We start from the raw sequence: 1,153,433 nt of genomic DNA, 5'->3' as shown, positions 1-1,153,433 counted from the left end.
CTGTCCAAGGGACCCTCAAGAGTCTTCTCCAACACCACAGTTCAAAAGCATCAATTCTTTAGCACTGAGCTTTCCTTATAGTCCAACTCTCACATCCATAAACGACTACTGGAAAAACCATAGTTTTGATTAGATGGACCTTTGTTGACAAAGTTCAGTTCAGTTCAGTCCAGCTCAGTCATGCCCGACTCTTTGCCACCCCATGAATCAAAGCATGCCAGGCTTCCCTGTCCATCACCAACTCCCTGAGTTTACTCAAACTCATGCCCATCGAGTCGGTGATGCCATCCAGCCATCTCATCCTCTGTCGTCCCCTTCTCCTCCTGCCCCCAATCCCTCCCAGCATCAGGGTCTTTTCCAACAAATCAACGCTTTGCATGAGGTGGCCAAAGTACTGGAGTTTCAGCTTCAGCATCAGTCCTTCCAATGAACACCCAGGACTGATCTCCTTCAGGATGGACTGGTTGGATCTCCTTGCAGTCCAAGGGACTCTCAAGAGTCTTTTCCAACACCATAGTTCAAAAGCATCAGTTTTTCGGTGCTCAGCTTTCTTCACAGTCCAACTCTCACATCCATACATGACCACTGGAAAAACCATGGACCTTTGTTGGCAAAGTAATGTCTCTGCTTTTTAATGTGCTATCTAGGTTGGTCATAACTTTCCTTCCAAGCAGTAAGCGTCTTTTAATTTCATGACTGCAGTCACCATCTGCAGTGATTTTGGAGCCCCCCAAAATAAAGCCTGACACTGTTTCCACTGTCTCCCCATCTATTTCCCATGAGGTGATGGGACCAGATGCCATGATCTTAGTTTTCTGAATGGTAAGCTTTAAGCCAAATTTTTCACTGTCCTCTTTCACTTTCATCAAGAGGCTTTTTAGTTCCTCTTCACTTTCTGCCATAAGGGTGGTGTCATCTGCATATCTGAGGTTATTGATATTTCTCCCGGCAATCCTGATTCCGGCTTGTGCTTCTTCCAGCACAGCGTTTCTCATGATGTACTCTGTATATAAGTTAAATAAGCAGGGTGACAATATACAGCTTTGACGTACTATTTGGAACCAGTCTGTTGATCCATGTCCAGTTCTAACTGTTGCTTCCTGACCTGCATACAGGTTTCTCAAGAGGCAGGTCAGGTGGTCTGGTATTCCCATCTCCTTCAGAATTTTCCACAGTTTATTGTGATCCACACAGTCGAAGGCTTTGGCATAGTCTACAAAGCAGAAATATATGGTTTTCTGGAACTCTCTTGCTTTTTCAATGATCCAGCTGATGTTGGCAATTTGATCTCTGGTTCCTCTGCCTTTTGTAAAACCAGCTTGAACATCTGGAAGTTCTTGATTCACGTATTGCTGAAGCCTGGCTTGGAGAATTTTGAGCATTACCTTACTAGCGTGTGAGGTGAGTGCAATTGTGAGGTAGTTTGAGTATTCTTTGGGATTGTCTTTCTTAGGGATTGGAATGAAAACTGACCTTTTCCAGTGCTGTGGCCACTGCTGAGTTTTCCAAATTTGCTGGCATATTGAGTGCAGCACTTTCACAGCATCATCTTTCAGGATTTGAAATAGCTCAACTGGAATTCCATCACCTCCACTAGCTTTGTTCGTAGTGATGCTTCCTAAGGTCCACTTGACTTCACATTCCAGAATGTCTGGCTCTAGGTGAGTGATCACACCATTGTGATTATCTGGGTCATGAAGATCTTTTTGTACAGTTCTTCTGTGTAGTCTTGCCACCTCTTCTTAATATCTTCTGCTTCTGTTAGGTCCCTACCATTTCTGTCTTTTATTGAGCCCATTTTTGCATGAAATATTCCCTTGGTATCTCAAAGTTATGTCTCTACTTTTTAACATGCTGTCTACGTTGGTCATAGCTTTTCTTCTGAGGAGCAAGCGTCTTTTAATTTCATGGCTGCAGTCACCATCTGCAGTGATTTTGGAGCCCTCAAAAATAAAGTCTGTCACTGTTTCCATTGTTTCCCCATCTATTTGCCATGAAATGCCATGATCTTAGTCTTCTGAATGTTGAATTTTAAGCCAACATTTTTCTCTCTCCTCTTTCACTTTCATCAAGAGGCTCTTTAATTCTTCTTGGCTTTCTGGCATAGGGGTGGTGTCATCTGCATATCTGAGTTTATTGGTATTTCTCCCAGCATTCTGGATCCAAGCTTGTGCTTTATCCAGCCCAGCATTTCACATGATGTACTCTGCATATAAGTTAAATAAACAGGATGACAATACACAGATTTGAGGTACTCCTTTCCCGATTTGGAACGAGTCTGCTGTTCCATGTCCAGTTCTAACTGTTGCTTCTTGACTTGCATACAGATTTCTCAGAAGGCAGATCGGGTGGTCTGGTATTGCTATCTCTTGAAGAATTTTCCACAGTTTGTTGTGACCCACACAGTCAAAGGCTTTGGTGTAGTCAATAAAGCAGAAGTAGATATTTTTCTGGAACTCTGTTTTTTTTGGATGATCCAACAGATGTTGAAAATTTGATCTCTGGTTCTTCTGTCTTTTCTAAATCCAGCTTGAGCATCTGGCAGTTAACGGTTCACAAACTGTTGAATCCTGGCTTGGAGAATCTTGAGCATTACTTTGCTAGCGTATGAGATGAGTACAATTGTCCAGTAGTTGAACATTCTTTGGCATTGCCTTTCTTTGAGATTGAATGAAATCTGACCTTTTCCAGTGCTGTGGCCACTGCTGACTTTTCAAAATATGCTGGCATATTGAGTGCAGCACTTTCACAACATCATCTTTCAGGATTTGAAATAGCTCAACTGGAATTCCATCACCTCCACTAGCTTTGTTCTTGTGATGCTTCCTAAGGCCCACTTGACTTCACATTCCAGGATGTCTGGCTCAAGGTGAGTGATCACACCATCGTGGTTATCTGGGTCATGAAGACATACAGTTCTTCTGTGTATTCTTGCCACCTCTTCTTAATATCTTCTGCTTCTGTTAGGTCCATACCATTTCTGTCCTTTATTGTGCCCATCTTTGCATGAAAAGTTCCCTTGGTATCTAATTTTCTTGAAGAGATCTCTAGTCTTTCCATTTCTATTGTTTTCCTCTATGTATTTGCATTGATCACTGAGGAAGGCTTTCTTATCTCTCCTTGCTATTCTTTCGAACTCTGCATTCCAAAGGGTATATCTTTCCTTTTCTCCTCTCCCTTTCACTTCTCTTCTTTTCTCAGCTATTTGTAAGGCCTCCTCAGACAACCATTTTGCCTTTTTGCATTTCTTTTTCTTGGGGATGGTCTTGATCACTGCCTCCTGTACCATGTCATGAACCTCTGTTCATAGTTCTTCAGGCACTCTAGCAGATCTAATCCCTTGAATCTATTTGTCACTTCCACTGTATAATCATAAGGTATGATTTATATCATATACCTGAATGGTCTAGTGGTTTTCCCTACTTACTTCAATTTCAGTCTGAATTTGGCAATAAGGAGTTCACGGTCTGAGCCACAGTCAGCTTCCGGTCTTGTTTTTGCTGACTGTATAGAGTTTCTCGGTCTTTGGCCCAAAGAATGTAATCAATCTGATTTCAGTATTGACCATCTGGTGATGTCCATGTGTAGAATCTTTTCTTGTGTTGTTGGAATAGGGTGTTTGCTATGACAAAATTTTGCTAAGGCAAAATTCTATTAGCCTTTGCCCTGCTTCATTTTGTACTCCAAGGCTAAAGTTGCCTGTTACTCCAGGTGTTTCTTGATTTCCTACTTTTGCATTCCAGTCCCCTATAATGAAAAGGACATCTTTCTTGGGTGTTAGTTCTAGAAGGTTTGTAGGTCTTCTTAGAACCATTAAACTTCAGCTTCTTCATCATTACTGGTTAGGGCATAGACTTGGATTACTGTGATAGTGTATGGTTTGCCTTGGAAATGAACAGAGATCATTCTGTCATTTCTGAGATTGCATCCAAGGACTGCATTTCAGACTCTTTTGTTGACTATGAGGGCTACTCCATTTCTTCTAAGAGATTCTTACCCACAGTAGTCAATATAATGGTCATCTGAGTTAAATTCACCCATATCAGTCCATTTTAGTTTGCTGATTCCTAAAATGTCAATGTTCACTCTTGCCATCACTCGTTTGACCACTTTCAATTTGCCTTGATTCATGGACCTAACATTCCAGGTTCCTATGCAATATTATTCTTTACAGCATCAGACTTTACTTCCATCACCAGTCATATCCACAACTGGGTGTTGTTTTTGCTTTGGCTCTGTCTCTTCATTCTTTCTGAAGTTATTTCTCCACTGTTCTCCAGTAGCATATTGGGCACCTACTGACCTGGGGAGTTCATCTTTCAGTGTCCTATTTTTTTGCCTTTTCATACTGTTCATGGGGTTCTCAAGGCAAGAATACTGAAGTGGTTTGCCATTCCCTTCTCCAGTGGACCACTATTTGTCAGAACTCTCCTCCATGACCCATCTGTCTTGGGTGGCCCTATATGGAATGGCTCCTAGTTTCATTGAGTTAGACAAGGCTGTGGTTCATGTGATCAGATTGGTTAGTTTTCTGTGATTGTGATTTTCATTCTGTCTGACCGCTAATGGATAAGGGTAAGAGGCTTGTAGAAGCTTCCTGATGGCAGAAACTGACTGAGGGAGACACTGGGTCTTTTTGTGATGGGCAGGGCCATGCTTGTAAATCTTTAATCCAATTTTCTGTTGATGGCTGTGTTCCCTCCCTGTTGTCTGACCTGAGGCCACACTATGGTGGAGGTAATGAAGATAATGACGACCTCCTTCAAAAGGTCCCTGGCACACTGCCTCACTCAGTGCCCCTGACCCTGCAGCCGGCCACTGCCAACTGACACCTCTGCCAGAGGCTCCTGGACACTCATGGGCAAATCTGGGTCAGTCTCTTGTGGGGTCACTGCTCCTTTCTCCTGGTCCTGGTGTGCACAAAGTTTTGTTTGTGCCAAGAGTCTGTTTCCCCAGTCCTGTGTAAGTTCTGGTGGCTTTATGGTGGGGTTAATAGCTACCTCCTTCAAGAGGGCTTATGTCACACACAGGTCTGCTGCACCCAGAGCCCCTGCCACTGTGGCATGCCCCTGCTGATCCGTAGCTTTGCAGGAGACACTCAAACACTCACGGGCAGGTCTGGCCTAGTCTTTATGGCATCTACTTGTGCCCACATTGTTTTGTTTGAGCCCACAGTGTCTCTGGTGGGTATGGGGTTTGATTCTAAACTTGATTTTTCCCCTCCTACCATCTTCCTGGGGCTTCTCCTTTGCCCTTGGATGTGGGGTACCTTTTTTTGGTGGGTTCCAACATTCTCCTGTCAATGGTTTTTCAGCAGTGAGTTGTAATTTTGGAGTTCTCATAGGAGAAGATGATCGAATGTCCTCCTACTCCACCATTTTCAGTATGGATTGGAATGTAATAGCTGTTCACATAGTGTTTACAGACTCAGTTAATGAGTAAATGCTAATACATTTGTGCCTCTTCCTACTGAAGAGCCAGGGAGAAGGTTTTATTCCATGCATTCCCAATAGGTAACCTGGTACGTGGCATGTAAAATCAATAAACTTGTCTTTCTGTATAGCTTCACTCTCTCTCTGAGTTCCAAGATTCCACTTCTCCCCTGTGCTCTTCTTGAGACCTTGCATCCACCCTGCCATGCCATAGCCCACATTGCTGCATGTGAATTTTCAGCCTGTAGAAAAAATTCTGGCCAGCTGCTGCTCGACAGCTGGAAAAACAGAGCCACGCTGGAGGCAAACAGTTTTGTATCTCAGGGCAGCAGGGAGGAGAACCTCCTGTCTCCTGTGGGCATTTGGGTGGAGAGCTGAGTCACTGAGTTCTTTGAATTCCTTGGAAAAAGATAACTCAGAGGAATATTACATAACACAGAGAAATAGGAGAGAATTAGCAGAGATATAAAAGGACTTAAATGTTGAAAAATATCTCCAAGGCTAAAAAAGAGTTGCAATCAGATTTGGAGAGAAGTAAGCTAGGGTCTGTGTTCCAGTGCCCTGAGCGGCCGTGCAGACCCAAACTCCAATTGAAGGCTGTTGAGCAGATGTTCCTAGGTGTCACAGAGAAGAGTGTGCAGTGGGCTAGACTGACCTTTGTGAGGCTGAGATATGGGGAAAGGGACAACTAGGGGAATGACAGATGGAGCTTCTGCAAACATTATACAAGAACACCCTGGGATATCCTGAGTGCTCTGGGATCCCACTCAGCTGGAAGGTAGGTGACAAGTAAAGATGGTGTTTCCTGGGTTGTTATTTAGTTGCTAAGTCTTGTCCAGCTCTTTGCAACTCCATGGACTGTAGCCTGCCAGGATCCTCTGTCCATGGGATTTCTCAGGCAAGAATACTGGAGTGGATTGCGATTTCCTTCTCTAGGGGATTTTCCCAACCCAGGGATCAAACTCATGTCTCCTGCATGGAAGGTAGATTCTTTACCACTGAGCCACCAGGGAAACCCTTATTTCCTGGGTAGTAGGTGTATTTTTGGGCTTCCCTGGTAGCTCAGACTGTAAAGCGTCTGCCTACAGTGCGGGAGACCTGGGTTCGATTCCTGGGTTGGGAAGAGCCCCTGGAGAAGGAAATGGCAACTCACTCCAGTATTCTTGCCTGGGAAATCCCACGGACGGAGGAGCCTGGTAGACTACAGTCCATGGGATTGCAAAGAGTTGGACATGACTGAGCAACTTCACTTCCAGTATTCATGCCTGGAAAATCCCATGGACCGAGGAGCCTGGTTGGCCAAAGCCCATGGGGTTGCAAAGAGTCGGACACGACTGAGCCACTTCAATTCACTTCAGGTGTATTTTACATTTTTTCCCCTAAATGCCAATTGATTTTTAAAAATGTGTTGCAGAATTTTTCTAGAAACTTTTAAAACTGGATGGAATGAGGGTGGTGAACCAGTCAGACTTTCATAGTCATGCCACCAAAAAAATCCAACAATTTTAAAGTCTTAATCTCTGGCTCATTTCATAGTTATTACATGGGAGACATGTTGATATAGTGAGAGAAAGGGCAAGGAGTTACTCAAGCTATACCTCTTTGTTTTTTTTGAGCAGCACTTTGGTGCCTTAGATAGTAAAAGAATCTGCCTGCAGTACAGAAGACCCAGGTTCAATCCCTGGGTCAGGAAGATCCCTGGAGAAGGGAAAAGCTACCTATACCAGTATTCTTGCCTGGAGAATTCCATGGACAGAGTAGCCTGGCAGGCTACAGTCAATGGGTGGCAAAGAGTCAGACATGACTGAGTAACTAACATACCTGCAACCTGTATTGTAAGCCTGATGTAAGAAAATACAGAAGATACGAAAAGGCAAGTAGGCTCCAATGAGAGTGAGTTTATCATTAGTGCTTTTTGCTAGCATTATTTTCTTAATTGTCCATCTAAGATTTTTGAGGTATTGCCTCATGAGGAAAGCTGACTGAGGTAGATCCCAAAGTCAGTGGAACTTACGATTAGTATGAAGACACTGCATTGGTTTCCCAGATGGGCTCACTGGCTAAAAAGGGATTGTGAGAAGTGTTTTATCCAAGTTTGCTCCACAGCCGGTGTTTGAGCTCTTGAGAAGGGAGGTGGTATAAGTGTAACTGAAATATTTAATGTCCTAAGAGACGAGGGGAATTGTAAGAGAAGATATATTCTCTAATTCTTTTGTGTATAGTTCATCTTTTCTGCCCGAGAAGAATGCACACCCTTTATAAGCAGAGACCATGTCTTCACATTTGTTTTTATAACCTTTCTTTTTCTTTCTCTTAGTTTTCAGGAACTAAGAAGGCACATATGGATAAAACAGACCCAGAAATTCAAGTTACTTGTGTTGCTAAACATGTGTAGAGTTTCATATAAATACAATTCATAAAATTATATTTGGCAAGAATTTGATACAATTGTCAAGAGTTTCTATCCAATGACTTTGTGCAGCACCTGGTATATCACACATAGTGGCAAAATATAGCAACCCTTAACCCTGCAGGGACCTCCACTTAGCACATGGAATCTCCTTCCTGGATCTCCGACACTCAGAGGCATGGGGTACCTCTTGCTCTAGCTGTGATGATCTGCTGTCCTCTCCAGATCCAGTTTTTTTTGACAGAGTGACCTCGGCATTCTTATTTTTGAAAGGAGTGAAATAAAGCAGCCTGGACAAACCAGGTTCTCTGATTAAAGTTCATGTTTTCCCAAGAAGAGCCTCTGTTTTCCCTACACTACTCTATGAAGTCATTGCTGGTAGACAGTTTTCAGTAGCTTTCTCTTCTCTATGTTTTGAAAGGTGTAATTGCTAAGAGATCATTTATGTGTAGCAACTACCCTTTGAAGTTTCAGCCAAACACAGAATTTACTGTAAAACAAGTCAGTCTTCATTGTTTTAGTCTAAATCATAAACTTAACTCAAACATATACAAAATCAGATTTCTGAACCTCTCATCCACTGAGTTTTTCTTATGAGTAGTTGATTTTTAAGTATGGGTGAGCTATTATATTTTTAACTATTGATTAATGAGCTATATGTTATATGAACAGTACTTCCTTTAAGCATTCATTTAATGACTGGGTAAAGGACTTCCCTGGTGATTCAGTGATAACGAATCTGCCTGCAATGCAGGAGACACGAGTTCAATTCCTGGGCTTGGAAGATCCCCTGGAAAAGGAAACGGCAACCCACTCCAGTGTTCTTGCCTGGGAAATCTCATGGACAGGGGAGCCTGGAGGGCTACAGTCCATGGGGTTGCAAAAGAGTCAGACAGGACTTAGCAACTGAACAATAGCAAAACCATTGCTAATTCCTCCTGATAATGAAAATGGATGAGAAAATCTGTATGAGAAGATTTGATTTGAACCATATGATATTGACCTTGACCATTTTTGATCTATGTAATTATGATTTCACATAGTATAACTTGATATGTCCAGAGTTTATTCCTAAAATAATTCATTCTATACTATACTCATATAAAACTGATGTTCTGATAGTAACACAGTACACTTCAAAATTTTTTTTAAATCTCCAAAATTCAAAAATTGCTTTAAGTATAGTTGCAAAATAGGAATATGATACCATAATTCCATAAGATAATAAATCAGTAGCTGATGATAGAAGATCCAATTATGTTATTTTATACCCAGTAATTAAATATGAGCCTTATAATTATAAAAAATATATTGGTTTACTGTTAGCTAGCCCTGAAGTCAATAACATTTTGTGAAGCAACTTGTTATTGTGTTCTTTGAGTCAGAGGTGAATGGTGTTGAGGAGGTTTGGGAAATCTCCCTTTAGCTCACTAAAGACTATGTATTAAAAAAAAAAAAAAGCTTCATTTTTTAAAACTACTTTGTACTGAATACACTGTGCTAATATACAGCATTAATCAAATATAAAAATTAATAATTTAAATGAAATAAAATGGGAATGTCAAGAAATAGATGAAGCATTTTGGGGTTGAAAGTTCTGACTAATGTTCAAAAGTAAACTCCCTCGCTTATATTTTAGTCCCTGTACAGTGAGAATTCACAACTCTAAATTATTCAAAAGAGCTAATGTTCTTCTTCAGTTTGTGTGCGTCCAATAGACGGTCTTAATGAAGGAGATAATGAGCATCTGATGGTATGGTGCAGCATAAACGTAAGGCGCAAGCTAAAAGGCTCATTAATTGTGGAGTAAATCTTTTTATGTGGAAAACAACAAAATGCTCCACAGTTATAGAATGACTGCACCTTGACTAGAGAGGAAAGAATTGCTCCTGTCCTATTACAGGAAGTTAGATTAAGACCTCTAGCCCCTTCAAAGATAAACACCTTAGAAGACTTGAGTCCTTCTTTATTAGAGATATTCCCTCTGGATGCTGCAGTTTAAGATTTTTAAAAGAGGAGTTATACTTTAGAGCTTCTGAGAAGTCTCCACTTTCATCCACTGGGAGTTTTCATTAATACTTGTTTCCTGTGAAGTTCTCTGTGATAGGATATCACCTGCATTAATTGTTTTAGTTTTCTTGGGCTTCCGTTGTGGCTCAGCTAGTAAAGAATCCGCCTGCAATGTGGGAGACCCGGGTTTGATCCCTGGGTTGGGAAGATGCCCAGGAGAAGGGAAAGGCTACCCACTCCAGTATTCTGGCCTAGAGAATTCCATGGACTGTATAGTCAGTCCACAGGGTCACAAAGAGTCAGACACAACTAAGCGACTTTCACTTTCACTTTCCTCTCAATTGTCCTGAGAAATTTAACAAAACTTCCTGGACAGCTCACAGGGTGCTCTCCCTCCCTCCCCAAGAGTCCGTGTTCCCAGTTCCCAGGGCCAATCAGAGCACAGGCCACCACCCCTTCTCTTAGTGGTCCCCGACTCCAGGCTCCCTGCCCTCCCCATCTGCCTCTCCTTCTTTAGTTCTCTGAACTCAGCTCAGGGAAGTGAAAGTGAAAGTCGCTCAGTCCTGTCCGACTCTTTGCGACCCTGTGGACTATACAGTCCATGGAATTCTCCAGGCTGGAATACTGGAGTAGGTAGCCTTTCCCTTCTCCAGGGGATCTTCCCAACCCAGGGATCGAACCCAGGTCTCCTGCATTGCAAGCGAATTCTTTGCCAGCAGAACCACCAGGGAAACCCAGCTCAGCGAGATTATATTCAAATGCAACACTGATCCTTTCATTTCCAATCCTTTGAACATGTCTATACACTTCTTTGTAACCTGCTTCCCTTCCCCTTCTTTCCTGCCACCTTCTCAATGTGGTCCTATTCTTCATTCCCAACCTCTGGTTATTCAGTACTGTTTTCTGGGAGCTCTCTCCCCAGCAGAATCCCCCATGTCCTGCATTACCGGAAGTTAGATTAAGACCACTAGCCCCTTCAAAGATTAAATACCTTACAATGCTTGATAACCTGGGTTAGCCCTCTTTGTTCGTCCAGTTCAGTTCAGTTCAGTCATTCAGTTGTGTCCAACTCTTTGCTACTCCATGGACTGCAGCACGCCAGGCCTCCCTGTCCCATCACCAACTCCCAGAGTTTACTCAAACTCATGTCCATTGAGTCGGTGATGCCATCCAATCATCTCATCCTCTGTTGTCCCCTTCTCTTGCCTTCAATCCTTCCCAGCATTAGGTTCTTTTCCAATGAGTCAGCTCTTCGCATCAGGTGGCCAAAGTATTGGAGTTTCAGCTTCAGTTTGAAACTCCTTGTTTGTGTCTGTGCTTAAATGCTGCTTTCTCTAAGTTGCCTTCCCAGATTCCCCAAATGTGAAACCCCCTTGCATGTCTGTTCCCCTCTGCCTGTAGCAGTGACCTCTCTATATTACCACTGCCTTTCTGCTTTTCTGAACTTTTCGTAGTCTGCCAGCTCCTTAAGGACAGGACCCCTTGTCTGTCTTGTTCATCATTGTATGCCCAGGGCCTAGGACAGTACCTGGCTCAGAGTAGACACTGACTGTATACTTATGGAATAAATGGATGAAACAGATGGACAGTCAGATTCACAATGGTGCTTTGGGTAGAGCTCCTGTCATTGAGGAGCTTGTAGTAAGTAGTACTTCCTGTACATTGAAAGAGGATGTGGAATGACAAAAAAACCCCACACTTTTTAGAGAGATCTGGATTCATATCCCAGCATTATTATTTACCAGTCCTGTGAATTTGGGCAATTTATCCAACCTTATTGAGATTTAACATTTGAATCAGTATAGCAATAAATTACAACTACTTCATTGGGTTCTTGTAAGTAACAAAATAAGAGACGTTAAACAAGTACCATAATAGACACAGGATAATGTTGGCTTCCTTTTCCTCTCAACATATAGCCCAGCTCCCATTTAACATAAATCTCTGCTCAACTTTCCATGGACTCAAGATGATCTTCCCTCATGTGTATGATCACAAGTTCACATGATTAAAAAAAAATTATATTGAGTAAAGGTAAGAGAATTTATATTTATTAAAAATATTCATAAGTATAACACATTAAGAGAATATATATATATAAAGAGTTTATAAATGTTTAAAGCACTATGTGTTAAACATCCTATCCCAATGTACAGGATAAGTAAATTTAATATTAGATTTTGATGGGTAGAGCTCAGTTTTTTTTTAAAATATTGTTTGTAACAGAATAAACTCCAAAAACAAAATTTTAAGTGTAAGTTAAAAAATGTGATGGCATTATGTTTTTATACTTGTAATGATGACATAAATTTTAGATAAAAATTTTTTGTAAATAATAATAGTAATTATTCACTTTACTTGACTGTGTAATGATTTAAGAGATATGCAGAGAAAAGATTTTTAATTCCTTCATTGTTATTATTTTTTCAGTGAAAGCATATTATACTCGAAACTAGTTCACAGCAGAAAGTACTGAGATAGCCTTATTTCCACAAAATTTACAACCCAAGGGCTACTTTTGTATGTTTTCTTCTTTGGTTGGATTGTAGCTGATCATGGCCAAGTGTTTTGATGCTGTTGGTATGGCTCTTAAATGAAACTGGATCCTGACAACAAAGTTCAAGAATTATTGTCGGCTTCTCTGCATAACTTAGAAGCATCTCTAAAGGCATATGTACTATTGCCCTGGCAGACATATATACACGAGTACAGTGTAACACCTCCAGCCTCCATGCTTGGCAAGTTAATGTGGATGTTCATTTTTATAGCCGCTAACTTATTAGCTGTGGATTACATTGTCACTCTGTGTGTTACATTTCCAAGCATAAGAAGTGTGAGTGAGTTCTAAGACATGTGAAATGAAGGATCAACTTGCAAAAGCTGGTCTTGAAGGCATCAGAGAGTAGGGATAAAGATTTCATCATGCCGTTCATAGAGCTTGCCAATTCCTTGATTGACAGCTCTCTGTATGGCAAGTCTTGAGGGACTGGGTATTTAAATCTTAATTACAAAAAAGTGTTATAGAATACTAAAAATCATTCAAGGAAACTGGAAAGCTTATAACGCAGCATCCCTCTATTAATCTCTTATACAGAATAAATTTGATTGACAAGATCCATACAAATAGTGTAAAGGAATTTAGGAAATCAGTACAAAACTGAAGGGAAAATTTTAAACTATGTGCCATAAATGTGTCCTAGTTTATAAATTAAAATTGTCCCACAATCATATACACAAAAATAAAGCAGATTAAAATGAGCTTTATTATAAGATACCATTCTAACTGGCTTAAAGAACTAAAATCTCACTAACAAGATTCAAACAAACAAAAATACAAATAGCTGCTTTACTCAGGAAAAAAAATCACAAACTTATTTCAGGAAAAAATGGATTTCAAAAAATAGAAATAAAATAATAACTAGAGAAAAAAATTTTAAAATAACAATTGGGGAATATTCAAGAATACAAGTAATATTCTTGGTATTTTCATCCATGTCATTTTCTTATTAATTCATCAGTTCAATAAACGCTTATTAAAAGATTGTTGTTGTTTAATCACTAAGACGTGTCCATCTCTTTGTGATCCCATGTACTTGTAGCCCGCTAGGCTCCTCTATCCATGGGATTTCCCAGGCAAGAATAATGGAGTGGGTTTCTATTTCCTTCTCCAAGGGATCAAACCCAGGTCTCCTACTTTGCAGGCAGACTCTTTACTGTTTGATCTACTAGGGAAGTCCTAGTAGCTTTTGCCAAGCAAAGAGCATATGGAGATATTAATGACAGGGTGAGTCCCAAAGGAAAGCAATCATGAAAAAGGTCATAGCATAGAATGTCATTCAAGAATAAATAAAAAAACCTGGATAGCTTCTGTTCCCTTGCCCCAATATTTAATCTCCACCTTGCACTTTTCTCTGGGGAGGCTGATCTGAGTGGGCTATATCAATGGGTTTTTTGCCCTTTGGCTTCTGGTTAGGCTCAGCCAATGGGGACCCGGGCAGCAGATTAGAGGAAGGGATAGCTGAGGTGAGATATCGAATCCCCCTTCTCCTTCCACGTGGGGCTGCCTGCATCTGTCAGCCAGTCATAGCTGCTTTCAGGAAATGTCCTCAAATGATTCTTTTGACTGTGCTGTCTGTTTCCTGCCAGACCCTACTGAAACACTGTGGGAACACAGAGGAGAGAATTCTTTGGGGAGTCCAGAAAGACTTTCACAGAAGTGGCACTGAGGATGGGTCTTTTAGGGAGAGGGGGAATTCCTAAAGAGATGGGGGAGAACTTCAAGGTGGCTAGAACATAAAACAAATGGATAAAGGGAAGAGAGAAATCAGGATACTTTAGGAGTGGGTACTTGTGTTTCCTATAGAGGTGTTTGGACTCAATCCAAAGGCAACAGGTTAATGGTGGGTTATTAAGCAGAAGACAGTATTTCCCAAATCTGATGATTCCATGCATCCTTTTAATAGAAATCTTTTTTGAAGACTTTTTTAGGATTGACATGTATTTTTATTATGATAGATATCCTATATGTATAAGCTTTGGCTAATTACATATAAATTCTTTTTGCTTATAATTTTTATACAACTAAAGAACCAAAATTGATTGATACAATAAAAACAAAACCATATGAATTCTAAAGTTCACATTCTCATTAACATGAAGGAGTATGTTTTGCTAAAATTAATTCAGGAAAAAAAATTAATGTCTTTAATCATGAGATCTCAGCATGCCTATAATACCTCATGTTTTAAGATAATTCAATTCTTCCACTTCTTTCTGTTGCTCAAACTATTGCACATCTTTCATCTGTATCACATGCTGTGAAGTCATTTGACCTCCATTTGCTATAAGTTTCCCTCAAAACTTAGCTGCTTAAATAGTCATTTTATTATGCTGATAGATTCTATGAGTCACGAATTCAGATTGAGCTGGGAATGGCTTCTCTTTTCTCCAGGATACCTGGGGCTTAGCTGAGAAGACTTAGGGGCTGGCGATAACTCAACATCTTTACTCTGGTGAATGATGCTACCTCTGGGCTGGGACCTCAGCTGGGCAGTTGATTGGAGCTTCAGTACGTGCCTTTGTGGGTGGACTCAGCTTCTGCAATGCGTGGAACACAGGGTAGTCATATCATTGGCAGAACTCAGTGGTAGCTCCCATTTCTTACATGGCGGCTCAGAGCTCCCAAGTGTCCCAGCTCACAAAATAGAGCTTGCTTCACATTTTCTGTTCTGGCTTCAGCAGTCACACAAGGTAATTTCCTCTGTATTCTACTGGTTACAGTGAGACCACAAGTCTATATAGATTCAGGGAGTGGAGGCATAGACCCCATGTCACAATGGGAGGAGCGTTGAAGAATTTTCAACCACATTTGAAAACTACCACAGCTATGAGACTAACACAAGAAACAAATATGGAACATTAAAAAGGCATCTTTATATGGTAGTCATCTGGATAATCCAGAATATGCTTATTCATAGAATAATAACTAAGCCTTTTTCCTTAGGCTCTAAAATTAGCAATTAAGTTCCAAAGTTGAGGACAAATAGGTGGTATCTCTCATTTTGGAGTGCTTACTATTAGGCATTAGATTCACCAATTAGGACTAAAGAAACGGCCAAAGGCTTTGTTTTCTCCTTTCTCATGGAACACACAGTGTCATGAGGTCCCCATGGAAAAACACATAGCACTTGTTACTCTGCCACTATTAGTGCTCAGCACAGCCGAGGTGGCGCTCTGCTGTCTGTACATGTGCTTGTCTGTTTCACCAGCCAGATGCAGACTACCCATCCTTGACAAAGTGCCAATATTGAGCACCTTTCACATTTTTATAGGAAATATCAATATCAGATTTGCTAAGGGAAGAAATGCCATTTAAATTAGTTTCTAATTTCAGCTCTTGGAAATGTTTGATTAGTGGCAGATAAATGAATTAAGTTTTTCTGTTGTCAGATCTCAAGAATCTGAAGAGATAATCATTTCAAAGTCTTATTCAGAACTAAGCAGGAGTGAAGAAGACTAGGGGATGACTGCTTATGAATATGGGGTTTCTTTGTGGGCTGATGAAAATGTTTTAAACTTTTAGATTGTGGTTATGGCTTCACAGTTTATCTATATGTTAAAAGCCATCAAATTACATAATTTAGATGATTAAATTATATGGCAATGTGAGTGATATCTCAATAAAGATGTTATTCAGGCATCAATCACCTATGAGGTTAGAAGTCAGATAAGATTTTCCTCTATTTTATTATGCTGATAGATTCTGTGTCAGGAATTCCAACTGAGTTGAGAACGGCTTCTCTTTTCTGCTGCAAGTGACTAGGAGGAATCACAAGGTAGACCCTGATGTTGGATTTTTGTCTGACTTTTGGCAGCATGGATGTTGCACTGTATGGAAATCTTTCAGGCATTCTTCTGTATATATATCATACTTTAATAAATTTTACCTTCAAAAAATCATAGAAAGGGGATCTCCTGGTGGCTCAGTGGTAAAGAATCCGCTTGTCAATGCAGGAGACACGAGTTTAAGCCCTGGTCCGGGAAGATCCCACATGCCGAGGAACAACTAAACCCATATACCACAACTATTAAGCATGTGCTCTAGAGGCTGGGAGCCACAAGTACTGAGCCCACATGCCCATGTGTCACAGCTACTGAAGTCCGTGTGTGCTAGAGCCCATGTTCTTCAACAAGAGAAGCCCCTACAATGAGAAGCCCGTGCATGGCAACTGGAGAGCAGCCCCTGCTCACTGCAACTAGAGAACAGCCCACACAGCAACAAAGACCCAGCACAGCCACAAACAAATAAAGCAGCCGCCATGGCTGTTATTCAGCTTACCAAGAGATTAACATCCTGACCACAAAATTTCTAAAAATTTAACAGTTGGCCAGTATGAGCTGGTTGCAGCAGATAATGGGATAAAGAGATGGGAATAAGTCTAGCTGGATCAGATCTCCTATCCTCAGAATCAATTGGTGATGTGGGCCCTCCAACAAGAACACCCTGTCCCCAAAGTGAACTTCACTCTGTCCCCCGAAAGAGGCATCAGTTGGATTCCTGCTGTACTGAGGGAGTGAATAAGTAACCAGTGTAGCCAAGACAGAACTGCAACAGCATCCTCAAGTAGCCCCCAGTCATCCCTTTCCATAACTCTTTTTCCCCCACCCACCTACACTTCCCAGAGAAGAGGCAATAATCAGGGCACTCTTGTGCCCTACAGATTTCAAGCCATAAAAGGTCAAGCAGCATGAGCTAGGCATGGGAGGGAAGGAGCTCTATGAGAATAAAATTCTAGCGGGATTAAAATGAACTAGATTAGAAATTATCTGAAAGTAACTGAAAGAAAGGTTTGTGTGCATGCATGCTAAGCCACTTCAGTTGGTCCAACTCTTTTAGTCTCTGTGGGCTGTAGCCCACCAGGCTCCTCTGTCCATGAGATTATCCAGGCAAGAACACTGGAGTGGGTTGCTGTACCCTCCTCTAGGGGATCTTCCCAACCCAGGGATCGAACCAGCATCTCTTATGTCTCCTGCATTGGCAGGTGGGTTTTTTACCATTAACGCCACCTGGGAAACCTGAAAGGAAGGTTTATCCTAGTACAAATGAATGTAGCCATTGGAGAAATAAATAAAACTGTTTCAAGTACAAATTTGTGTCAGGTTTAAGCTATTTGATAAGTCAATTATGCTCATTAAATAATTTGAAATTTATCATTAAAATAAAAACTAAAAAAGTTAATATTCTGTATAACTCACAGAAAGATACTTTATGAATAGACTAAAATAGAAGGATGAGTTAGGAAATTATTAAATGTTAGAATTCAAAGTTGATGATCTGATCTAAGGATGATCTGAACTTGGATGAAGACTGAGGCCAGATTCAAGAGGCAGTTACCTGATTGGGTAGCCAGTTTTTTATGGTGGGCAAGAAACAAAAGATGTCAAGATTGATTCTTGTTTTCGGCTTAGAGGTCTAAATATAGTTTCATGGTTTTCGAACTAAGAGTTTTTAAAACTGGCATGAATTTAGAAAACATTATTTTTGCATGTATGTATGTTGAAGTTGGAAGAGTCCTCTTTGAATTATAAACTAAAATAAAAATGATGAATATATCATAGTGCTAACATTTATTAAGATTCATGCTAATAATTTTGTTTTGCTTGTTTTAGAGCTTTATATAAATGGTATCATATTCAGTTTGGTCTTCTGGGACTTAATTATTCTACTCATTATGTTTCTAAGATTTCTCCACGCTCATTGTGTATTGCTATAGTTCATTCATTTCCACCAAATGAATATTCTCTGTGGGGAATATTTTGTAATTCACTTATCTATTCTTTGTTTGATGGGTATTTCTGTTGCTTTCAGTTTTTTTGTATTGTGATTATGTGTGCTATCATGTACATTCTCCTGGCGCACATATCAGGGATACAATGAGAAAGAGGACAGAGTATTCAAAATGTTTCAATTCTTAAGTTGTGGTGAACTTTTATTAACATGATTTGTCATTTACATGTATATGTATATCCTTTTGTATGCATTAAATATTACACTTTAAAAGAGTAAAATAGGACTATGGATAATATAAGTAGAAATAGGGAATAAGGAATGTTGGTTTAGAGAGGAAAGAACTGCAATTTTATCTATTTATTTTTGACTGGACTGAGTCTTCACTGATGAGTGGGCTTTTCTTTAGTTGTGGTAAGTGGAGGTGACTCTCTAGTTGTGTCTGGGCTTCTCATTGTGGCTTCTCTCGCTGTGGGACACGGGCCCTAGGGTGTTTGGGCCTCAGTGGTTGCAGTGCATAGGTGCAGTAGTTGTGGTTCCCAGACTCAGCACAGGCTCAGTAGCTGCGGGGCATGGGCTTAGCTGCTCCTCGGCATGTGGGATCTTCCTGGACCAGGAAGCGAACCTGTATCTCCTGCATTGGCGGGTGGATTCTTTACCACTGAGCCACCAGGGAAGCTTAGAGCTGTAATTTTGAATGGGGAGGTCGGAGAAGGCTCACTTGAAGGGGCCATCTGGGCAAAACCTGAGGGAGGTGAGAAAGCGGCCGTGAGGAGATCGGGGGAAAGAGTGTTAAAATATAGAACTCATGTCAAAAAGTGAAAAAGAACACTAACAGCTGTTAAAGGAATCTTCAGAGAGAAGTGAGGGGCATAGTATCAGTTATAATGGCTGTTTCCATCTTGCCTTTTGCATTTCTCCCCCGGCTGTCCAGTTACAGCAGCTGCTGCTACAGGATTTTACAGCATATAGAAACAGATTTCTTCAGCTAGCTTTGCCACAGTGAGGAAAATCCCCTTTCTTCTTAGTTTTTGGCAAACACACACACACATACACACACACGGCTTTGTCGGAACACTTAAACATAGAAGCATCCAGTTACAAAACACAGTCAAGTTGTCCTGTAGCAAGTAAAATATTACCTTACCTGGCTTCGGTATCCGTTTCATACTGCACGTCAAACCTGTTTGGCAAACTGCACAATTTACTCCTTTGAATCTTTGAGTTGTCTCCTGTTCCAATTTCTAATCCTCTTCCTTTGCCTTCAGACTTCACTCTCTTCAGGACTGGGTCAAACAGCTAAAGTGTGGGCCCCCTGCTTGGATAAACAGGTTCTTAGTAAGTTTACAGAGACCCTTCAAAGAAAGGTATCTTTGCCACAAAAACATCAGAAATGTATCCGGGGTTTTTCTCCACATCTCCTCATATCACTTGCCCTGGTAAAGATGTTTTTCCATTCAGTTCACTATACTTTTGGGTTTTCAGTAAGCCTTAGAGGAAATGAGTTTTTTTAAAATAAACTTTAAAGGAGTTGCTAAAATCCATAATGGCTCCAAAAAACTAAAAGTCAAACAGTAATTTCCATAAAACTGAAAGTGAGGCAGTTTTGTTTCCTTATCGATGTTGAAAATGTCCTCATTATTCTCTTATACCAATAAATGGTGGTTCTACTGATAGTAAGAGGTGGGAACCCTCATGCAGCTCAAAGGCATCATGAGTAGCCCATGTATTTGTTGGTGGTGGAAAAATATTTTTAGCAACAAAGCACCTGCTATGGCAGATACAATCAGTGTATTAAGTGAATAAACAATAAACTGTATATAATGTTTTTCAGGCCACAACAGCCTTGGAGAGGATGACCAAGTTGTGTCCTACCCAGCAGGATTTCTGTGACCCTTAAGCTCCTGTCCCCCAGCTCTCAAGCTGATTCTTAACTTTGCCGTGAAATCTGGGCATCTTGGGTCTTCCTTGGCAGCCATGGCAGCCACAGTTGAGGTGCTGGTACAGTTCACGACAACAAAAGATTTAGAATATTACACAAACCTATTATACTACTTGGTAAAGTAGCAGTAGGATTTGAGAAGATTGACTCTTATTTTGAAAGAAGTTCTACTGTGAGCAAAATGCTATCGAACAGGATTGCATGCTTCAGAGAAATTCTTTGTAAAAGGAAAAGACAATCAATGAGGCAATGTTCATTGCTGTCTTATTTTTAGAAATTGGCGCAGCCACCCTAACCTTTAGCAACCACCACCTTGGTCAGTCAGCAGCCATCAACATCGAAGCAAGACCCTCCACCAACAAAAGGCTTACAACTCACTGAAGGCTCAGATGATGGTTATTATTTTTTAGCAACAAAGTAATTTTTAACCAAAGCATTACATTGTTTTATTAGCCATAGTGCTGTTGAATACTTAATAGACCACAGTCTAAGGTAAAGATAACTCATATGCACTGGGAAACCAAAAAAACGCACATGGGATATTCTCTCTACTGCAATGGTCTGGAACCAAACTTGCATTATCTCTGAGATCTAAGTAGACTGGAGAACTTTCAAACATGAGAGAAGGGGGATGAGATTGGGAGTGGATAGTTGCCTCTCACTCCTTCTGCTCTTTGGGTCCTGCTGGAATGTCTGGAGGTGCTAATCAAATGCTGCCTTAAATGGGATGATCTTTCAGCCCCAGGGTTTTTACTCACTCACTTTGTACATTGATTACCTTAGTCTAAATTATATGACAGGAACAAATGACCCACAAATAAACATGGTGTTATTTCTTGCTCAGGATACATGTGCATTGTGCATCGTCTGGGGCTCAACTCTGTGTATTTGATCAATGACCCAGCAGTTACCTGGGGCACACAGGTCTATGCCAGGAAAAAGAGGGTGGAAGAAGTGCTTTAAAGCTTGTGTTGGGAATTGGCACCTGGCCCGGATTTCCCAGGTGGCACAGTGGTGAAGAATCCTCCTGCCAATGCAGGGGGAGCAAGAGATGCAAGTTTGATCCCTGGGTTGGGAAGATCCCCTGGAGTAGGAAATGGCAACCCACTCCACTGTTCTTGCAAGGAGTATCCCATCGACAGAGGAGCCTGGTGGGCTATAGCCCATGAAGTCACAAAGAATGGAACACAACTAACACAACTGTTTTAGTCAACACTTTTACTACTTTCCTCTACTTACGTTTCACTGGCCCAAGCAGATCATCACAGCATTAAGCCTGATGTCAAAGATGTGACAAGCGGTGCCGGGCAGCCACTATTGGAGAACAAAAAATACAACTTGATATATTACACGAACTTGAGCAAGACATTGTTACTCTCTGAGCCTCAACTTTGTCTTGTGTATAGGGGATGGTAATAATATTCACCCCTCAGGGTTGTTTAGAGGTAAGATGAAGTAATGCATTCAAATGGCATGTAAATGTGAGAGTGGAAAGGATTTAATTGCTGCCCCAAGCATGCTCTTTCTCAGATATCATCTCAAAAAAGTTACGCAATTTTTCCCTCTTCAATTTTTCATTTCAAAAAGAAAATAAAAATTACATGTTTCAATAAAGTTATCTGCACATGTAAAAAGGTGTCTTGTTAACAATGACATTTTTCTTTCATTGTTTTACTTTGAAAATAGTGGTGTGCTTTAGCAATTAAAGTATGAATCTTCCTACAGCTTTTAACTCCTTATCCCCTTCCTCCTAAAGAGAGGTTAGGCTGTGCCTACCAGGCATGTGGAATGTGGGTTGCTGAATTTGAGAATAAGGACAGGCAGCTAGAGCCTAGGGGTCTGGAGGAAAGGAGGGGGCGGAGTGATTAGAGGCTTCCCTCTAATCATCAGACATTCCTTTCATCAGAAAGGGGAGATATTTCTCTCTTGGAGCTGGCATTCTGGAGACTGCATGTAGGGACGTGTTTCTCTCAGGGATTTTAGGAAAGGAAAATGTGGAATGTACAGATTTAACTTTAAATTGGTTAAGATTATGTTTGGCTGCAAGCAAGAAAAACTTCTGAACAGTAATAGCTTACATAAGATAGAAGATTGTTCCTCGATCACTTACAAAGTCCAAATGTAGGTAGTTTTTCACCGTCCTGGAAGTTCTATGACCATGAAGGACTTGGGATCCTTTTCCTGCTCCATTATTCTTAGCGTGCTCTCCCATGGTCCAAAATAGATGTTTCAGTTTCAGTCAAATTGTCTGTATTATTGCCAGCATAAAGGAAGAAGGGACACAGGGGGCCTGCCGACATACTTTAAGGAAATTGCTTAGTCACTTGACCACACCTGGGAATCATCTGATTTTATTCTAGGTGTACACTTCTGATGAAGGAAAGGAAAACGCACATTGGAGGGGAGGAATAGCAGACATCCCATACAGAAAGGGAAGATAATTTTAAGGTGGTGCTGTGGACTGGGTAGCTCAATGTTTTTAACAGTCCTTGAGATGTAAAGTGAAGAATCTGAGTTATTTTGAAATAAAACCTCGGTTTCTGTACTAAATGTCATTGTCTATGACCTAGATTTGAGGCTGAGCCACATGAGCTGTGGCTCAGTGCTCATCTGGCCACCACATTCACCACTAAGTCTGTGATTCTGGTCACCATGCATGGGCTCCTGCCACTGAAATGCCATCCTATTCCCATCTATATAACCATCTGAGACAGGGAAGCATTTCTTCACCATCAATATTTCAATTTATTGGAATCTTCAAAGGGTGGACTTGATCTCTTGCTCTCACACACTGTGGAGTCATACTGTATTTAATTATATTTACTCTTTCCCCTTCTTTTATTCTTACAGTCCTTTTTGGAAACTTGGGACAAAGTCTCTTGGAATTAGTTCAAATGGTATCACATAAGCACCATGGCCAAAACACTTCTCTCTTGAGAACTTCAGTGTTCCAGGACAAATCCAAGCCTTTGACTCTCTCCTTTGTCAAAATGTGGTTTCTGCCTTTAAGAGAATTTAGGAAATACCCTGTTGTTTTACTCCTCTTTCATAAGACTATTGACCCTGAAGTCCTGTGAGGTACACTCCTGGCCACCTTGTAGTCTTCATTTTTGCCGAACATCGCACTAGTATTCTATGATAATTTATCATCCTCTGTGGTGATTTTAGAAAGCCCAAGTTCCAGAAATAAGTATAAGGATGAGCTGTTCACTTTCCTTTTCTCTCAGCATGTTATAAATATAGTATACTTTTTGTTGTTGAAGCAATACATGTTCATTATAGAAAATTTGGATAAGTATCACTTCAGTTCAGTCACTCACTTCTGTCCCACTGTTTGTGACCCCATGAACTGCAGCATGCCAGGCCTCCCTGTCTATCACCAACTCCTGGAGTCCACCCAAACTCATGTCCATTGAGTCGGTGATGCCATCCAACCATCTCATCTTCTGTCGTCCCCTTCACCTCCTGCCTTCAATCTTTCCCAGCATCAGGGTCTTTTCCAATGAGTCAATTCTTTGCATCAGGTAGCCAAAGTATTGGAGTTTCAGCTTCAGCATCAGTCCTTCCAATGAATATTCAGGGCTGATTTCCTTCAGGATTGACTAGTTTGATCTTTTTGCTGTCCATAGGACTCTCAAGAGTCTTCTCCAGCGTAACAGTTTGAAAGCAACAATTCTTCCACAATAGTATGACAAAACCAAAATTAGTAGTTAACATTACAACTCTTATTTCAGAGAGTATTTAATTCCTATAAGCTTCTAGAGGTTAGGGACCATGCTTGTTTACCTTGGTTAGTTTCTAAAGACGACCCCCAACAAACCATGTCTCCCTACATTCAGGATCTTGGGTAGTTATCTCCCACAGTGAATCCAGTCTTGTCCTATGTAGCCAATACAATTCAGTGGAATTGAGTCTGCATAACTTCTGAGGCTAGGTCACAAGAAACCTTGCAGCGTTTGCCTTGGTCTTTTGGTGCTCTGGAGGAAATTGATAACTCTGGTTACCTGGCACTGCCTGGCTGTAAGGAAGCCTAACTTGGCTACGAGCATAGACCAGATGGTGAGAGAGCGATTTTGAGAGAGAGAGAGAGAGCAGGCAGGCAAATTTGGCTAGCTCCAGCTGTTCCAGCCATCCAGGTTGCAAGCAAACACCTTGTGCTAGTCCGGTACATCCAGACCAGTCAAGCCTTCATGTGACTTCAGCCTCAACCAGTATCTGATTGTAACTACATGAAAGACCTATGTGACCACTGCCCAGCTGAGCCTAGTCAACCTACTGAACTATGAAAGATCATAATGAATTATAGTAGTAAGGTTAAAATTACATTTTGGGGTGGTTTATTATACAGCAATAAATAATCACAACACCGTTCTATTAAATACTCTATCTTCAGCCCCTAGCATGAGTTGGCAAACTTGGTATACTGTAGATTGAAATATATTTGCTAAATGAGTAAATAAACTTACAAGATTACTTGTACACAAATACACATACACACATGATTGTGTTTAATTGTGAAAATTCCTTAGAAAGCTAAAAAAACAAGTCTTTTTATTTTGTTGGGTTTTGTTTTTGAGTCTCATTTCTCACTGGACTGGATCAGTGATGATTGATTTGGTTTTTGTAAAACAGAGTAAAGTCAAATGTCATAAATGGTTTATTGGGAAACTTCCTGTAAGAATCACTTGTTTTAAAAAAAAGAATCACTTGTTTATGTAGTTTGGAAAACTCGTTTTTTTAAAAAAGTTCAATTTGGTTTTGCTTTGAAATTCCAAAACTAAAAAAGAATTAAAACGAACTGAGCATCCACAAAGTATGGAGATGGTGCTGTGTCCTCACTCGTGTTTCTATCACAGTGCAGAGAGCACTGATCAGGTGTGACGGCGGAGGACCCATGGAGACAGAGCATCTATGGCAGGTGCTTAGGTAGGGATGCTAAATACGAGAAAAGTGATTTTTCATGGTTTGTGGAACTTGGAATAAAGAGGAGAGAACTAGCATTGTTTCAAACATTCTTTGCCCAAATCCACTCTTTACTCTCTTGTGGTCAAAGATGGGTTTTAGAAAAAGAGCCAAGAAAATAAGGGTGGAGGAAGAGAGATGTAGAAAGAGGAGGAACATGACCTTCTCTGCAACTTGTGCTTTCTTCAAGGAAGAAAGCTTCACAAGCATCACATGGAAAGCCAAGCATTGTTTTCTCAATTCCTCTTTTCTCCCACTCCTCCCCTCTGTGTGAAGTTCAGTAGAATAAGATAGCATATTAGCCTTCCCATGAACCGTAGAAAAGAACCAGGACTCTGAATGAGGGACAGAAGTGTGTTCCTGCTCTGCCCGGAGTCAGGTGCCATAGGGACAAGTTTGCAGGCATCAGCGACGAGGGTTTTATACTTCTGAATCAGAAAGTCCTGCTTCTCTGCCAAGATAGGAAATAATTAATGTGAAGAGGCTAGAACAGAGCAAATACTCAACAAATTTTTGTCACTATTCAGACTGCAGCAAACAGGAGCCTTGGGGCAAATGTCCAGTGTTCAAGGAGGTGACTCACAAGTATGAAGTATCATCTGAAATAAGGAGGGTTCTGTGCTAAGGGCTATCAAAGCCTCTTTAGATGTTGGAATGGGCCCTGTCTTGTTGTCGAGGGCATCCCTTCCACCTCGAACTTGTGCTATCTTGCTTCAAACACTTAAAAACGTGACAAGCGTAAACAAACCTTAGAACTCCTACAATGTATTCCCAGGACTGCCAATTTTATCCTGAGGGAAAGCTTTAGAAGGGATTACCAGCACCCATTTGAGACTTCTATATGTATTTTGAATATATATTGTATATGTATTATGAAATATATTAAAGAAGTGGACCTACAGAGGTTGCTGCCAAATTTCTAATTCACAAAGGGGTGTGTTTTCTCGAGATTTTAGTGGAGGTCTGGCTGCTGCTGTGCACAATTGGAGATAAGTGGAGAGGTTTCTTCTCACTTCAAATTTTTTCTAACTAATCTAATTCTGACTTCCACTTCAACAGTCCTCTGCTCAGATTATCTACTTTAAACAGACAACCCGCCTGACTCTTCTCTGTTCTCCAGGGAAATATGGGGGCTGAGTGGTATTCTGTGGTGTGTGCTACTTGACCTCACCCTGGTACATAGATGATTTTGCCTCCTGAGGCTCCAAAAAGCTTCTTTGATAAGATGATTTCTCTTTCTTAAATAGTTAACAATCCATCCTACTATCACTTCTGGCTTGATTTTTAAATAAATTATTTTCTAACCACACCCACTAAATTCATCCAAAGAATGTCCAGTTTCACCTTAAGCAAATAAGAAAAGCTACCCAGAGTATTAGCTCCAGGAAGGCTGAGAATTGTGGTCAGATGCAGTGATACCACACCTGTTCTGGGGTGTGCCTTCATCCCACCAGGTCAGAGGAGTCAGCTGTGAGCCCATCTGTGGGGTCTTATGGCATAAATGAGTCAATTCATGTTGGGCTAGTTCTGAATGATCAAATTCAGCAGCTTCATTGGTGAAACAGTGGGCCAACTTTATTTACAGTGAATGAAATGCTAGGTCAGACCACAGGGTAACTGCTGCTAATTGGGATATTCCATCATCCACAGGATATGTACTGATATTAAGCCAAACATTAGTGTTCCTTTGAACAAAGCTTGAGAAGTGCCGAGTTAGACAATATGTGGATTAAAACAGTTTCACTAGATTCTCTCTATTCAGGGTTCAGCAATGTATTGCCTCTTCCAGGGAGCCCTGAGTGCCTCCACAAGCCGGTTCCTGTATTGCACCACTCAGTCTGGAAGGCAGTGGTCAAGTTCCCCAACTGTTTCCATAGAGAGTATGTGCTCTTCATACGTACTGACCACAAGTTTGGCTTTGAAGAGTAAGTGAATGAGCAGATGGGTGGATGAGTGCAGTGTCTGATTGACTGTCAAGAGTGTTGTACACAGCCAGTAGCTCTTGAACACAGGACTTCTTTCCAGTAATGGTGGATAGTATTACTCACCTTGAGAGGTTGTAGAGAGGAAAAAAATGAGATAAGCAAGATGACTTTATTTAGCAAGCTTATAACAGTGAGTTAATTTGGAGCTAAATACTATGAAAACATTCCCAGTCCTTAATCAAATGATACTGTTTCCATTTATATCATGACAGAATTTGGTTGGGCAGTCACACTCATCATTCATATACCCGTAGGCAGGGCAGATTTTCATTGTTCTTGAACATCCTGTTTTTGGATTTCCCAGGAAGGAGTTCACATTTCCTCATAGTTTACTGCTATTTCTACTTGGTAGTGCTACAGTGATATGGATGGTCCCTTAGAGAATCTGGACTGTGAGTATATTTTTTTTTTTTTGGATTGTGAGTATTTTGATATCTCATTTATGATCCTAATTTATGATCAATTTGGATTGGTCCAGGAAAAAGAAAAAAGAAAACAGAAAAAAGAAATTCACAGATTTATTTTTTAATAATGAAATTTAATCCCTTAAGGATACAGTGCCATTTTATTTTAATTTTTATTTTTATTATGCTTGGTGTGTCCTAAATAATTACATTTTCAGTACAGAAAGCAAGTTTGATAAAATCTGAATTTATGTTTGTTTGGCAACTGGATACCAAATAGACATGTAAGAAATCTTATCTTTTTTAAAAATTCATTTTTTGACTGCTCTGTCTTTATTGCTGCCTGTGGGCTTCAGTAATTGTGGCGCACGGGCTTAGTTGACCTACGGCATGTGAAATCTTCCCGAGCCAGGATGGAACACATGTCCTCTACATCGGCAGGTGGATTCTTAACCACGGGACCACCAGAGAAGCCCAAGAAATCTTTTCAAGGTTGGAGATTATTTAGATTTTTTTACAGTGTGTATTTATCTAAGTTAGTGTTTACATGGCGTTGAAATGGTACATGCACTAATATATGACTGACAGGAAAAGTCAGGGGATAAAAGACATCTTCACTTAAGAATGACTAAATTTGGGAATTATTAAGAGTAGAGCAGATAGATACTTCAGTGACTTGTTGCACCGAATAACTTACTATGGTAAAAACAACATTTACTTTGAGAACATTCCTATATTTTTTCAAAATAACTCATGACATCATTTTGTATAATAGATGAGCTTCTTTCTGTGGTCATGGTTTCATAATTTGTAAAACCTAAAAAATGTCTAAACTTCTTAGTTGGAATCTCTGTTTTTGTAGTTCTTTTCTAGAGTGCAATAACATTAAATTGCTTTGGGTTGAGTGTTTTAAATTCTGAGAGATATGACTTCCAAAGTCACTAAACAAACAGGCGGAAAGACGAAGTCAATGGCCTCCAACAGCTGTTTAAGTCAAATAATGGATTGTACGTGATTACAGACCGGATTGCTGTTTTTAACTAATGAAAAGGTAGACCCTCATGTTCCTAGAAACCCTGATATAAATATAAATAAAAATCCCTGATCTAAGTTCTAAAGCCACTCCTTTGGGCCAGTTTAATATACATGGTCCCTGGAACGGTAACCCCAAAACTACAGTCGGGTAGCTTGTCCCATTGGTGAGTGTACCTGAAAGGCTGCCTGTGGAATCAGGGCTGGATGTTCTGAGTGGCCCTCCTGTCTTGAGGTTGAAATCCTGTAAAGGGAGCTTTAATGTGAAAGGTGATTAAGCTTTTTTTTGGCCACTCCGTGCAGCATGTGGGATCTTAATTCCCTGACCAGGGATTGAACCCATGCCTCCTGCATTGTAAGTGCAGTCTTAACCGCTGGACAGGAAGTCCAAGGACGATTACACTTTGAAGCTGGCAAAGGTGCTAAAAGGAAGGAGCTGCTCTAGGAAGAGGGGAGACTTGCACTTGTTCTATCACCATGCTGTTGTGGTGGTTGTAGCTTTTTCAGCAGAACACAGGAGGACTCGTGTCTGAGGAGACAGGTTGTGTGCAGATGCTTGAAGAGCAGAGAAAGCACAGGTGTGACTGGGCTGCAAGTCTTTCATGTCTTGTGTCTGTAAATCAGGTTGTTGTACTTACCATGGCTGTGTAACAATCTCAAAATATAGTGGCATTAAAAAAAAATCTATAGTTATATTAACAATGAAGCCAGCTTGTTTTTATTAGGTCTGGAGTTTCATCCAGAAGATTAGAGGCCTGGTGGCTGGAATTGTCTGAATGCCCCTTTACTCACATGTCAGGTGGTCGATGTGGCTATTGGCTGAGGGTCTTTCTAGGGCTGTCCGCTAGAAAGGTACGCATGACGACTCTGTTTAGCCTAGACTTTCTCTCCACGTGGTGGCTGGTTGTCAAGGATAAGCATCTTCAGACAATCTGGCTGGTGACCTGTGCCTCACACAGGGCCCCACACTCATCTCAGCCTTGGTGTAGTGTTCTCTGGTGGTTGTCTTGAAATTTTTAAGTGTTGCAAAAGGGGCTGCTCATTTTCATTTTGTATTGGGTCCCACCAATTATGTAGCTGGCCTTGACTGAGAGCCAGAGAAAGAGAAGTTGCCAGAGGCTATATGGCCCTTTCTGACCTCATCTAGGAAGTCAGGCTCCCATGACATTGTATTTTTTAGAAGTGAGTCACTGAGGTTTCCCATATTTGGAGAGAGGATAGATTCCACTGCTTGACGGAAGGATGTCAAGGTTATATGAGAACATAAATATTGCTATCGCATTTGGTGGAAAATACAATCTGCTACAAATATTCTGCACATATTTCTGCAGGTGCCACTTACTGGGTACAGTTTTCATTTTGGATAATCTTGTATACTAGAATGCTCAAATTAAAGTTAGAGAATGAGACTCCAATATATAGACTTGAGATAATATTCTGTAGCCAGATCACAATGTGAAAAGTTTACATCTCGTGTCTGAAACTCCTCAATCACTTTCATATGGAAAGAGCTGATATGGAGGAGAATTTTGAAATGATTTCTTTGGGAAGAGAAATTGCTCCATTATAGGAGATGGTGAAAGTGAAAGTGTTACTCAGTCTAGCCTGATGCTTTGCAATCCTATGGACTGTAGCCCACCAGGATCCTCTCTCCACGGAGTCCTCCAGGCAAGAATACTGGGATGGGTAGCCATCCCCTTCTCCAGGGGATCTTCCCAATCCAGGGATCAAACACAGGTCTCCTGCATTTCAGGCAGATTCTTTACCGTCTGAGCCATCTTTATTTCCTTTACTGCAACTTAAGTAAGAAGAGATGTCAATGTGTCTGTTTCGAGAGTTTTAAACCATATTTCACACCATTGCGATTCTCAGTAGACTAGTGCCCAATTCTCAGAAGACTTAGAGTAATGGCAACAAGATAAAGTGTTTTTTTTTAATTACAAATCCTATTATATTAAAATTTGGTATTGGTTATTATTATTTTGCTTAAAATAACATTTTATTTTATTTATTATTTTACTAAAATTACTACTATTTTTAAAAGGTGGCAGTAATTAAAGTTTTTATTATTTCACCATAGAGTAAGCAAGGTAGGTAGCTCCAGGGTAGGGTTATTTATGGGCTCACCATACGTATCATAAGGGTTATATACAGACATGACCAACATCTGTGAGGAACGTGTATCTTCTTGAGAAGCCCAAACCCAACACCCACTGACGCTTCTTGGCCATCACCAAACCCTCCTAGAGGCCATGGGAAGGAGTCTGTTCCAATGGGCCCAAGACATACTTAATTCCTCTCAGGAAAGGGAGGGGAAGTACAAGAAGCTGCTTTTGCAGATGACCACTGCAAATATCTGGATTCAGGTAGGATGGAGGGTTTATACCTCTAGATTTCAAAACAGCCAAAGAATATTTTCTGTGGACCAGAGATGTGAATCACTAGTGTGGGTGAATCAATGTATGATTATCATTGGTTTTATCTAATAAGGCCCTAAAGGAGCAAAGGACCAGAAGCCAGCAGTTGGAGTTGCTATCAGATTAATGAAGGGCTACAGGGCACCTATGACTAGAATGATCCACCATTCTTGTTTTTCCAGGACTGAAGGATTTCCTAGAACTTGGGACTGTAAATGCTGAAACAGGGATACTACCAAACAAACTAGAATGGTTGGTCACCCTTCGTTTGACAATCCATAATAGGACGCATGTGCCTGTCTGAGACAAGGGAATCTCGGGGGACCCATTCAGGAGAGATCCTACTGGAGACCTATGAAAGTGTCCATGAAAGAAAAACTCACTTGTGAACATTTTGGTAATCATGAATTTAGATTGATGTCATCAGTGGCTTTTTCTCTAGGCATGTTCAACCAGGAGGGTGTAGGCATAGAGTAGGCAGACGTTGTATTTAACCAGAATAGGGTTTTAATCCTAGAAAGTGGGATGAAGCAAGAGCAAGGCAAAGAAATTGGGAGCAAATTTACAGGAGTGATTATAATAAGTGACCATGGAATTTAAACTGGATAATGGGAAAGTGAGTGAGGATACAAGGAGAACCAGTGAAAATTTTGTAGGCTCAATGGATTGGAAGTGTTTGTGGAGTTGAGAGATTATTGAAACTGGGGTATAGGAAGTGAACTGGAGGGAAAAAAACAGAAACAAAAACAGTAGCTATTGGCCAGAAACTAGGTTATTTAAAGTTGAGATTGTGGAGAGTTTGCAGTTATTCAAGGGTATATTCATGGGAATGAGTAGCCAGGGTGAAGGGGAGGGCAACATCAATGAAAGAAGGGAGAGCAAGGAATTGAGAGGACAGACATGGAAAGCATCACTTTTATGATCATGAACTCATCGAGAAGTATAAGAGGAGTAGAATTAAAAAGAGTGAATCTTAAACTATCTTCCAAGAGGAACAAGGAGTAACCAAGTAGTGATGAGAGCAGGGGTGGATTTAGAGGGTAGGAGATGACTTCAACAAATCCAGTCACCTCTAGAGTGACACACAGGTCTAGCTTAAAAATAGTCCCATGGTTGTTCCATGTAATCAAGTGGACAATGAGAGACCAGATTTTATGTTAGTGTTTTTACCCTCATCATCATTATTTTTCAGTTTCAGCTGAGTACCTGAGTTTTATAACAGAGAGAGGAAAGAATTTGATGCTTGTTTTAATCCAACTAAGTAATGAATTTCAAAGTATAGATTGGGGTTGGGGAGGAGCCCTGGAATTCCTCCAGAACTTTATCAAGTCCTAACTTTATGCTTAAGGATACTAAGATATCACTAGCCAATTTTTCCTTTTGTCTTGTGACTCTACAGTGGAGTTTTCCAGAGGCTATGTGATGTTTGAGAGCACAACAGATTGAGTTCAGCAGCAGACATGAGAATCCAGCTGGTTTATATTAAACTAGAAATGAAATAAATTTCAAAACATGGAAAATGACACCATTTGGGGAACTACATTTTTGTTGTTTTGGAAAATAAAGGATTTTTTCCCCCATAAAAAATTTGTTATTTATGTTAACTTGCAATGGGTTTAATTTAAAAATTTTATTTATTTATTTAAAGTTTCTCCCTTTTATTAAGTAAATTTGCTGATTGTCTACTGCATAATACATGTTGAAGATTCTGAGATAGTTAGTTTTCTGTTGTTGTTATTGCTTAAAAATATTTACTTATTTGTCAGGTTGCTTTGGGTCTCAGTTGCCGCAGGATCTCTATAGTGTCATGTGGAATCTTTTGTTGTGGCATATGGACTTCTATCTAGCTGTGGCATGTAGGCTTGGTTGCCTCATGGGATCTGGGATCTGAATTTCCCCACCAGGGATCAAACCTGTGTTCCCTGATTGGAAGGTGTTTTCTTAACCACTGGACCACCAGGGATATGCTGATTCTGAGCTATCCTGTACAGAGCATCAGATGATAGAGAAAATAGACACAGAAGCAAAATTCAAAGGTATAATGCCATGATAATATGGTCTCTCTGTAGGTATAACTACATTTCTTATTTTCTGTTCCTTCTTTTCAGAATGCTCCTAACCTCTGTCTTCTCATGGCTGGTTCCTTATTATCTGGAGTCTTAGGGAAAATATCCTCTTTTCAGGACGACTTTGCCTCATTCTATCAGATAAATTATTTGATGTATCCTACAGCCAGGATTCTCCATATACACATCTGAGACACTAACCAACTATGCCAAACGTGATTGGGAATAGGTGATTTGCGATTCTCTAACATAAGCTCTACATGAACCGTGCACTTCCAGATGTTCAAGCTGGTTTCAGAAAAGGCAGAGGAACCAGAGATCAAATTGCCAACATCCGCTGGATCATCCAAAAAGCAAGAGAGTTCCAGAAAAACATCTATTTCTGCTTTATTGACTATGCCAAAGCCTTTGACTGTGTGGATCACAATAAACTGTGGAAAATTCTTCAAGAGATGGGAATACCAGACCACCTGACCTGCCTCTTGAGAAACCTGTATGCAGGTCAGGAAGCAACAGTTAGAACTGGACATGGAACAACAGACTGGTTCCCAATAGGAAAAGGAGTATGTCAAGGCTCTATATTGTCACCCTGCTTATTTAACTTATATGCAGAGTACATCATGAGAAACGCTGCACTGGAAGAAGCACAAGCTGGAATCAAGATTGCCAGGAGAAATATCAATAATCTCAGATATGCAGATGACACCACCCTATGGCAGAAAGTGAAGAAGAACTAAAGAGCCTCTTGATGAAAGTGAAAGAGGAGAGTGAAAAAGTTGGCTTAAAGCTTAACATTCAGAAAACTAAGATCATGGCATCCAGTCCCATCACTTCATGGCAAATAGATGGGGAAACAGTGGCTGACTTTATTTTTCTAGGCTCCAAAATCACTGCAGATGGTGATTGCAGCAATGAAATTAAAAGACACTTACTCCTTGGAAGGAAAGTTATGACCAACCCAGACAGCATATTAAAAAGCAGAGACATTACTCTGCCAACAAAGGTCTGTCTAGTCAAGGTTACGGTTTTTCCAGTGGTCATGTATGGATGTGAGAGTTGGATTATAAAGAAAGCTGAATGCCGAAGAATTGATGCTTTTGAACTGTGGTGTTGGAGAAGACTCTTGAGAGTCCCTTGGACTGAAAGGAGATCCAACCAGTCCCTCCTAAAGGAGATCAGTCCTGGGTGTTCATTGGAAGGACTGATGTTGAAGCTGAAACTCCAATACTTTGGCCACCTGTTGCAAAGAGCTGACTCATTGGAAAAGACCCTGATGCTGGGAAAGATTGCAGGCAGAAGAAGAAGGGGACGACAGAGGGTGAGATGGTTGGATGGCATCACCGACTCAATGGACATGGGTTTGGGTGGACTCTAGGAGTTGGTGATGGACAGGGAGGCCTGGCATGCTGCGGTTCATGGGGTTGCAAAGAGTCGGACAAGACTGAGCGACTGAACTGAACTGATACATAAGCTCATTTTGCTGGAGGTGCTCAATCTCTCCTTTGATGGCTTTGAGGAAGCAAGTGGCCATTTGGGGAACCCCATGTGTCAAGGAACTATAGATGCCTCAAGGAGCTGAGGGTGGCCCCAAACCCACAGCCAGCAAGAAACTGAGTTCTGCCAACAACTGGAAGCATATCCTTCCCCAACAGAACTTCAGATGAGGCTAAAGTCTCACTCACAATCTTTTTTTGTTCGACTTTCTTATGGTATAATTAACAAATAAAATGGTAAGTCTACAATGTGGATATTTGATACATGTATACATTGTAAAAGGATTCCCTCATCAAGTTATCATATTCATAAATTCACATGTTTACCTTTTTTTGGTGAGAATATTTAAACTATACAATCACAGTGTTATCAACTATATTCACCAAGTTATACATTAGATTCTCAGATCTTATTCATCTTTTATTCATTTTATAACTGAAACTTTGTTCCTTTTTACCAATCTCTCCTTATTCTGGTCACACCCCAGCCCATGCAACCATTTCTCTACTTTCTGTTTCTATGACTTTGTGCTTTTTTTTTTTTGACTTTGTGCTTTTTAAAAAATTCCACATGTAAGTGATAACATGCAGTGTTTGTCTTTCTGCGCCTGGTTTATTTCACATAATGTCCTTCAGGTTCATACATGTCACAAACCACAAGATACATACACACATGCACATATGCATTTTCTTGATTAATTCATCCCTTCCCAGACATTTAGATATGTCCATATCTTGGCTATTGCGACTAATGCTTCAGTGAACTTGGGAGTACATGTATCTCTTTGAGATATGGTTTTGTTTACTTTGGATGTATATCCAGAAGTGGAATTTTTTTTGTCACATGGTATTTCTATTTTTCATTTTTTTGAGGGAACTTTATAGCATTTTCCATAGTAGTTTGTATTCCTACCAAGAGTGTAAAAATATTTCCTTTTCTTCACAACCTTGACAACATTTGTGATTTCTATTTAATAAAAGTCATCCTAACAGGTGTGAGGTGACAGCTCATTGTGATTTTGATATGCATTTCCCTGATGATTAGTGATATTGAATGTCTCTTCATGTACCCTGTTGGCTATTTGTGTGTATTCTTTGGAAAAGTACCAGTAAGGTCCTTTGCCCATTTTTATATTGGGTTATTTGTTTTTTTTGTGATCGAGTTGTATGAGTTCCAATCTACTTTGGATATTAGCCCCTTACTGAATATGCAATTTGCAAGTATTTTCATTTTGTTGATGGTTTACCTTGCTGAGCAAAAACTTCTTAGTTTGGTGTAGCTTCACTTGTTATTTTTGCTTTGATTGTTAAACCCCAAAAGTTATGATCAGGACCAATGTCAAGAAGCTTGCCCTCTGTATTTTCTTACAGGAATTTCACTGTTTCAGATCTTACATTCAAGTCTTCAATCCATTTTGAGTTGGTTTTTGTTCATGGTCTAAGACAGGGATCCAGTTTCACTCTTTCCATGTGACAATTCAGTTTTGCTAACATCATTTATAGCAGAGACTGTTCTTTATCCATTGTATGCTTTTGGCATCTTGGTGAAAAAGTAATTGAACATATATGTATGTGTTTATTTCTGGGCTCGGTATTCTGTTCCATATTGATTTATGAGTCTGTTTTTGTTTCAGCACCATACTTTTTTCATTACTATAAATTTGTAATGTAACTTAAAATTAAGAATGTGATGTCTCCAGCTTTATTCTTCTTTCTCAAAATTGCCTTAGCTATTTGAGATCTTTTGTGACTCCATAGAAATTTTAGAATTGCTTTTTTTTCTTTTCTGTGAAAAATGCCATTGTTATTTTTAGAGGGGTTACACTGAATCTGTACATCACATTGTATCATATAGACAGTTTAACTTATCAATTCTTCTGAACTATGAACACAGAATATCTTTCAATTTATTTGTGTTTTCTTCAATTTTGCTCATGGACATCTTAAAGTTTTAGGTTATAGAACTTTTACCTCCTTGTTAAATTATTCTTAAATATTTCACTCTTTTTCATGCTATAGTAAATGAGATTGTTTCTTAATTTTATTTCTGTTGCTTGTTGTTAGTGTATAGAAATGCAGCTGATTTTGTATATTTAGTTTCATGTCCTGCAATTTTACTAAATTTGTTTTTTTAGTTCTAATATTTTTTTGGTTAAGTCTTTAGGATTTTCTATATGCAGTATTATGTCATCTGCAAATAGAGATGCTTTTATTTTTCTTTTCAGTTTGAATGACTTCAATTTCTTTTTCTTGAATAACTGCCTTGATCATTACCTCCAAAACTATGTTGAATAAAAGTGGTAAGAGTATGCATCCTCTGGCGACAATTGCAACCAGCCCCTAGATGTATGTTATATTAGAAGCCTGACCTTCAAGCAGCAACTTTCAAAGTCTGCAGATGGACCCCTTTTACAAAAAGACTGGGAAATGGGCATTTTTTCCTTGCTCCTTATGTGCTGACCCCTGGTGAGGTAGCTGCAGTGAGTGATTGCCTGTCCCTTAAGAACTGTTTGTTAGCTGTAGTCTCAAGGATCTCAAGAATACAAGCCTCATTGGCCTTCAGAGCTCAGTTTTGGGAGGCCCATCTCTCAAGTGAGAATCTTAAAAGTTGGAGCACTAGGTGTGGGGTCCAAACTCTTCACTTTTCAGAGAGAAGTTGGGAGTTGGGTGTTCCCTCAGGATTGTATGCACTGTACCAAGGGTGAGGTTTTTTGGCAAGCATTTGTCTCAGCATTTCCCACCCAATCCAATGTAGGTATTTGCTAATTCACTTGATGTGTAGGGCTTTTGAATTTCTTTCAGAGATGATTTCTCTGTGTGCGGCTATACATTCTTCATGTTCATGGGAGCAGGGGCATTCAGGAGCCCCCAATGTCATCATCTTGGTCAACCTGCTCCTTATTTTTTTTTATTTAAATGAATTAAAATAAATATATAGAAATTTCTGTTTCAATTTGGAATATGTTAAATATTAATAAATATAATCTAAATTAAAAAAAAAGAACCTCTTTGGCATAGTCAATAATTTTTAAAAATATAAAGAGGTCTTGAGACCAGAAAGTTTGAGATCCACTGATTTCTACTGCTTGCTGGAAGGTGAAGACCTGATCTCAGGGAATGGTTGAAAGGTCAGACCTGTGCAAAGAAATCGAAGTGGAGGGACTTTCTGGAGACAGTGACCTACAACTTGAGATTATGTCTCTAAGGGGATGGCAGGGGAACATATGGGAAAAATTAACAGAAAGTAACTTTTTGAGCTATGGGAAATTTCCTGACTTTGAATAACACTGAGTATTTTTACTAAAAACTGGTCAATAAATCAATCTGTATATAGACATAAAAGAAAATAATATACCTTTGAAAACTCCATGAAATCTATTTGCTTTAAAGATTTAGAAGGTTTCTTTTTCTGATTATGAAATCAATACAGGTTCACTATAGGAAATACAGAAAAGTCTGGAAAGTGTTAAGAAAATATGAATTAGTTGCAATTCTACCTCCTAGATGCGATGAGTTAGCATGGATTCTATTTCCTTCTGTCTCTATTTTTAAATTGTTGTATGTATAATTTCACATCTACTATATTTACTTAACCTTTTATTATGAGCATTTTCTCATTTGACAATCATTTGAAATCACTATATGTGGTAGAGCAAAGTATTCCATTGAGATTATACAGTAATTTATTTAGCCCATCTGCTACAGTTGGACATGAGGAGTTATTTTTCTCCTTTTAAAAAGAATATTTGAATGTGTCCCTCTCTATTTAATCATTTATTCTGTACACATACACACACTCTCACACATATGCCAAGAACTCTGCGTATGTTCTTATCTACATTTCTGGTTCAGAGGCATTTATTTACACGTAAAGGAATAAATACTACAAGGATGTAACCTCCTCAAAAATTAACCTATAAATTTATTGTCAAATTATTGTCAATTCCAATAAAAATGCTAGTAAATTTTTTAAGGGAATGAAATCATTCCAAATTTCATGTAGATAAATTAATGGATTAAAAAGATTTTGAAGTTGAAGACAGAGTTGAGGAGTAATGGTGGTGATAAAAGATGTTAAAATGCATTGTAAAACTAAAGTAATTAAAACAGCATGGTGTAGTAATAAGAATTGACAGAGAAAATAATAAAATTGCCTGGAAACGTGTAGCGTATATAGAAATTTAGAATATGATTAAAGACAGTATTACAAATATATAGTGACATTAATGAACACTCAATAAATGATGCAATAATTCTATTAACTCTGAAAAACAACAGGCAAAAACAAAAGCAAATCCTTTTTCTAAAAAGCTAGTTTGAGATCAAATTAGAAGGAAAGATGTATGATGCCATCTAGTGGTAAAATAGGTAACTGCACATATATTGCTTAATGTAACATATTGACAGAAATTGAAAACAAATGGAAACATGAGGGAGGTAAATTAATAAAAAGGTTTATAGCTCATACTTCACAAATTTAAGGAAAGTTTTGTCAGTATTGACAATATTATTTTACTGTTTCAGAGAATATTATAAATGGTAGCCTATATAGTGATCATAAGTTGAGTCGTAAGAAATTACAGTTGCAGACATTCATGAACAAGCATGCCAACCTGTCATACTTTTTTTTAGTAACACGATGAAACAAAAGAACAATGTGAGTAAAAGCATGCTGGTTAGAAATTCACATATGAGAGTAGAACCTGCCAGTAGTTATATCTTTGAATAAGAACACATTCCCAGAAACCTGTTCTTTGGGTTGTGGAGCTTGATGGAGGTCCCGAGCTTGCTCTGGGCTTGTGGTTTGTGTGGCTATGTAGTTCCTGGAGTTAATGGAGGCTTCAGCTCTCCTCATAGATCGTAGATATAGGCTCCACCTTGTATGCAAGGATATGTATGTAACCAAGTCCATGTCGGCTGTGCCTCCAGGCTTTCCATTAATCCATCTAAGTTGCAGCAAAGCAACTCAGATAAATCTGCAAAGCAGCACTTACATATCTAGGAGCAAGCCCTCCTTCGCCATCCAAGTGGCTGAAGCACAGGTGCCTTGTCGTGCAACTCTGCTAGTTCTCTGGTCAAGAGGTGAGCTCCTAAATTAAAGATGAGCCTGGCAGTCCCCTCCATTGACAAGTAGGATTTATACTAGAAAGAACTGGTTCAGTCTGAAAGCTTACAAGTTAGGAGATTTTGGTGACCATTAACAGAACTGGAGGAACAGAAAGAGCGTTTGGAAGGGACAAAGCTCCAAGAAGCAACAACAGGAGAAGAATGAAGTACCACGTTGCTCCCACACCAGGCTGTGTGGCTCCCAGCTAACCTCTCTGCCCTACACTCAGCTTGGACATTCGGTTCCTACCTGGATTCCTTGTATTCCCAATATTCTTCCGAGAAACTCTTCCTATTGCTAAAACAAATGTCACTGTTTTCCTGTCCTTGGATTCAAAGCTGTACCATAATATATCTTTTGAAAGGACAAACTTGATCTATACCTTTTAATGGCAGCTTATTACTTTTATGTAAAAGTCCCAATTCTTTAGCATGGTTATGAGAGTTCTCATGATCTCTCAAGCTTCATTGCTGACTTTCTCTTGCTGTCTCCTTCCTCCCATTCACTTTTAACCTTCCCTTTACGCTCCAAGCTCCAGCCATATGCTAAGACACTCAATTCCCATACCATGGCACTACCAGCCTCTCAGCCAGGCTGTTCCCTTTCCATGAAATGTGCTTCCACCACCTTCTTCCCTAGTAACTCCCATTCATCCATCAGATCCCAGCTTAGGCTTCATTTTCTCCAGAAATCTTCTTGCATGCTAAGTTGATTCAGTTGTGTATGACTCTTTGCAATCCCATGGACTGTAGTACACCAGGCTTTTCTGTCTATGGGATTCTCCAAGCAAGAATACTGGAGTGGGTTACTGTGCCCTTCTCCAGGGGATCTTCCTGACTCAGGGATTGAACCTGTGTCTCCTGAAATGCCTGCATTGCAGGTAGATTCTTCACCGCTGAGCCATTGGAGAAGCCCAGAAATCCTCTTCAGTTCAGTTCAGTTCAATCGCTCCAACTCAACTCAGTGTCCAGCTCTTTTTGACCCCATGATGCAGCACACCAAGCTTCCCTGTCCATCACCAACTCCCAGAGTTTACTCAAACTCATGTATGTTGAGTTGGTGGTGCCATCCAACCATCTCATCCTAAGGGACCTAAGGGTCCCCTCAAAGTTTTATAGCTGCAGCAAAATGGGCTGTTTATTTGTTTCTCCCAGGAGACCTGAAGCTCCATGAGGGAAGGAGTCTGCCTCACTGTTGCATTCTAATGTTTTGTACATAACCTAGAACGCAGTCAGCACTCAGATATTTGTTGAACGAACACATAAACATATACAGAGAACTGTATCTGTTACTTAAGTGACAAACACTGAGGTCCAAGTGAGTCATGAGTCTTTTCAGAGCAAAATGTCCAATTGGTCTAATTTCTGCTCAAATGGGGGTCTGTAAATCTTTCACAACGTTTTCAAGAGCTATTGCTTCAGATTTTAAAATCAGACAAATACTTCTAACATATGCAATTTTCTCTTATGCTAAATGAAAGCTAAATGCACATGAATCAATATAAGGATTATCTGTATTTTGTGGACATGGGTGGTCCAGACACCCATGAGGAGATAAATAAATGTTTGAGGTGGGTCCTTCAATGATTTTTACAACCAATGCCAATTTGGCAAGCTTGACCGGGCCCTACCAGTACAAGGAACCATGATTTTGGTATGATGTTGGGGAATTTGTGGCTTCCATCTGCTGGTTATCTCACAAAATGTGGAGCTGAGAAAAATCACATACTGATTAAATCATAGAATCCCACACTTGGAAGGGACTTCATGAGATGATCTGGGCCCGCCTCCTGAAGGTCAATGCATAAATCATCTTGTGCAGATGGCTGTTTATACTATTTTTAAAGCTCTTTAAGGATGGAGATTACACAGCTTCCCTTGGTAGTCTGATCTTCATGGTCAAGAACTTCCTTTTTTAAAAGCTCAGCTTCTCATTGCAGTTTGGCCCATTTCCTTTTTCTCAGTTCTCTGTGAGTGTGGAGAGTACATGATCAACCTTTCCTGTTAATTATCTCTGGCCGACACTCCTACTTTCACAATTAATTATTAAGATGTATGCTGTACCTCCCCCCTCCCCCACAAGCTACAACGGTTGAAATTCACTTATTTTTCAGAAGACATTTTTCCCCTCAATATACGATGATTTTTGTAATTAAGAATTTTTCTCCTTGGAGTATATGCTATACTTTGCTATATAAAACTGGTAATGGCATTTCTTCTTAAGTCCAAATCAGCTGTAAATAAACAGTATAGTTTTCTTCTTATCTTACCCCAGTATCATGTTTGCTGTTTAAATTACAGCATTTCCTTTCTGTTTCTGGCACATATTATGTTCCACAATAAATCCCAAGCCTTTTACTGTCAAACTGCTATTTTCTATATGTCATATCTGTGTAATTTGTCTTGGGTCTTGCTGTAGGCTGATGAATGGCCCCCTCAAAAATGTCACATCCCAATCCCCAGAACCAGCGACTATATTACCTTACATGGAAAAGGGGACTTTGCAGATGATATTGAATTAAAGATCTTGAAAGGCAGAAGTTATCTGGATTATCTAGGTGGGCCCAATGTAATCAAGGAGATCCAACCAGTCCATCCTAAAGGAGATCAGTCCTGGGTGTTCATTGGAGGGACTGATTTTGAAGCTGAAACTCCAATACTTTGGCCACCTGTTGCAAAGAGCTGACTCATTTGAAAAGACCCTGATGCTGGGAGGGATTGGGGGCAGGAGGAGAAGGGGATGACAGAGGATGAGATGGTTGGATGGCATCACTGACTCAATGGACATGAGTTTGGGTGGACTCCAGGAGTTGGTGATGGACAGGGAGGCCTGGCGTGCTGTGGTTCATGGGGTCTCAAAGAGTAGGACACAACTGAGTGACTGAACTGAACTGAATGTAATCACAAGTGTGCTTACAAAAAGGAGATAGGAAATTAAGGCTCAGCAGCAAAAGAGATATGATGACAAGAGTAGAGATTGGAGAGAGTCACTTGGAAGATGGAGAAAGAGGCAGGAATGCAGAGGAATGAAGACAGTCACTAAGAAATTGGAAGAAGGAGGGAACCAAAATTTCTCTAGGGCCCCTGGAAAGAGTGTGGTGCTGCCAATACTTTGGGCTCTGACCTGTAGGAGTGTAAGATAATAAATTTATATTGTAATAAGCAATGAACTCTGTGGTAATTTGTTATAGCGGGAATAAGAAACTAGCACAGCTTTACTTATGAGAATGTCTGTGCTTGTCTTGAACTTCATGATTTTATTTAATAGACCACTTTTGGATTTATCAAGGTTGTTTAGTATTATGTTCTCACCATCCAAAGCCACAACAATACCAGCGGGTATTTACTATACTCAGTTCAGTTCAGTCGCTCAGTCGTGTCCAACTCTTTGCGACCCCATGTATCGCAGCATGTCAGGTCAGAAGATATTAAGAAGAGGTGGCAAGAAAACACAGAAGATCTGTACAAAAAAGATCTTCACGACCCAGATAATCACAATGGTGTGATCACTCACCTAGAGCCAGACATCCTGGAATGTGAAGTCAAGTGGGCCTTAGAAAGCATCACTATGAACAAAGCTAGTGGAGGTGATGGAATTCCAGCTGAGCTATTTCAAATCCTGAAAGATGATGCTGTGAAAGTGCTGCACTCAATAAGCCAGCAAATTTGGAAAACTCAGCAGTGGCCACAGGACTGGAAAGGTCAGTTTTCATTCCAACCCCAAAGAAAGGCAATCCCAAAGAATGCTCAAACTACTGCACAATTGCACTCATCTCACACGTTAGTAAAGTAATGCTCAAAATTCTCCAAGTCAGGCTTCAGCAATATGTAAACTGTGAACTTCCAGATGTTCAAGCTGGTTTTAGAAAAGGCAGAGGAACCAGAGATCAAATTTACTATACTATTGGTAACTTTAACTTCTTATCAACTGTTTTGAAATAATTTAAGTAATAGAAGATTCCATTATTGGGAAGGAGATCCAACCAGTCCATCCTAAAGGAAATCAATCCTGAATATTTATAGGAAGGACTGATGCTGAAGCTGAAACTCCAATACTTTGGCCACCTGATGTGACGAACCAACTCATTGGAAAAGACCCTGATGCTGGGAAAGATTGAAGGCAGGAGGAGAAGGGGATGACAGAGGATGAGATTGTTGGATGGTGTCACCAAAGTGATGGACATGAGTTTGAGTAGGCTCTGGGAGTTGGTGATGGACAGGGAAGCCTGGCGTGCTGCAGTCCATGGGGTTGCAGAGAGTGGGACACGACTGAGCAACTGAACTGAACTGAACTATGTGCCAGGGACAGCACCATGCGCTTGGAATGTGCTATCTCAGTTAAATGCCAAGACATAACCATGAAGTAGGGGTTATTAAACCATTTTATGCACCAACAGAGGTGTCATGAAAGTCCCAGTCTGCCTGATTTTAAAGCTCATCTCCTTTCAACTTGACCTGCCACTGCTCTCTGCTCTATTTCTCTCACTGGGATATAAAAATGTTAAGAATGTGAAGCACATGAATTTTCAAGGAAGATGTGTTACTCTAAATGTAACTTTTTTTGGAAAAAAAAAAAAAAAAGGAAAAGTTAGTTTCCTAGAAATGCCACTCATTTGTTCCAGATGTCAGATAGAAATGATTTCAAACATCAAAATGCAATGATAATTGTTGGAAAAGTGAGAGAGATCATTCAAAAACATTAGGGGGAAAGTGAGAACTCTGCCTTGGCAAGAACTTGTGATTTCCTAGGGGAAACAGCATTTCTAAACAGCAAAACTTTAGAATTAGTTTCCAGAAAATTTATTGTTTAAACTTATGTTCTGCTCTGTGAAAATAAGTCTCTGAACTCATGTTGTTCATTCTTCAGTCGTTTTTTGGTTACCTGTATAATTTGACCAGTTAGGTTAAGAAGGGTGGTATTTTATCTCTGTGTCTGCTTCCTTCTCTCACTTCTCTCTGTTTAAAAGAGAAGAGAGTGCATCTATATTTGAATACCAACCTTTCCCAATTCTGCTTTCCATTTGGTCTGCACAGGCTGGGAGGGAGGAGATACAAATTTGCTCTGAAGTCATCTCCTCTTAACAAACCAATCAACAAATATTCAATCAACAAACAATTCAATGGACAGGAGTTTGAGCAAACTCTGGGAGACAGTGAACGACAACCACTCCTTGGTTCTACTAATTAGCCATCTCCTTCCTCCTACCATCTGAACAATTAGTAAATTTTCTCTGCTCTCTGGGGCTTCTCAGGTGGCTCAATGGTAAAAGAATCTGCCTGCCCATGCAGGGGACACAAGAGACGCTGGTTCGATCTCTGGGGGACGTTTCCTTGGAGGAGGAAATGGCAACCAACTCCAGTATTCTTGCCTGAAGAATCTCATGGACAGAAGAGCCCACTGGGCTACATTCATAGGATCCCAAAGAGTCAAATACAACTGAATAACTAAGAATGCATGCGTGTTCCATTCTGTATAAAACACTATACAAAGATAGCATAATCAAGCGTTTCCTCATTATCCCCCTCCCACCCCTTGATGATGAGCCAGTAAACACTTACCAACACATTACTGTTCAACTCAGAAGTGGCAATTTCGGGTGTGGAGGTGGAGGTATTGCCGAAAGTGGGGGGAGGGAATAATGGGGGAGCAAGGTCTCTCATGGATACCTCAGGAGGGGAGAAAGGCGGTAATCTATTGCTAGGACACTGAGCAGGAACAGAGTACCCAGAAGTTCCTGACTCTGGGCGCCAAGCAGGTCAAGCTAGAGGTGTTTTGAGGAAGAGCCTTGTTATGGCTAGCATGATTTCAAATACACTGTCTGGCTTGCCATTGCTAACTTAAAACACACAAGGTGAGAGCTGCAAGTTAAGCTTTATTTGGGGCAAAATGAGCGCTACAGCTTGTTAGAGAGCACTTCAGAGTTCTGGGAAAACTTCTCCAAAGAGGCAGGGAGGAGGTTTAGTCCATAAGTGATTTTGGTGAAGGGGGAGTACAGGCAATCAAGCACACATTTTTGCAGAACGTTTCTGCTAGTCATGAGGAGCAGATGTCACCAAGAAGGAATGTAGTGTTTTTCTAGATATGCAGAGATGTAAGAATTCGGCGCATAAAATCAGCTCCTAAAAAATACCTGTCTGAAGACCTGTTCTGCCAGTTTTTCCCAGAGCACAGAGGGCCTCATTTCTGCACTCCACCCTGAGCTCCTTTCAAGGGGTGTTGAGGGTCAAAAGCTGTAGCGGCACATGATTTAATCCTTGTAGAAGTAGATGGCAAGTGCCAAATCGTGGCTGACAACACTGAGGTGAACAATGTCTAGTGCAGCCAGGCAGTTGGCGGGGAACTTAGGTTTTGCAAATGTTTTGATAGAGGCATGGTTTTTGAGGCAAGCAGATAGATATTTTAGAAAATATCTATGTCTTCTGAGCTGACAGTGCATGTTGTCACCTGAGTCGTGTTTGGCTCTTTGCAACCCTATGGACTATTGTCTGCCAGTCTCCTCTGTCCATTGGATTCTCCAGGCAAAAATGCTGGAGTGTGTTGCTATACCCTTCTCCAGGGGATTTTCCCCACCCAGGGATCAAACCCGCATCTTCTGACGCTCCTGCATTGCAAGTAGATTCTGTACCACTGAGCCACTGGGGAAGGCTGTCTGATCTGAGCTGACCAGCTGGAGGTGTTTTTGCAATTCATCCTCCAGGCTGATAGTCACCACAGCCATCTCCCACCTGGCGGGGAGGATGCAAGAAGGGGGGCATCCAAATGTCTAGCGAAGTTGAGGTGTGTTGGCTGAGGTGCTGGTGTCTCCAATAGCAAGCTCCTGGGCTGGGGCTATGTCCTCTGAGGCTCTGGTGTCTTGGGGATGGTGGAGGCCAGCTCCAGGGAAGGTGACCTCCCTGGGGAGAGATTCATGGAGTGGCTGGCTGGTGTCATGTTCCAAGTGTGTATGTTAGAGGCCTGTCTCAGGGCGAAATCACAAGTGCAGAATTTACTGCTAGTTGAACACATCTCAGGGAGCTCTGTAGGATCATCAGGGGCACCTTGCAAAGGAGAGTGTGATATCTGTGACTCAGCTCTGTGGGGAGTCCTTCCATAATGTTTAGCTTCTGGGCACAGTGATGGGTTAATTGTAGGAACGTTTTGTGGATGGCAGCTTCACAATCCAGAGAGTGTCCAACTGAGATTATATATATAGTAGGATCATTAGGACACAAACCTGCCAGCCAGATGGGTCTCGTTTGATTACACTGGGAGGCCATTCTGCCTGGAATATGATCTGAGGCATGGTATAAGGAGGGAACTGGCTTCCCAGGTGGCTCAGTGGTAAAGAATCTGCCTGCCAATCCAGGAGATAGGGGTTCAGTCCCTGGGTTGGGAAGATCCCCTGGAGAAGGAAATGGCAATCTGCTTCCAGTATTCCTGCCTGAGAAATCCCATAGATAAAAGAGCCTGGTGGACTACAGTCCATGGGGTCACCAGAGAGTTGGACACCACTGAACGACTGAACAGCAGCAACAATCAGGAGGGAACAGCTCCTTACGTGTCACTTCCATTGGCGCCGTTTCATGTAGAGGGAGGTGAGCTCTGGGTCAGAATCCACACCTGCTAGCGTGCTGGCTGAAACTCTTTTCACAGGGCTTGGTGCTCACCCATCCTGCCTGCAGTTGTTTACCTGGCTGACTTCCGCAGGTCTCAGGGGTCTACTAACTATAGGGATGCTATCATACCGGCTTGTACAATTGAGAGCAATAACCGTAACAAAGGGAGAGTATTTGCATTGGCCTAGCTTGCTGGGCCGGAGAAGGCAGTGGCGCCCTTCTCCAGTACTCTTGCCTGGAAAATCCCATGGACGGAGGAGCCTGGTGGGCTGCAGTCCATGGGGTCGTGAAGAGTCAGACTCAACTGAGCGACTTCACTTTCACTTTTCCCTTTCAGGAATTGGAGAAGGAAATGGCAACCCACTCCAGTGTTCTTGCCTGGAGAATCCCAGGGACGGGGGAGCCTGGTGGGCTGCCGTCTATGGCGTCGCACAGAGTCGGACACAATTGAAGCGATTTAGCAGCAGTAGCAGCAGCTTGCTGGGGCCTCCTTCAGGGCGAGCAGTCCGGATACCATCAAAGATAGAGCTGCTTTGGACCAGCAGGTTGTTTCCTCAACCCCCAAGATGTCTTAGGATCCTGGATTCCTGGGTTCTAATGTGGATTTCACTTCCTAATGGGACTGACACCCACAAGGCAGAGGGCCTGTGTTCCTCTCTCTGAGATCCACACAGTTTTCCCCTAGTGGCTTCTGAAGCAAAAATTTCCACTTGTAAGATTTTTGATGAATTTTGTTTAATTAATCAGCCTGAACAGTGAGGCGGGATCAGTGGCCTGAGCTTGGTGGCTTGTCCTTCGCCATCATGTGGGCCAACGATATCTGCATAATCATGATTTCTAAGCAATTTCCTTCCCTTAGTTTTTGTGTTCTTACAGAGTCATACTGCACCATCCGCCCTCAGTAGGGTTGCCAGTATGCGGAAGATGGCGAGATTATTGTGAAGTCAAACTGTTAAGGGGAGCATTTATCTGTGACTGGACATGACTGACATCCTCTCTAAGATGAAGGAGGTGAATGTTCCCTGGAGGTACTGTCAGGGAAGTCTTTGGAGAAGACTGTTGGTGATGTGAGGGGTTTAGAGAACAGGAGTGACTAACTGACTGGCCAGGAATTAAGCAGTATTAGAACTTGGGTTAGAACAGTATTAGAATTAAAATTTTTGTCCTTTAGGGAAATCACTTATTGTTTAAAAGCTTGAGGAACATGTCTCTGGGTAAGCCACCTCTCTATACGTCTGGCCACTTGGGGTCAGTAAGCTAGGTGGAAATTCCGTAAGATTCCACGTTCTGGATGGATGTTGGCTAGAAGTAGGATATGACTGAGCAGCTTGGGAAGCAAAATGGTACCTTGATCTGACCCTGCAATGGCCAAAGAGAATGAGCACATCCCTGCTGAAGAGGGAGATTATATGATGGGAAGCAGTGTTTCTGGAGGGAGATGCTGGTGGGAGTCCAGTGAAATTACCCACCAAAGTGGTTTCGTACCGACTAGTTCCAGGAAAGGGCAGTGGCCCTGTGATAAAAATCTCTTGCCAAAGCAGTAAGGTTCTGTCCCCCCAGGGCATGTGTCCCCACCTGGCAGCCTTCCAGAGTTTTGTTTGGGAGCAAAGGGGACAATTATCTGCCACCATTTTGTCTAGAAGCAGGGTGAGGGAAGATGCTGTGCCTGCTTGCCCCACCAGTCACTCCCCAAAGGCCTAATATGATGTGGGCTAACTCTACTAGTGAGTGTCTTGTCTCTGGAGGAATAGTTGTTTCTGAGGCTGTGTCTGATGCTCTGAGATGTGGCTCATGGGGACTTGGAACAAGCATGCAATTTGGATAAAGAGTCTGCAATGTTGTTACAGTGTTATGGTATCTTTTTGGTGTTAGTTTGTGTGTGTGCATGTGTGTGTGTGTGTGTGTGCAGAGGCATGTAAGTGACCATCATCAATATATGTGACCTGGTTATCTCTAAATGGAGGCATCCCAGAGAGGCTTTCCCTGAATCATGAAATAACGGTTTTGCCATTGTCCAGACCAGGTTCCGAGTCTGCTGACAATAGCCCAGGAGTCAATAAAGATGCATTCCCTTAAAGAGTCTCTCTCCTAGCAGTCTCAAAATTATTATATAAGGATTCAGAGTAGGACTCCCCAACATGTGCTACTTTAGCATGTGGGTTATTTTGAGCTTAAAGGCAATAGAGACCCTTCAAGAGAAACTATTGTCCCTTCCTTAACTAGCCAGAAGAATTTAGATTGGAGATTTTCTCCAGTAAAAGAATTATTACCAAGAATCTCTCATGTATGTGGGAGTCTCTGACCCTCTTATATATGTGGGGTTCCTGAATGTATCATTTGATTTTCTCCTGTTAATCCTGTTAATTTAATTGTGCTATGCTACACTTTGCCACCCCATGCAACCCACCAGGTTCCTCTGACCATGGGATTTCCCAGGCAAGAATAATGGAGTGGGTTGCCATTTCCTTCTCCAGGGGATCTTCCCGACCTGTGGATCAAGCTTGCATGTTCTACATTGGCAGGCGGATCCTTTACCACTGAGCCACATGGAAAGCCTGTAGACCTGGGAAGCCAGAAGAACTTAGAAGGGTATAGGGTAGCATTTTTCCTCCCCAACAATTACACTAATACTTCTGGAAACAAATCATGCTTATGAATTGAAAATTTTTTTCTTTTTTAATGGCAGTACAGTTCCATTTCGTGGGTGTATCTTGATTCATTCAAAGGGTGTTTTGTGGGTATTCAGGTTGTTTTTAATTTTTTACAGTGGATAATCAGTAATAACAAAAAATAATCTTGTACATAGGTAGATTTTTATTTTAAATATGTATCATTAGGGTAAATTTCTAGAACTGGGGCTGCTGAAGAAAAGCGTAAATGCCTAAGTATTTTTGAACATATTGTTAAATACTCCTGCAGAAGGGGTAATAACATTTTGTATGCTCATATGCAGTGTTTGGAAGGTTCTATGTACCCACATCCTCGTCAACAGACTGTATTGTTAAGCTTTCAAATTAGAAATAATATCTCAGTACAGTTTTATTTTGTTTTATTCACATAGATATTTGCAGTTTTAAATTTATTTATCAAGGTATAATTTATATACACATGCACAGATCTTGAGTGCACATTTTGCTGATATCTGATAAATGTTCACATTGATGTAACCCACATGTTAATCATGAAATAGAGCATTTCCATCATTCTAGGAAGCTCTCCAGTGTCCATTCAACTCAGAACTCCACACTTCCCTCCCCAGAGGCACTTACTAAGCACCCTCATTTTTTAGTTTGTGCTGTTCTTAACCTTCATAAAATAGAATCAAGTAGTATGGTCTATTTTGTATCTGGATAATTTTGTATAACATATCATTTGCAAGGTTTGTTCATATTGTTGCCAGCATTATAATAATTTGTCCTTTTATTGCTGTATAACATTTTATTGGAAGAAATGCCAGTTTTCTGTCCATTCTTCTGTTTATGGACATTTGGATTTCCAATATTTTGGCTAGAACAACCTTGTTCAAATCATACACACACACACACACATTTTTCAATGGCTATGCAAACAGTTTGTCCATTTGTTGAAGCAACTTGATTCATTCAACCAGTATCCTACAGATGGATGAGTATTTAGGTTGTTTATAAGAATCTGTTTCTTTAGGTAATATATATAACATGCGTATATTAAATTTATAACAAATTGCCAGTTTTCCCACGTGACCATCTCATTTTTACTATCACTCAGAATATATGAGACTTCCAGTGCCATAGCTTTGCCACCATTTAGGCTGCTGACTTTTACAAATTTGTTATAAACCGGTAATGCATTAAGTGAAAGTGGTAGTCGCCCAATAGTGTCCAACTCTTTGCAACCCCATGGACTAAAGCCCACCAGGTTCCTCTGTCCATGGAATGAATTCTCCAGGCAAGAATACTGGAGTGGGTTGCCATTTCCTTCTCCAGGGAATCTTCTTGACTCAGGGATTGAACCCAGGTTTCCTGCTTTGCAGGCGGATTTTTCATTGTCTGAGCCACCAGGGAAGCTCAACACTTTAATTCTATATTATTATATTTTTATATGCAGCCTGTGTGGAGATAATGATAAACTTTTTCTTTTTAAATCTCTTAATATGGTATATTACAATAATTGGTTTTCTAATATGGAACCACCCTGGATAATTTTGGAATAAACTAAATTTAAACATAGTATATTATTTTTTAAATTTATTTTTAATTGGAGAATAATTCCTTTACAATGTGTTGGTTGCTGTACAGCTATCTAATATTTTTAATATGCTGTTGCATTCTATTTTCTGGGATTTTTAGGATTTTAAAATCAGCCTCATATGTGAAATTAGCTTATAATTTTCTGTTTTTTTTCTTCTATCTTTATCAAGTTTAGGTATCAATTTTATGCTCTCTTTATAAAAAGACTTAGAAAATTCTTTTTCTTCTTTTCTCCCCCTAGCCTCTGGAATAACTTATGAAGTATTGTGACTACCAGCTTCTTTGGAAGTTTGATAAAATTTCCATGCAAAACCATCTGGACCTGGTGACATTTTATGAGATAGTTCTTTGATTTCTTTGTCCATTTCTTCTATGAAAATTGGTTTATTTAAGCTCTTGTATCTGTGTTAGTGTCATTTTTTACAGATTACATTTTCTTTTCAATTTTATCTATCTTTTCTAGGTTTTCAAATATATTTTGTGTTAATATATCATAGACATTCTCAACAGTCTAACATTTGTTTCAGTTTCATCTGTTTCAATGGTTGTTTCCCAATTCATTTTTATATATTGCTGTTTTCTCTTATTTCTTATTTGTTTGTAGTAATTTCTAATTTGTTGTAGTAATTCTTGTATATATTGCTAGATTTGATTCATCAATGTTTTGTATAGAATTTTATTTACCTATGTCCATGAGTCAGATTGATCTGTTGTGTTCTGTTTCTATAAAATCTTCATCGAATTTTTCATCAAGGTTATCCTGGTCTCATAAAGTGACCTGGAAAATATTTTTTATTTGCTACTTATTTTGAAGAACTTAGGTAATATTGGTGTTTTTCTTCCTTAAATGTTTAGAAGAATTCACCTGTTAAGCCATCTGGGCCTGGAGTTCTTTTCTGGAAAACTTTTTAAAATAACAGATTCAATTTCCATCCATAACAGAGGACAATTAAGATTTTCTTCCGATTTATGTCTATTTAAGCAACATTTTTCAAAGGAATTTGTTCATTTTATCCAATTGTCAAATTTACCAGGCATATAACTTTTATGTACCATATACTTATTATTCTTTTATTGTTTGAGAGCTCTTTAGAGAGGCCTGCTTTCATTATAGATATTTGTAATTTTTCCTCCTTTTTTTTCCTTGCCTAGTCTTGCTAGGGGTTTATTAATTTTATTAATCTAGTCAAAGAACTAAGTTTGGCTTTGCTAATTTTTAGTGCCAAATTTTCTCCATTTTATTATTTTCTCTTACATTTTTTAAAATAATTCTTTTACATTTTGAAATTTGCTGTCCTTTTTTCCTTCAACTTTTTGAGGTTAAAAACTTAGGCTACTGATTTTCAAAAAAAAAAAAACCTTAGGCTATTGATTTTCAAATTTTCTTCTTTTCTAACAAATACATTTAAAGCTATATTTTATTCCTAAATACTGTTTTATTTATATCAATTATTTGCATTTATTGTGTTTTCATTATAATAGAATGCAAAAGTGTTTTTTTATTTTTTTTATGATGTCTTTGATCCATGGTTTATTTAGAAGTGATTGCCCAGTTTCAAGTGGTTATAAATTTTTAAGCTATCTTTTGTTTTTGATTTCTAGCTTAATTCCACTATGATCTGAATGATTCCAAACTTAGAAATTTGTACAATTATTTGTATAACTAAGGTTTTCTTTGTGGCCAACTATATGGTCAATTTTTGTGAATTTTTCATTGCATTTTGGAGAATGTGTATCCTCTTTCATCAGAATTTATAGTTCAGTTAGGCCTATGAGATCTATCTTATTGATTATGCTATTTAGGTCTCTGTTGTTTTCCTGACTCTATCTTGTGTTAAGGGAAAAGAGTTTAGATTTCCTTTTATCAGTTTATCTCTATTGCTTCTTGAATCTCATGTAGCTTCTGCTTTATGAAAGTGGTTGGTGTGTTATTGGCTGTATAAATATTAACAGCTGTTATAGGTCTTCATTATGATTCAGAACACTTAGCATTTTAAAGTGTCTTTCTTTTCCTTAGTAACTTTTTGCTTGAGTTTTAACTTTTGGTGTCAAGAGTGCAACCGCATCAGATTGACAAGTTGTTCACCATAAACATACACAATGTTTTGTGATTATTATCTCTTTGTAATACAAGAGAGAAAGAGAGTTGGCAACATTGTCTGTATACAGAAAAAAATACCCCTAACATGGCAATGAGCACCAGACTGGCCCAAAATACTGGACATTGTAGGACAGGGAGATAAAAGTACAAGGTATGATAGACAAACTTAAATGTCTGCAGGTGCCAGACAAATAAGATATAAAAATAAAGTGGGCCAGGGAAAGTGGCTACTTATGCATATTACCTGAATGTAAATGTGTAACATACACAGATCTGTGTGTGTGGGGTATGTGTGTGTGTGTGTGTGTGTATGGGGGCACAATAGTGAGTTGAAAATCATGTGACCTTTCAGAAGGAGGCAACTGGTACACATCTTTAGAAGAGATTTGGTTTGTGGGTCTAATATTGCCTGATGACTTAATTTTTTAAGAAATATGAGAACTCAACATTTTAATATAAAATACCTTGGTTTTTTGCTGTTGGCTGAAAACATTAAAGTACTGTGCAGCAATTTAAACCATGAAACCATATCTGTGCATCAGATTTGGAGTATGGCTTACCAATTTAGGAAGCAGGGGTATTTGGAAAGAGTGGGACCCTAAAGAAGAGAGAATACAGACATTGATGAAGAAGCTTGAAATTTTTATTTAGTCTATTTTTTTATATACTGAAAGTTGAGCATTTTTATGACAAAAGTTTCAAGAAGAAAATTCTCTCTCCCATTTCACAACTGTGGCTACCAGTCCTTCTCCTTAACTTATTATAATGCAAATATGTTATGATTGGAGTGATTTATATATACAAATTATATCACAGAAAAATAACTTCATTGCTAAGCAGGTTAGCAGAAGAAAAGAAAGAGAATTCTGAATTATCATATTTTAAAGCTGATATTTTAGCATTATTTTGACAATGGTGTATTCGATTTATAATCTTTTGGTTATACAATATTAAAAGAAAATTTATTTATTTGCATGCAAGCAATATGGCTTTAGAATACAGCTGTTAAATTTACAGAACTTAAAATTTCAAACATCCCACATGGCTGGCAGGTGATATTGTGAAGATGATCTTGAGTAATGAATGACACACTTATTTCCTAGAAATTAAAAAAAAAGAGAGATACGATTATTTAACATAGTATAATACATAGATGATAGTTAATTTAGCCAGAAAATGTTTCAATGATTTATTTTGATAAAGGCTGTTCATCTTCTCATTTTATGCATCCGTTTGTGTTTTGAACTCTTCAAATATTTACCTTCAAAGATGGCTTATCCTAACTTGGCCCTAGCGAGAAATATAAAGTATACAGATAATTATAAAAAGTAATTAAACCAAGCTATTACATGCCTGTTAATCTTGGCATTTAAATTTTACTGCTATGCTTATTGCATTAAGTATTTAAATATCACATATACTGGTATTTTACTTTGTGCTAAAATTTCAACATACACAGAAATTTGCAATATTATTAATACATGACCAGCTTAACATCTCCATACCTGTATTCCTAATGACTTGTCCCTTACCAACATTCAGGAAAAGTGTTTGGAATCAATGAGTGAAAGGATAAAATTGTAATGATCAAAAACAAATATAATAATATACTCTTGAATGATTCATAATTTTGATTGTATACCAAAAGAGTAAAGACTCTCTCCTTCACATAGCAACAACCTACAGCAGTATGATAATATTTATGAAAGTTTTGAAGGTTTCAGGGATGAACTAAAATATAGTCACCTGTCAGTAATTTTCGTCTGAAGCAACCAGTTTATAAAGTCTCGGGTGGCAAGACTATCGAGAACGGTGCTCATCTCATCAGAGAAAGAGCCATCTGCGTGTCTGCGGCGGAGTTCTTCAACGAGGTTGACTTCTTCTGGGAAGCTGAGAAATGGAGGGGTAAAATCAGCATTTGGTTAAACGTTTCAAAGAAATGCTTATTGGTTGCCTGTCACTGGTAACCTGTGTAAGGGTCAGTGAGAAAACCATATGTTTCTATTTACAGAGGGCTTACTACAAAAAGCCTCATAGAAACTTGAATGACAGGTAGGGAATTAGGTAGCCAAGTGCAGAGCCAGGACCTGAAACAAAGCCCTTTTCTGTATTCCAGCTGCTTCTAAGAGTTTAGTGTATTGTCAACACAGAACTTATTATTGAAACTATTGATTTGTCCATATTCAGAATGTGGACAAGGAAATGGCACCCCACTCCAGTACTCTTGCCTGGAAAATCCCATGGACGGAGGAGCCTGGTAGGCTACAGTCCATGCGGTCACGAAGAGTCGGATTTACGACTAAGTGACTTCACCTTCACTTTTCACTTTCATGCATTGGAGAAGGAAATGGCAACCCACTCCAGCGTTCTTGCCTGGAGAATCCCAGGGACGGGGGAGCCTGGTGGGCTGCCGTCTATGGGGTCGCACAGAGTCGGACACGACTGAAGTGACTTAGCAGCAGCAGCAGCAGTTGCATATTCAGAAAAATATAGTATATCCTATAAAACTAATGATGAGCAAAACAGCCTTGCCAAGTACAGTCTTAAGGGATTAAACCTTAGATATTTTCTCTGACTGGTTTATTTAACACAATTTTTGGTATCTCTTTAAAACACTGTAAAATAATCTTGTGTGACTATTTTCGGATTGATTTTATAAATTTTATTGCTGCTGTTTTAAAAATCAGTGACAATACTAGTTCCCTTTTGTCTTGAGAGTTCCTTAAAGTCTCAATACGCTTATTGAAAATCTCACTAAAGACATCCCTGATGGTCCAGTGGTTAATACTCTGTGATTCCAACTGCAGGGGCCCTGGGTTGATCCATGGTTGATCCACATGCCATAAGGTACGGCAGAAAAACCCAAAAAACAAAAATCAAACAACTAAAGATAAAAATAGAGTGGAACATGAATTTCTTGATTTTCATAAATCAAAGTCAATCAAAATGGTCACAAGAAAATGAGACGGTCTCTTTGGTTGGCGGGTCTGTTTGGTTGTGATAAGATGCAAGGAAGTACTTAAAGGTCTCAGGCTCATTTTCAACCATAATAATTTAATGATTATCTCTATTGTAGTCTCATAAAAAATGGATACATCGTTAAATAGATGAATGTTTCCACACATCTTTGTTTTGAATGTCATTTCATTAAACATCTTTCGTTCCTTCCTGTCTTCATCACATTTTTACCTGAATACTTACTAACACATAAACTATGTAAATATTTAAAATGAAACTAAGTTTTCAGCATTATTTCTTCTCTTCCCTTATCCCTAGTTTTCCGGGACAGTCCTAGTTTAAGCTTATTTTCCTGGTGTAGTTATCAGAAACACTCTGTTTATCTTCAAAAGTATCCTGGACTAGCAAATTAATACCTTTTAATACAACTAATACTGGGGGATAAATAGTAACCTGTGTGACGCTATCATTAATACTTGCTCTGAAAGATAGAACAGATGAAACTTTTGTAAACTGTCTCCCACCAACAGGAGTTATTTCCTTACTTTGTGAGACTATATTAATGGCTTCATAATGCAGATCCATTTATGGATAACTGTAATCTAAGTTTTCAGCATCAAGCAAAAAAAAAAAAAAAAAAAATTAAATAAGAATATACAGACTTACTCTCTCCTTCCTCGGCCTTTCACCAGCCAAGCAATGAATTCCTTGGCAGCTTGGCCTTCCAAATAAGAACTTACATCACTGGTAAAGGTCCCTTCAGCATGTCTCTCAAATTCATCATGACGTTTGGCAATGTTATTCCTGAAAGAAATGTGAAAGTTAAATTGAAGATCTGTCTCTTTAGCAATATGGTTCTCACCTATAAGCAATGGCAGCTTCGGGTTCTGGATTCTGTGTGGAGGGGGCTTAGAGGGAGATTTGGGGAGATGAGGTTGTGTAGCGGACTCATCAGAAAGCTGCATTAATTATTAGGAGTGAAGGTTGATGGGGGCAGTCTAATGACAATTAAGGGAGGCTAAGCTCCCTCACTCCACCCAGTGACCCATTTTCACCTCCTCTGCTTGTCTGTGTCATTAATTCTTAAAGCTGCCCTTACTTCAGTCCAAAAGCATGAGGGCTAGCTACTGTGCCATGCCACTTGCAAACAAAGCAGCAGCTTGTCATTTGTACACATGGGGTCGTGTGTGCATGCTCGGTCGCTCACTTTGTGACCCCATGGAATGTAGCCTGCCAGGCTCCACTGTCCATGGAATTTTCCAGGCAGGAATACTGGAGTGGGTTTCTATTTCCTACTCTGACACATGGGGTCAGAATTAGTTTATTGAATCAAAGGAAAGCAAAGGAGTGTCACAAAATGTCATTGAAAGGACCACAGGATAATGGATTAAAGGAAATGTGTAATGGGCTAGCAGTGAGGAAAGCTAAGAAAATGACCCTACATCACCCTCAGGTGTGTACAGAATGCCCCATGGAAGGGTTGACCAGAAAGATGGTCAGTTGCTCCATCACATATAAGCCCTGGAAGGTTTTATCTTAAACACAACAGAAACTGCCTGGGAGCTAGGATTATTTTACATTCATTTGTCAAGTTGTGGCATTGTCTCTCTAGAAATGAAGACAGTTTGCATTTTTTCAAATTTGTTATTTCTCCTGTTTCACCAATGCAGGCTTAGTAACTCGGTCATGTCTGACTCTTTGTGACCCCATGGACTGTAACCCACCAGGGTCCTCTGTTCATGGAATTTTCCAGGCAAGAATACTAGAGTGGGTTGCCATTTCCTCCTCCAGGGGACCTGCCTGACCTAGGGACGGATCCTGCATCTCTTATGTCTCCTGCATTGGTAGGCGGATTCAATACGATTGAGCCACCTGGGAAGCCCCATCTGTAATCCTTAGCAAGAACTTCTAGTGTCTTCTTTGACCATGATCACCATCTTTCCTGTACTCTCCACTTTAAGAATTTTTGGTCAACAATCCTCTTTAATTCTTCTTGCTGGTTTCTCTCTTTCTCTCTACCCTTCTCCATTCTATCCGGACAAATATATTCCTTTTCCTGATTTTTAGATTCCTTCAGCTACTTTGCATGCATAACTCCCTCCCTTTATGGGCCACCCTCCAAAGAAATTGTGAAATTCCACCATCCCTGTGAAACCCTTGTGGCTGATTTCCTCCAGTAGCCTCATGTAGCAAATACCCCAACACTGTCAAAGAAATTCAGCATTAAAATGTATGCCTTACGATAGGCTTGTGTTCCTATGTGCCTTCTTCTCTCTTTATGCTGTGCTGCTAGGCTGTAATTTTAATGTGTATCTTGGATTGTATTCTACAAGAAAAAGACTGCATCTGTTTCCATTCCTTACCGTGATGAACTTGGCTAGAGGATACTTTGAATGTGATCATAGTCATAAGTTTGAACCCTACAAGAGAATGAATTTGATCTTGTCTTTTGGTCAGGAATTAAATTCCTAACCTTGCAGTTTCATAAAAGTCAGCTTTCAGTTTTAAAGTAAAATGGGCAACAGAGTAAATATTGCTAAGACCAAAGTTGAGAAAATTATTTAAAGTCTATGTCCCATTTGAGGGTAGATAAGAGTTTTGAAGGGGTGACATGTGGGACATGCAAAGGCATAATGTGGAGGTTACCACCACCAAGCTTAAAAATCATCAGAATCAAGTGAGTTTATGAGCATTATTTGATATGTATGATAACTTAAGTAAGTCAGGAAGAATTTTAGACATATTTAGGTAATACATTTGAGTGTACATTTCTGATCAGGTTCAAATTCTTACTTGTTTCTCTTGGTATTCATCAACCACTGCACGAAATCCTGGGCACGCCTGGAGTCCAGGTACTTGCTGTAGTCACTGGTGAATGTGCCCTGCGAGTGGCGCTTGTCTTCATTGATCTGATCTGGATCGCTGAGCAAGTCGGTCTGGGGAGCTGGGAATGAACTGTGAAGAACAGTGATTGGTGCAACTATATCTCTCCTCAAGAGTAGATTCACTTGAGAAGCAGCTTCTCTACAAAATATAGAACCACATGAAGCTGGAAGGCAGGTTCCCTGAACATTTTAGTTGGCAGTTCAGAAAGACCTTAATTTGCCATGGGAATCCCATGGTTTTACCAGAGTTGAATACACTCTGATTTGGAATTCTAGCAACTGATTTTTCAACTGGCTTCTCTTTTTCTGAAATAGGATTAAATAAAGCTTTTTTTCAACAAATTCATTTGCTCATTATGTTAATAATGCCAGAAGAGAGCAACACGCTTTGAATATTTTAAAAGAGTGAAGCGTCCCAAATCATTTTTATTTGGGCAGCAGATTTATATTCCAAATTCTGTTTTGCATATATTATTATAAAAAAGTAGCTCCATCACCTGGTTATGTGGCAGCTAATGGAAAGACAATTAAAAGTTCAGAGAAAGAAAAGAAAAAGCCCACTTGCTAATTTGAAACTATGTAGTGGATAATCCACATGCCAATAATCAACAGTTGGTTGGCATGGCTATGTAGGGAAATATTCAATATGATTAAGACTCAAAATAGAAATGAGATACTATTTTTACCTGTCAAATTAGCAAGGATTAAATACCGGGGAGGATATTGTGAGAGGAATATTTCTATAATGCCAGTGGGAATGTGCATGTGTATTAGTTTTCTGGAAAGCAAGTTGGCAAGATATTATAAAAAATTTAAACTCATTCAAATCCTTTGACATAATTATTTTACCACTAGAAATAAATCCTCAGAAAATAGTAAGAAATGTAGGAAAAATGTTATTGGCAGGCTTTTTGTAGGAAAATTTGAAGAACTCTTAAGTATTCAAAAGAGGAGGGGCAGCTAAATAAATATTGTACATTTATCAGATGAAATAATATGTAGTAATTAAATATCACACATTTAATAGATATTTGTAATGTTATAAAAATAATCTAACAATACAATTCTTAGAGAAAAAATACAATACAAAGCTGTAAATGACCTGGGATGTATTTATATATAGTACAAGCATATTGTCTATCATGAATGTGCATGTAAAATTTCTTACTAATTTTACAATTAATAGGAAACAATGTTATTTTTTAAAATAAATAAAAAGAAAAAGTTGGTATGAATAATTAAAATGATCTACCAGGCAGTGTGAGTGATGAATGGACAGATAGGATCAGCCAAAGATTTTGAAGAGCTATAATTTCCCATGTATCATATTTTTCAACATTCTCCACTCCTTTGGTTAGGAAATAACATACTCCTATCTATACTCTGGAAAAGCCTTTATCACATTGATACTTTAAACATTTGAAAACTGTGCAGGGCATTTATTCCAAATTGCTGAGACCTCCTTACTAGTCACAGTTATCTTGGGCTGTATTATAAGCATAGTGCTATGTTAGTTCAAATCTAAAGATTTAATACCTGGATTTCTCCTCTGTGTCCTGAAGGGAACGTTGCCAGCTGCCTTGTACCAGCATCACAAACAATCCGGCCACAAAGTAAAGGCTTTTCATTTTTGCTGCCTGTTTAAACACAGAGTCAGGGGAGACATAAAGACACTCAGCCATATTTAAAAGTGTCAGGTGAATTAGTTGAGTTTTGACTAAGTAAATATTGAGAGTAGAAAGAAAAAACTAGTCATCAGTTTTATTTTGATTATATTTCTAGCTTAATTTAAAATATTATAATATGTTTTTCTTGCAGGGTTTTTTTTTTTTTTTTTTGTGGCTAAAAAGAATACAAAAGATGTGTAGCACTATGGAGCTTTTTCATTAGTGTAGGATACTTCTGTTAATAATTGGAAGGCTCATTTCCAGACTTGAAATTAAAAATGTCCATGATAAACATTGAAAATACCCACTGTAGATGATATGCTACATATGGTTAGCTTGAATGGCACCTTATCCATGATCCCACCCTCTTCACTATCAGTCTGGCTTTCAATTAATAGTCCTTCACTTCCAAGCGTTTACATTATACTGCATTTCAACCATCTTAAAGCAGCCTCAGGCTACAACTTGGCATACCAGCTGTCGGTTCAGATGTATTATTCATTTATATTTTAAATAGTGTAACTTGGTCTAGACTCTGTAATTATAAAGCGGCCAACAGATTTGAGGTATTTTAGGGTGCTTTGACCTGTTCTAAATTAAAGGAAAAAAATCATTTTAAAGACAAGCAATTTGCAACAAGAACTAATGCTTCTGGCAACTTGAACAATCACAACTAAGAAACTAAGAGATCACTGTCATAAAGAAAATTAATGCTTGCTTCTGAAGTCTTGGAAGTCCCCAGGTTGTTTTATAATTGGACTGAGTCCAGGATGTGTCATTCACTGCTAGTGACACCCTAGACCATGTTGCAAGATACCTTGCATCATAAGCAGATGCCCCGTGAGGGCATAGGATGCCAAGGACATGATGATGTACTGTGGATGGGGTGGGGTGGAACCAGCATGAGTGTGGGGCAGAATGACCCCACAGGACAAGCATCTCTACTTTCTGAATGAAAACCTCAAGTCCAGTGTTTGTTGTAAACTTCTCTCTGCTTCTTTCAAGCCCGACCATATTTACTTTGAGAAGTGGGGATTTCAATCCAAGTTTGATTATGCTTATTTGTTAAAAATTTGACTGAGTATTTTTAGCAAATGGCATTTGGTTTGAAATGAGTATTTTACAAATATTATCATTTTAAACTATCAACCTTGTCTTTAACATCTTGGCCATACTTCCTATCTTTCTTTGGCATTAAAACATGAGGGCTGTAAATACCTGCAGTGGTATTTTTATTTTTCCTTTGAAATGTTGCCTTTTAGATTCAATGATCAATCAGATAAAGCAACACAATAGGCATTACATGTTCATCCTTTATTCACCAATATTCAATTACTAATTTGGTGTGCTTCTGTGCTACAGTTGGCAAACTTTGGAAACCTTGCCAAATATATAGGCAGGGTCTTTGATTGCAATTTTTAATTATAAATTCATATTTTCAGAAACATAAAAAATTAAAGCAAACATTCCTCTTTAGGATTACATCATTGTTGGAAAGTCAACTGAAAACTATAATTGCTTTCATGTAATGTCCTTAAAGGCTTTACAATATCTTCTATTATATTCTCTGGAGGCAGATATGGAGCAGGTAGTTTCTGGGAGAGCTGGTATAAGAAACAACAATATAGAAGTCAGTGTTTGAAGTCCTCCCGAGGCAGTAGAATATTTCTATTCAAATAAGTAACTGATTTTTGAAACTTTATTTATTCACTGTGTAAAAGTCAACAGAATTGTGAAACATTTAAGAATAAGGATTTTTGAATACTGCTACTTGAGAAAGCAAACATTTGCATCATTTTGGTATCAAAATCTCATTCAGTAAGGAGAGACTTTCCAATTACTCTCCCACCCCTGCTTTAGCCTACAGAGAGAGTCTGCAGTTATAAATAAAACCTATATATTTCCACTCAAATTTAAAAGGAGATGTGGTACCAATCTTATTTCCTAAATAGGAAGTCTTTGGCAAAGATTAATCTTTGATCTAGGCAAGGTGACATATATTATATAGTATATCCCTAAGTATACTGGTGCCATAGGCCAAATAAATTCTTTTAAAACTGGCTAGATAATTTCTTCTCACAGGTATTAATTAGGATGTGTGGAAGAACACACACCACATGGAAATTCCCTGGTGGTCCAGTGGTTAAGACACTATGCTCCCAATACAGGGGCCATAGGTTTGATCCCTGGTCAGGAAACTAAGATCCTGAATCTGATGGGGAGAGGTGAAAACCAACAAACACAAAAAACACCATGAAATCATTTTCTCACTGAAGATCTTTGTAAAGTTGTTCCTTGTCCTTAAGAGCTTAAATAGGTACTTTAGAACATCTGATTTTTTTTCTTAAGGTATTTACTAAAATTTCATTTTGAAATGTAAACATTTTAGATAGTTTATTTATTACTATTGGTCCCCAAAACATAGTAATTATTAATCTGTGCTTTTACTCAGCTCCATCCACAGAATTCCCAATAACTGATGACATTTCTTCTCTGCCCTAAATACGCTATGTCTTATCTACAAAGAACTGATTTTATGGACTTTGATTTCTTGATAGCCTTATCAGAAATTTGAATATTTGAATGATGCTGTTGATTCTGCTCTTCTGGAAAACCATACGTTTTCATTGGTAAGAATCAATTACTATTATAACCTCTCTAATGGGCACATTTCTGCTGTTTAAAAGGCGCCTTCTGTTCAAAACAATATACACATTTATCGAATCCAAAGAAAAATATTTGTTTTTCAAAATGTCACCACTGATTTTTAAAATGCAATTTTCATTAGTTAAATTTTGTAATAAGTGTCTTGATTTGAATCTTTGTTTTTCTTTCTATCTCATATCTTTTCATTGAATTATTTCTTTGACTCGCTTCATTTCAATTCTGCCCCGCGTATTATAATAACAAAGTATAAGTTGAAAAAACAGCACTTTAATTCATAATACTTTGCCCCCTTACGAACACTTCACTGTACCCTAAACAGAATGTACAATCTTACAATCACTCATTATTACTCTTACCTTCTGACACCAGGAGGTGGAAGAGAGCAGGTGGAGAGAGATTGAGCCCTCGTCTGGGTGTGCAGTGGCCTGAGTTCTGTAGTTGTGCACCAAAGCTCACTGCCTTTATATACTCTCCAGCAGTGTTGAGCCTTGCAGATATTATGCTGACAATATAAATTTTTCATCTGTGAATAATGGGTTTTTGTTACAAACGATTTCACTCACCCACTCACTTTGCTCATCTGCATGATAAGCCTATATTGGGTGGGAACTCGGAGACCAGGAAACTTTTTATTTACTCTTGCTTTTTTTTTTTGGTTGAGAATGGAAAGGGAAGTTTGGAAATTCACCTTCACTCTTGATCAGGAATGAAAATCACTTAAGTACTCTGATGTGAATTTTTATGTTGCAGACAAAAGAATGTGAAATTATATAGTCCATGGCCTTTAAGCATAGCCTTATTTGAGGGTCTTATAAGCCCTTCTTTGCTATTTAGTTATAATGAATTTATCTTAATAGAATAATCAATTCGTTCTTTCATCTATCCAAATAATAAATCACTCACTCAAAACATTAGGGATCTTCTCATCAACACTATATGAAATTAATTTGTATTATTTTGGTGAGAAATTTTAAAGAATATCAATTAAGAATTTTCAATTAAAAATACCAATTAAGACTGTTGTTTAAAATGGGATTCAGGAAGAAAAGATAAAGCAAAGTGAGGATTAGACATCCTAGATGGGTGATGCTAATATGACAAGGTCTAATATTTCTTTTTTCTTCCAATGCATATTTAAAGGCTAACTATTGATAAGAGAGCTGGACACTAATTTTCAAAAGAATGAGTTACTACATATCTGTCATATTACTGAGCTTTGTGATCTGCCACTTAAGACTTCAATGATCTATGGGATTTAGCAGATACGAGTCTGATCACCTTAGAGAAATGGGAAAATAGGAAACGTCTGGACAGACAGCATGAGCCAGTGTTAGTGTAATCAGATTTTAGTCTGGCTGCTATCAATAAGCTGTGTGGCCTCAGTCAAGTCACATACTCTGTTTATGCTTCTGCTTCCTGTTCAGAAATGAGAGTGTTGTTGATTAAATCAATCTTCTAAACTAAAAATTTGCTTTCATTCAAAAAAAAGCCTTGCAACCTTTGCTAACTAGATTCCGACACTCTAACATAATCAACTGCATAATGAAACTTGCACAGCGGTAAATCAGAGACAATTATAGAAATATTCCCAACGAACTTAAACAGTTCCCTTTGTGGATTGGACCCACCGTTGGATGTAGAGCTGTTTAAACACCATAAGAGATCAGTTCTTTGTGAAATTAGGTAACCTCAGGAAGGGGTATTCGTCCTGGTAAATTTCTGGTGGTATATCATTAATGTTAGCTTTGCCATCAGAAGTGTGGTCCAAGCACCAGTATAACCTGGGAGTTTGCCAGAAATGCAGACTCTCAGGCCCAAGCCCAGACTTACCGAGTAATTTGTATTTTACCAAGCTTCCCAGGCGATTCATATGCCTGTTAAAGTTTGAGAAGCACGACTGTATAAAATACCTATCTCATTTCCTTCACCTTCTCCCCGGGCTTGCTGGAGTTTTGACCTGAGGACTCCTTTCACCAGCAGATGGGGTGAAAGAGCAGAGAACTGCGGCACACCTCAGGGCCGGCTGGATCCTCACGGATACATGCTGTAATGACTTGAAAATGTGGATTAGTTTGACATAGGAGCAAATTGTTCTTCCCTCTGGCCTCAATCCTCATGTGTGTATCGGCCATATTTGTCTTAAATTGCTTGACATTCAGTTTTATTTTTTTCCCTTTGCCTCTTTGAATAGAGGTTTCTTACCCTCTTTCTGTCTCTGTCAGTCTGTCTGTCTCTCTTTCCTTTGCAGATGCTATTTGTTTGTGGGAGCAGCCCTAGGAAGACGGCCCTATGATGCTGTGCATAAGGGCCTTAACATGGCATCTGGCATCTCAGTAAATTCCCTCTCCCAATAGTTCACCACAAAACTCCTTTTGAGCCCTCCACTCTACTTGCTTTCTCTTATTTCAGAAGTGATTATGCTCACTTCTTTCAGGAAATTTCCTCTAGTGTCATCTATCTCTAGCCCAACACCACTGATTCCTGGGGGTCCTAATACCATTAACAACAAGCATTCTGAGAGGATAGAAGCACTAAGAGTCCCACTGAATACGGCACCTCTCTCCCTCCTTGGAAGGAGAACTCAGGCTCCCTCATGGACATTGTATGGTCAGAAATTAAGACAAACATCAGGTGCCAGTTGGACTAGTGGATCTTCTTCCAATGACTGTCCCAATATCAACCTCCACTTGGTATTCAGTTCCTATCATTGCAGTTATTCAGGCAGGAAAAGTGGTGACCCTATATTTCTGTAACTAGTATTAAAAATCTTGTCTGGGAGCAGGAAAGTCCTGGCAGATGTCATCTAGAGTTCTCCCATCAGGCTGTGTGGGGAGTACCTGGATATGGCCACAGGATAGCTACAATATGCCTTTCTGAAACATCCTTTAACTTGAAATGGGTTTGGGTGGACTCCGGGAGTTGGTGATGGACAGGGAGGCCTGGCGTGCTGCGGTTCATGGGGTCGCAAAGAGTCGGACACGACTGAATGACTGAACTGAACTGAACTGAAGTCATTTAAAATTTGAGTATTGTATGGAGCAGTGTGCAAAAACATACATCAAGTTTTCAGGTAAAGTAAATGTCTACTCAAAGATCTCTTGTTTTCTTTATGATGTTTAAGGTTCTCAGCCTGGGCCGTTGCATGGAGCCACACACTTGGCTTAACGTTCTACTCATACCATCTTGAAATTCTTAATAATTTTTGAAAAAAGATTCCACATTTTTGTTTTTCAGTTGACGCCACAAATTAAGTAGCAAATTCCTCTTAGGATCTCACCTCACAAAATCATAGGGTGCAGGGGTTTTGCATATTTAGTTTCATCAGTTGCCCATGAAACTTGGGTTGAAATGTTTGCGAATGGCAAAGATCCAGGTTCACTGTGCACTCTGGTAGATAGCTGATGAACCAGGGGAATGAATGCTCATGCATTGCTGATGGGAGTAAAACATGTCACAGTATGCTTGGGGCACTAGTAAACAAAAGCACAAATACCTATCACCCTTCTGCCCAATAAAGCTGAAGCACTATTCTGGAAATTTATCCCATCTATATTCCTACATATATATGCAATGATGTAGGTACAAAGTTCTTTTTTTTTTTTGCCATATAATAGAAGAATGATTTATTAGAATAAATTCCATGACAAATCATACAATATAACCATTTTTTGAAAGATATCCATAAGACCTCCTGAGGACAAATGCACACAGGTGCCTCCAAGAATCCAGACAAATAAGATACCGACCCCCCAAGGTGAAGGCTGAAGGGGAGAGGAGCACGAATTTGTGAATAAAAAAGTTGTACAGTGATCACCATGGGGTGCGGGGGACAGGTGGTGGTGAGGGGGGTGTGGACCCAGGTGAGGTGAATGGACTGGTCACTGCTTGTTTCCAGGGGACAGCTGTGGGGGGCGTATGGGAGGGGGCACCAGGATAGCATCTTCTCCTTGTGGACTCAGCAGACTCGCGGGTGGGACAGGGCACAGGCCCCACTGACACACACATAGGCATCGGGGAGGGGCACAGTGCCTGGGCATTGGGCTCCACATCCGTTAGAGGTAGACACAGACATAGGGCATCACCCACCAGTGGCCCAGACTTGCACCCACTGGCCTCTGGTCCAGCCTCGGTGACCCCACGCTCAGCAGTCGGTCCCTTCTCTCAATCAACATTCCTGCAGATGCCAGGCGGGGTGGGAGCACTCCCAGCCCAAGATGGTCTAGGTGGGGCGGCCCCACCCCCATCAGCCACAGCCAATGGGCTCTTTGGCTTAGAGGCTCCAGAAATATCAGCACCACCCCCATCCCCAGGAGGGAGCGGGCCATGCTCTGCTCCCTGGCTCTTTCTCAGCTGAGAGAATCCTGAGAAATGAAACTGTTCCCGGGGGTCTGTCCCCACCCCCACACCACCCCCACAAGACTGGGGCGCAGAAGCCTGAGGTGCACCCAGTTAATGCCCCCAGAGACCAGAGGACTGGGGAGGGTGCACTGTCCAGGGAGCTTCTGGAGGCCCGCGTTTTGCCCACTTTGGTCAACCGTTCACCTCCCCCGGTGGTTCCCCAGAACCACAGGGTCCAGGTGCAGGGCTGCATCCCTCCCCGGACGCGCCTGCGGTGGAGCTGTGCCTGGGCTCGCCCTGAGCACAGACGTGTGCCTGGCACGTGTCTGCGTGCATGGTCGCCTGGCCCATACGCTCAATGAGCTTGGCAGTTGTGTTGCCACCAAAGGCTCGGAGGGGTGGAGTTCCTGCCCCAAACATCTCCACAGATTGCACCCCTGCCCAGGTCACTGGACTCAGCCCAGCCCAGCCCGCCCTCTGCCAACCTCGAGTCCTGGGGCATCACGAGGTGTCCCCCGACCCCCGGATCTGTGTTTGGCATGAAAGACTGCACCGCCCAGCCCCTCTCCCCCAGTGTGGTCCGGGCCAGCACAGGGGCAGCAGGCACGTGTCCCCCCCAGCCATGAGGGAGAGCGGGGCCCTTCCAGGCCCAGGGAGCTGCTGCAATGACACAAAGAACGCTTTCCTCGAAACTAAAGACAAAATGACAGGGATGGAGGGGCACCGACATGCTGGCGCTGGGCTTCAGCCACACCTGGAGCTGGGCTAGGAGGCCAGCGGGGTGGGGGTGGGGGCGTACAGTGTTCTGTATTGTGGCAAATGGATAGTAGAAACAGGTTGGAAGTACTATAAGGGGCCATTAATAGAGCAGTTTCTAGAAAAAAAATGAGGAAGCCATTTATTATTAAAGTGACGTTGCTCAGTCGTGTCCGACTCTTTGCGACCCCATGGACTATAGCCTACCAGGCTTCTCCGTTCATGGGATTTTCCAGGCAAGAGTATTGGAGTGGGTTGCCATTTCCTTCTCCAGGGGATCTTCTCGACCCAGGGATCGAACCCAAGTCTCCCGCATTGCAGGCAGACGCTTTACCCTCTGAGCCACCAGGGAAGACCCATTTGTTATTAATGTTTAGTCAATATGGAAAGACTCTAAGATATGTTGTTAGGTGAAAATAGGACGGTTTATGGATATATAGTAGGTTACCTTTTTGTGTGTGTTAGAAGAGAGAAAGGGACAAATAGATGTTTATTTTCTCATCATTGTGATTTTAAAAATTGTAAGGATGCAAAAGAAATTAATAAAAGTGCTTACCTGTAGGAGGCAGTGTGGAGCAGTGGGCGAGACAAGACCAGAGTACAAATAATACTTCTAAATACTGATTTTCCCACTTTTGGAAAAGGTTACACTTTAAAGCTAAATGTACAGCTACGCTTTGACCTAGTAATCCTACTTCTAAGTGTTTTGCCCAAAAGAAATGAAAAAATATAAGCACAAAAAGACTTGTACAAAAATATTCACAACAGATTTATTTAAAACAGTTAAAAGCTGGAAAGAACCAAATTATCCATCAGCAAAAGGAAAAATGGACAAATTGTGGTACTGAACAATAACTGATATTGTCTGCAATATGGATGAATTTCATAGCTATGATGCTGAGTGAAAGAAGCTGGACTCAAAACACTACATACAGTATGAATCCATTCATAGAAGTTCAGAAGCAAAACTAAAGTTAAATAAAATGCAGAAGTGTGGTTTTCTCTCAGAAGAGGAGAATCATCTGGGGGTAACTTTCTGGGGAGGTGGAAGTATTCCATGTTGTGAAAGGGGAATGCTTTAGCAAGGATGCCCAGTTGTCAAAATAGTGCAGCCAAGAGTTGTGATTTCAATTTATGAAAATTCTATCTAAGAAAAAGATGGCAAAATTTAAAAGGAGCATGATATGTGGGTGGAGAGCATGGCAGAATGTCGATAATTTTTGAAATTGATGATTTATTACTGTGAAGTTTTATTATGTGATTGTATTTGTACATGATTGGAATTTTCCAAGATAAAAAGTTAAATATAATAATAAAATCAAAACTATAATGAAATAAATGTGAAGGGGTGGGCCATTAGCACCAGTTACTCTGGTCTTCCCCGATGGCTCAGTGGGTAAAGAATTCATTTGCAATGGAGGAGACACAGGAGATGCCGATTGGATCCCTGGGTCAAGAAGATCCCCTAGAGGAGAAAATGGAAACCCACTCCAGTATTCTGGCTGGAAAATCCTATGGACAGAGAAGCCTGGTGGGCTGCAATTTATGGGGTCACAAAGAGCCGGACATGACTGAGCAGAGCACAGTGGGAGCAATCAGTTACTCTGGAAGTAAAAGAGTTTGACTCTTCGTTACCAAACATGAGCTGGGTAAAGTAAATGAAGTTCAGGCACTCATGGTGGCCTCAAACTTGAAAGTAAAATGGTAGCACAGGCCCGGGTCTTGGTAACAGAAAAACCACTGCAATGAAGGCAGGACGTGAGAAGCACCATTCAGAGGTAATGGAATAGTGCTCCCAGCTCCTTTCTACCATTTTTAAGGCCTGTCGTGAGAGTATGCCTCTGTCCTGTCACGAAAGACTTAATAGTGACCACTAACACTTTCCCGATGAGGAAAATTTTGGTTTGAGGTCCATTTTGGTTTCTCAGAGGTAATCCTCTCAATATGCATGCTATCGTCTTCTCCATAAGAAGGGTCTTTTGAAAATAGTCTGTGAGCCTGTAAAAAATCACTCTCCCCTATCCCCCAAAATTGCATGTGAAAGGAAACTTTACATTAACTCAGATTTTTTTTTTAACTTTGAAGAAAAAAATGTAGCCATTTAACAAAAGCCTTTGAAACTTTTGAAATTAAGTATATAGCCTGTAATGATCAGATGCTTTTCAAGTCTCCTGAGTGTCTTGAGGAGTTCAGGGGTCCAGGGGCAATAAAAGAAGAACACTGCGGAGTGTGGGAGGGTGTTGTTGCCAAAGGATGTGAGATATATTGTTACTGAGAGATATTTAAGAAACAGCCAGTGACCCATTCATCTGGAGTGATTCTGAGGAAGCCTGCTGGGTGGGGGAAAATTCTGTAATAAGACCAGCAGATAGTTCCTCAATACCTGACCCCCACCACCCACTGCAACCTCAAGGCTCTGAGACCCTGTAGACAGCCTAGCTCACAAGTTGGAGGAGGGGACCAAGCAACATCATGGCTTTGCATACATTGATTTTATCTTTCGTTAGATCCCGGGTATAATGAGATGTTTAAAATTGTTCTAAGTTTCAGTTGTTATTTTTATTCATAAAGGGAACAAGAAAGAGAAAAACAAAATCACACTGATACAAAATAATCATCTCATAATTTATATCAGAATATATATTTATATGTATAAATACATATATATCATTGAATACATGTGTTATGCTTCTATTTTTTGCATATTGTAGCTATAAAAAACAAACCATATGTCATTACATTTATCCAACCTCTTGCTCATCTGGAAAGACTCTTTTCCCTCAAGCTTCTAAGAGTGTTTAATGTGAACCAATTAAAACATTGCAATTTTTCAAAGGCTTCTGTAAAAGGAAGTAACTTCAGTCATTAAAATATTTAAAATTTGAAATCTCTATACTAAAAAATGCAGAAAATGCAAAATGGAGTTATAAACACTTTTTCTTATTCATGATGTCTTGTAATCATTCTTGCCCCCCGCCTGAAATTTGCTCAGTGCTGGTGCTGCCAACTCATATTTTATCAGATATATTGTAAAGATATGCCCAGTTTTTTTTGGTGATATTGAAATGTTATAATCATAGACTGAAGGCTAATTTATAAAGTCCTCTAGGCTATTTTCCTATTTTTAAGTAGAATTTTATCTAATTTAGAAGAATTCATTGTTTAACTATTTTATTCTTCAAATATACAGAATATCTACAATTTAATTTTGTAATAATTACCCCCCAAATTTGTCTTTGCTCTCAAACAGTTCTATGGCCTCAGTACTGTGTTCTCATCCTAACTCTTTCTGGCTGAAAAGTAAATTGTTTCTTTGTTGCCATATTGTCAGAGGAAAGGAAGTAAACACTGATTTCTCACTTCCATTTTAATTAATTTTTTTAATCTTTATAGAGCACACCAGAGTATTAACTGTGAACCCCTTTCTAATGTTGAAGAAAGATAGATTCTCCCTTACTTTCTCATAAATCTAGTCCATGATCACCAGCATCCTCTTTCATAAACATTGATCAGCTAACTCTAGAAGTCAAAGTCTGGATCTTATACCTTTTTCTCCACCACTTTCTCTCAACACTAGGCATAATACATCACAAAAAAGGTAACTCGCTGACTATCTTAACTTTTGCTTTGATTTATTAAGCACCAACTTGATTCAATGTTTTTCTGGACAATTATCCTACATAAATGTATCCTTTAGGACAGTTGACATTAATGAAAATAATCATGTACAAACTATGATTTCAGGGCAATGTTTGATTTCACACCTGGATGAAACTGTAATAGGCATTCATTTCGATGGGTTACCAACCACCTGATTAGGTGATTGCTTTTTTTTTCATTTTCACTCGAAATTCATATATAGGCTTAATTATAGGCAACAGATTTAGAAAATAATGATAATTTGAAAAGATTTCTATTGTTTAAGGACAGATTGTTTTTAATATTTAAGAGATGAGGAACAAGTCCTCTAAGATAATAGAGATAGCTACCATGTATGAATGTCTACTAAAAGCAAAAATCTCTGAATATATCACTGTCTAATCTTTGCAACCCCAAGGACTGTAGCCTACCAGGCTCCTCTATCCATGGGATTTTCCAGGCAATAGAACTGGAGTGGGTTGCCATTTCCTTCTCCAGGGGATCTTCCCAACCCAGGATTAAACCCGGGTCTCCTGCATTGTAGACAGATGCTTTACCTTCTGAGCCACTAGGGAAGTCCATAATACACAGTAAGTTAAATATTTCTGCCTCTATATTACAAGTAATGATTCAGGGGCTTAGAATAGGCAGCTAAGTTGCTTAAAACCACTTGCTATGAATTCAGATCATATGGCCTTTCTAGAGGAAGACTGCAAAGCAGTGGTGGGAGTCCAGGCAAGATCTCCTAACCCCCTCAGAATCTCCCTTGGCTTCTGTCTGAATCCATTTACAGCCACCAGATGCCCAAGACAGAAAGAGGTCTAAAAAATAAACAATTGGCAATTCCGGGTACTTTATAGTTTAGCTTTTATTTCAAAACCATATGATTCACTGGTTTTTGGTTTATTCACTGTGTTGTATAACCATTGCCACTGTCTACCTCCAGAACATTTTCATTACTCTCAAAATAATCCCTGTACCCTTAGCAGTTGTTCCCCATTGCCCCTTTCCCAGCCCTTGACAACCACTCATCTACTTTCTCTCTGTATATTTGCCTATTCTGTGAACATCTCATATAAATAGAACCACTCAATACATGGACTTTTGCATCTGATTTCTTTTACTTAGCATAGTATTTTCAAAGTTCATACATGCTGCAGCATGTGTCAGTATATCATTGCTTTTTATGGTTGCATAATATTCCATTATGTGTTTATAACACTTTTTGTTTAACTCTTCATCAACTGATGAACATTGGGTTGTTTCCACTTTGGGGCTATTATGAATAATGCTGCTATAAATATTTGAGTGCAAGTTTTTGTTTTGTTCTGTTTTTAATTCTCTCAGGCAAAGTAGAATTCTAGAATTCTAAAGAAGTCTAGAAGTAGAATTGATGGGTTGTGTTTAACTTACTGAGAGACTGCCAAATTGCTTTCCAAAGTGACTGTGGAGGTTTCATTTTTGAAGAATCAGATCCATGAGTTTTGGAGATGTCACCCAATTGACTTTTCACCCTTTTCAACAGCTACAGATTTCACTTTCTGGTGAAGAAGCTGGAACATTGAAAGAGCATAGGATTGAGAGCAGAGTATGGAAATGGGACAGGTCTTGGCAAAGAGAGCTTGTTCTTATAGTTTTCTGTAGATTGATGTGAAAACAGAATGGGAGGAGCAAAGTAGGAGGCGGCTTGAGGTTGGCTATTTGAAAAAGTCATTTTGGAAGAACTGCTATGCTGAGTGCAGTTGAGCAGGAAGTTGGAAGAACAGAATTTAAGATGCAGAGAAGCGAATATCTGGTATTTGGAAAGTCTAAGTGTTTTGAATGCTCATAAGGTGTAAGGTATGACTGAAGGGAGTGAATTCTATGGGTTCCTCTCTTCTTTGTCAAGAGGTATGGAGGTGTGAATGACAACCAGTTAAATAAGTATAACAAATTTTAATTTTTTAAATTGAGATTAGGAATATTTCTTTTATCAGCAATGAGGATGAATCAAAACAAATATTTATAAAGTACCCAAGAGCCTAATCTGAAATGTACTCTTCTCTTTGATGAAAAACTTGAGTCTATTGATTCTAGAAAAGATGTCATAATTATTATGTCATCTATGCTGAAAATCTTTACAAATGGAGTTTCTTAAACTAGATTTTTGAAACACTTATTGAAATTAAATTGTATGACAAAATCAAACTGTTTAAAGTGAACGATTCAGTGGCATTTAGTACATTCACAATGTTGCGCAACCATCAACTCCACCTAGTACCAAAACATTTCAATCACTCCAAGAGAAAATACTCCTTATTCATTAAGCAGTTTCTTCTCATCCTCAGGCAACTACTAATTTGCATTCTGTCTTGTGGACTTACCTATTCTGAATATTTCATAAAAATGGAATCATAGAGTAGCCTTTTGCGTCTGGGCTTCTTTCACGTAGCTTGTTTTCGAGGTTCATTCACATTGTAGCATGTATCAGTACTTCATTTCTTTCTATGGCTGAATAATATTCATTATGTGTATATAGGACAATTCATTTGTCTGTTCATCTATTGATGGATATTTGGGCTGTTTCCATCCTTTGACTATTGTGAATCAGTGCTGCTAAGAATATGCCTATACATGCATTTGTCTGAGAACCTGTTTTCAATTCTTTTGACTATACATCTACAAGTGGAATTGCAGGTTATACAGTAATTCTATGTTTAACTTTTAGGAGAGCTACTAAACTGTTTTCCATAGCAGCTGAACCATTTTACACTCCTGCCAGCAATATATTAGGGTTCCAATTTATCCATATCTTTGCTGACACTTTTCTCTTCTTTAATAGCCAACTTTGTAAGTATAAAGTGGTATTTCATTGTGGTTTTGATCTACATTTCCCTAATGACTAAGGATATGGAACATTTTTTCATGTGCTTGTTGATCATTTGTATAACTTCTTTGGAGAAATGTCTATTCAAGTCCTTTGCTCATTTTTAAATTGTGTTGTTGAATTTGCAAGTGTTCCTTATATATTCTAGATACTGAACCTTAAAAATATAGATATGTATGTATATACATATACATATGTACTTATGTATATTTAAATATGTATATTATACATATAAATATATAAACAAACTATGTATATGGTATATGAAGTTCTTTTTAAAAAATGAATAAAATTTCAATGAAAAGATTATGCATTTCAATAAATTACACATATTAACAGCTGAAGACATAGTTCCATGACTTTACTTATTTTCTGGGAGCTATGACACAGGAATATGTGGATATTGAATATCTAAGATATAAGGTTTACCACACATCTTTAACACTTTGATGATAAGTTACTAATACTTGTTAAGAGGAAACACCATGCAAAAGATTCTATGTCAAGGAAATGATACTAGGGTAGCAGGTTTCACTGGGCACGGCTTTTCCACCAAAGATTATGTAAACAATGTTTTATGGCTCCTGATGCTGTAACTTGAGAAAGTAAATAACAAAAGTACTCCGGATATGTTGAAGGTGCTTTGGCAACCTGGAGGCCCATGTGATTTTTTTTTTTTAAACATACACTGATAGCCACTAACTAAAAACAAAAGAGAGATACAAAATGCTTATTTTCATGGAATTTTGAAGTTTCCACATTTTTTTTTCTAAAAACCTAATCTGAAGGAATAAAACCTCAGGTTTAGACTTCCATTGTTTATTTTTGGAGCCTCTGCTTTGGCAGTCTGAGTGCTGTTGGCAAGATACACCCGATTCCAATTTGGGGCCCATTCTTGTGTGATCTCTTCGGAGCGTCCCCCTTATTCTGCCCCCTTCTGCGGCTCCATGGCCATAGTGTGGGAGCTGGTAGGACATGTGTGGGAAGGTACAAGGCAGGGGTAACGGCAGAGAGAAAACATCCAGAAGAAATACTGATGAGTGGAGGAGAGGTGATGGGGAGATTGGAATGCTAACGACACTGTGAGTCCAGTCACGAATTGTATTTACATATTGGATGGCTTTCCTCTACATACACAAAATTTTGCTGGAGCCAGAAACAAGATGCACACACAGTAGAAATCATCGAATTATAGAGAGGGGCATCATACTCCATTTTCCAAGCCACCCTACCAATGTTTATTTAAGCAGTCACTTAATGGCTACTCCATTAACTGTACTTAAATTCTAATAGTGACTGAGGGCCTGCCACTAGGGTTGTTTATTGATAATCTATATTGAACATTGATTGATGGCAGTAATATGTAACAAAGCCACCTGAAAAGGCATTCAGCTTGCTCCTCTGGAATACCTGATAAATGGCACTGTCCTTGTTCCATGGAGTTGTAGGAAGACCATGGTCCAGCAGATTTGAATTTAGTAATCTTCAGTGGACTCTGTACTTTGATTTAATTTTCCTAATAAGAAATACACATATTTTAATTTTTTAAATTTAAAATTATAACTTTACAGTTTGGAGAATTAAGTGGAATAATGTATATGGAGTACTTGATATGTAATTGACATTCAAAAATAAGCAATTAAATTATTACTTAAAATAGAAATTAATACCCATAGACCAAATCTGGCACACAGATGAATTTTCTTTACTCATAAATTAGTTATCAGGGGTTCAAAATTGAGAGAGAGTTTACATTTAACAGGTCAGTTTTCAGGCTTCTCTTGACAAAAATCAAGCTGGGAAATAATAGGCCCATATTGTCACTTGCAACAGTTTGAGTCAGTACTGGTTATCCTTTTAGAAACACTTACCAGCTTGTTTGAGTCCCATCCTTAGGTTACTGAGACCCTACTGACTCCCTCTTTGGTTTGCTTCATTTATTCTGATTGCCTAGCTGACCTCAGCAGTTACTTGACATGCAGAACTCTACTCCAAGGCATCTGTTGCACTTGTCCAAGATTCTCAACTAGTGACTTAATTCATATAAACCTGTCTCACTAAGGAAGATGGTGAGTGGTGATGGCAATTCCTTTGTGAATATTGCCATGTTGTTGTTGCTGTTGTTCAGTTGCTAAGTTGTGTCTGACGATTTGTGACCCCTTGACTGCAGCATGCCGGCTCCTCTATCCTTCACTGTCTCTCAAAGTTTGCTCAACTTCATGTCCCTTGAGTCAGTGATGCTACCTAACCATCTCATCCTCTGCTGCACCCTTCTCCTCCTGCCTTCAATTTTTCCCAGCATCAGGGTCTTTTCCAATGGGTCAGCTCTTTGCATCAGGTGGCCAAACTCTTGGAGCTTCAACTTCACTTTCAGCATGAGTCCTTCCAATGAATATTCAGAGTGATTTCCTTTAGGATTAACTGGTTTCATTTCCTTGTAGTCTAAGGGACTCTCAAGAGTGTTCTCCAGCACCACAATTTGAAAGCATCAATTCTTCAGTGCTCAGCCTTCTTTATGGTCCAACGCTCACACCCATACATGACTACTGGAAAAACTTTAACTCTACAGACCTTTGTCTGCGAAATCATGTCTCTGCTTTTTTAACACACCGTCTAGGTTTGTCATAGCTATCCTTCCAAGGAGTAAGTGTCTTATAATTTCATGACTTCAGTCACTGTCCACAGAGATTTTGGAACCCAAGAAAATAAAATCTGTCACTGGTTCTACTTTTCCCCATTCTATTTGCATGAAGTGATGGGACTAGATGCCCTGATCTTAGTTTTTGAATGTTGAGTTTTAAGTCACCTTTTTCACTCTTCTCTTTCACCCTCATTAAGAGGCTCTTTAACTCTGCCATTACTGTATTAGCACCAATCAAAGTGCCGTGGTGGGTCATTGACTTCACTTTCATCATCCAAGTCAGGCAGAACAGTTCAATCTCAGTGTTTCTAGGGGATATGAGATTGTTCGTCAAAAACAGAAAAGGACACCCCTGGCAGTCAAGTGGTTAAGATTCTGTGCTTCCAGTGCTGGGGACATGGGTTCAACCCCTGTTTGGGAAAGTGAGATCCCACGTGCCATGTGGCCAAAAATAATAAAGCATCATTATCTCACCCCACCTCTACAAATAGAGCCTGAAAAGAGACCATGAGAGCTCTATATTGAGAGGAAACAGAAATCCTAAATGTAACCACTGTAATCCCAGAAGATGATAAGATCCAGGGGAGGGAAGAGTGAATTAAAACACAAGATTGATTCCAGTTGTCCAATTTATGGGTCTCAGTTTTAGGAATATGATTTAGCACTTAGCAATTACCTTGTACTATCACCTAGTGGAATACAGACTAATTCTTAGGACTTACAAACCATGGATTTAGCCCAGTAACTGTGGCACACAGAGAGAAATGAAACTCAGGAAAAGAAAGAGCTTGTCCAAATCATAAGAATTAGAATTCAGTTGTCTTGATTCTGTTTGGCAGCTTTGCAGATACACAAGGCCATACTCTGCTGTATCGATAGGACCCTGGAAAGTTCAATTCACCCATGTTGAATGATCAACTAGAAAAATACGATCTTTAATTTACAACTTTTGAAAGATATATTTCACTGGCTTAATTTTGATAACTCCAAGTTTATAATTTGAATTTTAAAGAACCAACAAGTCAAACATTCTGGATTTGAACTTACGATTTATCTGATCAGGAGGAAGAAACAGTGTAAAGCATGCTTGTTTTATAATGTGAAAGAAACCACTAGTGCTTAAAATATATTTATTAAGTAATATATATTTTTAGAAATACTTAAAAAAAAAGTGAAAGATGCTAAAATAGTTGGTAGCATTCCAGAGATTTCTATGACTTTTTCAGTATGAACAATTTGTGCTAAACTTGGTCTGTGGTGTCATCTAGGGGCAGTGAGAATTAAAGGTAGGACAGTGCACTGGGCTGGTTTCTATTTCCTAAGCCAATTAATTTTTGTTTCAAAGGCCAACTCTTTAGATCTCTGGCTAAGATTCATGTCCTCCCTAACTGCATTCTCCTGACTGTGAATCACCTGCGACTCAGGGATTTTTCTTTTTTTTCCCTTCGCTTTGAAGGGGAAAAGACAAGTTTCTATTACACACTCATTTCCAGAAAGGGTGAGATCTGTTTCCACTGTGAGATCACACATAAGGATTCTAGTTTCATAGGCCTTTCTATCTGCAAAATGTGGAAATACATTCAGCAACTATTTATCAAGTTCCTTCCACCTTATTCCAAAGGCTATCAAGTTCCTGGGTACAGAGAGGTGAAAAGACAGATAAGGTCACTGTTAACTGAGAGCTTATATTTGAGTAGGAGAACTAGGTTCCAAACATATATCTAAATAAATTCCTGATGGTTATATGTGCGATCAAACAAACAAAGTTAGATATTGTGATTGGAAGTCTGGCTGTGGAAGAAGCAACATTAAATCCAGTGACTGTTGAATCCAGAGAAGTTCTCTCTAAGGTTGTGATACTTGGCCTGAGACCTCGATGGCAAGGACACAGCCAAATGAAAGATTCAAAAAAATCCACATTCGAGGCCCTGAAACAGGAATGAACTTGGACTGCATTAAAAAAAAGGAAAGGAGACTTAGTGTGTGCCTGGAGTTTGGAGGGCAGCAGGTAAACTTAGAAGCAGAATGGAAGGAATGGCGTGGTGTTTTGTGGTTGTGTGTGAAGCTGGCTGAGGGAACTGTCCGTGTCCTTCAAGCACACTTTTCCTTGGTGGTCTGCTTTCCCCAAAGGTGTTTTCATTACTACTGTCAAATATTGACAATGTTACTATTGTCAAATGATGCATTAGGGTCCATGAGTTTCCTCATCATATTGGTTTTTTTTAAAGGGCCATATTGATTCAGAAAAAGACAGAGATTCATTTTTAACTGATGGATGGTTCTAGTATTTCTACTAAACTCAATAATACCGGGAAGAAATTATTGGTTTCTGATTAAACTATTAATTTATTGAGAATTAATTTACTGAAGAAGCCGACTAAAAAGTGGTTTACTTTATGTATCTAGGCAGAATCCTACCAAATACTTACAATATGCCAGACACTATGAACCATATTAATAGCAAGTAAATTAAACCTTCAAAATGCTGTGGGGTAGGAAGTATTATTATCCCCCATTTCATGTGTAAGGAAGATGAAGCAGAAAGAAGGTATGAAAGCTGACCGCAGTTACGCAGCTGGTATGTGAGTGAACTGGGATTCAAACCAGGTAATCTAACTCTAATATTTGTGCCCTAATCTGTTACAGTCAATTACCTCTAAAATAAGTTACAATGAATGTATTATCTTTAAAAGAATTGGCATGTGAACCAATTCATTTGAAAGGAAGGCAATATTGCAAAGCGAGCAGCATTGTCTCCTGTTGGTATAAAAAGCACTTGCATATAGTAAAACATTGTCCCTTAAAGCTGGAAATTCAGCAAAATGTCAGTGTGATAAAAGCAAATTTTTTGACCTATATAAGTTTTCTATTATGTCTTTTATCAGAAAGGATGTTTCCATAACAAATTGAATCATGAGTGAATAGATAGTAGCTTTTTAGCAAAGAAATAACTTTTATATCCTTTTACATATTTCATTAAGACATTTCTTTCAACAATTTCCTTTCTATAACATAGAGAAAAATGCCTAACCCTATTAATTCATGGTTAGCAAAGATGTTCCTGTCTTTGCTGGTCTATAAACAGTAATTATGAAAGAAGGAAGATGAGCTGTCAAACCATGGTGGCGTTATCTTGGCTTGATTACCCCTCCCTCTTATGCACATAATATGGACTCTATAACTACAGAGCAAAAGATGTAATGCCACACCAAAGAATATTTGCAAATCATGGTATCTCAGCTGGTAAAGAATCCACCTGCAAAGCAGGAGACCCCAGTTCGATTCCTGGGTTTGGAAGATCCCCTGGAGAAGGGATAGGCTACCCACTCCGGTATACTTGGGCTTCCCTCGTGGCTCAGATGGTAAAGAATCCACCTGCAGTGAGGGGGATCTGGGTTCGACCCCTGGGTTGGAAAGATCCCCTGGAGGAGGGCATGGCAACCCACTCCACTATTCTTGTCTGGAGAATCCCCAAGGACAGAAGAGCCTGGCAGGCTCTAGTCCATGGGGTTGCAAAGACAAACACGACTGAGCAACTTTCACTTCACTCACATATTGTCAAGCCATTTTTCAAGTGGGTGGGGTAAGTAATGGAGTATTAATTAGAAGCTAATAGAATGAAATCATACTGCTCTAGCTTGCCAACGATATTACCTGTGTGTCAAAGAGAAGTGTCTGTGACCAGCATGCTAGTACTGCATGCCAGTAATCTGAGCAGGTGGTCAGTAGCGACGATCACTAGGAGCCAGATCTATTCCCCTGTGAATAGCTTGGTAAGGTCCAGGCACTAATGTCTCCCTGAATTAGAAATTATTTCACTTCAGATTGCCAGGATACCTGTTCCTAAAGCCAAGGAAGTGTTTTAGCAGTTCTTTCAGAAGGTGGAGATGACTGCCTGTGTTCAGAATTTTTTAATCTGTTTTATTAGATAAACTCAAAATATCTACTTTATGGGATACATTTAAAATATCTGTTAGGTGCCATCTTTCTTCTTTACAAACAGGATAATTGAAAGCATTGTTTTCGTAGAATCTTCTCAGAAGACCACATAATCACCATTTAAATTAGCCTTACTTCATTTCACATTTACTTATTTTACTGTTAAGTTTCCCAGAACTGTATTTTTTTTTTTACAATTAGAACATCTGAATTTTAATTACATTACCATCAAGAAGCTCATTAAAGTCACTTAATTGGCAACATTTCAAAGAAAACCTTAGCTGGGTTTAATATATTTTAAAGAGTTACTGTCAAAGTATAATTTCACCATTACAAACAGCTTGGCAACAACATTTGCATAAAGATCTGTCAGTTTCTGAAAAATGCTCAAATGTTGGGAAAATCAGATTCGTTAAGTCGCCTTCACTGAAACAGCCTAGAAATTGAGAACTTGTCACAAAAATTCATCTTTGTAACCCCTGTAGGACACAGAATACTGTCGTGCACAGCATAGATACTCAAAAAATGTTTATTGAAGGAAATAAATCATACATGTCATACTTTGGAGAAGATATGAAAAAAAATTAAGCCTCAATAAATGTTCCCTCATTTGTATCAATTTTAGCAAGATACCCATTTTCTTACTGCTTCTTTCTCAATCATGCCAACAAATATACGATGGTCAGTCAGAATTTTGAAACCTTTTGAAATACCTCTAAGGCCAGCATGGCAGGATTAAAATTTGAGATTATTTTGAAATGGCATCATTTTTTTTATCGTTTTCCTCTAACACATGCAAGAATCCCAACCCCAGAGTCCTGATCTCATTTAAACTTGCACTGTAGTTACATTCATTTCTTATCTTTACAGACTTTAAGCTCTGCCTAAAGATATGCATACATATCTTTTTTGGGGAGAGGGTTACCTATAGTACCTAAATCAGGGACTTACAATTACATTTGTTGAATGAATGCAGGAAAATCTCAAGTTTGCAATATATGAAAGATTATTATACCCTGCAGGGTGAATAAATATGGTGGGACATCCTCCTTCCCAAATCTCATATGCAAGAATAAAGTGTGGCAAAGGATAGTTATTATTCTAATTCACTTCCTGCAAATAGAACCGATAAGATGTTTAATCATCCCTTTTAGTTTGGTATTTTCTACTAAAACCTTTGTACTTTATGTATCTCTTATTTTCCAAGCCAAAATGAAAATCTGGTAAATCTGTACAAAATGTGAATGTTAAAGAAAAAATTACAAAATAACCCTGTCACTCTCATTGCTTCCTTGCTCTGCACTACGTCCTCAAAGCCTTGCATAGTGTCAGGTATATAGACAAACTGGACAAACGTTTTTTGAATGGATAGATAAGTAGATAAACACACACAGTCCCAAGGAGCCGCTGGATAGTTCTGCCTGAGGAGTTAGGGAAGGTTGCATTAACAGTGATGTAGAAAGCCTGAGTCTCCTATGAACACAGAGTTGAGCTGTTCAATCATTCACCAGTTGGAGAGCCTATGCAATACGCTATGTTCCAAGATATAGTCTGTGAAGATTCCTCTAGGATAGCACCACTGAATAGCACTTTCTGTGATGATGACAATGTTCCACTTTGAATATCCACAATATTATTTTACAGACCACAGAGAATCCTTAGAGATTTCTACTTGGAGAAAATGGCAATCTGTCTTATGGAAGTTACCTCTACAGTAGTGGGAGCCAAGGCTTGAGACTGGAGATGACTTTTTGCACATTGATATTACATGCCAGCTTCACATATTTCACAAAGACAGAAAATAAGTGAGGGTAACAAGACTTCCTTATTATTTGTAATTACCCTGGTATCTCCTTTGATAGAGTGTCAGGCAATGACTGTTGGCTAGTCTTCATTTCCTAGTTGTAGAGAGCGAATGGGGAGTAAATTATGCAGAAATGTCTTGGGTTTGCTTTGCAGACTGCTCCCTGTGGAAGAGAAAATGATAGCAGTAGCTTCCCTCTGACTCTCAGAGCATCAACTGTTGCATAGATGTGTAGAGGGCGATGGCCAGTCCTGAATCTGTAGGAGTGTTGCCTGGGCTCCCTGACATCCACAACGTGCCCTTCCTGACAGGTGAGGTGGGACTCTGAGACCTGAATGGGAACATGATTTCAGAAAGTCATAGGAGAAAGAGGTCTGGACTGAGAAAGATGACCTTTGAACCCCCTTGCTGCTGTAAGTTTCCATGCCTCTTCTGGTTATAGAGCATGACAGAGGTTGAGGGTCTCCTATCTACCACTGGGAAGGATCAAGCCAAGGGTGGGGAGAAATCATCCAGGGTAATCCAATGCTGGGAACCATGTCAATGGAAATTCCCCTCAGCGGTGACTTCGTGGATACTTTAAATATTCGTATAAGAGATACCTTATGGTGACCTGGTGTGGACCTTTTTAATTCTATGGTCATCACAGAGATAGCACACTGTCTGTGTTTCTAATTGACAGGGACAGTTACTGGCAGAGCGTTGCCTTTGGGATTGCAGGCATTATGGCACTTCTGGTATATTTTTCTTTTTCAAATAAACTTATAGAACAAAAACCCCAGAATAATCCCCTAGATGTAACATTTTCCTTCTCTAGCTATTGATGTCCATTTTGTTTAATTTTTTGTTTTATTTAGTTTGGTGTGGCGTAGCAATCTGAAAACAGTTACCATTACTCATTCTAAAAAGGGATCTAAAATAGGAACGTTTCCAAATTTGAAGCATTTCTTAAAAGGAGCCTGGATTCAAAATTCTGACTTTATCTTTATCAAATGCTTTTGACAATAAGAAATCTTCTGGAAGAAATTTAATAAACATTTCTTGGAGGGACAGCACAGAGAGCAAACGTCAGGGTGCCTCTACAAAATGTATCACCAACCTGATTTCTGAACAATGCTTTTGCACACTCAGAGCTATTTTTTACCAGCATTTGGAACTCTATTTACAAAAATCCAAACTGCTTCTAGATTCTTCTCCTCCATGACCACCCTATTGTTCAAACATTTGCCTAGTGCAAGCATTTCTTTCTCTGATAGAAACTGTAACCTGAAATGAAGGAACACAGAGAAAATAATAGCATTTTAACTTCTGATTTTATTCTTTTCCCCTCAAATGAACAGGTAATAAAACACTGTTTGTGTCCAAAGCAAAAGGCAGGGCCTCCTTTCCCCTTCTTTCACAGAGTGCCAGAAACTGTAAACAATATTTAGGTTGAACTTCTGAGTCCTCTGAATCTTCTGTCAGCCTTCAGAACAACATTCGTGTGTTTGTTTATACCAACATTTAACAGCATAAAGAGTGAAACGAGCAAACGGTCTGAGGCGTTTATAGGAAGTGTTCAGATTATGATACAGTCTTGTATCTGTATCACTTTAGTCTGATAAAGAAAAACACTGCTTTAGGAAGTGGGTCATGTGGGTGTATAAGTGCTTCGTAGATAGGCCGGATATGCCATGGTTCTGGTCCGAGTACCACTGAAACACAAGGGGAAGAAACTTATTTTATTGCTGCGACCACACAGTGCCTCTGGCTTTGACTATTTTGTGCTCTCAGAACCTGGTAATTTTTCTAGTATTACCATTGAAATACCTAAGAATACTTGTATAAATAAAATAGTTTACATCTATACATGAAGAACAAGAAGATTGAAAGCCCTTTTACTTTCACCATTGTTTCATATTTTTTAAACCTATATGTAAGATCACATCGGGGTGGTTGAGCTTTCACAGTGGCCAGCACCCTGGGATTCCGAGCCCAGGTTCCAGAGCTGGGGTGCTGGGTTGGTTACTTTGAATTTCCAGAGCTTGCTTTCCTCATTTGAAAAAATGAGGGGGTTGGATTTCACTTCCTCTAAGGCACCTTCTAGCTAAAAAATTCCATGAAGCTTTTAGCCTCTGAATCTAATTCCTCTCTATTGTAGAAAATTCACAATACGTATAACCATAAACATCTTTCACAGGAGTTAAAAATAGTATTATTTAAAAAAAAAAACAGGGAGATGGTATTATGGATTTAAATTTTATTGCTGGAGAGATGCCAGTAAGATGATTTTCACTGAATAAAGTTGGCTAGTGGTTATTGATGTAATACTATATTCTTGTGAGTTGAATGCACTTTAAGAGTCACAATTTAAAAAATGGTAAAGGGGATAAAAAAAGACCAGAAAAGTCTCACCTCACCCTCTGTAAATTATTTTAAGAAGCCAAATTTCTGAAAGAAGGAGGGTTTCCTTTTCTGGGTTCTTGTGCAACATAAGCAAGAGAGGGAGAATTGGAGAAGGGGGACGGAACCTCCAAGGATTGTCTCCCTTGACTTGGGTTTTGCCTTATTTTCCTCTCTGTCTCCATTTCCCATTCCTCAAGCAACTGGATTTCACAGCTAGCTCATTTATTCATTCAGTCAGTGAAAATATGAGCTTCTGTGATGGGACAAGCACATGTCAGGCCCTGAAAACACAGAGGTGGAAGGATTCTCTAGCTCTGAGTGGAACTGCATGATTTCTGGGAGCCTCTGAGGTTTCTGACAGCCTTTTGTGATGGCTTCTTTCCGAATAAACAGAATCATCTGGCTGCTTTGAGTTTACAGGGATTTGAAGCAGATAGCTACACTCAGTATGTAGGACCATAGAACTGCTGGATGTTTGAGCTAGAAGAGCCTCTAATCTTGTGGATGCCTTTATTTAATATATGACTGGACTGGGGTCAGCAGAGGTGACATCATTTGCCTAGTGGCCCTCAGGGAGTTCATGGAAGATCCAAGAGTCATTTGCTAATGTTCTGCCTACTCTATTGAATAGCCTTCTTGTCAGGTTTTAGCAAAAAAAAAAAAAAAAGAAAAAAGAAGAAGAAGAGTCCTCCTTTTAGCTTAGGGGTCTAAGGCCATCAACCTGAATAAAATGAAATCATGTACCATCGCCTGGAAATCCACTTGTGCATTAACCAAAGCTTTAGCAATCTGCGCTGAGTTTTGAAAGTGCACATTATCTGCAACAAAGAGAGAGAGTTAAAGTGCTGTTAAATACCAGAAAGCAGAGTGACAATGTACTGCCTGGAAATGAACACCAACAATTATCTAGTCATGCAGTTGACATTGTCAGCAGTGAGTAATCACACTCGCTTATGGAAATGTCCCTGACTCTTAGGTACTGACCCTGAGCACAGGCATAGAAGGATGCTTAATGTTTCTTAAACAAAGTGATGCTGGCTCAGTATTTTTATGTGTAAGAGTCTTGCTTAAACCTCACCATCTGCTGTTCCGTGGATGAGAAGATAGTCTACATTTCTGAAATATTCTGCTCTTGCCATCACAGTTGAATTCTGGAAAAGGGGAAAAATTAACATTTTAGTTGCTGCAAGTTCTAATAGAAAACTAGCTAAATCATTGTGCAATGGACTTAGCACCAATACTGAAATTATGTATTGCTTTGGTTGATAAATATTTAAGAGTCAGAGCAACACATTTTCATCATCATTTGCATTACTTCCATCTGATTCTTAGTTTGAAAAACTGAAAGTTTATGTGTCATATGTTACATATGAGTGAGACCTTAGGCATAAACGATGCCCGCTCAAGCTGTGTAGGGGTTGGGGGTGGGGAGGAGGATGAGGAAAGAAAAAGTAGAATCCAAAGGGAGTTAATTCCTTTCTAGTAAGGTGTTTTACAGCTGACAAAAGATCATCATATTTGCTTGTGGACCCAGCAGAAGTGTAAAGTCTGAATGACTGCTTTCCAATTATTTAGCACATATGAGATAAATTAATGACCTAAATAAAACAGAAAATGCTTACTTTATAGTGCTTGAGATTATCATCCTTTGTTGGGAGGCCCATGAATCGCTCTGTGTAGATAGATGCTGTAAAATATGTAAGAGCATGAGGTTTGCACGTGATAACTCAGGCTGGAGAGTGAATGTATTAGTCTCTCAGTCATGTCTGATTTCTTGCATCCCTGATAGGTTCCTCTGTCAATGGAATTCTCCTGGCAAGAATACTGGAGTGGGTAGCCATTCCCTTCTCTAGGGGATCCTCCCAATACAGGTATTGAAACTCTGATCTCCATTGCAGGTAGATTCTTTACTGTCTGAGCCAGCTCCTCAATCTCCCAGCAGGAGCTGCTGAGGAAAGGTCTTGCTTTCCTTTCTGTAATGCTCCACCCTAGTCATTTGCTCTGCTAGTTGTCTCAACAAGCCTGGAGAAGAGATGCAGGAGAAGATTACAGAAACAGGAGCACCTAACAATAGCAAGGGCAGCTCTTCAGTTTTTTCACTTCTACCCAAAGTTCTTTGATGGGGGAAATGTTGAGCTAGGAATGACATCATTACATTTTAACAGAAATCACAAATGCAGCCAACTTTAGTACTCTCATTGGTCTCTTAATTAATTTGGGATAGAAATATGTCCCCCAATTCCTCCTCACCCTCCAACACACTTTTTCCTCTGAATAAAGATTCCCAAGTCACAACTGTCTCACTTTCACCTCAACACAGGGAAGAGGATGTAATGAAAGCTAATTTTTGTGCGTTTATTATAATTAATTCCAAATAGTCATCCTGCATTGATGTTCATCATAAAAATATGCACACATGGAAGGTATACTTCTCGAACAAATTTTTTGTTTCTTTGACTTCTGGAGTAACGTAACAGGCAGCTGCAAACTGGTTGTGTGGTGGTGAATTACTTGGCTTGGCCTGATTTTCCTTAAGAACTGCTTAAAAGCCAGTTTGGCTGCACCTGTGTGTCTGCACAAACAGAGTTAGCTCTGATTTTTAAAGATTTGGTTCATCAGGGGTCACAAGGTTTCTAGGAGAGAATAACATTCGTTGGGTTTTGGAAGAATCCTTTCTTGTCTTAAGATTTCTTTGATTGTTGCAGCATGATTATAATGAATCATATAAACAACCTCATTTATAGATTATATTTTTCCCAGTGATGCTGGGGTGAATTTTACTGCATAATTTGTTTTCCTAGCAACCTTAAATATAGAGTAATTATGTGTTAAATGTTTTTGCAGCAACATTTATGAAATGTTTCCATACCGTAATATTCCCAGCTGGAGACCGGAGCCACTGCTATCCCACATTTGAAAAGACCAGTTCCTGAAGCAAGGGCCAGCGATGAAACATAACCTCCATAGGACTGTAGAGACATTGTTAGGAGTCAGTCCCAGATTCACTCTCATAAACTCTCGAACATATTTGTATAATGATTCTACTCACAATACGTGCTGATGGGAGCTGGGGAATATGGATTGGGTAGATTAAATGTCTATCTTGCACTCTTGGCAGCAAGTTGCAACAATTTCATCCTAGTCAATTACAAACACTTGGTGTGCTGATCGGAACATGGAGGGGGCAGTTTAAGAGATAGATACAACTGCAATTTTTCTGCAGAAATTTCTTTGCCCATGCCTCTATGTTTTTACTACCAGGACCTTGCTATGGCAAAGGCAGAATTTTACTCTAAAAAAAGTGCACACAAAAAAAAGATCATTTCCAAACGTAAAAGCAAGATACATTCCACAATGTACAACAGTAATGTGAGGCAGAACTTATATCTGTGTATTTACTTAATCTGTTTTCAAACGAGAACATCAAGAGAAGGACACAGAACCTTTTGAGTAGTTTAAGAGATGGTCAGAGTTTGTATATACGTATTCTGTTTTGCGAATTTCTGGCATAGCAGCTCAAAGGAGGAAAAGCCATTGGTGCCTTAACAAATCTTACCTGCCCCTACTACCTCAACTTAATGGGAAAACGAACACAAAAGGAGATATAAATTGCAGGGTCTGAAGCGGGTTTAGCACTCATCACTTTTCTTTACCAGGGAATCGGTAGGTGATTCAGAAAGTGACCCTGATAACAGAAGGAGATGTGTGTCTGTGTCACTTGGAAATTTGAACCTTTTCCTGAAAATGAAGAAATGAACAGAGAACTTCATAATTAAGCTGCATCTTCCCCCAGAAAGCAAATTTTGTCTACTTGTTGGGAGAGAGATGCTTCCTCCGGGCACATGGATTAAGCAGTGTCCTGGTCATACTCCCACCCTCACCCTCACCAATGTCTGTGCTAGATTAGGATGTGATTATTCTTGCCCCAACACAGGAACATCCCTACAAATCAAAAGAGGACAATATGGCTCTCTAACGAAGGGTGTGCCTTGTTATTACCACAAACTTCTGGGAATGATCTGCCCTAAGGTCAGGAGAGCTCATATCATCTTTTGCCACAGAAATGTCAGTCTTAAGAGAGAGTAAGGGAGAGACAGAAGACAGACATGGTGAAATCAGGCAGCAGGTCAGTGGCCGGCGTCTAGTCTTAATCCATGAAATACATGGCCTGCAGGGATCAGCTAAACCCTCTTGCTGAATTCAATTGTTAGAGAAAGAATGCTCTAACTAGTTTACAGTTTTATGTTTCCATCTCCAGGGAATCTTACTGAGGACCCTTGGCTACAAAACACAGGCTAAAAGAGGCAGCTCCAATTATACCATGGCCTCCTTTCATTATACTTGGAGGAGAACTAAAACGTATTTTAATAGAGGAAAAATATATTTTAAAAACAGAAGGAAAATGTGGGTTTTAAAGTCATTTTGATAAGTGAAAATTCTCATCAGGATCAAACTTTTACTTATAAAAATAATCTGTTTGGATTAGTAGGTTAGCAACAACTATTACTGAAATGAATGATTTCTTCGTTCTTAATTTTAGATTTAAATGCATGTAGAGTAAGCCTGGGAGAAGGAAATGGCAACCCACTCCAGTGTTCTTGCCTGGAGAATCCCAGGGATGGGGTCACAGAGTCGGAGTCGGACACAACTGAAGTGACTTAGCAGCAGCAGCAGCTGAATAAGCCTGAGTTTCCCTAGTGGCTCAGATGGTAAAGTGTCTGCCTACAATGTGGGAGACCTGGGTTCAATCCCTGGGTCGGGAAGATCTCCTGGAGAAAAAAAATGGCAACCCACTCCAGTATTTTCGCCTGGAAAATCCCATGGAAAGAGGAACCTGGTAGGCTACAGTCCATGGGGTTGCAAAGAGTCGGATACGACTGAGCGACTTCACTTTCACTTTCAGAGTAAACCTGAGTCCTTTAGAAATTTGATTGTTTATGGTTTTATTGGAAAAGTATGTTCACTGAAAATTATAATACTGGGTTCTGCTTTTCCTCTTGTATGCCCTATAACACAAAATAGCACAGAATGATATTTGAAATTAGAGCATTTGCATATAGTAAAAAGGGTTTTGAATATCTCTGTCCCAAATCCTAGAAATTATAAAAATATTAATCTGTATTTGTTCACTGATTAGATAAGAGTGTGGTATCTGAATAAAATGTTCACGTTTTCGATATGAACACATTGTCTCCCGAAATTTGTAAAAGCAAAACTAGCATAGCAGCAGCACAACAAAAGAAGGTGTACTTTAAATTCTCAGGCAGCTTAGAAAAGCTGTTTCTATTGTAGAAATAAAGAGAAAAAAAAAAAACCACCCGAGTTGACTTTTTTCTGCTCTCCCATGGGTGGGGCTCCAAGGCAGAGTGGGTGGATGCAGTAAGAAAAGAACCCACGGAGCAGATTGGCCATGAGAATTCTAGAATTTTGTCCTTTGCACTTAGATGCCTTGCCATTTTGTTTAAATGAAGGATATCTTTAAAAACTTTCTTAGAAGGGCACAGAATTTTGAGGGATTTATGGAATAGTATTCTGATGGGAGCTATAAATCGGACTGGACTATTTTGCCTACAGACAATAGCAATAACTAGTTAACATTTGTAGGGCTAAGGTCATTGCAACAGTCTTTGTGGTCCTACAGGCTCTGTCTCCTTTCTCCCCCATCCCACTTCTCTTTGCTCACTGGCTCTCTTAATATTCTTTGAACTCTCTAAGCATGATCTAGCCTCAGGACTTCTGCAAATGCCACCAGCCCCTGCTTGGAATTTTCTTGTCTCCACAATTGGCATGGCTAAATTCCTTCCTTTTTCAAGTCTTAACTCAAAAAAAAAAAAAAAAAAAAGTCTCACCTGTCCTTCTAATCTAAAACTGCATCAATCTTGTATGATGCTCCTTACTCCTTTCTTGTTTTGCTTTCCTCCATTGGACCAACCATTGTTTAACAATCCTATCTGTGCTATTTATTTTTCTTGCTTATTGCCTTTCTCCCCAACCATTCCCAACTTGATAAAGATGGAGATTTTTGTCCGTCTTGTTAATGAATGTCCCCCCTAGCACTAACGATGTGATCTGAAACACATCAGGAATAGAATCAATATTTGTTTAATATATGACTTTCCTATTAACTCATCTAACTCTCACAGTGACTTGGTGGGGAAATTATTGTTGCATTTCATGATGAGGAAACTGAGGCTCAGAATAAATTTAGAGTAAGTGGTGGAGCTGAGACTCAACTGCAGGATATCTGACAACAAGCCAGTTCCTCTATATCCCTACATTAGGGCAACCTTTTTTGGCAAGTTTTAAGTTCAGAGTCTAATATAGTCTCATTAGAGGTGCATTTGTCCTACTTTTACATCGTTGATCACACATAGCAATTCAAATTGCTTATAATTAGTCACTGGAAGAGAAAGGAACTAAGATTAAATCACGAACTAATGCTTATTCAACACCACCTGGCTAGGTCTATATTAACAAAGCAAAGCCCATAAATGAGGTTGTTATTCTAATAATTTAGCAAAACCCCTGCTGCTCTTCAATTGTCAGAATAATTGCTTTAATTTTTCTTCATATAAATCAAGGTTTTTCAGCCTTGGCACTATTGACATTGGGGGCTGGATAATTCTCTTCTGTTGGATGCTGTCTTGTGCATTGTGGGATATTTGACAGCATCTCTGGCCTCTACTCACTAGATGCTCTAGCACTCCCCCAGTTCTGACAACCAATGACTCCAGACTTTGCCAAACATCCCCGAGTGGCAAAACTGCCCAGGTCAGAACCACTGTCATAACAGACACTTCCTAATCATAGGGCTGAGTACATAGTACATATCTATTAAGTAGCTAAAAACCAGGCTACTAGATGTTAGTTTGTGTGCCAGAAAAATGAAAGGGTACAATGAAAATGCCTTCCTTCTCTCCCCTTCTTAATCTGCATGATGGAGGGAAATGGTTGATTTGTAACTTACTGACCAACTGGCCAAAGAAAAAATTGTGTAGTCAGCTTTAGTGTATTTCTCAGTTTAGCAAGGTGTCTAATACTTTGTGGAAACAGATACTTACAGAACACAGTAAGAGGTAAACAAACCCAAATGGTCATTCTCAACATCTTTCTCTTTCCCTTCTCCAATTTCCCCTAGGTCTCTGCTTATTGTATTATAAAAGAACACAAAAAACTATGACCTATTTTTACCCCTTTCTTCACTGCCTAAATTCAGGCCCTTGGTATTTGTTGCCAATACTACATCCCTCCTTGTCCTTTGAACCACTCCCTCTCCCAACATCAGGCCATTCTTCACTCTGCAGCCAAGAATATCTTTCTAAGACTCCAATTTCACTCCCTATTGACTTCAAGACCACTTCTCAAAGAGGTACCCATGGAATCAAATACTTTTTGGTAATGCTATATTAAAAAAAAATTAACAGGTTTCTTCACTGTTCTTCATGGAATCTATATGCACTATTATATAGACTTCATAATTTACCAAAGTATTAGACCAGAGAACGTTTGCCCCCAAATTTCGTGGTATTAATACGACACATTGGAGGAACGTTAACTTACAGGATTAAATTCAGCTTAAACAGCCTCATATGTATGTGAGATGGCCAATATTGCGCTAAGCATTTGAGAAACAAAGTTGAAAGACAAAGTCCATTCCGCTGATGAGCTTACATTCTTGTGAGAGAAAACAATGCACAAACAAGATAAATGGTAATTCCTATAAGAGCAGTAATAAAGAGCTACTGGAGCATACAAAGGTTATATCTGAGTTGGGTCTTAAAAGAATAAGCAGAAATTTTGCATTTTGGAGAGAGGAAGACATGGGGCATGGAAGAAGAGGATGGGCACTGAGGTGCAGAGAACAGGAGTGATTGACTCATGGCACAGACAAATCAAATTATTCATAAGGTGTGGGGAGAAGTAGAGGGAGATGAGACTGAAAAATTAGGTTGCAATCAGATTGCCAAGGGCCTTGCAGTCCTGTCTGATCAGTAGGCATTTGAAATGTGGCACTCAGAAGAGAGAGGTGGGGACTAAAGGCAGGCATCTGGCAGCTGGCCTTGTCTTTGAAACCATGTGGATTTCCCCAAGAAAGTGAAGAACAGTGAGAATCAAGACCAGATCCAGAAAACTACCAACATATAAAGGATGAATAGAGTATAATGATCACAGAAACAGAAAACTAAGAGGAGAAACATGTTACAGAATCATGGATAAAGCCCACTCTCCTTCATGTGATGAGGGGGTTTCTTAAATCATCTACATACGTGGTTCTCTACTAAAGTACTTCAACCTAAAATGTTCTAGAAATGAAATTAAAAGTTCACTTTATGGCTATTTCAAAGCCTGAAGTAAAAGCAAAGTGAAAATCTGAGAGACATGTTTATGATTATATGTAAGTCTTCAGTTCAAAATGTGAATCTTTCAAGAATTTACTTTAGGAAATTTTATAAAAATGGACGGTAAGAAAGGTCTTATCTGAAATGTTTCACTATAAAATATTTCATTTATTTCCACCCATTTGAATTCCATTCTGTTTTGATACTTAACATTTGATAGTTTTAAGAAGGACCAAATGGCTCGAAGTAACAACTTTCCACAAATTCATAACAGCTCTTCATCTGGTCACTGAGCTGAGAGGAATCCTGCAGATTCCCTTCAATATTGGGTTTCATTCCCTCCATCTTGTGCAGGCCGCTCTCAGAAAACAGCCAAGAAAAACAACCCAAGCACAAATGGCTACAAATTGACTTGCAAATGTACAAATTCAGACCAAAAAGTGAAACAGGAACTCTTCTCTGAAGGGTGATTATCATAATTTATAATAGGCAATTCTAAACTCTTTCCCATAGTTCTCTGAACTTTCCAGTGACTTTATTGCCCAAGACTGGTAAATGTCGCCACTTTCTTTCAGTATGTATTTAGAAAACCAGTATAGTCTCTCAAACTTGAGAAATGATCTCCACAACCTATAACTGGTAATTAATTATCTCTTCCCAATTAGCAGAAATTAACATTAGTTCTGGGAAAAAATCTGATTACAAAAATAAGAATCAAATAGTCAAGATATGACTAGGATAGACTGGGTCCTAGGGAATTTATACTTTGAAATTTCCTGTAATTTTCAACTTTATCTTAGCTTTTCATTAAAATGAAATGAAGTATAAAATGAAGTATAAAAGAAATATGTTAACTCTAAAATAACAAAGGGGATTAAACCTCTGATGAATATGGTTCAGTTCTATATACTCTAATAGCAGAAATTAAGTGAAAGAGTATTAATTATGAGTTAATTTTCTATATAAGGGAGAAACAAAATGATTTTTAAAAAAGGAATAAACACTTAAAGCCACCACTTTGAAGCCCAGATTATCCAAATTGACTGTTTCCATTGACAGATCAAATTATGTTGCAACATTAACATTTCATGAGAAATCTTATAAGCGAACACTTTAGAAAATGATGATTGCTGAACCAAATAACAGGCATAAAACATATAAAACAACTCACCCAGCCCCATATGGCTATTCTTTTTTCATCAATGAAACCCATTTCTATGAATTTTCTAAAGTAAAAGAAACAAATTTTTAGAATTTTAAGTGTGTACACATGACATTTACTTCATTACACAAGCATATTTAATCCAAAGATTTAATAGAAACGCTACGTTTTCTTTGTTTAAACACATGCATAATAAGGTTGCATTTACAAATAATTAAAATAATATTATCGTGTTTTCTGCAAAGGATAAAAGGAGCTGTTAAACTCTATGGTACATCTATTGAGTAGTACTCTCACGGCTGTAAGGCCTCCTACCCTAACTGGCTGGTGAGTTACTTGGGGCTCAGATGAAGAAGCTCATATTCAGCAAATGAGTATTGACCGAAAGGGGAAATAATTTTTTAGTGCACTGAACAGGTAAATGGTTAGTTCAGACTATAGCTACCTGTTTTTGAATTTAATATTAAATGTAGTTAAGTTATTTATAAGTAAAAAAAAGAGAGAGACAGGCTCAGAGTAACACCAGAAGTAATACCATCTTGAGTGGGACCAAATTTCCAAAACTGCAGGTTTTGGGGGAAAAAAAAGGTTTTGTTGTTCCTGTTTTACATTTTATTAATTTCTTATGATTTTGTTTGCTTATGTATTAATGTGAAAGAATTTCAGTCTAAAATGGGACTGAAAAATATAAATGAAAAATCGCACACAGGTGCCCTCAGGACTGAGAGACTGATTTCCATATATGCCTGATGTGCAGAAAACTGATATTACTGAAATTTTCTTAAATGATAGGGAGTTGGCCTCATATCATCCTTGGAAAGTTTTGCTTATGGTTTCCAGAGACCAGAAAAAGAAATGACCCAAGTCAGGTTAGTTCCTCAAAATACATTTAACTGAGCTTTGTTTGTATGATGGGACCGGTTTTATCTGCCCAGGTAGTAGTCAAAGTTGGTCTCTGTTTTTGATTTTAACAGACTCTCACTGAACTCTTCCCCTCTTTATATTCCCTGCCTATAATACAGCCTATCCCAAACCCTCAATGAACTGCCCTATAACTTGCTATAGTTTGTGAGTCCAGAACTGCAATTCCTCTGCTATACCTGAATAAACTCATTTTTAAACAATTTTGAGTTTGCCTCATTTTAACCTTTTATTTAAGTTGACATGCATTATAATTGGAGAAGGGCAGGGCAACCCACTCTAATATTCTTGCCTGGAGCATCCCATGGACAGAGGAGCCTGGCAGGCTACAGTCCATAGGGAAGCAAAGAGGTGGACATGACTGAAGCGACTTAGTCACACGCACACATTATAATCACTGCCTCATTTTTGGTCGCATCCGTCCGTGGAAAAATATCTATCCCTCTCTCATTTCATATTTAGATACCCTCTGTTTATCATGGTTTGGACAACTATATGTATCTTTTAGAATATGAACATGATTCATTCAAGCTCCATCACAAAAGAGCCTCCATTTGAAATCAAATTTGAAGACAAATCTCTCCTTAGGAGCAAAGGGCCACACTTAATGGTGACCTTCAGAAAGTCCTGGGAAACCCTCAGAAATCTAAGTGCATTGCTGGTACAAAGCAAGAGTGTTTTGGGCTAATTTACTCCATGCTTACCTGAGGGCTGGTGTTCGAGAGTCATTGTGATTTATTTAGGGAATGTTTTGATAGAAGAAACTCTCAAAGAAACAGAAGCAGTGGAAGGAAAAAGCAAAGTGAATGAGCAATTACAGAGGCCTGGATGGGACAGTGAAGGAAAAGAAGGGCATGAGTCCAAAGTGACACTCATGACCAGAAAAACTCCTTTTTTTATTTTTGGTTGCCTTAAGTGACATTAATGTCCTTCCTCGTTCTTCTCTGGAACTAGGATGGAGTGATTTGAGTTAGTTGAATAATGGAATTTCTTAAAGGGATTTCACAGCAACCATTTTGCTCGTTGCATGGATTCAAAATGCACGTTTCTGCTGCACAGAGGAGTTGGGCAGATGCCCGGGACAAACAGATGGGAAGAAGCCCCGTCAGTCACAGCTTACTCGACACTAATTCTGAAGGACACTGAGGCGTCTTCAGGGGAGAAATGCGGTAGCAAATGGAGAGTTGCTACCTGTGTGGATGCTTGTTCACAGTAGGTAGAGAAAACGGGCTGTCAACTGTGGTATTTTGGCAATTCGCCCACAAACTTCAAAAGCCAAATGAAAGAAAAGAAGGTTCACTCTCTTTGTCAAAAAAAAAAACAAAACCCAAACAAAGCAATCTTGCTGCTAGTGCTTGAAGCCAGTTCGAAGCCATAAAATCAATCATGATTTTATGATCTCCCAGAAGCTAGCAATCATATTGCTTTGCATCTGGGGTAAAAGCAAATAACAGGTGATACATGGGAACAGGAAATTCTTAACAGCTCCCTTCCTAGGTTTATTCCAAAAGGATGACATTTACAGGAAATGATAGCGCAATAGTTAACATGGAAATGAAACATTAACACTTAATGTGGCAAGACTAGGTTAAAGGTTAGCTAGATAATCTGAGCACTTTGAGACCAACCAGGCTTTATAAAATTTACCTCCAAAATTCTGAAGAGCTTTCAGGAGGGTTATCAGAAATACTGCCAATAATGTAGTTAAATCAACAAAATGTTAATAACAGGGGAAAAAGCATGCTTTTCTAATTTTGGAGACTGGTCTGGACTTTACAAATTTTCTCTCTTAAAAATAACCCTAGACTAAAGATCAGTTTGAACCCTCTTGATTGATTATTATTCTAGTTTGGAAATGTCTTTATTGATATCATGTATAACAGTATATTGTTTCTCATATAATTCTGTCTTACCACTATCCCTGAAGTTATATAAAATTTCAAAATTGTGGGAATGTCTAAAGTGCTGAACTTACCCCAAATGAGCAGATTTGACCCTGTAACTACTGAAACTTTAAGGGACTCACATGTGTACCACTTGCAAAGGAGCCTGAAGAACGTCGGTCTCAGTTTTACTTAAGTTTTGACCTCAAACATATTTCCTTTGGGGCATTCAAAATTTGTGCAGCTGTAGGGCTTTTTTTCCCCTGCTTTGCTTCGTTGAATTTATTTCTCAACCTTGACTAGTATTTACTAGTATTTTCAAATATGTACATATTTGTACGTATGTACATATGATTTTTTTGGTATGTAAAAAATTTAGCCTGATTGCATTTCCTAAGAGATTCAAGGAAACAAATTTCATTCTTTCTTTCTTTCTTTTTTTTTTTTTTGCAGGAAGAGGTAATTTGAGGACCATGGACAGAGAAGCCTGGTGGACTATGGTCTGTGGCGCTGCAGAGTCAGACACAGTTTAGCGACTGAACGACAGCAACAAGAGTTGGAGGACTACCATAGAGGGATTACAATCCCAAGTCCTCAGGTCAGACATTCAGGGTCTGATTCCTAAAACATTTCTCTGGAAAATATGTGATTGAATTCTTTCCAGAATTATCACTATAAATCTATCCTCTAGCTTTTGTCTTCTCAAAACATTGGGTTTCAAGGCCTCCCTTATACTTTTGCAGAATAATGGCTTCAAGCAAGGCAAAGGCCAACCCCAGTTGGCATCTCTACTGCTGTAGATGCACTTTGCATGGGCCGCACAGACACCCCTGTTCACTGAGGTAAATACAGAAAGTTCCATCTAACAACCATGCTGTCTGTTGAGTGTATGTGGTTTATTCACTCTTCAGAAACTGTAAGTGCACTGAAAGTTGAGATTGTAAATTGCATGATTTTATACAGAGTATTGTAATTGCATATACTACTTCACCTGCTCTTGAATGGCTGAGTCAATGAGTGAACATATGTCTGATCTACAGTACAAAAACTTTCTTCAGGTTCCATCCAAAAATGGCTCAGAGGAGGCAAAGGTGGCCAGTTACAGCCTCTGGTCCATCTTCATTTCAGTTCTAAGCGTCATTTATGTTATTGTGAAAAATCAATAGAATTTGTGGCTTCCTGTTCCATGTGTTGAACAGAAATAACAATTATGTTAAGGTCAGTGCATGGATATCAGATTTAAATTTTCAATTCATCCAAATAAAAACATTAAGAAGTTATCTGTTCTATCTCTTCTGTTTCTTGAGGTATTCCTCTTAAATTTGAATGCCACATTTTTGGTGATAAATAAATGCACAAACATATAATGATGTATGATGGTAATGATTGTTTTTAATCAACACCATACAAATCACTTTTTAGCTCTACCAACTTTGGAAAGTTGAATTATAAACCACAGTTTACATCTCTGTCCTTTGATATTGTCCCAGAATTACATGTCCCTGGTGTTTTATTGCATGGTTTAATACAAGCAAGTGTGACACACAGCCAAAAAAGAATTACGTCTATAATGCTAATAGCTGTGTTAATATTCTTAAGGCATACCATAGTCTTATATGAGACATTGTATCTTGGAATTTTTCTTTGAATTACCTTTCCTATGACTCTCTGTCACACAGAAGTATCTCTCAAAAAAGTTGAAATAGTGGAAAGGCCAAAAATCTGGGTGAGTAGGAAAGATGGCGCCTCCTAGAAGTTAAGTGTGAATAATGCCTACATATTGTGTAGCGTTATTTAATAATTTACTTATTAGTTTGTTAGATTTTATCCAAATAGACTTTGCTTTTAATTGGCTGTTTTGTGTGTGTGTGTGTAATTAGTGTTCACAGAATGAAAATTTAAAAGCATATGATTACTTTTCTATTTAAAAAAAAATCGCTTGTGAGTCTAAACCCTTCTGCTTTGATTAGAGACAAAAATATACAGAAAAGTGTTGTCTGGACCTGGCTCCTATGTGTTAAATACAGTCTGTGCTAGGCATGCTACACTGAAATCAATAACCATTAGTGATATTAAGATGATAAAAGAAACATACTAATTAATTTTCTAAATTGCTCTTTTCTGTGAAGCATTGTTTGACCTTTAGCTGTCATGCATGCACGTATACCCATGACTAAGAGTGCAATCAGGCTGTGTTAGTTTTTACATTTACAAACTACTATTCTCTAATGTCACCTACTCATACCATAATAAGAAAAACCTGACAACTATAAGAAATATCCAGATTAATCCTGCACAGTGCTTCCAAATTAGGAACAATTTTGGTGACTCTTTTCTTTTTGTTTCAGGAAGAAATGATTGAGTCATAAATTGTGGTTGAGAATATAGTTGGGAAGAAGTCAGATTATAAATCTATATTTCCTCTAAATGTTTTCATAATGTAATTTCTATTACATAAAATATTTTTTTTGTCAAATGAAAGTAGGAAAACACTTTCTTGCTAATATGATCGTTTAATTACAAATGAATGTCTGATATCTGTAAGTACACAGTGCCGATGAAATCTTGAGCCATTTCTGAATTTATGAGGCAGAATCCACAAGGCTTGAGCACTCAGATGTCTGATTTTCTACAGACTATTCCTAGAGTTATACAAATTTTTCTGTTAATTGTGAGCCATGTTAATGAAAGGCTATTAGAATGCCTAAAACATGGAAAGAGAGTATTAACCATCTTTCACTGCAAATTATTTTTCTACTCTTTTCCGTGAATAATTTTTTTCTCATATTGGGTAAAAATATCCCTTGATGATTAATGATAGCTTTAGATGACGTTAGGAAAATAGACAAAAAGAATTAAGGCATGAAGGATGGAGAAACCCAGAAGTTATTGCATAACTGTTGCTGACATCAGTTTCTGTTTGAATGAGAAGGCGCTCACCTTACAGCTGTGATCTGGTCCTCGACTTCATAAACACCCAGCTTTCGATACACCGCATACAGGAGTTTGTCACCTTGGAAAGCTGTTCCTCGACCATCCACCAAGGCAATGACTATCCCTTCCTTACTTGCAAGATAAGATATCCAACTAATAGAGAATATAGATCTTACACTCTGACTGCAGGGACCACCATACCTAAAGGGAAAAAAGAAAGAGAATCTCTGATGTTTTTGTGAAACTCAACTTCCCATCGGGGCCAAGAATTGCCTTTAGTATTTCCCAGTACATTTGTATGATAAAATTTCAATATCAGCGGCATTAAAACTGGCTCAGAATCAAGAGAGGACCAGGCTTTTCCCAGAGGTTTGCTACAAGGAAGTTGTTCTGGGACACAGCCCCTCCTATTCCCCAAAACGGATACATCTAGGGTTGGCATTTCAAGGAATATGTGTGGGTTTTTCGTCATTTCTGCCACCTGCCACTTGCTAAAAGCAGGCATAAGATATACTAAAAAAAATGCATGGTGTTTTAAGCAAATTGTGTGTAGGTCAGCACTGATTTGGGGTGTGATTCCACAAAATGTATTCCATTCCCTTATTTCATTTCTAACTCAATTACATAAGACGTGAAGATGATTTACAATATTTTTTTGGCTGCAATTGCTCTATCTCAAAGGTATTCTGACACATTAGGCAATTTGCCACACAAAGGAAATTCAAAACAGCAAATGCAAGGAAGTCCATCTAAAAATCTCAAAACTTTCTCAAGCTATTTTAAATAGCCATATTTTATTTACTCTGATTAGTTGGGGAATATATAAAAACAGCATCAATAGGAACTGTTACCGAGGAGAATGGTTCATTCTATCTCACAAATGTGTATTTAATACAGCATACTTTCAATAAATAGTTTTTAAACCAAAGAAAATATTACATACACTTGAATTAGCAAGGGATACTTCTTTGATTTGTCAAACTGAGGAGGAAGAATCATCTTGTACCACAATGCTTGAAAAACAAAAACAGAAAAATCTTCATTCCACAATGCTCAGCATTATTTATTTTCTTTAATAATAATATATAACATAAAATCAACTTATAATTAGTAAATTGTGAAGAATCAAGACTGTATTTTTATTTTTATTATGTATTTTGTCTAATTTACAAGTTACTAGAAATATCAAACTATTGTTTTTGTAGAAGCACACATTCTAAAATTAAAATTAGATAAACTTTAAAAAAATCAGCGTTGAAATGGAGCTATAGAAAAATATCAACCTTATTCACAAACATATGAGAGATATTTCATAAAACCTTATTGCTACAGTAAGATTTTTAAATTAAGATCCCATAATATTATAGGGTTGTACTATAATATTTACCCTACAATTTTGTTTTTAAAAAGCAAGATAAGTGCTCAGCTTCATATTTATTCATGAGAAGTTTTTAAAGATCTTACTAATATTATCCACTTTAAGTTTCTTAATTTCTTCTTTAGGCAGCTGAATATTTTTCAAAGCATTTTCCAATTCCTTGTTGTCTTCCAGGATTTTAATTTCTTAAAAAAAAAGTTCATTTTTAATTAATAGAAGTTCTATAAAAAATTTCTTTCTTAAAATGTCTTTGAATTTACTATGGATGAAACTCAAATGGTATATGGATTGTTTAAGGATTTTCATATTGACAAGCAGATTTTTAATACAGGCTTTACAGCAGGGATGAGCTTGTAAGAGACATCAATCATTGTCTCCTAAACTGACCCTGATGGCATCAAAACTCATTTTGAGCAGAATCACAGAAGTAACAGAAGTAATAGCAGAATCACAGTAGTCAGCCACATTTTCCTGTGTCAAACTTTTTTTAATAAGTGCCCTGAGTAAGTAGCATTTTGGAAAAAGATAGTTTTAGTAAACAAAAATAGTTTTAGTAAACAAAATAGTTTTAGTAAACAAAAGTGGTAGAAATAAAATCTATATTGCTGATACTTCATATTTAAAGCAATTAAGTATATAGCTATAAAGTTTGTTTTAAAATCTTCAGTGCACAAGATCAAATATTAAGTCTGTGATTTTTTTCACATCTATTTCTTTCTTAAACTCTTCCTGCTGTACTTGCTTAATATAGGATATTCTTTTTTTTTTTGTAATTGAATTACTGTGCATTCAATTCCTTCAAATCCTTTCTTTCAAGGTAGTTATATATCTTAGTAGGACAACCATATAAACACACTATGATCTTTGTCTTTCATCGTAAAGTGTTAGTCACTCAGTCATGTCTGACTCTTTGTGACCCCATGGATTGTAGCACTCCAGGCTCCTCTGTCCATGGAATTCTGCAGGCAAGAATACTATAGTGAGTTCACATTTCCTTCTCCAAAGGATCTTCCCAACCCAGGGATTGAACCTGGTTCTCCTGCATTGCAGGCAGATTCTTTACCATCAGAGCCAACCCAAGACTCCTAAAGAGAACTCTCAAAGGGGGCACCTGGAAAAGATCTCCTAAAAAACTGTTGTTTAACTGAACAAATCCATTGATCTCCTGAGAAAAGTTAGGTTTTTGAATAATAAGTGACGTTTGTAGCTTTATTTTTAAAAAGAGTGTCTGGATGACTTCTGAAATGCAGCAGGCCTGTGGATTCTTTGTTTTTGTGCTTTTTTAAAAAAGTGGTCCTTGAAGATGGGGAGCTGGGGGAGTACTTGTAACTACACTAAGTTTGCCAAACCACTTCTCTTGTAACTCTCAGTTTTCATGTACTCATGGCATTTTGCGTCAACGTGTTACATTTAATCTTAGAACAAGGATAGATGTTTTGGTATGAGTTGTATAAGATACATAATACATTTCATTTTAACTTTGGATAATCCATCAGGAAAGAGATAGTTGTGGCAATTTAAAAGTTAAAACAAAAAAAGGGAATAACAGGAGACGGGGAGAGATAAATTAGGAGGTTGGGATTTACATATATGTACTACTGTGTATAAATAGATAAACAACAAGGACCTTCTGTATAGAACAGGGAACTATCAATACATTCAGTATCTTGTAACACCTTATAATGAAAAAGAATCTGAAAGAGACTATGCTACTGCTAAGTCACTTCAGTCGTGTCTGACTCTGTGCGACCCCATCCCTGGGATTCTCCAGGCAAGAACACTGGAGTGGGTTGCCATTTCCTTCTCCAATGCGTAAAAGTGAAAAGTGAAAGTGAAGTTGCTCAGTCGTGTCTGACTCTTCATGACCCCATGGACTGAAGCCTACCAGGCTCCTCCGTCCATGGGATTTTCCAGGCAAGAGTACTGGAGTGGGGTGCCATTGCCTTCTCTGGAAAGAGACTATACACACACACACACACACACACACACACACACATATATGTGTATATATATATATACATACACATATAAATGAACTTCCCTGGTGACTCAGAAGGTAAAGAATCTTCCTGCAATGCGGGAGACCTAAATTTGATCCCTGGATTCCGGAAAATCCCTGGAGAAGGGAATGGGCCCCTACTCTAGTATACTTGCCTGGAGAATTCCATGGACAGAGAACCCAGGCAGGCTACAGTCCTTGGGGTCACAAAGACTCAGACAGAACTGAGTGACTTTGACTTTGACTTTCACTTTAAGGACTTTTCAGGTGGTGCTAGGGGTAAAGAATGCTCCTGCCAAAGCAGGTGATGTAAGAGGTGTGGATTGATCCTTGGGTTGGGAAGATCCCCTGGAGGAGAAAATGGCAACCCACTCCAGTACTCTTGCCTGGAGAATCCCATGCACAGAGGAACCTGGCAGGCTATAGTCCATGAGGTCGAAAAGAGCTGGGCACAACTGAAGTGACTTAGCATGCATGCATAACTGAATCACTTTGCTATACACCTGAAACTAACACAGCATTGTAGATTAACTATATTTCAATTAAAAACTCAAAACTAAAAAAGATAAGTTAAATGAATACTCAGTTCTAAGTACAATGAAGCCAGTCCTTCATTCTGTGTATGGGTTCTGACTGCGGAACTGTCAAGGATAAAGGGAATCTATGTGGAGCAAGCACACAGAGGGGCTGTCATATTTACTTGACCATGTTTATCGTTTTGCCAACAGATGCTGGAAGTCTGAGACAATACATGGATGTTGCCTGATTGGATTGACCTTGATTCCTTCTCTAATCTGTTCCCAGATAAGGACTTACTGAAATGACAAGTTGAATAGAAAAGCTTATTAATACTTCTACAGTCCAGAGTTGCATCTTTATGGATAGTAAATGAGTAATTTTCCTACCTCTTGGAGCAAAATAGAATTTCATAGGGCTGTGAAGAGAGGGAGGGGTTGCAATTGGACTTCTCTATGTGGCTTTGCCTTAGAAGTGTATAATGTGGCAAGGATTGCTACAGCCCAGACTATACCTTTTATCTTCTTTTACTCATCATTGTATACTCGATGCCCAGCATGCTCAGTACCAAGTACATGATATGTCATTGTGCTCTCCATATGTTTGGAGACTCTTCATTATGATGAAATCAAGGTGTAAGAATGATAGATCACATCTGATTTATTTGTTAAAATCATATTAACTATGATATATTATTCATTAATTAAATTATGTGAAGACTCTTCAGGAAACCTGATAAATAAAGCTAATCAGTTGATCAATTTTAATGAAAATCTGCTGTGTCTGAAGTACCTATGCCTCAAATGGGTCCTCCATGTCAAGTGTCAACTCTTCTATGTTTTTATAGCATCTGGGTCAAGTGCTATCTGTTATTGTCCAATGACTTTACTTCACTTTGCAGAGAAAATATAGCCATTGCACTGTTTTCTACAAAATATTGCAGGTGGATTCTTTACCCACTGAACTATCAGGGAAGCCTTGTTTTCTACAAACTTTCATAGAAATACACCAAAAATGTCCTCATTCTCTCTTATCAAAGGCCAGAGATTAATTTCCTCACCTGTCTCTGGACTCCACTTTACCCAGAGTGGAGGGACATCCACTCCTTTATGTCTTCAACCATGGTCTCCACATTTCTTCCATTAGCATTCAACCATTCTCAAATGTTTATCAGCTTTCAAAAGCTAATTTAAACCTCTATCAATCTCTTCCAGGATTATCCACCTCTTTCCTCCACTCATCAGTCAAACCTATTGAAAATAGTCTCTTTTTATTTACTTACCTCCTGTGCAAACCTAAATTTACTTCAGTCTTGCTTCTACCACCACCACTCCACTGAAACTGTTCTGACTAAGCTAATGCTCATCCTTGCTTTGCTAAGCTCATTGATTTAGGGAAGGTCTTGTTTTACTCTGAAGTGCTTGACACAGACGAGCACTCCCTTTTCTTGAGATCCTCTCCTCCTCTGCGTGCCATGAGTCCATACTCTCAAGGGTGTCCTTCTCCTTCTGTCCGCCCTTGGTCTCCTTTACAGGTTCATTTTCTCTTTCCATTTCTCATGTTGGCGTTCTGCCCAATTTTACTCTAGGCTCATTCTTTACTCCCCTTGCCCACCCTCACTTTCCCCACACTGCTCTCTCATCCATTTCCACAAACTTAGTAACCACGTATTCCATAAATGAATAACTTCCTGATGATTATCTTCAACTCAAACTAGTCCTCCAACATCCAGGTCCAAAAGTTTGTCACTCCAGGACAGCTCCTCTTGGATATATGTCATCAGTACCTCAAACTAAATATTCAAAACAAAATTCATCACCTCTCCAAAAACATTCTCTCCACTGTGGGTCCCATCTTTCAATAAAAAGCATCAGTATGAATCCATTTGACCAAGTTAAACATCCAAACAGCATCAATCTCTCCCTTATATTTATGAGTCTTAAGGTTGATGTAGTCATCATTAGGAAACATTTCTTAACCCCCTATTCCAGAAGAGGAGCCCTGCTAATATGCTTTCATGAATCTCTATTTTCCCTATCTTAATACTTTATCCCACTGTGTTGTAACTGTCTGTTTACAAGTTTGCATTCCCCACTGACCTGTAATCTCCTGAGAACAGTACCATCTCTAATGCAATATCTCTTCATTTTTAGGATGTATTTTCTAGCAAAGTGCCTGGTTTAATGTAATAGGTGCTTAATAAATATGTACTGGATGAAACTTTTTGGCACCAAATGCAAAGAGAAACTAAATAAATAGAAGACATAGCATCTGCTCTGAAAAGCTACTCCAAAGCTTATCTGGTAATAGATTGAAAGTACAGATTCCCTAGCCCAATATAAGACTTATTAAAGTGGAATTTTGGAGGAGGGCCTGAGAACCTGTATTTATAATAAACTTCTCTGAATAATTTCATCATGGGGCAAGTTTGCAGAACTGCACTATAAAAGAATTTTCATTGGTTTTGAGAGTTAAAAGCATGTAAATACATATAACATATATAGACACATGAACATTGTACCTATTTTGTAAGTACTGAGTGAAGTGATAAAGTTTTGTAAGCAGTACAAAAATTGGTATCTAGCAGGAATATGAGAAGGATAGTAACAGAGTGGAAATTTGTTAAAAAAGAGAAACTGACCTTTATTTTGCAGTCATGCAATTATTTTCCCCTGATTCAAATGGCTAAAAGTTATCAAGATTATTTTATGCAAATCAGAGATTGTGTTCTCTTTTGAGAACAAATGAGAATTACACATTTATGGTGATTTCCATTAAAACAAAGACTTACAGATTTGAAACTAGTCCTGCTTTAAAATTTCCCTCACTGAAGGTTGAAATGAGCCAAACTCAGACATACAATCTGTTATTCTTTAAAGTATTTCATTATTAGACACAAGGTTAAAACAACAATAAAAACCCCCAAAACTTCAAAACGAAACTAAATTTGCAGTTTCATTATTACAATGCTTGTCCTGTCCTGAGCTCCTGAATGGATTCTGATTTTCCCCATTGCCTTATTTTCACCTGTATGTAGGCCATTGAACTGGCAGCCAAACTAATTCCAAAGCAGTCAGTCTCCTAACTTGTCACCAAAGCTGTCCAAGGACAATCACAGGTTTGAGTGCTAAAGTCCCTTTTTGTCCTTAGATTCCATCAACTTCAACCCCACAACGTTTCATAGTAAATCAAAAGGTAACAGAGAACCGCAGGAAGAGTCTCAGGGCAATTATACACTTGGGTATCTCCCTCGAGATTAAAAATGGTCATCTTTGAGCTGTGAACTATTTTTGAACCAATATCACGAATACAGGATGGAGGAGATCTGCCTTGATAGCAGTTGAAAATGGAAAGAGCCTCCAAATTTCAGGGCTCTCATACGTGGCAACAGTGTGATGTAGCTGTTAAAACAAAAAAGCTAGCATGATAGTCACCCTCTGCTTTGAACTGGAGTTATATCCGGAACTCATCTCCAGTTCGGGATGTTAAAAAAAAAAAAAAAAAACAGGCCTTCTTATTCCGGAGGGAGAGTGTACTAAAAATCTTCAGTTTCCTTCCAATTTTAAGCTTCTGTGTTTTTATAAGGGTGATTGGGGAAGACAGGATTAATTCGTCTTATATAACTCCTCTGCTTTATGCCAGGTTCTTACTGCAAATAATAATTAACTTTCATATGATCAGGCTTGACAAAGAATAGGTTGATTAATATAATCATAAGCTATGCAATAAGCTATATATCACTGTTCCCCTTGCTGGTGTGGGGAAGCTGTCTTGCTTCCTCTAGTTTCACAAGAGTCCAGGATTTCTTAAGACAACAGCATGTGGAGACAGTACCTTGGTCGGTGCGGCCATCATGAAGGGTGGAAATGGGGAGGCCTGGGCCTGTGCACGGGATGAAAACAAAAATGTGGCTTAGTTTTAAAATAACATTTAGCTTTCAGTAAGAATTGCTAGTCGTATTTATGATTACTGTCAAGCTCAATCACCTCTTTTACTTATACAACTACTTTTTTTTCTCCCATAAAGAAGTAAACATCCCCTTTTAAGTTACATTCAAACAATACATGAGACCAGAGCCCAGTCAAAGAATAGACATAAGAGAAGAGTTGCCTGTATATATTTCCAAGAATGATCCTAAAGAGTCAGTATTTAATTACACAAATGGGCCCCAGAAGCTGCAGTGATAAATGGCCTTCTGGGAAGATACGCTGTATGGGCCAGTTTCAGCTGTGTCTTTAACTTCACCAGTACTCAGACTGTATTTTCAATCTTGCGTCTTAGTTCAATGTTCAGTTTATTTTGGTAGGTAGAACTCAGCAACTTTTTTTCTTTCACTTAATTGCTATCAGTTCAGTTCAGTTCGGTTCAGTCTCTCAGTTGTGTCCGGCTCTTTGAGACCCCAGGAATCTCAGCACGCCAGGCCTCCTTGTCCATCACTAACTCCTGGAGTTTGCTCGCTATAGGCAGAAATAAATTTACATAGAAAACATTTCCCGTTCAATATGCTGTGACAGGACACATTCCCTACAAAACAGACCTAGAAGGAGTTTTGTGCACCAAAAGCTCTTCTGGGGTGCTGTATTAGGATCCCAGCTAATGTGGGGGAAGAGAAAAAAAGGTGGGGGGCTAAGGGAAAGTGGGGCGGGGTGCAGTCACAACAGAGACCTCAGCCAACCTCACTGGGAACTCTGGAGCTGGCTGGCCTTCAGAGTTGTCTTGAATGGAGCCAACTAGTTTGCCTTTTATCTCCCAGAATGGAGTGATTCTTGATTTTGGCCTGAGAGAAGAGTGCTCTCTGGCTTGGGTGCAGGCGGCCCAGCTGTAAGCTTTTAGCCACCAGCTCTCTCAGCAGCTGGAGAAATGAGGACCCAGTCCTGAAGGTAGGAGGTCTGAGTGGCAAACCAGTGTCCACCATATATTTCGACATGGAATTCAGGTTCTCTGTGCAGAAATTGGCCTTTTTTTTTTTTTTATCTTAATTCCCCAACAGGGATCTAATTTTTGCTCTCCTGCAGTGAGGTAGAAGCATGGAGTCCTAGTCACTGGACCACCAGGGAAGTCCAAAAAGTGGTCATTTTAACAATATCTGTAAATATTAAAAAAAACTATTATTTCCTTGAAATATAGAATAAATAATACCTGGAGATATGTTTGTAAAGTTATTAGAAACCCTGGATGTGAGTAGTTCCTTCTTCTGCCTTGTTCCTGACATCTTTCGGCCTTCAGAGAACGTGATTCTGACTTACGTCTCAGTGTGGTGTGCTATAAGTGTTAAAAGTGGCAGGCCCCATGGGCGAAGCCGGAGGCTGTCTAGTTACACCCATATTTGTATGGGTAATTGTGATTCTGGGGTCTTAGTCCCATCTTCCAGGTAAACTTTATAGGCAATAAAGCTAATAGTTTGATTTCCTGCCTGACTCCTCAATCTGACCTGAGAGCGAGGAGAAAAGATATCATTTATTAGGCTCCCTCAAAACCCAGCAGTACTTATTGTGTGGAGTCTAAATTTTATAGAATTTAATCTCAGAGATTTTAATTTTGATTCGATTTTCTTCAACATTATTAAAAGGTACAAATGCATATTGTATGTAAGGCGTACATGTATGCATATAGCATGCAAGGCAATGAGACATGAATCTGAATTTCTAAACTTCAGTTAAACAGCACCCACCTTATGGAATGTTCCTAGGTGTGCAGTTCCAGTAGGGATAACTAGCATATATCTTTTGCCCAAACTATGAGACAAACTAATGGCAGACTGCCCTTGACACAAGTGGCCTGAGGGTGTGATCCTAGTGGCAGAAGTATTCTTTGCACTGCTTTTGTTCTGTTAGCATCATCAATATGATTTTACCTACTTCAATCCTATTATCTGGGATTTACTCACCATCTCTCTCAGAGAGTTTGAAGTTACATAATGAAGCTTTACTCTGAGTCCTAAAGGGGAAGATTTCAAGGTTTTTCCTATGATGGTGCAGTGACTCATTTTACTGGAGCTTCAAAAACACCAGACGATGTGATGCTTCCCACACAGTATATTTTTTGCTAAATGGGAAATTACCATACTGCCGAGGAAGAGTGAGTGTGGAAAAGTCAGGCGATTCAAGTTCCAGAAAGGAGTCTTTCACCAACTTTTCATGAGAGATTAGTATTTGATTCCTTACTCTTCAGGGGGCACTTAGGCTCAAGCAGATCTTAGGAAGACACTAAAAAGTTGTATAGTGCTTTCAAAAAGCATTAAAGCACTGTACAAATGCAGAATACATAAACTATAAATGTGTTTATATGAGTAGGGTCACTGATGTCTTTATCAGTAAATGTATCAGCATAAAGGGCTTCCCTGGTGGCTCAGAAATAAAGAATCTGTCTGTCAATGCAGGAGATGCAGGTTCAATCCCTGGGTCGGGAAGATCACATGAAGGGGGAATTGGCAACCCACTCTAGTATTCTTGTCTGGAAAACCCATGGACAGAGGAGCCTGGTGTGCTGTAGTCCATGGGTTGCATAGAGACAGACACAACTTAGCAACTGAACAACAACAACAACAAATATCAGCATAAAAATGAGGTTTGGGGTACGCTTTGCAAAAGGCAGCAATGTTTTGATCTTCCCTAGTTACCTATGTTCATTCCACAAACATTCTACGTCTATCATGCACTAACCATTCTTTTTTGGCCTTATGAATATAAAGATGAAAGGAAAGTTTATTCTGCCTCCAGGAGAGAAAATAGACAACCAGATGATTCAGGACAGTTATTTCAATGATACCCTGTGCCTGGCATGTAAGCTTCAATATATGCTGCACGAATACGTAGTTTGGGATGAAAAATGTTGCACATAAATTGAGAGGGACATTTAACGTATACCTTGAAATGCTGTAACCACTCTCAGCACATAGGGTTATGAACAACAATCTTTTGACTTTACAGAGATGCCACAGATGAAACCTTTTGTGAAAGTGTTATATTAAAGTGGTATCTTGTGCCATCTTAAAGGGGGCATTTGAATTAAAATGCTTACTCATTTTCACATAGTCAAAGAGCTGAGGTGAGGTTCTGGGTCCAGATGATTGGACTGAAGAAGCGGTGTGTCAGGTAACCTTTCTTTTGGCAAGTAAAGGAAACCTCAGGGTCCTCTACACTGAGCAGGGATAGAAATCAGTCAGAGATTCTGTTTATATTCTGAGCTGCCCACCCAAATACAGGCAGTTGACACCAGAAACAGAAGAATGGCATATGTTTTGTAACAACTCCCTTTTGTTTTCTGTCCACCCTCAACTCACAGGGAAACTCAGGGATTAATAGTGGTGGGGGGAGGGGTGTCAGAACAGAGAATGGAGGGGCAGGTATGTTTCAGATCAGTTTTCCAAAATCCCCATAATGACTAGCAAAGACCTAACATATCTCAATGATTTACTGGTTGCCTAACCCAGCTTTACTATGCGTTCAAGATACAGATGACAGGTTATGCATAAAATAAAATAATATGGATAGAAATTATTTGTTAAATGGACATATAACCTAAACAACCAGGAAACATCTAGTATATTTTATGAGCTGTTTTTTTTTTTCAATACTTGAATGAATTACTTATCATGCTTCTCAAATTTAGGAAGGACATACTAGGTGACAAAAGCTTATTTTCTATACCCATAGAAGCTATAGTTCAAAGAATTGCTGGCCTCCAAGACAAAGAGCTCACATTTCTTTCCCTGACTATAGGAGACTGTCATTTCTCCAAGCAACTGGGGCTGAAGTCCAGGAACCATTTTATCAGAGGATGCTTCTTTTTATGATATTGCCCTCACAATACAACGTCATGGTGCCGTGGCACATGGTGGGTATAAGGTTGGGATTTATAGCCAAGGAACTTTTACTCCCATCTGGCTCTGATGCTCACCAGCAGTGTGAACCTTTTACAAAAGGTCTGTTTCCTCAACTGCAAAAAATGGAGATAATAATACCTTCCTATCCTCCTTACATTTTTTTCCCGTAAGCATTAGATAAGATAAGGCAGATAAGGTCCTCACATATAACAGGTGCTCGATAACCTGTAGCTAAGGACTGATCAGATAATGGTGACGAGGACAAGGAAAGGGGCAGAGAAGGGTAGAGCGTGTGTTGGGTCCGTTACCTACCGTAGCAGACGAGTGCGTAGTACTTGGCATAGTCGCTGAAACTTGCTGTGTAATATTGGCACCTTTGTTTCCTTAGATGGCAAGTAATGCACTTCTTGCTTGGAGAATGGCTTCCAATGCTAATTCTAGAGGGAAATGAAAATAAAACTAAAAGCTGAAATTTTGAGATTGTATTTATCAAAATGTACTACTCTGTGCAAAATGACTGATTTACATACTAACATCAAGCTCACTATTTTTCTGTTGCCAATATCATTTAAAGTAAGGGAGAATCACAGTATTTTGCTTTATCTGATCTTCAATCCATCTTTGCCTGAATAGGCACAGACGTTGAGGGAGAAGCCCTCGGCGGTTTTCTGGCGGTGGGAAAAATATCTAGCACCTCAAATGGGAGCGAGGTAGTCACTTCTCATAGCTATCAATCTCTTACTTTACAAAGTGGTTGAGAATGCATAGTTCTTTCACGTCCCATGTACCATCTCTCTCCCATCTGCTCAAAGCAAGTCATGTTAAAAGAAATCACACATTATAGGAATAAATACAATGCCTGGTATACAGTACTAACTTAATGAATGTGTATTACATGAATTTTCTCAATTACTTCCTATAATGTGTGCTCCCATGGCAAAACAGACAATAAAGATTTGACAGTATCACCAAGAAAGGGGTCTCTTGTCCTTATCATATATCTAGAAGGGGAAATTAGCAATAGGCCATTTGGGAAAAAAGCCAAACAAACATGGTTCTCAGTAGATCTCATGCCTTTCATTTTATTTGGCAGGAAACCTGGGTTCCTGGAACCTCTTCTCGGAAATGCCCCCTCCAAAGGGCCTTAACAAGCCAACCTGTACCTACCACGCTGGGCCAACTCTCTGGGTAATTGACTTTAACATACAACTTCCCAGACCTTACCCCAAACCCTCAGAGTCTCATTTGGGGAGAACCAGGTGGTTTTATGTCAGGATGCAACCAGAGGTGGAGTCTTGATGTGGCTGGTAAGTTTACCTGTGGCCACTGCAGTGTTCCTTCTACTGCTGCCCCTGACTTTGCCTTGAGCATAGTAGAGGGTGATCAGAGTCATTGCTATCATCAGAAGGGGATTCTTCTCAACATATGAAAAGCTATGATCCAGAAGGGAACAGAGGAATGCAGCAGAAGGAAAAATTTATTTTCTCAGTGCAGTTAGTAGTATTCACATTTATATTTTGGTGTGATCTTGGAAAACATTAGGTAGGCAGTTAACAATAAGGGGTCAAGTTCAGCATACCCAGGTATAAATCCTGGCCCAACAACATCATTGACTGCATAGAGTTGTTGTTGTGATTAAATGAAATTACATATATAAAGCAGATAAAAATGTGCAAGGCCTATAGCAGACCACTAACCCATGGAAGCTATTGTTTTCACTTCCACATCCAGAAGGGACTGTTAAGGGCACCATTCCAATCACCAAGGGGGCCATAAACTAAAACACTAATATATGAAGAGAGATGAATTCCTTCTAATCATAATAGTCTCAAAGCAAGTCATGTTAAAAGAAATCACACATTACAGGAATAAACACAATGCATGGTATACAGTAGTAACTTGATAAATGTGTGTTACATGAATTTTCTCAATTACCTCTAAATTTAGTTAAAATGTTTAATGCCATGTTTATATCAGTATTAAAATTTCTTAATTTTTCTTTTTGAAAACATTTGGTTAGCTGGTATGTTAGGGGGCATATATTCTTATAGTGATATACACATTCTCTGAATATTTTAATTCATAAATTAATTCTATTACATTTCAGCCTTTAAAAAATATTTTATGTATTCTGAGAACTCTGATTGATTTTTATTCAAATTTCAACATATAAAAATATTAGAGTGAATTGACATAAATTACCTATAGATATTTCTTCTTCCAGGGTAGCCTTCAAATTCATTGCTAGAATAAAACCTGAAAATATATTCAGAAGTTATCAGATAATTATTGATGGCTAAATGGTGATAGAATTGTTAATATAGTATTAATATAGTAAACAATATAGTCCAACTTTAATGGAATAAAGCAATTAATTGGCATTTATGTACACAAATTGCTGCTGTTCATACTTCTGCTTTTTATGTATATGCATAAAATGCATATACATATGCATATGTATACTCTGACTTATACATATATAAAATATATTTGCACAAATGTATTTATAAATTATAGGAGAAATATTAAATTATGTTGAGTACCCTTTTTTGGTTAAGCTAAGATGTTTGATTAATATCACCTCTCTCCTTTCCATAATTAACAGTTTACTGATTTCTTTGTGCTATACTATTTAATTTTGTCTATGATTTTGAACACGTTTAGAATTTATTTTACAGAAGCACTGACAGTAGATCACTTTTTTAAAAATCAGGAAACTCATCTACCCAAGGATACCACACAAAGGGGCATGTTAATTTACCCAGAAGCAAAACAGGTCACAAGAGAGCATGCTTGTTACTTAAGTATCTCGGTCCCAGTTCTAACCTGTCTTAACAAAGTGGGAAATCCAATTTAATGGGCATGATTTTCTCCTCTGTGAGTTCATCTGAATATAACTAAATAACTGACATTTAATTTTTAGGAAGAGCACAATAAAGTGTTAAAAGTTTTAGGTTTGGTTTCTTATTTTTAATTCTCAGAACTTTTAATTCACCCAAGTACTTGTATATCCTCACTGAAATAATGACCTTGTTATTCCCAGTAAAAGGCCCCAGCGTACATGTTCATTGCGTCTGAATCGTTGGGACCCCATGGACTGTAGCTGCCGGGCTCTCTGTCCATGGGATTTTCTAGGTGAGCATACTGAAGTGGGTTGCTATTTTCTCTTCCAGGGGATTTTCCCAGCCCATGGATAGAACTTGTGTCTTCTGAATTGGCAGGTCGATTCTTTACCACTGAGACACCTGGGAAAACCCCCAGTAAAAGGAAAAGGCAACAGAATACACCTGATTCCTACTATTAACTTTACCTTCAAAACCAGCATCCTTCTAAATGTCTTTACTGACTTCACATGACTCCAAACATCACTATACTTGCTTTTCCCACATCATCTCAAACTACCTGTGAATAAACTACTCAGATTTTTCCAATCTGCCTCCTACAGTTTTTTTGTTGTTATGTCAAAAGTTTCACAATTGTCTTTGTCTCTAACACTTAGAACAGAGTCCACATTCCCTCTTTCCCTTCCCTTTTCCCTCACAGCCACTGACTTACCTTTTCAGCCTCTGTCTCTCTTCACTGTCTGTCTACCTGTCCTCTCATTCATTTAACTATTTTGTTCCAGTCACTATCTCATGTTCCAAAGATGCAAAAAAAAAAGGAGATATAGTTCTCTCTCAGAGTCTGCATTTCATTGCCACTATTCTAGTTCAGGCTTCTGTCACCTCAGGCCTAGATTATGACCATACCAGGGTCTTCCTGCCTTCAGTTTCCCCTACCTCCTAAATATATTATTCCTGAAATCTCCCATTAGGTTTTATCTTGTCACTCATCTTACACGGGCAGTTTTAATGGCTGCTCCATGTAATGGCTAAACTCCTTTGCTGACAGTTCACAGAATTCCATGGATTGGCAATAGGTTTCTAAAAAAATTTCATCCAGTGAAGCTGGATTAATTATCTTCTTCTCTTGCTCTTAGAATTCAAGCTAATGGCAGGGTAGTTACAAGAGAGTGCTCTAGATTTGGACTTTATTAGAAGTAAAGGGGGAAAAAAACTACACATTCTTGAGTAGAGGTGTTTAATCAAAAATGCTCATTTTAAGATGGTTTATTTAGATAATGCACAGGATGGACTGAAAAGGAAAGACCTAGAAGAAAGAAGCCCCATGTTGAGGTTAATAATAAGAATCTGAGATTTGATATATTTTAGGTTTAAATCCTAGTTCTACCACTAACTATGTAGCCTTGCCCAAGTTAATTAAATTTCTAAGTATCAGCTTTCTCATCTGTAAAACTGGGATTATCATTTCTACTTTATATTATGTGGTACACAGCAATCACTTAATAAATAATAGCTATTACAGATAACATTCTCAAACTTATACAACAGTGAATCACTTCAAGAATGTTTCTTATCAAGGGGCTGCCCTCATGGACTTCTGAATCTAGCTTACTGCTTCAAGTGCTAGACGGAAAATTTGCTTTTAGGACCAGTTACTATTCTAAAACTTTTATACTTTTAATGTAATTATATACCAACTATCAGAAGAGAAATAACCACCTACTAAATGTTCTTTCCAAAATAAGAAATTGTGTTGACTAGTTATTAAAGAATGTGTAATTTTAATGAAACCACAACTGTCTGAACTACATTTTAGAATAAGTAATAAAAATGCTCTTAACTGAAAGCAGTGGTGCTGTAGATTTCATCCGTCCATCAGTGCCAATTAAAACCTGAATGGTGCATCAAGCTTCATGCAATACTTACAGTGAATCCTGTGTTACTCTGAATATATTTATGGCCTCCCACTTGCCACTTGTAATTTGAATAGCATTTTCCTATAAAAAGACAAACATTATGTTGTGTGAAGCTGAGCGTTATTTGAGCAACCTCAAGTGAATGATCTTTCAGGAGATAAATCTTGGAAGGAACATACCACAGTGTCTTTGATATAGTGAATATGTTTGTAGCCATCCTTGTCGCTAAATATTTTGTAGTATGAAATGGTATCATGGCTGAAGACTGGTGTTGAAACAAAGAACTGAAAGAAATGAACAGAGGTTATGTTCAGGAGACAAACCAAACTAAAATGATTGATTTTTTAAAAGCCATGTGTAGTTACAATTATCAGGACCAGAAAGTCTTGCCTCCCCTACCTTCCGGCACTCACACCCTAGATCCCATCCTTTCAAATGGACAGCTTTTCTGGTGCTTCTAACAGACACTTATACATTCCAACTACTGCATAATTGCTACTACATATCCTTGGGTTCATATTGCTTAGTTTGAATTTCTGTATTCTGAGATTACGTGGTTTGACATAGTTAAAAAAATTCACAAATGAATGTTGATGTTTAACCAAGTCAAACTTCAAAATGTTATATTTGACCAAAATGTGACTCTTCTGAAGGTCGATAGCCTCTTTTATTTCTTGATTTGTTTGATGTCAAGCACCTGATGCTGATGATGCAATAAAGGCATTTTAGAGATTAAAATATCACGAACTGCTAGTCACAGCTTTTAATGGCAGAAAGGGACTTCTGGACTTGAGAGAAAAATGCAACCAATGATAAGACAATGAAAGGTGTACTCCTTGAGCTTAGGGAGCAGACCAAACATCACTGTTCACCTCTGACCTCTTCCCAGGGCCCATGTTCACCACCTGTAGGGAACTGCTTAAGGACCTGAGGAGTTTCTGCCACAGGTCTAGTGTGTCCTGAACAGAGCAAGTTATAACTCAGCATCCTGAAAGGTACAGATAATTAAAGTCCTGCAAATGTCCTGACATCAGATTTTAAGCTAGTAGTTTCTCCCATCAGAAAAAGAGACTCATTGTACATTTGTTGACTTCCTTTTTTATCCTGGTCATTGGGTGGAGGAAGGATGGTAATGTGGTGAAGGGGCTCCATGAGGAAAGAGCTATTCTACATCATACAGAGTAGATATTCCTGCAAGTTATTCCAAACTAGATTTCTTAGCAGGAGTGCCTCCGCATGACAGTGTTAAAACATTCAGATCCTTTACAATTGTCCAAGCAACAACAATCAAAAGACTACCAGTATCTTTCAGCTACAGACACCTAACTTGCTGACACTCACATTGTCAGGACACACTTTACAGCAAAATGAGAACAAGGGAAGTAGTTGTAGGTATTTTTAATGATGGTCCTATGTGTAATTTGACATGATGTTTTTAAATAAAAGTCATGATTATGATTGAATGATATTAAAGTGTAACTTTTTGATGTGGTATCTGTGGGGTCTAACTAGTGTCCCCCAAATTCTTTTCCACCTAACCCAGAAGATAACTGTTATGGACTGAATGTTTCTGTTCCCCCAAATTCATATATTGAAACTCAACCCCTATTAAGACGGTATTTGGTATCAAGAGGTGGGGGCCTTGGGAGGTAACTAGGATTCGATGAGGTCATAAGGGTACAGCTCCCACGAATGGGATCAGCCCACTTAACGAGAATCACCAGAGTGTCTTCCTGCTGCTCTGCTCTCCACCATGGAGGATACAACAACAAGTTGACAGAAGAGAGCTCTCACCAGAACCTGACTATGCTGGCATCCTCACCTCAGACTTCCAGCCTCTAGAACTGTGAGAAATGACTTTCTGTTGTTTATAAGCCACTCAGTGTAGGATACATTGTTATAACAGCTCAAACAGAGTAGGATAATGACCTATTTGAAAAATAGCATTTTCACAGGTGTAATGAGGTTAAGAACTGAGATGTGATCATAGTGGATCCAAGTTGGCCCTAGAGCCAATGACTGGTGTCCTCATGAGAAGAGATGAGGCTGCAAAGAGACGCAGGGGAGTAGGTCATGTGAAGATGAAATCAGGGGTTGGAGCTGGTGGAGCTCCAGCCAAGAAAGTCCAAGGATTGCCAGGAGACCAGAAGCTGGAAGAAGTCAGAAAGGATTTTTCCCTGGAGACATCTAAGTATGGCCCCACCAACCCCTTTACATTGGACTTCCAGCCTCCAGAATGATGAAAGAATGAATTTTTGTAGTCTTAAGCCAAGTTTGTGGTAATTTTTTACAGACACCCTAGGAAACTAATATGGTGTGCTTATCTCTTTGTCATAAAATTGATGTTTTTAATAAAATAAAAAATGGAATAATGAGAAACTGCTGTCTCCTTACATGATCCTCTTATTAGGTCCACTAATCATAAGACCAGTCAGTCCTGGTAGGATTCTGTGTACAGACTCAGTGAGATTGAAAGCCAGAAGGCCCCTGAATAGGAAATTCTGATTTGCAATTTTGTGGAAGGAATTTCATTAGTAGTGGCCTGAAAAGTCATTCTTTCATTTTAGAATGAGGCTTCACCTTCTCAGCCAAGTGATTCCTTATTAGTAAACACTTTACAGTGTCCCCCTCTCCCCATCAAGATGAAAGATACAAATTGGCTCCACATTGTCTCAATCATTGTAACGGAACTGGGGTCACAAATACTCTAAGGAACCTTAGTGAAAAAAATACTCTCTTTACATCTGCAGCAAGTTAAGGAACTCTAAAAACGGTTTAGTTCCAGATTAAAATAGGAAATTTCATTTTTATTGAAAATAGAAAGTAAGAGGGCAGAACATTATGTTTCAAGATATTAGAATCAGGCAAACAGGAAGAATATTTTTGTTAGGCAAAGACTGTTATCTTCTCCCCTTTAATTGCACACATCCAAGACAGATGCTTTAGATGAACAGGTAACTTGGGTGAGGTAAAGAGAGTGTAAAATATTTCCGCATTCACTCTGCCAGAGTGAGATCCATAATGCATCCTGAGTTAAGTGCTCTGGCAGCAAGTCACGCCTGGGCCCTAGATAACCACATGTCACTAGGTGGTCCTCAGTTTAACAAGACATCCTCACAGCTCCCTTTATCATGCTTAGATGTGCTGATAAACTCCTCATCTCTACTTACAAAGTCATTTAAAATATTTTTCGTGGAAGGTAAGATGATTTAACACCAGTTAATTTTTTGCCACAGATGGTAAATAACCTGCTTATGGAAGGCTGATGCCTAAACTGAGTCCACATTTAGTCAAAGGCACAGACTTCCAAGCATCAAGTAGAGCATCCATTTATCTGAGACATAGGATTTCACCAACCACTCAAATGTGAGTGGTGTATGGCTTAATTATTTTTAAGTGATTTAAATGTGGCTTTGTAGTCTAAGCATTATGTGTTTAGTATTTGTTCTTCACATTTTAGTGATTAAATACTATTAATAGAGTCTTTGATAAAATCTTCTTATTTTGTCTGCTCTCCACAGGACAAAAAAAAAAAAATATTATTTGAAGTGAATTTGTTGTTATTTTTCTGATAAAATACCAAAGAAGAAATTAGAGAATTTCCCCCAAATTAAGACACAATATCTCATGCAGAAGAAAAGGAAGTGACAAAGTTCTCAAGGAAGTATTTGCTAGTTCTCTGCCTGAATTAATAGGTTAACTGCCATTTAGTCTCTTTTCTAGTCCATAGGTGATCTCTGAAGGCCTTTTTCATTTTAAACCTCTTGGACAAATATTAAAGGAAAAACTGGTCTAAAATTGCTCTTTAAATTTATATTAATATGACTAGCCTATACACTTTATCTAAAACCCTCATAAATATTATTTGAACAGATGTCCGAAAGACAAATACTTCTAGGTTATTTCTGGGTAATGTTATTAAGCCACTGGTTTGATTATGGGTCAAAGGAAGCTATGCAGCACATTATGACATATGAGTTTTGACTATATAAAGTCACGACTCCAAAAGGTTTGTCAGGACTTATAAAATCTAATGAATGGCCCCCTTGAAAATAGTTGCCTTGGGGAAGTGTGAACTTACTCTTGAAAACTGTCACTTCAAAAAATTTTCTGCAATTCTTTAAATATTCAGAAAATTAATGACTATTGGATACATTTGGAGGGATTGAGATTAGTACACAGGAAAACTAATTTTTCCCAAAAGAATTCTAAAGCTATAAATACTATAATGATCTAGTGTAAAATCATATTTTGCAGATACATATTTCATTTATCCACTAGATTTATTTTCGCATGATTTTGATTTAATGTAGAGACCTCATTCTCCCTCAAAGGGCATGTATATGCTTTTACTAAGGGTATTTAAAACAATGTTCTAAAACTTTAGAAGGCAATTCATTAATTCATTCAGCTATTGTTTGCTGGGATTACAAGATTGGTGCTATACAGACTATAAAAATTTCCAAGATACAATTGTCCTCAACATGCTTATAAACAGATTTCAAAAGATGTATTTTAAAGTATTTCAGAGTGTTCTGAATGGTTCCAGTATTTTCAGAATAAATGTGTATGGATTCCTAAGATCACATCTTTGATAAGATTGCTTATCTTGGTTGCGTATCATGGTTTATCTATTTGTAAAATCACATCATTCATATTACTTTATAGAAACTAGATAAATCAATATCATGGAGAACACAACTAAAGACATTTTCAAGTATTCTTTCTTCTCTCATTCTTTACAGGAAATCTCTATAATGACAGTGAACTCGTAAATTAAATTTTTCCCTTTTCTCAAGTTTTCAAATGCTGATCTAGGAATTATCTTTCTGGAAGGCAAGCTTCTGGTTGACCTAGAATCCAAAAAATTTAGAAAATCCTGTTCTTTCACTGACTTCTTCCCTTTTTTCCTGTTACTTATACAATGTTAAACAGTGAAATAAAATAGGATTTTCTTTTTCTTTTCCCCTGAATTACACACTTATCCTTGTTACCTTGTTAGGTGGTGCTAGTGGTAAAGAACTTGCCTGCCAATGCAGAAGACATAAGAGATGCTGATTTGATCCCTGGGTTGGAAGGATCCCCTGGAGGAGGGCAGGGCAACCCACTCCAGCATTCTTGCCTGTAAAATTCCATGGGCAGAGGAGCCTGGTGGGCTACAGTCCATAGGGTCACAAAGAGTTGGACTTAACTGAAGCGACTTAGCCTGCACCCATGTACATTTACTTGCATAAAAAAATGAAGTAATAACTATTCTCTATTTAGGGGCTTCCCTGGTGGCACAGACAGTAAGAATCTGCCTGCAATGTGGGAGACTGGGGTTCAATTCCTGGGTCAGGAGGATCCCCTGGAGAAGGAAATGTCTCCACTCCAGTATTCTTGCCTGGAGAAGTCCATGGACAGAGGAGCCTGATGGGCTACAGTCCACGGGGTTGCAACAAGTCGGACAAGACTGAGCGACTAACACAACAAAATTCTCTAGTTATTGAATAGAACTGAAGTACCTTTAACTGAAGATAGAAAGTAAATATAAGTAAGCTAAAATTACTGGGTCCAGGAAAGTATACAAAAAATAATTTTCAATACCTGAAGATGTTTACTTCACTCTCCATCTTAATTTAAATTTTGCAAGACTTATGATCTCAGAATTTACTTTTGACTTCTTTATTGTCCCTTGTCTTGGGTTAATGTATTAAACTAGTTAAGAGTTTCTTTTTTCTTTGCATGTGTCCAAATCTCAGAAGTAGCTTTTCTTTTTTGTACCCAAATGTTAGTTGAATTCAACCACATATTTGTGGTAAATGGTAGCATCCATACAATATTCGCTTATTATTTGTCTTAGTTTGTATTCTTCATATAAGATATAAGATACAATTGATGTTTTCCTAAAACATGATTTAGTTTTACACAAAAATCCTTATAAATCATTGAACAAATCTATCCAAAATAATCCAGATATATATGATTACAAACTGTAACAAAACATACACTCCCCTAACTGATACCACTTTACCTAAAAACTAGAATAAGTATGGGTATGTATGAAATTAATCTACTCATTTATTTATACAAAATATATTGAGAAGTAGGTTGTCTCTAAACCAAGGATACCAAATGTAATTATTTTCCCTGGATTCAAATGGCTAAAAGTTATCAAGATTATTTTAAGCAATTCAGGGATTGTGTTCCCTTTTGAAAAATGATATTTATTACATTTTTAAAGAAGCAATATTAATTATACATATCAAAGAATTGGTTGAAAAAGTTAAGAACAGACATGAGGTATATGATTGATTCTCAATAGAATTCTAGATATGGACATTAAAATTGTCTGGCACAAAATTGCTGAAGGGATCACTACCGTTGTGTTTTTTACCTTGTTATTTTTCTATAAAATGCCAGTTTGGATACATTTCAAATAGTCCTTTAATAGCTGAGAATTTCATTAAAAGATAAGGAAAAGATAGCAATCATACTCCACCAGCCCATCCAGTTCTGCTTTCTTCTATATGCTCCTGAGTCTAAGAGAAAAAAAAAAAGATCAAATGAAACATAGTATTAAGAGGACAGTTTTTCCTAAATATAATCTGGACATTTGAACAAGTTAAGCTGCCTGGTCAGAGTGAACTACTGTTAGTCAACCAACTACACACTTGAGTTGAAGATGACTATATTCAAGATATTATACAACATCACTATTGCCTACATACGGATGATCTGAGAGCTGCATCTTATTGCAAATCATTCATAATTCTGGTTAAATTTTCCATAAGTCAGTGACTGGAATTAAGAAAATATCTGTGGAGACCTACCACAAACCAAACTGTTGTCATGTAGGTAAAAAGGTATTTCCCAGTGGAGTTTAGGTTAATTTTTTTTTCTTTTCTCAATCTTATAAAGTACCTAGAAATCTTAAAATTTGCACTGAATCTTATTTTTGGTATGTAGTTGAGGATAGTACAATAAATCCTTTATTGAACAAATAATAAGCCTAAAAATGAATAAATTTTATAAACAGTTAAATGAAAAATATTCTAGATGGAATAAATAGCATAGAGATGAGGCTAGCTTAGAAAACCACAGGTGGCTTAGTATGGCTGAGTGGGGGCTGGCTGTGGGAAAGAATTAGAAAATAAGGGAGAATGTAGGGGCATCAGCAAAATCTTGGAGAAAACTTTATGCCACAACCAGGAAATTTGGATTTTTCCTGTGGATGATAAATCCTTTGAAAGTTTTCAAATCACAATTTGAAAAATATAATTGTGAATATGATACAGAGAATAGATAAGAAGTGGGTAACATAGTGGGAGGCTTCCCTGGAGGCTCAGCAGTAAAAAATCTGCCTGCAATGCAGGAGATGTAGATTTGATCCCTGGGTCAGTAAGATCCCCTGGAGAAGGAAATGGCAACCCGCTCCAGTGTTCTTGCCTGGAGAATCCTATGGACAGATGAGCCTGGCGGGTTACAGTCTTTGGAATCGCAAAAAAATTCAGACATGACTTAGTGACTAAATAACGACATTGTAATGTTTGGAAAAAAGATGCTGAAGACCCATATCTAGGTAGTGGTAGTGATGGTGGAGTAGAGCAGATGTAGCCAGAGATACACAAAAGTTCAAATCCTCAGAATGAATTTGTGGGGCAAGTGGTAATTGAAACTTTCCTGTATTAGATAAAAATCACCTAGGAGAGTAACACAGTGTTGGGATAGAGACTGGGATAATTAGCAATCATTTATTTCCTGGTTTTGCTAGGACTTGAGGTAGGCTACATTTCCCAGGCCCCCATCCACCTGGATGTGGTCATGTGTAAGTTCTAACCCATAGCTTTTGAGCAAAAGTAACTTGTGCTACTTCTATATCAAACCTATAAAACCCTTTCATACATATCCTCCATTCTATTTTCACTCCATAGCTAGATGTTGATGACCAGGTTTGAATAACCTTGGAGTATCCTTAGAAGTTACTGGATGAAGACAGTAGAGATGTTATCAAACTGGGTTCCTGAATGACCCTGTGGAGCAGAGCACCCATCCCTCACCCTCACTGTTTCCCACTTACCCGGACTCACTACTAGATTGTTACATGAATGTGCAAGCCTATTGTATTAACCCGCTGAACTTTTGGAAGGGTTTTACTGTTGTTATTGTTACAGCAGATAGCCTATCTTGCAAATGCATTAACTTGGAGAATAATAAGATTTCTAGAAAAGTCAGAAGAGGAAGAGCTAGAAAGAAACAGTAAACTAGAAAGAGAACCATGAGAGAGTATATAGTCATAAAAAGCAAAGGAATAATAAATTTTAAAAGCATAGTTTGGATTTTCTCTTATAGGGATAGGCTGGTGTTTCAGAAAAAAACAAGATAAGACTTAATAGAGTGAAATGTTTTTATTCATGATTTCTAGCTATTATATAAAATTAACTTTAATTCTCTTGCAGAGAATAACATTATGAAGGATGTTCCTCCTCCAAACTACAAATTTATTAATACAGTTATATTACAAGTAATTATTGCCAGTTTCCTTTGCTTCTTTATTTTGGGTATGACTCCCAACATGAATAAAGTATTGCCAAGTCTCTTAACCTTAAATGTTGTTTGTTTTCAAAACTAAACACACACACACACATCAGTCATAAGTGTGGTTACTGGAAAAATTCATCTCTGTTGTTCTTAAATCTGAAAAATATGTTCCATGTACTTACCAGACTATTTCGAAACTGCAGTTGTTTTGAAATTTTAAGGTTATTCAAACCTGGTATTCTAAACTTAATCACTGATTTTGGCCATAAAACTAAAGTTTATATTCCAGGGAATTCCACGTCTCATTGAATGAGCATCCTATACGTTCTGTCAGTTTGGATTAAGTTGTCTCAGATTTGATAAATTAGAAATTCAAATTCCAAAGCAATTATAGTTTTAAATGCCTAGTTTTAAAAGCTAAAAATTTTATCTAAGTGACCAGTCTTATAAACTAATATAATTAAATCAATAATTCCTAGTATTGAGATTCAGTGAAGACATTAACAATATATTCACCCAATTGTTTCTATTTAACTAGAAAAATTAAATTTATTCTATCTTTTCTTTTTGCCTATGACACTGCATTAATGCCAAAAATCTTCCTGCTTTGTATATCAAAACATAAATAAGATAAAAATAAACTTCTAGCATATTCCATCAAAATTAGTCAAGCTTCTTACAGACACAGTAGTGATTTAAAAATATTTTTAGTCTGAGTAATGTTGACTATTATAGTCCTGATATATTTCCAAACAGATTCATATGACTTTTTTCTTGCAAAACATAATGTCCTAATTTCTAGATGGAATTTAGTGTTTAACTTTGATTGCTCTGTGCTTTTTTTCTTACTTTATAAAATAGGTTTATTCTATATTTGGTTTAATGAAACATTTCTTCATAATTAGATGTCTCATGAAATGTACCCATCAAATTTCCTATTTAAAGAAAACATTTTGTGTTTCTTAGTCTCTAATATGAGTACTTATGAACAGGCCTATTTTGAAGCTTTCTGATTGGAGAAGTAGCTTTCTGACTCATTAATTCAACAGATTATGTTTGGATTTGAGCAATAAAAACAATTAAAACTCAACAATAAATCTGTGCCTAGTTTTTTAAGTTTTTTCTCCCTAAAATTAGCACAGTATTGAGCACTCTGCAAAGATAACAGGATAGCAGGATAATTAAATCTGTTTCATATCATTCTCAGTTACCTACTTTGGATTTTCAAATAGAAGCATTTGGCTTTCCTTTGATAATATTTGTTTACTTTGGAATTCTTATTTTTCAATTTCGACATTGAATAGAACGTTTGCATTTTGCAAAAGCAAACATCACCGTTTGCATTTTTTCTAATTCTTTTAAGTAGAACATATCTACTTCTTTAATGGATCCATCTTATGTTTTCATCATCATTATTTTGCTTTTCTGGACTGACAATTTTATAATCTCAAAAGGATGGACTTCCATCCTAATTTAAAACCAGATACCTGATTTTCCCAGCATGGCATTGTCATTTAATCTTTTTCTCTATTCAGTTTCAATGCTAAAGTCATTCGAGAAAACAAAAACAATCTTACTTGTTTAATAAAAATAATGAACCTTCAAATAGTGTTTTTTGCAAAGCAATCAGGAGTTAAATGCAGTAATTCTATATATATGTATATATACACATCTTTGTTAGCTATAGATAAGTCCCCACTCTTGTACTTTTATCTTCAGAAATACACCTCTGTGGTTTTAATACAACATACCTTTGGACAGTTCCATGTCTGCCAGTCTTCCCTGAAATCACATGTAGACAAGACTGAAACATTTTGGATTCGTTTTAGCCACTGCAAACATATTCGATCATCAGTAACCCATGTGAGCCAACTGAAATAATAATCACTGCAAACAAATCGAAACAGAAAGTCACAACTATAAATCAATATCACATTCAAATAATTTCTTAATTTGTGTTTTCTAAAGGACATATTTTATTATTCTGAAACACTTAGGCTACAGGTAAGGAAGGCAAAATATTCTTTTAAACATTAAAAAAATTTGAATATACCTGCTGACTTTTAGAGAATATACAAGAGTTCACTGATCTAATAGAATTATTTTATAATTGAGTTTTCTCCCCAGTTGGGATTTTAATATCTTAGGAAAAAAATTAAGACACAAAGCCAAAGTTACTGGCCAACCTAGAGGACAAAAAGCATTAAATTGCCTATTTTTCCATAGCTGAACTCATGTTTTCACTTTTTAACTAATTAAAAGAGAGTTGAGTGGGTAAAAGACCATCTTTCTTTCCAGGCAGGTTTGTGTTGGAAGCTGAGTTTTAGCTGCAGGTCAGGGGTTGAAATTTGGGTTAGTATAATAATCAGAGATAGTGTATGCAAAGTAACTCAAACAGCGCTTGGCACAAAGTGGATATCAGTGAAAGGAAGCAATGATTACTTGGCTCTGAGGGTGAACGTGTAGAGAACAACAATGTAAATGAACCACAAAATGTTGGACCTTGTTGTAAAAGGAATCACAGAGCTACAAGGGATCTCTGGTTCAGAGTCTGGCTTTATCTCCTACTAGTTATACCACCTTGACTAACATGTCTGTGCCTCTGTTTCTATATAATATGGGAATAATAACATTACCAGTATGAAAGGTTGCTGTGAAGATTTACTAAGAATGCTTAAAGTGCTTACAAACTATACATACAACAGAGTGAGTGCTCAAAAAATGTTAGATATTATTACTGTATTATTAGTGTATTACAGATGCTCAAATGATGCTTTCTTTCATTCTGCTTGCCTCTTGAAGAGAATGATACATAAAAAATCAGATATATTTAGTCCAGTTTTCATCAACTAGATTAGGTGGGGAATAATGGATAATTGAAAAATAAAAAAGAATTTTTTATTATCCGAGAGCACGTTCACCTTGGCAAAGTCCGGCAGAGGCCTCTGATGAGGTGTTTTTTCCTATTAATCAATCATCTGGCCCTGGCTGACCTTCCTTCCTGAGGCAGGAGAAGAGGAGTCAAGCCTTGTTCTGAGAGGATGTGGGAAGGAGTAAGGAGGCCAGCCAGGCAGGGCTTATGGACCCTTCCCCTTTTTCCATATCAACCAGAATGACCAGGATTAATCAGACAAGATCTCAATGGGTACCATGCTGGTACCTTTCACAGAAATGAAAATGCTTCTGTCCAGGTCTGCCTGTAGTTCATCCACAAACAGATAATGCTACAACCAGATCAATTCAAATAGACTGCATCCTAGTGAAAAACACAATATTTGGAGGGATTTGGCTTATCTTCTCCTGTTTGCCATGCACATATAATAAGCATGATCCGCAAATGCTGGGAAAAAGTAGGCCAAACTTGAAGGAAGCCAGGTTGAGAGCATGCATGAATTTTACTATCTCCTTGTTTGTCCCTAGCTTACACTCACACATTCAAGGGAAGCAGCATTTAGACTGAGTACTCTGGTCATTTTTGTATGTGTAAAAAGGGTTAGTATGTTCACATCAATTTAAAAAACTTATTTGTGAATTTTAATTTTGCTATGTATTTAGCTTGGAATGCTAATTTATTTATTTATTTTTGTTGTAGCATAGTCATTGCAAACTCACTAGAAAAGAAATATAAACCCTGATGAAGAAATTTCAGTGCTAAAATTCAGTTTGAAAGGTGGGGAGCATCAGAGATGAATATACCTTGAGGCTATCATTGCTGGTACTGGCACTTCTCTGGGACCTACATGCTCAGGGTAAGTGGCGTCAATGATAAAGATCCGAACAAAGGGATTCTTAGCTCCAGCCTGTGAAGAAAGCGGAGATAGATAAACTCACAAAATTCTCATTATCACCAACATTTTAGAGACACTTTTGGAATTTAGGCATATTTTTATAAGCTAATAATTGTTAGATATATTACTGTTGAAAACATTCTAATTATAATGTTTACAAATTTCATTGCAGTGTAATTACAAATATTGTGCAACCAGAGTGAAAATACATACTCTTAGTGATTAGCGGGAGCTTTAATTCATAGGGAAAACTATTAGGGATTTAAAAATGCAGTTCCATAATCGATACTCTCTTCTCTGACTTTTAATACAGATAGTTTGCACTATTATTATTGTTATTAGGATAATTGTAATAATATTTCTCCATGTGCCAAGGGGAGTGCAGAGGGAGCTTGATGTGGGGAAGGGAATATAAAGAATAAATAATGAAAGATACATTTTGCTTTTACCTTGTAATTTGATCTAGGACAATTACCAAACAGTCTACTAGCTGCTTAAATTATTACTGCTTTCAATGCCCCCAAATTAGGGAAATTCCACCTCAAAATAAAATGTCATGTGATTTACACTGTTCTTGCTTTGTGCTCTTTGCCTTAGTATATGCCCTAGGTTTACACGACAGTGTAGTTCATGCTCATATATCTTCTTAGAGTTCTCTTATTTTAGCACAGAAAAAGAGAATCTTAAAATTGTCAAATAATTTAAATCCACAAAAATTAGGCATATAGGCTATATATATAGTTGCCTCACTTCTTAGTCCAGTGTCAGATGTTCAGCAGCTTCAGCTTCAAAGAAACAGGAGAATTTGGGTCCTGACTTCTCTGTCAGTGTGAATTACTCCTCACTTCTGGGTTTCTTCATCTCTTCCTGCTCCATACAGCCTTCTAAATATCCAAGTTCTTTTCCATCTTTTGGGTTCCAAGGATCACACCTCTCACTTCCAAATACCTCCAGCTTTCGGACTTAATACACAACCTTTGAAGGATCTTCTACCTAAACAGACAACCTCCCCCATACTCATTTCCTTTTTCATATGATTTTTAAAATAAATTTTAGACTATTTGGAATTTCTATTTCTCTCACTATGGCCACTTTGACTTGCTTCAGAATCCACTTGTGTCTATGTGTCCTTCCCATCTTTGTCACATATAGGGACCTCTATAACAGGGTTCCCTTTGGCAAGGAAAAACAATAGTGACTTAAGAACAAAGAATTACATTCTGAAATCACTTCTACTCCTTGTGCCAGAGGAGAATTTGTGATTTGATCTTTCAGATTTCTTTTCTAAATTAACTCAGAATATGACATTTCTCCACCGTGACATGGCCATTCTGGTGGAATCTATTTTCATGAAACCTCTTATTTTCAGGAGGCCTCTCTTGAGACATGGGACTGCATGTGAAGTACATAAGCTAAGAATTTTAGAATGTTTATGTAAGAAACATTGGTTCACAGCATGTCTAATTCCCTCAAAGAAGAACCTAGGCTCATAAACTTAAACTACCATAAATGTCCAAAAAAGACCATAACTCCTACTTGCTTTGACCTGACAGGAACATCACATTCAAAGTCTTAATTTCCCATTCTAGTTTGCATTTAAATCAGAATTCAAAAGGAATTGCAAAACAGAACTTTACCCTGAATTTGGAGCATGAAGTAAGAAAAAAATTAAAATTAAGTTAAGCTTGTTTTTCCTCCATGATCTAGACCATATGTTTTTCAAAGACTGCAATGGATTTTGCAAAGACTACTTCATCCAGCACAACCAGATGTCCAAAGCAACAGATGTCCACATAAATAATAGAGCACAGTACAATGTTTGCCTTACAATGCACAAGGATAAGCAGCTCTCCAAACTTGTTGATTCCACCTCTATTCACGGTATTGGTTGCTCATTTTGACAGCAGGGAAATGGAAGTATCTGCTAAAAGTATCCCACATACCTTTGGGTATGGAATATTTATTGTTCTAGGATATTGTTCATCACCATAATAGGAATAGGCAATAACTGGTATCTCTGTGTCATTAAATTCTGCATATGCCAAAAATTTTCCATTAGGAGACCACCAGAGAGCATATTTTGTAGCAAGCATTTCCTCTGAAAAATAAATACTAGCATATTATTATTAGTTACTAAGATGGCTTACTCAAAATAATTGTAAATACTTCAAAATACATTGTATATAGCCATTTATTAACTGAAATAATTTCTTTAATGTGGATGTGGTATATACCATGCTTTGGTTACCAACAGATGAATTAATCTGGGTATAGATGAGTAGTTTAACCTTATACCCCATATCAAACATCAATTAATCTACTGGGGAATTGACATTAATCAGGAATGTATTTTTTAAAATAAAATCTCAACAATAATTAATTTTCCCGTTGGGGGGAGCTTCTTTACAGTCATCTACAGTAGCCAAGACAAGGAAAACCATGCTTATACTACAAAGCAACATAAATTTGATAGTTAACTTTCTGTTCTGGGAATTAAAAAAAAAAATGGTTAATTTAGTTATATACATATATTTTTTAAAAGGCAAGGACTAGAAGAACTTTTAAAGTCCAGTTGAGTCCTGGATCCTACATGAGCTAAGAAAGAGGACAAAATTAATGACAGCATTAAGAACTAAGAGTATCTTCCTGCACAATAATATAGACAGCTGTTTAGTTTTGGATAAAAGGTTTATTTTGCAAGAAAAAATAAACCTGAGAAAATATACTCACACAGCATCTAAGGACCGTATACTTCTTAGAATATAAATTATTGCTACTGCTTTGTAATGCTCATGAAAATAAATTCCACCAGTCTGATAACAAGATTTTGTTCTTTCAGAGTATGCACGTCCTGTTCATAACCTGATAACAGCTTTCAGAAATGCCACCCTCATCACAGTAACATACCACTCATCTAAATGTTACTAAATGCGTGTGATTATTTTCAATTAAAAGCCTAACAGCAGCAGAAGAAAAAGAATACAACGTACCTTCATAAACCCAGTCTGGGATTCCATTAAATATTTTATTTTCTTTTCCATTATATGTTATTTGAAAAGGTGGGTCTTCTGGTCTTTGTTTCAGATAGATATTGTTTTGATAGACATATGCCTGGAAGTGGTGGTAAGTTAGTTAATAAGGAGAAATTTCATAAGAAACACAATAAAGTTTGCATATTTATGTTAATTATTCAGCTAATACTTTTAAAAAGAGTGATAATCCAGATATGAAAAGACTCACAACTAAGATACCATTTTAACAGGTCAAAAAATACCAAACAACTCACATTAACATTATGATTTTTAACATATAAAAGTTATGATTTTAAAGTCTATATATTAAATAAAGTTTGCTATTATATTAGTTGCTTTTATTACCTAAGTAAATAATTGTGTATATTAACAGAAAGTCAAATAAATCTCTGAATATTAATAGCTAGCCAGATCTAATCTTTATTTAGAGTCCTTAAATAAGAGCTTGGACAAAATTTCATGTTGTCTGAAGCTAGTCTGGGAAACTTGTGAAAACCATATTTTTCCTGAGCTTTCTGGCACAACGCATTCTGGCTGAGTATGAGGATAAAGTTTTTGACTGCGATATTTAAAGAAGTCTATCCATGAGCTTGAGATTTTGCGGAATTCTCAGATGGGTTTCAATTTATCTAAACTCTTCCCATTTTTAACCACTTAAAATAGTCATAAATGTATTTTTTTTCAGGCAGGGAAATTTAACAAAGGCCAAAATCAAATGGCTCCTCTTTTATTTAAATGATTAAACACTTCTATAATTTAAACACTTACTAATTTACTCCCAACAGGCGACCAGCATAAATACTGAATTGGACGAGGAAGCTCATTTCTTCTTATAAACTCCCTAGAAGAAAAGAAAGAAAGAAAATAAACAAATAAATGAACTTTGCAGTTCAGGGCAAATAATAGGTATAAAAATTAAAAAAATTAAAAAAAATAAAAATAATGCATCATCATCTGTGCTTCTGCAAATCTAATAGAAAGAATGTGATATAACATGAGACAGAAGACATGGGATGGTAGTTGCAGGTCTTCACTAGTTCACAGGTCATTTAATGTCTCTGGATCTCAGTTTTCTGACCTTTTATTGTGAGGTGAATGGATTAAATGTTTATAGACTAAGTGGAAATACCTCTAGAAATTATCTAATTGAATGTCCCTAGTCTTGTGCAAATAAACTTGAGATTAGAGAAATGATAGGACTTTTAAAAAATAATATTGCTAGTTCTTGGCAGACCCCTCATTAAACTCAAGTCTCTTAACCCTCAGAACTGTAAAATTTGTACACACCAGGCTGAAATGGTCGCTAAAGATACTTCCAGCTCTGAAATTCTATAATTGTGCTAAAGTTTAATATGTACTCTTCCACATTTTCATTCACAACCCCCATCCCTGTGAATGCATATGCATTTCAAATTTTTGAAAATAAGATGCCATTTGACAATCTCCCCCGGGATCTGACTTGAAATCAGAAAAGGAAAGGAACATCTGATCTCAAGCTAAACTGAAAAACAGATCATATACTGGGCAGTATGCCTTAAGCTTGAAAGTCCTCCACCCATGGGGAAATTTCAAATATGCATGCTTGTGTGCTAAGTCGCTTTAGTCATGTCTGATTCTTTGTGACCCTATGGACTGTAGCCTGCCAGCCTCCATCTGTCCATGGGATTCTCCAGGCAAGAATACTGGAGTGGGTTTCCATGCTGTCCTTCAGGGGATGTTCTCAACCCAAGGATCAAACCCGAATCTCTTATGTCTCCGGCATTGGCAGGCGGGTTCTTTCCCACTAGCGCCACCTGGGAAGCCCAATTTCAAATATACTATTGGCCAAAAATCTCACTTTGATGCTTCATGTCACCCTGCAAATACTCAATTGACTGACTTGCACCGTGGAGATTTTGTAGTTCTTCAGTAAGAATGTGTTCAGACTTTTATAAGTGTTAAAGAGTCATAGCATGTCTTATTTAAATTTTGACTATTATCTTCTTGAAGATGAAATGAATAGTTTCATCAAGAATGCTTGTGTGGAGATGCAAAACAAGACCTGCCTCCAAGGCATAATGTGAGGCACCTGAAGGAAAACTCCTTGTTTGCCCCCTCCAAAAACATCTCTCCAACCTGACATAGGCTTGCTATTTCTATTTCTCCCATCATTTTAAAGTTTGGACACTTGTGAACACTTATAACACATGTAACCTTGATTTAACTTATTACATCACAAAGTATGATGCAGCCTAGCAAACATAAAGTTATGTTGCGGCCTAGCAAACAATGAGGGAACATGGCACTCGACAGATCAACTTTGATTGTAGAAAAAGTGATGGCCACAGAGGAAGAATGTTGGTGTTGCAGTGGGAAACCTGATCGTAGAAGGCATTTTATGAGCACCAGGCCACTAGAATGTTCAGAACAGATCAACATAGGAGGGCAGAGGAAAAAGAATGTCCCAGAAGAGAAGACATTCACCCCAATTTACTGCTGTGTCTCAAATCAGTGTCCATATTACCTTGACATTGTAACATTGCTTTAGGTTTCCATATCCCATGGAATCATCTATGCAATCATGCAGACAAGCTGAAAATCTCAGCCCACAGTCTCTTCATGGCTGGCAAGCCATCACAGCTGCCATTATCTGTTTTACCGTATGATAGAAAATGGAGCAGGGTTCTTTACAAAGGCTTTCATCTCCTCAGTTACCCTTCCCTTGCTGGAAACCAGAACTATCCTCATCTTCTCTAAGGTAGATTTTTTTAAATAAAATTTTCAGAGGCACATAGAAGCCTTGGAATGAGTGATATTCAGTCTTGCCTTGAATTGCAACAAATTTGTCATTCTTCACTCCTTAAATTATGGTGTATTTACCTGACCAAAAAACAATCTGGCAAATTAGATAGTTGTGCAGGAAAACAAACAAAAAATTGGTTTGATTAAATTCACTGCACAAAAGCTAAATATTTAAAATGCTTCTAGTTCATGAAGTTTATAGAAACCATGATTAAAAAACTAGTATTGTCATCTTCTTTTGGAATGTTATTTAATTTGGTGAACCTCCACAGAGATAGGACTTGGAGAATTTAAAAATGATTAAAAGAAAAACAAGGAAATGATTAAAGCCTTGAGAAATTCTACTGAAAGGGTAAGGTTTCCACTTCAGTAGTCTAAAGATTTTGAGAATAGGGTTGCCACCTCAGACTCATTTGTGTCTCCCCATCATATGTCTGTCTGTGCTTGAGCTCACTTGCATCTGATCCTTTACAACCCTTTGAACTGTAGCTCACCAGACTCCTCTGTCCATAGGATTTTCCAGGCAAGAATACTGGAGTGGGTTACCATTCCCTTACCCAGGGGATCTTCCCCACCCAGGGACTGACTCCTCTGTCTCCCGCATTGTAGGCAGATTCTTTACCTACTGAATCATTGGGGAAGCCCACATAAGAGCTGCTCAATAAACATTTCTTGACTTTGGTAACAATGTGGATACAGGGGAAAAGACTCAGAGTGTATTGGATGGATTTAGAGTCTACATTATACAGCAGATCCTATTTCTTAACTTGACAGTTTAAGAAGATCAGAGTTATTCTTTTCTGAAAGAAGTAGAAAGAATTTAAAAGAAGTAGAAATATAGTTGTCTTTAAATTTTTGTGCTTTTACTGGACAAAAGGGGAAATAGACTGTAAGATTTTTAATACCTTTTCAAGCCACATAATTATCTTCCTTTTTATATAACAGCAAATAGGATATCACATTAAGATGAGTAACTAAACCAATTCATTGTCCATATTTAGAGTGATTTTTCTTAAGTGCAAATCTGATCATGTCATTTCCCATTTAAAACCATTCAGTGATTCCCTATTGTCATCAGGATGAGAACTAAACTCTTCTTAATAGTTTCCTTATTATTATTTGGCGCGTGATTTCTGGCCTCAATTCCTTCCCAACCTTACACCACCTCCTATTAGTAAGCATGCCCTCCTCCAATTTCAACTCAACTGACCTACTTTGAATTTCCTGAACACTCTGTGCTCTCCCTTCCTTTTTAGGTCTTTCATGTTGTTGCTTCTGTCAGAAATTCTCTCCCTCAGCCCTCTGCCTACCTACTCATTCTTTTAATTTTTTTTAAGCTGTAAATATTTCAAAAAATTAAACACAGAGATACAGAAAATAATATAATAGATGATAACTTAGTCATCTAAATTAAAAATATTAACATTTTACATTTAAAAACAATTAGCATAATATTAATTAAATTTAGATTAAATGCTACATTTCCCTCCCTTCTGCTTCCTTCCATTAAAGGAGCCCCTCTCCCCAACACTGTGCATCATTCCCATGCATTTTTGGTACTTTTACAGATATGTTTACTTTCATAAATTAAAAATTTATAATTAGGTGTTCAAAAGTAGGAAAAACAAAGCTATGTTTTGTATAAAAACTATGTTTTGTATAAAAATGTAAGATATCAGTTGAATAAAAACAGATGAATATTCCAAGGAGGTATTTCTTTGAATTTCTTAAGTTGCATGGGTATATGTTTATTATAAAAACGTAAGAAACTAAGATTAGAAATAAGATAACACAGTCGATCTCAAATTAGAGTCTGGAGGCTCTATATGAGATTGAAGTTGTGTTGATAAAAAGACACGACATTTTACCCGTTTGTAAGGTCGTAGATGTGATATGTTGCTGTGTAAGAGTATCTCCAAAGCTGTCAGGAAGAAAAGAGGCAAAGACAAATTATGATTCACAAGAGGCTCAGGTCAATAAGGTAGAATCATAGATCACTCAGTTCAACGTTCAGAATTATAAAAGAACTGTTTTCACAAAGCACTAGGAAAGTGATGTTTCAATTCCAAATGAGTGTCATTTAACGAGTTTTACTGTGGACTTCTGTGCTGTTCATCCAAATTCCAGAACTAATCTCAGCAGTGATTCAACCCTTACTCCATAAAAAGTATATCCAAAGACATTTCTTAATATAAAAAGCTTTTCTCTAACACACTCTATTCTAAAAATTGTTCCCTTTCTACTTAACCTTGATTGAAGTAAAATCACTACAATTTCCAAGTCCTGTAAGGATTACCCTGTACCTGAGTAATTATTATAATATCCTATAAAACTGGATAAAGCTAATTTTATCCATCATGTAGTTTTCTTGTAAAATGCTTGTTTTTTTTGAGCATAGTTTTTTTGTTTTAAATAATAGATATTGAAAAAATAAATAAGAGATATACAGCTTGTAATTCCTCCAGAAAAAAAAAAAAAACTGCTCTTTTTTTCATTGTTTATCTGTACTGTTCAGTTCAGTTCAGTTGCTCAGTCATGTCTGACTCTTTGTGACCCCATGGACTGCTGTGGGGGCCAGGCCTCCCTGGCCACCACCAACTCGCGGAGTTTACTCAAACTCATGTCCATTGAATCAGTGATGCCATCCAACCATCTCATCCTCTGTCATCCCCTTCTCCTCCTGCCTTCAATCTTTCCCAGCATCAGGGTCCTTTCAAATGAGTCAGTTCTTCACATCAGGTGGCCAAAGTATTGGAGTTTCAGCTTCAGCATCAGTCCTTTCTATGAATATTCAGGGCTGATCTCCTTTAAGAATGATTGGTTGGATCTCCTTGTAGTCCAAGGAACTCTCAAGGGTCTTCTCCAACATCACAGTAAAAGCATCAATTTTTCGGCACTCAGCTTTCTTTATGGTTCAACTCTCACATCCTTACATGACTACTGGAAAAACCATAGCTTTGACTAGATGGACCTCTGTTGGCAAAATAATGTCTCTGCTTTTTAATATGCTATCTAGGTTGGTCATAACTTTTCTTCCAAGGAGCAAATTAATTTCATGGCTGCATTCACCATCTGCAGTGATTCTGGAGTCCATAAATATAAAGTCTGTCGCTGTTTCCATTGTTTCCCCACCTGTTTGCCATGAAGTGATGGGACCAGATGCCATGAGTTTAGTTTTCTGAATGTTGAGTTTTAAGCCAACTTTTTCACTCTCCTCTTTCACTTTCATCAAGAGGCTCTTTAGTTCTTCGCTTTCTGCCATAAGGGTGGTATCATCTGCATATCTGAGGTTATTGATATTTCTTCCAGCAATCTTGATTCCAGCTTGTGCTTCATCTAGCCCAGCATTTCTCATGATGTATTCTGCATATAAGTTAAATAAGCAGGGTGACAATATACAGCCTTGATGTATTCCTTTCCCTATTTGAAACCAGTGTGTTGTTCCATGTCCAGTTTTAACTGTTGCTTCCTGACATGCATCTGTACTGTAGTTAAGTGAAGAAATCAAGTATTATTTTGGATTTTATTTCTTAAAGGGCTTTCAAACTTTTGGCAAAGAAACTCCAGCATGTCGAAACATATCCTTCTGAAGATTGCAGGTGACCAAGACCGGTCCATGGAAAATAACCAGCTGTCTGAACAATGGGGAGGGGCAAGCTTGACTTTTCATTCTCTGCATTGAGGGAGTTTTGCATCTCAACTAAATATGAAAAATGGCAGTTAAAACAAAAGGTTCTTGATCTCAAAGTAATTATTAGAAGCTGAATTTGATATAAATTCTTTTGCCAGTATAAGTAGAAAAAAATAAGGTGATTATCTTCCCTCACAGCCTCATTCAGGAAGGAGAAATTAAGTAAGGCTAAACAGTCCAACAATGGATCCTGCTATACTACACTAGGCTTTCAAAGACACTGATTAAACCATTGTCTAGCCACTAACTATATATTATTGTGCTTGAGCAAGTGAGTTAAATAAGCTACATTGTGATAGTTCCATTTTCAATAATAATAAATATCAAAAGTTTAAAATTTGTGAGAATTAACTAATGATTTATGATACCAAATAACATTTTTATGATGAATATCGGTGCCCCCAAAGTAAGTTTTTCCCTCAGGATGAAAGTAATTTTTAATACTTTATGATAGCCAGACAAGAATGCCAAATTCTGAATTATTTGTATGTTACTGTTATGCTTTGGGGATTGAACTAGAATTGAACTAATTTCTCAAATATTTAGAGATAAAGAAACTCTTGTTTCCTCTTTTATAAACCAGTCTATGGGTTAATAGGAGATACAATCAGACAAATCCAAATTAAATCATCAATACCTTTGAATAATCACTTTCTAGATATGCAAATTGCCGATCAGGTGATAAACCATAATTTGAAGCATTCACACTTTTCTGAAATCATGAAGAAGTTGATTAGAAAACAGAAAAAATAACAGAGCCATATACATTTATAGTTCTAAGAGAATATCATATCATTGATATACTCCCATATATACATTAAAAGTAATTTTTTAAAAGTTTAGGTAATACCTACCATATACAAAGAAATTTACTACACTTTAAGGGATGACAGTATGGTAAATAAGATACACTTTGTGATTTCAAGATGCTTATAATATTAAACTTGTAAATAAATGACATTATAATTTAGACAGTTTTATAAGAGAGAGGTAAATAACAGCACTGCAAAAATTTTGAGGAAGAAGTGATTAAATGCAAATGAGAGGATCATTTGTTGCACAGAGAAGGAGAAATATCAGCCAAGCTTGACTCTAAAAGATTGCTAGACTATTAAGGGTAGAGAAAGTAGGAGGTCCAAGGGCCTAGGACAGAACAACATGTGCGTATGTACCATAGGACTAGTCACTGAGCATTTACTGAGCACTGTTCTAAGCACTTTCAAATGTTATTGTATTTAATTCTTATACTAACCCAAAGTGGTATTTTATTATTCCTACTCTACAGAAGAATCTGAGGCACAATGAGGATGGTAGAATGTGGAACCTCACGCACAGCCCCATAACTAGTAAACGAGAGCAAAGATCTGAACTCAGTTTGCCTGGCCAGAAGAACTGAGTTTGTACCTCTTACCTCATGGGATACCAGTTCCACAGAGGAAGAAAAATGCTAGTAATTGAGGAGGCAAGGATAGTAACCTAATGTGACTAGAAGAGAGAATCGGAGGATAACTATGGTGGGAGACAGCTGAAAAGGCAAGTTGGGTCCAGATCAGGGGCTCCAAGTTTGAACTCTGTTCCTTGGTCAGTGAAGAGCTGGCAGAGGTTTTTGAGGAGGAAGATGATGGTGGATACATACCATGGTGGTATTACTCAAAATGGTATATGATTCTCCTGTTTCAATATTATAAAATACTACATTATTATCAGTAGATTGATGAAGATATTCTTGTCCTTTAAACAAGAAGGAAAACAAAACTTGAAATGATCTCCCTTAGCAAGAAATACATTTATAACAAAGAAACACCTCTCTTATTTTATAGACAGGCTTTTTTTTCCCCTTTCTGTCCAGTACACATTGCTTTGTTAAATTTAAAATAAGTTGGAAAAAAAAACAATAAGTTGATGGTGGAAGAGAGGAAAGGATGCTTTCCTCTACTTTATACAAAAATGCTGTATTTGTCAGTAGAAGCCTTATTTTACCAGTTCAGGGTGATTAGGAATAAACTTGGATTTTCTCTGCTTTACAAGGAGAATAAACTAGTTTAAACAGCATGTTTCTTTTGCAAATATATGTATACACACACACACACACACACACACACACACACGCATTCCATTTAGGCTGTTTTTGACTTAGTTTAAAACCTATTTATATGCATGTTATTTTCTAGAGAGAAAACAAAAATATTCAATTTTTAGTGGCATTTTAGATATAAATTATAATGTATGCAATTTAGTTTCTTTTACCATTTGTTTGATTAGACTCATTTAACAACTCATTATTTTGAAAAACTATATGCAAATATCAATTTTATGGCCCTTAAAGGATTTGTCTTCAGGGTAGGATTTGTTCATTTCTTAGATTATCTAGATTAACAATGGAATTTCTCTTTGTAAAATTCTCATGACCTCTTTTAAATAGGTGCTTGTTTCCTGTTCTGAAAAGCTATAGCCTATGCTCAGCTTATTCTAACAATGCATTCTCAGATTTTACTGTTCTGCTAAAACTACTACTGGCATCATTATTATTGAGCAAATCCTGTCCAAGTAGTTCTGTCAAAAATGCTTTGGTGGCCACTTGACTTATCTAAATAATTGCTCTTCTAATCCATTTCAACTAAGGTGGCTTATGTTACAATAGAGATGTGCTGGCACTAAAAACACTAAAATCACACATTTAAAAAAAATGCAAAAAATAATTCACTTACCTGAAATCCAATTTGGAAAAAATGTTTTATAAGAAAATGTCCCATTTAAAATATCCTTCAGTGTGAGTGCTCGTGTTGTACTCTCTTCAGAGTTGTGAACTTTGGGAAAGGAGGAAACACATCATTACTTAAAAGAAGATGAATAACTCAGATATCTCTCAGATACCATATAAAGAAAAGATCTGCCGTTGCTAAACCCTTGTTTTTTGTGTGTGTGCTCAGATGCTCAATTGTGTCCTACTCTTTGTGACCCTATGGACTGCAGCCCACTAGGCTTCTCTGTCCATGGGATTCTCCTGACAAGAATGCTGGAGTAGGTTGCCATTTCTTCCTTCAGGGGATCTTCCTGACCCGGGGATTGAACCCACACCTCATGTATCCTGCACTGGCACACAGATTCTTTACCACCAGCCCCATTAACTCTTGTCCTAATGACTATGAGTGTTATTTCCTTTTTTATAGAGAGGCTGATGAGGCTTAGAGAAGTAGCTTGATGCCCGAAAGGAACACGTTGTGGGAAAAACTTGAGATGTCTGAAGGAGACCACGCTGAGCAGCAGGGACATTATTCTTCAGGCAGTGAAGAACTTTCAGAGGTTTTTAAGAAGGAAGATGAGATGAGGCTCCAACAACTCTAGGTCTTATAAAACTGAGCTTGCAGACCATGCATGCTTAGTTGCTTCAGTCATGTCCCACTCTTTGGAGACCCCATGGACTGTAGCCAACCAGTCTCCTCTGTCATGGAGTTCTCCAAGCAAAAATACTGGGTAGGGTTGCATTTCCTCCTCCAGGGTATCTTCTCAAACCGGGGGTTGGCTCCACATCTCCTGCAGCTCCTCGTGGATTTTTCACCACTGAGCCACAGGGGAAGCCCATGTACATTTGACTAAAAACTCAGCCTTTTAAGCAGTTCTTTGCAGTTCCTCACACGTGCTTGGCTTAAATTTCTATCAACTTATAAATGATATATTTTAGCATCCCAATTGGTCAGATAACATCAACCAGAATCCTTACCTTCAGACATCTCAAGAGAGACATTAATGAATGCATATAATTTCTTATCCAAGGTAGGGGTTTTTATAAAGACAAAGTAGACCAGAAGAAAGGAAAATCACATCATCTATACAATTGACTTTGGAAATTCCAAGAGTAGAGGTTTTCCATGTAAAAACTAACCTAAAGTAGTTCACAAACCACAAACAAAACTCAGGTGTATTTGAACCCTCCAAGACAATTATGTGTTTCAAATGTGATTTCCATTCTCAGACCAAATTCATTGTAGAGCCTGACAAATGGTCTGCTACACGAGAAACTATGGTTACCAACCTCCAGTCCTTCTTCACATCCATATTCCTGTTCTCCATTTCTCCTACCTTACCCCTTCTCCAGACCATTACTTAGAGAACCAAAACAGGAAACTGTCCTACACCCTGAATAGGATATACGAATCTGGTATTTGCTCATATAAAAATAAAACGGTCAAAGATGAGCTTTAACTTTATCTTCCTACTAAACCCTTCCACAAATTTCTAAGACTCTCAAGATAAAGAAGAAAACCATTAGCCTGGATGATAGGCCCTAGTTGATCTGGGATGATCTATCTCTCCAGCCCTTTCTTACCCTTCTCTCACTACTTCTAGATTCTAAACATGCTGGACTTTCTGTTCCTCAAATACTTACTTCTTTCTCCAGAGCCATTGCACCTTTTTTCACCCTCTCCCTTCTCCTTATAACTTATTTTCAGCCCTTTGTGCTTAACATAAGAGCCACTTCCTCCAGCAAGCCCTTCCTGACCCCCCGGTTTAGGTCTGGCTCCCTTGTTATACAGTACCATAGGCCAGGTTCCCTTTTCAAAGAACATTTGTCGTCTTGGTTTGTTATCTTGTATGCATTTGAGTGATTATTTTTTTCACATTTCGTTACCTCCCACTGTATTCTCAAAAGAGTCATGTAAGGCCAGGGACCATTGTCTAGTTTTGATCACCACCACATCCCTAAGGTCTAGAACATAATAGGCATTTAGTAAATACTTGTTGAATGAATGAATACATGAAATGAAGGATTGATGGGTGGATGGATGAAATTTGTGCCCTCTTCTTTACAGAATGTTTCTACTACCAATTTCCTATATTGGGTAAGTCAATTTCTGGTATCACAGCTTGCTCACCTATAATGTAAAGGACTGGACTAGTAAATGTTGATAATACCTTCCAGGTCTACCACTTTAAATTTTGGAATTTGAGAAAAAAATATGCCTCTATTAACCATACAATCACATAAGTGAAGTGCCATACAATAAGGTCCAAGGGACCAACTGGATAATAGCATTTTTGGAGGTTTTAACTGATTCACACTGACCTAAGTATGCTCCAACTTTTTATTAGGACCATGAGTTATCTTCTTAATTTACTAAACATTATCCTGGTAGCTAGAAGAACATAAGTGACTAATGAACCCCTTTGCAACCAGACACTAAATTCTTAATGAATGAAATTAGCTTATTCTAATAATCACATTTGTACAGGTACTTTGCATCCTAAGTTCTACATGCTATACAATTATTTGTAATGAAAGTGCTTCTAATTAATTAAATGATCTTGTACAAAATTCATACCATTGATTTGGTAATTCCCATTCAATGAATAAAATATCATTTTACTACAATAGCATTAGTATAATTGCTAAGTATTTTAATTTGATTTTATTTAACTTTCAAGAGCAAATTGCAATCTGTTTCTAAATAGTCAAGGGAAAATTCTAGTACTATTTACAGTGGAAATTATTTTCTTTTGAGATATATTTAATTTGTGTCTTCATAATACTGAACTTATAGATGAAAAAAAATTTAGTTTAGTGAATCCCTGTATTATGAATACCAAAAAAACTTAAATAATTGTTTTTAAAAGCATTTTTAGTTACTAATTCAATAAATTAATATAATCTTGGTGACATCTTTTTTGTCTAGCATGAATAATGCTTTGATTATGGCTAATGACTTATATAATAGATTTTCCTATTTAAGTATCCTTGAATATAATTTTCCTTTCTTGCAATTATGTTTAATTGAGAGTTCTTAGCCATAATTAGTCTTCATTTTTATAGAAGGTTAAATTAAGTGAGCTAATTCAAGTGTAACATTTAACTCTATGCTTGGCAGTCAACAAATGTTTGTTATTGTCATAGCTCATCATATTCTTGAAATAAATATTTTTGATCTGTGTTTCCCAAACTAATTTGGCCACTGAGATTTTTTACAATATCTACTAAAATCACAGTGAGGAGGGCATGGTAATCCACTCCAGTATTCTTGCCTGGAGAATCCCCATGGACAGAGGAGCCCAGTGGGCTACATACAGTCCCCGGGGTTGCAAAGAATCAAGTGCAACTGAGCAACTAAGCACAAACACACAAAATCACAATATAGGAAATGCAGTTTCAGATTACGCTATTATTATATAAAGGTCAATTTTTATTCTAATATAATGGAGTTCATCAGTTATACTTGGAACATCTTGGTCATCCTAGGGCTCCATAACTGAAATAGTCCAGTCATGATCATAGTACAGTTAGTACTAATATCACACGTGGGATAGATAAAATTAATTAAAAAACAAAATTTCAAATTATTTTTAAATTCCTACTCATTTTCCTTTGTTTGACATTAACAATCACGCTGATTCTTATCAGATTTCTCAAGAAGATTTCAAGGATTAGTTATTTACTCTTTGTAACCTCTAATTTAGATTATCCAGGAAAGTTATGTGAGAGTAAGGGTATATGTCATATTACTTCTCAGCCAGTCATTTATTTTAAATGGGTGCATAGTAGCTATGCAACTGTGGTATTGGAAAAGGCTCTTGAGAGTCCCTTGGACTGCAAGGAGATCCAATCAGTCATTCCTAAAGGAAATCAGTCCTGAATATTCATTGGAAGGACTGATGCTGAAGCTGAAATTCCAATACTTTGGCCACCTGATGTGAAGAACTGACTCATTGGAAAAGAGCCTGATGCTGGGAAAGATTGAAGGTGGGAGGAGAAGGGGATGACAGAGGATGAGATGGTTGGATGGCATCACTGACTCAATGGACATGAGTTTGAATAAGCTCCGGGAGTTGGTGATGGACAGGGAGGCCTGGCGTGCTGCAGTCCATGGGGTCACAAAGAGTCAGACATGACTGAGCGACTGAACTGAACTGATAGTAGCTATAAATGCTAATGATCTAGAGAACTTAACATATGTCACATTGACTCAATATCTGTGAAACAATTTAATTATGCATTAATTATACTGCTAATTATCATAATGATAATAAGCCCCACCAGCACCCAGGAAGTGATAAGGTGTTATACTGAACACATCAAGAGGAGCCAGCTCTATTTATCTGGAAATAGGGTTTGTGGCACAGCTTTGGGATAGGTGACTACTCCTAACATTGCATGGGGTGTAACCAGGGGTCAAAAGGTGTGATTATCCTGGAGTCAGGCTGGGCTCAGAGTGTTACTGAATCAGATGGAGGAAAATTTACATTAGGCATTCTTTTCTTCCTGCTGAAAATGACCACACATTCATAATAGAATAATGTACCTGCTCTAAAATGCTGGATTAAGTCACATATTAAGAGTTATAAAACATGTACTTAGAATTTCCAATCCAATTGCTGGTTCTTTGTACCAGCTAGGACCATGCTCGGCATATAGTAGAAGAATAATAAATATTTGTTGAATGAAAAAATAAATCAACTGGACAGATTTTATTTTAGGTGTTTTTTTTTTTTTTCTAATCCTCCCCTAAAGATACACCTACCCTTACTCTTTACCATCCTGTCCATGTTGTAAATTTCATATATAAACTCTTCTACCTGGACATCATTTAAAAATGTATCAAAATTTTGTCCTTGGAGTTAGCAGGAGCACTTGTTTGAAAAACAGATTCCTAGTTCTTATCTCAAATCTACTCATTCAGAATTGGGGATAAAGCCCTGATTTTCATTTTTGTTCAAGCCCCACTGGTGAGTTTTCTTCAAAGAATCCAAATTTTGTGATTTTACTGAATCTACTTGGTTCAGTGTTCTCCTATGCCTATCAGTTGAATTTCTAACTGCCTATGAACTCCTCGTAGGTGGATAGGTCTGGCCTGCATAGAAATTTACATCTCAGGGACAGACTCCCCACAGCTAATGTTGATCATGGCTTTCAAGGAATGTTCAAAGTCTCTTGTAATGTTTATGTCTCTATTCCGTCCTCTTGCTCGTTATCAGATGGATTCTTCTTTAGGTACATTCCCTCTGCTGACTCTTAAGGAATTGAGAAAGGGCAAGGGGACTGATCCTGCCATAGCTTATGTTTAAACAAGATAACAGGGAAAGCAATGATAGGGGAAGGAGCCATTGTTTTCTAGTGTTTTGAATATGTGTGTGTGTGTGAGTGTTTGTATGTGTAAATCAGTATAAAATGCATCACAATGGCATCAATCACACTAAACAAGTTCTAGTCACCTAAAAAATTGAATGCGTGGATTTTCATTACTTTTTCTAAATAATGGTTTAATATTGAATTATAATCTCCTGATTATTTTGAAAGTTTAGTTTTGCCATCTGAAAATTTTAAACTCAAAGTAGTTGAGCAGAAGTAGAAATGAATCCTGAGAGCATATCTTTCTTCCACTGGTAACAGACACTTGCTTAACACTTAACTCCTGATAGCACCCTTAGAGTCAATTTGGCTCATCTTTACAGTCACTCATACACTGCTTAAACACTCTAATTAACAATAATTATTTGCATTTTCAACTTATTAAAACAAAGATGGGAATTATTTCAATTATGAATCCAAGAAATTACAATTCACAGAAATAATTTTAAAAAAAAAGAAATAATTCACAAGTAATGATTCACTATTCTCCTAATTTTTCTTAAAATTTTGTATTTATTCTTTATTAGGATTCTAGTTCTGTCATTTAATTTTCTAGTCTTGGAAAAACTGTCAGAGCAGAGACATCAGATGTCAATTCTAATGTTCATCACAAACTAAATGAGAAAACATGATTTATTAAGTGGGCTCATGAATGGTTGGTAGGTCTTTTTGTTCTCACTTTCATACTGATTTTGAAACTGAAGCTTATGAGGCCATCTCAGCAGAGTGACATGGACTTCCAGACATATCGCATCTGTCTCTCTGCTTACTCTACAATGATACTGTTCTCAATAGGAAATATGTCCAGCCATCGCATCAGGTCATGTTTATTTCTGGAGTGAGCAGCACAGGAGTAAATGCTGGAAATAAAAGGGTGGGGAACAATTTATTTAAAACTAATGTTATATTTGGGCAAAGGCTGACAACTTTGAAGAAATGGGACTGTGGTAGCTTTAGACCAGTAACAAAAAGTGTTATACTAAGTTCTAAGTATGGGGCACTCTACATGTATAGTCCCATGAAACACTCACAGCAACTCTCTGATATATAAGTACTATTACCAACACCATTTTGAAGATTAGGAAATGGAAATTAGTTAAAATAACTTGCTAATATATAACTGAGCTGGGGTTTAAATCCAGCTCCATCTGATTTTAGAGACTGGGTGCTTTACCAATACCTTCTGATTTAAAGTGAATGCACACAGTAATAAAACAACAACAAAACAAACACAAAAATCAAACAATGCACAAGGGGAGGTAGGATAATTATACCTCGAAATGAACATTGAGAGAAAACGAGACAATTTGATCTTCGCCAAATATAGCAAAGAGGTTGCTATAAAGCTTTTAATGTCTCACTGAAGAATGTAGTAGCTCTTGATTTTGAAAGAATTTTGCAAGGTTCTCTCTGTAGATAACACTAAACAATATAGTTTGAATAAAGTTATTCAAAGGAATTGTCAGGTTTTTAAAAGTTCATTTCGTGTATTACGTTATGGCTGTGCTATGTTAAACGGGGCTTTTTCTCGCCCCCTGATCTCTAAAGCAGTAAGGGGCTTCCCAAGTGGCTCAGTGGTAAAGAATCCACCTACCAGTGCAGGAGATATAAGCGATGCAGGTCCAATCCCTTGGTCAGGAACCTCTCCTGGAGAAGGGCATGGTAACCCACTCTAGTATTCTTGCGTAGAGAATCCCATGGACAGAGGAACCTGGCAGGTCACAGTCCATGGGGTCACAGAGTTGGACACAAGTGAAGTGACTGAGAACATATGCATGCACCGTGTTCTTACGCTTTATGTGGACCATACCCTGTGATCTTTACTGCTTTGCATGCGTGCTGAGTCACCTCAGTCGTGGGAGACTCTTTGCAGTGCTATGGACTGTGGCTCACCAGGCTCCTCTCTCCGTGGGATTCTCTGGGCATAAGTACTGGAGTGGCTTGCCCTGCCATCCTAAAGGGGATCTTCCCAACCCAGGAACTGAATCTTCGTCTCTTAAGTCTCCTCCATTGACAGGTGAGTTCTTTATCACTAGCACTGCATGGTGTTAAATGACAAATGTTTTGGTGACCCTGAAGATGAAAGTAAACCTGGTCTATATTTGAAGGCCCACTCAGTCTCCTTTGCCAGTTCATCTTCCTCTAATCTCTGTTTTAAATTGTGATGTAACTTTTATTGGATTTACTTGGATTTCTTCTTTGAATCCCAGATGATATTTCCACTTGTGTGTTTCACAAGCACTTCAAAGTCAGTAAGTCTAAAGCTCAGAAAACAGGACTTCCATCCTGCTGCTCCAGATTTCTCCAAGTCAACGGCACTATCCTCCACTTCGTTGCTCAATTCAAATACCTGTGAGTTATTTTGACCTCCCTCTTTGCTTGCCGCCTTTGTCTAGCACCCAGGTCTCACAATTCTATGTCCAAAATCTCTCTCTACCCTCTCTATTTCTACTACAACCTCCAAGGCCAAGCTATGTCTCACTAGGTAGGCTGTAATGGATATCTGTTTGCTACACCTGCAATTTCATTTCTAGTATTTCATTGAAAGTTTTTTTTTTTTTTTTGGCCACATCACTTGGCACCCAAGATCTTAATTCCCTGGGATCAAACCCGGCCCCCTGCAGTGAAAGCCCACATTCCTAATCACTGGATCACCAGGGAAATCCCTTCATTGTGAATTTGATTTACATTTTCCTAATGACTAATGATGTTGAGTCTCTTTTCATAAGCTTATTGGTCACTTTCATATCTTCTTTCCAGTAGTTATGTATGGATGTAAGAGTAGGACCATAAGGAAAGTTGAGCACTGAAGAATTGATGATTTTGAACTGTGATGCTGGAGAAGACTCTTGAGAGTCCCTTGGACAGCAAGGAGGTCAAACCAGTCAATTGTAAAGGAAATCAACTATGAATATTCATGGGAAGGACTGATCCTGAAGCTGAAGCTCCAATACTTTGGCCACCTGATGGGAAGAGCCAACTCATTGGAAAAGACCCTGACACTGGAAAAGAAAGAGGGCAGGAGAAGAAGAGGGTGACAGAGAATGAGATAGTTGGATAGCTCACTGACTCAATGAACATGAGTTTGAACAAACTCCAGAAGATGGTGAAGGACAGGGAAGCCTGGCATGCTGAGTCCATGGGGTCACAAAGAGACATGGCTTAGTGACTCAGCAACAACCATGATATCTTCTTTAGGGGATATGTCTGTCCTTTGGCTTCCCGGATGCTGTGGGCTTCCCTAATGACCCAGTGGGTAAAGAATCTGTCTGCAGTGCAGACAGATTCATTCTTCCATTTCAGGATAACTATTCTGGATTCCCTGTATTTCCATGTGAATTTTGGAATCACTTTGTACATTTCTGCAACAAGTATCATCTGGGATTTAGATAGGGGTCACATTTAGTTTGCAGACATATTTAGAGAATATTGCCATCTTTAAAATGCTGTTTTGTGATCTGTAAGTATAGGATTTATTTTCATTTTTTTATATATTTTTGTATTGTTTATTGCTAATGTATAGGAAAACAATTGATTTTTATATATTAATCTTGTGTTTTGCAAATTTATTCAACTTGCTTGTTAATTCCATTATTTTTTAGTGAATTCCTTAGGATATTCCATAAACAAGATCATGTCATCTGTAAATAGAGATAGTTTTACTTCTTCCTTCCCAATCTGGATACTTTTTCTTTCTTTCTTTATCTAATTGCCCTGGATACAACTGCCAGAAAGTGGAAGTGAAAGTCTCTCAGTCATGTCCGACTCTTTGCGACCCCATGGACTATACAGTCCATGGAATTCTCCAGGCCAGAGTACTGGAATGGGTAGCCTTTCCCTTCTCTAGGGATCTTCCCAACCCAGGGGTCAAAGCCAGGTCTCCCACATTGCAAGTGGATTCTTTACCAGTTGAGCCACAAGGGAAGCCCATACAACTGAGAATAAAACATTTACTAAAAATAAGAACTAACTTGCTATCTTATTCTTGATCTTAGGGGAAGAGCACTGACTTTCACCAGTGTGATATTAACTCTGATTTTTTTTTTTTGTAGATACCCTTTATCAGATAGAGGAAATTCCTCCTATTTCTAGTCAGCTGAGTGTTTTTATAATGAAAGGGGGCTGTATTTTGTTAAATCATTTTTCTGTATCTATTGAAATCACCATTTTTTTTTGTCTCTTTTTCTATTAATATAACTCATTATAGTAATTGATTTTTGGATGTTAAACCTTATATTCTTGGGATAAATCTTACTTGATCTTGGTGAATAATCCTTTTTATACATTACTGGATTTGGCTTGCTAGTAGTATGATGAGGCTATTTCCATTTATATTCATAATAAATATTGCTGTAACTACTATTGGTCTGTAACTTCTTCACTTGTAACATAAAGAAGTATGGTTTTGGTATCACAGCATCTGGCCTTAAAGATGAATTGATAAGTGTCCTATTTTATATTTTGAAAGAGTTTATGAAGGGTTGGTAATAATTCTTCTTAAAATGTTCTCTAGAGTTTACCAGTGAAGTCAGCTGGGCTTGGGGTTTTCTTTGTGGGAAGTTTTAAAATCATTAAAACAATTTTCTCAGTTGTTATAGTTCTATTCAGGTTTACTGTTTACTATTGAGTGAATTGTGGTAGTTTTTACCTGTGGTTCTTTTCATCTAAGTTGTCTGATTTTTTCTTTTTTTTTTTTTGACATAGTCTTTCTAACCTGTCCCTTTAAGGAGTACTACCCCATCAGTTTTTCTACCACATATAAAAATCATAATATGTTGGAGAAAATTTTAATTTAGATATGAAGTAATTCTATTTTTTTTTATTATTCACAGGGATAAAGGTTAATAAGGATTGTAAGCTATTCCATTTTTACTACATAATTTTTGTTAATTTGCAAGGATACTGAAATAAAAAGTAAGTTCTTTGCTTTACATAAAATAAGCAACAAGTAAATAAAAGACTCATTAGTATTGATTATCCCATGGAAATATTATTTTAATTTAGCCTAGCATGTTCCTAGATTTTAAGGCTCAGTCTGACTGTCTCTGGTTCTTAAAAACCTTTAGCCTTGATTCCATATCCCCAGTTAGAGCTTTAGAACCTGGTTTTTTCAAGGTGTATGTGTGACTATATATTCTTGTGTAAAACAATTCACTTTGGAAATCAGAGACAGGTAAACTCCTCTGCAATATGGGAATCATCCGAAAACTTGGATTGTTTTCAAATTATTTAGAATTTGGCAAAACTCAAAAAGAATCTAAGAAGATTCATCCTCTGTGATTTTAAAATCCAAGAGCAAAGTAGAGAAATATAATCTGCAAGGCTGATATATTTATACTCAACTCAAAAGCTCTTTTAGGTCCATGGACTTTCTGAATCTTTTCCTCAGCCCTTTAGACTTCCCCATATTTCCTCCAAAAGAACAGTGAATAAATAAGCTTAAAACTCTTAAGATGTTTGCGGGAGTCTGTTTCACAGTTCTTAATGTTGATACTGGGAAAATTTTAAGCCTTAAAAACAAATTCACATCTCCTTTGATGATAATTTGGTCTCACATATATCTTACTTTACAAAAAATGATGAGATTTTAGTACTATAATAGTTGCAATAATAGTAATAATAACTATGGATTTCTGCCAAAAATACAGGCATTCTAAATGATACTTGTCTTTATAAAATATTGATCTACATTCTGTCTAAATCATCTGTGAATTCAGATTATCTTCTGAAATAATTATATAAGGTTATTACTCATCTAAGTAAGCAATCACTATAAATTTTATAAATGTGTATGTATATTCATAAGTCTATATGTATATACACATACATATAGACTGTGCTCATTGGTTACATAATTTTGGCCGCACAGGTTGAACTTCCCAGATACTTGCCTACGTCAGAGCCTTTGTATCTGCATTTCCCTCTGCAGTGAGGATCTAGCCTCCAGTTTGCATCCTTCCTGTCCTTTAGGTCTTGGCTCAGATATCATCTCAGAGAAGCCTTCCCTAGCCACTTTTGTTATGAACTGAATTTTGTCCCTCCAAAATACATAAATTGAAGCTCCAATCCTCAGTGGAACTGTATTTGGAAATAAGTGCTTTAACAAAATAATTACGATTAACAAGAACATATAGTGGAACACTAATCTGATGAAGCTAGTGGTGTCTTTACAGAAAGAGGAGGAAGATACCAGGAGGGCACATGCACAGAGAAAAAGCCATGTGAGGACAAAGCAATAAGGCATCTATCTACAAGCCAAGGAGAGAAGCCCCCGAGAAAAACTAAACCCAGTTAACCTTGATCTGGGACTTCCAGTCTCCAGAACTGTGAGAATAGAAATTTCTGTTATTTAAGCCACCCAGGCTTTATTTTGCTTTTTATTATTATCACCCAGGTGATATTTTGTTATGGCAGCCCTGGATGTCTAACACAGCCCCACTCCATTTGTCTTCTGTAGCACTTTTACAAATTTAAAATATTCTATTAATTCACTTATTTACTTGTTTATTGTCAGACTGTCCTTTTGTAAGGCTAGAGAACTTGTCATTCATGCCTTATACCTATGCCTGGTATCTGGAAGGTACTCAATAAATAACTGTTGAACAAATAACCAAAGTATCCAAAAGCCACAGTGGACTGGGCATTGTGGATAATGGATAACTATGGGATGCTAATTTCTGTGGGTTTTTTTTTTTTTTTTAATTCAGTAGATTGTTATTTTTAATCCCAAGAAGAACACTATAACTTCTTCTCCTCAAGAGTTAAAAATCCAAGTGTTTCATGAATGATGGGGTTATTGTGATTGTATTTACCCTTCCTTTGTAAGCCTCAAGGGATTTGGGGTGGTGGGTTTGGACACGTACACATGGGGTATAAAAGATTTTCACAAATGCTGGTCGGGGCCCTTGGCTAAGAGGAGACTCTGCCTTGGGCCCGCCGGTGTAATAAACTGCACTCCACTAAAAAAAAAAAAAAAAAAAAAAAATCCAAGTGTTTATAGGAGTCAAGTAGATGTTGTAAGTGAATATGTTACTTTATGCAAATAAAACTGAAAGGTTTTCTCCATTTTCTATTTTATATTGGGGTACACAGCAAAGTGGAGACTGCATTGCCAACCTAAAGACTACAGCTGCTTCTGACTCAACTATTCCCATGAGCCCAGTGTTGTCAGATCTAATATTTAAAAAGAAGTCAAAAATCTACATTTTTATGTGAAATCTTATGATTTTAAAAAAATGACAACTACTGAAAATTTGTATAAAATACTGCAGGCCAAAACCAACAACAAAAAAATAATAAAACGAAAAGTATGCAGAGGTAGACAAGAGGACTTCAAGGAGATCTGAAGCTACTCTAGCTAATGATGGCTCTCCTTTCACGGCAGGTACTGGAGGCCCTGCCCAGAAGAACCCGACTTCTCCACACTATATAATCTCTCTTTTCTTTTTCCCTCACTCAGCCTTAGTCTCTACTCCTACGCACCTCAGCTTCCTTTTCCTTTCTTCTTCATTTCTTCTCTCCTGCTTTTGCCTTACAGCTGCCAATATCTTTGCCTTGCAACCAAAATTCCTGAAAAAATTCATTTCTGATCCAAAGAGGTGGGGGATAGGGACACAGGTGCTACTCAGAGATAATTACTTCCTACTCTCAGACTTAAGAAGAGCATTGTTGAGGGAAAAAAAAAAAAACCATCACACAGAGGGAGCTGTCATCTTTGTGTACTAGGATGGAGAACACAATAAAATGCTTGCTACCATTTATTAAGCTGCCACAAAATGTTAGCAATTTTGGAAAAAAATTAGTTAATGTTTATTGAGTGTTTGCTCATGTAGTGAACTCTATACTCAATTGAAATCAAGAAAAGTGCAGATAGCTCCCATAAGTCCTTTCACAAAGGTTCAGGAATTCAGAAACTATAAATCATGAAGCAAGGCCATATTGAATTTACTTGTGAAATTCTGGAGCCTCTGTTACTTTCCAATTCTAGTTTCTGCTTGTCTGGCTTTTATTTTGTCACTTCTCTTAAACCAAAAATTTGTCCTCAGGGTGGGTGAATATGAGGGAAAGATGAAAAGCTTAGTTTCCACTCTTGGTGTGGTTGTATTTTCACATAGGAAGAGGAATGATGCTTGGAAAGAAGAACCTCAAGAGAAAATGTAGAGACAGGAGAAAAAAAAGGGAATTGGTTGGAGGGGGGTAGGCTGAGACCAATGAGGACAGCTTGGGTCTAAGGTGTGGGAACTCAGATGTGTTTCCTATTGAGTAAAATTAAAAATGGGAAAATTAGGAAGTCCCCAAATAGTTATCTGTTATTTTTGTTATTATGTGAGTGAGCTAAATGGATCTTTCTCATTTCACTACCCCATTGCCCTATTTGTTTCTAAAATCCTGCCTAATTCCCTCAAAGCTCTTTTAATTCTCAGATGATGTTCCTGGGACCTACCCTCTCCTTGTAAAAGCCCTTTCCTCTTCATTTTTCACTTAGACCTAGTGATTTAAGTGACCTAGTGGTCTAAGTGAATGTCTGATCCCATATTGGTGGTAATGACTGAGCATCCATACTGCGTTCTTAATTGTGCTTTCAGGTGGAAGTCTAAATGCAGTACCCTTATTCCCCCAATTAGCTCAATGATGGGCAGAAGTGAAACTCAATTAACTGAGTGGGACTAATTAGTGGGACTTCACTTATTAATATATAACAATGATGAAGCTGAAGCTCCAACACTTTGGCCACCTGATACAAAGAGCTGACTCATTGGAAAAGCCCCTGATGCTGGGAAAGATTGAAGGCAGGAGAAGGGGATGACAGTGGATGACATAGTTGGATGGCATCACTGACTCAATGGACAAGAGTTTGAGCAAGCTCCAGAAGATGGTGAAGGACAGGGAAACCTGGCATGCTGCAGTCCATAGGATCACGAGGAGCCGGACACGACTGAGTGACTAAACAACAAACAAATGAGCGAGTGTTTTGTAAGTGGGTCTTTAAGTTTCTCAAAATGTTCTTACTTTTATATACTATAACTGTCATATATTTCTTATTGGAAATTATGACTCAAATTCCAAAGTGCAAATGCAACTCACCCTTGCCTCTAGACATGGAGGCAGGTTTACCATAAAATCCACATACTTTTCCTTGACTTTTTTTTTAAGCCACCCTGAGCAGCACACGGGATCTTAGTTCCCCTAAAATCCACACACTTGTGTTCCCTGCACATTTGTTTCTGATGGAGCAAAATGTCCATTTCAAGTATTGGGGGGTTTCCTTTAAAAATTAGGAGTTATTTTTGCATGTATTAGCATTCAAGGAATCAATAGGATAGGACCTAATCCACTACCTGACAACTGCTGCTCTGAGGAGAATATGGCCTCAAAATGAGGTGAGACACTGATCTGAAAACAATTTTAACTTGACAAAGTACAAAAAATACGGACTCACACAATCTCTTTCAATCAACAGCCTCAGAATAATCTTGTGCTAGCAGAGAGGAATGAGTATTGAAGATCTACACTGAAGAAACATTACCTTTATCTTATTGGTTAACCTTCTCACTTTGTAATTCTGTGAAAATCTCATGAGCACTTTTAATTTTTCAAAGTATTTTCCTATATTTCATTTTTAAAGCAATAAATAATTCAGAACTCATACTTTCTTCGGCTAAAGGCTTGTTACTGTTCTTCCATTATTGTCAGTTAGCTTTTAACCAGGGGTATTTCCCACTTCAGCTATCATAAGCTATCACAAGCTTTTAATGTTGGTGCAAACATTTTTCCTTTCCCTAGACTCCAAAGCTAGACATGTTATTATTGTACATTTTTCCTGTTTTAGATCTTAATCTTCTTTACATAGTTTCATAAAAACCTATGTCCCTAATATCACAGAAAGGTTTATAAACAGTCTTAATTTAAATCCAAACTAGCCCCAACATCAGTCTCCTGAATTTCAGCAAAGTGAAATCAATGTTATCTAAGACTGTTTAAAAAGAATCAATTAAAAAACTAAACATAATGCTTGCTTAATAATATTTAGTCTTCTAATTTGATTTTCTTGGCTTTTGCATCTAGAACAACAATTTCACTTTTTCTATGTAGCTATTCCTGAGATCTCTATTCTTGACTGCCTCCCTAAATTTTTGGAAAGACTCATAATAAAAATTTCCATAGGTTCTGTTTTAACTTTTCCATTCTTACTCATCTTTACTTTCCATGAGGCAATCCAATAATGAAAAGCAATGTTAGTTAAAAATATTGTCTCTAAAGGCCTGTCAAAGCTTGGAATTTAGCATGTATTTTGGAGAGACACTGGGGTGTTACAGAAGAGTGCTCAGGTTTTTCTATTGCAGAAGTAATGCTGGAAACCTCTTCCTACCTTGAATTCCTCAGTGATTCTGGTTGCTCAACAACATACCTGGGAGTTTATATGTCTTCTTAGAAATAACAGAGTTACTTTGGAAAATAAGCACTTAGGAAAGGCTCAATCTCTTGTGACCATGCACTAGTGCTTTTTCCAAACTGTTCTAGGCAGACCAAGCAAAATAGAGAAAATTCTTACCTCTTGAAGGACGTAAGACAATACACATCACCAATAAAGCAAGCACAGCAGAGGTGGCAACTCCAAATACAATTTTTAACCATGTCTACATAAAATAAAGAAAATTAGAAATATAAATGGTTTCTGCTAAATAGTAGAAATGGCAAGATTTTGTTTACACCTAAATCCGCTTTCTCCCTCCCCATAAAGCTTTTGATTGTCTTCCACTGATCTGGCTATAATTGCTGGAATTCTTCCAGCTCTGCAAGGAGAAATGTTTCCACAGTATATTTAGAACAATTTCCCAATCCTAACCCACTCCAGGAAGTACATACTTATGTACAAATCCTCACCTTCTAAACAATAGAAAACTCTGATTGTGCTCAATTCAGCCAGCCCCCATCCTTTAGCAGTATCTGTGGCTGCGTATACTAACCTTCATTTTTCCAGCTGCTTTTGAAAGTTAGCTAATTCTGACTTCAGAGCGTGGGTCACCAGATCTGTGAAAACCGTTGAAAGAAGGTCTGTCTTCGTAGTTGGAAGTAGAAGCTAGGGCAAGTTTTTTTTTTTTTTTTCTTTCCACAGACTTTCGAAAACCGTGCCAAATTTCAAAAGATTTCTGTAAAATTAGAAACAGATTTTGGGGGCGTTCTTGGCCTTGAAATGAACTGTGAGTGGCTCAAGGGAGATTTTATAGCCTTCTTAACCTTGTAAATTCTACACCAACATCTGCTTATGCTGACATACAGAGGTTTTTAAAAATATTTTTTAAACAAGTTTAGGTTTATGTTTCATTTTCTTCTAGAAATCACTTATGAATCATATTGGAAAGTCATGGGGTTTTGGATAACCTTTCTATTTGCAACCAAAAGAATTTAAAATATAACTTTAAGGTGTGTATAGTACATATATATCTAACTTTTAGCAGAGGAAGAAAATTAAAGCCACATAAGATTTTGTAAGAAAGACTCCATGTTACTGCAATTTTTCTTTCTCTGGGAGATTATGAGGTACTGCAGACAGAAATGTTTTTCTTTCAGCACAATTTCTTTGTCCATATAGCACCATATGCACTTTCAGTAAATACAGAAGTTTAAAAATTCAACTGTCTAAACCCACGACTGCTTTACTTTAAAGAAATAAAATGCCATCTGGTGAAATTTAGTATGGGTTAGGTGTGTATGCACAGGCCAGAAAGATGGAAAGATCAGTAAGAATAATTTACCAGCAGACCTTTGAAAGAATGAACATGGCTTTGCAAAAGTGATATTTTTGCTTCCCTCTCAGAATATATTCTGAGAGAGAACAGTTAGTAATTATAAAGCCTTTAAAATAAATAAAAAGCATTTGAAAAAAGAAGTAAGTCATATGTACAATTTCATTTTGGCCAAATTTGCATAAATTCCAAGCCATCCGTTAACCTGACATCATCTGACATCGGTCTGAATTAAAACACACACACACCCACATGCACACACACATACCAGTTTATTAGTGTATGTTGGCTGGTTCAATGTAACTCCCTTGGATAGAGTCTGTTGTTTCTCATAAATACAGTTGTTAACCTACTATTTCCCACCCCGCCCCAGCTCACGGGTCTCCTGACTAAAACAAAACTTCATGGTGAACTTTCATGGATTTTTCATGAACAATAATGAGGAAATGTTTCTGAAATCTTTTGCTGTTAGCTTTAGTCAATTGGTCTGACTACCATGGAAGGTTTTCTTCAGCAAAGTGCAGGACAGTGGCTTGTGAACTTCCTTTCAGACATTCTCCAGACATCCCTCCCTGAATTCCAGCCTTATGAAAATTCTGTTGAGGAAAATGAGTCATGAAGCACTTACTGGCAGAGAGATGTAGCCACCCCAGGTTGGAGAGGCGCCCCTCCCTCCTTTGCAGTTGATGGGGCCAGCTCTTTGCAAACTGGAGCAATCATTGAGATAAACATCCAAGTTGTGCTATATACTTGTAGGCATCTCCGTGTGCTTGTGAAATCCTCAAATCCAAGATAAAAGCCACCAGCCAGGTTCCAAATGAACTGCTGCTACCATGTGGGTCCTCTCACATGTATTGCCTTCTTTGGAAAGTTCACACAGCGCATTCTCAGAAGTTCTGTTCCAGCTGCCAAGGCTCCAAAGTCTCCAAGTGCTTTTTAGTGAGTTATTTCCACGACTTTACATCCTGAAGAGAAACTGACTGTAGTAAATGATTAGGGCATAATTAAAAGGGTTACTCTTGGCTTTAGCAATTAAAAATGCCCTGACATGTGACTGGCCTGGGTACCACTTAGGACTGCAGTCAAGTGTGGGTGTCTATAAGAAACCCATTTGACAGAATCTAAGAAGAAATCTGAGTGCTTTAAGAAGGAAAAGTTTTGACTGAAACTTTTAGTGAGAAGGGAAAATATGAGGCTAAAACATGTTTCTTTAGTTTTGTTTGTTTTTTCCTTGGATGGTTGGGTAATTCAAACTGCAAATTTTGGAAGATTCTGACTGGTTTGAAAGGTTTCAAGAAAAATGAGACTGACTACAGAAATAAAGGTGAGTTAGGGATACATTGCTTATAACAGAACTACACATATCCATCCCTTTGAGATCATTTGTAAGTGTTCAATTTTCATCCAAATAAGTACTCCCACAAAAATAACTTACATTCTTTTAATATTATAGCATCTTTACTGACTTTTTCTCCTTTTAGAGTCAAATGCAAATGCCTATGCTAACATTTTTTAAACATTAAGGAAACTCAATATATCCTTGTTTTATATAGTTAGTTAACATCCAGTTAACATTTTTTTGGGGGGAAATAATTATGAATAAGCCAGGGGGTGGAAATAATTATGAATAAGCCAGGGGGTGGAAATAATTATGAATAAGCTATGGTCTGTGTCTTCAGGAAACTTACATTCTTCTACAAGCCTGGCAACTGTGTGTATGTGTATGTGTGTGTGTGAACGCTTACTCATGTCCAACTCTTTATGACCCCCTGGACTATATAGCCCATCAGGCTCCTCTGTCTATAGAATTTTCCAGGCAAGAATACTGGAGTGGGTGGCCATTTCCTCCTCCAAGGGACTCTTCCAAGCCCAGGGATTGAACCAGTGTTTCTTGCCTCTCCTGCATTGGCGAGTGTATTCTTTACCAATGCGCCACCTGGCAAGTGAGTCCTTACATATTCGTTTCTTTTCCTTTCCTGGAGCCCTTGCTGAGAATGACCCTGAAGCTGGCTTTGCGTTTCATAGAAAAAAGCCCAAGAGTGCCCTGGTGGGTTTGTTGATTGCTACATGGACCCAGGAGGAGAGACAGAAAGTAAACATGGCACATGTTTGTGATCCTTAATTCAAGTCTAAGTCTTATTTTTATTGAGACTGAGACTTTCCTCATTTAGCAATTCTAGACCCATTCATTGCTGATAAAATGGAAAGTATGACTTTGGCCTATAAACAATTAAGAGCAAGTATTAGGATACTAGAGACTAAAGTGAGCTTTTTCCAGAGATGGAACTTATATGTTTTCATTTAAAATATGACTGCATTTTAGTAAGCCCACTGGATAAGTTAACTATAACATAAATCCTTAGCTTGCTATTTAGTAGCAATAGAACTATTTAGTAATAGCTACTGTGTCTGCCAAAAATGATTTTGATTTAGATGTTTTCCCAGAAAACACATTCAGCTGTATATTCCTTGAGTGTGAAGGTTAAGACAATGTTAAAAGCATAAGTAAGGATTTTGTCTTTTTAATTTGGGTAGGGAGATAAAGAGAGATGCTTTCATTAATAAAAGTTAAAACATATTATTAAGGTTGAGTAATAACTCTAAAATAAAAATTTGCTCCCAAGAAGGCTGTGCCTGTCCATTTGATTTCTCACATTCAGTAAAAATTTCCTGTCAACTGTTTTGTACAAAGTGCATTAATACATTTCCTTTAACTCATACAAAACCCATTTTAATGATTAGGAAATGGAGCCCTGAAAAATTAGGTAACTTGCCCGAGATTCCAGCAGGAACCATTGTTACTATGGTATATTGATTCTTTCTGATAAGTCCTGAAGTTGATTCCAAAGCTTATTTATTTTTTTAATTTTTAAAAATATATTGGTTCCAAAGTAATAAATATATTTTTAAGATTAAAAAAATAAATAAGTAAAATTTTAAATTAATATCTCACTGAGTTTTCTGTTGAAAGGTATCCAAGTATGATGGTAGAATAATTAGAGCTAAACTACGTGTAGTCCTCACATCTTCAGAGAACATTGTTACACATGACTTCAAAGATCTCAGTCTTACTCTATAGGGTCTGCGTTCAAAATATCAGCTTGGTTAGAGTATTGTTAGAATTGAGGTCTAGTAATCAGAGCAACAGTTACACAATGCCTAGGATCAGAAAGTATCCCTCCAGGGATCTGTTTAAATTAAGGGATTCATCAGAATATCCATCATCAAAGATATGAGATCTAAGCTAAGAAGAGCTAATATCGTCAAAACTCAGAGCAACTGTCACATAATTATAGATGTGGAAGATGTGATGTAACAGCATCGATGACAAATGATACAGCTTAAATTAATTCTGAATCTGATCTATTTTCTAAAACTCCGGTTGTTACATGAGGGAGAATATGAAGCAACATGCCTCCTGGTTTGTAATTGATACCTACTTTCTTAATAAATGTTATAATTAGATGCCAGTGTTTATTATCCTCTAATAATTAGGGCAAGGTCTCCTTGGTGGCCCAGAGAGTTAACAATAAAGTTGGATTAGGAAATAAACAGTAGAGAAACAACCTATTTCTTTGGGTGTTTAGATGCAGGTTAAAAATGCAAATATTGCATTTTCCTAGAAGTAATAATCAGTAGGTTTGATTAGATTAAGTAGTTTAAATTAAGTGTGTGTTTTGTACACTTTGATAAAACTTACTAAAGACTGCTATTTCACTAGTATTTTTACAGTAGAGAATATTACTATTAATAGGTAATGCTTATTGAATACATGTTAATCCTGACATTTTTCTAAGCACTTTACTTGTACTTTCTCATTCCACCTTCAGAACATGAGTACCATTATATTCTTCATTTGAAACACAAGGGCATGGATGCAAAGAAGATTTAAGTAACTCCCTCAAGGTTACATAGCTTATGATTATGTGTTCATGAGCTATGTGGGTGGTAGAGACACGACATGAACCCAAACAGTCTTACCCTATAACTCAATTTGATTGGTCCATGTTAAGCTACGAGGGTATATATATATATATGTGTGTGTGTGTGTGTGTGTGTGTGTGTGTGTGTGTATGTAGTGATGGGGTGTGTAATCAAGACTGGATCTAGGAGAAGGTGAAACAGAAGGAAGAAATTAGATGGTCTAATAAGCTGGATATCTTGATGAGACCAGTGATAGAATAGGACATAAAGAAGTTGTTATCAGAAATGAGCAGGTTTCAGTTTAAGATTTCAGTGCAGGGCGCTGACAAGGGTGTGGGTGTGGATACAGAAGTAGGTGGCTAAGGTAGAGGAAAGAGGTGAAGGTACCTATACTATAGTTGCCAAACACTGAGAGGTGAGGGAATCATTTGGAATGTATATGGGAGTTTAACTGATTCCATAGTATCGCAATAATTGAGGCGGGGGAAGAAATACATTGAGTCACATTCTAAACTGTTTATAAAAGAATTATAGAGATTCTCAGATCACTTCATTTTACATCAGGTCAAAATGGTAAAATGAACATATATATCAATTTCTTTGCTTTCTAAGACACCGTTAAACTGATTGGAAAAGGAAGAAAAGGATAAGACATATAACAATGGAGAGATGGAGAGAGCATGGGATAGCAGAGCAGAAATAGCAACTGTCTGGGACACATCTAGAAAGGGACTTGCATGGAATGGTTCCAGAATTGAAATGACATTTCCCACTGAGGGTAGGAAAAAGAAATGGCACTGGGGAAAAAGGGAGACTAGTTAGATATGCATGTATGGATTCTTCACCTCTGGATGCAAAACAATCTGCAGCTGAGCATTTATTCTAGGCAAAAAAAAAAAAAAAAGATTTAAGAGATATTAAACTATTTGTGGGGAATGTGAGAGGAACTTGCCGGGAGTCAGTGCAACAAAGTAAATTCAGTTCTTCAATTCATTCTTCAATTCAATGGATTCCTGACTGCTTATCCTTAAACAAAACCCACCAGCCAACAAGCCCCACCTGCATACCAAGTTCTCTCTGATTGTCCCTCATTCTTATATCTACTATGAAAATCAAGAATAAGTAGAGAAGAATAATATTTTTTTAAAAAAAGGAAGACTCAAAAATCTTAAAATGTTAAAGAAAATGTAAAGACACTGACAAAGAAGTAAGAAAAAAAAAAAAAAAAACTCAAGAAAAATAGGGAAAAACAACCACAAAGATAATTATGAGAACAAAAGTGAAGTGAAGTGAAGTCTCTCAGTCGTGTCCGGCTGTTTGCGACACCATGGACTGTAGCCTACCAGGATCCTCAGTCCATGGGATTTTTCAGGCAAGAATACTGGAGTGGGTTGCCATTTCCTTCTCCAGAAGACAACCATTAAAACTTGAATTCAGTAATCCTTCTTCTGGTTCATGTCCAAAGGAAGTGAAGATAGGATATCAAAGAGGTATCTTCATTCCCATGTTCATTGCAACACTATTCACAATAGCCAAGATATAGAAACCACCTAAGTGTCACATCAACAGATGAATGGGTAAGGAATTATGGGTGTACATATACAGTGGGCTTCCCTGGAGGCTCAGATGGTAAAGAATCTGCCTGCAATGCAGGAGAACTGGGTTCAGTTCCTGGGTTGGGAAGATCCCCTGGAGGAGGGCGTGGCAACCCACTCCAGTATTCTTGGCTGGAGAATCCCCATGGACAGAGGAGCCTGGCAGGCTACTATCCATGGGGCGTCGCAAAGAGTTGGACATGACTGAATGACTAAGCGCACAACATAGACAATGGAACATTATTCATTCATGAGAAAACAGGGATCCTGCCATTTTACAGTTAACAATGTGGATGGATCTGAGGAGCATTATGCAAAGTGAAATAACCTCAATAAAGAAAGACATATATGTCGTGTTTTCATTTATATATGAAATCTTTTTAAAAAAAAGTCAGACTCAGAAATAGAGTAGAAAAGTGGTTGCTGGGTGAAACAGGGAGAGCTTGGTAAAGGATACAAACTTTCAGCTATAAGCTGAATAAGATTGAGGTGACATTTGTGCTTCCCATCTTTTGTTCCTCTTTCAGAACATTTACTCTGCAGCACAATAGGGAAAAGTGGATAAATGGTAAAACAAAACAAAACAAAACAAAGCAGTTTACTCAGACAAATTCACAAGTGATAAAAATATAAACATGATGCTAAATTTGCTAGAAATCAAAGAAATGCAAAATAACATAATCAAATTGGATATTTTTTATTTATTGTATTTGAGTCTGACTCTTTGCAACCCCATGGACTGTAGCCTGCCAGGCTCTTCTATCCATGGGATTCTCCAGGCAAGAATACTGGAGTGGGTTGCCATTTCCTTCTCCAGGGCATCTTTCCAACTCAGGGATCTAACCTGAGTCTCCTGAATTGACAGGCAGATTCTTTTCCACTAGTGTCACCTGGGAAGCATTTATTGGATTAGCAGAGATCAAAAAATGGTAGCAAGGTCACAGAGAAACAGGCACTCTCACGATCAGCTGCTGGCAGAGAAAAATACCACTACAGACTTTCTGGAGGGCAGTCTAGGAACAAACACCAAAATTACACACTTCCTCCAGGACAGCAATTCTACCCCTGGGAGTATACTTTAAAGATGACATTGGATAAAATGCAAATACAAGAGTATTGTTGAAACTCACTTTACAATATCCAGAAACTGAAAAGCATCTAAAAGCCCATCTAGAGGGAATTGGACAAATCCATTATGGAAGATGAGAAAGTGAATGTGGTAGGTCTAAATGTGTTGACATGAAAAATGTCCACAATCAATCGCTCAGTTTGTATGGTATGATTTTCTTTTTTGTGAAAAGAAGAGAGAAAATGTTTATGTAGGGATATATATAGTAGAAACTCTGGAAATACATGTGTCAGAGCACTGGTTACCAAGTGGGGGCACAGAGGATGTACTTTTCCCTGGAAGCAGAAAAAAGGGAATGCATATCTATAACATATTTACAAACAACAAAACCTATTAAATCAATCTGCTTTTTCTTACCACTATACCCAGCAGTTCTAAACAATTTTAGTAATAAATTTTCCTTTCTCTTAAAGCAGATCATCTCACTCTCACCATATCCCACTCTTGTTATGCCATTCCATCAAAAGTTAAAAAGTGGGGACTTCCTTGGTGGTCCAGTGGTTAAGATTCAGAGCTTCCACTGCAGAGGGCACAGGTTCAATCCTAGGTTGGGTGACTAAGATCGCTCAGGCTGCACAGTGCAGCCAAAAAATAAATAAATAAATAAAAAAATTTGTATCCCAGTGAGAAAATAAAGTTACATCAGAGGGCCAACTGGTCAAGAAAATTGTGTGAAAGCATATGTCTTTGCAAGAACAAAAAATATATCCTGTGTGTTTACTATGCGAAGTCTATGACGTCAAGTTTAAGACCTTATCATCCTTGTTCTGGTCTATATCCGTACTCTCTACTTTTCTACCATACCTATCACTGACAATTCAGCCCCTGGTCTATTTGGGAGACTCTCTGTCTGCACACCTGCTAGTCCATGCCACAGACACAAACTTTCCCTTTCACGAATATAGGTTTTTTTCTTGAGTCTTATTCCCATGACAAATTTGAATTTCAAAAGAGAAGAGATAATTATGCTGTGCTTTAATATAATGAATATCTTAATGGTAGTGAACATAGGCGGTTTGGCTGACTGACGGGGAAATCACATAATTTCTTTAGGAAGTAGATTTTAAAACAGGAAAGGAACTGGGAGACAAAACAGGACTTTGGGGAGCACATCTTAGGCCACACCATCTATGAACTTACCAACTGCTGCTATGAGTAAGGCCAGGTCTCCTAGGTTTTCAAGAGATAAATCATATGTTATTATTAAAGAAAAAAAAAAAAAAACCCAACTGGCCTAGACCTGAAGTCCATGTAGTCTTAAACCTTTATTTTTCTCATTTCTAATAGATAGCATCAGGAAAGATTTATAATAGAAAGTAAGATTTCTGGATGAGAAAATAGGAAAGATATTGCCAACGTGAGCTCAAGTTTTTGCTCAAATGTCACCATCTCAATGAGGCTGAATCACTCATTTAAAATTGATTTCTCTTAGCCTCCAGTTTTTCTTAGTTACTCTTCTTTTTTTTCCATGGATTTTACCACTTCCAAATATCCTGAAATATGTGGTATGTATGTATATATTATTTTTATTGCTTATTCCCCTTGATCTCATATCTTATCCCTAATTTTGGCTTGTTTCACTCATATAGCCAAAGGACATAGAAACAATGTTTGGTGGATAGTAAGTGCTGAATAAATATTGCTATCTGAATGAATGAATGAATAAGAATATAGAATATCAGGAGCTCACCAGCTCTCCCTGTGGGCCTGAGATAGACACCACTCAAGGGGAACACCTCTACATGTGATCAGTAAAGAGAAAACTGGAACCTTTCTTCTTCCAGCTAAACTCTGCACAGTCTTCACAGCCCATGAGAGTTCTCCCTTGTGGTCACCCAATTTTACTTAACTGATGTCTGTTTATTAATCCTGTTTATTAATTTTTTACACCAGGAACTTTTAGTTTAAAATACATATATATAACACACTAATTGTAAAGAACCTGCTTGCCAATTCAGGAAACATAGATGTGTGGGTTTGATCCCTGGGTGGGGAAGATCCCCTGGAAGAGGGCATGGCAAACCCACTCCAGTTTTCTTGTTTGGAGAATCCCACAGACAGAGCCTGGTGGGCTATAGTCCACAGGATCACAGAGTCAGACACGATGAGGCAATTTAGCACCCATGCACAATTTCATGGGTATCAAATATTATCCTCAATTTTAAAGCCATCATTAGATTAATACCTAGAGATCTAGAAAAAAATCTTTGTGAGGTTCATGGGCCAGATTTATGAGACTTTTTTGATGTATTATTGTTTTACAATATTATACATTTCAGGTGATTCACTGTCTAAAATGAAAGTATCCCCTCCAGTGACAACTAGCCACATGTGTCAACTGAGTCTTTGAATGGTCAAGTTCAAGTTGAGATGGACTAGAAATGTAAAACACAGACAACATTTTGGAAACTTAGTAGGAAAGAAAATTATTGTGAAGTATCTTATAATTTTATCTTGGTAACATCAGTATACTATTTTTGCTACATTGAATTTAATAAGTTATTACGTGGTCTGCAGTCCATGGAGTCGCAAAGAGTCGGACACAACCGAGCGACTGAACTGAACTAAACTGAAAATTAATCTCATCTGCTATTGGCAGCATAGCTATTGACAAATTTTAGATTAACTGTGTGCATCACGGAAGTCTAACCAAGGTGTCGTGATCTCAAGCCATAGCCTCAGACTGAGCAGCACTTGAAAGGGCTGCAGAATAGAATACAGAACGATCTCCTCCACATTATCAGAAATTCATTTCCCTGTCCTCAGTAAAATGGGAGGTGCCCCAAAGCACCTTATTTAGCTTTTAAGAGACCAAGATAGCATGTGGGTCATATAGCCAGCGAGCCCCCATTGGTAGAGTGGGAATGGATGGAGGAAGTAACGAAGATGCTTTGTGCTGTCCTCCATGGTAACCAGAGCCTCAGGGAAAGAAAAAGTTTGCTTTATTCACACATCAAGAGATTCTGACTCATTTCAAACCTTTTCCTCAGGACAAAGGAATTGCATCCACCACAGCTCAGTGATCCGTGTGGGTGGACCAGGAACAGCTGGAGCCCAGTGAGCAAGTTCTTGGATGCAATGAAACAATTGTTCCATATGCCAGGAACATGACCACACGTGGCACTAGATGATGGCCAAACAGAATTATGAGTCATATTGAGAACAAAAATAAGGTAATGTAAATAAATGACTTGTATTTCTTTCTGTCACCAACTGTGTTGTCCTTTTGTATTTCTTTGCTGATTGCCATGCCAGCCATGTTTTCCTCAGCTCGTGATGTTATTTCAGCAGCATCTAGAACCAGTCATTTCTCTCACTCTCCCCGCCAAAGATCAAGTACAGATTTTCATCACCTCACCCCGAATGACTGCAGCCGGCTCCTTCCTTCATCTTTCTCCTTCCAGTTTTTACTTCTTCAATGTGATTTAGCTTAACTCCCTGAGTTACTCCACTGTTCAAAATACTAGAATGACTTCATTTGTACTGGTTACCCAGTCAAGCCCAGACTCAGCCTGGCTTTACAATAGATGTGCAAAACATATTCATTTTTCTTCTCCCTTCTTCCTCATTACCTCCATTTAGAACCTATGTCCTACTCCTTCCCTTTTAAAATTATTTTAAAGAACTATGAACATCTATTCTACACAAGGCATTATTCAAATTCCTTATTACTCTAATTCAGAAGTTTTTTCTCAATCCCTGACTTTTCAGAAGTCTAGAATACCTATAGTTTGTATACCACACAGTGGTTGTATACCCATATTTTTTCTGAAAATTTTGTACCTATAGTCACTGAACTCTCAACCAATTTGTTAACTCGCTAAGGTCAGAGATTACACCTTATATTAATACTTCAAGTCAGGAAAGGAAATTAATATTTACTGAATGCCTGCTTAGTGTCAGTCACTGTAAAATATGTTCAACATTTGTAATCCAGAATTTCTCTGTATCCACTTTTCTTTGTGTGTGTGCTCTCCCTTCATTGTTTCCATATTTCCCTGCCAGACCGCCTTGATGTCTGATGCCAAATAACACCAACTCAAATATGTAATAAGCAGATTTACTGGTGTTTTGGGACAATGATAGTTGAATTTCCATTGGTGATTTCAACTCAGGCTGCAGACTCCTGCCTTGCCTCTGGGATCCCCTCTTTCTTCAATTTTTTTCCTTTCCTCTTTAGCTCCTACTAAACTGATTCTGTTTAATGCAAAACATTTAAACTATTTCTTTGACTCATTACCAATGCCCTAAGAAGCTCTCATCTTCAAAACTTAAGCAAATATATTAGCGAGGGTTCTACAAAAGTAGTTTTTTCTCTGTCTCTCTCTGAGAGTTATTTTGGTGAGTTTCAAGTATTTAAAAAATATGTCATACACACATTTTCTCATTATATCCTCTCCACAACTCATTTCATGGTCTTTCATGTAAGATAGGGATTTGCAGTTCAGTTATTGGTATTATAAAATGGATAGTTTAGATTCACAAAATGAAATTATCTAGTTATAAAATGCATTCTGTCCTGTTTCTAAATTTTTGGTTAGAGAATTGGACAGATGCATTTGATTAATTTCCAATGTGAAATTCAATGATTAAACTTAAGAGAACATAACTGGATGTTTGAAAATGATTACTTCTTATGAACTATTTCTGATATTCCTTTACATATTGTTATGTGAGTCTGAGTTCAGTCTGCTGGGAGAAAAACCACAGAGTAATTTGAACTTATAAATTTTAATATAGATAATGATTTACTACAATGGGTTTGGAGTAACAGAGAATTAGCTAAGAAGAAGTATAAAGAATCCTAAAGAATATAGAAATAGTAGACCAAACCAGTCAGTCTGAAAGGAAATCAACCCTGAAGATCTATTGGAAAGACTGATGCTGAAGCTAAAGTTCCAGTACTTTGGCCACCTGATGTGAAGAACCAACTTATTGGAAAAGAAAGACCCTGATGCTGGGAAAGATTGAAGGCAGGAGGAGAAGGGGATGACAGAGGATGAGATGATTGGATGGCATCACCAACTCAATGGACATGAGTTTGAGCAAATTCTGGGAGGTGGTGAAGGACAGGAAAGCCTGGCGTGTTGCAGTCCATGGGGTCACAAAGAGTCAGACATGACTTAGCAACTCAACAACAGAGGCCTCTGAAGCAGCTGCTTCTCCTGTGGTGGAGATAGAGCACCCAAGGTTGATTCAGACTTTATTGGAGAGGGCAATTGGAGGTTCGGAAAGCAAGGACGTTGCCATGGTGCCATCAGAACTTACCAGTCATCTGCTTGTTGGAGCTTGCTGGAATTGTGCTCTCTGGGGACCAGGGAAAGCTGTTCAAGGGGACGTGTCTTATTGGAGGTACTCTAAACAAAACTGCCTGGGAATATGCAGTTGCTGGCCACGGAGGACTGCTGGCTGCCATGCAACACACTATACTGGAGAAAGTCACAGGCCCTGCAGTAACTGGCCACTGGAGAAACTACTCAGATTGCAGAAGCCTGTCATATAAGCACACCATGAAACCTTTATTCCTGTACTGCCTCTCCAGCATCCTCTCCAGGCAAACTTTAATGTCACGGCAGCAGGCAAATCTAAAATATTCAAAGGACCCAGACGTATATTTAGGGAGCAGATAGAGAGGTTGAATTTGGAGCTAAAACGCAATAAATTGATAATTGTCACTGTTCCTTTCAGATATTCTGGGACTGTTGATTTATATTAAAAGGAAGAGACTGGGAGAAGGAATAGGTGAGATAAAAAAGTAATACAGGATGATTTAGGGAGATAATTTTGAGGAGTTTGGAAAGAGGAAAAGACGTTGTGGAGCAGTTCTGATGTATAATGTATAATTCTGAGGGAAACACCAAGTTTAAAAGGTTTGAAGGTATTTTTATAATGTACAGTTTCCATTTGGATTTTTTGGGGGATGCCAAAAAATATTAAATTAATTTTTAACTAGTCTGGATATTGATGTTAGGTTTCTTGTAATATAATTTCATGCTACAAACAGAACCAGCTTTGTGTTACACTGACCAAAACATTTTAACGTTTTCAAATCCATCAAAGTTTTAAACATCCAGATTTTTTTCCTCTTAATACCACAGAATAAATATAACAGAACTTAGTCTAATATCCTGCACATAATTATTTATTAAATTATTATTTCTACATTTATTATTTCCAATTCAGTTACTGAATGACCATCTTCTTCTTGGTTTCTAATTATTTATTTTGCCTTCATTAAAGCATGTTTGAAAATCCCTTCTATTTAATGTCCCCATGCCCATCCTTAAATTCCAAACCCAACTCAGCAGATAGCTTGATGATTGATGTCAGAGAATATTTCCATCAACCTCCTCCTTCTGTGCTAAGCTGTATCTTTTATACTCTTTTACTCTAAGTTGTATATTTTATTCATATTTACTTTTCCCCTCTTCTTCTGCCAACCTTTGTCTTTCCTGTGCTCTTGGTTTCATCCTTTTCCTTCTTCCTAGGCTTTTGCTTCAACAATTACACTCTCATTTCTCCCTCTTGAGTCTCAAATCTCTCCTTGTTTCTTGACTCTTACTCCTTGTCCTGTAAACAGGCTTGAAACTTTAGATTCCCTTTCAAAATTTTCTTCCCATCTCTTTCCCTCTTTTTGCAATTTTTTTAAAACAATTCTTATTTCGAGATCATCTATACTCATTACATCCATTTTTTCGCCTCTGCAAATTCACTCTCTGTTGAAGAGTATCTACTAGGTTCACTTGTTATAGGTCAGTTTTCCTTCAGCCAAACACATAATTAAATCAAATTGAGCACTCATCAAAAAGCATTTTAAAGAACATTTTTAACCCATCCCAATCACTGGATATTGTAAACAAAGATGTATGTGGCATTAGCTGTCCATCCCTTCATCCACCATCATAGTCCCAGAGCAAGCTATGATTGTCTGGGGATTCTTTTCCTCAGAATGGTTATGAGGTGATGACCTTACCTGGGCCAGAAGATGACTCTGCTGGTCCAGTTGCTAAGACCTTTTTCTAGGAGAATGCTGGAAAAGTAGGACTGCATCTCGAGGCATCTTTTGAACAGGATGGATATGATCGGAACACAGGCATCTTACAATTCTCCTCTCAATTCTCCCTTCAGAGAAGTCCTGACCTCTCCCCATAACTGCTATACCAACAGTTGGCATCCTCTTAAATCAGTTCAGTTCCATTTCACACCTTTATAGAGGCACTGAATCTTTTGAAACAATTCAGCTATTTTATAATTGCTTTGATAAAGCTTAATGCTTTAAAATTAAATACTATGTTATCTATAAAAACTCTCTCAAACTTATTATACATTTTAAGGCAAAAATATTTTTTTTTTTTTTTCTGAACAGAACAGCTTTTCCTTTTCTAATGGGAGGTTACCTAACCATAATTGATAGTAAAATTCTCTTTCCTAAATTGTTACATATTCTCCTTTTATCTTATGTCTGCCCTGCACACCCTCCCCGAGGTAGGATAATCCCCAAAAAGACTTTGAAAAACCTGCTGGACACTCCACAGTTCAGTGAAACCTGTTGGAAGTATCTCTCTTTTATGGCATTGATCACTGTGTTTCATATAGTATTGATATTTATGAATAAGTCTAATTTATGAATTTGTGAATGTGGCAAGTGAATCTTAAAAACAAAATTCTTATTTTACTCATTATGGAGTAAAAAATTCTCTCTATTGGGTAAAAGATCTTTTGGGCAGGATCCTTATTTTACTCACTGTTCTCTGTGCCTAAAATATAATACCTTACGAATAATAGGCTCTTCAGTTGCTTTTTTCTTTCTGCCATTAGAGTGGTATCATGAGCATATCTGAAGTTGTTGATTCCACCTTCTGATTCATCCAGCCAGGCGTTTTGCATAATGAAGTTTCAGTTCAGTTCAGTTCTGTCGCTCAGTCGTGTCTGACACTTTGTGACCCCATGGACTGCAGCACGCCAGGCCTCCCTGTCCATCACCAACTGCCGGAGCTTATTCACACTGATGTCCATCGAGTCAGTGATGCCATCCAACCATCTCATCTTCTGTCATCCCATTCTCCTTCCACCTTCAATCTGTCTCAGCATCAGGGGCTTCTCCAATCAGTCAGTTCATTGCATCAGGACGCCAAACTATTGGAGTTTCATCTTCAACATCAGTCCTTCCAATGAATATTCAGGACTGATCTCCTTTAGGATGGATTGGTTGGATGTCCTTGCAGTCCAAGGGACTCTCAAGAGTCTTCTCCAACACCACAGTTCAACAGCATCAATTCTTTTGCGCTCAGCTTTCTTCATAGTCCAACTCTCACATCCATACATGACTACTGGAAGAACCATAGTTTTAACTAGATGGACCTTTGTTGGCAAAGTAATGCCTCTGCTTTTTAATATGCTGTCTAGGTTGATCATAGTTTTTTTTTCCAAGGAGCAAGCATCTTTTAATTTCATGGCTGCAGTCACCACCTGCAGTGATTTTGGAGCCCCCAAAAATAAAGTCTCTCACTGGTTTCATTGTTTCCCCATCTGTGTGCCATGAAATGATGGGAGTGGATGCCATGATCTTAGTTTTCTGAATGTTGAGCTTTAAGCCAACTTTTTCATTCTCCTTTTTCACTTTCAAGAAGCTCTTTAGTTCTTCTTCACTTTCTGTCATCGGGGTGGTGTCATCTGCCTATCTGAGGTTATTGATATTTCTCCCAGCAATCTTGATTCAAGCCTATGCTTCATCCAACCCGGCATTTCACATGATGTACTCTGCATATAGGTTTAATAAGCAGGGTGACAATATATGGCCTTGACATACTCCTTTCCTGATCTGGAGCCAGTCTGTTGTTCCATGTCCAGTTCTAACTGTTGCTTCTTGACCTGCATACAGATTTCTCAAGAGGCAGGTCAGGTGGTCTGGTATTCCCATCTCTTGAAGAATTTCGCACAGTTTATTGTGATCCACACAGTCAAAAGCTTTGACATAGTCAGTAAAGCAGAAGTAGATGTTTTTCTGGAAGTCTCTTGCTTTTTTGATGATCCAAAAAAGCAATATGATCTCTTGTTCCTCTGCCTTTTCTAAATCCACCTTGAACATCTGGAAATTCACAATTCACATACTGTTGAAGCCTGGCTTGGAGAATTTTGAGCATTACTTTACTAGTGTGTGAGATGAGTGCAATTGTGCAGCAGTTTGAACATTCTTTGGCATTGCTTTTCCTTGGGATTGGAACGAAAATTGACCTTTTCTAGTCCTGTGGCCACTGCTAAGTTTTCCAAATTTGCTGGTATATTGAGTGCAGCACTTTCACAGCATCATCTTTTAGGATTTGAAATAGCTCAACTGGAATTCCATCACCTCCACTAGTTTTGTTCTTAGTGATGCTTCCTAAGGTCCACTTGACTTCGCATTCCAGGATATCTGGCTCTAGGTGAGTGATCACACCATTGTGGTTATCTAGGTCATGAAAATCTTTTTTGTATAGTTCTTCTGTGTATTCTTGCCATCTGTTCTTAATATCTTCTGCTTGTGTTAGGTCCATACCATTTCTGTCCTTTATTGTGCCCATCTTTGCATGAAATATTCCCTTGGTATCTCTAATTTTCTTGAAGAGATCTCTAGTCTTCCCATTCTATTGTTTTCCTCTATTTCTTTGCATTGATCACTGAGGAAGGCTTTCTAATCTCTCCTTGCTATTCTTTGGAACTTTGCATTTAAATGGGTATGTCTTTCCTTTTATCTTTGCCTTTAGCTTCTCTTCTTTTCTCAGCTATTTGTAAGGCCTCCTCAGACAACCATTTTGCCTTTTTGCATTTCTTTTTTTGGAGATGGGCTTGATCACTGCCTCTTGTACAATGTCACAAACCTCTGTCCATAGTTCCTCAGGCACTCTGTCTATCAGATCTAATCCCTTTAATCTATTTGTTACTTCCCCTGTATAATCATAAGGCATTTGATTTAGGTCTAGTGGTTTTCCCTATTTTCTTCAATTTCAGTCTGAATTTGGCAATAAGGAGTTCATGATCTGAGCCACAGTCAGCTACTGGTCTTCTTTTTGCTGACTGTATAGTGCTTTGGCTGCCAAAAATATGATCAGTCTGATTTCAGTATTGACCATCTGGTGATGTCCATGTGTAGAGTCTTCTCTTATGTTGTTGGAAGAGGGTGTTTGCTATGACCAGTGTGTTCTCCTGGCCAAACTCTGTTAATCTTTGCCCTGCTTTGTTTTGTACTCCAAGGCCAAACTTGCCTATTACTCCAGTTATCTCTTGACTTCCTACTTTTGCATTCCACTCCCCTCCAATGAAAAGGACATCTTTTTTGGGTGTTAGTTCTAGAAGATCTTATAGGTCTTCATAGAACCATTCAACTTTAGCTTGTTCTGCATTACTGTTCAGGGCACAGACTTGGATTATTGTGATATTGAGTGGTTTGCCTTGGAAAGGAACAGAGATTATTCTGTTGTCTTTGAGATTGCATCCAAGTACTGCATTTCAGACTCTTTTGTTGAATATGAGGGCTACTCCATTTCTTCTAAGGGATTCTTGCCCACAGTAGTAGATATGATGGTCATCTGAGTTAAATTCACCCATCCCAGTCCATTTTAGTTCACTGATTCCTAAAATGTTGATGTTCACTCTTGCCATCTCCTGTTTGACCACTTCCAGTTTGCCTTGATTCATGGCCCTAACATTCCGGGTTCCTATGCAATATTGCTGTTTACAGCATCAGACTTTACTTCCATCACCAGTCACATCCACAGCTGGGTGTTGCTTTTGCTTTGGCTTCATCTCTTCGTTCTTTCTGGAGTTATTTCTCCACTGATCTGCTGTAGTATATTGGGCATCTATTGACCTGGGGAGTTCATATTTCAGTGTCCTATCTTTTTGCCTTTTCATACTGTTCATGGGGTTCTCAAGGCAAGAATACTGAGGTAGTTTGCCATTCCCTTCTCCAGTGGACCACATTTTGTCCGAACTCTCCACCATGATCCATCCATCTTGGATGGCCCTACATGGCATGGCTCATGATGTACTTTGCATATAAGTTAAATAAGGAAGGTGACAACATATAGCTTTGGCATACTTCTTTCCCTATTTGGAACCAGTTAGTTGTTTCACATCTGGATCTAACTGTTGCTCTTGACCCACATACAGGTTTCTCAGGAGACAGGTAAGGTGGTCTGGTACTACAATCTTCTTAAGAATTCCCTACATTTTTTGTGATCCATACATTCAAAGGCTTTACTGTAGTCAATGAAAGAGAAGTAGGTGTTTTTCTGGAATTCCTTTGCTTTATCCATGATCAAATGAATGTTGGCAATTTGATCTCTAGTTCCTCTGCCTCTTCTAAACCCAGTTTGTACATCTGGAAGTTCTTGGTTCACATACTGCTGATGCCTAACTTGAAGGATTTTGAGCCGAACCTTGCTAGCATGTGAAATAAGTACAACTGTACAGTAGTTTGAACATCCATTAGCATTGCCTTTCTTTGGAATTGGAATGAAAACTGATCTTTTCCAGTCCTGTGGCCACTGCTGAGTTTTCTAAACTTGCTGTGTATTGAGTGCAGCACTTTAACAGCATCATCTTTTAGAATTTTAAATAATTCACCTGGAATTCCATCAGCTCCATTAGCTTTGTTCATAGTATTTCTTCCTAAGGCCCACCTGACTTCATACTCCAAGATGTCCAGTTCTAGGTGAGTGCCTACACCATCATGGTTATCTGGGTCATTAGGACCTTTCTTGAATCATTCTTCTGTGTATTCTTGCCATCTTTTCTTCATCTCTTCTGCTTCTGTTAAGTCTTTACCATTTCTGTCCTTTATCATGTCCATTCTTACAAGAAATGTTCCCTTGAGATCTCCAGTTTTGTTGAAGAGATCTCTAGTCTTTTTCATTCTATTGTTTTCCTCTATGTCTTTGCCTTGTTCATTTAAGAAGCCCTTAATCTCGTCTTGCTATTCTCTAAAACTCTGCATTCAGTTGGATATATCTTTCCCTTGCTCCCTTGCCTTTCATTTCTCTTCTTCCCTTAGCTATTTGTAAAGGCTCTTCAGACAACCACTTTGCTTTCTTGCATTTCTTTTTCTTTGAGGTGTTTTTGGTCACTGCTTCCGGTACAAAGTTACAAACCTCCATCCATAGTTCTTCAGTCACTCTGTCTACCAGATCTAATCCCCTGAATCTATTCATCACCTCCAATGTATAATCATATGGGATTTGATTTAGGTCATAGCTGAATGGCCTACTGGTTTTCCCTACTTTTTCAGGGAACTAAAGAGCCTCTTAATGAGGGTGAAAGAGGAGACTGAAAAAGCTGGCTTGAAGCTCAAAAGAGAGAGAGAGAAAAAAAAAAAAAAACAACCAGCTAAGATCATGGCATCTATTTCCACCACTTCATGGAAAATAGAAGGGGGAAAATGGAAGCAGTGACAGCTTTCACTTTCTTGGGCTCCAAAATCACTGCAGACAGTGACTGCACCCGTGAAAGTCAAAGACACTTGCTCCTGTAAAGGAAAGCTATGACAAACCTAAACAACATATTAAAAAGCAGAGACATCACTTTACTGACAAAGGTCTGTATAGCCAAAGCTGCAGTTTTTCTAGTGGTCATGTACAGATGTGAGAGTTGGGCCATAAAGAAGGCTGAGCGCCAAAGAACTAATGTTTCTGAATTGTGGTGCTGGAGAAGACTCTTGAGAGTCCTTTGGACTGCAGGGAGATCAAACCAGTCAGTCCTAAAGGAAATTAACCAGAAAATTCATTGGAAGGACTGATGCTTAAGCTGAAGCTCCAATACTTTGGCTACCTGATGCAAAGAACTGACTCATTGATGCTGGGAAAGACTGAAGGCAAAAAGAGAAGAGAGCAACAAAGGATGAGATAATTAGATAGCATCACTGACTCAAGGACATGAATTTGAGCAAAATCTGGGAGATATTGGAGGAGAGATGAACCTGGAGTGCTGCATTCCATGGGGTCACAAAGAGTAGGACATGACTTAGCAACTGAACAACAACAAAACAAATAGTAGGACTTAAAAATATTTGATTAGTAGATGAAAACAATAATTGGCCATTTATTAAAGCTACACCTATCTCGTGGTAAATTCATTTTTGCTTCTTCCTTTTTCATTCCTTTGTCTATGTGTTGTAGTGTGGAGGTCTTTTTATCCTCTTTGCTTCTGTCTCTATTGTTTCATTCATTTAGTTTCTACTCCATTTTTACCTTCATTTTCTCTTCTTTTTAATCTCCTGCTTGTAACACACCATTTTCCTAGGAATGAAACATTATTTTTGTTTATTTCTTGCAGTTATTTGAGTTCTACACTTTATCTCTAAACAAGTGATAGAATAAAATACTAAACTAAGTTGTTTATTACAAAATTTGGAGAACCTTAAAGGATCTTTCCCCAAGATGTTAGTGGCTTTCAAAAGAAGACAAACCATTTAGTCTAATTAAACACAAGAAACATCAGTGTTTTAGAGAAAGATTTGGGATTAATTTGTCAAATAAATGTTTTGAAAGTCATATAAAGTTGCAATTTTGAACTTAACAGGTTATTTAGGCATGAATTGTACAAAGTCAAGTCCTGAAATTATAAATCTGGATCAAATGCTAAGGAAAAAAGTAAATTTAGTAGTAGACACCTCAGTATGGTACTGAATTGATGTGAATCTCAGGTGGGCAACACTAACTCAGTTGTTCTGGTCATTTTAGTGTTACACAAATCCTTGTAGCTTATTGAATTAAAATCATTTTCATGCTCATTAAGAGATTAAGAATGAAAGAACTAATCATCCAGCAGTCCATTCATCCTGTGTATGTAAAATAAAATATAAGGCTCATTAAAAACAGCAAAAGGCAGAGTTTGAAGGATATATTTAAGTTGAAAAAAGGCTCATCTTTGGTTCCTTATTAGTTTACATATAACTGAATCAAACATTTAAATTTCTTTCATATGTGTCTTAATGTCCAGTTTTGAAATTAGTATGCAAAACCTAGTATATTTCATTAAGTATATTCAAGTTAAATAGTGGTTTAAATATATTCTAACAACTGCATAGTTAAATATTACTTCCTATGAACAGTCTGTTCCTCTTCTCACCTAGAATGTAGCCTTTAATTTGGATTTTAAATTATAAATTAATAGAGCTCAGCACTATCTGATGTCATCCTCAAACAAGATGCTTATGGAATGACTAATTTCCTATATAGAGAAACTTGGTAATACTCTGTGTAGAAAATATCTAAAAATTATATGTTTATACATGTATATAATATACAATGCTTTCCATATATATTTTATATTTTATGACCTGAAAAAAATGTTTAGAGAACCACCCCCTCAAAAAAAAAATTACAATTTGTGCTGGACAAAAATTACTGTTCACTTGCTACAACAAAAATCCTTCTCTAGCTTGCTTTCATTTTTTCATGCAATTGCTGGCCTGCTTAGTTTCAAATTATATTATTATTTTTAAATGTATATTCAGTTTTAAAGGTCACTTTCCACTTACCGTAATTACAAAGTATTGGCTAATATTCTTGTGTTGTACCATATATCCTTGAGCCTATCTTAACAACCAAAAGTTTGTACCTTCCACTCTCCAACCTGTATATACTGCTCCCCTCTCCCCACTGCTGATAGACCCTAGTTTGTTCTCTACAGCATGACTCTGATTCTTTTTTGTTGTATGCACTTGTTTGTTGTATTTTTTATATTCCGCATAAAAGGGATATTATATAGTATATGTCATCCTCTGGTCTGACTTATTTTACTTAGTATAATGCCCTCTAAGTCCATCCATGTTGCTGCAAATGACAATATTTCATTCTTTTTTATGGTTGAGTAGTATTCCATTATGTGTGTGTATACGTACATACACACACACACACACACATATAAATGTATGTATGTATAGTATGTTTATATATTAGGTTGCTTCCATTATTATAGTCTTCTTGAAGATGAAGACAGGCTCTAATTATAATTGTTATCTATATGCTAGACCTACTTAACTCCTATAGTTGCTTTAAAAAGTGTTGATCTTTATACTTTTCTATCTTTGTGATTGATACCTATCTTTGTGTTGCATCTATAGAAGATTTGACCATTAAATCCTTCCTCAAACTACACTGAATAGCATATTCATAGCAATCATGTTTCATTACAACTAATACTTGTTTAGTTACTACATACTGTCCAACTCTTTCATGATCCCATAGACTGTATCCTGCCAGTCTCCTCTGTCCATGGGATTTTCCAGGGAGGAATACTGGATTGGGTTGCCATTTCCTTATCCAGGGGATCTTCCCAACCCAGGGTTCAAACCAGCATCTCCTGCATTAGCAGGTGGATTCTTTACCACTGAGCCCCTTACTTCTTGAGAAAAGCCCTCTAGATAAATATTGAATGTTTATAATACTCATAATCAAACATAGGTCTCAAATTTACTCATTATGCTATATCCACAGCTGTGCTTCTACCACTGCTTCTGCTTTTCTGAAAACTCTTACTAATATATTCTATACATATATTTGGAAATTATAAAAGAAACCAAATGCATTTAGCACCCAGTAAGGAAATGGCAACCCACTCCAGTATTCTTACCTGGAGAATTCCAGGGACAGAGGAGCCTGGTGGGCTGCCATCTATGGGGTCGCACAGAGTCGGACACAACTGAAGCGACTTAGCAGCAGCAGCAGCAGGTATGTTTTATGCAATATCTGAATTCTCCTGACAGCTCCTCAAGATTGGTTTTAATTTCCTATAGTCTCAGAGATATTAAGTGACTTGCTCAAGTCACAAAGCTAGTGAGGATCCACACCCGTTTGTCTCACTCCGTACTCTCCTAATAAAAACAAAGATGTAAAATTGTATGTCTAGTAGAACTAATTAAGGATAAATTCACAAACAGCAAACTACAAACTTACAGTCACTTCAAATTAACTTCCTAACCCTTAGAAGAAAATAAAATAATTTTCTTGTTTTTTCTTTGTTGCTATGACTCATGTAATTGTTTACCAGATTTTGGAAATGAGCACTTTGTTTTGCTCAGGGTGCATGAATGTTACTTTCCCTGGGTGTGCTCTCCATTCTAATTCTGAAAACATGAATTGTGCTAGATACTGGGAAGTGACACACAGATTTTGTCTTTGAAAAATGTGAAGGATGTCTGCTGAAGAGATGGCAAGGAAGGGCTTCTGCCTGCCTGCCTGTTAAGTCACTTCAGTTGTGTCCGACTCTTTGGGATCCCATAGACTATAGCCTGCCAGGCTCCTCGGTCCATGGGATTTTTCAGGCAAAGACACTGGAGCTGGTTGCCATTTCCACCTCCGGAAGGGCTTCTACTTTTGTGCAAAGGCATCAGGGTGACTAGAAAATTCTGTACCAAGAACATTTTGTAGAATATATTATTAATACCCAATAAACATTTACTTTTGGGCAGAACATTGTTAATTTTCTCACTTCCTCTTGTCCTTTTCTATTAGCACACAAATGTGTTCAAGACTCTTACATCTTAAAAGCAACAACAATGAGAAGCACTGAATCCTCTTTGCCTTTAGGTTCAAACATTTGAAAATAATGTCAGAAGCCTTCCTTTCCCTAAGACACAACACTCTGATATAGAGACTATTAAATTGCAAAGAGGAAAGTATTCACCTCTCATAGAATTTTTTATTTTCAACAATTGCTTGTGACATGCACTAATCATCCTGTGGAAAACTATTTCTCATCCATTTATGTGTTGCCTCAATGTCTTACACTCAATGCCATACAAAAAATACCTATATAAACCAAAAGTTACTGTATCTTAATTTCTTGGGATTTCACTGAAATGATCTCAAACTTTTGGTAGTAAGCCTTTACATTTCTTATCCCCAACATTGGCCAATGATCTATTGGCTTGGAAAAGCTGGTTGTTCTAAAATTTCTGGACCCTTTCAGACCTTTCAACCCTGCCTTGAGATGCATGACTCCAGCCTGTGAACCTGTTTAGTGAGACCTCTGCAATGCCATTCAGCAAACAGGAGCTACCTTCAAAAGTGTAGTGTATGCAGTAGATATTTAGCCCACAGTTGTTAAAGTGTTAATCGCTCAGTTGTATTTCACTCTTTGCAATCCCATGGACTATATAGCCCACCAGGTTCCTCTGTCCATGGAATTCTCCAGGCAAAAATACTGGAGTGGGTTGTCATTCCTTTCTCCATGGTATCTTCCCGACCGAGGGGTAAAAATCTGGGTCTCCTACATTGCAGGCAGATTCTTCACCATCTGAGCCTACCAAGGAAGCCCAAGTCCATGGTTGGTAATATCACAAATCACTAAACAAGGTCTCCATATGAGAGCAGCCAGGGAGCCAGAAGCATGAACAATGAGAATGCTAGAGTTGTAAGGAAACTTTGATACCACTTAATATAACCTCTGATTTTTTAAGAAAGCAAACGCAAGCTTTGTGAGATGAGGTTGCTCAGTTACCCAAGTAATTGAAGACTATATGGGGACTGAAACTCAGGCATCTGACATATCTACCTGTCATGAAGATATTCTGTAAATGACCTTAAAATATTAAACTGTTCATTAACAATTAAAGTGTTACAACGATTTCAATGATTTTTGAATGCCTCAGGGTTTGAGTTCAGGTAGAGTTCATATTAAGTTTTATGTTACTTGAAACATGTATTTTAAAACTTTGCGGTAAAAATAATATCTCTTTATTGAAAACATACTGGAAAACATAGATGAGAAAACCTAGTATTTGCTGATACTTCATAAACAGTCTACATATGTTGTGGTAGTATGTTTAGCTATTCTATGCATTCAATCAGCTGGAGTTTTAAAAAATATCTTGAGAAAATCACAGCCTTCTTTTGTCCTCTTGTATTCTGAAGGGCTCTGATTGGTTAATATTCATATTTGCTCAGGTCTAATCAAAAGATTCAAAGATATTGTTAGATAGAATTTAATTAATCCCCAAACCACAGAATTTACTTTTTTACTCCCTCCATCATTTTGTTTCTCCTTAGTCATAGGAGGTAACTTTCTGTGAAGCAGACCATCTGTGAGACCGGGTAAGTGTGGGTTAAAATGGTCTGTTGTGGTTCTGTCTCTATCATGTGGTTCTTCCTTGACAAAAGAGGCTACTCTTCTACTGGGAGAATGTTCTGTTGTGCTGGGCCCTGTGTCTATCTCCTAACGATCACATTTAGCTCAGGAACACTGAACATGTCCCAGACACAGAGAGGTTACTCTTCAGCTTAGGACTAGGGAATAGTGCAGGTTGCTGCTGCTGCTAGTCGCTTCGGTAGTGTCTGACTGTGTGACCCCATAGACGGCAGCCCACCAGGCTCCTCTGTCCCTGGGATTCTCCAGGCAAGAACACTGGAGTGCGTTGCCATTTCCTTCTTCAGTGCATGAAAGTGAAAAGTAAAAGTGAAGTCGCTCAGTTGTGTCCGACTCTTTGTGACCCCATGGACTGTGCCTACCAGGCTCCTCTATCCATGGGATTTCCCAGGCAAGAGTACTGGAATGGGATGACATTGCCTTCTCTGGTGGTGCAGGTAAACACTTTCTATTTATTTTTAATGACATCTAGCACCTGTTGCCTGTTCGACACTGTGTGAACCCTGGACATCTCCACTGACATAGGTAATCTCATATATATTAATAACTAGTCTGAAGTTAACCTCCTTTCTTTTAAGGTAATTACTGAGCATAGTGTTATGTTCATGAAGGGAAAATTGTGGAAGTAAGCCTTAACCTACCTGATTTTTTTTTAAAAATACTGTTCGGTTCAATTCAGTCGCTCAGTCCTGTCTGACTCTTTGCGACCCCATGAATCGCAGCACACCAGGCCTCCCTGTCCATCCCCAACTCCCGGAGTTTACTCAAACTCATGTCCATCGAGTCGGTGATGCCATCCAGCCATCTCATCCTCTGTCGTCCCCTCCTCCTCCTGCCCCCAATCCCTCCCAGCATCAGGGTCTTTTCCAATGAGTCAACTCTTCGCATGAGGTGGTCAAAGTACTGGAGTTTCAGCTTCAGCACCAGTCCTTCCAATGAACACCCAGGACTGATCTCCTTTAGGATGGACTGGTTGGATCTCCTTGCAGTCCAAGGGACTCTCAAGAGTCTTCTCCAACACCACAGTTCAAAAGCATCAATTCTTTGGTGCTCAGCTTCTTCACAGTTCAACTCTCACATCCATACAAGACCACTGGAAAAACCATAGCCTTGACCAGACGGACCTTTGTTGGCAAAGTAATGTCTCTGCTTTTTAATACACTATTAGGTAGTTAGAATAAGAAAAGGAGTCCAGAATGGTGATGGCTAAAAGAAAAGGAAGGGAAAAGCCAGAACAAAGGAAGATCCGAGGACCCGGAGTGACGACCTCAGGTGGAACAAACAGCACTCCTGGCTAGCCCAATTTACATAGGACAGGCCCAGGGGGAGGGAAAAACATATAAAAAGAGGAAAACATATAAAAAGAGGAGCCAAAAGGCCGGGGGTCTCTCTCTCTTCTCTTTGCGTCTTTTGGGTAGGCATACCCTCATGCCTCGAGGATGCATTTTCCTTCATTTTCTAAATAAAACTGATCTGTCCAAGAACTATAACACGGACTGTCCAAGAGTTGTGATGCACCGAGGGCTTTAACATCTGTCGCTTCAAACCTTTGTTGTGACGAGACAGAACTGAGGAGATTACACTCCCCTGACAATACCTTGCCTTTCATGGTACTTCATATTTTTCAAAGTACTTTCGTACATACGTATATATTGTTGCTGTCGTTCAGCTGCTCAGTTCTGTCTGACTCTTTGCTACCCCAGGGACTGCCGCACACCAGGCTTCCCTGCCCTTCACTAGCTCCCAGAGTTTGTTCAAACTCATGTCGAACACATATATTACTTAATCATGAACACTGGGCAAGAGATGTGGGAAGTAGAATTCTAAGAAGGCTTCCAAGATCTCTGCCGGTGTGTATATATTCCCTAAAAATTCCCCCGACCTTGAATATGGGTAGGATTTGTGAATAGGATGGGATTACAGTTAAAAATTCCCATGATTACCGTTAAAACTGTCTTAGCACACTTGAGAGAGTCTCCTGCTGGCTGTGAAAAAACAAATAGCTGGGAAAGGCCCCATGAGCAGGCCAGGTGATAAGGGTGACACTTGGGGCTTAGAGTGATCCCCAGTAGACAGCTAACGAGAAAATAGCAACCCCATTCTTCAGCTGCAAGGAAATGACAGCCAACAACCTGGAAAGATTGAAAGTGATTCTTCTTCCAGAGTATCTAGGTGAAAACATCACCTGACACCTTGACTTTCAGACTTTTGAGACGCTGAGCAACCTCTGGGCTACAGAATATGTGCAATAATAAATGGGTGTTGTTTTAAGCCACTTGTTGTTTAGTTGCTGTCATGTCCTACAGTTTTGTGACCCGTGGACTGAAGCCTGTCAGGCTCCTCTATTCGTGGAATTTTCCAAGCAAGAACACTGGAGTGGGTTACCATTTCCTTTTGCAGGGGATCTTCCTAACCCAGGGATCAAACCACAGTGTCCTGCATTGGCAGGCAGATTCTTTACCCCTGAGCCACCAGGGAAGCCCTATGAAGCAATAGAAAGCTAATAAAAGCAAAAGCAGATAGTACCATTACCATTTCACCAAAAAGGAGACTGGCTCAGAAAGATGAACTGGTTTGCTTAATTTTATTCTGAAATTTAGTGACAGGACTGAGATTAGTACTTCAGATCCTTATTTATACTTGAACATCCTTCCCATAGTAATATACTGCTCCATACTAAAGGGTTTTACTGGAAGCTTTTTATTTTTAACCTCTGCCCACAAACAAGGTAGAAATTGAAAGCATAATATATTGTCTTCTTTCATATAGCTCAATACAGAGTAAAGCACTGACTTTTATTAATGTTCACATAAGTTCTGTAGTATGATGAAAAACAATCAAAATCATGTAAATGTCAAGTTGATAATATTTTTAAAAGAAATCTTGAATCAAATGTCAGTCCTCATCACTAAACAAACAATATTCCGAATAGTTAAGATCAGGAAATGTGATTGGTAATTCTACCCACTTTTTGTATTGTTTCTTTGGTGAATTATTTTGGAAAACCACTACAAAATTCTTTATTTTGAGACACGGCAAATCTAAGCCTTTGTGCACCATCATTGTTCCCCAAGCCTGGAAAACAAAAGAGAGAGGGAGAGGAAAGGTTAATTGCACATTCAACTAAGAATTCCTTTTGGCCAAAATAAAATTAAGCCCACAGCGCTTTCCTTACTTGGCCACATTTATTGCAGATTATCTCTCCATTTGTTTGATACTCAGCACACATCGTTTGCAGAGCTTTGTTTCCTCTCACAAAGTACAGTTTCCTAAAATTATCAAGGAGTCAGAATCATCCCTGAGAATTCACACAGGACCAGTACACAGCCCATGGTACACATGGGCTTGCCAGTCATCCACATGCATACACCATTCTGTGCTTCATCCCGCTGGCCAAATCACTGGGCACACACCTCTCAGGGTATGTTGCTTTTTATGGCTTCTTTCAGGTCTGTTGATTGTTTTAACTAGACGTACGTTGCTCAAGAAGTTGAAAACAAATATGTGCATTCACAAACCGATCTGATTTCGATGAAAAGGGCTTTGGGTCTTAAACTTCTCCTTTCCTGCCCTTGTGTATATAGTTGAAAAATGGACACTTGAAATAAGATTCATAATTTGGGGGCTAAGAAGGGGAAGTTCTGAAAAAATAATGAATCTCATGTGTACTATTTTGTTAGACCATTTACAATACAAACTGCCTCATCCCTTATAAAGAAACAAAAATAAGGTTTCTCTTGAACTTACTTGAACTCTGGTGTCATATTGACATGATGCATCTTCTCAATTACGTAGATATCTTCTCCAGAGCAGGCTGGCACACTACAGTTTTTACACAGAAAATTTATTAATGATGGCTTGTTCTTGAACTGCTTTGCAATACTTCTCTTGGTTTTCATTTTCTTTTCCATTATACTTTGCATCTGTAATTCCAAAATCTGCAAAACAATATTCAATGTGATTTTTTTCCCATAGTTTCAATGAAGTAAATTGCCTGGAATTCAGAGATCTTAGATAGTTATGAAAATATACACTTGACTTAAAGTATAAGAATAAAAGTGATGAGGTGATGGCCCCCAAAGAGTTTAGTATAGAATCTTCTCCTGTGATCATGGAAATGTGGAATCCCTAACTGTTCAAAACATACCCCATTCCATTTTTTAAAATGTTCTACTGTGAGAAAATGTTTGCAATATTTAATAAAGACAAAGCAAACAAAGAGACAAAAACAAAGAAACTCCTTCTAATCCACATCTCCATAGGTTTTAATTTTATCTCATAAAATAAGTCTACTCTTTCTTCCATATGAAGCCTCTTTAAGGAACTAAACATTCTTACTTCATCGCCCTTAGTCGTTTCTTATCCATGAGAAGCCTCCAGTTTCTTTCACGTCTCTTCATATATTGTAACTTCCAGACTCTTCACTATTTTATCTCCTCTATACATTTGTGACAGAAAATACTAGTTTCCCACCCAGGATCCATTCTTCGTAGTAACAGAACTATAATTTTATTCTGAGTGGAAATACACCACCAAATGAGTTCATTTACAAGTCAGTGGCCTTTAAGACATGTCTATAAGATGTTGAACGAAATTTCCAGTAAGGATCATTAAGTATTAGGTATGGGCACTGTTGCCTTTTCCATCTTTCTCCTCCTTCCTTCATAGAGTGAACATGCAGCAGTTGAAATTCTAAAAGCTTCGACCTTGAGAATGGAAGCCAAATAGTAAAAAGGCAGAGAAGAGAAAGGAATCTTGGCATCCTGATGACATCATGGAACTATTGTGTATGTCTAGATTGCCCACAGTCTTCATATGAGAGAATAAAATCTTTAAATTTTTATATTTCCAGTTCTGTGTCTAATGGAGAAACTTATTCATAACAGAAATAATATAGTTTATGAAAGATATAAAACTTGAGATAGAGACTGGCCGGTCTCACACCTATACAACTTCACAGTAGACAATTCTAGTTTTTAAATAATTTACCTCCAAACTAAACCTCTCAAAGATGACAAATTGATATTAAGTTGTGGAGGAAGCCATTGTTTTCCCTAAAATCAAAGGAAAGTTTTCAGGATAAGTAAACTATCAGTGCTGATGAACAAAACTGAATAGCCCAGTTCTCTGGCTCTCCCCTCTGTTTTAGACTTTGACTCGAGGCAGCCATAGTTAGCACCGAAAAGAGAACAAACCTTGCAAGTGAACCTGTGGGCTATCATATGATTTAATCAGATAAGTATGAAGACAAATTTCCTATGGAAATTATAACAATATAATGAAGTATTCTGTTCTTTAAAAGTTTAATTAGGCTGTTCTTGCAGGATATTTACAGTTCAGTGAGCTGGTGAAAAGATGATTTGGCATAGGAACAGATACATATGGGCAATTAAGAAATAACTATGAATGCAACAGAAAAAAAAGCAAACAAAACCAAGGTCAGTGTTTGGATATATAACCAGGACACCAGAAACCAAAAGAATAACTCTAAGCTAGTAAAGGATATGAAACAATTAGAAGGGCCAGAAAAGAAAAGAAATCATAACAAATATATGGGAGGCATAGCTATAATCAGTCTGTGTGCATGCTCAGTCGTGCCCAACTCTTTGCAATCTCATGGACTGCAGTGTAGCACACTAGTCTCCTCCATGGAATTTTGCAGGCAAGAATACTAGAGTGGGATGCCACTTCCTCCTCTAATAATAATCAGTCTAATTCCAATTAAAATGTAATGTGGCAAATGTTGGGTCAAGGCCAGGGACAATGTTTAGTATCTTCAAATTACTCCTAGAAGTCTGATTTGATTGAAGAAGCTTGGGGTTATGTATAAACTCAGTATATAACACAGAAAATAGACCTCCCCTTATCTGTCAACTCAAACTGTTCATTAGTGGTTGCCCCAATGTTATGTTGAGAAGGGTTCTTAAATCAGTAGAAAGAAGTGTTTTGACCTGGTGGCAATGTGTGATGGGGCTTTAAACAGAGTAGTGGTGACATGTACCCCATGTCATTGCCATCCCTTCTCTGGGTTTGTCTACCTGGAGCAGTTTTAAGAGAGTAGAGTAGAGTAGGTCTCTTAGCCAAAGAAGACCTAAAAAAGATAGCTCATGGGGCCCCCAAAGGGACTGTGTCTTTTCTAGAGATTATCTGGAAAAGTGCGACTCACAAACTCCAGAGATGGTTCTAGAGTTTATACAAAACACTGGTCTTGAAACATTAATCTTTGAAAAACATCCCACGTGATTTATTCATTTAGTACTTTAAATGTAAAGTGCTAACTTTCCAGTGGTATTACATGGCTACAAATGTTTGATTTGACACCACAAAATGTTTGGTTTGCCTTATATTTAAAGGGGTTTTAAAATATAAATTCGTGTAGAAACCTGGCCAGGAAACCTTGGAGTTGGTTATAGCAATGCACACCAATTTGAAAGCATCCCTTCCGTGAAACTCTATTTAGGGTAGAGCCAATTCCAATGTTAAGAAACTAACATTCACACCCATATGCAAGGGTGTGAATTTTCTTCTAAATGGATTGTTTGCTATTATAGTAGTTACAGTCTTTAATTCAGTGGTATGGGGGATTTCCTGAAATATTGTAGAAATACATTCTTCCTTTGCTGCATTCCTCTCACAACTCAAATGATTCTATGTTAGTAAACTGAAATGCAGCAAGATGGTATATGATTTATTTTCTTAACATTCAGGGCTAGCCTCACTGTCTCTCCCTCTTAGAGGCCTTTCCCAAACACCTAACCTAAAGTGCCCAACTGGATGTTTGTTTCACATTGTCTTGATCTAATGCTTCAGCTCTCCTCTCCATTCATGTATAACTTGCGTTATTTCTCTTTATTGTTTCTCCTCCTCAAATCTCACCATGTACTCACTCAAATATAAGTTTCATGCAGGGGGGATCTACCTGCATTGCTTGCAGCTACATTCACTATTTTTTATAATGTTGCCTAACACGATTAGGCACTTCACAAATATTTCTAAAATGAAAAAAATGCCTGTACAGATTAGATGGGACCAAAATGACCAGGTTGAATTGAACAAGTGAGTTGCACTAGTCTTTCTGGATCAGGGAAAATCTAAATTTATATTATCAAACTTTATAGAACGGCTCCCTGATGATTTCTGCCCACCACGGATCTTGAGTCTTTGCATGTGAATCTGGTCTCAGAACAGTTCTTCAAACTGGAACTTATAATTCAGCACAATTTCTGTCTAGATGTTTAACCACAAAGAGATATCATGGCAACCACAGGCAGCCATTTAAAAGTGAAAACTAAATTCAGAGTTGGCCCAAAACAATACCTTATGAGCATACTCCTCTGGTTTCATATTTTGAACACGGTCTATAGCTTTATACATCATTTTCTCTCGGAAATCATTAACTGTCTCACGTTCCACAACCCCTGAGCCACTTTGGGCAACCAGGACATAGGTGCTCTCATCAGCTCTGGCTCGACCACGGGCCTGAGAACAGAAAGAAATCAAGTCAATGAAGTCAATGAAGGGCTGTGCTTTGCTGCAAATGCTCCTGTTTTTGTTCTGGAATGATATTCACTGCTCAGTATCCCACCATCAAAAGATACCTGTAGTCTCTGTAAAGTCAGTTATTATCCATTTTCTTGATAAGTTGGCTATTTGAAACTCAAAATGCACTTCAGTGAAAAACAATGTTGTAGGATGATGATGGTTAGGTTCCCACATGCATGCGTGCTATGTCGCTGCAGTCATGTCCGAGTTTTTGTGACCCCATGAACTGTAGCCTGCCAGGCTCCTCTGTCCATGGGATCCTCCAGGCAAGAATACTAGAGAGGGTTGCCATGCCCTTCTTCAAGGGATCTTCCTGATCCAGGAATCGAACCCGTGTCTCTTATATCTCTTACATTGGCAGGTGAGTTCTTCACCACTGAGCCACCACGGAAGCCCACACCGGCCCTCAAAAGCCTCAACAACACAAGGCCATCCTGTCTTGCCCTTCTTTTCCCCAAGTATCCCTCTCAAACCCTGCAAACCATCATCAGTGATTTGGGCTGGGGGAGCCCCGTTGCCCCCTTCCTGGTAGGGAGGACAGATGGGGAGAAGGGCCTCTCTGACTTTGACACCAGAGCTGAGGGGAGCGCCATTCTGTTTCTGGCATCTGCCTTCAATGTCCCAAGAAAACACACTCAGTGTGGTGGTACACTGTGCTGTGCTTAGTCGTTCAGTCATGTCCGACTCTTTGTGGCCCCATGGACTGTAGCCCTCCAGTCTCCTCTGTCCATAGGGATTCTCCAGGCAAGAATATCGGAGTGGGTTGCCATGCCCTCCTCCAGGGGATCTTCCTAACCAAGGGGTCGAACCCAGGTCTCCTGCATTGCAGGTGGATTCTTTACCCAGCTGAGCTACCAGGGAAGCCCAATACATTTCTTCACTTTTGTATAAAGAGTTAATACTAAGGCACATTTTGAGTAACAAAAAATGTTATCGCCTTGGCCAGGAACCTCACCATCAACGCTATCATCCTCATGAAAAATTCATTCTGAGTAGTGAGGCACTGAATAACACATCAACTCCTGAAATTCAAGTATTTCTTAATTTGGTGGCTTTCTGATTATCTGGTTGATTTCTCTTTTTGTAGGAAAACAAGATATATTTTTTAAACTATGTGTGCTGTTCTACTAGAAGAAACCAACACACACATAAAAAGGGCTTCCCCTGTGGCTCAGCTGGTAAAGAATCCTCCTGGAATGCGGGAGACCTGGGTTTGATCCCTAAATTGGAAGATCCCTGAAGAAGGGAAAGACTACCCACTCCAGTATTCTGGCCTGGAGAATTCCATGGACTGTTTAGTCCATGGGGTCGCAGAGAGTCAGACACAAGTGAGCAACTTTCACTTTCCATTACTGTTTTACTAAACAGTAATGTTTTACTAAAAGAAAACAAAACAAGAACACAAAATAAGAAATTAACATATTTGAGGTATCTGAATGTACCTGGACCATGGCTATTTCGTTAGTGACGAGACCATAACGGATAACGATGTTACATTCTTTAATATCCAGACCTTCTTCTGCCACTGTGGTAGCGATAAGCAGATTTATTTTTCCCGTGCGAAATTTACTAATGACTTCTTTTTGTTCATTCTGTAGAAACATTTTAGTAAATTAAATGTTGTAATGCTAAACACATTAAAATCTTCTAATTAGGAAAAGAAACACTAAATTGCAACTGGTCAGTGTAAATGAAAGGATTAGATCATACACGGATTTGCTGCCATCTGTTTTTGGCATTGAACAAAGACATGATGGTGAGGCAGCATTTGATGTCCAATCTGGGATTACCGCACAGCAACAAAAATATTTCCATCCTCCAGTCTGGAGGTGGGAAGGCCATCATGCGTGCCAAGGAAACAAACTTATGGGTGACTTAGGAGGAAGAAAGGAGGAGATGCTTTCAGTTGAGAAGAGGATACAGCAATGAGACACTAAAATAGGCTTTGCTTTTTACTACATTAACTTCAGAATCTTTTAACAGTCAGAGAATAAGATGCGATGACACTTTTAAAGACAGTCAAATTTTGAGTCAGAGAGAAAATATACACTGTATTTTGCATTTGGTCACTTTAAGAGTCATTCAAGCAAAGAAACACGAAGCATTCCTGGCAGAAACTGAAAGCATTGGTTGCCTCCAGGGAGAGGAGCTGGGAGACTGAGGGACACTGGTGTGCCCTGTACCTTATTAATTTTTAAAGAGGTAAACATATTATCTGTTCAAAAGGATGACATCAATAAAAATGAAAGAATAGGTTATTAAAAACATAATTAAACAGTTATATTAAATTTTAAAAAATCTGAATTTTGAAAGTTAACATAGGTAAAGGAATCAAATACTCACTTTGGCGCTTGCATAGGAGGAACTGGTGAGCATAATCCTAGCTTGATGTAGCCAGTGGAGTTTTATTTTCATAACTACTCTTATCAAAGCTGTTGATCCAGTGGCCTTTGGTGTATATTTACCCTATCTTTTGCCTCCATACATTAAACAAAAATACACCTGTCAGACAGATTGTATGTTCTCCTATTCCCATCCAATTCTTTTCAGAGGCAGGATGACATATGTCTTTCTTTTTGACTTCTAACTGCTGGAGAATCCTGCAGAAAGATCCCTTTCCAGTCTTCTCTGATGATTTCTCCTTCTTGCACTCATGCCCTCTATTGATATAAACTTGACAGATCCTTGGATTTTAGCAGAAGTTTGTGCCTTCATTCAAAGGAGTAACTTTAATAGTGAGAATTTCAGACTCAGTGTCAGACCCTCACATCATATTACAGAGATGCCTAACTCCTCTTCCAATGAGTAAGTTCAAGTCAGTCTACAGGTGAGGATGTGGGGAGTGAGGAAGGGGGTGTGTTCTATATTTTGGCATTCAGCCACCTAGTCAAAACTGGATAAGCAAAAAGTAGCTTGAATGGATACTTTGCCATTTTTAACCCATCTCTTTTCAAAGAGGAGCCAAGGCTACATAAAATCAAAGTTTTAACACTAAAGCTAATAGAATAAAAACTAAAAAATGGGACCAAAATTGAAAAAGTATAGGTGTATCGCTTGTAGGAATTAAAACAGAAGCTGAGAGAATGAACTTCAGTTTTGCTATAAGCTTCCTGGCAGCTAGGGCAAACAGCAAAACATCAAGTAAAGTAGTTCTCATCATGAACTCCTTACCTAAAGAAAACAGTGCTTTCTTTGGCATAAACTTTAGAAGCAACTCCAATATAAGTAGAGAGTATACCAAGTGTTTTGGTGCACAATTTGAAGAACAACTTCTTTTCAACCAATGTTAAAACAAATTCAGTTTGTTCCAATGGAAAAAATGATGATGACCATAATGGAACTAAAGTGTCCCTTTGTTCAGAAAAACTCAGGACAAATAGGGCTTCAGAAGACATTTTACACTAACAAGCCATTTCTGTTTCACCCATATTTATAATCTCTATAAGTGTCTTTTTTTCCTTCTTCCAAGTGTTTTTTACTGTGCACATAAGTAGTATAATAGATTAAAAGCAAAACAAAACAAAACTCGAAAAGAAAATCTCTCATAGTCCCAAATTGCTATCATATGTCTTAATGTCTTATGTCTTAATCAAATGTCTTAATTTTTCCAAGTTCCCTTAAAGATCTCATCCTATGCAAACATATTTTACATAGTTCTAATTATAATGCACATATTTCTGTGGGAGTTTGATTTTTCCATTTGATATTATATTGTGACTGTTTTCCCATTTTGTTACTAAGTTTAAGTGTTAAGCATTTTTGCAAAAGAAACCTAAGATAGAAAGTTCCTCCAAGAACATGGAGAAAGTGATTCCTAGAACAAAGCTTAGCCTATCAAATGCCACAGATTGATGGATATTAAACTCACATTGTGGGTTGATGAGAAGATTGATGAAAAAAGACTACAAGTGAAGAGAAATGACAGCATAAGAAAAAAAATCCAAAAGGATGTTTTCACCTGGGTCATGGGCTTGAACTCACTGCTGTGTCCAGCGCCAATAAGATGGTGGGCTTTGACTCCTACTTCTGAAAATTTTTCGTTTTCAATAATCCACTGGGAAAGGGCATATGCACTCTGTCGTGTTTTTGTGAAAATTATTCCTCGCGCTGATCCTTCAGTCCTTGAATATTGTTCCATTATGGTGTTTCTCAATTTGATGAGCTTTTCATTTTCATGTTCTGGGTTTTGGGCTAGCTTTTTCAACTTTTTCTTATTTCCTTTAAGAAATAATTCATTTATTTCCTTTTTTTAACTCAAGTATACTCGATTTACAATGTTTTGTCAGTTTCAGATATACAGCAGAGTATACAGTAATATATATGCATTTAAAAAAAATTCTTTTACATTATGGTTTATTCCAAAATATTGAATACAGTTCCCTGGGCTATACAGTAGGACCTTGCTGTTTATCTGTTTTGTGTATATTGATTATAGTTTGTATCTGCTAATCCCATACTCCTAATTTATCCCTCTCCCTCTGCCTTTCCCCTTTGGTAACCATAAGTTTCCTATCTATGTCTGTGAGTCTGTTTCTGTTTTATAAATAAGTTTGTATCATATTTGATTTTCCACATATAAGTGATATCAGATAATTATTTGTCTTTCTCTGAATGGCTTACTTCATTTAGTATGATAATCTCCAGGTTCACCCATGTAGCTACAAATGGCATTATTTCTTTCTTCTTTTATAGCTGTGTAGTATCTTTCATTGTGTGTGGACAGGTATAGCTACAGATATAGATGATATAAATATAGATATAGATATAGATGTATAGCATCTTTATTATCCCTTCATCTATTGATGTACTAGGTGGCATCCATGTCTTGGCTATTGTGAATAGTGCTGCTATGAACATTTGGATGCATCCATCTTTCCAAATTAGAGTGCTCTCTGGATATATGCCCAGGAATAGGATTGCTGGATCATATAGTAACTCTGTTTTTAGTTTTTTAAGGAGCCTCCATACTGTTCTCAACAGTGCCTCCACAAATTTACATTTCCATCAGCAGTGCAGCAGGGCTCACTTTTCTCCACACTCTTTCTAGCACTTGCTATTTGTAGATGGCCATTCTGACTGTGTGAGGTGACATCTTATTAAAGTTTTGATTTGCAAGAAATAATTAGCTTAAATTCATAAAATATGTGAGCAACTAACTGGAAGACTTCATATAATGAAGTACTAAGAAGTTCAACTATAGTTAATCTTGTGCCATACCCAATAATCAGGCTAGTTTTTAAAATAAATTTGTTGTGGTCAACTTGATAATAAAACCAGATGACCAAATGATAAACTAAGATAATACAGCTCATCACTAGTTGATCCCGTCAATTAGAAATATCTCCAATATGAATGGATTTTCTTCTTTCAAAATGAGATTTTAAGAGAACTTTTTGGAGAGTTCTTAAGAAGCAGTGGGTTCATGCCAGAGATAAACGCATGAGTTCATGCAAAAATGTTACACTGATTCTTACCCAAAAATAGAGATATGAGAAAGTCATCTGTCTCGTGCAGCTTCAAAGGTGTTTTTCCATCACCCACATCTTCATCATCACCATCGTCATCACTCTCATCTCCTAGGAGGACCGCAAACTTCTTCTCTTTCTCATCATTGTAGAAAGTTTCAAGGTGATTATATGCATCAATCATACGGATTGTATCATTAATTTGTAGGGCCTCATTGTACTTCCTCAGATGTTCTGCACAAACACGATCTTTGCGATTTCCTTCTTTTGCAGCTATGAAAAATATGTTATGTACAATGAAATAATGATAGAATACTCCCCCAAGCTTCTGTGGACTTGAATATGCTAATATGTTTATGATACTGACTTGAAAACAGGCTTCACTTTGGTTTTGAAGTGAGCATATTAAGGCTCAAAATGTGCCATGAGCAGAAAAAGGGGGCAAGTTTTCTGACTCCTAGACTTGCTACTTCTATTTTGCATCAGCAAAAAAAAAAAAAAAAAGAAAGAAAACACTTGATTCATGCTGACTCTGAGGAATGGCATGAAAAACACATTAGTTAAGTTTGCATGTGGAAACAGAGATGCTAATATTTATCTTAATACTTTAAATATTTAATAAGTGAAAGACTGGAGATTAACAGAAAATGGATGAATTGGTGCCTCTTTCCTTAGATAAGGAGTTAGGACATTTTATCCTTGTCCTACTTGAACACAGAAATTCCATTTGCTATTATATTTGCTTTCAGTTTGCTTGGGAACATGTGACCTGGAATCTTGGTATAAACATGAGATAAAGCAAATGCTATGTTAAAACCCAAATTACCTTTTTTTTCCATTTGAATGAGCCATTGTTCATAGGGTTGAGTTCCAAAATCTGACATTGGACTAATTTGACAAAAAATTTGAATCTTTGTCATTATTTCTAGCAGCTTATCTTTAAATGGATCCTAAAAATAAATGATACACTTATTCTTACATGTTCATATTGTTGAATTAATAACATTATCATTATTAAAATAATTTATATGTTATACAAATTTGATTCAGACTCATTGTCTAGACAAAGTAACAAGTTAATCTGATCACCTGTTTATACATTAAATTTTTTTTTTTTAATCAGCTTCTATTTTACCTCCACCCTCAAACCACACCACACCAATACCAGGTATCCATGCTGGAATTTCCCATTTAAAAGTTAAAAAATAAAATTAATGAATGTTATACACCTTGAATGCTAATAGCTATTTTAAAAATACATATTAAAGTAATATCCCAAATATTTAAAAAGTTTGAACTTAGTTTAAAAAAACATTCCTTAGTGAAGAACTGGTTTCAGTACCAAAATAAAATTTTAAAAGGTAGAGTTTTGAGAAAAGCCAGACATAGAAGAATATATACTATGGGGATTTCATTTTTCATTTTTGGCCACACTGCTTAGCATGTGGGATCTTAGTTCCCTGACCAGGGATCAAACCCATGCTTCCTGCACTGGAAGGATGGAGTCTTAACCACTGGACTGCAAGGGAAGTCCCTTGATCTGGATTTTGGTTATACAAGTGTTTTCAGTTTATGAAGATTCAGCAATCTGCACACTTATGAACTTGACCTTTCTGTATGCGTGTTATATTAACACTTCAATAAAAAGTATGTGAAGTGAAAGTCACTCAGTCATGCCCATCTCTTTTTGACCCTATGGACTATACAGTCCACGGAATTCTCCAGGCCAGAACACTGGGGTGGGTAGCCATTCCCTTCTCCAGGGAATCTTCCCCACCCAGGGAGCGAACCCAGGTCTCTGGCACTGCAGGTAGATTCTTTACCAGCTGAGCCACTAGGGAAACCCAATAAAAAGTATATCCAAAGTTAATTAAATTGGAGGAACCTGGAGGAGGACATGGCAACCCACTCCAGTATTCTTGCCTGGAGAATCCCATGGACAGAGGAGCCTGGTGGGCTATAGTCCATGGGGTCGCAAAGAATCAGACACGACTGAACGACTAGGCACAGCATAAGTTAATTAAGTTAAAAGATAAGGTAGCAAATTCTTTGAGGATACTGAGAATTAATTTTAATAATTATGATTAGAAACATGCATTTAAACTTATTCAGTAAAACTGAATGAAAAAAGTGAAGAAAAATCAAGTACACTCAAATGTGCTAGTTCAGGGGGAACTGACAGTTCTATTTTTCAAAATTTTCAGAAAAGAATGACCTATGGAGATTGGTTGCTAACATTAGTTTGGTGCCTATATTTCAAACACAATATTATCTATTATGTATATTTCATAACTCAACATACTTATAAGGTAGATTTGCAAAGATTGTACTTACTATCAAGGACACACAGCTAAAATTTATGGTGCTTTTTACATTTTACAAAAGAAAGTACTGGCATAATGTTCTAGTCACAATCTTCAAACTGACTCAGGTTGATTTGTATAAGATATTCATCACAAAAACACTGTTAAAGTAAATATTTCACTTCTTTACCGTTAAGTATTTTCCTAAGAAACTAAATATGTTGATTAGGTGGGATACCTGTTATCATTGCCAACTGAAATCTGGTAGTCAAAAATGGCTCTGTTCAATGTTGGGAAAATCAATTCAGAAAAGTAAAACAAATAAAAGAAACTATGGTAATCCCTCTGGTTTAGCTTTACAACCTTCCCCACCCTTACCCTTTCTCTCCCACCACAACTGATACTTAGTAAACAAAATACTAAGCTACTCTTTGTATAAACTAGAAAATGAAAAGATTAAGAATTCACCACAGTGCTTTGCTGCCTAATATCAATAAAAAAGAATAAAACTAACTTTTCTACAAAAATTCAAAATAATATTATTCAGAGTGTCAGTGTAATATAATCTTTGTATCTTTCAGGTGAATATGGTATCATCAATCAAATAAACATAAAAATTTAAGCACATACTTTTTTGGTGTCATCTGCAATTACAAACTTTTTGCATGGCTCCTTTATTTGCTCTTTAAGTAGATTAATATTTTGTTTCACGGTTTTAATGGTAACTGCATCAAGATTGGCACATATCTGAAAAAGAGAAACTTCAATATTCAAATACTATCCCTTTTCAATTGATTCAATGTAGAATTTTTTCTTGTGTGAGAAATATGTAGCATGATTTGCTAAACGCAGCATTTTAGTATTGCTTCACTGTGGGTCCAAACAGTAACATTCATCCTGATAGAGTAAAAAAAGAACTTCTAAATCAAGTTGGTAGAAAATTCCAGAAAAAGTATTTCTTTTCATTTCTTAAATTCCATTTTTCCAGATGGAAAAAGTAACATGGAGAGAGTACAGAAAATTGCAGAGATGAGAAGAGAATGTTTATAAGCTAACCGTATTACACAAGGCATTTATGGGTAATCTTGACATCCATAATCATATTACCACTTTCTTCTACACATAAAAGAGGACAGGACAAAGATAGGAGCAGACAAAGCCCATGTACCTGGATTTGGATTGGAGCTAGTCCTTAATTCTAGTAATAAATAATATGTTGGAAAAAATAATTGTGCTTTTGTCTACTCTATATGATCTTTACCAACTTCAACTTAAAAATAAGGGACTTAAAATGTAAATACAATGCCTTTGTGTCAACGTCTTATGTGAATTACTCTGAATTCTTTCAGTGCTTGAGATCAACAATAGTACTATATGTGTTGTTACCATTTTGGGGCAGTGGACAAGAAATATGTTTTTAATTAAAGATTCTCATATCTCCATTTCCCTCATTTCTCTCATATCTCCATTAATTTGAATTACCTGGAACCTGAGTATCACACAGAAAAACAACAAAAAAAAGGCACAGAAGAAACTATGCAATTTTGAAATGCATAGAGTGTGTATGAAAATTAGAAACCTTCATAGTTCATTCATACTTCTATGAATAGATCATTAAGTTTGACAATTAGGGATAGATATTTAAAGGCAGGTATTTAATTTGTCCCAATTTTTCACTGTTTGCTCTCCATAATTTTTTTGATATTGTTCTGTGTCCCAGTAATTTATTAAGGCACTTATGGCTTTGTACAAGACTGAGTCTATTCACTTCAAAGCATATAGATTTCTTTTAACTGATGAGCATGGAATACCATCCTTCATGCATTCCACAGCACTTGGACTTAATCTTAACCAAGAAGCACTGGCATTTGCTATAACTTTGGTTTTTTGACTCATGCATAAAGTTAATGACTTACTTTTAAAATGTGTTCTTCTGCTTTGGCTTGCTTTTTGGCTCCTCCAACACCTGGTGAGGCTGTTAGCCCCACTATCTGAGGTAAGGGAATCACTGGTTTGTTTTCTTTCTTAAGTTTATTGTTTTTCAACTTCTGTTTCAAATAACGCCTCATGATGTTGTTATAGACCGCTTCTTTGTTGGTGTGATGGCATTCATCAATAATGATGAGAGAAAAGTCTTGAAAGGAAATTAAAATGGTTTATTTGTCCATACTGGCAAGACATAGTGAAAAAGTACCTTTAAGTTAGTAAACTTAGTAGCCAAGTACCTCTCACTTTTTAAAGGAAAATGTAAGTATCCTAGTCACCTGTATATACAGATGTTTGTGCATATTAATCATGAAACTATCCCTGTTATCATCCCCATTTAATAGGTGAGTTTTGGAAAATTTATAGATCTAAAAAGTGTTATGGGATGGATCAAATCCTGACTTATTCCCCAAAACTCTCAGAATTACATTTTTGTTCTTTAATAAAATATTTAAAGTTGGCGAATTTTATCTTCATTCTATTAAATGAAAAATATTATTTAAAAAGGAATAAGTTTACTTTATTTCAACATGGCATTAAATTATTATGATTTTATATACTTCCTTCCCCACCTTGCTCCTACCTTTTCTTCCCATCCCCCACAAAATAGAAAGGACTGTATTTATTCTACAGGGAAGAGGGCATATCTAACAGGATCCACTAAAACTTAAAACGAACTTGTTGGTACTTAGAGATACTGATTTGGAAGTCCAGTAACTGTTTGATTTAATAATGATATACTGATGCAGAATAAAGTGACATACTTAAAAACTTATCCCACTTTTTGTTTACTTCCCCAAGGAAGAAGGTTTTTAATGAAAACTTGAGCAATGGAAGACAATCTAAATCAAAATTATGGAGTGGGAGATTGGGGTTAGCAGATGTAAGCTTTTACATATAGAATGGATAAACAAAAAGGTTGTAGAAGAGAATTATATTCAATATCCTATGATAAACAATGGAAATGAATATTAAAAAATATATATATGTATAAATGAATCATTTTGCGATACAGGATAAATCAATACAACATTGTAAATCAACTACACTTCAATTAAAAATTAATAAAACATAAAAATAATAAACATTTAAATATTTAATCAACCTTTAAAAACTTATTTAATGAATACAGCCCCTGTTACTACTATCAATATTCATACTATTTTACAAAAATAAACATTTCAACCAACCTGACAACTCTACACCATCATCTTCACCTTTTTCTGAGTTTAAAAGGGAGTTTTCAAGGATTTGAGCTGTACTGATAATAACATCATGAGACTTGACAACTTCTGGAAATGTTATTTTCAATTGGGTATCACCACTTAATCTAGTAACATGATACCATTTCTTCAAAAATGGTTCAAACTCTTTGCGGAAGAGCTGTTCAACTAACGGTACCTTTAAAAATGCCAAAGTTAAAAAGAAAGAGAAAGCATTGTCAGACAAAAAGAGTATTGACCAAAGGCCTACTATGTTTGCCAAGCATTATCAGAAATGTTTGCATTATAAGTTAATTAGATGTAACAGCCTATCCATCATTTCATTCATTCACACATTGGTAAGCATTTAGTCAACGTCTTTCATTAGGTGTAGGCATTGTGTCTGAAAGATGTCCTTAAACAAAGATGTTTAAGGTATAGCTGACAACTCTCAGGAACTCTTTCTAGCCAAGCACATGGACCAAGACTCAAGAAAACAAAACAAATGATCACAACACAATGTGACAATTCTTCCACGGAAACAAAGAAAGTGACAGCAAAATGGAAGAAGCAACTTCCATTTTGGAAGGGTTTAGAAAAAATTTTAATCTTGTAAACTGTGGGTTAGTGAAGAGATAAATCGAAATTAAGCCTGAATAAGAAACAAAATTTGAATTTTTAAAACAAAGTCAAGCTATAAAGGGCTATGAACACCAAGAGTATTTTAAATTCAATATAACAGTTCACGGGACCCTTATGGGCTGTAGAGTTGTCTGGGGATCAAGCCAGAGGCAACCTGCCTAAGGAATTGGAGGATGCAGAAAACCAAAGGTAAGAAGGTAAGATATTGCCTAGGAGAACAGGTGGAGGTGAAGGGATGGACTGCTAGACCAGCTCTGGTGGCTGAAAAAGAACAAAATAGCAAGTTCCTTAAAAAAAATAAAAATTTAGTTACTAATGATTCAACAATCCTACTCCTGGGCATATATCCAGAAAAGATGAAAACCCTAATTTGAAAAGATACATGAATCTCAGTGTTCAGAGCAGCACAATTTACAATAGACAAGACATGGAAGCAACCTAAATGTCCATCAACATATGAATGCATAAAAAAGATGTTTTATATATATATATATATGTGTGTGTGTGTGTATATATATATATATATGTATATATATATATAAAATATTACTCAGTCACAAAAAGAAAGCAATAATGCCACATGAAACAACATGGATGGACATAGAGATTATCTTACTAAGTGAACTAAGTCAAAAAGAAAAAGAAAAATATCATATGATATAACTTATACATGTAATCTCTCCTTGGAAGAAAAACTATGACAAAACTTGACAGCATATTAAAAATCTGAGACATCACTTTCCTGAGAGAGGTCTGTTTAGTCAAAGCTACGGTTTTTCCAGTAGTCATGTACAGATGTGAGAGTAGGACCATAAATAAGGTTGAGTGCTGAAGAACTGATGCTTTCAAATTGTGATGCTGAAGAAGATTCTTGAGAGTCTGTTAGACTGCAAGGAGATCAAATCAGTCAATCCTAAAGGAAATCAACCCTGAATATTCATTGGAAGGACTGATGATGAAGCTGAAGCTCCAATACTTTGGCCACCCGATGTACATACTCATTGGAAAAGACCCTGATGCTGGGAAAGACCGAGGGCAGGAGGAGAAGGGGACGTCAGAGGATGAGATGATCAGACAGCATCACTGACTCAATGGACATGAGTGTGAACAAACTCCAGAATACAGTGGAGGACAGAGGAGCATGGCATTGAGGTTGGACATGACTTAGTGACTGAACAACAATACATGAGTAAACTAAGAAAAATACAAATGAACCAAATGTAATCTAATGTAATCAAAAATACAAATGAACTTACTTACACAGTAGAAACAGACTCACAGACACAGAAAACAAACTTATGGGAGTTCCCAGGTAACCTAACGATTAGGATTCTGGCTTTCACTGCCATGGCCCAGGTTCAATCCCGTGTCTGAGAACTGAGACCTGCAAGTCTGGAAATGTTTTGCCCTGAGCCTAGTGCTGAACTGGAGGTGTGCTGTCAATTCTTCAGTCCTGCATTCACAATGCCCAGTGATGTCATTACTCTGCATTCTACCTCAATTTACATTTAGAAATGTCTAGCCTCAGTAACAGCTGAACCTGGTCAAAGTGTTAAGGTTTTGTTGCTCAGTAAAGAACAAAGGAGTTGAGTCTTTGTATGTTGTAGTGACCACTGAAGGTGACTGAGTTGACACCTCAAGGCTCTCACATCACCAGTCATTTAGAACAGCTCGATTACTAGGGAAAGGAATAACTGGGCCCCTGTTGTTTAGTTGTTAAGTTGTATCTATCTCTTAGCAAACTCACAGACTGTGGCCCTCCAGGCCCCTCTGTCCATGGGGTTTCCAAGGCAAGAATACTGGAGTGGATTGCCATTTCCTTCTCCAAGGGATCTTCCCAAACCATGCCATCTTGAAGGTTATATCCTAGGAGAAACTGTACAGTGGAAGCCCAGGAATGTACAGCATGGCAAATAAAGTTGGCAGAAAGAGTTTCAAGGGCAAACATCAAAGAATGAACATTACATTTCTCCTCATGCAATTACCTGATAATGTGGTCAGTGATTACCTTACAGTGGTCTGTAAGATATGTGCTATTCATTTTTTAAAATTTGAGATGAACTCTATGTGGAAAATAAGGGCAGACTGACCCTCTTAGTTGAAGAGAACCAAGGAAGAACACTTCTTTGTATTATTATTTAGTAGAAATGGTGAGGGCTTCTAAGAGTGAATGTAGGAGGGGAAAGGGGGCTAAATGGAGCCCATGAATTCCAAGGAAACAGAGTGAATAAATAACAAAGTTTGGTAAGTGCAAGAATATAACACAGGATTGAAAGAGAAAACTTCATTTAGTTGTTTTTCTCCCTCCAAAGTGAGATCTCTTGTCTGCCTATCTGTCACAAAATCAATTGAGAGATTTGGAGAATGCAGCCCCACTCAAGAACTATTGAATCTAGAGACAGACCATATTTAGGACAGAGTCTTGAAGCCTGCACTTTATGAAGCTTCCAATATGACATTTAAGTCTTTTCAAAAATTTTTAAAAAGAGAACCACAGCTCTTCTTTTTCTTCTACAAAGTCATTTCTGATTCACTTTTATAGGACTATTCTTTTCATTCTACTTATACAAGACAGCGGAAATAATCTAAGAAGGAAGTCAGCAAAAAAGATTCTGAGGAAGTAAAGGAAGATTAAATGTAGTGGAGATTGCATGCTTCAGAGGAGAGAAAGTGAGCTCTGAAAACAAAGACTCCAGCTACTTGCTTATTGTGTGACTTTGGACAAGTCACCTAATCATCTCTATCTCCAATGAACAAAGTCAGGAAAATATCAACCTGTGGTGGAAGTGTTATGAAAAATAAATGAAATAGAGGCTGACATAGTGCCAGTACTCAGAAAACTTCCCTGGTATTTCACCATCTTTTTATCCTAGTAGTAGAGAATGATAGAAGGGAGGACAAGTTCCCTTCAGAAGAAAAGGGTTCAAGTCTCGGCTCTGCTGCAGATGAGTCCTGACAGGCCAATTAAAGCCCAAAGCCTCGGTTTCCTGATTGCTAAAATGGTGATATTTATGGTTACTAAAAACAAGAGCTGTGTGATTTTAATGAGAGATTGTGAAGTGCAACACAACAGTCATTATTATATTAATACACAGCTCTCATTTCCTAGACCATAGATTCCCTGAGGGCAGGCTCCGCATTTGATTTGTCTTTAAATACGCTCATGCTGCTGAATCATTTAAGAATCTCTATACGATGGAGCAGAGAAGGAAATAACAACCCACTCCAGTATTCTTGCCTGGAAAATCCCATGGACAGAGAGCCTGGTAGGCTACAGTCCATGCGGTTGCAAGAGTCAGACATGACTTAGAGACTAAACCACCACCACCATGGTCCGGAGTGGCATAGAAACCTGAGGTTTGGCCCATAAAGGATGGGCTGAGATATTCCAAAGAAGCAGCATATTTTGGTCTACAGAATAAAAAGACATTGTCACAGGAGGTGGCAGGTGTTGGAAATCCTGAGACTCACTTTGGGTGGCACTGACTTCCTCCTGAAGGACACAGAGCCAGATGCAAGCCTGACATGGCTAATTGGGAGGTGTGTGGTCCTGTTGGAGCCTTTTCCTGAGATGTGACAGAGTGCCTGCCAAGACTAATCAAACCCAAATGCTACCCACTTCTGCTGAATCATATGGGGCTGCATTATAGCATCTAGGAACCTGGGATTTCTCTCTCATGATGTTGAAGTCCTAGATAGGAAATAGAAAGTCTGGGAACACAGGTGGTGTTTTCATTTCTCCCTGCATCTGAAGGCGATAACTTTGGAAAGGATAGAGAAAGGGAGACAAAAGTAAACGGTATTAGGAAACAGGATTTCTCCTTTCTAGATGAAGGGTTATAATATTAAAGCCTTGCCATTGGGCCAAATATAGAAAGTAGGTTATGTTGACTTACTGGGTCAGAGATTATCTGATTCAATCGAAAGAATTAAATTACTTTAGAATTCAAAGCAATGGGATAATAAATTAAACAATTATTAGGGAAGATCTAGCAGAGAGATTTCCAGTAATTCCTAGGGAAAAACAAGAGGGAAGCAGATCAGAAATTGGACCCATGACCTTAAATGTCTACAGAGCAATGCAATGGATATGAATAATTAATGAGGATAATTTCACTTTTAAACACGGGTGCAAATGTGAATTCATAAGTATCACCTTGCTCCAATGGGATGAAAGAGTCACAGCCAGAATATAGCACTGAGAGGATGAGGAGTTATACAAAAAGGAAGGTACATGAGATACACACAAAAATATGAGACTTGAAAAGATCAGTCAAGATTAATAACATGAAAAACATAGGTATAAACCTAAGTATTTTCATGTAGGCTCAAAATTAACCTTCAAAAATAACTTGAGAGGTCTAGTTTAACAGATCTTCAAATGAAAACAAGCTGAGACTTCTTAGGTTACGGAAAACTTCAGATGAGTCAGTGGGTGCCAGCATTGGTAACAAAAGGCAAACCCGGCCATGGATCACACGTCACATCTCATCTTTCCTCTACTACCTACAGTATTTTGTCCAACCCTAAACACTGTGTTTTAACAGGGTCTTAGTTAATGTCTGAAAAAATATGAGCTCTTAGGAAGATGAAAAGTCTGGAAACTACATTATATGAAGAACATATAAGAGCACTGGAAGTATTTATCACAGCAAACTAAAAGAAAAATCCCTCTGGAGTCATTTGATGCTTGATGTCTTTTCTTTGTGAAGGGCTATCATAAGGCAGCAAAATTAAGATTCAGCTTACTCTGTATATTACAGAGGAAAGAATGCTAAACAATAAGTGTGGATTACGGAGAAATGGATTTTGATGAATGCAGGTATGTCTTTCTAACAGTGTCAGTTGTTCAAAGAATGGATTGAGCTCTCTCTTGTTAGAAGGAGGACCTTCTTGATATTAGAAGTTACTCAGTGCTTTGGAGGAGGTAATATAACCAAGAGAGAGACAGACAAGGGAAGGAGAGATCTTTGGGAGAGTAAATGAAGGGAATGAGTTTGAGGAAATGCAAGAATGTAAAGACGGTATCAAGAGCATCAGTTTAAGTCGTTTCAAATCCAATTAATTTTGTTCTTTTTTCTGGACCTGGCACTTAAGACGTTATTCATTGGTTAAGGAACTGCAATTTATTAGTTGTTAAGGTGAGGAGGAAGGAAGGGAGAAGGAACTGATATTCACTGAGTCACTCTTAGATTTTAAATAGATTATCTCATTTAAACTTCCAACCCTGTATAGAGTAGTATTATTTTACTCACTTTACAGATGAGGAAATTAAAGTGAGAGAAGTTCATAATTTGCCCAAGATCAAATTACTGGTAGGTAGAAATAGTATTCACACCTAGATTTGTTTTATTCCAAAAGATAATATCCTTAATAAGGAAAATATATGAAAAGCCATGGGAAAAAAATTTTAATGTATCACCATCACCACACACACACACACACACAAACTGCTCTAACAGAGGGCATCTAAGCATGAAGGAACCGTATTTAGGCTTGGGGTGTATATACAAAATGCTTTTGGAGTTACATGATAGAAATCATTAAGATTATGGATTCTGAGTACATTTCTCTAATACTAAAAAGCAGACTACAATTAAAACTTTCAGCATGATAGAAATCCAAAAAATAGAGGAAAGTTACACATATAGTCTATAATTATATTTTCTGTAAAGGAGCAAATGAGAATCTAGTCACCAATGTAATGGGAAAAAGATTGTTTTTGGTCATGGAAACTGTACTCAATTTTACTCCATAAAATGGTAAATATCAATAGCCCCAAGTTACAAACTTATAAATTAATAAACTCTGATATATCTGAATAAAGTTCAACTAGACTTTAAAATGGAGACTTATACCTGTTTATGAAGATAGACTTTAAAAATCCTAAGATAAAAATATTAAAGCAAAACCTCAGTTGCATTGAATGATATACGTGTGTATATATATATATTTTTTTACATATATATAAACTATTTGAAAATTATTTCTCTATTAAACTTGATATAAATCATTCAAATATTCACTTAATTTTCTCTTCATTTTCAAACCAAATTATATATATTCTGAATAAAGAGCACTTGCCACTTTTGACTGAGGGTCAGTGGTTAAAAAGGGCTTCCTAGGTGGTAGCCCAGGTGATGCTAGTGGTAAAAACCCGCCTGCCAATGCAGAAGACACAAGAGACACAGGTTCAACACGACTGAAGTGACTTAGCATGCACACACTCATGTACGGTGGTTAAAGAGACTCTAGAACACAGTGTTTAAGCCTAGATTTCAGTGATATTTTGAGGTCATTTAAGTCCATATGCAATGATAAGTCAGTACTAGTTCACCATAAAGAAAATCTGAGTAAATACATTCTTTATACATCAGTATAAATTAGAGACATTATTAAAAACAGCGACATTACTCTGCCTACAAAGGTCTCTATAGTCAAAGCTATGGTTTTTCCAGTAGTCATGTACAGATGTGAGAGCTAGACAATAAAAATGGCTGAATGCCAAAGAACTGATACTTTTGAACTGTGGTGTTAGAGAAGACTCTTGGACAACAAGGAGATCAAACCAGTCAATCCTAAAGGAAGTCAACACTGAATATTCATTGGAAGGACTGATGCTGAAGTTGAAGCTCCAATCCTTTGGCCACCTGATGCAAAGAGCTGCCTCATTGGAAAAGATCTTGATGCTGGGAAAGATAGAAAGCAGGAGGAGGAGGGGATGACAGAGGACAAGATGGCATCACTGGCTCAATGGACATGAATTTGAGCCACCTCTGGAAGTTGGTGATGAACAGGGAAGCCTGGCGTGCTGCAGTCCATAGGGTTGCAAAGAATCAGACATGACTGAGCAACTGAGCAACAGTACATCAGTTGCAGCTCTTTGATTTAATGTTCTGGTTTAATAAGACAAAAAAATCTACTTTAATGGTTAATAATTTGGATAATAGAGAGAACTGAAAAAAAAGGTTTAAAATAAATTACTCATTCTGACATTTTTCCTAATTAAAACCGTGTGACCCATTGTTACAAACATCACTATACAAATGCTTCAGAAAAAATAATATGAAAATAAACATGTTCTATTTATGCGCTGTCTGAATACCTTATTGACGAGGACCATAACTTTTCCAGGTTCAGATGCTTTTTTCTTCTTGTCCAAGTGATCCTTGGCAATGTAAACGGCCACTCTGGTTTTCCCACTCCCTGTAGGGAGGCATATAATGATGTTCTTCCCCTCCAGGGCAGGCTGGGCCACTTCCAGCTGGTAAGGCCTGAGATTCAGCTCTGGCTCGGGGGATGCTCTTTGAGCCACATTCTCATCATCTGAAGGAGGTTACAAGGAAGAAAACTAAGGAAACAGACAACAAAATAACTAAGGCTAGGAAGCCTGAAATGGAACATGGGCCCCTTGCAGCTTAAATCTCCTTTCATAAGGGGTCCAAACCAATCCATTTTCTGTTTTCTGTACCAAATGGGTGTCAGCTCTTTGTGTTTGCAGGACACAGCCCAAGCACTCTGGAAGTGGCCTAGGACATGGGAATGGAGAGGGAAGGGATTAACAGGATGGAGGACTAGGAGGGGGCAACACAGAGAAGTCTTTTCAGAGAGTGGGCAAAGCCAAGTGGAAATGACTGTGGTGCAGGCTTGGCAGTTGATGATTCTTAATGCCTCAGACTTGCCATTTCTTTGTGGAACCATTCCACCCCACCCAGTTCTCTCACTGGCAAATCAAGAGGGACTGGGAAAGTAGGACTCCTTGTTCTATATTCCCCCTCACTTTTTATTGTGAAGAAATACTAAAGCTGATGCCACTTTCCTTCATGTGAAAAACTTTACCTGACAAACCAAATACCAAAAAGCATATCTATCTGTCTATCTATCTTCTATCTGTAGATCTTCTATCTCAAATACCTAAAACTGGTTCCCCCAATCTAAGTTTTGCCATTTAAGGCAATCAGATTAAACAGAAGCTGTATTTAGGGAAAAGGTGCTAGTCTTTTCCATGCTAGCCTTCACTCTGTAAGTGTGCAGTGAAAGATGAAAAATAATTTTGTTGGTTCATAACTGGATTGCGACTAATTTTGCTATTTAGCTTCGAATGTGATTTTTATCACTTTCTTATAGGTATGTCTCCACATATTCATGTTTTCTTGAAACTCAAAGCATAATACATTAAAAATATTTTCAGCTAGCGTAGATCTCTACATTTAAAATACTGATAAAATACATACTAACATACATTAATTTTATAAACATTAGAATAAAATCATTATAATATATCTTGGTTTAAGTATATGTTTTTTAGAAGTGACCGAGTTTATCTACATTAGTCAGGGGAAAAGATCTAAAAATGTATAACTTATCATGTGGAATGCAGTAAAACAAATATTGTATCAATTTAAAAGCCCATCTTTTGCTTTATGTAATCACAAGAAAAAAACGAAATGACAGCACTTATCAGTATTTCATTACACATGAGGTAAGCATTCTCTTTCTTATCAATGAGTGCAATAAAATTAAACTAACAAAATCCCATTAACTTCAAAAAAAGTTGCTGATTGTTCCATTTCAGCAACTGGATGATTCTGTTTAACTGGGTTTTAACTTGCTGTGATAGCACTATCTGAACAGGTAGGAAAATTCACACCAAATACCACTTAGGAAGAGTCATCTACTAACCTGGCAGGAAATTTGCCTTCTGTATGGATGAGTAAACATATACGCAATACATTTACGTTATCATTGGCTCATCTGCTGATTCATTTATTAGGATTGTCAGGAAGAACTCATTCAAGATCAGCAGCTTTTAAAAACACACATTGACAAGCTTTCTCACCTCGCTTGTCTTTGAGCTCTATAGCAATTATAATAACCCATCCTCTATTATATTTACAGAAGATTCAAGCTGACTTAAGAATATCACGGTGCTGTGCTCAGTCGTGTCTGACTCTGCGACCCCATGGACTGTAGACCGCCAGGATCCTCTGCCCATGGAATTTTCCAGGCAAAAATACTGGAGTGGGTTGTCACTTCCTACTCCAGACGACCTTCCTGACTAAGGGATCTAAACCACGTCTCTTGTGACTTCTGCATTGGCAGGGGGGCTCTTTACCACTAGCGCCACCTGGGAAGCCCAGATAGCTCAATATCATCCATATTTTTTTGAGTCAAGTCTAGGAAACTTGATTGGTAGCCTCAAGTTTAAAAGAGAGGCACAGAGTGAATATGGAAAAAAAAAATCAGAGTTGGATTCATTGTGAGGATAGCATCCAAAGAAAAAGAGCTGGGTGAGTGCTAAATATTCAGCCTGATTCTTGCCTTATCACATCCTCTGACACAGGAATGGAAGAATACATCCACATACGCAATGAAAAGAGAATTTTCTCTTCTCTGTCACCAGAAGGAGAGAATTGGGCTGGTGTCAGGGAGCCAGGAGCCAATTTCCTTTATATAAAAAAAATGTTTGGGTTTTGTTTGTTTGTTGTGTGCTTCTTTTTGGCTCTCTTCAAAAAAGCAAAATTAATTAAATGCAATAACAAAAGTGGTATTTAAAATATGCACAGGCTTTGAATAATATTGTGCCCATCCTCTACAATAAGTATTTATCGAAGACCTTAAAATTATACTATACCATACAAATGGTCAAAAAAATGAAATCAAATAAGGTTTAAATAATAACATTCTATTGAAACTACACCATGTGGCAAATTTCATTCTCACATTGATTTTTGACAGCTGAGTTATTCTTGGAGAGAAAAGGTCTGTCACTGCATGTGTTTGAAAATGACAAAGTATTCCTTTACCTATAGTATGTAACCTCAGAAAAATATACCATTCCAGCTGGACAAATATTAATAGATATTACCTCAAAATAGTAAGGAAACACTTTCTACATATCAGGCCAATGTGCATTGCCAAAAACATTGCCACTTTGTAAGAAGCAGTATATCTCTCTGAGAATGGGGAACAGAAAAACAAAAAAGCCTCTCACGGTATAATTAAAATATTTAAACTTCAAAAGTACCACTAATTATGCTTTACTATGGCATAATAATACTATGAAGGAACATAATGTCACATCCACGATTCTTATGCCTCATAATGTAACCTCTAAATGTGGACAAAGGGCGTGTGGAATAGGGTCCCTTTGATGTCAACCTCAGAAATTAAAACATAATCCCAAACACTGCAATGCTTTCAGTGAATCAATGCATGTTTAACAATTTGCAGTTTACATAAACCTATCTTAAACTGATTTGTATGTCAACTTATAGCATGCACATGAAAGAAAGGAATTTCATAATTTTATGATTTCAGAATTTTGCCATCTACTATGCAATCTTCCACTAGGCTTTATTCCTAAGCACTAACCATCCAGAACTCCAATGAGTTGCCCTTTAAAAATATGTTTGTCTTCAAATGTATTTGCCTTTGGAAATGTATTTGCTTTTTAAAAGTAGGTTGCATTAGATTTATCATGACTTTCATGCCATGTTGAAGACTGAAAATCAGTAAATAGTTGCATTTGCTAACAGTGCTAAGCAGACAAAATGCCCTGCACATAGAGGATATCTATTAGATGGTTATTAAGTGAATGAATATTGTAGAAAAGCCCTTACTCAGGCAAACAAAAATTAGGAGAAGGTCCAGAAGCTTAAAGCAATCATAAAGATGTTAAATATTAGCTAGAGTGTATTTTGAGTTCTAGTATCAATAGCATTTAATAAAAATGTTAATTATTAAATTTAACAGTTGTATAACAAGCACAGAAAAAACAAATAAAAGCCACAGAAGTATGCACATGCCAAGAACTTAATATTAACACTGACTAAATTGAATGGAAAATTAATTAACCCTTTTTAATTAACATTAAAGTTATGACTGACATTTGGTGAATTGAGTTTCCTCAAATCAACTTGTTCTAAGTTATTTGGGGGCTATTAAGAGACAAGAGCATTTAAATAAAAGAGGTGGTACGTTTCCTTTGGGAAAGCTTTTAGGGCAGATGGCTATCTTTATGTAAACTATTTTGCCCTTTTAGGCCTATTGTAGATGTAAATTTCTATAATCCTTCAGACAATGCAGGGTAATATGAAGTACACAATATTTTCTAAGTGTTTTCTATAACTCAGTCACAGAACGAATGAAGAATAGTTTCTTAATTTGCTATTTTGCTGCTGCTTCTTTGCTGGCCATATTGCAAAACACTGATTTTTGTTTGCACTAATTTGTTCATTTTAATTATAAAATATTTCAAACACACAAATATTAGAAAGACATGAAAGGGCCCATCACCCATTCTTAATGTTAACATTTCACCTCAGTAGTAAAAATGGAAATGTACATTCAAAGGACAGAAAGAAAAGATATGAAATGGATCAGACTGACCAAAGTTAGGGTGTCTGATAACAGGAAGTCTTGCTAAAGACTTTGGAGATTGGGAAGAGGCCCTCTTATTTACTGTGTGTGTGTGCTCAGTTGCTAATTGTGTCTGACTCTTTGTGACTCTATGGACTGTAAGCCTTCCAGGCTCCTCTGTCCATGGGATTTTCCAGGCAAGAATACAGGAGTAGGTTGCCATTTCCTTCTCCAGGAGATATTCCTGACCCAGGGGTTGAACCCACATCTCTTGCTTGGCAGGTGGACTCTACCACTGCACTACCTGGGAAGTGGGTGGGATATTAAACTGATACAAAGAACAATTTGGGAAATATCTAGTAAATTTCTCATTTAGTGATGAAAATATTTTGCAAACTCAATTAAAGGATGTTTATAAATATTGAAATTCTTTTAACTATATGTGTATATTCTAATGCTTAAGAGGGACTCATTAAATGCCATTAACTATAGTCATACTCATCTCAATATTACTTTTATTTATAATGTATTTTAATTTTTTAAATGCAGGGGTCAGAAATAAATGTATAAAATTGAGTATATAATTTAAAAGCAGTCAAATTAATCAAAACAGATCACATAAATAAAATAGATTACATGGTTCTATGCCAGACCAAAAAGCTATGTACTGGATCAAAATTAGAGACCTTGAGTTTAAGACTTGTAAGTTGTACTTTTCAAGAAAGTGAATGGCAAAGTTCCAAAACTATTTCAACTGTAGAAAAGAATTGCTTTAATTGCATAAATACATTAGGGAGGGTATGAACAGCCCCCATGCGTTCCACTATATGGTGTCTTATTTCACACTTTTTAAGGTTTACACAACAGTTAGGCAGTACCTGAATCACTTCCCATGGTGCCTGAATCACTGCCCATGTTGCTGTTATGTCCAAGACTTTCATCTAAGCAGCTGACACTTCCTTCTGCCAAACTTGTGTCTGATTCTGCAAAGGAAAACATTTTAAAATATTTTAAAAATATTTCTGAGAATAAACGTATTTTAACTGCACACCTCTACAGCACACAGTACATACAGTTCAATGCAAGTGGAAAAGGTACATCTAGACAATCACAAATAAAAGGTAAGAGTTTCTGGCAAGCAATGTTTAAAAACTCCACTATGAATGAGCAGCTGTCGGGGACTGAATCAAATACATGTATTTACCTACTTAAAGTACCATACATCCAATATGAGGGCTCGTGTAAATTTGTAAGGAGTAACGACTTTTGTTGTCCCCCTTTGTGTAAATTTTGTCCAAAAAAATATCTGAGCCTGATATTATCACTTAAACATAAGCACTATGTTTAAACCATTGAGTCATCTGCATGTAAAATGGTAGAGAATTAATGTTATAGAAAAATTAATGAATTAATGAAGAACATGGTTCTACTGATAAGTTATGAAAACAGCAACTGGGTGATACACATAACTAAAATCTCACAAAGAATTTACTCAGACTATCAGGAAAGCCTGACATTGCAGGGGCACTAGAAGCTTACATGAGGTTGGAAATTACTTTTTTCTTTCTTATAATTAAACTAAGCTTCCATCAAGGATGACAATAAATACAAGTGGCAAGGGCACATTTCACTTACTAATCCTGATTGTTTCTTTTTTTCTTTTCAATACTCAGCATCAATTCATTTTGAAAAACCTCCCTTCCCACAATGGAAGGCTTCCCTCCTTACAGTTCATTTCCAAGGATTTATGCAATCCCATCCGCAAGGATCAGAACTATTGCTAAACTGGTAAAAATAAATGAAAGATGGTTACAGATGTTGGTTTTGGAATTAAAAGACTTGTGAAATTTGCTGTTGGCAATGCTATGAGCCTAACTTCCTTCCCCTTGTTTAAAATTGGGCTAGTAGAGGTACAAGCTATTATGTATAAAATAAGCTACAAGAATATATTGTAGAACACAAGAAATATAGCCAATATTTTATAGTAACTATAAATGGAGTATAACCTTTAAAAATTGTGTACACCTGTAACCTATATAAGGTTGGTGGCCATAGTGGTAAAGAACTGCCTGCCAATGCAGGAGATGCAGGTTTGGTCCTTGGGTCAGGAAGATCCCCTGGAGGAGGGCATGACAACCCACTCCAGTTTTCTTGCTTAGAGAATCCCCATGAGCAGAGGAGCCTGGTGGGCTATAGACCACAGGGTTGTAAAGAGTCGGACACAACTGAAGCGACTTAGCACACATGTAACCCATATAAATATTGTACATCAACTATACTTCAATAAAATAAAAAATAAAATGAAGCCAGCACAATTTACTTCACAGTATTTGACAACCATGTAGTAATGTTAGGTACAACAAGTTCTTTGCATATACTTGTTGGTGATTGAAAAATGAAATAAAATTCAAGTAGTTGGTGGATTACTAAGGCAAGAGCATCATTTAAAAATATTTGGGGAATTCCCTGGTGGTCCAGTGTGTAGGACTCAGCGCTTTCACTGCCAGGGCCTGGGATTCAATCCCTAGTCAGGGAACTATCAAGCCAGGCAGTGTGGTCTAAAATGAATAAATAAACAATAAATAATAAACCATCTTTAAAATTAATATTTCATAATATTTATACTTGTGAGATTATTATTTTATGCTAGAGATCTCACATGCACTAATTAAATTATATTAAAGTAAGATTACACTAAGTAAGGGCTTCCTAGGTGGTGCTTGTGGTAAAGAACCTGCCTGCAAATGCAGGAGACACAAGAGATGTGGGTTTGATCCCCTTATGCGGGTCGGGAAGATCCCCTGGTGGAAGGAATGGCAACCCACTCCAGTATTCTTGCCCGGAGAATCCCATAGACAGAGGAGCCTGGCGGGCTATAGTCCATAGCATTGCAAAGAGTCAGACAAGACTGAGCATGAATGCACCACGAAGCTAAGTAAAACTAGCCTGAATGTCACATACTTAAACTGGAATTAGAAGCAGGTGATAAAGAGACATGGTATGTTATCAATAAAACATGTCTAAACATGGACAATATATAACTCCTCAAAACTACAGTATCTTCTTTTTCTTTAACCAGTTATTTCTTTTTTTAAGTCTGGTGTGTTGAAGTATAATTTCCATCCTGTAAAAATCACTCTTTTTAGGTGGTAAGTTTGATGAGTTTAACCTCAAAATTTGTCCTCAAACCCCTTCATTGTCACTTCCCTGCTGCTGTCCCCTAGCAATCACTGAGTTGGTTTGTCCCTGTGTTTTGTCTTTTTCAGAATGTCATATTAATGAATTGAGGCAGTAGGTAGCCTTTATGTTTGGCTTCATTAATTTAGAATAAGACCTTCAAGATGCATTGCATTCACATTGTTATTTATATCAGCAATTTGTTCCTTTTTATTGCCGACTACTATTCCATTGAGCATCTGTGAAGTGTGGCTGTGACATCTCCCTTCCAACTTGGATAAGCCTAGTGAGCTTGGGAAACGTAATGGAATTACAGCCAATACCAATTAAATATATGAGATAGCTTTCTTAAAAGTTAGAAGAAAGCAGATAAGAAATTTATAAAAAAAAATTCTCAGTGGACTTGCATACTGTTTAAGTATATTAGCACAACACAAATATACTCATGTGAAAATACTGTGCTTATCAGTTGTCATAGATTAGCTCTGAAACTCAGATTTGAGGAATCCCTTATGATCACACGGGAAAACCTGTATATCTCACTGAGAGATTTTAAATATGGCACTTTGCAATTCCCAGAGGTATGCCTTGTTAGGAGCTCAGAGGCGAGTGTGGGATAGAACTGTCAAGTAGAAGAGCGTTTTGGGCAGATGTACTGATGAAAGAGAATATGAGTTGTAAGGAAAAGGCAAGGTGTAAAATGAGGTGGGGAAAATGTCATCGCAAGGATAATTCTAGATCTAGAAAGATAAATCAAGATTTTTAAGGCAAAAAAAGTGAATTTTGACATGCATTTTACTTGTTTTAAATTTGGTATAGAGAACTGAAGACAATGCCAAAAACACTGAAAAATACTAACAAATATTATCTAAAATGAAACACTGTATCTTTAAGTTTTTCACTAAGTATAATCTAGATAAAAATTATACTTGATTTTCATTTCATTTTCTAATCACTAGCAGTTAAACCATTATCTTAAACTTACTCCATGTATATGTAAAGTCAGGATTTTCCCCAAGCTTTGTTGTAGCATATATAAGGTTTGAGAGAGCTGCTTAATGCAACATGCACAAATAATGTACGACTATTAAAGAAAAATACTACTAAAATAGGATATTATTAATTAAGTTCATTACCTGGATTATTTTGGTTCAGCAAACAAACCCACAATGTGTCAGAGGACACTGAACTCAGTGCTTATACAGACGTAAATGGTATTTTAAGCTCTCAGCATCCTCTGTGGTAGATACCTATTATCACCTCAGTTTCATAGGTGAGAAACCAAGTCTCAGAGAGGTTAAATGATTTATCTACATCACACAGCTAGAATGGAACAGAGCTGGGAATCTCATTTTTTGAATCCAAGTCTAATATTCCAGTGTTTTTTGCCCAATGCCAAGCATGCCAATGATCTGTTAAAAACTTTGTAAACAAGTGAACAATACTATATCCATAGAGTTAACTGGAAAAAAAAATTTTTTTAAGCATACAAACATTTGCATTATAATGTCAATTTTTCTAACAATCTTGAAGTAGCTTATCTTGCCAGGGAAAAAAGTTAGAGATTATTTTATTGTGCTAACTAACATTTCTGATTTCATCCACAAACTTTCATTTACTTTACTTTTAAACATCCACACTGTCTTTTTAAAAAATTTTATATAGGAGTACAGGTGATTAAACATCCACACTAAATTCTAAATATTCTCTGCACACAAATAAAAGAGGAACATTTCTATACTTCTTGGAGAAAATTAATTGCGGTAATTCTGCTAGACATCACAATTAAAATGAAAGTGAACACAGAGAGGTCTTTATCTTTGTCATTTTAAGGATATATAAATCTCCAGTTTTTCAACACAAAAATAATTTTGTTTCCTCAGCAGCAATTTCTTATGCATTTGATATATTTTTTCTTTCATAGAAACAGAAGTACTAAAGGAAATAACTCTAATAATTAAAGAAAATATTTTGTTCCTTGATAACATTGAGAATGCTTTCTCCAGAGATTTTCTTCATGCATTTACCTAAAAAAATCATATAACACACACATACGCACACCAAAAAGTCAGATCAAAAAAGTGTTATATAATGAAAAAATTAAACCAACCTATTGAATTTATAAACCAAGAGTTCCTGCAGTTGATTATATAGGATTATCATGTGTCATTCTTTGTACTTTTCACAGTATCAATCTGGATTTATGTCCTAATGACTAAAGTCATGTGTCTATGATTTTAAAATAGCTCAGATAAATAGTCAATTGGAGACTGGGCGTTCCCATGAAAAGAACATGTGCTGTGGAGTCAAACAAATTAGTCTCCAGATCTGAGCTCAGCCACTGCGAACAAGTAACTTACCCTTTTTACCTTTTTAAAATATAGACAGCAATTTCTACTTTCTCCTTTATTGTGAGAATGATTCTGTTAGATCAAATAAATAAATCTTTAAGGGAAAGAAATCTTAAATTCTCATGAAGGGGCTGTTTACATGAGCTTTGAATATTACAGTTAGATTATATAACAAGTTTAATTAATTTTTAGATAGGTGTCATTTCCTTTAGGAAAAATATCAAAGGCAGCTATGAAATGGATTAGAATATGTTGGTAATTTCTGTTTAAAGAAAAGCAGTTATTCCTATGAAACTGCTGAAATGAAGAAAAACAATATTCTGTTAAAAGATAGGGTTTTCGATAATAATTTTGTAAACAACACAATAAAGAACAGCTTTTCTTATAATAATATTGTCTAAGACCAGTCTATAAAACATGGGAGAAAAAAAAAAAACAAACTGTCTCATTTTACAATCACATCTTGAATAGTTTACTAATAAGGCAGAAATACTAACCTGAATCTGAGAAATTATATATTTAATATCCTACGGAACTTTAAATACTTTAAAATATTTTTATACCATTTAGAAGCCAAAAAAAATTTTTTTTTAAATATCAAATGAAAAAAAAGCCTCCTCCTTGAAGGCCTTTTTAGATCTATTTCAATGTAAAGTATGCCCTCTGCTGGAAAAATGCTATATTAACAATGAGCTGATAAATACATTGTTTATTCAACCTAAGAACTGAGCTTTATTAGGTAAAACACCAATTGGTGCTTACTTCCATCCCTACCAGGTGGCGTTCCTCCTAATTTCAGCTTAAAATGCGTTTATAACTTCATAGAAGATTCCTCCTTTCTTACCCCTTGCCTCAGCCTTTCCTTCTCTTTGCTGGAAAGTGGTTTTTGCATCGCATTAGGAAGGGGGCCAGAGCCTCAGAGCTACTGAGAAAGGGCACCAGCAAAACCTACGGTTCTCCTGAGAGGCAGTGCTTATAAAGTATGCAAATAGTCTGATTTCACTTGCTGGGTAATGGTATATCTATTCTAGTTCTGACCTCTCGATGCATATTAGTTTCACTTCTTCAACTATCCCCTCCTTCCCTCTAGTTGCATAATCCCCAAAGTCTGGAACAGCAAAGATCATCCCAAAGCTTCACACGCATGTGTATGTATGTGCGCTCACGCAGGACTCAGGCTCGTTACTAGTGCGCTTACTGTCATACTACTAATAATACCAATCTCCTTTTCTTTTGAAATAACTATCTTTTCTGAAAGGAGATAGATGACTTTTATTTTCAGCTCTATGTATATGGATTTGTGCGTGCGTGTGCGCGCACACACACACACGCTTACATTTTGGTCTGTCAGATTCTGCTCTCTGTGCCAGGGAACATGTGTTCCCGCAGAATGGAGAGAAGCCACCTCCACCCACCTTGCATATTCTCTCCTGGATCCAAGCTTCTAGGAAATGAGTTCCCCAAAGGAAAAAAAAAAAATCTCCTAGAGCCACAGGCCCACATGGCTATCCACTGAGCGCCTCTGCTCCTGTTTATAGAATTCACTCTGCTGAAATGTTTCAGCCAGAATTAAATTAGAATTGTGTATATTGATGTTGGCTTAAATTGTGTCATCTGTGCCCTTTAGCCTCTGGACTTGAGCCTTAAAGAGAAAGATAGTGATTCAAGTACAGGGTTGTAGGGATAGTCATACCCACGAGAGTGCCCCATTCATTCACTGCTTGTCAGTAACAGGTAAAAAGTCTGAGAGCAGACTCCGTTATGAGTGATAAGCATAATGACCACATGGGAAGTAAGCCTTGGCAATGTAGAGTGTAGGAATGCATGCAAGATAGATGAGAAGTGGAAACCTCTTTGGTTGGTAGGTACCCTTCAGGAAAAGTTATTCAAGTTACGTGGATCTGAGGAGTATGGAGAGAAGTGCATTTAAAGGTATCCTGGTAGGGACTTTCCTGGAGGTCCAGTGGTTAAGATGTTGCCTTCTAATGCAGGGGGTGAGGGTTTGATCCCTGGTTGGGGAGCTAAGATTCCACCTGCCTCGTGGCCAAAAAAACCAAAAACATAAAACATAAGCAATACTATAACAAATTCAATAAAGACTTTAAAGATGGTTCACATAAAAAAAAATTCTTTAAAATGATAAATAAAGGTAAATCCTGGTAAATATTCAGTAGTAGCTTTTGGGGAAGAAAAAAAAAAGGGACAATTTAAAAGTGCTTGCCACATTGATTTGACGACTTGATTTGTAAGTTCTATTTGATCTAATTTAATAAGACAAAGATCTAGTTCAAAAATAAAATAAAAGTGCTTGCCAACATTGATGGTGTTCATATTCCCCACCATGGCTGATTTCAAGCTACCAGCATGATGTCACCCAGTGGAGCTGGGAAGAGATGTACACGCTGGGCTCCTGCAAGCCAGAAGGAACCCGTTCCAGCACCCTGATGGATAAATCCTTGTAACAAAACACTCTCCTACAAACACCATCTGAAATCATCACACATGCTTTGGGCTAATATTCCATAACTGTCCAAATGATAAACATTTAAGAGGGTTTTTTTTTTTTTTTGCCTCAGGACAAATCTTTGTAAAAATCATAGTAAAAGAAACCTGTTAACTTTCATTGATCCTAGAAATCTTACCACCCAGCCCCTCCTTCATAAATGCTCCTCTGGAATCCAACTGTTTCCCTACCCACATTTTTCACAGAATTTTGCTATGTTTATTATTAATACAATTTAATTTCCTTGTGTTTAATGTGTGGGAGCGTGCTCAGCCACTCGGTCATGGCCGATTCTCTGCGACCCCATGGACTGTATAACCCACTGGACTCTTCTGCCCATGTGTTAATTATACCTGGATGAATTTTTATAGACTTTGTTTTTTTTAGCAGCTTTAGGTGTGTAGCAAAATTGAGTAGAAGGTAGAGAGATTAGGTATAACCTCCTCCACTATGAATACCCCCTAAAGCACATTTTGAGCTTGCTTTATACGTGCACTTTTGCTTATGCTATCCATACAATGGAAAGTGTCGGCTGCCACTTCTGTTTACAAATCCAACACAGGACCTTCAAAGCGCAGATGAACTGCCTTCCATTCCTCCTCTGTGGTAAGTCTTCCCAGGCTTTTCCTCTTATCCTTAACATATTCTCTTTTCCTAAAGACAGATTACTGTCTGTGTTTAGGGGCATGAAACTTGTTTTCTTGAACTGGATTATAAACTCCCTAAGGGTGAGGACAGTACCCTAGTGCTTGGCCAGAACATATTCTCAGCTTCTAGTCCTATTCAAATAGAGAAGATAACGTCTAAAGATCAAATTAAAATCACCACATTTGTTGAAACTTTGCTGAAAAAACTTTAAGCTTGTAGCCATATAAAAATCATGAAAATAAATCCAACATGTATTAGCTGCACACAGAGAGGTTTCTTTCCATCAAAATACTTACATTCTCACTCCTGAGATACGAACAGTATTCCTCCTAGAACTATTATGCGATTGGGGGTCGTATAACTAACCTAGATGTCTCTCGGTGGGTTTCAAATAAAACACAATCCTAGATTTTCTTTTAACAAACATAAAATAGCACTTGTAACAAACTCTCTCTAAGTCAAAATAATATTTGCCTCTTGGATTTCTGTACTAGTATTTCTAGTTCTCAATAATTAATATAACTAAATTTAGAAGAGGTAGAGATGTAAAGGAGAGCTATCTAAATTCAGAGCAATTCCATAATAGTATGGGTGATCTCTCACAGTATTATTGAAGACTGCTGTATCAATTATCTTTCCCACTAAGCTCTCAAGTGCTATGTGGTATGTATTTCTAGAGATTCTAAAAATCTCTAAATTTCTAGAGGTTAGTACTATAGAACATTATTCTGGTCCGCAAGTGCAAGGATAAATTTTGTGGCATTTTTACAGAGATTACTATAGATCAAGTCTAAGATTGGACTTTGGTCTATAAAAAGGCAAAACAAAACAACAACAAAAAGAATGCTCTAACAGATTGGGCCAGAAAGAAGGAGGCTGTTTTATAAAGGTCAATTTTTAAACCCCTCCTACAGAACATGATCTATGCAAAATATATCCACAATATATTCCAAAGCATAATGTCACCGGATAAACCTAAGGAGTGGAACATATGGGGGAATATGAAAAAGAAGGTATTAAAGTCTGAAAACAAGCAGGTTGGTAAGCTCATTAGCTGGGGTGGAATTTTAAAATCCTCACGTGAACGAATATATAAATCAAAATATACACATGCACTCACAGTCATGCGCACCGTGTATTCACACATGGCACACTCATCCTGTTACATTATAATCTTCCACCCGGGAACAGTGACATTCTGCTCTCTTTATAAATGTCAAAGCGCCCTCTGCTGTCCAATTTGCAGAACTTGCATTTTCTAGTTTTGTAACAGGGAAATCCAGCAAATGGTAAAAGAAGTTCGGGGGATTCTCTGCGGAACTCTGCAGAAAAGTGAGTTCATCCCAAACACAATAAATTTTATTATTTAATTTTAAATCTCATTTGCTTTGTTTTTATCTAATTATAGGGCACTAATTTATAAAATATTGTATTAAAAAGGTCAAATAAGTAAAATAACCACTTGTTTGTTTTAACAAAGTTAACAGTAGAAATTAAAAATGACTGCATAACCAATTTTACCATAAGCCTATAAAATTAACATATACCAGATAACTGTATATTTTCTATAGTTAAATTATTTTTAATAGAAGAAAATGAATGTGGGCTTTGTGTCCCTCTGATATTTTCTAGGGACATGTGGTCCAGAGAAACATCAAAGTTTTCCAATAGTTTCTTGTTAGAAAATGACCAGTGACTTCAGAAAGCAGAACCATTACATCCAGCATTAAAATTTTATGAATAGTCTGAGAACTATTCAAATATCCTTTAGAAATTATTTTACTAGTGTGGGAAAAAAACAGATTATTGTATTAGTGTGGGTCTATCTTAATTATTAACCACTTTTTAAGGGGAAGCAGTTGAAAGGAGAAAGGAAGAAGAAATGCCAACCCCCGATGCAGAGGCATGACAAAAATGACTGTCCAGGACTGCCCACTAGGGAATTCTGATCTATCACCCCCAGGTTGAAAGAGAGATGTGATTAAAATCAGTTTCACGGTGGGCCACTCTTACTAATGCTAGTGCGTATTACCTGACAGGAGTGTTAAGGAGTAAAAAAGGTTAAAAACAATATATAAAGAATCTTTGTCTTAAAACTATAAATATTTATCATTTGTATCCACAAAAAATATTGTGCACTGAAAAAAATTATTTTAGAAATTGATTTGGAAATAAAACTTAGAGAAGTCTAATTTAAAATTAGAAATAATTCAAGCCACATTTTTTTCTTTTTGCATATGAAATTTCATATTTATAGAATGTGTGTAGCTTAAGTAATAAGTTTCTTTCAATGCTACCTTGGTAACTGTACTTGGAATCTTAACCTGATGTACTGAACTTCAAACTAAAGATTACACATTATCAATATCAGTAAGATGCACAAAATTGTGTAAATTGATATTATTGAATATTTTCAATATTGAATACTTTCATATTTATCCTGATTGTTAAGCTTGCCAAATAATAACAACGTAGGCAAAATCCTTCTACAGTTAATTTTGCAACAAAAACTTCTGTCAAAAGAATTCCAATAACTTCTTTGTGGGTAATGATTCTTTAAAAGTCATTTACATCAGTAATTCTTAGTTCTGAAGAACAACAAGAAAAGAAACAAGTAACTGGGATGATCTACATCTCTCAGGAGCAGGGTCAAGGCCTGAAGCGAAGGCATTATACTTTTGTTACCCATTCTTACTGTTCTGGAAAGGGTCAGCATGGATTGGATGAACCTGTTCCCAAGTCCACATAAGAAGTTCAGACCGCACAAGAACCTCAGAGCCTAGTAGCTGTTAAAGTCTTGAATGGCTGGAGTCCTCAGATTTGGTACAGCATGTTGTACATGTCCTCAGACTAGTATACACCTTAGCAGCCTGTACTTTTCTTCCACTGCACTTTGTGTAGCTACAGAGTGACTACTGCCTGGCTGACATGCCCATCATTGAAAGCTCCACTGGGGCAGAAGCCACTTCTGTTCCGTTTCATCACAATATTTACAGTGTTGAACTGAACAGCGCATGCCTGGCACACAATAGGAGTTTAATAAAGATTTGTTAAAAGGAAGAAGTGAAAGAAAGGGAAGTGAAAGAAAGGGAGGGAGGGGACCCCAAGAAGGAAAACAAACCCTTTCCTGTCCCTCAAGACCATTATTTTAAAATCCAGATTTTGTCACATGATGCGAATTTATGTTTTATATTAAATAGTAAGAAAACAGATTTTTTTCTTTTTTTGTAAGATGTACCTTGCATGGCTGTGGAATCCTTGATCCCTGACTAGGGATTGAACTCATGCCCCGCTGAAGTGGACTCTTGGAGTCCTAACCATGGGATCATCAGGGAAGTCCCAGAAAACAGATTAAAAAAAAAAGTTTTGCATTTAATTTTGTCCTTTCTGAGAGTCTGAATGTTTCACAGATACTGCAGGCTGACAAGATGCATTAGGCTGGCAAGTCTGATGCAAACCCTTCATTTGAGATGAAGATCGACTACCAGCCTCAGTCCTGGCTTTAATTCTTTCTAGTGTGAATTTAGAAAATAGCCAGTAACCCACAGAGATGTCAGGTAGCCTAACAAGGAAGTTTATTAAAATGTGAAAAATCCACATTCAGGTAGTAATTTTGGCATTCCCATACAATCATGATTTTTGAAAGAAAGCAGAGCTGCTGAAATTAAAAAAAAAAAAAAAGATCCTCTAGAATTCACGTGTGCTATTCTGTCCATTAAATTGTGGTCCAAGATCAGCAGTAGCAGCATCACCTGGGAGCAAGTGAAAAGGACAGAATCTGCATTTCAATAAGACCCCCCCCCCCTTCCCGGTGACTCATAAGCACATTAATGCTTCAGAAGTATCCCACTAAAAATACCCAACACCTTAAACAAACAAGGCTAAATTACAGGCAAGCTATAAAAAAACCTCGGTACTATTTATGACAAAGGATTGCTACCCTATACATTTAGCTAATTCACCTAAACCAGCAAGAAGAATATAAATGCCCTGAAAGGAAGGTAGGCAATTAGCAACAGCAACAACAAAAAGAATGAACTTGTAAAGACGTTTTTCATTGGAAATGAACAACTCAAATTCAGGTGTTAACATAGCAAATTGGTAAAGTTTAAAAACAGCATTGCCCACTCTTGTACAAGAGACTTCAGGACAGTAAGTATTCCCCTACACTGTTTGATACAATTTCCTGGAGTAAAATATGGCATTAAATATGAAATGCCTTAAAACTGTAGAAATCATTTGATCCAGAAATTTCAATTATGTAATATGTCTTTAAGAACTAAACTGCGTAGGGAGATATGTGAATTGAGAGTTTGGTGTTAGCAGACACAAACTATTACACAGAGAATGGATGAACAACGAGGCCCCACTCTACAGCACAAAGAACTACAGTCAGTACCCTGTAATAAACAAACCATAAAGGAAAAGAATATGAAAAAGAATGTATATATATACATATATAACTGGATTACTTTGCTGTAAGCAGTTATTGAGACAACACTGTAAATCAATCATACTTCAATAAAGTAAATTTTAAAGAATAAAACATAAATTTAAAAAGAATTAAACTGAGATATAAATACAAAGAGAGTTATTGCAGCATTATTCATGATGTAGAAATTTGGAAACATCCTAAATGTTCAAAAGGTGGTTAATTAATTAAAAAGCATTCAATAGATGGACTTGTTATTCAATTGTTAAAAATCGTGCTGTAGAAGAATATCTAATAAATATAGGAGAAATGCCATTGTATATAGACATCCAGGTATGTAAAAAAAATGAGAAGAACAAATACCCAAATATGAAGAGTAATGTATTTTATTGGGAAAGGAGGAGTGGTTTTTTTCTTTGTTCTCTGTTTTCCAAATTTCCTACCACACAGCTATATTACTTTTCTGAGCTGAAACAGCATATTTTGCAGTAGTGTGATACAGTCAGCTTATACTGGCCCACAGGAACAACTGTTAAATTTTCTGGAATTTTGTGGAATTTTATTAATGTTAAGCACAAGCATCTTTACAAATTAAATGATATGGACTTACTAACTAAATTATATTAAAACAAAGGTAATGAATACTTAAAACTCATCACTTTCTAATCATTTTTGTAGATTTTACAATCATCAGTGATGCTGAGGCTATTTAAGTCTATTGTCTCCATGTAATAAATGGCAAATAATGTACTGCACATCTATTCCCAACTTACTGTTCAGTGACATTATGTGGACGCTTGAAAGTAGCCATGGTGCGAGTATTTACACCATGAAGATGGCATATCCTGAACATCAGGGCTTTTTCTTTTCCCTACAGGGCCACTTGGTAAGCATTTACTAGTATACCACAGACTTCCAGCAACTATTTCTAGTGAAAAATGAACGTGGCCATTTGAGGGACAGAGGGGAAGGAGTGAAGGCGTCTCCTATTATGAGAAAAGTAGGGAGGGGAAACAGCTAAACTTGTTTCATTCTTCCAGGCCTGTTTCATATCAAAAGAGGTGGATATGGTAGTATCTAGTACCCAACACCAATTAGTTACTGAAATTCAAGCAAACTCCTGTTTAGCACCCTTTCATCTTCCTTTCTACAACCTTGGTTTTGGTTTCTACAACCCAGCCTAACCTTTCTGTGACACCCTAATCTGTGAAAAAGGGAAAAGGTAATACCTTCATTTAATTCTCAGAACTTCGGATGAGTCAAACTGATTCATGTATTTGAAAGTACTTTGAAAATCATGGGATGCACTTGTGATATTTATCACATGACAAGAGCCATGGACATCTTTATAAAATAAAATTGGAACTCAGTGTGTTCATATTCATAACATATTAATATTGCATTAGCTTTAAAAGATTTTTAGCCACAAAGAGCAATAATTTTCATTTAATCTCCTCCAGAAATATTATCTAAGTACAAATACAAAACCCCAAAGTCCAAATTTCCTCCCTCTGTTTAATAGATCCTAATGTTATCAATGCAACAATTCATTTTTCCGGAAGTAGTTAATTAGTGCATGTAAAGTATGTGTGTGCGCCAGGTACCTGAAACTATAGAAGAATCTGCAAAAGACGATTCCAATGAACTATTCTCTATGTCCCAGACCTCCAAAGCTGGCTGCTCCGTGGCTAAAAGGAGTGGCTCTTTGACTTCAAGACCATCTTCTTGTGATAAATTCTCAGACTCTGTGAACAAAAGTATTAGAAAGTAAATAATAGTGCCATGCAAGCTTTTATACAGTATACATAACTGTCATTGGTGTTTTGAAAACAAATAGGGGTTCCTAATAGAGATTAACCTGAATATACTTACATACTTTGAAATTCTAAACAGAATGCAGACTGCAATGAAATGCAAGTTTTTATACAACATAAAGGGCTGCTATTTTTATTTTGAAAACCAAGTGGGGTCTCTAGTAGAGATATGCCTAAATACACTTCAATGGTTTGACATTTTGAAAGGTTTGGAACATGTTTTTACATTCTGACACAGTATTTTTATTTTTAATATGAACACAGTGAGTAATTCTTTCGTCATGACTAAATTTTATCTAAAAAGCCGATACAATATTAAGTATTATGCTAATCATAAGTGTGATGATTTCCTGACCATCATCTTTAGGAAGTAAGCCACTTATTCAGTGATACAAAGTCACACATAAGACTGCATTAGTGAAAATGCAAATTTGGTGGTAGTTTTTCTTTAACTTGTGATCTTGCCATTTTTTTCTCTCACTGTGCATTCTACATGAGATGTACATATGCTTTAATGTCAGCCTACATTCATGTATTTTGAATTTCTGGAGATTTTTTAGAAATTTAATAAAATATTCTGATCATTCTTTTCTTTTTCCCTCTATTTCTTTCATCTGACCATTTTCCCCTTCAACCAACATGCACTGAGTGGTTTTTTTCAAATGCTTTTGTGGGTTACGAAGAAAAATAAGAGTTTTGCCCTTCTGAAGTACAATCTGTCGGAGACTGATGCCATAAAGAAAATTTCCTAAAAGTATTATTTTTGATTAACCTATCTTAAAGAATAAGGAGAAAATATGTGCTGTGTATGGAGAATTTCCTGAAGACAACTGTTCTGACTTTGGAGTTTGTCTTTAGATGAGAAGATTTGATAATATTCATAGGTATATATTAAGCATATTTGGGGTTTATAATAATAATAGGCAATTTATTTTGTGCTTTACTAATGTTAAATCATTTAATCCTAAAAATAATCCCAATGGTAAGTAATGTTACTATCCCCATTTCACAGAGGAGTAAATTGAGGCATAGAGTGGGCAGGTACTTGGTGAAAGTCACACATCCAGAGACATGAAGGAGCCAGAATTCAGTAAGTGTCAGGCTCCAGAGCCCAGTCTCCTGTATTAATCGGTGCAGGCCAGCTTGACAAAGCACCGTAGACCGAGTGGCTAAAGTAAAAAAAAAGTATTTTATCATATTTCTAGAAATTCGAAGTCTATGATCAATGTGCCAGCATTTGGTCTCTGGTGAGAGTTTATTTCTGAGATTGCTTAGCGTGACCTCCTCATGCATGGTGTCCTCACATGGTGGGGAAAGAGAGAGACAGAGACCTCATTTTTCTTCTTCTTCTAAGGCCTTGGGCCCATCAGACTGGGGCCTGCTCTGCTGACCTCATTTAACCTTGATTACCTCCTAAAGACAGACCTCCAGGTACAGTCACATAGGTGGCGGGGGCTTCAACCTCTGAATTTATGGGTTGAGGAGGGCACAATTTTGCCCACAGCAGCCCCTACCACATGAATAATCACAGCTAACTCTGTTCTGGGCACCAGGATTAGACTCCCCTAATAAGATGTACAGATCAGCAAACAATATTTAAATTCCTGAATCCCTGATTGGATTTTCCGAGGACATGAGAAGAAAGCCCTACTTGTTTGGAATGAGTTTGTCAGGAGTACCCTGACTGCTGGTAGGGGTAGTGAAAATGTAAGAATGCTGAATCCCAGATGGAGATTGTAAGTTCTATCCAACTTTTCAAAGAAGCATAGAGAACTTCCCTGGTTAAGTGGTTAAGAACCCGTGCTAATGCATGGGACATGGATTTGATTTCTGGGTCAGAAAGATCCCCTGAAGAAGGAACTGGCAGCTCACTCCAGTATTCTTGCCTGGAAAACCCAATGGAAAGAGGAGCCTGGCAGGCTACAGTCCATGAGGCCAAAAAGAGGCAGACACATAGCGACTCAGCCGGAGCCAGGAAGATTCCACGTGCTACTGGGCAATCAAGCCTGCATACTGCAACTACTTGAGTCCAGGAGCCCTGGAGCCCGTGCTCTGCAACAAAAGAAGCCACTGCAACGAGAAGCCCCCACTATACGCAACTAGAGAAAGTCCAGGCACAGCAACAAAGACCCAGTGCAGCCAAAAATAAATTAATTAATTTAAAAACTTAAAAAAAAACAGCTTAGAAACCCTAACCCTGCTCCCTGCCTTTGTAAGAGCCCATATATCTGGGGCAACATCTATCATCATCCACTTTGGTTGAAAGAAGGAAAGCCCCAAATTTAAGGGGATCCTGTCAGGACACCAGGGAGGGTGAAAAGAATGATAGACAATTAATTGATTCCATGGGCCTTTATTCCTTTTATAAAGTGCTTGACCTCCGCCAGCCAATGTAAGTCCACAGGCAGGAGGAATTTGGATAAACTAGTCCCTAAGCCATTCTGAAATACACACTTAAAGACAATCATAGTCATGACATATAATAAGGAAAGTAAAGAGGAAGTTTTGTGAATATTAGACAGATGTACGTGATAAGGTGCATTATTACCCAGCTATTACACATGCAATCTTCACCTAGGATTGCTATTGTTCAAAGAATTAGAATTTGAAAAATCAAATAAGACTTCTAAAAAGGCACCAAAATATCTTAGAAAGAAATATGTTGTATGTAACTTGTTGCTCTGCCCCAACAACCACCCCTCCAAAAAAAGAAAGCAATGTAGCCAGACAATATGATACTTTTGAGCCAATCTTCTAGTTTTTTTCCCAAACTAGTACACAGCTGTAAGATGCGTAGTTACCCTCTACTTTGGAAGATGGATGTAACAAGGTCTTTTGTGATCTGCAAGGCTGCTCTTTCAAATATCCCTTGATACACTGAGACCAAAATTTCCCAGGGAACAAAAAAATCAAGACTGTAGCCATTTCAAAATTCAAGTCTAGAATGTCGTCATGGATGGAAATGGTCCCATGTGGTCTTGAAAGGGAACTCATCATAAGGTGTGATCTGCACTGGAGTCTGGCTCATCCTTGAGGGATAAGGGAGACATTTGGCCCCATCATTGTTTGTAAATTTGACCTGAAGTCTCTTTAGAAGTAGCAGATTGGGGCTACTAGAGTTATGCTATAGAAATAATAGCTGGGTCATAATAAATAAATGCAAAAAAAAGAGAACACAACTATAATCTTGATATTGCAAGCAAGTAGTACCATTGAGCTCCCTCCAGAGTACTAAAGCAAACTCAAGATGCTTCCTATTGACAGGGAATTTTCCTTATACAATTAAACTTTGCTATGGAAATCGAAAAAATGACAGTAGGAACTGAGGGAATTGCTAGTGAACAAATCATGGAATTACTCCTGGCTTTTGAAAGCTGGATTGACCATCTTTGGCTGAATGAATCCCTTCAAATCCCTAAATGATTTCAGAGAGAAGGGGGAGTCTCTTGAGCTTTTCACTTTGTGGCCATTTCAAATTTATGACACCACACAGCATTTGTTTTGGGGTGAAACAAAAAGACTTGCAACAAACATGGATGGCACTTTACTTCCCATGGTTCACTTACACACAAGTTTATTAACATTAATTTTGTGATTCTTTAGGGCTTTTTAGTATCACACAGTAAAAATATTTGTCTATATATACACATAAATATGTAAACATTATTTTATACATATATATGCACACTATATATATATATACACACAGATATATATGTGCATATATATAGTGTATATTTCTAACTACTGAGAAAAATTAAGCTATTTCATAAATAATACAACATAAAATCATAATATACTCTTTGGTCTAATAATTTGGTAATTATCTGTTTTTTCTTTTGTATAAGTAACTTAGAACACTGTTTCTTATTCCATTAGGAAGTATGGTGTATGGAAACAGGGACTGCATATGTCTCATTTAAGTCCATATCCCCAGCACCTGGAGCAGTGTCTGCTATATTGTTGGTACTCGTTACACGTTGATTGAACGCCTAACTGAATAAAAGAAGTGAAGTAAGCTGGAAGAAGCACAAGCTGGAATCAAGGTTGCTGGGAGAAATATCAATAACCTCAGATATGCAGATGACACCACCCTTATGACAGAAAGTGAAGAGGAACTAAAAAGCCTCTTGATGAAAGTGAAAGAGGAGAGTGAAAAAGTTGGCTTAAAGCTCAACATTCAGAAAACTAAGATCATGGCATCTGGTCCCATAACCTCATGGGAAATAGATGGGGAGACAGTGGAAACCGTGTCAGACTTTATTTTTTGGGCTCCAAAAAGACTGCAGATGGTGACTGCAGCCATGAAATTAAAAGACGCCTACTCCTTGGAAGGAAAGTTATGACCAACCTAGAGAGCATATTAAAAAGCAGAGACTTTACTTTGCCAACAAAGGTCCGTCTGGTCAAGGCTATGGTTTTTCCAGTGGTCATGTATGGATGTGAGAGTTGGACTGTGAGGAAAGCTGAGCACCAAAAAATTGATGCTTTTGAACTATGGTGTTGGAGAAGACTCTTGAGAGTCCCTTGGACTGCAGGGAGATCCACCATCCTAAAGATCAGTCCTGGGTGCTCATTGGAAGGACTGATGCTGAAGCTGAAACTCCAATACTTTGGCCACCTCATGTGAAGAGCTGACTTATTGGAAAAGACCCTGATGCTGGGAGGGATTGGGGGCAGGAGGAGAAGGGGACGACAGAGGATGAGATGGCTAGATGGCACCATTGACTCGATGGGCATGAGTTTGAGTAAACTCTGGGAGTTGGTGATGGACAGGGAGGCCTGGCGTGCTGTGATTCATGGGGTCACAAAGAGTCGGACACGACTGAGTGACTGAACTGAACTGACTGAAGCTTGAAATGATTACAATCCATTTAAATTATATATAATTGTGTACAAATTATAACAACTATATATTGGTAACCATTCATTGCCAACTAAATTTTAATTTGTCTTTCATTTGATACTTCTTTAAAATATAGGATACATACTCTGTAAAAAAAAATAAGGTGGCAGTTAATACTATATTTACAAATAACATGTGAAAGAGCTATGCTATTTGTATTATTATAATTGAACACTTTCAAAAACTCACAGAAAATAATATTGTGATAATTAGCAATTATAGACCTTTTATCAAATGTTTAATAAATTCCTCAAAGTATTATATGAATGTCCTGAAGACTCTGCAGCATAATTGTAATAACCACTAAAATATTTTCTTCCAATTTATTTGTCTAAGCAATGTTAAAAGGATCTTGATAAAAATCTCAGACAATCCCTTTGTTTCCAAAATAAGATGGAAAATGGAAAACATGTTGGACGAGGAGTCAGCTGCCAATATTCTAGCCCAGCTGGTTGAGTGTTGTGGTCTTTGGGAGGTTCATCTTTTCCCAGGCAGCAGTTTCCTCATTTGTAAAGAGAAGAAAACAGATCTGAAATTCTGATTCTAAGTATCCTTTTTTTTGGCACCATATCTATAGGCTTCATTAAACTCTCAATCACTAGGCAAAACAACAAAGCTGTCCTTTGCAGAATTAGCAATACCTGTATTGCCTTCATAGCAATCGGTGCCTGTTAACTCCCGGGCGAGCTCATCATTTCCCGTCTGCCTCAGAATAGTCAGAAATGTAGAAAACCAGTTTTCTTTCTGCACAATCCTTTTCAGTAGCTCTCTTACCCCTGCTTCATTTCCATTATTTTCTGCAGTAGAAACCTGTTTTAAGAGAAAAGTAGAATTAAAGAAGTCAAACATCTTATGAATAAATTTAAACAGAAACTAACCATTAGAAAAATTGAACCGTATGTGTAAAGGTTCATAATAAAACAAAGAAAACATCAATGCCACTTGCAGAAGTTCTGGATTCTAGAGGGAGGAAATTTGCTGGGCCAATCCCCCTTTTAAATGTCCACCATTTTTTAAAGCTTTTGAGATATTCAAACCTGACATAGGAAACAGATGTTTTACCTCTATCATTCTGAATAAGGGGTGCAAAAGAATGTGTCTTTAATCTCTACCTACATTATGTCTATTTGCATCAATTTCCTTCTGTATATCTAGGACTTGCTATTTCTTTTCAACTCACGGAATCTATAAATAGGAAATCAAACATTTGTTATTCAACCTCTCTTTCTTGACTCTTACCATTATGGAGTAAGTAATCACCATCACAGCTTTATATTCTTTAATATTTGTGCTATTTATCATTACTATGATATTTTTTCTTAAATTTGTGTTTACTTACTACTATAAGAAATGTATTTCTATATATCTATTTTAAAAATAGGGAAGAATTATTTGTATATCCATTCATTCCTATCTTAAGCCTTCATTTAATTTCTTTTATAGATTAATCTAGCAAATCTTTTAAAATGTGAATCATTTGTGTAATCATTATTATAATGAATCCCCCCAATTCTTAATATAGAGCCAAACATTTAGAGAAAAGATCACATTTAGACCAGAAAGAAATTAGGTAGAACACAATCAGTTTGCTGTGCCATTAGGCAAACCACTTCACCTCTCCAGACTTCAGTTTCTATATGTGTAAAATTAAGCAATGGAAATGAAATTTCAGGGTTCGTCTGTCCTAGTTGCAGGTTAGAATCACCTGAGAACTTTAGAAAATACTGATATCTGAGACCTGCCCCCAGAGATTCTCATTTGTCCATGTTGGGAAACCAGAAATTTTTTTCAAAAGCATCTCTTGATTCCAGCCAGCAGCTTAGCTAAGAAATAGTGACTTACATACCCTCAAAGGTCCATCTCAACATTTATCCATCTTCTAGTATAATATGGACCTTTTGACTAGATTGTTTCCTGCAAATGTCCTATAAACATTCCCATAACCATCTAATATCAGGAATTTGCATTTTGGAACAATGCTTGGTACAAATTCAGTGTTAATTATTATTATAGGTAACCAGGAAAATTATCTATCTTTATAAATGTTTCACCAGCAGATACTACTCAGTACAAGATTATACTGCATATTTCTACCCAGTGGATATGTTCATTTCATTAGCTAATAGTTAATTATAAAGGTTTTGCATATATCGGCCCAACAACTCTGAAGAAGATACCGACATTAACCCATTTTACAGATCAGAAATCCAGGGCTCAGAGAAGTCCAATTACCTCCCTAACATCATAAAGCTAGTAAATGGCAGAGGTAGAATTTGATCTCAGGCAACTGGCTTCAGAAGTTGAATGCTGCCTTCCTGAATTATAGCTGGTAATTGTCTCTAATTTTAAATTCATTTTTTGACAAGAAGTGGTTAAAATGACAATAAAATTTAAGCAATTTCTGCCTCATAGCATTTCTAAGCAGATTCTCGCTCATTTCCTACTTTTCTCTAATTTAATTAACTTTCTAGTGGAAATTCTTTGCCTTCTCGGGTGTTTGTAACATTTTTATTATTATCTACTAATTTAAGCAGTAGTCACTAAAGGTGCTAAATGAGACTGGCTTGAGTAACTTCTTTTAACTCAACTATTCCATTTTTAATTATTTCAGCCTTTAATCAGCTTTGAACTCATTCCACAGAAGTAATCAGGAAGCATTTCTCTAAAATGAACAAGAGACGCACTGTAATAAATAGTTATATTTTTAAAAGCTAATATATCCACTAAATTTTCTTTGACTATTAATTAGTTATTTCTTTGAGTATACAGTGATTCATATTTGTCAAGTTTGCTTTGTCCTTACTCAGTTCAGGAATTTGAGAAGTATTTTGCCATTATTTCCTACAAGTATTTTTATTATTTTAATGTGGAACTACATAAAATACCTGTGCAAGTTCTGAATTTTTAAGAAATCTTCCTAGTTTGGATGCTGGAAGGTATATAAATTTCCTTTAAAGCAACCATTAAATTTTTTAAAATTAATCTGTTCTCCTAAAACATAGGAAAAAATAAGCTCCCAATACATACACTTGATCATTAAAATTCTTGGGAAGTGAATATTTACACTTGAGACTGAAACAGGATATATATAATGATTCCCACTCATACATCTTCCCCACTTAACGTATTCTCTTGACTATGCAGTTAAAAATGTCTATGGATACATTATTAACTGATATATGGAGTGAAAATAAATATGAATTTGTGGGTAACACAGTTCAGTGATTTCTGAATTCTTTGATCTAGTTTTTTGTAACATACAATAGTAGGGAAAACAATGATATTTCTTTTAAACCTTGGATAGCCAACACAGTTGTAAAGTTCAATAAAAATGGTTTTTCTCCCTCAGAATAACCTCAGATATCTATTTAAAAGTAATGGTGACTTTTTAACATAGCAGAACTAACCCTCAGTACCAGTAAATCAGGAAACAAACTCACATTAAAAGCAAAGAATTTTAAAGAACAAGTTCTCTCCAAAAGCTAATGTCTTTCTGAATGAATAAGCACTGTCACACAGACATAACTAACTTCTTATTAGTACTTTTTATTACTAAAAAAAATCTTATCCATCCTAACTTAGGTGGCAATACAATGAGCTGGAAGGAGACTGACCCCAATACTCAACTTCATGTAAATAGAACTGGGTGGTTTCTAGCTGGACTGGTGATGCTATCTCTGATTCTTTGTATAAATGAAAGGTGTATAAAGTCTTCCAGGACTATAGATGTTTAATGCTTTGAACTGGACGGGGCTGAAATATGCAGTTTACCTAAGCTGTTAAGACACTACAGAAATGTTTATATGATCCAGAGTTCATGGCTGTCTAAGTCATGGATGTACTAAGGTGCCACTTAGCAGCCTAAATAGAAGCAGGTCAGTACAGGGGCAGCCCCTTACTGTTAGGGATCATTCTATTATAATGTTCTATAAAGTCATTCTTGTATTTATTAATGAGTCTCCAGCATTTACAATGAAGGCAATGGCAACCCACTCCGGTACTCTTGCCTGGAAAATCCCATGGAAGGAGGAGTCTGGTGGGCTGCCATCTATGGGGTCGGACACGACTGAAGCGATTTAGCAGCAGCAGCAGCCAGCATTTACAATAGTACCTCACATATACTAGACATTTTTTACCTATTTGTTAGAAGAATGAACACAGATAAACACTGCATCATAAACTCCATGAAAGCACAGGCAGTATCTGTATTATTCTCCAATCTTTTCAGCACTAACTTGGTGTCTGGTGCAACATGCCACTCCATATTTTCAAATGGAATGAATGAATAATTAATCAATTAAATCAATTTATTTGGGTATCTGCTGGTCACAAAACTAAATCTAGGATCACTTTTAGAAGCACTTGTGTAAGAGGGACAGGGATTGGGTGGTGGAGGTGGAAATCCTAAACTAAAATACAGACCAAGTAGAAAATGTCAACTGGAAAACAGGAAAAGAAAAAAATAAAATATTTTGGGAATTCCCTGGTGGTCCAGTGGTTGGGACTCAGTGCTCTTATTTCTGGGGCCCTGGGTTTAATCCTTGGTTAGCAAACTAAGATTCCACAAGTCATGTGGTGAAGCAAAAATATTAATTAATTAATTATTTTTGGAAGTCCTAATTTCTTAGTTAAATGCTATTTTAAGATGTCAAAAAAGCAAACTTGGAGATCTTATATTCATTATCCAACCATTCCTCCTCCCCGCCCCCTTGATGCCTGGCAAAGCAATTCATTACACCAAGCATTTTCATTTTTCATTCTGGACAACTTCTTGGAAATTAATCCAATCAATTAATACTTATTAAGCACCAATATCATACTTAATTCTAACTAGGGCCTGGTTTCATCCTTAGATGAAAAACAGTTTCTTCCTCAACTCACAGTTGAATCCATGGAATTTAGGAGGCAGATCTCAATTTCAACACAAGACATTTACCTTAGTCCTTGAAACTTTAAATTCACAAGAAAATATAACCAAATAAATAATAGAAGTCATCATCATATCAAAACAGCTCTTTCTTATTAATAAAGCTTTTTCATAAACACTGTATCTCACTCATGTTCACTAAATACTGTGAATGAGAGAGGAAATTACTATTATACCCATTTTCATAGTACATTTAGAGTCAGGAAACTTAAATAATTTGGCCCAAAAGAATAGAGATGGTAAGAAACCTAGATGTCAAAATCCAGGTCTTGCCATTCCAAATTCCCATGCTTTCCTCACTACACTTTTCTGTAATACGATAAACATTCCTCAAGGAACCCATATCAACATGCTATGGATTCTCCTAAACCTAGTGTTTCCTTCCCATCATCCGCCATTGCTTCCTTTTGAGACAGATGGTATCTTTAAGAATGATGTGCCAGGATATCACACAGACACTACTGCTCCTTAGAAAGTCTCCATATATTGCTCCTCCATTCTCCCTTATAAGAGAGAAATTGGGTTGCTTTGGCCTTAACTGCTACCAGTACACAAATGTCCTTTTACTGTATATCTTCTTTGTATCAAATCCCTTGCATTCCTGCTAGCTGCCTCCAAGCTTGCCAGAATCAAGAACTTGGATAAAATCTAGCTGGCGGAAATTCAATCCAGGCAAGACAAAAGTGATGCTGATAGGCAGACGTATTTAGAGTAAATAAGGAGAAGTGCTGTTTCACTGGCAATCGGGACATCATACCCACCAAACATAAACAGCTTTGTGGTGTTACTGGACTCTGTTGCTTCTGGACTTCCTAACAGCTACTGTGGCTGGAAATGCCATCTTCCATCTCCAGCTGGCTTGAAGGCTGCATACTGTCTTCCAAATTAAGATTCTGCCACAGTGATGTACACATTTGTCATATCCAGCTGGACTACTATAATGCGTTCTAGCTGGTTCTCAATATACAAAACTACGTAAACCTTACTGACAACAGTGTAAAGTTATTTACTTGTTGGGAAAACCAGTCATCAAAATTAGATACACACTTAGGTCTTTGGACAGGCCCTATGGCTGTCGAGTTGACAAAGGAACATTAGTTTTAGTCACTAAAGATCAAGTCACATCATATGCTGATAGGAGTCCTGTGCCCAGAACTTTGTAATGAGGATACATACAATTGATGAACTAAAAAGAAAAAAAGAAAGAAAATGTCAAAAATCACAGCATGGTAGACTTTGACCCCCCAAAATGGGTTTATTTGCCTACATGCCTTTCAAAATAAAACTTTCACTGTAAACTCTAAGTCAGATTCAAATAGGACAGAGTTTCTATATGCCACAGTACTTCCTTATTCACTGAAAAACAATGAACAATAAAACGCTAAGTGTAATCTCCTGTAAAATTCTTCCTGTCAAAATGGCACCTAAAAAATCCATTATTTTTCTATTAAAGTGGAAAATTACTACTGGCTACATATTTTTTCAATTAATTATCTCCAATTTTTTATTCCCAAAGAATGCTGAAACTTTGATTAAAGAAAAAAAAAAAGTGTGTGTGTGTGTTTGTGTGTATGTAGTATGTAAATTCCCCATTTGGACCAAAATTGAATGGCATAGTGCATAGTATAGGCCAGAGATTGGAAAACTTTTTGTTTAAAGCCCAGATAATGAATATTTTAGGATTTGTGGGCTATATGACTCTATGTTCAAATGCTCTTAATGCGCAGGAGCAATCACAGCATGTCAATGAATGAGCATAGCTGTTTCCAATAAAACTTTCTTTATGAACTGAAAATTTTAAAATTTAAACATCATTCTTAGCTTTCGGTTGGATTTAGCATGGGTCATGGTTTGCTTATCTCCGTTCTATGCAACTACATATAATACGACATAAAATTTCACACCATCAGGAACTAAATCCCTACCTCTACCACTGTCTTCCACTTTGGGCAGGTTATTTAAACTGCCTCAGTCTACTCATCTGTAAAATGGCACAGTTAATAATACTAGATTATTAACTAATAACTCAATAGATTATTGTGAGCATGAACTCTAATAGGTTTTGCAAATGAATCTAATTGCACAGTAAGTGTTAAATAAATGCTGTCTATTAGCATACATTATTTTCTAGAGTTCTTTCTTCTTTAGCTCATTTCAGTTAAAGAATTAGAAAAAATAGCTGCTTTGTGTTTAAATTTGCAAAATTATGTTTTTAAAAGCCTAGACATTCTCAAGGAAGGAGGGAACCAAATTTACCCAAAGATGTCGAAAAGCATTTGGAACGGGGCAAATGGAGGAACAACACCAAGTAGCAATATCTGCCTTTAAGTCCAGCTCCATTTGAACTGACACCTACCCGATTTCTGTCTTCAATAGTCAACAGGTTCTCCGCCACACATTTATCCAAGACATCCGCAACCAGAAGCTTGTCCACCAGTGTGGGCTGAAGCAGGTTCAGCAGTTGGAGACACTCATCGTGAGCGTTCTCAGATGATGGAGAAGGCAAGTCCGTGAGCTCTGGGTTCACATAGCGGGCGGCTAAAGGGTTGCCTGCTTGCCGGAGGGCCTCTACGAACATCCTAGCCCAGCCGAGCGGCCAGCTCCCCCTCTCCAAGGTGTTCAGAAGCAGATCAGCTGCCTGAATGTCCCCATTGGTTGCGGCCGTCCTCTGAATATGCTCTTTCACTTCTGGAGATAGAAAAGTCAGGTAGTCCAGCACTGGTTCCACCTGGATGTACCTTTTCACTCTGGCCCTGAAACATGAGATGAGATAGCAGAAATTCTTGTCTGCGAAACTCCCTTCCGACGACATCCTTCTTCCTCAGAGGTGGGAAAAGATTCTTCCGGGTAGACGGAAAAGTTGTTCTCACTCAACTCAGCGGATGATTAAGTGTCTTCGCTGCTGCTTCGGAGCCGCAGGGCCTGCAGCGACGCGCCTGACGACAGGGTTGCCTGCAGGACCCCCAGGCGGGCGCGCGGGGGCGCGGTGGCACCTGGGCAGGTGGGCAGGTGGGCAGGTGCGCGGGACACGGCGGCGGCGGCGGGCGCTCGCGTGAGCCGGGGACCAGGACGCCGGCTCTGCTCACTCGGGTAGGAGTTTCGAGGCCAGCCTTCCGCCAGGCAGTTATATAGTTTGCCTGACTTCGGTTTCTGTTTCGATTCTCTTCTTCAGGACTTTCCACACGTAATCCGCTGGGCTGGGAGCGTCTGTTTGGTCGGGGAGGAGCCACCTTTTGGTCGGTTCTGGTAAGGACAGTCCTCTGGCCCTGTGGGAAACAGAAACGGAAAGCGAATTCTCTCTTCCACGGAGTAAGACAGTAGCGCTTCAGCATTGCCAGCGGGTATTTTGTCGACTTTGCAGGGTTCGGCCTGAAAATTCAGGCTTCTCGCCCCGCGACTGTCTCGCACCAGCCCTTGTCAGCTAAGATCTGCAAGCGTGATTGGAGACTTCCCAGCCCAGAGGTGGAGAGAGAGAGACGGCCGCAGACCCTGATGTCAACAGGAAGTGATTAGGCTTGACTGGCGAATGCAGGCAGCCCCCAGCCCCGCCCGAGCGTGAGATTACGGGGACAAGCAGAGAGATGATACTAAGAAGACATCTTTTTGGAGAGATGTAGCCCCCCAGGGTGAAGTGCGCTCTTTCCAGGATAAACCTGCCCTCCTGTGGGTCCCCAAGAAGTAACTCTTTCCTCTGGGAATTTGTGGGTGGGTATGAAAAAGAGCAAGTAATGATAAACAGTTAATTAACTTTATTACCTCACGCGTAGATTGTACTGTTTATTTGGCTTTGACCAAGGCCTGGTGACAGACGCGGAAGGACTTCAACTACCAACTCAGCTTAGAAGGAAGCCAAGACTGAAAGGTTTCTCTCTCCCAGTATGTAAGTTCCCCATATTCTTTAATAGACAACTTTCCTTTAATAAAACAAAACAAAATCCCCAACAACTTATTTTTGATGTAGCTGCCATTCTTTTCTTGGATTCAATACAGCAAGTTTTGGCTGAAGCAGCCAGGAACTTAATTAGCAACTAATGTACCAACTTGTAGTAAACATCAACATTTGTCTATGTCATGAGGAAAAAAAAAGACACCCACACTGAAAAATGGCAGCTTTGGTTCAGTACAGAAGCCACATAAATGTGAGTCCTTTGGGTTGCTACTCACCCTGTCTGCAGCCCTGGGTGACTATGGGTGGTAGTTTTATCTGCTTCATAATGAGAACCTCATGGTCCAGAATTATATGGAGGTGGAAGGGGTCATTTAGACCACTGAAAAGATATATTTAGGCAAAGTAATCAGTTGGTGGGCTTCCCAGGTGGTTCAGTGGTAAAGAATCCACCTGCCAATGCAGGAGATGCAAGAGACACTGGGTCGGGAAGATCCCTGGGTCGGGAAGATCCCCTGAGAAGGAAATTTGCACCCACTCCGGGATTCTTACCTGGAGAATCCCGTGGACATGGGTTAACAATGCACTTTCAATGAAGTTTGGATAGGCCAGAGAAGTTTGGTGGTGTTTTGCACTGGGTAAGAGAAATACAGAATCTTTGTTTACTGGAGGCATAGAAAATATCCAATTCAATACGTTATAGCTGTTGTCTTATTTTATTTGCTATGGAGGTATATTATTTGCTATATTATGTAGCTAGTAATAGCTTTTTTCTCCCTGGGAATTGTAATATGCTTAAAGAAAAGACATTTTTACACAGGACCAGTACAATATTCTGCATATATGTAGGCCCTTGCTGATTTTCCACCTGAATGGGAATTTTATTGCCTTAACTCTAGCAACTGGCTTAATGTCAACACACATAGTGAAAGTTGCTGAAGTGAAATAAAACGTTGAGCTTGCAAGTGAGCCTGGTTTATGCTTTTCTTTGCTATCTCTTCATAAAATAATACCATATCTTTATTTACTTTGGGAAGTTTATCTTGTAGGTAGAAGATAAACACATTATATGCTTAGTTACATGTATACAGAATTATCTGTTAAGGTCCACCTCTCCCTCCCCCCTTTAGTTGCTTGCAGGTTGTATTCAGTATTTCAAAGCCAAAACAAACAAACAAACCAAAAAACATTGTGTCCCATGATACTCATCTTTAGTCCTTTAGTTTCAAACATTGGGGAATAAAAAGAGGTTGCTGATTAAATGTAGAGAAATAATGTCATCTTCTTAATGCCACGAAATTGCTGTCCTGGTGAAAGATGATCAAAAGTGGAGGTTTTAAGTGTTTGGTATTTAGATTATGTCATTCATTCATTCAATCACTTAAAAAAATATTCAGAACCTACTCTGTGACCAGTGTTGCACTAGGGTCAGTTTATAAAACTTAATAACGTTCCTATTTTTATGGATGTCGCATTCTAATAGGAGGAGGAAGACAGGAAACAAATAATAACCAGAAAATATACAGGGTGCCAGGGGAGGATAAGTGCATGAGGACTTTCGTAACATCTAAATAATAATGCACATTGCAGTTTCACGGGTGCTTTTGCATATAGATGCCCTCTTCTGACCCTCACCGTTAGCATCATATAATACCCATCAATAATAATACATGTTTACTCCAGGTAAGAGTCACCTTGCTGGATGAAGATTGAGTGAGGAGAACTGATTTTGAGGGAAAATAGAAAGAAACCTCTATTTTTAGGAATCTGCCATAGTCTTGATTGGGCCATTGCTGAAGGAAAGAAGTTGGGGTACAAGGAATCTAATCTCTCAAAATGTATCCTTTTTCTTCTGTATTTTCACAGCATGGTTTCATTTATTTTCTCCTTTTTATTTTAATAGAGATTTTCTCTGTCAAGTTTATTCAAATAGTTTTCATTTATCATCCTCCTCATTGCTTCTTAATGTAAGTTTCTGTTTCCTTTCTCCTTTGAGCTAGGAAATCATACTGACCTATATCTTTTCCTTTTTTCTTGAGCTGCCCTTTCTTTTTAAACCCCAAATAAATAAAAAACCCAAAAGAAATATTTCCATCTCTATCAGTTTTAAAAGTCACCTTTTAGCATTTTGTTTTTTAAATAGTCACTCAGGAAGATACTAGATAACAGGTTCTTGCTGTTAACCACCTTACCAATTGAGTTTTCTACTATTAAGAAGTAAGAAAAGTCAAAACTGCCATGTCTTCAACAAACTAGAACTGCAATTTAATGGCCACACATGGCAGTCATGCCTTTTCCAAAGAAAATGATAATAATTTAATTTGATGGGAAAATACTTCTAGAATTGTCATTCTGTTTTTTTTCACTTGTTTACTAAATTGTATCAAGAAAGACCCTACTCTGTGTAATTTAAAGTTAGATGCCCTTCCACTGGCAGAATAGGGTTGTGATTAGGCTTAGAGACTGTGAGCTCAGGATATCAGGCTTTACATCTCAGCACTGCCTCTTTATTGCTCTGTCATCTCAGGAAAATAACCTCAAATTTCTCAGTTGTAAAATGAGAATAATGATGATATTTGTACTATGTTAAAAGGTTGTTGTAAGCACTTAGCCCTAATGCCTGGCACGTTACACTTACCCTTTACTTGGCTGCCAGCAATTTCTTTGGACAAATAATGAGTAAGAGATAGTACTAGCACTCAAATAATACACAATTTATAGAGGAAATAACTTAGTTATATGCATAAACATTATATAATAACTGGCCATCTAACTTGAGTTTTTACACAGTATCCCTTTCTGCAAGAAGCAGAAGCTGATAGGTTGATGCAGCAGAAAAGTTTGAAAGGATACTGTTTGTATTTCAAAAATATAAATAAGTCAAAATAGAAAAAAATAACAAAGTTTACTAGGTCGTGATAACCATTTCCCAACTATTTTCAAAAATTCAGTTTTAAAGTTTTAGTTTTAAGTGTGCACTTTTGAAAGCTTTTCAACACAAATATTTGGGCAAAAATATCAGGTGTCAGTGATATATTTTCCAAACATCCATTTTTTCTAAATGCTTCCTCCATAGCTTAAGTCCTTTTAAAATTTTACTTGCATATTTGCACATCTTTAAAACAACACCTTTGCCTCAAAAGCATAGATTGACTGGGCTTCTTTTATTTTACAATAAATGTTCAAGAGCAAGCTACAGTCAAATGTTGGTAGAGTGCCTTGTCTTTTCCTTGAAATCCTGGTTGGCATTTAGCTGATGGGCACTGTGGGGTTAGCAGTCTCAGCCTGGGTCCATTCTGATTGAAGAGTGGCTGTTCTAATTGGTTACTACCCATGCCATATAGCTAGTTAAATATTTTTATTTCTCTTCTGCTCTTATACAGCTGACAGAGTCTTCAAGTAGGGACAGAGACATGAGTTATTGCTGTAGAATGAATTATTGAAGTCAAATATTGAGATAAATCCAACCAGACTTCTGAATTGCTAAATAAGAGAGTTACACTAAGATTTAAAAAATAAAGCATTGTCAATTACAAGTTATTTTTATTATTAATGCACTAGATTATATCAATTACTTTTAAAAATCTTGTTTCATCTTTATCTCATCCCTTACTTTTAAGTTTTTGTTTGTATTTTATGGTATGTCATAATTGTACATGTAAAGAAAATGTATATTTATATATATATTAGGGGGTTCATGTTCAAAGCTTTTAGCTGATAGGGATCAAGAATAAAGTACTTGACCTCAACTCTAGAGAGCTTCCTAAGGGCTAGTTCAGTTCAGTCACTCAGTCGTGTCCGATTCTTTGCGACCTCATGGACTACAGCACACCAGGCTTTCCTGTCCATCACAAACTCCTGGAGCTTACTCAAACTCATGTCCATCGAGTCGGTGATGCCGTTCAACCATCTTATTCTCTGATATCCCCTTCTCCTCCTGCCTTCAATCTTTCCCAGCATCAGGGTTTTTTCTAGTGAGTCAGTTCTTCACATCAGGTAGCCAAAGTATTGAAGTTTCAGCTTCAGCATCAGTCCTTTCAATGAACATTCAGGACTGATTTCCTTTAGGACGGACTGATTGGATCTCTTTGCAGTCCAAAGGACTCTCAAGAGTCTTCTCCAACACCACAGGTCAAAAGCATCAAAGCGCTCAGCTTTCTTTATAGTCCAACTCTCACATCCATACATGACTACTGGAAAAACCATAGCTTTGATTATATGGACCTTTGTTGGCAAAGTAATGCCTCTGTTTTTTAATATGCTGTCTAGATTGGTCATAATTTTTCTTCCAAGGAGCAAGCATCTTTTAATTTCATGGCTGAAAACACTATCTGCAGTGATTTTGGAAACCCCCAAAATAAAGTCTCTCACTGTTTCCATTGTTTCCCCATCTGTTTGCCATGAAGTGATGGGACCAGACGCCATGATCTTAGTTTTCTGAATGTTGAGTTATAAGCCAACTTTTTCACTCTTCTCTTTCACCTTCATCAAGAGGCTCTTTAGTTCTTCTCTGATTTCTGCCATAAGGGTGGTGTCATCTGCATATCTGAAGTTCTTGATATTTCTCCTGGCAATCTTGATTCCAGCTTGTGCTTCATCCAGCCCAGCGTTTCTCATGATGTACTCTGCATATAAGTTAAATCAGCAGGGTGACAATATACAGCCTTGACGTACTCCTTTCCCGATTTGGAAGCAGTCTTTTGTTCCATGTCCAGTTCTAACTCTTGCTTCTTGACCTGCATTCTCAGGAGTCAGGTAAGGTGGTCTGGTATTCCCATTTCTCTAAGAATTTTCCACTGTTTGTTGTGATCCACACAGTCAAAAGCTTTGGCATAGTCAATAAAGGGCTAGAGATGTGATACATTTGAAGAGGAGTACTAACATGAATGAAGTTGTGGAGGTGAAATGGGAGAGGGCTCCAGGAGGAAAATGGAATGCAGCTTTTAGATTTTGGAAGTCAAACTTTCAAATTACTAGTGCTATTATTGCTTTGTGACAAATGTCAGTATATTAACACATGGAACCTGAATATATTTCAGAGCCTATTGCCAGACATGTGCTGTCCAGATGATTTGCTCCTGAATTGAATATTTTAATAAAATTAATTTTTATTTAAAAATAGTTTATATTTGCTGTAGAAATTTCAGGGGGAAAATCACATCATATTGAAGAATATTATATGAATTATTTATAATTCCATCTCCAAGAGATAGGCATTATTAATATATTTCCTGCCATTTTTTATTGCATAAATGTATGTGTAAATGCATATGTGTGCATTTACACACATTCAACATCTGTTCATTAGAGGGTGAACTGAGATGGTCTTCGCTGGAAGGAAGAGATCTCCAAGGAAGAGATTGTATTGACATTCCAAAGGGAGAATCTGAGAGAGATTCCTGATGGCAGAGATGGCCAGAATATGACGAGTTCATTCCTGTGTTTCATTTGCTGTACTGACTCTTAGTAGTCCCAGGTCTGGGCTTCCCTGGTGGCTCAGATGGTAAAGAATTACCTGCAATGTGGGAGACCTGGACTTGATCCCTGGGTTGGGAAGATCCCCTGGAGGAGGGCATGGCAACCCACTCCAGTATTCTTGCCTGGAGAATCCCCATGGACAGAGGAGCCTGGAGGGCTACAGACCCAGATCTCCCATGAAAGTCTGCCTATACAGGTCTTCCACATGTACTGGTTTATATTGTGTTGCTTTGGTTAATTAAGGAGAGGTAGTGGCCCCATGTGGTGGAGCAGAGCTACATAGAAAAGTGTACCTGTAGAAAGTGAGAGAGGGAGCATAGATTGAGAATTCCATGCAGGGAGACAATGAGAGCATAAGCCCTATAGAATTTGTCAAATATCTTATGAATTGTGCCAGACTTCACCATGCTCTGCAGGATAGGAGGACCATTTCAGTAGGCATGCTTCCAGCTGCAAGGTAAAGATGACGCTGAGTAAGTGTGGCCCAGCAACAGGGAATTGACTTTTCACACTTAACAGGAAGAGCCAGTAATTCATTGAGGTCAGAACCGTGGGGTGTGCCCTATAATTTTCCTGTCTTCTCATTGTAGCAAAATGACTGCTACAGCTCCCCACATCATTTCTTCCTACAACTCCAGTTCAAAGCAGGTTGTAACAAGATAAAACATAGAGTTTCTCCCACTTGCGTTTTCTCAATAGTGAAGAGAAAAGTGTCCCACAAGTCTCACGCAGAATTTTTTAAATATATCTCATTGGCTAGAACTTAGCTGTGTCCACCTCCCCTAAAATAAAGTGATACCTGCTCAAAACACTTAAAAATTCTGATTTTTAAGGCATTGTTTTTTTAAAGGAGCTCAAGCCATTTTATTTCAAAAATAACCGAAGGCTGGCTAGAAGAATTTGTCTTTTAGATGCTTTCCTTATCCGAGCACATACCTTGCCCTCCCAGAGCATCCCCAAGAGGAAGTACCAGAGCAGCCACTCAGTTCCTTGTTGTGTGGCAAAGTGAGCTAGAAAGTTTCTCTCAAGCCTCGCTGTATATTTGACTCACAGGCAGACATATATACAACTATCCATTGCATCAGAATCTCCACGACTGGAACTTTATTGTCAGTTATTTTTCCTTTCAATTGCACTTGTGATAGTAGTCTCCAGCCAGACTTGAGAACTAAGGATTAGGGCCTCTACTAGCATAGCACCAATGGAGAGTACAATGAAGTCTCATCGTCCGCTATAAAGTCACATTGAATTCACGAATACTGAGCCACTGCCCCTGGGGAAGTGTGGACTTAGGTTCCTGAGGTCATAATATTTCTAAAACCAATTAATGCATAACCTTGTTTTCTGTGTGTCTCTCTTTAAAGACCCCTTATTTAATATATGTTGTTAATTCACTAACATTATACTCGGGGTCAACAATACTGTAACTCATACCTGAATAAAGCATATCTAACACATATTTCTCTTTGGGGCACATCACAGCCTTCCAGCGCTTGGATACGCCAGATAACACTTCAGGACTATGTTTGGGGTCATTTCAAACAGTGAAATCACCAACAAAAAGTGCAAAACTATGACACATTAATGCTGAACATGTGTTGAAAAGGATGCTGGTTTCTACTGAAACAAGAAGCAGAGCATCCCTTTTTTAAGCATCAGCTGGGAAAATTAAATTTCATAACATTTTAAATGGAATAGTTTCTGATTACATGTACAAGAAGTTAGTTTTTCTCCTCTGAATTCCTAATGAGAATGGATGTATCCGAGTCCTGCATTTGTGTGTCTATTTGCACATTTGTGTTGAGGATGTAAAGATCCAACAGTTCTAGGGGTCTTGCATGGTCTTTCCCACCCCTGAGAACTGGTACACAATCTTAGAACTTAATCAGAGGGTTCCATTTCATTGATTCTTTTCTCTCTCAAATGCAGTAAAAATCACAAGAGGGATATATTGCAGTATGTGGAAGATTTTTAAAATTTTAATGATAGAGTAGTCCAAATTATTTTGTTACTACAAATGATATATTTCAAATACTTAAAGAATTTATGATTTTAATAGATAGATTAATATCAATAAAGATGCAAACATGGACTATGAGTGTTAACTAATTTTCTACATCTCAGAAATGTTTTGTTTTTCAGGAATAGACTGCTTACATGCACATGAATGTGCTGTGTGTCATTAATTAGGAATTAAGAATAGTATTTTCATTTAGTACTTGTGGAACACCACAGTGAACTGTAGAAAAAACCTGAACTGCCTCACAAAATGAAATTCTAAAAGCTGATCCAGGGTCTTAGATGAGGCCAAACACTGCCTTTGGCCTATTAAGTTTCCTGGAAACTCAGTGGCCCAGCGTCTCCTATGTGGAGCCGACAGACTCAAAGCAGCATCGAATCCTAGATGTTCAGCTATAGGCTTATCTTCCCTTGAATGTAGGCATTCACTTCCCCTGCTTCCTTCTTTACGCTCTTCTGTACAGCTACTGGCTGCTGATGGTGATGCCTCTGCTGCCACCTTGTGGGCATTTTACTATCAAATCTTAATTGCATCACAACTGATTTGGCTGGTATTAAGTAAAAAAAAAAACTATAACTAGGTACAATTATAGATTTTTTGCCAGATAAAAGAAAAGGGAAATTATCTATATTTCCTAATGGGAAGATAATTTAGTATAAAGTATTATATTTTATAAAAACAGAGAAAACAGTAAGAGGACTAATTTTTCTAGTAGTAGAGAATTTCACTATTTTGCAAAAGTAGACTGAGATTCATAGAAGTTGTATTATTCTGCCCAGTGTCACACAGCCAGTAAATGAACTTGGAGTCAATGATCCGTCTGAAATATTTACTGCACAGTTCCTTCAAGAGTTAAAACAGACAATAATGACTAGAACCAATTGTTTTAAAATGTAGGTTTTATTGTTATTCCACTAGGATGAGCGCAACAGATCAGGAGATGATTGCCAAGTCGGTTACAGTTTCTAATAGGAGGGGAACACCAGACCATGCATAGGGAAGCACCAGGGTCAGTCAGGAGGTATAAAGAGCCAAGGAAAAGGATGGGTGGAGCCTGCATTTTGGTTTCCATGGGAAAGGCCAGGCAAGGCAGGGTAAGCAGGGTTAGAATTGGCTAGTTTGAATAATTTCAGCAGGCTCTGGGTCAGAGAGGCTATTTCTTCCAGTTGCCTGGTATCTGGTCCCAGGGAGGTTAGTGCAGAGGATTCTGCCTCTTGACAAGACACATCCAGAGAGAGGTGGTAGCCAGAGCTCAGGCTCTAGATTACGTAGTTTGCCTACAAAAAATCGCGTTGCTTTTTGCTGTCTTTAATAATTGGTTAGCCCCCGGGAAGGGCTTCCCTGGCATCAGTGGTGAAGAATCTGCCTGCAATGCAGGAGATGCAAGTTCAGTCCCTGGGTGGGGGAGAGCCACTGGAGAAGGAGGTGGCACCCCACTCCAGTATTCTTGCCTGGAGAATCCCATGGACAGAGGAGCCTGGCAGGATGCAGTCTGTCCATATGGTCACAAAGAGTCAGATATGACTGAGTGACTAAACATATGTACATAATTCCCTTTGGTAGGTTCTGGGCTTCCTTGATAGCTCAGTGGTAATGAATCCACCTGCAATGCAGGAGACACAGGTTTGATCCCTGGGTCAGGAAGATCCCCTGGAGAAGGAAACTGCAACCCTCTCCAGTATTCTTGCCTGGGAAATCTCATGGACAGAGGAGCCTGGCTGGCTACAGTCTGTGGGGTCACAAAAGAGTCAGATCAACTTAGTGACTAAACAAGTCCTGGGAGGGGCAGTTAGTCTGGCCCCAGATCCCAGAACTTCAAAAATTTAGAAAATAAGAAAATGTAGTTAGTGTACCAATTAGCATATTCTCTTGAAATCAGAATGTATATGTGAATGAATGAAATCAGTGGAGTTAATAAAGGGAAATTGTCCCAATTCTGTTATAGCTATTAATTTGTTATCTGCATGATGTGGTTAGCTAATAGTGTTCTACATGAACATTTCTCAAATATCAATCAGAAGGAAATATCAATTTTGATCTAAATATCAACTGTTTGGGGGGACTTCCACAGTGGTCCAGTGATTAAGAATCTGCCTTGCAATGAAGGGATGTGGGTTTGATCCCTGGTCCGGGGACTAAGCTCCCACATGTCTTGGAGCAACTAAGTCTGTACTCTACAATTAGAAAGTTCGTGCACCACAGAAGATCCTGAGTGTGGCAACTAAGACCTGATACAGCCAAATAAATAGACACATTAAAAAAAAATGAACTACTTTTTTCATTCTTGAGTAACTATGATAAAGTCATAATAAGCTTGAAGATACATGTTTGCTTAGTTAATACTTAAGGTTGAGATTATAACCATTTAATTTTTCAAATTTATACTGAAAAAGCTCTATCTTAGGCACATGCTTTTCTAATAGAAATCAGTTTTTTATTTCCTTCTAAACAGTTTTTACTTTATGTGTACACTTATTTAAAATAATATACAGAAAAACATTTTGTACAGGAATTTTAACTTTAATAAATATTTGATCTTTCTTACCTACATACATAAATATTTGCTTTATCCCCACTTACCCCTTTTTGGTATACTTTCTCTTGATTTAATTATGTTTTCTGATATCACTAACTACCATTTTGACAATTATGAGCAAACTGCGGCCTAAAGATTCTGTTGCTAGGTTACATCCTCCTTTCTCCCCCCACCCCCTTTCTTCTGAGCTGGTTGCCATAGTGCCTCTTGTAATGGGTGGATCAAGTCAGTAATGGAATCATGGTGGCTGAATAAAAACCTAGGTTTTCTTTCATTCTCCCTGTCTCATCTCCATAGCCTAATTGCTCAGTCAAGCATTTGGTTTTAATGAAAGAGAAATTCGCTATTCAATATAATTTTTCTATAAATACTAACTTTAAGCAATTTATCTGGATTTTTGCCTTACAGAAAAATTACATAAATTGAGCCTCTAATTGAAGAGCTGTTAAATTTTGGCAGGATTATAAATGTATGTTATGGAATTTGTTTCTCTTCACCATTTTTTATCTTTTCCACTTGCCTCTGAAGATTGATGCTACACTGTCCCCTATGCTGAACTATTCCCCGGGTGGCTGTTGTGTCCCTAAACTCCCCTTTTCTCTGGCTTTTGATGGAGATCAGTCATTGGAATTTCTGAAAGGAGATTGGAGACAGGGAAGAAGGCTGTTGTACCCGCAGCTCCCTTCTATCCAGTGCATCTTACATACCTCCACTGAAGGTCATGGCAGGTGGTCCTCTCCAGACAGCTGTTCTTTCCAGGTTTTAGCAGCTGCCTCCTAGCCTTGCGCCCACAGCCTAAGTGTGGCAATTGATTCTGAGTATGCCATCTGCATTTTTAATAAATGTACCAACAACTAGTGGGCTTCCCTAGTTGGCTCAGCTGGTAAAGAATCCTCCTGCCAATGCAAGAGATGCAAAAGACATGGGTTCGATCCTTGGGTAGGGAAGATCCCCTGGAGAAGGAAATGACAACCAGCTCTAGTATACTTGCCTGAAAACTCCATGGACAGAGGAGCCTGACAATCTACAGTCCATGGGGTCATAAAGAGTCAGACACAACTGAGCACTCATGCACAGCAACAAGTGAGTTTTATGGGTAGAGGCCAGAAAACAAAGCAACAGTTTGAGATAGACTAAGTTGAGCAGATCTTGGATGGTGCATTAATTGAGTTTCTTATATCCACTATGGTGGTTTTTGCACCATCACTGATCGTGGATTGCTGAGGTCCAGCCCTGGCAGGACCAGGAATACCCAAGGGATGAGTGGCGTTGGCGAGGAAGAAGACAGACAGACACACACACAGACAGTTGCGTAGAAGAGGTAGCTTTTTTTTTTATTTTTAGGATAGCTCAGTTTTTATAGAATGAATGTTACCTCCCCCTTAAGTCACCACATATTACATCAGATATTGGTTTGTGCTTCCGTCAATATTTTTTTCCCCATGTTTTCCCCCTAAGCATTCATCTAGAATGTTTCCGATTACAGGGTTTATACTTAAATGTCCCGTACATAGTCTTCTTGCCTCAATGGCCTAACATTCTTACTGTAACAAAAACAATGTTCCACAAGTCTCAGGTATAATGTAAATTCTTTGGACAATAAAACAATACATGGGAAGGGTCACAGTAACATGTTTGACATTTCTGAAAATAGTACCATGAGAAAAACCTGATATTTTTCCTTACCTGAAACCACAAAATCTCAATTTACAATGATTAACTATTAAACAGCAAAAACACCGCTAAAGCAGCAAAACACCTCTATTAATAATAAGATAATGGCAGTAAAGCTGGTTAATATAAATCTTCTATTAAAATCCAGTATACCCCATTTTCTAATTTTACAAAAATACCCATAATGTCCCATGTTGTTTAAAGAAAGGGAAACAATGAACAAATAGCAGCAAGGAAATAGCAATAGTGAAAACACTTTCAACCAAGGAGCAAGTAAACTAAAGCAGTATATCTACTTCTAAATCTAAACACCTCTACTCTTTTTCTATTCTAGAACATTATAATCTTTTAAGCAAGCAGCCAAACTATACCTGTGGCCTTTTCTTTTATGACTTGATGTTTATGGTCGTGTCCTGAGCCAGAGCAATCTTGAGCATTTCCAAAAAGGCTTGGACTTTTCCAGCAAGGCCTTATTACTATATATTATCATTTCCAAAAATTAATAGAAAGCCCAACAACAGTAAGACAGAAGGAAGAAAGGGACATACTGAGCCCCTGGGACAACCTCGAGGGGAAGAGCTGCCTTGCAGTTTCCTTTCTTGTCCTGGCGGCTCCAGAGGGGACATATTGGGCCCTGGGGCAGCCCCATGTGAGGAAGAGTTGCCTTGCAGGTTCCTCTCTCGTCCCATGACCTTGTCACGGACTGGGTGCATCCCAGCGGCTCCCGATAATGGATCCTCATCTATGTTAGTATATGTCATAATTCCTAGCCTCTGGGACCTTACAAGGGGTGTACTAAACTTTTTCCTTTACTTAATTTGGGAGAACTCAATAAAGTGCTTTATAGCTTAATTCTTAGCTTTTAAACAATTTAGAAAGCTTAAGCCGGGAACTTCATTCATTTATTCAAAACTACAGGAGCATTTTGGGTTATCATTTTCCAAAGATGAAAATCAATTAGGTTATGTTTTGTTTTAAAAATATTTTGCAACTGTGTTTTGATCTGTGCCTGCATTCACGATGCATCTTATTACTATCTTAGCTTCCTCTTAAAATTTATTGAATAACTGCTATTTATTTCTCAAGGTTGTTGTGAATATCCGATATAATGTTCTGGAAAATAACCGTGAAAAGTATCATGTGCTATATAAATACATAGATCGTAGGGGATTCCCTGGTGGTCCAGTGCTTAGGACTCTGTGCTTTCCCTGTTGAGGGCCTGGTTCCATCGGTTCAATCTCTGATCTGGGAACTACGATCTCAGAAGCTGCACAGTGTGACCAGATTCATAACTATATAAACGACAAACATTTATGGAAAACAAGATTCTAATCTTTTCATTCTTTTTTTTTAATTTTTTTATTTTTTATTTTTTTATTTTTTCATTTATTTTTATTAGTTGGAGGCTAATTACTTTACAATAATTTAGTGGTTTTTGTCATACATTGACTTGAATTAGCCATGGATTTACATGTATTTCCCCATCCCGATCCCCCCTCCCACCTCCCTCTCTACCCAATCCCTCTGGGTCTTCCCAGTGCACCAGGCCCGAGCACTTGTCTCATGCATCCAACCTGGGCTGGTGATCTGTTTCACCCTAGATAACATACATGTTTTGATGCTGTTCTCTTGAAACATCCCACCCTCGAGTTCTCCCACAGAGTCCCAAGTCTGTTCTGTACATCTGTGTCTCTTTTTCTGTTTTGCATATACGGTTATCATTACCATCTTTCTAAATTCCATATATATGTGTTAGTATACTGTAATGGTCTTTATCTTTCTGGCTTACTTCACTCTGTATAATGGGCTCCAGTTTCATCCATCTCATTAGAACTGATTCAAATGAATTCTTTTTAACGGCTGAGTAATATTCCATGGTGTATATGTACCACAAATTCCTTATCCATTCGTCTGCTGATGGGCATCTAGGTTGCTTCCATGTCCTGGCTATTATAAACAGTGCTGCGATGAACATTGGAATGCATGTGTCTCTTTCAGATCTGGTTTCCTCAGTGTGTATGCCCAGAAGTGGGATTGCTGGGTCATTCTTATTACCAGGTCTTATTTCTACCAGCAATCTTATCTTCACACATGCATGTGTGGAAATGAGATGATCTCAGCTTTTAGGCAGTGCATGATCTATTTAAGAATTGGACCACTTTTATAGTTTTGATCAAATTATTTTAGTTTTTGGTAACTCAAACTCACATAATATATAATTAAGTTACTGACTGAAGGGATAATCACCAACCCAAAGTATCAATCAATGTTATTTCATTTCTATCTTTCTAGAAAGTCAGTGTTGTGAGTGTATGATCTCATGTTAATATGGGGTCTGATATTCACAAGCCTGAAACCTGTATTTAAAATTTAAGACAGGACTTCCCTGGTGGTCAGTTATTAAGAATCTGCCTTTCAGTGCAGGGGATGGGGGGTGGGGTTACACCCCTCGTTGGGGAACCAAGATCCCACTTGTGGTGAAGCAACTAAGCCGCCCATGCACCACAACTAAGTTTGCATGCCACAACCAGAGAGTCTGTGTGTCACAGTGGAAGATCCTGCGTGACGCAATGAAGACTCTGTGTGCTGCAACTAAGACCCAATCCAACCAAATAAATAAACATTTAAAAATAAAATGTAAGGCAGGCATTTTTCCAATATTACCTGAATCACAGATAACTTCACCAAGGCTATTAATTATCGTGTTGGTGCTTTTATTGAGCATTAGTGGTGGACACACAGTGTGATTAACGTTACACATAGCATTTCTAAAGAAGCTTGTGTTGAATCCAGATTGCCTAATAGAGCTTTAGCAATCCAAGTGTATTTTTTGCTATATATATATATATTCAGAAGCTACCATTCTTCACCTTTCTGAAGAGTCCTGTTGACACTTTTCATATATGCATTACTGTTTATTAAATTGCTTTAGAGTTTGTGCTTCTGCCAATAGAGTACTTAATATTACCAGAATCAGAAACAGAAAACTGTTGTTGACAGCCTAGCTGAATAAGGTCAATTTGTCAACTGGCTGGTTTCAATAATAAATGGTAAGTAATATTTAGGTTTTTCTTATTTAGGAAACTTTTAGCTCTCTGCCCTCACTAGCGGGAAGAACCCTTAGGCAGTTGCTGAAAGAAACTGAACCTTTGGACTTTTAATGAAATTATTACCAGATAACTTCACTTTGTACTGTCATATTTTTATACTTTGTGAAATTAACACATATAAATCCTTCATTATTTCATGTTGAAAACACAATGAATAATTTCTGGAGAAAGTATGATAATTTTTCCTGTCTATCAATTAAAGCAATGGCATGAAATCTATGTGAATATATTTTAGCATGAAATAAATAAATTCTAGGGTGGAACCAAGGTGACAACACAGCAGACACTTATGACTGTGTCTCCTCTTCCTCACCTTTTAGATGATATATGTTATAGATAACTATGTTCCCCTAAAATTCATTTATTGAAGCCTAACAGTGTGATGGTATTTGGAGATAGTGTCATTGAATGGTAATAAGGTTTAGATGAGGTTATGAAGGTGTGCCCCTCAGAGTGAAACTTTTAGTGCCCTTATAAGAAACACCGGAGAATTCACTTCTCTGTCTCCTTCTGGCTAAAGACCATGTGTGGAAACAGTGAGAAGGCAGCCATGTGCAACTCAAGGTGTCTCACCAATCCTCTGGCACCTTGATCTTGAGCTTTCAGTCTCTAGAACTGGGAGAAATAAATTCCCATTGTTTAAGCAGTCCTGTCTATGGTATTTTTGTTAAGGCAGCACGAGCTGTCCAAGACATTGGGTGTGCATAATTTCTTAAACTATGTGGATTTAAAGGTTGCCAGAATCACTTTGCATTTATAATAAGCTTCACCTTTAATTCACTAGGTCATAATCTGTTTCTATCATTCACTAATTCTATGGAAAACAATGTCAAAGAGGCATTAATTTCTTGGGCCCTCTCACTTTCACTGCCAATAGGAATAATTTCCATTTTAAGGTCATTTTTGGAGAAATATCTCTTACAGAATTCTTCACTACTTCTTAACAGTTGCAACGTATCAGGTGGGAAATAGAAAGGTTCCGTAAGAAGCAAATGCTGGGTGGTTGGTAGGCACTGTTCCCTCCAACCAGCCTCTTAGATCAACAACCTACTTAACATTGTCACTTAGTCTCCTAGGCGTCTCAGATCTAACATGTTCAATATTGATTTTTGATTTGGCCATCCCAAACAGTTCTTCCTCCAGTTGCCACCATTGGCAATGATACATAAAACTGGACACTAGTTAAAGTAGTAAGGGTAATTTAAATTGGTCATAGACTATTAATAATAGGGAAATTATAGGGAAAAGAATCTGATGTGAACTGAACTCAACTTTGATTTATAGATAGGTGACTGTGTGTTTTAAAGAGAAGATGAGGAAATAAGGGGTGGGGGTAAGTGAGGGCCCTATAGAATCTGGAAAGCAAGAAAAAAATTACAAAGAGCAGGAAGAGGAGTCTAGCCCAAGCAAAATCCTTCAGGGTTTGCCAAGTGGCTCTTATCAAAGGAGGCTCCTCCCCTCTCTTGGAGACTGGGAGATGGGACCCTATCTTCAGGTGCTGACTGGAACAAGCCAGCCAGCAACAGCAAATTCTTTTGGAAGCTTTGAGTCTTCTCATATGGGCACTTTAAGGGGACTAGGGTCATTCTAGGGATGCAGCCTCGAGCTGTTAGAAACTAAGTCTTTGTTCAAGTTTGTAGGGGCCAGGGTTAAGAAGATCGCTCAGAAGAGCCTGACTAGAGTTTGGCCAAGGAGAGAAACTTTGTCACCAAGCCATCAATGGTCAAATCCAAAGCATCAGTAAATCAAAAAGGCTATACCTTAAAAATGGAAAATGACCTGACCACTTCTCATCATCTCAGCTGCTACTCCATGGTAAGTCACCGTTATCTCTAACTTGCCAACAGATTGCTGATAGATCTCCTTGCTTCTCTACTAATCCACTTTAGTCTATTGTCAGCACAGCTGAAAGAGTGATGCTTTAAAACACAAGTTACATCATGTCCAGCTAAGGCTCCAACCCCTTAGGTGGCTGTTATCTCACCCAGAGGATGAAAGAATGTGCTTGCAGAGGTATGTAAAGTCCTGATGTGATCTTCCCCAATGTTCCTGCTCTGTAACCATTCTATGACTCACCTCTGGCTCAATCCACACCAAACTCACTGGCCCCTTTGCTTTAAACAGGTCATCAGATTTCTGGATTATAGCTCTAGTTCTGCTCGGAATATACTGCCTACAGAGATTTTCATGTCTAACTTGCTCATGTCCTTTAATCCTTTGCACAAACATCCTTTGCTTTACAAGGCTCCTTTGGGCACCCCATTCTATACTGCCACCTACTTAGTCACCTCCCTACCCCTACCTCTGTTTCCATGTTCCTTTATTCCACAGCATTTATCATCTCCTAACATACTATATATTAATTTACTTATTCATTATCTTTAGTTATCATTGCTTATTCTTCATGCTAGAATATAAGGTCCACAAGGGCAAGGACATCCTCCCCACTTCCACTGATGTATATTTTTTTCCATCTAAACTAGTACTACAATATAGATGTTAAATAAGCATTTATTGACTAAAATGAATTAGGCTATCTATGTGAAATTTCTTAGTGCTATAAAATAAGCTGCATTCATGCTGTTTTTCATTAGCTGGTATATCTTAGTATTTGGCATATAAACGATTCCTGAGAGGGGCAGATTCTGGCTCTGAATTTTGCTGAGGAGCAGTAAATATTTACTGTCTCTGTTTTCCATCTGTGAAGAGGGGGAGAAAGAAAAAATTCATTTAGAGGGAAAGTCAGATGGGCACAGATAGGAAAGGGAACCATTGTTATTTCAGTGTTTATATTGTACTAGTAAATGTACTGGTTAATTGAATATCTAAACTCACCCTAAGGTCAAAGACCACCAAGATTTGGAAGAAATACTATAAGTAGACACAGTCATGAAAACTTTACACTTGTCAGAAAACATGTATTTCCTGTGTAAGAGAACAAATTTTTGGCTCATCTTAGTCAAAACCATGAATTTTCTTGTTTATTTCTCTAGTTATTGGTGTGCCATTTTTTCTGCTCTTTAAGCCCTCTTCACTTATGGTGTAAATAATTTTTGTTTACTTTTAAAATACTATGTGGGTAGAGAGAGAGTAAATGGGTTCTCTCCTTTAAAGCAAGGAGCCCAATGAGTCTGGTGTGGATTGAGCCAGAGGTGAGTCATGGAGTGGTTACAGAGCAGTGGCATTGGGGAAGATCACATCAGGACTTTACAGGCCATAGCAAGCATATTCTTTCATCCTCTGGGTGAGATAAGGGCCACTTATGGGATTGGTGGAGAAGGCAATGGCACCCTACTCTAGTACTCTTGCCTGGAAAATCCCATGGATGGAGGAGCCTGGTGGGCTGCAGTCCATGGGGTCACTAAGGGTCGGACACAACTGAGCGACTTCACTTTCATTTTCTACTTTCATGCATTGGAGAGGGAAATGGCAATCCACTCCAGTATTCTTGCCTGGAGAATCCCAGGGACGGGGGAGCCTGGTGGGCTGCTGTCTGTGGGGTCGCACAGAATCGGACACGACTGAAGTGACTTAGCAGCAGCAGCAGCAGTATGGGACTGGAGCCTCAGCTGGACATGATGTAACATTTTTTTTAAAGCATTGCTCTTTCAGCTGTGCTGACAATAGACTGAAGTAGGTTAGTGGAGAAGCAAGAAGATCTATCAGTGAAGTACAGAATTTTGTATTTTAAAATACGAAACAAACAAATGTATTGTTTAAGAGACCACATTCTGCAGCTAAACTTCCTGGGTTCTAACCTCAGCTTTGCTATGCTAACACTGCAATTATAGATAAGTGATATACAACTCTCCACCTTACTTTTTACATTTATAAAACAATAATTGTCTCTACCTGATGGAGTTCTTTAGAGGAATAACACTTCACAAAACAGTGCCTGTTACATACTATTTATTATTGTTGTTGTTTAGTCGCTAAGTCGTGTCTGGCTCTTTGTGACCCTATGGACTGTAGCCCGCCAGGCTCCTCTGTCCATGGCAAGAAAACTGGAGTGGGTAGCCATCACCTCCCCCAGGGGATCTTTCAGATCCAACCATTGTCTCCCGCATTGGCAGGGAGATTCTTTGCCCCTGAGCCACCAGAAAAGTCCATTTACTCTATAAGCTATTTTTTTTTAAATGAAATAACAGAGTAATTTATAAAAAAACATGTACAATTTAAAATGTTTTTTATACATTCTATTTTCATAAAATGATACTGTTCATACCATAGTCACTGAATCTTGGAGCAAATTGTCATAACTGTTACTATTGAGCTGCACTATGCAGGCCTGCAAGCCTGTGCTTAACCAGCCTTAAGTCCAAAGAAATGTCTTTGATGTCTGCAACAGAGACATCAAAGGTTTAAGGGATGGGGGAACTTGCACGTCTGACACAATATCCTTGAGAAATATCCTATCATGTGTGGGGGACTGCGGGCAGGACACGGGGCAGTCTTTGCTCTAGGGGCCGGGAGTTACAAATTATAGGGGGAATTGACATCAAGTTGACTTACTGGTTACCAGGGGAACCAGCAGAAGGCATGTCCCTCACTGCCCCTTTTGATAAGCTATCATGGTGGCTAAAATAACAGTTATTAGTCAGGGCCTGGGGCAAGTATGTGAGTAGGTGTAGGTGAAGCAGGCACTTACTAGTCAAGCAGGGGATATACAGAGACGAAGAGAATAGCCATCTTGGGTTGCTGTATCATACTTTTTTAAAAAAAAATACTCCTATTGACTCATTTGAAATTTCAGTTCCTATACTGGAAAATTTATTATATGAAATAATGGGTTTAGAGAGAGATACAGTAGACTATAGTGTTGAAAATCTTCTCTGCATCTCAAATGATAGTGTAAGGGTGGTAAAATAACTTTCCGTTTACCCTTCTGAGTTCTTGGCAGAGATCCCCATAATAAAAAACAGATGAGCAAGTGAAAAAAAGCCCAGAGGTTTACTAACGCATATCCTCATGTATATGTTGTTATATGTGTGTGCGTGCTTGTTGTTTCCAACTTGTTGCTGAGAGTCATTTCCAACTTAGTCATTTCCAACTCTCAGACCCCACAGACTGTAGCCCACCAGGCTCCTCTGTCCGTGGGCTTTCCCAGGCAAGAATACTGAAGTAAGTTTCCATTTCCTTCTCCAGGGAATCTTCTTGACCCAGGGATCAAACCTGCATCTCCTGCAGGTCTCCTACACTGCAGGCAGATTTTTTACTGCTGAGCCACCAGGGAAGATGACATGGGAGATAATCAGAGAAAAATGAATAATTCTCAGAGGTGGCTTAGAACTTCGGCTTAAATGCCATCTTCAGCTAAAGAGAAAAGGAAGGTATGAGTAAACTACCTCTGGGGTAGTTACCAGGAAAAGAAGGATAAACAAGCATAAGATTTGTTATATAGATTTAAGTCCCTGCCTTCATTATGGTAAGGGTCCACACTTGTCTCAGAGTACTCATTTCTGTCCTTCCTGGTAGAGAGTGGAGGAGTGTCACTTTGGTCCTGCTATTAGACAAATGGAGAATAGAGAACTTTCCTTGTATCTGCTTCTTCTCACTTGCCTTCAGAATAATCCTTGTGCCAAAGTGAAATATTTTGGGGTGGGATATTCTGCTACCCTTCAGTAGGAGTTTCCCTGGGTAGTTCTTTCTCTAAGAAAGAAACACACTACCTAGAACTTCAAAGGGTCTGATATTTTATCCTATTTACCAGCTAACAAGTAGCCTGCCACAATTTCACAGAAGTTGACAGGAGGACAGAAGAGGTTTCTCTGTCAGAGACAAAGGACTTTGTTACTCACAGCACAATAGGCTGTGGATTCCTCAGCCAGAAGGAATCCTCATGGATTCCTTTTGCTCCCAAGTTCCACTGAGTGAAATGAAGCTGCTAGATGGGTAATACAGAAGCAATGGGTTTGAATCACCAAGGAGGAACTCTAAGTTTAGGAAAATTCTGCTAGCATACATAAGCAAACTTTGCCCTGGAAGGAGAGTTTGTCTTTGCTATCCTGCAGCCAAGCTTCTCTCTGCCCTTGAAGAAAATAGTATCTCTATCTTGAATTATGGGTTTCCTAGGTGGCAATAGTGGTAAAGAGCTTGCCTGCCAATGCAGGAGACATTAGAAATGTGGGTGGGGAAGACCCCCTGGAGAAGGGCATGGCAACCCACTCCAGTATTCTTGACTGGAGAATCCCATGGACAGAGGAGCCTGGTGGGCTACAGTCAGACGTGACTGAAGCGACTTAGCACATCTTGAAATTATATAGGTAGAAATGCAAGGGGCCCATGGAGTGTTGACACAAATGCAATGCATTGATAAAGCTAGTACGATGAAAAGAAGATGCACAAAAATTCTGACCAGAGATTTAGACTAAAATTGTAAATGTAAAACACTTGGTCCTTTCTGAGCATTTCTTTGAATATGTAGTTAATCAATTAGAATAAAACTTTGCAATGATTTTGATAGGGACAGAATGGACAAAGTAAGTGTTTAAATAGTGAATCACACTGCTGCTGCTGCTGCTAAGTTGCTTCAGTCGTGTCCGACTCTGTGAGACCCCATAGGTGGCAGCCCATCAGGCTCCACCATCCCTGGGATTCTCCAGGCAAGAACACTGGAGTGGGTTGCCATTTCCTTCTCCAAGTGAATCACACTAGGGGATTGTAAATAGAAAAATATGGGAGACTCCTGTAAATTAAGAGGTTTGCTTAACCACAAAACCAAGCAGGCTTGCTTAACAAAACCATGCAACAGAAGGATGGGACACGCCTCCAAACAATAAAACAATGGTGGTATGAGACGCACATCCTGTCTTGTGAGCTCAGTAAATTTATGATTCCTAGGACATGCTCTCTGCACACATAAAAAACAATTTGTGGACCTAGTTTGATCACACAGGGACAAGAAAACGACCCTGTTCAACCTGGAAGAGGAGCTAATGATGGAAGCATTACATCTACTCAAGAAAGACAAAGAAGGTCTTTTCTCCCTCCCCACTTTCCCTTTGATTATGAAATTGTAGTCCACAAAATTCTTGGGCACGACATTTGTCACCCACCCTCTTGTAAGTCTCACAGGCATCCTATTCTAATAAATCACTTTTTATTTACCTCTTTGCTCTGGCTGAATTCTTCTCTGCACTGAGCCAATAAAGGATTATGATACCAGAGCTCTTTGGAGCCCCCGTGAAATGATATCAATTGGTTTCAATTTGTTTTGCTTTGTAATGCTTTATCACTTGATGCTTTAATGAGTCAAATGTTCTTTCCTCTTATCAAAAAGTTTTTAGCATCCCCCTTTATCTATTTATGCCAATTTAACCTCATTGGCCAAAGTATTTCTTATTGCATTAGCGGAACCAAGGCACAGTTTCTCAAGGGTGCTTTGTACCTTAGCAATCTTCCTTTTTGTCTCTTTCTGAGAAAATTAGGTTTTACAAAGTTGAACAAGTTCCTCCTCTGTAGGGCAGCTGAACAAGTTCCTCCTCTATAGTTACTCAGCTTTGCAAGGCTAATTTCCCCTGCCAATAGCTAACACTTTCTTCCACATCTTTACTTTTTTAATTAACATCCTTATTTTTAAGAAACATTTTAGCAGTTGTCTTATTCTTCAGCGGTAACTCAAAATAATATCACCATGGTCTTTTTGTTTCTAAACTAAATTTACAGCTGTCCTTCCCATGTGTGTTTCCTTTTTCAGGCTGAAGCTGCAAAATTCACTTGAGCTCCAGAGACAAGCAGAACTGTTCAATGACTATTACTTAATAAATCAAAGTAATTAAGCATTTAACTTTTCACTGAGTGATTAAAAAACAAGCTGCTCCTTTCGATGGATATTATTAGGAGGCACAACTCAAGAGTTAAGAATTTGCCCAAATGTTGAGTCATCTACTGGGTTGCTAGATAATATATAGAATGCCTTGTATATTATCAGCGTATAAACAGCAAATCATTTTTTAGTACAAGTGCATGTCTCATTCAACTTTTGGTACGTACTCTTATTTTTTTAAAAATTCATTGTTTATTTGAAAATAAAATTTAACTGAACATCCTGTATTTTTATTTGCTAAATCTGGCAACTCTTATCACCATTTATCTACCAAACAAGCTATAATAACCTTTTCGTAAAATTTGGTGTCAAGAGCGTTTTAGCTTAGACGCACTACCTTTGGAGTAGAAGTCAAAGTTTCATAATTTTGGTGCTACGGTAAAAGAGATGTAAGTAACTCTGCAAGTTTTGAAATTCATAGATACACATTTCGAAGTCCATCTTTAAAAAAGTGGACGAATAGGTAAAAAGAAGTCATGGGAGGGCTGGTCTGGGATTTCTAAGGTGAAAAGAAACCAGCTTCGAGAGCCTTTCCAGAGTGTGGAAGTCACTGCAACAAAGGTTTCTTTGCAGTTTAGGAAGGCTAGAGCGCGAGTCCTACGCTAGTCAATAGGGGCGGAGTAGGAAAAGGCTGGGCGCGTGAAGCCAATCAGAGACGAGATGGGTGGGACTAGACGTGGGGAAGGGGCGGGCCTAGGCCGGATAGGCTGCGAAGGGCAGGTCTCAGCCAATCCGAACCGAGCAGGGCGGGGCTGGACTCAGAAAAGGTTGGTCTGGAGGACGGGAAAGGCGCTGCAAGTGCGTCTCTCACCCTCACCCGCGCCGGCACCTGCACCTAGACCTCCACTCTTGTCCCAAACGGGCGGTCGCCGACTCTACGGCTGACGCTCCCAAGATTGTTATGGCCTACCCGGGATACGGAGGAGGGGTGAGTCCTGGCCGCTTCGGCGCGGCCTCCATCCCCGCGGGATGTGACGCCCCTGCGGGCGGGGGCCACGTGCCGGGTTCACCCTCTGTCAGTCCTTGCTTACTGCTGCTTCTGGTACTCGGCGGCGCCAGGACTTTGCGCACTGTCGGAAGCCGGGGCTGGGGCCAAACGGAAAGCCACAGGTGTTCTGGCGCCTGATGGCCCCTTAGGCGAATCCTTGTGGAACCATGGGTGTGGAGTGTTTTTAGAAATTTCTTTCTTGGAATAGAGGAGCAAAGCATCCTTGTTTCAGTATCTTTTTTGGTCTACCCTCCCTTCAGCACTCCTCCCCCGGCCCCATTCCCCAGTTTTGCTAGACATCCTTTCCCTGAATTTTTTTGACCACTTCTTTTCAGTTCTTTATGTGGCTTATGAGTAAATTAAGGTATGCTAAATGCCTTCTAATGGTTATTACTCTACCAAGGGCGGTCTGTTCTAAACATTGGGGGGCTGGGTTGTGGGGGAGAAGATTATACTTTCTTGCCTAATTGTTTATCCTGTATCACCTTTGGGAGTTGATAAACAGCATATACAACAAAATTTATACGTATTTTTAAGGTAGTATTACAGTGTGGTCAGAATTTTCAAGCATAAGGATATATGTTAAGCATAGAAAACTTGTACAGATGAGCTATTCATGGAAGAAATAGAATGAAGAATACTTTCCACGAGTAAAAGAAAAAGGGTAAACTTTCTAAGGGCTTCTCTGATAGCTCAGTTGGTAAAGAATCTGCCTGCAATGCAGGAGACCCCGGTTTGATTCCTGGGTCAGGAAGATCCTCTGGAGAAGAGATAGGCTACCCACTCCAGTATTCTTGGACTTCCCTGGTGGCTCAGCTGGTAAAGAATCCGCCTGCAATGCAGGAGACTTGGGTTCTATCCTTGTGTTAGGAAGATCCCCTGGAGAAGGGAAAGGCTACCCACTCTAGTATTATGGCTTGGAGAATTCCATGGACTATATAGTCCATGGGGTCCCAAAGAGTCGGACACTACTGAGGGACTTTCACTTTCACTTTCGATCATTTATAAATAAATCTTCCAGAAAAGCCTTTTCATCTTTCTTAAAAAAAAAAAAAAAAAAAGTTAGGAACAAGTATCAGATCATTATACTATTTAGATAGCAAAGGATACCTACCAAAGAAAGGTGTAAAACTTTGAGATGCTACAGTAGAGGGTCTAGGTTCACTAAGGCTCAGGGGTAAAGAATCCACTTACCAGTGCAGGAGACATAGGTTCAATCCCTGGTATGGGAAGATGTCCTGGAGCAGGAAATGTATCCCACTCCAGTATTCTTGTGGGGATATCCCAAGGATAGGGAAGCCTGGCTGGCTATCATTGATGAGGTCTCAAAAGTCGGACACAATTTAGCAACTAAACAACAACAATATGCTTATACTTGGTTTGGCCTCTCTTCTTAGAAAAAAATGTTCTTTCAGTTTTTCTTCCTTCTGTGAACCTTAAGGTGGTGAGGGTCTCCAGTAAGCCTTAAATTCATGGATATGCCCCAGGCCTTGATTGCCCTCCATGTCCTTGAAGGCCTTGGAACCAAAAGTCTAGGTGTTTGTTATTGCCTCAGAGCGAAAGTTGCTTTGGGAATTTTGCTAATCCTTTTACCTCTGGGTCAAGACTTGTCCCCCAATACTGGCCTGAAACTTTCCCTGGATCAGTGAGGTAACTCAAAAAATAATATTTTATGCAGTTTTTAAATTTAAAGTTGATCATTATATCATAGTTACCCTTATTAGAAATAGGATTTTTTTCCTTCAGTATATTTTTGTAATTTATAGAATTTAAATACTTTTAGAAGGTCCATTTTATTTACATTTTCAAATGTGTTGGTAAAAAGGTGTTCATAAGCATTTGTTTATATATATATACATATATATATATATTTTAAGTTCTCTTTGTGGTTATGTACACTTCTCTTTTTTTTTTCTGGAAACTGGCCTGTCCATCTTTTCAAAGAAGTAACTTTTATTTTTATTTATTTATTTTAAAAGATTGTATTTACTTATTTGACTGTGCTGGATCTTCATTACCGCCTGCAGGCTTTCTCTAGTTGCAGCAATCGGGCTTCTCTCTAGTTGCACTGTGTGGGCTTCTCATTGCAGTGGCTTCTCTTGCTAAGCGTGGGCTCAGGAGCTCAGGCTCAGTAGTTGTGCCTTGGTCTTAGTAGCCCTGTGGCATGTCAGGTCTTCCCGGACCAGGGATTGAACCCATGTCCCCTGCTTTAACAGGTAGATTCTTAACCACTGACTAGCAGGGGAGTCCCAAAGAAGTAACTCTTACACAGTCACTTTTTAAAAAATTCATTATATTATTTTAACGTTTATTGTTTCCTGTCTTGTATTTATTGCTCTCTAATCTAGTTTTTGGTTGCATCCCTGAGCACATTTCCTGGAGTTCCCATATGTCATTTGTTTTGCCATTAGGGTATCCCAAACTGCAGCTTTTCAAACGGCTACAAAAGGCTCCTTTCTGCTCCACTCCCCGCAACCAATACTTATAATTCTTTTCTCTTTTTGACTTCCATCAATCTCTGCTCATTCTTCAAAAGTAGTCAAGATATTTCTTCATCCTCCAGACTCATTAAAAACACTGAAAAAAATGCCTCTCTGGACTTTCCAGTGGTTCAGGGGTAAAGAATTCAACTGCAACGCAGGAGATGTGGGTTCAATCCCTGGGTCAGGAAGATCCCCTGGAGGAGGAAATGGTAACCCACTCCAGTATTCTTGCTGGGAAAATTCCATGGACAGACGAGCCTGACAGGCTCCAGTCCGTGGGGTCGCAGTGAGTCACAGATGACAGAGCAACAAGCAAGCAAAATGCCTCTCTAAGATATAAAAGAAGGCATACCAAGTTCCAGAGTAAAAAGAAAACAATGACCAGAGCCAAAGCAGGAAACAAACAGTATGTAAGCTCTGAGGTCAGACTACCTGTATTTGAATCATGGTTTACCTGATACTAGCCATTTTACTTTAACTAATTCGGGAAACTGCTCGATGTTTTATGACCTCAACTGAAAAAAGGGCATAGTACTTTCCGACTTGTTGGGAAATCACAGGGTAGGGAGAAAGTAGTTAGAACAGTGCTTAAGATACAACAAGCTCTCAATAAAGATTTGCTATTACTATTGTTGCTATTCTTGTTATTCTTATTTTCAAGAGGACCATGGTTTGAATTACCACCTTATTGTTTTCTTCATTGGTGTCTTGCTTTTTAAAACAATACATGTTTTTTGGTGGACAGGATGTTTCAGCCCTATGCACTTTCCCATGATTTGGTCATGGTCGCAATTTCATTTTATTTACTATGTATTCTTCTTCTATGTATGTATCTTTAGGTTTTCTACTTTTTCATTTTACTATAGGTGAAATTTTCTTATATTTTTTAACTTTTTGCTTCGGTGATGATGATAAATACTTTTTTAATGTGTGCCTCATTCTTAGAGGCTAGAGACTTCTTTTTTCTTTAACACTTTAAAGAACATTGGATAATATTTGTTAGTGAGATGAATTAAGTAATACAGGGCAACCAACAGTTTGTAGCAAACAGCTTTTGTGATAATTTGGGAAGTTTCAGTAACTCAATTTTTACTTTTCAACGGACTTCTCATAAATATTTTCTTTTAAACCAAATTTAGTGTTTAATGGCTAATATTTATGTTAATAACCTCATCCCTTTTCACTCTTTTAGTTTGGAAATTTTGGCAATCCAATGGGACAGCCAGGATACCCTGGACACCCGGCTTATCCAGGCAGTATTTCAACAGGAGACCCCATGTGGAAATGCTTCCTTGCTATTGCTGGCCAGGTAAAATGTTAAATATACAGCACAAATACCAGTTTTAAAAAAATTATTGCAATCTAAAACAAATGTCAAGCTCTTTTATTTAGTGTATCATTTAAAATGTATATGAAATTTGTATTTTAAAATTATCCAGTTTTTCTCCTGAGATCAGAAATTAGGGTGGTCATAATTATCTGATTAAAAAGTCTGTTAGTTTGGTGTCTAACATGTTAGGAGAAACCAGGGTGGTACATGGAGACTGAGCCAGATAGGATCTGGGAAGAAGTGATCTCTAAGTAAATCTTCTTGAGGAAGCTGTGACAGAGGATCACAGAGACTTGTGAACTGTGGATGTTTCTGGGAGAGCCTTGATGGTAAAGCAGATCAGGAAAAGGTAAAAGAAATGGGGTGGAATGAAGGTGCAAATACCAATCTAATGAGCAGAGACAGAGATTCACTCTTGAGTCTTGACACAGACCATGTCTCTTCCCTTTTACAGTAGTCAAGAAGATTTATTGAGTGGTTAGAATTTCAGAGAAGTTTAATAACATTTTCCATTCATTATTCATTCATTTAAATGTTCACTAGGTCCCGTATGTCTTTCTAGAAATATATATACACAGAATTATTATATGTTGCAAACATTTTGTTTTGGCTACCCAAATTTCATTCAAAATGTCCTTTTCCCTTTTCATGTGTATTAGAGGTTGGAAAACCCTAATCCTGTCTCAGACACCTTTGTATAAAGGTAGCTATGTGCGATAATACTGGCCATTGAGATGTAGGTGCAATTTCTTTAGGATGCTTTCCTTTTCCAAATGAGGAAAGCTCAGCTGAAACTAGTGTTAGCCCTTTTTCTTCTTGTGGAAAGGGGACTACTTGCCTGGAAAGGGGACTTGAAGTATGGAGCGGCTGTAGCCATCTTGTGATCTTAAGGCCAGAAGCTTGGGATAAAGGCCCATGGATGGGGGATTTGGAAATATGAAAAAAGATTGATGGCCTTGTTAAGTTACCACAGAGTCTTGATCTGCCTAGCCTCAATAAACATTTATTTGTTTAAACCCTTTTGATAATATTTTCTACTATTTGCAGCTAAATGCAATCCTGTTGCCTTATACCACTCTTATCTTCAAGGAACTCTTAAGTAGTATAATACTGGGAAAAAGTATGTAATCTATAGCTGACTATATAATAAACTCATTTTATAAAACTACAACTTAAAATATAAGAACCAGACATGTATATTTAGAGACCTTTATTTGATTTACAAACTATTTCATTGTAACAGTTGTCAACAATGATTTGCTATGATTGTACTATTTGACACTTTCCTTAACTTTTTGTTCTACCAAATACTTGGGTTTATTTCCCCAAAACAAGCAGATTAAAATGCAATAAATAAACTGGTATATACTTAAATATCTCAGAAATTTAAGACCATCAGGTAAATCTAACAGGCTTGATAGACCTCAACAGGGTCAATATCAAGAGAGACAAATGAGGTGAATGGTGCAAACATAGGGTCAGAGCCTTTATTTAAAAACTGGATATTTTTTCACAGATTTTTTTGCATTAGTTTTTTTTTTCAATATTGCATTAAAACATAATTTATTATAACTACTGAGTTTTTTTAAACTTCCTCAAATTTAAAAGTTAGTCTCTCACTTGCCTGATAATGTTTATAATACTCCTTAGAAGTGTTTATAATGCTCCTTAGACGTGTTTATAATACTTCTTAGAATTAGTTTGTGAAAGTTTTGTTTGTTTATTTTTTAGATTCTTTTTTTTTTTTTTTGGCTTTTTATTTTTTATTATTTTTTTTTAATTTTTTTTTTATTATTATTATTATTTTTTTCCAGTGGGTTTTGTCATACATTGATATGAATCAGCCATGGATTTACATGTATTCCCAATCCCGATCCCCCCTCCCACCTCCCTCTCCACCCGATTCCTCTGGGTCTTCCCAGTGCACCAGGCCGGAGCACTTGTCTCGTGCATCCCACCTGGGCTGGTGATCTGTTTCACCATAGATAGTATACATGCTGTTCTTTTGAAATATCCCACCCTCACATTCTCCCACAAAGTTCAAAAGTCTGTTCTGTATTTCTGTGTCTCTTTTTCTGTTCTGCATATAGGGTTATCGTTATCACCTTTCTAAATTCCATATACATGTGTCAGTATGCTGTAATGTTCTTTATCTTTCTGGCTTACTTCACTCTGTATAATGGGCTCCAGCTTCATCCATCTCATTAGGACTGGTTCAAATGAATTCTTTTTAATGGCTGAGTAATATTCCATGGTGTATATGTACCACAGCTTCCTTATCCATTCATCTGCTGATGGGCATCTAGGTTGCTTCCATGTCCTGGCTATTATAAACAGTGCTGCGATGAACATTGGGGTGCACGTGTCTCTTTCAGATCTGGTTTCCTCAGTGTGTATGCCCAGAAGTGGGATTGCTGGGTCATATGGCAGTTCTATGTCCAGTTTTTTAAGAAATCTCCACACTGTTTTCCATAGCGGCTGTACTAGTTTGCATTCCCACCAACAGTGTAAGAGGGTTCCCTTTTCTCCACACCCTCTCCAGCATTTATTGCTTGTAGACTTTTGGATAGCAGCCATCCTGGCTGGCGTGTAATGGTACCTCATTGAGGTTTTGATTTGCATTTCTCTAATAATGAGTGATGTTGAGCATCTTTTCATGTGTTTGTTAGCCATCTGTATGTCTTCTTTGGAGAACTGTCTGTTTAGTTCTTTGGCCCATTTTTTGATTGGGTCATTTATTTTTCTGGAATTGAGCTGCAGGAGTTGCTTGTATATTTTTGAGATTAATCCTTTGTCTGTTTCTTCATTTGCTATTATTTTCTCCCAATCTGAGGGCTGTCTTTTCACCTTACTTATCAGGAACAAGACAAGGGTGCCCACTCTCACCACTACTATTCAACATAGTGTTGGAAGTGCTGGCCACAGCAATCAGAGCAGAAAAAGAAGTAAAAGGAATCCAGATAGGAAAAGAAGAAGTAAAACTCTCACTGTTTGCAGATGACATGATCCTCTACATAGAAAACCCTATAGTTTCTACCAGAAAATTACTAGAGCTAATCAATGAATATAGTAAAGTTGCAGGATATAAAATTAACACACAGAAATCCCTTGCATTCCTATATACTAACAATGAAAAAACAGACAGAGAAATTAAGGAAACAATACCATTCACCATTGCAACAAAAAGAATAAAATACTTAGGAGTATATCTACCTAAAGAAACAAAGGACCTATACATAGAAAACTATAAAACACTGATGAAAGAAATCAAAGAGGACACAAACAGATGGAGAAACATACCGTGTTCATGGATTGGAAGAATTAATATTGTCAAAATGGCTATTCTACCCAAAGCAGTCTATAGATTCAATGCAATCCCTAGCAAGCTACCAACGGTATTTTTCACAGAACTAGACCAAAGAATTTCACAATTTGTATGGAAATACAAAAAACCTCGAATAGCCAAAGTAATCTTGAGAAAGAAGAATGGAACTGGAGGAATCAACCTGCCTGACTTCAGACTCTACTACAAAGCCACAGTCATCAAGACAGTATGGTACTGGCACAAAGACAGAAATATAGATCAATGGAACAGAATAGAAAGCCCAGAGATAAATCCACGAACCTATGGACACCTTATCTTTGACAAAGGAGGCAAGGATATACAATGGAAAAAAGACAACCTCTTTAACAAGTGGTGCTGGGAAAACTGGTCAACCACTTGTAAAAGAATGAAACTAGAACACTTTCTAACACCATACACAAAAATAAACTCAAAATGGATTAAAGATCTAAATGTAAGACCAGAAACTATAAAACTCCTAGAGGAGAACATAGGCAAAACACTCTCTGACATAAATCAAAGCAAGATCCTCTATGACCCACCTCCCAGAATATTGGAAATAAAAGCAAAACTAAACAAATGGGACCTAATGAAACTTAAAAGCTATTTTTTAGATTCTTATAAATTACATGCTTTAAATTTGCCTCCTTAATCCTTTTCCAGAGCTGTTGTTTTGAATTCATGACCATGTATGAGATGCTTCCAAGTAAATTATTCTACTCTTTATTTTTGTAGAAAATAGGATGAGGTACTGAAACATAATGAGAGTATTTAATCTGTTCCACTTTGACTGTGAGTTCTTATTTGTGATAAAAGATTTTTTTTCCCATAAGAATGGCAAAGAATATTTGGACAGAACTCAGAAGAATAACACCAAAATGTAGGGGCACTCTCAAGCTGAGAGTAAAGATGTAGAGGAAAATGATATTTTCTCTTCCCAGTTAAAGATTCAGTATCCTTTAGAAATAAGCTCCCCTCAAAAGAAGCATGAAAGAAAATTTTTGAGACTTCTCTGAACACAATTTAGGCATTTTTCTAACTTTTTATAGTAGAAGTATAACGATTCTCATAAGATTTTACTTTGCATTATTATAGGACAAAGTGATTATGCTGTTTTTCAGAAGTAGGGAATATAAATTATATGTGAAATGCCTGCATAATTTAATAGAATAAAATTTGATTGTGAAAAAGTATTCATGTTGTGTGATGTTCTTTCATGTGTCTTTGTCGTCAGTAATTTTCTCTATATAATTTTGTAGTTGATAATAGAGTAATATTATGATGACTGCATATTTATTCATTGGCCTTGAGCAGCTAGTTAGCATTTTAGTTTGCTTTTACACAACTTCTTTTATTAATCAGGGTATAATTATTTTTTAACAGGATGGTGAAGTGGGTGCTGAAGACCTTCAGAAGTGTTTAACACAGTCTGGAATTAGTGGAACTTATTCTCGTGAGATCTTTTTTTTCTTCTTTCTGTCGAAATTGCACTAGGAAATTCATTTTCTAACTTTTTTGTTTCCATACTTGAAATATTTTTTAAAACTTTTTTATCACATACACTCACACACATAATGCAGAGTCAAATAATGCTACAAATCTTGTTAAGTAAATACTGTTCAGTGTGCGTTCCCCTCCCCGACGTTAACCACTTGTAGAAAAATTCCCTTTCAACTTCTTTCAGCTAATTCTTTTGAAATTTGCCTCCATATCTCAAATAGCATGCTTTTATTGCTGTTGGTTTTCAGTTTAGATGATGATCAATGATTATGTCCTGCTGTGGACAGTGAGGATGTAACCCTTTCACCCGTGTCCCTGCCCTATGCACAGGAGCCCTTCCCTTCCTCTCCAACCAGTATTGCTGTTAAGTAATTTTCATTAGGTCAGTAATCAGCATTTGCCTTATTGTTACTATCTAAATGCTCTTCCTGAGTCTTAGAATAATATATGATTAATTTTCCTTTTTCTATAACTGTTTGCTTTTTCTGAAATTAATCCCCATCCTGGAGCTTTCTGTTGTGCCTCGTTTTTCTGTGCATAGCTGTCATGATGCACTCATCTGGAGCCCTTTCCTCTCTCTCTTGAGTTGGGTCTCCATTCCATCGCTTGTTCTCATCTTAAATTTGATAAAATGCATTATAATTAGCTTCTTAATAAAAGTACATGGGAAACAAATCTTTTGAGACTTTCTGTGAAAATGCTTTCATTGTGTCCTCAGAATGAAGTGACTAGCCAGGTATAGAACTCCAGATTACAAAACATTTTGACTTAGAGTTTTAAGCTCCATTGTTTCCAGCTTCCATTATTGTTTGATCTTTTTGTTTTCTGCCTATATGTCATTTGTTTTTAGTGTGTAGGGGCTTGTGAGAGCTTCTCTTTGCCCTTGGTCTGAAATGTCACAGTGCTGTTCCTTGGTGTGTGGGGGATACAGAAGGAGTTTCCAATCGAGACTCATTTGCTTTCATTCTGAACAGTTTTCTTCAGTGTCCTTTTCTCCATTTTCTCTTTGTGGAATGTCTGCCATTTGGATTGGGTCATTTTTCTTTTTCTCTCCTGCCTCTTGGTTTCTTCTACTTTTGGAGAAATCCTGGGTGGCTTAGTGATAAAGAACCTGCCAGCAATGCGGGAGACACAGGTTTGATCCCTGGGTCAGGAGGATCTCCTGGAGAAGGAAATGACAACCCACTCCAGTATTCTTGCCTGGAAAATCCCATGAACAGAGGAACCTGGCAGGCTACAGAGAGTAAACAACAACCTCAACTTTCTTTCTTTTTTTTTTTTTTATTACTTCGGGAACTTGAGTGTCATCCTTGTGCAAAGGCCATGCTAATTGTCTCTGTACTATTCCAATTTTAGTATATGTTCTCCTGAAGTTCTATTGAGGCTTTCATTTCTCCTATCATGTTTTTAAAATCCAAAAGCAGTTGTTCTTTTTTTTCATGAGTGTGATGTCTTTCCTTATCTCTCTGAGATTTTTAATGTTTTTTTTTTTTTCCCCAAGTTTTTTTCCTCCTACATAACCTACTTCTTCAATGTTTTTTCCCTGGTTTGTTCATTTGACTGTCTTTCATGTTAGCTGCCTTTCTCAGATGTCTGATGATGCTTGGTTGCTCATGTTTAACTAAAATACTGGTTAGAAGCCCTGAGAGCTGGGCTGGGTGTTGACGCTAGACTTCAGAGCCTGGTGGTTCAGCTGGGCGGTTTGTCCTGCAACACTGGGCGTCAGGATCTTTAGGGATTTCTTTTGGGACTGGTTGTCCAGTTGATCTGCTCTCTGGAGCCAAGGAGGGAGGACTCAGCAGGGTTCTCAGTCTTTTGTAAATTGTCATTTTATTTCCTTGTTTTAATAGATAGCCCTGTCTTCAACAGTGCCTGGTTTCCTGCAGTGCATAGACCCCTCCAGAAAATGTAACCCCAGATGTCTGCTGGCTTGGGAGTAGACAGGGCAGCCATCTGGCTGAAGCAAGAAGATTTGGGGCTTCAAAGGCTCCTTAAATAAGCATTCAACCAGTCCTTGCGTTTTTGTCTCTTCATTCACACCCATTTTCAGATGTACTGCCAATTTGTGAAAGTTTGGGGTCTCCTCCAGGATAATGAGGCTGCTTCTCAGCTTTTCTTATTGCAAGGTCAGGAAGCCACTTTCTCAGATGGAAGTTGTCAACTTATGTCCACCTACTTTTCAACTTGAAAAGTTTTGTTCCTTGGTTTCCTCTCTTCTTCTCTAAAGGATTACAAATTGTAAAAATGCAGTTTAATTCTGTCCTTTCTAATGTGGTGTGGGGAGACAGTGAAAATTTGTCAACTCGCCTAAAACTTCTCTTCATCTATTCTTTGTCAAGGTTATTTACTTTGACATTTGCTTGGTTCTATTTTGAGACTGATTGAAGAGCTGATTATTTGATGACTGAATTTTTGTCATTTATTATCATCCATTCAGATTCTTCTACTTAAAGAATGTGTGCTATGTTAATTTTAAGGCAAAATAGATCTAATTTACTGGACAAAATGATGGAATGCCATTCCAGAGATTTCTGCCTGTCCCTGCCTGAGAAGTTTTTGTGTGAAAGAGCACTGGTCCCCAATCCTCTCTCTTCCACCTGTTAGCTCTTTGAACTTCGGATACTTTATCTTTCTGGGCCACAGTTGCTTTATTTGTAAAACTGGGACTATTATAGGTTAGGCATGTTTATGTTAAATCACAGAACACGCACTGCTGGTTCATAATAACTATTCATTCAGTGTCAGTTGAATTGCCGTTCTGAAAATACCGTAACCATTATTCTACCATTGATAACATGTGAAACATTAAAGAAAGTTTCTTTTAATTTGTGGGTTGTTTTATAATTTTCTTTAATGGGTCTAAAATTTAGCTGAAATAGTTCTTTTCTTTATAAAAATTTCAAAATATTTTATCAAATAGCATAAATAATTTTAAGCATTTTTGCTTATTCATTTGTTTATCTTAAGGAACTACTAGTAAGAACTTTGTAAACTTCACTGAACTGTACTTGACATAATATCTCCTTCATTAGGACTATATATAATTAGTCTTGAGATAAATCAGCATGCTAATTGAATGTATGATAAGGATGAGAAAAAATTAAATTTTGCCCAATAAGTCCTCATTCATAGTTCTTTAAATATGGAAGTGTTAATATTTCTGATTTAAGATAGCAAACTATCTTATTATCTATATTTCTTCTTCCTTTCTTTCCTCCTCCCCCCAGGAAAAAGCAGTTACTTTCAGTTCTGAAACTCATCTTTTTCTTATTTGGTTGAGTGCAGTAAACTTCCAAATGATTTACCTACATCCAGATTCATCATACTTTACTCTCTGTGTAGTCTTTCTTTGTCAACTACTATTTTTGAAATGGAAATTTTAGAATTGCTCCTATATTCCTTAAAATCCTTTGCTGTTGATTAGTCACTAAGCCCTGTCCAATTCTTTGCGACCCCATGTACTGTAGCCCGCCAGGCTCCTCTGTCCATGGGATTCCTCAGGCCAGAATACTGGAGTGGATTGCCATTTCCTTCTCCAATCCTTTAGTAACCTCCATTGGTCTGAACCTTTAGGGTGGCATTCAAGACGTATGATCTGGTCCTCATCTGAAGTCATTATATGCCTCTCATTCCCATATGCCCTAAGCTTTAACCAAATCTCTAACACTTTCAAGTTTTGTGATGCCAGTATGTGAGAACTACTTAAGCTGACTTGTCATTTGTGTTAGGAAGACTAAAACCCTCTTTTCCCCTTGTTTAGTTTTCAGTATTTTATAATTGCTTATTTGATTACCCAAATTCCTTTAGTAAATGTGAGTAGTATGAAGGTAGTAATTTTTGTCTTTTTTTTTTTCTTTCACTATGCCGGCCTAACAATCAGAGTTTGTTCACTGAGTGATGTATAGTTTTGGCAGTTGGTAAATGTTTTGTTTTAAAAACAGAAAATGTTGTAATTTTACATAAATAGGGCAGAATTTAATTCAAATAATAAATATGTTTTATAGCCTTCAGTTTGGAAACCTGCAGAATTATGATTGCCATGTTGGATGTATCCTTGAGTAAAAACAAAAAATACTAGAATATGGAATAATTACCCTTAAGGCAGTTGTTAGGTATAAATGATTATAGTAAACTAGAGTGTTTAAAAATACTTTGTAACATCCTATTTGAATTCCATTCTTTTCCATTTTTACACAAATCTATTTATATGCTAAATTGGCTAACTCTTGCAGAAGTGAGCTCACAATTTTTTAGTCAGTTCTTTGGAATTTTGATTCCAGGTTAAATTCTCTTTGGTATCAGAATTTATTTTCATTAATAAAACTATCAGAGAGATTACACAGGAAAAATGGGATTTAATGAATTCAAAGAACTTTGGGCAGCTCTTAACTCCTGGAAGCAAAACTTCGTAACTGTTGATAAAGACGGAAGTGGCTCAGTAGAGCATCATGAACTGAATCAAGCCATTGCTGCTATGGGTAAGCATATTAAAATTCTTTAAATAAATCCAGGTCATCTTTGTTCTTTGATCAGATGAATCTTAATTGTTTAAACTTCTAAGTAATAAAAGGGTTTATTATTTCAGCAGCTATTGTCCAGTTTGAGTTCAAGGTTATAGGTACATTCTGATTAAATGTCTTTAACAAAACCATTTTATTTGTGAGCTTTTCAAAGAATAATCTTTCATGCATTCTGGTTGATAAAACAGTTTCTGAATTTCCTATGTTGAATATACTTAAATTTATTCTAATTGTTTGTACTCATCATTTATATTATATACTTCTGTAACTTGGTAAGATCTCTAATTTGATGGCAAAAGCTTATCTCAATAACAGGTCTCCATACATAGTCTAGTTGTTCTTCTTTTTTATGTAGTGTAGAACACACAGTAGACACCCAAAAAACAGAAAACCTCAAAATGAGAAGTCTGCATTTTAGAGTATCTCAAAAGACTGTAACTTTATTTTTATCATATCTCTGATAAGCTAAAGTTCTCAGTCTGTTTTCTTTCAAAAAATGACAATATGAATGGTGTGTAACTTGCTCAGGGCTTCCGTCATAGCTCAGTTGGTAAAGAATCTGCCAGCAATGCAGGAGACCCCAGCTCAATACCAGGAAGACCCTCTGGAGAAGGGATAGGCTACCCGTCCAGTATTCTTGGGCTTTCCTTGTGGCTCAACTGGTTAAATAATCCGCCTGCAATGTGGGAGACCTGGGTTCAATCCCTGAGTTAGGAAGATCCCCTGGAGAAGGGAAAGGCTACCCACTTCAATATTCTGGCCTGGAGAATTCCATGGACTACATACAGTCCATTTAACTTGCTTACAGTAACATAGTTTTAAGTAGTTTTCTTGATTGTATTTATGCTTGTGATTTTATTTACATTCATTTCTAAACAAAATGCTTTTGTAACAAAACTAACTTTTGAAAGATTGTACTTTTCAGAAATCTGAACAAGTGTAAATTATCTCAAATTTCAGTTTAAAGTCAAAACCATGATTTTGTTTTATAAATAGACATTTTAATAAATTGTCATTTTAGGGATAGTCCTGTCCATATAAACTTCTATAGTTTAATTATAGAGTCTTAATTCCTAATGAATTAAACTTGGTTCTTAATTCAGCACAATGTTGGAAAATTAATATAGCCATTTGGAAAAAAGAAAACCACCAAAGAATTCACATAGGCAGTTGAATTTAAGTAACAAAGAGGCATTCTGTATTATTCAAATTTTAGGTCTTCAGATATATTTTGAAATATTCAATTTGTTTTTGCTGAGAATGCTATGGAAAATCTTGTGAATTTTATCAGTCCCACATCCACCCGGATCATAACTCTCTAGTAGGAAGCTGGGTTTATTTGCATGTAATAACATTCACTTGCATATTTGACTTCTATTAATTTATGTCTTTCCTTTCAGTTACTTTTAGTAAGTTTCCTGGATTGCATTTCATTATAGCTATTTGTAGAATTATCTTCTGTTGCATTTATTTTCATTATTTTTCCCTTTGACTGGATGAATGTCTTTTGTCTATATCTAATCCAGTAATATACAAAGACAGCATTTCTAGGGCAGCATTCTTCACAGTAAAATATACACATCTCATTAAATACATAGGACCATCACTAGGGGGGAGCAACAAGTAAAATAATTTATATTTCTAATTACTTTTATCCCATTTTAAATTTTAGTTTTTTGTATATTTTAAAATTTAAATAAATAGTAATACTTATATAGAATTTAAGACTAAATAATATACATATAATGGGAGTGAATGATCCAAAACTTTTTACTCGAAGTATGCATTCAAAAAGTCTTGGAGTCCACTGGGCTAGATAGAAAAGAACTAAGGAAAGAGTAAAAAGACTGGTTAAGATGAAAAATCTATGAAGAAACATAATAAGGGTTATAGGCCAGAATGGAATAACATTTCCCTATTTCTTCCCCCTCTAAGTAACCATGTTGAATCTTAAATTTTCTTTGACTCTAAGACAATACAGTCAATGGGAAATACAGGTTTGAATGATATCAAAGATCACTAATAATCTTTGCTTTGATGTTTTTAAAGAACTATAAAATTACAGGGTTTAAAAACTGATGAATTAAAAAACCTATGACTACATTAGACATTATTTCAAAATGAAAATATATTTTACAAGCACAAAAAGATAATTGTTTTCTTTTTCCTAGCTTTGACTTTTTATAGAGTTGGAATTGTGAAATTTATGTACCACTTTTGCCATTAGTAATAAAACCTTTCCCGATCAATTTCAATAGGAATGTGTTTTGTTTCTGATATATATTTTTATTTGGTGAATTCTGAAAGTTAATTTGTTTTATAACTTTATTAACAAGAATACATTGTTGGTTAATGGTGTTCTTATGATGTGTAGTTTTAGAAGTTTTAATCTAGCAATCCCTTTTTCTAGGTTATAGGTTGAGTCCTCAAACAGTAACTACCATTGTCAAACGTTACGGCAAGAATGGCAGAATCTTCTTTGATGATTATGTTGCCTGCTGTGTGAAGCTTCGAGCATTGACAGGTATGGACCATTTATGGGCACAGCATTATGGGACTTTTTTCCCCAAATGATGTCCCTCATTTTCTTCAACAAAGTGATAGTATTACGTGTCTTCCCCTCATTATTCATTGTTAAATCTTATCAGAGTTCTAAGGCTTTAAAACTTTAGGAATATAAATAGTGAAAAAATGTTATAGCTCAGTTTTGGAAAATTTTCTTCATATCTCAGTGACCTGGGACATAAAAAAATCACAAGATTTACTAGAGTGTAAAATTATTCTTTTTGTAATACCTGGGGGCACCAGTTATTTAAAACTAGATTTTAAACTATAACACAGAAAATAATTTCTTGTTTAAAGATTTCTTTAGGAGAAGAGACCACTTGCAACAAGGGGTTGTGAGTTTCGTATATGACGATGTGAGTATCCTGTATTACACTTTGGATATTTATACTGTGTTCTATGTGTGTTCATAGTGATCAGAGAATGTAAATGATCTCTGGTTTCAGTAGTGGAGATAATATATTTTAAAAACCATATTCTTTTTCTATAGTTTTCAGTGTAACTCAAATATAAAATTCACTAGTGGTATAAGTAACCAATTTGACTTGATATTAAACATAAAAATACTTTAAACTTTTATGACAGTGATTTTGGCAGTTTATGTTCCAAATCATTTTTAAGGGCAAATTTATAAAGAGTATGTTACTCGTGATGATCTTTCTTCTGAAAGAAATAGGAGATGTTCATCTATGTAGGTAATGGAACTATTCATTTCTCATTTCAGTTGTTGCTATTAAGCCGAGTCCATGTTTTGTTTTTTTTTAATTGAAGCTACAGGAAAGGTTATATTTCACATATTCTTAAGGGTTTCAGGGTTTTGTTTGTGTTATGTGGAAATTATAAGGTCAACTTTATCCTACTAGTATAATACACTGGTTTGAGTTACAAGCCTTAGACAGTAAAAATTTCTCCTCTTGAGAAAATGCTTCTGTGGAATATAATTAGAGACAAAACATTAAAGACAAAAACCATGTGGTTGTTACCAAATGATGATTTTGCCTGTTATTAGTTTTTGCAGGGCACAATGGCAATTTGAATGTCTAGAATTTGAAGGCTGAAGAAATACTGTGAGTTTCTCTGCTTAGAAGAAATGAACTGGACTCCTTAGAATTAAAGCTTCTAAGGCTATTCCATATTCCATATATTGAATCTCTTCTCTGAGTTTTTACTTTAGCTCACAGTGTAAAGCAATAAAAGAGATGTTTTTGTATTTGGAATATTATTGCTTTTAGTAAGGTTATAACTTTAGAGATCTCTGCATAATCAACATAGGTGTATAATTAAGTGATATAAATACCTCTTAACTTTAATTTTCTTTCTTAATTACAAGATAGATATTATATTTTGAAAAGATAGATTGTATAAGAAGCTAAATGATGAAAGCCTAAATAAAACTAATTTATACTTACCTGAAGGTTACAAATTATATTTTGAAAAAATTTGTTTGCAGTTGTTGGTATTTGAAGGTGAGCCAGAAAGGGAAGCCTAGATTTTGTGCCATCTTTATAGTAGGGCTTTTTATTTGCTCACATAATCAGAAAACAGAAACTTGTCACTCTTTGCCTGTGAAGAAAATTGTAGTTCCTAAAATTTTATCCTGAGTCACATTTGATTCAGTTCAGTTCAGTCGCTCAGTTGTGTCCGACTCTTTGTGACCCCATGAATCGCAGCACGTCAGGCACATTAGGTGGACCATAAATTAATCTATGGTGAAATAAAATTCCAGGAGGCATTGTTTTTCCTTTTTTGATTTTTTGCAGTATATGTTTTTCTTCAGTGTGTTTTTTTGTCTTCTGTGGAACAAAATTCTTAATGAACATAACTTCTTTCTCTGTCTAGATAACCTAAAATGGCATCTTTGTTTAAATTTAGGTTTTCTGCAAATGACATATTTTTAATGAAATGTCAATATTTAAGTTTGTTATTTTAAACTAAATTGTTTATACATACTGCTATTAGCTATTTATAAAATTTTTAAAAAATCAAGTAACCTACCACTTTGTTTGAATGTTTAGAAATCATAGGTTTGACTTTCTTGACAGCATTAGTCTGTGATTTTGACATTAGTAAACCCATAAGTCTTTCTCAGTAAGTGTAATGTGGGTCCTGAGCATGGTAGACAGCATTTCTGAGTGGCATTACTATGAAAATTGAAAGTGGAATCACCAGGTTCTTAGCATTTTAAGATTACTGATATAAGTTGTTGTAGTTAATCAGTCCCTTTCTTGGCAAACACACCTCAGTCTTTCTAAATGAAGAGTTAGTAAACCACATACATTTATTACACTTTAACTGAATATCTTCTAGCTTAAAGGTGAATACAAATTAACATAATTTTAATATGGCTTGTGATCAAATTAATAATATAGTTTTACATGGAAGTTTCATAAAAATGGAGGATGAATGGTAGTCTCTTGAAAAGAAAAAAACCTTTTATAAAGATACAGAATTGTCGATCAACTTTCACTTTAAAAAAACCTGGAAAGGAAATAATGTATACCCTTGTTGATATTGATAATTTTACATAATTAGCTGTCAAATTCATTTGGCCAGATTTATAAAAATGTGTGAATAAATAATTCATGTAATTTTGTCCTCTGGCTGTTAATTTTTTTCATGAACATATATTTGATAATGTAAGAGCATGTTAACTGAGCCATAAAAGATACAGAATTCTAATTAGCAGTGTTGTAGGAACGAGATCATATAAACAGACTGTGTATCATTCATGTTGAATAAGGGTGATACCATGACTCAGCAGCGTGGAATCTTAACATCCACTTTGTACAGTTGGTTGAGTTATTGTACTATTCTGAGGTCAGTTATAATTTTCCTTATTTGGATGCTCAGAGTTGAGGTCAAACTTTTAAAATGGTATGACATGAGTCATATGAGTTTTGTCAAGTGACACTCTGAGTTAGAACTTTTACATGCTTCTCTTTGACTCATCCTTTACCAAAGGTCTTCCTATGACTTTTGGTCATAGGAGGTCTGAAGAAGTTCCCAGGACCAAATGTATTTAGGAAAGCCTCATCTTCCTCAGAAAGCTTAATAAAACCTAAGGTACAGAAAATCTCAATTTTATTTGACTCAATTTTTTCTGAAATTTTTTAACCTCAGAACCCTTCCTCTTAACAAAACTGATATTCTATACCAATCCAAGCTGGTTGTCAGACAGTTGTTTTGTACTTCACATTAGATAATCCTTTTTTTTTTAATCCATAGAATTTTATTTGCATTTAGCCCCTTTTCAAATTTTGCTTATGCTAATGAGGAGAACATAAATCTAGAAATAAGATTTGTGAAATCATCACTTTCCTTCCAAATTCCCAAATTAACATTATTTCAAATACTAGGGTCATTTTGGCCTTCAGGACAATTACATATTTTTCTAGTGCTCAGTTTTCTAATCTGTACACATTAGAAAATCTTACATAAACATTAGCCATAGAGAATACATTACCAGGATTTTTCTGCTAGAAGGCAATTCACATTTTTAATGCTTTTAAAATAGTGTAAACAGAATCTATTACTAAGGTAAAAATTAAATCATTTTATAATGAACATGAATGTGAATATAGTGTGGTAGTTTGTACAAATTAACTTATGCCCCAGTTTTCTTATGATGATGTAAATTATTAAATCATGTACACTCTCAATGTGTAAGTGCTTTTATTTATACAATAAACATGTTTTCATGTCATTTTGAGAATTTTTTTAATAAACATTCAAATAGCTTGCTGTAAAGTTTTGCATCATACAAAATCTGTAACATATATATTAAGAGATTCTTCAGTTCAAATAACAGTGCAGTAATTCACCTATGCTTAAAAGACTGCCAAATGATTAAATGTCAGGTATTGCACTTCTATTTTGAGTGGCGGTTTACACATTTTAAATTACATTACAGGGGGTAATCAATACTATTGGAATCTTAATTTGGTCCACTTTCAAGTGTAATTTCAAGGACTCTGTTCATTTGATCTATCAAGCATGCATTCAGAAACAAAATGTAATAGAAAGATGTCAAGTGATATGTTTATTTCCAGAGAAGGCATTTACCCTGGAAGAGAGTAAAGTTTATTAATGTAGTAAAATCTGTGTAATTGAAAATATAAATTGTGATTTCTTTAAGTAAAATATATAAATCAAGGTCACTGTTATGGCATTACAAAACTGAACAAACAAATACTATATGTCAGAAGTGTGCTTTTCTTTGTCCTTTTATGTTTGACAGACATAAATGATATGTTTTTTTTTGTAGCAGTTTTCTGGGAAATTAATAGGAGTAAATTTGTTAAAATCTGTTATATCTAGTGAGTAACATTCAATACATTTTTCAGGTTAGTATATTCTTCTTTTCTCTTAAACTTTAAAATGCAACCACGGGTGTTTTATTACTTTGAAACATATTACAGTATCACATTTTTGTTGGTCACAAATCATTTTCATGGCAAATTGAGCATTTTAAAATAAGTGTATAATACTAAGGTATCATCTAAGAGTCTGTCTTGATTTCATAATACTAGATGATACAAAGAAAAATATTTAGAACTTGTGTTATAGTGATGAATACAGGCAGGGCTTTTAGAGGAATACTGTTCAAATAAGTTATAGTCTAGAATAAGGTCATAAAATTACATATGTCTTTATTGAATTCAAATTGTCCTGTAATGTGGAGTTCTGAGCACAAAACTACTTTGCAGAAAACTGGGAAAGTTAAGAAAAATTTCTCTGTCTTCACTATCAGATCATTATTTGAATCCTGGGAAACTTGCCCTTTTGTTTTTTTGCCATGTCTACTTATTTTAAAAAGCATAGTAAAGAAAAGAACCTTAGATTACTTAACATTCCTTTTACCCATGTAGCTTGGTAATATACAGCGTTGTGTATTACTTTTTGAGCATTCACATTTCAGATATGCTTCTTCATCTGTATACACAGTACGTAGACGTTGGCGGCAAGTCTGCATTGCTATGATGTGCCTACTGGGGGGGGAGCGGTAGGCTCCTTGCCTGTGTGCTGCTTGGGTCTTAGGTGTGCCCCTTCTGCACCGCCAGAGATGGTGGCAGTTTGGAAATCTTACAGGGGGTGAGAAGAATTGGTCTAGGTCATATTAAATAGCTATATTCAGAGACAAGTATGCCAGGAATTAGCACCCCTTCTTCTGATACAGTGTATGTGTATGTGTCTATGTGTGTGCCCTTGCATGGGGGGGAGACAGAACCTTTTCCCAGAAGCATGAAAATACAAATATGTACTTTAGAGATACAGTTATTTGCATTTTAGTTGACTGTATTTAGTCACATTTTATATTGTCATGATTACTGAAATTGCAAAGGATAACCTGAACATTGCTAGTATGGATATTCCAGAAACATACTAATTAAAGATCCATATTCTTTTGAAAATTATAGGCCACTTTAAAAAGACTTTAGGGTTAACTGAACTTGTGAATATGTATTTAATTTCCCAAAGCTATCTAAATGCATTGCCCCTACATTTATCTTAAGGCAAGAGAATCTTTTAAAAGATATTTTGTTTTTTCATACTTTGATTCTTATTTTTTAATCAGCTTCACTTCTAGATAGTACAGTGCTTTCTGCTACTCTGTATTTGGTTTGGTTTTTTATTTATCAAATAGGGCAATGTTCTCTTGGTTTTTTAAACCTTAAAAGTGGATAGTGGGTAATTTCAACCCTAAACAGACAAACAGCCCTTAGCTAAGAACATTACATGTTATGATCAATCAATTTTATTTAAAAGTTTTCTTTAAAGATAATTTGATTAAAAAAAAATAATAGGTAAATGATTCCAGGTGAAGAATTAAAAATGTATGAAACATAGGCAAATGAAAATTGTATCCCAATATTTTCATTCTAGATGAAAAATATGTATCAAGCATACATTATAAAAAAATTTATCTCATGCAAGTTAAAGCCTGACTAGTCATTGGAAATTTTAAATAAATAGTAAGTGTTTTAGTAAATTACTATTGTGTTCTTGAGGGGCAAAAAGTGAAGGGTTGTCGTTTGTTTATTTTGAAATTTAATGCTTTTTACCACTCAGTCCAGCTTACTAGCGTCCCAGTGGAACTCGGTAAAATTGTAGCACTGTTAACAATTATGTGATTTTGTGAAATATATCAGCACCACCATGCCTGTATCTATCTCTGTATCTAGTAAAATGTTGGAAAGAGTTGGCTTCCCTAATAAAAGTATCCTAAGTAGCTAATGAGATTTACTTTCTTTTTCCCCAAAATAATATCTTTTACAAATTCTTGAATTTTCATGTATAAATAGATCAGAAATTATATGCTTCATTCTTAAATTATGTATATATACTATATTTTCAATACAACTTGTACACTTTTAGCTACCAAAATTTTGCAACCATTTTTACATGAAATTTACAGTTTTCTTATTTACAGTTATTTGTGGAAGGTTATTGCAAAACTAGTTGTGCAAGTAAATTACATTGTCAATATCACATACCAATCTGAAGAAAATATTTGCTAAAAAATAAATATTTCTGCACAGAGTATTTCAAAAGCATCATGATTTCATGCTACATTATGTGCATAAAGACTAGGAAATATACGTGTTTTGGTAGATTGTTTCATTATGTTTAAAGCATTCCAAGGTACTTACTACTTAACCGATGTGAGCAAGCTTCTTTGTATCAGATGACTGACATTTTCCAGTAATTACACACATTACTGTTTGAAATGTATTATTATTTAACCAGCAAACATTCTCATACACAAATTCCTATCAAAATTATAGAACATAAATTTCAGCTAAAAATAGGTAATTTGCCTTTAAAGTTGGCAGGTGCCCAGATTAAGAACGAGGGATTCCCCAGTATTTTTATCTATTTCCTTAGTATTTGTTAGAAGAGTACCATATTATTTCAATGCTATTGTAACTATAGGGCCATTTTAATGAAACTATGTAAAGCAGTATTATAAGATTACAGATCTTTGAATTGTACTCCTGAATAACACAAAAATAATGGGATTATGTGAGATTTTCTCAAATACTCAAACAATATATTATCAGTATTTAAAAATACAGGTTAAATGCTAGCAGTTGTAATTATTTGATTATTTTCAACTCAAAAACAGCATTAAAATACAGACAGTGGAAGTAGAATACAGATTAAACATATAGTGCTTTATAACCACAGTTGTGCTAAATTATTTTTTGTCTCTTAAAACAAATTAATTAAGTCGCAGATGTTATGACTGCAATTCAGGAATTCATCTGGGTTTTGATATTATAATTAACTTTTCAAGAGTAACCACATTACTATTGCCATTTCTCAAAAATATTTTGTTGGGAGCATTTCTGTAGTAATTCTTGGTGTTCTCATTTGAAAGTTGAGTGATGATTAGTAGAACAATGAAACTGGTCAATTGTTCTTAACATTGCATTTCTATAGATATGATATTCTAGTCATAGTAATAATGTGTTACTTTTAAATAACTTGGCATCTCTCTTAACCTCCATTTAGTAGTTTGTATAAATAAGTCATAATAATTTCTTTTTCATGCTGTCAATTATTAAGAATTCATATGGGCCAGAAGCTTAGTGTTGTGACTGGTTTAAAAAAAAATAAATAAAGGATCTTGACGTTAAAAAAAAAAAAGAATTCATGTCTTCCTGTGGATATTGCATATTCTTACAGTGTATTTGTACCACAAAAGCATGTAATGAATTGTTCTAAGCTTGAGCACTGATCAATCACAATACCTAATACTGTATAAAGCATTTAAAAAGGCTCCCCTTTTAGTTTTTAAAAGGTTGACATCATTTCACAATAAGTTAATGAGAACCACAAGAAAACAACTTAACAGGAGGACACGTAAGTGAGAGGGACAAGGGGAAGCTATCACATACCTAAAAAACAACTGAATGTAGATATATTAATAATTTCATGGATCTTGGACAAAAGTAATATTGGACAAGTATTGGGGTACACATGCACGCATTGGGGTGTTATGGCAGAGGAAGCTTCCTAATGCTGGCTTTCTCCTTTTCTGAGGAGATAGATCTTTGCGAATTGTGTGAGAATCTATAGATTCTCTAGATCTATAGGTTCTTCCTTATAGATTTTTGTCATGAGGTTAAATACAGGTAGTGTCAGGCAAGGGAAAGAGCACTAGAAGGTTTTTAGAAGACATAAGCAGTGCTGCGGCACTAGTACCCTAACACCACCATCTTTGTGATGATGCATCAAGTCTTATAGTTTTATTGTACCTTGCAGTTTACAAAGCACTTCCACAAATATATTTCAGACTCCTTAACACCCCTTTGAGATACTTAAGTTATTATCTCATTTTTATAGTTTTGGATACTGGAGCTCACTGAAGACTTTGCCTTGACAGTGAGTAGAGGAGGTAGGATTTGAGTTCAGATTGACCACACTGAGTCTCTAGCCATCACTACTATTCCACACTAGAGTTTAGCAGGCTCGTTCTGTACAATGTATCTGTGCCATGAGGGAATGGGCCTTGATGTCTGAAAAGAACCATTAAGACCGTGAGCTTCTATTTTCTGAAAAAACATACATTCTTTCAAAATTGTATTTTGAAAATTATTTTAAAATAACCATTAGGGAATTATATGATGGATCGAAAGAGGCTTCATTAGGGAGCCAGTCTTCATGGAATACATACTAGTTGTACTGAATTCAACAGACCATTTTTGCACACTTTGCATTTAACATCCATTCAAAGTAGATATGTTTGTAACCATGAGATTCATACTCTCACAATTATTACTGTAAATAGTATCATTTTAAAGCTATAAACCTAACAGTGCAAACTACAATTAGGAGAGAGAAAACAATAGCTACACTTGGCATTTTTCTGAAACAAAAGCTTTAGTCTTGGTTCCAGCCATTTAGTTGGAGACGTTGCACATTGTGCAAAAGCTAAATTGTGGAAAATTGTTTATTTTCCTGATTGCTTTTAATGTTATGTTCCTGGATGAGAGCCAAAGAATCTAGCATTTTTGAGCATCTACTATGTGCCAGGCACTCTCCTACATATTATCTCATTTCCTCCTCAGGTATTTTCAGGGCGGGTACCATTATCTCTGGAAAAAGACTCAAAAAGGTTAATTAATTTGGTTAGGGTCACACAGCTATTAATGAAAGAACTCGTGCTGAGACCCAATTTGGTCTAACTGCAGAGCACTACATGAGTGATTCTCAAAGTTTTCATACGCATCAGGATCATATGGAGGAGGGCTTGTTATAACATAACTGTTGGCCTCACTCCCCACCAAAGTTTCTGATTTAATAGAATGGGTATGGTCCAAGAAAAGGAATTCTTAACAGGTTCCCAGGTGGTTGGAGCTAGTGCTGCTAATTCAAGGGCCACCCCCGACAACATCATCATCTTGTCTTCTAGGTGCCTCTTTGAACTCACTTGATAGACACATTGGTTGTACAGCAAAAAATATTACTTGAAATCTAGTAACATTTAAAATTTTTGTAATTTAAATGAATTTTGATTTACAATTAGAAATGTACTCAAACAACTGCTCTACTTTGGGGTTTTTAACCATGGATAAGCATTTGAAAAACTCCAATTCACTTTTAGTAACTAGTTCTACCAGATTTCCTTTTTGACCATAAAAAGCATTCAGAGTAAATATACTATTGTTAATAATTCCTATTTTAGATAGGCATTTCAGGTGATAAATTTTATCCTTAGATAACATTTAATAGGATTTTACAATAACATTTGGATAAGGACCTTGTTCTTTTAGGCATTTAAGAACCATTGGTAAGGATCAACCTCCAGAAGGACCCTGACAGCAGCAGTCAGAAAGAAAAGAAAGTGAAGTCGCTCAGTCGTGTCTGACTCTTTGTGATCCTGTGGACTGTAGCCTACCAGGCTCCTCAGTCCATGGAAATTTTCCAGGCAAGAGTACTACAGTGGGTTGCCATTTCCTTCTCCAGGGGATCTTCCTGACCCAGGGGATGAACCCGTGTTTCCCGCGTTGCAGGCAGACGCTTTACCATCTGAGCCACCAGGGAAGCCCTATACATGTTAAACCTGACACCAAATGCTATTCCACCCTTAGTTTCCTTATCTTACTCTAAGAGTCAGTAAGGTCATCAGAGTCAGCTCTGATGACCAACCTATTATAATGGACTTAAGAAGCTATGCTGTCCCAAATGTAACCCTTCCTTCCATATATGTTGAATGAGTGATTATTTTAAAACCCTGCAAGAACATGCCTTCAGCATTTTTCATTCCTGGTTTTCTTCTCAACTAATTAAGAGTATGGGACTCTCCTACAGGGTAAACAGGTAAGTCTTTCAAATTGATGCTCAGCAATTAATAACATCAGAACACATCTAACTCAGATAAATTTTAGATTAAGATGCCATTTTATTTTGACCTGGAGACCAGGTAATATTATTTTTAGGTGGAAGCCAAAAGGTGTTATGTTAATACTTCTAATCACCTAGAAGGAGAGCAGTTGCTATACTGCTGTTATTGGCTACAGTAGTTAACCTGGCCTTCAGCAGGATCCCACGATGGAGGGATCAGACTGTGACTGGGGAAAGTGACAGTGACTTTAGGGATTAGATATTTGGCTAGGACAAGAGGATGAATTTTGTAAATTAAGACAACTGCTTTGGTTTAAGTCAGTGTTAAGTCTTCTGATGTCTATACGTGACTCACCATATCTTTATATTGCTTGGGCTAAAAAGCTAATATCCTGTAGGAATGCACCTTCCTAATCCTGTCCCACCCTCTGAGACTTGGATTTTAATATCAAGAAATTCTTTTATGTTGAGGAATTACAAAGAAAAAAATGTTCATGTTATATTAGAATTTAAACAAGCTGGATGCTTGCACACCACTTTCCATGTTCCTATTCCTTCATGCTTAGTTTTTATAAAGAAGTATAGAAGCTTTATGTGGGAGGCTGAATTTTATGTATGTCATACCAAATGTTGAAGCTGAAGCATTCACTAATCAAACAATCAGATCTGAATTCCTCACCTGCCAGATATTCTCTCTCTATAAATGAACATTCTCTGGTGAATTCATTCTGAATTTCCCTGGAGCTTGGACTGACAATCCTTCTGAAATTTGTTGCAGCTGCAAAAATCTGCCTACATACAGAAACAAAATCCCTAAGTTGTCCACTGGATCAGTTAGCCATTTCTCTTTCTCCTCTGCTAGACACCCATAAAAGTTTGTTGAGTGAGGAAAGGAAATCATCAGCCCCTAAATTTCTATCTGCATAACACCAAACAATTTGGAAAGCTGGCTAAAATTATCATCCTTTTATTGAATTGACTGGTCTGTGTACACACTCTGTCATGTGTATTTGATTGCTTATGTTTTTATTTTCAAAAATTAAGCAGGGACAAAACATGCCTAGGTCTACAGATTGCCTTCCACACAGATTATCAATTTATGTGACCATTAAACAATATATAAGGAGCAATTTAAGGTCACTTTAATTATATTTTAAATAGTGCAAAGTTTTTGTAAATTTAAATAAGTTGCTTGTATTTGAAACTAATATACTAGTCAATGGTAAAAATAAGTCAATAGATTATATATTTCTATCCTAGAGGGACAGAAATAAATCCATTTAATAACATACACAGATACAGTGTTTCTTTAAAAATATATATAAGTGTAAAACTTAGTAAAAGATGAAGAAACTTTCAAAAGTTTTGACATTTTGTTCAGAAGGAAAGGGTACAATGAACCAGTCCATAATAAATTTAAAGTTGTACTCAAATCAATTAAAAAATAAAAGGTCTTACCTGGAATTTGGCTAATCAGAATCTTAAATTAACTTGCAACTTATCTGTATGCTGATTTTACGAGAGGCATATGTCACCACTCTCCCAAAATAATCTAATAGTTGAATATATTAAAATATATTCCATCATATATTCTGATATTTTGAGTCAATATATATTCAGCCCAATTCACATATCATAGATTTTCAGTTACTCTTTGATTAGTAAATGTGTTTGAATAACCAAATAAAATTGAAAATTTTTTTCTGCTGGTTTGTCTATTTTCTTTATAGATAGGTAAATGCATACTGTTTTTCTATAGCTGGAATTAGAAAGTCACAGAACAGCATACCCTTAATGGAAGCTAGTTTTGCCACATAAATCCACTAAAATTGCACAGGTTTTGGAAAGAAAACAATGTGTGCTAATTTGATCAAAAGTCTTACTGATCAAATTCAGTATTGCCCTAAAATGTGAGTCAGAAGAAAGCTGTGGATACTAGTTTGTGTCTGTAGCACTTCAGCAGTTCTTAAGATGACTCCCTTCCAACACCACCCACCAACAAAAAAGAAAATAAAAATTAGAGAAACTTGTTTCTAAGCATTTAAGGAAATGTGCCAATGGAAAATATTTTAGGGAGTTTGTGAATACAGTTGTGAATACAGTTAGAGAAAGAATTTTAAATAGAAAGGCCTTTTGGTCCTCATAAAGCTGGCCTATATTCATGTATTTGGAAATGGTTTCCTATACTGTCAGAAATTTATAACTCTAAAACTGTATTTTTTTTCCGGTGTGCTAGAATGAATGTAATTATCTATAAACATCTCAATCCAGAAAGATATCTGTTCTCAAAAGTGACCAGGTTCCCTTTCGCCTGCCTCCTTGAACTGCCATGAGTTGAGGATCATCTGAGTTGCATCCATGAACAATTTTATCTTCTGCTTTCCTGCTTGGAAGGCATTTTCATAGCAAAGTACTGGTTTAGTAAAAGCAATAAATAGGAGTCTCCATGCAAGAGAAACTGGAGTTTCCTAACATGCACATGATTCAAAAAATAAAAAGTAAGGTGCCTTGAGATGCTGGCAGTTTTAACATTTGGAACAGAAGAGTTCATACATATATTTACATCCTAACTGCTCAATATTACCTTACAAGCGTCAATTTAGGAAAATATACAGTACTTTTGCATATAATGGTAACTTGTGAGCCCCTGAGTCAAGTAGAGAGTATTTAAATACAAAAAGGAAAACAGCCATTAAAAGCACTTACATTGTATGTGGAATAAACAGTACAAAATGATTATTTCCCCGGAAGACCAGGATCAGAAACATGCCTATGAAGACCCAAGACTCCTACAGTGCTTAGGGATGAATCTGTCAAAGAGGGATGCCTAATTGGATGAAGGCAAGTTTTCCTTTGCCTTGGGGGGTGAAGCTCTAAAGAGATATCACTGTCTTGTTTTAAAAGTGAAGTCAAGTTGTCTTCCGAAGCGGTGTTCAGATGCACTCCACTTGAGAGGGATTCTTTGGATTTAAGTTTAGATTTTTCAAGGTCTAGAAATTCAGGACACTGATGAAAGAAAAGAGAAGAAAACACATTTTTATAATTCATTTGGACATATTTCTAAATGACACCACGAAATCTAAACATGCTTACTTCTCCCATAAATCTGTATTTGATTAGTGGTCTTAACCAATCTTTCCCTCTCAAAGATGGGTCAAGACATTGGCGGTCAGACGTCAGTTTAGATAATCTTACCCAACCATTCCAAGATTTTTAATTTTACTCTGAAGCCATATCAGATTATTATTATTTTAAACATAATATTTCACACTGAGTTTTCCAGATGAGTTTTAACTCAAAATTCCCAACGTAACTGGGATCAGAAAGGTGGGTCATTTGGTGAGTACATTTGGAGAACGCAGAGAAAGAAAAAGAAAGGACGGAAAATCAACCATCCCTTGGCAGAAAATGTCATGTAAGTCAACTGAAAACAAAAAACAAGCTGCATGGTTTCACATGTTTCCCAGTTATTCAAAACCAGTTAGAGAAAAATCAATCTCTACCTTCATACTTCAGAGAGATTGTATTATTTTCCTTCAGGCACATTACTCTGTGCTATTAAAATAGTTTCATTCCCCAGAGCATTTTTCCACTCAATCCCCAAACTTCTAAAAAAGTTTTTACAAGATTGTTCTGTGAAATCTTATTTAAATCGCTGTTCTTAAGTCCAGTTTGGCCACAGTATTTAAGTGATTAAGAAAGGTTCCCAAAATGGAATTCCAAAGGAATTACACTTTCCACATTAACAAAATCAGAGGGCTTCCTAACAGGACTTCAGAGGAAAAATAAAGGACACTAACATTTCTCCTACCATCATCAAGGTGAGAAACTTTTAGAGCTCCTTAGTGATGGGTAGGCACAGATGTGGTTATTATCTGATTACTCCTGGTCTCAGGTCTTGTCTGGCTGGCTGCTACGTCTTGCCCCTTCCTTCCCCAGATCCTGTTCAAGAGTGTCTCTAGAGCAAATTACAAACTTTATCTAAACGTTTTTTGGACCCAGGGGTAGTCTTTAGTTTTCAATGTTTTACCATTTATAAACTTAAGTAGATTAACTCTTGAAAAAAGCTTTTTCTTAAAAAAAAAAATACTCGTGTTTTAAGATCACTCTTCTGGGTCCATTGTTCTCAAGCTTTAAATGAGCAAAAGAATTGGGCAGAAAGGGTGGGATGGAGGGAAGCTTGTTTAAGACAGAGATTACAGGGTTCATTCCCAGACGTTCTAATTGAGTAGAGACAGAGATGGACATGAGAGTATGCATTTTCTACAGCAGCCCAAGGTATTTGATTCTGATTCAGATGGTCCCTGGAAACACATCTTGAGAGACGCTCTTTGTTATACACTACCTATACTCGCCTGTGAGGAAGGACTGAAACTTCGATCAGTCTTGATGGACGCTACCGGATGACTGGTTCTCATCAGGCGGATGGTGGGTCTCTGATACTCTCCTCCTGCAGTTACCATACTATAGGCTGGTGGGACCACAGTGGCTTGTTTCTGCAGCAGCTGTAAGATGGTCTGGATGTCTGCAGTCATTTGGGATTCAAGTCTGCAGGACAAACAGAAATGGGAAGACAGTCCTAAAATAGTTCAGGATTGAAAAACATTTGAAAAAAATTGCAGCAGCACCACCAAACAGAATTGTGGCCTTGCTTTAAACAAGAAGGACAGGAGAGGGAGCACGGAGACGCTTACTTGCTATATCACACTAATGGCTCTGATCATGATCATTGCTCCTGTTCCTTTAATAAGATCTTAACAGAAAAACATCAGAATGAAAAGACTACATTTTCACAGTGTACACTGTATTACATTACAGTTAAGCTTTATTGATTTCAAAATGGAAAACACATTGAGAATCTATTTTTAATCAGTCATTCTCTTTGCTTTTAAGTCAGGTTTTGGTCAGTTTCTCATGGACATTTTATTTACTCTTTAAAAAAGAGATATTATAGCACATTTCTTTCATAATTGCAACAATTGGATGATTTATTATGTGTTTCAAATTTATATTATCAATATTTTATGTTACCTATCTCCTACTCACATCAAGTATTGTATATTATTCACTACATTCTTTCCTTAATGTTAAGTACTGTCAAATGCTAAATTCCTTTCCCATCTATAGTTCAGGGCCTTTGGTATTTAGAAACAGACCAAATATAAAAGTTCACTTGCTTCTATAGCCCATCTGGCTTGTAAAATACCAGCCTGATCATTTTCCCCCCAAAGTTCACAAGTAGCCAAATGGCCTGTTAATTTCATTCTCATTTTAAATTAAAATTCAAGAGAAAAAACAACAGAATACAATGGGTCTGATTCTTCTCCTTTGCATGTGTTAACAGTATTAAAAAAGAATTTTGTGGGTATAAAACAGAAAATTTAGACCATATGCCTCTTGAGAAAACTTTTAACTCTTTACTTGTTTGTGCTTACTATTCTGTTTCAATGGAAAATGCAAGAAAAAGGTAAATTGTACCCAAAATGTTAAAAGCATAGACTAATTTTGCTCAGTTATATACATGCTATATTTGTGAAGTTCACAATGGAGAGAACTTAACCTTTGATTTGAGAGAGAACAGAATAAACCTGGACAACACGAAAAAAGATCATTCTTCTTCTAGTTTTTAGAACTGACTAGAAATTTTCCTTCTGAGAATCATGGTAACTTGTATATTATTTGTACAGGTTTTCTATATTTGGTATATTTGGTATGTATAGCCATGTAGCTTAGTGTTTTCTAAACAAATAGCTATAAATTATACATGACTATGCCTTACAAGTGTCAAAACCACACAACAAAAATTTGAATTATCAACTAGTTTATTATCTACTTGTTACTCATTGTTCTAATATTTTTATGGTGCTAACTCAACAGAGAAGACTCATTATTTTATTAAGCATCAATGCTTTCTTTCATGCTTCAAAGTACGGCACAAATTTTATCTGCACACCCAAATCTTACCTTAATCAGAATTAATTTCTCTCTCCTCTGAGTCCCCAAAGAAAATTCCATATTCACTGTGAATATTTCTGTATGAATTTATCCTATCATGAACAGCATTTAATATTTAGGGAGTAGCTTACACATTACATGTAGAAGGATTTGGGGGTGGACAGTGGAATAATAAAAACTTCATCAACAAATGAGATTAAAGACCCAGCAGAGAGTCAAACATTATGATAATGATTTTGATTCCTTACAAAACTTTCTTTGTCAAACAGCAGTCATCTTCAAGAAACAGGATCTCTATATCACAGATTCTGTCTAGGTGGATAGTGTCTCAGAAGGAAAAAACCTATTGGAAGTGTGTCTTCAGTAACAGTAGCATGTGGCCCATTAGTGGGACCATCACATGCAGATGGGGCAGTTGTTGCAGGCTTAGAACGAGACTTAGTTGCTTGTTTCAGGAAAACTTTGCCTGAGAAAAATAAGTCTAAGGGAATAAAGAACGTTCCTCCCTCAGGAAAATTCTGCAGATTAACTCACTGGAGACAGCAAACTGATCTTGAGAGCAAATAACTTGCTTAATCAAATTTTATTTATTCATACTTGCTTTAAGATCCTCATGTCACTGTGTCCATCAATCCTGGACTATCATGTTATGAACTTAGCCCAAATCCCTCAGTTTTTCGACTTGAAAGGCCCAAGCTCCAAAGTCATATAAATACCCCACTTTTTCCTTTCCTTTCTGAGATAATACTTAAGACTCTGTCTAGGTCAAGGTCTTCCTGCAGTGATTATGAATACTTAGTTTAGTTGTATTAACAGTAGTCTGATATTTTGCAATGGATTGAATGTTTATGTTGAAATGCTAATGGTGAAATCCTAACCACAATGTGATGATAGTAAGAGGTATGGCCTTTGGGATGTAATTAAGTCATAAAGGTAGATGCTTCATGAATGGTATTAATGCCTCAAAAGCCAGGGCCCCAAAGAGCTCGCTTCCTCCTATCATGTGAGGACACAGTGAGAAGACAGCCATCTATGAACCAGGAAACTTGCTCTCATTAGATATAGAATCTCCCAGCACTTTGATCTTGGACTTGCCAGTCTCCAGAACTGAGAAATATCTGTTGTTTATAAACCACCCAGTCTACTGTATTTTTGTTACAGCAGCCCCCAGAGACTAAAACATTCAAGAAGAAGAATTTTAGTAAAGAATTTCTCTGTTATGCATGGGTTGTATTTTCATGTTTTATGATTAGGGTCTATCAGTTTAATTGGAATGGACTCTTCTGATGACACTAAATAATCTATTCTACTCTGGAAGAATGAGAGAGAATTTTGAAAAATTCTAGCTTGGTCTTTGAAACAGAAAAGCTGAATTTTATAACTTTTTCTTTTGCCAGTGAAGGGTAGCAGCAGATGCCACCCCAAAATAAGCCACTTTGGCATATTGATTCTTTTGAGCTGTAGGCACTTGGAGAACAGCAAGTGTGGGGAGAGGCTTTCTCTGAACTTCTCTTATCTGCCTAAAGGCAGATATTCCAAAAGAAACTCAATTGTCGTAAATCCCTTCCCTGGGAGTTTCAACAACCAGGGAAGATTGAATTTTGTTACAGAAGAGGCATCACACCAAGACAAACTTTGTCACAAACTATCATACCCATATTAACATATCATATATTAATGATAACATGTCATTCTTTCAAGGGATCATTCATCTATCTTAAAAATCATTTACTCTCTTCTAAGGGACCTAAATCCCCAGCCCCTTTCCCTATTAAGATGGTATTTAATCCTGAATTCTAAGGCACCTCAGGGAGTAACTCATTTTCCTCTGAGTACCTCCCATGTGTATATGACGTATACATGTTAATACATTTATGTTCTTTTTTATTTTTCTTAATCTTTTATTATAGGAGGTCTCAGCCAGAAACTCAGAAAGGTAGAGGGAAATTTATTTTTCTTCCTCTACGTCAGCATAGCTAAACAGCTGTGTAAAATGAATGTTTTCATTCACTTACTATCAAAGACCAACAGTGTACCAGGCACAGTATTCTGTAAGGGATGGAGTCAGCACTGAAAGCTTTTATATCCTCTCGGGCTTCCCTATACAAAGTGTGGTCAAATTTGGGAGCTTGTTAGAATGTGGATTCTAGACCTAGACTTAGAATATACATTTTAACAAGATCCCCAGGTGATTCGAAAACATTAAAGTTTGAGAAGCATGGCTTTGGGATCAAGCGTTAGTGATTTTCCCTAAATATGTATATCCGTAGGCATAATATATAAGTATGTAAGAACATTTCTTATGTAAACCTTTAACCCCATATAGAGTTTAATTGGCCATTAAAGCAAAAAGCAGCAACTGCCAGGATGACTCAAGATAGACTATTTATATTTGTTTTTATTGCACTGTGTACTTAATATGTGTATTTGGATGGAACAAATGGGGTAGAAATTTACAGTTCTACTACATTTGAACAGAATGCTGAAGCTAAACAGAGTAGATCCAACTTAAGAAAGTATACCAGGATTCTCACCCTGCAAAGCTGAAGTTTAAATCGAGCTGCCTTCTTCAAACTTTTGCCTTCTAAAGTGGAGGAAACAGGTTCTTGGAGATGTCTGTGCAGTAAAAATGCAATATATTGGATTTTAAATCCAGTGAGGTTGAGTCAGGCAATAAAATGTTTTTGAGAGCTTGCTAGAATTTAGTAAAAGAAAGTAAATATATTCAAAAACATACAGATGCTAGGACATGTCAAAAAGATTTAGTTGCAGTTTGGCTGTGAAAAAAAGTATTGTATAAAAGTAATTTTAAAACTAACATAATAAAATAATAACAGCTATTAGTAGTAACAATATGTTAGTTGTTCAGTCATGCCTGACTCTTTGCAACCCCATGGACTGCAGCTCCTTTGTCCATGGGATTTTCCAGGCAAGGATACTGGAATGGTTTGCCATTTCCTTCTCCAGTGTATCTTCCTGATCCAGGGATCGAACCTGGGTCCTGCAGGCAGATTCTATACCAACTGAATTACCAGGGAAGCCCATTAGTATTAGTATTAACAGGTGGTTGCAAACAAAATGGAAACTAGGTGTACATGCCCTTAAAATTTATAGTTTCAGTTCTAGGACACATTAAAGGCAAGTTTTTTCAGTGATCTTTGATTTACACCAGCAGTAACGATTGGCATCCATGACAAGGCAACAAGGGAAAATTAAAATCTCAAATTTCACCTTCAAGAAAGATCCATATTAGATAACACAGAAATATATGCAGAGTAGAAGAATATGCTCTAACAAGCATCAATAATAGAAATGAAGTTAAGTTCATTGTTAATTATATTTTGTCTAACCACAACTCTTTGTATTTTATAGCATATCTACTCCCCACATGTATTACATTAGTCTTCACAATAATATTGCAGGTCAGAAGAGGTCAAAAAAGGAAACTGAGGCTGGAGAAATTTAGATGACTTGACCTAGTAATTCTGTTAGTAGTTAAGTAAGAGGGTTATAATTTTAGGCTGAACAATTGTTAAGTGCTGTGCAAGTATTGTGCTGAAGAAATCACTGTCCCTGTCATTCATCCATTCATTCAGTCATTTTTTTTTTTCATTTACTCCAGGAATTGAATGCATACTACATGGTGACGCAGTGGTAAAGAATCTGCCCGCAATGCAGAAGATGAAAGAGACGTGGGTTCTATCTCTGGGTTGGGAAGATCCCTTGAAATAGAAAATGGCAATCAGTTCCAGTATTCTTGCCTGGAAAATTCCATGGAAAGAGGAGCCTGGTGGGCTACAGTCCATGGGGTTGCAAAGAGTAGTACATGACTGAGCCAATGAGCCACACACACACACACACACACACACACACACACACACACGCCAAACACACAAAGAAATATGTAAGAAGAGAGGAAGGTCAAGTTCAGAAATCACACTTTAATCTATCAGTTCTATGTGCACAGTATGTATTTTGATATATATTATGGCTAAAAGATCAATGTAGCTTGGCATAAGTAGAAGAGAGAGATAGGAAATGTAGTAATTAACTAAATATGCTTCTCTGAGCAATAATAAGTATGATCATGTCAAGTTCTTATACCTTAAATAGGAATTACTGACTCTAAGTAAGTGATAATCTGTTTTAATTTTCTCAGATATGTTTCAATTTTACAAGACTGATATTTGACAATTGAGAGTGGGATATAGATCTCAGTTTTTTAACTTTCAAAGTTTGATTAAATTGCATGAAAAAATACAAAACATATCATTAGTTCATGCAGTATTGTCATGCTTTTCTTTGAAATTAAGGCATACGAATTTATTTAAATTTACAAATTAGTTGATTTTCTAATTCCTTTTGTCTATTTTAATTGCTAATTCATCTTTCATGATAATGTATATTTGTGTAGATACACATTTTTACTGTATTATTTGACACTGCTCAATTCTGGCATAAAGATTTTTTTTTAAAAAAACCAATAAAACAACAAGCAACATCAGCAAAACACAAGAAAAAGTAAGGACAGTAGCTAGTTTATGTGTATAAGCAAAATACATAGAATGTGGTAAGCACAGATAATGAGTAAGCAAGTAGTTTGTTAGACATGGGCAGACTTCATAAGATGCATTAAATACAAATAGCATGCTAGCAACCTGCAAGACGTTCCAAAGATAGAACAGAAACATGATGTAACAAACCAGAGGATGGCTTATACTGTGGCCAAGGGTACTTGACCCTTCCTCTCAGTGATGGAGTAAGTGTGTGTCATTGGTGTTGGGCAGTTTTTATCTGTGGACCTGTTTTGTGGAAATCTCGATTCTCATTCTCAGAACCACACCATCAGCAGGGAAGGCTGATGAGATATATATATATATATATATATATATATATATATATATATATATATAAATGTCATGTAAATCAGGATTCGGGTTGTGCGATTCTTTTACCAGGATTGTACGTATTAGAAATGTGTTAATTACCCCATCTGGCTCTCCTCACTCACTGTGTGTTTTAAGTTGATTTGAGCATCTTAGTTTAATCCATGCAGTTTTTCATATGTGACTATTGGAATACCTTGCCCAGTGGTATCCTGGAAAATACCTTGAATCAAGGTCACTTTCCACATGTAACACAACTAAAACAGTATCATACATCTATTTGTCTTAAATCTGATTGATCAGTTTAATTTTAAGGAACCCATGTAGATTTGGGTTAAGGGGTTCTATCCTTTCTAAAACCAAAATTTATTCCTTATCTTAAAAGGTCATAGGTCAAAGATGGAGGGAAATGGAGAGGATCTGGGCTTCAACTCAATCACATTTTTGACAAATTGGCTGAAAAAATAAATGTTTAAATAATTTTGTCAATATTTTTTAAAATGCCATAAGATATAACTAAGTTACCAGGAGTCAACACAAAGTGTAAAAGGAGGATTGAAAGAGGAAGGGTGTTAGTCAACAAACTAAATGTGAATTATTTTGGGGGATTAAAAAAGGAAGTTTCTTAGGCAAGCAATGCTGATGAGATACTGATTTTATGACAAGTAAAGAAAAAATAGGATTTGTGCTGTCAAAAGTGTGAAGTGTTCTAAATAAATGCTCCTTGTAAGACATTAATAATTCTGTCAACTTCTAGTCGTATTTAAAATGAGAAAGTGTATAAGGAAGGCGTATGTGAGGTCTATGGCAGGATGAATTTGCTATTTACAAAGCGTAAAGCCAGACCCTACTAACGGCTTGGATTACGTTATTCCCTTGCCTGGAATTGCTTATACCTGTTAAGCTGTTCCTGAAGCAAATCTAATCTTTGTTCCACTTCTCCATAGGTGAGGTCGCTTTCGGTTTCAGAGACTCCCCAGGCAGCTCGCTGAAGTGCTGAGGGACTAGACTCATCAGCCTGAGTCCCAGCATTTTCTCTTTCCCAGCCTCTTGTGTCAGTGATATCTGTGGGAAACAGCAAAATGGGTGTCAGCTTCTTTGGGTGCCCATTTATAGCTACAGAGACATCCACAATACAAGCAGGAAGGGATCTGGAAATTTAGCTGGAAGACAGAACCAAAGGGACTCAGGGACCTGTCGAGCAACTACAACCAATAGGTAGCTGACTCCCATCCACCCTGATCCTGACTGCCACCTTCCCCACCTATTTCCACACAGCTGGTTATGAGTCTTCAGTACAATTTCCCTTTCTATTTTGTGCTAAGGGGAAACATGGACGGCCCACCCTATACTCTAGTAAGAGAACGAAGACTTTGAGCTTTTACATTTGGGTACAAACAGCACCATATGTAGGTACTGGTTCACCTCAGATTGAAGATTTTAGGGCTCTTTCCCACAGAGTAATTTGCATACTTAATGATTCAGAGTGGGTTTGAGAAGAGAGAGTCATGGGGAAGTGATGATCTCCAGAAGGATTCCTTTAGACCAACTAAACTCAAAGTAGACCCAAAGAACGATGAGCAGTTAAAGATGGGAAGAGGCCTAAAGTCTCTTTGTCCTAATGTCCCATGACATTCTTTCATGATTTTACGTTTTCTTGTAGCTCCTTCTGCACTGTCCTTTAATCTATGCACATTAAAGTTCAATATTTTTCCTTGGAGCTCTTTCATGTAAAATATTTTTATGTTACTATACTTTAAAACATATCACTTATCTGTTCAAGTCCACTTTTCAGATGATCTGCATGTCTGTTATGTGCCAGACACTTCTCTCATTGTAGAAGAGTTAGAGATGAAGACATAGGCCCTGCCCTTGAGGAATTCAGTCTAACAAGGTTTTAATCATTTTTCTTACAGAGGTTCATTTTCTGAACCTCATTTAATTTACTGTTTCTCTAACAATCTGTATTTGCAAGTTGTCAATATTTGAGGGCAAATATAATATCTTATTTTCCCTCTCATTTCTGTAATATGCTTTTGATGACTTCTGCTATGCTTTCTTACCCTCTGCATTTCATGTATCTAAGAAGTACTTAAAACAATTGAAAGTTTGGGAAGCAAAACCCATGAAAAAATACTAGTTGGGGCTTCCCCGGTGGCTCAGCAGGTAAAGAATACACCTGCAATGCAGGAGACACATGAGAGGCTGACTCAATCTCTGGGTCAGGAAGAGCACTTGGAGGAGGAAATGGCAACCCACTCCAGTATTCTTGCCTAGAAAATCTCATGGACAGAGGAGCCTGGAAGCCTATAGTCCACAGGGTCTCAAAGAGTTGGACATGACTGAGCGCATGGCACGGCAATCCAGTACTAGTGGAACTGGGAGTTTATTTCAGAGAGAAAGAAGGAGTATGTTTTCCTCACTCAGAGGACTGGTAGGAGAAAAAGACTGACTTCATTTTCACATGGAAATAGACTTAAATAACAAAAAGTGATTTTGCTTTGATGGAAAGACTTTTGTTTTTTCTTTTGGACAAGTATTTATGACTAAACAGTGAGGAAAGTTATGTAAAGTTATGGAATTTATATTTTTGGCTATTTTAAAAATTGGATAGAAAGTAACCAATTTGGAGAGAATTAGCTATGATTCTAGAAACAAGGAACAGGATTTGTAGGGTTTCTTGAAATCCCTTCCTTTCCTACAGTTTCTTCAAAAGTACCCCCTATCCACAGGTAGCAGACACAATGTCTGTACCTTTTCTTCATGCTTTTTCTATCACCACACTTTTATCATTGAATGCATACAATCTTTAATGAGGTACCAACAATTTCTGCTTCACTTGGGTGAAGCTCTAACAAAGGGATTAGCACATCCAAAGATGGTATTAGGAAAACATAAGGTCAGGGTTCCCTATACTATTGAAATGGTTAACAGACCTCAGAGGAAATTAAAGCCTTCCTTATTATGGAAGGGGCTTCTTAGTAGCTCAGTTGGTAAAGAATCTGCCAGCAATGCAGGAGACCTGGGTTTGATCCCTGGGTCAGGAAGATCCCCTGGAGGAGGAAATGGCAACCCACTCCATTACTCTCGCCTGGAGAATTCCATGGAGAGAGGAGCCTGGTGGGCTACAGGCCATGGGATCCCAGAGTCGGGCACAACTGATGTTTTGTTTTCTGAAGTGACAATATGTAATTTCCTATGAAATTGAACATCAAAAATGTACTGAACTTTTAAGTAATATATCAGCAGATTTTCACTGAAAAGTATGATTTCTTATTCACACACATGTGACTTTAAAATGCAAAACAATAATATAATGTTTTAGTACACTAGGTTTTCAATTTTGAGAAGTAATGCCAAACAAATAGTCAGAACACTATATAAATGGCTGGGTGATGCCAGTGTTTCTCCCTGTCTAGCCTCTTGCTAGACAATAAAACAAAAACAATAAAACTGACAGGATGGAAGTTACATATTATACTCAGAAGTTTTGTGCTGAGAAAACTTACAGTATTTCCACTTATGCCTAATAGCGCTCTCATTCTCAAATCATATATATCGATTTTTAAATAACAGTGGTGAATCACATGCAATAAATTATGTAGGATTTTATTTTTTCTTCAGCGCTCAAGAAAAAAACTGATAATCTTTTAGCAAAAAAGAATACTTGTAAACTATTGGGTAAAGTCTTCCTTGATTATAATTTACTCTTTTATTAAAATCTGGATATGTGTGATTAGCTTAACAGCAATATAGAAAAAAAAGAGTTCAGTGGGGAGATCCTGCTTAGTGGTCTTAATCAAAATGAACATCCTTTCAGATACATTCTAAATATAGCTCAGAAAGAATCTGCACTCGGTTGCCTTGGAAAATGTTGCTATAGTTGCAAGACACATTTCTGGAAATGGATGAACAGAAAGTAAACTTTCATTTGGTTCTGGGTACACAATTTTCCTAGAGTCAACTTTTGACCTCAATCTAAGTAGGATCAGAGTGCATTTAGTTTGATTTTTTTCTTTTCAGTTCTGTCTAAAGGTGCTTCTCTGTTGGATTCAGCATGACAAATGCTAGAGATGTAAGTGGCATTTCCTATTGAGGATAAAACTAAAATCTGTGGGGGTTTAGTAGTTTGAATCACAACAGTTACAGTTATACTCTACATATTATTCAAATTCTTGAAAATCACACAGTATTTCACCTTAAAAAATTATTAGAGAAAGAAATTTGCATTGAATAAAGTTTTAGAACTCTCCACTGGTTAGTCGTATTATCTAGTTAACCATGTGTCACACTGATTAACTCTATGCTGTATCAATTATGCCTATTCAATTGACATGAATATTTAACTATGAGTTTTAAAGGCAACTGTTTATTTGAACAGAGGTGTCATTATGAATTTTTGAAAATTAAAATTTGTAGATATTAATTTAGATTTTATAGAATACTTTTATTGTGCATGTAAAATAGCTAATTAAAATAATTGGAAGAAGTGGCAAAGAAAAACATAAGATGAAGGGCATGAGAATTCATTGTTAGTGAGAGTCATCATAAAGTTGAATAAAATCCCCCAAATATATCTTTAATAACTTGTCACTTGAGACTTTAAAACTCAAGAGGAAAACAACAAAAAGTATTTTGAAAAAAATCAGGCCCACTCAGTTATACTCTTTTGAAGACAGTAGGATGGTTCAGCAAGTTCTTCAGAACTTCTGACTTCCATGATGCAACCTTTCATTATTTTTAGCACTTCCCAGAATCCGTTTTCATAAATAACTAAAATGGGACATTTAGTAATCACATCTAATATTCCATTCTTCCATTGTGATAAATGAGGTACTATTTTCATTCACTTCATCAAGATTTTAGATTGTCCAGAGAACATTTGCATATATTCTTAGCTTACTTCAACTTGGGGTCATGGCAAAAGCTGATTTGATAAAATAGGGAAAGTAACTCTGGACAACTGTAAAGCCTAAACATCCTAGGTTCAATAAAACTTTTGTTAGCAGATACAGTCACTTTGAAAAATGGTGACAATGATATGTAATATTTACTTACACTGTGCCATAATTTTGTATCCTGCCAGTTCAAGAACATCCTATTTTGCCCTCATTTTTGTTATAGTTTCTTTATTTTTTTTGCTATACTTTCTTCATCTAGGAATATAGTCAATGATTAAAGTGTTAGAAAATAAAAACTGAGAAAATACTAAACAGAGTTGGGGATTTTATTTCAGAGAAAGTAATTTATGCAATTATCTTGTTTGATAGTCACAACAGACTAGTTGGTTAGAACATATTATTCCAATTTTGAAGATGTTCAAACTGAGCTTAGTAGGATCTGTCAAGACATGAAGAGAGCATGTCACAGACTTGGACCTGGAACCCAGGCAGTCTGCCCATGCCTGTTCTTACATATTCTTAGTGAGATAATAAGATCTGTAGATCTAGCTTCTGTTATGCTAAGTTAAGTGTTCTTTCATGTAGTAGTCCTCAAGTTTTTCTGAGTTTTCCATCCTTTAGCATCAAATCTGGATATACTTATTAAGTGCAGTTACACAGCTCATGCATATTGTCTAAAACATAACCCATATATATGGGTATTCCTTACAAACAAATGTGTTCCAATGAGTTGAATCAAAAGGACATTTTATTTCGGGTCATTTATCTCCATTTTCTCATAATTCCCAGTAAACTGAAGCTCTTTTTAAAAATATTTATTGTATTTTGATTGAACTGGCCTTTCAGTCTATAAAAACAGCTTTGGGGGTGGGAATGGATACAGAGGGCTTCCTTAGTGGTTCAGATGGTAAAGAATCTGCCTACAATGCAGGAGACCCAGGTTCAATCTCTGGGTCAGGAAGATCCTTTGGAGAAGGGAATGGCTACCCACTCCAGTATTCTTGCCTGGAGAATTCCATGGACAGAGGAGCCTGGTGGGCTACAATCTACAGAGTCACAGAATCAGACATGACTGGGCGACTAATGCTTTCATTTTCATGGATACAGAAGATACATATAAGAATCAATGAGTTAGAATTCTTCAAATACTCATTGATCCCCTCTCCCATGGAATCACTACAAAAGACATTCCTACAACGTTTTATGTGGCATCGTGTTAGGCCTGACAGACTATACAGAACCTCTTTTGCTATAATTGGGAATAATGACCACTATCCCAGAATCCTGCAGACACTTTGTAGATGATCTAAGATTTGATCTTTGCAAATACATCATGAAATTGCAGATTCAGTTAACATGTGGCATGGCTTTTCATTTGTACAAAGTCAGCATTTTGTGATTAGCACTGACATGAGACAAACTGATTCCTGAGAAACTTGTTACCTTTGCAAGAGTGACTTCTTTTATCTATGCGAATTCTTCCTGAGGTGGGCACTGTTTCAAGATCAAGTCCAGTTGCTTTCCCTATTCCTGGAGGAGAATCAACAAGTCCTGAGAAGAGAGGCTTTTGTTCATCATCAATGGAGGAGATAAAAGATGAAGATCTGCTTTTTTTCTCTTCGAAGTGCTTTTTGGAACTCTGGTAATGTCTTATGGTATCTACAGAGTCTTCAGGGTCATTTGTAGTGCTTTCTTTCCCAAAATCTATCAAAGAAAAGTTATTTTATAGAAGATAATCAAATATGAGACTCTATGCACACTACACTAACTACATAAACTAGCTTTTTCGTAGTGTGTTTTTTGAATAACTTTAACACAGAATTTTTTTAAACTTCCAGAAATGTTGTTCTTTCTTTTTTTTATCCTACTGAAAATGTAGCTATTTAAGAAGATTTTTTAACCTTAATTCACAGGGCATTAGATTACTGTCATGAAATACATTATTCATTTCAAAATAAAAGAATACCTGTGACAGTAATCACATTTATATCTCAGAAAAAAAACTATAGGGTAATTTAAACTTTATTTATATACACTCAACAGTCATTTGTATTCTTAAATCTGGTGCACTATCTCTTTAAGGAAATGAAACAGTGAAGAAAAACATGTCCCAACTCTAAAATATCACCACTATGCAGCTTATTGTTCGTTTATTTTTAACCTTCATGCCCTCTCATCTGTTGTGGTCATCTACTCATTGTGAAGGTCAAATCCAGAAGCCCCCTTATGGTAAAGGCTGGCAGGCTGAATTTCAGCCTTAGTTCAATCTGTATAATGGCCTTGACATACCATGCGGTTTGGTTGTGCAGCATTTGCAAATAATATAAAACTTGAAAATAGTAATTAAGGTAGGTTTAACTAATTACATTAAAGCCAGTAGTACACATTGGCTGTTTGATACTAAAATGTCAGGATAATTTCAGCCCTGAACATTGTGTTAGAACATATTTCAGCAGGAGAAACTCTAAGAGACAAATCTCGGAACTTGTTTCCATTAGTGTCCTGGGGAGACAGAATAATTCTCCATCTGGTTACCACTAATAACAAACCAACATATTCCAGAAGGTATATCATTTTCTAGAGAAATGTTTAAGAGAGTGTCTCCATCTACTCTCTGCCTGATTATACTTACTTTGTTATTTATAGAAGGCCAAATGAAATGATTTAAGGCCACTCCAGAGAAACTTCCAACTGTTTTTTAAAATTCCCATATGGCACAAAATTAAACAGAAATCTTTTTCTTTTATTTTTAAAAAATCATAATTTAAAATTTGAGAAGCCAGAAAGCAGCCCAAGGTACAAATGGATAAAGTTCAAAAACCAGCTTCATGTGACATGGCTATTAAGGAGTTAGTTGTTTATATCCTGCCAATTAAAGTTAAATGCAATGAAAGCAGATTGCTTAATTTATTTTCTTTAAGATTTCTCACTTGTGCAGTGATTTCATCATTACTGAGAAGACTACGGACTTTTCTAGTCTCAAGCACTGTAGACATCTTGATTGCTCAGTGTCCCTTATATTTCTCTTCAGTGCTCAACCACTAATCTAGTTGGTTGTAAATTCAAGTCTTCTTACACAAGCCATCTATCTCCAGTGTCATTGACACAGCCCTCCTTCATTCTTGTCATCTCCTTCTGTTTTCTTTGATTTTAATTTCTTCCCACCTGAAAATTTGATCATTTCTCCCACTTTATGAACATACCATTTCATTCTTCAAAACATAATAGTTTCCAACTTTATGCAAGTAAATGTTAAAAACAGCAAATGCTTCATTTCTCTAAATTGTCCTCATACCTGCTTAGTGGACTGGGTCAATTTGTTGCTTCTAAGTAAACCTTTGTACAGTTTGGGCACCAGGAGGATTGAATCAGCAAAGGCTTCTCATTTCCCCTGAAATGCTTTTCTTTTAAACACTTTCATGGAATCTTTTCCAGCAGAATCAAATGCAAACTAAATTATCATTTAATTCATAATTCTAATCTAAGTAAGGATAATGCTAAGGTGGACACTTGTAATGAATGCACACCACAAGTTATTAAATCACATGTTTTTTTTTTTTCAGCTTGGGCAGTCTTAGGAGTCCTCTGTAGATTTGTAAATCCTCATACATAGCAAAATGTTCTGTCCCACATACCACATGGGCCTTGGTCTTAGTTTACTAACTTATGGCTTGATTTTGGATGCTTAGGTAAAAATTCATCAGTTAACATATATTGTTAAATTGAATTAGAACTTGCTGATTTCAACTTGGGATGTGCTCACAATGTGGTGATGGGGAATTATTATTTAATTCTTGTGAAATGGGACAAATTGTTCTATATACATGATATCTAAATCCTTTAACAAAAATCTCCAGTAAAAGCAGGATCATGAAAGAAGAAAAGTTTTATATACTTGATTTTTTTCAAGTATATAGGGGAAATTACTCCATATTTTTTCTGTGTTCTTTGCGACTGAATGATCAGCCAGATGCTTTTTGGAACTCAGGCCACATGAACAATTTCTCTGACACAGCCCAACTGCAACAACATTTTTCTATTCCATACTAGATAAAACAAAGCTTCAAATTTGATCATTTAAAATGACAGCTGAAATGACAATCTATTTGTCGATTAACAATGGAAACCGCTCAGTCTTAGGCTGGAGGTTGGCTAATGGAATACATGAAATTGGACTGAAATGCTTTATAATTAGCCTCCAGTTACTTCTAGATTTTTATGGCATATTCCATTTCTGCCTTTTTCTAGTTAAACTGACTTTTTTAAAAATTTTTTTGCAGGGGGGCAGGGCACTCCAGCTAGCATGTGGGAATCTCATTTCCCCAACTAGGGAGGAACCTGTGCCCTCCTGCAGTGGAAGCATGGAGTATTAACCACTGGATCTCCTTGGAAGTCCCTAAACTGGATTACTTAATAGACATTAAATAGCTTTAGGTATTATTTTTTCTTAATGTTATTCTTAGTGCTATTTTATTATTATTATTTCTTAAAGTTGCTTTCTTGAATACTATGTAGAAATAGTATTCTAAATAGCAATCAGAAGAAGTTTTTTAACCTTTTCCCCTTTGCTAGAAATGAGACTGCATAATCATTCCTGTTACAATCATTGTACAAAGGAAAAAGCTGGCCTGTTTCATTAAGCTTGGAATTTTTCTGACTTAGATGACTGAAAACTCTTACAAAAAACAAACAAAAACCTTGTTTCTGTATGTCGACAGTCTATCTACCCACCTTTTCTCACAGGATACAATTCTAAAACATTTATGAATTGTCTTGTGGGTATCTCTCTGGGTTCTGGATGGGTTGAAGAGCGTAGAGTGAATGTCCTGATGGAGAGGTGGACCCATCCATCTTAAGGATGATTACAGAAAACTTTTACATTTCAAACAATCTGGGAACAAATGCCTGTGCTCTCTCCATCATTTATGGAGTTTTTCCTCTCAATTATTTATCATTTTTATTTGTCAGACCTAACAGGTGGACCCAACTTTAGGTTAAAGAGAGGCATTTAATGTGCTCTCTTATCATTTAAGATTTCCCACTGGTAACAATTTTGAGATAAGTTGAGCATTTTCCAGTCAAGTGCATTAAAAATGTTATTTCATTGGAACACTGGGATCTAAAATAAATGTCTTCATTTGATTTCAAGTACTTTAGTTCCTCTCTAGCATCAAAGAAAGTTGAAAACAGATTAGCATCACTTTTCTACATAAACACAGATAAAAATCTACCTTAAAACTTAAAATAAAGATATATTTATATATTACTGAAATGGATAACAAAAACTAATCATTCTTTATTATTGGAGAAGATGTTCCTAAGAGGTGCCAGATTATAACAACAATATTGTTAAAGGATTGACTTCATAAAATTAGAATTTGACCCATTCCTATTTTGTAAAAACAAGTTTAACAATGCATATATTTATTCTTAACTTCAATAACTTTCATAGAAATTATTTTGGAGAAACACTTGCTAGACTTTACTGACTTTTGTATGACAATGTGAAATCACTAAACCAGTATTAGAAAAAGATAATGTTTATTGCTATTCTTTGAAACATAGGCGTATGAGTTAAAGATCTCTTTCCATTCTTATTTTCTGGAACATTAGATTTTTGCAGTTGAATATATACAGAATTTAATAAAAAAAAACACATGAGTGGGGAAGTAAGAAAATTGCTCTTAGAATATATATATATCTCTTAAAATGGGTTCTTTTTTTATGATGTGTGACAATCATCTAAATTCAATGTAAAGAGGATGTTGAACATTTAACACAGTTCAATTTTCTTTTTTGGGGGTGGGCCTATTAATTGCTGCTCTCATTGAATCAGTGTCTCTCAAAGGGTAACTGACTCCTTAAATTAGCTTTCAGTGTTTAATAGCTACTTTGATATTCTATTTTCTGTTCATAGAAAAAGCTGAGCAGAATATTCCAAACATTCAGTCACAAAAGAGCTATTGCTAAAAATACATATATGTTTGTGTGTATGTATCTCATGGGCCATTATACATGCTATTGTTCTAAAATTATGAGTATTATAAAATATACACAATATAAAATTTTATTCTATTTATTATTATTTTTTGGCCACACCATGCAGCAACATAAAATTCCTAAAAATTTCACAACATAAAATTTTAAAATAAATATTCTCATATTCAATAGACTATACTGGCACACTCTGAAGTAAGTACAATCCAACTTTGAAGAGTATTTAGACTATTTTCAACATGTTCTAAATGGTTAAAGCTCATTTATTTCTGTTCTGTCCAACTATCTTTTCAATGCTTGTGATCACTAAGGAAGTCATTGAAGATACACTTTTATTCTTCACAGTCTGTAACAGTAACATTCTACTTTCATCTCAGAAACTGTAACACCTCCCCCTACAATAACCACAGTCAAGTTGGGAAGATCCTGGGTACCTCTATGTCATAACTTTACCAAGGAAAGAGAACTTCTTGAAAATATCCTCAAAATGTATATATATAAAGTGTCCTCAAATTTGGACTTGAACTGACAACTCTTTCTATTCAAGAACTGAGTTTATTTCCTCAGAAGTACAGAGCCTATGAGGACAAACCACTTTCACCTACAAATGTATTTTAGGAGAGAAGAGGTCCAATATGTTAAGCTTCTATTTAGTTCAAGTCAACCTGCAAAGTTTCTATATATATCTTTTCATTTTTAATATTTCTTTTTGAATGCAAACTCCTTAGCTCCACATGGTAGACATGGTGGGAGGGAGGTATAAGTGGGGACTGAAACCTGAAGAGTTCTGGTGTTTTGTTGGGTAGGTTGTGGGCAGTAATTGTGAGATTCAATGTGTCTGTCACCAGTGGCCAATGATGTGTTCTTCCCTCTGGTTCTTGATGCCTCTGCCAATTAATTCACAGTCATCATTACTCTTGAATATATGCCCTCAAGGTATTGTTTCAACTGAGCAGTAAACTAACTCTAAAGTAATCAATACGTTTCATGGGCAGTTTTTCATTTATGTCACCTTCATATCATTTGGGATCAATTATCTTCTGAGCTTTCTTTATTCTTTATAATTGCTTATATGCATTTTTTCCCTCCCAGATATTGATTCTATATCAAGAAGTAAAGAATGGATGGCCATTCAGATCTTTAGATTGGGGTGATTGGGACTAAATTGCTTTCAGCAAATTTTAAACCTGCCCATAGCACCATAGAAACCTGAAGATTGGAATAGGCTCTCAGGCTCTGGATGGTGGTTTAGTCACTAAGTTCTGTATGACTCTTGCTACCCCATGTACTATAGCCTGCAAGGTTCCTCTGTTCATTGGATTCTCCTGGCAAGAATACTGGAGTGGGTTGCCATTTCCTTCTCCAGGGGATCTTTCTGACCCAGGAATTGAACCTGGGTCTTCTGCATTGCAGGCCGGTTCTTCACCAATTGAGCTACACTTTAGACTGGAGCTAACTGTGTTTTCATATTGACTTACTCACTGATACACCAGGAAACTTCAAAAAGTCACAGGCAGGCAAATGCCTTATCATCAATATTTTATATAAAACAGGTCTTATACACTAAGCCTGAGATTAAAGGAAAAGTCTTCAGAATCAATAGAAATGTCTAGTAGCATTAGCACAATATAAATTGTGACATGCTCTTAGGGCTTTATCTGGAGATAAAAACGTTTGATTATTTAGCTTGAGAATGAGGAAACTAAACAAGCTTGAAAGGAGATTTAATAAATCTTCAACTATATGGGTGACATTATTATACAGACAGTATTGTTAAGCTGTGTTTTATTTTTAGTGAGATCAAAATATGAGATTAACTTCAGGATAAGGGATTTAGATTAAGTCGATAGAACAGCTTGACTGTTATGGTTCTGGTTTTTTTTTTTTTTTTTTTTTTTTGGTTCTGGTTTTAGAAAAAGTCACCAGGAGAATAATTAAGGACATTGCAGAAATATATTATCACCTAGTTGTGAGTGGTTTATTGTTCTTCAATCAGCCAGAGGATTAAAAAATTAGCCTAATTCAACAGATATTTATTCACCATGCTTTGCTAAAGGAGTCTACTCTTTGATAGAGAAAAAAACATAAATATACCAATAACCACTGCACAGGGCATATTTAAAAATAAAGATCTTCCTTGAGTTACTCTGGGGTTATAGTACAATAAACCCACTGTAAGTTGAAAATCATAAGTTGAAAATACATTTAATCTACTGAACATGATAGCTTAACCTAGTCTAAACATGCTCAGAACATTTACATTATGCTATGTTGGGCAAAATCACTTAACAAAAGCCTATTCTACAATAAAGTGTTGAGTATCTCATGTAATTTATTGAATACTGCATTGAAAGTAGAAAACAAAATGGTTGTAAGTATATTTGGCTATTTCCCTTGTGATCATGTGGCTGGCTGAGAGCTGCCACTGTCCAGCATCACAAGAAATTACATTGTGAGATATCACTAGCTGGGAAAAGATAAAAATTCAAATTTGAAATATAATTTCTACTAAATGTGTATCATTTTGCACTACTGTAAAGTCAAAAAATCACAAGTTAAACCATTGTAAGTTAAGAACCACCTATATAACAAGATAACAAGAGGGAAGTGTCTTAGGAATTCATAAAAAAAGAAAATCTGTATTTTTGAGAAAATCAAGAAAGAGTTCACATTGAATATCACTGAAGTTTAACCTTGAAAAAAGTAATTTAATTTATTAAAAAGTGGTGCGGTATAGCTTTGTTTGTATGTGTGCACATATGTGTGTTTGAAGACAGGGAGGTAAATTCTGACTAAGGAAAGCATATAATCAAAAACACAAAAGTGATGTACATGGAAGAAAGGGCAGCCAAGTTACCTTGGAATATAGAGCAAGTTAAAGCTAAGAGATGAGCTCCCCTTGGGAGAGGATTCAGAAGAAAGAGGACCAAGAAAAGAACTGATTAAAAAGGCAAAATGAGGAAAAGAATCACATGGAAGATGCTCAAGTGCATCATTAATTCATTCATTCTTTCAACAAATATTTGTTGAACAACTGCTGAGGCAAGCACTGAAGCTTTAGGTGACCAAATATTTCCCACGAGGTTTATGATCTACAGGCAGACATCATTGATTAAATAATGATGCCAATCATACAGAAGTGCAACTGGAATAAATGTTGCAAAAGAGAGGAGCTGGTAAGGGAAGGATGTTATGAGATAAGACTGAAAAGGTTGGCATAGACTCACCCTATGAAGAATTTAGGGAATGGGAAGTCCTTAGAGGACTGTAAATATATGGGTGGCATAAACCAAACTGGATTTAGAAAAAATAATTACCAGTGGTCCAGTGTAAACAACAGATGAAACAGGGGCAAGTTGGCAAGGTGAGTTGAAACACGTTTCACTGACCCAAAGTCGTGGTTATGAAGATGGAGAAGAGTGCACCAAAAAAGACCTAGTCTGAAGAGTAAATGGCTGTGTTGAAGGTACTAATAATAAAACTTGTTGACAAGGCTGATGGAGAGGTTGAGAGAAAACTGGTTCCTAGAGAGACTATCTAGTCTGTGCAATGTGTTGAACGGTGGTGCCATTTACAGACATGGCAACTGATGGAGAGAGAGGTTTCCAGGGCACGAATGATTTCAATTTTAAGAAGTTTGAGTCGCTGTTGTAATTTCATGTAGATGGTTTAATAGGCATTTGGATATAGGAGGCTGAAGTTCAGATGTTCTGGTATGTGCACGCTAAGTGGCTTCAGTTGTGTCTGACTCGATGCAACCCTATGTCCTGCAGCCTGCCAGGCTCCTCTGTCCATGGGATTTTCCAGACAAGAATACTGGAATGGGTTGTCATGCCCTATTCCAGGGTATCTCCCCTACCCAGGGATCGAGCACGCGTCTCTTACGTCTACCTGCATTGGCAGGTGGATTCTTTACCACTAGTGCCACCAGGGAAGTCCCTAGATATTCTGATGTTAAGATGTAAATATGTACTTCTCCAGAGCTTCTGTGGTAGCTCAGATAGTAAAGAATCTGCCTGCAGTGCAGCCGACCTGGGTTCGATCCCTGGGTCAGGAAGATCCCCTGAAGAAGGGAATAGCTTCCCACTCCAATATTCTTGTCTGGAGAATCCCACGGACAGAGGAGACTGGTGGGCTACAGCCCATGAAGTCACAAGGAGTTGGACATAAACTGAATGACCTAACACTTTCACACTTTCACTTTCATGCATATTGCCTATGTGAAAATACTATAGGGCTTCCTAGGTGGCACTAGCGGTAAAGAACCTGCCTGCCAATGCAGAAGACAATGCAGGAGACGTGGGTTTGATCCCTGGGTTGGGAAGGAGGAGGGTTCGATTCCTGGGGGAGGGCATGGCAATCCATTCCAGTATTTTTGTCTGGAGAGTTCCATGGACAGAGCAACCTACAGTCCATAGGATCACAAAGAGGCAGACACAACTGAATCGACTTAGCACACACATGTATGCAAAAATATAATTAAACTATGGGTATAAATAAAATTACCTAGGGGAAGAGTATGATAGAACAAGAAGAGAAGAAGAGGGCCTAGGATCGGCTCTTGAGAAACACTGTTGGGAGTTATCAATCAGAAAACACATCATTAGCTACTGAAAAAAGCAAAGGATTTGCCTTCCTAAAATCTGAATTAAGTTTACCCTTGACATAAGAAGTACAATGAGCATTTAAATAAGCAAGACTAATATTCACATGCTCCACATTTAAACTTTAGAAAAGAATGAATTACCTTTGTCTCCTTCACTATCAAATGACAATCTCCTTCGCAGTTTACAGTTGTCTGCTTCAGAATCATTCATGGACTGTGATCGTAGTAAGAGATCAGCCTTTGTTAATGGAACGTGAAGATAAAGTGGAAGATTATTCAGTCTGAATATAGTGTATCATCAGTAAACTCTACTATTTCATATCATTTCAACCACTTTAAGACTTAATTAATAGATTGCAGGCAAATAACTACAACACTTTGCTTAATGATTTTCTCTAAATTATAAAATAGCCTGAGAATAATTCTAGTAGTTTAACCAGGGAAATCATAGTTGTAGAAGTTATTTATCAGGAATGTTTGGGGATGATGTCAAAACTTGCAGACAACATATATTCCTTCCTGTGTAATATATTTTATGTAACTTGGAAAAGTTAAAATAAAAATAGCAATAATTTAAAAAATGGAAAAATCTGTATCATTGCAGAAAAACATGTGTAAACTAATTATAATTAGCTATGACATTTAAATTACATGGTAAAGATTGCAAGGTTAAATTTCACAACAATAAATAGAAGGTCGAAATCAATAAACACTATGCTCTGAACCCTATTTTGTTCCCCATTCTTCCTTCCTCCCTTTCTCATAAACAAAACTGGACGTTTCCAAATAAATAAAACAAATGGAAGCTTCTGTTTTGTTTATTTGGTTGCTGCCTAAAATTTTTACAAATAAGTTATCTGAGGTAGATGCTTATTTTTTGAAGCAAAATAAGAATGAGGTCAGTCACATTAAACTGCAACTTGATAAAATTTTGAATTAAAATCATTATAAAAAGCATATACTCTGGGTAACTTGAACCTCTTACCACCTGATTTTTCAACTTTCAGTATTTTGAAAAGAAGCAATTTTCTGAGCTGGTGCTTTGGGTTATCAAATGGTACTCTGGTGACCTTAAATTCTTTAAGTCTCTCACAGTATCCTGGGAATGACTATAACTCCAGGGAAAATGAAATCTACCATGTTTTACCTAACTATTGACTTGAGAATCTTACTTTCCAGAGACTTTATTAGTTAACATTAAAATACACTTGCAAATGTCAAAACATTTGGTTTCTGGCAAAAAAATGTATTTAGAGTTGGAGTTAGGATTATGAGTTTGGTGGGGAGGGGGAGGAGATAGAGAATAATCTAGTAATAAATTGTGGGCTGCAACATAAAATCTACTCTTAGAATACTCGCGGGTGATAAGGACATATTTTCATAGTGGAGGGTGAGTGAGGGCCTTAAGGGCTACACTCTCAAAATTGATCCTATGTTAAATCACATGCAACATTATTTAAGATACTATTTCTACTAGAGTATATGTTATTCATTCTGCATCAATAATTTTGACTTAGGTATAGGCCTGATTAATTTATACTTCTACAATTTAGAAATTGTGTTAAATATGTACCTAAACTTTAAGAATTTAACTTCTTCATGATTATTGAAAAGATACTGCTAACCAATATACAGTGTAAATAGTATCTGAGAGAATATTTTAACCTCTGTATAAGATAAACTCTTTTTAGGTGATTTTCAATAGCCTAGAATCACCCATTTATAACAAATAAATGTCACATTCAATATAAAAAAAAGGCTATTATAGATCAAGTATATCTCCTAAAAGTTTCTAAAAGGTCAAATTGAATTGAACTACTAAAGTTATTCAACATACTTGAGTGCAATTAGACCTAATTCTTTCTTTATAATTGAGAAATTCTAATATTAAGTTGGCTTTTCTTTTCAAATATTCACAATTGTTTAACCGTTTACACTATTTCACTTGATCTTTCAGAGGTCCTTGGGCAATCTAAGGATAAAATAAAACGTCAGAGTCCACAAATGAGCAGGTAACATATACCTTTGCACTCTCATGCCTCAGGTTGAAAGTCAACTCTAGGTTTGTGAGAAAGTGATCAGAAAACTCAGGATACATGTCCAAAACCTCTAGCAAGTCCTCTCTCTGAATCTTATGCAAGTCACAGTATGTGAGCGCTCTTACATCTGCGTTAGACTTTCCAGGTTTGGCATAAAGATGGACCATTTCTCCAAATATATCATTTTTTCCTAAAAGATCGAAAAGGGGAAGAAAAAAAAAGGATGAAGGAAATCTGAACTTAATGTTTTACTTTTAAAAGTTGAAGGGGATCACTGACCTATCCCTGAACCAAAAATTTCACATTAAGACCCAACAGCCAACAGACACTTGGGTAGCACAATCCTAGGGCCACGTACTCACTGCCCCGGTCGTCTTTGTTTGCTGACCAGAATTTTACCTTTTAGAGCACTGGTCCTGGTATAATCCCCACTATTTCCTAGTTTTGATTCTTTGGCTAAGCATCTGGAATGCCGCAGACACGGCTTTGGTTTGCTATGTTTTTGGCAAGAGTCTAGTATGGTCTAATTCTGTCACTCTAGGAATAAGGGAAAGGCTGTGGTGAGTCACAAACTTTCTATCTCAGAATGGTCTCGGAAGGTGATGCCAAGCATGGGGTTATGGTAGATCTCTTTTAACTTAGAGGACTGGGGGTACAATTTGCATATACCTGGTTTCCTTTAGTAACTACTTTTGGAACTGCACTTAATAATACATCTAGTTATATTTTTTCAACAAATACAGTCATGTTTTTAAACTGTATGGCCTTTATTCCAAAAGTGTGTCCTTCCTGCTTTTTTGCCAAGCCTGGGGTTATTTTAGTGTCTGTTTTCTGATGGGCCCTTCCCATCCCCTCTGCCTAGCCACATGTCACTTCTTTCCTAGGTCTCCTTCAACTACGAGGATGATAATGACAGGAACAACAAATGCTTATTGAAGACTAAGTAGGTGTCAGGCTCTGCATCAAATGCTTAGGTGTATTATCTCACTTGATCCCCAAAATAACCTAATGAAAAAATTACTAATTATTATCCAAATATTATGAAAATGAAAGAGGATTAAAGAGTATAAACAGATTAAGTCAAGGTCACCTTCTTAGTTGGGTGAAATAAAGGTAGAAAGAGAGCAGCCATAACTACATCCCACGCATTCTGACTCCAGTTAAAATCTTTGCACACTTGATATATCTCATCTCCTCCCATTATTTTCCCTGAATGTCATGGCCACTTAGATCTTTCTGTCTCTAAAGCCAAGATACTTAAAAATTGTACCTATGAAATACATGTGCAGTAACTACTGATGGAGTATTGGTTATGTAACTTTTAAAGGTAGTAGATGGCAGTGTAAAATGTACCTTTACATATATACGTATATCCTAAAGCTACTTTTCAGATTTAGAAAAACCTCAGTGGATCTGTTACTTATCTTTTTGGTAAACAAGATCATATATAACCCAACTATGGAAACTACCAAAGACTTTTAAACAAAAAAATTCGAGGTAAAAGAAAAACTCTGTGATGTTCTTATTTTAAATGTGAATGTAATGGGGAGAAATCAGATGCCATATCTTTATAAGAAAAATTGATGTTGGAGAGAATACTTCAACTTTAATTTAAATAAATAGCTTAAAAAATGAATGAGGACTCATAATTTCTGAGACTTTTAAGTACAGATTTACATGGAAATGGAGACAGGAAAGGAGAATCTCTTGAAATTCTTTATAGTTTTGATATGTTAGTATCGATATTATCAGAGAAAAGCTCTGAACTAAATTCAGCATGAGCTTTGTATTTGTATTTTACATGATTGTAAGTGAGCAAAGAGTAAGCCAGTCACCATGTACAGCTTAACTACATTCTAAAATTACTATTTTATAAAGCAAGACAGCTTGTTACCTTCCTGTAGAAGTTAAGGCTGGCTGATTTGAAGATCAGGAATGCAACGATGCATGCTTCTTCCCTGGCAACAGACTAGAACTGTCAAGGCCAAATCAAGTGAAAATCTCACTTTACTCTGTAGCTGCTAAGTGATTTAAGATATATTTTTATTCTTGGTCTGCTTATTGGATTATAAACCAAATTGTACCTCTGATCAGGTTTGAAATTTTTTTAAAAAAAATTTCTCATCATAATATAATGATCAAGATATATAAATTTCTCAAACATCTTCATTCATTTATTGGGTTCTGTGTTATGCCCATTGGTTCTATACAACAGTGAAGAAAACACAATATCCTCATCCTTTGGATGTTAACATCAAGAGTCAAGTAAAAGGAAATCATTGAATTAGGTGCTTTTTATTTAAATAGAACCAGATTTAATCCATGGGGAAAAAATGAGCGCACATGTTCCCAAACATTGGGAGTGGGTGCTCCCAGGGAGACACAGCCTTAAACTTACTGGCTAGGGGATAGGAGAGAACAAAAACTGATCTCATTTCTCTCCGCTCCCTTGTGCTTTCCCATTGTTCTAATATTCTAAAGAAATCCTACCAGTTCACACTGAATAAATTTATTTTTGAAGAGGCAGATTGGAGAGATGGACTTTCTTTTGCACCCAAACCAGTTTAACTCATGAATTTTTATCTCAACACCTTGATCCCTGTGTGTTGTTTATAGCCCTATATTACTGATAACCTAGGTAAGGACTCATATAATTCTGTTTGATGGGACACAGTATAAAGTGTACAGCCAATAGACGAATTCATAAACATACAAACCCAGGTCATGACAGGCATTGGCACATGCTAGCAAGTATGCTTACTACATATACATTTTATTTAAGGTGATAAGGACTCAGCATGAGTCCACGATCCTGTAACACAAAAAGGAAAATGCTATTTTCATATATTTGGCCTCAAAGGCTTAAGTGGCTGCCAAGAATGGAAGCATTTATACATCAGAGAACAAGTAAGAGAGTCAAGAAAATGTATTTTCTGCAAGGTTAATTTGATTTGAATTGAATTTTAAGTAAAGCTTTAAAATTATTCGTCAGTCTTAAACAGTACTCATAAATAAATAAGAAAGTCCTGTCTTCTGTCATTTTAAACTATGCATTACACTGGCTAAAAGCTGAATTTGTGACTATCCAATTTTAAAACACTCACCCAGAATAGCTACCACAATGTCATCTTTGAGGATTTCAATGGAGCCTCTGGATAAGAAATAAAGCGCAGTGAGCACATCCCCACAGTGAACCAGGGTGTCTCCTGGGGGTGCATGGGTGGTCTTGAACTTCATTGCCAAAGCTCTAAGGCAACCTTTACTTGCCCCCCGAAAGGCTTTGCAGTTTTGCAGCAAAGTCTGGTTGAGATGTAGACAAATGTCAGCTTGTAAACATTCTGGGAAACCCTTTAGGACCTGAAGAAAAAAAGAGACAGAGTTTCATACTACCAGCACACAGAGGACCTCCACCTGAAATAAAGTATATTTCTTGTTCATAGCACCTCAGGTGTAGTAACTGTCACACAGGAGTTCTTATAGTGCTTCCACTTCACCTAACTTAATGAATATTTGGTTTGCTAAACATGTCAGAATCTGAACTCAAATACGTGTTCTCTGAATTAACTGCAGGCATTCAGACTCAACACAAATGCTGCCTCATTAAAATATAATGCCTACAACATTTCACACTGCTTCTCATTGCCTGCATTATGTTATGCAGCACCATTTGTGCACAGATATAATGCAATGTGACAATTAATAAGACATAATTAATGAAAGGCGGTACAACTAGAAAGATAACCTTCTGAAGGGATCTCAAGTCAATTTGGACTGCTATCTCTGGTATACATCTCAGTTATTATTGATATAAATAATGATCCTGAAATAGCCATGGTATTTGTAAATGTCATATACCAGAGAGGGCTCTTAGCTAACAATACATGAGTATTTACATTTCATAAGCACATTATTTTGCACTAAATATTTTGATAAGTACTGAAAATAGAGAAAGGAAAGGAGAAGAGCAAAAATACTTTAAAAGTGCAGTTAAAAAAAAAAAGGTGCAGTTCAGTTTTCAGAAATGGAAATTGTGCCAGAATTTATGATGCATACATAAAGCTTCTAAGAGCTCTACTGTCTTAACAACCTATTCAGTGACTAAATAAAAATTTGTAAAAAATGATTAAACAAAATCTTGTGACAAGTGCTGCTCACTTTAAACTGAGTAAAATTTTATGTTATTAAAAAAAAAAATGTCCCGTATGCAATGGGTCAAAGATACTCAACTCTTGCTTCTCTGTATGTTTCTTAGCTATTTTGGGTGGCATATAGAGATTTAAATTCTCAGGTTGACTTTCCTCTGTCAGTAAAAATAAATTCATTTAAATATTCTTTGCAGTAGGGGGAGGAGGCATTATAAGTGCCTGATAATGTAATTTTAGGATTTCCGACCTTTTTGGGTCAATCTTATTATTGCTGTCCACTATAGCTAAATGTAATAATAAATAATTTGTGTATGTAATTTTAATACATGTGCCCCACAGAAGAGCTTCAAATTAAATCATATTTTAGTTAACTTATACATATGAAAGCAGCCACGAGGATCCTGCATCTGCAGGACTACTGTGTGATGTAATTGGTCAGACTGGCTGTGACATGATACAAAAGAATCATTGAAAGACCTGAAACACTACAGCCACTGTCTCCCATCTTGCTTCCTTCATTGTAGTCACTCAGAGAAATAGCTCAAGAGTGTTTTAGAAGAAAAGCCATATACTATGTGTTCTGGTCATGAATTTGCCACAGGTTGATGCTTGTGCAAGTCACTTTATCCATCTGTGATTCTTTGACAGAGAATAAGAGCCTTTGCAATACTCAAATTTGTCGTTAAGTTACCAATATATTGTGTGCCAATTGCAAGACACTGTTTACCCAGCTCCACACAGCTGCATAAACTCAGACTTTTATCCTGAAGTTTCTGTAGGACCTAGCTCAGACCCAAAGAATGAGCTCTCTCTCCCCTTAAACTGTAACCTTCAGGCTTCACCTCCATGATTGGACTCCTGTCACATTTCCTACTTAGACCAGAGATCTCTCCAGAATGATAACTCTGTCCATTTCTGCCTTTGGGGTCGGAGACCTTTTTCCTACTCTTTATTGGGATTATAAGCAGCCCAGCTCCTCTCATGAAAGTAGTCCTCTAGTTTGCTGATCCTTCTACCAGTTTAAACTAATCACATTGGCTTTGGCAAGTGATGTTAGACTAAAGATAAGTAGGTTTGGATACTGTCTTCTGCTATGGTAGGAACAGACTCCAGTTCACTGGCTTCTTTGCTTATGATTTTATTTTCCTGGCTGAAGCCCACTACTGTGATCTCAGCCTAACTCTCAGGTATCCTTATACAAATAAAAACATAAGGAATATTATTCCAAGAGACAAATTGGATATGCCTATTTTTCCCTTAGGATTTATCTATAGTATGGTACAAAAAGGCATTTTATATTTCACACAAATTGTGGAGCTACTGGGTTTCTCCCGTGGCTTGAAGAATCTGCCTGCAATGCAGGAGACTCTGGAGATGTGGGTTCAATCCCTGGGTCAGGGAGATTCCCTGGAGAAGGAAATGGCAACCCACTCCAGTATTCTTGCCTGGAGAATCCCATGGACAGAAGTGTCTGGGAGGCTACAGTCCATGGGTTGCAGAGTCGGATACAACTGAAGCCACTGACCACCACCAGTGGAGATACTGCTACCGTTATAGTAGTCAGAATGAGGATGTTGAACTTACAGCTGCTAGCTTTCTATTTTTCCTGAGGTTTCTAAGATATATTTCCTGAGTATAACCTGGTTATAGAATAAAAAATTGTGCATGAACACATGTGTGTGTGTGTGTGTGTGTGTGTGTGTGTGTGTGTATGTGTATGCGTGCTTTGAGCTGGAGATGCAGATGAGATCAAGGTAGGGGTTACATACTTACTGGGTGTGATATGAGCTATGGAATCAGATAGGCATGAGTTGAAGTTTTAGTTCCATCCCTTACTAGCTGTGACTTTTATCAAGTCAATTAACTTTTCTGGAGATTCATTTTCTTTTACAGTAAAAATAATATCTACCTCACAGGGTAGATATTAATTAATTATCACAATTAAATGTGATAATGAATGTAAATCATCCCGCGCATTGTAGACATTCAATAGAAAGTTGACTTCTGACTTTTCCTGTGGATTTTTTTCACACATATTTATTGTTCCTAAAGAACTGTTACATTCTCTTTGCTAGAAATTGAGAGATACAGTGCCCAATGTATTTTTATTGGTCTCATTTGGTGACTAGGAAATTCACCACTAAATTTTGTGTTCCATTGCCTCAAGAGAGTTTTAATTATTTTTCCTTTCGTCTCTCTAACTTTTGTTTCCTCTTTATGACTTGTGTTAAATATTTTGGCTTGTCATTTTGCACTCAAGTTTTCACTGTGAGTTGTCTTAAATCCTTTTTGAAAGTAGTCAGTTACTAAATCAATTTAGAAAGATGTTTCTGGAATTCCAGTATTCTTGGAGTCACCCATGAAGACTTAAGGGCATTTGGGAAAGTTTTTCAATATCTTTCTCTTCTCAAGTGTCTTTCTCATGTGTTGTCAGCTCCTAACACTCATCCTAATAGAAGTGACAATCACTGGAGAAAATAACCTCTAGTAGGAGGTACCATGGGGCTTCCCCGGTGGCTCAGTGGCCTAAAGAATCCACCTGCCAATGCAGGAGACACGGGAGACAGAGGTTTGTTCAATACCTGGATTGGGAAGATTGCCTGAAGGAGGAAATGGCAACCCACTCCAGTATTATCCTAGGGCCGCAGGAGCCTGATGGGCTACAGTTCATGGCTACAGTCCATCACAAAAAATTGGACATGACTTAGTGACTAAACAACAACAAAAGAGGTACTACAGAATTCTGAGGAGAGGCCTTTGTTTGTATGTAGTGGGGGTAAGATTCACAGATCTTGGCATGAAGGACTTGTCTAGATTAAGGAATCCTCCTATGATGTTAGCCCTTAACTGACATTCCTAATTTTCTTAAGTCAATTATATAGAACTCAGTAGAAGCTAAGATTTATTCATTGAATCTCTTCCTAGCCCAGAGATTTGGAAGTCCTAAGTAAGTTAGCAGCATTGGAATCTGGATTATACCTATGTAAAGGGATTTTATAATGGGAGTTGTAAGAGAGGGAGCTGTATTGAAACAGAGCTAGAGGCACATTGAAAGGGTGGGAAGAAAGGGTTGGGTTTAAGTGGATATTCATCCAAGGCACCCCTTCCATTGGTCCCAGCCATGTTGCCTTTCTTGCTTCCAACGGAGTTCCTTTTCTGGGCAGGTGGTTCCTCTGCTAAACTACCTGACTTGGAACTTCCTTATTTAGCATTCGAATAGTGGCATTTATTGAGCCTTAGCAGATAAAAGCGTTAGCATTTTATTGAGCCTTTAGCCTGGCTAAAAGAGAATCTGTTTCAAATACATAAGTACAAACCGGGACACAGGTTGGTTTAATGATTATTGCAGTCATGCTGCTACGCTCTACACAAGCTTCTTGTTCGTCAGCCTCTAAAGCTGTTATGAGGGTACATAGCATCTTTAGCTGTGCAGATGGAGCCATTGTTTTACTGAGTTAGCCTGATGTCAGACTAAGGCTATTGCTCAGTTTCATGGCCTGCAGCTTGGAAAAACATTCTTCATTCTTTTAACAAATATTTATTAAGTATCTACTGCTCATAACAAGTATCTATTGTTAGGAGAGCATAACAATGAATAAAACATTCTGAAAATATCCCTGGTCCTCAAGCCTCTAAATGCCCTGATTAGAAAAAAACAGATATAAGGTTACTCAGAATTTCCCACATTTTCATGCCAAATTAGACTTTTATAATGCAAGTTTACAATACTAATGGCTGTTCAAAGGAACTATCAAGGTAATAGCTAATTTAAGGTGAGTAAAAAGTTCCTGAAAGTTCCAGAGCATTTTTTTCAAGGCTGATAAAAATTCCATATCTTAATTATGATATAAAGTCACTTGAATATTTTATAAATGCAAAATTAACTTCCTTTTACTTGAGTGTAGGTAGATAAAACTCTATGAAACTCTCAAATTATATAAGACAAATGAGACATTTGTTCTTTTAAGTGAGTAAGAAGTGCTTTCTGTGACTGTTAAATCAATCCCATAACTTAGTACTAGAGAAATCAAATTTTAGGGACATTCAAACAAGAACCACCCAACAACCACAAAACAAGATAGAAGTATTAAATCAAAGTCAGACTGAAGAAATGACAAATGGAGACAGCAAAAATGGAAAAAACTACTCCATATTAACCATCTATCAAACTCTATTATTCCTTCCTCAGATTTAAGATACAAGGTTCAATGTTTGCTGTTTCTTAGCCTGGATTGCAAAACACTCTCTTTCTGTGGTGTGTACACTGTCTAGGTTCTGTTGGAAGAATGTCAACAATTGAGTTTTTGCCAAAAAAATAACCAAAACCAAAACCCTCCTTCCACAGTGTTTTGAACTCTAGTATTTTATTTTGAAAAAAAAAAAAAATTATCTAATAGAGGTCCCCTATTTAGACAGCATTGGAACACTGACCTATGCTGTAATAAATGGCTTTTGGTTTGTTTCACTTAGCAGGGCGGCAGAGAGGGCCATTCCTAAAAGCAGCCTGAAGAGGGCACATGGAGAAAGACAGTCTGAAGGTGGCAAATGGTTCCCCTGAACAGCAAATTAATCATAGAAACAACTTTGGTAACTGTGATAACTAACAGTAGGAAATTTCCTTGGGTCCTTAAATATACTCAAATCTTGACAAACTAGTATTAATCAAAACAAATTAACACTCACTAATGAAACATTAAAACTCAAGTGTGATTATCAAATAGATTATGCAAGAAATATATCAAATCTTAAATCTCTGCCCTAAATCACAGCCTTAATATTCTATAACATTTTTAAATGTCTAATATAATTATTACATACTATTTGGACATTCTAGATTTGATAACATCTTTAAAAGATACTAAACCTCACTTTTCACTGTTTCTAGAAGATAATGTTGTTCCTTCATGGATTTCACAATTTTGAGGTCATCCCAGATTATATTATTTCTATGATTATGGTTTATCATCAAGGGATAGGGAGAACACATCTTTCATCTTTCCTTGGTGATTACATGTTTATCCACTAATCAAGTCAGGTACATTCTTTTAGTAGTTTTAAACATACAAATATATATAACCTTAGTCTGAAATCTCAAACTGCTTTTTCATCTACTTTCTTATTTTACTCTCATGTGGCTAATGAGAAGAAGGAATTGTTTTAATGCATAGCACTATCACATCTGGCTAGATTGCTGGCAAAGCAGGGTATTGTAGAATCCATGACTAAGGGCTTTTATAAGTCTTAAGAAAATTAACTAATTTTCTGCATGCAACTTTTCAACATATATCATACAGTTATATCATTTAGGCAAAAAACATGAGCAGAACAAAATGCTGCTGCACACATAGACATGGAAAACAGTGTCATAAATCCTGAACCCGCTGTGCTACAAGTAAAGTTTCCCTGAAAAATGAAAAGCGTCCTCCCTCCTGCATCTTTCCCTTCTCCCTTCCTTGTCTTGCAGTTCCCATCCCCAGTTAACAGCTCAATTGTGAGATGCTCCTTTGCTTTCGGAAGGACACTCAAACTTTAACCTGATCCCAGTTAAGTCAGGGCCTAGGATGAGCTGCAGTGTGAGCGATGATGTGTAAGCAGAGGGGATTTACTACTTTTACATACATATTCTTGCTACTCCAACTCTGGAGCCCTTCTGCTAAATCAGCAAAGGCCTGACTTAAGAGGGTACATTAGGATTTTCGAAGTAAGGTCTCAGGGGAAACCCTGGAACTGACTAAAGTTTCTAAAGGCAACAGAAGGGATCTGCATCTTGAAAAGCAATTTCAGGACCTTCCCCTCAACCTCCCAATTGTTTGAGAGAGGGAGTGAAGGAAGGGATGAAAGAATACTTCACAAATACTTTTTTTACAAAAGGACTGATTGTAGATGAGCTGAGCTTGCCTACAAAGTAAGGAAAAGGGAGGTGCAGTCTGCCATGTAATGAAAAAGTGATTTAAGTACCACTTCACATTTGATATACTATTTTGAACTTGAATATAGTTTTATGTTTCAGAAAATTTCCTCATGTGTAATATGTTACAATCATGCTTTGATTTATCAACTTTATATAAGGAATATAGAAGGGTGATTTCCCCATTTTTTTTCACATGAAAACTAAAGAATAAGTGCATTAAGGGTTCCCCTGGTGGTTTGGTGGTAAAGAATCCATCTGCCAATGCAGGAGATGCAGGTTCAGTCCCTGGGTTGGGAAGATCCCCTGGAGAAGGAAATGGCAACCCACCCCAGTATTCTTGTCTAGGAAATCCCAGTGACAGAGAAGCCTGGCGGGCTACAGTCCCTGGGGTCACAAAGAGTCGAACATGACTGAGTGCGTAAACAACAATAAAAAAGTGCATTAAGGGATTTTATTTGTGGAAGAATTAAGACTCTAAACTTAGTCCAGGATTCTTTCAACCTTTGTGACTTGCCATAGCTGTTCATCAGAGTGGATGTCTGAAGTTGCTACTAGTATGGTGAAGTACAAAATGTTTTCCATTCATTCATCAGTTTTATCAATAAGCAACAAAGACTAGAAATGTGGCATAAATGCTATTTTCTTTTTGTACTGGTTAGGGTATTCGTTTCCCAGAAAGATTAAAACTATACAACAATTGTTTTCTAGGGAAAGTGATGGCTCTATTGACAATTTTATAACTTTTTTCAAAATAGCAGAAGCTCTCAAAATAGCAGAGGCTCTCTTCCTCCATCTATTAGATTCCCCTTTTGTAAAATGTGTTTAGTCTTGTTATCCAACGCTCCAAATGTTCCATATTGTTATACAAATTGAGTTTCAAACCAGCTGTGTAAGTTCCAAAGCATATGTATATCAGCTGTACTTGTTCATGAAATCACATAATTCAGTCGTATTGCACATAAAAGAATGAAGTAAGTATGACTAAAGAAAGAAAGCAGGGTTCCCCCATCCCCATGAAAATAAAACATGTTTTGGAAAAACTTTATAAAAGTGAGTCATTGTAAATAAATGCAGTCATAGATTGGTTTTGTATTAGGTGTGGGTACTTAAACATTTATAAAACTGGAAATGTTATATGGTCCATTAACTCTAGAAAAAATAATTAAAAAGTGACTGAAAATCAGAAGTACATGAAAATTAAGAACCACACTCTATGATAACCTTTGGACCAAAAAATACATACACAGAATGCAGTAGAAAAATTCATATCAAAATCCATGGAGCCACAGAAAAATTTACATTGAAAGAAAAATACATCTTAATGTCTTAGTTATTTCAGAAAGAAAGACTCAAAAAAAACTTAAATGGTAAAAATAATAGAACAAAACAAAGGAATAAAAAAGAGGGTAATGAAGGCAAATGCTGAAAATGAAAAGAATAGTAGCAATAATAAATTAATCCAAAGGCTAGTTCCCTGAAAAAAAAACACAGTGAAATAAATGAATCTTTCAAAGGGCTGCTAAAGGAAGGAAAAAAGAACCAAAATATGCAAATTTAGCAATGATAAGGCAGATGTAGCTACTGATATGGAAAAGACTGAATAAATGAGTTAAAAGAGAATCTGTAAAGCAATTTTGTAACAACTTTGAAAGCCTAGATATATTGGATGAATTTTTCCCAAAATAGGAATTATCAATATTGACCAAGAAAGAAACAGAATAAATAATTACCATAGTGGAGACTGAATGGTGGTTAAAGAACTATTATTAAAACCACCACGACCACATAGTTTAACAGATGATTTCTTTCTAATATTTAAAAAGCTTGTAACTATAGAAAAATACCACTATAAAATAGATGCACAGTTCTGAATAACTTACTGGCTAATACAATCAACAAAATATCAAAAATATCTGTGACCAAGTAGGATTTATTTCAGAAATGCAAGGATTTTTTTAAAGTATTAGTTTTAATGGTAAAGTTATTTTCAAAAAGTCAGCTACTACTATTTAAAACTGTTTTGGAGAATCTAGTGAATTCATATGGAAAATAAATAGTATTTTTTAAAAAGAGGATGGATGTATCTCTTTTTGTTGCTGATATGATACTGAGAACATCCAAGAGTAAATCCTTAGGGACCTCTCCTCCTGCCCAAACAAAGCCAACCCAAATCAGACTAAAACAAACTAAAGAAAAAGTCCAATACAAGTGAGGCAGATAGGGAATTCCCTGACAGTCCAATGGTTAGGACTCTGCACCTTCACTTCCCTGGGGGTGGGGTTCAATCTCTGGTCAGGGAACTAAGATCCCACAAATCGTGTGGTATGGCAAAAAGAACAAATGAAAAACAATTAAGCAGATAATATGTTAATGTGGCTATAAGGAAGATAAATAGCAGGTAAAAATGGAAATGTATAATGTATTTCATTTGGTTGACTAAGCTATGTAAATTTAAGGATGAATTTAATAACAAAGGTAAGAATTTCTAAGAGCATTAGAAAAATCTTACTGAAGGAGACATTTTAGGCTCTAAATCAGTGGCTCTCAATCCTGGACACATGTTAGAATAGACATAAAAATACTGATGCTCTGACATAGCTATAAGCAATTCTGGTTTCACTGTTGCAGGGTAGGTCTGAAGCACTAACATTTATATATTCAGATGATTTTAATGTGCAGTGAGGAACTTTATATTGAAATTTCAAAATCATGTAAAAATTAATATAAAATTCATAGAAAGGAAAGGGTTAGCAACAGGTATTTGATTCATTCTCTCTCTTTGAGTTATACCTGGAAAGAAAAGTGACTCGATAATGACAAAGATTAATGACCTGCTCTTCACAAACACACTAAAATTGGAGGGCAGTCTCATCTATGGAGTGGCATTCATCTGTGGCAGGGTGTGTCTAGTTTCAATTGCTTACAGTAAATAAATATTTCATTGATTTATAGGATATTACTTTCTGGAAAATGTCTTGTAAGCTGTGTAACTTCCAGACTCTAAAATGTGTATGTCTGATGACCAGAAGAGCTTCATTCTGCTTAAGTGTTATGTCATCACACACATGGTCTAGGGTCCTCCTATGTTAAATCTGACTTAACTTTTATGTAGGGTACATCAAGCGAAATACTTGGCTGGATGAATCACAAGCTGGAATCAAGATGGCCAGGAGAAATACCAACAACCTCAGGTATGCAGATGATACCACTCTAACTGCAGAAAGTGGAAAGGAACTAAAGAGCTTCTTGATGAGGATGAAAGAAAAGAGTGAAAAAGTGGCTTGAAACTCAACATTCAAAAAACTAAGATCATGGCATCTGGTCCCATCCCTTCGTGGCAAATAGAAGGGGAAAAAGTGGAAACAATGACAGATTTTATTTTCTTGGATTCCAAAATCACTGAGGGCTGTGACTTCAGCCATGAACTTAGGATGTGGGCTTCATGGAAGAAAAGCTATGACAAACCTAGATTAAAAAGCAGAGATATCACTTTGCTGACAAAGATCAGTAGAGTTAAATTGATTTTTCTAGTAGTCATGTATGGATGTGAGAGTTGGATGAGCGAGGCTGAGCATCAAAGGATTGATGCTTTCAAATTGTGGTGCAGGAGAAGACTCTTGAGTGTCCCTTGGATAGCAAGGAGATCAAACCAATCAATCCGAAAGGAAATCAATCCTGAATATTCATTGGAAGGATTGTTGCTGAAGCTGAAGCTCCAATAGTTTGGCCACCTGATGCTATGAGCTGACCCTTTGGGAAAGACCCAGATGCTGGGAAAGGTAGAGGGCAAAATGAGAAGGAGATAGCAGAAGATGAGATGGTTAAATATCATCACTGACTCAATGGACATGAATTTGAGCAAACTCTGAGAGATAGTGGAAGTCAGAGGAACCTAGCGCACTATAGTCCATGGGGTTGCAAAGAATCAAACATGACTTAGTGACTGAGCAACAACAATGTTAAAACTTAGAACACATACTAGAAGAAGGATCTCCATGCCTTGATTTGCCTTATGATTGCATATATTCTTGAATAAACTTTGATATTGGTTACAAGTTCTGATTTTTGTGTGCCAGAAATAACAATCTGGTCTCTGGGTTATCTCAAAAGCTCAAATGGAATTTGTCATAATTGAATTGAGATAGTCATGTATTTTATATGGAATAATAAAATATTCTTATATGCCACCCAAAATAAGAAAAGCAAGATTAGTAAGAGTTGACTTGCCTTGTCAGATACCAAAGTATGATATAAAGCTATTAAGCATAAATCAGACTTTATATCGCCATAGGAAGGGACAAACAGAGCCAATTTGGGAGTAAAGATACTTGGGCTGAGCTGCATCTGACTCTTTGAGACCCCATAAACTATAGCCTGCCAGGCTCCCTGTCCATGGGATTCTCTACGCAAGAAAGCTGGAGTGGGTAGTTATTTCCTTCTCTAGGGAATCTTCCCCACCCAGGGATTGAACCTGGGCTGCCTGCATTGCAGGAGGATTCTTTACCATCAGAGCCATTAGGGAATATATATTCCAATTATACCTAATGATTTAATGTGTAAATCAGGTGGTATTTAAAACCAAAAGAAAAAGTCCTATCTTCCAACTATGTGAAGAAAATTATAAAACTACATTTCAAACAGATTCAGAATCTTCTTCCTTAAACATATAACAAAACTCAAAGCCTAGAAAACTACTTGTGTAATCCACAGGTTTAGTGGGACCTTTGTGAAACAGGACGGGATCTCTGAAGTATACAGGAAAAGTTGACTAATTGGATGGTACTAAAAAACAAAAAAATTAAAATCCAGACAATATCCTAAACAGATTCAGGATATTGGAAAGAGACTAGGAATAAATTGCAATCTAGGTGAGAGATAGAGCATCAATGTCTATAAATTACAAAGAATTCTTTAAAAATGACAAGAAAAGGGTAACCAAAATCTATACAAAAATGTTATGAATAAGTAATTCATAGGAGTGACATCTCAATTAACCATTCTTGCTTTATTATAATAAAGCACTCTGAACTCAGTTCTAGTGTTGCCTACTCCATCACAGCTCATACATAAGGCAGGTAAAATTAGAGTTAGAATCTGGGCCAATGTTCCCATCTTAGAAAACATGACTAAGGCCCTGTTTTCCTAGTGTCCACACGCTGACTCACAGATAAAACTAGGTACTGGCTAGATGTGAACATCTATGATTCAAGTACAATAATTATACTTGTGTGAGTGAGTCTTTGGTTTTCCTTCCCACTACAGTGGGTGTTTCTAACTACTGACATGTTTCAGTTCTGTGTGAATTGTAGAGCATTCTGAGTTAAGAAGATGGCCAGGAGAGTGAGGAAAATGATTTAGCATCGCTCCAGAAGTGTTAAAACACACTGTACAAGGTACTGGACCCAAAGTGAGGAAGATTCTTACCAGATGATCGCTAAACTGAGTGTAGAGTTCTTGGGGTAGCACACCTGACTAACAGCAGCCCAAGATGCAAACTAAAAGATTCTTTTGGAATATCTGGCATGAAAGAGGCATGATTATATGTGTTTTTTTCCATTCACACTCATCTCCATGGATAGTAACATGTCTAAACCATGAAAAATAATTAAATGCAATTCTCCTGAATCTGCTGCCTTAAGGCTATGTGGTCAATTGGCTAAGATGAACTACTTGTGCTTATTTTTGCCTTTAAAAAATGACTTTAAAATATCTGGTCTAGTGGGTGGAAATTTACATATCCATTTTCAATATAAATTCTCAAGCTATTGGTAATGTCTCGGGAAATTCTTTAACTAAAAGCTGGACTTTTATTTTGGGATAAATTGTGGATGGTTTGATTCCATTAAGTTTGATAAGTGCCAAGTTCCTCTAATATTTGAATTTAATGCACCTAAATTCATGTTTCCAAAGAATATTTTAAATGTGAACATTGATGTCTTTATTTTCTATTATTGGCTCACCTGTACTGATTATTAATTGATCCTAAACTGAATTGAGCTTGAATTATTCCTGTGTTCCAAAGAAAGCATATAGAAACATAGATCACTCTTCAGCATAAGAGACTGCACTTGAATCCTGTTTGAATAGTATCATAAATTTTGGAAGCTGAAAAATAACTTGAAACATCATTTCCACCTTCCTACTACCATAGGAAGAACATTAACAAAGGGAGAAACGGAAGCATAGAAGTGTGTTCACTGCCTCAGTGTGGTATTTCTGCAATGACTATTTTTCACGTGTAATGTCCCAGACCATGCTGTTATTATTTCTCTTGATTCAGGAGTGGCTCAGGATCAGATCCCACTGTTGAACTTGATTTGCTTAAAGCAGCTTGGTGCTTGATGTAAACATGTCTTTCTTAATAATGGTTGGAGACCAGGCTGAAGTGACTGTCATCATTTGTGAACCATGATCTAACATATACCATTTGTAATCTGAAAATACCAGATGCTTGTCTTAAGCTTGATATTGTTCATGTCAGGGGGCTCCAGATGGTATAATTATTGTGCTATGTGGCATTTTTGAGACTTTAGGATAAATAGCCTGGAGGAAAAATAGGAAGGACATGACTTGCCCTCTCTTAAACACCTGAAGTTCAGGTGCTAAATACAATTGTCAAGTATGTGTGTTAATAGGAGATTTCTTGCAAGTGGAAAATTTCACATATCCAGTTTCTGCTGATTCAGGCAATTCCTATCAACTAATCAGCATGATGATGAAAATATCTTTTAAGGTTCATTGTACACAGCCATTACTTTAATTCCACTCTTAAGCAGCAACTATTTCTTTCAAGAAAACTAAAAGATGTCACCAATTATCAGGGTCATTATCATTTAGATGCAGTTTTTTTTTTTTTTTTTTGCCAATCCCCATGCTCCCTTTTTAAATGTGTGGATTTATACTTTTCTATCTAAATGTAGAGAAGAGCATATGTCTTTCATATTAGGAGACATTTGTAATGCTCCCTGTACCTTGATTGCTAATTTTGAACTGATGCTTTTTTTTGTTAAACTATTACTGGTCAAATAAAAATATCAATCTAAATTGTAGGCGCACCTATGCAAGAATTGTATTATGCTGCTTATATCTTTAAACATGAGTGTTTTTATTTCCTGAAGACTTCTTGGTAACAGGGTCTCTGCCCATTGGATGGTTAGTCAGACTTGAAAGGCATCATATTTGTAGTCATTTTACTGTAGCCTTATAATGAACTAGTCCAAGGTTTTTCACTGATTATATCAACCTTGGTATATAAAGTATCATTAGAAAAAAGTAAAGGGTAATAAAAATATTATGGTAGAGACAAGATATGCTATTCTATAAATTTTGCTTTATTTCCTATGTGGCTTAACATCACAAGGATTATTTTATCTGAGTTGCTGAATTAGACATTGAAAGAGCTCAAAATTACATTTCACTATGGTGTATTAAAATAGGACATTAGTGGAGTATATTTGAAAGTGACAGTCTGGCACAGATGAAGTTATTTAAATAAATATAGGGAATGGGTGCAACAATAGTTTTGATGGAATGCAGTTAGATTGTAGATGCAGGTTAGTGTTAGTAGTTGCTAGTTAAATAGATGGTAGTTAGTAGTAGCAGCAAGCAGTTAGTAGTAGTAGTCTGTAGTCAGAGTTATCAGAAAACAGAGGAGCAGGAAAAGAGTCATGGAAAGAAATGAAATCAGACTTTTATTAAAATGTCCTTAGAAAGCACATCAGCCCCAAGAAGTAGGAATTTCTATTAAACAGTATGTCATTCTTCATTATTTTCTTTTCTCTTTTCATTGGCTTTGCTCATTCGGTCCATTATAAGTGTATGTTTTGTCACTCAAGAGTCCCACTGTGGGACTTCCCAGGTAGCTTAGTGGTAAAGAATCTGCCTGGCAAGAGTGCCACTGTGATTCTAAGCAATTTTAGCCTACCAGGTTGATTCTTGATTGAAATCTCTAAATATTCTCCCTTGTTCAACTCTTCTCTGACCCTATACCTTCTTCTTTCTGAGGAATTAGTCTCTGCTTGACCAAAGGGGCTGGACCATGTGGTACGTATGAGTGCCACTGAGTCACCTTCTTTATTCCTCAAAACCATCATTTTTCTTTCTTCTCCTACCTCTCTTTCAGGAAACTTTATCTCTCTGGCTGCTAAAGAATTTCTTCTTCTTTTTTAGGTTCTTATTCCAACTCCTTTCTATATCTGTTTCTCTAATTTTTCTCCACCAACACCCCAGACTAAAATACTCAAGTGTTCTCCCTTTTTTTTTTCCTCCCTTCTTAAAGTAAATTAAATGAAATTGTTTTTAGATTATCTGCCTTAATTCTGCCTTGGATGTCTCAAAACAGGGCCTCTATTCCTGTCCTTGTCTTTACCTGAAATGGTCTCCTTGGTTTCTCTGCCACCCACGTTACCATTCACTTACTTCAGTGGTTTTTTGAATAATACTCAACACAGAAACAAATGTTCCACAAAGGAGACTCAGAGGGAGCAAGAGAGTGTGCAGCAGATAGGTTAGACTCTACATCCTCAAGCAGAAAAACTCCCATAATAATTGCGTCACAGATTTAGCAAGGGCAGTTTTGGTGCTTTAGAACTATTTGAAAATGACATGTTCAATGAAATTACAGAGAGGTTAAGTGACTTGTCCAAGATTAGTGGCATATTGATTGCTAGTATTTGGGTCTTCTTAATTTTTATTCTATACATATTTTCTCTATTATTCAGGCATTATTAGAGGGCCATTTTTAGGTAAGGAGTAACAGTTTTCACTGAATGTTCAAAAAGGCTTTTCTTCCATGCAAATATAATTTTAAATTATGGAGTGGTTTCTGTCATTAATGATTTATTTCTCTCCAACCAGAATGATGGATAGATCATGGTTATCGGTGTCCTTATTCATTCAAGCCATGTTCCTTCATGTGCATGGCTTGATTCTACAATGACATGGAAGGTGATTTTCAGTTTTTGGCAGTGTTGTAACTAAAATCAATGTTAGATAATGTCTGAAAGTTTCAGATTGGGTTAAAAGACAGCTTTGATTTTTGGGGGGAAATCCATTGAGGAACCTTCAGTCCTAATCTGAAAAAGTATTGCAGAAAGAAAAGTATTTTCCAGACTTGACCTATGGACATTTCTGAGCTAATTTTTACTAATCCTAAACTTGACATAATCTGCAAAAGGACATCTTCCTTTCACTAGCTTCATTATTCTGACCGCTTTCCTTTTGCAATCTGAACCATTTGGCTCAACTGAGAGGAAGCCCATAAATATTCCCAGGATGCTTTTGGTTCTGGAACATTCTGGCAATAGATGTTCCACTAAAAGCAAAAATACAGGGAATAAGGAATATGGTTCCATGTTTTAGGTAAATTCTTTGTAATGTTTTGTGATTTATCAAGCAATCAAATGTTTGGGGTTATGAAAAAGAATTTTCAGTCAATTAATAGAGTGTGAATAAACATCTTGTACTTCATCTGGACATGGTTAAACAGCAAAAATGGCCTGAAATGTTTCATGATAAATTATATTTAAGGTTATACTTAAATGAAATAATATGGAATGCTGATGTAAAATACAACAGTTTGATGTATTTTTATGTATTACCGTACATAAAGTTAAGTCGCATTAAATTGTTATTAAATCACAATTTAGTTAACAATAAAACTAATAAGACACAGGGATTTAACAATGTGGTGTTAGAGGTAAAAAAAAAAAGTTTTTTTTTTTAACCTCTCAATAGTCTAAAAGTAGGGTTGCTTTTTTCTAATCAACTTTCTTTTGCACATTGCACTTAATTAGCAAGCATCTTCCATTTGCTGAGCTTTCAGAGTTATGTTGCACTTAGGTCTTTTACTCACATTGCAGTCACAAGATGAGAAATGTAGACACTGTACAAACAAGAAGTTCGTGCAAAGTCAAGCTCTCAAAACCACATGCAAGACTCAGTGGCACATGGTTTAGAGCTCACACAACTCCTGGATCATGTAATACAGGCATGCAGATGAGAGGAAAGAAAAGCACCTACATCATGAAAATAGAGGATGATGAAAGAGAATGACATTTTCTTTATGACAATTATCTAATGCAAACCGTATACCCATAATCTTTACTAGAGCGGAGGAAGGGGTAGATAAGTGACTTTTTGTGGGTGGGTTGAGGGGGGGAAAACTCTATATAAATATTATTAGAGGTCAAGTTGTTGTTCAAGTTAAGAATTTCTATTCTCTACTTGGCCTCTTCCAGGTTATCTCCTCCAGCTTCTTGCTTTGTATTTCCTCTGCTACACCATGCAAAAAAGATCAGAACTAACATTGGAAATCATTTAACAAGCTCTAAACCTGACAGACCACAAGGGTGTTCTCCACAATTTACACGAGAATTAAATTGGATATAAATACCTCCTGTTCTTACCGGTGGGTGTTGTGATTCCATGTATTAAGGTGTGAAGCAGACAGGAAAGAGATAAATCTTTCATAAGTACATTGTAAATAGGCAAGTGGTATATAAACCAAATTCATAGGTAATAGAGTCAAACAATGAAAGGTAAATAGTTTTTACAAAATAGACTTTATCACACAAAAAATGGTCATGAAACTAGAGTAATATGGAGAGGGGAAGTAAAATAAATAAATGTTTAACTATTGTTATTGAAATAATCTGGCAGAATGGAACAACAAAATTGAGTGACATGTGTTTTGATTAAAGATTCTTGACACTGCTTCAGCCAACCCAGCATTAGAGAATCCCCTGTAGTTTCTGAATGTTGATATCTTCATTAAACAATAATATGAATGGAAATAAACAAAAGTGACCAATTTGTAGGTACTTTCTTAAGAGATTAAAGTGTTACCCTGGTGAGATCAACTTTGCAAATGAATTTTCACAAGTAAATACGGGATAATTAGAAATAACTCATGGGATTCAGTTATGGTTTTGTATGAAATGTGCTGATTGATTAGTTCCTCAAATTAAAAATATATAATGGCATGCCATTAGTTCTCAATCAAATAAATCATGCACAGCTATGATAAACTTATCATATGTAAATATATATTTCAAACTGGGCAGTATTTGTAATGCTTTCTGTACCTTAACTGCTAATTTTGGACCTTTATTTTTTTTGTTAGGCTATTGCTGATCAAATAAAAAAATGTCAATCTCAATTGAATAAGTTGTATGCAAAAGTTGTATCATACTGTTGCTGTCACTAACTTTGAAAGACATCATTTTCTAAAGATCTCTTAGAAACAAGATCCTTGCCCAGTGGAGGAATAGCTAGATGGGAGGGTATCATAATTCTAATCCTTTTTTAATAGGCCTATAATATGCTATTGAATTTGTATTTATCATGTAATTTACCTTTAGTAATCAATCTCTATAGCCAAATAGCTAGGTCAAAAAGATATATGTAATTTTCCTAATAATAAAAGGAGCTCTTTAGATCAATTAATTTTATTAGTTGTATTGATTTTTAAGCATTGATAGAGGAGGGAAGGTTATGAAAAGTTGATGTTGAATTTGTTTAAGAGTTATGAAGGAATCCATATTTCCCCCTTGAAAGGAAAGATGCGTTAAACCAGATACAGTAAAAGGGCACATATTTAACTGATTAAAATATAGAAAAATTGTCCTTAACAGAAACATGAAACTTTCTATTATAAAATGTTTATGGTATACTTAAGTTCCTTAACCTCTCCCACATATCCTTAAAATGTCATATTTAAAAAAATATTTCTGTTTGGAGGCATTATAGTTATTATTCTTTATATTGTAATATCTTAATGCCCATGGATCCATCTATTTTGCGGGCTCTGGCAGCTAGGCCATGTGGTGAAAGCCCAAGTCCTAACTTAGTAATTCTCTCTCTGACCAGAAGTGGGCGCTCTACTACACACAGTTATATCAGTTTGCATCATGTTATGCCTTTGCCACACAGTATAACTAGATATAGCACCATGCAATGCCATGAGTTGAGGATGAAAGACTATCTCCAGGGGAGAAAATAAACATCCGAGAAAGGAAAACAAAAGCAAGGGGTTCAAAGCTGGTGAAACTGTTGTTGTTGTTTTTTTTTTTTTTTACATTTTGGCTGTAGCTATAATGCCTGAGGGGCTCCAGTTTTGGAAAACAGTAATACATACCATGTTCATGTCAATGCCATTGGTGTAAGTCCATGCGTGCTGGAAATATTCTTCAAGCCGTTGCCTCAGAGGGTTGGGGATTTGGTGAAAGCGAATGAACTCTTTTACTCGCAGCATCTGCATGTGGTACCTGGCAGTTCCCGAGTATAGTCTTTGGATAATTGCAGATACATTCCCAAAAATGCTTGCATACATTAGTGCTGGATTGGATAAAAAAGAAAGTTATGGGGGAAAGACTGCACTTGGGGATATTATATCTTGTCAGAATCTCAAAATGCAGACTTTTTTTTTTTTTTAATCTCAATCCATTTGTGAGGGTTTATCACTGGCCCGTGGGGAATAAAGTAGTTAAGTCAATACTGTTGTAAAGTTTATAATTTTGATGGTAAATCTGGAGAGGAAAAATACCCCAATTCATCATGGATTCTGTATTAAAGTAAAAACTCAGACCATTTACAATATCAACCTGTAACCAGTCTAGACTATTGACTAGAGATAAGACATGTTTAGAATCAACATTTTATTTGTAATGTAATGAGAAGGTACGTAATGGGGTTACTACACATCTGTATTCTGGAAATGGAGTAAAAGTTTTAAAATTGTGACAACTCTACCTCAGCCTCAGGCCTAGCCTTGTAATATTAAAAATTTGCTATAAAATTTAAGATTAGTTAGACTATTTTGGATTTGCTAAGGAATAATATTATTTTAATTATTTACTCATTTATTTGGCTGTGCCAGATCTTCGTTGTGGTATGTGGGATCTTTGTGGCCTGTGGGATCTAGTTCCCTGACCAGTGATCAAACCCAGGACCCCTGCACTGGGAACCCCGAGTTTTAGCCACTGGACCACCAGGGGAGTCCCCATAAATTGTTTCAAGGAAATCACAGTTTCCTTAGAGTGCGTCTTTGTATGTAATTTTTAATCTATTAAAATTCATTTTTATACTTTCTATATGAGAAATATATCTTTGGTTTAGACTATGGGAATATAATTTTATTTTTGCAGAGAAAAATAGAATACTTTTTTGTTCTTTCACCTATGGAAAGAAAGAAAACTAACATTCATTACTTAACATTCATTCTAAAGCTTCCTGGGCAAAATATTTATAATTTAACATAAGCTCTTTAAATATCTTGTCCTTCTTTTTATTTTTGTGTTTAGTTTATAATAATCCTAAAAAAATTCTATATTCTATACAGAAAGTCACATGATGACGATGGCCTACATCTTGCTTTGGGCATATGTCAGATACTTAGAGAGGAGGTAATGGAACTGTAATGTATCAAGCAGGTGGGGGGAAAAGAAAAACAACAACAACTCCTGGAAGTATTTGTTCAACAATATTCACCCAACATATGTTTTTTCCACCACACATTTTACAAACCATTGCCTATATAAGCCACTTAATCATTTTTAAGGTAAATTTAGGCCAGATTCAGTCTGTGTTTTAAAATGATTTATCTTCTTGGTCATTTGCTTTCTTTTCCATCTTATTTCTGTCTCTTGGTTAGCATGGTCCTTGTTTACCATAGATGTGCCAAGTAAGAGAATATCTCAGACAAATCGGTGGTGCTTCATCTATGTAAAAGGAGAAAAGTTGGGGAAATCTACAGGAAGGCTGAATTGGGGTTTGTGAAAGACAGTAATTCTTATTAATATAGCAAACCTGTTTAGGTTGTATCTTCCACAGGTGTGAAAAAGAAAAAAAAACAACTTGAGCATAATTTGAGTAAATGAACAGTTAAGAAGGGAGCTAGCAATATGTGCCTGAAATGGATTACCATGATTCGAAGAGATTTATCTGAAAAATATATTTTACTCTGCTTAACTTTAGTGTTGGAAATATTTATGCTTGCTGATAAGTGTCCAAAGAATCTATCATGTTCTCAGGAAATGGTCTGGTATAGATTTTCATTTGATTTAATTAGAGGGCCCATAATTAACACTAGTTATTTTACTTAAACCACATAATTATGCAAAGAAGAGTCAGGGAAAACATTCTTATTTTGTTTTTAATAAATACTGTGTTTTTATCTCCATACTGCCATAAAAATTAGTTTGATCATAAATATTAGTTTGATCATAAACAGGTATTCCTACTCATTGATAGGACAGCAAAATCTAGATCATAAGTACATCACTGAATACATGAATAGCATATATTTCTCTAAGGAAATTCTATGCTAATGACTTTTTAAATTATAATAAAGGCATACATTTTTTCTTTATTTTTAGGAAGCAAATGGAGCTAAAGGCGGTAAGCAAGAGAAAAGCATAAAATGATTCTATTTTGTATACATTATTTAGCTAATGCCCATCAACCTGCATAAAATATAAATCAAAAGCAAGCTGGCAGACCATACAATCATTTCTCTCAACTCAGTATTTTGTTTAGCCTCGCTTAACAGGAAATTCTTCTTTTACCAAAATGGTTTGCTTCACCTTGAGGTACTATACAAATAAAACAGGTATAATTTAAAACATCAGCACGCCACACTCAAAATCTGAGATGCTCACCAAACTAATGAATTTAGAAAGTGAAAGTGATGTCGCTCAGTCGTGTCTGACTCTTTGTGCTCCCATGAACCGTAACCTGCCAGGCTCCTCCGTCCATGGGATTTTCCAAGCAAGAATACAGGAGTGGGTTGCCATTTCCTTCTCCAGAGGATCTTGCCAACCCAGGGATCGAACCTGAGCCTCCCAAATTGCAGGCAGACTCTTCACCATCTGAGCCTACCAGGGAATCCCAATGAATTTAGGGTCATTGGGTAATAGTTGAAACATGCTGATAAAACAAATAAAAACGCTTTTCTACCTAGTATGCAAATTTAAAAAGATAAATTTTGATGATGTATAATTTAGATACAACAAAATGAATCTGTTTTAAACGTACAGCTCAGTTAGTTGACAAATGTACACATCCCTGTTAACACAATCAAGATATAGACCATTTTCATCATCCCAGAAGATTCCACTGTGTCCCTTGGCTGCTTGCCCACTTGTTCTCTAGGCTAACTCTAGACAATCACTGAGCTCCTTTATGTCATTACAGATTAATTTGCATTTCCTAGAGTTTCATATAAATAGAATCATAATGGACATATTCATCTATGTCTGACTTCTTTTTCAGTCATATCAGTTTTGAAATTCTGTTTTGTATGTGTCAGCAATTTGTTTTTTTTTTTTTTATCATGAGTAGATTTGCATCACATGGTTCTACCAAGTTCATTTATCTCTTCTGTTGATGAAATTTTAACCATCATAGAGTATTAATTGCATTTCTGTGACAACTAATATCTTTCCATGTATTTATTGGCCACTGACATATCTTCTTTTGTGAAACGTCTATTTAAAACTTTTTCTCATTTTTTTAAATTGAGTTGTCTTCTTATTATGGAGTTGTAAGAATGCTTGATATATTCTAAATAAAAGTCTTTTTCTAGATCTAAGTATTGAGAGTATTTTTTTCTAGTCTATCATTTGTTTGTTCCTCTTAACAGTGTCCTCTGGAAAGCTTATGTTACTAATTTTGATGAAATCCAAATGCTTATATACTTTGTTTTCTGTTATTTAAAAAAGAAGTTATAGGAGTATTGTAAGGTTTCAGTTTCTCCATCATGGCTAGAAGCAGAAACCCAGTTACGTTTTTTACACATTATAAAAACAAGAAATTCTCCTAATGTTTGTCAAGCAGATCAGAGATGAAATACACTTGCCTTTATATACTGGTGTATAGGTTTTAAAAATCAAATGTGTATATTTATAATATTTGAATAAAGATATACTTATGTTATATATTAATATCAGAACAAATAGATACAAATGTGTGATCATAACTTATATTCTCACTTGCTTAATTCCACTTACACTTTTATTTTTCATCTTGAATTGTGTATATTTTTAAAAAGAATTCTATGGTTACTGTTCTCTGTACACATTCAGCAGCAAAATTGGTGACTGTCTTTGCGAATAGAAGTTTTAAAAACTGTATCTATAAGTATCGAAGTTATTTGAATTTAATTAGATGATAGCCTTTAATGTTTAATTTTTAGTTTCCTTGAATTATACTGCTGTAAGAGGGATTGCAGATTACTTTGTTTGGCTTAAAATTTTTATTTTAGAAAGAAAATTAGTTTTAAAGAAGCTTTGGGAAAAAGAGTTCAACTTCATAACTGATTATAACAACTTTAACTTGCAGCAGTATATATATAACATTTTACATTTATCTTTTGGATATTATATTTTGTTTTTAGGTTTAAATCAAACCACTCATATACTTGAGGGGTATGTACTTAGTACAAAAATAGAACTAAATACAGAAAATTAAATCATTTCTTAATACAGTTGGGTGTAAATGAAAATATCATGTGTAGATATACACAAATACATTAAACGGCTATGAAAATTTCAAGGCATGCTTATTATTGCTGTTTCCAATCTTATTTTACCTTTTATGGCATAATAGCTCATGATCCAATTCTCTAGGAATATGTAAAAACTTTTTTCCTGTGTGATTCTAACCTTTACATAATCCAATTTTGATTAAGTTTTGTAGAAGCAAGTCTGTTATTCAAATAAAAGGTATTATGTGGGATATGGATATATCTTAGTCAACCCAATTAACTAGAGTGCTTTTTCTTAAAAGATAGAATTCCTCTGCAGGAAACAAATATTCTTCCTAAACAAATCAATGGAAATAGCATAATGTCACATTCAAAAAGGCAAAAATACAGGAAGGAAGGAAGGGAAGTGGAGAGGGAGGGAGGAAGAAAAGAAAGAAAAAAGGAAGGAAAAAGACACAAAGAAAGGAAGAAGAAAAACTGGCAGTAACTCCCTGATTTAAGGATTAGACATTCGGACAGATGAGCCTGGCTAGCTATAGTCCACGCTGTCACAAGTGACTAAACCACCGCCACCACAGAGCAAGTAAAGAACTGAGTTCTCTCATTTAAAAGATAAATAGTACCATGCATTTCACTTAATCCTCACAAGAGGTAAGGATTCCTATGGGGTGAACATGTTAAACTTCAGTGCTCTTAAACAGGGCTTCCCAGGTGGCGCTAGTGGTATGGAACCCGCAGGCCAATGCAGGTTAGACATATAAGATGTTTGATCTCTGGGTGGGGAAGATCTGGAGAAGGGAATAGCAGCCCACTCCAGTACTCTTGCCTGGAGAATCCCATGGACAGAGGAGCCTGGCGGGCTACATTCATAGTGTCGCAAAGAACTGGACACGGACTGAAGCAACTTATCATGTCACAGCTCTTAAAAAATTCTTCCTTGCAGATTCTGTTTCAAGATTCAAGTCCTGTTTTCTTTTAAAAAGAGCATATATGTATATTTCTATATCTGTGTATAAATAATTAAAAACATACTTTTTCTCTTTTCTTTGTTTGTTACCAATGCCACTAAAATTGATAGACACTATGAAGTATTTACTAGCAGTTGCCATCACAGAATTGTTGGGGCTGTGTTTGTTCTGTAAGATTCAGTCTCTCTGGAATGAATTTTTCTATTTTTTCCAGCGGGCTCCACTTCCATTTCCTTCTGAGTGTAATTCTGCTTTTTGGTTTGTAGCAAGACTTAGCCTGAATTTTCAGAATATTTTAAGAGCTATTTAAATGTAATGCTATTTGCCTATACAACCTTACTAATATAAAAACACAAAACATACATATGAAAAGTAAATTTTAAATACAGTGAACACTAAACTGTTTGAATCAATAAACAATATACTAATATGAATCTATTCAAGTTTCATAAATAAAGCTTACCTAGCACACTTTTTTACTCAATATATTAACATTCAAAAATTAACTCTCTGGACCTATTTTCAAATTTGTATGCACTCTAAGGATGATGCTCTTTTTCAAACTTTAAAAGTCCATCATACTTTTGTCAGTTGCTGCCTGGTATAAACAAGGTTATTTTTAGTGGTTCCAAAGTGTGATTTTTTTAAAATTAATATTAAAACATCTTTAGTTTTACAGTTTTTTTCTTATTCCAAAGAATATAACTTATAAATTGATGCTCATAGCATTACCCATGGTAGGGTAAAGGGCAGTCACTTAGGTCCTTGGCATAATGTCATAGACAAAGGAAGTTTTAGTCAAATGACAAGGAAAAATACATATATATATATGCACGTATATATGTGCATATGTGTATATATGAAAGATTAGCTTACATTATAATTAGTAGGGTGATATTTACCCTACTAATAGATAGTAGATAGATATCTATATCTATCTACCAATGTCTGTATATCTAGTTATGTAATGTAAATAAGTCCTTCCTATTCTAATCTGGTGTCAGCTTGAAATATTACAGAACATAACCATTAGTAATAAATTTCAGACACATTTTTGCATCAGTAAAAGTGGACTTCGAGTCTCAATTCCTGAATCCCAAGGACCACGTCACTCTAGCTTTATGCTCATAGTTTCCTGAGGTCATGCAAGATCTTTGGTGTCTCCCCTCACAGAGAGAATCAGATTAGATAAAATAAAATACCCATATATTTAATCCCATTATCTCTACAATTTTCTATAATTTTTTCTTTGCCTTCTTCTAAATGTTTTAGAGACATTGATTTTGTACTATTATTTTATCCTAATAGGTAACAAAAGAGAAATCTACTTACAGCCAATCAACATAACACAAATTGAAAAGATTTTCTCCGAATTGGTGTTAGGAGACACATTCCCAAATCCCACACTGGTTAAACTGCTGAAGGTAAAATAAAGTGCTGTGACGTATTTATCTTTAATGGATGGTCCAGAACTGGAGTCACTGTCATTGTAACGTTTCCCAATTTGTTGTCCTAAGGAATCCAACCAGCCGATTTTGTCAGTCAGGTAGGGCCTTTCCACATTCCCAATGGCATACCAAATGCAAGCCAGCCAGTGAGCAATCAGGGCGAATATGCACATTAAGAGCATTAGAACTGCAGCCCCATATTCTGAGTATCGATCAAGTTTTCGGGCCACTCTCACAAGACGAAGGAGTCGAGCTGTCTTCAAAAGACCAATTAATGTTGTTGTCTGCGGAAATAAATGTGCATGATCAGAAACAGTCGGTAAACAATTCAGTGTGTGTTCCTGTGTAGCAAAGTAAGTAGAAACAGGTTACAAAAATATGGTAGCACTGACGATAACTGCATATTTGAATTAAACATCAAGGTTAGCTTTTTTCTTTTTTTTTAACATTTGCTTTGGAAAGTACTGTGAAAGTGTATGGTACATTAATTCAGTATCTTGGCATGTAATGCTTTTGGGACAGAGACCATGCTATGGTTTGCACTTTAACCACTTGCCTGGCACACAGTGGGTACTCAGTAAATCATTCATTCACTGATGAACATCCCAGTGTGTTACTGGTGGGTCTAGCAAGTGGGATTATAGTGTTGAGCAAATGGACATGGTCATTTTTATAGTAGAAAAAAGTATTTATTTATTAGACAAAGTGTCACTTTTTATAAAGAGAAACAAACTGTTTCTCTGGGGAGAAACAAATATTTTTAAAACAAATAATAAGATCATTTCAGAGAGTGAAAAGTGTGACAATGATAATAAAAGGAACTTGGGTTGGGGTCAGAACCATTTTAGAAAGGAAGGCCAAAGAGAATCTTGCTGACAAGCTGACTAGAGTTTAGAAGGGTTTCAATGAGGAGCCAGTCAAGCAGATAACTGGGAAACTTATTGGATGACTGCATGCATGCATTAAGTACTATATTCAGATTCAGTTTTTCATTTTTAAATGTGTTTGAATCGATAAATTGTTTCTTCATATCCCAATGATATTATGTATTTTGCTTTGGGATGTGATATGTGTAACTAATTGCATGACTATTATTGACCAGGTATCTAAAGATAGGACACTTCTAAATAATAACAGGATACTTAACTGGTTGTTTGGATTTGAAATCTGATAAGTACAAATTACAAGTTCATTTCTTAGGTTTCCTAAATAATGTCAACTATAAGTACTATATAATTCACAGGGTATATAATTATTCCATGTTACATGGTATTTACCAATAAATTATTGAGTCATTTTATGTGTTCATTGTTGGTGCTTATTTCTCAAAGTACATCCATCTTTGTTAAGAACACATATTTTAATTAAAGAAATAGCATGTGGCAGAACTATCATCCTATATCTTCATATTGATTTGGTTAGAAAAGAGCTCTAAATATCAAGAAAATACTTTCATTAACATTCTAAAATCAGGGTTACAGTTTTTTTTTTTTCCCCTTATGCCAGAGTGGTCACAAGGGAAGGAAAGGTTTCTGTCTCCCCTGAATTCTTTTCAGTTAGTATTCGAATCTTCTGGAAAGGAGTTTGTGTAGTTGTGATGGTCTTATTACAATTTGGATTCTGGTCATTGCTCACTTAGGAATGGGAGGAGAGGTGAGTCTTCTTTGTTCCCAAACAGAGTTATTATTTTTTAGGGTGTAGTAAGGGAAACAGTGTTTTTTCATCACAAATTTAAAATTATGTCTCTTCAATGAATGAATGGTGAACTTAAATCAGTATGAGGTGGGTTCCTGGGAGAAAAGACAACTTTCTACTATTTGTATTATCAAAATTTCAGTGTAGCGGTTATGAGTTAGAACTTTGGAACAAACTTAGGTTTGAAATTCTGCTTCCATAACAGTGTGTTACCATAGACAATTTACTTATTTAATCTTCAAGTGTCAATTTCTTCTTTTCCAAATGGGCATAATAACGCTTCCTTTTAGCATTGTAGGTGATACCCAGTACATTGTAACTGTGTTTTTATTTTGATATCTCATATGCTTTTGTTTCCATCACTAAGCAGTAACTTTATATTGTAAAATGGGTTGTTGCTGCTAAGTCACTTCAGTCTTGGTCCGACTCTGTGCGACCCCATAGACAGCAGCCCACCAGGCTCCCCCATCCCTGGGATTCTCCAGGCAAGAACACTGGAGTGGGTTGCCATTTCCTTCTCCAGTGCATGAAAGTGAAAAGTGAAAGTGAAGTCACTCAGTTGTGTCCGACTCTTAGCAACCCCATGGACCACAACCTACCAGACTCCTCCATCCACGGGATTTTCCAGGCAAGAGTACTGGAGTGGGGTGCCATTGCCTTCTCCAAAATGTGTTGTTAAAGCTACATATTTCCCAAACGTGTTACTCTGATATCAGAAATTTCGAATGGAAGCTATTGAACACTGGTATTTCAGCTCCCCTGGGAAACTGCAGGGATTTTTAAAGACAAGACTATCATTAGATGCGCTGACTGCTCAGACTCTTTAACAGAAATCAACCTGTTTCAGCGTAACTCCATTTCTACACTTCAGAGCTTGAGTTTGCACATTTATTTTCCCTCCACTTTTGATTCCTATTTACTTATGTGGAGAAATAAGAAATATTTGAGGGTTATTGTTCAAAACTGCCTTTTTTTGGGAGCAATTTCTGAAACTCAAGATAAATGAAATATAATGAAATTTGTATAGGTATTTTGTTAATGAAGTGAAATGCTTCAGAATAAGTGAGCTATTTTAACAACATATTGTGATAAAAAATACTAACAACTCTTTTGGCTACAAAGATGGTAGAGCAAAATGATGTTATGAAAAGGAAAGGAATCAAATCTGCTGTATATGCCTCTTCCTTCCATTTCGCCCTCCTCTCAAAAGAAATCTATGGTGTTTCTTCTACAATTACGTCAAAATGAGGTGAAATCTAGATTAGACAGTAAGTTTGCTGAGAAGGTAAATAAATATGACAACACACAAGTGACATATTTTCTGTACCAAAAAAGCTGAAAAAGTAAGGTACACGATGAAGTCCCAAAGGAGCTGACACAAAGGAACTGCAGAAGGAGAGGAGGACAGGGAGGAAGAGGGAGGAGAAGAGTGAAAGTGTTGGGGGCGGAGAGTACTTTCAGTTGCATCTTAAGGATGAGTGAATATTGACTTCAACAGTCAAAGCCATTCTCCTTTGATTCTATAACTTGTACCAAGTAACAAATTACTTTGCTGTGGTTATCAAGATGCTGCTAATATGCCTGGGCATTCTTCCTTAGTCACAGCTGTGTACAGCACACCTTGTAGATGACACTTAGGCTAGCAATAACTCTTTTTTCTTTAAATATCTCTTTAAAGAGTTAAGGTGTTTTGCCCCAGATAATACAACAAAGAGAAGTGACTGCACCAAAATCTCAGAAACAAAATGGGCAAAAAAAAAAAAAAAAAGATCAATCTCTTCTTTCTGATTTGTCAGGCTATTAGTTTCCATTGTTGAGTTCAATGAACTATCTTTGTATTATATGCAAGTCAAAAATGGGACCAACAACTACCTTATAATTGGTAGTTTTTGGCTGATCAGAATATTTTCAGAATGCATAGTTATCTCACAGTATATCTAAGTCCATGTAATACCCAGACATACTATGAAAATCAGTGGGTGTTTTTTCAATTTTTGAAAATAGAAATAAAACTATCTTGAAACTAATGACAAGAACTTTTAAAATAGGAGAGGTAAAGAAGTTTCTCTTAGGTGGTATTTCTTGAATTTTTCACTGGTTTTAGAAAAATATTCTTTGCTTATTGTTACTTTTGGTAGAGAATGAAAAGCATATAAAAGCTCACTAGAGGTAAGAGTAATCATTATAATGTAATATAAAGACAGAAAGAGGTGAACTATTTTGCAGTAGGTCAAAGCAAGGTCCATTGTTTTCCAGTACTGTCTATTAATATACAGCAAAAGAGATATAATAAACTTTAACAAGTTAATTTTCCACCTCAACAGTACCTATGCCAGTTCAGAATTCAACTCCTTTACCCTCAATGAACGACATCTCAAACTCTTTTTGCCTGAATTCCACAGTAAAGAACACCATCTTAAGACTTTCATTTTGCCACAATTTTTAAAAAGTGTAAAATGATTCTTCTCCTGGAAATTTAATTTTTCAAATTTCTGAGTAGCTGATGAATATCATCCAATTTCAGTTTTTTAAAAAATGTACCCACATCCATAGTTTATTAAAGCCTCAGATGCTTTTTTTTATATTGAGGTAAAAGCTACTTTCCCTTATTAAGTACAACTTTCTTAACTGAATTTTATATTAAGAATATATACTTTAAACAACTACAGTTTTGTCAATATGTTAGATAGCAGGCCCAGACTAAAAAAAAAAACTATGAGATTTTTTTTTTTACTAGATATTTTACAGTAGTTCAGACATTCTCTCTTAATGTAAATAGAATTATTTTTGAAGATAAACAATGCCTTTCTGCAATTAAAATAGGCGACGTATTAAACAGCTCTCTATTTATGAATAAGTCTGGTTACAGTTAAACTGAGATAGCATCATCAATAGGAGGAAATCTCATGCTTGAGAATTTTTCAAAACAATTTTGAAAAATAATTCTCTTTAGTAAGCATTTTAAAAAATCTTACATTTAAAATATTTATTTCAGGGTTTAATCACTAAAATCCTTGCCTATCGTAAGTAGACAAAATTATTCTTCTATGAATGAGGAAATGTAAATATGTGATCTTTGCTTCTGGCTGCTGGTTGTTAGATGAATGTCATTGAAACTTTCTACTTAATCCATCATTCTGTCCTGTTTATCAAGTAATGTATATTTTTAGTCGCTCAATTGTGTCCAATTCTTTACAACCCCTGGACTGTAGCCCACCAGGCTCCTCTGTCCATGCGATTCTACAGGCAAGAACACTGGAGTGGATTGCCATTTCCTCCTCCAGGGGATCTTCCTGACCCAGGGACTGAATCTGTGTCTCCTGTATTATAGGCAGATTCTTTACCTGCATAATCTGAGAAGCATAATATTTGGGCTCAAATGGGAAAAAGGGGTTTCTGGGTGGCTCCGATGGTAAAGAATCTGCCTGCAATGCAGGAGACCTGTGTACGATTCCTGGGTTGGGAAGATCCCTTGAGAAGGAACTGCAACCCACTCCAGTACCTCTTGCCTGGAGAATTCCATGGACAGAGGAGCCTGGTGGGCTACAGTCCATGAAATCCCAAAGAGTTGGACATGACTAAGCAACCAACACACACAATGGGGAAAAAGGAACACTTAATGAGTAATAAATTTCATAACTCCACACTCATATTTTGTTTTAGATTTCATTTCTATTCCCTTTAAGTTCTAGTACTTGCAAACATTATTCAATAAATTGCCCAATAAAACACAATAATACTGAAACTAATTTTTATTTTTTTTGTTCAGCTTGAGTCATATTATTTTAATATCTCTAAAACACATTCACTAATACAATCAAAGAGTTGTATTTGGAGTGTGTAAAAAACCATGGCGGGGCGGGGGCACCTAGCTTAGCCTTTCCTTATTTGTACCAAACATCATAAATTTCTCAACAAACAGGTTTTTAAAAAGAAGATTTTACAGTCTCCAATATTTAACATCCTTTACTCTTGAGATACTTTAATTTTTATTTTGTTTTAAAATTAACATTCTATTTTGCTGCATTTTGATCTTATTTTCTTTTTAGCTATAGTAACACAGAAAACTGATCATCAAATGATTCTAAATAGTAGTAGGCAAATGCTGCAGTAAATAAACAATTATGAATATTATGTTATATTTTTACATTTGGAATTTGGCTTGTTCCGGAAACATTTAACCAAAACTTATTTTGTTTTTAGCAACGTTTAGTCAGTGGATCACATATAAGTAATGGATAAGTGAAGAACTTAATGCAAAACTTATTGATGGAATACTCTTAATATTCCTTAGTTCAAGAATTATTCCACTGTGGATTCTTTGTCTCTTATTTGTCATGCCACAGACTTTTAGAAACATGACCAGTAACCTCAAATACAATCAGTTGAAACTTCTGCCATAATTCCTAAAAACTATATAATGAGAGACATAGTTATCTTATGTGTAGACACACATAAACATGCAGGCCTGCAAAATGTTCATTGTTATTTCAGTTTGAACACGAGTATGTCTAATGTTTTAGAAATTCATTTCAAACAAATTAATGACAACTACTGTAGAGATCAGGTTCAGAAAGAATACTGACAAAATGATCAAAGTTTCTATAACAGAAGCCTGCTTTACTTTCCCTTGTAACCATTCCATGATTTATCTATCACACTAATGAAGCAAACATATCAATGTGAGCAGAAACTCCTCCTCTCTATTAAAACTTCCTGTTCAAAGGCCTTGCTTGCATTCAGAATTAATGAAAAATAACAGTGAAGTGTGAAAGGGGAGAGGTCAATTAATTAATCAAAATATTACTACAGATTTTCAGGGGAGTAAGAGTTTAATGAAGCATGTAACTAAATAGAAAGCTCTAGAGTCTAACTATTAATATCTCTGATGTAACATTTAACACAGAGAAGCAAACTATGGAACATTTGAAGCAGATAATAAAAAGTTGACTTTTTGGAGACAACCAATAATATTGTTGTTGAAATAACTCCCCAAAATTGAAGAGACAGAGCCAAAGCGAAAACAATGCTCAGTTGAGGATGTGACTGGTGATGGAAATAAAGTCCAATGCTATAAAAATAATATTGCATAGAAACATGGAATGTTAGGTCCATGAAGCAAGGTAAATTGCAAATGGTCAAACAGGAGATGACAAGAGTGAACATCGACATTTTAGGAAGCAGTGATCTATAATGGATTGAAATGGGTGAATTTAATTCAGTTGACCATTATATCTACAACTGTGGGAAAGAATCCCTTAGAAAAAATGGAGTAGCCATCACAGTCAACAAAAGAGTCCAGAATGCAGTACCTGGGTACAATCTCAAAAATGACAGAATGATCTCTGTTCCTTTCCAAGGCAAACCTTTCATATCACAGTAATCCAAGTCTATGCCCCAAGAAGTAATTCAGAAGAAGCTGAAGTTCAATGATTCTATGAAGACCTACAAATCCTTCTAGAATTAACACCCAAAAAAGATGTCCTTTTCATCATAGAGGACTGAAATGCAAAAGTAGGAAGTCAAGAGATACCTGGAATAACAGGCAAATTTGGCCTTGGAGTACAAAACGAAGCAGATCAAAGGCTCACAGAGTTTTGCCAAGAGAACACACTGGTCATAGCAAACACCCTCTTCCAACAACACAAGAGAAGACTCTACATATGGACATCACCAGCTGGTTAATACCAAAATCAGATTGATTATATTCTTCGCAGCCAAGAATGGAGCTCTATAGAGTTAGCAGAAACAATTGGGAGTTGACTGTGGCTCAGATCATAAACTGCTTTTGCAACTTTTGCAACTGCTTATTGCAAAATTCAGACTTAAATTGAAGAAAGTAGGGAAAAGCACTGGACCATTTGGGTATGACGTAAATCAAAGCCCTTACGATTATACAGTGGAAGTGACAAATAGATTCAAGGGATTAGATCTGATAGAGTGCCTGAAGAACTATGGGCAGAGGTTCGTGACATGGTACAGGAGTCAGTAATCAAGACCATCCCTAAGAAAAAGAAATGCAAAAAGGCAAAATGGTTGTCTGAGGAGGCCTTACAAATAGCTGAAAAAGAAGAGAAGCTAAAGGCAAAGGAGAAAAGGAAAGATATACCCATCTGAATGCAGAGTTCCAAAGAACAGTAAAGAGAGATAAGAAAACCTTCCTAAGTGATCAATGCAGAGAAATACAGGGAAACAATAGAATGAGAAAGACTAGAGATCTCTTCAAGAAAATTAGAGACACCAAGGGATCATTTCATGCAAAGATAAGTACAATAAAGGACAGAAATGGTATGGACCTAACAGAAGCAGAAGATATTAAGAGGTGGCAAGAATACACAGAAGAACTATCCAAAAAAGATCTTCATGACCCAGATAAGTACGATGGTGTAATTACTCCTCTAGAGCCAGACATCCTGGAATGTGAAGTCAAGTGGGCCATAGGAAGCATCATTATGAACAAAGCTAGTGGAGGTGATTGAATTCCAGTTGAGCTATTTCAAATCCTAAAAGATGATGTTACGAAAGTGCTGCACTCAATAGGCCAGCAAATTTGGAAAACTCAGCAGTGGCCACAGGACTGGAAAAGGTCGGTTTAATCCCAATTTCAAAGAAAGGCAATACCAAAGAATGTAGAAACTAACACACAATTGCACTCATCTCACTTGCTAGCAAAGTAATGCTCAAAGCTCTCCAAGGAAGGCTTCAACATTATTTGAACTGAGAATGTCCAGATGTTCAAGCTGGATTTAGAAAAGGCAGAGAACAAGAGGTCAGATTGCCAACATCTGTTGGATCAACAAAAATGCAAGTGAGTTCCAGAAAAACATATTCTTTGGTTTTACTGACTGTGTGGGTCACAACAAACTAAAAAATTCTTCAAGAGATGGGAATACCAGACCACCTTACCTGCTACCTGAGAAATCTGTATTCAGATCAAGAAGGAACAGTTAGAACTGGGCATGGAACAATGGACTGGTTCCAAAGAGGAAAAGGAGTACATCAAGGCTGTATATTGTCACCCTGCTTATTTAACTTATATACAGAGTACATCACATGAAATGCTGGGCTGGATGAAGCACTGGTTGAAATCAAGATAGCAGGGAGAAATATCAATAACCTCAGATATGCAGATGACACAATCTTTGTGGTAGAAAGCAAAGAGAAACTAAAGAGTCTCTTGATGAAAGTAAAAGAGGAGAGTGAAAAAGCCAGCTTAAAACTCAACACTCAAAACACTAAGATCATGGCATCTGGTCCTATCACTTCATGGCAAATACATGAGAAAACAATGGTAACAGTGAGAGACTAAATTTTCTTGGGCTCCAAAATCACTGCAGATGGTGACTGCAGCCATGAAATTAAAAGCTACTTGCTCCTTGGAAGAAAAGCTATGACCAACCTAGACAGCATATTAAAAAGCAGAGACAATGGCTGATTCATGTCAATGTATGACAAAAACCACTACAGTATTGTAAAGTAATTAGTCTCCAACTAATAAAAATAAATGGGAAAAAAAATAAAAAGCAGAGACATTACTTTCCAACAAAGGTCCATCTAGTCAAAGTGTTGCTTTTTCCAGTAGTTATGTATGGATATGAGAGTTGGACTATAAAGAAAGCTGAGTGTGGAAGAATTGATGTTTCTCAACTGTGGTGTTGGAGAAGACTCTTGAGAATCCCTTGGAATGCAGGGAGATCCAATCAGTCCATCCTAAAGGAAATCAGTCCTGAATATTCATTGGAAGGACTGATGTTGAAGCTGAAACTCCAATACTTTGGCCACCTGATTTGAAGAACTGACTCATTTGAAAAGACCCTGATGCTGGGAAAGATTGAAGGAAAGAGGAGAAGGGGACGACAGAGGATGAGATGGTTGGATGGCATCACCAACTGGATGGACATGTGTTTGAGCAAGCTCCAGGAATTGGTGATGGACAGGGAAGCCTGGTGTGCTGCTGTCCATGGGGTTGCAGAGTCATACATGACTGTGTTTGAACTGAACTGAGTGATAATGTTCCTTTGCATCAATGACATTGAGGTAATTTGCTATGGATGGCATGATGTTTGATAATGCAAAAATTAAGAAATAGAGAATCTTTTCTTGATGTCTGGATGGCATTAGCATTAGGAAGATATTAATGACACTGGCAAGCCCTGTTACTACCACTGCTCATTTTCAGTGACAATAGATCTTGTGTTATTTGTATACTACATATATGGCATACAGCACAGCTATATCAGTCAACATTTGTAGTTATCAGTGTTCTTAGGAATATAAATATTAATATATGCATATAAACTTTTCTGTTATCTATATAAATGCATGTATATATGTGTATGCAATATACATACACAGCTATGAAATCCTTTATTAAAATGCAAATTTAAAGAAAACTAACCTTATCCTGCTTAATATTGTATTTATTGTTTAATTATGGGCTTCCTCATTATCACTAGGTACACACATGAAATTAGAAGACCACTACTCCTTGGTAGGAAAGCTATGACAAATCTAGACATGTGTTAAAAAGCAAAGACATCACTTTGTTTACAAAGGTTCATATTGTCAAGGCTATGGTCTTTTTCGTAGTCCTGTACAGACATGTGAGAGCTGGACAATAAAGAAGGCAGAACACCAAAGAACTGATACTTTCGAACTGTGGTGCTGGAGAAGACTCTCGAGTGTCCTTTGGAAAGCAAGGAGATCAAACCAACCAATCTTAAAGGAAATCAACCCTGAATATTCTTTGGAAGGACTGTTGCTGAAGCTCCAATACTTTGGTCACCTGATGCAAACAGCTGACTCATTGGAAAAGACACTGGTGCTGGGAAAGATTGAAGGCAGAAGGTGAAGAGGGTGACAGAGAATGAGATGGGTGGAAGGCATCACGGATTCAATGGACATGAACTTGGGCAAACTCTGGGAGACAGAGAGGGACAGGGAAGCCTGGCATGCTGCAGTCCATGGGGTCATGAAGAGTTGGACATGACTTGGCAACTGAACAACAACAAGCATCTGATAACTTCACTCTATCTTTTTATGCAGACATGCCTGAAGCATTTACATAGTCAACTAGGTATTTTGTAATGATCATTTTTTTTGTTTTTCCTTTATATTAAAGATGGTATTATATATTTGTGAAATTACGTGTGTAAGAAGGCTATATTATCCATGACTTTTATTTAGCAACAGCAGAAAGGGTCATTAAAAATATCTGTTATGTTGGTTCTGATAGAGCTGGGAACCAACACCTTGTACCTTCATGCCTCTAATGGGCTTCCCTTCTAACTAGCCTGACCCTTTTAACCTGGAAAACTCCCAGCGGTAATCAAAAACCTCCCCTTCATGCTCACATGTCCTTCTGTACATAGTAACATTAAAGCTGCCATCAGATAATACTCTAGGGGTCTTTTCTCACTCTTTCCTATAAACTCAGAAATGGTAACCCACTCCAGTATTCTTGCCTGGGAAATCCCATGGACAGAGGAGCTGTGTGGGCTACAGTCCATGGGGTCGTAGAGTTACACACGACTTATTGACTAAACAACTACAACAGAAAGCATGGTTCCCAGTAAATGCTAATAGAATGAATGAATCTACTTGAGAAGGGAGTTACTGTACCCTCTCCTGGAAATCAAAAAATTAACTAAGTCAATTCTTATTAAAATTTACTTGAAACTGTAATTGGTAAAGCAAAGGCAGACAAAATTGGGCTACTCTTTGTATAGTGGAGGTGGATGGTTCTGAGTCTTATCAGCCTGTCTTGCTGTCAATCCTTGAGGGCCTCTCAGACTCTCAAGCACCTCCATGAACCCTCAGTTTGAAAAAAACACTGAACTAGATTACCCCTCATCAGAATGACCTCAAGCTTAGTGATTTTAGTTCTTGTCATTCGATTTGGGGACCAAAATCCAAAGAAGTTTTTTCCTTCATATTCATATGATGAAACTTCCCAAATTAGCTCATGTGAATGTAAGATCTTTTACTTTGAAAGTATTTCTTTTTTCCCTGGTGCCAATAATGCAGGCAATGTGGGTTTGTTCCCTGGGTCAAGAAGATCGTCTAGAGAAGGGAATGGCAACCCACTCCAGTATTCTTACCTGGGACCCATGGACAGAGAAGCCTGGCGGGTTACAGTTCATGGGATCTCAGAGTTAGACATGACTGAACACAACAACATGATATATTATACCCTTTGGGGTAAAATTTCATTCTGAAATATCACTACATCTTGAAAGGCCTGATTATAGTTAAAAAATATAGTTTGCATAGAAAGGAGTATCTTCATTGTCACTCTTGAGAAATGTATCATGCAGCTCAATCCATCACTGGTCTTGTTATCATTCATAGTTGATTCTTTACGCTCCTTTCAGACCGCCCCTCCCACTTGCTAGTTTTGATGCCCATATACTTCTCCCTACCACACACCCCGAGCACCTGTGCTTTGCAAGACAACTTGAGTTGCTTGTGTGTGAGCACAGTTGTGCTGGACTCTTTGCAATCTTATGGACTGTAGCCTGTTGGAAAACTGTCCTCAAAAAATTTCCTTTCTGTCTCCTATTTTTCCAGGAATCCTAACTGCAACTAGCTATTCTAATAACAACTATACGATAGTAGACACTTAATAAATTTTTGTCGAATAAGTGGATAATTAAGGTATTTATGGATTAATGTGGTAACATTTAAGTTTTAAAAGGAATACTTATTAAAATAACAGGGATTTAATGCAAAGGGATGGGAAGGATAAAAAAGTAACCTTTGGCAAGTGATTACTATGTACCTGGTACTGGTCTAGTCTTTTCACATACACTGCTTTATGTTTAGATATCACAAGAATCTACCTCTCATCATATAACAGAAGAAAAATGAAGTCTTAAATGAGTTAAATATCTTGCTTAAGTATAGCAAGTAAGCTGGTTCAAGCTGGTTTTAGAAAAGGGAGAGGAACCAGAGATCAAATTGCCAACATCCGCTGGATCATCAAAAAAGCAAGAGAGTTCCAGAAAAACATCTATTTCTGTTTTATTGACTATGCCAAAGCCTTTGACTGTGTGGATCACAATGAACTATGGAAAATTCTGAAAGAGATGGGCATACCAGACCACCTTACCTGCCTCTTGAGAAACCTATATGCAGGTCAGGAACCAACAGTTAGAACTGGGCATGGAACAACAGACTGGTTCCAAATAGGAAAATGATTACATCAAGGCTGTATATTGTCACCCTGCTTATTTAACTTATATATAGAGCACATCATGAGAAATGCTGGGCTGGATAAAGCACAAGCTGGAATCAAGATTGCCGGGAGAAATATCAATAACCTCAGATATGCAGATGACACCACCCTTATGGCAGAAAGTGAAGAACTAAAGAACCTCCTGATGAAAGTTAAAGAGGAGAGTGAAAAAGTTGAGCTTAAAGCTCAACATTCAGAAAACTAAGATCATGGCATCTGGTCCCATCACTTCATGGCAAATAGATGGGGAAACGGTGGAAACAGTGGCTGACTTTATTTTTGGGGGCTCCAAAATCACTGCAGATGGTGATTGCAGCCATAAAATTAAAAGACGCTTACTCCTTGGAAGGAAAGTTATGACCAAATTAGACAGCATATTAAAAAGCAGAGACATTACTTTGCCAACAAAGGTCCATCTAGTCAAGGCTATGGTTTTTCCAGTGGTCATGTATGGATGCGAGAGTTGGACTATAAAGAAAGCTGAGCAGTGAAGAATTGATGCTTTTGAACTATGGTGTTGGATAAGACTCTTGAGAGTCCCTTGGACTGCAAGGAGATCCAACCAGTCCATCCTAAAGGAGATAAGTCCTGGGTGTTCATTGGAAGGTATTGATGTTGAAGCTGAAACTCCAATGCTTTGTCAACCTCATGCGAAGAGTTGACTCATCTGAAAAGACCCTGATGCTGGGAAAGATTGAGGGCAGGAGGAGAAGGGGATGACAGAGGATGAGACAGTTGGATGGTATCACCAATTTGATGGACATGGATTTGGGTGGACTCCGGGAGTTGGTGATAGACAGGGTGGCCTGGCGTGCTGCGGTTCACGGGGTCGCAGAGTCAGACAGGACTGAGTGACTGAACTGAACTGAAGTGGCACAGAGGTGAATCAAACTCGGGTCTGTCTGACTCCAAAGCCAGGATCGTACCCATATCATAACACATTTTAAGAGTGAGGAGCAGGTTTGGAGACATGGGGGAACCCAGGAAATCATATGTAACAGAGTAAGGAACTGGCATTGCTTTTCTTGATGCAAACTTCACTTTCTGTCTGATACTATATGAGAAAGGTTATCCAGACACCATTTTTTCCCCCAAGATTATTTCATCCTATAGTAATGTGAACTACATAAATTTACTCCTGTTTCAGCTCACTTGAAGTTCTGTTTGACACAGTGATAACCTGAATTATTTATTTTAGGAAATCTTTATTTTCAAGTAATATAGTAACTGAAGCTAAACTGATTGTGTTGCAATCTAGAAATTTTCCTAGAATAATCAGCATATTCTAATATTCACTTGTTTGAGTGCTACTGATGAAATATCATTAGTAAATTAACTTCCCATAACAATCTTGTTTATCTATTTATTTGTTACCCATTCTTTCATTTCACTAAGCTAAAATTTATTTACTGTTGGTGTACATATTTTAAAATTTGAAAGAGTGAGGTTTTACTCTTTATCAATAGGATCTTATTTGGTGTAATTACATGGATTTACCCATAATAAGAGGTTCATAAAGATAAATACTGATAAAAAAGTATTTTGCTTTCTTGCCCTTTAATTAAAAACCAAAGTTAGGAGTATCTAACATTAAACTTTCAACAAATTTAACAGCAGCTGATTTTGAGTATTTTGCTGAGTTTTACATATATTATTTCATTAGAGTCTCAGATTTAAAAAAAAAAAATTTTAAGAAGGGAAGTAATATTACCATCCTTATAGATGAGGAGAGTCAAGTTTGAGACTTTGTCTAAGTTTTGTAGAATCCAGGAAGAATATATTGTTTAACTAACCTGTTCTTTATTCATCCAGTTTGATGGGCATGTTCTATGAGAGACAATTTACCTCTAAACCTATTGTCCCCCTAGCTAAGGAGGATTCACTTGCCCTCAAGCCCTAATCGGTCAGGAGCAAACCATCTACAAAGGGTGTTAATGATATCTGATCTCCTCTTGGAAAAAAAAAAAAAGATAGTGAGGCCCTGATGGATTCGGAACATGCTCAGTTGCTGAGTCATATTTGACTCTTGGTGACCCTTTGAATTGTAACCCACCAAGCTCCTCTGTCCATGGGATTTCAGGAGTGAAACCCTCATCTCCTATGTTTCTGCATTGCAGGCAGATTCTATACCTGCTGAGCAACTGGGAAAAACCTCTTAAGTGGGAAAGGACCCTGAATTTTAGTTTCCTTTGTTTCTTTTCTTTTTGGCCATGTCATGTGGTTTGTAGAATCTTAGTCTCTAAGAATTGGAATATTTCCTCCCATATCAATAAACAAGAATGCCACAGTAATCAGTAGCCACGAGGCTGCAGCCCATCCCTATGGGTAGCCCTGAGGGACTCAGGATGTGAAACACACAAGATACTGGCCCCAGACAGCTTTGATGCACATGAAAGGAATGATTTCAGTGAGCCCAGACTCTTACATCTTCCCATACATAGAAAAGTACTAAATTCCTTAACGGACACTCCAATACTTTGGCCACTTGATGTGAAGAGTCGACTCATTTGAAAAGACCCTGATCCTGGGAAAGATTGAGGACAGGAAGAGAAGAGGGCAACAGGACAGGAAGAGGATGTGATGGTTGGATAGCATCACTGACTCAACAGACATGAATCTGAGTAAACTCCAGGAAATAGTGAACAACAAGGAAGCCTGGAGTGCTGCAGTTCATGAGGATGCAAAGAGCTGGACGTGACTGAGTGACAGCAACAACTCCTTAACTTGGAATATCTCGTTTTCTTTAATTAACAATAATCTTCTGCTGTTCAGACTACCTGCCCTTTTCTGCAAAACTATATAACCTGGCTCCTCCACTCACCTCCTCAGAGCAGTTCTCTCAAGGTTACTCTTTGGTATGATGTGAAGTCCTAAAAATTCCCACTGCATAAAACATAACTCTCAACTTCTAGGTTGTGAATATTTTTTAAGTTGACCATGACCAAGGATTGATCGCGGGACCACAGAGGTTAGACATCAGGCTGCAGTGAAAGCATGAAGTCCTAACCACTGGATTACCAGGGCATTCCCAAACCTGAATCTTAAAAATTCAAAACACCAAGCTTATTTTTCTCAATCTAATACCTTAGTCTTACTTTCACACCTTCTGTAAAACTTTCTATTAAAGAATCCAGGAAATTTATTTACAAAAACTTAGCAACTAAACACAGTAAAGAATCAGCCTGCAATGTGGGAGACCTGGGTACAATCCCTGGGTTGGGAAGATCCCCTTGAGAAGGAAATGGCAACCCATTCCAGTATCCTGACCTGGAGAATATGGATTGTATAGTCCACAGAATCACAGAGAGTCGGACAAGACTGATCGACTTTCACTCACTTACTCAGCATCTAAGCACAGCACAACACACACAGTGGCAATAAAACAGAGGAGATTTTAGGAGAACATGATTTGTTTTGGTTCAAAGAACCATTTGAGAAGAACCTGATTAAAATTATGTCCTTTCTATCCAGAAAATGCACATCCACTTGTCAAATTTCCTTAAAATTTTGAACTTTATAAGATACTGGGGACACAAGAAGTATTTTCAAACCTAGATACTATTTAAGAGAAAGAGTTTTGGATAAAACATCTCAGAAGATTCCTCTTACACATAATTTGAACATAAGACAAGTCCCTCCTCTCACAAACTACAATTATGAGCTAAGAAAGAAAGAAGCATCTTCATCTTAGATAGTTTTATATCTATAAAACTAATATGTAGAAATTATATATCCCAGGAATATGCTATGGTCTTCCCTGGTGGCTCAGATGGTAAATAACCTGCCTGCAATTCGGGAGACCTGGGTTCAATCCCTGGGTTGGGGAGATACCTTGGAGGAGGGAATGGCAACCCATTTCAGTATTCTTGCCTGGAGAATCCGAATGGACAGAGTAGTCTGGTGGGCTATAGTCCATGGGGTCTCAAAGGATGAGACCTGAATGAGCATGAATAAGTGACTAAGCACAGAATGAAACACTTGTCTCAAAGTTTAATTTGTTTTTTAAAGGATAGTCTTTACTGATTTTTAGCAAAAATAGAAAAAAATTGCTAATCATTTGCAATGGCAAAAAGGTTTCATTTCATTTTATAGCATTTCCAGTTGGAAATGAATTTTATCTGTGAGATATAGAAATGTGTAAAGCAACAACTTATTTTGTAGTTAAAGAGCTTCACTTTATATTTTCAACCTTTTAGAAAATAAGATTCTTAAGCAGCTCTTACCTCATCAGAACCCGATCCAAAAATCAGCAAGTCAAAAGGAATTGCTGCAACCATGTCAATCAGGAACCAGCCTTTGAAGTAGTGTATTGCTATTTTGGCTGGATCACTTACCACTTCTTCATTCTGATTTACATATGTTGTTCTGAAGTTGATTAGAATATCTATGATAAACATAATATCCACAATCAAGTCTACCACGTTCAAAGGGCTACAGGAATAGCCACATTCTCGTCTTTTCTGTTCTTCTCTGTCATTGAGGAGAAAGGCTGCAGAATAGGGAGTGAATATAGCAGTGTATATGACCAACAGAAGAATAAGCCAATCCCAGACGGCCTTGAAAGGACTGTAGTGCAATATTGTAAACTTGTTGATGCGTGGTGTCTGCAGTTTATATTCTGGTAGAACATCTGCTCCTAAAGAGAGAACCTGAATAAAGAAAAGAGAACCATACACTACATAAAAATGTGATTACTTAATCTAAAAACCTATAAAAATATCAACTTAATTATACAGCAAAATCTTTCAGAAAAAATTCATGTAATTATGAAGTATGTACATTTAAAGGAACCCCACAATTTAGTATATTTGCCCCAGAAAACTTCATTGGTATTCCTTGATAAATATAATTTTCACTAAAAAAAATAATGAATATTGTCCCTGAGTTACTAAGGAATGGTTAGTGGTTACTTTGGAAATAAAACACACTGCTATTTTTAGGAAATCATAAAATCAATTGAATACATGGGCATTTCAGTTTTCAGACTTAAGAAAGGATTGATTGCAATGATTAGAAACAGCCTACTTGGATCCATGGTCTTATTTAATTTATATATATTTAATTTATAATTAAGGCTTGATAAACTAAACCTAATTCATTCAAATCTTCAATTAAAATTTTCTCACCTGCAAATCTTTTTTAATATTAGAAAAAGTGACATGAGATTAAAATAAACAAAATGAGTCTTTTCCCTAAAAGGCTGAAGAAGTATTTAATATTCTGAGACAATTATACTTTCACTTGAACTCCTTCATCACATTTAGGGAATTGTGTAGAAAGAATGGTGCAAGGAGACATTCAGAATATTGATCTGGAAAGGTTGCAAGATTCTCAGCCACCAAGTCTACTTAAACTCTAAGATTTATTTTATTTAATAAAGCATTGCAAGGACTAAAATCGTTCACCTTTAGAGTCTCAGTTTATATGAAAAAATGAGAGCTAAACTTGAATTGTGACCCTACTCAGTAGAAAATTTCCATGTAGATTTTAACTTGATTATAATAATAATTTCAATTTTAAATCTCATTTCCATATACCATATGAAATTGTCATATATTATATCTTTTTTTCACACATAATGAGCCATTTAAAGAATTTGAGAAGTTAAATAACCCCAACTGAGATACAACAAGACTTTTAAATATAACCATAGTTCAGTTAAAATGGACAAAACTGTTTTTAGATTAACAGCTAAACTGATTCAATTAGCTTTGGAAAAAAAATAATAAAGAAATGAGAGTAAAGCCCAGAGTAAATCTGAACTACAATTACATGGTGGAAAAGGAATTTTTATTATGAGAAATGATAGGAATTAATTATTAGTAGAAGACAACTCTGAAAAATGTGATTTCACTGTTTATGAAATAATAAATATCTTCAGAAATCAAGATTTTTATCAATATCTACATGTAACTCCCAACATCAAAATAAGAATAATGTTTACATAACCTGTCATTTGATAAGTGCAGACAACTCTATCCTGTTATGCTTTGTATAAAAACCAGTGTATGATATTTTGGTCCGGAAGGAATGGATCATCTTGTAAGGTATCATTATGTAATGTTCCTTTCTCAAAAACCATGAACTATTCAGTATTTAGAAAGTAAAATTCAAAACTTTATTTTGACTCTCAAAGTCATCTAAAATATAGACCTTTTCTATCTTCTCAGTTCCTTTTCCCATTAGATTCCTCTGTGCACTCAGTGTACTCTGGCAAACCATAACTAAAATTTCTGAGATCTTCCCAAATCCCTGAAGTCACGAATTTCTCTCATTAAAAAAAGGGTAGATAATCATCCAAAGGAAAAAGAAAGTTATTTTTAAATTTATGGATATATCCTGAGCTTGCTTCCTGATTAAGTCTCACGCTCTTGATACCAATTTTCCACACTGGACAATCTGAATGCTTGTTTTAGCAGAAGTGTACGTTAGAGTACATCCAGCACCTTAGACTTGCCCTTGAGATGTAAAAACTGTGGGTAGAACTCTTTGCATCCCAAGTATGCAGACTTTCATATAACAGTTGGATGACTACTGTGCTAAGAGGGGAGTCTGAAAAATTAGGAAGACATTGTTCCTGACATCATAGAATCAATTGTTTATTGGGAGAAATATATGAACAAGAAAATGGGAGCCCTGTGAGGTCCACCCAGCTCCCGAGATTGATGGTAGCACTGATGGGGTAGGGGAGCAGCCTTCATAGAGGAATTTCAGGAAAAGAAAGCACTTGAACTGAGTCTTCAAGTAGGAAGTGGTTGGGGATGATGAAGTTGGAATGGGAAGTCACTTACAGGCAGAGGAAACAGAAGGAGCAAAGGAAGGGATGCGTAAAAGGCTATGTTGTGTGTTGAGGAACTTTAAGCTGCTTTATCTTGCTGACAGATAAAATGCAAGGGATATTGGTGAAGGAAGGCAGAAGATCTAATGTGACATGATTGGAACCTCAGGCTTTCTTCTTTAAGTTAGGGTTACTCACATGTGAAAAAAACACAGACTCCTTTCAAAAAGAAATACTTAGTACAGAACTCCAATGATTATTATTTTATTCTTATTTATAATGTTAGGTAAATATGTACAAGGGGCTTCCCTGGTGGCTCAATGGTAAAGAGTCTGCCTGTGATGCAGGAGACTCGTGGGAGACGTGGGTTCAATTCCTGATCTGGGAAGATAACCTGGAGTAGGAAATGGCAACCCACTTCAGTATTCTTGCCTGGGAAATCCCATATGTAGAAGAGTCTGGCGGGCTACTGTCCACGGGGTAATCGAAAGTCAGACATGACTGAGTGACTAACATTTTCACTTTTTTTTTTTCACTTTCAAGATGTCTTATATGGGTGTTTAGTACTCCCAAGAGAGAAGTGGAACTATATAGTCCTGTTAAAGTCAAGGACTAGAAGTAGTAGAGCATTACTCCTGTCATATACTATTGGCCAAAGCAATCATGGCCTAGCCTAGATTCTAAAAATGTGGTAAGTTAGGCTTTACCTTTTGATAGGGGAATGGCAGGAGTGTGGAAAGAAGGGATAAACTGGAGCCATCTTGGAGATAAGCTGTCACAGAAATTGTTGACAAGTATTGTTTTTAGATGTGTTAATGATATTGTGCTATAGTTTGAAACTTTTAGGGATACATAATAACGTATTTGTGGATGAAACACTATATGAGGTGGGTTCCAATAAATCCAGAATGAGGGAAGGGAAAGGTGAATGGAAAAGTCTGGTTATATGCAACAACAATAGATGTACGTTGACTTTTATTGAAATTGGGCAAAGGTATAAACTATTCTCTCTATTTTTACAATATGCTTAAACTGTTTACAGTAATAATAATCATAATAATAATAAAAATATAAAATCTCACTCAGAAAGGGCCAAGATATTGAGGATCAGTATCAGTTCAGCTGCTTACTCGTGTCTGACTCTTTGCGACCCCTTGGACTGCAGAATGCCAGGCCTCCCTGTCCATCACCAACTCCTGGAGCCTGCTCAAACTCATATTGAGGATGGCCCTACACATATCACAGGGTCTCATTCCTATCAGAATTGAGTTGGTTCCTTGTTAGGCAATTTGGAATTCTTTTTTCTACAACAGAATGTTTACTTTGCTCTCCACATATCTAATTCATATTATGTTTATTTCTATTCAGTCTATGGATCCTACACATAATTCCAGTGATGCCCAGCCTTGAATGAACTGTTTCTCCTTAAATTTTGTCAAATTGCTGGCTGGGACAAATTATGTTTTAAGAAGATAGCTGGACATGCTAAGTCTGCAGATGCCCATTTCTCTGAGTATACTTAGCTACACTGCTCACCAACTTAGATTAAAATACAGCCACTTTTCAAGACTCATCAGGTTAGGCCTCTTATTAAAATACTTTTACTTTATCAGTATTTCATATTCAAACTTTTTTCTGGGTTGATATAAGAAGCATGTTTCTGCATTCTTTCCTCTTGAAATGAAATGTTTATGTTGCTTTTGTAAATATTTGCATTATATATATTTATAATTCATTTCTAGTAAAAAATTGATTTCTCTTGAGATATCAAAAGTTTTCATATCTTTTTCTGTAAAAAATGATAATGAGTTATTTAATAACTTACAGTTACTTTTATTTCTCGAGAAAACCTGTATGAGTTTAGAATTTCAGTTCTATTATTTCAAAGGCTTCCCTGGTAGCTCAGCGGTAAAGAAGAGCCTCTTGAAAAGGAAATGGCAACCCACTCCAGTGTTCTTGCCTGGAAAATTCCATGGACAGAGGAACCGGACAGGCTACAGTCCATGGGGTGGCAAGAGACGGACAACACTTAGTGACTAAACTACCATCATTATTTCTAATTCCCTTTATATTATTTTAATTGTCCTAATGATCTAAGTGCATGTATCTTTGATAATGCCACCTCACACTTTTTTGGAATTGGATAAATGTGTGAATTATAAGTTCCCAAGAAAATAAAATTAATTATGACAGTGCCTGGGAGTCATTCTGTTGGAAATAAAATATTAGATGGGTAAGTAGTTGTTCTAAAAAAAGGTAAGTAGGATTCTAAGGGGTCAATGGTTGAAGAGAAAAAGCCTGCTACACAGTCTATTACATTTCTTTAAGAGTCAACTTCTCCCACACATTTGAGAAATAGCACATTTTAAAAAGATAAAACATGATTAATTGAACTATTATAAGGATTTTCTTTTAAGAGAGAAAGCAAAGGAAGGAAGAAGCCTCACTGTATAAAAAAGGGGAACTCCATGGTTTCCAAAAAGACACATTTTCTTTCCTCAAACCACCAATTAATTGCACAGTATAATACAGCCTAAAATATGGTTTTCTCTACTAAGTACAGTTTTTCCCTTTGCTAGCACATTACTATTTGTTTAACCTCGAATGGTTAAAGTGTTATATAAAACCAAAATCTTTATAGGAAATAGCACTATTTATTCAATGAAGATCTACTGTGAAACTTTTGTGCAAACACCAGGATTAATAACCACTCTTCCTTTTTGAAAAGTGCAATAGGGAACAATTAAGCCTTCCAAAAGATTATACAGTACTTTTGGCAGCTGTTAAACACCATGCTGAGGTGTTGGTAGAGACTGCTCATCTGTTATTTATCCCTTACTCGGGACTTGCAGTTAACTGATAGGCTAGCTATATTTTTATCTATCTAGAATAGTCAGTAACAAAATGAATCAGATAGATTATATAGCATCAGAAAAGAAACTCCCATGGCTTTTAAGCATTTGATTTGAGAAATAAAGCAAAACCTGAGTATTTTCACTGAAATGAGTAGTTCCACGGATGATTATCAAGATATTTAAATAAAAAGATGAAAATCAGTTACACAATAAATCAAATCTGTAGCATAGGAAATATTTTAAAGTAAATAAAATTCTAAAATTAGGTAGTAGGATCACTGCAGCATTCTGTATTCAAATAATTTTCTAAAGCTTAGACATTTAATCACATGTGTGTTTATGTGTGCACACACATGTGTATCTGTGTGTGTGAACTGGATTCTGAAGATTGTATGAATTTGTGAAAATAAGAGTCATCTAATTAAATGTCAGGTTTAGTGCTTTGTTATTGTATGTTCCGTGTATGTTAATATGAAAAATATCTGCTTCTCAAAATGTGTGTGACTCTCAAAATATGAAGGAAATAGGTTAGATAGTATCTTAAACACTTATAATACTCTGATGTTACTTCAATATATGCATATTAAAAAATGACAGGTTCTTCCAGAACCATAAACTCCTTTTAACTTCCACACCAACGGGCAGCTGGGCAGTGGCTGTTGGTTCTGGCTCCATATTCAATTAATTTTGAATCGGCCCCTCCCTTGTTGCAGCTGATCTGAGGAGCTTGGGGTATCACCTTGCTGCTGATACTAGATGCTTTCTGGCCTAACATTTGCTTCCTTATCAGCCTCTTCTCTTTTTTTTTTTTTCTCATGGAAACTGTACATATGCACTCTTCTCTCCATTTATTTTATCTTTGTTTTTAAATGGACATAATTTAAGAAAAACTGGAAATCTGGAAAAGAAGCACTAGGCATACCAGTTCAAAATCACAGAGGAATGAAGACTAGCCTTAAAGATGGGAGAGAGAGATACAGGGTTTAGATAGGACAGTTTGAGATAAATGTGCCAGATACCAGTTCAAGGAGGTGCCTGGTAGATGGTCTAGGACTGGGCTCCAGAGGAGCTTGGAGTCTGACACTTCATCCTGTAGAGACAGAGGCTGAAGTTCTGGAAAGTGGACTCATTAGCCAGGAAGGTGTAAAGACAGAGAGGATCCACTAGAAATAACTAAAATGTGGGATGGAGAATAAAGGCAAGGGAATATTCCTGGGGCTTAGCACTTTATCTGAATATACATAGTAAACACTCAAAATAGTTGAATGGACATGTTTGTAGCTTAAGAAAAAGAGACAACGAAAGTGGCAAGACAGAAAGTTCATGAGGGAAAGGATTTTGGTAGAAACAGCTGCTGTTGCCAAAATTTGTTGTTGTACCCTCCAGAGAGCAGAGTTGTTGCTAGAATGTGTCTGTCCGGCCAAGAGCATGTTACTCAGCTCCATCTGCATCTAACTATAGCCATCTGTCATGAATAGCATTTCTTGGCCAAACTCAAGCAGGTGTGTCCTTCCTTATTCACTCTTTTTTCCCTTCCATGGCATAAAGCCAGATGCTTCCAAGTCTTCGGGGCTTTAAATCCTATGGGGTGGGGGAGTCATCAAGTGTAGGAAACCTGGGTCACCCAATCATTAAGTGGAGGAAATTATTCATTGCACAGAAACACTGGCTTCTGCTATTGCTTGAGGATGAAATATAATATTGTGGTAAGCCTCAGTGATATGAGCTTCCCAGATGGTACAGTGGCAAAAAATCCACCTGCCAATGCAGGAGACACAGGTTCGATCCCCAGGTCAGGAAGATCCCCTGGAGTAGGAAATAGCAACCCACTCCAGGATTACTGTCTGGAAAATTCCATGGACAGAGGAGTCTGGAGGGCTACAGTATAACACGACTGAGCACACACGCACCTCAATGATATGAGGGTTTATTAGTTCCAGGTGCTAGTATTACTCTAATACTTGGATCTTTGATAAGACAAAGATTTCAAACAGGCAAGAGAAAAATACCAAGTCCACAGCATATGTCATCTCTTCCCTCTGCTCTCCCTTGAGGTTCAGTTTAATAAAGTCACATCACTGGTGTTAACAATGATAGAGTGTCAACTTGCAAAAGATCAACAGAGCCACATCTAAATCTAGCTAAATCACATGAACCAGCACACTCATTAGTTTGGTGACTTTTTCAAGAGTGGAGGGAGTAAGGAGTAAAGAAGCCACAAAGGAATAGATATGCTCAAGCTCACTTTGCTCAGTCAGACTCTTTCTGCCCAGGAATCCCCAGAATCATTATCACTGACAAGAAGACAATGCAGAGTGAGGTGGTTTTTCTAACACCTCCCTCCTCGGGCAGGGGAAGACAAAACTCCCAACTGCAGCTGCCACCACTGCAACTGGGAAGGAGTGGAGCTGCCCTCCTCGATGTCCTCTGTCAGCCTATTTTGGCCCCTGCTTTTTTTCCCTTGAAATATGATGCACCTGATGACACTGGACCCCTGAGAGGGTACCTGTTCAGCTCATCAATGCTATCTCTTGGAGAAAGAGGAGCGTTAACATTGAATTAGTTACCAGGGCCGGTATTGAATTATGACATTTAATTCTCTCAACAGCTCTTTAAATAAACATTGTTATCTCCATTTTTATAGACATGGAAACTGACTTAGAGAGGCTGAATAATTTATTTGAGGCCTCAGAGTCAGCTATAGTATTATCAATCATAGTAACTCTTAACTTTATTGAATGTCTATTATTTACTGAAGGCTTAGTAGGCACTATCACTTTTAAATATGACAACTTTTACATCGGAGGTGCTTGTTATGAGTTCAATTATGTCCCCAGCAAAAAATAAGCTGTTGTCCTAATGCCCAGTATCTGTGAATATGACCTTATTTGGAAATAAGGTCTTTGCAGATGTAATTAAGGTAAGATGAGGTTATACAGGACTGAGGGGAGCTCTATCTAAGGACTGGTGTCTTTAGAAGAAGGGAAGAGAACACAGACACACAGGAAGTGCCATGTGATGATGGAGGCAGAGATTGAAGTGATGTGTCTATAAGCCAAGGAATACCAAGACTGCCAGAAACACAGGTGCTGAGAGAAAGGCATGGAATAAATGTTCCCGGGGCCTCCAATAGAGAAGTGCCCCTGCTAACACCTAGATTTGAGAGTTCCAGCTTTCAGGACTGTAAAAGAGTAAACATAGGTTGTTTTAAATCACCTAGTTTGTGGTCATTTGTATGACAACAAAGGAAATTAAGACAATGCTATTGTTTATTCCACTCTACAGATTAAAAAAACAAGGTTAGCTAACTTCCTAGGGTTGTCTGGTTCCATAAGGCCTGTGTTCTTATCTGCAGCAGCATGCGTGTCTCTGTTCTCAGTTGGGTCCCACTCCTTGTGACCCCCATGAACTATCGACTGTCAGGCATTTCTGTCCATGGGGTTCTCCTAGCAAGAATACTGGAGTGGGTTGCCATTTCCTATTCCCGGGGACCTTCTTGGTCCAGGGATGGAAGCCACACCTCCTGTATCTCTTGCATTACAGGCAGAATCTGTATCACTAGCGCCACCTGCCATGTTAGTGTGAGTTGCTCAGTCATGTCTGACTGTGACCCCATGGACTGTAGCCTGCCAGGCTCCTCTGTTCATGGAATTCCAGGCAAGGATACTGGAGTGGGTTGCCATTTCCTCCTCCAGGAAGTCTTCCCAACCCAGGGATCAAACTCATGTCTCTTGCATTGGCAGGCGGACTCTTTACCACTGAGCCACCAGAGAAGCCCCTGATGGCCATGATGGGCACAAAAAATTAAAATAAAGACCATTTTAAATTAGAAATCCACAGTCTGTCAAATATTGCAGAATAAACAAGACTCCAGACTAAGACAACCCAGTTACATACCCCAGCTCTACCATGGCCATTTCAAAAATCTCCTGAGTATCAGATTTCTTAACAGCAAAATGAGGACAGCAATCTCCACCTCACAGGCATCTGTAAACTAAGTAAGGCAAAAAACATAAAGTTCTACATATAACTCCTGTTTCACTATAAACATCCAGTAAGTGAGTATTACTATTATGTTTTAGGCATATTTACCTTGAACAGCTCTCAATTTAATTATAGATAACATTCAATGTCAATTTAAGTATTGACTGAACCCAGTTCTCTGATTTGACTCTTAGAGCAAGTCAACTGTGTAAAGATAGAGACAGCAGAAGACAGATAGTTAGGCCTCTTGGCTGTGTGTGTTTGCTGGTAAGATAATATTTTTTTCTTTATGAATATCTGTTATGCTATATTGGCCTGTGGGTCAATACACAGAGTGGTAATTTAGAGAATCAAGTATTTTTTAAAAGTCCTTAACACTTTGAAAGGACCCAGTTTAAGCAAGCAATAGGATATTTCCTCATAAAGTAGTACATGTCGTGGAACTAGGGAACATTTATAGTTGGCCTGGTTGGAATGCCTGTCATAAAGGAAACTGAATATCTGATGGGTTATTGGAGAAAATTACTCTTGAGGTCTTCAGCGATACTCTATTTTGTTCTATTTTACTCTATTCTCTATTTTGCTATAGGTAATGAAATGGTCCTTTTTAAAAATGAATCAGTAGGTATCAATGGAGTCCCTATTTGTTTTAAATTTTGAGTATGCTTTCTAAGGATCCTGTAGAAATTACACATGCAACAAAATTGGTACAGCCAATTTTTGAGATTCTGTAATTCTACTATTTTGCTTATCTCACACTGGTTGTTTATTCAGTTACATTCAGTGAGATAAATATTAGTATGGTTTTGCTATATTTGTATCATCTACAAGACAGGCTTAATGTATTTTAAGGAAAAAAATCAGGAATAATCTTCATAAAATTCCAGGATAAATTTCTCATCACAAGGAGATTTCTTTTTATTGTATCTATATGAGATGATGGAGATTGGCTGAACTTTTTGTGATAATCATTTCACAATATATGTAAATTAAACCATCATGCTGTATGCCTTAAACTTGTGATGTATGTCAATTATTTTTCAATAAAATGAAAAAAAATTCCAAGATGATGGAGAAATGCAAATGTGTGTGTGTGTGTGTGTGTGTATGAGCAAGCACATAATTATCTGATGCAAAGTATTACCTTGGGATATATGAGTGGGTTTGAAATTATTTTGAAAAAATTAAGGTGTATGGTGTTGTTTACTTCTCAGGGACTATGTGTTTATGCTCTTTTTAGGAATTCTTAAAGTCATCTAGGACTTATAATAGTTAAAAATCCTGACTGAGGACATAAACTTCTATGGGTCTCTGAATTCCAAGAGCCACAAACACATTTATAATATCAAGTGAGTGGAAATAAGACAGAAAGAAAGACAAAAGAGAATAAGAAATATTTAGACAGGAAAAGAAGTATAAATTAACGGGGAGTGGCACCAGCAGGAAATGTGCTCAAAGTTAAAGTCAAAGAAGGTGTCTTGACTGAAGCACAGGAGAGCTGTTTCTCCATTATTGACAGAGATTTTCCGAGTACAGTTTACCGCTGAACAATACAGAGGTTAGAAGCACAAACCCTACTCCCGGTTAAATATCCATGTATAACTTTGATTCTTTATATTCATTGTTCCTCTGTATCTAAGGTCCCATTCAATGGCAGATTGTGCAGGAGTGTAGTATTTCTTTTTTTTAATTTTTTTTGGACTCTAGTATTTCTATTGAAAAAATTCTGTGTAGTATTTACTATTAAAAAAAAAATTCTGTGAATAAGTGGACCTAGACATTTCAAGCCTGTATTGTTCAAAGATCCAAATGTATTTACAGGATGAACAGCCTACTAAAAATCTAAGGCTTGTGCTTTGCTTTTAAGTAACTTGGCTTCAAAGATGGTTTCTCATTCCTGCAGATTTTCCAAATGAGAAATGCTGTTTTGTTGAGGTTGAGAACATCCAGTTTTCAAGGAGCCTTAGCAACTGTGACCTTCCTACCAAATTTGCAGTTGACAGGTTTTCCTTGGTTGGGGCATGTCTGATGGTTAAGAGTCAGTAAAACTTGACTCTAATTGCAGGAATCCAGTCTAGTTGTTTACTTTTGTAACAAGTTCTTGGAAGGCCACAATTTGCCTCCTGGATTTGTTCTTTTTGGAGGTCTGACAAGTTTCGTTAGGGACCCAGAAGTGCAATGAATAGAAAAAGACAAAATATCTATAGATCAACTCAACACAACCATAAGAAGTAAAACAAGATGGCTTCTACAGAAACAGATGTTTAAATTATCAATTTTTCTTTTACTTCCTTCCTCCTTCCCCCATATTCTTTCTCCTTTCTTACCTCCCTCTCTTCCTTCCTTCCAAAATGAAAAGGTTTAACAGAAGTCAAACTTTTGCAAAGAGGACTTATGAATCACTTCATAAATTCTTTACTATATTCTAAACTTCCTGATGGGTTTAAACATGTTTTCTATATATATCTTTTTTTTTTTTTTTTTGCACTTCAAACCACACCATATCCATTGCTGCTTATACAGTATATATCCAATATGTATTTTTCCTTGGATGATTATCCTGTGACATAAGTGGTCAAAAATACATAAGAGGAAAGTTGGTTATGTGACAAATTATTTTCCTGTTGTATTAAATTCAAAAGGCTTATGAAAAATGTCTTACTAGGACTCAGAAATAGGTCCTAAATATGGTATGGTCAGCCCAATTACTAAAATTGGGAATGTTTTCTCTACGTTTAAACAAAGACAAAACAAACAAAAATGAAAAACTCCTCACAAACAGAACAACAAAAAAGGTTGAAAAAAGCATTCTATATACTAAAAATTACTGAGCAAACCTGCACAATAAGAGAAAATTTGAAAATGATACTAAATTTTAATTACGATATATTCTCTCTTCTTCTAAGAGAGAAAACAGGGCAAATGTTTCACCAAAAATTATGACAGGTCTTGAGATTTAATCTGAGACTGATTCTATCATAGCTAAAAAGTAATTATATTTAAATGCTGACTAGAAGTGGCAAGAAATAACTTTTTTTGAGAGCTAAGTATTAATCAAAGTCTCTCTTTCAAAGTCATGCAGAGACATCTTGGGTAGTTCATTCAAGAAAATCACATTTGATTTTTTAAGTACATAACTTCAAGGCAATGGGCATATGAATTATCTGAAATAAGTAAAAAGAAATACATATGGCACTCTTGATTACTTAGGTGACTTGATGTGGAAGCATAATTTTGTAGCAGAGATTCATTAGTTTCTTATTTTTGTGTATCACCTCACAGGAATAACTTCCTAGGAGGTAATTTATCTTGATTTTAAATGGTTTTGAATTCCATTTTGACATACTATACTTTATATCTCATTAGGAATTTTTTACCTTTTCATTCTTTGAAAAAAACCTACTAAGATATTTGACTCCTATTTATGTCTCATAGGGTGAAGCATGAATTTGATAATGTCAATCTGAAACACAAAGGACTATACAGTGACACAGAACAAATGAAAATTAAGCCAGTTTATGCCTTCTGATGACAAGTATGACTTTCTCCATAACCTTTATCTTAATAAATATGTAATAATATGATTATATTCATGCTTTAATCTCCTTTATTTCTTTGTTCTTACAGCTTTTATGTCTTATTGATAGATAAAATATGCCAGTTTTTTAAAACTGTTACATTTTCTCTTTTGTCAGAGACACATATGAATAGCAAAAGTCTATTTCATTTGAGACTTTTGGCCACATTTTACATGGTAAACAGGAGCAATGTCCTATTTATGGCTCATTTCATATATAACCCTTCTTACTCAACTTGTCTTTCGATAAATTTGTGTAAGTGTCTCATATATAAAGTGAAAGTTGCTCAGTCATGTCTGATTTTTTTTGTGGCCCCATGGACAGTAGCCTGCTAGGTTCCTCTGTCCAAGGAACTCTCCAGGCAAGAATACTGGAGTGGGTTGCCATGTCCTTCTCCAGGGGATCTTTCCAACCCAGGGATTGAATCTGGGTCTCCTGCTTTGTGGGCAGATTCTTTACTCTCTGAGCCACCAGGGAAGAGGCAATGGAAGAAATTTTATATTGGCATCTAAATCAGTGGTTTCCCAAGCCACGTATTTCACAGTTTGGTAAATTTTTTTTTTTTTAATGGGGTGTATTACAGGGTTACCAGGATTTTATTTAATCAATTACAAAGTTAGGGAAAGCAAGTGTCTTTTTCTGACTTTCATCATCACTTCATAAGATATATTAATATACAAATTAAGGGAGGACAGAGTCTTAGAATAAAAGGTAATAATATTACTTAGGTAAATTTAATTTTATGGAAAACTCACTATACTGCTTCATCTTGCTTGTTTTTTTTTATGGACAGTGCAAATAGTGTCATCATCAAGTACTGCTTTGTAGACCAGGGTTTTGAAAAATTGTCATATAAATTATCTCAATTATAAAATACATGGGTTCAGTTAAGTGATCTCTAAAATCTCTTCCAGCCTTAACATACTCTGTTTCTGATTTTTACTGCATTTTGGAACTAAAATTTACACTACTAGTCAAGAGTGGTTATTGTGCTGCTGATATTGAATTCAAGTTCCATTGTGAGAGTAAAGATTTCCAAAATATAAATGTAGTTTTTTTAAAGCTTAAGGATATATCTCTACACTTATTGCCTAGGCATTTGCTTGGTAGAGAAGGACTTGATAGAAGCAAGTCATTGAGTACAAAGATTTCTGCCCAAATATATTTCGTGTTTAATCTCACTGCCCTAAAGTGAAAGGTGCCTCAGATCAATAATTTTGGTCACAAAGATTATTCCGCTAGGGTCAATTCAGTGAGGTATGCGGAGTAATGTTGTGCTTATATTTCTGTTGAGGGTATAAGCAGGACATGACTATAGGTAACTGTATATTAATATTATACATTTACTCCCAATCCACTTACTATCACATAGATGTACATACTGCCACATAGTAATGCATCTCTTCATTCCATTTTCATCTTTTCCTTTATGAATTTTTAAGTAGCAATGGATCCAGGAAGAGGCATTTATTTTCTTAGATAATAGACTGGTTGCAATTCAATTATTTTGCAAATCAATCTCCAATATTTTTCTTTATAGAGAGTTCCTTTCAGTTAAACTCAACCTCTGAAGTCAATCAGAATTTACTCAGCACAGCACAAAGTCAAACATCTCACTAGTGTGCTGTCTTATTTCTCTTTGTTTAACTGGATTCATCTACTTTGCCACCATAAGCACATAGGATGGGGGCTAAACTTATAAAAGTGGATTTGAATGAGTATATAAATATAATGTCCATTGTGTATATTAATGTCAATATGTTGGCTATTATCTGAAAATAGCAAGAGAGACACTGCATGTTAAATGTGTTAGGGAACTCTTGCTTGGCAATGGTGAATCATGAAAGAAAACTTAGAAGATATCAAAAACACATTTCTGTAATTCACTGTACATGTTGTAGATTTGGAATGATTAATTCGCATGTGAAGTGGCAGCTTAAGCTGCCATCTTGACTAGTATTACTTCTCTGGTAACTAGTTTTGGTTTCTTACTCAATTTGAAGACTGGTAATGGGCTTCCCAGGTGGAGCTAGTAGTAAAGAGCCTGCCTGCCAATGCAGGAGACATAAGAGAGGTGGGTCTGATCCTGGGTTAGGAAGATCCCTTGGACGAAGGCATGGCAACCCACTCCATGAATCCCATGGACAGAGAAGCCTGCTGGGCTACAGTCCATGGGATCGCAGATAACTGGACACTACCAAAGCAACTTAGCACACACGCGTGCAAATGGACTTTACTTGATTGCCACTCAGCAAAAATACTCAAAATTATCTAATTGCAAGTCAATTTTAGAATTATTTAACTGGGCACTAAGATTATAAATAAGCTGTGGAATAAGGACAGGTAATTGTAAAATATTAAATATCAAACAGAGTAATAATGAATAACAATAAAGGGAAGAATCACTCACAAATGAAGAGATATATTGTTTTATCAATCTGCTCTTTAGGGAAAGAAGTGGATTACCCCATAGCCAGCATGTCATTTCCAAAAAATTCTTTTTGACTTCAGGGTGGATTTTAATTCCTTCCTATGACAGTGAAAGGTTTTGTTCTGGGAATTCACAAGATATTAAGAGAAACCATACAGCCTAAAGGATCCCACACTGACTGAGGGCTTGGAAGGCTATGTAAATTGTCTGTCTTTCAGGGAGAATTTAGTCAGAAGAAGTCATCATGTCACAGAGAAGCCAGAAGTGATTCTTTCACCGAAGTTGTGAAATCAATGTCAACTGAATTCCAAGTGTAATGAAACAAGCTCGATCAGCTGGTGACCTTGCACATTTCAGCTGCTCGAGGGTTTTGATGCTACATTTCTTGGTGTTCTGCACCTTAAGAATAGCCACCTTGACAGTGGTGGGCTCAGCAGTGACTCCATTTAAAATGTGTTTGCTTATGCATCTTGGAATTTGTTTCCCTTAAGTCTGAGAAATCTGATTACTGATTACTTAATATACTCCAAGTTCTAGTTAGAGAAGAAAACTTCAGCAGCAATCTTAGGGCATTAAAATATCTGGGACACCAAAATACAAATAAAAATACCAACACATTCTGACCTTTTGCTTTGTATTAAGAAATATAAAGCTATTAAATCAACACAACTGAAACTTGTAATTTGAAACTAATTATTCAAAATTATGCAAGATTATTGACAAAATGTCATGGCAGAAGAATTTAATGAATTTAAAAGCTTTAAAAAAGCTATTCTTTTTTATAATGTGTTGAAAAGTTAAGGTGGCATGTAGTGGCTAAATACTGTTATGAGATTTTTATTTTGTATAGAAAATGTTAAGACAAACTTTTTAAGACTTTTTTCTTAGAAAGTATTTTTAAGACTTGTTTGAGGGCAAAAGTATATTTTAATAACTAAAATTTCAGAAAACATAAACTGAGCAATGACTACTTTTGACCTTGCACTGGAAATGCTGTCAGAGATGTCCCTGCACTCAAGTTGCTCTTGAACTGACCCAGGGAATGATTGTACAAACTAATAATTTTCATAAAATGTGCCAAGGGCCAGCCAAGCGAGACCCATCAATTGCTGTGGGGCCATCTAGGGATGCTTGACAAGGGTGCTATTTGAGTAAATTTTGAAGGGTAAATGGGATTTTTTTTTTTTTAATTTGGAAATGACATGATTTTCAGGAAGAGGTCATGACAGTAGTAAAGTTTAGAGACATGCTCGTCAAGATTATTCAGCAGGACAAGGGCTGTGGTCTTTGAAGCTTTCTATGAATAGGAACTACCTAGAAAGCTTGTCAAAGGCTGTTTTCCTCTCCTTTGCCCTCTGAATCTAGGTGAGACTGAGGAATATGAACTTTAACAAGCATCTAGAGTGATTCCAAAGCAGTGTCTCCTAGTATATAGTTATGTGTTTGAAGATGTGTGTGTTTGTGTGTGTATCTATGTTGTACATGTGTTTAGTCTGCGTGTGTATGTATTTGAGAATGGGCAAGGGGATATGGAGATGGTATGGATGAAGAGGTCTGTGGGGATACATCATGCAAAATGCCAGACTGGCATCATGCACAATTCAGGGCTGGATGAAAAGATAGTACATAATGCAAAATGCCAGGTTGGATGAATAACAAACTGGCATCAAGATTTCAGGAGAAATATCAACAATCTAAGATATGGAGATGATACCATTCTAATGGAAGAAAGTGAAGAGAAACTCAAGAGCCACTTGATGAGGGTGAAAGAAGACAATGAAAAGGCTGACTTGAAGCTCAACATTCAAAAAACTAAAATCATGGCATCCAGTCCCATCATTTCATGGCAAATAGAATGGGGGAAACAATGGAAACAATGACAGACTTTATTTTCTTGGGCTTCAAAATCACTGCAGACAGTAACTGCAGCCATGAAATTAAAAGACGTTTGCTTCTTGGGGGAAAAAATATGACAAACCTAGACAGTTTATTAAAAAGCAGAGACATCACTTTGCTATAGGGACAAAAGTCCGTATAGCCAAAGTTATGATTTTTCCAGTAGTCATTATGTATGAGAGAATTGAACCACAAAGAATGCTGAGTGCTAAAGAATTAATGCTTTTAAACTATGGTGCTGGATAAGACTCTTGAGAGTCCCTTGGATAGCAAGGAGATCAAACCAGTCAATCCTAAAGGAAATCAACCCTGAATATTTATTGGAAGGACAGATGCTGAAGCTGAAGCGTCAACCCTTTGGCTACCTGATGGGAAGAGCCAACTCATTGGAAAAGACTCTGATGCTGGAAAAGACTGAGGGTGGGAGGAGAAGGAGGTGACAGCGGATGAGATGGTTGGATGGCATCACTGACTCAATGGACATGAGTTTGGGCAAAATCTAGGAGACAGTGAAAGACAGGGAAACCTTGTGTGTTGCAGTCCATGGGGTCGCAAAGAGTCGGACACGACTGAGCCATTCAACAACAATAGACTGCTCTGTGTATAAAGAATCTTGTATGTCCCATTAAAATGCTTAGACTTGCTCCTGAGGACAATTATCACCTTTTAGATGACATAAGATTTGCTGTTTTTAAAGACTACTTTGCTACAGCCAGGGTAGTTTGGTTGGAAGGGATCAAAATTAGGATCTAAGGCTAATTAGAGGTAGTAGTTTTAATTCCAGAGAAATGCTAAAGCCCTGAATTAAGTCCCTCAGTGTGGTTGGCAGCCTCTGTGATGGCCCCCAATGATTTCTGTCTCCTGGGAATTAAGGTCTTCATGTGATCCCTTCCCCTCGATCTGCCTGAGAAGGGGATGCCACCCATTCAAGTATTCTTGCCTTGAGAATTCCACGGACAGAGGTGCCTGGTGGGCTACAGTCCATTCAGGTGCAAAGAGCCGGACACAGCTGAGCAATTAACACTCACTTCTCCTCGGGTGTAAGCTGGACAAATCAATTTGGTTCTAATGGATAGAATATGGCAGACGTGAAGGGCTGCCTCTTTGAGTATTAGGTTACTAAAAGGTACGGCTTCCATCCCGTGTGTGCTCTGTCATTCTCTCTTGGACTGCTGCTCGGAGGAAGTCAGCTACCACGTGTGAGGGAGCAGCGTGGCAGGGACACGTGGTGACCTCAGCAGAGAATCTCCTGAGGCCAGTCATCAGTCTTGTGAGTTTGAAGCAGAGCCCTCTCTAATCTAGTTTTGAGATGACTGCAGCCAAGACTGTCACTTCACTAAAGCCTCGTGAAAGACTGAGCAGAACCACCTCCTAATCAAGCCTCTCCTTGAGTTCTGGCCCTCAGAAGCAGTGAATAATACACGCTTATTGTTTCCAGTCACTAAAATTTTCTAATCCTTTTTTTTCTCGGCAAAAGACAACTAATACATTGAGAATTTGCATCCTAGTCATCATATATTCCACAGGCCCCTGGAGACACTTGGTATATATGTGTCGGGTTGACACTGTTTAATGATGCCATTTGTGTACAGAATATGCTGTAGGAGGATTTTTCCAGGAGGATATTACTGCCTCTAATTGACAGTAAAACTCTTTCAAATTGCTGTATAATAATCTAGTTTTGTCTATTATTCTAACAAAATATATTTTTGCAATTTCCAGTACAATTCTGGAAGACCTTATGATGAACTTATGCTAGCTAGCATGGCAAGAGGCCAGAGTATGGGGCCTGCATTTCCAGACTCCGCCTAGATTGTCCCTCAGCCTGGATATCAAGCCAGTTCTTTATTTATGTAACAGGTGTTACAGTATAGCTGTTATTTTAACACATACAGTCCAGTCCAGTGACTTGAGATATACCGCACATTCTTTATGATATTATTATGTACTCCTATAGCTGAATTTCAGGACTATATAGGATATTTATAACTCTTAAATAATTGCCTTTCGTTACTCATTTTCCCCTGGTTGACAAAGAAGAGGGCAAATTTAAAACGGAGTCCTTGTAGGCCCCCACCCACCCTTGATGTGTACTTTCCCAGTCTCATGAGTCATGGACTGTGTGCATACAGTTGGCTTAGATGAGCTGGCACCCTTGAAACTGTAGCAGCTGCACTAAATAATTACCAGGCTCTGACTGAGAAAATTTCCCATAAGGGACAAACAGCCAGCTGGGCATTGCTGGTGCTGTCTGGTGGACGTTTGTTAGTTTGTATGAACACTGAAATTCCTAAGGCAGCAATTGATGGGTGAGATAATTCACCTAGAATACATTAACCCAGAAAACTGCAACTGAAGACCCTTTTGTGGGGAGGGGGGAACTCTTTGCTTTCAGCAAAGCAAATTACCAGGGCTTGTCCTGAACATTTAGAACGTGGATGAAACCTCTGAAACTTGGCATCTCATTAAAGGAGTCTGGCGCCCATTAATGAAATTCAATCTATCAGTCCTCAGCTTTCTCATTGTAACCTGCTGAAATGATGTCCTTAAACTTTTTGGTCAAAATTGCACTGGAATTTTATACACAGAGCAAACTTCTAGTGTTAATTTTCCAAGACATATTCATTATACCAAAGGCTGTATCAAAATATTAATATTTGCCTGGATTACTGTCAGATAAGAATACCTCAGAGCACCTTTAATGCATTCAGTAATTCAGAAAAACTCATTATCTTGAAACTATCATTTACTTTGTTATGAAGACAGATGCTGAAGTGAGGCGATTTTTATAGCAGATTTTATATCTTTAATGTAATATATATTTAAAATAAAAGTTATAACTCTTCAAGTAATAAAGGATTTCTTACCAGTTCATTTTAAATTATTTCTGTTTTGCTAAGCTATATATCCCTTGCTCTGTATCTTTAAAAGTACAGTGCATCTTATTAGCACATTTAAAAACATCTTTAAATACAACTAATCTCGAGATAATCAGTGAAACAGCAGTTAATGCCTATACGCTCTGCAGAAAACATTATGTGTCATTTCCTTATGAGTCGAAGAAAAAATAATTTTCTAGAGAATATTTGCAAACTTGAAGCTTCAAAAAATTAGATCTAGTTGTTACCTCTAGTAGCAACATAGCTTCTCAGATTTTAAAAGTGGTTATGCATATGACTGCATCTCACATACAAGCTTTTATTACAGCAATAAAAACGTGCATTGGTCAGGAGCAGGAGAGGCACCCCGGAATCTCATTTACGTTTCATTTACCTCAGAAGTTAGGGAATAGGACAAGAAAGGCTTAGGCTAGTCACAGAAACCGTGTCACTCACTAGCATCTATTAAAACTATATTTAAAGATAGATTTTTTAACTTCAAGGAGAAGAAAAGTAAGAGTGAAAGAAAGGTATAAAATTCCTGCCCCGGTTGTTGTTCGGTCACTCAATCACGTCTGACTCTTTGCAACCCCATGGACTGCAGTACCTCAGGTCTCCCTGTTAAAGGTAGCATCTTGAAAGCTTAGGAGTTTATGTTCATTCCTGACACTGCGCAGATTTTCCTGCCATGATATCTCTTAGGGCTGGGAGTTCACTTCCTCTCTTGGACTCACTCAGAAGGAGACTACGGCCCTACATGCATCACAATTTCAGAGCTTAATGAATCTTTGGGGACTAGAGGAGCAGAGGGCTCAAGAGGCAAAGTCAAGACCTAGGGTTTGTGGAGTACAAAGGTGCCTGGCCATGGCACCAGTCACTTTCTTATTCTTTTGGCTCTTTTTCCAGTTCCAGTTCTATCTTTCCCAACAAGCAGACTTGAGGGAAAAAAACAACAACAACAACAACTCAACAGGGTCTTCCTTGTAGGCTTCAGAGATAGGGTAGAGAAGGAAAAGTTTTAAAAGGAAGAAGTTTTGCTTTTTATATTTTCTTATTTTTTTGCAGTTGGCAAGCCCTAAAAAAAAATCAGCCTGCCGTTTCTGTCTTCACAAGGAGTAATGTGCATATACGAAGTAAAAATAAACTCTATAATGATATATTGCTCTAATGCTTCCTTATGTTCAGTCTCTTTATATTACTGGATAGACTATTGTTCAGCAACTAAAGACAAATGCCATAACAGATTTGAGAGGGAGCTTGGTTGAAATCTGGTTCTACCTTTCCTCCTCATATACCATCTAATACCTCTTCCTATTAACCATCTAGCAACCCACACATGCACCCCTCCATCTATCCATCTGACATTTATTGATCACCCACAATGTATCAGATACTGAGAAAATTATGGAAAACAGAAAAGACCTCATCTCTGTCTTCACCGAGTTTACATATAAGTGGGGGAAGGCAGGCATAACAGAAATAACTATACAAAGATTTGATTACAAATTGTGATACATGTAATAAGTGATAAAAGGAAGAGAGTGTAAAACTGGATGAATTTAACTTAATCAGTTGGCAGTTGAGGAAATGGTATTTAAACTGAAGTGGGTTAGGCATACGGTGGCACACCATATAGAGACAGGTGAAAATCACCTGGAATAACTGCCTTGAGGCTCCCAATCATTTCCTGGAGCAAAGATCTACACTTCTTCTGAAAGAAGCTACCTCCATCTCCCATTAATACTTCACCCACTTAGTTGCTCTTGACAGCTTTGGGAACTTCAGTGTTTTCCCATGTGGATTATAATATTATAGATTTTTAGAGATGGAAGTGTGCTAACAGTTTGTCCTGTGAACGTCATGTTTTGCCTTTGTGGGGAGCATCCTGTAGATTTCATCTACTTGCTTGGCATAAAAATTTTAAATTTAATATGAATTATTTGTAATTAGCACTCATTCTGTGGCTTTTCTAAGGTAATCCTTGAATGTCTATTTTGGCCTCCACTCTAATAAGCTAAACATTTCCTTAACTCCTTTTGCAAATTCTCCCCCACACCTCACCTCAACCCACTTTAGAGAACACACAAAACTATTTTGAACCAGGTTCATCATTGGAATGAATTCAAATTCTAAATTGCATAAGTCTGAGTGAATTTGGTTTTTAAGGCTTTATTACACATAGTTTCCCATCTTCCAGTCCAAGATGAAGCCACTGAATCATGAGTCATTGCAATTTATAGTGCTAATTTAATTTCAAACCTGCTTACCTTTGGTCTAAGGTAGGCCCTTGGGCAGGTTAAGCTCCTGACCTACTTCAGAGTTTCTTTTATGCTCTGGAATTCAGCACATTTTATAGAGCAGGTAAATTCCAGAGCAGGTCATTAATCATTGTAGCTCCCTGGGCTTCCCTGGTGTTTTTAAGAAGGAAGCAGAAGTGATACAAATAATACAGGTGGGGAATTTTCATTTTGAAAGCTTCAGGTCTATTCACAGAAAGCACTAGGGAGGGGAGAGGGGTAGCGTACTCTAGGTGAGTGGAGATGACTCAATTACTGGAAAACATTAACTTCCTCTAACAGGGATGGAGATGAGGATGCAAAAGTGTTCTTTTAGATTATATAAAAAGTCATTCAATTTCTTGAATTTGTATCTAACATTTGCTAAATTGAATAGAAATCATTTATCTTTTAAAACGAGTGCTATTTGTTAGCTAAAGGATACCCTTACACATCATTCAAGATTTTATGCAATAGCAACAATCAGAACTTGAATTTTTCATGAAATGGAAGGCTTTATGCACTTTATATGGGCTTCCCTGGTGGTTCAGTTAGTTGGGAAAGAGTCCACCTGCAATGTGGGAGAGCTGGGTTAGATCCCTGGGTTGGGAAGATCCCCTGGAGAAGGACATGGCAACCCACTCCAGTATTCTTGCCTGGGAAGTCCCATGGACAGAGGAGTTGGTGGGCTACTGTCCATGGGGTCACAAAGAGACAGACATGACTGAATGACTAACACTCTATGCACTTCATATAGTCTTGTGGAGTCCAAGGAGGCATATTTGTTATTAATAAGAACAAATGATACAGCACAAATCAAAATTCAGTTTGAACAAGCAATTAGCTTTCAAAATTTAAGCATAAATCAAGTAATAATACATATTTTGATCCTTCTTCAATTTTTATAGATTAGGTAAAATTTGTATATACAGTCATAGTACAAATAAGCACTCTAGGGACATTCCTCTGAGGAAACTCTGAAGGACCTGAGATAATTTGGCACAGAAAATAAAAAGTAGGAGGTCATAATGACAATTATTATGAGAAAAGAGCTTTGTTCTGGATGCTCCCTCCTCAGCTCCACCGCTTGGCCTTGGCCCAGCCTCATCCTCATGTCTACAGCATGCTCTCCACTATTCCAAACACTGCTCATCATTCATGGTCCAGAGCAAGTTCTCTATTTTCCATGAAGTTTCTCCTGACCATGTGGATAAAACCTTTATCTGAATGCTCATTTCAAATATGGTCTGGCCCATACATATTACTCTTTAATTATAGACAACTCTGTAATGTATTTTCTAATTATGTCATGTGTTATAGCCTCCCCACCTAGACTTATCAGAGGACGTCACTGTGGGAGACTGCTCATGCATGGCAGGTAGGTAGTGTCTTGTGTCATGTACACAATAATTGATGTCTCCCAAGGACAGAGGCAGTGGAATTAGGGGGGATCGGGATGGGGAATACGTGTAAATCTATGGCTGATTCATATCAATGTATGACAAAACCCACTGAAATGTTGTGAAGTAATTAGCCTCCAACTAATAAAAAAAAAAAAAGAAAAGAAAAGAAAAACTCAGAATATAATGTTAGGAATCGTGTTTGCGCGTGCACTCATGATGCATGTGTGTCTTGTGAAAATTGTTCCAGCTTGTATGATGACTGAAGTATAGACTGAAATCAGAACTTCAGAGCTTATTAAATATTTTAACTACCTGGGGATTCTTTTGGAGAGATCTTGATATAATCCTTACTAATGCCTTTTTAAAGTTCTATTAATTCCTGACTTTTTGTCATTTTTAGAATGGAAATAAGTGCAGGCTGATCCTCAAGACAGAGGGACAGAATTTATTTTAATTTCTACTTCATGACAATGTCATTTTAGATTTTATTTGAAGGTATTGCAAATGTAACTTGATATTCTGTGAAGAATGATTTTGCCAAGGAGACCATGATTTCTCAAGGGTTTAATGAAGCTATTTCAAGACTTTAAGAGAGGAAAGAAAATCTCTAGTTGAAGGCAGGTTTTAGATTAAGCTACAAAAAATGGAGTTCTGATTCATTAATATAAAAATTTTTTAAAATCTAGGTTTATTGAAATGCTACTATTTTAAATAGCCACCTGTGGTGTATGTACTTTTCTTAGTTTTCCTGATGAGTCACTATATTGCAAATGGTCCAGTTTATGGTGAACACAGGAAGTCCACCACATTTATAATTTATTTGGAATCACTAATGCCCATTCTTCAGGAGAAGCCTGTGTTACTGAACCCCTAACTCCTTCTGAGAGTACAGAAAGGGGAATAATTATGGCAAAGGGGATTGGGTGGTGGAGTGGTAGGAGGTTGGGGAGGATACAGATAGAACCAGAAGGCTTGCTTTTTAAAAATATCTTTTCTTTCACCACTCATCCATTTACCTCTATTCCCCATGTTTCCATCAATAAAATATTCATTTGAGTTAATGAGTTTCTCTTTTAAGGTGCAAATATATCCCAGTGAGAATAAAATTCCATTTTCCAGGCACCTTTTATTTATTTATTTGGTGGTACAGCACGGCTTGTGGGATCATAGTTCCATGATCAGGGATCAAATTTACCCCACCTCCACCCCAGTGAAAGTGCTGAGTTCTAACCACTGAACCGTAAGGGAATTCCCTCATGCACCTTTTTATATGAAATACTCTAATCAAATTAGCGACATCCAGAAATGTGGATTTTTTTTTTTTTATCACCATGAGATGAACTGAGGGAATTTATTTTTAAACCAACTCTGTTAATAATACATTTATTTATATATTACTTTAGAACATGTGGGTAGTCTATCAGAGAGTTATCCATGATAGGGAAGGAGTGGAATGGAGTGGAATAGAGACCAGGTAGAAGGGTCTACCTTTGAGAGCCAGAAGTACTAGGTTTAAAAGTCTCTGCACTGATATCTGTGTACACCTTGGGACCTTGCTGCCCAAGTCTCGAGCTGGTTCCCATCCTATACCTTCTTTTGTGTTGTAATGTGGGCATTCCCTCCTCTGTCTCCTTCAGACTAGATATGATGTTCCTTCTCTGCCCACCGTTAACTCCTTTCTCCACAGTAGAGTCTTTATCACAATTCATTAGGGATTCTGCTAATTGTTCTATCTTTTCCCAACTGACCTGATGGCAAAGATATGTCACCATTGTCCAGACTTCCTAACACCACGGCCTGTCAGAGTAGACATTCCCCATGTATCTGGAGAATGCCTTGGACCTGACACTAAACGTTAAAGAATGCCTACGTGAAGAAAAATATTATTCTGACTTAAAGGCTAGTTAGGGATCGAAGACAAAGAAGGATCGAATAATGTAGCCAAGAACATTGGCAGTATTGAGTAAGAAGGGCTAGAACTCGAATCCAGGTAACATTCTCTTATCTTCACTCAGAAGCTAAAGGTATCAGAGTCTCAGTCTCTCATAGTTCAGTCCAGACTTTCTAACTCAAGGTTTGTTGTCTGGCATAGTATCTCCCCATTGTATCCTGCCTTTTTCCTTATTAGTGAAAAATAAGAAAATATATAAAAGGAGAAATACAGTTAATTTTCAAGTGTCTTATTTGACCTGCTTAGCACTTATAAGAAACTCAGAAATATTAACTGAATGGCCAAATGAGGTCCTTATTCCTTCTTACCATAAAAACATCATCAGAAGTTATAATTTTCTCTTGTGAGTGCCAAGAATGTACCATGTAAAATGACATTTTATTTAGCCTAATTACCAATTGATCAGTATGCTAGGTTATTCGGGGGCATATTTTTAAAAGATGTGATATGTCCTATTTCTCAAGGTATAGGGAGATGAAAGAAACTCACGCCCTTACACATACACACAAATTATCTATCAACTCTTTCCAACCTCATAGGGTATAGCCTGCCAGACTCCTCTGTCCATGGGATTCTCCAGGCAAGAATACTGGAGTGGATTGCCATATCCTTCCCTAGGGTATCTTCCTGACCCAGGGCTTGAACTCACATCTCCTGAATTTGCAGACAGACTTTTTTTTTTTTGGCACTGATCCACCTGGGAAGCCCATCTATCTACCTACCTATCATTTATCCATTCACTAAGAGATACAAAGCATTGTGGAAATAAATTATTTAGTTGTGTGAAAATAAACCAAGTATTCTTAGAGTTTAAAGATGGGAGAGATTGGTACTTCCCTGGTGTGGTGGTATGGTGGTTAAGACTCTGAACTTTCACTACAGGGGACATGGGGTTTGATCCCTGGTCAGGGAACTAAGATCCCACAGACTGTTTGGTGTGGCCAAAAAATAAGAAAAATGATGGGAGAGGTCAGTGAAAGCTGTGAAGACTGAAAAATTTACCTGGAGATAACACAAATTTCAGAAATGGGTAGGATTTTATATATAAAGAAAAGGATGATAATCCTGTAAGTTTAGGAATCACCTGGAACAAACCTCCAGGTCTTGTCATAAGTGGGGCAAGTGGAACTTAAAGCGGATAGTTGCCTAGTATGCGTCTGAGAGCAGTGAGATTACAAAAGGCAGGCAAGGGGGGAAAGCACGCGTAGGGTTAAGAGGGCTTTGAGGAAAAGAAATATTCAAATGTCTTCTGCTGTGTGCGTGTGTATTTGCTTTCCAGAAAGGTCAGAAGAGTTGGTTCCAAAGGATATATGTTAAAGTTACTTCATGTGGGTTCTAGTACAAAAAAAGCAGTTAACATTAAAATAAAGTTTTCTAAGACAGTGTTGGAAATAACTGTTTCAGCCAATCCCAGTACTTTTAAATAGACACATTAAGCTCACAGGTTGAACCAGAATCAAGGTGTGTAGCAGGTCACTCAGGTTAAGCATTAAGCCAAAGCAAGAGAAGAGAATGGTATTATTGATGTCTGCTGCTTTCTACAGTTACAGAACCTTGGGAAATTGAAAATGTTGCAGAAGCAGGTTCTCCTAGGCCTTATAGATTAATCAGGAAACTTTCCTTTCCTCTACTGGGTACCTACACTAAGCTAAATATTTCCCTGAAAATTTCAGTCTTTTCTCAATGCTCTCTGGAACACAAACTGAATATCAAGTGCCAACTGAACATAATTATTGCAACATATTTCAACTATTATCAGGTTAATTTTTACATGTTGTAACTTAAAATTCCTAAAACTGTTATGCACTAGTGATTGTGCTCTGAGTTTACTCTCAAGAGTTGATGATGAGGAAGGGATAATAAGGAATTAACTCTCCATAAGCTATGGAAATAAAAATAGAAGGTAGAACAAATAATGAAGCAAATTTCTGATCTTAAAATGTTCTCAAATTTCATTTGTGAATTTCATAGATTTTAAAATAGTTAATTTATATTTCATATAGGTGAGAAGCAGAGATATGTGTGTTAACTATGTCAAACATATTTTAATAAAAGTCTTATATTAAAACCAATAATTTCAAAATGTTACACTGTAACCTCTTCAAATACTATGGACAAGGGGCCATGCTGGCTAAATCAAGCTTCAGGTTATTTCTTACATGCATGGGGCATGTATTTCTGTATTTTGTTATTTGGTCTTCTTTTTCATTTTTATTAAACTTTTTATTTTGTATTAGAGCATAGCTGGTTAATAATGTTGCGGTAGTTTCAGGTGGAAACAATGCTATCTAGTCTGTCTTTTGATATGAATTGCAATTTTACATACAATGAAAGTGATCAATGCAAAGAAATAGAGGAAAATAATAGAATGGGAAAGACTAGAGATCTTTTTAAAAAAATTAGAGATACCAAGGAAAATTTCATGCAAAGATGAACACAATAAAGGACAGAAATTGCATGGACCTAACAGAAGCAGAAGGTAATAAGATGAGGTGGCAAGAATACACAAAGGAGTTATACAAGAAATATCTTCATGACGCAGATAACCATGCTGGTGTGATCACTCATCTAAAGCCAGACATCCTAGAATGTGATCCAAATGAGCCTTAGGAAGCATCACTATGAATAAAGCTAGTGGAGGTGATGGAATTCCAGCTGAGTTATTTCAAACCCTAAAAGATGATGCTGTGAAAGTGCTGCACTCAGTATGCCAGCAAATTTGGAAAACTCAACAGTGGCCACAGGACTGGGAAGTTCAGTTTTTATCCCAATCCCAAAGAAAGGCAATGCCAAAGAATGTTCAAACTACCACACAATCACACTCATCACATATGCTAGCAAAGTAATGCTCAAAATTCTACAAGCTAGGCTTCAACAGTACGTGAACTGAGAATTTCCAGGTTTTTAAGCTGGATTTAGAAAAGGCAGAGGAACCAGAGATCAAATCGCCAATGTCCACTGGATCATAGAAAAGGCAAGAGAATTCCAGAAAACCATCTACTTTTGCTTTATTGAGTATGCCACAGCCTTTGACTTTGCGGATCACAACAAACTGTGGAAAATTCTTCAAGAGATGGGGAAAGCAGACAAACCTTACCTGCCTCCTGAATAATCTGTCTGCAGGTCAAGAAGCAACAGTTAGAACCAGACATGGAACAAAAGACTGGTTCCAATTGGGAAAGGAGTACGTCAAGGCTGTATATTGTTACCCTGCTTATTTAACTTACATGGAGAGTACATCATGTGAAATGCTGGGCTGTATGAGGCACAAGCTGGAATCAAGATTGCCAGGAGAAATATCAAGAACATCAGGTATGCAGATGACACCACCCTTATGGAAGAAAGTGAAGAAGAATTAAAGAGCCACTTGATGAAAGTAAAAGTGGAGAGTGAAAAAGCTGGCTTAAACTCAACATTAAAAAAACGAAGATCATGGCATCTGGTCCCATCACTTCATGGCAAACAGATGGGGAAACAACGGAAACATTGAGAGACTTATTTTTTGGGGCTCCATAGTCACTGCAGATGGTGACTGCAGCCATGAAATTAAAAGATGCTTGATCCTTGGAAGAAAAGTTATAGCAAACCTAGACAGCATATTAAAAAACAGAGATATTACTTGATCGACAAAGGTCCATCTAGTCAAAGCTATGGTTTTTCCAGTAGTCATGTATGGATGTGAAAGTTGGACCATAGAGAAAGCTGAGCGCTGAGGAACTGATGCTTTTGAACTGTGGTGTTGGAGAAGACTCTTGAGAATCCCTTGGACAGCAAGGAGATCCAACCAGTCAATCTTAAAGGAAATCCTGAAAATTCATCGGAAGGACTGATGCTGAAGCTGAATCTCTAATACAGTGGCCACCTGATGCAAAGAAGTGACTCTTTAGAAAAGACCCTGATGCTGGGAAAGATTGAAGGCATGAGGAGAAGGGGACAACAGAGGATGAAATGGTTGGAGGGCATCACCAACTTGATGGACATGAGTCTGAGCAAGCTCCAGAAGTTGGTGATGGAGAGGGAAGCCTGGTGTGCTGCAGTCCATGGGGTCCCAAAGAGTAGGACACAACCGAGTGACTTAACTGATACAAATAAAGAGAGATTCTGCAATATGAATTACTGTTCTTGAAATGTTTAGTAATTCTTTTTTCTATGATAAAAATAATTTCTTAAGAAACAGAAATTCACTGCTTTTTCTGTTGCTTTTTTATATTCTTGTATATTGTGTCTCTCCTTGACATTAATATCGAGTTTACATTTGAACCTGCTGGCATAAAAGTAGTGTTAGATTCTTTTTTTCTGGGAATATTCTTGGAACAAATGAGTAAGAACAGTCTAAATTTTAGTGACTGTGTTGAAAAAAAAGTTGTTTGCTTCCCCACAAAGTTAATTTTATGTATGTTCTATACCTGGAGGCAAATAATAGACTGTTTATGTTCATAAGAGTAGCCTGCTGTTTGATTGCTTGGTTTTAACTAGTTATGAAAACTCTGATTTCTTCTGGTGGTATCTCTGTTTATACTTCTTGAGACATTCATCTTGTGGAGAAGAGGGTTGAGGTTTGAAGGAGTTGTATCAGAAGACTGATGGAATTCTGGGACTCTGACAGTTTTAACAGAAAGGAGAAGATGCAGGAATTAAAATGGTCCTGTTCCTGAGTGGGAATGTCAAGTGAGAAAAACCCTGGAATCCAAGCAGAAATAAAGGTTCCAGTCTTGGGTGTGTAGTTAACAACTTGTGAGGCTCTGAATAATTCACTTAGCTGAAAGTTTTCTATAAAAATGGGAACTTGATGACCAGAATCAATGAAAAACTCTACGCAGTTTTGGTAAAGGAAAGCAAAAAATAAATAGCAGATCTGCAAAGTCGCTAAGCCGCTTCAGTCGTGTCCGACCCTGTGCGACCCCACAGACGGCAGCCCCCCAGGCTCCCCCGTTCCTGGGATTCTCCAGGCAAGAACATTGGAGTGGGTTGCCATTTCCTTCTCCAATGCAGGAAAGTGAAAAGTGAAAGTGAAGTCACTCAGTCGTGTCCAACTCTTAGCGACCCCATGGACTGCAGCCTACCAGGCTCCTCTGTTCATGGGATTTTCCAGGCAAGAGTACTGGAGTGGGGTGCCATTGCCTTCTCCAAATAGCAGAGCTAGACTGAAGTTTGTTTAGAGTGCCTGGCCCTTTCAAGTTCTTTAAAATCCACGCACATACCCTTAAAAGAAGGCCAATACATAAAACGCTACTGAGAATGAAGCTGGTTTGACTGAATTTCGGGGTGGTGTGGAAGTCCCAATGCCCCATCCTTCTTATTGGCACTCAGCACTCTAAAGAGCACTAGTTTCAAAACTATTGAAACAATTGCATTAAGACAAGTTTTATGTTATGTAAAGGAGATTTCCTTAAAAATAGCATCAGGATATTTCAATTACTTTCTATTTTTTCTTTATTGCTAAGTCAAAAACATGGCAAAGAAACCAGAGAGACCACTGTCAGGATGGACCCAATTTATCTAATGTGGGAGAATTCGTTCCTTGGCAGTTTAATATGCCAGACAAAAACACTGCATGGAAATGAAATAGGGACTATGGCATCTGTGTCTCTGTTGTTTTCCTGGACCTTAAAAAAGGGAGCTTGACGATTCAGGATGGAACAAAACTGTCTCCAAAGTGAGAGTCTTTCAACCTCCCTGCACAGTGATTGTTTATCTCTCTTCCTCAGTGTTTCTAAAGGAGTACTTTGGATGCAAAAGGCAGACAAATTTTGGATAATGTGTATAAGAAACATATTCAAAATCTTAAAATGGCTAATCAGAAGAACAAGCCACGTGGTTATTCTAATTTATTATATAAATAATATAATACAATTCTAAAATGCAAAAACATGGTAATGAAGTCTCTCTATTTAAATATCTAGCAGGTTTATTCATGCCTTAGCTTTTACTCACTTTTAAGTAATAGATTTCGTAGAGTGGAAGGGAATATTATTCTTTGGAAAATACTTTTTTTTTAAGTTAGCTTTATACTGAAATTCCATACTTGCAGTTGTCCATTTACTAGACTTAAAGTGATGTGTTCATCAGAATTTATTCATTCATTTCTAAGAAAGAAGACCTAGGAAAGAGAAAGAAGAAGTCTTTCTTCACAGGAAACAAGGAGTAGGCTGGTAGGATCTGACAATGGTGGAAAAAAAAATGAGAGGGCGTGAGAGTTAATAGAGTAGTCAGTTTTGGAAGGTAGTTCAGGTGCCTGCAGGTGGGAAAACATAGGCGCCTGAAATCACTCTTTCCCAGTACCAACCCATGAATAATGGATATAGCCATGGGGATAATTTACAAATGACAGCTTATCACTGGAAACAGGATTGTACAGCTCAACTGACAGCTGCCAGTTAACCATGAAACAGCACTAGAATATTTCTCACTCCTACCTTCTTTTTCCCTTTGACTTACATTGCTCAAGCTCACCTAGTGTTGTTCCCATGACCTGAAAATTAAGCCTATGTTCCTCATGGGATTTCTCAGTTTGACTCTCCACTTCAAATGAAAGAAGGATCAACAGGCACCAGAAACTAAATCTGGCGGCAGACTATTTTTTAGTATTTTCTGCAACATCTGAAATGGAGAACTGAGACACCCACAGGAAACTGAGGAGCCAAGGAAATGTGGAAAATAGCATGGTTATATCCTCTGGTTCTCACACTGCAGGTTCTCTCACTCTGGTTCTCTCACCGTGTCTCTATTCCCACCATTACGGTAGCATCCTTAGTGCCACTGACCTTCGGACACTGGGACAGGGGCAGAAAAAGAGGGTTCTCCATTCTCAGCTCTATGGCCAGCTTTAGCTATGTTAATCTCAGAATAAAGACTTAAGACACTTTTTATGTGTGACTTTGCATCCCACATTTTTCCATTTCTACATCGAGTAGGCTTCAAAATACAGGTGTGCTTGTAACCAATACATTTAAAACAGAAAAAGAGATTAAACGTGGTGTTTAAAACAGAGAAGGAACTATGGATGGTACTTTTTGTCCTAGTTATTTTAAACTGAGTTGTGTATTTGGTACACGATTAGGAAAAAGCCTGAGTGGACTTCGTTAAAGCAAGGATGAAAAATGTATTTCCTATTACATACCGTCTCCCTCACGTCACCATTACCTCATGCTAATCCTAACCCTCTTTCTTTTAAAAGTTTTAAAATTTCTAATATATATGCTTGAGTTGAATATAGTCCTCACAGTTACCTGTGAAGAAAACATTTTGTCTAAGCTAGTATTTCCTAAAAAACCTTCCCTCAAATATGAATTCAGGATATTGATAGATGTTATATAAAGAAAAAGGCAATTAAAATGGATTCTGTTATCAAAAATGTTTGAGAAGTGTTGGGTAATTTTTTCAGACTTCTTTAATTTAGGACTTCACAGAACTTTTATTGTGTTAATTTTCCTAGTCTGGCTTAGGCAACTTCTCTTAAATGGACATTGTTTCTTAGAGGGTTTAACTGAGAAATCAACATGGCAGTACCATTTCCTGGACTCAGCAGCTCCCCCATGGAAGTAAGCCTACTTCTCCAACAGGAATTGTGTAAATATGAATTAGTATGTCTTATTTAAAAGACAAGTATATTGTAATTTAAACATCACAAGGATATAGAACTGAGCCAATAACCTCATTGAGAAATATCCGGAAAGACTAATAATGTACAATAACAATGAAGAAATACAATAACTAGGTCTCTACTGGGTTCTCTTTTCAGCTCTAAATTTACAGGCAGAATAAAAACGTTTGGCCATATCCCTGTTTCCCAAATTTGCCTGATCTTAATAATATGGAATGGGAATTGTTAAAAATTCACAGTCCTCAGGCTCCACTGAAACTGAATTTTCAAAGGATGGCAGGACAGAGAGACAGGGAGGGAGAGAGAACCAGATGATTCCATTGATTAAGAAGTTTCAAAAAATAAACCAAAAACCTAGGGAAGGTGATATTTAAGTTTCCTTTAAATTTTACAATTCTATGAAGATTAACTGCTTTTTAATGAACTCTTTTGGAGCAATTGAGTTTTAGAGGGTTTATTATCTAACTACATACTTTCCATTGTAAATGTGATTAGCATAATACAGAGAAGTAGAACTAAAGGGGAAAATATATTATTTTACCACAATTTACCACCAACATAACTAATGGGATCGCTCTTTATTATTATTTTTTATCTTACTTTCTTATTTGGGATTTTCTTCAAATTAGATCCCATGGTTGAATTTACTTCCTTACTCACGGAACAGTCCACAACCACTTGATATTACAAGACCTTGGGTTGCTTGGGTCTGTGAAAATTCCATGTCTGCTCTGAATTTCCATACCTGATAAAAATCCTTTACTTAATTCTTATCCTGTGAAACATGAAAAACTTACTGCTTCTCCCCACTCTCATTTGGCAACTCACCCTGAACTATGTTTGTCCCAAACTCTAGGCCATCAGGCAAAAGTACATAGGAACTCCCAGGTCAGTGCTTCCTTTCTGTCCCAGAGTTCGACTTTAACCCAAGGCTTATACTCACTGGGGGGATAAAACCTGAACCATCTTGGCAACAGATAACTGCAATCTTTGTCTTGGTTGCCATAGCAACTATTGCTCTGTATGCTAAGCTAAATTATTTTTACCTGTCTCTTCTGACCATTGGCCTTTTACTTCTTTATTTCAAGCATGTATTTTCAATCTGATTTCTTTGGCTAACAGAACTTTTTAAGTGGGTGTTTTTCCTCCTTCCATTAAAAAATGTCTAATGAATGTAGAAAACCAAACAGGTGATTTTTAAAAGCAATTATACATAAATGCTTGCTTTACAAGGTAGGGTAAAGTGCCGATCAGCAACATTATTCCTTCATCATTTAGAATATAGAGAAGTATAACCTTTGAGGTAATTTAGATGTTTAAAACTGAAATGAAATTTTAATTTTGAATATGTCAGCAAGTGATCAATTTTGATGTGCATATAGAAATTAGTAGAAATAGAAAATTAGGACTTCCCTGGTGGTGGCGTGGGTAGAAATCTGCTTGCCAATGCAGGAAACATGGGTTCCATCCATGATCCTGGAAGATTCCACATGCCTTGGAGCAAATAGGCCTGCAAGTTGCAACTACTGAGCCCATGTGCTGCAACTACTGAAGCCTGTGCACCCTACGACCTGTGTTTTGCAACAAGAGAAGCCACCACAATGAGAAGCTTGTGCACTACAACTAGAGAGTAGCCCCCACTCTCTGCAGCTAGAGAAAGCCCAGACACAGCAACCAAGACCCAGTGGAGCCAAAAGAAAAGAAAAGAATAGAAAAGAAAATTAATGTTACTTTTTAAAATTATACATTTTCAAAGTAATGAACATCATTTTAATATTTAACATGTATATAACATACAACATGTTTGCACTAGTCAATTGCTACCTAAATGGCTAGCTACATTTTGTCTTCTCCTCATCATTGACTAGATTATATAATATATTTATTTGCCCAGGGAGAACTAGAAAACATAATTGAGGATCTCAAAGATCCAGGCTTTGTATTCAATCAAAGGCCCCTAAAGGCAAAGACATTGACGTATACATTTCTGCAGCACCGTTGTACATACACTTTGACTTCTATTTAGTAAGCACTCACAAATATTGAATCAATAATTATCCTGGTGAGTATGCTTTACTGCTACTTGCAGTATTGACGTATATTGTTTTCCATTTCAGTTTAGACATAGACCAAGTCCAGAATATGGGGAAAATCCTAGATGGTGATTTCTGTTTTGCTGAACCAAGTCTGATGGTATTCTATAAATAACAATAAGATAACAGATGCAAAACTAATGTCATATTAAATTGGAAGTGTTCAGAGGCAATTTGGGACTCCTGCATTACATTTCAAATTTTACTTGCTCTTTTGTGATTGTTAATTATTTATGGAGAAGGAAATGGCAAACCACTCCAGTATTCTTTCCTGGAAAATCCCATGGTCAGAGGAGCCTGATAGGTTACAGTCCCTGGGGGGTCGCAAAGAGTCAGACATTTTGACTAAGCAATTTCACTTTCACTTTCTTTTCATGGTAGCTCAAGATGATTGGTATGGTTTTTACTGAGGTTTGCATGCTCCATGAGTTTAGGCAAAATATGAGGTTTATGAAAACATTTAAATCATACTGTAAAAGTATTGTGTATGTTGTTTTTTTGTAATTTCAAGACTACAGCATCAATGAGGATTTATAAAAATACTGTTGAAAATTCAACTTTTCAATCAAGTGTTATTTTTAATCCATGATTGTGAAAACTGCGATTTATAAGACACACATTTAGTCATAGGCCCCATTCCTGGAACAGAACTCTTAAACCTTTGGAATTTTTTACATCAATGAAATGATTTTGAAAAGACTCTAAGTAACTTAAAGACAAAGTGGGGGTCAACGGAGGAAGCAATCACTTGATCAAAGGGTTGGAACTGTCAGGCCCCCTGCTGTGCTCCTCCCCTCCAGGAAGGAAAGGGCTGGAAGTTGAATCCATAGACAATAGTCAATGAAATAATCATTCATGCCTATGTAATGAAGCTTTAAAAAGAACCCTAAAAGGAGGGGTTTTAGAGAGCTTCCAAGCTGGTGAAACAGAACTCTTCCTTATGCCATCAGGTTGAGCCCAAACATTGCAGGAACATAAGTGCCTTCATTCAGGGTCTTACCCTTTGTATCTCTTCATCTGGTTGTTGATTTGTAACGTATTTTGTAATAATTGGTAATCAAGTGAATAAATAGGTTTCCTAAATTCTGTGTCTCTGGCAAGTTAATATAAGTAAAGGAGGGGCTGTAATCCAATTTACAGCCAGTTGATCAGAAACACCTGGAATTGCAATTGGCACCTGAAGTGGGGGGCAGTCCTGAGAAACTGAGCCCTTAATCTATGGCATCTGACATGATCTCTGGGTAGACAGCGCCAGAACTGAGTTGATTTGTAGATCACCCAGCTGGTGTCAGAATCTGAACTGCAGTCAGAATTAAAATGACATTATTATTGAAAAGTATTTTTAACTTATAGTTGCGTCTGGAAGATATTTTTATTACTGTCATAGAAGAAAGTTTAGGGCTAAGTTTATCTAATTTGAGCGAAACTACAGAAAGCATTAACAAATTTTGTACTATTAAGCTTGAGATGATATATAATTTTTTAGATTTATGGAGGTATAATTGATAAACACAAGTTACACACATTTATCTTTTTAAACATTAGCTAATAATATGAAAGCAATGCTGCCTCTCCACTATAAATCAATCTCCATTGATAAATAAGTACTTAGTTACAAACACTGTTTAGGAGTTTTCTGAAAAGTAAGTATAAATTGAGAGCACTGAATGACATGAAGACATAATGAGCATATTTACAGTGGATAAAGTTCAGTGGAAAGTGACATGTTATATACTTTGAGCTCTTTTTGTCAATTTTATCAGTGTAATTTTGCTTTTCCTGCCACTAAGTGGCATGCCACCAACAAAAAACAAAACCTTTATCCTAACAAAAAATTAGCTTAAAAAATGGTATATGAACTTAAACAAGAGATAATGAATCTCTTAAGGATCACTTTATTTGGCTTTTTGAAGAGTTTGAGGAATTTTAGAGAAAATATACCACATTCTCTTATTTCTATAGACTCACTTCTCTAGTTACTAGCAAACTTTTAGATTATGATATTTTTCCATACTGCCAAATGTTACAGGTATTTTCCAATGCTCTGCTAACTTCTGAGTAGATTTAGGGGACAGATAGGAAAACAATACAGAATTAAAGAGGATATACTTTAGAGATTAAGAACTTCACTTTGGAGTCAGATGATCTCAGTCTGGAAGCTACTTTTGCCATTTACTGTGTGACCTAGGCAAGGTGCTTCCTTCTCTCTAAGCTTGACTCCTCTTCTATGAAATAGAGATGATAATAATAGTATCAACTCATAGGACTTTCATGTGGATTAAAACTGATAATCTGTTAAACCACTTGGCATAGAGTCTGACACAGTAAATGCTCAACCAATGTCACCTATTATTAAATCTGTCTTAATTCTATTTTCATGCCAACAATATACTTAAATAAATCCCAAATAATGAGAATCTATTTTAGGTTTAAAGTTGTATGTATATTTCAAAATTATATGACCTTCTAAACATTCAGAAATTTCTTTCTTGTGATCTAAGTTTCTGTGTGATTATTCTCAAAACTAATTATTTTGAGTATTCTCCTTAATAAAGCTCTAGGAAAACTATACTTGTGGACTAGTATTCTCTTCCTTATTATATGTTTTTTCTTTCTGATGATCACAATATGGGTTTCTGTTAAGTTCACCAGATATTCCTTTTAAGTAATAAAGTAATAAGTTACAGAATAACTTGCTCATGATTTGGCCAGTACTATATATAAAGGAAACTCAAACTACCTTTAGTTTCATAATATGGTCTTGTAGCATGTATTATACTAGCACTTGCAAATACTATTATTATATATTCTTGTATCATTTTTCTCCAGGTAGTACTTGACTACTGGTACTAGGTTTTATGGGCTTCCCAGGTGACACTTGTGGTAAAGAACTCTGCTACCAATGGAGGAGATATAAGAGATGCAGTTTCGATCCCTGGGTCGGGAAGATCACATGGAGAAGGGCATGGCAACCTACTCAAGTATTCTTGTCTGGAGAATCCCATGGACAGAGGAGGCTGGTGGGCTACGGTCCATTGAGTTGCAAAAAGCTGGACACAACTGAAGCGACTTAACACACACACACTAGGTTTTATACTTCTGTGTCTCTAGAGCCTACCCAACATATTTATCTATCAAGTGTATGTGTGTGTTTGTGTATAGGAGATACTGTTAGTCTGAATTCTTCTCTTCATCAATGTAATGGGCCACTGTTGTTTTGTTTTCCGTCCATGGAGCCCTTCATGCCCCACTATATTTTTCTGGTGTGGTCCTCAGTCAAGGAGCTATACTTCTTCCACCACAAGGATGAGCACAATACTCAAGTTGGTCAATCAGAGTTCACTTTCTCAGAAACTGATGTGGACATTGGTGGAGAGAAAGCCCTTCCTATCAGATCACGAACTGTGAACATTATGTAAGACAAGAGAGTCTAAAGACATGCTTCCATCAGATGGAGAGTGAAGTTATTAATGAGAAAAGCAAGGCTGAGAAGAGAGAATTCATCAGCTATTCAAAAATGAACATAGCCATGGCCCTAAGCATCTACCCCTGCACTTTTTGGTTATGTGACCCTATAAGCTGACTCTCCTCCTTTCATTTTTCACTTAAAATGGTTTCAATCAGGCTTCTATTACTTGCACCATTACAGCATTGACTGATAGGGCTGTATAAGACTGGTCAACAAAGTTCTGGAATCCACAGTGCCATCTTCTTAAACCTGACATTACAAAATTTGTAACAGCTGAATCTGACAACAAAATAGTACACTTTATCTAAAATTTAGCCTAACATCTAGCCTCAGTAATAAGAGAATCATACAAGGTTTCAAAAGTTCAGTTTACTTTTATGGAAAAGGGGGCAGATATAGCCAAGAATTTGATCTTTTACTGAGAACCACAGTGGAAGTGAGAAATAGATTTAAGGGACTAGATCTTATAGACAGAGTGCCTGATGAACTATGCACAGATGTTTGTGACATTGTACAGGAGACAGGGATCAAGACCATCCCCAAGAAAAAGAAATGCAAAAAAGCAAAATGGCTGTCTGAGGAGGCCTTACAAAGAGCTGTGAAAAGAAGAGAAGTGAAAAGCAATGGAGAAAAGGAAAGATATACCCATTTGAATGCAGAGTTCCAAAGAATAGCAAGGAGAGATAAGAAAGCCTTCCTCAGTGATCAGTGAAAAGAAATAGAGGAAAACAATAGAATGGGAAAGACTAGAGCTCTCTTCAAGAAAATTAGAGATATCAAGGGAACATTTCATGCAAAGATGGGCTCAATAAAGGACAGAAATGGTATGGACCTAACAGAAGCAGAAGATATTAAGAAGAGTTGGCAAGAATACACAGAACTGTACAAAAAAGATCTTCACGACCCAGATAATCACGATGGTGTGATCACTCACCTAGAGCCAGACATCATGGAGTATGAAGTCAAGTGGGCCTCAGGAAGCATCACTACAAACAAAGCTAGTGGAGGTGATGGAATTCCAGTTGAGCTATTTCAAATCCTAAAAGATGATGCTGTGAAAGTGCTGCACTCAAGGTCAGCAAATTTGGAACACTCAGCAGTGACCACGAGACTGGAAAAGGTCAGTTTTATTTCCAATCTCAAAGAACAGCAATGGCAAAGAATGCTTAAACTACTGCACAATTGCACTCATCTCACACACTAGTAAAGAAATGCTCAAAATTCTCCAAGCCAGGCTTCAGCAATAGCTGAACTGAGAACTTCCAGATGTTCAAGCTGGTTTTAGAAAAGGCAGAGGAACCAGAGATCAAATAGCCAACATTTTCTGGATCATTGAAAAAGCAAGAGAGTTCCAGAAAAACATCTATTTCTGCTTTATTGACTATGCCAAAGCCTTTGACTGTGTAGATCACAATAAACTGTGGAAAATTCTGAGAGAGATGTGAATACCAGAACACCTGACCTGCCTCTTGAGAAACCTATATGCAGGTCAGGAAGCAACAGTTAGAACTGGACATGGAACAACAGACTGGTTCCAAATAGGAAAAGGATTACGTCAAGACTGTATACTGTCACCCTGCTTATTTAACTTATATGCAGAGTACATTATGAGAAACGCTGGGCTGGAAGAAGCACAAGCTGGAATCAAGATTGCAGGGAGAAATATCAATAACCTCAGATATGCAGATGACACCACCCTTAATAGCAGAAAGTGAAGAAGAACTAAAGAGCCTCTTGATGAAAGTGAAAGAGGAGAGTGAAAAAGTTGGCTTAAAACTCAACATTCAGAAAACTAAAATCATGGCACCTGGTCCCATCACTTCATGGCAAATAGATGGGGAAACAGTGGAAACAGTGGCAGACTTTATTTTTCAGGGCTCCAGAATCACTGCAGATGGTGATTGCAGCCATGAAATTAAAAGACGCTCCTTGGAAGGAAAGTTATGACCAACCTAGACAGCATATTAAAAAGCAGAGATGTTACTTTGTCAACAAAGGTCCATCTAGTCAAGGCTGTGGTTTTTCCAGTAGTCATGTACGGATGTGAGAGTTGGACTACAAAGAAAGCTGAGTGCTGAAGAATTGATGCTTTTGAACTGTGGTGTTAGAGAAGACTCGAGAGTCCCTTGGACTGCAAGGAGATCCAACCAGTCCATCCTAAAGGAGATCAGTTCTGGGTGTTCATTGGAAGGACTGTTGTTGAAGCTGAAACTCAAATACTTTGCCCACCTGATGTGAAGAGCTGACTCATTTGAAAAGACCCTGATGCTGGGAATGATTGAGGGCAGGAGGAGAAGGGGACGACAGAGGATGAGACTGTTGGATGGCATCACCGACTCAATGGACATAAGTTTGGGTAAACTCTGGGAGTTGGTGATGGACAGGGAGGCCTGGCGTGCTGTGGTTCATGGGGTCGCAGAGTCAGACATCACTGAGCGACTGAACTGAACTGAACTGAGAACCACATGGTGAAAGCCGATCTTTGCTCTTTACCCACCCAACTTTTCTTCCAATTCGTTGTTTTCTCTTCATCATTCCACTGGAATTTGGTAGGAATTAGCTAACCAAGGGGCTTCCCATGTGACTCAGTGGTAAAGAATTTGCCTGAAATGCAGGGGGCTGCCTGCCAAGCAGGAGACACAGGTTTGATCCTGGGTCAGGAAGATCCCCTGGAGAAGGAAATGGCAACTCATTCCAGTATTCTTACCTGGATAATCCATAGATAGAAGAGCCTAGTGGGCTATAGTTTTGGGGTTGCAAGTGTTGAACATGACTCAGCGACTAAGCCACCACCACCAATACTGTACATATTAATACTAGCTTTCAATAAATGTTTGCTGAGTGAATAAAAAATACACAGATGTATGAATGAATGAGCAGATGAATGGATAGCAGCATGGTCCCTCTCAATGAGCTCATTCTATCTGGGGAGTCAAGTAAATAACTGGCTAACTAGTAATCAGCCAATGTATGATAGAGATAAGATCCAAATGGTGAGAGAGCATAACATGAGCAGAGATGAATTGTTCCTTTCACTTATGCCTTTTTTAAATATATACTTTATGGTTTATGCTCAGGGGAGTGTTTAAAACTCACTACTGAATGACTGATGAACAAAACTCTGATATCTTTTGAAAAAAGGATTGCCATACAAATTTATTAAAGGAATAAAACAAATAAGAACTTTATTAAAGAAAACACTGCTGGCTGCCTACAGCAAATAGGTTGAGGCTATCTTGACATTCTACATTCCAAAGTGTTGCAAAGAGTCGGACATGGCTGAGAGACTTGTCACGCAGGCAGATATGTTGACAAAGAGGACTTCCACACAGTCATAACAAAGAGAATAGTAAAGTCTTTGAGTTGCTATCAAGTCATTTCTAGATATGTGGGGACAAGTGATACTATATTTTGTGTATATGGGCATTCCTTCCAGGGATAACTATGATCAGAAAACTTCACAAACACCCAGTGAGGAAACAATTATAGGGTGTCTCTGCTTCAAGTGTTTTTTGTTTTTTTTTTTTGCTCCCCTCAGAGGCTATGTTTACAGGAGGGATATCTCAATATTTGATCTCCACCTTGTTAGCATTCTTGCCTGGAAAATCCCAAGGACAGAGGAGCCTGGTGGGTTACAGTCAACAGGGTCGCAAAAATTGGAAACGACTGAGCATGCACACACATTTGTTTGGTCTGACATGTGCACAACTAGAAGGCTTGCTGCTGAGAGCAAAAGAGGGTACTAGTTTCTAGTCTCAACTGTTGTCCAGTTTCTCATCATTTCTGGCTAGATTCACAGCTACCTAAGTGTTCTGTCTCCAGAATGTCCTTCCTATCACTGTATCTACATTGGTAAAAATAAAGTGATCCTTTATAAAACAATATCCAATTCTAATCTCCCAGCATCGTAAAAGGGTTTTTGCTTGCTTCTCCAACTGGGATATTTTGGAAAATGTGCGGATGGGCACGCCATGATGATTTGGATGAGAAGGATGAGAAGCTGTTGGAAAACTATGGGGCCTTGTGAGCCTGAGCCCTTCAGTGGTAAGTAGTTTAAAACATTTTCTTTTTTAAATGTTAAAACAAATATTATGATGTTATGGATTTAAATATAAGAGTCGTGGGAATTTTAAAGAGAAACATGAGTCCTTAAAAGAATGCCAACCTTTTGATAACAGCTATTGTATTTTACTCAATCCCAGAAGCAATTTTTGTAAGAAAGGTAATGAAGGACCAACTAGAGGGGAAAGTTCTAGCAGCTCCTGACCTGCAATAAGCCCCTGCTCAGCCATGCATCTTCCTGGCCCAACCTACTCTTTCTGAGAAGACACTTAGACTTCTCTACCTTGGCAACTTTGTTCTTGTTTTTTCTCCACCTGGGAATCTCATCTCTTCCCTCATTTGCTTGGCCAGCTTCTCTTGCCTTCCTGTCTTCCTTTCTTCCTTCAACATTTCATAAACTCTACTCTGCCAGGTGTTTGACTAGGTCCTGGCAAGGTGTGGATTATTGGTGATGAGGGCAGGGAGAAGTCATACAAGAACACTGATAAACAGATAATGGCTGATGTTGCTTGTAGCACCTTGATGAACACTTATCACATATCATTCTACTTAATTCTTCTATCAACACTGAGAAATAAGTTGTGTCATAACTAAAACTTTCCTCAATGTCACACAAGAACTGTCTTGTCACATAATAAATGACTCAGTCAGAATTAAAGCACAAATGCATGGGACTCGGTTATGCTTTTAAACATCATTTACCACCCAGTTTGATAAGTAATCTTCTAGACTAATCCTAAGTATGTCATCTCATCTGTTTTCCTTCTCTGAAAGTTCCTCCATTAAAGTATAATTATTTCCCCCCAGCTGTGCTCCTGTGTTCCTCATCACCATGATTTCACTGGGGCCATTTGTATATGTTTCCTCTCTCACCAGGCTCAGAAAGCGCCCAGTACAGGTGCCACCTCTGAGTCGTGGGTATATCCTCTCCTCCTAGCACAGGGGACCGCTGAACATGGTAGGGCATGGTGGGCCCTGTAGTGAACCAAGCTCATGAACACTTTGCAAAGATCAAACCTGTCTGCCCACAGGCCTTAAGGTGTGTGTTGTTTGGTCTGCAGAAGCATTTTGAACTAGCTTGCCAACTTTTAGTAATAGTTTATTTTCAAATCTGGATTCCCAGATTCTTTTTAAAACTGAAAGATCTGAAAACATGGGTTAATCCTTCCTTCACGACCACAGTTGGCTGGAGCTGAGTGCAGCCATCAGCTCTGATCTCGCTGTAGCCTCCACCATGCCTGCTCCGAGATCATGACTACTTTACTCATTTATGCTACTGGCAAGACCCTGACAGTAAGAACTGCAACCAGACTTCTGTGCAATCTCTAAAATCTCTTACTTCCTATATATCCATATGATGACTATAGTCTACAAATAGGATAATTTTTAAGGCAAAAACAATTGCAAGTAAAATTCAAAGCTATTAAAATGGTGCCGATACAACATGATTAACAGTAGGCTATTCATATACTGGCCTTCCCTGGTGGCTCAGACGATAAAGAATCCACCTGCAATGTAGGAGAACTGGGTTCGATCCCTGGGTTGGGAAGATACCCTGGAGAAGGAAAAGGCTACCCACTCTGGTATTCTTGCCTAGATAATCCCATGGACAGAGGAGCCTGGTGGACTACAGTCCATGGGGTCGCTAAGAGTCAGACATGATTGAGCAACTCAGCACACACACATACATTCATTAACCACTGTTAAGCTCAATTTACTAAGAATAAGTTAAGAAAAACAAAACACCAAGTGTAGAAAGCCTCATTACTACATAAATATCAAAATATGCATCTGAGTACAGCATGTATAATCTCTCATCTCAAATAAACAGAGACTCTGGGGCCTATTTACAACCAACTCATGGCCTTTACATGGCTATTTCAGCTCACACATAAGACAGTATGTACAAACTACTATAGTGTTGTTTTAGTAATTACAATTACAAATCCTTCATTAATATAGGATCTTCAATGGCTGAGATAGATATTAGGATCAAGTTTATCTTTATACTGTGACAGTTTATAAAATGACTTGCTAAGCAAATATACTAGGTTAAATTGTTTATTAAAAAAAAACAAAACAAAAAAACCTGTTTACTTGATGCAAATTTTAGAGTTATGAATTCCCAACAATGTAAGTGCATTGTAAGCAAAAGCTGGGTACTGCTTAGGTTAGTATTTTGATATAATAAGTACAAATCATTTTTCTCCATTCTTTACTATAGGAATCTTGCTAGACAGTGCTTTTTTTTTACCCTAGTTAGATGTGCAATATTTATTTAAAAACAAAATATTGTTCCTGAGAAACATATTGTATTACTCTGACTTTTCTTCAACTTAGTTCGTCCCCCAAGTCCAATGACTTATACCTCACTCTACTTAGTAGCGTAAGTGCAAAAAAGAGGGCCACAGTTAAGAGTAAATCCCAATTAGTCACCTAAACCTTCAAAGACATATCCATTATATTAAAATACCATGCTTTACTAATGCAAGGATTCGTAACAAAACAATAAATGCCGAAATGTGATGAATAGCTGCTTAATCACCTCTGCAACAAAGGGAACAAATAAACCAAGCCAGCCCATTTTTGCATAGTCTTGTAGTAGACAAAATCAGAGTCTACAGTTTTATTTATTTGTTACATTAGAGGGTCACCCAACATCTGAAGATAAATTGGAGTGCAAATAAATGGCTTACCTCAGAAAATGACCTTAAAAACAGTGAAAATTGACAGCAAAATAATGTCCTACCTGGGTAACCTTCTCTGTCACATTGTGTGTTCGATCTTTAACTTTGGGCGCAATAATGGTTTTATCTGAAGAAGGAGGGGATGCATTCTTTTTTTCAGCTTTGACATCTGAAAAATTCAGAGTGAGCTGTGGAATCTTGTTAATGGTGCTGTATTTGTTGAGGTTTGAATCCGACGTGGATCCCAGGAGGCTTGACTTGATATGATTAAAAGGCCCTAAAAAATTGGAAAGTATTTGTAAAAGCAAGATCAGGAAAAATTAAGAAAGAGATGGTCTCGAATGACCTGTTAGTAATTCATGACCATTGGGACCCTGATTCAGATGGGACTAAATGCAGCTGGTTGCTACCTGCTCACCATCCACCATATGGAGCGGCATGTGAATATCCAAGGATAAGATAGTGCCCGAGGTGTGCACTCAGGGAGCAGATGGCAGCTTTAGCTGTTAATTGGCTTCTTTCATTAGAGGCTGGAACAGAAGAAAGAACTCTACTCCCTATTATTGTCTAAACTCTATATTCAAAGTTTCTCAAGAACTTGTTTATAACTTAACAATTATTCAAGGAAGGACTTTTATAATTTACGAATTAATCAGAGAAGGTTAAAATCATGTTGGCCATGAAATTTCTGAATAGTGTCTAACCTGCTTTTATTTGTATTACTCCCCACCTCTGCCATATCAAGTGACAAGCCAGTTGCATTCTTCATATGCTTCTATTACCTGTATAAGATACTTCACAGAGATTCTAGAAGAGTTAAGTCCAGACAGAGGAATTTCAGGTAACATTGAGAAGGACAAATGTCATCTGTGTGCATGTAAGGGGTCACAAGAGAAGGAAATGGCAACCCACTCCAATATTCTTGCCTGGAAAATTCCATGGACAAAGGAACCTGGTGGGCCCCAGTCCATGGGGTCACAAAGAGGTGGACATGACTTAGCAACTGAGCATAAGCATGATGTGTTGCATGGACTGAACTGAATAATTTGGATCCTATGTGGGATTTTTAAATCTTTCCCTTCTTTTCATTTTCTTCCCTTTTATTTAGAATTAATGTTGGCCACTTTTTGAGGGAAAAAGACATAGCAGAAGACTCTTTTGGCAAACATAGCTTACAACTGAAATGACTGTCAGTGGGTAAATGACGATAGGTGGGTTTGGGGCTGGTAGTACTCAGTTACTTTAAAAAAAAAATGCTGTGCATTCGATACCCAGAATTTATTCTTGGACATTTGGATTCTTTGACCAACTTTGGTCACTTATCACATTCCTTTCTTACAAAGACAATTTGGCACAGTGTCAAGATCCTGGACCCCTTCGTTGAGGATAAGTACACTGACCAGCTACATCTTCCTTTGAGATGAACCTACTGTCTTAGCTTCCCTAGGGGCTCAGACAGAAAAGAATCTGCCTGCAATACAGGAGACCTGGGTTTGATTCCTGGGTTGGGAAGATCTGGAGAAGGGAATGGCAACCCACTCCAGTATTCTTGCCTGGAAAATTCCATGGACAGAGGAACCTGCTGGGCTACAGTCCATGGGATCGCAGAGTCTGAGACACGACTGAGCGACAAACACACTACTACTGTTGTCTGTTGGTTACGGAGAGCCAAAAAAAAAAAATAATCCAAAAAGTTTCTTATACAATTGATGATATTACTTATAAAATTATGTAGCTCTTGAAGATTAGCATTAGGAAGAACGCTGTACAGACATTAACTTTCTGCCTTGAGAGTGCTTGAAACATACCAACTGCATAAATGAACTTGTTAACACATTTTGCCTTATGCTGTTGTTTCCCCTGTTCAGTATGAAACTAGTACATTTTGGAGATCAAAATGTGCTTTATGCACTAAGTGAGGTATAAACCCTTGAGAATTAAATTTATGGATTGTGTATTTTGGACCACAATTAATCAACTCAGGTCAAAAATAATCCAAGAAAAAAATATACCCATCATTCAGTTCATATTCATCTTAGAGAAAAAAAAATCACACTGCATTCATTTATAAAAGTTTATATTTGGTTATTATAAAATGTTGAAATGATTTTAAGAGATTTTTTTTATTTATGTAGGAAAGAGAGTATGTATTCCTTGAGGTGCATATCTATTCATTCCATGAGTTTTACCCATGATGATGACCAAGTTTATCCAAGTTAAAAAGGTTGCTGTGCTCTCTGGGTATATATTTCCCAGTATTTCTCATTTGAACATAGATTCTCATTCTCTTTTCTATTTCTATGAGAAGAAGTATAAGAGCCCAAAGTTAGATTAATCTTTCCTTCAGATAGGTCTCTGGGAAACCCTATTGTTTGTAAAACCCTCCTATACACACCACTAATATGTTATTGTAACATATGCTAGATAGTGTTTCCTTTTTTTGCATCATTCTATGGCTATATTCCAGACCGATAGCTTAATATTTAAATTTTGAAAAATATTCTAGAACTTCAGATTTCTTAGATATTGCCTTTTCCCAATTCTGATGTCATATTTTCATTTTTTAGGTAACTTTACGGCACACATGAGATTGTAGAACATTGAGTTCAAGCATATAGTTAAACTGTATGTCAAAACCTCACCCCCACCTTTCAATCCTCTTTCTCTATTATCCTTCTATATGTTGGAATTTTGTAGCAGATGGCCTAGAAATATGCATCATCTGTAAGGTTGTTAACACAGAAAGGTACCGTTACAAGTACTTTGCTTGTGTTTGTGGCCACTTCAAATGAACTCCACTGAATTTGCTGCACAGATAAGCAAATACTATCAACTGTGACAGTACTTCACCATCGGGGCATCTGTGGGGGTGTTTTTGTTACAAAGATGGGAGATGTATATTCTCTTTCCTTGAAAAATTGACCTGGATGACTCAGTGGGCATTCATGTAGGTGAAAAGCCTATTTATAATGGTCTGAGCCTTGAACCTGTTTTACATATTTTAATAAATTAATACAATGAACCTTTCAGAGCTACAACTGCCATGTATAATGAATATTTTTACAGGTTTTTTTTTTTTATTCAGAACTTTACCAAAAGTTGTTCACCATTTTGGAAAACCTAATCACTGGGAGCTACACTACTTATGTTATTTAAGTCACCAAAACAAAATTTCAGACTTCAGGTTACAGTCTGTGTTTGCAGCTGTGACATGCAGACATGTAAATAAAGATATCTGAGTATTTTTTTAAAACACTGTTGGAATCCAGTATTATTAAATTTACAGATAATTATAGGAATCATGCTTAAAATTATTGATTAAATTTCTTCTAAAATATTTTATATTATTGATCTCCTATATATGTAAAATGATGCATGATATAACAAAAAGAATTATATATTAGTTTTTAGGCAAAAAATAAACCCTTGGAATGATTTAATAACTCCCTAGGGGTTTGTCACGATGCCTCCATAATGTCTTTTCTTTATGATAGTATCCTTGATTCACAATATTAGATTAGCTTCAGGTATACAACATAGTGACTCAATATTTTTACAAATTATCTTCTATACTTCAAAATAATCACTTTACTCCCCTTTGCTGTACAATGTATTAGTGTTTATTTACTTCATACAGAGTAGTCTGTATCTCTTAGTTTCATACCCTTATGTTAGCCCCCGTCCTTCCTTCTCCCTACTGGTAACCACTAGTTTGTGTTCTACTAATGTTTTGATTGCCATTTCTTCTTCTAATCCATCTTCTGGTTCTTATTGCTTATGAAGGTGAATAGTCTGCAAGGTCTTTCTTAAGTATTGGAGGATATATATATGTCCTTATGAGAAGTAGGATGTCTTTCTCCTGCACAATGCATTATTACTGCACATTATCCCATAGGGAATCATTTTGACACTACACTGAAAAGCAAGGGCCAATTCATTTGTGAGGATATCGCACTTTCTCAATTTCTCCCCAATTGATTTTGGTATTATTTATAATTTAATTTTGATTATTCACTAGTTAAAAATTTATATATAAATAAGTCCAATTTGTCACTACTTATTCCACTAGTGGTTTTGACTTTGTTATCCCTTCACACTCCTGCTCTATCATTTTAGCCAGTACTTATATGGAATGTTTTATCATGCCTTTAATGTTATTAAAACCAAATATTTTTTCATATTTCATATGATATCTTCTAGGGTAGTTATATTTGAACATTAACATATTGATAGAAATATTTTATTATAAGCTGCTTTTCTGTTATTCCTTCTCTATAATTAAGAAATTATGTTGGCCTTTTAGAAATGGGTTATTCATCTCTGAATATCATTTTGGGATAGTCAAGTGAGCATAACAGGAAGTTGAAACAAAAGGACACTAATCTGATAGGGCTAAGAAGCCACTGGCCAATACACATCACACAAAGATTTGGCGTCAGAATATTGCAAGTTCATTGCAATCTGTATTTCATCTTCCCTTACTTTCTAACGGAAAACATTTCTAAACTGTTAATCTGTTCTTTTTTAATGCTAGGTTTCCTTTTAAATTTATACATTTAAAGACTTCAGCAGAACTTAAAATATATTACTTAAAATAATTCATTCGTGTTTAGATTCAAAATCTATTTCATCTTGTATAACAAAGATCATTATGCTCTTCTCCACTGCTTTTGAAGCAGGTGTTTATATGCAGCAGTCTGTTAGTGTCTGCAATGATTATCAGTGTCAGTTTAGGTTTCTCTGAAATCTGTCTAAATTCTAATGAAAATAACTTCCTACACTTTAATTAAGGAAGGTATTAGTAATATCCTCGTTTTACCAATTGTAAGCCTAAGCACACACAATAGGAGGCCAAAAGGGAATAAGAATCAAGCACCAGAAATTAGAATGCAGGGCTTCCTACCTCCTAGGTCTATATTAAGAGAGGCCTTGGTTGAGAATTTAAAGGTGAAAGGAAGCCTCCCTGAGAGTGATCATAAACAGATGGCATTTAAAATGCTAATGAAAGAAAAGAGAATAACCTGTAAAACAAAGTAAATGAATTTAGAGAAAATAGATGGGCAGAAATAAAGGGAAACAGTAGATGCAATGGAGATTCCAGGGTGGCTCATGGTAAAGAATCTCCCTGCCAATGTGGGAGACCCAGGAGATACCAGTTGGATCCCTGGGTCAGGAAGATTCCCTGGAGAAGGAAATGGCAACCCATTCCAGTGTTCTTGCCTGAGAAATCTCATGGACAGAGGAGCCTAGAGGGTTCCATGGGGTTGCAAAGAGTCAGACACCACTGAGTGACTGAATATACACACACTAGATTCAATAGAAAATAATAAAGCTCAAAAGTATTTAGGAGGACTTGACAATTTTTAGAGAAACATTTGCAAAATGGATGAACAGACTAAATTTTCTAATATTCTAGTAGGATATGGAAAACAGGAGACCATGAAGACTAAACTTACCTACAGCCAGACATCCTGGAGTGTGAAGTCAAGTGGGCCTTAGGAGGCATCACTACGAACAAAGCTAGCAGAGGTGATGGAATTCCAGCTCAGCTATTTCAAATCCTAAAAGATGATGCTGTTAAAATGCTGCACTCAATATGCCAGCAAATTTGAAAAAATCAGCAGCGGCCACAGGACTGGAAAATGTCAGTTTTCATTCCAATCCCAAAGAAGGACAATGCTAAAGAATGTTCAAACTACTGCACAATTGCACTTATTTTGCAAGCTAGCAAGGTAATGTTCAAAATCCTTCAAGCCAGGCTTCAAGAGTACGTGAACCAAGAACTCCAAATGTACAAGCTGGACTTAGAAAAGGCAGAGGAACCTGAAATCAAATTGCCAACATCCATTGGATCATATAAAAAGACTAAGCTAACAGTTGGATCAAGCTCAAATATATAAGTGTCTGATTAAATATAAAATAAGCCAGGTTCCAGCTACAAAGAAGTATCTGCATTTAAAGATCAAGCTACAGGCTAAAGCAACATCTGGGAAGAATTTTAGATCAAAGGTATTTAAAATTTTTATGATGAGGTTATTTGAACTTATCATGAGTTACAAGATGCTAATGGAGAAGGAAATAACAACTCACTCCAGTGTTCTTGCCTGGAGAATTCCACAGAGGGCTACAGTCCATGGGGTCCATGGGGTTGACTGGATTAAACAACCCCACTAAGCAACTAGCACACATATGCACACAAGATGCGAAAGGAGACTATATTGTCCTCAAGATGCTGCTGGATTTCTGATAAACTTTTGAAAATATAATGCTATTAAAAAAAAAAAGATTATTGCTCTTGAGAGCCAAAGGGAACAGAAAAGGAAACCAAAAAGATTAAGGGTGTTTTCAAATCATCTTTATACAGTATTTCTTACAGCATGAGTTTATTTGGCTAAAGTTTAATAAAACCTAAATTACTGAAGTGGCTTAACATTAAAGAAAATGCGAATGCAGTGTTTAGTAATTGGATTTTGTAAAAGACCACTGTAATTAAGTATAAGATAACCAGTTTGATATTAAAAATATATCAGAATTAATCACCAAATTATTTGTAATCAATATCCATATTGTTTGTTTCTGTGCATGACATATACTTTACAGAAGAAAACTGTCATGACTGAAAATCAATTTGTAAATTCTTGTAAGATCACAAACACTTGGTAACAGCCAATGTAGCATATGAGATAAAAGTTATATTAGATCAGTTGATTTTCTTCATGTATCTGATAGCTTTTGTGACTAGAGGGGAGGTGAAAGGACTCATATGCCAGATTCATAGATGACTTGGAAATTGAACATACCGTTGTCAGTGGAGTATAGAGTTATTTGGGATAATGAAGAGGTAGAAGCTGTAGAGAGGTAAACTTTTTAAAATGACTTACTAAGTGGTGTAAGTGGGGTTAATTTTTATGGTGACTTGGGAAGTAGAATAAACAGAATAACCACTAGAATTGAGTTTATCTTTCACATATTAGAAAAATTGTTTAAATATATGATGTACACATTCACACATACATATAAGCAGCACGTGCAATTTATTCGAATTAACTTTTTTACTCTTTGATAGTGGGTTATACTTTTGTACACTCTTAAGTCTTATTTCAGAGTCAGAGTGTTAAGGGAATTTATTAAAGGAAAACAAAATTGATCCTAAGAAAAAAGGTAAAATGGCCATTTTAGCAGAAAAGATTTGAGTATCAATTTGCTGTTTTTGCTGTGATGTTACATAAAGAATAGAAGTAACCAGCTAGTATCTCAGTCCACTCAGGACAGATGAAGGGAAAACAATTACATTTCAGCAAGGATTTAAATTAGCTTTTGTATAGGCAGGAATAATAGATTTTCTAAGAGTTAAAGAATGGGATCCTCTAGAGATAAAGATGCTTCTACCACCTGTGCAAGAGATTTCACCAATATTCTTGCCTAAGGGGAATAAACTAGATGATCTTGAAGGCCTTCCAAGCACATTTCTAAATATTTTAGTTTGTTAAAGAAACTGTTTTTGGTTAAGTCAATATTGAAAAAAAATATATAATTATGTATTTGCATACAGAAATGTATAGAATTGTTTATTTTTAAAAATTTTCATTTAAATATGGTTTAGTAACAAGGCCCAAAAATTTTTAAAAAGCACACTTAATGCATTGTCCTGTGGCTAATTAGCATATTAATTACTCTGTGAAAATCTCAAAGAGCCAGGCACTTAAATATTTTTAAATAGTTTTCAAAATCAGAGCCTGAGCAAATAATAAAGACACTGGAGGGCACATTTACATTAAATTTTTTATTAAATTGCTCATGTTTTACCTTTTAACTTTATAAATATTAATATGTGAAAACTTTCTAGAGTGGGTTAGAGTTTCTTAATCCCAAATTCTGACTTTTATGATTCGTTTTTATTCAAAGACTATTGCTATTAAAAAATGGAGGACTGAAGGAATGGGTTGGAGATTAAATGGCTTATGCTATAAGGAAAAAAATGAATTAATGTAGCTTGTATGACATGAAAACTATGTGAACTACTAGTCTGAAGATTAGTGAGCTCAATTTCCTGTTTACTTAGGAAAATTATATTTGTTTCTCACTGCATTTAAAGATCACTGGAAAATTAATGTCTAATAATTTATTGCCAATTGTTAAATGCTAAAGCCAGTCTTGTTTCACACAGGCCAGTTGTCGTGAGCTGTCTGTATTCTGTTTTTTGAGGTTATGTGCTGAATTATATCAACTCAAATCACTACCCACAGCTGACACTAATTTGCTCCCTTTTAGAAATCTCAGTGGAAAGGCCAAGGATAAAATAATCATGTATATGAAATTCCATCCTGTAATTGGAGGTCACCTGCACAGACCCTTTTTGAAATACTTAGAAAATGAAGTTAGGATAGAGAAAAGCTGCCATGATTTCTCTTATTTTCAAATTACCTGGGATGCTGATGAGCAAACATCTTTAGTTTCTAGTGCTCTTAATTCAGAATCATCACCAGCTCTGAATTAGTTAGGGAAGCATTTGAGAAATCAATATACAAAACTTCACAGTGATCAGAGTATAGTGACATACGGAAGAGGCCAAAACAGTGATCTCTAAGTAACGATGGTCACTGATGGAGACGTGTCCATGCAACACACATGCACAAATGAGTATTGTCACCATATGGACGCCCACAGCAGCATGCAGAGCGTATGTTACAGGACTAAGTTCCAAAAGTTTTCAATTGGATGAGAATAATATGATTTTTATATTTTGTGGTTTTTGCATCTAGTACAATAAAGTAGAAAAACTGAAGTGAATTTTCTATTTTTAGTCAGATCCAGGTTTATTCAGAGGTATTGCCCAGTTAAACCTACATTAGCTTCAGGTCATGCTAGTGATTTCAGACTTATAGAGGACACAATTAAAAATGATTGAAATGTTATATAGAAAAATAGGAAATGACTATCATGCATATACAGTTTACTACTACAGTAAGCTTAAAACCATACCCCCTGCCATCCAGGAACGTGAAACTAGTTTTAAGGAAACAAAAGAGGAACAAGTGAAGTGATGCTGGCATGTAGCACTTTGTTTATTTTATTTAATCTGGTACTCAAAAAAGATTTTTTTTGGCTGAAATATATTTAGCTTAATATTTGCTTCTTTCCAAATTATTCAAATGTTTAGGAAGTCTTCACTGTCAACCTAGACTTATACTCCTTGCAGGAAAAAGGAGTTCTTAATCATTTTGGTGACACAGTTGAGAAAGTAACAACATCTCCACCAAAATCAAGCCATGATGTCTCCACCAGGCACCTGGACTCACTAAGGGCAGCATGATTGAACAGGGCATAGAGCAGGCAAGTTAACATGCCGAATAGGGGGGCAATTTAAGCATCAGATGATGGAACTTGAGTTCATACATTACCTTTAACATTGCGACCATTGTCTGTTTTGAGCACGTAAGGAAAAAAAGAGAGAAATATGAAAACTAAAATTATGTTATATGCACTGAATAACCTCTGTAACAACAATCACAGAAAATAGGATGCAATGATTGAAAATGTATCTTTGAAATTAATATCCTGTATTCTTCAACCAAGTAAGATGCATATGCTAAAAATAGTATCTGCCATCATAAGCATCTGTGTTCAAATATGTGAAACATTAATCTCACTTAATTTCAATGGATCCCAAGATCCAGATATTATAATTATGACTATTTGGAGAAAGCCATATCTATATGCCTAGAGTTGGGTAAAAACTTTCAACACATCAGAAGTCAATTTTAGTGTAGCTTCAGCCACCACTTACAAAGAACTATACAGCATTTTATATGTTAAGTAATGTTTTTCATTATAAACTAAACTAGTGTGCTAATAAAAAGTGGTTCTAAGACAATGGTTTAATAAACCAACTTGAATTATTAATCACAATTTTATGAACAATCCATGTCACAAATGCTCTTCAATGTATATTTTGAAAATATGAAGCAGCAGTCTCAGAGCCATTCTTAGGCAAAAATAATTATAAGAAATCAGTGAAAGATTTGACTGTTTAAACGTAATGTGAGATTTAAAAATTTATGTTGTCCACAATACAGTCAATGTACCACCTAGAATTTTTAGGAAATTTGTTTATATTATAATGGGTTTGTTTTCAAATTTCAAAATGGAGTGTTTTCAGATTTATTTTGAGATTAGTAATCTGACATTGTTACATATTGCTGCTAACAAAATATTCATTACTAGTTTTGAAATAAACAAGCTTAATATTAATGACATCATGTTAAAAACTTTCAAATATAACCAAGATTTGAAAGATATGTTGTCAACACATGTGCTAGTGCTATTCATATTTAAAATCTTGGGATATATCATAATTGTTTCAAATTCAACAACTGAAGCAATTTCAATAGTGTGGTATACTGAATTGCTGTCATAGACATTATCTCACACAGAGATGCACAAATAAAATAGTGACCTTATATGTCAATGCTCTGCCCTCTTTGAGGGACTATAAGCAGCAAACAGGGCTAATGGAAGAGACTTTGAGTACAAGGAATTAATTATCTCCATCAGAAGCTGGGCTCAACAATCATTAGGAAAGTAATAACTGCTTGTGAGCAAGTAGTTAAACATTATAACTCTATTCATCAACCTGGAAATCACATGTAAAGAACTGTAAGTTCCAAAGACAACTGCCCCAAAGTGATATTACATAGTTAATGCTGCATTGACATTCTGAGACAAAGCATGTGGTCTTTGCACTGGTGCCAGCTAAGATCTTGTATAGATCTGCTAGCTAAGATCTTCATGACAGTATAAGTGCAGAAATTAGAATAAGCCTTTAGAGTCTTGTAGCAGTTTGACAGAATAATTTTACATCTGTTCAATTTAATAATACAAGAATTGGGGCTTATATTTTTATGTCTATTTTTAAAAATTTCATTTTCCATATAGCACATTATTACTGTATTTACAAATATATTTGTATGTGGTAGATAGGAAAACAAAAACAAAAACTTCTGGTCCTTCACCACAAATGGTTTGATAATTATGGTTCTAAGGTATTTGGTAATGTAGATTAGGTGAAAAGATAATGTAAAATAATATGTACTGATATATTTGCAAATTATTTCAAGTTCTATAAAATAACCTATATAGGAGAGAATTTTCTTCTTGAGTGAAGAGGCAACAATTGAAACCATTAAATAATTATATAGAGTCATAAAATCAAAATCAGTTTAAAAGCTTTCCATCTTCCCTATCAGTGCCTCAGTTTCTAAAGCATATTAAATTATATAGCTTTAGGAACTGTAGTTTCTTCTATACTAATTAGAGATTTTGTATCTAAAATTGCTCTAGTGGTGAAGTACAAAATACCTTCTGAATTATCAATTGGTATTCAGAAGCCAACTTTAGCATCTGTAAAAAAAAATGATACAGATTTTGAAAATAATATAGCTTGGGTGGGAGAAGAAAACTGAGGATGATCTCAATTGTCCATCCTTGTCCATAAATAAAACCTGTACTGAGAAACCCAAAATACTAACACATCCTTTTCCCATAATTGCATCAGTAACTGTGTGCTAAATGGAGACTACATAAAATTGAAAACAATAAAGTTAAATCATGAAATCTGATCTAATTTAGTACCACTGTCAAAAACACAGGTTAAGTCTGTACCATGCACTGAATATGCATCATTTAATATTGTTTCTGAATGGTATTGCACTGTAACTCGGGTTCGAGGCAATAAGGCCAGTCTCTGAAAAGTCAGTATGTTTGCTAAAGAAGACTACACTAAGTGGACTGACTAACTAAAATATATCCTGGCCATTTGAATTACTATATTGGATTTACTGTTCCGCTATAGGATCCAGCGCTTAAAGACTAAATTTCAGAAGTTTCTTTTAGTCAGGAGATAGTGAGCATGATGTGACTAGATGGTACAGAGTTTTAGACAATGATCTGGTTTGAAAATTGTTCTTGACTTTATTTTCCTTTTTCCTTTTGACTTTCTTTGGACTAGAGAATAAAATAGATGTGTTAATTCCTCTTGTACCATATCAAATCCATCTTACAGAAAACTGTTCTTTTTATTTCTGTGATACTGATTTATCTCTCTTTGAATTTTTTCTCGTTAATTCATTTTCTTTCACCTCTTCTATCTTCTCTACTTCACTGCACTCTTTAAATAGAGATCTCTCACATGATTCAATCCTATGATTTTTGTTTAAATTGCAGAGTACTAATGAATAGATAACTCACTACTGCCTGATGTGTATGGTTCTGTAACACAATTCATGAGCACGATGCTCTTAAAGTCACATCAATGCTTATTGAGTTCTTGCCACAAAACCAAAGCCATGGAGCCAACCATGCTAGAATTTCAGCACTAGAGAAGCTCTCGACAACATCATTATTTGTGTGTTTATCTAACAGCATTGAAAGACATAAAATGTGGAATGAATGTAGAATAATAAATAATAATAAGAAATGCTATCATATATGTAAACACTGTTTTACACACTTAGGTATGAAATCATTTAATTCTGGTTTGGAAAGGAGAAACGGGTCCTTATGGCTATGAGCGGTAGTGTGAGAAGGGACAAGGTGGGCATGAGTATTCCCAGCAGAACAAAGCAATGAAGGAAGAAAATGCATGAGATATTTTTGGGAAAAGGTGATTATTTTTGTGCAGGTTTAGAATTGAGTATATAGAAGGGGAGGTAATCTTGCAGGGGCTAGAAGTGGAGTTTGAAAAAACTATGGTCTGCTGGATAAGTGTCCAGTACCCTACACTAAGGAGCCCCATGATCAGATTTATGTTTTAAAAAGGAAACCAGCAGTACCATGGATGATGACAGGCACTCACAGGAATAAATACCACAGAGAGGACAGTGGGCCTCTCCAGAACCCAAATCTGTAGAAAGTGAGACTAATGCATCCATGCAGTGGGTACTGTGGAGCCCTACACCAAGGTCACAGGTGTGGAGCCCTGTACCAAAGTCAGAGGTTAAAAATCTCTGGAACTGACCAAGCCCTATAGCAACTGTTGCCATGAGTCTCTGGATCAAAACCAGCCAGTTTCCTGACTCCAAATTAGGTAAAGTACCCACCCTATTATCCGCCTTATATCATCCTGGCCAATCACCTAATGCCACCATTCCAGTAGAAATGTCTTGAGACTATAAAAATTGGCTGCTCAGCTGTGAAAGGGCTTGGCTTTCCCTTGAGCCAGCCCACTGTTCTAACAGTGTCTCCCACTCTATTAAACTTTATTCTCTTTTAATTTTGCCTCATGTCTGGAAATTTTTTCCAACATACGCGCAGACCATGACAGATACCCTGAATCTTGGACCTCCCTGGAGAAGTTTCAGTGATTCAACATTTCCTTGCAGCAAGGTTTCGTGAAGCATACATTAAAGAACAACAACACTGAATGGATGCATTGTGGATTCTGGAGACCAGTCCTGGGTTTGAAAGTGCTTCCCTGGTGGCTCAGATGGTGAAGAATGCGCCTGCAATGCAGGAGAACTGGGTTCAATCCTTGGGTCAGGAAGATCTCCTAGAGAAAGGAATGGCTACCAACTCCAGTATTCTTGCCTGAAGAATTCCATGGACAGAAGAGCCTGACAGGCTACAGTCCACGGGGCTGCAAAGAGTCAGGCACGATTGAGCAACTAACACTTTCTGGCACTTCATAAATTTCATAACCTAGGACCAGATATTTGCGTAACATATCTAAGTGTTGTGTGCTAAGTCACTTCAGTTGTGTTCAATTCTTTGCAACCCCTTGGACTGTAGCCCACCAGGTTCCTCTGTCCATGAGATTCTCCAAGTAAGAATACTGGAGTGAACTGCCATGCCCTCCTCCAGGGAAGCTTCCTGAAGTCCTGATGCAGGGATTGAATACTAGTCTGTTTTGTCTCCCGCATTGGCTGGCAGATTCTTGAGACACCAGGGATGCCTCTAAGTCTTAGTTTCCTCATCTATTAAATCCTGGACTTAATAATAGATTCTAATTCATAAAGTTATTATAAGAATTAAATGAGTTAATGTTAATGAGTATGCCTCATACATGTAAATACTCAACAAATGTTATCATTATCATGTTAAAGATGAGCTGTTTTTGTTGTTCTAAAGAGGGCAGAGAGAAATAATGAATTTTGACTTTGAATTTCATGTTGTTTTTGGTTGAACCCCATGCCCCTTCCTATCTCTTCCCTTCCCCCAATTAGTGTATAGCTTTCTTATCACTCAGTATATCATATTTCATACACCTTTTCCTTTTGGAAAGAGTTGGTCAGTAAAACAGTCCTATGATCACGCACCACACTTTTTGACCAGTTCTTGACTATTTACTAAATGTAGCACAATGCATTAAGTTTGAGATGATAGTGTTATCACCTAAACAGATCTTATGTTAAGCATTAGTTATTTAACACTCCATAAAGTAAGCAGATAATAGTTATCATTCTATGTCAATAAAGAAGCCAGAAAAAAAAAATAGTCACTAGGATTCAAAGAGGAAATCAGTAACAATTCTGCAGAATTGATATTTTTAATAGGTTCTACTCACATTTCTTCTTCACAAGTATAAGGATTAGTGTTGAAATAAAACACTATACAGAAATTACCTTTCTTTACCCCAAGTTTCCATATTAAAAAAAAATTACTAACATACCTTCACTGGCGTGTCGGTCTCTAAATATGCTCTTGGGATGGACATTGAATCCTTCTATATCATGAACCGAGGAAGCCCTCCGGATACTACAAATGCTTTCCTTTGATCTGGAATGAGTCAGCTGAGAACTTGACTGCAGCATGTCAGGGTAGAGTCGGTCCCATTGCCTTTTGGGAGAGGAATGGTCAAGAGGTCCGGAGATATTCACCAAGGGGGAACATTTGCTGGGCTGTATCAAGGCTTTTGTATCATCTGCTTCTGAGGGGCTGCAGCTTTCCTTTGTGGGAGACTTTAAGTGCTTCATGGCTACGGAATCATCACTGTGTTTAGATGACTCAATCACTACCACGTCAGGATCTTCTTGTGGTAAGGACTGCTTTCTGTAAGTGAGAACTCTCAGACCAGGGAATTTGAACCCAAAGAGTTTCCCTACAAATGGAGATAGGAAAGAACATTATTACACGACAAAGGATATATTCCTTCAAACAAACAAACAAACATTGTTGACACATATTTAACTACCATGTAAAAGATTATTAACAAATACTTAAGTTATTTACAGTTGGAATGTGGTTTATGGTCGAAAATGTCTCTGGGACTGATATGAATTATCATATAAGTTGTAAGAAAATAGTGAAATGATTTTACCATGTTTCTGATGGTTAGATATACTCCAGTGATACAAAAGCATTATTTGGATGATTTTTTTGTTTTAATAAATTACAAAATATATTCACTATACATCCATTTGCTTAAAGGGAAACCGAGCATTGGAGTACAGTTTAGAAGGAAAAAGAAGGGATGGGATACTATATGTAAAGGGGCCAGACACAGGAAAGATTATAGTGCATGTGTGTGGGAGGTCTATGGAAGGGAGGATGCTATAGTGTTGGAAGTGTAGGAAAGGGAATGAGGTTGGAATAAGGAGTTGGCCTGACATATTCTAAAAGATTTATATTGGATGATATTGTTAGTCTAGTGTTGATGTGAAAAGTGGGGTCAACTGTGTATGAAACAGTCCTCATTCTGCTTGGAATTCCTGAAAAACGTTTGGTTTCAGAGCGGGTTGTAAACATAAGAATTTCTTTGTCCTGATTAGTTTTTGTTCCAATAGCTAAGAATATGGCATGGAATGTTATATGTATCTCAGAATGGTTGATGCTTAGAAGGACAACTAAACATAAACATTAAAATATAGATATTAAAAATTTAAAAATTAGCTAATAAACACATAAATTTACTGGTGTAAAATATGCAAATTAAAACAAGATAGTATCTTCCATGCTTAAACGTATAGTAAATGAAGACAAGAAACATAACATCTAGTGCTGGCAAAGAATGCTGACAAGCATGCTGATGCTTTGCTAGTGGAACAGCAAACTGGTACAAATCCTTTGGAAAATCATCTTACAACATCTATGAAAGTGAAAAAAATACCATTTTCATATACACTTTTAATTTGACTCAGAAATCCCTTTTATAGGATACTACAAATGCACCAAAACAAAATGCAATCATATTATCCATTAGAAGGAGAATAGTGGAATAAATTATGGCATTTTTATACTTTGGAATCTTATGATGTTCCTTAAAAACAAGAATATGCATATGCTTTGATTAGACGGTTACTCAAATATAGTTTTACATGAAAAGGGAAGTTTCAGTTTAATGTGTTTATGGTGACATTAATTCATTAAGAATAATAAAACTTTGCATTTGCCCATAGAAGTCATATGGCAGTAGAAAAAGATGTGGAAAAACACAATCCACAGTTTTAATGTTGATTGGGTCAGTGGGTTTGGAAGTGTGGGAAATGTACTGCATTTTTCTTTATATATTTCTAATGTTTGTTTCATTGAGCATGCATTCTTGTATAAGTTAAAATATTAAAAAGGTAAAGCTTATACTCCTAGACAAAATAAAAGGATAAGAGAAAACATCCAAACAATACTGTGTAAATCAAAGATTTTCTAAGTATTGTCTACAAGAAAATGCAGATTCTGTTTTCTGTTGTCAGTCCAGTAGTCTAAGTCCACATCATTCCATGGCTTTATAATCACATGCTGGGTTTCGAGTCAGTCAATTGGATTATCTGGGCTATGGTATTTTCTACCTCCTTATATTCTTTTTTTTTTTTCCTTCTTCTTTCTATCTTTTGGCCATGCCATGTGGCATGTGGATTCTTAGTTCCCCAGCTAGGATTCAAACTCATGCCCTCTACAGTGGAAGCTCAGAGTCTTAAACACTCAACACCACAGAAATCCCTCCTTAAGTTCTTTAAGTGTCATGGGCACCATTATCTTTAATATTTTTACCATGAACTTTACCTCAGTGTATTGAGAATCATTTTAAAACATGGAAGAACACTCAAAACTTATGAGCTTTTCTGCATTATATTTAAGTATAGTCATCCAGTAGATGGTCTTATCTATGCATATATTTTCAATTCCATCTTTAGCTCAAATACTTATAAATCTATAACTCAAGCCTAGACTTATTCTCTTACCTCCAAAGCTGTGTTTTTAATAGCCTTATCAGAATCTTCACTTAGAAGTCTTCAAGACACCTAAAAATCCTGTAACAAATCTGATCTCATGATCTATCCTCCAAGTCTAACCCTTATTTTTCCAGTGAATGGCATCACAGTCCATCTAGTTGTATAAGCCTGAGATGAGTGCTACTTTAGTAGTTACTATTCTGTCTTACTCCATCCTCCATATCCAATTAATCTGCTGTGTTCATTTTACCTCTTGAATATCTTTTTAATGTTTTTACTTCTCTTTATCTCCACTGCTCTCATTCTGTGGAGATAATCACTCACCCGATTTCTTGCAATAAGATACATATCATTTTCCATATTTGCATAATATTGTCTATCCTTTAAAAATTATTAAAAAAAACACAAAAACAACTTTTGACCACATAGATTGTTGCTTAACCTTTTACTGCTCCCAGTAAGTTCTCACTTTGGGTATGAAGATAATACTAACTCTACTATCTGAAGCTTAATTTCTCCTCCTTCCTTTCTAGGATCCAGCCATATGAACTTTATAATTCTTCCAGAGGTCTGTGCTTCTTTTAGATTCAGGGCTTCCTTGTGCTTGATAATTTTCACTCTTCCTACTTAGTACATCCTTTAGGATTTTCTTTTTATGGAAATCTGTAGCACTTCTTTCTTCTTAAAAAATATATTATACTGGAGTATGCATGTGTGTATGCTAAGTCACTTCAGCTGTGTCTGGACTCTGTGTGACCCTGTGGACTGTAGCCTGCCAGGCTCCTCTGTCCATGGGATTCTCCAGGCAAGAATACTGGAGTGGTTGCCATGTCCTCCTCTGGGGGATCTTCCCAACCCAGGGATCAAATCCTTGTCTCTTATGTCTCCTGCATGGGCAGGCAGGTTCTTTGATTAATAATGTTGTTAGTTTCAGGTGTGGAGAAGGCAATGGCACTCCACTCCAGTACTTTTGCCTGGAAAATCCCATGGATGGAGGAGTCTGGTAGGCTGCAGTCCAAGGGGTCACGAAGAGTCGGACACGACTGAGTGACTTCACTTTCACTTTTTACTTTCACACATTGGAGAATGAAATGGCAACCCACTCCAGTGTTCTTGCCTGAAGAATCCCAGGGAGGAGGAGCCTGGTAGGCTGCCGTCTATGGGGTTGCACAGAGTCGACACGAGTGAAGTGACTTAGCAGCAGCAGCAGCAGTTTCAGGTGTAGAGCTGAGTGATTCAGTTATACATAATCTATAAAAACATCCTTCAGATTTTAGCTCCAAAGTCATTTCCTATGGGAAGCTCTTCTTTCCTTCAGAGCTATTAGTATCACCTTTGTAATTTTCACAACAGCTCATAGTTGTACACTTACTGATTTTCTGATTAACACTCCTCTCCCCCAGTGGACTGTAGGCAGGGCCTCTGTCTACTTTGCTCACCAAATCCCAGTTCCAACAGAATGCTTGAGTATGGTTAGTGAATTTTCACTAGCAGATCCTAAACTGATAATGTGCTTCAGTTTTGACTGTGGAAAAAATAAGATAGTCAATTGCTCTGCCCAACTTATTTAGACCTATTATTTGCCTCCTAATAGACTTCCCAGGTGGTGCTAGTGGTAAAGAATCTGCCTGCCAATGCAGGAGACATGAGAAGCAGGTTCAGTCTCTGAGTTGGGAAGATCCCCTGGAGGAGGGCATGGCAATCCACTCCAGTATTCTTGGCTGGAGAATCCCATGGACGGAAGAGTCTGGCAGGCTATGGTCCATAGTACTGAAAAGAGTCGGACACAACTCAAGCAACTTAGCATAAACACACAGCCTCCTGGAACTTTATTTATTCATATTTGCCAAAATAACTGAGTAGACTCCAATAGCTTATGAAAATGGTGAAGTTTATATCATGCCCTATATGCCTAATACAACACATGCTCTTAATTGTCACCTTTTCCCCAGAGGTTATTAATTGCTATCATTCTGATTCTAGAGCATATACAGAAGTGTTTTCAAACTCCTAATCATCTAGTGATTTTATGCAAAATACCGATTACAGAAAATTTTAGAATAAGCCGGCTAAATTCTTACTGTTAGGTTTTGTGTGCTAGTAGTTAACAGTGGCAAATATAATTGAAATAAAATTTATCTTTCTGATAAAAGACAGGACACAGTGCACAAATTCCAGGTACATTCAGCATTAAGCTCTGGATTAATTAGTAGGTGACAGTAACCACTGTGTGCATATATGATTAAATAACAGTACATCACAGTATCTATTTTGCAAGCATTCTTATATAATTCTACTAACAACATTTATATGCTCAAGTAAATTGCCAAGTTAAAAATCAGTGAACTGCATCAAAGTCATTTGATTAGTTTTTAATGCACTTGGAATTGACTTATAAAGCAGTTTACAAATCAATTCTGCAAGCTTATTACAATGCACTGAGGTCAGCGCCTACTTTTATTCATTTTTCATCCATTACATTACCCTCCACATTTAAAAACAATTCCCTGCCTTTCTTAAATTAATGACTGCACAAGGCATTTAGATTGCTCCTACAGTTTAGTCATATCCAAGGTGGTACAGATGGTCTTTTCTGCATCACTAGGTTAATATGACCATGTTATATTGCATTACAGATTTAGTTGTCTAACCTCAGTTCATCCGGAAAGAATAAACATTGAGAATTTTGGTCAATGCTAGCACTTTCAGGCATCAAATATAAAACATAGATAAGTATAATCTTATGATTCTTAACACTAAAAAACAGCCGTGTAAGTTGCTTTCATATTTCAATATATTTGCTTTCTAACTTGAATAACTAAAAGAGATACTATTTACCTTACTATCTACTAAAACATTCAATAAGTCTGAAATAATAACAATAGAATTGGGGGGGACTATACATCTTTTAACACATCCCCCAAAACAGTTATATGTATTGATAAACTACTAACATGAACATAATTCTGTTTAAAGGCATCATTTTTCACTTGAAAGGGATAGTTCTACTATACATGAACTTATAATTAATTATCATGACAATGTCTTTCTCAGGACATGTACCTTCTATGAAACTGCTGAATATAAATTTGTAAGCTGCACCCTCATACACCCTGCGTTACACTTAACTAAAAGCTGTTTACATCTCAACAAAGAAGATATAGATATTCCCAGTGTCCTTCTGTTTTAAAACCTATAATTATGACTTCAATCTATATATGAAAAAATGTTAAATACTTGGCCCAGGGTCAAATAGGAAATCAGGGTGGTAAAATCAAAATAAAACAGCAGCTTCCTTGATTTAATTTCAGTTTTACCCAAGATTTCATGTTTTCTTGTTCCATAAATATTCACACAAGCATCTTTGAAGAATAATAAATCTCTCCTCTAAATAAATGTAGATAAATGCATACACACATTTTTTATAATCTCAAAGGCTGAGTAACAAAATCTCCTCCATCTGAAATTCTTCCACTAACCTCCCCTAGAATCCGCTATGGAGAAGGCATTGGCACCCCACTCCAGTACTCTTGCCTGGAGAATCCCAGGGACGGGGAGCCTGATGGGCTGACGTCTATGGGGTCGTACAGAGTCGGACACGACTGAAGCGACTTAGCAGCAGCAGCAGCAGCAGAATCCTCTAGGACTAGCTGACTCTTAATATTCCTTCCAGTTTTGAGTTTCTTTACATATACTTTTAGCTAATCACAGTTCTCACAGAATTACAATGATCACAACTACATTTCTATCCCTATCTCCTGCAGTAATGGGACTTTAGAAAATGGTTTTATCAAATTTTCCAAATTGAGAAATTTTCACCAATCTGAATTATTTCTTTGTCTCTCTCTCCTCACCTCCTTCACCCCAACCAGAGGTGATTCTTATCTCCTAAAATTTGGAAGAAAACTATTGTGCTAATTTTGACATGAAGCAAGATGCTAACTTAAGACTATACCTATGAATATTTGAAACAGTAAATTTCTTGCAGAAAACCCAAATGTTCCTAAAAAGTTCTCAATATGTTGCTAAATCACTGAATTTCCTCACAATTACAAATTCCTCATTTCCTTTAATTTCTCATCATTTCCACAAACTCTTAGAACTTTTGACTACTTAATCATTTTACCACTAAACTCAAGTTAAATATCAATTAAAAGAGATTACCTTTGCTTGGTTCTGCTTAGCTGGATTCTAAACTGAAAAGTGGAAAAAATGTTACATTTAAGAAGTTGTGCAAACCAGACACTACAGTGGGGTAAGGGGAAGACGTATGTGTGTGCATATGGGGCTGGGAGGCAGGGTGCTGTGAAGGTCACAACCAGAGATATTTCCCCGCACAAAGGATTTGGAGTGCTGGGAAGTATCTTGATTGGATCTCTGAAAATAGACTGTGCAAAAGAGTTTTGGGGATGCGTTCTCAGGAGATACGCCCATAAGAAAAAGAAGAAGACATGATTGGTCAGAGGAAGTTATTTAAACTGATACAAAAATGCAGCTAAAACTTCAGCCTGTCCTCTTGGGAGCTGTGGAGCTGGACTTGTCCTTCAGATTTATGCCAAAATGAAGTCAGGTATCTCCCTGTTGCAGCTAGTCACTGGCTACAGGTATCCCATGGGTAGGGCCATGACCTTGGGTAAGGCAGGTGCCTGCCTTTGACTAAACTCCCAGTGAGGGATGGAGCGGTGTACCTGCAGGGACCAATATTTTCTGCATCTGTCCCTGCCTTGAGGAAGGTGTCAGGCACAGGGCCTCTGGTACAGATGGAGAAGGACAGCCAGTCTAGGGTCTGAAAAAAATGATGATCTGAGTAAGTCTACTATCAGACAAAATAATTCATGAATTAATATCAATGTACCTTTCTATAACCAGGGTATTCACACATCTGGCATTTAAATTGGAAGCCTTAGAATCACTGTGGGACTTTTCTCCAACCAACTAGCTCTGGATGTGCAGAGAAATATAATTTTAATCTCTGAGTCAGAGAGAGCAACAGATCAAATTTGATGGGAGAAACAGGGAAGATAATTGACATATCTGACTTTCCTTTTCAGGAAGAAATTTCCACAGAGGCACCCTGAGAGGAGATGTCTATCTTACTAATGTGTTAGGAGACTATGATGATGCCCATGGGCTGCTAGAGCAACCCATAGTATTGTCAAAGAAGGCAGTAGCTAGCAGTTTGACTGGGGGAAAAAAAACCAATAACATTATTCAGTGCGAACACAGTACTGACCTGGCTAACCTGATTAGTGTGTGACAAATGGGGCAATGAAGCCAGTGCAGTCCTGGTGTTTGTGAAAACAGAAGGTCACCGGGGTGTCCATCAACCTGGTAAACCTGAAGCTAAATTTGGGACCCTTTAAAGGAGCAGATGTGATCAGCAATGCCTTGAAAGACTAAGCCTTCTGGGACATTTCCTGGGATGAGAGATACTAGAGAAAAAGAAACATTTTACAATAAGGCAAGAAGTACAGGACAAGATAGGAATCTTGAAGGAATGTGTGGAGATCATGTGTATGGAGATCAGGGGAAGTTATTGCTGTAGTAGGAGTGAGAATAACCACAGGAGCCATCCAACAGCAGAGAACTTCTGGAACAAGTTCACAAATGCTGATGATGTTTGAGAAGCACTGCTTCCAACCGAGCTGGCTCATCTTGAGGGCAAAGAAGCAGAAAACACAGGTTTAGAATAAGGGAGATGAGGCAGAGAATGGGACAGGCTGGTGGACTGCTCTCAGCCATTCAAGGTCAAAAACCCCTCCACAAGGAGGCATTGGAAATAAAATCAAACACATTAGAATTATAAATACCTAACTGGGTTTCCAGTATTAACTGCTTAATAAATTGATGTATGATTTACAACACTGCTATTTTGTTTCTCTTTTATAGAATTCTTTCTTTTCAAAATGCCAAGTTAAAGAGTCCATTCATGTTGTGTGAAAGTACCTAGATTGACCCAAGATGACCATGTAGTTGTTACAACGACAGGAACTCTTTGATGGAGTGTTCCGATGCAAATGGTACAGACACCTGTTACCCTCATGCTGTGTAAATAGGGACAGTCCCTAATTTGGGTGTTGCTAAGTAACAAATTCTTCCAAATGGTATGTACACAGGGACTCTGATGTGGACATGCTCATTTAGGCTGTCATGAACATTCATTGCTAACAAAAAGATAATGCATAATTTTTTCAGTGATTAGTAATTTTCTTGATCTTAGAAACATGTATTTTGCCTAAGTCCTGTGGGGGGGGGGGGCATGATATAAAGTTGATTGCAACTTATGACTGAACTTTTTCCAGATTTCTTTTAGCAACAATGTCATGGTTCCTTTTTCAATGTCAAATTTACTCTTTAAAAAGAGGAAACTTCCAAACACATGATAATAGTAAATATTCGTTATGTTGTAAAACTTTTAATTAAATTCATCTGAATCATGGATTGTTTCCATAGTAATGCTTGCTGAGTGGGAAACTCTATACATTACTACCACAGCTCTTCATCTTTGAATTAAAGAATGAGTTTCAGCTCCAATGGAGAATAGTAAAAACATTGTGAATGCCCTTTATAAACCAGCTATACAGAAAATGTCTTTGTTCCTTAGCTTGAGGTCTGAACGATGAAATACAAATTTGAGGGAGTAAGGTAGCTACTCAGGAAGATATATATTTTATGTGTCAATTATTCAGAATATTGAGTCCAAAGCAAACAAATACATTTTACTGGCTTAAATTAGCTAGATAATTGCCTAAATTACCAACTGTATTTTGTGTGTATAGACTTTGCTTCAGTCAAAGCTTTCAGAGTAATTCAAATTTTTATTTTAGTAAGCATAAAAGTAAAAACTCTCTTTTGATTTGGAGAGTATATTTTTAAACATTTCAAAGATAATGGGATCCCTTTTATAATACCTTAATGAAATTAAATGAAAAAGTTCACTTTTGAAAATAACTGTGAGAATAAGATACTGTAAAATTTTAACTTTATTTTTATGTTTGCTGCTGCTGCTGCTAAGTTGCTTCAGTCATGTTTAGCTTCATTTAAAATGCACCTTTATGTTTTTATCTAGCCATTAATAACCTAGAACAGCAGTTCTCATTCAATATGTCAGAATGACCTGAAGAGTTTTTCAAAATACAGATTGCTGTATTTCTGTGTATCTGAGTCAAGTGTTCTAGTGTAAGGCCCAACAAATTACATTTCAAACATGTTATAAGATGATGTTGATGGTCTCAGTATCAGACAATCACTGACTAATGCTCATTTAGTAGGAAAAATTACTTAATACTCAATACAAAAAAATAACTTATTCATAAATTTATATATTCTACAAATATGTATTGTTATTGTTGTCAGTTGCTAAGTCGTGTCTGACTCATTTGCGACCCCATGGACTGTAGCCCCCCAGGCTCCTCTGTTAATGGGATTTCCCAGGCAAGAATGCTGGAATGTATTGCCATTTCTTTCTCCAGGGTATCTTCCCGACTCAGGGATCAAACCCATGTCTCTTGCATTGGCTGGTGAATTCTTTACAATTGAGCCACCAGGTACTCACTATTTGCAAACTGTTGGGGATATGGAAGAAAATACAACATTCCTCCTATGAAGTAGAGCTTAAGTGCTCCTGGATACTTAAAATAAGGTGAGCTTCTTTAGTTTTCCACAGCTCTCACCTCTCTTGCTCTTTTTTTGTCACCAGGATTGAGATATATTTGTTGAGGGTGGGCTGATGAAAGGACTTCCTGCACAAGCCCTCCCCAAGCCCTCTGAGATGTGGAAGATGAGGTGATCTGTCTGACAAATCTGTCTGGATTTGACAAAAGAGTCATGAAAACCTTGGTGAGGTTTTCAAATACTTAATGAAAAAAGATGAAAATTATCTAAAAAAAAAAAAATAGGATTTTATGTGTAATTTTTACATGTAGTATAATCACTTATAAATCGAGTGAAGTAAGCCAGAAAGATAAAGAACATTACAGCATACTGACACATGTATATGGAATTTAGAAAGGTGATAACGTTAACCCTATATGCAGAACAGAAAAAGAGACACAGAAATACAGAACAGACTTTTGAACTTTGTGGGAGAATGTGAGGGTGGGATATTTCAAAAGAACAGCATGTATACTATCTATGGTGAAACAGATCACCAGCCCAGGAGGGATGCACGAGACAAGTGCTCCGGCCTGGTGCACTGGGAAGACCCAGAGGAATCGGGTGGAGAGGGAGGTGGGAGGGGGGATCGGGATTGGGAATACATGTAAATCCATGGCTGATTCATATCAATGTATGACAAAACCCACTGGAAAAAAATAATAATAATAAAAAAAAAAAAAATAAAAAAAAAAAAATAAATCAATAAATGATAAAATTCATTATTTTTCTGTGACTAAAAAGACTTAAACATGGGCCTCTTATCTTGTTGAGATATGTTTCAAGTTTAGTAAAATGAGAAAACTTCATGGATTTTTGACTGTGACGGAAGCAGTAGATAAAGTAGAAAAACAAAAGCTATTTTATATTGGTAAGAGGAGTGACTGTTATTAGCTAAAATTTACTTGGGGATATGAACTTAAGGTCAGCATTAATAGTGGTTCAAACTGACTTTTTGGTTTTAAGACATAAAAAGAAGATGGAATGTATTTATTTTCTGTTGGGTTGTATATTGTTTTTATTTAATTTAGGTTCCCAAACACCTTAAAGAGATTTTTAACAAATGAGAACATGCATGTATGTCTGCGTGAACCAGACTGGTGATCCTAGATTTCTGTTATCAAACAGAAGAAATACTAGATTTAAATATACTTGTAAAATAAAACTTTAAAATATTTTATTTAAAATAATAAAAACAAAAACCTCTTAAACTTGATGACAATTAACTTTGAAATAAACAGTGTAAGCATGAACACATAATTTGGCTATCTTCCATGTTGTGCAAATATTTCATAGCAACAGATATTAGAGCAGGAAAAAAGAAAAGAGAACATGTTTTCCCATTGCTGCATTGCTGTTAGTTCCTTTAGATGTGATCCCCTTTTATTTGGGAGGCAAAGTAGATTTTTATCCTCCACTCAGTATCATTTCCACTATTCAGATTATAGAGTTTAAACCATCAGTGAGAAAAGGTTTAATTATATATTATAAATGGTATTTATATTCATTATGGAGTAATTAATCAACAGAATTGTGTAGTATTTATTATTTTGACAGTTAGACCTACTAGAATAATACTCTCTCCTGTACTTTCTTCCTTCCAGGAAAAACAAGCCATCTATTTATGGCTGGTTCTATATCTTCAACAGAGATTAAGTTTGTGAAAAATTAGTTCTTCCCAGAGAAAGCTGCTTACTTTTGTTGTGTTGTGTTCCTGACTCAGAAACTAGATATTTGTACTGAGAACTGATTCACCTTTTTATTCAATACAAGTCTCTAAGTTTCCACAATTTACTCCACCCAATTTATCACAGTGTCTTTTCATGATGTATCTTCTCTGTTGTGTATTTACTAAGAGCTTCTTTTCTATTACTTAACATTCTCAATTTAATACTTCATTTCATTTTCATCTGTATTTCTTGTCCCTTCATATTTTTTCCTTTATTTTGTCTACATTTCAGGAGAGGCAGTTAAATTTATAGACACCCACATCTTCTCAAACAAACAGTAGCCTTTTCCTATTATTTTCATTTAAATACCAATACTAAGCACATGCATATACCCCCAGACACCCACTTAACACACACACTTTTATATTCCTTATTTAGATAAGAAATTAAGCTTTTTGAAAGTTGAAATTTTTCTGCAAAAAGCGGGGTATCATTTGGTTTTCTTTTATTTTTCATTGGTTTATTTGTTTTGGTGGCCACCAACTGAGCAACAATGTTTGATATAGCCAATATATTATTTTACAAAGGTAGCAAAATTATACTTTAAGGAAGAAAAGGGGAATTTTCCAAAGATCAGACATGATACAAAGTAGAACTTGGATAGTATCAGAAGCTACTAAATATAATTTGTCTGTCTTTAACTTTTCTGCTTGATTTAATAATCAACTCTTCAAAAATTGACACCAAGTAAAAAGAAATTTAGAGCGTATAATGACAGAAGGTATAATCAAAACTAATATAATGGTTGTAAATAATAGGCCTTTGGAATGCTCTGGAAACAATTTTATCTGCATATTTGTACTCTCTCTAATGATTCCCTGTTTGAGTGACAGCTGCAGTGTAGGGAAACCACTCGTGTTCACATAATAAAGAACAAGCTCTACTGAATTTGCTGTGATTTGTACAAGAGATGCTATTTTAATCATAGTATAATGTTGCATATATTATGTATGACACTCTGGGAGGCTACTGTAGAGATTACCTTCTAGTCAAGAAATCAAAGCTTCAATTATCCGTTTGTATTTCAGTTTGAAATGAATACTTTATTTTTTTTTAATACTTTTTTTTTTTTTTTGCCATACAACTGATAGACTACTCCCTTTTCTCACTCTCATCCAATTTGATGGACCATGAAAGACAGCTATTCTGGGGGAGAAATGAAGACTTTCTAAAGACAAAAAAGAAACAAAACTAGGCTTCCCCCAAAACAAATGATCTTATTGACATTCATGATAAAAATATAACCTGAGATTGCCTAAAGTATATTCTTGAGAACCATTCAATAATGCTGACATTTGTTAGCAGAAAACTTAAAGAAAGCAAAAACAGTAACCAACTTAAAGGAACAAGTCTTGGTATGATACTAATTTTTTATAGTACTTCAGTTTTGTTATAAACATGTCACCTGGGAGACTGACAAATTGATGGTTTTGATAGTTTTTCCCAAGTGTGATATTGTTCACAGCAAAATATTCAGAATATTGGAAGTGTATTACACTAATATGTTTTGTCCCAGTATTGCCTTAACAGGATACTATAATGTCATTTAGATGCAGCTGAGAAAGCAACTGATACTATGAAAATTTTTTAGCTGGTGTACATTTGATTTAGTATTAGTTCATTTTGCAACATAGGCTTTGGGACTGACTTTTTTATTTTACATATATTTAGCTATCTGATTTGGGAGAAGACAATGGCAACCCACTCCAGTACTCTTGCCTGGGAAATCCCATGGAGGGAGGAGCTTGGTAGGCTGCAGTCCATGGGGTCGTGAAGAGTTGGACATGACCGAGTGACTTCACTTTCACTTTTCACTTTCATGCACTGGAGAAGGAAATGGCAACCCGCTCCAGTGTTCTTGCCTGGAGAATCCCAGGGACGGGGGAGCCTGGTGGGCTGCCGTCTGTGGGGTCGCACAGAGTCGGACACTACTGACGCGACTTAGCAGCAGCAGCAGCAGTAGCTATCTGATTTACATATAGTATAACAATTTATTTTTTCAGTATTAAAGTTTTGGGATAAGTCTTCCAGTTTCCCACAGACAATGACAGTAACTTAAATTTTCATTTGCTCATAGATCCTCCTAAAAACTACAAAGATCAATAAGGGAGGCAAATAAAAATACCTATAAACTATGCCTAAAGAGTAATTAGAGCAAGACATTACAAACTTTAATTTACATGTAGCCAGGGAAATAACTGCCCAAGACCAAAAGAATTGCTTAAGAACACAATGCAACATTAAGCAGAAAATAAGTGGAAAAAATGGGAGCACAAAAGTCTCCTTAGAGTAATGGAACACAGAAAAAAAAAAAGCATTGGTTACAAGGGGGATAATAAAGTGGCTAGAAGAGTGCACAAGACCCAGATATAAGCTTTGGGAAAGCACTCCTTCTTGGAGAGGGGGAAGTATCTTCAAAGGTGGAAATGTCCCTTGGAAGCTAGGAAATCACATACGAAGGAATAGAATAATCAGAAGACAAAAACAAGCAAATAACAAAATCAATTAGTGTCATATATTTTAGAGAACGAGAAACTTCCTCCACAAAACCTGCACATTTAGAAACTCCTTGCTATACACGAATTAAACTTTGAACTGAAAATTTTAAGAAGCCACTCAAACAAAACCTATTCTCTTTGCCCCCACCAGATATTTTTCATTAGTGATCATCTAGGAAAGTCCCTATTGAATGGATTATCTGTACAAAGATATCTCTAATATCTGTACAAAGAAAACTCTAATATCTGTACAAAGATATCATAAGAGAAAAACAGGAAACAGGAATAAAAACATGCAGAAGAAAGTGTGTTAAGTATCTGGCTATAAGACAGAATAGGTATATAGCACCCCAAAATAAATTTAAAATTTTAAACCAGTAATTGGAGATATGAAATAAGATTATAAATTAGGAATTGAAGAACATAGAATAAAATCTGGACAAATAAGAAGAAAATGCAAAGCAAGACTGAAAGAATACAGGCAACACATTCAAGACAGAAAAAGATACAATTATCTAAAAAATTAAGATCACATTACAAGCAAACCATAAGAATATAGGTCAGAAATGAGAGAGGTTAAGAAAATAAAATAGAACAAAGACAGAAAAAGGACCAGAAAGGAAGTGGTGGATATGAAAGATGTGCAAAGAAGGTGCAACATTACTTGAGTTTATTATTTGAGTCCCTGAAGATAAACCAAAAGAAAATAGCTATTAAAATTATAATTCAATAAAATTTCCTGAACTATAACATGAATTGAATGTACATATTGAAAGGGTCCACCATACATCTGGAAAAATTGACGTAGAATGTCAAACCCAGACATATACAAGCAATAGCTTTAGACTTTAAAAGTCTGTTTTCAATTGAAAGAAAAGCATTAAAATCTACCATTATTAGTTTATTTTTGAAATTTTCTGGGAATCAGAAAAATAACAAAATCACTTACAAAGGGCAGACAAGGGTTGGCATTAGATTTTTCATTAGGAAAATTTGATGCAAGAAAAATGGAACACTATCTACTAGGTTCACAGGGCAACAAAGTGTGAACCAAATAGCTTATGTCTACCCAGGCTGTCCTCGAAGTGTGAAGGCTACAGAAAAACCGTGTTGATTTACTTATGAACATCTCCTGAAGAGGATGAACTTTATCCAAGAAGTTTGTTTGGTGAAACTTCAACAAAAAGACAAGTGGTGAGCATTGAATACATTTCACTAGAAATTTAAGGCAAAACAAAAGTGAGAAGTATGTAAATTACATCCTCTGAGAAGCCAGAAGTACCGTAACCAAAGGAATGGAAGGAGAAGGAAATATAATATAAGCTCATCAAATGCCTTGTTGGTAAAAATGGGGAAGGAAATGATATAGTTTAAACCGACAAGCTGAATGGTAGAAGACTAAGCATACGGAGGAGTACAAAGGGACTGATAATAGTTGAGCAGGGTAATGTGAATAGTCTAATCTCTGGAGGAACAGTGACAGTGAAAGTCATAGTCGTGTCCGACTCTTTGGGACCCAGGCCAGAATACTGGAGTCAATAGCTTTTCCCTTCTCCAGGGGATCTTCCAAACCCAGGGATTGAACCCAGGTCTCCCGCATTGCAGGTGGATTCTTTACCAACTGAGCTATTAGGGAAGCCCCTCTGGAGGAAAAGAAATGTCAAAAAGCTACTCCACAAACAAGTACCAGGTTTAGATGATCTCACAAGGGGGTTATACTTAAGTTTTAAAGCCCATATAATCCTGGCATCACAGACTCAATGGACATGAGTTTAAGTAAATTCCGGGAGTCGGCGATGGACAGGGAGGCTTGGTGTGTTGCAGTCCATGGGGTCGCAGAGTCGGACAGGACTGAGCAACTGAACTGAACTGACTGATAATCCCCCCCAAACTATTTTTTATTATTGCATATCATAGAAAATAGAAAAGACATTACAAATAATTTTCCAAAGTAATTATAATGTTGATAATAATACCTAATGAAATTGCACATATGCAATCAAAAATTATAGAGCAATTTCCCTGATGAGTATAGATGCAAAATCCTAAATTAATTTTAGATGAAATGAATTCAATATTACAAGATAAAATACATCATGCCCAAATGTGGCTTCTTTCACAGACAAAGAATAGTTACATGTTAGTAACTTTACGAATAAGATTTACCACAAAAATAAGGAAACAGAATAGCACATTTGTTTCCAAAGATGCTGAAAAGGTAATTTACAAATTTCAACACCCATTAATAAATACAAGCAAATGGAAACTTCTATAAAATTACAAAACATGTTCCACTCAACCATATGTCATCATTTGAATTAATGGGGATCACTGGTGGCATTCACACAAAAATCAGGAATAAGTGATGTTCATTATCAGTTTCTTTTTAATAATATGTTGGAAGGAACAGCCAGCTCAGTTAGACAAGAGAAAACTATTAGATGTATAAAAATTGGAAAATAAAATGCAGTCTCTATTTGATTAAAACAGTTGAAAAACTCAAGTGGTTACTTATGTAGCACAGAAAATAGAGAAGATTCTAAATTATTTTCCAAAGTAATTATAATGTTGATAATAATACCTAGTGAAATTGCATATACACCCTCAAAAATTACAGAGTGATTTTCCTGATGAGTATCGATGTAAAGTCCTAAATTAATTTCAGATGAAAAGAATTCAGTATCACAAGATGAAATGTAAAAATAGTTCCATGTTAGCAACTCTATTAATAAGATATACCATAAAAATAAAGAAACATGTACATGTTGTCATTTACTTACGGTTTACAGTTTTGACTGGTAATATTGGATTTACCCTCTCTGGCGAAGCAGCATTTTCTTCATCTCTCACATATTCAAAATTAATGATGAACATCATAGCCACGCCCTCTTGGTTTTTCACTGGAATTATGTGAGTATTACAAATGAAAGTGGACCCTAAGAAGATAAAAAATGAGTATAAGGTCAAAATCATGCCTTCATTTTGAAGTGTCAGTAATATTAAAATTCTAATAAAGCCCTGTAGAATTTTCTATCATAAATGATCAATGAAATTCAATTAAAAATTTAATTTCTCATTTCATATTTTATTGCATATATATTTACATAAAAATACACAAATTTGCCAGAAAGATTTTACAGGCAAATTCAACTACTAAATTATGGAAAGACAGAATATCAAATCTCATTTGTTCTAATACTCTCATTTGTTCTTACACTTTAATTTTTAAAAAAGGACTTTTTTTTACATTTCTAGAAATAACTCTTAGCCTTTATATATTTTGATTAATTATGAATCTATATAAAGTATAGCTGTATAAACAATAAAGATAACAGTTTTTCTCATCTCAAAAAAAATCTCAAATTACTTCCTTTTTCTTCTTTAATTTCTTGAATATCAAACAGTAAATTATTGATTCTGTCTTAAGTAGGTCCTAATATTCTTTCTTTTTTGTGTAAAATTCACAATGTTCAAATCACAATGATTTTGTTTGGTTTGTATTCTGTTAGACAATAAGAACAAAATTTTTGTCTACGTTATTGTGTTAATTTGATCTCTTTAAACAAAAAGATGACATTGTTTTAAAAGCACAATTATAGGGCTAATAAGATACATTTTATTAAAATCTCCTGGAAATTAAATGAACAAAAAGATGACTCAGCTTACAACTAACCACTGCCATCCATCCTTGAACAGAAAACCCAAGATCCAAGATTTAGGGAAGACAGTAAAGAAGCTGACTTTTCATATCAACCAACTTCTGCCTGATTTCTTGGCCTGATTTCTAAATCCTCAAAGCAGTTTCCTCATACATTCACCCTCTGAATATTTTTTAGTTGTGGTTATGGAAATCTTTTATGTGTTAGAGATTTGTTTGGGGTCAAAAAATATTGTATGCTTTAAAATGCAAAAACTTCAGGAAGAGTTCAATCATTCAGACAATAGAGAGTATTTTGATTGCTTTCTCTCTTTTTTAAACAATTATCTGGGAACATCTTGACTCTTGAGAAGAATGATGGTTCAATGAAGAAGCAGGATCGAAGTGTGAAACTTGAAGGGAAGTCACTCAATCCTGTCCGACTCTTTGAGACCGCATGGACTGTAGCCTACCAGGCTCCTCCATTCATGGGATTTTCCAGGCAAGAGTACTGGAGTGGGTTGCCATTTCCTTCTCTAGGAGATCTTCCTGACTCAGGGATTGATCCCGCATCTCCCGCATTGTAGGCAGACGCTTTACCCTCTGAGCCACCGGGGAAGTCACTTTCTCCAAATGAAACTTGAAGGGAAGTGAAACTCTGAAGGAAGATATGCAAAAGTGAGAGTGTCTCTGGCAAAGCCCACAGGGTCCACAGGAAGAATAAGATGGAAACTAGCTGTTTAGATAAAGTCTAACCTCTTCTTTTGTGCTTAATTTATAGTCACTTGCTAGTAGGACGCCTCAGGCAGAGGCCGTGCACTCAGCATTTCAGACCAGAGTTGCTAGTCCAAAACGGCCACGCTAACACCTCGGCTCCAAAGGCCCGTGTGGAGTCACTGTATCCCTAGCACTGCGATCTGGAGGGGGAGAGTAGCATAGTCCCGCCCCACTCACCAGAACTCCACCCCCGTCCCCTGCAGACAGAACCCTATGAAGAGGTCCCGCCCACAATATTTGAAGTGGGTAGAGCTTGGACCCTAGAGCAGGTGATTGCATCTCTCCTTTCTTAGATGGAAGAATAAGTTTTCCTTTGCTTCTGAACTGAACTCAGTCTTCTTTTATTGGCTTGAATGACACTGGGGAGGGAGGACCCTGTTGAGGATCAACCCAGGAGAGTTGGTAATAAGAGGACCCCAAGAGGGTGGAGACGGGGGCACTGGAGTATGAGAAAACTCTTCCCTTTCTTCACATTTCTGAAACTTGTCTCCCACTGCCAGAACTGAGAACAAAGGCTAATATTGCTATAGAGTGAGACATTACAGGTCAAAGGGCTTTTGAGGGTGGCCCTGGAGATCTAATTATTTATGAAATTATTTCATAAATGGGGTAACGTGCTCCAATTTCCAAGGAACAGATTTACAGATACACTTTTAAAAGACATACTCTTTGTAGGTTGGGGAAGACTATGTGCTAGTTATATTCAGATTTTCAAATGTGGATAAGCCTCCCTAATTTGAAATGTAGAAGATCTTATTCATAATTAATTTCATTTTTTCTACAGATTGGCCATAGTTTTGAAGTTGTCGGAAAGTATGTTTTAAGAATGACATGCTGCACCTTCGCAGTCTTCAGCTACATCTTCAATTCATTTAATAAAATAGTTAGTTGGAGCAGTTGTCATAGTTTCCATGGTAACAAACAGGATGACTTTAGTAAATAGAAAATAAGCAATTTAAGACTGTTCCATTAGAACTAAAAATAGAACTGCTTCAGGCCAGGCATCACAATACAAAATGGTTAAACAGAAAGTCTGAGGAGATGCTAGAAATAGACATTATGTATTTTGCTAATGAACCAAAATACATATTGATTTTATCACTTAAAATGACATTTCCTGGATCATTTAGAATATCATTGTGAATTCACAGATTTGTTACTTAGCAGTTTCAAATCTTTCAACATTTGAGGTTTACTGCTGATTGTACAATAAAATATGAAGGACAGATTTTTGAGAAATCAATTAATAAAAGATGTAGGGATCGAGATCTACTAGGTTTGCAATAGAGCAGAGTAATTTTGCTTTCAGTAATAAGGGGCAAAATCCTGTCTTTTAACACTAATGCTTGTACATCTACTGTCCAGTGCAAAAAATCATGAAATGATAGTGCTTTGTAAAAAAGTTTGGCTATATGAATTAGCTCTATAGCACACTGAGTAAGTGCAATTAATCTAGGATTTACTGCCCACTATCATTGTTCCCTGAATGTTTCTATTAAGCAATATATCTCCTTTAAAGTCAACTGAAGACTCACATTACATTTTTTTCTCTTTTAGTTTTTGAATTTAATGTCTCCATCAATCTTGCATAGACTCCTGGAAAGCAGATATTGAAAGGAGAAACATGGAATTTATAAGAGAAGAAGAATCAAATGCATTTTACAGTGCAAGAACAATTTAGCTTGCATAATCCTACAAACTCCAAGTTCTATTAAGACACTACTTTTGTAAAGCAACATTACCCCAAGAAGTCATTACTGTGTGATCCTAAATATTTTTGTTAAATGCAACAGTGGAAGCAGAGAAATGGAAGCATAACCCAGCCAACACTAATCTAGCCATGAAAACAAAAATAGACACTTTCTATAATGTTTAAATAAGAGAATTTAAAAAAATCTAGCATTAAAGAGTTCAGTGCTCGCTTCGGCAGCACATATACTAAAAAAAAAAAAAGAGTTCAGACCTTGTTGAAAGAAGATTATATTATATTGGTTATATTAAAATGAAATTAATAATGTTTTCTAAGAAACAGCTTATTTATAATAACATTATTATCAATAATTATAAAATTATACATGCAATTATACTAATTTAGTAAGACTCAGGTTCATTTCCATGTTTTGTCTCCTGAGTGAAAACATTGTTAAAGCGGGAAAGGCTGCTTAGAAGGAACACTGCTCATTTTAATAAAATGTCTAGAATGTTCATTTTTAATGGTAGTCATAGAGTAAGCAAAGTTGGAGTAATCTGAATAATTACTCCTTTATTAATAATAAACTCCTAGCCATGTTTTAAAATAAAATATCAAGACTCCTCCCTTTGAGCTACTTTAGAGATGCTTTATTCTACAGTTTATACTCATGGGATATCCTCACCCTGAAATAAAAAAAAAAATGTGTGGGTGTATTTGTGTATGCTGTCGCTTCAGTTGTGTCTCACTCTTTGCAACCTGATGGATTGTAGCTTGCCAGCCTCCTTTGTCCATGGGATTTCCCAGGCAAGAATACTGGAGTGGGCTGCCATGCCCTTCTCCAAGGGATCTTTGTGAGCCAGGGATGGAACCCACATCTCCTGCATTGCAGGCAGATTCTTTATCTACTGAATCACCTGGGAAGCCCCCCAAAATGTACACTGAACACCTAATATTGGGTCAGGTACTGTTCAGAGTTCTCAGATGGTAATGAGAAGAACAGCTGTGAGAAAACAGATCAAGGTCTTGAACTTGTGTAACTTATATCCAACTAAGGGAAACATATTAATAAACATATAAGTATTCAGCCTATCAAGTAAAAAAGTACAATGAAGAAAAAGACTGCAGAATAAGATGGTTAATAATAGTGGTAAGGGAATGTTTCTCTTTCAGAATGACATGTAAGCAAAGACATTTAGGAAATGGTAAAATGGGCTATATGACTTTGCCAGTGCAAAATCCTTTAGGTGGAAGCATGATTGTAAGCTCAAGGAACAGTGTGGAAGCCAGTGTGACTAAGGCAGTGTGGTGTTTGTGGCATAGAACAGGCTTGGACAGCAAGTAAAGTAGGGAGCCACACCTTGTAGATCATGGGGAAAGGATAAAGGGTGTGAAGTTGAAGCTGTTTTCCCATTGTCTTATGACCTGAAGTTGGTTGGGAATTGTAATTTTAGAATTGAGACCGTTTTCATAACAAAAGCTGACCTTTTATCGACCTATTATCTGGGAGTGACCTCATGAAGGAAGGCTCTGCCAAACACCATCCAAAGTCACTGCTGAATTACATGGGTGAATAAAGTTTAACCGGAAGATGAAAAGTAAAAGTAAGCTGCATTTTATTCACAGTCCAAGCTTCACACTTCTCAGGAGAACTCTTAGAACAGTACCTGTCATAGAGCAAAACTGAATGTGAGCTATTTCTTTTGCTCCTTGCTGGAAGATCTCCAGAGAGGCAAGCTAACTCAAGTCTCTCCATGTAATTTCCTCCAGTCTTTTACTTTTCTAGGAACCACAAGCTACATTGTTTGTATTTTTTAGCACCACATGGAGATTTTTCTTCTCTGAGGTGATAGATTTGGTGAATGTCACAGAGTTTTAAATTCCTTTCTTTTCAGTAGACTGGTGGGGAAGGGTGGGCTTTGAAGAATAAAAAAATACCATTTGAGACCTGTCCTAGAAGAAAAACTAAACAGCAATCTTGGGAAACAAAGGCCTTATCAAATGGGCAGGCTTGTTTTTTAATTGAAAAGCCTATTAGAAAAGCAAAAAGGAGTGTTACACTTCTTAGATGGAGAAAATTACCCAGTCATGAATGACTTAAGATATTGTCAAGTGGAGGCACAAGTGAGAATCAAGCAAAATTTGTACTTGACTTTTCAGTATGTAATGCTTCCTATGGGGGCTTTCCCAGTGCCTCAGCGGTAAAGAATCCGACTGCATTGCAGAAGACATGGAGACCCAGGTTTGATACCTGGGTTGGGAAGAAATCCTTTCTCCTGGAGAAAGGATTGGCTACATACTCCAGTATTCTTGCCTGGAAAATCCCATGGACAGAGGAGTCTGACAGGCTACAGTCCATGGGGTTGCAAAGAGTCGGACACAATGGAACAAGTAAACATTTCCTTTCTTTTTTCAAGAACCTCTTCCATTTTCCTCTGCTCTCTCCAAGCCTCCAAGATGAAAATTATGAACCTCTTTCTATCAGTGAGAGGTGTCATTAGAAATATTAATCTTTCATAGAACTACTGATAATATTATGGATTACCACCTTCAGGATAATTTTTTTAAGGGGAAGAGTGAAAAACAACAATTATCCCAAGATGAGTTCTAATGCTGCTTCTATATAGAATAAATATTTTGGTTGTATGGATAAGACCTTTCATATATCCCTCAATTCACATCTTATAAGTCATTGTTTGCTGATATCAATGTTGCTTTTGAACAATTTATGACATAAAGAATGAGAGAAAACTATTATGGAGTCTTAGAATAAGACTCATCACCATTGTGTCTATATTTGGAGATAGGGACTTACAAGGAAGTAATTAGGTTAAAGGAGGACAGAAGGGTGGGGTCCTAATCCAGCAGGACTAGCCTTTTTGTTTTTTTTAATTGGAGGATGATTGCTTTACAATGTTATGTTGGTTTCTTAGTACATTATGAATCACCTCTTAGAAGAAGAAGGAAAGATGCCAGGAGTCTGCACACCCAGAAGAAATGTCATGTGAGGACCCAATGAGAAGGCAGCCACCTGCAAGCTAAAAAGATAGCTCTTACCAGAAACCAATGCTGCTAGAACCTTGATTTTAGACTTTGATTCTCCAGAACTTTGAGAAAATAATTTCCTGTTATTTAACCCACTCAGTCTGCAATACTTTGTTATGGCAGCCCAAGCTGACTAGGATGCCCTATGTTCCACCTCAGCCAGTGTTGCTAAGACAGATTAAGCTGAGAGGAAAGTGGTAAGAGATCCAGGTCAGAGAGTTACCAGAGCAGGGGAGTGGGCGAGTGGAGGGTGGCTAAGCAAGCATCACCCTGTGGGGACTGCAAGGACTTGGGCTGATGAGGTGAAGCCACTGGATGGATTGAGACAGGGAAGTGGTAGGCTCTGGCTGCTGCGAAGACATGGACACATGAAATATTTTATGTTTGTCTGTCGAGTGCCTTGGTTTAAATAGAGAAATGGAATACCAGAGCATAGAGTGTCAACTCTGTTTCCTGATGGACAAGGCTTGAGCAGTAGGAGGTCATGGCTTGATGGCCTTCTATGTTCTTGAAATGTAGTTTTTGGTGTTGGGCATGCAGTGATTGTTTTAAGCATGAGAGTATCATCAGAGAAATATTTTAGTATACAGATAAGGACCTGGCTATTATAGGTCCTAGTGATGTGTTAGAGAAGTAATTTCAAAAGTAGCTATTTGAAGAGACATAAGGCACATTTAGAAAGACTATTTAATAACTCTTATGGCTTCCCAAGTGGCTCAGTGATAAAGAATCCATCTGCTGATGCAGGAGATGTGGGTTTGATCCTTGGGTTGGAAAGATCCCCTGGAGAAGGAAATGGCAACCCACGCCAGTATTCTTGCCTGGGAAATCCCATGGACAGATGAGCCTCTGTCTGCCAGGCAACTGTCTATGGGTTCACAAAGATTTGGACATGACTTAGTGACTAAACAGTAACAGCAACAGAGGAGTTCTTTGAAGAGATAGAAGGCACATTTGGAAAGACTACTTAGTAACTCTTATACAATATCACATTAACAAGAATAGGTAGGTCCCATGAACTCATATAGTCTGGCCTTGTGGAATGGGTCAAGCGTGATTGCTTGTGGGAGGCAACTCTTCTAATACTGGCCTAATCTCTTACTTCGTCAGTACCTAAAGGAGTCCAATGAAACACAGAGGAGGAACTCATGTGAGCTAACAAAAACACTTTATACAGAAGCATTAGTAACAAAAGGACTGAGCTGTGCCTTTGCTAATGCATTAGCCTAAAGAAATGACCTCAACGTAATAGTCACCAACAAACATAGACAACATAACCACCACCAACATGATTAAATTGTAACAACTGTGAACATATTTAGACAGTTGAAGTACTTGATGGAATAACATGGGACTAGAAGTATCCTTTCCAAATTTCTAGGAAAGATTATATATATGCCTTTTATTTGCAAAATGAAGAACTCACGTAATTTACACAAGCCTGGTTGCCACGCTCATGCTCTCTGTGGCAGTATTAGCTCTGTCTGAGATGTCAACAGCATGAATGATTTATTTTTAATTACCTCTTATTTAAAACAATTTTAAACATTCAGAAAATGTTGAAGCAGTCCCAGTGAGTAGTAAATTTCTTGGACATGTAGCTCTGTGTAGTCCCTGAAATTAGACAGACTTGAGTCTGGTATTCTTTGCTGAGTGACCTTGGACAGATTAATCTCTCCAAGATTCAGATTCTTCATCTGTAAAGTAATGAAAGGAAGAGAGAGTACCACACCTCACAGCATTGTTGGGAAACTGAATTTAGACAATGCCTGTAATGTATTTAGCAGCCTAGCATGTAGAAAGTGAGCAATAAACAAGTTTTATTGTTATTAAATGGAGGAGGAAAAGCACTTTCTCAACTTGAACTGGTGGTTAAACTTCCTTCAAAGGTTTGATGATGAAATCAAGTCATTCGCCTCTTAAAGAACTTCAGAGATAAATCCATCAACTTAATCCCCTTGACTTCAGAGGAGAAATTACATCAAACAGCAATTTGAACAGAATGAGAGCTTAGTAGATGGAAGATTCTTTTATCTTCCAGTGTCTTAAAATATGTCTCCTTAACTTTGTAGTGATGAGGCCCTTAGTTTGTTTCTCATATAGTTCCTGTCCCTGGTGGACTGTCCTATTGCCTGTAAAAAGCATACTTAGGTAACTTTTGTGATTATAACAGAACTCTGCCTCTCTTGGCAAGCCCCATACTGAGTGGAATCTGGTATACATTAGAAATTTGTGAAGAAATCTTTATTTATGGATTTGCTCAAGAAGTACTATGATCAGTATTTGAAAGCACATTTTAGAAAGAAAGGTAATAATAATAGGAAACATCTATTGATATTTGCATCCCAGCCACTGTTCTAATGGTTTTCTATGCCTTAATACATTGGTGTCTTAAAAAACTTGATGATGGCACCATTATTACTATTGTGAAGATGAAAAGTAAACCATACACACTCTCATCTCACCCTTGATTTTTGGCATTTCTTCTCCTTTCTGCTGGGTTGGATGAAGCGCAAGCTGGAATCAAGATTGCCAGGAGAAATATCAATAACCCCAGATATGCAGAAGACACCACCCTTATGGCAGAAAGTGAAGAGAACTAAAGAGCCTCTTGATGAAAGTGAAAGAGTGAAAATGTTGGCTTAAAGCTCAACATTCAGAAAACTAAGATCATGGCATCCGGTCCCATCACTTCATGGGAAATAGAGGGGGAAACAGTGGAATCATTGACAGACTATTTTTGGGCTCCGAAATCACTGCAGATGGTGACTGCAGCCATGAAATTTAAAGATGCTTACTCCTTGGAAGGAAAGTTATGACCAACCTAGACAGCATATTAAAAAGCAGAGACGTTACTTTGCCAATAAAGGTCTGTCTAGTCAAGGCTATGGTTTTTCCAGGGGTCATGTATGGATGTGAGAGTTGGACTATAAAGAAAGCTGTTGCTACTGCTGCTGCTAAGTCGCTTCAGTCATGTCCGACTCTGTGTGACCCCATAGATAGCAGCCCACCAGGCTCCCCCATCCCTGGAATTCTCCAGGCAAGAAGACTGGAGTGGGTTGCCATTTCCTTCTCCAATGCATGAAAGTGAAAAGTGAAAGTGAAGTCGCTCAGTCGTGTCTGACTCCTAGTGACCCCATGGACTGCAGCCTACAAGGCTCCTCCATCCATGGGATTTTCCATGCAAGAGTACTGGAGTGGTTTGCCATTGCCTTCTCCTGAAGAAAGCTGAGCACTGAAGAACTGATGCTTTTGAACTGTGGTGTTGGAGAAGACTCTTGAGAGTCCCTTGGACAGCAAGGAGATCCAACCAGTCCATCCTAAAGGAGATTAGTCCTGAGTGTTCTTTGGAAGGACTGATGCTGAAGCTGAAACTCCAATATTTTGGCCACCTGATGCAAAGAGCTAAGTCATCTGAAAAGTCCCTGATGCTGGAAAAGAGTGAAGGCAGGAGGAGAAGGGGATGACAGAGGATGAGATGGTTGGATGGCATCTCTGACTCAATGGACATGAGTTTGGGTAAACTCATGAGAGTTTATGAGCTGGTGATGGACAGAGAGGCCTGGGGTGCTGCTGTCCATGGGGTCAAAAAGTGTCGGACACAACTGAGCAACTGAACTGAACTGAACTCCTTTCCATGACTGGTTGAATACATAAAGAAGATTCCAATTCTTTATGCCAAGACCCTGAATTCCATGATTTTTAAATCAGTTAGGTTCTAAGAGGTTTTTATATTTTATAAGCAATGGCCTGAGAACTAAAACTCTTCCCACTTCCTTCACTCAGTCTTGTACTTTTCTGCAGCTCTTCTGGATTAGGAAGAGTCCCCTTCTGCCACCTGGGAGGCAGGAAGGCATCATCTACTTGTCCAGCCATGCCCAGCTCCACATTCCATTTGTGTGCATCCAGTCATTACTGCCTCATGAGCATTTTCTATCTCTTCTTTTGATCAGCTCTGGGTTTTCTATGAATAAAGGAACTACTCTGTTCCCTCAATCCCTGTATACTATATTTGCTACTACAGTCAAAGCTGTGGTTTTTCCAGCAGTCATGTACAGTTGTGAGAGTTGGACCATAAAGAAGGTTGAGAACTTAAGAATTGATGCTTTCAAACCATGGTGCTGAAGAAAACTCTTGAGAGTCCCTTGAATACAAGGAGATCCAACCAGTCCATCCTAAAGGAAATCAGTCCTGAATATTCATTGGAAGGACTGATGCTTAAGCTGAAACTCCAGTACTTTGAGGCAAAGAACTGACTCATTGGAAAAGACCCTGATGCTGGGAAAGATTGAAGGCAGGAAGAGAAGGGGATGACAGAGAATGAGATGTTTGGATGGCATCACAGACTCGATGTACATAAGTTTAAGCATACTCTGGGAGATAAAGACAAGGAAGACTGGTGTTGTGCTGCAGTCCGTGGGGTCTCAAAGAGTGGGACATGACTGAGAGACTGAACTGAACTGAACTGATTAGCAACTATATAATTAAATCCTGGCTATTATTTTCTGAATGTCTTCTATGTGCCGTGTGTTTCTCATAAGAAACCTTGATCTCAAAGAAGGTTCTCAAATATGTAGTAGGACCAGGCTTTGAACTCAGACCTTTCTCAGATTTTTCTCCTACATCAGTGTTTCCCAAACAGTGAGATGATAATTGACCTTCCTGGAAAAGACTTTCTGAAATGATCATTTGAGAAATGTTCTCCTGTAGAAAAGATGCTCAAAGCACATTATTGTATTAGAAGTTTTGAGAAGTTCTGTAAAAGCAAGTACATATTTACTTTGTTTAACACAGCACTTCCCAAATTAATTTGATTCTGAAATGCTATTTTAGAGAAATTTGCAATAACATCCAGCTCCTTAGAAAGCCATTGGAAAACACTAAATTGGGTTATCTCCCTCCCTGTTTTAAAGACATCCTTCTGAGAGGGAGAAAAGTAAATATCAGTAAATATCATAGGTCGCCTAGACACTTATTGGAGAGGAAGGAACTATGGGCAACATGGGGCTGAAGCAGGAGGGGAAAGACAATGGCAAAGGTGACATCACCTACTCAACATACTCTGCTTGGTGTTGGTCCTTATTTGAGTTTTCAGAAATCCAACTAAAATAGCATCAACATATTTTACAAAACATAGTGTAGCAATTATTTTTCCCACAAACTAAAAGGTTACCACCACATGAAATATGATAGAGTGTTTCAGAAACAAGGTCCAGTTGATACTATATGAGAGAGATCACACTTTAAAGCACAAAAGCCCTCATTTGATAATCCATTACTATTCTGCACCAGATATTGCATGACTGACACACACAAGGAAATATTTTCACATTGTTCCCTCACAGTCTTTCTTCTCCAGTTTCAAAATGTGAACATATGTGAACTTATAATAATTTGTTGACTCTTACTCCTTGCCACTGACACAACCTCTTTTAACATCAATGCTCAAGCATTAGGTTCTCGTCATACTTGTAAACTTGACTATTGGGAAAAAAAAAAGGAAGTTCAACTGTTTTTCTAGACTTGATAAACCACTAAGAAGTCATTTTGGAATTGAAATAAGGAAGAAAAACTCTTACACCATGTCTGCCTCATAAATTAGATAGTCTCTTTAGATGTACCAATAGGCTTCTCTTGTGGCTCAGCTGGTAAAGAATCGGCCTACAATGCGGGAGACCTGGGTTCGACCCTTGGGTTGGAAAGATCCCCTGGAGAAGGGAAAGGCTACCTATTCCAGTATTCTGGCCTGGAGAATTCCATGGGCTATATAGTCTGTGGGGTCACAAAGAGTCAGACACGACTGAACGACTTTCACTTTAGATGTACTATTAAGATCACCCACGCCCCAGCCCTGGCTCTCATTTAATATTTGAGCATTTTAAATTGAATTGCTGTATTGGGACAGATGAGTGTTAGAACAAGCTGAGGCTGATTTACAGTTAGAATAAGCTGAGGTTAGCTGAGGCTAACCAACTCTATATTTGTAATCGGGAATTTTGAGCAATGTTTGTGATAACTTTTTAGTACTTTGTGGCTTTTACACCCAGGTAAATATTTATTTGGTTCAATTTTTTTTTTCATAAGACATACTCATGTTACTGAACCTCTGATCTACCTAAAGCAAATCCACCTACCAAATTGCCATTTATGCAATAAAACTGCATGAACACTGAAGACATTGGACTGACTCAGAATTTGAGAAAATCTGTACATCACCCTTGTATGTATGCACTCCTGTGAAGGTCAAACACAATTAGAACCCTGAGGCCAGTCACCACCTTGAGGATGTCGTTGCTGGTGAAGGCTGTACACAGCCATACGCCTAGACTGCTCTGTTCATGGTGTATTCATGGTTGCTGAAAGCAATTACATATTCTTTGCTCTGTGTCTGCACAGATCTTGAGAGGGGTTAAAATTAGACTTTGTAGGCCTGTCTCGGACAAAAGGTGATAGAAGCACAGAAGGTGAAACCGAAGGTATTGTTCTAGATAATTTAATCCTCCTCTCTCTTCACAAAAATTCCTATCCTATTTGACCATTATAACTTGGGATTTTCATTTTTATCTATAAAACGCATGGGGTAATTTTTACAGAATAGCAGAGGGAGCAGAAAGGATGTCCCATCCTGGAAACCAGTGAAAACTGGGCTTTTTCTTCCCATTGGCAGTGTTAGTAGGGAACACCCTCTCCTGGGCTTTGACACCAGGCTTTGGGGCATGTGGCTACTACAGATGTTCTCTATTCCTGAAGGCCCCAGAGGCATGGACCGGCAGCAGTCGCTTATGGAGGGACTGCTTTGCAATGGTTCATCTTGCCCAGCAACAGAGAGAGATGTTCTATTTAAAATTCACCCAGACCACACTTCTTGTTGCTTGTGTGTTTTACCCATACCAGGATTCATGACCAAGCCTAGTGCCCTTTCAAGGTAACAGAGTGGTAAATGCCTTGGTCCAGCTACAGACTGAGACGATAGAGGAAGAGGCAGGGTTGGATGACTGATTGATATACACAGCAAAATGCTAATCTGAGGGTTAAGATGTATTTTCTGTATTCATCAGAGAGGGTGTAGTATAATGGTTAAGCATAAAGCCTCTCATCAGATTGTCAGGGGTTAATTCCTGGATCTGACTTTGGCAGGGTTTAATATTAGAATAACTTACTTAATTGCTCTAAGACTCATTTTTTTTTTTCCTATCTGTAAAATCAGGATGATGATATTACCCATTTCACAGTTATTGGGAGGGTGAAATAAACCAAAATCTGCAAAATTTTGAAATCTTGCCTTGCATATTGAAAAAAGTGTCATCTGTTGTTTTCATAAAGAAATGATCAAAGCACACTTTTGAGTTCTGTAGCCAGTAAGACAGAACTGAAAGAACAATCAAATTTTTAAGTTGGGGAGAGGGGACAAAATGTGTTTCTAACATACCCATTTCCCTTGTGAGTATCTAACTGCCTACTCACACTGCATTTCTAGTCCTATTCTCCTCTAATTTTACAATTCTCTTCCCAGAACTTGCCTCTAACTTGCCTTTATCCTTGAACTTTTCCTGTCTTATCTTTTATGAAAATTTACCAGTCCATGTATTAATAATGGGTTGATCAAAAAATTCATTCAGGTTTTTCCATAAGATGTGCTGGGAAAACACGAATGAACTTTTTGGTAAACCTGATATATAACCAAAGGTCTTGCCTAAGCACTTGCTGACAGAGAAAGATGGGGCTTAATTTTCAGATAAATCTCAATTCTGGTGTTTGAAACTTTTTGGCAGATAAACCCTCTGTTCTTTGGTTTTACCCATGAATAGAAATATGTTGGACATAAAAGCTGGGGTTAATTCCATTAGCCTAAGGTTAAGTCTTTAGCTTCTCTAAATAGGAACTTCCATCTAAATGTCAATGCCTCTTTCTTTTTGCCTGATGAGTTTGAAGCTGATCAGTGATTCTGTATGTCAATATGTTACCTCTCTTAGTTAATCTAAACCCACTTAATGGGAATTTCCAGGAGATAAGGTCTTATATCAGAGCAGATTCTCTAAAGATGGAAATTTCAGGAACTATGGTGAGCCAAAGGTAGAGACGTTTGGATGGCAATGGAGACTCTTCTCTCTCCTCAAATGGTAAAGAAGAACTGAAAAAAAATATTAGAGTGAACACACTGGTGAGATTTCAACAGACATTATAAAACCATTAGCAAGGTTGATCTATCATGTATTACATTTGATAAGAAAGATTCAAACTTTTGAGATTTTAAAAAAAAGGATTTTCTAAATTCCTTTCCTTTACTGTCATTGTAAATTTCTAAGGACAAAGAAAATAGACAATATTATATACCATTAATGCTAACAAGAACAAGGAGGGAATCAACATTGAGTCATCTAGTAACACAACTGAAAAGCACAGTAAGAAGGCCAAAAGCACAGTAAGAAATTCCAAAATTTTGCTTGACAAGAAGATATTGGATTGATGCCACTGATAAATTCTTTAAAATGCTCTTCCTTCTAAGAACGGCCCCTGAGAAGCAATCATGTATTTCAAAGTGTCTTCTTGTGGATTTTATGGAAAGCTTCCCAGAGAGATGACATCAAGGCACATCTTAATGGAGAATGCATACGTATTTCCAAACTCATCTCAGACACCATGGTGATAGGGAATGCTTGACAATGTATATAGACAGTGAATGGGATTTTCCAGTCCAGACGGAAGGAGAGTGATTGAAAAATGATACTTGCTGCTCCTAAGACACAATGTCTCTAATAAGGCATTGAGATGCAGGTGGGAATAGCGGTGGTGTTTCTGCTGGATTTCTTCAGTTTTCTCTTCCAGGCTTACTCTCCATCCTTCTCCTGTTCAAGTGAAGAGAATATGCTGAAAGGACTCCCTTATCCTCTGGATTCCAGCTGAAGTTTTAGCTGGTGGAGATTTCCGGCAGGTAATCAGAGGAAGGGAGGTGTGACAGAGTATTTATTCCCTAGACTCCAATCCTCCTGGTCTGCAGATGGTTGGATGCATCCCTCACTGAACTTCAGTTTCTGGCAGCCCTCAGCTCTGTCTCAGGGTTCCAGTAATTATCACTCCCTCAGTTTGTCCCTTCCAATGGCTCTCCACTGTGACTAAGCCTGGGACACTGCACTGTTCCTTACTGCACATTTATTAAGTGATCTTTTCATTGTTTGTGCTCGGTCATATCCAACTGTTTGTGACCCCATGAACAGTAGTCTGCTAGGCTCCTCTGTCTATGGGATTCTCCAGGAAAGAATACTGGAGTGAGTTGCCATGCTCTCCTGCAGGGGATCTTCACAACCCAGGGAAGAACCCACACCTCTTGCATTGCCTGCATTGACAGGCAGATTCTTTATCACTCAGCTACCTGGGAAACCCCTATTTAACTCTTCAAATTATGCAATTTGAGTGTTCAGAAACACTTGAATACTGACTCATACATGATAAAAATACTACTGGACAAGGGAAGTAAGTGGAAACTTGATAAGCAGACATTTCATATTTAAGGAACAAAAATGTAGCAGAACACTGGGATAATGAGAATAAGTAAGAGATGTTAAATAAGACAAAGAGAGCCTAAAAAATAAGGCCAGATAACAGTAATAAGGCATCACATTTGTCCCCACACGGGTTGGCAGAAATCGTAATCTTGACAAAATATGGGTGTCAGGTATCTGGATATCATGAATGACTTTTCAAGGTTAAATTCCTTTAGAACTTCAAAGGGGAATGAAATATAATAGATTTAGTTCTGAGCCATGGTCAGAAAAGTGGCAATTACTAGGTTGTAATAGCATGATTAAATTCAACATTTTAAAAAAGTGAGGGGAACTGAAAATATCTTTCGGAAGGAGGATATCTAATGATGGGAGAGAACACGAACACCAAAACTGACAGAACATTTAAAACATTTTTTTAAATAACTACTTGTTAATATCCCAAGGTAAACTTTTTAAGTTATTTAAAAACACCATAATGTATTTCAAAGAAAGTAACTTGATCACAAGTCCTGCATGACTATGTGGTCAAACCACACCCTTGAAAGAAGAAAACCAAAAATTAAGACATTTCGAAAGTGAAGAAATTGTGAAAAAGAACCAGGGAACGGAGTAAGAGTTAAATGTCAAGTATAAAAAATTAAGCTAAAGGGCACTTCCCTGGTTGTCCAGTGGTGAAGAATCTGCCTGCCAATGCAGGAAACACAAGTTCAAACTCTGGTCTGGGAACTAACTACTGAGCCCATATGCCCTGGAGCCCAGTCACCACAACTACTGAAGCTGGCAAGCCCTAGAGCCCATGCTCCACATGAGAAGCTAGGACAATGAGAAGCCCATGAACGGCAACTGGAGAGTAGTCCCTGCTTGCTGCAACTAGAGAAAGCTTGTGTGTAGCAAAGAAGGCCCAACAGAAACAAACAAACAAAAAACCTAAAAATAATTCAAGGGACACTTGCAAAGAATTTCTAAATAATTGGGTTAAATAAGTTATTGGACAATTAAAAAAAGCAAAGGAGATGAACTAGGGAACAAATTTTATCCCTGATGTTCTACTCACTGCAGAAAAGGAAACTCAGCTAAAAATTCTACTAGGTCTGGAGGAGTCTGGAACCACATTATATAAGTAGAGTGCATTAAATGTGTTAATTATAAAAACAATATAAATAAATCACCTTCCAGGATCATTATTTAAAGTGCTCAAGGTGTGGTGCTGGTACATGAAGTATGCAATTTACTGTTTAGATGATCAATGCTTTGGTCAGTGTGATTCCCATGATAAGAATTTTAAGAGAGATCAATAGATTAGAGCTCTTCCCTACCAGGCAAGGTGTTGGCAATGGTAATAAACTGTAGGATACTATAATCTTGTTGAGAATAATGTGTTGGTGGAAAAGTAACATTTTTCTGTAAGGCAAAATCTGATCCCTTTGATCCATTGGAGACTTTTGTGTTTAAATAAAAACCAAGCAGAACCAAAGTGAAAAGATAAATAAAACAAAAAATAAAGGAGAGAAATTGTTAGCTGGCTACTCTGGACCTAGCATTGTGGTAAGAATTTTAACACACTTATTAAATACTGACAGTGTTTCAGGGGTGGGAATTACTGTCTCCATTCTACAGAGGAAAACAAGCTGAAAAGGTTCCATAATTATATCGCTAACTGGCTAGAGTCGAATCACCATGCAGAAGGAGAACCCAGACTTTTGCCCAGGTTTGGCTGGTTCTAAGTAGCCTGTTTATTTAAGTAATTCATTTAGACTTTCTTTAAAATTTTAACAGCTACTCACCAGAGATTTTAGAAAGTTTTAAAAATTGAATGATGGTCTAATTTGGACAGTATTTGACAAAGATAAGAAGTTGACTGGAAAATAAGAACAAAAAAAAAGGAGAGAAACAATCAGGCATTAAATGCCTGGGACTTTTTAATAGTGTTTGGTGGGTAGAATTCTAAGATGCTGCTGCTGCTGCTAAGTCACTTCAGTCATGTCTGATTGCATAGACGGCAGCCCACCAGGCTCTGCTGTCCCTGGGATTCTCCAGGCAAGAATGCTGGAGTGGGTTTTAGTTGCTAATTTTTAGTATTTTATCAAGCAGCTGTAGGAAACTAATAACAGAGCAAAAACTACTTCTGGAATTTGTCTTATCTGACATTTTTTACAGAAGATCAGTAAAATTAGAAGAAACTTCTGCATACAGAAAAATTTTGACCTGTGAGAGGTATACTAAATAGAGATTTAGTTATGTCGACTGTGTGAAATGTAGAAAAAGTTTCAATGAGTGTTGAAAGGCAAGGCATTTTAGGAAGAATTAATCAGATGATATGTGCAGAATGATAGATTAGTCTCAACCAGCAATTATGATTCATTAAAAAGCTGCAGTGAGCATTCTCATTGCTCCCCATAAACATAGGCTTAGCATGCTTCTATTGAGAAGACCAACAACATTTCTGAGCATCCTTGGGAAAGGTATTGGAAACTGACTAGAAACAAAAGGTCTGTAAAAATTACAGGGTTAATCCTTTCCCAAGATACTGTGAAGAGTTACCCTTCTTAACAAGACAGCAAGAAGTGGATAAGTGATAGACAAGGTTCCCAGATGTACAACTAAAATGAGCAACGGGTCAAAATTTCTTAGGAAGCACATCTTACAAATATACCACTTTTCTCAAGAATTAAAGATTGAGGAAGTATTCTTAAGGTTTATAAAAACAAATAAACAAAAAGACTGCATATTAAGTGTACTGGCAAGAATCTGAGAGTCCGTTTAGTGGGAAAACACTGCTTCTTTCCTTTCCAGATGTTTCATATCCAGGAGGTGAGATTTAAATAACACTTCTGAGTCCTCTTCATCCCTTTGATCATCTTGCCCTTGGGAAGGTAGTGTGATTTAGCTCCTTGGCAGAATTGGGATAATATGTTGGGTATGCTTGACTCACCTCTTCATTTTACCTTTCAAGAATAAACCTGAGTTAAAAAAAAAAAAAAGCACATTTTCTTCTCTGCATGTCTATAAGTAGGTAGACGGATGCATGCATGCATGCTAAGTCACTTCGGTTGTGTCCGACTCCGTGACCCTATGGACCATAGCCCATTAGGCTTCTCTGTCCTTGGGATTTCCCTCCAGGTATGAAAATTGGAGTGTGTTGCCATGCCCTCATCCAGGGGCTCTTCCTGGCCCAGGGATCAAACCTGCATCTATTAAGTCTCCTGCATTGGCAAGCAGGTTCTTTACCACTAGTGCCAGCTGAGAAGCCCAACCAGATAGATAAGGCTGTTTTATTCAGGGGTTTAATATTAGGAAGCTTGAACTTCTCAAAAATATAACCAGTAAATGCCATTCTAGAATTTTTTTGAGTAGTAAAGGTGAAGTTTTGCTCCACGAATCATATTCTTTTATTTTTCTGCTAGATTAAAGTTTGTTATGTGGTAGTGAAAGAGGTGCTATTTACTGGGTCTCTTCCAAGGTCTTAACAATTAGAACAAAATCGTTCCTCTTAATGTTATAAAAAAGAATTCTTAAATTGAAACTAAAACAAGGCATAATTTTATTCATAAGTATTAGCATATTTAAGAAATTTGTTACTTCAAGATGTATAGGATGAAATTACAAAGGACATCAAGAAGTGTTTAATGAATTTAATTATATTATACATTTAAAAAGGATTGATTTCCACATTTATGAGGGTTATTATATAATTATGTAGTATCTCTGGTATATTCTAATTCATTTGTTCATTATTCATGCAGCAGCCTAAACTCAAGTGGCATTTTTTAACATTTGAAAACATTTCCAGCATTGGAAAGATTTTTTATATTAATATGTAAAGAGTAAAAGTCACCCTTAAGCCTCAATGTGGAAGATTTGCAATCCTAGTTCTCTTCTGTATTTTTCCTTATTCACTACCATTTTACACTTGGATTTTTAAATTATTAAATACTTGACACAGAATGTGAATTTTACATTTCATAATTCTTCTAGAAGTTGTGAGCACTATGGAACCAATGGAAAAGTATTACAGAGACCAATTAACCTTTTAAACACAAATCTCCCTAACAAGACAGTGGCAAAAGGAGGTCTAAAAGGAAGATCCTGACTAATTGGCCATGTTGGACATCTCATTCTCATCGTTTCCTGGATCCAGCAATCAGAAAGATACATATTGCTTTCACCTAGAAAACACAAATTAAGAATTGTTTCTTTTCTTTTCTCCTTGCAGAAATCTAAGGAGCCAAGGGCAACATCTCAGACAATCTCAAAGGGCTCTAATTACCTTTTCATCTGAATCTCTTCAGCACTTTTAAAAAGATTCTGCACTTTATTATTTCATTTTATACTGACAGTCTATTTCACAGGATTCTCTTGTATTATTCCTGCATACGTTAATTACCCATCTTCAGTATAAGATGAAATGAAGCCACTCTTGGCTTCTTTATGTTTATTAAAGCCACATAACCCTGCCACACAAAGGGTTGGATTCAAATTTAATGAATAAATAAACTTCCAATAGTAAAGATACCAGAAACCGCATGGCTATGACTCACACTGGGTCAGATCTGATCTGAAATAACTATGCTTGCATTTGTTTACACGCCCCAGGTATGCTTCTTTATAAGACTTAGGGAATATTGGATTATCAGTGACTTGGGGGTCCTCGCTCCAAGAAACAAGTCATTTCATCCTTGGCATAGCTACAGAGATAGCTTCAAATCATTATTACAAAAAGCAATAAAAGTAAGATGTAGTTTACTCTGTACCCTTTGTGACATTTGGGAAGGCTATAACTGGAATGAAACTTATGCATGAATATGGAGGAAAATAAGTGAGGATTACAAAGAGAGGGATAAAACATTTGTGTTCTCATTAGAATTTAGCATATTGTGAATACTTCTACGACAAGTATCTCTAGCTAGTCACACTCGTCTTAAACGTTACATATTTGGCTACTTTACGCTGAAGAAATCAGCAATAGAATTCTCATCACAACATACTTACTGAAGTGTATTAGTTTCTTATTGCTGCTACAACAAAGTACCACCAGTTTAGTAAGATAAAAGGTTTCCCTGGTGGCTCAGAGGGTAAGGAATCCACTTACAAGGCAGGAGACCCAGGTTCAATCCTTGGGTTGGGAAGATCCCCTGGAGAAGAAAATGGCAACCCTCTCCAGTATTCTCGCCCGGAGAATCCCATGAACACAGGAGTCTGGCAGGCTACAGTCCACGGGATCTCAAAGAGTCAGACATGACTGAGTGACTAAGCAGCAGTAGTAAACAAAACAAAAAGAATTAATTATTGAATAGATCTGGAGGTCAGAAATCTGAAATGGATTGGCAAGGATGTATTCTGGAGGCTCCAGGATGAATCTGCTTCTTTGTCTGTTACAGCTTCTAGAGGTTATCTCCTGGCCCCTTCCTCCATTTTCAAGCAAGCAATGCAATATATTCTAATCATCTTCATTTCTGCTTCCTTCCCTCTGCTTCTGGGGTCACATAAACTTCACTGACTGTGACATTCCTACCCCAATTTTATAAAGACTTTTGTGGTTACACTGGGCCCATATGGAAATTTCAGAAGAATCTCCCCATTGCAAGATCCTTAACCTAATTGTATCTGCAGAATCCCTTTTGCAATGCAAAGTAATATACTCACAGGTTCTGGGGTTTACAGCATAGACCTCTTTCCAGGCCATTATTTAGCTGACTATAGGGGATGTACTTCATTTATGTGTCTTTGTTTATAAGACTCCTAGAAAGTCAAGACTTCATATGACACTGAGAATCCAAAAGCTTCTGGTAAAATATTTCATGCATGTGTCCACATGATTCTGTGTAAAAGACTTGTTGTGTAAAAGTTGTCAAAATAGCTAGCAGTCAGTGGGGAAAGCAGAATTGCCAAAGGAGAGGAGCTTAGGTGATGCAGACCATCAATAAGGAAAAGAAATGCAAAAGGCAAAATGGTTTTCTGAGGAGGCCTTACAAATAGCTGAGAAAAAAAAAAGAGATAAGAAAACCTTCCTCAGTGATCAATGCAAATAAATAGAGGAAAGTATTAGAATGGGAATAGAGATCTCTTCAAGAAAATTAGAGATACCAAGGGATCATTTCATGCAAAGGTGGGGACATTAACAGACAGAAGTGGTATGGACTTAACAGAAGCAGAAGATATTAAGAAGAGGTGGCAAGAATAAATGGAAGAATTATACAAAAAAGATCTTCATGACCCACATAACCACGATGGTGTGATCACTCACCTAGAGCCAGACATCCTGGAACGTTAAGTCAAGTGGGCCTTCGGAAGCATCACTACAAACAAAGCTAGCGGAGGTGATTGCTCAAGCTATTGCACAATTGCACTCATCTCACTCGCTTAAAGTAATGCCCAAAATTCTCCAAGCCAGGCTTCAGCAATACGTGAACCATGAACTTCCAGATGTTCAAGCTGGATTTAGAAAAGGCAGAGGAACCAGAGATCAAATTGCCAACATCCACTGAATCATCGAAAAGGCAAGAGAATTTCAGAAAAACATCTATTTCTGCTTTATTGACTATGCCAAATCCTTTGACTGTCTGGATCACAACAAACTGTTGGAAAATTCTGAAAGTGATGGGAATACCAGACCAGGAGGCTGACCTGCCTCCTGAGAAATCTGTATGCAGGTCAGGAAGCAACAGTTAGAGCTGGACATGGAACAACAGACAGGTTCTAAATTGGGGAAGGAGTACATCAAGTTTATATATTGTCACCCTGTTTATTTAACTCATATGCAGAGTGTATCGTGTGAAATGCCACACTGGATGAAGCACAAGCTGGAATTAAGATTGCTGGGAAAAATATCAATAACCTCAGATATGCGGGTGACACCACCCTTATGGTAGAAAGTGAAGAAGAACTAAAGAGCCTCTTGTTGAAAGTGAAAGAGCAAAGTGAAAAAGTTGGCTTAAAACTCAACATTCAGAAAACTAAAATCATGGCATCCAGTCCCATCACTTCATGGCAAATAGATGGGGAAACAATGCAAACAGTGACAGACTTCATTTTCTTTGGCTCTAAAATCACTGCAGATGGTGATTGCAGCCATGAAATTAAAAGACGCTTACTCCTTGGAAGGAAAGCTATGACAAACCTAGACAGCACATTAAAAAGCGGAGAAATTACTTTGCCGACAAAGCTCCATCTAGTCAAAGCTATGGTTTTTTCCAGTAGTCATGTATGGATGTGAGAGTTGGGCTATAAAGAAAGCTGAGCACCGATGAATTGATACTTTTGAACTGTGGTGTTGGAGAAGACTCTTGAGAGTTCCTTGGACTGCAAGGAGATCCAACCAGTCAATCCTAAAGGAAATCAGTTCCTACTATTCATTGGAAGGACTGATGCTGAAGCTGAAACTCCAGTACCCTGGCCACGTGATGAGAAGAACCGACTCATTTGAAAAGACCCTGATGCTGGGAAAGATTGAAGGTGGGAGGAGAAGGGGAAGACAGATGATGAGATGGTTGGATGGCATCACTGACTCGATGGACATGAGTTGGAGCAAGCTCCGGGAGTTGGTGATGGACAGGGAAGCCTGGCGTGCTGCAGTCCATGGGGTCACAAAGAGTCAGACACAGCTGTGCGATTGAACTGAAATGAACTGAACTGAACTGAGGAGCTTAGGGGATGCAACTGGTTAGAAGATGAGGGCTAGGAAACTTACTTTGGAGCTGTGTTTTCATTAGCAAGCTTGATTTTTTACAGGGACCTTATGGGTATTTGAGGAAGCTTGAAATCAGAGACTAATGAAACCACTGGAGTCAAATTCCAGTAGTCAAATTCTTCCCTACCTTTCCTCCATCAAGCCAAACCTCTTGGCTCTACCACTGTGAATGTTTGAATACCCTGCTTAAAGGAACAGAGAAGAGATAAGACAGGCAGGTTGGTCCTGCTGTGTGAAATTTACTTGAGCCTAACATCAATTAAATAACTTGCTCTCTTTGACATTTTATTTTAATCTTCTTGTCAAATCAATGTGAGCATGCTAACATCTCAGTTTCACTCAATTTCTCAGTATGTATGATTTAATATTCTTAACCCAAATTCTGTCTTCAGATATTCACATATATTTGGAACTTACTTAGTCTTTAATTAATTTTTTACATGATATAATGAAATAAAGGTTCTCTTCATGATGTGCTGAATATAATGTAGGTGTCCAGAGTCTTTAACTAAATTTGATTATTTAGGGGTCCTGATAAAATTATGGGGATTGTAGGTTTTTGGTTTTTCTAGTTTTTGTAGTCCTTAAGATATATTGATTTTATTAGAATTTTATCTGCATGTAGATGAGAAGATGCATGATTTCTCTAAGGATTTAGAGCTAATAAAGCACATACCATATGATCAGAAAGTATTCTGATTTCTTTGTGTGAAATGTTCCATACATTTTAAGATAATTTTTTTTTCTGGTTTTCTTGTTCATAAAATCATTGCAGTGTTTTATATAGAAGCTCAAATTGTAAAAAAAAAATTCAAATAGACTAGGGTTAAATTTTATATATATTATGTTTTTATAAATTAGAATACAATGTGGTTGTAAGAAGGAATGAGACTTTTCTATAAACTGTTATAAAACCATATTCAAGTGATAGAGTGAAGAGTTAAAAAACTAGCTTCAAAGCTGAGCATTTATGATTTCATAAATTTTTGCTAAAAATGTACACACGTAATTATGCATGCTTAAAATAAAAATCTGGAAGGAAACACACTTATATATCAAACTGTTACTAATTAAAACTAACATATTGAAGACATTTTATTCTAGGCTCTGTTATAAATGTTTTGTATGTATCATTTAAAATAGTCCCACAGCAAGCCTATGAATTATTATTATCTCGATTTTGTAGATGAAACTGAATCAGAGAGATGACGTAACTTGCCAAAAACACTTCATTATTTAACACTATCTTTGGGATGTGAATATTCAAATGACTCTTACCTCTACTTTGTTTATAGTCTATGCTGGAATTCTCAGTGATGAGTGTGTATTACTTTTACAATTATAAAAAGTAAGAAACATATTTTTCATTTGGGGAAAAAAGAGTCCCACCAAAGAGGAAATCAGTGGGAAATACCTGGTTTCAGTTTACCAGCTATGAAACATTATTTAGAATGTAAGAAAACATACTTGAAAACCTATCCTACTGAGTCTTTGAAAATCCATTATTTTTTAAATAAATTCAGTTTAGATCCCAAAATCTCCACATAAATAATTGAATAAAAACTCAATATATTTTAGGTCTTCACATGCTAGTTCTATCTTTTCCTAAAATCTTTTACAATGAGCTTCAAAGTGTGTGAAGTAATGTCTTCATTTTAAAATTAGTTATACAATTTTTAAAACACACAGCATAAATAAGATGAAATCACTAAACGATTTAAAAAATCATGTTGGTTTTAGTTAATTTGTGTTAATGGATTCATATGAAACAAAGGACCATCACGTTTGGGAAAGTATGTAGTAGATAGTGTTCTGGGTATCTATTGCTATATAGCAAACCACCCGAAAAAAAGGAACCATTGATTATTATTTTGCATGTAGGTTAAATTCTAAGATGACTTATTCAAGCTTATATTCCTTCATGTTTCAGTTGGATTTCAGTTGTGATTGCAGCCACCTAAAAGTTGAACTAGATTGGCTATCCAAGATGGTGCACTTTATATGGCTGGCAGTTGAAGCTGGCTGATGGTTGAGAGCTTAAGTAGAACTATTGACTGGAATGCTTACATGAATCTTCAAGTGGCTTGGACTTCTCAGAGAATGGTGCCTTAGTTTCTAGAGGAAGCATCCCAAGAATGTGTGTTTGGGTGTGAGCTTTACAAGAGGCAAAAAGTGGAAGCTGCCAGGCCAAAAACAGGCTAAGTCTGGAACTAGGACAGCATTATTTCTTTCAAAGAGGTCACAGGGTTCACCTATATTCAAGAGAGTAGAGAAATAGGTTCCCTCTTTGATAGGGCAGTGGCAAGAGATGGAAGATAGGAGAGATATTGGGACAGCTATTTTTGGAAAATGCAACCTGCTGCAATTGCTTAAAAAGCAAACTTCACCTAGTATTTGCAAAATATATTTGATGTAAAAAAGTTATTCTGTTATTTACAAGAAAAAGTTAATAACCTCCAGGATATATGAGCTTGGCTACCACAGGTTATCTCTTTCCAACTGATAGTGCTTATTATAAATAAAGCTGACTATGCCTCTTTCCATTCCTGGCTGTCCGTTTTTCCTAGCCTTTTTTTTTTTTTTTCTTTTCCTTTCTTTTGATGGCCAGTGATTGGGAAATGGAGCATGCAGAGTGGGAAAAAAAGTGTTGGCAACAAAGAATGAATCCACAGACAGAAATTTCTGGTCAAACCATGATAAGTTAGCAGATACTTGCTGTTGACCTACAAAGTTAATAATCAAGAGGAAAGATCATTTTTTGTATATAACTGTGTCAATAGACTACATCATTGCACCTTATACTTTCTAATGACCTTTCAGGTATATTTCTTGTTTTGAACCTGAATCACACTCATTTTATGGATTAGAAATAGAAGTTTAGGAAAGGCAGAGGAAGCAGAGGTCAAATTGCCAACATCGCTGGATCATCAAAAAAGCAAGAGCGTTCCAGAAAAACATCTACTTCTGCTTTATTGGCTATGCCACACCCTTGACAGTTTGAGGATCACAACAAACGGTGGAAAACTCTTCAAGAGATGGGAATACCAGAGCACCTGACCTGCCTCCTGAGAAATCTGTATGCGGGTCAAGAAGCAACTGCTAGAACCAGACATGGAAAAATGGACTGGTTCCAAATCTGGAAAGGAGTACATCAAGGCTGTATATTGTCACCCTGCTTATTTAACTTATATGCAGAGTACATTTTGCTAAATGCTGGGCTGGATGAAGCATAAGCTGGAATCAAGATTGCCGGGAGAAATGTCAATAACCTCAGATATGCAGATGACACCACCCTTAATGGCAGAAAGTGGAGAAGAACTAAAGAGCCTCTTGATGAAAGTGAAAGAGGAGAGTGAAAAAGTTGGCTTAAAACTCAATATTCAGAAAACTAAGATCATGGCATCCGGTCCCATCACTTCATGGCAAATAGATGGGGAAGCAATGCAAACAGTGACAGACTTCGTTTTCTTGGGCTCTGAAATCACTACAGATGGTGACTGCAGCCATGAAATAAAAAGACGCTTACTCCTTGGAAGGAAAGCTGTGACAAACCTAGACAGCATATTAAAAAGTGGAGACATTACCTTGCTGACAAAGCTCTATCTAGTCAAAGCTATGGTTTTTTCCAGTGGTCATGTATGGATGTGATAGTTGGACTATAAAGAAAGCTGAGCACTGATGAATAGATGCTTTTGAACTGTGGTGTTGGAGAAGACTCTTGAGAGTCCCTGGACTGCAAGGAGATCCAACCAGTCAATTCTAAAGGAAATCAGTCCTGAATATTCATTGGAAGGACTGATGCTGAAACTGAAACTACAACACTTTGGCCACCTGATGCAAAGAAGTGACACCTTGGAAAAGACCCTGATGCTGGGAAAGATTGAAGTCAGGAGGAAAAGGAGATGACAGATGATGAGATGGTTGGATGGCATCACCGACTCAATGGATATGAGTTGGAGCAAGCTCTGAGAGTTGGTGATGGACAGGGAAGCCTGGCGTGCTGCAGTCCATGGGGTTGCCAAGAGTCAGACATGATTCAGCGACTGATCTGAACTGAACTGAACCTGAGAGGTAAAGTCAGTTAATTGATGCCCTTAAAGTCACTTAGCTAGTAATGGAGAGTGAAACACAGGTCTCCTGTCCTTAAGCCCCTCCCCTTTGCATCACAGAACTTTTATGGGCTTTTACTGCCAAAACTGTGAAGTGCAGGTAAGAAAGAAAATGAAGAGTGGGTAAGGGTGAAGACAGACACGTGATTTGGGGTAAATAACTTGATCTTTTAATCCTAGAAGAGAAAAATGTCTTCCAAGTATAATTGTTGGGTAGACTAAATATAAAGAGTAATAAAATCAAAGAGAGTTGTTATTTCCTACTCCTATTACAACAATTACTATTATGATTACTTAAAGTGACAATTTCGTACAGTAGATAAAGCACAGAGTCAGACAGATCTAGTGTCTATTTTTCAGTGGAATCAGTACAAATTTCTACATTTTTTAAGGCAGAAAGCCACTGCATGAGAATACTTTCCTATTAAAATTACCTGGGAAACTATTGTTGAACTCTGACCATATATTAGTCACATTTCTTCCCTGGTGGCTCAAAGGTAAAGAATCCGCCTGCAATGCAGGAGATGCAAGAGATGTCAGTTTAATTCCTGGGTCTGGAAGATTCCCTGGGGAAGGAAATGGCAACCCACTCCAGTATTCTTGCTGGGAAAATACCATGGACGGAGGAGCCTGGCAGGCTACAGTCCACAGAATCCCGAAGAGTTGGACACAACCGAGTGATTAAACACGCAAACACAAAAAACAGTTTCTTCAACCTCAGAAGACTACATTACAGATAGAGCAACTTCCCAAGTCTCAGTGGCCTACTGCAACAAATGGCTTACTTTTTGCTCCTATTAAAGGTAGACTCAAGCAACTGTGGGTTATCATTTGCTCCACTTCCATATCCTTTCTTATTCCAGGATCCAGGTTAAAAGGGACTGTTCCTATTTGAGGCACATTGTTTTCATGGTATGGGAAAATTCAACAATTAAACCACATAATAGTTTTTAAAACTTTTGTTCAAATGTGATATATATCACTTACACTCATATACCATTAGCCTAAGACATATTGTACAGTTAAGTTCAACTTCAAAGTGATAAGCATGCTTAATTCTTCTGCAGGAAGATGATTAAATAATTAGAAACAATCAAACAGTATATTATAATGCAAGACAGGAATCTTGTCACTGCTAAACTGAAAATGTCTGGGGGCAAAAAAATCTGAAATATTTTTAAGTATTCATTTCTCACTGCTGAGCACACAACTTCATACTCTGTAGGTGCTCATTAAATATTAATAGGTGAATTCATAATACTTGCAAAGATTAACATGTAGCAAACCCTTGCACTGTGACCCTTTATCTCTCCAAGCTCCAAATTGAAGAAGCAATGATTAAAAATTAAATTTGTGTTGTTAACCTAGATGTGTATTAAAATATACTCAGAAAATGAATAAGACACCCTTTATATGACTGCAATCATAATGAAGGAGAGAAGTTATTACATGCAATTAGGTGAAATTAGAGTAGTTAGTTCATTCAGTTCAGTTCAGTTCAGTTGCTCAGTTGTGTCCAACTCTTTGTGACCCCATGGACTGTAGCATGCCAGGCTTCCCTGTCCAGTATTAACTCCCAGAGCTTACTCAAACTTATGTCCACTTAGTCAGTGATGACATCCAACCATCTCATCCGCTGTTGTCCCCTTCTCCTCCCACCATCAATCTTTCCCAGCATTAGGGTCATTCACTCAACAAGCAGGTTATTAGAACTTTCTACCTGCCAGGCGTTGAAACAAAATTGTATTTAAAGATGAGTAAGACTCAGGTACAGCCTTTGCCCTTAATGGGTTGTAGTGACACTTTAGCAGGTTCATAGCAAGTTTCATGGTGAAAAGTTTTGCAGATTAATTTGTTGATATGATTTTGAATTTTCAAACTAGAGTAAGGGAGGTATGTCTGTGTAGGGGTATAAAATTATTTTAATAAATCTGCTTTATTTGATATTTTATTTAATATTTATTTTAATAATCTATTTATTTTAGGTTAGGTCCACCTAACCTAAAGAAAATGTTTATTTTTTCTAATGTCCTTAAAAATAGGAGGTAACATTGTATAGAGAGATATCTCAAGGATGCCTCTTAAATCATGAGCAAAATTATCTTTATATTACAGGAAGCAACTATTTATAAGAAAATCTGTTGTTAATAAAGAAATTTCAACCTTAAAAATCTGCATCATTTTGTGAAGAGAATTTTAAACTATTTTGATAAGACATATGAATGTTCAGAAAGAATAACATGGAGTGCTTTATTTGGCACTTTCTTCTGCAAAGAGACGGTATTCAAGAATTTTCCATTTCCTTTTCTTTTCTTAACATAACAAGACCTATCTCAGCTATATACCCAAGAGATACCTAGGGACTAATGAGGGTGTAGTGAATACTGGTGGAAACAAAAGGAATGTTTCCAAACCTAACTTAAGCATTAAGAGCCAGAGAATTTAAGGAACTAGATTCCAGAATAATAGACATTTTTTTTTCAGAATAATAGACATTTTTTAGAACTCAATTACAAGACCATATATAAAGAGCTATGTATTAAACAACCTTAATGAATCATTTGAAGAAAAATCAAAGTGAAGAGTCAGCTGTGAATTGAATATAAGTTGACGAATAAAATTAGAGTTTCCAAAATCTCTTTCTAATTAACAACCTGTTACAGAAAACAGGTGGGTTTTTTGATATTCAAACTGTTTAACAAGCTATTAAAAATTACAAAAGACATATTAGTTCCCTGACCAGTTTTATATTTAAAAAGTATTCTTAAATGTGGCTTATTGCTTTAATTGTGGGATCTGTTTCTGTGGTTAATTGACATGGCATTTGATTTTTACTGATAAAAAATAACACACACAATGCTTTTTAAATTACTGTAACTTGAGGTTATTAACTTAGATGTAGGTATCATTTAGGGACGTTTATAAGCAGTGCCTTTAAAACAAATGTGTTTCCCCCTCATATACTACAGAATAATTTCGGACATAAGGAAGATCCAAAATTAGGTTATTCATCTTGCATGCCCACAACTAAGTGAGGACTGTGCTGGGGCTGGTGATCACAGGGACACTGTAGTGTGTGTGCCACACAGGGACCCTGCACCCCAGCAGCTGTGCTGGGGCTGTTTGTCCTCCTCACAAGGGTTGAGCTGGGTTTTACTCTTTCCAGTTGGTTCTCCCATCTCTCTACCATAAGACGACAGTGCTCTTGATCTGAGTCACCCGTCTATAATCTGGGTCATTTTTGCAAAGGCTTTAACTCTCTCCTTCCTTGTGTCTCTCTGTCACCTCTGCCAGAACTGGAGTGAAACCCAGGTTAGGTGAGAATCAGAAGAATCCCACTCTCTCCCTCAAGCTGCAATTATCTCCTGCAGAACATAATGTATTGGGTATTCCACATACCGTGGGCTATGGTATGAGTGTATGCTTTGAGTCCAAAATTGAAATCTGAAAAGAAAACCCGAATCAAGCTATATTAATCAGTGAGTAAACTGTGGAAGATATGATTACAAATGCCTGTGAGCTAAGTCACTTCAGTTGTGCCCAATGCTTTGCAACTCCATGGATTGGAATGGGTGAATTTAAATCAAATGAACTCTATATCCACCACTGTGGGCAAGAATCCCTTAGAGGAAATGGAGTCGCCATCACAGTCAATAAGAGTCCAAAATGCAGTACTTAGATGCAATCTCAAAAACAACAGAATGATCTCTGTTCATTTCCAAGACAAACCATTCAGTATCACAATAATCTAGGTCTATGCCCTAACCAGTAATGCTGAAGAAGCTGAAGTTGAATGGTTCTATGAAGATCTACAAGACTTTCTAGAACAGACACCCAAGAAAGATGTCCATCCTCATTAGAGGGGACTGGAATGCAGAAGTAGGAAGTCAAGAGCTACCTGGAGTAACAGGCAAATTTGTCCTTGGAGTACAGATTAAAGCAGGGCAAAGGCTAACAGAGTTTTGCCAAGAAAATGCACTGGTCATAGCAAACACACTCTTCCAACAACACAAGAGAAGACTCGACACATGGACATCATCAGATGGTCAACACTGAAATCAGACTAATTATATTCTTTGCAGCCAAAGATGGAGAAGCTCTATACAGACAGCAAAAACAAGACCGGGAGCTGACTGTGGCTATTTCATATCCTAAAAGATAATGCTATGAAAGTGCTGCACTCAATATGCCAGCATATATGTAAAATTCAGCAGTGGCCACAAGATTGGAATCAAGATTTCTAGAAGAAATATCAATAACCTCAGATAGGCAGATGAGACTATCCTTATGGAAATTTCCTTACTGCCAAATTCAGCCTTAAATTGGAGAAAGTAGGGAAAACCATTAGACCATTCAGGTATGACCTAAATCAAATCCCTTATGATTATACAGTGGAAGTGACAAATAGATTCAAGGGATTAGATCTGATAGACGGTGCCTCATGAACTATGGACAGAGGCTCATGACATTGTACAGAAGAAAGTGATCAAGACCATTCCCAAGAAAAAGAAATGCAAAAATGCAAAATGGTTGTCTGACGAGGCCTTATAAATAAACAAGAAAAAAAGGGAAGCTAAAGGCAAAGGAGAAAAGGAAAGATATACCCATTTGAATGCAGAGTTCCAAAGAATATCAAGGAGAGATAAGAAAGCCTTCCTCAGTGACCAATGTAAAGAAATAGAGGAAAACAATAGAAAGGAAAAACTAGAGATCTCTTCAAGAAAATTAGATATACCAAGGAAACATTTCAAAGATGTGTTTGAAATGCACAAAGATGCGCAAAGATGAGCACAATAGAGGACAGAAATGGTGGGGACCTAACAGAAGAAGAAGATATTAAGAAGAGGTGGCGAGAATACACAGAACTATACATAAAAGATCTTCACGACCCAGATAATCGCGATGGTGTGATCACACACCTAGAGCCAGACATCCTGGAATGTTAAGTCAAGTGGGCCCTAGAAAGCATCACTACAAACAAAGCTAGTGGAGGTGATGGAATTCAGGTTGAGCTATTTCATATCCTAAAAGATGATGCTATGAAGTGCTGCACTCAATATGACAGCCAATTTGGAAAACTCAGCAGTGGCCACAGGACTGGAAAAGGTCTGTTTTCATTCCAATCCAAAGAAAGGCAATACCAAAGAATGCTCCAACTACCACACAGTTGTACTCATCTCATACACTAGCAAAGTAATGCTCAAAAATTCTCCAAGCCAGGCTTCAGCAATACATGAACCGTGAACTTCCAGATGTTCAAGCTAGATTTAGAAAAGGCAGAGGAACCAGAGCTCAAATTGCCAACATCCACTGGATCATCAAAAAAGCAAGAGAACTCGAGAAAAATGTCTATTTCTGCTTTATTGACTATGCCAAAGCCTTTTGACTGTTTGGATCACAACAAAACGTGGAAAATTCTGAGAGTGATGAGAATACCAGACCGCCTGACCTGCCTCCTGAGAAATCTGTATGCAGGTCAAGAAGCAACTTCTAGAACCGGACATGGAACAACAGACTGGTTCCAAATTAGAGAAGGAGTATGTCAAGGCTGTATATTGTCACCCTGCTTTTTTAACTTATATGCAGAGTACATCATGAGAAATTCTGGGCTGGATGAAGCACAAGCTGGAATCAAAATTGCTGGAAGAAATATCAATAACCTCAGATAGGCAGATGAGACCACATTTATCACAGAAAGCGAAGAAGAACTTAAAGGCCTCTTGATGAAAGTGAAAGTGGACAGTGAAAAAGTTGGCTTAAAGCTCAACATTCAGAAAACTAAGATCATGGCATCTGGTCCCACCACTTCATGGCAAATAGGTGGGCAAACAGTTCAAATTATGACAGACTTTATTTTCTTAGGCTCCGAAATCACTGCAGATGGTGATTGCAGCCATGAAATTAAAAGCCACTTGCTCCTTGGAAGAAAAGGTGTGACTAACCTAGACAGCATATTAAAAAGCAGAGACATTACTTTACCAACAAAGGTCTGTCCAGTCAAAGCTGTGGTTTTTCCAGTAGTCATGTAGGGATGTGAGAGTTGGACTATAAAGAAAGTTGAGCACCGAAGAATTAATGCTTTTGAACTGTGGTGTTGAAGAAGATTCTTGAGTCCCTTAGACTGCAAGGAGATCTAACCAGTCTATCCTAAAGGAAATCAGTCCTGAATATTCATTGGAAGGACTGATCTTGAAGCTGAAACTCCAATACTTTGGCCACCTGATGCAAAGAACTGACTCATTGGGAAAGACCCTGATGCTGGGAAAGATTGAAGGTGAGAGGAGAGGGGGACGACAGAGGATGAGACGGTTGGATGGCATCACCGATCAATGGACAGGAGTTTGAGCAGGCTCCAGGAGTTTGTGATGGACAGAGAGGCCTGGTGTGCTGCAGTCCATGGGGTTGCTAAGAGTCGGACACAACTGAGCAATTGAAGTGAACTTGACTGTAGCTTACCCAACTCCTCTGTCCATGGGATTCTCTAGGCAAGAATACTGGAATTGGTTGCCATGGCTTCCTCCAGGGAATCTTTCTGACCCAGAGATCGAACCTGCATCTCTTATGCTTCCTTCATTGGCCGGTGGGTTCTTTACCACTAGCTCCAACTGGGAAGCCCCTATGACTACAAATAAAACATGCTTTTAAAATTTTACTGAAACTTGAGTATCATTTTATGTACCCCACTTTTTACGTGTCTTACTCAAATTTACAGTTTATAAAAAATAAAGCTTGCTTTGAAATTTTTATAACCAAAGTTCTGTTAAAGAAACTGTTTTATAGATATCGTGTGGTCTTTGAGTTATTTTAGGTAAAGTTTAGTCTGTATACAGGCTAAAAATATATAAGCAAAAGAAGTCAATAATGTTGGGGCAGGAAATTCACAAATAAGAATTAAAAAATAGTTATATGGAGATGCATTTTGGGGAGTTCATACCCAACCCTAAACTTTCTCTTTTTGCTTTGATCCACTAAAAGCAGGTGCAAGGGAATAAGAATAAAGAGCATGAAGTTCTGATTCAAACCTAAAATACAAAACCAAGTGTTTTCGTAAAAGAGCTGTAGCAGTCTAAAAGAATAAATAGACGGTCTACAGGTAGGAGAAGTACAAAAGCCTTTTGAAGTCAAATGGCTTAGATGTCGTGGAACCAGAGCATTTTAGAACTCATCCAATTTAGGCTCTTTAACTAACAGATGAAGAATCTGAACCAGTGAATTTAAGGAACTAAACTCCAGAGTAATGAACAATTTTTAAAGAACTCAATTATAAGATCAAGTTTAAAGAATTCCATATTTAAGAATTCTAATAAACTGTTTGGAGAAAAATCAGTGTGAGTCAGCCGTGATTAGCAATGGCAGAATTAGCAATAAAGGTGGTGAATTACGCCAGAAGCTGCCTAAAATACTTCTAATATTTACCATTACTCTGAGTATCAATATTGTTATTTGCCAACATCTTAGAATGTTTAGAAGCAAGGAATTAGAAAACAAAAGCTACCCTCCTTCTTAGTTTGTCATTTCTATGACTTCACACGTCACTACAAAGATACTCACAACCATTTCATAACATTTCCAAATTGCCCAGCTGTTTCCTTTGTGTCATCACCATCGTCAGTCTTTGTTGCAACTGCTTTAAAATTGAAGCTTCATTGAATTCAACATGAAAACACATGGGACCCATGAAATGATGATGATATTTATATTGATGGAGTAAGGAAGCCATCCAAAATGTGACAGCATAGACTGTATAGCTGAGTTATAGTTGTGTCTATTTGGACAATGGCAGGTAAATGGTGTGTGTGTATAACTGAAATACATTTGTCTCAATGATATTTAATATATGGAATTCTGAATTGTGTGAACATTATACAATGCAGAATCGTTTCACAGAAATGTACTGGTTACCAAAACAGGATAGAACTTGTCCCCATCTTTAAAAATGACACCCACTGTGGGCATTAGTTATAGCTTTCTAAAATAATTTCTGGCATAGAAACTTTGTCTGTGATGATTCTCTTTCGGGGTAAACTCCAAAAAATGGTGAGGATGCCTAATATAAGCATAATCCTTGTGTGGCAACTAGCCAGAACATCGTGTTTCCCAGATTCCATAAAGTCAATGCCAAATTTCATTGCCACAAAATTTATGAATCAAGGAACCAAGTTTTCCTCTCTGTTTGGAAAAGTTAACATTCCTGAAGCATGTCTCTGCTACTCCAATACTTCTTGTGAATGTAAGGCTCTGGTCTTAGAGATGTCTGAGCTGAAAAGATTTTTCACCTCCCTGCAAGTAGGTAACTTGTAACTACAACACCAGAGCAGGAACAAAAGTAGCACACCACTCTGGCCTCAAGGAGAATTCATGAGAGCGTAGAAGCTGTAGGTCTAAAGGGAAGGCTGTTCACACTTAGCCAGGCTGGGACCATCTGGGTATCAGCACATAGCTGGGTGACTAGCAACCAAGACTACAAAGAGGAGAGAAGGACAAAAGACTATGAGATGCTCCAGCTCTGTTTCACCTTTGTGTATAAAAAGATACCATCAATATTCAAGGTTAGGAATATCATGCCTTTGAATTACTGAAGCCAGTCAAGTGTGAAAAAGAAGTAGTTTTTTGAAAACATAGTTTTAATGTCTATATCATACTTTCAATACTGAAACTGAAGGATAGAACAGATAAAACTAACTTGATTTCCCGAGCAGTTTGTTCTAAATAGAAATTCTATTTTACAAGTAATTGTGACTTAGATATTGCAGAGTTACAGAAAATTAAAGGGGTTGTGATCAGACTTCTTAGAAGGTGACTCTTAAGGCAATGGCTCATTCTCTGATTCACCCTTCTTGAATAACTAAGTATGAGGCCATTTTTTCCAGTATGCGTTTCTATAAAGTTGTCTGCTCTTAAAATGGAATGATTCTTATAGGAAAACCAAGGTAATCAGGCAACTTCATACTTAAAATATAGAATGGGAATAATATTTTTTATAACTTGGAAATAACGATATTTCCACTGACTGTTAATTTTTACAGCATCAAATGTTTTGCTCAGTAGGTGATTTCTCTCAGATTCTGTAATTTTTATTTACTCCTAGCAAGACCATCCTTGGGCTTTCCTGGTGGCTCAGACAGTAAAGAATCTGTCTGCAATGCATGAGACCCGAGCTTGATCCCTCGGTCAGGAAGATCCCCTGGAGAAGGGAACGGCTACCTACTCCAGTATTCTTGCCTGGAGACCTCCATGGACAGAAGAGCCTGGCAGGTTATTATCCATGGGGTCTCAAAGAGTCGGACACGACTGAGTGGCTGACACACACACAAGATTACCTTATGCATCTAATTTATATTAAAAACCCATGATGTATTATATAATAGGTATGCCCTCCCTTCTCTTTTCCCTTTAAGCACTTCTCTTTCCTTTTATTTATTTATATTTTTGCTGCAGCTGTTGCTTTTGCTATGAAGTAGTTGTCATTGTTGCTGAAAAAACAGAATCTCATTTCCTTTAAAACAATTCTAAAAGTTTTATGTGAAAAAGAAAACTTTGTCTTTGCATTGCCATTAATTAAAATGTATTATTGATTCATAATGTGGGTAATTTTATTAAAGTATTGCTCATATACAATTAAAGAGTTAGGTAACTGAGACAGGCTTTAGTTGTAAGGATATGGGTTTCATAGTGTAACAGACAGCTCCTTCAATGTATGTTGCTGCATGACCATTGAACCTATCTCTTACATGGAGCTTGGCTGTCCTGGGTAGTATCCTGAACTGGCTCAGCAGTGGCCTGGGGGTAATTCTGAGCTGCTGTGCGAAGGCAAAATATAAAGGAGTGAATATTTTTGGTGTTAACTACTGAGAGAAAAGATGTCCATTCTTAGCTCAGATGTCACAATGTGGGAGGCAGACTAGTCTCTTTGTGGGCTTGGCCCGGGCTTTGAGAAAGCTTACAATATTGCCAAGTGGTCAGGGAAGGATGGCCTCTGCCAAGGAGAAGCAGCTTCCTGGGAAGTTTCAAATGGAAGGGGATCTTGCAAACTGGCAAGATCTTCAATGTCTATGTCATTTTCTCTGTCTACTTGTGGTTCCTGGGTCCTCAGTAAAGTCTACTTTAATTATTCCTAGTATTCAGAACTTCTCTGGTGGTCCAGTGGTTAAGAATCTGCCTTCCAAAGTAGAGGACGTGGGTTTGATCCCTGGTTGGGGAAGTGAGATCTCACATGCTATCGGGCAGCTAAGCTCACGTGCTGCAACTACTGAGCCAAGGGCTACAGCTAGAGACGCGCATGTGCCACAGCTAGACAGAAGCCCTCGCATTGCAATGAAGACCCACTACAGCCAAAGAAATCAGAAATTGAAAAATATAAATAAATATTCTGCACAAACTCTGTCCTTTTAGAATCCACATTCCAGTTGGGTGTCCACATCTGTGACACGTAGCCCAGTGGGACCATGGAAATAGAGAAGAATGCTTGTCCTTGTGGAGATCCTACTGCTATTGCTAACATTTGAGGATAAGGGTAGAGCTTTGGTCTTTCTTCAAACTGTCACTTATCTGACTCAGAAACACAAGGTCACTTTTCATAGAGTAACTATTTTCAACGCTTGTAATTTAAGTGACTGCCACTAAATGAACGATGGCATATTCACTGAGCTTAAATGTGCAGTGATAAGCACCTCCCGGGCAAGGACAACTGACAAGGATTTGAGTTTGGTCTCTGCCACATACTATCTGAGGAAACTTCCTTATTTCATCTAAGAACTCAGTTAATACTCCCTGGTGGGTGGTTTTCAGCATGAAATCACATAATGACTTACAGGAAAGTGCTAAACACAGAAATACTATTTAGTAAGAAGCAACTGATCAAAGTTCTAAGGCATGCAGGCATTTACATTTTAATTAGACCATATCATATTATATTATTTATTGATTAACACAATATGGAAATTTATACACACACTTTTCAGTGGTGGTTTTATTTGCATGGCTGAACACATAAGGTGATTATTCTCTTTCTAGCTAGTAGTAAAGCTCGGATGAAACGGCATAAATCTATCAGATAAAAAAATGTCTTCGCAAAGATTCAACAACTTCCTGTGCTGAGTCCTTGAATTTCCTAGATATGGCTGCTTACCTACTATTCTTTAAAAAAAGAAGTAAAAACTCAGTTGAAAGTTCATAAAGTGCAAACTAGAAAAACTAACCCACATGCTGTTAGATGAAAACATATAATTAGAGTTCTGCAAATGAGATTCTTTTAGATATTAAGACTTCATGGCACTTTAGATACAGTCAGTGTCTGTATCTAAAATCTCTCAAGTTAAAAAAGAATTAATTCCTAGTTCTTTCTTTTCCCCTTAACATTCTCTTGTGCCTAGTGTTTACAACAATGATTTATTGTGGAATTATTTAATAAATATATTTTCCAAAAAAACCTAACAGCTATTATTATCAGAGGCTTAACAATTTATGTAGAATAAAGTTTTCATTTGTTAATAGCAATAAAGTATTAAAGTTCAAAGTTATTTTCTTTCATAACTTAAAATTTATAAATTGCATTTTCTTTTACATCCTCCTCTCCACATACAATCTATTTTAAAACAATTATTACTTACATATGATACTGCTTTGATCCTGTTTTTACACCTCCATTTTTACATTTTCTTTTTTTTTTAAACTTCTTTTCTAGAATCTCTATGTACCATGGCTAGAACTTGCATTTTTTTCTACCTGATTTATAGATATGACCCAGAGAATTTAAATGGCATGACCCAGGTTAAGGAACAGGGCACAAATTTCACAGAGGCTGAGTTCCAGTTAAAAGCATTAGTGCAGATCTTGAAAGAGAATTGTTATATTTGCAAATTCTGAATGAATTTTTTTTCAGCTCTGCCAACGTGAAACAGGCCATGCACACTTGAGATCTTAAACTGAGGTCCAGAGAGGTGAAAGGGAATTCACCAATCCTTAAAACTGCTTAAACAATTGATCTGTTCTGCTTTTCTTTCTTGAAAAACCTTGGGAAGACCCTTTGTGGTAAGTTTAAAGAAACATTTATACAGGTTATTTTCCCTTATTAGATATGACAGAATATTTTATAAGTGACCTTGATCACTAATTCTTTGTAACATTAAGGATGAGAAGGATTATTGGTTTAGGATTAAGAAGTACAACATAATATTTTAGCATCTGTAAAATTACTACATGATTCTACTTCTGAGGGTCATTAAGGGCTAGGTCCCCACTCTATCTTTAGCACCCTTGGATCAATACATTGTCTTCTGTCCTGAATTTCTTATTCCACATTTGATGAGCTCAGAATATTTATAATAGCTTTCTACAGTCTCCCCAAAGCCCCACCTGGTTAAAATAAGTTGAGCCTTAGGTTAAACATGTTACTGGGAGCAATTTTTATTTCTGAAGGCTAATTCAGCTCAGCGACAGATTAACTATAGCATATCCCCTGAACCTCCAAAGTAATTTGTTTTTATGTACTCAGCTTGGAACCATGCCCTCACTATTAATATTTCATACCAAAAGGTAGGGGCCTCAATATGCCCGTCTGTTAGACTGGCATAATGCCTGCCACCCGTACCAGAATACTGACTGTAAGAAGGAGCAATAGTTTTCAGCGACCTTCACTTGTTTTTGGTCTGGATTTTTTTTTTTTTTTTGCATTTGGTCTTTTTTACATGATGCTCAGACCAGAGTAACATAGGATATATTTCTTTCCTGATCATCACTCATTAAAGTAACATGTACAAACAAATTACTTCACTTGGAAGAAAATAAATAACTAGCCCTAGGAACATCTCCATTACATGAGCTAGACAACATAAGCAATTTAAATAGATTTTAATTATTTAGTATATTCCTCCACTGGGATAGAATATGTTTTACATATATTAGTAGCCTACAAAATATCTTGATAAGAAATACCAAAGGATGACAATTTTTACTGAATGGTAAAGTAAGATTGGAAGGAAAAATGGCAGAATTATGCTGCAGTATGAAGGATCTTAACATGTCCCTTTAAGCAGTCACCTGCTGAATGGTGGTTCAGTTACCCTGACGTGGTAGAGTGGAGACTTCTTCCCATGATTCTAAGCACATACTATGACACTGCAAATCTAAAGTCAGTCCTTGGTCTTCCAAGATCACTACAAGGAATATGAAATTATATTTTAAAAATTTCATCATCTGAAGAGTTTTCTTGATATTTTTAAGTTTGGAAGCAGAAGAGTGGGTAGGAATGTGCTGACACCTTGGATTTAACTCCTTTCTTTATTCTGAGGTGTTTGACCTTGTATAAATTACTGGATCTTTTTTGTTTCCTCATCTACAAAATACAAGGAAAATAAAGGGTTTTTATGGAGATTAAAAACAATAATGGTTATAAAGTGCCTAGTATACTAAATAATTAATAAATATTAGCTTATTATTTATTGCTTTAAGATATTATAAGTCACTTTCATCTATCTGGGAACCATGCCCTGCCCTGTTAATGCTCACATTGGAGAACAGAATGTCTTTGAAAGATATTAACCTCAGAGGTCACTGCCTTCTGTGGAGTCCACCAGCATCAACCCTTTCCTCCTGAAAAGAGGCATCTGTTGTTTGTAACTCTGCATTTTCCCTTTCTACCATATTTCAAGTTGTTCACCAGCCTCACAGTCAGAACACTTATCTGGATTTATTATATTTTCTAAATCTATTTTTGTATAAAACATGGTCACTTTGTCCTAATGCAATTTTATTTAGGGATAGTATAATATTTTGAAACTTTTCAGGTGCTCTATAAAAGCTTCATAGGTATTGTCAGCTCATTTATTTATAATAAGATGAGAATGAGGCTTCCTCAGACAGTCCCCTATGGCCTAGCCTGTGGGCAAAAACGACCTGCCTAAATTGAACGGGTTGTCTTGAAAAATATAATCATTAAGTACAGGAAGGAAAAATAAGAGAATGTCAATTTGCCACCTCAAGTAAATGACATTTATTCATTAGCTTATTATACATTTAACAGGAAACATGTATTAAGTACTTAATAAAGACCAGGCACTTTTTGCTTGAAGCTGCAAAGACAGACAGTAATTGCCATTGAAGGGTTTTCATTCTGGTGAGCAAAGCTGAAGGTCAGGAAGAGATCAAATTGTAAGCACCAAAGAGTAACATTTTCATTTCAGCAGAGCTGAGTGAATTAGAGCCATACCCAAAGGAAAAGTGGAACAATTCTACCTGGGTGGTTAAGTGTTGGGAAGTGCCTTTATTGTTCAGATAACTTTTGGGTAGCCTAGACTTAAAAGATGAGCAGAATTTTCTCAGTCAAAGGGGGATAGGGGAATCCAGGCATTCAAAAGATACAGTCTATCCAGGATATGTCAGTAGTGTAATTTTTCACTGAACAAAGACAGAACTATCACTGTATCTGTTTATGGCATGACCTCAACACATGCCACAAGAAAACAAGATAACTGAAAAATATGACCATTCTTTAGGAAGAAGATGATAATTATAAAATTATCAGTTTAGCTATGTTCGATACTCCAAAATAACTCTTTACACTCTGAAGACAAATCCTTTTCTAATAAAATCTGAGTTTACAATGGGTTCTGGACAGAAAAGACAACTCCTTTTAACCCTCCTTCCTTTTCTTTCTTTCTGAATAATGCAGCCCAAAAGCCATTAAGTGAGGTTAAGTGCAAAGTAAAAGTGAAGTGAAAGTGTCAGTTTCTCAGTTGTGTCTGACTCTTTGCGACCCCATGGACTGTAGACAACCAGGCTGCTCTGTTCACAAAATTCTCCCCGCAAGAATACTGGAGTGAGTAGCCATTCCCTTCTCTAGGAGATCCTCGCGACTCAGGGATCGAACCCAGGTCTCCTGCATAGTAGGCAGATTCTTTACCATCTGAGCCACCAGGGAAGTGGGTAGGCACCACCTATTACATATAATATTGGAAGCTGGAATTGAGTAAATTGGAGAATAATAGGTGTTGTCACTATCATACATGTTAACTGTCTCTACCCTCCATGAGGGCAAATTTTTTTCAGACTCCTTCCTTCATCTGCCCACACCCTCACCTCTAGCTGAAAACAAACATGGTTCACATGAAGCATCTGAATAATTATGGTAAGAAATGCTGTAAGTCACACATTCTCTTAAATCTTATTTACGTTTATTGTTAACCTCTCTTCTCTAGAATGTAAGCTTTATAGTGTAAGAATTTTTACTGTTCTTTTCACTGGCTAGAACAGAAACTGACAGGCAGTAAGATCTTCATAAATAATTTTCAAATTTTAAAAGTGAAAAGAATGATTTGTACAATACAGATGCATATGAAACACTGTCATTTCTTTTAAGGTCTTTAAGGTATTAAGTTAAATACTTTGCATAATTTTCTATTTCTGGTTGATTAAATAATTGCAGCATTATAATGAAGCAAAATTTAGTGACATCTTAATAAGCATTTTTTTCTTTGTTCAGAATTTATTGTTGAGCTGCATGGTGAGCAGACTCAGAGTTTTAGGTACCTATATTTTGAAGAATGAAGTGAAAGGTATTAGATGGTATAAAAAGAAAAATAAAATCTAAAGGTATACAAGAAATAGGTAAAGGAAAGAAGTCTAGCCAAAGGCAATGAGAAGAATGTAAGATATTTAGGATTTTATGAAAGTTAAATAAAATCAAATGTAAATAGACTTCAAACAGCATAAGTCATACTTATATTTAAAAAGAAACATTTTGCCTTCTTATAGTATATTTATACCTTTTCACAGATATTGCACATATGACATAAATACAACTGCAATTTAAAAAAAAACATAACTTTGGGTTCTGAAAATAATTGTCATGATACACAAATATAGCCTAAAAGCTTTCAGATGATTTCTGAAACTAATCTCTTCAAAAATATTGTAAATATTGTGAAAAATGTACATAAATTAAATATCTTACATGGTATATTACATCAAAAAGTCAAAAGGAAAATTTTTTAATATGAGAAGGAAGAATTCTGAAATCAAGCCGTGATTGGGTGAGAGACCTTAAGGGTAAAGTTAACAGCTCATTCCTGTTTATTGTGGCCTTATCTAGCTCCCAATGTCTGAAAAAGAGATACATGAATATTTCCTGAAGAAATACATTAAAAATGAATGAAAGTTTCCATTTAACACGGGCACTATAAATAACAATTAAAATATAAGTAAAAAGCAGGTGTAGAGATTCAAGGTGAAACACCTTAGTAAACAGAAAGCTAATAAATTACTTTGCTTGGAAATTTAGACAAATTTTATGTATTAATTACATGTTCACAGAATTGTTATAGAATGTTTATTAATTTAACATATCAATTTAACATAATATCTCTAGAGAATATTATTTTGTTCACCCCACTGGATAGGTACAAGTATTTTTATTGCCTTTTATTTTGTGTCAACATTGTATAAATCTAAGTTAAAAAAGAAAAATTCTTCCAGACTCTGGTTTGGAAGAATTACTCAACATGTTATCATGTTCAATAAAGGTTACTTAACTATTTTACAGATATTTTACTATATAGTTAATTACTTTATAGTAATTACAAGAAGTAATAGTTAATTACAAGAAGTTTTTGTTTTAACTTTTAAGGAAAAGTTAAAGAGATATTTGGTTTCCCGGGTAGTGCAGTGGTGAAGGATCTGCCTGCCAATGCAAGAGATGCAGAGACCCAGGTTCAATCCCAGGATCAGGAAGATCCGGTGGAGAAGGGAATGGCTACTCACTCCAGTATTCTTGCCTAGGAAATTTCATGGACAGAGGAGCCTGATGGATTACAGTCCAAGGGGTCACAAAGAGTTGGACACGACTGAGTGATTGAGCATGCACACACACACACACACACACACACAAAGAGATATTGGTATCATAGTTTAATATGTATGCAACTATATTCCTGCATATGTTCACCAGGAAAAATATGACTGTGAGAATGAGTTGCTATATAAAGTATGAATATGTTATAAAAAGGGCAGAATAAGCATATTTGTGAATCACAATTTGTCATTTGTTTAAGTTATCATCAAACCTCTTATTCTAAAGTGGGTAACTTTTTATGAATTTGAAATTTGTCTTAAATTTTGGTATTTAACCATCTTCAATCACATAATTCACTGACTATCCACTGAACAAGTCTACAAAGCACAGGTGTATTTTGTATCTCTTTGGCATGGATATTTAAATCTTTTATTGGATACTACAAACTATATACACTATGGAATAATTTTGAATGTTTTATATAGTGCAAATATTACTGATTGAGATAGGTTGGGCAGTATGTTCTGAGTTTTCATTAGCCATTCTTCAATTTGACAGAAGAGCTTGTCTCGGCTCATTATTGCAGGGTTTTAATGGTCTCTTTTTAACTTTAGCACAATTTTTTTTAGCCTTAATTTCTTCTCTTTAAAGAAAAAGGAACAAAAACTCAATCATATACCTGTTAGAGAGTTGGCTCAATAGAAATGTAATATTCCTTTATTATGGTCTCTTAATACAGTTATATAAATGCACTTGAAATCTAGGCTATTTACTTAATGAACTGTAATGACTTTCTGAAGCAACTGAGGACAAAGTCCTTTTTGTGTTTTTCATTTGAGCATTCAATGTTACGAATGCCACGTGAACTGTCTAGAAGAGAAAGCCCCAGATCCTTTAGTAGTATTTAACCTTTTGAGCTTTGGAATGAAAATATAGAAAGCTGGAGCTGAAAGGAACCTGTGAGCTCACCCTGTTCTTGTCACCCGGACAAAAACAAAGCTGGTTGGTGGCCGTGACACCACAGACAGCTCCGGCAGGGCCAGAAAACCTACTCCTTACAGACTCAGTTCCACATTTTTTCCTCTGTACAGTATTATTAGGCTGGTTTTACAAAAGTAGACCTTTAACTGTTGTCTCTTGTCATGATGGAATAGTTTTTAGCTAGAATACTAAAGGCTTGGGTGGATGGCAAGGGTAAATGTCACATGAGCAAAACTTGGTGTAGAATATCAGATGCCAGTGGAAGCACTGGGCATGTGAGCATTCCACTCCCCCTGATTTTATACTTCCTGTGATAAAGTTGTAGTGCTCCTTGCAGGTGTAGCTTCAGGACAGTCCCAGTGCCTTTGTCTCTAGCGAAGTCAGTAGGCAGGCAGGTTTAGCCCAGGATCCAGAGCTGGGAATCTGACCCGGGCATGGGAGGTTTAGAGCTGTAAAGCCTTCTATTCGGGGACACAGGATCAGATCACATCTGCTCCTGGTTTGCTGCTGACCTTGGAGACCACGTAGAGTAACTGGCCTTCTGCCTTATTCTCCAACCCTGTGTCCCTTTCAACACTTTCCCTTCTCCTGCTTTCATGTCTGAATCCCAGCCTTTGTTTTGCTTTGGTCTCTACTCTTCTAGGATAGTCTCCCACTGGGGATTTCTGCTTTTATCTCCTTTCTGGGGCTCTGCTGCTTGTAGACAGATTTGCCCAAGACCAACTACTCACCCGCCTGCCTGGAGTTCTCGACACTGTGCTTTACTGCCTGTCCAGTCACTGTCTTAACTTTCGTTAGATCCCCTCATGCCAAATGACATCCAGGATAACCAGCCTTCTTCCAGCCATATTTCCTGCATGTTTTCATCTATTATGGTGCTTCTTCCAGCACCAGAAGCGGCATGTGATACAGGAGAGGGTGACACTCCCAGGGAATAAATAAGAGCTTCAGGTCTGGCCACTATCGTCTGCCCCATTCTTTTACGTGTGACTACACTGCCTGGCAAAATCCCAGTGGCCTCTCCTAATATTTTCTTATGCCTTTTTTTTTTAAACAATAGCATTTATTTGTGAATTTACCAGGAGTAGGTGCAGTGGTAAAGAATCTGTCTGCCAATGCAGGAGACGCAAGAGATGTGGGTTTGATCCTTGGGTTGGGAAGATCCCCTGCAGGAGGAAACAGCAACCCACTCCTGAATTCTGGCCTGGGAAATCCCATGGACAGAGGAGCCTGGTGGGCTACAGTCCATGGAGTTGCAAAGACTCAGATATAACAGAGCGATGAGCACTGCACTAGGAGTATAATATTTACTTCGAAACTAAGAAGATTATGTTTAGGTGATTTGAAATGGGAGAAATAACTAAAAAAAAAGCAATCTTTCACAAATCACTACTTTAGTTAAAAAAAATCCAAAACTAGCTCACAAAGATATTTTACTTTCTCAGTTAGCCATAGAACTGTAAAATTAATTTAAGTCAAACAATTATTTTTGCAGTGCTTGAAGCGTTATGAATGATGTTACAGACAGCTGACTCACTAACAGGAAATGGTGTTTTGCTATGCATAAACAATTTTGAGAACCACATAATTTAGGTTGGATTTAAAATTGAACCCATCAGTTTTGAAAGAGCTGTGAATTTGGCAAAAGTGCATTTTTCTAATAGCAACATTCATTCTTTGCATAAAGAGAGATCATGGCTGCACACCAAGTAACTATTTTTTTTTTCTTCTTCTTCTTAATTGATGCGAAGAATTCAAATTTTCTTATGGAATTTTCCCTGTGACTTTACTAACCATTGGTTTGCTAACTTTTTTCCTCTAACAATATTTGAGGGTAAGAATGAGTTCTTGAGGCAAAAGACAAGAAAAATTGCCACTCCTTTAACTTCTCTGAATCTCTGCTTGCGTTAGGTAACCTCTCTGGCTTTCTTTTTTTTCATTCTGTAAAATTAGGAGCTTGATGATAGAGGGAAGAAGATGAAATGTCTTTCAACTGTAACATATGAAGATTTTGGAAGCTAGGGAACTTGAAATGGAACCCATTCCTTATTGAACTCTTCCATAAAAAGCAGAAAACAAGAAAACCTGGGACAGTTACTAAAATCAGCCACTCTTTTGTATATGGTCTTAACTTTTTGCCATCTAATTTTTAAGTTTGTTGTTTTCCTGAACAACATGCCTCATTTCACCTCCCCTCAAAAGTCCATCATAAAAAAAAAAAAAAAAGAAAAGTCCATCATAGCCACAAAATATTTGTATTTTTCTCCCATTTTGGCAAGAGGGTATCCCAGGTGGCTCAGATAGTAAATAATCTGCCTGCATTGCGGGAGATCCCGGTTTGATCCTTGGGTCAGGAAGATTTGCTGGAAGAGGAAATGGCAACCCACTCCAGTATTTTGCCTGGAAAATCCCATGGACAGAAATCTGGTTGGCTACAGTCTGTGGTGTTGCAAAGAGTCTGACACGACTGAGTGACAAACACTTCACTTTCCCTTTTGGCAAAAGGGTATAAAGAAAAAAAGTTGTGTATCATAGATTTTTAGAGCTAACAGAGACTATGAGAATGACCAAAAAAGTATTGTAAACAATAAATGAGAGGTGAAAAAGAGAAAATAAAGTTGGAATTAGAACTGGACAGAACAGTCTCTTTCTACCAGAACAGTGTACTGTAATCTCTTCCTGCAATTTCTGCCCTCTCTCTCCCTCACTTAATGCCACATCAAATTATATCATTATCTTTAACATCATAGACAAGGAAGAAAGCAGAACGGTCATATATTGAGAAACCAAAAGAGATTTCAAAGTTTGCTACTCTGGAATCTTCTCTGGAAGGTGGCCTATTATGGGGAAAAAACAAAAACAAAACTGGTGGGCCTTAGGTCAAAAGCCTTGAACTTTGACCTTGGACTCTTGACCCAGCTTGGCCATTTGTAAACGTTTTCCTGAAACTTTAGCCAAGGCACTTAACCTAATTTCAGTTATTTCTGTAAAATAGAGGGAATATAACCTGTTCTTTTCCTCACAGATTTCATTGAACTTAGATGAAAAAGGTTTCTAGGGAGAGAATTTTATAAACTGCAGAATACTCTTACATAAAGGACTTTATTTAATTATTCTTCCTGGAGTAGAGTAGACTTGCCTAATCCTTACTATGGTAGTATGATTTTATTTAAAAGATTGTCTTTTCTAAAATTTCCTGCAAGTTCCTGACTAAATGAATTAAAAAAAAAATTCACATATATATATATATTACCAGTGTCAGGTTCTCTCCAAGGAGGCATTGCTATTTTCATTTTATAATTGAAGCAATAGAGTATAACAAGGTTAAGTCACCTGCCCAAGGTGATCCACCTTCAGAGCTCCTAAGTGGCTGAGCTAAGATATGATTCCAATATGCCTAATTCCAAAGTCTGTGATTCTTCCACCTGGATGCTGTGCCCTTTGATTCTAGGGAATACTGAGATAAGTCCCGATGCTGCAATACAGGCACAGGTCAAATGTGCCCTAGTGACTTGGGACATTTTCCACAGAAAATGTTTCTGTAGCATCTCTAAAGCATGATCTCATTGGATATTCTCTTCCCCAGTCATTTTCACTGATTTATTTGGTGCTGACTCAGATCCTCTATAAGCACTGAGTGAAATCAAGATTGGGAAGTGACCAGAACAAAAGGCAGAGACATTTTGAAAAAGATGGGGTATATCTGAGCAAAATTGTCAAGAAGGTGAGCATGTGTTTACTCTTGCCCAGGGATCAATCTGTATTTTTTCTCTCTTTTAGGCCTTTTCCCCTTATGATCTTTCCCTATCAGCACTAATTCTCATGAGGCATCTTTTTTTAATTTTTTATATTTTAGTAGGAAGAAATCTGGTTATTAAGCAGCCTTGCCCTGGGAATATTCATTATCTGTAATTTGTAGTGAAATAATTTGTTTCTGGATAGAAGAATATCATGAATCAAAGAAGTGGGAGAGGGCTTTGGGGTGATATGTGTGTGTGTGTGTGTGTGTGTGTGTGTGTGTGTTCATTCATTTATTGATTTACTTATTCAGTGAGTGCCTTCAAAATGCCAGGTCTTGACAAAGATGATCAAAATAAATATACTCCTGGTCCCCATTGAGCTTCAAGGCAAGTAAGTGGTTAGGCATGCATGCTCAGTCGTGTCCAACTCTTTGCAACCCCATGACAGGCTCACCAGGACCCTCTGTCCACTGAATTTTCCAGGCAAAATTACTGGAGTGGGTTGCTATTTACTCCTCCAGGGGATCTCCCCAACCGAGGGTTTAAATCTTGCATCTTGAGTCTTACATCTCATGTAATGCAGGCAGATTCTTTACCCAATGAGACACCTGGGAAGCCAAGAAGGCAATAAATAAGCAATTACAAATAAAAGGTAATGAATGGCATGATGGAATATCATGAGAAAATACTGACCTTGCAAATCTAGTGTGTGTGTGTGTGTGTGTGTGTGTGTGTATGTGTTTGGACAGTTGTATCTGTGTGATTTCTGGAAAATAGCAAGTCTTTCAACACTATATTAGACAATAGCAAAGGGGGAGAGATGAAAGTAGCATTTACTGAACAATAACTTTATTTGGCAAACCAATATCTATTGAGTCAGGCGTTCAATATAAATTATTACAAGATGTTTAAATGCTCATATTTATTTTGTGCTTTACGCTTTCAAGCGTGTTCAACACATGTATTGTCATTCCTCATTACAACCCTGTAAAGTAGGTATTATCATTCCCAATTCACAGAGGTTAATGACATGCCTAATAAATGAAAAACCTGTTAGGGACTCAACCAGGACTTCTGATCCCCACATCTGGACTCTTGCCAGTGTCTGAAGGTCAAGTCAGTGCCCACGTATGCCAGACAAGGTGGGGCGCTGCACCCAGAACCTCAGGAAGAAAAGGCTGAAGCTCAGATGACTCTGAAAGAAGAAACTGTAGTATTTTCCTCACATCAGGGATTTTCTGTAGACTGCCTCTGAAGGTGGCACCCAGAGAGATCATGCCATCTCAGTTATGGTATAGGAAATGAGGATTGGAATATGTCCATTTACATATGGAAAAAAGAAAAGTAATTCCTGGATATGGAGGTGAGACCTACTTCTTTTAATAAGCATTCTTTGCTATCATTTGAGAAAACAAATAGAGTTCCTATGAAGACAGTCCTACCAAATTATATTTTAGGTTTTATTAAGAACAAAAATTAAATTTGCATTCAGGTTTATGAGATTCTTTTTACCTAGCAAGGTAACCATTATATATGCCTATCTACTGAAATACCTACACTTGGATTGATTCGGTAATAAAATAATTCTATGTTATGGTGAAATTCCAGTCAAAGCACTGAGAAAAACATATGTCAGACTTACTTTTTTCTGGGGTCATTTATGAGGCTTATGGGGGCTGTGTGAATCCCTAAGAGTGACATAAACTATTTGAGCAGAGAGCAGAAGCATTTCTCATCTGTTCTGACCGAGGGGGAATGGGACAAAAGGAGGATGTCACTGCTCCTGAGTAGGAAGCTCCTTACCCGCCAAGAACCAGGATTATATATAAGTGGTCGTGTGGCTCCTCTGTAGGCTTGAGCTCCTCTTTACCCCTTCCTGGGCAATGGAAAGAGAGCATCAGCTCAAGCGTCACTTTATTCAACTTCACTTCCTGTAGAGAGAGATGCAGTATTTCTTGGCTGATGGGAGTTTATGGAAAGAACAAGTGCAATCACATTCCCAAGGAGAGAATATTCTCCTGTTCCTCTGCTATGTCAATGTGAAGATTTGGTTCCAGTGAGCATCTTGAGACACTTTAAGCTCCCTCATGTTTGACTTATCAATACCTGCGGAGAAGTTTGTCAGGCTTCTCATCCTTGGTGGAATGAAAGAGCTGGGGAGCAAGTTCGGGGATGTTAACAGATAAACTCCTCCTGCTAAGCTCACGCCCCACATGATGTTTGTATCTGAAGAGTGCACAGCCTTCCTGAAAGTCTATATGACAGTAGAGGTGGTCGTTTCATGAGGAACCTTACCCACAGCAGATACATGGGGGATAGAATATTTAATCATTGATAGAAAACACCTCTTTCTCCAGAAAGGTTAGCAACTGGAACTGTGAAAAAGTGTACAAAGAGACAATGATTTCTCACATGTGAAATATTCTGGAAATGATTTTTAAATGAGTATTTATGGAAAAGTAAACTTTGCTTTTTCTGGATGAAAAAAAAAATGATAATACCCTGATGAGGAGCTGCTGCCACTTCATACAGTTAGTTCTCCTTCATTCAAAGTGGACTTGACTATAATTACATGAACTCTAGACTGTTCTCTAGAAGTATTCAGATAACGCATCTCTGTGACCTTTCCTGGCTTGTTATAGACACCACAGCTCAAAGCCAGGAAGGTCTTTCTAGGTTGCAATTGAACTGTTCTCTGGCAGTGCTAATGTGTTTATATCATTTATGGTACACTGCCCATATCCATCACTTAGAAATGGTATAAGTTGTGTTTTCAAACAAACAGTTACCAAATGGCTATAAGGAATAAATAAGATCTGGTTTACATCCTTCAGGAAGATATATTTCATAATAGTGATTTTTTAAAAGTTAAAATAGGTGTAAATAAGGAACTATGAACCCAAGAAGTGAATCTTGGCATCATAAGAGTACAAAATCCCATTCCAGTCCCTTCCCTTGTAATCCAATCCATTCCATTGCACTCAAGTCAATTTAACTCACTTCAATTTTATTTGATCTTTAATTCTAAGAGCTTTCAAGTGTTGCTGTATAAAGGAGGTCCCAGAATACCCAGTATCTTGGAAGATCAGTGCGTGACTTGGGTGAGAAAACGAGTACCTGATAAAGAAATGATCCAACCATCCCACCATCAGAGATGAACATTTTTTAGCAGAATAGCCCCAGGGAGAATGAGAAGAGACCTTGATTTGGGGCACAAAGCAAAGAATATAGCCTGAAGCAGAGTATCCTGTGGATATTGAGAAGCATGTAGAAGACTTTAAGATTCCTATATAGAAATGGTCTTAGAGTGCCAAGAGGCCTGTGTGATATTTTTACAGAGAAAGGACAGAGTAAAACTAACAGAGATTTTTCAAAAGGATGTAATTCCTTATGTTAGCTACATACAATGAGAATCATGAAGTGTTCATTGTTACTGTTTACTATAACTAAAGCTCAGAGAGAAAAAAGATATACAGCAACATGGTTTTCTCAAGTTTTGAAGAATGTGGAGTGATTAGGATGGGTAATGATAGGAGGCTTCAGTTAAGTGAATTTGGTAAATCCCTGAATTTTAAAAGCAGAACTTCCAGTTTGACTTTAAATAATACAGTTGTGTCCTATGTATGATAGATTCAAGTCAACAGACCAAATAAACTCAAACTATAAAGCCTGTTCTTTTTTCAAATTTCAATCCAAGTATGGTATGCTACAGAGCTTACTTTACTAGTTGCACTTTTGTATCCATAAGCAATAGAAGAGACTTTAATATACTAAACAGCAATGGATAGGTATTTTCAGAACTTCATGGAATATATAAATGGCTAATACAACAATCCCTTCTATAACAGCTTAACAAAAACCAAATGATTGTTTTTTAATATCCATTACCAAGGTATTTGGTTCACATTCTTTCGGAGGTGACATTCTCTCTACTTTGTTATAAGAAGAGTCATTGCAGGTCATATCCCCTGCTTGTCCTTCGGGATGTGGAAAATAACCATTTGTTTTGCTGTGACTATTTTAGTTTTATTTTTTTTTAAAGTATATTTAAATTCAGATTTTTTTCCCAAAATGCAAACTTTTTTCTATTTAATGGTATTATTGGATCACTAGACTGATGGAAAATTAGTATTGATTTTGTTGAGTAACATTTAAAACTATTGGGAAAAAATATGACACTGAATGCCAGGAGTAAAACCACAATGTAATGTCATATATTTTAACCAATTGGAATTTGGTTTAATTTATAATTAAGAAAACTGCAATAACCCAGAAAGATGCTCAAACCATTTTTACGGCAAAGGGACCCATCTGACTTGAGAAATAAAAAAGCAGTGACGAGGTGAGATACTCATTGTTTAAGAATAGACTGCGGTGTTGGAATCTTATTCATTCCCCACAGGCTTCTCATTTGAAGATGATAAGTGCAGCATCTGATTAAAGGACCAGCGAGATACCCATGTCCAAGCCAACTTGCAAAGCAAAACGGCTGGATAAACTGAAGGACCTTTCAGACAGGGCTGGATGAGCATGATTGCACAATACCGCCCTTTGCAATGCAATTTGAGATTTATGAGAAAGGTGATTCTAAAAGGTTAGGAAGATCTCAGCTGGGATAGGACATAAGACACTATTTGGCCTCGCACATGGCTGGCTGCCTAAGTGGTTGGTTTGGGAGGATGTTAGGCTGAGATTTGCTGCCCTAAACAATTTGCCATTCTTTCTTAGGACTGAAGAAGGTCTTCTGGAAACCTTTATTAAAATTTAACACGATAAACCTGAGAAGCGTTACCCTGGACCCTCTTACATGGTGTGGTGATACTTTAGCATAATCCTTACCCTTTAGTGAGGAGCAGCAGGGATAAAATGTTAGGATTGGTGACAAGCCTTCTTGGAAAAACTCCTCTATTTAATGATTGGGTTGAGGTTTTCTGTCCTTTCACTTGTAGCATAAGGCCAGGAATGCACAGTTCTTTTACCCTGAAATCTAATCTTCAGTGACTCAGCTTCGAAGCCAGCCCTGCTGAAAGGGGGTCTGGCTGAGTCAGGCTCTTTGTTCCTGGGCTCAACTACTGCTTTGTCACTTGGGGACAACTGATTTTAAGTTTTGGGGCAGATAAGTTCACTTCCTTCTTAGATTTAGAGCAGAGCATTTCAAATGGTAACAAAACTTCAAACGTTTGGACTCAAAAGCAAGGGGACTTGACTCTGACACTAATTAGCTGCGTGATCATGCACATTCTAAGAAGCCTCTCAAAATCTCATTTTCTTTCTCAGATCAAAGGGACCAAATGAGATTGCTCTACCATCATTGCCTTGGATATTAGGTGACACCAGTATCTAGAAAGTAAAACCGGCAACAACTCAATGTGAGGTTGCTAAAATTGCTTGCTTATAAATCTTCCCACAGGGAGGAGCATTTTAAATGTTACATTTTAGTTGCTTAGTAAGAGTGAGATATTTATCAACTATTTTTGGCATAGACAATGAAGACAAATTTTGCAGTAAGTACTAAATTTCAAAATTGCATCCCTGGTTGTATTTTTTAAATTTATTTATTTTTAATTGGAGGATAATTGCTCTACAATGTTCTGTTGTTTTCTGCCATACATCAACATGAATCAGCCATAGGCATATATATGTCACCTTTCTCTTGAACCTCCTTCCCACCCCATCCCACCTCTCTGGGAGAACTTTCCATTTCCCAGAATCTAAAGACGCTTCAGATAGGTGACCAGATGTTTAGCAGCAAAGGTAGGCTGGATATTTGTTTGTTGCAAAGAGAAGATATAGATATCCTATAGTAGAGAGACTGAGATTTTTCAACAGTAAACAGATTGTATACAAAGTGTAGATATACATTCATGATCATGTTACAAGCAGTAAAAATTGTTTTCCCTGATACATAGCAAAACATCACAGAGTAATTACTTTAGGCCATAGCTACACTTCCCCCAGAGTAATTCCGTCAGTATATAAAGGTTTAAAATGCAGAAAATCACTCCAAACTACTACCTTGTTATCCTTGTTCTAATTAATAAGTATAATGTTAAACAAAGTTTCTCAACTATGATTAATATGCCTATTTTTAAACAAGCAAAGAAAAAAATCTAGTGAACCTTTCAGTGCTGACCTAAAACACTTTTATTAAAACATTACAGAAACATATAAAGATATAAAATTCAGGACAAATTTCAAATGTCCACAACTCTTACCACATTTGCAACCAAAATGCATTTTAAAGTTTAACATAAATAAGTCAAAGAAACATCAAAGGGACTTCCCAGTGGTCCAGTAGTTAAGAATCTGCCTTGCAATGCAGGGGATGCAAGTCTGACCTCTGGTCCAAGAACTAAGATCTCACATGCTGTGTGGCAATGAAGCCCTCAATAACTACTGAGCCTGAGTACCTCAACTAGAGAGAAGCCTGCACCCACAGCAAAGAGTCCTCATGTCACAACTAAGACCTGATGAAGTCAAATAAATAAATATTAAAAAAAAAACCCACACAATGAAAAGGAGCATCAGTAATTAAATATGACCGTTGGTATTGCTTTGCTGAAAAACACCAGCAATGAGAATAGGACACTAATGTCTCAATAAAGCTGTCATTGAAAATAGAGTATAGCATACTGTCAAGCTGATGCAGATTCCTTTGCAGTATCACACCCATATGAGTGCATAACCCGTCCTTTGAAACCACTTGGCAAGATCTATTTTAGAACAGCCTTTCAGATTTTACAAAGAGACAGTACTCAATAATGAGGCATATGAATCTCTGTATAATAATAATATATGACTACATACATATTCACAGTAAAAGATATAAAGGAATGAAAATTAGAAGTGGCCTCATTTGTACAGGTCAAGTTTGGTAACAAATGAATCAAAAGAATTTATACTACCTTTTTTTTTTTGCCTTTTAGAAATTTATCTATTGTCCTCTACTAAGCTATGTGACAATCTACTTTATATTCTGTAAAACCTTCCTTCATACAGCACAATGTGAAATTGTTTGGTTTTCATATGATGGGAACATCATACATGTATTAAGTCAATCTCCATTGTTTTTATAGTAGCAAAGTTAACATGGTCAAAATAATCTTTGTAGAGTATCTGCTTACACTCAAGAACTTGTCCTTGAACTTCCAACAGACTTAGATCCTAGTGTGAGAAATGAACCAATGTCTAATAAATTTCAGAGACAAGAGGATCTCAGATACACCAAAAGTGGTTCAGCTCTTGAAATAACCAAAAGGAGCCTGTTATAAAATGGTGATAGTTGGTCATGTGCCCTAATTCTAAAGCTACGGTAGGCTTAAAACTCAACGTTCAAAAAATTAAGATCAGGGCATCCACTCCCATTACTTCATGCAAATAGATGGAGAAACAATGGAAAAACTGACAGACTGTTTTCCTGGGCTCCAGGATCACTGTGGACGGTGACTGCAGCCATGAAATTAAAAGACACTTTCTCCTTGGAAGAAAAGCAATGACAAACCTAGACAGCATATTACAAAGCAGAGACATCACTTCGGTCAAAGTAAAGAAGGCCACGTGCCAAAGAATTGATGCTTTCAAACTGTGGTGCTGGAGAAGACTCTTGAGAGTCCCTTGAACTGCAAGGAGATAAAACCAGTTAATCCTAAAGGAAATGAATACTAAGAGAAATTAACCCTGAATGTTCATTGGAAGGACTGATGCTGAAGCTGAGGCTCCAATACTTTGGCCACCTGGTGCAAAGAGCTGACTCATTTGAAAAGACTCTGATGCTGGGAAAGATGGAGAGGAGGAGGAGAAGGGGGCAACAGAGGATGAGATGATTGGATGGCATCACTGACACAATGGACATGAGTTTGAGCAAGCTCCAGGAGTTGGTGATGGACAGGGAAGCCTGGTGTGCTGCAATTCATGGGGTCGCAGAGTCAGACACAACTGAGTGACTGAGAGACAAACGGAAGGGATTGGAGGTGTCTGAGAAACTGCCACATGCTAGAACTCATTCTCTTGTCTTTACACACATTACCTCATGGGGAAACTATTACAGCTGAGGAATCTCGATTTTATGGTCACATAGTGTTATTTCAGAGCCATTGCAGCTTGCAGTGCTTGTGAACTAATAGATGTTTTTGAAAAATTAAGCTTTTACCCACTGATCATGCTGCTAATTTGCTCCATATAGAAAAATGAAAGCAATGAAATGAGTACATGGCCTACGTTTTGCAGTAATTCTGTCTTGTTTTAATTTTTCATTTAGCTCTGGGCAAGTTACTTTCCCTAATTCATCTCCAGTTGCTACATCTGTTAAACAAGGGTTCTACCTGTGTCACTGAATGCTGTAGGATTTACTGAGATTATGGATGCCAACAAAAGTCCTTTGTGTAAAAAAGACATGTGAGAATCTGAGAGAATATTTATCAGCCACCACACTTCTGGGCACCAGAAAGGCTAGGCTAGCCCATGCTTTAGTGCTCCAGTCACTGATTTCACTGCTGGGATTGGGCCTTTTCCTTGTCCTTTCAGCTCATTCTTCTCAACCAGGGGATTTAAAAGTGACCAGTTTGGAAACATAAATAAATAACTTTCAATTCAGTTCAGTTGCTCAGTCATGTCTGACTCTTTGTGACCCCATGGACTGTAGCACGCCAGGCTTCCCTGTCCATCACCAACTCCCGGAGCTTACTCAAACTCATGTCCATCAAGTTGGTGATGCCATCCAACCATCTCATCCTCTATTGTTCTCTTCTCCTCCTGCCTTCAATCTTTCCTAGCATTAGGGTCTTTTCCAATGAGTCAGTCCTTTGCCTCAGCTGGTCAAAGTACTGGAATTTCAGCTTCAGCATCAGTCCTTCCAATGAATGTTCAGGACTGATTTCTTTAGGATGGACTGGTTGGATCTCCTTGCAGTTCAAGGGACTCTCAAGAGTCTTTTCCAACACCACAGTTCAAAAGCATCAATTCTTTGGTGCTCAGCTTTCTTTATAGTCCAACTTTCACATCCATACGTGACTACTGGAAAAACAGTAGCTTTGACTAGATGGACTTTTGTTGGCAAAGTAACGTCTCTGCTTTTTAATATGCTGTCTAGGTTGGTCATAGCTTTTTTCCCAAAGAACAAGCATCTTTTAATTTATGGCTGCAGTCACCATCTGCAGTAATTTTGGAGTCCAAAAAAATAAAGTCTGGCACTGTTTCCCCATTTAACTTTAAATCCTGTGTAATTGTAAAGACTTTATATTTCTTGATTTCTACTTTTTGAACATCTTTGTACTATTTCTGTGCTCAAATCTTCTCATCAGTAGATTGAAAACTCTTTTCATCAAGATTGGTTTATTATTTACTACATTTCTCACAGTCTCACTTCTGACCCATGAGTAGCAAATTTCTTCTCATATAGAAACAGTTGAGTAATTTTCTCTGTTTAATAAAATATAACAAAATGAAGCATGTAAAACCTTTAAAAACATCTAAAAACCCACTTTCCCCAACTTTAGCCATATCTAATCATAATGAGATTTTTATTCTAATAATTCAGATTTGGGGAGATAATCAAATTTAAATTAATTTTTTATAATGAATAATTTCTAAATATTTTCTAAATGTTCTCTACTATGTGACTGAATAGTAGTCTTTATCTAGTGTAAATGGACACAACTGGATAAACCTTTACATAAAAAAGAACTGGATAAAAGATTAAATAATGCACAATTTTCGGTGCCAAATGTTATTGATCCAAACTTAGAGCAAGGATTTTCAGGAACACTGTTAGATTAATATTAAGCAGGTTAGAATTGTGTTGGAAATGATCATGTGGCAAGTCTTATCTACATGTCTTTAAACAGAAGGAATTGTATGTATTATATAATGCAACAGGTGTTTGAGTTCACAAAGCCATAGAAAGGTTTTTCCAGAATTTCACAATATTTAAAAGTTTATCAGAACATGAAACAAACTTTTGCACAATAAAAATCTTTTATTTAAGTAAAAATTCAAACTTGCCAGATTTTCTTCCTATGTATTCAGGTTTGGGTTACTATCAATATACCCAAGTACTATTCCTTTTTTAAATTTGATGATTGTGATAGAGTATAAAATATGACCCTAAATTCCTCCTGTCCTTATTTCAAAGTGATGCTCTGCTCACCAAAGGGTAGAGTCTCTTTCTTATCTCACCCCATCACCCCCCAACCCTTGAATCTGGGCTGGCCCTGCAACTTGCTTTGATCAACAAGAGTGTGCCGCAGGTGACTCTGTGCAATTTGAGATGAAATGTCAAAAGGCCCCATATCTTCTGTTTTATCCTTTTGGAACTCTGAGAGCACCAGGCTTTGCAGAAGCATGGAAGAGGAACCAGATAGAGAGAAAGACCCCACCCCCTCAGCCATTCTAGCCATCTCGGCAGAGGCCTCAGACCTAAAGCCATGTTAGGCATCCCATCACCAGTCAATCCATCTGATGACTGCAACCCTGTGAGGAACGCCAGACAAGTCCAGCTAAAAAACTGCCCACATGAGCTAAGCTCAAATTGAAGAATTATGAGCAAATAAATGATTTTTCCTTTATGTTACTACATTAGATATGGTTTGAAATGCCTAAATAATTGGTGAAACAAATAACAGGCATATTGATAATGATATCTTCCCTGTTTTCCTTTCCCTCCTAAAGATAGAAAGTTGGGCTTTGAAATCAATATGAGTTGCAAATTAATTAGAAATTAGAAATAGAATGATATGGATTTCTTAGTACAAATAATTTTCACCATGTCATAAAAATCCCATTAAAATTTTAAGATGAAAATTATAAATATTTGTATCAACTTTACTTGCCAAGTCATCTATACTATGCCTATTTGAATCTATTTGCATCATTATGATGAGGAAATTTAGTCAAGACTGCATGTCCAATTTAAAACTTGATTTATACATTAAACATACATTTTTCTTCCCCATGAAAAGAATAAATTTATGTCCTTTCATCTCAAATTCTACTGCTTAAATGTTACTTGTAAGCAAAGCTTTTGGTTGGTGTTAAATGAATTCATGTACATGAATCCTGTCATAGTGTGGTTGTAATTTTTTTGCTTGTAATTTATATATTTAATTTTCTGCTTCTTTATTATGCTATTTACTTCATATTTATGAGTGATCTGCCAGTACCATTAGGAAAACTTGTATAAGCTTCATCAAACATTTCGACTACATTTGGTTTTCAGTTGGAAGATATTTTAAAGTCCAGACTTTTTTCTGGGAAACTGTCATTGAGATTTTAGACCCAAGAAAAACTTTCAGAATACACTGTAATACGTTTTTGTTTAAAATGTGTGTTTACCTCCTGCATTCTGTATGACATGCACTCACAATAACTTCTCCCATCTATCACAAGCTTGTGGTGACAGAATAAATCCAGAATCAATTTTATTGTGGAGCCTTTGTCTTTATAGCATATAGATTTTTCTAAAAAATATAAAGTAGCAGAAGCAGCAGAAACTTTTATTTTTAGTTATACACATATATGCTGTGTCATCTATATACTGAACACAGACAGTCTGTGTTCTATTTTGGTTTATATAGTTTCCTCTTTCTAAATTTGTTCAGAGAAGACATTAGCATGTGTGTTGATAAAATAGCAAAAAAACATATCTCTTTTTGCACTGTAGTGACTGGTAATAACTTTGGACTGTTCAAACACTTGCTTCTTTCCACAATATATATTACCTTTCATTTGCCTTGTCTTTGTATCCATAAGATGCCAAATTTATTTAGCTATGTCTTTGTTTTTTTATCCCCTAAGAACACTTGAGGGGTCAGTGTACATAACAATACAGGGCAGCACAGCAGAGATACACAGAAGTTCTGCTGAATAAACCAAAAAGAACATTTTCCAGGAAGCATCTTTACATCTGTAATTGCTGCCAAGACAAGGAAACCAGTCATACTATGGGACAGCAACAAAGATGCCATTGGCCAACCATCCCTTCTTCCTCCTACTGCTCTTGCTCTGAATGAGCTATTAAAAGGCCATGGAATATAGACAAGGAAAGCACAGTCACATAGGTATCACATGAAAAGAAGCATCGGTTAATGGCAACTCAGTTCCTCACCTTCTCACTTCTGAATATTACCCAATTATGATACTTGGAGGAAAAGTTAGGAAATAATTGAGAAATAGCACAAATCTAATGTAGTCATTTTCCTGAAACCAAAGATAATATATTTTCTTGATAACTTTACCCAGTGAGTTATTTGTTTGTTATAGATCCTGGTAGTTTCATTATCACATATAATGTAAAGGTGATCTAAATATTTATGAATTTGTTACTATTCATTAACTGAATAATTAATATGCTACTATGATTAGTATGTTACTATTTCTATGGTCTTTTCCATACACCTCCCCAAATACAAAAGTTAGGTGTCTGTCAAATTGAGATATATGTAATAAAATTATGAACTTCTTGTTGAAGTCAAAGTTGATTGTCTTAATTCATTATTTATTTGGAACATTCTAGATTCAGTTATCCAAGAATGATGATGAATTGTCAGTTAACCTGTTTATCCTCTTGCCTGTCCCTCCACATAATCAGTGGCAGGTATAATCCCAAACCTGCATTGATAAAGTCAAGAAGTAAAGCTTCCCTAACCAGATGATACGTCATGTGGTTTTCTTGACACCCTGCCTCACCCCAGTCACATTTTCATGAGTAGAGAATATGGACAGTTAATCTTTCTTCATAAACGTGATCTTAAGTTCTTCACATTTGACCCTGTACTAAAGATTTCATTCCTGTTTACCTCACCGGGCTGATGTAGACATAACTGCAAGAAGCATTCTAGGTGGGGAGTGGCAAAGGTGCCATGGTGCCCTAGAACTTTCTAGGCTAAACAACCCTCAATGGAGACAATACACTACATGAATCAGGAGAACCGTGGAGATGGTTCAGAAGGCCTCATTATTTATAGAACAAAACTCCACTTCTGAAGAAGGTGGGTCTTTTAGATGTTTACTGAAGAATGTAATCGTCTTCTTAGTATTAGCAGCACGATCTTAGGATTCAGAGGAGTGTGTGTGTGTGTGTGTGTGTGTGTGTGTGTGTGTGTGTGTGTGATATGTATCATCAGGATTAGTGAATTTTAGTCACACAAGTATAACATGTGGGGAAGTTTCCAAATCTGACATTTTAAAGAAATAGATCTAGGGTAAGTTTTTTTTAGCACTGAGGTATCAAACTGCATTTTGTTGAGTGTGAATTTTCCAATGTATAAATGTCTCAAGTATAATCACAGGGCACCCAGAGGAGGCTGAAAGCATGGCTCATCTTCCTCTTCCATCAGAGCAGCTCTCCTCTTGTTTACTTCTCATATTGGGAGTTGGGGTCCCACATGAGATTCTGTCTGAGAAACAATTCCAATGATAAAGTAAGTTTCAAAACCATGGATTTGATAGTTCTATTCCTAGTTTTGTAAAGGAATCTTCATATATTTTCTCCATAGTGGCTGTACCAATTTACATTCCCACCAACAGTACAAGCGAGTTACCTTTTCTACACATCCTCTCCAGCATTTATTGTTTGTAGGTTGTTTTTAATGATGGCAATTCTGACCAGTAAAGCAATTATCCTTCAATTGAAAAAATCAAACATGGATTTAACATGAGAAGAAATTATTTTCAGATTTCATACTTGGATGGATTTTGATAGAAAAGATAACTATAAAGATGATTTATAAATTGCCATTACTGCTATTAGCTCTATTATTTACTGTGGTATATTCATGGGCACTCATAATCCATTAAACATGCAGTATGTTGTTGTTAAAGTATTTTTATGTGCAGATAAGAACTGATGCATTGAGGAATGAATGAAGGAAAAAATGCAAAATAAAAAAGAAAAACACACATGTAATATGGAAAGCTAGATTAGCTATTCAGTGAAAAAGATGTTAGTTAAATGATAAAATCTGAGATGGGCACTAAATATGTAGCTCTGGATGGAATCTGAGAGTATAGGAGGGAAAGAAGACATTCAAGTATAGAACACAATGCTACTGGAGAAAATGGACTTTTAGTGTATCTTATAGATGTAGAAGTACACTTGAAGATAGTTTGTCCCAGTAAAATCAAAGCAACTTTGAAAGTTCCCAGCTACAGCATGGCAGGAAAGAAGACATCTTGTGCTAGGCATTTATTCTAGTGCATTTGAGCGGGAGGAGAGCTGCAGCTCCTGAAATTCTGGTAAATGCAACAGCTGGAGAGAGGAAAGAGTGCAAATATTGTAAAAACTGCAATGGGAAACAAAGTCAGAAGAAGACTTTGAGATTTACGTTAGCTCTAACATAGGAAAGAGACTAGGGTTATGTGGGTCTAAATGAATCAATGCCTAATTGGAAGTGGATTGGAAGATGACAAAGAAGGGGACTTAGGTCCAGGAAAATAGCAAAGGGACACAAGTGAAAGGCTGTGTTCTCTAGCCTTCCTCATGCTCTTGGCAAACACTGGAGTCCATTCTTTTCCTGTCATCCAAATTACCAGCACAAAGGTCTCTGTTCAATCTATCAGCTGCAAGTCTTTAGGTTATATTTCCAAAATACATGCTAAATCCACTTATCAATCTCCATTTCAACTATCATTACTCTAGCGACTACCTATGTAGCCTGGATGACTGTATAGCCTCACTTCTACTCTTCCTTCATCTGACCTACTTTTCTCAAACATTTTCTAGAATAATTTTTAAAATATTTAAGTCAAAGTATGTCTTTAAAGCACTGCAATGGTTTCCCAATAAACCAAGGATCAAATTCAAACTCATAATCCCAGCCCCAAAGGACCATGATCTGACCCTTGTCTACCATCTGTCCTCATCTTAATTATGCTCATCCCTACTCACTATTTCAACCACAATCAATTTTCTGTTCCTGGAGCAGGTCCAACCTCAATTTCCACCAATGGATATTTGCTGGTCCCTCTCCTTCAAATGCATTTCCTCAGCTCTTCAATAGCTGGTTCCATCTCTACCTTCAACACTCTGTTAAGACTTTCACCTTCTCAGGACAATCTTCCTTGAACAACCAAAGCACCTCCCCCAACAGTTATTTTTTTTGTACATCATTCAATTTATTATCCATGTCACATTATCTGAAATTATGCATTTCTTTTAGTATTATTTATGGTCTGTATCTTACACTAGAATGTATTTACCCCAGGGCAAGGATCCTCTTTCACTTGTCTCTGCAGTCTATATATCTGTGTCCAGCATACTATAAGCATATAACAAGAGCTCAATAATTATTTATTTTAAAACATATATAACCTCTAGTCAGCCTGCTTATTTCAGAATCCCACCTTTACAAAAGTGATTTTTCTCCAGAATTAAATAACCACAGATATTTTGTGGAAGATATAAAAAGCAAGATAGAAACCACATATGGCATGAAAAGAAATAGTCAGTCTTCACAGTTGTGAAGAGCTAACCAATTAAATAAGTCATAGGTTAGCTCTCATAACTGGTTAGACAACTAACTCTCAATATGTCATCAAGGGACTTAGGTCTCACAGTTTGTCTATGTCAAAAATGGGTAACTGTAGGTATTTGTTACACAAAGTCTATAGACTATTTTTCCATATTTAAAACTTAAATTATGGTTGGGACTTGTTTTTCTTATCAGAAGTAGAGAATTTTTATTTTCATTTTTGAAATCTCAACCCTCACTGTTAACAATTTCTTTTTCCTCCAATAAGAATCAACACACCTGTTATTCCTGTTAGCACTCCTTTCTCTTCCTTTCACAGATTACACTCCTTGTTTCATTGTTCTAAAGCAGCTGGTTACATACAACAGTTATACACTTTCTGAGAAACTGGTTGAAGATTTGTGAATGTTGAGGTAACAGGGAACATCTCATGCAGAATCTATGGATTTTAGTCCATGTTCAATTTTTCTTTCTACTAGATTGACAGAGAGACAGAGACAGAGAAAGGGAGGAGGCATCCTAATCTTTTTCCCTTTAACAAAAATACTGACAAAGAAAGAGTTAAGAATAGTGTGCGAAGTTGGTGGGGTGATTCGTCTCTCGCAGCTGAAAGGTTACTTAATTCAGAGTTGTGCTGAGTTTCCTGATCTCTTCCTAGTCTCCTGATAGACAAAGGTTTCACCCACAATCTGCAGTCAGCACCAGAGTTATATTAAGGCAGGGAGGCTGATGCGTTTGTAAGTACATTGGCAAGGAAAAAGGTGAAAGCCATCAGAGGCAGGGGGGACATCATTAAGTACTGGAGAGTCCAGCCTAGTAAATATAGTCCCCTGGCATGTATGGGGGAAAACGGAAAAATAGCATTCTCATTTTATCAGGTTTTCTCTGTGACTGATCTATCCACAAAAATCTAGTGTGTTTTCGAAAAAATGGACTTTTAGCTAGGGACAAGGGGCAAGCTTAGATATTTAACAGCAAGAAAAAGTATCAAGACTTAGCTGATCTGGCTCAACAGACGAATTTTTGCAGATGAACGCTGCAAAAACTGACTGCAGCTAATGCTTACAATCTTTCCCTGCAGTGACCTTTATTTACTTATTGGACAATTTAATATTACTTTATTTGTATATCTGTAATTGTGATGATGTTCACATATATTTGCTGCTGCTGCTAAGTCGCTTCAGTCGTGTCTGACTCTGTGTGACCCCATAGACGGCAGCCCACCAGGCTCCCCCCGTCCCTGGGATTCTCCAGGCAAGAACACTGGAGTGGGTTGCCATTTCCTTCTCCAATCATATTTATTTACACACATACATATATTTTATTTTGTGGCTTCTATTTCTTGACTTTATTGGCAAAGATTTGCCTTATAAATTTTTTTCTTTTGTTGAGCCAGCCAAGTTTACAAACAGAAAAGTTTATTTCTTCTGGATATCAAAATACTGATGTGTTTTTGACATTACATCAGTGAATTCTACATCAGAAGCATATTATATAGCATTTTGTACATTAAATGAGTATCTGTATTCCATTTCTATTTTCTAGGTTTAAACATTCCATTTTTATTCACATCATTGAATTTACTAATAATCAACCACTTAAGTTAATTTTAAAGGCACTATATTATTAATAGCCCTGTAAAAGGCTGCAGAGCAAATATTTTAGTTTTTATGGGTGACATAAAATCTGTCACTGTATAATGTTTTAAAAAAATAATTACTTGAAAATGTAAAAATCATTCATATTTCGAGGGCCGTATACAACAATAGGCTGCAGATGGAATTTGGCCCAAGGACCTTGATTTTCTGACCCTTTGCATAAGTAATGGGAATTATATTTAAAAACTTGCTTTGCTATAACCAAACAGCTTTGCTTTTCTTCTCAGTATAATGGAGATAATAATGTAGGCAGACAGAATTGACAGGTATTCTGTATGGCGGAGAGAATAGGGATGTTAAACATTTCTAAATACCCACAGTAATGTAGTCAACCTTAGTTTAGCCTAGTAAAACCTGAAAACTTAGAAAAAATGTGGCCCAGTTTACCACTGGTAGCAATTTTTGTTTCCAGAAAAGGCATCCTATCTATGTAATTCTGAAATATCATCTTTAATACTGTTCTTTAAGTTTGAGTGGGTTGGGCAAGTATAAGAATTGTCACTTCTCATCTGTGATAATATGATTTTCCACCTCTTTTTTCCTGATTTCTGGCCAAATCTTCAGTCTTGATAACTAATCACAACAATAATCACAACATATTCCTATTTGATGTTTTTCAGTTTGCAGAGTTCTCATTCCTAAATGAAAATAAACCTGCTTTCGTTTTTTTGTTTGTTTGTTCCTCAAAGATTCAATCTCATAATTAAGGAGAGATAGTTGAACCAAATTATGTTCAGTACATACCAATGTATATGTTTATTGACTCAATATACCTCAATATACCCATGGACAAGCTCAGAGATTGTGCACTTTCATTCAATTATTGTGTTTCTGTCTAGTGTTAATTTTCCTGTCTTGCACTTGCTTGGCTAACCCTACATATGAAGAATGAGGAAAGGACTATGGCCTTAGCAGGATCACACTGAGCAGGAATTCCTGTCTTCCATGACCTTTTGGAACCTGGTTTTCTCTCATCTGCTGCAGTTTTTCTGGTTGCACAGCATTTATCTACTTTATTGTATTCCAAATTGGACTTGTAATCTGTGAAGGCCTTGAGAATTGGAGGTGGGAGTGGGCACAGCCCTATCACTGTCTTTCAGAAGAAGAATGTAGTTTAACTCACAGATATGTTACCTAATAACCAGTGAACAGTCTTCTTGGAACTACAGGCTTTGTGCAGTTGTTTCAGACATGTTTCATCTTTGTCAATCTCTCTCTCTCATATCCCATTCCTTCTCAACCCGAGCAAGGTTTCTTACTGAGGGTGGACTCTGAGATGAGGGCAAGGGAATGGGAATGTAGCCCAACCAAATAAACATTTTAGGAAATCTATTTTTTCGTATTATTGGAAATAGGATACTGTCAGATATTCCTTGAATCGGATATGTAAATTGTGATGAAATCTAAGTTAGAATTCTTTTCGAGTACTATTTCCCAGAGAACACTTTGACCCCTAAATCCTAGTGTTTCCAAGCAGTCCCCCACCTGTTTGTCCACCCTGTACTAGTATCCACTGTTCTCTTAACGCCTTCTTTCTTCTTACTCTCATGTCAGTGCTGCAGATATGAGCATTTCTCCCATGGTAAGGAAGCTACTGAAACCAACATTGCACACAGAAGTTAAATTATTCAGAATCCAGCTGTGCGTGAAACAGGAATTTGGGTAATTCCTTTAGAACACCTATGAAGTTAATGTGGAAATTACCATAGAGTTTTTCTTTGTTTATAAGCTAAGGATGCAACAAAAGAGATGAAATCTTGCAAAAAAGTGACATTTTACAGCAAGTTAAGAACACAGTGAGGAAAATCCCTATAATTATACAAAGAATCATCTGAAGGATGTTAAATGCAAATACAGCCTACAGATATTCAAATACATAAATAGTCTTTTGAACTGCTAGAATCCAGTATATATGTGGGGAAAAAAATCCCTACAGGTATTTTAGAGGGCTTCCCAGGTGGCTCAGTAGTAAAGAATCCACCTGCCAAGCAGGAGACTCAGGTTCCATCCCTGGGTTGGGAAGATCCCCCTGGAGAAGGAAACGGCAACCCACTTCAGTATTCTTGCCTGGGAAACTGCTCACAGGACCCGGCAACCTACGGTACACGGGGTCAGAAAGCGTCAGACAGGACTGAGCAACTAAATGTCAGCCGCGGGTATTTAGGAAATGCAGTATTTAAAAATCATGATATTAAAAAATACAGCTATATATTTTATTTACATTTAAACAAATTTAAACTTCCCTTTACCGAGTTATTTGGCCAACTAAAAAAATGTCACTGCACAGAGAAGAGAAGTGACTATCACTCCATGTATTTAAAATTATTCAAAGTGTTGCTATACTATATTTGCCAAGGGAAGTGATTGATGGGGTTAGGTTAAAAGTCTTTTCTAGCTTTAAAGTTTTGCACATAATATAGAAGAGTCTACACCAGTTTTTCTTACAATAGATACCAGAGATATGATGGGGTATCAGCATTGCTAAAGAATGTCACATATTCTTTGTGATGTTCTACATTGAATAAGAGTGAAGATTTTATAAAAGTTGTGAAAGAATTTTATAATTTTTCAATAGCTGAAGTAATAATTCTGTAATCGCTTATTATGAAAGTTATGCAACTCAAACTATTTCTTACAAATTAGCATTTCTTAAGAGAGAGAAATTAAAAATCCACATGAATATTACACCCTTACGAGATCACAGAATCCTAGTTTTTTTGCACTGTTGAATTCAGGCAAAGCTGTTAATTAATAGTCTGGATTGACATCATCTCTAGGAAAGAACATTTCAAAATCAAGTCAGAGTTTATAACATGCAAGACCTTTTTGTGTTGGCCTAAATCCTTTATGATCTTATTTAACATATTTTCTCACATCTCTTTGGACAGCTTGCACTCATATTTCCAAATTCTTTTTGTTAACATTTCCTTACTTTTTCTATTTTCTTTGCAATTATTTTCATCCTAGGTCTCTGATTCTTTTCCAGGGTTTCTAGGGTTTATATACTTCATAAGTTACATTGGGAATGTTGTTGTTCAGTTGCTAAGCCATGTTTGACTATTTGCACCCCATGGACTACAGAGCCCCAGGCTTCTCTTTCACTATCCTGGAGTTTGCTCAAACTCATGTCCATTGAGTCACTGATGTCATCCAATGATCTCATCCTCTGTCACCCGCTTTTCCTCCTACCCTCAATCTTACCCAGCAGCAGGGTCTTTTCTGATGAGTTGGCTCTTTGCATCAGGTGGCCAAAGTGTTAAAGCTTTAGCATCAGTCCTTCCAATGAATATTCAGGGTTAATTTCCTTTAGGATTGACTGATTTTATCTCCCTGCAGTCAAGGGACTCTTAAGAGTTTTCTCCAGCACCGTAATTTGAAAACATTAGTTCTTCAGAACTCAGTCTTCTTTATGCTCCAACACTCACATCCGTACATGATTACTGGAAAAACCGTCAGTTCAGTTCAGTTCAGTTCATTTCAGTTGCTCAGTCATGTCTGACTCTTTGTGACCCCATGGACTGCAGCACGCCAGGCTTCTCTGTCCCTCACCAACTCCTGGAGGTTTTTCAAACTCATGTCCATTGAGTCAGTGATGCCATCCAACCATCTCAACCTTTGTCGTCCCCTTCTCCTCCAGTCTTCAATCTTTCCCAGCATCAGAGTCTTTTCAAATGAGTCAGCTCTTTGCATCAGGTGGTCAAAGTATTGGAGTTTCAGCTTCAGCATCAATCCTTCCAATGAATATTCAGGACTGATTTCCTTTAGGATTGACTGATTTGAGCTTGCAGTCCACGGGACTCTCAAGAGTCTTCTCCAGCACCACAGTTCAAAAGCATCAGTTCTGCAGTGCTCAGCTCTCTTTATGGTCCAACTCTCACATCTGTACATGACTACTGGAAATACCATAACTTTGACTATATGGACCTTTGTTGGCAAAGTGATGTTTCTGCTTTTTAATATGCTGTCTAGGTTTGTCATAGGTTTCCTTCCAAGGAGCAAGCATCTTTTAATTTCATGGCTACAGTCACTGTCCACAGTGATTTTGGAGCCCAAGAAGATAAAATCTGTCACTATCTCCACTTTTTCCCTATTTATTTGCCATGAAGTGATGGGACCAAATGCCATGATCTTCATTTTTTTGAATGTTGAGTTTTAAACTAGCTTTTTCACTCTCCTCTTTCACTTTCATCAAGAGGTTCTTTAGTTCTTCTTCACTCTCTGCTTAATGATTAACCTACATTAGTTCACGAATAAAACTATATATTATACTTCATCAAATATTTGTACATTGTGCTTTTTGGTCAGCAGAACAAAGTCGACCAAAGTACAGTTTACAACTCACTAGGTAACAACTGCCATCTGCTCAACTATCCACTTCAAACTTGATTTGTGCAGTCTGGGGTGTTGTAAGTATGTTGCTGCACCGTTGATTTTAGGGAACTCAATTTCATTTGCTTGTAATCATTTTTCAAACTGTCAAGGTCATTTTTAATTCTAATCCTGTCTTTCAAGGTACTCACCCATCCTGATGATGTGATGTACTTGGCAGATTTAATGACTACTCTCTCCAGCTCATAATCAATCACATGTGGAGATGTAAAATGCATCCAGGACTGCTCTCTGCAGAACATCACCTGTTAAGGGCTTAGGGGTGATGGTTCTACACTGTGTTATTCTTAAATTCTCATGATTACGTTATTTTCCATCATAAGCCTCGGAGAAAGAAAACTACAAGTCTCTCTAAGTTAAATGAGACCAAAATGATATAGGAATGTGATTACCCTTGGTGGGGGGGTGGGGTGGCGCATTTTCCCTCAGAGCACTTTATAAACCATGGTACCCTACTTTGATATTATTTCATGGACAAACAAGGTAATTTGAAGGTGGAACATTTTTGCCTCTGCCATTTTTACTGTTCTTTTGATTTGCAAGACAAGCAGCATGTTGCCCAGTATTTAGGAAAACTTTATTTTGCCCACATGGGAAGAATCGGTTTTAGTCGCAACCTCCTAAATGCTCTATTGTGTACAATGAAATGATAAAAGGAGTCTTTCAAATTGCCAACTCTGTATCAAACAATTCTACATATACGTTTTCATTCAGGAATTTGAGCAAAAGAGATTCAAGTTTTACTTCCTGTTTAGAGCAATTTGCTTTCAAAATTATAGATTGACTCTCCAACCCAGTTGCAAATGAGTTCTGGATCTCTGTTTCTTTAGCTGTAAAATGGAAATTTGGACTAGATCAGGTACAGCAGGTGGTTTTTACCTGGAGTACCAATTGATTGGAAGTGGCTGCCCTTAAGTGCTCTGCTGCAAATTGTGAATTGGATTCTGTTTCATGGGAAAGAATGTTTGCAGGAAGCAGTGACCTCTCCCATGAGAGGACAAAAAGAAGGGAATGATACTATGTATGCTCTTTATTGTCTCTGAACTAGATGGTTTTTAAAGTCCCTTTTTGCTCTAAAATTGAATGAGAACATATCCAAAAGAAAAAAAAAGAAAGAAAGAAAATGTAACTCATATTATTCACATCAAAACGCTTGAGAGAATATTACTTAGTTGGAGCTCTGCTCCACCAGCTGGCTGAAGAAGAGTATGTGTTTTCAGTAAGATCAAGCAAAAATTTGTGACCTAGTGGTGGCCAGTGGTGTACAGATGTAAGAGCAAACGGTATCAGCTGACCAGAGAGCCTTTCATTTAAGATGAGCCTGTGTGTCCATCCCTCTGGGTTCTTGGCATTCAACTCTAATTTCTTTCATCAGCACTCATTTGAGTACATTTCGTCTTTCTGACTTCCCAATTAAAAACACTTTTTTTTTTTTTTTGGTGTTTTTAACATTTTTTCAGGCTAAACATCTAAGTAAGGGCACATGTGACCTTTAATGATCCTGCCATTCATTATTCAATTTATACTTAAATGTCACATTCTCTAACAAACCATACAATTAATCTCTTTTAACTTTTTATTTGGCCCATCGGTGACAAAGTTTATTCTCACTTGTCTTCTTTGAAGGTTAGTAATTCATGTAATTATCTGTACAATGAAGGATGCACTCAGTCATAGCTAGTCAGTGTAAAGCTTTGGACTTTATTTTATCAAGTTAAATGAAATATTGCAAACACTTGGGTTTATGTATTCTCTCTTACATGTGTTAAACAATAGATTGCATTCTGTTTTCCATAATAACCTTGCCATGATCTCTTTAGCTTTTATCAAGAATGAACTGTTTGAAGTATTTTATGAATTCATGTTCACCGACAAGAAGATTAAGGCAGAATTTAGGGGAAAAAAGTGAGAAAACTTTTGTTGTAAATTTTAAAAAATTTATATTCCAAAATATTATAAACCAGACATGGAGAAATGAAATGCTCCTGGATCTGAATAAAGAAACTAGAACTGGAAGTGTCCACCAGTATGTGAAAGTTGTTGCAGACGAGGGGACTGAGGTGATAGTGCAGCAGGAAACCCATGGAAGAATCTATTACAATATCTTGAAAAAAAATGCAATTTCATTTTCTTTTATTCTCTACTTCCAAACGGGTGAACAAGGTTCAACAATATGATTAGAAATTATATGGCTCAGAAAGAAACTTGCAACAGGAGTCTCCCAAGTGAGAGCTAAAACCCTACAGGTAGAAAGAGTTTAGATAGATTCCAAAAAAATATGACAATAAAATAGAACATGGTTATTTTACTCTTTATTGTTTTCAAAAAAATCTATACTCTATGGAAGCAGTGACAATGCACCCAAATTTTCATTTTGTTCTCAGATTTGTTGTATTCCTGGAAGACTGACTTTTGTTTCCATATAAATATCATACTTCTATTATTCATCTGGCCAAGAATTTATTTCTATTATATATTTTCAAATATTTAATGGAAGATGTCAGAAATGGTTGTGGAATATTATTTTTACTCTCCTCAAGAAAAATTACAGAATTTATAGAGGTTCTAGATATTTTTCCACACACTTCCATTTAAGAAACAGACTCTGAGCTTTCAGAAAATATCTCTATTCCAGATTATCTTTTTTCCTATCCTTTATGTGTTTTATGGTTAAACCATGACTTTAGCCTATTCTTCAGCTAGAATTTAAAAATTTAGTGCCAGGATTGATAAACTAACTTATTATTCCTTAATAACAGTGCTGCTTATATTTCTCATAGATAGTAGGATAATGCTAACAGTTAAATATATATGTCTTAAAAAAAAATCTCATTGAGTTTTTGATTCTTCTTTCATTGACATGGAAACAGACAAATGGTAAACATGTTCATAAATTAGAATTTACATACTTAGCTAGAGAAAGTTGTGTTTTACACTAGGCATTTTCTTTCAAATTTGATTCAGGAAGAAGGCACATATTTTCCCAAGTTATGCCTGTTCGCCTCCTTTTCTCTTTAAGAATTTAATAAATTCATGTTGTTCATAATTGATGAACAAGAAAGATAGTAAGAAGAATAGATGGATATTCTATAAAACCCGCTTTTGGGTTCAAAAATGGATTGGTTCATTGGCCCCAAAATTTTTTAAAAAATATATTTTTCATTGCGATAATAAGTACTGATTTATAAACCATGGCTATTCTGCCATACTGTTCCCACTCAATCCTGTGGATTCACGACCTTTTGGGTGTTGAGGTTTCCTAAATCTATTTTGTAAGCCAGACCTCTCTCAGACACCCACCTGCATAACAGACTGCCTCTTCCACACACGCTTTGTAAACACTATATCCAAAGCTGGACCATTTGTTTTCTTGTCTAATTTCTACTTCTTACTGTACTTCCTATCCTTACAAAAGGTGCCTTTAGCTGTCCAGTGTCTAAAACAGAAGCAGGGCAGTTATTCTGGAAGCATTCCTCTTCTTCACCTTTGCCTCACCTCAAATCTTAATGAATTTTTAATTTTACTTTCTTTAAATTCTTCATACCACCCTCTCTTTTTTTCAAGCTAATACTTGATATATTGTTGCTTCAGCAAAAAGGAAAATCACAATCAACTTGACCTGTCAAGCAGGAAAGGAGTCCCTCTCCCTAATTTTTGATATTAAGAGCTGGGTTTCAGGATCAGTATAATATAACTGAGTGCTGATGAACAGCTAAAATTATTGTTTTTACCTATCATTCTTCAAAAATAGTAGTACATGGGGGAAAACAACCTCAAATATGTAGTAATTTTTTCACATATTAGTCCTAAAATATCATCAATTTATTATCAATGTTTTTATAAGCTACCATAGAGGTTCCTGATTAATTCTTCTTTTCCTATCAGGAAATAGAAAAGTATCTAATTTTACATGAAACTGAAATGAGAATTGCAAAGAGGAAATGCCTACCAGAAGCTTCATTTTCTTGGGAGAAGCTGAAAGTGTGTAAACATGCCAATCTCTCCTCATCCTGTGTGGTTGAGATGAATGAAACTCAACATATTCACATACCTAAATTATTACTAGTTTCTTGGGCTGAGCACAGAAAGAAAGCTAAAGCAGAATTAATTACTGTCACAGACTACATGATAGGCTAGAGTTCACCTTTATAGAAGCAGATTAATTTTGCTTTTCAATTTAGTCTGCTCTATAGCTATGACAAGATAAATCATTTCAGAGAAGGTTTGTTAAATCTGATTAGGATTCTTGTTTTAGTAGCTATCAAACTTATAATGGTCCAGTGGTCAGCAGTAAACAGATGCCAAGAAAGTAACAACTAGAAATCTTTGGGAAAGGAATACAGAATGTAATTTTATTCTTCAGATCCCTAGGAAAGTGCAAAACCCTCACTCTTTTGAAAGAATTTCCTTGCTGTGATTTCTAGGTGCCTAGAGATGACAGATGCGAGCACTAAAATCCTGCTTTCATTTGAATTCCACATCATTTCTCTAACGGATAATATTCTAAACGGAAAAGACATTCTGGTTGTTTCAAGTTTCAGTTTTCAGCTTTGACCCTTTTCACTTGTAAGCTTGCACTGTTCCTCTTACTGACCTGGATAATTTGCTTTCCTCATTATTAAAAGAGACCCTTAACAAAGTTAGTGAGAAAAACTCTGCAGAAATCTAGGGTTCCACTTACAGCTTACACACACCTAGGATTTAGGATAATGACTCAAAATTTACTCCAATTTACCAAAACTTTTTGTATTGCTCTGTTAACATATTAGGTGGGCACAGTAAACACCTTTTTAGCAAATTACATGCATGGTAGTTTTTCTTTATTTCAGTTGTGCTAAAAAGATTAATATTCTGTTTAGGAAAGATTTTATTAGCAATGGCTGACTACACAGTAGAGGATCCCTTTATGCATAAATAAATCTTTCTCACTACCTTTAAATTCTATTGTTAAAGATTTTTTTTCTCTGACTCATGAATTTTTTTTCCAGATCTTTTTTGACTCCTCCTAGGTAATAGGCTTGAGTGTATGGCATGGGAGATGTAGTCTGGAACAAAAGGCGTGAAGTGAAAGAAAACTGTAATAATGTACAAATCTTCAGTGAGAAATGGAATTTAGGATTTCAAAAGTAAAAGCCAAGCTTAAAAAAAAATAAGACCAAACTGAGTTAAAAACTGTTGTGTTAATTAAAATCCTCATTGAATTAACTGAGAGTAAATTAAAACTTGATTAATTTTTAAGTATTCACTTAATTACAAGGTGGCATTTACTGTTATCATTTTTTAAATTATTTTTTCAGCTCAGTGTTTTAAATTCTAAATTCCATTCAATTCATCCAAGCAACAGATGTACTAGATGATATGAACAGTTAATAGAAGCAATACAAATGGGTTACACGTATGAAAAATGTTCCACCTCACTATTATCATATCAATGTAAATTTGTGCAGATGATCATTTTCTGACCATCATTATAACCAAAATAAATACATAGTGCTATTCAGGATTGCAGGTTCATACACCTGAGAATAAATTGTTTAAAAAAAAAAATCTTCCTGAAAAGCAGATAAGATAACAAGGCTGGAAGAAGCACAAGCTGGAATCAAGATTGCCGGGAGAAATATCAATAACCTCAGGTATGCAGGTGACAGCACCCTTATGGCAGAAAGTGAAGAGGAACTAAAAAGCCTCTTTTTAGTTAGCAGAAAGTGAAAGAGGAGAGTGAAAAAGTTGGCTTAAAGCTCAACATTCAGAAAACTAAGATCATAGCATCTGGTCCCATCACTTCATGGCAAATAGATGGGGAAACAGTGGAAACAGTGGCTGACTTTATTTTTGGGGGCTCCAAAATCACTGCAGATGGTGATTGCAGCCATGAAATCAAAAGACACTCACTCCTTGGAAAGAAAGTTATGACCAACCTAGATAGCATATTAAAAAGCAGAGACAGTACTTTGCCAACAAAGGTCCGTCTAGTCAAGGCTATGGTTTTTCCATTGGTCATGTATGGATGTGAGAGCCGGACTGTGAAGAAAGCTGAGCACTGAAGAATTGATGCTTTTGAACTGTGGTGTTGGAGAGGACTCTTGAGAGTCCCTTGGACTGCAAGGAGATCCAACCAGTCCATCCTAAAGGAGATCAGTCCTGGGTGTTCATTGGAAGGACTGATGCTGAAGCTGAAACTCCAATACTTTGGCCACCTTATGCAAAGAGTTGACTCATTGGAAAAGACCCTGATGCTGGGAGGGACTGGGGGCAGGAGGAGAAGGGGACGACAGAGGATGAGATGGCTGGATGGCATCACTGACTCCATGGACATGAGTCTGAGTAAACTCCGGGAGTTGGTGATGGACAGGGAGGCCTGACATGGTGCGGCTCATGGGGTGACAAAGAGTTGGACATGACTGAGCGACTGAACTGAACTGAACTGAAGGTTCATATATTTTGATTCAGTAATTCACCTAGATATCTATCTTACTAAAATAATCAGAACCTTAAACAATAGATGTAAGTAAATATATCCATTAAAATATCAATTTTAATTAAAAAACTGATAGCCTGATACTACTAAAATTGCCAGTTTTCAAGAGTATATATTTACTTGGGATAATGTTCAAAAACTAATACAAAAAGTTGATAAAACATGCATATATAATGACCTCAAATTTTAAATACAAACACATATATATTAGAAATAAGACTAAAAGTGAATATAACAAACTATAATTATTATAAACAGTAATTATTTGTGGGTGGTGAGATCACAAATTATGTTTCCTTCATGTCTTTATTTGCCTATAACACATTTACTTTACATTTGGGAAAATAAACATTGTTGAAAATTAATAGAAAAATGTTATACATGATCTTATTTGCAAAGCAGAATTGGAGATGAAGAGAGCAAATATATAGATACCAAGTGGGGAAGAGGAGTGGGAGGAACTGGGAAATTGGGACAACACATATACACTATTGATACTATGTATAAAATAAATAAATAACAAGAGCATATTGTATAGCACAGGGAACTCTACTTACTGTACTGTGGTTACTTGAATGGGAAGGGAGTCTAAAAGGGAGGAGATACATGTATATGTATGGCTGATTCATTTTGCTGTACAGTTGAAACTAGTAACATTGGAAAACAACTATACTCCAATAAAAAATTAATTTAAAAACTGGTTTGCATATTATCAGGAAGGAAGCTGACTGCATAGCTGCTAAATTTTGAGAGAAAACAAGTTTGGAATAAGAGAATAAGCCTTGAATTATACCTAGTCTTTAATTTGCATCAAATAGACATTAATGAAAAATAATATAAAGTATGTGATATTATCATTATTAACAATATTTCAATGCCCTTAATTATATACTGAAGCCAAATGAAAATTCTAAATACACTGTAGTTTATTCAAATAATTTCCCAAACTTTTAATGGTTAATATTTTATATTCCACATATCTTCGAATAAAAAAATAATGTTTTAAAATAGTAGACTTCACACACACACACACACACAAACACTGATCTCCTTCCAGTCTAACAAATTCAGCCAGCTTGATAATATGAATATAATTACAATGCTCTGAAAATATAGACTCTGCTACCTTACAAGGTTTCTTAATTTATAAAATCTGCTCCTTTAGCTGTTTCTAAACCTAACAAATATTCCATACTTATATTTCTTAGGTTCATTCTGCTTTGTTAGATCCCAAATCGAGTTAGTATAGGGGGTTGGCTTGACTTGGGTGTTTACAAAAGGAACCATATTTCAAAGACAGAATGTGACTTCTGTATATTGACCACATCTATACACAGGGAACAAAAAGGAATAGCCCAGCCCATGGGACGCCACTTCTGCACTGAAGAGGTAGAGCTTCTGTGTGAAGGGTTGATGGTGTGATTAGCTGTTGAGAAATAAGCAGCTGGCAGAATTTGGTGCTCTCCAGTCCAAATGAAATTTGTTTTAATAGTGTTAAAGTTTGTACTACAGGCTATAACCAGGGCACTACCAGTGTGGGCTGCAGCTGGGCATACGGTGGCCACAGTTCTGTGCTGAGTAGAATTCAGTTCACTCTCATTTTCTAAGTTAGTGCAATTTCCCACTCTTCCCAGCGCACAAGTGGGGGACATTTTGGAGCTACTGAAATTCTTCTTTTTTTATTCAGCATTAAGACGAAGGTATATTTTGAGATGTCAAATTTTGACCAGTGAATTCCTATTCCTACCCTGACATTAGTCAAACAGGCCTGCCTACAGTTCACTGAAAAATTCATGCAATTTCTGATTGCCTTTGATTACACCATTAAATCTACTAGAAATTCCTTATCATTGTACCCTCCCCACATGTGTTGATGCAGCTCTTTCCAAGTAACACATGTTAATCAACCTCTAAAGTTATAACATTTTATTTACCTCACACCACTGGCCATTCACTTGGTATTTTCCATGATAGCTTCTGACTTCTAAGTGACTATAAGGTTTTATACTGCTATTCAAATGTTCCCCAGTCAGACAGACTTAACTATTATTAGTTTTCTGAAAGAAGGTATTCTTATTTTAACTTCTGGACCTTTACAAATGTGATTCTGCTTGCTCATATCATTATTCTGCTCTGATTCAATTTAATCATAACTCAGTTACATGCTAGTGCATACATGCGTGCGTGCACACACACACACACACACACACACACACACACACAGAGTTATGCACAGAGTCTTCAAATTTCAGCTAAGACACTTTTTCCAAGAAGACACTTCCTTCTTCCCACCTGGGAGTTGGTTGGGTACTCTTCTACATGAGCCCAAATATCCTTTGCACACCCTATTGTGGTTACTTGGCAATTGTGAACTTCATTATCTTAAGTAAAGCCCCAGAAAACATGAATAAATGAATGACTAAATGAATGGACTCCTCAAACAGTATTTAACTTTTCTTGCATGTAGTTCTTCCATATTGAACATTGAAGTTATAGAGACTAAGTAATGTATCCTTTATTTATTTATTTATTTATTTGAGTCTCCTCTCCGCACTTCACAAATAACAGATTCTCAAAACTTACAGAATTTTTTTGAGAACTAGATTGGATTTTTCTGTATGTTGTTGACCTCATATGAAGTCACAGAACTCTTCTCTAGAAGTGTCCTTAGAGATCACTTAGTCCAACCTTTTCATTGATATTTCTTTTGGATTTCGCTGTGAGGGTATTTTAGGTATTTTGGCCCAGAGGCAAGATGAGTTAGTTAAGGGAGAAAGTGCTGGGATTGCATAAATGAAGTTAAGGCAAACTTTTTATTGCTTTTTCCTCCTTTTGAAGGGAGATTAGGCAGAAAGGAAAGGAAAGGGAGGGGAGAATTGAGGAGTGAAATAGCCACAACTGAAAGAGATGTGAATCTAAGGGTGAGTCTAGAAGAATCAAGGGTTCAAATGAGTGGAGGTTGAGAGAAAGGTGATATAGCATCTTTCATAAGACAACGGGAGCTTCCCTGGGCTGGGGACAAATCACATAGAAAGTTAGAGTTTGGAAGAGTCTTGAATGCAAACCTAATTCAGTCTAGTTCAGGCTCAAAGCAGACCATCCCCAGGAGCATGGAGATTCTACACTCTCCTTACGAGAATGGACAGGTGAGGCGGGGGGCACGGTGGGGGGACTGCGGAAAAGAGGGGGAGGGTTGGGGATGATTACACTCATTGTGTGTCTCTTTCTCTCACCAGAATTTTATAGAAGAAAGACAGGTTAAACTGAACATCACAATGAACTTGGAAAGGAAAACAGGAACATATCCTCTGAAAGTTGGAAACAGAGTCAAGAGAGTGCAACATAGCCTTCTAATGTCATGGGGCTTCCCTGGGGGCTCAAATGGTAAAGAGTCTGACTGCAATGCAAGAAAGCCCGTTTCGATCCTTGGTTCGGGAAGATCCCCTGGAGAAGGAAATGACAAGCCACTCCAGTATCTTTGCCAGGAGAATTCCATGGACAGAGGGGCCTGAAAAGCTACAATTCATAGGGTCACAAAAAGTCTAATATCATAGAGGAGCATTGTTCTTAACTACTGGAAAAGTACACGGTAACAATATAACTTGAGAGGTTAGAGTGCCCAGGCAAGGAAGCCTTAACTGATTGCCTAGGAGGACATTTATGTTTTTATTGTATGTATCACAGGTCCTTTAGGGACAGCTAAATGAGTTCTTTTTCCCACTTAGATCTGTCTATCCACATTGTTTTCAAGAAGCACTACCTCTGTGGAGTTCTGTTCTCCCAAAGCCTAGGATGCTGGGAGATCAGCTCAAGTCACTAAAATGCTATGGCTAAATTGCCCTCGAGCCAAAAATAAAAGTAGAGAATTGTTTTTATATGTGCATTTCTGGAAACAACAGACTCCTAATTTTATTAACTTACATGTGACCCACAATTTATTAAAATATCTTTCAATTTCCTAGTCCCAGTTTGCTGATAATATCATGCAAACGAAGACCAGTGATTTGGCAATTTTTATTTTCATTTGTCTTGTCACTGATAAGGTATTGATATAATGATTGGGCTAATAGTCTGAAAATTATCGATGTGCTTTCTCTTTTGCTTTTCTGAGTTTGAGACCTCTGCTGTGCTTGCCACAAGGTAAGGAGTGAGAAATGTGGTAAGAATTAGGATTTGCCGGGGCTTCCCCGGTGGTGAAGTGGTAATGAAACCACCTGCTAATGCAGGAGACATGGGTTTGATTCTTGGTCTGGGAAGATCCTACATGCTATTAAGACAACACGTTCACGTGCCACAACTATTGAGCCTGTGCTCTAGACCCTGGAAGCCACAAATACTGAGCCCATGTGTCATAGCTACTGAATACTGTGCATTCTAAAGCCTGTGTTCCACAACAAGAGAAGAAGTTGCCAGTGTCTCACGGGCATGTCTCATTGTCTCACTGGCAAGTTGTCAATGACTCAATGTCTCATTGTTGTCTCCACAACATTGAGAAGCTGGTGCGCTGCAACTAGAGAATAGCCCCCAGTTCGCCACAGCCAGAGAAGAGCCCACACAACAATGAAGACCCAGCACAGCCAAAAATAAATAAATTCTTAAAAAGGAATTAGGATTTGTCATAGAAGGTATTAAAAGACATGCAAAAAATAAGACTGTTATGTGAGACAACAGATTTGAAATTCAGGTTCACTAAAAGCATGAATGGCCAAAATGGGAAGGTGTGTCAGACAACTGAAGCATGGGAGGACTTCAGATCCTACTCCTTGTAGGGATCATGAAAAGAAACCATACTAGTTTTTATCAGTGAGGAGTACAGAATAAGAAAGTAAAATTAATGACCCTGGGGTTTTAACTTTTCAAGTCATCTTCAGTCCCATTTGGCATGGATGCAAATTTGAGAACCAAGGAGCCTATCACAAGGTCACTGTGATGGCACTGGAGAGACAAGATCTTGAGCTACACAGGCCTGACTCATTATCTAAGAGTTCCGGCAGGGTAATCTGTAATCCAGCGAACAAGAGACTACAAGTACAGCAAATAATTTAATTACTGAATGTAACAGCAAATTTGGAAAATGCAACAGTGGCCACAGGACTGGAAAAGGTCAGTTTTCATTCCAATCCCAAAGAAAGGCAATGCCAAAGAATTCTCATACTACCACACATATATTTAAAATGCTTAGAGAAAAATAGGGTGAAACATGGGACAGAACAATGTCTTTTTCAAAGACAGTAATAAATTTAAAAAGAAGTTGTATGATAAATACATATTAGGGATATAATGTACAACAAGGTTAATATAATTGATGCTGCTCTATATTGTGTATGAAAGTTGTTAAGAGAGTAAATTCTAAGAGTTCTCATCATAAGGAAATTTTTTTTCATTTTCTTTTATTTTGTATCTGAATGACATGATGGATGTTTACTAAATTTATTGTGGTACTCATTTCATGATGCATGTAAGTCAAATTAATATGCTGAACATCTTAAACTTATACAGTGTTTTATGTAAATTATATCATGAAAACTAGAAGAAAAATAAAAAAGAAGTAAATAATATTTATAAGTTAAAATTTAAAATTCAATTGAAGGCTTAAATAACAGATTTACCAGCTACCAGCTAAAGGGATAGCTAATAAATAAATCAATATTATGTTTTAAAAGAAGTATTCAGAATTTATCACAGAGGCACAAGACGAAAAATATGACAGAGTGCTTAAGAGATCTGAAAGAGTGAATGAGAATCTAATTGGGCTTCTGATAAAAAGTTCTATATAATGAAAAAAGGTAAAAGAGAAAAAAACATGTTTTGTAGAATTAAAATACATGGATCTTCAGATTGAGGGGAGGTACTAAATCTTAATCAAGTAAATAAAGAGGAATACATAGTTAGATATAAAATGTCATGGTGAAAACACAGAACACTGAATAGATTAAGTATTTCAAAAGCAGCCTGAAAGAAAGGCAGATTTTTCTCCAAAGGACTATAATTAGAGTGACTGTAAACATCTCAACAGCATCATTAAGAATCAGGAGACATTGGACCAGTTCTATGTACTAGGAGAAAATGCTGTCATGTAGAATTTTACTCAAGGGAAAAATATGCTTAAGTCAAAACAGCACTAATAATTTGCAATCGAATTTTCATTTTTTCAGTGAATGAAAAAAATGCTAAAGCACTAAAACTTCTTAGTTACTAAGAATAAAATTATTTCAGAGAAAAGACATGAAGCTCAAAAGGTATAGGGGGAAAAATGGTTAAAATTTAAGGTGATCCAAGCAGTCACTGATGGTATAAAACAATAACAACTATTGATTTTAATGGTAAAAAAATTGAGATGAAAAAATATGCAAGATAAAAATACCATGGAAGAGGGGAGAGAATCATTATAGATAAGTACAAATAGTAAACATTTGAAAGTTCATCACTGAAACAACAGAAATATAGCATTTAAATTCTATGACACAGAGAAAAAGAAGTAGGGACTGAATAATCTCTACACCAAAAGAAAGCTTTCAAAAAAAGCAAGGAAAAAAAAAAAAAAGCAGAATATATAGAGTGCAGGGGAACAGAAAGTCTTCCATGTTTCTAGTGTGAATCTAAATCAGCACAATTCTGAAGCACAACTGGCAATATTTTAAAGATTAAGTATTAACCACTTCATGGAAACACAATTCTATCCCAAGGTATGTAGACTAGAATAATACCTCTTAAGCTATCTATGATTTAAAACAACTTTTATAATGTGTAATCCACTGCAGAACAATAATTGTGCAAAATGCAAAATCCTATGATGTTGCAGCAATGTCAAATTGCTGTAAACGTTTTCACTTGCTTACTCTCAGCGCTTGTACTACCTCACTAGAGGTAATTCACTGATACTGGTCCACACTATATTTTGAGGAGCATTGCTGTATACAAAGTCTTAAACACATCCGTAGGGAGAAATATATCACAGTAATCAATGTAGCACTGCTTGTAACAAAACAATATAGCTAAGTGTTCCCCAAGCAAAGAATGGATAAATTGCAGAATAGTCATACATCTAATAATATTTAGTGATGTGAATGAATGGTCTAGAAGTAAATGTATTAGAGTAGATAAATATTAAAAAGAACATAATGCTGAGTATAAAAAAGCAATTTGAAGAAGAATTCATCTCATATGATAGTGTTTTGTAATATAAAATGATGCCATGGTTTCTTGAGGAATATACAGTTGTAGGGAGGTATAAAGACCTGCATAGGAGTGATAAGCACCAAATTCAGGATAGTTACTACTTCTGGATGGTGAGAAAGAAAGAAAACACTACTGAAGAGTGTTCATGAACTCTATTTGTATTTGTACTTCAGTTGAGCAGAACTTTCAAGTGTGTTCATTATACTTCTCACACACTTTTGTAGGTTTGAAGCATTTCATAATTTAAAAAGGAAGAAGATACATTGATAGAAATATTTCTTAAATTGAGAGTAAAAATTATCACCATGTGGCTTAAATGTCAGCAATCACTCAGATCTGCCATTCTTTAACATACTTGAAGAGTTTTGTTTTCAGTTTGCATGCTAAGTCACTTCAATTGTGTCTGACTCTTTGCAACCCTATGGACCATAGCCCACCAGGCTCCTCTGTCCATGGAATTTTACAGGCAAGAATATTGCAGTGGGTTGCCATTTCCTACTCAAGGGATCTTCCCAACCCAGGGATTTTTCACGTTTAAAAAGAAACTCAAATTGTGTTCGGGTAATATCTCAAGCTAGTATATGTGTAATAGCTATAGCTTCTGGGCACTTATACTCTGCGTTGAGTCCTAGCTTTACCCAGAGCAAGTGTTTCTAGGTACTAGTGTATAAGGAGACTAGAGGCCATCAGATGAGATTTTTACAGGAAGACTCTGATACAAAGCAAAGTGCTCTGCCTCCCACACTGGGATTTAAGCTTAACTAATATACACTTTTCATTTTCTTATTCAGCACTTATAAACATTGCCTATAAACATGTTAATTGTAAGTAAATAGGCAATTGTTTTACTCTGTTGACTGCTTATATAAAAGACATTAAAAATATATCACTCAAGGGACTCAGTTAACAACTTAACACTAGTTAGGATTTGCCTCATTGGCCAGGATGACTTGTGAATTCTTTGTTCAATTCTCCAGAGACTTAAAATATGTAGGAAGATTCTCAAACGTTAGGTGATGAGGCAAAGACACAATCTTATCCTTAAGAATCATATTATCTCTGTACGCACAGGAAGTATTATGTATCAACTGTTACTCTTAATTATATTTACTAATATTTATGCAGCACTCAATCCAGAGCAATTGAGTCATTTTATTTATTGATAAGGTAATAAAACAACGAGGTTATTAAACTCTCCCATTGCTATCCAGTATTCTTGTTCTTTTTAAAAGATTGTGATCAGCAAAAAGTCCTAACTCTGACAGAATGTTTATGAATGTAATTATAATTATAAAAGGACATGCAAAACTGTACAAACGATCCACACTTTAAATAGACTGGCAAAAAAGTACAACTTTTTTCCTAGATTGCTTATAAGTTAATTTTCAAGTAATTAACAAAATGATTTCCTATTTCACACTAAATTAGAAGTTACCGAATTAGAGATAGGAAAGTTGCTGAGATGAGTTTCTAATACTATGGTTTTCTAAACTGCCTTCAAATCCAAAGTATTCCTAGAGTGGAAATCAGGTATACTTCAAAAAATAAAAAGCCAAAGATTTCACTTGTATACTGGCTATGACAGTCATGGATTATCACTTTGAATTTTTCCACATTAGTCTGATTTGCATTTTTAAGGTTTGGTTTATACCTCAATGGAACAAAAGAGTGAAATTTAACTCCATCTAACTTATGTATATTAAACAAACCTTGTGTTCTTTACATGTTAACCTATGCATGCGTGTTCAGTTGTGTCCTATCTTTGCAACCCCATGGACTACAGCATGCCAGGCTCCTCTGTCCATGGAATTTTCCAGGCAGGAATATTGGAGTGGGTTGCCGTTTCCTACCCCAGGGAATCTTCCAAACCCAGGGATCAAACACACATCTCCTGTGTCTCCAGAATTGGCAGGCAGATTATTTATCACTGAGCCCAAAGCCTTTGACTGTGTGGATCACAAAAAACTGTGGAAAAAACTTCAAGAGACAGGAATACCAGGCCACCTTTCCTGCCTCCTGAGATATCTGTATGCAGGTCAAGAAGCAACAGTTACAACTGGACGTGGAACAACTGACTGGTTCCAAATTGGAAAAGGAGTACATCAAGGCTGTATATTGTCACCCTCCCTGCCTATTTAACTTATATGCAGAGTACATCATGCGAAATGCCAGGCTGAATGAAGCACAAGCTGGAATCAAGATCGCTGGGAGAAATATCAATAACCTCAGATATGCTGATGACACCACCCTTATGGCAGAAAGTGAAGAACTAAAGAGCCTCTGGATGAAAGTGAAAAAGGAGAGTGAAAAAGTTGGCTTAAAACTCAACATTCAGAAAACTAAGATCATGGCATCCAGTCCCATCACTTCATGGCAAATAGATGGGGAAATAATGGAAACAGTGATAGACTTTATTTGGGGGGGCTCCAAAATCACTGCATATGGTGATTGCAGCCATTAAATTAAAAGACGCTTGCTCTTTGGAAGAAAAGCTGTGACCAACCTAGACAGCATATTAAAAAGCAGAGACATTAATTTGCCAACAAAAGTCTGTCTAGTCAAAGCTATGATTTTTCCACTAGTTATGTATGGATGTGAGAGTTGGACTATAAACAAAGCTGAGCGCTGAAGAATTGATGTCTTTGAACTGTGGTGTTGGAGAAGACTCTTGAGAGTCCCTGGACTGCAAGGAGATCCAACCAGTCAATCCTAAGGGAAAGCAGTCCTGAATATTCATAGGAAGGACTGATGCTGAGGCTGAAACTCCAATACTCTGGCCACCTGCTGCAAAGAACTGCCTCATCTGAAAAGACCCTGATGCAGCCTGGCGTGCTGCAGTTCATGGGCTCGCAAAGAGTCTGACACGACTGAGCGACTGAAATGAATTGAACTGAACTGAGCCCCTTGTGTCATTGACACATTTTATAATTTCAGTCAAATACCATGTTTGCCTCCCTGGGCCTTGGATTCATCATCTGTAAAATGAACAGATCAGATTATTTGAGTATACATTCCCTGTCAGTCTTCCTACACCATCAGTTGTGCGGGCCTCTTTGTCCTGACAGAGGGTTTGTCATGGGTGCAGCTTCACCCACTTTACATCAGGTTGGTCTGTGTGGCAGAATGAAAAAAAGAAAGAAAAAACAAGCAGTAAAGAAATGCAAATTCTGTAAAAATCTATAAAGATGACCCTTGTCCTTGGGAGTTTCTCTTGAACACAAGGAAAACATAAAATGGTAGAAAATACTTGTACAATTTATATTACAAAGAAAATGTAGTTCTACTGAGAAGAGTATTCTATTTCCCCCCCCAAAATGCTTCTTGCTTTTCAGCTTAAAAGAACATATAGTCATTCTAGGATTTTCATTCTAAAGGGGAAAATCCATTATCCCATCTATACCTGCAGCGTGGACTTTGAGTTTCTGTATGGCTGCGTTCTTTTTAGTTTTGTAAGTGTGTTTCTCAGGTTTATATTAAGTTAGAGTCCTAAAAAGGTGAAGTTAAAGGTCGGGGAACACTGTGATGGATAACCAGGAGAATAAAAGAAGCTGAGTGAGAGAGAAGCAGAGACCCACGTCTTGGCTTTAAGAAGTTAGACAAACGGAAGCCACAAGTGTCCAGCAGAGATTTCTCTGGGGGAGATCATAGAGGAATGAAGGGCAAGACAGAAAAACACAAAACAAAGTCATAAATATAAGCTGAGCTGAGCGAGGATTTCAGAGCATTAACTCTGTTCTCAAATCAAATGTACAAGCTGTGTTTGGACAACACTTGCCTCATGACCAATACGAGTGTAAAATTTCTAATGGATTAAGTGTGTTATTCATGTACAACACAATAATGGCCTTTTGAAATTTGATGTGAATTAGTTCTAAATGCAGTAACTGTTAAAATTCAGTTTATCAGTTCAGTTCAGTCAGTCATGTCCGATACTTTGCAACCCCATGAACTGCAGCACACCAGGCTTCCCTGTCCATCACCAACTCCCAGAGTTTACTCAAACTCATGTCCATCCTGTCAGCGATGGCGTCCAACCATCTCATCCTATGTCATCCCCTTCTCCTCCCACCTTCAATCTTTCCCAGCATCAAGATCTTTTCAAAAGATTCTTTGTATCAAGTGGCCTAAGTATTGGAGTTTCAGCTTCAACATCAGTCTTTCCTATGAATATTCAGGACTGATGGATCTCCTTGCAGTCCAAGGGACTCTCAAGAGTCTTCTCCAGCACCACAGTTCAAAAGCATCAATTCTTTGGTGCTCAGCTTTCTTTATAGTCCACCACTCACATCCATACATCCATACATTACTTTATAAATAAGGCAAAAACCTTTTGCATTCATTAAAGGGATATGCAACTTAGAATTTTTTTCTAATTTTCTTTTTTCTCTTTAAAGCTCTTATACATGCACCCCAATGTTCATTGCAGCAATATTTACAATATCCAGAACATGGAAGTGACCTAGATGTCCACTGACAGATAAATAGATAAGAAACTGCAGTACACATATCCAATGGAATATTCAGTTCAGTCGTTCAGTCTTGTCCGACTCTTTGCGACCCCATAAACCACAGCACGCCAGGCCTCCCTGTCCATTGCCAACTCCTGGAGTTTACCCAAACTCATGTCTATTGAATCAGTGATGCCATCCAACCATCTCATCCTCTGTCATCCCCTTCTCCTCCTGCCCTCAATCTTTCCCAGCATCAGGGTCTTTTCAAATGAGTTACCTCTTTGCATCAGGTGGCCAAAGTATTGGAGTTTCAGTTTCAACATCAGTCCTTCCAATGAACACCCAGGACTGATCTCCTTGCAGTCCAAAGGACTCTCAAGAGTCTTCTCCAACGCCACAATTCAAAAGCATCAATTTTTCTGTGTTCAGCTTTCTTTATAGTCCAACTCTCACATCCATACATGACTACTGGAAAAATTATAGCCTTGACTAGATGGACCTTTGTTGACAAAGTAATGTCTCTGCTTTTTAATATGCTGTCTAGGTTGGTCATAACTTTCCTTCCAAGGAACTTTCCTTCCAAGGAGTAAGCATCTTTTAACTTCATGGCTGCAGTCACCATCTGCAGTGATTTTGGAGCCCCCCAAAATGAAGTCTGACACTGTTTCCACTGTTTCCCCATCTATTTCCCATGAAGTGATGGGACTGGATGCCATGATCTTAGTTTTCTGAGTTTTGAGCTTTAAGTCAAATTTTTCACTCTGCTCTTTCACTTTCATCAAGAGGCTCTTTAGTTCTTCTTCACTTTCTGCCATAAGGGTGGTGTCATCTGCATATCTGAGATTATTGAATATTAGCCATAAAAAAGGAACAAATTTGAGTCAGCTGAACTGAGATGGATGACTCTCTAGTTTGTAATACAGAGTGAAGTATACCAGAAAGATAAAAACAAATATCATATATTAACACATATATATGAAATCTAGAAAAATGATACTGATGAACGTGTTTGCAGGGCAGGAATAGAGATGCAGACATAGAGAACAGTCATGTGGACTCATCAGGGGAAGGAGAGAGTGGGACAAATTAAGGGAGTAAGCTTGACATATATACACTATCATATGTAAAACAACATTGACATATAATACTACTATATATAAAATATAAGTTAGATAGCGAGTGAGAAGCTGCTATATAATGGAGAGGTCAGCCTTATGCTCTGTGATGATCTAGAGAGATGAATGAGGAGGTGGAGTGGGATATATTAATATACATACTTATGACTGATTCATGCTGTTGTGTGGCAGAAACAAATAAAACACTGCAAAGCAATTATCCTCCAATTTAAAACAATTAAATCATAGAAATACATAAAATTTTAGCCTTCTTAATACTGATAATCTTAAGTCTGAAAATTTATGGAGCATTTTAGTGCTTATCTATGCTTATTTTTACAATAAAAATGAAAGAATATATGTCAATATTTCCAGTTAAATCTCCTTTCAGTAAAGCAATATTAATCTACCCTACTAAACTATCCTGGACCAGAGGCGGCAAGGCCCTGGAGCGGCGGCTGCGAGACCCTGGAGCGGTCGTGAGGTGATTTCCCCACAGCCAATGTCAGGAGCTGCAGCTACGCTTTGCTGGAGCAGCTGTGAAGAGATAGCCCAGGGCCAAGGTCAGAGAATCCCCAGCAAGACGGTAGGTGTTGGAGCCGCGGCTGTGTGGAGCTGGAGCAGCTGTGAGGAGATACCCCACAACCAAGGGCAAAGGAGAAGCCCCAGCAAGATGGTAGGAGGGGCGAATTCGCATTTAGAATCAAACCCCATTCCTGCAAGAGACGCTCAGAGGGCTCAAACAAATCTTGTGCACACCAGGACCCAGGAATCACACAGAGACTGAGACAGAAACGTGTTGGAGCATCTCCTGTGGAGCAACGGGTCAGCAGTGGACTGCCGCAGGGACAGGGGCTCTGGATGCAGCAGACTTGGGTATGGCATAAGCCCTCTTGGCGGAGGTCGCCATTAACCCCACCATAGGGCTGCCAGAACTTACACAGGACTGGGAAATAGGCTCTTGGAGGGCACAAACAGAACCTTGTGTGCACCAGAACCCAGGAGAAAGAAGCAGTGACCCCAAAAGAGACTGACCCAGACTTGCCCGGGAGTGTCCAGGCGTCTCCAGCAGAGGCATGGGTCAGCGGTGGCCTGCTGCAGGGTTGGGGGCAGTGAGTGTAGCAGCACATGCATGGGACCTTTTGAAGGAGATTGCCATTATCTTCATTACCTCCGCCATAGTTTGGCCCCAGGTAAATAGCAGGGAAGGAACACAGCTCCACCCATCAACAGGAAATTGAATTAAAGATTTACTGAGCATGGCCCTGCCCATTAGAACAGGACCCAGTTTCCCCCTCAGTCAGTCTTTCCCATCAGGAAGCTTCCATAAGCCTCTTATCCTTCGCCATCAGAGGGCAGACAGACTGAAAACCACAATCACAGAAAACTAACCAATCTGATCACATGGACCACAGCCTTGTCTAGCTCAATTAAACTATAAGCCATGCTGGGCAGGGCCACCCAAGACGGACGGGTCATGGTGGAGGGTTCTGACAAAATGTGGTCCACTGGAGAAGGGAATGGCAATTCACTTCAGTATTCTTGCCTTGAGAACCCCGTGAACAGTATGAAAAGGCAAAAAAATAGGACACTGAAAGATGAACTCCCCAGGTCAATAGGTGCCCAATATGCTACTGGAGATCAGTGGAGAAAAAACTCCAGAAAGAATGAAGAGATGGATCCAAAGAAAAACCACACCCAGTTGTGGATGCGACTGGTGATAGAAAAAAAGTCCAATGCTGTAAGAAGCAATATTGCATAGGAACCTGGAATGTTAGGTCCATGAATCAAGGCAAATTGGAAGCGGTCAAACAGGAGATGGCAAGAGTGAACATCAACATTTTAGGAATCAGCGAACTAAACTGGACTGGAATGGGTGAATTTAACTCAGATGACCATTATATCTACTACTGCAGGCAAGAATCCCTTAGAAGAAATGGAGTAGCCCTCATAGTCAACAAGAGAGTAAGAAATGCAGTCCTTGGATACAATCTCAAAAATGACAGAATGATCTCTGTTCGTTTCCAACGAAAACCATTCAATATCACAGTAATCCAAGTCTATCCCTTGACCAGTAATGCTGAAGAAACTCAAGTTGAAGGGTTCTATGAAGACCTACAAGACCTTCTAGAACTAACACCAAAAAAGATGTCCTTTTCATTATAGGGGACTGGAATGCAAAAGTAGGAAGTCAGGAAATACCTGGAGTAACAGGCAAATTTTGCCTTGGAGTACAGAATGAAGCAGGGCAAAACTAACAGAGTTTTGCTGAGAGAACACACTGGTCATAGAAAAACACCCTCTTCCAACAACACAAGAGGAGATGCTACACATGGACATCACCAGATGGACAGTAATGAAATCAGATTGATTACATTCTTTGCAGCCAAAGATGGAGAAGCTCTATGCAGTCAGCAAAAACAAGACCGGGAGCAGAATGTGGCTCAGATCATGAACTCCTTATTGCCAAATTCAGCTTTAAATTGAAGAAAAGAGGGAATACCATTTAGGTATGACCTAAATCAAATCCCTTCCCACTAAAGTGGAAGTGAGAAATAGATTCAAGGGATTAGATCTAATAAACAGAGTGCCTGATGAACTATGGATGGAGGTCCATGACATTGTACAGGAGGCAGGGATCAAGACCATCCGCAAGAAAAAGAAATGCAAAAAAGCAAAATGGCTGTCTGAGGAGGCCTTACAAAGAGCTGTGAAAAGAAGAGAAGCAAAAATCAAAGAAGAAAAGGAAAGATATACCCATTTGAATGAAGTTTCCAAAGAATAGCAAGGAGAGATAAGAAAGCCTTCCTCAGTGATCAGTGCAAAGAAATAGAGGGAAACAATAGAATGGGACAGACTAGAGATCTCGTCAAGAAAATTAGAGATATCAGGGCAACATTTATGCAAAGATGGGCACAATAACATACAGAAATGGTGTGGACCTAACATAAGAAGAAGATACTAAGAAGAGGTATCAAGATGTACAGAAGAATTATACAAAAAAAGATCTTCATGACTAGATAATCATGATGGTGTGATCACTCACCTAGAGCCAGACATCCTGGAATGTGAAATAAAGTGGGCCTTAGGAAGCATCACTACAAGCAAAGCTAGTGGATGTGATAGAATTCCAGTTGAGCTATTTCAAATAATAAAAAATGATGCTGTGAAAGTGCTGCACTCAATATGCCAGTAAATTTGGAAAACACAGCAGTGGCCACAGGATTGGAAAAAGGTCAGTTTTCATTCTAATCCCCAAGAAAGGCAATGCCAAAGAATGCTCAAACTACTGCACAATTGCACTCATCTCACACACTAGCAAAGTAATGCTGAAAATTCTCCAAGTTAAGCTTCAACAGTACATGAACCATGAACTTCCAGATGTTCAAGCTGCTTTTAGTAAGAGGCAGAGGAACCAGAGATCAAATTGCTAACATCCATTGGATCATTGAAAAAGCAAGAGAGTTCCCGAAAAGCATCTACTTCTGCTTTATTGACTATGCCAAAGCCTTTGACTGTGTGGATCACCACAAACTGTGGAAAATTCTTAAAGAGATGGGAATACCAGACCACCTGACCTGCCTCTTGAGAAATCTGTATGTATATATGCATACAGAAAACTGTATGCAGTTAGAATTGGACATGGAACAGCAGACTTTTTCCAAATAGGGAAAGGAGTACATTAAGGGTGCATATAGTCACCCTGTTTATTTAACTTGTATGCAGAATACATCCTGAGAAACGCTGGGCTGGATGAAGCACAAGCTGGAATCAAGATTTCTGGGAGAAATATCAATAAACTCAGATATGCAGATGACACCATTCTTATGGAAGATAGTGAAGAAGAACTAAAGAGCCTTTTGATGAAATTGAAAGAGGAAAGTGAAAAAGTTGGCTTAAAACTTAACATTCAGAAAACTAAGATCTTGGCATCTGGTCCCACCACTCTATGGCAAGTAGATGGGGAAACAGTGGAAAGAGTGAGAGACTTTATTTTCTTGGGCTCCAAAATCACTGCAGATGGTGACTGCATCCATGAAGTTAAAAGATGCTTACTTCTTGGAAGAAAAGTTATAACCAACCTAAACAGCATATTAAAAAGCAGAGACATTACTTTGCCAACAAAGGTCTGTCTAGTCAAAGCTATGGTTTTTCCAGGGGTCATGTATGGATGTGAGAGTTGGACTATAAAGAAAGCTGAGCATTAAAGAATTGATGCTTTTGTACTGTGGTTTTACAGAAGACTCTTGAGAGTCCCCTGGACATCAAGGAGTTCGAAGCAGACAATCCTAAAGGAAATCAGTCCTGAATATTCATTGGAAGGACTGATGAAGTTGAAACTCCAATACTTTGGCCACCTGATGAGAAGAATTGACTCGTTTGAAAAGACCCTAATGCTGGGAAAGATTGTAGGTAGGAGGAGAAGGGGATGACAGAGGATGAGATGGTTGGATGGTATCACTGACTCAATGGACGTGAGTTTAAGCAAGCTCGGGGAGTTGATGATGGATTGGGAGGCCTGGCATGCTGCAGTCCATGGGGTTGAAAAGAGTCTGACATGACTGAGGGACTGATGTGAACTGAACCGATAAAGCAGGATAATGAAAGAAAAAGATTGATTATACTTTTATAAGTAAATGCTGCCTAATGATAGTAAAGTAATCAAAAGGTCATATAATCATAGATCACGGCCGCCACAAGAACTTCATCTATCTTTTCTCCCATTATTTAGTCTCAGGCTACTTTCTTTTGTAGGTGAGAAATATCGAGTTTCTCTTGCAGGTGGTAGAGCTAAGAAAGATAAAACCAGAGTACAGTCTTAATCCTTGATGAGACTCAGGATTGAGGGGCCCCAAATATGGCAACCTGGCATACTGGATCTGAAAAGCTGAAGGAATTTTGGAAGTGGCATGTACAGCGAGGACTTCCTGACTAATCTCTGAAGCGGGTCATAAAAGCCTCATGTGAGAGGTGCCTTCCCTACCTCCAGAGGAAAGAAGCATCCTTTTCTCTGAAGACAAATTGATGCAGAGGGGAATCTGAATGATAAGCTTTGCTAAGTTCCCTCCATGCGTGCATGTTTAGTCACTCAGTCATGTTGGACTCTTTGCGATCTCATGGACTGTGGCCCGCCAGGGTCTTCTGTCCATGGGATTTTTCAGTCAAGAATACCCAGGTGGAGCCCAGAAAAATAAAATCAGCCACTGTTTCCACTGTTTCCCCATCTATTTCCCATGAAATGATGGGACTGGATGCCATGATCTTAGTTTTCTGAATGTTGAGCTTTAAGCCCACTTTTTCACTCTCCTCTTTCACTTTCATCAAGAGGCTCTTTAGTTCTTCTTCACTTTCTGCCATTAGGGTGGTGTCATCTGCATATCTGAGGTTATTGATATTTCTCCCAGCAATCTTGATTACAGCTTGTGCTTCCTCCAGCCCAGTGTTTCTCATGATGTACTCTGCATATAAGTTAAATAAGCAGGGTGACAATATGCAGCCTTGACATACTCCTTGTCCTATTTGGAACCAGTCTGTTGTTCCATGTCCAGTTCTAACTGTTGCTTCCTGACCTGCATACAGGTTTCTCAAGAGGCAGGTTAGGGGGTCTGGTATTCCCATCTCTTTCAGAATTTTCCACAGTTTATTGTGATCTACACAGTCAAAGGCTTTGGGATAGTCAATAAAGCAAAAATAGATGTTTTTCTGGAACTCTCTTACTTTTTCGATGATCCAGCAGATGTTGGCAATTTGATCTCTGGTTCCTCTGCCTTTTCTAAAACCAGCTTGAATATCTGGAAGTTCACGATTCACGTATTGCTGAAGCCTGGCTTGGAGAATTTTAAGCATTACTTTATTAGCGTGTGAGATGAGTGCAATTGTGTGGTAGTTTGAGCATTCTTTGGCATTGCCTTTCTTTGGGATTGGAATGAAAATGGACCTTTTCCAGTCCTGTGGCCACTGCTGAGTTTTCTAAATTTGCTGGCATATTGAGTGCAGCACTTTCACAGCATCATCTTTCAGGATTTGAAATAGCTCACTGGTATTCCATTACCTCCACTAGCTTTGTTCGTAGTGATGCTTCCTAAGGCCCACTTGACTTCACATTCCAGGATATCTGGCTCTAGGTGAGTGATCACACCATCGTGATTATCTGGGTCATGAAGATCTTTCTATGAACAGTCACATTGATGGCATCATAAACCTTATTCCCCAACCTGGGGATGGTCCAACTAGCAGTAGAAAAGTCAAAATAAGCAATGATGATTTAGTACCCTCACCTGAGCTAAAGTGAAGCCATGCCAAGCAAGATGTTTCCTCAACAGTAAAAAATTACCATTTCTTGCTCCAGAGGATCTTCTCAACCCAGGGATTGAACCTGCACCTCTTTTATCTCCTGCATTGGCAGGCAGATTCTTTACCTATTGAGTCATTGGGGAAACTCAAGTTCTCTCCAGTTTCCTACAAAGTATTCTTTGGCCTATCACATCTTTTGACTGTTCATCAAAAATCTAGCATAAAAACACATTGATTTAACCATTTCTCCTAGTCTTCATTTCCTTAGGAAGACTCATGCAAAACTTCTATTAAATACATTTGTGTGCACTGCTCCTTTTAATCTGTCTTTGTTTGTCTAATTGCCAGACCCAATCAGAGGCAAAGAGTCAAGGAAAACTTTTTCCTCCCCTAGATCCCTAATACTGACTTTTATCATGTAGACCCTATAACATTATTTAATTGGACAATTATTATAAAATCTTCACCTTAAAGAGCATTTTAGAGGACACACACACAGGTACACACATATAGAATTTTAGCTTAAATGTATACAAAGAAATCATAAACTAAAAAATTCAGTGCTAACTTAGAAATAAAACTATCCAATTTTCTTTTGGGAAGACAAAGTAATCTTATTTTTCAAACTCCAATATTATAAACTGCCACATTTGTTTTAGTTTCTTTTTTTTTCTCCTTATTTTTTATTAGTTGGAGGCTAATTACTTTACAATATTGTAGTGGTTTTTTGGTGCACTGGGAAGACTCAGAGGGATTGGGTAGAGAGGGAGGTGGGAGGGGGGATCGGGATGGGGAATACATGTAAATCCATGGCTGATTCATGTCAATGTATGACAAAGCCCACTACAATATTGCAAAGTAATTAGCCCCTAACTAATAAAAATAAATGAAAAAAAATAAAAATAAAATAAATAAATAAATAAAAGAAAAGAAAAAAAATATTGTAGTGGTTTTTGCCATTCATTGACATGAATCAGCCATGGATTTACATGAGTTCCCCATCCTGAACCCCCTCCCACCTCCCCCCCCATCCCATCCCTCTGGGTCATCCCAGTGCACCAGCCCTGAGCACTTGTCTCATGCATCCAACTTGGGCTGGCGATCTGTTTCACACTTGATAATATACATGTTTCAATGCTATTCTCTCAGATCATCCCACCCTTGCCTTCTCCCATGGAGTCCAAAAGTCTGTTCTATACATCTGTGTCTCTTTTTCTGTCTTGCATATAGGGTTATTGTTACCATCTTTCTAAATTCCATATATATGCATTAGTATACTGTATTGGTGTTTATCTTTCTGGCTTACTTCACTCTGTATAATGGGCTCCAGTTTCATCCATTTCATTAGAACTGATTCAAATGTATTCTTTTTAATGGCTGAGTAATATTCCATTGTGTATATGTACCATGGCTTTCTTATTCATTCGTCTGCTGATGGGCATCTAGGTTGCTTCCTTGTCCTGGCTATTATAAACAATGCTGCGATGAACATTGGGGTGCACGTGTCTCTTTCAGATCTGGTTTCCTCAGTGTGTATGCCCAGGAGTGGGATTGCTGGGTCATGTGGCAGTTCTATTTCCAGTTTTTTAAGGAATCTCCACACTGTTCTCCATAGTGGCTATACTAGTTTGCATTCCCACCAACAGTGTAAGAGGGTTCCCTTTCCTCCATACCCTCTCCAGCATTTATTGCTTGTAGACTTTTGGATAGCAGCCATTCTGATTGGCATGTAATGGTACCTCACTGTGGTTTTGATTTGCATTTCTTTGATAATGAGTGATGTTGAGCATCTTTTCATGTGTTTATTAGCCATCTGTATGTCTTCTTTGGGGAAATATTTGTTTAGATCTTTGGCCCATTTTTTGATTGGGTCATTTATTTTTCTGGAATTGAGCTGTAGGAGTTGCTTGTATATTTTTGAGATTAATCCTTTGTCTGTTGCTTCGTTTGCAATTATTTTCTCCCATTCTGAAGGTTGTTTTTTCATCTTGCTTATAGTTTCCTTTGTTGTGCAAAAGCTTTTAAGTTTAATTAGGTCCCATTTGTTTATTTTTGCTTTTATTTCCAATATTCTGGGAGGTGGGTCATAGAGGATCTTGCTGTGATTATGTCGGACAGTGTTTTGCCTATGTTCTCCTCTAGGAGTCTTATAGTTTCTGGTCTTCCATTTAGATCTTTAATCCATTTTGAGTTTATTTTTGTGTATGGTGTTAGAAAGTGTTCTAGTTTCATTCTTTTACAAGTGCTTGACCAGTTTTCCCAGCCACATTTGTTTTAAACATTCTTTTGTATTTCATTACTTGTGATCTGTGAATATATGTTAATTTATGGTTGTAGAAGTTAATGGGTTGATGAATCAATAGAATATTCTCTCAAACTGTTTTAGTTTATTAAGTGTCTCTGATTCTCTTTCACATGTACTATAGAAGGCGTGGAAAACTGCCTAGCAGCAAAGTGATTTTAAGTTACATTACTATATAAACTAATTAAGTGAGAGTGCAAGAGTGGATTAGCTACTTAGGAGACATTAGACTAGACAGTGCTGCAATAGCTCATTAACATATTCAGATCCAGGCACTGTTAAGGATACAGAGACTAAAAGAAAGCCTTCCTGGCCTTTAGGACACTATCATCTTGGTCAGCTTTTGTTGAGCATTCAGCTCATCTCTCTGTCCATCAATTCATTTATTTATTCGTTCAATTGCTCTTCATCAGTTATTATATGTCAAGAGCTGTGCTCTTCAGTCACTAAGCATGAAAAGTACGAATTTACTAGTTAAAAAAAATTACCCACCTTAATAAACATGACATGCTCTACTTTATGAAGATCAGTCTCAAACAAATAGCAAAGCTTGAGAAGATAGTGCTAAGAGAATGAGGACAAATAAGAAAATATCAAATCTCATTAACTAGCTATATCCTATGTGCAGTCAGGACAAAAGACCAAGGGTCATCCTGAAAAGTTCTTTAAGGAAAATTAATTAAATCATTTATAATTCTCCCTAAAATGGAAAGACAATCAGAGCTAGCCTTTTGGTCCAGGATACTTGATTCTTTTCAAAAAACAAATCCCTTTCCCTAATCTCCCTCTAGAAAACACTACAAAATCAATGCCAGATGACAGTTGATCTATTAATGTTTTCCTTGGTGACAACTCAAACTGAAAACAAACTAGAAGGCAATTATGTCCTTCCACCAAAGGGCTTCTTTTAATAGATAAGCCAATGTATATCCCTATCATTGATGAAATAATTCTTTTAGTGCAAGAATTTGCTGATAACTAAAGACTTTGTTGACAACTGCAAATTAATCTCCAAATCCTAAAAGATGCTTCAAAGAAATTAAGCCCATCTTTTCCCAGAGCGGGTTCCAAATCAAATAGCTTTACAGTCTAATTCATTACTATTTGTTATTCAACTTTATACCTCACTTTAAAAAAGATATAAGGAGTTTGCATAAATATCTGAATTTAAGTATAATACTCCTGAACCTTTTAGTTTTGGGAATTTCACCAAAACTTGTTCTATGGAAACAAATAAATTACAATGGAGTGCTGGGTCCAAAATCCTGGGAGATGTATGGTCAGTCCTCAGATTCACTGTTTTGTAGTTAGCTGATCCTACATTGAATCATTACATATTCCTTAGAAGGATGGATAGATAGATAGATAGATAGATAGATAGATAGATAGATAGGGATTTCTAGGTAGAGATATATAGACAGAGACATTGGACTCCAAGTGGATACTATCTGTAAAGATGCTTGACTCCAACATCTCTACAGCCTCTTCTAGAATTTTAAATGCTAACTTGGTCCAGAAATTTAAAGTTTTTTGTAAAAATCACGTATGTACTAATGGTTTCAAAAGTGTATTTCCTGTTTATTTACACTCTTACTTGTTGATAATCATACAATGTTATAATTTCCTCTTTAGACCTCAGAAAATGATATTTTAGATAGTGAGCTCCTTATTTTCTCTTTATTTTCCCAATATTTCAACCCTCTTATATTTACCAAGTTCCCTTGAGTCACAACTAATATGTATTTTTGAGAGCTTTTGCCCATCATAATTTATTTTAAATCATTTTAAAATTATGTAAGTCACCCTTTTATGAGGCCTTATGGATCCTCCTCATTATTTGTGTCTTAATCACTAAATCACAGTCAACTTATGTATAAACAAATGGAAAAACCTCTCAGTTTTTCTTGTCTCCCTTTGTTCCAGGCATCAAGAAATCACAAAATAATCTTCCTGTCACAGACACTCTGTCACATAATTTATTTGCTCAGTAACATGCAGGATACCTCTAATACCTAGCATTAGTATGATGCATTATTCAAAATGGATATTATTGTGGAACAAAAGGCAAGAATTGGGAATGTTCCAGTCAACTGGTGATATACAGTCATTTCAAAAAGAAATGATCCAAATTCTCTTTATACATTACATATATAACACATGATATATATGTATAAAATATGTGAGATATGTCACAGATTTCAAATAAATTCCACAAGTACACATTCTATATCTATGTGTGCTGGGGGGGATTAAATATTAATTGCTGGTTAAATTTCACCAGATCTGAAATTTTATGTAAAACCTTGTTTTACAGAAGAGGTTGTTCAATATACAAAGTATGCTCTTTTCACAAAATTAAAGTAGCTTATTTAGTTCTATATATCAGTAATTGGTTTGCATTATTCTCTGCATCATTATTAGTTACATGCATAGCACAAATATTTCTTTTATGAGAAATGCTATCAAAATGCCAAAAGATATAATTGCTGTTCAAAGGTAGTTTCCTCTTGCCACTTCTCATGTGAGCCTTTTTAAAGAATATTCAGTCTAGTTTTTCTTGATATATAGTTTGCTATTCTATTTCTGCAAAATGAGAACACTCTGTACTATTCATTCTCCTGCTACTTTTAGAAACTGCAGAAAGGCTTAAATTAAGCACCTAAAGAAATTAACTTCCATTCTTATGCAGTTATCAAATATACAGCACTCCTGTGTTGGCTGCTCATAGGAGTTGTTCCAAGCTGTGAGAGTGGTCAACCCTGAATTCGTATAAAGCATCATGAGAAGCAGTACGGAAAGCGGGTCAGTACCATGTCATCATGTGTTGATATCCAGGCTGTATTTGTGGCAGCGAATGCAGTCCAAGAAAGAGAGTACTGACTTAGCAGGCACACACGTGCACAGTGGCCACCCACTTACAATGGGAAGGACAGACAGAACGTTTCTTTGGCTTTAACATAACTATATTGGTTATTGTGCTGTACTGTGCTAAGTCACTTCAATCCTTTCTGACTCTGTAAGCCTATGGATTGTAGCCTGCCAGTCTCCTCTGTCCATGAGATTCTCCAGGCAAGAATACTGGAGTGGGTTGCTTCAGGGGATCTTCCCGATCCAAGGATTGAACCCACATCTCTCAGGTCTCTTGTATTGGCAGGTGGATTCTTTACTACTAGCGTCACTTACTGCAAATCAATAACAAGTGCTATCAAACCAATCTATCAAGGTTGGCAGATGTCAAATGAAGTTAAATTAGTTTACTCTTAACACGGACGGTTAGAGTTAAATACCTATGTGCCAAAGGAAGCTTTAGTGCCTCCCTTGGTTTCAATCTTATACTTTATTGGAGATGCGGTAAAGGATGGAATTGATCTTTCAGTTTTATTCTAGGTCTAAAATTTTGTTTTTCAATGCTTAGACTTCTGGAATGCAATAGTAAATTCTTCAATTTGTATTTATGTATGTGCCCCTAAAGCCCTGTTTGTAACTGGTCATAAAATCTGATCATAGATGTCCTAAGAATAAAAAGCTCTGATGCCCAAAAAAGCAAAAACTATCAGGGGATGTAATTAGGAAACAAATATAGACGGCTGGCATGGAATTTGTCCTTTGAGTCTTGGCTTTGCGTCTCATATATTTTGTCTCACAGAATTTGGTTGTTGATGATGATCCTTAGATTTCTATTCCGTAAAACAAAGGAGCATTGGGAGAGTATTGCACATTTTTATTCTATGATATTCATCATTAGTGAAAAGCATTATTAGTCTAAAGATGGAAAAGGGCAAGCAAACTTCTACTTCAGAGAAATTCCTGCATTATTTATGGCCAAGATGGGTGGGCTACATAATAGAGTTATTAATAGATAGAGGTTTGGGGCTCAAAACTTCCTCACATTGTAAATTGTAAGGCAATTTATAAAACGTCATGGGTTATCTATCTTTGTATTCTGTATTTGATAAGCGGTGATATATACTAGGGAATGGTGATTTTCCATAATTTAACCCGTAGATGGTTTTTCCAGTAGTCATGTATGGATGTGAGAGTAGGACTATAAAGAAACCTGAACACTGAAGAATTGGCACTTTGGAACTGTGGTGTTGGAGAAGACTCTCGAGAGTCCCTTGGACAGCAAGGAGATCCAACCAGTCCATCCTAAAGGAAATCAGTCCTGAATATTCTTCGGAAGGACTGATGCTGAAGCTGAAATTCTAATACTTTGGACACTTGATGCAAAGAACTGACTCATTGGAAAAGACCCTGATGCTGGGAAAGATTGAAGGTGGGAGGTGAAGGGGATGACAGAGGATGAGATGGCTAAATGACATCACTGACTCAATGGACATGAGTTTGAGTAAACTCAGGGAGCTGGTGATGGACAGGGAGGCCTGGCGTGCTGCAGTCCATGGGGTTGCAAAGAGGTGGACACGACTGAGAGACTAAACTGAACTGAACCTGTAGAAGTTGAAGGGTCTTCCCATGTCTCTAGTTTCTATTAAAAGAAAGCATCATCAATCACTTACAGCTTGCTATTAAAACATTAGACTATTCTAAACTGCTTGTATGTCACTAAACTGTTTACTTAGAGATACTGTATATCATAACTGTGTTGTCTCTTATTGCCAATTTTATCTCTAAAATCATTGACTATTAGCCATTTCAAATAATTTAATGATGTAACTTAAATGTAAAATATATGTGATACATATTCTTATTAAATGATCTGATATGTTGAAAAAATAAACTGGTTTGATCACATAACTGTATTTTTTTATATGTGGTCTATTAATACTAGAGATACACACTGAAAAACATGACTTACTTAGAATTTCTCTTTCCATGGTTTAGTATGGAAATTAATTCTGTGGATTGAAGAGCTAGACTACTTGGGTTCAAAACCCAACTCTGTGAACCTGTCATATCACCTTGAGAAAATTACATAAACTCCTTGTACCTAAGTTTCTTATAAAATGGAGATAATACTACTACTATTGAGACTCTAATTTTCTTTAATTTTCTTGGAAGAAAAGCTATGACAAACCTAGACAGCATATTAAAAAGCAGAGACATCACATTGCCAACAAAGGTCTTTATAGTCAAAGTTATGGTTTTTCCAGTAGTCATGAACGGATGTGAGAGTTGGACCATAAAGAAGGCTGAGCACTGAAGAACTGATCTTTCTGAACTGTGGTGCTGGAGAAGACTCTTGAGAGTCCCTCGGACAGCAAGGAGATCAAATCAATTAATCCTAAAAGAAATCAGCCCTACATATTCACTGGAAGGACTGATGCTGAAGCTGAAGTGCCAATACTCTGGTACAAACAGCCTACTGATACAAAGAGCCAACACATTGGAAAAGACCCTAATGCTGGGAAAGACTGAGGGCAAGAAGAGAAGGGGGCGACAGAGATTGAGATGGTTGGATGGCATCATCAACTCAATGGACATGAGTTTGAGCAACCTTCGGGCAATAATGAAGCCTGGAGTGCTGCAGTCCATGGGGTCACAAAGAGCCGGATGGGACTGTGGTAAACATTAACTGAGCTAAGATTTACACAATTTTAAAAATAATTAATGTACCTAGATTATGCTGTTTAATGTGTTAGCTAATATCATTATCTTTTGACCCAATAATTTGAGGAGTTTTTGAAAGGCAGAATATACAGATTACTAGAAAGGGCTATAGGATCAGAGAAATGAAAACCTGAGTCTTTAATCTTTTAAGTTTGTTTCTCCATTTGAAAAACGGGAAGGGATAAGGCTTATAAATGAATAGTGTAAAACTAAATCTGATTTCATTCAATGGAAGTGTTATCAACACTAAGGAAAATGGCAACTCACTCCAGCATTCTTGCCTGGGAAATCCCATGGACAGAAGAGCCTGGCAGGCTGCAGAACATGGAGTTGCAGAGTCAGACACGACTGAGAATCTGAGCACACAAAAAGCTAATTACAGAAATCCGTATTTATTTTAATAATATTGTGATTAATAAGCTTGTGATTTTATGGACTGCTATTATGCAGATTTTCCCAGTATAAGGAATTTTAATTATTTTTTGTAATTCCCTATATGATAACCTTGCCACCTCCTTTATTTCTAAAACTTCTCTTCTCATCTTCTCTAATTCCATTGTCAGTTGCATAATGATTCATTTCATTGTACCAAAGCAAGGTTCAGATAGTATTAAGCAGCATGATGGTTAAGTGTTTAACTCCCTGGGTCCCATGCCTGGCTCTGTTACTAGTCTAATGCCTTGGACAGTTTACTGAACCCTTGGGGCCTTTGTTTTCTCACCTATAAAAGAAGGGGAAAAAGAGGCCCTGCCTCTTACCAGTGTTATGAAGATTAAATGAGTAAATGCAATGAGTAGAACACTTAAAACTTTACCTGGCCTGTGGTAAGTATTCAACAAATGTTGCCTAAGTCTTCTCATTTTATGAAGTAGGAACTAGATGGTGGCTCAGATAGTAAAGAGCTCAGAGGTCTCTCTGCAACCCAGGAGACCCAGGTTTGATCCCCAGGTTGGGAGGATCTCCTGGGGAATGGCTATCCACTCCAGGGTTCTTTCTTGGAGGATCCCATGGACAGAGGAGCCTGGCCAGCTATAGTCCATGGAGTTGCAAAGAGTCGGACATGACTGAACGACTAACAGAAGGGAGTACGGGGGCCAGTGGGAGATGAATTTTATTAATAGAGACAAAGCCGCTTTAGGCAGAATCAAGGTCCAGGCAGCAAGACCCCTTTTGAAGAAAAAGATGTTCTATAGTTATTACATGATTAAAAAATACAATTGCATAACCAACAAAATAAATTGTGAAAGAATCTTCACAACTTGATCCCATCCCAAGGGGTTTGCTATTCAACTTTCTAGTATTCTGTAGAAGAGCTGCAGAATTAGGGATTATACTATTTAGTGTACACTGAAGAGAGGAAAATCCATAAAAACAACAGAGTTTGTCAAAAAAGGTAGGGGTAGGAGCTGGAATAAAAAGGCAGTGACTGAGTTGTAGATGGGGAGATTCTTGGTCATCTTGGGGGAAAGAAAGGCTTCTTAAAAGTCTTGCTGTGTTAATCTTAATATACATCTTAAATTAAAAAAAAATTTCTTTTTGATCAAGTAAAATTCATTTGAATGTGATTCTGCCACAGACCTGGGACTCTAAGGCGGTCTAGTTATACTTTGTTAAAACTTTTGGTATAGTGGTATGCTATGGATATGGAGAGATTTTATTTCTATTAACATGTGATGGTTTAGCTCAATTTTCAATAAAATACACTGTCCATATGGTATGCAGTTTCAGTTACATTTCCAAGTACAAAATTTTAATTGTGGGGAAAATGACAGCAAAAATGTAAGCAAACACAAGCCATTTGTTAAGATAATAAATATTTAGAGACGAGTACCCACCGAAAGCTTTGACATATTTGTATTAAGGCCTTATATAAACACTTGGGACTTAAGTTTTATACTCTTTAAAATACATTCCCAATGTCTCATAAAGTAACTATAATACTAATATTATTCATAAGATATATTAGAAAAATAGGAGATGCTGCTTTTTGGCAGAAAAGATGAGTAGTTAATGAGAGAACTGGAATTTTGAATATCAAGAAGTAGACTGATACATTCTCTGTGATTAAAAATTCAAAGTTTCTTCTATCTACAAAAAGAAGTGATGAAATCTTGTCACTTGTGACAACATAGATGTACCTAGAGGTACATTATGCTGATTGAAATAAGTCAGACAAAGAAGGATAAGTGCTTTATGATTTCACTTATATGTGGACTCTATAAAACAAAACAAATGAACAAACACAACAAAACAGAAAAAGTCAAATATACAGAGAACAAATAGGTGGTTGCCAGATAAGAGGGGGTCTGGAGAGGAGAGAAATAGGTTGGGGAGTTTAAGAGGAATAAACTTCCAGTTACAAAAGAACTAGTGATAGATGTGAAATGTACAGTGTGGGGAACACAGTCAACAATTATGTAATAACTTTGTATGGTGGGCAGATGGTAACTAGACTTATTATGATGATTGTGTTGAAATATATAGAAATATCAAATCACTACATTGCACACCAGGAACTAACATAGTGTTGTAGGTCAGTTATACTTCAAAAATAAACAAAAAAGGCTATCAGATTTGTGGTTATCAGAGGTAGGGTATGAGAGGAGAAGGAATTGAAGGAAGGTGGCCAAAGGTAAGACTTCCAGTTATAAGATAAATAAGAACTATGGATGTATTGTACCACATGATGGATATAATTAACACTGCATGCTGCATGCTAAGTTACTCCAGTCATATCTGACTCTCTGTTACCTCAGGATTATAACACGCCAGGGTCATAATCATGAGGGAGAATCTATGGGATTCTCCAGGCAAGAATAGTGGAGGGGTAGCCATGCCCTCCTCCTCCAGGGGATCTTCCTGACCCAGGGATCGAACCCACATCTCTTAAGTCTCCTACATTGGTAAGCAGATTCTTTACCATTAGCACCATAATTAGCACTACCGTACACTGTATATTAAACTTGTTAAGAGAGTAAATCCTAAAAGTTCTCACTGCCAGAAAAATATCTTTTATTCTGTATGAGATGATGGATATTCGCTAAACTTACTATGGCAATCATTTCATGAAGTATGTAAGTCAAATCATTATTCTGTACCAAAAAAAAGTGACTGACATATGTGAAGAGGGTAATCTAAATACAGTTTGAGGAGTAATGGATCCTGTGACATAACAAATTCAGTCATAATACCTGAACTGAGATTAATATACTGATTTTTCTGAATTGTAGGCTGGATGGCAACCCACTCCAGTATTCTTGCCTGGAGAATTCCACAGACAGAGGAGCCTGACAGGTTACAGTCCATGGGTCACAAGAGTCAAAAACAACTTACCCCCTAAACCACCACTAGCACCATTACTGGGCTTCCCTGGTGGCTCAGTGGTAAAGAATCTTCCTGCAATGGAGAAGACTCAGATTCGATCCCTGGTTCTGGAAGATCCCCTGGAGAAGGGCATGGCAACCCACTCCAGTATTCTTGCCAATACGCCAGTATTGGTTGCCATGGCAACTCACTCCAGTTGCTAGTATTCAACCCACTTCCAGTGTTCTTATCCACTCCAGAATTACATGGATAGACGGGCCTGGTGGGCTCCAGTCCATGGGGCTGCAGAGTCAGACATGACTCAGGCGACTAAAGGGCAGCACCATCATTAGGATTAGAGGCTTCCCTGGTGGCTCAGTAAAGAATCTGCCTGCAATGAGGGAGACCTGGGTTCCATCCCTGGGTTGAGAAGATCCCCTGGAGAAGGGAATGGCTACCCACTCCAGTATTTTGAACTGGAGGATCCCATGGACAGAGGAGCCTGGCAGGCTACAGTCCCTGAGGTCACAAAGAGTCAAACACGACTGAGCAACTAACACACATACACATTATTGCATAGACAAATTCAATCTAAACTGATTATAGATCAACATTAAAGATTTATGTAACTACGGAATGTTTAAAAATGAAAAATTAAGAGCTTAATTCTCAGTAAAACCAACTGTAGACATAAAGGCAACTAGTTGAAAAGTCAATTTCCAATAGAGTAAATACAGTGGAAATAAACTCATAGAAATTCAATATTGTGCTGCTTTATTTCTCCAAAACCTTAAGAGTGCACTGTGTTTTTCACTCCATGCTCTAACAATAAGAGAAGAATTTTTTAAAATATATTGCCTTAGAGTCCCTACACTGTGGCAACGTAAAGATCATGCTCACAGAAGAAGTGAAGTGAAGTTGCTCAGTCATGTCCGACTCTTTGCGATCCAAAGGACTGTAGCCTACCAGGCTCCTCTGTCCATGGAATTTTCCAGGCAATAGTACTGGAGTGGGTTGCCATTTCCTTCTTCAGGGGATCTCCCTGACCCAGGGATCGAACCCAGGTCTCCTGCATTGCAGGCTAAATGTTTTACCGTCTGAGCTACCAGGAAAGCCCCATTTTCATAGAAGGCACTGGAAAATATTTGTTGAATTAGTGAGTGAATTCCTTCATAGTCCTTAGAGAGACTTCTCAACCACATGCATTCTTTTACATCTCTGACGAAATTAAAATATATTGTCTCATGTCATCCAGAAGCATTTAGCTTGGGGATTTGATTTCTCCGCAATCTGAGACTTTTGAGAGTGCACTGAGATTGACACTTACTCAGGGCTCTTAGATTCAGGCAACTGCAATTATTGCAAAGGTCCACTGTTGGCGGTTGATTTCCCCATCTGTCTGCAGTGTAACTGGTGTCACAAAGTGGGTGAGATGGTGAATAAAATACTAACTTTGCCACACTTGAATATATGAAAAATATAAAATCCATGTCACTGAAGCTAAACTAACACACATTTCCTTGAATGAACAGTATTCTTAAATATGCAGTGAAGCAAAAAATTTGAGATAACTGAACATCTTAATTTGTTTATGAGTAATAAGTACTTATTGGAGAAGGAAATGGCAACCCACTCCAGTATTCTTACCTGGAAAATACCATGGACAGAGAAGTTTGATGAATTACAGTCTTTGGAGTCGAAAGAGTCAGACACAACGTAGCAACTGAGCATGCACACAATAAGTACTTGGACAATTTGGACAATACAGTAGACAATAGTCTATAGAGATGATTTAAATTCATGGCTAAATATTTTTTAATGAAGTAAAAACTGAAAGATATGAGACTATCAGTGATTTTCATATCTCATCATGTGTATAATGAAATTTTAATGGCTTTGACATGAAGCTACTAAAGAATTTGTGGTAGTTTAGTGATTGGCCTGAGCTGTGGAGTAATCTGACCATGACATCTGTCACTTTATTGACTGCCAGGGTTGATTTGGCTAATTGAATGATTGACATAGGCAATATTAAAATTTTCTAGTGAGTAAAATCCTTGAGAGCAGAAATCATATCTTTCTTTTTCCTCTTTAGTTTCAGAATGTGGTAAAATGACTTGTCAGAATGACTTGTACATATGGATATTTGGAAATTGCTAGTCAACAGAATGATTAATTGACTATATGATTTAAGGAAGTCACATATGTACACTGTCTTTGCAGTTTCTATGAAAAATATCAAATTGCATAAAAATTTTAAAATGACAAATTATAGAGTTTTAAAAAGCAAGACACATTTGTGTATGCACATATTCCTCTGTGATTCCAAATTTTCGATGATAGCTAGCTAGCTAGATAATCTTTTAATGAGTGTATGACATTAAGAGGAAAATACATTTATTTTCTTTCTTGTGGTACTAGCGAAAGTGAACTTCCCTCCCTTTTTGAAACATACCCCACCTACCAGTATCATATGGAACAAAGAAACTAGGTTACTGATGCCATAGAAGAGCAGGTTTTTCATCCTTCCCTTGCTCCAGGCAGAGATGCAATATTAACCAGAAACAGGGAAAGGGTTTTCAGGCCAAAGAATTTTTATGATTCTTTAGTTTCTGGTGCTTTATCCATTCTTTCCACACACAATCCTCCTTCTGTGTGGGGTGGGGAACATTCATTCTCTTTCCTCACAGGAATCTTTATTCCCAGAGACTCCTCACAGCAGTTTGTAGGTGTTTCTGAACATGGGAACCAGTACACACTGCAGATGTTACTATGTTACTAGTTCTGTGTATTTACATTACATTTTTGTTTCTATACATTGGGGAACTTGCATATTTTCATGTGTCTCTGGGTATCTATCAAATCACAGGATAATTGTGCATGACAGAGTAGTTAAGATATGGTATGCTCTTTTCATAAGCTGGTCTAACAAAGTGAAAACAATGAAATAAAAATATGGCTTCATAAAATTTTGGAGAAAAATCTCATCAGAATGTTTCTTATGAATGGATATGTATAATACCTAACTCGTAAGTGTGAAGTTCAAATAAACTTATAATACTTTAAAATGTTAACTTATAATATTTTGTCTAAATTATAAATACAGAAAAATGTGAAAAGAAAAAAAAAGGCTTATTTTTTAAGTTAGAGAATAACATGACCATTTTATTTCATATAAACTGGTAAAGATAGCTAAAATACCCCCAAAGTATCTGAAACATTGGGAAAAAAAGGAACCATAAGAAAAAACACTAGATGACAGTGAATTATAGAAAGAATAAAATTGAGAATGAATTTGAAGTCAGAAAGAGTGAAAAAATTAACAGAATATTAAAATAAGTGTAAGTGTAGTTTGAAAAGAGAAACATATATTTAATCACTGCAAGGAATTCTGTTTCAGAATGTCATAAATTGATTAAAATAATTAAAACAATAAAATTCTCCTTTAATTTTATTTTTCTTTTTTTCTCTGCAAAAACACTGAACAGAGTTTTTCTCTCTGTTTTACATGATCCTGCTCCACCAATTTTCAGGCCTCTATCTCAACAAAAATTGTAATGTGCCTTTCTCCTACTGAATGGTACCAAGGGTGGGGAGTAGTTTGAGAAGGGGGGAAACTTCCTAACCCTGATGGAGATTACCGTCTGGAAAAAAAAAATCATGCTTGCAGTTAAATATTAGAAACATACCTATTAATAAATATTAAGGACAATACTATTATCTAACATCATACTTATATCCTCTTCAGGCTTCCCAGGTGACTCAGTGGTAAAGAATCCACCTGCCAATCCAGGAGACTGGGTTTGATCCTCCAGATGGGAAGATCCCCTGGAGGAGGAAATGGCAACTCGCTCCAGCATTCTTGCCTGGGAAATCCCATGGACAGAGGAGCCTGGGGTTGGCAGTCATGGAGTCACAAAGAGCTGGATACGACTGAGAGACAGCATGCGTGCATAGGTTCACTTCGTTTAAAGAAAAACACATGTTCTGAGAGATTAGCATTGAAACAAGTATACTATCAAGGGTGAAACAGATCACCAGCCCAGGTTGGATGCATGAGACAAGTGCTCAGGGCTGGTGCACTGGGAAGACCCAGAGGAATGGGGAGGGAGGCGGGAGGGGGGATCTGGATGGGGAACACATGTAAATCCATGGCTGATTCATGTCAATGTATGGCAAAAACCACTACAATATTGTAAAGTAATTAGCCTCCAACTAATAAAAATAAGTGAAAAAAATAAAAATAAAAAAAAATAAAGAAAAACGAAGATAAGAAAAAGAAGGTATAAATATTGGGAAGGAAAATGCAAGTTTTAATACATGAAGATGATAAGATTATCTAGCAGTAATAAAATAGATTTTCTATAAAGCAGAAATATCCAATCAGAAAATTTAGTGGGAAAAGTATATCATTTGTAATAGCAACGACAATAACCAAGAAACATAAAATATTTGAGAATAAGAAAAAGAGTGCATTATGACTATGTGAAGAAAATAACAAGTTTATTGAGTATGTGATGCTAAAAATAACTCAATTACTAGAGAAATATATCAAAGATTTTAGGATTTAAAATCTTAATTTTTTGGAATGTCAATTTTTCTTAAACGATTCTATAAATTTAAAGCAATCCAATCAAACCCTCAAAATTACAAGACCTGATAACTTATTTCAAAATTCATATAAAAATCCAAAAATAGAAACTTTCAATAAAGCACAATGTCCTAAAACAGATCAAAACACAAGGGCATAGTAATTAAAATAAGGAAGATGTCTGAGACATAGATAAATAGATAAGTGGGAAAAAATAAGAGTCCAGAAAAAATTACCTATGAAAACATTTTAACAGCTTGAATAAACGGCATTTAAAGTTTTGGAAAGGATAGCCTATTCAATAAATAGTGTTGTGACAGTCAGATAATCATTTAAAATGAATAAAAGTAGATCATCTACAGTGCCCTATGCTAACAAATATTGTATGCATATGAATTTTAAATCACATTATTAGATAAAAATACAATAGAATATTTTTATAATCACGCTGAGAAAGCTGAAAAGAAGGCAAAGCCTGTAAATAAAATGGGAAATCCAAAGACATGAAGAAAAAATCTGATACATTTGAGTAAATAAAAATAAAAACGTTCTCTTACAAAAGACAGTAAAAATAAAAGTGAAAGCAAGTAATCATCTTGGAAAAATGAAATACTCATATGAGATAAAGAGTAATATTAGTATTCATAATCTATAAAATCACATATTAAGTATATTAACCCTTTGTTATTTTTTAAGTCACCATTTATTGAATATTTTAACAATGTGTTATGTAATTCATTGAGTTTTTCAGATATATTATTTATTTTTAACTTTTTATTTTACATTGACATATAATTGATTTACAACATTATGTTAGCTTCAGGTGTATAGCAAAGTGATTCAGTTATACATATGCATATATCTATTCTTTTTCAGATTCTTTTCCCATATAGGCCATTACAGCATATTGAGTAGAGTTTCTTGTTTTATACAGTAGGTCCTTCTTAGTTATCCATTTTATATATAGTAGTTGTTGTTGTTTAGTTGCTAAGTCGTTTCCAACTCTTTGTGACCCTGTGGACTGTATGTAGCCTGCCAGGCTCCTCTGTCCATAGGATTTCCCAGGCAAGAATAGTGAGTGTGTTGTCATTTCCTTCTACAGGAGATCTTCCTGATCCAGGGACTAGAACCAAGTCTTCCCCATTGAGCCACCTGGGAAGCTCATATATAGTAGTGTATATATCTCAATCCTAATGTATCCCTTTCCCCTTACCCTCTAAATAACCATACATTTGTTTCCTACATCTTAATCTCTATTTCTGCTTTGTAGACAATTTCATTTGTACCCTCTTTTTAGATTCCACATATAAGTCATATTATATGTAATCTTTTTGATGATGGACATTCTGACCAGTGTGAGGTGATATACCTCATTATAGTTCTGTTTTGCATTTCTCTGATAATTAGTGATGTTGAACATCTTTTTGTGTGCTTTGGGCCATTTGTATGAGTTCTTTTGAGAAATGTCTATATAGAACTACCCAGTTTTTTGACTGGGTTTTTGTTTTGACACAAAGCTGCATTTGCTGTTTGTATATTTTGGTGATTAATCCTTTGTCAGTCACTTCATTTGCAAGTATTTTCTCCCATTCTGTTGATTATCTTTTCATTTTGTTGATAGTTTCTTTGGCTGTGCATAAGTTTTTAAGTTTAATGAAAAAGGAGAGGTTACAACAGACACCACAGACATATAAAGGATCATAAGAGACTACCACAAACAAGGATATGCCAATAAAATGGACAACCTAGAAGAAAAGGACAAATTCTTAGAAAGGTACAACCCTCTCAGATTGAACTAGGATGAAATAAAAATATAAACAGACCAATCACAAGTCCTGAAACTCAAACAGTGATTAAAAAACTTCCAACAAAGAAAAGCCCAGGGACAGAAAGGTTATAGGTAAATTTTATCAAACATTTAGAGAACAGTTAACACATCCTTCTGAAGCTCTTTCAAAAATTTCAGAGGACGGAACACTCCACAGCTCGTTCTATGAGGCCACCCTCACCCTGATAACAAAACTAGACAAGGATACCACAAAAAAATAAAAGTATAGGCCAATATCACTGATGAACATAGACACACAAAATATTCAACAAAATAGTAGCAAACTGAATCCCACTATACACTGAAGTTTTCTATGACTGTGGTTTTCATTCTGTCTGCCCTCTGACAGATGAGAATAAGAGGTTTATGGAAGCTTCCTGATGGGAGAGACTGACTGTGGGGAAAACTGGGTCTTGTTCTGATGGGTGGGGCCATGCTCAGTAAATGTTTAATCCAATTTTCTGTTGGAGGGCAGTGTCCCCTACCAGTTGTTTGACCTGAGACCAAACTATGGTGGAGGTAATGAAAATAACGGTGACCTCCTTCAAAAGGTCCTATGCATGCACTTCCCCACTCAGTGCCCCTGACCCTGCAGCAGGCCACTGCCTACCAATGCCTCCTCCAGAGACTCCTGGACACTCACAGTCAAGTCTGGACCAGTCTCTTTTGGGTCACTGCTCCTTTTTCCTGGGTCCTGGTGTACACGAGGTTTTGTATATGGCCTCCAAGAGTCAGTTTTCCCAGTGCTGTGTAAGTTCTGGTGGTTCTATGGTACAGTTAACGGCTTAAATGGAAGGCAGTATGGAAAACCACTAAACCATTCAGGTATGACCTAAATCAAATCCCTTATGATTATACAGTTTAGTTCAGTCACTCAGTCATGTCTGACTCTTTGCAACCCCATGGACTGCAGCACAACAGGCTTCTCTGTCCCTCACCAACCCTTGGGTTGCTCAAATCCATGCCCATTGAGTCAGTGATGCCATCCAACCATCTCATCCTCTGTCATTTCCTTCTTCTCCTGCTTCAGTCTTTCCCAGCATCAGGGTCTTTTCCAATGAGTCAGTTCACATAAGGTGGCCAAAGTATTGGAGCTTCAGCTTTAGCATCTCTCCATCCAATGAATATTCAGGACTGATTTCTTTAGCATTGACTGGTTTGATCTCCTTGCAGTCCAAGGGACTCTCAACAGTCTTCTCCAACACTACGGTTCAAAAGCATCAATTCTTCGGTGATCAGCTTTCTTTATAGTCCAACTCTCACATCCAAATATGACTACTAGAAAAACCAAAGCTTTGACTAGATGGATGTTTGTTGGCAAAGATCATACAGTGGAAGTGACCAATAGATTCAAGGGATTAGATTTGATAGATAGAGTGCCTGAAGAGCTATGGACAGAGGTTTGTGATATTGTTCAGGAAGCAGTGATCAAGATCATCCCCAAGAAAAAGAAATGCAGAAAAGCAAAATGGTTTTCTGAGGAGCCTTACAAATAGCTGAAAAAAGAAGAGAAGCTAAAGGCAAAGGAGAAAAGGAAAGATATACCCATTTGAATGCAGAGTTCCAAAGAATAGCAAGCAGAGATAAGAAAACCTTCCTCAGTGATCAGTACAAAGAAATAGAAGAAAACAATAGAATGGGGAAGACTAGAGTTCTCTTCAAGAAAATTAGAAGTACTAAGGGAACATTACATGCAAAGATGGGCACAATAAAGGACAGAAGTGGCATGAACCTAACAGAAGCAGGAGATATTCAAAAGAGACGGCAAAAATACACAGAAGAATTATACAAGAAAGATATTCATGACCCAGGTAACCATGATAATGTGATCACTCACCTAGAGACAAACATCCTGCAATGCGAAATGAGGTAGGTCTTAGAAGCCATCATTACAAACAAAGTTAGTGGCGTTGATGGGATTTCAGTTGAGCTATTTCAAATATGATGCTGTGAAAGTGCTGCACTCAATATGCCAGCAAATTTGGAAAACTCAGCAGTGGCCACAGGATTGGAAAAAGGTCAGTTTTCATTCCAATCCCCAAGAAAGGCAATGCCAAACAATGTTCAAACTACCGCACAATGCACTCATCTCAAACACTAGCAAAGTAATGCTGAAAATTCTCCAAGCCAGGCTTCAATAGTATGTGAACCATGACCTTCCAGATGCCCAAGCTGGATTTTAGAAAAGGCAGAGGAACCAGAGATCAAATTGTCAATATCTGTTGTATCTTAGAAAAAGCAAGAGAGTCCCAGAGAAGCATCTACTTCTGCTTTATTCACTACACCAAAGCCTTTGACTGTGTGGATCACAACAAACTGTGGAAAATTCTTAGAGATGGGAATACCAGACCACCTGATCTGCCTCCTGAGAAATTTGTATGCAAGTGGAGAAGCAACAGTTAGAACAGGACGTGAAACAACAGACTGGTCCAAATCAGGAAAGGAGTACGTCAAGGCTGTATATTGTCACCGTGCTTATTTAATTTATATGCAGAGTACATCATGTGAATTGCCAGGCTGGATGAAGCACAAGCTGAAATCAAGATTGCTGGGGGAAATATCAATAACCTCAGATATGCAGATGATACCACCCTTATGGCAGAAAGTGAAGAACTAAAGAGCCTCTTGATGAAAGTAAAAGAGAAGAGTGAAAAAGTTGGCTTAAAACTCAACATTCAGAAAACTAAGATCGTGGCATCTGGCCCCATTATTTCATGGCAAATAGATGGGTAAACAATGGAAACAATGAGAGACTTTATTTTGGGGGGCTCCAAAATCACTGCAGATGGTGACTGCAGCCATGAAATTAAAAGACGCTTACTCCTTGGAAGAAAAGCTATGACCAACCTAGATAGCATATTAAAAAGCAGAGACATTACTTTGCCAACAAAGGTCCGTCTAGTCAAAGCTATGGTTTTTCCAGTAGTCATGTATGGACGTGCGTGTTGGACCATAAAGAAAGTTGAGTGTTGAAGAATTGATGCTTTTGAACTGTAGTGTTGGAGAAGACTCTTGAGAGTCCCTTGGACAGAAAGGAGATCAAACCAGTCAATCCTAAAGGAAATCAGTCCTTAATATTCATTGGAAGGACTGATGCTGAAGCTGAAACTCCAATACTTTGGCCACTTGATGCAAAGTACTGACTCATTGGCAAAAACCCTGATCCTGGGAAAGATTGAAGGCAGGAGGAAAAGAGGATGACAGTGGATGAGATGGTTGGATGGCATCACCGACTCAATGGACATGAGTTTGAATAAGCTCCAGGAGTTGGTGATGGACAGGGAAGCCTGGTGTGCTGTAGTCCATGGGATTGCAAAGATTTGCACATGACTCTGTGACTGAACTAAACTGATATATTAAAAGGAATCATACACTGCAATTGAGTGGGGTTTATCCTAAAGATGCAAGGATTCTTAAATATTTACAAATCCTTCAGTGTGATACCCACATTAAGAAACCCAATAATAAAACCTATATGATCATCTCAATTGACACAGAAATTTTTCTGACAAAATTCAACACCCATGTATGATAAAAGCTATTCAGAAATTAGGAATAGAGAGAATTTACCTCAACACTATCAAGGCCATATAGGATAAACCCACAGCTAAGATCATTCTCAACAGTGAAAAACTGAAAACAATCATTTAAAGATCAGAAACAAGGCAAGGATGTCCATAGTCACTTTTAACTAATCTGAAATATGGGACTATATTTTCTTTTTTGGATTTCTTACTTGATGAAAGTTGATAAATTGGGAAGTGAGGGTGGATACTAGTAAAATAGTATTAAAATAGCAGGACACAAAACAAACACTTTCTATAACCTTTATTCTTTTGCAAAATTTGCATCATGTTGTCCCACATGTGGTTACACAATTTTATGTTTAAATTACTTAAATTTAAATAAAATTAAGAATGTAGTTCCTCAGTTGCATTAGCCACATTCCAAGTGCTTAAAGCTACGCATGGCTGCAGCTGCCAAATTGGGCAGTGCTGAAAGTTATCATTATTATAGAAATCTCTATTGAGCAGTGTTAATTCAGCATATCTCACCCAAACTTCATATTCTGGAGTTGCTTTATCATTTCCTTTCCTCTTGGATATTTAACATGCACTATGTGCTAGGACACATAGTTTTTGTATGAAGATACAAAAATCTGTAAGATACAATCTCTTTCCAGAGGTTTCTCAGTATCCATCGGGAAATAAATGGAATGAAATTGCTATTTGGAGAATCATAAGTAATATTAATAACAATAGTTTACTCAAAAATTATTGTCCTTTTGTCCTGTCTCTTCCACTGTGGAATTTTTGACTACTTCAGATTGACTGGGGTGCTCTGAATTACGATATCCATTGCCCTAAGATTTTATGAGTTTAGTTCTGATTTTTTGGCCTTAAAGTTTTGCAAATCTTAGTGTTGCTTTTTACACACACCCACACAGTCCCAGAACTGCTGCCTTTGCAGCATACATCTGAATCACAATTTCTGCTAATTCTTTTTAGATAATAATCTGTGTCAAGAGTGATCTATTCACATCTTCTTTGTTTTTGTTACCTAATGAAAAATAGAAAATCTTGACCTAGAATACCCCCACTTCATCCTGCACAAAATAACCACTGATGAAATTACCAACAGAACAGTTCAATTTTTTACGATGAATCATTTGAAATTTCTCGCTTTGGAGAAGCTGCTGGAAAACCCTGTTGTTCTCTCACTGTGTGAGAGAAAGCTTGTCCTCCCTATGAGTTTCCGTGCACAAGCCAGAGGGGATTCTGGAAACATCTTGCTGCCAGAGAAAGCTATCAAATATGACCCCTATGTGGGCTTTCTCTTCACTCACTGTTAGTAATTCTGTTGTTCACTTTTAAAAAATACAACAAAAACTCACTTCACCTTTGTTGGAAGAGTCATCATGGCCTCATTTTTGGACCTACTTTGATTTTGGGTATTTTAGAATCTATGTGCAAAATGTCTTCTTTCCAAATTGATGCTTGGTTGTATTTATTTCTGGAGAAGGGAATGGCAACCCACTCCAGTATTCTTGCTGGAGAATTCCATGGACAGAGGAGCCTGGCAGGGTACAGGCCATAGGGTTTCAAAGAGTTGGACACGACCGAGCAAAATACACTTTTTTTATTTGGCAGAAGACCATTTTATGGGGCATTATTTCTTGAAAATAGCCTAAAATTAGCATTATTAAAAAGCGAGGTAAATCAGAATCTTGGCCAGTATCAGAAATGGAGATAATTAAATGTATCTAAACATTCATCTTCCTCTGAGGAAAGATTTGTCACTGAAAGCTGTTCAGCTTTTACCTGAATCACTCTCCCTGTCTGTAGGACATTCATTATAGCTGTTGACAGGGGCTGTAAACCAAAGAGCCAATATTGTGTTGAAATCGCTGCTTTCTGCTACTTGTGGGACCCTCATTGTGTTTCTTAATCCATGCAAAGTCAGACTTGACAGTTTTGTTACACTTTCTTCCTCTCACTGTCTAGATAAAAGTGTTCTCTTTTGTTTCCAGCCCTGCAATATTTCGGGCCCCAGTGTTTTAACGCCAAGCAAATGACTGAATAAATGAAAGTTCAATGACATGACATAATCATCACATATTATACATCATACAGTGGGTTTGAAAATAAGCTGAACATGATCACCTGCTTTTTATGTATTGTTTTCTTTCATATAAATGGAAGCGGTATACCCCATTGACATGAACAGAGGCAAATAATCCCACAGGGTTAACCGATAAATTCCTTGAGAGCAGGAAACAAAGACTTCTGGATACCAAGTGGGGTAAGGAATGTGGCACAAACTGGCAGATTGGTATTGCTGACATACACACACTACTATGTATAAAATAAATAATGAGAACCTACTGTATAGCACAGGGAACTCTACTCAACGTTCTGTGGTGACTTAGATGGGAAGGAAATCTAAAAAAGAGGTGATATGTGTATATGTAAAACTGATTCACTTTACTGTACAGCAGAAATTTATACAATCACCAGCCCATGTTGGATGCATGAGACAAATGCTCAGGGCTGGTACACTGGGAAGACCCAGAGGGATCGGGTAGAGAGGGAGGTGGGAGGGGGGATCAGGATGGTGAATACATGTAAATCCATGGCTAATTCATGTCAGTGTATGACAAAAACCACTACAATATTGTGAAGTAATTAGCCTCCAACTAATAAAAATAAATGAAAAAAAAAAAAGAAACTTATACAACATTTGTAAAGCAACAATGCTCCAACAAAAAATTTATTTAAAAAAATGAACACCAACAAAAAGAGACAAAGCTACTCTTTTCCTCCATTGATCCAACCCTTGCAGTGTGCTTTGCAAGGCCATCCTGATACATACCGAGTAACAGAGCTTGTGTTCGTCATTTGCAATTTAACTCCCTCATTTAACCTTTCCCCGATCTATTCCTCACTGACTTCACAGGTGGCCCAGAGGTGAAGAATCTGCCTGTTATTGCAGGAGACATGAGAGATGCGGGTTCGATCCCTGGATTGGGAAGATCCTCTGAGTCAGGAAATGGCAACCCACTCCAGTATTCTTGCCTGGAAAATTCCATGGACAGAGGAGCCTGGCAAATTACAGTCCATGGGGTGACAAAGAGTCAGACACAACTGAGCGATTGAGCATGCATGCAATCTACTCTACACATAATCTAGGGCTACCAGGCTGTCCTTATCTTCCTCCTCTTACCTTCATTCTTCTAAATAATAAATTTTACATGAGGGGTCCATTTTCTAGGGAATTCATTAGGGCCCAAGCAAGAGGTCTCAACTTTGGGACTGTCTTCTCTATCCTTTACAATCCCCCAAAGCATTATCTGGGCTTCCTAGGTGGAGCAAGTGGTAAAGAACCTGTCTGCCAAAGCAGGAGACAAAAAAGATGTGGGTTTGATCCGTGGGTTAGGAAGATCCCCTGGAGGAGGGCATGGCAACCCACTCCAATATTCTTGCCTGGAGAATCCATGGACAGAGGAGCCGGGCAGGCTACAGTCCACAGGGCTGCAAGAAGCTCACACACCGGAAGCGACTAGCACACATGCACACACAACCCGTGATCTGCACAGAAATGTACTTCCTTCCTGCCTTCTGTTCTGGTCTCTGACTGTTGATCATGCCACTTTCCATGTTATTGGTTAGGGTAACCCTCATCTTTGTGTTTATATTTATAGTTTTTATATACATCATTTAATCTCTCATTTGCATTACCTGGTCTTCTTGTCTCCTTGGGCAGGACCTGTATGCTGAGGCAAAGATTTCCTCTTACAGCTTGTGAAGTAAGTACCTACTCTTATAGACTAAGCCTTGGATCATTTTGCATTAATAGAAGAAACACATCAGATAGATCTAAGTGACCAAACATCTAAAAATTTATTTCTAATCCATGTAACTAGTTAGAATCTGATGGGTAAATCCCCATTTGATTTGCATAGCAAAAAAAAAATGTAATTTATTGGCCTGTTTAGACTCAAACATGAATATGATAGTTTGTATGCAAGCTGGATTTAGAAAAGGCAGAGGAACCAGAGATCAAATTGCCAACATCCGTTGGATTTTAGAAAAAGCAAAAGGATGCCACAAAAACATCTACTTCTGCCTTATTGATTATGCCAAAGACTTTGACTGTGTAGATCACAACAAACTATGAAAAATTCTTCAAGAGATGGGAATGTCAGACCACCTGCCTGCCTCCTGAGAAATCTGTATCCAAGTGAAGAAGCAACAGTTAGAACAGGACATGAAATAACAGACTGGTCCAAATCAGGAAAGCAGTACGTCAAGACTGTATATTGTCACCCTGCTTATTTAACTTATATGCAGAGTACATCATGTGAAATGTGGGGCTGGATGAAGCACAAGTTGAAATCAAGATTGCCGAGAGAAATATCAATAACCTCAGATACTCAGATGACAACCACCCTATGGCAGAAAGTGAAGAAGAACTAAAGAGTCTCTTGATGAAAGAGAAAGAGGCGAGTGAAAAAAGGTGGCTTAAAACTCAACATTCAGAAAATTAAGACCATGGCATCTGGTCCCATCACTTCAAGGCAAATAGATGGGGAAACAATGAAAACAGTGAGAGATTTTATTTTCTTGGGCTCCAAAATCACTGCAGATGGTGACTATAGCCATTAAATTAAAAGATGTTTGCTCCTTGGAAGAAAAGTTATGACCAACCTAGACAGCATATTAAAAAGCAGAGACATTACTTTGCCGACAAAGATCCGTCTAGTCAAAGCTATAGTTTTTCCAGTAGTCGTGTATGGATGTGAAAATTGGACTATAAAAGAAGCTGAGCGCTGAAGAATTAATGCTTTTGAATTGTGGTGTTGGAGAAAACTCTTGACAGTCCCTTGGGCATCAAGATCAAATCAATAAGACCTAAAGGAAATTAACCCTGAATATTCATTGGAAGGACTGATCCTGAAGCTGCAACTCCAATACTTTGGTAACCTGATGTTCAGAACTGACTCCTTGGAAAAGACCCTGATGCTGAGACAGACTGAAGGCAGGAGGAGAAGGAGATGACAGAGGATAAGATGGATAGATGGCATCACTGATTTGATGGGCATGAGCTTGAGCCAGCTCCAGGTGTTGGTGATGGACAGGCAGCCTGGTGGGCTGCAGTCCATGGGGTTGCAAAGTCGGACACGGCTGAGCAACTGAAAGTAAATTAATGATTGAGAATAAAGTTCTTGACTAGCTTACTTTTGATACTGAGGTGGTAGTTTCAACATGATCTAGAGGTAATCCTTAATTGTTTTAACCTTCAAAGATCAGGGGTTATTCTGTAAAGGTGCTTGTGCTCAGTAAAAAATCTCACAGCAGGTGAAAACAATACTAAAGGTTACACAAATTCAGATTCTGCTTCAGATTGGTATACTTGAGAAAGAATTTATATGTAATCGACATGAATTTTTCTACTTATTTTGAATTAAATTTTTCAAAGGTTGATTTGAATATTGATATAGACTCATATGATAGACATTGCTGTTTAGGGTGTTTCTAACAGAAATTGTTATTTTTTTTTCTTTGAACTTTTTATTTTGTATTGGGGTATAGCTGTTTAACAATGTTGTGATAGTTTCAGGTGAACAGCAAAAGGTCTCAGCCATACATATACATGTATCCATTTTTCCCCAAGCTCCCCTCCCATCCAGGCTACCACATAACATTGAGCAGAGGTCCACGTGCTATACAGTAGGTCCCTGTTGGTTATCCATTTTAAATATATCAGTGTGTACATGTCTATCCCCAAATCCCTAACTATCCCTTTGCCCTCAGGTTTCCCATGGCGACCGTAAGTTCACTTTCTAAGTCTGTGAGTCTCTTTCTATAACAGAAATTATTAATGAATTGAGTATATACTGAAAGCATTTTGAAAGCAGAAGAGTAATTTTCTAGCACCACTACTGAATTTTACTGGTAGACAAGGTGTCACATTATTAATTCTCAGGAGTTGCTAAAATAGGCATACAGAAAAACATAAATTTTTAAAGAAACCAGTGTTAAAGACCAAAAAAGGAAAGTCACAGGAAGAGTTATTAAACACCGTTGATGACGATGAGCAGTGTGTAGTAGCAAAGAGGAATTACTACCAAGAAATACACAGTTCCTGCATGCACAAATTCACTCTCCAGCTCTTGAAGCAATTCAGATGCAGGAGTATAAATTAATATATTACTGAAAGAATGATGGACTAAGGGCAGTTCTGAACTTTAGGTGATCAATCAAAGAAGGGATTCTGGAGAATGAGTTTAGGTCAAGGGTTTAAGGGAAGCATAGGGATGAAATAAGTAAGTAAGTAAGTTAATCGTTAGTCACTCAGTCATGCCCGACTCTTTGCGACCCCGTGGACTACAGTCCACCAGGCTCCTCTCTCCATGAGATTTTCCAGGCAAGGATACTGGAGTGGGTTGCCATTTTCTTCTCCAGGGGATCTTCCCAACCTAGGGCTCGAACCCAGGTCTCCTGCACTGCAGGCAGATTCTTTACTGACTGAGTGACAGGTAAATTATAAATAATTTTTATCATCTATCTAAATCAGGTTTTCTTAATGTTAGTTCCGTTAGTGTTTCAGGCTCCCTTCATTAGGGAGGGCTCTCCTATGCAATACTCTTGGCTTCTATCTACCAGACACTATTAGAACCTCCGTCCCCTGGTTGTAGCAGCCAAAAATGTCTCTAGACATTTTTAATATCCCTTGCATTTGGGGATAAGATCATTCCTCTTGCCCCATTGAGAACCACTGATTACATTGTTATAGGTAAATATTTCATTTGACACTCATGTTCTAATAATAATAGTGATAATAGCTAAAGTTAACTTCTTACATTAGGCTATGTATTTTGACAGCATTGTAGTATTCATTTCTCACAGCTCTGTAAGCCAGGCAGGTACTTTCGTTATCACTATTTTTAAGATACAGAATTTAAATTTATTGAATGAATAAGTACACTGTGTCATTTTGAAGTTGAAGAAATGGAGGCTTAGAGAAGTTATGAAACTCAGTTCAGTTCAGTTCAGTCGCTCAGTCATGTCCAACTCTTTGTCACCCCATGAGCCGCACCATGTCAGGCCTATCTGTCCATCAACAACTGCCAGAGTTTAGCCAAACTCACGTCCATTGAGTCGGTGATGCCATCCAACCATCTCATCCTCTGTGGTCCCCTTCTCCTCCCACCCTTAATCTTTCCCAGTATCATGGTCTTTTCAAATGAGTCAGCTCTTCATTTCAGGTGGCCAAAGTATTGGAATTTCAGCTTCAACATCAGTCCTTCCAATGAACACCCAGGACTGATCTCCTTTAGGATGGACTGGTTGGATCTCCTTGCAGTCCAAGGGACTCTCAAGAGTCTTCCCCAACACTACAGTTCAAAAGCATCAATTCTTCTGTGCTCAGCTTTCTTTATAGTTCAACTCTCATGTCCATACATGACCCTTGGAAAAACCATAGCCTTGACTAGACGGACCTTTGTTGACTAAGTAATGTCTCTGCTTTTTAATATGCTATCTAGGTTGGTATTAACTTTCCTTCCAAGGAGTAAGCGCCTTTTCATTTCATGGTTGCAATCACCATCTGCAGTGATTTTGGAGCCCCCCAAAATAAAGTCAGCCACTGTTTCCACTGTTTCCCCATCTCTTTGCCATGAAGTGATGGGACCAGATGCCATGATCTCAGTTTTCTGAATGTTGAGCTTTAAGCCAACTTTTTCACTCTCCTCTTTCACTTTCATCAAGAGGCTCTTTAGTTCTTCTTCACTTTCTGCCATAAGGGTGGTGTCATCTGCATAACTGAGGTTATTGATATTTCTCCTGGCAATCTTGATTCCAGCTTGTGCTTCCTCCAGCCCAGTGTTTCTCATGATGTACTCTGCATATAAGTTAAAGAAGCAGGGTGACAATATACAGCCTTGACGTACTCCTTTTCCTATTTGGAACCAGTCTGTTTTTCCATATCCAGTTCTAACTATTGCTTCCTGACCTGCATATAGGTTTCTTAAGAGGCAGGTCAGGTGGTCTGGTACTAGCCAGAGGTAATACTGCTAGGAAGAGATAGAGTATGGAATTACATCTGCCTCTGACTAAATCCGAAACAAACACATGTAAGCAGTACATTACAAAGTCTTTTAGTACAGTCTCTATTTGACCTGTTATGAAAGCAAGCAAACAAACAAACAAACAAAAAAAAAACACCTTAAAAACTGACATAATATCTAATCATAATGCTGATTTAAATAGCAGATGATCTGAAAGACTGAGTGCCTTCCCTCTAACAGAAACAAGGCAAAGATGCTCACTCACACATCTGTTTCAACGCAGTGCTAGAAATTCTAGCCAATGAAATAAGGCAAGAAAAGAAAATACAAGGAATCCAGACTGGAATGGAAGAAATAAAACTGCCTGTATTTGTAGGTGACATGATTACCCATTTTAGAAAATTTCAAGAAATCTGCAAAAAAACTGATAAACTAATAAGGGAGTACAGAAGATCACAGGAAATGAGATAAGCATACAAAAACCAATTTTATTTTTTATACATTAGCAGTGAATCAAAATTAGAAATAGAATGCCTTTCCCAAATGTCCAAAAACAGAATATCTAAGGGTAATCTAATGAGCACATATAGAACTTCTGTACCAGAAACTATATAATGCTGATGAAAAAATCAAAGAAAATTTATAAATATATGTATACATTTATAAACATTTATAAAAATAAAAATATTTATACATAAATTGAGTGATCTATTTGTTCATGGATTAGAAGACTCAATAGTAAATATTTCAATTTCCCCAAACTGGCATAGAGATTTAACAGTACTCCTAACAAAATACCAGCAAAAATTTTTTAAGTAAATATAGACATGATTTTTCAATAATTTATGTGAAAGGACAAAAGAAGTAGAACAGTAAAAACAATTTTGAAAAGGAAAATGAAGTGGAAAGGAGAACTTTATATGATTTCAAAGCTTATTGCATAGCTATCCTTATGAAGACTGTGATATTAGTGGAAGCACAAATTCAAACATCAAAGGAACAGGACAGGGAACCCAGGAAAATACCCACACAAATATGCTCTACTAATTTTTTACAAAGATGCAAAGTAATTCAATGAAGAAAGATAACATTTTTAATAAATGGAGATGGAGTAATTAGACACTCCATCCATAGGCAAGAATGAAAATGAACCTCAGCCTAAGTATGACATGTTATTCAAAAAGTTATCTTACAATATTACAGGCTCAAATGCAAAATGTGCAAAAATTTTAGAAAAAGGGTAGGAAAAAATCTTTAGGCTCTGGATTAGGCAAAGAGTTCTTAGAATTGACATCAAATGCATGATCCAAAAAAGGAAAAATTGATAATTTGGACTTCATCAAAACTAAAAAAAAGACAAAACAGACAAGGCACAGAACAAGAACAAATATGTACAAACTACATATTCAACAAAAGACTAGTATCTACTATATACAAAGAACTCCAAAAGCTCAATAGTAAAAGAAACAAGCATCCTAATCAGAAAGTGAACAAAACACATGAAGAGATGATTCACTGAGAGGATATACACAACAGCAAATGACTATATGAAAAGGTGTTCAGTCTTACTGGACATTAGGTTAATGCAAATTAAAACCACAATGAGATATCACTACACCTATGTCAAAATAACTAAAATTCAAAAAAAAAAATTAACAGCACCAAAAACTAGTGAGGATTTAGAAAAACTGGATCACTTACACATTGCTAGTGAGAATGTAAAATGGTACAGCCACTCTGTAAAACAGCTTGCAATTTCTTAAAAACTAGACATGTAACTACCACGTGTCAAGCAATTGTGTTCTTGGAAATTCACCCTGAGAAGTGTAGACTATGTTCACACAAAACCTGTACACGAGTTTGTTATTGCTTAGTCACTAAGTTGTGTCTGACTCTTTGCTACCCCATGGACTACAGCCCACCAGGTTCCTCTGTCCATAGGATTTCCCAGGCAAGAATGTTGGAGTGGGTTGCCATTTCCTTCTCCAGAGGATCTTCCAGACTCAGGGACTGAACCTGTATCTCCTACATTGGCAGGTAGATTCTTTACCACTGAGCCACTGGGAAGCCCACATGAATGTTTACAGCAGCTTAATTCCTAATAACCAAAACCCAGAGATAACATAGATGTCTTTCAACAAATGAATGGCCAAACACAATCTGGCACATCCAAACTATGGAATACTATTCAGCGATAAAATGAATTATCTTTTTTTTTATTGGAGATGGGGGGTAAGGATTGGGAGTTTGGGATTAACAGATGCAAACTATGATATATGGAATGGATAAGCAATAAAGTCCTACTGTATAGCAGAGGGACCTATATTCAAAATCATGAGATAAGCCATAATAGAAAGAAATATGAAAAGTATATACAGATGCATAATTGCATTATTTTGCTATACAGCAGAAACAAACACAATATTATAAATCAACTATACATCAATAAAACTTAAAAAATAAGATAATGAAAAAGAACTATCGATACATGCAAAAACCTGGATGTATACTCAGGAAGCTATGCTGTGCAAAAAAGCTAAAAGTTACATACTAAATTATTCTATCTATAGAACATTCTTAAAGTGACAAAATTATAGGCATATCTCAGACACATTGTAGGTATGGTTCCAGACTACCACAATAAAGCAAATATTGCAATAAAGTAAGTCATATGAACTTTTGGTTTCTAAGTGCATATAAAACTTATGTTTACACTGTACTGTAGCATTTAGTATTTAGTATTATTTCTAAAGATCAATGTATACAATTCAATTTAAAAATACCATATTACTAAAAACATGCTAACCACCCTTGAGCCTTCAGCAAGTCATAATCTTTTTGCAATAGTAACATCAAAGATCTCTGATCACAAAACATCCTAATAAATATAATAGTGACAAAGTTTGAAATATTATGCAAAATATCAAAATGTGACATGCATGTTCAGTTATATCCAACTCTTTGCAACCCCATGGACTATACTCTGCCGGGTCCCTCTGTCTATGGAATATTCCAGGCAAGAATATTGGAGTGGTTTGTCATTTCCTCCTTCAGGAGATCTTACAAACCCAGGGATCAAATCCATGTCTCCTAGGTCTCCTGACAGGAGGATTTTTTTTTTTTTAACCACTGTGCCACCTGCCATACCTTTATTTCTTACAATTATCTCTGAATAAAAAAGCATAACTAAAAAGTATTACATAGAAAAAAATTAAAGGTCTGAGACATTTAGACAAGTTTAACAATTGGAACACCCTAAACATATATTTTTTTAATTCATTCATTTCAATGGAGCCCAAGTCAATTTCTTTTATGTGCTCATAAAGAAGAAGGATACCAGATCACCTTACCAGCCTCCTGAGAAACCTGTGTGCAGGTCAAGAAGCAACACTTAGAATTGAACATGGAACAACCGACAGGTTCAAAATCGAGAAAGGAGTATGTCAAGGCTGTATACCGTCACCCTGATTTTTTAACTTATATGCAGAATACATCATGAGAAATGCCACACTGGATAAAGCACAAGCTGAAATCAAGATTGTCAGGAGAAATATCAACAACTTTAGATATGCAGATGACACCACCTTTCTGGCCGAAAGCTAAGAGGAACTACAGAGCCTCTTGATGAAGGTGAAAGAGGAGAGTGAAAAAGTTGGCTTAAAACTCAACATTCAAAAAACTAAGACCATGGCGTCCAGTCCCATCACTTCATGGCAAATAGATGGGGAAACAATGGAAACAGTGACAGACTTTATTTTCTTAGGCTCCCAAATCTCTGTGGATGGTGACTACAGCCATGAAATTGAAAGACAATTGCTCCTTGGAAGAAAAGCCATGACAAATCTGGAGAGCATATTAAAAAGCAGAGACATTACTTTGCCAACAAAGGTCCATCTAGTCAAAGCTATAGTTTTTCAGTAGTCATGTGTGGATGTGAGAGCTGGACCATAAAGAAGGCTGAGTGCCAAAGAACTGATGCTTTCAAACTGTGGTGTTTGAGAAGACTCTTGACAGTCCCTTGGATAACAAGGAGATCAAACCAGTCAATCCTAAAGGAAATCAACCCTAATATTCATTTGAAGGACTGATGCTGAAGCTGAAGCTACAACGCTTTGGCCACCTGATGTGAAGAGCTGATTCACTAGAAAAGACCCTGATCCTGGGAAACACTGAAGGCAGGAGGAGAAGGGGATGACAGAGGATGAGATGGCCGAATGGCATCACCAACTCAATGGACATGAATTTGAGCTAACTCTGGGACATGGTGATGGACAGCGAAGCCCAGCATGCTGCAGTCCTTGGGGTTGCAAAGCACTGGGCACAGCTGAGAAACTGAACAGCAACAAGAAAAGAAGGACAATGATGTAGCCATTCAGAGTACCTCTTTCAAGTGGAACTAAAGACTCCTGACCCAGTAATTTCCAGTAGGTAGGTTTAAGGTATGGGAAGTTTTGCCTTGATTAAATTCACTTTCTCAAGCCCTACTCATCCTTAACACAAAATCCAGTTCTAGTTTCCTGAAGTTTACAGAGTGGTGGCTCGTATCTGGACTCATTTGCCATTCCCTTCTCCAGGGTATCTTCCTAACCCAGGGATCGAACCTGCGTGTCCCACACTGCAGGCAAATTCTTTACTGACTGAACTACCAGGGAAGCCCATAAAGCCCTTGGTGTATATTAATCATGGTGATATATACTGTCTATCTCCTATACTGTAAGGCCTTGAGCTAGAACACACTAAGTACCTTTGGGATTATTATCTCGTCACTTGATTTTTGTGCTATTTAATTTTCATTTGCACAACATTTAGAAAAAAATAAACTTGTAAGGTTAATCTTGTCTGTGTATCTGTCATGACTCTGTTGTGATGTCTTACATGTAGTAGGCATACTGCAGATATTTTTGAATTATGTGATTAACTGAAAGAGCTCCAACTATCTCTGTATAGTACTTTCACTCTTGAAAGGGTATATTGTTGTTAGTATTTGAATCATTCAGGCAGGCTCATTTCTGCTGCTAGATTTTATTTTTTCTTTTTCATTTACATCACTTTGTTGACTCCTCAGAACAAGAGAGCACCTGGCAACAGAAACACCTGCACACGTCTGCTGGAAGCCACAGGTGTGCTTTAGGGATGCAGTGACATTTGCTTAACTTAAAATCCGTATCAGCATGCACTTGTTTTCTTGCTGTTCTTGTGGCAGGGAGAGTAGATAACCAGGAAGCTGGAGTCGCACTAAGTAACCAGAAAAGCACGGTGTAAAATGCAGCAGATTTTAATATGTTTGCTCTTATGCTGAAACAATTTAACAAGGCAAAGCACAGTGGTCATATTATGGGCATTTGGGGAACTGCAAGAGGAAAGAATGCTTATGGTTTGAGAATTTTAAAAATACTTTGTGGAGTGTCATGAAGAGAAAATAGAAATATTTATGCAATTAAAATTTGAAACTGTACACAGCTCAAGCTGTTACTGGGAGAAACCCCTGAGTTAATAGAATTTCTTCCACTGAAATATTTTAATGGCTCCAAGAACTGCCCTCCTAGTGTTTTTAATGGTAATTTTGATCAAATAATGATAAAACAGCTTAACTTTCAAATTTATTGTATCAATCAGGACAGCTGGCTGGCTCCAAGCATCCCTAAATGATGATCATTCAGACACCACGTTCAACAATTTCTCAGAACCTATTTGCAAAACAAATGTCCCAGAATATATTCTTTCATCCAAATTATGTAGTAAATGTAGGTATAAATTTTAGGAAAAGTACATGTGAAATTTTATAGTCAAAATAAAATTGCACTTATGGAAAACAATGAAATGGATTTAATTATTTAAAGAAGAATGCTTAACAAAGTAGATTGATATACTATTTGATAATGTTTGTCTAGACCTTTAAAAACAGTAGCTCTGATTCTTAGAGGATTAGGGAAACATAGTGGAAAGTTGTAACCAGTGGGCAGGTACTGTGGTTCCAGAGTGCATGACCTTTGAAGTCATCACTATACTGCTTTTATCCTACTTACTACATTTTTTTAAACTATATGCTTTTTTTCTTCTTGTCTGTATCTCTCAATCCCACATCACCTGTCCAGTATTTAAGAAAGTCCTTGTGGGTAATTTCAGGAAAAATAGGTTTGATAAAATGTACATTCAGTTCAGTTAGTTCAGTTGCTCAGCCGTGTCTGACTCTTTGCGACCCCATGAACCGCAGCATGCCAGGCGCCCCTGTCCATCACCAACTCCCAGAGTCCACCCAAGCCCATGTCCATTGAGTTGGTGATGCCATCCAACCATCTCATCCTCTGTGGTCCCCTTCTCCTCCTTCCCTCAATCTTTCCCAGCATCAGGGTCTTTTCTAATAAGTCAGCTCTTCACATCAGGTGGCCAAAGTATTGGAGTTTCAGCTTCAGCATCAGTCCTTCCAATGAACACCCAGGACTGATCTCCTTTAGGATGGACTGGTTGGATCTCCTTGCAGTCCAAGGGACTCTTGAGTCTTCTCCAACATCACAGTTCAAAAACATCAATTCTTCTGCACTCAGCCTTCTTCACAGTCCAACTCTCACATCCATCCAATACTACTGGAAAAACCATAGCCTTGACTAGATGGACCATTGTTGACTAAGTAATGTCTCTGCTTTTTAATAGGCTATCTAGGTTGGTATTAACTTTCCTTCCAAGGAGTAAGCGTCTTTTCATTTCATGGCTGCAATCACCATCTGCAGTGATTTTGGAGCCCTCCAAAATAAAGTCAGCCACTGTTTCCACTGTTTCCCCATCTCTTTGCCATGAAGTGATGGGACCAGATGCCATGATCTCAGTTTTCTGAATGTTGAGACTTAAGCCAACTTTTCACTTGCCTCTTTCACTTTCATCAAGAGGCTCTTTAGTTCTTCTTCACTTTATGCCATAGGGTGGTGTCATCTGCATAACTGAGGTTATTGATATTTCTCCTGGCAATCTTGATTCCAGCTTGTGCTTCCTCCAGCCCAGCATTTCTCATGATGTACTCTGCATTTAAGTTAAATAAGTAGGATGACAAAATACAGCCTTGACATACTCCTTTCCTATTTGGAACCAGTCTGTTTTTCCATGTCCAGTTCTAACTGTTGCTTCCTGACCTGCATACAGGTTTCTCAAGAGGCAGGTCAGGTGGTCTGGTATTCCCATCTCTTTCAGAATTTTCCACAGTTTATTGTGATCCACATAGTCAAAGACTTTGGCATAGTCAATAAAGCAGAAATAGATGTTTTTCTGCAACTCTTTCACTTTTTTGATGATTCAGTAAATGTTGGCAATTTGATGTCTGGTTCCTCTGCCTTTTCTAATACCAGCTTGAACATCTGGACGTTCACGGTTCATGCATTGCTGAAGCCTGGCTTGGAGAATTTTTGAGCATTACTTTACTAGCGTGTGAGATGAGTGCAATTGTGCAGTAGTTTGAGCATTCTTTGGCATTGCCTTTCTGGGGGATTGGAATGAAAACTGACCTTTTCCAGTCCTGTGGCCACTGCTGAGTTTTCCAAATTTGCTGGCATATTGAGTGCAGCACTTTCACAGCATCATCGTCCAGGATTTGAAATAGCTCAACTGGAATTCCATCACCTCCACTAGCTTTGTCGTAGTGATGCTTCCTAAGGCCCACTTGACTTCACACTCTAGGATGTCTGCATCTAGGTGAGTGATCACACCATCGTGATTATCTGGGTCGTGAAGATCTTTTTTGTAGAGTTCTTTTGTGTGTTCTTGCCACCACTTCTTAATATCTTCTGCTTCTGTCAGGTCCCTACCATTTCTGTCCTTTATTGAGTCCATCTTTGCATGAAATGCTCCCTTGGTATCTCTGATTATCTTGAAGAGATCTCTAGTCTTTCCCATTCTATTGTTTTCCTCTATTTCTTTACATTGATCACTGAGGAAGACTTTCTTATCTCTCATTGCTATTCTTTGGAACTCTGCATTCAAATGGGTATTTCTTCCCTTTCCTCCCTTGCTTTTTGCTTCCCTTGTTTTCACAGTTATTTGTAAGGCTTCCTCAGACAGGAATAAATGTACATTATCTTTGCTATTTACAATGACTAACTCAGTATCAAGGGTCTTTTGCCCCAAAAGGAAACCTTAGCAAGTAAAAGTCATTTATATGAGAGGAAATTATATCTTTTAGTGTGCTAAAGCATTATTTCAAAAATTTATTGGAGTATGGTTGCTTCACCATGTTCTGTTAGCTTCTGCTGTGCAGCAAAGGTATCAGCTACTCGTATACAAATATTCCCTCCCTTGTTTGGATTTCCTTCCCCTTCAGGTCACCAGAGAGCACCGAGGAGAGCTCCCTGTGCTATATAGGAGGTTCTGATTTGTTATCTGTTTTTTATGCATAGTGGTTTATATATTAAAGATTAGTACTGTATATGTCAAAGATTAACAGTGACTAATGATTCTAGAATGATATCCAATAGTCTTATAAATTGGATCTGTTTTAATCAGCCAGAAAGTTCCCTTGATTTCTATGAAAATATATCTAAAATTCTTTCTCAACAAAACAGTGAGCTAAGCCATCCAGCCTTGAGTATGAGCAAAAAGGCAGTTCAACGTTTTGAAATCAGAACAATATTAACGCTGTTAATGAACAACATCTGAACATCACAAACTCTAAAACATTTAGAGTTTTTCCAAATCAGAAATATAAGATATTATCTATCAGCATCTCTATGATGAAAGATAATAGACACTCATTTTTACTGTTACTTATAGTTAGGCAAAGTGACAATTCAGAATAGCTTGTGGGTTTTATAGGGGAACTAAGGTGTCATGTATCTAAGAAGAAGGGACTTCTTTGTTTTTGCTATTTTAAATAAACTGTCACCAACTACTTTCTTCAACTATCCTGTTTCTTCCTTAATTATTTTAATTGTATTTTCTTCTCTGAAAAAATGTAAACACCCTTATGACAAATACTACACTCAATGCATTGCTTTATTAAAGCTCAGATATTGCTAAATATGGTAAAGAGTTGCCTGTAATGCAGGAGACCCAGGTTCAATCCCTGGGTTGGGAAGATCCCCTGGAGGAGGGCATGGCGACCTACTTCAGTATTCCTGCCTGGAGAATCCCATGGACAGAGAAACCTGGTGGGTTACTGTCCATGGGGTCACATAGAGTCAGACACAACTGGGGACTAACACACACACACACACATACCCCTAAATATAGAGAATGTCTATTTGATGGGGTTTCTTGATGTAGAAATTAGTAATCATATAAATTCAACTTAACAAGTATGTGTATATTTAATTCTTATAAAATACCACTTTGTTTATTCCTATATAACCTGTTGCCTCTACAATTAGTAAAACTTTTCTGCTCAGTTTTAGTAAGACCAGTCTGCTTCAGAAGATTAAAAAAAAATGTATGGCATTAGTATGTACTGTGTTTGATTGAGTTTGTATTTACTGAAGCATTTTTATAATCTGTATTTATTTTGTCATTTCACATGTAACAGGGAAACAAGTCTCTAGCTGAGGTCGTCTGCAATTTTCATGAGCATATGCTGCACTCTACCACCTCTGTAACTGTGAAACTTAAAGAGGATATTGCTCTTTTCGGGTATCTGAAATCTTAGAAAAACTGTATCTAGATTTTCTGAGGCTATAGCCATGCACATTTTTCATCTACTTTCCTGGGGTCTTCCCTTGCAAAAGAGGCCAAAGCAATTTATAAGTTTTCCTTATACATTGAGTATGAGTGGAATGTACAACAGTGTTTCGTTGCTTCAAGTTTTCTGTTTTCTCTCTCAAATGAGGTCACACTGAGAGTTCTGGTAACACTTACAGAATGTATATTTTCCTGAGAAAGCTTTTTACACTGATACATTGAGAATTTGAATTATTGTATGACACATCTTTCAACTCATATGAATCATCTCTTTTTCTGAGGTTCATAAGCCAATGACAGTTATTTGCCCATATAATTCTAGAAAGACATAAATGATGGCTTCTAAACACCAGGAAGAAAGCTGAGCACTGAAGAATTGATGCTTTTAAACTGTGGTGTTGGAGAAGACTCTTGAGAGCTCCTTGGAGTGCAAGGAGATCCAACCAGTCCATCCTAAAGGAGATCAGTTCATCGGAAGGACTGATGTTGAAGCTGAAACTCCAATACTTTGGCCACCTCATGCGAAGAGTTGACTCATTGGAAAAGACCCTAATGCTGGGAAGGATTGGGGCAGGAAAAGAAGGGGACAACAGAGGATGAGATGGCTGGATGGCATCACCAACTCGATGGACATGGGTTTGGGTGGACTCCAGGAGTTGGTGATGGACAGGGAGGCCTGGCGTCCTGCGGTTCATGGGTTCGCAAAGAGTCAGACACGACTGAGCGACTGAACTGAACCGAACTGAACTGAAACACCAGGAAATCTCTAGAGGTTTAATAAAATGATATGTCATACACCTGAACACAACATTGGTAAATCAACTATGTGTGTGTGTTCAGTTGCATCCAACTCTGCTGCCTCATGGACTGTAGCCCACCAGCTCCTCTATCCATTGAATTTTACAGTCAAGAATACTGGAAGGACTGGTTTTGTCAACCCAACGCATGTAGCAAAACATGCCACGTTTTGATGTTCAAGCCATTAAACACAAGAGTCCCAGAAGCTCTGTTTTCAAGTCTATATATCTATGTTTTAGCCTCATAGAAAGTGAATGAGAATTTCTGTGGAGGGTAAATGGTTTTTTTCTAAAACTCAACATGATCACATCTGCTTCTTTTGTATCTGTCATGAATCCATGACACTATAACAAAGAAGGACAGAGTTACCTGATATAGTATGTGCTTCATGGAGCCTCAATGTGTAACCTATACTACTCACTCTTCCACATTTTTGATTATTCTTTCATTGCTTTGTTTCTGCTAGTATCTATTTGTTCCCACCCCACTCTATAGCATAGTAGGTAGAATTTCCAAAATAGTGCCTTCCCACAAAAAAGTCATGTTGTCCTCAAAACCTGGAATTTGATGAGATATCACTGCAGGGATCATGTTACATTAAACAGTGCAATTAATCTTAAGATAAGGAGTTTATCCAAGTGGCAGGTTGGTTCAGTCATAGGAGCCCTTAAAAATGGAGTGCTTCCTCTAACTGTTGGCAGAAGGGGAAAGCCAAGAGATGCAAAGTGTGAGAGCTTGATGGTTTGGTGATGCAGGAGGCTCTGAAAGAAGGAACAGGAATGACCTCTAGGAGCAGAGAGAAGCCCTCAACTGACAATCCCAGGGAAAGAGGAACCTAAGACTATCAACAACAGGAGGCTTAATTTTGCCAACAACCTGATGAGCTTGGAAGATTTTCCCTCACATCCTCCAGAAAAAGGCCCAGCCTGAGTTACATCTTGATTTTTGCTTTTTGAGACCTTCAGGAGAGAACCCAACAGAGTTCATGCAGATTTGTAACCAACAGAACTATGAAATAATAAATGAATTACTGCAACCTGCTAAGTTAGTGGTAATTTGTTACTTAGCAACAGAAACCGAATACATATGGCCTTCATCTAAAGCCTGTCAGTAGCATTAGTACATACAGCAGGGCTTCCACAGTGGCTTCTCAGAATCAGGAGGCTGACATTCTAAGCAAAAAAGAGATAGAGCGCCTCAGAGTATGTGTCTGCCTCACAGCATCTGGGGCCATCCATGGATTGGTTAAGTTGTTCCAGGTTCAAGCTGCTGAGAGAGTTACTGCTCCTTGACTGCGAAACTCCTCTCTCCATCAGGTCTCTGATAAATGAATATGTGTGTGTGTGTGTGTGTGTGTTTGCACATGTGTGTATCTGGGTGTGACTTGGAGGGACAGTTACAGGTGATGCATACGGTAGCTACTCTTATTACAGATTAAGGCTTTTGCAGAATGCTTGATGATTTTTAATGCCTGTAAGCGGTCATTCCTAAGTTTGTGTGGCCACAATTTACAAATTCTTCATATTGATATCCTTTATCATTGTTTATGATACCTAAGACTGTAAATCCATAAGGAATAAGAACTATGTGTTGTCATATTTTTAGTTAGCCTGTAGTGAGCACTGAACAAAGGGTTCCTGAATCAATGATGGTCATGAGAAGCAGTAAATCATAGAGGCTGGAATGCAAGATTTGCAGTCAAACTACAGACAGCATACTATCGGCCCATACTAAGAGTTTAATTGCTATTCTTGTTGTTTAGTCGCTAAGTCTTGTCTGGCTCTTTGCAACCCCATAGACTGTAGCCCGCCAGCTCCCTCTGTCTATGGGATTTCCCTGGCAAGAATACCAGAGCTGGTTCTCATTTCCTTCTCTGGGGGATCTTCCTGACCAGGGGATCAAACCTGCCATCTCCTGCATTGGCAGGTGGATTCTTTACCACTGAGCCACCAGGGAAGCCTTTAAGCATTCAATAAATGGCACTGATAAATGACGTATTATAAACCTGCAGTGCTTCTCATTAACTGAAGCTTAACACAGCACATTAAACGCTCCATGATCCGGCTTCTAATATATTTTCAGCTTCATCTCTCTCTACTTCCTCCCATGCCTTTTCAAAGAACACAGAATTCTATGGTTTTGCTTTCTCTCAGCCCAGAAAATCTTAGTCATTCTTTAAGTCAAAGGTCAACAAACGATGTCCTGCAGCCAAATGCTGCCCTTCACCTGTTCTTTGTCTAGTTCACATTTTCTACATTTTCAAAAAGTTGCATTTTCAATGGTCATATATGTATTAATACCTACATAACATCCTCAATATCGCTTCTTGGCTCACAGAACCTTAACTTTTTACTAACTGGCCTTTGGTCTTTTAAAGGAAGTTTGCTCACCTCTTTCTTAAGTCCAGTTCAAATGCTACCTTCTTCATGAAGCCTACTTAAATTCTTCCAAGTGGGAAAAAAGTCTTTTAAGTCTCTTAGTAGACCATTTTTAACTTTATTAAGCAGTTATATCACATTGCTTTACTTTTTACTACATAATGAAATACTTAAGCATGTTTTTCTAGGTTTTGACATTATATATCATTCTTGTCAGTGAATGAACAATTAGACATACAGAAACTACTTGAACAGCATAATGTCTAATTGAATATTTATAAAATCTCTATTCATATCTGATGTTTATTCATATTGCTAAAAGTAGGCTTGGAATTTCAGTACATACTATTAATATGTTTTGCATATTTTGCATGTAGTAGTGTATAAAATTAAAAGAAATATATGAGTGTTTATTTAATGATTTTTGTACTTTTTAGAAGACATACATTTTAATTTAAAAGTTTTAAAAGGACAAAAATAGCTGAGCCATGGACAACAATTTTCAGAAATCACATAAAAAATGCTAACAATGTATTAGAAGGAATCCAAACCCAAGTCTCAAAGACCTTGAGGTCCCATGATATGATGGTGAAGATGGATGAGAACACTGAAAAAAATAAGCTAGTTGCATATGAGCAATAACAGTGAAATTCTTTAATATTGGCCAAATCAAAGCATCAGATATCAATAATCAACAAGTTGTGGTCAGCATGAAAGGCTGTAATATGGAAAACAATGCTAGAACTAAGAGATGTTGGGGCTTAGAGCTGAACACATCAAATCAATATATGAAATGCTATAGTAACACTTTTGATTTGGCTTCCTGTCTCAGAAATCTACTCTCCTATATAAAGATCCTTACAGGAGATACATTCACAGCAAAACCTCAAAGAGAACCTAAATGAGAAAGCAACTGAGAAGTGCCATACACATTTGTAGCATCAGTAGTCCTTTGCTGCCTGTAAATGGCCCATGTGAGTTTAAAATACAAAGTTAGATAAACAGATTTTTACTATCTTATTAATAGCTATTAAGATTAACCCAGTAACTTCTATTAGTAGAGGGCTAGTATTAGAATTATTTGCTAGGCTGTCTCTCAGGTATGATTTTGAGCTTATCTTGGACAGACAGTATTTATATCCATATCCTGGCTGTATCATCTTTGCATAAAATAATTCTCAAACTGAGACTTCTCAGACTGAGAGTTCCATGGCACTTCTCTCCAAAGCTTCAATTTTGTTAAAAATTTTTGGATAAAATCACATGGATATAGAATAACTATGTATTACTTCATACAGTATAAAATTTACATTAATTTTTAAGCTAAAAAACAAAAATTTGATGGAATGTACAGCTTGTACAAGGGATGTTTTTCCCCAATTGCATTCAGTGCCACATTTTTATTAAGTTCTGCTACTAGGAACCGTTTGGTGAGAAAGTTTGAGGTGCCTTAACTAAAATTATGAAGGAGAAGAGAAATAGAGACAAAGCAAACAATATTTTGTTTCTCTGACTTCCAAAATATGAAGCCCAAATGGAAGCTAAGTGTGACATTTATATTAGAACTCTTCGCTATTGGTGTTGAGATCAGAAGTTCAGTCCCTGAAGGTTAGTTAAGATTCAGCACTTACTAGTTAGTGTTTCTGAGACTCATCAACACTGTGTTAGTCATTCAGTCATGTCTGACTCTTTGTGACCCCACAGACTGCAGATCAACAGGCTCCTCTGTCCATGGAATTCTCCAGGCAAGAATACTGGAGTGGACGGGCATTCTCTTCTCTAGGGGATCTTTCTCCCACATTGCAGGCAAATTATTTACCATCTGAGTCACCAAGGAAGCCCCTTATCAATACTAGAGGCAAGTTTATTTTATTAATAAGTAAGTAAGTAAAGTAGTGGGTGGATGATTCAAAGTAGTTAAGACCTTGGGTGTCAGACACAGTTGATCAAGTCCTGTTTCTTTTTTTTTTTTTACTAACTAGAATTATGATCTTTGGCAATTTAGTTTCTAGAAATCTTATTTTTACTCATCTGTAAAATGGGCTCAATAATAATATATAGTTCAAAATAATGTAATACATAGAAGAAATAATACATATAGAGGACTTATCATGGTACCTGGAATAAATTAATCACTCAATTAATTTTATTCACTAGCATTAAAACATTCCCTGAGGAGGACAGAAGAGTGATTCCTAAATAATCTGCTAATAAATACTGGCATCTTCTTGAGAAATGTATAGTTTCCTTACAGCAGCAATAATGTTAAATAATGCTTAACAGCCTTCAAGATGCCTCCAGCTAATGTCTGACCTATTTATTAGGAAGGAAGCTCCAATAATCTGGCCTTTACAAAGGCTCTATTTTCCTGGATGGAGGAAATTGCATAATTGCTACTTTATACATTGCTATAGAATGATTTCAATTATATAAAGTACTACAATCCTCAAAGTAGTTAACTGGTTACAGTTCCTAAATTTATCCTTGTTAGCTTATTATAAGTGTCTCAAATCCCCAGAAGAAAATATAGTAAATGAAAGTTTTATAAAACATGCTCATACTGTGGATATTATCATTAATAACGATATTCTAGAGTAATTAAGATTAGCTTTAAGGAAATGTTACAAACACCATACAACTAAAATAATATAATGTTAATTATATAATATACTTGTAATAATATAAATTTTAATAACCACACCAGAAATAGCCTTTCTGAACTCTAAAGTGTCCAATGAGATCAAAATCAAATTATTATAGTCTTCTACTCTTGAGATAACATTTTAGAAGGATAATTGATAGAATAAAATCCTAAGGGAAAGAGGCAACAAAAGATTTTCATTTGGAAAGAAAGACCATATGAGGAATGGGTGAAAGTGTTAAGAAGGGACATGAGAAAAGCTCCCCAAAGGGCCATGAGAGCTGCAATCAGAGATGGAAGACAACTGTGGAAGAGAGAAAAAGAATTACTGTCATTCCGGATGGACAAACTGGGACCAATAAATAAAAGTTACAGACAGCATAGCTCAAAAATGAAATGGATAATTTAGGAGCAGTTTGGGGCTCCCTGTCCTCGAGAATTTCAACAGATACCAGATCACTAGTCTGTCATAAGTTGTTACTTCCTTGGGGTTAGATGCTAAGGACACTCTTCCTTTATTGTCTCTGATTTGGTGATCCTAGAATATTAGATAACTGAAATTCATTTCTTTCTGGGCTTGAGGAGCTTCAAAATTGTAAAATAAAAACTGTCAGAGTGGGAGTGGCCCTAATATTTGAGGATTCTTTCTAAATGTTATGATTCTATTAATGATTATTTTGTGAACTTTATTTAGTGAAAATGTAAATTAATCCACTTTCAAGTGGCAGTTTTGAATTTAGTGACTCCTCAGAACACCTGCAAAAATAATCTGTTTTAATGAAATATTACCACGAATAATGTCCAGTCTCTGAAAAACAAATACTCATTTAATTTAAAATGTGTCAAGCAAGAACACACAATTCTATCATGAGAATGGTCTCTTCAGCACTGCTTGACTGGTATTAACATTATTTAAGATTAATGGAGAGAGATTAGTGTTTGAAAAAAATTCCAATGCAGATACTTTATATTGCTAATAAGAGTTGCAGCTCACCTATGCCAGGTAACTGCACACATCAGTATTTGATGATAATAAAAAGTAATAAATATAGAACTCATGTTTCAGGGAGATGGAAATTTCATTAAGACTCTATTTCCACTATCAATTATTAAAGAAATTCACCTAAGTGTTTTCTTCTCCTAATGTATTCATGGCAAAACCTTCTCAGAGGAAGAGCATGTTCATTATTATGCATGAACATATTTTGAAATAAAAGGCACCAAAGCCTTTTTTGGAATGCTAAAGATTTCTTAAGAGGTTATATCTGAATAATTATGTCACAAGGCCCTTTGTTTCAAGAAAAGCTCAAATCTACACAAATGGTAAATTGTTAGAGAATAAAAAGTATGCCAAAAAAATCTGAAAGTGATTTTTACTTTTAGCTTTATAACAACCGTATGGTACTATTTCACATTCAATGAGTTGTTAAATATTCACTTATTATTTTGAAGTCAGTTGAATATCCACTGTCTCTTGGGAAGTCACAGTGACTGTGCAGAGTAGCACAGCGTGCGTTTTCTTGTTCTGGGCACTGGTACAAGAGGAGACGCCTCGTGAGAATTCATGAGACAATGGTAGAGCCTGAGAACAAACCCTGGGTCTTAATTTTCTCTTTCTGCATTGAAAAACTTCTTTAATGATGTATTAGTGCAGAACACTCATACCAAAAAAAAAAAAAAGAAAGAAAGAAAACCCAAACAACAACAACAAGAACAACAACAAAAACCCAGATGGTGGGATTTTCAGAGGTTATTTGCAACTCTGAATATTTCATGCTTAGAAGCTCAGTCATGAACAACTCTTTGTGACCCCATGGACTATAGCCTGCTAGGCTCCTCTGTCCATGGGATTTTGCAGACAAGAACACTGGAGTGGGTTGCCATTTCCTTCTCCAGGGGATTTTCCTGACACAGGAATCGAACAGGGGTCTCCTGTGTTGGAAGCACATTCTTTACCAGCTGAGCCACCAAGGTAACCCTTGGAATATTTACTGCAAGTTAAAAAGTTATCTCTCTTTGTTGGAACAGTAACAGAGCATAATTAAACATAACTGCATTTACATTCATCTATACAGAAATGATAATAAATACTTATGTTAATTACAGAATTATTTAATGACATATATACTCATAAAAGATAATTAATGCATTTCTAATATATTGAGCCTTTAGGTAAAGCCAAATAATGCAGTAAGAGTACTCTTTACAGAAGAGTAAAGGAAAAAAGTAATGCTTTCACCTTTATGTTTTCATAGCACTTAAATAAGCTGAAGAGTTTGACCCCTGGCATAATTAGACAGTATTTCACTCATTGCTCATCTTTAGTTGGATTTTATAGTCTCTCAGAGCACAGGAGCTTTATCTTACATTTCTTGGCATCTCTAACATTTGGCACAGTTCTTGGCACACTGTTGTAACAATTTGTGAGGTCTTTGATGAATTCACACAGCTAAAGCTTATTTATATTTCTATAGGGCATATATTAAAGTATAGTTACCTCACATGTCAATAGAGATGCTCCATAACTGTTTCTAGGATAGGATGACAAAAAATCCTTTTGTATATGTAAAGATACATATGAAATGAAGACTTTTTTTTTTTTTTTATAACTTAAACAGTTCATTTACAAGTCTTTAGACTTTTTCATAATTCAGAACTCACATGTTCAGTTATAGTCTTGACGGCTATGTTTTAAATATATGATATCAATGAAAGAAGAATACAAATATAGAAAAATGCTAACAAGAAGCCTTGGCATACACTGCTACTGTGAGGGGAACTTTTTCTTCTCTCTTCACTTGTTCAGTGCCCATTCATTCCCGAGATGCAGGTTTAAACGTCACCTCTTCAGCAAGGTCTCCAAACCTCCTGATTAAATTTTCTTGTCAAGTACTTTCACACACAGTACCATTTCTGTCTTCCTTGTGGAACTTGTCTCTGCTGCCAGTTTTAATCTTTAGAGTGTGATTATTTATATCATTCATGTGTCCCCCACTAGGCTTTCAGCCACACCAAACTAGGGGCCATGTACGCTTTTGTATCACTCTCTAAGCAAATATCTGGTATGCAGGAGGCCTTCCACCAATATTCAGTGAATGAGTGAATAAATAGAAGAGCCTATGAAGATTCAACTAGGACTCTTACTTAGCAGTGGTGGTGGTGGTTGGTAGTTTAGTGGCTAAGTCGTGTCTGACTCTTGCAACCCCATGGGCTATAACCTCCAGGCTCCTTTGTCCATGGGATTTCCAAGCAAGAATACTGGAGTGGGTTGTCATTTCCTTCTCCAAGGGATCTTCTGAACCCAGAGACTGAACCCAGGTCTCCTGCATTGCAGGCAGATTCTTTACCATTGAGCCAGCAGGGAAGACTTTGGAGTAGGTATGTATAACTAAAGCCATACCCTCTCCCAAAACATTCTGCAAAGAACCACACCATAAGTAGTATCCAAAGATAGCATATTAAAAATATAAATAATTGTTTATTATCTTGAAAAAAAATGTGCAAATTCATATCAAAGAAGGACTGCTAAGTTTTGGAATCTTCTGGAGGAATAACATTGCCCAAATACATACTGACTATATTTTATTTATTGAAAAGTAAACTGTGGCATTCTTTTCCCTGTATGTTCAAGATAAACTCTGAAATATGAATACCTACAATGTGGAAGAGAGCTTAGAGCATGATTTTGTTTACAGATTATTAAGAAAAAGAAAATGTTTTGTTTCCTAAGCATTTCATAGTTATCTCCAGTTTTAATCAAGAAAATTCACAGGCAGTATACTTTAAGTTTGAATGTGGTAGAAAGAGCATAGACTTTACAGTCTATCTGGATGGATTGAAAACCACACACTTACTGTGTATTCATGGGAAAATCTAAGTTTCTAAGCCTTTAACTTTTCATTTTTAAGATGGAAATAATAATACCATTTATCAGGAGTGTTATGAGAATTAATAAGATATTCTGACTAAAATACTTCATTCTGTGGTCTTCCCAGACAGCACTAGTGGTAAAGAACCCACTTATTAATGCCAGGGACATAAAGAGTTGCCGGTTAGAGCCCTAGATGGGCAAGAGCCCCTGGAGGACTGTATGGCAATCCACTCAAGTATTCTTGCCAGGAAGACCCCATGGACAGAGGAACCTGGCAGGCTACAGTCCATGGAGTTGCAAAGAATCGGACATGACTGAAGCAACTTAGCACACACTCACCTTGTTCTGTATGTATTTTATAAAAACTACTTCCAATTTCAATACCTTTATAACATTTATCAACAGTTGCTTTTCTCTATACGGCAAGTGCTATAAGGCCCTGAAAATATATAGACTATTTGAAGAATGTCTTGAAGAATATCAAGGAGGGCTTCCCTGGTAGCTCAGATGGTAAAGAATCTGCCTGCAATGCAGGAGACCTGGGTTCAGTCCTTGGGTTAGGAAGATCACCTGGAGAAGATAATGCCTACACACTCCAGTACTCTTGCCTGGGGAATCCCATGGACAGAAGAGTCAGGGGGAGTAGAGTCGTTAGTGTCGCAAAGAGTCAGACACAAGCTAGTACTTAGTGACTAACACTTTTAACTTTCAGACATCAAGGAATCGAGATCCAGGTAGCACCTTTCATTTTATCTTTGGAATTAACATAGCTACAGATACCACAGAATGATTCCTGTGTGCCAGGGCTTTACTTTAAGTCATTTAATACCCACAAAAACCCAGAGTTGTAATTCTGTTTCACTTGGAAGAAACTAAGGTTCTTAAAGGACAAGTCTGACTCTAACATCACAGACTTTAACCTTGTTATAGTAGGTTTTAGACAAGTAAAATGTCTAAAGCTCTGCATTTAGAATGCAGCATGATGGCACTATTAAAGATAAGCAACTTAAGCATGTGCTTGTTTTTGTACATTGACACAGGTACTCTGTTTAACCTAATAGAAGTTACTGATAGGATTTTCATATTTTTAAAGTACCAGGATTCAAAGTCTTAAGGACTCAGTGTATAAGGTTATATTTCCAACTCTGCCATCAATTTACTATGAAACTCTGAATTATCTTCATCTTTAAAATAGAATATATGTAACTCATATTTTATGAATATGAAAAACAGGGTTATTGTGATGATTTATAGAGATAGAGGCCATAAGTTCTTCACACAGTGCCTGCCACATGGTAGTTCTCAATACATATTTTTAATAATGATAATAATAATAGCAATGATAGCATACTTCTTAACAGGAATAATTTCCTGGTCAAGTAGTTGACATAAATTACAATAATATAATGCACGGAAAAGGATATGACCATATGTATCTGTAATCACTTTAAAATGCATTGTAAATCTGCCTTCTTGGAATCTGAAAAAATTGTGTAGATGGATTCAGTTCAGTTCAGTCACTCAGTTGTGTCTGACTCTTTGCCATCCCATGGACTGCAGCACACCAGGCCTCGTTGTCCATCACCAACTCCCACACTTTACTCATGTCCATTGAGTAAGGACATCCAAACAATGCCATCCAACCATCTCATCCTCTGTGATCCCTTTTCTCCTCTCACCTTCAATCTTTCCCAGCATGAAGGTCTTTTCAAATGAGTCAGTTCTTCACATCACATGGCAGTGTATTGGAGTTTCAGTTTCAGCATCAGTCTTTCCAATGAATATTCACAACTGATCACCTTTAGGATGGACTGGTTGGATCGCCTTGCTGTCCAAAGGACTCTCAAGAATCTTCTCCACACCACAGCTCAAAAGCATTAATTCTTCAGTGCTCAGCTTTCTTTTAGTCCAACTCTCACATCATCCATACATGGCTACTAGAAAAACCATAGCCTTGACTAGACAGACCTTTGCTGGCAAAGTAATGTCTCTGCTTTTTAATATGCTGTATAGGTTGGTCATAACTTTTCTTCCAAGAAGCAACCGTCTTTTAATTTCATGGTTGCAGTCACCATCTGTAGTGACTTTGGAGCCCAAAAAATAAAATCTGCCACCGTTTCCACTGTTTCTCCATCTATTTGCCATGAAGTGATGGGAACAGATGCCATGATCTTAGTTTTCTGAATGTTGAGTTTTAAGCCAACTTTTTCACTCTCCTTTTTCACTTTCATCAAGAGGCTCTTTAGTTCTTCTTCCTTTCTGTCACAGATGTGGTGTCATCTGCATATCTGAGTTATTGATATTCCTCCTGGCAGTCTTGATTCCAGCTTGTTCTTTATCCAGTCCAGAATTTCTCATGATGTACTCTGCATATAAGTTAAATAGGCAGGGTGATAATATACAGCCTTGATGTACTCCTTTTCAGATTTGGAACCAGTCTGGGGTTCCATGTCTAGTTCTAACTGTTGCTTCTTGACCTGTACACAGATTTCTTAGGAGGCAGGTCAGGTGGTCTGGCATTTCCATCTCTTTAATAATTTTCCAAAGTTTCTTATGATCCACACAGTCAAAGGCTTTGGCATAGTCAATAAAGCGAAGTATATGTTTATCCAGAACTCTCTTGCTTTTATGATGATCCAGTGGATGTTGGCAATTTGATCTCTGGTTCCTCTGCCTTTTCTAAATCCAGCTTGAACATCTGGAAGTTCACAGTTCACATACTGTTGAAGCCTGGGTTGAAGAGTTTGAGCATTATTTTGCCAGTGCGTGAGATGAGGGCAATGGTGAGGTAGTTTGAGCATTCTTTGGCATTGCCTTTCTTGGGGATCGGAATGAAAATTTACCTTTTCCAGTCCTGTGGCTACTGCTGAGTTTTCTAAATTTGCTGGCATATTGAGTGCAGCACTTTCATAGCATCATCGCTTAGGATTTGAAATAGCTCAACTGGAATTCCATCACCTCCACTAGCTTTTGTAGTAATGCTTCCTAAGGCCCACCTGACTTCACATTCCAGGATGTCTGCCTCTAGGTGAGTGATCACACCATCATTATTATCTGGGTCTCGAAGATCTTTTTTGTACAGTTCTTCTGTGTATTCTTGCCACCTCTTCTTAATACTTCTGCTTCTGTTAGGTCCATACAATATCTGTCCCTTATTCTGTCCCTCTTTGCATGAAATATTCCCTTGGTATACCTAATTTTCTTGAAGAGATGTCTGGTCTTTCCCATCCTATTGTTTTCCTCTATTTCTTTGCACTTATCACTGAGGAAGGCTTCCTTATCTTCTTGCTATTTTTTGGAACCTGCATTCAAATTGGTATATCTTTCCTTTTCTCCTTTGCCTTTTGCTTCTCTTCTTTTCTCAGCTATTTGTAAGTCCTCCTCAGACAACCATTTTGCCTTTTTGCATTTCTTTTCTGAGGGGGTGCTCTTGATCCCTGCCTCCCGTGCAAAGCCACGAACCTCTGTCCATAGTTCTTCAGACACTCTGCCTATCAGATCTAATCCCTTGAATCTATTTCTCACTTCTACTGTATCATCGTAGGGATTTGATTTCGGTCATACCTGAACGGTCTAGTGGTTTTCCCTACTTTCTTCGATTTAAGTCTGAATTTGGCAATAAGGAGTTCATGATCTCAGCCACAGTCAGCTCCCAGTATTGTTTTTGCTGACTCTATAGAGTTTCTCCATCTTTGGCTGCAAAGAATATAATGAGTTTGATTTTGATATTGACCATCTGGTGATGTCCATTTGTACAGTCTTGTGCTGTTGGAAGAGGGTGTTTGCTATGACCAGTGTGTTTTCTTGGCAAAACTCTGTTAGCCTTTGCCCTGCTTCATTCTGTACTCCAAGGCCAAACTTTTCTGTTATGCCAGGTGTTTCCTGACTTCCTACTTTTGCATTCCAGTCCCCTATAATGAAAAGGACATCTTTTTTGGTGTTAGTTCTAAAAGGTCTTGTAGGTCTTCATAGAACCCTTCAACTTCAGCTTCTTCACCATTACGGGTCAAGCCATAGACTTGGATTAGTGTGATATTGAATGGTTTACCTTGGAAAGAGATAATTCTGTCATTTTTGAGATTGCATCCAAGTACTGCATTTGAGACTCTTGTTGACTATGATAGCTACTCCATTTCTTCTAAGGGATTCTTGCCCACAGTAGTAGATATAATGGTCTTCTGAGTTAAATTCACCCATCCCAGTCCATTTTAGTTCACTGATTCCTAAAATGCTGATGTTCGCTCTTGCCATCTTCTGTTTGACCACTTCCAGTTTGCCTTGATTCATGGACCTAACATTCCAGGTTCCTATGCAATATTGCTCTTTTCAGCATCAGTGTGTACTTCCATCACCAGTCACATCCACAGCTGGGTGCTGTTTTTGCTTTGGCTCTATCTCTTCTTTCTTCCCGGAGTTAGTTCTCCACTGATCTCCAGTGATTGGGCACCTATCTACCTGGGTAGTTCCTTTTTCAGTGTTCTATCTTTTTGTCTTTTCATACTGTTCATGGGGTTCTCAAAGCATGGATACTGAAGTGGTTTGCCTTTCCCTTCTTCAGTGGACCACAGTCTAGGAAGTCTAAAATGATGCTTGTTTTGTTCTTGAGAAATTTCTCTGGAGAAAACACCAACAATAAATCCACTGACTCGAGTTTCTATGCAGCCTTAGTGTCAGTCTACATAGAACACAACACGGTGTGTGTGTATATCAATATTTACATATATATGCGTGTAATTTTGAAATGAACATTCAGAGGTAGTCTCTTGAATACAGTTCTCTTCTTTCTGTTTGTCTTTCCCTTGCCTTCCTATCCATCATTTTTTAATGAAAAAAAAAAAAAAACAAAAAACCATAGACTGAAAGCATACAGGGCATACATAAAAGAATGAAAAGGCATTACTTTGCTTTAGTAATAATGATGAAGAAAGAAAGATGAGCGTAAGAGCCACAAGCTATTTCTTCTCCTCTCCATTTCTCTGAGAGTATATCTAGGCCTGTTAGTAGACACTGTTTTTTAGTTGGCACCAAATTGGTTTGATTTGGTAATATAAGGCAGCAAACCTGTTAGTGAGCAGATTGTATCAATGGTGAAAGATGTGAAATGTTCATTATGGAGCATCAAAAGAGGGACGAAAATTTCATAGGAAAAATGCCACGGTTTGTTCAGCTAGATTCAGCTAAAAGAAATACTAAATATCAGAGATGATTAATCTTAAAGCTCAAGGGTTACAAATGCAAATGAGAAATGAGAAAAACTAGAAACACATTAGGAGGGGCTATAGCAAGTTGAAGAATATGTGTTCTCTCTAAAGGCATTAGATAGCTCTAATAGATGGCTACTAGAAAAAGGGGTACTTGTGTAGAACTTCCCATTTCAAAAAATACCTATATTTTTGAAGTAGTTCTAGGTTCACAGTAAAACTGAGCAGAAAGTGCAGAGTTCTCATATATCCCCTGCCCTCACATACACACAGCCTCTCTCATTATTAACACTTTACACAAGAGTAGTACATTTGTTACCACCTATGAACTTACACTGACATATTATTATTTGTTGGAAAGGCTGTCTTTGTTCCACGTACTGCTTTTGCTCCTTTTTCAAAAATCACCTGGCTGTATTTGTGTAAGTCTACTCCTGGGCTTCATTCCTGTCCCATTGACGGACTTATTTATTCTCCTAATAGTACTACATTTTCTTGACTACAGTAGCTTTATAGTAAGTCTTGATGTTTTCAATTCTGGAACTCGGTTCTTTTCCTTCAATATTGTGTTGGCTAGCCTGGATCTTTTGCCTCTCCATATAAACTTTAGAGTCAACGTGTTGATATCCACAAAATAACCTGGCAAATTCTATTGGGATTGTGTTGAACCTATTGACTGAAGTTAAAAAGCCTTCCTAACTATAACATTGGAGTAACTCTCTATTTAGTTAGCTGTTCTTTGATTTCTTTCATCAGAGTTATAACACTATGAAGTTTTCCTCATATAGATCTTGTATATATTTTGCTAGATTTATACCTAAGTATTTTTGAGAGGTACCAATATGAAAGACATTGTGACATCATGACATTTGTTTATCATGAAGAGTGTTGGATTTTGTTAAATACTTTTCCATGTTTATTAATACAGACATGTGATTTTTCCCCTTTAGTTTGTTAATGTGAATTAATTCCATTAACTTATTTTTTACTTTTGAACTAGCCTTGCACTTCTGAAATAACTTCCAGTTGGTGTAAATTCTCTATAATTGTCAGGATCAATTTTCTAGTATTTTGGTATTTGGCAAAACCCAAGACTCTTAATAAAAACTCTGATTTAACTAGGAGTTAGAGAATAACTTCCTCAAATTGATAAAGTGTATCTACAAAAAAAATCTACAACTAACATCAGACTTGGTGAGAGAAACTTGAAGCTTTTCTGCTAATATCAGAATGGGCAAGGAATTCCCGTCTCAATAGTTCTTTTTAACATCCTATGGGAAGTCCTAGCTAATGCATTAAAGTAAGAATGAGAAATTTGGGATCGGGAAGAAAAAAAAAAACCTGTCTCTGCAGAAAACATGACTGTGTATATAAAGAAATTCAGAACAGTCAGCAAAAAAAAACTTCCTGTAACTAATTAGTTATAATAACAATGTTATGAGATACAAGATTAATCTACAAAAGTGAACCATTTTCCTGCATACCAAAAATGAACAATAGGAATTTGAAATTAAAGACACAATGTCTTTTATATTGGTACCCCTCAAAAAGTACTTAGGTATAAATCTAGCAAAATACATTCAAGATCTATATAAGGAAAACTTTATAGTGTCATAACTCTGATGAAAGAAATCAAAGAACAACTAACTAAATGGAGAGTTACTCCAATGTTATAGATAGGAAGTCTTTTTAACCTCAATCTATAGATTCAACACAATCCCAATAAAATTTGCCAAGTTATTTTGTGGATATCAACAAAATATATAGTATTATGTTGAGGATTTTTGAATCTATGTTCATGAGAAATATTGGTCTAAAGTTTGCTTTTCCTGCAATGTCTTTGTCTGGTTTGATATTAGGGTAATGCTGATCTCAAGAATGTTAGGAAATATTTCCTTTCCTATATCTTCTGGGAGAGATTATAGATAATTGGTAAAATTTTTCCATTAAATGTTTGGTAGAATTCAATAGAACCCAATACAATCTAGGTCTACTGCCTTCTGTTTTTGAATTATTATTATTTTTAATTGGCTGCACTGTGTGGCATGTGGGATCTTAGTTCCCGTACCAAGAATCAAACCCATGTCGCCTTCATTGAAAGGCAGAGTCTAACCATTGGGATACCAGGGAAGTCCCAATTAATTATTGATTCAATTTCTTTAATAGTTACAGGCCTAGGGTCCATTTCTTCATATGTGAGTTTTAGTAGGTTGTGTCTTTTAAGGAATAGGTACATTTCACCTAGGTTATCACATTTGTAAGCATAGGGTTGTTAATAACATCCCTTTATTATCCTTTTAATGTCCGTAAGAACTGTAGTGATATCTCCTCTTTCGTTTCTGCTATTAGTAATATGTTTTGTCCTTCTTTTTCTCCATTAACTTAAGTCTTACCAATTTTATGACTTTTTTCAAAGAACCAGCTTCTGGTTTTGTTACTATTCTCTACTGATTTCCTTTCAAAAAATTCACTGATGTCTGTGCAAATTTCTACTATTATGTTTCTTCTGCTTACTTTGGAATTTGATTTTCTCTCCCTTATCTACTTTCCTAAGATAGAAGCTTAGATTATTGATTTCAGATTTTTCTTTCTATTTAATATATGCATTCAATGTTATAAATTCCCCACTACATAGTTTTCCTAAATTCTCCAAATTTTTAGAAGTTATATTTTCATTTAGTTTAGTCTATTTTTTTTTTTTTTTGGTTGTTTGTTTCTCTTGAGATATCTTCTTTGACCTATGAGTTATTTAATCTTCAAGTATTTGGGGATTTTCTTGATATTTTTTCTGCTATTAATTTCTCATTTTAATTCCATGGTGATCTAAGAACAGACATTACATAATTCCTATTTAAAACTTTTAAAGGTGTGATCTATGGCCTAGAGGGTGGTCTAACTTAGTGAATATTCCATTCAAGCTTTAGAAGAATGTGTGTTCTGCTGTTGTTGGGTGAAATAGTCTATAAATATCTATTATATTCAATTGATTGATGGTGCTGTTGAATTGAATTATGACTTTTCTGATTTTCTGTCTTCTAGATCTATCCAAAAACATCAAAGATTTAACTTTAGAAAGTAATTTAGTTATTTTTATGTGATGGCAAGCAAAAAACACATGTTGTGAGATGTTGCAGTTCAAATTTTTTTTTTTTTAATTTTTTTATTAGTTGGAGGCTAATTACTTCACAACATTTCAGTGGGTTTTGTCATACATTGATATTGAACATAAAACTTGAGTCTCCTGGGGTCTTATGGACTAAGTACTTGTCTCAATCTCACCATTGAATTATTGTTGTTCTGTTGCTCAATTGTGTCTGACTCTTTATGACTGAGCCTGCCAGTTTTCCCTGGCCTTCACCATCTGCCAAAGCCTGCTCAAACTCATGTCAATTGAGTCGGTAATGCCATCCAAGTATCTCATCCTCTGTCATCCCCTTCTCCTGCCTTCAATCTTTCCCAGCATCAGGATCTTTTCAAATGAGTCAGTTCTTCGCATCAGGTCGCCAAAGTATTGTAGTTTCAGCTCTAAGCTGACTCAAGTTTTATGTTCAATATAAATGACTGCTGATGATTCTCAATAAAAAGTCCTACTTAATAATATAGTACTTTTCTTTGGCAAAGAGATCTATTTTAGGGGAGTCTTAAAAATAATTTTATTTTTTTTAATTTTTGAAGAACCATGACAAATTAAAATTATTCTCAACACACTCTGGGGGAAAAAAAAGACATTTTCCACATGAAAGATTGAATGCAACAACACTATGATCCCAATGTCTCAAGAATACAGTGCCTGTACCAGTTGACATGAATAAGTGCTCCATTAATGGAAACACCCTGGATCTTTTATCTATTAGCAAAAACAAAATCAGTTGCTAACCCCACTTTTGCAAAAGCTCACCAAAATGCTAAAAGTTACTCTAGGAAAACAGAAAGGTAGAGAATTACAAGTTGAAGGAAAGACACTGAAGAAAATGAAAGTTTATAAGAGATCAATTAGATATTAAACAGAAACTTTGACTATGCCATCTTAACAAAATTCAATGTGGAAATGAATATGGTTGGGAATATTTAATTTTTTCATATGTTTTCTGTATTCAAGATTATAAAAGGTTATTATATGTAATGGAGAGAATTTAAACAACTCATCCAAATCATGAATTTCTTGGTAAGTTATGTGTTCCTATTGTCGATATCACAGAGACCTGTTTACTGTGGTAAGTAAAGGGAACTGTGAATTGTAAAAGACGGAGGAACGTGACACTGTAAGAAGATATTTTAGGTAATAAAAATTTCATAAATTCTATGGGATAAAGGATATTTGCCACTGAGGAGACAGTCCTGATTTAGAAGGAATATGAGAGGCAAGAATTTTACAGTAACACTTAAAGATGTTTCCAATGAGTTAATTCATCAGCTTTCCTTTGATGTCTGCATATGTCATTATAACAGGTCTGAATGCTAATTGGTTTGGTTCTAAGTAGGTAACAATTAAAAAAAAATTATAATAAAGTTGCGTGCTTTCTTTTATAATTTTTAACAAAATTTAATGGGCATTAAAATTCTCATTTTTCATGTATAAACTTAACTTTATAAGTAAAATGTACTTATTGTATACCCTCACACTTACACACTATGGGATATAAATATATATATACACACATATTTTTTTCTAGGAAACATTTTCAAGTAAAGTAAATTGGTGATTGATACTCAATATACTAGCCTACCAATTTGTATGACCTCTTTATTTGATAGGCACATTTCATCACGTGTAAAAAAAGTCTTTGATCATTGTGTTGATTTGGAGTTAATAAATCTAGCCTCTTTCATATCTCAGAGCCTTTGCACATGCTCTTCCATCTGGCTGAAACATACTTTCTCTTTTTATAGCTGATTCCCACAAGGTCTTCTCTGATCACATCCTTTCTTTACTTTCAATAAGTTGCTTTTTTTCTTCATAGTTTCTTGCTTGCTGGCTTATTTAAAATCTGTTTCCCATAATAACTCATAAACTCTGTTAGAACAAGGGTCATGTCTGTTTTGTTCACCATGATTTAGGTACAGTGTTTAACAGCTCTGGAAAATATTAGGTACAGAATAAATATTCTTTTTGAAAAATAAATGAATCAATATGACGTATTATAAACAGTATTGAATTTAGGGCAAAAAGACATGGGTTCTTCTATGAAACCTTTCTATATATATATATATTTATATATGTCATATATATCTATCTTTATACATTAATATACAAGTTATTTAACTTGTCTTGGCTTTAGTTGTCATTTGTAAATATGAATAATAGCAATAAGGCTTCTCTTAGATTGTGGTTACAAGGATTTAAGAGAAAAGATAAAAATTAATAACACCTGTTAGGCATTTGGCAAATAGAAGTTGCAACTGTGTAGTTTCGGCTAAATCATAACCTTCAGAGCTGCCATTTACTATTTATAAAATCAGGAAATGAGTTACTGTGAAATTAAGATTCCTATAAGCTTTGTGCTTGGCACAGAGTAGACATGAAGTAGATGTTGGCTGAATGTGCATTTTCAGAAAGTATGTTGTCTAATACTCATCCTATAATTTCTCATACAGCTTCATTTTATATTTTTGAGAAAAAAATGAACATTTGAAGAAATTTTGCTTATTATGGTTTCATCAGTGTTTCTGCTTTTTTCCCACATTTATTTATCCTAAGATATGTTCTGAGGACGATGTTTGACAACTTATTAACATAAATGAACTCACACAGGATTTCTCTTATTTACTTTTCTCTCAGAGTAACACATACTTTTGAACATCGCTAAATTCTTTTTAATAGATAGCTGATTAGTTTGCTCTTTCAGATAACCATCAATAACTTTTTTTGCCCACTCTTACAAAAAAATGTTCAAGAGAATCAAATGATCAACTGTCAGAGAGACTAGAAACTGAAATGCAAGTTTAGACATTTAACCTGTGTATGAAAGTCCTCTCTGACCAAGCGTCATCAAATTCTAATATCAGTTTTTGAGAATAAGTAACATCAGACAAATGATAATGTAATGGTGATGAGATAGCTGAAATGTCTCAAAATGAGGTAGGAATACCAATATAAAATGCTTAGGACAGTAAGCTGAACTATGAAAATAGTTCTGTGTAACAAGGAAAGATAAAACAGAAGCAATTTGAAATATAACAGCTTCCCAGGAATCCGCTAAGAGTAGCTGCCCTTACTGCAGACCCCATTATAAAGCTTTGATGTTGTTTACTTGGTTGTATTAATTCTGTCTGACCTTATCTACTCATTCCTGCCAACACTACCTCCTTCTTCTTCAATATCATATCAATGCTATCATCTCCCTCCTGTGTGAATTCTCCACATTAGTTTCCCCATTGAAAGTCATGAGTCTCTGTTCAGTTGCTGTCCTTATTCCCTGGTTCTTCATCTGTTTCTATTTCCATGCCATTCCTTCTCTTTTTTGCCAACTTTTCTTCAATCACATTTTCTTAGCTATTTTAAATTCAAACACTTTTTAAGAATCTTACAAATGCTGTGAACCCTTTCTGAAGAGGAGTGTGTATACAGATTTAACCAGTTTTACTGAGCAACTTCACTTTCACTTTTCACTTTCATGCATTGGAGAAGGAAATGGCAACCCACTCCAATATTCTTGCCTGGAGAATCCCAGGGACGGGGGAGCCTGGTGGGCTGCCGTCTATGGGGTCCCACAGAGTCAGACACGACTGAAGCGACTTAGCAGCAGCAGCACTTGAACTTTTAGGGAATTATTGGACATTCTATGGATCAACCATGGATGAACTCCAGGTGAAGAACAAATCCTTTAGCAATCTCCTTCCAATTCTCAAAACAATAGCAGTAGTTACCATTTATTGAGTAACTGTCATACACTCGATGCTATTTTCTGTTCTTTGTTTCTAAACCTAATGAGCCTCATTTCACAGAAGATGAAGTTAAATGGTAAAGGTTTTTATCCAAAATTACTATCAGTTTATAGTGGAATTGGGTTGTGAATCCAAACTAATTTTAAATACATAATTTTCCCTGTACCTCATGAAGTGGTGAGAAGAATGAAATAAAGAAGAAAAACAATTGAAATACCATAGATTTACAGGTAATAATTGGAGCCTGTGCCATTGTCCTATATATAGTATGTAGTATCCATATAATTATACTTATATGATATCCATATAACTATGGAATGTGGATAGTTATTCCATATACAGATGATAGAACCTTCCTGAATAGGGGTGTTAGGTGATGGCATACTGTTTTGTAGCTACTATGCAAGTAGAACATGCATACTGGTTGTAAATAATAAAAAACAATATTTACTGGTAAGAAAATATTCAGCTCTAAGCTCCCTAAATGCTCTTCTGGATGATCCAGTTTCCCAGTCCCTCTCAAAGAACAACCAGCAATTAAGGAATTAAGGTTTATCATTGCAGTGCCCAGCTATGACCAGTTCAGATTTGTAGATATAAAATATTTTGAACATCCCTTACAAACAGAACATAAATTGATCAGTTCTTCCTCCTGAAATTACTCCACTTCTTTTATTTCAGGTCACATTCAACTCATATTTTTCATCAGCTATGATAAACTTTGAAAGCGTACTTCTATTTCTAGAAAAACATTGTTAATATGGAAAAATGTCTTTGGATTTTACTCCCAGTTTTGATATCTATTCCAATTTCCTAAATCTCATTTCTTTTCTTAAATTCTGTAAGAACATAATTGATTTTAAATAGTATAGAAAAAATCTTGCCAAAGTCATGCCAAATTATAATTGTGTTCATTTTCTTATCTCTATTGAATACTAAAATTAAAAAAAATTCTCATTTAAAAATTTTTTTTTCATTTTTTCATTTTTTTATTATATGTACAATGAAAAAGTCCAAAGCTACTTTTAAGTGTTTAGTTTTTTATACAAACTAGAAAGAGTCTATGTACAACCAAGAATTTTAAAACTCTTAGACTTTAAATAAGAACAAAAAAATTTTGAAAACAGCTCATTATTTTTATTATTCATGTAGTTTGATTTAAAAAGTGATGTTTAACTGGCTCTAAATACAGTGAGATTATGAGAAACCCTGAATTTGCTCTTTTTTAAAAAAAAAAAGAATCCTTTTCCTAAAACTGTCCTTAAAATATGAAGAAAGAAAAATATTCAAAATGCTCATTTAAACCAATGCAAACTAAAAAATGGAGCTGTTTCTACCTCCCTAAAAATCCTTCATTTTTGCCTGTGCTCTGGCGGACAACCAGGCTGAAACCAAGTAGCATGCTCCAACTTCCAGCACTAATTCTATCATACCTCACACTTCCTTTCATCTCCCACAGAATCAGAAGCCCAATCTTCTGAGTCTCTCACTCTTCTTGATAACCATCTTCCAAATGATCTGCACAATCCTAATAAATCCTGTCCTTCACCTCTCTCCGCCACTACCTTCTTGAATCATTCCACAATGCCCTTCAGAATTCTCATTGTGTCTTTCTCTGAGCACTGAAAATCTTTCATTCTGTGATCTTACTTCCTACAAGAACTTTCTTATCTATACTAGATTTCTTGATCCAGTACTATAATCACTTTTTTTTTCTTTTGCAAACATCATAACTACCCAACCCCTTTCTACTGCTATGAATTTTGTCTAATAAAATCCCAGCCCAGATTACTCCAACTATACACTTACTGTACACCACTGCAGCCAGAAGTTGTCAGTGAAATTACATAACTGGATTGACTGGACTCACTTTAATTTTATGGACACTTATCTGAAATGTACACTCTCTACCTGGTTTTCTTCTTCATTTTCATTTGCTGGTATGTTCCTCTCTACTACGTCTATAATTGCTGAATTACTCCTGTTCTTTGCCGTTAGTTCTTTCCTTCCCAGGACTCATTCTCTTTGCAAGAAATCTCTCTAATTTAAGGGCTTAAATTAATACAAAATTTTGATGCTGCTCAAATTTTATCTCTACTTTAGACTTTTCTCTAGTTTTGGACTATGCAATTGTCTTATTAATATATGTAATTGGATATCTAATAGGCATCTCAAACTTAAAACATTAACAAAACAACTGCTGTGTATGAAAAAACGTATTTTCTATCAAATTTCTGTATTTCAGTAAATACCATTCTAGGAGTCAGCCTGTAGTCCTTACACCTTTAAGTTATTAGTTATACTTCCATATGTATCTCAAGCCAACCCTTCTTACTAACACCACCCTTTCTCCAACCCTAATGCAAGTTCTTCTATGACCTCGTGTGGATGACAAAAACCTCCTTACCAGTCTATCTTTGTTCTTGCATCCTCCAGCATCATCTTTACATAGCAGTTCAGGCTTTCTTTCAGAAGTGTAAATCAAACTCTCACTCTCGTGCAAAAAGTTTTCCAGTGGTTCCATCTTACTGAAATACCCAAATCCCTCATCACAGCCTACATATTTCATTATGTTCCATGTGACTTTATCTCTCTCTACTTATCTTCTCATCTTCTGGACTTAGCTAGAACAGCTATGTTTCTTTCCTCCAACTCCATGATAATTTGCATCTCAGGACCTCTGCAATTCTTTCTGTTTGGAACACTCTGTGCCTTTGAATGAGTATTCGGTTCTTATCATTCAGGGTTCAACTAATATTTCACTTCCTCAGAGTAACTGGTTTTAACTCCTAGATAAATCAGGCTCCTTGTCCCAGATAACTCTATCACATCATCCTGTTTTATTTTCCTTATGGCACCCATTGGTATCCAAAGTTCTTCTTTTTATGTATTTTGTTTTGGGTTAATTATCTTTTCCTCCCAATAGAATGTAATAATTTATTGTCTCCTAATGACCTTTAATTTACATAAATAAGGCATGGATTCTGCCTTTTAAGGTTTTGAAAACAACAGTGGGAACTATCAAGTCATCCAGTTAAGAAATCTCATTGAAGGTACCTCCAAATCTGTTTGACCTAAATAGAAAGTGATCTTTATAAGTAAATGGGTTTATTTCACATTATTATTCATTTATGAAATAAATATAAATTTCTGATCCTCTAGGATATAGGACTTAGAAAACCAAACAGGAGAAGAGCCAAATGTTCCAGTTCCTCTGTTCCTATTGACAAAGTTGCATAAGACAGTAACTAACAAAAAAGAGATAAAACAGAAAGAACAAAATTAAATTTTCACTAGAAGCAAGTCAGTTCCAATTTCTATTTCTATGTCTAAGAGATGTGCAACTGCCACAGCTGACATTCCCTGGAGCTTTTGAAGTAATTTTAAATGAAATCCAGAGCTAAATGGTGCAAACAGAAGTACCTTGGAGAGCTCCAGTAGTTACTACTATCATGGGTTTTAAATTTGAAATAAAAATGAAGTCTTCCAAAGTAACTTCACAGAAAACTTCTTGTTCTGTACTACCACACAAGCTTCATTCTGTGATAGAATACTCACTCTCTAATTTCATGTGTCTTATGTTTCCCTGAGAAACATCACCCATGCTTAGAGAATTTGCAAGGTTATCATTTATGAAAAAACGAAAGCAAACAATAAAAAAATTCTGTAACACCATTGGTTAAAGATAGAAAACATCTTTTATCTAAGTGTAAAAAATATTCTAAAATATTACTCTATAGCACAAATTCATTATTCTAATCTGGTAATTTTTTTAGTAGTGCTGAACAGGTTAGTTAACTGAATATAAAGATATTTGCATATTTATTTTTTTGTTAATTTTGGCAGGTTATATAGCAGAAACTACAGAGGTCTGGAAATATGTACTCTGAAAATGCTTAATTATTTAGTCCATTAACTAATTAATATTTAGTTTGGCAATGTCAGGCTTCCCTGATGGCTCAGACAGTAAAATGCTCACCTGCAATGCAGTAGACCCAGGTTCAGTCCCTGGGTTGGGAAGATTCCCTGGAGATGAGCATAGCAACCCACTCCAATATTCTTGCCTGGAGAACCCCCATGGACAGAGGAGCCTGGCAGGCCTTAAACGCTTTCAACCCCAGTCCTTTTGGGCTTTCCTTATAGCTCAGTTGGTGAAGAATCCACCTACAATACAAGAGAGCCAGGTTCAATTCCTGGGTTGGGAAGATCCCCTGGAGAAGGGATAGGCTACCCACTCTAGTATTCTTGGGCTTCCCTTGTGGCTCAGCTGGTAAAGAATATGCTTGCAATGCGGGAGACCTGGGCTTGATTTCTGGGTTGGGAAGATCCCCTGGAGAAGGGAAAAGCTACCAACTCCAGTATTCTGGCCTGGAGAATTCCATGGGCTGTATAGTCCATGAGGTCAAAGAGTCGGACATGATTGAGTGACTTGCACTGAACTGCTGCCTCTACATTGGACTTTTGCAGTTTCAGGGAGTTTTCCTAATTTTTTTTCTCTTTTTTAAAAATTTTAATTTATTTAAACCTATTATAATTTTTCTACATTTATTCCTTTCTTTGTTTTTCCTACTGTTCTTTTCCCCTTGCACAGAGAAACACGCCAAGACACATACTAATCAAACTAACAAAGACTAAACATGAAGAAAGAATATTAAAAGCAGCAAGGGAGAAGCAGCAAGTTAACATATAAGGGAAACCCCATATACTTAACAGCTGATCTTTCAGCAGAAACCCTGCAGGCCAGAAGGGAATGGCAGGATATATTAAAAGTACTGAAAGAAAAAAAATTTACAACCAAGATTTCTGTATCTGGCAAGGATCTCCTTCAAAATTGATGGAGAAATAAAAAGCTTTTCAGACAAGCAAAAGTTAAGAGAATTCAGTACCACCAAACCAGCTTTACAACAAGTGTTAAAGGAAATTATATAGTCAAGAAATACAAGAGAAGAAAACAGATCTACAAAATCAACCCCAAACAATTAAGAAAATGGCAATAGGAACATATATACCAATAAGTACTTTAAATGTAAATGGATTAAATCCTCCAACCAAAAGACACAGGCTGGCTTAATAGATACAAAAACAAGACCAATATATATGCTGTCTACAAGAAACCCACTTCAGACCTCAAGACACATATAGACTGAAAGTCAGAGGATGGAAAAATATATTCCATGCAAAGGGGAAGCAAAAGAAAGCTGGAGAAGCAATCCTCATATCAGACAAAATAGATGTTAAAGAAGATTATAGGAGATAAGGAAGGACACTACACAATGATCAAGGGATCAATCCAAGAGGAAGACATAACAATTGTAAATATCTATGCACCCAATGAAGAAGCACCTCAATGCATAAGACAAACATTAACAGACATAAAAGGAAAATTTTGCATTTACAAAATAATAGGAGACTCTAACACCCCACTCACACCAAGTAACAGATCACCAAAACAGAAAATTAATAAGGAAGCATAAGTCTTAAATGATATATTAGATGAGATGGACCTCATTGATATCTTCAGGACATTCCATCAAATGCAGAAGAATACATCTTCTTTTCCAGTGCACATGGAACATTCTCCAGGATAGACCATATCTTGGGTCACAAATCAAACCTTAAATTTAAGAAAATTTAAACTGTATCAAGCATTTCTCTGACCACCATGCTACGAAATTAGATATCAATTACCAAAAAAAAAAAAGTAAGAAACATAAACAAATGGAGAGTAAACAACACATTTCTAAATAACCAGGTTACTGGAGAAATAAAAAAGGATATCAAAAAAATTCTAGAAACAAATGACAATTAAAACAGGACAACTCAAAACCTATGGGATGCAGCAGAAACAGTTCTAAGAGGGAAGTTTATAGCAATACAATCCTACCTCAAGAAACAAGAATAACAATGAATAGACAACCTAAATTTATACCTAAAACAACTGGAAAAAGAACAACAAAACACCCAAATTAATAGAAGGAAAGAAAAGATCCTAGCAGAAACAAATGAAAAATAAATTAAAGAAACAAAAGAGAGAACAATCAAATAGACAAAATCAGAAATGAAAAAGGGGAGGTTACAACAGACAATGCAAAAATATAAAGGATTATAAGAGACTATTATGAACAACCATATGGCAATAAAATGGATAACCTGGAAGAAATGGAGAGATTCCTAGAAAAGTTCAATGTTCTAAGACTGAACCAGGAAGAAATAGAAATTATGAACAACCCAATTACAAGCACTGAAGTTGAAGCTGTGATGAAAAATCTCCCCAAAAACAAAAGCCCAGGACCAGATGGCTTCACAGGATAAATCTATCAGACATTTAGAGAAGAGCTAATGCCTACCCTTCTAAAACTCTTTCAAAAAATTGCAGAGGAAGGAACACTTCCAAACTCATTCAATAAGGCCACCATCACCCTGATACCAAAACCAGACAAAGACAACACAAAAAAAGAAGACTATAGGCCAATATCACTGATGAACATAGATGCAAAAATCCTCAACAAAATCTTAGCAAACAGAATTCAGCAACACATTAAAAAGCTCATACACCATGATCAAGTTGGGTTTATTCCAGAAATGCAAGGATTCTTCAGTATACACAAATCAGTCAATGTGATTCATGTTGAGGTTTGACAAAAAATAACAAAATTCTGTAAAGCAATTATCCTTCAATAAAAAAAAATAAATTAGAAAAAATAGTCATTTGTAACAAGTGCTGCAGAGGGTATGCAGAAAAGGACATCCTCTTATATTATTGGTGGAAATGTAAGTTGGTGCAGTCATTATGGAAAACAGTATGGAGCTTCCTTAAAAAGTTAAAAATAGAGTTGCATAAATGAACTTATCTAAGAGCAGAAATGGACTCACCAACATAGAGAACAGTCTTGTGGTTGCCGGGGAGGGGGGGAGGGATTGAGTGGGAGTATGGGGTTAAGAGGCAAACTCTTAACAAACAGAATGGATAACAACAAGGTCCTACTGTATAGCACAAAGAACTGTATTCACTATCCTGTGATAAACCATAATGGAAAGATATATATATATATATATATATATATATATCTCTGCCATATGTTAATATTAGTCACTCAGTCTTGTCCAACTCTTTGCGACCCCATGGACTGTAGCCTGCCAGACTCATCTGTCCATGGAATTCTCCAGGCAAGAATACTGGAGTGGGTTGTCATTTTATATATATACATATATATATATGTATTGCAAAGAGTCAGACACAACTGAGTGACTCGCTCAGTTGTGTCTGACTCTTTGCAATCCCAGGGACTGCATCCTGCCAGGCTTCTCTGTCCACAAGGACTCTCCAGGCCAGAATACTGGAGTGGGTTGCCATGCCCTCCTCCAGGGTATCTTCCCATGCCAGGGATCAAACCCAGGTCTCCCACATTGCAGGCAGATTCTTTACTGTCCAAACCACCAGAGAAGCACAATACTTGAGTGGGTAGCATATCCCTTCTCTAGGGGATCTTCCTGACCCAAGAAACAAATCAGGGTCTCCTCCATTGCAGGCAGATTCTTTACCAGCTGAGCTACCAGGGAAGCCTATATATATAAAGAATGTTATATATATATATATATGAATCACTTAGCTGTACAGCAGAAATTAATACAACATTGTAAATCAACTATACTCCAATACATTTTCTAAATGATAGTTATTTTCATTTTAATTACATTATCTACCTTGAGTTTGAAGCATTTTGAACTTTGTTAAGGAATGATGGTACCCCTGAATAAAACTGACCTCAATATCCAAACAAACCAAGGAAAAACTTATTGGTAAAGATTTGCATCAACAATGAAGACTTGTTTCTAATATCTTCAAGTAACTCTACACACACTGGGAAAAAGAACAATTTGTGAAGTTTACCAATAACTTTAGAATACTTTAGGAAGGAATGAGGATTATGTGATGCGACTTCATCAGCCGCATTACACAGTATGTCAGATTCCGGAGGCTTTGTCTATGTGGATTTTGCTTTAGAGTCTCGAAGAGTAAGAAATTTCCTTAATCCTTAATATTGACAGACTTTGGAGACACATGTTTAGGTTGTGTAACCTAACAACCTACTGATCACAGTCAAGGAACTCTTTCAAAGTTCTTGGGGTAGGTATTTTCCTAGAATATTGGACATATTTATTTAGGGGATGGGTATAACATTAGACATGTAGAATATTTATCCAAATACAGAGTAAGAAATATCTAGAATCTTGAGATTGATTCAAAAGGTGACTACACATAAACACTGAAAAATTAACCTGTGGGTCTTAAGTAAATACAATAGGTAGTAGACGTCTTTGCAGGAGTCCAGGAGTTTTACAATCCATGTGGACTTTAGGAAGTATACTATATGCTGGGGTTAAATCTAAAATAACAGATCACAGATATGAAACTGGAAAAACAGCACCATATAGATCATCCTGGAGAGCAAGTATTCTGAAACAGAGTGGCTATTTTCACCCAAATTGATAATAAGCCCTTGAGATAGAAAGGGAAGGGAAGAGCCCCATACAACAGGATTAGTAAATAGCAATTTCCCAGAACAGTCGTCTTGCTTGTGTAGTTCTCAGAATAGAAAGAACCGCTATCATGTACCCATATCTTTAAGTCATCTTAAACCATACATTTAAGTCAACATTAAGAAATATTCAACAAGTAATATTGCAATATTTTCACGTTTGCATGTGTAAGCTAATGTGTGTATATTTAACATATTGGAGTGTATTGGTAGATGATTGAGATATATTATTTTCATTTAAATTATTTGCATGTTACGCTTTGGGGAAGGCAGATTACTAAAGCTTAAAAAATTCCCAAAGTTAAGACTATCATTCTATATTAATGCATCCCTGATGTGCTAATTACTGAAACACTCTGAGCAGTTGTTTAAAATGTAGGAGCAATTTAGAGTGTTAAATACAGAACAACAGCGTCAAACTATGCATTTTCTTGCTATTAAGTTAGAAGTCTCACATTCAATTTTTCTTTTATGTCATTATCTTCATTTCTCATCCATTCACTAACCCAGGAGTCATATGAAAAATACTTCACAGTGTTGTTTTTAATTATCTTTCTTTCAGGGTGAAAACCAAGGCAGGGTTCAGCTTTGTGTTAATTAATGTATTGTGCCTTATTTATGTCTGCACCTCTTATTTCTCAATTTTAATGACCTTCTGAAATACCTTTCTGAATTTCATTTAATTTGCTTTGGAAAACTCGTTTTAAAAACTTCTTTGATAACATTTAAAGTATGTGGTATCTTTGGAATTTACATAATTTCAGAACACTGAAAATTAAAATTTTCTGTACAGAAGTAGAAAATATACCATATTTAAACCTACTGCAGAAAGAAAATAATAAAGAATATGGTATCTTTCTAGATAAATAATACCCATATGTTGTTAACTGACATTATGCAACTTTAATGGTTTTTTGGTATTCAACATTACAGTCTCAGTATTTTGTGCTGATTCACTTTTAAGGGTTAAAACTGAAAAAGAAGCATTTTTTTCCTAGAACTTTACCAAAATTATTCCCAGAGAAGAGGGGAAGGCAGGGTGGTGATCACATGGTCACCTCCATCTAGTAATATTTCATTCAAGTAAAACCAGATTGACAGTCTTGAGGAAGAAGAGAAGGCAGAGAGGACATGATTAAAAAAGCAACCTACAATCAAAGAAATGTGACGAGATGGAAAAAAAAGACAGTTGCTGTACAGGTTTCTCATTGGCAGAATCAGTAGGACTTGGGGAGGAATGCAAGGAGTTAGATTTACACAGGGTCTATATACACAACATAGAAGAAATAAGTCTTTTCTATTTTTTCCATGGCATCAGCTGAATGTCTGTGAAACTGGTAAACATATAGATAAATATTCAGCCTCCAGTCCATTCACCCATCTATCTAGTAGATATATACAGTCACACCTGGGAGGTATTGAGGATCAGTTCCAGACCTCCACGATATAGTGGATGTCACAGGAAAGTGAGTCACACAATTTTCTTGGTTTCCAGTGCATATGTTATGTTTACACTCTACTGTAGCTTGTGAAGTGTCCAAGAGCATTATGTCCAAAAAATGTATGCATGTGTGCTAAGTCGCTTCAGTCATGTCCGACACTTTGCAACCCTACTCACCAGGCTCCTCTGTCCATGGGATTCTCTAGTCCAGAATACTGGAGTGGGCTGTCATGCCCACCTCTTAATTTAAAAAAACAAAGCAAAAAAAAGTATTGCTAGAATATGCTACCCATCATCTGAGCCTTCAGGGAGTTACAATCTTTTTTGCTGGGGGGAGGGTCTTGCCTCCACATTAATGCCTCCTGACTGACTGAGGTGATGATTGCTGAAGGCTAGGGTGGCTGTAGCAAATTCTCAAAATAAGACAAGGAAGTGGCTTATTTTATTCACTTTATGAAGATCCTTTCACAAAGGATTTCTCTGTACCATGGATTACTGTTTGATAGCATTTTACCCACAGTGGAACTTTCAAAATTGCCTCAAAACCTGCCGCTGCTTTATCAACTAAATTTATGTAATATTCCAAATCTCTTGTTGTCATTTTGACAATTTTCATAGCATCATCACCCACATTTTAAGAAACTACTTTCTTTACTCACCCATAAGAAACAACTCCTCAACCATTAAAGTTTTATCGTGAGACTGCAGCAATGCAGTCACATCTTCACTTATTCTTCTGGTTTTCTTGGTATTTCCACCATATCTGCAGTTACTTCCTCCACTGAAGTTTTGAACTCCTCCAAGTCATCCATAACAGTTGGAATCAATTTCTTCCCAACAATTCTCTTAATGGCATTGAGAATGATAAACCCTTTCCAGAAGGTTTTCAATTTTCTTTGCTGAGACCCATCAGAGGAATCACCATCTATGGTAGCTAGAGTCTTATGAAGTACATTTCCTAAATAATGAGACTTGCAAGTCAAAACTACCCCTTGATCCACGGGCTGCAAATGGATGTTGTGTTAGCTTGCATAAAAACAAACTGAATCTTAAACATCTCCATCAGTGGTCTTGGGTGACCAGCTGCATTGTCAATGAACTGGAAGATTTTGAAAGAACCTTTATTCAGAGCAGTAGGTGTCAACTGTAAGCTTCAAATAATCAGTAAACCATGTTAAAAAAGGTGTGCTGTCATTCAGGCTTTGTTGTCCCATTCATAAGTCAAAGGCAGAATAGTTTTGGCATAATTCTTAAGGGCCCTGGAGTTTTCAGAATGGTAAATGAGTACTGGCTTCAATTTCAAGTTATCAACTGCATTAGTCCCTAATAAGAGAGTCAGCCTGTCTTTTGAACCCTTGAAGCCAGACACTGACCTCTCCTCTCTATCTATAAAAGTCCTAGATGGCATTTTCTTTCAATAGAAGGCTGTTTCATCTACCTTGAAAGTATGTTGTTCAGTATAGTCACCTTCATTCTTTTTTTTATCTAGATCTGAATAATTTGCCATAGCTTCTATATCGGCACTTGCTGTTTCACTTTGTGCTTTTATGTTTTGAGGTGGCTTTTTCCCTTCAGCCTCATGAACCAACCTCTGCTGGCTTCAAACTTCACTTTTGTGTCATCCTCACCTCTTTCAGGCTTCACAGAAGTGAAGAGAGCTAGCCTTGCTCTGGATAAGGTTTTGGCTGAGAGAATGTTGTGGCTGGTTTAATCTTCTATCCAGACCACTAAAACTCTCTCCATATCAGCAATAAGGCTCTTTTGCTTTCTTATCATTTGTGTGTTCACTGAAGTAGCACTTTTAGCTTCCTTCAATAACTTTTCCTTTGCAAATACAACTTGGCTAACCATTTGGTGCATGAGGCCTAGCTTTTAGGCTATCTCAGTTTTCAACATGCCTTCTTCACTGTTTGATCATTTTTATCTAAGTTTTTTCATTTTATTAAACTAAATTTTATAATTTTATTTTGATTGAAACTGAGAGATGTGTGAATTTTCCTTTCCACGAACACTTAGGAGCCAACACAGGGTAACTAACTGGCCTAATCGCTTACTACCATGTCACAGAGAGTAGGGAGGCCCAAGGAGAGGGAGAGAGATGAGGAATGTAGCTGGGGAAGCAGTCAGAGCACACACAGTATCTGTTAAGTTCTCTGACTTATACAGGCACGGTTCACGGCACCCCAAAACAATTACAAGCCTGACATCACAGTGGACTGATCATGGATCACAAAAACAAATATAATAATAATGAAAAAGTTTAAAATATTGGTAGAATTACCAAAAGGTGACATGGAGACATGAAGTGAGCAAATGCTGTTGGAAAAAAAAAAATAATAGTGCCTACAGCCGTATAGGGTTGCAACAAACCTTCAATTTGTAAAAAATGGAGTATCTGTAAAGTGAAGAAAGCAGAGAACAATAAAATGAGGTATGCCTAGACTGAGCTTCGGTAACAGGGAATTAGAGTAATGTATAAGATACATATGTGTTCTGCCTTCATGGAGCTTACAAGATAGTGGGAGATATGCAAATAGGCTACAAATAATTATGCAATTATTCTTCCATAAAAGTGAAGTTCTAGATGCCATGACAACTTTAACAGACCTCAAATCGGGTATGGGAGTGTAGGAAAAATAGTGTGGAATAGTGGGTAAGAGCCTGAGCCCTGGAATTCAAGTCCTGAGTTTGGTTAACTTACTGGACATGTGAGGCTTCCCTGGTTGCTCTGACAGTAAAGAATCTGCCTGCAATGCTGAAGATCCAGGTTTGGTCCCTGGGTTGGAAATATCTCCTGGAGAAGGAAATGGCTACTCACTCCAGTATTCTTGCCTGGAGAATTCCATGGACAGAGGAACCTGGTGAGCTACAGTCCCTGCGATCTCAAAGAGTTGGACATCACTGAGTGACTAACACTATTTTTCACTGGCCATGTAACTCTCAGATTTTAAATATTCTAAGCCTTAATGTACTCACTTTAAAATGACTATTACACTAGTTTCTACTTTACAAAGTTTCAGTAAAAATAAAAGAGACACCACTCTGAGGAAGTGGAGAGGGAAGATGCAATTAGTAGAAAGCCCATGGAACTTTGGGCTGGTAATGCTATGCTTCCTAGGTTGTTAGTGAATCATAACTAATGACTATCATGCTGACATATCACATATATTCTTTTGTGTTTATAAAATTTCTTATGTATAATCTTTTAAAAACAATTTCTACAAACTTTAGACAGTAAAACATCTGAAGTATTATACATGTTATCTCTGTGGTGTAGGATTACAGGAAACTTTTACTCTATTATTCATTTCTGAATAGTTTTGGTTTCTGAAAATAAACTAGAATATCCATTTAAAAATGATTCAAAGATGAAAGAAAGATAAGTAAAGAAGATACTAAGTGTAAGATCTCTGAAGATTCAAGTAAAGATCCTAAGCAAGAGGGCTCAGACAATGCAGGAAACTTGAAGGATATGGCTGATGGTCAGGAGCACAGGACGGAGTGGCCAACCCCGGGGCTGCAAAGCTGAGAGAGGGAAAGTATGAGAGTTTTCTCGGCCAAGTCAAGGTTAGAGAAGGTAGTGTTTCAAGAAGAGAACAGACAGTTGTAAATAACTGCTAAATTGATTAGAATGAACTGACTGATAAGTGCTATCCAAAGAAGAGGTTCAGGTTTATAAAAATTTGTATAACATCAATGGTTCTTTAAGTTTTTTTTTTTTTTTTTTTAATGAAAGAACCCACTGGACATTACTTTTTTTTTTAATTTTTAAACATAATGTTTTTTGAGTAAACTATGAAATCTTCATGTATTTAAAATTAACAAACTCTAGGAACAACTTTACCAAAGGCAGGAAAAAAAAGAAAATCAAAACAAAATAAACTTTAAACCAATATAAAGGTAAAAACAAAGAGGAAGTTTGAGTGCTACATTATGGGGTGCCTAGAATGGTCACATCAGCTTAGGGTGCTACCCAGACATCCATCATTTCACCTCTAAAGGCATGCCTGATAATCACCACTTTTGGCTAAAGGATAGAATGCAAATGATTCAGGGAGATGGGGCTGTGAGTGCCCAACTGCAGATACCAACATGGACAGAGGCAGATCACTGGATGAGTTAGTAATTTTCATTAAAAAGAGGAGCAGATTGTGCTTCTCAAGATACCCTATTAGGGTCTACTTTCGTTATTTCTCAGTGATTTTCTAAGGTCACTCATGTGAAACTTTGCTCACTGGTAATACATTATGGCAGCAATCTTTGTAAAGTAAGATCATGTTTGACAAAAGAATATCCAATAATACTTGAAATTCATTTTTGTGTCCAATAGGTACAAGATGTCTAATATAATTTAACAATTAAAAATACTATTGAATGATAACAGTCAGTATCTGTCTTTAGTTACTCATTCTTTTACTGACAGTTGGTGAATCATTCTGAAATGAGCAAGGTATAGATGATCATTCTGTGTGTTTATGCTCTGGTCAACTGGCTTTTGTATGAAATGATTTCTCATTCCTTAAATTTAGTTTCTCTCAGACAGGCGTCACACATATCTTTGTTTATATATAAGGGAGGGAGAGCTTCAAATTTTCTGTGTGAGAAAGTCTAAAACTGACTTTGAATTTCAGTGATAACCTAAAAATTAAAACAGCTATCTATCTGATCATGTGAATTACTACTTTATAATTGGTACTGCCAGAGGGTGCCTGTGCTATAAACAGTTGGAGTTTTTCATGAAGTTGGTGCCACACAATACTTTTGAGAATATTTAAATTTTAAAATTTTAAGATGGCATAGCAGGGTTGATATTTAAAGGCATAGACACTTGAAGCCAAGCCATTTGGGTCTGAATCTTGGAACCCCGATTTACATGCTATATGACATTGGGTATTTACCCTCTCTGTGTCTCAGTTTCCTTGTCTGTAAAATAAGAATAATAATAACTGCTTTGTAGTCTTATTTGAAGATTAAATGAGTTTATTCTATGTTAAGCACTTAGAATAGTATCCAGCATGCAGTAAGCACATGATAAATGCTGCTGCTGCTGCTAAGTCACTTCAGTCGTGTCCGACTCTGTGCGACCCCACACAGTAGCCCACCAGGCTCCGCCGTCCCTGGGATTCTCCAGGCAAGAATACTGGAGTGGGTTGCCATTTCCTTCTCCAATGCATGAAAGTGAAAAGCTAGCTACCATTATTAGTGGGAACAACATGGACTTAAATAAATAATAAACCTGTATCAAAATAAAAAGGCAAGTTATATCAGTGTTGTAAAAACAAAAGTTTCGCCATAGTTCAGCAAGAGAAGAGAGTAGAAATTGGTTTGAAAAGTGCACTAGTGGAAACATTTCACACACACAAACTGGTGCTGGGTAGTCTTTAGGAGGAAGCCGGACCTAAAGACTGGAATGAAAGGGAGGGGACATGGGTATACCTATGGCTGATTCTGGTTGATGTATGATAGAAAACCACAAAATTCTATAAATCAATTATCCTTCAATTAGAAAACAAATAAAGTGGCTTAAAAAAAATGAAAAAAAAAAGACTGGGATGAGGTACAAGGGAGGTGTCTGAGTTGATGGTAATGTTTTACTTCTTGATCTGGACTATTGTGTGGGTATGTTCATTTTGTAATAATTCAGAAAACTCAACGTTTATGAGTTGTGCACTTTTGTCTACTGTGAAATATGTCTATTTCAATAAATAGTTAAAGTGAAAATACAGAAGGGGCAGACTTTTGCCTCTGTTCCCACCCCACTCTCGACTCCCCTCCCCCCACCCCCTGCCAAAAGTAATGGCTTGTTGGTCAGCCCTGCATCGATGTTTTTCATGTTATGAAAGTGGTTTAGTTTAGAAAAAAAAAGTCACCCCATTAGTGTTGCTGATTGAAATGTTCTTAGTTTTGTAATCTTGCTTGGCATTAATATACATTTAGATTTAATAATTATAGGTGAGCTAAAAGTGTAACAGGAGTTTGCAAATAGCTTAAAGTCTATATACCTTTAAATAACATAAGTGCAACTCAAGAGTGTCATTTATTTTTAATTTAAAAGGAGTCCTTATTTATTTATTTCCTTTTGTGTATTTGGGAGAAAATGGGTTGAAAAACAAACAAACAAAAACACAAGAGGCAAAGAAAGTTCTGGAAATCTTAACTCTTTAGCATTTATCATTTGCTTCCCATTACTGAAAATTGTTTTTCTTTTTCTTTTTTTCCCTAAAACTAACTTTCTTCTTACAGGGATTGATTGGAATGAACTTATCCTCATGATTCTTTCAGAAAGATAAAGTCAGAAAACTGTATTTTTGGCCATGCTAAGTGATGGGTCAGATCTTAGAGTTCAGTCCCAAAGTTGAGATTCCATGAAGCTTCAGTGGAATAGCCAGACTTTCCATTGTTTCAATTCAATATGTATCCATTCATAGAAGAAATATATATGTGATGCCAAATAGATGCCAGGTACTAGTCTAAGCAATGGGAAATCAGGAATGGTAGTACATTCATATAGTATACACCACAGTGGAAATCTGTTATTCAAGAGCTATTTTCAGAAACATAAAGTCTGCTGTTGCTTTGTCTACTTCCTGCCCACTGTAAGAACTGATTTATTAGTGTGTCAGCAGTAAAGAATCTACCTGCAATGCAGGAGATGTAAGACACGTGGGCTCAATCCCTGGATCAGGAAGATACCCTGGAGGAGGAAATGGCAACACACTCTAGTATTCTTGCCAGGAAAATCTCATGGACAGATAAGCCTGTCCATGAGTCACAAAGAGTTGGACATAACTGAGCTACTGAGCACATACACATACTAGTTGTTCTGAGAAAGAGAAAGAAGGGCTATAAAAATTTGGGAATATTTATAACAAAATATGAGGTCTAACATAACATGGTCACAGTTTAGTCAATCTGTATTTCAGAGTCTGTACAAACAGGTATGGGTTGATAAAGTGACATTTTTTTTTTCAAAAGACACAGTTATAAAACACTGAAAGAATATTCAGCAAAATGTTATCCATGGTTATTTATGTGTGGTGGGTCATATATGATTTTACTTTGTTCTTTCTGTAATTTTCAATTTTAATAAAGAGACATTAATTGATTTTGTAATCAGAGGGAAGCAGTAAATTATAAATTGCAGACCTTGAAGCAACCTAGATGTCCATCAGCAGACGAATGGATAAGAAAGCTGTGGTACATATACACAATGGAATATTACTCAGCCATTTAAAAAATGCATTTGAATCAGTTCTAATGAGGTGGATGAAACTGGAGCCCATTATACAGAGTGAAGTAAGTCAGAAAGGAAAACACCAATACAGTATACTAATGCATATATATGGAATTTAGAAAGATGGTAATGATGACCCTATATGCAAGACAGCAAAAGAGACACAGATGTAAAGAACAGTCTTTTGGACTCTGTGGGAGAAGGCGAGGATGGAATGATTTGAGAGAACAGCATTGAAACATGTATATTATCATATGTGAAACAGATCGCCAGTCCAGGTTCGATGCATGAGACAGGGTGCTCGGGGCTGGTGCACTGGGATGACCCTGAGGGATGGGATGGGGAGGGAGGTGGGAGGGGGTTCAGGATGGGGACACATGTACACCCATGGCTGATTCATGTCAGTGTATGGCAAAACCACTACAATATTGTGAACTAATTAGCCTCCAATTAAAATAAATAAATTTTAAAAAAATTGTAGACCTTGAAGCTAAATTTTAAAATGTACTAATAGACCTGCTTGAATTTGCACTGATCAATATCACAGTATTTAAATAAAACCACAGAGAACCATCATTTCCTGATGGTTCATTCAGGATAAACACAAACAATAAATAATTTGTCAATCAACACATTTCAGCTTCAGAAAAACTTTCTTATATGGTATCTTGCACTGAAACTGGCTTACTTAAAAATGAAAGTATAAATCATTTTTCATTCCTCCTCTCAAGGACATGGATCAAAGTACAGGCTCAGAAGAAAGATGATATTGAAATAGGAAGTGCTGAAGCACACAATTAAAACTTTAAGTATTGTGGATAGGAGAACGTGTACAGAAATGGTTTTCCTGCTGAATGACCCAGAACTTTCTAAGGCAGGGCACGAAAAGGTGATGGTGTTTTTATTTATTGAGAGAGACATTATTTTAGTTTGTTGATATCTACAGTCCTCTATGAAGTAAATCAGAATGTCAAGTTTCTTAAATGTACATTTATCACTCAATATTCAAATAAAGCATACAATTTCTTATTCAGATAAATGCAGATATTGAAACAATTAATTTAAAATCTTTAGACCTCCAATTCAAAAATTCCTCATTTATAAAAACTTCTCCCTTCTAAATTACAGTGTATTAGAGCTGAAAATAGTCTTTGGATTCATCAATTAAAATTTCCTCATTTTTAAGATAAAGGCATTGATGATACAGAAATTAGTTGATTCAATCAAAGTCATCTTAATGGTCAAAGACAGAGTCCACTTCTGAATCTTTTCTAGTCTTCTGGTATCTTTCTGTTAATCTTGTCTAAAATGATTCTTATTCATTCAAACAAACTTCTTAAAATATACCATTTCAACAGCTTACTTTTTACAAGTATTTTTACCTTTTGATTTTCATTTTGTTTATTTATAATCTAATGTCATCCTGATCATGACCTCATTTAGCTCTCCTGAAAGTAACTCAAGGTTTCAAGTAAGCTACCGAGTAAGTATGTCAGAATTCACAGATGGGAGATACAATGAAGTCATTTCTAAGAGGAGACATGAGGTCACCTTAGGAAATGGCCTAATGGTCTAGTAGAAAAGGACTTTCCTGCATGTCTAAATTTATTTAGACATAATATTTCTCTAATTCAATAAGAGTAGTTTCTGGTAACAAGTAATTTTTTTTTTTTTAGCATTAGCCAGGTACCTCAAAACTAATTAGTAAAATCAATATAAAATTTTTCTTGGACCATACCTTCAGGATAGCTAGTATGTTACTTAAGAAAGAAAATCTCCAATTAGAAAATGAGTAGTGTACAAGATAAGATACAAGAAAAGGCTACATGAATATATTCTAGTGACACAGTGTATACTAAGAAGATGAGTTGTTATGGATGGTCTGAAGGAAACGAAGGGATTATTGGGAATGCTTCTATATAAAACTGGAACTGAGTGGTGCAGGGGTCTGAAAGATTTTCAATGTGGAAATATTATTTTAGCAAGAAAAGAGAAGCAAAGGTAGGTGGGCAGTGATAGAAGTGCCTGGTGGTAGTGGCTATTTCAGATGTATTTCAGTTCAGTTCAGTTCAGTCGCTCAGTCATGTCTGACTCTTTGCGACCCCATGAATCGCAGCACGCCAGGCCTCCCTGTCCATCCCCAACTCCCGGAGTTTACTCAAACTCATGTCCATCGAGTCGGTGATGCCATCCAGCCATCTCATCCTCTGTCCTCCCCTTCTCCTCCTGCCCCCAATCCCTCCTAGCATCAGGATCTTTTCCAATGAGTCAACTCTTCTCATGACGTGGCCAAAGTATTGGAGCTTCAGCTTCAGCATCAGTCCTTCCTCTTAGGACAAATAAAATGACATCAGAAACTTAAGCGATGTCTACGAGAGACTAAATAAAGTCATTTGGGGAGGATTCTACCAGGACCTGGCTCATAGAGCAGAAAGAAAGGGACAACACTAAAAATCAGGAGAAAGGGTAATTAGATAGGAAATAAAAATAGATGGGTTTACTCAAACCTTAATAATGATTTATTGTCACTCATCCAGTCAGGGGAGATAAAACAAAGCAGAACAGAATAATAAAACAGATGTCCCATGCTAAAACAAGAATCATTCAGCTCACTAAATCTTAGCCTTTTCCTTTTTCTAGTCAGTTGAGATTGATAATCTAACACAGTGGAATAAAAACAGTTTAGCTATTGTTCTCTGACATTAGTGCCCACATTATAAACTAGTTTTAATAGAAGAAGCCAACCAGGTCAAGGAAACTGAGATAGAAAACAGGAAAGTGCATTCATCTGGATAGCAAGAAAAGTTCTGTGTATAGCAGGGCAATGACTTTGCCTTCTGATGGGCATAAAAACGATCTTAGAGGATTTGCTGTCATTCCATATACTCCTCTTTTATAGCAGAGGAGTTAGGCACTAAAATAGTAAAAGCAATCTTCCAATTTCAAAACCCAAACTTAAACACATGTTGGCTTTCTTCTTTAGCTTGGGTTAAAAACCCAAATAATCCAAAGAGGTTAACATCTCTGCCAACCAGGGGAGTGAATATACCAGTCAATTTTTAATCCTGAGTTTTTGCTAATATCACCAAAATAATAATTTTCATTAACCAGAATTAGTGAATGCAAACTATCCCCTATTTCAGTGCCAGAGGCAATATTACCAGCCTTGGCTAGTCATGTTACAAATGAGTGTCATGATTTGGTCTTGGGAGGTAATCAGAGAGAGGAGAGAGAGAGAGAGACTATGGATGACATTCAGCAAATCTCACTCTACAAGAGATGCAAATCAGTTTACACCTTAGGAGAGGTTAGTGAAATGAATGTAAGTCACTCTGTCGTGTTCGACTCTGTGACCCCATGGACTGCAGCTTGCCAGGCTCCTCTCTCCATGGAATTCTCCAGACAAGAATATTGGAGTGGGTTGCCATTTCCTTCTCCATAGGAGAGGTTCTGAAGGGATTTATTTAAAAGTCAGAAAAAAGCATCATGTATTAAATGAATGATCTCTACTCTTCTCCCTTGAAATACCTCCTTAAGTACCTTCTGCAATTTTTTATTTTCTTCCACATTCCACCTCTTCTTAAATGCGCTGGTCCCTTATAGGTCCAAGTCACTTTCACAGACTGCCTAGCTAGTGTTAATTAGTGTTAGTCACTCAGTTTTAACTCTTTGCGACCCCACAAACTGTAGCCTGTGAAGCTCCTCTTCCATGGGATTCTCCAGGCAAGTACTCTCCTAGCTAGGCCCAGTACAAATTCTTGAGGAACATTAACCTGCCTGGTATAATAAGCTATCTCAGATGAAGTTTCAACCTCTGCTTCACTAGAGATGAAAATTTTCCAGTAAAGCCCATTTTCAGCATGGGAAAAGTTGTTTGTTTTTTCAGAAGAAAGCATTTTTATCAGAGTAGTTTAGTCATTTGCTGTCCCCAAGATTCCATGACTAGATTATCAAGGTTAATATGAGTATGGAGAACCCAAAAATGTAATGTCCAGCCATCTTTCCCCAACAATCAAAATTCCCACGAAGAAGAATATAGCTGATAACAACTTCAGCCTTGCAATTCAAGGCCTGATTGATTAACTTTGGCCCATTTTCAGACTGTTCTGTCTTCATTTTCTACTTACTCATTTTCAAATCCTGCGTTGCTATGCAGTTATGGAGGAAAAGATGTGCTTAGTACCAGTGGGGGTACCACTGCTTAATATCAGCTGGGGCTGCTTTTACTGCCTCATTCTAGGTCACAATAACTCTCAAGAAGTGATTGCTAAAGTTTCAGGATGACTGTGAGACAAATAGTGGTTAAACACAGCTATTGCTGTTGTTCAGTCACTAAGTCGTGCCCAACTCTTTGTGACCCCATGGACTGTAGCCCACCAGGCTCCTCTGTCCATGGGATTCACCAGGCAAGAATATTGGAGTGGGTTGCCATTTCCTGCTCCAGGGGATCTTCCTGACCCAAGGATTGAACCCGGGTTTCATGCTTGGCAAGCGGATTCTTTACCACTAAGTCATCACAGAAGCCCAAGCACAGGTTACTGAAAATTAAACTACACACATTTAGAATTTAATAACTATAGGAAAAACAAAGAAAATAACTATCAGAATACTTACTTCCTAATTATTTTATCATCTCTACTCTTGAGGTTATTTATATTACTTTATCTGTATAGCAGAAATACTGCATAAGGTACATTACTGTGTATTTCTTCACAACTCCGAGTACAGTGATATCACATTGGTGATGAAGGATCAGCCACATGGGAAGTATTTACCACAAAAATTGGCAAACACTACAAGTTAGAGTGCCCTTCCTCACCAGAAAACCACTTGTGAAACATTTAGTAGCATGCCACTAGTTAAGAACTCACTATTTTGAGGGCTGAACCATGGGACAGAATAAAGACTATGTGAATTTAAAATTCAGCTTTTTTTGTGCACGATAATCACCAGACTGATTTTCTCTTAGAAGTATACATTCAGAAGATGGGTTTCTAAGTAAAATGGCCCAAGAGCCTTTCAAGTAAATAAAACCCATTTGTGTGCAATCGGAATTACTTTAATCAAGGGTTTCCTCAAGAAATTTTTAATTACAGCACATTTCATTGCACAGGGGAACAATTAAATAGCAAATTTACTAGTGATGGTTTACCATATATAGGACTAATATTAAAATGTTGAAAATGAAATAAAAACACATTAAGCAATTAGGAGGTTTATAGTTCCTACCAAGCTATTTCATTGCATTAGGTAGGAGTATAGGACTCTCTCAGTTCAGCTCAGTTCAGTCACTCAGTAGTGTCCAACTCTTTGCGACCCCATGAATCGCAGCACGCCAGGCCTCCCTGTCCATCCCCAACTCCCGGAGTTTACTCAAACTCAAGTCCATCGAGTCGGTGATGCCATCCAGCCATCTTATCCTCTGTCGTCCCCTTCTCCTCCTGCCCCCAATCCCTCCCAGCATCAGGGTCTTTTCCAATGAGTCAACTCTTCGCATGAGGTAGCCAAAGTACTGGAGTTTCAGCTTCAGCATCAGTCCTTCCAATGAACACCCACGACTGATCTCCTTTAGGATGGACTGGTTGGATCTCCTTGCAACCCAAGGGACTCTCAAGAGTCTTCTCTAATACCACAGTTCAAAAGCATCAATTTTTCGGCGCTCAGTTTTCTTCACAGTCCAACTCTCACATCCATACATGACCACTGGAAAAACCATAGCCTTGACTAGACGGACCTTTGTTGGCAAAGTACTGTCTCTACTTTCTAATATGCTATCTAGATTGTTCATAACTCTCTCGTTAGGACACTCAATTTAAAGTGAATTCACATTTTTTCCAGTGGAGCTACACTTACCAAGCAATCAAGGGCAACATGCCTTTCTACTGTTATAAATGTTGAACATGGTACAAGTATTTTTCAGGTAGTTTATCTGCTTCTATGTTATTTCTTTACTAACTTCTCCTGTCCTTATTCTGTTTTTCTTTTCTTTTTTGTCTCTGTTTTCTACATTGTATTAATATTAACTTAAAACTTTGCATCAACCTAACTTAATAACATGTTGCATTTCTCTGTTATTCACCAGGTGTATAAAAGTGCCTTATCTCCCAGAGTTTTATAAACTGCTATAGTGCAAAGAGTTCAGATAGAGTCAGAAAGATTTGAAATGAATCCCTTCTCTTCCATTTAATAGCAGTGTGACTTTTGAGTCTTGATTTTCTTATCTATAAAATGGGCATATCACCTGCTACCTTAACAGAGTCATAAACCCTAATAATAATTCAATAATACTCAACAACTTCCCAAGTCAATATCTGGCACAGTTCATTTCACATGAATGTTATCTATTATTCTACTTCTGTGATACTAAATACTGAAGACAATATTTAGTTATTGTATTATATTTAATTATTACAGCTATTCAGGCTTATCTCATTCAGTAGCACAGAAATCTTAAAAGAAAATTTGCCTCTTAAAAGACAAAGATGATGCCTAGTATAAGTAAATTCAATTCAAGAACTACAGTATGCAAGGATCAATTAAATCTGCCTGCACTGTTTCCAATTAAAATGTATTTAGTGTTTTTTAGAGCCTTATTAACTCAAGTAAACAGTGGTACTTATCTATTATGCATTTCTCCAAGATTGTGACATGAATAATTTAATCTAAAACTAAATGGGTTCCTCTGTATTATACAGGAAATATATGAACATTTCAACATGCCTTTCAGGTAAAAATATCTGAAGAGGATGGAGGGGATATAAGCATAGCTATCTCACGTATAAGCAGGTGTTCTAAGAATAATCACCATCTATATGGGCTTCCCTGGTGGCTCAGAAGGTAAAGAATCTGCCTGCAATGCAGGAGACCCAGGTTCCGTCCCTGAGTCTGGAAGATCCATGGAGAAGGGAATGGCTACCCACTCCAGTATTCTTGCCTGGAGAGTTCCTTAGACAGAGGGGCCTGGCAGGCTACAGTCCAAGGGGTCACAAAGAGTCAGACATGACTGAGAGGCTAACACTTTCAGGACTTTTTTTAAAAACATAATCCAACAAGGGGAGGTGCAGGAGAGAAGAAATGTCTGTCTTTAAATAGTAGAATTTGGTCTATATTATTGTCTCAAATAATTGGCATTTTAGTCATGCATTTATTCAGAGACAGGAAACTTTCACAGGATGAATGATAGAGATGGACTACTACATCAAAGCAATAACAACAGATTCTAAATCTCTCTAAATATCAAACATGAGATTAAATGAACATACATCTTAACATAATAGAAAGCATGCTGATATGCCAAAATCTATAGAAAAGGTAAAGTGGAGGTTTCCTTTGGATTATTGTGAGTTATTTCATTTTCCTAGGACCATTGTTAGCAACTGTCTTCCTACACCATAGATATTTATTTTTTCAGCTTTATATGCTGTCTTTTGTCACTCTGGGGCTTCCCAGTTGGCACTAGTGGTAAAGAACCTGCCTGCCAATGCAGGAGACCTAAGAGATGCAGTTTCAATCCCTGGGTTGGGAGGATCTCCTGGAGGAGGGTATGGAAATCCACTCCAGAATTCTTGCCTGGAGAATTCCACGGACAGAGGAGCCTGGAGGGCTACGTTCCATGGGATCCAAAGAGTTGGACTTGACTGAAGTGACTTAGCACATACATCACTCCAGGCCAGTAGTTAACTTTTTCTAATCTGTGGAGACCTTAGTTTGAATAAACTTTTATCTCTAAGCTTAATTTGAAAATAGACTAAAAGGCATTATTTATCAGGTGAGGTCAGAGTTCTGTCCCCACTTTGTTGAGATTTTATATACATGGCTCTCACTAATACAATTATTCTCCCATGAAAGTTTTTACAGTAGCAAACTATGAAATACTATGTTCCTCAAAAAATAATAAATATTTTATACGTAACTCTATATAACTCAACTAAGTCCACTATAGCAAGTTATGCCTGGTTAGGTCATAGCTACATACAAAAACAAACAAACAAAGGTTATATTTGGCACATATGTTTGAGGTCCATCCTAAAATTCCACTGCAATAAGGCTAAAAACTGTACCTTGATTATACATTTTCTTCACACACCTTCAATTAAATAACAAACCAAGATTACTGATAACATTTGAAAACTGCCTTCAAAAAATACCTTTTAACAGATAACCTCACATTTTTCTCAAGTCAAATATCATTACTCTATGACTTACAACCAATTAATTTTAAAAAATGCCAGTTATTTGAAGGCATGTGCAACAATCTGGTCTTTGAGGAAGATATCAAATACCAACATTCCTGAGATTGTTAGGACAGGATCATAATCTCAATAGCTTCAAAGAAAAACTGTACTGTTTTTTCTCCAGTGATTTCTATGACTGCTAGTCTATTGGAATCATGGAATAACCCATTGTGTTTAGTTTTGAAAATATGATAGCTTGCAGTTACTCATTATTAACATCATGACACTGGTGTTGTCTAAGAAGGATTAACCTTGATATGAACATTAGATTTTTGTAATCAAAGCTACATCATGACTACAATGAACTGTGGATCTCAGAATCCATGTAGGACTTCTATAAACAAAATCTCCTCGTGAACATAAACACATATACTCACTTATATACTCAAGACACACATGTTTTTGTATCTGAAATGTCAGTTAAAGTGTTTGACTACTTTAATAAAAATACAGTATACCAAATTTGAAAAAAGACTATGTGACATCAGGGAACAGACTGTTTGCTTGTTCACTGTTTTTCTGAAAAATCCAATAGGTACAAGGGAGTCTCCAGATAATTTGATTTTTTTTTCATTTATCGATATTTTAGACTATATGCTGGCACAGTGCCCTTAAGGAAAAAAGCAGTACTTGAAGTGAGATGGCAAAGATTGAAAAAAGTTCATATTTGTGTTTTATTTTCAATCATTGGAAAAGAAAACAAATACTGGTGTTCAAGAATTAGGGGGCCACATGGGAGAATTTGGAAGCCACTTCAAAAATAAATGTAATCCAATAAAAGTGAACACTGTAAAGTCATCAGCACACTGCCAAGTAAACCAGCAAAAGAAAATGTGTGTGACAGAGAAATAATGATAAGGAAGAAAATGCCAAAGTTTCAAACCAAAACTTTTAAACAATCAAGAGAAATGAACTAAATAAGTAAATGAAATAAAAATGCATGCTCATTTATTTTGTTTAATTTATAAAAAAGTTAAGTGGTCAGATTTAAATCATATGTAGGTAAGCCTGGAGGAGGAAATGGCAACCCACCCCAGTATTCATACCCAGACAATCCCATGGACAGAGGAACCTGGTGGGTCCATGGGGTCGCAAAGAGTAGGACACACCTGAACTTGAGCACACATGCAGCTTAGGTAAGAACGCCAAATAGTTTGCAAGTAGGCCGAGTAAGTGGGGAAAATATGTTTTTGGAGGAAGGAACTCTAAATAGTTTACCTGCATAGATCATTTGATAATGGCCTTTTACTTGTTTAAAATTGCCCATTGAAACACATCACAAAATCCCTTAGCCTGACTCTGACTCTTCATCTCAAAGGAGTTCTTGGGTAAATTGACTACCGAGAAATGACCACATTTAGCACATATGCATCTGGATATGGATATATCTTAATATAATACCTTGAGATAGCTTAAAGATAAAAAGTTATAAAGGAAAAGAAGTCACCACATTTTCAAGGGGGATATGGTGAGTAAGGTTAAATCAGTGGTTTTCAACTCTAGCATGAGATTGTTTTTTCTCCAGATTAGCTCTCATCACACATCAGAATGCCATATATTCAGAAGTATTACAAATCAGTTGGGTAACACTAGAGAATGATTCCATGCTTAAACAGTATCAGATCAGTGGAAGGTCATTGTCAGCGTGCAATGTGTTATGACATGGGTGCATACAACCAGTTACAAATCAGAATAGTTAAGAGAAGAAACACTGAAGACAAGACGTAGAAGGTTGAGTAGGTATTGGCAATATGATGTCTCTTAGGAAAAATGTCAACAGAGTGGCAGGAGACTGTTGATCATTGGGTCATAACACAAAACATAACACAAAGACCTTATTAAAAAAAGATGACATTTCTGAGTTAATGAGAGAAAGGAATAAGGACAATTTCCAAATTTATGAAACACATGTGGCAATAAATGCTGAACATGAATATTAAGCCATTCTCATGTTAACAAATATGGAAAGAAGAAAGACTAGCTCTTATCTCAGAGGAGATTACAGATAATAATGAGTCAATTAAGATGTTATGGATAGAAGAAACTGTATTCTATTGCTGCCAATTTTGAATGGTGCAGTGATTTCATAATAAAGCCTATGAGGATTAATGTGAGAGTGTTTTCAAAGTCCCTTAGAGAAAAGTGTTATACAAGCATAACGTCTAGCTATTAACAAGTGTCTACATATTTTAATAGTATAAACTCTCATTCTGAAAACATTTGAGGAACTATGTTAACAATCTCCACTTTAATTCATATACTTGTCAGTAATTTACATAGTATATTGTTAAGAACTCTCATCAACACATCAGAACTTGAGAAATAGTGAACAGACTTCTACTATAGTTTGGAGGCTGGGCTTCTACAACTAATGTAAAAAAGGCATCTGATATGATTGAGAAAGATATCTAGAACAGGTAATTATTGCGATAACACAGAACTCACATTTCTTTCCCCACCCTAGCAATTCAACTTTTAATAGGGTTATTTCACTCTGGCAGAGAGGCAGTGAACTTTCACAGATCTTTGCAGTATTGAACACAACCATTTGGAGACCGTGTGTATGTGCATGTGTGTATGTGTCCTTGATACTCACACAATTCTGAACTCTAATGATTCTTTAAGCTTGTTACCGAGGAATATGGTGCACAGTCTTTGGGAATGAGTATGTATTATCAGAGGCTATATGGTGGGTTCTTGCTCTATCAATGAATTTGCTTCCCAGGAATGGAGGACAGGTTATAACAAAATTTCTAAGAGGAGGTGGGGAAGTAGAAGCACTCCTCATAGCCAAGAGATTGCCCAGCACAACTCCCATCTGATTTAGAATTGAAAAAAAAAAAAAAGCATACACACGCACACAAAACTAAAGTTCTTAAAGTATCATTTTCTCAATTAATGGAAATTTTTACTAAATCTAGATATCCTTACTTTGCAGTGTTTTTTTGGATATTAATGATAATAAAGGAATAAAATTCCATGTTTTCCCAAAGGAATAAAATTGTGACCCCATTACTCGTGTAATTTATCTAAGTCTATTTTTCTGTTATCAAATAGAGTATTTTATGTCTGTATTCAATAATAAACAGTTATTAGATTTTGGAAGGGAGGAAGTTTCATCAGTACATAATAGTTTTCAAATTTCAAATGGAAATTCACTGTTCATCACAATACTATAAAAGTCAAGTTGGCTTTTGGAAAATGATAGGAAGCCAATTCACTTTATCTTAAAAACTGATACCCCTTTTCCCATTGCCTTCCGCTTCCATTTAATTCTGAAGGGATATGTACATGAAAAGAGAAATGAAAGAAACAAACAACATGACCTAGGACACCAAGAAAAGATAAATATCTATTTCCACTAAAGTAATGGTGACACCTTATAGTTATGATCAGTCTTTGAGGTTGGCATCTGCCTCTGCAATATGATACTAAGGATAGTAGGAAAAAGCCCAGATCGATAAATCTTCATGTATTTCCTTTCTTTTTTAAAAAATAGCTACTAATAAGACTTGGAAAGATTAATTTATATGCAATGAAAATAAAAAAGAGGTAGGTTGTAGTTATCCAATGAAACAAAAACTTATCTTCAATGATCCAGAGAAAAGAATCAGATGCAGGAGTAATTAAAAATGAGATTTAGTGCTTACAAGTTGCATGGCTTTTTATCCATAATCTTAAGTGCTACAGTGCATATCATTTTCAGAAAAAGGAATTAATTTTACAGGATAAAACTCTCTTTCATTGATATCTGTAGTATTTCATTCATATGTGTGAAAAACCAGCTTCTTTTAGGAATTAAATGTTTTATGGGTCTGAAGTAAAAATAGAAGAGTAACAGGCTTAACAATAAGGAGAGGGAATTAGAGAAAAAATGAGCCAGAGGCTGTGATTTTCTAGTTTACTTACCCCAAGTGTCTGAGCTTTGAATCTAATTTGTAAGTGATATTGACTACTAGGAGAGTAATAGGGTGACTTTTTATATAGTTAAAGGAGCCTCTTGATGAGATTGAAGAAGAGTGAAAAAGCTGGCTTAAGACTGAATATTAAAAAAGAAAAAAAAAAAAAAACTAAGATCATGGCATCCGGCCCCACTACTGCATGGAAAATAGAAGGGGAAAAGGTGGAAGTAGTGACAGATTTCCTCTTCTTAGTCTCCAAAATCACTGCGGATAGTGACTGCAGTCATGAAATTAGAAGACAATTGTTTCTTGGCAGGGAAGCGATGACAAACCTAGACAGTGTGTTGAAAAGCAGACATTACTCTACTGACAAAGGTCCATATAGTCACGGCTATGGTCTTCCCAGTGATCACATACGGTTGTGAGACCCAGACCATAAAGAAGGAAGAACGCCAAAAATTGATGCCTTCAAACTGTGGTGCTAGAAAAGAAAACTGAAAGTCCCTTGGACAGTAAAGAGATAAAACCAGTTAATCTTAAGGGAGAACAACCCTGAATATTCACTGGAAGGACTGATGCTGAAGCTGAAGCTCCAATCTTTTGGTCATCTGATGCAAACAGATAACTCATTGGAAAAGTCCCTGATGTTGGGAAAGATTGAGGTCAGGAGAAGAGGGCGTCAGAGGATGAGCTGGCTGGATGGTATCACTGATGCAATGAACACGAACTTGGGCAAACTCCAAGAGATGGTGAGGGACAGGGAGGCCTGGCATGCTGCAGTCCATACGGTCGCAAAAATTGACACGACTGGGTGACTGAACAACAATAGGGTGGCATTCATTTTAGGAAACCTATAATCTTACACTCAAAATGTTAATAATCTACCACAGGAAAATTAACATTCTTAGTTTTCTAGTTTTCATGTTCAGAAATTGACTCAAATAAGATGAAGCTATTTTTCTTAGAAAATCAGAGATTTAAAAAAAAGTAGAAACATAGGAATATAAGGTGAGGCAGCTGAGGTAAACCAATACCTCTTCCTATCCTCATTCTCAAATAAAATGTTTGGTTAAAAAGATATAGTAGAACTGCATCAGGTACGCATTCAGTAATCCACAACTGACTAAGTGATGGAATCTGTTCTTAATTCAGACTGTATCTCTTCAAACATTCATATTTTAAATTTACAGCACTTGAGATCTGCTTGAAGTTTGACAGTCTCTGTTTTACTTGCCTTTAATTTAGTAAGGGTTAACGCACAGCCAATAATCACCTCTAACAACTAAAAAAAAAGTCCTTTTCTCCTGTTTCTGGTGAATAGTTTTCTTGCTCACAAAATTTCTAAGTAAAATAAAAGGTTTTCCTTTGCACAGAACAGAAAGAGCCATTCAATTCTACAGCTCTAAGACTGTGTATCTCTTCCCACTGCCCTCCACTTCAGGAGAATGCATGTGAAAGGGAAAGGAAAGAAAAAAACAACATGACCTCAGGAAAGCAAGAGAAGTGTTAGTCCCTCAGTCAGTTCAACTCTCTGCAACCCCATGGACTGCAGACTGCCAGACTCCTCTGTCCGTGGAATTCTCCAGGCAAGAATACTGGAGTGGGTTGCCATTTCCTTCTCCAGGCAAGAAAAGATATATACATATATCTTTATATATATTTCCATTAAAAGTAAGAGTGATACCTTGTAGCTATGACCAGTCTTTCAATCTGGCATCCACCTCTATGGTATGATACAAAGGATGGTAGGAAAAAACTTAAACTTGATAAATCTTCATGTATTTACTTACTCTTTCAAAAAAAAAAAAAAAACTTGAGAATTCCCAATGAATATGTAAATATATCCCCTAGTTGGAGCAACTGCTGTGATGGTGGAGTGGGAACTGGTGAGTTTTGGGGACACAGGTATGGAGGTACAACATCTCCTAGGGCTGCAGCCAAGAAGAAGAGAAAAGACATCTTAAATATCATTCTAGGAAAACACCAAAAGTAAACACATTCATCCATTTACAGTTTTGCTGTGGAGTCATGAGACGCTACTCAGAATCCTTGCTCATGCTGCAAACTGACCAAGCTTCTGAGTAGAAAGTCGAAGAACAAGCTCCACAGGTCAGCTTCTCTGCTTTCCTTTCAGGGAGAAAATTTCTACTCTTTAAGGATCATAATGTGAAATACACACTTTTGGTGTGCATGGGAAAGGGAAAGAGGCTAAATAAAATGTGGAGCTGCCATCCCCTGCTCTACCAGACAACCACTCCAGAAATCTACATGCAAAAATGTAAATGCTTGCAAGAAGCCTCTTCTTTAAGAAAAATCCATTACTTTCTGACTGTCAGCATATTTGAAAAATAAAGATCCTTTCCAATTTCTTTGAAGCTAACAGAATCTGTTTCTTAGTGATTGTGTCAGAGGTTTCAAAACTGTTGCTCTCAGTTTTTTCCTTAACATTTAAGAATCTGTTTCATTTTTGAGTCTGTCAAAGACTTTTTAACAAATTGGAATATTGTTGCTCATTCAGTTAGATTTTTTTTTTCCTGGATGAACACTATACAACAAATCTGTTTTGGTGTCTTTAAAATCAGAGTTTTGGCTTATTAGAATAGTTAAATATTGGTTGCTCTTTTTAAGGTTTGGGGGTTTCTTTTGAAACTGAATTATTTTTGTGTTTGCCCTCTGTGTCAGGGCATTGGTTTTATAACTAAGTGGACCAACAATTTTCTCCATAATCAGATGCTCAGTTAATAAGAAATGACAAGCATATTGCACTCCTGGCTCTTTCAGAATTACCACAGTATAGTCAATGAATTGTTACTAAGGACACTGTCAAAATATAATGGTTTTAAGGACTCATTGGGGAAGAGCAAAAAATAAGAAAGACATTTTTAATATTATCCGATATAAATAATTAGGACACATTCATTCTTGTGGTTTAGATTTTATTTACATTTTATCTAAAGTCTGAAAAAATTTTTTCTATGAAACATGCAAAATAAAAATGCAGCTAGTGTGATTATAACTGAGGAGTTACCTGGAGAATTATTATATTTAGTAAGTGTATAAATATATCTATTTTTGTAATGATCTACTTTATATGCTAGAAAAGCTTAATAAATGCTTACATACTATTTCTAAAAATTCACCCTGGTTAAAATAAATTTACATAGTATTTTAATCTCTTTTAAGTAACTTTACTATTTTTAGCACCAAAATGTCCAGAAAAAGATGATATTGATGGAAGAAGCCAGATATGCTGGTTTCTGTCAGAAATAACTATTTTGGGCACACATAACCTTTTCTTCAAAATTATAATCTCATAACCCCTCAGAATACCTCTGAAAGTCAGTACCTAGACAATTTAAAAAATAAATTTAAGGGTTAGAGTTTAATCTTTTAAACATTTAAGATCAAATTGAAGATTCTATCTAGATGCTTATCAGCATTGTATAATTCAAACAATTTTAGTTACTAAAGGACATTAAAAGGAGATAAAATATTATTTTAAATTGTTAAGTCCTTTTAAAGACAAACAGGAAGAGAGAAACATCAGCCAGGATGAATCACAGACAACATTCAATATATTATCATCATCATTGTTATTACTGATTTTGATAAGCATAATATTCACAATATTCAGACAAAGCAAGACTTCCATCATTATCTCCCTTCCTGCTGGAGTACTGAATTCTGAAGCCGTTACACTATATTATGCATAGATTAGCCACAGTGGTAAAATAAGTTATATGATACCAATTTGTTCTGTCAAATAAATGACCCACCATCAGGTAGAGACATCTGGTTCCCACCTTGAACATAATGTGTTATCACTTTAGTGCAATCAATGAAATACTGTGCCTCAAACGATATTACTCATCATTTACTGGAATTGCTTAAAAATAGTCTAAAAATAATTGTAACAATTACCCCATGATAATCCGTCAAACAGTTAATGCCATGTAGATGTGATAGGAAAGAACGCAAGACATGTGTTCCAATATTTGAAGGAAAAGAAGTCAAATTCCAAGTTAAATTATTATTCATACATCTAAAGCACTGCATTTCTGATTCTGTTTTCTGTTAGCACTCTGTCCCTTACAACAACTGGATACCTTTGTCTGGAATACTCTCTCTTAATTGTTACTTTAACCAGGTTAGTTGGCATTTTTAAATTCTCTTTAATCATATTAATTGTAAATCTCTGCAAATTTTTTTCTTCCTAATTAACATGCATATTTCTTGAGGAAGTGTGTTTTATTCATTTTTGGAAATCTAGGGTTCCTAAAATCCTAGATCTTTATCAGAACTCAATAAATGCTCCTGAACTACTGCAATATACATGCTATACCAGGCTCAGTCGCTTCAGTTGTGTCTGACTCTTTGTGGCCTTAAGTACTATAGCCGGCCAGGCTCCTCTCTCCATGGGATTTTCCAAGCAAGAATACTGGAATGGGTTGCCATGACTGACTCAGGGGATCCTGCTGACCAAGGGTGGAGAGGGAGGTGGGAGGGGGGATCGGGATGGGGAATACATGTAAATCCATGGCTGATTCATGTCAACGTATGACAAAAACCACTACAATATTGTAAAGTAATTAGCCTCCAACTAATAAAAATAAATGGGAAAAAAAAAAAAAAAACAACTGCATCTGCATTGCAGGCGGATTCTTTACTGCTGAGCCACTGAGGAAGCCCACAATATATATTGGGTTGGCCAAAAATTTGTTAATTTTTTTCCATGTCAACTTACAGAAAATATACAAACAAACTTTTTAGCTAATCTCTCTCTCACACACACACACACATATTGCAGTAGGTTCAGGAGGGCATCAAGAACCCAGATTAATATTGGGTGGTATTAAAGACTTTAAAATGCTGGATATGATAAATATTAAAAAGGATCATTTTTGATATCTAATTATGTATAGTAGTTGGAGGAAAATAACTATAATAGACAATAATATTCAGTAGTGGATATGACTGTTCACCATACATTATGCAATATCTCATTTGATCCTCACACTAATCCATGAAGTAGCTAGCATTTTCTCCACCTTATATATGAGACACCTCATTACAGGGAGCATAAGCATGTGTACTTGACAGAATACATTAGGAGAAATGTGAAATATCAGAGAAGGAAATAGTTTGGATGAATACATAATGTCTCTATCATCATATTTTATGGCAAAATTTCAAAAGACATATCAATACTTAAATAGAGGTAATGTTAAACCTTATGTACAACATCTATATGATAGCAATCTCTTTTTAAGGAGCAGATATTTTTTAAATGATGAAACAAATAGAGAAGCATGAAACTTAAATTTAACTACTTTAGAATTTGGCCAAAGACTAACAACACTGACTTCTAGACAGGCATTACCTGTCTCCACGGTCATAAGGGTACTAGAAGGGTAACAGAAGTCACTTGAAATGGTGACTCAATTATCTTGTAGCTAGAACTTTTAGCATTTCTGAGGCTCCATATATGCTCATTATGAAAATGTCAGAAATAGTAGAAGGTGCCTTAATCAAGTAATCAGCCTGCCAACTGTTCAAAAATCATATGTGAGCTTCTCAGAAAAGGGCAGAGAAAAGGATAATAGAATGCTTTTTACTCACATGGAAAATATAAAGGTAGTTTCTGGTCTTACATTTAGATCTTTAATCCATTTTGAGTTTATTTTTGTGTATGGTGTTAGAAAGTGTTCTAGTTTCATTCTTTTACAAGTGGCTGACCAGTTTTCCCAGCACCACTTGTTAAAGAGGTTGTCTTTTTTCCATTGTATATCCTTGCCTCCTTTGTCAAAGATAAGGTGTCCATAGGTTCGTGGATTTATCTCTGGGCTTTCTATTCTGTTCCATTGATCTATATTTCTGTCTTTGTGCCAGTACCATACTGTCTTGATGACTGTGGCTTTGTAGTAGAGTCTGAAGTCAGGCAGGTTGATTCCTCCAGCTCCATTCTTCTTTCTCAAGATTACTTTGGCTATTCGAGGTTTTTTGTATTTCCATACAAATTGTGAAATTCTTTGGTCTAGTTCTGTGAAAAATACCGTTGGTAGCTTGATAGGGATTGCATTGAATCTATAGACTGCTTTGGGTAGAATAGGAGAACATAGGCAAAACACTCTCCGACATAAATCAAAGCAAGATCCTCTATGACCCACCTCCCAGAATATTGGAAATAAAAGCAAAACTAAACAAATGGGACCTAATGAAACTTAAAAGCTTTTGCACTACAAAGGAAACTATAAGTAAGGTGAAAAGACAGCCCTCAGATTGGGAGAAAATAATAGCAAATGAAGAAACAGACAAAGGATTAATCTCAAAAATATACAAGCAACTCCTGCAGCTCAATTCCAGAAAAATAAATGACCCAATCAAAAAATGGGCCAAAGAACTAAACAGACATTTCTCCAAAGAAGACATACAGATGGCTAACAAACACATGAAAAGATGCTCAACATCACTCATTATCAGAGACATGCAAATCAAAACCACAATGAGGTACCATTACACACCAGTCAGGATGGCTGCTATCCAAAAGTCTACAAGCAATAAATGCTGGAGAGGGTGTGGAGAAAAGGGAACCCTCTTACACTGTTGGTGGGAATGCAAACTAGTACAGCCGCTATGGAAAACAGTGTGGAGATTTCTTTAAAAACTGGAAATAGAACTGCCATATGACCCAGCAATCCCACTTCTGGGCATACACACTGAGGAAACCAGATCTGAAAGAGACACGTGCACCCCAATGTTCATCGCAGCACTGTTTATAATAGCCAGGACATGGAAGCAACCTAGATGCCCATCAGCAGATGAATGGATAAGGAAGCTGTGGTACATATACACCATGGAATATTACTCAGCCATTAAAAAGAATTCATTTGAACCAGTCCTAATGAGATGGATGAAGCTGGAGCCCCTTATACAGAGTGAAGTAAGCCAGAAAGATAAAGAACATTACAGCATACTGACACATGTATATGGAATTTAGAAAGGTGATAACGATAACCCTATATGCAGAACAGAAAAAGAGACACAGAAATACAGAACAGACTTTTGAACTTTGTGGGAGAATGTGAGGGTGGGATATTTCAAAAGAACAGCATGTATACTATCTATGGTGAAACAGATCACCAGCCCAGGTGGGATGCACGAGACAAGTGCTCCGGCCTGGTGCACTGGGAAGACCCAGAGGAATCGGGTGGAGAGGGAGGTGGGAGGGGGGATCGGGATTGGGAATACATGTAAATCCATGGCTGATTCATATCAATGTATGACAAAACCCACTGGAAAAAAAAAATAATAATAATAATAAAAAATAAATAAAAAAAAAAGAAAATATAAAGGTACAAGATATGTGTATATTAATACTATTATTTCTGCTACTCAAATATAATTTAAAGGATTACAATTAAAACTATATTAGCAAATAACTATGTAAATGAGATTTTTGAAAAATATTGTGGTAATATTTTCCAGAGTAAAAATATAGATTTAGATGTCCTGTTATGCCTCCCTAGCCACTGAAATTATGTTTGACCTTGACTAAATCACATAATATTTCCTGTACTTTAGTTTCCCTGAGAAATGTGCCAGTTTGCAGGGTAGGCAGGTGTTGATAGATTTGAAAGTTAAAAAGGTGCAAAATAATGGCAAAGTATTATTCTTACTTTACTGTAACCAATAAAAAAATAAAGTCAATTATGGAAGCAATCAAATTATTGAAATCTCAGGGAAAGATGGGATGGACATTGTTTTTTGGTTGTATTTTTTTTTTTTTTCTACCATGAGTTTAAACTGATTCAAAATGCAACATTTGGCTGTATAGAAATTATAGCCTGTATTTTATGAGTTGGTTTCTCTTGGTTTAGGGTGAAAGTAGGGGTCAAATTTTCAGAAACTTTTGTCTTTTGGAAGAGTTATTATTTTTAAATACACGATTCAAAAAAAAAGAATCCACAGCTTCATCTGGCTAGAGTTGCTCTTTCCAGCTTCATAAAACAGGAAAAGAACCCTACTTGGGTAAAGGAAGACACAATTTCTTCCAATTCCTCTTCCAAATTCCCTGTTGTTTTGAGCCTGGGTATTAGCCAGTTGTCTCAGAAATCCCAACTCCCACTTGGCATCTCTATGTGATTAAAGGCAAAATGACTTTATGGCTAGATAGAATATACAAAGATACCAGAAACCTAGAGTATTTGTCTTTGGAGGAAAAAAAAAAAACATTTTTTCTGTATTATTTGTATTTATTTTTTAAAATATTCATTGCAGTATAGTTCTTTTACAATGTTGTATTAATTTCTACTGTAAGCAAACTGAATCATCTATACCTATACATATATCCTTTCTTATTTTGGAATTTCCCTTCCCAATGCCACAGAGCATTGAGTAGAGATCTCTGAGCTAGGTTCTCATTACTTATCTATTTCATACAAAGTATCAATAGTGTATATATGAATGGGGGAAGGGGGTGATGGTGAGATAAATTGGGAGACTGGCATTGACATATATACAGTAAAGAATATTTTTTATCTGTCCTCTTAATTAAAGCTTAATTTGAAGTAGAATTGAAGGTAAGGAAGAAGAAATTCAGGGGAAAAAAGGTTTATAGCAAAAAAGATTCTCATATTTTTGAAAAATCTGTGTTTTGGCAAAATTAAGATGAGTAAAACTTAGAATAAATTAGTTAATTTTCATAACACTTCTGAATAGTTTCTCATTATGTTTTTTCTTTTGAAAATCATATTTGTAAATCATAATTCATTTACATTACTATGCATTCTATTCGCAAACTGAAAGCTATACAGAAATCACTAAATTATACTAGAATCAAGGGAAAAGCTGATAAAAAACCTTTCATAATAATTAGGAAATTTATTCCAAAATAATCTAAAAACTAAAACATGTATATATTATAGAATTTACATGCAGATAACATAACATATTCAGTAACAGGGTTGTATTGGGACCATAAGCACAAGCTCTATGCTTGTTTTTTAATGTAGAACCAGAAATAATATCTATTTATGTGGAACAATGTATGGGGTGGCATATTTTTAAGCATTTAAAGAACAGAAACTTTGAGTAGCTGAAGAGTGTAGTGGCAATTTTATTATTGCTAGGGTCCTGATCAAACAGATAAGATTCATAAATCTTGAACTATCCCCCTGATTTGTGGGAAGACTGTAACATTTGCCTTTTCAAAACACTGAAACAGCCTCAAAGGGAAAAACCATGTCAGGACATAATTCTTTTTTGTCTCACCTGGTGTAAATTATTTATAGTGTAAATTGTAAAATGTTCTACATTGATGTTTAGAGGTTTGTCTTATTAAGGATATCCCATTGTTGTTCTTGGGCTGATAAAATAGATTATGTAGTATTACAGGGGACCAGGAAGACCCACCTCAATTAATTTAAGATTTTATTTATTTTTTTAATTTAAGATTTTAAATTAGCCTTTTCCCATTTAAACTTTGCTGTGAGCATCCAGCAAAAAGTTGTATTTAATAATAACATCATTGAATCTTTCCTTATCAATGAATTTTGGGGAATGAGTTGGAAAAATCCTTCAAATGCATTAAAAATTAAGTTAAAAGACTCTAAACCAACTGTCAGAGAGTGGTTCCAGCTGGAGCATTCATAGTGCAATAAAATTAGAATGTTGGGACGAAAACACACTCTACACAAATGTACTTGATTTAAAAGTCAGACTTCACATTTCAAAGTTCCTGATATTTCTGCTGAGCTTCTGCTGTGCATGCCCACAGAGGTACAATTTCAAGTCACAGAAGAGTGTCCTGCTAAATGTAAAATCTTTTGTGCTCCATTATCCAGAGACAGGAGGGCTCAGGAGGCTTTGCTGAAGACCACGGTGCTTCATTGCCATTAATGACTTACCCAAACCAGTAACCCTGGCAAATATTTAAAGTTTACCTTTTAATCTACAGAAACAAGAAAAAAGAACCTTTCCAAGAAAAAAAAGGCAGAGGGGTAACTATAATCTCCTAAAAATGTTTTTAGCCATTTTGTAGATGACCTTGATAATAATGTGAATGATGGTGATGACAAGAACAGTTCTCATATCCTGAATGTCTGCTACATACTACATATTCACACTTCGATCCTTATAAAAACTCTAGGGTAAGTATGCCTGTTACCTCCATTTTATACAACGAAAGACCGAAGAGCAGAAATGTTAGGTAATCTGACAAGTCACAGCAAGCACATGGCTGAGCCCACTCAGGAGCTCAGGCAGGACTTCCGACAAAGTTGTTACCTTTGACCGTCATACCATTTCACATAATCAAAGGTATTCAAATCGCTTCCCAGAAAATATTTTATCTGGTATCTCTGTAACATATCTTTATTTCAGAAGCTTTCAGAGCTCCTGATAAACTATTTGCCTCTAACTGCCTCCACCCACAGGGAAGTCACCTCTGAAATGCAGCTGACTGGAGGTGGAAAGAGGCTTGGAATCATGCTCCTCCACATAGGAAATAAAATCTACTTTAAATTGCTTCTCATACCTAAAAATGTAACAACCACAGTTAGAGGTTGGTCTGGTCATTTAAAACAACACTTTATTTTTTTACAATGTGTGTTACGGAGATTTTTAATGAGCACAGTTGGAGTGGGGAAGCTTTCTATTTCTGAAAGCCTCAGAATAACTCGTTTCTTGGTGTTCCCTCACAGCACATTAGAATATGCATCCACTTAAGTCCAAGGACACAACTTATTGACACATCTTTTGACAGTCCATATTTTGTCCCCTAAGAGGTTTCACATTTAGGGAATGTTATTTCTTCTCCTTTCATTTGGAAATGAAAGGAAGAGGATCCAAATCCATGTGACTAAAAAATATCTAATTGATTCCATGTCTGTTGAGCTTTTTTTTTAATCTTGGCAATAAATTTGAAGTTACATTTGGAAACTCATTTAATATTCCTTTTGATTTAAATGATTAAGCACAGAATTCACAAATTCAACAAGGTGAAAAGCACTAGGATAATTATCCTTTAAGGAAAAGGCTTTGACATCAGTAGATAATGACCAAATTTAGATATCATTCTGCTTAAGACTATGGAGTATATGAATTATACAGTTTTTATCATAAACTGTGTAGCTAGCACCCAATATCATCTAGAAAAAAATTAGCTGCAATGATTTTATATATGTTTAAAAAGAAATGCTTCATTTAAAAAATGTATTTATTTATTGTCTTTGGCTATACTGGGTCTTCACTGCTGCACAGGCTTCTTCTCTACTCATGGCGATCAGGGACGACTTTCCAGTTGTGGTGTGTAGGCTTCTCATTGCAGTGGCTTCTCTTGTTGCAAAGTATAGGATCAAGGCTATGTGGGTTTCAGCAGTTGCAGCTCCCAGGCTCTAGAGCACAGACTCAATAGTTGAGGTACATAGGCTTAGTTGCTTCACAGAATGTGGGATCTTCTCAGATCAGAGATCAAACCCATGTCTCCTGCACTGGCAAGTGGATTCTTTACCCATGAGCTATCACGGAAACACAAAATACTTTATTTCTAAAGTCATATTTAATTCAATTTAATTCCATTAATGGATCAAGCACATCCACTGTATAAAAAAAAAAAAAAAACAACAACAACCTAGGGTCTGTGAGGGATACAATGATGAACAAGATTACAGCCTACCATAAAGAAAATGATGTTTAAACAAAGGAGATGGGACATGAGTATAAATAGCTTTGATACAGAGCATAAGAAGTAACCCAAACAGGTAAAAGATAGGGTGCGGAAGACCAGAAGCTAACTGCCATCTTCCAACACATCTGACATCATCTCTTCCTGCCACAGTCCCCCTCAGTTGGCTTCAGGCAGATTAACCTCCTTATCCTTTTGTTGAATAACCAGGCACTCTTCAATACTCCCTATTGGCTCAGATGGTAAAGAATCTGCCTGCAGTGCAGGAAACCTGGGTTTGATCCCTGGATTGGGAAGACCCCCTGAAGAAGAGAATATCAACCTACTTCAGTATTCTTGTCTGAGAAATCCCATGGACAGAGGAACCTGATGGGCTATAGTCCATAGTGTTGCAAAGAGTCAGACATGACTGAGTGATTGACACGTTGATTTTGACTTCAATCTTGAGGTCAAGATTTAATGTTTGCTTTCTTCCTTGTCAAGGTATCACTTTCATTTAAATGTTCCACCAATGATGTTTCTCAGTGACTCCTTCCCTCACTGTCCCATTTTAAATGATAGCCTCCCTATCATCCTTGCCTTATTATTTTACTACTGAGCTCTTATTAATGTTAAACCACAGCATAATACTTTCTTAAAAGATATATTGTTGTTTCCCAACTACTCTCAACTAAAAATTGTCACTTGTCATGGGCACTTGCCATCTACCTCTACAAAGATTAAATCATGAGTTGCTGCAGCTGCTGACCTTCAATACGCCCTGAAAAGAGTTCAGGATGGAGATTAGAAATGAGGAATTCTGTGCTCTGGAAAAAATTGGCAGAACAGGTCTCCAGTTAGTTAGATATTTTCAAGAGATGAATTTATGATCCCAATTCTTTAATCTCCTCATGCCTATACAAAAGCACTAAAGTCATTCATGGTGACAATTGCTCCTTGTGACAAGCAGAAACCTGCAAAAAAATATGTGCTTGATTGCAAGTACTCCCCTTTCACCAAAATCACCTATATACTGACCTTCCCCCCTACCTCTTTGGAGCAGTTTCTCAGAACTATCTGATATGTTGTCTCTCAGGCTATAGCCCTCATTTTGCTCCAAATAAAAACTAGCTCACAACATTCACTTGGTGCATCTTTTTTTTTTTTTTTTTTTCAGTTAACACTACCATTTAAGTGACACAGGGACGAAAAATTTTATTTTGTTTGCTGTTCACTTATCAATAACAGACCTTTGAATCATTTTTTATGCAGTTGGCACTGAACTTCCCTAGTGGCTCAGATGGTAAAGAATCTGACTGCAATGTGGGAGACCCTGGTTTGATCCCTGTGTCAGTAAGATCTCTTGGAGGAGCAAGTGGCAACCCACTCCAGTATTCTTCCTGGAGAATTCCATGGATAGAGGAGCCTGGCGGGCTACAGTCCATGGGGTCACAAAGAGCTGGATATGACTGAGTGACTAACACTTTCACTTTCACACACTGAAGAGTTATTTGTTGATTGCATAAATTCAGTATTGACTAGTTTTAGAGGGATTGTTTGGACAAAACAATAAAAGGCTTAGGATAGTAGCTTGAATAATATTCAAGGGCACAGAGGGCACAGAGAAAGTCTGCGTTTACTAAAACTAAGGTAAGGTTAAGCATATGGTAAGGTTAAACTCATATGCCAAAGAATATGAGATAGGGACTGGTGAAAGAAAAAAAAAATTTAAGAAAAATGAAACCATTGAGAATCAAAGTCCTGAAAAAAAACCAAAGGACACGGGTTTAGAGGCATAAGCAGAGCAATTAGCTTCCTCTCTAGGGGAAGACCTCATCCCTTAAGACAGGATCAAAGGACATGAGACAGATAGGTGAGGATAAAGAGGAAATTGTAAATGTTAGAACAGCAAAGCTAAGGCAGCCCATTTTCTCCTAGGCCATTTACTAAAGATGACAAGTGTAAAGCAGAATGAGGAACTGCTGTGATGGTAAAAAATTGGAATAGCTGTTCAACAGAGTGCAAGAGGAACTACTTCGGGATAAGTAGAATGACTTTTAAGAGTAGTGGGTATGATATGCACCTAAGAGGAGTCAATCAGCCACCTTTTATATATTCCCTAACATCCTAAATAAAGACCAGAAAAAGAATACTGTGGGTGTTATCCAGGTATGGAGACAGGGAAGATCAGATTGACAGAATGCCAGATGGGATAGCTATGAAATAGAAAAAAGGAGCATATTTTTAGAATCACCTAATTTTGGTTTTAGTACATATTATGGAAACACAGAGTAGGCACCTAATAAATGATCTTATGTTGTTGTTGCTACTATCTAAAGAATTACACAGACAAAAGAATCAAGGTTAGATTTAGTGATAGCAGGGGACAGTGGTATGTTAAAGCTTGTCATTAGTGTAGCCCCGATAATCCATAAGGTTCAAATATGGCTCAATTTACTATCTATCAAGTTGATGCTATATAATCTATATGATTTATGAGATAGGTTTATTGTGATGATTAAATGGAATCCATTCTAATCCTGGAGAAAACAAATAAATGAAAATTACTGAAAACTAATATAAGTTTAAGATAAAGTGCATAAAACAGTATCTAGCTTAAAGTAAGTACTATAAAAGTGCTGACTTAAAAAAAAAAAAAATAACACATGATGGTGAAGTGTTGAGAATGCCTGGACCCAGGTGCTGGTTCCTTGGTGGTGGTGATTGTCTGAGCAAAATCCTGAAAACCAAACCTCTCCACCCAGTGGTTATTGGTATTTTCTTTATTCCCTAAAACAACTGAATGATAAGACAGGCAACAACTTGTAATGGTGGTTCATTAGAGAAAAGGTTCTTAACTTTTCATGTAGAAGGTGCAGTTGGGGATGTCAGAACACTTCAGTATGACTGAAGACAAGACAGCATGGATGATGTTATGTGTACGTGTATGTTTGATGTAGAGCTATTATAAGTTTTGTATCTTTACACATACCCCAACTAGTCTTCCTGTGGTTTGCTTATTTCTCCTATGATTAATTCTACATTTTGATCTCTTCATTCATGCTTGTATTTTATCACCTAGAGAACAGTGTTTGTGGTATATAACACATACTTAATGAAAAACTGGAATGAAAAAACTCCATTTCCCCACTAGCTGCATAGAAGCTATGTTGTGATCCCTTGATCTGAGACTTCTGTGGCTATTTCTTATCTATATAGTATAAACGTTGAGCTCTTAAGCTTGGAATTGAAGGCCCCTTCAATTCCAAACCTTTACTCCGGCCAACAGATCTGTTCATACTTTTCCCAACATCTCAAGCTCCCTATCTCTAAGAGTTTGGTTTTCTCACTATATGTGTTTGGAATACATTTGCCTGGCTTACTAGTCATCATTCCCTCTGCTAATGTTCAACTCAAGCCATTCCTAAGCACTTCTGTGTCTTTTTCAACCCTTAGAAATACCCCTCTCTGCTGAATGTTTGTGTAACTTAAAATCCATATTCTTGGAGAAGGCCCAGGGCATTACAGATACTCAAAAACATGTACTGTCACAAAATCATAAAGTTTGGTGATTAAACAGTGGATGTTGAAGGAATTAAATGTGTTCATTTAAGAGTGGGTTTTGAAGGGAACTCATCCTTCTGTGCATGCATGATTATCAAACTGGATGGATAACGAGGAAAAAAAAAAGAGAGAGAGAAAAGAATGAGTAGGAATACACTAGTTTCAGAGTGACCACCAAGGATTTCCCCATGATAGAGCCATTTCCTTCTCCAGGGGATCTTCCCGACTCAGGGATTGAACCCGGGTCTCCTGCATTGCAGGCAGACGCTTTAACCTCTGGGCCACCAGGGAAGCCCCACCATCATGGAGCAGAGATGGTCAAATGTTAAATAGCTCAGCTTCATAGTTATATAAAATAAATCCAATATCCAAAATTACATCCAAGATTCAAAAGGAGCTTTGAAATCCAGTTGTTCATAATTAGCCCAATAAATTCCTTGTGCACTCTAAAGCCCTAAATTATGGAAACCACCATAGTAGTTTGAAACAACACTAACCCATAAAATATAAAGTATGCATGTATGATAAAATTAGATTAGTTCATTTCTAGATGTTTTTGACCAAGATTCCAGATTAGTTTAGAACTTTCTGTTTTTGTTTCCTTCTGATTTGCTGACCCAGGCCTATTGTTAGTATCTTGGTACTGACACTATGGAAAGTTGAATGCAACCAGCAACAAAATTGCACAAGGTAATACCATAAACCATTGTGTTCACCTATACACACTCAGAAACTACAAACTAGTTAGCTCAATTGTTCTCTAACATTTGAGAGAAGACACCACTCCAATAGTAATGTTTTTCTGGAACAAGGATCACACATTTTAAAGTCCTCAGAGCAGGTGACATGCATGAGTCTGGTGGGAGGCGGGCAGGTTCATAACACATGACCTGTCTAAGGACCTGGATTGGTATCAGGGATTCTGGCCAACACTGGCCAGACTTGCTCTTTAGTTGCTTTAATCGCTTCAGTTGTGTCCGGTTTTTTGTGATCCTATGAACTCTAGCCCACAAGGCTCCTCTGTCCAAGGATTTCTCCAGGCAAGGATACTGGAGTGGGTTGCCATGCTCTCCTGCAGGGGATTTCCTGACACAAAAATTAAACTCGTGTTGCTTTTGATTGTTGCATTGGCACGTGGATTGTTTACCCCTAGTACCATCTGGGAAACCTTGCTGTTACTTGAAAGTGAAAGTCGCTCAGTCATGTCTGACTCTTTGCAACCCCATGGAGTGCATAGTCCATGGAATTCTCCAGGCCAGAATACTGGAGTGGGTAGTCTTTCCCTTCTCCAGGGAATCTTCCCAACCCAGAGACTGAATGCAGGTCTCCCACATTGAAGGTGGATTCTTTACCAACTGAGCTATCAGGGAAGCCTTACTGTTACTTAGCTCAAACCAATTTTGTCATTTGAGAATACAACCCTAGTGTCTTCTAAGAGGTCATCCAAGTTTTCAGGAAAAGCTGCAAACCTCAACTTTTAAAAATGAAATGTAAAAAATTTAAAAGTTTGCTCAAATATTTCTAAAACATTACAGATCCAGCTGAACACATCTGTGGTCCAGATACGGCCTGCAAACCACCATTTTAAAGCTTTGGATTCCTACGATGACCCTCTTCAGTGTCACTTCAATATTAAAAAACTCACCTATCAGATGTTTAAAAAAACCATTGCACTTTTTATAATATAGTTTCACACAGCTGAAAATATCCTTATCTAAAAATAATAGGAAAGGCTTTGAAATGATATGTGGAAACCGAGTGGCAAGGGGCAGAAGTTTTTAAGGGGAAATGTAGATTACATGATATTCTTGCCCCATTTCATTCAGCGCATGCCCTCTAGGCTGAATACTTTCCTAAAGCAATATCCAGATATCATTTCTGAGCTTTCTGTATCAGCAGAGATTTTGCAAGGTACTGTATTTTTAGAACTCTTTCACTGAGGCTGCTATTGCCCCCATTTATCTCTTAGTCTCTGCCTGTGCCGGGGCAGGGGTACTATGAAAACAGTCTCTGGGGAGCAATACCTTGATGGAGTATAAATGGGTGAAACAGGGAAGAAGGTTATACCTGTAAAAGGATTTTGCAACTTGCATTGCTCAGCAAAAGTCACAAAACATTGCCCCTCTCCCACCTACATCCTGCATTTTCACTGAGAGATTTCAATGGGAATTTTGCTCATATTCCTTTCATTAAAAGAACAACTCTGGAGCTATTGTGTGCCCATACAATCTAGCGGAACACTTTCCTAGTGACCAAAAGTCATGTTTTTCTTCAGCAGTTAACATAACACAAAAATTGCAAAGGGTAAAATATGCTCTCAACTTAGACGCCAGGCAGCCAGAGTAAGTCCTGAATGCTTCACACAGTAAGAGTGTTTTTGTTTCCATAAAAGAAGCAGCGCACAGCAGACACCTGGGTTCCTGCTGTGAAGCAGCTTCACAATAGCTATTACTTTCAAGAGGAGAGGGGGGAAAGGACCAAAACAAACACCCAAACAAACGCATTCTATAGGCAGGACATCTGAAAAGGTAAAGAGTGAGAAGACAAAAGGAGCGCAGGTTCCTCACCCTCTCTTCCTATCTGTCTTTGTCCCCTTTTCATTATTGTGCATTTAGGATGCTGCATTTTCTCTTCAAAGCTTCCCAACAGGACCTGAGTACTTTGATCAAAGGGTGCTTTGCCCTCTTGTACAAGACTGTTCACTTGGCACTTTAAGTGGCTACACTTTTTTTTTCTACTCTATTAAGGCTTTTCCCCTCATATTTTTAGCCAGTGAATTTTTGGCATCTTTAGAATTTAAAAAACAAAGTGAACAATTTTAACGTCAGGGGAACAAAAGCAGATTTTGAGAATCACAGAAAAATGCTTCATGCTGCACACTCTTCCCTCCATAGTTCTCAGCATACATGTCGATGTTCTTTGTGAGAATGTTTCCTGCTTTGCTTGATTATCATCTTTAGTCCACCTCCACCCCACTCAGTAAGGCAGCTCTCCAGCACTGGAAGAGGGTCTGCAAGAGTCCTTCTGCACAGCCCTCCACTACTCTCTCCTCATGCTTTCCATAAACAAGCAACTGGCTCTTTGCTGCTTAAGGGAAAAGTGGTTGAGATAAAATGACTCATCTGCACTCAGAGTGGTCTAAAATCAAAAGAATTTGAAATAGACAACTATCAGAATGATTTTCAAACACAGGAGAATGAATGATAAAGTGAACAAACCATACTCCAAACATTCTGGAAATAGGTTAATTTATCCTTTTTAAAACATCTATGTTGATATTTTATGGTACATGAATGCCTCAATACTATTCTTCTACCTACTTGTTCATTGTGAGTTATTCCGCTGAGAGACATGTGAGATCTTAATTCCCTTAACAAGAACTAAGGCCCTAGCAGAGTCTTTCTGGGCCCCAGCAGAGAAAGCACCGAATCCTAACCACTGGGCCACCAGGAATTCCCTCAACACACATGATTTAAGTTAGCCTTTCAAAAGTATTTGAAGCTTTTACATTTTAAACATCACTTATTAGAGCAATTCCCTGAACTTTACTAGGAAGAAGAAAGACAGTTCCTACTTTATTTAAAGTAAAAGGGAATCTATCTATTCATACATATTTTATTGTGAAATGCCAATTGAATGCTGTTGTGGCAAGATGTAGCTACCTGGCTCTAATCCCTCTTTTTTTCAGGATGTAGAAGGAAAGAGGTGTATAGATTTCAAATAGCTGATTTGGGATGTTGGAATGACAATTCTTTATGACTGGAGAAAGTAGTCATAGATAAATCATTCACTGTCAAGAGAAGAAATAAGATGGAGATTTCTTATTTTACCAGTTGAGAGAGAATGACGTGACTGGGAAGGCAATTCTGAGACAAAGAAATGATAATAAAAATTCTGTCTGAGCCAGAAAATCTGATTGGCAGAGGACATGCCTTGTGGCTAGTAGCTATGGGCCAAATTGATGGTATTCTGATTTCCAAATGCAGTGAACACCTAGAACTTTATGTTATTATTGAGGGCAAGCCAATTCAAAGTAAGAAATGAAAACAAGTTATAAAGGAACTTTATAATCAAGGCAGTGGATAAAAACAGTATTATATAAAATTACTCATGCTAGTTTAATGGCTGTTCATTACATCAAATATATAGATAAAAGAAAGCACTCCAAATTGAAAGTTAGTATATATAAGCATAATTTTCTGCTTAAATGTAAGGTTTTAACTCTCATGTGTAATTATCTCACAAAACATTATATATTTAATTTCTTGAATAAAGAGGAAATGGAAAGTGCAAATGTAACCTAAACATCTAATAAACTATGCCTATAAGGATGATATAGTACTCTTATATTTACAGTCAGAAGGTCTGAGTTCTGCCTGAGGCTATTTCTTTTACTAACTATCCACTTATTTCTGAGGTTCTCCCTACTTGGAGCCTGAAGTGTTAGGGCAGAGCCAGCAGGCTCAAGCTGGGGGGTTAGAGTTCTTGCTGTTTCTGACAGATGGGAGTATTGGCGGGGTGCTTCCAGAACTGGACTTCTCCTTGAGAGGAACTTTGCAGGGAACACCTGGTCACCAAAACTCACATCAGTTAATTGTCCAAACCTGAGCTGCAAGGACACTGCAGAGAGGTAGCCAGCTAGTGTGAAGCTGAAAGGCTAAATAAATCGAAAAGAGCAGCAAGGGAAAAGAATACTGTAGGAATTTCGCTGACAAAGCAGGTACATTATCAGTACTGTTAGTCAAAAGTCATATAACTCCTGATCCTTTCAAATAGTCACTGAAGGATTTGAAAGGAACGACACATATAACTATGCTAGACTTCTTTAGGAATGTCTGTTTTAAAGTCTAAGGTCCATATATGTATTCAACAACAGAGGGCCAGCAAACTTTTTCTGTAAAAAACCAGATAGTGAATGTTTTATCTGCTGTGGTCTACATGGTTTCTGTTGCAACTACTCAATTTGGCCACTCTAACATAAAAGAAGCTATACTCAAAGGTAAACTATGAAGCTTGGCTGTATTCCAAGAAAACTTTAAACACACTGACATCTGAATCCTTATATAATTTTAAAATGATACAAAATATTATTATTAAAGTTCTTTTTACAACCATTGAAAAACATAACCCCATTATTAGCCTGCAGGCTGTATAAATAGAGGCAATAGGACAAATGGGGCCCAGGAACCAAAGTTTGTTGATCCTTGTTCAAAAATTATGTCAGTCAAGACAGCTTAATAATGAGAATGTCTATAAAAACACAGTGGGCAAAATATACTACAATTTACAAAGGACTTATTGACTACACCAAAGCCTTTGACTGTGTGGATCACAATAAACTGTGGAAAATTCTGAAAGAGATAGGAATACCAGACCACCTGACCTGCCTCTTGAGAAACCTGTATGCAGGTCAGGAAGCAACAGTTAGAACTGGACATGGAACAACAGACTGGTTCCAAATAGGAAAAAGAGTACTTCAAGGCTGTATATTGTCACCCTGCTTATTTAACTTATATGCAGAGTACATCATGAGAAACGCTGGGCTGGAAGAAGCACAAGCTAGAATCAAGAGGAACTAAAAAGCCTCTTGATGAAAGTGAAAGAGGAGAGGGAAAAAATTGGCTTAAAGCTTAACATTCAGAAAACTAAGATCATGGCATCTGGTCCCATCACCTCATGGCAAATAGATGGGGAAACAGTGGAAACAGTGTCAGACTTTATCTTCTTCGGCTCCAAAATCACTGAAGATGGTGACTGCAGCCATGAAATTAAAAGACGCTTACTCCTTGGAAGGAAAGTTATGACCAACTTAGATAGCATATTAAAAAGCAGAGACATTACTTTACCAACAAAGGTCCATCTGGTCAAGGCTATGGTTTTTCCAGTAGTCATGTATAGATGTGAGATTTGGACTGTGAAGAAAGCTGAGCGCCGAAAAATTGATGCTTTTGAACTGTGGTGTTGGAGAAGACTCTTGAGAGCCCCTTGGACTGCAAGGAGATCCAACCAGTCCATCCTAAAGGAGATCAGTCCTGGGTGTTCATTGGAAGGACTGATGCTGAAGCTGAAACTCCAATACTTTGGCCACCTCATGAGAAGAGTTGACTCATTGGAAAAGACCCTGATGCTGGGAGAGATTGGGGGGCAGGAGGAGAAGGGGCTGACAGGGGATGAAATGGCTGGATGTCATCACTGACTCCATGGACATGAGTTTGAGTAAACTCCGGGAGTTGGTGATGGACAGGGAGGCCTGGCGTGCTGTGATTCATGGGCTTGCAAAGAGTCGGACACGACTGAGTGACTGAACTGAACTGAACTGAACTGAACAAAGCACTTTCAAGCATATTATTTCATCTTCACAACCACCCTCTGTAAGGGGCTCCTATCTTTCAGTTTTCCTTGTACCCATTCTCATTCCCATGACTTGGCTGCTTTCACAGCAAAAATTTGGAGTATATTCCAGTGCCCCTTATTCTGACCTCAGCCATGATATTTGCTTTGACCAACAGTCTCTTCCCTATTGTAGCACAAGCAGAAACTTGAAAAGTGTTTGAGTGTTTCCACTTAGTGCACATCCCTCAGTGCTAGAGAACATGCTGGAGGTAGACTGCTGATGGAAAAAAAAAAATACAGAGTTGATGAATAATATTAAAGAATAATTAAATAAATGTATAGCTAGCCTATGTTCATGGATAGAGTCAACACATCAGTGCTTTCAAACTTAATCTAGGTTAAACGTAATTTCAATAAAAATCCCAGTAAGTTATTTTGTGGACACTGACAAACTGATTATAGACTTTACATGAAGAAACAAAAAACTCAGCATGGCCAACACAGTACTGAAGGGGAAGGGCAAAGCTGGAAGACTGACACTGCGTGACTGCAAGGTTTACTATAAAGCTATTGTAATTCAAGACAGGTGTGGTGTTGGTGAAAGAACAGACCAACAGATCAGCAGAACAGAATAGAGAGCCCAGAAGTAGACCACATACACATAATCAACTATCTTTGACAAAAGACCAAAGACAATATGTGGAACAAAAACAGTCTTTTCAGTAACTGGTGCTGAAATAACTGGACATCCACATGCACAAAAAATAACACAACATTGATACCAGACCTAAATGCAAAATGCAAGATTATAATACTCCTAGAAGATGACATTGGAGGAAACCTAGATGACTCTGGATATAGTGATGACCTTTTAGATATGTGTACTACCCATGAAGTATTGATAACCTAGATTTCACTAACATGAAAAATTTCTGATTTGAAAGGCAATGTTAAGAGAATAAAAAAGACAAGCCATCAACTGGGAGAAAGCATCTGCAAAAGCTATATAAAATAAAGGACTGTTATCAAAAATACATAAAAAACTCTTAACAGTGAACAATAAGAAAACAAACAAGTTGATTAAAAATGAGCTGAAGACCTTAACAAACACTTCACCAAAGAAGACATATGATGGCAAATTAATTTGTAGAAAGTTGTTCCACATCATATGTGATCAGGGAAATGAAAATTAAAATAATGAGATATTAATACCACTACATATCTATTAGAATGGCCAAAATCTGGAATACTGACAACAGTAAATGCATGTAATGATATGGAGCAACAGGAGTGCTCATTCATTACCATAGGAATACAAAATAATTTAGTTACTTTAGAAGATGCTTTAGCAGTTTCTTATAAAACTAAGCACACTCATATATGATCCAGTGATTGTGTTCCTTGGTATTTACCCTGAGGAGCTGAAAACTCATTTCCCTCAAAAAGCTGCAGACATACTTATAGCTGAAGCAAAAATTGCCAAAACTTAGAATCAATCAAAGTGTCCTTCAATATATGAATGTATAAACAAATACAGGTACACCTAGACAATGAAAGATTATTCAGTGCTAAAAACAAATGAGCCACCAAGCTATGAAAAAATGTGGAAGGAAACTAAAATGCATATAACTAAGTGAAAAAAGTCAATCCAAGAGGTTATATACTATATGATTCTAAATGTATGACATTCTAGAAAGGCAAAAGTACAGAGACAGTAAAAATATCAGTGGTTCCCAGGGAAGAAGGAGGGATCAAGATGAACATGTAGAATACAGAGGAATTTTATGACAATCATAACACTGTATAATATAAAGATGGATATACTGCATTACACATTTGTTCAAGTTGAGAGAATGTACAATACCAAGAGTGAATCTGGGTGATTATGATATGTCAGTGTAGGTTCATCCTTGGTAAAATATGTGAGTGAGGTTGATAATTGGGAGGCTCAACAGATGGCAGGGGTGAGTAATAGCAAGTATATGGGGAAATCTCTGTACTTTCCTCTTAATTTTGCTCTGAACCTAAAACTGCCCTAAAAATATAAATTCTTCACACACATACAACCAGAACTTTAAAGTCAAGATTTATTTTTGACACTAGATAAGATAATAAAGAAAAAAACCTTAACTTGTGGAAATCAAGTTTTTTAGACCTGTTTTATCTAGGTCAATATACTACTTGGAAACTTTTAAAGTAAGAAGCACAGAGTATAGGGAAAATGTTAAGGAATAAGAAAATCACTTTAAAAACTGATGAGAAAGGCACACACAGACTGAGAAAGACATGTCCCTAAATGAAAAAAGTTATACTGTAAAAACATCAGATCACTTCAAATTTTATTAATTTAACACAATTTCAACCAAAACTGATGCCAGTAATACATTTTAAAATTTCTTATGTATTTACTTTTATTTTTAAATAATTTATTATGATAATCATCATTTCAAAAGCAGTTGTATAAACTACTGGGAGATCCTGTATAGCCTTTACCTAATTTCCCCTAACGACAGTATATCATCACAACCAGAATAGTGTCAGTGGCCAGGACACAGAACACTTCCATCATCACAGTGTCTCTCATGCTGTCCTTTTTAGCCACATTTACTTCAGTTCAGTTCAGTTGCTCAGTCGTGTCCGACTCTGCGACCCCATGAATAGCAGCACGCCAGGCCTCCCTGTCCATCACCAGCTCCCGGAGTTTACTCAAACTCATGTCCATGGAGTCAGTGATGACATCCAGCCATTTCATCCCCTGTCAGCCCCTTCTCCTCCTGCCCCCAATCTCTCCCAGCATCAGGGTCTTTTCCAATGAGTCAACTCTTCTCATGAGGTGGCCAAAGTACTGGAGTTTCAGCTTCAGCATCAGTCCTTCCAATGAACACCCAGGACTGATCTCCTTTAGGATGGACTGGTTGGATCTCCTTGCAGTCCAAGGGACTCTCAACAGTCTTCTCCAACACCACAGTTCAAAAGCATCATTTTTTTTTTTTTCAAAAGCATCAATTCTTCAGTGCTCAGCTTTCTTCACAGTCCATCTCTCACATCCATACATGACCACTGGAAAAACCATAGCCTTGACTAGATGGACCTTTGTTGGTAAAGTAATGTCTCTGCTTTTACGCTGTCTAGGTTGGTCATAACTTTCCTTCCAAGGAGTAAGCGTCTTTTAATTTCATGGCTGCAATCACCATCTGCAGTGATTTTGGAGCCCAAAAAAATAAAGTCAGCCACTGTTTCCCCATCTATTTGCCATGAAGCAATGTAAGGGTGGTGTCATCTGCATATCTGAGGTTATTGATATTTCTCCCAGCAGTCTGTTTCCAGCTTGTGCTTCCTCCAGCCCAGCGTTTCTCATAATGTACACATTTACTTACCTCTACCCATACTGTTAGTTGCTCAGTCATGTCTGACTCTTTGCGACCCCATGGACTATAGCCTACCAGGCTCCTCGGTCCATGGGATTTTCCAGGCAAGTGTACTGGAGTGGGTTGCCATTTCCTTCTCCAGGGGATCTTCCCGACCCAGGTATCGAACCCAGGTCTCCCACATTGTAGGCACACTCTTTACCATCTGAGCCACCACGGAAGCCCATATCACATCCTTAATCCCCAGCAACAACTAATCTGTTCTCTATTACTATACTCTTGTCCTTTCAAGAATATTATATAAATGGATTCACGTGATATGCAATTCTTTGGGATTGAGTTTTTTACTCAACATAATTCTCTGGAGTTTCTTCCAAGTGGATGCATGTATGAATAAATGGTTCATTCTTTTCATTGCACAGTAATCTTGTGTGTTATAGGTGAACCTCAATGTGTTTAATCACTTATCTGCTGATGAACAAATGAGGTGTTTCCAGTTTTCAGCTATAATAAATAAAACTTCTATGAAATTCCTGTACAGGTTTTTGTGTGAACACAAGTTTTCATTTGTTTTCTCTGGGAAAAAAGTCCAGGAATGCAATTACCAAGTCATATGGTAGTTTCATGTTAGTTTCTAAAAGAAACTAGAAAACATTTTTCCAGAGTGGCTATACCACTTTGCACTCACACCAGCAATTTATGAGTGATCCAGTTTCTCAGCATCCTTGCCAACATTTCATACTGTTACTTTTTGTTTTTTTAATTACATTTTCTGATATCAGTATAGTAACAAATATTTGTGTTTTAATTACATTTTCCCATAACAGCTAATGATGCTATAGTGGAGGAAGAAATGTGAGGAGTAAATACTTTCTTTTAAGTTTTGGTAAAATATATATACACATATACACACTTAGAGAGAAAGACATGAACTTCCCAGATAAAAAGATTTATCATGTAAAAATGCCACATTTCCCAAATTCACGTACAAATTTAATACAATTCCAAAAAAAGCTCTCAAAATACCTTTTTAGGCTTAACTGTCCCTTTTCCAGGGGATCTTCCCAACCCAGGGACTGAACCCAGATCTCCCACATTGCAGGCAGATTCTTTACGAGCTGAGCCACAAGGGAAGCCGAAGAATACTGCAGTGGGTAGCCTATCCCTTCTCCAGCAGATCTTCCTGACCCAGGAATTGAACCTGGGTCTCCTGCATTGCAGGCAGATTTTTACCAACTGAGTTATCAGAGAAGCCCTTCAAAATACTTTTTTAGGTTGATAAAATAATATAAACTTCATCCGGAAATACAATAGGCAACAATTAAACAAGAAAATTATGTTAAGCAATAATTTATAATAAAATTTCCTACAATATATTTAAACTTTATAACATTATATATATCACATATATTTATTTTTAATATCAAATCATTAAAATAATGTCATAGTGGCTCAGGAAATGACAGCTGAAGGAAACAGAATCAAAGTCCAAAAACACATAACTGATTTTTATACATTTAGTGTTTGAAAGAGACTGATCTTCAATTTAGGAATGAGCTATATTGTGCCTTTGAAAGAAAAATTGAAGTTAGATCCACTTTGAACCACACAGTAATATAAAATTGAGATAAACTAAAAAATCCAATGTAAAAAAAAGTCATGAAATATGATCAAATCTTTACTACAATATTAAATCACTGGAAGTGGTTAAATTTACTAATATTTACATGATTTACTCATCATATGGAAAGGTATTTTCTGATTAAAACTATCATAACTATTATCTTATTAGATTTATGTTTCTGTGCTTTAGAAAGTTTTCTTTTAACAAACAAAATACTTATTGTGTTTCTGAAAAAAAGGCATAAAAATTATTTAAATTTTGTTTTTATAAACATCTTGCACTAAAGGTTATTCAGTCACTAAGTCATGTCTGACTCTTTGCAACCCTATGAACTATGGAAACCCAGGCTCCTCTGTTCTCCACTACCTCCCAGAGTTTGCTCAAATTCATGCCCATTGAGTTGGTGATGCTGTCTAACCATCTCATCCTCTTTTGTTCCCTTCTGCTTTTGCCTTCAGTCTTCTCCATCATCAGAGCCTTTTCCAATGAGCCAACTCTTCACATCAGGTGGCCAAAGTCTTGGAGCTTCATATGCAGCAACAACCCTTCCAATGAGTATTCAGGATTGATTTACTTTAGGATTGACTGGTTTCATCTCCTGCAATCAAGGGACTCTGAAAAGTCTTCTCCAGCACCATGGTTTGAAAGCAACAATTCTTTGGTGCCTAGCCTTCTTTATGATCCAACTCTCACATCCACACATAACTACTGAAAAAACATAGTTTTGACTATATGGACCTTGTCAGCAAAGTGATGTCTCTGCTTTTTAATATGCTGTCTAGGTTTGTCATAGCTTTTCTTCCAAGGAGTAAGTATTTTTTTAATTTCATGGGTGTAGTCACTGTCCACAGTGATTTTGGAACCCAAGAAAATAAAACCTACCTCTGCTTCCACTTTTTACCCATCTATTTGCCATAAAGTGATGGGACTGGAAGTCATCATCTTTTTTTTTTTTTTTCTCATGCTGTTTCAAAACTGCTTTTTCACTCTCCTCTTTCCCCTTCATCAAGAGGCTCTTTATTTCCTCTTCATTTTCTGTCATTAGAGTGGTAACATCTGCATTTCTGAGGTTGCTGATATGCACCTTGGAAGGTGCACTATAGGAGCTAAATCTAAAAGCAAGTAAATGATAGCTATTTGCAAGAGGTGTTGAAAGAAATAGCTGCACGGAAACCCTTAGTCATTAGCTCAAGCTGGAAAGTTAATTTTTTTACGGATTCCCCTTTCAATAGGTGAACAGATATTTAACTCTTTTTGTTTTAGAAAGACCCAACCTCATGTCTCTACTCTCTCTTCCTTCATTAGATACTTCATTAGTGATCTATGTGTCCAATGCTGTGTTCGCTTCTTTACTTGCCACACCCATGAGATGGTGGTGTTCTTATTTTTATTTGGGGCAGCTGGGGATTCAAGACCTGCAGAGGTGAAGCAAACTGCACACAGATAATAACTGACGTAGCTAATACACAGATCCAGGGCATTAACTGTTTTCCTACACACCATCCCGAGAGGAGCTCTTACTACCAGTCCTTGCTCTCTCCTCATCAGCCTCACTGGCACCTGGTTGCTCTCAAGGTCTTCAGGACCTTTGTTTGCAATTGTTACCTCCAGTAGGAAAACTGTGGGGAAAAATTACCTCCAGTAATTCCAACTGTGCGCATTCAGATAGGTGATCATTTGTCAACCACTCAAAGAAGACTTTCTGATCACATTGTCTAAAACGGTGTCCCCCAGTAGACTCTTATCTTGCTTATTTTTTCCTCATAGACATTCTTCCTACCTGACCTTGTATTTTATACTTGGGTGTTTATTGCCAGCTTCTTCCACTAGGAGGTAAGTGCCCGTTTCAGCTATATTTCTAGCATCTAAATGAATAGATGAGTGAGATAATAGCTGTTCATGGAGAATGAATTCAGTAGTACCTGAAAAGGACAACAGTCTTAAAGATGATCTCTAAAGAATGAAATTCTTTAACTGACATATAAAAGAAGCTCTACAAACTCTGGACACTGATACTTGATCTTAAAACTCTTGGGTCATGTTTAACAAAATCTGCTCTGTTCCTGAGAAGTAATTGTGACTTGTTAAATGGAACATAACAACGTTACTTCTAAGTAACGTTGCCACCTTAAAATCAACTACTTGGCAAGCAGTGCACTGACTCAGTGACTTGACCATTGTTCAAACATGTTTCTTACAACTCTTAGCCATTACCTTCAGAACTTGTGAAAATTTAACTTTAATATACTCAGTAAAGGATATTTTTATCTATTGAGAGTAGGCATGGTCTTGGAAACAGCCAGAAGTCATTTAAAGCCCACTGTGGGGAACATGATATGAACAAAGCTGATCTTATGAATTTTTCATCAAAGAAGTGATGTGACTAGAACATAATGAGACTCCCTTTTTCACTGATTGTTCATAAAGTGTCTCTGGAAGAACTTTCAAAAATGCATTGTGAGACTTCTTTTGAATGTTGTAGTATAACAGGAACCATGGTACTGACTTTATTTGGAACAACACTCATTTAGGTGTTTGAATTACATATGTTTAATTTATGTTAAAAAATGTCAGTCTATTTTATACTTAATATATAGAGAGTTTAGAATAAAACATTTTTTTCCTCCAATTTATATGTATCCTTTAATTTCAAATGCCTCTGATTCTGCTTATGGATATATTTTCAGTTACTCTCTATAAAATCATATTAACTAGGTAGGTGGATAACTTCATTTTGCCCACTGGATATGTTTCTGGCATACCGTATAGAAACCCAATTTCAATAGTCAGAATGTCATAAAATTTTAAATACAGAAAAGAAATTGGCTCTGGGAAAGGAAAAACTACAGAGACACAAAAGATTAATAGTTGCCAGAAGTTGGGGTGGGGTTAGGGAAAGTATGAACAGCTGGAGCATGAATTTTTAGAGCAGTGGACTACTTCTGACAGATACTATAATGTTAGATATATGGCATTACACATTTGTACAAACTCATAGAATAAAACACCAAGGGTGAACTGTAATGTAAACTACGGTCTTTGGGTGAGTATGACATGTCAGTGTAGATTCTACAATTGTAACAAATTACCACTCTGGTAGAGGATGTTGATGATGGGGAACGCTATGCATGTGTGGGGGCAGGAGGTATAGGAAAAATCCATGTACTATCCCCACAATTTTGCTGTGAACCTAAAACTGCTCTGAAAATATATTGTTTGTTTTAAAAATTTATTTAGAAGGACACTTAAGAAAATATAGTTATTTCTAAAGAGTAGGGCTGGGAGCTGAGATTGTTTGAAGGTCGAATTTCATATTTTAGTGTATTCCTTTCCATATTGTTCAAATAGTACGTCCATGGTTTTCTCTTATATAAGACTTGTAGGGAATGTCACACACTTGCTAAGGTTCAATCTAATTTTCTTCTAGCTTTATATAAGGTAAATTTCAATATTTAAAAATTACATTTATAATGATGTTTTAAAAGGATTCAGTTCAGTTCAGTTCAGTCGCTCAGTTGTGTCGGACTCTTTGTGACCCCATGAATCGCAGCACACCAGGCCTCCCTGTCCATCACCGACTCCCGGAGTTTACTCAAACTCATGTCCATCGAGTTGGTGATGCCAACCAGCCATCTCATCCTCTGTCGTCCCCTTCTCCTCCTGCCCCCAATCCCTCCCAGCATCAGGGTCTTTTCCAATGAGTCAACATTTAAAAGGATTACAATTACTTAAGTTTTTTCTAAATCATTTTAAAAGATTAAATTAAATTAAATATAATTTTACATCAAGAGTATTTTATGTTCTAATTATTTGCAAATTTATTATAATAGCTTGTAACACTCAATTAACCTGAACATTCCCTTCCCCAAATATTTAGAATAAATAAAAATATTTAAAATTCTTAAAAAATGAAAAAAAAAATTGGCCCATTATCTCCCACCTGTCTTCAGATTCAGTGATAACATCACTCTCTCTGAAAAGAAGGTACATCAGGAGACACACGTTTTCTGCCAAATTGGAAATACACTTGCTGTTGATCTCAGAGACGATACCTAACTGTTGTGTGCCTCAGTTCCTACATTGTCAATATGAATGCATGACTAATCATCACAATCTCTTCCAGTCCTAGACATTCTTTTACCCAGTGCATTAGTGTGAGCTTGCTATTTCAAAAGACCTTACAGTAAAAACCCTTCTGAGGTTAATATCTATCCTCACTTAACTTTAAGAAAATGTAGTACGTCTGCATGAAACATGGTAAAGTTACATAGTTTATTTTCAGTGTCTACAATTAAATGTGTAAGTGACAGAGATTTTTTATCTTTTCTTGATGAACGAGATATTTAAACCCAAGAGTACATTCTAAAAGGTTGATATATCAAAATGCTAAATAACCAAGGATACTTACAAGATTATTTTTAAGTGAATTGAGTTGTAGCCTATTATTTTCTAATATACCACAAAATATCTCTATTTTCTGAGGAATAAAGATTTCATCATGTTTAAGCAAGAAGCATTTTATGATATTAAAAGGAACATCCTGACTATGCAAGTACCAGTTTAAAACAGATGGAGTGAAAACCCTAATTTTTGTAACCTTGTTTTTAAATAGGAATATGTGGGCTAGATACTAAATAAGAAATCATGACTTCAGCCTACTCACTAACCCAAATTGTTTGCTATTTTCAATCAACATCCTCAGGTTCAAGAAAAAACAAACAAATAAATAGACAAAAAATGGTCTACATGAATTTGTCATCCTGACTTACCACACTCCTCTTGTATTAACAACCTTTGTTTGAATGGTTCAAGTTTATAAAAACATATATATATACACATATATATATTTCAGATGTACAGCATTATAGTTCAACACCTATAATCTATACAAAGTGATCACCACCACAATTCTAGTTGCCATCAATCACCATTCAGTTGATCTTCACCCATTTGTTCATCCCTCCTGACCCACTTCCCCTCTGGTAACCACTTATCTGTTCTCTGTATATATGTTTGTTTTACTTTTGTTTTATTTTGTTTGTCAGTTATCTTTTGTTTGTTTTTTAGATTTCACATATGAATGAAATCATATGGTATTTGTCTTTTTATGTCACTGCTAGAGGAAACAAACAAAATTCTTGTTTATTACATATTCAGAAATGGTCTCCGTATGGATTTTAAAACCCAAGTGTAAGAGGTAAAAGTATAATTATAAAGACATAATGTCCTGTGGCCCAGAAGTGGAGAAGGACTTCTTAAAAAGAAATACAGAGTACATAAAAGAACATTAACATCTTAATTCTAATGCTATAATTAAGGGCCAATTCACACAGTTTCAAATACAAGTTCCCATTAAGTTTTACTGGAAAGTTGCTGTATTTGATAAAGATTCAGTTGAAAAAGTTAGAACTAAAATTTTTCTAATAACTCTAGTTTAAGTTTGAAAATGAGATAAAGAAAATCAACAACTTTGGAGTAATAGGTTAACACTGAAACAGTAAATTCTGCCTGTCCAAAACCTAGCTAGCTGAGAAAAATATGTGATTTGCTAGATCAATTAACATACATATGTTTACACTGTGTGTGTTTGTGTGATACACAGCATTAAAAATGAATATACAGAAATAGATATAGTGGCAACTTACTGAATTGAAGGGAAGGGTTAAATCCCAAGGAACATCCCTGGAAGATACTTTTTTTTTTCATGACTCACGAAAGTGTGTTTTATTTTTGGAATGTCTTCTGAAAAGCTAAGGTCACATTAGCCAACAGCTTGCTGATGAACATTTCTGCAATTTGAAAAAGAAAGCTTAAACCCTAAATTTAGTCATAAGTGTTGTGTTCTCAATTTAATTGTATTTTGATTAGAAGATTATTTCAAAGGTTTCTGATAACATGGTAATATTTAGACAAGACTTCATAATCCAAACAGATTGTTACTGGCAATATTTTATTTAGATATGAACATATAGATATGCTATTTCACATTGATTATTGCTTCCTACTTCAATAGTTTAACATACTCCATATTCACATATTTCCATGCTTATTTCTAAAATATTTTCTTTAAAAACTACAACTATGACATTACTATGATGCTTTCACAAATTATCAATATTTCTTAGATATCCTATCAATATGCAAGCTTTCTGGATTTTTAAGTCTGTTTGAATTGAGATACAATAAAGTCCAGTCACTGCATTTAGTATATTTATATCTTATCTCTTTTGATCTACAGATTTTAAACTATAAATTGTGATTTATACACTTAGAACCCTCTTTTTATTGCTTATATATATATTTTTTAAAAAACTGGGTCATTTTTTCTTAGAATTTTCCATAGTTGGGCATGATGCTGTTTTTTCATGCTTCTTTGTCACTTATATTTTCTGTAAATAGATGATTAGATCATGAGATTCAGAGACTGACTGGCATCAGTTTCCAGTTTTTTGTACTACTAATTCTTAGGCACTGTTGTGTGCTTTAATCAGGAGATAACGAGATATTTGGCCATCTCTTTTTGTTATGATGTAAAAAGCTTATAAGCATTGATGAGATCTTTCATTTCATAGAGGTTTGAAAAGGTGTGATTTTATTTCTATCATTTATTTTTAATTTATTATCTGGAATATTTCTTTTAAAAAATACCCTCATCAATCACTTGGTCACGGAAGGTAACCAAAGGTATAATTAATACAGAAAAACAGGGTAAGTGTTTGAGTGTTCTCTCTGTGTTCCAGTTTTCAAAGCAATTGAGTTGCTTATCTTGAATGCTAGTGAAGGAGGTTTTACTTAAGTAGTATTATACACTCATATTTAAACATGCTTGAATTTATGGAGATTATGATTCTTTCTTCTTGTTTAGCCTATTCTGTCTTTGGCTAGTGGGGGCCAAAGACATGTCAATTGGTTCCAGTGTCTTTCTGTTACATCCTCGGTGGCTTTAAGTTTCCTTACTTTCTGACATGACTCTCACGTTCCCCACTCTAGATCTCAGTGAAACCAGCATTCTCCAAGGAATGTTGGTTTGTTTTAGTAGGAAATTATCATTAGAGATTATAAATATCAGGCAAGAGGCTTATCAGTGCTGGATTAGTCCTTATTTTTAGGGTTTACTTTTTAGTGGATGAAGTCTAATGTTTTTTATAAAGATTAAAAACACCATGAGTTCATATAGACACTTACAATTTAAACTTGGTACTACCATTTTTCACTTAAATCTATCTTGTTCATTTCTCCAAGAAACCTGGTTTCCAAAACAACAAAATTATTTCTACATTATATGCTAGTTTATCTATAAAACTCTAAGAATAATAATATTAACACTACAAGCAAAAATATGACATGAATGAAATTTATGAAACAGAAACAGACTTACAGACATAGAAAACACAGTTATCAAAGCAGAACAGGGTGGGGCGGGAAAATGAGGAGTTTAGGATTAGCAGACACACATTACTATATATAAAATAGGTAAACAACAAGGTCCTACTGTATAGCACATGGAATTATATTCAATATCCTGTAATAAGCTATAATGGAAAAGAATATGAAAAAGAATACACACACATACCTAAATCATTTTGCTGTATATCATAAACTAATACAATATTATAAATCAATTATACTTTAATAAAAATATTTTTAAGATGCCTAGAGTTTGATAAAAGTTTATTTTAATGGTAGTTGATTTATATTCTGGGTGGGTGTTGAAATAGTTTTTGAAATGTTTTTCTGCATCTATTGAGATGATCATATGGTTTTATATTTTAGCAATAAAATCAAGCTTATAAAATAAGTAGATTTAAATGTACTATAAATAGAATACAGAACTGAAAATATAGAAAAAATCAAGACAATATGAACATGAAAAGGCTAATTTAAAAAATATATTTTGTGGAAATTATATTACAGTTCCTGAAATAAGAAAGTTAAGGTGTGATGTAAACATCTTACTAGACACAGCTTAAATAGGAAATTGGAAGATTTTAAATAAAAAGAAAATATGAAAAAAAATTAAAAATCATGGATCCAAATGATTCTAATATTTCTTGAAAGAACAGAGATTGAAGCATGAATTGATATTGAAAATTATTATAGTGGTGGTGTAGGCATGATACCCTGAAGTAAGCAGACTCTACAGCCATTGAGAGGGACTGTATGAGGAAGATGTAGACATTCGTTTTCTATTTCAGTACGAAATTGTTCTCCTGAACTTATACTAGAAGTTAAAGGGACATTTGACTGACTATGACTCTCATGCAAGTAGCTAGAATGCCAAAAATGATCTAAGACTCCTGAAATCAATAAGATCTATATAGAAAAAAAAGAAAACCTGATGTATACAAATACTCTATTTTCTCATATCCTTCTTGGAAGGATATATCCCCTTGAAGTTTATATGCTCATGAGGGTAAGCAATGCTTCACATTTATTTAGTTACTGGTTAAAGAATGTGTGTTTATAAAAATCATATATTAGGGATTCAGCAGGTAGAACTAAGGCTTCCCTGATGGCCAGTGGTAAAGAATCCATCTGCCAAGAAGGAGATGTGGGTTCGATCCCTGGGTTGAGGAGATCCCCTAGAGAAGGAAATGGCAACCTACTCCAGTATTCTTGCCTGGGAAATCCCATGGACAGAAGACCCTGGTAGGTAACAGTCCATGGGGCCGCAAAGAGTCAGACATGACTTGGTGAGTTAACAGCTGAAGCAGCAAGTAGAACTAAACTGAATGCAAGGTATAATGGAAAAAGAATTAAGGATTTGTTGACTTATTTTGTGTGTTCAATTGTAAGATGTGTTCATCTCAGCAAGTGGCTTTGTTCCTTTGAACTTTCATACCCTTATATATAACTATAAAATTATAATTGTTAGCATCCATTTCAAAGAATTAATGTAATATTTGGCAAAGATGATGGGATATGGGAAAAAAAAAACCTTGTACAGCCATCTGGTACTTTTACTATACCTATTACACATAAGGATACACATAGGAAGAAAGGCAGACAAATAAAATGATAGATGACAGATAGACTGAGCTAAAATACTTCTCTAAAGGATGTAGCTAAAATCTTTATCTCTAAGTAACCCAATCATTCATTCAGGCCAGGAAATCCAAATGCAATGATAGTAAAATAAATTAAACTTGCACTCTTTTCCTCCAGGATCTATGTTGCTAAATATTTAGCATATTAAATGGAGGAGGCAGTTGTTTTGATAGAAAAATCGATATTATCCTGAATACAAATTCATCTAATAAGATATTGAGCATCTATTTTGTGTCATACACTATGCTGGGTGATAAAGATACAAGGATAGATGGAATGCAATGTCTCCCCTTTACCCAAATGTTCATACACCCAATGGGGCCTTTGTTGTCCTAACTTTAGACCACAGCAAGGACTAGGATATCTAAGAGACAGATATGGAGGAGGGAGCATTTTATCTCCATATGCTCAAGACACAAAATGCAAGATCTTTTCAGATATAAAAGTAAAAGTGAAATTCAATTAGCTGATTTTAATTTACTGAGAGTGATTTCTTATTATGACTACTAGCCTCTGTTTAACTTCAATTGTTTGATAGCCCAAGCTTTACATCCAGTTCACACACTTTTCTGCCATGGTTTCTCTGGTACATTAAATATAAAACTGCATTAATAATGATGCCAGCCATCTTTATAACTTCAAACTTTTAGATTTCCATTGCATTATGACTTTATGAACATTTACAAATTCAAATTCAGAAAGAACGTAAAATACCAGATGATCACTGTTCACTTTTATTAATTCTATCATTATACATGTTTTGTGTGGTGGAAAAAATCCTTTACATTCTATCTAAACATTCTAGACTTGTCTGTCACACAAAAATGAGGTCCTTAGAAGCTGCCATTCCCAGACAATAGAACAAGAAAACAGCCTACTCATCCATCACATAGCAATCTGACAGCGTGTTTGACTGCCCCCTTTCAGAAGCTGCCAGTTCAGGACAGTGAAGAGATTCCAAACTACAGCATCATCATATTCAGACACTGTGGTCAGTGAGTCAGACTTTGCCCAAATCATGTTTTATAAGTCTGGCATGGTGTTTTTAAAATACTTGAATCTATTGATAATATTAGGAGATATAAATCTTTTATATAAAAGACCAGATCTCAACCTGTCTTAAAAATATGGTGTGTTTAGCAACAGTGAGTGTGTATTCTTTCCAGTCCTGGCATATTCTTATGCTACACCTGGTATTAGTGTTCCAGAGGGCCAGGATCCATCCAGAAGCTGGGTTTGACTCAGAGAATTATGAGTAGACACAGTCCCCAGTCCCCAGCCTCTTCTGAAAACCTCTATCTGGCACCACTGGGTCTATAATCATGCATGGCAGCAAATAATTGGAGCTGAGTAGACAGCTACCAATACTGCCCACCATTCTCTATCATTTCTATTAATACCTAATCCTCTTTACACTCATCTACTTTGGCCCACTATGTTAGATTGTGTTACTGTTCACCATATTTGTTACCTCTCCCCGCTGCAGGATTTTTTTTCTTCCCAACCCAGTGACATCAGGCTTGGCTACTAACTCGCTGTGGCCAATGAGTTGGGACATAAGCCACTTCCAAGCAGAAGCCTTAGGAGCCATCATGTGGCTCTGCCTTCTGCATTTCCCCATCAGCCAAGAGATCAGGATTCCCCAGATGGTGGCTGCTTCTTTGGTCCCAGAGAGAAGATGGATAAGGAACAGAGCCGAAGCAAACTCGTGATGTGTATGTAGCATGAGCAAAAATAAGAGATTGTGGTGTCATATTCTATTACAGCAGAACTTAGCCGAAAAAACCATACATCCTTCTAGTTCCTCTAGCCATTTTATTCTATCCAACATCAGCAACTATCTCTTGCCTGCCTAAAAAGAAGACATATTTGATCCAGTGATCTAAATCTGAATGTTTTGAGAAACGAGTGTATAGAGCATGGTAAAAATACCCAGTTGTTACATCGGGTTGGCCAAGAAGTTTGTTCAAGTTTTTCCATAAGATGTTATGAAAAATCCGAACAAACTTCTTGACCAACCCAATATAAAATGGCATATATGTTTCCTCCATAGTTTTATAATTTAGAGTGAAATGTATATAAATTAATATTAACTGAATACTACTCATGTGGTGGGTGTTTTTCATACTTTAAAAGATCAACATCAATCACATGTATAGTTAGTATTCTTTTCAGTTCTCAAATAACTAAACTGAGACTCAGAAATTTAGATAAATGTTTGTACTTGAATATGTGTGTATTAAGCTTGTGTTCTTTTTTACTGTGTGTGTGTGTTAGTCATTCAGTCATATTCAACTCTTTGTGACCCCATGGACTACCAGGTCCCTTTGTCCACAGAATTCTCCAGGCAAGACACTAGAGCGGGTTGCTATTCCCTTCTCTAGGGGATCTTCCTGACCCAGAGATCGAACCAGGGTCTTCTTCATTGCAGGCAGATTCTTTACCATCTGAGCCACCATGAAACCCACTCAATTCTTGAAAGCATAAATTCTAGGAAGTCTCATTCAAAAAACTCTACTCAGTAATATGACAGCATTTAAGTTTCACTTGACTTGAGTAGAAGCAGTGATTCCTTCACGAATCTGTGTCATCCCATGATAAAGTTGTATTCTATCCCTCTGGATATGGATAAATGATATAAACAGGAAAATATGGCATCTTTTTCCTCTCAAAATGTTCCATAAAGAACGAACTGTCCTTTATTTTTAGTTAAGATCTTTTTGTGGTTTTATAACAAAATGTGTTTTTCTATGGGAAATGACAATGGCCATAGATGTTGATTTTGCGCAACGTCTTTATCTGGAAACATTAAGTCACTATTATGTAGTTCTCATTTTCTGTTATTACTGCAATTGCCCTGCCATTGTGTTGTGGGGTGTGTTTTGAAACAAGAAAAACTGCTGTTTTTCTCCTCCCTGTGATCCTTTTTAACGTAAAAGCCCTCCTTGCCATGAAAACTAGCCATCAGGCACTTGTTCCCTCAGAGGAAGATTATGTAAACAGAAATGAAGTGTTTTGAGTTTTGAAAAGGACTTTTAAAACTCACAGCATGGATAATTTAAGAGTAATCTTTATAAACCTCAAAATCATGGCTTTAAATATCAAAAGCCACTACTTGGTAGAACTCAAAATGTAAAGCTTATATCATAAGCCACAGTCATAGAAAAATCTCTGATTGGTTAGAATCAAATTTTCTTACAATCTTTTTAAAATTAACAAATATGAATAGTGACAGGAGACAGGTATTAAAAAAAAGAAGACACTGTGGGTGTCAATGGGAAAGAGGGTGGGAGAGGGATGGATCGAGAGTTTGGATTTAGCAGATGTTAACCATCATATATAGAACGGATAAACAAGTCCTACTGTATAACACAAGGACCTATATTCAATATCCTGTGATAACCCATAACGGAATGGAATTTTTAAAGAATATATATATATATTTATATATATATATATATATATATGTTTCAGCATGTGTGTGTGTAACTGAATAACTTTGCTGTGCAGTAGAAATTAACACATTGTATATCAACTATATTTCAATAAAAGTAAATAAATAAATATAAAGAGTTACAGACAGGATTAAGAAATTTAGATGTTGATATGAGCCTTTGAAAAGGAGCTTTGTCTTTCCTGTTCCTCAAGCTAGTTTGTGGGGATCTTAAAGCCAACAGAACTAGTGTCTCACTCTCTGGGAGACGGCAAGACTTATCAGTCTCACATGGTATGAAATAGCAGGAAATGGCTGTGATGTGTCTAGACAAGCAACCTTGACAGAGCACCCTATCAATCATTTCACAGCCTATAGTACTTTCCTTGAGCAGAGCTTATAGTTAGAAAAAGCCAGTCGATCTGAAGGGCCTGTGGTCAGGAAAAGGAGGATGCTGAGTGACTAGGGTGAGCCAGTGACTTAGGTATGTAAAGAATGGACATTTTGGATGGATGTCTGTTGTGATTGATGTTGGTGACAAAACAACAAAAAGAAAAACAGTGCAACTCTGTTAACTGATACAAGCCTGGGCTGAGGATAAAGACTCTTGACAAGTCTCCTGACATGGCTTCAGGAGAAAGGAGGGAATCCCACACTGAAATCCGAACTGGACTAAGGAAACTCTGAACACAATGAGCTGCTAATTGAATAGAATGGAGGCCTGTGATCAAAATTAATTTCAGCTGTAAAAAAAAAAAAAACCAAGGTTAATTTTTGCATGTATCATTATAAGAAATCCATTTCTGCCCATTACACATAAACCCCTAACATCTGGTGTCTTATAGCTTTTAATGTCTGTTTCATTGTGGTCCCTATCGGATATGATTTACATCAAAATAGAGGATTTCATGGAGTAGTGTCCTGTATAATAAATGACACAAGGTGACTGTTCTTATAAAGCAAAAGCGAGAGGTAATAGAATGAAAAGGGAGTTGCCAATTGGAAGTTACTCAGAAGGTAAATGATCCACTTATGGTTAGTTGAAAAAGTCAAAGTGTTAGTTGCTCAGTTGTGTCCAACTGTTTGTGAGCCCATGGACTGTAGCCTGCCAGGATCCTCTGTCCATAGAATTCTCCAGGCAAGAATATTGGAGTTGGTAGCCATTCTCTCTTCCATGGATATTTCTGACCTAGGGATCAAACCCGAGTATCCCTCATTGCAGATGTATTCTTTACTATCTGAGTCACCAGGGAAGCCCCATTTATGGTTAAGGGATATTTAAACAGCTCACCCATCGTAGATGATGCCCTGTTTTCCAAAAACAGGAAATAAAATCACAGGAGTAATGGGTGTGTTGGACAGTGGTGGTTATTAAGAGGAAGGTAGGAATCATCAAGAAATACCTTCAGAATTTAAAGAATGACAGCAAGAGGTATTGGGGCTTCCTGAAGCAAAGGGGCATAGGGTAAGCAACATTGCTAAAAGATTTAGTAGGAGGTCTGTTATTTCTCATATGCCATTATTTTTATTGTGTTTTCTCATACTGACTGATAATTAAACATTTTCTTTAAAGATTCATATTCTCATTTTGAGGATTCAGCACCTAAAGCAGCTTTTTTGGGAAAGTATAGACTTTCCATGACCCAATTATATCCATAGGTTCAGACATCTACAAAAACAAAGCTAAATAGAAACCCAAGTATTATAGCTCTGGAAGATGCTCCAAACTCTGTAGCTTGGAAAGAAAGAATCTTACCAAAACCAATTGTGGACCTAGAATTTGATCTTCTACTCAACAGTAAGATGACAATGTATACAAATTTCCAGCGAAGCATAAAGCCATTTTCACCTTCCTATGGATTTATCCTTGACATAGTGTACCCAAGAAGATAAAATTTTGAAATCCTATCAGAGGAAAATTGAAAGCCTTTACAGTTTTTAGTGAGAAAAATACAGTGTTTTTGAGAATGTGGTTTTTGTTTGGGGCCACCCAAATCTGAACAGCAAGTTGTTCCAAGTATGCCCACATTATGTGTGGCATGATTGGTGTTTGGTGAAGTGAGTTAAAGACTCATATTTCGGTATGGACTCAAGTCTTTTTTGAGACCATCAAAAGCACCTGTGAAGGAAAAGGTACTTAATCCCAAGCATGGTTGAGCTAGAGACTTTTTCTGGTCTGTACCAGGTGGCTTTTTCTGCCTGAGCTACATGGGAGCTCAGAGCGGTAGGTGAGGGTTTGTGAGCCCCAAAAGAAGCAGCTGCTAAGAGATTTGAAGGAGAACCTATTCATGGTCCAGGATCAGAACAGTAACAGTAACAAATCAGTGTCTTGTGACTAGTACAAGGCAAGTGGGATTGTCAGGAACAGGAAGGAGGCAATGAGACATAGCCACAAGGGCATTGTGAAGGTCTGAGTACCCAGGGATTCTCAGAAATAACACACAGAGGTGTCATTCAGCTGAGAAAGAAAATATAGACATTTGAGCTATGTATATTAAATTAATTAAGATTCCACATGGGGAAAATATGTACAAAGACTAAATAGAGTAACACTTGAAAATAATGCTTTGATGATCACACACTATATTTAAAGTAAATGATATTAATGACTGATTTAAACAACAACATCAGAGATGAGAATAATAATACTCAAAGGGAATCACAAACACACTCTGCAACTTCACTGCCTGAATCTAAAACATTTTGCTTGCATACCCATTACTGCACTTTTACTATAACGTCAAGAGAGTCCAACTCAGGATTATATTGCATAGCTTTTGAAAAGAGTTGTAAAAATTGAATAACACTACTTAGTCCCTGCTTCCATGAGGTAGAATATTTCTATAATAAATTCCTTTTGTAAAATTCTAAGCATAAAAGCTAATAGCCAAGTCACCGTCAATTCTGGTGATATATGTTTGTGTGTGTACATGTGTGTATGTGTATATACCTACATATACACCTATTAGTAAAACTGTGCTGTTGGTTCACGTTTACAAAGTCCCTCCTCCCTCTGCATGTGACTCTTTGCTGAGTGAGGTCTTGGTGAGCCTCCTTAGTTGACTACCAAGCAATCTGTCCCCACAGTGCTCTTTAGCACAGAGAAGCACCCCTTTTATATGTTAAGATGATCAGTGCCCTACAATTTTTGACGTTTTTCAAAGGATGAGCTCGCCTTGGTAGTTTTCATTTAGCCAGGGTTCTGTAGAACTTGCTGACAAAGGCTTTCTGACTCAGTCAGGAGGTCTCTACACTCCATTAGCTTCATGCAGAAAGCCGTCTATCTGACCCAGTTGTTACCAGCAAAAAAGAACCCTAAAGGAAACACTCGAACAGAGTCGGTGCCAACACAGCACAGTGGACAAATGTTGAAGATGAAGCTTAGAGCCCTGTCTGCCCTGTTTTCTGTTATTTGTCTGGCTATTAAGTAATTTAGTCTTACTGAGACTAATCCAGAAAATGAGGGAAACATTTACCTCCTGTGGGCTCCAAAGAGGATAAGAGAAATGATGAATATAAAACAATATCTAATGCATCTTAATTTCCCTCTCTCTCTTATTGAGACCCAGATAATCAAGTTGTCTATCTGACTTTAACCCATCTATGCTGAATTTGGTAAAAGCACAACACTGATTTCATCAGGTCTAAATCAGACCCAGCCCAGTTCCTGGTCCCAAATCCCTCTCCATCAGATTCCTGCCCCGAGAGACATAGTTCTGCCGCCGCTTCTGCACATGAGTTCAACTTCCTCTGATCTCTCCATGCCTGCTGGCATTGAGGTCCTTCTGAAATACAGATGCCCACCTTCTTTGGGAACCTCGGGCTTCCTCTGCCTTGCATGTTCCAGTTCTTAAAAATGCACTTTTGCCCTGATGACTTTTTTCGATTTCTCTTGCAAACCTCCTCTGAATGCAGACCTGGTCTTGGCTCCGTCTTTCTTTCTTACTACATTCACCTCATTTCCTGTCTCAAAGGCTGTGAAACATTCTGCTAAATGGCTAAGACCCATCTTCCAGCTGATTCATCCCAAACCAACTGTCTACTGTTTTTTCTAAGTGCTGTCACCACAGATGCCCAGATATTTCCCCACCATCACACTTTTACTTTGTCTTGAACATCTGGACTGCCAGCCACATGCACCTAGATGCTCTCGACTTTTGCCCTACTACCTGGGCACCACATCTCTTTTTTTTTCTAGTTGCTAGTTTAAAATTTTTAATCATTTATGCCATTGCACCAGTGGGGACCATCCTGAGCTATTAAGGGTGACTGAGATATTGTGTGTTAGATCCTGCATAAAATTTTTCTAAGTTTTGTCTTTGGAGACAATGAAAGCACTCCAGGTCCAGTCACAGTCCTATGCAAAGGTTGGTCATTGGGAGCACCTCCTCAATATTTTTCTGTGTAACTCTAGTTACACAGAATGCTATACACAGAATGCTAAACAGAATGCTATACACAGAAATGCACAGAAATACACAGAAATGCTATAGTTCTTGTGGTCACTGTGTATCCATGAAGCACTGCTCTGGGCTTTGAACTGTTAGTTTGCTCTATATGATGGTTTGAGATCCTCTCAAGGACATTAATTTTTTGGAATTCTTTCTGAATCGTAATTCAAAACTTCTTATATTGTAGACTTCAAATATACTTTATGATTAAAAAAATCTATAAATATTAAATGCTGGAGAGGGAACCTTCTTTCATGGTTGGCGGAATGTAAATTGATACAGCCATTATGGAGAACAGTATGGAGATTCCTTAAAAAACTAGGAATAAAACTACTATATGACCCAACAATCCCACTACTGGGCATGTACACTGAGAAAAACCATAATTGAAAGAGAAACATGTACCCCATGTTCATTGCAGCACTATTTACAATAGCTAGGACATGGAATTAACCTAGATGTCCATTGACAAACAAATGGATAAAGAAGCTTTGGTACATATATACAATGGAATATTACTCAGCCATAAATAGGAATTCATCTGAGTCAGTTCAAATGAGGTAGATGAACCTAGAGCCGAGGTTTATACAGAGTAAAAGTCAGAAAGTGAAAAACAAATATTGTATATTAATGCATATATATGGAATCTAGAAAGATGGTACTGGTGAACCTATGTCCAGGGCAGCAATGGAGATACAGATATAGAGAACAGATTTGTGGACACGCTGGAAGAAAGAGGGTGGGACAAACTGAGAAAGTAGCATTGAAACATATACATCACCATACATAAAATATTAGGTTGTTACAAAAGTAATTGTGGTTTCGGACCGTGAATTTTTAATCGTTATAACTAAGCTCAAACACATCTTTATTAATCAAAAGAGGAATCATCAATAGAAGCAACATATTTTTGCCAATGATAAAGAAGTTTGTTTATTCCTATAGCATAAAAATCCATACTTTGGGATTTGAACTCTTGGAAAGCATTTTCTGCCTCCAAGCATTTTCTCTGCAAAAAGCTCTTGAGATGCTTGAAGAAGTGGTAGTCTGTTGGTGAGAGGTCAGGAGAATATGGTAGATGATACAAACTTCTTAGCCCAATTCATTCAGCTTTTGCAGTATTGGTTGTGTGACATGCAGATGACTGTGTCGTGGAGAACTGGGCCCTTTCTGTTGATCAATGTCAGCTGCAGGAATTGCAGTTTTCAGAGCATTTCAATGATTTGCTGAGCATAGTTGTCAGATATAATAATTCCGTTGGGATTCAGAGAGTTGTAGTGGATCAGACCTGGCAGCAGACCACCAAACAGTGACCCTGAACTTTTTCTTGATGCAAGTTTGGCTCTGGGAACTGCTCTGGAACTTCTTCATAGTCTAACCACTAAGGTGTCGGTTTTCATATAAAATCTACTTTCCGTCGCATGTTACCATCTGTTTGAGAAATGGTTTGCTGTTTGTTGTTGCATAAAATAAGAGAAGATGACATTACAAACGATGATATTTTTGATTTGCAGTCAGCTCATGAGGCACCCGGGCTTCCCTGGTGGCTCAGCAGTAAAGAATCTGCCTGCAATGTAGTAGGAGACCCAGCTCTGATCCCTGGGTCAGGAAGATCCCCTGGACGTGGGTGGGCATGGCAACCCACTCCAGTATTAGTGCCTGGAGAATTCCATGGATGGAGGAGCCTGGCAGGCTGCAGTCCATAGGGTCACACAGAATTGAACGTGACTAAGCAGCCGCAGCAGCAGCATGAAGCATCCACTTATCAGTCTTTAGCAGCTTTTCAATTTTCTTCAAGTGCCAAATGACCATATAGTGATTGATATTGAGCTCTTTGACAACCTCTCCTGTAGTTGTAAGAGGATCAGCTTCAATGATTGCTCTCAATTGGTCACTGCCAACTTTCCATGGCCAGTCACTGTGCTCCTCATCTTCAAGGCTCTCGTCTCCTTACCAAAACTTCTTGAACCACCACTGCACTGTATGTTCGCTAGCAGTTCTTGGGCCAAATGCATTGTTGATGTTGTGAGTTGCCTCCATTGCTTTACTACTCATTTTGAACTTGAATAAAAAAAATTACTCAAATTTGTTTTTTATCTAATATCATTTCCCTAGTCTAAAATAAACATAACATAAACAGGAAGTAATAAATCACTGGCAAAGAATGCAAGAAATGTACATTAAAATGGTGCATAGCATAGCTACATTTATTTACGAATGCATTCCCATATCAAACAGCAAAGTTCAACAATGAAAAACCACCATTACTTTTGCACCAACCTAATAGCTAGCCAGTGGGATTTTGCTGTATGATGCAAGGAGCTCAAAAATGGTGCTCTGGGACAACCTAGTGGGATGGGATGGGGTGGAAGGTCAGAGGGAGTTTCAAGAGGGAGAGGACATATGTATACTTATGGCTGATTCGTGTTGCTGTATGGCAGAAACCAACATAATATTGTAAAGCAATTATCCTCCAACTACAATAAATCATTAATAAAATTTAAAAAATACTCGATGATGAATTGGTCATGCATACCAGACATAAGTTAACTGAATATTCTCAAGGTAAAATTCAAGCAATGCTTCGGAGGAAGGGTGTTGGTAATATACAATAGCATATTGGTATGGTTACATTATACATATGGTATGTTAATAATAAGCTAAAAAACAAAAAAGGCAAAATAATTTTTAATTTGTTAGGTATTTTTATTATGTATTATATAGGGTCATTATATATTTTATTAATATATAATGTTACATTCCACATGCTCTGTTATATATTATATATTGGTGCTACATGTTATTTATTTTGTCCCTCTATCACTACTGTTTTACAAACATGTAAAGGGCTAATTTCATGTTAGTCAGTAGTTTTCATTGATTTCAGCTTATAAATTTTCAGAATAAAAATCTGAACTTTCATAATCTCTATGGTGACATTCTGAAGAAACAGGGATAGCTATCAACACATACCATAAAAATAATGATGTTTTCAGTTCAGTTCAGCCGCTCAGTCGTGTCCGACTCTTTGCGACCCATTGAACCGCAGCGCACCATGCCTCCCTGTCCATCATCAACTCCCAGAGTTTACTCAAACTCATGTCCATCGAGTTGGTGATGCCATCCAACCTTCTCATCCTCTGTCATCCCCTTCTCCTCCTGCCCTCAATCTTTCCCAGCATCAGGGTCTTTTCAAATGAGTCAGCTCTTCACATCAGGTGGCCAAAGTATTGGAGTTTCAGCTTCAGCATCAGTCCTTCCAATGAACACCCACAACTGATCTCCTTTAGGATGGACTGGTTGGATCTCCTTGCAGTCCAAGGGACTCTCAACAGTCTTCTCCAACACATCAATTCTTCGGCACTCAGCTTTCTTTACAGTCCAACTCTCACATCCACACATGACCACAGGAAAAACCATAGCCTTGACTAGACGGACCTTTGTTGGCAAAGTAATGTCTCTGCTTTTTAATATGCTGTCTAGGTTGGTCATAACTTTCTTTACAAGGAGTAAGCGCCTTTTAATTTCATGGCTGCAATCACCATCTGCAGTGATTTTGGAGCCAGAAAAATAAAGTCGGCCACTGTTTCCACTGTTTCCCCACCTCTTTGCCATGAAATGATGGGACCAGATGCCATGATCTTAGTTTTCTGAATGTTGAGCTTTAAGCCAACTTTTCCACTCTCCTCTTTCACTTTCATCAAAAGGCTCTTTAGTTCTTCCTCACTTTCTGCCATAAGGGTGGTGTCATCTGCATATCTGAGGTTACTGGTATTTCTCCCGGCAATCTTAATTCCAGCTTGTGCTTCTTCCAGCCCAGCGTTTCTCATGATGTACTCTGCATATAAGTTAAATAAGCAGGGTAACAATATACAGTATTGACGTACTCCTTTTCCTATTTGGACCCAGTCTTTACATTTTTCAAGGTATGTTAGCTCCACTTATAAAATATCCTCAGATTTCCTTGAAGCAAAGCGGGATACATATAAGATTCTAAAACCTAGTTTAAAGATTAAAAATTATTGTTTTCTTACAACTAAAATAATTTATTTTATTTGAAACAATCTTATTACCTGTGAAAAAGGTTTATGAATGCTGAGGATGGGTGGATTTAACTTTGCTTTGGAAATATATTTACTTTATCACTTGTGATGAGATAACCAAAGTTCAAAGTGATTGTATGGAGAATTCCAAAAGCTGTCTTCAAGACCAGGAGGTAACTTCAAAGGTCCAAATTATGACAGACGCTCTGAGCCTAAAAGCCACATCTCTGGGTGTTTGTGTCACTGAGACACAAATTCAAAGAATGAAAGGACCCAGAACCAGGAGTGGTCTGAATAGTTAAGATCAAGATGACCTAAAAATGGGCCAGAGCAATGTGTATGATAAGAGTGACAGAGGGAATTGTTTAATTTTTCTTTTAATTTTGATCCTGTATTTGTTAATAGAATAACAGTAAAATGGGCTTCCTCTCACTTCATTTCTGTATTTTTAAAGATTATATAAATTTTCCTCTGGTTTCTTTATTGAGTATAAATTAAAAAAAAAAAAGTCTTTTTCTTATTTTTAGAAGTTAATTGTTAACTAGAATCTGTTTATTAATTACATCAATATATCTTGCATATTTTATCCTTTTTGTTAACTACACTATTTTGCATATTATACCTTTCATATTTCATTCCTTGGTAAAAACAAAATGCTTTCTTTTTTCCTTCTTTCTTCTTTCCTTTTTCCTCTTGAGAACAAAATTTTTAAAAAATAAATTTTTTCAGAGAGGACAGAATAACATTTTAGACAAATTATCTGCAATTCAACTAACTATATGATTACACAGTACAGTTGTTTTCATTTTAGGCTTCCATCCTGTCACCACACTGCCCCATGGTACTAACTTGCTACTAGAAAAGAGGAGAACAGAGACAGAGAGAACTCTCTATGGTTGACAGTACATTTGAAACTTAGCAAAGACACACATCTCTTGCTTGTGACATATGATTTCATTGATTGATCCTGTCAACTTCTGTAATTTACTTTCCTCTCCCTTCTTCCTTCTTTCTAGACGATAGAGTCTATCATCTACATCTCTCTCTGTAACTGGTTATAGGTGGTAACTTTCAGCAAGAGGAACTTGATGGCTGGAGAACAGATGTGAGAGCATTTTTTATATTGCTTTTAGCATTTTGCATTTTATGCCTTGAGTGTTGATTCCCCAAAATTAATAATTTAAATGAAGCTCTAGAAAGAATAGTTCCTAAATAACAACATAATGAAAAGGAAAAGGAAAGGAAAGAAAAGAGAAAAAAGAACAAACAGGGGAAAAAAAAAAACAAAAAACGGAATGCATCCCAGGCGGCACTAGTTGTAAATAACCCTCCTGCCAGCACAGGAGACATAAGAGATGCAGGTTTGATCCTTGGGCTTGGAAGATCCTCTGGAAGAGGGCATGGCAACCCACTCCAGTATTCTTGCCTGGAAGATTCCATGGAGAGAGGAGCCTGGCAGGCTACAGTCCAAGGGATTGCAAAGAGTCAGACAAGACTGAAGCAACTTAGCATGTACTCGAGATTAAATAAAGAAGACAAATCTGAAGCTATTTTTGAAATCAAAATTATATCAGATAATATAGAATGCTAGCAAATGGAAAAAGAGAAAATGAAAGAACACTAACTTACTAATATAAATAAAACTTGGTTGAGAACTGCAATCTAAATGTAAGTTCAATGACTAGAATGCCAGAGTCATCATATCTCTGGTATTAAAAATTAAAAGTACACAACAATGTTTTCATGCAGTGACCTAGTACATCAACAGACACTATAAGGGGGAGAAAATTTTAGTAGTTTGGAGCAAATTGACAACAATGACATCAAAAATAAGTATGACTCACTATAAAGAAGTTCTTAGAATTTACATTGTGCCCCTCCAGAATGTCATTCATAAAAACCTTAATCACAGAACAGTAAGACACATTATCAAGAAGCGTGTCTAAAGAGAATGTATTTTATAATATTTCTTCACATATATTAGTACTAATGTGACAAAATTAGTTGTAATTTGTCACATTGGAAGGACTGATAGTGAAGCTGAAACTCCCTCTGCTACAAAATTACACAGTAAATTTCACATTTACCTAAATTCTGGTGAAATGGATTACTACAATAAGAGCCATTTTCTCCTTTTCTACTTCAAATTCCACATAATTGTTGGATTTACCATATCTCCCAAATGTTGATAACCCAGAAGTCACTAGTTTTTAGTGAAAGTCACTCAGTTGTGTCTGACTCTTTGCAACTCCACGAACTGTATAGTCCATGGAATTCTCCAGGCCAGAATACTGGAGTGGGTAGCTGTTTCCTTCTCCAGGAGATCTTCCCAACCCAGAGATCGAACCAGGGTCTCCTGCATTGCAAGAGGATTCTTTACCAGCTGAGCTGGTTCACTAAGCAGTGAAGAAATAGGAAAAACATCATCCTCACAAACACACCCCTTTGTCATGTTTTTCATACTGTTCATGGCGTTCTCAAGGCAAGAATACTGAAGTGGTTTGCCACTCCCTTCTCCAGTGGACCACATTCTGTCAGACCTCTCCACCATGACCCTTCCATCTTGGGTGGCCCCACACTGCATGGCTTAGTTTCACTGAGTTAGACAAGGCTGGTTCCAAATAAGAAAAGAGGTACATCAAGGCTGTATATTGTCACCCTGCTTATTTAACTTAAATGCAGAGTACATCATGAGAAATGCTGGGCTGGAAGAAGCATAAGCTGGAATCAAGACTGCCGGGAGAAATATCAAGGACCTCAGAAATGCAGATGACACCACCCTTATGGCAGAAAGTGAAGAACTAAAAACCCTCTTGATGAAAATCAAAGAGGAGTGAAAAAGTTGGCTTAAAACTCAACATTCAGAAAACTAAGATCATGGCATCTGGTCCCATCACTTCATGCCCAAGAGATGGGGAAATGGTGGAAACAGTGGCTGACTTTATGTTCTTGGGCTCCAAAATGACTGCAGACGGTGACTGCAGAAATTAAAAGACGCTTACTCCTTGTAAAGAAAGTTATGACCAACCTAGACAGCATATTAAAAAGCAGAGACATTACTTTGTCCACAAAGGTCCATCTAGTCAAAGCTATGGTTTTTCCAGTAGTCATGTATGGATGTGAGAGTTGGACTGTGAAGAAAGCTGAGCACCGAAGAATTGATGCTTTTGAAGTGTGGGGTTGGAGAAGACTCGTGAGAGTCCATTGGACTGCAAGGAGACCCAATCAGTCCATCCTAAAGGAGATCAGTCTTGGGTGTTCATTGGAAGGACTGCTGTTGAAGCTGAAACTCCAATACTTTGGTCACCTGATGCGGAGAGCTGACTCATTTGAAAAGACCCTGATGCTGGGAAAGATTGAGGGCAAGAGGAGAAGGGGATGACAGAGGATGAGATGGTTGGATGGCATCACCCACTCAATGGACATGAGTTTGGTAAACTCTGGGAGTTGGTGATGGACTTGGAGGCCTGGCGTGCTGCAGTTCATGGGGTCACAAAGAGTCGGACACGACTGAGCAACTGAACTGAACTGTCATGTTTTGAAAAACTGACAAACATCGGACTGCTTATATCCCAAATCACAGAAGATTTAAACCACCATATTGGTTTACCTCAGTTAATGTTCTATAAATAGTCCCAAGTTACAAATTGCTAAGGAAAATGATATCAATCTTACTGGATTAAACAAATGTTAATTTTTAATAGTTTCTTTAAGATATGTAACTCCTGTCCAGACAAAGTTTTAAGATTAAACACGAACCTTTTTCACCTCCATGGTTCTGGTATTTTCCCTTTTTATTCACTGTATTTAAGTTCTTTCCAGGCAAACAAGCTTCCCTACCAGGCAGGTGTTCCCAGTCCTTCCTAGCTCTAATCATCACATTCTCACCAGGTCTGTTCTGACAGTTTTAGTTTCACCCATACAGTTTTATTTTAATTTACAGTACTTTTAGTTACCACAATGACCTGTGATTCCAGAAAAAAAGCCGGGTGGGGCAGTTCTGCTAAGATGCAGATCCCCACACCCTGCAAGAATAGTAGGTGCTACTGCTCATTGATTTTTACCCATCTCGTTTCTGACATTCAAGGAACAAAACTGCTCAAAGATGCTTTGTCCTTGAAAGGCATTAAAACATTGAAATTTGAGGATATCTTTGTCTAACTCCTCGACTTTATATGACCTTGACTAGTAGAGCTTTTAGTCATTTTACAGACAGAGGTGACATACAGAGGTCTTGTCAACAATTATGAAGTATGAAGCATTTTGATTTAGTAATTTGTCAGTTCAATCTCAACTCTGTTCTTAAGCTTCTTTTACCCTAACAAGGTTCACTTACATGAATTTAACCACTGTATTTGACCTACTTTTTATAACTTGACAAAATGAAAGTATCACTACCTCAGTCAGTTCAGTTCAGTCACTCAGTCACGTCCGACTCTTTGCAACCCCATGGACTGAAGCCCGCCAGGCTTCCCTCGCCATCACCAACTCCTGGAGTTTACCAAACTCATGTCCATTAAGTCGGTGATGCCATCCAACCATCTCATCCTTTGTCATCCCCTTCTCCTCCTGCCTTCAGTCTTTCCCAGCATCAGCCTCTTTTTCAATGAGTCAGCTCTTCACATCAGGTGGCCAAAGTATTGGAATTTCAGCTTCAGTATCAGTCCTTCCAATGAACACACAGGACTGATCTCCTTTAGGTTGGACTGGTTGGATCTTCTTGCAGTCCAAGGGACTCTCAAGTCTTCTCCAACACCACAGTTCAAAAGCATCAGTTCTTCGGTGCTCAGCTTTCTTTTTTTTAAAGGCTTTAGGTAGTGACATACTTTTCATAGTGACAAACCCCATGAACTGTATGTCACTACCTAAAGCCTTAAAAAAAAAATCAAGAGTCTAGTATGAATGATCAAGAATATTAGATGAGACATCTGACTGAGGTTAAACTTCCTAATTGAGATTTTTCCTTTAGTTTGAAAATAAGAGTCTTACCAAGTAATTTCAATAAAAATTCACCTTAGGAAATAGTAAGTATACTACTCCCGTAAAAATATATTCCCTGAAAAAGTTACATTTCTCACAGAAGATATTTCCTAAAGGAAGATTAAACATGGAATAAAATAACAGTATTTTATTTCCTGCTTCTAAAGAATGTTTGTTTAATCACAATTAAAAAAGACCAAAGCAAACAGCAAATGATAATAAATATTTCTATTCTAAGCATGCACAGATAAAACTTCTTTGCAATTGCTTTTTTCTGAGTTTTTTTCTTTAAAGCTTTCTGATTTTATCTCATTTCCTTTATTTATAAAAAAGGTATTAAGAAACATTTAAGTGTATTATATCAATAATTTTTTTCTTCAGAAGTCAAATTCTACTGCCTCCCAGCTCAGTTAACACATTGATACTTGGAGCTGATGAAACTTTATAAAAACCATTGTTTTTGATATATGTATAACTTTCAAGACAAAACTCCTGAGCTTGATATATTCTAAGTTAAAGGACTATTGTTCTAATTCTTACAACTGGGTATCTTTTAAAACGGGTACATAGCAATGATTTCTCTTCAACTTCCCTTTCCTATGATATTTTAGTTTTCAGATTTTTCAAGCTAGAAGTGCAATATAAATATGGGAGTTAATATTGTTGGAAAAAGGCATTTAGTAACTGCAAAACTCTCACTAATTTTGCATTTCAGCCAAACCATTCTTAATAATGCTACAGTCAATTTATGGTCTTCAAGTAGTAATTTGTCACCTTAGCCTATAAAAATATGATTGCTTTGGACAGTAACGTTATAAGTTTTAATATATAAAAAAGAATTTGAGTTAGAGGTCAGAAAGTATTTTTATCTTGAAAATATTTATAGTGAATGTGGCTTCAGTTCCTGTGGGTTCTTATCCCTTGAGGATTCCTTTGAGATCCAGGTTTAAATGAACCAGAAAACTTAAAACTCAAAACTCATCTCACACTGCCAAACTTTACATGGTTTCTGCCTGAAGTAATAAATCAAACTTGAAATTCAGCCCAGATTTGTTCAAAACTCCAATTTCATGAAATCACCAAGGTCTTAAAACGTAAATAAAACTTGCTATAAGCCTAAAGCTAGTATGTAAATCAGAAATCAGGTAAAATACTAATAAATCCACACAGTCAATATGGATCAGATTTTAGTAAATAATCTTCACTCACCAATAATTCTACAGATTATATATCGGGACAGCATAGATAATTAACATAGGACATTCAAAAGACAACATTTTAAACATTAAACACTTGAAGTTACCTATGAAGCTTCTCAAAATAGCACAGAAAAAGAAATGAAAAAAAAAAAAAAAAGACTCTCTTCTTCATCCTTCTTGGATTATCATGAAGTTCCAGATGATCCAGCCATCAACCATTAATAATAATTCTGCCCATAAGGAAGCAATCATAAAAGCAAAGTAGGAAAAAGCAAAAGAAATACGAAAATTCTTAATCTTTTTATTGAATAAAGATATAAAACTGCCTACAAAATCTTCTTAATCCATTTATTTTCTGAGTTTTAAACTTTAACTTCAGAGTATCACTGACTGAGTGAGTATTCCATTGCATGGAGGAGGAGAGAGATGAAGTGATAAGAAAAAAGTTTTAAACATAAGGTAGCAAAAAAGCCATCTGGTGGGAATAGCAATTGAATGAGTAAGAAAACTGTGAATCTTAAAAAAGAGCTTTATCTAAATGGGGGTTAGATTCTGAGGGTTTAACAGTGATGAAAGTAAAAAAAAATTTAATTACAATAAAACATTAAGAACTTTTTATGTATCAGCACTGACAAAGACAGAAGTCAGTAACTCAGCTCCTGGGAATTATTCCCAATAGTCTTCAAAAGCAAGTACATATTCTCTACTGTTCATAGCTGAGAGCAAAGTGCTTGTATTTTTATTGCTTTTTTGTTGACTATTTTAAAAGTTTTATTTGTATATTCTAATTGGCTGTGGGTGTAGAGCTGGGATTTTGTGGAGTGACAACAAATAAGTGGGCAGAACCGAACTCAATATCTCATCCAATAGGCTACTTCAAGATGGTAGTGTGGCTTGTTAATTGAAGTCACTCTACCAGCTGCACTGACTTCTCAGAAAACAGCACACTAACATGGCAGAAAGCTACCACACCTAACCAGGTTTATGTTTGTAACTGCCAGTGTAGAACTGGATTCTTGATATTTAAATGCACCCACTATTCACATAAATCATCTTTTGAAAAGGGCAATGTGTTATTATGTAATAGCTCTTAAGAACTACTTATAGTGCATCCTACATTGGCTCAGTAAAATGATGGAGTGATTTATATCACGTGTCTCTCGTTCCTATGAACAAACATTCATTCTGACTTTTCATTCATACTTTTCTTGATAGCTCTTTTGTAGTGTAGAGAGTGTGGTTGGTGTGGCTGTCTGAAAGTCAGAGCAAATAGTAGATGTTGAATTGATAACCTTTGGACATCAATAAAATCATTTTACTCTGAAAAATCTTCAAAAGACACTAAACACAGTATGTATAGACTTGCACAAAGGAAATGCAAATGCCCTTGTGGCCTTAGTATTTCAAGACCATCAGGGAAATCACCAGAACAACACCACTCAGAACACATTATAAGATTCCTCATGCCATAGTACTGTTATGGCTTCTGTGAAATGTGTCTTGAGTGCCATCAGTGTAGGTTTTAAATTCTATATGCTACCCAGTGACACCCAGATTGGATTTTCCAGAACAACAGTCCTTTTGTCGAGATGAATTATACTAGATTTTTATGCTCTTCACCAGATTCATTTAACTTCTCATTTTCCAGCCTTGTCAAGCTGTTTAATGAACCATCCTATTATGTGTATGTGAAATACTGAATACCTATGCCAACACATTGATGATAAAAGGAAAATAGCACATTCTTTATGCATAAGGGTTGTCTAAATGTATTACATAGTCCCAGTGATTTAGGTGATATGGCTAGTTAGACAGGCATCTTCTTTATCTCTCTCTTATAATTTTGTTTTCCTTCTCAAATTTGATCTTGACAAACAAAATGGAATCACTGTCTAGTAGTAGTATCAGTTCAGTTCAGTTCAGTTCAGTCACTCAGTCGTGTCCGACTCTTTGCAACCCCGTGAATTGCAGCACGCCAGGCCTCCCTGTTCCTCACCAACTCCCGGAGTTTACTCAAACTCATGTCCATCGAGTTGGTGATGCCATCCAGCCATCTCGTCCTCTGTCATCCCCTTCTCCTCCTGCCCCCAACCCCTCCCAGTATCAGGGTCTTTTCCAATGAGTCAACTCTTCGCATGAGGTGGTCAAAGTATTGGAGTTTCAGCTTCAGCATCAGTCCTTCCAATGAATACCCAGGACTGATCTCCTTTAGGATGGACTGGTAGTAGTATAGAAGTGGCTAAATGCTTTTTGCACAACTTTCAAAAAACTATTGAAATTATGAACCTATGACTGTGAACCAAGGAGATATGATACTAACAAAGCAAGATTTCAAGTCAAAAGGCATTAATTTTCTTTTCTTTTCCTTTATTTCTCCCTGTTTTTATCTCCTTTCCTCTGCTCTTTCTTCTCACCCTCCTCCTTCTTCTCTGACTGTATATCTATCCAACTTAAATTTAACTACCTTTTTGGAAACGCACTGCACTAAATCCTAAGCAGCATGACAACAGGACATGCTGTAGAAGACTGACATTATCCATCCATTCTACAACTATTTCTGGATCACATATTATTATATTCACTACTCTTCTAACTTTGTGGGATATATTAGTGAACAAAATAAAAATCTCTGTCTTGGGGTATTTATCTTCTAATGATAAAGGCAGACTTTAGACAACTTCATAATAAAAATATAAGCAAACTTTACAATGTATTGTGGAATGTGACAAGTCAAATGTAAAACATTCAGCAGGCTAAGGGGGTCAGGAATGTGGGCACCCTGGGTGAGAAGAGGGGTGAGTAGCAAATAGCATTAGAAATATTAAGCCTTTTTAAAAAGCTGACATTTGAGCAAAACTATGAAGGAATCAGCCAACCCTCAAGTCAGACAACCTCCAAGACATTAGAAGCTGTGGGCAAGAAGTACATATGTAGACTAAACATGACAGAAAATACCCAAAAGCAATATATCTCATAGAACAAATTGGTAGAATACAGTGGGTTTCTGTGGGTGCTGAAGAACTGCATAGCACAGAAATAATTCGAGTATAAGATGATAATAAGGACCGAATGAAGGGAAGAGAACATTCCTGCTGAGAGGTGAGTAGAGTTTAAAGGTAGAAAGAAAAAAATGCTGTGATAGGAATGAGCAAATCTTTTTAGTGAGTCAACTTAATTTTATCCTACTGATGACCTGGAAAGACCTTCAAACTGGGGCTTCTCTAGTTTCAAACAAGAAACTTACACTGGGGATTTATGTGAGCCTAGGAAGGTTAATCAGATTAATTAAAAGGAATGACAAATCTGGATTCAACCTATTAACATAGAGGAGATAACGATGAAAACTCTAAAATTATTAGTGATGGTAAATCAGGTTTTGCAAAGCCAGGGAGTCAACAAAATACCCTGGGGTGTCAGCTTCAAGGCAATGGTGCCACAGGAAGAAGTTGACAGTGGAATGGGATCGGGAAAGAACTGCAATCTTGCTGTGTTTTGGATGGCAATACACAGATGGCACAGAGGGTGTCTTGGAACTGCATTTTTAAACTCACAGAGGAAAAGCAAACATGTAAGCAAACAAATAATGGATAAACTTTAGCTTATGTAGTAAAAGAAATGATAAGATAGCAATTCCAGATAGGCTCAAAAATGAATAAAATGTTACTAATATTAGATACACTTTATGCAAAAATGAATAAAATAAGTTATAGAGTTCAGAAAATAATATAACTCAAACTGTATCCAAGAGAATTAGCATAGTTTATACAATATTTTCCAAGTTAAGGTCATATTTAATGAATGAATTTATATGAATATCTATAACAGAGATAATTTAGAGGTACAAGAGTACATTAAGTTATTTATAAAAGCTAAAAGGCAAGTTAATAGATACATTTAACACTGTAGAATAGTCTGCTTTACATAATTTTCAGCAGCACTTCCATTTTGTTTGACTTAGGTTTTGCTGGTGTATGGAAGAATGTGTCACCTTGGAATTACTTTTGCTCAAGTTCTCATGCATGGGATCAAGAAGAGAAAAAAAAAGTTATGCCTCCCAATATTATTATAGAAAATGTGCCAACTCGGAAAGAATCTCATGAAAATCTATACCTCCTTCTATTATACTTAATAAATGCATATTTTAAAATTAAAAATTTTAACTGGTTTAGTGTTTTCCTTTCCTTTGAAGAACCTAATTCACTTATATTCAACTTCAAGCCAATTAAAACAAATTAAAAATCAAGACAACAACAACATCAACAACCAGTTATTTCCTGATCACATGACTCTGCCCCCAAGATTCTTCTACTACCAGAATATTAAGGTCTCGGAACAGTACCCACTGGTGTGACACTCTGGCCCTTCTGATTCTGAAAGTCTTGAATTTCTTATCCTGTGCAACATTATATTTAACCTTACTTTTAAGAGGGAAGCATACATAGTTTCCAAAAAAATGAATTAAAATGGAAATGGAAATTCATGATACTCTTTATACAGATGAACTACTTTTCACCAAAGTATTATATTGTCATTTAATGTTCTACAAGAATGATATATAAAAGAGATAAGCAAAATAAATTAGAAAAGCAATTTAGGTTTTCCTGTTTATATTAAATCCCACATTAGCTTTTCTTGTTTCCTTCTTGCCCATTTTCTACAGTGCACACCTCTACGTGTGCTCAACTGTGTCCAACTCCTTACGACTCCATGGACTGCAGCCTGCCAGACTCCTCTGTCCATGGGATTTCCCAGGCAAGAATACTGGAGTGGGTTGCCATATCCTCCTCCAGGGGATTTTCCCAACCCAGGGATCAAACCTGCATCCCATGTGTCTCCTGCATTGGCAGGTTTCCCACTGAGCCCTCTGGGAAGCCCTTTCTATAGTTGTTCAGTCGCTCAGTTGTGTTCAACGCTTTGTGACTCCATGGACAGCAGCACACCAGGCTTCCCTGTCCTTCACCACCTCCCAGAATTGCTCAAACTCATTTCATTGAGTCAGTGATGCTTTTCTACAGTGTAAGTCAATAAAAATTTGTTCTAGGTAACTGATTTACCCAAGATGGAGACCAGTCATAAAATAATCCATTACAATAAAATATTTTCTCAAAATTATTAAAAAGAAAGTTCTTATATAACCAACTGCATTTCCAGCAGTAACTAATAATATTTTAATGCTACAACAAAATAAAAAACCTCTCTAAGGACACCAAACAATGTAACTATCCAGGACCATGGAGAACACAGAGACAGATTTCCAGAAGAAGATAAGACTTGTTCATAAATGTTTGCTTCCCATCTTTCAAAAAACAAATCATATAAAGTCCTCCTTATGTTTGTTAAATGGTTTCCCTCTCAACTTTTTAACAAGCCACTTTTCAGCTGAAAACATCAGGTTAGAATAATTAAGCAGAAATCACCTACCTAATTTCTCTGTGTTCAAGCAGGATCATACGTTGAAGTTCCGAGACAAAGGATTTTTACCTGTGATTCAGGTAGCCCATGGAGGGGAAAATTTGACCGCAACACCGTTAAAAATTCTTCAACTTTGTTATCAATAGAAAGTAAAGATAGTTTCATATCAACTACAATGTTGTAAATAGCTCAAACAACTATTTATACTCATCACCTTTGATCTAACTTAACAAATTATTAAGAAACATATATTTATATATTATAATATCATATTCTAAAACCATTTAAGTGAATTCATAAGGAGGGGTAAGGAAGGTATGGAAAGTATTAAAGGATTAAGATTACTAGCAAAGGTGAAATTAACAGAAGGATAAGAAAAATGTTGAGAAGAAAATGATAAAAAATAAAACAGTGCATTTTAATCACTGAGAGGTTGAGGTGTGGATAAGGTTTCCATTTAGAGATGTCCAAGAAATCAGGACTGGGTCTGTAAATTTATAAATTCTATAACAGATGTAATTACTGAAATAATGAGACCAGAAGAGTTAAGTCTAAGGGCAGAATCTTGGAAAATTTATATTTAAGATTAGAGGGAGACTTAAGATATAGTTAGAGGAAGAGCAGCTGGAAAAGAAGATATTGAGAAGAGTGAAAGCCCAGAGAATGCAATCCCTTCCAACACAAATGAATAAAATGTGAAGACAAAAAAAAAAAAAAAGAAGCAGCAGCTATGAAGAAGCCATTGGATTCAACATAGAGCAAACTTTTGGGAACTTTTGAGCACAGCTTTGGTAAAGTACAAAGAATAGGAATCACTCTGCAAGGACCTCATATTGACCCAAATTAAATATGTGAATTACCTGGCCACCAAGGTCCCCATTGAGTGAGAAACCTACACCACTCTCCACCTAATGACTGCCACATACCTGTCTGAACAGAAAGAAGTTTCATACTTTGCAACATTCTTCCTGTTTATCTCTGTCTAGCATTGTCATTTTTTTCTACAGAAAAATAGCAACAAAAATTATACTCAACAAAAAAAAATCAATTTTCTTTTGAACAAAGGATATTTCCTATATAGTTGATGGATATTTCCTATACAGTTGATGCTTAAATACATGTTTATTATATAATAAAGTTTCCCAATTCTATCAATCTGCTTTATTTAATGTAATTTAATATAGTTTTTCACAGGAGTATTTAGTTAGAATCCTCACGTGATACTGTGTGAGTGGAGATTTGAATCTTGAGATGATCAGACTGAACAGCTTCCAGCAAAACACATGAAAGAGATACAATATATCTACCTTAAGATGTATTGACAAAAATTTCAATCTGCTTGCAGACACATCCAAACATGTTATCATTTCATTATTGACTTAAGAAAATCTTTACCACACTATTTATGTTATGACATGAAACACTAATTATGAGGCAAATCTAAATGACAATTTTAAAGAAATCTGAAGGTAGAGTGTACTACAACCAGAATAGTCATATTTATAACTGCCTTATTGTTGCAAAGTAAATTGCAACCTTAATAGTAACCTATTTACATTAACCTTAATATTAATTCAAAGTTAAGAGAAGTAGTCAAGAGAAGCAAGTGATATTTTTAAATTTAATGTTTCACACTTTATCTTAAGGCCCATGTTCTAGTCTAATTATATTAACTGAAATAATTCTGAGTTTTCATAAATTCATCATCATAAATGAGTTCTAAAACACACATTAAAAGAAATATTAGTTTGATTATTCAGCAGACTTCAAAAGACTGATGGAATTTTATATATCTTCCTTTCAAAATAAATCAAAATTTCAAGAATATAAACTTAATGGGACACTAGTTTTATTTACAAGAACAGCCACAAGTGGTAGAAAGACTTGCCAAAGTTCCAACTGGAGTAAGATAGGTTTGAATGTAAATGATGTGAGAGCAAAGACCTAGCCCATTTGTTCATTGCTGCGCCCAGAGCCTAGGACAAATCCTGTATATATTAGACTCTCAATAAGTGCTTATTGCTGAAGTGCTTGTTCCACTTCAGGCTTCTTTCTATCACATCTGAGGAAAAATCTCATCTCTGTTCCTTTCAATTAGAACTCTAACTAAATCAAAATATTTAGAGGACTTGTTTTAAAGAACAATTTGTATATAGGGTGTTTCTAAAATGGGATTTGATCATAGAAATGCAAATTTAAAAAATACCAGCTAATCCTTTAGCTAAATAATCCTAAAATTTAAATTAATCAGGCTTGAATCTATACTACTTTTAAGAAAAATCCAAGTTAGTCATCAAAACAAAACCAGTGGTAAAATTAGGTCCTGTTTACATTTCACTGTGGAATTTATTTTTCACCATTTGGGAGCATATGAGGGGGAAAAATCTCTTAGTTTAAGAATATTTTCTATGTTTCATTTTAGTTCTGTATTTTTCATTTTTAGATTATTATTTTTTATTTGAAACCGTAAAGCTGTTAGAAAATGTGGAATAAATTACCGAGGTAATCATCTGCTGTTTTACCATTTCCTTCTGGTGCCAGCTAAAATTAAAATGGGAATATCAGTGTTTAGAGATTTAAATGTTAGGCATGATTGAAATAGTATCATTTGAAAGAAAGGCTCCCAGAAAAATCTCTCAACATGTATTGAAAAGGCAGCTGATTTTAATGAATACCCTTCAGGTTCCCCAATTAGTCTATTTAATGCATTTTTGCCTTTCCAAAAGTGCAGTCTTGATCAGACTACTGATGAAATGGTATAGCTTTATTGCTAGAATTTAAATCTAGTGAGAAATACAAAATAAAATCTTTCTAAAACGTCTATAGAGTTAGCTGCCTTTCTCCACCAAAATGTGTATTTCTAGCAGTTTTTAACCACAAAGTAATCGAAGTTACCAGAATTTCTAAATAAAGGGACTGCAGTACACAGATTATTTCTTCTGAGCTAACAAACATGCTACAAAGATAGCTCAGTTGGTAAAGATTCTGACTGCAATGCAGGAGATCCCAGTGCCATTCCTGAGTTGGGAAGATCTACTGGAGAAGGGATAGGCTACCCATTTTAGTATTTTTAATCTTCCCTGGTGGCTCAGCTGTTAAAGTATTTCTGCCTGCAATGTGGGGGACCCATGTCCGATCCCTGGATCAGGAAGATCCCCTGGAGAAGGGAATGGCTACCCAGTCCAGTATTCTGGCCTGGAGAATTCCATGGACTCTATAGTCCATGGGGTCACAAAGAGTCAGACATGATTGGGCAACTTTCACTTTCGCTTTTAACAAAGACTGAGGTGAAAGGATTGCATCCCCTCTCCTGCATCCCCCAGCACCCCGTGTTCTGGAATCAGACCTTAGATTTCTAAAAGATGGTAAGGAGGGAATCTATCTCTAGTGTAAATAGCAGCTGAAGACTGTTTGTTGGGACAATTGTCAAGTTACACAATTTCTCCAATTATTTTGCACACATATCAGACACACTGCCATTGAGTGCTATGTTTTCAAGGACTCAGCCATTCAGTCCACATGAGTTTGTACTACACGGTACAACTATCAAGATGTCCTTATCTCAGGGAGTTCACCATACTTGGTCAGAACCAAAGCTTGAGTCACTACAATGAGAAAGACTACAAGGAGAAAGGATATATGTAAATTTCTTGTCTGCTAACACTGAGAGAAAAGGGACAAAAATCTATCCTTTGTTTCTTATTTCCATGAGACCCATTGTGCCTGAAACATAGTAAGTGAAGTGAACATAGTAAGACCTGAGTAAATATTTGTTGAATAAACAAATGGATGTTTCACGGTTTGTTCTAGGAAATGTGGGACATATACCTTGAGATAAGAGAAAGTCAGGAAAATCAGGCAATTTTGTGCTAGATTTAAATTTTAACAATAAAGCCATATCATTTTATCAGTAATCTGATCAAGACCACATTTCTTTCCCTGTGTGAGCTCATGAATAGACATTAAAGACTGAGCAGGATCTAGTATGAGCATCAAGGTTATATTGGTATTGGAGGATATACTGTTCATGCATGATAAGTCGCTTTAGTCGTGTCTGACTCTTTGTGACCCCATGGACTGTAGCCCACCAGGCTCCTCTGTCCATCGGATTCTCCAGGCAAGAATATTGGAGTAGGTTGCCATGCCCTCCTCCAGGGGATCTTCTCGACCCAGGGATTGAACCCACATCTCCTGTGTCTCCTTCATTGCAGGTGGATTCTTTCCCACTAGCGTCACCTGGGAAGCCCTTAGCAAACTGAAAAAAAAAAAATTACTTTTGATGTAACCAGCAAGCCAAAAGCTAATAGAAAACTTCTTAGCTTTAGGTAGTAACTTAATTTTAGTTGCTCTAAAAATAATATTTCTATAGCTGTGCTAATTCTTTAGACACCAAAATATATGCAAGTGACTGATAAAGCATTACATTTAGAAGGAACGTTTTCTACACTAAAGGCTTTACCATTGAAGCCCCCTTTAGACTCATCCTATATGCTTAAACATGAGTCAATTTACAGGATTTTCAACAAAAACTGAAAGCAAGCAAGCAACAATAACTCTATTGTCTTTCAGCTAAACTTTGAACTCTCTTGATTTGGTATGCCCAGGAGGAAATACAGGGGTACCTTATGAATCCATTTTGAGGCCAAAAAAATATAAAGGAAAAATAGATAATTATTTAAGGAAGCAAAGGATGACATGATGAATATTCAAATATTGTGTAGCAGACTGATTCAAAAAAAGTCCTTGTTGAATGATCTAAGAAATTTTTGTCTCTTCAAGAGAGAAGGACAGGCATTTTCCCACTTTCCCAGATATGTACAAAAGGATTGGATCTGAGCATCTTTTACCTCCAGGAACAACAGTTCTTTGTTTTTGAAAATGTTGCTCTTTGAAGGCATTATTCAACTGTTTTTGCCTATATAAAGAAGTGATTGACTAGAGCCTTGGGAACAGAAAGGGAAGTTTCCCGAGACAGAGAACTGAAATAGTGTCTTTTCTGTAATGGTGAAGACCAGCAACCGAGCCTCAGCCGCACATCTTAGGAAGTGGGGCATCCCTTGTGTTGCATGAATGTTGTTAGAACCTGGGGAGAACTGCCTGGTGTGGCACTGAGAGTGTAAAGTTGACAGTAGAAATGCCATCTTTTAAGTAGATCCCCAGGCTAAGTCAAGGTACATCTTCAGTGGTGACCATAATACATCAACCAGTCACAGCTTCTCAACCCATTTTCTCAGCCTATGTAAACCGTAGGATCTCTACAACAAAGAAGAGGAGAGTGAATTAAAATGATTGCTCTTTCACATGCATGGGCTGAAATGAAATCGCAAGCCAGGTTTGACTAGATTAAGGACCAAACATAAGAAAGAAAGGAAGAAAAGGAGAGAGAGAGAAGGGGCAAAGGAAGAAGGGAAGAGGGGGAAAGGGGGATAAGAAAAGAAAAAAAAGCAGAGAAAACAACTTAGAATTCTTAAAACCAGAGACTGGAAATAATTTAAGCCTGTTACAAACATATCAGTATGTACTTTCCAGAGATAACCAGTATTTGTTTCCATTACCTGTTCTCATCTTTGCTACTAAGATTACCGAATTAGGCATCAGTGTGCTCCACTAGTAAACCATTCAAAAGATACAAAGACCTGAAGAATCAATGTGTTGCTTTGTGTGCACTGTGTTTACTGAAAATAGGAAAAAAATCAAACAGCTTAAGTGGAAAGAGTTCTCATATTTTCACAATATTAACTTTGGCAGGCAGCAGATAATTTCTTAATGCTATAAACTAATATCATTTATTATGTTAGACAGACATTTATTTATTTTCAACAGTTTAGAAATATGACACATTTCAGTGAGATTCTAAAGCAGGAGTTTCAAACCTTACTCCAATTTAAGAATAACTTTACATAATTTTTAAAATGTCTCAGGCTCACAAATAATACTTTATTTTATATATATATATATATGTATGTATATGTATATATATATATATGTGTGTGTGTGTATATATATATATATATATACACACACACACACACACTAGAGAGATACTACAAAATAATTATTCAGCAATTAATTTATATTTTATCAGTCAACAATTGCTCCTTATTTTAGAAAGAATACACATGTATGCAAGACATTTTATTCAATCTTCAGATAATACTCATTCCTCAAATGAATTTGTGATAATTCTGCATCCCCTTAAAGCCAGTGACACACAGGTTAGAAAGGTACAATCACTTGTTACCTTTAAAATTGAAAAAGAGTATAAATTTTGCATTGGGACTAAGTGATATTAATTTAAGAAACTTCCTTTGGTTCCTTAAATGGTTTCTTCTGATCATACATATACTAGCATCCTTAATGTGATCAAAAGTAGTGAACCACTTGTCTTTAAAAGCTAATTATACCAGAAATGTTAGTCTGGTATGCATACAAATAAGCTCAGCTTCAACATTTTATTTCATTGCATTTGTTTCATTGCAGCATTTGCTTAACAAGGATTTCCTTTTTAAGTGTATACTTTATTGAATGCATAAATATGGTATGTTTTTATACAGCACACTTAAAATGCCTTTGGACATGCATGCAATAACACTTTCTTAGAAAGATCAGTACACAGTATTATTCTTTCAGTTATGAACAATACATTATTTACACATAGAACATCAGCTGAGTATTATTTAGATGATTTAGATGTTATTCTAGTTGCTTGGCAGAGATTTCTAAGTTTCTAATTAGTGATTTTCAATGCATTCTAAAAGTTCTCTATACAAGAATCAGATTGATACATTATAACAAAAATAGTTATTTTCTTTCAATGAAAACAATCTTTTGACATGAAATATTTATTAAATTGATGTCTCTATCTGTCATTTACTTTTTTTTTCTTTTGTCTTCATTTATTTTTATACCTATATTTACATCAATGTCTATACCAAGGATTCATTTAGAGACCTACTCAAGCAAGTTTAGTTGAAGGGAAATTTTGTATAGATTTAGGATAGATATTGTTAATATTGATCTGAGGTGGGAATTAATTTATTGATCAGCTCAGCATCACTCCCATCTCTTTTCTAGAAATATTCCTCCTCTTCGGAATTCAAACTTGGTTAGTCCCAAAGTCCCTATATCCTTACAGCCTGAACATATGACTAACTGGTGACTTTCTCAAGCTGTTTTCAATCCAGAACCTAGAAAAGAGATTGTCTCTCTCAGGCAACAGCACTGTGAGAAGTGAGTTCCCAAAGAAAAAAACATCAGCTTCAATAACAAAAACAGTTGATACTTGTTGGGTTTAAACACTCTACTGAACATTTAAAATGTTTTACAACAACCCTTTTCATACTGTTCATACTATTCATGGGGTGAGAGACTTTATTTTTTTGGGGGGGAAAGGGCTCCAAAATCACTGCAGATGGTAACTGTAGCCATGAAATTAAAAGATGCTTGTTCCTTGGAAGAAAAGCTGACCAACCCAGACAGCATATTAAAAAGCAAAGACATTACTTTGCCAACAAAACCCATCTAGTCAAAGCTATGTTTCTTCCAGTAGTCATGTATGGACGTGAGAGTTGAACTATAAAGAAAGCTGAGTGCCCAAGAATTGATGCTTTTGAACTGTGGTGTTGGAGAAGATTCTTGAGAGTCCCTTGGACTGCAAGGAGGTCCAACCAGTCCATCCTAAAGAAAATCAGTCCTGAATATTCATTGGAAGGACTGATGCTGAAGCTGAAACTCCAATACTTTGGCCAACTGATGCAAAGAAATGACTCATTGGAAAAGACCCTGATGCTGGGAAAGGTTGAAGGCGGGAGGAGAAGGGGATGACAGAGGATGAGATGGTTGGATGGCACCACCTATTCAATGGACATGAGTCTGAGTAAACTCCGGGAGTTGGTGACACACAGGGAGGGCTGGCGTGCTGCAGTCCATGGGGTCGCAAAGAGTTGGACAGGACTGAGCAACTCATCTGAACAACCCTACATTAGTCACCACATTTTATAGGTGAGGAAACTATAGATTAGAGTTGTTACCCAAGTCTTAGTACAAATGTGTGTCTGGTGTTTGAGGTCAGGCAGTCTGACCTCAATCTGGCCACTTTCAAAAGTACATTCCTTTCCGGGCAGCAGGATGAATGAAACCCAGTGAGAACGTGACACACATCACAGAGGAATCACACAAGACTGTCTGGTAGCATTTAAGCCTGTGATTCCAATGGCTTCTGAGTTACGGCTATATCAGCTGTCCAGCCTCTGCCCCCCCTCCTATTTAAACATTCTTTCATTTTGATAGAATCTCAAATTCTTTCAATAAATTTCATTTTTTCCCCCCTGTAAGCTAGTTTGAGCAGGGTTTCTGATATTCCAAGGAAAGGGAGCATAAAGGTTCATTCCTTAGTGATGGATACAGGATTTGGGAGGCCAGATCCAGTGGTTCTCTGCCCCCCTCCAAGGGCAGCAAGGCCCCGTCCTTTCTGCATCCTTCTGTCTTCTTTAGATCTTACTCTCTCCCCCACTGGTTTCCCAATCTAGGCATTTTACTTTCCAGGGATAAGACTTTCCTCACTTCCTAGGTTCTTTGTTCTTTTCCCCTATACGATATATGATTTCTTTCAAAGATATCATGAATTAATATATACGTAAATGAGTCCTCATTGTAATACCTCACGTAAACTCAAGCAAATTACTCGAGTTAATGAAGATCTTGTTGAAGAAGGAAGCTGAGGATGGGGGGCGGGGGTAAATTGGGAGGTGTATGCAGGGAAGTGTTATACCTTTTGGAGGAGTGAGGTGGAAGGGCATGGCTTTTAGATTCACTCTGATCTAATTAGCAGAGGAATCAACAGAGCCCATTCCATGGTACAGACTGAAAGACTTCCTCTCAATACTAAACCTATTGTACATATAGTTCATTCAGAATTTATTGTGATGTCCCAAGTGTGTGTGTTTTTACATCCTTTTGAAAGTTTGGGCTCCTTTTTATGAATTTGAAGAAAGCTTACCAGAGCTGCCAGAGTTGGATTTTAGCCATAGTATCTCTGTGCTTCCCACTCATTGTTTCCACAATAAGTATAGTAACTCCTGGACTGACCACTTCATAAAATTGTGAGATCAAAATTATGTAATTAATGTGAACATTCTAGGAAAACTGTAGGAAAACTGTAAAGAGTTAAGCATGGGAGATATGATTTTTAATCTGTGTTTTATCCAGAATAAGTAGTCAATATATTCTATGCATTTAAGAAACTATTATTTCAGCAGTTTTTTCAACTTGACTGAGAGGAAAGAAGGACATTAAGCTATTAAAATAACAGATTTATAATGACACCTTGAAAGCATTTTATTATATGATGGATAGAATAAAGATGATAAGATCTATCACTGCTACTATAATTCTTTCTTCTGTCCAATTTTTTATCTGTCTTTCTAAATGTAGTTCAGGAACCATATCCTCAAGTCCCCTTCAATTGACACATTTCTTTAAACTTCTATAACTTTGTCTGAATTATACAAATCGGTTTTTATAAGATAATATATACTCCTTTAAGACAGTGAGCATAGTTCACTGAGCAGCATTCTGAGTACTCAATAAACACTAAAAATTTTATTTCTGAGTCACTTTTTAAACACTCAATTGGTCACTAGTTTAAAGTCTTGTATCTATATTTAGCCAAGTAGATACAGTTTGTTCATTGTAGACAGCATCTAAAATCAACACTATTGATTTTATTTAAAACTGCAAGTTACTCACTGCAAGTTATACAGTACTCTCCTTTCTAGTCTCTATCACCATGTTGATATTTAATCAGAAAAATTCCAAAACTGGTAGGAAATACAGTAGTCAGAGCTTTATGTCTCAACAGAGAATAAACATTCAACTTAATAAGGCAGGAGAAATAAAGGAGATATTAAGGAGCAGTTAAAATAAATGAATGACAAGGGACATCAGAGGGCAGGTGATTTTGCCCGAGATAGGCCAATCATTCAGGGGAAAAAATAACCTGAAGGAAAGCATTTGCAGCAGGAGTGTTTTATACTACTAGTGCTTGCTGGTTCCCTCATTTACTACAGGTTTATTCGGGATCTACTGTGTGTCAACTGGGCTTCCCTTGTGGTTTAGCTGGTAAAGAATCTGCCTGCAATGCGGGAGACCTGGGTTCGATCCCTGGGTGGGAAGGTCCCCTGGGGAAGGGAAAGGCTACCCATTCCAGTATTCTGACCTGGAGAATTCCATGGACTATACAGTCCATGGGGTCACAAAGAGTCAGACACGACCAAGTGACTTTGACTTCACTGTGTGTCAACTAACTGTGTGTCAACTACTCTAATAATCTCTGGAGGTAATTTAGCTTCTTTATCTTTATCAGAGAGATGTGCAGGAAATATGGCAAGTACCATAGTGAATCAAGGAGAGGATAATCAAGGTGCCTTAGGGGTGTGTGTGTGTTGGGGGATAAGGGAGTATCTCTGCCTTAAGGAAAGATTTTATACCAGTAGACAGTGTTTGTAACCTTTTTTCTTTCTAGTGCCTTCCCTCCCAGATACTTATCTTTTCATTTGCTATATTTTCCATATCAGAAGTGGGTGAATATTATTTAATAATATATTACATGACTATAAAATTCCTGAAGGCTTCATGTAAAACAGAAGTCAGAGAATTATAAGCCAGGAACTGGAAAATCAACATGGTATACCAGAAAGTTTCATTTTATAAAAGAAAAGCATCAGCATACATAAGAACCAGTGATGCTTTGATTTTACAGCTAGTGTGACTATAAAAATTTAAGCCACAAAACAGTAATATTTTATATCAGAAACTAAGAAGAAAATATCAGATATTAAGAATAAAATCCTTTCCAAGGGAATATTTTTCACCATTTGCCTTCCTTTGTAATCTTTTATAATTAAACAGCACATTATATGTTCTTCCCCAAATATTTAAACATCAATAAAGTCAATAAATTCTAGTATAAACAATCAAAAGTATTCTAAGTTATCATCAGGAACTGCTAAAAATGTAAACTAATACATAAATGCTTTTTAAAAAATGGTCAAACAGACTGATTATTCCACTTGGATTATGCATGGGTATAAATAATCACTCCCTCTACAAATTACTATGAGCACAACAGCTAGAACCAAACTGACAGGGGACAAACAATGTAGGCTTGGATAAAGATATCTAAAAATCAATTTATGAATTATTTTTCAAAAACTAAATGAATATACCCAATGTAAACATTAATATCTCTAAGGAGATGCAGTTTCAATTTTAAATTTATTTTCCCCAATCCACAACATTTTAGCATGTTATGAAGTATCATGAACCTAGTTAACATATTTTGACTAGCTAACATAATTTTTAAAAGCTGTTATATTTTTAATTTGTTAGACATACATAACTATATAAGCATCAAATAGAACCATAAATAGAAATTCAAAAAATAATTCAAACGCCACGATGCTGCCAAGAATATTTACACTGACTTTATCTAGTTTGATGTTACCAGGGAAAAATATAAAGGGAAGAAAAGAATACAGGCTAGCAAAAAATAGACTAGCCTGGTACTGATATCAACATTCAGCAATAAATTTCAGGGTCAGGTAGAAGAGGAGGAAAAAAGCCTAAACAGATCTTAATTCAAGGTGTAGGAAGTGGAAAATTAATAGAAGATATAAATGTCAAAATTCCTTTCAGTTCAGTTCAGTTCAGTCACTCAGTCGTGTCCAACTCTCTGCGACCCCATGAATCGCAGCACGCCAGGCCTCCCTATCCATCACCAACTCCCGGAGTTTACTCAAACTCATGCCCATCGAGTCGGTGATGCCATCCAGCCATCTCATCCTCTGTCGCCCCCTTCTCCTCCTGCCTCCAGTCCCTCCCAGCATCAGAGTCTTTTCCAATGAGTCAACAGAAGTAGAGTTACAGGTGTACAAAGCAAACTTATGGTTACCAGAGCATAACGGGAGCGAGGGGCAGCAAGGGATAAAAGTGTGGCACCAGTGGTTAAAAAACAACAAAAACCCACCAGACAATGCAGGTAGATGCAAGAGTTGCGGGTTCGATCCCTGAGCTGGGAAGATGCCCTGAAGATGAAAATGGCAACCCACTCCAGTATTCTTGCCTGGAAAATCCTATAGACAGAGGAGCCTAGTGAGCTACAGTCTATGGAGTCGCAAAGGGTCGGATCATGAGCACACACACATGAACGGGATTGACATAGACACACTATTATACATAAAATAGATAACTAGTAAAGGCATGCTCTATAGCACTGGGAACTCTACTCAATATTCTTCAATGGCCTACATGGGAAAAGAATCTAAAACAAAACAAAACTTTAATATGTGATACCTGAATCCTGCTATATGTCTACAAGTCCAACAACTACATACACATGTATCTTGTTATCTGTCTAAATATTCAAATACCAATCAGTTTACTTCTGACACTGTGCTGAAGAATGAATCCTAAGATTCTCGAGGCTGAGTATGTACAACTTAACCCTCACTCTGTCATAATTTTTCTTAATAAGTTTCCAATTTTTTCATTCTTTAGGGCTTATATATGGTAGGTGCTTTACTATGTACTCAAGTGCCCTCTTGATAGAGGCTGGAGGTGACAGGTCCTACTTTGTTGACACCACACTGTTTTCCTAACAACGGGTGTTTCTAAGCATAAGAAAAATGTTTATTGAGTATAGCGGAGGATGTAGTTGCTACAACTTAAGAGTGATCATAGTACTGTCTTTCATAGAGTTGGTCCAATAGATAATGAAAATGAATATATAATAAGTGAATAAATTTCACATAAGTGAAATTCATGATGATGACAAAATTCTCCATATTTTTTTCTTTTATAACAAATTCTCTGCTTTTCATATGGTTTTCCTCCCTTCCTCCACTTTGACTATTTAAAAAAAAAATCTTTATATTTTGTTTACTTTCCTTTATCCCACTTTTTCCTTAAAAAAAAAAAAAAGAATATGAGTGTGTGTGTGTGTGTGTGTACGTGAAACACAAGGGCATAAGGCTTGAAATTACTGATGCCCCTTATCAACTGGGGAAGTTCACTTTTAGCACCAGCCAAAGTCACTCACACTTTGTGCATGTACCTTAACACGAAACAGAAGTATATGCACAATTAAAATCCAAAACAAAAATCCAAATAGAAAAACAGTATTTTATATATGTGAAAGTACTGATTATTAGTAAAAGAAAAGTCTCACGCAGGGAAATGAAATCCCTTTTACTAAGTTTCCAAATCTGTCTAACCCCTCTCTGTTGTCAAAATATTTTTTAATAAGTCCACATTTCAGAATTGATTAAAAAATCAACAGGCTTTTCAACAATGAAACAGAAATGTATGGTCAATACAGACCTGATTTTAAGCTTGGCTCCTATTTATATATTTTAGTTGGCTTTGTTATTCTTTACATTTATGATAATATGGAATTATTTCTGCTTTGAAAAATATTACTTGTTGAATTAAACTCATGAATTTCATCTAAAGAAAATAGTTTTCAAAGATAGGCTTATTTCTAGAAAGCACTAAAAATGTCATGACATAATGATATACTAAGGTTGATCTTGTATCTAGTAATTCTATTTTTTTAAGAAATATTTCCTCATTTATTTATTTACTTTAAAAATGAATTCAGGGAAACATTAAATTTAGGATGCAATTTTATAAAAAAAAAAAAAGAGCCCTTCTACCCTCATAGAAATTTATTTATTAGAAAATTCAGTATAAAAGAATATGAAATAATGAATAAAGCTTATATTATGCTTTCAAATAACAATAATTCTTTTTTGGTCTATATAAACTGGAATCTAAACATTTTTTTAAAACAATAAATATTACTAAGTAACTGACAATACAACTAGAATAAAGATTGCCAAAACAGATTGAGGTAAACCATCTCTAAAAAGAGTAAATAATTCTAAAAGCGCCATTTCATTAAATCAAGACAACTTATTTAACTCTACAAAATATTCAATCACTTTTTAAATTTCATATGCTTGAAATCTGTATAAAACATGAGGGAAGATATCACTACAATAAAAAAAACAAAACCTCAGATGACTGAGATACATTTATGGACTCTAGAAACTCCTTAGTCCAAACACATTTCGGTAACTCTTGTCAAAGAGACTTTGAAGTGAAGTGAAGTGGAAGTCGCTCAGTTGTGTCCGACTCTTTATGGCCCCATGGACTGTAGCCCACATGGGATTCTCCAGGCAAGAATACTGGAGTGGGTTGCCATTTCCTTCGCCAGGGGATCTTCCCGACCCAGGGATTGAACCCAGGTCTCCCACATTGCAGGCAGACGCTTTAACCTCTGACCCACCAGGGAAGCCCCAAAGAGACTTTAGAACAGAGCATTTTCTGCAGGCTCCCATCAAAAAGGTTAGTCAAACTTATAAAACAAATGATCAGAGAATTCTACCTTGTTGTTTCAATTCTAGAGTATTTTAAAAAAATGTTTATGACTGTACGTCTTTTATTTATGCAAATTTCCCCCATTTTATTGAGATATAATTGACACGCATCACTGTATAGTTTGTACAGTGTATAGTATAATGGTTTGACTTATGTATATTGCTAATCTGTTTTGCTTTTTTACAGATATTTATTGGAGTATGGTTGATTTACAATGTTGTGTTAGCTCCAGGTATACGGCAAACTGAATCAGTTATACACAGAACCACTCTTTATAGATTCATTTCTCATATAGGTTTAAGGTATTGAGTAAAGTTCCTTGGGCGCTACAGTAGGTCCTTATTAGTTATCTGTTTTATATGTAGTAGTAGTGTGTACATGTCAATATTTTATCACTGAGACTTTGCATTTTATGCTATCTATACCAAGGAAAATAGAAAGTAAGTTAACTATTTTGAAACTGTAAAAGAAAAAAAAAATGGAGCATATTGTAGTAACTCTTAAAAAGTTTAAACAGATACTTGGCATTTGGTCTGCCTGATATAAATCAGTCAAGTTGGCTGCATATGGGTTTATTTCTGATCCTTGGTGTCAATGAACATTTGTTGAGTTACTACTAAACACATAGCTATATTAACACCAGATATGCCTCAAAATTGAGGGGCAAGTTTCAGGTGAGCACATCAAAGTTCTTTATTTTGCTTTGTACAATTTTAACAATTGATCTTTGAGATTGTTTCCTATTAGTTTATAAAGAGCTTATGAAAAGTTTCTCCTCTCTCCCCTCATCTCTCTTTTTCACTAATAGCTGCCTCTTTTTCTATCACATGACTGTAAAATAATTTTTAACGCATATCATATTCAGAAGTATAAACAGAATTCCCAATCGTTTGATACAATGAATAACCATGTCTTCTATATTTCTTGATGTGTCTAACTGGACCTGCATGATGCACTTTTAGAAGGTGAATTACTGAGTTAAAGGATATGTACACTTTAAATTTCCAAAGCCATACCTGAATTGTTCTTCATACAGTTTTGCCAATCTATATTCCTTCTAGCAATGGAGGAGAATATGTGGCCCCCAAACCTTTATCATTAATATGAACAAAAATATAAGCTTTTTTTTTTTTCAGTTTGATAGATGAAGTGATTTTCCACTGTTCTGAACATATTTTTCTCATCGTTTTCACTATGATTGTAGTTTCAGTTTACATTTAACAACTCTCCATTTTGGAATTTATTATGATATAGGATTTAAGATGTGCATTCATTTTTTCCTCAGATAATTACTAAAATGGTATACATCATTTGTTAATGAATTCATCTTTTTTCCCCACAGACATGGAAAGCTCCTTTCATCATGTACTAAAACCTCACAAATAACTGGATCATCTGAGTTTTTATCTTGTTTCATTGACCTGTCTTCATAGTTTTACATATAAAGCTTTAAAATATGATTTAATTACTGATAAGACTATTTCTTCTTCATTGTTTTTTAAATTCAATATTTTAACTTCCCATATAAACAAATTTTAAGAATTAAGCCCCAAGTTAGAAAGTGTACTTCAAGATGTTGTTGGGTTAAAGTAGGTCTTTTTATAAACTATCACATTATACTTTAAAGAAGACTAATATCCCAAAACATTTCCTTGCCAAGATAAAATATTTAAGTGATATGAGGGATAAATAGAGTGGTCTTAGCAAGATAGCCATGATTTGTGTTAGCAGGATAGTTAGCAGATAATATTTATATCAAAATATGTTCCAAGTTTTAAATTACTAACTTCAAAACCAATTTTAAGTAGCTAAATTATTGATCTCAAAACTAATTTGGAAGTACAAGCAATTAGTGAAATGAAAGCTGACTACCAAAAGAGATATAAAAATAAAGATATTTTTGATACATCAATCAAAACAAAACTTTGTGGAACATTAAAACAGGTGAAATGACTTAAATTTTTTTTAGACAGGTTTACTGAAACTAGGTTAATCTTAATAATATATGTCTGCATTTTCAACCATGTGGAGGAACACAGTGATAACCTTGAGTATCTAGCACCACTCCTTTACCTCTGAAAACAAAATTGTCCTTATCTTTCATACATTTCAGTAGCAACTGTGGAATTAACAGTCTACAGGTGGTATTCAGCCATGCTGTGGGCTCCAGGCACATGGACATGGGAGAAAAGCTGATACAAAAAGCAGAAGTGAAAGAGACAACATTGTTTCATCAATGTAGAAAGTGAGAGACCAGCAGTATTTTTAAAGAGGATAAAGAAGAATCAAGGGAATCAAGCAAGCAGGTGGTCCCCTATCAATTCTGCAGCCCTTTCATAAGCTTTGGCCAGGAGCAAGTCTTCCAGCTCTTGCAAAGTGTAAATGCAAAGTGAAGTGTTCATTCACCCTGCTCCACCACCTCAGGTGCAGTCAAATCACCAATCATGTTTTTCGTCCAAGGGCAGTCTACACTGGTGCAGGAAAGGAAAAGAGGGAGGGTGAAGAGAGGAGCGATTGGCTAGTATTAAAGGAGAGCTTTCCCACAGAGTTCTATGGTTGCTATAGTAACAGTTTCTTTTGTTTGTACATATTCAGAACAGCTGCTTCCTTTGGGCTTCTGGTGGCAGGGATATTATGGAGGTAACCCAGAGGAAAGAAGCAGCACTCTGACCATGGAAAATAGTTTCCATATCAGATCATTCTTGTTTAAATGAGTTGAACTTTATACTGGGGTTAAACGTGGGTTTTGAATGTTGGGAACAAGATCTTTTAAAAGATAAATTCCACCAAGCAAAGACCTAGGTGTGCTGTGATCTGCAAGATGCCTTGAGCTAACTTGGGCAACAGATCTCCTCTCTTCTGTGCCCTTGGGACTTGAAACCCTCCATTATCTTTCTACCTGGTCTACAGGCAACCTGTAGCTCAAGCTCTCTGGGAGGTATTTTTCTCAACAGGAAACAGCACTCCTTCCAAATGCTTACAAATCCCTGCTCACCTTTCCAAGTCCTAATTAATTCCTCTAATTGGAGCTTTTTCTGGCAGCAACCATTTACAAAGTTGAATTGCTGCTCAATACAAATTAATGAATATTCATAAATGTTGCGAACACCTACTGCCCTTAAAACCAGCCTACTAAGGCCTTCTATAGGCCTTACTAGTAAAGATGGGTCATCTCCAAGGGAAAGGTAGAGAAAAATGCGGTTTCATTCTAAGAAGCAAATGCCCTATTCACCTATCTATGTAAAAATGTAGTTTTAAGAAACAAGTACCTTACAACATATATAAAAACACACACATATATATTATACACACAAATATACATGCATATATACATATCTAGTTATATATATACATATATGTATATACTCACATACACATATATGTGTGTGTATACTCAGTCATTCAGTGATGTCCAACTCTGTGACCCCATGAATTGTAGTCCGCCAAGCTCCTCTGTCCATGGGATTTCCCAGGTAAGAATACTGGAGTGGGTAGCCATTTCCTACTCCAGGGGATCTTCCTGACCCAAGGATCGAACTCATGTATCCTGCATTGGCAGGTGAATTCTTTACCACTGAACCACCTGTAAAACTATACATATATATACATATATCTGTAAGTACATGGTATAAAGTAGAAACCCAATGGGTTAAAAATAATGCATTAAAAAAGGCATCTGCTGGTTGAGTAGTCAAATTTTGTAAATACAAAAATTAAGATGCAAATAAGCAAAGCAGAAGACACAGATGTCCTTATAAGCAAACTGATATTGAACATAGGTTTACTACTTTTTTCTAACCCTTTGGGATTTTGGAAAAGTGCAATAGGAAATCAAAGTGATGCTCTTGTTTCTAAATTAAAATTTACTCATACTCTGTCTAACAAAGTGCTTTTAAACTTTGAATTTTAGTAAAATCCATGAAATATTTGGTTGGTTTAATTTGCAAACGGTAGGTATCCCACATGCTATATCTCAGGCCTCAGTTCATGTCAATTTGACTGTGTATTTGCTTATGAATTTTCACAGCAAACAACTCATTTTATCCTGATACTGCATTGAATCGGAATGAATAAACTTTGATTGATTCATATTGGAAGGAAACAGCAAAGATGTTTAGAGTATTTCGTTAAATATAGAAGTCCTGCATTATTATTAGGTCTCATGAATATACACATTTATTTCACTTATTTAACAATATTTTTGAACCCAAAGATTTTGTATTAGCTTCAGTTATTTCCATATAGAATTAACTAAAGGTGATATTCTGAGTCCTAAAATAAGCAAGTATTACAATTTCTGTGCCTTTGGACTGTTCAATTTGGGGTGAATTATCTAATCTCTTTGAGCATAAGTCTCACAAACTGTAAAATAATGATGCTAACACCTTTGGGACACATTTCTAAAAGAATCAATTAAAACAAGACGTAAAAATTCATGCAGAAACTGCAAATATCATAGGATGCTGTTACAATAACATATATTATTAAGAGAAAGGAATCAGTGTTTAATATTTTTTTATCTTTAAATGTTTTGATTTCCCTTTTATCTTCTTATATTCTTTTTTATCATCAACATTAAAATCTCTAAACTTAGTCAAATTTTCTCTCAAACTCCAGACCTGGATTTTCCAAATTTATCACTGAAGTTCCTTTCAATATCTCAAAGGCGTTGGACCCAAATCTTAATAACTCATTTCATTTTCCAAATTTCTCTTCCTTCTACCATATTTCTAGTAAAGGCATTACCTTTTTTCCAGTTCCCAAGGCTTGAAAGTTATTAAGCCTATTAAGTTTTATAGCTTTACAACCTGGAGCTGTCTCATGAATTTGAGCTCTCATTTTCATTCCTATTCAACTCTAGTTGAAATAACATGAATTTGCTCAAACTACTGCAGAGAGCCTCCAGAGCTCCAAGTTCCCCAACATATTGCAGATCAACTCTTTTCCCCAAACACGTTACTGTCTTCCTCAAGTAACTTGATAGTTTCTGGCTTCCAAATATACAACTGAAACTTCTTAACCTGACCCATAGGACATTACTGGATCAAAATCCAGGTTAACTGTTATTGTTATTTTCATTGTAAAATAAAATTTCTGATGATCTCCTAACATAATTCATGGATTTAAAACTCTGCTTTTTGCAAGTCTTTGTTTACTCTGCCCCCCCTGTATGTGCAGCTTATCCTCTGTCCTAACTTCTTGAGATTAAATGCCACTTTATAAAGTTTTTCTTAATTCTCACCCTTCTATTAAGGTAGACCTCCTTGGCCCATCCTCTGGCACTTACATTTGACTTTATGTCACTCTTATTTTTGTTTATTTCTGACTGCCTTGTGATAGTTTTAGATATATTCTTTATTCAATTTCGAGTTCCCTATAGCAACTATTATGATCAACTTTAATATGAAAGGTATTTTAAATGTATAAAATTTCTACAAATCTATAAACAGTTTATAAATGATTATATAAATTCTCATCTATCAATGAAGTAAGTCTCAGAGTGAAATTCAGATTTTTTACAACTTTTTATCTGATTTCACACTTTTTAAAAAATGTCATACATTTAATCTTCAGCGTATTTCTATCGGAATACATCAATAGAATGTATTCAAAACTATTTGTACATTGCTATATAGTTTACACGTTCTCTGGTGGCTCAGATGGTGAAGAATCTGCCTGCAATGCAGGAGGCCTGAGTTCAATCCCTGGATCAGGAAGATCCTCTGGAGAAGAGAATGGCCACCCACTCCAGTACTCTTGCCTAGAGAATTCCATGGACAGAGGAACCTGTGGGCTACACTCCATGGGGTCACAAAGAGTCAGACACACTTGAGTGACTAACACACATATAGTTTACAAACAAAATTATCACTGAGAATACCTAATGAGTGGTCATTGCTCTTCAAAAGAAATGTGTAAGAAAGACAACCCGTTTTCTTTTTGTAGACAGCTGATGCTTAAGACTGAGGTATCTACCTAGGGATCCTGGAAGTGACCAGCTTAAGAGGAGAAGCCTATAAGCTGAGGTAGACAAGCATAAAGATAACAAGCTGGGTCCATGATGGCACAGCAAAGCTGTTGAGTTACCAACTCTGGATCTGTTCTACCTCAAAACTTTTTGTTATATAAGTTAAAGAACTTGTTGTAATCAGATTTTATATTACTCCTGGCTAAAAAAAAACAACAAAAAAAAAGAATGCCACAGGAATTCAGAGAAATGACTTGATGACAAACACAAGATCATAGGGAGAGAAAGAGGCAGATAAGGAGAATAGTCACAGTGACTTTCTAATTTTATGAGAAAGGCTATACTTCTTTGGATTTGCCTTTAATTTCCTTATTTCTTTTAAAAATATATTCTTATTTTATTTGAGTTAGTAAATGGATTTCAGTTTCTTGGATCTTAAAAAAGAAAGCATCATCACGTTTAATTAATCGTGACAATAAATAAGTAAAATATTAGTATTTCCTCTATTTTAAAGATAAAGATGAAAAAACTGACGGTTGCAAAGATCATAGCCAATATCCTAGGAAAATTTGAACATGAACCCAGATTTTCTGACTAAAAAGCTGTTCTTTTCCATCATGTTATGTCCTTCCCATTGCATTCATTTTTAGATCATTACGGTCTTTTATTTCCAACTTTTCCAGTAACATCAATTATATCACCTTTTGAATTCATGACAATGAAATGTCTTTCTAGCTCAGTATATATATTTCATGCTTCGATTCATTCATTCAAAATAATATAGTTTTTCCTCTTGGAGTATTTATTAAAGCTGCCTTCCTTTCCCCCACTGGTCACTGGCCACACGTATTGTTAAAGTCAAGCAAGTACCAGCATAGCCAGCTAAGATACAGTTGCAAACACATCAATCTATTTCACATTTAAGATCCTCAAAGCCCACAAGATCAAGAAAAAATTATCGTTCAGTCGTGTCCAACTCTGTGCGAGCCATGGTCTGTGCAGCCCACCAGGCTCCTCTGTTCATGGGATTCTCCAGGCAAGAATCCTGGATTGGGTTGCCATTTCCTTCTCCAGCAGATCTTCCCCACCCAGGGGTCGAACCTGGGTGTCCACATTTCAGGCAGATTCTTTATGGTCTGAGCCACCAGGGAAGCCCTTCTTTTTTCCTTCTTCAACAAATCAATATTAGAGCTCAATTAGGACTATAATTAAACTAAAAATGATTCTAATTTTGACATCTCCAGATTTTTGCCTCTCTTTTCTTTCTCCTGCATGCATGTGTGCTAAGTCACATCAGTTGTGTCCAACTCTTTGTGAACCTAAGGAATCTAGCCCGCCAGGCTCATCTGTCCATGGAGTGTCTCCAGGCAAGAATACTGGAGTGAGTTGCCATGCCCTACTCCAGGGTATCTTCCTGACTCAGCGATCCAGTCGTGTCTCCTGTTGATCTTCTACTGCAGGCGATTCTTTACTGCTGAGCCCTTGGGGATAAGCTCTTCTTTCTCCTACTTCAACAAATTCAATGTGTTTATTTGTTTATTGTGTGCCAAAGTGAAAGATTCCATTCTTGTCTTTGAGAAGTTTATATAGTGGAGGAAAGAGACATAGACACCTCAGAGAAGAAAAACAAACACTCTTTCCAAAAACAGGAAAAATTGGTCCCTACACAGGACTAGCCTAATCATTCTCCCTGAAGCTCTGAACTATCTTTTTCTAAGTGACTGTTATCAAGTCTCAATTGGATCAGTTCACCTCAGTCACTACAGTGACCTTTCATATGCATTTATATACAACTGTACTTGGTTAATTTTCCTCCTGGATCCAAGTTCTTCCTATAGTTTTTTTCTCTTAATTTCCTCATTTTTAGATAAGTACTTAAAATATTTTATTTTATATTCAATTTTCACTTTAAACTTGAATAAATTCTTGTTCTCTTTTTATTTTCTTATACTGCACTGATTTTATCACTTGCTCTTATAATGATCAGCAAAACAAGGATGAGAAGTGGAAAAATCTTTTGTACTCAACAGAGAGTGGGCAGAGTGAAGGACTTGGATGAAAACATTTGACTCTATGTGGCTGTGAGATAATAAAAAATAAAATAAATATTGGTCTTGGTCCCCAGTCCCTGACACAGGGCTCCTAAACCCTTATAAATTCCTCAATGATGAAATACTGGGCTTGCAGGTAACATCTGGATGGGGCTGGTCACCAGAAAGACCAAGCCAACACCTCTCATTCTCCAGAGACAGGGGACGGGCTAGAAATGGAGTTAATAATTGATCACTCTTACACGAGGAAGCCTGCATAAATTCCTGATTGTAAGGGCTTCCAAGAGCTTCCAGTTTGGTGAACACTTGTGCATGAAGCTGTAGGAAAACTGATACCTTCCTAAGGAACATACTCATATAGTTTCAAGTATGCTGAGTTTCATACCTAGGAAGGCCAATCCATTGGCTCATACAAATGATCCAGGTAAAACCTGCTCCTCTCTGGGAATTGTACTTACAATAGTGAAATACTGAGCCAATTATATTCTTGGGTAATGGGCTAAAAAGATATACTGATTTAAAGACTGAATGTTGAACCAACTACAAGTGAAAAATACTGGGTTTATGAGGGGGAGAGAGAGAGAGAAAGAGAAAGAAAAAAGGCAGAGGTGAGAAAAAGAGAAGAGAGAGAGGGAATGAGGAAAAAGAAAGCAAAGGAGAGAGGGGAGTTTCAGAGGGTAGTCTGGGAAACAGAAGAGAAAAGAAAGGACAGAAGATGGAAACCATGTAACCTCTGAGAGAGAGAGTAGTTCAGGCTAGGACTTAGTGATTCCTGATTTCCTTTTCCATAGGGTCTGACTGTACTTTTTGGATGTCAGTGGGATTTACTCTCATGTTCTTATAATATCTGCTACTGTTTCACCCTCATTTTTACTTGAGATATCTATGTGTAATTTTGTCTCTCATTCTTAATTCTCATTCTTTAACTTTAATTAAGGCCATACACTGACTCAATGGACATGAGTTTGAGCAAACTCTGGAGGACAGTGAAGGGCAGGGAAGCCTGGGCATGCTGCAGTCCATGTGGTGACAAAGAGTCAGAGACGATGAGTAAATGAGCAACAACAACACAGCAGATGAATATGAAGTAACTTCCTGGCTCGGGCAAGGTATAGGCAGGGGGCCAGTTAGTCCACAAAAGCTTCCTATATAAACCCTTAAAAACTACTGTCTCTCCCTTGATCCTTGTTTTCAGTCCTCTGTTGTTGGAGTTGTACCTGGAGCCCAGTGTCCACTCACCATCTCAGGCCCCATATATATAAGCTGAGTGATTAATCTTACAATGGGATTCTGGAATCTTTATCATTCTGCTGTTCACTAAACAAGTATCATCCATACAGTATTCTCTTTTAGTGGCATTAAAAGTAAGAGGGTAAATATTAAAGGTGAGGAGACTAGTATGTCTTATATACACTAAGCATTATTTTAAGTACTGAATATATACTAATTATATTACCACATTCTACTCTCCAGAAACTTTGTGAGGTTTGTACCATCCTCATAAAGAAGAAAACTGCCAGTCTCGGTAAAAGGAAGCAACTTATCAAAGGCCTTAAGGACAGTAGCAGAGCCATGGATTTTAACCAGAGTAAAAGTTTAACTCTGGTTAAAATCCATGGCTCTGAGTAAATTTACAACAGGGTCCAATAGAGAAGACCTACCAGGAACTGTATTTGGTTCCTTGTGTGAAACAAGGTAAACTTGTGACATAATTAAGTTAACCTTCATGAATTATCATACTGAATATAACATTAAATTGAAACAGATTTTAAAACAGACATCCTTTTTTTCTAAGACTAGTTCTTGTTATTTGTTAAAAAATAAATTTGGCCTATGTAATGATCCTTGTTGGCAGGTAAAAGGATCATTAAATACAAACCCAACATGTGCACCAAGAAAGCTTTGAAATTAACAAAGAGTATAGCAGTAAGTTTAAACCCACTGCCAACTGCTTAAAAAGATAAATCAAAATGCACTAAAGACAGCAATGTATATATAAAACAAGAGGATGAGTGCTCAGTGAGCCAGCAGAGAACTCATCAAGGTGAAATCATACAATAAGTGAAACTATGCCTGCATGAGGGATAAAAGATTAGCAATAAAATAAATACCAATGTCAGTGGTGTGATACAGCAGAATTCAGGACAACTGAAAATACTTTACACATGAAAAAATACACTAGAGGAGACCCGATAAAAAAAGACAGTATAAAAATGGACTGATATAAACACCACATTTCTTTGCTTCAGAATAACTTGGGGGCATTAAGCTTGCTAGTCTTATACTCACATATGTCTAAAGGTCAGAAAGAGTTCTGAGAACAAACTGATGTTCTGGGTGCACACTTACTCCCTTACACTTAATGTTTCCATGTGGAGAAACTTTCTTTAGATGAACACTCTTGACCTTTCATGTCTCTACTAAGTGTCAGTGTCTAAGGTTCAAATTAACAAGAGGTATCCTTAGGTCTATTTGCTTGCATCCAAGTGAAATCTTATTTGAATATTTATTGGAAGGACTGATGCCGAAGCTGAAGCTTCAATACTTTGGGCACCTGATGCAAAGAGCCAACTCACTGGAAAAGACCTCATGCTGAGAAAGATAGAAGGCAGAAGGAGAATGGGGCAACAGAGGACTAGATGGTTGGATGGCATCACCAACTCAATAGACATGAATTTGAGCAACCTCCAGGAGATGGTGAAGGACAGGGAAGCCTGGCATGCTGCAGTCCTTGGGGTTGTGAAGAGTCAGACATGACTGAGCAACTGAACAACCACAAAAAAAGCCAAATCTAGTTTTCATCAGTAATAAAATTGACCAAGTTATTTGACCACTCCAACTAATTCTCAATTCATTTCTACATCAGGTAGGAAAGAAAAAGTGTTCTTTTGATTTCCTAAATGTCTAATGTACTTCCTAAATGTCTAATTTTATGGGTGTGAAATGTGTATACGTGCTTAATACCTTAAAAGCCTTTAAACTGTACATATGATCATTCATGTAAATATAAGACCTCTTCACTGACATTTGCATTAACCCTAATCCTCTATATTAACCCTAACCCTGTACATTATTTACATTATCCATGTTTAATCTTGATCTTGCTATTTGGTTCATGGGTAATATGTAACAAACATACAGAATGACCAGTAAGGTTTAGAACCTCAAAAAGACAAAAATTTGTCTAGAGGAATTCTTGGTTGACTAGGAAGGTAGCTATGCCAATCTAATTATGTCCTAGGGTAGATGTAGAAAGAAAAATGATGAGGTTAAAGCATTTATTAAAAATAAAAATAAATGTGAAGTGGGAATACTAAATTTTCAGTAGAGAATAATCCATTTAATTCTTTTAAAATTATACCAATTACAACAAATAATTCTGTAATGCTAATAAATCATTTTAATTTATTCTTCAATGCCAAAGAAATTGATATCATGCTAGAAAGTTTCCAACTTGTGCATTTACATGACAAATTGTCTATCTGTCTATTAAGAAACAAAGTATAAAGGGAGATGATTGAATAACAAGAAATAGGCCAAAGTGAAACCAGAGGTTCACTTTTGACACACATGAAAATGAAATTTCCTTTGAATGTAATGTAATACTTATGATGGTGGCCTAATTTCCATAGTCCTTTGAAATATAACAACTTTATGAGCAATAATAAGAATAACTTATTATCACTACAATTACCTAACATGTCCCAAGTACAATGCTAAGTGTATGTCATCTCATTTGACCTCCTCAAAACCCTCCAGTGCAGACACCATTACCCTCATGTTGCAGAAAAGGAAACAGTCTGGAAAAGGTTATTTTTCCCTGGTCTCATGTATACAAGTAGAAGAGCTAGAACTCGAACCCAGATAGCAGATCTGAAGTCTATGCTCTTCCCACTGTGCCGTATTTAATACATCATTTATTTCTAAAATAAATCTCCATCTTCCTCTATAGTGTTTCCTTTCTTGGCTTTCTAATGTCTTCACTCATTCACCATGGTCCTTTGGATCAGCCTTGGATGTTCTTCCACAACTGCCTTCTGTCAATTCCTAAGTTCACTCCTATCCCTTCCTGCCTAGTCCTACCCTGGCGAGGTTCCCACCACTTCTTTCGTGCAATAGCAGCATGAAAGTGAATGAATGTGAAAGTTGCTCAGTTGTGTTCAACTCTTTGCAACCCCATGGGCTAAACAGTCCATGGAATTCTCCAGGCCAGAATACTGGAGTGGTAGCCTTTCCCTTCTCCAGGGGATCTTCCCAACCCAGGGATCAAACCCAGGTCTCCTGCATTGCAGACGGATTCTTTACCAGATGAACTACAAGGGAAGCTCAAGAATACTGGAGTGGGTAGCCTGTCCCTTCTCCAGGGGATATTCCTGACCCAGGAATCAAACCGGGGTCTCCTTTATTGCAGGCAGATTCTTAACCAACTGAGCTATTAGGGAAGCTCAGTAATTCCCTATAAATTCATCCTGCATGAACAACGCTAACTGGCTCATAAACATCTATGTCTATACAGATATAGTTATTCAGTTACAGTTGACTCTTTGTGACCCTATGACCTGCAGCACGTCAAGCTTCCCTGTCCTTCACTACCTCCCAAATTTGCTCAGATTCACGTCCGTTGAGTTGGTGATGCCTTGCAACCATCTCATACTCTCATCCTCTGCCACCTTCTTCTCAATCTTTCCCAGCATCAGGGTCTTTTCCAGTGAGTTGGCTCTTTGCATCAAGTGCCCGAAGTATTGGAGCTATGGCTTCAGCAACAGTCCTTCCAATAATATTCAGGGTTGATTTCTTTTATAACACACACACACACACACACACACACACACACACACACACACACACACAGCATTTTATATGTTCCACATAATCCACTTCATTTGCTAACAGCTTTCAACACCTCTATATTTTCCCTCTAATATAGAAGTAGACAAAGTTTTTTTTCTGGAAAGAACCAGATAGAAAATATTTTAGGCCATGTGGGCTACATAGTCTCTCCATCAATTGTGCAAAAGTAACCACAGACAATAATAAAAATATGAGGCACAGACTCACATAAGTGGGTGTGTCATAGTTCAATAAAACAACTTAAAACAAGAGGGCAGGCTGGATTTGGTTTTTCCAGTAATCATGTATTGATGTGAGAGTTGGACTAAGAGAAAGCTGAGTGCCAAAGAATTGATGCCTTTGAACTGTGGTGTTGGAGAAGACTCTTGAGAGTCTCTTGGATTGCAAGGAGACCCAACCAGTCCATTCTAAAGGAAATCAGTCCTGAATATTCATTGGAAGGACTGATGCTGAAGCTGAAACTCCAATACTTTGGCCAGCTGATGAGAAGAACTGATTCATTGGAAAAGACGCTGATGCTGGGAAAGATTGAAGGCAGGAGGAGAAGGGGACGACAGAGGATGAGATGGTTGGATGGCATCATCGACTCTATGGACATGAGTTTCAGTAAGATCTGGGAGTTGGTGATGGACAGGGAAGCCTGGCATGCTGCAGTCCATGGGGTCCCAAAGAGTAGGACACGACTGACTGTCTGAACTGACTGACAAGGTCTCTCCTGCTCTCTCAAAGAAATTCTGCACAATCCAGTGTCACTGTTTGCCTCTTTTATTCCTTTCCTATCTTAATTAACTGTATCAAAAGTAATTTCTCAATGAACTCATGCCCTCTTAAACCCTCTTCCTCTTCCACTCCCAATTGCCTCCATTTCTTCTAGGTGTATATCTGTTTTCTCCTTCCATCTATTTCAATTGTGAGTTTAAAAAAAAAAAATCTTCCTAGTGTGTGATTGATCAGTATAACAAGAGTATTACCCATATAAATGTATCCAAGGAGACGGTAAAAACTAATTTAAGCTATCTTATTAATTCATTTTAATGATGAACTACAAAAATGTCTCTCTCTACTTTCCTTGTTTCCAGAAAAGCAATTCTCTTTCTTAAAAGTTGTATTACACAGATATATTACATATATATTACATATATTACATAGAAATATTTTCCTCAACAGAAGTTATAGCTTATAAATCAGATTTTTCTGTGCTTTCAGTTCCACAATAATGTATTTTCTTTTTCTCTATTTTCAATTGAATGATAATTGCCTCACAGTATTGTGTTGCTTTCTACTAAACATCAACATGAATCGGCCATAGGTTTACTCATGTCCCCTCCCACTTGAACATCCCTCCCTCCTCCCTCCCATTTTCACAATAACATATTTAGTGATATTTTCATTTAAGTACACAAAGAGCTGCCTGATCCTTTTTAAGGGCTGCATACTATTTCACTGTACAGTTGTGCCTTGTTTATGTAACAAATTTTTCACTAAAGGATTTTTAAAGTTTCTAATATTTTGCTACTATAAAAAAGGATGTTTTGTGCCAATGCAAGGATAGTTGTGCACTAAACACATAAAAACAGTAACTGAGTCCTAACGGGAAGGGGAGAAATAGTCACTTTTTTGAGATGTGATTCTTGAGATGAAATAAAAATAAAACACGAGTACCCTCAGTTTTGTGACAATATCCAAACACAACTTTCAGACTCTACAAAATCATTTTTATCCCATCTTTTTAACTGAACTAACTTTTTCCCAAGCATGGAAAAAAATGACCTCTTCTCTGATCTTATATCCTTGTAAAAGGGTTTTAGAGTTCCAAACTCAACAAATTTGAGGACAGAATCTATTTCTAAATATGTACTTCCTGAAGAAGACACTATTTCAACTACTTATTAAACCAAAGATCTTATACATGTAAAATCTGAAAAGGGTACTACCTTAAATTAATATGATTTGTTCCTTTCTCAAAAGAAATAACTGTTAAAAATAGCTAATAGCTATGTATAATGACTGTAATAAATTGGTGTGATGACTTAAGTATTCCATTACTGTCATGTCCAATTAATTTCAAATATTCAATGCAGATTACATCTTGTTTATATATCCAAACATGTACCTGTACACATATAATCTGTAATTTTGAAATATTGATTTTCAGTATCAATAATCTGAACATTGATTGTAACACAGATTTAATGTGTGCTATGTCTTCAGCATTGTGCTAAATGTCTTAACTCATCTAATCCTCATGAAGATAGAATCTATTATTATCTATTATTATTTAAACAGATGAGCCTTCAGGAAATAAAAATTTTCAGAATGTTAGACTACAGTAAATGGTAAAGCAAAGAGAGTGAATTAGGGTTGTTAATTTTAGTTCACATTTTTATTAAGTCCTTATGTTTATTAACTGACCCCAAATGCAAATCTGTTAACATTATTTGTGAAGATGCTCATGACTAGGAAAACGGGAGCAACTAAATGTGGCAGAAGAGAATGAGGAAGATAAAAATTGGATTGAAATTGGAAAAAATGAAAGGAATAGCAGAAGAATGGTATAATAAGTAAGTAAAGGTGTTTCTGGATTTAGTTATATAATTTTTACATAAGTTCATTTTGGTCATGGGTTCCCTAAAAACTGGGGCTTCCCTGGGGCTCAGATGGTAAAGAATCTATCTGCAGTGCAGGAGACCCAGGTTCAGTTCACTCACACTTTCACTTTGCTAACAATTAGTGGCTGCATAGTCAATGTAAGAAATCAACCAGTAAATCTAGACAACTGGTTTTGAATTGTCCTTCCCATAAGTCACCAAAGCCAATCTTTAAGATTTCAGGGCGATCACTTAGAAAAGTGACTAATTTAGAGCTTTGAGAGGAGGCCAAATTTTTTACCAGGACTGAGAAAATCCTTTTGTGATTGGCTGTCATAAAGGTAGAGATTTAGATAGCTAGGTAAATTCAACAAACATTCCTTCATGCTTCAAGTCTCATCATTAGTGAAATAAAAGGTCAGAATGAAAAGCTAATAGGAATCTAGGTATTTCAAGTGTAATTAATTTTGAAATATGGCATTTAAAATGACTCCTTGCATTCAAAATACAAAACCCCTCACAATCTTTATGAACAGAACAAATGATTTTGTGACTCTGATTATTTCATTGAATATATTCACCAAATACTTGTGGGGTTCTGACTGACTTACCTGTTCATCAAGCACCGGGCACAAATTTCTGCCCTCATGGAGCTTACATTCTAGAGTGGGAGAAAAGATAGCACACAAAATACATATGGAGTATATTATATTGTCTGTTAAATAATTAAGAGGACAATGAGAAAAATAGATCGGGAAAGATATACAGGGAATCAAGGTACAATTTTAAATAAAATAGTCATGAAAAGATTTTCTGAGAAGTTGATATTTGAAGAAAGACCAGAAAGAAATGATGGAATGAGTCATGTGGCTATTTTGGAGAAAAGCATTCCAGGAAAGGCAAATGAACAGGCACTAAGGCAGGAGAATGTCTGACATTTTTCAAGAAAACCTTGAGGGGGCCAGGGTGATTGGAATGAGGGAAGAAAGAAGCCTGGGGGATAAGGTCAGAGAGGATATCAGGAGTCCAAGCTTCAGAACCCTTTAGGTCATTGTAAACTCTTTGGCTTAAACACTGAGAAAGAAACAGAAAAATCACTGGAGAGGTTTAATGAAGAAAACACCCAAGAAATAATAAAATCAATGGCTCCAAGTGTTTCTGTTGAATTATTCTGACAACAGAATAAAGTCAAATGAGTCAAATAGCTTCAAAAAGAGATTAAACATCCTTCACCAAAGACAGCAATGAAACGGGCGTCGTAACGTGGATTATGGAGCATACTATGATTTGTACTGTGTATCCGGTTAAGTTAGAAACTGTGTTTCCCAAGCCCCTTTCTCTAGTGTGACTGCCCAATACAGCTGACCACAAGGGGAGTAGGTGTGAGACCTGGAAGGTGGAAGTAGGGCAGTCCAGTAGTCATTACTCTGTGAGGGTCTCATCATCAGATGCTGTGGTAGACGGGTGCAGAGGTACCAGGCAGACTTCAGCCTGTCCTAACTCTCCTCCATTCCCCATCTAGCATCTTCCTGGTCAATCTAGCATCTTCCTGGTCACTGGTCCTGTTATCCAACAGTGGCTGGAGCCACCACCAAGAGCTTCACTGTGAGGCCACAGAGGTGGTGAGCTAATAAGTGCCTATAGACTCCCACCCCAGCTTGCTCTTGGCAGTCCAACCTGGTAGCTGACATGCATGGTGTCTCAGATTGATTCTCTGCTCTGATGAGCCAACTATCCTTCCTTCACTTCCGCGGCGCCTTCTGCAATAGTAGAAGGCCTAATTTTTATGATGAATCCTTTATCCCATAAGTCATTAGTGACTCTGCTCCTGTGCCTAAACCTGCCCAATCTAGCTCATCTACAAAAAACTGTCCGTTTATTTTGACATTTGATAAACTTAGCTAAAATCAGTAAGTTTGGGCAAATTTGTAAAGTAAACTTAAGTCCTTTGCAGCACGTGTTTGGTTCAGGCCAATAAGGTTTTGAGATTTTTTCAGAAAGGCTTTTCTGCAGCAGACGGAATGTGGTTTTATAGGCTGATCCAAGGTTTAAGAATAACATCTAATCCCAAATTCTGCTTCCGAATGCTGTCAATTCGGAAAATGAGAGCAGATGTTGACAGAGATGTATTTGCCAATCTGATGCCTCAGCAAACACTTTGAAGGAAAGACAGTGTGAGACTAGATTGAATAAATATCCTCTTTTAAATTTATTTTAAAAACCCTTTTGGCTGTATACCCTAAAGGTGACATCTCTCAGATGATGACTACAAAAGGGTGTTGTCAGTAAAACACAGCAAAGTTTTTGTACTTCAGTATCACAGCTACAACCTAAGAAACCCACATTAAAGAGAATCTTTCTGTATGTTTCCGTTTGAAATGTAAATGAATGTCTGATTTATTCATCAGTGATTCCAGACTTCAGTTTCTCCTTTCTAAACGTATTGAGTGCATTCAAATTGCAGCTCAAAGAGCTAATAGCTGGTGTGTCTGAGTAAGAGATGTGTAGATGATACACTTTGAAAAAAAATACAAGTTGTGTGGAACCATCTTGATTTTTATTCAAGCAAAACTCTCATTTAATCTGAATTTGCACTGTTTCTACAACTCAGTGTTTGGACTTTGTGAAATGCAGAATGTCTGCAGAAGAGCAAGAGTCTTCAACAGATTAAAGATTAAAAAGAAAAGTCTTATGTTACTTGTTAAGTATTGATCCAAAGTCACCAACAATTTGTTGAGTTAATATATGTCAGAAATTCTCTATTACAATGTTTTATTAATCCTCCGGGGCCATCCTGTGCACTGGCTTTATAGCATATGGACATTCTGAGGGAGTAAATGACGTGCATATTCTTAACACCAGTGAGGGGCAGGGCTACTATGTGCCTGCGTGCATGCTCAGTCACTCCATGTGACTGAGTCATGTCCAGCTCTTTGTGACCCTATGGACTGTAGCCTGCCAGGCTCTTCTGTCCATGGGATTCTCTAGTTAAGAATACTGGAGTGGGTTGCCATTTCCTCCTCCAGGGGATCTTCCTGACCTAGGGATGGAACCTGCAACTCCTGTGTCTCTTGCATTGAAGGTAGATTCTTACCCTGGCATACTGACTACCAATGAGAATTCCTTCCTTCAATCTCTGTGTAGGTGTGTAAATAACACTATTGACCCCAATATTTATTTCTCACTTAATCCTTACCAGAAATGTGATAATTCTCCTATCCTCAACTATGTAGACATGAGTACTGAATAATTAACCACTTGAGTGGTTTCATATTAAATTTTATTTAAATTTCTTTTCTAATTCCATTAAGGAGTAAAAAGAACTTAAGCCAGAGGATTCCACATGCACCCTTCGGAAACTTGGCAACATTGGGGGAGTGACTCTCTAAGTGTCATTGTTCTCATCCACAAAAATAGCAGCCAGATCACCTTACCTCAGGATTGCAGTGAGGGTCAAATGCAGTCAGATATTCAATAAGCATTAGATTCACTTCCTTTCCTAAAGGTTTCAGAGAATAGCACCAGTTGGGATACATTATTTGCTTTGGATAGTTTCAGCAAATACTTAAAGGAAAAAAGAATCTTTGATAAAATTACCCCATGTAAGCCACAGTTTATCACAAGCTTTTAATTCAGAATAAAGTCTGGACCAGTGGGGTACAATGCTCTTTAACTGCTGGTTAATCTCCACAGTGTTACAACCAGTTCTCCAGGGAAGGAATGGGGAAGGGGGAGAGAAGGTGAGATGGTTTTGGAATCATTGTGTCCTAGATTATCTTCCAACTTGGGCTCACATTTGTAAGAGCTCACACGGGCCCAATAATAATGACTCTGTTATGCCAAGTCTGTACTATTTTCTAATTTTTTAAATCAACTTCAAATGTTGTGATTTATGTATATATTTCACTTTTAGAAGATTTTAGCTTGTCATGAAATAGCATAAACCAAAATACTACCATTCTTTTTTAACAGCTGTGAATCATATTTAGCTGGAGATAAATATACCAGTTGTGAATCCCATACTTAAGATTAATGGTCTTAAATATAACACTTTATTAAAAGCCTTACTTTTCTACTAACTTTTTATTCTATCATTATAGCTCTTGCTTAATATAGTTAGTTTTAGGATGCCACTACCACTTAGTAATTTATATCAAAAGTTTTCCAACATTTCACTGATTTATTGACCTATGATCAGAGTATGCTATTAGTTAGATATCTAGACTTCCTTCTTCAAAGTTTTTTTGTCCTGCAGTTAATTATATTTAACTTGCTTTAAAAAGAAATCATCAACAAAACAAAAGTCTATGGAATGGGAGAAAATATTTGCAAATGATGTAACTGACAAGGAGTTAATTTCCAAAATATACAAACAGTTTATACAATTCAATATCACAAAAACAAATGACTCAATCAAAAATGGTCAGAGACCTAAACAGACACTTCTCCAAGGAGGACATACAGGTACACGAAAAGATGTTCAACATCACTAGTTACTAAAGAAGCATAAATCAAACCCACAATGTAGTATACCTCACATTAGTCAGAATGGCTATCATCAAAAGTCTACAAATAACAAAGGCTGGAAAGAGTCAGGAAAAGGAACCTCTCCTAGGCTATTGGAATGCCAACTGGTGCAGCCACTTTAGAAAGCAGTATGGAGGCTCCTCAAAACAGTATAGAGGTTTATGGAGGTTTCTAAGAATAGGGTTTAGAGTTCCTAAAAATACAGCAATCCCACTCCAGGATTTTTCCAGAAAAGGACATACATCCAGAAAAGATAAAAACTCTAATTTGAAAAGATACATTACTCCAGTGTTCACAGCAGCAGTATTTACAGTAGCCAAGACATGGAAACTTGAGTGCCCATCAACAGATGATTGGTTTAAATAGATGTGGTATATATAGTAATACAATGGAATATTAATCAGACATAAAAAGAATGAAATATTGTCATTTGCAATAATATGGATGGACATAGAGAAAATTATACTAAATGAAAATATTATATATCATTTAAACAAGGAATATAAAAAATAATACAAATGAATATACATATGAAACAGAAATGGACCCACAGACACAGAAAACAAACTTATGGTTATCAAAGAGGAAAGGTTAGAGGAGAACAATAAATTAGGAGTATGGAATTAACAAACTACATATAACAGATAAGCAACAAGGATTTGCTACAGAGCACAGGGAATAATATTCAGTAACTTGTAATAACCTATAATGGAAAATAATCTGAAAGAATATATATGTAATACTGAAGTACTTCATTATACACCTGAAAATAACACTATATTGTAAGTCAACTATACTTCAATTAAAAAAACAAAATATATAATTTGCTCTAGACATTCAGGTAAGTGAGGTAAAAAGGGAATCTTTTCTGCATTTTGGATTTTCTTCTGACTTCAATTACTATTCTTTACTCAGGGCATGTGGAGTATTTTGTTTTTGTTTTGCGAGGGTTTGGGATTTGTGGGACTTTGTTTTCATTGTTTTTATTTGTGGGTAGTTTGGGTTTTGGTGGACAACTTTCTCAGGAAAGAATCTGAAACCAGTGCTGCTTAGAAGCCCCTCAAAATGGATACTAAGCTGTGACTGCATCAAATATACTGGGTCATTAATTTTTCAATTATATAATGAATTTCCCATTTTAATGGCTCTAAAAACCCCTGTTAAGCTTAAAGCTCAACATTCAGAAAACTAAGATCATGGCATCCTGTCCCATCACTTCATGGCAAATAGATGGGGAAACAGTGGAAACAGTGTCAGACTTTATTTTGGGGGGTTCCAAAATCACTGCAGATGGTGACTCCATTAAATTAGAAGACGCTTACTCCTTGGGAGAAAAGTTATGACCAACCTAGACAGCATATTAAAAAGCTGAGACATTACTTTGCCAACAAAGGTCCATTTGGTCAAGGCTATGGTTTTTCCAGTAATCATGTACTGATGTGAGAGCTGGACTAAGAGAAAGCTGAGCACTGGAGAATTGATGCTTTTGAACTGTGGTGTTGGAGAAGACTGTTGAGAGTCCCTTGGACTGCAAGGAGATCAACCAGTCCATCCTAAAGGAAATCAGTCCTGAATATTCATTGGAAGGATTGATGCTGAAGCTGAAACTCCAATACTTTGGCCACCTGATGCGAAGAGCTGACTCATTTGAAAAGACCCTGATGCTGGGAAAGATTGAAGGCGGGAGAAGGGGACGAAAGAGGATGACATGGTTGGATGGCATCACTGACTCAATTGACATGAGTTTGAGTAAGCTCCGGGAGTTGGTGATGGACAGGGAGTCCTGGCGTGCTGCAGTCCATGGGGTCACAAAAAGTCAGACATGACTGAGTGACTCAACTGAACTGAACTGAAAACTCCTATCAAAACAAGTAACATGAGCCTACACTTACAGAGTATCTATTACTCAACAGGCACTGCCTTCTCTGTCTTGACATATATCAACTCCTCCTTGCCACAATGCCAGTAGGTAGGTACTATTACCCACTTATTCTATACACAAAGAAACAGGCAAAGCTAAGTCTCTTGCCAGAGGACACACATGGAAGTCACAAAGCCAGGATTCAAGCCTGGGAGTGCAGCTTCAGAGACTCATGCTTCTATGAAAAACAAAACAAGTTTAAAAATCCTTGGTTTTATACTGAGTTGGCTAAAAAGTTTGTTTGGGTCTCTGCAAGATATTTTACTTGACTAAAAACAAAATGTATAATATCTTTGAAAATGCTTTCAAAAATTTAAGCATATTCTAAATAAACTGTTTTTGAACTGTTTTCACTTTAGCCAAACATTCTGAATATAAGCTACTGTCCAACAGAAGTGCACTTTAATTTACCATGCATAAAGTGTGTTAAATTTGAGAATTATTTAGATGTTCAACTTTTAGATTGAATGATTAAAACAAAACTTGCTGTTTCTTACTTGTTTCTCATCTCAGAATTTTGCAGGCATAATTTCAGATATGTTTAAAAAAAAAAACAAAACCTAGCCTTCATATTGAACAGAAATTCTATGGTAAAATAAAGAAGTAAAAGCAATTAACGCAAATCTGAAAAAAAAAATGGTACAGATGATCTTATTTACAAAGCAGAAATAGAGACACAGAGATAGAGAACAAACATATGGATACCAATGGGTAAAAGCAGGGCTGGGATGAATTGGGAGACTGGAATTGACATATATACACTATTGGCACTGTGTATAAAACTGATGACTGCTGAGACCCTGTTGTATAACACAGGGAACTCTACTGAATGCTCGATGGTGACCTAAATGGGAATGAAATAGAAAAAGTGGGGATACCTGTATGCGTATGGTAGATTCACTTTCCTATGCAGTAGAAACTAACATTGTAATACAACTATACTCCAATAAAAATTTTTTAAAAAGATTCATGAATGCATAGCTATCCAGCTAGGTAGTAGAAATAAAGGAAGAAAGAGAGAGAGAAAGGAAGGAAAGAAGGAAGAATCCAATCATTTGCATATCAGAAACTAAGGTGTATCATATACCTGGTATTTGTGCAGGCAAAATCACTCCCTGTTCTTTCCCATAAAGAAGGCACCCCCTCCCCTCAAAAAAAAAAAAAAAAAAAAAGAATAGGCACACTGCAGATAGCATCACTTTTCCCTCCTCAAACACAGTTCCACTCAGTGTGGGACTAGAAAAAGATCTGAGAGATACTGGAGAAAAGATTAGAGCTGGGGCATCTATATATTCACTCTAATACTCATTCCTTAACTGCCAGAATAGTCTCCACAAGCATTTAACAGCCACCGTCCAGAAATGGCAACCCACTCCAGTGTTCTTGCCTGGAGAATCCAAGGGACGGGGGAGCCTGGTGAGCTGCCGTCTATGGGGTCACACAGAGTCAGACACGGCTGAAGCGACTTAGCAGCAGCAGCAGCAGTCCTTGAAATGTTTACTCTTTCTCTTTTTCTTTCATGTATATATTCTTCAATACACATATACTCTTAATCCTTCAATACACATATACTTCTATTGCACATATGAAAAAAAGTCTCAGAGAAGTTTTACTGCCATGAATTTTTTCAAGGTTGCCCTACTAATTAGGCTTAGCAAACCAACCTTTATTGTACCATTTATGTATTCTGATTATTAATACATAATAATGCCTTCAAAAAAAGTCTAATTTCAAACTATAATATGGTTTATGTCCTAGAAAAATTTGACAGGGAAAAATGACCTTATTAATATGTATAGAAACACATTAATTTTATTTCTTGATATCCTGCAGTTTTAATAGTTTTAAAAGTTCTGATTCATGACCTTGAGTAAAATACATATCAGAGTTAGTGAAATTATACCATTTTTTTCTCCTTTTTAAGCTATTCATAGCACTCAACTATTTTGCCCAGTTAGTCGGTAATTAAGAACGTGCTTTAGTTTTTAACATCATAAAAGTGAATAAGTAACCACAAAATCTATAAATCTCTTCTCAGACAGTTAACTCATTTCACAGATATAAAGGGATTCATTAATTAGTTGTAGATTAAGGTTTGCCTTGCATATTATAAATGATTTAATGTTCTATGATTCAGTAATTAGATAATATAATTACAATCTATTTAAATCATTTTTATCATTACAGAATTTAGTGGATAAATTGGAAGGAAATTGTTTAAAACTTTATACTTTCATGAGAATTTGATGGTGAAGGGGAAGAGCGAAGATAGACAAGGAGAAGGAGCAACAATTACGAGGAATCTAGACAATATCAGTGTGGCTCAAAAAAAAATTTTTTTTAGCTCCAGGGACACTCGCATTTTCAAAGGACATCCCCCTCAAATGGAGTCCCTCTGGCGAAAGCAGAGTGAAGTCTGTCCTGAGGACAAGCCCCCCAACTACTGACTTCTTACAGTCCTTGTGTCCTATCTTCAGGATCCACACTCTGACATTCACTATGAGCTCTGAAAATCTCCGATTTCAAATCTAGTAAACAAGAAGAATGTCAAGGAAACTGCGAAGGGGGTCCTCATCTGCATTCAGATTCTGACACTGAGGAAGTCGTACTGAGAAGCACCACAAAACTGCCTCTGCACAACAGGGACCGTTTCTTTGAATCTTACCTTGAGACATGTCCAGAATAGACGTGTACGTCTGCAGGATCCATAAACAATTTAAGACAATAATTGTGGACATCTTGTTCTGATCACTTCCATTTCTACAGTGAGAGAGGGATAAATCCTGGGTCCCTCTTATGAGCAATTTAAAGAGCAAGGGTCATGCACGTACTCTGTGCACAAACTCACAGGCTATTTTACTTCCATGAAGTAAAAAAGGAAGAGTGAATAAAAAGAAGAGACAAAGAAGAGCACAGGGTGAGAACGGTGCCTCAGAAAATCAATTCCAAGATGAGCACGATCAGGCCCAAGGAACAAACAGGAAATTTGAAATTCTAGAATAAGTTTGCTCATACCAATAGCATCTATGTTTTGCTTAAATGAAAAGTTGTTTATGTACACCACAAATGACAACAATGAGCATGGGCACTGAAATCAGAGGCCGGGGTTTGAATCTCATATCTATCACGGATCAGCTTCATGACATTGAGAAAATTATCTTTCTAAACTTTAGTTTTCATACATGTAAGATGAATACAACAATATGAACCTGAAAGTTTTCTTGAGAGAACAGAACACAATGATGTACATGAGGTGCCAAGGAGACAAGCACATAATAGGTTTATAAGCCAACACTGCTTGACAAGGAGAATTTCCCACTGATGTTGAGTAACCCAGAACCCACTCGTATGCTCAAAGATCTGCCTCTGGTGAGCTCAGTGGGCCCAAGACTTCCCAGTGATAGCCAGTTTAGAGGCTTTCTCCTCATGGAATCCAGTTAATACAACCGGTCTATAGTCATACAATACCTAGCTTGTCTTAGATAATGTAAAATGGCTGACAGTATTTCACATCTCTTATTATCAGAAAATGTTTCTGAGGACAGGCACTGCCGGTGGTACCTGAGCAGTAGCAGCTATCTATACCATATTCTGTATTGTACTTAGCATAATGCATATGTGAACATCTCATCTAATGAGCCACAGTTTCCATGCACTAGCAACTGCAGGGTATCTGAAAGAGAGCTGTAGCATCAATAAAATAAATTGTGTTCATGTTTGTTTGACAGTAATCACTCAGGATTCCTTTAAGAATCGGTTTCTGCTTAATAATGTTTTATATTTAAATTTGGAATCCCTGTATAGGTTAAAAAGTTGTAGCAGGAGATAAAGAGTCAAAAAACTTGGGTTAATTTCATTCCAACTGCCTAGGCAGCTTTCCATACATAAAGCTCTGAGATAGGTGCCACAAGTTATTTAGATAATTTGAATGCACACCCACCATGTTGGGTTACAATCTAGTTGAAGAACGGGGTGGGGGGTAATACGGCAAGCACATAATTACAAAGCATAATATGGTAAATTCTTACCTATTGGAACTGTAGAAGTTAGACAAATGCTAATCTCTCACAGTCTGTGGCCACCATTAACTATAGTCTCTCCGCATACTTGGATTTGGTCTCAGAAATCTTGCCAACACGATTCACTGTCAAGCCAGCAACCTTGATCAGAGTCAATAATCTATTTAGTATCCCTAAATCATGATATTGCTGATTCTTGCTGGAAATACACAAATGACCTAAGAGAACTGATTCATTTATTAGTAGTTGTTGGGATATTAACATTCCTTCTTTGAACAGAGAAGTCCAACATTACTCAGGAGAAAATAAGAGCTTTCATAAGGATGAAGCCCAGACACCTAGCAAAGGTTAGAGGGAGATAACAGGAACTTAGCAAATTAATGAAGTGTATAACAGTATGGAGCTACAAGTTTCAATTGCCTCAGTAGTTTTCTATAGTGACCCATTTCAGAATTAATTAGGAAACTAATTTTGATCTTTTTTCCTACTTCGTAGAATGAAGAATATTGTGAATAATGGATGCTGTTGTTCAATTCCTCAGTCGTGTTTGACTCTTTGTGACCTCATGGACTGCAGCATGCTAAGCTGCCCAGTCCTTCACTATCTCCGGGAGTTTGCTCAAACTCATGTTCATCGAGTCCGTGATGCCATCCAACCATCTCATCCTCTGTCATCCCCTTCTCCTCCTGTCTTCAATCTTTCCCAGAATCAGGGTCTTTTCCAATGAGTTGGCTCTTTGCATTAGATGGCCAAAGTATTGGAGCTTCTGCTTCAGATTCAGTCCTTCCAATGAATATTTAGGATTCAGGGTTGATTTCCTTTAGAATTGACTGGTTTGACCTCCTTGCTACCCAAGGTACTTTCAAGAGTCTTCTGAAGCACCACAGTTTGAAAGCATCAATTCTTCGGCGCTCAGCCTTCTTAATGGTCCAACTCTCACATTCATGCATGACTATCAGAAAAGCCATAGCCTTGACAATGTGAATAATGGTAAGAATAATGATACTCTATAATGTACATTCAAGCAATCTTTAAAAATACATAATTTTTACATAATTTCTGCCTTCAGTAAATGAAAAGCAAAAACCTTTGTTGCCTTGTGCCTCTATATACACTATATACAGATATAGGTATAGTTTACAGCACTTTTCAGTTTTCCTTACTAGAAACTTCCTTTCTAGTGACAGGAGTATTTTATCCAGAAAATGAAGGTGGTTGGCCCTATGACTTTTTAAAATTTACTTTTTATTCCAGTATGAATTTTATATCTCAGAAAATTGCTTAAGTATTGTAGAAAAAATTTTCAAACAAGCTAATTTTGGCCAAAGTCTTCATTTGCATTGTAGTTGGTATTATTATGCTAATATTCCCAAAAAGACACATGAATTTTAGAAAATTTTATGTGGATATTTCCAAGGATTCATTGAACATTCTACACTTTGTATGACAGAATCTTGAATAAACTTCTAGAATTTATTTTCTATGAATTTTTTGCTTCTCTTGTATAGAAATATAATTACAGATCTCCTCCAAACACATAATAGTTGAAATTTTGGCTCAAATCAATATAATGCACAATATACATTGAATCCTTCTTGTTTGTATTTAATTTTATTTTCTAAAAAAAAGAAAAAATCACTATGAATAAATCCTTCTTTCAAGATTTTTTTATAATATTGTCTTCAAACAATGTTTAAGTTTCAAAATAGAAAACTGTCCCATAGAATGTGCTGCTGGAAAATCTATAACAATATCTGCATTATTTTTATTCTTATCCAGTACTTAATATGTGCTAGGCACCGCACTATGAATGAAAAGTGGTTTGCACCCATAAAGAGCTTCAGATTCTTCAATGGAGATAGAAATATAAGTATAAATTATAAAGTCGCTGTGGGAAACCAGATATGATGCTTCATTTGTCAGGTCGTGTGTCTTGGATCTGCTACTTAACAGTGCAACATTTGTAGGCTAGAAAAATAATATAGATGATCTTACTTACAAAACAGAAGTAGAGATACAGACATAGAGAACAAACCTATGGACATCAAGAGAGGAAGGAGAGGTGGGATGAACTGGGAGACTGGGACTGACATATATATACTACTTATGTATTAAACAGGTAACTAATGAGAACCTAATGTATATACAGGGAACACTCCTCAGTTCTCAGTGGCCACCTAAATGGGAAAGAAATCAAGAAAGAAGGGATACATGTATGCATACAGCTGATTCACTTCATTATATAGTAAAACCAACACAACATCGTGAGACAACTGTACACTAATAAAAATTAACTTCAAAAAAGTCACTAGAAAACTTAAAAAAAATTTGATCACTTAAGATTAAAACTGACATATTCTTCAGTTTTTTATGTAGTAAAAACATTTCATATGTGATCTATCCCCTGAAAATGTTAAGTGCACAATACCGTATTGTTAGCTACAGGCATGATGTTGTACAATTCATCTCCAGAACTTACTCCACTTGAATAACTGAAATGTTACACCCCTCAAATAGCAACTCTCTACTTCCCTCTCCCTGCCCAGCCCTTGGAAACCTCCATTCTACTCTCTGTTTCTGTGAGTTTAACTCGTTTAGACAACTAGGTGGAATCACACAATATTTGTCTTTCTCTGACTGGTTTATTTTACTGAGCATCATTTCCTCAAGCTTAGTTCATGTTGTTCCATAATGCAGGATTCCCTTTTTAAAGTCTGATTAACAGTCCACTGTATGTCTATACTGCATTTTTCTTTACCCATTCATCTGTTGATGGATATTTGGGATTTTTCACATCTAGGCTATTGTGAATGATGCTGCATTGAACATGGGAATGTGAACATCTTTTCAAGTTCTTGATTTCAGTTGTTTTAGATGAATAGCCAGAAGTGGAATTGCTGGATCCTATGTAGTTATATTTTTAGCTTTTTGAGGAACCTCCTACGGTGTAGGAGTTGCACCATTTTATATTCCCATCAACAGTGCACAAGGCTTCCAATTTCTCCACATCCTTGCCAACACTTGCTATTTGGGGGGGGGGGGGGGGCGTTGATAATGGCCAATATTCTTGGTTTGCTTCTGTTATCTAAAAAAATAAAAAAAAATAAAAAATCTGCTTCCCAATCATCGACAGAGAATTCCTATATCTCAAATTCTGGCAGATAAAAGAATTTTAAATTGACTCTAATTCAGCAAAATACAACTGAAAGAAATGGGAATAACAAAAGATTTTGAAAGACATTCTTGACAGAAATTCTTAGTTTGTTCATGACTTTCAACCATGGACCCTAAAAGAAATGAGCCCTGTCACCAGGTTTGCTGTTGGGTAGTACTGGAGCAAACTTAGTTGTATATGTATTACCAAAGACCCTTTGGGTAGAAATCCACTGGAGAAATATCTTTTATTCTTTAAGTACTAGGGAGAGCTTTGCTTCCCTGAGAAACAGATGTTTTCTCCTTTTTTAACTGGCCCTTTCTACATTTCCCTTAAGCTGTCAAGAAATTCAGTGCCAAATTCTGTGTTCAAATATAGCAATTGAGGGGTCTGAATGGTCTTTATGTTATTTTTTCTCCATAAATTTTTCATTTAATTCTTGGAGAAAAGTAAGCTTCTGTTTAAAATTTGGGGAAAAAATATTTTATTATTAAATTGCATACATTTTTGCTAAAGTGGTTATATATTTCTTGCAGAATGACATGAAACATAAGCCATAATTAATTAGTATTTTTTCTAAAATTAGGTAAACATCAATATAATCCATCATTATAACCCAGATACTAAATAGTTAGAAGATTGTTTTGCTTGTCACTATAAATAGTTATAAGTAATCTTTCTTATTTTATCAAATAGTCCTATTCAAAAAAGTATCTTATATTCATAAAATTAAAATTTATCTCAAATCAGATGTAAGAGTATATAAACTCTTCACCCCTGAAGTTCCTCTTCACCCCTAGAATACTCAAACATTTTGAAGCTAAAATTATGCTAAGGGCCAAATTTCAACCAGTTTGTGAATCATAGCAAAGCACAGGTGCAGCTGGAACAAACTGCTGTCATACAAGAAGACACTTTCATTTTTGGTAAAACAATTTGTGTGTCTGGATTTCACTTCAAAGCTTTAGAAAGTCTAGGGCATCATCAATTATACATTTGCCTTTTCTGTAGTTCTGTACTACTAGTGCTTACCTAAGAGAAGAGTCTTTGTAATATAAACATAAAACACTCTATTTCACACATATGGATACACACACACACATCTATATGCATATGTACAAATATACTATAAATACTCAGAATGGGCTTCAAATGCAATAAAATATAAATTATACCTATTTTATCTTTACTCAGAGAAACAGATTTCTTACTAACCCATCACCGTAACAAACAATGGGGCATTGTGCCTGGGGCATACACTAAACCCTCTGAAAAGAGGAAAGAAGCACTGTTGGTGGAAAAACTTAAATCAGTTTAGAAAAAATGACCAGGTGAAGCACTGTAGAAAATGAAAGTAAATAGCTTTCCTAGAGCTTTTACCAGATCATTTTAATGAAAGTCACATACAGTATTAGTGTTTTTAAATTTTTACTGGGCATGCTATTATCACCTATGTTAATTAGTTTGTTTCTCTGTACCCATCATCTTCAAAACTCTGATTAAAACAGTTTAACTCCAGGATACCTCAAGCTCTGATTCCAAACACTCCATTAAGTGCCCTTTGAAGCATCTAAGCTCACCTGTCATGGTAAAGAATGGTACTTCTCTTTTACCCACTCAAAATGGACTATAGCATTATTGGGTCAAATACTACATTTTTGATGAGGCATTAGTTATGCACATGAATAAGCATAGCACACTTGTTAACACTAATGAAGAGAAAAGTTGCAACAGCTTTTATTAATCCTATGCTTTAGATGAAAAAATACAATCATCAGCCATGCTGGCATGGATGCTACCTGCCAGAATATGAGGCCTTTGATACCTTCATGATGTTTAAAGTTCTTTGAAGAATTCCTAGCTGTAAAGTGGTAAAAGTAATGCTGTGTCCTTGTACACTTGTCCTGTTTATTTAACATTTCTGTCTTGTACATTGAAGTAGTGCTTGGAAAAAGAGGCTGTAGGGTTGACAATAGTTAACAGAGCTTTTTTGCTAGAATTTATCTCTGCATAAGAAGGCAAAAATGTACTCAAGTAGTACATGCATATATTAACTTTTTATTTTACATTTTAATGTAAAATTCATGTTTCATTTCTTTTAAATTCATATTTAGATTTATGTGGAGATTGAGAAAAAGGCTATCCATTTTTAAAAGAAGGAAAAATTCATTTTGACATATTTGGAACTAACTTTAAAAGGGTAGATATGTTTAGAAAACAGGTGCACAATACTCTACAGACTTGATAAAACCATCCAAAAAAGTAAATGAACAATAAAAGAGAAAGTGCATTACTGGTAATTTAGAATACAAAAAAGATAAGCTTTTCCTTCTCAACTTAAGTATTTAAGCTTATATATTGAGAACGCTAAAATTAACAGCAGGTATATCAAAAAGTAATTTTCTTTTTAATTTCAACTTACACAAGCAAAACTGGAATAAAAAATTAGTCAGATTCTGAAGTGATTTCTTAAAACACCCTTTTTTCCTTACCAAGAATGTCACATCCAAAATAATTTAGCACCATAAAAGTTACATAATCATTCTGACATTCTCAAAAAGGAACACAATCACTTTTCATCAAAATGGATGAAGCATACTGGAGTGCCTTAAAACTAACATATCCCATTCAGTAATTCTTCTATGTACACTATGAACAGCAAAAGCATTGTGGTTTATTAGGCTCATTTCACAACAAACCAGGAGTTGCTTTAGGATGCTAAGCAGTATACTCCATTAAAGCAAAGAATACTCCATTAAGGCAATTGATAACTAAATACTAAACCAGAAAAATCCTTATGTAGAGGTCTTCATGAAGACTAATGATTTAAGACAAGAAAGCTGCTGGAAGTGGGAGTCATGATTACGACTGTACTTTAATGAGCTCCTTGTAGCTTCAGTGCTTAATTATGGCCTTATAGTTATAAATATCTGTTGACCTACTGATATCTCAATCTATTAGTGAACAGTTAGCAAGAATATTATCTTCCAGTACAAGAATGTTATATCCCAGTGGTTCACAAACTTTAGTGTACCAAAATTATCTGAGGGGCTGAAATTGGAGATTCCTGATCCCCATTCCCAGAGTTTCTGATTCAGTACATTTGGAGTGGGGCTGGAGAATTAGCATTTGTAATAAGATTACCAGATGATGCTGATGATGCTGGTTCTAGCGCTACTCTTAGAATTATTCTTCTGGTATCTAGAGATACAATATGATCAAAAGTTTCCCAATACTCAAGTGAATCAGGAAAACCTAAGCTATTACAGGTTAGGTAAAGCTGTCAGTAGCACTCTAGCTAAAAGACAGTTTTATATACTACTTGCTAAGACAAACTCAGTAGAAACTTCTGAATCAGAATCTGTAACAGCCGGCAACTTTTGTTCCCTCTGCCACAAACTACCTTTGCTCTCCCAGGTCACATTCTAAGCTTCATTTGACTTATCTGGGACTTGATCTTCCCAGTGTGGGAGTTTTTATTTTGCCATCTCTCTATATCATCATTGTCCAACAGAAACAGAATGAAGGCCGTAAGTTTAATTTTATATTTTCTAATAGCTACAGAAAAAAGAAAGAAAACAGGTGAAATAAATTTTAACAATATATTTAAATCTAAACCAATAAATCAAAAATATTATCATTGCAACATGTTATACAAAACTTGTTAATGTGATATTTTACTGTTTGGTACTAAATCTTTGAAATTCTGGTATCCATTTTATACTTAGAGTACATTTCAATTTAGATGCTAAATTTTCAGTGGTTTAAATTAAAATGTAATTTGACAGAAGCAATACTTTTGCTTAACAAGAAAGTATTTAGATTGCTTCAAGTTTACTTAAATCTAACTGAATAAAGATTGAGGGCAGGGGGACAAGGGGATGACAGAGGGTGAGATGGTTGGATGGCATCACCGACTCAACGGACATGGGTTTGGGTAGGCTCCAGGAGTTGGTGATGGACAGGGAGGCCTGGAGTGCTGCCGTTCATGGGGTCGCAGAGTCGAACACGACTGAGCGACTGAACTGAACTGAACTGAACAACAACAACAACAAAAAAAAACAGAAAATAACAAAATTCAGTTTCTTAGTCATGCTAATCTGATATTCAAGTTCCTACTCGCTACATATAGCTATGTGTGCCATAAAGGACAGCACAATTCTGTATGTTTAACAACCACATGGATCCATTTCTTTTGGTAGGAAACTTGGGAGAGCCTTGAAACAGGTGACTATATTAGGGAAATTCTTGAACCTCCCAAATAATCCACAAGTTCTACTGAAAGTAGTAGAGGAAGAACTGGACAGCTTGAAAAGGAGTAAACCTCTGTGATGTGACATCACCAGTCAGAAGAGGAAGGACTCTGTCCACACTGAAAATGTCTTTTGTTTAAATAATAAAGCACAGCTGAGACTATAAAATCCAATGATCCCATACAACTTATTATTCTACTGTATTTATTCTATTGTATTCTACTTAGTTCCCCCCGAATTTCTATTGTGAAAACCAAACACTATTCTAACCTAAACAAGAATAATTTTACAATTCAAATATCACTAGTGAGATAGCCAACTTATTTACAAATAAAATTCTAAATTCTCTATAGACTTCTTCAGAAGGGATAAACTATTTAAAATGTATTTCAGTTTTAGATCAATTTCTGTGAGAAATTTACTTCAATTAATATAGTTTTAGAAATAGACAAAAGGAAAGAGGGAGAATTTTAAAACACTTCTGGAATAGTTGCCACTGACAATATGTTTACAACAAACATAAGGCACTTTTATTTACATACTTCCATGAAATACTTTAATTCTAACTTTGAATTTACCTCTCCACTCATTGAGGGTTACCATGCCTGTTTTAGTATGAGGAAACTTACACTTATGAGTACGTGATTTTCTTTTTTTTTTTTTTATCATTGTGATCATCTTTAAGTGTACAACTCAATAGTATTAAGGATATTCATATTGTTGTGCTGCCAGTCTCTAGAATTTTTTCATCTTGCAAAACTGAAACTCTGCACCCATTAAATAATTCCCATTGTCTCCTCCTCTGAGCTGCTGATAATTATCATGCTACTTTCTGTCTCAGTGAATTTGACCATTGTATGTACTGCATACAAGAGGAATCATACAGTATCTGTACTTTTGTGAATGGCTTATTTCACGGTGTCCTCAAGTTTCATCCATATTGTAGAATGTGTCAAAATTTCTTTCCTAAGATTGAACACTACTTCATTGTATTTATATACCACCTTTTGTTTATTCATTTATCCTTTTAGGCATTTGTATTGCTTCTACCTTTTGGCTATTGTGAATAAGGCTGTGAACATGCATGTACAGATATCCTTATGAGACCACCTTCTCGATTCTTTTGCATATATACTCAGAATTGGAATTGCTAGATCATATGGTAATTCTATTTGAAAGTATTTTTGGAACTCCCATACTCATACTGTTTCCTCAGTGACTATGCTGATTACTTTCCTACTGTAATGCACAGGGGGTCCAGTTTCTCCTCATCCTTGCCAATATTTGTCTTCTGGGATTTTTTTTTTGGGGGGGGGTAGTAACCATCCTAATGATAGGTAGTATCTCCTTGTAGTTTTTTTTTTTTTTTTTTTCATTTATTTTTATTAGTTGGAGGCTAATTACTTTACAATATTGTAGTGGTTTTTGCCATACATTGACATGAATCAGCCATGGATTTACATGTATTCCCCATCCCGATCCCCCCTCCCACCTCCCTCTCTACCCGATCCCTCTGGGTCTTCCCAGTGCACCAGGCCCGAGCACTTGTCTCATGCATCCAACCTGGGCTGGTGAGTACATGATTTTCTTAACGGCACATAGCTAGTAAACAAATCTTTTCTGTGTATGGAGAAGCCTAAATTCTTTCTACTTTAAGACTCTGGTACCACAAGAAAATAAAGAATTTCATTTCTGACGAATATCATTCACAGGCTGATAATCTAACTAAAATTATTGACAAATATTTCATTGTAATCAGAGAACTACTTCTGGAATCTCAGTGTTTGAAGAGAACAGTTTTTACTTTGGTATATAATTCATAGAGCAGTATTTAGGGCAATAAAAGAACAAAATAATTTACTGGAATTTGGACCTAAGCTGATGCTGCACTAAAAATGACAAGTGTTCTCTCCTCATGTTCCCTTGTCTTCACGCCTTAGTTACAGGACACACGGGCAATGACATATTCAGTAGACACGTTGAGGTGTCTCCAATTTTCTCAAAAAAAAAAAAAAAACAAGGAATGTTCCTCCAAAAGTGTTTTAAAATCTAACTTCATTTCATTTTCATCTCCCTCACAGGCAATTATACTATTTCTGAGACTACCTAAATTCACAGACATGAACTTCTCTAATATCACTACATCAAAGAATTATGCAGATTTATAAAAACATTCTAAACTAAGTTTAGGCAACTCCATTTTAGGAATAACCACTTGTCTCTTCATACTTCATCTTGAATAGAAGGGCTTTTGGATGAAGATAATAAAATGCTCTAACTCACAACTTATTGAGTTCTTACTATGTGCTCTGTTCTGTGATACCAGAAAATAGCAAATGCCTTTCAATTGTATCTGACACAAATTGTTAGTGTACTTTATAGATTTCCTTATCTCAGTAATTCATGGGTAGAGAGCAGGTAATTAAAAATAGCTGTCATTACTGTCAATAGAAAAGGAAAATATTTGGCTTTCTAGTCCTCAAATTTAGCTCTTCAGCAAATTTACATTGTACTTTAGGGCATTCTTGTAAAGTCATCAATGAAGAAATATTAGTAGTCTGAGATAATATTATATAAGTTGTACTAATAAATACTTTGTATTCCATTAGGAATTCATACCACTGGCTATGAATATATACATACTATATATTTGAATGACATTTGTGGTTTCAATAAACCTGAAGTTGTGGGAGTAAGGAGTATTATTTTCTTAATGAGGTCAAAACAAGGAAGGAATAAATAATTACTAGTAATTAGATAACTCTTAAACTGGAAGTACTAGTTAAACTAGGTGATATTGATCATATCATCATATGTTTAAATATACTATATAGAAAATCAGTAAAATAGGAAACTATAGTATTAGAAACAGAAATTATAAGCATAGAAATTAAAAGTATAGTAATATTAATAGAATTGTATAGAAATAGAACATAAGAAACTGCAGTAATAGAAACACAATAGACAAATAATAAATGCTTTCATGTAAAAAAATGTTTAAAAAAACCCAAAAAAATAAAACAAAAAACTTGCAAAATATTTACCTCAAAGTGTTAACTTTAATATTAACTGAAAATTCAGAAAACAATCTTGGGGTTTATTTGCATTTATAAAACCTAAAGTCTAACATCCCTCTGCATCCATTTACAAGTTGAAAATAAAGAAGACATGATGTAGAAAAGTGATTTTCTTTCTTTTTTTCATGGTTTAATAACTCAATTCTTTTTAACACTGAATAATATTCCTTTGTATGGACATACCACAGTATATTTATAATTCATCCACTGAAAGACATCTTGATTGCTTCCCATTTTTGGTAATTATGAATAAAACTACTATAAACAACCATGTACAGATTTTTCTCTGGACCTAAGTTTTTAAGTCCTTTGGGAAAATACCAAAGAACATGATTTTTGGATTACATATAAGAGTACATTTAGATTTGCAAGAAATTGTCAAACTATCTTCCAAAGTGGCTGTACCATTTTGATTTCTTATCAGCAATGAATGAGAGTTCCTGTTGTTCCACATCTTCACCAGCATTGAGTATGTGTGTTCCAGATTTTGGCCATACTAAAGGTATATAGTGCTATTTCAACATTTTAATTTACATTTCCCTTATTTTCCATCTGTATATCTTCTTTGGTAAGATGTCTTTTAAGGTCTTTGACCATTTTTTTCACAGTTTCATTGATGATCTTATTGTTGAGTTTTGAGAGTTCTTTATATATCTTGGAAAAGAGTCTCTTATACTTTTTGCAAATGGTTTCTCCCAGCCTGTGGTTTGTTTTTTTATTCTCTTTACTGTGTCTTTTACAGGACAGATTTTTTTGAAATTTTATTTTAATGAAGTCTAACTTATAACTTCTGTTTTTCTTGGGTCATACTTTTGGTGATACATATAAAGAGTCAATGCCTAATCTAACGTAATCTAGATTTTCTCCTATAATATCTTCTAGAAGTTCTATAGTTTTTTATGCTATACATTTAGGTCTGTGATTTGATTTACAATAGTTTTTGTGAAGGGTGTAAGTTTTGTGTTGAGATTCTTTTTTTTTTTAATGTAGATGTTCAGTTGTTTTAGCACAACTTGTTGAAAAGACTATCTCTGTTCCTTTGAATTGTCTTTGCTCTTTTGTCAAAGATCCATTAACTATATTTATACGAGTCTATTTCTGGGCTTTCTATTCTGTCCCATTGATCTATTTGTTTATTCTTTTGCCAATACCACACAGCCCTGATTACTGTAGCTTTAAATAAGTTATAATATCGTGCAGTGTCAGTCCTCCAGGTTGTTCTTCTCCTTCAAAATTGCATTAGCTATTTTGGGTCTTTTTACTCTCCATATAAACTTTAAATCAGTTTTTTGATACTGAAGATTAATTTGTTGGAATTTGATTGGGATTACATTAAATCAAATACATCAAGTTTGGAAGAACTGACATCTTGGTAATATCGAATTTTCTTATCCATGAGCATGACATATCTCTCCAGTTATTTATTTCTTCTTTGACATCCATTCTATTTTTTCAATAAATATTCAGTGAATGCCAGTATATACCAGACACTATGTGAGGCTCTGGATCCATGGCGATAGCCTTTATCCCACAGAGCTTTTAGTATAGAAGCATTAACAAGAGGCTAGCTAAAAGGAATTACTCTTGACGGTAAAGAACTGTATTTCAAAGGAAGATAAGTAAGACTCTGACTTTTTACTTTATACTACGCAGCCTGGGCTTCTTTTATAACTAAATGTTTATTATTAAAAATGTATTTATTTTTTTAACCTAGAAACTGTCAATATCCATGTAAAGATCAGGCCAAGAAGAAATATAACAATGGAGTACAAATGTTAACAGATTTGAAAATGTGAGCCACTATCTTATGCCCAATTCCTCCAATTTACTTTCATTTTAAAGTGTACCATATATATGCATGCAGATCAGAAAGCAACAGTTAGAACTGGACATGAAACAACAGACTGGTCCCAAATAGGAAAAGGAGTACGTCAAGGCTGTATATTGTCACCCTGCTTATTTAACTTATATGCAGAGCACATCATGAGAAACACTGGGCTGGGAGAAGCACAAGCTGTAATCAAGATTGCCAGGAGAAATATCAATAACCTCAGGTATGCAGATGACACAACCCTTATGGCAGAAAGTGAAAAAGAACTAAAGAGCCTCTTGATGAAAGTGAAAGAGGAGAATGAAAAAGTTGGCTTAAAGCTCAACATTCAAAAAAATACGATCATGGCATCTGGTCCCATCACTTCATGGCAAATAGATGGGGAAACAGTGGAAACAGTGGAAACAGTGGCTGACTTTATTTTGGGGGGCTCCAAAATCACTGAAGATGGTGACTGCAGCCATGAAATTAAAAGACGCTTACTCCTTGGAAGAAAAGGTGTGACTAACCTAGATAGCATATTAAAAAACAGAGATGTTACTTTACCAACAATGGTCCATCTCATCAAGGCTATGGTTTTTCCAGTAGTCATGTATGGATGTGAGAGTTGGACTATAAAGAAAGCTGAGCACCGAAGAATTGATGCTTTTGAACTGTGGTGTTGGAGAAGACTCTTGAGAATCCCTTGGACTGGAAGGAGATCCAACCAGTCCATCCTAAAGGAAATCCTGAATATTCATTGGAAGGGCTAATGTTGAAGCTGAAACTAATACGTTGGCCACAATATGTGAAGAGGTGACTCATTGGAAAAGACCCTGATTCTGGGAAAGATTGAAGGCGGGAGGAGAAGGAGATGACAGAGGATGAAATGGTTAGATGGCATCACCGACTCAATGGATATGAGTTTGAGTAGACTCCGGAAGTTGGTGATGGACAGGGAGGCCTAGCATGCTGTGGTCCATGGGGTTGCGAAGAGTCAGACATGACTGAGTGACTGAACTGAACTGAACTGATACATGCATGCACACACTTGTACATGTATACATGTGCATATTTACACATGTGTATGTATAAACATATGAGATAAAACAATTCTGTTTTCCATAAAGTAATTTGGGGATCAGTTTCCATTTCACAAATACATGCAGCTGTACAACATAAAACAGCAGGAAGAGGGGTGCTGGGTGGTGAGGTAACAGCACTTGGTAGTTGAATTTTGCTCAAGATAAGCCATCGTGCTAGTCCTATTTTAGATAGTCTAGTGTTTGCTCTGCAAGGCTCTGTGCTTGGAGCATGAGCATTGTCTGTACACTACTGATCAGCCAGAATCTCCTAACAGATTTTTCTAACCCATTAATAATTGAATTCGGCAGACAAATCTGAGTCATGACTGAGATGGAGTCATTTTTAAGATCCATCATCCAAGAGTTAGTTTAACTAAAGAATGATTATTATCACCAACTATGCAGTGATATGAAGCTGTATTATTTTATGAAGCTTTTTGTTATAAAAGAAAATTCAAGGAAAAAAATATTATCTGGCTACTCTTTCCACCCTTTTCTTGAGGCAATCTGAATAAGAAATTCTAAAACTTGTATTTTCTACTCATACCATTTATGTCATATGTCTGTTCACATTCTTTACTTTCTCATTTCTTATATGAACTTATTAAGAACTAAAATTTTTTCAGAAGATGCTATTTCTTTAACTTAGAACACTAAGAAATGTTAGAATGACATTTTAGAAATTCTTCTTATGCCTCCTCCTAGAATAAAGTCAATACTTTATTGATATGTAACTCAATCTCACTGACAGCAAAGCTTTATTCAGTACTTATAATTCCTATAACAGCAATGCTCATTTTACCAAAAAACAAATGTCAGATTATATATCAGAAGCAAATTTTTAGAAAGCATAACAAAACCATTAGATCGTACAAAAAATAAAGCTTTATTAAAGTATCTTTCTTTTAGGATACTCAAGATAATCCAGGTTCAACTATTCCATGTCATATAAACATTTCTAGAGATTTTTAGGTTAATAACTATATAAGAAAAAGATAATTTGCAAATTTTCACATTACTAATTGACAGAATCAGAGGTAATCTGGAATTTGAATAACACTAACTGGTGCATTTGAGTCTATAAAAGTTCTTATAATTTTTTTGATTGCTAAACATTCAAAGATTTAAGGATTCTTTTGTAAATTATTCTTACCTATTCTTGATGAGAATTCTCACCTACTGTTGAGGAATATATACATTTATAATAACATTTATAATAAATCTATACTATAATATCCATATTATTATTGAATAAACCAAAACCAACTGAGGTTATGCTTTTAAGAGGAAGATACAAAATAAGTTTAGAATGTTAAGAACATATCTCTGAAATTCAGAGAAAAATAAGAAAATCAAGATAAAAAGTGGGTGTCGGCATAAAGTCTGTCAGAAATATATCATCATACTAAATGTTACATGTTTACCACATCTAATGAAAAAAATGAAACAGAAAAGAAAAAATAGTTTATACTGAATTTAATTTGAAGGTAGATAACTAGTAAGGAACATCATATTTATATTCATGTGGCTTATCTCCCCCTTCTTTAGCCTTTGTATCTGCTATAAGTCCCTGCTGCTTATGCCATCTAACTGATTCTAGATCATTTATGCAGCAAGTTCCATTCTTGGGAGACTTGGTGAGTAAAAAACTATTTTTTAAATTCAAAACGCTTAACAGACATGATTTTATGTGTGCCACTTTCCTTTTAATCTGCATATATCATTGCAAGAAAGTTGAAAATGAATTTAAATTTAGTTCTAAAATCTGATGCAATATGTGCCTCTAAAACTTCGTGTCCTAGTTTATCTTAAAATACAAAACCTTCCTTTCACAAATTTAAAATAAAATAGCATCTCATAATTCGTCAAATAAACCAGTTATGCTAAAGGCCAAACCACCACCTTTCCAAAGATAATAAGGAATCAGCTCAAAACATTCCCTTCTTTCTCGCATAAACTTTTTTTTAATTTTTATGTGAAACATACTTAAATCAATTTGATTTGATATAATTAACCTTCAGAGATTGTGGCCACAAATCTTTTGAACAAACATTCTCCAAAGAAACATGATAAAGAAGTTAGTTGTATCTACTTGCTCTAGAACATTAGAAAATCAGGCATTGAGGATGGGGAGGGCTACATGGGGAGAAAAGAACCTGAAGACATCCATAATTTTCCCATTTATTGTTCATTTGAACTTGACTCAAGCATAAAATTTAGAAAAATACATCTAGTGAGTAATTGGCATAATCAGAAAAGAGTAACAGGAAAACTAAAGAAAGCGTTACAATAGAAAATATTATAAATAAACACAAGGGAAACTAAGCAATAGATGTAATAAAATGCTTATGCACCAGGGCAGGATTTTAACAACAAATATTCATTGGGCCTCTAGTGTACACCAGAGGTTTTCAATGAGCCTTCTCATTTTATCTTTTCGGCACTTTTAAAAGATGTTAACGATTTCATCCAAGATCACATCTTGCAACTACAAGAGATACGATTTGTATTTAGACTTCTGAAACTAAGTTTTTCTCACATCATCACATAGATCCAGCAGTTTGAAAAATGGATTTACTACTCTCTTATTAATATGTTGATATTAAAAGTACTTAATATCATTATTTTGACCACTTAGACTGCTGTAGGGAACATAGTGATATTCTTAATCAGTTTACAAACTAGATAGTCAGAAAACATAAGATTTACTGTTATAGTTCAGTTCAGTCACTCAGTCAAGTCCCATTCTTTGCAACCCCATGGACTGCAGCACACCAGGCTTCCCTGTCCAACACCAACTCCCAGAACCTGCTCAAACTCATGTTCATAGAGTCAGTGATGCCATCCAACCATCTCATCCTCTGTTATTCCCTTCTCCTCCCACCTTAACTCTTTCCCAGAATCAGGGTCTATTCCAAGGGAGTCAGTTCTTCGCATCAGGTGGCCAAAGTATTGGAGCTTCAGCATCAGTCCTTCCAGTAAATATACAGAACTGATTTCCTTTAGGATTGACTTGATTGATCTCCTTGTAGTCCAAGGGACTCTCAAGAATCTTCTCCAACACCACAGTTTAAAAGCATCAATTCTTTGGCACTCAGCTCTCTTTATGGTGTCACATCCATACATGACCACTGGAAAAATCGTAGCTTTAACTATACAGACGTTTGTCGGCACTATTATGTCTTTGCTTTTTAATATACTGTTTAGGTTTGTCATAGCTTTTCTTCCAAGAAGCAAGTGTCTTTTAATTTCATGGCTGCAAGTCACCATCTGCAGTGATTTTGGAGCCCCCTAAAAATAAGTCTATCACGTCTCCATTGTTTCCACATCTATTTGCCATGAAGTGATGGGAACAGATGCCATGATTTTTGTTTTCATTTTTTTTTTGAATGTTGAGTTTTAAGCCAGCTTATTCACTCGCCTCTTTTACTTTCATCAAGGGGCTCTTTAGTTCTTCGCTTTCTGCCATAAGGGTGGTGTCATCTGAATATCTGACGTTATTGATATTTCTCCCAATAATCTTGATTCCAGCTTGTGTTTGCTTCATCCAGTTCAGCATTTCTCACGATGTACTCTGCATATAAAAACTAAACAGATATTTCTCCAAAGAAGAAATACAGATGCCTAACAAACACATGAAAAGATGCTCAACATCACTCATCATCAGAGAAATGCAAATCAAAACCACAATGAGGTACCATTACACGCCAGTCAGGATGGCTGCTATCCAAAAGTCTACAAGCAATAAATGCTGGAAAGGGTGTGGGGAAAAGGGAACCCTCTTACACTATTGGTGGGAATGCAAACTAGTACAGCCACTATGGAGAACAGTGTGGAGATTCCTTAAAAAACTGGAAATAGAATTGCCATATGACCCAGCAATCCCACTCCTGGGCATACACACCAAAGAAACCAGATCTGAAAGAGACACGTGTACCCCAATGTTCATCACAGCACTGTTTATAATAGCCAGGACATGGAAGCAACCTAGATGTCCATCAGCAGACGAATGGATAAGAAAGCTGTGGTACATATACACCATGGAATATTACTCAGCCATTAAAAAGAATACATTTGAATCAGTTCTAAAGAGATGGATGAAACTGGAGCCCATTCTACAGAGTGAAGTAAGCCAGAAAGATAAACACCAATACAGTATACTAATGCATATATATGGAATTTAAAAAGATGATAATGATAACCCTATATGCAGGACAGAAAAAGAGACACAGATATACAGAACAGACTTTTGGACTCTGTGGGAGAAGGCGAGGGTGGAATGATCTGAGAGAATAGCATTGAAACATGTATATTATCAAATGTGAAACAGATCACCAGCCCAGGTTGGATGCATGAGACAAGTGCTCGGGGCTGGTGCACTGGGAAGACCCAGAGGGATGGGATGGGGAGGGAGGTGGGAGCGGGGATAAGGATGGGGAATACATGTAAATCCATGGCTGATTCATGTCAATGTATGGCAAAACCCACTACAATATTGTAAAGTAATTAGCCTCCAACTAATAAAAATAAATGGAAAAAAAAAAAAAAGCATGGTGACATTATACAGCCTTGACGTACTCCTTTCCCAATTTGGAACCAGTCCTTTGTTTCATGTCCAATTCTAACTGTTGCTTCTTAACCTGCATACAGATTTCTCAGGAGGCAGGTAAGGTGGTCTGCTATTCCCATCTCTTGAAGAAGTTTCCACAGTTTGTTGTGATCCACTCAGTCAAAGGCTTTAGTGTAGTCAATGAAGCAGATGTTTTTCTGAAACTTGTTTGCTTTTTCTTTTATCCAAAGGATGTTGGCAATTTGATCTTTGGTTCCTCTGCCTTCTCTAAAACCAGCTTGAACATCTTCAAGCTCTGTTTCATGGACTGTTGAAGCCTGACTTGGAGAATGTTGAGCATTACTTTGCTAGTGTGTGAGATGAGTGCAATTGTGCGGTAGTTTGAACATTCCTGAACATTCTTTGGCATTGCTTTTCTTTGGGATTGGGATGAAAACTGACCTTTTTCAGTCCTGTGGCCATGGCTGAGTTTTCCAAATTTGCTGGCATATTGAGTGCAGCACTTTAAAAGCATCATCTTTTAGGATTTAAAATAGTTCAGTTGGAATTCCATCACCTACACTAACATTGTTCATAGTGATGCTCCCTATGGCCCACTTGACTTCACATTCCGGGATGTCTGGCTCTAGGTGAGTGATCACACCATCATGGTTATCTGGGTCATGAAGATCTTTTTTGTACAATTTTTCTATGCATTCTTGTCACCTCTTCTTAGTATCTTCTGCTTCTGTTAGGTCCATACCATTTCTGTCCTTTATTGTGCCCATCTTTGCATGAAATATTCCCTTGGTATCTCTGATTTTCTTTTAGAGATCTCTAGTCTTCCCCATTCTGTTTTTTTCCTCTATATCTTTGCATTGATCACTGAGGAAGGCTTTCTTATCTCTCCTTGCTATTCTTTGGAACTCTACATTCACATGGGTATATCTTTCCTTTTCTCCTTTGCCTTTCACGTCTCTTCTTTTCTCAGCTCTTTGTGAGGCCTTCTCAGACAACCATTTTGTCTTTTTTGCATTTCTTTTTCTTAGGGATGGTTTTGATCACCGCCTCCTGTACAATGTTATGAACCTCTGTCCATAGTTCTTCAGGCAGTCTATCTATCAGATCTAATCCCTTGAATCTATTTGTCACTTCCACTGTATAATCGTAGCAATTTGATTTAGGTCATACCTGAACGGTCTAGTTGTTTTCCCTACTTTCTTCAATTTAAGTCTCAATTTGGCAATAAGGAGTTAATGATCTGAGCCACAGTCAGCTTCTGGTCTTGTTTTTGCTGACTGTATAAAGCTTCTCCATCTTTGGCTATAAGGGATGAATCATTCTGATTTTGGTATTGACAATCTGGTGATGTCCATGTGTAGAGTCTTCTCTTGTGTTGTTGGAAGAGGGTGTTTACTATGCACACTCTTGGCAGTGTGTTCTCTTGGCAAAACCCTATTAGCCTTTGTGCTGCTTCATTTTGTACTCCAAGGCCAAACTTTCGTATTACTCCAGGTATTCTTGACTTTGTACCTTTGCATTCCAGTTACCTCTGATGAAGAGAACATCTTTTTTGGTGTTAGTTCTAGAAGGGTTTGTAGGTCTTCATAGAACCGTTCAACTTAAGCTTCTTTGGCATTAGTGGTTGGGTCATAGACTTGGATTACTGTGATATTGGATGGTTTGCCTTGGAAATGAACAGAGATCATTCTGCATTTTTGAGCTGGCACCCAAGCACTGCATTTCAGACTGTTTTATTGCCTATGATGGCTACTCCATTTCTTCTAAGGGATTCTTGCCCACAGTAGTAGATACAAAGGTCATCTGAATCAAATTTGCCCATTCCAGTACTTTTTGGTTCACTGATACCTAAAATGTCAATTTTCACTCTTGCCATCTCCTGTCTGACCACTTCCACTTTACCTTGATCATGGATCTAACATTCCAGGTCCCTATGTAATATTGTTCTTTACAGCTTTGGACTTTACTTCCATCACCCGTCACATCCACAACAGGGTGTCATTTTCACTTTGGCTCAGCCTCTTCATTCTTTCTGGAGCTATTTCTCTACTCTTCTTGGGGAGCATATCGGGCATCTACCAAATAGGGAGTTCATCTTTCACTGTCCTATCTTTTTGCCTTTTCATATTGTTCATGGGGTTCTCAAGGCAATACTGAAGTGGTTTGCAAATGCATTCCCTTCTCCAGTGGACCATATTTTGTCAGAACTCTCCACCATAACAGTCCGTCTTGGGTGGCCCTACATGGCATGGCTCATAGTTTCACTGAGTTAGACAAGGCTGCGATCCAAGTGATCAGTTTGGTTAGTTTTCTGTGATTGTGGTTTCCATTCTGCCTGCCCTCTGATGGAGAAGGATAAAAGACTTGTGCATACTGATGAGAGGGACTGGCTGTGGGGGAATCTGGGTCTTGATCTGATGGGTGGGGCCATGCTCAGTAAATCTTTAATCCAATTTTCTGTCAATAGGTACTGTATTCCCTCGCTGTAGTGTGGCCTGAAACAAAACTATGGGGTAATGGCAGTAATGGCAACCTCCTCAAAAGGACTTATGCCAGCACTGTTGCAGTCAGTGCTCTGGAGCCCACGGCAGGCCTCTGCTGACTGATGCCTCCACTGGAGACTCCTGGACACTCACTGGCAAGTCAGGCTCAGTCTCAGTTTTTTACTGTTATGAAACCACTACAAAATCCGGAGAGGATTATGGGTCATCTTGGGCAGATCTACTTGGGTTATATATGTCGTCCTTCAGGAACTGGAGATTTTTAAGAGCCTAAGCTGGCAGAGATATCTTTATGATTAGAAGATACTTGAATTGGAAAAAACAGGAATAAAAACTCAGAAATGAGAGTTCTTGTGCTTATAGGGTAGAGATGAACTCTCCTGCAGAGAGTCAAGGAAGTAGAGTGTGAAGAGATGAAAAATCTGAGAAGCTGGACCACTTCAAACTATGAGATTATGACAGGAAGTCAGGTTAGGGGGCTCAGAAACTTCACATTTTAAAGGAAACAAAAAAGAAAATAAGAGCAAATTATATGTAGCTTATGTAAGTATTATTTCAAGAAAGATATTTCAATTACATGAGTGTAAAAGAGTGTGTGTATACATGTGCATGTTCACAAACAGTTGCAATATAAAATTTTTTCTGGTTACAGTTAAAAAAGCTCGACAAACATCAGGCTGGAGAGTGGAGTTAGTTCATGGGAGACCTTGAAACTTAACCTGTATCGACAAAGACTTTATACAGAAAGATGAAAGAAATGGGAAGCCCTTGAATATTTTGATAAAAAGGGACACAGGAAAACAGGGCCAAAGTGAGGTCAGCCTGGCAGTGAAACAGGACTGAATTGCAATGAAGTTTAAATAGCCAATAGGCATTAGGGAATGATGCTTTTTTTTTAAATTGGAGCACAGTTGGTTTTCAATGTTGTGTTCGTTTCTACTATACAATGAAGTGAATTGGCTATATGTATACCTAAATCCCCCTAAATCCTCTCCTTCTTGAGGCCTCCCTCTCATCCCCCATCCCCCTCTAGATCATCACAGAGCATGGAGCTGAGCTCCCTAAGCTATACAGCAACTTCCCACTAGCTATCTCTTTTACACATGGTAATGTATATATATATATATATGTATAAATATATGTATGTCAATCCTACTCTCCCAATCATCTCACCCTCCTCTTATCCCTCCATGTCCACATGTCCATTCTCTAAGCCTACATCTCTATTTCTGTCTTGAAAATAAGTTCAATTTGACTAGACAAGGAGACAGTTCTATAGGTAGGAATGAAGTTAAATTACAGATGAAAAAAAATCATAAAGAATTAAGGTTCAAAGATAGCACGAGATGAGAATCAAACAATCAGAGGGGAAGGACACTGCAATATCAGGAAAGGTGAGAAAGGAGAGTTGTGTGGGGTATATTCGGAAAAAGACCAGGTCGATCCTGCAGTGAAGAGATCCTTGGTGACCTGTGTGAGTACAGTGTCTTGAGGATGGCTGGGATTCAAAGATTTCTGAGACTCAAAAATGGAAAAGGTAGTGAGGAAATGCAGAGATGGTAAGAAGAAGAAATCTGATAATTCTTAGGTGGAAAGAAAGGGCCAAAATCAGAGAGGAACCAACAAGAACAGATCTCCTCTCTATTCTAACTTAAGAAATGTCTTAAATGTTCAGAGTCAGACAAGACAAAACTTCAGAAACAGGGGATTGAAAATGTTCAAGTTGAGATATAAATCAGAAAATGCAGTGGCCTATACAGTTAACAAAGATATCTTTCCTCCCAGAACCCAAGCAGGCCCAGGTCATTTTCAATTCACAGAAAGATAAAATAATCATTCCTGGGTGGCTCAGTAGTAAAGAATCTCCCTGCCCGAGCAGGAGACACAAGAAATGCAGGTTCGATTCCTGGGTTGGAAAGATCCCCCGAAGGAGGAATGTCAGTCCACTCCAGTATTCTTGCTTGGAGAATCCCATGGACAGAGGAGTCTGACAGGCTACCATCCAGGGGTTGCAAAGAGTTAAACATGAGTTAGCGATTCAGCACACAGCACACAAAATAAGTGTAGATGAAATTCCAGGCCAGATTCGCATTCTCTCCTCTGCCAGAACAGTCTTGCCATCGGGTGCATTTATTGCATATACAGTAGTGTCACTGAACAGTAGTGAAGTGTTAGACTGCCACTGAGGTTGAATGGCGAGGCTCTTCAAACCTTGACGAGACTTCTAACACCTTTAGACGACACTGTATGTCTACTATTCACTCTCAGTTTTTCATGGAAAAAGCTATTAAGGCACTGAGAGACTGAATTAGTTCCCATCCATTATGAGCCGCTGCTCACCAAGTTTTCCAAATACAACAATTCACCTGAATTTCTCTTAAGTCTAACCTTAGGAAAATTAGATTTTAATATTTTTACATTTTTACCACACTAAACATGACAGGAACATCTAATAACCCATGCCCTAGCATTGTTTAGAACTCTGGAAAAAATCAAACTTACAGTGAATTATCTTATCAGTAATATTATCTATCTCTTTCAAGACAGTTCTAGTAACTTCTAAACTTCATTTTCTAAGAAACCTCTAAGTAGAGATATAAAAGGAATTCATAAAAAATTCTTAAACTTCTTATTTGAATAGCTGTTACTGAGACAAATTCAGGTATGTTCTAACAATTCAGCTATTGTAAAAGAAATTGTGAATCATTCCATCAATACATTCTTGATAAAAAGGAATTTTAGATACAAAAACCTATGATCTCATGCATGAATGGTACAATCTTCTACATTCCCTCACCTAATAAGTAACTCCCCTCCCCAATTTGACTCTAGTGAATTTTCTGCGGGAGCAGAGAAATTTACCATATCAAGCTTTCCAAATGGAGGCTTGCATTTAAGAATGAAAATCACATAACACTATGTAGCCACTAGTAGTCCACATTTCAAGGAATTTTGAAACCCTGGTAGAATTAAAATTCTAGCAAATGTTAGGAGACAATGCTAGACTTAGCTAATAAATAATAGTTTCCTCTCATTCTAGACTTAAACCAAGCAAGACAGCTAGCTACATTGTTTATACTGAGAAAAAAATCTGTATGTGTAATTAATAGACATAATATAGAAGGAGGAGGGGCAATATAGGGGTAAGGGACCCAAAGGTACTAACTATTATGTGTAAAATATATAAGCTATATGGATATATTGTAGCACACAAGGGAATACAGCCAAATAATTATAGATGGAGTATAACCTTTAAAAATTGTGAATCACTATGTTGTACACCTATAACATAATAATCAACTATATCCCAATAAAAATAATAAGGTACAGTGTGATGTATGTATAAAATCAACACATACAGTATATGATAATTTGGTAATTACATGCAGTATTGCCATTCCTATTAATAAAATTCTGAAGTACTTGTGCATACTTTGGCAAACAGCCACAATCACAGCCCACTGAACACTGCCCACAGTACTCTGGCTGCACTGGACCCCATGAATTACCACATTATACAATTACTACAGGTTTATTCCTGGCGCAGCAGGGGCCTCCAGAAATCTGATCCTGTCTACTTTGGATGGCTCTCGATCTTTCTGGGAAGTAGTCTTTTCTGACTGATGGTCTAAGCCCATATCGTGTTTGTATGTGTGTTCAGTCGCTCAGTCATGTCCAACTCTTTTGTGACCCCATGGACTGTAGCCCACCAGGCTTCTCTGTCCATGGGATTTCCCAGGCAAGAATACTGGAGTGGGGTGCCATTTCCTACTCCAGGGGATCTTCCAGATCCAGGGATTGATCCCATGTCTCTTATGTCTCCTACAGATCAATTAATGTTTCATCCTTCTTCTCATGTAAATAAAAAAATTAAAAAACAGCCATATTATTATTATGATTCCCAACTCTGGAATAGCTTATCATCTTAAATACTATACTGCATTATAGTGGCAGTTACACAGGTTTATAATTGCTTTCTAACAAAAGTTAGTAATAAGATTTATGTTGAAAGCTACTTCGATAATGATCCCCTCCTACGTTTAAATGTCTCAAAGACTCTGTGCATGAGTACATGGTCAGACATTAAGTTGTGTCTGACTCTTTGCAACCCCATGGGTTTTAGCCTGCCAGGCTCCTCTGTCCATGGGATTCTCCAGGCAAGAATACTGGAGTGGGTTTGCCATTTCCTTCTCCTGGGGATCTTCCCAGTCTAAGAAATGAACCCACATCTTCTGCATTGGCAGGTGGATTCTTTACCACAGCATCACCTGGGAAGCCCCCAAATATCTTGCAATATAACATAAAAGTAAATGAGAAAAATACTATATTATAAAAGTTTCTTCCCCATTTAGGAATTAAATTCAAAAATGACTTGGAAAAAAAATGAGCCACAGACACATACACCTTTGAATAACATAGATAATAATATGATTCTCACAGAATACTATTATTCTTTTTTTAAAGATCTGAGGCAAAAATACCTTAACAATATACATATACAATAAAATATCAGGGTAACAAAGACCTCATCTATCAAAGGAGGGGAGAGGCAAATGAAACTGTATTTTCAAAGTTCTAACCAATTACCCTATCAAGAGATAAAGTTTTAAAAAACTGAATGTTTCATTGTTTATTAAAAATACAATCAGCATGGCAGATCATACAGAAACTAAAATATCATTAGCTGGGGTTTCTGTAATTGTGTTACCAGCAGTTTCCTCTTGGGCACAGCTGAGAGCCAAGAGAGCAATGGGTAAAAACAATCTGTAGGATGGAGGTGCTTCAGCAAAGGGCATAATTTCTAAAAATTGTATTCAATTTCTGAAACTGTGCTGAGAAAAATACAAAAAACACACAAACTCAAAAAACCGAGCTATAACTAGAATGTACTATCCTCATTTGATTTTCCATTCTCCACAGTGAACTTGAATTGTCTTCACAGCATAGATAAGTCTCGATGATATTAACATTTCTTATGGACACAAATACTAGCATTCTCTAAAATTCTCTGCAACAGCTCATCAACCAAAACTACCTGCAGGAGCTCATAAAACAGAATAAATCAGATTCACCAACTCAGATCAGCATTTTGTTTCATTTCTAATGCCCCCGTAGATGCACTGTAAGAGGTGAGTTCTCCTCTTAGGATATTGCGATATCATTTTATGGCAAATACTGGTGCCCTATTATTTTAATATACAGTACAAATAGCACCATTCCTTCTCGAGTGGCTTAAATCAATTTATAGATTCATACACTACACACATTATATTGGGGAAAAACAGTGTCATGAAAGGTTGTATAAAAAACACCAGAAGAGCAAATGAAATGCTCAGGGCAGAAATAGAAAGCTATGGGATTACTCAAATTTAGTGAGAAACACTGTTTTGCAATTCAGGCAGTGTTCCTCATCATGAAGAAAAGAAACTAAAGCTTTATTTATACTCATAAGAATATTGCTTGTTTGCGAACATGAGCAAGAAGACACGGCTTTTACCATTCAATGGGAAATCCAGTCCCATTTTAGAAACTGTCAAGATGTGAGTCTTGATGCCAGGTGAGTTTGGACTAGTTGCTTGGCCTTGGTTTCTTCATTTGGAAAATAAAGGCTGTTGAAGGAAAGAAGAAAGGGAGGAAAAGAGGTAGGAAGGCAGGCAAGCAGGAGGCTGGTTAGTGAGCACTTTGGGGGCACTCACTCTATGCCACTTCCTAAAAAGCATTACAGATGATCCCAGTTTCTTACCATCTTAAAATTCTGTGATTCTGCAGCACTTCATCTCTAGACCATATTGTTTTAAACTGACTCAAGGGAAAAATATCACTATCATTAGTATCTTGTTTTCCACAAAGCTCAAGCTAGTTGCTTCACCAATGAGGTGTGGAAGGCAAAATATGCCCCCAAGTATCAGTTTCTACTTCTAGAAAAGTAATCTCTCGTTTGCAACAGAGACCTGTTATCTCTCGAGGGGAAGTTCTTTCATCTGTGTGACTGTCAATATATGGTTCTCACACAATAAGATATAATAAATTCCAGTGCTGCTGCCTTTGTTACAGAAACAATTAGGGTGTCCTGTTATCCATTATTCATCGCTCTTGCCTCAGCTCCAAATAGAACAGTAAACAGATCTAAGGAATAAATATTCTTCACACTGAAGAATTCATCCTTCTAGGATCATGGTGTCTAGTCTCAGATAACCCACTTGAACTTGCGCTTGTCTGAGATTTCACTGGCATGTTTTCTTTTGAGGGAAGGAAAAAGCAGTCAATTTTTTTTTTTTTTTAGTTCTTTCTATTATTCCCTCATTATCTTGAAGCAGTTTTCCTATCTTATTTCTTATTTACTCTCCACTACAGGCTTATATATTTGTTTTTTTTCCACTTCACAGTTTTCCTACATTTAAATCTTCTCTCCTTTTATTTCTTTCCCTCCCCCCTTCTTTCTTTCTTGGTTTTCCACTTCTGTTTTTGCCCCTTCTGACAACTGAGTAGCACACACAAATTTTGTCTTTATACCCTGAAAAATCTCATTTTTTTTTTGCATAGAAAGTAATCCCCCCCAAATATTTTAAGTTTAAAGACCATAGATGTAAATTTAATGTTTACTACAATTAAAGGAGAAGCTATGTCTTATCCTCCTATGTAATCTAAACATGCTAGTTCAGTTTATAATTAGAGGAACAGTATGAAAATAAAGCCTCAGTTTAAACAAATAAAATTCTAAATATTACAAACTGATAGAAGTAATCAGAATGAAAATGTAAAAAATGAGACACATGATTTTCCCCAATAAAAATATAAATATGTATTCAATTATGTTTAGTGGCCTATTATGTGACAAAAATTAGAATACAGTTCAATTCATATTATGGTAAATATGAGAAAACACTCTATTAGAAAAATCATATGAATGATACGCTTGTATGTGCCCTGGATTTAAGGTGTGGTTTTGAGTTGATTTTCAGCTATTATACATAAAAAAGAATAAAGAGAAAGACAAAACTTGGGTCAGAAGGCCCTGATGAATAATGCACATTAGAAAGCAAAGTGGGTGCCGAGGGATGGCCAGATGAAACCTGGTTGCCTTTCATGTCAATGTCAAAGTCAATAAAATGTTCAGTTTGCATCTCTAACTGGTCTGTGGTGTTGGAGAAGACTGTTGAGAGTCCCTTGGACAGCAAGGAGATCAAACCAGTCAATACTTAAGGAAATCAGTTCTGAATATTCATTTGAAAAACTGATGCTGAAGCTGAAGCTCCAATATTTTGGCCACCTGATGCGAAGAACTGACTCACTGGAAAAGACCCTGATGCTGCGAAAGATTGAAGGCAGGAGGAGAAGGGGACAGCAGAGGATGAGATGGTTGGATGGCACCACCGAGTCAGTGGACATGAGCTTGAGCAAGCTCCAGAAGTTGGTGATGGACAGGGAAGCCTGGTGTGCTGTAGTCCATGGGATCACAAAGAGTCAAATACAACAGAGGAACTGAACTGAACTGGTCTAGCTCAGCTCTGACAGTGTAAATAAACTTTTCATTTAAGATATATTTATAAACTCAGCCAATATCATCTCTTGGGGAAAGTCATATTGATTCCATATAACTATACATTTAAACATGATTTCTTTCAATCTTCAAAGAAAGTTCTATCATTCTAGGCTTCTTCTGGTGAAGAAGCATCTGGCTTCATGGGTAGCATGTATATATCTCTTGGATTACATAATTAATTTTCTCATAACTTTTATCCTCCAGATTAAAAAAAGCCTACTTAGAAATCCACCCTACCAAAGAAACCCTTTGTCCTATTCTTGTTTCCTTTCTTTACTGACCCATGTTTTCTTTTAGTAGAACTCGTTGGCTCAGCATCTAAGAAAAAATGACTTTCATTAAAATGATCATTTCTTCCCTTCCCCATAAAATTGCCTTGAAAACTACAAGCAGAAATCAATAGCAAGCACTCTACCCTGAGGGGTTCACAGATTACTGAAGATTCACTTTCCACTTAAAAATAAAAATACCCTTAAACAAAACTGAGATACCATTGATTAAGGAGGGAAGACTTAAATGTCATAGGTTTAGATGTAGTTTTAAGATGAAATGTTGAATTCAAAGTTATAAAATACCACTTTTACAAGGGATGAAAGTGAATAGAAATAGATCAACATATAATAAAAAATAGATTTAGTTCCTTTGAGGCATTTCTAAAATCTGAGAGGCCACTGGGGAAAATAGACAAAACTAGTTGCTAAGCAATTATGTAACCTTTTTTCCTAAATCATGAAACTAAATCCTGGCTGGTAATCATGTTACTAACATCTTTAAATTTAGGGAAAAAAGTGGAAAATGAGCTATGGACTGTGATTTTATTATATGTATTTTCATTTCTCTAGGAGAAAGACTTAGGAGAGGAGTTTCCAGACCACAAAGCAGGTAGGTTTTCATTTTCTAGTGACACCTAAACAATTCTTCAGTATTAACTCTATTTTGTAATCCTACTAGCAATGGATGAGAGCCTCAGTAGCTCCAAATCCTTACTAACATTTGATATTGTCAATATTTTAATTTTACCTACTCTGGTGGGTGTTAAATAGTATCTTCCTTTGGTTTTCATTTACATTTCCATTTTCACATGCTTATTGGCCACTGTGGATCTTTCTTTCATGAAATATCTATACAAGTTTTTTGCCCATCATTTTCATTTATATTTTATTGTTGATTTGTAGACACATACATATATTTGTTCTATCTACACACACATATAATTACTTAGTCAAATAAATGCACTGATGATATTTTCTCCCAGGCTATGTCAATTTACATGCCTTTAATGAAAATTTTTAAGTACTACATTTAAGTTTTTAATTTTGATGAAGTACAATTCATTTTTATTTTTAAGGGTAGGATCTTTTATACACTTTCTAAGAAATCTTTGCCCAGTGAAAGTTAAAAGACTTTTTGGGTGGTTATTTCTAAAAAATTTATAACTTTAACATTTATGTTTATGTCTATAATGTTAGTTAGCATGTGTGCTCAGTCATGCCAACTCCTTGCAATTCCATAGACTGTTACCTGCCAGGCTCTTCTGTCCATAGAATTTTACAGGTAACAATACTGGAGTGGGTTGGTTTCCTACTCCAGGGGATTTTCCTGGCCCAGGGAATGAACCCACCTTCTTGGTGGCTCCTGCATTGGCTGGTGGATTCTTTACCACTCTGCCACATACGAAGTCTATTTAGGTCTATAAACCACATCAAATTAACTTTGGTGTAAAGTATAATGCAAGAATCTACTTACTCCCATGTATTTTTTCAGTTAATTTAGCTCATTTATTGAAAAGCCTCATCTTTCCCCAGTTAAATTATCCTGGCGCCTTTATCAAAAATCAGTTAACTATATACGTGAGGATCTATTTATAAACTATTCTGTTCCATAGATCTGTTTATCTGTATGTATGCAAAGAGTTAGAACTGGACATAGAACAACAGACTGGTTCCAAATAGGAAAAGGAATACGTCAAGGCTGTATATTGTCACCCTGCTTATTTAACTTATATGCAGAGTACATCATGAGAAATGCTGGGCTGGATGAAGCACAAGCTGTAATCAAGATTGCCGGGAGAAATATCAATAACCTCAGATATGCAGATGATACCACCCTTATGGCAGAAAGCAAAGAGGAACTAAAGAGCTTCTTGATGAAGGTGAAGGAGGAGAGGGAAAAAAATGGCTTAAAACTCAACATTCAAAAAATGAATCTCATGGCATCTGGTCCCATCACTTTATGACAAATAGATGGGAAAACAGTGGAAACAGTGTCAGACTTTATTTTGGGGGGCTCCAAAATCACTGCAGATGGTGACTGCAGCCATGAAATAAAAGGATGCTTACTCCTTAGAAGGAAAGTTATGACCAACCTAGACAGCATATTAAAAAGCGGAGACATTACTTTGTCAACAAAGGTCCGTCTAGCCAAGGTTCCTAGTCATGTATGGATGTGAGAGTTGGACAATAAAGAAAGCTGAGCACAGAAGAATTGATGCTTTTGAACTGTGGTGCTGGAAAAGACTCCTGATAGTCCCTTGGACTGCAAGGAGATCCAACCAGTCCATCCTAGGGGAGATCAGTCCTGGGTGTTCATTAGGACTGATGTTGATGCTGAAATTCCAATACTTTGGCCACCTGATGCAAAGAGCTGACTCATTGGAAAAGACCCTCACGCTGGGAAAGAATGAAGGCAGGAGGAGAAGGGGACAAAAGAGGATGAAATGGTTGGATGGCATCACTGACTCAATGGACATGAGTTTGGGTAAACTCCAAGAGTTGGTGATGGACAGGGAAGCCTGGCATGCTGCAGTCCACGGGGTGACAAAGAGTTGGACATGACTGAGCGACTGAACTAAACTGAACTGACTGATGTAGGCCAATGCTCATTTTCATGATTGCTGTATTTTATAGTAATTCTTAAAATCATGTAGTTAGAGTTCTTCAACATTGTTCTTCTTTTCTGAGATCTTTTTGGCTATCTATATCCTTTGCATTTTCATATAAACTTCTGAATCAGCTTGATACTTTATATCAAAAATCCACTATAGTTTTGTTAGGATTACAGGTCAATTTGTGAGGACTGGACATTTTTACATCATTGAGACTTGCAGTTCATTAACATGGAATATCTCTCTATTTACTTATTTGCTCTATAACTTCTCTTAATAATATTTATTATTATTTTCCTGTAGATGTCTTGCATGTTTTTGTTAAATTTATCAACAATAATGGAACAAACTGGCATTACATATTTCTGGCAATTCTGAAAAGGATACAACATACAAAAATTTTCAACTTGAAAATTGTGAGGACTCATCAAACAAATTCAGATTGAGCATTCTACAAAACAATGAGTTTGTACTCTTAAAGAATATCAATGTCATAAAGACAGGAAAGGCTGAGAAACTGATTCAAATTAAGAGATTAAAGATTAAGTGGGAGGTTGGGGTGAGCAGATGTAAGTTATTATATATAAGATGTATAAATAAAAAAGTCCTATGGTACAGTACAGAGAACCATGTTCAATATCCTAGGATAAACCACAATGGGAAGAGATATTAAAAATCTTAATATATGTATAACTGAATCACTCTGTTGTATAGCAGAAGTTTACACAATATTATAAGTCAACTATAATTCAAAAAATAATTTTCAAAAAGGAAGACAGCAATGTATGATAATGATTTAAATTCTGAACTGTTAAAAACTAATTAGCTAATTACCTGGATGAGTTACAAGCTGGAATCAAGATTGCCAGGAGAAATACCAACAACCTCAGATATGCAGATGATATACCACTCTAATGGCAGAAAGCAAACAGGAACTAAAGAGCCTCTTGAAGGAGGAGAATAACAAAGCTGCCTTAAAACTCAGTATTAAAAAAAAACTAAGATCATGGCATCCAGTCCCATCACTTCATGGCAAACAGAAGGTGAAAACATGGAAGCAGTGACAGATTTCCTCTTCCCTGTGGATGCGACTGCAGCCATGAAGTTAGAAGACGATTGCTTCTTGACAGGAAAGCTATGACAAACCTAGACAGTGAGTTAAAAAGGAAAGACATCACTTTGCTGAGAAACGTTTGTATAGTTAAGGTTATGGTCTTTCCGGGAGACATGGATAGCTGTGAGAGTTGGGCCATAAAGAAGGCTGAGCACTTAAGAATTGATGCTTTCAAACTGTGGTGTTGGAGAAGACTCTTGAGAGTTCCTTAGACAGCAAGGAGATCAAACCAGTCAATCTTCAAGGAAATAAATCCTAAATACTCACTGGAAGGACTGATGCTGAAGCTGAAGTTCCAATACTTTGGCCACCTGATGTGAAGAACTGACTCATTGGAAAAGACCCTGATTCTGGGAAAGATTGTAGGCAGCAGGAGAACACGGCAACAGAGGATGAGATGGTTGGATGGCATCACCGATTCAATGGACATGAACTTGGGCAAACTCTGGGAGATGGTGAAGGACAGGGAAGCCTGGCATGGTGCAGTCCATGGGGTTGCAAAGAGTTGGACACGACTTGGAGACTGAACAATAATTAGCTAAAAGACATATTATCAAGTGTGAAACAGATCGCCAGTTCAGGTGGGATGCATGAGACAAGTGCTCGGGGCTGGAGCACTGGGATGACCCAGAGGGATGGGATGGGGAGGGAGGAGGGAGGGGGGTTCAGGATGGGGACCACATGTAAATCCATGGCTGATTCATGTCAATGTATGGCAAAACCCACTACAATATTGTAAAGTCATTAGCCTCCAACTAATAAAAATAATTGGGAAAAAGAAAAGAGACAATATTGGGACAACTGACAAAATTTGACCATAGGGTGTATTAGATAATAGTACTGCATCAACATAAAGTTCCCTGAATTTGATAAGTAAGCTGTAGCTACCTAAATGTGTTTCCTTTTTATTAATGTATAAAGTACTGAAGTACTCAAGGATGAAGGCTCATGATCTGAGCAGATAATTTTCAAATGGCTTAGCAAAATAAGTAAATAGACATAAGACAGCAATGTGTATATATATATATATTATAGGGAAAATACAAAGATAAAGCAAATGTGGCAACTTGTAAAACAGGTTCATCTATATCAAGGTAGTGTGAGAGTTCACTGTAATATTTGGCAACTCTTCTGTATGTCTGAATATTTTTCAAAATAAAACATTTAATTAAAGTGATAATAGTAGATCAAAGTATCACTTTAAAATGATAATCTTTTCTGTAAATTTTCAAGAATAATGCTAATTTGGTTGTACTTGAAAAAAAGCAGTAAATTTTGCTCTTTTCAACTGTCAAAGATTTCTACCTTGTCTTGTTCACTTTTCTTTGGATATAGGACAATATTTTTCTAGAATAAGGAGCTGAGGAAGAATTCAGGGTAAGGGACTAGAAGAAATCACTCCTTAACTAAAGACGCTCTTTTCTGTAACTTTTCATTAAGGATAAATTGACAATAATGTTCACTGAAGATCTGTGTATTTCTTCTATCCTAGTTCATTAAAAAGGGGATGGACACATTTTCATTGAAAAATATATGACCACCCACAATAATGCAACTTCTATTTCCACATATCATATAAGTTCTTCAATATACTTATTCAGGTATTTCTTTATTCTGTGAAATTTTATTTAGCAATTATAAAGTGAATGGGACACCATCAGTCAAAAGGAAAAGAGACAGATAAATGTGAAGGGTATAATTTCTCATGCCTTAATATTTTTCCCACATCCTCCTGGTAAAATCCTCCTGGTTTTATCATGGGCAATGATCTCAAAAACCAGGGGTAATTTAAAACGAATAATTAGTTGGATCTGGAAGGGAAAAAGGATTTTTGTGATTACTGCTATTCATAGGCTTTTGTCCCTTTTTTGAATTGCAGCACTGCAAAAGCTAAATTTACCTACAAACTCAATTTTCACAGACAAAGATGATTTCCTTTATGTTTGGATCCTGGATCTTGGAAAATATAAACAATATGAGAATACCAGCTGAACCACTTTCATCTAACTTTCTTCTGGAAAAATAATTCTTACTCCTTAATTTTGATTTTCTGATTCTTGCACTTTCTCCTCAAATTTGGAGATCAATTTTCATTCAAATTCATAAGAATTAATAAGTTCACTTCTGAACTTATAGTCAAAATCTGAATAAATTAACTAACTACTTTTTAAATTGTTTTCATTAGAATGTTGATAACTTTATGCTTAATGCTATCTGTCCCAACTATTCTGGAGTTGTCCTTCCTTCTTAATCTTTTAGACAATTAACTTTACACACAAAGCAAGGCTAACTGTATCACCAGATTACAAACAGATAAACACATATCACTAAAGCCTAACAGAAAAGATAGAAAAGAGATGGCTGTGCACTCACCCTGTGCACATCCATGCTTTAAAAAACAGATTCACAGATAAATATCCTTTATAAGATCTTTGAAAGTCAAAGGTATCCTTTAAAGAACTGGTGGCATTCAACAAGGAACTCAGTCTCTTTGCCTTTTGTCCATTCTGCTCTCATGACTCACCACGGACCACAAAGTGGTTAAGGTTAATTCCTTTGCTGAGAGCCTTTAACATGGTATTTATAGAAAGATTCATTTGTAGTCTTGTTTCAAAGAGGTCAGCAGGTGCAATGTATTCTTTAGAGGAATTCTGACTCATTTCTCCAGATTGCAAGATACTGTCTTTGTCTACACAGTAAGCATTTTAGGCATCACAAGAATAAGTGGCTACATTTTTAAGCTCATCATTCTCAGGAATCTAAAAACTGTTCATGAAAAACATGTACTATAGAATGGACTACGTTTTGAAAACCCTGATACACAGTGACAGATATAGGTTGTATTCAGAGTACTCATACATTCAATTTGTCTGGACAGTCCTGGATTTCTCCTGTCCTCCTGTTGTAATTATTAATAACTTGCCCTTTTACATTAAAAATAATCTTGCTTTGGATTATAAATGATATGGTCACCTTAGCTATGGTGTCAATATTTGGGTATTTATAGTTAAATATTTTCTCCAAATCAGTAGGTTTCAATTAATTCCACATATTTGTTTTAAATAAGATTTATCTTGATTTCCACTAAATCTAGGGAGGAGGAAAGGTGAACTGAGCTTATACGTCACTGTGACTTGAGGAACTATTGCTTTCAAAATACACTTGTTTCTGGAATGCTATTCTGGAACTGGTGCAGTGTAGCTGAAAGATAGCTGTGCAGAGAAAAATTTTTAAAAATTACCCAGACAGCTGACATTTTCAGGGCAACTATACCTAAAACAAAACGAACTTCAGCATTTCAAAATACGTCTAAAAATAAATTATACAGAATGTGATTGAGGCCATAATCTCCAGAATAAAGTCCCAGGAACTTCACATTTTAAATTTTCAAGAAATACTGCTGATATCTTCTTTTACCTACTGACGTCAAAATTTCATTCACATTTTTTACTCAGTCACACATGCGGCTCCAAATTTCCTTTTGAGCACAACACTCAGTAAGCGTATCAACTTTACAAGTATTTTTAATCCAATCTCTTTTTCACATTTTTTCAAATGTTTATATAATTTTATTTTTAACACTTACATTGCACTTACTGGGTACCAGGAGCTTCTGTAAGTGCTGTTACAAATACAGACAAATTTAGTCCTCATAAATCCCTGTAAGATAGGTCCTATTATTATCATGGTTCCCATTTCACTGATGATGAAGCTGAGGACAGGGCAACTAAGTGACTTGCAGATCACATGATGAATATTTCAGGATTTAGACCCAGTCACCTGACTACGGAGTCCGTGATCTTAGCCACTAAGCTAGGCTTCTTTTTTCCTGTGTTTTTTGTTTTACCATTTTAACCATTTTTAAGTGCACAGTAATGTTGATTATGTGCACACTGTTGTACAACAATCGTTGGAACCTTTTTTATCTTGTACAACAGAAAGCTGATATCTCAAACAACTTCACTTTGCCTCCTCCTACCGTACTCTGGCAATCAACATTCTACTTTCTATTGTTAAGAGTGTAACTATAGTTGACACCACAGAACTGAATTATTTCACTAAGCATACTGTCCTTAAGTTTCCTCGACATTGTAGCATGTGTCAGAACTTCATTCTTTTTCTCAGGCTGAATAGTATTCGCTTGTAGGTATACATCACCCTTTTTCATTCATCTCTTGATGGACACTAAGGTTGAGTCTACCTGTTGGCTACTGTGAATACCGTTACAATGAACACGTAGTCGTGAAAATATCTGTTCAAGATGCCAGTGTTTCTCTTGAAGAAATATCTGAGTGGTATGCTCCTTCTTTATCAGCCCTTTCAAACAGGCAAAAGACAACTTACACATTATTGAAGAAGTAACAGACAGATCAAATCTAAGAGACTTTGCCTCAGGTTTAATTCATATATATATTTATTGAAAGAAAGTATCTGTTGAGCAACTACTTCAGGCATGGGGGAAACAATGGTGAATTTAAAGTATTTCTGAAACACCAGAAATACGTGTTTACTTAATTGCATTTGAGAGAAAATTAGGAGCTTCAAAATTTAAAACATTTAAGAGTCTAAAATCCAGAAACAATTTACATTTTTCTATTAAGATGGAAGTTAACTCTAATGTCAAATTTGTGTGCACTGGGTGCACTGTGTGTTTTAAAGACCTTACATGGACAGGAGGGGGCCTGAGGTGGTGCAGTAGAGTTCTGAGGGCAGAGGCTCTGAAAGAAGACAACCTACACTTAAATCATAGCTTTGCTATATTTCACTTGGGTAGCCTTGGGAAAACTCAGTGACTTCATCTTTTCAATCTATAAAATAGGAATAATCAAATACCTACTTCATAAGATGTCCTGAGGATTGGGAAAAAATGAGATTTCACAAGATTTGTGGCACATTGGAAGTACCCAATAAATGAAAGTTATTAATATCAATTAAAGTGCTCATACCACAGTCTACTACTTAATTCATCCCAGTTACAGAATAACATGTACATTGCTATAGATCATTTTGGAAGTCTAGTCTTTGAATTCATTAGCAAGATACCAGAGTACACAAACATAGATAAACTAAAATCAACAAAAAAAAAATTTCAAGATCTGATTTTTACTTGAGTTATGATTAAAATAGGTGCGTGGATAGAAGAGGGTGGTTATTCTAATTCTGGAACAATGAAGTTGGTAGCAAGAAGGCCCTGCCTGGTTATAAGTTAATTACTATAGAATAAGTTTTCTGGGTTTTTTTAGTGCATGTTTGTTGAACTCTTTAACAGAGTTAGCATGATTACTTCTGCTAGAATGAAAAGATAATGCCTGGAATTTCATGTTTGTTTTTTCTCAGGATTCCAACATGCAGCTAAAATAATTAAAATGTCAGTTTCATCTTCATTTTTTATATTTTAATATTTTAATTCTATAACCTGATATTGTAGCTAAAATCACTAAGCACTCTCTTCTGAAAAAAAAATTTTTAAATGTTACTCGTTATGTTTCAAATGTCATATATGAGGTATTTATGAAGCTTCTCTTGACTATTTGTTTACAGTTGAGGTTAATTTTCATTTCTGTAGCTGAGCTGTAGTTCAAACATTTAGCTTTATTTTCTATTAGTGAAGAAAACTCAAGAGTAGTGTAAAATTCTTACTTGGTAAAGATTTAGAAAACATATTCACCATTCCTCACATTTTCGAAAACATTTTGATTAACAACAAAAAGTACTAAAACTAACAAAATTCTTTTAAACGAGCTATGCTCCAGAGGGAAGTTCATCATTTAAGTTATTGGCATCCTCAAAGGAGCCAATATTGAAAACAAATGCTGCGTAACTCGCACTGTACTCACATTGTTCTGACCTTATTTAAAATAATGAACGTTGAGGGGTATGAAATTTTAGGATGCCTTCTGCTCAACTCTAGAAACATGAACTGTGCAAAGAAACAAGTCCTGAAATTTTAGAGTGAGAACTAAATAGACGCCAATGAATAAGACAGTTGAAACTATGCATCATTAGTGGAATTTTTGTGTAGTCCTTCCTTCATTCAGGGAGCAAATTCTGAGAATAGCAATTTGGGAATCCATAAATCCTACTGAGTCTTGGTTAAGTGACATTCATTATGAAGAACACCTGGAGGGAAAACCTGAGAATTGAGTCACAGCTAGAAAGATCAGATTACCTGAGCTCTGCATGTCCTAATTAAGTAAGGCAGCCTAGGAAGAGAATGGTCTTTCTCTGCAGTCATTTCGATAGTATTATATTGGGATAAAGTTAGCAGTTTATTTAATACTATGTTGAGTTTCTGTTGCTTGTATATTCCCTCACATATTACTGTGCAATTTTGAGTAATTGATATCATTTATAGTTATAAGCACATTTTGGTTGAATGGCATCATTGACTCAATGGACATGAGTTTGAGCAAACTCTGGGAAATAGTGAAGGACAGGAAAGCCTGGCTTGTTGCAGTCCATAAGGTTGCAAAGAGTTGGACATGCCTGAGTGACTGAACAACAACATTCCTCTTACATGGAATCCTTGCTGGAAGCTTATTTATTATAAATTTATTACCTTTCATGTCTATCACTTGAATCTAAACAAAGCTATAAAATTTGAGACACATTTATATATATATGACTATATATTCACATGAAAACTACTGAATAAAAACTTTTACTAATCAAGATTTTCATCAGAGTTTACACAGACAATAAGCAATACTGAAAATAACTTAAAATCAAACCCGTAAACAGAAAGAAAAACAAACAAACAAACTTAAAGGAATGCTGCTAAACAGCCAATAATTGGTATGAGTTTTGGGATCTGAGGCTTGGAAAACTGCCAGAAAATCACAGAAATGAAAATGTGAATGTGAAAAGCAGTTTTTGGAAGAGAGAACCTTCTATCTGGTGTAGGAAGGGGCATCTATGCTGGACCGTCCTATAGCTCCATCAGTTCAGTTCAATCGCTCAGTCATGTCCAACTCTTTGCAACCCCATGGACTGCAGCACGCCAAGATTCCCTGTCCATCACCAACTCTGGAGCTTGCTCAAACTCATCTCCATTGAGTCTGTGATGTCATCCAACCATTTCATTCTCTGTCTTTCCCTTCTCCTCCTGCCTTCAATCTTTCCCAGCATCAGGGTCTTTTCAAATGAGTCAGCTCTTTGCATCAGGTGGCCAAAGTATTGGAGTTTCAGCTTAAGCATCAGTCCTTCCAATGAATATTCAGAACTGATTTCCTTTAGGATGGATAGGTTGGATCTCCTTGCTGTCCAAGGGACTCTCATGAGTCTTCTCCAGCACCACAGTTCAAAAGCATCAATTATTCGGCACTCAGCTTTCTTCACAGTCCAACTCTCACATCTATTACATGACTACTGGAAAAACCACAGCTTTGACTAGACAGATCTTTATTGGCAAAGTAAAGTCTCTGCTTTTTTAATATGCTGTCTAGGTTGGTCATAGCTTTTCTTCCAAGGAGCAAGCGGTCTCTCAATTTCATGGCTGCAGTCACCATCTGCAGTGATTTTCGAGCCCCCCAAAATAAAGTCTCTCACTGTTTCCATTGTTTCTTCATCTATTTGCCATGAAGTGATGGGACCAGATGCCAGGATCTTAGTTTTCTGAGTTTGAAGCCAGCTTTTTGACTCTCCTCTTTCACTTTCATCAAGAGGCTCTTTAGCTCTTCTTGGCTTTCTGCCCTAAGTGTGGTGTCACCTGCATATCTGAGGTTATTGATATTTTTCCTGGCACTTTTGATTCCAGCTTCTGCATCATCCAGTCCATACAGCTCCATAGGCTCTGCCATATTGAGTACTCTTAGCTCTATAAATATTTTCTATACATTCTCTGACAGAAATTTTGGAATAAATTCAGTGATCAGACAGTAAGATACTATTTAATGAGTCAACAAAAATTAAAATGAATACCAAGCTTTATTATACACAGGAAATGTGTACTTAAGTTGAATATAATTTGACAAGAGGAACCAAAGTATTGGAAAATTCCATTAACAGAGAAGCCGAGTGGGCTATATAGTCCACGGGGTCACAAAGAGTCTGACATGACTGAAGGGACGGAGCATGCACGCACACATGCACCAAAGGTTTTTAAGGTACACTTACCATTTCACTCAGCAATTATATCTCTAGATGCACACAGAAAGGAAAAATTAGTTATGTTTTTATAATTGTAAAGAATTGGAAGTGTTAGTGATCAATAATAAGATATTGTTGGTAATATGTTACTTCCTTCAATGTAACACTTTGTGAATATTAAAATAATTTATGGACTTGCCATGTAATACTTATTATACAATCATTAAAAAACGTACCTGTTCAGGATAAATTTTTCAGTGAGGGAAAGAGGATAGAGTTTGGTATATATAATGCTATTTTGATCATGTAAAAAATGGGTGTGTACATATGTAAGTGTATGTGTGTGTGTGCATATTTGTATAGAAAAATTATGGACCATATGCATGCCATCATTTCAACAATGGCTATTTCTGAGGTTCAAGATTATGTCTTTTATTCTATTTGTTCTCTTTTTTTTTTTTTTTTTTGACAGTGGAATTAATCCCTTTGAGAAAGAGTTAGAGACATGAAATCCTTGCTGACTGAAAACCTGTGTCAGGATATGACTAATGAACTGTCTGCTGATACCATACAGACCTTACAATCTCAATCCATGACTCAGAGTTGGGGCAAAAGAATTAAATGTGTTTGGAGACACATGTAAGTACAAGGCTCTTTTCAGTGTGTGAAGAAAGATAGCAGAAAAAGACATCAGAATGACTGCAAGGTTGCTGAGAGAAATATCAATAACCTCAGACACACAGATGCCATGACCCTTACGGAAGAAAGCAAAGAACTAAAGAGCCTCTGGATGAAAGTGAAAGAGGAGACTGAAAAAGCTGGCTTAAAACTCAACATTCAGAAAACTAAGATCATGGCATCTGGTCCCATCACTTCATGGCAAATAGATGAGGAAACAATGGAAACAGTGAGAGACTTTATTTTGGGGGGCTCCAAAATCACTGCAGATTGTGACTGCAGTCATGAAATTAAGACGCTTGCTCCTTGGAAGAAAAGCTATGACCAACCTAGACAACTTATTACAAAGCAGAGACATTACTTTGCCAACAAAGGTCCATCTAGTCAAAGCTATAGTTTTTCCAGTAGTCATGTATGAATGTGAGAGTTGGACTATAAAGAAAGCTGAGTGCCAAAGAATTGATGCTTTTGAACTGTGGTGCTGGAGAAGACTCTTGATAGTTTCTTGGACTGCAAGCAGATCCAACCAGTCAATCCTAAAGGAAATCAGTCCTGAATATTTAGGACTGATTGGAAGAACTGACACTGAAGCTGAACCTCCAATACTTTGGCCACCTGATGCGAAGAACCAACTCATTGGAAAAGACTTTGATGCTGGGAAAGATTGAAGATTGGAGGAGAATGGGACAATAGAGGATGAGATGGCTGGATGGCATCACCAACTCAATGGACATGAGTTTGAGTAGGCTTCGGGAGTTGGTGATGGACAGGGAGGCCTGGTGTGCTGCAGTCCATGTGGTTGCAAAGAGTCAGACGTGACTGAGCGACTGAACTGAGCTGAACTGAAGCTTTTATAAATATTTTATCATGTATATTCAACTAACAAGATGCATGGAGAGCTAGGATGGCTTAGAAACTTGCATTTATTATTATAAACATATGTAGACATATTCTCCCTTTTACTGACCTATGTTTGCCCCACCAGAGTCAACTGACTGTGCAGGCATTAAAGATTTATCTGGACTGTCCTGACCACCTCTCTCCTTCTAGGTGAACCAAAGAAGGCTAAGTAGTTGTCATATCTTTAAGAAAAAGCTACAGGTTATTAAGTATTAAAACAAATTGCTTCATAAAATATAAGCTATATGGCAGCAAATTAAGCTACTCAACAAATAAACAACGTATGTTGGTAATTTTTACATCTCTCATATCTAGATACAGGTTGTTGAATGAAAGAGACTTCTCTAGAATGTGCTATCTGACATTTTCATCAGCGAACAAGTATATTTCTTGGTTCTTTAAATTTACTTTTTTGCTCTCCTTTCATTTTTTTCCCTTGTAAAATAAGTGCGTTGATAAGTCCTTTCAAACAGTTTGACTCTGAGTGGAAGAGACAGACATAGAAATAAATTATTACAAGGTAGTTTCATAGGTGTTCTTGTAGAGACAATGGGAAAAAAATGTTAAGATAAGGTTGGCTGAGAAATTTAGAGATCATGTAAAGGAGAGGATGGTAGCCTTTGGGAGGAGCTGGGAGGCACAAGACAGTAGGGTGTGTAGCAGAACTGAGTCTGACGTTTGGCCCAAGATGAAAAAAACTGGAGATGTTTTAAATAAAACAAAGACTCTGCATGCCAGTAAATTTATGATTCCCCTCTTAAGTATTTTGGTAAATTTCATTAAATTACATGATTTTGCCAAGAAATAAAACCTGCCTTGTAGGAAGGAGAGAGGATAAGAACATAATAGGGCTTCTGCTCCTGAATCACACTACCACACACATTTCCTTCTGGACCTTCTGGATAAGTACTGGACATATAGTAGCCGAGGGGCCCTTCAGTACAAGTGTCCCCCAAACCTAAGCTGATAGTCCAAAACAGAGAAACTTTTAAGAGCAAAAAAAAAAAAAAGAGCACCATTAATAACAATGCAAAGATTATAAGCACACAATAGCTATCCTCACCCTACCGAAATCGAATTATCTAACAGATAGAGATTCATCCTGAATGATGGTCCTATTTAAAATACAAATTGCCCAGGATGAAGTTTGCTTCATTCATTCACCCTTTGGGGCAAATTAATCAGATTCACACCTCATACAACCAGTAAAAATCTTAATTAATAACTAGAATTAGGACACATAGGATGTGGTAAAGTTTAAAAGTATAAAATATCGGAGGCAGCAAAGTTTACAAGCATAGAAAATTCTACATTTTAAATCTCAACTCCACTTTGCCCAATGATCATCAGTTCTCTACTCTGAACTTTATTTTAATCTGTAAAATGGTATATCTACTCCCAAAGCTGTCATGAAAATCAGATAATTTATATAGTCAGTTAAAGAAATGGAACTCAATTAACATTAATCCTTTGGGAGAAGATCTATATTGGGTGAAGGACTATAGTTCATATACTACAACCAGGAGATTAAAACCCAGAGTGAGCAACTGTGTGTATAAAAGACCTAAAATAAATGTATAGCTAAACGTCATCTGATTAACATGATGAAGGAAAATGGATGGTGTACATAGAAATTTTTGCAAAAGCAAAAGAAATTTTAAGTAATTTAGCTAAGAGAAATAAGCGGGAACCTGATTAAATATTATTCACACAACATATAATGTTACTTGGCTCTACTATTGATTTTATTGAATTAATGGGATCTTAATTATACCCTAAGGATATATTCAAAACACTTAGGGCTCTGATTTCAATATGAGATCTTTTCTAACACAAATAGTGTTCCTTTTTTTTCTAACATATAAACATCTTGTTTAGTTTTTTCCTAGATTTCATTCTTTATTTGATCCTTGAGAAATTGATTATGAAACCACCATCAATTTTATACTTTAATTTTTGTCATCATGCCCACCATCTTGAGTCATTAATACAGATTTCATGGGATAGAAATACAAATGGTATTTTGAACACAGAGGTTAGTATGACCTAGTATCTCTATTTTTAATGACAGAACATCATTTTAAGTTGTCTTGAACTCATGCAGCCATTATGTGTTTCTCAAAACCAATATTTCAAACAACAAATAAGAATTAATGTCCTATCAAAACAATGAACGACAACAGAGACGCTCCTAATGATTCTCAGGAAAGAAGAAAAAAAGGAGGCAATAAATCCAGCAATGGTGAGATTCCACCCACTGTCTTCTAACTCTTCATCCTGGAGGAAAAAATCAGGTGAACAAAAGCAGGGTGGCCTGGGCAGCCTTGCCAGGCTCACCAGTGTGGTTCAGTTTGAAGCTACTTTACAAACTGAGTGCGACTAAGTGCCAAAATGCACCCCAAACCTTTCTCACGTCTTCCAAATTCTTGCTCACTAAGCACCAATCCAGTCTATTTTACCCTTTTCAGAAGAAAAACATAGGACTTCCTTGATGGTGCAGTGGACAGGAATCTGCCTGCCAATGCAAGGGGCATGGGGTCTGATCCCTGGTTGGGTAAGATCCTACATGTCCTGAAGAACCTAAGCCCATGTGCCACAAGTACTGAGCTTGTGCTCCGGAGCCCACAAGTCACAACTACTGAGCCCACGTGCCACAAGTACTGAATCCCAGATATCCTAGAACCAGCAAATCATAACTACTGAGCCCGCGTGCTGCAACTACTGAAGTCCGTGTAGAGGGAGTCTACGCTCTGTAACAAGAGAAGCCAATGCAATGAGAAGCCCACACACCACAAGCAGAGGGCAGCCCTCACTCCTTGCACCTAGAGAAAGCCCTCATGTAGCAACGAAGATCCACCACAGACAGAAGTAAATAAATAAACAGAAGTAAAAAGTAGTGTGAGACACTCCATCAAACCGTGGAAATCACACACAGGAGAGCTTGTACACACATGTGTCCATTTAACAGACTAAAGGGCACAGGGCTGCCTCTGCCCTAATATAAACTGTTCACAGAAAGAGTGCCTTGGATTTTTTTCAATTAGATATTTTACATAAAGAAGCAAGAGGACGATACAAAATAGTCATGGCAATAGAAGGTATCTGTGACAAGTGGCAATTTGACCTTCCTAATTGTTCAGTAATAGGACAAATTTCTTCACTATGGTGATTAATGTCTTACTGCTGCCTGATTCTATTGCTTCTTGTTGGTTCTATAATTTTGCTAAATGTAGACAGCAGAGTAAAGAGAGAAAGCGTTCATTTGACATAACAGTTAAGAATTATCATTTATATTTTTAATAAGCTAATTTTATAATTTTAGATTTAACACTGATTATTGACTGACCCTGAGGTTAAACTTCACTGTCAATTAAGAATTCTCAAGGAAACAGTGAGGAATGAGATGTTCTACTAGGTATAAAATGCCAGTAGCATCTAACTTGTAAGTTCCTGCGGGAACTGTGTGAAACACAGCAATGAATTCCAAGTTAGAAGAGAACTCTGGCTGCTATACAGATATAATTGGAGACACTAGTAAGCATCATTTTGATTTACTGGTGAGTGAGTGACATGGGTAACTATTGATTATTACTACTAATTATTGAGAATTCCTGATCAATAGCTTATCATTTTCACTAAATATTTTTCTAGCTATCAGCATAGCTACAGGCTATGAAGGTTATTTAATACCTTAGCTTATTAAGCAAAGAAACAGGTCCATTAATATAACGATGCTGAAAGTTGTTCTTAACACTTTAGAAGTATTCTTAAGAAGATAAGAAAAATTAAAACATCACACTTTCCCTTTTAATTACACTTTTCACAACTTCTCCTGATGCTGATCTGTTTCTTGTTTCCCCTATTCTATGTATCCATTTCTAATCCTCTCTTCATTCTTTGTGTGAATGCTAATTGAGCACACAGTTTATACCAGACAGTTTTCCATACATTCTGAACTTAGAAATTAATAAGACTTGGCATTTTCTTTGAATGAACTCAAAATTCACAACAACATATAATGACATGTAGCACACTCCAGGTGCTACACTGGAGTTGAGAACCAAGGGTGGGAGGGATGCAGTGATTCAGGAACAAACAGTGGAGGCATCAGAAGACTTGTTTTGATCTGCCTTTGGAAAGACGATAATGGTTCTTTAGGGTGAGAAGCTGAGGGAAAGACAATCTAAACACTGAGACTTTGTTTATTATAGATAAAGGAAGACTTCTGAAGGGTGAACAAAGCTATGGTGACATAAAAGAGTATGGCTTCTTTGAGAAACTCTGAGCAGTGAAGTACAATGGGAACATAAGATTTATAAGAAAAACAAAGTTGCCAAGATTCAATTAATTGATACCTACCAAGTACAGTTTATGGGCAAGAAATCATACTAGGGATAATGCCATGCACTTTGTTCTATATAAAACAATCAATCAGCTTAAGAAAGTAGATCTTATTTCCAAATATACAACAGAAAAGGAGACTGAGGCACCGAGAAGGTAATCTTGACTGAGTTCATCTAGTAACTGTCAGAACTAGGAATTCACCTAGTTCTCGAAACACACTCTACTTAAAAACCCAAGTGAATTCAACTCTGAAGGCACCAAGTATGAAAGAGTCCAGAATTTTATTTGTAAGAGTTTTAAGGAGTTGAGATAGCTTTTTAAGCCAAAGTATGACCTGAGTACATTGAGCAGAAAATATGAAAAAAATTTTAAAGGCTTGGGCATCATCACTTAAGTGTGACTTTCGAAGTTCATCTCTATGGGGTGTAGGGTTCTCCTAAGGATAATAAGAGCATGTATCTTACAGGATTGTTGTATTCATTATTTAGTATATGAAATTCATTTACAGTGATGCCTGACTCTGATAATTATCACTGGTATGTGATTTTTATTTCAGAAATAGCTCTCTGCTAGTAGAGTGGAGAGTGAATTGCAAAAGGAGGGAAACGTCAGTTCTTCTCTAGAAGGATGAAGAGGGCTTCAACATGGCACTTGGCAGTGATGGGAATGCAGGGCTGTCATTAGGAAATGTTTCAAACGTAAATAGTGAAAGGAATTAGTGAACAATTGGTTTAGGGAGAAGGAGAAAAGAGAGAGGAAACAACAGAAAATGACCCTGAGGTTTCTAGATTAGATGGCCAAATGAATGTTGATGTCTTAACATCTCATACGCCAAACTGCTACTTCCCTGTGAATCAATTATTCTAGGACTCTCTCTGCCACTGACTGCCAGTAATTGATTTAGTGACTATTTATAGCCAAAAAATAAAAATGAAAACAACATTGGAAGCCAATAAAAGCCAGAGAAATCAGTTCCTTCCACTAAATCTAGCATATGCCTACAGCCCTAAGCTGACCCTGTTCTCAAGCCCCTTGGGTGAGAAAGTAACTGAGCAGTTATTTCTCAGGCTGGCAGACAATTCAGCTTCTTTCCAGTACCAAACCTGCTTAGAGGTGAACAGCACACACCCACATTTTTAGGATATTTTGTTTTCACTTGGAAAATGAAGTTTTCAAACTATGAGAAGGAATGTTGAGAAATCTTATTTTATCAACAAATACAATTGATCAGATCTAAATACTATAAAATAACTACTAGAGTCTATGAAATATACTCTTTGCAACCCCAAGGACTTTCGCTATCTATAGAATTCCCTAAGCAAGAATACTGGACTGGGTAGCCATTCCCTTCTCCAAGGGATCTTCCCAATTCAGGAATTAAACGTGGGTCTTCTGCATTGCAGGCAGATTCTTTACCATCTGGGCCACTTGGGAAGCCCAATGAAATTTAGATAAGTAAAAGAAAATGTAGTTTATGTTACTCTTGTTACTAAATACTATTGGACATAACAGAAAAATGTACAAACTGAAAATTTAAATGAACATCAAAACAAATTCTAGGCAAGATGCTCCCTGGCAAACTTTCTTGTTGCTTGAATCACACACACACAAAATACGCTTCAATTTTCCTCTCAAAACTACCATCTTTATCTCTACTACACAATTCAGGAATTAAGGGATCTGAATATCTACACGCCATATAACTTCATAAAGCTGCTGTAAAATTTATTTTGAGCTATTAAAATTTTAACTAAACTTCATGGCTTCTTTAATAAGTCTGTATTATGCACAAATGAAAAAAATAAGAGGAAATATACAAGTTTATTTGAGCTTTGAGGAATAAAGAATAGTAATTAACCCTAAATTCTTTTCTTCATTTATATAAAAGCTTCTTCATTTTGTAGTCTATGTAGTCTTTTTTTCTTTAAAAATAATTTCAAGAAAACATCTTGGGATTTAGTAGATAGAAATGAACTTTAGTCACCCTATGATAAAAACATCCTGAAAGTAGAGATTAGATTGGATAATCCTTCGCATCTCCTCCTACTATTTCTCAGGTGCCTGGAGAGAGATGGCACTCTGTGTGCATCTTCACTTTTACTCCTAACAACATAGCATTTTCCATAAGGTCTTTTCAAATAATTCTTAGAGATGGTAGATTCAGTGTTACCAAACCAAAAACTTTCTTGAGTTGATCTGAATCAAATGATACCTCTGGAGCTTTATACTGGTCCCAGCATGACTGGGCTCCCCTGGTGGCCCAGACAGTAAAGAATCTGCCTGCAGTACAGAAGATGGGAGTTTGATCCCTGGGTCAGGAAGATCCCCTGAAGAAGGAAATGGCTACCCACTCCAGTATTCTTGCTTGGAGAATTTCAGGGATAGAGAAGCCTGGTGGGGCACAGTCCATGGGGTCGCAGAAAATCAGACATGACTGAGCGACTTTCACACTTTTCACAACATGACTAGTGCCCTGTCTGTATCTGGTCCCTGTGTAGATCAGGAAAAGACTTCCCTCAGCCCTTTCTCATCATTTAGTCCTTTAGAAGCAACACAAAAAAAAGGGACATTTCTGATTTGCTAACAACAACAACAACAACAAAAAACTGTCTTTGCACTATGTCTGAAAGTATAGTGGCAAAAATACAGAAATGCTCTAACCTCTAAAAGTAATGCATTTTAAGTCCTGTTTTTCTACAGAGGTAAGACCTTTACTTCTTTTGGAGAAATTCACTTTGATCTTTCCAAGTGTTTAGAGTGGCTTGATAATTTAAGGTAAAAATTACATACGCAGATCTAATGGAAATGGTTTAGCACTTCAACTAGCCAGCTCTGTTCCACGACACACCCCAAACCAGATGAGCAATAACTTAAAGGATGACCAACTAAATTGTTCTTCTGTTACCTTACCACTAACATCATCTCCAAACTATGCGTGGGTTAATAATTGAAGTGTTTGCTATTTCTCAATCACTTTTTCTAAAAAGGTATTTTTTAAATGCACATATTATGCTATTAAAATACACGCTTGTCCTTATATAAGCTTCAGCGTAATTATAGTTTTGTATAATTAGAGTTTTATGTCAAAAGATTTACAGCTTTATCACCTCAAGCAATATTTCACAGCTGCCAAGAATGATTTATGCAATAATGACTTAAGCTGTAAAATAGAATCCTCAAAGTAAGGGCTGTCAAATAGTCCTACTGCAAATAACCAGGTTTATAAAAACTGATATTCTGGTAAACAGCAAGCCCAGTTGTACCTGGTTAAAAAAAAAAAAAAATTCACTGGAAGGAGTATGGTAGGAAGCACTGCTTCACAATGGTGACCATGTGGCTCATGTACGCCTAAGTACATGAACTCATCACCCAGATCAAAAGTTTAAACTTCTTATGAGCCTCTGGGCCACTCTGGGAAACAATCTTTCAGAAATAAGGCTATGCTCATATTTTTGCCACTCCAATGTGAGTGAATGGAAAACAGTATATCTCAACTTTTTGTTAAATTTGCTCATTGTGCATACCGCATCACAATTCATACTCCAGTGAAATGCTAAATAAAGAATAAGTAAAGGAGGCATTTACCATGTATATGTAAGAAACCAAGAACCTACCAAATGACCTCAATAATAAAGATTTAGGGAAACTTTCAGAAACAAACCAATGAAAATGTTAGTGCTTGTCCTTCCCTGCTTTTACAAATGTAGAGCTGGCTGGCAGGTCTCTAAGAGATGAGACTTTCAAAGCATTTGAACTTCACAAGCTCTAACTGATTTGTTAGTTGCTATGTGAATAAAACCGATACACTCAGAAGATTCTATTCAAAGCAGCTGTATTAGTAGCAAAAACACAAGTTGATTACATTTAGAGAAATTAAATCTGACTGTGTCTTCTCAATTTACAAAGGTCATTCAAATTAATATTTTTCTTTGGAAAAAAAAAAAAAGCTTGGCCCATCACCTCATGTTCCCCAAATCAAAAAAAGCAAAACAGGCAGCATTTGTCATTGATTCTAAAGATACTCAAGTCCTTGTAGACTGAGTCACATGTTAAAATGAAGCCAACAGAATCAAAATTATCAACAAAAGTTGATATTTATATGTCTAAACAAGCTTCCAAATAAAGACTCCTTGTCTAAAACAAGGAGATTTTAATTCATTATAACCAAGCAATCACTGACAGAAAGACTTGCATTAGTCAATGTACCAGCATATTCACTGTATAAATTTTTACATCCATGTTTGTGATTTCACATTAAAATGCTTTTTAAAATTGGTTTGAGACCATTTTACACAGTCACATTGTAGAAAATAAACTAGGCTTCAAAACATTACCATTTTACTTACAGCTTAATAAGGAACACTTTTTTCTCTATGAAAATATAATTTGAAAATTATAGTTATCTAAGTGAACTATACAGTCCAGATTCATTATATACTTAAATTGTATAAGCTGAAAAAATTCTGAAATGTACCAGAAAATATCATGACCAATACACCTATGGTAATCGCAACACAGACAGTAGGTACATCATGATAGATATTCACAATGGCAAAATGTCAAGACATGCAAATTATTCCAAAAGTCCAAACTGTTGGCATCAGATACACACACAAAGAAGATGAGCTGCATTTGGGTAGTGAGAGCTTCCGTCCAAGAAATGCTTTCAAGACAACAGAGCAATTAGGCTATTTCTAGTACGCCAACCCTCCTGATTAAAAAGTAGTGGGGAAACGGGAACTTTAAAAAACTCTATTTGATTAATAATGATATAACTGGTTTCATTCCAGATTAATCCAAAGTTATACAGACCTGTTCCAGTCATACTTTGTTACTCATACCCATTCAAATGGATGTTAAGGATAATCTAGTAATTTAATAATTGTATGTTTTCTATCATGAAATATTTAATTATAAGAAAATAGGAGGAAGAGCTAAACCTTTTCCCTGTTAGAATGTATCTTACCAAATGATGAGTCATTATAACACATCACTCATTTATAAACTTTAAGAGTTACCTAAATATCTGATTAGATATCCCTCTGCCTCACTGATTTCTAACAATAGAATTTAAAAAATGTTAATACAATATCAATAAATCCTATAACATTCATTTTTAATCTATTTGCTTTTAAGCTTCAAATTGTCAGATATGATTAAGTGTATCCATGAGAAAGTATACACTTTAAATGGGTATATCTGAATACTTATACACATAAGTTCATATATATATGTTTTATATATTTAAAGAATGCATGCCCACTAAATGTGTATTTCTTTGAGAACTATTAGAGGTCTAATGTACTTATGCTCCCAAAGCAATCCTAAAAGGAGAAGTGCCCTTGAAGTGGAGGTATTGACCTTAAGTTTCAGATGCCAGTTTTGCTGCAGCTGTAAAAATGAATACCAATAATTCTACATATCACAGTTTCTTTTCTCCATTTCTTATTTTAGAATAAATCTTTAATACATGAATAGACTGTTATTTGAACATACAAAGGCTTACTAGACCAGTTTTATAAGTTCCTATATGTCATCCTTAATCTTGCATAAAAAGCATCAAAAGAAACAAAAGGTGTTGCCTATCAAATAAAGCTGAAGAACCAAGAAATATTTGTAACTATAACAGTTTTAGTTTCAGATAGACATTTTTCTGTAAGACTTTGCTTTGTCTGTAAGTCTTTACTTGAAATAAAACTCTGTATTTCTCTCCAACCAAATGCATATCAACACAACTAGTAAATTAGTAGCCTTTATTCCTTAGGGAACAGTGAGATTGATTTGTGGCATTTTGTCCTCAGTGACATTAAGTTACTGCACTTTTGAAGAGTACAAGAGTACTCATTCAAAAAATAACTTGTCCCTACTATCCACTGAGGAGAGTCTCCACATTCCTTGATTCCTGCAACACTATAAACAAATCATGTATCTTCAACTGACTATCTGGGGTTTCTCTGCCTATAAACTTTCAATAATCAACTGTCAAAATTTCATTTCAATGGAATAAAACACAAGGAATCCTAAATAGATCAACTTTACCATTTTTGTGGTAGTAGGTGACCTCCACTTTCCTCTCCTCTGACCCCAGCAACGCCTGGGCAATTTGAGCAACATCATGCCTCTTGGTCTCGGGCCCATGGAGAAAGTCACAGGTGCACGGCTTTTGCATGACATCTGGCCTGGAGAAACCAGTCATCTCACAGAACCCATCGTTGCAGTAGATGATGGCACAGTTCTGCACTCTGGCATTTGCAATGATAAATTTTTTATCTGTAATAAGAAGAGAGTATGGTACCGTTTACAAAGCTTCCTCAAGATTCTCATAAACAGTGAAATAATTTGTTGCATAACAGGAAATCTGAAAAGCAGGTACGTCCCAAATCACTAACTGCCTGGACACAGACACCCTAAAACTGAAATGAATGGTCTCTGAGTAGTTTTAACAAAAAGTACTAAGAAGCTTTTCTTCAAATTTGCAGAGTATCATTTCCCAAATAGTTTAGTTCTCAAGCCCTGTAACTCTCTTTGGTCCTAATGAGCACTCAGACAAGCAGCTCGCACACTGATATTTCCAGAATGCCATTTAATTGTAAGGTAAATATTTTCAAAGCCCAAACACTGAGCATCCTGTAGCTGTCAGGTTCCTCACTTCAGCCTTGGCCCTCAGAATACAACTTTCTTAAAGTAGTTATTATTCCTGGATTTGTTTTTTCTCTAGCTCTCTAAGGCATATGACACACATCATGTTAAAAATAACAAATCCTGAAACTACTAGCAATGAAACTATTTCACATTAATTAGCAGTTCAATAATGCAAAAGTTCACCTTTTCATAACATATATTACTCAGAGGAAAAAAATATTTACACACACACAGTAAATATCATGTTAACTACCTTTTCACTTTTACTTTGGGTGACCTCACATTTTCGTGTAGTCGTAGGGACTTTAATACAAAAGGCTTCTTAATTTTGATCATAGATTATATTTACTATTCCCAAATAAAATATGAAGCAGGATATACAAGTTTCGTTTGAACACAAGGTACTATATCCTCCCGCCACTAAATGCAGCACCAAAATAACTGCACAATGTACAAAATTAAATGTGTGTTAATGGAGTTTAAAGGAAATGTCAGATATAAATTAACTAGTGTAGGATATAAAATCAATATATTTATATAACAATAATTTATTCCCTATAATTAGTACATATGAGAATATTAAATTTCTCTGCATTCAGTCTTTGTGGGATTTACTTATTACAGTTTAATTTTTAAATTTCTAGTGGAAATTTAAGGGGGTAATAAAGGCACAAAAATATTCTTCAAATAATGAACTGTTTGCCTCGGGAATCAACATGGATCAGATACTGCTTTCCCCAAATTCTCCTGCTTGGGATTTGCACGGATTCAATGCAAAGTTTAGCTTCTATAAACTAGCAGTAAGCAAGCATCCCTGTCACACCACAGTCTTGCAATTTAACCGAAGTAAAATACAGCTTGCATAGACATTTACATCGCTGCTACCATTTACATTCTCTCTCGTTCCAATAGTGTGCTCTGCCCTGCTCCTGACTTTCAAAAAGTCTACAATAAAACAGCCACGAAATATAAACCCGTTACACTAGTACGTTCCCTTTAAGATAGTAGAAGAGTAGGACATTAAGTAGCAAGGCAGATAATGGAGCAGTGGGAGAGGAGGATCAAATTGCCTCCTATAATGGAGACCATAATCTAAAATGTAAATCAAAATTAATTTCACGGGGAGCACACTTGCGCTGCCATTTGAACCTCCTGGCTCCGTTTCACAGTCTCTGAACTTGACGGAGCCCCGAGTCTCCTCAGCTTGGAAGCGGCAGACGCCAAGTGCACTATCAAAGCGAAAAGCGAGGGAGAAAGAAGAGAACAAATGAACTTACTTTGCCCTTCAAATTTCCGTATGATGGTCCCCAAAAATGTGTTTTGTGGTGCCACGTGCCCCCTGCGAACAGGCATGTTGAGCCCGGTCTTCCGAGGAGCGCTCCCCGCGAGCTCTGGAGTTCTCCCGGGATCTCTCCTCGGCTAGAGCCCAGGCCAGCGCGCGAGTCGCTCTTTGTGGCTGAGCATCCTCTTTGGAAACCAGAAATCTCTTCCCATTAGCACCACTTCTAGACACCCGCTTTCCCTACCGGAGTCCAATCCATTCCCCTCACCTTCTGGAGGGGACCTCGCACCGGACTGCCGCGGGCGAGAGGCTTTGGGGGTGGGGAGAGGGAAGGAGGCGGGGTGAGGGGAGGTGGCGGGGGAGGGAAGGAAGGAGGCAGCGGTGGGGGTGGGGAGGGGAGGGGGCGGGGAGTCACAAGGGCAATCGATCTGTTTCTCTTCTCCCAAACAGCGTCAATTTCCCAGTGCAAATGGGCTGAACCTGGCGGTTGCCCAGAGCTGTAAGGATAGCTGTTGGGGGGAGGGGGGAGTGGGAGGTGGAGGAAGAAGGGGGTTGGGATGAGAGACTTGTGCAGCTTTTGCAGGAAGGGGAGAAAGAAAAGGAGGCTGGGGGGCGGGGGGGGGGGGATGGTTGACGTTTCTATCCCCGCCCTCTCCCCCTACACACACACACACACACACACACACACACACACACACGCACACACGCTCCCTTTATCCCGGCAGCTTGGGCGCCACCACAGCTCGGATTACTCAAGCGTGCTTTAGCGGAAGCCAGCCAAGAAATCTCCAAAACTCAGCGACAAACAGCTACACTGGGAAGGTGATCTCTGAGGCCACCAGCCCCAGGGCCCCATTCCTGAGCTCCTCACGCCGCAGTAGCTAAAACACCCTTAGCTGTAAAGAAAAGACAGGTGGGAAAAAACAGTTCCTGGGTGAAGCTTGGATGGCTCTAAGCTCTGGTGGCTCAGGAGGTTGCAGACTGAGGATGAGCCACGTAAGGGTGCAGGTTTCGCCTCAGGGAGCAGCTCGGATCGCTGGGCTCGGCGGCGGAGGTGGGCGCTGAAGCCCACGCTGAATTGGCACTCCTGTCCCAACCCGGCGCTGAGCCGCGCCTCCGAAAGACTGGAGGCTGCTGGCTCCGCTGCGGAGCATGCCCAGTTTCACTGCTTGAGCCCCTGAGGAGTTGCAAGACTTGGGGTTGATTAGGTCTCTCGGAGGTTGCGAGAAAGACGGGAAAGCCAAAAACTTGTGCAAGCAACTGGTACAAAACAAGGAAAGAGTTTGAAATGGATGAGGCTGGGCGAGAGGGGGAAAGAACAAAAGGTGGGTGGGGCTAAGAGTTACCAGCCTTGTTGTGACCTCCCGTGCCACTCCTGTCCTGAACACAGTAGGCACGCCATTCTGCTCTCTTATACCATGTCTAAGAAATCATCTCGTATAGGACAGGAAAGTGTTCAAGGGAGAGACTAGTCCTCTGTGTTCTTGATTTTCAGAGCCTGCTAACTCAGGACTCTCGTGGGATACATACCCTTCTGTCCAAATAGTCCTGGGGATTTGAGAAATCATATGACAAGCCATGCCAGGGGATGGTGTTTTCTAAGTTGTTTTTCGAGTTTTTCTTGCTTCTTTCCCTTTCCTTTAACCTAAAAATCAGTTTTCTCCACGCCCCTTTCTCTTAATGGAATTTGCCACCACTACTGAACTAGAACACAGACAAACCTCTTGTTTCTACTGATGATAAAGTCCTATCAAAACATCTGCTTGCTTAATAGAGTTTTGGGTGTTCTTGCAGTCCGTTAGCCTGCTCTGCCTCTGCCTTGAATAACTCGAGTTCATATTTTTTTCAGTTCCAACATTAAAGCCTTAAGTGAAAAAAAAATGAGAATGGAACTGCATAGGGCTGAGAAGGAGGGTTAAATTAGGAAGGTGATCGTGTGGATTGCAATAAATAAAGAGGAAATAAACAGAACTTTTAATTTCTGCTCCAGGAAACACGAGCCAAGAAAAAAAATAACAATGATCAATCTTTCATATCGAAGTAACTAAAATAAATCAGAGACATTTGCCTGGGAATGTTGAATTTTACAGTTAATTAGCTTTACTTAAAAAAGAAAACAAAAAACATAAAACACTCTATGATAACCCTTAGGCTCTTATGGTAACTTGAGCTTTCCTGAATCCATAAAGTTCCCTCGCTCGGAATATAAATAGGCACGCTGCTCCTATGTATGGCTTTATTTTCTCCCCGTTTTCAGTAAAGGCAGATCTTTCTGATCACTAGCTGCTAGCTGCAGCAAAGCTTGTGAAAGGACGAGTTCCTCTCCCAGGTACTAGACGTGGGGAGCTATCCATGGTGCTGACTCTGACTCTGCCATTAGCAACTGCACTCTGTCTACACTCAGCCACAGACAACAGAACTGCAAACTCAGGCGAGTGTCCCTGATATATTCAAATACACTACTTGCCTTCGCTGAATGTCCACAGAAACACAGAACGCTATTAGCTGCCCATTTCTAAAATACCTTCTTTTTCTAATTAGCTTCTTAGTTAAACCCAAGCTCAAATGTATTCCTCCCAAAATGCATCAAGGGCTCCAGAAATAAATGATTACACCATACATTGTGTGCACAGCAATTAAAGTTTCATGTACACTATAAAGGCATAGTAACATAACATTAAGTTAGAGAAAGGTTGGGTGGAAAATATATTTTTCAAATTACGTGTAAATTCAGTGAATGAATATTGCTTTACAGGGAAATGGGCATTTCCAAATGCAGTTTAAACACATTTTTCTGTCATATGACAAGATGTATTGGCATGAAAAAGGTAACAATGCACAATGTCTCTAGTTATGAGTCTGATACAAACTTTCACAGATTACTAGGTGTGGAAACCCTTGAAATTCCACCTTAAAGGTGGAAAAGTGGCTTCTTCAAGAGAAAATATGACTCTCTGTTCCCCAAAGCATTCTTTCTTACTCTACAAACTTTAGTGTGGTCTCTATTCATTCATTCCGGATAATTAAACATATGATGGTTAAAGTTTCATTGTCTGTGTTCATATGAGCAATCACTGTGGGCTTCACACTTTTTTCCAACCCCATTTAGTTCTAAGATTAGTTCTATTAAGGATTCAGTGTAAGATCATAGGGCATTCTATAATCTATGTATTGTAATTGATTGATCTGAGCAGAAGATTAAAGGCATCCTGTTTCAAATTACCCCAGTAATTGTGTTCATGCATTATACATTGGTACAGTGGAGACAAGTACATCAATCTATATTCAGCCAATAATAGAATCAAATAGAAGATGGCAATCATGGCTGCTCACTGGCTGGAAAATCACCCCTCCCTTCATCCCCACCCTCTACAAAAATGAATTTTAGATTCATTTTTGTGTTGAAACCAGGTTTCATAACATTTTAGCAATTTGGGATCTTTTTTGGAAGTCCACGTATTGAACAAAGCACATATGTTCTACCATTGAAATCCTATCAAATATACAGCTTAACACTGGATGTAGTATACTTCTGGGCAAGGATATAGGACAGATTCTGATGTATTCTTAAAATTACTTGTCTCTGTTACTTTAAGTAGTTTAGGATTTACAGTATTTTAACACTTTAACAATGCCTACCACATAGTAAGTACTCCGTATACTTCATACATACAAAATTATGCAAGCCCACAGAATTAATGCAGCCCTGCTTAAGAATCCTACTTTAGAAATTATTTAAGTATCATACATTAATGCTTGAATCTTTAAACTAATAAGCCAGTAATAATTATAGGCTACTGAAGTGGCATCCTTAAACTGACAGAGAATGAAATCATTTCGAGATCAAATAAACAGTATAATTTGCGTCATATTTTTCAATAATGCAGAATATAAATCAATTAATGTGAAGTTTTCTCAATTTAGCAAAAATAGTTTAATGATCTGATGACCACAATGCAACATTATAAATGCTATTTTAATGTGGCCTTCTATGGGAATCCTGGGTATTATCTTAGTAACTGGGTCACATTAAACCTAAAAAACATCTGACTTTATAGTTACAAGTTAGGTAAATTTTGGCTTGTATTATCATATGTAGCTCTACAATATCTTAAGAAGCAGAAATTTTGAGGTCATTAATTAAAACAACAATATTTCTCTGCAGCATGAATTAGTGAAGAAGGCAGGAAAAAAACTGGGCTCTAACTTGAAACTGTTATTTATAGCAGAAACCAATGAAAATAGTGACCCTCATAGCTTCATTTCTACAATCAGTGTAATAATTCCCAACTTTCTGTTTTGTGTAAGGAGTAACTAGGAAAATAGATATCAAATGCTTAGTATAAACTCTGACAGGTGATGAACATTTAAATAACAGCTGTTTGACAATCTAAAATTAGTGAATTAATAAAATTACATTAACATATGGGATTTAACTAATTTATACTAAGGCTGTGCTAGGGGTGTGTGTGTGTGTGTGTGTGTTTGGGGCATGAAAAGTTAAGAACGGAGTAGGTGAATTATACTCATACTCATTAGTCTAAGTGATTTGAATTGATACAAGTGACTGTTCCTAATATACTAACATAAACACATTTAGTTAGAAAATTGGATGTTGCTTCAGAAAATTTAGGTGCTTTTCTGATAATGTTTTATATATTAGTTTTAATTCACATGTCTACTATTCATTTCACCTGAGATAATTTTGTGATAACATACTCCATATTATAGGTTTTATCCAAATGGCTAATATTTTGGCTCATCTTATTGATTACTTGTAAGCCTTACTATAAGTTTAGATGTCTTCTCTGTTAGGAATAAGGTATTGGTAGATTGTTCCCTAAAACAGGCCACCTATTTCTGCAAAAAGAATTTTTTCATACGTGCAGTGTTAAGGCGTTCAATAACTGATGTAGAAAATAGCTAGTGACCCAACTGAGCTCTTTTAATTTTTGAAAAAATAAAATATAGAAATTTGTTGAAAATATATGTATATATATTTTGAGATTTAATAGGGTATCTGGTAAGGTTGTTCCAGAGAATAATTTCTTTACTCAAATTAATAAATAATTTAGCACATTGGTTTAAAAATGGGCCAGTTGTTATACATTACAGTCTTTTTTTTTTTTTTTTTTAGTTTAGTGTTTTTCATTTTTTTATTATTATTATTATTTTTTTTTCCAGTGGGTTTTGTCATACATTGATATGAATCAGCCATGGATTTACATGTATTCCCAATCCCGATCCCCCCTCCCACCTCCCTCTCCACCCGATTCCTCTGGGTCTTCCCAGTGCACCAGGCCGGAGCACTTGTCTCGTGCATCCCACCTGGGCTGGTGATCTGTTTCACCATAGATAGTATACATGCTGTTCTTTTGAAATATCCCACCCTCACATTCTCCCACAGAGTTCAAAAGTCTGTTCTGTATTTCTGTGTCTCTTTTTCTGTTCTGCATATAGGGTTATCGTTATCACCTTTCTAAATTCCATATACATGTGTCAGTATGCTGTAATGTTCTTTATCTTTCTGGCTTACTTCACTCTGTATAAGGGGCTCCAGCTTCATCCATCTCATTAGGACTGGTTCAAATGAATTCTTTTTAATGGCTGAGTAATATTCCATGGTGTATATGTACCACAAATGGCTGCTATCCAAAAGTCTACAAGCAATAAATGCTGGAGAGGGTGTGGAGAAAAGGGAACCCTCTTACACTGTTGGTGGGAATGCAAACTAGTACAGCCGCTATGGAAAACAGTGTGGAGATTTCTTTAAAAACTGGAAATAGAACTGCCATATGACCCAGCAATCCCACTTCTGGGCATACACACTGAGGAAACCAGATCTGAAAGAGACACGTGCACCCCAATGTTCATTACAGTCTTTTAGAGACTAAGATAGTATATGAAATTTCTTTTATATCAATAGACCTTTAAATCATTCCTTAGTTGACAAATGCACTAGTATCATTATCTAGATTATTTATTATATTCATTAAACCTAATTTTAATTGATCCTTGAAACTTGTGGAAATATTTTTCCCTAGAGTTATACTAGGTTGGATAGATTTTTTTTTTTTCTGGAAGAAGTTTGCTTTAGTTATTTTTAAAAATCATCTCTATATCTGTGGACATATTTATTTTACCATGCAAATTCTATAATGTTACAGCAAACTTCGAGAGATGGTGAGGGACAGGGAAGCCTGGAGTGCTGCAGTCCATGGGGTCACAAAGAGTCAAACATGACTGGGCGACTGAACAACAACAAAGTAGCAAGTCTGTACACTAGGAATTAACTTTTTCCTAAACTTAAATAATGTGAAAGCTATCGTTTGGGCTTTCCCATCTATTCATGGCATGAGTACTGGAATCAGGTGTAACTTCTCACTTTCAACAGCTATATAATTGGACAAAGTGTAGAAAACAACACTATTCATACATTGGACAACAAGAAGTGCAGGAGACTGTTCCCTGAAAGAAGAGCCAAAACAAAGTGAGCTCTATTCCTCTGGCTTACCATCTAAGAATTTCCAGATCACAGCAGATGAAGTGGGAACCCCATCAGAGCTCAATGAACTAAATTGAGGAAACAAAGTTTGGAGTTCAGGGAAATCAATGCAACTTGAATTTGCAGAACAGAATTTTGGAAGTTGCCAAAAAAGAGAAATCCAGATATCTACATAGTGTATGTAAGGAAACCATCCAAGAGCAAAGGAAAAAACTAAGAAAAGTATTGTATGGAACAACTACCAAAGCTTATATGGGGTTGGGAATAGTTGCTATGCTACCATTTAAAGTGAAAATCCTACCATTGCATGGAATACTTGTTAGAGTCTTCATAAAATTGTTGCATTTATATAAAGGAGTGAAACTAGACCTTAAGGAGAGCCTGATCTACTAAGCTCAGATGCAAGTCTCAAAGGGATTATATTAGTATACTAATTATTTTCTAGAACAAAACCCAGCTATCTTGAAAGGACTACAACAAAATCTAGTACCACAAGACAAAAAACTAACAACATCCAGCATTCAACCAAATATTATTAGGTATTTTTAAAAGCAGGAGGAAAATCAATCAATAGAAACAGCTAGAAAAGCATACAAGCTCATCACACAGTTATTGTAAATATACCACTGATGTCCAAAAAGGTAGAGGAAAACATGAAGGGATGAAGAAAGAAGTGGAAGATATAAAAAGATCCAAATCAAACTGTAGGTATGTAAATACAGTATCTCAACTAAACTATATATCTCTATTTCTATACTAGATGAGACTAAGGGTAATTCAACATTACCAAATGAAACAAGAAAAATATCAGTGAACTTGAGGACATAGCAATGGAAACTGTCCAACACAAGTGGCCAAATATACATATAACTTCATATAACTAGAGTCAACAGGGGAGAGGAGTCAGGATAAGAAAAGTATTTCAAAACTAATGTCTAAATATTTTCTAAATATTGCATAAAATTTTTGAATCCAGAGATATGCAAACTTCAATTAAGTTCAAACTGAAAAAAAAATAAACCCATACCAAGACACCAGTTATAATCAAATTAATGAGACTATTTGATAGAGACTTTTTAGATCTGAGAAACAGTGATAAGAAAAAAAAAGACATAGTCCATACAAAGGAGAATTTTCATCAGAATCTATGCCAGTATATATATGATGTGCCATATTCATCAAGTACTTAAAAAACAGTAACAACAACAAAATAAAATCGAAGAAAAAAGCTGTCAAAGACTCACTATACAGTAAAAGTTTAATGAATTCAGGCAAATTAGAGACTTTTTCAGACAAACAGAGCCAAGGGAATTCATTACTAGCAGACTTGTAGTAAGATTAGTGTAAAAAGAATAACTTCCATCTGTGTCTCTTTTTCTGTTTTGCATATAGGGTTATCGTTACCATCTTTCTAAATTTCATATATATGCGTTGGTATACTGTATTGGTCCTTATCTTTCTGGCTTACTTCCCTCTGTATAATGGGCTCCAGTTTCATCCATCTCATTAGAACTGATTCAAATGAATTCTTTTTAATGGCTGAGTAATATTCCATGGTGTATATGTACCACAGCTTCCTTTTGGACTCTGTGGGAGAAGGCAAGGGTGGGATGTTTTGAGAAAACAGCATCAAAACATGTATATTATCTAGGGTGAAACAGATCACCAGCCCAGGCTGGATGCCTGAGACAAGTGCTCGGGGCTGGTGCACTGGGAAGACCCAGAGGGATCGGGTAGAGAGGGAGGTGGGAGTGGGGGATCTGGATGGGGAATACATGTAAATCCATGGCTGATTCATGTCAATGTATGACAAAAACCACTACAATATTGTAAAGTAATTAGCCTCCAACTAATAAAAATAAATGGGGGGGGGGGGGAAGAATACCTTCCAGAAGGAAAAATAATATCAGAAGAAAAACTACATTGGTACAAAGCAATAAACATCACAGAGATGGTAGAAGTATTAGTTCAGTTCAGTCACACATTTGTGTCCCACACTATGCAACCACATGGACTGCAGCACACCAGGCCACCCTGTCCATCCAACACCCGGAGTTTACTCAAACTCATGGCCATTGAGTCCGTGATGCCATCCAACCATCTCATCCTCTGTCGTCCCCTTCTCCTCTTGCCTTCAATCTTTCCCAGCATCAGGGTCTTTTCAAATGAGTCATCTCCTCACATCAGGTGGCCAAAGTATTGGTGTTTCAGCTTCAACATCAGTCCTTCCAATGAATATTCAGGACTAATTTCTTTAGGATGGGATGGTTGGTTCTTGTAGTCCAAGTGACTCTCACAAATGTCACAAATGTTCAAAAGAATCAATTCTTCAGTGCTCAGCTTTCCTTATAGACCAACTCTCACATCCATACATGACCACTGGAAAAACCATAGCCTTGACTACACGGAACTTTGGTGGCAAAGTAATGTCTCTGCTTTTTAATATGCTTTCTAGATTGGTCATGATTTTCCTTCCAAGGAGTAAGCATCAATTTCATGACTGCAGTCACCATCTGCAGTGATTTTGGAGCCACCAAAAACAAAGTCTGCCACTGTTTCCCCATCTATTTGAAGTGTTGGGACCAGATGCCATAATCTTTGTTTTCTGAATGTTGAGCTTTAAGCCAACTTTTTCACTCTCCTATTTCACTTTCATCAAGAGGCTCTTTAGTTCTTCTTTGCTTTCTGCCATAAGGGTGGTGTCATCTGCATATCTGAGGTTATTGATATTTCTCCCAGCAATATTGATTCCAGCTTCTGCTTCATCCAGCCCAGCGTTTCTCACGATGTACTCTGCGTAAAAGTTAAATAAGCAGGGTGACAATATACAGCCTTGACGTACTCCTTTTCCTATTTGGAACCAGTCTGTTGTTTCATGTCCAGTTCTAACTGTTGCTTCCTGACCTGCATACAGATTTCTCAGGAGGCAGGTCAGGTGGTCTGGTATTCCCATCTCTTAAAGAAGTTTCCAAAGTTTATTGTGGTCCACACAGTCAAAGGCTTTGGCATTGTCAATAAAGCAGAAATAGATGTTTTTCTGGAACTCTCTCACTTTTTCGATGGTCCAGTGGATGTTGGGAATTTGATCTCTGGTTCCTCTGCCTTTTCTAAAACCAGCTTGAACATCTGGAAGTTCACTGTTCATGTATTGTTGAAGCCTTTCTTGGAGAATTTTGAGCATTACTTTACTGGAAAGTGAGATGAGTGCAATTGTGCAATAGTTTGAGCATTCTTTGGCATTGCCTTTTTTGGGATTGGAATGAAAACTGACCTTTTCCAGTCCTGTGGCCACTGCTGAGTTTTCCAGATTTGCTGGCATATTGAGTGCAGCACTTTCACAGCATCATCTTTCATGATTTGAAATAGTTCAACTGGAATTCCATCACCTCCACTAGCTTTGTTCCTAGTGATGCTTCCTGAGGCCCACTTGACTTCACATTCCAGGATGTTTGGGTCTAGGTGAGTGATCACACCATCATGATTATCTGGGTCATGAAGATCTTTTTGTACAGTTCTTCTGTGTATTCTTGAAATATCTTCTTATAATATCTTCTGCTTCTGTTAGGTCCCTACGATTTCTGTCCTTTATTGAGCCCATCTTTGCATGAAATGTTACCTTGATATCTCTAATTTTCCTAAAGAAATCTCTAGTCTTTCCCATTCTATTGCTTGCCTCTATTTCTTTGCATTGATCGCTGAGGAAGGCTTTCATATCTCTCCATGCTATTCTTTAGAACTCTGGATTCAAATGGGAATATCCTTCCTTTTCTCCTTTGCTTTTCACTTCTCTTCTTTTCACAGCTATTTGTACAGCCTCCTCAGACAGCCATTTTGCTTTTTTGCATTTCTCTTTCTTGGGTATGGTCTTGATCCCTGTCTCTTGTACAATGTCGCGAACCTCCGTCCATAGTTCATCAGGCACTCTATCAGATGATCTAGTCCCTTAAATCTATTTGTCACTTCCACTGTATAGTCATAAGGGATTTGATTTAGGTCATACCTGAATGGTCCAATGGTTGTCCCCACTTTCTTCAATTTAAGTCTGAATTTGGCAATAAGGAGTTCATGATCTGAGCCACAGTCAGCCCCCAGTCTTGTTTTTGCTGACTCTATAGAGTTTCTCCATCTTTGGCTGCAAAGAGTATAATCAATCTGATTTCGGTACTGACCATCTGGTGATGTCCATGTGTAGAGTCTTCTCTTGTGTTGTTGGAAGAGAGTATTTGCTATGACAAGTGTGTTCTCTTGGCAAAACTCTATCAGCTTTTGCCCTGCTTCATTCTGTACTCTAAGGCCAAATTTGCCTGTTACTGCAGGTGTTTCTTGACATCCTACTTTTGCATTATAGTCCCCTATAATGAAAAGGACATCTTTTTGGGAGTGTTAGGTCTAAAAAGTCTTGTAGGGCTTCATAGAACTGTTCAACTTCAGTTTCTTCAGCATTACTGGTCATGGCATAGACTTGGATTACCGTGATAGTGAATGGTTTGCCTTGGAAACGAACAGAGGACATTCTGTCGTTTTCGAGATTGCATCCAACTACTGCATTTCAGGATTTTCTGTTGACTATGATGGCTATTCCATTTCTTCTAAAGGATTCTTTCCCACAGTAGTAGATATAATGGTCATCTGAGTTAAATCCACCCATTCCAGTCCATTTTAGTTCACTGATTCCAAAAATGTCAACATTCATTCTTGCCATCTCCTATTTGACCACTTCCAATTTGCCTTGATTCATGGACCTAACATTTCAGGTTCCTATACAATATTGCTGTTTACAGCATCAGACCTTGCTTCCATCACCAGTCATATCCACAATTGTGTGTTGTTTTTGCTTTGGCAAAGTAAAGGTTAAAAGAAAAAACAAACATTTTATCTACAAGTTTTAAAAACTTTCTTAAAAAGATAACTGAATGTTTATTTGGGGTCTTTTGTGTCTCCATACAAATTTAAAATTTTTGTTCTATTTCTTTAAAAACTGCCATTTGTAATTTGATAGGGGTTACATTGAATCTATAGATCCCAAATAATAAATGCTACAGACTGTGTGGAGGAAAAGTAACCCTCCTATATTGTTGATAAGAATGCAAATTGGTATAGCCACTATGGAGAGCAGTGTGGAGGCTCCTTAAAAGACTAAAAATAGGGTTATCATATGATCCTGCAATTCAATTTGTAGGCTAGTACCTGGGGAAAACTATAAAAAATTGGAAAAGTTACATTCACCCCAATTTACAATATGCAGCACTGTTTACAATAACCTACACATCAACAGATGAATGGATAAAGAAGAACAGTATATATACACACACACACACACACACACCCCACTGGAATAATGCTAATCCATAAAAAAGAATGATACAATGCCATTTGATGCAACGTGGATGGACCTAGAGTTTACCATACTAAGTGAAGTAAACCAGACAGAGAAAGGCAAATATCATATGATATCACTTTTATGTGGAATCTAAAACAGAAAACAAGATATAAATGAACTTATTTACAAAACCAGAAACAGACTCACAGACATAAAAATCAAACTATGATTACCGAAGGGAGAATATATTAGGAGTAATATACACACTACTACATATAAGGCTTCCCTTGTGGCTCAGCTGGTAAAGAATCTGCCTGCAATGTGGGAGACCTGGGTTTGATTCCTGGGTTCGGAAGATCCCCTTGGGGAAGTCAAAGGCTACCCACTCCAGTATTCTGGCCTAGAGAATTCCATGGACTGAACAGTCCATGGGGTCGCAAAAAGTCGGACAGGACTGAGCGACTTTCACTTTCACTTTCATATAGAAAGCAGATAACCCACAAGGACCTATAGCAGTATAGCAGAGGGAACTATGCTCAATATTCTGTAATAACCTAGAAGGGAAAATAATCTGAAAAAGAACAGATGTATGCATGGATGATGGAATCATGGTGCTGTATGCCTGAAACTGATACAACACTGCAAATCAGTTATACTTCAATAAAAAAATCAATCGGGTAATTATTTTTAAAATAAAGACAATCATAAGGCTAAGATGAAAAAATAACTCCTTAAAGTAAAATAATAATAAATTTTGAGGTTTAAAACAATATAGAATTAAATAACACTGCAAATAGCAAAACAGAGGACAAGAGGGAAAAATGAAAACTTTTTAAAAGTTTGTTATAATACTTGTAAGGTATTGTATTGTTTGAACTTGGATTGTAATAAGCTAAAAGTATATACTGTCAACCCTAGAGTAACCACTATAAAAATAATAAAGACATATAGTTAAGCATTTAAGAACAAAGATAAAGTAGAACTACAAAAAATATTCCAAACAAATGCAAGAGGAGAAAAGAAATCAAGAACAGGAATAACCCCCCAAAAATAGCTATATAATAGACTTAACCAATCATGCAAATAATTATATTAAAATATAACTCATCTAAACATTCCATTCAAAAGGCAGAGTTTGTCAAGCTGAAATCAAGACTAACTATTGTTGGTTACAACAAATCCACTTCAACTATAAAGATGCAAATAGGTTTAAAATTTAATCAGCAAAAGATAGAGCATACGAACTATTTTTAAAAGTGAGAATTGCTATATTAATATCAGAAAAAGTGAGTATCAGAACAAGAACCATTATCAAAGATAATGAAGGACATTTCATAATGATAGGCTTTAAAACATCAAGAGAATATAACGATCTTATTCTCTTACATGTTTTAAAATATATAAATCAATAGGTAATAGAAGTGATATATTCATACAATGGATATGACTAGGCCATAAAAAAGAATGAAATACTGATATATACTATTATATGAATGAACATTGAAACCACTATGGTGACTGCAAGAAGCCAAATACATAAAGATACACAGGGTATAATTCTATTTATGTCAGATGTCCAGATTAGACAAATCTTAGAGTCATGAAATAGCTTTGTGGTTGCCAGAGACTAGCAGAGGGACACGAATGGAGAGTAATCTCCAGTGAGTATAAGATTTATTTTTGGAGTGATAAAAATGTTATAAAATTAGATTAGTGATTGTTGTACAACTCTATGAATATGCTAATAAAAAAAACCCACTGAAGTGTGCATTTTAAAAGGAAAAATCTTATGGTGTGTGAATGATATCTCATTAAAACTGTTATTGCAAAATTTTAAACAAAATATTCACAGAAGGGAAGAAATAGACCAGTCTATCATAGTTAGAAATGTCAACACTCTTCTTATAATAGAAGATAGAAAATGTGTACAAAACTTCAGTAAGGATATAGAAGAACTGAACAACTTTATCAACCAATTTAAGCTTTTGATATTTATGGAACTCCACCAGAGAATAATAGAAATCACACTGTTTCAAGCACTTAAGGAACAGTCACCCAGATCACCAAGATAAGCTCTGTAAATATATTTAAGCCATACAAAATATGTCCTCTGACTAAATGGGATTAAATTACATTGCAAAAAGAAAGATATATAAACATTCCCCAAATATTTAGAAATTTAAAAGTTAACTCCTGTACAGTTGTTGGGTCAGTGTGATGATCAGTTTATGTGCCAACTTGGCTACATTACCATCCCCAATTATTCAATAAAACACTAATTGAGGGTTGCAGGGGAAGTATTTTACAGATGTAATTAAAGTTTATAATCAGTTTACTTTAATCAAGATTATATTATACAAGAGTGAGACTGATTCAATCAACTAAAAGACTCTAAAAGCAGAATTGAGATTTCCCTAAAGAAAACTGAATTCTGCCTGTGAACTGCAGCGTTAGGGCATACACAAGTTCCAGTTTGCCCTTCTTGATGGTCTGCCCTACAAATATAGGACTACCTAGCCAGTCACACAATCACTTAAGCCAATCATCTTCCCTGACACTAAATATTTTTACATATAATTTATCATCTATCTACCTATATGTGTTTTCTCCTAGAATCCTAACTGATACAATCAAGAAGAAATCCAGTAAACTTAGAAGATAATTTGAACTGATTAAGAAAAGAAAAATGACATGTGAGAGTCAACCAAGGCAGAGATGAAAGGGAAATTTATAGAATTCAATGCATATCAACAATAATTAAATCATAAATCTAAGCTTCTTACTTAAGAAACTAAAAAAAAAAAAAACTTTAGCAAACAAAACCCCTAAAAATGCACAGAAGGAGGAAAATAAAAATGAGCAGAAATAATAAAAGGGAAAAATGGAAAATTATAGAGAAAAATCAATGAAAACAATAACTGACATAAAATTGGTAAACTTTTAGTCAGATAGATTAGGAATAAAGAAGCTCAAACTACCAATGTCATGAATTAAGAAGCACAAACTACCAATGTCATGAATTAAAGAGGGATCAATGCTTCAGATCCTATAGACATTTAATTTTAAAAACTATGAAAAAACTTCACTCCAACAAATTTTTAAAAATGCACACAACCTTGAATGACAGAATGAAATAAATTAAGAAAATCACTCAAATAGAAGTAGATAACCTGAATAGTTCAATATTATTAAATAAAAATTGGCTATGTAAACTTTTCCTTAAAAAAATAGTTTCAGACAGTTTCATTGATGAATGCTAACAAACATTTAAAGTAAGAAATAATAGCAATATTTAAGAAACTTTACAGAAAGGAGAAAAGTAAAAGTCCCCAAATCATGAGAACAGCAATCAGGTACTGCAATCAGATAAAGAAACTCCAAAAATCTTAGAGCTATGTCTCTCAAGAACATAGATGCAAACTTATCCTCACCCAAATTTTAGAGAACTGAGTATAGAGTTTCTCTTAAGAATTTAAAGTTGATTTGATATTTTAAAATCTATCAATGTAGTTCACTATATTGACATTAAAAAGAAAAAGAAATGAAGTTCTTAATAGATGTATAAAAATTAACAATATCAAATATCAACTTGTCCTTAAAAAAAAGAACTCTCATTAAGTTAGAATTACAAGGGAATTTCCTCAACATGACAAAAGGCATCTATGAAAAGCCTCTTTTAAATAGACACAAATAATGGAATCAAAGAGAATTCAGAAATTGACTCAAACATATATGACTAATTGGTTTTCATTGATTTGGTCTAGATAATCCAATGGAGAAAGGCTCATTTTCTCATGCTCTTTTGTGTTCAGTTGTGTCCTATTCTTTTTTACCCCATGGACTGTAGCTAACCAGATCTATGTATTTCTAATGAGTACAAATGTTGACCTTATTTTCTAGTATTCAAGTATTCATCACTATATTTGTATCTTCTTTATTAGTGTCTGCTCATTAATCAATAACAATTGTCCATTTTTTATTGATGTTTGGCCTGTCATTATTGACTTTTAAGAAGACTTTATATATTCTGGATACAGGAACTTTATTGGATATGTGCCTTATATTTTTCCTTAATCTTTGAATTGCCTTTTCATTTTTTAATAGAAAAAAGTTTAGAATTTTGTTGAATTCCAATTTATCATTTTTTCTTTTATACTGCGGGCTTTTTTTTTTTTTCTGTGTCCTAATTGAGGAATCTTTGTCTAAGCCAAAATCACTAAGATTTTTTACTATATTATTTTCTACAAACTTTTTAGATTTAGCTCTCATTTTTAGGTCTATGACCTGTTTTGAGTTAATTTACATGTAACCTGTGACAGAAACATTGAAATATTTTTGTTTGCTTTTTCCATATGACTTCCAATTGTTCTCATACCAATTATTGAAAAGAGTATCCTTTCTCCAGACCTCCCAGTTGGCTCATTTGTAAAGAATCTGCCTAGAAATGCAGAAGATGCAGGAGACATGAATTTTATACCTGGGTTGGGAAGATCGCCTAAAGTAGGAAATGGCAACTCACTCTAGTATTATTCCCAGGAAAATTTCATGGACAGAGGAGCCAGGTGGAAATCGGTCTGATCCGCTCTATTCTAGTATAAACTTGTCTGAATCAGTGTCTGAACCAGCCGGAATCAGTCTGATTCAGTTCAAAACGGTAAACTGGTCTGAACCAGTATAAACCAGTCTGAACTGGTATGATCCAGCCCAATCTAATCAGAATCAGTTGAATCTGGTTTAAGCCTGTCTGAATTAGTCTAAATGGGTCTGATCCAATTTAGACCAGTCTGAACTGGTATGGATCAGTCTAATCTGGTTTAGGCTGGTCTGCTCAGGTCTGATCCGGTTTGAACCAGTTTGATCCAGCATGGACCAGACGGATCTTGTTTAGACCAGTCTGATCCAGTTTAAATCTGTCTGGACTGGTTTAAACCGGTTTAGGTGGGTCTGGACTGGACCCAGCATGAGCTGGTATAAAGGAGTCTGACCCAGTTTGGACCAGTTTGAATCGGTCTGATCCAGTTTAGACAGGTTTGAACTGGTATATCCAGTTTGATTCAGTCTGGACTGCCAGTCTGACCCAGATTAAACTGCTCTAAATCGGTCTGAACCAGTATGAACCAGTCTGATCTGGTCTAGATCGGTCTGGACCAGTTTGATCCAGACCAGTTTAGACCGGTCTTAACTGGTCTGAGTCAGTTTAAACCTATCTCTACCAGTCTGATCCGGTCTGAACCGGTCCAAACCAGTCTATCCCGGTCTTCATTCAAAATCCATAATATTCTGATGTGACCAAAATAAAATTTCAGAAAAGACCATTTTTAATAATTAAATTAATATTTCAATCATTCTCAAATTAGTTTCTTGTGCATTTAAAATGCCTTCACTATTAAAAAATAAGACAATTTGTAAAATACAAGTTTTCATGATTTAATCTTCTTGATTTCATTATTTAAAAAGTAGAAATAGCACAACCAATATGGCTTATTAATATATTAGCAATGCAAAAAGTAGTAGTTATGGTTGTTGTACAATTTCATAAGTCTTTTAAACATCTTTGGTCTTATTCAGTGTTTCTTAGTGAAACCATTTGTATTGTTTATTTTTTAATTTGCTTTTCATTACCTACTTTGCAATAGAACATGTGTTTGCAATTGTACTTAGCAAAATTCATGATCTTAACATTGTACAACAAAGTGTGCCTTCCTAGCACAAAATAGCCAATGTGCAAGCACATTTCTAATGTTTGGGGTTTCTGTCTCAATTGACAATATTACAAAATATGTATTAGCCAAGCAAAACATTATCTCAAAGTCATGTTGAAAATCACTCCATTCAGTCAAAGTCAGTTGAAATTCCCTTCCTAGCAAAGGAAAAAGGTATATGAGGTGAAGTCCAAAAGAACCAAGTGAAGGATTCCAGGTGTCCCCTTCCAGTGGACAACCCATGTAAGGGCATGTGAAGTGCTGCCAACAAAACAAGTTCAACCAAGGTTTGGCATCCAAGGATTTTATTGAAGATCTGTTGCATGGAATGCTTATGCAGCTGGCCTCAGCTACTCAATCTCCAGTCCACCACCACAGCATGGCCCAAGGCCTCAAGCATATAAATGCATTCTTATCAGACAGGATATTTCAAAGACTCAGAGGTCAATTTGTAAGAGCCTAACCAAGAGCCAGTCCTGAAGACAGGCCTTTCTTGGGAATGTGCTGGGTTGGAGAAGCCCAGGTGTGTGGTCTTTGTTGCTTGACTAACCTAAGGTCTCTTCAGAATGAACTTTCTTATGATTATAATGGGTTATTGAAAGAACTGAGATCTGCAAAGAGGGCAATTCCTAGTTGTAATAATAACTAATATCATAGCAGGGATGGGCTGCTCACTGGCTGCACTAGATATCACAAGTAGTCTCTGAAAGCAGAGATGGATGATAGAAAAGAAGCTTTGTGCACAAGCCTCATTTTTCCAACCCATACCTCTTTCTCCATAGTCTTCTATATGATTTTACTAAGTTTTAAATTTCTCCTTTCCACCTTGGACACACAATTCTCTCCTTGAAGACCATGTGATATTTATTTAAGGATTCCTAATATTTGGCATGCCATCTGGCACACAATAAGTACCCAATAAATGTTTGTTATAAGAGAAAGACAAGGAAAGCATATAAAGTATAAATGGTTGAATGGATGGATGGAAGAGAGTTAGTATGAGTGAAAGGAAGAAAAAGGAGCAAGCAGGATCAATAACTGGAGTTGAGCTAGGACAGGCAGAAAAGGCAGGAGAAAAGGAGGGTCAGAAGGAGAAATATTAAATGGTAACAGGAAGAAAGGAAGAGAAGGAAAGGGTGGAGGAAGCAAGGAGAGGATAAAGAAAGAGATGGAGGAAGAGAAGTGGGATGAAATACAAGGAAAAAAGAGAAGAAGAAAGAAAACAAAGGGTAAAAGTAAGGAAGCAGGGTTGGAAGGAAAAGAAATAAAAGAAGAATGAAGTAATTAAGGTACTCAGGAGCCCACCATACCTTTCTGGAAGATTACTGAATAATTATTGCACAATCCAACGATCATTTAAAATAGCACCTCCAAAATTCCGCACCAACAGTTTCACCATAATGACATGAAAGAACTGTCTTATTTCCTAAGTATTGGTAAGATTCTATTCTAAATAAATGTAGACGTGTTTCATTCAGGTTGATATACAATTGTATCATATGCCTGGTATTATAAAAGTGCCTAGAAATAATTTACTGCAAACTTGACATCTATTTTAATGACATTATAAAGAAGAATAGCATGTGTGTACAATAAAGGAAAATACTTATTGGCAACATAAAATCCATGCCACCTTGAAACTGCTGAATGAAAATATATATTTGCAATTAATAGCTGTGCTTGACTATAAATTACTATAAATCAAAGATAATCATAGTTGCAAATGGTTGTTACTATAGCAGTAAAATCTAGGGCTTATACAATCAACACCATGTGCATTCATGTTTGGTTTGAATTCCTTTTCCATTTCAATTTTCTCTACACTGACTTTGAAGGAAAGTTCCTGCCCATGGAGGGAGGCAGGTGAGAGAACAAGGACTGTTGTCTCTCTCAGCTCACTTTTACACCTAGGGAAAACTGAGATCAAGAGATCTGTTTTAGGTCACAAAATGAGTTCAGCTCAGTTCATTTTCCAGCTTTGTAACTAATATGTGAATCTCATGCCCTTACTAACTGCTAAAACAGCCTCCCTCTTCCAAATCTGTTAAATTTCTAAATTTGATAACTAATTTGAATGTTTCTTTTTAACCAACCCTGTATATCTAAGCCATACTGCACATTCATGCACATTTTAGTAATGTTTTACAGAAGTTTGGATCTTGAAATTCTTTGAGCTGCTTTTACCCAGTGTGAACATATTTAATCTTTTCAAAGACAAATTTTCATTTCTCTTTTTCTAATTTGTCCTAAATGAATATTCTGTCTCTTTTTGAGCAAAATATAATTATGAAACTGTATGACACTAATCTTTTATTTCAAGCCTTCTACATTAAATTCTTTTGCTGAATATTGTTAATGCACTTTGTACAGGGAGTTAATCTAAATAGCAAAACTGGTGTTCCTCTGAGTTAGTCATTAATATTGTTAGCCCTGGATAAAATTAAGCACTGGAAATAATTCTCGTCTATCCCTTATGTTCTTCATACTGTATTTTTAAAGATGTACTCTCTCACCATTTTTAATCTGAATTATTGTTTCATACTCTAATACCCCATGTGTGTGCTCAGTTGCCCAGTCATGTCTGACTCTGTGACCCCATGGAATGTAGCCCTCCAGGCTCCTCTGCCCACGCAATTCTCCGGGCAAGAATACTGGAATGGGTTGCCATTTCCTCCTCCAGGGGATCTTCTGGACCCAGAGATGGAACCTGCGACTCCTGTGTCTCCTACAATGGCATACAGTTTCTTTACCACTGGGCCACCTAGGAAGCCCATACTACCGAGTAGTAGCAAATATACTGGATCAGTTTCTTTGGCAGACCACTTTTCACTGTCATTTCTCATTATGTTGTCAACCATAATCTAAGGAATACATTCAGGTCAAGAAATTCCTCTTTCAATTCTTCTTTCTTTTGTTTCATGATACTTTGTCACGCACCATTATGGGTAAAATAGAGTTTCTTATACCTTATCTGGCAGACATTGCATTACAAAACATACTAAAAATAAAAGTAGGAGAGAAAAAGATATTATAAAAGTGGAAATTTTTTGCTCTAAATGATTATTTAAATAGTCCATAAAAAAAACCATCTTGGGTATTATTTGGTTCATGTGTGATATTTTCTATGTTGAATATGTTTTCATGTGCTCACTTCGGCAGCACATATACTAAAATTGGAATATGTTTTCATAATAATCCTTCAGGATAGTCCTAGAATCCTTCACCTTTACAAAGACGTTCTAATATTAGTATGGGTATTAAGCCACATGACTTTGGCATTCTCCTGGGGGGTTTCAGGTGATCTCATCAACTTTGGTACTGCAACAGTATCAGTGAGTGATGGAGAAGACAGTTCCCTGCATGGTGTGATTGAAAGTGTTTCTGTTAGAATTGCACTTGGCTGCAAGCAACAGAAAGTTCTAAACTAATGTGCTTGATTCAGAAGTCTCTCAGTGTTAAGCCATAAAAAGCCCTTGTTAGGAAGTTCTGGACAGGACAGCTCAAATTTATACCACTGGTGGTACAAGATTATCACATCTTATACTTGATTATTTTTCTTACATTTGTTTCTTTATGATTGCAAGTGAAAATGAAAGTGTTAGTCTCTCAGTCACGGTCGACTCTTTGCAACCCCAGTCTTCTTTGCCCATGGAATTCTCCAAGCAAGAATACTGGATTTGGTTGCCATTTCCTTCTCTAGTGGATCTTCCCCTCCCAGGGATCGAACCCAGGTCTCCTGAATTGTAGGCAGATTCTTTACCATTTGAGTCACCAGGGAAGCCCCTTATGTTTGCAAAATAGCCTCTAATTAGTATTCCAGGCAAAATGAGTTAGGGGAAAAAGAAGAAAAGAGGCAAAAAAGAGCAGAAAAGGATATACCACCTGAAACTGCCCTCTCTTAAAAAATGTCTTAGAGATTCTACCTAGCACACTATACCCTATGACTCCTTGATCAGCACTATGCATCATGGTCACCCTCAACCAGAAGGTGACTAGAAAGATTCTTAAAAAGTTGTGCTTGATGTCTGAAGTTTTACCACAGTTTAATTTCTCTCCATGAAATGCAAAGACCTCAAGAAAGTATATACACACTCAGGCTACACAACACCCTTTTCTATACTCTTCCTCACATAATTTCCCATAGAAAATATTCTGGCAAACACATTTTTCTAAGATGTTTAGTGACCCGAAACTTTGCAGAAGCACTTAAAATTTTCATATGTAAATCAAAACTTCATTGCAAATAGTCAAGTTTTACAAATATGTTGGGAAACTTTGGGGAGAAAATTCTACCTTTCACATGTCACACAAAACTTGTTACGTTAAGGCTCAAATCACATTAACAAGACACAAACACACACACCAAACTACTCTTACCTAGATTATGATTTCCAAAAGTTTCACTTCCTTTCATTCTGTCTTTATATTAGGATAGCCTAATGATTTCTTACTATTTTCATCAAAACTCAGTGTCAAAAGTTAATCAGTCTCAAGGATCAAGCACATGGTAACTCACTTGATATGACCAGTATTTTTGCTGCTTTGTCAATCATGCTATGAATAGAACTTGGCAAATAATAGTCCATTATTTGCTAACCAGAAAACAGTAACTATGACTTGAGAAATGCAGAATATAATATATCTGCTGGTGCAAGTATTTTGATTATCTATAATTTTACATGCAGATAATTCTGGTGGCTCAGTGGTAAACAGTCCATCTGCTAATCCAGGAGACCCAGGTTCAATCCTTGGGTCAGGAGATGCTCTGGAGAAGGAAATGGCAACCCACTCCAGTATTCTTGTCTGGGAAGTCCCATGGACAGAGGACTCTGGCGGGCTACAGTCCATAGGGTTGCAAAGAGTCAGATGTTACTTAGTGACTAAACAACAAAATTTTACATAAACCTCCTTGGTTATTAAGCTGTATAGCTTTAAGAGCCGTTACTTTTGCAGTGAATGAACATTCAGTTAAGGTTATAAAACACGTTTGCAAATCCCTATTGTGAGTTGTCGGGAGAGAATAAATGGGTTAATGTAATTTATAATTTTTGCAAAACCATATGTTCCAACAGTTTTCTCTGCTTCCACCTCTTTGCTTTTATAATTTATTTGGTAGACTCACAACTGCCAACTTCCTCTAACTATATTACTTGAACAGTAGTTCACAAATGTGCAAAAATTATTCATGAGAGACACTGTTGCACTTAGAACATTTGACATGCACCAGTATATTTCAAGATATAAATAAAATTCTAAGTAATTTATTATTTATATTTTCCAAGTTTTTGAGAAAGACCACATTAAAAATAGAGTAATCGTGTTAAAACACGTGGTACTTGCAAGTACCATTCTTAACATCTTTACAGCTTACAAATAAACATTTGGATAAAAGGAGAGAAAAATATAGCCAATTATTTAGCTCAATGTAATTCTTATGATTGAGCAAAGTTAGATTTTTGCTTTTAGTCTTTAAAGGGGAAAAAGCAAATGGAATCTGTTATGTAATTTTTATTGATTGATGAATAATTCAATATTTCAAGGTAAACCAAAATTAACTGGGTGTAAATTCTAAAATTAATATATGTTTGAGAAGGTCACTGAGAGGACATGACTGCCCTTGACCTGTGTGAGGGCAGGATGGGGCAATGGGAGATTCCTTATTCCCTTTCCTGTGTCTGGAATGTAGGGTCTGCCTATGGTCCCTGCACTAGGAGTTGCTTCTAGGATGCATTTTTGATAAAGTAATATTGTTGAGACCATCTGCATTGTATATATCTCTCAACCCCATTAAGGCCTCTCTATAAATTCTTAAGATTCTAGAGGGCAGATGTAGAGATCTATTTATCCTGTGGCCACCCAAGAGGAGCCTCATAAGTAAGTTCCCTTGTTTACTAGGCCTGTCACCTACCCATCTTGAGTGGCATGCCTCTGTCTTTGGTTTCTCCTTGCCTTCCCTCTACAAGGATCAGTTACTCATTTCACCCCAGAAACTCTTGAGGTTGCTAATCAATACTATATCATGTGGTTATTTGTCTCAGAGAATCATACAAATGGCTGCTGCTGCTGCTAAGTTGCTTCAGTTGTGTCCGACTCTGTGTGACCCCATAGATGGCAGCCCACCAGGCTCCCTGGTCCCTGGGATTCTCCAGGCAAGAACACTGGAGTGGGTTGCCATTTCCTTCTCCAATGCATGAAAGTGAAAAGTGAAAGTTAAGTTGCTCAGTCATGTCCGACTCTGAGCTACCCCATGGACTGCAACCTACCAGGCTCCTCCGTCCATGGGATTTTCCAGGCAAGAGTACTGGAGCGGGGTGCCATTGCTGGCTACAGACACACAAAATGAGAGTGAAATTCTGGCCTGAAGATAGGAAAATGGGTCCTTAAGGGAAAAACTTAATTTTTGATAGACAGGGGGAGGGTTTTGGTAATTGATTCAACAGTTAACTGACATTTCATATATTAGCAGATTACTTTGCAGTTATTTTAACTATTTCAAATCATTGATCATGTATGCATGATCTCCTTTTAAGAAGAAGTGACTGAATATAAATATTCTGGCTGCAAATGATGTAAACACCTCCAGTTGCAGTGAGAAGAAAGTGGTCTTGTAAATGTCCCTCATGGCCTCTTCTTATGGACATAATCAAATAGATTTATTTGTCCAACCAAAATACTTGGCTGAGAAAAAAAAAACCCATACTTTCTAATATCTGCTTTTCTGCTTTGTCATTTTCTCTTCCTGAAATGTTATCTTCTCCAATCTTAGACAAACACAAACCAAGAAACAACCAATCACAACCTCATTCTATAGGGGTTAGCTCAAATGTTTGTTCTTTTCCCAGAAGCATTACTTGTTTGTGTACAGTTGGTATCACCTCAAATTCCTATGTCTAGGGACTTAGAGTTACAATTTTCTTTTCCCCTGTGTTTCCTTTAGAACTAGGTCAGAAACTTCTTAAGAACGTTGTCTATCCCCAACGTATCGTTTTCCCCCCATAGTACCTTTCATAGTGCTTTTTATGCACTTGGTATACCAGAATAATAATTAGGCTGTCTGAAAATAATTGATGATAAATGTCTGTCCATGAAGATTCATTCTAACTTCTTAAATCTTTTTGTTCTGAATGTTTGACATTTTGATTAATAAATATCTACTCATGTTGAATATCTTGATAAAGAGGCTTTTGGCAAACTCATAGGGAAATGGAGAGTTAATTGGGTTTTATAAAAGGAGCCAACAGATATTCATAAGTGTACCAAAAATTAATGCTTTGAAATGGTGACTAAATCAGTGCAATTCTCATACTAACATTTGAAAAACTTTACAACGCCTCTTAGAGTCATTGATTTATCATGGAACAATATAAAAAGACTATGTTGAGCTTTGAAATTAAGGGGTTTAATATCTGATTTTCCCAGAAAACATATCTTAATCAAAGAGGTAATGTGTGGAGTTAAACTAAGCAGAAGTTTGGCTGAAGTTTAGCTGTTAAGTGCAATGCTCTGCATCTGTGGAAATTATTTATATCAAAGCACACACACATGCGTTTGAGTGTTAAGGTTGAGGCTCTGATCTACATATACAAATTCATACTTGTTTATCTAGTATTAAGTAAACATTATAAGGATTTATAGAAAATTAATGATTTTTTAAAAACAAATAATATTCCTTGATTTAACACAGAATTTTTAAAATTCCACATATAAATTTTAGATAAATGTATCTACTGTGTAGTATTTTGTCACATAATTGACCTCTTGTATTAATAAATCAATAAACTATTTAGATGAAGTTTTGGTTATGAAATTTGAAATCTAGTAGAATGCATCTTTGGCATATGCCAAAGTATTTTATAGTTCTATCATACACACTCTGTATATGACATGTGTAATCTCCTGGAAACAAAGGTGTTTTTGAATTTGTTATGGTTACTAGTGCTAAATATATCCTCAAAACCAAATGGGCCTATCAGATGGTAAGTATTTAAAAAATATTAATTTCATTAAATAGCAATCATATAATACATACCATATTAAACACATAATTACATTAAAGTAAATACAATTAACAAGTATTTATAAAGTATATATGTATATAATATTCCTATAGTTCTGCCAGGACCTATGAATGCTTTGGACAATACTGAAGCCCTTATTCTATCTGCCTGCACTAATCCATTCTCCAATATTTTCCATCCTGTTCTTTGTCCCTAGAGGCAGAACTACATGGATTACATTAATAGGACTCCCTTGCCTTATGATTTTGACTGAATCTGTCAATAGCAGCACCAACTAAAGTGAGACCAAGGTATTTATTCCTTTGCAAGCTCTCTTGCAAGGTTGACTGTCTCTCTCAAACAACAATCACTGCTCCTCTCAAGACAGCTGATCACAAAATATTCTTTCCTTTTGAGTTCTGGTATCTATTCCTTCCCTTTTATGTCTTCTTGCTTAGGGACTGTATTAACTTGCTAACAATATCCCAAGGTTATTCCATAATCCCTTATGCTTCATCTACACACTCACATCTATGTAAATTATTCTTTTGTAAATAAACTCCACTCAAATTATCCTACTTGTGTGTGCCATCTGTTTCTGGCTGAGACTTATTTTATAGCTTAAAAATTACTTGAGAAGATAAGCTTGCCCTTAGACTGCAAGGAGATCAAACCAGTAAGTCCTAAAGGAAATCAACCGTGAATATAGATTGGAAGGACTGATGCTGAAGCTGAAGCTGCAATACTTTGTCCACCTGATGCAAAGAGCTGACTTATTGGAAAAGATCCGGATGCTGGGAAAGATAGAAGGCAGGAAGAGAAGGGGATGACAGAGGATGAGATGGTTGGATGGCATCACTGACTCAATGCCCATGAATTTGAGCAAGCTCTAGGCAATGGTGAAGGACAGGGAAGCCTTGTGTGTTGTAGTTCATGGGATCACAAAGAGTTGGACACAACTGAGCAACTGAACAACAACAATAACATCACATTAATCAACAGTACATAATGCAAAAACTATGTGAATGTATCAGTGTATTGATAAAGACTAGTAATATTACATTTCATTTGAGAACAGGACATTTGATAAGGACTAAAGTGACCAGGAAAGGCTTTTTTTTTTTTTTTTTAAATGGCTGTATTTGAATTATTTTTGAAGAAAAAGTAAAATGTGGATGTGGAAACTATCCAACCTCCAGGCAAAAGGATCAGCAGGAACAAAGGTGTAGGAGGGACTTAAGTATACAATTATTTTACACAGTATAGTGAAAAAAATCACTGGGCTAAAATCAAGGTGTTGGAGCGCTGGTTTCCTCCTCAAAGTTCTAGAGGACAATACTTTTCTCTGCCTTTTCCAGCTCCTAGAGGCCACCTCCATTTTTTTCACTCATATTCCCTTTCCTTCATCTTCAAAGCCATCCCGGTAAGTCAGATGCCTTCTCATGTTACCATTTCTGGTTGTCTTTCTTCTGCCACTCTCTTTCAAATTTAAGGATACCTGTGATGATATTGGATAATTCAGAATGATCTCCCTATACCAAGATCAGCTAAGCAAGAATCTTAATTCCACCTACAACTTTAATTCTCCTTTGCTATGTGTATTAATTTTCTAGGGATGGCATAACAAATTACCACAAACTGGGTGGCTTAAAACCACAGAAATAAATCATCTTATAGTTTAAAAGGCCAAAAGTATGAAATAAAGGTTTCTGCAGGGGTGAGTCCTTCTTAAGACTATGGGAGAGATATCATTCCAGGATTCCCTTCTAGCTTCTGGTGGTTGCTGGCAATCCTTGGTGTTCTTGCCTTGAGACTTATCATCCCAATCTCTGCCTCCATTTTGTCATCTTCTTCTTCTCTGCATCACTTCTGCCTCTTAAAAGGGCACTTTCATTGGATTTAGTGTTTACACTTTACACTAAGCCAATATTATCTCATCTCAATCCTTAATTACATATGCAAGGATTTTATTTCCATATAAGGTCACATTTTGAGGTTCCAGTGGACATGAATTTTTTAGGGGATACTGTGCAACCCACTCTATCACATAACCTAGTATATTCAACCTAACATATTTCTGATTAAAATGAGAATATATTTCAGGGTCCATTACTCTACCTACCACACTCAGAATCTCCCCTGTTAGAAACCATGCATGTGAGCTAAGAGGAGATTCTGGTGCAACAGTGATGTATGGCATAACAGTCTAGATTCCCTGGCATGAAACATGTTTGCTCTTGGCCCTCCTTCTGATTCAAAATGACCCACTTTGGGGCTTCCCTGGTGGCTCATTGGTAAAGAATCCTCCTGCCAATGCAGGGGACACTGGTTCCATTCCTGGTCTGGGAAGATGCCACATGCCGCGGGGCAACTGAACCTGTGTACAGTATTTAATGATCCTATGCTCTGAAGCCCAGAACCACAACTGAGTCCATGTGCTACAGAAACTGAAGTCCCCAGAAGCTGTGCTCCACAACAAGAGAAGCCACTGCAATGAGAAGCCTGTGCACAGCAGCTAGAGGGTAATCTCTACTCACCACAAATAGAGAAAAGCCTAAACAGCAACACAGACCCAGCACAGCCAAAAATAAATTAAAGACATATGTTTTACAAAACTGAACCACGTCCACCTTATTATGGATTGTCACTGGGTCCACCTGATTTTATGACTTGACAGGTCTGAAGGAACTTTGCTTAAGATGAGCTGCATGGTTGCTTGATGATACTTAGTCAGGCTGTTTCTACCAAGGCCCAGAATCACTCCAGAGGCTGCTTTTCAATTGGCATGTACTTGTCTGCTTTCTCCAGAACCACAGGAGTATGTCTTATAATTTTTCTACTGGGGCTTGTCACAAACTCTGCTACACAACATCTTTTCTCATCACAGGTAACTCTTCTATCAGAAACCCTGCTGGGTCATATGTCCAAAGTGGCAGAAGTTCATGTGTTGTACAATAATGTCCAATGTATTCGTCACTTCTCATTTGATCTGATTAATAGCTGGATCAAATATCATGTGAAGTGTTCCACTGTTTCAGGTGCCGTTGGACTATATTATGATAGAGATTGAGGGAATTAACATAGCACTTGTGGAAGATAATAAATATATACTTCCTCCATCCATATGAATGTGAACTATTTTGGGCTCCTTCTTCCCCACAGACACGAAAAAGAATGCATTTGCCAGATCATTGGCTATATACCTGAGACCACGTATATACCTATACCTATTTTAATACTTATTTTCATCTACTCCAGCTAAGATACTACATAATTTACCTCAGATGTAAATAGGATATTAATTGGTTAATTTTGAGGTAATCTACTGTATCATCCTGTATCTGTCTGGCTCCTGTAGGAGTCAGACTGGTAAATCAAATGAGTATATGATGGAGATATTACCCTTGTATACTTTAGACGTTTAAAAATTACACTAATCTCTATCATTCTCTCTGGGATGGAAAATGTTTTTATTCAGTACTTTAGCAGAAGATGGAGTTGGCAGCTTTTGCAGCTCCCACTTTTAATTCCCCACTGAAGATAGGTCCTACCTCATAAGCCAAAGAACCAATGTTTTGCCAACTACCATGTGACATACTTTACAATTATATACTCAGAAACAGAAATGATCACCAGTTCAGTCTACAGACCCAGATAACCACTGTGAACTGAGGCTAGGTCAGGACATAGTTTATTACCTGCTCCCACATAAACCTCTACCTGACCAGTGGGCAACAGTGATGCTTCGGGTCCCTCAGGTACATGTCAACTTCAACCTGTGTCCCTAAGTCCTCTAAATGTTTGGGCATTTTGTCCAGTGAATAGTAACCTGAGTAAATTTACATGTCACTTTGAAAAAGGACTTATACACTTACCCTGGTGTTACTGTATCCTATCTCATGAGTAAACAGCTACTTCTCAAGTCAATGGGTTTGGAGTCTGAAAATTAACTCAGGTAGAAACTGGGTAAAGAATTGTAACTTCTCAATGGACAGAGGAGCCTGGCAAGCTACAATCCATTGGGTCACAAAAGAGTTGGCCACGGCTTAGTAACTAAACAACAACAAAAATGGCAAGTGATACAGTTTTTCTCAGCATTGTGGGCATTCATTCTTCTATATATTAAGCAATATTCTTGCTAACTGTCCATCTGTTAATCATCTCCACAGTTCCCTGCATGTCAAGTTCCTCAACTGTGACACAAATCCCTGTTGGATGCTCTAAAAGATACATACAAGAATGTTCATAGCAGTCCTATTTATCATATCTTCAAAGTAAATACAATCTAATATATATTAAAGGTAAAATGTATAAATAAATGGTGGCTTCTTAACACAATGGGATAATAAGTAGCATTAATATTAACTTTACTACAACTATAGGAAAGCCTATGAATGAATCTCACAAACATAATATAGATTGAAAAGATTAACCCAAGAGAACATGTATTTTATAGTTTCTGTATATGAAATTTGCATACATTTTTATAAATTATATATGATTTTATAAGTCAAGACAGTACTAATTCTATTGCTTATGAATACATGTTTAATTAGTAAATCTATAAGAAAAGTAGAGAAAGATTTGCCATAAAATTCAGAACAGTGGTTACCTTTTGCAGAAGGGAAGTGTAGGTAGTGAGAAATGACAGGAGGGGGCTCTGAGTGCTGATATCATTCTATTTTCTTGACCTCTGAGGATGCTAACATGAATGTTTCTCTGTTATAAATAATCTCTTTCAATGTACTTTCTATGAGAGTACCACCCCTCAAAAGTAAAAGTGTATTTACAACCAACTCAAAGGAATGCTACCCTAAACCTTTTCAAATTAAGATGTTTGTGTTCAATTTTCAAATTGCAAACTCATTCTATGAGGTCACCATCACCCTAATACCAAAACCAGACAAAGATGCCACAGAAAAAGAAAACTACAGGCCAATATCACTGATGAACAAAGATGAAAAAATCCTTAACAAAATCTTAGCAAACAGAATCCAACAACATATTAAAAAAACCATACACCATGACCAAATGGGCTTTATCCCAGGGATGCAAGGATTCTTTAATATCTGCAAATCAATCAATGTAATACACCACATTACCAAATTGAAAGATAAAAAACATATGATTATCTAAATAGATGCAGAGAAAGCCTTTGACAAAATTCAACATCCATTTATGACAAAAACCAGAAAGCAGGAATAGAAGGAACATACCTCAACATAATAAAAGCTATATATGACAAACCCACAGCAAACATTATCCTCAATGGTGAAAAATTGAAAGCATTTTCCCTAAACTCAGGAACAAGACAAGGGTGCCCTCTCACACCACTACTATTCAACAGAGTTTTGGAAGTTTTAGCCACAGCAATCAGAGAAGAAAAAGAAATAAAAGGAATCCAAATTGGAAAAGAAGAAGTGAAACTCTTGTTGTTTGCAGATGACATGATCCTCTACATAGAAAACCTAAAGACTCCACCAGAAAATTACTAGAGCTAATCAGTGAATATAGTAAAGTTGCAGGTTATAAAATTAACACACAGAAATCCCTTGCATTCCTATACACTAACAATGAGAAAACAGAAATAGAAATTAAGGAAACAATTCCATTCACCATTACAATGAAAAGAATAAAATACTTAGGAATAAATCTACATAAAGAAACAAAAGACCTATATATAGAAAACTATAAAACACTGATGAAAGAAATCAAAGATGACGCAAATAGATGGAGAAATACACCATGTTCATGGATCAGAAGAATCAATATAGTGAAAATGAGTATACCAACCAAAACACTCTCTAGATTCAATGCACTCCCTATCAAGCTACCAACGGTATTTTTCACAGAACTAGAACAAATAATTTCACAATTTGTATGGAAATACAAAAAACCTCGAATAGTCAAAGCCATCTTGAGAAAGAAGAATGGACCTGGAGGAATCAACCCGCCTGACTTCAGTCTCTACTAAAAAGCCACAGTCATCAAGACAGTATGGTACTGGCACAAAGACAGAAATATAGATCAATGGAACAGAATAGAAAGCCCAGAGATAAATCCACGCACCTACGGACACCTTATCTTTGACAAAGGAGGCAAGGATATACAATGGAGAAAAGACAATCTCTTTAACAAGTGGTGCTGGGAAAACTGGTCAACCACTTGTAAAAGAATGAAACTAGACCACTTTCTAACACCATACACAAAAATAAACTCAAAATGAATTAAAGATCTAAACGTAAGACCAGAAACTATAAAACTCCTAGAGGAAAACATAGGCAAAACACTCTCTGGCATAAATCACAGCAGGATCCTCCATGACCCACCTCCCAGAGTAATGGAAATAAAAGCAAAAATAAACAAATGGGACTTAATTAAACTTAAAAGCTTTTGCATAACGAAGGAAACTATGAGCAAGTTGAAAAGACAGCCTTCAGAATGGGAGAAAATAATAGCAAATGAAGCAACTGACAAAGAATTAATCTCAAAATTATACAAGCAACTCCTGCAGCTCAATTCCAGAAAAATAAATGACCCAATCCAAAAATGGGCCAAATAACTAAACAGACATTTCTCCAAAGAAGACATACAGATGGCTAACAAATACATGAAAAGATGCTCAACATCACTCATTATCAGAGAAATGCAAATCAAAACCACCATGAGGTACCATCTCACCCCGGTCAGAAAGACTGCTATCCAAAAGTCTACAAACAATAAATGCTGAAGAGGGTGTGGAGAAATGGGAACCCTCTTATACTGTTGATGGGAATGCACACTAGTATAGCCACTATGGAGAACAGTGTGGACATTCCTTAAAAAACTGGAAATAGAATTGCCATATGACCCAGCAATCCCACTTCTGGGCATACACACTGAGGAAACCAGAATTGAAAGAGACACATGTACCCCATTGTTCATCCATTTTCTATTTTTAAAGCTGAACCCCTCCAAAACCTATTTGCCATCAGCAATTGAGTATGTACAATGATTTCTTTTAAATTCTAAATCATAATATCCACTTAGAGTAAGTGACAATATGCTGTCTGTATATTTTAAAACCAACCTCCAGGCATAAGAATTGGATTTTACTTGCTACAAGCTGTAATTTTTTAGCAAATTCAATTTTGAAGGAGATGAAGCAATGGTTGGATACATGACTTTCTCATATAAAGTGACTATTAAGAAATACTAAGTGGCTTTAAAGAGCAAAATGTCATTCATTCATTCTGTATGACTTTATTTCATCTTGTAACTTGTTAAAGGCAGTTTCCAGTATGCCAAAAGAGTAATTTCTTTTCTCTTTGTTTCCCTTCTTCCTTCAGTTTAGGGTGAAAAAAACCATGGAAAGAAAGTTCACTGATAGAGGTAAGAAAAGCAATGGTCTGGGAGTCAAGGCAATTTGGGTTAAATAATGCCATCCATTCTGATGCCAAGCCATTCTAATGATCTCCTCTTTTCAACTGTTACTCTGAGGATTCATATCCATTTTTTTAAATTAACTAACAAAGTCCTCATCTATTTTAGAATGACAAATGATCAACACAGATAGAAGAACAGGAGAATAGAAGAATATGATGGAAAACAAAGGAAATCTTGTGATTACTTTGATTAACATCCAGACAACCAGAATTACTTTGTTCACTCTCACCATGTGCCAGCCTCCTAGTTTCTGACAATTAGCAAATCATAGGGAAAGTGCCTATCCTGACTGCTAATTAAGGCAGTGGTTCTCAAACTTTGCTGTTCAATATAATCAAGTGCAGTGTTTAGGCTCCACCTCACCGTAATAACATCAGAATCTCTAGAAGTGATACCCAGGCATCTACAGGTTTTGATATACAATTCGTGAAGCCAGATTTCAGGTCTAGTAGTTGAAAGGAAATAACTATATTTGGATTTAAAAGACTAAACTTAAAGGAAATTATTTTTAAATTATTAATATGTGTGCTTAATACTATACTTCATACAATATACACAAAATATAGCTAATTAAATATGTTTCACTTAGCCAGGTATTCTAGCCTCTCAAAGAAAAAACCTTAAAAATTATTGGAATGATTTCATTGAATAATAGGAGTGCTATTTGAAGATACCCTCAGATATAATAATAATAATAATCACAGTTGTTATAATTGTCCTCATGATTATAGCAACATTTCCATCATATAGGCAATGTGTAAGGTGATTTATATGTATTCTCTCTGAACTGAAACACAGACTCACAAAGTACATATTATTATTGCGATAATACAAAAACAAACCTTGACAATTTAAAAATTTTAAGTAAAGCTAGGTATGAGTCAATATTGTAATAGTGCAAATTATTATAAAATAAAATTTGGGAAAGCATCTAAGAATTAAAATGGACCATGATTAACAAGAGATGGGCTGTATTTTATGGGACACAATACCTGAAATAAGAGTGAAGTCAATGACAAAAGATTTTTTATTTTACTGTCCTGAATTGAAGTTCTATTGGAGGCAGAGCAGAAATTATGTGACAGCTCCCCTGTTTCAGGGACCAAGACTTCCACAGGAAGGCCCCCAACTCACGATGGAACGTTCAATTTAGGATTTTCAACTTTATGTTGGTGTGAGAGCAATATGCACTCTGTAGAAACTATACTTTAAATTTTGAATTTTGATTTTTTTCCCTCAAGTTAGCTATATGCAGCATGTCACTCTCTCCTGATGCTGGGCAGTGGCAATGAGTGGAATTCACAGTCAGCACAAGATCAGGCAGCTAACAACCAACACTCACAAACATTCTGTTTTTCACTTTCAGAACAATATTCAAAAAATTATGTGAGGTGTTCAATACTTTATTATAAAATAGGCTTCATGTTAGATTATTTTGTTCACCTGCAAGCTAATGTAAGTGTCCTGAGTGCATTTAAGGAAGGCCAGCTGAGCTATGATATTTAGCAGGTTAGGGGCATTAAATGTACTTTTCACTTATATTTTCAACTTAGTATGGGTTTATCGGGGTGTAACCCCATTGTACGTTAAGGAAGATCCTTGGTTTGTTTCTTCATCTATTTTTAGTGAATTGCCTCAGGTTGGGTGCCGGAGCTCCAGCCATCACAGTCATATTTCTGGTAGCAGGAAAAAAAAAAAAGGAATGCAAAAGAATAAGGCCTTTCTCTCATGGCACTTTCTGAAAATTTCACATCGATTCACACTCACATCTTACAGGCTAGTATCTACTCACATATTCTCACTGGCCACACTCTGAATTTTCTTATCTGTAGGGCAATGTGCCCAAAGAAATATATCAATATTTAATGTTAATATATAAATAGCATCAGTGTTTTTCATTAAGGTGGCATAGCCAAAGGGATACTGGGAAGCAAATTAACACTCTTTGTCATAGACTAAGAAAAGAAAATTCTTAACAGCAAGACATAAAGCAGGTGACAAGACAGAAGTATAAATATTTTATGTTGAAACATTTATTATAGTGTGCTACTATGTTTATTTTTATGAGATTGGAGAGGAAAAACAGCCTAGGAAAGCAGTTCTCAGTGAGGGAGATGTTCTCATTCCTCCTCCTCCTGGCTCCTCCCTAGATCCCTATAGTATGTGATAATATCTAGAGTAATTTCTGGTCATCATAACTACAGGAGGCACTTCAGATATCTAGTGAGTACAGGCCTGAGATGTCAGTATATATTTTTCAAAGCACAGGTGTGCATGCATGCTCAGTCATGTCTGACTCTGCAACCATATAGACTGTATATGGTTCTTCCATACATTGGATTATCTCAGCAAGAATACTGGAGTGGGTTGCCATTTCCTTCTCCAAGGGATCTTTCTCAGAGATTGAATATGTATCTCGTGTCTCCTGTATTGGCAGATAGATTCTTTACCACTGAACCTTATAGAAAGTTATCAAAAACAGGACTACCTTTCAAATAAAGAAATTATCCACCACAAAATATCAACATCTAAGTGAAGACCTAGATACTTCTCTTTCTTTTTTTTTTTTGACAAGATGAAGTTAATATCCAAAATGTCAACAATTACACTGAGAACAGCAGTGGCAACAAAACAATATTGATAATTGTAGTAAAGAATATATACTACTTAATATAAAGTAAAATGTCATAGTAAAAAAGTTGGCTTCTAAGCTCAATATTCAGAAAACTAAGATCATGGCATCTGGTCCCATCACTTCATGGCAAATAAATGGGGAAACAGTGGAAACAGTGGCTGACTTTATTTTGGGGGGCTCCAAAATCACTGCAGATGGTGACTGCAGCCATGAAATTAAAAGACGCTTACTCTTTGGAAGGAAAGTTATGACCAACCTAGACAGCATATTAAAAAGCAGAGACATTACTTTGTCAACAAAGGTCTGTCTAGTCAAGGCTATGGTTTTTCCAGTAGTCATGTATGGATGTGAGAGTTGGACTATAAAGAAAGCTGAACACCGAAGAATTGATGCTTTTGGTATTGGAGAAGACTCTTGAGAGTCCCTTGGACTGCAAGGAGATCCAACCAGTCCTTCCTAAAGGAAATCAGTCCTGAATGTTCATTGGAAGCACTGATGTTGAAGCTGAAAACTCCAATACTTTGGCCACCTGATGCGAAGAGCTGACTCATTGGGAAAAACCCTGATGCTGGGAAAGATTGAAGGTGAGAGGAGAGGGGACAACAAAGGATGAGACGGTTGGATGGCATCACTGACTCAATGGATACGAGTTTGAGTATACTCCGGGAGTTGGTGATGAACAGGAAGGCCTGGCGTGCTGCAGTCCATGGGGTCACAAAGAGTCAGACATGACTGAGTGACTGAACTGAACTGAACAGAAGATGCCATAAGCTCAAAGTGTTATAGGGATGAAAGAAGTAATTTGTGTAAGGGAAAGTAAAATGACAAATGACCACTAACAATTAGATTTGGTGACCCATAAAATATAGGGGGTGATAGAGTGATCTCCTTTAATTGAAGATCACAAGCCTCATCTACCTTCATTCATTCCTAGCCCTAGGGTGGCATAATGAAGTACCACAAGTTGTTGATTGGCTTAAAACAGTAGAAAGTGGTTGTCTCACCCTTCTGGAGGTTAAGAGCCTTCCCAGGTGACACAAGAGGTAAAGAATCCACCTGCCAATGCAGGAGACACAAGAGACATGGGTCCAATCCTTGGGTTGGGAAGATCCCCTGCAGTAGGAAGCGGCAACCACTCCAGTGTTCTTGCCTCGAGAATCACATGGACAGAGAAGCCTGGTGGGCTATAATCCACGCAGCTTCAAAGAGTCAGACACGACTGAGCTACTGAGCACTGGAGGTTAGAAGTCTAAATAAAGGTATTAGAAAGGCCATGCTTTCTCTGAAGGATTCAGGGGAAGAAGATCATTTCCTGCCGCTTCCTAGCTAGCACTCTTCAGTGGTCCTTGGTTGTAGATGTATCAGTCCTATCTCTGGCACAATGATGCTCTCCCTGTATCTGTGTGTGTTCATATGGCATTCTCCTTTTTATGTTTCTGTGTCTGGGTCTAAATTTGCCTTTAAAATAGGACACCAGTCATGGGCCCATCTTGATCCAGTATCACCTCATCTTACCTTGAATATATCTGCAAAGTCTGTTTCTAAGTAAGATACATTCATAAGTACCAGGAATTAGGACTTTAATCTATCTTTGGGATAGATGCAATTTAAACTGCAAGAGTTACCGGGAAAGAACTTGGGCTCTAGGTTTGTTGGAAATTACTTTTCATGAGAAGCTCAAAATTTAGCTTTTATGTTAAATTCTTAAATTGTTACAATTTGGCTTCTGAAAAATACATCTGTGGGCTGGATACAGTTTTTGACTTTGTCAACTTGCCACCTCTGTGCTGCTGGGTAAAGAAAGTGTGGAGTATAACTTGCTTTTCTCCAGGAGCTAGTACCACTAGAGAACTAAGAAAGGTGATGATAGAAATGAGAACTGTGGAGATGGAGAGGAAATATGGAATTCCTGGGATATCTCAGAGAGAGAATTTTATGACTGATTAAAAGAAAAAAAAAAGGATCAAAAATAGCTGTTGTGTCTTGAACAAAATAATATCAACATATAAGGTAAGCATAAAGGTGTTCCGGGCAAAAGTTCAAGTAAATTTTACAAACAGTATATAAACTTGCATTCAAGGGGGCTTATTTGCATGGATAAATGACTTTATATATCACTGAAAGTAATGAGCTCATTCATAGATTAGACTTTTGGGCTATAACACCTGCTGGATATTTAATAGACATTTTAGCTTTGTTGATATATATGCTAAAGTAGTATACAATTTCACTTCCAATCTGACATATTTTTGGAAAACATACACCAAATCTAAAGCATTTTATATTTCAAACCTTCCACATTCAGAATTGGCAGACCAAGTTAATTCTTATATTTTCAAAATCCATATGTCCATCCTTGAAGCCAAGTGTGGAATTAACTCCACCTGAATCACATGGACTAGGAATAGGAGAGGGTGATTTCTATGGAAACTACTACCAGAAGGATGGCTGAATGGGTGAATGAATGGTGGGCTGGCATAATAATGCATCTATCTCTCTCCATTCCTCCCTCCCTTATTCTCTTACTGACTGCCTTTCTGCCTTCCCTTCTTTTTCTTCCTTTCTTTCCTCTTCTCTTATGTCCTTGCATTCTTATAACTATCAAGTGACAAGCATCTGATTCTATTCTAAAACTAAGAATACATCAAATAAAAAATAATAAAACAGTAGGAAAAAACAGCCCATTGCTAGAAGGAGATGAGTCGACCAGCAGGATTCCGTCCACTGCAAAGCAGGATAATAAGTAACTACACAGGCATGTATGAGTTGCAAAGGAAACAAGGAAGAAGAACATTGGGCTGTTTGCATATGGTATCTGTGTTGATTTCCTAGGGAGATATGATTTGAAATATGTCATAAAATATAGGTTGGACTTAACCAGGTGAAAAAGAAGAATGTGGAGTTTACTAAAAGAATGAATAGAATGTTTAAACTATGATGAGGAAAATGAAGCAGTCAGGTCACTTGCAAACAATTTGATATGGTTTCCTGTTTATAGATGAGTGTCTAGTCAAGCTGGAAACTAATGCAGGATATGATAAGAAGTTTGGGTTTTATCCTAATAACCAGTAAAGGATTTTAATAAGTCAAGGGAGATGAAATGAGTATTGTTACATGCCAGTAGGAGAGGCAGCAAGCAGAAAGAAGGATTGGAAGTTCAGCCAACCAGTGGAAGGATACTAACTGAAAGAGTTTTGAAGTCATATAGATAAAAAATGATAAGGTCCTACTCTAAGGTCACAACAATAGGAATGAAAAAAAGGACTTGATGCAGTGAGAAGAGGAGATCACAGAGGTTGAAGGAAAACCAAGAAAGAATATTAATGAAGCAGTGAATATGGCTAGAATTTAAATAAGAAAGGAAAATAAAATGTTAGTGGGGCAGAGTTAGAGCATGGTGACTAAACTGTGTACATTAAATGAGCGATGTTTCCATTTAATGGAATGCTAGGGATAAATGGGAAAAGTTGCAGTAAACTGAGAGGCATGGAGGGAAACTAAGCAAATGGGGATTCTCAAAGCCACAGTGACGAAGTTGTAAAAGGAGACATAACTCATTAGTAGAACAGGGACCCGAGGTGACCTAAGGACCTTTAAAAAAAAAAAAAAGAGTGAGAAAAGGAATTATAGCATGTAAATATACCTAGGTAAAAGAAGCAATGTACTGAGAGGTTATGATCAATAAGCCCTATGAATAGGAACAAGGAAGAGATGAAACTTGATTTTAAGCTTTCCCAATTCACCTACTTCTTCCCCCTCCTCTCCTTATTGTACTGCAAGCTGCAGCCTTATAGCTAAAAAAAAAAAAAAAGTCTCTGGATATTTTCAGGCACGTGCTATTAACAAAAGCAAATTACTTCCCTGTTCTATTCTTTATTAATTGCACAAACTTTTTGCCTCAGAAGGGAAATGCTTGTCACAGGACTCTCAACTTGGATGTATTTTCTTTTCTTAAAAAAAAAAAAAGAAAAAACTCTTCTGCACTCTAGAATGAGGATAAGTGGCTCACTGAACCTATGGCCCCCTGTTTTCCTAAGGATATGCAAAGGCAGCATTACAGACATGAGGTCGTATTTTGGTAGTGGTCATCCAGATATAGTTTAGTTGTAGAGCCGGTCACAAATATCCTTCCTCCTAATAGTCATGATGACAAAGGCAAATGTGAGTAACACTAGGGAAATGGATCTACATACTGTGTGTGATTTGATTTTTCTTTAATTTCTTTATGGGAAATGTAATTTGATAGCAACTGGTGCTATGAAGGTGCAGATGGTGAGTGTCAGGCAGATCGTATTACCTGCAAGGACAGAGTCCAGCTTGCCTTCGACAGCTGTAATTGGCCTCCTTTGCTTCTTTGGAGTTAGGGTAAAAACATTACCTCTGAGTCTTTAGTGTTTTTGCAAAAAAAGAATGGAATGGTTTATTTTTCATTTACTACTTATGACAGGAAACAAAAAGAGAAAGTGCTGGCCAGAATTCAGGAGAGACAGTAATTCTGGATGAAAGCTTCACCTCCCAGGAGAAGAAACAACCATAAAGGTGTGTATAATTCAGAGATCATTTTGTAGTTATGTCAAACATTTGGCAGGAGTCAAATGATAAAATTCTTTTAATTGGTCAGTTAAATATCCACACCAGCAGCCATGATTTCAAATGATTCCATGAATAGAGAGTAACTCCATGAACACACAGCACCCCCAAAGCCAGCTTGCCCTCAAAGCCTTCTTTCCTGGCATGGGGACTTAATTAAAATGAATGTACCGGCCGGTTCATTGCCTGTTGAGGCTTGTGGCCAGTCCTTGCTATCAGATCTGGGAGTTTTTTCTGACAGCTTTTCACTGATGAGGCTAGCGGCTCAAATAAGATCTGCACGAGTAAGAATGTCTCAGATGAATTTTTTTCCCTTCACTCACACGTTCCTCAATAAAACCCTGAAACAGTCATTTCTATGCAAATATAAAAGATTAAGTTTCACTTTCAGGTTCCTCCTTCTACCTGGATTCTAGGGAAGAAAACATGAAAACTATGGGTTTATGAAGGAGACATGTTTCTTTTTCAGATTTTTTTCTGGTGGGAGAGAATCCCTCACTGATAGTTCTTGACAGAACTCAAAATTCAGCAGTGAAATCCCAAGAGTTAGTGCACATTTCTGTGGGGAAATATCTGTGTTCTTCAATCAGAGAATTCGCTACAACTTTTTTCTCTCCCAAAGTTAAGAGCTTTAATTGCCCAAAATCTTTCCTGTAATTGTACGTATAAGTTTTAGAATATAAAAGCTCAGCGATCAAATGATGACTGCTAATTTTAATTTTCTGGAATCAGTGTAATGTTTAATTCCATTAATATCTGCTTAATATTTAATGAGGGACACGGTAGAGTACATGGCACTTTTATAAACCCTTACCCCTGTGAATACACAAATATGGATCAAATCATGAGAATAAATAGATCCTTACAGAAGACACAAAACAGACTCATTATTTATTTTAATAAGACCTCTCCCAACCTGGTGGCTCAGTCAGGAAAGGATCTGCCTGCAATGCAGGAGACTGTCTGCAATACAAGAGAGCGGGGTTTGATCCCTGGGTCGGGAAATTCCTCTAGAGAAGGAAATGGCAACCTACTCCAGTATTTTGCCTGGGAAATCCCATGGAAAGAGATGCTTCCTGGCAGGCTGCAGTTCATAGGGTGACAAAGAGTCAGACATGACTGAACAACTGAGCCAACATCATGTCTTCATAGCACCATTAGTAGAAAGTTTGGAGTGGAAAGTTTGCATTCTATGAAAAGAGAAAGAAATCCAAAGCTATGAAATCTTCAATAACTCAGGCATCTTGAGGTGTTACTCCAATTTAATGTGGTTTACTTAGATTCAGTCAGTTCAGTTCAGTTCAGTCTCTCACTCATGTCTGACTCTTTGCAATCTCATGGACAGCAGCACGCCAGGCTTCCCTGTCTGTCACCAACTCCTGGAGCTTACTCAAAGTCATGTCCATCAAGTTGGTGATGCCATCCAACCATCACATCCTCTTTCCTCCCCTTCTCCTCCTGCCTTCAATCTTTCCCAGCATCAGAGTCTTTTCAAATGAGTCAGCTCTTCGCATCAGGTGGCCAAATCTTGGAGTTTCAGCTTCAGCATCAGTCCTTCCAATGAATATTCAGGACTGATTTCCTTTGGGATTGACTGGTTGTATCTCCTTGCAGCCCAAGGGACTCTCAAGAGTCTTCTCCAATACCACAGTTCAAAAGCATCAATTCTTCAGTGTTCAGCTTTCTTTATAGTCCAACTCTCACATCCATACATGACTACTAGAAAAATCATAGCTTTGACTAGATGAACATTACTTAAAGAAAGTTATTCAATATCTATTACATACTAGGTAGGAACTGTGCTACAGTGCTGTAGGTCTAAATGTCAGCAAGTATATCCAACTAAGACAGGTGCCAAATACACCCCTCTGGGGAGGGGGTAGTTTAATTCATTAAAACCCACCTTTGTACTACTTATGAGCCAACAACTACCAAAATTATAGATAAAAAGTCCAAGTAAAGAATGCTACACATGTAGCAACTTAAAATGCCTTTCTACAGCTGCTGTGGAATTCCTATTTGAAGAGCTACTATGGACAGATAGGAAAAATACGTATGAGCAGCACAGGGACAACAGTAGTCACAGTTACCTTCTAGGCAGAAAAGCTAGGGAGGTTCTAGGAATGAATGTCCCAAGGATATGGGTCATGTCTTATTTATCCATATTTCCAAGTTCTAATCCATAATATTAACTTGGAACATGATCACTGAATAAATGAATGAGCAAAGAAAATAAGTGCACAAACTTGTAGATTTGGTAATAGTAGATTGTAATCTCTTGAAATCAGTTAATCATTTTTTTCTCCTTTCCAGTCCCTATAATTGAACAAGTTACTTAACCTCTCCAAAGCATCAGCTTGCTCATGTAAATGGAATAAAAACCACACCAACCCACCAGTATTGTTGTGAGGATTATTAACAGAATATTAATCAATTATATAACAGGGCCTGATACATACAGAGTGAATTACTATTACTGTTGATATTACTCAGTGTTTGTTAGCCAGGGCTGCACTACACTTTCAGTTGAAGAACTGTCTTAAAATGCCCGGGTTCTACCTCCAGAGATTTTATTTTAATTATTTTAAAGTGAGACACAAGCATGCCTCTTTTTAAAAAGCTTTCCAAGTGATCCAGGTGACATGTGAAGCCAGAGTAGAAAATCATAGTTGTATGAGAAATACACACCTACACCCACAATCCCTCAACACATATTCATTTTTTCTTCTTAAAAAAATAAACCATTCAATAAGGTCAGACATCCATTTTATGAGTTAAGTTTCCTTTGTACATCCAGCATTCTCTATACATTTCTGGGTGGAGTTATAATTAGATGCCCTTTTCTCTTCCAGATTTGTTTACTTCTTGTTCAAGTTTTCTGTTCGCTATAACTAGACCATACAGATCTCCATTCAATCTTCTGGTGGTTTATTTGTTAAAGATAAATTCTGAGTAAGAACTGAGTGCTCCTGTCTCTGTATTATGGAATCAGAGAAGAATCATAGTTTAACAATTCAACATTTGATGACTCAGGTTCCTAAAGACTGAATCTTTTAACTTTTTTTTTTCATTTTTCTATCAGCCTGGAGATATATGATATTCTCTTTTTAGTAAGGCAATTTCCTTGTCTAACTTGTAGACCATTTATTATAATGCTTGAATTTCTGCAATACTTTAAATCATGATCTGAATGTGTGGTTTTCTTTTATTATGCTTCTCATGCTTGAAACTATGGTAGACTTTTCAACCACAGTTGTTTATAAAACACTATCTTGAAAATTAAACTTAAACACACAAATGGAACTTACTTTGTAAAGAAAATGCTCAGTGTTTGTTTAATTAAAAACTCAATTATCTTCAAATATATTTTTATAATGTCTATATTATATAGTATATTCACTTAAAGGCAGTTTCATCTGTTTATGAGCAGAGTTACAAATAAATGTATTGCATAAAATATGCACCATTTCAGTACTGTGTAGAAATATGAAGTTTTTCATTACATTAACTATTCATATTTCCTGGACTTTCAAAATTGATTTTACTCAGTTTATCAGATTCTCTTGCATCTTTTACATAAACGTTCCCCTTTTATTCTGAATACCTTCTTTCAAAACAGTAGATTTTAGCATACGTTTCCCCACCCCCACACAGGCCCCTTTTCAATATTTTTTTCATAAGTCTTTGCTCTCATGACGGAGAAGGCAATGGCACCCCACTCCAGTACTCTTGCCTGGAAAATCCCATGGACGGAGGAGCCTGGTGGGATGCAGTCCATGGGGTCTCTATGAGTCGGACACGACTGAACGACTTCACTTTCACTTTTCACTTTCATGCATTGGAGAAGGAAATGGCAACCCACTCCAGTGTTCTTGCCTGGAGAATCCCAGGGACAGGGGAGCCTGGGGGGCTGCTATCTATGGGGTTTGCACAGAGTTGGACACGAGTGAAGTGACTTAGCAGGAGCAGCAGCTGCTCTCCTGAGAATATTTTAGCCTCTGGAAGCTGCTGTTAAGTGGTTACTAGGTGATACTCTCTGTTTTTCCCCCCGGGCCATTTATTGCCCTCTCTATTTTCTTAGATACTGAGTTGGTTAGAATCTCTTGGCACCCGGCAGTGTCTTCTCAGTTCTGAGTCCTGGCCAAAACCCACTCACTTCTCTTACCCACAAGCAATAGAGTTACATAGCTTGATTTTGCTTATGTGATCAGACATGAATACTATTTCATTAAAACACATACACATGCATGCATGCATGCACACACAAACACACATACAACATCCAGGAATGACTATCTGTTTATAAGGCTGAGTTTTAATTTTTTTATTATTATTTTTAAGGCTGAGTTTTTAATTTGTTGTTTTCTTCAATTGCTTCTCTCCTATAATTCAGTTTGGTATTATTTGTTTGCTTGTTTATTTTATTAAAACTCTCTTGCACAGTGCTAGGAATAAGATAGGTCCTCATGCACTGGTTGAATGAAAAGTAATTGCAACTATATGTAACTTTAGATAAGGGAATTCAATTTGCAAACATTAGTAACACATATTGTTCCCAATTAGTGTTAATATCACTGCAATAAAGTCATTGCTAGGCACCAAATAGAAGATAGGGTAGCTTTGAAATTCAGGAGTAATACCTGGCAGTATAAGGCTGGGTAATCCATGGTCAACTCCATTTATCTTAGAGGACATGCCTGCTGCACAGTTCTGATGATCCGCAAGAATCTTGTGAGCTTCATGTTTTCTTCTTAATAATAGTTGTTTGTAATAACTACTATCTGACCAGCATGGTGCTAGGAGCTTTGCATAAATTAACACTAATCCTCTTATGAAACAGAGGAATGTGTTATAATTCTAATTTTTCAGCAGAGGCCATGCCATACACCTAGCAAAATCCAATACACTGTTCTCTCCCTCTTTCATACCTCCTCTGGGTGTCTTCAGGAGCTTGCTAAATTTTCTTAGCCAAGTTATGTTTCAGTGGACATTTACAAAGCAGGGAAGAATTGCTCCCATCATCTGTTGTGTTGTATTGAAACAAAGTCTGGTGTTGGAACTAGAATTCTTAGTTTCAATAATTCCCCAACTGTCCAGTTTATGTTTCTATTTCCTTATTTATGAGATAAGGTTAATTAGTTCTATTTCCCCCATCTTTCTCTCCCATGAGTGATTTGAGAACCAGATGCAATAAAATATGTAAAGAAAACTGGTAAAAGCAGGAGAGTTACCATAAGGGTAGAGTCTTAAAGTTCTTACTATAATGACAATAATAAAATGGTAATTATGTGAGGTGAAGAATGTGCTAACTAACTTTATTGTTGGAACAACTGAAACAGCGACAGACTTTATTTTCTTGGGCTCCAAAATCACTGCAGATGGTGACTGAAGCCATGAAATTAGAGACGCTTGCTTCTTGTAAGAAAAGCTATCACCAACAGAGACAGCATATTAAAAAGCAGAGACATTACTTTGCCAACAAAGGTCCATCCAGTCAAAGCTATGGTTTTTCCAGGAGTCATGTATGGATGTGAGAGTTGGACTGTGAAGAAAGCTGAACACCGAAGAATTGATGATGATGATGATGAAGATGTTGCATTTGAATTGTGGTGTTGGAGAAGACTCTTGAGAGTTCCTTGGTCTACAAGGAGATCCAACCAGTCCATCTTAAAGGAAATCAGCTCTGAATATTCATTGGAAGGACTGATGCTGAAGTTGAAACTCCAAGATTTGGCCACCTGATGTGAAGAACTGACTCACTGTAAAAGATCCCGATGTTGGGAAAGAGTGAAGGTGAGAGGAGATGGGGACGACAGAGGATGAGATGCTTGGATATCATCACAGACTCAATGGATGTGAGTTTGAGCACGCTCTGGGAGTTGGTGATGGACAGGGCAGCCTGACATGCTGCAGTCCATGGGGTTGCAAAGAGTCGGACATGACTGAGTGACTGAACTGAACTAAACTGAACCTTATTGTAGTAAACATTTTGCAATGGTTTACAGCAAATCATTACTTTATATACCTTAAACTTACACAATGTTATATGTCAATTATATTTTGATAAGTCTATAAAAATGATGCACTAATTTGATAATAAATGTATACAGTATGTGGATGCAATAACTCCAATATAGAAATACATCACAGTACATATGAATAACTTAAGTAGAATATCTATGCTATATGGGGCTTCCTTGGTGGCTCAGATGGTAAAGAATCCACCTGGGTTCAATCCCTGGATTGGGAAGTTCGTCTGGAGGAGGGCATGGCAACCGACTCCAGTATTCTTGCCTGGAGAATTCCCCATGGACAGAGGAGCCTGGTTGGCTACAGTAGGCACATACAAAATAATTAAGACAAATGCTGAGTCCTGAACTGAAAAGCTCCTCAGATAGAAAGAGTAGACCATAGAAGTCAACCCTGATAATCTATGAAATTCATTCATTAAAAGCAAAACCTATTAGAAAACTTTGAGCAATAAGAGTCAAAGTGATATTCAATATTATCATTTTTTTAAATACATATTCTTTCAAAGGATATATTGAAATTTCTAGACATTAAAGAATAATATTAGAATAGCTAGTAATGAAGACTAGACACTAAAGCTAAAAATAGTGATTTAAGTTATGAAGATTTTAGTTTAGAAAAGACTTAGGCCACAAAAGAGAAGACAGGAGCTACATTTACTTAACTTCAAAAATTTATTTATTATTGTATATTTTAAAATATCAGGATACTTGATTTCCTTTATTTACAGAGAGTGAAGTCACACAAAATGGAGAGTTATCAACAAAGCTTATCCTTGAAATTAAAAAGTTACTCAAAGAAAGCACTCTGAACTTAAATGTTAATAATTAAAGTAGATCTTTTAATATGTTAGTATTTTCATTTTTTTTTCAATAATTATATATGACTTCATTCCTTATTGTTACTTAGGATTATGTGTATATTTCATTGAAAGAATCAAACCTCAGATACGGAAAATGCTTCTACTAGGAGTCAGAAAAAAATGTTCGAGAACATGAACTGTGATTTTTATGCTATGGGAAATGACTTTCCATCTGGTGGGTCATCCATCTTTGTTTTGCTGTCTTTTCTATACTCTTGCCACCAGGTGGCAGTGAGAAAACACATAAGGTTACCATGTAATTTTCCACATTTTAGTATGAATAAGTGAAAAAAAAAAAGATTGAGGATAGTACAAATTAATCAGTCATCAAAGGCCAGGTTGTGCATATAGGGATATTCAGAAGATATAGGTACTGCCAATTAATAGGTTATACATACAACGACACATGCAGAAATGCACCTATGAACACATACAGAAGCATACAGAATAATTTTACTTCTAGTTAAACAGTAGCATCATTGCCAATGAATATTATTGCAATGATTATAGATACAGTGTACCAAAGAAAAAACTAATTTTGAAATTATAAGGAAACAGAAATAGCCAGAAATTCATGGCTACCTACACTATTACAACAGTGTGTGTGTTAGTCACTCAGTCATGTTCGACACTTTACAACCCCAAGGACTGTGGCCAGCCAGGATTCTCTGTCCATGGAATTCTCTAGGCAAGAATACTGAAGTGAATTGCCATTCCCTTCTCCAGAGGATCTTCCCAACCCAAGGATCAAAGCCTGGTTCGCAGGCAGATTCTTTCCTGTTTGAGTTACAGGGAAGTCCATTGCAACAGTACTCATAGCTAAAAAGAGGCTTAAAGATCAAATATTCAAGATCAAAGATCAAAAATAGACTTATAGAGGTCCTCAGATACTCAGAAGAGATGTAAATACCTATTCCATTCATTATCTAAAGATGGACCCTTCTGAGAACGAAAGGGACACTATTAGCAACATATCACAACTGTAATCAATCATGTTCGACACTTTACAACCCCACGGACTGGGGCCCACCAGGCTTCTCTGTCCATGGAATTATCCAGGCAAGAATACTGGAGTGGATTGCCGTGCCCTTTTCCAGAAGATCTTCCTGACCCAGGGATCAAACCCTGGTCTCCTGCATCGCAAGCAGATTCTACTGTCTGTATATATAGAAAGGAATAAGCATATTGTGTAAAAGATTTCGATTTCACAATCCTTCAAGCCATGGAGTATTCATACAAAAATTTGCTTCTACAAAAATGTCCCCTCTCTTCTTTACCTGTGTAACTCCCCTTCTCCCTCCCTCTCTTTATTCCATTTGTTGATTAGTTGCTCAGTCATGTCTGACTCTTTTGAGACCCCACAGACTGTAGCCCACCAGGTTCCTCTGTCCATGGGATTTCCCAGGCAAGAATACTGGAGTGGGTTGCCATATCTCAGCTCAATGTACATTTCTTTTTAAAAGAAAGACTTCCCTACCTTCTTAAATTAGGTCAAATCTTGTTTAAGCTCTCCTCAAAGCACCACCGAGTATTCCTTCAATCCAGTTATTATTTTAATGAGTTTGTATTCATATCTATCTCTCATTACATGTCAAACTCCATGTGACAGAAAATATTTCTAGTTTTGTTCAGCATTTACCCCCAGCACATGCAGTGCAGCATCGGCATTGGCGTGTATACACACAGACACATACACACGTGTGGACTGCAGTGAAAAACCACAACTCCCTTTTCGTTTCTATTGGATAGAATTTTACAAAATTTCTCTGTAATCCCTCAAAATCTTTCTCTGTAAAGATAAAAATTCCATTTTAACAGAAAACCAAATCTGTCTTTAAGAGTAGACAATTCTGTATAATTTCTAGAGGAAAGCATTTGTCTTCAGTGATGAACTTGCATGAAGAGAAATTCAGTCCCTGCACAACAGCAGTGTCATTTCTATGTGATGTTAACTTCCAGGTAGATTCTTAAGCCAGAGTTCAAGAATCGATTTCAGTGTTTTGCTCCTCAATCTGAAATTACAAGAGAGTCCCATGTATGTTTATGTGTACATGTTTAAGTATGTATTATTTTTACTAGAAAGTGTATAACTTTCACTAATTATTCAATAACGTGGCTATAGAAGCATACATTACAATCATAATTAAAGGAGAAAATGTTACCATATGTCCATGTTTAATTCAACCACCCTAAAGTAAAACTGACATTTTTGTGGGCAGAATATGACTGTACAGTTCATTCTATTGCGAATGGCCTCTATCTGGTGAAAGATGGGTGATAACACAGGAAAAGTAATACATTTTTCAAATATCAAGGTAATTTGAAATATTTTATGGTATGACCATCATAATGCTCTTATACTCTGGCAAAGTTCATCTATGAAAGGAAGAAAATTTACCTTAGTTTTAGAAACAAATTCAAAAACACATTTATAGAAAATTTGATTACTCTGATAATTTTTAAATGACTCAGATGATATTCAGTGAACTTTTTTCCAAATGTAGCTCTTTCATAATTTATTTCAATTTATCTATGGTTTTATATTTCAAACATATCTCTTAAAGATTATAAATAGTTTTATCCTTCCTTTCTCCCTAGTCTGATAATCTCTACCTTTTATTTAGAGGGCCTGGTTCATTTACATTTAATATAATTATTGAGATTATGTTTTCCACCATATTGCTTGGGTTAAAAATTCCTCTTCTTTTCCTACTTAACTGCAGGGTTTTTTCCTCATATCATGAAGAGCTTTTGAATTTTGTCAAAATGTTTTTCTGCCCCTATTGATGTAATCATGTTTTTTGTTCTTTATTCTATTAATATAGTGTATTGCATTAATTGGCTTTCACATATATTCAACCAATTTTGCAGCACTGGGAAGCGACTTAGCCATGGTTTAAGATTCTTTCCTTTTGTATATTGCTAGTTTCAAATTGCTAGTATTTTTCTTTTTTTGAAGATTTTTACATTTCTATTCATAAAAGATATTGGCCTATGGGGTTTTTTTTTTCTTATAATATCTTCATCTAGTTTTGAAGTCAGAATAATACTGGCCTCAGAATGGTAATGCTGTCCCACCGAGAATGTGTTTTCATATTAGGCAAATAGCTTTGCACCCATTTCCTGTTTCACTCATGTATTATCAAATGTATTTCATTTCTATATTTTATGGGTCAAACAATTTAATTGCTATATACACAATTTTACACAATTGCTTTTAAAATTAGTTAAGAGAATACAGAAGAAGAAATATACATTTTTATTTTGCAGTCATCCTGGTATGACAGTGTCTACCAGGATGATAGTTGTCTATCTCTGATGTTTCTGTTGACATCAAACCAGTCATTAGGCTCCACTAATTTCCAGCTGATTGTCCTATTGTTTTCAATAATGCCCTGGAACACAAACTGCTCCACAGTCTGGTCAAATTAAACTCCAGGTCCCTTTGCAACGGTAGTTTTTAAGGCCAGTCATAAGGCTTTATTTCCCCTCACTCTAGTAGGGTTCTTCTTAACTGTCTTTTTTCCAGATTCTCTCTGGTAAACTAGCCAGGCGACAGTTTAGCTCTTATGGAGTTACTAGCCTCTTCTTAATTGCTTACCAACAATCTTCATTATTTTTAAGCGTGCCCTTAGGCTTGAACTTTTCCACACTCTGTTTCAAATAAAGTAGATTTCTTTGGGGAGAACTTTGGATCACTCTGTTCTTATGGCCTGCCTCTCGCCTAAGGCAAAATCTCTGCAGTGGCTGTGGGTACAGTGATCTGCTTCTCTTAGTTTATAAGCACTATATTGGGTTAGGGTAATAGTATCTAGTTTTCTTGGCTTGTCTTTTCAACAGGAAACCTCCAACCTATGAGAAAGCAAACAAGGGACAGTGCTAGTCGCAAAGTCGTGTCTGACACTTTGCCACCCTATGGACTGTAGCCCTCCTCTGTCCATGGGATTTCCCAGGCAAGAATCCTGGGGTGGGTTGCCATTTCCTTCTCCAGGGAATCTTGCTGACCCCGGGATCGAACCCGTTTCTCCCGTGTCTCCTGCATCAGCAGGCGGATTCTTTACAACTGAGCCATCTACGGGAAAGTGAAAGTGAAAGTTGCTCTGTCCGTGACTCTTTGCAACCCCATGGACTATATAGTCCCTGGAATTCTCCAGGCCAGAATACTGGAGTGGGTAGCTTTCCCTTCTCCAGGGTATCTTCCCAACCCAGGGATCGAACCCAAGTCTCCCGCACTGTAGGTGGATTCTTTACCAGCTGGGCCACAAGGGAAGCCTAAGAATACTGGAGTGGGTAGCCTATCCATTCTTCAGCAGATCTTCCCGACTCAGGAATCAAACTGGGGTCTCCTGCATTGCAGGCTGATTCTTTAAAAACTGAGTTATGGAGAAAGTGAGGTAAGGGTAGTTAGGGCACCAGTATTTCCCACCTGGCGTCCATCCTCTGAGTGGAGATAGGTGGTAAAAATAATCACCAATCTTTTGCTTACATATACCAGGAAGTTAGCCTTTGCAACTCAAGGTGCAGTAGGGTGTAAGAAGTGCTGGAGACATGCTTCTCTTCCTGGAAAGATACACTATCCCTTGACTAGGAGCTGGGAGAAGACAGGAATCACTTGTTCCCATCTTCTTGGCCACATTCACACACAGCAGAGCTTCTGTCACACTGACACGGATAGGGAGCAGGTTGAAGTCCAAGTTCCAAGGACTCTGACAATTATTCGCAAAATTTAGTAGATTTCCTTTAAAAAATGTAGCTTCATTTTCTGTGTACCCTTAGGATAATGTCCAGAGACTTTAAACATTTTTAAAATATATTTTTCACCTATCGTTTAGATAGAGCGTGAGTCCACGAAGTTCCACAGAAGTCGTTCCAGAGGTTGAAATTATCTTTCTCTGTGTTTTCATTTTAAACAATTTCCATGATTTGTCTTCAAGTTCACTGATCATAGTTTTTTGTTTGCAGTACCTGATTTTTTCATTAGTATATCCACTAAATTCTTCTTTTCCAATATTGTAGTTTTTAACTATAACATTTTCTTCAAAAAGATAATATAGTAGTGTGTATCTTCTAATCCCCCAAATCTATTTACCCTCCCTTCCCCTTTGATAACATGTTTATTTTCTATGTCTGTGAGTCTATTTCTATTTTGTAAATAAGTTCCTATGTATCAACTTTTTAGAGGTCACACAGAAGTGACATGATATGATATTTGTATTTTTCTGTCTGACTTATTTCACTTAGTATGATAATCTCTAAGTCCATCCATGTTGCTGCCAATGGCATTATTTTATTCTTTTTATGGCTGAGTGATATTCTGTTGTATATATATACCACATCTACTTTATCCATTCATCTTTCAATGGATATTTAGCTTGTTACCCTGTCTTGGCTATTGTAAATAGTGCTGCTATGAACAGAGGGTGCACTTATGTTTTTGAATTGGAGGTTTCATCTTTTATGGATATATGCCCAGGATATATGTCTATAACCTTTTAAAATTATTTATTACACTATTTTGCTTTTTCACAAGTCTAGTTATTTTTTAAAATTTATTACTGGAGATGATGGATGATAATAGGCATCCAATACTGTATTCTTCCTAGAAAAAGCATATTTTTTTTTGTTCTAACACATAGATAAATTATTGGAGATGCTCTTGAGACTGTCAGTTTTCCCTTTTTGGGGGGGAAGGGGCTATTTCAGTTTTGTCCTCAGTTGTAAGGTATTTTATTATTTAACTCTAGAGTAGGATACTTAATCGTAAAACCTATTCTTTCTAGGGTCTTATTTGAATGCCCAATGTACTTTGCGACATTTCTCCACTTTGGATGAGCCAGTATTTCAGCCACTTTGGCTATGTGTTATCTCTGATAGTCACATTCAAGTTTCAGTTGTACTACATCTGTTCTCTGTTAAGGCTCAGTGAATTTTGTCCTGCTCATGCACAACCCAGTACACAGCTGGTACCAGAGGAAAACTGCAAGCATGTTTGTATTCTCCTCCCTGCATTGCTTCCTTCTCTCAAGTGACCTGTTGCACAAATTCTAGACACTCTGGTGAGTCCAAACTCAGATCTCTGACTTCTCAACTTACCAATATTTCTATTCTCTCCCTGGACTCATCTGTGTCTCGAAAATTCTCCCAGGCAGAAATCTGAAAGAACTTGGTTCTTGTTTTGTGGATTTCTCCTCTCTGAAGGATCACAGAACTGCACTGCTTGATATTCAATGCCTCAAACAGGCATTGTAGGTTCTTACATGCAAGGTTCTCACATTTTGTCCAGTTTTGTACTGATGATGGCAGGAAGGTAAGTCAGGTACCTATTCCTCTCTCGTGATGAGAAGCAGAAGTCTCAGCAATTAGATATTTTTAAAAGACTGTTTAAATTCTTAGAAGAGTACCTGCATATAGTTAGTACTGAACCATTTTTAATAAATGTCCTATATTTTCTGCTTTTTCTATTGGAGAAATAAGCCTAAGAAACAAAGTGGGATTGAGATTTAGAATTATAACAAATCCCAAAAGCTCCAAATGGGAGCTCTGTGAGCTTAGAAAAAATGTATTAGGCCTTCTAAGCTTCAAGTCCTCCATCAGAAAAAAAGAAGAGAATTATAATGCTTTCCTTAATGGGTTGATATGATTCTTAATTGAGGTTGTGTGTGTGTGTGTGTGTGTGTGTGTGAGAGAGAGAGAGAGAGCGCATGTAAATATATAAATATATATTACACAAAATAGTAGAATTTTATGAAGAATTGCAAGCTTGCGTTTGCTCACAACTCCACTCTTGCTCATTCTGTGACCTCAAGTTATTTAACTCCCCTGAACATTGGTGTTGCACATAGTAAATGAATAGGTAGGATATATCTCAAAACAAAACAAAACAGGTGTAAACCACTAAGTTCAGTACTTGGCACAGAGTAGGATCTTAATAAATTATAACTATTATTCTAATTACCCTTTCGAGTTCCCTTTTGAGAGCATAGTTGACAAGTACTTTTAAAATTTGTCTTGCCAGTTCACAAAGGAAATCTGCTAGTATATCATATCCCTCAGTAAGATAAATGCCACAGCTGCTGGAGGTAAAGTAAGATAAACCCACAGCATATGGGCTCGGGTTGCCATATTGTCAGTGATGCCTAAAGGGATTGAGTTGAGTTTTGTGGAGCCCACACTTGAATAAATGTTCTAAAGTTTCACCAAGATGCTGAAGAAAGTGATAAGTGAGACTCCCACATTCCCTGAGTAATAAATATGAAATCCAAACATCTCCAGACTAGTTTTGGTCAATCTATGAGAGTCCATTTTCCTGATTGATTATCATCACTAGTCAAAAGGGACTATTTTCTTCTCCAGTTTCCCCAATGTTAAAAACAAAACAAAACAAAACCTCTGCCATCCAGCCAATTGCTTAAAGCAAAACCATGAGTCATTCTTGATTGCTTTCCCTTCACTGACTTCCTGTACCAAACCACCAATTCCTGCTGCTGACTCCACCTTCAATTAGATCTTAGATCCATCTATGCTTTATTTATTGCTATTTCCCATACACAATCATCTTACATAGATGACTCTGATATTTCCTAGTAGCCCTTGGCATTTCCACGCTTGCTTCCTACAACCTACTTACCACCTGGCAGTTAGACTAATGCTTTTTTTAAAAAATAAATTATGCTATACTCTGATTTAAAGACTTCTGGTGTCTTTGAGGACTTCCCTGGTGGCTCAGATGGTAAAGAATCTGCCTGCAGTGCAAGAGATCTGGGTTTGATTCCTGGGTTGGGAAGATACCCTGAAGAAAGGAATGGGTACCAACTCCAGTATTCTTGCCATGTATTCTTCCATGGAGGAGCCTGGCGGGCTACAGACCACAGACCATGATGTGTTTGAACTTCATTTAGAACATACCTAAGCTCTCTGCTAGAGCAAATAAAGCCCTTGAGTTTTATTTCTGCATTTCTTTCTGGAGGCTCCAGGGGGGAATCTGTTTCCTAGTCCTCTGGGTTGTTGACAAAATTTAGTTCCTTACAGTTCTATAACCAAATTTCCCATTTTCTTGCTGTCTGTGAGCTGAGGGCTACTCTCAACTTCTAGGGGCTGCTGCATTGCTTGTTCCTGAGCCCCTTCCTTCATCTGCATCATCAGCAACAGCAAGTTGACTCATTGTCTCATCTCTCTGACCCACTATTCTGCCTTCATCCTCTGTTTTTAGGACTCATTGATTAGACTGGCCCCATCCAGGATAATCTCCCCATTTCAGAGTCCTTCAATTTAATCACATCTGCAAAGTCTCTTTTACTATGTATGGTAACATAGTCACAGATTTTGAGGACTGGGCCATGAGCATCTTTCAGGACCATTAATTTCCTTACACACTGATTTATTCCCATTAGTTGGATCTCAGAAAATATTACCTCCATAATGAAACCGTCTCACCAACATCACAGTCATTCTCCACTACATCCCTGTAGTATATTTCTTTCAAATCATGTCTTTCTTTGAAAGATCTTGTATCATTTATTTGCTCATTTATTGTTCTCTCACCCCACCAGGATGTAATTTTTATGAGGGTAGATATGTTCTTTATCTGTTCGCTTTCCTATCACTAGCACCCAAAAGAGGACTAGGCATTTAGAAGATTCCAATAAGTCATTTTGAGTTGAATGAATGAATGGTTTTAATTGTCCAAAACTCCATGATTCCTTTGGTGAAAACAAGTCTGTTAATTTCTCGTGGAGTATACTATTTGAACGGTTCTATGAAGACCTACAGGACCTTCTAGAACTAACACCCCCAAAAGATGTCCTTTTCATTATAGGGGGCTGGAATGCAAAAGTAGGAAGTCAAGAAACACCTGGAGTAACAGGCAAATTTGGCCTTGGAGTACGGAATGAGGCAGAGCAAAGGATAATAGAGTTCTGCCAAGGGAATGCATTGGTCATAGCAAACACCCTCTTCCAACAACACAAGAGAAGACTCTACACATTGACATCACCAGATGGTCAACACCGAAATCAGATTGATTATACTCTTTGCAGCCAAAGACAGCAAAGCTCTATATAGTCAGTAAAAACAACACTGGGACCTGACTATGGTTCAGATCATGAACACCTTATTGCCAAGTTCAGACTGAAATTGAAGAAAGTGGAGAAGACCACTAGACCATTCACGTATGACCTAAATCAAATCCCTTATGACTGTACAGTGGAAGTGAGAAATAGATTTAAGGGACTAGATCTGATAGACAGAGTACCTGATGAACTATGGATGGAGGTTCGTGACATTGTACAGGAGACAGGAATCAAGACCATCCCCAAGAAAAAGAAATGCAAAAAAAGCAAAATGGCTATCTGAGGAGGCCTTACAAATAGCTGTGAATAGAAGGGAAGCAAAAATCAAAGGAGAAAAGGAAAGATATACCTATGTGAATGTAGAGTTCCAAGAATAACAAGGAGAGATAAGAAAGCATTCCTCAGCAATCAATGCAAAGAAATAGAGGAAAACAATAGAATGGGAAAGACTAGAGATCTCTTCAAGAAAATTAGAGATACCAAGGGAATATTTCATGCAAAGATAGGCTCAATAAAGGACAGAAATGGTAGGGACCTAACAGAAGCAGAAGATATTAAGAAGAGGTGGCAAGAACACACAGAAGAACTGTACAAAAAAGATCTTCACGACCCAGATAATCACGATGGTGTGATCACTCACCTAGAACCAGACATCCTGGAATGTGAGGTCACATGGGCCTTAGGAAGAATCACTACAAATAAAGCTAGTGGAAGTGATGGAATTCCAGTTGAGCTATTTCAAATCCTAAAAGATGATGCTGTGAAAGTGCTGCACTCAATATGCCAGCAAATATGGAAAGTTCAGCAGTGGCCACAGGATGGGAAAGGTCAGTTTTCATTCCAATCCTTAAGAAAAGCAATGACAAAGAATGCTCAAACTACCACACAATTGAAATCATCTCACATGCTAGTAAAGTAATGCTCAAAATTCTACAAGCCAGGCTTCAGCAATACGTGAACCGAGAACTTGCAGATGTTCAAGCTGGTTTTAGAAAAAGCAGAGGAACCAGAGATTAAATTGCCAATATCCACTGGATGATCAAAAAAGCAAGAGAGTTCCAGAAAAACATCTATTTCTGCTTTATTGACTATGCCAAAGTCTTTGATTGTGTGGATCACAATAAACTGTGGGAAATTCTGAAAGAGATGGGCATACCAGACCACCTGACCTGCCTCTTGAGAAACCTTTATGCAGGTCAGGAAGCAACAGTTAGAACTGGACATGGAACAACAGACTGGTTCCAAATAGGAAAAGGAGTATGTCAAGGCTGTATATTGTCACCTTGCTTGTTTAACTTATATGCAGAGTACATCATGAGAAACGCTGGGCTGGGTGAAGCACAAGCTGGAATCAAGATTGCCAGGAGAAATATCAATAATCTCAGATATGCAGGTGACACCACCCTTATGGCAGAAAGTGAAGAACTAAAGATCCTCTTGATGAAAGTAAAAGAGGAGAGTGAAAAAGTTGGCTTAAAACTCAACATGCAGAAAACTAAGATCATGGCATCCCATCCCATCACTTCATGGCAGATAGATGGGGAAATAGTGGAAACAGTATCGGACTTTATTTTTCTGGGCTCCAAAATCACTGCAGATGGTGATTGCAGCCATGAAATTAAAAGAGGCTTACTCCTTGGAAGGAAAGTTACGACCAACCTAGACAGCATATTAAAAAGCAGAGACATTACTTTGCCAACAAATGTCCATCTAGTCAAGGCTATGGTTTTTCCAGTGGTCATGTATGGATGTGAGAGTTGGACTGTGAAGAGAGCTGAGTGCCAAAGAATTGATGCTTTTGAACCGTGGTGTTGAAGAAGACTCTTGAGAGTCCCTGGGACTACAACTCCATTCTAAAGGAGATCAGTCCTGGGTGTTCATTGGAAGGACTGATGTTGAAGCTGAAACTCCAATACTTTGGCCACCTGATGTGAACAGCTGACTCATTGGAAAAGACCGTGATGCTGGGAAAGATTGAGGGCAGGATGAGAAGGGGACAACAGAGGATGAGATGGTTGTATGGCATCATTGACTCGATGGACATGTGTTTGGGTGGACTCCAGGAGTTGGTGATGGACAGAGAGGCTTGGCGTGCTGCAGTTCATGGGGTCACAAAGTGTCGGACATGACTGAGCGACTGAACTGAATTGATACTATTAAGTTCAATACCAGTGATTTCCTTCCTTTTTAATTCCTTCTGACTGTTACAACTGAGTCCTGTATTAATTGACAGAATTTCTGCATTTTTCCTTTTTGACTCCTACTCCCCAAAACAGAACTGAAAAAAATTTATGCTTTCAATTTGCTTACTGAGACAGTAAGATATAATGCCTTTCTTAAAAACCATTTAAAACTTGCTTTCCTGGTCATAACTTCCCATTAAGTTTCTAAAATGATTTCACATTCATGGATATAAAAGTCATTGGCCAATGCAAAAAGATTATTTTTAACTTATTTTCTTAGAAGTAACCCCAAAACTGCTATAACAGCTCATGTAAATATAAAGGTATATCAAACCTCTCTGGGAATAATCAGTTCATGTTTATAATAAGAGTTGACATTATTTCCCTTAATACCTTGAATATCGTCTCAGCATAAGAATAAGTCTGTGTCCTTTTTTTTTTTTTTTTGAAAGCATGTATTTTTACAAATGAGGTAAGTGACCATGGAGGTAAGTGACCATGGAGGTAAGTGACCAGCTTGTATTTACATACCAAGTCACTGGCAGAGTCAACACCATAACCCAGCAATGCTAGATTGCAGTCCAGTGTTCATCCCACTGCACTCCACTGCCTCAATGAAAATGGGGAACCACATAATGAATCGTAAAGTAGTGAAAGTGTTAGCCATTCAGTCACATCTGACTCTTTGTGACCGCATGATCTGTAACCCATCAGGCTCCTCTGTTGATGGGATTCTCCAGGCAAGAATACTGAAGTGGGTAGCCATTCCTTTCTCCAGGGGATCTTCCCGACCCACGGATGGAACCCAGGTCTCCTTCATTGCAGGCAGATTCTTTACTCTCTGAGCCACCAGGGAATCCCGAATTGCAAAGACCTGTTTGTAAATACTTTAAGATGAAAAGCAAAAAAAAAAAAAAAAAAAAAGTCCAGATTTAATTTGTAAAGTGGCAAGGTGGTGAGAGGGTTACTAAATGGCTTTTGTTCTTAATGTGTATTAATGTTGGCTTTCTAAATGTCATTCAGTTAGAAAAAAAAGAGAGACCAGAAGTTTCTAGCTTGTAATTGCAATCTTAAGACTAGTTAGCAGTTTCAATTATAGTTGCAGGACCAATTCATTTCATGCGTTCATCACTCTGGGCTCTGTTATTCTGACATGATTTTGCAAACCTTCTTTGCTACAGGTGAGATGACAAAACAGAGGAAGCCAGTTTCTCCGTGTCCAGGCTTGGCCAAGTTGTTGTTGCGATATCATACAGCAGCCCACATGTTCACAAATACACACAAATGCAGCTGGCCTCATTATGTGCATTCTGATTACCGTTCATTGGACAATTAAGTGAATAAGCATGTTGATGGTAAGATTAGAAATTTACTCAGTACAATGCTGAATATAGTTATATGAAATGGCAATTCATTGTTATTTTTCTACCTCCAGCAAGAATCCTGTTAGGTCAGTTTAGCTAGAATCTCTCCTTATCTTTTATGATTCATCTTAGCAATTTTTCATCCACTGACCCCTACCCTGCTCTTTGGCTATAAATTCCCACTTTTCTTGTTGCATTTAGAGTTGAGCCCAATCTCTCTCCCCTAGGGCAAAACCCTCTTGTAGTGGTCTTTATACTTACTGTCATAATGCCATCTTCAATAAAGTCTTCCTTACTCTAATATGTGTCATGTAACAGTTTTTTTTAACACCTTAAAGAAATGAAGTTGCCTTTATGATCAAATTTGAGATGTTGCTAAATCAGGAGTGTTTATTCTAATGACTAGCTCAAACCAGTTGCAATGAATAAATCATCATTGACATAAAATGTATTGATCTACTTATAGATACCAAGACTGAAGATAAAATTGTAAGCAAGACAAATAAATTTCTTGCTTTCCTGGAAACTATATTCTGATGGGGATCTAAGTTAAAAGGCATTGATCCATTAGAAAGAGGTTGGGTGGAAGAAAGAAAAGAGGATATTATGAAAGGCTAAACTTAGATTGTTGGCTCATGTGGATCTTCAGAGATTCAGCTGATAGAATGTGGGGAGTATGTTTCAAATGATCTAGGAAAGATGCTGATAAGGAAGAAAAGTCCTGCATGTAAACTTGACTCCTTCCAAATTCTGCCCAAGGTCTGGTTTATACCTTCTTTCTTTTAGTAGGATACTTATGAGACTAATGTGAGCAATAAATTAAGAATAAGACATGATCCCTAATCAAAAGAGTTTTACCAAAAACAAAACAAACCCTCAACATTGATAATGCAAATTTTTCTTAAATGTTAAATTTGGAGAGTTCTACAATTTGAAGAGTTGACTTCCTGTCCCTTTTTTGTTGTCTCCTAAGATTCATTCAAACGAGTTTAATATTTGAACATAGAATTCAAAAAGACCAAGAAATAGATAAGCATGAGACACTGCCTATGAAAAGACATCCCTGCCAGACTACCATCAGCTGGGAGTGTATTTCAACTTGTTTTCCCATCTGTGTTACACAGATGCACCCTTTCCCTGCCTTATAGATTTTGGAGGTTGGTTGGTGTCAGAGGAGTTAGGGGCTAGCCAGGAAGCAGCCAATTTAGTTAATCCTCAGCTTCATTAATAGCGGCAATTTTTGACTATGGGTCTTACATGCAACATAATCTGTTTTTTTTTTTTCTTCTTCATCAGTAAAAGGAGCTGAAACAAATGGATTTTGTATCTACACATAACATATGTTTTGTCATGCAATCCTCAGCCATTAGAACATAGATTCTAGTTCCAACTCCCTAGATTTGAAAACAATCTGCTGGTCATGCCTCAAGGGTCTATAGGCTGTGCATATTTATACAGTATCTGTTCCCTAAACTGGGAGAACTTTTGAATTAAATGTGGATAAAATTCAAAAAAATACATTCAAGAATTGTGCAATTCAGTGTACAGTGAATATCCTGAAAAGGAAAGAAAGAAGTAACCAAAATTTTGTTAATTAGTGGCTATTAATTTTTCTATTCATCTCACCTGTCAATGGGCTTATTTCTCTAATTAAGTCAATATTAATGAAATAAAACTCAATTCATAGTGCAGTATAAAATGAGGCCCTCAAGGTGAAACAAATTAAGGCTTCAGAAAAAGCAGGTTGCTAATGCAGCAATCTTTATCACCTGCTCAGAATGCTATAATGCAAACATGCTCCAGTATTTATCATTATGCATTTATGTCTGACCCAGATTTCCGGCTTTGTTTACTGTCACTTTTCCAGTCTTCCAGAGTTTCTTGGCTTGGATTGAAAAAGAAAAATACAGAATGAAGACAGCTTTCAGCTTCCTACCTTGTCAAATATTCATTTGGGAATAAACATTGCTGAAAACATAAGAAAGGTCTGAAAATGTGAAATCAGTCTATAAATCCTCTGACATCTTGCAGTATTCTTTAGGAATTGCTTTTACTAGTTATGGGGTTAATGGGAATATTTAGTTCTGACATGTGCCTTCCAAATTCAAAACCTGCTCAACAAGTTATTAAAATCCCTCTTGGGGCATTTTTTTCCTCTCTTTTTTTCCCAAAAATTGTTTTGGGGCACTGATTCTTCTTAAGTGGGTCTGGAGGGAAGAGAATCTTCAAGTGTTTTTCAAGGTCTGAAAAATCTAAGTCTCCCAGCCACAGAGCCCTTATGATACCTTTAAGATACCCCAAGGACAACTGAAAGACTTCTTGCCTAGATCTATTTAAGCCTCCCTATATCTGGATGCTTCTTCTGAGTCCCCTCGCAGTGGCTTTGTGATCTGTTTGTACTTCTCAACACTAATGCTGCCTCCCAGTCATGGCCCAGCAGTGACTATGTAACAGACCTCACAGCTACCTCCCTCAGCTCCTTCTCTGCCAAATAGTTCTGTTAGTGTGATTCCAAAGACAAAGCTGGTGATGAAATTACATATCTCACATGCTTTTCCATATTTATACTGATTATATCTAAACATTATATTGTTGAGAATAAAACATAAAAAGAACATTAATTCTAAAACTCTTAAAACTGATTTGAAAATAAGATAAATGTCATTATATTATGAAAATAATACATACATTTAAAAAGCTTTATGCACATGTTTTATTCTGGTTGGGCTTATATCATTTGCCTGGTGCATAATATCAGGGCTAATCAACTTCTTTGTTAAATTCCAGGTAGCTAATTCAAATATTCAATATTCAACACATAGGACTCACTATATAGGTATATATAAACTCACTAAATGTAAACCTTAAAAACAAATATAAATACATTTTGGGTAATTAAATCTCTTTTTAATATACTTGAGAAATTTGCTATTCAAATTATTCCTAGGGTGAATATTTCCATAAAAATAATTAACAGAAAATCTAAACCACAATTTTAATCTATTAATTATGCATCAGGAATATTTTTTATTCAAAAACAAATCTATTTTAAAATAAGTCCTTGTTGACACAAAAGCTTTTCATAGTTACTGAGTGCCATTAAATAAACTTAATTTATTTTAAAGCTGCTTTTTATTTACATATTGCCTACTAATATTAATAAAAAAAGGACTTCCCTAGAAATGCTTACCTAAATGCTAAATTTCAAGGCACATATTCCCCCCCTCCATTCTTTTTTTTTTTTTTTTTCCCCTAGAGAGATTATATTGTGGAAAGCAAGTTGTATTTATTTTAAACCAATGATTTTAAACTGAAGAAAGTAATTTGTTTTCCAAACTTAAAAATATTGGTATTTGTCTTTGCAGTATACAGTTTTCAATAGGGTGAGTCTATCATTTTATCATTTTCTTCAAATGATATCAGTTTATCATTTTATTCATGGGTAATGTAAAAGACAGTTCACAATCATATTTTTTGGTTCTTAAACTCAACATGCAAAGCTGAGTGTCCAACAATTTCTCAGCCTTGCAAGTTCATCTGTAAATTCCTTTATGCTTCTGTGTTTTTTTTCTTAGGCACAAGATTTGTAAAATGATTTCTACAAGTGTAAGTAAATGAAAGATGCCTAGTTCTAATCTTTGATCTACCAACTGTTTATTTTCCTTCATGGAACACTAAAACTTGGTTCTTATGTAATTTTTAAATAAAATTCTTTCCTTCAAACTGAAATGTTATATTGTATCCTGAAAATAGCACAAATAAAGGAGTTTAAAAAAAGAAAACCTTGATTTGAGGAGATTATCACTGTCTAGAAGAGACTCAAGAAATTGCTACTATTTTCATAATGTATGATACATATTCTTTTATAGGATATCTATTACAAGATCTATTATGTTATCATTTCTTAAAATCATAGACTTTCAGAACTTTAGAGGACCTTAAAGTTCTCCTGTGTAACTAATTCTCTGCACACCCTAGATGGGTCGGCAGAAGGCTAGAGCTTGCCAGCATTTGAGCCCAGCACAGTTCTGATTCTAGTCAATTATGGTCCTTTTCTGACAGCACAAATCTGTGCCACATATAAATAATAGTGTTAGAGCCGGCACTCAGTTAGTGATGGTAGTGATCAGACAAGGCCCACATTATCATGTATCAAATATCACTCATTTGATAAGTGATATCAAATATTTATCTTATTTGTTTATCTGAATCCTTCAGGATAATAAATAACTCTCAGCTTTCATAAAAATAAGAATGAATGAAAACATATGAAGCATTCCTATAATCTCTCATATCCATCTACCTCTTGTATTTTTACTTGCTAATCTAGGCCATTGACATCATACCTTGTTTATCTCAATGATCTCTTAACTGAGATCCTGTTTAGAGTATCTCTTTAATTCAAGCTATCCTATGTACCACACAAGGTTGATATTCTCAAAACTTTACTTGTACCAATACTCTCTTTTTGTATAAATCAAATATTCCTTGTGAGTTCCAGAATAAAGTTAAAAATTCTTTAAGTCTGGCATTCAGAGTTCTCTACCACCTGGTGCAAACTCTCTGCCCAACTTCATTTCCTACTGTTCTCCAATTTGTACATCATAATTGTCTATTCTATTCAATCCATCTTAAATATCTCTTGCTCATTTATTTATCTCTAGGATTCAGTTCCCCTTGTCTAAAATACTCTCTCCTCTTTCTTGATCTACATTCCTCCATTTCATGGTTTGCCTCAAGACTCATAGCTCCTAGATTATTTATTGCATTCTGACAATTACTTTAACCTCTCATAAGCTGCCATTTTCACAAGTTCCTCTCACACATAACTGTACATCAGTATGACTTGCAATGCTAGTAGAATGCAGGATCCAGTCTAGAAATTTTGAATCTGAGGTAGCTCCCCAGAATCTACATTTTTAACAACAAACACAGTTGATCCACTCTGGTGGATCTGTGAGTACACTTCTAGAAGCCTGGCACAGCCGTTCTTGTCTAGTTCATTTATTTGAGTCTTAATCACTGTCATTTGCAGTTTGCACATTTTCTCTAGGCACACTTCATTTTACTGTATGCTCTTTACTGAGCTTTGCATATAAACTGCATATTTTATAAACTGAAGGTCTGTGGCAACCCTGCATTAAGCAAATCTATCAGTTCCATTTTTCTAGCAGCATTTGCTCACTTCCTATCTGTGTGCCACATTTTGACGATTCTTTCAAATTTTAAACTTTTTCCGTTATTATTTTATTTGTATAGTTATCTGTGATCAGTGATCTTTGATGCTACTATTGTAATTATTTTGAGGCACCAGGAATCTGGCCCATATAGCAGCAAACTTAATAGACAAATATTGCGTATGTTTTGACTGCTACTCCATCTCTCCCCCTCTCCATGGGGCTCCATGTTCCCTAAGACACAATATTGAAATTAAGCCAGCTAATGTTTGCAACAACATGGATAGATCTAGAGGGTATTATGGTTAGTGAAATAAGTCAGGGAAAGACAAATAATGTGTATTTTCATTTATATGGGGAATCTAAAAATAAAGCAGACATAGCAAACTAGAAACAGACTCACAGATGCAGAAAACAAACCGGTAGTTACTAAAAGGGACAGGGTGAGGGGAGGGTATAAGAGATGAAGGGGATTAAGAGGTACAAAATACTAGACGTAAAATCATAAGTTACAAGGATGTAATGTATAGCATGTGGAATATAGTCAATATTTTATAATAACTTTATATGGAGTATAACCTATATAAATATCAGATTACCACTCTATACACCTGAAACTAATGTAATAAGCCAACTATACAACAAAAAATTAATAATAATCCTACAGTGGCTTTCAAGCATTCAAATTAAAGCAAGAGCAAATTTCACTGTTGTCTTATTTTAAGAAATTGCCATAGCCTCGCTCAACGTCAGCAACCACACCCTGATCAGCGGGCAGCCATCAGCATTGAGGCAAGACCCTCCATCAGCAAAAAGACTTCAATTCGCTGAGGTCTCAGATAATGGTTAGCATGCTTTAGTAATAAAGTATTTGTGTGGGGGTATGTTCAAAAATCATTTTTACAGTCACCCCTCAATTTTCCCTAAAAGATTAATCCCACTACAGCACATTTTATGTTTAAGTTCACAGGCTCTTAGATGCAACTGTCTTTTTTATTTAATTGAAGAAATAAAGCATTTTAAAATTAAGGTATGTACATTTTTTAGATCTACTGATATCACACAGTTAATATTAATAGAATACTATGTGTAAACATAACATTTGCAAACACTGCTGCTGCTGCTAAGTCACTTCAGTCGTGTCCGACTCTGCGACCCCGTAGACGGCAGCCCACCAGGGTCCCCCGTCCCTGGGATTCTCCAGGCAAGAACCCTGGAGTGGGTTGCCATTTACTTCTCCAATGCATGAAAGTGAATAGTGAAAATGAAGTTGCTCAGTCGTCTCCGACTGTTAGCGACCCCATGGACGGCAGCCTACCAGGCTCCTCTGTCTATGGGATTTTCCAGGCAAGAGTACTGGAGTGGGGTGCCATTGCCGTATCCATTATAAACACTAGCAAACCAAAATATTAATGTTCCTTTCTTTATTGCAATATTCACTTTATTGTGGCGGTCTGGAACTGAACCCCCAGTATCTCTGAGATATGTTTGTATTTGTCTCTGATTTCCCCAGTAAAATTGTAAATTCATTGAAACATTCAGGATAAACTGAAGCATATTAAAATTTTTACCAATTTATTTGAGCATAAGTCTATTCATATGGGATAGAACCAAACAGGATGTGGTTAGGAGCCTCCAGGGACAGGAGACAGACAGGAAATTGTGGAAGTAAAGAGAGGAAATCACCTGATTTGTTATAGCTTAAAGTCTGGTTGGTTGGTTGTGACTGATTGTCCTTGGTTTTTTTAAAAGAAGAAGCCATGTTTTATTTATCCTATGTATTTTAAAATAAACATTGAAGCATAGTTGATTTACAATATTTCAGATATAGAGCAAAGTGATTCAGTTACACACAGATACATACACATACATTCTTTTTCAGATTCTTTTTCATTTTAGGTTATTACAAGATAATGAATATAGTTCCCTGTGCTATACAGTAGGTCCTTTTTGTTTATCTATTTTATATATAGTACAGGGCATCCATTAATCCTCAAATCCTAATTTATCCTTCTCTTCAGGTGATAAAGAATCCACCTGCAATGTGGGAGACCTGGGTTTGATCCCTGGATCAGGGAAATCCCCTGGAGAAGGGCATGGGAACCACTCCAGCATTCTTGCCTGGAGAGTCCTCATGGACAGAGGAGCCCGGTGGGCTACAGTCCATGGGGTCACAAAGAGTCAGACACGACTGAGTGACTAAGCACACAGCCGTAGGTTTGTTTTTTATGTCTGAAGGTCTATTTCTGTACTATAAACAGATTCATTTGTATCATTTTTTGTATTCCACATATAAGTGATATCGTATGATATTTGCATTTGACTTACTTCACTTAGAAGGATAATCTCTAGGTCCATCCTTATTGCTGCAAATGACATTATGTTATTCTTTTCTATGCATTCCTAGCATTTTGAGGCATTTACAGGCTTAGATTTCAGTTTGTTTATGATCAGGACCTCAGAATCACATCAGTCTAATAACCTCTATGTTTAGTTAATTTAGCAGAGGATACAGATAGAATGTATTTTTTTTATGTTTTCCACTCAATACTTAACATATGCATAGAACTGTTGCCTGATAAAATATGCTAAATTATCCAGATAACATATCCTCATTACTAAATTTCTGAAATTATCCCATATATTTACATATGTATTTAATATTTGTACCCTCCCATAAAATATAATCTTGAAAGTAGGACTTTTATTTACATTTGAATTCCAAACAGAGCCTAAAATGAGACATTTTTACTCAATAAGTGATGTTTTTAAGCAAGTCAGTAAATAACAGATGAGTGACTTTCTTATTTAAATAATTTTATTCTAGTCACATTTTGAAAACAACTAGAATAGGAACTATTAACATTATTTTGCCACAATTTTTTTTTCCATCCTCAGTTTGAAAAATGTTCTTTCAGCTATAATGGATCACATCATGGAATAGATGCTATGGTGCATCATCTAAATCACATTTTTGAGTGAAGGGTTTTTTCCCTAGCTGTTGGAATGTGTCTTCAAATTCAGTTCTCTTTAGAATTACCTTTAGTTAAAGAAAATTGCTTCATTTAACTTCATAGTTTCTTCCAGGAAAAGCTTATATGCAAAGACTTATAAATAAGGAGCCAAAAGCCCCCTTGTCCCAAGTTGGTACAACTCTGACGGACCATTACATGTCCAGAATTCCCCATTTTGTCAGCTTAGGCTTCTGTTGGAACTTCATCCCAGTCTCTCTCCTGCCTCTGCCTGTGCTGTGCTTAGTCGCTAGTCGTGTCTGACGCTTCGCCACCCCACAGACTGTTGCCTGCCAGGCTCCTCTGTCCATGGGGTTTCTCCAGGCAAGAATACTGGAGTGGGTTGCCATGCCCTCCTCCAGGGGATCTTCCCAACCCAGGGATCAAACCCAGGTCTCCTGCATTGCAGACAGATTCTTTTCCATCTGAGCAACCAGGGAAGCCCGCCCACTGCCTAATCACACTTTATTTCCTGAATTTCCCTCCACAAATGTCGGTCCCAAATGTACTCCTTATAAAGCTGCTCCTGCACATTAATCTCAATCTCAGAGCTGGCTTCCCAGGTCAACCAACTTTGCTACACCGGTTCTGGTCAGAGACCTAGACACTGACAGGCATTTTGAAACTGAATCCCCTGTCCCTGCCTGGTGTAGGGAATGAGGAGTCTATCTTCGGTAGTAGGTGAGCATGGACAGCCCTTGAGCACAAGTTAGCAATGCAATTATCAAAATTTTCATCAGCAGCAAACTAGGATGTCATACTGTGAAGAGACTGCATTAGTTGGATGATGCATTAAATGCTTGGGAATATGCAGGAAATGGCAACCTTAGGATATTGGAATTGGGTCATTCTTGCTAAACTCTGTCAATCTTCTGGAAAAAAATATAACAAATTAAGAGTGATTAATATGCAATTAAAAGCTAAATATCAAAGCCAGAAAGCCTGCTTGGTATATAGAGGCTCTCATCTCCTAGAGCAAAAGGGCAGAGAAAGCTGAGGGCCAGGCCCAGCACTGAACTGGTTAGCATACCAAGCTCCAAAATAAGGCTAAATTCCCAGTCAAAGGAGATGTGCCATGCCAAGATCAGAGTCTTTGTTGGGAAAGAACAAGGCACTGACATAGAATGGAGATACCTGTGGTGATAGATCTTTAATTTCCAGATCCCCCTGAACCTTCCAAACTCACAGAAATGGCCCAGCTAACTTTATTAAAATTAGAAATTCCCTTTTGTCTAAACACAGTGCAGAGGCATCTTTCCTAAAAAGCAACATGTCTTCCAGACCTACATTCTTTCCACCTTTTGGCCACCAGGAAAATAATTTAGGCAAAATTTACAACAATCCAGGCAGGGAAGTGCTAACCTTGCTAAGGAGAAAAAAGAGATTAAGCCTCAAAGGAACACTTGGATCTGAACAACATGTACCAAGATGAGGTGGAAGGACATGCTTGAGACTGGATTCTGAGTGTGCTGAACCAAGGGGAGGGTAGAAAATAAATTTGATTAGTACTCTTTGGGCTTCCCAGATGGCTCAGTAGAAAAGAATCTGTCTGCAATGCAAGAGATGGAAGAGACACAGGTTTGATCCCTGGGTCAGGAAAACAGTATAGAATTTTTCACCACGGTAAGGTCCCTGGGAGATGATGTGAACACCCAGCGAAGATGACATTACCTACATGCCAGTTCGATGGCTAATCTAGGTGAGGTGGCAATGTCAGCACTGTCATGGCAGGGGATGGACTAAGAGGTAAAAGTTTAGAGATATGGGTATGTTAGAGGGGACATATTGTAGAAGGTGAGAAATCCCATTAGACTCCTCTGTTCCATGGGAGGGGCAGTTTTTGAAACATTTAATGAATACACTGGTGAGACTGGTCCTAGCCTCACTGAGACGTTCATCTATTGCTTTCTTCTCTAGGCCAGGTGAGTGGAAAATACCATAGAACTGAAGGGGCATCATAAGACCCAGCACAGTAGAGTCCAGGGTGCAGCACATAAGCATCAGTAGGCAAATGAGTGCATTTGCTGTAAAGAGCATTAAGATTGGAGTCAAGTTCTCAAAGAAATAGAAAACAAACATGGTTACCAAGGGGAAAGGGGAGGATAAATTAGGAGTTTGGGATTAGCAGATACATACTACTATATATAAAATAAATGAACAAGGTCCTACTACTATATATTAATGAACAGGACATTACATTCAATATCCTGTAATAAACCATAATGGAAAATAATATAAAATATTATGCATATATATAATCTCATATATATGTGTGTGTATTTATATATATATCTGAATCACTTTACTGTACATCAGAAAGTAACAGAACATTTTAAAAATATGTATAACTGACTCATTTTGCTATATACCAGAAACTAACACAACATCATAAATCAATTCCACTTTGATTAAAATAAAGATTGGAGTCAAGTCAAAGGGCCAAGAAAATCAAGTCACAGAGAATTACGGTGATGGTTAATAGAATATAGCATCTCAAGGGGAATAATAGGTAACCAAAAAGTAACGTACTATATTACTCAATCTATAAATTCAATAATAAAAAAAAAATCAGGAAACTGAGAGTAAGGGTAAAAATACTGATAAAATTCAGAATGTCTTAGCTAGTTTTCACCCCGAGCCAGTTTTGGAAACTAAAACCTAATGACTGAAAAAGAGACTAGGTCACCAGGAGAAAGAGCCCTGCCAAGCCCCAGTAACTGTACATTACTGTAATCCCCAAGTTTTGTCTCAAAGGGACCCATAAGTACTTACTAAGGGCTTCCCTCATAGCTCAGTTGGTAAGGAATCCGCCTGCAATGCAAGAGACCCTGCTTGGATTCGTGGGTCAGGAAGATCCCCTGGAGAAGTGATAGGCTACCCTCTCCAGTATTCTTGGGCTTCCCTTGTGCCTCAGCTGGTAAAGAATCCACCTGCAATGCGGGAGACCTGGGTTTGATCTCTAGGTTGGGAAGATCCCCTGGAGAAGGGAAAGGCTACCCAATCCAGTATTCTGGCCTGGAGAAATCCATGAATGGTCCGTGGGGTCGCTGAGTTGGACACAACTGAGCGATTTTCACTTTCAAGCTAACTGTATACCAAACAAAGAGGAATACATGACATTTCAAGAACTGTTGGACACAGCTCTAAGATGATATGATATGCTGAGACCTGAAGTATATCATGGTCTCTCTGACTATGCCAAAGTCTTGACTGGGTGGATCATCACAAACTGTGGAAAATTCTTCAAGACATGGGAATACCAGACCACCTGATCTGCCTCTTGAGAAATCTGTATGCAGGTCAGAAAGAAACAGTTAGAACTGGACATGGAACAACAGACTGGTTCCAAATAGGAAAAGGAGTACATCAAGGCTGTATGTAGTCACCCTGCTTATTTAACTTATATGCAGAGTACATCATGAGAAACTCTGGGCTGGATGAAGCACAAGCTGGAATCAAGATTTCCAGGAGAAATACTAATAACCTCAGATATGCAGATGACACCACCCTTATGGCAGAAAGCGAAGAAGAACTAAAGAACCTCTTGATGAAAGTGAAAGAGGAGAGTGAAAAAGTTGGCTCAAAGCTCAATATTCAGAAAACAAAGATCATGGCATCTGGTCCCATCATTTCATGGAAAATAGGTGGGGAAACAGTGAGAGAATTTATTATTGGGGGGCTTCAAAATCACTGCAGATGGTGGCTGCAGACATGAAATTAAAAGACGCTTACTCCTTGGAAGAACAGTTATGACCAACCTAGACAGCATATTAAAAAGTAGAGACATTACTTTGCCAACAAAGGTCCATCTAGTCAAGGCTATGGTTTTTCCAGTAGTCATGTACAAATGTGAGAGTTGGATTATAAAGAAAGCTGAGTGCTGAAGAAGTGATGCTTTTGAACTGTGGTATTGGAGAAGACTCTTGAGAGTCCCCTGGACTGCAAGGAGATACAACCAGTTCCTCCTAAAGGAAATCAGTCCTGAATATTCATTGGAAGGACTGATGCTGAAGCTGAAACTCCAATATTTTGGCCACCTGATGCAAAGAATTGACTCATTGGAAAAGACCCTGATGCTGGGGAAGATTGAAGGCAGGGGGTGAAAGGGACGACAAAGGATGAGATGGTTGGATGGCATCACCGACTCAATGGACAGGGGTTTGAGTAAACTCCGGGAATTGGTGATGGACAGGGAGGCCTGGCATGCTGTGGTCCATAGGGTGGCAAAGAGTCAGACACTACTGAGAGACTGAACTGAACTAATCTGAACTCTATTATGGTCCCAAGTGGCACTAGTGGTAAATAACCTACCTGCCAGTGCAGGAGACGTAAGAAACATGTGTATGATCCCTGGGTTGGGAAGATCCCGTGGAGGGCATGGCAACCCACTCCAGTATTCACGCCTGGAGAATACTCATGGACATAGGAGCTTGGCAGGCTATAGTCCAAAGGGTTGCAAAGAGTCAGACATGACTCTTTGCACTATCACACACTCTGTTATAGTGGGATCATATGAGAATAGATAATAAACAGGGTTCTAGCCCAGTCATAGTTCACAGTGGGCTGACTGGATTTTGCAGACTCACCCAATGGTAGTTTCTAGAGTCCCCAAATGTATAATGGTTATATTTGCTGTGACTAAAACTTTCACTTTCACCAACCCATATAATGGGTTCTTGGCCTGCAGTGTAAGAGCTATGAAGGCCAAGAGGATGTCTCTGAAACTGTACCACCTACACACCTTGCTAGAAGAGCAAATAAATCACATCTCCCATGGCAGGGGAAGAACAGAAATTAGCATCACCCTTAAATACCTAAAGGGTTCAGAAGTAACAGCTATCCTCGTATCTCTGTCTCATACCCATCATGTTCCTATAACAAAAAGCAAAACCAAAGACAACAAATATTGAAGAATAAAGTAAATTACTATAAACTCAAGAAAATAGTAGCTCCAAATATTGCTGTGGAGCCAGATGTGAAATATTTGTTAGAATGAATTAGCATGACCTCAGGAACTTGGTAAGTGGTCATTAATTTGATCTGGTGAATGTTTTCTTTTGTATCTTTGTCAGAAGAAAGAACCAAATAACAGAATATATTTACAGTTTTGTGCTAGGGCTCTGGTAGCTAGTCTGTCCTTTGTCATAACATAGTTTCCAGGATGTCTGAATATCATTTTGTTTCACTATCATATAAATGACATTACTCTAATTGGACTGCATGAGCAAGAAGTAGCCAGCATGATTAAAGTCTTGTAAGCCATATGTCCTCCAGAAAGCACAAAACAAATCGTAGGAAGATTCCAAGGCTCACCGAGTTAACAAAAATGTTTGTGGTCTCTGTGTGTGAGGAAGTTCTCTCTGAAGTAAAGGATAAACTATCGCATCTTGTGCCTCCCACCACGAAGAATGAAACACAGTGGCTGATAGACCCAGTGGTAGCATATTTTCCACCGGGGGATATAGCTAGTGTCTGAAAGGCTGGCAGCTATGAGTGGATCCCAGAGCATGGAAGGGCTCTGAGGCAATTCCAGGCTTCAGTACAAGTAACTCGGCTGCTTGGGTGGTGGACATATGACTCAGTAGACCCTGTGGTATCAGAGATATTAGTGGTGGAAACGGATACCCATACTGATTTTATGATAAGCCCTAGCAGGAGAATATCATGCAGACTTCTAGGGTTTTGGAGGAAGGCCATTGCATTTACAGTTGAGATTTATGACTTTTGAGAAATATTTCCTGGTGTGCTGTTGGGACCTGAGGCTACTAGCTAGGGCTAGTTTATCCCTGTAATCTTTCTGCTTTATTTTCCCTTTCACCAAGAGAAGGAAGATGCTCCCAGAACCTGTAAGAATTGATTTCAAGTGGTAGAAAGGGTAGATTATGGTTGATGTAAGATGCCTTGAGCTCCTCTCAGAAATAAAGGACTTATTATAATATTAAATACTTCCCTGGCGGCTGGGTGTGATGTTAGAGGATAGTAGTCAACTATTGGTGTTTGGGGGGCTTTCCACAGGAGAAGAAAGCTACTTGTCAAGTCACATCTCTTTTCAGGCATGCCCATATCCAGTGGATGATCATTCCCAGGATATACAGCCTCAGCTCCTTCATCCGAATTCAAGACATCTCTGAAAGAGCAGATGAGTTCCAAAGCTATATCTGGGGTGGGCTGAGGTCTGGGGCTTATAAACGAGTTCAACTATGTCCCCCTGTTTCCTTTCCATATGTATTGATCCTAAGAGCACTCTCTGATAAATATCCTGCCGATCATTGCAGAGTCTACTTCTCAGGCAACCCAACCGGTGAGACACATAACTTATAATACATATTATATTTTATAATATTAAGACAAATATTAAGCCAAGGACACAATTGACTGTTTCACATTGGCTGCAATAGAAGAGAAAGAGACAGTCAATAATCAGGTCTTTATTCCTTTCTATCTCTTTATTTCTTCTTTCTTAACTACAAGTTTTTAATCTTTTTGCCCTTAAATCAAATTTAGTTATCTTACCTGAAATTTGTAAGCAGAGGAATTTCTGAAGCATAAATATTATCATTTATTTTTTTAAATAATTTTCATCCTCATGACTCTCTCTCACTTATATACATAAACCTTTATTTAATGTATTTCTATGTTTAAAGGATCAGAATCTGATAAAGATAGTTCCCCCCAAATTTCACACCCTGAGTTAACCTGAGGCAATCATAGTTTTTCAAAAAGAGTTGAAATTTTTATACATAAATGTTGTGAGAAACATGATTATTTTCCCCATTCCATCAGTTTTAGAGTGATATTTAGGGTATTAAATCTAAGTACAGATAATATCTAGAAGAAATAATAAAACTAATACATGTTTTCTCATTCAAGTCATTCATCTAAGAATATTTGTTTTCTCCTGTACTTCCAAAGTCACGTTAAAGTATTTAAAATATTTTTTAAGACAGAAAAGAATATCACTGGGAATCCATGAAGATAAGAATTTGGAGACATTTCAGGAGCTAGGTAGAGACTCAGTGCAGATGAGATAGCAAAGCTCAGTTTTCAAGCTGTGCATTGTGCAGTTCTGGAGGTCTCCATTCACACAGATACGTGCCCAGTTCATCCTGCACAAACATCCAGAGAGGCCCTAGAGAGAGAAGCCCACGATACTTGAGTACTAGTTTCCCCAAGTGATTCCTAAAGGAGTGCTTAACTAAAGCCAACAAATCCTAAGAACAGAAGTGGGCCTTGGGGCCATCAGAAAAAGTCATTACATAATTGATAACAAAAAAGCTGAGTAACTCCTTCTCTTGTACTGAAGAAAAAAAAAAAAAAAAAAAAAGAGGAGTGACTTGACACAAAGTATTTTGCCCTCTGGATAAAATCCTGACACAAACTAAAGAAAGTTTGTAATCTGTCTGTGGAGGATTTAAGGTCCTAGGAGAGAGGCACACTGGAGGTTTGAGCAAGTCCTGACTGCCGTGTCAGATAAGGTATGGGAGTTTGAAAGTGTTAGTCACTCAGTCGTGCCCAGCTCTTTGCAATCCCATGGACTGTGGCCATCAAGGCTCCTCTGTCCTTGGAATTCTCCTGGCAAGTAGGTAGCCATTCCCTTCTTCAGATGATCTTCCTGACCCAGGGACTGAACAGGGTCTCCCACATTATGGGCAGATTCTTTACCGTCCAGCCACCAGGGAAGCCCAGATAATAGGAATTGAAAAATCCAATCTGTTGTTGAGGGAAATAACTGATCTTGCTCCATTGCCAGAGTCAAGCCCTCCTTTTGGACTCCCTCCTAAGGACTCCCTCCTTAAGTCTCCAGGCTCCCTGACTATGTTAATCAATTTAGTCGTTCAATTAATTATAAGTGAGCAATCAAGGTTGAGCAGAGGACAATCAACATCCTGAGTGACAATAATAATAAAACTGCCTAGGAAATAAATCATTGACAGAAGGAAAGGTAATTAAAATATATGATGAATAATTTCATAGTTTTTCAAATGGTACTACACTTTTTAAATAAATCAGGATGACATGAAAAAGAAAAGAAAATCAAAGGAAAATATAAAGTTCTTGGAAGTTCTTATTTTCAAAAACAAAAATAGTGAATTTTTTGGTTAATAAAATAGCTGAAGATGAACTATGTGATCCAAATTAAAGAAGTTTCCTAGAATATACAATAAAAGATAAAGTGTAAGAAAGTATCCAAGAAAAGTTAATAATATATGGAGGATAGATTCCAAAGGCATAGCACATAGAAAACAGGGTTAATGTGGAGAGAAACATTTAAAACTAACAGGAAAGTTTCTAAACTGAAGGATAGCATGAATATTTACGTTGAAAGGAACCATGGAATTAATGGAAAAAATACAAAGAAACCCACACTTAGATAAATCCCGAAAGATTTAAGAGAAAGAGGGAGAGTAAAAAACATATATCAAGAAATAAAAACCACATTTACCTCAGAGTTTTCATCAGCTATATGAAATTGAATTATAGAAGATAATTGAGTACCTTAAATTCTAAGCCTACAGTTCTATACCTAGTCAAATCATTAATCAAGTGTGAGAAGAAAATAAAACTTACGGTGTATTAAGGAACTGAGAAAATATCTGACAGTTCATTTTAATGCTCTATCACTGAGATATCCAGCAATTCCCATTGGTCTGTGTCTTCCCTACTGCAACAAGTAATAAACCCAACATGTTCAGCAGTTGGATGTGTTCCTGGTGATCTAAGGAAGTATTAACAGGATATAAAAAACAGGGGCATTTGAAAAATATCCAGAAAAAATGAATACTCAAAATGAAAATAAAAGGGAAGCCATGAGGCTTGTCTTTTGGAATCTTCAGCTCCACACCATTTTATTGCTCCTTTTATGGTCCAAATATTTCATTTTGTTGTATAGTAAATAGGTATATTTAGATGTGGGTAAAACACACATTATTTATTGGTTCTTACCTTTGAGAAGAAACCTAGAAATAAAAAGAGCATATTTAACTATAATGATGTAATTCAATACACTAGGCAATATTATTAATCTCAATGTTGGAAAAATGATTTAATCAACAGAAATTGTGATATGATATGGAGAAAAATAAGTTCTAGGAAAAGATCAGCAGGTTAATTAATTTTCTCACTTTTCATAAAGTGGGATCAGTAGATATTGTCGAAAAGTTGATAAAAGAAGAAATAAAAGCTTAAGAATATAGTTTAAAGTTAAAATTGAAAATGAAAAACTAAAGCTAAATCAGAAAATGTTGCCTAGTTTGTGGCAGAGGAATGGAAGATGATATAAATGCAGTGAATTCTCATCTTTTATTTATGGGAGTAAACAAGATAATATTTAATGTTGACGGATGAAAAAACAGAGGTATAGCACAGGATTTAAAGTTACATTATGAAACTTTTTGTGACTAATGCAATAAACTTATTAGCAGTGATTGCAATAGCAGAATGGAAATGGAGCCATAGGAAAAGGAACATTTTATTCTAAATTTCATAGTTTTCTGCAGGCATTCTTGACTATGTGCATCTATCACATGTATAATTTAAACAACTAATGGTACACCCATAACACATATTTGCACTAGATAAAAAGTGGTTTATAAGATATTAAGGAAAAAGTAAGTCCAGAAAATTATGTATAACATGATATCATACATGCAAATATATATAAAGTATATATTGCCAATTAATATATAATGTACATGTAGCAAAAGCATATATTGCATTATACAATATCTTATGATACACACACCTAATAATTCTTGGAGAATGGGTGGCTTGAGCTGAAATAGTGGCTATGGAGAGAAATGAATGGATTTGATAAATGTTTTGAAATTTTATGGCTGAGTGAATGAATGTAAAGAATACAAGAATACCAGGAATAAAAGAGAACTGCTAGCATTCTGACTTGACCACTGGATTGACAGTTGTTCCAATAGTTAAGGAAAAAAAAAAAAACAAAACATTGAGAGAATATTTGGGGTATTTGTCTATTAGTTTGTATTTTCAAAGTATGGGATGAGCAATAATCACTTTGATATTTAAGAAATTAAATCCTAGTTTGTATATAGTACAAAGAATCTGCCTGCAATGCTGGCTGGAGACCCTGGATCGATTCCTGGCTTGGGAATATCTGCTGGAGAAGGGATAGGCTACCCACTCCAGTGTTCTTGGGCTCCCTTGTGGCTCAGCTGGTAAAGAATCCACCTGCAATGGGGAGACCTGGGTTCAGTCCCTGGGTTGGGAAGATCCCCTGGATAAGGGAAAGGCTATCCACTCCAGTATTCTAGCCTGGAGAATTCCATGGACTGTGTAGTCCATGGGGTCGCAAAGAGTTAGGCAGGACTGAGCAACTTTCACTTCACTTTGCATATAGTACATCTAATTGGGTTTTCTCAGTAGACAACCCAATATACAAGTTTGAAGTGCAGAAGAAAAATTTGGACTCCCAATACAGAGGGATACTTGTTAGCGCATAGGGCCTTAGGATGGGCACTTGAAATCACAGTGTGACTAATAAATGCCAGAAATTTACTTCTCACAGTTCCCAAGGCTGTGAAGTTTAAGATCAGGATGTTGGGAGATGTGGTGTCTGGTGAGAACCTGCTTCCTGGCTCACAGACACGCAATCCCTGAGGCAGCTGAACAGTTGAGTTTCCAAGAGTATTAGATGCAGTCATGTTATGTAACCTAGAAGTGAGGGGGGAAAATATTTAGATTCCTCCTTTCCTAGTATATCGGTGAGAGGTGAACCAGAGAAGCAGATTTTTATATAGAAATTTGATCTCACACAATGTGAAAACAGTCTCAGTAAGACTACTTCCTTTGTTTCGGGATCCTGGAGATTGAAATGCACAGGTTGCAGATGGTCTGGAAGAGAAGATGACTCCAAGTGAGAAGTGTAAGAACCAGCGGGCATCTATCAGCACCCGCCAATTATAACTCTATGAGGACCGAAGCTGAGGCCCAATTATCATGGAGCGAGGGAGGCATAGTGCTGTCCCAGGAGTCAGAAACACGGAAGGAGAATCAGGGGAAGGTGAGGCAGTTGTGGGCCTGGCTACTCACTCCTCCCAAGGTGAGCCATCAACTAAGCAACAATATGCATGAATTACAAAACCACCTGCCCTGACCTGAGCATGAAGACAAAAATGGCTGCTGCTTCACTCTTGCCTTCCAAATCTCCCGTGAAAAGATTTTTTCCCCACCCTAAGCAGAAACACGCAGAGAATTATGGGAAATGTAGTTCAATTGACATATTTAAAGGCTATGTAATCTAGGGATTATATTAAAGATGTAAAACTAGTCACTAGTACCTTCTCACTTTCCGTTACCCAGTTCTTTCCAATTCTCAGCCCACAGAGTCCCTGGGGGTCCAAACCAGGAAGTGTCTATCAAATGACTGAGCTAAATAGTCAGTTTGCAAACACCTGGCCCACCCCAACATCAAACAATTCCCCAGTGCACCTAATCTCAGGATGCTTCAGGAAATAACAGAGTGTCCCACACAGTTCAGTTCAGTTCAGTCATTCAGTCGTGTCCGACTCTTTGCGACCACATGTATCGCAGCACGCCAGGCCTCCCTGTCCATCACCAACTTCCAGAGTTCACTCAGACTCATGTCCATCAAGAAGGTGATGCCATGCAACCATCTCATCCTCTGTCATCCCCTTCTCCTCCTGCCCTCAATCTTTCCCAGCATCAGGGTCTTTTCCAATGAGTCAACTCTTCACATGAGGTGGCCAAAGTACTGGAGTTTCAGGTTCAGCATCCGTCCTTCCAATGAACACCCAGGACTGATCTCCTTTAGGATGGACTGGTTGGATCTCCTTGCAGTCCAAGGGACTCTCAAGTCTTCTCCAACACCACAGTTCAAAAGCATCAATTTTTGGGCGCTCAGCTTTCTTCACAGTCCAACTCTCACATTCATACATGACCACTGGAAAAACCATAACCTTGACCAGACGGACCTTTGTTGGCAAAGTAATATCTCTCTTTTTAATATGCTGTCTAGGTTGGTCATAACTTTCCTTCCAAGGAGTAAGTGTCTTTTAATTTCATGGCTGGAGTCACCATCTGCAGTGACTTTGGAGCCCAAAAAAATAAAGTCTGACACTGTTTCCACTGTCTCCCCATCTATTTCCCATGAGGTGATGGGACCAGATGCCATGATCTTAGTTTTCAGAATGTTGAGCTTTAAGCCAACTTTTTCACTCTCCTCTTTCACTTTCATCAAGAGGTTTTTTAGTTCCTCTTCACTTACTGCCATAAGGGTGGTGTCATCTGCATATCTGAGGTTATTGATATTTCTCACAGCAATCTTGATTCCAGCTTGTGCTTCTTCTAGCCCAGCGTTTCTCACAATGTACACTGCACATAGGTAAAATAAGCAGGGTGACAATATATAGCCTTGACATAGTCCTTTTCCTATTTGGAACCAGTCTGTTGTTTCTGTCCATTTCGAAATGTTGCTTCCTGACCTGCATAGAGCTTTCTCGAGAGGCAGGTCAGGTTGTCTGGTATTTCCACCTCTTTCAGAATTTTCCACAGTTTATTGTGAGCCACACAGTCAAAGGCTTTGGCATAGTCAATAAAGCAGAAATAGATGTTTTTCTGGAACTCTCTTGCTTTTTTGATGATCCAGCGGATATTGGCAATTTGATGTCTGGTTCCTCTGCCTTTTCTAAAACCAGCTTGAACATTTGGAAGTTCTCGGTTCACATATTGCTGAAGCCTAACTTGGAGAATTTTGAGAATTTACCTTACTAGCGTGTGAGATGAGTGCAACTGTGCAGTAGTTTGAGCATTCTTTGGGATTGCCTTTCTTAGGGATTGGAATGAAAACTGACCTTTTCCAGTCCTGTGGCCACTGCTGAGTTTTCCAAATTTGCTGACATACTGAGTGCAGCACTTTCACAGCATCATCTTTCAGGATTTGAAATAGCTCAACTGGAATTCCATCACCTCCGCTAGCTTTGTTCCTAGTGATGCTTCCTAAGGCCCACTTGACTTCACATTCCAGGATGTTTGGGTCTAGGTGAGTGATCACACCATCGTGATTATCTGGGTCATGAAGATCTTTTTGTACAGTTCTTCTGTGTATTCTTGCCACCTCTTCTTAATATTTTCTGCTTCTGTTAGGTCCATACCATTTCTGTCCATTATTGAACCCATCTTTGCCTGAAATCTTCCCTTGATATCTCTAATTTTCTTGAAGAGATCTCTAGTCTTTCCCATTCTGTTGTTTTCCTCTATTTCTTTGCATTGATCGCTGAGGAAGTCTTTCTTATCTCTCCTGGCTATTCTTTGGAACTCTGCATTCAAATGGGAATATCTTTCCTTTTCTCCTTTGTTTTTCACTTCTCTTCTTTTCACAGCTATTTGTAAGGCCTCCTCAGACAACCACTTTGCCTTTTTGCATTTCTTTTCCATGGGGATGGTCTTGATCCCTGTCTCCTGTACAATGTCACGAACCTCCATCCATAGTTCATCAGGCACTCAGTCTATCAGATCTAGTCCCTTAAATTTATTTCTCACTTCCGCTGTATAGTCATAAGGGATTTGATTTAGGTCATACCTGAATGGTCTAGTGGTTTTCCCTACTTTCTTCAATTTAAGTCTGAATTTGGCAATAAGGAGTTCATGATCTGAGCCACAGTCAGCTCCAGGTCTTGTTTTTGCTGACTGTATAGTGCTTCTCTATCTTTGGCTGCAAAGAATATAATCAATCTGATTTCGGTGTTGACCATCTGGTGATGTCCATGTGTAGAGTCTTCTCTTGTGTTGTTGGAAGAGGGTGTTTGCTATGACCAGTGCGTTCTCTTGGCAAAACTCTATTGGCCTTTGCCCTGCTTCATTCTGTACTCCAAGGCCAAATTTGCCTGTTACTCCAGGTGTTTCTTGACTTCCTACTTTTGCATTCCAGTCCCCTATAAAGAAAAGGACATCTTTTTGGGGTGTTAGTTCTAAAAGGTCTTGTAGGTCTTCATAGAACCATTCAACTTCAGCTTCTTCAGCATTACTGGTTGGGGCATAAAGTTGATTACCATGATATTGAATGGTTTGCCTTGGAAACGAACAGAGATCATTCTATCATTTTTGAGACTGCATCCAAGTACTGCATTTTGGACTTTCTTGTTGACCATGATGGCTACTCCATTTCTTCTAAGGGATTCCTGCCCACAGTAGTAGATATAATGGTCATCTGAGTTAAATGCACCCATTCCAGTCCATTTTAGTTCGCTGATTCCTAGAATGTTGACATTCACTCTTGCCATCTCCTGTTTGACCACTTCCAATTTGCCTTGATTCATGGAACTAACATTCCAGGTTCCTACGCAATATTGCTCTTAAAGCATTGGGCCTGGCTTCTATCACCAGTCACATCCATAACTGGGTATTGTTTTTGCTTTGGCTCCATCCCTTCATTCTTTCTGGAGTTATTTCTCCACTGATCTCCAGTAGCATATTGGGCACCTACTGACCTGGAGAGTTCCTCTTTCAGTATCCTATCATTTTGCCTTCTTATGCTGTTCATGGGGTTCTCAAGGCAAGACTACTGAAGTGGTTTGCCATTCCCTTCTCCGGTGGACCACATTCTGTCAGACCTCTCCTCCATGACCTGACCATCTTGGGTGGCCCCACACAGCATGGCTTAGTTTCATTGAGTTAGACAGGACTGTGGTCCTGTGACTAGATGTAAAACTAGTCACTAGTACCTTCTCACTTTCCGTTACCTAGTTCTTTCCAATTCTCAGCCCACAGAGTCCCTGGGGGTCCAAACCAGGAAGTGCCTATCAAATCACTGAGCTAAATAATCAGTTTGCAGCCACCTGACCCACCCCCACATCAAACAATTCCCCAGTGCGCCTAATCTCAGGAAGCTTCAGAAAGTAACAGAGTATCCCACACAGCACTCTACAAATGCCTGTTGAATGCTGGATAAATGAATGGATCAAGGTTGAGTTAAATCAAATTAAAATATGAAACACTGCTAACAATGCAGAAGACAATGTAGAATGCAGAAGCAGCAGCAGAGATACTCTCTAGGGCTTGACATCTGTCTTTGAATTTTGACTCCATTACCCTGGCTTTGGTAAATCACTTAACCTTTTTCTGAGCTTTTGCTTGCCTGCATCTTAAATTTGATTAATAGTATCATAACTCAAAGGCTGATTGTAAGAATAAAATATCTATCAAAATGCTTGTTACTTAGCAGTTTCTCAACAGTGACTGGACACTTATGGTAATTTTTGAAACCCAACAAAAGGGTTTTGGCTTTTGATCCAATATTATGCTAAGTGGAAATTTCAACTAGCTCAGGAGGAATTTTTGGCAGTGGATCACCAAGTAGACATATCAGCCCAATCTAGGAGTGTGAAATACTACTTCCCCTAAGATAAGTTTTATTTTATTTTATTTGCTTTCGCACCTTTTCATATATCTCTCTGCTTCTGAATTCATGTTGCTCAGGATTGACTCTTTGTGACCCCATGGATTGTGGCCCATCATGTTCTTCTGTCCATGGAATTCTCCAGGCAAGAATACTGTAGTAGGTTGTCACTCCCTTCTCCGGGGGAGGGAGAAGGGAATGATTCCTGACCCAGGGATCAAACCCAGGTCTCCCACACTGCAAGCAGATTCTTAACCATCTGAGCCACCAGGAAAACCTCTGAATCCACAGGCTTCCTAATTGGGTAGCAAATTCTTTGCTTTTCCTTAGGAGCTAACACAGTATGGGAGGACTAGTGAAAGGGCAGGTGACACTGAGAGAAAATCAGTGGTGTTGAGAGGCAGCAGGGAAAATTACAGGCATTTTTATCTATGGGTCAGTATTAAGTCATGGGCTGCCAGCAAATATTTAGTATTAGCTCCATAAGGATTATCAGTAGGTTCCAATCTGCAAACATACTGTCACAGGACAGTGTCAAAATTGCTGCCGCTAGATTCCCTTTACTAGTAATATTGTAGGAGTAAAGAAGAAAATGGATTGAGTGCAATGCTGCAGTTAGAAAACAGTTGAAAGATTCTTGTTCAGATAAAGACCCCACCCCCCCACCCCCTGTTTGCAGCATCCTACCTTTAGTATTCATCTGTCATTCTGCTTTTGGGCTGTAATTCACAGGAAGTTTGTCATATCATATGGTGGCCATTTGTTCTAACTTCCCCAACATTACAAAACAGTCACAGTCTCTGATTTACCCCACAGGTAACCTATTTACTTAACTTTTTATTGCTCTATTTTGCTACTGTTTTGCTTTCTGCTCCATTTCCTACCAGCATAGAAACCTCCCATGTTCTAAAGTAGTGGGTGGTGGAGACATGGGAAGATGCTAATATTCTCAGACTTTGACCTGATTTGTGCAAGTTTTTCAGTAATAACTATCAGCTTGTTATTTGTGATGAAAGCTTACAGACACCTTATGAAATTCTAGCTATACCACTACCTTCAGGCATCCAGAGTTACAAAGATGAATCATGAAAATAGAGTAAGCAATTATTAGACAATCTCGTTCACTATTATTGCTGTCTAACTTGCTACATAGATTTTTTTTTACTAATACAACATTCATAATTTACTAATTATAAGACACTTAGTTCAAGTTATAATTTTACAGTGTCAAGGGTATAATTTGCATCTGGTAGATCATTCAGGTAAAGTAATCAGAATTTAGAACCAAAGGAATTGTTCCTCAGGCAAATGGATACAAATCCATCACTAAGTACCAACAAATATCCTTGATGTAAGGCTCTACTTCTGCAGGTTAAAAAGTAAGAGTTCCATTTTAATATCCTTTTAGCAAATTCTTTGTCAAACCTGAGTTTTTTTTTTTAAAAAAGCAGCTATGGAGTTCCTGCTTCTCACATCAGAAACCAGCACTGATAATGGCTAACGCTCAGCACATGTGCAGCCAGGCTTGAAAAGATCCAAGTGTGACTCATGTTCCTTCCCAGGCACTCACATATAAACCTTGGCTCTTTTAGGACTATTCCCAATAGACTCTGTGCCCATAATGCCAGAGCATCCATATTTCTCTCAAAGAGACAGAGAGAGATTGAGAAACACAGAGAGAGAGACAGAGAAAAAGAAAGAAGACAGAACACCAGATGTTTTGCGTCTTTTAGACTCAAGAATCAAGTGTACTTTTGACTGACTGTGTGTCATATTGACTCAGTGCTGTGAGACTGGCTATGTTCCAGGCACTAGGCTGTGGGACTCCTGTCCTGCTCTGAAATTTTGAAAAGGATCCCAGGTAAGGCTGATGAAACAGCTGCGCAAGCCCGGTGTGTTATCTTTAGCAAGTCCAAGTCTGGCATGTGTTTTAAAAACAGCAAGGTCTACAAGTAGCTTTGTGAAAAGTAATATTTGAAAGTCAGTGACATTTGAAAATACTTTAAAAAATGAGAAATGTGTTGTAAACATATGCACCATTAAAAACGGGGGAGGAGATAGTTATAAAAAAAATCTTTCTGTAAACAAAAAGTTCCTGAATATTTAGAGAGTCTCAGCTGAACAGCTAACAGAAATCAGATTTGTTACCTGATAACATCTAAAAAGTGTTCCAGATTTGAGGGTAAAATTTTGACTTTAAGATAAGTTGCCACAGAGCTGAGGGCCTCATTGAATTCCCGACTTTGGAGTTGACTACAAGTGATTGCTGGGCTTTTCTGGTGGATCAGATGGTAAAGAATCTGTCTGCAATTTAGGAGACCCAAGTTTGATCCGCGGGTTGGGAAGATCCCCTGGAGAAAGGAATCCTCGCCTGGGAAATCCCATGAATAGAGGAGCCTGGTGGGCTACAGTCAATGGGTTCGCAAAATGTCAGACATGACTGAAGCAACTTAGCACACATACACAAATGATTGTCAAATTTCCCTGACTCAAAAGCAGGTCAGATCCCATTATGCTTTGCTCCATTTCAACTCCAGCCATGTGGATATGAGAAAAACACAGAATTGGCATCTTCTTTTCGTGAAGGTTCATTTACCTGTACACTGTTTAGTCTAGTCATTATTACAAGGCAAAATTTAGTTTATGCAAATTACAAATAATATTTCCGCCATCTCCATCAACCAATCTGTATTACTAATCACCTGCCATGAACATGCAAAGTGCATTTAGCACCACCACAATCTTTCTGACATCCTATCATTCTAATGGATTTCAAAGCACTTTGTAGAAACATTAATATAAAAAGTTAATATATTCACATGCATGTTTATATATATACACACCTTTATACATGTATACATACATACGTCCTTCCCAGGTGGTGCTAGTGGTAAAGAATCTGCCTGCCAATGCAGGAGATGAGCATTCACTCCCTGGGTCAGGAAGATCCCCTGGAGGAGGAAATGGCAACCCTCTCCTATATTCTTGCTGGGAAAATTCTATGGACAGAGGAGTCTGGTGGGCCGCAGTCCATGTGACTGCAAAGAGTCAGAGATGACTGAAGTGACTTAGCATGTACATATATACACACATATACATTTACATATATACCATTATTGCTTTTAAAATTAAATCATATTCAAAACTTCATACTCCATTTTCCCCAAATATGTAGCATACATGGATCCAGGAAATGGGCCATCCGTATAAGTTCATAATATTTCCATTGTTGTGTATTATTCCACAGTCATTAGGTGACATGAGCATTGAGTTAGATGCCTTTTGCTTGATGACCTAGATTCCCTCTCCCCCTGTTTCTACTCTGCACTTTGGGAGACAGACTATGGCTTCCCTTGCTCTTGGACGGTTCTGATTGAGGTAACAAATAGGCAGCCTTGGCAAGAGATGAAAGAAAAAAGCTGAGGGCAGGGTATTTATTTCCTGGATCCCTCCATCCAAGGTTGCCTCTGCCTGGCTGTGTCCCTCAGCTGAAGGCCACTTCTCCCAAGGAGGCTTCCTCTACTGCACTTTCCTTCTGAGCTCTGGTCAGATTTCTCACTTGGAGCCCAGGAAGGTAATATATCTATTCCTATTTAAACTACGTTTAGGTTTGTCATAGCCTTCCTGCCAAGTAGCAAGTGTCTTTTAATTTCATAGCTGCAATCGTGGTCTGCAGTGATTTTGGAGCCCAAGAAAATAAAATCTATGACTGCTTTCATACTGATTATACTTTTAAAATAACGCTTTTGTGAATAAACTTCCCTCAAATTTCCATGACTTGTTTTCTTGGGACTCTGATAAAATTATTTAATCATTCCCTTGCTGATGAAAAATTACTTTATTTTCAGCATTTTTCCTGAAATAAACAGCCTTCTACATATATTTTATTAAATAATGGTGCTCTTATTTCTGTGAGGTATTTGCCAAAAGCAGCAATACTCAAAGTTGAAGTGAATTTTTAATGATTCTAGATATTTCCAGACAATTTTCCAAAAGATTTGAAACAATTCACACTTGCAGAAGCAGTTTATTTTATTGATTGATGTTTAACAAGCATTTTAAATGCTTGCTATAAGCCAGACAGTATGAAGGGCTTGAAAGTTGTGAAAGTCGCTCGGTTGTGTCTGACTCTTTGCAATCCCATGGACTACATAGTCCAGGAATTCTCCAGGAATACTGTATTGCATAGCCTTTCTCTTCTCCAGGGGATCTTCCAACCCAGGGATCAAACCCAGGTCTCTTGCATTGCAGGCAGATTCTTGACAATCTGAGCCATCAGGCTTAACAGTGTATGAGCTGTTACTCAAGTAACACAGTGATGAGCGTTCTCATTTCTGTAGATGCATACCATCATGGTATGTTGTTAATCTTTTACAATTTTTTCAGTCTAATGTGTGCAAAATGGTGTCTTACTGTTAAACTTACAGTTACTTGGCTATTAATGAGGCTGAGTACCTATCTAAATATGGTCTAAATATTTTCTTCTTTAATGAATTGGCCATTTATATCTTTTGCCTTTCTACTGGATGTTTATATTAATGAGACAAATTAAATCAAGAGAATTTGGGTGAGTAGTTGAAATCAACAAAATTTAATAGACTGTAAAATAGATTGCAATTCTCAAGTTACATAATTCTATAAACACATGAGAAACTGGACTCTTCCCTGGTGGCACAAGAGCCACAGGAGACACAGGTTCCATCCCTGGTCAGGAAGATCCCCTGAAGAAAGGCCTGGCCACCAACTCCAGTATTCTTGCCTGGAGAATCCCATGGACAGAGGAGCCTGGCAGGCTACTGTCCGTAGTGTCACAAAATGTTGGACATGACTTAGCACACATGCAGTGAGAAATCAGATGCTGTACTAAGAAATATGCTCTCCTTATACACAGCTGGTAATTATGCACTGGACTATGATCAGAAGAAATGCTTTATATCTTAGTGACAGAATGTGGGACATCTTATAGGTTGAGCAGTTGTGAAAAATTTCCTAATAAATTATTTATGAAGTGACAGGTGTCTGAAATGTGAGAATGTGACTAGATAAAACTTGAAAAGACCTGGAAAAAAATTCAGTGAAAATCTTTACATTTACAGATCACAAAACTGAGTCTTCTAGAAACACAAACGAATCATGACATTCAAGTGGAAAGAATCTTAGAGTAACAGAGAGTAGATGTTAACCACATTGAGCCTTTGCTTCTCATCCTGAGAACTGAGAAAACAATATGAGTTCTTCTTGGCTGAAAACAAGGTTGGGAAGATCAAATGAGACCATGGGAGTTTGAGTGTTTGAAAATTCTAACCCACAATAGAAAGGTAAGGCATTGATTGCTCTATGGTAAAACCAGGTCTAGAACCCAGTTGTTCTAGCTCATTCTCTTTGTCCAGCACTGTGCTGCCTGATTCAGGGAGTTCTGTTCACAGTCATTTTATAGATCCTGGGTAAGGAGTATGTCAAGGCTGTATATGGTCACCCTGTTTATTTAACTTACATGCAGAGTACATGATGTGAAATGCTGGGTTGGATGAAGCACAAGCTGGAATCAAGATTGCCAGGAGAAATATCAATAATCTAAGATGTGCAGATGACACCACCCTTATGGTAGAAAGCAAAGAAGAACTAAAGAGCCTCTTGAAAGTGAAAGAGGAGAGTGAAAAAGTTGGCTCAAAACTCAACATTCAAAAAACTAACATCATGGCATCTGGCCCCATCACTTCATGGCAAATAGAAAGGGAAGCAATAGAAACAGTGACAGACTTTATTTTCCTGGGCTCCAAAATCACTTCAGATGGCAACTGCAGCCATGAAATTAAAAGACACTTGCTCTGTGGAAGAAAAGCTATGACCAACCTAGATGGCATATTAAAAAGTAGAGACATTACTTTGCCAACAAAGGCCCATCTAGTCAAACCTATGGTTTTTCCAATAGTCATGTATGGATGTGAGAGTTGGATCATAAAGAAAACTGAGCACCGAAGAACTGATGCTTTTGAACTGTGGTGTTGGAGAAGACTCTTGAGAGTTCCTTGGACTGCAAGGAAATCCAGCCAGTCCATCCTAAAGGAAATCAGTCCTGAATATTCATTAGAAGGACTGATGCTGAGGCTGAAATTCCAATACTTTGGCCACCTGATGCACAGAACTGACTCCTTGGAAAAGACCCTGATGCTGGGAAAGATTGAAGGCAGGAGGACATGGGGACAACAGACGATGACATGGTTGGATGGTATCACCAACTTGATGGACATGAGTTTGAGCAAGCTCCAGGAGATGATGACGGACAGGGAAGCCTGGTGTGCTGCAGTCCTAGGGGTCGCAAAGAGTTGGACATCATTGAGCAACTACTGAACTGAACTGAGATCCTGGACAACTTGGACCCAGGCATGCCAAATACTTCTTCAGGTAGCCTGCAGCTCCCATGAACCTAGAAGTCTTCCAGTTTATAGATACCTAACTTTTCTTTTTTCTTTCCTCGGGGCTCAGCAACAGAGGTAATAGTGAAATCAAGTATCTAATATTTTTGGCTAAAAGGTGCCAGATGGGAAATAACTCCTTTCAAGGGGAAAATTCAAGTCTGAATGTTCGCTCACACTCTAAACCTATTGTTTCTTTCCACCGTCACCCTGCTACCTCACATAAAGCTCTTAGATGACGACAGTGCAGAAGCAGCCATCCTGCTAAGAATAAGTCATGCTAAGCCAAAGTGGATAATAGCAATGCAAGGCCAGATAATGAGCTGCATCTGATGATAGCCTCACAAGCTGTTCCCAATAATAAGTGGTTTTTATTAATGAGAATTCACGGAAAGGCAATTATTTTCAAACTCTTAAACTAAAAAGAAATCAGATTTTTGTTATAAATGTAGTCTGATCTGTGACTCTGATTCATTATTTTAAATCTATGATATGCATCTTTTTCTGCTGTAATTTCTAAAGACTGAAGCTTGTAAATTAAAAATCTGTACAGTTCAACTATACAGAGGAATGACCCTCTTTTGAAGATCAAAATGCACTTTAAAGTAAAATATAAAGAGCCTCTTGATGAGGGTGAAAGAAGAGAGTGAAAAAGCTGGCGTGAAACCCAACATTAAAAAAAACTAAGATCATGACATCTGGTCACATCACTTCATGGCAAATAGAAGACAAAAAAGTGCAAGCAGTGACAGACTTTATTTTCTTGGACTCCAAAATCACTGTGGGTGGTGACCGCAGCCATGAAATTAAAAGATGCTTGCACCTTGGAAGAACAGCTATGACAAATCTAGACACTGTATTAAAAAGTATAGATATCTCTTTGCTGACAAAGGTCTATATAGTCAAAGTGATGGTTTTTCCAGCAGTCAGGGACAGATGTGAGAGCTGGATCATAAAGAAGGCTGAGCACCAAAGAATTGATACTTTCAAATTGTGGTACAGGAGAAAATTCTTGAGAGTTCCTTGTATTTCAGGGGGATCAAACCAGTCAATTCTAAGGGATATCAGCCTTGAATATTCATTGGAAGGACTGATGCTGAAGCTTTAGCTCCAATAGTTTGGTCACCTGATGCTTAAAGCCAGCTCATTGGAAAAATACTGATGCTGGGAAAGATTGAAGGAGAAGGGAGTGGCGGCAGATAAGCATCACTGACTCCATGGACATAAATCTGAGAAACTGTGGGAGACAGTGGAGGACACAGGAGCCTGGCTTGCTACAGTCCCTGGGATCGCAAAAGTCAGACACAACTTAGTGACTCAACAACAACAACAAATTCTACTCAGAGGTATGAAAGGTACTTCATTTACTAAGTAAACAACAACAACAACAAAAAACCTGTGTAAATGCTGGTTCCAGGTAAGATGGAGTAAGAAATTTTTACTCTATCTCCCATACTAAATGAAACTAAAATCTCTGAATACAATTCAGGCAGAAGTCCTCTCAGAGCTCTGAAAAATAATTAGTGAGTGGATTGGAAAAAGAAACCATAATTTGAAATACTATTGAACTGGAGGGGAGTTTCCCATTTCGTTTTTCTTCCAGTGATTCCCCAGGCAAGACTCAAAGGAAATCTGAGCCCTGTAACTACTCACTATGTTGAAGAAGATGCTTGACAGTGTTTCAATCTTCTTAGATTTATTGAGATTGGCCTAGTACATGAACCATACTGGAGAATGTCCCATGCTCACTTTAAAATAATGTTTCCTGAGAACAATGTATTTTGCTGCTTTTAGATGAAGTGCCCTACATGTAGACAGAAAATGGGCAAGGGAAGGCCTCAGTCTCTGATCTGAGGAATGAGAAACCTCTAATGAGTCAGAGAGAGTGAAGGAAAATGCCTATATTTTTGTTCCATCCATTCTCCTCTTTTGTAGCTCCAGGCATTCCTATGGCAGTGGGAGCAGCAATGGAATCAATATTTGATCAGACTCCAGAAACTCTACAATTATAAAGATGTGAACCCTCCTCTCTGTCTAGAGGAACTGTGTTCCCCAACGTGTGGAGAGGATGTCTATCACTTTTTATTCTCTCCTTCCATTCTCTCATCACTCATTCTCAAAGGCAGTCACAATTATTAACAGTATGCCACAGACTGGGGGAAATAAAACCCTGGCTTTCTAGCCAGAGGCCAGGAAAGTGGGGACCGTGTGAAGTGAAAACTCAGTGAAGTCATAGAGAAGAAGACTAATACCCACATCAAGTGGAGGTTTCCTAGGAATGTAATGTTCAGACATTAATTAAGGATTAGAGATTAAAAAACAGATGTAAAAAAGAAACCTTCCATTTTTCATCATTGAGTATGATGTTGCCTGTAGGTTTATCATAGCTGGCTTTAATTATATTGCAGTATGTGCCTTCTATAGCCACTTTGTTGGCAGTTTATTTAAAATCATAAATGGATGTTGAATTTTGTCTAAAATGTTATCTGAATCTATTGAGATGTTAATGTAATTTTTATTCTTCAATTTGTTAATGTGATGTATCACCTTGACTGGTTTTCAGATATTGAGCCATTCTTGCATACACGAAATAAATCCCACTTACTTGGTCATGGTGAATGATTATTTTAATATATTATTGAATTCAGTTTGCCAGTATTTTGTTGAGGATTTTTGTATCTATGGTCATCAGTGACATTGGCCTGTACTTTTCTTTTTTGGGGGGATTCCTTTGTCTGGTTTTAGCATCATGGTGATGTTGGTCTCTTAGAATGAGTTTGGAAGTATTCCTTCCTCTGCAATTTTTGGGAATACTTTAAGAGGATAGTGTTCACTCTTCTTTAAATGTATTGTAGAATTTATATGGCAAGCTATCTGGTCTTGGACGTTTGTTTATAGGGAGGTTTTCTGATTTTGTTTGTATTGCTGATACAATTTTAGTAAACATACTGTCAAAGTGAGCACCACACAATTTTAAACAGTGAAAATCACAAAGCCAAAAGCAAACAGTGAAACTTGTGTCACTCATTCTAAAATGCTGGAGACAGACCACGGTGTACCTTCTTCAATAACTGAAATCTCCCCTATCTTCCTATACATTAAGATTTCTATAATACTAATTAAGGATTATGAAAACAGGTTCTCTAATTCTCTCTTAATATATCAAAATATGAGTTAATGCTATCCGTTATCGACAATTGCACTTAGTTTGTGAACAAATTATCCATTCTACTTTTAATTTTTATTTTTAAAAAGAGAAATAGTGAAAAGTCATATTCTTTCCTTCATATGGCTTCATGTTATAGGAAATTCTTTATCCAGGAATACCTCCTCTGCACATTATATTTATTAAAACTGAGACAAAAATTCATAGTAAGAAAGATCTGAGCTTTCTTTAACTTAACTTGATTTTCAAGAAAGCCAGATAAGAAGGAAAGATCAAAGAATATAATACATACCACATTTGGTGGTTTCTTAAAGGGAGCAGAGTTTGAATATCAAATAAGAAATCTTCAAGGCTTTTAGAGATTTGAGTAAATCAACCAATACTTAAACTTATATGTAGTACTGTAGTAGTCTTTTTGATGTGTCAATTTGGCTAATCTCCAGTTATTTTTTCAAACACTATTTTAGGGGTTGCTGTGAAGATTTTTGTAGATGGGATTAAAATCTATAATCAGCTGACTTTAAAAATAGAATTTATTTTAGATAGTTTGGGAGGGCCTGATTCAATCAGCTGAAAGCAGAGCTGAGGCTTTCATAAAAAGAAACTATGTTGACAAGGCCTTTATCCTGTGCCTGAGTGTTCCAGTCTGACCTTCCTGACAGCCTGCCTTACAAGTTTCAGACATGCATAGCCAGTCTCCCAAACAGTGTCAGTCAGTTCCCTACAATAAATCACTTAGTTTACTTTTCCTTTATAAAAGGAAAGCATTCTGCTCCTCTTGTTTAATCATGATTTATACGGTTACCTGGATTATAATTCCAAACAACATTAACCAATGAATTACGTGAAAGATTACTAAATTGTGTTTCCTAACCTTCATGAAAATATTGCTATATCTTAAAAATTAACTAAACTCAGAGATTATTGCTAGAAGATATCCTGTCAGTTTTGTGAATATTTATTGTAGAGGATGAGATGGCTGGATGGCATCACCGACTCGATGGACATGAGTTTGAGTAAACTCTAGGAGTTGGGGATGGACAGGGAGGCCTGGCGTGCTCCGATTTATGGGGTCGCAAAGAGTCAGATACGACTGAGAGACTGACCTGAACTGAACTGATTGTAGCTACAGTCTGATTTTTCCTGGGTCAACTTCAATAACAGTTTATAAGCATATGGGATCTTGTTTTCTTATATATTACTTTTGATTCTTATATAGATGTGTGTATACTGTTAATACAGAAGTGTAAAAATATAAATGAGGATTGAATTTATCAGCAGTCCAAGTTCTTAAATATATATGATGGAAATTTTTGTTTGAATAAAGCAATATAGAAACTAGATATTCTGGTATCTTTTAAAAGCAAATTGTCACACCCCACCACAATCTCTGGAAACAGTGGCAGACTTTATTTTTTGGGGCTCCAAAATCACTTCAGATGGTGAATACAGCCATGAAATTAAAAGACACTTACTCCTTGGAAGAAAAGTTATGACTAACCTAGACATAGATATTAAAAAGCAGAGATATTACTTTGCCAACAAAGGTCCAAAGGTCCATCTAGTCAAGGCTATGGTTTTTCCAGTGGTCATGTATGAATGTGAGAGTTGGACTATAAAGAAAGCTGAGCACCAAAGAACTGATGCTTTTGAACTGTGGTGTTGGAGAAACCTCTTGAGAGTCCTTTAGACTGCAAAGAGATCCAACCAGTCCATCCTAAAGGAAATAACTCCTGAATATTCATTGAAAGGACTGATGTTGAAGCTGAAACTCCAATACTTTGGCCACCTGATGCGAAGAACTGACTCATTGGAAAAGACCCTGATGCTGGGGAAGGTTGAAGGCAAGAGGAGAAGGGGACCACAGAGGATGAGATGGTTGGATGGCATCACCAACTCAATGGACATGTGTTTGAGTAAACTCCGGAAGTTGGTAATGGACAGGGAGGCCTGAGGTGCTGCGGTTCACCAGGTCACAAAGAGTCAGACACGACTGAGTGACTGAACTGAACTGACCACCATTTCCAACTCCACCATATAGACAGAGGTCTTTTGTTTATTAGATGCCCTCCAAGAATAATTTGACCAAAAATACTTCAGTGGTCTCCTTGGAATTTTTTTTTTTTCATTTTTGCTTATGAAACAGTCATTTTCATGCCTCAGAGCCTATGGTGTTAAAAATGGTAACATTTGGATGACCACTACTCATCCAAACCAGAGTTCTTTTCTAAGTATTTAACAATGATAATGGAGCGATATGGCCTTCCCAGGTGGCACTAGTGGTAAATATCCTGCCTGCCAATGCAGGAGACTAAGAGACACAAGTTCAGTCCCTGGGTCAGGAAAAACTTCTGCAGGAGGGCATGGCAACCCACTCTAGTGTCCTTGCCTAGAGAATTTCATGGACAGGGGAGCCTGGAGGGTTACAGTTCATACGGTCAGATATGACTGAAGCAACTTAACACACACTTAACTGAAGCAACTTAACACAAAATGGAGCAATTTAGTAAGGGTCTCACTACTATCATTCCAAGGTTGTTTCTATTTTTAAATCAGCCTCATTTCTAAACTCACACCCTGGTTAAGCACCCTCTCAGCAGCACTTAAAAAAAAAATATATGTTTGGATCAGTGGTTCAGAAGGATAAAACCAATCTACCCTGATGAGGGGAGAATTACAGGAAATCTTCTGACTCACTGAGTTGTTTTTTCCCCTTTTTTCAATATTAGCTCTGGGTAAGATTTTATAATTAAAGCCCCAAATAATTTATCTTACCCTAACCCCTCTGGGCCATATTTCTGATTTGGTCTAGTGATGACATTTGATCAGGATTTTGAGCTCTAGAGTTTTCACTACAGAGCTAAAAAAAAAAACAACAAAAAAACAGCCTTGAGATCAATACTAGAGGACAGTGGGTGAGTGCTATGAATAAATCATGTGGTGATGTATTGATAAATGTAGACTACTGAATATGCAGAATGTTATATTAAGGTATTGTAGCTGGATTTCCAAATTCTGCTGCTGGAATATTATCAATACTGCTATAAGCTATTTTTCAAAATAAGAGCCATCATTGTATTAACATTAGTAATTGTATACTTCAGTTGTGTGCTTTGGGGCACTGGCTGATTGCCTGTAGGCTGAGAGGTATACCATTACCTAAACTGGGAAGACAAAATTTATTAATAGGATTGTGGGTCTGTCACCCAACTCTGGTTCTTGAGGGATTTTAAGTATAGCGAGAACCAGAATAGTCAAGTGAACAACTTAACAGATCCAGTGGGATAAATTTGTTATTGCTATTAGGGAAAACTAATTTCTGGGTGCACTTTTTTTCCCTTTATTTATTGTCTTTAGTTTGCAGAAACAGGATAGCACTGAGGAGACCTATATTATACATTTTCCAAAGTATTCCAAGAACTGCTTCTTTCAAAAACCTATTTCCTTATCTTCCATGAAATTTATAGCTAGTAGAGACTTATGAAACAAAATTATAAGGGTGAGATGAAATTGGCAAGAGACAAACTCCTTTCTTCCCTGGTCCTGTATTCATATCTGAACTACTTCAGGCAATAGGTATGTTTTTATATTTTGGAACACATGAGCTCTTTGAAAATATTTATTTTTGAGTAGTATGGCAGAGAAGAGTAATGTCAAGGAATTTACTGAAAGTTAGATATCTCTTGTCAGTAAGACAACGTATCCCAGAGGAGTTTGGCTTGAAGTGAACCTCAAAAAAAAAATACAAACTGCAGCAAAGGAGACAAAATATATATATACTGTCTTTTAGTATTGTGGTCACAAACTTCCTCTTCAATGTATCAGGCTGTGAATTTTAGACAACAGAGGCTCATCAAATCTTTGGAAAACTAGAGAACAGTTGCTCTTCTTTTTAGTATTAAAATTAAAATGAAGATCTATGGAGTCTGTCATTTCCAGGTAAGATGAAATAATTTTCAGAAGGCTAACATTCTTAATGTGAGAACCCAAGAAAATCAGATAAATTATACAAATCATATTTTAAAGACATCAGAGAGCTGAGAATGTAAGGAAGATTAGAGGAACCAAATATTTGGAGAAAAAATTTGGAAAATATTCAGAGATGAGCTCAGAATTTTCAGCTGTCTTTTCATGGGAGCATGTGATAATTTTGAGTGTCATCTAGAGTTTGAGAATCTGGGCTTCCTTCAGAGAGAAAACCAATGAGAAGTGATATATAAACCAACAGGGCTTTTAGTAGTCATCCAGGGCTGGAGACTTAAACTGTCCCAAACACATGGCCAGTTTCTCTCACAAGAACATAATTTATAGATGGGCAGGGTGAGTATTTAAAGAACTAAGTTAGAAACTGTATTTAATTTTTAAACGACTAATGAAATTTACTGAAGTCTCTCTGCTAGAGGAAAGGGCCATAAATTAATTTTTAAAGGTACTGGAGAAAGCAGTGAACTGACGCTGATATTCTATTAGCTTTTCTCTCTAGGAATGTTTGCTTATTCTGAATACAGCTGGAGAGGACTTTCTTGGCAGTCCGGCTGTTAAGACTCCAAACTTCCATTGCAGGGGCACAGGTTACGGAACTAAGATCCCTTAAGCCATGTGGGGTGGCCTTAAAACAAAACAAAACAAACACAATAAAAACCATACAAGCATTTTGTCAGTCAAATATATAGCCAAAATTTCTCATAACTGCTTTTCAAAAGCTGCACAGGACAAGATTAATTGCAAGAAAAACTTTGAAAGACAGAGCAAAAATTCCAACAGTCTCTCAGAGGAGAGAAGAAAAATCCTTTCCAGACTCTCAATTAAAAGGTCTTGGTGGGTGTACTCTAAGAATAAAGACAAAGTAGAAATAGAGTGAATCTTGATAATCAAGTGCACTTTTGACCTTGCCCCATTTCTGATTGGATTAAAGTGATTATTTCATTTCTTAGAACACTGCTGGTGAAAAAAAATGGCATATATAATATGAACCTTTACATTTTTAATGTAATAATGAAAAAGATAAGACCATATGGTCAGTAATCAAGAAGAAAAACAGACAACAGAATCAGACTTTCAGGTGATCCTAATATTGAAATCAGAAGTCAATGATGTGACTAATCAAGAAGTTATGGGCGATATGGAAAACTGGTAACATGGAGACATTCAATATACTATAAATAGCATTGAAACATGTAAATTATCATATGTGAAACGAATTGCCAGTCCAGGTTTGATGCATGAGACAGGGTGATCAGGGTTGGTGCACTGGGATGACCCAGAGGGAAGGGATGGGGAGGGAGGTGGGAGGGGGGTTCAGGATGGGGAACACATGTACACCCATGGAGGATTCAAGTCAATGTATGGCAAAACCAATACAATATTGTAAAGTAAAATGAACAAATAAATTAATTAAAAAAAAATAAAACATTCTAGGCCTGACCAAAAAAAAAAAAAAAAAGAATAAAATGAATATTATGAAGAAAAACACATTTGAAAATTAATAAAATAATGAAAAGTTTTGACCTAAGTTTAGACAGTAGAAGACAGGTCAATAGGAAATAACAAGTCTGAAGTACAGAATAACAAAAAAAGAGCATAGTAGACATAAGGGACTCTATAAAAGTCCAACATACATGTAAATGGGGGAGAACAGACACTTTCAAAGAAATGTTAGCTGAGAATTTCATAAAGCAGCTCAACATCATCGACACAGATAAAAACTTAGCAAACCACAAGCAAGATTTAAAAATATATTACTATGAATTTTATAATCAAGTTGCAGATTACTAAAGACCAGGAGAAAGTCTGACAAGTGGCAATTAATAAAAAAGATATTACTCCCTAAAGAACAGAAATAAGACTGACAGATGACTTCTCATCAAAAATAATGGAAGTTGGAAAGTAAGTAGTTGATATTTTTAAAGTGTTGAAATAATTATTCGTTTAGAAACATATGCTTAGAAAAATATTCTTCAAAGGCAAACATGAAATTAAACTGTTTTCAGCAAGGAAAAACTAACAGAACATCATTAAAAGGCATTAGGAAACAAAAAAAAGGAGTTCTTAAACAGAACTTAAATAATTCCAGGCAAATAAATGGAACACATAAAGGAATTAAGAGCATTAGGAATGGTAAATATTTGTATAAATATATACTGGTTGTATAAAAGAATAATTTAATGTCATAAAGTTTGTAGCATAAATACAAACTTAGAATGCGTTACAACAATGATCCAAACATGAAAGGTGAATTCTTAAAAGTGTCCTAAGATGCTAGCATTACAGGGAAGTGAAACTATTAAAAATCTGCATTTACTGGTAATAAGGATGAATCATTAATCAGTAAGCACTAAAAGAGTAATTTTTAAAATGTATAATTCCAAGGTAATAGAAAGGGAAAATAATAAAAACATCCTGCAAATAAAAAAAAAAAAAAAAACTTAAAAGGAGAAACAAAAGAATGAATGAGACAAAATGGAGAGAAAATAGTAAAATCGCAGATTTAAAGCTATGTGGTACTAGTGGTAAAGAACATAAGGGAGATGTAAGAGATATGGGTTCAATCCCTCAGTTGGGAAAATCCCAATTCCAGTATTCCTGTCTGGGAAATCCCATGGACAGAGGAGCCTGGCGGGCTAGAGTCATGGAGTTGAGAAGAGTCAGAAACAATTTAGCAACTAAACAACAACAACAAATGTCAGTAATTGGCTTCCCTGGTGGTTCGGTGGTAAAGAATCCACCTATAAATGCAGGAGACACAGGTTCAATCCCTGGGTCAGGAAGATCCCCTGGAGATGAATATGGCAACCACTCCAGGATTCTTGCCAGGGAAAGCAAATCCCATGGACAGATCATCCTGGCAGGCTACACACTTGGGGTTGCAAAAGAGTAGGACGTGACTTAGTGAGTAAACAACAACAACAAAATTATCAATAATTACATTAAAGGAAAATGGAATTGGTATTTTAATTAAAGTATTACGTGTTAGACTGAAATAAAGAATAACTATTCTGTTAAAAAGATAAATGTTTTTAATATAAGTACATAGACATGGTAAAAATTAAAAAATAGGAATTGGTGAATCATAAAAATACAATCTTAAACAGTTAAAGTGCTTCACTTAACTTGCCAGCAAATTTGAAAACTCAGCAGTGACCACAGGATAGGAAAAGGTCAGTTTTCATTCCAATCCTAAGGAAGGACAATGCCAAAGAATGTTCAAACTACCACACAATTGCACTCATTTCACTTGCTAGCAAGGTCATGGTCAAAATCCTTCAAGCTAGACTTCAAAAGTATAAACCAAGAACTTCTGATGTACAAGCTGGATTTAGAAAAGGCAGAGGAACCAGACATCAAATTGCCAACATAGAAAAAGCAAGGGGATTCCAGAAAAAAAACACCTTCTGCTTCATTGACTATACCAAAGCCTTTGACTGTGTGGATCACAACAAACTGTGGAAAATTCTTCAAGAGATGGGAATACCAGACCACCTTACCTGCCTCAAGAGAAACCTGTATGCAGGTCATGAAGCAAGAGTTAGAACTGACATGGAACAATGGACTGGTTTCAAATTGGGAAAGGAGTACGTTAAGGCTGCATATTATCACCCTGCTTATTTAACATATATGCAGAGTACATCATGAGAATGCCAGGCTGGATGAAGCACAAGCTGGAATCAAGATTGCTGGGAGAAATATCAATAACCTCAGATATGCAGATAACACCACACTTATGGCAGAAACAGAAGAGGACCTACAGAGTCTCCTGATTAAAGTGAAAGAAGAGAGTGAAAATTTGGCTTAAAACTCAACATTCAAAAAACTAACATCATGGCATCTGGTCCCATCACTTCATGGCAAATAGAAGGGAAAATATGGAAACAGTAAGAGACTTTAGTTTCTTGGCCTCCAAAATCACTGTGGATGCTGACTGCAGCCATGAAATTAAAAGACACTTGCTCCTTGTAAGAAAAGTTATGACAAACCTATACAGCATATTAAAAAGCAGAGACACTACTTTGCCAACAAAGGTCCATCCAGTCAAAGTTATATACAGTATTCATGTATGACTGTGAGAGTTGGACTATAAAGAAACCTGAGCACCAAAGAATCGGTACTTTTAAACTGTGGTGTTGGAGAAGACTCTTGAGAGTCCCATGGACTGTAAGGAGATCTAACCAGTCAACCCTAAAGGAAATCAGCCCTGAATATTCATTGGAAGGTCTGATGCTGAAGCTGAAACACCAATACTTTGGCCACCTGATGAGAAGAACTGACTCATTGGAAAAGACCCTGATGCTGGGGAAGATTGAAGGTGGGAGAGGGGGACCACAGAGGATGAGATGGTTGGATGGCATCACCAACTTGATGAACATGAGTTTGAGTAAACTCCAGGAGTTGGTGATGGACAGGGAAGCTTGGCGTGCTGCAGTCCATGAGGTCGCAAAGAGTTGGACAGAACTGATCGACTTAACTGAACTGATGGCTCTCTCCCTTCATTTTCAAAGCCAGCAACTCTCCAATCTTTTTTCACTCTGACTTTCTATAGCCACTGACTATTCTCCACTTTTAAGGATTCATATGATTAGATTGCATCTGCCTGAATAATCCATGATATCTCCCCATCTCAAGGTCTATATCCTTAATCACAGTTGCAAATCCCATTTGCCAAGTAAGGTAATATATTCACAGGTTCCAACTTCTAGAGATTAGAATGTGGATATCTTTAGGGGACTATTATTCTGCCTAGCAGTTTGTGCATGTATTTATATTTTTAGTAAAATTTAACTTAGGGCTCTTAAGTCCTGATCAAGCCTCTTGACTACCTTTTATAGTGGAAGAATATATATGGATTCCATTCTTGATTCTGGGCATGTGATTGTGCAAATTGTTGTGCAAATTATTTCACTTGACTTCCTCAAATATCATATAGGAAGCTAGACTATTTGAGCTCTAAATTAACTACCCATATCTAGAACTGATATAATCATATTAGTGATAGCAATATAAAAGAATTAGATGCTATCTTTCATCTGAATAATTTAAAAATTCAACTTTTTTAGTTATCCATGAATTATTCCCTGTGGGAACAAACTAATCAAATATTTTTTATCCTATCCAGTCATTCTCTGCTACCTACCATGTTTCTTGTTCTCTATCTCTCAATCAAGACATGACAATTCACTGTAACAATTCCAAAGATACTTACGTTGTCCAAAATATGTGCAAGATATTTCAACTCCAATATGGATGATTTTGGGAGCTGGAGTGATCATTCCAGGTCATGAATATCTTCAAGATGGATCCACATCTACTGCAATTCAGGGAACAGTCTACAGTATTTCTTAAATGTAAAATGTTCCTACTATACACAATTTGCTTCTTATTATGCTTCAGTTGTCATACATCTTCAGTTTAGACCCCAGAGGGTTCTAGGTTTGCTATAGCCCTTTTCACAGTGCCATTTTATTTGTCAGTGCCCCAGTTTATTCCAAGTGAATGGACTCCAGAATTACAGTAAGAAACAGAAAACATTCATTTTCCAAACCTGATATGCTAAAGTAATGGCATCTTAATGTCTCATTTTATCTAAGTGAGACATCTGATCTCCCAGAGATCATTGGAGACTTCTGATTCTCATCTTAATGCTGGTATATGATGTACTCTTTACAGAAGCTAACTATTAAAATGAAAAATGACTTTTTGCTCAGCATTCCACATAACACAAGGGTTACCAAAATGCACAACCCATTCTGGCACATCCTATTGTGATTTTTCTTACCAATTCTATTCAGTTTCTCAGATCATTATTAACCTTATATTCTGAACTTCCAATAGTCTAGAGGGTTTTCAAGGTAGTCGGGCAAAAAGAGCCAGGGCAAGAACTTGTGGTTACTGTGGCTTACTTTCTAGCTAACAGAACCAAAACCCAAAGGAATTCTACCCCCACAATGGAAATAGAGCAGCACATTGCTTATATTTTGCTCTGGAGGAGACTGGAATAATTAGGAAGGATTTATTCATCCAAGAAAATGTGACCTGAAAGTTCAGCTTTAGAAATTTTAAATATAAAATTTTTTTAAGAAATAGTCTTGGTTGGTCAGTAGGAAATTTGGGAACATTTTATGTCAAATCAAAATCACTTACTTTTTTCAATTTATGTTTTAAGAGATGGTCCATAAATTCTGTATTTGTTGAAGAATGTAATGGAGACACAATGCTTGCACCTGGATTGCATTGCTTCTAGGTTAAAATATACCAAGCTGCAGAAAGACTTTTAAATAGTGGAGTTTATAGAGAGGTTGAGTCCTTCTTTGGTTAGTGATAACAGGAGTAAGCAACCTACTTTTGGCTGTCTTTAGAAGTTTAAATAGAGTTCTCCTTCAAGTAGCCTTCCTCCCACATTACCCTGTGTTCTGACACTGTTGAGAATGGTGTAATTAACTTGTGTCACTGCTGTGTGTGACTTTGGTTTCAGTGTAGTTTGTAAGACACTAAAATGAGGTTTGTGTGTAAACAATCAAACAGTCCCAGGCTGCTATATTGGGCAAGCAGCTCTGCCAAGAACACAAAGAAATGGAACAGAAGAGCCAACAATACACCTGTCCTTCCTTGAAGCAGTCAGTCTCGAGTCATAGTCTATATTTTTCTTTTGCTCTAAAGCAGCGGCAATGTATGCACTAAAGATATCAATTTTAGGCATAAATGCAATCATGAGGATACATTAGATGATTTCAGGAAAGCTTATGAAATAAAAAATAGTAGGTTGTAGAGCATGAGACTAAATACTACTGTATACCTCAGTACAATGTGTGTGAGTGAGTGAGTGTGTGTGTGTGTGTTCTGAGAACAAGTGGCTGGGGAGGCTGTAGGGAAATTAAATATTTAACAATTTCATTTTTCCCCAGATTATAATTTACTAAGATGTGTTCACCTACATAGCAAAAGATAAATGTCCTGGGACATAGCTACATTTCCAGCAGTTCTGTTTATGTAGGGAAAAAATAAATGACTTAAAACAGTTTAGTTAAAAACATTTTAGAGCTATATTTGAGTAGAATATAAAACAATATTCTGTTGAAACAGTCTATAAGCACATACAAAAATGTTTAATCTTATATATACATAAATAATATATTTATATGGACTTCCCAGGTAGCTCAATGGTAGAGAATCCTCCTACCATTATATAAATTTCATAATTTATTCAATTTCTAGATCAACATATATCAAGTATTAACACTCAAACTGTAAAGAATCTCCCTGCAATGCAGGAGACCCAGGTTCGATCCCTGGATTGGGAAGATCCCCTGGGGGAAATGGGAATCCACTCAAGTATTCTTGCCTGGGAAATCCCATGGACAGAGAAGCCTGGTAGGGTACAGTCCATGGGGTCCCGAAAGAATTGGACACAACTTAGCGACTAAACAATAACAACAATGTATTTATGTATCTTTTTTTTTAATGCTCTTATCAAACACTACTTTCCTTGTGCAGAATAAGCTCTGTGCAATCATCATCATAGTTGTCCTCACAGCAATCCTGAATGATAGTGATTTTGATCCCATCTCAAAGGTGGGAAAATAGAGACTTGGGGAGTAAAATAACTGTCCCTAATCCACTAAAATGCTGATTGATGACCTTCTTTGTGAAGTGTTGTATTCTAAATAGGTTCATAAATATCCTCTGTTTTTTTCATTCAATTATTTCTTTCAGATAATTTCCTGAAAGTTGAATTGCTGGGGCACAGGGGAAGGGGCAGGGAGTCACTATATTAAAGTTTATGATGTTTTAAAATGTCATTCTGGGGTGGAGAAGGAAGTCACACATGTTCTTATTTGCATTTCATATGACAGAAGTTACAAATGTACCTTACAAATATTCCTTGGCCATTTTTATTTATGTCTTTTTCTTTGCATTCTACATTTAAACTTTTGCATAATCTTTTATCAAAAAAATTGGTTATTTGCTTAGTTATTTGATGTAATAATCCTAAAAATAAGTTAATATAATGCATAAATAAGACTATCCATGAAAACATGGGAAAAATTAGAATGGGAGATTATTCCTTTTAGGTATTAATAAAATATCACAATTAATACTTTGGGATTTAACAACTTATTAGGTTTATAGATCAATATATCATGTATTAACATATTTACAACTTTGAAATTTATAATTCAATAGCCTCCATGTATTCAAATTTTATTTTATATGCCATAATAAAATTTATTTTATTAGTTTTATTTTACTATAAATCCACAATATTCATATGTTTCTTAAATTATTTTTTGTTACTGTTGTAAATGAAATATATTTTACTATATTTCCTAAGTACTGATATTTTTAACTTTATAAGTCATCATTTGAATCCTATTTCTGTCATTATTACTTTGTTTTACATATATGTATGTGTATTTTCATGGACCCAGTTTTCCTTTTTTCTTGCTTTTTGTCATAAACTATATGGCATAAACTAAATGAACTCTGTAGAGCTGGTAGACATGCATATTGGACTAAGGAAAGAATAAAGAAAGCAAAAGAGAGTGGTGGGAAGAAAAAGAGAGGATAGAAAAGTCCATAAGCAGGCAGGGCCATTTTTGTTAACTGTATTGGAAATTGTGGATTTGCTTTGCCTTGTCACACAGAAGTGAATGGACATGGAGAATATTTTGGATATTTTCTTAACTCTTACATGCAATCACAGCAAGTATAGAAATCCTTTCCATTTGACCCTACATGCCTGCTTTTGCAATATGACTAACAAGGGCAGATAAGCATGCTTATAGAACACAGGGTGGGATGTTTCGAAAGAACAGCATGTATATTATCTATGGTGAAACAGATCACCAGCCCAGGTGGGATGCATGAGACAAGTGCTCCGGCCTGGTGCACTGGGAAGACCCAGAGGAATCGGGTGGAGAGGGAGGGGGGATCGGGATGGGGAATACGTGTAACTCTATGGCTGATTCATACCAATGTATGACAAAACCCACTGAAATGTTGTGAAGTAATTAGCCTCCAACTAATAAAAAAAAAAAAAGAACACAGGACTCTTCTGTTAAACACTTGACCATTGGAGCTCCAAGTCTAAACCTCCTGCCTATCCCACCCTCCTCCAGCGCCTGCAGCATGAGACTTCTCATTAAACAGCTCTCCCTTCACTCTCATAAAGCATTTCATCAATATCCTATTCTGCACTTGGGAAAAGTGGACTAATAAAGCTGATTCTACTACTATCTTCTATGCAGTCCAATGGAAAAGGGAATGGCAAACCACTGGAGAAGGGAGTGGCAAACCACTTCAGTATTCTTGCCTCAAGAACCCTATGAACAGTATGAAAAGGCAAAAAGATGACACAAAAAGTTGAATTTCCTGGGTTGGTAAGTGCCCAATATGCTACTGGAGATCAGTGGAGAAATAATTTCAGAAAGAATGAAAAGATGTAGCCAAAGCAAAAACAACACCCAGTTGTGGATGTGACTGGTGATGGAAGTAAAGTCCAATGCTGTAAAGAGCAATACTGCATAGGAACCTGGAATGTTAGGTCTATGAATCAGGGCAAATTGGAAGTGGTCAAACAGGAGATGGCAAGAATGAACATCAACATTTTAGGAATCAGTGAACTAGAATGGGCAAATTTAACTCAGATGACCATTATATCTATTACTGTGGGCAAGAAGCCATTAGAAGAAATGAAGTAGCCATCATAGTCAACAAAAGAGTCCAAAATGCAGTACTTGGATGCATTCTCAAAAATGACAGAATGATCTCTGTTTATTTCCAAGGCAAACCATTCAATATCACAGTAATCCAAGTCTATATAGGGCTGACTTTATTTTTGGGGGCTCCAAAATCACTGCAGATGATGATTGCAGCCATGAAATTAAAAGACACTTACTCCTTGGAAGGAAAGTTATGATCAACCTAGAAAGCAAATTAAAAAGCAGAGACATCCCTTTGTCAACAAAAGTCCATCTAGTCAAGGCTATGGTTTTTTCAGTAGTCATGTATGGATGTGAGAGTTGGACTTAAAAAGAAAGCTGAGTGCCGAAGAATTGATGCTTTTGAACGATGGTGTTGGAGAAGACTCTTGAGAGTCCCTTGGACTGCAAGAAGATACAAACAGTCTATCCTAAAGGAAATAATTCCTGGGTGTTCATTGGAAGGACTCATGTTGAAGCTGAAACTCCAATATTTTGTCCACCTGATGTGAAGAACTGACTTATTTGAAAAGACCCTGATGTTGGGATGACAGAAGGGGATGACAGAAGATGAGATGGTTAGATGCTATCACCGACTCAGTGGACATGAATTTGGGTAAACTCTGGGACGCTAGAGGTTGAGATGGTTGGATGGCATCACCGACTCGATGGAAATGGGTTTGGGTGGACTCTGGGAGCTGGTGATGGACAGGGAGGCCTGGAGTGCTGCGATTCATGGGGTCGCAAAGAGTCAGACACAACTGAGCAACTGAACTGACTGACTGATGCCCCTACCAGTAATGCTGAAGAAGCTGAAGTTAAATGATTCTATGAAGACCTACAAGACCTTCTAGAACTAATACCTGAAAAAGATGTCCTTTTCATTATAGGGGACTGGAACGCCAAAGTAGGAAGTCAAGAGATACCTGGAGTAACAGGCAAATTTGGCCTTGGAGTGCAAAAATAAAGCAGGTTAAAGGCGAACAGAGTTCTGCCAAGAGAAAGCACTTGTCATAGCAAACACCCTCTTCCAACAACACAACAGAAGACTCTACACAAGGAGGACAGGGGACGAGATGATTGGATGGCATCACAACTCAAAGAACATGAGTTTGAGTAAGCTCAAGGAGTTAGCAATGGACAGGGAAAACTGACATGCTGCAGTCCATGGGGTCGCAAAGAGTTGGACACAAATGACCAACTGAGCTGACTGAAATGACTGACTACTGTCTTATATGTGGTAGAGAAGCCTTTCCTCTCATTAAATCCATAGCAATGAGCACCTTGAAATATTTAAGAATTTTTTTCTTGATCAATAACATTCAAGATATTCACCCAGTTAGGTCTAGTTTTCTGTTACAACTTTTTCTTCAGTTTATATTTCATAAACTCATTATACAGTTTCAACCTGACATTCACATTACTTTCCCTCTTCTACACAGGATCTAATCTGTATTTTAAAAATATTTATAATAATTAGACAATTAGATACGTATTTTGTCATTAACCATTAAAAATTTTAACTAAACATATTTTCTAGTTTGGAAACTCTCTAATAAGAAGCAGTGAACTCTAAATCTTAAGTTTAATTAAAACACAACAATAATTATCTAAATATTAATTAGATTAATAATAATCTAAACCCAACACTAATCTCTTAGCCACCAGACAGTCTTCCCAAATTATGAATAAGGAAATATCTCGGTATAGTTTTTATTTGTTTTGCCCAGAAGTTCTCAAAAGATGCACACTTGTGCCTGTTCATGTGTCTGGTGGTTGTGGTGGTGGTGGGGTAGTTTAGTCGTTTAGTCGTGTCTGACTCTTTGAGACCCTAGCACAGTAGCCTGCCAGGCTCCTCTATCCATGGGGTTTTCCGGGCAGGGGGAGTGCAGTACTGTGTACTAATCCCTTGGAAATTTTTAAAAATCATGCATGCCTCCCACTTACAGAGATCTTGGTAAATATTCTATTCTCCTTCCAACTCTTCCCTACCAGCCTATCACTGAGAAAAATTGCTGCCAGTTTCTTGTATCTATCAGTATATAAAAAATTGAGAACAGTAATTATAATCCCCACAGTCAGCATTAAATATTGTAGCTAAATTTATGCCGAGATTCCTAAGGCCTTTAAAATATTTTTCACAAATGATAATTATTCACATTCACATCTGTTCCTCACTATGGGGGAAAATCATCTTTATAATTGCATTTTTGTGAGTTCTTTTTTGTTCCCTTCCAACTTCCTTGCCAATAGTAATCATTTAAAAATACTTATAAGATGAATGAATGAAAGAAGTAAAATGTTTAAGTAAGTTGTCATTTTAGAGTGTAGAAATATTTCTTTTTCTGTGAGCATATAAATGTTTACTTCATGTCCAGAGAAAATTTGTTGTATTAATATATTTCATCCATGCTTACTTGCTTATCAAGCTCTGCAGGCTTGCAAAATACAACCAGCTTCAAAGAGTTATAGGTATTCTGGCCCATAATCTCAAGAGGCTTAATTCCCACTTCCATACTAGGGATTAGAATTTTCAAAAAAATAAAAATTACAATAGTCTGGAGCATGTTGGAGAGCAAGATAGTGTTACCCTAAGTCTGGATCACAGAATCATGGAAATTCAGGATTTTAAAGAAAAATCCCAGGTGGAACAGTGGTAAAGAATCTGTCTGCCAGTACAGGAGATGCTAGAGACTATGGGTTCAATGCCTGGGTTGGGAAGATCTCCTGGAGAAGAAAATGGACAACCCGCTTAAGTATTCTTGCCTGGAGAATCCCATGAACAGAGGAGCCTGGAGGGCTACAGTACCTGGAGTCACAAAGAGTCAGACACAACTGAGCACACCCACACAAATTGCAATTACCATCTATTTTTTAAGTTCAGTTGTTTGCTTATAAGATTTCAGATTAGAGAGCCTTGAGAAGATCTACTTGGTCATCTGTTAGGTTTCTAATTTCCTTGGAAGGAAGTGAAGTTATCTTACATTTCTGTTTCTTAGTATGGCACTTAATACTGGTGCAGTGGCTGAGAACAGGGAACTCTACAGATGTTTAAACTAGACCAACAAAAGGAAACGATGCAAGCCAGAAGCCACACGTAAAGACACATGTGTTGGTGAGGGTGCATGACAGAGTCTTGGTGAGTCAGCAGGGAACATGGTGTTATATTAAAATCAGTAGTGAGAAAGAATTATTTCTCAGTCAGAATGACACTTTTCTAGTCTGGTTTGTCCTTTATATCAGTAAGAACAATCTTTAATATCAGTCAGTTCAGTTGCTCAGTTGTGTCCGACTCTTTGTGACCCCATGAATTGCAGCACGCCAGGCCTCCCTGTTCATCACCAACTCCCGGAGTTTACTCAAACTCATGTCCATCGAGTCAGTGATGGCATCCAGCCATCTCATCCTCTGTCATCCCCTTCTCCTCCTGCCTTCAATATTTCTCAGCATCAGGGTCTTTTCAAATTAGTCAACTCTTCGCATGAGGTGGCCAGAGTATTGGAGTTTCAGCTTCAGCATCAGTCCTTCCAATGAACACCCAGGACTGATCTCCTTTAGGATGGACTGGTTGGATCTCCTTGCAGTCCAAGGGACTCTCAAGAGTCTTCTCCAACACCACGGTTCAAAAGCATCAATTCTCCAGCGCTCAGCTTTCTTTACAGTCCAACTCTCTCATCCACACATGACCACTGGAAAAACCATAGCCTTGACTAGACAGACCTGTGTTGGCAAAGTAATGTCTCTGCTTTTTAATATGCTGTCTAGGTTGGTCATAACTTTCCTTCCAAGGAGTAAGCGTCTTTTAATTTCATGGCTGCAATCACCATCTGCAGTGATTTTGGAGCCCCCCAAAATAAAGTCTGACACTATTTCCACTGTTTCCCCCACCGTCTATTTCCCATGAAGTGATGGGACCAGATGCCATGATCTTAGTTTTCTGAATGCTGAACTTTAAGCCAACTTTTTCACCCTCCTCTTTCACTTTCACCAAGAGGCTTTTTAGTTTCTCTTCACTTTCTGCCATAAGGGTGGTGTCATCTGCATATCTGAGGTTATTGATATTTCTCCCAGCAATCTTGATTCCAGCTTGTGCTTCTTCTAGCTCAGCCTTTCTCACGATGTACTCTGCATATAAGTTAAATAAGCAGGGTGACAATATATAGCCTTGACATAGTCCTTTTCCTATTTGGAACCAGTCTGTTGTTCCATGTCCAGTTCTAACTGTGGCTTCCTGACCTGCATAAAGGTTTCTCAAGAGGCAGGTCAGGTGGTCTGGTATGCCCATCTCTTTCAGAATTTCCCACAGTTTATTGTTATCCACACAGTCAACGGCTTTGGCATAGTCGATAAAGCAGAAATAGATGTTTTTCTGGAACTCTCTTGCTTTTTCAATGATCCAGCGGATGTTGGCAATACGATCTCTGGTTCCTCTGCCTTTTCTAAAACCAGCTTGAACATCTGGAAGTTCACGGTTCACATATTGCTGAAGCCTGGCTTGGAGAATTTTGAGCATTATTTTACTAGCGTGTGAGATGAGTGCAACTGTGCGGTAGTTTGAGCATTCTTTGGCATTGCCTTTCTTTGGGATTAGAATGAAAACTGACGTCTTCTGGTCCTGTGGCCACTGCTGAGTTTCCAAATTTGCTGGCATATTGAGTGCAGCACTTTCACAGCATCATCTTTCAGGATTTGAAATAGCTCAACTGGAATTCCATCACTTCTGCTAGCTTTGTTCATAGTGATGCTTCCTAAGGCCCACTTGACTTCACATTCCAGGATGTCTGGCTCTAGATGAATGCTTACACCATTGTGATTATCTGGATCATGAAGATCTTTTTTGTACAGTTCTTCTGTGTATTCTTGCCACCTCTTCTTAATATCTTCTGCTTCTGTTAGGTCCATACCATTTCTGACCTTTATTGAACCCATCTTTGTATGAAATGTTCCCTTGGTATCTCTAATTTTCTCAAAGAGATCTTTAGTCTTTCCCATTCTGTTTTTTTCCTCTATTTCTTTGCATTGATCGCTGAGGAAGGCTTTCTTATCTCTCCTGGCTATTCTTTGGAACTCTGCATTCAAATGGGTATATCTTTCCTTTTCTCCTTTGCTTTTCACTTCTCTTCTTTTCACAGCTATTTGTAAGGCCTCCTCAGACAGCCATTTTGCTTTTTTGCATTTCATGGGGATGGTCTTGATCCCTGTCTCCTGTACAATGTCATGAACCTCTGTCCATAGTTCATCAGGCACTCTGTCTATCAGATCTGGTCCCTTAAATTTATTTCTCACTTCCACTGTATAATCATACGAGATTTCATTTAGGTCATACCTGAATGGTCCAGTGGTTTTCCCTACTTTCTTCAATTTAAGTCTGAATTTGGCAATAAGGAGTTCATGATCTGAGCCACAGTCAGCTACCAGGCTTGTTTTTGCTGACTGTATACAGCTTCTCCATATTTTGCTGCAAAGAATATAATCAATCTGATTTTTGTGTTGACCATCTGGTGATGTCCATGTGTAGACATGGGGTGTCTTTAATATGGGATAGGGCCACACCTGCTAGTGGCCACTAAGCAATCACTTATAATGATTTAGCACTCACAACTGAGGATCCTGGACACCTCAATCACCTTTCAAATGCCTTATCATCCATTTTGATCAAACCCAGAGGAATCAGAGATTGGATCTGCAACTCCAATTTCTACTTTTTAAAATAAAGTAAAATGTTATCACCCACATCCACTCTTCTGCAGACTCCTCAAAAGGAGACTATTTCACCCACATCTCAAGGTCTGCTCCTGTCAGGATTTCAATTACTGAGTCCAAGACATTGTTTCTCTATTTCCTTGTAACAGCCCATCTTTGGAGTTGAATAATACAAGCCATTCTTCCTCAGTCCTCACTGCTGCCATACACAACCCTACTATATTTGCATATATACATACATACCTGTGTGTGTGTGTGTGTGTGTGTGTGTGTGTGTGTATTCCTCATTCACTGGAGATTTTAGTGTCTGGCTTCTTTTCCACTCCAGTTCTTCCATCATGCTGAGGGACATCTGCCTCCACAATAACAAATCATTCAGCTACCTCAGTCTCTTAGTATTTTGATCTTAACTCCAATAACCCTCACCATTATTCTACTTTAGCCAATGTTTCTTAGACATTTTTAATCTAAATGTTTGCTTTTTTCTAACAGTCCACAATCTCTCCAATGACCCTGATGGATAAGTTTCACAAAACTGCACAAGTCATAGCTTTATGGTTATCATTCCCAAATGAGACTTCAGTGCTACTAGATAATACTTTTATGATGTGTCAATGCTTTCATAGTCTCAAGATTTCCAGTGAATTGGAAAACAAGCCATTCCAACCTCCAGGCCTCCAACCTCCAAGGCCTTCTCCACTCTTGTAAACATTGAATTTAAACATATATCTCCATTTAATCTGTTGAGAAAGTAGAAAGCATCAGATTAGCATTTCCTGATTTCCTATAGCTATGAGCAAACTTATAAACTTCCATGCATGTACATTCATCTTTTTTTCCCTTTCTTCCTTTTAAAATGAAATGTATCTTTTCTTATCTATCATGATTTTACTTGATCTTGATCTTATTCTCTCTTAAATCTTTGTTATATAAGTTATTTTGTTCCTTTTTCTATACCTAATTCTATTCCTTGGTATAATTCTATACCCAGACTGAAACATTTTCTAACTTTAATATTTCTATGCTTAAAAAAGTGCTCCCCTGAAATTTCTTCCTAGCTACTGTACTATCCTAATCCTCTGTTCACAGTAAGTTATCCATAGGGTTTTCTATACTTATATTCACATTTCCTCTTGCAGTCTCTCCTCAGCCCATAACAATTAGGATTTCGCAAATCTGCCTCCACTGATATTGTTCACACCAGTTACCAAGAGCCTGTGTGTAGTTAGATCCAATAAACCCTTCCCAAACCCTTACTTAATTTCTTAAAATACATCTGAGGCATAATTGACTTCTGCTTGCAAATGGTCTTCCTTTGACATTCATGCCACCACATTGCCCTGGCTTTCCTTCAACCTTTCTCATTTCTATTATCTCAGCATCTTTTAAATACTCACAGTATTTTCCTTGGCTGTTATGGCTCCTCTGTGTACCCTTCTCTTTTGTCTCATTTTTTCTGACAGCCTCCCTACCACCTTCCCTACAATCTAGTCCAACACCCTCTCTCTACATACTCTGACCTTCTTCACTGAACTGAAAATCTATCATTAGGACCTCTAAACATGCTGATTCCTCCACATTGATTATCCTTGTCTTTACTTAACTACCACCTATTGATTATATCTCAGTTGAGATCTAAAATCCTCTTGAACACCTTTATTAGCCTCAATAAATGATCCTTTCTTATTTCTTCTACCAGTGTGTTTAAATTGTCTATTTAAATTTTGATTTTGCTTATAAGCCTGTAAGCTCATAGAACGTAGAGAATATACTTACTATCACATTACTAGAACCTAGATCAGTAGCTGGTATAAAGTAGATGCTTAATGATATTTATCTAACTGAATGAATCAATAAATTATAACATAAATATGTATCTGCAGAATTTAATATGAAGCCTTGAAAAAATTCTAGAATAAATTATTAAATAGATCAGTTGTTTGCACTTTGAAAATAAAATGGTATGACTGGAAAATCTCATGGTTTTCTATAGAAAATGAGATGAGAATGCCTTCCAGCAGATGAGAATTCCTTAGATGGAGCACCTGGATTTTTCTGTTTAGAAATGCTTTTAGTTTAAAAGTAGCTAATAACTTAGGTCTTAAAATCTCTTATGTCATTGTGGGCAAGGTGATGAGATACAATCAAATACAAAAGAAAAAATAAATAAATAATGGAATTGTGATGTTTCTAATAGGTCTCCAGTACTGTGGAGTTAGCATTTGGCTCTGCTTTTTCAACAACTTTACAAATGCCTTAGATAGGAATATAGAAGAAAGACTTTTTTTGAGTAGATTGCTATAGAATGGAATAATTGCAAAGCATTCAGTCTGGGTGATAATTTCTGTCAGGAATATCTTTGTCAGAGAAGGTATTTCCACTTTGAGTGGGAGGTGGCTACATAATTTCAAAAGGATTTTCCAAATTTAAGATGTCACGTTTCCATGAAGGATTATCATCTCTGAGGATGTTCTGAAGATTCCTGTATAATCCCAGAATGTTCTACATAGAACAAATTACAGAGTAGATGACTGATGAATGAGAAAGTTACACCTTATGAACCTGGGCCTTTCAGGGAAGGTAAGGCAAATAGAACCAAAATGAAGATTCTACCTACACCATCTAACAATAGTTATCTTTGGAAAATAATTAGGGGATATACTCTTCTAAAATTCATGTATTTCAGGTAATAAAAATTTCAACTATTCCCTATAAACAGAATTTACCTGGAAAACATTGGATTATTGGAAAAATCCAGAAGTTAAATAGTTTTTATCTTGTTTTAAGGACTTTTACAGTTTTTGTTTGTTTCTTCTTCTCATTACGTCATTGCTCTTGCCACCTACAAAGCTGACCTCTCTGGACACCACCACCTAAAGCACGGGACCAGCTAAGTAGAGCTTTTAAATTCATAACCTTTGTGTTTTCAAAATCCTTTTAAATGGTAATGAATCTGTGTTGCCTTAGAATTTAATGCTATTTTCTCTCTTCAGTACAAACAGAGGGTTCTCTCCTTGTCAGCTAGTATTTGGAAAGGACATCAGAGGCCAAGGAACATTATTGACTTGGATGAGATCCACGGGTGAAAAGGCCTAATTAAGAGGGCTGGCTATATTTTGCTAGGCAGCATCTAAGTGAAAATGCTGCTTCCAAATTGTGTTTGAATAATTATATCCAGACAAGAAAGCTTTTCAGGTTTGACTTGTATGACCTTTTAAGTGATAAATTGTCACACATTTCAACTGAGCTAATATTTCACCAAATCAACTTATTTGAGACTTCTGATCACAGTTCAATGATAGAAGTACTGAAGTTAATAAGAAGCATTTGCAACATCTCAGTTCACTCATTGAATACTTCCTGCATGGGACCTTTTCTTTCTATTTCACTGTCATGATCCAAATTCAGACCCTTAGGTTTAGTCTCTGTGAAAATTTCCCAACTGATTTTCAGTGCTCTGATTTCTCTTCCCTCCCATTAATCCTATATAAACTATTAAGTCAATTTTCTCTAATACTATTTGGATCACAAGTACCTTCCCTCTAAAAGGAGGGTCTATATTCTTGCCTGGAGAATTCCATGGACAGAAGAGCCTGGTGGGCTGCAGCCCACGGAGTCACGAAGAGTCGGACACAACTGAGTGACTAACACTTTTATATTCATGGGTCCCCATTTTTTCTAAAATAAAGCCCAAACTATTCAGCATATGTTCAAGTACCTAAACCTAGCTATCCTTTCCAAATAGCCCATTCCTGACAAATAAATCATTTAATATGACTGTTTTAGGACCCTGCCTCTAAGCATTTAATGACAAAATGCTTCTCCCTTGGAGTGTTGCCTTTGAGTTATATGAGATTCTTTGCTTTCAGATTTCTGTCCTTTTCAGTTGAGGGGATCTGTACCTCTTTGAGACTCAGAGACAGTATTATCTGAACAACTCAAATTCTTATGCATTTAATATTCTGTAATCTCATGACAACTTTTCTGAGAGTTGAACTTTATTGTTCCTTATTATCTCCTTATGAATGTGTCTGTTGGAAAAGAATACCTTAATCCCTTTGATATCTTTGATTATATATAGCACAGTGTCTGATGATCTTCTTGGGCCCTATCCAGGAGAACTTTAAAAATAACTACAACTGAAATTCACATTATCTTCCACTTGCAATATCATCCTTCCCATCCTTTCTGTAAACTCCATTTGGGGATAATAATATGATTCTTGGTCAAAGAAAAGATAGAAATCATTAGTTCAATATTATCAAATCATTCAGAAGGTTGTCTTCCTAAGTGGGTAATTATTAATATTTTGTAATGATCTTTATTCTTCTTCTATGACAGGAGGCCAAGCTCCCATCCCACTTAGAATCATTGTTCATAGCTTTCACCATTCCACTCATTGATAGGTTTTTCTGTCTCTGTCTCCAGCTATAAGTTGTCTCTGGTCTCTTTCAAACCTGATTAGTCCTCCTCAACAAGCCTTTTTAATTTTGTCAGGGCCTCCATGTACGGACTAGTCCTGTGGCCTTTCAGGAAGTCATTTTTCTAACAGTGTCTTTCACATAGCAGATATTCAAGAAGTATTAGTTCATTTCACTTGCAAATAAGTTTATCAAGCAGGCCAGCATTCTTAAACAACTCAGATTTCTAGTGTTCTTTTTCTGTGACTTGAAGCTGGCTGTTGAAAATTAAGCAAAGGATATGATCAAACATGAAGAATAATGTGCTAGGTAGTGATTATTTTTCCAACTTAATCTCTTGTTCTCCTTTTGAGAATATTTTCTTAGTCATTTTCCACTTGATTTCTCCAGTTCTCTCACTGAGAGTAAGAAATTGGATTTAAAGTCATATTATCTAGTATATTTTTTAAAATTATGAAGTAAATGTTTAAAGTACACTAATTTTGAGATATAAAGCCTTGTATGTTTTAATCAGAGGTTAATTTCTGGTTGTAATTACTACATATTACAAGTGACCAAGTTTTTTAGTTCATGAGCGTAACGATGTATACTGACTGCTCTGTTGCTTGAAGGTGTTAAAAAAAATAGGTTGCTTGATCTTGGGAAGGCATGTTATACAAGAAACTCTAGAACTAATCTGTGATTAAACTGCATCGCTGCTGACTCTGAATACACATCAAAATCACCTGAAAATATTTTTGAAATCCCTTGGCATTTCAAGTTCCACCTCACTCCCCCTCCTTCTCTCGCTCTCTCTCGTAAATATTCTTGTTGTTTAGTCACTAAGTCATGTCCAGCTCATTTTGCAATCCCATGGACTGCAGCCCACCAGGCTCTTCTGTCCCTGGGATTCTTCAAGCAAGAATACTGGAGTGGGTAACCATTCCTTTCTCCAGGGGATCTTCCCAACCCAAGGATCAAACGCACATCTCCTGCATTGGCAGGCAGACTTTTTTTTACCACTGAGCCACCAGAGAAGCCCTTCTCTCATGCATCTGTGTGTGTGTGTGTGTGTGCACGTGTGTGTATGTATGATTTGATCGAATTGATTGAAATATGAAGATGGGAATCAGTTAAGATTAGGTACTTAAACCTAAAAGTTCAATTCCAGCCTGAAAATTTCTTATTTTGTCATTTTATAATTAAAACAGTATTCTTAGGTCCTAATCTTTGCATCCTAATACGTCTGTAAATTCTATTACAAGCCTATCATTAGCATGTTGAATTAAGGTGGCTATCAAAACCAAAATAGCAGCAATCCCTTTAGAACAGTAGGAACCACTGGTTTGAAATGATTTTTTTTTTTTTCAATTTTAGTGTACCGTAAAGTCATTTTTTTTTTCCAAAGCAAACTTCTATTGCTACTGAGAGCTTATTCAGAATTTATATTTGTCAGGTATTATTGTTTCCTAACATCAGGGGTACAGTCTCCTCTTTGGTCTCTGAATCCATTTACTAAAAAAGCACTTCACTTGGGTAACCTTTCACTGAGTGTCTTACAGTTGTCCAAGGCTCTGCAAAGTTTGATACATGGACAAAGGAAGCGTCTGACCCATTTACATTCTCAAGAAATGTATAAGGAAGAGAGGTAAAATTTACATATATAAAATAATTATTGAACTATGTGAAACCGTTCTGTGATTAAATAGAACTTAACACCCTGCTTTTAAGGGGTGTGTGGGTGTGTATGGATGTGTGTGTGGGTGTGTGTGTGTGTGTGTAAAATGGCTGATCGGGAAGACAAGGGACCAAAGTTCAAAGGCATCGTGGACAGCCTAAGGTGTGAGGGAATCAGGTGAAAAACAATGGGGTCATGGAAAGTAAGATGGCTAGAAAGAAACTAGGGAAATGGGAGGAAGGGGAAAAGAAGTCAAGGAAAAGGGATGGTTGAACGTTACTTTATTTACTTTTCTGATGTGGACTATTTGCAAAGTCTTCATTGAACTTGTTACAGCATTGCTTCTGTCTTACATTTTGGGTTTTGGCCAAGAGGCATGTGGGATCTTAGGGACTGACTAGGTATTGAACCCAGACACCCTACACTGGAAGGCAAAGTCTTAACCATGGGACCGCCAGGGAAGTCCCTTAATATTATTTAAATGTTTTCTTATTCTGAATAACCATCTGCAAAACATCTGGAAGATATTTCTCTGGCATAATTAGATATGTCAGTTATATTTGATATATCTGAACCTACCTAACTGGACCTAACAATTTCAACTCTCAGTTCATCAAAAATGAGGTACAAGGCTTTAGACCTCACATTTTTTTATCCATATATTTATAATGTGGTCCACTGTATTTGCTACTATTTTGGTGGGATAGAAATTGTAAATTATGAGCCCCACATTCCAATCTTTGAATCATCCATGGACTAACCCGGGTAAATTATTTGTCTGGGTCTCAGTTTCCTGATTTGCAAAACAGTTAAAATACTGCACTAACTTGAAAGGAAATAGTACATCCAGTTGTTTGTAGATGATAGATGGATTATAGGATTCATTGAGCTGTTTATTGTGTGACTAGCACTCTGCTTAGCACATTGTAAGCACTGACTAGGTAACAGGTCTTATTATTGTTCTTTTAATATTATTTGGTTAATAGGTACATTGTTTCTGAATAAACAGAAGCAGTCATGAAAAGTGGGCCTATGGACTTATGAGAATAGAAGGGGGGTTTAAAATCAACATGTCTTTAAAAGCAAAGATCTCATAGCCATCTTTATGACACTGCTCAAATTCTTAATATTATGTGACATTTAAGCCTATGTGACATAGGCCTACCATAAAAAATGTTCTAAGTAGGAAGTCACCTTTATCTTTGAGGCTAAGAGAACTACATTGTGCACTCCAGGTTTTTTCCATTCATTTGCTCGAAGATAAGCGTCAAGCTATTACTGTCTTTTAGGGCTGTCTTCAGAGACTATTTCTAGCCACCACTTGTGGGAATGCTTTATGAAATGTCAGCCTGTGTGAGTAGAGATATCATGGTTTGTCGTGGGCAGATAGCCCATATTCTGCTATGAACTGATGGCTTTGTCTTTTATCACTGTCACAGGCTTATTTAACAAGCTGTGACTCTGCGGTTCATCACAAAGAGAACTGTCATCCCCAGACACGTGGCCTGAACATCCTTTCATCTTCTGAGCTGGTAGGACTTGTCGTTTGACATCAAGCAGACCAGCAACTCCAGATGGACCGTGCAGGCTGCAACTCGGTAACAAGGGAGGGTTTGCATTGGCATAGATCCAGGGTTTGCACCTTTGATTAGATTACACAAATGAGAAAAACATGTGTAAGCTTTTAAGTTGTGTATGCTGATAATATGTCACAAATATCACTTGAAAGGAAATGGTACAACCAGTCACCTTTAGGTGATAATTATTTATCATGGTGTTATTCTGAGTAACTGATAAATGAATTAAGATTGATTTACTCTGCTAGCCTTCCATTATAAAAACTCTTCTCATTGCTAGCTATTAGTAACAGTTAAATTTTGAAGCAACTTTATAACTTTAATTATAGAGGGTACTTCAAAATTGGTGACAATTGGTTATTAGTTTGTGCGTGTATGTGTATAGCAATTGTGTAGTAATTCTGCAAATACTGACTCTCCCACTAGTATCAATGAAGGAATAATAAATCCAGAGATCTAAACAGAAAATTCTTTAACATTTCTAAGAGAACTCTGCAGGTGAGGGCTGAGGGAGATGCTCATTTATAGACTTTTCCTCTAAGCCTGTAGGACATAGGCTCTTGTCTGTGGAAACTGGGCCCAACCTGCTGAGTTCAGCACGTTGCCCAACCCTGGGGCATAGTACTCTGCTGTGGCTGTGGCTTGGCAGAGGAGATTAAACTACTTTGGGGACATTAAAGTATAAATATTTCATGTGTACCTTCATGGGATTGAATTTAAGCTAAAATATTTAAAAGTTTTCGTTGTTTGGTCCCAGTGGTGATTTCTGCTTTTTTATTCTCTTTAAATTTCCAGATTTTGCAAAGTTATCTCTTAAAGAGTTTAGCTTTGTCTTTTTGCTGCTGTCCTTTTCTTGATAAATAAAAGCATGTATAAAGCTAGAATCCTGGCTGCAGATATTTAAAATAAGGGTAAGGAATCCACTGGTTATCCGGTGTTTCTTACGAAAGGACAAGAATTTTTTAAAAACTGAGAATGCAGATAATGATCATATAGCAGAGGGTGAACTCAGGACCCTTATACAAACTAAATACAGTAGAAAGGCACCCATTGGGGCTATAAGTGGGGACTCAAATCCAGCCAGTGCTCAGCTCACCAAGCACCGTGTCCACGGGAGTGCTTCTACCAAAACGAAGGCCTTTTCCTAATTAATTACCCAGAATGGGTACTTTTTCTATCTGCACAGATACCAGATAGGCTAGCAATGGATAAGTCAAGTAGTTGCTGTTTAGTCATTAAGTTGTGACTGACTCTTTGGCGATCCCATGGATGGTAGCCCGTCAGGCTTCTATGTCCATGGGACTTCCCAGGCAAAAATACTAGATTGGGTTGCCATTTCCTTCTCCAGAGGATCTCCCAAGCCCAGTGATCAAACCTATGTCTCCTGATTGGTAGGTGGATTCTTTACCGCCAAGCCACCTGGGAAGCCAGCTAGCAGTGGCCTTGGATAAATTTAAGGCAGATGTTTAACAAATAAAACATCTGCTTAAATAAAGAATTACACTAAAGGACTCTAGGACTTTGGAGGAGAGTCTTCAGAATTTGACTGAAAGTTAACTGTAAATATTGCTCTAAGCATTTAAATAATATAATGAGACTTTGGACTTCCCTGTAGCTCAGATGGTAAAGAATCTGCCTGCAGTGCAGGAGACCCAAGTTGGATCCCTGGGTCAGAAAGATGCCCAGGAGAAGGAAATGGCAATCCACTCCAGTATTCTTTCTTGGAGAATTCCCTGGACAGAGGAGACTTGTGGGCTACAGTCCATGGGGTTGCAAAGTTTTCTGGTTTAGTTTGAGAATTTTAAGTTTTCTTGGTAAATTTATATAGTGTCCAAGACTAGGTTTGATCCTTTTCGGTATTCCACTCCTTTGAATAATGGGAAGTAACCATATAAGTAGATAAAAATATTTATTCTAATGAATAAACCTATCTAGTAAACTACAATTTATCTTTATATAAAAGTGATATGATTAGCTTTGGTAATGATTATGTTTCAGGTTTGGCATTCCCTGCCTTTGTCAAGTTTGGCTTTTAGCATTTCAATAAACTAGTTTTTCAAATATGGTGAATATATTCGTACTACTTAGCACATAGTATAAATAGAAAAGAGTACTTTGTGAGAATTTTCAGTTATAATCTAGACTAGATTGATGGCCTCTTTGCTATCTTGGGCAAATAATTTAACTCTTCTGTTCCAGATTAGGAACAGCAGATGAAAAAGGCCCTGGGACATTTTCTCCAGAGGGTAGAGTGTACTCACCAGCTAAGCATATAATACACTTACTCTATTTTTTTCTTTAAATAATGTGTCTGTATGTAAAGATCAAATATACTATAATTAGATTAAAAAATTATCTCCAGATAAAAATATTTTTACTTGTTGAACCCAATATACCATCTAAAATATCAAAAATGTGAGCCAGAAAAGCTTATATTTATGATATCACAATTGATTCTACTGTAGTCTTAAAAAAAGAGTCATACAGAATTAAAGAGAAAGCTGAGGAGTCTCTATATCTATAGTGTTAGTCGCTCAGTCATGTCCAACTACTTGTGACCCCATGGGCTGTATGTAGCCCACCAGGCTCCTCTGTCCATGGAATTTTCCAGGGTAGAATTCTAGAGTGGGTAGCCATTTCCTTCTCCAGGGGATCTTCCCAACACAAAGATTGAAACTAGGTCTCCCACACTGCAGGCAGATTCTTTATTGCCTGAGTCGCCAGGGAAGCCCTGTACATAACTCCATTGTGAACAACATTGTGTTCACATGTAATTAATCACATGATGAATTGGGGTCAGTTTCAATTAAAAAAAATCTATTTGACAGATTTCTTTCATTTTGTTTACCAAAATAAAATCTTTGTGTGTAAATTGAACAGCAAATGTCAAAGCTTAAGTATTTGCCATTTAAAACCCATGTTCTTGCATATTCAGGAGCACCCAGAAAAATGTGAGCCAAAGTGAACCATGAAGATCTATTTCAATCAGAACATGGTTAAATTGATTTTCACCTGCTGCACATTGATTTTGCCTCAGTTTACTAGCAGATTATGAACAGTGAAAACAATATATGAGATAAAGATACAAATGTGCAAGTAGATGTAGCGCCCGCCCCCACCCACCACCCATAGGAACTAGAGTTCCCTAGTTCTCCCAAATTTTGTGGTTAGCATAGCTGATACAGAATGAGGCTCCTGGGAGATTACAATTGCTGTTAGCTCACTGCTGTTTGCAGTATTAGGTTGGGTGAAGGCCATGTCAATACTCAAAAGCCTCACTACGACATATAAAGGAATTCCTATGCTCTTTTACTCCTCCTACTGTCATCAGGACAATAGCAGCTCTGACTGTGAGCTCCCATACAAGGCCTGACATAAATGAGATGTCCTCTTAATTTTTGCTGAATTGACTCATCAGAGTTTAGGCCATTCACAAGGAATACCTCTGTGAGATCATGCTAATCTACTACACTCCCATGGTTAGAACAATCCTTGATGCTATGACTACTGAGATAGGAAGAAACTTGAAAATAACAAATGAGCTGCTTTATTGCACTACAGTCGAATTTCCTTACTTCTCTTTGCTTCACACAGTCTATCTCATGACTGTCACTGAAAGATCATTACCTTGTTCATACTTGTCAGGCTTAAAAGTACTCAGGTTCAGAAATAGAATTTTTTTAAAAATATTCTTTGAAATTAGATGATATATTGGTTTTATTTCCAGAGAGTAAGTTGTGATACCTCTGGTGGCCAGTTTTTCATTATCCTCCTTGATTCAAGTTATTAAAAAGTCAATCAGATAAGAACAAAGGAAAAAAAATGTTAGACACCTATCTTGGAAAGCTTTCATTAGGACCAAGTATTCCCAGGTGGGAGTGTCAAATAGCATTTTTCACAGGGTGTTTATATGTGTTTTACTGAGAGATCAGGCAAGATTTATCAGATCACCAGTGTAAATCTATCCTATTAATGATATTAATAACAAAAATTTGACTATACCTTCTTTTATATAGCCAAATGTTCCCCAGATATTTTATAGGGCCTTATTTTTTATTAAAATATCAGCTGTATCACTAAAGCTAAATCTACTTATGATTCCTGATTTAAACTAAAACCCCTGTCATATTAATATCACAGGGAACACACAGTTCTATGAAATAATACGACTCAGAGAAATCTATATGACAGCCACAATTCTCTGAACCCAATTCATGGGAAATAGATGGGGAAACAGTGGAAACAGTGCCAGACTTTGTTTTGGGGGGCTCCAAAATCACTGCAGATGGTGATTACAGCCATGAAATTAAAAGACGCTTACTCCTTGGAAGGAAAGTTACGACCAACCTAGATAGCATATTGAAAAGCAGAGACATTACTTTGCCAACACAGGTCTGTCTAGTCAAGGCTATGGTTTTTCCAGTGGTCATGTGTGGATGTGAGAGTTGGACTGTGAAGAAAGCTGAGCACTGAAAAATTGATGCTTTTGAACTGTGGTGTTGGAGAAGACTCTTGAGAGTCCCTTGGACTGCAAGGAGATCCAACCAGTCCATCCTGAAGGAGATCAGTCCTGGGTGTTCATTGGAAGGACTGATGCTGAAGCTGAAACTCCAATACTCTGGCCACCTGATGTGAAGAGTTGACTCATTGGGAAAGACCCTGATGCTTGGAGGGATTGAAGGCAGGAGGAGAAGGGGACGACAGAGGATGAGATGGCTGGATGGCATCACCAACTCGATGGACATGAGTTTGAGTAAGCTCCGGGAGCTGGTGATGGACAGGGAGGCCTGGAGTGCTGCGATTCATGGGGTTGCAAAGAGTCGGACATGACTGAGCGACTGAACTGAACTGACTGAATGCATGGCGTCTATGACCAAAGTTCAACGCATAGATGGCTCAGCCACAATCTGTGGCACCTATGGCGGCCCAGTCACAAAGATGGTGCAGCTCTGGTTTCAAATGTTACTCAACAAGTTAGAGAGGTTAAGTGATATTTTCCACTGACTTTAGAGTTTTTCAGTAAGTGATAAAAATTGCATAATTTGTTCATGCCAAGTGAAAAAAAATTATTTTAGCTTTTTCTTTTTTCCCTTTTTTTTTTAAGATCAAGTGAAGGCTTCTGGCTCTCATTTCAAATTACCCAAGCTTACATCTCATATAAAGGAACAATAGCAGAGTAGTACAGGAAACAGCTTTTTTAAAGCTGTTGTGCAGGATCATGTTGGTTCTGTTTTCCCAGCACAATAGATTTTTTTTTACTGTTTCATAGTTATTCTTCAATTGACTTGATTCACTGACATCTGTCTCAGAATAGCGAGCATTTTGTATTCACCTTGTCTGTGTTTTCTAAACTCACACCTCTTATTTTTCCTTGAGAAAGATTAGAAATGCAAAGATGAATAATTAGCCTCTCTGTCTACCTGTTTCATGGCAGGTAGGAAGCTTGAATTTTGCATTCTGTTTGTAAAGAGCTTTAATGAGAATGTTAATAACAATTTATAAAGCACTCCAATCAAAAATAGAATCTGGGATGCAGTACATCACAATAAACAAGAAGAAACACATGCTCACACACAGTCCTGAGTGCACACATGTGCAGATACACACACACCCCCACACTAAACTGGGAACACTGCCCAGAAAAAGGCAAAGTATAGCAGGAAGAGAGGCATGCAGTATGGGGAGACTAAGAGAATAGAGAGGCAAAACATTTAAAATCCAAAAAAGGGCATTCAGAAAATTAAAGGAAATTTGCCTGCCTGTGTTGATTGGAAGGATATATGCAAAATGTGATTTAAGTTAATAGTGTTCTATATCAAGGTTATACATTATATATTGATTATATCCAGTGTACCTAATTGGACACAAGTCAGTTTCCTGAGTTCTGCCTTTATAAGCATTATAACATCCTCAACCAGCAAAAAAAACTTGTAGCAGAAATGTCATGAGGCTAGTAAGCAGAAACTTCAAATCCTAGTCTCAGGTTAAGCATGTCTGCTTATGCGACCCTAAATAAACTATTTAACCAAATTATATCTTGTTTCCTTCCCTATCAAGCAGGGGGAAAAAATTTTGAGATTTGAATTATATGAAAAATACTTTCAAATGTATAAAATATAGCAACAAGGATAATTTGCAAACATATGTGCAAATGTATACAATTGCAAATATATAATTATGTATTTATGTATAATCATAATTGCAAATATATATAATTACATGTATAAAATTGTAAATATATGATAGATAATGGCAAATATATAATTATATGCATATATACAAAATGTTTATGTTTTTGTTTAATGCTTAAATATTTTTGTTTATAAATATCTAGATATATAAAAAATGACTACATATAGTCAGAATATATTCAAGTATAAATTCTTAACTCAGAATTTTTATCATGTCTTTGTGTGTGTGTATGTGTGTGTGTGTGTGTGTGTGTGTGTGCCTGAGAGATATTTGAAGTAGGAAATATTTACAACATATTAATTAAATGACAGTGAACTAAATATATTTTTAATATACAGCAATCATGGTAAAGGCCAAGGTTATTCCTATTTATTTTCCTATAAAGTCTATGATATACAATCTGAGCAAGTTTTCTTAGTAATTTCAGAAAAATACAGCTAAAATTGGAAAGTCAAGTGCAAAATACTTCGCTTTTGTTTCTCATATGAAAGGTCAAGAAATACTAGTCCCAGAGCAATATAGAGAAGTAATTATAAAAATGAGTAGTTGGAATCAGAGAGAACATTAACTGCAAATCATTAATTAAACCACAGGATGAAAATTCTTTTAGCATCACAGACAAACTTGTGCTTTCTCTATTAAGTAAAGTTTTCCACTGTAGCAATAAGCTAGTCTTAAAAATCAGTATATAATAGAACAGAGGTGAAGTAGAGGATTATATGTATTTGTTTGTATGTTTCAGTGTATGTATGTGTGTATGTGTAAGGGCAGGGTGACAGTGTCAATTTACCTACCTTTCTTTGGTCACTCTGCAGCAGGATCCCAGTTCCCCAACCAGGGATCGAATCCATGTCCCTGCCAAGAAACAGAGTCTTAACCATTGGACCTCCAGGGAAGTCTCTTTTACCTGTCATTTATGAACAGTCATGAGATTATTAATATTTCCTTTCTCTCCTTATAATCCTTTTGAAATCAGGAAAGACAGATGATGCCTTTCAAATTATTATTTTGAAACAAACTAAAATAGTTTCAAATTATTTTGGTGGCAGTTTATGTTTGAGTTCTATTCTAAAATTAATGAAAACAGCTAGACATCAAGTAACTATAAAATTCATATTTTGTATCTCAGCAATGTGTCTATAGCACATTTAGTATCAAAGACACTATATTTTAGTGTTGAAATAACTCACTTTTTATCAACAGTGATCAAACTGTCTGAAACAGGTTGACATAGTCAATAAATATTTGTGAAATCTATATATGCTTGAAGAATGGAAGAAAGGAAAGAAGAAAGGGAGAGAGGGAGGGATGGAGGGAGAAAGGAAAGGAGAAGTTATAGAACACTATATTCATGTACATTTTTACAAGAATCCGTTAGGAATTTAGGCTAACTGTATTAAGTAGACAAATATTTTAATACCAGCTCAGCAACTTATTATTGCAGAAAGAACTCTAATGATCTTAAATTATATTTTCTGATTTTAAAAAAATCAACCTTACTTTAATAAACTCTAAATTATCTAGATAATTTTGTGGTTGGCTTCTATCAAACAGAAATAAATATAAGAAAATTAGTGGGTCCCCGGAACTTAACCTTAAACACAGTTTTCTGGCTCTTTTGATGGAATATTTCCTACGTCTTCATTACTCAGTCTTCATGAGACTGCAGATCCCTGAAGTATTTCAAGAACATGTGTTGGCAAGGAAAGTCTCAGGTTGTTTTCTTTCTTACGTCAGAAAAACGTACAGATATACTCACAACTTGGAAATTGTTTAAACTTATTCAAGTTGAACAGTATAGCTCAATTTTTCAGCAACTTGGTCTATCAAGTTTTCCATTACATCCTTTGGGAAAGGACCCCATATCTACATCCTTTGACATATTTAATTTCAGTCTATATTTCTAAGGCATTCATGATTATTTCAATAATTGTAATATTTTATTTATAGTTTCACTACCATAAGAAGATAGAATTGGTTTGCTGAATCAAGAAATTTCTTAAGAATAATTTCACTCTACATGGTTAGCAGTTACATTAATTTACTAACTATAAAGGGAATATTTAATATTCTACCTTCTATAATGATTAAGATCTCCATTTAAGGAATATTATTTTCTTCAAGTATCAAAACTAGTATCCCTCAAATTTGCTAGATACTTGAAACTTTTGAAGCCACTAGAGAGATGTTTTCCCTAAAGACAAAGAATTCACTCTAACTTTAAAATGCCACCACTCCTGGCTGCTGCTGTGTTTTGGTTGTATTTTGTTTTTCTCTTTCCATTTCTGACCTGTCTCTCTTTAAGTTTAGGTTGCCAGAAGAGACAGGTGGTGCATGAAGTTTACTTAATACCGTGCCAGTTTTAGCTCCCACAGGAAAGGTGGGTCAAATCGAGTGGAAAGTGATACCAAGGTGGGAGAGGAGTAGAATTGTTAGAAATGGGCATGATTTTTTCCCACCCTTCAGGTGTCTTTGGCATTTTCTCTTGTTCTGCCTGAATAAACAATAGAGGTGTCTAAAATCGAGATTAACAAATTATATTCTTGATAAACTTCTGTATGAGACACTGCAATACAGCATCTCATTTAGTCCTCACAAAACTCCTGTGCAATATACAACAATAAAATATACAACAATAAGTCCTCATAGGGTTATAAGGGAAAAAGATGGTATACATGTTATGTTGCATATGGTATAGATGAGGGATCTGAGGCTGAGAGTAGTGGGGTGACTTAACTAAGATTTTGAAGAGCTAAAAAATGACAAAGCTCAGATAGAAATGGATCAATGGTAGACCAGTTGTTCTCAACTAGGGGTAATTTGGGGAGGGACTTTGGTAATGTCTAGACACATTTATTGTTTTCACAACTGAAACAGAGGAACTAGTAGCATCCAGGATATAGAGGCTGTGGATACTGCCAAACATCCTGTGATAGAGGACAAATAATTGTCTTCTGTATAATTAAAGAGTGGCAATACAATTGGCACCTTAAAGTGCCAATAGTGCTGAGCTTAAAAAACCCTGAAATAGATATGTTCAAATTCAAGGCTCAGTGTTATCATATCACTGTTTTCTCCTCTGAAGCTAATAATGAAACCATCAAAGCAACAACATGAACACAATTTTGAGATGCTGTGTTAGATACATTAACAGGGATGGTCTGGCCCAGAACTCAAAATAGAAAACAGCAAATGGAAAACAAGTACATCATCATTTATTCAACCCATTTGTGAAGTCCCCAGATGGCTATCTAGAGATCAATGGAGTTCTGCAACGAAAATTCAGCCTTTGCTTTCCAGTGGGAAGAAAATATGTGGGCACATGTATGTATGTGACATATATATATATATATATATATATATATATATATATATATACACACACACATATATATATCACACACACACACACATATATATACACACACACACTTGATACACATATATTTGCATATAGGTATATAGACAATAACCGTACAGGTAGCATATGCTGAGGGCAAGGATAAAATAGGTAATAAAAAAATAAATGCTAATATTTAAAGGTTGCTTATCATGTGCCAAGTATACCTGTGAGGTGGATACTATTATCATCTCCAATTTACAACGAAGAAACTGAAGTTCAGAAAACCTAGCTAACCTTCTCCCAAATCACATGTTAAATTGTAGCACTGATATAAGCCCACTCACCTGGCTCCAGAGTCTATGCTGTAGGGAACCTATATTCTACAGGCTACAGCAGGAAGTTACAGGAAAGGCATTTCTAGGAGAAGGCCACACTGGCTCAAGAGGGAAGGGAACACCTTAATAAATTGAGAGGCAAAAGAAGGCACTTAAGATAAAAGGGAAAGACTACAAGACAGAAAGGTGCTGTTGTGCTTAGGAAACGCTGGCTAGAGTGCAAATTATGTAGGGACGATGTGGGAGACAGACCCTCAGGGAGATGAAAAGTAGGCAGAATATGCTCAGCAGGTGACCTCACTCCTCTGATGAAAAATGAACATCTTCTGATGTAATCTACCTTGTCTCATTTCAGCACACCTCAGAACTTCACTGTCTCTTCCCATTTGTCTCTTTTTCCCTAATAAGGCCGATCCATCTATGTGTGCTCAAGACCGGTGATTCTCACACTTCAGTGTTCATAGGAATCAGGTAAAAAGTATGTTAATACACAGATTCCATGGTCTCATTGGCAGAGATGTTGATGCAGTGGGCCTGAGAATTTATATTTCTGCCAGGCTCCCAGGTGATGCTGATACTGCCATCAGTGGACCATACTTCACATCACGCTGCTTAAATCCCATCTCCTCCTGCTTCCCTTGAAATCCTGTTCTATCCTCTACAGAATATGGACTCCATGAGGCCAGAGATTATATTGAGTTCAACACTGAAGACTCAGAAGCTAGCACAGTTTCAGGTAGGAAAAATACAGTGAAAAATATATGTGTCACAGTTAGGGAAGTAGAGGGTGGGATGAATTGAGATAACAGCACTGAAACATATCCATTACCATATGTAGAATAGATGGCCCCTGGGAATTCACTGTGTGACACAGGGAGCTCGAACCCCATGCTCCGTGATGACCTAGAGGGGTGTGAGGCGAGAGGGAGGTTCAAGAGAAAGGGGACATATGCATACCTGTGGCTGATTCACAGTGATGACGGGCAGAAACCAACATAAAATATTATAAAACATTATCCTCCAATTAAAAATAATTTTAAAAGAATGCTGCTGCTGCTGCTAAGTCTCTTCAGTTGTGTCTGACTCTGTGCGACCCCATAGACGGCAGCTCACCAGGCTCCACCGTCCCTGGGATTCTCCAGTCAAGAACACTTGAGTGGGTTGCCATTTCCTTCTCCAATGCATGAAAGTGAAAAGTGAAAGTGAAGTTGCTCAGTCGTGTCCGACTCTTAGCAACCCACCAGGCTCCTCCGTCCATGGGATTTTCCAGGCAAGAGTACTGGAGTGGGGTGCCATTGCCGTCTCTGATTTAAAAGAATATATGTGTCAAAAGTGTCAAAATAATGTATTTTCTTCTTCTTCCATGAGGACCTTCTCTGCTACCTGCAAACAAGTTTGGGTCTCCTTATCCAGACAAGGTTTTCCTGATAGTACTGCCATCTTAAGCACCTGGACTGTCATGTTAAAGTCAGGGGTTTTTTTTTGCCAGAAGTGAATCAGAAAATGTATAGTTGTTAGAACTTTTGAATTTTGGAGTTGCGACAAGAGTCTATGAACCTACAGAGCACAATTTTAATACTTAGTAACTGTGTAAATTGGACAAGTTTCTCAACCTCTCTATGCCTTAGTTTCTTTATGGACAAAATGACTACAATATTAATTACATACTTCATAGGGTTATTATAAGGAAAAAAGGGTGTTATACATGACACTGCTTGACAAAGAATAAGTGTCCAGCATAAAATATATGCTTGTAAGAGTAAGCTAGGGGAAAGGAGGAGCCAAGATGGCAGAGGAATAGGATGGGGAGACCACGTTCTCCCCTACATATTCATCGAAAGAACAACTGAATGCTGAGCAAACTTCACAAAACAACTTCTGATCGCTAGCTGAGGACATCAGGCGCCCAGAAAAGCAGCCCATTGTCTTCAAAAGGAGGTTGGACAAAATATAAAAGATAAAAAGAGAGACAAAAGAGCTAGGGACGGAAACCATCCCGGGAAGGGAGTCGTAATAGAGGAAGTTTCCAAACACCAGGAAACCCTCGCACTGGTGGTTCTGGGGGAAGTTTTCGAATCTCGGAGGGCAACCTAACTGGGAGGAAAAATAAATAAAACCCACAGATTACATGCCTAAAAGCAACTCCCAGCAGAAAAGTACCCCAGACACCCGCATCTGCCACCAGCAAGTAGGGGTGAACGGAGAGGGGCGAGCAGCATTGCTTAGGGTGAGGACCGGGCCTGAGTGCCCTGAGGGCAATTGGAGGGAGCTTTTGTGAGATAGCAACTTAAACTGTGGGATAGCAAGAGAGAGAGAGAAAATTAACCGGCCCGAACACACTGCCGGCCGTTCGCAGAACAAAGGGACTGAGCAAGTCCAGAGGAGCTAGCAAGTCCAGAGGAGCTAGCCGGCTGCGGACCGGCCCATCCCCACCGGAGGCAGGAGTCAGGGGGGAGGGGAAAGGGGCAAACTCAGCCCCAGAGAGGGCACCCCCTACCACACTGCAAACAGGCCTCCAGTTTCTAACCAAAGACTTCCTGAGATTCTGGATGGTCCACATCCGCTGGGAGGGTTGCCGCGAGACACAAGGCGCACACACCTGACCGGCGCAGGCGGAATCTGAGGCTGGGGCCGCGGAGGGGAGAAGATGCACTGCACCCGGGGAGAGTGCGCCCGTCAAGCTCCTGGCTGCCTGAGCTGCTGGGGCGGGGAAGGCACAAAACGCAGGCACAACTGAGTCCGCACTTTTGTGGAGTACCCGAAAACTGGAACCGCACACAACGCAGGGCATGCTCCATATAGAGCAGCTGGCAGCCTGAGCAGCGTAGACGGGGAGAGCACACACACCTGTGAGCGGGGCAAACCCAGTGTGGCCGGAACACTGTGAGTGCTCCCCACACACAGCGGTATCTGTCTGCAGCGCCCCTCCCTCCCCGCAGCAGGACTGAACTAGTGAACCTAAACAAGAGACCACCTCCACCCGCCTGTGTCAGGGCGGAAATTAGACACTGAAGAGACCAGCAAACAGAAGCCAAATAAACAAAGGGAACTGCTTCAGAAGGGACTGGTGCAGCAGATTAAAATCCCTATAGGTAACACCGACTACACCGGAAGGGGCCTATAGATATCGAGAAGTGTAAGCTGGAACGAGGAGCTATCTGAAACTGAACCGAACCCACACTGACTGCAACAGCTCCAGAGAAATTCCTAGATATATTTTTACCTTTTGTTTTTTTAATTATAAAAAAATTTTTTTCTTTTCTATTTTTTCTCTTTTATTTTCTTTTAAAATTCCTTATTACTCCCCCATTACTCCTTAACTTTCATTTTCATATATTTTTATGATTTTTTTAATTAGGAAAAAAATTTTTTTAATTGTTTCTTTTTTCCTTTTCTTTTTTTTTTTCCTCTTATTTTCTTTTAAAGTCCTCTATTACTCCTCTACTACTCAATTTTCATTTTCATTTCACTATAACCTTGCCAAAAAAGAAAAAAGAGAAGTCCTATTTTTAAACTGAACTTCATATATATTTCTAAATTTTTTTTTGTTTTTGTCTTTGTTTTTAATATTGTATTTGTAAGAGTCTAACCTCTACTCTAGATTTTTAATCTTTGATTTTCAGTATGTGATATAAATTTTGGACATTTAAGAATCCAATATTCAGTTCCCATTTTTATTCAGGAGTGTGTTGATTACTCTCTCCCACTTTTGACTCTCCATTTTCTACCTCAGAACACCTCTATTTCCTCCTTTCCCCTTCTCTTCCCAATCCAATTCTGTGAATCTTTGTGGGTTTCTGGGCTACGGAGAACACTTTGGGAACAGACAACTGTGTAGATCTGTCTCTCTCCTCTTGAGTCCCCCTTTTTCTCCTCCTGCTCATCTCTATCTCCCTCTTCCCTCTCCTCTTTTTCATGTAACTCTGTGAACCTCTCTGGGCGTCCCTCACTGTGGAGAATCTTTTCACCATTAACCTAGAAGTTTTATTATCAGTGCTGTATAGTTGGAGAAGTCTTGAGACTACTGGAAGAATAAAACTGAAATCCAGAGGCAGGAGACTTAAGCCCAAAGCCCGAGAACACCAGAAAACTCCTGACTACACGGAACATTAAGTAATAAGAGACCATCCCAAAGCCTCCATACCTACACTGAAACCAACCACCACCCAAGAAACAATAAGTTTCATAGTAAGACATACCATGCAAATTCTCCAGCAATGCAGGAACATAGCCCTGAATGTCAACATACAGGCTGCCCAAAGTCACACCCAACACATAGACCCATCTCAAAACTCATTACTGGACACTCCATTGCACTCCAGAGAGAAGAAATCCAGTTCCACGCACCAGAACACTGACGCAAGCTTCCCTAACCAGGAAACCTTGACAAGCCAATCGTCCAACCCCACCCACTGGGTGAAACCTCCACAATAAAAAGGAACCACAGACCACCAGAATACAGAAAGCCCACTCCAGACACAGCAATCTAAACAAGATGAAAAGGCAGAGAAATACCCAACAGGTAAAGGAACATGAATAATGCCCACCAAGTCAAACAAAAGAGGAGGAGATAGGGAATCTACCTGAAAAAGAATTTAGAATAATGATAATAAAAATGATCCAAAATCTTGAAAACAAAATGGAGTTACAGATAAATAGCCTGGAGACAAGGATTGAAAAGATGTAAGAAATGTTTAATAAGGACCTAGAAGAAATAAAAAATAGTCAATTAAAAGTGAATAATGCAATAAATGAGATAAAAAACACTCTGGAGGGAACCAAGAGTAGAATAATGGAGAGAGAAGATAGGATAAGTGAGGTAGAAGATAAAATGGTGGAAATAAATGAAGTAGAGAGGAAAAAAGAATCAAAAGAAATGAGGACAACATCAGGGACCTCTGGGACAATGTGAAACACCCCAACATTCGAATCATAGGAGTCCCAGAAGAAGAAGACAATAAGAAAGGCCATGAGAAAATACTTGAGGAGATAATAGCTGAAGACTTCCCTAAAATGGGGAAGGAAATAGCCACCCAAGTCCAAGAAGCCCAGAGAGTCCCAAACAGGATAAACCCAAGGCAAAACACCCCAAGACACATATTAATCAAATTAACAATGATCAAACACAAAGAACAAATATTAAAAGCAGCAAGGGAGAAACAACAAATAACACACAAAGGGATTCCCATAAGGATAACAGCTGATCTTTCAATAGAAACCCTTCAGGCCAGAAGGGAATGGCAGGACATACTTAAAGTAATGAAAGAGAATAACCTACAACCTAGATTACTGTACCCAGCAAGGATCTCATTCAGATATGAAGGAGAATTCAAAAGCTTTACAGACAAGCAAAAGCTGAGAGAACTCAGCACCACCAAACCAGCTCTTGAACAAATGCTAAAGGATCTTCCCTAGACAGGAATCACAGAAAGGTTGTATAAACATGAACCCAGAACAACAAAGTAAATGGCAACGGGACCATACCTATCAATAATTACCTTAAATGTAAATGGGCTGAATGCCCCAACCAAAAGACAAAGACTGGCTGAATGGATACAAAAACAAGACCCCCTATACATGCTGTCTATAAGAGACCCACCTCAAAACAAGGGACCCATACAGACTAAAAGTGAAGGGCTGGAAAAAAATATTTCACGCAAACGGAGACCAAAAGAAAGCAGGAGTCGCAATACTCATATCAGATAAAATAGACCTTCAAATAAAGGCTGTGAAAAGAGACAAAGGAGGACACTACATAATGATCAAAGGATCAATCCAAGAAGAAGATATAACAATTATAAATATATATGCACCCAACATAGGAGCACCGCAATATGTAAGGCAAACACTAACAAGTATGAAAGAGGAAATTAATAGTAACACAATAATAGTGGGAGACTTTAATACACCACTCACAACTATGGATAGATCAACTAAACAGAAAGTTAATAAGGAAACACAAACTTTAAATGACACAATGGACCAGCTAGACCTAATTGATATCTATAGGACATTTCACCCCAAAACAATCAACTTGACCTTTTTCTCAAGTGCACACAGAACCTTCTCCAGAATAGATCACATCCTGGGCCACAAATCTAGTCTTGGAAAATTCAAAGAAATTGAAATCATTCCAGTCATCTTTTCTGACCACAGTGCAGTAAGATTAGATCTCAATTACAGGAAAAAAATTATTAAAAATTCAAACATATGGAGGCTAAATAACACGCTTCTGAATAACCAACAAATCATAGAAGAAATCAAAAAAGAAATCAAAATATTCATAGAAACGAATGAAAATGAAAACACAACAACCCAAAACCTATGGGACACTGTAAAAGCAGTGCTAAGGGGAAGGTTCATAGCATTACAGGCTTACATCAAGAAACAAGAAAAAAGTCAAACAAATAACCTAACTCTACACCTAAAGCAATTAGAGAAGGAAGAAATGAAGAACCCCAGGGTTAGCAGAAGGAAAGAAATCTTAAAAATTAGGGAAGAAATAAATGCAAAAGAAACTAAAGAGACCATAGAAAAAAATCAACAAAGCTAAAAGCTGGTTTTTTGAAAAAATAAACAAAATTGACAAACCATTAGCAAGATTCATTAAGAAACAAAGGAAGAAGAACCAAATTAACAAAATTAGAAATGAAAATGGAGAGATCACAACAGACAACACTGAAATACAAAGGATCATAAGAGACTACTACCAGCAGCTCTATGCCAATAAAATGGACAACTTGGAAGAAATGGACAAATTCTTAGAAAAGTATAACTTTCCAAAAATGAACCAGGAAAAAATAGAAGATCTTAACAGACCCATCACAAGCAAGGAAATCGAAAGTGTAATCAGAAATCTTCCAGCAAACAAAAGCCCAGGACCAGATGGCCTCACAGCTGAATTCTACCAAAAATTTAGAGAAGAGCTAACACCTAACTTATTCAAACTCTTACAGAAAATTGCAGAAGAAGGTAAACTTCCAAACTCATTCTATGAGGCCACCATCACCCTAATTCCAAAACCAGGCAAAGATGCAACAAAAAAAGAGAACTACAGGCCAATATCACTGATGAACATAGATGCAAAAATCCTTAACAAAATTCTAGCAAACAGAATCCAACAAGATATTAAAAAAATCATACACCGTAACCAAGTGGGCTTTATCCCAGGAATGCAAGGATTCTTTAATATCCACAACTCAATCAATGTAATACACCACATTAACAAATTGAAAGATAAAAACCATATGATTATCTCAATAGATGCATAGAAAGCCTTTGACAAAATTCAATACCCATTTATGATTAAAACTCTCCAGAAAGCAGGAATAGAAGGAACATACCTCAACATAATATAAGCTGTATATGACAAACCCACAGCAAACATTATCCTCATTAGTGAAAAATTGAAAGCATTTCCCCTGAAATCAGGAACAAGACAAGGGTGCCCACTCTCACCACTACTATTCAACATAGTTTTGGAAATTTTGGCCACAGCAATCAGAGCAGAAAAAGAAGTAGAAGGAATCCAGATAGGAAAAGAAGTGAAACTCTTGCTGTTTGCAGATGACATGATACTCTACATAGAAAACCCTAAAGACTCTACCAGAAAATTACTAGAGCTAATCAGCGAATATAGTAAACTTGCAGGATATAAAATTAACACACAGAAATCCCTTGCATTCCTATACACTAACAATGAGAAAACAGAAAGACAAATTAAGGAAACAATACCATTCACCACTGCAAAAAAAAGAATAAAATACTTAAGAGTATATCTACCTAAAGAAACAAAAGACCTATACATAGAAAACTATAAAACACTGATGAAAGAAATCAAAGAGGACACAAACAGATGGAGAAACATATTGTGTTCATGGATTGGAAGAATCAATATTGTCAAAATGGCTATACTACACAAAGCAATCTATAGATTCAATGCAATCCCTATCGAGCTATCAACGGTATTTTTCACAGAACTAGAACAAATAATTTCACAATTTGTATGGAAATACAAAAAACCTCGAATAGCCAAAGTAATCTTGAGAAAGAAGAATGGAACTGGAGGAATCAACCTGCCTGACTTCAGACTGTGGTACAAAGCCACAGTCATCAAGACAGTATGGTACTGGCACAAAGACAGAAATATAGATCAATGGAACAGAATAGAAAGCCCAGAGATAAATCCACGAACCTATGGACACCTTATCTTTGACAAAGGAGGCAAGGATAAAAAATGGAAAAAAGACAACCTGTTTAACAAGTGGTGCTGGGAAAACTGGTCAACCACTGGTAAAAGAATGAAACTAGAACACTTTCTAACACCATACACAAAAATAAACTCAAAATGGATTAAAGATCTAAATGTAAGACCAGAAACTATAAAACTCCTAGAGGAAAACATAGGTAAAACACTCTCCAACATAAATCACAGCAGGATCCTCTATGACCCACCTCCCAGAATATTGGAAATAAAAGCAAAATTAAACAAATGGGACCTAATGAAACTTAAAAGCTTTTGCACAACACAGGAAACTATAAGCAAGGTGAAAAGACAGCCCTCAGATTGGGAGAAAATAATAGCAAACAAAGCAACAGACAAAGGATTAATCTCAAAAATATACAAGCAACTCCTACAGTTCAATTCCAGCAAAATAAATGACCCAATCAGAAAATGGGCCAAAGAACTAAACAGACATTTCTCCAAAGAAGACATACAGATGCCTAACAAACACATGAAAAGATGCTCAACATCACTCATCATCAGAGAAATGCAAATCAAAACCTCAATGAGGTACCATTACACGCCAGTCAGGATGGCTGCTATCCAAAAGTCTACAAGCAATAAATGCTGGAGAGGGTGTGGAGAAAAGGGAACCCTCTTACACTATTGGTGGGAATGCAAACTAGTACAGCCGCTATGGAGAACAGTGTGGAGATTTCTTAAAAAAACTGGAAATAGAACTGCCATATGACCCAGCAATCCCACTTCTGGGCATATACACTGAGGAAACCAGATCTGAAAGAGACACGTGCACCCCAATGTTCATTGCAGCACTGTTTATTATAGCCAGGACATGGAAGCAACCTAGATGCCCATCAGCAGATGAATGGATAAGGAAGCTGTGGTACATATACACCATGGAATATTACTCAGCTGTTAAAAAGAATTCATTTGAATCAGTTCTAATGAGATGGATGAAACTGGAGCCCATTATACAGAGTGAAGTAAGCCAGAAAGATAAAGAACATTACAGCATACTAACACATATATATGGAATTTAGAAAGATGGTAACGACAACCCTATATGCAAAACAGAAAAAGAGATACAGATGTACAGAACAGACTTTTGGACTCTGTGGGAGAAGGCGAGGGTGGGATGTATCGAGAGAACAGCTTTGAAACATGTATATTATCTATGGTGAAACAGATCACCAGCCCAGGTTGGGTGCATGAGACAAGTGCTCGGGCTTGGTGCACTGGGAAGACCCAAAGAGATCAGGTAGAGTGGGAGGTGGGAGGGGGGATCAGGATGGGGAATACATGTAAATCCATGGCTGATTCATGTCAATGTATGACAAAAACCACTACAATATTGTAAAGTAATTAGCCTCCAAGTAATAAAAATAAATGAAAAAAAAAAAAAGAGTAAGCTAGTGAACCATTTTGTTTAGTGTTTAATATTAATAGGCCCCCCAAGAGATAAGTACCAAATGACATAAACACCTACCCAGAGAGACTGGGCTTAAGAAAAGGAAATGCAGTTTGGAGAATCATCCACATCACTGCATAATTGCAACTATTATGTAAGGATACGGGAGGGTACCAGGGAGAAAAGTTTATCAGAAAGTCAAAGGGAGAACAAAGAGCATAAAGTGTTTCCAAATCTTGATGGAATAGATACTAATGAAGAGAGTGAAAGTGAAAAGAAATGAAAATACTGTCACAGAAAAGTAAAACAAAGTACAGAATCAAGGTATCAAAGTTAAAGACAAGAAAATATATTAATTTTAACAGTATCTTAAAAGGCCCTCTGTTTGACAAAGTGTGCCTGCATGCTAAGTTACTCTGGCCGTGTCCGACTCTTTGTGACCCCATGGACTGTAGACCACCAGGGTCCTCAGTCCTGGAGAGGCAAGAATACTGGAATAAGTTGCCATACCCTTCTCCAGATCTTCCCAACCCAGGGACTGAACCTGCATCTCTTATGTCTCCTACACCAGGAGGCAGTTTCTATACCACTATCACCACCTGGGAAGCCCTCGACAACATGTATTATTTTTTTGTATTTGAAATTTACCACTTTAAAATCAAAATTTTACAAACCATGTTCTCTACTACAGCCATTTTCTCATTAATTATGTCTTTGACACTTGTGGACCTCAGTAAATTTGGTATTATTATCCCCATTTTTACATATTGGAGAAATGAGGTTTAGAGGTTAATAAAATAACTGGTAATTGGTCAGGCTAAGATTCAAGCCCATGGGTTAACTAGTCCACATCTAGATATTTGACTACTTCATGAGACAAAGAAGAAAAAAAAAAAAAAACAAAGATAGTCCAGGAGTGATACAAGACATATGGAGAAATGATAATTTTATATGCGTCCTTCTTCCCCTTCCTGGGAAAACTTTTCAGAGAGAAATCTACACCTGCTGACTTTATTTCTGGCCCTTATTTAATGTGCAGTCTACTCCATTCTGGGGCTTCCCAGGTGGCACTAGTCATAAGGACCTGCCAATGCAGGAGACGTAAGAGATGCAGGTTTGATCCCTGGGTCTGAAAGATCCCCGGAGGAGGACATGGCAACCCACTCTAGTATCCTTGCCTGCAGAACCTCATGAACAGAAGAGCCTGGTGGGCTATAGCCCACAGGGTTGCAAAGAGTCAAACAGACACAACTGAAATGACAATGCATGCGACCACTCCATTCTAGCTTCCACCCACAGGACTCCTTATATGCTCTTGTTAGCATAGAATATGTCCATATCCAATGTATACTCTTTCTCACATTGTATTTAACCTTTCAACAGCAGTCATCCTAGTTTACTGTTTTCTGTTTCAGAAAACATGTCTTCAAATTGTGATTTGTGATAGCATAGTGTTCCTCCTAACTTTCTAACTGTGTATTCTCATTTTCTTTTCTTCTTTCATCTTCATTAACTAAACTTTAAATGTTGGAGCATTTTAGGGCCAAATTCTAAAACACCTTTCATTCTCTATTCCCTAGAGGTAATATTATTTATTGCCAAGGCTAGAATTACTATCTATTTAGCTTCTAACAAATTTATTTCTGTAGCTTACATTTCCAGTGATCTACTAGATATTTTATAATCCCCTTAAAGTCTACATGTTCAAGGTAGAATTTCCTGTCTTCCTCCCAAATCTCTTGATTTGCCAATCTACTCTAAGTCATTATCTCATCTCTACCATTCCAATAATGTTCTAACTGATCTTTTGTTTTTGTGATGTTATTATACCATAGGGTAAATAATGAAATTTTTCTAACAGTAATGGGCTGTCTGACACTAAAAGGAAAGAAAAAAAATTTTTCATTATGCTTAATAACCACCTGATCAGCCTCCCCTTTCAACCACAGCAAAGAAATATCTGGGGCATAAAAATCTAGGTATAATGTTTTGATTCTACCTCTTTTCTGTAATTTTAAATTTAAAAGAAAGCCCAATCATATTTTTTATTTTATTTACTTAACAAATATTTATTGATTAAATACCATATACAAGAACTTGCATTAGGTGCTGAGAAACAGTGAGAAAATCACAAACCTACTCTTTGCCTTGATGAAGCTTGAATTCTGGAGAAAGAAACATCCAAAAACACAAATAAAATAATACACATCATACTACAAAATTGCAGTACAGAAATAGGAGGGTACTGTGAAAAAGTAAGAGGAACTTGCTAATTATCCATCCCATAAGGGTCAGAAAAGATACTTCTGAAGAGATGAATCTTACACAAAATACAGTCACCCAAATACCAGATGGAACAACATCCCAAGAGAGTGGGAATATTATGTGCAAAGATACTGATATGGGGAAAATGTAATCTATTTATAGAATTGATTACCAAAACCTAAGTTAAAGTGTGGTATTAAATAAACTGAGTTATTGGCTCCAATACTTTATCCTTATAGCCACATCTGCTGTCACATAATAATGATTTCCTTGTACTAAAGGCTGAGTATATCTTCATATTTTTTGACTGTGCATTCAATTATGTGACTTTTTTTGGTCAGTGGAATATGAATGGAATTGGTAGTGTGCCCGTTCTGAACCTAATCCTTACAAACACTGAATACTCTAGTTTTCCCCTTATACTCCTGCAGTCTTAATGCTCTGTCCAGTCCACTAGGCTAGAAGGATGGGAGATGCAGAAAACAAGGCCACCTGCCTTATTGGCAGACCTTAAGTTTGAATCAATGCTGGCAAGCTAATTCTATCTACTTACTTCATCCAAGCCCCAGTCCATGGATGCCTGAAAAAGCCCAGCCAAGATCAGCAGAGCCACTCCAGCCAATCCACAGACACACATGAAACATTTTAATATTGCATGCCAATGGAATTTGGTACTTGTTTGTGATACAGCCATAGCTGGCCAACATAATTGCAAGGTATATGAGACCAAATTAGACTTCATAGACTATCACAACACACTTTGATAAGTCAGAAATGGAGATCAAATTATAGCGGCTAGGGAGGTAAGAAAGGAGAAAGACAAAGCAAACATTGGAATATGGCATCATGAGAGCCAAGATAGAAATGTAATTCACAAGGAATAGTTCAGCTGTGAAAACCTAAGTCCACTGAGTGTGTAAAACTAATAAATATTCACTGGATTTGGGAAATATTTGTGACCTTGACAAAGGTAATTAAATTGAATGGTAGAGGAAAATTCAGAATGTACTGAGATAGAGAATAAATGGGGGATGAAGTAGAGGTTTTACTTATAAACAACTCTTTCCTTAAGAGATATATTTTTCCTCAGTTTTAAATAAGAAAAATATTTCCTTTTAACACATATAGTAATTAGCTTATAGCCATGTTACTTAAATTTAAATTCCATAGTACTTCTAGATTTCCTAAGAAGTCAAAGTACTCTCTTAAGAGAGTGTATCTTGCACTGACCACCAAAAAATATTTTAACTTTTAAACAGATTTTCAGAGCAAGTCATAGTAAAAATATGTTAAACATATTTTTGTAAATAATAAATAAAATAGATATGTTAGTATTTCTAAGTCAATTTGTGTAATAAACAAGAAAGCTGGAAAAGTATTACCACTCATATATTTTAAATGAAATATGTATTTTTATGAATTTTACTCCAAAAGAAGGAGAAAATTTATGTTGGGGAGATAAAGCAGTAAAAAAAAAAAAAATGGGATTTTCACAGATGGATGAAACTATATATGGAGGAAACAGTAAAGAGTGAAGAACCCTGTAGACAGATGCTGAGATTAGTTTAAAGCCAATAGATATCAGAGGTAGTATGAATATCAGTTCAGTTCAGTCACTCAAGTCGTGTCTGACTCTGCGACCCCATGGTCTGCAGGATGCCAGCCTTCCTGTCTATCACCAACTTCTGGAGCCTACCCAAACCCATGTCCATTGAGTCAGTGATGCCATCCAACCATGTGATTGTCATCCCCTTCTCCTCCTGCCTTCGATCTTTCCCAGCATCAGGGTCTTTTCTAATGAGTCAGTTCTTTGCAACTCAAAGAACTAAGCCAAAGTATTAGAGTAGCCAAAGTATTGGAGTTTCAGCTTGAGCATCAGCCCTTCCAATGAATATTGAAGAACTGATTTCCTTTAGGATGGATTGGTTGGATCTGCTTGCAGTCCAAGGGACTCTCAAGGGTCTTCTCCAACACCACAGTTCAAAAGCATCAACTCTTCGGCACTCAGCTTGCTTTATAGTCCAACTCCAAAATCCATACATGACTACTGAAAAAACCATAACTTTGACTAGACAGACCTTTGTTGGCAAAGTAATGTCTCTGCTTTTTAATACACTGTCTAGTTTGCTCATAACTTTTCTTCCAAGGAACAAGTTTGAATATAGAGTGGTAAAGAATCCTTAATCAAAAAAATAACTATACAGACTGCTTCATCAAAGCAAACAATGGCAAATTTAAAAACTACTTCCTTTCTGTATCTATTAGGCCATAGAGTAAAGTGTATTCACATTGAAAAACTAATAGCAAAAAATATGTCTTATTTTCTATTAGGTAAGACTTCTCATAAAAACTTCCAAGAATAAGATTGGATATGCTTCAACATTCAGAAAACTAAGATCATGGCATCCGGTCCTGTCACTTCATGGGAAATAGATGGGGAAACAGTGGCAGACTTTATTTTGGGGGGCTCCAAAATCACTGCAGATGGTGATTGCAGCCATGAAATTAAAAGACGCTTACTCCTTGGAAGGAAAGTTATGACCAACCTAGACAGCATGTTAAAAAGCAGAGACATTACTTTGTCAACAAAGGTACGTCTAGTCAAGGCTATTGTTTTTCCAGTAGTCATGTATGGATTTGAGAGTTGGACTATAAAGAAAGCTGAGCCCCAAAGAAGTGATGCTTTTGAACTGTGGTGCTGGAGAAGACTCTTGAGAGTCCCTTGGACTGCAAGGAGATCCAATCAGTCCATCCTAAAGGAAATCAGTCCTGGGTATTCATTGGAAGGCCTGCTGTTGAAGCTAAAACTCCAATACTTTGGCCACCTGATGTGAAGAGCTGACTCATTTGAAAAGACCCCAATGCTGGGGAAGATTGAGGGCAGGAGGAGAAGGGGACGACAGAGGATGAAATGGTTGGATGGCATCACCAACTCAGTGGACATGAGTATGGGTAGACTCTGGGAGTTGGTGATGAACAGGGAGGCCTGGCGTGCTGCTGTTCATGGGGTCACAGAGAGTCAGACATGACTGAGCGACTGAACTGAACACATATTTTTGATGTGGGAAAACATAGACATTAAGGTGCCAAAGCACATCCAGTTTGTGACATTTCTTGCTTTGAAGCACAAAACCTTTATATTATTGCCAAATCTATGAATCTTTTTAGCATGACACCTCTCCAGTTTGATAATTATTTTGTCAGCCTACATGCTAAAAGGGTAGATTTTAAAAAAAAATTGGAAATATAATACATGAAGGTTGAAAGATATTCTAATAATTGAAAAAAAGAAACTGATAAAATTCCGGCATGCAGGTACCTAAAATATCACTAACTCTAATGGTGTATTTGCCGAGGCCAGTCTAGCTACTGCTGTCCCTGAATGTCTAACATGTTAGCAACAAAGACCAACACTGACCCAATAAGATGGTACATCCTCCAGGTGGTGAAGGGGTCACTTCATGCAAAGTTAACTGCTTTGGACCTTCTGTCCTGGATGTGCCAGTTGTTTATACTTATAGAGATGGATACCTCTCTGAGAAATGGATTTTTCCCTTCCTGCCTACAAATCTTTAGCCAAAACCACTATCCACTGGTTTATGGAAGGCCTGATCTTCAGTCATTAACTTGTACATAATACAGTATTCAACCAAAGGACCCATTTTACAAGAATGGGCCTATAAGGTTGTGACCCACTAGTTACATCACATGCTGCAACATACAGAAGCATCTAGTCTCATCTCACATAGGGAAGGCTTACTATTAAAAGTGCTAGATGGGAAGGAATACTCTGCAAGAATTTGGTGTCATCATCCAGGACTCATAAATATGTACTACATTAGAGTTGTACATGGAACTGTGATCCCAATAAGAATGCATAGATCTGAGAACTGAGGGGTGCTATGAGGATTGGCCCCTCTTACTGTCACTCCCAAATACCTGCTTAAAAATCATGCTCTCGATCCTGGCAACATTGGTTGCTATAGGATTAGAGGATATAGCCTCTTAAAAAGGGTGCAATCTTGGAACACTGCAAGGGGCTCTCTGAAGTACAGCTCCGACCATGGCTGTTGGATTCCTTGTGACCAAGGACCAGCAGGCAAAAAGAGTCATCATCATGTCAGCAGAGGCAATAGATGCTGATTAGAAAGAGAGGTTCACAGGTGGTTGAGTGGTAAGGAATTCGCCTACCAATTAAGGATACACAAAAGATTCATATTCAATCCTTGGGTCAGAAAGATCCCCTGGAGTAGAAAATGGCAACCTGATTCAGTATTCTTGCCTGGAAAATCCCACGGACAGAGGAGCCTTCTGGGCTACAGTTCATGGGCTCCCAGAGAGTTGGACGCAACTGAGTACATATGCATGCACAATGGTGCTTTTACAAAATGGTGGTGTCTTAGCTCAGGCTACCATAACAAGATACTGTAGATTGGGAGGGCTGAACAAGAGCAATTCATTTCTCACACTTCTAGAGGCTGGCAGAGTGCCTGCATGGTTGAACTTTTGTGAGGGATAATTTCCTGGCTTGCAGATGGCTGCCATCTCAGTGTGTTCACATGGCTCCTCGCTGATGCTTGCACATGGACAGAGATCTCTTTCTCTCTTCCTCTTATTGTTAAGGCCACTAACCCTACCAGATTGAGACTCAATCCTTATGACCTCATTTAAGCTTCAGTTCAGTTCAGTCGCTCAGTCGTGTCCGACTCTTTGCGACCCCATGAATCGCAGCACGCCAGGCCTCCCTGTCCATCACCAACTCCCGGAGTTTACTCAAACTCATGTCCATCGAGTCAGTGATGCTATCCAGCTATCTCACCCTCTGTTGTCCTCTTCTCCTCCTGCCTCCAATCTCATTTAAGCTTAATTGTCTCCTAAAAGTCCCATCTCCAAACATAGTGACATTGGGGGTTAGGGTTTCAAAAATGAATTTTTGAGGAGATGCGATTAAGTCTACAGCAGGCAGTGAAGCCCAACTGATCCACCTGGGTGCACCTTTGTGCCTAATTATAACGGAAAAAGAATACATTCAGCAACCCTGGCTAGAGAAGTTAGGGATGTCTAACATTTCAAGCAAACAATTGACTCTAAAATTTTTTTTTCTACTTTATTTTTTTTTAATTGAAGGATATTTGCTTTACAGAATTTTGTGGTTTTCTGTCATACATCAACAAGAATCAGCCATAGGCACACCCATGTCCCCTCCCCACTAAACCTCTCTTACATCCCCCTCCCTATTGCATACTTCTAGATTGTCACAGAGCCCCTGTTTGAGTCCCCTGAGCCATAAGCAAATTCCCATTTGGCTCTGTTTTACACATGGTAATGTAGATTTACATGTTACTCTCTCCATATGTCTCACCCTGTCCCTCCTCCCATCCCCCGTGCCCATAGGTCTATTCTCTATGTCTGTTTCTCCATTTCTGCCCTGAAAATAAATTCACCAGTACCATCTTTCTAGATTCTATATTTATGTGTCAGTATATATTTATATTTCTGACTTACTTCACTCTGTATAATAGGCTCTAGGTTCATCCACCTCATTAGAACTGACTCAAATGTGTTCCTTTTTATGGCTGAGTAGTATTCCATTTTAAATATGTACCACAGCTTCTATATCCATTCATTGTCAGTGGACACCTAGGTTGCTTCCATGTTCTACCTATTGTAAATAGTGCTGCGAAGAGCATTGGGGTGCATGTGTCTTTTTCAGTTTTGGTTTCCTCAGGGTATATATCTACTAGTGGTATTGCTGGGTCATATGGTGGTTTTATTCCTAGCTTTTTAAGGAATTTCCATAACATCTTCCACAGTGACTATACCAATTTACACTCCCACAATCAATGCAAGAGGGTTCCCTTTTCTCCCCACCCTCTCCAGCATTTATTGTTTCAAGCAAACAATTGACTAAAAACTATAGAAAATATATATATTGACACTTATAGAAAAATTTGGGGGGAGGATGGTAATGCCTATTGAGACATTACTTTACCAACAAAAGTCCCTATATTCAATGCTATGGTTTTTCCAGTAGTTGTGTATGGATGTGAGAGTTGGACTGTAAAGAAGGCTGAATGTCAAAGAATCGATGTTTTTGAACTGTGGCATTGGAGAAGACTGTTGAGAGTCCCTTGGACTGCAAGGAGATCAAACTAGTCAATCTTAAAGGAAATCAATCCTGAATATTCACTGGAAGGACTGAGGCTAAAACTGAAGCTCCAATACTTTGGCCACCTAATGCAAAGAATGGACTCATTAGAAAATACCCTGATGCTGGGAAAGATAGAAGACATGAAGAGAAGGGGATGACAGAGGATGTAAGGGTTGGATGGCATCACTGACTCAATGGACGTGAGTTTGAGCAAGCTCTGGGAGATGGTGAAGGACAGGGAAGCCTGGCATTCTGCAGTCCATGAGGTTGCAAAGAGTCTGACATGACTGAGCAACTGAACAACAATAATGCCTAATGAATTACAGCTGTACTCTTTTATCCATCCAGTTATAACACATTTAGCATTTTGAGTTTAGGATTTCAGGAAATGTATCATTTATTTATTTTCTTTTAATTAAACTGAATTCAGTAGCAGTCAATGGAGGGCCCTCATCTGGTCTGTTGTGAAGGAATTAGAAGTCAATTACTTCTGATGTTCCTTCTTTTTTCCAGGATTGGATAAAATGCTATACTTTTCTATTGCCATGATATAGTAAATAAAAATATATAAATAAAGCAGTTTACAAACATCTTTAACATTTGTTCTTACAGTCACTTTAAGCTGATGACCCCATATATCCCTCACACACCAAACACACACAATGAAAATGGGACTCTGATCCTGAAAGCACAGGTTTATGGCAAAGAGTGACATTGGTAATATAACATGTATCATAATCAAGATGTACCACAAAGCCAAAACCAAAATCAATACAATTATGGGTCTCCCCACAAATAATCAATACTTACCTAAAGCACAAGAACATAGTCTACTCCCTGGAGTTTGGGAAGTATTGATTTTTTTCTTCTGAAATGTCTATTGATTTAGATATTTTGCACAGCATAAAGAATTAATATGTGAGCTGAGTACATCTTGTCTCTGAAAAATTCTTAAAAGCCACAACTGTTAAAAATATAGATACAGCAACTATGATATACTGATCATGATGGGGAAACTCAAGGATATTCTTGTATAATAAATTGTAAAAATTCAATTTCCTTCAGAGGAATAAATAACTAATAAGAGTTTATGCAAAGCATGCAAGGTGTACATCAATTAAAATTGCACTTTGAGGAAGAAGAAATCTATTTTAAATTCAAAGTATAAACATCTAAATTTATATCATTAGTCTTTATGAACATTAGGAAGTATAGTGGAGAGGAACGACATTATTTGGCAGAAGTGAGTTGTCCACAAATTAAGCTTTGCAAGAGATGTCTTCATTCTCTATTTTCTTTTAATTTAATTAAATTGAATGGAGATCAAAAAAGAGCCCTTGTCTGGTTGGCCTGCTGGGAAATTAGAGCTCAATTACTTCTAGTGTTTCCTTTACTCCAGAGAATCATGTTAAATACCAAGAGTCTCATACAGTGCACTTGAAAGTATTCCATCTGGTTTTCTCTCCTGCTGCTTATCATGGAGACGCCCATTTGTCCTAGCCAGAAGGGTCTCTCGAGTCTTTAGAATCCACTGTCCCAGTTGAAAATGGGATGTTTGGTGGTTTCTGCCTTGAAGGGGATGGTAAAAAATAAAGACATTTCACCCATTACGACCCCAGTTTATGGTAACTAAGAGTAGACATACATGTGGAGAGTGTAGAAAAATCAGACATGTGTGTCCTTGCTTTCTGTCTTTCAAGGTGGGAAATGAAGGATGTGAAAATAGAATGGGAGAAACATGCTGACATGAATGGGGGACTGGAGAGCATTGGCAATGGCCAGTGGCATATCTTTCAAGGAAGGACACAGACCTCTATGTGTAACAACACAGTCACACCTATCAAGATGTGGGAATGTTGCATAGCATGAACAAAAGGAACTATCTAGAAAAGTCTTTGAAATGCTTGGGTTTCCAAGCCCTGTGTGAAGCATAGTGAGTTCAGGTGTCCTGTATGCTCTGGTTGAAGAGCCCAGAGAAACTATTAAGTTTGGAAAATCTGCAAAGGCCTAGAATCCAGACAAAGCAGCCACCCCGTGTGAGGTGTGAGGACCCTCTGACTAAGGATAAGGGGCTGAGACAAGATGGCTTTAATGGCTGGACAGGACCAGCAATTACTGATTCAGAGGGTAGTCTAGATAGGCCTCGCCACAGCATCTGCCCAGAAGCATATAGGGTACCATGTGAATCAAACACCCAGTCATCATTCCCCACTCCCCTCAGATACAATGTCACACAAACCTTCTTTGTCACTTAGTTTCTGTAACACTCCTCTGCAACGGTTATTGTTATATACATTTTATAGATGAAATATCTAAGAGTTGGAGTAGTAGCAAGGTTGTGTTCAGTTTCTCAGTCGAATCCGACTCTTTGTGGCCCCATGGACAAGAGCCCATCAGGCTTCTCTGTCCACATATTTTCCAAGCCAGAATACTGGAGTGGGTTGCCATTGTCTTCTCCAGAACCAAGTTTGCAAAGGACTAAACTGACAATTCTCAAATATAAATACATCAATGGTAGACCAGTTACTCTCAACCAGGGCCAATTTTGCCTTCTGAGGAAATCTGTCTAGGAGAGGAGCAGGGAGGAGGAGGAAGGTATCTTCAAAATTTGTTTTGACCTGAAAGAGATAGAGACTAAATTATAAGACTGGATTGAGTTCGCCAGACTGAATTACCTCTAGTTAGTTTCCCTCCCTTGCCCCCATAATAGATACATATGGAAAAGATACATCTTTATATATTAAATGTATACATATGTATATGTGTATGTGTATATATATACACACACACACATATATATATATATATATATATATATAGTTTATTTATTTATACCAGTAGAATGGATATACATGTAATGTGGTGGTGGAATGTTTTTAAGGCAAGTTAGATATACTATAGAAAGTAAGCAAAGTATATTTTCTGAAGAGGATCTGCATTTACTATGAGCATCTCAGATGTAGAAGGCCTTCCAAACAAAGAAATGAAAGTGTAATTTACCAGAAGAATCATGAGTACTTGGTTAACAATAATAGCAAAATGTACTAATAAAAGGGGCTTCCCTGGTGGCTCAGACAGTGGAGAATCTGCCTGCAATGCAGGAGCCCTGGGTTCGATCTCTGTGTTGGGAAGATCCCCTGGCAACCCACTCTGGTATTCCTGCTGGAGAATTCCATGGACAGAGGAGCCTAGTAGGCTATAGTCCATGGGGTTACAAAGAGTTGGATGTGACTGAGTGACTAACACACACAACAATTAATAGAGCATTCACTATGTGTTAGTCACTGAACTAAAACCTTTGCGTGTTTTCTTTGCTAGGTCTGTGAGGGTATACCAGTAAGGTAGGGATAAGACATTTTGGAGTAGAAGGTCATCCTAGGATACTCAACTCATATCACTTGATGGTGATGAGCTTCAATACCATCTCATCTGCTTTAGGAGCCATACTTGTGCCAAGAGTCTGTGAATCAAACCAGATAGTTGCTATATGCTATGTTCTTCAGTCGTCTGGGTACCTAAAGATCAAAGAAGAATGGATGGGCTGAAAGCCTTTGCCAGGTGTAAATTCAAGTATCTCCTCCACGTCATTCAACCTTCTTTGGCAGATAAAAGGCATTGGACAATTAAGGATGTGATTCTAGTAAGGCTTTTACAATAGTGAGAATGTCCATTAATAAAAAAAAAAGACAGTTTTTCAGAGGCAGGTAAACAAGTAAATTACCAGCGAGTCTTACGTGAGTTGTGAAGAAGGTCAGCGGTTGGTCTAATCTGAATCACTGAGGAGATGTAGAGATGGAGGTGAGTCATTTTTTGAAGTATGAGAGAGGGCAGGCCTTTTGTTGTTAGGTTAGCCATTTGTTGAAATATAAAATGATGAGGAGATACAAAACAGTGAGAGGAAATCTTAACTCTCTGATGTTTCCTGGAAGTACATGACTCAGATAAAGATCAACACAGTTAGTTTCTTCATCTTTTTCATATTGGTAAAATAAAGCTATGGAAAAAAAAAATACAGTGTAGTGTAAGTCTGAAGCAATTTCCCCAATTTCTTGATTAACCTATTCAACCAAGAGCACATTGTATCAGTAATAGGGGCTTTGTTTTTCAAGTAGAAAATAAAGAATTTCAAACAGCATTTATGTACAGAGAATACCTATTGTCGCAGAAAATTTAACTTGAAGACTAAACATACATTACAGTAATGAAGTTAGTATAATATAAATGAGAATGGTATTTTTAAAAATAAAGATAAATTATTTTAAAAAGTTAAATTTATGAAGATAAACTAATGAAGGTAGATTTGAAAATTATGGAGATAAATATAAGAAGAGTTTAAAGTGAGAAAAAGAGATGAAGAACAGGGGAGGAGCTGCGGCTACTGATGGGTTTTACTTTAGTTCCTTACTCTTCCATGTGAACTAATCCCTTTAGCCTACTAACAGCCTCATTCCTAAATGTGCAAAAAAATAGAAAGACAAAGACCTAGATATATATCAGTTCACTCTCAGAAAAAGGGTAGAAGAAGAGCTAGAGAAACTGTATCTTAATGTAATTTTACAACAACAAAAAAATTCAAAGCACCTGCTTTATTGTCCAGAACCTGCTCAACTGATAACAGTTCTCACTTTTCAAATTTGAGTATAGGATTTCTTATAAATGATATTCTGGCTCTCTTCCTAACTACACAAATGCAAACACCTGCCATTATACTGAAGCTAATTAGCAATTAGCAAAACAGTTAAGTCAGTTTGGCTTCCCTACTGTGTCCATAAAATTCTTCAAAATCAGCACAAATGTTTAATTACTGACAATAAGCTCGACACTGTATATTAGTAGAGGTGATGATCCACAAGATTGAATTCACTGCTAAAGACCATAGGATCCATGTGAGATAACTCATGTCCCACTGTAGCCTTTCTTGTTTTCTCTGCTTTCCAACATTTTCTAAACGAAGTCTTAAAGATGGCACTCAGTTTTTCCATGTTTGTTCTTTTCTTTAAAATTACTCACATCCACTCAGTCTACATTAGTTGACTGATTTTTTTTTCTCTGTTAGCATGGTGTCAGATACAATTTGGTTTAAATGAGCTCTGTGAACTTGGGCAAATTATAGATTCAGTTTCCTTGTATATAAATATTGGATAGACTATCACATATGATTATTGTGACATGAGTAGGATAACATGTAAAATGTGCCAAAGAGTGATGACACGTGGACACTCAGGATGTCATTTCTCTTGATCCATCCTTTCTTCCCTCTGTTTCTTTCTTGTGAAAGATACCTTAATTTTTAGAAGCCAGTCTCTAATGAATGTTTGAATTTGTGTCTCTTCCAAATTGGCAAGAAACCTAAGGCTGAGAATATATTTCACTTTTTCTGCACTAAGAGTTGTTAATCAATCAACATCATGATTGTGACCACCCCCCATCACAACTGTCAATGTAATGGTAAAGCCATCATTATTCCCTGAGAGCCTCTACTGGGGACTTAAGGATTCCCAGGGTCATTTTAGATGCTTTATCTCTACCACCTGTTGCATTTTTATATCATGCTTGTTGATCTCTTCTCCTACTTGTTGATTCTTTCTTTGAAAGTGCTACTGTTTCCCATTGTAACATGATTATTATTTTAGCCAGGTTGGCTCATTTTCATCCTTCATGGATCAAGTCAGATGTCTCCTTCTCAGAGACCTGCCCTGAATCCTCCCTAAAGTAACCCCCCTTTTTTAAAAATTTCTCTCATCACCCTGGCTTCTTCCTACATAAAACACCACAATCTGTCTTTATCTTGTTTGCTTGTTGTTTGTTCATTTATTTGCTTGATCATAGTTTCTCTACCAAATTTGGACGTATGCTCCCTGAGGGCAGGAATCTGTTTGTCTAAACTTGTTTCCCAGAATTATAGCCTGAGATAAGCACTTGGGAGCAAGTCGCTGATGTGAAAAGTGATCCAAGGAAGCACAAAGAGAAGAGTGAGAGAAGTGGGGCAGGGAAGAAAGAAAAGCCATTTAACCTGTCTGTCAGCAAGCAAGTCACTGACTGGCCAGTAGGGATTCACTCTTCTGGGAAACTTAGAGTGTAGAAACTACAGTCAGCTCTGATAGAATGTGGCATATGTGTTCCTAAATCGCTCTGCTATACAAAATCATGCAATAAAAATCACAGGGCTTATGGAGAAAAGTGGAGTTAGAAGCACAATTCTCAAAAGCTACAGTCACACATAAGAAGGATAGAATCCTTAAAAGTGGTAACACAGTGTCACACATGTTAAATAGTTAAGAAATAAGTAAAATCTACAATAAATACAGCATTTGACTTCGAAGGCATGATGTTTGCTTGTGGTAGCACATGCTGGAAGGGTTGCAGTTTGTGAGTTACTACAAAGTGGTAGAAGAACAACTGTGTGAAATCTGATAAAAAGAGGAAGGCATTGGAGTGACTGAGTGTGATGTATAATTTATCCAGTGCACTAGGTCACTGGTGGATGTTCCAGATGTGTGTATGTGTGCTTTTCTTTTGCTTTGGTCAGCTGCATGTTGCTTCCTGCCCTCACCTAATCAGAGATTATCATCTTTTTTTCTTAAAGGATCAATAGAATAAATACTTTCAGTATTGAGGGTCATATAGACCCTGCCATAGTCACAAAAAGGGTTTCAAAGAAACAAACATGTTTCTGCTGCTCCAGTGAAATCTTATTTAGGAAAATAAGCAATGGGTTAGATTTTTCCAATCCCTAATATAATGTTTCTCATGGAAGAAATCATGCATAAACAAAACAAAAGATTGAGATCTGCTCAAATCTTTCCTTAACATGCTGATTGTGTTGGAATAAATCCACATTTTCAAAACAAGCATTATAGCAGAACTGATGGTACCTCAGAATTTTCTCATTGAGGAGATTTCTCCTGATAATGTTCCATTCCCACTTCTCCTGGGCTGTCAGTTGTGTGGGGTGAATAATTTCCTGAGTACTGGAGAGAGCCGAACGTTTAGACTGAGAAGCAAAGTTATTGGAGTGGAAAAGCTGTCAGCCTGCCTAAGAACTGTGCTCTGTAGCCAGAGGTTGAGGAGATACGGGTCATGGTATTACCTGCATCTAATTCACTGAACAATCCTCAGTGCCTAGAATGCACTAGGCACTCAAAACAAATGGCTTACCTTGGCAAAGGGGTCTGATAACCAAGGGAACCAGGAATGAAATCATCATGGTCCTGTCTTAATTGAAACCTTTACCCTGCTTAGTCAGACAATGTGTCCCAGAATGCTTCATTTTCACAGTTACAAGAATGCAGAAATCCTCACCATTTCTTCTCCCTCTCTCCTGCATCTTCCTGTATCTTACTAAGACCTCTTTTACCTCTACTAATTTGGTAAATTGTACTTCTAGCAACTCAACTCACGTTTTCAAGCACAGTAATCACACGGTTATACCTTTCTAACCCTCTCACTAAATACATTCTATATTCATTTTTCTTAATCTGCGTCAGTGTGAAAGATTTCCCATCTCATCAATAGTACTGGTAGAAGTTCCAGCTGTGTGCATGTGTGCTTTTTCTTTTTCTTTTTTTGCTTTGGTCAGCTGCGTGTTGTTTCCTGCATTCACCTAATCAGAGATCATCATCTGTTTTCTTAAAGGATCAAGAGAATAAATACTTTCAGTATTGAGGGTCATATAGACCCTGCCATAGTCACAAAAAGGGTTTCAAAGGAACAAACATGTTTCTGCTGCTCCAGTGAAATCTTATTTACAAAAATAAGCAATGGGCTGGATTTTGCCAATCCCTATTTTAAAGTTTAAATTAAATTCCTCTGACCTAAAGCAATTCCTCAGCAATTCCTCTGACCTAAAGATGGTGAGGTATCATTCACAGTGAGCACAATAGATATCCCAAGAGAAATTCACTTATTACTAAAATTCTCCTTTAAAATGAGATTGTTATGGATAGAACTATCTCTCTCCAAAATTCATGTTGAAGCCTCAATCCTCAATGTGACCATATTTGGTGATAGGCCCCTTAAGGAGGTAATTAAAATTAAATGAAGTTAAAAGGGCAGGCCCTCATCCAGTGACTAGTGTCCCTAGAAGAGCAAGGACAAGACACCAGTGAGCTCTCTCCCTACTCATGCGTATAGAAAAGGTCACATGAAAACACAGGAAGAGGGCCACCATCTGTAAGTCAGACAGACAAAGTCTTATCAGAAACCAACCCTGTTGGCACCTTGATCCTGGATTTCTATCCTCCAGAGGTGTGAGAACATAAATTTCTCCTTTTTAAGCTGCTCAACCTGTGATATTTTATATAGCACCCTGATATGCTAATTAATGCAGGCATATTAACATCGGGGGAAAATGAGTTAAAAAAAAATTTTCTAAAGAAACAAAACAATCTTAATATTAAGAGCTGTCAGAAGCAACTATGAACACAAGCAAAATGATTCAATAAACATTTACTAAGCCCTGAGCCTAGCAGACGTTGCTGACCATTGTAATCAATAATCATTGTCTAATCTCACAAACTCCCCACCACCACTTCTGCTTTATTTCTAGCATAACAGGTTTCCTACTAGAGTGATATACAAGTAAAAAAAAAAATAAAATGAAAATTCAAAATGCTTGGTGAGGGGTTCATACTATGGCTTTCAGCAAGGACAATACAACAGAGAGAAATTTAGCCGAAAGAAAGATTGAACTTAAAGTACAAATGAAAGAAAACACAACCTTGAGAAAGAACATGCTTGCTGTCTGTTACAGGCTTTCTAAGTAGACTCAATGCCTTCATCTGGTGCTTTTCCAGGCTTCTAAAACTAATTTCTCTATCTTGAGCTGAAGCTCATACCTTCCAAGCATCAGGAAGTAAGCAATTCTGCAGCAAATATGGTCGTTGAGAGTGAGACCCAAGCCTAATCCAGGTTCCTTCATTGGGCATTCTTTACCAGGCAGAACAAACAAACTTGATTAAGAAAAAATCCAATTTCTGCTTATTCGTTCCTGGACTCAAGGCAGAGGCCATTAAACTAAATGTTAGCTGTGGGGATAACACGAATTGTAGTCAAGATCTTGGCTGCAGTTACTAGCTCAACAAATCAGTGTTACAGAATACTGTTAAGTTTTTGAGGGAATTCTATTGATGAAAGACATTTAAAGACCTGACAGTGTATAAGTGTTCAATCCTAGGGCCCCTGACTCCCCACAACAGGAAGGGGGCTCCTAATGCAACATAGACAGAGAAAGAACCTCTCTGTTGTGGTCACAGAGAGCAATGGAAAAGGAGTGTCTTCCTTGGGAGCAGAACCAGTGCAGAATCCTATTCCCCTGGCAGGCAGTGACTCTTAACTATTTCTATTTAGCAGGAAATACATGCTATGGAGAAGAGACTGCTGTATTTCCTATTCTGCTCTTTTTCAAGGAGGTGCCATTCTTATAGGTATTGTGTTTTTCTTCCACCATTTTTAATCCTCTGTTGTGGAACTGAGCTGTCACAGACAGGTTAAAGAACTTGCCTAAGTCCAAGATTTGAGAAGTACTGAAGCAAAGATTTAACTTTAATCTCCACATTCCACAGTATAATGTTGACCTATACATTTCACAGAAAAGTTTTAAGGAAATTTGTTCATTTAATGAAATGAAATGAAATTCATGAGACTAACTCTGAAACAATTCCAGAGGTTAATAAGGAAATAGGATTAAGACTACTTATACGGGGGAGGGGGGTGGGGGGTGAGGGGGAGGGTGGGGTGGAAACAGGTAAGAAGCACAAAATAAAATAAATACATGCCAAATTTAAATGTTATAGCTTCAAATATCAAATAGTTTCTCCAATTCCTTCAGTCAACAAGTATGTATGATATACTAGGGAATATTTTATGTATAGAGTGATCATTATTGTTGTTGGTTAGTTGCTAAGTTGTGTCTGACTCTTGCTGTCCCATGGACTGTAGTCCACAAGGCTTCTCTGTCCATGGGATTCTCCAGCCAAGAACACTGGAGTGGGTTGCCATTTCTTTCTCCAGGGGATCTTCTTCCCAACCCAGGGATCAAATCTGTACCTCTTGCCTTAGTAGGCAGATTCTTTACCACTGAGTCACCAGGAGAGCCCATAAAGTGATTAGTAGACAGAAATCTCTTCCCTCAAAGCATGTTCATTTTGCTAAAGTATCCTGGAAAATGGCACATATTAAAGAGAAAATGTGTCAGGGGTATTTGAAGACTGGCAAATAGGCAACTATAGCTATAGCAGTGAGCTTGAGGATATCTGCCATGAAGTCAGAAGTTACTGAAGAACCAGGTTATGTAAGGCCTGGCACATCAGGGTTGGAATTCAGATTGCTTAAAAAAAAAATTATCAATTCACAAGAATTACTTCAAAATGAATGAAAGAAAGAAATCACAAAAACAAAAGAACATGTAAGGGTCTAATTTAAAAAAAAAAAAAAAAAGCAAAGCTGGGCCTCTACTACTAGCAAAGAGAACTCAGAACAAATTAATCAAACCAGTCAAAGCAGGTCATTTTATATAAAGAATGGTGTAAGTTGTAATGAAGAGATATATATTGAATTGTTGAAATGCAATGTGACACTGACAAATACAATTACAATAAGAGATTTAAAAATACTGGTATCATTCAAAAGCTGAATAAGTAAAAAAAATGATTTAAACAATACAATTAAGAATCAATATATATATAATCTTTTTTCTATTATGACTGTAAAAGAAAGCCAAACTCAAAAATAGGTGTTACATTAGGACAGATCCGGCTTCAGCATTTCCTGAATGAAGGACTTAGGTGATGCCAGAATCTATTCTGATTCTTGGTTGATTCTCTGCATCATAACTGATATATACATGATGATGAAATGCCTGGTTCTCACACTGCAGAAGAGAGCATGTCTCACCATCATGAGTCTCTCCTCTGATTTAATCACAAGAACATGACAGAGTTGGAAAAGACTCTTGAGAGGCCTTGGACTGCAAGGAGATCCAACCAGTCCATCCTAAAGCAGATCAGTCATGAGTGTTCATGGGAAGGACTGATGTTGAAGCTGAAACTCCAATACTCTGGCCACCTGATGTGAAGAACTGACTCATAGGCAAAGACCCTGATACTGGGAAACATTGAAGGCAGGAGAAGGGAACTACAGAGGATGAGATGGTTGGATGGCATCACCGACTTGATACACATGAGTTTGAGTAAGCTTCGGGAGTTGGTGTTGGACAGGGAAGCTTGGCATGCTGCAGTCCATGGGGTCACAGAGTCGGACACGACTGAATGACTAAACTTAACTGAACATGACAAAGTAATATGAAAACTTCTTGGCCAGACCCATGTCAAGTATCCACCTCTGGGAAAGCTGGGTGAAGAGACCCAAGCTGAGATTCTGCTCAGGACTGAGATCAGGGGCAGAAAGTATTCCCCTAGAACAAAAACGGGTTTCCTTACCAGGAAAAGTAGAAATGGTACACTAGATGCCAGACCACAGCAGGGTCCACTCCCTGAATTTATATGACTTGTTTCTGGTCTACCTCTCTAACTACTGTCTGCATTGCTCCAGCCAACCTAGTCTCCTTTCCATTTCTGAACAGGTCATATTTATTCTAGTCTTATGGACCGCACTTCTGATGCGTCTGTTCAGAATGTACACTCACTATTCCAGTTAGTTGGTTCCCTCTCAATCTTTGATTCTTGGTTTGAATGTCATTTCTCAGACAGACCTCCATGCCTTACCCTTCTTGCTGTACAATATACAACTCTGTGTATTTCCTCTATAGGATGCAACACAAACTGAAAAACTATTTATGTGTTTATTATCTGTTTTCTTCTGTTACTTACATACATAAATACAGGCCTTATATGACTTGTTCACTACCGTTTTCTCAGCACTCATAGTAGTGTTTGGTACATTATAAGCTAGATAAATATGTATTGAAGAAAGAATTTGATATTACACTTTATATTTTGAAAGAATAAAATTTCAAGTGACTTCGGGATGTTTCCAACTATAATGATATTTTGTTGTTGTTTTAATCATGGCCAACTCTTTTGTGACCCCTTGGAATGTAGCCCACCAGGCTCCACTGTCCATGGAATTTTCTAGATGAGAATACTGGAGTGAGTTTCCATTTTCTTCTCCAGGGGAACTTAGTGCTAAACAGGAAACTTCAAAATATTCTGCAATTGCTTTTTGCAATGAAAAAAAAAATTTACAGTATGAGATCTTAAACAATATATGGAAAATTGTAATTGTATTAGATTTCCAGGCTGCTCTAACAAAGTACTACAAACTGAGTGGCTTAAATAATAGAAATGTATTATCTCATACAATACACAGGGCTTCCTTGGTGGCTCAGAGTGTAAGAAAATCTGCCTGCAGCATGGGAGACCTGGGTTTGATCCCTGGGTTGGGAAGATACCCTGCAGAAGGGCATGGCAAGACACTCTAGTATTCTTGCCTGGAGATTCCCATGAACAGAGGAGCCTGGCATGCTACAGTCCACAGGGTCACAGAACTGTACATAATTGAGTGACTAACAATTTTACTTTCATTGTTCCATAGTCCTAAAGGCTAGAAATCTAAGACCAAGGTATCAGCGGATTGGTTCCCACTGGGGGTTTTAAGGGAGAATCTGTTCCACGCCTCCCTCCTAGTTTCTGGTGATTTGCTTGCAATCTTTGTTGTTTTCTGATTAGACATGCATTGCCCTGATCTCTGTCATCATGTTCCTGTGGTGTGGCCCCTGTCTACACGTCTACCCATCCATATGAGGTTCCTTTTATGAAGGATACCAGTCATATTGGATTAGGGGTTTACCTCACTCCAGCATGACCTCATCTTAATTATATCCATAATACTCCTATTTCCAAATAACATTACACTCCACGATACTGAAGATTAGGATTTCAACATAAAAATTTGAGAACACAATCCAACCCAAAACAAAACCATCAATACAATTTCAGATAATTCATAAGAAAACCATATTTTCTGACAAAAATGTGAATGGTACCCAAAGCTGTACCTATCAATTCTTAACTTTTAATTTTATTATTGTGAAAATGAATAATTAAAATAAATGAGATAAATATTCAACTCCTTAAAGCAACAAATGGTGAAGAAAATGACAAGGGAACATAGTAAAGACAAAATGTGAAGAAATGCACTGTAAAACAGTAAATGGATAGATAAGTAAGAGTTTATACACCCCCTAAAAATACAGTCATCTGGAAAATCTAATTAAGGAGAGAAACAGACAATACAGTCAACAGGTGATGTAACAAGTAGTATAGGCCAGATATTATAAAAGTATAATTTATATTATATATAATTATACATGGAATATTTTAACATTTGAGTAAAATTTTTAAAATTTCTATATTATATGTGAAATATATCAAATACATTATATATAATATAAATATGTTTGTATTATTTATACAGAGAGAATGAGAAAAAGAAATAATAATAAAACAGCAGAATTTTTTAACATCAGATATCAATTCAAGAATGCTCTCCAGAGTTTGACAATTTTATAAATAATATATTCAAACTTTAAAGGCTCAACTAATGCCAAGTTGTATAATTTAAGTAAAATAAAAATGTGGAAGGTGTTTATCTCATAACTCAAATGTTTATATCTAATTTAATATCAGATAAAAGTACATTTCAAAAGTAAAGCATCTTAACAAAGGGTTTATTACCTATCCAAGAAAACTAAGCAGTTTAAAGTTAGTAAAAGAATTCTCTAATTGTCTGGGCAGAAAAATATCAGAAAATTATTAACTTTTGTTATTCTAACAATGCCTTCTTAGAATATACAGCAGGTATAAAATGAAAAAGTCTTTAAATACCTAGATATAAAATACAAGGAACATGTGAAAAATAACTTAGGTTGAAGAATTCTTGAGTTTAGTTTATTGGCTTAATTTATTCAAAACCAAAATCTTCACCAAATATAGTTTCTGGTTAAAGATGACAGATTGAACCCACCTCCTTCCTTCTGCTCCCTACTAAAATCTCACTAAATTACAAGTAAACAAAGTTAAATTAAAAAGTCAAAGAACAGTAGAATAGAAAACAGTAACCAAATTTTGCATGCTGGAAAGCAGTTGAAACAGGTGTAATTAATTGGCTACCCCAAGTAAGCTCAAGTCTCAAAACCTAATGTATAGGAAATTGAGAGCAATGGAATTTGTGCTAACCAATCCTAGAAAGTCTCCAAATATATTGGCAAAATGAAAAATTAGTTGAACACTAGTTTGAGAAAAGTTATATATTCCACCTTTCCTTTCTTATATTACAAATCCAAACAACTATTCTAACACCAGCATAAATCCCAGAAAGTTGGGACAATAATACGGCACACTTAAAGAGTTCTATCAATTGAGATATACATTTGGAAAATAAATGCATTCTATATATTCTAAAATATATATATATATGTTTGTATGCCAGTTACTTAACACATTTTATAATCAGGAAGTGGTTGTTTTCCTTCAAAAATCCACTTACCTTAATTTTGAGACCTCATATAAGTCTGTGTGTCTCTTGACTTCACTTTCCAATTTAAAATATAGCTTTGAATTTTTAAAGTATGTCATTGTGATATGTTTTTATACTGTATATAGAAATGTTATAAACTTAGAAACAAAGCAAAACAAAGAAAATGTGAGTATATAGTGATGTTTATTAAAAATCTCTCTTGCTCCAAAGAAGTCATATTTAAAAACTTCATTATAAATAGCTAAAATTTTTTTAAATGTGATCTGAATGAAAAACAATAAAGGAAGGAAGTAACCATTAATAAACGGCTACAAAAGCATAAGTGTTGGGATACAGTGTCAGTGCCTGGCGCTTGTGCAGGAGTCTGGGTGCCTGTGATGGCCACTCAGTCCAGTTCAGTTCGGTTGCTGTCATGACTGACTCTCTGTGACCCCATGGACTGCAGCACGCCAGGCTTCCCTGTCCATCACCAACTCCCAGAGCCTACTCAGACTCATGTCCGTCACATCGGTGATGCCATCCAACCTTCCCATCCTCTGTCGTCCCCTTCTCCTCGCACCTTCAATCTTTCCCAGCATCAGGGTCTTTTCAAGGTGTCAGCTCCTCGCATCAGGTGGCCAAAGTATTGGAGTTTCAGCTTCACCATCAGTCTTTTCAATGAATATTCAGGACCGAATTTCCTGAATTTCCTTTAGGACTGATTGGTTGGATCTCCTTGCAGTCCAAGGGACTCTCAAGAGTCTTCTCCAACACCACAGTTCAAAAGCATCAATTCTTTGGTGCTCGGCTTTTTTTTTTTTTTTTTTTCAATTATTTTTATTAGTTGGAGGCTAATTACTTCGCAACATTGCGTGGGTTTTGTCATACATTGACATGAATCAGCCATGGAGTTACATGTATTCCCCATCTCGATCCCCCCTCCCACCTCCCCCCCCCCCCACCCGATTCCCCTGGGTCCTCCCAGTGCACCTGGCCCGAGCACCTGTCTCATGCATCCCACCTGGGCCGGTGGTCTGTTTCACCACAGATAATATACATGCTGTTCTCTCGAAACATCCCACCCTCACCTTCTCCCACAGAGTCCAAAAGTCTGTTCTGTACATCTGTGTCTCTTTCTCTGTTTTGCATACAGGGTTATCATTACCATCTTTCTAAATTCCATATATATGTGTTAGTATGCTTGCTTTATTGTCCAACTCTCACATTCATACATGACTACTGGAAAAACCATAGCTTTGACTAGATGGAGCTTTGTCAGCAAAGTAATGTCTCTGCTTTTTAATATGCTGTCTAGGTTTGTCATAGCTTTCCTTCCAAGGAGTAAGCATCTTTTAATTTCATGGCTGCAGTCACCATCTGCAGTGATTTCAGAGCCCAAGAAAATGAAGTCTATCACTGTTTCCATTGTTTATCCAACTATTTGCTATGAAGTGATGGGACCAGATGCCATGATCTTAGTTTTCTGAATGTTGAGTTTTAAGCAAACTTTTTCACTCTCCTCTTTCACTTTCATCAAGAGGCCCTTTAGGTCTTCTTCACTTTTTGCCATAAGGGTGGTGTCATCTGCATATCTGAGGTTTTTGATATTTCTCCCAGCAATCTTGATTCCAGCTTGTGCTTCATCCAGCCCGACATTTTGCATGATGTATTAGAAGAATAAAATGTTTAAGCTAGAAGAAAAACTAGTCAAAATAGTGTAAAAAAAATAGTGCCAACTAGTGTTTTTTAACCTCACCTGATATTCTTTTGGAAGAGAAGCATTTTGAAGGAAATTGGTTTTCTGAAGCTTCTGTGACTAACAAAGAAAGATTCACCCATCACTATTTCTTCTCCATGAGTGTGTTAAGTGAGAACACTTCCCTCACCACTATTGTTATCTGATGTGAGGAGGAACTGTTCACCTATTTTGTCAGTAGACTCATGAAATGATCTATTTGATGTGTAAATCTGAGCCAATTCACCAGGTACTTAAGTCACCCCTCCTCCCTTCCTCTCAGGTGGAAGCTGTCTGCTGCAGAAACGATCCTTCCACTGCTGCCCCAGGGCTGTTGTCTCTTTGGGATGGTGGCCTCTTCCAATTATCCAGTGTTGCCAGCACCTGAAGGGTGATGGGAACATTTATTTTTGAATTGAACAGAATCTACTACCATAATCTGTTCATTATCAGTAACAAAGGTGATATTTTGGCTCTCGTGTTATCATTCTTTTTTTATTTCTCAAATTATTCAGAACTCGATAGGAAATAATGATGCTGTATAAAAGGACCTTTTGGAAATCGCAACAAGAATGTCTCTGTGACGTTCTAAGAAATTCCGGATATTTAGAGACTAATGGATGGAAGCAGGTGATGAGGAAAGAGGGGAAGGACAATATAATCCACCCCTGCACACTACTTGAGCCACCATCACAAAGTCGCTTTATTGAGTGTGTGCTAAGTCACTTCAGTCATGTCAGACTCTTTGTGACGCTATGGACTGTAGCCCGCCAGGCTCCTCTGTCCATGGGGTTGTCCAGGCAAGAATACTGGAGTGGGTTGCCATGGCCTCCTCCAAGAGATCTTCCCGACCCAGGGGTTGAACCCAAGTCTCTCAAGTCTCTTGCATTGGTAGACAGATTTTTACCACTAGTGCCACATAGGAAGCCACTTTATTATCAGTTAAAAAAGGTAAAGGCTTAGAATAGCAAGGAAAGAGTGTTTACTGAGCGAAGTTAAAGTAGCTATAAACATCCCAACAAATAAGACCTCAAGGTACATTTCAAGATTGATAATAGACTTTTTAGGGAATTGTTGACTAAAACCACTTGCCTCAGCCAAGCATAATAATCATTTGCCTGAGTGGTCTCCAAAGGGGAGAACTTGAGAGGGGACAAAAGGAGGAGGGCGGAAAAGGTATGTCCTGCCAACCTCCTAGAAACCCTCACGCTGGAATTCAGCTTGACTTGGAGATGTGTGTGCCACCAGGAAGGACCCTGCATCAGACCAGATATGGAACAGGCAAGACGATTGGTCAGAGACAACCTGAAAACTAACACTATTACAATTAAACCTGAGAAGGCAAGCCATGTGGCAGGATAGTTCCCTTACCCTGCTGCTCTTGGCTTGGACGTCCCTTCTCAATAAAGTCTTTTTCTTTGTCAATATGTGTGTCTCCTTGGACAATTCACTCCCAAGTATTGGATAAAAGTCCACTCTTGGGCCCTGGAATGTGTCCCCCTTCCTGCAACAGACCTATGTATATCTTACAACTCATGTAGCAAGAAGATTGGGGCTTCCCTGGTGGCTCAGTCAGTAAAGAATCTGCCTGCAATCCAGGAGTCTGGAGTTGCATTCCTGGGTTGGGAAGTTCCTCTGGAGAAGGAAATGGCAACCCACTCTAGTATTCTTGCCTAGAGAATTCCATGGACAGAGGAGCCTGTCAGGCAACAGTCCATAGGGTTGCAAAGAATTGGACACAACTGAGCTACTAAACCACAATCCCTATACTTATTTAGTAAAGGGATGAAAAATTATGAAATTCTTGATCAGTAAGATGGGTCACTTAAATAAAAAGGCAGGAGGAGAAGGGGACGGCAGAGGATAACATGGTTGGATGGCATCACTGACTCGGTGGACATGAGTTTGAGCAAGCTCTGGGAGTTGGTGATGGACAGGGAGGCTAGGCGTGCTGCAGTCCATGGGGTCACAAAGAGTCAGACATGACTGAGTGACTGAACTGAACTGAAGATGGGTTACAATGAAAGGACTATACATAACTTCATCTCAAACTTAAACCAAGCCCAACCTGGATGAATCCAAAAAGTCATAGTCTCAGATCACTCATTCCCTTCCCTGTTTATTTTCATGTTGTTGCTGGCCAAAATCTTGGCTTTCTCTGCCCACTGAAGCTGAATAAAAAATATGGAGCCAGAGTTTGGAAGCAATAGATATGTGGCTTTAATTCTCAGCTGGCAGAGAGGGGAACACAGTTGGCTCATGCCTCAAGAACTGCCACCCACTCCAATGAGGAGTCTAGGGGTTTATATATGCTAAGGGCCCTCAGTCAGGAGTCGTGATGAGGAACTAAGTTGTTAGGATCGTGATGTCTTCCTCTTGCATTGTTTCAAAGACAGTCAGTAACCCAGTAATTGAGTCTGGCAGTTTGATGATTCTGTGGCCTTCTTTCTGATGTGTAACTTCAAGGGGAAGGGTGCTAAAAGGGTAAACACCAGATATAGGATGTATTTAGCATAGAGTCAAAGTAAAATAGGTGCAAAGTATAGCTCCTGCTGAGTTAGGAGACAGAAAAGCAAACTTAGTTACAGACATGCAGAGTTGCAAGCAGTTAAAAGTAAAAAAAACTAGAAATGTTCAGGCCTGCTCACTGTTCTCTTTATCTTCTTTGTTCTCAGGAAAGGGAAAGAAAAAATAACTCGTTCCTCTTTTTCCTTTTCACTGCAACAATGTCAGTATCCTCATGTAGTTAGAAATAAAGCAGAATTTACTCTTAAAAAAATCAGACAATAAAATATATATTATGGTAAAGAATGATAGTTCTAGCTTGTCATTTGCTTTTAATTCTCATATGTCTAGCAGCATGCAGAAATTCTAGAAAAATAAATGTCGACTATTTTTTAAATGACAGTTAAATTTTTCTAATGAGGGTGTATGCTTGCTCACGATGTAATGAGTTTCTCATCATTCCCAGAGTCCAGGCAGAGGCTGAAAGTGAAAATTGCCTGGTCGTGTCTGACTCTTTGCGACCCCATGGATTATACAGTCCACAGAATTCTCCAGGTCAGAATACTGGAGTGGGTAGCTTTCCCTTCTCCAGGGGATCTTCCCAACCCAGGGATTGAATCCAGGTCTCCCACACTGCAGGTGGATTCTTTACCAGCTGAGCCACAAGGGAAGCCCAAGAATACTGGGGTGGGTAGCCTATCCCTTCTCCAGCGGATCTTCCCAACCCAGGGATCGAACTGGGGTCTCCTGCATCGCAGGTGGATTCTTTACCAACTGAATTATGAGGGAAGCCAAAAGAAGCTAAGTGATTTGGTAGGCATGCTGATGATATGCGGGCTTCCCTGGTGGCTCAGGCAGTAAAGAATCTGCCTGCAATCCAGGAGACCTGGGTTTGATTCCTGGGTCAGGAAGATCCCCTGGAGAAAGGAATGACAACCCACTCCAGTATTCTGGCCTGGAGAATTCCATGGACAGAGGAGCCAGTAGGGCTATAGTTCTTGGGACTGCAGAGTGGGACATGACTAAGCAACTAATACACATACAATGATAATATACAACTCAATGTTCAATACTAACCTCTTTGTATCTTTCTTATTTTTAAAATTGGAATTTATAGATATTTCATCATTTCTTCATTTCTCTTTGTTTAGGAATACTAAATAATATTTCACATCTGTCAAGTGAATTTTTTAGAACTTTTTTCTTTTGATAACTTGAACTATGGAAAACCCTTTTTTATTATATATGTTAGCCTCACTAGCATATATATACACTATCTTAATGTATACACTAAAACCTTTAACACTATTTAATATTTTCTACCTTTCTATTTTAAACTCTCCTTAGTAAGCTGTTTATAATATCTGTGAATAACTTAAGGTGTAACTACAGTCATGAGCTCATAGTCTCATACTGTTAGGAAAGTGAGCAAATTGTATAAATAATTAGAGCTTTGGTACACACTGTTTGAAAGTGAACAGCAAAAGGGCTGCCTTCTTCAAGGGCTGCCTTTGAATTTTAATCTATTACTATTTCTTTTCAAGAAAGAGCAGGCCCTTGACATCCTACTCAACACGGAACAGTACAGAAGCAATGCTGATGGAATAAATTTATGCCATAAACAAGAGACAAAACCTAATCATAACCTAGATTGTACACCATGCCAAACATCTCTCAGTGTAATTTTTAAATTAAATCACTGTTGACATTGTCTCTTAAATATTTCAACAAATGTAGAGGATTTAAACAAGATGAATGTGACTCTAGTTCTGGCAGACAAGCACAGTGGTAAATAAATTACAATAAATGGCAAGTCCCTTTGGATGTCTGATAATTATGAATTAAATAAACTTGACCCTCTTAAATCTGAGGAGGCTACAAGTAACAAAATGCCATATTCCATGTGGCATTTGAATGAAAACTATTCAGTCACATTATATAAATGCAATGCAAAGCTGGGCAAATATTATGGGATGGACAGGTGACAAGATATATTCAATCAAAGTCCGCTGTTGCTTATTAGTGCAATTGTTATTATATAAATACCACAATTACTTTAGGTATCTTAGATAAAATAGGTGTTAAAATATTTCAAAACATAAAACATAACAGTCACTAATATGTGTAGGAGCAGATATTAGGATTTAAGACTCAAAATACAACTACCCAGTTCTTTGTGTCATATACACTGCAATAAAGGTCCAACAAGGTACAAATTCCTGAAAACTGTAGATATACCTCAGCAGAAACAGCGACAAGCACAATAAATATTAAGAAAGATGAGGACCTGACAAAACAATTTTTGCAAAAGAGCCCAGTTGTTCATTTTTCTTCACCCAATGCATACTTTCTTTCTTTCTTTCTTTGTTGAACCAGTAGATGTAAAAGAAATACCATGAAGTCCAGTATTGCTCTACTTGATTGATAACTGGGCGCTAGAGAGGGGGTGTAGGGGTGTCTGTGTGTGGAAATGTTTGACAGTAAATAGGATTTAAAAGAAGACTGCATTTAGTGAAGGGATGAATGTCTACCCAGAGAGTGTGATGAATCGGAAAGAAGGTCACTAGCAAAATCAACACTTATGAAATTGAAATGATAGACTGAGGTAGAAGGGGGAATTGGAAAGAGAAGGAGAGCAAGAGACATATGATTAGGATAAGAGAAAGAGACCCACACATGTATATATACTATGTGTAAGATAAATATCAAAATGCTCATTCCCATCTTCATGAAGAGAAATGCTATAATAGAACCACAGAGAGACAGTGCCCAAATATCTGATCTATTTGCCCAATACTGAAAAGTTCTTAGCCAGCACCATGTTGAACCAGAGTTGCTATTCGAACTCTATTTTGCATAGAAATCCTCCCAAAATGAAACCGTTAGGAATAAAATATGTATACAAATTAAAAAAAAAACAAAACACTATTTTATGAAGAGCCAACTTAATAATATTGACTTTTTTCTTATAGATAACATATATTTGAAACTTAAATTGCATAATATTTCTGGTCTATTCTATAAAAAATAATGCATTGAAAAAATAAAGTATGAATACAGATTTATCCAATAGGGTATAATAGCTTAGCTTAAAGGACTATAATTATGCACATAATTCTTAATATTTATTTTTAAAAGAAGCACTTAATGGTGTAAAAGTATTTTCCCAGGAAATTACTTTTTAATCCTCCTAGAGGCAGCCTTTCTGTATATTTGCAAGCCAAAGAAGAAGAGAGCTTAAGAAAAAAGGTTAAATAACAGAAAAGATAGGCCACAACATTGGCACAGTTAGGAAATTTAGTTTAGGCTGAGACAATTATTTTATTCTTTGAACATAATTGTTTTTCTATGTAATTCTATTTACTGAGTTTTATAGGAATAGCTATAAGGAGGAATTAGTTTTGATTCCTATAATTATGTATGGAAGCAAAAGAAAATTGCCCTGAAATCATGAGTAGAAATTTGGCTTTATGGAACTGAGCCTGCTTTCCCAGTCAAGGTGAACTAGCTGATTACTCTACTCTCTGGCAGTGAAAGCTGTTTGCAAGTAATTTGAAGAATATAAGGATTTTGAAAAAGAACATAAAATTTCATCTGTAGACACCAATTGTTCCTCATGAATATCCCCTAAACATGTAGTTTTTATGTTTAGCAAATGCAGTTGAACACAGTGATCACTGCCTGACCTTTTATTGTTGATAGTATAATTCTGTAGTCATAAGAGAAATCTTAATTTTCATAGAATCTAATAAAAAATGTTAAAAGTCCATCTTTATTTTTCCTTTGAAGTTTCAGATATAGTAACTGAAATTGTTCCATGTAGCCTTAGAAGTAGCAAAGTTGGTGTGAGGCTCAATCTAAATATCCAATTTCAGCATACAGCATTAAAGTAAAATTCCATATTTCTCTGACTTTTTTCTGTTTTTGTTGACTTTTTTCACAATCTGATTGAACTAGTTGAAATTCTTAACATTTATTCAAATAAAAACAAAACCAAATGGCTAAAACTAAAAAATCCACTAGGGAGGCACTTAAAATACTGTGTTGTGTTAGTAGCTCAGTCATGTCTTACTCTTTGTGACCCCATGTGTGCCTACTGCTGTGACTGCAGCCTGTCAGGATCCCCTGTCCCTGGGATTTTCCAGGCAAGAATACTGGAGTGGGTTGCCATTCCCTTCTCCAACTTTAAATATACCATTCTAATAATCAGTAAATTATTATAATTTATGCTTCCTTCTATCTTCTTTTCATTTTTTTAATTGGTTATTTTCTTTTAATTACAAATATAGACTAAGACAAGTTTTGGTTTTGGTGTGTAGGAATTGCTTTTATTGACATAACTTCATGATCTCCCAGATAACAATTATAAACTCTACGAAAATACCTTTTAAATAACTAATTGAAGGAATGGGCAATCAAATGAAGAATTGAAATTTATGAGGGGTTATATTTTAACAGTGAATTCTACCTTTTATAACATGATTTAGTCCATACGGCATGAAGTGACTAGAACTCAAGCAGAAAACTGCTGTCTCAGTGGTTTAAGGTCACAGAAGCCAGAGTTACTGGAAATTGAGCATAAAAATCCTGGATAAAAAGAGGGCATTGAGAGAATAGGTCCCAGATCTGCATATAACCATCCTCATAACACTGACCGGAGAAGGCAATGGCACCCCACTCCAGTACTCTTGCCTGGAAAATCCCATGGATGGAGGAGCCTGGTAGGCTGCAGTCCATGGGGTTGCTAAGTGTCGGACATGACTGAACGACTTCACTTTCACTTTTCACTTTCATGCATTGGAGAAGGAAATGGCACTCCAGCATTCTTGTCTGGAGAATCCCAGGGATGGGGGAGTCCGGTGGGCTGCCGTCTATGGGGTCAACAGAGTCGGACACGACTGAAGTGACTTAGCAGCAGCAGCAGCATATCATTGACTGTTCCCTAAACTGTGCACATATGAAGAATGCTTCAACGATAACAGTGGAAGTCATCAAGTATAAGGCTGAAATAACTGAACACATATCTCAGTTTCTTCCCACAGAAGAAAAATAAAATTTTGAATTTGGGTTCTTTTCAGCAAAATACAATAAGATCATGCCTTAAGGCTATAGATGATGTAGTGGACTAAAATATCTATCTTGAACAAAGATAAAATAAAAACCGATCTCTTCTAATAAAGCATAAAACCAAGCCTCCATAATTCAAGATTAACAGCCAATAATTTACCATCTGAAAAATAAAAATCAACATTCTTTGGAGGAAGTTAATGGAATCCAAAATTTTATCAAGTATTATCTACAATATTGAGATGTATTTTAAAAAGCAGGGACAGATGGCCCATATATATTTTTAAGTCAATAAAAACAGATTTCAAGATAACCCAGAAGTTGGAATTTCTAGAACTGCTATAGCCGTTATGTAAAACCTATTCAAAAATCAAATGGGAACTATTATCAAAATGAGTGAATATAAGGAAGATCTTGGTCTCGGGTGGGCTTGGCCTGCAATGGCTTGAAGCAGGGCTTGGGTTCCCAGCCAGTGACTGGGCTGGGTCGCAGTGGTGAAAGCACCAGATCCACCAGATCCTAGCCACTAGACCAGTGGTCAGTGACAAGGGCCCTGGCCCTTCAACTATGCAGAAAAGAACTCCCACAAAGATGGAAAGTAGTAAAACAAGTATTTAGTAAGAGGAGAAAAAGCACAGTATTGTGGAAAGACACATGGGCAGACTCAGAGGGAGAGTCCCTGAGTTCCACACTTGTGGCAGTTTGAATTACTTTTATGGGGTATTTCTTCTGGGTTTCCTTTGGCCAATCATTTTGATTTTCCTGGATCACAGTCCATACTTGCTATATCTTAGGATCATCCAGTCCTCCAATGTGTGTGTACAAATCTCTTAGTCAAATTGGATTCTGCCAAAAAGGCCTGTGGCTAGCCTGATATTAGTTAACATCACTCCCTTTTGAACTCCAAGAAGCTTTTCTGCGCAAGTCTAGCTTAGGAGGTATGACTTTGAGAACAAGAAATATGTGGTCTGGGGTGGGACAAGCCTCCTCCCTTAATTGTCCTGCTATTCTTGTCTTGGGCTTCCCAGGTAGTGATAGTGGTAAAGAACCTGCCTGCCAGTGCAGAAGACGTAAGACACACAGGTTTGATTCCTGGGTTGGAAAGATCCCCGGGGGGAAGGCATAGCCACCCATTATAGTATTCTTACCTGGAGAATCCCAGGGACAGAGGAGCCTGGTGGGATACAGTCCATAGGGTTACAAAGAGTCAGAGTCAGACAAGAATGAAGCAAGTTAGCACGCACTCATATCTTAAGGGCTGGAGAAGGAAATGTCAACACACTCCAGTGTTCTTGCCTGGAGACTCCCAGGGACGGGGGAGCCTGGTGGGCTGCCATCTATGGGGTCACACAGAGTCGGAACATGACTGAAGTGACTTAGCAGCAGCATATCTTAAGAGTTTCAATCCACAGGGAATGAATCTCCAATCACTTTACCCTGGGGGAAGGGTTCATCTAACTCCTGCCTCAAGCTCAGTAGAGAAATGGGAAAATATTTTTAAAAATAGAAATTTTATAATTTAGAAGCACATATTCTGAAAATATCAAGTTCACTGAAACTGATCCACAGATGGTTGGAGATGGCCAAAGAAAGGGATCAATATATGTAAAAAATGTTCAACAGAAATTATCTGACAACTCAGACAGGAAAATTACAAGCAAACAGAAGTGCCTCAGTGATCTGTGACACAAAATCAAGTAATCTGTTATGTGTAATTGGAGTTTCAAAAGCACTGGAGAGAGAAAATGGGGCAGAAAAAATGCATGAAGATTTAAGAACTAATTTTTTTTTCAAAATTTGGTGAAGAACATAAACTACAAAGAGCTTAGCAAATACAAAATAGTATGACACAAAGTAGACTGTATCTAGACATATAGTCAAACTGCTTAAAACCAGAAGAAAAAAATATATATATATTATATTATAATACAAAGAGAGATACAACTTTACAAACGTTGGATGATATTTCACTAAATACAATAGAGACCAGAATTTAATGACATCTTTAATGTAATGACTTTAAGACAAATAACAATAAAGACTTCCATTTCTGGGAAGATAGAGTATATATATATTTTCCTTATTTCCTCCTCTAACTACAACTAAATTCCTGGATAAATGTGTGTGTCTACACACACACACACACACACATACACACACACACAGCCACCTATTAGCCAAGGAGAGAAGCCTGAGAAGCCAAATCTGCTGACACCCTGATCATGGACTTCTACACTGTAGAACTGTGAGAGAATATTGTTGCTTAAGCCAGCCAGTATATGGTACTGGTTAAGAGAAGGCAATGGCACCCCACTCCAGTATTCTTGCCTGGAAAATTCCATGGACGGAGGAGCCTGGTAGGCTGCAGTCCATGGGATCACCAACAGTCAGACATGACTGAGCGACTTCACTTTCACTTTTCACTTTCATGCATTGGAGAAGGAAATGGCAACCCATTCCAGTGTTCTTGCCTGGAGAATCCCAGGGATGGGGGAGCCTGGTGGGCTGCCATCTGTGGGTCGCGCAGAGTCAGACACGACTGAAGTGACTTAGTAGTAGCAGTAGCAGCAAGACAGTTCTAGAAAACTAAGATAGGTAAGATAGGTATATCAGATATATTGTGTGTATGCGAGAGAGAAATTGAAAAACTCTAATAAACTGTGGAAAATTCTGAAAGAGATGGGAATACCAGACCACCTAACCTGCCTCTTGTGAAACCTACATGCAGGTCAGGAAGCAACAATTAGAACTAGACATGGACCAACAGACTGGTTCCAAGTAGGAAAAGAAGTACGTCAAGGCTTTATATTGTCACCCTGCTTACTTAACTTACATGCAGAGTACATCATAAGAAATGGTGGGCTGGAAGAAGCACAAGCTGGAATCAAGATTGCCGGGAGAAAGATCAATAACCTCAGATATGCAGATGACACCACCCTTAAGGCAGAAAATGACAAAGAACTAAAAAGCCTCTTGATGAAAGTGAAAGAGGAGAGTGAAAAAGTTGGCTTAAAGCTCAACATTCAGAAAACTAAGATCATGGCATCTGGTCCCATCACTTCATGGGAAATAGATGGGGAAACAGTGGAAACAGTGTCAGACTTTATTTTTTGGGGCTCCAAAATCACTGCAGATGGTGATTGCAGCCATGAAATTAAAAGATGCTTACTCCTTGGAAGGAAAGTTATGACCAACCAAAAAAAAAAAAAAAATAGCATATTAAAAAGCAGAAACATTACTTTGCCAACAAAGTTCCATCTGGTCAAGGCTATGGTTTTTCCAGTGGTCATGCATGGATATGTTGGACTGTGAGTTGAACTGTGAAGAAAGCTGAGCACTGAAGAATTGATGCTTTTGAATTGTAGTGTTGGAGAAGACTCTTGAGAGTCCCTTGGACTTCAAGGAGATCCAACCAGTCCATCCTAAAGGAGATCAGTCCTGGGTGTTCATTGGAAGGACTGATGCTGAAGCCGAAACTCCAATACTTTGGCCACCTCATGCAGAGGTGACTCATTGGAAAAGGGAGGGATTGGGGGCAGGAGGAGAAGGGGACAACAGAGGATGAGATGGCTGGATGGCATCACCAACTCGATGGACATGAGTTTGAATAAACTCCGGGAGTTGGTGATGGACAGGGAGGCCTGGCGTGCTGTGATTCATGGGGTCGCAAAGAGTCAGACACGACTGAGCGACTAAACTGAACTAAACTGACTGAAGAAACTCGGAAAGGTAGCAAAAACATGGGAGAACAGCCAGGACTTTAGGGCCAGAGGGATAACAGGATGGTAAGTCCTCCAGGGTTTCTTTTTGCTTATATCTTAGACTTGGAATTGAAGGAGCTGGTAGCCTAAAAAATGAAACAGTGCAGACAAAAAAAAAAAAAGTGCCCTAAGAGCCTGTTCTCTCTAGCCAAGGTGCCAGGAAAGGGCCATCTAGAAGAAGAAAATTCTTAGATAATAAGTAATCTACTCCAATAAAAAATGAAGGAGGGGAGAAAAAAAAAAAAAACTATGGCCATACCCCATCCACACCAGCAAAGGCTGAGTGGGAAAACTAGGCTTGCATTCTTGTGAGGCTGCAATGAAATGCTCTACCAACTCCTCTGAGATCGTGTCAGAGATGATCAAATAAGGAGGTAGGATCTTCATCTCCATTATCTGGTAGTGAGCCCGCCAGAGTTAATGGAGACCACAGCTTGGACTTTCACACCCACCCAGCAGTAATGAGGCACCCCTCCCCACAGGTGTCATAACAGACCCTGGACTCTCTCACAGCAGTAATGAGGCCATCCCACCACAAGACCAGTGAACTCCACATGGGGAGCCCAAACTTGCATGTCCAAATTGTAATAAGGAACTTTGCTCTTTGGTTGTCAATAAAGGCCAAGTGCCGAACCTGCACATCTATCTCCATCTGGAAGTAATGAGGCAACATTCCCCTTCTTTCTCTGATGAAACAGAAAACACAAACTTTAAATAAGATCCAAAGTCTGAGACCATAACAAAAAAATATCCAGATTTCAACTGAACACAATCATGCCTCATACCAAGAACAAGGAAGATTCTAGATTGAAATTCTCAAAAATACAAATGTTTTGTCAAGACCAAAATGATAGAAATGTTAGAATTATCTGACATAGGAAACCTGAACAAAACCCCAGAGATTATGCAAGTGGGGAAAAAAAAAAAACACTTCTAAAAGTACATAATGTACCATCTCATTCATATAACATTCTTGAAAAGATATAGAAATAGAGAACATGTTTGTGGTTGACACTGGTTAAGCAGAGACCAGGGACAGGAGAGAAGTAGGTATGGCATAATGTACCATCTCATTCATATAACATTCTTGAAAAGATATAGAAATAGAGAACATGTTTGTGGTTGACACTGGTTAAGCAGAGACCAGGGACAGGAGAGAAGTGGGTATGGCTATAGTGGCAACATGAGGAATTCTTGTGATGATAAGCACGATCTATATCAGTTGATGGTCTTCAGACAAAAATCGAGGTTTCCTGGAGAAGACGGAATCCTGCCTCAAGACTGTAACATAAAACTCCAACCTGAATTTCTGACTTCTTGGCCTATTCTACAGATTTCAGATTCAAGACATCAATTCCTGTGGGAGCATCCAGATTAACCACTAGTCAACCCTCACAATCACATAGGCGAATTTCTCAAAATCAGTCTCTGAATATAGCCTATTGGTTTTGCTTTCCCAGAGAATTCTCACAGATACAGAGACGGATCTAATAAGATAAATGATGATGACATTATAGAATCAAAAGAAGTATTAACTAACCAAAAGAAGTCAGGACATGAGGGAAAAAAAAAGAACAAAGAACCCATGACAAGGGGACCATGCCTCCGAGGCTCATTTGGGACTTTTGGGTGTGAGGCAGGCATAGCTGCCCAACTCCTAGGGCTGCTCCAGGATCTTGGTGCCCAGGAACTGGTGGCATCAGGCTCAGGAGCCACTAGCCTGCAGCACTGGAGATCCTGGATTTGGTGTCCCACACTCTAAAGCCCTACATGCTCTTTGTGCGGTTGCACAAGTCCATTGGAACCTGACAGATGTGTCCGCAGTGTACCTGGTGCATTGATTTGGCCTTTTAACCAGGTTGTTTTCCAGATTCATACACATTATAACTCTGTGAGACTGGAGCTATTCTGATACATGGAGCAGGTCGGACTGCTAATGACATATGGGACCAGGACTGCAATAAAATGCATAGCTCTGGGAGAAGCTGTCTCACTTCTTGTCATTATCCACCTGCTTATAAAGAATTACATACTGGCCTGAATTAGCTCAGGGTTGACATTTAATTGAGGAACATTACTTGGATGGTGGGCTTTCAAGGGCTCCTGTAATCCATCTGTTTATCTGCATCTTTATTTTTCTAGAATTACTTGGACACATATTTGATACAATCCATGCCCATGTCCAATACTTTGGCCACCTGATGTGAGGAGCCGACTTACTGGAAAACAAAACAAAACAAAACCCTGGTGCTGGGAAAGACTGAAGGCAGGAGACAACCGAGAATGAGATGGTGGGGATGGCATCACTGACTCGATGGACATGAGTTTGAGCAAACTCTGGAAGATGGTGAAGGACAGGGAAGCCTGGTGTGCTGTAGTCTATGGGGTCGCAAAGAGTCAGACATGACTTAGTGATTGAACAACAATGTTCATGTGAAAGAAGGATGTGGTTCTGGTTGTCTTAGATTCCCTGCATTGTGGCTCAGTAAACATACCAAGCAGTGGTTCAGGGGCTTCAGCATCATGATGCTGGAGATGCTGAGCCTGGTGGGAGTGAGCAGTGACCAGACCACTCCACAGAGCACTGCTCTGACCACTGGAGGCCATTTGGCTGATCAGATTTACACTCTACACAGCCACAGACCTTATGATTATGGGAGTAAGCTTACCTCCCCCTAAACAATAGGACAAATAGGCTTTTTTTTTTTTTTTTTTTAAGGATTGTCCTTGGGAATTGGTGGAAAGGAAAAAAGACATACAAAACAAAGAAAAATATAGATAGTAGAATAAAATTTTGGCAAAGTTTATGTAGGAATTTTTAAAACAAATCTTTACAAAACACTCTCGAGTCTTTTTACCACATAATTAGATATGAAAGCAATCTGTTACCATATTTTTAAAAATATTAAGAATCAGGAGATGTAGATTTAGTACATATTGCTTGAATTTTAGTCCAACTATTTTCTATCAAAATAATTTCCTATCACAGCATCCAGGACTCCTAAGGATTTAAGATGACCTCGAGTATTTAAGCTGATGCATTCTTTGACTTATGATTCTCCTCTGAAATAATGTAAATTGAGTTTTGGCACTTTAGGAAAAAATCTTATGTGTATTAGAAGATACTTCTAAATGAATATCTCTGTAGGAAAATGAACTTTCTTTTTAAAGAAAAATAAAAGCTGCTATGGAAACTTGGGGTTTAATGTTTTTTATTGTAACCTTTACTCACTGCCAAAAACAGTATTTCAGGAAACCATTATGTTTTTTATATTTTAGGAAAATTTAAATGACCAAATGTTTTGCCAACTATAGGGAAAAAAAACACATGACAAAAAAACAGAAAACAGAGAGGAAGATTGTAGATGTAAATCAAGTATATTGATAATTACATCAAATGTGTATGATCCAAGTGTTCCAACTGTAAAACAGAAGAATAAGACTCAACGACATGTAGTCTACAAGAAATCTACTTTAAAGACAAAGATATGTTAAAAGTAAAAGGACAAAAAGTGATACACCATGTAAGTACAAGTTAAAACAAAGTTGGAATGGCTATAAAAATATTTAGATAAAGTTTTAGACCAAGGAATATTATGAAGGATAAATCGTATGTTTCATAATGTTATACGGTCAATTCATAATTGAGTTAAGATGGTCAAAAGACACAAACTTCTAGTTAAAATATAATAAGTAAATATACTGGGAATGTGATGTACAACACGATCAATAGAGTTAAGACTGCTTATGGTATATTTGCAAGTTGCTAAGAGAACAGATCCTAAAAGTTCCTATCACAAGAAAAATAAAACTTCTTTTGTATCTATATGAAATAATAGGTGTCAGCTAAATGTATTGTGGTAATCATTTCACAAGTCAACTCACCTCGCTGATCTTAAACTTATTTAGTGCTGTATATCAATTGTCTCAATAAAACTGGAAAAATGGCACAATTCATCAAAAGACAAAAAATCCTGAATATATATGTGCTTTAATATTCAAAATATATAAAGCCAAACTGGCTTCAGTAAGATCAAGTGCCTTATTACCTGGTGGATAGTCTATAAGCCTACATTTTTCTTTTCCTTGCTCATACGAATGACAATAAATGAAGAGAGAGGCATATATTTCTTCCAGTAACATGCACTCAGGGGCCAAAACTAAGTGCATACTTGGGGAGAAAAAGTTTGGATTATAGTAAATAGAAAGAACTAAAATAATCACTGAGGGTAAAAGAATTAACAAAGGAATTATTCATAAATGAATAAACATTATTTTGTTATCTTGAGAAAGACAAAGCCAAAAAACTATTTTCTTTCTTAGCTTTGACTCAGATGTTTGTAAGGATATTTCAGATGTTCCATCCTTACTAGAACAAAATGCCTTGACCTTGGAGACAGCATTAAACAACATCGTTATTAGAATGACAACATCATATGCTTCAATAAAATAACAGAAATTCTCCTGATGTCTAAACAGAAAAACCCTAACATTGTATGTCTTTGGCTATCATTTTATAGATATTTACCATTAGGACCCCAAATGAGATAATGTCTATGGGAATTTCTTTCCCTTGGTCAAACATCATTCGCTCTGTTTTATGTTAGAACAGAAGATCATGTGTACCTATAAATTTTAATGAAATGTTAAGATTATATCATACTATGAAATGTTAAGATTATAATGAAAGGCATTATTTGCCTAGTATGTCATAGTGTTATACACCAATACTTTTAAGGAAAAACTAAAAGAACAAAGAACATTGGTGTTATTGAGGTTGACCAATCCATACTGCTAACTTAGTGGTTTTGTATACCAGAGATACAGTATCTGCAGTTTAGACAGACTACTTATGGCAGACATTCTGGTATCCACAAGGTATATATAGGAGTACTCACTTTCCATATGACTTTATCCTGGGAAATAGGGCATATTTGGTTGCAAGATACACTTCCCAATTACACATGGACAGTTAGCACCCAGTAGGAACAATAAACGTGATGCATAAAACATTTACTACCAGACCAGAGAGTACTTTAGGGGGAATAAGAGAAAGCCTAAGCCTAGGAATGTTCAGATGAACAAAAGTTGCTTTAATGAAGAGAGTTTTCAAAGAAGAAAAAAGAAATCTTGAAAAAAAAAAAAAAAAGGTGGCTTGGGGAGTTTTCAAATTTTATGAAGTAGACATCGAGGTGTTTAGTTTAATTATGCAGTTTCAAATAAATAGTTTTTACAAATGGAACAAGGTTAAGACAACAGGCTTAACCAACAGTGAAAAAAGCTTTGCACTATGACACAAACAAGAGTTTTAGATATATTATGTCAAATAGAGGCAATCCCATTGGCCTGGCATACAACTGACAAAATACAGGTAGTTCCTTCATGGAACTGTATGGATCCCCTCATTAACACAGTTTCCAAAAGGGGAATATATTTTACGTCAGTCTTTTTAACAGCTCCAGCAACATCAATAGACCGGAATAAGATACTCCAATTATACAACTTGTGAGCATAGAAAAAATTTCAACTTACATGAATACTACAAAGAGACAGTTAAGGGGCTTTCTTAAAAGATTCCTTTCATCTGAAACCCATTTTGATCTGATGCTTTGTGATGGAAGGAATGTATCTTCATTCAGAACACTTAAGAACTCCACATTTTACAAAAACATCGTCTTTGATGATACGTGTGTAGGTAATAATATTTGGCACACAGGAAATAGTTATTTCAATTGGGAAGTAACAAATACTACAGTCATAATTTCTTATTTTTTAACTATATTTTTTTAATATTTATAGTGATACTGCAATTTAGTACACTACTGAGATCATTGGTCGACTGGTTAATCAACTACTACCTATCAATTTGATAGGTGAAAATAAGACATGGTAATACAGACATAGTTGATCAAATGCACAAGGAAACTGAGTTAAAATCTGCTTAGGATGCAGTCTCAATGGATGATGTGGACCTGAAGCGGACTTCTATCTTACTCATAGAGTTATTCATTATAATCTATAAGCATAAGCTTATAACAAAGTTCAAATTACAGTAGGCAAAGACTGTAGGAATAGTTAAGTTGGTGCAAAACTATGGTAAAACTTTTCACAGAAATTGTATTAGTTTGTCTTCTTAAATTGATACCTACAGTTAACCGCCACGACTGAAGCGACTTAGCAGCAGCTGCAGCACACTTAACCGGGACTGTGTGGATTTATTTCAGCTGGGCTGAATTGATACCATGTCTGTCTCCAGAGTTACTGACCCTTGGGCCATGTTATGGAATCTATTGTAAAGATAATATTCTGCAACCATGGGTCTGTGAATTGTTTCAGGACAGGATTTAACAGCTTGACAATGTTGTTTAGAAATACTAATTGGATTTATAATTTGTACCTGGTTTCAAGAAATGGTGGTAATAGGGGCTCCAGTAGGGCTGGTCACATAACTAGAATATGTCTACAAAATCAGCCTACTTCAAAAAACCTTCACCTTGATAGACCTTGGGCTTCCTGGTACAAAGGTGCTTTGCTTACAGGCAAGCTTACGATGCTTTGAGGTCTTCAATAAAAAGTTGTTTTGTGAGTAAAAATGGTTTGAGACCTGTGAGTCCTGCTGGCAACTGAACAGTTAAGTTGATCAATGTGAAATCAACTCAATTGTATATTCCAATGTCAATATCTCAAAAATTGATAGAACAAGTATAAACATACATATGAATTGAATATCATCCTCAACTCTGTGGCATTTATAGAACTGGCATTTATAGAACATTCTCTTCCATGTTAGGTGAATAAGCATTCTTTTAAAGTGTATACAGAACATTCATCAAATCAATTCATATTCTGGCCCATAAAAGTTCAAAAGAAATTTAAAAGGACTGAATGCTTACAAAGTGTGTTCTCTAAACAAAACAAAATTAAAAAGATATCTGGATACTTTTCAAATATTTGAAAACTAAGCAACACACTTTGAAAAAACTCATAGTCGAGCTATCACAAGGCAAGACATAAAATAACTGGCACTGAATGAAAAGAAAAATATCACATACAAAAATATGAGGCACAGAGTTAAAGCATTACTTTCAGGGAATTTTATAGCATTAAATTAAGTGATCATTTTAGGAAAGAAGAAGTTTCAAAACAGTGATATAAGATTCAACTTAAGATACTGGGGGGGGGGGGGGAATCAAGCTAAATCTATAGTAAGGAGAAATAAGGAAATAAAAATAATAAGAAAAATTAGTGAAATAGAAAATCAAAAAAGTAGAGAAAATGAATTCAAAAGCTATGTCTTTAAAAAGCACAATAAGTGGATAAAATAAATTGTTAAAAAGAAGAAAGTCCTGAAATCAGGAACAAGACAAGGGTGCCCACTCTCACCACTACTATTCAACATAGTGTTGGAAGTTCTGGCCACAGCAATCAGAGCAGAAAAAGAAGTAAAAGGAATCCAGATAGGAAAAGAAGAAATGAAACTCTCACTGTTTGCAGATGACATGATCCTCTACATAGAAAACCCTAAAGACTCTACCAGAAAATTACTAGAGCTAATCAATGAATATAGTAAAGGTGCAGGATATAAAATTAACACACAGAAATCCCTTGCATTCCTATATACTAACAATGAAAAAACAGAAAGACAAATTAAGGAAACAATACCATTCACCATTGCAACAAAAAGAATAAAATACTTAGGAGTATATCTACCTAAAGAAACAAAAGACCTATACATAGAAAACTATAAAACACTGATGAAAGAAATCAAAGAGGACACAAACAGATGGAGAAACATACCGTGTTCATGGATTGGAAGAATCAATATTGTCAAAATGGCTATTCTACCCAAAGCAATCTATAGATTCAATGCAATCCCTATCGAGCTACCAACGGTATTTTTCACAGAACTAGAACAAATAATTTCACAATTTGTATGGAAATACCAAAAAACCTCAAATAGCCAAAGTAATCTTGAGAAAGAAGAATGGAACTGGAGGAATCAACCTGCCTGACTTCAGACTCTACTACAAAGCCACAGTCATCAAGACAGTATGGTACTGGCACAAAGACAGAAATATAGATCAATGGAACAGAATAGAAAGCCCAGAGATAAATCCACGAACCTATGGACACCTTATCTTTGACAAAGGAGGCAAGGATATACAATGGAAAAAAGACCACCTCTTTAACAAGTGGTGCTGGGAAAACTGGTCAACCACTTGTAAAAGAATGAAACTAGAACACTTTCTAACACCATACACAAAAATAAACTCAAAATGGATTAAAGATCTAAATGTAAGACCAGAAACTATAAAACTCCTAGAGGAGAACATAGGCAAAACACTCTCCGACATAAACCACAGCAAGATCCTCTATGACCCACCTCCCAGAATATTGGAAATAAAAGCAAAACTAAACAAATGGGACCTAATGAAACTTAAAAGCTTTTGCACTACAAAGGAAACTATAAGTAAGGTGAAAAGACAGCCTTCAGATTGGGAGAAAATAATAGCAAATGAAGAAACAGACAAAGGATTAATCTCAAAAATATACAAGCAACTCCTGAAGCTCAATTCCAGAAAAATAAATGACCCAATCAAAAAATGGGCCAAAGAACTAAACAGACATTTCTCCAAAGAAGACATACAGATGGCTAACAAACACATGAAAAGATGCTCAACATCACTCATTATTAGAGAAATGCAAATAAAACCACAATGAGGTACCATTACACGCCAGTCAGGATGGCTGCTATCCAAAAGTCTACAAGCAATAAATGCTGGAGAGGGCGTGGAGAAAAGGGAACCCTCTTACACTGTTGGTGGGAATGCAAACTAGTACAGCTGTTATGGAAAACAGTGTGGAGATTTCTTAAAAAACTGGAAATAGAACTGCCATATGACCCAGCAATCCCACTTCTGGGCATATACACTGAGGAAACCAGATCTGAAAGAGACACGTGCACCCCAATGTTCATCGCAGCACTGTTTATAATAGCCAGGACATGGAAGCAACCTAGATGCCCATCAGCAGATGAATGGATAAGGAAGCTGTGGTACATATACACCATGGAATATTACTCAGCTGTTAAAAAGAATTCATTTGAACCAGTTCTAATGAGATGGATGAAGCTGGAGCCCCTTATACAGAGTGAAGTAAGCCAGAAAGATAAAGAACATTACAGCATACTGACACATGTATATGGAATTTAGAAAGGTGGTAACGATAACCCTATATGCAAAACAGAAAAAGAGACACAGAAATAGAGAACAGACTTTTGAACTCTGTGGGAGAATGTGAGGGTGGGATATTTCAAAAGAACAGCATGTATACTATCTATGGTGAAACAGATCACCAGCCCAGGTGGGATGCATGAGACAAGTGCTCCGGCCTGGTGCACTGGGAGGACCCGGGGGAATCGGGTGGAGAGGGAGGTGGGAGCGGGGATCGGGATGGGGAATACGTGTAAATCCATGGCTGATTCATATCAATGTATGACAAAATCCACTGAAATGTTGTGAAGTGATTGGCCTCCAACTAATAAAAAAAAAAAAAAAAGAGTCTCCTCCAAAAAAAAAAAAAAGAAGAAGAAGAAGAAGAAAGTGCATATTACCAATATCAGAAAATAAATTAGGGGCATTACCACAGACAATTGATAATTGGGAATCTTATGAAAAAAATTCATGCCAATAAATTTGACTACTTGCAAGAAATGAACAAACCTTTTGAAAGATACAAATTACCAGAACTAGATCAAGAACAGAAAACCTGAATAGCCTGTTAGCCCTGAAAGACACTGAATTCCTAATTACAAAGTTACCAAGAAACAAAACTCCAGGCCCAGTGGATTCACTGGTGAATTTGACCAATCATATAAGGTACAAACAATGCCAGGTTTACAGTTTTTCAATTCATTTTATAAGGCCATCATTATACCGATTTCAAAATTAGACAGAAATATTACGAGAAAATATAATTCAACGTCTTACACACACACACACACACACACACACACACACACACACACACCACTCTACAGATTTCAGAAGATTGCATGAGGGAGAGGCAGCAGAGGAAGATAGAGAGGAGGCTGAGGAAGACTTAGCTTGCCAAGCCCTGTTCCAGGCGCCTGAGGAGTGAGTCCTGCACACGGCCTTAAGAACCTCTCGGAGGTCAGTCTGTCACCAGCTGCCCAGCCTTCACATCTGTTAGTGCATTTTACAGTCAAAGAGCCTCTGGGAAGGGAAAGCTCTCCAGATGGACCTTTGTGTGACACAACCAAGTAAATTCCAACATCTCTGAACCTGCTGCCCATGCTGAGCTTGGCAGCCCCTCACCACCCATGACAACTACATTTAAGGCTCTATCTGACCCCTTCTTAGGTAGGTACCTGAAAATATGGTCCAGATACATAAAGATGGAACATGGGCCACCAAGGCCCTCCTGACTTGAAGTGTGTTCCTGGTGCGTCACACACCACCTCACTGACTATAACTAGTTAGTTCAGGCAGCTCCCTGACCAGGTTTAACCACTCACCATCAGCTAATTGATTCCACCCCAGGACAATAACTCTGCCTTGCAGAAAATCAGTGTTCTGAGATTTTCAAAACCTTTCAGCTGTTTACAAAGCTCCTTGATCAACTATGTGTCTGCTGGGCTCCCCTGCATGTAGAAAAGGAAGGTGTTGGCTTGTGTCAGATGCGAATCATCTCATTCAAAACTCACACTTCTCAGCTGGGGAAACTTTAAGACCCAGAAGGTGCAGCCCATACTCTGGTCACCCCTATGTGCAGTGTGACAGCAGAACACAAGTCCCACTGCAGAGCTTCAGACCCTTACAGCCTACAGGTGGAGCTTATCATGCAGGGGGCCATGTCTGGATGCTGCATATTTAGGCCATCATGGTGCAAAGTCTTGAGTAGGTACAGGGTAGGTCTCTGTCTCTCCTCTCTGCCTTCTGAATACTAGGAATGTATTTATTTAACTCAAATTCTGACGACTAGTGAGCAATCAGTGGGGAGAAATAGAGACCAGGGAAACACCTTACTCCCAACCCACTTCCTCTCTTCAGTTCAGTTCAGTTGCTCAGTCATATCCAACTCTTTGTGACCCCATGAACAGCAGCACACCAGGCCTCCCTGTCCATCACCAACTGCCGTAGCCCACCCAAACCCATGTCCATTGAGTCGGTGATGCCATCCAACCATCTCATCCTCTGTCGTCCCCTTCTCCTCCTGCCCCCAACCCCTCCCAGCATCAGGGTCTTTACCAATGAGTCAGCTCTTCACATCAGGTGGCCAAAGTATTGGGGTTTCAGCTTCAACATCAGTCCTTCCCATGAACACCCATGACTGATCTCCTTTAGGGTGGACTGGTTGGATCTCCTTGCAGTCCAAGGGACTCTCAAGAGTCTTCTCCAACATCACAGTTCAAAAGCATCAATTCTTCTGTGCTCAGCTTTCTTTATAGTCCAACTCTCACATCCATACACGACCACTGGAAAAATCATAGCCTTGACTAGACGGACCTTTGTTGACAAAGTAATGCCTCTTTAGTTTTAACATTTATTGGGGCTTTTGCTCAAGCCCATCCATACTATGATGGTTACACACTTGCCAACTCCTCTTTTCCTCCCAGTGTGTTACTTATACCTTCAGTGGAAGGAGGAAAACCACAGACTTAGGATAACACAAGACTGTGGGAAACTGCCAGTGAAACACAGGACAAGTAGGAAAATATCAGATCTCTTCCAAGACACAGCTTTATAAAATCAGGCAAACTCATCACATAGTTTATACTAAATATGTGCAAGCTTTCTGTGCCAATCATAACTCAAAGTAGTTTTTTAAAATTGAGACATAATTGACATGTAACAGATATAACAATTTCGGGGTACATCACAATTTGATACTGTGATCATTTCTCAACATACAAGTCTAGTTAACATTACCATACATAGTTGCAATTTTTTTTTATGATGAGAACTTTTAAGATTTACTCTTAGCAACTTTTAAGTATATAATACATTATTAATTACTGTCACCATGCCAAATATTACATCCCCAGGGCTTATTTTATAGCTGTACATCTGTTATTTTTAACCCCTTTCACTCATTTTGCTCCCCTCTCTCCAGCCCTACCTCTGGCAACCACCAATCTGTTCTCTGTATCTGTGAGATTTTGTTTTTTAGATTTTATATATAAGAAAGAACATACAGTAAAAAAAAAAAAAGTCAATATAAAACAGACAATAATACATCATGACTTAGTGAGTTTATCCTAGGAATGTAAGATGAATTTCAAAATTTAGGGGTTTAAAGATGAAAACCAGACAGTGTATTTCACCTCAAGAGACAAAAAAGCAATATCATATTAGTAGATGCAAAAAAAAGGTATATAAAAAAATTCAACATGAATTCATAATTAAAAACTCTCAGTAAATAAAAAATACAAAGGAACACCTTGAATCAAGAGAGTAACCTGCATGACTTCATTTGCATCACACTTTATAATGAAATCCCCTAAGATTGAGAACAAAGCAAGGATGTTCAGCTCTCACAATTTTGATTTGGCATAATGCTGGAACTTCTAAAAGAAGTGATAAATCAAAGAAAAAAGTAAAAAGCATTCAGATTTAAAAAAATATTTATATATAATATAAATATATATATATTTAATATATATATAATTATATATATATAAATATATAAATAATATATAATATGAATTATATTGTCATCATTCAAGATAATTTGATTATCAATATAGAAAATTCTAAAGAATATACAAAACCTACTAAACTTAATAAGTGAATTTATATCAAAATTATAAGATATAAAATAAAGGTATAAAATTCAACTGTATTTCCATATGCTTGCCACAAACAATCTGAAATTAAAATGTAAAAACAAATACCATTTTAACATCATAAACACATGAAATACATAGAAATAAACTTAACAAAATATGGTTAGATCTGTTTGTGTATGCTCAGTCACTCAGTTGTGTCTGACTCTTTTCAACACCATTGGACTGTGTCCCAGCAGGCTTTGGAATTTCCCAGGGAAGAATACTGGAGTGGGGTGCCATTTCCTCCTCCAGGGTATTTTCCTGCCCCAGGGATTGAACCCACATCTCGTACATTGCAGGCAGATTCTTTACCACTGAACCACTGGGAAAGCCCCTACATCTAATACCGAAGTCTATAGTCTGAAGTCTATAAAAAACCTGATCAGGGAATTATAGAAGACTTAAATAATATGTTCACTGATCAGAAAATCTAATATTACTAAGCTGTTAATGCTCCTCAAAATGATATATAGGCTTTGATGTAGACATTAAAAAGCCACTTCAAAAATTCATTTATAAACGTAGGAGATCTAGAATAGCCAAACATGCAACAAAGTAGAATACAGTTGGAGGGTCACAGTACATGAATTCATTAATCATTCTCAGGCTACAGTAATTAAGACTGTGTGGCATTGGTATTAGGGTAGACATACAGATCATTGGATGAGAACAGAGTCCAGATACAGACTCATACAAATATGGTTAATTGATTTACAACAAAAGTAACTCAATGAATGAAATGATAGGTATGGTAGACCGAATAATGTCTCCTCTCAAAGATGAACATGTCTTAATCCTCTAAACCTATGAAATATTATCTTATATGGCAAAAAGGACTTTGCTAATGTTGTTAAAGATCTCTGGACTTCCCTGTTGGTGGATAAGAATCTGCCTGCCATTGCAGGGGACACCGGTTTGATCCCTGGTCCAGGAGGATTTCACATGCCAAGAAACAACTAGCCCATGCACCAAAACTACTGAAGCCTGTGTGCCTAGGGCCTCTCTGTGCTCCACAAGAAGATGCCACCACAGTGAGAAGCCTGCATACTTCAACAAAGAGTAGTCCCCATTTGCCATGTCTAGAGAAAGCCTATGCAAAACAACAAAGACCCAACTCAGCCAAAAATTTAAAAATAAATAAAACTTTCTTATTTAAAAAAGATCTGTATTTTCTGGGTTGTTTTGGGTGGGCACAGTTTTTCTTTTTTTTTGCTTCCCAGGTGATGCAATGGTAAAGAATTTGCCTGCCAAAGCAGAAGATGCAGGAGGCAAAGTTTCAATTCCTGGGTCAGGAAGATCCCCTGCAGTAGGAAATGGCAACCCACTCCCATATCCTTGATTGGAAAATTCCATGGACAAGAGAAGTCTGGAAGGCTATAGTCCACGGGATTGCAAAGAGTCAAGACACGACTGAGCAACTGAACATGCACAATGATTTTATTCTGGTGGGTATAAGGTAATTACAAGGGTCATTATAAGAGGGAGACAGAAGATTCAGAGTGAAAGAAGGCAACATGATGTCAGAAGCTGACTCAGTAAAGTAGATTTGACAGTGCAACACTGCTGGCTCTGAAGATGCAGGAAGTAGTCAGAGGAGCCTTGGCAACCTCTAGGATCTGACAAAGATAAGGAAAGGATTCTCCTCTAGTAGAAGTTCCAGAAGAAACCAACACTGCCAAAAACCTTTAGCTCAGTAACACTGATTTGGACTTCTGACCTCCAAAACTACAAGATAATAATTTTGTGCTATTATAAGCTAGTAAAATTCTTATAATTTGTTATAGCACTAATAGAAAACAAATGCAATAGCATTTTGAACAAATGGTGCTGAAACAAAATTGGATAACCATATGAAAAAATGAACCTCATGCCTTACCTACACCACTATGAATTTAGAATAAGAATGAAAAATCTTAAACCTAAATGTTACAGCTAAAGATATACTCTGGAAAAAAATGCCATGGGAGAAAACTGGATTAGGCAAATATTTCTTAGGATACAAATCATGAACTAAGTAAATAGAACTTCATCAAAATTAAACTGTTTTGCTCATTAAAATATACTATTTAAAAAAAGAAACGGCATGATATTTGCAAAACAAATCATAAATAACTTGGATTTACATAAACACTTCCCCTGGGGTTTCCCTGGTAGCTCAGACAGTGAAGAATCTGCCTACAATACAGCAGAGCCGGGTTCAATCCCTGGGTCAGGAAGATCCCCGGGAGAAGGGAATGGCAACCCACTGCAGTATTCTTGCCTGGAAAATCCCATGGACAGAGGAGCCTGGTGGGCTACAGTCCATAGGGTCACAGAGAGTCAGACAGGACTGAGCATTTAACACACATAAGCATTTTAAAAACACAAACAACTTAAAAATATATAAATAGACAAAATCTCTTATCAGATACTTTATCAAAGTAGTATACATAGCAAATAATCAGATGGAAAAATGTTCAACATCATGTTATTGAAGAAATACAAATTAAAAACACTAGATAGCTATGCCACAGTTCCTATAATGGCTAAAATGAACCAAACATTCACACACAGGCACACCTCAAACTGACAGTACCAAGTATTATTAGTGACCAGGTAGAGAAACTGGAATTCTTACACATGGCTAGTGAGAATTGTTGGCCTGCAAACTCGGCCCCATAGTACACAGAGGGTAAAGATCTGAGGCCAAAGAAAGTCAGGCCACTCCAGATCGTTAGGTGGCACATTTAATAAGCAAGGGAATTTACATAGGAGGCTTGCCTTTAGCAACCCAAAGCCGAGATCGCCGCGCCGGACAACCAACCTTAAAAGTTCATACAGAGGCTTTACTGGGGTTCAGTCAGCAGATTCAGTCCAGATGGTCTCAACACCTTGCTTTCTCAAGGCTGCACTCTTGGGACAGTGTCTAGTGTGTGAAATGGTAGGTGGAATGTATTGATACATTCCAAGGACAGGGGAGGGGGTGAGGAGCCTCAAATTGCTGGAGTCCAGCTTTCAGGTCAATCAGTTGTCGTGTCCTCTCCGTGACCTCCTCCAACAGGAATACAAAGAGGTCCAGCTAAATTGGAAAATGGCTTGTTTATTTCTTATAAATTTAAATGTATATTTACCATACATTATACAACTAGCCAGTTGTGTCAATAGAAAAAAAAAATGAAACTAATTATCTGTAAAATATTTGCACTTTAATGTTCATAGAAGGTTTATTCTTAATAGTTTCAAACTGGAAGAAGCCTAAACTATCTGTCAACTGGCCCATAGTCAAACAAATCATGGTATAGTCATATAATAAGATACAATGATATAACATCCAGCAGCGGAAAAGAGCAAATTACTACATTTCAAAAGGAGTGAATTTTAAAAGCATTATTTTAAGCTAAAGAAGTCAGACACAAAACATTACACAATCTGTAGCTCTATTTTTATAAAATTCTAAAAAAGGCAAAGCTATAGTGACAGAAAGAGATCGGTGTTTGGCAGGAATTCAGGGTAGGGAAGGGTGTTGACCATAAAAATCTATCTGGGAAATGTTTGTGGTGATGGACATAGTCTATATCACTCTTTGGGTGATGGCTACACGACCATGTAAGTTTGTTAAAACTCACTAAATTATATATTAAAATCTTAAATGTTATTTTATGTAAATCATAACCCAATAAACTTGATTTTAAAATGAACTACTAATATACTCAACAATACTGGTAAATTTCTAACACATTATGTTAAGCAATAAAATAAGACACAAAAGAGTAAATACTTGTATTATTCCATGTATATGGTGTTCAAGAGAAGGCAAATATTCTACAGAGATTTAAAAAATAAAGATAAAAACTGAGTAAAGAAAAAATGAAAAATCAGACAGTGACTGTTTAAAGGGATGTTGTTTGACTGGAACCCTTTATCAGAGTATGTTCTGGTGTGACTGAAAATTTTTTGTATCTATACTGGTGTGGTGGTTATTATGATATATTTAGTACATACATTTATCACAACTCTCAACCTATACACTATGGAGGGTTTTTTGTTGTTGTTGTTGTATGCAAATTTTACCTCAATAAGAAAGAATGATTTTCCCTACTAGAACCTAAACTAAAAGTGCACAGTTTGGCACCCTCATATGGTTTCTGACCATTTATTGTAGGAATTATCAAAACAGTTGTTTCATGGTTTGCACTTTCCAAACATCACAAACAGAAAGTCACTTAGATGAACATGCTAGACCAAAAATCTACGACTTTCAAATTCCCTGTTTAACCTCTTTCAGGTAAAATCACGAGAATTTATTTATTTATGTATTTAATTTGGGGCTGGGCTAGGTCTCCCTTGCTACACCAGCGTTTCTCTAGCTGTGCTAAGCGGAGGCTACTTTCTGGCCACAGTGCACTGTGTTCTCATTGCGGTGGTTTCTCGCTGCTGAGCGTAGGCTCTGGGCGCACGGGCTCAGTAGTTGTGGCTCCTGGCCTCAGTCACTCCAAAGCATGTGGGATCATCCAGGATCAGGGATCAAACTTGTGTCTTCTGCATTGGCAGACAGATTCTTCACTACTGAGCCAGCAGGGAAGAGCTAAGGTAAGAGCAAATGCCCGAGGTCATCTCTATAAAATTTCCTGACCCTGGAGTAGCATCCTATGTGAAACAGACACATTGTATTGAAAAACAACAGAAGTATACAGAGGTGTTGTTTCTGCATTAGTCTTTCCATGAAGGGGATGAAATCTCAGACTCCTTTTGATATAGCAGGGGTGTACGTTTTCAACTGGGAAATTCTGCAGTCAAACTGAGTTTACCCCTTAGAAAATTTCAGTCACTTATAGAAACTGTTTCTATTTAGTTTAACACAATGTCCACTATAATTTGCTGCATTCTCTTTATATCATATGTAGTTTCTTTGAATGCTTTGTTTAAAAAGCAAGGGTTTATATTTAGAAACCTGGAAACTATGCTAATCTATTATTTAATTGTGTAAGAAACACAATCAATCTAGTTTAAACAGAAAAGAGAATGTACAGGCTTGCCCAACTGTAAAGTATATAGTAAGATTTCAGACACGGATAACAGCCACTCAAATGGTATCATCAGGACTAGATCTTCATTTGCATCTCTCAGGCCTTCTCTTTTCCATGTTGCTTACTTCTCAGCCAGTTCCCCCAGAACTGGTGGCCCCTGGAAGCTTGATGCCTGTATCTCAGTGTGTATGTGTGTGTGATTTGTCACTGTCGTGTCTGACTCTTCTGCAACCCCATGGACTGTAACCCACCAGGCTCCTCTGTCCATGGGATTTTCCAGGCAAGAATATTGGAGTGGGTTGCCATGTCCTTCTCCAGGGGATCTTCTTCACCCAGGAAAAAATGTGTCTCCTGCATTGCAGGCAGATTCTTTACCACTGAGCCATGAGAGAAGCCCCTGTATCTTAGTAGTTCATGTAAAAGTAATACCAGTTTCCCTTTCTTAATAGCTTCAGCAAAATGTCCTGAAATAATTGCTGTTGATCTGGGGTGGGTAAACCTCTGAACCATTTAGTATGCACAGGGAAACAGAAATTCTGTTCTTGGCCAGGTGAGTTGGTCATGGCTCATTGCTAGTACTGAGGTATTGTTAATACATTGCAACCACTTGAACTGAGAGTTAAGAAGTCATGATTTTCAAAAAGCAAATCAATATCCTCCTAAAGCAAGTTTGGGATTAGAGGCTACTCAATCCATAAATATATCAAACATAAAAGAAAAGCAACAGACTCAATCTAACCTCTGCAGTAATTTAACAGGATGCTTAAGTAAATCCTTTGCACAGAGTCATTGCTTAAGAAATATTTGTTCATTGAATGAACACTTTAATGCTTACTTTTTCTGTGTAAACTCTTGTTGCTCTTAAAATTGGAATGATTTCTCTCAAGATAACCGAATCTTTCTAACTTCAGAGTTTTTCTTTTGGCGTAGGAGAACTCTAAAGGAGATTCATGAAAATTATTCTCCTCATTTGTCTTTTGATTCCATATTTTTATTCCACTGATACATTCTTTTTGTGTATCTAGTAATTAGTGCCAATGCTGTTTCAAAGAAGCTAACTTTCCTCATCCTAGTAAGTCTCTGGAGAGCAGGTCTGGAATACAGCCAAAGAAATGGCCCACCAATTCCTTAAGAGATCAGTGGTACAGAATATACCCTATCTATTATTATTATATATTTTATATATCCATATCATCTTACATGTTAATAGAAAAGAAAGATTATTATGCATCATGCAAAGTCTTCATCCTGGTTCATTTCATTATCAAAAGTAAAGCTTTGTCAGAATGCTGGCCAAAATTATGAGAATAATGGAATTTTTCCTCAATAAAACTAGTCTAATCAATTTATTACTCAGTCTCTTGACTTCATTATCACAAGCCTCCAGCTGACCAGGCAAATATTTTAAAAACCAACAATAAAATATATTGGGACTTTGAAAACAGAATATTGATAAGCAGAATTCTTTTGATAGCCACAATATCCTTTTCTGTTAACAATGGGCTTATGAGAATTAACTTCTAGTGTGAACTCTGCTTGACTCAAACCATCATACCATCTATTCTGCCCTTAGAACTGGATAGATGACCCAAATCAGGCCAATGAAATTTTAATCCTGCCATGGGCCTGAAAAAGAACAAAATGCTTTTTCTCTCCTGCTGGATAAGAAAAGTTTTGATTTGGGTGTTCCTGGCCATTGTTTTATGGCCACAAGGAAAGGTGGTGCTGTAAGATATCAACATTGAGTTGACAGTGGTAAGCTGGGTGAGGAAATAGAGGATAATATTAATACTAAGTTCTTATTTGAGTTCCAGGATCAAGCTTCTTTGAAGCAATAGTAGTTATACTATCATTTGCTTTGAAGACTCAATAAATTGCCTTTATTGTTTTGACCAGATTGAGGCTTTCTGTAACTTGCAACTTAAAATATTCTAATAGACTCATATTAATACATATCAACATTTTAAAATTATTTTTTAAAGAAAAAATAAATCAAGCACAAAGATATAACACTAAACAATATATCAGGGAACCTAGATTTTAGTCCCTGATTTCCAGGTAGCCAAGCTGTTAGCTTTTTTTTTTGGACTTTCAATCTTTTAAGCATGAACATGTAACAAAAATCTTTGTACTGAACTTAATATTAAGGCTTAAAAGATGCAACTTCCATGAAAAATCTTCATAATATCTAAAATTCAACTTAATAATAAAATTCAACTTTGCTAATGAAAGACTAATGTAAATGTTTTAAGAGCTCTCTGGACCAATGGATTTATCTGACTACTTACTATACTTGGTGTGCATGAGCAATGAAGACAAATTTAGACGAAGACTCCACTAACAAGAAAAAAAAATCAGGTCAGTTCCCTAGATAATTCAAATAGCAAATTTACCTGCTCAGGGAATGATCTAATTCCTTTCACTTCCCTGGTCAGTTTGCTTAAGTATAGACAGCTTATCACATTGTCCTGTCCAAAGAGAAAAGGGAGGTACCTCTTTCTCTTCTCTTGAACTTCACTCACTCTCAGCTGCCAGACTTGTGATGGTCTATTGATAATCCCACAATACCTTCTTATGTGAATAGAAAGTAAAAGAAACTAAGATTAAAAAAAAAAAAAAAAAGAACCCTGGCATTGAATCCCAGAAAGTTTTAAAACTTTGCCTGGACATAGTTTGTGTCCAGAACTACTGACATAAAATTCACCAAAGGCAGTTATTAGATTTCCTGGTCCAGCCTCCATACCCATAGATTCCTATCCAGTAGGCATGAGGTACAGCTCATCAAGCTACAGTTTTACTCAGCCTCCAAAGTGACTTTTAGGCCCATGAAAGTTTGAGAAACGTTAACACAAATCAAGTCAATGCTTTTCCTCCCCTTTCTAGCTATTTCTTTGATCTTTACGTGAGTGCATGTTGAGTCGCTTCAGTTGTGTCTGACTCTTTGTGACCCTGTGGACTGTATGTAGCCTACCAGGCTCCTCTGTCTTTAGGATTCTCCAGGCAAGAATGCTGGACTGGGTTGTGATTTCCTTCTCCAGGGTATCTTCCTGACCCAGGTATAGAACCCATGTTTTTTACGTCTCCTGCATTGGCAGGTGGGTTCTTTGCCACTAGCACCATCTGGGAAGTCCTTTAATCTTTTTGAAAGTGAAAGTCACTCAGTTGTGTCCAACTCTTTTGCAACCCCATCGACTATAGCCTGCCAGGCTCCTCTGTCTGTGGAATTTTCCAGGCAAGAATACTGGAGTGGGTAGCCTTTCCTTTCTCCAGTGGATCTTCTCAATCCAGGGATCGAAGCCAGATCTCCTGCACTGCAGGCAGACTCTTTACCAGCTGAGTTACTAGGAAAGCCTAGTGATCTTTATAGCTAGTTCTAAAACTGATTATGTCACAGACTTTTCTGAGGTGATCAAAAAGAGTCTTAGGAGATAGTGTAAGTCGTTTCCCACCACAAATGAACATTTAAATAGGCAATGGGGGCTTTACTGTCATGATTACAGAGAAAAAAAGAAACAAACACCTATATGTTAAATTGGCATTTTTAAGGCAGACCATGCATAACATATATTTATGGAGAGTATATTAAGCAAAGGAGCAAATTTGGTGATAACATACCTTGTGTGATTTGAAATCAATAAACACAATTGCATTAGTTCTGTTTTTAAAATAGCAGATCCCAGTTACTTTGTGAGGTTACTTATCCAAAATTTTTGTGGAAATTTTTAGCACAGACATATTGTACATGCATGGTGCCAGGTTATTTTGGCACAATCACATCGGATTAAAGATCTGCTGAGACATCCTGCAAACCTAGATCAAACAGCTCCCAATATCTGCAACTGTCAATGACAAAGCTCCAAATGCTCATGGTCTTCAGAGCAACAGTAACTTATATAACAAAATACAGATACCAAAGAATGTACCCAAACTAGCTGTGTAAAGGCAAGAGAGAAACATGAAATCAAATAGGAATATAATCACCCAAATGAAAGCATCCAGCTTATATGTATATCTGTGCTGTGCTGTGCTTAGTCGCTCAGTGGTGTCCGACCCTTTGCGACTCTATGGACTGTAGCCTGCCAGGCTACTATGTCCATGGGGATTCTCCAAGCAAGAAGAGCGAAGCGGGTTGCCATACCCTCCTCATATGTGTATCTATCCTATGATAAAGATGTTTGTTCCTGTGGATACAACTAAATTACTTTCACATATTTGCCTGCATATTGAAAAATAGTATTTTAAAACCATGAGGAATGGATGGGTGAATGGATGAATGGATGGGAGGCAGGGAGGAAAGGAAATAAAGACAAATTATGGTTTTAAAATAATACTATTTTTCCATATACAGGCAAACATGTGAAAGTAATTTAATTATATCCACAGGAACAAATTTTGAGCCAACAAACAGCTCTAAAATATGTATTTTGTCAATATCAAATAGTTTTAGCATCTTGAATCATATGAAAAATTTCAAGTGCCACATAACACATCTGGTTTCTAGATGAGTGAGAATTATTTTCATAATGAAGAGCAGTGGTTTCATCTGATTTCCTCAGCGCTCCCAGGAATGGAGTATAATTAAGCCCCTTCTGTGGACTGTGCTAACATCCTCTCTGCCCATTTCAATCATTTTTCCTTTAAGTGTGGTCCCAGCTCCTGAGATCTCTATGTTGCCAAGCTGGCAGAGGAGAGAAAGAGAAAGGACTAGACTGATAAGTACAGATTAATATAGGTTTTCATCTTGGCAAACAGTTAAACAGTTTAGGTGGAGTTGATTCAGCAAGAGCACCCAATATGAGCACCTGCTTTATGTCAGAACCCACAAGTATTTCAGTGAGACACTGTCCATGTTACCAAGAAATTACAATATGGTGGTGGAATTGTCCTTTCTATACTCCATTTAGGATGACCCCAATTCTTTATGTACTGACATTTGAGAACTTTCTTCTTTTGATAATCTTCTGTCTCCCAAGCTTTATTTTTGTTGTCTTAAGAAATGTCTTCCTCTTACTTTTCCTTTGTATACAACCATTTTGAAAAAGAAGTCATCCCTCGGTGTTTGTATTACTTACCTTGCCTGAGAGTTTGACCTCTGCTCCCACCATTTCACTGAAATCACTTTCGCCAGTGTCCTCAAACACCTCATTGATGGGGTCTCTTTAGTAGTTATTTGAATAAACCTCTATAGTGCACATTTAGTGCTGGTTGATTCACTGCTTTACCATTTCTTGAGTGTCCATTTAGCTTCAGACACTGCTCCTGGTGCCAGGTTGCAGCAGAGAGCAAGTCAGGCAAGTATCTTGCTCCAAATGAGCTGATATTTTAAGTGAACACTCAATTTGGTTTATTCACGAAACCACTTTGCTTCATTGAATCCATATTGTTGGTTCTTATTCTACCTTTCCAATCTTTCTTTTCTTTTCCTTTATAGTACCATTTATTCTATCCATGTCTTGAACATCAATACTCTTTACAAGGTTCTGCCATCAAACTGATTTTATTCTTCCTCTCCATTCCCTCCAGAAGTGATTTCATCTGCTCTACTACCATTTACTGATCCTGACTAAATGTCTGTATCTATCCCTGAGATTTCTTTGAGCTCTGGAATTTCACATCTCAGGTGGAAAGCCCTACCTGCATGTCTTGAAGAACCTTCAAATTAAAATACCCCAAAGATTAACTCATTATGTTCCTCCGCCTGCAAGCAATACCTTCTGTATTATGTCTAGTGATATCATTAACAATTGCAACCTATGCAAAAAATCTTAGAAACATCCTCAACTCTTTTCATTCCCTCAGTTGTCTCTGTATACAATTAATCATCAGAAGGAGCCAATTTACATTTTTAGTATTCCTTGAATTTTTCTCTGATTCTTTCTCCATCATCTTTCTCACAGGCTGAGTAAAGTTTGGACGTTTCTAACATGGACCATAACAACATCTTCCTGATGAGGTGATTGCTTCAAATCCACAAATCACACAGCATCCACTAATTTCTCTGCCTGAGACTCTTGAATACTATATATCAACAAAAATTCAAGTAAACATTTCTTGATTCATAGTAGGTATACAACAAATCTTTGTCAAACTAGATTTCTTTAGGTCATGGTAAATTATTCCCCCCAGTATCCTATATATTTTTGATAAATAGAGCACATAGTCATACAGAATAAAACAATAAAAAGCCAAAAGGTGGTACATGATTACTAAATAGCCATTTTAGTTCTGCTTACAAGCTCTGAGGATTGAGTTTTAGGAGGAATAAAGAGACACATAACACAATTTTATTGAGTCAAAGTCCCAAAGCATGCAAATTTGCCTCAGGACATAATTTATTTATTGGAAAAACTAGCCAAATTCATGATGCCCTGCTATCAGACCAGAAGTAAACATTACTTAAAAAAAGTAAAGTTGGGCTTTTCCTAAGCTTATTTTAAAGGATACATGTTTCTATAGGCAGTATATTTTATCAATTAAGAAAATTTGGAATTACTTCTTCACATAAAATGTTCTCAAATAAAATATTCACTCATTAATATTCCATAATATAAACAGCAATTTAAAAATATTACTAGGATGTGGGCTGCCCAACTACTTAATACCAGAAGGCCTGATCTCTCTATAAAAACATTAGCAATAATGAAATCATAGAATTCATTAGATAATTTAAATCAAAGCTTGTTTGGTGTTTTCCCTTTCTGACATACTCAACTGTTCCCTTCATTCTTTTATACTAAAGATTAAGTCAGATGTTTACAGAAATGACTCCTCCACTTGACCCTAGGTTCACCTTACTATTATGCTTCATACTTGAATGAAGGCATGTTTATTCTAGTGATAATTTTTGAATAAGTAGGTTAGGTACCTTTTTTATGTGGCACCTCTATGGTGATACTGTATTGGTGTATTGTCATTCTGATGATGTCAATAACTGATGTGGGCCCAATGTGTGTGTTTATTTTGGAAGTTTAAAAGATGTGTCATTCGAAAAGTCAATAATGCTACCAAGTATATTAGTCAGCAAAAGTGTCAGAGCTAAAGGTGGCCATGTTGAATTCCAGAGGTCATTCAACAAACCATGCCCTTACATCTGACATGTTAATATTATCTTTAGGATCAACAACTTGGTCTACACTTTATGTGAGGCTGGCTCACTACTATCATAAGGTAGAAATCACCTAGGGCTGTCTATTCAGTGAGGCATCCTCAGTAACTTCCTTTCCAGAATGTGAACACCATGCACAATTCTGGATTCTGAATGGGGTCAGTAACATACACAAATGAAAATCCTCTCGGGGAATCCTACAAACATTTGTATTATCATTTTAAACACATGTGCAAACATGTGTATATGTGTTTTGAGCATATATATATTTTAAACATATGCATATATAAATTTCAAGCACATGAGTTTTTAATATATAGAGAAACATAAACAAGAGTCTCTGTGATAAATTTAGAACATCTGAACTTGGCTCCATACTTTTTTCTGTTATGTAATTTTCCTGAAGGAAAAGAATAAACACTTTGTATTATCAGCAAATCTCTATTGTGGGTATAACTACCTTCTAGTAACTTGATATTCATAAGATGTTTGCATGGCTAACATATACATATTTTTACCTTAAGTCCAAAAACATAGCATTCATTTAATATTTCTTTGTTAATAGCATCAACTTTGCTGCCTAAAGCAAGGTCTTGAAATGTTTACTATAATGATTTTTGTTTCAACTCAGTTTGGAGTCAAAGCCCTGGAAGAAGTGTGGCCTTAATACTTTAAAATCTCCCCCAGAGCATAGGAGGGGTCAATGCTAGAGCCAGGATTAGATCCTATTGGCCTTATGTTATGGCGCTCATTACCAAAGGCTGTGGCATTAGTCTTCTCTGGTTATAAATGCTGTCACTGTCTTAATATGCCCTTTAGAAAAAAGCTGGAGACCGTAGTGTGAAAAGGCTGCATCTGTTCAATACTCTCGGCACCTCCCCTCTTGTCAGGTTCATGTGACAGGCTCAGTTGAATATTTATCCATGACTAATAAAGACCTCTTCTCTAGACTCCAATTGACTCACTGCATTTTGAAAAGGCCATGATATTGACATTCCAGTTACCACCTCTGGAACTGCTTCTCAAGCTGAAAATAAAAGTGTCTGTTGCTCTGTTCATGTTAGATGCACCTGCGTGGAAAAAAACCATCAAATAAGCCAAGGCTTTCATTTCTATATTTTTCAGACTCATGAAACATTTCTATCATATTTCTCACTACCACACTGATAAATCAAAACAGGCACTCTCTCACTCATACACACCATGTGTGTTTCAATGCTTCTAAAACTTGCTCAAGATTTCCTCTGGCAGAGATGTTTTGTCCATATGTTCATAGGTTACTGATCCTTCAAGTACCTAAGATCCAAATCAAATGCTGTTCCATCTGCAATGCCTTCTCTGTTTTTTGTTCCATAGCAGAAAACACTGGGCTTCCCTGGTGGCTCAGATAGTAAAGAATCTGCCTGCAATACAGAAGACCTAGGTTCAGTCCCTGGGTCGGGAAGATCCCCTGAAGAAGGGCATGGCAGCCCACTCCAGTATTCTTGCCTGGAGAATCCTATAGACAGAGGAGTCTGGTGGGCTATAGTCCAGGGGATAACAAAGAGTTGGACACAACTGAACAACTAACACTAGATAGACGAGAATACACTATTTCTCTTCTAGACCTTCACAGAACTGTATCTTTACTTGTGTCATGGAATTGACTGTTTTATACCTTGTGCAACGCATTGCTCTTGTCTAATAGAGATATTTAGAATTATTTTACCTTCTCCCAATCCTATTTGTATTATAGTCATTATTGTCCAAATATTATCTACTCTTTGAAACTGTACATTGTAATAGCATCAGAACTGATAACCTTTATTTAACTTTTCATAGAAGCAGTACTTAGTACTAAAGAAAGTGAAAGTGTCAGTCACTCAGTCGAGTCCACCTCTTTGCAACCCCATGAATTATAGCCCACCATGCTCCTCTATCCATGGGATTCTCCAGGCTAGAATACTGGAGTGGGTTGCCGTTTCTTTCTCCAAAGGATCTACCTGACCAAGGGATCAAACCTAGGTCTCCTACATTTCAGGCAGGTTCTTTACCATCTGAGCCATCTGGGAAGCCCAAGTACTAAGCACTTCACATGAACTGATTTTATCCTTACAGCAGCTCTGAAAGTGTTTTTATTATTCCCATTCTTTAAAAAGGAGGAAATAAAGATGCAAAATATTTAAGCACCTTTCTGAAAAATTCCCTGTAATTCAAGGCACGGGAAGAAGCCAGAGCAAAGTCTCTGAACTACTAAGACCGTGTGCCTCTATCTGGAAAAGAATGAGAATTAAATAAAGTTCCTCCATTATTTGATGAATTCTATAGAAGCTGAAGTTTTTAATCATTTTTATTTGGGCAAATTTTTAGAATTTTGCCATGTAATTAGCAAAAATTCCCTTGTAGTCAATACTCTATGGGCTTCCCTGGTGGCTCAGTGGTAAAGAATCTGCCTGCAATGCAGGAGACACAAGTTCAATCCCTGGGTCAGGAAGATCACATGGAGAAGGAAATAGCACCCCACTCCAGTATTCTTGTCTTGGAAATCCCATGGACAGAGGAGCCTGACGGTCTATAGTACATGGGATTGCAAAGAGTCGGACATGACTTAGCGACAAAACAATAATGCTTTATAACATTAATTTTCAAAAGGCTAACTGCATTAGAATTACCAGGCACTAGCAGATTCTGGGGCAGTTTCCTACATCTCCAGAATCAATTACTTATAGGAATGTGGGTTTACAAGCTCCCTCCACACTTTAAACTTGAGGATGCTCTGGTTAAAACAAAGTGCAGTGTGTTTTGTCTATTGTGATGGGAGTTGATCTTTTCCTGGTTAGAGGCCAGCTTTTATGCTTTCAGGCTGTCCGGTTCCAGGCTATGAAGGTGCTACTCTGATACAAGAGGTTGCAACTTAGAGCCCATGCCGTTCTGTTATGCATGGACTGCAATCTAAAGTATCACTCCAAACAGTCTGCCCCCAGATTCTGGGCTCAGACTCAGAATGTGATAGATCCAACCAAAGCAGCAGCTTCTCAGAGGCCACCACAGCTATGCTCCTTGCCTCTCTTTAATCCTTGGAAGTAGGAATAGGTAAGAAGAAAGCAACAGAGGCTTTACATATTTACCTTCTAGACAATTCTGGTGAAAGAATACAGTTTTATTTTTTCACCAACCCCTTGCTTTTGTTAACCTACAACTCTAGTCAAGGGGTTTTTGAGTTTTTTTTTTTTTTTCATTTAACTTTTCATTCTTTCAGCAAACATCAAGTGTAAGGCATGGTAATAAGAAATGGTGAGTTAAAGATGGGTCAAATATGATCTCTGCCTGGGAGGAAATGTAGCAGTCAAGCACAGGAACAATTAAGTTACACCCCATTAGAAGTCAAGAGACTTCCCTGGTGGCTCAGACGGTAAGTGTCTGCCTACAATGTGGGAGACCCGGGTTTGATCCCTGGGTCAGTGAGATCCCCTGGTGAAGGAAATGGCAACCCACTCCAGTAGTCTTGCCTGGAAAATCCCACGGACAGAGGAGCCTGATAGGCTATAGTCCATGGGGTCGCAAAGAGTCGGACATGACTGAGGGACTTCACTTTCACTTTTCACTTTCAGAAATCAAAAGAAGGAAAACTGCATGGTAGGTGAAGTCAAGAAAGTCAAGAGCAAGAGAAGAGAATTCCAAGTAAAAGAAATAGAATGTGCAAAGAGATTGGGGCATGACAGTGTGCTTAGATCAGTGAACCTGCAGGTAGAGCTTAGGGCCAACTCTTTCTGAAGCAATTTAAAACGCATTCTTCACTTCTGTTCTCCAGTTAGTTGCACAGTCATGTCCAACTCTTTGTGATCGCATGGACTATAGCTTGCCCAGTTCCTCTGTTCATGGATTTCTCCAGGCAAAAATACTGGAGTGGGTTGCTATTTCCTTCTCCAGGGGATCTTCTCAACCCAGGGACCGAACCCGCGTCTCCTTCATTGCAGGCAGATTCTTTACCAACTGAGTCATTAGGGAAGCCAGAAGGCAATATAATCACCTCTATTAATCTATGATAACCCAAAACAAGGAAAGTATAGACAACAACATCCTGAGGCAATTCTTAATACTGACTTTAATCTATTTCTCAATCTTAACCCAAAATCCTTGAAAAGAAGAATTGGAAAATTTTTGTTTTACCTTTCTTTCTTTTCTCTTACCCCTAACAGGATAGACATATTAATGTGAAGTGAAATCCCAAGAAAATGACAAAGATGTGTCGCTACACCAAAAGAAATAGGTCCTCTATATGCTGGATACAGATAATGAGCAATCATAGTAAATTCCCTTCATGCACCATATTAGAGGGCCTACTGTGTGTTCAGTGATTCATGATATTGATGTGCATCACAATTACCTGGGGAGCTAGTTAAGAAGAGAAAAGACCAATGCCCAGGAGATTTCATATGGTAGTGGGGGGTGGGGGGGCATTTATTAGTTTAAGTTCTCCAGGTGGCTATGATACAAATCAAAACTTAGCTGCTTTGTTGGGTAATTATAATGATTAGTAATAGCAAATTTCATAAATTTTAGCTTATCAACTCATGCGCAGGATTAGGTAAAGACAGAATTTCAATCTGATTTTACTGACTTTATTACCAGACTGAACTACTGAGCTGTTTTGAGTTTTGTTTTTATTTAATAAATTTTCATCAGATTGTTTAGTTCTATCATAATATTTAACTTTCTAAATTTATTAAATAGATCTATGATGACTGGAAATTTTTATAATAGAAGGAACCTATTTCTTTCTTTTCTTTCTATCTCTCTAGGTTTGTAATTCACATTTTCTAAATAGACCATCCTTAGTCAAGAAATCAAAGGGAGTAGTTGCAGGCTTTTCAGAAGTTTCCTGTGTTTTAAAAAGAACACAACACTATGCCTTCCTTGGGGATCAAAATAGGTTTTCAAATGACACTCATTCATTGGTCATCTGTCTCAAGAATTGCACCAGGACCAGAAGCCTGAACGAAAAGAATCATCAGTATTGATAAGTCCCTAATGTTCAATAAAGAAAAAATTGTGAATTTCAGTTTATATATTCCCAAGATGTGTACTGAACATTTGAGCAATTAAGTAAAGCAAATTGTATACACTCAGTACACTTACCATCAGGCATGTGTAATGCTTTAGAGTATACAGTGGTGGAAGGTTTAAAATGGAATCCCAGAGCAACAAAAATCAACAATTAATAAGCAATTTTATTTCTTCCTATCCATTTTATAAATCTGTTGTTTTTTTTTTCCTTGTCTTGTTGCAATAGTTGGGACTTCCAATTTAATGTCAAAAAAAAGAATTGAATGAAGACGTTCTTGCCCAGGTACTTTTAATGTTATAAGTACATTTTACTTCAATCTAATATTATTTTATGCTATAACTGACATGTTTTATTTACAATAAATATAAAAAAAATTTCTTTAATTTGGTTTTTCAGAAAGATTCTATTTTGTTCTAGTAATCTTTATATGTGTACTAGTTACAGAGTCCTTAATTTTTTCTTAAAAAAATTTTTGTAAACTATCTAGTCTGTCAGCTTTAAATGGAACTCATTGACACTCATATCTACAGTAGTTACATTTGTCAAATTCCATCCCTTTCCCTCTCCTCCCAGTTTTAATGGAATAACCACCAGCAATCTAATTACCAAGGTTTCCTCAGTATGTGATGTTTACATGAACTCATTCTATAGTATATTCCTCATGAATGGCTCACCTGTAAAATAGTCTCTGGGTTATTGCCAGGCAAAACTGTTCACCTATAGACTTGATACATTAAAGACAGATTGGCTGAATATAACCTGGTTAACCTTTCTTCCAATATTTTGAAAATGTTGCTCCACTGTTACTTTGCATTATATTGTACGCTTGAGAGGCTAGTGCCAGACTAATATTCTTCTCATTATAATTTTATTGTTTGTTTGGAGGACCTGATGTTTTTTTTCCCCTTAAAATCAAGTCATTTTACTAGCATATTTCTCAAAGTCATTTGTTTTGAATAATGTTCCCAGGTACAAGGTAGGCCATCTCCACATGTAAATTTAAGCTAGATTTTATTACCAAATAGTTTTATTGTCTTATAGATTTAAATATTTATTTCTGTTGTGCTTCTTTTTTCTTCTCCAGTAATTCTAATTATAAAAAGAGCAAAATTATTTCTCTAGCCTGCCTGGCATTTCATCCATTTTCCCCTTAAACTTTTTCATTCAGCTTTTAAAACTGCAAATGTACTCTGTTGCTTGCTTTCCTGCCTTTCCTCAAAGTTCCTTATTAAAATTTTATTCCAATCTGTACTCCCTTGGGCACACTCTAATTTGTTTTTCATTTTCTGGTTAACTTTTCTTCAATTCCTTTCCTGAGCTTGATTGACTTTCATTGAATTTTTCTTTGTGTATTCTCTTTTTTTGGTCATTAGTTTTCAAAATTTGTTTCAGTGCATTTTTTAAATTGTTGTTTTAAAACTAATGGCTTGTTTAAGAATATTTAATTCAATTTAGAAGTTTGATACCATGTTCTTCTGCTCCCTTATTGATTTTTGGAAAGAATATCTATCATAGGAAATATTTTAATTGGAGTTTTCTGTTTACTTTTTGTAGTACTTTATACTGCATTAACTTTTTTTTAAAATTCTAGCTTTTTGCTAATAACTTTCCTGGCTCATGAGCGTCCTCTTCTATTAATACCAGTATTTTTAAATGTATTTTTAAAATGTGATTATGTTGGTGATGATACGGATGGTGACAGGAAAAGCAGAGAAATGCTTTGTCATATTTGTCTTTGGTTTCTGTGGGATCCTTAACATTCTCTTCTTCCCTTTTTTTCTTTGTCCCTTTTTTTTTTCTTTTCTTTCTTTTTTATCATTTATTTTTATTAGTTGGAGGCTAATTACTTTACAATATTGTAGTGATTTTTGCAATACATTGACATGAATCAGTCATGGACAGGATGGGGAACACATGTAAATCCTTTTTTCCTTTTCATTGATATCCCTTCTCTATCTGGAAAATTTTTCCCCCAAAGGTAATGTTTCCCAAGGTCTAGTACCTAATTCCTCTTACTTGCAAGTCCAATTCTTGTAATTGACGCTGGGAACTGCCATTCTTCAAGTTTTGTTTAGCATTTTAGTACTTACTCTTGGAATTTCACTTCCTGGAAGTGATGTTGTTTGTCCGCATCTCCTGTTCTACTCTTTCACAGAATCACTTAGGATTGCCTTCCCTCACTCTTCATACTTACAGACTTTCACCAGCCATGAAATCTTGTTGGAATTAGTTTTACATTTGTCTGCTTATAAGTAATTAAAAGTTTGTGGTATTCACTGTTCCCTAGCATATCTAAATAATGGCCAGTAGTAATTTTCTGTTCTCAGGAGGCAGGTCAGGTGGTCTGGTATACCCATTTCTTTAAGAATGTTCCACAGTTTGTTGTGATCCACACAGTCAAAGGATTTGGCATAGTCAATAAAGCAGAAGTAGATGATTTTGTGGGACTCCCTTGCTTTTTCAATGATCCAATGGATGTTGGCAATTTGATCTCTGGTACCTCTGCCTTTTCTAAATCCAGCTTGAATATCTAGAAGTTTATGGTTCAAATACTGTTGAAGCCTGGCTTGGAGAATTTTGAGCATTACTTTACTAGTGTGTGAGATGAGTGCAATTGTGTGGTAGCTTGAACATTCTTTGGAATTGCCTTTCTTTGGGATTGGAATGAAAACAGTACTTTTCCAGTCCTGTGGCTCCTGCTGAGTTTTCCAAATTTGCTGGCATATTGAGTACAGCACTTTCACAGCATCATCTTTTAGGATTTGAAATAGCTCAACTGGAATTCCATCACCTCCACCAGCTGTGTTCCTAGTGATGCTTCCTAAGGCCCACTTGACTTCCCATTCCAGGATGTCTGGCTCTAGGTGAGTGATCTCGCCATCGTGGTTATCTGGGTCATGAAGATCTTTTTGGTATGGTTCTTCTGTGTATTCTTGCCACCACTTCTTAATATCCTCTGCTTGTTAGATCCATACCATTTCTATCTTTTATTGTGCCCACCTCTGCATGAAATGTTCCCTTGGTATCTCTAATTTTCTTGAAGAGATCTCTAGTCTTTGCCATTCTCTGTTTCTTTGCATTGATCATTGAGGAAGGCTTTCTTATCTCTCCTTGCTATTCTTTGCAACTCTGCATTCAAATGGGTATATCTTTCCTTTTCTCCTTTGCCTTTAGCTTCTCCTGTTGCCTTATGCAGGTCAAGAAGCAACAGTTAGAACTGGACAAGGAACAAAAGACTGGTTCCAAATTGAAAAAGGAATACATCAAGTCTGTATATTGTTACCCTGCTTATTTAACTTATATGCAGGGTACATCATGCAAAATGCTGGGCTGGATGAAGCACAAGCTGGAATCAAGATTGCTGGGAGAAATATCAATAACCTCAGACATGCAGATGATATACCACTCTAATGGCAGAAAGCAAAGAAGAACTAAAGAACCTCTTGATGAAAGTGAAAGAGGAAAGTGAAAAAGTTGGCTTAAAACTCAACATTCAGAAAACTAAGATCATGGCATCCAGTCCCATCACTTCATGGCAAATAGATAGGGAAACAATGGAAACAGTGAGAGACTTTATTTTCTTGGGCTCCCAAATCACTGCAGATGGTGACTGCAGCCAAGAAATTAAAAGATACTTTCTTCTTGGATGAAAAGTTATGACCAACCTAGACAGCATATTAAAAAGCAGAGACATTACTATGCCAACAGAGGTCCATCTAGTCAAAGCTATGGTTTTTCCAGTAGTCATGTATGGATGTGAGAGTTTGACTATAAAGAAAGCTGAGCGCTGAAGAATTGATGCTTTTAAACTGTGGTGTTGGAGAAGACTCTTGAGAGTCCCTTGGACTGCAAGGAGACCCAACCAGTGCATCCTAAAGGAAATCAGTTCTGGGTGTTCTTTGGAAGGACTGATGTTGAAGCTGAAACTCCAATACTTTGGCCACCAGATGTGAAGAACCAACTCATTGGAAAAGACCCTGATGCTGGGAAAGATTGAAGACTGCAGAAGGGGACAATAGAGGATGAGATGGTTGGATGGCATTACCGACGTGATGGACATGAGTTTGAGTAAGCTCCTGGAGTTGGTGATGGACAGGGAAGCCTGGCGTGCTGCAGTCCATGGGGTCACAAAGAGTCAGACATGACTGAGCAACTGAAATGAACTGAACTGAACTGAATTTTCTGTTCTTTGTTTGTGTTGTTTAACTTGTCATTTTTGTTCTTGTGGTTTTTGGAAGGTGTATGAAGAGATTCAGATTTATGTGGTTACCATTACATTCTAGCTGGAAACTTACCTAGGCATGGATTTAAGCAAGAAAATGGCAGTTTTAGAAGCTGAGTGGAGGCACTATTGTAGAATTGAAAAAATGGAACTGGGATCAGCAATAATTGTTCTGGTCAGTGAATTGACTCAGTAAGAAAGTGGCAGTTAAGTTTAGAAGTGAGGATGGATTTAAACTGCAATCAAAACAATAAGGACTAATGCTCAATTTCTTAAATAAATTTTTTCTTTTTAAAATATAGTTATGTGTACTAAATTTTCTCTTTATCAATATCAAAATAATCAATTCATGGGTTAAGATCACTTTCTACCAATGCAATCCACTGGTTACTGACCAGTGGAAAACTCCAAAGGAAGAGCTATTAAAAATGATTATAATAACATCATCATCTCTTGATTCATCATGCCCAATTTTCACTTGATATTTTCATTTTTAACAGATTATTTTTGGTTTTGAGTCAATTAATTTGGTCTAATTTAGTTGAATTATTTTATTGTTTATTTATAATTTAATTGTTAAAACACTTAAAGACAAGGCATGATGGAGTTTTTCTACTGAAAAAGTAAGGTGATTTGGATTAAACTGTAATTAATAAGAATTGCCACCAATATGACTATGTGGAGAATTAAAATAACCTCCTTGAGTCACTGTGAAGATTAAAAAATTGATAAGTATAAAATGCTTGGAAGTGTCTGTTAACAGTTAAATGCCTATTAACAGTTATTGAGTAGAATAGAAACTGATACAACCAAAGAAAATAAAATCCATAGGCAAATTTAGAAATTCTGAGTTCTGAGAGACCTCAAAAACTTTGTCCAACATGAAAGCCTGTTGGTCCAAGTTTAACTTCAATATGTTCCAATTAGAGAAATACCTATCATATTAGCTCCTACTTGAAAAGCCCTTTTACCTTTTAAAAGTTTTGAGAGAAGATGATTTAAATAAAAGTAGATGCAAGGAATAAGTAAGAGAAATATTCTATGAGGAAAATGAATCTATGGGCCATAATCTGGATTCGGACCTGTCTATATTTCTTTGGAGGATAAAAAGGATGCTGACTACTGGGGAGAAATACCCTATTCTTTGGTTTACAGAATTAAATCCTGAAAGGGGCACCAAGGACTAGGAATGTTATTTTTGGCACTCAATTCTAGACCTTGTTTTCTTGGTAAGTTTGTGCTTCCTAATGGAGAAATAAGAAGGATATCACCTTCTACCTCCAGAGAGTCTTGAGAAACTTATCCATAAATATCCAAACCTGCTTTCTCTGCTTGCAGGAGAAAGTAGGGAGCTGAACTAGAGAGAGAGAAGGATAGGAAACTATACATAGAGGCCCATTTTTATTAGTCGTGGCCCTGCCAGTGGTACCCACATTTCTAGGTGCTTCCTAACATCTATGACATCTAAGTTCTGTAGATCTTAATGACTTAGTGATAAATGGTAATACATATTAAAAAGAAGTTGGGAATCAGGTGTGATATTATAAGCTAAAGGCTTTTTAGGTGATAGAGTGCTAAACATTATTGTCTTTAGATGATCATCTTGTGCAAAATGCAGATAAAAGAAAATCTTGCAATGGAAAACAAAAATGAGCAGATTACATATTTGGCAAACAAACTATATTTGTGACAAAAATAAAAAATATATATATACTTGCATGTTCAGTAAAATCTCATTATAATGTTGCCATAAGAAATTATTAGCTGAATAACAAATTCTAATTTTAAAAACTTAGAATGAAATCTATTTTGCTTTAAGGAATTTTTGCTATATAGCTGATTCCTTATCAGACAATGTAGCTCACATCACAAGTTCAATTTAAACCTTGAATTTGGCGGTAAAGCACACGAAAACACTGCTGAATGTCCTCAGTCATCACTTCCTTGAACTTTGGGGAAAGCGAATCAGAAGAGGTAGTGGGTGGGAACAGATGCTACTTAAGTAGAATTTCACATGAGCTATTTTTAAGATGTAAATCCCCTTCAATCTGAATTTTTGATTAATGTTCTATTATGTGGTGTGATATTGCTGTAGTTGAGAAACGGAAGTTTGTACAACAAATGTTCAGCACAAACTGAATATTCTTTTCAAATATGCCATCGGCTAAATAGCTTTTGATAAATTGCCCAACTTTGCTAAGCTTCATTTTCTTTCATTTGAGATATAGTTCTTACCTTATTTCCTTAACATATTGTCATAAGAATTCAAAATGTATCTACTATACATTTGAACTCTCATTGAAATATTTTGTTTAACGTCCTAGTAATATCACATGATATCACTCATGTGTGGAATCTAATTTTTTAAAAATGATCTAAATGAACTTATTTACAAAACAGAAACAGACTCAGATTTTAGAAACAAACTTATGGTTATCAAGAGGAAATATGATTGGGGGAGATAAAGTAGGAGTTTTGGATTAACATATACACACTACTATGTATATAAATAGATAGCCAAAAGGGATCTACTATTTAGCACAGGGAACTCTACTCAATATTCTCTAAAATCTATATAGGAAAAGAATCTGAAAAAGAATGAATATATGTACATGCACTTTGTTGTATACCTGTAACTAACACAGCATTGTAAACCAATTATACCCCACAATTTATTTTTAAAGTTCTCTTTCATGCATTCATCCTTGAGTTTGTGGATTTCCCTGCACACGTCTTTCCTGCTGGCTATTACACTGGAATAACAATATCTTTTGAACCTAGCCTTCCAAACTATAGTGACAGAATGTGATCACTTTTAATAGCAAATTTATTTTATTTTTATTTTAAATAAAAATCTCAAGATAGAGAATATAAAAAAGTTCTAGTAATAAAAACTGAAGTGTAAAGGTCAAAGTTATCCCAACTACCATAAAAATAATTACTGAGTTAATTAATTAGGACACACAATCATGTGTTGAGAAAAGTTATTTGCTTTTATAAGGAGTGTTATGAAGTCATAGAACTAACTAGATTTGAGAAACAAATACAAAAAATAATAATTTACAGAAAGGTCAGTAAAATTCAAATATAGATGTAGAAATCTCAACTGTTTTCAAAAAGACAAAGAAGTAGTGTTTAGTTCTATATGTAAAAAATATGGGAGAGGACCAATTTAAAGGCTACATGATAGAAAACTTTGTAAAACTAAAATTATACAGTATAGAATACAAGATATTGAAGACTGTATGATATTACATTTATTAAATCTTGAAAAGATTTAAATTACTGACAAGATTCTTGAGAAAGATATACACTGGGCTTCCCTGGTGGCTCAGACGGTAAAGAATCTTCCTGCAAAGCAGGAGAACCGCGTTTGATCTCTGGGTTGAGAAAATCCCCTGGAGAAGGAAATGGCTACCTACTTCAGTATTTTTGCCTGGAGAATTCCACGGACAGAGGAGTGTAGCAGTCTACAGTCAATAAGGGCTGCAAAGTCGGACCAACTGAGCGATGCTTTCATAGCAGAAATACCGTAGATACACCAGATAGAAGAGAGCCTAAAAATATAAAAATCAACTGAGTGGAATCATACATATCTGACTATGAGCTAATAAAAGGTGTTTCCTTGGTAGGTGGCTGTGGAAATAGAGACACACTTGGATTAAGAGGCCCAAGAGGTTGCAGACATATGTCAACCTGGGTATTGGACGTATGGTGTCCTAAAGTTGAAGAGATGCAGACAGGAGGAGCGGGAAATTAAAATCAATTTGGATTAGGTGATGTAAGAGTAAACCATTTCATTTGGGACTTTTGGTTTTAAACCCAGGGTAGGAAATAAAAGTGAGAATGTATGAAAATCATTTGAAAAGTCAACAGGTAGTTCTCTTAAATGTAAACTGGACTTAGTGATATAGGGTTTTCAAACAGAAAAGCAAAATGTTTTATAAGCTATTTGTGTCAATGCTAAATTTGGCACATTCAGTAAATACTTACTTTGCAGCTACTTTGTATTGGGGCCATGCAGTGTCTGGGCACGATATGAAATATTCAATTTTATAGTTTTGCCTTTCCATAGGTGTTATTCTTGCCTGTTATGTCTTTTCTTTTACATTTCCCTTCTCAAAACAACAGCAAACTGTATGGTTCCATGGGGTATGAATTTCAGACCTGTAAGAACTACATTTTGTTTCTATAATTGTACTTAATTCTTATTTCTGCTGGTGTTCTAACAAATTGTATGGAAATTTAATTTCAGTAGTTCTTTCATGCCCTGTGTCCATAACATGGGGTTCTATATCAGTGTGTAGAGTTAACATACAGTGCAAATGTGTAAGAAAGGGGGTGAGGTTGGGTATCCAGTTATTGCATAAAAGAAATCAATTTGTATCAATTTATATTTGAATCATATGATAAAGCTAAACTTTAAACATGAATATTAAACAAGTCACAGTGAAAAGCATATTTTTAATCCTGGAGTATTGTTTTACAACCAGTAACAGAGAAGAGAGAATTACTAAACTTAGCTACATTGGTATATAAATAAAAATGCAGGCCATAGACTAAAATAGATCCAACCAGGGAGGCTTGTGTATATATTTCTGATGCTGGAATTAAGAGCTCCTTTATATCAAGTTACATTTTCCAGTATATATTTCAGAAATTCCAGTTGCCTCTGTGTTTCCACTACTCCTTGAATTTTCATGCGTTCTGTTTCCTCACTTTAGCTAAATGCATTTAATTATTTGTCAAATTAGTTGGTGTATATGCCTATACACAGTGTGTATGTGTATGTGAAAGGGAAAGGCACTCAGTCATGTCCAACTCTTGTGACCCCATAGACTGTAGCCCACCAGGCTCCTCTGTCCATGGAGATTCTCCAGGCAAGAATACTGGAGTAGGTAGCTGTTCCCTTCTCCAGAGGATCTTCCCAACTCAGGAATCAAACCCAGGTCTCTCACATTGCAGGCAGATACTTTCTCTTCTGAGCCACCAAGGAAGCCAATGTATGTGTGTGTGTGTATATACATACATACAAATATACATATACACATATACAGGCATACATATTTTCCCAAGATGAATGAGAGCTGTACATTCTGCAAAGACAGATGAGACTCAGTAAACTCAAAGAAACTTGAACTCTATATTTAGCTAAGATTCATTTAATTCTCTCAAGATGACACACACTAAAACACTCCAAATTTTTGATGAATGACAAATATACACATTTTCTTTATACATTACAACTAACAATATTTGCTTTTTTAAACTCTTAAATGCAAATACCACATATGTTCATATAGAGTGAAAAATATATTATTGTTGCTTTATACATATTTGTCAAATTTTCCCCTTGAACTTTGAGAGAAAAAACTAGTTTATCTAGGATCCCAAAACTTAAGATACCTCACCCCATTTTATAGCACCATACAAAGATATACTATTTGATGAAGTTTCTCAATACAGTTCTAATACATTATAAAATACATTCAGAATTAAATATTTATAATCTATTTTATTTAATATTTGCTTATTTTTGTTGTAGTGATCAATAGAAGGAAATAAGTTTATCCAGTCTCTACCCTGAATAAAGTACAATATTCACAAGTAAATGAGTATTGGAGAGACATTCTGAAAAGGAAAGAAAATATGGCAATGCAAAGATTGGGAAGATTACTTTTTTTCCTGTATACCTCAAATTTATTTTGTGAGGATCAAATGATATACAGTTAGTTGACCCTTGAATAACTTGGGGATTATAGATGCTGCCCTCTCTACCCTGTCCAAAATCCAAGTAAAACTTTACAGTTGGACCTTAAAATCTGCAGCTCTGCATATGTGGATTCAAACAATCATGGACTCTGTGTGTGTGTGTGTGTGTGTTAGTCATAGTGTACAATGTATGTATTGGAAACAATATCTGCATAGAAGTGGACACACACAGTCCAAACCCCTGTTGTCTAAGGATCAACTGTAGTCAAATTAGCTGAAGCTGACACATGCTGATGTTAGAAGCTTTTTTAGAGGCCATAAGAATTTGAATGATTGTTTCAAAATTGTATAGGTCTTTCAGATACCAAAGCCCTCAAGTTTGGTTAGTTCGACCTTCAGCTCCTCACCTAAATAAATGTAGCAACTGATGTCAAATTCTTTGATTTAAGATCGATCCCTAAGTAAACTTCAAGAGTTAAAAAGATAATTCCTTAATACATAAAACAACAAATTTGTAGTTTACAAAAATGATATTTATTCCATTGGGAAGATTACTTTAATGTTGGTATATGAAAAATATTTTAGAAAGCAGTGATACTGGTGACACACCTATTAGTAAAACTATATAGAATAAAATTAGTACAATAAATAATAGAGTTCAAGTGCAAGGTGACAATGTACCAGACCCAGTTAATTTTAATAGCAAAACAAAGGAGAACCATGGGGATTTGGTAGCTGGACACTCTCCTCCCCACAAAGAAAGATTAATACTTTTAAATATATATGTGGTTTCCCCAATGGCTCAGGGATAAAGAATCGGCCTGTGATTCAGGAGACCTGGGTTTGATCCCTGGGTTGGGAAGTTCCCCTTGAGAAGGAAATGGCAACCCATTCCAGTACTCTTGCCTGAGAAATCCAACGGACAGAAGAGACCGGCAGGATACAGACCATGGGGTCGCAAAAAGAGCTGGACACTACTTAGTGAGTATATTATACACATATATGTGGTTCATATGTGGTTCATATGGTTTATATTTCTACATATAAATATATGTGAATATATATAACAATATGTATAACCTACATATTTTATAAATGTATATTATAAAATTTAGTTACTCAAAGAACCCTATAAGGCACTGCTCATTAGTCCTTCAGCAGAGACACATACAATATTCTTATACAAAGGATATTGATAACAGTGCTGGACAACACTAAAATAAAATATAAAATTAATAAAGGAGAGAAAAGTAGAACAATCTTATTTATGAGCACAGATGTAAGATTCTAGATAAAATATTATTTAGTTGAACAGTGTACTAACAGATTTGGTATTGTAACCAAGTAGCATCTGTCCTAAGAATGTAAGAATAACTCAATACTAGTGAATCTATAGGGGAATTAATGGTTACAAGGAGAAAAACCAGCATGAGGAATTTGACAGATTTTTTTAGGGGTAAATCAGAAACAGAAGGAAACTTTCTTAAATTGATAAAGTGACATTTTCTTGAAAGACAGAGGAGCCCAAGCACTAAATAGTAGAAGCAAAATTGCACACTATCACCACTGTATTCAACAGATATGAGAGGGTCTAGCTAATTGCATTTTTAAAAAAGAGATAAAGAGATAATTGTTAGAACTGAGAAGAGACAGTGATAGATAGATTTTCCCACTCTTCAAATGATAAAATTTACTTCAATAGAGAAAGTAGTAAGAATGTTGATACTGGCAAGATGTGCTGGGAAAGGACTCTATACCTACCCTTATGTTGATCAGAGGTGAACACCAGAACTGCTAGGTAAGTTCAGAGACCAGATAGTGGAAAGACATTTATTCTATCTCCTGCCTAGGGACCTAAAATCTAGGTAAATGTTCTTGAAGTTCTCCACGCTACCATGTCACAGGAGAATAGAGTAGAAATGCCTAACTGGGGGTGCCTAGGTAAATGGACCTATTCCAATCTCAGAGTCCCCATAGACCTCTGTGGGAGAAATAGATGAAAACAAACCTGTTCCCACATGGCTGCAAACAGTGAAGAAGTCATCAGTTCTGAATATGACCTAATATCCAAGCAGATGGAGAAGTGATAATCAAGCACTAGTCTTCTACTGATATCATGACTTTATGTCGGTTATCTCTGAATCAACTGAGAAATGTCTGAATTGACTAAGTTTATCATGAACTTGAAAAACAAATTTTCCTTTACTGGGGAAAAATGGGGATACATATAAAGTTCAGGTATAAAAAAGTAAAGAAAGCATTTTTTTTCTCCACAACAAGGTTTTGGAGACATTTTGAAAATTCATATTTTAGTTTCTATCTGTATTTCTAAATTTGCATATAGAACATTCATCTATCTTATATCTCACTGTTGTTGTTCAGTTACTAATTCATGTCTGACACTCTTGTGACTCCATGGACTGTAGCCTGCCAGGCACCTTGGTCCATGGGATTTCCCAGGCAAGAATGTTGGAATGGGTTGCCATTTCTCCTCCAGGATCTACATATATAACTATTTAAAAGCTACACACATAGGAATAGAAAAATATCTGAAAGGGCATGAAAATAATTACTAACTATAAGGGGAGATAAGGAATTGTTGAGGTAAGCAATGTGCAAAGAATCTCCAGCATTTTGCTATATTTATTTTTTTATTGTGATATTTTATAAGATAGAATATTTATGCTTGATTTGTTTTTTAAAAAGTTAAAAGTAGTTAATATCTCAAACTTATAACTGCATAATGTGTTGTAATGGAAGAATGCAATGTAATATAATGGCACAAAGTAGAACTAAAAAGCCTCTTGATGAAAGTGAAAGAGGAAAGTGAAAAAGCTGGCTTAAAACAACATTCAAAAAACTAAGATCATGGCACCTGGGCCCATCACTTCATTGCAAAGAGATGGGGAAAAATGTAAACAGCAGCAGATTTTATTTTCTTAGGCTCCAAAATCACTGCAGACAGTGACTGCAGCCACAAAATTAAAAGATGCTTTCTCCTTTGGAGGAAAGCTAAGACAAACCTAGATAGTGTATTAAAAAGCAGAGACATCACTTTGCCAACAAAGGCCAGTATAGTCAAAGCTATGGTTTTTCCGGTAGTCATGTACAGATGTGAGATTTGGATCATAAGGAAGGCTGAATGCAGAAGAATTGATGCTTTCAAACTGTGGTGCTTGAGAAGACTATTGAGAATCCCTTGGACAGCAAGAAGATCAAACCAGTCAATCCTGAAGAAAATCAACCATGAGTATTCATTGGAAGGACTGATGCTGAAGCTGAAGCTCCGATACTTTGGCCACCTGGTGCGAAGAGCCAACAATTAGAAAAGACCCTGATGCTGGGAAAGATTAAGGGCAGGAGGAGAAGGAGACGACAGTTGGATGGCATCACTGCTCAATGGATATGAGTTTGAGCAAGCTCTGGGTGATAGTGAAGGACAGGGAAGACTGGTGTGCTATAGTCCATGGGGTTGCAAAGAGTGGGACACAGCTTAGCGACTGAACAACAATGTGCTGCTCTCTGAGTTTAAGAATCAGTACATTTTGTGATTAAAAAATAGTAAACAGACAAGACTGTTTTAACTGAATATTGTGCTGTGCAAGCTCAGTCATGTCTGACTCTGTGACCCAATGGACTGCAGCTTGCCTGGCTCCTCTGTCCATGGGGATTCTCCAGGCAAGAATACTGGAGCGGGTTGTCATGCCCTCCTCTATTAGTCATTTGCAAATGTTGTAGTATTTCCAAGAGCACTTAGCAATAATCATGGATGCCTCTCAGTATAATGGATTTAATAGTTTTGAAAGTGACCTCTATTTGTTTTAGCAGACAGAGTTTTATTTCATGCATTTGACTCAGAATGACTTAAAACAGTGCTTTTCTAAAACTTAAACATTTGAGAATGGCGCCTTTATAAGAATGTAGATTCTAATTCAATACATCTGGGGTGAAGCCTGAGAATCTGCATTTCTGGTAAATTCTTAGATGATGTCTTAGCTAAGAACTCCTAAAAGCAACAAAGTACACTAAATAAAATTAAAACATCAATTAATCAATTAATAAATGAATTCATTAAAAGGAAAACAAACTGAAAGATATATATCTATAGGTATGCATATAAATTAAATCTTCTCTTTCCACTGGATTGTTTGTAATATCTAAATAACTATGGAATCATGTATTGAAGATCATTTGACTGTCTTGATAGGTTTTTTAACTCAGGGTCCATTAGCTGCAAGTAAGTAAAACAAGAAAAATAGCTTGGAAAGAAGTAAGGCAGCTCACAGATTTTAAGAAAGGAAAAAAAAAAAATCACAAAATCACTGGGCTTAGAAGTGCCAGGTCCAAAGCAGCTGTCAAAATCTGAAAGAAGCTGACAGTTTTTTCAGGATGCTATCTATCATGGTTGGTGTTTTTGATGTTGTTCATACTTCCTAGGTCATGCTAGTGGTAAAGAACTTGTCTGACAATGTAGGAAATGTAAGAAAGCAGGTTCGATCCCTGGGTAGGGAAGATCCCCTGGATACATAGCAACCTACTCTAGTATTCTTGCCTGGAGAATCCAATGGGCAGAGGAGCCTGGCAGGCTACAGCCCATAGGGTCAAAAACAGTCGGACACAACTGAAGTGATCTAGCACACATATGCTTCCAAATCCAAAGAGAGTACCTGTAATCACCACTCTTAGATCTCCCAAAGAAAATTCGTTGTTATTTAGTCGCTAAATCATACCTGATCTTCTTTTGCGACTCCATGGATTGTAGCCCACCAGGCTCCTCTGTCCATGGGATTTTCCAGGTAAGAATACTGGAGTGGGTTGCCACTTCCTTCTCCAGGGGATCTTCCTGAAGGTGCCATTAACAGATGACCAAGAAAATGGGCGGCAAAACAACAGATGCCTATGCTGTAATTATGTACAGTCATCAATTGCCAGGTAACTGGAAAGGTAACTAGACCAAAGTGCTGCAATTCATTTTATAAATGCTAAGATGTGTATGCATGTTATAAAATACTAATTATGAAAGTATCCTTGTTTCTTTAGAGTATTTGTATTGGATATATTTTAAATGCATATTTTTCTACATTTCCAATCAAGATGTATCTTACAGCCTGTGATTTTTTTAGCATTGAAACATAGTTTGATTGGAAGCATCATGTGATGATGTTTCATATAGTTGATAGCATCTTGTATTTGAAGACATAGAGTGGTAATATTGAGTGGGAAGAATAAAATCAATCATGTATTAAAGTACAAGGTTGACATAGAGAAAATGCTTTATAAATATTAGCTGTCATAATGATAGTGTTAGTAATGATTATAAATTTATCTGAAATAGTTATCTTGTTCCAGTGCACAAATGCCAAGAATTAGGTTAATCTTACCAGTATAGTTTAAAACATTACAGTGGTGAAATTCTGTGATTCAAATTATTTTATGAAATTCAAGGAAAATATATGGCTACCTGATTTATTCAATAAATTGCATTTTCTCATTTTGAATAAAAATTTTAAAAGGGACTAGGCAATGAATAATTAGAAAATAAATTCATTTACAGTTTGTTTTTGTGACAAGTTAGAAAGTATATTACAACTTTCTTTTTAGAGTATATGTACAAAATTTTCTATAATTAAAATTTAGGACTAGAAAAATTTATACTGTTCTGAAGACCCTTTGAAGAGGAGATGCTTACTCTTCATAGGTAGTTTGGGGCTTCCCTAGTGGCTCAGACAGTAAAGAAACTGCCTGCAATGAAGGACCCAGGTTTGATCCCTGGGTTAGGAAAACTCTTTCGCAGAAGGGAATGGCTACCCACTCCAGTATTCTTGCCTGGAGAATCCCAGAAACAGAGGAGCCTGGCGGGACACAACTGAGCAACTAAGCATTCAGGATGCATGGGTCCTTGTCAGCAGTGGGTGTAGGTGACTTTTTTAACATTTGAGCAAAGAACTGGGCACTCTTTCATTTCTAACTAGCCTTTAAATGAAGATCAGAAACGTAGTTGTATCGAACAGTTTCTAGAAAAACAAATCACCATGTAAGAATAATCAATAATGCCAATTTATAATATTTGTTACTTGCATTTCGGTTGCTTTTTACTGGTACTTTCTATCACAAATAGTGAGGTATTACTAATTGTAATGTAGTTCATTAAACATATTTCTTAGAGAACATGTGCAAACAATGTAAAGAGTCTGTTTTCCTCCAACAACTTGCATTATACAAGGAGTCAATTAATAAAAGGATCTGTTGCTTATTTCTTTCAAACCTGGCTAATTTTCACATTTGCCTACTAGTTTTCCTCACATTACGTTTAGCTTTTCTAGTCCCATTATATTAGCTGTGCAGTGAGAAAATTTATAAACAAACACTGCAATGAATCAGAATAAGTAATAATTTAATGCTGCTTCATTGGATAGATCCTTTATACAATTTCTTCTTTTGTAAATGCATAAAAGCCCTGTAGCTTATTAAAAAACTGCTTGAGCAATACTAGCTATTTTAAGAATTTGCTTATTTACTAGTCTTTATATGGAAAATATGTTAATTATGGGCACAGATTTAATAAAAACAATTGGAAAGATCACAGCACATACAAACATACGTGAAGACCAAGATATGAACATGTATATATTCAAATAATTTGCATATGTTAGTAACTGAAGAACAATTTGATAGAGTCAATAAAATCTGAAAAAATAATACTGGAATTTTATATAAAATTTGCCAGATGAAAAAATATATACAATGAAGTAGGGCTTCTCTGATGGCTCAGTGGTAAAGAATCCACTTGCAATGCAGGACACAAAGGAGACATGAATTTGATCCTTGGGTTGGGAAGATTACCTGAAGGAGGAAATGGCAACCCATTCTAGTATTCTTACCTGGGAAATTCCATGGACAGAGGAGCCTGGTGGGCTACAGTCCAAAAGGTCGCGAAAAGTTGGGCACGACTGAGTGACTGAGCAGGAGCATGCAATGAAGTGTAAGCTATTAAGCTAATTAAAGGGCAATTAAAAATTGCTAGCACTACCACTGAAAAAGGATTTTTTAAGTTAATTTATTTAATTGGAGGCTAATTACTTTACAATCTTGTGGTGGTTTTTGCCATACATTGGCATGAATCATCCATGGGTGTACATGTGTCCCCCATCCCAAAATCCCCTTCCACCTCCCTTCCCATCCCATCCCTCTGGGTTGTCCCAGTGTACCGGCTTTGAGTTCCCTCTGGTGATCTATTTCATATATGGTAATATACATATTTCAATGCTACTCTCTCAAATCATCCCACCCTCGCCTTCTCCCACAGAGTCCAAAAGTCTGTTCTTTATGTCTGTGTCTCTTTTGCTGTCTCGCATATAGGGTCATCATTACCATCTTTCTAAATTCCATATATATGCATTAATATACTGTATTGGTGTTTTTCTTTCTGACTTACATCACTCCATATAATAGGCTCCAGTTTCATCTACCTCATTAAAACTGATTCAAATGTGTTCTTTTTAATAGCTGAGTAATATTCCATTGTGTATATGTACCACAATTTTCTTATCCATTCATCTGCTGATGGACATTTAGGTTGCTTCCATGTCCTGGCTATTGTAAACAGTGCTGCGATGAACATAGTGGTGCACGTGTCTCTCTGAAAGAAGATTTTATCCTTTCCTTTTTGCAGTGTGATTATAAAAGTTTCTGAATCTGAGAGAGCTGCAGAATGAAATAAAAAATTATTTCATCCTTAAATATTTTAAGACTGTTTTTAAAGGGAAAGAACACATTGACCTTATAAATAATTCTTAAAACTACCAAGTTTTTAAAAAGATTTTCTTCCAGTTTTACTGAGATATATTGACTTGCAGCACTATATAAGTTTAAATACAGCATGATGATTTGGGTTTTTTGATGTTGTTGTTTATTATTGGAGTATAATTGCTTAATAATGTTGTATTAGTTTCTGCTTGGCAACAAAGCAAATCTGCAATATGTATACATATATTCCCTCAGGCCCCCCATTACACACTACCAAGTTTTGAGAGGTATTAAATTTTGTTTTTGGAAAAATATACACAAATAAACTATAAGAAAACTAAGAAATAGAAACCTCAAAAACCAATGAGTTTACCTAAACTTTCAGTGCTTTAGTTAAGCTGAGAACCCAAATAATTATCAATTTGACTTAGATGTTTAAAATAATTGAATATAGAACAGTGGAATTTTGCATGAAATCCTACAACATTAAAGGTATTTAAATAGACAAGATATTCGATGAATATTATGAAAGCAATTTAGAGGGGCCTGTATTGTTGCCACTGAAACTTGGGAAGTATGTGAGCAGAGCAGTATAAAGAAATGCAGTTTAGTTGTGTTCGGTAAGGATACAGTTCATAGACTAAAAGTCAATAGTATTGCAATTTTATTATCAGGATTCATTTCTAATTAACAACAATCATGCAACAAATTAAGTGATACTCATTTAAACGTGAGAGCCCTGTATCTGTTACAGAGAAATATGAGCCTCAGTTGGTTTTCATCTTAATGAGCTTTGACTCTTGTGCACCTGTTTCTCATTACCCAGTAAGAATTATAGCAACTCTGAAAGACAGAAACAAAAACAAAAAGTCAAGTTTCCTGTAAACCAAAAAGCAGATTGCAACTCTCCGAGAGCTTTACAAAAATTTTACATTTGTAATGGAGAAAGCATCAGTTTAGAATGTTTCCATTTGCCAGTGCAAATGTGAAATGAACTTTTAAAAGCATTATGCTTGAGAATGTTTCAAGTATTAAAAATATTCTGTCAAAGAAGTCAATCAGCAGTAGAAATGCAACACTGCAAAGCGATTATATTCCACTAAAAATATCCTGACAATAAATAAACAAAATTATTTTTAAAAAAATTTGTAGCATAAAAAATGAATAATATCAATAGCCTCCAATGGCAATTTTTTCCCAAATACCATTCTGACATCTTTATAGGAGTTTTTGTACACATATATTCAGTTACCTAAGTTAAATTCCACATTGACCTTTTTCTTTCCATACATGCAATGAATTCATAAAGAGAAAGTTATATTAGTATAACCTAAATCACTTTTTCAGTCAGGTATATTTAAATTCTGTATTTTGTTATAAATCTTAATATAATTCTTTTAAGTATTAAGCATTGAATTTCTATTATGTACTAGCCACTGTTACAAGTACTTAATAGGCATTGTCTCATTTATTTTTACAATAATTCTGTAAGGTAACTGCAATCATGTATATTTCACAGATGAGGAAAAAATAAAACATAATATTAAATCGACCAAGGTCTCAGAGATATTAAGCATCACACCCAGAGTAGTAACCCAGCTCCATTAATTCCAGAACTTTCCTTCTTAACAACTGCACTTTTGTATAATATTTACTCAATTGCTGATAATTTAGGTATTTAAAGAACACACTTCAAAATTTTATTATTGGTAGAAAACAGATCAGACCTCTGTTCATGGTTTTTCAAATTTTTTTTTTTATTCTTGGATAAAAGTCATTTTTACAGTCAGAAACTATTAAAAGCAGCAAATATCTGCTTTGCCTACTTTTTTAAAAATTAATTTATTTTTTATTGAAGGATAATTGCTTTATAGAATTTCGCTGTTTTCTGTCAAACCTCAACATGAATCAGCCATAGGTATACATACATCCCCTCCCTTTTGAAACTCCCACCCATGTCTCTCCCCACCCCACCCTCTAGGTTGGTACAGAGCCCCTGTTTGAGTTTCCTGAGCCAGACAGCAAATTCCCGTTGGCTATCTGTTTTACATACGGTAATGTAAGTTTCCAGAGAAGGAAATGGCACCCCACTCCAGTACTCTTGCCTGGAAACTCCCATGGACAGAGGAGCCTAGTAGGCTTCCGTCCATGGGGTCACTAACAGTCGGGCACGACTGAGCGACTTCATTTTCACTTTCCACTTTCATGCATTGGAGAAGGAAATGGCAACCCACTCTAGTGTTCTTGCCTGGAGAACCCCAGGGACAGAGGAGCCTGGTGGGCTGCCATCTATGGGGTTGCACAGAGTCGGACACGACTGAAGTGACTTAGCAGCAGCAGCAGCAGCAATGTAAATTTCCATGTTATTCTTTCCATACATCTCACCCTCACCCTTTCCTCCCCTCTCCTCATGACCATAAGTCTGTTTACTATGTCTGTTTCTCCACTGTTGCCCTGTAAATAAATTCTTCAGTACCATTTTTCTGGATTCCATATGTATGTGCTAGAACACAGTATTTATCTTTGTCTTTCTGACTCACTTCACTCTGTATAATAGGTTCTAAGTTCATCCACCTCATCAGAACTGACTCAAGTGTGTTCCCTTTTTATGGCTGAGTAATGTTCCACTGTGTGTATATACCACAACCTCTTTATCCATTCATCTGTCGATGGATATCTAGGTTGCTTCCATGTTCTAGCTATTGCAAATAGTGCTGCAATGAACAATGGGATACATGTGTCTCTTTCAGTTTTGGTTTCCTCATGGCATGTGCCTAGGAGTGGGATTGCTGGGTCATATGCTGGTTTTATTCCTAGTTCTTTAAGCAATCTCCATACCACCTTCCATAGGGGCTGTATCAATTTACATTCCCACCAACAATACAAGAGTGTTCCCTTTTCTCCACATCCTTTCCAACATTTATTGTCTGTAGACTTTTTGATGAGGGCCATTCTGACCAGTGTGAGGTGATATCTCATTGTGGTTTTGATTTTCATTTCTCTAATAATGAGTGATGTTGAGCATCTTTTCATGTGTTTGTTAGCCATCTGTATGTCTTCTTTGGAGAAATGTCTGTTTAGGTCTTTTTTCCCCCACTTTTTGATTGGGTTGTTTGCTTTTCTGGCATTGAGTTGTATGAGCTGCTTGTATATTTTGGAAACTAATCCTTTGTCAGTTGTTTCATTTGCTATTATTTTCTCCCATTCTGAGGGTTGTCTTTTCACCTTGCTTATAGTTTATTTTAAGCTTAATCAGGTCCCACTTGTTTACTTTTGTTTTTATTTCCATTGCTCTAGGAGGTGGATCATAGAGGATCTTGCTTTGATTTAAGTCATTGAGTGTTCTGCCTATGTTTTCCTCTAAGAGTTTTATAGTTTCTGTCTTACATTTAGGTCTTTTATCCATTTTGAGTTTATCTTTGTGTATGGTGTTAGGAACTATTCTAATTTCATTCTTTTACATGTAGCTGTCCTGTTTTCCCAGCACCATTTATTGAAGAGGCTGTCTTTGCCCCATTGAATATTTTTGCCTCCTTTGTCAAAGATAAGGTACCCATAGGTGCATGGGTTTATTTCTGGGCTTTCTATCTTGTTCCATTGGTCTACGTTTGTGTCAGACCATACCGTCTTGATGACTGTAGCTTTGTAGGATAACCTGAAGTCAGGAAGTTTGAGTCCTCCAGCTCCATTCCTTCTCAAAACTGTTTTGGCTATTTGGGGGATCCTTTGTGTTTCCATATGAACTGTGAAATTTTTTGTTCCAGTTCTGTGAAAAATGCCATTGGTAATTTGATATGAATGAAATTGAACCTGTAGATTCCATTTGGTACTAAAGACATTTTCACAATTTTGATTCTTCCTATCCAAGAACATGGAAGTTTTCCCTTTTTTCCCCATTTTTCATTCTTCTTCCATTTTTTCCCTTTTCTCTTTTTTATAATTTTAATTTTTATTTTTTTAAGCCTATTACATTTTTTATACATTTATTCTTTTGTTTGCCTTTCCTACTGTTCTTTTCTCCTTGCAGTTAATCTTTAATGTATATAAATCTTCTTCATCTACCTCTATTTAACTATGAGTATTATTCTTTCTTTCTTCCCTTTCCTATCAACATATTTGTTAGTTTTGTTTCATTGCTTTTCCCCCCACTTGTCACCTTGCTTTAGTTTTGTTTTCCAGTTTGTGCTTAAGTTAATTTTGTCCTGAACTGGTAAATATAATTTTTTATTTCCTTTGTTCACTGGGTCAATCTACTGTACTTTATTTTTGTTGGACTTTTTTCACTTTGCTCATGGGTATATATGTATATGTGTATATTCCATTATTTTAATTATTATTTGCCTGATTTTGTAACTGCCATTGGTCTGGTGTTCAACTTTGTTTTCTTATTTTTGGATATTTGTTTTACTCTCTCTTAATGCCATAACAAACCACTTGTGACATATTCATCCCTGACCAGAGATCAAACCCTGAGCCTTTGGAGTGGAAGCACTGACTCCAAGACCTTAAACTACCAGAGAACTAACCCTAAAGACTATCAAATAGTGAGAACTCACATAAAGGAAACCACTTGAATACAAGGCCCAGCATCATCCAACCACCAGTAGCACCCTGTGCAGGACGCCTCATCTAAACAACAGACAAAACAAAAATACAAACCCAATCATCAGCAGACAAGAGTACCACCTCACTCAACCTTGCCCATCAGAGGAAAAACAAACAAACAAATAAAAACTCAGTACAAATCTCACCCTATTCAAAGCTCACACAAACCACTGGACGAACCTTAAGAGGGCAGAAACCAAAAGAAAGAAAGACTTCAACCTTCTTCAAGGAAAGAATTCAACTTTCCTTAAGCCTGGGAAAAGAAGACCTAAAACACAATAACTTAAAAAAAAAAGAAAGAAAGAAAAGGCAGAAAAATACTGCACAAATGAGGCAACAAACTAGAAACACAGAAGTCCAAATAAATGAAGAGGAAAGAGGAAAATTACCTGAAAAAGAATTCAGAATAATGATAGTAAAGATGATCAAAAACCTTGAAAATGGGGATAATGAAAGAATCTATTAACAAAGACCTAGAAGAATTGGCTACTGCTTTTAGAGTTGTTTTTAAAAAGGAAGGAGTTAATGCATATATGTGCTTAGTCGTTCAGTAATATATGACTCTTTGTGACCCCCATGGAGTGTTTCCTGCCAGGCTCCTCTATTCATGGGGATTCTCCAGGCAAGAATACTGGAGTGGGTTGCCATGCCCTCCTCCAGGGGATCCTCCCAACCCAGGGATCAAACCTATTCAGGTCACCTCCATTGCAGGTGGATCCTTTACCATCTGAGCTACCAGGTTGTAAAATGTTATGAAAGCTTATTGTATATAATTTTCACATATTAAGTGCTTCTATGTCACTGGCTTAGATCTTTATGGCTTACAATCTTTTGACTTAAGATATCAGTGAAGAGAAATGAGTGCTTGTTTCAAGAGACAAATTTAACACAGACAGATTATTATACTGTATGCCAAACCCAGAAGCCTTCCCAAAGTCCCAAGGCTTTTCTTTAAGTTAGAATAGATGAATGTAGGTGGAAATTCACTGTGAGGATGCAATTCATGGGTTCACAGCACCTGTGTCATTCCTGAATATGAGCCTTGTGATGGACAGGGAGGCCTGGCTTGCTGCAATTCATGGGGCCGCAAAGAGTTAGACACGACAGACTGAGCGACTGAACTGACTGACTGACTGAATGCTTATATACTCACATTAGTTGTACTGTATTTCTGAGCTCATTATATGCAGAAGCAGTGATAAATTACAATGACCCCAAAACTGATGTTTCTTGATTCCTCTCCTAGAGGTCTCTTTACACACCCTTTGATGCCTGAAAACCAATGGCAGTTTTTATATCTCAAACTTCCTTTAGAGTGGGATTTGTAAACTCTGATGCCAAGTGACATGCAAAACAAACAAAGTACAAGGAGTTGGGTGATGTAAGCTTCAGTTCATTGTTGACACTAAGAAATGCTTTGCTTACTATCATCACGTCCTCCAATTAAAGAAAATACATGTATTTTTCAGCTTTATTGAGATGTAATTGACAGCTTTGTATAAGTTTAAGGTGTACAATGTGATGATTTGATACACACACACATATATATCTATTGCAAGATGTTTATCACAGTAAGGTTAGTTAACACACTCTTCCCCTCAATTACCATTTTATTGTTATTATTAAGGTAAGAACATTACAGTTCTACTTGTATTATGTGTTCTATTAAAGTATACAATACAGTATCATTAGCTATACTAACAATGCTATAATTATTCATCTCATAACTAGAAGACAACCAACATTTCCCCATTTTTCTCCACCCCTCAATTACTGGCAACCACCATTCCACTCTGTTTCTATAAGTTCATTGTTTTTAGATTTCACATATGAGATCACACAGTATTTGTCTTTCTCTATTTGGCTTATTTCACTTAGCACAGTGTCCTCAAGATCCATCCATTTTGTCACAGATGACAAGATTTCCATCTTTCTGATGAATGAATAACATTCTTGCGTGTGGTTATCACAAATTATTTATCCATTTACCCACTGATGAACACTTAGGTTGTTCAGATCTTCCAACTTTTAGGAGATGGCAGAAATTGAGTGAAACCCTCCCAATTCTTACATGGCAGAGACAAACTCAAATAAAAACAAGCAAGCAGGAAGGACAAAACAATGTTTTTCGTGTGATTCATTTTGCAGTCTCCTGATTCATAATCGCTATCTGTTTTTTATGGTACAGTTCTTACATTATTCTCTACAAAGTACTGTCTCATTATCATTTGAAGCTTATTAACATCATGTATTTCTTCCCATTGAAGACAACTTTGAAACATTTTCAAGAGAACACAGTTCAGCAGCTAGTCCCAATTATTATTGTCAAAGGAATCCTTTATTTCTGGTTCTGGCAGAAGTGCCAGATTTTAGGTTCTGTTCAGAACTCACGCTGCCTTGGGGTCTCTCTCTACTCTTTCCCTCTTTTGCAGCCTGATTATTATGTGTGGATATGGCTGGGATTTTGCATGTTTAAGGAGCAGGTGCTTTGCTGGGAAAAGCATCAATTAAAAAAGGTCTAGAGATGCTCAAGGGTACTTGGCCATTGCTGTGGTAGAGAGTTACATTTGTTTTCATAAGCTTCTGTAACAAAGCCTGAGCCTCGGCAATTATGTAGACCAAATGTCTGTGCAGAGTGGGATTTTCTTACTAAATTTAGAATGACACAGGCTAAAAACTCCCTGGTGCAATGTGACCTCTCTTACAATAGAAATGATACTTCATGCCCCTGTTGAAATGATTCTGTGAAGGAGGGGGAAAGGGAGTTAAAGCTTTTGAAATATATTGGGTTCCATAAGATATAAATCTCTGATGTGAATCCAGAGTGCTAATATCAAATGGCAGACTAATGTTAAGGAAAATTTCTACCCCCTTTCTCAGCTCTGAGATGGACTTTCTGAATTTAACTCAAGTTTTCAAACTCCATTCCACACATTTGACTTTTCGTTGATGAGTCGTCATGAAAAGATTGAGGCAATTTCTGGTGGAATTTTGATTATCATCTCTGTGTGGGATTTCCCAGTAGGAGCTAGGAGAGGAGCAAATAAAGAAAACAGAAATATAGTCTCTTGAACCCATGGTCACCTCTATTAATTTTCTAATTTCCACCTTGGAAGGTCTTTGCAGACTTTCCCACCCTCCCCATTTGAAGCCCTTTGAAGGGAGCTTGATGCTGTATTAATTGCAAAGATGTCACTGGTGTTGCTGAAGTTTCAAAAATTAGGTCAGCATCCCAACGTATATTATGCTGAATGTTTATTTCTGAAGGTTAAAATACCTTAATTAGTTTTGGCAAAGGTCAGTTTAAATGTAGATTGACAATCCAAAGTGGAAAGGTATGAGCAGACCCCCACTTTCAAGGGGAAGCTTAAATTGATTTGAAAGATGACAAATTTTGAATACGGCACATTTATTAACAACCTCAGCAAACACACAACCCAAGTATATAATTAGAGAAACATAATTTCAAGAATGAGAAAATCTAAATAACCACTAGCAGAGTGCCTAAAAGAAATAATATCATCAGTGACTCATAGATTAGAGAAATATTATTTTCAACACAATTTTTATGGTTTTTCCATTTAAACTGCCAACTTCAAAAAATTTAATTTTCAGTTGATGCAGACCTAGCAGAAGGCAATAAAGCAATCTTGTTATAAGCCTTGTGTATTCCTGTATATATCTGTGTTTATACTGAGAACACATGGTTGTCAGATTTTAATTCCATTTTGGAAAAAAGACATCAGGTGGCATAAAGATAACTGCCAAACTTTAAGAGTCAGATGTACCAATTATTAATAGATCAATGTTACTCTTTTTACTCTCTATATCTCAAAATCTTTACCATGTGAAATTTCCTTTCAAGGTATCTTGGAAAAATAGACATGGACCATTCTATTTTTATTAGTGAGTCAGCTCTGTTTATAACCCAAATCTATATTTTAACTCTTAATGTAAAAACCAATGAGCATGAAACCTAAAATAGATTCTCTAAGGTACCTCTAGGCCACACAAGAATATCAATATACTCTTCTTATTTTAGATTCAATATTTTTTCTGATAGAGAATTAATGGAAATGGCAACCCATTCCAGTAATCTTGCCTGGAGATTTCCATGAACAGAGGAGTCAGTCAGGCTATATAGTTCAGGGGTTGCAAAGAGTTAGGCATGACTGAGCAACTATCACGCACTCACACTTTTTTGCTTTATTATGCAAAGAAAGCAAATACTGCTTATAGGGATATTTGTTTTGACTACATAAATACACACATGTATGGAAATGCAATGATATTTGCCACAGTATGTGTGTGGAATATCAGTTCTGTCATGAAAAGGAAAATAAAGAATTAAAGAGTTTTGTACAATGATGGAAACTATCAACAAAATGAAAAGCCCTACTGAATGGGAGAAAATATTTGTAAATGGTATACCTGATAAGGAATTAACATTCAAAATATACAAATAACTAACACAAATCAACATCAAAAAACCACCTGATTTTTAAACTATTTGAGTTGATATTTTTCTAAAGAAGACATACAGATGGTTGACAGGCACATGAAAAGATGCTCAACATCACTAATCATCAAACATAAATCAAAACCACAGTAAGGTATCACCTCCCACCTGTCAGAATGGCTATTATCAAAAAGACAAAAAATAGCAATTGTTAGCAGAATATGGAGAAAAGGGAATCCTCTCAATTATTGGTGGGAATATAAATTGGTGCATGGAAAAAAGTATGGAGAGTCTTCAAATAATTAAAAGTAGAACTACCATACAATCCAGATATTCCACACCTAGGTACTTATCCAAAGGAAACAAAAATGCTAATCAGAAAATCGGTAGTCAAACCCCCATGTTTATTGCATCATTATTTACAATAGCCAAGATATGGAATCAACCTAAGTAACCATTAATAGATAAGTGTAAAAGAAAATGTGGCATATATGTATACAATGGAATATTACTCAGCTATAAAGAAAATGAAAATTTGTCATTTTCATCAGTATGGATGAGCCTAAATGGGAAAGGAGTAGGTCAAGACTGTATATTGTCACCCTGCTTATTTAATTTATATGCAGAGTACATCTTGTGAAATGCTGGGCTGGATGAAGCACAAGCTGGAATCAAGATTGCTGGGAGAAATATCAATAACCTCAGATACACAGATGATACCACCCTAATGGTAGAAAGCAAAGAACTAAAGAGCCTCTTGATGAAAATGAAAGAGCAGAGTGAAAAAGTTGGTTTAAAACTCAACATTTAGAAAGCTAAGATCATGGCATCCGGTCCCATCACTTCACAGCAAATAGATGGGGAAGCAGTGGAAACAGTGAGAGACTTTAGTTTTGGGGCTCCAAAATCACTGCAGATGGTGACTGCAGCTATGAAATTAAAAGATTCTGGGGAGGAGCCAAGATGGCGGAGGAGTAGGACGGGGAGACCACTTTCTCTCCTACAAATTCATCAAAAGAATAACTGAACGCAGAGCAAACTTCGCAAAACAACTTCTGATCGCTAGCTGAGGTCATCAGGCACCCAGAAAAGCAGCCCATTGTCTTCGAAAGGAGGTAGGACAAAATATAAAAGATAAAAAGTGAGACAAAAGAGCTACGGACGGAGATCCGTCCCGGGAAGTCTTAGGCCGCATTGCTTGGGGTAGGGTCCGGGCCTGAGTGCCCTGAGGACAGTCGGAGGGAGCTTCTGTGAGTTGCCAACTTGAACTGTGGGAGACCAAAAGAGAGAGAGTAAATTAACCGGCCCGAACACACTGCCGGCCGTTCGCAGAACAAAGAGACCGAGAAAGTCCAGAGAAGAGCACGCAGTCTGCGGACTGGCCCAGCCCCGCCGGAGGCAGGAGGCAGGGGGGAGGGGAAGGTCGCCGCGAGACACAGGGCGCAGGCACCCGACCGGCGCGGGCGGGGACTGGGGCTGTGGACGCGGAGGGCAGAAGGCGCAGGCACCTGACTGGCGCCAGCGGAAACTGAGACTGGGTCCGTGGAAGGGAGTGGGCGCGCCACACCTGGGGAGAGTGCGCCCACCAAGCCCCTGGCTGCCTGGACCGCTCTGACGGGGAAGGCACAGAGAACAGGCGCAGCTTTTCGTTCCGCGCTTTTGTGGAACACCCAAGGGCTGGAACCTCGCGCAGCGCGGGGCGCGCTCCATATAGAACAGTCGGGAGCCTGAGCAGCGCTGACTGAGAAAGCAGCGTCAGCCCCTCCCGGCAGCGCCAGCCGGTCCCCGCGGCGCAAGCCCGACACCACAGCGACAGCCCCTCCCCGCAGAGCGACGGAACTGAATAAGAGTCCACCTCCGCCCGCCTGTGTCAGGGCGGAAATGAGGCTCTGAAGAGACCGGCAAACAGAAGCCAAATAAACAAAGGGAACCGTTTCAGAAGGGACCGGTGCAACAGATTAAAATCCCTCTGGAAAAGACTGACTACACCGGAAAGGGCCTGTAGATATCGAGAAGCGTAAGCTGGAACGAGGAGCTATCTGAAACTGAGCCAAACCCACACTGACCATAACAGCTCCAGAGAAACTCCTAGATATAATTTTACTTTTTTCTCTTTTTTTTTTTCTTTTCTCTTTTTTTTATTTTTTATTTTTTCTCTTTTATTTTCCTTTAAAATCCCCTATTACTCCCCCATTACTCCTTAACTTTCATTTCCATAGATTTTTATGATTTTTTTTAATTAGAGAAAAAAAAAAACCACTTTTTTTTTTCTTTTTCTTTTTTTTTTTCTTTTTTCTTCTTTTTTTTCTTTCCTTTTTCTCTTCTATTTTCTATTTTTCTTTTTCTCTTATTTCTTTTAAAGTCCTCTGGTACTCCTCTACTACTCCTTAATTTTCATTTTCAATACACTATAACCTTACAAAAAAAAAAAGAAGAGAAGCCCTATTTTTAAATCGAATATTATTCTCTCCCAATCTTGACTCTCCGTTTTCTACCTCAGAACAACTCTATTTCCTCCTTTCCCCTTCTCTTCCCAATCCGATTCTGTGAATCTTTGTAGGTGACTGGGCTACGGAGAACACTCTGGGAACAGACAGCTGCGTAGATCTGTCTCTCTCCTCTTGAGTCCCCTTTTTTCTCCTCCTGCTCATCTCTATGTCCCTCCTCCCTCTCCTCTTCTTCATGTAACTCTGTGAACCTCTCTGGGTGTCCCTAACGGGGGAGAATCTTTTAGCCATTAACCTAGAAGTTTTCTTATCAGGGCTGTATAGTTGGAGAAGTCCTGAGACTACAGGAAGAATAAAACTGAAATCCAGAGGCAGGAGACTTAAGCCCAAAACCTGAGAACACCAGAAAACTCCTGACTACATGGAACTTTAAGTAATAAGTGACCGTCCAAAAGCCTTCATACCTACACTGAAACCAACCACGATCCAAGAGCCAATAAGTTTTAGAGCAAGACATACCACCCAAATTCTCCAGCAACACAGGAACATAGCCCTGAACATCAACATACAGGCTGCCCAAGGTCACACCTAACACATAGACCCATCTCAAAACTCATTACTGGGCACTCCATTGCTCTCCAAAGAGAAGAAATCAAGTTCCACGCACCACAACACTGACGCAAGCTTCCCTAACCAGGAAACCTTGACAAGCCAATCGTCTAACCCCACCCACTGGGTTAATCCTCCACAATAAAAAGGAACCACAGACCTCCAGAATACAGAAAGCCCACTCCAGATACAGCAATCTAAATAAGATGAAAAGGCAAAGAAATACCCAACAGGTAAAAGAACATGAAAAATGCCCATCAAGTCAAACAAAAGAGGAGGAGATAGGGAATCTACCTGAAAAAGAATTTAGAATAATGATAATAAAAATGATCCAAAATCTTGAAAACAAAATGGAGTTACAGATAAATAGCCTGGAAACAAAGATTGAAAAGATTCAAGAAATGTTTAATAAAGACCTAGAAGAAATAAAAAAGAGTCAATTAAAAATGAATAATGCAATGAATGAGATCAAAAACACTTTGGAGGGAACCAAGAGTAGAATAACGGAGGCAGAAGATAGGATAAGTGAGGTAGAAGATAAAATGATGGAAATAAATGAAGCAGAGAGGAAAAAAGAAAAAAGGATCAAAAGAAATGAGGACAACCTCAGGGACCTCTGGGACACTGTGAAACGCCCCAACATTCGAATCATAGGAGTCCCAGAAGAAGAAGACAAAAAGAAAGGCCATGAGAAAATACTCGAGGAGATAATAGCTGAAAACTTCCCTAAAATGGGGAACGAAATAGCCACCCAAGTCCAAGAAACCCAGAGAGTCCCAAACAGGATAAACCCAAGGCAAAACACCCCAAGACACATATTAATCAAATTAACAAAGATCAAACACAAAGAACAAATATTAAAAGCAGCAAGGGAGAAACAACAAATAACACACAAAGGGATTCCCATAAGGATAACAGCTGATCTTTCAATAGAAACCCTCCAGGCCAGAAGGGAATGGCAGGACATACTTAAAGTAATGAAAGAGAATAACCTACAACCTAGATTACTGTATCCAGCAAGGATCTCATTCAGATATGAAGGAGAATTCAGAAGCTTTACAGATAAGCAAAAGCTGAGAGAATTCAGCACCACCAAACCAGCTCTTCAACAAATGCTAAAGGATCTTCTCTAGACAGGAAATGCAGAAAGGTTGTATAAACGTGAACCCAAAACAACAAAGTAACTGGCAACGGGACCACACTTATCAATAATTACCCTAAATGTAAATGGGTTGAATGCCCCAACCAAAAGACAAAGATTGGCTGAATGGATACAAAAACAAGACCCCTATATATGCTGTCTACAAGAGACCCACCTCAAAACAAGAGACACATACAGACTAAAAGTGAAGGGCTGGAAAAAAATATTTCATGCAAACGGAGACCAAAAGAAAGCAGGAGTCGCAATACTCATATCAGATAAAATAGACCTTCAAATAAAGGCTGTGAAAAGAGACAAAGAAGGACACTACATAATGATCAAAGGATCAATCCAAGAAGAAGATATAACAATTATAAATATATATGCACCCAACATAGGAGCACCGCAATATGTACGGCAAACACTAACAAGTATGAAAGAGGAAATTAATAGTAACACAATAATAGTGGGAGACTTTAATACACCACTCACAACTATGGATAGATCAACTAAACAGAAAATTAACAAGGAAACACAAACCTTAAATGACACAATGGACCAGCTAGACCTAATTGATATCTATAGGACATTTCACCCCAAAACAATCAGCTTCACCTTTTTCTCAAGTGCACACGGAACCTTCTCCAGAATAGATCACATCCTGGGCCATAAATCTGGTCTTGGAAAATTCAAAAAAATTGGAATCATTCCAGTCATCTTTTCTGACCACAGTGCAGTAAGATTAGATCTCAATTACAGGAAAAAAATTGTTAAAACTTCAAACATATGGAGGCTAAATAACACGCTTCTGAATAACCAACAAATCATAGAAGAAATCAAAAAAGAAATCAAAATATGTATAGAAATGAATGAAAATGAAAACACAACAACCCAAAACCTATGGGACACTGTAAAAGCAGTGCTAAGGGGAAGGTTCATAGCATTACAGCATCAAGAAACAAGAAAAAAAACAAATAAATAACCTAACTCTACACCTAAAGCAATTAGAGAAGGAAGAAATGAAGAACCCCAGAGTTAGCAAAAGGAAAGAAATCTTAAAAATTAGGGCAGAAATAAATGCAAAAGAAACTAAAGAGACCATAGCAAAAATCAACAAAGCTAAAAGCTGGTTTTTTGAAAAAATAAACAAAATTGACAAACCATTAGCAAGACTCATTAAGAAACAAAGAGAGAAGAACCAAATTAACAAAATTAGAAATGAAAATGGAGAGATCACAATAGACAACACTGAAATACAAAGGATCATAAGAGACTACTACCAGCAGCTCTATGCCAATAAAATGGACAACTTGGATGAAATGGACAAATTCTTAGAAAAGTATAACTTTCCAAAACTGAATCAGGAAGAAATAGAAGATCTTAACAGACCCATCACAAGCAAGGAAATCGAAACTGTAATCAAAAATCTTCCAGCAAACAAAAGCCCAGGACCAGATGGCTTCACAGCTGAATTCTACCAAAAATTTAGAGAAGAGCTAACACCTATCTTACTCAAACTCTTCCAGAAAATTGCAGAAGAAGGTAAGCTTCCAAACTCATTCTATGAGGCCACCATCACCCTAATTCCAAAACCAGACAAAGATGCCACAAAAAAAGAAAACTACAGGCCAATATCACTGACGAACATAGATGCAAAAATCCTTAACAAAATTCTAGCAAACAGAATCCAACAACATATTAAAAAAATCATACACCATGACCAAGTGGGCTTTATCCCAGGAATGCAAGGATTCTTTAATATCCGCAAATCAATCAATGTAATACACCACATTAACAAATTGAAAGATAAAAACCATATGATTATCTCAATAGATGCAGAGAAAGCCTTTGACAAAATTCAACACTCATTTATGATTAAAACTCTCCAAAAAGCAGGAATAGTAGGAACATACCTCAACATAATAAAAGCTATATATGACAAACCCACAGCAAGCATCACCCTCAATGGTGAAAAATTGAAAGCATTTCCCCTGAAATCAGGAACAAGACAAGGGTGCCCACTCTCACCACTACTATTCAACATAGTGTTGGAAGTTCTGGCCACAACAATCAGAGCAGAAAAAGAAGTAAAAGGAATCCAGATAGGAAAAGAAGAAGTGAAACTCTCACTGTTTGCAGATGACATGATCCTCTACATAGAAAACCCTAAAGACTCTACCAGAAAATTACTAGAGCTAATCAATGAATATAGTAAAGTTGCAGGATATAAAATTAACACACAGAAATCCCTTGCATTCCTATATACTAACAATGAAAAAACAGAAAGAGAAATTAAGGAAACAATACCATTCACCATTGCAACAAAAAGAATAAAATACTTAGGAGTATATCTACCTAAAGAAACAAAAGACCTATACATAGAAAACTATAAAACACTGATGAAAGAAATCAAAGAGGACACAAACAGATGGAGAAACATACCGTGTTCATGGATTGGAAGAATCAATATTGTCAAAATGGCTATTCTACCCAAAGCTGTCTATAGATTCAATGCAATCCCTATCAATCTACCAACGATATTTTTCACAGAACTAGACCAAAGAATTTCACAATTTGTATGGAAATACAAAAAACCTCGAATAGCCAAAGTAATCTTGAGAAAGAAGAATGGAACTGGAGGAATCAACCTGCCTGACTTCAGACTGTGGTACAAAGCCACAGTCATCAAGACAGTATGGTACTGGCACAAAGACAGAAATATAGATCAATGGAACAGAATAGAAAGCCCAGAGATAAATCCACGAACCTATGGACACCTTATCTTTGACAAAGGAGGCAAGGATATACAATGGAAAAAAGACAACCTCTTTAACAAGTGGTGCTGGGAAAACTGGTCAACCACTTGTAAAAGAATGAAACTAGAACACTTTCTAACACCATACACAAAAATAAACTCAAAATGGATTAAAGATCTAAATGTCAGACCAGAAACTATAAAACTCCTAGAGGAGAACATAGGCAAAACACTCTCCGACATAAACCACAGCAAGATCCTCTATGACCCACCTCCCAGAATATTGGAAATAAAAGCAAAACTAAACAAATGGGACCTAATGAAACTTAAAAGCTTTTGCACTACAAAGGAAACTATAAGTAAGGTGAAAAGACAGGCTTCAGATTGGGAGAAAATAATAGCAAATGAAGAAACAGACAAAGGATTAATCTCAAAAATATACAAGCAACTCCTGAAGCTCAATTCCAGAAAAATAAATGACCCAATCAAAAAATGGGCCAAAGAACTAAACAGACATTTCTCCAAAGAAGACATATAGATGGCTAACAAACACATGAAAAGATGCTCAACATCACTCATTATTAGAGAAATGCAAATCAAAACCACAATGAGGTACCATTACACGCCAGTCAGGATGGCTGCTATCCAAAAGTCTACAAGCAATAAATGCTGGAGAGGGTGTGGAGAAAAGGGAACCCTCTTACACTGTTGGTGGGAATGCAAACTAGTACAGCCGCTATGGAAAACAGTGTGGAGATTTCTTAAAAAACTGGAAATAGAACTGCCATATGACCCAGCAATCCCACTTCTGGGCATACACACTGAGGAAACCAGATCTGAAAGAGACACGTGCACCCCAATGTTCATCGCAGCACTGTTTATAATAGCCAGGACATGGAAGCAACCTAGATGCCCATCAGCAGATGAATGGATAAGGAAGCTGTGGTACATATACACCATGGAATATTACTCAGCCATTAAAAAGAATTCATTTGAACCAGTCCTAATGAGATGGATGAAGCTGGAGCCCATTATACAGAGTGAAGTAAGCCAGAAAGATAAAGAACATTACAGCATACTATCACATATATATGGAATTTAGAAAGATGGTAACGATAACCCTATATGCAAAACAGAAAAAGAGACACAGAAATACAGAACAGACTTTTGAACTCTGTGGGAGAATGTGAGGGTGGGATATTTCAAAAGAACAGCATGTATACTATCTATGGTGAAACAGATCACCAGCCCAGGTGGGATGCATGAGACAAGTGCTCCAGCCTGGTGCACTGGGAGGACTCGGGGTAATCGGGTGGAGAGGGAGGTGGGAGCGGGGATCGGGATGGGGAATACGTGTAAATCCATGGCTGATTTATATCAATGTATGACAAAACCCACTGAAATGAAAAAAAATAAAAAATAAAAAAAAATAAAAGCTAGCCAAGAAGAAAAAAAAAAACAAACTAATTGGAGACTCTGCCTCCGGGGCTGGGCAGGCATCCTCTTTGGTCAGAACTACTTTGGGGGCACTAGGGAGGAAAAGAACACAAGGCTTAAAGGACAACCAAGCCTCAAATGAAATGCTTCCTCCCCATGAACTACCTCCCTACAAAAAAAAAAAAAAAAAGATTCTTACTCCTTGGAAGGAAAGTTATGACCAACCTAGACAGCCTATTAAAAAGCAGAGACTTTACTTTGCCAACAGAGTCAAAGCTTTGGTTTTTCCAGTAGTCATGTATGGATGTGAGAATTGGTCTACAAAGAAAGCTGAGCACCCAAGAATTGATGCTTTTGAACTGTGGTGTTGGAGAAGACTGTTGAGAGTCCCTTGGACTGCAAGGAGATCCAACCAGTCCATCCTAAAGGAAATCAGTCCTGAATTAAAAGTACAAGTTAAAAAGTACAAGCTTCCCAGTTGTAAGATAAATAAGTACTGGAGATGTAATGTACAACATTATATATACCCTACATGAGATGATGAATGTTATCTAAACATTCTATGATAATCATTTCATGTTGTATGTCAGTCAATTCATTAATCTGTACACCTTAAATTTATACAGATACAGAGCTGTATGTCGATTTTGTGTACCCATGTGTGCTCTGTCACTCAGTTCTATCCTACTCTTTGGGACCTTGTGGACTGTAGCCTTCCAGTCTTCTCAGTCCTGGGAATTTTTCCAGGCAAGAATACTGAAGTGAGTTGCCATTCCTCCTCCAGGGGATCCTCCTGACCCAGGAATTGAACCCTCATTACTCTTTTGTATTGGGAGGCAGATCCTTTATCACTGCACCACAGTAGAAAGCCCTGTATATCAATTATATCTCAATAAAATTGGAAGAAAAGTTTTTAAATTTAATTTTTAAAAAATAAAGAGAATTCACAATGTACCTTACTACATTAAAGACTTTGAGAAATCTTGCAGCAGATAATCTGTTGCAGTCATCACTGATTATTTCACAATGGTAGGATTGCTTTGTGAGTATGCAAATATAGTGTAACATGAAATGAAAGTCTCATGCTAGGGAAAAACACTGAAGGCCAAATAGTTATTTAAATGATAGAATGAATATAGATATATTAGTGTTTCCGAAACTTTTAAACAGGAGTAGAGGGCTTCCCTGGTGTCTCAGACAGTAAAGAATCCTCCTGCAATGTGGGGGACCTGGGTTTGATCCCTGGGTTGTGAATATCCCCTGCAGGAGGGCATGGCAACCCACTCCAGTATTCTTGCCTGGAGAATTCCATGGACAGAGGAGCCTGGTGGGCTATGTCCTTGGGATTGCAAAATGTCATAGAGTGACTAAGCACAGCACAGAGAGATTTTACAGGGGAAAGAGAGAGGGCTTTTGCACCCAGGCAGGCTGATTCATGTTGAAGTTTGGCAGAAACCAACAAAATTCTGTAAAGCATTTATCCTTCAACTAAAAAAATTAATGAATTAAAAAAAAAACTTCCAAATATTACTCATAAAGAAGGAAAAGTAAGATTTTTTTTTTTTTTTTGGTAGGGGATTGAAATGCTGAAAAAATGGGTGTTGGAGATTGTTAAAAAAAAAAAAGAAGAAGAAGAAGAAAAGAAAAAAAGACAATAAGCCCCAAATGTAGTCATTTCTGCTAAGTGTCATGTCACCAAGCTGAGACTTAATCACAGTTTTGGCTCTCCCAAAAATGACATCTTAAATCAGTCAATCAGGAATGGCCTGGCAGCACTGGTTAGGCAATCTGCCTACATATCTCTGCCGTACCCTAAAGGAAAGTAACCTTCAACAACCAATCTGCTTTTTTGTCTCCTGTAAATTTCTTGTTCCTGCTCCCTTCTGCCTATAAAAGTCCTTCCTTCATTTGCTATGGCTCTAAGGAGCTCCTTTCTGTCTACTATATTGGATGCTGCTTGATTCAAATTGATTTTTGTTCAAATAAACTCAAAAAATTTAATATAGTTCAGTTTATCTTTTAACAGGATGGAGTTGCAAGATAAATCCTTGTAGATAAATTTTTTTCTGAGAGATAAAATTTTAAACCATGTTTAAAATGTTTAGAGATCACTTTTTAATAAATAATTAAAATAACTTGCATTTTAATAAATACAAGAAGTATTTTTCAACTATAGTTACATTAGACATTTTTGAGGGAGAAAGAAAGGAAATGATAAAATGTAAGGAGGAAAAACAAATATAACAATATGAGAGATTGAGAGAAAGAACATTTAAAGACTACAATGAAAACTCAAGGGAGAGGTGCTGAGAAGGAAGACAGAACAGAATGTGACAGAAAGGTAGATATCTATAGTGAGCAATTTCTATGGTTCCGTGGGTAAACTACTATGATTACAACTGTGAAACAGTTGAGCTCTGAACTTCAGGGACAAAAATCCTCCCACTGAATTCCTTTGAAATGATAATTAGCCAGTCCAGCTGTGTCTGCAGCTCTTCACTTGCTCTTTGTCCTTAATTCTCAGAGAAACTCTCTGAATGAGGCAGAAACAAAAAACTTCAGTAGGAGAAAAAGTATTTTTGATGTTTCTGAGGCAGTGGCTGGAGAATTCTGAAATCTAGTTAAAGATAAGAATTCTTAAAAAAAAAAAAGAAGAATTCTATTTTGAGAAAATTCTAGAATGAAAAATAAATTTCAAAGAGAATATTCAAGTGGAAATAAAGGAAACCAGAATTGAGAAGTAGAAGTGAGTAGGAGGAATAGAGTTTTAGAAGAGACCTAACCCTTTCTATTCACATTACTGTCTCTCGCTGCTCCTCTGGGCACACCTTGGGCTCCTTATTGGCAAAGTCCTGTTGGCAGTTTGAAATTCATGCAGTGCCACTTATTGTGTCAAGATGTGTGATCTTGACAAATTTACTAAATTTTGATGCTTCAATTTTCTCAACTTTTAAAGAGGAACAGCAGTAGTTACCAATAAAGCTGACCTCCTTTTCGTTTGTAAAGTTTGACTTTACATGCCCCCAACTATACAGTTTTCCCACCTGCCCTTGAATTAACATTGTATCTACTCCATCACAACAGAGCTCACATTTTACCTTTTCTAATTCACAAAAATCATTTTCCTTTTCTTACACCTCCTGTGCATACACTGCATGAGCTAACACTGATGCATATATCTTTTAAAGTTCTTGACTTAGTTCACTGTTGTAAATCTCCCTTTAATTAGTCTGTAATGCCTTAAAGTTTGTTGAGTACTGTCTGTTCCTTAAAAAGCACAGTCAGTACAGTAAAGAGTGAAAATAACTGGTGAGGGTTCTTAAACCCTAGTTTAATATCAAGGGTGATTTAAGGTAGAATATAAGGACTTTCTGCTTCATTTTACTCACTGGTACTCAATTAACTTCAAAAAGTGTTAAAGGTGAAAAAAAAAACTTGAATTTGGTAGAACTGAACTAAAAGCCACTGTCTGAATTTATTTCTTTTCTACAAATATATAATATGAACATAAGAGCTTGGACCATCCTGCAACTAATCGAAAGAAATAAAGATATTTTCTGAAAACACTACTAAAATATCTATTTTCAGAGTGTGTGTCTGCACGTAGGGTTTTAAAGATACAGTTACTGCAGCACTCAAACAATATTAGAGAATTTATAGTTTCTACCACTTCCATAATTTCATGGCAGAACAAGTAACCACTGCCTTTTCAGATGTGCTTTCCAGCATCCAAGAGCAAAAATAAATGAATAAACAATAAACAAAAAATCTATAGTAGTAAAGCTCGCTTTCATGTTATTTGTCTAAGATCTATTTCTCCATTGCTGCTTCTTAAAAAGGAGGAAGTCAAAAAAATCTAGATATGTTATATGGCTGACTTATGGTGGAATGATTGTATTATACTCTATTTTATAATCATAAGATTCCCGAAGATCTTATTCCATATGCATATCTGTAATATATGCACAGTCATGACATCATGAGGCCTAACTGTGTAAAAGGCTAATTTCTCCTTTCTGTTTTTTTCTCTTACGAGAAATGAGATGGAGAAAGTCATTAAATCAAGTTCAAGGAGTCTCTTAATGAGATTAGGTATTATATAATGCCAAGTTTTCTCTTTCTTTAGTAGACGTAGACAGCACTAGTAACATAGTCATAATTTCCCTTCTATACTCAACCAACCTAATTTCTGAGCAAATCCTCTATTCTATTTTTCTCTTAAAATTATTTTGATTCTAAACAACCTTCTCTTTTATGTGAGTGTATAAGCTGTCTTTTGGGCTTCCCTGTTGGCTCAGTGGTAAAGAATCCACCTGCCAATGCAGGAAACACCAGAGACTCGAGAAGGAAATGGCAATTCATTCCAGTATTCTTGCTTAGAAAGTCCCATTGATAGAGGAGTTTGATGGGCTCCCGTCCATATGGTCACAAAGAGTCAGACACGACTTACTGACTAAACAACAACAAAGCTGTATTTTAAAATATTTTAATATGTATGTGTAAATTTATGTGGGGCTTTCCTGGTAGCTCAGGTGGTAAAGAATCTGCCTGCAATGTAGGAGACACAGATTCAATCCCCGGGTTGGAAAAATTCCCTGGAGAAGGGAATGGCTACCCACTCCAGGATTCTTGCCTGGCAAATCTCATGAACAGAGGAGCCTGGCGGTTTACAGTCCATGGGGACACAAAAAGTCAGACATGATTGAGTGACTAAGCACAGCACAGACATGCATGTATTTCATGATTAGAAAACAAGAGTTTTGCATGGCATTTTGGCTAAGTGGATGGGGATCCCATGTCTTATATTCATTTATATTTGACAATGAATTAAACTTTTTATCCAAATCATTAGCATGGAGATGGCCTACTCTTACAAATGGTAGCCTGTTTTCATTCCACTCTTCCAATCATTCAGGAAAGTATTTTCAGTAAATATTTCATTTAAATAGTTATGATGACTAGAAATATTCCATATGGCTGAACTTTTGCAAAGGAAATAGTAGAAACTACTATCTTGTTCAGAATTTATAAATGTTGTTCTTTCATCAATATATAGAGTAACACAACAAAAAAGGCAAAACCAAATAGTTCTACAACTTATCAATAGATTGTTTTAACAATAATAATCAATAAAAGAAATATAAATATCTTATAACTTAGATATTTATATATGTTTTATCCAAGATTCATTTCTTGGTCATCTAATTCCTGTGTTCTTTTTCTTTCTTTTGATCTAAAACAAGCCTTTTTTCTCTGGAATAAATTATAGATTGCATTAATCCCAATATATTTCAGGAACATATTGTCAAGATCATATGTCTGTAATAATTTGCTTCCAACTCATTTTTTAGCGGATCCACCACTACCAATTCTAACTCATTATTCAGAGTAGGCCATCCATAGGCATGAAATTTCAAACAAGTTTTCCGGGTGATTCTTTAGATTTAATCACAATCGCTTCTCTAGATTATGTAATTTTTTCTAATCTGTTCCTTGGCCAACTTTTCATTTGATTTTTACAAGTTTGGGGGTGGTTTAGTTTCTTTAAACCATGTGGGTTACCAACTAATCATAATCAGATTATTTACCTTGCCCAGCTAGATCATCACACTACTAAGGAATAGGTTACAATTAGAGCCTTATTCTATAATCATATTATGTCCACCAATTTTCTCACCAAGGCAAGAAACTGTATAACCAGAAAAAATAAACTGAAAAGTCTGGTTAAGATTGAGGCAAATTTATGGTTACTGATGGACTAGAAGCTCAGACCACATGTTTAATCTAGGTTTATCATCCCTGTTTCCCAAATATTACCTTTAAAGTCTCACGATGTTCACACCTCATATACATTATTATCCACTCACTATTTTCTTTAAAATGACTCACTTTCCAAACTTAAATACATAAGGGAAATGTATATCACTACTATAAAAAGAGGATAGTAACATTTCCATAAATGAAAGATAATTATAAAATAAATGCAATAACACAAAAATAATGTTTTCAAAACCTAACTAGGTACTGTACTACTGGTCACTACCTAGTTAGGCTTTAAGCTTGGCACTCACTTTCTCTATTAAAAGCAAATAATTGAAAGTAATGAAAAGTGTTAAATGTATACCAATACAAAATAAACTAACTAATATAAAATGAGCTATCTAAAGTGTCCCTCACATAATTCATAGTGGTGGTCAAACTTGAATTTTTGAAGCATATTAAAGTGCCTCAGAATTTAGATCTGAGAAGCCAGTAAAATAATTTTCACTACAGAAAAAATATTCTCAGGGAAAGAGACATATTGCTCATTGTTCATAAACATGAACATAAACATGAACATTCATGTATCTATGATGGATTTAGGATGGTAATCCATATTTCTAATGTTTACTTCCATTAATTCTTTGGATCATATTGAAAAATAAGCAATGTGATCCTCAATATTCTTTCAATTCCTCGTAATTAGTTTCACCAAGGACCACTGCCAGTGAATATCTCAAATCTTCTCACTTCAAAGTTGCTAATCAGACACTCTGGGGTTTGTCCTTCAGACCAAGGAAGGCACAGAGAAAGAGGAGTGTGAGAAACTAGCTTCTTCCTTAAACTAAAAATCCAGGCTCAAATCAAATCAATGTCCAAAAGTAGTAACAAAATGATTTTTTACACTGACCTTGGTAAATTATTTTCCTTACCGTGCCCTCCCCCCAGAACAAGCCTACAAGTAAGTTATATTTCCAGGGTATGTCAATCAATTTGACAAAATATTTTCAAAAACTAACACAGTGTCACTCAAGAAAACCTGCCAATTTCATGGATAGCATTATCACAAGTCTAGCAGAACTTTTATTCAGAATATCAGAACTACGGTGTTGCTGGAGCATTTTGGAAGATGAAGGGACAGAAACAAAAATCCAGATTTCATGACTGTAAACATATATTCAAACAAAATCCATAAAAGGAAGTGTTGACCTTTGGTGCTAATGGAAAGAGAAAGAACCCCAATTGAACAATGCTCATTTATAGGCCGTTACATAAATATTTGGCAGAGCAAGAGAAATAGTTATCTCGTTTCATGACACTCTGCTTTCTGAATAGATCTGTCTTTTTAGCCTTATCCTAACCACCCAGCTACAGAGGGAGGAAAGCCCTAAGTGCTGACAGGGCAGAAAAAGAGACAAGCTAAAAATAAAGTTTCTTGAAAGACACAGGAGCATGTGACGCTAGAATTTCAGGCCAGATATAATATTGAACGAGTTAGGTTCTCATGAAAAAGTCTCCTTATAAAAATACATGTGGCAATTTCATTCGCAGCTAATGAGAGAAGGATGAGAAAGGCCAAGGAGAGGGAAGTTTGCCCTTTGGTCGGCAGCCAGCCATCACTGCAGAGCGCTTCTTATAGCAGCTGCAAGTGATGCAGCAATAATTAATGCCACCAACTTTACTGGGCAGAACTGGTTTTCCTTACACTGGAGGGGTGTGGGGAACACATGGGGACAATAACAGGAAAATAATTACCTTTTTTTTCTCTCACAGTTAAATTAAAATGAAAAAAATTAAGGCCTGAATTCTGTCTTACTGGCTGCCTAAACAGAGAGGCCTGCTCTGTTTTTCCTATAATATGCAGAGAGCATATTGTTTTCACACACATACAGAAAGAAATGGGTTTTAATGTCCAAATATCTTCCAAGTAAATATGTTAAGTAAAGGTAAGTTCTTACTTTAATATTTCTATGAAATATTTTAAAGAGAATTAAGAATTTTTTGTGAATTACAGATCTGGGGTTGGATTGATTAGTGTATAAATTTGCATGCTGTTATTGTTTTAGTCCCTAAGTTGTGTTTGACTCCTTGCAACCCCATGGACTACAGCCCACCAGTTTCCTCTGTCCATGGGATTTCCCAGGCAAGAACACTGGAGCGGGTTGCCATTCCCTTCTCCAGGGGATCTTCCCAACTCAGGGATCAAACCAAGTCTCCTGCATTGGCAGGTGGATCCTTTACAACTGAGCCAGCTGGGAAGCCCATAAGTTTGCGTGTGTGTGTGTGTGTGTGTGTGTGTGTTAGTTGCTCAGTCATGTCCAACTCTTTGCTACTCCATGGACTATAGTCTGCCAGACTCCTCTGTCCTTGGAGTTCTTTAGGCAAGAATACTGGAGAGGGTTGACTTTCCTTTCGCCAGATCTTCCCAATCCAGGGATCAAACCTGGGTTTCCTTCATTGCTGCCATATTCTTTACCATCTGAGCCACCAGGGAAGCCCATAATCACCTATACTCCTATATAAAATAAAAAGTAAAAAAAAAAAATGTGTTCTGTTGTAAATAATGACAAATCAGGCCACCTTTACTTAGTAATTTTAATTCTTAGATAACTCATTTAAATTAATTTTAATTTATGCAAGCCTCATTCTCCTGAAATTGAAAACAAGCCCATATCCAAATTTTTCCTATCGTTCCAATAATGCCTGTTTTCTGTTTCTTTTCAATCATGATCCAATCAAGAATCAAATATTTCATTTAATTACCAATATTACCATGTTTCATTCTTTTGTTTCTATTTGTTTTTCATGTAGGTGTTTGCCTCTTTTGTTCCTCTTGGCAATTTATTTTTAAATATTTAAATTATTTACACAGTTTACAGTAAGTTATTTATATAGTTCCAATGTGAAAACATGGGGCTTCCGTGGTGGCTCAGTGGTAAAGAATCCACCTGCAATGCAGGAGACCCAGGTTCGATCCTTGGATCAGGAAGATCCCCTGGGAAGGGAATAGCAACCCATTCCAGTATTCTTGCCTAGAGAATTCCAGGACAGAGGAGAATCGTGGGTTATAGTCCATGGATTTGCAGAATCAAACATGACTGAGTGACTAATACTTTCAATTCAATGGGAAAATATATGATTAGAAGAGTTTCATTCCCAACCCACTTGTTTTCATCTAATTATTGCTACTCCCTCTGTATAACCATTTTCTTTACTGTCTGGTTGTTCCTTTCTGCATTTTTTTAATATGTATAAATATTTTATAACCTTCATTAAAAAAAAGTCTTACAACTAATATATTTTCCAAATCTGTTTTTCCCACTTCATGATATACCCTGAAAATAACACATGATTGATTCATAGAGATCATTTTCTTTTTTACTACATCTGGTAAGCTGTTCATTTGTGCAGAATTAACATATTTTATTCAACCAGGTTTTATAAATGAGAAATAAACATTTTGTTATTAGAAATATTGCTGCAATTAATATCTGTGAATATTTGCTTAGTTTTGTTTTCCTGAATGTATTTTAAAGGTAAATCTCTAGACATAAGATTATGAAGTAAAAGAGCAATTTCATTGCTGATTACTTTTCAGCTATTGATCAGTTCAGTTCAGTTGCTCAGTCGTGTCTGACTCTTTGCGACCCCATGGACTGCATCACGCCAGGCTTCCCTGTCCATCACCAACTCCCAGAGCTTATGTCCATTGAGTCGGTGATGCCATCCAACCATCTCATCCTCTGTCATCCTCTTCTCCTCCCACCTTCAATCTTTCCCAGCATCGGGGTCTTTTCAAATGAGTCAGTTCTTCGCTTTTGATGAATTCTTCACAATGGTTTTAGGTTTTTATATTCTGCCAGTAGATAGCGCATTAAAAAGCATAGGTATCACTTTGCCTACAAAGGACCATATAGTCAAAGCTATGGTTTTTCCAGTAGTCATGTACAAATATGAGAGTTGGACCATAAAGAAGGTTGAGTGACAAAGAATTGATGCTTTTGAATTGCGGTGCTGGAGAAGACTCTTGCAAGTCCCTTGGACAACATGGAGATCAAACCAGTCAATCCTGAAGGAAATCAACCCTAAATATTCATTAGAAGGACTGATGCTGAAGTTAAAGCTCCAGTATTTTGGCCACATGATGTGAAGAACTGACTCATTGGAAAAGACCCTGATTCTGGGAAAGACTGAGGGCAGGAGGAGAAGGTGGCAACAGAGGACGAGATGGTTGGATGGCATCACCGACTCAATGGACATGAATTTGAACAAACTTTGGGAGATACTGAAGGAAAAAAAAGTCGGTGTATTGTAGTCCATGGGGTCGCAAAAAGTCAGACACAACTGAGTGACTGAACAACAACATTTACACCAGTCTAACACAGTTTCTTCAAGTATATTTGAACTAGTAACCATTTTGCTCTTTGAGATAGCTCCTATTAGCAGAGGTTTCCTTCTGGTCCCAAGAAATTCAATGGTCCTTCTGGCCACTGGGTCAAAATGATTCTCTGTTTTAATATTACTCTATGTCAGGTTTAATTTTAGGAAAAGTCCTCAACAAAAGGAAGTTTTCTGAACAACAGTACTTGGGTTGATGCACCTAACCATTATATCAATTTGCAAAAGGCATCTTTCTATAATTTTATAAAAAGGGTAGTAATAGAAGGAAAATTTGTCTGAATGGCCTATAATACTTTTTAAGTTTCAGGAAGCTGACTACATTGATATATATATATATATATATATGTCTTTCTTACTCTCTTAAAAGAAAATAAATTTGTAAATCCTGTAATATATCTAAATTCAGCTTTGACAATTGAACCAAAAGGTCTCTCTTCACTACCCTCCACACATATTTTCAATACAGAAGAATCAGAAAGTGGAAGGTTTCAAATTTAGGTTGTTTTATTCTTTTAATTTCCATTCTGGATATTTCTTTACCAGCTGAGCCACAAAGGAAGCCCCTAATTTCCATTCTGTATATTTCTAAGATCAAGAATCTAAGATGTAAGATGAATCATCTGTTTTAAATCTCAAAAGTGACTTGCTTTTCAGTCCAACTAGATTTGTAGAACCATATCTCTCTAAGGCTAGATCTTATTTTAACTTGTTTTTTATATATGTCCAAAGTTTGAGATATGCATATGCATATGTATGTATAGCATATTTATATGTGTCTATATTGAGCAATGGCTGTATGAGAGATTTAATGTAGGAATACCGTTTCCTGGTAACAAGAGTCACATGATAGTTTTTCAAAGAGTTCCCTCTCTACAATCACAAGCTTTCAGTGTATTAGCAAGGTAAGAGCTTTTCAGAATCAGCTGCATTTTCTTCACAGGGTATCTAATAATCAAAGTAAGGGTGGAATTATAGCATAGATAAGGGAAAAGCTAAATAGATCTTCAGGAAGCAAATTTCTTAAGCCAAATAGATTCTCAGGTGGCAAAATTCAAAAAAGTCACCTAGAAGGAGATGCTTATAATAATCAATAATATCACCAAATGCTGCACATTGTATAGGGCTTGAGAGGTTGAAGTTTTATTTTCAGAGCTAGAAATTAAAAAATAGTTTAATTTTCATGTGTGGTTAAATTAATGAGACTTGTAAATAAAAAACTGAATGATGTTCATCTTCTTTTTTTCCCCACAGGACAAATGAGACTAGTTCCAGATTTCAGAGATAAGAGGCTATTAGCAAGTAATTTTTAAACTCAGTTTCAGGCCTGATAAAAGACATTGGATGCTAAAAGAGACAGATTTTTGTCTAACATTTTCACTTCCAAATTTGCAGTTATTGACTTCTTTTCTACAAAAAATGTCCTGCTCTATTGCAAATGAATTGTTTGTATTAAGATTTTAAATATAAAGTTGATCAAGATTTTAAAAGTTGATCAAGATTTTAAAATATAAACATGGGTAATAGAAAACAATGAGCTAGAATGCATCTCTTTAACTGTGCCAAGCATGAACCTATGGAACATTTAGTAATTAGAATTCCTAAATTCTAATCTGAGCTGTGTCAATCTTTACATGATCCATATCTTTTCTGAATTTTATTTTCTCATCAAGGTAACTAGTTTCTAACTAAAAGTTAGCATCAAATATCCTGTATCAGTCTGTATTATAAAAAGATTACACAAAGTATTATATTTGATTTCTACAAAGAATGGCATTGAGATCCAACATAGAATTAGAGGGGATCAAATTAAGGAGACTGTGATGGATTAGTGGAAACAAAGTTTTATTGGAAGGCAGAATATCCAAGTGCAAGACTTGGCTCCATCACCTGCTATCTGTGGGTTTGGTTTTTCTTTTTTGGAAAGTCACCATAATCCCTTTAATATTCTAATTTTATAATCTATAAAATGGAGATACTGGCATGCTACCTCAGAGGGTAGTTAAGAGAATTAGACCATGTAAACATATGTGAAGTTTGTTTGCAAACTATATTTTATGAATGTAAGATATCCTTAGGGATAATCATTTATGTTGAATAAGTATATAGATCCTTTTCCAAGACATTTAGTGCTGCCTTAAATAGTCAAATTAACCTGAACAATTATAGAGTTAAAATTCAAGAGTGGTGCCAAGAGACATCAGAAAAATGTTAGCAACTTCATTAAATACTTGGATAAGTATGACTTGAGATTCTTGATTGCCATCTTTCAAGTATATGTTTGTGTAAATTTTAGTATGCTTACTGCATAATGACTAATATTTTTTAAAATAATGGCATATCTAACTTTTGAAGCTCTTATTCATTTGTTGTACCAACAGTCACATAATTAAGAGGTAATTTTCATGCAAATGAATTAAATTTTAGTAAAATATCTTAGTTCATTAATAATTTGAAGATTAAGAAAATAACAGTGATTGAAAGATTCTGGCTTCTAGTAATGATAGAAAAATGTATAATGGACAGACTCATCTGCTGCTAATGATTATAAACTATGAGCAAACTATAATATGTATATACTTAAAGTAACTAGAGAGTAACAGAAGCAAGTACAAACTGGAGGAGGTTTAACCCCAAAAGAGTAGAAAAATTCTGGGTAAAAACCCCATTTATGTGATTTTCCCCCCGATGGAACTCTTAAGTCTACATGACATGCCTTTGACAGAACTCAAGAGAGAGAAAAAAAAAAAAAAAACCTACTGTATTATTGGTTTAAGGAGTCAGACAATAGGATTCATGACCTAAGAGTGAACAGAATTTCAGGGAAGAATCCCAAAAAGGAAAGAACCACAGAAACTGTGCTTATAAACCTCTCTCAAATCACTGAACCCTAAACTATGGCAGTGGTGGTTTGGTCGCTAAGTTGTGTCTGACTCTTGTGACCCCATGGACTGTAGCCCACCAGGCTTCTCTGCCCATGGGATTCTCCAGGCAAGACCACTGGAGTGGGTTGCCATTTCCTTCTCCAGGGGATCTTTCCAACCCAGGAATCAAACCCAGGTCTCCTACATTGCAGGTAGATTCTTTACCAACTGAGCTATGAGGGAAGTCCACAATAAGATATCAATAGGCCCACTTAGTGAAAAGAACATCTGGAAGGCTGAAAGACTTGTGTTAGATATCAGTAGCTGCCTCTGCTGGAGAGGTAGGCTTGCCATGTGAATCTCAACACTTTGAAGGGATTGGTAAATATCTCGGGGTCTCCAGTGAAACAGCCTAAGGGTAACACCTTCTGAATAAAAACTGTATCCATGAATTGGGAGATTAGGATTGACATATATACACTGCTATGTATAAAATGGAAAGCTAATGAGAAAAAAAGTGGCTAAGATGGTAAATTTTATATTAGGTATGTCATAGCACAATAAAAAATTAACTAATTTAAAAACAAGACTGCATCCAAAGACTAAGGAATTTACTAGAAGACTCAAAAAAAAAAAAAAAATTGACCACTCTAAGAAAGCCTACAAATAATTCTTTCAAAGATAAAGTAAATGGCATGTAGTTTAACTGCATGCTTTTACAAAATATAGCACTTTTCAGAAGACAATAACAGATTCCAGATTCTCTATAGTGCATAATGTCAACTATTGGGGGAAAAAAAAAAAAAAAAACAGATATGTGAAGAAAGAGGAAATATAACTCACTAAAAATAAAACTTCATGTGACCCAGATTTGGGATTAGCAGTCAGGACTTTAATATAATTATGATAAACATGTTAAAGGAATTAGAGGAAAATGTGGATAAAATTGGTGAGGCAATAGAAAATTTCAGAAAAGATACAGAATTGTAAAGAACAAATAAAAAATATAAAACTGAAAATAAAACAATATCTGAAATAAAAAATTTATTGCATTCAACTAACAACAGGTTGCACAAAAGAAAAGAAATGGTCAGTAAACATAAAAATAAGTCAACAGAAATTATCCAAACCAAAATACAGTGAGCAGGCTGACTGAAAAATATAATAGAGCCTCAGTGGTCAGTATGACAGCATCCAATGGTATAGCATACATGTAATCAAAGTCTCAGGAGAAGAATAAAGGTTGTAGAAAAGAATATTTAAAGAAATACTGACTGTACTTTTTCCAAATTTGACCAAGAAGAGCAACTATAATACAAGATACTCAGTGAACCCAAAACAGCATTAAAAAAAGTGCATCTAGGTACATCATAGTCAAACTATTGACAATGAGAGAAAATTATATACAGTGGAACAAGAATATTAAAATATTGTCTTCATCTTTTTTAGAAATAGTGTAAATCAAAAGATAATGAAATAACAGTAATTCTGAAAGAAAAAATTCTATATCCAGGAAAAATATTTAAAATTTCAAGGTAAAAGAAGAGACATTTTCAGGTAAAGAAAAGTTAATAGCACTACAGTAGATATACACTAAAATATGGCTAAATAAAGTTCTCTGGCTAAAGGTAAATGACTTCAGAATGGAAATCCTTATATATAGGAAGGAATGATGAATATTATTTCTTTTCTTAAAATTTTTTAAAAGTAAATTGATTATTTTCACAAGTAATAATAATGTATGCGGTATTTGGAACATATATAGAAGTAAAACTAATGACAATATAGCTCAAAAAATAGGAGAGACATAAATGGAATTATCCTATAATAAGGCTTTTAAATTATATATACAATGATATAATATTAATTTGTGGTATACTATGATTATCAAAGAATGTTCATTGTATCCTTAAACCAACTTGGAGAAAGATTGTCAAAGAGAGACATTTTCTTGTCCAAATTGCTGGAGTAATTTATCATTCCTCTCTATCTTATTCCTTTTAGGAAGAACAATTTACTTAAGGAGAAATAAATATTTATATATGATGGAAAAGGTTTTTTTACTCAGTTGATCCTTGATAGAAGTCAAACAAACTTTCCTTCCTGTCAATAGACATTTCTGAAGAATGCCCTCTCTGCTGGTCCAAAGAATAAAAGGTGAATCAAAATATATCACTGTCTTTTAGAACACAGTATTTTGTACAAATTTGAAAAATAATCAATTTCCAATATTAAAAGTAAATTCCACATTTTCAAAAAGAATGAAACCCATTTGTTGGAATACTATCAATAAAAAATACAAATATAGTGTCACCTCACTTCCTTTCATTTATAACCCTTAGTTGTAAGACAAGATATTCTCTTACACCATCTTTAGTTCTAAGACAAAGTGTACTGAGTGGATAGAAGATGAGACACCACACCTCATGGTTCTCAGCATTGTTGCTAATGTAAAACACAGGATCAAAGTGCATCATAGGTCTAAGGAATCAAGAAAATAACCATAATGGTGGATTTAAAAGTTTTCACTTGCTCTTGTCATCTGAACCTGGGACATGTCTTTCACTGGATCATGTTCCCTAAGGTTCCCCATCTGAAGGAGGAAATTACCTTCAAGAAATTTATTTGTACAAGTGGCCTTTTCACAACAAAGTGAGCAGTTAGTCACTGATAGTAGAAATAGCATGTTTTCTGGTTGTTCTTTCTCAAGGAACACTTGTTTCAAATATTTGTTTGACACGAATTGGAAGTCAGTAAAGAAGAATGAAGCTCTCTTGTCAATATCTAAAGGGTGGAAATTATTTAAATGGTTGAACCGAGACTTCGCTTGCTTTAGATAATACTTCATTAAGTAATTGTGTCAACATATATCATTGAACATATGGTGCCATTGTACTCTTGTGAGAAGACAGATTGTAGGAATAAGTTCCAAATAGTTTCTCAAAATGATCTCCAAATTTGCCCTAAAACCTGGAGAAGCATGAACATGAAAGCTAAAAAATTTTAAACATAAGTGTAAGCAATAAGAACATCTCTAGATGACTATAGTAGAATATCTGAACTTGAAGTTCATAGATTTTGTTGAGCATACCAGAATATGCTATCTGCAAGCTGTACTCTCAAGTTTCAGCTTCATAAATTGTTGAGTAGACTTTGGATGGAGTGATTTTGTCTTGTCTGTCTCAAAACTGGGAAATTCTCATGTTGAAAACACTCAGTTTTTGGTGTAGTTGCTGTGAAAATACTGTTTTTAAACAATTTCTTAAGTACATTCCAACTTTTAAGAGTAAAGAAATATGATTAATGATTATATTCTTAGGCTAATGTTGGGACATCTTGATCCAATATATTTTAAAACTAAGCTAATTTGTTTTTATGAGAAGAAGAGATTAGAGTCAAAACTGAATTACAATTTATTCCATTTAAAATGATTCATTTATCTTTCATTGAGCCATTCCCACTCCCTCTAATTCTGGTAAAATATCATGATTGAGACATAAAAACTACAGGAAAAAAAAACCCTCTGAATCCATAAAGCTTGAAAAATAGGAGGCTTCTGTTTATGGACCTGGAAATAGAGGAAAGATTATGAATATGATAAAAGTCTAGTATACCTCTTCAAAGTGAAGATATGTGTAGAGAAAAGAGGTTTTACTGATGAATAAAGTAATGTGTGATCATCATAAAATGCCTTTTGTAACACTGCAAATATTGTTTTTAAAGTAATACATAGTCATTGTCAACATTTTGGTGAGGAATCTGCCTAGGGTTTCCTACATGTACACAGCATATCTTTTTTTTTTTTTTTTACACAGCATATCTATAATTTTAAATGATCAGAAATGTAGTCAGTATGCTTTTGAATAATATGTTCATTTTTCAATAATAAATTACAGACATATTTCTAGCATTCAGTTTCATAACTGAGTTTTTGAGAAGATGAACAAGACCTCTCAGTGCTCAGAACTGAATATTAGCTGATATATAAATAATCATGTGGTAAATGGTGGCTAATAGCATTATAACTTATTGCTATAAAAATGGTTTGAAAACATTTAGATAGCAAAAAAAAATATTAACTGTTTTAAAACTTTATCTATCAAATGTTTTTATGCCTGATGGTTTTTCCAGGCTTCAACCAGGGCAATAGTGAGGGTTTAACAAGTAATGAGAAATCATAATATGGCTATAAATTTACAGGAAATAATTTAGACAGTTATTATCAGATATTTGTGATTCCTTGTGTTACCTGACAAGTGCCACGAATTATATCCCAAATTACCTACTGAGAATTTTATTTTAATTAAAAACTGACATGGTTTATAAGAGAATATTAACTATGTTGCTTCCTTTGAGTTTCCTTTGGGAGACTGACTTATAAACTGTTATATTTTCCTTTTAAACTATTTAACACCTATTGTAATAGGATAACCTATGTCTTATTTACATAGGAACAGGCCAGTTTTAACCTTCTCAAAATATATTTAAATATCAGAAATTATTAGTAGAAATTGTCATGACTGTTTTGTCCTATGGGTTTCCCTGGTGGCTCTGACAGTAAAGAATCTGCTTGCAAAGCAGGAGATCCAGGTTTAATCCTTGGGTTGGGAAGATTCCCTGGAGGAGGGCTTGGAAAGCCACTCCAATATTCTTGCCTGGAGAATTCCATGGACAGAGGAGTCTGGTGGGCTAAAGTCCAAGGAGTCACAAAGAGCTGGACACAACTGAGTTTCAGTCACTCACTCATTTTGCCCTATACTGGGCAGAGGTTTTACTTAACAACTGACGTAAGTGTTGGCAAACTTAAGCATCCATGAAACTTCTGTGTGTGAAAATTTTTACCACGTTTTTACTACAGTTTTACAAATGTTATCCAACTAATCTTTAAGTGGCTATTTTATAGAGTTTCTATTTTTAAAAAGGGCAAGAATATAACATTCACTCATTCTTTATTTTACTCATCATTTATCTGTTCATTCAATTATTTAATGACAGTAATAATTATATAGTTACTGAGACCCAACTATGGACCAGGGATTGTTGCAAATGTTGTGGATGCTAGCGTAAACAAGACAGATATGATCCTTCAAGTCATATATTTATAGAGTCTAGAAATATATACGGACAAATAAGTAATTAAGTACAGAATGAGAACAGGATAATATGGTAGCATTTATGTCCTGAACAGAATATGTGGTTGGCGACAGCTTCCTAGAACAAAAAGTGAATTGAGTTTAAACCAGATGATCTAGTAGGACTAGCCAAGTAAGAGGAAAATAGAATTGTTCCATGTCAAAAAAAAGCATGGGGGAAGAACTGGAATCAAGAAATGGGATTGACTCCAGCTGACCCTGATTATTTCTTTTCACATTCTGCCTTAGAGCCAGGTATACACTGCTTCCTATCCTACAGAAGCTCCTCATTTAAAAAAAAGAGGGGACAAGGAGTTTGAAATTAAACTAAAAACATTTCTAATATCTGGGACTGAACATTCTAGTCAATAAATACTAGAAGATGAGAGTAAAGTGAGATGGGGGGGCCCAGGTCAAATGGTCAGAAAGACACAGAAAGAGATTGAAACTTTCCCAAGATTTGACAGTCCTTGGAGGATTTTTAAGTAATAACGTGATGTGATCTGTTTTGCATTTAGAAAAACCCGTTCAGCTAAGTTGAGGACAATGATCTTAATTAAGAGATAATTGGATAAATCTTACGAGAGAAAATAGTAGTCTGAACATATGAGGTGGCAGTGCAGATGAAGAGAACAGGGTGATTTCCACAAACTGTTAATTGGATATGGCAATGACAGACATAGGGCTGGAGATAGCATGACAGTCAAGTATTATGTGAGGATGAAGACTTTTTTAAAAAATTGAGGGACAATTCTCACACAAAACTGAAGAGCCAATTTTAGGAGTGGAATTAGAGGAATTATGTCAAATGTACACATTCATACAATTATCACTCCAACTGAGATACAGCCCAGTAATTCTTTTCATGCCATTTCTAGTCTAACCCCATGCCCAAATGTAACTGCTCTTCACCATTTTAGTTTTGCTCCTTCTTAAACTTCACAGAAATGGGATTACATATTATGGAGTCCTTTGCCTCTGACTCCTTTCACTTAGCAAAAATGCTTTAGAGATTAGCCATATTGTTGAGTTTATCACCAGTTTGTGCTTTTTCATGCTGGGTGGTCTTCAACACATTTTTTTTTTTACTCTGTTGTTACTGGATATCCAGATTGTTTTCAATATTTGTGCGTTATGGGGAGGGGGGTGGAACTGATATAAGTAAATATCTAGAAGGATAATTAGCATATCAAAGGCTATGAACACATTTAAGTTTATAAGCTAGTACCAGGCACTATTCTAAATACTTAAAATGCACTATTTCATTTAAACTTCATAGCAGTTCAGTGAAAAAAATTATTATCATTATCATCATTTTGAAGATAAAGCTTATTCAGAAAGGTTGAGTTACCTGTCCAAGATCACATATTAAAGATGAAGCTAAGATTTGAACATAGGAAAAAGTCAGGAAGTACAGCCATGAAAATATTAACAGTGCTTATTTTTAAATGGTGATATGGGTAATTAAAATATTTTTTATTTATATTTTCTAACTTCTCTGAAAGGGACATGTGGAGCAAAAAGGGGGAGAATAGAAACTCATGTTCAACTCTTTGCGACCCCATGGACTGCAACACACCAGGCTTCCCTGTCCATCACCAACTCCCAGAGCTTGTTCAAATTCATGTCCATCGAGTCGGTGATGCCATCCAACCATCTCATCCTCTGTCATCCATCTCATCCCAACCTAGTGCTCCTGCATAATATTTTTTGCATTGTTGGATTATATTTACTAATAATTTGTTGAGGATCTTTGCATCTGTGTTCATGTAAGATGCTGATTTGTAATGTCTTTTTTTAGCTTTGACATTAGGATGCTAATGCTAACCTCATATAATGAGTTATGTAGTGTACACTCTGCTTCAGTTCTCTGGATCATGTTGTAGATAATAGGTATCATTGCTTTCTCAAATGTTTGGTAGACCAAATAAGCTCTCAACATATATTTGTAGGAGAACACAGGGAAGTCAAGCTTAGAAGACTTCAGACACACTCAAATGAGGTGTTGTGTGTTGCAGTCTGCCTTTCGTAGGAAAAAAATCTTTGGTAGAATTCATCAGTGACACCAACTAGGCCTTATACTTTCTTTTTTGTAAGACTGTTGGCTGTTGATTCACTTCCTTTCATAGACATGGGCCTGTTCAGGTGGTTTATCTATCTGTGTCATTTTGGTAGATGTCTTTCAAAGAATTGGTTCATCTGAGTTATCACATTTGTGGGCACAGAGTTGTTCATTATATTTTTATTATACTTTAATATCACAGAATCAGTAGCAAAGAGCCTTCCTACATTTCTGATATCAGCAGTTAGTCTTCTATTTTTCTTAATTAGCCTGGGTAGAGGTTTATCGATTCTACTGTTACCTCTAAAGAACTACCTTTTGCTTTTATTCATGTTTCAATTCCATTAGTTTGTGCTCTATTTTTTTTTTCATGTTTTAGGTTTACATTGGTCTTCGTTCTCTTGTTTCTTAAGGCAGTAATTTAGATGATTGATTTTATATCTTATTTCAATTCTAGTATATGAACTCAATGCTTTCAAATTTCCTCTAAGCACTGCTTTTGCTGCATCTCACAAACTTTGATGTTATCCTTTCATGTTCATTTTTTTATGTATTGTGTATGACTGCCTTAAGGTTTGTAGTATACTTCTGCAACTATCTAAGTCCACTTTCAAATAACTCTGTACAACTTCATGGGTAGCAGAGTATAACAAAGTATTCTCAATTTCTCTCTCCCATCTTTTACAACATTGCTGTTATTCATCTTGCTTATTCATAAGATATAATCATCCCATACATTGTTGCTATATTTTTTTGAAGTTATCTTTTAAATTAGTTAAGAATTTTTAAAAGTATTTTTTAAACTGTCATTTATTCCTTCTCTAATGCTTTTCTTTCCTTTATGCACATCTGAGTCTCTGTCTATACTACCAAAAGAATTTCTCTTAATATTCCTTGTAGGGCAAGTCTACTGACAACAAATTCTAGTTTTTGTTTGTCTGAGGAAGTCTTTATTTCTCCTTCAGTTTTGAAGGACAATTTCACTGGATACTAAATTCAAGATAGGTGAGCTATTTGTTTTCTTTCCAGTGTTTAAATATTTCACTCCACTCTCTCTTCTTGCTTGCATGGTTTCTGAATTAAAGTTCAATGTAATTCTTACCCTTGTTCCTCTATAGGTATGGTTCCCCCCTACCCCATCTTCTTTTAAGATTTTCTCTTTGCGGTTGACTTTCTGATGCTTGAGTATTATATACCTAGGTGTACATTTTTTGTATTTATCCTGCTGGGGTTCTTTGAGTACCTGGATCTGTGTTTTAATGTATGTCATTAATTTTGGAAAATTCTCAGCCAGTATGCCTTCAGATATTTCTCTTGCTCCTTTCTCTCTTTCTTTTCCTACTGGCACTCCCATTCCCATTCTCATTTGTAATTGCCCCAGTTTTCTTGGATATTTTATTCCTTTTTATTTTAATTCATTTTTTCTGTTTGAACTTTCAGATGCATTTTAGACATTTTTATTGACATTATTTCCAACGTTACTAGTTTTTCACTTGTCTATTTCCAGTCTACTGTATTGATTAGTTCATCAAAGGCATTCTTCATTTCTGTTACAGTGTGTTTTATTTCTAGCATTTCCTTTTGATTACTGGAGTTTCCACCTCTCTGCTTAGATTACCCATCTGTTCTTGCATATTGTCCATTTTTTCCATTATATCCCTTAGCATATTAATTGCTTTAAATTCCTGTCCTGATAATTCCCAAATATCTGCCATATCTGAGTCTGATCTGATGTTTGCTTTGTTTCTTCAGACTGACTATTTCCTTGCCTGTTAGCATGACTTGTAATTTTCTGTTGACTATTGGACACAACAAATTGTTTAATAGGAACTGAGGTAAAGCAGGCCTTTAGTTAATGGTTTCATGTTTATCTGGATGGGAGTTAGGCTGTGTTTCCTGTTTGCCATAGGTGTCAGCACTTTGAGTTCCTCTAGGTTCCTCATATTTGTTTACACTGTTGTGTTTGGATTTCCCTAGTAACTTCTTAAAGGAAGTCTATGTCTTACAACTCTCTTAAGTTGTAGTCTTCTACAATGATAGAAGCACCCTGATGACATGATGTGAAGTATTGGGAAGGGGAAGCATTCTATAATCCTAAGCTAAAGTCTTCATGTGGAAGAAGGCGGAGGGCAGAATCCCTGGATTATGACCTTCAGAGTAGTTTCTTTGCCTTTTTATTTCTTGACTTGTATGAGACAGAAAGGCTTGAGGGGGCTGGAGTTACCTTCTTGTCTCTCCCCCAGGTCAGGTAAGGCCCTGGTAGTTCCCCCTGAGAACGGACCTTTGTCCATCAGGGACATCAGAATGTTCTAGGTGGATCTCAAAAATTGTTACTTTTCCTCTCCTCCAGCCTTAAGCACAGGAGGACTTTTCTCCAATCCATGGTGAGAACCTGGTAGAGTTCCAGAAGGTAAAAGTAACGAAAGTGGGAGGGCCTATAACTAGGCCTCTAAGTGTTGATTTTTAATATTTCTGGTTTTTTTCTTTCTTGTGATAATAGGAGTAAGGATTCCAAGTTCTTTACATGTCAGGGTATAAAACTGTTATTTTTCATGAAGGAAGAAAAATAATCTGTATGTGGCACTCTATAACCATAGGGGTAGGGCCTCTATTCCCAATTTCAAGTCTTTTATTAAAAGCTTAAATGTTTAAACAGACCCAATATTACTTTGTGATGGCTTCATATAATACAGGCAAAAGTGAAGAAGCTAGAGAGTTCAGAGGAATGAATACTTAATGAATACCTGTACCTCATGTAAAATATTCTAGCTCAAGTGAACATTTGGCAAGTATTAAATCACAATCAATTCATGATTGAATTCTGTGACAACAGCCTAAAGTGATAATATTCATGTAATTCATTAGAGAGATCTATGATTTAGATACTAGATGTGCAGGTGGTAGAATTGGCATCCTGTTGAAAAAATTTTTAAGTATTACTTGTATTCTTGCCCAAAAGGGCCCTTCCATAGGGATACACGGCAGTCTACAGTATCAGAAAAAGGATGTATGAACCAGTCACCTTGCAAGGTATTTATTATGGTAGGTGAGCATGCAGCTGACTCATATAATATCCATTAAAAAACATATATAGGGATAGATAGATATAGATATACCTACTTTCAAATCAAGGGCACACACACACACACACAAACTTAAATTCTAATCAATTATTACATTAAATGTTTAGTTTCTCAGAGGATCTAAACCAGTCAGTGTATCAGAATATCAGAATACCAATTAGAATTCCTTAAAATTACTCATATCTGCCTTATAGTGCAAGGAAAATGCAGAACTTTTTAGTGTACCACACTTAAGAATTAATTTGTGGCACTATTTATCCAAAGGTTGAAGCTCCTTTTTCAGGTCATAACTGAACACTCATAAAAAGCATAGAGAAATGTAAAAGTGATGTTCATATTTGTAGAACACAAGTTACTTCTTATATATAACTTCATTGATGCCTTATCTCATTTAATACTTACAACAACTTTTGAGGGCCTTTGAAGTGTGGTGTTGAAAGTCCTTTGGACAGGAAGGAGATCAAACCAATAATCGTAAAGGAAATCAACCCTGAATATTCATTGGAAAGACTGATGCTTTGGCCACATGATGCAAAGAGCTGATTCCCTGGAAAAGACCCTAATGCTGGGAAAGATTGAAGGCAGAAGAAGGGGACAACAGGGGATGGGATGGTTGGATGATATCACTGACTCAGTGGACATGAGTTTGAGCAAACTCCAAGGGATGGTGAAGGACAGGGAAGCCTGGTGTGCTGCAGTCCATGGGGTCACAAAGAGTCGGACAAGTTGGACATGACTGAGAGGCTGAACATCAACAACAATCATTTTCCTCACTTTAAAATGGACTATCAAGTATCATTTAAAGTATCATTTGAAATTAGTATCAAGATGTAGCCATTCCTTTCTCCAGGGGATCTTCCCAACCCAGTGATCAAACCCAAGTCTCTTGCATCACAGGCAGATTCTTTAATGCCTGAGCCATCAGGGAAGCCCAACTAACATACATCCATCATTTCTTTCTATGAAATATAGCGTTAAAAGATGATATGTGAAACTTCCCATATTTTTCTTGACCAATTTTCTGGTGAGAAGAAAGTAAAATATATCCGTGTTCAAAGGAAAACAGGGCTTCCCAGGTGGCACCAGTTGTAAAGAACCTGCCTGCCAATGCAAGAGACCTGGGTTTTATCCTGGGGTTGGAAAGATCCCCTGGAGAAGGTAACAGCAACCCACCCAGTATTCTTGCCTGAGAAATTTCATGGACAGAGGAGCCTGGTGGGCTACAGTCCTTGGGGTCGCAAAGAGTTGGGCACAACTTAGCAAATAAACAGCAAAGGAGAAAAACAGGAACTAAAAACTTGCTTGGCCTTCACACTTGAAATAAAAACACACCCATGAAGGCAATATGCATACCAGATAAAACTACAGACTTTAAACCCAGATGGATCTATTTTTGAATTTTGCTTCTGCTTATACTTGCTCCATGACCTTGGCCAAATTACTTAACCTATAGAAGTCTCTACTTTGTCATTTGCCAAATAAAGATACTACAAGTATATTTTCTTACTTGTCAAAGATAGTTAATAGTAAAAATTGATGTATGTAAGGTTCTATTTACATGTTATTAATATATTGATGTAGAATATGATAAATAGTACTTCTTTTATCCTCCAGACTTGGTGAATATATTATTTATATACATTTTAAATTATTATTGGTTATTGATAGCTATGGAATCTAGAGGTAAGTTTAACAAAGAATAGTGTTATGTTGTTTCCCTAGTTATTCTGTATACCCTTGTGCCTTTAAATACTATGAAAGAAAGAAAATAAAATTGTTCTATTTGCTATTCAATGCTTTTTATTGCAAGAATTCAATACTACTCTGAATTTAAAAACAAGCTATAAAATGTTATGGATTGGGATGTCAGGAAGCTAATTTCTTTTTCTAATTTTTTAACCAAATGAAGTGGTTGCTTTTACCTGTATATGCAGAGAATTCAAGTTTTAGTGCAATATTTTCTAATTGAAGAATATGTATTTAATCTCTGAAAGATTTATTATCTTAATATGTTCACTAAGGTTGTCTAAGAAAAAGCTTAAAAAATCTTTGTCTCACAGATGTACAGAACAGACTTTTGGTCTCTAAGGGAGAAGGCAAGGGTGGGATGATCTGAGAGAACAGCATCGAAACATGTGTATTATCAAGTGTGAAACAGATCGCCAGTCCAGGTTGGATGCATGAGACAAGTGCTCGGGGCTGGTGCACTGGGATGACCCAGAGGGATCGGGTGGGGAGGGAGGAGGGAGGGGGGTTCAGGATGGGGAACACATGTAAATCCATGGCTGATTCATGTCAATGTATGGCAAAAACCACCACAATATTGTAAAGTAATTAGCCTCCAACTAATAAAAATATTGGGAAAAAAAAAAATCTTTGTCTCAGCTAAAAATTTAAATCACTATACAAAGATCACAAAATTATTAAGCAATCAAATGAGAAAATTTACACAAAATATTAAATGAATCTAATTCCATTTTATTTGTATTGAATGAATTTTCCTTTTCCTTATTTCATGATATAATATAGACAAATCATAATATGCTTTAAAGGGCACAAGCTCTATGCTAACTATAATAGATAATAAAAACTAAAACAATATTTCTTATTGGTCTCTAAATCAAAGATCCTTATTTGACAAACACATTTTAATGTAAAGGATGAACTTCTAATGCAATTTAATGAAAATAAATCATGCAATAAACCTTAACTCCTTAATTATTTCTTAGACCCAATTGGAAAATAACTTTAGTTTAAAATCTATAATTACCTTGAATTTCTCTGTATAATCAATAAACATGGTTTTTCAATACAGTTTTAATGTAATTGATGAGATATTAAAATATTTAATTAGACTGTATCATGTATGCAGTCTTAACTTTCTTCTTTAGCCACTATTAGATAAGAACTTCTTTAAAATTTAGTGTAGCCTTATGCTAAAGCACCACAGCATAATCAATAAATATGTCTTCTGACATATTTGTTTATTCACAAATAAACTTTATTTTGAAAGCAATTGTTTATAAGTATTGAATTTAGATTGTCTTTTAAATTAAATCATTGCATTTCTTGTTCGTTATTTGTGTAGCTAAATCAAGTTAAAAAGAGATGTGATGAAAATAATTTTCTGGTACCACAGAGAGAAGTAGAGAAGTAAGAAAATGAAAATCTAGAGGAAAATGTGGTATCTATAGCAACAGACTGTGTATAACTTAGAAGAGTCCTTTCTTGTCCAATTTATCAAATAAAATAGTGCATACAGTAACCAAACTCCAATGGCAAAAGCAAACATATATTAGTATCTACCGTATGTGAGACACAATACTAAATGCTACCTGACAATCTAGCTGGAGAAAGAAGATACAAGTATGACAGGAGTGACGAGGACATAGTGAAAAGCAATAAGATAAAGAGCAATGTTGTATGAAGACATAGTAAGAATTTGAAAGAAGAAATTAACATTTACTGAATGCTTACAAGGATTCAGGCACAGTGCTCAGTCCTTGAATTCAGAAGGCATGTCTTCAGTTCATTGCTAAGGAATCTGAAGTGATGGCTTAAGTGATGTTGTACCTGGGCATAACATCTGGTAACCCTAATCCTAACCTTTTGTGATGTTAATGTTATCACTCATCTACTATGATGCTTACTTGCTCCTGCTATTAATCAGAATTTGGAAAGCTTAAAATAGTCAATAACAATTAATATTTGGAAAGATAAGATAAGGTAAATATCTTACACTTCCTCAAAATTTTCTTCTAGATTTAGCATCCACTGGTGATTCTTGCCTGAACAAATCTTTGCTAAGATTAAATGGTTTATATACTTAACTTTATGTGGTTACAAAATGATTTTCTAACCCCAGCATTCTTTTTATGTTTGCCAATTAGCTCTTGTGTAATGATACCTCAAGAAACTGTAACAGATTTAGTAATGGTATATGAGTAGACTGGTATGATAGCTGTAAAAAAGGAAAGGGTGAATAAAAAAGTAAATAAGTGGAAAATAAATAGAAAAGTAAAGGATTAGGATGCAGTAAGCCCTGAAATGTTTATAATTAAGAAGAAAAAAGAAATGCTGAAGACCTAGAATAAATGGATATGCTATCAGAATGCTGGAAGCCACATCAAGGTAGTGATCACAAAGTTCAGAGCACACGGGAGTTTCACAAAGGAAAGTTTGGTCAAAAAAATAAATATAGTCCCCAGCTCTAGGCAGATAAGAAATATCATTAGAGTAGCAATAAATAGAATATTGGAAAGTGAGCATTTTTCAGACGAATAAGGTCAGATGTAAAATTGCAGAGGTTACAGCTGATAAACATAAGAATTAAAATGTTGGAATATTAACACATTTTCAGTGAAATAAAAGATAAAAATTGGTAACTAGGTATAAGTGTGGAGGGGCAAAGGAAGGATTCACTAGTTTTTGTTTCTTTATTGTCTTAAGAGAAGAAATATTATGTATTAAAGAAGGAGAAGGAGTTGCTCAAGAGAAATAACAGTTCAGAAGCAGATAAAGGAGCACAGCTTTCTGATGTCAGGAAATGATGAGATCAAGAGCAAATGATTACAAAGATTACAAAGATTGCTACAACTTCTCCTGCAATTATCTTTCAGAAAATATGAAAACAGGTCAAGGAGAATAGATCCACAAGTTTCCATTTCAAAGATTACAAAGATTACTACAACTTCTCCTGCAATTATCTTTCAGAAAATATGAAAACAGGTCAAGGAGAACAGATCCACAAGTTTCTATTTCAATGAAGCTAGAGGTTAGTTCATCCACAAATAGCGCATGTGTGAAATCAGTGAGTTCAGAACTTAGAGAAAGGGTATAATTACTTGTGGGTCTTCTGTGGTAAACCAGCAAGCAGGAGGACTCCTACTGATCCGGTCTCCTTACCGCATGAAATCTGCATGGCTATCTATTTTCCTCTGGGATCACTTTGTGATTCAGAACAAAAACAGAGAAAGCAAGTATGAGATTCAAAGGACAAAGGTTTAGAAAAAAATGGAGCAATAAGAGGAATAAAATTGATGAACATGAAGATATGTTGACATCTGACATGATGACATCTCAATTATCTGAAAATGAACAATCAGCAAAATTTGGATAATTTGAAATATAAGGCAATTCTTTACTATTTACATGGTTATGTGTGTGGATGACTTTTTACATTTATGATATGTATAGTTGTGTAGGTATATGTAGTTATATAAACTAAATAATATACTGAGATCAAATGCACTTTATCTCTGAAGTCTCTGGAACTAATGCAAAGGACTGTGCTACATATTCTGAGGAAAGATTCATTTTAAACATTGACAGCTGAGTCAGTGATTCTTATGGCCACCTCACCTCACCTTCATTTTCCTCCCTACACTTTACTGGTCTTTCGTTAATCGCCCATCCAGAAGAATGGCAGGAAGGCCGTTACTGCCAAACTGGAAGCCATTGATTGGGAAATCTTGTAGGTGGCTTTTATTCAGAAGTTCTTTTGAGTTACAGCAGGAATAATGAAGTTGGAATTGTGAACATGTTATATAATACTATAAGCTAGAGTTGATTGGTGCTTCAAATAATAATTGTTTTGGAAAGACCTGGACTCATCATAGAATTGTTATATGATGATGAATGTCATCATCTCATTGGGAATTGCAGCCTAATGTTGTTTATAAATTACAAAAAAACAGATCAGAATCTCAATTGGATAGAGGGACATTTAGTATTCTCACATATACTGAAAGATGTAGATAGGCCAAATTAGAAATCAATTTTAGCTATTAAAAGTATTATATAATTTGAATGAAAAGCACATTCTTTCTTTTTCCCTAGCATGAGGTGAAATTTGTATTTGGTAACTATGTAGTTTTTTTTTTTAAACCTCTAAGTAACTTTTTAAAATCACCAATGTAAAATATCTTTAATTCTTCAAGTCCATAAAAGTTCTAGATATAAAGTTTACTTGCAGAAAATCCCTAAGTTCTATTATTTAATAGTTGCTTCTTAGGTATACTGGAGAAATGGTATGAGAAAATGTAAAGCTTAAGAAAGTCAAAGTATCACGATTAACATTTAGGGGAATAAAACTGGTCCTATACAGCTGACAATAGTTAATGAAAAATTCCTGATTTCAGCAGCATCCCTCTGCCTACGCTCAGTCTCAAAGATAAGAATAAAATTAAATTGGAACATCACATAAACAAGTCCATCCCATATTCTAACAATCTGAAAAATAGTAGAACCTGCTTTGAAGAAAGAGTATTTGCATACCATCTAGTGGTAGCTTCAAAAAAAGCAAAAGTTTTCCCCTCGGTTTTTTATTTACATAGGAATAGTGCATACGATTATACTTGTCTTGAATATAAATCACAAAACCTGTCATTTCACTTGTTCAAAAATCAGGTGAAGAGTGCTTTTGTTCACTCCTGACACACCCACAAATAAACTGCCATCACCTAAAAGTTATGATTTCCTACTTGTCTAATGGGCTTCCTCAGTGGCTCAGGGGTAAAGAATCCACATAAAATGTGGGAGCCACAGGAGATGTGGGTTCAGTCTCTGGGTCGGGAAGATCCCCTGGAGGAGGTCATGGCAACCCACTCCATTATTCTTGCCTGAAGAATCTCATGGACAGATGAGCCTGGCGGACTACAGTCCAAATGATCACACAGAGTTGGACACGACTGAAGTAACTTAGCTGGCACAGCACTTGTCTAATATTTTATTTACTTATGTATTTATTGTCTAATATTTTAAAAGGTATCAAATACAGCGACTTTGCAGTTGCTGCACCCATTTTTGTCTGACACTTATTTTTGTCCTTAAGCACCACCATACCTTGAAGAGGGAATGATGTTACACTGAATTAAGTTTAAGTGAAGCTCCATCTTTAAAATAACATCAGACAAATACTTCAGACTCTACTACAAAGCCACAGTCATCAAGACAGTATGGTACTGGCACAAAGACAGAAATATAGATCAATGGAACAGAATAGAAAGCCCAGAGATAAATCCACGAACTTATGGACACCTTATCTTTGACAAAGGAGGCAAGGATATACAATGGAAAAAAGACAACCTCTTTAACAAGTGGTGCTGGGAAAGCTGGTCAACCACTTGTAAAAGAATGAAACTAGAACACCTTCTAACACCATACACAAAAATAAACTCAAAATGGATTAAAGATCTAAATGTAAGACCAGAAACTATAAAACTCCTAGAGGAGAACATAGGCAAAACACTCTCCGACATAAACCACAGCAAGATCCTCTATGACCCACATCCCAGAATATTGGAAATAAAAGCAAAACTAAACAAATGGGACCTAATGAAACTTAAAAGCTTTTGCACAACAAAGGAAACTATAAGTAAGGTGAAAAGACAGCCCTCAGATTGGGAGAAAATAATAGCAAATGAAGAAACAGACGAAGGATTAATCTCAAAAATATACAAGCAACTCTTGAAGCTCAATTCCAGAAAAATAAATGACCCAATCAAAAAATGGGCCAAAGAACTAAACAGATATTTCTCCAAAGAAGACATACAGATGCCTAACAAACACATGAAAAGATGCTCAACATCACTCATTATCAGAGAAATGCAAATCAAAACCACAATGTGGTACCATTACACGCCAGTCAGGATGGCTGCTATCCAAAAGTCTACAAGCAATAAATGCTGGAGAGGGTGTGGAGAAAAGGGAACCCTCTTACACTGTTGGTGGGAATGCAAACTAGTACAGCTGCTATGGAGAACAGTGTGGAGATTTCTTAAAAAACCGGAAATAGAACTGCCGTATGACCCAGCAATCCCACTTCTGGGCATACACACTGAGGAAACCAGATCTGAAAGAGACACGTGCACCCCAATGTTCATCGCAGCACTGTTTGTAATAGCCAGGACATGGAAGCAACCTAGATGCCCATCAGCAGATGAATGGATAAGGAAGCTGTGGTTCATATACACCATGGAATATTACTCAGCCGTTAAAAAGAATTCATTTGAACCAGTTCTAATGAGATGGATGAAACTGGAGCCCATTATACAGAGTGAAGTAAGCCAGAAAGATAAAGAACATTACAGCATACTAACACATATATATGGAATTTAGAAAGATGGTAACAACAACCCTTTATGCAAAACAGAAAAAGAGACACAGAAGTACAGAACAGACTTTTGAACTCTGTGGGAGAAGGTGAGGGTGGGATGTTGTGAAAGAACAGCATGTATATTATCTATGGTGAAACAGGTCACCAGCCCAGGTGGGATGCATGAGACAAGTGCTCGAGCCTGGTGCACTGGGAAGACCCAGAGGAATCGGGTGGAGATGGAGGTGGGAGGGGGGATCGGGATGGGGAATACGTGTAAATCTATTGCTGATTCATGTCAATGTATGACAAAACACACTGAAAAAAATAAATTAATTAATTAATTTAAAAAAATAAGATACAATAGCTAAAACTTTTTAAGTTCTTCCTAAAAATTGGGATCATATTGAAAGCAAAAGCCTTCACATGAAGACTTCCTCTGAAGCACATAATTGGAGACAGAGACTGAATGACGAGCTCTCCAACTTCTTGTGAGTAATTTCGTAGTGCAGTCCAGTCATGTGGCTGATCCTTATATTTTTTTAAAAATAAGCTAACTGCTAATCACTTAAGTAAAGAATGAGGGTTTTGGGGAATATTTTTCCCCTTGCTGCTGCTGCTGCTGCTGCTAAGTCGCCTCAGTCGTGTCCGACCCTGTGCGACCCCAGAGATGGCAGCCCACCAGGCTCCCCCGTCCCTGGGATTCTCCAGGCAAGAACACTGGAGTGGGCTGCCATTTCCTTCTCCATTGCATGAAAGTGAAAAGTGAAAGTGAAGACGCTCAGTCGGGTGTGACTCTTGGTGACCCCATGGACTGCAGCCTACCAGGCTCCTCTGTCTATGGGATTTTCCAGGCAAGAGTACTGGAGTGGGTTGCCATCCCCTTCTCCAGGGGATCTTCTTGACCTAAGGATCAAACCAAGTCTCCTGTATTACAGGAGGATTCTGTACCAACTGAACCACCAGGGCAGGCCAAAACACAATATCCTGGCAAAGACGATGGAGGCATTGCTTCTTGACACATGCAGAGCGTGCAGTAAGAGAAAGATGCCAGTGGCAGTGTGGCTGTCAGCGACTGGGCCATGTGTGTCCTGATGCCACAGAAGAGTCAAAGGGATGGGAAATTCCCAGCATGTTCTCGTGGAATGGATCACACTAAGAAAGGGACGCTGAACTTCATGATGTAACTAGAAGAGAGCACATGAATGGAAGCCTCAATTGGGGGCCTACATAACTGAAAGGTGAATCTGCCTTAAGGCTGAGTCTGTGCTGGTAAAACATGTGGGCAGAGGTGTTTTCTCTACCCCCCCCCCCTTTTGTTTCTGCACAGAGCTCTAATTAGGAGAGATGGAAAGAACATAATCCTAAGATGTTCTTACAGCTCTGGAGTGTGGGTTGTGAGCAGTTGAAACTTGGGCTCCACTCATTCTAGTTTCCTTCAAAATTGGAACACATGATATTCATTTCCTTCCCTAAAGTGTTTTGGTTCAACTATTAATTTTTGGAGTTGGTAGTGCCTAGAATTCTTTTTTTAACATAGGGTCAATCAAGGAATTTAGGTTACACAAAATCAAAGGCCTATAGTTATCCTGCATTCACCTAGGCTTTTCCCAGAAGGCAGAGCTTTAATGAGAGCATCTATATGAGTGACTTATTTTCAAAGTGATCCCACAGAAAAAAAGCAAGAGGTTGGAAAGAACGAAAAACAAAAAGGGGGAGAACACGATGATGGAGGAGTAGGTGGACATGGAGTACACCTCTCTCCATGGATACATCAGGAATACACCTTCAGTCACAGAAGTGCATGCAGAATACCAGCTGAGAGTGGACAGGAGTAACTGACCAGCAGAAAATAATATATAGAACCACGCAAAACTCGGTAGGTTGAAGGAACCAGGGGGAAAAACATTAGTGTTAGTAGGACTAGACCTGCCCTCAGCGAGTGGGGGAACTGAAGCAGGAATCTGATCCCCACATCAGTGCAATTGTCTGAATCAGAAGAGAAACATTTAAGGCTGAGAGTGAAACAGCTGACCTGTGGCAGCCTAAATGGAATGAGAATCAGACAGTCCTTGCCGCAGTCATACATACCCCAGACAGGGACTTAGATCCCTTGGAAGATGCAGCGGCTGGGAACTAGAGTTTAGAGATTGTGGAGCAATCCCAGGGTGAGGTCTGCTGTTGACTGTGAAGAAACAGATCCAGGAGATGCGAGGGAGGAGATTTTGGTGGGAAATGCCTGTAGAGGAAAGCCAGGCAGCCATGGTAGCAAGGTGATACTGCTAAGTCATGTATAGGGGGTGGAGCCATCGCCATAGCCTCTCTCCACCTACACAGCTGAACAATAGAGAGGCTGGCCAATCAAACGCCTGATGCAATGAACTACAGAGTAGGACCCCGCCCAAGGTGCCCCTTTAAGTGCCTGACATGCTGATCTACAGAGTAGGACTCCAGCCAGGGGGCCCCTCTATGTGCCTTACAGGCTGAACAACAGAGAAGGATCCCAGGCAAGAGAGCCCTCTAAGTGCCTGAACAGGTGGAGCTATGGAGAAAGACTGGCCAAAGAGGCCTTCTGATTGCCAGCTACAAGAGGCTGGAAAATAAGACCATGATAGGGCCATAATTCCTGCGGTGGAGGCAGTATAAGTCCCTGCAAGCCAAGCAGCTGTGCCACCTTCAAGCTCAACTATAACTGGGGCAGAGCTGCCACAGGCAAAAAAAGTCTTGTGTCTATGCATGCAGGGTCACTTCAGTAGTGTCTGACTCTTTGCAATCCTGTAGACTGTGGCCTGCCAGGCTTCTCTGTCTGGGGTGGGGGTGGGGGTTCTCCAGGCAAGAACACTGGAGTGTATTGGCCAATACTGGTTGCCATACCCTTCTAGAGCACCATATTTCCTGCTGCCCTTGCTGCCAACTCCGCTGAGTACCTGGTGCTGCCAGAAACCCTACAACCCAAGCAGCTGCACCACCTCTACACCTGGGCCTCACAGGGGCAAACCCAAGTCCTCCAGGGCAGCCTCAGGAGCAAACCCCAGTGGGTGACCCACATGCAGAGGTCGAAATAAAACCACAATTGAAACCCAGGGGCAGTGTGGCTAAGGAAGAAGACCCAAAACCTTCCCACCAGCTGTACAAGCTGCAGACTAAATCTACATGATCAACTGAGCAGACTCCGTGTCTATGGAATATGTAAAAGGACATCGAGAGCTCCCACGAAAGAAAACGCACTAGTTCTGATGGCTGTGGACATTAGAGGCAAGAACACATAGGAGCAGGACCAGATTAGAATCAGAGCTGACCCCACAGCAGGTTCAGAGACCAGCACAGTGTTTGAGGGCATCCTAGGGAGGTGAGGTGGACTCTGACCCCCAGTGAGGGAGAGGACTCTGACAGCAGTGACTCAAGAAAAACATTTATTATTTTTATGTTTTGACTTGTTCTGTAAATTCTTTTGGACTTCTTTTTTCTCCGCCCCCCACCCCCGCCCCGTTGTAGTTGTCAGTTTTATTGGCACTATGAAATCTAATTAAGCTTTTGAGCAATTTTTTTTTTCTTTTTTTCTCCCCTCAGTCACATTTTTTATTGTTGTTATAAACTCCTGCCTCTACATTGGGTTTTTGCAGTTATAGGGAGTTTTCCTTCTTTTTTTTTTTTCTTTTTTTCTTTCTTCCTTCCCCCCTCCCCCCCTTCTTTAAAATAATTTTAACGTTTAATTTTTTAAAACCTATTATATTTTTCTACATTTATTCCTTTGTTTGCCTTTCCTACTGTTCTTTTCCCCTTGCAGTTAATCTCGTATATAAATCTTCTTCATCTACCTCTATTTAACTTTCCATATCTATTCTTTCCTTCTTTTCCTCTCAACATATTTGTTAGTTTTGTTTTGATTGCTTTATTCCCCACTTGGCACCTTGGTTTAGTTTTGTTTTCCATTTTGTGCTTTAGTTAGTTTTGTTCTTAACTGGTAAATATAATTTTTTATTTCCTTTGTTCCCTGGGTCAACCTACTGTACTTTATTTTTGTTGGACTGTTTTGACTTTGCTCATGCGTGTACATGTATATGTGTATGCTCCATTATTTCAATTATTATTTGCCTGATTTTGCAACTGCATTGGTCTGGGGTTCATCTTTGGTTTCTCATTTTTGGATATTTGCTTTAATCTCACTTAATGTCATAATAAACCACTAATGGAATCTTTGTTCCTGACCAGAGATCAAGCCATGAGCCTTTGGAGTGGGAGCACTGACTCTAAGACCCTAGACTACCAGAGAACTAACCTTAGGGAGTATCAAATAGTGAGAAATCATAGAAAGGAAACCACTTGAATTCAAGACCCAGCATCACCCAACCACCAGTAGCACCCTGTGCACGATACCTCATCTAAATAACAAGCAAAACAAAAATACAGACCTAATCATCAGCAGACAGGATTACCACCTCACTCAGCCTTGCACATCAGAGGAAACACAAACAAACAAACAAATAAAAACTCAGCACAAATCTCACCCTATTTGAAGCTCACACAAACCACTGGACCAAACTTAAGATGGCAGAAACCAAAAGAAAGAAAGAATTCAACCTTGAAGCTTGGGAAAAGGAGAGCTCAAACACAATAAGTTAAAAAAATAATGAAAAGGCAGAAAAATACTGCACAAATGAAGAAACAAACTAGAAACACAGTAGTTCAAATAAATGAAGAGAAAATAGGCACTATCTGAAAAATAATTCAGTAAAGATGATCAAAAACCCTGAAACAAAAGTGGAGAAAATGCAAGAATCAATTAACAAAGACCTAAAAGAAGTAAAGAATAAACATACAGAGACAAACAACACAATTCCTGAAATTAAAAATACTTTAGAAGGAACCAATAGCAGAATAAAGCAGAAAAATGAATCAGTGAGTTGGATGATAAAATGGTGAAAATATCTTCTGAAGAGCAGAATAAAGTAAAAAGAATGAAAAGAACTGAGGATAGTCTCTGAGACCTCTGGGACTATATCAAATGCACCAACACTTTAATTATAGGGGTCCCAGAAGAAGAAGAGAAAAAGAAAGGGTATGAGAAGATTTTTTGAAGAGATTACAGTCAAAAATTTCCCCAACATGGAAAAGGAAATAGTCAATCAAGTCCAAGAAGCACAAAGAGTCTCATACAGGATAAACCCAAGGAGAGTAAACTTGGGTTTTAAATAAATTTGGGTTTTAATAATCGGGTTTTAAATAAATATGGCAAGACACATACTAATCAAACTAACAAAGCTAAATACAAAGAAAGAATATTAAAAGCAGCAAGGGAGAAGTAACAAGTAACATACAAGGGAAACACCATACACTTAACAGTTGATCTTTCAGCAGAAACTCTGCAGGTCAGAAGGGAATAGCAAGATATATTTAAAGTACTTAAAGGGAAAAAATCAACAACCAAGAACACTATACCCAGAAAGGATCTCACTCAAAATTGATGGAGAAATAAAAAGATTTTCAGACAAACAAAAGTTAAGAGAATTCAGTACCACCATACCAGCTTAAAAAAAAAAGTTAAAGGAACTTATATAGTCAAGAAATACAAGAGAAGAAAACAGATCTACAAAAACAACCCCAAACAAATGGTGATAGGAACATATATATCAGTAATTACTTTAAATGTAAGTGGATTAAATGTTCCAACCAAAAGACACAGATTGCCTGATGGATACAAAAACAAGACCCATATATTTGCTATCTACAAAAAAATCCACTTCAGACCTAAAGACATATACAGACTGAAAGTGAGAGGATGGGAAAATATATTCTATGCAAAGGGGAAGCAAAAGAAAGCTGGAGTAGCAATCCTCATATCAGACAAAATAGACATTGAAATAAAGAAGATTACAAGAGATAAGGAAGGACACTACATAATGACCAGGGATCAATCCAAGAGGAAGACATAACAATTGTAAATACCTAGCACTCCACATAGGAGCACTTCAATGCATAAGACAAACACTAACAGACATAAAAGGAGAAATTGACAGTAACACAATAACAGTAGCAGACTTTAACACCCCACTCACACCAATGGACAGATCACCAAAACAAAAATTTAATAAGGAAACACAAGTCTTAAATGATACATTAGGTGAGATGGACCTCATTGATATCTTCAGGACATTCCATCCAAATGCATAAGAATACATATTCTTTTCCAGTGCACATGGAACATTCTCCAGGACAGACCACATCTTGTGTCACAAATCAAACCTCAATAAATTTAAGAAAATTGAAATTGTATCAAGCATCTTCTCTGACCACAATGCTATGAGACTAGATATCAATTACAAGAAAAAAAAAAAACTGTAAGAAACACAAACATGTAGAGATTAAACAACATGTTTCTAAATAACCAACAGGTTACTGAAAAAATCAAAAGGGAAATCCAAAAATTTCTAGAAAAAAATGACAATGAAAACACAACAATGCAAAACCTATGGGTTGCAGCAAAAGCAGTTCTAAGAGGGAAGTTTATAGCAATACAATCCTACCTCAAGAAACAAGAAAAACATCGAATAGACAACCTAACTTTACACCTAAAACAACTGGAGAAAAAACAAAATTAGTAGAAGGATAGAAATCATAAAGAGCCAAGCAAAAATAAATGAAAAAGAATGAAAGAAACAATAGTAAAGATTAATAAAACTAAAAGCTGGTTCTTTGAGAAGATAAACAAAATTGACAAACCTTTAACCAGACTCATCAAGAAAAAAGAGAGAAGAATCAAATCAACAGTATTAGAAATGAGAAAGGAGAGGTTACAACAGACAATGCAGAAATACAAAGGATTATGAGAATATTATGAACAGCTATTTTGCAATAAAATGGATAACCTGGAAGAAATGGACAGATTCTTAGAAAAGTTCAATCTTCCAAGATGGAGCCAGGAAGAAACATAAATTATAAGCAACCCAATTACAAGAACTGAAATTGAAGCTGTGATCAAAACTCTCCCCAAAAACAAAAGCCCAGGACCAGATGGCTTCACAGGAGAATTCTATTAAATATTTAGAAAAGAGCTAATGCCTATCCTTCTAAAACTCTTTCCAAAAAATTGCAGAGGAAGGAACACTTCCAAACTCATTCTATGAGGCCACCATCACCCTGATACCAAATCCAGATAAAGACGACACAGAAAAAGAATGATACAGGCCAATATGACTGGTGAACATAGATGCAAAAATCCTCAACAAAATTTTAGCAAACAGAACTCAGCAACACATCAAAAAGCTCATACACCATGGTCAAGTTAGGTTTATTCCAGGAATGCAAAGATTCTTCAATATACACAAATCAATCAATGTGATACATCATATTAACAAATTAAAAGACAAAAACCATATGATAATCTCAATAGATGCAGAAAAAGTCTTTGACAAAATTTGGCACCCATTTATGTTTAAAACTCTTCAAAAAATGGGCATAGAAAGCAAAGACCATATATGATAAGCCTACAGCAAACATTCTTAATGGTGAAAAACTGAAAGCATCCCCCCAAAGATCAGGAGCAAGACAAGGGTGTCCACTTTCCCCACTATTATTCAACACAGTTCTGGAAGTCCTAGTATAGCAATCAGAGAAGAAAAAGAAATAAAAGAAAACCAGATCAGAAAAGACATAAAGCTCTCATTCTTTGCAGATGACATGATACTGTACATAGAAAACCCTAAAGATAGTATCAGAAAATTACTAGGGCTAATCAGTGAATTTAGCAAAGCTGCAAGATATGAAATCAATACACAGAAATCATTTATATATGCATTTATATATACTAATAATGAAAAATCAGAAAGAGAAATAAAGGAACCAACCCCATTCACCACTGCAACAAAAAGGATTAAATATCTAGGAATAAACTTACCTACGGTGTCAAAACAACTGTACACAGAAAAGTATAAGACACTGATGAAAGAAATCAAAGATGACATAAACAGATGGAGAGATATTCCATGTCCCTGGGTAGGAAGAATCAATATTATGAAAATGACTATAATACCAAATGCATCTACAGATTTAGTGCAATCCCTATCAAATTACCAATGGCATTTTTCACAAAACTAGAACAAAAAATTTCACAGTTCATATGGAAACACAAAAGACCCCACATAGCCAAAGCAGTCTTGAGAAAGAAGAATGGAGCTGGAGGAATCAACCTTCCTGACTTCAGATTATACTACAAAGCTACAGTCATCAAGACAGTATGGTACTGGCTCAAAGACAGAAATATAGAACAATGAAACAAGATAGAAAGCCCAGAAATAAACCCATGCACCTATGGGTACCTTATTTTTGATGAAGGAGGCAAGAATATACAATGGGGGCAAAGACAGCCTCTTCAATAAATGTTACTGGGAAAACAGGACAGCTATGTGTAAAAGAATGAAATTAGAACACTTCCTAATACCATGCACAAAGATAAACTCAAAATGATTAAAGATCTAAATGTGAGACCAGAAACTATAAAAATCTTAAAGGAAAACATACCAAAACACTCAATGATATAAATCAAAGGAAGATCCCCTATGACCCACCTCCTAGAGCAATGGAAATGAAAACAAAACTAAACAAGTGGGACCTGATTAAACTTAAAAGTTTTTGCACAGCAAAGGAAACTATAAGCAAGGTGAAAAGACAACCCTCAGAATGGGAGAAAATAATAGCAAATGAAACAACTGACAAAGGATCAGTTTCCAAAATATACAAGCAGCTCATATAACTCAATGCCAGAAAAACAAACAATCCAATCAAAAAGTGGGAAAAAAAGACCTAAACAGACATTTTTCCGAAGAAGACATACAGATGGCTAACAAACACATGAAAAGATGCTCAACATCACTCATTATTAGAGAAATGAAAATCAAAACCACAACGAGATATCACCTCACACCGGTCAGAATGGCCATCATAAAAAAGCCTACAAACAATAAATGCTGGAGAGGGTGTGAAGAAAAGGGAACACTCTTGTACTGTTGGTGGGAATGTAAATTGATACAGCCAATATGGAAGATGGTATGGAGATTTTTTAAAGAACTAGGAATAAAACCAGCATATGACCCAGCAATCCCACTCCTAGGCATATGCCATGAGGAAATCAAAACTGAAAAAGACACATGTATCCCATTGTTCACTGCAGCACTATTTACAATATCTAGAGCATGGAAGTAACCTAGATGTCCACTGACAGATGAATGAATGAAGAAGCTGTGGTACAAATACACAATGGAATATAATTCAGCCACAAAACGAAATGCATTTGAGTCAGTTCTGATGAGGTGGATGAACTTGGAATTTATTATAGAGTGAAGTGAGTCAGAAAGAGAAAGATAAATATTGTATTCTAACACACATATATGGAATCTAGAAAAATGGTACTGAAGAATTTAGTTTCAGGGCAGTAATGGAGAAACAGACATAGAGAATAGACTTATGAAGATGGGGAGAGGGGAGAAGAGGGTGAGATGTATGGAAAGAGTAACATTATATTACTATGTGGAAACTTATATTACCATATGTAAAATAGACAGCCAACCCGAATTTGCTGTATGGCTCAGGAAACTCAAACAGGGGCTCTGTATCATCTTAGAGGGGTGGGATGGGGAGTGAGATGGGAGGGAGGTTCAAAAGGGAGGAGATATATGTATACCTATGGTGATTCATATTGGGGTTTGACAGAAAACAACAAAATTCAGTAAAACAATTATCCTCTGATTAAAAAAAATAAAAAGAAACAAAAATGGAGAACATGGAGAGAAAAAGAGAAAAAAAAGAAGGGACAGTCATGACCAAGGAAATCAACCCTGACTAGTCATTGGAAGGTATGATGCTGAAGCTGAAGCCCCAATACTTTGTCCACCTGATGGGAAGAGCCAACTCATTGGAAAAGACCATGATGCTGGGAAAGATTAAAGGTAGAAGGAGAAGGAAGCGAGAGAGGATGAGATGCATGGCATCTCCGACTCAATGGACATGAGTTTGAGCAAACACTGGGAGATAGTGAAGGACAGGGAAGCCTGGCATATTGTCATCCGTGGGGCCGCAAAGAGTCGGACATGGCTGAGCGACTTAACAACAACAACAAAGTCATTACCAGCGTGTGAGCTTGAAATGTCACCACTGTAAGCAACTGGCCCTCAATCCTACTGGGAGCCTCTGAAGATCTTTACGGAATCTGTTTCAGAATTGTCCACCTAGGGGACAAAAGAAGAGAGCATTTTTACCATTAGTGGACTCTGACTCTTCATAGCTTAAAAGAATAGAAGAGAAATTGAGAACAGAGAAGACCAGAGGAATCAACTATGCTGGGAAATGAGTGTGAGATGGATACATCCCTATGCACAAAAAGCACACACTACAACAATTTTCCCAACTTCCCATGTTTTTTTCAAAGACTGCCCTTAATTTTCATTCATTCTTACCCATTTCTATTTCTTAGGTAACTCTTCTCCATATTAGGTTATTTAGAAGATGGTGGAGGGGTGGCGCAGGCGCAGACGCCTCCCCGGCGCGCGGCCGCCGGTTGGCCGCGTGTGGGGCCGGCTGGCGGTTGCCCGGAGCCGGAGCAGAGCTTAGGCAGCTAGAGCCGGCGCCATGGTGGAGAAGGAGGAGGCGGGCGGCGGTATCAGCGAGGAGGAGGCGGCGCAGTATGACCGGGAGATCCGTCTTTGGGGATTGGAGGCCCAGAAACGGCTGCGGGCCTCTCGGGTGCTTCTTGTCGGCTTGAAGGGACTCGGGGCTGAAATCGCCAAGAATCTCATCCTGGCTGGAGTGAAAGGACTGACCATGCTGGATCACGAGCAGGTATCTCCAGAAGACCCCGGAGCCCAGTTCTTGATCCGTACTGGGTCTGTTGGCCGAAACAGGGCTGAAGCCTCTTTGGAGCGAGCACAGAATCTCAACCCCATGGTGGATGTGAAGGTGGACACTGAGAATATAGAAAAGAAACCCGAGTCGTTTTTCACCCAATTTGATGCTGTATATCTGACTTGCTGCTCCAGGGACGTCATAGTAAAAGTTGACCAGATCTGTCACAAAAATAGCATCAAGTTCTTTACGGGAGATGTTTTTGGCTACCATGGATACACGTTTGCCAATCTTGGAGAGCATGAATTTGTAGAGGAGAAAACCAAAGTTGCCAAAGTCAGTCAAGGAGTAGAAGATGGACCTGATACCAAGAGAGCCAAACTTGATTCATCTGAGACAACCATGGTCAAGAAGAAGGTGGTCTTCTGCTCCATCAAAGAGGCGCTGGAAGTGGACTGGAGCAGCGATAAAGCAAAGGCAGCCCTGAAGCTCACGACTCCGGATTACTTCCTCCTTCAAGTGCTCCTGAAGTTTCGCACAGATAAAGGAAGAGATCCTAGTTCTGATACCTTTGGGGAAGATTCTGAGTTATTGCTCCAGATATGAAACGATGTGCTCGATGCCCTGGGTGTCAATCCTGACCTGCTTCCCGAAGACTTTGTCAGGTACTGCTTCTCTGAGATGGCCCCAGTGTGTGCAGTTGTTGGAGGGATCCTGGCCCAGGAAATTGTGAAGGCCCTGTCTGTCTCAGAGGGACCCCCCTCACAACAACTTCTTCTTCTTCGATGGCATGAAGGGGAATGGGATTGTGGGGTGCCTGGGCCCCAAGTGAACCCGAGACTCCGCGGCCCCAGAGATGCTGACCGCACAGTGCCCTTGTGCGATGGATCCCCTCCCCTCCCCCATGAAGGCCTCTCCACGCGAGGGAAAAACCAAGTCACTGAACCAGTACCAACCATTTCCTACGAGCCGCGAGGCTGTGAAGCACCAGTGGCTGCTAAGCAAGGGCCTGGGTCCTGATGGTCTCCTCCCAGCTCTCCTGCATGGTCAGTTCCTGAAAGTCCCCAGCCAGGAACCAGCACACTTTGTTGCCTAGGAGCCTCTTGCCACCTTCTTGTCCTCAGTCCCCACCTGATGTCACACAGCGAGGAGCGTGACTTCAGGTGGGGAATAACTCCCGGGGCCATGAAACCACACAGCGGAACCACAGATTCAAGTGCAGACAGGTGCCCTTAGAGAGCCAAAAACATGGCGGGCGGAGTGTGTGTCCACCAAAGTCTGAAGCTCTGAGAAGCAACAGGCGGCATCGGTGTGCTGCTCTTGAGTTTAGTCTAGGATTAGTTGAGTTCCAGCCTGGATTTTGAAAGAGAGGAAGTATTACCAAATCTTCTTGGCTATTAGGGTGAGGCCTTGCCAGTGGAATATTAATGGGAATGCTTGTTTAACAAGGCAGATTCCCGGGTCCCACCCCTGGGGAGCCTGACTCTTTGGCTTTGAGGTGGGACAGGGAGCCAGCCTGTCTTCCAGCAGAGCCCCTCACAGATGCAGGCGATCGCGCTGCAGGCTGTCGCATTGAAGGGCTGTGTCAGTCCTTCTTGTTACCCCCCTGAGTCGCAGCTGTTTGTGTGTTTTTTATATTTTCTATATTTCTTTGGTTCTTCAAAAAGGAATGATAGAAATAAAGTTATTTGCTTTAAAAAAAAAAAAAAGAAGATGGTGGAGGAATTAGATGACAATAGGGTTCTGTTTTATTTTGTTTCCCTCCATGATCTCCTGACAAATGGTAGCTACTGAATAGTTTCACGAATGAAGAGAGTAACACCTAATTCCACCATAACTTACCTTCACAACATTGGTTACTTAATGGGAGACTTAACCTGAGTCTGGTTCCCTATCAAATTATGAAAAAATAACATCTGTCCTGTAGATATGAGGTTTTAGTCAGGATAAAATCAGATAAAAATTTACAAAAGTACGCTCCAATTGAAAAGTACTTTTCAAATATAAGTATGCTCTCATACCATTTCAGGCTTTTAGTATCTAATATCCTCCTTGATGTACAGTTATTTTCTGCAAATTTCAAGAAAGGGACCCATTAAGGCTCTCTCCTAACAAATATCATTTATCCAGAAAACTCAGGGCTTCCAGGACTTCATCACAGTCCTCTTTTTCTTCCACTGTGTTCAACAGCAATTCATTATACAATAAAAATTAAAAAGCAAACTGTGGCTTGTCCTGGTAAAGGTTGCTATTTTCTTCTAGAACAAAGCATTCAGGGACCATTTGAGGGGTTTTCTTGGCACCCAGGCTGGATGTGTGACGGACTGAAAAAGCTGCTCAACGCCCACAGTGCTGAACACTCCAAGTTCTAAATATATAGCTGGAAAACTTCCCAGATTGTACATCTGCCTCTCTAATTTACACCTCCAAAGATGAGGGTGAGCAAGAAAGAGGTGAGAAGCCTTAATGAACTACGTGAAGCCTTTGCATGTGCTGTGGGAAACTTCTCGGCACACACCAAACCTGGCGGCAAGGGCTAGGTGGTAAACATTTGAGCACCGAGGTTCAGTCGTGTCCGTAACATTTTAATGGTGACCTCACTTTCAAAGAGTAAGCAAGATTCCCTTTCCCTCTTTTTTCTTATCTTCCCCCCATCCTTCCAAGATGCAACCTGGGTCTCAAATTAGACATTCACTAAATTCTGTCATTAAGTTGGTTGCCAAAACACTGATCCCAGAATGACTGGGGATTCTATTCTCAGATTCTGGATCTTTTTTTTCCCCCTAGACTGCTCAGGGGGAGAAGGCAATAGCACCCCACTCCAGTCCTCTTGACTGGAAAATCCCATGGACGGAGGAGCCTGGTAGGCTGCAGTCCATACGGTCGCTAAGAGTCGGACACAACTGAGCGACTTCACTTTCATTTTTCATCTTCATACATTGGAGAAGGAAATGGCAACCCACTCCAGTGTTCTTGCCTGGAGAATCCCAGGGATGGGGGCGCCTGGTGGGCTGCCATCTATGGGGTCGCACAGAGTTGGACACGACTGAAGTGATTTAGCAGCAGCAGCAGCAGCAGCAGCAGCAGACTGCTCAGGTAGATACTACACATTCATTGGAATCAAATGTTCACTTTTTAATCAAGCTACTAAGACACTGAAATCCACAGGATAGGGCTGGCAAGAGCCTGTAAATTCTAAGTTGGTTGTAGTGAAAGAGGAACTAAGTTTGTAGGGAGTAAACTGTTTACTGTTCAATCTTAATTAATGGTGCTTCTTAGCAGGCATCTTGCAGTCCATGGTGTTAAAATAATAACCTGCTGCTTATACTTTGGGGAAGGACTTTTGATTATGACTATAAACTCAAGATAGCCCTCAACAGGACATTCCCCAAGTCACAGCATAGCAGGTTATGCCACCTTGTCCATATTAAAAAAAAAAAAAAAGCTTCTTTATTCTTTCAGGTCTTCTTAACTTGGGGTCTATGGACCCCAGATAGACCATGGATAGAATTCAATGTATGTATGAATGTGGATGGATAAAAATTATACCTTTACTTTTGCTAACGTCTAACTGAAATTTCGCATATCTTTCAAAAGTAAGTGTAGTCTACAAACTTTAGTATTATATGCAGAACCTGTGACTTTATCATCAACAGAAACCACAGATATATCGTCAACAGAAACCACAGATTACAGTTTTTGCAGGTGTCTCAAATAACATTTAGTATTTCAACTATTTAAATTAGGGTAACTATAATATTAGGATCAGCAATATATACTGTTATTTTATGCAAATGTATTTTAGAAATCTTTATTCCCATACAATTAGTTTCCATTGCTTTTCTATGTTTTTTTTTCTCTTTTTACATTTAAAAATATTAACCTGTGAAAAATTCACCGAACTGCCAAGGTGGTCTGAATGAAAAATATGCTAACTTCTGTTAGACCTACCTACAATTTATGCTCTGTGAAGCCTCCACAACTCTCCAGGGAGGGTTCAGCATGCCTGTCTATGCATTACTGACTTGCATTTAATTTGCAAATCACAATTGGCACTTCGCATGTCCACACATGTATCCTGCCCCTCCCTCAGACTGCTAACTCATGAAGGCAGAGCCCCACTCTAGCATAATGTCTGTGGAGTGACTCCACTTGGGGCCCACATCCTCAGATGTGTCACCGAACCCCAGATGCATCAACTATTTGTGCTGTGTCACTGAACCAGTTGCTCTGGTTTTGTTAACTATAAAATGAAGATAATGGTAGATACTTCCTGCATTTGTTCTAAAGAGTAAATGAGTAAAACATTTAGAGCAGTGTCTGGAAAACAGTAAGCACTCAACACATGTTAGCAAATCATTATCTTTATCTTTATTATCAGCAGCATCACCAACTACTGTGTCATCTTCATTAGTGGTGGTGATGGAGGATGTGAAAGTGGAAGTAACAGCACAATGTCTGCCTGGCACATATCGAATGAATTGGCCAAAAAGCGTAGTTGGGTATTCTTATAAGATGTTACGGAAAAAATGAATGAACTTTTTGGCCAACCCAATAATAAGCATTCAATTAATGTTTTTTGAATAAATGAAATAATGAGTGAATTGTTTCCTCTTCAAACAATAAATAACTGGATAAACTTATAATTCCAAATCTGAGAACATAAAATATATACGTAAAATTATTAATCAACAGGTAATTGATAACATCTCTACTATGTGTTCAGTACTGTGCTATGTGATCCCAAGTCCTTTTACATGCTAGGGAATTCATGATTTTACAAGTTGAAGAAAGACAAGGTTCTCTCTCTGTCCCATTCTCTCATTATCTGTTTCTGTTACACACCCACACCCACACCCACACCCCCCCACACACACACACAATGACATGATGGATAAGATGCTAAAATACAAAGTGTTTGGAGATGCCTCCTTGAGGGGAGGAAATGATTTGCTGACTTTTATGGATAAGCTTGAAAGTTTGAATTCAGCAGTATCAAATTCCATTCTTTTGACTATGCTCCGACCCCAACTCCCCAAATGCACTGTCTCTTCCATCACGCATTCCACAAGCATTACTACTTCCCATCTGACCATTCCTTGCTCGGGAAATGATCTCTTCTACCATGAGGGATGCAGACTGTGAAGAGGAGAAAGGAGGTAATTCATAGAGAGGGTATTATATAGAAGGAAAAAGAAGGAAAGGGAGCTATAGAGGAAATGCTCGGGGGGAAGAATATATTAATAGTAGTCACCTGAGAAGCAAATGCTACTGATACCTACTCTATCATCTTAACTGAACATTCCTTTGGAATATTTACTAGAAAAGTCCTTTGGTAGAAAAGTTCTAGTCCTGACTTTGTCACTATCTTTATGATTTTATAATCCATGATCACTGGCTTTAGGAAAATTCACTTGCTCTCTTGGGATTCAAAATTTCTCTGCTGTACAAGAGAGTTCCAGATTATCTCTACAATTCTTTCTGTAACTAAACCCCAAGTTTATGTCTCTTTTCATTTTATTGTATAGTCTATGCAATGATTCTTCAGTTTTCTCTTGTTCAATATAAAGACAAACAATATTTTCATATAAATGTAAATAAATTAGAATTTAAAAATTACATTACATGTACATAGAATATTTGGGGCTTCCCTGGTGGATCAGATTGTAAAGAATCTGCCTGTCATGTAGGAGACCTAGGCTTGATCCCTTGGTGGGGAAAATCCCCTGGAGAAGGCAATGGAAACCCACTCCAGTATTCTTGCCTAGAGAATTCTATGGACAGAGGAACCTGGTGAGTTACAGCCCATGGAGTCACAAAGAGTTGGACATGACTGAGTGACTAACACATATATGCAATATTATATGCTACTTAGACTGTGAATTTTTTTGATATCATTTTTTATTTTCTAAAACAAATTCATTTGAGTAATTTCAAACTAAGGTAAAGAGATGACATTAGTTAATATTCAGAAAGAAACTCTGCTGAACAGTCCTGGCAACAGTAAAACACACACCACTATCTCTGTTCTATAAAGACATAAAGAGAAAATATATAGATAAAGTATAAAAATTTACCAATTCGTGACATTTTAAGAATGGATTATAGTAGTTTATATCACTATTTTCCTACTTTTTAATACCATAATTCCTTGATTCCATATATGTGAATATATATTTCCTAGTATCTTTATACCAATCTTTAGAAGAGAAAGATACACTGCTAACTTTGATACATCTATGTCAAGATCCCTTGGGGAAGGAAACGGCAACCCACTCCAATATTCTTACTTGGAGAATTCCATGGACAGAGGAGCCTGGTGGGTTATAGTCTGTGGGGTCACAAAGAGTCAGACACAACCAAGCAACTGAGCACACATCCACACATAGGTCAACTGTGCATAAAGGGAATCTGAACACACTGTCATCTAGGTTATCAGCACTGGTAAAATCACATACAGCTTATATTTATACTTATACATTTAAAGCCATTTAAAATGTTCTTTAAAAGTTTTCACTATATGAAGTTTTGAAACAGAAAGAACAAAAGAATATCCTTATGTAATATAAACACCTATTACTAGAGAAAAGCTACATTTCTGTTTTCTTAAGAAGAAACAACCAAGAAGCTTTCAGAATTTCAAGACACAAGATACTCACAAATAAATAAAGATGTGTTTTATTCTGTCACTGAGCCCTATTGTTTAGGTCAAAACTCACTGTTTTGTCATTGGTACCTATTATCAAAATAATTGTTTGCCACATTCTAAGCAGTGCAATTAAAGACCATACACATTGCCAGATCTCTATAACAAGACCACAGACTTCTCAAAACCAAAATAACTTATGGTGCATTTTGCACCATGAAATATCAATCAAGTGACATATTTTCATTCCTTTAACTTTTGACTTTCAGAAGATGCTACATGACTTTCAGTGATTCAATAAAGAAATTTGATGAAGAAAAATAACCTCAAATTTAACCAAAAAAGAAACAGATGGATATTGTGTCAAACAAACCTCAGGATCTTACCACCAATCTTACAGCTGTTTAAGATACTAATTTCAAAACACACCAGGATGGAAATGAAGTGCTTTATTCTGATGCTATTTACACTGCTCCTACCATCTTGTATAATTGTCAAAGACAAGTTACACAAGCATGCATCTATTTTTCAAATATATGATAACACTTTCATGAACAGTAAATATAAGATTTTTGTGCTGATACAAAACTGATAAATTTTACTTGAATATTCATACCAGAGATGTTTAGTTAACCAGTCCATAGATTTTTAATGAGTTCCATGAACAATGAATTCATTCCATCAATTAAAAATATGTTTAGCAGAATGTGCTATGACATAGTTTTTTTTCCCTGATAGTTCAGCTAGCCACCTTCAAGTCTCTGTTGTTAACCATTTAGAGACGACCTAAGACAGTGATTCTCCAAGTGTGGTTCCTGGACCACAGCATCAGTAGCACCTGAGGACTTGTGAGATATAATAAATTCTTGTGGTCCAGCCCAGACATTCTGAACCAGAAACTCTGGGAGTGTACCCTAGTAATCTCTGTTTTAACAGCCCTCCAAGTGTATCTGATGCATACTAAAATTTACAACCAGTGTTCTAAGGAAAGAGTATGAAACCTATACTAGGTTTTTTCTTCTGCTGTCTTACGATAAGATTAAAAGGATATCTGCTCCAAAGCTTGCAGAATGAGAGCGTGGTAGAAATAAAATACCCTGAACAACTGAAAAACATTAGTCATTGAAATGGTGTATCGGCACAGAAAATGATAAAAGGATATTACTTTGTAGGAAAAACTTTTTAACTCTGATCCCCAAGTAATTCAGAAAAACTTTACTTCTGAATGTGAAGAAGCAAGCTCTAGACTAAAACTTAAATATTTCTGTTGAAAAAGAGAGTATCATTTAAGTCTGTATGCTGTGTGCTCAGTCATGTCAGATGCTTTGCAATGCTTTGCAACTCCATGGACTGTAGCACTCCAGGCTCCTCTTTCCATGAAATTTTCCAGGCAGAAATACTGGAGTGGGTTGCCATTTCCTACTCCGGGGAAGTCTAGGAATAATTAAACATTATAATTGGTTAATAATTGCGTGTACATTTAATACAGTATTTTCTCTAGGAAATATATTAATAAATTATACATATGACATAATAGACATAATATTAGAACTGATTATGATAGGAATTAAAAGGCATTAAGTATATATTAACTATATGTAGATAAGTCCTTTACTGTAAGAATTCTCAGAGTCTTTGATACTATAAACTTTTTGTAAAGTTCCAAGAGCTTTATAGACTCATTTGATTTTTAACTCTTGACCCCTAAGAATTATTTACATAAAATTTGGTAGAATCCTAGTTTCAGTGAATTTATTTCCTCTTGTTTCACTTGTAAACTTGTTTTGATGAATAAGTAAGATTTATTGTGAGTTATTATTAAGGGAACTAGGGAGATCAGAGACAGGGGTAAAGCACCTTCTTCATTATCTCAGCTTTTTAGTCTGATTTCAAATAGAACAAGGATAACCTCATCCAAACTTGTTTTCCTTTTCCAATGGTATTTTTGTAAGGGATAGCATTTTGATCTGGGTGGAAAAGAAACTGATTCAATTTGACTTGTTAAACATGTACTTACACTGTGGAAACCTATCAGGAGCGTCTCTGTTCAACTGGTATTCTGAACAGGATGTCCTAAGCAATCTAGGGGGTTCCAAGTAGTCCAGGCAACTGACTTCACTGGCAGATGCAATATTCCACTGCCTAATCTCCATAAGTGTACAGCAAGCCTAGAGACCTTTCATGCTAAATCGCTTCAGTCGTGTTTGACTCTTTGCAACCCCCAGGAACTGTAGCCTGCTAGGCTCCTCTGTCCATGGGATTCTTCAGGCAAGAATACTGGACTGGTTTGCCATTTTCTTCTCTGGGGGATCTTCCTGATCAAGGGATCGAACCCGCATCTCTTATGTCTTCTGCATTGGCAGGGGAGTTCTTTACCACTAGCGCCACCTGAGAAACCCTTAGGAATCATTTATTTTCAGTAGCCTCAAGACAACATAAAGCTTGCCACGGGGGTTGGGCCTCACATCTTTATCATTTCTCTGGTGGCTCAGACGGTAAAAAAAAATCAACCTGCAATGCAGCAGACCCGGGTTTGATCCCTGGGTCAGGAACGTCCCTTGGAGAAGGAAATGGCAACCCACTCCAGTAATCTTGCCTGGAGAATTCCCTGGACCTCTGAGCCTGGCAGGGTACAGTCCATGGGGTTGCAAAGAGTCAGACACAACTGAGCCACGAATACTTTCTTTCACTTTCTGGTTCTACTGAACCATAATAATGTCTTAGTTAATAAAACGTTTCTTCATTAGTTAACAATATAAACCAATTTGCCTTAAATATCCAAAGGATGGTAACAGGAAACTCATACAATATTTTCAGTCTCCTTATCAGTTGACAAATGAAACAGAAAAATGAAAAATGAATAATGCATTTAAATCCTTTAATAAAAATCACTGTCACCACCACATAAAACAAATCTGGAAAGCCTCTTTGATGATGTTTTAGGTGACGTAGACTGAACTGTGCTTAATGCTATTAAATTTCTGTAGCATTTGATAGCATTTCTGCAGCAAAAATTTATGAAACTTTTATTTTCATAGCATTGCAATGACATCCAGTGGCTGTCTCTTTAACTAATATGTATTTAGATATTTTATACTTTTTGAGAGAGGGTAGTTTAATCTTACTCTGAAACTTGTTCTCTGGGTATTTCTAGGCTCTTATATAATAAATCTATACTTTCAACATTCACCCCAGAGGAAAGATGAAGTTTCAATAGGAATACTGCATAGTGAGCAAATTATTCATATTCTCAGATTCTTTCTGTCTTAATAGTGAATGCACTTTAAGGGATGAATATGACAATGCAGTTTAATTTCCTCATTTTTAGGTCTCCTTGAGACCTAAAGGCTTGAGGCTACTCTTCCTTGTGGGGACCTAAAGGGAATTTCAGAAGGGCTTTATCCTATGCTGTTTTAATTTCATTTATACTGGCCAATTTATTATTTACTTGTGACTAGGTCTCAGTTTAAGTCCTGCTTATTTTCCTTAGTCACTTACTGCTGCCACAAAAATAGACTTAGGAAGCCTTGGGACAGCCTTTACTTATCTGCCCTCAAAGAACGTATTTTTAAATTTTTTCTATTTAGAGACTAAAGGGGTTACCTTAGCAACTGCTGCAATGTACATATTCCACTGGGATTTTGTTAGTCTGACTTTTTATAGCAATGTAATATTAACAGAGCACAAGAATGTGGGCACAATTCTTTATAAAGCAAACTTTCAATCTAGGTCACAGATTTGGTTCTCAGAGAAATCTGAGAACTTCATATAACTGAAAGCATGACTTCACAGTCTTTTAATAATCATGAATCACTTCAAAATAATTCCACTTAAATCTTACTTCTTTTTAAAATAAAGAAGTTGTGGTGCAGGAAGAGAATGAGATGATGGAAGGGATAAATTGAGCTTTTGTTAAAATGTAAAGTATAGAATAATAAATTAGGGGAAAATTTATAAAATGATATAAGATTCAAGCTTATTATTATATGACTCTTTGGGAGTAGAAAAATAATGTTTAAATAAATAAATATTCTCCAAGTTTTAAGAAAAAAATCATGCAATTTTAAAGTACAAATTTGATGAATGCATTTCAATAGTTTGTTACTTGAATAGCTGATGATATATACAGTAAGAACTTACTTTTTTTACTATTGTTGGAAAATATTGTATTCTCCATAAATAAATTTAATAGTTAAAATTCGGTTTGCTTTCTGCCAGAATAATGTGCATGTTTATGTGTACCTAGTGGGGACATTACAAATATGTTACACATATTCTTACTTTGGTCTAAAGCTGTTAGTGTTTGCTGCCCCTGCTAGACCTTAGAGAGTCAATAAAAATATGTTCATGAGGAAAAATTATTCCCAAAGCCTGTCCCTGGTTGTTAGCTGATTTATTTATTTTTTTAAAGTACAGTTAACTTTCAGCTGACTCTTTTTTGTAAGAATGATAAAAATTTTCATAAAGGAAGTTTTTAGAAATAGGCATGATAACTAATGAGCCTATATTTATTATACACATATATTAATGTATTATAAATGTATATATAAATTCTAATAAATCATATTTTTCATCCCTCATCCCATTGTAGTTCCACCTCCATCTGAATAAACACTGATGACTTTATTGGACATATTTGTAATGTATTCTCTTATGAAGTGATTTTACAAAAATACAAATCAAAGGCAAGAACTTTAAGTTAATTTCTTAATGACTACTGGGCACAACTTTCACCATCAACAATGTCCCGAACTGGAATCCAATAAACCCCTGATGAGCTGCTAGGTTGTTGGGATGACTATTTGCTCTCTATACTTAAGAATATATAAGAGCTTGATTTTAAAAATATTTATTACTGTTTTTCATAATTATTCTATTTCTTGTTACTTTTGTTTTTGATTATAACTCTTCTCAGGCTCTCACCTTTGTTCTCTAATGAATTATATTATCCTGCAATAGACTGAGAACTTAGGATAAATCTACTTAGATTTTACATAAATTTAATAAATACTTGTTAAGCAGAATTTTTTTGTAGTGCAGTGTACTAATGCATTAACAGAATACCAAGATGTCTAAGATATAGATGTCTGATATATATCCTCTTTCTTTAGATAATTTAAGATTATATTTAAGTCTATATTTATATATTTTAATGCTATCCACAGATGCATAGCCCCCCCATTATCAATATTCCTCACTGGAGAGTTACATGTGTTACAACTGATAAACCTGCATTAAAACACCATAATCATTAAAAATCCACAGATGGCATTACTGTTCACTCTTGGTATTGTACCTCTATGGGTTTAGACATGTATCTATGTATAATGACATGTCTCCATCATTACTGCATCACACAGCGTATTTTCACCACCATAGAAGCCTCTATGCTACACTTGTTCATTCTTCCTCCACTCGTCCAACACTTGTCAATGACTGATTTTTTTCTTTTCTTTACTGTCTCCACAGTTTTAGCTTTTTCCAGAATGTCATATACTTGAAATTAAATCTATTAAAACCTCTTCAGATTGGTCTCTTTCACTCAGTGATATGCATTTAAGTTCCCTCCATGTCTTTTCATAACTTGATAGCTCAATTCTTTTTAGCACTGAATAATAATTCCATCATCTGTATGTACCACACAGAAAGATATCATGATTGCTTCTGGAATTTGGCAATTGTGAATAAAGCTGCTATAAACATTGGTGTGTAGGCTTTTGTATGGACAGATGTCTTCAACTCCTTTGGATAAATACCAAAGAAGGTGATTGCTGGATCATGTATAAAAGTATGTTTAGTTTCGTAAAAAACCACCAAACTGTCTTCCATAGTTGTTGTACTCTCCTGACTCCCAGCTGCAATGAATGAGAAAGGCAGATAGTACTGTCATGTCTGACTGTTGTGATTCCATGAATTAACTGTAGCCTGCCAGGTTCCTCGGTCCATGGGATTCTCCAGCCAAGAATACTGGAGTGGGTTGCCATTTCCTTCTCCAGGGGAATCTCCCGACCCAGAAAGTTCCTTTTATCTCATGTCTTCACAGCATTTGGTGTGTAAGTGTACTGGATTTTTGCCACAGTGGTATCATGTTTTAATTTGCACTTTACTGATGCCATATGATGTGATGTTTAGATTTTTACTGTCTATGTTTCTCAATATATTGAATTCAGTATTCCCCCCTCTCTTGTTCTCTCATCTCTCTCTGTATCACTGCATTTCCTTCCTCAGAATCAGAGTTGAAGACATCTGTCCATACAAAAGCCTACACACCAATGTTTATAGCAGCTTTATTCATAATTGCCAAATTCCAGGAGCAATCATGATATCTTTCTGTAGGTAAATGGATAAATAAACTATGGTGCATCCAGACAATGGAATAACTCCATTGTTTCAGCTATCTCTTCTATATGTAGGAACACAAAATTTTGAGTACTTGTAACAAACTCCAAAATATAAATTTTTCAGTCATCCAGAGGATGCTAACTTAAGGGCTTCCCAGGATATTGTCTTTTTCATAAACACCAAATTTGTTAGTTATTAACCAATGGGGTGAAAAATCTCAGAATAATTTTGACACCCTTTTTCTAACTCAACTTTAAAATCTAATCAAATCTTGTGGAATCACATTTCTAATGTCTTTTATACCTGTATATCACATATATTCCTTTATTTTTATTTCCAATTGGGGAACAGATAGAGATGATGAGACTGGACAAGGCTGATGGGGTTCAAAGCTCCAGCCATTGGTCCACATGGCCTTACTTTGAAAAAATTCAAGCACCTCAGAGCTCCTTTTCATTTTTCTTTGTTCACATCTATTTTCCAGAAAGCGGGACTCTGCCACATTGTGAATCCAGGATAAGCTCCTTATTATTAGAGTTTTGTAAGAAAACTGAGGCTCACCAATTACACACACACATATATATATACATATAAATTTACAGGTATTATATAAATTAATAGGCCAATTAAGGATATATTGCACAGAACTAGTGAGAAGTGAGTTGTCTATGCAGGCTTCCCAAGCGGCATTAGTGGTAAAGAACCTGCCTGCCAATGCAGGTAGATGTAACAGACACAGGATTGATATCTTTGTTGGGAAGATCCCCTGGAGGAGGGCACAGCAACCTACTCCAGTATTCTTGCCTGGAGAATCCCATTGTCAGAGGAGCCTGGTGGGCCACACAGGCCACAGGGTCGCATAGAGTCAGACATGACAGAAGCAACTTTGTATGCATGCATGCATGAGTTGTCTATGCAGGCTTCTCCCACTATCCAAGAGTACAGCATTCTTAATGATATAAATCAAAGAAGTTATCGACTTACGACACATCTTGATGAGATGGACAAAATAAATGGAGATAAAGCACAGATGCTGATATCAAGAGTTCAAATCTATGAAGTTTGATGCTGAGATGTTAAATGTCATTTCAGAGGAAGGAGCTTGGTGGTATAACTTTTGCGGCTTGACTCCGTGCTGCCTCTATAATGGCTTGCTGCAAAACACAGGCTGAATGCTATTTCTACTTTTTGGCTTTTTTGAAAAATGAAAATCCTTTTCAGGTTTGTTTCGGTTAGCAAAAATAGATACTAATGCAGGTAAAATGTATTTCCGTTTTAAATTCTTCCCTGAGATTTCTGTCCTGAACTGAAAAAAGAAAGACTGATATTCATACAATAGTGTACTTTCCTCAAGCTAGCCTCTACCTGTTTATCGATTTTCATCTTTCTTGGAACCTCTATGCAACCACCTAGAACTAAACAGTTGCTAGTCCACATTCCCTGTCCTTTCTTACCTCCATGGTTTTGCTCATGCTGTTCTCTTATCTAAAATTCATACTTGATCAATCTATAATTCATCAAATTCATTTTTCTAATTTCAGCCTTTTCTGATGTTCCCAGCTATAATTCCTTCTGCCATCATCTACATATGCCTTATCTTTACCCCAAGGATGAATTATTTTTTCACTAATAAATATTTTTTATTAAACAATATTGCCATAGGTTTTCATAGGTATTCTTTTTTAAAGAAATAACTTTCTGGCCCTAGTTTGCTATGAGTTGGAAACAATGGAAACAGTGACAGACTTTATTTTCTTCGGTTCCAAAATCACTGCAGATGGTGACTGAAGCCATGAAATTAAAAGATGCTTGTTCTTGGAAGAAAAGCCATGAACAACCTAGATAGCATATTAAAAAGCAGAGACACTACTTTGCTGACAAAGGCTCATCTAGTCAAAGCTATGGTTTTTCCAGTAGTCATGTATGGATGTGAGAGTTGGACCATAAAGAAGGCTGAGTGCCAAAGAATTGATGCTTCTGAATTGTGACATTGGAGAAGACTCTTGAGAGCCCCCTGGACTGTAAGCAGATCCAACCAGTCAATCCTAAAGAAAATCAATCCTGAATATTCACTGGAAGGACTGATACTGAAGCTGAAGCTTCAATACTTTGCCTACCTGATGTGAAGAACCAATTGGTTGGAAAAGACCCTGATGCTGGGAAAGACTGAAGGTAGGAGGAGAAGGGGACAACAGAGGATGAGATGGTTGGATGGTATCACCGACTTGATGGATGTGAGTTCTAACAAGCTCTGGGAGTTGGTGATGGACAAAGAACGTTGGTGTGCTTCAGTCCATGGGGTCACAAAGAGTTGGACACAACTGAGTGACTGAACTGAAATGATACACACATATACAGAGCTTTGGTTTGCTTGGTTTTGCAAAAATGGATCATTTTGTCTTCACTTTCTTTCATACTTAAAAAATATTCTATCTTACCTTCACAGTAACAAAAAGAGATTTGATTCCTTTTTTTAAAAAAAAGTCATCCCTAACATTATATAATATAAATGATATACATATAAATTTCAATACACACATATCAATCCTGTTATGCATTCTTAAGACAATCTTGTATTTCAAATCCAGGCTTCTATTGATATTTTTTCTTGGAATGTTTCTCAAATATTTAATAAGTCCTTTAAGTTCTTATTTCAAAAGCACAGTCCTTTTAGAAAGGTAAGTAGGTATATAAAGAGAGAGATTTAATGTCAACAAAATTGTCCTCTCCTATTGGTCACCACTTACTTTGAAATCTGTTTTAATTGTCATTTAATTATAATAATCTCCTGAGCACTTTTTCAGATAAGGTAGATCAGATAATGTAAATCACTGAATCAGTTTCCATCCCCATCATTTTACCTTTTCTAGAATATCATTATCCTGAGAATACTCTCAGAAGGGTATGGAAATCAGAGGCCTGTGATCAAGCCATCCTTTTGCCAAAACTCAAATTGGTGCTTTCCCTTAATATATGGAACATTATTTCCATCATTAAAGTACAGTTTTTCTTAATGAAACTTTTTTTAACAGTGTACGGAGACAATGCATTTATATATTTATATATTGTACACGTCTTTTACAGTATACCAGCATAATCTCTTTCTGTTTAGGTTCATGATTTTTTTTGGTTTTTTTGGTCTTCTGTATTGTCAAATGGATGTTCCTAGCTAGCTTCATTTTTCCAATGTTAAGAAAAAGGAAGAACCATTGCTATTTTTTATTGTTATTAATTACAATGCTGTGGCTCTTTGCAACTTGTTTATATAGAAACAGTATAGATCTTGCCTCTTCAGTGTCTTCAGTTCAGTTCAGTTCATTCGCTCAGTTGTGTCCAACTCTTTGCAACCTCATGAACTGCAGCAGGCCAGACTTCCCTGTCCATCGCCAGCTCCCAGAGCTTGCTCAAACATATCCATAGAGTCGGTGATGCCATCCAACCATCTCATCCTCTGTCATCCTCTTCTCCTGCCTTCAATCTTTCCCAGCATCAAAGTCTTTTCCAATGAGTCAGTTAGTCACATCAGGTAGCCAAAATACTGGAGCTTCAATACTCGGCACCATTAATTCACTTAATACCTAACACTACTGATTTAATATTGCTTACATTGTCACTAATGATGCTGCATCATCCATTATGTCGACCTTGAATGCTGTGCTTAGTTGCACAGTCCGGTCTGACTCTTTGCAACCCCATAGACTGTAGCCCACCTAGCTCCTCTGTCCATGGGGATTCTCCAGGCAAAAATACTGGAGCGGGTTGCCATGCCCTCCTCCAGAGGATCTTCTGAACACAGGGATCAAATCCAGGTCTCCCACATTGCAGGCAGATTCTTTACAATCTGAGCTACCAGGAAAGCTTGTTGACCTTGTGTACTAGCTTTTAGTATTTAGTTGTTAACTGAGAATCTTTGATACTTTTCCAGGGTATGCAGGAAAATGTTAAAAGTAATTTTTGTTCATGTTAAATTTCACATTTGGGATTTCATAACATAAATTACACATCTTCCACCTATGTTCTCTCTGTATAGGTTATAATCACTGCATTCCTAAAATGTGATTTTGTTCCGTGCTTTCCCCATATGGCCATAAGCAGATGACAGGCAAAGGCCTATAGGCAGAACAAAAAGAGCATTCTATTTGTGCAAGGAATAGCCATCCTTTTCTGGTATAGCTTAGGGCCAAACCAGGATCGCACAATGTCACCGACTGTTGAAGGCAAGACATTAAGTAATTGCTTTGAAAGCCCTTAGAAAAGATAGGTGTGGTGCCCTCCAGGGGGTTACCCAACATGTAAGCCACAGCTATTCTAACAGATGGAGAGACTGTCACAGACTTTAAATATAAGGATATAGACCAGCTGAGAGTGAAAGGATAGAAAAAGACTAGCCAGGAAATAACAAAAGGAAGTGGTATAGCTATATTTAATATCAATGAAGAACATAAGGCAAGGAGAGTTGCCAGAAACAAAGAACATTTCATAATGATGAAAAGGTTAACTCAATGAGGAAATGTAACAATAATACATGTGTATTCACCTAACAAAATATCTTCAAAGAATATTTGAGCTTTGGGAATATGAGCAAAATGTGCAGATATAGATTTACCACTGAATATATCCATTATGTTTTAAAAATAATGTGTTAACTTTGAAATTTTAAATATTTTGAGAATCAGTGTTTGCTACTCACCTTCTTCCCAATCTGATTTTCCAACCCCTTAAGTGAGAACTTCTGGCGTAAAAGAATATATCCCACTTTCAGTCACTTTGAGGCTGTGGGCTGTAATTCATGTAACTGCCACCAGATGGTAGTGGTTATCTGTTTTAAAGTGCACATTGACCAATTAAATTCTTTCCAGAAATGGCAATATCAAAATAAAGGTATGGAGAAAGTTATTTGCTTCCTCTTTAAAACCATAACCTAGTTACAGTGTTATAAAACAATTATTTTATATAAGAAATATTTTAAGGCAACAAATGTTGATTTTGAGGAATCAAGAAGTAATGCAATTCTTGCCTTCAAGGAGATTATGAACTTGTGGCACATACTGATCTATTCACAAGGGGCTGATAATACTATCTATTCAGGAATATAAAACAGAAGCACTGGATTTCATGCGCTCACATAACATGGACATGTAACCTGACCAAGATGAAGGAAGGCTTTCCTGAAGACATAGTTCTATATAACATAAAATTACCATCATCTGATAAGTTGGAAGAAAACTAAAGGATGATCAAAATTAGCTGGCAAAATAAGTGAAAATAAAAGTATTCCAAAAAAAGAAATAGCATGTACAAAACTCAATGTTTCTAACATACTTTTTTTTTTTTTTTTTTGGTACTTTGGTTGAATTCAGAGACCTAAGAAAGCAAATAATTTGAATTATATAGAAATATAACCTGAAGAAATATTTTAAAGAATCATAATACACCTACCTCCCAGGCCCATATTGTTTTGCAGGTGACTTTTACCAAACATTTAAGGAGTAAATAATTCTTCCTTCAAACGGAAGAGGGGTGGGGGGGGGAAAGATAATAGAATAGTTAAGTCATTTTAGTTAACTTAATTTTTGGGGGGCTCCAAAATCACTGCAGATGGTGACTGCAGCCATGAAAGTAAAAGACGCTTGCTCCTTGGAAGAAAAGCTATGACCAACCTAGATAGCATATTAAAAAGCACAGACATTACTTTGTCAGCAAAGGTCCATCTAGTCAAAGTTATGGTTTTTCCAGTAGTCATGTACGGATGTGAGAGTTGGACTATAAAGAAAACTGAGTGCTGAAGAATTGATGCTTTTGAACTGTGGTGTTGGAGAAGACTCTTGAGAGTCCCTTGGACTGCAAGGAGATCCAACCAGTCAATCCCGAAGGAAATCAGTCCTGAATATTCATTGGAAGGACTGATGCTGAAACTGATACTCCAATGCTTTGGACACCTGATGTGAAGAGCTGACTCTTGGAAAAGACCCTGATGTTAGGAAAGATTGAAGGCAGGAGGAGAAGGGGACAACAGAGTATGAAATGGTTGGATGGCATCACCTACTTGATGGACATGAGTTTGAGTAAGCTCCAGGAGTTGGTGATGGACAGGGAAGCCTGGTATGCTGCAGTCCGTGGGGTCTCAAAGAGTTGGACACGACTGAGTGACTGAACTGAACTAACTTTATGAGACTAGAAAAATCCTATTACATAATTAAATATAGGAAAAGAAAACAGTTTATAGATTTAGGACTCCTGATTTCCAGTCAGGCATGTAAAGAGTTTATAAGTCACCACTTCATCCTAACAAGTAAAAAACTGAACTAGTAAAAAACATCAACACCTATTAGACTCATCAGAGAAGTGAGACCACAGGACAAACCACTACCCCACAAATTAGAGAGACAGAGAATCACAATTTCCTTGGGGTAGAAATCCACCATCAGAAACTTCCCTGGGAAGCCTGAACAAATTGCTAAAATTTCAGTGTAGACAAGTCTAAGGGACAAAAACTCCAGGGGACCCAGTCAGAGGGACTCAGCCACATTTTTATGCGTTTTAACTCCTGAAGCTGTAACTGGTTCACTGTGAGAACCTGTGAGATCAGAGAAAAATCTTTTGGGGTTTCCAGCAAGAGGAGGGGAGAAATAACCACTTGGGAACTATAGGAGAGGGACCTATCCTTCACCAGGCTTACCCTCAGGAGAATCCTTTACCTATTTAGGTTTTACCAGAGACTAAACCACCTGATGAAAAGAAAATAGAACCCCAGCACCCTCTGGTCATTCTTCACTAAGATGAAGCAAATAAAGAGAGAAGCACTCGTGATGTTCACAGCCCAGGGGCACAGGCTCACTAAAAGACTGAGATCTAATCATAGGACCAGAGAATGCTTCCCCTCCTCCTACAGCTTACACCACTAAAAGCCTATTTGCCATGGTTCTACTTACCTGATTCAATATGTCTGCCTTTCAACAAAAAAGTAGAAAGGCATACCGAAAGGCAAAACACAGTTCAAAGAGGAACAAGCGTCAGAATCAGACATGGCAGGGATGTTGGAATTACCAGAATTTAAAACAAGTATGATTGATGTGCTAAGATCTCTAATGGAATAAGCAGTCAACAGGCAAAAACAGATGAGTAATAGGAGCAGAGAGATGGAAATTTTTAGAAAGGGAAAGAAAGGTTAGAGATCAAAAGCACTGTAACAGAAAGAAATGAAGAAGGCCTTTGATGGACTCATTAGTAGACTGGACATGGCTGAGGAAAGAATCTCTGAGCTTGAGAATATGTCAGAGAATCCCCAAACTGAAAAGCAAAGAGAACAAAAGAAAAAGTTGGAACAGAATATCCAAAAAAATGTGGGACAACTACAAAAGATGTAACATACATGAAATGGGAATACCAGAAGGAGAAGAAAGATCAAGGAAGAGAAAAAAATATTTGAGACAAATATGTTTCTCTCCCAACTCCTCACTCTGGGACTCAAATCCTAGTCTTTATTCTCTACTGTTCCAATCAACAGCATATCTTTAATTGATAAATCTTGCAACTATTTTAAATGTGTTCCCCAAAGTATTTCAAAGGCAGAGTCACCTTCATGTTACATTTATTCAAAAATATCTCATGTGGTGTGGAAAAAAAACCCTTTATAAAATGCAATTTGAAGTTTGTGGCCATTTTATGCAGGGAATAAATATTAAGTGACTATTGATTATTCATTTCATTAGTTGTCTTTATGAAAAGAATAAAATTATTTAACTTGGGCTTCTCTTACACATTTGCCAGAATGTATGATTTTTATACTTTCTGTATTTGTAAAAATGTTAGTTAACACAGCATAACAAATATTTGAGAAGGAGTCAGGGAAGGAAAAGAAAGTTAGTTAATTTGAACAGAGAAAAAAAGTTTTTCAGAGCAGTATAAATTTGACAGAAAGCAGATAAGGAGATTCTGACCATAGTATTCAGGAACACATTCTTCCTACACCTTCTTCCTAGAGCCAGACATCCTGGAATGAAAAGTCAAGTGGGCCTTAAGAAGCATCACTATGAACAAAGCTAGTGGAGGGGATGGAATTCCAGTTGAGTTATTTTAAATTTTAAAGGATGATGCTGTAAAAGTGCTGCACTCAATATGCCACCAAATTTGGAAAACTCAGCAGTGGCCACAGGACTGGAAAAGGTCAGTTTTCATTCCAATCCCAAAGAAAGGTGATGCCAAAGAATGTTCAGACTACCACACAATTTCACTTGTCTTCAGTTCAGCTCAGTTCAGATGCTCAGTCGTGTCTGACTCTCCCCGACCCCATGAATCGCAGCACACAAGGCATCCCTGTCCAACACCAACTCCTGGAGCTCACCCAAACTCATGTCCATCGAGTCGGTGATGCCATCCAGCCATCTCATCCTCTGTCGTCCCCTTCTCCTCCTGCCCCCAATCCCTCCCAGTATCAGGGTCTTTTCCAATAAGTCAACTCTTCGCATGAAGTGGCCAAAGTATTGGAGTTTCAGCTTCTTACACACTATCAAAGTAATGCTCAAAATTCTCCAAGCCAGGCTTCAACAGTATGTGAACCGCGAACTTTCAGATGTTCAAGCTGGACTTTAAAAACGCAGAGGAACCAGAGATCAAATTGTCAACATCCATTGGATCATCAACAAAGCAAAAGAGTTTCAGAAAAAACATCTACTTCTGCTTTATTGCCAAATAACTTATATGCCAAAAGTTTTGACTGTGTGGCTCACAACAAACTGTGGAAAAAAACTTCAAGAGATGGGAATACCAGTCCACCTTACCTGTCTCCTGAGAAATCTGTATGCAGGTCAAGAAGCAACAGTTAGAACTGGACATGGAACAACAGACTGGTTCCAAATTGGAAAAGGAGTACATCAAGACTGTATATTATCACCCTGCTTATTTAACTTATATGCAGAGTATATCATATGAAATGCCAGGCTGGATGAAGTACAAGCTGGCATCAAGATTGCCGGGAGAAATATCAATAACCTCAGATACACAGATGACACTACCCTTATGGAAGAAAGCAAAGAAGAACTAAAGAGCCTCTTGATGAAAGTGAAAGAGGAGAGTGAAAAAGTTGGCTTAAAACTCAACATTCAGAAAACTAAGATCATGGCATCCGATCCCATCACTTCATGGCAAATAGATGGGGAAACAATGGAAACAGTGACAGTGACAGTGATTTTTTGGGGGGGCTCCCAAATCACTGCAGATGGTGACTGCAGCCATGAAATTAAAAGATGCTTGCTCCTTGGAAGAAAAGCTATGACCAACCGATAGCATATTAAAAAGCAGAGACATTACTTTGTCAACAAAGGTCCATCTAGTCAAAGCTATGGTTTTTCCAATAGTTATTCATGTATGGATGTGAGAGTTGGACTGTGAAGAAAGCTGAGCACCAAAGAATTGATGTTTTTCAACTGTGGTGTTAGAGAAGACTCTTGAGAGTCCCTTGGACTTCAAGGTTATCAAACAAGTCGGAGATCAGTCCTGAATATTCACTGAAAGGACTGATGTTCAAGCTGAAACTACAATACTTTGGCCACCTGATGTGAAGAACTGACTCATTAGAAAAGACCTCGATGCTTGGAAAGATTGAAGGCAGGAGGAAAAGCGGATGACAGAGTATGAGATGGTTGGATGGCATCACCGACTCAATGGACATGAGTTTGAGCAAGCTCCGGGAACTGGTGATGGACAGAGAAGCCTGGTGTGCTGCAGTCCACGGAGTCGCCAAGAGTCAGACCCGACTGAGTGACTGAACTGAACTGATAACCATATCACCTTTGCAAAGATCCTCCCTCACAGCCAGTCTTGCAGAAGTCACTCCATCAACACCCAATCCCCACACCATATCTGATGGATTAAGGGTATATTTGGAAATTCTAGTATATTTTATCCATGTTTCTCTGCCTGGCATATAGAATTATCTATCCATGACTACCCCTTCCAAATTTCTGTTGCTTTGCTACAACCAGACTTGGTTTTTCTCTGTTAACACATTTGCCTCAGTGTACTGACTAAAAAAAATGTTTCTAGGGTGTTATTTCTGAATATGTCTTAAAACTTTGTTTATCTAATGATGCATTATGAATTCCAAACTCATACTCACAATGGTAAATGCGTTATGTTTGTAAGGGGTAATTCATGGAACATTATCATTTGAGTCTGTGCAAGGCCCTTGTCATATTTTATCTAATTTGACTAATTGTTCTCTTTATCCCTATCCAAGCCCAAACTCCAACATGTTTAGTATATGAACTTATAGATCTGTGTATCTCTACCTGGTGACTCAGTTGGTAAAGAATCTGCCTGCAAGGCATGAGACTGCTTGCAAAGCAGGAGACCCATGTTCAATCTGTGGGTCAGGAAGATACGCTGGAGAAGAAAATGGCAACCCACTCAAGTATTCCTGCTTGGGAATTCCCATGGACATAGGAGACTGGCAGGCTACAGTCCATGGGGTCAGCAGAACTGGACACAACTTACCGACTAAACCACCACCACCACCAGAATATAGGTACCATGAGGACTGCAATTGTATCCTGATACATAGTATATATCTAATATATGATCATTTGTTTGCTTGTTGGAGAGAGAGAGAGAGAGAAAGAGGGAAACTGTCAAAATGTTATGTATAGTGGCCACATCAGTTTACATACCCATCAGCATTGCGCTTCTCAATGCTTGGAAAATAAATTCTAATTCTTTTGATGGTATGAAAGCAATATTCTCTTTTTCTCTGATTGCTAATGAGCCAGTGATCACTTCAAACACCTGCTAACTACCCAGGAATAATTTCTGCAGTTTTTATTTCTCATCCATTTTTTTCTAATGAGTTTCCTATAATTTTCTAGTTGACTTGAGAATATGTTTATGCTAACTATTAATACTCCTCTGATTTGAATCATTGCAAATATCTTCTCTCAATCTATGTGTGTTTATAGTAAAAAGAAATCATTGTTTTTAATGTCATCAAATCCACAAATTTCCCCATTATCTTTTTTGTTTTCAGGTACTGTGTAAGACATCTTAACTCACATAGCATTAGAAAGCTGTTCCAAATATGATTTTAACAGCTTTAAAGTTTACTTTTAAATTTAGGTCTTTAATCCATTTGGAAATTTTAAATAATGTAAATTAGACATCCCAAACTAATTTTCTTCATGTAGTAAGAAAGTTTTCCATCATTACTGGTAAGAAAATAAAGCCTTTCTTCACTAATTAGTTATGGCATATCTCTCATATGCTGATTTTCAATATCTGTAAAGGTCTACTCATGGAATTTCTTTCCACTGGTCTGTTTACCAGATCTTTCCCAAGTACATCATTGCTTATGCTTATGTAACCTTTAGATTCATTCAGTATGAAGTACAATTCCTTCTAACTTGCTTTTGCTTTTCAAAAGTGTTTTTCAGCTATTCTTGGTCATTTACATTTCTATATAAGCATATACTTTAGAATAAGTTTATGGAGTTTCAATATCCACCAAAAGTTGTGTTGAAATTGCCTTGTATTTACACAGATTAATTGACTAAAAGTATTAATTCTGTTAAAAAATATGGTATATTTCTCTTTTTATTCAAGGTTACTTTTATATTCCTTTGGTAGTCAGAAAAATGTTGCCTCCTCAACCATATCCATATCCTAATCTCTGGGACATGTACATCTGTTGCATTATATGGCGAAGGGAATTTGAATGAGATTGAAGCTACAGACTTGGGATGGAGAGATTGTCCTGAATTATCTGGGTGGTATTGTTGCTTCAGTCACGTTCGACTCTTTTCAGCCCCATAGACTATAGCATGCCAGGCTCCCCTGTCCATAGGATTTTCCAGGCAAGAATACTGGAGTGGGTTGCCATTTCCCTCTCCAGGGGATCTTCCTGTCCCAGGGATTGAATCCGCACCTCCTGCGTTGGCAGACAGATTCTTTACTGCTGAGCCACCAGCTGGGCATGAACTAATCACATCAGTTTTCTTTTTCACATTTTGTTCTTTTCTTGTCATGTGGTTCCTTTTAAAAATTATTAACTAAAGTTCACAGTTTATCTTTTTATCTAATATCTTATTTTTTGCCACATTATATTTATTTGCCCTGTCTTCTTAGGTTCCTCTTGACTGAGAGTTTCTCTGAATTTCCTTGTTTTTATGACCCAAAAGTTTTGAGGAGTATTGGTCAGGTACAGGCTGCTCAGTGTTGGAATTTGTCTGATGTTTTTCTCACGGTTAGCTTGAGATTACAGTATTCGGGTTATGGTTTTAAGATGTGACTCAAGCAACTTAGCACGCACGTATACATTATATAAATATATGTTAAATTGCTTCAGTCTTCTCTAACTCTTTGCAACCCCATTGGTTGTAGCCTTCCAGGCTCATCTGTCCATGGGATTTCAGGCAAGAGCACTGAAGTAAGTGGGTTGCCACTTCCTTCTCCAGGGGATCTTCCCGACCCAGGGGTCGAACCTACATCTCCTGCAGCTCCTGCATTGCAAGTGGATTCCTTAGCCCTGGGCCACAGGGACGTTCCATCATAGATGGGAATGGAGCCTGTAAGACCAAAGGCACAATGAACTGCACACCAGTATTGTACCTAGCTGATAACATGGTTTCTCACAGTGGTGCAGGTTTATAATTCTACTGGTATACAAAGATAATAAGATTGAACTATTCAGTAACTAGGTTATGAATGCAGGAATTAGGTTTCTTAAAGATAAGCAAGGGGACTGATCCATGAGGTAATAAAATCATGTTGGATATATCAGGAAGAATTAACATTTAACTTAATGTTGATACTGATGTTTAGATCTAAAATTTCTTCTTTTTTCACTACTTTGAATTTATTTTCTTCCTCCTTCTCAATTTTTCTGGTTTAAATGCTAAGCTCATGTCTATTTTTTCTTGTTTTCAGATATATATATAATATGTGTGGGTATATATTTAGAACTAAAACTTCAGTTTTTAAATATACTACTTCCTATGTCATAGGAATCCTGCATTGAAATGTAAGCAATTATTCCCTTCATGACTTCTTTCCTATCCTAAGAATAGACTTAATTTTTTTTTAATTACTAAATTCATATTTTGTATTGCTTTTGATTTTTACTATTTAACTCTTATTATTTGTACTTTATTTTAGGGCAGTTTTAGAGTTACAACAAAATTGAAAGGACGGTTCAAAGACTTTCCATTCACCCCTGCATATGCACAGTGTTCTCCATTAGCAGCATCACTCACCAGAAGAGTACATTCTGGACGAACCTACCCTGACACATCATAATCATACAAAGTTCATAGTCTGCTTTCAGGTTCACACTCAGTATTGTACAGTCTATGATTTTGGACAAATGTATGCTGACATATATTCATCATTATAACGCTACACAGAGTATTTTCACTGCCAGAAATATCCTCAGTGCTCTGACTATTCTCCCCTCTCCCTGGCAAGACTGGCCTTTTTAGTATCTTTAGAATTTCTGCCTTTTCTTATCATTGGAATTATATAGTACATTGCTTATTTCATCCAGTAATACACGGTTAGCATTCCTACATGTCTTTTCATGGCTTGGTAGCTCATGTTTTTTTAGCACCTAGTAACATTCCATTGTCTGAATGTACCAAAACTTACATTAATCCGTGTTAATCCATTCACCCACCAAACATTATCTAGGCTGCTTTTTAGTTGAGTTCAGTCCCTTAGTCATGTCTGACTCTTTGCTACCCCACGGACGGCAGCGTGCCAGGCTTCCCTGTCTATCACCAGCTCCCAGATCTTGCTCAAACTCATATCCCTCAAGTTGGTGATGCCACTCAACCATCTCATCTTCTGTTGTCCCCTTCTCCTCCTTCCTTCAATCTTTCACAGCATTAGGGTCTTTTCCAAAGAGTCAGTTCTCATCAGGTGGCCGAAGTATTGGAGTTTCAGCTTCAGCGTCAGTCCTTCCAATGAATATTCAGGACTGATTTCCTTTAGGATTGACTGGTTTGATCTCCTTGCAGATAAGGGACTCTCAAGAATCTTCTCCAACACCACAGTTCAAAAGCATCAATTCTTCAATGCTCAGCTTTCTTTATAGTCCAACTCACATCCGTACATGACTACTGGAAAAACCATAGCTTTGACTAGATGGACCTTTGGTGAATAAATAATGTCTCTGCTTTTTAATATGCCACCTAGGTTGGTCATAACTATTCTTCCAAGGAGCAAGTTTTTTCGAATTTCATGGCTGCAGTCACCATCTGCAGTGATTTTGGAGCCCAAGAAAGTAAAGTCTTTCACTGTTTTCATTGTTTCGTCATCTACTTGCCATGAAGTGATGGGACTGGATGCCATGATCTCAGTTTTCCTAATGTTGAGTTTTAAGCCAGTGTTTTCACTCTACTCTTTAACTTTCATCTAGAGACTCTTTAGTTCCTCTTCAATTTCTGCCATTAGGATGGTGTCATCTGCATATCTGAGGTTATTGATATTTCCTCCTGCAATCTTGATTCCAGCTTGTGCTTCATCCTGTCCAGCATTTCACATGATGTACTCTGCATATAAGTTAAATAAGCAGGGTGACAGTATATAGCCTGAAATACTCCCTTCCCAACTTGGAACCAGTCCAGTTCTAAGTGTTGCTTCTTGACCTGCATACAGATTTCTCAGGAAGCAGGTAAGATGGTCTGGTATTGCATCTCTTTAAGAATTTTCCACAAAACTCAAAGGTTGCCTTTAGAATTTAGCAATTATGAACAAAGCTGCTCCAAACATCTGTGTGCAGGTTTTTGTGTGGATATGTTTGCAATTCCTTTGGATAAATACCAAGAAATAAGATTGTTAGATAAAAGTATGATTATTTTTGTTTAAAACAAACAAACAGAAAAAAACCCTCCAAATTTTTTTCTAAAGTTACTGTAGCACTTTTTGTTCCTAGTTGCAACAAATGAGAGCTCCTGTTGCTTCACATCCTTGCTAGCATCTAATGTTTTAACAGTGTTCTGAATTTTCACAATTTAATAGATACGTAGTGGTATCACATTGTGTTTTAATGTGCTTTTCCCTGATGACATATGATGTAAGGCATCTTTTCATATGGTTATTTGTTGTCCATTTATCTTTTTTGCTTACTATATTTTTTAACAAAGGAGAATGACTCTCCATGTCACCTTGGTGACCTTGCATATATTGATATATGCAAAGCCTTGAGTTGCAGTTTATTTAAGTTTGGGGAGTATACCTCATGATCACATGTGGACAAGAAAGTATGAGAGGACTTTCAGGATCTCCTACAAGGTCACTGCCCCATTCATCTCTTTATTTTCTGCTATGATTTCTTAAGAAATTTCATATTCAATTCCAGCCTTCTTAATATTTTTCCTCATTGTGTTTCTTAAATATTTAAAGAGTCCTTTAAGCTCTTATTTCAAAAGCATAGTCATTTTAGATAGATTAGTAGGTAGGTAGAGAGATTCAATGTCAACAAAATTGTGCTATCCTATTGGTCACCACTTACTGTGAAATCTCTGTTTTAATTGTCATTTTATTATAATAATCTCCTGAGTATGTTTTTTAGATAGAGTAGATAAGCTAGGGTAAAATCACTGAATCATTTTTCATCCCCAACATTTTATCTTTTCTAGAATATAATTATCCTAGAAAAACCTAGCAGTGTATGGAAATCAGAGGCCTATGATCAAACCATCCTTTTGCCAAAATTTGAATTGATGTTTTCCCTTATTTTATGGAACATCATCTCCATCATTAAGGTATAGTAGTTTTTAATGAAAGGAAGGTTGTTATGAATCTGTTTGTTCATCCCCTCCTGTGTCAGATGAGTTATGGGGCTTTCTGCCCCATCCCTAGGTACATAGCTACAGAATAGAAAATCTCAGAGCTGCAGTCTAGATTTTGCTCTGTGGCAACATATTATTCTACAACTTGTATTATAGTCATTCACCTCTTTTTGTTTCAGTGTTGTTCTTTTCAATGTGTTGCTCAGGAAGTCAGGGAGCTGGCACCTTTGGCTCAATCTTTTTTCTTTCTGTCCATGTAATTAATAAACCCCCTACATCTAAAAGTGACTCATTGTATCTGTACTAGCTGAAATTGTCAGACTTTCCCTTGTTTTGTATTTGTGAACTTTTATGATGTTCTCTCAAATGTAATATTTTGTGTAAATCTATTTTTTTTCCAAATTGGTATTATTCCAAATGAATATACAACCAAATATAAATTCTATGACATTAGCTTCTGTTTTTGATTAGAAATGCCTTTCATCCAAAATTGATATCCTTGTAATGTAGAGAGTTTCAATCCATGGACATTGTTCCTCTCTCCATTTGTATAGGCCTTCTTTAATTTCTTTTAATTGCAATTGTCGCTTTGAATGTAGAGGTCTTGCATTATTTAATCAAATTTTCCCACAGTACTTTGTGTTTTTGATGTTATTTAATTTTTTTTTCAGTTTCCATCTGCTTATTTCTGTTATTTAGAAACATAATTGACTGTTGTAAATTTGCTTTGTATTCAGCTACTCTGCTGCATCATGGCTTCCCTGGTGACTCAGTGGTAAAGAATCTACATTCTAATGCAGGAGATGTGGGTTCCATCCCTGGGCCGGGAAAGATCGCCTGGAGAAGGAAATGGCCACCCACTCCAGTATTCTTGCTGAGAAATCCCATGGACAATGGAGACTGGCAGGCTATATAGTTCATGGGGTCACAAGAGGTGGACACAACTTAGTGATGAAAGAACAAACAACTACTGTGCTACATCTAGCTACCTTACTAAGAATCGTTATTTTCAGCATACACAATCATGCCACTGATAGCTTAATTTCTGGCTTTGCAAGCTAATGTTTTTTTTGTCCTTGATATTTTACATTACTAGGATTCCGATATTATGTTTTCTACAAGCAGTGATAGCATGCATCCTATTCTTGATTTCCAGGAAATAAAACCTTTCAATAATTCAACAGTAATTATGATATATGCTGTGTCTTTTTTAAAATACACCCTTATTAGATTAAGAAAGTTTCTTTCTATATCTCAAATATATCCCACATTCAACTGAATTTCAAATAATGATTGCATATCTACTAGCAAGGAATTATTGTTATGGGATGTGTGTGATAAATGTATATTTAGATTTTATAAAATTCTTTGTATTTTAGTGACACATTCTGGAACATATACAGATGAAATGATGTGATGCTAAGGATTTGCACTGAAATAATATGGGTGAGGGAAGCGGCTGGATTGTGGTTGAGGCAGGATTGCCCACAGGTTCATGTTAGTCAGGGTTCATTTTACTGTTCTACTTCAATATGTTGAAAATCTTCTATAATAAAAAAGGCCAAAATGAATATATTTTTTAAATTAAATTTTAACACACATTACTCAAGAGAAATATTTTAAGTTTAATTCAATGTGCCTGAATTTCTCCATTCACTTCTATCACTGGTAGCTGGTATTTCTTTACCTTATCTAAGGAACTCTAGAAACAGTTTTATTTCCCATGGCAAACCAACACCACCAGAAATAGAAAATACAACTATTTGTTAACCCTAAATTCAATTTAACCCTTCTCTTATAGAAACTGAACACTCCACTGACTACTATCTCATAATATAAATTTTAAAATACTAAACCTGTTATAATGATGGTAGGAACCCATTGAAGTGAATCTGTGTGACACAAAATACATATGTGGAAGATTGAAGCATAATGATTGTGAATTTATAATATGTTAAGTTTAACATGTCAAAACTTTTAAAGTTTTATTGTCTTCATTTATTAAAATGTTATAAAAAACTTCAATTAATTATAAAGATTGAATGAGACACTGTGCCTGAAGTTTTAACATCAGTTTTGGCACATGATATGTGCCCATTAAAATTGATCTTTAATTTACTATTGAGTGTATTGCAAGCATGTCTTTAAATCCAAACATCAGAAAAAGGTTTTTCTTTTGTTGAATACAAAGAATTCTAATAACAAGTAGCTTTCTCCAGAATGAGTAATGTTTGAATATAGACAGTATAATTAGTCATGGTAAAGTGTCTCTTTTCAGGTATAGGAAGTGCATATTTAGTTGTGTTTCAAACTCTGACAGTCCCTCAATGAATCTCAGCTTAAGCTGTAAAGGCTTTGGGAGGATCTGGGGAATTGAACTCAGAAATTTAGCCTCGTTTTTCTCTTTCGTGCCACTGGTCCAAATGTGAAGCCTGGTTAGGAGTAGAGCTGAAGAGGAGACAAAACCAGCAGAGACACATTAACTTTTCTGTTACTGTCCACAGTGTGAACAAAAAGCAGAAGTGGTGTGGGTGTACAGACATTTAAAAATCAAAATATTCTCTTCAAGTTTATTTAAATATATTTGGAGATATATTCATGTTCAATATTGTTCAATCACGAAGTCAGTTGTGTCTGACTCTTTGCGACCCCATGGACTGCAGCACACCAGGTTTCCCTGTCCTTCACCATCTCCTGGAGCTTGCTCAAACTCATGTCCACTGAGTTGGTGATGCCATCCAACCATCTCACCCTCTGTTGCACATCCTTCTACTCTGCCATTTTAGAGGCCACAGTACATGTTCAGTATAAATAATCTTTTTTTTTCTATATGCATCAGGTTTCAGTGATTCTCTTAACTCTGTCTTAAGGTAGAATTTGAATTCATTCAGCCCAAAATGGGTTTGGGAATATGGTAAGGTGTTTGGGATAATAACTTCAGAGATTTCAATTTAAATATCACCTAGTCCCAACACCTGTGATGGTAAGTGAGGAAAAGGTGGTAGAGAGGTTAGAGCTTCTTGCAAGGTTGCATATCATTAACCACTAATAGAATCATTAGAAAAGTCACCACTATTTTAAAAATCATACTTAGAAAACTGAAAGCTGGATTTAGTCTTGGAAATTGTCTTATCATCTCTTCTCATTTTATAGGTAAAATAACTAAGGTCCAGGGATTCCAGGGAGGTGGCTCAGAGGGTGAAGAATCTACCTGCAGTGCAGGAGACCTGGGTGTGATCCCTGGGTTGGGAAGATTCCCTGGAGGAGGGCATGGCTATCCGCTCCAGTATTCTTGCCTGGAGAATCCCCATGGACAGAGGAGCCTGGCGGGTACAGTCCATAGTGTTGCAAAGAGCTGGACAGGACTGAAGCGACTTTCACTTTCACTTTTCAGCCCACCTGGAATCTGAAACCACACCTGTGACCACCAGGTCCCTCTTCCATCCAAGCCATGTTGCCCTGACTTCCCCAGATGTATCTGTGACACATCAGTTTTAGCTGGGAAATATAATTTCTTAGGGGGGAATATAATTTATATGGTGTAGTACATGACACCGGAGAAGGCAATGGCACCCCACTCCAGTACTCTTGCCTGGAAAATCCCATGGACGGAGGAGCCTGGTAGGTTCAGTCCATGGGGTCGCAAAGAGTCGGACAGGACTGAGCGACTTCACTGTCACTTTTCACTTTCCTTCACTGGAGAAGGAAATGGCAGCCCACTCCAGTGTTCTTGCCTGGAGAATCCCAGGGACGGGGGAGCCTGGTGGGCTGCCGTCTATGGGGTCGCACAGAGTCGGACACGACTGAAGAGACTCAGCAGCAGAAGCGGCAGCAGTACATGACATAACTGTATATCCACAGTTGTTTTATTAGTACTATTGTTTTAGAGAATTAAATAGTAAACAGTATTTTATAAAGATATTTTAACTAAAGAACCACTTCTAAACTTACTTCTTTGATTGGCAAGTATATTCCCCTTTTTTGTCCAACCTTTTAAAAATATTTCTGTTCTTCACCTTACTCTTCCTTTGAGAAATTCCCCTTTATATGGTTACCATGGAAATTGCTCTCTTCCCCTTCAATTTTTCCAGTCATTTGAAGCAATTTATTTTATGGGATAGATACTGAGCATCTTCAATACTTCAGGGAAAAGCCCACTTTATTTGTTAACAGTGAATTTATATTTTCCTGTTTCCTGTTATATTTAATACATTTTCCTCAAACTAAAAGCTTACCACACCCAGAGATTCTTGATTTTAGCCCTATGTCGTTCATTACACACAATCTCCGATAGATGTCACCATACACCATATATTTTAAACGAGACCCCTTAAATGCCTTTTACTCAACAGCTTTTTTGACTGAAGTATGTTGCATTATGGCTCATCAGATATGACACTCTGTGGTTCCACAAACAATAAGGTCTAAGCTGATGTTGTAGAAAATTTGCAACGACATTAACAAAACAAATGACTAACGTTGTGATCCTCGCTGTCTAAGTAACATACATACACTGCCTTTTATCCTGATACTGTACAAGGCAGCCAAATTAGAGTAAAGAAATAAAGGAAGTTAAAAACTATTTAAAACAGGGATGCTCAGTATTTGACTTCCAATGGGCATGTGCCTCTTTTATAAGAAATCCACTGGATTATTTGAAAATCAGATTCTGAAAGCAAAGTGCTGGTCACATCCTTTTGTGGTGACTGGTGAGTGTCCTATAGCTTTCACTCATGTTATAGATTTAAGAGAATGATTTCTACATGAAATTTTGGAAGATATGTTGAAGATCTCATTTAGATACTTCATTCTAGGATTGAGAAACCAATGTTAAAGATGACAAACAGCCTGGCCAAAGCCACAGTGGAGAGTATTGCCAGAACTAAGATTTCTGTCTTATTAGTGCTTTTCTATTTTTCTTACAATCGAAGAGCTAAGCTGACTAGCTTTATTAAGAAGCTAGAGCAGATAGGAAGGAAGATGTGCATAGCAAGCCTTGTACAACAATGATGTTGGCAAACAAAGCCATAAAAATATCTACCGTTTATGGAGCACTTCATATGGTAGCTGTATATGGATAATCTTTATAAGTATATTATGTACTCCTATTTTTCTACTTTAAGAATGAAGTTATGTGGTGGTAGTTACAAAGCATTGTTGCTATGGTAGTGAGAGAAATGATAAACATTCAGAGAAACAGAATAATAATAATGATAATGGCATTGTGTGTGCATGCTAAGTCACTTCAGTCGTGTCCAACTCTTTGTGACCCCATGGACTGTAGCCCACCAGACTCCTTTGTCCATGGGATTCTCCAGGCGAGAATGCTGGAGTGGGTGGCCATGCCCTCCTCCTGGGGATCTTCCCAACCCGGGGATTGGACCCATGTCTCCTGTGTCTCCTGCACTGGCAACCAGGTTCTTTATCACTAGCACCACCCGGGAAGCCCCAACAGAAGCACTAGTAATATTTATTGAATAGGCCGTGGCTTAACAATAGTCTACCTGCAATGGAAGAGGCCCAGGAGACATGGATTCAAACCCTGAGCTGGGAAGATCGCCTGGAGGAGGAAATAGCAACCCACTCCAGTATTCTTGCAGAGATAATCTCATGGACAGAGGAGCCTGGCGGGCTACAGCCCAATGGGGTTGCAAAGAGTTGGACACAACTGAGTATGCATGCAGTATTTATTGAATACCTACTATAGGCCAGGCAAAAATAATAATGAGTAACATTTATTGAGCACATACTATGTGCCAGATGTTTTGCTATATCTTTATACAGTCACATATATCTGTTATCCTTAAAGCTGCTCTGAAAAACAGTACTACTTGTATTATTATATAGAGAGTATTAAACCAGGAGAAAAAAGAGAGTTAAGTAAGTAAATTGTGTAACGTTAGGTAGCCACTAAGAGCTGGAGCTAATACTTTAATCCAAGATCTAGGATGGCACTAGGTTTTCAAGAAATGTGGGGTGGTAGGTATATATTTATACATATATACACATACACATGCTTCCCTTGTGGCTCTGCCTGCAACACGGGAGACCTGGGTTCGATCCCTGGGTTGGGGAGATCCCCTGGAGAAGGGAAAGGCTACCCACTCCAGTATTTTGGCCTGGAGAATCCCATTGACTGTAGAGTTCATGGGGTTGTAAACAGTCAGACACGACTGAGCAGCTTTCATTACCAGCAGTACTACACATACACATATACACACAGAGAAAATACATGCATATACATATACTTACATGTATAAACACATACACACACATACTAGAAAACAAAATTTAATATGTAAGTGAGTAATTCTAGAACCAGGGAGTGGATTGTAGGAAAAGAAGTACAAATTATCAACTAAGCATGTTAACCCAGAATTTCTATCTTGGTTCTAGACAGGAAACACTTTTAAAAAACAAAGTAAAGGAAGTAAAGAAGAGAATGATTCCTCCCTGAGAAATAAACTTGTAAAAGGCTTTCATCCCTCAGTGGAGGATAACAATGAACGTGGGAGGGGAAAGAGGAAAGGAGGAAGAGCCATCTCAAAGCCCATCATTTACTCTGCTGTAACAAGTGGGGATTCTAGAGCCTCTGGGCAAAAGTCAAAGTTGATTAAAAGTATAAAGGTTAACAGAAAGTGACAAAATGCTTATTTTATGTCAGCCACCTCAGTATCCTAGATTAAGTCAACTATATCACAAATCACCCCACAGCACAAATGGTTAATGTCACTTAAAGTTTTGGAAAATCAGTCCTTTTCTGTATTATGTTCCTTGAGCAGTTTAGTTAATGCCCTTTTTAGGACTCCGTTTCCTCAACCATAAAGTGAGGGTGACGGATAAAATTTTCTCCAGTGTCTCTTCCAAACCTAGAATTTTAAATGGTATTGTTACAGCTGTTATTTAACGTAATGAAATTATGGCAATTGAGAGATTGATTTAAGCCACTGTCCTCCATTTGTTTAAATCCCAAAGCAACTGGTTCCTTCTCCCTTTGAAGTATTGATTTGCAGGATTTGTAAATGTTGTGAAGATGTGTCATTGTTTGGACTCGGTCATCAGGAACTACCACAGCACTGAAACAGAGGGGCGGATTAGGACAATTCAAAAGCACAGCAAAAGGTTTTGACAAACTTGCATTGAAATGCTAATATGTAGCCTCAGAATACACTAAAGAAAAACCTTAGAACTCTGTACTTGGCTTACTTCTGAGTACTGCTACTTGTTAATTTTAACCACTTCAACATTTTGTGCTTCCTTTTCCTCCTGATTAAAATGTTAATATTGATAGTATCTATTTCATAGAATTGTTGTGACAATCTCATTTTGTAAGGATTTAGAACAATGCCATGTGATCATCCTTAACATTACCATTATTTTAAATATTTTTATCAATATTACTGCTGGCTTACTCATACTGTTTTTATCTGGATACGAGGTGGCTATTTTTAAACCTCATCTTTGATATCCAATAACAATGATCTCATTTTGTCCTAGTATGTTTGCTTTTTCTTTTTTTCTTTGTTTTTCTTTGGAGTCACAATCTCTAGCAATTGAAACTTTTAAAAATCTTATGGAAGCACATGCAAGAGAAGGATGCTACACTTGATTAGATTTATTCTGTATTTTTAGATAGTACTTTATTTGTACTTTATGCTACTAATACATATTCATTTTAATATAGTTCATTTGCTAAAGCCCATTATTCCTGTACTATGTCAAATTAATCTAAATATTTCAATATTTTTCTAGAAACACATTTCCTCACAGAAGTGGGTGTTATGGAAATCTCTGTCCTCTTTCTATTATTGTAAAGTGATTGTGCATCTCCAGTTTTTCTTCTCCCCTCTCTCCTATCTTTCTTCCTCTCCTGCTTCTCTTCTCTGTTTTTTGTTTTTTGTTTTTTATCCTATCAAAGCTTATCACTATATTTGGGTCAAAGGCACTGGTATAATCTGGGCCATCTCATCAGAGGACAAATCAGGTGGCTGTTTCTATTTAATTTCTGGAGTTACCCCTCTCCCCCCTACCAAAAAAAATGATCTCTATCCCCACCCAAGTAAATCTCTTTTCCTCCTCCTAAAGAAATTCCAGGATTAGAAATCCATTTCTCTGTGTAAATCAATAACCTCTCCAGGCAATCTCTTTCAAAATGAAGATACTCAAGGGAGTGTTCATCATTAAGCTTTTAACACCTCTGTGTGAAGGATTTTCATCAGCTTTTTCCCACTGTGAAAGGACAGCTTGACCCTGCAAGCCAGACTTGGGTTGTGTGGGGCCATACAGGCAGCTAGGCTGAAAAGAAAGGGTGGTGGGGGCCGGGGGGGAGCTTTAGAAACGGAGATGGCTGACAGATTTGCATATAGTTCAAAGGCTTCTAGAGCAGCCTCCAGAGAAGCATTTTTAGGCGTACGGAGCATACCTTTTCTAACCAAAGTGTGCTAAGTGAAAGTCACAGTGTTATTCACTCAGTTGTGTCCCACTCTTTGAGATCTCATGGACTGTAGACGGCCAGGCTCCTCTCTCCTTGGGATTCTCCAGGCAAGAATACTGGAGTGGGTTGCCATTCCCTTCTCCAGGGAATCTTCCCAACCCAGGGAATGAACCGCATCTCCCTCATTGCAGGCAGATTGTTTATCATCTGAGCCGCCAGGGAAGGCCAAAGCATCCTAAGGTGCAAACTAAAGAAAAAGAGAGTATAGCTTGTCCCCACCAGCTGCTCCAATAGTTCCCTCAGGGCAAATTAATCAGAGTGGCAAAAACTGGTGGTGCCTGATGTATTGGGCCCAGATATGAAGACAGTAGGTAAGTGGCAAGTCCCAGTTGTGGGTACCATATGGGGATGGTGACTGGGTGAACAAACAGGAATCCAGCTTCCTGGGCTAAATCTTCAGGAGATACTCAGGAGAGGAAAGTTTTAACCACAGATGTGTAGACAGTTTTTAGCAACTAACAGCAGAGCAGGTGCAGTGCAAACATACACTACTCTGAAGGCTGAGTGCCTACGCTGCAAGGGAACACTTAAAGAAATAGCAACAACTGTTTCTTTCTATCTCTACTGTATTCTAACATGACTGTATTCCTTTCCTGAATGCTACAAAACTCACCCTGTTTTCAGATTTTCACAAAAACAAGGTAGGAATACTAGCGTTCTAGTTTCTAGGAAGCAACTTATCTATCTATTGTCTCCTTGCTTTCGCTCCAAGGAATCCAAACTGCACAAACAACAGGGGATTCTGCTTTCCCTTTGATCTGCATCAACCATGCAAATCAGCATTCTCTCAATTTCTCAGGACCTGAAACCAAGCCAAGCCAATGGGAGGCTGGAGGACTGTACATCTGCCCTCTTTTCCATTGTGCTCTTGGTTGTTTTTCCTGAGAACTTTCAGAGAAGGCTGTTAGATGCAGACACATGCCTCTGTTCTCTTAGCTGTTGCATGCAGAGAAATAAAATTGGGCAAAATAAGGAAACACCAGGCAAATTTGATTTTCATCTGGTGAAAATATTCTCAAACCAACAAAACAAAAATTTTGTTTTTCACATTTGTTCTAAATTCAAACATTTTAATCCCTTCCTTGTTGTTGTTGTTTAGTCACTAAGTGAAAGTGTTAGTCACTCAGTCATGTCCAACTCTTTTGTGACCCCATGAACTGTAGCCCACCAGGCTCCTCTTTCCATGGGATTCTTCAGGTAAGAATACTGGAGTGGGTGGCCATCCCCATCTCCAGTGCAGTGTATCCTCCTGACCCAAGGGATTGAACCTGGGTCTCCCACATTGCAGGCAGATTCTTTACCATATGAGCCAACAGGGAAGCCTTAGTCACTAAGTCATGTCCAAATCTTCTGTGACCCCAGGCTTCCCAAGGGGCTCAGTGGTAAAGAATATGACTGCCAATGCAGGAGATTCAGGAGACGTTAAGTTCGATCTCTATGTGGGAAGATCCCCTAGAGAAGGAAGTGGTGACCCACACCAGTATTCTTGTCTGGAAAATCCCATGGACAGAGGAGCCTGGTAGGCTATAGTCCACACAGTCGCAAGGAGTCAGACGTGACTTAGTGACTGAACACACGTGTACAGACTGTAGCCCACCAGACTGCTTGGTCCACAGGATTTCCCAGACAAGAATACTGGAGTGGGTTGCCATTTCCTACTCCTCAGGATCTTTCTGACCCAGGGATTGAACCCAGGTCTCCTGCATTGGCAGGCAGGTTCTTTACCACTGAGCCACCAGGGAAGTCCAAGCCCTTCTTTAGGATGTTACAATTTAAAGCAAGGTTAAAATCTTACCTCCAAGAGTCACCATTTGTCTCCTAATGACATTTGTAATGACATTTGTGCACAAACTCTGTAGAATCCATGCTAAGGGCTTATGCAAGTATTGTAGGAGTTCTTTTCATATATACTATCCATTTCTGATTATTCTTAGGAGGATTTTCAGAAAAAAAAAAAAGCTCATCATTTGAGAGTTCAGCATCACCAGTTTTTTTGTTTTTTTCTATTGTGTGTAGATGAGTACTTTATATTATGCCCCATTTACCTTGAGTGTGTAATGTCCAAGAGGTTGGATCTCTGGGCAAATGAAACACCCCATTGAACCAGTGAGAGTTAAAGTCCAATCAACCTGTGCTGTCAAAGAATAAAAACACTGGAGAAAGACTAAGTGATTATATCCTGTAAGATTTTTTGAAATGCTACTTGAGCATAAGTAATACAATACCTTCAAGTCATGTTCAAACATACATTCCTTAATTCTGACTCTGAAAAATTATGTGTGCGTGTGTGCTACATTGCTTTAGTCATGTCTGACTCTTTGTGACCCTATGAACCATGGACCACCAGGCTCCTCTGTTCATGGCATTCTCCAGGGATGGATACTGGAGTGGGTTGCCATGCCCTCCCTCCAGGGGATCTTCCTGACCCAGGAACTGAACCCACGTCTCTTGTGTCTCCTGTATTGGCAGGCAGGTTCTTTACCAGTAGCACCACCTGGGAAGCCCTAGCAAGAGTATAAAAATATATTTCAAATTAAAGCTAGTCTCATTTTCCTGCTAGATTGGGCAAAATTTGAGCAAGAGAATCATTGTCAAGAGATGTTTTTAGATCGTTTCCTGCTTTGGGGCCTCTTAAAAAAAAAGTTTAGGGGCAATAAATGCTTTTTAAAAAATCTAATCACTAAGTCTAACTCATGTGGTTCAAAAATAAGAATAAAAAGTTTTTCCACATTTTTCTTTGGAGATTCACAAAAAGACTCATTCAAGCAGAAACAAAATGGATAGTATGTTTGTGTATCACCAGAGAGTTTGCCAATGACTTACGTGCTGTTTCTCAACTCTCTGAAGTTGGCAGGGTAGGATAGGTATAGCACTGTTTTCTCCAGCTTATAGCAGGAAATAAAACAGAGGTTCAAGGAGATGACATGACAGGCACAAGGACATGTAGCTAGCAATTGGCATGGTCAGACTTGAACGATGGTGTCTTGAATGTCTCCCAAGATCTGATGAGTATGTAAATGCTGTTTCATTTAAAGAATATAAACATCCTTCTGAAAAAGCTGTCTCGCTTTCTATAGCTAAGTTGCTAACTTTCAAATGTGACAACAGTGTCATGATTTTATCCTCTGGCTGGAAGACCAAGAGTATTTTATTCTACATAATGTAGAAGAGAGAGTACCTGGGAATTATGGTATTCCAGATTAGTGGCACAGAGCTTGCCATGACCTTTCAGTGAACTTGAGCCTGTGCAGCAGGTTGGGGAGCCCCAGAGTGGTCAGGTGACCACATTACCATCTGCAGTTCTGGACTGGTCATCTGGCCAGAGCTGACCTTTTGGAACACGATCCAGTGAAATTCAAACCCTGAGAGTGGCTGGCAGGCAAAATCTGCTCCTCAATGTCAGTTTCACTGCTGAGTCGTTTAATTGTCCACTACAACTTGTAGAGGGCCCATTAGGCTCAGGTCATGAAACTCCCATTTAGTATTAATGGATAATCAAATCCAATTCGATTGTAAATGTTTTGGTCTTAACTGTATTTCCTTCATAATTATAAATACCTAACACTTTAGTAACATAAACATTAACAGAACATATAGGTTATAAGACTATTTTTGAAGCTGCTCCATCAAAAAATGTAATTTTATTATTTATATCCCAAAACCAAATAATAATGATACATATTGCAATGGTATTGCAATATATTAATACAGAAGATTTTAATAATTTATTCTCTGGAAATATTTTATGAAACAAAGTGTATATTGCTTTTCCTGCATGAAACAAATCTCTTTTCATCTCATATATTCTGAAAGTTTTCCAGACCTTTACTCAATGATAATGTATTCATGCATTCTTGCCAGGTGCTGTATAGTGTTAAGTACCAGGACCACAAAGATGAATAAGGCTCTGTTCACGAGAAGCTTGCAGTTTAGCTGGGATAAAAGACCTATAAATGTATAATTATAAGACACTTTGCCAACAAAGCTCCATCTAGTCAAAGTTATGGTTTTTCCAGTAGTCTTGTGTGGATGTGAGAGTTGGGCCATAAAGAAAGCTGAGCACCAAAGAATTGATGCTTTTGAACTATGGTGTTGGAAAAGACTCTTGAGAGTCTTTTGGACTGCAAGGAGATCCAACTAGTCCATCCTAAAGGAAATCAGTCCTGAATATTCATTAGAAGGACTGATGCTGAAGTTGAAACTCCAATCCTTTGGCCACCTGATGCAAAGAACTGACTCATTGGAAAAGACCCTGATGCTGTGAAAGATTGAAGGCAGGAGGAGAAGGGGACAAGAGAGGATGAGACAGCTGGATGGCATCACCAACTCAATGGACATGAGTTTGAGCAAGCTTCGGGAGTTGGTGATGGACAGGGAAGCCTGGTGTGCTGCAGTCCATGGGGTCGGAAAGAATCAGACATGACTGAATGAACTGAACTGATAAGACAATATGAGAAAGAAACAGACTTTGGGGTATTTAGGATAATATGGTGTATGAGGTTGATAGCTTCAATAGTAAAGAAATTAAGGAAAGCTTAAAATAGTTGAATTTGCGCTGCTAATGAAAATCCAGGAAGAAATTACGAGAAGGTAAACCTCAGGAGTAAGGTTAAGCTATTATTATATATATATAGGAATGAACTTCATATAATCAATAACTGAAGCTATGGACGTTTATGACAGAAAGAAAGGAAGAAGTTCAAGAGGAGACCATTGAGGAAAACCTTCACTTAAGGTATGTAAGAAGTTAGAAATAGAGTAATAAAATGCAAACCCTAACAGCACACTGTCACTGCCAGTAAGGGAGGGAAGAGCTTAAAATATAGGGAAATATAGCAAAGTTACTGTGATATTTGAATGGTTAATAGTAATAACATTAACCAAAAACCATGTGAGTTGGAAAATCCATTGGCTTTGATTTGAAGCTGAGTAGCTGGGATACAATGTACCATCCAATATGAACTTCCTTTGGGTCCAGAGCAATAGTTAATTCAGTTCAGACCTAACCCCAGATCTAAAATAAAGATGGGATGTAAAAGTTATAACTACCTCCCTTTTCATGAGGTTTCTGGATAAGAGAAAACTGAAGTCTCCTTAAAAAAGCCTCTTGGTAAATTTAGGATGTGTCATTTTTCTAAATGGCCCATATCTATAAGACTAAGACTATTGGAAGCTAAAACCCTGATCTAAATAGCCAGCAATTATTTAATTATGTGACAGTCCATAAGTTATATATATCTGCACATAACATGTTCTTTAGAAACATGTGCCACATAACTCTAAGGTAATGCTACAAAGAGGCTATTATTCTGTTGTGTCACAGGATATTATGTTATTAATAATACACAGATGAAAGAAAATTGTCCAGTTAATGTGGTTAGCTAGAGACACAAATTGAGAGCCAAGATTCATTGGTTCTATTTTGAGCTCCACCATTAACTCTGAGCTTTCATAAGTCACATATTCTTCAAAATAATATTGATCCCACACTAGCGTACAGGATTTTAAAACCAGATAATTTTAAAATTCTTTGAGAGCTTCTGAAGCCACCACATTATTTTTTTTTCAATTAGCAAAGGATATTAAAAGTTTTCAAAAGTATATGTCAAGTGTGTTCTATTATGTACCCACATTGCAGAGAAAGGCTTTGAAATATTTTACATTTAGACAGAGGAATTTTTAAAACATAAATTTACTAAATGAGCCATGAATTAAAATATCATGAACATGATCTAATTTGTACAAGGGCTAGGGTTTGAAGATATTTAAGCAACAGTTATATTAAAAGTTAATAAATATGAATATGTTTTAAAAGAAATGTGCATATTAGATTCAAACTTTTGTAAAATATGAAACTTGTTAATTTTGAGACAACTTACAGTATTAGACTGGTGTCCCTATTTTCAAATTTAATCAGGAATGCAGTATGTAGAACTTGAATGACTGACAAATTCCCTATGAAGGCTGCCAATTAGAGTCTTGTACGAGTGGGCCAAGGCTCCAGGAGTTTTCGTTTTACTTCTGTTTCTCTGTTGGAGTTCCTTTCAAGCTGTCGGAGCTTGGGAAAAGAACCTGAGCTCTAGTTTTTTTAAACACCTTTCATTTTCCTATATGTAGTCAAGTTTTGAAAATTTAAACATGATAAGACTCCATGGGGCATGACATAATTCAGTTAATGTTTTGACTGGGTAATAATCTATAACTTAATACTAATAAATTAAAATAGAAAAAATGATTATTACTAGGAAAAATATTAAAGTGTGAGGTATGGATACCAAAGAATGGCATCTCTCTTTATTTGCCTTAAGGTATCTTAAAATTGCTTCAGAGGAAATGGACGATAATCTATTTCTGTGACTCATATTAGGGAGTGTTACCAACACTAGTAGTGTACATAAAATTAAAATTATATATTACATAACATATAACAGGTACATATATAGTTACATCTATATAACTATATATAGATGTTTTATATAATCATAATTCATAACTATATATAAGGTTTTATATAATCATATATAAAATTATAGGTGAATAAATAGATCACAATTATCTTTTCTCTTGAACCAGAAATGATTTACATATTATTAGGTTTGGAGTCTATCAAGAAAGTTTGGTGAGAAAAGACAAGCAATATGAACACAATATCATCTACAAAATTGTTATGGCAGCAATGCGAGTGCTGTTCATATAAGTGATACATTGGATATAACCTGTATCCACCTATATGAGATGGGTTAAACAATGGCATAGACTGGAATATTATTCAATTTTAAAGGGAATTCTCATAATATGGAAGTAAGGTAAAGACTGGTATATATATGTGACTTTTTATATACTAAAAGGGTTAATCTCTTAAATCACATTAATATTTTCTTGCATTTGCACAAATGAGAAGGATAAGAAACAAACTAATAAAATTTAAGGGAATAGATAGGGATGGGACAGTAGTGAGAATGACTTATTTTTGAGCCATGTGAATATATTACCTTTTAATAAAAATACAGAGAAAAACTTAAATGCTTGTTGAATGAATAAATGGTTGAATGAATTAAATTAAAAAATTCAAAGTGAGTTAACTATTCTGACAAATTAAAAATATCTTATTTAATTTCCCTAGCTATCACCACTGTGCTCTGAATCATTACTTCCTTAAAACTCATTGGACCAAGTTCATATTAAAATGCACTATGCATTCAGAGTTTTACCTTGTTCTGAAGCATCTTTAATGCCTGTACTTTATTTGTATTCTTTAAATAGAACTGAAGCTACTGCAGAGTGGAGATAATCACTTGTGTTTATTTTTATTCTTTCTCCATCATCTCATCTGAGGCCATGATGATAACTAACATTCAATAAATCATCACCCTCTATAAATTCCACTAATGTGTCATATAAGTGATGCTTATTATAGGACATAAAATTTAGATCTCTTTTATCTTCATTCAAATTAATTTAGTCATATCATTTTACAATGATATGAGTCTTGGTGATATGTCATATATTCAGAAATAGTGGCTTTTGGATGTGTTCCAGGTTACAATAAATCCCTAAGTTCCTTTAGATGACCAATTCAAATATGTGGAGATAATTAATAGTACTTTGGTGTGTCTTAGAGTCCTCATACATCTGTTATGGATTTTCTTTAAGAGTTATATGCTTTAATTTTCCTTCCTTTCTCTTCATGAGACTTCAAGGGTTTCCCTGTCACCTGGAAGCATCACTTCACCACTCACCATAACCACAAACCCCTAAGCAAAAAACAAAAAACCTTGACTACATTTCACCAATTACTGAAATTCCTTACTAATATAAAATGTAGTACTTATTTTATGAAAAGTTTCTGCTGGGTTTCTCTTTAAGTTCTTTGCTCTGCCACTTGTCCCAGGGGCTTTCTCTCAAGCTGTCTTAGGATCCAGATTCATGAGAACACCTCATCATAAGGTTTTTTTAAATTTTATCATTGGGAAAGTTCCTTTTTTATTCACTTACTTTAAACATTCTGACTACTGCTTTAGAATTAATAGAGATGCACACAGTACTTGCTTTTAATAACAGTAATGTTAAGCAAGTAATAGGCACTCAATAATGAATAAATAATAAGGTTTAAATATTTCAATTTATATATGAAGGCTAATTGTATATAATACACTTAGTGATTAACAAAATTATTATTGAAAGTGTTATCTTCACGTAAGCTAAAGCCTTAATAAAAATATCTGTTAAGAAAATGAATAATGTCTTCATTAACGTGTTAAATATACGGAGATGGGAAAGCTGTTTGGGAGAAGTACCTGGAAAGAGTATATTTGCAGACATTTGGAGAATAAAATTCTCAAATGCTTTATGAGAGAGACAAGATTTTCACAAATTTTATAAGGACATGACAACAGAAAATATAAAGTGACCATTATATAGGGTTTTCTGTAGGATCATCTGGCCTTTTAAATGAGTCAGCTGCACTGGAGCTGACAAACAGAAGTGTGATACAGAGGGCACACATGAGAACCATATATAAAAGAGAAAATATAAACCTGAAGCCACAGGTGTTTCATTAAGCTCACAGTGAATTAGCTCCAAGCCCTACAAATTGGAGATTTCACATACGAACCCTATTTTCATCTTCTTTTTACAAAGCTCTGGGCAGCCCGGGAAGCTTCCCTCCTGACAACAACTACAGCTAATTAAAGGCTATCTATGCTACATAGGCGGAGGGGGGGCTTCCCTGGTGACTCAGTGGTAAAGAATCCACCTGCCAATGCAGGAGACATGGGTTTGATCTTGGGTCTCAAAGATCCTCTGGAGAAGGAAGTGGCAACCCACTCCAGTTTTCTTGCTGGAAAATCCCATGGACAGAGAAGTCTAGGGGGCTATAGTCCATGGGGTCGCAAAAGAGTTGGACATGACTTAGCAACTAAAACAAAAATAAACACATTTTATAATGGGGTGTGTTTGCTAGAGTTCCTCTTAATTTCTATTTGGCCAGCTTTTAAAATTTATGTTACTTGTGTGTGCCCTATAGACACTTGAGTTTACAAGATGGGAAAGACTTTATTTTTCATCAACTAGATTGTACCAATATCCCTTTCTGTGTGAATCTATGTGATTTCTGAGTCATGATAGTAAGCAGTTTCTAAACCAAAATAAATATTATTATCACCAGGAGAGCTTGTTAGAAATGTGGATTCCAGTTATCTCCCATCAGTAGACTTAGTGGGGAGTATGAGAAAGACATAACTTAACAAGTGTCCAGATGATTCTAATGAGTCTATTCTCTGACACTTTGGAAATTACTGAATAGGGATAGAACAGCAAGTACATTTAGTCAGTTCCTGAGTGTGAGAAACTGAGCCTAAGCTATTTCTAATTTATTCACAAATGTGACTGTAATAGCTTTGGCTCCTTGCCAGTGGTCCAGGGAATCTTGAGTTATCCCATTGGGTACTCTGATAATGGATGTTATATGAATACTAAATATAAATTTAAAAAACCTTTATTATCATTTTTTAAAATACCTATCCTCCATGCACTTACAGACAAATATCAAAGGAGACGCATATCATTGTAATTAACCACCACTGTCTATTAAGTCCCTGTCATTAAGAATTTTCAAGATGGAGGAGATCTAGTCTCAGTTTTTCAAGTGAGGAAATTGAGGCCCAAGGAATTAAAGAACTGACTCAGGGTCACACAGTTTCATAGTGGTAAGGTTGGTTTGGAACTCCAAGCTTCCAGTCTTGTTATCTGTTACACCACAGTATACACTGGGTACATAGGATAGATGATGGCATGTATGTTCTAGGGAGGACCAAGGCTGTTTAGGGAGGGTTGAGTTCAGTTACAGTGGTGTGCATTACAGGTACTTTAATGCCTTCTTCTACCCTCCACCCCTTTCAGGCATGAGAAGAACCCAGGTTTGCAACTTAGCCAACTTTTACTAACTGAAAATATGAACTTAAAACTTGTATGTGTTAGACACTAAAACATATAACATATTAGTTTTCCCCGAAAGGCATGAGCAAATATTGAAAATAATTAAGACTAATTTACCAGTTCAGAGGCAGTTGTGTTACTAAAATACAAATATATTTAGAGGTTAAAACTGGTAGATTACTGTAACATACTTGGGCCACCTGATGCAAAGAACTGCCTCGTTGGAAAAGACCCTGATGTTGGGGAAAACTGAAGGCAGGAGGAGAAGGGGATGACAGAGGACGAGATGGTTGGATGGCACCACCGACTCGATGGACATGAGTTTGAGCAAGCTCTGGGAGTTGATGATGGACAAGGAAGCCTGGTGTGCTGTAGTCCATGCGGTCGCAAAGAGTTGGACAGGAGTGACTGAACTGAACTGAATCGTAACATTCCCTATGAACCACCAGATGTCACTCTTACAGGCATTATGCATCAGTTTATAGTAAGATTATTAGAGATTTTAGCTTCAAATAATACTAAAAATTTTGTGTTCATGATCATTGAGTATATTTTGAAAATATTTTCATATTTTTATAAAGTACATTCCATTATTGCTTTATAACTCTTGATATATAGAAAGAAACTGAAATCACAAAATAAAAAAGGTTTCCTCAGTCTGTATACATATGAACTTGTGTAAAATCATTTGAGAAAGATAAAACTCCTGTGAAAGTCCAGTCCATCCCCCAAAACTGATAGCTTAAAAAATTATGTCTTATTTCAGAACTACAGCTCTAATGCAGTAAGCTATTTTACAATGATTAATTCAATTAAATTTTAAAACTGGTCATGATTTGCAGGAGTGTAAGTAATTGCTAAAATGAATAAATATGAACAGGACATGAAAGACTCTATTGAGTTGAAAATCTACTGGAGACACAAAAGCTAAACTAAGGTAAAATTTTAAATATATGGAAATGGAAGGAAGGTGCATCATTTAAGTTTGTATTTAAGAGCCTTTATAAGTTAGATAATGAAAAATTAGAGTTTTTTTTTTTTTTTTAAGAAAAACAAGGTAAGGAAAAAAGAACATTAAAAAAGATACTGTTGCAAGTTCACATTACATTCAAGAAGCAACTGTATGACTGAAGAGTACGAAGTGTGCTGCGCAATAGTAGGTCCTAAGTCTGGGAAGGTAACCTAGGTCTCATTGATGAGAGACTTTGAAAGGATTTTAAAAGGGCATACTGGTCTTTAATTTTCAAATCACAGGGATCTACCTTATTAACAATTTTTGAGAGAGGGAATCATAGGATCTAATTAATATTTTGCAGTCTCTGGCCATATGACTGTACATGCAAATATTTGGAGGCATGAGAGATCAGAGTTAGGGAAGTCATTATTACAATAATGAATGTCCTGGGTGGGAAAAAAAGGGAATATAGAGAAAGTGTATCCCAATAAGAGTTATAGAGGCTATGGAACCATTGTCCAAATTTTTAAAACTTTTGTCACCAGTCATTTTGGGAGGGAGTTTTAGTAAGATTGCTAAAGAGAGAGATGGGACTGGGGACTTTTTTTAATTAAAAAAGTCTAGGTATTTAAAGGGCTTAAATCCTCCAAAGACATATGGGATTATTATTGCTACTGTTTTATTAATGAAATATCTGCAGTTTTGGAACATCTAAAACTATCCTATAGAGATAGTATTAGAGCACTGTGATTCTAATAAAGTGACACCAAATCCTACAAATCAATTAGAGCCAGCATTCAAATGTAAACAACAAAGTTGATTAATGCAAATTCTTAGGGAAAAAAAAGAAATACCTTTCTTCCTCAAAACCTATCCAACTGTCCTTCCACAATGCCTGAAATACCCACTTCCCACCCCATTAAAGATTTGGTTTCTTAATTAAGGTATTACATTTCTAGGACTGCATTCATCCGTGCAACAAACATTGATTGTTGACTGTGTGTCAGGACTCTTCAGGTTCCTGGGAACACAAAGACAAATGAAATGAGATCCCTGTATTCAAGGACCCCACAGCTTTATGAGACAGACATGTAAATAAATGATTTTTATACCACATGAAGTAGATGCCTGTTTCTTTGGGAACACAAAGGAAGAATGCACTAACTTTGGAGGAATGAGGCAACTAGGAAAAGATGCCCAGGAAAAGTGGTGCTTGAGATATCTTGAAAAATGAAGGAAATCCTCAAAATTAGGGTAAGCCTAGTGAGCTGGCACCATATGAAGTAAGGGGACCATAAGAAGCTATGAAAGCAGCTCACTAGTTTATAGATGAGTAAATAGACTGACTATCCATTAGTTTTCCTGAGACAATCCTAGTTTTGACTTCATGCCCCCCTTTCACTTTTAAAAAAGTGCTTGGTTTTTATAATACCTTTACTTATATGACAAAATATACAAATAAAGCCATAGCAAAGACAGCTGCGATTGTCACCAATTGTCATCAAGGCCAGTAGGGCAGGTAGATCCAAGAGGTATGATGCAGTTATAATGACAGAATTGGCAAAGAACCAGTGGCTAAGAAAGCCAAAAGAAATGGAATAAGGATCAAGATACTGAAAATAAACACTCACCTGAAACCTGAAGGAAGTGTTGACATATTTTTCCAAATGATATACAGAGAAAAAAGAAAGATTTGTAAATAATAAAATACAGTGTTTAAGTTTGGAGAGGCCCTCAAATACCTTCCTAGGATTATAAAATAATAGCTAATATTCACTCAATGTCTGCTGTGCCCGAGGTATTATAAACCACTTGATAAGAAATAACTTCATTAATGCTTACAACGACCACATGAGGCATATGGTAATCATCAGGATGCTTCACTGAATATTTCAGATTCTCCAGCTTCTGGGTACAGAGTACGATTTTCTTTTATGATCTCCTGGGGTCGAGTAGGGTCATAAGAACAGTTATGGCCAAGAACCTTTATGCAGAATTATAGTTGTTACTTGCGGGCTTAGTGTTGAATCCCATGTGTAAGACTCCAGAGCTCTCTTTTCCCTCCATCTCATCAGTCAGAAATCTATCTGGTGGTCAGTGGTCAGTTTATCAACCTAGGCCATGCAGTGGCCTATGGAGTTCAGCAGAGCTCCCAGCTGAACCTGACAGACATTAACATGAGCAAAAGATCTCTTCAGTAGTTTTGATCTCTCAAGATTTCAGGTTGATTTGTTACAGCAGCTCATTATAACCTCTGTGGATTGGTAAAACAAAGGTATTTTGTGTGTACCCATATTACAGATGAAGTAACCAGTACTCATAGGGTGAAGCAACTTTCCTAAATTTAGAGATAGTGAGTAGATTAGCCAAGATTAGCACTCAGCAGGGGGCTTCCCAGGTAAAGAAGCCGACTGCCAAAGCAGAAGTCACAAGAGACATGGATTCGGTCCCTGAGTCAGGAAGATTGCTTGGAGGAGGAAATGGCACTCCACTCCAGTATTCTTGCCTGGAGAATCCCATAGGCAGAGAAGCCTGGCAGACTACAGACCATGGGGTCACAAAGAGTCAGACGTGACTGAGCATCTGAGCAAACACACAAATAGCACTCAGCAAGTCCACAGAGATGAAAGCCTGTAAACCATATTACTATACAGTATTGCATCTAAAAGACTTTAGTTTTAATCTTGTTTATTGCAAATGACTCATAATTCTGATCAGACCCTTTCTCCTTTTGTTTTTATCCTTAAATTAGGTCATTATATCCCCTTTATCCAGCACAGACACAGAAAAATATCTCTAAGAGCAAACAGAAAAAGAAGAAACAAACTTTAGGGTATTTATTTTTCTTTACTCAGAAGTGAAACTCAGACCCCTAATAAATAGGCAAATGTGGTAGGTACACATCAAGAGCATTTTGGAACAGTTAAAAACAATGAGCAGGTGCTATACCTAAAAAAAAAGGAAGGATGCTAGAAACACAAAAGATTCAAGTAGAAAAGAGTTATGTAGCAGTATCAGTTATATTAAAATACATACACATAACCAAATACACAGTTTGCAAGAACATAATATAATAAAAAGTTACACATCCATATGGTTGCCCATTCAGGGAGTGATGGGTGTGGTTAAGGGATGAAAAAAAAAAAAATTTGTTTTTAAATCAACAAATCAACAACCAACCAACTTACCAAGATAGGGGATTTGTATACACCCAGGATGATAATGTTTTGTGAACTGGTAATATGAATGGCTCAGCTTTGTTTAAATCTCAAGTTTAAGAACAGAAACAAAAGGAAAACTTTCTAAGATCTGGAATACTAACCCTCCCCACACCCACCAGTTTCTTCTTCAGACAATAATTATTTTGGAATAATTTCAAAGTAGTGTCAGGGGAGTGTGTAATTTCCTCGATTCTGTCTTGTCATAACAAAAATTTGAAACGACTGATGTTAAAGCCCTCAGCGTGTCACGGCTCTCAGACAAATTGTATCTCAGCTCTCGGACAGACCGTGTCACAGCTCTCGGACAGATCAGCATTATAGCTCCGTGTTACAGCTCAGTTATATTTAGAAAATAAAGGAAAATACATCCTTGAGGCGTGTGGGCATGCTGACATGAAGAGAAGACAGAGAGATACCCGGCCCTTTGGCTCCTCTTTTTTCTCCTCCCCTCCTGGGCCTGCCGTATGTAAACTGGGCTAGCCAGGAGTGCTGTTTGTTCTACCTGAGGTTGTCACTCCAGTCCTCGAACCTTCCTTTGTCCTATTTTTGTGGGCTTTTCCCTTCCTTCTATTTTAGCCACCGCCATTCTGGACTCCTTTTTCCTGTTCTAACTACCTAACAGTAGCATACGATTTTAAAAATGCAACATTTCCATGAGACCAAGAAGCACAGATACAGATACACAGAACGAAGAGTGGAAAATCTTGGCAAGTTCAAATTACCTCTCTAACTTTTCAAACTGGCTGGGACCCTAGTTGCCTTCTTACAGATCAGACCCTCTGAAGAGCATAAGAATCTCCAAAGAAATCGTTATTTAATCCCAGAAACTAATACATCCATTCCTTCTACCTTACTGTGCTTCATTTATGTCCATAGTTTGTCTTTCTTTTGATGTTAATTATTTGAGGTTCTGTGGGCTTCCCTGATGACTCAGATGGTAAAGCGTCTGTCAGCAATGTGGGAGACCCCAGGTTCAATCCTTGGGTTGGGAAGGTCCCCTGGAGAAGGAAATGGCAACACACTCCAGTACTCTTGCCTGGAAAATTCCATGTACTGAGGAGCCTGGTAGGCTACAGTCCATGGGGTCGCAAAGAGTCAGACATGACTGAGCAGCTTCACTTTATACTTCAGGAGTCTGGCAAATTTAAACATCAGGGAATTGAAGTGAAGAATCTCAGTGGCATTTGGGGAGTTTTTGCTTCAAGGTGATACAAAATTTTGAGAGGAGCTGTGACTCAGGCTGTCTGTCTGGCCAGACCCGGAGATTTGGGAGGCTGGTACCTGCTTTTATTTATTCATATGGAGGGTTATGGAATACAGATGCCAGTGCTGACTGTGAGTTAAAGAGAAGAGAGGATAAGAGCTTAGGCTTAACCTATAGGGGACCTGAGGAATAAAGAGCCCCAGAGTCCAGTGTGGAGAAGAGAGAAGAAAGGGGAGGAAGAAAAAAGACTGAGAGAGATCAGGCTTAATGAACCTTTTCCTGAAGTCAATGAAAATGGGGGAAGTGAAGCCTCAGAGAGCAACACCATCCCCAAACAAAGCAGGGATAAAGTGGATCAGCCACAGTGTCACCAAATTTGTCAAGAGTTCAAAAACCAGAAAATAAAGATCTGCAGTGAGAAAAACACTCATGTGGAGCCATACACTATCGTTATCATCAAGGTGAGGATATGACAGGAAATACATGGCACATACACATGCACACACATACACTTATATCTGATGCTCACTCTGAGAAATCTGAGTACAGATTTTATTTTACTGAGGGGTGATAGTCTAACCTTATGTAAAAAAGAAAATGTGGCCAGATATTTTCTTTTTATTTCTATGACTAAAAAAGCTGAAAATGATGAAAAGACTTTATCCTATTATGAAGGAGTTAACAATGAAACCAGAGGCCCACTGATAGCCTTCTTTCCTGTAAAGTGTTGAGGAGTCAAGTTACAGAAACTGTCAGGCTTGGGAGTTACCTCAGGAGAACAGAAACTGAAGGGAACCTGGGTTAGTGCAAGTAAAAAAATCTCAATATTTACTGTAAATGTGAATGTATGCATTCACCAAAAGCTAGCTCAAACAACCTTACTTTCTGTGCAATTTTGATTATTGGGAATTGCCAGCATACCACAAGCAATGTTAATTTGGGGAAATGTATCTTCTTGTCATATTTTATTTGTAAGCAAACATTGTTTGGCTTTTTTTTCGAATATAGTATTATGACTGAATAGCTTATCTTCCAGCTACATTTGTATTGTTTAAAAAAAAAAAATGACAGTTTGACTCTCCACACTCTTACTCTACAAAGCATGACACACTGTGGAAATAAAATGCCTTTTTTTTTTTCCTACAGTCTCCTTTTCCTAAATTGTTTCTCTAAGTCTTTACATCTGATTAAATGTTGTGCTGGCCAAGAATGACACATTTTTTAAAAATATAACCTAGAATTAAAATGTTTCCTCTTAGAAATATTCTAATATCAAAGAGGCACACAACTTTAAAACACACACAGTGTTGCATCAATAGTGGCTTATGTGAATCTGTTGGGAGACAAAACAGAAGTAGCAAGCCCGGTCATGCAGACACCAAGAGAGATTTTGGAGATGCCCATATCTGAGTTGAACTTTCCCTGAGTACTTGCTGTCTCAAGTCACACTAATCCTGGAGGATAATGAGTTTTATTTGCTTCACAGTTATGTGCTTAAATATAGCTCAGCTGAAGACACCTAAGTGCAGTATTAAAAAAGACCTGTATTCCAGTCCTCACCATTTTCATTTCACGAGTCAGCTGAAGGAAATCACCCAATCCCTTGAAAATTGTTATCCAACTATAAAATGATTTCTAATAATGGTCATTTTTAGATTTAATAGTCAATGGTTTTAGTGCTCTCTTCTATTTCTTTGCATGTCTATGATAATTTTGAAAGTTTAAATTTATATTAAGAAAATTTTCAATCTGAGGGCTGTCTTTTCACCTTACTTATAGTTTCCTTTGTAGTGCAAAAGCAGCCCTCAGATTGGGAGAAAATAATAGCAAATGAAGAAACAGACAAAGGATTAATCTCAAAAATATACAAGCAACTCTTGAAGCTCAATTCCAGAAAAATAAATGACCCAATCAAAAAATGGGCCAAAGAACTAAACAGACATTTCTCCAAAGAAGACATACAGATGGCTAACAAACACATGAAAAGATGCTCAACATCACTCATTATTAGAGAAATGCAAATCAAAACCACAATGAGGTACCATTACACGCCAGTCAGGATGGCTGCTATCCAAAAGTCTACAAGCAATAAATGCTGGAGAGGGCGTGGAGAAAAGGGAACCCTCTTACACTGTTGGTGGGAATGCAAACTAGTACAGCTGCTATGGAGAACAGTGTGGAGATTTCTTAAAAAAACTGGAAATAGAACTGCCATATGACCCAGCAATCCCACTTCTGGGCATACACACCGAGGAAACCAGATCTGAAAGAGACACGTGCACCCCAATGTTCATCGCAGCACTGTTTATAATAGCCAGGACATGGAAGCAACCTAGATGCCCATCAGCAGATGAATGGATAAGGAAGCTGTGGTACATATACACCATGGAATATTACTCAGCCATTAAAAAGAATTCATTTGAACCAGTCCTAATGAGATGGATGAAGCTGGAGCCCATTATACAGAGTGAAGTAAGCCAGAAAGATAAAGAACATTACAGCATACTAACACATATATATGGAATTTAGAAAGGTGATAACGATAACCCTATATGCAAAACAGAAAAAGAGACACAGAAATACAGAACAGACTTTTGAACTTTGTGGGAGAATGTGAGGGTGGGATATTTCAAAAGAACAGCATGTATACTATCTATGGTGAAACAGATCACCAGCCCAGGTGGGATGCATGAGACAAGTGCTCCGGCCTGGTGCACTGGGAAGACCCAGAGGAATCGGGTGGAGAGGGAGGTGGGAGGGGGGATCGGGATTGGGAATACATGTAAATCCATGGCTGATTCATATCAGTGTATGACAAAACCCACTGGAAAAAAAAAATAATAATAATAATAAAAAAAAAAAAAGAAAATTTTCAAAAATCACACCAAAGTAATATGTCTCCTGTGACTCCATGTGTTAGAGAATGGAAGTTGGTGATTGCATTAGTGCCATGGACATCACATACTTTGAATTAAATACTTGGACTTTTATATTTGGTAGAAATCACCTTTATGTTGTATACCATTCTTTCCCATCCCATCATAACATTTTCCTAATATAAGAGAAGCCTGTCATAAAGTTCAAAGGGAAAGAGAATAGAAGAGAGGGGAAATTTCCCATCACAGGCAGAGACATTCAGAAAAATGCCTGGTGCAGTCTTCAGCCAGTTCTCTTCCATCCGCATGAAAATCCTTAAGTGTATGGAGACCAGAAATGCTAATGGTATCCCAGGAAGTCTGTGCATTCATCATAAGAGCCTTTATATTTAGAGGCCAAAAGAATTCCTGTACCTTAGGAAAGTAAACATCTTTTTGTAGCTGCTGTTGTTTAAACAGCTAAATAATATTTGAAATAACTGAGTTAGAAAATGGAAATGGGGTGGGAATGCAAACTAGTACAGCCACTATGGAGAACAGTGTGGAGATTCCTTAAAAAACTGGAAATAGAACTGCCACATGACCCAGCAATCCCACTTCTGGGCATACACACTGAGGAAACCAGATCTGAAAGAGACACTTGCACCCCAATGTTCATCACAGCACTGTTTATAATAGCCAGGACATGGAAGCAACCCAGATGCCCATCAGCAGACGAATGGATAAGGAAGCTGTGGTACGTATAGACCATGGAATATTACTCAGCCATTAAAAAGAATTCATTTGAACCAGTCCTAATGAGATGGATGAAACTGGAGCCCATTATACAGAGTGAAGTAAGCCAGAAAGATAAAGACCAATACAGTATACTAACGCATATATATGGAATTTAAAAAGATGGTAATGATAACCCTATATGCAAAACAGAAAAAGAGACTCAGATGTACAGAACAGACTTTTAGACTCTGTGGGAGAAGGCGAGGGTGGGATGTTCAGAGAGAACAGCACTGAAACAAGTATACTATCTATGGTGAAACAGATCACCAGCCCAGGTTGGATGCATGAGACAAGTGCTCAGGGCTGGTGCACTGGGAAGACCCAGAGGGATGGAATGGAGAGGGAGGTGGGACGGGGGATCCGGATGGGAAACACATGTAAATCCATGGCTGATTCGTGTCAATGTATGGCAAAAACCACTACAATATTGTAAAGTAATTAGCCTCCAACCAATAAAAATAAATGGAAAAAAAAAAAAAAGAACATTAAAAAAAAAAAAAAGAAAATGGAAATGGGGGATGATAAATTGGCTTTGAGTATTTGCTATGATGATAGTAAAAATTATGATGATCATAGCTGCCATTAATTTAATAGCTTCTATATGCAGGATCTTTGGAGAAGGAAATGGCAACCCACTCCAGTACTCTTGCTTGGAAAAATCCCATGGACGGAGGAGCCTGGTAGGCTACAGTCCATGGGGTCACAGAGAGTCGTACATGACTGAGCGACTTCACTTCACTCACTTTCACTCACTTCATACTTTATCACTGGAGAAGGAAATGGCAACCCATTCCAATATTCTTGCCTGGAGAATCCCATGGACAGAGGAACCTGGCAGGCCACAGCCCATGGGGTCACAGAGAGTCAGACATTACTGCAGTGACTAAGCATTAGCATATGTAGGATCTAGACTCTTTAGAAATATTATTTTAGATATATTTAATAATATTTAGCAATATTATTTCTAATCCTCATTGAAACCCAATAAGATATAAATTTTGCCCCTGTTTTATAAAAGGCAAACCTGAAGCTCAGAGAAATGCAATAACTTGCCCAAGTTTACAGAGTTAATAGAAATTAAACCTGGATTTAAATCTGCTTTTTTCTGATTCTGGAGTCCATCCATGGTTTTTCTATTATTCCACATTTCCTTTTTCACACAAAATTACAACTATATTTTATGAATAATACCTTTGTGGCAGAACCTTAATAATCTAATGTTAATATGATAGATCATCACTTCAAATTTTTTCTTTTTTACTAGTACAGAGTAGCTGCCTTCAAAATAATAGCAAGTGCATTTCATTTATTTCTTCACTTATTCAACTAATAGTGACTGCCTGCTCTGTGCAATGTGCTACTATAGCCATAGTGGGAATATCAAATAGGAACTGAGCAGGGCCTGGAGTATTGCAATAAGAACTAAACATTATTACAGCAGTTATAAATAATAGGTAGGAGGTTATATGGAATTTCATAAAAATCAGCAAACAAAAAAATCAGAGTAGGAATTTAGGGGAAAATGCCTCAATACAAAAGATAAACAGCAGGGTTCTGAGGATGGGTAAATTACTAACATGGATTGACTAAAATAAACCAAATTACTCACTTTCAATTAAAGAGTACAAACTATGCTCTGAGATACAGTACTTTGAGAAGAAAATGTTAAGAAAAGACTACCAAAAACACAACCGGCAAACTAAAACCACAATTGGAGCAATAACTAGATGGCTAGCATATACCTAGCTGCAATGTTAACTATCCTCTTTCATAAAAAATATTTTTATAGTTATTGCTAATTGCTTTCCATGAAAACTGATGGGGAAATATAAAAACTAAAAATCATATTTTTTGTAGCTTTTTCTATTTTTGTAGACTGAGATGCCATCACTTTTCCTTCTTTGGAGTATTCTAATGGTATGTAGAAATTTTTTATTTTCTATGCATAAACACAAATATCAAATCTAAATATTACATTCAAGAGGTATAAAACAAACATTTCCTAAGAGCTAAATGTTCTCATGTTACTGGATAGACAAGGGGAATTTCTATAAACAACCACTTCTCTTGACTATCTCTGCACTTTTATTGTGTGAATGCCATTTCTATAAGTATTAGTTATTATGAATTATAGCAAACAAAATTATTATTTTCAAAAGGAATAAATGAGTACTTAGGATGTGGTTTAGAGGTACAGGCATTTCTCTTGCCTTGTGCCTCAATAGAGAGAAAGAATGTTTCAATATTTGGAAGATGAAATAGTACCAAAAACTAGAAGTTGGTTTTAGAAAGCTTTTAGAACCCAGGGGTGCAGGTAGAAAAAGGCATAGCCTGCATTTTAGGTTATAATGTTCTGACATCTACAAGCATCTGACTTAGCAGACTTTTTAAAGTGGTGCTTAAAAGTGTTGGTGTGGAACATAAGTAGATAATGCAAATATGTTACCGACCCCTACCAATAGTTGCAATTATGCAAATTTTAAAACCTTCATCTTTTATAATTAGGTGTAGTGGGCTTATGTAGTTAAGTTTTCCACTGGCTAGTTCAAATTCCCTAATCTGTTGAGCAGTTTTCCTCCTAAAAATAATGTATTTCAAACAGACAAAAATATGTATTCTGCAAAGGAATGACAGAAATGTTTATGATGAAAAGGAAAGACATAACAACCTGAATAATTGTTAGTGACAAATGCCTTGTTTGTCATTTAAGAAATGTACTTTTATAAAGAGCTAAGACTCTTTGACAATAATTAAGTGTATTGTTCAAGTGGTCATAAGAGTAATGATTTTTTAATTAATATACTCCAAAACATTTTTGACTTGAGTGCTAGAGGGAAGAATGTTGCCTATAGTAAAACTTACATAGAATAAAAAATTATCCTTATTAGACAGATAATATGCTTTAGTCATTTCCTAGTGGACACTATAAAAATGTCATTATCCATACTGCTGAAGATACAGAATGTATAATACTATTATCTATACATCCCAAAACCACAGAAATACAAAATTTTCAGAATTATATACATATGTTATATACATGTGTAGAGATACTTTATACATACAGTAAAACCTAACATTTTAAGTTTACATGTAATTAAACATTGTAATATATATCGTGTATATGTCTCTGTGCTCAGTCGTGTCCGACTCTTTGTGACCGCATGGACTGTAGCCTGCCAGGCTCTTCTGTCCGTGGATTTCCCAGCAAGAATATTGGAGTGGGTTGCCATTTCCTCCTCCAGGGGATTTTCCCGACCCAGGCATTGAACCCACATCTCCTGCATTGTCAAGCAGATTTTTTTTTAATCACTGAGCCATCTTTGTGTGTATCATTGGCTTCTCTGGTGGCTCAGACAGTAAAGAATCTACTTGCAATGCAGGAGACCAGGGTTCAATCCCTGGGTTGAGAAGATCCCCTGGAGAAGGTAATGGCTACCCACTCCAGTATTCTTACCTGGAGAATCCCATGAAGGAAGGAGCCTGGGGCACAGTCCATAGGGTCACAAAGAGTTGGACAAGACTGAACGACTAGGTATACACACATACACAATAATGTATACATGACATTAACACTTTTGTTTCTCTATAAAAAATAAAGACTCCAGAGTCATGTTGGTATATCTGTTTGTAAATAAGTGGTTTAAGTGAATTAAGTTAGAATCTGAGGAGTCTACTTTTTTTTTCAGGCACAGGTCTTGTATTTTGGTAGATTACAATCTAAATAAATTATGTATGTTATCTTTATTTTCTAATTTAATAACAGGCTTTGTTTAAGGACATAAAGGTCACCCCACAAGAGGAAAAAGAAAGTACAAAAAGCCAATTCAAGCTTATTTTCCCTTAAATGAATCAGTCATTGTGACAGGGAAGATAGGAAAGAAACAATTGCTATGATATTCTAGGAAGAAAAAGTGTTCAGTGGAAGGCACCTACAGACTTGTAGGCCGTGAGACAATTCTGGAGAGTAGCTTTAGAAATAGGGCTTGCAGTTTATTGTCTTCATAATCTTCCTCAAGTGTTTTATATACTAGGTCCCCAGAGATTCATGGAAGAAGATCTCTCATTTGGACAGTGATTAAAAATAGTATTCAACTGTTGGTCCAAATAATGAAGGCTGAGATAAAATGAAAGACTTGCTAAAGACAGATTTGATCAGTCGCTATTTCAATTATTTCCAAAACAGTGAATTCAAAGTTTTTTTAATTACAGTTATCAGTAACTTGTAACCATTTAAAAAATAAATGTTAAAAAAAGAAACTACCCAGTGAAAATTAATTGCAGTGTTTTGTTAGAACGCGCATACCCTCATCATGCACCTTCTTTGATTGCAAATTCTTTAAAACAACCCACTTTGATTAGTTCTACCCTTAGACTCTGTACAGAATCCATCTGTTCCCAATACTCCTTTCTAAGACCCCAGTCGATTGACCACATTTTAGTTAAAATAAAACAAAAAACAATAATTTTGTGACAGTGTGGGCAGAGAAGTTGACTAGTGGACAAGAATTATTTTTAAGTATGTATTTGCTACATATTTCAGTACTTAGCTAATCTGAAATTAGGGCAAAATCACCCATATTAACTTGTGTATGTGGTTTAGCACCAAGAAGTCTTTGAAAACAAATACAAAAAAAACAAACATTATCAACACAAGGTGGCACTACGGACCAGTCTCTTAGGAGTGTTTGTGTTTAAGTATTTTTCTCTCTTACCTCTTCAAGATTGATTTATATAATTTGCCTTCTTATAAAAATATTGTATCTAATTTTTTTCTTACAATCTGGTAATTAAGTATGGAATAGTGCTTCCTTAATTTGAAGAAAATTAAGCAAATTTGAAGCCTACTGACTGATGGCTGTTGTTTAGTTGCTAAGTCGTGTAACACTCTTTTGTGACCCCATGGACTGTAGGCTGCCATGCTCCTCTCTCCAATAGATATTTATATATAATTAGCTATTACAAATTAAACCTCTAAGCTATCCCTAGTGTCCTGGAAACATATACACTTTTGTCCAAGATGGACACCATTCACCTATTCCTCTTATCATCTTGTAGACGGACTGCATTATACTGACATGACCATCTTCCTATTCTGTTTCACCAAGGATCTGATTTCCTCCTATTTTAGTTCACCATACATGCAGTCAAAGGAATCATTTTACTCAAGGCCATTTTCATGTCATCACCATTTCTGTAAAGTATTTTCTATCAATCAACATCTTCCATGTTATATAGATCCCATTATGTATTAGTTTAAATATAAATCTTAATTTGATATTCAATTCCATCCCCATCTTAATTCCAAGACACTGGCGTATGTACACACACACATACATACACACACACACACACACACAAAGTGACTTCTTTCCTCTCCAGCCAAACAAGTCCCATTATTTATCATTTAACGACATTACATGAATTCCTATTACTTGTAAGGCCCTTTTCCTAATGCTTGTAATATCTGCCCCCCAAGAACAATTGTTCATTGGTGTTAACCAATTTCTTTAAATTCCTTCCCAGGGATTATCCTATTGAATGAGCCTAAATCTATGTTCCTCCAGCACATAAATCTGTATTTTGTGGCACATTCATAAACACTATTCTTACACGAAATATTTGTAAAATGTCTAATGATAAGATTGTTATTTACAAAGCTTGGTCTGCAGTTGCTGAGGGGCCTGTTTTTCTTTTTATAAGAATATTAGAACTTTATTATTTTGTGCTTTCCAAACATTTCAAGCCTGTGGTGTAACACATTTAGTATTTGACACAAGTTCAGAGAACAAATGTGTGAGCCCAATTCTTCCAATAGCTTAAGACTGGGAATACTGAAGAATATACACACACATGTACAAACATATATATATGTGTGTGTGTGTGTATATATATATATACACACATATGAAAAATCTTAATTGTGAAATAAGTATACATTAATATAAACAAACGTATACTCATTTAATGCAAGTTTCAAAAGTATATTTAAAGGTAGAGTACAAGAGTCAATATCATCACTTAATATTTATTAAGGTTCTTAATCATGAGCAGTACTCAATGGAACAGAGAGTGAGATAAAAATATAGTGGAGCAAATTTCCTAATTTAATTTCTACTGTTTAAACAATGAGAACAGCAGCTAAAGATAATAACTTCTAAGTGTTAAATATTTAAGATCATACACACAAATTCTATATATCATAAACTATATAATTAGCACATATAAGAAGAAAACATTTTGGATATAAGCTTTCAAGATTGTGAATATAAAGTCAGATGTCTATTTGCAGTCTTTTACATATTTAATTATGGATATGAGTTAATTCCACATGCTGAAAAGAATATTTTAACTTAGAAACATCTTCCACTCTTACTTTCCACAAAAACGATTTTCTTATGCATCTTGTGCCTCTTCAAGATCGATTACTTTGTTGCCAGTTGAGTTGGATCTTTGTCATCTGTAAAGATGTCCTAGAAAGTTCTATCTTTTTTTTTCAGGTAGTTTATATGATATAGAGAGTTTTTGAATCAATGTGTGATGCTGTCTCTGGAGCTTTCAGAGTTATAACTTCCTATTTGTATATCATTTGGAAAGTTTCTGATTTCTGTGTTGCTGTCATTATTTTACATTTTTTTTCAGTAATGGGTTTTTATAGTACTTGATCTCTGTAACATAGTCAGGCACTATCTTGATTTTGAAAGTGAGCTGCAAAAGATTTATATAAAATGGAATCTAAAAAAATTAGGAGATTTTAGTGCCAAGGATAATAAGTAAACTTGTACTTAACCCCTTGAAAAAGTCTAGAGATTATAGGTTAGCTCTGTCATTATCCAAAACTAACACTGATAATGAAAGAACTCAATTATAAGGTATGTTCTCTCTTCTAAAGGAAAAAAATTGGGGGAAAATATTTTTGCTTTGGGACACACACGATCTTATTCAACGAGTGGAATCACAATTTCTCAAATGTATTTCAGGTAACCCTGGTTCGATTCCTGGGTTGGAAGATCCGCTGAAGAACAGATAGCCTACCCACTCCAGTATTCTTGGGCTTCCCTTGTGGCTCAGCTGGTAAAAAATCTACCTGCAATGCAGGGGACCTGGGTTCAATCCCTGGGTTGGGAATATCCCCTGGAGAAGAAAAAGGCTACCCACTCCTGTATTCTGGCCTGGAGAATTCCATGGACTGTACAGTTTATGGGATCGCAAAGAGTCGGACACAACGTTCACTTTCACTTTTCAACATTCCAAAACAAATAGCATGAAACTTATTTTGACTGAGAAGTTCAGTTTAATATTATACATACATACACTATTATAATATAGTGTGTATGCAGTATATATAGGGATATACCTAGTGTGTATATTATATGTTATTATATACTTATTTCCATTGCCTTGGAAATCTGGAAATAGGTGGGGCAATACATGTAGACAAAGAACTAGCTACTTGTTGAGCTACTGCAGAGTCAGTGCAGTGTGGTCATTCTGTTCCTTTACCCTGGAACAGCCTGCCTAGAAATGGGTATCACCTCTACCATTTACTTCTGTGTGATTCTGGGGAAACTGTTACCTGCTCTGTGCATCAGTAGCAATACCAATGCCTACCTGGTAGAGTTACTTCAGTTCAGTTCGGTTCAGTTGCTCAGTCGTGTCCGACTCTGCGACCCCATGAACCGCAGCACACCAAGCCTCCCTGTCCATAACTAACTCCTGGAGTTTACCCAAACTCATGTCCATTGAGTCAGCGATGGCATCTGAGTCAGTCAGATCCAACCATTTCATCCTCTGTTGTCCCCTTCCCCAACAGCCCTCAGTCTTCCCCAGCATCAGGGTCTTTTCAAATGAGTCAGCTCCTCGCATCAGGTGGCCAAAGTATTGGAGTTTCAGCTTCAGCAACAGTCCTTCCAATGAACACCCAGGACTGATTTCCTTTAGGATGGACCGGTTGGATCTGCTTGCAGTCCAAGGGACTCTCAAGTGTTTTCTCCAACACCATAGTTCAAAAGCATCAATTCTTCTGCCCTCAGCTTTCTTTATAATCCAACTCTCACATCCATACATGACCACTGGAAAAACCATAGCCTTGACTAGACAGACCTTTGTTGACAAAGTAATGTCTCTGCTTTTTAATATGCTGTCTAGGTTGGTCATAATGATCTTTCCAAGGAGTAAGCATCTTTTAATTTCATGGCTGCAATCACCATCTGCAGGGATTTGGGAGCCCAAAAAAATAAAGTCAGCCACTGTTTCTACTTTTTCCCCATCTATTTGCCATGAAGTGATGGGACCGGATGCCATGATCTTAGTTTTCTGAATGTTGAGCTTTAAGCCAACTTTTCCATTCTCCTCTTTCAGTTTCATCAAGAGGCTCTTTAGTTCTTCACTTTCTGCCATAAGGGTGATGTCATTTGCATATCTGAGGTTATTGATATTTCTGCCAGCAATCTTGATTCCAGCTTGTGCTTCATCCAGCCCAATGTTTCTCATGATGTACTCTGCATGTAAGTTAAGAAAGCAGGGTGACAATATACAGCCTTGACGTACTCCTTTTCCTATTTGGAACCAGTCTGTTGTTCCATGTCCAGTTCTAACTGTTGTTTCCTGACCTGCATACAGGTTTATCAACAGGCAGGTCAGATGGTCTAGTATTCCCATCTCTTGCACAATTTTTCACAGTTTATTGTGATCCATCCAGTCAAGGCTTTGGCATAGTCAATGAAGCAGAAATAGATGTTTTTCTGGAACTCTCTTGCTTTTTCAATGATCCAGCGGATGTTGGCAATTTGATCTCTGGTTCCTCTGCCTTTTCTAAATCCAACTTGAACGTCTGGAAGTTCACGGTTCATGTATTGTTGAAGCCAGGCTTGGAGAATTTTGAGCATTACTTTACTAGCGTGTGAGATGAGGGCAATTGTGCAGTAGTTTGAGCATTCTTTGGCATTGCCTTTCCTTAGGATTGGAATGAAAACTGACCTTTTCCAGTTCTGTGGCCACTGCTGAGTTTTCCAAATTTGCTGGCATATTGAGTGCAGCACTTTCACAGCATCATCTTTCATGATGAGTTGAAATAGCTTAACTGGAATTCCATCACTCCACTATCTTTGTTCATAGTGATGCTTCCTAAGGCCCACCTGACTTCACATTCCAGGATGTCTGGCTCTAGGTGAGTGATCACACCATCCTGATTATCTGGGTTGTGAAGATCTTTTTCGTATAGTTCTTCTGTGTATTCTTGCCCCCTCTTCTTAATATCTTCTACTTCTGTTAAGTCCATACCATTTCTGTCCTTTATTGAGGCCATCTTTGCATGAAATGGTCCCTTGATATCTCTAATTTTCTTGAAGAGATCTCTAGTCTTTCCCATTCTATTGTTTTCCTCTATTTCTTTGCATTAATCGCTGAGGAAGGCTTTCTTATCTCTCCTTGCTATTCTTTGGAACTCTGCATTCAAATGGGTATATCTTTCCTTTTCTCATTTGCTTTTCACTTCTCTTCTTTTCACAGCTCTTTGTAAGGCCTCCTCAGACAGCCATTTTGCTTTTTTGCATTTCTTTTCCATGGGGATGGTCTTGATCCCTGTCTCCTGTACAGTGTCACAAACCTCTGTCCATAGTTCATCAGGCACTCTGTCTATCAGATCTAGTCCCTTAAATCTATTTGTTACTTCTACTGTATAATCATAAGGGATTTGATTTAGGTCATACCTGAATGGTCTAGTGGTTTTCCCCACTTTCTTCAATTTAAGTCTGAATTTGGCAGTCATCACGATCAAAACCACAGTCAGTTCCTAGTCTTGTTTTTGCTGACTATATAGAGTTTCTCCATCTTTGACTGCAAAGAATATAATCAATCTGATTTCTCTGTTAACCATCTGGTGATGTCCATGTGTAGCGTCTTCTCTTGTGTTGTTGGAAGAGGGTGTTCACTATGACCAGTGCATTCTCTTGGCAAAACTCTATTAGCCTTTGCCCTGTTTCATTCTGTACTCCAAGGCCAAATTTGCATTACTCCAGGTGTTTCTTGACTTCCTCCTTTTGCATTCCAGTCACCTATAATGAAAAGGTCAGGAGCTAACCCACGTTCAAGTTCAGGGTCGGTGGCCTAGACAAGTTGTGCTTTGCTGGAGCAGCCATGAAGAGATACCCCACGTCTAAGGTAAAAGAAACCCAAGTAAGACAGTAGGCACTAAGAGAGCACATCAGAGGCCAGACAGGCTAAAACCACAATCACAGACAACTAGCCAATCTGATCACACAGACCACAGCTTGTCTAACTCAGTGAAACTATGACCCATGCTGTGTAGGACCGCCCAAGACGGAAGGGTCATGGTGGAGAGGTCTGACAGAATGTGGTCCACTGGAGAAGGGAATGGCAAACCACTTCAGTATTCTTGCCTTGAGAATCCCATAAACAGTATGAAAATGCAGAAAGATAAGACACTGAAAGATGAACTCCCCAGGTCAGTAGGTGCCCAATATGCTACTGGAGATCAGTGGAGAAATAACTCCAGAAAGAATGAAGGGATGGAGCCAAAGCAAAAACAACACCCAGTTGTGGATTTGACTGGTGAAGGAAGCAAGGTTTGAAGCTGTAAAGAGCAATATTGCAATAGTAACCTGGAATGTTAGGTCTATGAATAAAGGCAAATTGGAAGTGGTCAAACAGGAGATGGCAAGAGTGAACGTAGACATGCTAGGAGTCAGCAAACTAAGATAGGATGGAATGGGTGAATTTAATGCAGATGACCATTATATCTACTAGTGTGGGCAGGGATCCCTTAGAAGAAATGGAGTAGCCATCATAGTCAACAAAAGAGTCCGAAATGCAGTACTTGGATGCAATCTCAAAAATGACAGAATGATCTCTGTTCGTTTCCAAGGCAAACCATCAATATCATGGTAATCCAAGTCTATGCCCCGACCAGTAATGCTGAAGACGAGTTACTTAGTAGGTTACAAAAATTGATGCCACAAAGTACCTATCTAGTGGCTATAACCTGTTATAGTGAGGGCTACAAAAATGTGTGCTCTAAACAAAAACAAAAAAAGAATAATTAGATGAGCAATGCAATCATGCTTTCTTTTTATATTCTGTATAGTAGAAAAGATGTCTATTTTTGGAGCCTTCTGGAGAGTGGCCTCTTTACTCTTATATACATTGTATCTTATAACTTTGTGTAATGTAGATGTTGCCCTCTTTTTGTGTTTTAATTTCTAAGACTTTTGCCCTTTTTCAGTCATGTGACTGTCTTTCTAATGTGACTTTATGTTGACTTTGCTATTTGAGGCATTTTATCTTTTCCTATTTCTACAATTAATTACAGAGTTGCAAAATTTTCACTTTAAATTTAATATGCAATTTTCTTGAAATACTGGCCACAGAGGCATGCTCTAACTCTTTTAAGAACTTGGTAAATATTAATTTAAACATTTTAAAATTGATTTAAAGCATAATTCTGATTCAACTTGATCATTGACAAAATATTTTAAAATTGTTCTTTAAATTAATTTTAAGGAAAATTAATTAATGAAAAACTTAGAAGTGAATAATTAAATTAATGTTTCCCAGGCTTAAGGTAATTAACATTTTCTAAAAATATATCTTAGCATGAACTTCCCACTGAAAATCCTTCATGCTCTAGTATATTCTAAAACTCATCAAACTTATTTTTGAAATAGTTGAAATGGTAGAAAAGGTTTGAGCTGAAGAAAAAAATATCCTGGAGCTATAAAAGTGGTTCAACAGGTCCTTGTTAAAATAAATTCAGCATAGGGAGAATGAATAATGTTTCTTCTTTTGATGTAACAAAAACTTAAAGGGATTTTTTTGGTCTATATTGTAATTACTACTGTCCTGTTTACATACATCTAATCAGAACAATATGTACTTCAGATACTCAGATTAAAAAGATCACCTTTGCTTAGTTTCATTATGATATAGCATACTTTCTAACTAGCTTCTGAAAACTCTCTCTCAGATGTTTCCTAGTTGTTCCTTTGTTCATAGTGTTGTCTGGATTCCACAGATTTTAAAAAACAATGGCATTTTTGGTTATTATCTGCCAACAAACATGACTGTCAAACAACTAAAGGAAACCAATGACATTCTTTTCTGACTTGCTTAGATTTAAATAGTTTGATATGATTTATAACAAAGCCACTAAATATTCAATGTTGGATTACATTTGTAAATGGGCTATTAAAGTGACAGGAACATTTGATAAACAAAACCAGTGAGTTAGCGATATCCAGTCTCACAGTACTTTTTCAAGTAATTCGAAGTGTTTACTTTGTTTACTACTACTTAGATGCTAAGAATTTTCTTTTATGTCACCCTTTGTTATGGGGTAAGTAGCCACACTCCTAGAGCAACAGAACCGCATCAGACAAGAGTGTTTTTCACCTGAGGTCAGCTGGCCCTGTCCAGGCACTGAGCCCACTGATGGCCTGTACGTTACGAAGCTGCTGAAAGAGAACCAGAGCAGCAGCGACGTGTCCTGAGTTCACAGTAGTGCAGACTGGCTGCCTTTACTGTTTTGGTCTATCCTTCCAGGCGTGTCCTCAGATGGGCCAATCTACCCACAGGGATGCCTGGATGTCTAGCTAAGAACTGTTCTCATATCTGACTCATCATAATTAAACCCTTAATGGCAATCATGAAAATCTCCTTTCACTGGTTAGGTAATTGCAGACACAGAGAATAAAAGCTTAACTATAATTGTAGGCCTTGTTGCCAGCTGAATGTTGAAATGTGTTAGTATTGTGATTACTTAATGTCCCAATGTGGCTTGTAGCCAGTGCTTAAAGTACACTCTAGAAAACCGTAACAAAAAGCATAAACAAGGCTTCATTTTCTAATAGCATTTTAATTCTACTTGCATTGAGAGTATATAAACTTTGCCATTTGGAACTTAAGCCATGGCATAGGGTATTTTCCCATAGAAAATAAGTTTGAACTGAAGGTAATGTTATAAAGCTTACCTACCTGGAAATAAAATCATCCTATTATGTACCCCGGCTCTTGATTTTGGCAAGTAACTTTTATGAGAGTCCATTTTGTTACCTGTTAAGGGATGTAGCAATCAACTCTTCCTGCTTAAGAAAACATCCTATAATTCAGTGGCCTAAAACAGCCATCATTTATTCTTTTCCTTGCATCTGCCAAGAGTGCCACCTGCCTTTACCAACAATTCTCTTTGAGAAGGGAGCGGGGGATAGCTAGAGGTTCCCAGGTTTCAGGACTGTGATACTTGAACAATTAAATGTGGAAGGAAGTCACACGAAAGTGGAGAGATGGAACTATATTATTGCTGTACACTTTTCTGTTCTAATATTAGAAGTGAGCTGCACAATGAGGTACCATTACACGCCAGTCAGGATGGCTGCTATCCAAAAGTCTACAAGCAATAAATGCTGGAGAGGGTGTGGAGAAAAGGGAACCCTCTTACACTGTTGGTGGGAATGCAAACTAGTACAGCCGCTATGGAGAACAGTGTGGAGATTTCTTAAAAAACTGGAAATAGAACTGTCATATGACCCAGCAATCCCACTCCTGGGCATACACACTGAGGAAACCAGATCTGAAAGAGACACGTGCACCCCAATGTTCATCGCAGCACTGTTTATAATAGCCAGGACATGGAGGCAACCTAGATGCCCATCAGCAGACGAATGGATAAGGAAGCTGTGGTACATATACACCATGGGATATTACTCAGCCGTTAAAAAGAATTCATTTGAACCAGTCCTAATGAGATGGATGAAACTGGAGCCCATTATACAGAGTGAAGTAAGCCAGAAAGATAAAGAACATTACAGCATACTAACACATATATATGGAATTTAGAAAGATGGTAACGACAACCCTATATGCAAAACAGAAAAAGAGACACAGAAGTACAGAACAGACTTTTGAACTCTTTGGGAGAAGGTGAGGGTGGGATGTTGCGAAAGAACAGCATGTATATTATCTATGGTGAAACAGATCACCAGCCCAGGTGGGATGCATGAGACAAGTGCTCGAGCCTGGTGCACTGGGAAGACCCAGAGGAATCGGGTGGAGAGGGAGGTGGGAGGGGGGATCGGGATGGGGAATACGTGTAAATCTATTGCTGATTCATGTCAATGTATGACAAAACCCACTGAAAAAATAAATCAATAAAAAAAAAAAAAAAAGAAGTGAGCTGACCTAAGGAAGAAGTGATAGTAACAGACAATTTTAACAAACACTACATTTTTATCCTTTTCATTAAGTAATTTGTAGGCTTGTGGCAGAGTTTCTGTGTTCTTCTTCTCCCTGTGAATACATCTAGGGTACATTCCCCAGAGTCCACTGCAGTTATCACAGTGGTGCAGTGGGGTTCTAGTCAATGGGCTATGAATAGAGGTGATAGGTATTATTTTGGGGGTCAAGGCAATTAAAAATATGTGTACTTTCTGTTCATTCTATTTCCCCATCCATCTATTCAGCACAGAAAAGACCAACATTCTAGAAAATGGTTGAGCTACATAAGCCTCCTATTTTTGTGAAGTAGAGCTCTAGTGCCAACCATATTGGATTTTGATATTCGAAAAATAAAGTTTTATTGATTTAAGATAGTAAAAAGTTGGAGTTGTTATTGCCATTAACATATGCTGACCAAGAGAGAAGATAATACTAAAAGAGGGATGTTAATATAAAATATCCAAAAATTTTCAGCAATAGGCTTAGTGAGTGTGCCATGTGTGATGAAGAACCAATCAATATTGGAGACCAATAGGCTGGAAAGCTTTGATATTATTTGGCAAAATATTTGGTAAAACTGCCTGCATAATACTCTGGAAGGTAGGTCTTGTGCCATTGAACACACAGCTCTGGGAAAATTGGAAAGAAGCACTGTATTAGTGTTTATTAGATGGCTATTGTTGACTTTGGCAATGTAGTAAATGAAATAGATGAGCTACAGAAATAATTAATTGACAGAAATGAAATGGAGCTGAGAGGATCAGAAGTTTTGGAACTGGATTCTAGGCAGCCAATAACAAGAGGTAATATGGGAAAAGACTGAATAATGAAGATTTAGAAGTATTAGCAGTTGAAGGCAGCCATTCAGCAATGTGGCAAAGATGAGAGTTTGATTCTAGATGATCTCAAGTTAGCACTGTTGAAGCACAGAAGAAGGAGAGGGGAAAAAAAGCAAGAAATAAATCAAGCTGAAGAACTGTCTAGGAAGGAATATAGTTACTGGCACATGGATCATGTTAGAAGCCAATGGGTCTTAGTCATACCATGTTTTTTGTCAAAACTCTTTCAAACAGTAACAATAAAACCATGAGCCCAGGCTAAACAGAGCCTTGGATTGTTCAAACTGTCAAACAAATTTTGGGCACCCAAGCTCACTCCACTAAAAACAACTGGAAAAGTACTGTGCAGTCTCCAAGGTGGACACACTCCCAAATGTCCACCTCAGATGTGGTATGGAGAATAAGTGATGAAGAAAAAACTTTCAGAGGTAAGGGAGAAGGGACACCAATAACAATGGGTGAGTGAGTCCCTTCCAGAGAGTAGCATGAGCCTAACTAAAGCACTAACATCTTAAAGTTACGAGGGTAGATAACATTGAGCACGCCTGCCCATTGGGTATGGAAAGAGCAGGAAACTTATCTGTTTAGTGCACAGGTTTAGAGCCATAATTGGACTGACACAGAGTGCTGTCTCTCCTACAGATGGCTTAGGCTTTGCACTGGGGGCAAAGACTGGATTCAGTGTTCAATATTGGAGACGTATGTGCTCACCATGTTGATAAAAAGATAATATTTCATGGCCAAAATGGCTGCATAGGTTGCTAGTTCTTACCATTAAGTGTGTTTGTTCACTCCTTCTTGGCCCCCCATTGGTATCTATTTTCCAGATTCCCTTGCAGTTATGTAGAACCATACAACTGAGGAAAAGTTGAAAGGAAAAGAAAAGAAAGAGGAGAAGTGATATGTCATCCCCAGGTTTAGGTGGAAAAGAGTGGGTATGCCTTCTTCTACATCTTTTTCTCATCTATACTATTAAATGCAGAGAAAAGTGAGGGCCTAGAAGATGTTGGATATATAGGAGGTAAGGACACTGAGTCTCTCAATGACAGCAAGGAACAATCCCACATTGAATTATGACATAGACAGCAGTACATTTTAATTGTATTAAGACACTGAAAATCTGGTTTCTTTTGTTATAATGGCTTGAACACCTTGGTTTAGTATTTATAAAGCATTATTTTTATATCTTAGGTTGATGTCTTTAAAATTATAAATATGTTTTAAATATTGGATTTTAATCATGTTTAACCATTTTAACCATGTTTTGTTTTACATTAGATACATTTTGTAGCCTCTTACTAGCTATGTTTATTTTGCAACTCTTTTTTCGGTTACTTATGACTTCCTTCCACTGGATTAATTTCTGTACATTGGAATTCTGTGTAAGATATCATAGGAGCCATGGGGTTATGTTATTTATAAACCAAGCAGGTCAAAATCAGGATGCTAGTTTGATATGTGTAATGTGCATAGCCATTCCGCTTGAAATTAGGTAATCTATTTTATGGCAAGCATAATTTTCTAATGCATAGTAATTTCTACCCATTTCTATGGAATATATCTCTACCTAGAAGAGGAGTGTTAAAATTGGAGAAGGAATGGTTGTTGAACTAAGATGGTATTCCAAAGAAGCTAGTGGGCAGAAAACAACTATTTTTAAAAATATCAGATGTTCACTATATTCACAATTTGAAATGGAACTCATTGATGATTCTAATGCCATGTGTTGTACAACCTCTTCAGTATTCAAATAAAGAAACTGGGCCATAGAGCAGTCAATTAATTTTCCCAGGTTCACAAAGGCAGAAAATCCCAGGAACCAGATCTCCTATGCCTAACCCACTATTCTTTCAACTACAATAAACTTCAATCCACTATATATCATATTTTATAGAATCACAAATTCTGGCTTTTGTAAATTCTGTTACCTATTAAAAGATATTATTATAATATCCTTCTAAAATCAATGTATATATTTAATAAAAATCCAACAAAAATCCCAAAGGGATGATTTTAGAGACTGATATACTTTATTAGAAAGATTAAATAAACATGAATAGTTAGGAAAATGGTAAAAAGAAAATTAATGGTACTGAGTTTATGATAGAAGATTTTTAAACTTAACTATAAAATTACACAATAAAAAATGTGATAATAATATTAGAATAAACCTCAGGTTAATAAAATAGTCTAGAAAAAGACCCTGTAAAGGAGCTAATATAAGAGATAGTATTATGAATCAGATGAAATAAATAATCTGTGACTATCATTTACTTTTCATAAACAAGTTTGCCCAAGATTTAGATGCTGCTTTTCTAAGTAGTAGACTGCATTTATGGGAGAGAGAACAACCTCTATCTAATCTAATGTTCAAATCTTCTTTGTTTATATGTACTGCAGGTTACTCTCTTTGATTCTGTGAAATGCTAGAGAAAATTTTGGTTGCACTAAAAAGTTCAGAATCTTCATGAGATGTTACCATAGAGCAGTAAGTTCAGAAAACCTCTTCCCCATCTCCAAAAAAAAAAAAAAATTCTAAGAAATAAGCAATAAGACCTATTTATTAGCCTTTCTGTATGCATTCAGAAAATTCTCTCTTGCAGCAAGTATAAGAGACTAGAGAAAGGACTCATCCCTAACTTGCATAAGTCCTAGGACAATCAGATATTCTAAGCTCACAAGGAAAAAAATACAGAAATATCAATAGCTTTTAGAACATAATCACCAATATTTTATTTATTAAAATAACATAAAAGTAAATAATCTAAGAAAATATTTAGCAATACTTTTATTTAATATGCAAAATAAGAGTTGTATGAAAAAACTTCATAAAAAACCAACAAGAAAAATGCAAAGCCAATAGGTGAGTGGAGAAAGGATGTGAATAAGAAGATCACAAAGAGTAAATGTAAAGGTCCTAATATGTTATAGAAAAGAATGTAAATTTTTACAAGAGTTATAACAAAATATTTGAAATATATATTTCAAGTTTTTGAAACATTGAAACATTTGACCCATCAATCTCCTTTTTGGAATCTACCCCAAATAAAGTTTTTTTAAAGAAAAAAAGATTTACACACCTCACAGTATTATTGGTAAAACATATTTTAAATTATTCAGGCAGAAATCAACCTGAATTAACCAATGCTAGAGAAATGTTAAATAAATTACAATGGGCTATTATGTAACTCTTAAGATGAGGATTGGAGAGTTTTTGATAATCTTTATTTGGTTAAGTTGTATAAAAATGTGGAAATATTGATAAAATAATAGCACAGGCAAAACTGGAAAATTATGTAGTCAGCATCTCAAGTTTGTAAAAGGTTATATTCATAAAAAAAAGACTAGATGAAAATACTTGCCAAATAGAAAAGAGTCAATAATGCTAAACACTATAATTATGAGTGGCAATTTCTTTTTTATGCTGCTCCAAATTTTCATAATGTACATTTGTAATTTCAACAGTCAGAAAAATTTAATGTTCTCGCCTTCCCCCACACACCTCTACATATAAATATTATCAGATTTAAAAGCTACTGGATTATATAAAGATTGCCTTTAACTATATTTTACTGACCATTCTACTTTTAGAGTTATTAAGGAGATATCACAAAGTTTTATAACTGATTGTCTACTTTCACATTACTAAAAATCTTATTTAGATTAAATCAATAATTGCTTTTATAATTAAAATTCTTTCCTCTTCCTTTTTTCCCCTTAATTAGACTGATTAAAATAGTGTTAATTACCGTCTTCTTTACTGAAATGTAAAATTTGGATATTTTACTTTTTGTGTCAAATTGCACACCTCAGAATACCCAGTATTTTAATATCTTGTGACAAGTAGTATTTAAATCCAATAATAACCACATAAGGGCTATGAAATATGTGTTTACCTAATCCCTATTTTTCCCTTCAGTCTTTATCACATTGTTTCAAAGAGCTTAAGACGACCATATTCACATCTTGTTCTTACTGCTCTTCCAATTTTCTCAGGTTAGAAAGTTTACCTACAAAACCTTTAAATTGCACTAACAACCCACAGAGGAAATCTTCTTCTACTACATAAAACCAGAGGGTGGGCTGGAAGAGACAGAAAGAAATTTTTCACATCGGTATTTATAGAAATTTCAATAACCAATATACCTTTAGTATTATTTCTAAGACCTCTTGCATGACATCAGTAGCAATAAAAATTTCAAAGTTTAGAATAATTCACAGCTAAGTACAATCTCAAGGACAGCTATCTTTTTATAAGAAGTAATATATTAAGATCATTTATATAGAGTGAAGTTTTAAAAACTGCATACCACAGAAAAAATAATTTGGTGAGATACTATCTGTTGCTCTAATGGAATGAAAAGGTAGGTTAAACAGAAATGATATTTGTTCTTCATTGCAAGACTTTACAGAGCTTTTAATAAGCTAATATACATGCTAAATCTTTTCCAAACTTAACACACTACTCTCATTCTAAACTCTCATTATTAAGAATTGCCTCAATACATGTCCTTCAGGAAACAGTTGGGAAATACATACCCTGACAATTCTCTTACTACCACTTTTAATGTAAACAAATTTTTGGCCAAATCTGTAACTTTTCTCAATAATATGACTGTAAGTAATCTAAGCTAGGGATCATCTACACTCCTTCCCCCTCACCAAAAGTGACTATGACTGTGTGCTAGTTTTTCCTGCCTCCTAAGAATAGTCATACCCTCTGACCATTTTTTTCTTTTTGAGAAGATAAATTGGGAAATGTGGAAGAGCAATATAGATCCCTAACTTGGTTCATGCTGACAGAAACAACTGTCAGAATATACCACAACCACACAGCCAGGTCCCATGGAAAACTGGACGATCATTTAGAGTAAAAATAGCTCTAGAGAAGCAAGCTGTCTCAGCACAAGTCACCTCTCCTCCCTGTTTCACTTTGCACATGATGCCAACTCACTCATTCTCTCTCTGCGTCTACAGCCCCTGCTGTCACTTGCAAGCTGACCCTCATTATTCTTTTCTCTACTGAGGCATTTTCTTAATCCTGAGTCCTACATCCCCATAGTTTCTGCTTACTGCTTCCTTTCTGTGTATCTCTCAGCAACTTTACCCCCCTATTGTCTTCAGCCTTTCTTTGAATGTCCCATTCAAACTTCACAAAAGAGATGAAAATCTGATTGGGTCTGTCAGTCTCATCCATTTTAAGGCAACCCAGTTGGTAAAAATGCTCTCGCCAGGACAACGTACACTCTGCTGACCAGACTCTATGTGGGTGTCTTTGTGTCCAGTACACACTCTGGGGCTAATTGTATATGGTAAAAGTGGTGATGTCACCTGCATAAGGAACCCCTCTGAGGGAATGCAGTAGCAGAGACCTTGGAATCTCCAAGGAAAACCATGAAACTGACAGATGGCTTAGGGTACCCCCTTTGAGTATTGTTTACAACCTCTTTTTATTGCCTTTAGTATATCCCTAAGAAGTTTATATTTTTCATTTGTGCATCCTTATGAGGCATTAGAAAATGTTCCTGCTTATATCTGTATAGAGTATTGATAATGGGTAAGAGAAGAATAAGCATAGGAGCTGGAATCCTCATTGAAACTTCAGGAAAAAATAAATGTAAAACTGATTTGAGACATCTGTGATGAAAGAAATGAAAACCATCTCCAAGGAAGATCCACTTTAGTGAACAAATGTGAGGGATGAAATTGGATGGCCAACTAGTTGCTTGAAATAATGCACTGATGAGGTATTCTTATTAAGAAGAACAACACTAGTAATATTTTTACTGTTGTGAATTGGAGATGTAGAAAGCCGGGTCTGGGGCTCAGGAAGATTGTTTCTTTCCTTAATCCTTATGGAAGAGTAGACCAGAGATGTTGAGGCTGAGAAGAAGCATGACCTGCCAATGCAGGACATCAATAAGCCATATGCACTGAAATGGGTTGGAAGACATCTAAGGCCAAGAAAATGACAAGCAGGGAATGTAAAGAGCCTTGTGCTCTGTCATCAATAATTTGAATGCTCAAGAGAGGTCAAGACCCATAAGATTAGCCCCTTCTTCTGTCACACAAAAATTGAAAGGCTGGTTTAAACTGTGCTTTTATAATAGCAGTAAAATGTAAGGTCATTCTTCCATGTATGCCAATAAGAACACTCACATCTGCAGCAATTTGTACTATGGTAAACCATAAGAGCAAAAGAAAGAGCACTTGGTCATATATATTCTTAGGGAAACCAAGTGCCCAGAATCAATGAAACAGGAAAGGCACTGAGTGAGCAAGACCATGTCTTGAAAAAGTGGTTGTGGCATTGGAATCATGTTAATTGAGTTACTTCTCTAGCTTAATTTGTACCACTGATAGTAACATTTCCTCTCAGGGTACCAGTGATCAATAAGGTGACTGACGATGGTAAGCAAAAGAAGTGTTTTTCTCCTAGTAGCATTAGAGTTGCCTCTATGATGTCGGTGCTTACAGGCTCCGTTTCTCTGAAGAATGGCAATTCCACACTCACTCTGACCCGAACATAGTCCAGGCACTGTACAGACCCTGATGTGAATTTAAAATGGTAAGTAGTGATATCAGTCTACCACTGTCATCAAATTAGATGAAATTGATATTCATGGAAAATAAAAAAAAAAATGTTAATACAACTCTGAGTAATTATAATTCCAAATGCAACTACCCAAGTTATCTAAATTTGGTAATTTATTTATATATCAACTAATGGAGGAATGTACTTGGATATATCCCCAAATCCATAATGCCTCTGGTTATCAGGCTTATTTGGAATTATTCTATATTAGTGTCAAATTTAACAGACTTTCAATGCCTAAATTTACTAGCACATTTTCAGATGCCAACACTTATTATACATAAACCTAGAAAGAAAAATACAAAATATTCTTTCACGAGCTGTGAAGGAGTTCTCCATAAATTTATTTAAAACATGGTCTGGTAATTTCTTGAACTCAAAACAGTATCTGAAATAGCTTTCACATGAGGCATAACTAAGAGACATTTTAGGAGTCTAACAAGTTATCATTCCCCTTATATTGGGTTATATTGGAGTGAAGTTTGTAAAGGAAGCAAAAAGGTAACATTTTCAAATTGTTTTCCAGTTGATTCTTTATAAAGTGAGTTGGCAGCTTTAGCATAATTTGAGCTCAACAGGTATGAAGAACACAAAACAATCCAAAACAAGCAGCATTGTTCTCTGGGATAACAGTCTTTTAAGAAAATCAAAGCAGTTCTGAATGAATTGTAAAGAAAAAAAAAAAACAAACCCCTTCCAGTGATCAGAACACAGAGGGTTGTGGTTCACTGGCTCTGCCTCAAAGGACTCAGGAAACTGGGAGGGGCCACCACTTTCCACACTCCACAGGGCTCATGGAAACTTGGCGGATGAAGAAAAAATCCCTAGGGCTAGTGACTGGTCAATTATGAATTGTAATTCAACTGTCTCTACAGTTCCCAGAGAAACCAACTTGGGAACTGTGGTACCTTTTGAGACATGACTAAAGGATGGCCATGGCTGGTAGAATACAGGGCTAAGAATGGTGTTTGATCCACGTGCTTAACAGTACAATATAGACAATCCTTATACTTACCAACTGTTTTATTAGTAAAAAAGGGAGCAAAAACTTGTGGGTATATCAACATACCACTGCTTCCTAATACAGAACTGACTGCGTCTGGTGTTAAACTGAAAAACTGATACTTCAGATACGTGAATCTGCCACATTTCAAGGACATGACATCTATTGAGTACAAAAATGTGAAACAAAACAATTTTATAGAGCTGGTAAACACCTTGACAAATATGAAGACTCAATCATGTCAAACTGTTTTTAACATGTCTACTTTGCCATCTCTCTCCAGATACTTAACGTTTCCTAACACAAGAATAGAATAAATACAGGAGAGAAATCAATACCCTGCACATCCAAACTGTTCTAGCCTGCCGTTGCAATCAAACTTTCTTCTTTTTCTCTGCAAAGAGCTCAGAGTTAGTTTCTCAGTTCAAGGATGAAACATTCTCACCATTCCTTCTCTACATATAAATATAGATAACAGAAACATTAATTTCCTTAGAATTTAGCTGAAGAATTGTTTTTAGTTATGTTCTCAGCAGTGGTTTCTCTGGCTAGATTGAATGATTCTTTTATAAATGACCTTGTCAGGGAAGCCCCTAATAATTGGTAACTTTTTAATACTTAGTAATTGGTAGACAAGGCCTTTCTCATAATTTAGTGAGAAATCACTTAATGTACAGTTTTTTTTTTAAAGGATTATTTTCCTTGAACTCTAATACTTACAAAAGCTGTTAAATTAGCAGCCCTGGAGGCTGGAAACTTCCATTTAGCCTCAAAACCTGTAGAGCAGGAAAAGCTTTTTAAAAAGAAGCCCTGGGAATGGCAATGAGAGACTTCTATCTCTGATCCCAACTAGTGTAGGAAAGAGGGTTTTAACAGATCCAGTTTGGGTAATAACTTCGGGTTTGGACAGGAGTATATCAGTCCAGAACAAGGGTCATCCATTAAGTCATTTCCAAGAGACTATTATTTTCTGGTACCAAGTAGTCTTCTGAATAAAATAGAGGTCTCCTCCAATCTTCTTCCCAAATCACTGATGTTTTCCACATTTCCTCACCTCTGCTACACTTTAAAAAGATTTCATTAAAATCAAGCTGGGTTCTTTTTCTCTCTTTGACGATCAGTGCTTCTTAGCATAATATTCAGGGCCTTTATTCTCAGACATCCTTACAGTCTTTCTATGGTTCCCTCACAGAACACACATGAATTCCATGGTGGCTCTTGCAGGTTTGAATGTCTGAAGACAATGTTCATGGCTGAATGGCCAGAAATTGTTGGTCTTTTGAAAAGGATTTCTTAATATTTCTAACAATGCCAAAATGGGAAGCTAGAAATATCAGTAATTTGATTTTTGATGGGAAAAAAAACAAGAATGCAATGTCTAAAGATTCAGATTGTCAGTTTTTGCTATCAATAATTGAGAGAATTATTCTTTGGTCGACTTAAAATATGTCAGTTTTCTTCTGAATATTTACTATTCTGAAGAAATGTCTCCTGAATTATATTTTAGCAGACTGCAAACTAATTAATGTAAGGGGAAAACATTATTAGCTATATTCAGTAACTCCTGATTCTCCTTCTGGAGTTATATACAGCACATAAAATTTGGAGATCATAAGACATAATACATATATTGATGTTGTTTAGTCCCTAAGTCATGTCTGACTCTTGTGACCCCACAGACTGTAGCCTATCAAGTTCCTCTGTCCATGGGATTTCCCAGGCAAGAATATTAGAATGGTTGCCATTTCCTCCTCTCGGGGATCTTCCAGACCCAAGGATGGACCCTGTGTCTCCTGCATTGGCAGGCAGATTCTTTACCTCTGAACCACCAGGGAAGCCCATATGAAAAGTAATATATATATTATTAATTCATGAAACACTACTACGATTTTTGCTATAGCTTTCATCAAGTTAAAAGTTTGAATGATTTAATTTTCCTTTAAAATATTCTTTACTGAAAACTCCTTATCATGTGAGAAAAGAATATGGAGATTTTTAATTTGATTAAACATTTTTAATGGGTCCATCATATGACTTTACGTAGTCAGATTTCTCCCAGAAAATAAGATAAAATTGAGGAAAACATGTTGAACTGATTTACTCTTTTGATCAAAGTCTTATATGCATATTGCAGGGAGAATGATGATGATAATAATTATAAGTAATACCTAAGCAAGAACATGTAGTTTAATAAACACTGAATCATATATATTAAAAAAGGCACACAAATATTACAATCCAAGATGGTCATCTTTTCCTTAGTGTGACTATTACTGAAAAAAAATCCTCCCTTTCCCCCCTATTTCTATTCAGGCTTATAGTCTATATTTAAAATCTCAAAATTTTAATTTTCTTATGACAAGAGTATAAGATGTGTCTGGTAAGTGATAGAAAGTATGGCTGATATCGTACATAGTAATATAGTATTTTGGATTAAGGAATTCTTATTGCATTTCATCAGCATTCATGAAAATATTATGAAAGGAAATTACATACCTATATTTTTGCTTTGGAAATATAATTCTGGAGTCAACATGAAAGGTTGATTAGCATGAGAGACAATAGGAGGTAGAAGTCCTCCTACTAAAGAAGATAATAATCTAAATCATAGATTTTAGATTTACAATAATTAAGTCTAACTTAATTGAAGCAAGAGATGATGCCTTGCAATGGAGAATGAAGTATGGTAAGGAAGTGTTTAGAGATATTTGAGGAAAGTCCTCAGATTTGATGATCTAATAGATATGGGGCTAAAGTAAAAACATGTCTCAAGGTTAAGTTCAGGTTTTGACTTGAGTGACTGGATGCATGAGCCATGGAACATGATGAGAGAATTGGCAAGAACAGACTCATCTGGGGGAAGATAATAAGCACTGTTACGGAGGTTCCAGCTTGCGATACTGGTGGGATAACCAGATGACAGCCACTACAATACTTTGACTAAAACCTTCCTTCTTCATTAGAGAATGAACACATTACTAGCGAGAACTTTATTGAAATATCTTCCAATGAGAGTTCAATTTTCCTCCAGCTCAATGCTTGGCACATGATAAAATCTCAATAAGTGTGCACTGGAACTGGAAAATGAGTGAATATATAAAGAGATAAATACATTCTCTTTGACATCTCCCACATTGACAGCAATTACTTCTGCATGTCTGTGTCTTTCGCTGGCTCTGAATTACTTGAGAAGCTATCCTTATTCCAGAATTTAGCAAGAGACCAGTGGATAGAACATAATCAATTAGTGCTTATTTGTTAAAAGTATGAATTAATTAGTGAATTATTGGGGGAGTTAATCAACTAGATTGTCTCAGAGTTTATTATTTTGGGGGAAATATGCAAGGCAATTGGGGGAAGACATTACCTCTTTCTAATCCTTGGAGTACTTTGTTAGTTTGCTAAGGCTTCCATAACAAAGAACTACAGAATGAGTGGTTTAAAAAACAGAAATTTACTTTCTCACAGTTATAGACGCTATAAATTGTGGAATCAAGGTATTGTCAAGGTTGGTTTCTTCTGAGGCTTCTATCCTTTGCTTGTAGATGACTCTCTTCTCCCTGGGTTTTTACATGGTCTTCCCTCCGTATGTATCTGTATTTAAATTTCCTCTTCTCATAAGGACACCAGTTAGATTGGGTTAAGGTTCATTCTAATAACCACATTTTAAACTAATTAACTTTTTAAGACCCTGTCTCCAAATCCAGTCACATTCTGAGGTAGTCAGGGGTGGGGGTAGAACTTCAGCATAGGGATTTAGGAAAGACACAGTTCAGTCCCTAAGAGGAGACAGATGAAACTCCTGGAGTCTATATGACCTTCAAGCATCTTGAGTTCCAGATTCCCTCAGATATCATTAAGCTACCTGATTTGTAATCATTGTAATGTTTATATCTTTCAAAATTCCCTAATTCCTTGGTATTCTATCAGTATATATATATATCATTCAGTTGGAGAATATAATAAAGCTCATTAACATATTATTACATATTATACCCCAATAGAAAATAAAAAGTTATAAAAGATTACTACATGAATTTTAAATACTTTTCCAAATATAAATTTAAAGTACCTAAAAATACAAAATGTTAATTGTGAGGAATGTGTATTCTAATATTCTAATATTTTGGAGAATCAAATATATGAGAATACTCTAATTCTTCAAAGAATCAACATAATTATGAGATTTGTTTTCTGTATTTCAATAAGAAAAGAACTCATATTTTAAAAAACAACAAACAGAGTAATTAAAAACACTTCTGTTTTTACAGTATTCTCATGTTAATGATGAAATTATGTAGGGACCAAGTGTTTATTTAGAAGAACTCATGCCATTTTTTTTTAACACTAACCTCAGGGCAGACATTTTTATTTTTAATTAAGTTGAAGTTTCAGATGCGAAGCTACTGTACTACTTCTGCAACAAAGGTGAGGCAGGAAGGGAAGATTAAAATCAGCCTCAGTGTATTTGGGGAAGGCATGAAGCCAAAGAAAAGATATGACAGATTGGGTGAGTCAACTCCCCTCACTATTCACACCTTGCTCTTTGGAGAATGTTCCACTTCTCAGCAGAGCTAACCTATGGGGCTCAGGAGAGTCATGAAATTCAATCCCCAAACTTGGGTTCCATTTTGTCCTTAGTTGCTGATGATATTTTTTCTTTTCCCTCAAATGAAGCACTATAGGCTCTTGGAACCCAGAGGTTTTCCTATTAAGGAATCATCCTACTATCACTTGTAAATTCCTTATATCTCTGTAATGAAGAGCTCAAATTTAATTTTTCATTAATGTAAGATTTTTGCATCTAATTTTATGAGCAATGTAAGTGTTGGGAGAAATATTCTCTCCTCTTATTCTAGTTTAACCTGCTCACTGGGCCAACCTAATTTTAAAAAAAAAAATCCTTACCCATTTTACATAAACTACACTCCATGTAGCAGCAAGACTGTTCTAAATCAGCATGGATGTCAGATAAGAGAATATCTACGTAGAGTAATTTATACAGTGAGCCAATTTAAATGTCTCATTTAAATTTTATGGAAATGGTCTTGCCTGTCCAGCAACTGGCTATGGAATCGATTAGGAGGAACTTATTTCCTAGCCCCTCATTTTCTCTGGCTCTCTGACACTGTTTAAAATCTAGCCTCTAACATTCCTCTAACCAAACAACACAAAACAAAAATTATTTTCAGACTAATGCAACTTCTTCAAGCCGATACATTTCTCTTGCAGGTCAACTGACATCTATTAGAGTGGATCTGGTGTAATATGACTCAAGTCAACTTGTAGGCAGTTTGACATTGAAGGTCACATTGCCATTCTCTGTCCATATGCAGTATTAAGAACTCAATCTATTGGGTGCCGCGGGTCCTAACCAGCAGTCACAGGTTGTGCATCAAAGGTCTGGTCAAGATTTGCAAAGCATGAATTTATTTCCATTTGTGTGTTAAGTAACTTCAGTTGTGTCCAACTGCGAACCTATGAACTGTAGCCCACAAGGTTTCTCTGTCAGTGGGCTTCTCCAGGCAAGAATACTGGAGTAGGTTGCCATTTCCTTCTGCAGATAATCTTCCCAACCCAGGGGTTGAACCCGAGTCTCTTATGTCTCCTGCATTGGCAGGCGAGTTCTTTACCACTAGCTCTACCTGGGAAGCCCTTATTTCTGTTTATCTTAGACTTTATCTGGCTTTAAAACATCTAGTTTTAATTGAAAGCAGAGGGGAAACGTTTTGAGGTTCATTTCAGTCTCTGCAGTGTACAGATCCCATCATTGATTTTATAGCTTAATAATAACAGAGATTTTCTCCTCAATCTTTACAGTTTCCATATTCACACAGCTGTTTGTAATTGCCTTTTTGAAATCTTTAAAATGGTAAAACATAAAACCTTCTTAATAACGAATTTTTATGAAGTAGAGAATAATCTCTGCTTTGCCCAACATTGGGGTTCCCTGTAGCTCAGATAGTAAAGAGTCTGTCTGCAATGTGGGAGACCCAAGTTCAGTCCCTGGGTTGGGAAGATCCCCTGGAAAAGGAAATAAGAACACACTCCAGTATTCTGGCCATGGAAAATCCCATGGACAGAAGAGCCTGGCGAGCTACAGTCCACAGGGTCGCAAAGAGTCAGACATGACTGAGAGACTTCATTTTCTTTCTTTTGCCCAATATAAATCACAGGGACTTGTGGCATGCAGAGAAGAGGTGTATAAGTAGCATTTGGCCACTAAAAAGTGGGCTCATCGGGAAGTCCCTCTGACTCCTGAGACTCAGTCAAAAATGTGGCTCACTGCTGAACTTGAAAACATCAGCCAGGTCATTCCCATGCTGTAATAAGGAAGTCTTTATATTCTGATGACCATCCTGTTAAGCCTTGTTTGTATTTGGTTTCCCTTACAACATTTTCCCAATTTATCTTATGAAATGGTCAGGCCACATTTCGCTCTACATCCACTTTCTCCAGACCACAGTGTCTGATCACAGATTCATAGATCATTTAACACAAGCAACAGCCATTTCACCAACAGCCTTGCTGTCATTAAGCAGCAGCTACTGTCAAAAGTTCAGGATCAGGCTCAGCAGGATGATGAAAAGAACCAAGACACAGAGCCGTCCTGGCTGTCACAACAGCAGAGGGAAGCATCTGGTGTCCAGAAGAGCATGTAGAAAGGGCACCAGCCCTGGCGGGCCTGATACTGCTGGCTTTTTGGAATAGCTCTGTCTACCTCCCAACTCTGTCTCAAGGGACAAGCCAAGGAAGCCCATAAAGCTCCACAAGGCACAAATAAATTATGTGGCCAGAAGTCACATAGCATTATCAGTTTCAATCAAAGTAAGCTTTCTTGAACACAAAAATAAATAAATAAATAAATACAACTGCTTACCTAACAAAAGTATCCACTTTAAAAATACATATCTTTGGTTCTTGAAATTCATATTCATAACGGAAATGAACAAGTCTCTTTTGTTATGTAATCATTTGTTATCCTGGTTTGCATCATCTCTGACACCAGTTTCTAATATAGTGATATTGTGAAGAATAACATACAGAATACACGCAGAGTGTGTTGAATTGGAGTTCGAACAAAATTAACCCTAAGTGGTAATTTTCTTTACTCTGAATAGTAAATAATAAGTTCCCATCAATTTGATTTAAATGGTACTAAACAGGCA

General features: G+C 37.0%; 6 protein-coding genes and 1 non-coding gene across 12 annotated transcripts; 2 read left to right on the top strand and 5 right to left on the bottom strand.

Moving 5' to 3' along the window:
- Positions 1-54,097: 54,097 nt before the first annotated feature.
- Positions 54,098-64,151, bottom strand: GCG (glucagon). Of its 2 annotated transcripts, XM_061135223.1 has the most exons (6): positions 64,006-64,151; positions 60,852-60,952; positions 59,224-59,385; positions 57,097-57,234; positions 55,219-55,362; positions 54,098-54,571 (listed from the first exon to the last, which is right to left on the bottom strand). In XM_061135223.1, exons 2-6 carry the CDS (start codon positions 60,941-60,943, stop codon positions 54,565-54,567), a joined length of 543 nt encoding a protein of 180 aa, XP_060991206.1. In that variant the 5' UTR covers positions 60,944-60,952; positions 64,006-64,151; the 3' UTR covers positions 54,098-54,564. The 2 variants fall into 2 exon arrangements, with proteins under 2 accessions (XP_060991206.1, XP_060991207.1); XM_061135224.1 differs by lacking the exon at positions 54,098-54,571 and having other exon boundaries at positions 55,215-55,362.
- Positions 64,152-84,926: 20,775 nt separating this feature from the next.
- Positions 84,927-158,773, bottom strand: FAP (fibroblast activation protein alpha). The gene is made up of 26 exons (XM_061135031.1): positions 158,632-158,773; positions 158,217-158,301; positions 142,254-142,352; positions 141,182-141,276; positions 140,183-140,257; positions 137,723-137,775; positions 133,842-133,914; positions 133,032-133,152; positions 131,985-132,139; positions 129,950-130,053; positions 128,005-128,140; positions 124,210-124,254; positions 117,913-118,017; positions 117,744-117,814; positions 115,177-115,230; positions 113,287-113,411; positions 108,984-109,031; positions 102,721-102,819; positions 102,200-102,269; positions 101,263-101,457; positions 95,528-95,582; positions 88,887-88,986; positions 87,640-87,704; positions 87,096-87,168; positions 86,762-86,835; positions 84,927-85,326 (listed from the first exon to the last, which is right to left on the bottom strand). The coding sequence occupies exons 1-26, from the start codon at positions 158,635-158,637 to the stop codon at positions 85,225-85,227; spliced, it is 2,283 nt and encodes a 760-aa protein (XP_060991014.1). The 5' UTR covers positions 158,638-158,773; the 3' UTR covers positions 84,927-85,224.
- A 27,976-nt stretch (positions 158,774-186,749) lies between these two features.
- IFIH1 (interferon induced with helicase C domain 1) lies at positions 186,750-242,691 on the bottom strand. Its single transcript, XM_061135485.1, has 16 exons — positions 241,798-242,691; positions 235,156-235,324; positions 229,399-229,539; positions 215,562-215,666; positions 210,428-210,648; positions 202,669-202,879; positions 201,409-201,626; positions 200,123-200,239; positions 198,016-198,139; positions 197,199-197,462; positions 195,683-195,942; positions 193,167-193,316; positions 191,500-191,661; positions 187,930-188,120; positions 187,358-187,451; positions 186,750-187,257 (listed from the first exon to the last, which is right to left on the bottom strand). Exons 1-16 carry the CDS (start codon positions 242,251-242,253, stop codon positions 187,078-187,080), a joined length of 3,063 nt encoding a protein of 1,020 aa, XP_060991468.1. The 5' UTR covers positions 242,254-242,691; the 3' UTR covers positions 186,750-187,077.
- GCA (grancalcin) lies at positions 242,589-285,292 on the top strand. Of its 4 annotated transcripts, none has more exons than XM_061135488.1 (9): positions 242,589-242,687; positions 242,803-243,321; positions 270,634-270,750; positions 275,498-275,567; positions 279,619-279,662; positions 279,945-280,092; positions 282,545-282,658; positions 282,997-283,055; positions 283,709-285,292. In XM_061135488.1, the coding sequence occupies exons 3-9, from the start codon at positions 270,655-270,657 to the stop codon at positions 283,733-283,735; spliced, it is 558 nt and encodes a 185-aa protein (XP_060991471.1). In that variant the 5' UTR covers positions 242,589-242,687; positions 242,803-243,321; positions 270,634-270,654; the 3' UTR covers positions 283,736-285,292. The 4 variants fall into 4 exon arrangements, with proteins under 4 accessions (XP_060991471.1, XP_060991470.1, XP_060991472.1 ...); XM_061135487.1 differs by having other exon boundaries at positions 242,589-243,104; positions 243,209-243,321; XM_061135489.1 differs by lacking the exons at positions 242,589-242,687; positions 242,803-243,321 and adding an exon at positions 266,058-266,129.
- On the bottom strand, positions 276,888-276,990 carry LOC133051342 (U6 spliceosomal RNA). The gene has a single exon (XR_009691841.1). It is a non-coding gene; the product is annotated as a U6 spliceosomal RNA (small nuclear RNA).
- Positions 285,293-295,785: 10,493 nt separating the features above from the next.
- On the bottom strand, positions 295,786-784,819 carry KCNH7 (potassium voltage-gated channel subfamily H member 7). Of its 2 annotated transcripts, XM_061135198.1 has the most exons (16): positions 784,632-784,819; positions 782,752-782,982; positions 445,088-445,243; positions 427,930-428,358; positions 422,666-422,686; positions 413,327-413,541; positions 367,543-367,968; positions 350,273-350,672; positions 343,626-343,825; positions 324,538-324,790; positions 321,418-321,623; positions 319,536-319,632; positions 310,235-310,483; positions 304,787-304,955; positions 297,405-297,597; positions 295,786-296,055 (listed from the first exon to the last, which is right to left on the bottom strand). In XM_061135198.1, exons 1-16 carry the CDS (start codon positions 784,705-784,707, stop codon positions 295,786-295,788), a joined length of 3,591 nt encoding a protein of 1,196 aa, XP_060991181.1. In that variant the 5' UTR covers positions 784,708-784,819. The 2 variants fall into 2 exon arrangements, with proteins under 2 accessions (XP_060991181.1, XP_060991182.1); XM_061135199.1 differs by lacking the exons at positions 295,786-296,055; positions 297,405-297,597; positions 304,787-304,955; ... (3 more) ...; positions 324,538-324,790; positions 422,666-422,686 and having other exon boundaries at positions 343,563-343,825.
- Positions 784,820-1,067,149: 282,330 nt separating this feature from the next.
- LOC133051255 (SUMO-activating enzyme subunit 1-like) lies at positions 1,067,150-1,068,710 on the top strand. The gene is made up of 2 exons (XM_061135784.1): positions 1,067,150-1,067,887; positions 1,068,104-1,068,710. Exons 1-2 carry the CDS (start codon positions 1,067,156-1,067,158, stop codon positions 1,068,386-1,068,388), a joined length of 1,017 nt encoding a protein of 338 aa, XP_060991767.1. The 5' UTR covers positions 1,067,150-1,067,155; the 3' UTR covers positions 1,068,389-1,068,710.
- Positions 1,068,711-1,153,433: the final 84,723 nt, after the last annotated feature.

This window comes from Dama dama, chromosome 33 (genome assembly GCF_033118175.1).
Source record: "Dama dama isolate Ldn47 chromosome 33, ASM3311817v1, whole genome shotgun sequence".
Lineage (NCBI taxonomy): Eukaryota > Metazoa > Chordata > Mammalia > Artiodactyla > Cervidae > Dama > Dama dama.
This window is presented reverse-complemented; position numbering and strand designations above follow the sequence as displayed.

Excerpts from the sequence above, each read along its gene's own strand:
- IFIH1 (XM_061135485.1), bottom strand. The coding sequence starts at position 242,253 with ATGTCGTCGGAAGGGAGTTTCGCAGACAAGAATTTCTGCTATCTCATC. Across the intron at positions 201,627-202,668 it reads TGATGGTGTAGAGTTGTCAG|ACTTTTCTCTCATCATTATT; the intron begins GTTGGTTGAAAT and ends TTTCCTTTCAAG. Across the intron at positions 187,258-187,357 it reads TCTGCAATAAATGTGGCCAA|GCTTGGGGAACAATGATGGT; the intron begins GTAAGGAAAGCG and ends TTTGTTTTCCAG.
- KCNH7 (XM_061135198.1), bottom strand. The coding sequence starts at position 784,707 with ATGCCTGTTCGCAGGGGGCACGTGGCACCACAAAACACATTTTTGGGG. Across the intron at positions 422,687-427,929 it reads AGACCGACACGCCAGTGAAG|ACAATGGTCGCAATGTTAAA; the intron begins GTATGTTAGTAA and ends TGCTCAAAACAG. Across the intron at positions 304,956-310,234 it reads AAGAAGTCACTCTTGCAAAG|ATATCACTGACACAAGAGGC; the intron begins GTAACAAGTTTC and ends TGTTTCCCACAG.
- FAP (XM_061135031.1), bottom strand. Across the intron at positions 133,153-133,841 it reads CGCCTGTTGGGAGTAAATTA|GCATATGTCTATCAAAACAA; the intron begins GTAAGTGTTTAA and ends CACCACTTCCAG. Across the intron at positions 113,412-115,176 it reads GGAAGAAGAAATATCTATAG|AATTAGCATTGGAAGCCATT; the intron begins GTAATTTATGTC and ends ATTTCCCTCTAG.
- LOC133051255 (XM_061135784.1), top strand. The coding sequence starts at position 1,067,156 with ATGGTGGAGAAGGAGGAGGCGGGCGGCGGTATCAGCGAGGAGGAGGCG. Across the intron at positions 1,067,888-1,068,103 it reads CGGATTACTTCCTCCTTCAA|GCCCTGTCTGTCTCAGAGGG; the intron begins GTGCTCCTGAAG and ends GAAATTGTGAAG.
- GCA (XM_061135486.1), top strand. The coding sequence starts at position 266,872 with ATGGCCTACCCGGGATACGGAGGAGGG. Across the intron at positions 270,751-275,497 it reads TCCTTGCTATTGCTGGCCAG|GATGGTGAAGTGGGTGCTGA; the intron begins GTAAAATGTTAA and ends ATTTTTTAACAG. Across the intron at positions 275,568-279,618 it reads AATTAGTGGAACTTATTCTC|CCTTCAGTTTGGAAACCTGC; the intron begins GTGAGATCTTTT and ends TATGTTTTATAG.
- GCG (XM_061135223.1), bottom strand. The coding sequence starts at position 60,943 with ATGAAAAGCCTTTACTTTGTGGCCGGATTGTTTGTGATGCTGGTACAA. Across the intron at positions 57,235-59,223 it reads ATGAATACCAAGAGAAACAA|GAATAACATTGCCAAACGTC; the intron begins GTAAGAATTTGA and ends CATTTCTTTCAG. Across the intron at positions 55,363-57,096 it reads AAAGGCCGAGGAAGGAGAGA|CTTCCCAGAAGAAGTCAACC; the intron begins GTAAGTCTGTAT and ends TCCATTTCTCAG.